A 1,153,433-nucleotide genomic window follows, 5' to 3' on the forward strand; every position below is an offset into this window, starting at 1 on the left:
TTCTATTTACTTGGATTTAACCCTTTGCACTCGAGTGGCGACTCTGACGCACCACTAGAAATTGTTGTGGCATTATTTCAAAGAAATTACAAAAAATGTTACAATGTATTTGCTACATTACAAAATTTGTATTTAATAGATTACTAAATAACCAAATATTATATGTGGAAATCGGATCAGTTTCGTATGAATAAAATGAAAATATTCTAAGACGAAAGAAAAATATAGTTTTAGAATGAAAATAGCGCCGAGTGCAAAGGGTTAATAGGGCTTTAGAAATCAAAGATACACGATTGGGGAATTTATAATTATTCTTCAATTGCGATTTCATTCGTAGAGGAACAATTTGTCCCGAATAACATAACCTATATTTGCGGATTTTAGGCATTCATATAAAGAATGGATAGAACAAACACAAAATGGTAAAAACATTGTTAAATTACCTTCAACTTGATTTCTGGTAATAAATAGCTGTTGGGGACATCGGAAAGACTACTGTGTCCGCAAGAAATATCTTTGTAAATATATATTTTAAGAAATCAATAATCCAAGCTGTGATCTAAGTGGTCCTAAGCATCGTCAGTTATTATAAAATCCAAAGAAAAATTTTTGTTTTGCTCCGGTTCGTTGCAATTAAGCTGAAACGATTTTGTTTGGCTCCCGTCTCCTGTAATTGATGCGGACAATTTTTATTTCGCGTGAAAATCCACAATCTGCTGACCGGAAAGTTTTGAGAAATTATTTTCCAAAACGTTGAAGTCGAAAGAAGCAGCTCTCTTGATGACAGCGTTCGCAACGAGCGCTATCAGCATGTGCAGAGGAAGGCGTTTGCACGCGCAAGGTTAAGGTCATCCTGATATTATGTCTTACGGTTTCTCGCCACAACAAATGTCGCGTGACTCGTCACCGATAAAAATAGACAAAAATTAACGACAATCGTTCGAAAATATACACACAAGCGAAACGTGCGGGGACTGCGCGCAGCGCGCGCGTATCAACGTCTCCTCTGCTCAATGAAACGACCTTGCGTCATCGTCGATCCGCACGACGTCACGATGACGTTGCGACGACGTTGCGAGACCATGTCTCTAAATATTTGTCCGCGGCTGGATACGATATATTCCGAGAAGCGATTCCGGCCACGTAAAGCGTGCAACGGCTTTATTGGAAGAACGTCGACCGGAAACCAGATGGCATAGTTTTTATTCCGCGAGCGGCACTTCCGACTTTTTCCTTCCTCGACTATCTTGTCTATCTAGGATCGTTCCCGTTAAGCACGCGTAACCGAAAATTCACGATGACTAACTTCCGCACGGGGAAACCTACGGGCGTCAATTAATCGCGTAATTCGCACGGCTCTGTTACGATCGGGCACCCATTGTATTGGATGATTGCAAAAGTTCGCGCCCGATTTCGAGGTTGAAGCACAGACAAGTTGCAATTGAACGTAAGCAGGTTTGTCAACCAATTATACAGTGACTGTCAGTTTCTATAATTGAACGGTAACCTCGAATAACAGTCCGCGTTCCACGCATACGCGTGACAGTGTGAATTCGACTTTACGAGAGCGAACGCGAACGCTTTTCAATCATTGTGCTGTACTAAAAAGAAGTTCAAAAATACACACAAAGCAATCTCGAACAAAATAATCACGATACTGTGGGTGACCGGTTTACGATTGAAATTGCTATTGCTGTTGAACATTCTATTAAGAGATTCTTAGCTAAAATTCCATAGACTAAAATTATGAAATAATTCGACGATGTGTTAAGATAAAAATAGAATTCGGTTCATTCGCCATCGGGGATTTTGAAATGTTACAGCGCCGATTTGTTGTAATCACGAGGTGTAAGGTTATTTCGAAGTAAAGAGAAAGCTCCTATGTATAATGCATGGCAAATTGAAAATCGAGCAGGATTTCGGACTCGTCCACAGCCTCGTAAGGAAGAACGTGTTCGAACGAAGACGACCCGCAATTTACGGAACGACATCTGTTCGCGAGGCTCGCAAAACATTCACAAAGGACCCGGGCGTGCTAAATAACCGCCTCTTCCATAATTTAGGGAATAATATCTCCGTATAATTCTTCAAACGACAATTTTATTGTCACAATGATACCCCTCGGCCTGCAAGCTGCGCTGCAAGCAATATGAATGCAGATTCCGGCCGTAGACAGTCGTAAGTTTCATATTCAAATTCGTAAGGTTTGGCCCGCGTCAACCTGTCCCGCGTGAATTATAGTTGTGACACGAGCACCGACCGGCCAGGTAGATTAAACAACCGGTGAGATCACAAGCGCTCGCCCAGTTTCCCTCGCGGATATAATAATTATTTCTATTTTAGCCGGTGAATTATTCGAGATTCGAATTTCCCACGTCGAACGCGGTAAACAAACGCTATGCAGAAAAATCGACGTACCGATGATTCATCGATGGAAAATGTTAGGAACGCTTGGCTCTACGAAGTTGTAAAATTCTGTTATCGAAAGTCGCATTCCTAACGCGATAATATTGTTCATGCATTATTGCCGTTTGTCTCGCTAATTTGATGAACGCGTCTGAAACAAACCTGTGCTAGCCAAGGAATAAGAAATCTCGATGATTCAGAAAAGCAACAAAGTCGCCTGAAATTATAAAATCTTATTATCAAAAGTCGCAATCCTCTGAGATAATATTGTTTACAGTTATTTCTATTTCTGTCACTACTTCACCGAACGCATCTAAAAACGCGTGTGCTAGCCAAGGAATTCGAAATCTCGATGATTCAGAGGAGCAGCGGAGTCACCAGAAATTATAAAATTCTGTTATCAGAGCCCACACTCCATCGCGATAACATTGAGTCAACGTGTCTGCCACTTGTATCATTAATTCCAACCGGACGTAAACTAAAAAAATTCGAAATCTCGTAGATTCGTAGACACAAAATAAATATTCTTTATACACCACTTTCAAAAAAACAGGAGTTACTTTATCGTCACCGTTACACAAATCGGACATTTCATCTGCAACAATCTAATGCAGTCCGTTCGTAAGCAGCAGAGGCGTCTCGCGGCAGAAAATTATGAACTTGCACTATCGAAAGCGCATTCCTCGGGGACAATACGATTGCATGCGCTGGTTTCGCGAGCTCGGTCCGCAGATTCGGGCGAGCATTGTGCCGAAATAGGCGATAGAGGCGAGACGCGTGGCAAGTCTCGTGTGAAATTCACAGACGAGTGACGAAACGCGAAATCAATAAACCGTGGCTGCACAAGGAGCATTATTTTCAGCCGGCCGGATTTCACGGAGATAAGATAGCCGCGGAAGGAAAGTATTGTTGTCCAGTGGCGGGCACACTTGGACGCCGATCGCCGCCGATGTGACTTTTCGTTGAAAGTTGTTAACGGCCGCTTCGATTCGATGCACCGGGTCACTCGTAAAACCGGCCACGTAAATGCGTCTCGTCGCGTAGCCGTTCGTAAAACGCGCGTTCAAAGGCTCTCACGAGTCTAATAACGTAATAACGCATCGGGCGAAGGTGTGCGCGCATTCACGCCGCGAAACGAATTAATTCCAGTCGCGCCGATAACGCCAGACTGCATACAACGGACTGCAATCCTTCACGATCCTAACAATTGATCGAGCCTTCCGCAGAACCGTCCTTCTTGGTCAATGAATTCCCCATTGTAATGCCCGTGTCATTATACCACCGCCGCCATTGCGCTGGCTGCGCAAACTGATTCGTGCCGTCAATTATAATACGTACCATCAGGCATTTTTGTGAATTCCACACAAATTTTGTGACATTTTTCTTCATAAGAGAACACGTCGTATTTAATAAAATGTCATGCCTATACCGCGGATTGGATGCATTTGTGACAAAAATCAGAAGTAGTTAAAAATGCCAATACACTGTTTTCAATTTCTTAAAATTGTTAGAAGAAGAAACACATTTCTATTTGGCTACTGTCTAGTTGGCTGCTGCCGTAACAAATTCTCGTAAGGAACGTGTTAAACAATTGTAAGTTTGTCTTACATTCCAACTTTTTACTGGATTCGTCTACTATCTGTGTACGGTGTAAACTTGTCGGAAATTGTGGAGTATATTTTTATGACTCATATAACATTTTGGTTCTTTGTAAATGAGCAACTTCATGGAGGCAAGATCAAGATTTAATTTGTACAGCTGTAATTTGAACTAATTCAAGAATAAAAGTGTTCACATACGAGCATTTTTATATAATAGAGCAACAAACATTGAACGTTAGGATTATACGTTGAAAAGAAACTGAAATTAAGTGAATAGAATTAAAAATTTTTATCTTCTTTCAACGAATTGTTCAACCATTGTGCGAAAAAATTCTAGGTGCCTGATGCGAGTCACGTGAAGCATTTCGCACGGGCCCGAAGGTATAATACTCGCGGAGGCGTGCACATTTCTTTTGGGCTCGGACATTTTCGTGGGGCTCCGGCGGGATCGACGTTTTCGCAAATACATTACAATAATTGTGAAATAATGAATTTATAATTTCCGCAAATGATACATGATGGCCGCGGCCCTGCAAATTATACGGCACCGGCAAAACAATTTCTGTCTCTCCGTTTCCTCGCGCGGACGTTGCCCGCCGCTTCGCATCGCATCGCATCGCCATCGCATCACATCGCCGCCGTGTGGACCCCGTTTTTGCGCTAATCGTCGAAATTATCTGCGTGAGAAAATCGCGAAAAACGCGATATTTGCCCTTCTTTCGTCGTCCGGCACTTCTTTCTCTTCTCTGGCTGCAGTTTCTCGTTTTATACTTTCATATTCCCGAAGCCTCCGTGCGAACGCGAACGCATACACGCGCGTAATGATACGTCATTTCGCGGGGATTTCTGGTCGTCTTGTTACTCATCGCTTATTGGTACAAATATCATGAACACCGGATACAAAGGAGACCGGTAATGACTTTTGCCCAAGAATGTTGATACGAGTATAATGGACCGCGTATATTCGACGCCTCGGCTAGCTTCTTTTTCATTATCTTCTCTCTCTCTCTCTCTCTCTCTCTCTCTCTCTCTCTCTCTTTCTCTCTCTCACTCAACCGAACGGAATCATACACATTATGCGAACATTCTTCTCGTCCTCTACCTGTCGCAACTATAAATCTCTCCTATGTAGCAACGACAAGCTGATCGCTCGTATGATGTTATTATGTGAACAGCACTGAATCATTGCCATTGATAACGGGCCAATAGCTACCCGCGCATCGGAAAGTAGAAAACGTTAGAACGGAAGTTAGTGAGTCATGGGGAGATTCTTATCGTTTCTAATCATTGCGAAGCCCACTGTAATCACGTTACAATTACTCGCCCGCTCGATTGCTGCACCCCCGAAAAAAATCGGTCGGAACGTGAGCAGAAGAGTAATTCGTATTGACTCACCGGTATAATTCAGAAAGATGTGTATCTCGTTATGCAATTATTTCAGATTTGATCAAAGGATTTTCCCGGGATTCCTGAACGTTTAAAGCAATCCTATTTCTCTAGATGCGCAATGATACTAATCCTCGATTTCACGAATCCATGACTCTAGGCTAAATTTATGCAAAATCCTCGCGCGAAGTAGCTAATTCTGAAGGCGATGACGTTTATTGGCTAATTCCACTTCTTCTGGATTTTTTGCTACGATTTCGAAGCATTCTTTTACGTTTTATCCAGTTCCTTTGTTTCCTCGCTTTGTTCCATTAACCTGGGGTCTCTGATGACCCCCCACAAAATTTCTCTATTGCAACTTTTGCTACTGTATGGTACTAATTCTTTAGACCATTTGGATTGTTTAGTCTTCAATTACATGCTTGTCTGAGAAAATTTATACAGAATTTTCGAAAGGTCCACTAGGTACTGTACCACTGAAGTGTTAAGAGAAAATGTTATTTCAAAATTTCAAAATAAATTCCTCCGGTTTTGGAAAGCTTCTGGCATCAGTTCAGAGGTTTTTCGATTACTCCATCGAACGTTCAACGACCTCTCTCTAGCTAATTGTTAGCAGTGCGACACTCGATAGGTGGTAGTTCGAACACCAACGCGTTTGGCGGCGTTTATAGTGGACTGCGTCCCACTGGCATGAACTTCGGTAACTCGGCTCCCCTTCGTGTCCAGTGATACACGTCTATCTTTGAACAATGAAACACCAGAACTGCGAAGTGACGTCACTGGATACCGAATCACACCTTGTATGGATCCTAAGTTGGCAGTTCGGATCTTGCCCACATACGTTCCCCGGCAAACACCACTTGACCCGTCGAGTTACGAGTAGAAATTACAAACGGGCAACTGCATAATGCAGTTTGATCGGATTTACGAGATCGTAAATACAACCATTCCCGTAGCATTTACTTTTGTTTTCTTGTATGAAATATCGACGCTCTATGCACTCCGTGGAACCTTATGACCCATAAAACCACGTTCGCGGTGGTCGATAAATTATGAAAACGCGTAACGGTGGGTGAACTGTGTGGATCATTTTTTGTTTCCATCGGGACCAGCTATATAAACGAGAAAATTCGAACTGTTGTACGAACACGAACTGTATATTGTTGTACGGTGCACCAGCTGTCGTGCAAAAATAAAAGTATAAAAATCGTTATGGTAGAAGCCGCGATATGTTTTTTCTCTCCCCGATCTGGCGTATGTAGTGCAACGTCGAACGTTGGGAAAAAATCGAAACGGATTCACGGTTCTGTTACCCTCATTAAGGAGCTGGGCGTAGAACGCAATTGATACTTTCATAACCTGGCAGCATTCCCACCTGCGAATTGTTGAGTTTTTGTCACGGCCTCGTTAGAGGTGACAATAAGTAGTTTCCAGGTAGGTATCTGTCTACCTGGCGGCCTGCCTGGCGTGAAACATCGCCAGTCGAAACACGGCGCGAGCACCGTGAAATTGTTGCGACATCAACGCACAATCGTGCCGACGCGATTTTCGATAATTACCGGAGCATCGATGCTCATGCGCTCGCGACATGCGCAGGATTTTCAAACACGTCGAATGAAGAACATTCGGACACTCTTAAAAAGACGATACATTTTTAAAAATTGGATCACACGTCCTGGATTATACACTGGTTTATTTAGAAATCCTTTTAAACATATTTTACGTACTTCTTGCACATTACCAGTGGTGTTAATTAACATCTTGACTGGAAATCCTGCAACCCCAAAAATTCCATAAAATAGTCAATTTAATTAAATAAAAATTGTTAAGATAAAATGTACGATATACGACACACTGAATACAGTTAATTTTGAGACCTGGGGGAATAATTCCGTCGCCTATATATGCCTGGCACGGCAGTGAAGATGTTTACTACGATTTATAAGTTACTCTGCCGAAATACCACAGTGAGTTTCACGAAATGGGAAGCAGTGTGATGATTACAGTAAGATCGGAACGACGATTGTTTTACCGGACTTTGGAGGCATCGACAGCCAACAGAAGACGAATGTCTAACGTAGAAAATTGTTGTAATTGCAAGAGGAATGACTGTTGCCAAGGTGCAACGTCGGGAGCGGCATGGATTATGCGGCGCGCACGTGCGCGATCACATTGTAGACAATTAATAAGAAGGGAAGACGGTGCATTTAAATGTGAGCATCGACGGCTGTCGTTAGCGGACAAGCGACTCGATGATTGAGCCTCCTTATCCAAGGTTTAAATCTATGAACGACGCCCGACATATCAGGGATACAGTTACGCTTCGCACTGACTGCGTCCGAGAGCCACGACAGCTCTCCCGCATCCAGTCGAACGATCCTATCTAATTATGTAAGTTACCGGTACATATATACATGTATAATACATATAATATATATATATATATATATGTATGTATACTTATATATGTGTAGAAGCATGCGTGCGAGTATAATACACGCCAGAGTTTACAAATTAGCTGTGGTTACGAGATGCCTGTACACGAGTGTCGGCGATACACTAATCACGGTGATTGCAGGGGAGTGTAAATCGTCGGCAGGATAATATTCCGCGTAATTGGTTCAGCCCCTGTCAACCTGTCTAGCTACCGGACGATGTCTTAACCTGACTGTCTATACGACACGTAAACGGGCGGGATGTACCCATTTTAGCAAGGTATCACCTACCATGTCCGTTCGTGGAATCTATTACGTACTCGGATTTTATATCATACGCACAAATCTGGACCGAAAGCGGCCGCAGCCGCTGTCTTTCTCGATTTTTCCTTCCATCGATGTGAAAGGAAACGCGAAAACACCATTAAAAGGGACGGCCGCTTGTGCGGCAACGTCGTCGTGTCGCGCTCAATCCGAACGCAATTTGCCGTCGACTCTTGCGACGCGATAACAAAAGAACTATTTCAGCCGCTTTTCATTTATTAATCACGCTCGCACCATCCGCTATTCAATCGACGAATTCGTTTTGGTCCTTTTGGTTCTCTTCCGTTGACAGTTCCTACGTTTTTCGGGTAACCTGTTACGTTGACAAGATGGCGGACACGCGTGTAATTTTATTCAATCGTTACATTAAAGGTGATTCGAGTGGGCATCTTTCCTTTTATTGGCCCTGGCAAATGTATTCCATCCTTACCCTACAGCAGTGTGCTAATTAATGTGAACGCACCAATATTTTTAATGTCTTATTAGTCTTTTAATGTTGGCAATATGGTTAGTGGTAGCGGCCATTTTGTTGTGCTTTTGACTAGTCAATACCTCTAACGACACGCCAATACCTCTCAACAGGTCAGCACAGACTAGGCCATTACGCGTACAACAAAATGGCCGCTACCACTGACATAGTCATGTTGCCAACTTTAAAACACTAATACATTAAAAATATTGGTGTTTTAGATTAATTCGCCCACTGCTGTACCTCGTATTAACTCTCCGGTCTGGGTCTATTTTGACCCAAAGTATTAATATTATATTATTTTTAAAAATGGCTAAAAATGTGGATAGACGCGTTCTTATTATTTTTATAAAGTAATGTAAAATACATATTTTCATAATACTATTTAATGAAATTCTTTGTAGTCTCGTTAGTTTGCCGATATTTTGAGCAAAAATTCAAACGAATTTAAAACTGTGGGTCCCCATCATCACCCATTCCTCTACGTCATCGCACGCAGTTCCCAAACGCGCGCAAACAATGATCATCTCCGATTGTAACCGACACAAGCCGAACAGCGATGTTCGGTGCGATTTGTTTGTGCCGGGGGGTCCGTTAGAATTCGGGAATCCTTTTCACGTTTTGGCTACTTTCCGTGTTCCGATTCCCTCGGCTCATCTGGGCTTTGTGTGGGCGGTTTCGACGACTGTGTGCGAAGCGCGCGGCATGGTGGTTCGAAGACAGGAGGAAAATACGTGCGAACCTAGATCATGCCGAAGAAGTCGGTCGTCGGTCGGTGCTTCAAACGAAGAGCTTATCTGATCTGCGGGCCCGGGGGCATGGGCATATAATACGAAACACTGGCGAGATCGCGTTGTCAAAGTCTATCCCGGCGCATCTTCGGGAGACCCCGGGTCTCCCGTGGCGAATTCGGCCATTGTTGCCCCGTTCGGGGTCCGCCTTCCCAGAAAAAAAGAAAGAAAAAGAAAGAAACACACAGCCTGATCGACCCGCTATAACTTATTAATATCCGGAGAAAAGTGACTCCTCTTCGGGTCCCGCGCCGTAGGCAAATCCTTGCGACGCGAGGCTAGGTCCCGCAAACGGGCAACAGCTCTGTCATTTCCGCGGACTCCCGTGGGAACAGAGGCCCCCCTCGGCCCCCATGGAACACCGTGGAGAGCCTCGAGGAACGCGACTAGGAGATGCGAACACGCCGCCGCGCTGGCCCCATGGCATTGTGGAGTATTCTCGACAGGTGCAGGTCCACCTTCCAGGAAACATCCTGCGCTGCTCTCCGTCAGGAGAGAATTCCGCGAGAAACGGGAACGTCTTTATAAAGAATGCCCGGCGTTCGATGCATGTATGTGCACCGTAACACAGGCAAAAACTCGGCGGCGGCGGCGGCGGCGGCTGCGCCGATTCACCGGCCCACGTTGAGAAAGTACTTTCCTTCGAGGCACAGGGGTATATAGTTCTTTAGATTCGTTTCTTCGACGACCGCCACGTTCGTCATATATGGTGGACACTATTCTTTAACACTTCCAGCGCCGCGTCGGCCGTATTCAGGGCGAGCCTGGTAACACGACGACGCCAAATACTGTATGAAAAGATTTTCCAAACGAATGTTGCTCGGCTTCCAGGATCCGTAATCTTTTCTTTCCAGTTACAGTTGTGCGAATGAAGTGCCCAATATCTTTTTCTCAAATTCGGATAAAGCGCCAAATTTTCAACATTGAATTGTGTATCCATGAAATGTGTCATTTTGACGCGCCCGGTTCAATTGTAAATAATTAAAATAATTTCCGTTCTAAGAAGAAATTGTAATTGGCTTGTTTTTAAGTTACCTGCTAACGTGGCAACAACTGTCGCTCGTTTGACCGGCGAATAAAATTGATGTAATAAAACAGAAATTATTCATGATTCAACCTGATATTCCCAGCGTGAACGTGCGCACGCACAACGAAACTTGCGACACTCGAGGCGCTCGTGGAGCAAATTCATCAGGCTCGGTAAATTTCCATAGTAATTGAATCTTCGCACGCGCGAAGGAACTTGTTTAGATAATTTGACGCGTTTGATCGGTTGTAAGGCGCGCGCGCGTACAAGAGAGCCAACCCGCGAGGGGATTGCCAGGCCAAATGATTTAATTAACTTTCCAACCGGTCCCGATTCGGCTGGATTACCAGTGGGAGACCCCGAGAGTCCTTGACCAACGAGTGTGTCCCAGGGTTCCCTGGCACGCGACGACCGAAACCGTCCGATGTTGCCAATAATTTGCGAAAAGATCGCTCGCGTCCTGTGTCCGGCTCGAAATATAAATCCGCCGACGATTTCATATCTCGCGGGATTTATTCTCGTATTCTTTCTTGGTCGCGGAACACGCAAAGTTCACTGGCGCTTGCGTCACCGGCTCTCTTGACTTCGCCATACTCCGGTTAATGTCTCCTTGCTCCGATTTTTGAGCGTAAATAAGCAGTTGCTCCGCTAGAACCATTTCAAATGACAGTTGTAAAATATTTCTGCGCGCGGGGAACGTTTGTGATTTATCGCGGCTACGGTAATAATTATTGCACGCGCGCGGATATAATAACGAGTGTCGATGGCAAACGGCATTCAACGAGTATTAAACATCGAGACCACCCCGAGGAGCTCTCTCGAATTCCTACCGAAGACTGTTACAAAAACGATACAAAATAACCTGGTCGGGTTTTATTGTGGACAATAAATCGGATAATTCGCTGACAGAAATGTGTTATCTGAGACACAAGAGTTTTACGATTTTCGTGGAAATTGCCTGAACCTACTTTTGCCAGAGAAAATTTCAATTTCAAATATTTATGAAGAACTCTAAAGTCTAAAATGTCTAAACGTGAAACTTTGGGAAAATGGAATGAAGAGAAATTCAGCGTGACTCTTCCGTAACAGTTATGAGAGCAGGCGATCTTTGTAAATTATTTTCTAGAAAACTATCGATGACAGGAGGATAAACCTTTTTGGTGTGTGAAGAGATATCCTTCGACGCCACGAAGAAATTTTTTTTTAATCGCATTTCTTCACTTTATTTTGTCGGACAGTGTATAATCATGCGAACCTTTTCAGCACCGTTATACTGACGTGTCGTGTAGAGCCTGTCACAGCAACGCGAATAATTTTCTGAAAGTTGGATAGTCGACATTGGAACTGCTTTCAGAACAAAATATGGAGAATCGAATGCGTTCTGACGTTAGCAAAAATAATGTACCTACTATTTTTGTCGGATGAATTGTATTGTACTACAAATATCGTTCGGCAAATCATTTTGCACGGCGTTGTAAATCAGCGATACGCGCAGTGATTGAAGCAAAATAGAATGTCAAGTCTTGAACGAGGGTTGATCATCGCATTTTTCATTGTGCGAGTCGGGGACACGTATTTTCAATCTTTTACGTCGGCATTGTGCAACGTTAGCATCGCATGTCGGTGTGGGATCGAGGTGTGGGGGCTATTGTTTCATCGGGAGAGTTTGATCGAAACGTCCATACGTTTCGCACTTAATGGGGGACGTCTGAAACGTCTATTCGCGCATGATTTGCTGTGCAAAGTACTTGACCGAAAATGATTAGACAGAAGGAAGATAGCGCTCGGGAATGGAACGCGACCGACATGCGTGGAAATCAACACAGGAAACCTAACGTGAATATCTGAATAATGATGTAATTGATAAGTATTATCTGCTGACTTGAACACGCTTCGGTCAACAATGGGCGTGAGTCATTCGATGATAACGGGAGAAAGACGGTTTCTCTCGTTCTATTACACACATACGCGTGTCTGCTCGCGATACTGCAACATCTTTTCATTAAGGCTATATCTGATACGAATTGCCGAGTCAGTCCGCGGCCGACTTGCTATTATTGGACTTGCAATTAGACCAGAAGACGTGAAGAAGCGTGCGACACGAGTACCATGAAGTCCGAAATACTTTTCACGAGTTCCTCCACTGCCGGCTGTTTAAAAATAAGGGCAATTATGCAGTTGGATCACGCTAGATCTATGAAGTTGAAGTTGCTCTTCACAATTTTTCCCTATCCAGGTAAACTCAACAAATTACATATCAAAATTTCAAACCGTCAACTATTATGCGAGCTGGCGAAATTAAATTTTCCATGCCTGAATTATCTCGTTGCACCCGGCGTGCAATTTTAATTCCAGACACTTGGAAACAGCACATGCTTTTAATTCGTTAATTTCTATCACTTGACACACTACTTTGACCGTCTTTTACGAATCACAAATATTTAGAACAACATAATTATTCAAACGAAAATTGAGCTACCTGAGACCTGAACTATCTTATCGTTGCAATGTAACGGCAATGTGTAATCTAGACATGTAAAAACTGTGCGAACAGCACACAAGTTTAACAAAAATATTCAAATTAAAACGATTCGCGATACCTTTGCGAATACTATTTCCGAAAATAGCATTCCAATCAGTCCAAGTTTTCATAGCTGTAGACTAACGGGTTCCAGCTAGGAAAATGAGATTTTGAATTATCTTATCGTTACATTGTTACAGCCATTGCTACTCTAACCACTTAAAAACTTTCCGAACATCACTTGAGCAAAAACATGAAAATTCAAACGATACACATTACCATTGGGAATATACTAGTCACGACAAAAGAACATACAGCTGAAATGAATAATGTAACAATGTACACAACATCGTGTTTTTTTTTTTTTTTTTGTTCGAACCAATTAAAAACCGTTCGAAGCGCGCACACGTTTAACAAAAACATCGAAATCCAAAGAATTCGCGTTGCCATCGTTGGCTCGTAACGACCACTACGCGCAACAAAAGAACTCGCGGCTGCAATAGAAATTACAACAATATGCACCGGCTATAATCGTCGAGATCGTACGAATACGTAATTCTCGAGCGGGTGACATCACTCGATCGCGCAAGAGGTTTCTAAAGAAGACCTAATTGTAACAAATAGGCGAGTTCCCCGGATTTTCGGCCGGCGATGTCGTCACTGGCCGAGAAGGGTCGTAATTTCGCGCGTCGCGGATGAATCATTGGCTCTCACGGGATCCTCCCGTGGCTTTCGATAAGCGGAAGTGACGTTGCCGATCGGTGGGATCGGTGGCGCGTCCGGGCGCGGGTTATCTGGCGGCGCGTCGTCGGTGACTTTCCGCGAAAAATACCGGCGTCGAGATGTAATCGTATTAGACCGCGTGCAAGTCACTGCAAGGGAATCTTATTGGCCGAGAGCGGAGGACGCCCACAATGTGTACGCTTATATAGTACTCCAGTGTGCTATGCGGTGTTCATTCATAGTTCCACTCCTGTCTAGTCATTCATTAATCCGATACGGCGAGAGTGTCCTTACAGAGCGTGCGCTGATCACGATTCTCAATCGTTCGAGTGACCCCCTTCGAGTTCGCGCTCGCGCTCGCGCTCACGCGTGTTTTGTCTGTATGTGTGTGTGGGTGTTTGTGTTACCCGTCCTACGACACCGAGAGCAAGAAAGAGAAAGGGAGATAGGAGAGAGGGACCAAGGAGCAGAAAGAGAGAGAGAGAGAGAGAGAAGCCTGTGGACAGAGAGGCTCGTGAAATCGAGAAGCACAGACTCGTCGACAAGGTGGATTAACATCGAGCACGGAGAATGCGAATAGGTGAGAATGACTCACTATCAGTCTCGGTTTCATGCGAACCTTCTAGGAAGCGGAGCGTTTTACCGGCAAACACGCCGCCGGTGCGGTGCGTGGCTCCGTTTAAAATAGCCGATGCCACTGAAAAATCGATCGGTTCACTCCGCACATGTCCCTACCAAGGGAAAATAGCGTCTCTTCTTTTGCTTCATCCCTCCAACACGGTGCCCTGCTTTCCCTCTTGCAATTAGAATGTTCGCGCGCGACTTTTTCCATCCAACGTTCCGTTTCTCTCGCTTCCTATCACAGGAAAAACGATTAACCCTTCGATGGAGCCTCCATCTCAGTTTTAGATACCGAAGATCGTACACTCTCCGGGAATTAGGGGCGAGTTCGGTTTGGAACGGTAACAACTTATTTTTCTCATATATGAGCAATTCAAATAAAAGAAATAAGAAGACTAGTATTTGGTATTAACACAGTGAAAATATTCGAGGCATTTAAACATACTGTTTCAGTGTATTCAACGCGTTAAAATTATAAACTGGATCAAAAAGACCTTAAAAGTGCAGTGTCGGAAAATGCAATTTCGAACGCACGCGGAGAATAAAAATCGTGTGCAACGAGAACGTTCTAGATCGAATCCGAGTTCTAAACTTAAAATAGCCGCGTGCATAAAAGATTAATTTCCCTCGGACATTTTGAGTTTCGCAGCTTGAAACTGCATATCTCATAGTCGGATGAAATTTCATCCATTTTCTTTTTTCACCTAATAAAACGATCGCGTCCTTTCTTTCTGTACAATCAAATTTCTTTGAACAAGTTTTAACACGCTGACCGCCCATAAAAGTCGCGCAGAACAATTTATTCAATAATACGAGATTGGATAAGACAAAGTTTGTCATAACAATGATTTTTGTAACCTTCTGATGCATGGTAGATCCTAATAGGGTTACTTAAGAGATCGCAGTGAAAATTAATTTGATCCATTTTGTTGGAATTCCGGTGCAAAATTGTTGTCCGGTGTTCGGCGTTTAGAAAGAGCACAGTGCAACAAAGATCGAAGAAAACGACGTTAACCGGCCGACGATCGGTTAAAGAAGATATTCCGCGCCGGTTCCATCAATCCCAGCATAATCACGTGCCCGCAGCCCTAGCATAATTTTTGCTTTCCCGCGGACATCAATTTTCCCGTTGCGTTCTGTCGTCGTGCGAGTAATTCCTCGCCGAAGGAGAGCACGCGGGACCGAGACCGAGACCGGTGAGGTTAGGTTTTATTTTTCGTGGCCGGCGCGGCGGCGGCGGCGGCGGCGGTGGTGGTGGATCCTGATCCTTATCGTTAACGAAACTAATGGATTTCAAGCTTCTCCTCGCATCAAGGAGGCGCAAACTTGCCCGTAGCAAATCGCTCGTGTGCCACGGGATCCTCGCAACGAGCTCTCCGAACGCCATTCACATCGGCAGAAGCCGGTAAACTTTTTTATCGGTCGTTTTATCCTCGATCCTCGAAAGTGAATGAAAGAACCGGCGCTTCCTCGACGGTTTCTCGATCTGGAATGCGGGACTGTCCGGTAATCGATGTGACTTGTTCTATTCCAGCGATCTTTATTCAACGAAAATCTTTCTACATTTGCACGTTGCGTTCGTTTCGATAATAACCTTCCCTATTGCAACAAAATGTCTGTATGAACTAAAATGTGCAGAATTTTTATTTCACTTTGATCTGAAGAGGTCCTTCAGCGAACGAAGGAAATTTTTCACCTGTTCTGTGCATTACGAAACTGCCTGGGAGTTCACGAATTTGCAGAAAACAGCCTGCGAATTTATGAGTTTGTGTCGTCGAATTAAAATTGATGAAATACCATTGGTATCCATTCGGTTCGAAAAATAAAAGTTTTGTAGGTTAATTTTAAAAGGCAGTTATTGTAATAGGGAAAATTAGAAGCAAATTATTTTGAAAATGAACGGTGTACATTTTTTCAAGTCGTGTGGTCGTTTTGGAATTTGATTGGGCGCCGTTCTGGGAAGAACAACGAGAATTTATCTATTATGAATCATTTTTGACGCCACCTATTTAACCCCGATCGCTGCCTACCGTGTATCGACTTTATCTCGCAACGCATTAGTGCGACCGATTACACGATATACCGGAGTTATTCATCATTTAGACACACTCAGGCGATAATTTACAAAGTAGATTGTTTTACGGGAAGCTTCCACCATAAATAAATCACGAGCAAAGTGAACTTTCTGGTCAAGATATTAATCCTCATCCGTCCCTAATTATCTCCATTTAACACTAGGTTCACGGGACCTGTCAAAATGACGGGTTCTAATATTTTTAATTTACAATTATCAAAATTCCAAATATACATCCACGAGGAATTATTCAATAAATTTATTTCTTTGGGTATATATTATTTAAAAAATTTGGGTAGCACATTCTTGTTATTTTTATAAAGTAATGTAAAATAGTCACTTTTAGTGCTCCGTAAAGCTAGTGTTAATTTGTCCCTGGAATAGCAACAGCAAAATATCAATATTAATAAATTAATAAATGAATAGAGTGCCCTTATTAAATGAATTATTGGGGCTTGTACAGTCCCACGCGAAATGCTAATGATTATGTAATGTGTAACTATTAACACAAACCGTTCGGAAAATTTCATTTGCTTATCAGATGCAGCGAAGAACGTGCGAAACCGACGGCGAAGAAATTAGCCGTGCGTCTCCGTTTTAATGATTAGCAAGAACTGCTAACTGGAAACAACACCGGGAAATCGGGCGTTTTCCGAAGGTAGCCTTGCGTAACGAGAATTTTCCATCTTTCCTGTCAAAGTACGCGAACCGTTCAGAAAAAGCCCCGGCATTACATAATGAAGACGATAGAACTCGGGGAAACCCTGCCGGCATTACCTGCCGTTGTTGATTCTTATCGGGAAACTGGTCTGACAATGCACCGCGATTGGGCGGAACATTATCTCTATTGACACGCGACTGCACCGTAACGAACAACACACCTTCCACAACTCGATCTTTTTCAACAAAGTTGTTCGCATAACGCAAAATATTTTTCAAAAACCCTGCAGTACACGCCACTTCTTTATGCAGCTCGCTGAGGTTCGAGCAGGTTTTAAACCGAATACATTAGTAACTATACTGCGGATTTTATGCATGTATGGTAAAACGTTGGAAAAATTCATGGACATGGTTGTTGTACCATTTTTGGCTTGTTCAAATCACTCACGGACATAAGGCTACTTTATTTGACTTCCATTCCTTACAGCTGACTCAAACAATTTTTATTTGGCTGAAAAATTCAGGGTCTATTAATAAAGCATAAATAATAGAATTAAATAGAAATTCATTTAACATGTATTATTTTATTCCTTGGAAAATAATCCAAACTGGCCACTTTTAGTGCTCCGTAAACCTAGTGTTAATATATTAATGAAATTAAATAGAATTTAATTGTAATGGCCAAGATCACAGTGACGGAATCATTCGGTCACAAAGGGATATTGTGAAATAAGGCTTGAAGAATGATAAACAATGTGGTCTAAAAGTTGCGCAGGATTGTGCATTTCGAAGGTGTCGCGACGCTATCGTTGGTCTAGAGTGATCTAACGTAACGCGAGGCATTAAAAAGTGATTTGGCTCGCGACGGCCGTCATCAACGAGCAAGCCTGTAATTGAACACGGGCATCGTACTGTTACGTGTAACCATTCTTTTCAACGGCACACGGGCAACGAGATGATTCACCTGCGAAATGACTCGCTATTCGGAAGGATGTGTTCCGCGACTCGCCAGACTACCGGTTAATTAACGACGTGACACCGTAATTGACGCGGTAATTTGATCTCCTTGTGGATGCGTCCTCCGAGGAGCTTCACGTGTTCCCGGGGGCCGTGAGTTAAAAAAAAACCGCTAAATTAAAATCCCGGGGCGACCGGCACGGTCCCCGGGGGCCCCGCAAACGGGCCACCTCGCCGGTGCTTTCTAATTTGCAGCGCATAATATTCGAATAATTTGCACGCGCTAATGGGACCAGCCGTGGGCCCGCAGAAACAAGCCCGAAACCCGCGGAACCACGTTGCGCTGTTTTGCAGGCGAACGCCTGATTTCTTCGAAATCCGGGTGAACTATGCCGGTGTCAGGGTCCTGGGACACCATAGTGATCCATTTCAGCTGTACAGTTAGTGCACTGTATTTTCGCAGATTTTTTCTCGCCTGAATTACTGCTCAGTGCAGTTTTAAAAATTTGTTCGATCACGTAAACCCACATGTTGCAACTCTTTTATAGAATTACTGGATCATTTGTTACAACTTTAGGCTTTTAATTGTTTGCGGTTTTTATTCGCGTCCCATTTACACGATAAAATTAAAATAAAAGTTTCAACTGCTTCACAGAAGTACTCGATCGTTTCCTACAAACTTAGGTTTTTAATTGTTTGCATTTTCTATTCACGTCTCATTTCCACGTAAAAAGGTGTGCAAATCTTTCCTCATTTTCTAATAAGCATCAGAGAACCAGTATTTATATTAGACATTTCTTCGTAGTACTTATTATGTACATAGTAAATTATCATAACGTTAGTTACAAAGTTTCATAATTTTTCTTTCCATTGTGGTGATTAATAGACTATGTGTGGTAATGCATTCGTAACTAGACTGCGGATCTTCATGCAAAATAAAAATTTTTGCAGGAAGTACGAACCGAATAGGAATTTATTTCTGTTTTTTGTAATTTTTAAAAAATTGTAAACATTTGTATTCTCAGATTCTTTTAATCTTTCTACTGTTCGAAATTAGACCCGTCCATTGCAGCCCTAAATGCATAGAATCCGCAGCGTATCCGTAACTGAAATGAATAGATACATTTTAAAACAGTGGAACATTGAAGGATAAAACACATTTAGACTTTCGTGCAGTGCTGTATGATATCGCCAGCTGTCAAGCTTGTAACAACGTAGACGTATAGGTATGGAGTTCCCCGCATCCGGTTAAATGCGTCGCGCGACGCACCTAATCGTCGACGTAACGTCTTATCAGTGACGTATGCGAAACCGTATCGTCCCACCTCGAGAGAGATGTCATCGTTCTTTTTAAACCTGTCCCTCTTCGATAGCTCGATAAATCGTCAAGTGTGTTCTCGATTTAAGCCGCTGTTCCAACAATCTGGAACATAAATGCGCGCATTGTTTGGTTAGTTAATTAAATTAATCGTAACGATCTCGTGCCCTCTTGTCCGAGATATCTGGTTCGCGCACAATGATGCTCATTTCGAAAAGAACATTGAGTAACATTCGGCAGTAAATTGGTTGATGAGTCAAACTTGTTTGAAGATTAAAATCGTGCCATAAACCGATTCCCCGACTTTCTGTCGTCGTCAACGGATTCTCTCGACATTATCGCCCCGTTTAATCTGATATTCTAACTCTACTTACTCATCGATGAAATGGCAGGTGGATGGAAAGTTGCGCATTTGCGTTTTCATTTTATCAATGCCTGTTTACCTCGAATTTTTTGCATCATCCGAGCGTTCAATTGTTCCTGGCGGGCAAAAGACCTTCGGAAGAACGAACTTCGAAACAAAGAGCGGTTTTATTACAGAAAAAACGGGTATTAGAGACAATGTTTATAAAATGATGGGAACATGCTCTTCTCAAAAGAAAATGCAAACGTTAGCAGGAATATACATTTTTTTTTTTTTTATTGATGTTGATTTAATCAGCAGCGTAGAACTGAGAGTAATTTGCTTGCAAATTAACTGGGATACAGTTTTGAAAACGTGTTCAAAGTTTCAGGCTCGAGAGCTGTTTCGTTCGAATGCTAATTTCGCGGGTTCATCTACTCTGCTTTGAAATTATGTTTATGAAATGGAAAACTGCAACAAAGTGCAAGAGTGGACGGAATTTACAAAAATCCATCGGAGAGTTTTTAATTTAACGAGTTTATGTGCTACATTCTGGAATTACATTTTTAAAACGCAAATCTGTAGAGAAATGTGGCACAGTGGGAGAGGTTGTAACCCTGCATAGTAACCATACGTATATGTATAGTATAGAAGTAAACTATATCTGCTAACGAGTGTGTCTACTGTTTTCTGGAACAATGTTGACACAGTATGAAAATTGCAGAAGATTTGCAGTGAATTTAGAAAAAGTTAAGAAACTGGAAGGCTAGTGTGCTGCACTGTGAAGCCTGCAACTTTGTTAATTGATGAGTGCGTCTACTATTTTGTGGCACTGTATTAACAAAATACAAAATTGCAGTTGGGTGAATTTTAACACTAGGTTTACGGAGCACTAAAAATGACTATTTTACGTTTCCTTATAAAAAGAACATTAATATATCTATCAAAATCTGTAGCCATTCCTTAAATAATATATACCTAGAGAAATCAATTTGTTAAATAATTCCTCATGGATCCACGTTTGCAATCTCAATATTCGTGAATTAAAAATATTAGAATCCGTCATTTTGACGGGTCCCGTGAATCTAGTGTTAGACAGTTATAAAACTGGAGTTAGCTAAAACAAGCTATCAAAGAGCCACTGCACTTTAAAACCCTCAAACCTGCTCAATGAGAAGTGCGTTTTGGAAGCAACATTTCCACAACAAGAGATTGCAGAAAGGTGGGGAAAATTTAAAGAATTTCACTGCACTGTAAAATCCTCAAACCTGGAAATTAACATACGGATCTTCCAATTTGTGAACAGTTTGCATAAACGGTTTTGTTCGCTCTTTATGATTACATATCATAACACAGCCACCCCCACCAAGACCAGTCTTATGCGAAGCAACAACTGTCGTACAAATGGTTGCTGCTATAGCTGCATCTACTGCGTTACCACCTTTTCGTAATATTTTAGTTCCAATTTGTGAACAGTGACATATGGATCTACTGTCTTCTAAATACAAGATTGAGCGACGAAAAAAAAAAAAAAAATTGTGAAATTTACAGAAAGTGGGGGTCAGTAAGGGGTTAGCTAAAAAGAAAGCTGTGAAAGAGCTGTTGCACTTCCGAAACCCTCGATCCCGTGAAAGTGACAAGCGGATCTGCTGTGTTCTGAAACGATATCGATAAAATAGAAAATTGCGAGAAGGTGGGGGTAATTCGTGGAAGGTGGGAGGGCAGCTTGGCCGGGTAACGAAATAATCGTGGGCACAGGGGGAGGGGGCCAGGACGCGTATCTATCTCCCACGCAGAGCTGATCGTAGAGCGCACAGAGTGGCAAGAAGGTTCGGCGAGGGTGGTGTGTGCGCTCTCCGGTGGGAGGGCGGGGAAGACCGAGAGGTAGCCGGAGGAGTAGAATCGAGTCTTGGCTCGCCGGGAAGGAAGGAGGAGGTGTGGTGTCGTAGGAGGTGCAGGCAGGAGGGAAGGAGGTGGGACCGAGAGTGCCGGTGAGCGAGAGCATGCAACAGCGAGAGGACGAGGTGAGTAGTAAGTCCGTGAGCCCGAGTGAGTAACTGGGAGCCGCGACCGAGGACCCACTCAGTCACCACGAGATCGGCAAGCCGAATGGTCAACCGCATCGGTTCTCCCGCTCGGAAGTCGCAGCACAGGCCCCGAAGGGACCCTAACATAACAGGAACACGTTGCCGTTTCGAATGTCAACGGGGCGAAGCCGCTCCTCGGCTAATTCGCGGACGCGCGTCATTCGAACGTCGAACAGTGGTGTCGTCGTCGTCGTCGTCGTCTGTCTTTCATTACCAGTGGAGAGCACGAAGGGCTGAGAATCGTTACCGGGACCGGCCACGGGACTCGCTGACTCCTCTCGCACGATGTGGAGATTCCTGGTGCGCTGTTACGTCACGCTGACATCGATCTGAAATCAATTTGTTGTTGGCCACCGTACCATCGTCGTCGTCGTCGTCGTCGTCGTCGCGTGGTCTTCACTCGATCGAGAACCGATCGGCGAGAACAATTTCATCGAGACCGATCAACACAACACCGATCCCGGGAATCTCTCAAATCGTTTCGGAACTGATAGTGCGCGAGTGGATGCGAGAGCGAGAAGAATCGACGGCAGACGCCGAGGACTCTCCTGCAGGAGTACGAGGAAGAGATGATCTTCGAGCTGCTGGTGGCCGGAGCTTTCGCCCTCGCCACACTAAGGCGGTGTGTGTACATTGCTAAATCCTACCCACTTTCTCTATAGTTTTTACCTCTTTCCGTATATATATATATATATTTTTATATACATATATGTTTAAGCTAATATTGTTTCTTTTCTGTCGACTCCTCGGACGTTTTTTCGACGATCGACAAGCCTTCATACGATTTCACATGCTCGTCTCTCGAACGGTATTAGAAACGATTTTCGCGTTTTGTTTTTGTTTTGGTTTCTTTTTTCTGTCCGTTGCAGTCGCGTTCGTGTTTGTTCCACCGCGCCAACGTAATTGCCATTTATTCCCATCGCGAGGATTTCGTGGAATCAATTGCAGGAAAGAACTAACGGCAAGGCGAAGCCAAGTTTTGCCGTAATGTACATAATGATGCAGTGACACGTGAGGATTCCTTTCGCTGTTTCAGACGCCTCTTTTCGCTCGCTTTGCCCGCGCGACAATTATACTATTTTCTCCCGCCGCTCCGCCGCCGCCGTAGCCGCCGCCGCCGCCGCCGCGACGTTTGTTTGCAGTTTTCTGAACGTGTCTGACGGACTGATTGCGAACCGTCTCATTTTGTTAGCCGGACGCGAGGATCCCCCCCTCGGATCGGTGCTTTCTTTCGCTCGGGAACCATTGTTCGTCCCGGTATTCAACTATAAATTGTCCGAAGCGTTTCACGTCCGAGAACCGTTCCTTCATCAATCGCTAATTACTAGATCTTACGCATTTGTCACAAAAATTCGCAGGCAACAGAGAACGGAAATTGGGAACTCGAACATATTATTTGCAGCTTACTAAAATTCGCAAGATCCACAATATTTACACTTTCCATAAAGGTCCGCAGTCTATTATAACGCATTTCTCATTGTAATCGATATTGTTTCCTTCTAGATGATGCAATCTCCTAATTAGGAAAATGCGTACAACGTCGATTATTATTAGTTTATTATTATTAGACACTTCTGTGAAAGACAATTTTGATAAACTGATACAGATTAGTATAAAATTGATAACGACCAGTAATTAATTACTCTCATGAGTGATTGCCATAATAAACCTTCCCGCTTTTCGTTCTATCGATTCAAACGTTTTTAATTTCATCCTCGTCGTGGAGAAACGTCATCGGGGATCGTTAAACTAATTATTCCATCGCGGTTCATTATCAGCGGCGCATGCAACGAGCAGGAACCCGTTCGTTCGAGCAACATTCGGGAATGCCATGGCAAACACTCGTCGAGGGAGAGGCTCTCATCGTGTTTGCCGACGAAATTTCGATAAAAATTTTTCCCTGGATTGTACCCGCGTTTTTGTTTGCGTCATTGTTTCGACATACGCGAAAGCTTAAACGCCATTTATCAGTGGTCTATACTCGGTCTGAGCCAGATATTTAATCTTGCTCATGGTATCGGAACGCGTTTCGTTTTCGCTAACGCGATATTCGATCGAAGAAAGCGCACCCGGTGTGTGCGCCGAAACTATCGATTAATAGCGATCGGGCCTGGTCAACAGCTCGGATTCAGGGATATAAGTTGATTTCAACATCGCATAGCAGAAAGCTGGTCGAAATTCGTGTCTCTATTAATTGTATTATTAACACTTTGCGCACGAGAACTTGTCCATTTCTAGAGAGGCCCGATAAACCCATTTTATCTATAAAACAAGATAATGCACTGAAGAGCTCGCCGTGTAAGTGCTCAAGGAAAAAATTAATTTTATTCTAGAATAAAACCAAAGTGCGATCCAAAAACTAAAACAAATATGTCTCTATTTTTTGAAATATCGAAAAGGTCTGACAAAATTAAAATTCGGAATTTAAAATGCCGTCGATTTGTTAAATAATAAGATATTTGATTTATAGTAATAGTAATTGATATGCTACCAATATATCGACTGGAATCGTGTCAGCCGATAAGAGGCACTTTGTTAAAAAAACTCCTACAATTTTAAGTATTTCGGCTTGGAAATTTCCTATTGTATAGTCCAAATAATAGAGAATATGCGTGCAAAGCCTCGATACAAAATACAAAATAGTAGTCCGATTTCTGTAGAAAAAAATTCGAAGTATTACAAAATAACGCTCCGAGAGCACGAGAGTGTATACATTGTTTGTTTCTATTTCACGAGACGAAAATTTTCGGATTAATTCCACCTATTTTATGGAACACTGCGCGTCGTTCCCTGACGATGATAACGACGCGTCTGGCGTTCGTGCATAACGTTTCCACGTCAGATAGCGGCGAGATGTGTCGCTTTGTTGTGGTTCTCGCGTGACAACGCTTTCGTCGTGCCGAGGCGTATATCTCTAATGCCTCATCAATCATTGGGAGACCTTTATAGAGAAAATTAGTATAGCAGAGAGAGAGAGAGAGTGACTAAGCGTCGCCCGAATGAATGAGAGCTTATGCTCCTCCCCGCGTGTTTATTTGGCTTCTGAAGGCGATGCCGGGAGAGGAAAGTTATCGCGGGCTCTCTTTTTCCCGTCGACCGAATATCGACGGCCCGGTGTTTATTTTACACGCGGTTCTCTTACGGACCAAATCGTGTTGGTATCGTCGAGAGCGCACGGCGAACTATCTCGCCACCGATTCGAAATGAATTTTATAGTTGCGCGACCGTAAATTACCATCGTGCCTGGATAGAACCAATCGTATAATTATCACGGGGTAGGAATTCAATCCGAGATACAAATCGCCTCGGAAAATAAATTAACTACCGGGAGAAACGAGCCTCGGAGAAACTGCTCCGAGCATTTCAAACGAGACCAAATCGAAATTTTCGTAAAGCGATACCCGCCGCCGCCGCCGCCGTGGTCTTGTGTTTCAGAATTATTATTCTTTCGCCGCGGAACGGAAACCGGCGCGGCGCGTCGCCCGGGACACACGGGAGGGCGATCCCTGTTCTTAATTAGAAAATAATTGTAACGCTATGATTACGCGCAATTGTCTCTTTCGCTGTAAAAATTTCACCGAGATGTTGATCTCATAATTCGACGCTGATTGCCTCAACCGTTACACAAAGATCGAGTTTCTCGTTGAACATGATCGGGCTCGTTACTAGGGCCAGAGTTCTCCTGCATTTTACGCGTTTATGGCGATCGCGAGCATGCACACTGTAACAGTAGTGGCTTAATGAGATTCTTAATTCGCTTCTAATTTTCCTCGGTCATTTTTCATTTTGTTATGCGGCGCAACAGACTCTTCATTTGCATAAAGAACTTCGTCGGTTAGTAGTCTTTTCTTTTTTTTACTCTCCGAAGTGAGTTCAATGTTTGAGAAGGTTAGTTTGTTGTAAAATTTTTTCGTCAGACGAGGCCATGTACGAAGTCCGTGTTCGAACTTATCGAAGAGCTCACGATTTTTCTGTCGTGCACCTAACGATATAATTGTCGATGAAGAGCGACAGGGCAGTGCAATGTAACGATTCTACCCTTGAAGAAGAGGGAAGCTTATGGTTTCCCTGATCACGATCTAATATGTATTGCGTGAAAAAAAGGCCGCGCGGTCGTGTGCGTCGCCCTCCACATATAATGTCCGCGTGTTCTCCTCGGCTCTCGCAGGCTCCGTTCGCCGATAGAGAGGCGTGCGCCGTGTTGATCCGGGACACACATCGACTGTTTGCTCTCGGGATACCATCGCAGACCCTTTTTTCGTGTTAGCTCCGAGCCCGAGTCACAACACTAGTAAAGTTACAAAAGCCAAAGGCAAACAGATCCGGGGATGGGCCTTAACCGGTTTATCAAACACTCGTGCGTCCAGGAGGTGGTCTCGTACGTTATTGGAAGTGACGAAGACGAGAGATCTCGAGAGATGACGACGATGTAGATGTCGACGGAGGTTTGTCGTCTTCCTGGCCGCACGCGTACCACACGGTTTCGCTGATTCGCGACCGGACGACCGCGGGAAAAGTTCACTGATCCTCTCGAAATCGATCGTTCGACGTACTCGGCCTACGGGCAATGCGATTTTATCGTGCTTCCGTACTTCTGCGACACGTTGAACAGACAGTCGCGAGAACAGATGGCACTCGCTTCTGTCTACAAATGACCGTACGATCATTAACACGTCGTTTTGCTATAGATACGGGAAAAAACAACAGCTGGGGTGAGAAAGTTACAAGACCTCGTGCGTTATATTGTTCCACAATAAATTAGCGTCTTTGGAAACAAATATCTAAGTTGGAGGATTTGAAAGCTGAGACTCCACCCTTTAAAATGAACACAGGGAGAATGTTCTATGATTTTTTTACACAAAGTTACAGGAGTTTAAAAATCGACAATTTTTTGAGTTTTCGATTTAGAAATCACAGTCAATGGATAGGTGTCTACTTGAGATTGCATCAGAATCGACTGTGCCCTCTATCCTTGAGAATTGGGGCTCGAAGTTTTGGGAGATAAATTGATATTTCTTAATTAATTGGGATTAATTATGTCGAAGATGAAGTTTCGCGGGCAGAAACTGCACGCAGCATTCCGATCGTGGAAGGTAGGGTCGCGAGAAAACCATTCGAAATTGCACCAATCGCGCGTCCTTGCAGCGACCCCTTCACTTCTATAGAAAATAGCATAAGTAAAAACTATTTCGTATAGTTTATTCGATAGCTGTCGATGGGACAGGACGGACGAACGAACGAACAAACGAACGACGCAGCCTAACGTGTCGTCGCCTAAACGATGAATTCGAACGGTTCGAGTTATTACCGAAGCTAAATTCGAGTCCCTTTATGGGTCGCAAGCCAGCAATAAAAAACAGATTTAAGGATGACACGCACTCCATTGTGGTTTCGGGTTCATCAGGGTTCACTGGACATACATACTATGTCGGACAGACGGCCATTCCACCGTGAAATGAAAATATTATGCCACTACCCAGACTGCTTACGACGGAACACTCTGATCGCCATTACGTGCGGCCCTTTGTTGCTAAACTGGCCGATCCGATGAGCGGCTGAACGAAATTGCAACGAAATCACTGCATTTTGCAATATAATTGCGATTTCATTGAAGTCTCACTTTTTCTCTTGAGAAGGTTTTACGTTTAACAAATTTTTATTGTAATATTTGGCTTACATTTTGATCAAATGAATATTGTAGGTAACTTTACGTATTCTCAATTTTTTGCAAGCTCATTTGTTGATTAAGCAGAGTCTCCTTACAAGAGAATAATACGTACAATTCAACACACCGCATTTCAACAAATTGCATCAAGGAAAAAATAGATAGAACGAATTTAACACATTAGGAAAGTTAAAAGAATAGAAAAATGTCAACATATTATTTTCGACCTGTTAAAATTATCGAAGAAAGAAAGAACTCTGGCTTCAAATTCTTGCAATTGCTGCAGACAATTTTTAGCTTGCATGTAGAAGATCCGCAGTTTAATAATCACCATAAGTTTCCACGATGAATCGCTTTGCTTCTGCCGCGGTTTCTTTCGAATTGAAGGCCAGCAGAATGCAATACCGGATATGCATGTACCTTTTTACTGAGAACTGTACACTGTTCGTTTATTCCAGAGTATCTAATTTGTGAAAAACAAAAGATAGCAGCCGCAGGATATAAAGTGCAACGCAGGCCAGAGCCGTTTATGAGCAATCCTTAAAACATCCTGAACGACCTAATATCTTCCGAATCCCTTTTACATTTCGTTCAGGATTGTGGAGTCTTGTAAAACCTTGTACAGATGATGGAGTCTACATTATAGACTCTTACTGTATCACGTTGTTCAATATTACAGATGTTACCATAATCCATTGATGATTCGATATTTTCCTAGCTTCAGAAATAAATTCAAGTTCTGGTATATTACTTCCCGTAATTCTAGTGTTTAAACGTTCGGCAGACCATCAGTCCAATGCATAAACATTGTTCGTAAAGGATTAACAAACATAAATGCAGGAAACACTCGGCGCTCAAGGGCGTTCACCGCAAAATCGTGGCCCATTTATCGTCGCGTCGGACATTATCTGTTGAATATGGGACACTTTGTATGCGCGAGATAAAAAAGATCGGTTAGGATAATCTGTTTGACACGGGCCGATAAGCGAAAGGTAATCAAATCGGCTGGGATCACCGAAACCACGAGGTCGTGTTTACCAAACACAAAGTTCCTTTTGTAACCGAAGGTCCGTTCTCTTCTACAAGTGGTAAAAAATCGTGAAAACCCAAGTCAAACTGTTTTCAATTTCTCTCTCAATGGATGGAATATATTATAATCACAGTCTATTAGAGTGTATACATTATAGTGCGCGTGCACTTTGCTATAAGTCACTCTGAACTTGAAAAAGATTTGACGTTGGAAAAAACACTGTAGAATGATTACATTTTTTCTAAAATCAAGATATTTCCAGTTGCAGATAGGGGTTTACTCAAACCCAACTGATATACAGCGTTAAATTATTTCAAGTGGGTACATGTAGTGGGTGCATAAACTTGCATAAACGGAAGTTGTTTAACACTGGACCTACCACCGCCCCGTCTCATATTTTTTATTTCACAATTATTAAAATTACAAAGGCGTCGTCGTGGATAACATTGAAGATATTTCTTTACTCTCACGGATGCTGTAGTATGTATCCCGCACAAAGTCAGAATAAATTCAATCTTGTTAATATTATAGGGTTGAAAAATTCTCTCAATGGATGGAATATATTATAATCACAGTCTATTAAAGTGTATACATTATAGTGCGCGTGCACTTTGCTATAAGTCACTCTGAACTTGAAAAAGATTTGACGTCGGAAAAAACACTGTAGAATGATTACATTTTTTCTAAAATCAAGATATTTCCAGTTGCAGATAGGGGTTTACTCAAACCCAACTGATATACAGCGTTAAATTATTTCAAGTGGGTACATGTAGTGGGTGCATAAACTTGCATAAACGGAAGTTGTTTAACACTGGACCTACCACCGCACCGTCTCATATTTTTTATTTCACCATTATTAAAATTACAAAGGCGTCGTCGTGGATAACATTGAAGATATTTCTTTACTCTCACGGATGTTGTAGTATGTATCCCGCACAAAGTCAGAATAAATTCAATCTTGTTAATATTATAGGGTTGAAAAATTCTCTCAATGGATGGAATATATTATAATCACAGTCTATTAAAGTGTACACATTATAGTGCACGTGCACTTTGCTATAAGTCACTCTGAACTTGAAAAAGATTTGACGTTGGAAAAAACACTGTAGAATGATTACATTTTTTCTAAAATCAAGATATTTCTCGTTGCAGATAGGGGTTTACTCAAACCCAACTGATATACAGCGTTAAATTATTTCAAGTGGGTACATGTAGTGGGTGCATAAACTTGCATAAACGGAAGTTGTTTAACACTGGACCTACCACCGCACCGTCTCATATTTTTTATTTCACAATTATTAAAATTACAAAGGCGTCGTCGTGGATAACATTGAAGATATTTCTTTACTCTCACAGGTGTAGTATGTATCCCGCACAAAGTCAGAATAAATTCAATCTTGTTAATATTATAGGGTTGAAAAATTCTCTCAATGGATGGAATATATTATAATCACAGTCTATTAAAGTGTATACATTATAGTGCGCGTGCACTTTGCTATAAGTCACTCTGAACTTGAAAAAGATTTGACGTTGGAAAAAACACTGTAGAATGATTACATTTTTTCTAAAATCAAGATATTTCCAGTTGCAGATAGGGGTTTACTCAAACCCAACTGATATACAGCGTTAAATTATTTCAAGTAGGTACATGTAGTGGGTGCATAAACGGAAGTTGTTTAACACTGGACCTACCACCGCACCGTCTCATATTTTTTATTTCACAATTATTAAAATTACAAAGGCGTCGTCGTGGATAACATTGAAGATATTTCTTTACTCGATGTTGTAGTATGTATCCCGCACAAAGTCAGAATAAATTCAATCTTGTTAACATTATAGGGTTGAAAAATTCTCTTTTAGAGCTTTGTAGGTTCGGTGTTAAATTCGCCCCCACTCTCCCCCGGAATGAATAGTATGAATAGGAGCCGTGGAAATGTGGAATTAAGAGATTTATGAATTTGGTCCGGGTTTTTTTGCGATTTTGTAGCACTGCGCGTCGTGTTCGCCTTGCTTCTGTCTCCTCGGCGAGTTTTTTCGTCGTTTCGAATAAAATTACTCAAGACGTGACAGGTCGAGCGTGGTAGGCGGTAGTCGATGTGCATCCAGTTGACAAGGTACACAGTACACAGGCGTAACGTACACATGTCGGCCGCGCATCGGTACGTCATCGGGTGCCGTCGATTTTGCCGGCGAAGTCCGCGGGGTTACTTTTTCTGACAATTTGTTAATCGTGCTCACTTACTGTCGCCGGTTTCTCCGTGCTCTCGGACAGAGACTCGCCTTCGGACGAGGTAAAACAGTCCTCGGCTCCGAGCCGAGCCCGAGATAAATTCAGTTTCATGCATTCTCGTCTGGTTTTCTGACAGGTTTACCCGTCTGACTACCGATTACAGGCCATCGGCCCGATCGACTTCTGTCCGCCGCGAGATACGGCCGCTTTCGAACAAGGGCGGCCTCGCCGATCATTGTTCCACGATTTACGAGCAAATTGATAACGCGAATTCGGCCCTGCCGCCACCCTTTCGCCTTGCGCAAACGCTATGCTTCGCCTATCGACACCGTTCCGACGATAAAGAAACGGATTATCGCGAACGCTGCTCTCCTGAAAATGGTTTTTCTCCTACGGAGACACGCGTGGAAATTTTATGCTATCGCCACCGGAAGCCTGCTAATCCCCCGTACGTAGATCGCGTATGCAGATTTATATGCAACGTGTATGCGGATTATATGCAAGATCGAAATCGTCCGAGTCGGTTGCGAGCAGCAGAAACCGCTCAGAAATTTCTTTCTTCTAATGGCTTTATTAAAAATAATAATTCCTCTACTGTTTCGAACGGCGTCTATTCTAAACTGAAATCTGCAGTTTATAGGTACTGCGAAATATTTTATTTCTCTGCTATTGTGTCGTAATTGTGTGTGGTTAAATTTCGGAAATGGTTGGCGAAGAATCCTCCAACAGAACTTTGATTCGGAATGAAATGAAGTACGGAAGCCGATCGGGTGGTCACTATTTCATTTCTGAGTGTACTCATGCTATTATGTTCTTCTAATAAATCGTAGTGCCTGTATCGCTTGTTACGCACAATTTTAAGGTTCGCTCTCATTGTTTAATCTGTTCGATCGTAACGGTTCGTATTGCGATTCATAAAATCACCATTTGACCATTACAGAAGAATTTATTACAAGATTTTGATCAAGATTTATGAAGATTTTTATAGAACTATGAAAGTAAGTGCAGATCAGTGGCTGTCGCGAGCAGTCGGAGGAATCGTAAAATTCATTTCCGTGCATTGAACGTCGGCAGCCGACAAATGTATCTCGTAAATTCATTCTATAATAACAACTGCGTAAAAGCACTGGAAAAGAATGCTCAAGACAATTGTCGAACAAATTCCGAGGATTTTTCTAAAGGAAAAATCTCGGTGAGCACGCGTTGCGATAGAACGGTTGATCTATCGATGCTAATGGCGGACGAAGAAGCGCAGGTCGCGAAAGAAATGCATACACTTTGTGGCGAGAGACAAATTCGGTTGGTATCGGCGAAGCCGTAGGTGCAATAACAGAATCGTAAAATGCAGTTGTTTGTGTCCACGTGAGAAACAGGCGAGAGAGATAAGCGGGGGCCCGGACAACGATATAATTTATATCAGGCGTATAAAAGGCAGCACGAAATGTAAAGAGGTCTTTAAGTGCGCGGTTATATTCTACTTGAAAGCGTAAAAGTTAATACAGACAACAGAGCTGTCGTAATCGAAAGAAGATTTAATAAATATTAAGAATCATCGGGCTCTCTGCTCGCGAGAGGATGCGAGAGAGAACTATTAGTAAGAACCGGCGTCCACCGCCGGTTTCCCAGGAATCTGCCTCGATTCCGGCCGAGTGTATCCTTTCAACGATGGCCGCGCTCCGCATGGGGAAGGTTATGTTCCACTTGTTACAATTTAGGATTAACTGCCGGTTTCGTTATCCGGTTAACGAGCCACTAATTGCAAGGATTTACGAATGCGTCGGGGCACCAGAAGTTGTTTCTTGTCGGGCGGTCTGAGCCGCGTCCGCGCATCATTCCGTATCGCGGTTCGTTCATACTTATCCACATAAAACTGTTGATGGTTTCAAACTGTACGCGATACACCGGCTGCGCGCTGCGCTTCCTCTCCGATTCGGTCGTTACGTCGAAAAAAATCGACTCTCCGATAACCCGCACACGAAAACCTTACGATGCTGTTTATTTAAGTAACACAGATTGCGATTTTTAGCGACGGATACTCGATCTCTAACCCTATTCGTCAGAATTATCGCATCAAGTTCATGGGAACCGTTTCGTAACGATTAATCAGACTTCCGCTCGAGATCTGTGAAATTCTTACGCAACTTCCCTCCGATACTCTCTCTCTCTCGTGGTCGGAGAAACGAAACTTTCGCGTTTCCAGTTTATTCGCAACGATTCACTGAACTGCAGATTAGCGTTTATCGCGGGAATCTTCCTCTATATTTAATAAGCGGCGGATTTTATGCGTTTATAACAGAAATTAGTTGGGGCAGTTCAACGCTGAACCTACCGAGCACTAAATATATCTACTTTACCTAACGTTTGTGCGATTTTTATTGCTACAATGTGCTTGAAAGAATCTTTATAATTTCGCAAACTTGTAAAATAGAAAATTTCGTACCAACGCTGGTAGGTTTAGTGTAAAAACAGTGGGAAGATTGGAAGAATTTAGAGTGTCGATATATCATTTGCAACTTATTAAGATCATTAACGGGACCCGTCAAAATGACGGGTTCTAATATTTTCAATTTACGATTATTGAGATTGCGAAGATCCATCTACGTGGAATTGCTCAACAAACTTATTTCCTTAGGTACATATTATTTAAAAAATGGCTGAAAACTTGGATAGACACATTCTTCTTATTTTTATAAAGTAATGTAAAATACTCACTTTTAATGCTCCATAAACCTAGTGTTAAAGGAAAAAAGTGACTTTTATATGGCTGCTGCTTCTTGCAATTAATGTAGACAATTTTTATTTTTGCATAAAGTTCCGCGGTCTATTAATAAGTCTCTTGCATCGAGAAACATCTCAAGAGATTGTTCTATTTAATTCTCTATAATTATTACAGTCCTATACAATTATTATGTAAATATTTAATAGTCTCCCTTGGACCCAAACGATCAAATAGTTCTTTGCACGAAACTTTCGCAACGATGGGCAAAAATACGGCGCGCGAAAACACACACTATTTAGAAATATTAATGTTCTTCGATGGAAGAAACAAATGGTTGCCCGAGTCGCCTAGCGAATGCGTCACCCGAACAGATTAAGATAAATCGCGTATGTAAACAGCGGTAATTGATAGATACGTTATAGATGTGTTAACAAATCCTTCAATTACAAAGTTGTATAAGAAATGGGTAAAGTAGCGATACACGCGGGCGCAACGTTTATCTAATCAGGTTTCGCGAGTCGCGTTCGATACCCGAGTTCTTTAATCATTTATCTCTCTCTCTCTCTCTCTCTCTCTCTCTCTCTCTCTCTCTCTCTCTCTCTCGCAGTCATTATAATTGCTTCGGCCGCCCCGATATCACGCAATTTAGCTTGTCGAATTTTTTGATCTATATGCACACGCTTAAAAGTTGAGAGTGCGGGTGGTACCCTTATTGCAGAATAAGTCAATGTTTAAATTATACGCTACGCAGCAAATCGAGTTTTACGAGGCCTCGATGCACACTCTTCCGTTCCGCCACCTACGATGGCAATAACAGAGCCTCAAGCAAATCACTATGGCGTGGAAATGCCCTTACTTCCGTAAACTAGTGCGATGCTTGTAAAACTTGATCCTCTTAATATTTTTTTTTCCAGTCGGAGATCCTTGCACATAAATAATATCCTGATCTTTCTCACAGTAACTCGAACGTAAAACGATCGCGCGACAATACTGGCACACGACTATTACGAACTTGTTTCTTTTCGTTCTGCAACAATACTGCAAACAATTTCTATTTTGCCTAAAAATCCGCAGTCTCCTGCTTCTTCGTGGCCCGGGCCGACAATAATTTGTCCAAGGCTAAAAATTATCTGTGAAACAATGCGGCCATTATTTTTTGAGGTTAATAATTGCCGGAGGGGGTGCGTCGTCGGTTGAAAATCGCGAGCCTGTTGCGTATTATCGCTTATGTAAAATACCGGCGGTCCAGCCATAACCTTTGAGCGTGTTCTAGCAGTTTGAGGACCTTTAGCGTCGGCCGATAATTGGTCGAGTTTGAAGGTACCATCAACGGCGATCCTGAACCGATAGCCCGGGGTATATTGATTCTGAACTCGGGCCAATTACGAAACGTGCAATAAGGAATGGTCGTACGACCCGGTTCGAGAGATAAGCTACCATCTACGATCTCTCGCCACCTGACGCCCTCCGCCTGTGATTGCTAGCCTCTCGCCTTCGGGGAACGCAATGAGCGATGCGTTCATTCATGTCAAAGCGCGAGAGACCGCGCTTTCTCTCCTCCGCGCGTTCTCCGCCTTTATTATAATTCACGTCGATCCGTCGATGCCCGATCGAAGGAAGGAACAACAACACCGAGGTATATTATCGCGAACTCTCCGCGACTCCGCCGTAGATCTCGATCCGCGAGATCTACGACGCTTGGCATTCCCGCCCGAGAAAAATGTCCACGCTTCGGCAACTAGGGCAATTAATGAACCGTGCAGTAGAAATCGTAACCAACGTTTTTTAAGTACGAAACGACGCGGAAAGCAATTTCTTTTTTGCAGGAATCGCGCATATCCTTTGAATCATTACTGGTTCCAGTGATATATGCATGCCGGCCGGCCGGCCGGTACTTTATTACGTATTATGCGAAAAGTGTCGCGAATATCTAACGCCTGCGTTTTAATTATCCAAGCGATACGAGAACGCCTTGCCGCGAGATTTATTCGAATGCATTGGCTCCCCGTTTAGGCGCTGCAGAGGTCTACATTCAAATTTCAGCTTCCAGATATCTCGCGCTCGCTTTGTATACTAATGCCCGTGATTTACTGTGCTTTACCAATGTTTAATTAATCTTGTAGCCGAGTCTGTACACGGAATACTCACACGAGGAACTGAAACGAACCGATTCGATTCAGCTATCAAAGTGTAAAAATTATTTACATAATGGAAGTTACGTTGAAATAGAGTTTTATCCAGTATCGATTAACCCTTTGCACTCGGCACTATTTTCAATGTAAAATTAAATTTTTCGTCCGTCTTACAATATTTTCAATTTATTCAAACGAAACTGATCCGATTTCTATGTAGAGTATTTGAATGTTTAGTAATCTATTAAATACAAATATTGTAATGTAACAAATATTTTGTAATATTTTTTGTAATTTCTTTGAAATAATGCCACAACAATTTCTGGTGGTGCGTCAGAGTCACCGTTCGAGTGCTAAGGGTTAATAGTTGTGTTCGGCTTTAACATTTAGGAGGCCGAATGGGCAGGGTCATACTGTCCTATCAGCACGTATCGGTAACCAAGCAAAAAGAATATTGTTCAAGCATTATTGTATGGAACGGAATCGTTCCGTGCCTGCGCGGATAGTATAAATAGACCTGTATTCAAAATTATTCGTCATAACAAAGTAATCTCGACAATCGATCGCCAGCTAGAGATCAGAGGCGAGCCGAATACGCTCGAGAAACAATCGCCTGACGACTTTGGTCGGCAGCTTGGTTGCGATCGGCGTTGTTAATCGACAAGACTACATTGTAGCGAATGAAGAAATATCGAATACATAATATGAACGAGTAACGAATAACGTTTGATAGGAACCGTGCTAAAAAATTGTAAAATTGTAAAGCATATTTTAAATTTTCATCACAGGCTCGAACGAAAAAGTCGTGAAAACTACCATTTTTATTTTCTCATGTAACTCTTACCAATTGCAATTTCTTCAAAATCTTTTTCCCACATTAATTGGAAAACCAATTCTTCTAATTGCTAAAAAAAAGTCAGGTCGTTTGATGCAATTTAAAAAAAGTTATACTGTTTTAGAGGGCGTTCGAATACTTTCGCGAGCCCGTGTATATGTAAATTTTTCGCAAAGAAAATTCAAGTTCCTCTAAAGGTCAAACCCGTTTTAAAAATCGCCGTTTTAATGGTAGTAATAGTATTGAAAGTGTGTTTATCGCATCGGCTGGTACGTCATTACGTTAAATGCCACTATGAGATGACACATTAACGATGTTACCGATTATCCAGTATTTCTAATCGCTAGGATACACGGATTAATGTTTCCATTGCAACGAGCAGACAGACGGAGCGGAGAGCTAATCACCGTAAATCCAGTTGGTAGATTCCGAGGACCGCGGCAGAATCGATCAATATTGCCCGATAAAATCGACTTGTCACGCGAAAATCCGATCGAGCCTCGCCCCGGCCGGGTTACATTAATTCATTACCGAGATACGCATCGTCGCAAGAGCTGGTTGGTTAGTTTGTCGAGTGGTTGATCGTTTCTCGATCGTTTCCGCGCGCCGTTCGCGATAAGACAAGCGGCCAGAGGAGTGAGAGAGAGAGAGAGAGAGAGAGAGAGCGAGAGAGAAAGGGAGAGGGAGCGGGAGAGGGAGAGTAAAAAGCACAATGGCCACGCATCCGAAGGCTCTCTCGGTCACGGTTCGTGGGTGGAGCGCGAGCGAGTTTGTGCCTGACCACCGACAACTTTGATTCAATACGATTGTTGTAAAGTCGGTTCAATGATCGACGCAACGCAGGGAACAGCCACCGTGCCTCGTCTCTCAGCAACGAGGCACGCACGCATTCGCGCAGGTATATATCCCGGGCGCATGTATGCAGGTATATGCACGAACGGCATCACACGAACGGTTTGCCACGGACACGCCGCCGCGCCGCGCCGAACCAGTCACGTTTACACACGCGATACCACGTGCTCATGACTCGATCGTGTTTCAATTTCTACATACATATCGCGGCTCTCTCAAGGGGATCCAGCGAGAGCGCGCCTCTGCGCCGTCCATCGCGAAGGATTTACATTATTGTCAAGGACCGAGGAGTTAATCTCGCGACGACGTAACTTTTACTTAACCTCTGCCAGACATTTTAATCCCATGCCTCACGCGTCCACGCCTTCGAACCAGCTCAGACGTCGGACGCGAGCATCGATCAGCCGAAAATATCACCAGCTAGATCCCTCGAATCAGACCAATTACTCGGCTTTCTCTAGATAAACTCAAAGTAACCAGACTACCGAGCAACGCGTGCCATTTTTTGGCCGTTTGTGTTCTGTATTTACAAGATTGTCGTCTCCATTTTGTAGTCTTCTTTAGCATCCACGAACACAGTCAATTCTCGATATATGTCACCAACGCGGGTCTCGTCGTATATTATGTTTACACTCCTCGGCGTTCGAAACCTCTCGAGCTTCTTGGCTACTCACGGGGTATAGCCCGCGGTAGTGGGGATACCTCCGCGACGTTTATCATGCAGGCCTTGGCGACATATATAGAGAAATCACATCTTAATATCTTTTTCCACTCGTGTAAAAAGAATGCACGACAACCGCGTTGAGTGACAATTAACTAAAATTAGCTATACCAATAAGAACACAGAACCTTAAACATTCTCACCCGAGAAGGGACGTGTGATCTACATAATTGAAAAATAAATCTAAGGGATAAAGCAGAGAACTGAAGGACTGTCCTCTCAACTAAAGGACGTATTTTGTCACCCTAACCATGGAAAGTCTCGCTTGAGAAGGGTTGCCCGATCAAGGGAAACGGATTCGACGCGAAATCGTAAAATTGCCCGGCGAGCGTCACATTGAAGGGCTCCACGATTTTTCTGTGACTAACTACGGGCGGTCCCTTCGACTTGTGGGAACATAAAACCGTGCTCTCACACCGCAAGCCCTTTACGACGAGATCGCCCGCTCCCTTCTGCATATACAGAGATGTCAGCGGGGCTTTCGGATGGCACACTGGGTGCGTGCACCACGTCTCGACGTCCCTTTAGGATCTTTACGATTTCCGCGCATTGTCGAACATGCCAGGTCGGTAACGACCTCGACCTCAAGGTCATAAAATCGACCGACTGTTTCACGAGGTGTCGTCGCCATCGTTGCTTTTAATGCTCGATATACTAATCAAAAAACGATACACAGTCCGGAAACGATCGAACGATCTTCTTGATCGCCCTTTCGACCAACCCTCCTCGTAAAACGTGCAACATATCGTTCTCCTCCGGTTGAAAATTCCTGTGGATTTTTTTCGCGTTTGTAAATCCGATCTTTCTACTTACGAGAAATCCACGGCTCTTTTTTAACCATTTTGCCGCGTCATAACGAGTCAGGTGTGTGGATTTTAATTTGTTTCAAATTGAAAGAAAACTGTCTCTGTTGTGGATAAATATAAATTGTCTATTTCTAGAAGGGAAGTGGTCTAGCAATTTCAACCGTGAAATAAATCATAGCGCTTAACCCTCGTTAGTCATTCTAGACGTGTTGGTCTGTTTGTTGTTCCTAGGTAATTGTAACAGGTGTTCATTTAATATGAACGATTCAGGACAAATTTCATATTCTGGTTCAAAATAGCCCCAGGCTCTGCCGTAGAAGGGCTAAAGGTTGTGGTACAGTAGGTTAAAACCACCCTCCGCTGTTCTACTCCAAGACACTGATGCGAGTGTTGATAGAAAATCGGAGGACAGTCTACCTGAGCTCATTTGAAAGCTGGAAGGAGGAGTTTCTAGTTTTGCGGTGAGAAGTCCGACAGGAAAGTGCGCAAACATCCGCGGTTCGAATGAGCAAGCGCGGATCTATTTGGGTCAAGTTTTCCACGGCGCGTTTTCCGTGGAAATTGTCCTCGGGGAATGAATCTTATCCGGCCGAACGTCTTCATTCTATTACACAACGATCGTTCGCGTACGACGAGGTCTGTCACGAGGTAGGATCCTTGGGAGGTTGGTGTGAATGGGACTTTACGGCGTAGGTCGTAAAGACGCGTAGCGAAATCGAACGCGCGACAAACAGCAAATTACCCTCTGCCGCGCGGCGAAACGAAACGACCAGTTTTCTGTCTATTGTGTCCGGGTACCGTTGCGCGTCTAATAATCGAATGGAAGTTCGAGAGAGAGAGAAGCGGAGGGAAATGCGAAATTCATCCCCTAATCGCGCGAGGATGAACGCGTAAAGGAGCACGCGCTGTACGGGCGCAGACGGGCATTTTCCTCGCGCCCGTTTCTTCCTCGAAATGCTCCGAGAAAGATCTGTCGCGGCTAAGAACTAGACTGACAAGAATGCGGCGCGATGAATAATGTATATTATCGACCATTAATCACAATGCTCCTTTTATTCTGTTTTAAGCGCACCGCGACTGCCACTGCAATTTCACAATCGTTTGCATAATCTACTTTTCTTGCGCGCAATGTCGCGATCGTTCATCGGGATCCCGATGAATATTCACGATGATCCACCGCGCGAAAGCGCAAGAAAGCGAGCCGGGTTTTTCCGTTTCGATTTCCTTCTTCTTGAAAACCCCCAACAACAGATCGCAATTAGCAGTCGAATCTGATTCGTGTCCCGGAAAAAAAAAACCGCGTCGAAAAAGGATCGCACGATTTTTCTGCGAATAGACTTCGATGCTTTCGGATGGAAGCTATACTTTTGTGCAATTGTTTCCGTAATCGATCAATTTTAAATTTTCTTCAACAATTTTAAAAGTACACGACTTGCACCCGGATGTCTTAGAAATTCAGCGAATTCCCGCTATAAGTCCTTCGCGCGGTTCCGGCGAGGGACATTTAGATGAGATATCTATGCTTCTCGCCTGTTGCATTTGAAATGCACGGTGCACGCTGGAAATGTAAATGACCCTAGGGACAAGAGGCCTGAAGAAATGTCATTTTCCGACACAATGTCGCATAGCCCGCGGTGGTGTGGGTAGTTCGAGGGACCGGAGAACGCGAGGCTCGTAGGGACTTATAGCGGAAATTCACTATACATACCATCAGGTCTGGCTGTGCAGGTCGTCTGATCATTGCTTACCGTTTCTACTTTTCCGTCGAAGTGTCGTCGCAGGCTTTCGGGAACCGGGCCCGACCCCGAGTATCGGGAACCTGCGATCGTCTCGCACACCTCCGGGTTAAACAATGACGGATATCCAGCGTGTACACGTTGTACCGAGCGAGGTATCGCGCGTCGAACAATATACGGATCGGCAGACCGGGGCTTTCTCCTGAAGAACGGAGAGGCCGTCGCATCGAGAACGAGCGTACATTGATGATTTCGTGTGGTTGCTATAGGTTGCTCGATCTGGCGAAACGCCGAGCAATCGCGCAATCATTCAATGGAAAAAGGGGAGAAGACAGGCCGTCGTGCAATCGTTCGTGAAAGAAAGGAGGCAGAGCGACGGGGCCGGAGAAACAGAGTAGAGGGAGAGAGAGCGGGAGAGAGAAGAGAGAAGACGAAAGGGAGGCAAGAAAGAGAGGGAGGGAGGGGAACGCGAAAGAATCACGATACCATCGACCGCGATTCACGCACATAGAATCGGCCTCCGCGCGAGTGCTTTCTTGCGCACGTGTGCGCGCGCGTGTGCGGCCCTATCGTCGGCCGAGGATTCGAGATAATGTAATCGACGATGACATTGAACGCCGTAGTAGCCGATCTCGTGCATTCCAGCGCCCCGTTACCCCTCCTCCTTTCTTGCCGCGATGCGGTCGTGAAACGTCGTTCCCGATCAACTCTTGCACCGATGCCAACGGTAGGCTGTCACCTCTGGATATAAACGATAGATGACGTCAGTATGACATCAGTGATCCATATCGTCGTAATACCGTAAACCACCTTTAGCCGGCTTGCACGTATGCTTGCGCTCTCGCGGGGACACACGGTGTGTGTGTGTGTGTGTGTGTGTCTGTTGTCCACTAGAGTGTGTAGGTACGCGCTCCAGTCGCGAGAGACATAATGAGAGAGATAAAGAGAGCTGGAGCAAGAGAGAGACGGATAGTTGTGTGTGTGGTGTCGGATGAGGAGGCGGGGGTGGCGAGAGGGGGGTATACCTTGGACTACGCGGGAACACGACGACGGTGTAGCAGGTAGGCTACGGGAGGCGACGAAAACGAACAAACACGTTCAGAAAGAGAGAGAGAGAGAGAGAGACGATGACGATGACGATGACGAACGAACCAACGAACGAAGGTACGAACGAACGAACGTGCAAGAGAAGGAACAGGAGGAGAAGCACCGGGGGGCAGAGAGAAGGAGGAAGAGGAAGAGAAGCAGGAACAAAAGGAGCTAGGCGCGTACAGCGCGGGCCTCTGAATTGCCGGGTAGATGGCAAAGGATGGAGGTTAACGCGCAACCCTGCCGAGTTAAAATCCCTCGGCGTATCGCGGCTGGCTCTCTCTCTCTCTCTCTCTCTCTCTGTTTATGGGTGGGGTCGTCCTCTGACAGGGAATATCCGACAAGCTAGACCCGCCAGACAAAATGCAAATAAGTGCGTGCCCGCGCCCCGCTAATCTGTCTGGCGAATCCGTGACGTCAGATCCCATTGGCGGAGGACATCATTCGCGAACCGGGTTGACCCGATTCGCCTTTCTCGTTACCGAGACAGCAGCACGCGAGACCGCGTGCGATCCTTTAGAAAGGTCCCGTGTACGTTTACATATGCGTGTGGGTGTGTGCGCATGTATGAAAATTTAGTCGTGTGTGGCGGTCGGTGAAATGAAATTGTGGTCGCGTTATTGGGACACCGGGACACCACCACCACCGGTTCCCGTCCGATGATAAAGGTTAACGGCTGTGCAACGTTATCATATCTCGCGCTCGCGCGGAGGAGAAAGCCTCGACGCCTCTGCAAACTATTCTCGACGACCCTTCTCGCGTGCGTATTGTATTAAATGTTGCGTGCCACGCATAATCTGCCTCTTTCTATGGTGCCCACCGGTGCGGTCGCTCATTTGCCGCCGTGTGCTGCTCTCGACGTAGGTGCGCGGATGAGCTTGGTACACCTCCGGTGTACAAATTCGCAGTCTGTGTAGGTACCTCGGGTCGACGGGAAAGAGGAAACCGGGCGGCAGGAAATGCTGAAACGCGTCCCATTTACCACCGTGAAGCACGCTGCAATTAAACCGATTCTTCTGGCGTTGTTGAGATCCCGGCGAGAAACCGGCAGTTCGATAGCATTGATCGGTAGATTTGATGCATTTCGTGGCAAAAATGGGTGCCTGTAATTTCAAACAGTAGCAAGATTCGGAGAATTTAAAATATCATATTTCATACAACTTAACGAACCCGCTAAAGAGAGACATAAATTCATATTTGATTCCTATGTCTTGCAATAATCGAGAACCACAGTGTTTACTCGATACATGCCCAAAACTTGAGTCTAGCCACGGACATGTATCGACCAGGAGATTCTTTGATCGAGCTTCTTGGCCCCTCACAGGGTAGACCCCGCGACAGTGGGGGCAGCTCCGGGACTTTTATCGGCTAGGCATTTAGGACATACATAGAGCAAACACTGTGTTTTTATCTTGCATAGAGACCCCCGCAGTCCATTTAGCAAATCAGTGGGTTTCCTAAAATTAGCGATCCTCTCTGCGGTTACAATGATTAGAGTATGTCTACATTTGCATTGAATATTGGTTGCAGGAGAATAGTATTCGTCCTAAAGGAAAGACATAGTAGACCCCGTCTGGTATCTGCATCACGAGTCTGACTCGTTATTATACACAAGGGGTTAATGCAGCGATTACGGTATCCGTTAATCTGAATTCATTAAAATAGCAGGAATTACCGTGATCGTTTCTTCTCCGATGCAAAGGATACTTTTCTAATCAAAATTCCGTTCGGACGGGGGGTCGGTCAGTCCCTCGAATACTCGAATTTGTGAGTGTTCAGGTTCTAATAACGGTGCTATCCGTCCGGGTACATCCCGATCCCAATGATCCGCATTCCGGGCAATGTCGTGTTCGGAAGATTGCTTACTCGGTCGTTTAATACGTATGTTCGACATCTCCCGATCGGTTCTCAAAGTGGAATTGCCGCCATTCTCGCAATGGATTCCCTGGATGCCAGTAGTCGGCTGATCGGTCGGCCCTCCGGTGATTTGGAGAAAAGGAGGCGGGGGCAAGAGGGTGGAGGACGGTGGAGGCCTTTTTTTCCCGCGGAGGAGAGAGGACGAAGATTGTTGGTTTTGCTATGCCAGTACCGCGGTGGTGAATGCCCCAGGGCGGCAAAAGGCGGTTGCTGCTGCTTTCTGAGAACGGGTCGGAGTTGGCCGCACCGGGAGCGGTGATTGCGTGGTGATTAGCCTCCACCTTCGCCTCTTTCGACTGGCTCAAACGACCGAGGAAACGGGAGAACATCCTCGGATCGAACCGATATCCACCGACGAAAAACGAACTCCGTTCTCGTTGTCAATCTACGCGACATCTCCTCTCGCCAGTGTCGCCCGACATTTTCAAAGTTTCACAACGATTTCTGAATATTTTAGCTTAGAAAGTTCCAGGTTGTCCCTGAGGTTTTTGTTCCTCAAAAGTTTCAACTCGATCCTCTATGTATTTATTGTGCTGTTCAACTTTCGAGGTGTATTGCTTTATCGCTAACGGGCCCACTCGTGTTTTTCTATATTTGGTTTTGCCTTCTCTCTAGAATTTCGCAGTTTATTGTGCCTCTATCTTTTACCGAACTAAGGAATTTATTTACTGGAATTTTCCAGTTTTGAAAATGACGATAGACGATGTCCTAAGACATTCTTCGACTAGTCGGAGCTATATAAAATTGACGAAAACGAGAGGCGCGAGTAGAGATATCGGAGCAAACACAGTGGAACAGTAAGAATTGGATAAAACTGTGAGAAAGATAGGATCGCCGTTGCAGTGGCTAATCGCAGAGCGTGATTGCGGCGTTCCACCGGAAATACGTTGACCGATCCGGCGACGATAAATACCGTAAGTCGCGAAACGCAGAAACACGGGTGAGTAGCGATGCAAATTGTTACAGTTGAAAGCGGCGATCGTTAAAAGTGTGCACAATATGGGGTGCACCTTTAACGTACGCCCACGCGGTTCGCGCATATATATCTCTGGGTACTACGTAGCTGTGGCTGCGCGGCGGAGAGACGACGGTGCGGTGCGGTGCGGTGTAGCGTGTGCAATTCCGGGAGAAGAAGAGGAGGCGTGAGTTTACGATAAGATACACACGTGCGAGAGGCTCCTTCCAGTCTCTCGGCAACGGGCTAATCGAATCGTGACTTATTGTCGAGCCGAGTCCATATTTAAATGCCGGGGGCGCGTTCGTTAGGGCTGCGCGTTTAACGTCTGAATGCCGGCTCGATTTTCCTTGGACGATCGAGAGCCGGGGAGAATTTTCAATGGCCCGGGTTGACAATCGACAAGCCCCCGTGCCCGCCCGCTTGCATTGTGAACAGATTAGTTATTGTCGCGGCGCCTCGCGTTAAACGCGTCGAACCTTCGCCAGACCCCCGGCGCGCGTGTGTGTATCCGCGAGTCTCGGATTCGCGACGCTGCGTGTCGCGCGCAGTGAGATATCGATAGCTTGACAGTTTTAGGATCGATTCTTCGCCCGGTGACAATAGGCGCCTGGCGATTCGGCCGCGGCGGATTTTAATTGGCGAGAAGAAGAGAGTTATCGCCGCGGGCCCGATGACCCGACGCCAGAAAGGAGTCCAATTAATCATTAATTGCGATCGGAGAGGGTAAAAGCGGAGATCGGTGCGCGCATCGTCGCGCGGTACACGTGCGCCGTCGTTGTCGCTGGCAAGTCCGTGTATTCGTTCACGCGTGACTGACGTGCGAATTGCACGAACGATCGTATCGAATCGCCGTGACAGGTTGCGCAGCTTTATATATGAACACACGCACCGCCACTTCGGATGGACGTACACGCACGCACGAGCAATTAACGCGTGTTAATTACTCGCGCGGCGGATCCCCGGCCCCGTGCGCTTCGCAGCCCGCGCAGCCCTACGAGCGAACTGCGGTCGCTTAACGCCGCAACAATCGAATCTGCAAACTTTTGTAGTAATTTATATGGAAATCGTCCTGAAAAACTCAGTGAAAGAGAAAAGATCAAAGGTTTTATTCGAAACCGCAAAAGCACAGATTAACCCTTTGCACTCGAAGCTATTTTAACTCCAAAACGAAACATTTCTTCCGACCCAGAATATTTCCCTTCTATATATTTCTTTTCATGTTATACATACGAAAATGGTGCAAGTTACTCGTACAGTACTGAAGTGTTTAGTAATTTATTGAATACAAACAAATTACGGTTCTTGGAACTACAGTAGAATGTGTAAATTGATATTATATTCATTTTACAAGAATATTTGTCTATATGTCATTGAACTGTGGTTCGCTATTTATTCCGGCTGGTCCGGGCAGATCCTTTTTGAAAGGTGGTCTATTGGACTTTTCGTTTTCTGAAACGTCTGTTGTTTGTTCACGGTTCTTGGAACTACAGTAGAATACAAACAAATTGAATAATGTAAAAAATATTTCGAATAATGGCACAGCAATTTTTAGTGGCGCCTTACAGTCGCCATTCGAGTGCTAAGGGTTAATGTTCGGAAAGAGCAGCACGCGCGAAGATGATCGCGCAAGGGTTTCGATTGGTGAGACGCCGGCACTTGCACTTTTCAAACGGTGCATATGAAAGTCCCGGGCACTGTCGTGACTCGTTGTATATTGTCCGCGGACATTATTGGTGAAACCGACTTTCTATCCTTCTCGTTTGTTAGCGTGTCGGAGCGCACGGAATCTTTGCGAGCGAGCGCATAAGAAAATGTAACCTTTTTCCTACTTTCACGCAGTAAATAATCGTCGAATTTCTGTTCGCGTACAGCGCGCAAAAGTCGGCGACGCGTGAGTTATTCGACGAAGAAAAACGGTTCCTCGGTTAAGTACGTCGGATAAATCAATTTTAATCGACGGGGTCGCGGTTACGTTTACACGAAAATCGAACAATAATGAAGCCCCGCGCGAAATTTATTAACCGGCGGGGGTCTGGCCTCGTAAAAAACCACCGAGAGGAGAGGAGATCCCCGCACGCCTTCGGGGTGAGTTCGCGAAGTATGGAATTGCGAAGGAAGTCGTAAGCCAGGACGTTTAATTGCGCAATAAATCCTGATTCTCCGATTTGCAACCCATTTCCTACTGCGGGGGCGACGATTGGTCGCTGTTAAATTGGCGCGTAGGTGCAACGTAGGTACCTACGTATCCGTGTAGGTACCGCGACTGTGAAAGTCGGAAGAGTTCCTCTCTTTCCTTTTCGACAATCTCTCTTTCGCGCGAGCACGCTTCGACAGGAAGCCGCGCTGGTACGACCTTCTCTCGCAATAACAATTCGCAATATGTTTCCTGATCCGACGTCATTAACCTTTTACTCGCCGCCCCTTTAATCCCCCCCCCCCCACCGTAGATTTTACTGTTCCCTCATTTCTGCCCCCCTTTTGTTTTTATAGAACATTCAAATTTAATCGTCCGTATCGGTTCATTTAAAAAAGTTTTAATAGCTCGTGGGCTCCTTTGTTCTTTATCTCTTAACCCGCTCCTTAATAGATTTTACTCCTTTATCTTCCTCCCTGCTCTTATAGAGAACATTCAAATTTAATTGTCCGTGTCGGATACGTTTATTTAATAAATGTTCATGGCTCGTTCCTCCTGTATTCCTTTCTGCGTTACTTAATCCTAGATTTCATATTTTCTTTCAGTACCTTTATGGGACATTAAGGTCTTAACGTCCGTACCGCATTTATTCAAAAAATGTTAATACTTTTCGCGTCGTGAACCTTTCGAGAAGCAGTAATCATTCATTTTGTGCCGCACAAAACGGCGGCGCAAAAAATGCTGCCATGTTTTACTTTTTTGTCTAAAATATTAGGCATTGCATCAAAAAACTGAAGCTGATCCTCATATCTCGGTAAAAAATCGAGAGACAATTAAAAAGAATGGAAAAAATAGCATGAACGTACTAGCCACATTTTTAGCAATATTTTAAAAATAATATACACCCAAAGAAATGAATTTGCTAAATAATTGCTCACGTATGCTTTCTTAGAATCTTAATAATTTTCAATTAAAAATATTAGAACCCGCCATTTTGGCGGTTCCCGTAAACCTAGTGTGAATAATTCTTTTCGTACAATAATTTACAAACTATTTGAAGTCGTCGCGTTACGGGACTCACTCTGTGTACTTAGTCTGCACTTGCAGAGTCTAATTTATTTCTTATTTGTAAGAAGAGCGCATAGAGTAAGGGAAGGTAGAGTGATCAAAGTAATCGAGTGTATACGAAGGGTATTCTTCTGACAAGTGTTGGTTCTGTGTTGCAGATTCGGTGGCACAGACGGTTACCTTGACGAGTCTCGCACTTTTCCTGAGTTCGAGCCTGAACACGGTGTCGTGTGCACCCGCGTACAGCGTCCGCACCGCCGTAACCAATTCGAACACCATGAACCGATGGGAACAACCATGCGGCAACCCGGTGCCGATGCAGTTCAAGAACATGCCGCAACGGCACAGCGTGCACAGGACCCTGAAGAGGGTGCGTACGCAGCTCCGGGTCGCCCAGAATCACTTCAGGATGCATCTCAAGGATGTGCACGACATATATTCAAAGGTAAATCGCAATGCTCGACCTGACCGCGATTCGTAATTAATCGCTGAACCGTACCGAAGGTAAAAGAGAGTGGGCGACCGCTTCAAAGAGGTTCTCTCGCACGTGTGCACGACGACGGTGCATTACTAGCGCTAAAGTCCTACTTTCCGTTGCGGCTGCAATTTGCATTTGTTACGATGTGCCACGCACCAACGTAATTGGCATTTTTCTATTTCGCGAGCGGTCCCGGTTTCCTGGTTTCGAGCACGCTTGCGCAATCCGTCGCGTTAATTCACAATCTTTTTTTCGATTCCCCGGACTTCTTTCCGAAATTTTATTTTCTAAAAATGTAGCTGTAAGGCGTCTCGGTAGAACACTGATGAACAGACGGCAGATTTTTACGCAAAACACAAGTTTTCTCCGTCGAAGAATCAGGGGAGCCGGATACACATTTAATTCTTTCTTTAACACTGGGTTTACGGAGCACTGAAAACGACTATTTCACATTACTTTCGAAAAATAACATGATTGTATCTATCAAAACTTGTGGCCATCATTTTAAGAATATATATCCAAAGAAATCAATTTGTCAAATAATTCCTCACGGATGCATCTTTACAATCTCAATATTCGTAAATGAAAAATATTAGAATCCGTCATTTTGACGGGACCCGTAAATCTAGTGTTAATAATATTAGCGAGTTCAGAATATTATATTGACCTAAAATTATTTTAATCGTTCTATACTTTTTAAATTGCACCCACTCAGTTTCGTTTGCATTGCAGAGTGGTGTCTGGAAAGCGGTAGTTTGCAATTGAAATCAGATTTCTAAAATTTTATGTAGAAACATTTTACTCTTCCAAGCAACTGGTAATCCCGTAATGTTTCTTCTTCAAAGATGACGCTGCGAATAGATGCAGGGTTGGGAAGAAGCAATTCGCGAAAGTTCAAGCGTAGGAAAGCAGTGAAACTGGTATTTTAGCGAACATTGTTGCTGCGTCTCTCGTTATCTCTTCAAATCCGTGACACGTCGGAAACCTTTAGCTCAATCTGATCAGAAATTCGATGCTTTTAGATGATCTTTTGATTGTCGCGCGCACTCTTTTAACGGCAAAGTTCAGCAACCTCGGTCCCCCACCTATCGTCATGGAGAAACATTTCCAAGAAATTAAGCGCACAATTTCCACCGTAGAATAGACCGAGAGTGTTTCGACAAAACAATATCGCTCGACTTTCGATTCGCAGGTGTACAAAGTGCTGAAAGATCAGTACAAAATGTCCTGGCTTCCAGAGAAGGAATTCGAGTGGTATTCCAAGGAGGTTTGGTGTCTTGACAAGGAAAAGAAAGCGAACCGCGCGCTTCCGCATCTTCACGATTCGCTGCAAAGGTTCGCGATTACGTTCGATCATCTCACGGCTTTTCGTCTGAAATCGAACATCAACGTTGATCTCACCATGGATAGAAGGAACAAGATCATTATGCAGATGCTCAACGAGATCCTCAAGGTACGAAACAACTTCTTTCCCAATCGTGCACGAACCTCTCCTCGCATTAAATCGAACGCGAAACACTGTTCTTCAGCCTTCGCGTTCAAAAAATTATTCTACTACTTTGCACAAGTATAGTCAATTGTATGAAGTCTTGAAACATAGCATAACGTACAGGGATTCAATGGCATAACTGTGTTTCAAATTGTTTCATTTCCCGAAGAAAATAATTCTGGTGGGTAAAGCGTCAACAGAATGAAGCGAAATTCTTTGAACTCTTGAAGACTAATATGTGACAAACAAACTGCGAATTTTATGCATTTATAGTACAAAAATTCTGTAAGTGAAATATGAAAAGAATTTCCTCCTTGCTTCTGAAAATTGATTCGAACAATTTTTATATTGCATGAATGTCGGAGACACTTCGCCGAGCAAGATGCTCGCATCTGAAACTTGAAGAGTCGTTGGCACAGCGTCTAATCGAGCGCGTTTCGTTGCAGGTGTTGTGCGAAGTGGAGACAGCTATCTCAAACTTGGGAATGAAGGTGTCGACGTCTCACACCGAGAAGTTGGTGACGGAGAGTTCGAACTGGGCGAAGGAGGGTGACTTGACGCTGATGTTGATTCAGGATTGGGGCGTGATCAGACTGTACCAGAGATTCCTGAAGGCCTGGACCAGAGCCTTCAGGAACGCCACGGCGCCTGGACCGGGCACCTGCGACTCTGTCAAGCAAAATCACCGTCCGCGACTGATCAATAAAGGCGCCGGGTCGAAGGGCAAAAAGACAACGAAGGTCAAGAAGCAGAACAGGCCAGCGCGGAGGCGCGTGATGAACGCCGGTCAGAATAGTTCCTTGCCTCAGGGATCGAAGAAGGATTTCTCGAGGAACAGACTGCTGAGGAACAAGCAGAAGTTGGCGGGGGCGTCATGAAATTCATGATCGATGATCTTTATGTTTTTATTCTCGTCGACAATCCATGGATCGTTTCGCGGATCAACAGGCGACTTCGGTGTACTTTCGTTTCTCTATGGATCTGAACTTTTGCGGCCATTGTTTTTGCAACTACGCGGTGGACGATGATTAGGAACGTTTACTTAACGACTTTTTTTTTTTAATCGGACTTTATGCGGTACTTTTGTAGTATTTCTGAGAAGCTTACGATTTGAACGAATCGACAGAGACCAGTTGAAAGATGATTTTTGATACTTCAGAAGACGAAGATCGTTCGCCTGTTTGCCTCGAGCTATCCTCGGAGAAGCTCTCGCGCCTTGTATTAATCACCGGCAGATTTCTATTTATTTCATTGTGTCGCATTAACTCGCGAGATGCTTTCCCGTTCTTGCCAATTCGTTGTCGTTCGGAGAGGACGATCCGTGATTTCGAACAACGGCGTGTTGCTTCCGACAATCGGTGCATTTCATAGGTAGAGCATCGTTGAGAATCCAGTTGTATACTAGAGACCAGTATTAAGAAATATATTTCAGAACAGTATTATATATCTAATAATATACTTAATAACAAGGTTAGTGAATAATTTTGACAAAATGTTTCGTTCGTGCGCGTCGTGTTTCCGCCGATTCGCCTCGCGAGAAGATCCCCGCGAAGCATGATTAATTGTTACGTGGAAATTCCGAATGTTAACTCTTCAGTTGGACTACGGAAATTCGTACTGGCAATCATTCGACGGTGTAATTTAATATTCAACGATTTGTTTGTGACAATTGAACGTTTTCTCCATTTTTTCGAGTGCATTTTGTCGAGTTAAGGGTTAAATATCGAAGTTGATGGTTCGTTTGAGAAAGAACGAAGGGATGACAAAGTACGAAATCTTGTTTCGTACCACGTTGCCATTGTTAACGGCGACGAATCGCGGTTCTAATCGCGAAAGTATTAACGACACGCGGGAATGGTCATCGATCGAATCGTTGGACAGAACGGTTTGTCAAACTTATTTATTGTAGCTTTAACATTGGTAGGCTCTAGCTTAATGTTGTTTAGCTGTGATATCTCCAGCGTACGCGTACGTACAGAGTTCCTACGTTTTATACATAGGCGCGTTACTTATCGTAAGTGGCGTACGTCCACGCGTACTATACGTATTTAGGTGTAATCGGATTTCCACTTTTTGTCTTACTTCTCTCTCCGATACCGTAGAATCTCGTTTTCTCTTTCCGCGGTTATCTTGCTACGAATTTTGGCTCTTGATATTCCAAAAAATTATCAAGAGAACTTGACTCTTCAGTGGACTATCATTGGGCATAAGAAAAGTTCAAAATTTATGTGTTGATCATTATTTAACGTACATTGATGTACATTATTTTTATTTACCTTATATTTTGTTCTAACATTCATTTTTATTCTAATTATTCTAGCATCAAATTTGAACTATTCTGTGCAGCTTGAACAAATAAGTGCAAACAGCTTTCCGAAGACAATTATGTGAGTCACGGTATTTGAAGATTTATCAAAATTGTCATAAATGCCATTTAAGGGTTAAGAGCGCTGCTACATCATTCTCGAGTTGCTAATTTGAGAGAAGAAATTTGCGAGAAGAAATAAGATGTCCGTTTCGATGCAGGAAATTTTGATTTTGCGTATAGATTAGCTTGTCATAGTTGCTTTTCGAGTGTTTCGAACGTGGAAACTGTAAAGGACGATCCAGGGTGTCGTTCTCGAGGCATTTTTCCTTTCGTTCGTTGGCTTAGTTTCGATCAGAGTACTTCGGGAAAAAAAAAGACATCTGTTCTAGTTAAGACGCGCGTATATCGAGGGACCATTACGAGTTAAGAATGATTTTTCTATGGGAAATATGCGTATCGTCGATTTAAAAGACAATCAATGTTTCGTATTGAACCGGTACTTAGGCATACATGCGTACTTTAAAGTTAGATATTTTTGTACTTGGTATTCACACGTGACGTGATACTGAAACGTTTTTATACACGCGCACTTTAGACTGTAAGGACTCCCATTTGCATTTTATCAAGTATACGTAGTAGGTATATTTATTGTGGCTTACACGTAAACGTACGTAGCGTTACGGTTTTATTTATTGTATCACGTTACCATCGCATTTATTATTTATTGTCATTTCTGTACTTGTATAATCGACTCGAATAAATTCAATGTTTTTATATTGAGCTCGGCTGGGAGCCATCATTTCCTCCCCTGGAAATGATCTTATTTTCTATATTGATCTGAGAAGGATCAATAATAATAGGGGATTTCCTCCCCTCGACCAATTAAACAATCTAACCGATCGACTGGTGGAAAATTGATCAACAACTGATTTATTCGTTGCAATGATTTTATATTTTATATTTATCTGAGAAGGATCATTTCCTGCCCTCGAAGACCAATTAAACAAACTAACCAATCGACTGGTGGAAAACTGATCAAAAATTGATTTGTTCGTTGCAATGATTTTATATTTTATATTTATCTGAGAAGGATCATTTCCTGCCCTCGAAGACCAATTAAACAAACTAACCAATCGACTGGTGGAAAACTGATCAAAAATTGATTTGTTCGTTGCAATGATTTTATATTTTATATTTATCTGAGAAGGATCATTTCCTACCCTCGAAGACCAATTAAACAAACTAACCAATCGACTGGTGGAAAATTGATTAATAACTGATTTATTCGTTGCAATGATTTTATATTTTATATTTATCTGAGAAGGATCATTTCCTGCCCTCGAAGACCAATTAAACAAACTAACCAATCGACTGGTGGAAAATTGATCAACAATTGATTTGTTCGTTGCAACGGTTTCATTAGACATTGCGCGAATGCGAACAACTGAACAGCTTTTTCGATTAGCTGTTGATAATTGAAATTAAATTATTGTGTCTCTGTTTATAATGCCACGATTTAATCAATTCGACCAGGGTTTAATAAGCGGTCGATGTGTTTTCGCGAGCTGACGATCGTTATCGATGATGGCTTGCGAAAAATGTATAGGTGCGCTGCAAGATAATGGCGTATCTGGTATCAGGTTCACTAAACTTGCGGCGGTGGTGGCTGGTAACGCGATACTGAAAAACGTGAATTAATTTGTGAGCGGCATAATTTTTCACTGACTCGTGCAAACGAGATCTTGTTCGAATAATAAAACATTACATTTTATGTGTCCAATTGTTTGAATGCTTTTCCACCATTTCGTTTGACATCTAGAATATCGAGTAATTATTTAAATTTCGTATCTTCGTTAATAATCTTCATTCGATGATAAAAAATGAAACAATTTTACGAGGGAAAAATATTTAGTATTTCATTCGATCAGTAACATTTCTATTCGAAGAGCTTTTGTTCATTCAATGTTGCTAAACGTCCGGTGTACAAATAATTAATTGCGAAATAAATTCGTGGGCTGTATCGATCGGCTCAAAGGGTCTCTTGAACGGCTGCCTCCAGTATCAGGAGTCCACGAAGGGTTGGAAGGTCGTAGTCGATATTCATTACTCCCTACACTGACGTGTAAATACATACATGTACACGCATATTTCAGCCATAACTGGACGGCGGATGTTTATGCATTTATTGCATCAGGTAATTTCCACCTCCGAGAAAAATTAATAGCACTTCTATCGAATTTGAATCACAAGGAACCTTTTCGACAACGAAAGAAATCTGTCCCTTTCTGATTTTTATAAAATAAAATATGAAAACGAGAATCACCTCAGTTCAGCAAAGTGTACATTACGTCCGCATTTTATGAAAAATGTATAAAGATCCTTGCCAAGTTTAGAACAATAATAATAAACGAAGGAGCAAAAGTTTATGGTACATTTTATGAATATTGATTCATTTATTGGTTAATACTAAGTAGATTTTGAGACAATATTTTCATACATCTTTACTAGCTAATATGAGGAAAAACGAATTACGAACATACAAGACGATCTATGAATATAATTTCTTATTATCGTAAATTTTTTTTTATTATCGTATATTTTCTCCTCTGGTTGTTATAAATCATATCCCGCGAATTAAATCGTTATTATTTATTATATACAACAAATATATACAATTTTGTTTATTATAACAAAGTGTTGGTTTGTGCTGCCTGAATTGAATTTAAATCAGGTAGGACGGATGTTATATGTTTATCAATTATATAATAAAAAATATGCCAAAAAAAAATATAGATGGATGTGTTACGGATTTTACGAAAGATTAAAATGGAAAATTAATGTTCAATAATTTCATACCATAACAGCGTTTTCGCACAAGTATGGAGAATAAAACACACAGTTTACGTCTCTCGGATTTTATTATATACAGAGTGGCTGTCGTAGCGGGAATTTTGTCGCATCCTAATCTGGTGTGAGAAATCTAATCTTAGTTCGGCGAATTCCCCGGGCATCTAATTATAGTATCGCCATATATGGTACGTGTACGTATTAAGTATTACGTAGGACATGCGTAGACGTAGAACGCGTACCTTACGCTGACTTCAATCACTAGTTTTTTGCGCCTCCGTCACTGTACCCCGACCATAAACGCGAAACTATTGACCGTGTGACGTCAGATTTTCCTGCAGCCTCCGCTTTCCGTTTCTCCTCGAAAAGATGGCCTTTCAAAAATACCTACCGCCGCCACCGAACACTTTCGATCGTCATTTTATAAAAACAAATTCATTCGCAGAGCAGAATCAACAACCAAAACTGTCTACGGTCCTCAATAAAAAAAAATTCAAGGACTCCCAAAATTGTTCCATGTTTCCCGACAGTCCGACAGTACTGTTCCCTAAGTTAAAGCAATTTATATTGTACAATTAAATTAATTTATTTACAAACAGACGGCACTCTGTACCATTAAGCAGATTTATTTAAATAACCAATCAAGTAAATGGTTGTGTTTAGAATCGCAGAGCTGACATCACAATAAATTACCGGGACAATAGAAACCAGTTCCGGCGTCAATGAAAATGTTATGGGGTCAGGACGGAGAACACTATCGCGGTGTTAACGTGAATGGAATTGCGGTAAGTATATCGATGATGATTCGCGGACGTTACCGTTAATCCTACCGGTTTGATTAGATTATTGACACTGGCGCGCGATCGGATCGCGGTTATACAGGTTATGACAATCCGCGATGCGGCATTCCCAATTGAATCATAATGCAAATAGAGCGAAGAACCGACATCCTCGCTTCCGACGAGTTTACGGAACTGGCAGGTATAGTTGGTTTTTCGGGGAACATCGGAACGTGGGAACACACAAACCAATAGGTATTATTCGCGTTTACGCGAACACGTCATTCAGATAAATTTGGATGTCGGTATAGTCGCGCCGCAGTTTCCGAAAGCATCCCTGAAGCGCGAAATGCTTATATGCAATTTTTTCGTCGCGATGCACATCGATTTTCTTTGTTCTTCTAATCGTCCTCTGCTTTTATGCAATCTTTAGGTGATTTGCTATTTTTATCAGGAAGGAGGAACGTTTCTTTTGTGGGCCATTTTAATGACAAAATTCAAGGAACTATACTAGATTTATTCCGTTATCTAAACGCCAGATTAATTTTTACTTGTACACTCATTTCTTGGCAGCTTGCAAAATGCGTTCAAGGAAATGTAGAAAAATTTATTCAGGGTTACATTTCCATTGCTGTTCATTTAATGACTAAAAAGTGCAATCAAAATATTATTAACATATTCGCTGCTAAGGTTGGGTTTATTTACTGCTAAGGTTTTTTATATAAGTTATATAAGGGTAGTAATTTCTATAATGAGCAAGTAAATCCCCTGCGGCAACGCAATCTACAAATTTCTTTTAAAATTATTATCGACAAGAAGGTTCGTAAGCTCTGCTTTGATACGGCACGGTGATAAGAAATATGGCGAAACTGTTTAGCAAAGTGTTAATCTCTATTGAAACACGCGTTTCCTAACGTTTTTCACATTGGTTCCCGTCAATTAATTCGAACAACGATAAATGGTTTGTGGAAACGCGTTTGCTACGCGGAGCAAGAAAAATTAATTCCACTTAACCTCTTCAAAATTCATTCCGCAGATCGGACGCCCGATAAAAAGCATGCTCTAGTCGATTAGAATGCGCTCGTAGCAACGCTTAACGTTAGAACAGGAATTTGATTACAACGTGATCGTTACAGTCTGCGAGATACGACACGCCTAATCAGTCGCGACACCGCATCGATTGCGGGTCGTAAATAACGCGGCGTTTATTGAGTTAGGCGTGCCGGCCTTTTGCACAATTAGCGAACATTGTCGCATCGATGATGCACTGTATGTCTTCAAGACATCCGGTGCGGAACACTTCCGAAAATTCCCCGAAGAGGTCAACGGGAAAACCCGTTTCTTGTTGGCGCTTAGTTAACTTGGCTATAGTTAAGAGATCATAGCGTCATAAGGAACGATGACTGAAAACTTGTTAGGAAGTTGTAACTAGATTTTAAAATTGATTTAAAAATTGCCGGGATTCATTGCAAGATACATCAACTACTTTATTTACTCTTTTAATAATTATAATGGGTTAAAAATAATACTATTTTTAATACTCTTAAAATATTTCTACTGTTTTGCGCTTGATCGACACATTTTCTGGGTACAGACACTTTCAAGAATGTTGAAATCTTTGCGCTGCGGAAGTGGTAATAATCGATACATTCAATGAAGCACAATAAATAATTCCCTGTAAATATGTAGCGAAGTTGTATCTAGGATAACGCATGCGAGCAGCACCGTAGAAAGAACGAGTCGTACCAATATTCTAGAACGATTGTATCGAATTTGTAAAAATTAAATTGAATTTGTTGAAAAAGTCGAAGTGGAACGTAAGAAATTTTGAGGTTGACTAACGATCCTAAACTCGATCGTCGACGCACAGTGGCGCGTCGCGTCGCGCTGAAAAAGCTGGACAAAACGTAAGCTGCCACCCCACCGTCGATCGTGCGTGCGTACGCTCGATTGTTTACACAATGCCATATATAAGCTGGAGGCACTAGAGTTTGACAATCTCAGTTCACGATCTCGGGCTTATCGCCAACATCGACGCTCGCACGATCCGATCCGATCCGATCCGATCCGATCCAACCGGTGCAAACAAGTGCATCGTTTCCTCGAGTCTTCGCTGAAAAGTGTACCGTTTGCGAGTCTCTCGATCAGAACCGCAACATGTTCGTCCTCCGTGGCTGTTGTCTGTTGTTATCGTTCCTGACGGTTGTTACCGCGGCGCCGAGCCGATCCACCAGGTCGACAGTGCCGATCTGGCACCGGCCTTGCGGCGAGGTGATGGACATTGAAGCAACGTCCGTCGAGAACTTCGAGGAGGAAGTCAAGACCAGCCTGGAGAGCCTCCGGCTCCAGCACCGGCTGACCATGGACGATTACTTGAACCGCGACTACGAGTACCTGTACGAGAGGGTTCGGATCGGTGTCCACGACCATCAATACATCCCCAACTGGGTGCCCGGCAAGAAAGACGTGAACACAATCAAGAGGCTGGTCAACGCCAAGCCGCAAATGGTAAGCCTATCTCTCGACTGTAACTCTAGAGACTCTCGCGGTCGACTGTTCTGCCTCTCCCGAGGCTGCTCTACACGCACTTCCACCAACCATACGGCTCTTAGGCTCTTCCTTCTTCCACGGTCTCGCTGCAAACCCATTTTGGCCAATTTTACCTATCGCAAACTCGCCGCGCCACTCGCAACCGCGTCGCAGGAACTGGCCCATACTTTCTAACTCTTCCAGAACAAACGTCGACACATCGACGATGTAACAATATTCTACATAAACATCGTGTACAGAAGAAAATATCTCTACACATTATTCATTTTTTTTTTTCTATTATTTATGACGTTAATACGTGTAGTGCAGATCTGTTAGAATTTAAAGTAACAATCCTCGACTGCAAAGGGCTACAAGGAGTGACAAAAACTTTCTTTCAAGTTTGTTCGTCGTTTGAAAAATAGCACAACCTGTAAACTCGTTAGAACATTCAGCTTTTTGATGCATTTTGCACAATTATGAGTAGCTTTATCACTTTGCGACCAGAAGTTAGTCGTGAGCTCGCTGGACTGTAGAATGCTGACCTGCTTATTAATTGAAGATTAATGCTGATCGTCGTTGAAAGTTATTTCCAACATACGAGTGTTTTAAACGCTGTTGCAATTCAGATTCTTACGATAGCAATTTTCTTTGATTTCCACGTATGTAAATTTAATGATGATCCCCTTATCGAGTCCAGTATAAATATTTGCCAATTTCTATTGCTGGATAATTGAATGAAACATTTGTAACTCTGGTTCAAGACGAGCATTAATCAACTTCGATTCAATATTGAGTTGATCTCACGTTCTCAGACACTCTAAACCATCTGTTCTTGGTCTGATTGCGTTATAAATTGTTGATCGAATAAAAGTCCGAGGCGCGAGAGCATGATCAGCGAAGTATTTTTCGGAGCCTCTGTTTCTGAGGAACTGGTGACGGTTGAAGGAGGATGAGAGACTTTCGAATCTCCCTCCGACGGGAGTATATCCGCGGATTATCTGAACGAACGTCCTTTGTGTGGCCGGCGATTAAGAACGCCCCTCCCATAAATATTCATCGGTGTCGGTCGTCGAAACGGAAGAGTTCGAATAATAATGTATCCTCTGTTCGAAGCGCGGGACAGATGAGCTCCGCGGGCGAGAGTCGCGCGCAATTTTCCGTCCCGCGATCGGTTGACCATTCGTCGTTGCAATTAATTAACGCAACGTTAAATAACAAATTTTAATGAGACGGTAATTATTATAAAGTAGTAGGCGAGCAGAAGCACGCGCGGCTCTTCGGAAGTTTGCGCGCGCAATTCAGGTCCAGGGTACATCCCGCTCATGTTAGCCGGGTCGCGCGACTGCGTAATCACGCTTGTCGTCCGCCGCGATGCGTGCACTCTGATAACGCACCCGTGATAACGCTCCACGGTGCTCCCTGATATATCTGCCGATCCCCCCTCTCCCCTTCCCCGGCCGCGAAATCATTCTGCATATCAGCACGTTCCTGCGACCACGCGGTCCTTGACATATTGCACCGGCATTCCTTCAGCCCCCTCCCTTCGCAAATCTATTCTCCCTTTTCCGGACCATTATACCGCCAATGACTCTGCTACCGATGCATCCAGTAGATTTTTAACCCTTTTCATTGACATTGCGTTAGCGAAAAGATGATTAAAGGTATAGTCGCGCCGCGGTTTCCGAAAGCATCCCTGAACCGCGAAATGCTTATATGCAATTTTTTCGTCGCGATGCACATCGATTTTCTTTGTTCTTCTAATCGTCCTCTGCTTATATGCAATCTTTAGGTGATTTGCTATTTTTATCAGGAAGGAGGAACGTTTCATTTGTCGGCCATTTTAATGGCAAAATTCAAGGAACTATACTAGATTTATTCCGTTATCTAAACGCCAGATTAATTTTTACTTGTACACTCATTTCTTGGCAGCTTGCAAAATGCGTTCAAAGAGATGTAGAAAAATTTATTCAGGGTTACATTTCCATTGCTGTTCATTTAATGACTAAAAAGTGCAATTCGTTCATTTTCATTGATATTGCGTTAGCGAAAAGATGATTAAAGGTATAGTCGCGCCGCGGTTTCCGAAAGCATCCCTGAACCGCGAAATGCTTATATGCAATTTTTTCGTCGCGATGCACATCGATTTTCTTTGTTCTTCTAATCGTCCTCTGCTTATATGCAATCTTTAGGTGATTTGCTATTTTTATCAGGAAGGAGGAACGTTTCATTTGTCGGCCATTTTAATGGCAAAATTCAAGGAACTATACTAGATTTATTCCGTTATCTAAACGCCAGATTAATTTTTACTTGTACACTCATTTCTTGGCAGCTTGCAAAGTGCGTTCAAAGAGATGTAGAAAAATTTATTCAGGGTTACATTTCCAATGCTGTTCATTTAATGACTAAAAAGTGCAATTCGTTCATTTTCATTGATATTGCGTTAGCGAAAAGATGATTAAAGGTATAGTCGCGCCGCGGTTTCCGAAAGCATCCCTGAACCGCGAAATGCTTATATGCAATTTTTTCGTCGCGATGCACATCGATTTTCTTTGTTCTTCTAATCGTCCTCTGCTTTTATGCAATCTTTAGGTGATTTGCTATTTTTATCAGGAAGGAGGAACGTTTCATTTGTCGGCCATTTTAATGGCAAAATTCAAGGAACTATACTAGATTTATTCCGTTATCTAAACGCCAGATTAATTTTTACTTGTACACTCATTTCTTGGCAGCTTGCAAAATGCGTTCAAAGAGATGTAGAAAAATTTATTCAGGGTTACATTTCCATTGCTGTTCATTTAATGACTAAAAAGTGCAATTCGTTCATTTTCATTGATATTGCGTTAGCGAAAAGATGATTAAAGAATTAAATTACGATGAGAATTTAAATGGAACAGTCTGGCTATAGTACTAGTAATGCAACGATTGTCGCTATTTCTTTGTCGATCAATAACCGAGGTTGGCCAAGAATTTCCAGCCAATTTCTCCGTATTGCGAAATTATAAATGAGTCGCAATTTGTCCTTTTAACCCCTGCCAATTGGACGCAAATGAATCATTATTGAGTCCCCTCTGGTCTTCCTTTTCTTTCTTTGGAAAACGCCCTGAAGCCGTGTGGTTCAACGATCCTGTCGTCTTTAGGAGAATTAGCAATGTCGATTAACGAGTTTCGCGGTCGTTTAACGCCGGGATGACGGGCATGCTGGTACAGGTGTGTTTCGCGTTGCAGATCGCGAGCCACTTCCCGAAGATGCACACGGACCTGCAGAAGTTCGCGGTGGCGTTTGAGGAGCTGGTGGAGGACGAGACGAACGCGAAGATCCACGACGCGCTGAAAGCGACACAGTCCTATTTGACGATGATGCTTTGCGAGGTCGAGAGCAACATCGCCGCCCTGCCGTCCATTCAAGTGCCGACACGAGTGGAAAGAAGCATCATGAAGAGCACCGATCGGGAGCCCGTCGACGACACGAGGAGGCTCGTTCGCGATTGGGGCGTGCTCCTCAAGTACAGGGACTACCTGCACGCTTGGAGGCACGTTTTTAATTACTAGAACGACCGGGGGAGGCATCGTACTTGAAGGGACGTGACGGGGAAACGAGATGTCGAGGCGCGAAAAACGAGAAACGGGTATTGTCCGCGACAACCGCGTGACACCATCGACGAAAATCGCGTGCGAATCGATTACGAATGCACGATGAAAATTAACTTAGCACCTATCGGCCGCGATCTGGCCGCAGAGCCGTGTTACAATACGCATGACTAGACAACAACCGATTGCGTTGAAGTCATTCGCGATAATCGCTCAAGATAATCGAATCATTGCGAAACCGAGCCCGGCCGCGCACAATCCCGGCTGGATTTTCGCTTATTTATATTCGCCGAACCTACTTATTTATTACGATCACTAATCATTTGACGTTTAGTATTCATTATTTATTCACGAAGGATCGTACGTTATTTATTTAGACTAGGTGGTTATTTATTGAACGACGTGGTGTACCTTCTCAGCCCGCCTTGCGACAAAGGTGTGACGCATCGTATGTGATAAACATTGTCCGCTGAGGGAATTTCCCTGACTAGCGATCACTATTAGCGAATAGGTATTTATAAAAGACAATAATTGTAACGAACTTTTCTACTGTACAGTATTACCGGGCTAATATTTATATCGTAGACTAAATAATATTTATATTTATATTGTAATATTTATATCGTAGCTGATGATATTTAATAATTTATTACCGAATTTTTTAATATACCTCACAATTTATAAACCACACTGCTTTCTTTGTGAACATTCACCTTGACGTCGTTCCTGCCCACCGAGACTAATCGTTTTAACCGATACTTGGAATAATTATAGCAATATGGAGAGATGAATTATGCTATAGTTAACGGAAATAAGTAAACTATTGTGTTTTTCTAATTTTGTTGAAATTTTGAGAAAATATTCTGCATGGAGTGTACAAACGAACAACGCAACAGATTTGTATGCTTTTCGAAGCGAAGGAGAAACAATTGTCAAACACTTTTCCGCTGGAGGTAAATATATTCGCGCGTCGAGTTATTCCTGGCTTGTAATCCTAGGCTGTCATATCGCACGTTTCTGTTGTCACGTCGCGTGTTGCTGTTATGTCTATGTGGCGCTACTTGTTGCTCTTATCAGCGAACTTCTTGAGGCTGAATTTGCCTATTGTCTCATAAAATGGTAAACAGTAGAATTTCAAGCTAATATTTAGAAGACCAGGAATACATTATGACACTCTCTACCATGATCCTAGAATGATAAACACAGTTTACCTTTGATGTTTGTCTTGCGCCTTCATACGTATGCGTAATGGGTGCATCAGACTCTAATCGCTTTTACTGTTACGGCCGCATTTTATCAATCGGAAGTCATATCGGAGCTAGGATTCCCCAGGTGTGTTTGCCTTGAGCACACAAGAAATCGCGATACGATTGTTTCGATTGCGAAACACATAGTGGCAAACTTATCAAGAGAAGTTAGTTTATGAATTATATGTAACAATGTCGGAGTAAGTGAAGGAAGACTGTGAAATATTAGCTCGCCTGCCCGAGGAGTTTCTAAAATTGATTTTTTTAAAAACGTAACGAAAATTTTGAGAATTTCTTGAGGTAAAAGACGCATTTTGAGTATGTTGAACTTTTCTGTGTCCATACTGAGCAAAAAAGATAGTCTAAGGCAGTAAATGGGAATTTTTACGGGAAATTCGGATCTTTATGGAAAATAAAAATTGTTTTTGTCAATTGCAATTCGCAGGTACCAATCAGGAATTTATTACTCTCTTTAATAGTCCTAATAAGTTGCAAGTGGTGTCACGATATTCTCAAATTCCTTTAATCTTTGTATTGCTTGAAGTATATCTACTTATTTTTGTCATAAATGCATAAAATCCGTAGTCTACGTACGGGTCTGTTGGCTAGTCTAATAGAAGACCCAGTACGAAACGCTCCTTTTTTAAATAAATTTTTGTATAAAGAATTTTAAATAGCCCGCTACATCACTGAATCACTATAGTCATCTACCGGTAAAATGCTTCAACTGAACGACCTCACAAATGCGCCATTTCTCGTGGTGGCAGAACGCTGAAGCTGGTAGACAAATGTTTCCAACAGAACGTAAATGCTGAAGCTAGATGAAGAGTCTTAGCTCGGCTCGATTGTGCGAGTCGAGTCGAGTACTCGCACGATGCGAGCTGCTCGCAACGAAGCGAACGGCTCGCAACGAAGCGAACGGCTCGAAATAAAATCAGGCGTAAAATGACATGATGCGAGTTACAGCGGGAAGATCAGCACATCGATATTATCAAGCATTTTAGTATATTGACAATGCTAAATGTTTGCGATGTTTTATTATATATTTTGATAGTGAAATGTTGATTCAGAATTTGTATAACCCTTATTGAAAATAATTATGCAATAACAACTATTTCCTAGATTTATGTAAATAACTAGATGTGAAGAACGGTATTTTATATATTCCTTTATATTATACTCCGGGGTTCAGTGTACAGTCGTAAAAATGTGTTGTTGCAAAATTGTTTATAATGTTGAAAATTAACGTTAAACTTCGTTAAATAGTTTTTGAAGGAATGGATATATAAATATTGTATAATATTGATGTGTATTTATACGAGGTCGCCGCCGCGTCTACAATGTATGCTGGCGGTTCGTCGGCGTGCTCTTTGCACAGGCCGCCACACTGGTACTCGCACCAAAGGTCAAAAGACTGAATTCTGGTAAGCTGAGAAAAACTGTTTGACAGAATCTGAGCTAACTAACCTGTGAATAGATTGTCTTAGACTTTTATATTTTTCGATAATGAATAACTAGCTAGTGGCTCGATGGGGAGGGAAGAGCAAAACGCATACGCGTGCAGGTAGATCAAATACTCAGAGCGGGTGACCTAAGTGGGCGCGTGCAGGCGAGCCGGTCATAAACCTTAGCTCGCTGATGAGAGCCCTACTGTCCCATTGTACGGAAGTACACTTTTTAGAAGAAATGGTCGAGATAACGAACCAAAGAGGCAGTAAACCATTTTCACACTACACAATTATAAACATGGAGATAGCGCAGGTTGCTTAGCGAGAAACGTGCGGCCGCTTCTCGTTATACATTATGCAGTCAGTCTCATAATTGATGGCAGACACTTTAAATCAGAATAACTTTTTTTATAAATCGACCAAACGACTTCAGCTTCTAGACAGCTACTAGATGACATGTAATGAAAACTCAGGAAAAATTGCGTTATATAATTGCGTTAATTGTCGAGCTAGGAAGTAGATTTAACTTTGCTGCCACTACGAATTATTTGGTAGTTAGCATGATTTTGGACCATCGTATAAAAGATCGACTGTTATCCACGGAGAAGAGCCAACAATTGCAAATTGAAAAAAGATTTCGAGATGAGAATCGGTAAACTTTTTACAAACATTGAAATATTAACTAAACAGAAAGTATGACGAGTGTTGAACGTAGACATCAGATCCTTTTAAAAGGGCCTAGCCGATTTATGGTCAAAACTGCCCTTAGAGGTTTTTCAATGATTAATGAACAATTCGAAAGCTGACTAAGAAAAACCCCTCTGAGTAAAATTTCAACCCCCTATCTTGCCCATGAGGTTGGTTACAGGGTAAATTAGATTTCGCGCTTCTCCGCGTATTTTCCGCACTCTGATGCTTCCTAAAATTCTGAAAAAATGTGACATATTTTGGATTCTAAGGCTGACTTTTGATAATTTTTTCAGATTTTTTTGTTACAAACTGTGGTCGTAAAAAAATGAAAAACCTCCAAAAAATCGGAAAAATGCAGATTTCTCAAAAATGTGAAAACATGCTATTCTACTGTTTAGTTCCTTGTTAAAGTACTATAACAGGCAGTGTCGTCAATTTTTTTTAGATTTTTTGTTGTGAGACATCATCGTCAAAAAACAATAAAAACCGAATTTTTTCGACGTTTTTGCTATTAGGAGGAAAGTTACATTTGTTGGTTTTATCGCAGATATATATTAAGTAATTTTTAGCATTATTAAATTGAAACAAGTAATTGTTTGACCTAAGAAATGTGATTTAAGAGAAAGAGTAAATTGTATTTTGTGTGATATATACCAGAATGTTCGTAAAGTTTTGTAACATACGTCGCCAGACGTCGAACTAAGGAGCGGATACGCTGGGGTTCTTATCCCGTCGGTGGTAAATGTTTTTTCCCATACATCATCTTTATTTTTTCAATTTCTTATATTATTTATTCATGTGATTTTAACAATATTTTTTTAATGTTCTAAAAATATTGAAGTAACATTGATTAGGCAATGAATATTTATATTATTGTGTTCGTCCACGATTTCCGCCAGATATGAAATTGCTTGTGAAAATTGGTAAGATTCCGTGAAAAGAATTTTGAAATCCACTTCTGTCATTTCCAGAAAATCAAGAAATCAATACTGTTTGAAATGGAATCTTTTTGCGGTTCCAATTGTTTTGACCATCTTAATCGGCTATGCCCTTTTAAATCTTATCACCTATACGTGCACAGTACCGAATGACAGGCTGTTGGAACTTCCAACTTGTGTGAAAGGTTGTAGACTGGCACATATTGGCACGAATGCGTACAAATACACATCAATATTATACAATATTTATATATCCATTCCTTCAAAAACTATTTAACGAAGTTTAACGTTAATTTTCAACATTATAAACAATTTTGCGACAATATATTTTTACGACTGTACACTGAACCGGAGTATAATATAAAGGAATATATAAAATACCGTTCTTCACATCTAGTTATTTACATAAATCTAGGAAATAGTTGTTATTGCATAATTATTTTCAATAAGGGTTATACAAATTCTGAATCAACATTTCACTATCAAAATATATAATAAAACATCGCAAACATTTAGCATTGTCAATATACTAAAATGCTTGATAATATCGATGTGCTGATCTTCCCGCTGTAACTGGCATCATGTCATTTTACGCCTGATTTTATTTCGAGCCGTTCGCTTCGTTGCGAGCAGCTCGCATCGGTGCGGATAGCTCGCATCGGTGCGGATAGCTCGCATCGGTGCGGATAGCTCGCATCGTTGCGAGTAGCTCGCATCGGTGCGAGCAGCTCGCATCGTGCGAGTACTCGACTCGACTCGACTCGAAAAGCGAGTCCCGGCTCGACTCGACCCGAGCTCGGCTCGCATATGCGAGCTTGGCTGCAGGCCTAATGAAGACACAGACGAGGTATAAGGATAGACCTATCATCTGATGGGACTTCGTGTCCGATGTTCTGAAATATCGACCGTTCAAAAAATCAGAGGTTTTGGTATGCCCTCTACGATTTAGAGTGGTGAGTTTAGAAATTATATTGAATCACAGGTATCGAAGGCGTAGTTGCCAAACCACATCGGAGAATATTCGTCGCATAATTGCCAATTTACTGTTACTGCCGTGTAATGCACAGCGCGTATTTCGGCTATTTTCCAAGTTACAGTCGCAATTCTGGAAAAGTAAACGAAACGAGATACTACATGATTAATTCAACCTGAATATTTCATCTCTGTTTAAGTACAATGCTTTCTGTTTCTATACCCATTTTAAAGCTAAATAAATGCTTTTTCAATTTATATAAATAAACTTTTATTTATTGATAGTAAACATAATAATAATTGTTGTTAAAAATTGAAATACCTATTTAGCGCTATTTTTATCTTGAAATTGATATATATGAACTGTTGTTGGCTCCTTTGAACGTTCTTTTTATCCAATATAATTTTCAAAAGAACGGAAAAATATTCAAAAGATTGTCAACAAAAATTTTAATGACAGCTGTTATGCGAGGTTCCATATTCGTTACAAGTTGCAGCGTGTCTGTTATTATATGTTAACATTACATATACAATTATTATATATGTAGCAAATATTTCCGATGCTACCGGAGAGTGCCATTCCTTTCGTGCATAATAAAACACTGACGAATTGACTCTGGAGAATAAGTCGCGACAGTGTTACCCCTAAATTGGCACGCATCCTTAGAGTGTATGTAGACTAAAAATGTTGTCATTCGAAGAAAATGTTCCTCCACCGTTTATATTGCAATTGTTTGAAACAAATGTTCCTGCTTTCGTGGCAGGAGCATTTTAAAAAATTTAAGGGAAATGAGGAATTTTCTCATGAAAGCGGACATTTTCAAATTTCCTTAATTAAAGTTCTTTCAAGTGAACGCTGCACCGTGACATACAGCTTCCGACGGCTGGCGCGCGGTAGAAGCAGCGGCCGGACATCTTACCTACGTGCAGCGTTCACTTAAAATAATTTTAATTCTCATTAAAGGGACGGTAATGGGGACACTTTGCCCCATCTCCCCATTCTTTTTCAAATTTTTAAGAATATTCCGGCCATGAAAATATTGCATCTATTTCAAACAATTGCAAAATGAATGGTAAAAAAAACATTTTTTTTTTTCAAATGACAACATTTTTAGTATACTCTCTTACGTTATCACTATAAGCTCCGAAAAACTCATCTTTGATCTTTGTCGATTTGTTAGTTCTAGCCGTATAATTTAATGAAAAAAGAGTGACACTTTCTTACTTTTCTGTAAAATCATGAAAATCCTTTGAGACTTGTTCATAGGTGACTACAATATATTCAAGTTTGAACAAAATGCGAAACATTGCTGCAACAAGAGTCCGATTTCGCGTGGAATGATCCTTATAAGAACAAGGTGAGAGCATATCGTTTCATAGAGGACGAAATACAGAAAGTTTCTGATACAATCGAACGAATCAGTTCGAGGGAACGGCGAGAACGTCCGCGACGTCGGCCATTGTGGATGGAAATCATTTTCCTTAGCCTCCGCCGAGGAATAAAAAGTCATGTGCAGCTCTGAAGACGCAGGGAATCGAATCGCATAGTTATCGGATGCACCGGCCAGCCTCGTTTTCATAACTTACCTTGGCCGGGAAACCATGGCGTTGTGAAAACAGTTAGTTAATGGGACGCGGGCGAAGTTTACAAGCTGATCGAGCAACGTTTAATAAAGTTGAATTTTAAACTTTCGTCACTTGCCCGGTTCGATCTATCGCTTGAAGTTACCGGTCGAATAAACGGGGCTTTTAGGAGTTGTAACCCCCGACGAATTAGATCAGGTTAGATAAACGTGGAAGTTCGTGTCATCTATTAACCCTTAACACCCCAACGTGCTTCTGTATCATAACTGACCACTACTGTCCAAAATATGGCGAGTGTATAATCGATGAATAAAATGGCTTTTAGCAAACAAATAAGATCTATCGGTTTCTAGAAAATCGAAATATGCTCAAGTAGTATGCTCGACGATTATACGGTTCACACACAATTACAGACGTATTTCGCGCGTCCTCGTATCTCCGGAAGATAAAAATGAATTTCTTCGTCCCCTCAATCAAGAAAACCACTTAGGAGATCCTTCGTTTTTACGCGAACAAAGGTGGCTGCTTTGCGGGAAGTTTTTTGACGGGAAATTAGCGGAGATGTTGACACCGTTGTTGCTCGTACATCTTACTTTTTTGTAATAAGGAATGCCATTGTGCTTAAATAAAAAGAAAAATTAAAATCGACTTTTACGGATGTTGCAAGCAATTTCGCGCAGGAAATAATTCCAAGATATAACGAAGATAGAAATTTTTCTGATCGGTGTACGTGAGCGTACCGTTTTCATTATTTTCAACCGATCCGTCGGAAACTACCTTTAAGAAGTTCAGCTATCTTCTTTCCTGCAATAACCCCAAAGAAAATGATTATATCCGGCTTTTCAGATTGATTTCAATTATATCTACACTACAAAATTCAATAGAATTGAGTAGAATTTTTCTTGATTTTAGATCTACAACAGTTGCTACCACTGAAAATAAGATTTCGTGGGGTTTCTTAAAGTTTGACTACAGAAACTGAAAATTGCCCAAACATCCGCAGTCCATCGACAACGAATCACCCGCCATAATAAATAAAATATCTCGTTAAGCATCGCGTCCGTGATGAGAGGCAAAAAGCACATGAATTTTTCACACCCCCCAAAATAGAAGAACTCGGCAGTTTAGGTCAAACGTCTCTCGTCGTTCTCATAAGGTCATCGAAGTTGAGATGAGTCACAAGTGATCGAGGGCTGGTTTGTCGATCGCCGGACAATTTCTGAATTACCGAAATTTGGAAGTACAGTGAATTTTCGATATATGTCAACAACACGGGTCTTGCCAGTGTCATCACCATTGTTGCATTTCGATAAGAAACTTTCGATTCTTGTATCGAAAACCTTTATAGAAAATAAAATTGTTCTAAATAAATAATAAGTTGATCGTAAAAAATAGAAACTAGATGAAAATGTGCCTGTTCTTTCAACAACTTTCATAAATTGAAAATAATATTCTCCAATTTTTCTAACACCTTCACAATTTAGCTTTCCAGTTTCCATTTTTCTATAAATGCACAAAATCCACAGCGAACAAAAATTAGCACTTAACGATGTTTGTTTATTGCCCGTTGTTCAATTCCATTTTGGCAATCCACTCTCGACAATCGCGTTCGATACGGTGTTCCACGGATTCCACGTCGCAATTGTTACGTATGGAGACGTTCTCCACGTTTATTTCGATTAGAATTTCTAATCTCTTTTCTGAGAACGAAAAGCGTCCCAACAGGCCCCCTTTTATTAACGAAAGATACTGTATGCCTTCTTTATACCAAAATCTCTAAACACTCCCTTCTGGCATCCGTTAATCAATATTCTGATAGGAAATAGCCCGGATAACCTTCATTAACCCCTTTCAACGAAAATCTAACTGAGCCCTGCTTTTCATTAGAAGTGACAAAAAATGTGACTGTGACCCTACGCGATATCAAATCTTAAACAGAGTACCCCTTTCATTTTCAAGGTATATAAACCCATTCGTTTTCATCCTCTTCGGTTAGTCGAGAAGCGGTTCAGTCAAGATTCAGACGCGGTTCAGTACTCGTGCAGTCACGTCGTGTCAAGTCTAGTGAGATCGGGTTAAAGTCCCTTTCGAATCAATTCGTAACCTTATAGATTCCGTCAGTTCGGTATATATTCTATTTGGCATTCAACAATCGCTATCTAACCCCGCATTGCCAGTGCGTCAACACCGTGCAACATAGGTAAACAATTCCTCTAATTGTACATTTATTATATTCATTCGCGACACAAACAACAACACTTGTAGCAATTTCAATTCAGAATAAATTGTCTTGTTTGTTAACTCGCGTACCCTTAATTATTGCCTAAAATCCTAATATAATAATTGAACGTTCCCACACGATACAATCTAACCGCTCGGATTGTATCAACTAAATTATATAGAAGTTACGAGGCTCACTAATACTTAAATTCGATTCAACGAAGATATCGGCAAGGATGTCCGCTAAGCGCGAAGCTTTTTATACTGCTTATGGCCGACCTAGAGGAAAGAATGAGGAAGAGGGGGAAAGGTGGGGTGGAGATTAGGGGAAGAATGCTATACACTTTACAATATGCGGATGACCTCGTGCTGCTGGCGAAAGAGGAGAGCGGGATGAAATTAATGATAGAGGAATTCAGAAGATATATAAAAGAGAAGGGACTAGAAGTAAACAGAGAAAAAACGAAGATAATAAGATTCGAAAGAAGAAGGCAAGAGAAAAAGACGTGGAGATGGGGGGATGGAACGGTAGAAGAAGTAGACGAGATAAAATATCTCGGGTACGTATTCAGGAAAAATGGGGGACAAGAAAGACAGATAGAGGACAGAACAAGGAAAGGTGGAGGAGTGATGAAAAGTGTGTGGGGGATAGGGAAAAGATATTTTAAAAACAAATACAAAAGAAGAGAATGGTTCTTCGACGCACTGATATGGCCAGTGATGGCATACGGTGTGGAGATCTGGGGATGGGAGGAAAGAATGGAGATAGAGAGGATGCAGGAAAGGTATATAAGATGGGTGCTAGGGGTAGAGTGGACAACACCAGGGTATATGGTAAGGGAAGAGACGAAAAGAGAGAAAATGAGAGTGAGGGGCGCGAAGAGGGCATGGAAGTTTGAAGAAAAGTTGAGAGCTGGAAAAGGAAGCGAATGGGCAAGACAATGTCTAAAGGAGATAGAAGAGAGAGCTACGGGAGGAAAGAAGATGTCAAAATGGGAGATAGGGAGGAAGAAATATATAGAGGAAAGGGGGAATAGAAGAATATTAGAGGAGGGAGATAAGGAAGAGAGGGAAGAAGAGTGGGGAAGGATAGAGAAAAGAGAAAAAGAGAAAGAGGAAGAGGAAAACTGGAAGAGGGTAATGGAGTCTAGGTATAATACATGGTATAAAGAGATAAGGACAAAGGAAAGACCCGAATACCTAGAAAAAGGATCAAAAGAAGAAAAATGGACGAGGATAGCAAGGTACAGGTTGGGGAATGAAATGAGGGGAGGAAGGTACTGGGGGGAAGAGGAGGTGAGACGGTGCAGAAGGTGCGGGTACGAAGAAGAGACGTGGGAACACGTGTTGGAAAGGTGCTCGAGAGATCAAGGGATGGAAGTAGGAATGCAAGAGAAGGTGAAGGAAATACTGGCTGAGGACGGGAGAGGAGAAGAGTGGATGAAAAAATTAGACCGGGAGAGAAAAGAGATACAGGACGGAAAGTATCAATGAGAGGGTGAGAAAGGAGGATGCAGGAGTGAAAGGAAGAATGAGTGAGTGAAAGGAAGAATGAGTGAGTGAAAGCGAAAAGAAAGAAAATGTAAAGGGAACGGGATCCCTATGTAACCCGTAAGGGAACATTAAATATACATACAACGAAGATATCTCCAACCTAGTGGCTCCTCGATTTCGCATTGAGTGCGTCCACGAAATTATACCATCCTAGGCGGATCCCCGATTTCGCATTGGGTTCTTCCGCATCCTAGCAGCTCCCTGATTACGCATCAGGTGCGTCCGCGCTCTTATACAACCTCCATTCGTATCGGGTTCGCCGCGTGTTCCCTAGTGACTCCTCGATTACGCATCGGGTGCGTGCACGAAGTTTCATCCTCCTAGTAGCTCCTCGATTTCGCATCGGGTGCGTCTGCGTTTGACACCAACCTCCCAGAGGTTCCCTGATTTCGCATCAGGTGCGTCCTCGACGTCAACTATCCTAGCGGCTCCTCGATTTCGCATCGGGTGCGTCCGCGTACCTAACTAACAATTGAAACCATATTCCTGGGGTCAAAATCCCCTCGCCGGCCTCTCGCGCTGCTCATAGCCCTGGCTCGTAACACAATTAACACGGGCCGGAAGTGACCGCGCATAATTTTGCGTAAGGAGAGTTAGACACTGTCAAATTGCGGAAGACGAACACTACGGGCTTAATTGTGATCCTTATTGGGCCCACCGTGAAATATGGAACAAGAAGCGGATCGCGTGTAACTGTATGCGCCTCGTATTCGGGCGCACACGATCCCGGCCGACGGGATATAATACCCTGCGGGAATAATGATTCCTCTCTGTGACGCAAATTTCGAGCGGAGACTGAAATTCGAATTTTTACGGTTAATCAAGAAAGCCCGTCACGTACGCGATTTCAACGGGAATATCTACATATGTCGGGTATGCAAACAAGAACTTTTTCATCCCATTCTTCCGTTTGTTTCAAACGCCGATGCAACTCTATGAATAAATATGAACTTCCCGGAACATGCGAAAAATCCCTCGGCGAAATAGTCAATCGAAGTTTTCTTGTGAGGTTTAAAGCAAACGCGAAGTATTCGTCAAACAATTTGATTATTTATTAAATTATTTCTTAATCTATTTAATAATCAGAATAATTATTGTTAAAATACGATAGAATTTCGTGGCTTGATTTCGAGAAATATTGTAATCGAATACCGTTGTCTGGCCCTCCGGAATTTTAATTAAAAATTCCGTAAAATTCACAGAGCTATGGCACGCGATCAGTTCATGCCCCTACGATACTCAGCACGACACGTAGAACGTAAAACGCGTTGTTTGGGACAATTCTAATTTCTTAAAATCTCTATTAACAGCTAGAATTTCTAACAACGATGATACTATTAAAATAAATTGTTTCATGGGATTTTCCGTAAAAATTGCTTTCTCTCGGAACGTTCACGATTCACAGGCTCAATTCACTGTTACAAAGGAAACCATGAAAAATATCAGATCACTTTGAATTGTCACTTTTAGATAGACACAAGACGTCAAAAATGACGCTTTTATATCGACAATAACTATATTTTCCTGTCGAAGCAATTTTCTTTCGTTACGTCAACGGTATGACGAATCGCCCTAAAAGTTTCAATAGAATCGGTCGCACGGCCTCCGGGAAAGCAATTCCGAAAGTTCAGCTAATTTCACAGTCAAACAATATCTTCTCCTGTCCCTTGCGGCACTATTTGATTTGATTCGTCAAACGCTACATCTGTATCACTTGTAACAGCTTTTTCACGATATGCCCAAAGGGAGACGGTTCACTCTATGACGTAGGTAGATTTTGCCTACAACCCTTAATTTTTAACGTTAAAATGATGATTTCACATCACTTTATAGAAATATCGAGAACACGTTCAGTCAGATTTTCAACGATTTCGAGCGTATGTCCGAAGAAACAAAAAAATTAATTTATCCTCCAAAAATCTTCAGAAAATCTAATATTATATTATTTTATTAATTTTATACAAAAATGTTATACAATAAATACGCCATTCAACTCGGGCGAGTCCAAAGAATCGTCGCGTGTGAAAAGAGTTCGCGTACCTTTTGCAGTTAAAGCAGGACAAATGGTTAAAGTTATAGATTGTCGTCACTAAATAAAAATCAAAAATACAAGATATAGATCCACAGTCTAGTTATTACATTATTCTCTGTTCATTAGAATTGTTGAAAGAAGAAATACATTTTTAGTTAACTTCTGTTCTCTGCAATTTTCAATAAAAAAAAAAAAAAATTGTAGAGAACAGAAGTCGATGTGTAATCATTGCAGAATATACTTTTTATAATAACCTTTATCATAACAATAAATTTTATATAACTTTTTCATCCGTGAAAATGTTCTGCTCGGCTTCGTTAAGGAGTTATTAACGAAAAACGCGGGTCAATCAGAGCGCGGATACATTGAAAATTTTTAAAAATATTTATTTCAATTCTTCCGTAAATGACCATGGGATTTCGCGAGATTGGAAATAAAATACAAATAACGTTCGCAACAAATGACGCGTTTATTTTATCGCGTTTTGTGTATAATCGCGTGGATGGTCTATTTGCCCGTTGGCCGGACATATCCGCGCTTATTAAAATCGAAAATTTAACAGATTACATGTATACGGAGAGAGAAGAGTCATCGAGTCGTTCGGGCGAAATATTAATCAATATATTGCGAATTTTAATGCGAAATAAATATCGCCTGCGTTCGTTGAAAAATACAGAGACCAAATTTATTTCCCTTTTAAATCGTTTATGCGTTTCTAGATTTTCTAAATGCTTCTATACTGTTTTGCGTTTGATTCATCCATTTTTAACACGAATCTATAAAATCCTCGGTCTTGTTAATCATTGTTCGTTTAGCCTGGGATGAATAATGCTTCAAAATATAATTTTTTAAATTCGATGCTCTCAATGGGCTGATACAAAAACCTTTTAAATTCCACGAATTTGAATGTGAAGATATTTAATCTCCCGATCAAGAGCTTTCGACAGAACGTAACAAATCCGATTTTACCGTTTCCATTCGCGGGATTGGCCAGCAGGGACACGGTAGGAATCAGTGTTAGGTGTGGCCAATAATTTCATTGTCACGTTTTCAGCGCCGTAAGGAAAAAATCGGCTTGATACTCCGCGTTTTCCAGCTACAGTGAAATTTTATCTTCGACTTTTCCTCGTTTTTCATTCCACATTACCCACGGTTCTGCTTGGTAGCGTTCACGTTCGTGTCGGCCCCATCCCCTCTGCCCTTCGCCGTTGCGTCAGAGTAATAAGTTTCAGGAGCCACTGCTCGATCGCTGGTCGTTTAATCGGCTGCGAAATATCGGAAATTGTTACATGCTTCTCGTATGCTGATTTATTTTATTTCTGCCCCCATCGATTGGCTGCCTCGATTTTACAATCACTAAATTGTAGCCATGAGTAAGGATTTAATCAGGATATGCTGGATAAAAGAATTTATTTTTGGGTTAGGAACAGGGGTACAGGAAAGTGAGGTATATGTATAAATTCATTCAATTGCTCGCATTATAAATCACAATCATGCAAACTTTCTCTCATCACACGTATACTCTAGCTAGGTTCCGTGGTATTTTCGCAACCGATCCGAAGATGCTCTGTCCTCTCTCGCTCGACAAGGCGTCCAGGTATTATCGCCGTACTCTCCTTGTCGAGACGAGCGGCCAGGAACACTCTTCCGTTCCCTCTCGGCAGGCGTCCAGGTATTGTCGCCGTACTCTCCTGCCGAGCCCTGGGCGGCCAGGAGTTGACCCGTTCTCTCTCGTTCGACAGGCGTCCAGGTATTATCGCCGTACTCTCCATGTCGAACGAGCGACCAGGAACAGACTCCCGTCCTCTCCCGTTCTCCCGACAGGCGTCCAGGTATTATCGCCGTACTCTCCTGCCGGGGTGCTAATGCTAACCAAGAGCGGCCGTGGTCCTCACCTCGTCCTCTCTCTCGGAATAGCAAATAGGCCGAGTCCCTCCGTGATCCCTCTATTTATATAAATTCGTTGCTATCCGCGAACGTGAAATCAATACCCGGTCGTTAAGCGTGATTCGACTTTTCGAGCGCTCCCCTCGCGTCGCTTCCCCGCGTGATTGCCAACAAACTCCCTTCGCGAAACTTCTAGAAGCTTGTCGTTCCGCGTTTTGTTTTACTTTTCCGTCTCGAATTTTCTATACATGCTACAAAATAATATAAATCCGTTTCGAACAGGATACGTTGAGCAACAGTATCCGCTTCGTATTTTCCGCATTTCTTCACCGGTGAGGAGAGGTGTTAGCTCCACTTTTGCCAGTTCCACTATCATAATTTTTCCAGCCACGAGGCTCAGGGACAAACAGTTTCTTTGGAAATAAAGCATCGCCTCCGGAAAGGGCAAATTTTTTCGTGCAACACAGGCACGCGCGGTTTGCTAGAGTCTTACACAGAATGTATGTCGCGGTGTGTACCACCCACGTGCTCTCAGCAAATACCACCCTTTTCTTCAGTGAGAACAGAAGCATCCCGGTGGTAACAATATCGCTACCCACTTGTGGTGTACCTTTTCATAATTCGTGCGAAAGTACGTATCGTCCCTTTGACAGCGAAACTGTATATACGTGACATCCTCTCTTCCCACCCCTGCGACCGTCAGTGATGAGAACCGCGCCAAGGGAAGAGAATTTAGGGGGAGAATTGCTTACGGCGTTTTTAATACGTCTGATCGCCATACGGTTGACCCCTCGTGTTTTTGTTCTCTTCTGGCTACGACTTATTCCTCGTCGGTCACTCGTGACTCCTATTTAATCTGTGAATCATTGGTAGGATGATAGAAAACATGATGATGGGCTAGAAATAGTTAACGCATTGGTTACCAGCGGTTGTTTTGGCAATAGACTTCATCATATGATATTGTTTAAGATGTCCTTTTTTAAAATGTGGTGTCATATACGGTCGGTAAAATATCGATAGAAAGAGAAATAATTACAGTAGAACCTCGCTTCGTCGACCGTCATTTATTGCTAGAACTCCTCGTCCCTTTCATACTCACGAGGGAACATAATCAGATGCGAAAATCCGATTTTGATGAAACTTGTGGGAGCTTATAGTTCTTTGAAAAATATTTCACACTTGTTTTTTTTTTTATCGGCAACCATCCACTTTGAAGGGGTGAAAACAGCCCTCAAAGTTGGCGGTCAAAACCATATTTTTGGAGATATCTCGGAAACCAGAGGTCGAAAAAATTTGAATTTTTTTTTAAATTGTGTGTTTTTCAATGGGAAATGTAGTCGCGCAAGAAAATTTTAACAAAAGTTTGTTGTTTAAACAATATATTAAAAATTTGATTTTTTTTGCGGCGCGCCGTAATTATAATTAGCACCGCGTCACGCTGCTACCTGCGCCACCTTCTTTCGCTACTAATAAAATAATAAACGACACATAACCCAGTGGTGGTATTGTTTAAAATACTATACAGGTTTATACTAAATGCTTATATTTCGATAAAACCAGCCAGAATTCCTTCCTACGCACGCCAGGCGCAAGAATATCTTCCATTATGCATAATTATTGTTAAATGGCAAAAAAAAAACATGTACCCCCTATTTTGGATCAAAGATCACACAACCAAGTTTACATTACAATGAACTAACAATAAATAAGGGAAACTGAAAAAAAATCAAATTTTTAATATATTGTTTAAACAAAAAACTTTGTTTAAACTACATTTCCCATTGACAATTTAAAAAAAAATTCAAATTTTTTCGACGTCCGGTTTCCGAGATATCTCAAAAAATATGGTTTTAATCCCCGAGTGGATGGTTGCTGATAAAAAAGCACGTGTCAAATTTCTTTCAAAGAACTATAAGCTCCCATAAGCCGCATCAAAATGGGATTTTCGCATGTGAATATGATCCCTTGCCAGTATCGCCAGATAAGGTGAGGCAGCACAAATTGACGGGAAAAAGTTACCGTCGGTCTGCCAGTACCGGATTAGTCAGATATAAAACCCGTCATGTTACCGGGGGCTAGAACTTTCTGTGAAAAATATTTTTTAGTGTTGGTGTTAGTTTTTAAAACATAAACGCATGCTCTTCTGTGTAAAAAAAGAGATATTGTACATACATAGTAAAAATTAAAAAGTACTAACATAGCTATATTTCAGATGTTAGTTTTATTTCGGTATCTATTTCAGACGTTAAAACCACGTCTTGAAAAAGACGTCTTTAGGGGAGTCGTATCGTCGTCATTTATTTCAATAATTCATCATAGATTTGAAGATACGAATTTTGGCCACGAACTCGGCCGAATTCGCCACTGTGCGATGGCTGGCAACTTGAGGTTGTACTCACACCCGATTCGGAGCTTTCGTTGACACATGTTTAGAAAGTTAGGGGTCTTTACTGTGGACGATACCTTGTTCTTAAGGGATCTGGCCGCGGAGTGGGGATGGGCGAGGGTGTCTTCTAGGAGCGCGATTGACTTCTCATTACTTATCGTGGAACCATCCGGAGACGTATTCGGCACTTTAAGTAATTTTGCGAGTGAATCGATCTGGGAGCAGGAGCAAGTGTGTGAAGTGAGAACAACATAATTCCACATCGTCATTCTTGTAATATTCAGACAAGTAAGTATTTTTATTGCTACTATTTGTTATCGTTCGTGTTTTTGCTTATGCTCTTCCGCTATATTTGTTACATTGATATAACTTCTCTTAATTTTCGTATATATCTCTTTAATTAATGTTTAAATTAGTATGTTTTCTTATAAACCATGCCACAGAAATTTTGACTGTATTTTTCAATTCTAGGCAAGCAAACAATGGAAACTGCAACGTGGACGGTGGTTCAGTTCATCGAAGATCGCAGCATGGATGCAGTGCCAACAAAGTGGTTAGAGGGCGAAAATTGTTACTGGCCACCACTGCAACGGGGTCGTTTGATGACCGCAATAAAAAAAAATGGAGGCCTGTAACAATTTATGGACCAAGTACAAGGTCAAGATTTTTAGAAACAGCACTTTCGGTAAGTTACAATTTGTTCAGGATTCAAGCGTTGGAATTCGGCGGCTATTGTCTCAACTGGCGACCGCTGTATCATACAGTTTTTGTCTCGTATGTCAACACGCGGCAAGAACGCGTGTCGCCGTTGCTCGACACCGCGTAGCAACAGTTTCGTCTCTCATTGGCCGAATTTCAACGCTCGAATCCTTCAAATCGAGACAAACAAGGATTATCCGATTCGGGAGCACCAATCACGGTGCTCCACATTCGATGGTCCTTGTTACTTAAGGCACCTGCGTGTGCCTTCTCGCTCTCTTAATGTTCCTCACTCGCATCACGCTGCTTAACGCTCTCAACGTTCGTCTTCAGTCATATTTCCCGCGCTAGTTTGCTGCTCGCGCTCGTTTCGCTCAGGTCAGATTTCAAAATCTCTCTCTCTCTCTCTCCCTCTCTCTCCCCCTCTCCCTAACTCTCCCTCCCTCTCCCTCCCCCTCTCCCTAACTCTCTCTCTCTCTCCCCCTCTCCCTCCCTCTCTCTCTCTCTCCCTCCCCCCCTCCCTCCCTCTCTCTCTCTCTCTCTCTCTCTCTCTCTCTCTCTCTCTCTGACCCATCCTGTGGATTCCTTTGCGCGCTCAACTCTGAGTGGTCCCGGCATCAGGCTGCTCCGACCGTCGGTCGACGCCGAAACACAATTATTATACACTCTAAATGTACAATTGAAATAATACCGCTTGTAACGCTTTCGTTTAATGCTTCTAGATGACTACACGAAGGCCAGAAACAAGGCAAAGGCCGCAGAGGAGACGAGCGATCTGCAATCGGAGGCAGAGTCACCATTGGAGAGAAGAAAGAGGCCAGCGTTTACCTTAGAAGACAGTACCTCCTCTGACGAGGCAGCAGTTTTCTACCCTGCTCCAGATTTGAAAAAACAGAGGAACATAGGTATGTAAATTCAAAAGGAAGCACTCTATAAAACATTATATATTACATTCATAGTTATAAATCATTCTGGTTCTGTAATTAGTATATCTTTTTAATCAAAATATATTTTATTTTCAGCCGCTTCTTCGCACTCTGTTGGCGAGGAATCGCAGGGAGAGGGACAAAAGGATGAGATACATTCCGATAAGCAGTGTAGTATTGGTAAGTTAAGAAAAATATTTTAGACATAAATAAGTTCACTTTAAAAAATATAATATCTAACAAACAATTAATAGGAGAGCAAACGGAAAATAATTGCTGCAACGGGTGCCAAAAAAGAGATGGGATGTTAAAAACACTAATACTGCAGAACCATTTGACGAGAGTTCTGCTGACAAAAAGTATTAGCAGAGATGCGTGCGCTGAAGGGGATAACACAAATCAATAACGCAGGAGGATCACGCAGCGTGTCGTTTCTGAACAAATTCCCGAATTTAAAATTCCCGCTAAAATCGTTAGAAGAGGTAACATTGGTTGAAGAAATTCTAAGCAATCCGGAGGAATTTGATTATGGAGTAAGTATAATTTACAGATGTAATAAATAAACTAAAAGTAATTGATCTTTCATTTCCAATTTGCTTTTTTATAGTTGAGTCCCTTTTTCCCTAGATCATTTACTATTTGTACTCCCAGTTCCATTATCGAATGTTCCATGATCGACCGTTCTATTATTTGCGCTGATGACGCTTGAGCAGCGTCCGGAGAACATCTTGTAATTAAACGCGCTAATGGGGACCAGCACCTGGGTGAGGAAGACGCATTAATTAAAATCCATTAACGACCCCCAGTACGAGGTAGCCGATGCATCAAGCACAATACCTGTCGCGCATCCTCGCAACGAAGCCCGAAACTGATCGATCCTTGTCGTTAATTTGATCGCGATGCGCGATCAAGATTAATCTTGAGAACCACCATTTTGCGGGTCACTGGTCGAACCAGACTGGAACGCTTTTTGAGGTTTTTTAAGATGGTAATGGCAGAAAATATTGCAGGGTCAACTGCTCGTATGGAAAACTTGAATATATACGAATCTCTCTTTTTGGGATGTTATAAACAAATTTGCAGAGCTCCTTTCGCATCAATCTGCAATTCCAGACTGGTAAAGTTGACTAGACTAACTTCAGCTTCGACAAACTGATGGATTCAGTACAGTTCACAACTGGGTTACGAATTACCGCGAATTAAATTGTAATTAAGAGCCGAGGATAGTCACGTGACTTTTTCAGAGCCATCAGATCGGTAACTGTTGTATAACTTCTGTTCACAGCCTTCAGGCACTGACTTCAGATCCGTCTTGGTATTGATCCGACGGGTCTTAAGTCTGTCACATTTTTTGCTCTGTATTATCGATATCATGAATACTGACGGTGGAAACGTGCTTCAAGTTTTTCGGTTTATTTCGCAGAGAATCAGGACAAAATATAGCTCAATTTGTAGCTGGTGATATTTTCTAGCGCGCGCTACTCTCGACTTTTTGGCCTACTTCTAATGCTTATATTAATATTACCAAATATCTGCATAATCTCGTCAGCTCATGATCAGCGCGCGCTAGACTGAACCTTCCTCTTTCGAAGAAGCGCTCTCCCAGCGAAAAATATTCTCATATAAGGACGAAAAGTTGAGGCACGTAAAACCATTTTTCGCCTATTTTTGTCGGTAATGTGGTCACTGTACCTTATCGCGAATCTGCGGAGTCTTGGCTCTTAAATGCAATGTAGTTTGGCGAGCAAGCAGAGGTACTTCAATTCCCTTAACGAAGGAGAGAGGGAGAAAGAGAGAAAGAGAACGAGTAATTCGAATAAAACACAAGGAAAGGGAGAAATGTCATTCCACTATTTCAATTACGAGATGGTAAGACCAAATTGGCGTATCTGTTACAATTTATCTTTGAGCTATTACACTGGCGACGGTCTGCGCGCACAGAGGAAATCGAAGGTACATTTCCGGGACAAAGGGCATCAGCTATTTCGTTGAAGGGTTCGAGAACGAGGTCGTTGCGTTAAGAACGGAAAAACTGCATAGAACAAAGCGAAATGGCACTCGTCGCAACGACTCAATTTTCACGGGAACGTTATGCAACACGCGTCGAAGGAAAAGTCGGGTAAGCGGTTGACAAACGGACGAATAAATCCGCCTTGATCTTGGAGGCGTTCATGCGCGACTTTAGATAGCCGTGTTAGGGAGCATAAGCACGCGGTTAGGATCTTTTCCAGCTGAACGAGCCGCAATCACGCTCCTAGGATCTCTCGTGTCCGAGCACGTGTCCTGTGCGAACTTCTCGCGTCTTCGAAGTCGAAAGTTTTCCATTTCCCGAAGGTTCGCGGGGATGTAATTTAACTGCGATTGCTTGACAGTGTGGTTTCATAGCTGGTTGTGGAAGAGAAAGTTGTTACCTCGGGATAACGAAAATGGCGATATTCCTAGTAGTCAAATAATAAAATAAAATTTATTAAAATTTAGAACCAGCGAGGTTCTCAGGCAGTCGTTATTACATTTTTTGTCCATCGATTTTAAATAGAACACGCGCCATTTTGTTCCAACGCGAATTCCTTTTGGAATATTTTTACTGCAACAGGAATTTAATCCCGTTAAATTAATGCGAATCGTCAATCCATAGCCTACGGCTTATCTGGAATATCAGTATAACGAGCAACGACGTGAGCGCACATTTCATTCTAGCTAATTGTATTTGCCAATAAACATTGACGGTATATTAATTACACGTTCGTCATGCATTCGAACGATTTGTTAGCATTTCCCCGTATGACAGCTTGGGATGATCAATAATCATTACGACATTACAATCGGTTTGTAGAAATGGAAATTATGAAACGGAATGAAGTGCGTTCAGCATCCCTGGTATGTGGAAAATTCGATCCTCGGTAATTGAAGCGCGTTTCCGGTTGGATTACCGTTCCCAATGCCCCTTTCTCGGTAATCGTGACTGATTAAACAAACTTTATTAAACGTTGATGGCCTACCGGCTAATTTCACTCGCAGACTATCCGTGCTGAGCCGGACAGAGGGTCTTGCTAATCGTTTCGCGGATATTAAAATGCGAGACCATGAACGATGCTTTCAGGGCCCGCTCTAGGGGGGACAACAACCCGGGCATTTTCCCGGGGCGCCAAAATTTAGGGGCGCCATTTTGGCTTTGGCTGTAAGTGTGAGAAAAATATTGATGTTTAAAATATTCAGTTAATAGAAAATGTCTGACTACCCTTGCCAGAAAATTTTGCAAAAAAAAAGGTCATTCTGTTCAGCGCGGTGTTTAAAAAGGGGCGGCAATTTTTTTTTTTGCCCGGGGCGTCGTAACCGCTAGAGCGGGCCCTGATGCTTTTCATCCCTCAGCAGCCAGTACTTACAAGCTTGTGTACGAGCGCAATTAAGAGATTGCTGTTCCTTGGGACCGTATTGAATTTGCTGTAATTAAATTGCGAACCTTTACACATTTATAGTGTGAGAAGATCTTCGAAAATTTCTAAAATTCAGAGTAAATTGATTGGACCTTGCAACGTGAAGTTGGCATCATGACTTTGTCAGCGCTTGCGGCCATTTTGTTGTACGTTTGATGAATTAGTCTGCGTTGACCTGTCGAGCGGTATTGACGCGTCGTTAGCGGAAATGAAATAATTATAATTATGTAATTTGTCACAGACTTATCCACTAACGACGCGTCAATACCTAACAGGTCATCACAGCAACCACTGACATAGTCATGTTGCCAAATTTAGAAAACTAATAAGACATTAAAAATATTGGTATGTTCGCGTTAATTCGCACACTACTGTATTTTAGTCATCTACAAGTCTAGTTACAAGTCAGCGAAAAAATTGGACAACAAATGACCAGAGTGTTGTAAAATCACGATTTTATATACTTGAATAAAACTAAAATGTCCGTTTATTGACAAGTCGCATCGATAGAATGCAGATAGAATTTTTCTTGTGCAGAGAAGTCCGCAGTCTAATTAACTGTCCTCCAAAGAAAATTTAAAGATTATTGCAGACGAGTTTCTCGCCGGTCCGTAAACTTACAAATCAATTAATCCGATCTCGGTCGAATCGACTAATTGTCTCATCAGCCTCTGTTGCTTGTATAAAGTGCATAACGAGCGTATTACTTCTCCCGATTGAGACGGTCTTTGCCAGCACCGTAATTGCTTCCAAATACTCATCGATCATTCAATTTCGCAGTGGACGAGACTCGCCCCTCTCGGTTTCGCAGTTTCATAATTATTGTTTCCCGGGCGGGCTTTGTGAATTTCGCGCGCCGCTGGGTGAACACATGTCTGTTAACTTTGAATGAACATCATTTTATCTCTGTTCATCTTCCCTTTTCTCTTTCTAGTATTTTGTAATACAAAGTGATTTCTCTATATATGTCGCCAAGGCCTGCATGATAAACGTCGCGGAACTATCTCCACTACGGGGTATACCCTGTGAGGGACCGCGGAGCTCGAGAGGCCTCGGACGCCGAGGAGTGTAAACATGTCTCCTGGACGATACTTGACGCTGGCAAGACCTGTGACATATATCGAGAATTCACTGTATTACGATTTTATCTCTGTCGTTAACTTGGACTAACACGTCGGTCACATGCTAGTGACGTAATATTTCTTTATCGAACTTCAAAATCAATTTTTATTACCACCTACAATTTTCTTTCGATGTAAGACGATTGGTCGGGACTTTCGAAATTTTTAGGTGCATCGCCTGAAACGTTTGCTTTTACTGTGGTTATTGTTGCACTTTATTTTGACGGCGAAAATGTGACCGGGTGCGAATGGCTCTCGAGTGGCTTTCAAGAGAATGCAGTGACGCACGAACGAACACGAAATTTTCATTCCACGCTGGAACATTTCTACAGAGAGAAAATCGTGTTATTCCCGTCAACACCGTGTAGCTGCTGAGTGAGATAAATCAATTCCGTGTTTCGACAGCAGGTTCTTCAGCAACTCAATTGCTTTATTTTATATCGTTATTTAAGTACCAGACGCATGAATACCCATTCGAGTGTTTTGTTTTGATAAACGTATCGTAAACATATTGAAATATACTTATTGAACGATCTTCCGTGAATGCGTTTGCGCAGTCTGTCGACGCTCGTGAATTATACAATTTTTAATCTTTAGGCCTCTAGTTCCAGTGTCTATTCACGCGCTTGTTAGACAAATGAAGATTTGAGAACATTGTTTAGACTCGTTTCAACGGGTCCCGCCGTTTTAGTGTTATTTTACGTAATTTTTAAACAGATCGATATTTGGGAACGTTTAAGGGATTAAATTGACCATTAAAAAATATTCTTCTTGACAATTTTCGTGTAGAACGAATTGCTTCCACTAACTCTTGAAATGACGTAGCACACGGGAGCCCAGGTTCCAATTTCAAGAATGCAAAAATTTTGCAGGAAGTTAAAATTGCCTGTCGATCCATCTCGATCACGATTTCTGGGTCACAGATTCAAATTATTCGATGTGTCCGTTCCCCGTTTCTTCGAAATAGTCAGGATTCCTTAATCCAACCCACCCCCGTTGGTGATCGCGCGAGCAGCGTGTATGTACGTTGCTTCTTTCTTCTCGTCGTTCATACACCCGAGGGCTGTCTTCTATTCATTTTCGCCACTATCTTGTTCGTTCGATTGTTGTTAATTTTGCCCGGCTTGTTTCCGGACGACTACACGGTGAATCAAATTGTGAATTTATTTCGCGTCGGAAAGTACAGGGGTGCGGACCCCTTTGTTTGTCCTCTCCCTATTGATCGTATCAATTCAGCCTCCCAGGACACGTGTCGCCCTTCGATTTCAACCAGCGCCCGCTGTCATGTTTTTGCCTATCATTTGTCGGCGTACTTCGTGTCTCATCTTTTTAATCCGGCCCTTGATTCAGAGTAGACGTTTATTAACTGGACAAAATCGATTCCTGACCGTTTTGTTGTAAAAAAATTATTTCGATAATATCTTATTAATTATATTAGATTTAGAACATATGAAAGTCTGGTTTAGGTAATCTGCATATTTTCTGTTCTTTTTTGAGGATTTTGATTTCTTACAATAGAATGTTCTACCTAAAAATCTGAATTAATTACAGTATGTGTATCTAGGTTTTCTAGATACAAATACTAATACTAATAAAAGAAATTAGAAATGAAGAAATTAAGAAATACTAATCTTTTCCGTTTTATGGCATAACTACCCTCCCGGTTAAGATATAGGATTAAAATTTTGCACATGGTTTTTCTTGACGCCCTATCCAGCGGCCCATTACCTTTTGAATCAGACCTGGGAGAAATTTCAAGAAAAAATATTTAAAATGCTATTTTAAATAGTATAATTTAATGTGGTTCAAATAAAATACAGTAAAGATTCGAGTTTTGTCACTTTTTCGGTTCTTCAGAGTGAAAAATCCGGGGATCGTCGGACGTTTCTCGCCGGCGTCCCAGGTGGTGACGGCGAAACTCGAGAACCGTCGCGGCCACAACATTGTCGCGTATATCGGTGTGAGGCTAGAAGACCACTACTAATCCAATTACAAAACTTCTTTATTTTTCATTATTTTTTTATGAAACTTTTACCAACATATTCGTGGCATTTTTCCGATTAAAATGACACCAAATATGATATAATTCCGATGATATTTACCTGTATAATGAACGATGAAAGTTACTTCCCATAACAATTACATTAACGAAAAATTAGTGTAAATGTGATCCGAATTATAACGCGTTTGGTATCATTTTAATCAGAATAATGCCACGAATACATTGGTGAAAGTCTCATAAAAAAATAATTAATAATAAAGATGTTACATTTTTCATTTAAAGGCCTGCGCTCACGCGAGCTTTGATCTTTTCCGAACGCTTCGACTCGTCGCGTCTCTTTCTTCCTCATACGCTGTCCTTCTCTGTGTTCGAAACTTTTAATGCTTGTTACACAAGTAAATATCATCGGAATTATATCATATTTGGTGTCATTTTAATCGGAAAAATGCCACGAATATGTTGGTAAAAGTTTCATAAAAAAATAATGAAAAATAAAGAAGTTTTGTAATTGGATTAGTAGTGGTCTTCTAGCCTCACACCGATATACGCGACAATGTTGTGGCCGCGTCGCGCCGGTTCTCGAGTGGTGTGAGGTGTCCGGGTGACAATAGCTGGGAACGTCGGGAGTAACAAAACTCGAATCTTCACTGTACTACCTTTAATAGAACGAAAAATTTCGGCAAATAAAATATTTTTATTTTGATAACCAGATACACAGAATAATTTACTGTTTTACTTCAAATATGTATTCCAAATATTTCCTTACAATGAGAATAAGTTGAGCAAATAGATAATATTATAAATTATAATTTTTAACATAAGATACTATAATAGTTAACAAAGTATTTGTTGTAGGTGAATTACAAATATTTTCATGTAACATGTTAATAAACAGACGACAATGTCGCAGTAATCAACTATTTGAAATACTATTTTACACACTCCTTAAAATAAGTCTCACTTTTTCAATATGTGCCAAATAAAATACTATTTTTAAATAGTACTTCAAAAACTTCTTCTTATAAATAAAATAATTTATTTGCATGATTATACGCGTGAAAAAGGTCGGCGAATGGAAAGGAGAGAGAAGCAGAGAGCTGAAGTCCCTTCTTCTCTTTGAATTACTATCCTTCTCTGCGTTCGGGATATTACAAAGAATGTAGCAGCTCTGCTAGAACTGTCCGGTTGCAGACCAGACGACAGGCCTGTTACGCAGGCATCGCTGTAGTTTACACAAATTGAAGTCGTTTCCTTATCGATCTCCGGCAACGTTCAGCCCGCGATTCCACTCAGCAGGCTCGGGTGTAAAGTGCTCTGCGCAACACGTATCTAACGATACATGACACGCGACTGGGATTTCAAGCATTCCAACAAGCTGCAGCACAATCAAAGGAAAGCCGACACGACGCGGCGCACAGTGGTGCCAATTGGCCAAAAAGCGGCAAAAAATCTGTAAAAACAAAACTATCCAACGAATTTGTTTGAAAATTTGTGGAGAGATTGCCACAGGTACGACGCTTATTTGGCAAAAAAATTGTTGTAAAAAGTTGTCAACATTAAGTAATATGTGCTAATCGAAAATCTCTGTTTTCTGCCCATTTTTTATTTATGGAAGCATACAACAAATCCTTTAATAGATTTTGGTCTGGAACTAATCGTTTTGGCAAGGTGTAATATTGATCTAGCTTTGTGTAAAATTTTAAGAGATACTTCGAGATGCTTTCGACGCAATTTAAGTTTAAATATCAACTTTCGGAATTTCCGAGAATGAATCACGCGGATGTCACGACTATTCTGATGTCACGAAGTATCTCTTAAAATTTTGCACAAAGCTAGATCAATATTATAACTTGCCAAAACGATTAGTTCCAGATCGAAGGTATTCAAAGGATTTTTTGTATTCCTCCATAAACAAAAAATGAGCGTAACGCAAAGAGGCTTCAGGTTAGTCCACATAAAGAAATTATTTAAAAATTTTATTTTGTTTAAACAATTAATTCTAACCAACTATTTCACTTTTTCCTTCATTATAAATGATATATCCCTAAAAAATTTCACCTCAAGCATCAAGCGAAGCAGGGTGTCGATTCTGTTAGATCAGTTTCTTATTAGGCCCTGCTTGGGGAATATATTCCATGGAGCAACGGTGCTTTATGTAAAACAATTAACAAGAGAAACGTTTTAGGTGAATAATTAGTAGACCGTGGGTTTTATAAATTCATAATAAACACGAATAGGTGAAGTTGGAAGCAAAATTACAATTTCTAATAATAATGTTGCCTTATAAAAATGACAGGATTGAAATTATTTATACAACTCGAACTAGACCCTTTGTTGCGGATATTTAGGAGTGCCTGTCGAAAATACTTTTTCGAGTGGCTGTGCCCTTCATGCTTTACCGTCGAGGGTTGAAATGGTCGAGTGTCATTCATCCCTGGTTTCCGTTCCTCTTCATGCTGGGTACATTCAACTGAAAAAGTGGCTGGCCTACCACAAAAACATAAAAACCTTCGTTGATAAAGTCCTCAATAATATCAGATTATTTTTATCCGGAATGTCATCCCATTTACTAATATAACATTGAAATAAAAATATACTTTCATGTTTAGAAAATGAGTGCATATGTCTTCTGTACAGTTAGTGTTATTAAAATAATTTCATCCACCGGTTAGACTACCTCAGTCTGATTAAAACAAACTATACGTAACTTTTAACACAGTACGACGATTTCCAGGAGTGTTCCAGACGTTCACACTGAATTTCTGGCACGTTCAATGTCTGCCATATTGTTTCGCTGAACAATAGCTTGGAATCGCTAGCTCGGCGCGAAAACGATGGTTAAGTTCTCGCTAGTACGTGTCCGGAAATCCCGAAATGTTTCGAAGACCATTTGAACAGAATTTAACATTTAGCATCCTGCTGCTCCGAAATAATTATTAACTCCACTCCGTCAATCAGTACTCCACTTTCTACGAAACTCTAATGTATGTAGAAACGAATGTATGTATGTATGTATGTATGTATGTATGTATGTATGTATGTATGTAACGAATACATAATGTATGTAGAAACAAAATTTGAAAATTTATTCATTTAAACCATTATTTTAACAATAAATAATTGAAATAACAATTCAAATAATGAATATAGAAACAAATTATGAAAATTTATTCCTTTTATCCGTTAACTGGAAACGAATCGAAGGTTCGAAGTGTCGAACCTTCGATTTTCATCACCTTCGAAGGTCCCTTCGTTCCTTCGAATCCTTCGAAGCTTCGAAGTGTCGAAGCTTCGGAAAAGTAACAGCCCTATTCGATACGAGGAATAGTAAATAATTCATAATTGACATCGATCGAGTATTCGTTTACTTTTTCTGTAAAAATCAACTGACTTTAAGGAAATTGATTTTGAAAGTGCCCGAATATGACTGTAAGTCGTTGTAGTTATTTAAAATCGGAAAAATTGTATATTTTTCGGTTCAGTTGTAGTTAATCAATCAACGAAAAATAAGCAGAAATGGATGATAAAACTGGATACAGTGCGTTCGGAAACGTTGCAGCTTCATGTAATAACCCCTGCAACGTTCGTTTCACAGAGAGATCTGTTAGCCCAGGCAATATTATCCGACAGTAAACATCGAAATATAAATACCAGCTTTGTGCATGTTCGTGGTTTTGCTGACCATCAAAGGGCTTTTGCACCGTTATCCGGACAATGAAATTTCTCTCTGGCTACGTAGAACTGTAGCCACGGTCATTGCTTTTATGCTTCCCCGGTTGATGCATTGTTCGCAAACTATTCCATCAATCCTCAACTCGATGGATATTATTGCAGAAATGCGGTAAGATTGCAGTAGAACCTTTGCCTTTCAAAGGCACAGAAACAATTTTATCAGTTGTTATTTCAAACAAAACGCATTTCAGCCTGTAATGAAAATGTAAAAAACATAATAGAATGGAAGAATGAACTTCGTTTCAGAGGAAGGGTGCACGTGTCTGTCCCGCATCAGCGAGCACATTATTACCACGATTGTCAATACTGCGGAAGAGAAGCGCCGCGGCCCGATTACGAGCACTTTGCGTACACCGTGCACACGAGTAATTTTATGGAAATCTCATTGTTTCATTTGTTTCGTACCGGGGATATTTGCAAAGAGAACAAAAGCGCGCGCACAGCTCGCGCGAAGCTGCGAGCACGTATATTTTAATTCTTGAAGTGATAACGGTCGGTTAATTAAAAACCTGGCACGCCTCGGGCTCCGCTTAATTGATCATTCGCCGTATGATTCCCCTTCCGCAAACAATCGAGAAATCGATTCGACTATTAATCGAAGCGGTGGAACGGGACGATGTGCGTCATCCGATCTAGGAGCTAAGGGTAGTCTCGTGACTTTTGCGGAGTCAGAAAACTCGGAGCCAGGAAAAACGATTTTTCGCCTATTCTTGTCGGTAACGTGGTCGCTCTATCTTATCGCGAATCTACGGAGTCTTAACCTCAGATCCACCTCCATAATCCGCAAATTGTCCTAAGAAGTGCACCGTTTTGCTAGCTTTTGCTACGGTCAACTAATCCTTTTCGGAGAAAGGAAGATTTACCTTCTATTCACTTTAACCCTTTGCGGACGGGGGCGCTCGACGGGCGAGCGTCGCTGTGGACGATAGGTATTGGAGCGCGCAGTAAATAAAGTGTTCAGGTCGCACGTTTGTGTTATAAAATCTAAAGCTTTATTCAAATAACATTTTTATAAAATCACAAAGAAACAAATTTAGTCGTCTTTACATAGGCGATGTTTTATATTCGTGCTTTGTGTGATATAGTTCGAAACAATCACCTATGTGCAAGGCCGGCTTAGCCGAACAAGTAGCACAATAGTACCTCGACTCTCTCCTTCCGTGTTTTATTTTTCGATTAGAGCAGACAAAGTCCGAAAGGCATCACTCTGAATTGCCAAAGCCCTTCTCCCACGCAGAATGCTGTCTTTTCCCTTTCGTCAACCATAATCTGCCAATATCCACTTTGCAGATCTATGGTTGAAAACCAAGACGATTCAGCTAGAGCATCTAGCGTTTCTTCAATTCTCGGCAACGGATAAGAATCTTTCTTCGTGACATCATTTAACCGCCGATAGTCCACACAAAATCTCGTGCTGCCATCCTTTTTCTTCACGAGAACGATAGGAGAGGACCATGGACTTTTCGACTCCTCAATTACTCCCTGCCTTTCCATCTTCGCGAGTAATTCTTTAACTTCGTCTCGTCGGTGAAAAGGGAGACGTCGCGGTGCCTGTTTGATTGGTGCACAATCTCCTGTATCAATCCTATGTTGGACAACATCACAATTCCCAACATGTTCAGGATTTTCTGCGAATATATCCTGAAATTCATGTGTTACTTTCGCAAATGCTGTCTTCCGTGGCGGAGATAAGGCCGAACAGCAACGCTGGAAAAGATCTTCTAAGTGCTTCGGGCAGGTGGAACTGCAACCTCCTGTACCTCTTCCGCTACCGGAGTCTCCTCTTCCATCTTCGCTAATAAAGCTGCATCCTCCTTATTACGTATCTCTTGACCGATAAAGCCGACCGTTTGTGCGTGCGACCGGACGCTACATCACCCCCTTACCAGTGCAAACGTTACCTAATTCTACTTATCCTACATAAACTAACTTACGTTTAGACCTAAAACTACTATATACAAAAAACTTATCTCGACTATTTACAAGCGTTAGAATCCGACCTGTAAGCGGTCGGGGAAACATACTCGCCTAGGTCTGGAAAATGTCCACTCAAAAATAGCTTCGTCAAACGAGAGTCGTAAATTGCGTTGGCCATTTGCACGAAAGAAAGACTCTTTTGTGTGCGTGCGACCGGACGCTACAGACTATTATACGAAGTTTCAGTAACAGACTCGACAGCTTCAATCTCCAAGGCTCGAATAACTGCTGCTCTCAGAGATGTAAAACCACCGAGCCTTAATATTCGTTTCATCTCTTCGTTGGCCAACGCTGCTACAAATTGAGAGGCCGCGAGTTTATCCCTACTTTCGTATGGGCATTCACCAAATGCAGCTTGAGCAAGCCTCTCAATTTCTGCTGCCAACTCAGAGATCGACTCCCCTTTCCGTTGTCTATAATTTTGGAATTTTACGTAACTTAAATTTTGAAAATTTTTGGTCCCATAACGGAACTCTAATGCCGAAACTATCGTCCGGAAATCGTTCTGTTTGTCCACGGAGAGAGAAGTCAACACTCCTCGAGCAGGGCCCTCCAAAGACGCAACCTAGGCCAAAGCTTTCCTCGGTTCATCCCAACCATTCGCGCGAGCTATTGTGTCGAACTGAATTCTATACGACTTCCCATGAAGCTTTGCCGTCAAATCTAGGAGGTTTCACGGTGTATCCCAACTCCGAAACACCGCGAAACACGCCAACTGCGTCATTTACAGGGACCTGCTGCGAAAGCGGAAGAACCGGAACCGCGGACCCATTAGGAACGGACACATTTATATTTTGAGTTTCACGGTTCTGAGTAGAATTAAGGAAACGCGGCTGTACAAGACTGTGCAGATTCTGCGATAGCACCTGACACTGTGCCTCCAGGATCCCAAATCGTCCCTCCAGGGCAGCTTCCCTTGCAGCTTGAGCGGCTCTGTTTGCTGCTTCCCTCTCTTCAAACCGGGCCCACTCCTGTTCCCATCTCTGTTCCGCGATTTTCCGCTGCTCTTGAAACTGCCCCGAAATGTTCCGCTGGAGGCCTTCGAACAGCGTCTGTAACATCGTCGCATCTGCTCCCGAAGTGGATGTCGTTGCTGTGGAATCGCCCGCACTTCTGACACCAATGTTGCGGAGGCTTCAGCCCCGCCTCGCCGGCGAACACATCCCTCAACCAAACAACAACACCGAACACTACCAACAACTAAATAACTATTTATTGGCTGTCAACGGACAATGTTAAAAGATGCGATACAGGTGCGTGTGTCACGTTCCCATGCATTAATACATGTGCACGTGCCCGATTCCTACAAAGAATCGTACGCCTTCCCCCTATCTCCGTCGCACGCACAGGTAGATCCTGCAGCGGCGCGCTCTCTCTCCCACGCGCGGACGGCCAGCATAGGCCTAGCGCTCCCCCTCTCTCTCTCTCTCTCTCTCTCTCTCTCTCTCTCTCTCTCTCTCTCTCACGCACAGGGAAAACCCAAGACAACGCGCCCGCACAGCAATTAGCCTGTAAAAAACCCACCCTCACTAAACACCCCGTACAACAGTTCCAAAAATATCCGTCAGATGCTACTTGAGACGAAGACTTTCTCGAAGTCAAAAGTATGCTCTGACGGATATACCTCCCCCGGAAAAAAATAGGAAAATCGGAATTCACTCCGACAAGCACTTTGCTTAAGAGTAAAACCCCAGACACCGTGCAAGAACGTTTAGCACGAGTTTCCCTCATTCCCGCCGAAAACCCACCAATGAAAACCACCTCCGCGAAGAAGTATACCGCACCATCAGGACCACCCACAAGAAGCAAGAAGATTCGGAGGGCAGGACGGAAGGTTCAGGAGAACCGCCGTTTCAAAACCCAGAGACGAGCCCAGCAGCTGGAAACCGGATCATCGTCCAAACCACTCCCCTCCCCGCACTGGAAACTCATCCCTCTTACCCCTTGCTATCCGAGTTTTCCAGAGTTTTGCAAAATCACCGAGACAGATCCCCGCTTCACTTTTTACGCAAACAAATTGTTCCCCCAGCCCCCTAGCAAGCGTTAACATTTGTCCATAGTTACATTTACATTTATATCTCGTTTCTTATTATTGTTTTAAATCTATATTCTCACTCTCCGTTATATTTTTGTTATCACCATTATTATTTTTTTTGTAAACTATTATTATTTCCAAAGAATATATAAACGTTGTTTCGTTACTCCTGCTACAAAAATCGTTTCGAAGAATCAATTTATTTAGCGAAATAACCCAGAACCTGCAGCACCTTCCCTCTCCTTACGACACGGGTTTTCAACCCTTCTCCATAGGCGATATCAAGCGATCCCCGCCTCGAGAACGGGTTACCGCTCGTCCGTTTTCGGCTCTAACGGCTTCCGATCAATCCCAAAGGGAGTCGGAGGACGTAACACGTGCTCTCGCTTCGACGACTCGAGAGATTCTGTCGTCTGTCTTCTTCGTAACAACAACCCCGTTGGCCGGATACCACAATATCGATACGACGGCCAACTTCTCTCGATCGCCGCAATCGACAGCTTCCATCGTAACAATATGTAGAAGGCCGTTGAGCCTTTCTGCTGTTCCAGAAGTCGCAGGAGCCTTGGGATTAGCGTCTCGAAAATCGCCAATCAATTGACCTACCAAGTGACGTACAAATTGTAAATGGGATAACTTTTTTTATGTTGTATGTCTTGTGATGTTCTTCATGTAATAGATAGGAATTTATCACTGAAACTTCCAATCCCCAAAAAAATAATTTTCGCCACCATTTTTGAGACTTTCTCATGAAACAGTACGTGCCTGTGTACTGATCTGCTTTATCTACCCCACCCATATATTTATTATAATTTATAACCACGTCTGGCTTCAGATGTTATAAGATGTAAAATATGTGAAAAAATATGTGAAAATGTATAAAATGTATGAAAACTTTGCTGGTTTCTCTGGTAGTGACACTGAAAGACTGACGCGGCAGACTGAATTCGTTCTGAACCTACCATGGTCTCGCATCGTAAGTTTACACTATACGGAAGATAAGATCTTATCAATACAAAGACTATATGCCGACACTCGTCCGCAACGGTAAAAAGACTTGGGCGGCTATTTGTCGACACTCGTTCGCAAAGGGTTAATCTTCGACCGTGGCAAGGTCTGCCTGTCGGGGGAACGTAATCCCGGTGAACACATTAAATACAACGAAGCGTTTAATTCATACGACCGTGAGCCAGGTGCGGCAGAAAATCCGGATAACATTTTTTGCTGGCAGAACTGCAATATTTGTAAGAGCAAGAGTGCTGCTCTTCGTTTGTTCAGTGGTGCTGTTCAGTTCACTTGAATCCCAAATTATTAATTCGAGCAGAACAAATTTTAAAACAGACGCTAAGAGCGCACAAGGTCTCACACTGACATAGAATATTTTTCACCAATGGACGCCATGATAACCAGTTGCGTAGCAATGTACACACAGTTCGAACGTGAATATCGTAAAAATAAACACTGGAGAAGAGCCAGGTACCTTTTAACCCTTTGCACACGAAGCCATTTTAACTGCAAAACGAAAAATTTCTTCTAGAATATCTCCCTTCTATATATATTTTTTCATGCTATACATACGAAAATGGTAGAATTTACTGGTGCAATACTGAAATGTTTAGTAAGGCTATAGCCGGTTTTGGGGGTCAAATGTGCCCTGGAAGGGATTTTATTCCAATTTGCGCCATTCGATAGCCTACCAAAAAAGATACCTTTCAGCCAAGTTTTAGCCCTATAGCACATCTGTAAGGGTAGTTATAGAGGAAAAACGAAAATCCAGTTTTTGGCCCATTTTCCCCATTTAAAATTCTGAAAAAAATCTGACACGTTTCGGACACCAAACCACATACTTTGAGTCGTTTTCAGATTTTTCGGTTGCAAACTCTGGCTGTAAAAATCGAAAAAATGCAGATTTCATATGGAAATCGAAGAGACACTAGAACAGAATTAATTTGGCAATGAGATATTGCCCTAAGTATTATGCTCAATTTTTTTCAAATTCCTGCGATTGGTGCGTCATAGTAGGAAAAAATAAAAACCACTTTTTTCGGCGTTTTTTCCGTGAAAAACTAAGTTATGATTATCGTAAAAATATATTATGTAATATTAAACATCTCTAAGTTCAGGGAAACATCGTCCAGACTTTAAAAATTGCGTAATACAAAAAACAACAATTATACTACGCAGGATATATCCCAATATTTCGAAGGTATTTTCAACGGCGCCGGTTGGTGCAGTAGCTATGGACCAGGTTCGGATCTCGCCCGGGTCCAATTTTTTTTTTCTTTAATTAGATGTTTTTTCGATTTCTAACCGTATGATTGTTGTTACGCTGTTGTAAAAACATTTTTTAACTATGTTTAAACTATTTTTTAATAATTTTCCGGAAAAATATTTTTGGAGTACTTTCGGCCTTTAGTCATCTACGGGCTGTATTACTTATCTCCTTAACATTTTTTTTACATGGATTAAGTGCATCGACTTGTCTATTAAATCTTTTATCTTTAGTCGGCACATTACTTATTGTTAATAATAAATCTAGTGTTATATTGGGGTCGGGAGGTATTGTTGTATATGTTTCTGTCAAGTAAAAATATTATTAGGGATATTATGAAAACGAGGTTTATGCTTCAAAATTTGCCCATGTCCCCCCCCTTTTTTTTCCGTGGGGAAAATGACGTTACGCATATCCCGACCCCCTGGGGGAAGTCGGGGTTATGTGGGACTACCCCTTGGGGAAAGATCCTCAAGGGGCTACCCACTAAAAAACCCACGCCCACCTAAGCTAAATGGAAGGTGCCTGGATCACGCGTGTACTCAACAGGACACCTCCCAGCTATCATCATACCCCGGGGGAGGTTTTAACCTCCCCCACTGCCTACGCTATAAGACCCCGGGCGGAGGGGCCCACCCGGTGTCCCCATCCCTGGAGCCTTCGGATTGAGCTTCTCGAGGCGGCTGCCGTTCCTCTCCAGTCGGGGGGCGAGGAGCCCGAAGTGTCCTTCGAATCGCCAGCGGCCGTCTATGACCAGGCCCAGGTACCTCATCCTGGGCCCGATCTCGACGGAGGTTTTAGCGACGCGAATCCGGAGGTCTTGACCACGGGGTAGCCGCCACGGCCGAGGCGATCCATACCAACAGATCGCCTCGGTCTTTGCGGCGGCCACGGTCAGCCCCATCCTCCGAATTCGCCCGACCATGCAGTCCAGGACGGCCTCACCGTGGTGCCTGGTCCTCCTCCAGTCCTCCCCCACGGCATAAATCAGGGTGTCATCTGCATAGCAGATTTCGGGCATTCGGCATCATGCGACCGAATAATGCAAAATGTTGCTCGACAACGCAAAAGTAGGACCTGCCTGGTGGCAAACGCTCTACACTCTGCACCACGAGAGAACCGTACCGCGAGAAAACCGATTTTCGTTCGTCGCTGCGCATCTTCGCCCTGATTGGTGGTATTCCCACTCCGTACGCTCCCTTCCCAATGCACAGTGACGCCACGCCATACCGGGTGTTTACACAGTATGGTCACGATTTCCTATACCCTATATTTCCATGCTAATCCGTTTAATTACGGTACGCCGCGTATATGAAGTGGAGTGGGAGTTGTGAGGTTCGCAGCGCCTTCCGCGGCCAGTCAAGCTGCGCGAAACGGTACGGTTCTCTCGTGGTGCAGAGTGTAGATTTATCCTTCATCTACCGCTTTTGACCACTGACATGCCCAATCTTTACATTATCGAGCCATAAATTGACGCCTCCCGAACCCTTGCAATCTTGTACGATCTAGCGTTGTGTGCGGCACACCATGGCACACGCACACGGCACGCACACTGTGGCGGATCAAGGCCACCTGGGAAAGCTGGACCTTAACGGTTGCCTATAATAAGTAACAGTTTGCGGCGTATGATAACGATTTGAGGGCAGCTGCCGAATACACCTGCGAGAAGCTGTGTTTCGGGTACGATAAGCGCGAGCGACCGTCCATCCGTCGTGTACTTTGTACAATCGTGCGGGCTTCTCGGACCACCGCTGTCGGGTTTTGCCGGCAGCTTTTTGTAACACCCGAACGACAATAAATGTAAAGTAGAAGCCCACTTTCGTGTGTCGTAATTCTGAGCAACTTTCCCGCCGCGGGGAATGCCCCGTCCTTCTTTCCCGTAGAACCCTGACCCGTGTAGGGGCTTCCCAGGATATCGCGCGGTGCTCGTCGAATCGAGATCGCGGCGGCCGATTCGCGTCTTAGCGTAATTTTTCGTGTGGCACCGTCCTCGTGTCTGGCGCCCGTTCTGAGTACCGAACTTGAGAGAACCGTCGCGAAAATCGAGTCGACGAGACGCCGCACAGTGGTGCCAAATGGCCAAAAAGCGGCAAAAAATCTATAAAAACGAAACTATCCAACGAATTTGTTTGAGGTCATTGCCTTGAGTGAAGATAAAGTTGTCTTTTATACCCATTTTTTCTGCACTACTTACAATATGGGTTTTTAGTATGTTTAGGTATATTTTGTGGTCCATGATTCCCTCGATGAAGTGTAATGACCCCATTCCAGCAACACTCATACAATCCCAAATCATAAACCGAACCTCCGCCGTGTTTTACTGTGGGACGTAGATTTTCTTTTTGTAGCTCTGTATTTTTCTTCCTCCAGACCGTACACTTGCCATCAGAGCTAAAAACATTAAATTTACTTTCATCAGTAAATATGACTCTTCGCCAAAACTCGATAGGCTTATTAATATTATTTTTCGCGAAATCAAGTCTCTTCTTTCTATTTGCGGCATTTACAAAATAATTCTCGCGAGCAACTCGGCCGTGGTATTCATTATTTCGTAAACAATTACGAATAGTGCTGAAACATACATTTACTCCAGCGTTGTTTGCAAGCTCAGCAGCGATCTTAGGGGCACTAATTTTAGGATTTGTTTTTATTTCACGCACTATAAAACGTTCATCGCGTAAACTAAGTTTTCGAGGGCGACCAGATTTCACTTTATTTTTATTGGTTTTTCGTTCACCATATCGATCTATAATTCCTTGTATAGTGCTGTGTGGCCTATTAATTGTTTTTGCTATTTCTCGCAATGATTTGCACTGATTATGCAGTTGTATAATAATTTTTCTTTCAGTCTCACTTGTTTCCTTATCTTTATGACCCATTTTACCGAATATTATAAAAATTGACTGGTTTTGCAGAAGGTTGCCACTAGACTGTTCATCAAAGACCCTGTCTGATTATTTGTCGGGACCCGCTAAACCATAATATAAACAATCGGACGCCTTTCGAGTACATTCTAGTACCTGTACGAATACTTTTTGCGCGCCAATTTAGAGCCACGTCTCATAGTTTGTAATTTTTCTAGTTAACGTTAAACTTTTTCAAGTGTATTTATGTGACAGTATGTAGTTAAAATATATAAAAATTACAATTATGTTTCGTTTTATAAACATGTGTGCAATTACATAGAGAAATACATGGTTTTTTAAGCCTACAAGAGGTGTACGAATACTTTTTACACTCACTGTATATACAGGGTGATCCACGCAATTGTTTTAAGTCATAACTCCGTTATTATTGCATTTACGAAAAAATGATAAAGGAGAAAGATAAATGGTTCGAAGAGCACTACATCTGTGGGCCTTTAAATTTTTTTTTAGATGCAGCAGTGCATGTGCAATTAACAATTGCATCATTTCTTGAAATAGAAATGCATATTTTTTTTGCACATATCGATTCTTCCGTTCATTCTACGTAGAAAATGATTAGGGTACCATGGCAAAAAAATTATTAGATCTCGAGATATTTTCAAAAAAGACACGCAGAATTCGAATCAGGCCACACAATCTCCAAAAACCTCATTAAACTCGATTAATATTCCTTCGAAAGTATTGTTATCGACCGCGTTGATTAAGATTGCGGATAATCAGGGAACATATTGGCCAACGAATCCATAAAATGGCACGTCATCCCACCGCGATCCCCGCATTTCGGCGGACTTTGGGAAGCTGCCGTAAAATCACTAAAGTTTCATTTAACACGAGTAATAGGCGACACATTGTTATCGTACGAAGCGTTATTAACATATATCAATCAAATTGAAGCGATTCTCAACTCACGGCCGTTAACACCTCTGTCCTCCGACCCAAACGATTTATCCGTTTTGACACCAGCACACTTCTTGATTGGTGATACGTTAAATGGCATACCCGATTACGAAATATCAAACATTCCATCCGGTCGATTGTCGTCCTGGCAGCATGTGCAAAAAATGCGACATCATTTCTGGCAACGATGGAGGAAGGAATACCTCCACGAGTTGACCACACGTAAAAAATGGCATAAACATAAACCCGAAAAAATAGAAATAGGCAGTATCGTAAGAGTGCGGGACGACAATTTACCTGCAATGCAATGGACCCTCGCACGGGTGACCAAACTTCATCCCGGACAAGACGACATAGTTAGGGTAGTCACAATAAGAACCGCGAAAGGCGAATACAAACGGTCGGTAAAATGTCTCGCGCCGCTACCGATATAAAGAACAACATTGTAAAATACGGACGCTGTATATAGTTAACAATCAGATCAAGGAACTACACTCGCCGAAATTTCTATAAAGTCATCGTCATTTTCATAGATATTTTTAAAATATTACAATTTCTGTTGCTTTATCGTATCTGGCCTTGTGCTTTGTTGACACTCGGATAGAAGGACCGCGCACTCAAGACCGCATTGTTTACTATTTACGTTTTTTTTAATTATTTCTGCGTGGTGCAGAACACAAGTGCGAAGTTTCTATAAAGTCACTTAGTGTTTCTCTGGATTCTGAGCAGAGAACTACGGGAAATTGCAAACATTCTAAAAGTATTAGTATTAGAACTCATAGAAATCCTGTTTTTTATAATTTGATTCGCGTGTAGTACAATGCCGAGAGGAAAAGTACTAACAATTGAAGAAAAAGCATCGATCGATGCTTATAAAAATATGGGCTGCTCTAATCGCGCAATTGCTAAGAAAATTAATCGGTCATATACTGTGATTAATAATTATATCAATTTACGTGAAAATTACGGAAAAAATCATTTTAAAGGTGGTAATAAAAAATTGTCAAAGAGACAACATTCATTATTAATGAGGTCTGCGGCTAAGGAAACGAAAAATGCAGCACAATTGCGAGCTGAATTGGAGCTCCCAGTAACAAGAAGACGTGTGCAACAACTTTTAAATTATTCTGGGCAATTTGTGTGGACAAAAATGCAACGTAAACCAGGCCTTAAAGAAACACATAAACAGGCCCGTCTTGATTTCGCACGGGCACACATGTCCTGGACGAAAGAGTGGGAGTCTGTCATTTTTTCAGATGAGAAAAAATTTAATTTGGATGGGCCTGATGGCTGTAAATATTATTGGCATGATCTGAGAAATGAGAAAAGTGTAACAATGAGTCGTAACTTTGGCGGTGGTTCCCTAATGATATGGGCTGCGTTCAATGCTGACAAAAGGACTCCAGTGTGTTTCATAAAACACAAAATGAATTCTGAAAATTATACGGATTTGTTAGACATGGTTCTAATACCCTTTACAGAAAATATTGAAGATGACAATTTTATTTATCAGCATAATAATGCTGCAGTGCACGCGTCGAAGCACACAAAGCAGTGGCTTCTTGAAAGAAATATCAATGTTTTGCCATGGCCTGCTTGTTCTGCGGACATAAATCCTATTGAAAATATTTGGGGTATCATTGCGCGACAAGTTTATAAAAACTGCAAACAATACAACTCCATTAGCGAACTAAGGGATGCGGTGATTGAAGCATGGGCGTCTGTTAAAACAGAAACGCTACAAAAGTTAGTTTCGTCAATGGCCAATCGCATTTTTAATGTAATTCAAAAAATGGAGGTTACACTAAATATTAAAATAGATATAATAAAAAAACAATTGTTAATTTCAACTTTATCCGTATAAAACGAAACTGACATTATAGAAATTTCGCAGTCTGTTCTGTGTAAAATTATATTTTTGTTTTCTTTTATCAATAAATGTTATACTTATGTTTTGAAATCGGCGTGTATGCTTTCTTTATGTAATCCCGAAATGCTACCAAATACAAATTTTTCATTGGTAATGGTATAATTATAAGAATTCATTACAAAACACAGTGACTTTATAGAAATTTCGGCGAGTGTAGGTAAATAGGCGAATAATATTAAGACCAATGTAAATAGCATGTATACAGGGTGAGTCACCAAACGTTAGCACCTCAAATATCTTTGTTGTTTCTAAAGATAAGTAAAATATGGTAAGGACAAAGTTGAATGGTACAATGGGGGTGACACGATGCAAAAAAAATTTTGTTTTTATGTCATTTTTTTGGAGATATCAAGGTCACCTTGACTTTTTTTAAATGGAACCACCCTTTTTTAAACACCTACAATGATAGTCCCTTTCATTAGTAATTCAGTGACTATAATTAGTCCAAGGTCATTCAAGGTCAAGGACAGAAAAACGTATAAAACTAAAATATGGAAGCAGAATACGTTTATCACTGTTGAGACTTGTAGGAAATAGTAAACATACTATGGTCGTAGTTGAAGTAAACATACATACTAAGATCCTTCAATGTTATTCAGCATTCTTATTTACTATCAGTATGTTTCCAAACGCGATTCCGCTGTTATATTCGATGACTGAAAAGTGTGATATGATCACGATTTACTGTGAATGTAGAAAAAATGCAGTGCAGGCCCGACGACTTTATGAAGAAAGGTACCCCGAGCGAAACACTCCTTCTAGACATACTTTCACTAATACGTACAGGTTGTTTCGAAGTACTGGAAGTGTACATGCAAGACAGTACAAACGGAAGAATCCCACGACTAATGAAGACAATGAAATTAATATTTTAGCAGCTATAGCTGTCAATCCTCACGTGAGTACGAGAAAAATTGCCCGGGAAGCAGGCATAAGTCAAAGTAGCGTAATACGAATTCTGGCCCGACATAAATTTCATCCGTTCCACATATCGCTCCATCAAGAATTGCATGGGAATGATTTTCAAAATAGAATTAACTTTTGTCAATGGGGATTTCTTCAAAATCATTCATTTTTTTCTAATGTCTTGTTTACGGACGAAGCAACATTTACTAATCATGGCTCAATTAATCTACGGAACGCCCATTATTGGTCTGTGGATAATCCGCACTGGCTGCGAGAAATTGATCATCAAAGACAACGGAGCGTAAACGTGAGGTGTGGTATTTTGAACGACAAAGTAATTGGACCATATTTCGTTAACGGAATGATGACGGGAGAGAAATACGCTCAATTTTTGCAAGAAGATCTGCCAATTTTGTTAGAAGATGTCCCTTTACAAAATCGCTACGATATGTGGTACCAACATGACGCTTGTCCTGCTCATTATGCACGAGTAGCAAGAGAAACGTTGTATTCTCGATATCCAAACCGATGGATTGGACGAGGTGGAACAGTTTCATGGCCAGCACGTTCGCCTGATTTAAATCCACTGGATTTCTTTTTATGGGGTCTGCTAAAAGATACCGTGTACACGGATGCTCCAACAACAGTTGAAGATATGCGTCAGCGTATCATCACAGCATGTACGAATATCACGTCGGATACACTTATCAGAGTTCAACATTCCTTCAGAGCTCGTTTACAACAATGTATCGACGCAGACGGCCATCATTTCGAACATTTATAAAATACAGGTATTCTGCTTCCATATTTTAGTTTTATACGTTTTTTCTGTCCTTGACCTTGAATGACCTTGGACTAATTATAGTCACTGAATTCCTAATGAAAGGGACTATCATTGTAGGTGTTTAAAAAAGGGTGGTTCCATTTTAAAAAGTCAAGGTGACCTTGATATCTCCAAAAAAATGACATAAAAACAAAATTTTTTTGCATCGTGTCAGCCCCATTGTACCATTCAACTTGTCCTTACCATATTTTACGTATCTTTAGAAACAACAAAGATATTTGAGGTGCTAACGTTTGGTGACTCACCCTGTATATATATATATATATATATATATATATATATATATATATATATATATATATATATATATATATATATATATATATATATATATATATATATATATATACATATAAGAGGCAAGGTAGATTCATTGTAAATTTCATTACCATATAGACGAATTGATATAGACCATCGAAGCAGTTGAACAGAGTCATTCAAGGGGGCCGGCATGTTGCGACGGCAACACGGAAGGTCGTACCGTACCGTTCCTCCAGGCGACAAAGGGACATACCTGAAAGAGATGTCCCATTAAGAACGTGCCAAACAGCTATAAACGACCAAGAAAATTAGTTTACGACCACCGCAATTCGACAATCCCGACCCCGACAGATGAACAGCACATGTGACCAAACTAACGAAACGACGAACGAAAAACAGTAATAAATCACGCCATTGACGAACGAAGACAAAACCAGGAATCCCTGACAGTCGCCCACTCCCATCAACTCAAAACTCCTCCCAATGCACCCACGTCCAATTACAAAACACTATATTTTCCCACGTAAATCCAAAATCATCCAATCACGATAAAACCGAACTGACGACAGACAGGACACGACAAGACAGATCAGAAAACAAATCGAACAGGCAGACGGACGAGACGAACTCTCCGAAATAAACATATATCGCGAACCACCAAGTACCATTTAAGAAATCTCGAACCGAACAGTTATAACGCGTCTTCTATAACTCGCTTCATATATTAATGTATATATATATATATAAGGCGCTAAAACTCAAGGAACGTAAAGAATATATTTCACAGAAGTCATAAGGAAATACCAATCCCTAAGACCTATATCCCATAAATTCCAAATTCAAGAGAACAAGATCTATTCAAATTAAAACATTGATAAAGAAATAATGAGAAAATACCTGCAAAATTACTTCTTAACCGTTGAAAACGAAACTCGAGGCCCTGGGGTGGCCGAGGAACCAGTCCGTGACGTAAAGAGCGAACCAGCACTGCATCCGTTGGCGAACCTCACCCATTTGAAAACACTGAAAATAAATAATAACATGTATCCAACGGTAGAAGGTGAAGTCTTCAAGCTACTACACGCGGTAAACGATTGACCGCCTTAAACCCGCGTACACGGTAAACGGTGACGAGACCGTACGATACAAAGACTCGCAACCAACGACCGAGCCGACCCCCGCGCAGGTACCTGTCCACACGCGCTCAGGTAGACGCGTCAGATTTCCTGACTACCTGCAGGTCGGAACGTGAGACAACCTTGCCACGTTGTATATATTGTACATTTTGTGAATAGCCAGCTACAATAAGAATAGGTATAGATTATCCGGTAATTAGGATTAAGTTAAGATAGCGTTAGCACTGGTAAGGGCGTGATGTAGCGGCTAGCGGGGCGCCGGAAGAGAAATCTTCAGCGCACCAGCACCAAGAAAGATTTATGGTTTGCACAGCAAAAGACGCTATTTGTGAGAAAACGTCTTTAACGTTTTTGGCCACTTAGCGGACAGATGTGTCCTTGTTGTTCCTAGCGACGAACTCAATAGCGCAAGTGGACGCCATAAATTTTGGGTAGTCTAAGGGTCTCCAGCCTAGAGTATCCCAGCGACGCGTGCCTGGTTTCCATCACCCGGGAAAGCTGGGCCCGTTGACGTAAGCCAGCAGTCACGTACCGCACTTAGCACGGGGCCCGGAAGACACCCCGCTGCATCACCAAAATTAGATTTTTAACAGCACGACACGCTCACCCTTCTCACGCACGAGAGGCGTGGAACGTGGGCGTGTTAAAATGATTAATAAATTTTCTTAGATGTTTGTAGAATACATTTTGCGTAAGCAAAATTTTATTTCCCTTCAGAATTACAAAAGAATCAACAAAAACAGATAAATTTGCAGAAACAGACGCGTAGAAAGTATTCATACAGTCAAATAACAAACGAAAGAACTATGAAAATATACTAAATATTTAAGGGTTTAATATTTTGTGGGATTGCCTTTTGATTTTGCAATAGCTTCGAGCCTTCTTGGCAACGAATGTACTAAGTTGGATGTTGTAGCAGGCTCTACTTTATTCCACTCTTCTAGTAAAGCAGCTTTTAAACTTTCTTTAGATGTAATATTGTGATTACGAATCTTTTTCTCCAAGTAATCCCATAGATGTTCGATGGGATTAATGTCTGGTGATTGTGGTGGCGTCTTCTAGTATTTTGGTGTGTTATATAAAATCCATTGCCTAGTATTATATGCAGAATGCTTTGGATCATTGTCATGGGTGAATATAAAATCGTTGGTAAGTCCCATTTTATTTGAACTAGAATGGAGGTGATTTTTAAGGATGTCGATATAGACTCTCTGATCCATGATACCATCGATGAAATGTAAAGATCCCACTCCAGCTGCAATCATGCAACCCCAGACTAATACAGAGCCCCGCCGTGTTTTATCGTGGGTCGCAAATTTCTTTTATTGAACTCAGTACCTTTTTGTCTCCATACTGTGAAGTGATTTTTGGTCCCAAATATTTCGAATTTGCTTTCGTCTGTGAAAATTACCTTCTTCCAATAGTGCATTGGAGCGTTAACATGCTGTTTAGCAAATTCTAGTCGCTTCTTACGATTAACTTCCTTTACAAAATACTTCTTCCGTGCAACCTTACCGTGATATTCACTACTTCGTAAGTAATTCACTACTTACGCAGAGTACTAGCCGAGACATGTGTACATCATCGTTGTTTTTAAGCTCTGTTGTAATTTGTGCGGCACTTATACGCGGATTTTGTTTAACTTTACGAATAATTAGTCGTCGATCATACTAGTTTATCTTTCGCGGACGTCCAGATCTTCTTTTATTTTAAATTGTTTATCGTAATCCAAATCTGTCGACAATACTTTGAACAGTAGACCTTGGTCTACCCGGTATGCTAGCAATTTCGCTAAGCGATTGGCATTGATTGTGCAACCGAACAATAATGTTTCGCACTTCCTCCGTTGTTTCGGAACATTTACGACCCATGTTGAGACCAATTCAAATTTTCGACTTTAATTCTACGAGTGCTCTGTGCTAACTGAACAGCTTTGTTATTATTAGTTATATTCGGAGGTCACGTTGCGTTTATATCTATATTAAGTATACAAAATAAGAGATGTACGAATACTTTCTACGCGTCTGTTTCTGCACATTTTTCCGTTTTTGTTGATTCTTTTTGTAATGCTGAAGGGAAATAAAATTTTGTTTACGCAAAATTTATTCTACAAACATCTAAGAATATTTATTAATAATTTTTTCCGCATCAAATTTATTATTGGCATGAATATACACAGTTTTACTTTCAATTTTTCACTGTACGAATACTTTCCACACCGACTGTATTTCGTTTTGCCCCAGTGAGAGTCTGAAAGCGTCATTTTTGTTATCGCCGTTGTTTTCCGCTTGTGTCAAACATTTTTGTTTTTGACAAACCAACAATTAGCAAGACAGGATTTCTAAAATTTTGCCACCAACCTATAACAATTACGTATTTCGGAAGAGATAATCCGTCCGGCGCTTACCATATACCTTCGAGTTATTTTTTATGTTTGTTATGTAATATTCTTTATCTTGTTACAAAATATATCGGAAATGCAAAGTATATACTTTGTAATAAATGGTCTATATAAAATTATGATGAAAAGATGACTTTTTGTATGTGCAAATACATTTTGTAAGAGAGAACTGGACTTTTACTTTTTTTATGATCTTTTATACCTTTGTTATTTATATAATTTTCAATGAATATAGAAAAAACTTGTGTCATTGTTTTGTTCTCTATATCGTCCTTAATATACATTTTTGAATCATGAATATTGAACATTGAATATTGAATATTGAATATTGAATTTTGAATATTGTTTCTTGTTTGGTTTTTATGAGCATTTTCCCAAACCCTAGTAAAACCGTGAAATTCGGCCGGTTATTCTCGCATAGGCACCTCTTTTTCGCCCGGCACTAAAAGGGTTAAAATTGTAACCCCGAGGGGAATCAATAAATGATATATATATATTAGACGAGGTGTAAAAAATTTATGAAAAAAATTTGAATTGGTCGGAATCGCAAAAGAAATAGTAAAAGTTGGTTTTTTCAGCTTTTTTATCTGAGCCTTTATTGAAAATTTAAAGAATGTATTTGATTCGCTCGAATAAATTATATCCATGCTGAAAATATCACCGATATTGGTTAATTCGTTTACGAGTTATAAACGATTAAAAGGGCGATTTTAAGTCGAAAATCGTGAAAGACAGCAATTTTTCCACTTTTAACCATTTGCATCCAAGCGCGGAATAATCCGCGACCCTACGACTGTCAGCTGTCACCGAGCGCGGAATAATCCGCGAGCCTGCGACTGTTTTTTTTTTCCAATTGTGAAATATTCTTTGGTTGCGACAGACCACGTTTAACCACTTGTGGAAGCGTTTCGTTTTAATTTATTTAATTTTTCATTTTAATTTAAATAGTTTTATTTTATGTATAAAAAAATATTTGTTTTTCCTTTTTTGTAAAAAAAAATGTAAAATGCGATATTTGCGATATAAAACTGTGTAACAATCGTTTTAAACAGTACATTGTTAATAAACTCCATGAATAATTTGGATGTCCGTTATTGCACATACGATCGACCGCGCGCGGTGATACGAGTCATTCGTCAGTAAAACGTCGCTGATGTTTCAACGCGGCAGCTTAAGTAGAGCGATGATGCAAATGGGTTAAGCGTTTATAACTCGTAAACGAATTAACCAATATCGGTGAAATTTTCAGCATGGATATAATTTATTCAAGCGAATGAAACACATTTTTTATATTTTCAATACAGGCTCAGATAAAAAAGCTAAAAAACCAACTTTTACTATTTCTTTCGCGATTCCGACCAATTCAAACTTTTTTCAAAAATTTTTACACCTCGTCTAATAAACTAATCCTTCCGACTTCTCAATAAAATTCAAGTCATTTGATCTGATTTTTAAAAAGTTATGTTGCTTCAAATAGTGTAGACTCAGTTTTATACTCAAGGAACGTTACCTCAGTGTAAACTCAAGGAACGTAAAGAATATATTGCGCAGAAGTTATAAGGGAATAGCAATCCCTAAGACCCATATCCTATAAATTCCAAAATCTATTCAAATTAAAACATTGATAAAGAAATAATGAGAAAATAGTTGCGAAATTACTTCCTAACTGTTGAAAACAAAACACGAGGCCCTGGGGTGACTGATGTACCAGTCAGTGAGGTGAACAGCGAACCCACATTGCATCCGATGGCGAGCCTCACACACTTGAAAACACTGAAAATAAATAATAACATGTATTCAACGGCAGAAGGTAAAGTTTTCAAGCTACTGCACGCGGTAAGGAAAATAAATTTTAGGGACAAATTGAGAATAAATGAAGGGATCGTTTGCGTTGCAATTAGAAATTGTCTATACCTGAAATACTTGCATTTGTGACGACTTCATTCAACGTTTATGAAATCAATGAATACATATATAGAAACAACTTATAGCGATCATGAATAAATTACTTCTGTGAATCTGATTGCAAGGTGAAAAAACATACCTCGCTTCATATATTAATGTATATATTTAAAAGGCGGTAAAACTCGAGGAAAGTAAAGAATATATTTCACAGAAGTCAGAAAGAAATACCAATCCTTAAGACCCATAACCCATAAATTCCAAATTCAAGAGAACAAGATCTATTCAAATAAAAACATTGATAAAGAAATAATGAGAAAATACCTGCAAAATAACTTCTTAACCGTTGAAAACGATACATGAGGCCCTGGGGTGACCTAGGAACCCGTCCGTGAGGTAAAGAGAAAACCAGCACTGCATCTGTTGGCGAACCACACCCATTAGAAAACACTGAAAATAAATAATAACATGTATCACTCAATGAATACATATATAGAAACAACTTACAGTGATCATGAATAAATAACTTCTGTGAATTTGATTGCAAAGTGAAAAAACATTGACCACTTTGACTCAATAATTTCATACCTTGCTTCATATATTAATGTATATATATAAGGCGCTAAAACTCAAGGAAGGTAAAGAATATATTTCCAGAAGTCATAAGGAAACACCAATCCCTACGACCCATATCCCATAAATTCCAAATTCAAGAAAACAAGATCTATTCAAATTAAAACATTGATAAAGAAATAATGAGAAAATAACTGCGAAATTTCTTCTTAACGGTTGAAAACAAAACAGGAGGTCCTGGGCTGACCGAGGAACCAGTCCGTGAGGTAAAGAGTGAACCAGCACTGCATCAGTTGGCGAACCGGCACTGCATCAGTTGGCGAACCAGCACTGCATCAGTTGGCGAACCAGCACTGCATCAGTTGGCGAACCAGCACTGCAACAGTTGGCGAACCTCACCCATTAGAAAACACTGAAAATAAATAATAACATGTATCACTCAATGAATACATATATAGAAACAACTTATAGTGATCATGAATAAATAACTTCTGTGAATTTGATTGCAAAATGGGAGAACATCGACTCGATAATTTCATAGGGTGGATAATAAAAATCTCCTTGTACATTTTAACCAAAGAACCCCCCCCCCCTAAAGAACAAATTCGGTCATTCAAAATAGGCAGAATTTTACATCAAAATAGACAGTTTTTGCGAATATCTCGGAAAATAAAGGGACCGCCGTACTGTGCGGACAAATGGCCTGTTTTCCAGAAAACTAATCAAAATGTATACTTCAAACCTAATCGCCATAATACGTACTCACAACACACGGCACTGACACGAATGGCTGCTCTGACGTGACTACTGGCCGACGCGAGCGAGCGAATGTTCGATGGCATTCCTTCCACTGTCCAATTGTTTGTGTCGCCAGTTGATTGTTTAAAAAACGACGACCGCCCTCGGAAACGATCTTCGCGTGTGTCTCTGTAGCTTCTCGAGGAGGGTCGCCGCCGCGTATACAATATGTGTTGGCGGTTATCGGCGTGCTCCTCGCTGCTCGATGCCCAGGCCGCCACATGTCCATTTTCAACTGTCTTTATTCGGCGGTTTATTCGACTTCGAATAATTTTCGGAGGCGCGTTCGAATGCTGTAACGAGGACAGCAGAGTTCGGCAAAATATTTATCTAAATAAAAATTTCGAATAACGAATAAAAAAATGATCTTTATTCGACGAGTATCGAATAAATAATTTTATTCGACGAGAATTTATCCGACGAATAAAGATAATTTTTTTTATTCGAAGCGGATTTATTCTAACTTCGAATAATTTTTTCATCTTTTATCTGTATCTTTTATTCGAAGGCTTCGAATAAATCTTCGAATAACTTTTGCCGAGCGCCGAGCATCAAAGACCCAGCAACCACTGACGACATACAATGTAAGCGGATGGAGAATCGCGCACGAATGAAAGTTTAAACTTTTAGATTTTTCAATATATCCTCATAAAATTGTGACGAGCGAATGGAGGGGATTTTCCTGATGAAAATGAGGTCAAATTCGAGTGTAATCGAACAAGTTTCACTGATACGTAATTTTACGATAAAAATTACAATCTCATTAAAGACAGTCCAAATGATGTCGTGTTTGGATTCATTTCGATCGGAACAAGCTCTACAACTCATTCGTCTTAACAATATTGTTCTGATTAAAAACATACAAGCATAAATTGCCAATAATGTTCGATTCTCCATCTGCTTACATTGTAGGCTGTTGGTCGGTCCAGTGGTCCAGTGAACGAAAACTTTGTTTATTTAACATACAAAATTGTTATTAAATATTTTTTTATATGTATGAATGTCATTTTTTTTATTATCTGATATGTATCCCTTAAAAATTTCAACTGAAACATCAAATAATCGTTCCGAAAGTTGATATTTGAACTTAAATTGCGACGAAAGCATCTCGAAGTATCTCGTGATTTTTTGCACAAAGCTAGATCAATATTATAACTTGCCAAAACGATTAGTTCCAGATCGAAGCTTTTCAAAGGATTTTTTGTATTCCTCCATAAATAAAAAATGAGCGTGACGCAAAGGGGCTTCGGGTTAGTCCATATTTTCTTTCCAGTCAATGGTTGAAACCATTTGCAATGACCCATATGATTTGTAGACCCCTTAGTATTCAATTATAGGCGGAGTAATTACATAACTTTCGCACTGAAAACTGATGAATTCCCAGGAGCGAGGAAATGGTTATTTACCATGCGTATTGTTGCGACGCGTAACTACCTGCGCCCTCACCTTCCTTAACAATGGCCTCGGCGAGCCGTCTGTCCGCCACGTGCCTACCGAAAAACCTTTTAAACGCCACTACCGAGACGGGTCCGTTTACAACCCTTGCAAATCTCAATAAATTACCGTTTATGACATAGCTACAATAAATCCTCGAAGCCATGGGACATAACTATTTAGCGTCCGATTTTTAACTACAGACTTCGTTTCCAGGCCACCTGTTTGCCAGCCCGCGCTATCCTATTGATCGCGTTTTTAACTTCAATATGTCTTGCCAGGTCCGAAGCGCTTCCTTGGTTTATTGTCTGCTACGGTCATCCTCCAAATTCAACTCCGCCAATCACAGCCCCTAGGCCGCTTTGAAAACTCCTCCCAAAAATGACGAAGGGAGGGAATCGCAGCGAGCGTAGGTATAAGTATCGCCAAGCACTAACATGGATGAGATCAGAACACCAGAAATCGCGAACAACAACTGAAATCGTATCGGCCATCGTATCATAACTCTAACACCGGGCTGTCGCTGTACGACCAGTAATACCGTTTGTAACGCCGTATCGGTCTGTAAACGCGAAGAATCGAATCGCGGCAAGGTCTACAACAAGTTTCCTTGAGGTCAATTAAACTGGTAAAATCAACAACGCCTCTATTTATTTCAATGAGTTCAGTTTTTCGTTAATTCGAAAACGAACAAGAGCAACGCGAAACGAAAGTCGCGGCGTCGCTCAACACGTATATCTCCGTAAAAATTTTTTTTTCAAAAATCTGACTTTGGCACATCATGCACGCACTATTAGGCTATACAAAAATAAATTTTTTTATAAAAATCGAAAATTTATAAAATGGATTTTTTGCCGCCTTGGCACCACTGTGCGCCGTACGTGTACCTGTACATAATACATAATCTAAAGAGTTCTTTATAAAATTGTCTTAATAACTTAACATCCAGCAGAGTACCAATGGTGAAACCCAATGACATTTCCGTTTATTATAAAGACTTTTACCACCGACGAGATATATATATAAAGACTGCCAACCCCCGTGTTAAACTGCGAGTCTCAAAGTGGGTGCCAAGTTTGTACATTGTAGAGATTCTCTTAATTTCGAGAGATTTAGTGTTCGTTTCGAAAAAAGGCTCTGGTTATTGATCGGCGCCGTGCGGGAGGCGGCGCTCACCGCGCAGAGTAAAGGGCGAAGGGGGTGGCGGAATCATCGACGGTGACGGAGAGACAGTGCTCCCTTTCTCCCTCCATCTCTTCCTCTTCCCCTTCCTCTTCCTCTTCCCCTCTCTCTCTCTCACTCTCTCTCTCTCTCTCTTTCCCCCTCTCCCGATCTCTTTATCTCTGTTTCTGTTCGGGACCGGCGTCTGCGCCCCGGACGGAAATCACAAAATCAACGAATCACCGAATCACCCCTTTTTCGCACATCTTTGCGATTTTCTTTGTATGGGAAATGAGGAGGGCGAGGAAGAACAAATGCGAATTAATCACTGAAAATTGCACTTGCATGCGAGAAGAAGTGGCACCGAAATTAATCGTTTGCAAGGCGTCAACCAATTGACCAATTTCGGTGAAATTTCCACGAAAGAAGTTTTTTTAAATTTTCGTTACAATAAAAAAAAAAAAAAAAATAATACAGTTGTGACGCGCAACTTTTACAAGTTTTTTCCCAAGGCTAGAGATGGAGGTAGCGGAGAGGCTAAAGGAGAGAGACATCATTGAGGTACAACGGCAAGAACAATATACAAGGATAGAGCAGTCAAAATACAACAAGAGGTACAAGTTTATAAGAGTGGCAGAGTTACCAGAATACCTAAGTAAGGAGGGAAGAGGGGAAAGTCAAAAGTTAGTAGCCCAAGTAAGATGCGGAAATGCAGAAAACTGGAACAAATACTGGCTGGGAGGCGAAGCAACAGGGTGCGACCTGTGTGGGGACAGGTATGGCAATCTGGAGCATCTAACAAGAGAATGCAGGGAAATGGAGGGAAGGATCAGGATGGAGGACATAGTGAGTGGGAGGATAGATACAAATGTTGAAGCGTGGCTTCAAAAGCTCAGAAAGAAGAGAGATAAGCGAGCAGAAATATAAAGGTAATATAAGGAAGCGTAAACCAAAGATAACAGAGTAGGAAATGGTGCAATAATCGGAATAAGAATAGGAACAGGCAGAATATAGGTAGAGTAGTCAGGGTAGGGATGGGTGAGTCGAAGAGGGAAGGGGAGAGAGAGAGAGAGAGAGAGAGAGAGAGAATTAATGCGTGGATAAGATAGTTATTTTTTGTATTCATAGGTTATTGTAAACCGAGTCCAATTCTTGGCCGTAAGGCTGAATAAAGCAATATTATTATTATATTACAAGTTTTTTCCTAATGCAGAGTAAACGCAATTTTTTCCAAAATTTCCACTACGTATCATCTAGTAAACTATTCATGAGTTATTCTGATTTAGAGTGTGGCAATTACTGGCTGTATTGTCACGTGCGTACCAGAGACTTGGCGACCCGAGCGGCCAGAAAAAGGCTCGCGTCTGGCCGAGTCCTTGGCAAACCGGCCTAAAACAATTTCTTAAAAAATTGCAGGACGGTTGGGGACTCGTACGACCGAAAAATCCCTTCCACTAAACCGTTCTACCCCCAACGGTACGTCTACGGTCTACCCTCCTACCTCCATACAGACCACGCCCACAGCTACACCTACGCCAATCAGAAAGATAGACACTCCTCCGCACAAAAACGCAGACAACCAATGGAAATGTAACAAAACGCACATAGTAGCTAAGTTCAAACCGACGTGCATTCCAGTTCCGAATTCTGAACCGCCAACACGTTCTGGTACAACAGTACGGCTTTATCCCGGGAAACTTCCGTAAATAAGTATTTTCGGAATTATAAGTTCCGTATATAAGATCTGTGTTGAGCGATGCCGCGACTTTCGTTTCGCGTTGCTCTTGTTCGTTTTCGAATTAACGAAAAACTGAACTGATTGAAATAAATAGAGGCGTTGTTGAATTTACCAGTTTAATTGACCTCAAGGAAACTTATTGTAGACCTTGCCGATTCGATTTCGTGTCTACAGACTGATACGGCGTTACAACCGGTATTACTGGTCGTACAGCGACAGCCCGGTGTTAGAGTTATGATACGATGGTCGATACGATTTCCGTTGTTGTTCGCGATTTCTGGTGTTCTGCTCTGCTCTATGTTAGTGCATGGCTATACTTATACCTACGCTCGCTGCGATTCCCTCCCTTCGTCATTTTTGGGAGGAGTTTTCAAAGCGGCCTAGGGGCTGTGATTGGCGGAATTGAATTCGGAGGATGACCGTAGCAGATAATAAACCAAGGAAGCGCTTCGGACCTGGCAAGACATATTGAAGTTAAAAACGCGATCAATAGGATAGCGCGGGCTGGCAAACAGGTGACCTGGAAACGAAGTCTGTAGTTAAAAATCGGACGCTAAATAGTTATGTCCCATGGCTTCGAGGATTTATTGTAGCTATGTCATAAACGGTAATTTATTGAGATTTGCAAGGGTTGTAAACGGACCCGTCTCGGTAGTGGCGTTAAAAACGTTTTTTCGGTAGGCACGTGGCGGACAGACGGCTCGCCGAGGCCATTGTTAAGGAAGGTGAGGGCGCAGGTAGCCCAGGGACAGTCCGAAAACCGTTGAGTGATTTGTTGGTCGGTACGCGACGCAACAATCTGATAACGCGGAGTTACGTATTCTATTGTGTTCGAAAAGTCCTTTACGTGTATTACGCGATTTATGTTACTTATGTTATTTTATGATTTCGCATAATTTCTGTGATTTTAAAAAATGTGATTATTAATAATCACTGTATTATTTTGTGGAATTAGCTATTACTTCAACCTGAATATTTTATCTCTGTTTAAATACAATGCTTTCTGTTTCTATACTCATTTTAAGCAGAATAAATGGTTTTTCAATTTATATAAATAAACTTTTATTTATTGATAGTAAACAAAATAATAATTGTTGTTGAAAATTTAAATACCTATTTAGCGCTATTTATATCTTGAAATTGATTCATATAAACTGTTGTTTTTATTTAAACTTTTACCAACATATTCGTGGCATTTTTCTGATTAAAATGAAACCAAATATGATATAATTCCGATGATAATTACTTGTGTAATGAACGATTGAAGTTTCGGACGCAAAGAAGGACAGCATATGAAAAGAAAGAGACGCGGCGAGTCCTTCCCGTCTCGAGTTCGACAGCTTGGTTTTCGCCGCGGACAAATAGATGTGGTTACTAATGTATATGTATTGACAATTACTCACAGAAAATTAAATTTAACAATACAATGAATGATTATACATAAAGTTTATTGCTTATAAAATATAAAGAATATTAAATGTAAAGAAACAATTCTATAAGGTATAAAAAATAGCAAATAATACAATTATAATTAAAACTTAAAATGACAGACACTTTTCAAAACTTTTATCTCTACCTCTATGTTAGTGATACACAAACTGAAAATTTCATCGAAATCGGTTGACGGAGAAAAAAACAACGTGCATTGCAAGATATAAGAATCTGTGTATCTGTGTGTTTGTACAAATAGCAGTAATACTGCCACCAAATAGCTTTATATGGATAAGATCCGTCGAAAGTTAGTTTCATTACATAACACTTTTATTTCGTTACTACCTTTACTTGAATAATTGCAGTCCAGCATTAGAAGTGGTATTATCGGTTAAATAAGTAAAAAAATTAATTTTCTGTTTTTTTACTACGGATCACAATAAGAACGATTGAATTTTGTCATTACTTGAATATTGTATTTATTCTTTTTTTTTATTCTATAACTATTACAGAATATATTTTGTTGAATAGTCATTATTTTATAAATATCGCAATAAGTTCCAAATTAATTAATTACACCTATAAACTATCGATTATAAAATAATGATTACAATGGCGAATAATATGGAAAATAAGAAGGCAATAACGGTGTAATGAAATTTTACAATAAAAAATAATTAATTTCATTCTACGCATTATCCGTTTATTTATTGCCTATGTCACTGACGTTTCTTCCGTAATTCACGAGCAAATGTTCTATTTAGGTAGCGAGCGCGGCATGTTTAGCGATGTTGGTATTTGAGATCCGTGATAGTTCCACTTTCTTAGTTCCACGACCGACGAGAGTATCTCGACCACAGACGAGGTATAAGGATCCTTATACCTCGTCTGTGGAGATACTGTTAAAGACTGTCACCACTGTGTCATTCAGCGGCGCCAAAAGCGGGTCCACGTGGGCTCTGCGATAAGTGGAACTAATAGTGATCTGAAATACCAACATCGCTAAAAGTTCCACTACCGACGAGATACTCGCGCGCTCTACCGAAATAGAGCGTTTGCTCGTGAAGTACGTAAGACCACAGACGAGACGTAGGAGTAGACCTGACGCTCAGTGTATTTCAGTATCCGTCGGTTTTGGGGTGTTAGCGCCCCGCAGACTCCGTGGCACAGAAGCCCCATCATCATTCAGTGTTTACACCCAACGTTACCGATAAAACACAATTTCTGAACATCCTTTCTTTACTTATCGAAAAAATTACTTATTCTATATGCATCGTTAACGGTCAATTTAGCAATGTTTCTTTTTACACCTTCCTAACGTATTCGTTTTTATAGTTTTCTTGTTACATTTTAATTATCACGCGATTCTAGTCAGATCTATTATGGACATACGAACGCAGGAGAGTCTAATGAACAGTACTGTTTATATTAAAACCATTTTTCTATTGCAATTTATTATAAAAATTGATTTTCTTCGATTTGAAATGTTTCTTGACGCCTTCCCACAAGATTTTAATTTTTGGGGTGTAAATCGAAGCTAGAGGAGCACGTTTCATAATAGATTAATTGCAATATGAAAGTAAGCACGGAAATGTATTGAAAATATGAAGATATCGATCCACTGCCCCAGGAAAGCAAAACTTCTGATCGAGTGGTTCCATAAAAATGAATAATTTTCCGGAAACGATTAGTACAAAGGAACGCGATTCTAATTAAAAATTTTTCGACTTATGAGTTCGACGAGCCGCCCCAGGAGTTCTAGGGTTAAGCGATGTGGCACGTGTATTTTTGACTTGTGGCAGTTTAACGCTATTTCAGTAACCAAGCGTCAACTCCTACGACTCGCACCTCGGTTCCTTGCCACCACCCTCTATTGCCCTTTGTTTCCCTCCACGATAAATATTTTTCTTTCGATGTACGAAAGCACTCGTCAGGAAGTGCGCTAGTCAGGCGACTACCACACTCTAACCATCTTCCCTCAATTTCTTATCAACCCACTACATGTTGTTTCTAATATAACATATTCACTGGATTTAATCGCTGGGAATCGAGTGCGATTTAACACGAATCATTTCGACATCATACAATTCATGGAAAGTGAATCGTGCCACGAAGTTTATTGTAGAACATAATCGCGAAAAGAAATCCTTCTCCACAGGAAAACAGATATTGTCAGCCGCAGTTTTGCGCCGAGTATTAACCCAGTTGGCAATTCGCGTGCAAAGAGTTATCTTACACTCGCACTGCCTTTCATTTAGTTCCGTGCATGACGATCGTGTTCCGTGGAAAACGTCGAGTTTCGTACAAAGCTGCTGCTGATGCTCGTTCTTACTTTTTCTTTGTCAGCGAGCTCGACGGTAATTAAGAAGAAAGAGCCACGTCCATTACACGGCCAGGCAGCTAATGCTATCATTTTGAAGACGCGTGTTTCACACCAGTTTCAGCTCATTTTAATCCTGGAACTGCTTTTATCAAGTTCTATCTGCAATCATCTTTCCTTTACTCAGAATTTGCGGAACGTTCTTAAAATCGTTATCGCCCAACTAAATTAACCCCTTGCTCCGCGATCTTCTCCACAGCTGCGAACATCTTTGTCCTTAATAATCTCCTAGAAAGAAATTGGTCGTATTCATTTTATATTCGACATTTAATTCTTAAATTTTAATGATACATGTATGGAATTTTATTTCTAGAGGTAAATAACATTCGGTAAATTCTAGAGTTAATGTCAATAGTGCGAAAGAAAAGTAGTAATTATTCTTTTGAATTCTGTTCTGTGCTGTCTCGGCGAATTAGAATATTTCTCGTTCTTAGCTTCCACATGACCAGAACTAATTAATCAATTTTGACATCACTCTATCTATGTACAAGCAGACTGCTGGGATCGAGGAGCCGCGGTTCCAGATAGAGTGTGGCGTAATTGCATTGCCATACCCATCGTATCATGGGGTTTGGTATGAATAGGTAAGCCTTACTTTAGTCTTGTCGATGAGGAGTCACAGGGATGACGGTAACCGAATCAAGGGGATCAGTGCCAAAGTTTTAGCGAGCAAAACGATCAACGAAAACTGTACTGGGGATTTCAAGCGCGCACGACCAAAATCGGCGCTCGAAATTCAAACCGGAAATGGAACTGAACTTGAAATTTCACGGGAACTTCAGCCTTCTCATTAGCTTTAGTACTGTTTCATTTTTAATCCGTCAAAATTGAAATAAAGATTCTATTTGAAGTAGTTTCTACAATTTTTAACAACCATTGTCTTTGTAATAATATCGTACAAGAAGAAAATTTTATTTGTCGTATGTCCATATTTATTTTAAAGCTTAGATTTTGATAAGAAGGGAATAGAATTTTCTTTTCTTTGATGAAAAATCAATAATACTCGTGTCCAGTAAATTCTGTTTGAACTCTTCGTCGCGGGGTTAACGCGGCTCGATTTGTTAAGATGTTAGGCCAACTTAGAACCATAAAAATCTGCCACGTTTCGATTGGACGACACGTGTCGTCCGTGCGCTTATCCGTGGCAGTAAAATTAGCGCGTCTAGAGCAGCGTTAAGCCAAAAGGATCCATTAACCACGCAAACAAAGGAGAAGTTTCAGCAGCCAACTGAACAAAGAGACCAGCGCCCGAGGAAGACTTCCGACCTGCTCCTTTATAGACCCATCGTATGACTCCTAAAACCTTTAGCGTTTCGAAGATGGCGAGAGTGATCCGCCAACTCTCGAATTAAAAGAGACAATCTCGATTTTAACTTTCCCGGAAAGTGATCTATGCACTCTAGCCGAGTTATTTTTCACTGTTTCGGGTTTAGGGAAGCGATGTTGCGAAACTCGGACGGTACTCGGAACTATTATGTCACTCCACCAGTCGTGTCATTTTTCGGAGCTAATTTTATGTCCGAAACAGTGATACTTATATTTCTGTTTATATTGGTCGTGCTTTTGTTCAAACGTTGTTGGTCGAATGAAGAATAGAATAATACAGAGAACAAGGAACATTAATGCAAGGAAGAACTTGGATGTTACATTGTTTCGGTTAAAACATGAGCCGAAGATATAGGCTTCCTGAAAGATCATTTTAAAAACGTAGAATACCGTTTATTTGAGAGCACCGTATTTGGGGCAGCCTGTGGAACGTTGTGGGACGCCCTAATCAATGGTAATGGCCGATTCGATGCACTAGAAACGACAGTTTTATTACCAAGTGACAGAAGTAAATATTTTTTTTTAAACGAGGGGATAAAGCAATCGCTATATTTGGCGCAGCCAGTAGACAAGGAACGCGATAAGGAACGACACGAACCGTGGGACGCCCTAATCATCGGTAATGAACGATTCTCCCTTGAGCTAGCATGGGCCGCGTTTCGCCGATTCCATTGCAGCTTCGAAACGACGCTGCACGGTGGAACGACGCCGTCGAAAACCTACACTGTTGGACTCCGGCCAGCACGAGGTTTGCCGAGGTTCGACGAGGCGTGCCGAGGATCCGGGACGCCCGACGTCGCGTCGCGACGCCGTTGCCCCGATGCCTCAGTCTGCTGCGCTACGTCCGACGTGCGTCACCGTGCTCTGTGCTCTTTGTTCGGAGTGAGAACCGTATCGAGGCACGTGACGGAACAGCTCAGAAGAAGGCGAACGAAAGCGGCAAGATCCCCGGCCACCGGAAGCGGCAAGATCCCCGGCCACCGGAAGTAATAGTAAGTGTAAAAATCATTCTCTCTCGCCGAAAACTCGCCCGTCCACCGGTTCCACGATTTCGCTCGAGACGAACGAACGGATGCTGAATTGTATGTACACACGCTTGCGAAGCTTCACGTTCTTGGTACGTTTTCCATTCGACCGATTTTTAGTCATTTTCTGGCTAGAACTATCAATTTTGAAGCTGTATGGATATCTCGTTAGGGGGTTGATTTTTTAGCTAAAGCCTCCAGTTTCCAAGTCGTATCGATACTTCTTTAGGGGATGGTAGGCTTTCTTCGATCATTTACATAAAGCTTCCCCTTTTGGGGCTGCACGATCGTTTCGTTAGGGGTTAGTATCGTTTTCTTTCCGATCAGTGTGATTGTTAGTCGATTTTCTGAGAAGAGTTTTCGGTCTTGAAGCTGTACGAATGTTTAATTACGGAGTTCTTAGATTTTATTTAAGTAGGAATGTTATTTAAGTTTGAAACGTCCGTCCTGGTGTGGTTGAAGTGGGATATAGTTTTTGGAAAATGTTTTACATTACAAAAGTAATTTAATAGTGATTGAACTGGCAGTGTATTCTGATTGTGGAGAATGAAATGCATGTTTTAATTCTGCCGAGATATATCAGTTGAGTATATTGTAATTATTTGTGTTCGAATTTTTGATGTACGACAGTGTTTCGAGTACGCGGAACGAATTTATTTTTCCACGTCGCAGCTCCGATTTTCCCGCGTTGATTTCGAGCGAAAAGTTCGGTTACCCTTCTAGATTTCAACCCCTGGAAGTCGTATTATTTTTTCGCTGATATTTAATATTTGTTTTACGAACACGGTAAAACAACATTACAATCGTGCTCGTCTTTAGAGATTCACACTCGGGTGCAGCGTGTGATAAAGTTGAGAGATATTTGATATGTTGTCGGGGAATGAGTTACGTGAGTTTGCCTCGTGGTGGAGGATCAGGTTGGATGGGATTGCGGAGAAAACTATTCTGCTCATTGACCACGGATGTTGAATGAACGTTTACTTAGTTCTCGTTTCTTAAATAATGAGAAGAATTAAATACGCTGGTTCTCCTTCAACTCTTTGACTGCGAAAGCGTGTATCTGCGTTCAGGAAATGTTAATGAGCGCACTGCATTTAATAGCACGGTAGATTTAAATAACGGGGGTCGAAATAGCAAGGAATACTTAGGAATACTCGGTAATACAATTTTTATTTTTGCTGTACCTGTTGCCGATTCAATTGTGGTTACATTATCTAAATGCAACTAATAGATCGTTACAAATTTAATTGAGGTACGAGAAAGTGCGTTCGCAAAATATTTTCGATTGGAAAATTAGTTTAAAAAAATAATTAGTTTACCGAGCACAAAAATGACTAGCGTTTTGGTCCTTAGAAGAATAATAGTATTCAATTTATATAGATTTTGTGCAATTTTTGTCGCCAATATATACTTGAGTGTAGATGTTTATTGAATCATTTTTCTTCGAAGCATTTTTATAATTTTAAAAATTTGGAACCGGTTGTTTGACCGACGCCGATTGGTTGAGTGCTATATTAGAGATTGTAATGGTCATATGAGCATGAATTCTGAATTTGCAAAATTTCTGATCGCTATTAGCGGCCGAAGCTCGTAAACACCGAGGGCCGCGCATAGGTTGATCTCTTCCACTTAACGTTGCACCTCAAGCGTAATAAAATGCATCATTCACTTTCAAAGAAAACAGATCAATAGACTGGTATTGTCCTTATAGAGGCTTTGCGGGACGCCCATGGGGTTCCATTAGCGTCTATCAGTTTGACGGGTGAGGAATGACGGTTCCAACAGCGTTTTACGATGCAGTAACGGAAGACATTTCATATTGTCTACACTTTCCGCGAAGGAATTGCATTTCATTGTGATTATATCAAGATTATCTTCTATGTCCGTAATATCTTCACACAGTGGCTGCATTAATATTTTTATCGCGAACTTTCTGAAATTACAGAATGACCTACAACAATTTGCCAAAATGATTCGCTTTAAATTTTTATTATACCTGAAGTCGTGTAAGTATTTTCTACTTTCATAAGAAATCGCAAAAATTTATCTATTTATTGCTATATTGTAAGGCCTATCAAATCACAAATGCTGTTTTGCCATTCTGAACTAATTGTGTATAACGAGTACATTCGTCACAAAAGATCGAGAATTATGCTATTATGCTCGGATCACAATTTTTGCGAAAACCAAGACCCACCGTTACTGCATTGACAAAATGTTTGGAAATCTCAGCGAGACGAAGGGCTTCGAAAAAATGTAAAAATATGTTACATTATTTACTCGGGAGTTTTGATGTTAATTATCGGCAAGGTTGGTCGCAAGTTATTCTTATACGGACAAATTAATTAACGCTGCACGTGCGTGCTGGAAAAAGAAATATACGACAGAGAAGCAACTTTGAAGCCTCAGAAAAAAAAGAAGAAAACAGTAGCGAGCAGGTCTTTTTGACCGGGAAAACGAATTGTTCGCAACTTCCCTCGGGCGTTCTTCATACCGGAAAAATAATATCTAGAATATTTACTGCTGCAGATACTAATTTAAAAAAAAAAATGATTCTCGTCAATATATTGCAAACGACCCCCATAAAAGGGCCTAGCCGATTAAGATGGTCAAAACTGCCCTTAGAGGTTTTTCAATGATTAATGAACCATTCGAAAGCTGACCCAGAAAAACCCCTCTGAGCAAAATTTCAACCCCCTATCTTGCCCGTGAGGGTAGTTACAGGGTAAATTAGATTTCGCGCTTTTCCGCGCATTTCCCACACTCTGATGCTTCCTAAAATTCTGAAAAAAATGTGGCATATTTTGGATCCTAAGACAGATTTTTGAGAATTTTTTCAGATTCTTTTCTTGCAAACTGTGGTCGTAAAAAATGAAAAACCTCAAAAAAATCGGAAAAATGTACATTTCTCAAAAATATGAAAACATGCTATTTTGCTGTTTAGTGCCCCGATAAAGTACCATAACAAGCAGTGTCCTCAATTTTTTTTAGATTTTTTCTTGTGGGCACTTTTTGTCCAGACAAGAAAAACCGAATTTTTTCGCCGTTTCTGCTATTAGGAGAACGAACCGAAGAAAATTCGGTTTTTCTTGTCTGGACAAAAAGTGCCCACAAGAAAAAATCTAAAAAAAATTGAGGACACTGCCTGTTATGGTACTTTATCGGGGCACTAAACAGCAAAATAGCATGTTTTCATATTTTTGAAAAATGTACATTTTTCCGATTTTTTTGAGGTTTTTCATTTTTTACGACCACAGTTTGCAAGAAAAAAATCTGAAAAAATTCTCAAAAATCTGTCCTAGGATCCAAAATATGCCACATTTTTTTCAGAATTTTAGGAAGCATCAGAGTGTGGGGAATGCGCGGAAAAGCGCGAAATCTAATTTACCCTGTAACTACCCTCACAGGCAAGATAGGGGGTTGAAATTTTGCTCAGAGGGGTTTTTCTGGGTCAGCTTTCGAATGGTTCATTAATCATTGAAAAACCTCTAAGGGCAGTTTTGACCATCTTAATCGGCTAGGCCCTTTATTTTCTAGACAATTCATGTGTTCGCCCAAAACACACCTATTTCTAAAGAATCTGAAAATCAAAGTTCCGCGGGACAATTTCTTAAGAAATCTTCCTAAACAAATGAACTTGAGCAGATTTTATTGCTTAATTGGATTTACCTTCTCCCAAATATTTTCAACGTTCGATGTTTTTCCTATTGTATTCAATTGTTCGACGGATCCGCTTGTCCCAGGAGTCACAATATGTAGAATTGGTTGGCCATGGTCAGACGCGTCAGATTCCTATTTAACAGCTTACGAGAAAAACTTGTTATTCTTTTTTTTTTCACCAATCGTCCCAAGTCACCGCGAATTTGAAGAATTCTTCGTCCGATTTCTTTTCTGGAAACAAGATCGTAAAATTCAACAAAAAATCCTCATAAAATTGCAAACGATTTAGCATCCGTTATTTCACAATACACGACCTAGTACGACGCTCGGCAGCTTGCTGGTAAAAAGTTCGGAAAAATTCGGCTAGAATCGGATCGGTAAGCTGGAGGGGGCCCTTAATTTTCGCAGTGGTTACCGAGCCGTCGGGCGAGTCGGCCGAGATTTAAACGGTTCACCGGATCCGTCCCGTTCCGTTACAATTAACGTCTGCGATACCACGTGTTGCTTCAGAATTCAAGTTCCGTCAGCGGGAGGCACTCGAGCCTCGTACCACAAGAAGGACAGAGAAGGCCACAGCCATTGTTTTCCCACACTCGATCGATAAGTGTCGGCGTGTCTGTGTGTATACGAGTCGCGTGAAAACTTTGAACGGAAGACTGGATCCGAAAAAGGTAGCAAAAAGCGTCCCTACGGTGTACGTATGCCCACGCGTGAGAGTGTGGTTGCGTGAACCGTCTGTTCCGTGGATAATCAAAGCGACCGGAAGCTTAGTGGTTCTCCAATCGGAAGATTACTCTTCCGGGAGCACGTAAATCCGCCGGGGGCAATTTCCGAGCACGACCCGAGAATCTTGATTGTTCGAAAGGGCAAAAGTGCGGGACAGGGGAAGGTCTACGGTGTGCGTGTGTGCCTCGCGGGGAACGAGCACCCTACTTTTGGCTGTCGTGTGTCGCCTAAGTACAACGAAAACGTTGGAGCGCGAGCTCAAACGCTCGGGAACCGATAAAAAATTCAACGGGCAATAGGAGACGGTTTCAGAGAGGAAATTGACTTTGAAATATCAATAGCGAAACGGTGAGCTATCGCGAGATAGATAGAGAGAGAGAGAGAGAGAGAGATTCTCGTTGAGGAGCTCTTCCGAGTCGGAAATTGCCGAGAGACAGTATTACAGGGATTGCGTAGAGAAACTCGGGGGCAAGATGGCCGAAAGCTTGCTACGGAGGAAGACCAGGTCAGCCTCGATCTGTGCTCCCGAATTCTCCAGCATGGAACAAATGTTGGTGGTGTTGCCTTCCACGGGCGCCAGGGTACGAGACAGGATCGACAGGGTGAAGGACAGTAGGAGCGGTACATCCGACAGCAGCTCACCCACCAGAAGACGCAGATCTGCCACCAGGTCCCAGAGTGCTCGTATTTCCGACGCAAATAGGAGCAGTCGACGCCGAGCAACTTCCCAAGGTAATGCGACGATAACTTAACAGCTTTTAATCTTTACGGAAGAATGATCACCTCGACGAGTCCCTCCTGGAGACTCTACGAGGCCCTACAAGGGCTGCAGGTCCTACGAGGGCTGCAGATCCTATTAGGATTGATGTTCCTCTCACACCTTCGACGATAACTGAATCGTTCACGGGTCAGATCGGTTGACACGTTGATTATACAGTGTTTTCTCGATATATGTCAACAACAAGGGTCTTGACGACATGTATCGTCTACACTCTGCACCACGAGAGAACCGTACCGTTTCGCGCAGCTTGACTGGCCGCGGAAGGTGCTGCGAACCTCACAACTCCCACTCCACTTCATATACGCGGTGTACCGTAATTAAACGGATTAGCATGGAAATATAGGGTATAGGAAATCGTGACCATACTGTGTGAACACCCGGTATGGCGTGGCGTCACTGCGCGCATGTGCTGTGCATTGGGAAGGGAGCGTACGGAGTGGGAATACCACCAATCAGGGCGAAGATGCGCAGCGACGAACGAAAATCGTTTTTCACGCGGTACGGTTCTCTCGTGGTGCAGAGTGTAGGAGATACTATTCTTTGATCCACGCTTATCGTCGTAATTATGTTTACACTCACGGAGAATACCCTGCGGTAGTGGGGATATTTCTGCGACTTTTATCGACCAGGTTTTTGCGACATATATCGAGGAAACACTGTACGTGGGTGGCATGTGCTTTGTGTATATTGTTGTCGAGATTTCTTTTTAAATGTCAAAACACTTGATTAATGCTTAACTGTTTACATTTAATAATTAGTAGACTGCGGAATTTATGCATTTACGATAAAAATGGGTGGGTGTAATTTCAAACGGTAATATAATTTCTTACAGTTTAATTATACCGCCGATGAGAGAAATATTTTGCATAAAGATCCGCAGTCTCGTAATTAGGTTTAACGGTATTGATTGATGTTCAGGATTCAAGCTGTGGAATTCGGTGCCTATTGTCGAACTGGCGACCGCTATTTCATACGGTTTTTGTCGCGTATGTCAACACTCGCTCTCTTAACGTTCTGAACGCTCATCAATCGCAAGGTATCGCTCTAGCACGTTTGCTCGTCTGTCCGCTCTCGTCTCGATAAGTAGAGATTCTCATTTCTCGCGCTCTGAGACTCTCGCGATTTCGCATCATTCGGGAGCAGTATTCTCGCGATCTCCCGCGCCGCGTTACGTGCACTCTGTTTCGCGACAAGATTTCCGGCGTCCGCGTAGAAGATCTCCGTCTCGCGGCGGCACGCTTTTCGTGCCGCTCAAGATTTCCTCTTCGCAATCCGACGGCAGACGTTTGCACGCGCAAGATCTCCGTACGTTCGCCGGCTCGCGATTCTCGTGCGCGCGTTCTCTCTCGCGCTCTCGAGTGCCTCGCACCTCGTGCGTCGTGACAAAGTAAAATAAAGTGCATTTTCCCGAAGGACAAGGGTTCAATTCTCCCGTCTCTCCTTGCCTCCTCGCGCGCTCATTTCTGAGTGGTCCCGGCCCCCCGGCGACTCCGACCTTCGGTCGACGCCAAACAATTGACAAAAATTGAAAGAACTTTGCCTTTTACTTTCCGGAGTTAATCGATTTGGCAAATGAGCGACTCAACTCTTGGCATTAGAACACTCAGCCGAGTAATAGCTGAACTGATTTTATGCTTCCGTAACTTGTTACTCTGCTGGAACCGAGAACACAGTAAAAGAGTTCGAGATTTTCAGATTGTTTATTGCAACAGATGTTAAAATTGGGAAAATGAATCTGTCTCTCGATTGTTACTTTGTCAATTAGCGGGAAAAGCTGTACTTGTGTCGAAAATTTTATTCTGTTCGTGGAAATATAAAATAAACGTAGGAAAATGTGAATTACGAATTCATACAGATTCATAGGACACATACTGTTTCAAGTTACGGATTTTTAATGCACAAAATCGGTAGTCTAGTAATATGGAACACCCAATTTCGAAAACTCATTAAAACTATAGCAATTTTTCTTTTCCCTCGTTACTTTTTTTTTATCGAGGTTTTACGATGTTCTATATTGCCAACATTTACTCCGCATCCGGTCGTAAAGTTTACATACGTTTATCAAATTTCAAATATTGAAGACAATGTTTTACCCTGGGTCTCCTAGAGGAGTCGTCAGTGAGGCTATCACGCAGACCTTGCTTTAGATGGTAGATATTCAAAAAATGGTTGGGGAGGTATATATACAGGGTGACTCGATAAAAACTGACATCTGAAAATAACTCGTGATTCGTTGGTTGTATCAGAAATCATTTCAAACAAATTAGAACGTGTGGTCACTGTACGATGCATTTCGAGAGACTTGGATGCATGCAATTAAATTATGTCGGACATCATATTTCCTGAGATATCATAGTTATACGACCAACAGGTTACAAGCTGTTTTCGATGTCAGTTCTTATTAACACACCCTGTAGACATATCGGTGACGTATCGAGTAGTTGCGGGAAAGGTGTCGTCGTGTAATTAGCCCTCTTAATGTGACGGAAGGTGCCGCCACAGCACAATTTATGCACGTCGATGAATGCGATAGGAAACTAGAATACATTCTGAAGGAATGACAGAGTTAGATCTATCTATGCAAAAGGAAATTAAAAACACACATAAAATTGACTGCTTATAAAATCCAGAAAAGGCATATTCACACTCCCTAAATTCATTTTGTATGTCCCTAAATTCTTTTTATTTTATATCTTCCTCTAAACAAAAATTGTCACTTATTCAATATCTGTCTACAGTAAATTCACAAAAAAATGTTCAAAGTCTTGGTTCCCTTGTTCTTAATATTTCAAAAATTAATCTTTTAAAGTTCTAACTTTAAAATTGCAACAAGTAGAAATAATTTCACAGAAATCGATACTATACAGAATTAATATAGAAGTCCAGCAAAGGTTAACATTAATTGGGTCAATCTGTGAACTGAATATCGTGCCACCGACTTAAACAAAAAATCAGTCGTGGGAGTTTTCGAACGCAGTGTGTCGCAGCAAGAGATGCCGTATTATTCACAACGAACCACACGAGATAACTGCTTCGCACATTGCAGTATTTGAACTTTCAACTTTGAGCCGGCGCTTCTGCTTTCCGCCGTACCGTTTCCGAAAAAAAGAAAAAAAAAAAACGTATGATTTCGTGTTGGAATGGTCGCGTTTATGCAGCTGTTTTCCACTGACAATTTGATAAACTCTCGCAGCCAAAGTGATCAAGGATTAAACCGAGTCTGATTACTTTCTGATCGACAGGGACGCTTGTTACGGCTGCTAGCATGCAAATTGAACGGTCGCGTTCTTGTTGAAAAATCGACTCGAGTGTTAAATATCATCGGTCGCCTTTATTTGTCCGAGCTGATCCTGTTTGCTCGCGCGAAACGCGCACGATCGGCACTGTTGATGTACGCTTAATTGTAATTAGCGGCTCGTCGGACGCCGATTAACTTCGATATCGGTAATCAGCCTCGCGTTTCGAAACTGGTTAGACGACGGCGCGTTACGCGGGATAATTAAAAGGATTCGACGAAATCAATAAGAGTACGAACAGGATAAACATTTTAAATAGGATAAATATTTTTACGCGTCGCGGAAGTCTCGTTTGAGTTGTTTAACACTTTGACTGACAAACTAGAAGCCTCAAAAATTCCATAAAATCAAACTTAAGTTATTCAATGAAATAAAAATTGAAAAAATTAAATGTATGATGTTCAGTAGTCATCCATCTTTCTTGCATTTTACAGATCCTAATAAAATTTGGTGCAATGAATATATTAACGTAAAAATTCGTTTTAAGACCTCGACAAATAATTCCGTCACCCACATATGGGTGACATGGCAGTCACCGTGTTAATGCAAAGTGCAAATGGCAATGCGTCCGTGTTAGGGTGCTTTCTGTCCGAGTAGTCATAGCTTTTTAAATTATTATTATTGTTGTCTAGTAGCTTTTCCGACTTCAACGCTTTCGCATTTTGGCTCGTTTGTTGGCGGGTCGAGGAGCGTTCCCGAATATATTTATGTCGAAGAATGAACGGATTTACGCTGCCCCCTCCCTGGAGAATTTGCGAGGTCTTTGATCGCATTAGCATATTCACGTGATCAATCCCCATCGTGCGTGGCGGATATACCTACCGCGTATCGACGCCACGTGAATATGTGAAAGAGCATGGTGCTCCACACGCTGTTCAGTGCTTCTGACCCCCTGTCTAACCAGCCGTTTTTAAATTCGCTCGACGAAGGGCGAAGTGTACAGGCTGCTCAACAAGCTGGGCGGGTCTGGGTCAGAATGACCCACCGTAAAAACTTTATTGCACGCACGCTTTTCGAGAGATTTAAAAGCTTCCAAGCACCGTGTAGGTGTTGCGCAGTTATAGACCGGCGTAAACGTATGGTTGCGCAACGCCTATTTGCTGCAGATTCTGCGATAACTTTGACATCTTGCAAACTGTTGGCTAAACTCTACGATCGCAACACGCAGAAATTCAATAGATCATCATTTTTAACACCTTGTGTGATTTTTTCACGGCTGATTAACCCCCTGCCTAAACAGTGAATGGCCCTAAGCCTCTTCCAAGATATAAATAAATCTTATTTTCTAATAATTTATGTTCTCACCTCGGCATACAGTGTATTCAATTTTAATTCAGAGAATAGCAGAATTTTCTGAAGTATGCAATACCGTAAAACGGTTACGGTTTTTATCATTTTTCAATGAACAAAAAAGCTTGTTGAACGTTTACATTTATTTCAGTGCCGAAACATTCATCGCAAATGAACAAAATTTCATTTCGATTGCAAAGAGGGCAAGGATTTAGTTGAACAGTTTGAAAGATTGTGTTAAAATTGTGAGATGAAGGAGTTCTAGGATGGTTATTAATTATCGACTGAATTGAATGATTAATGTTTGTCCATTTATTTGGTTGATCTTCGATTTCAGCCGTGCAACATCACCAATGCACTGTCAAGTCGGCTCACTGCAGCAGCGAGCCCAGATTGACCGACAATGACGTCAGTCCCCGCCTCAAGAGAAGAGATAGTCGAAGAGGGCAAAGCATGCAACGTACTCATCGCAGGAAGAGCAATGTATATTTAAATGTTCCCGCCACCTGTTTGCATATGCCGTCGATGGAAGACGACGAGGAAGAGGACAGTTACAGGCTTAGAAGCTTCAATCTCACCAGTAAAGGTAGGCTGTAAGAAATTGTTATTATACTGAACCCTGAACCCATAATCGTGATACTTACTTTCTGCTATAAACTGAGACGTTACAAACGCGACACAGGGTATATCTGATAACTGGACTGAATTGCAACTCGGTTGTTATTTAATTCTCAGACTCCTGCGAGTTCTAGGCTATGCCGGGGTCATTTCTGACCCTCTATAGTTTTCTTTTGATATAAGACGACGGCTCGGGACCCACTTTCGTCGTATTCAGGATGCAGAAGAGGAAGAGGGGACAGTGATTTTCTTATTTCGAAATATAAAAGCGTCGTCTTATATCGGAATAAAATTGTACATATTGACACGCTCGAGTTTATCCCCACCGCGACGGGTCAGGAATGACTCGGGCACAGCATACGGAGGGTTAATACCTTCGGTGAATATCTATGAATATCAATGAATATCTCTACTGAATATATTATTCATCTTTTCTTTTGTCGAAAACACTTGCAGAGGAGCTTCGCATAGTTTAATAAGCTGTATATAAAGAAGTTGCACTCGTTTTCTGAATGAAAATCCACAATTATTCGCGTACATTGATCATTCTAAAAATTTAATTCTATTTTTATTTAGTACATTTTCTTAACTTAGTATATTTTCTACAGCATCGGATTTGAATTCCTTTTCACATCTAACTGTGAACGTATGTGTATTTCCCAATTGAATGAAATTCGTTTTCATGTTTAACCTATACGGCGCGTTCATGTTTCATATTTCATTCGTAAGACCACTCCGTAGAATAAAACACGGCAAGAGAGTATAAAATAACAGAACCGTGTGTGACATATATTGTTCCATAGATCGTGCCGTAGCATCAACAATGGTATAAAAAACTGTATCGCTTCTACGTCGATCGAAAATTTTTGTTACGTCACTTTTCTTAGTTTTTCGTATCTCGTCTCCGCGAACCTTTATAATTGAAAAGTTAGAAGAGGCAAAAGTGGTTGAAATGAAATTCCGAGACTGGTGGTTGTAGGGTAAAACTCGAAGGGTTTACCGTTGAGAAAGGGCCGGGCAAGAGAGGAAAGGGGGGGGGGGAGGGGGCGTCTCTCCTCGAAAATGGATGGGAACCAAGTAAAGCTCGACGCGGAGGAATCCCATTCGCCGTAAACGTCCTCGAACACATCGGATGGCTTCGTTGCCGGGGCCGTTTCCGCGTGCAATTTCTCGCGTGGCTGGCGATTGTTTCACACGCGAGTCCGTGGGATCGTTTTCCTCTCGAATTCTTCGGGGATCATCGACGAGCGATTTCTATCAGCTTTATCGTGATTCGTGGTCGGAGCGGATTCCGGTTCGAATTTGTCTTCGGTGCTCTGCCCTGCGCCCGTCGAGAACCCGAGCCAGAAATACACATTTCTCGCGCGGTGCGGCGCGGAGCGCAGCGGATCCGGAGAGGGAAACGGAAAACGAGCAGGAGGGACGCAGAGAGAACGAGAGAGTTTAGAGTGTAGAAGCCGAGTAGAGGTGAGATAAGCGAAAATAGAGTATCTATAGTTGTGACGTCGTACGACTTCCCCGAAGCGGTTTGCTCGCACATGCGAGCTCTCTTTTGAAAGAGAGAGAGAGAGAGAGAGAGAGAGAGAGAGAGAGAGAGAGAGAGAGAGAGAGAGAGAGAGAGAGAGAGAGAGAGAGAGAGAGAGAGAGAGAGAGAGCCAACGAACGCGCGTGAAAGTCGTTTACTCGTTAATTCCCGCTTGGTTCTCGGCTTCCAACGAGATTTCGGGGATCCCTTTATTCGCGGACATGATCTCGAACAGCTGTTTCCCCGAACGAACCCGCGGCAAACGACGAAAACTCGCGAACATGCTCTTTTCTTTCAACGAGACCGAACGAGAAAGCGATAATTTCAAGCTGACGCAACAGATTCTAGCGCAACAGATAGAAACACCGATTTTCTTCAGGTTTCTTGTAGCTTCGTCTCGTGGATACCATAATTTTAAATTCAGAATAAAGAGCTCTGACTGCGTACAGCTTGAGATTTCCGTGCAGCCGTACAGCTTACCGTTCTGTTTGCAGATTTTGTTTTTCCTTGCTGGCTTTCGAGAGAGGTAGCTTCAACCTGTTAGCTCAAAATGTTAGCGGATAAGAGAGTATAATATAATATAATCGAGATTTAATTGTGGAAACTTTCTGTAATCGTAGGCAGTTTAATCTCTACAATTCGGACCCCCGGTATATACGATTGTACAGAAAACACTATCAAAATAATATTTCGAGTCGTAGAGCTAAAGATACAATTTTAAAATATAATTCATTGATTCCTCTTTAAATCGGTATCGTTAACACGTTAAGTGCCAAATATCAAGCCCAGAGATTCTCACAAAATTAGATTAATTTAAATAATGAAACCACAACTAGAAACCTGAAATGTATTATAGGAGATGCTGTCTTAACCCTTCTGAATTCGAAAGACTCCCATAAAATACGGTTTATCTGGATATCTTATAATAAAAATGAATTTCTAAACCTAGTCAAAAATCATTGTCAGTGAGTGACGTGGCAGTTAAAGTGTTAATCTTCTTTATACGTTATTTATTGTAAGTTGAACGATAACCACATTCGAGACGAACAACATTCTCATTCTAGAACACGCTAATTGAGAGCTCCCGCAATTTTCCATGAAATGTCTGACTACAATTTCTCTTACTACTTCAATCATATACAGGGTGTCCCAAAAATGTTGTATCTCCTTGAAAGGGGAGGTTCCTGAGGTCATTTGAACTAACTATTTCCTTTGCGAAAATGTTTTCCACGGCTTTGTTTAGGAGTTGTTAACTAAAAACACGGACCAATCACAGCGCGGCTATGGCAGACCCAGATAGCACGCGACGTCTTAAAGACGTCCGTTTTACGTCCATTTTACGTCTGAAAGTCTTACGCCTGGAAAAGGCGTCTTTAAGGCCTACGAACGGCTTCCGAACGTCCGTGGAACGTCCCTGGAACGTCTTTGTTACAAAACGGTACGTCTTTAAGACGGTCCGTTAAACGTCTTTAAGACGTCCCGAAACAGACGTCTTTAAGACGTCCCCAAACGGACGTCTTTAAGACGTCTTAAAGACGCCTTTTCCAGGCGTAAGACTTTCAGACGTAAAATGGACGTAAAACGGACTTCTTTAAGACGTCGCGTGCTATCTGGGAAGTCCTCCGCTGTAGCCGCGCTCCGATTGGTCCATGTTTTTCGTTAATAACTCCTAAACGAAGCCGCGGAGAACATTTCTGCAAAGGAAAAGGTTACTCCAAATGACCCCGGTAACCTCCCCTTTTAATGAAATACATTTTTGGGACACCATACAAATATATATGCGAAACATTAGCATGATTTTCTTGCAATTCCAAAATATTCCACCGAAATCGCGCGTTCGCATTCTAATTCGCAGAGACCGGCGATTAAACAAGATTTTATCATTCCCGGTAATGGTTGTTCCCCAGTTTCCGGGAACTCGGTCGAGCTCCGATGCAAAATGCAAACTGTAAACTTGGTTATTTACGCTTGAAGATCTAGCTGGTACTCTGCTCGAAACTTGAAGCGCGGCAGTTTTCGAGGCTGATCGAGAATAGGCGACGCGCGACGGTTCAATTATGGAAAAGTGTGGCATTCGCTTGATGTTTTTCCTAGTTTCGTCTTGATCCATGATTTATTTCGCCGTGGCGTGAGAGAGTGTCGTATTATTAATGCGGTTTCGCCTTTGTCGGACGGACCCGCGTTGTAATACGCGGTGTAATCGATAGAGGGCTGCTCTTACGTGTAAAAAGTGGCTTGAAAATGCGGAGTGAAATTTTATCGCGCGGAACTCTCCGCCTCCAGAAACTTGGACGATTTATCTTTGCACGTAAGCTCTCGAGCGACGGATAATGCGTCCGTAGATTGCCTGCTGTTTCTGCTTACGCTCGCGACGAGAACGAAATCTTTAACTTTAGACACATGTACGATTCTGTATTTGTCATATGCAATCCGGCGAGGTTGCGACCTCGGAATACGCGGATCACTGAAAAGATGTTGCAGCATCTTCAGGTTGTACAATGAGGAGAAGCTTAGAATAGCTTACTTGTACCCGTAACAAATATTTTATCTGTCGAGGACGCTAGTATTTATTCAATAACAAAAATACATCGTCATTTTCTAATATTTCTGTCATCTGACAGAAGATTGATATAGTTTCTAATCTTTTCGTTTATTTAAATTATTTCATTTTCAACGTATGAGCTCTATTTAGGTCGTCGTAAACGCTCCAGCAATTTCCGATGATATTAATGCCCGGCAAACGTGCACGCCGTGGTAAACCAGGCATATTTTCATTATTAAAGTAAGTATGGACATGTTTTGCAGTATGCACTGCTGCGTCGACCTCCTGAAATATGAATTCAGTGTCCCGGACATGTGTTCGCCGTATGTTGCAGTTATGCAAGTCTATTAAGAGGCCGAAAATAGAGCGACGTTTGAACATCGATGTTAAAATTGCTGAACAACAATCCAAGAAATAGAAATGAATAAAATACGAAGGAAAATTTCGTACTACTTAAGAAAACTATCTCCAACTGACAAATTAGAGATGGCGCGCGCGCGTTAGCTTTTTGGCCAAGAGCGTACGCCGGTCTTTGATAATCACCTTGCGGAAGCTGACACTAATCGTCTGCCATCGTGATGCAACGGACGAGAGCTAAAGCGGAGCATAAATAAATTGTAATCGCGGGTTTTAACGACCGACACGCGTCCCAAGCGTTTCCTCGTGTAATCCTTGGATTAGGTATTTCTGATAAACCCGTGCAGCATATATTTGCGTCGGTGAAAGGTCAAGCAAACGGGTCGCGGTACTCGGCGAAAATTGGATTTGCTCGGTGATTCCCCATTAAACAATTTCCCGGAAATGACCGTTTAAGGAGCACGTTTGCCTTCCGGTTACGCGACGGTTTAGATTGCAGAACACGATTGGCGAACTCTCGCCACGACAGCCGCGGCTAAGTTTATCGGGGGCGTAGCCTCGTGAAATTAATATCGCTCGTCGGTGTTCCGCCCGGCTTCGCGAAGTCCGACTTCGACGATCTTTCTTGTGTGAAAACGTTCATTATGCAACCATTACACCCACCGGTTCATTACACCGCCGACGGGGTGGCTCCGTATAATGCTCTCCATATGAAATTATAATCAGCACGAAACCGAATACGATTTCGTATATCGTGTATCACGGCCCAGTGAAAGACGGTCCCCTGTTCCCAACCTTGAATACGCGTCTTAACGCAATTAACTAAACAGCTCGTCGCATTGCACGGCAGCGAATTTCGGAGAGTTGGCCGAATGTCAAAGCTTTGGTTTCCATCGGTGATTAATCGTTTTTGCTCCGTGTAACTTCGATATTATTTGTCGAGAGAGGGACCTGTGTTACGAATTTGATATTTCAGAAGTGCAGTCAAAATTTATAGAATACTATTTCAATTTAGACATATCTTTTAATCCATCATGGAACGCGACAAAACGTTAACTCGTTAATGCAATTCGAAACGTATCAACCAATCGACTCCGGGTATTTCTGGCCAGCTTTTTGCTATTAATACCTCGCCGTGTTCTCTCAGCTTTCTGCCAGCAAGAAATAAGATAATTACCGATTCTATTTAGAAGGATGTCTACACGGTTAAGTACGCCGCCTTTTTTGCAAGGGAGAGCACGTTTCCCAGCGGAGGTTTGTTTTTCGCCAATGTAAACAAGAATTTTCACATTGTCCGGCAATAGTTGATCAAGTTGGCACCGCTGCCAGATGCATCGTGTAATACTCGCAGCTTCAGCGCACCGGCCACTAACTTCGGCCAAATCTTCTTACAATCAATGTCAATGAAACTGTCTGCGAAACGTCGCTTGAACCGTCTCGCACCTGAAACTGGGAATTTGATCGCAGCTTCGCGGCTAATATAATTCGATCTGCCCACTGCACTCGATCCAATGAATAGATCTTTGTTAGTGGCGTTCCAAATGCTGTTATAGCAATATTGTCAATCATAGTTACACTCTCAGGCCTTTAACAGGACGCTGCACTTTGAAAAACGTAACGACAAGTGCAAACGGTGCAAGTGGTTGAGAAAATTTGGGACTGTCAAAAACGTTGACATATATATATTTAGTAAAAATAAAAATTAAAGTATATATCTACAGGGTAGTAAAAAAAAACCATTCAATATTTATATACATATATTTACAGTAATTAACGAGATTATAAGAATTTATTCAGGTTTCATTTGGATTTTTATGGCAATTTGTACACGTTGATCGTTTCAGTAATTTCGAAAGGAAAAAATTGGGAGCTCAGGTGTCAAAATTAGTTGAAACGAGTCTATGATTTAAAACAAAAATTAATTGGATTAATCTATAAAAGTACAGATCGTGTGTCGTATAGGAGTATAAATTGCCATGCAATAACAATTTGCATGAATCAAAACAGGGTTGTATTCTTCAAGACGCGAGCATTTTATTATAAAATAAACCGAGGCACTTTGACAAGAGTGTCGACTAATTTCGAGAGTCACTTCACGGTGTGTGCATCGCTGTAAAATAGAGAACAATCGAATTTTCTGCTTGTTGCAACGCTAATACGTCGAGGTAATACTAAATTCGACCACCTGTTGAAATAGCTAATTCGTAGACTTGACTTATTGCCAGTTCCTTGTATTCGTCGTGTGCTCGTCGCATCATCTATCGATTGGTTTCGATCTGTTTGTCATTGAGATTATTTATAAACTGTTTGTGCGACTAAAATGATTCGCTATTAATACGGACGCACAAATCCAAGTCTATGTGAAACGCAACAGTTGTTCGGACGTCTCTCGGTGTCGTCTTATCCATATTCATGCGTTTTAGCGCACAGGCGAGTTTCGCGCGCGCGCGCGCGAAAATCGGCAGACGTTCATTTTCATTATCCTCGTGCTCGAATTAATTGATCCGTGTTTTCCCGATGAGAACTAATTAATTAGTCCCTGCTGTTGTTGTCCTCCACTAAATTTAATGCGTTTATCGTTTTCACGGGCTCGACAGGGTAACGGCGCTATGCATAACAATTTCCGCTACTGCATCGCGAAATAATTATGTTAGAACATGTCTTTCAGCATTTCAATCTTCTGGCTTTAAATACGATTCTCGCGTGTACGTACTTCAATGAATTTTTACCGATTGTTAATCCTTTTAAACGGTTTTTATAAGCATTTTATTATCGCAGAATGAACAATGTCCATACTCTCCTCCTGTATGTGTTCGAAAAATTTGCGTTTCTACAATGTTAGCTGTACAGTCGATTTTTTACGAACTTTTATGGACACACTCACACGGAAACACAACCAAACTAAAATATTTGTTAATTGATTACCTGACTTGCAGATCTTTCGCGTTTCTGACAAAAATGAAATGATCAAAAGCTAATACAGTCAAGAATTTCTCAAAACACCGTTGTATTATTTTAATCTTATTGGTTGCAATAAGTTGTAACACAAAATATTGGTTGCATACTAGTTGTAGTAAGAAAAGAAATAAATGTGTAGCCTCTGTGTCTACCAATTAATCGAAACATTTATTATTTGGCATAATTGTTGGGGTCAAATGTCGTGGTTTCGGATCGGGGGGTTTTCCGTAAGCCGTTAATCAATTTAAGTAATTTAGTAAAATAGCGTGGCATCGCAAGGTTAATCTCTTTTGCATGGCGGACAGCAGCATCCTGGACTCGCGGTAATTAATTACAAACGGCGAAATGGCCGGCGCCATTAACGGTTCCCCCGGGGGAAGGCTGGCGAGTTTTTCGCGTCTCAACGGGACCATACGATTATTAAAACTGTTGCTTCGATCACGAGATGAATATGCGAGAGAAAACCCGCGTAACTTCTTCCAGCATGGCAGCATCGAAGCCGAGTATCGAGCGTTCGCCTTGTGGCACTATCTAAAGCCTAACTAGACTCTGGTCGGATATTCGCGGGGTCAACGAACAGAGGAAAGGCAGTTCAGTGTCGATGTGGGCAAACATAACCACCCCGTCAACAGTTTTCGTTACCATAAAGTAGGTAAATATTATTGATTCCCGTTGTTCTGTCTCCGACACTCGTGCCTTCCCTCTCCCTCCTGCCAGTCAACCATTGTTCCTCGGCCGAACAGAAAATACTTTCAGCTCGTAATTATCTGCTGACAACGGCCGATACCGATAAACTGAAATTCCCTGCGGTATTCGACAAGCCCAAGAAGTTTCATTGATATTAGTAGGCCGCGAATTTTGTGCGCCAATAATATGCGGATTTTTATGCGAAACGAAAATTGTCTATACTCATCACGAGATGCAGGAGCTATATAAACATTTATTTCTTTTCTCAGTGACGTTACATTTCAAAATTCTTCAAATGCCTTTACTATTTTGCATTTACCCATTTTTGTCATAAACGCAACAAAAACCTTTGTACAAGTATATTCCATAAAAATGACCGCAATTTTTATTCTATCCTCCACCCCATAGCCTTCAGATTAACCCTTTGCACCCGAAGCTATTTTAACTCCAAAACGAAACATTTCTTCCGACGGAGAATATTTCCCTTCTATATATTTCTTTTCGTGTTATGTTATGTGTTTAGTAATTTATTGAATACAAACAAATTGAATAATGTAAAAAATATTTTGAATAATGGCACAGCAATTTTTAGTGGCGCTTTACAGTCGCCATTCGAGTGCTAAGGTTTAAATAATGAAAATGAGTATTACAGTACTGTTTCCATGTGATTCTGAACATGATATCCGTCGAATTAGGCAACGAAAATGCATACTCCAGTAAATATTTATAGTCTTTTACGCGGCAGAACAGAACTGGTCGGAATTAGACTGGTGATGTAGTCTTTAGTATTTCATTTCGTCCCTCGCTTATTATAGTCCGTGACCATCCCGGCTCTGCGCGTCTCCACACACAACACCCTTCATAAAACGACCGACCATAAGTCGCTGAACATCGTCGATCGATGGCCAGCGGTATTGGGGGTGTACGCGAGATCCCTTCGGTCGCGTCGTTTACCTTTGCACCGTTCGTTTATTTTATTTAATCCGGTCGTCGATTTCCGCCGGTCGTTCTGCGCGGGAACGCATTGATTACGTCGGCAACCCTGAGGAAACAGAGTTTTCCTTTCTTTGCCGTCCCCCGAGACTATAATAGCTGAAGGGAATTTCATCATTAAATGTCACCCTCGCACGGGGCGCGCAATCTCTCGAGCGTGTATCGATTGCAGTCTCGATTCTCGTGGACAATGCCCGCGGAGATATGTTTCACCGCATTGTTCGACAAACTTTCGATTTTTTTTTCGCGTTGCCGACCATGCCGAAAAGTATTCGATCGGAGCGCGATTGCCGATCGAATTATTCAGATGTTTACTGCGCACGAAAAATATTATTGTGCACGCAACGTGTGCTGGGAACTCGTCTGGAAACATCTCCGTTATTTTAAACAAATATTGCATGCGGAACGCTTGTTTCGATAACGAAAGTTTCTGGACTCGCGTCTAATAACTGGATGTTTATTCAAAATAAAAATTTGTTAGTGCGAGAAACTGCATTAAAGGAAAATTTCTTGTTTTATTATTATTCGATTCTCCTAACATTTTTCTCATAATTATTAAAAATACGGAGTCTTCTGGTATTATGAATCGGATCAGAAACATTTTTATGAGGTTGAACAGAGCTGCAGTAATTGCATCGTGAATTCCGCAGCATCCTGATCGAATTGTACAGTTATTCTATTTAGCAACGTGATTATATCCCAAAGTGTCTATTAACGTTGGTTATTTGTGCCTTGTCATTTGCGCAAGCCATAAAATGGCACGGTAATTGTGTTTTCCGATTTCAGAATATCGCACAACAGATTGATGTCGGAGCTTTTAGTTGACACACGCAATTACGCTCTAACGCGATTAAGGCTGCAACACAATTGCAATTAAACTTCGTGGAAGGTTGATTTCTGTGTATTAACCTTTTCCCGTCAGAATTCTGTAACAAAGATGTGCCTCGTGTCTGGAACGGTTTTTTTCCGATAAAACAAAACGCTGAACGTTGAAACAACGCGTCATGCTTCTTATTTACAAGCGTCACGAGTACGACTCGCGTATACATAAATAAACGTCCCCATTTTTCGGTCCGTGTATCAATTAATTGTATTTGTCTCGAAATTGTTTAGAAAATATAGAGGGAGATCCAACGTAATTGAGGTTTTTTCGGCAAGCCAAAAACCAAATTGTATTCACCAAAACGAGAAACATTGTTATTAACTTCCAATCACGACGTTTGCTCGTCGGTCTTTCTCTGTAAAATTTATAACTTTAGACTGTATTAACGGCTTCGATTCAACCCGACATTAGGCGCGCTGTCAAGTCTGTCCTTGAAAAAAAAAAAAGAAAAAATAGAAGCATCAAGTCGCATGGTAATGAAATTTAAATAAAAGGGACTCGCGTCACGTTTAAAATAGATGTGTTTTTAAAAATAAACGACGGACCCTGCGGCGTTCGTTAAAGGAATATCCATGTTGACCAACAACGAATGGCCGGCACCTTGCCGTACGGAAAATTATTAATTACAAGCTTGGCTAGCCGAGTGAAATAAAATGAAAATTTCTTTCAGGGTTCACCGAGCATTTTCTTGAACGTCATCGCTCGCCCGCGTCACGTTCGTATGTGGTGGGTCCACGTCCGTGTGCGAGTTCATTTAACCGTCGGGGAAAAGCGGCAACCTCTGTTCTCGACATATATACATGTATATAGCGTTTAAAAAGCGACGTTTTCTTTCATTTTCTCCGAAAGTGATTCCCCATAGAGCCGTTCTTGAATGAACAATAATTCGCAGTCTGTTGCGCGCCGATCGCGCAACGCAACGCGGCCAGTCGTATTCTTTATGGAGCCTAGTATTCGTTTATCGATTCAATTAATTCGCATCACTTGTGCTTCGTTATAAAGCCCAGACACGCGAGACAGCTGCCCGTAAATCCTGTTCGAAATTCACCGCTCCGAAAAACGGTCTCCTCGAAAACGACAGACATTTTTATCCAGCGACGGTTCTCGTTCCGTGGTGAGCCCACAAGGAATATAATTTATTAAATATTTTTTAAAGCAGTGGTGACAAATCAAAAATTAACTGTTTAACTTCTTTCTTTCTGCTATTCAATTTATTTCTATATTTATTTATTTTATAATCTATATTCAATTTATCTCTATATGTCTTTTCATCCTACGAGCTAAGGTTTGGCCAATATACCTGAATTTTAACAAAGCCGGTACTTCTTCTTCTAAAAATGGTAGAAAATCGTTTGAAATCTTGCCAACTTCTTCCTTGATAGTTCCTTCTTTTATAGTGGTTTCTTTTATACCTCTGGCTCCCGCGATACCTGCATTCAAGCATGTTAAGTATGTCCCGGAATTTTTCTGAACTGTTGTCGACTCTAATGCCAGAATTAAATGTCTGTCATTTCGGACCGAGTGGACATTTTTATTTAGAAAAATCACGGTATTTTCTTGAATCATTCGCGAAGGTATCGACGAAGTTGCATTATGTTCAATGGTTCCCCTCTAACGGTGAAAAGTGTCGAACCTGGAGAATTCAACAGCGTCCGAGCGCTGGCTTTGTAGCGGAGGATGTAGCACGCGATCGCGACTCGTAGTCACCGCGATCATGCGAGCGTAGTATAATGGGAATCCTCGCGATCGGGATGATCCCTCGGGTGCGAAGAAACGCGCGTTCTTCGCCGTTCTCGATCCCCCGCGTTGCCAACGGGCGATGGCTATGGTGCGTCGTCGCGTACGTTCCTCGAACAATCATGCGAGATTAGGCGTGTTAGCCGCCCGATCTCGGTGAACAATGGCGCCCAGCAGCTGGCAGTGATACGGATTTCAATGGACGCCGAATGCTTTTGATAGATATTGCGTTCGAAGAACAGCGAACATACCTTTTCCAGGCGTTGAGAACGCCCGATCAGGATTAATCGGGATTCGACGTGAAAGATTCACCTGTCATCGTGCTGGATCACTTGAGACGCCCTGTCGTGTCCAGGGACTACCGTGGGGATAATCTGGAAATGATTAATCTTAACCCTTTCGCGAATAACAAAAGATCTCACTAAATATTGCTCCTACCTAGGTCGAAATAGATGATCAATAGATTGCAGATTTTGTATGAAAAATAAATATTTAGCTGCTTTAAGTGTTAGGTGCAGGAGATATATTAATTTTTTTAAAATAATTTTACAAGTTGAAAATTATGCAGAGTATTTTAAAAATCGGTAAATGTTCTGACTGTTTTAACCCTTTGCTCTCGGTGATTCTGAAGCACCACTAGAAATTGTAGTGGCATTATTCTAAAGAAATTACAAAAGATATTACAAAATATTTGTTACATTACAAAATTTGCATTTAATAGATGACTAAACATTTAAATATCATACGTGGAGATCGGATCAGTTTCGTATGAACAAAATGAAAATGTTCTAAGACGGCAGAAAAATTTAGTTTTAGAATAAGTCGTTTTCTAATAAGCCTAGTAATCAATATTCAACAAAAATTCACAAGAATTTGGTCAAATCAATTTATTCATATAAAAACCGGTAATGAAGGTTTATGAATGTCGTAGTTTTAGGTATAAATTAATATCAAGTCGGAAGAATGGGGGATGAAATTTTAATGGAAAGTTAAAATGAGTTGTTTTGATCGCTCGGTGGTTGTATTATATTTTTAATCGGAGCCGTGCAATATTTCAATCGTTTCCAGAGCGATTATGTAAATTCCTTGTATAACACGCAGTCACTATAGTCGGTAAGTGTTGGGAACTGTCCTCCCGATTGCGAGAACCGAGTAGGTACGTGCACGAGGAAACGTTACGCGGGTAAACTTTTTCCTATTTGAATTTGAATCGGTCCAGCGTTCCATTTAACTTATCAGCTAAAATATTACGGCGTTCAGCAAGACATTTTACATTTCAAAACTCTGGTTTATTAACTCGCGAGCGAGCAAGTAGAAAAAGTACGTTAAAGTGGAGTGAAAGTTCGATTCGGAAAGTTCGATTCGGAAAGTTTGCCACTTGAAATCGAAATTTAGTTATATTACTATATACGCTGTGCTGTGTTATTTTTCTCCTATTGTCGATCGAACGTGTCGCACTGTTCGACGAAATAAGCATTGAAAAATTTCGCCCGCGTATCAGTCCGTGAACACACCAGGGATCACTTCGTATTTGTTTTCACAGTAGACACGTTCGACTTTCTGTGAATGCGATCACAATGCGGCTGTCCACCCATGCGTAAACGCGTATCACTGACAATACATTGCCGACTTTAACGATGGAGAGAAGCTCCGCGAATATCTGACTCGTTGTCTCGATCAGTTTTGATGACTTCCAAAGCGCATTTCCCGAGCTGCAGCTCGAAAAGGTCGCGTTGTCGTTGTTCCACAAAAATTTCAATTTGTCCCCCGAAAATCGAACTTCCCTCCTTCTCAGCGTGATTGTTTAACACAATTCTTGATGACCATTAGCACAACCATTGTTTACTTTAGCCGTGATGACACGAGGAGTGTTTCTTATGCAATTTAAGGGTGCACGCAACATTGAACCCCTAAAAAAAGATGAATTTGAAATTTTTTTCTCGTCTACGGGCAACCGGTCGAAATCAGAATTTTTACTTAACACATTAAGCAACGTCTTAACTTCATTTTTATATTTTCTTTATCATTTAAAATTAAAAAATGGAGAAGCTGCACAACATTTTGTTACTCCATGTGCAACAGATAGTGGAGAGTTAAATATAAAATCTAAAAAATGTGCCCGCCTCTCTGAACAAAAATAGATTATTCGCGATGTACTAAACAATTTTCTAATTTAAGTCAATTAATTTAGGTTAAATTGGAAACGATTTACGAGATCTCGTTTATAAGATTGTTACTCAGCTCCCTTTGTTTTTAACAGCACCGGTAACAACTTGGGAGTTCAATATAAGTGAGGCACTCTATAGTGGATGTTCATAAAGATCTAGCAGGGTTTTATAGCACGCTTCATACACCGTCACGTCAGTATAAGGGAAGTTTATATAGGATCTTGTTTGCGAAACGTGTGCAGAATCAAACCGCTGCAAAAAGGGGCTCGAATATTCCCTTAAAATTAACTTCGTGTTTTAGTAAAGTAATCCTGAACGTTCGTGAAATAGAAATACTCTCTTGTTTTTCAAGCCTAGCAATATTTTGTACAAGAAAAGAAAAAACAAATTTGGAAATATTCAAAACCATTTCGCGATTACCCCTCTCTATAACATAGCTATATTTTTATATTTCTTTGTTGCTTTAGAATTGATGCAGCCTTTAATCAAGGAAATGTTCGATTAAAATTTCGCTTCCACCAAAGTGACGAGCAGTTTTCAATTTCAGAAAAATTGGCGCCCACGCTGTCCGACATTTGTCCAATAATTTCAGCAATATAGATTTGCAAGATATTATGCTGAGTGAAATTAAAACTCGAATATTTCTATGATCTTTCGGATTGAAATGACAAATGATTTGTCACGGATCGACAGAGCTTCGTGCGATCAATACGAGACCTCTAAATCGGGAAATTTGCTTCCGGTTGAAATCGTCCATCGGAAGTCGTACGCGCATGGTCGTTCTTCGAATGATTGTAGACGAACAGCGCATTTTTTGAATGACAGCAGGGATCATTAGTGATCCCCCTTTTTCCATCTTCCGTCACCGATCCATCGATTACGTCATAATTGGGACTCGAGCGTTCGAGTATCGGAGTTTTAACGAGACGAATTAGGATGAAATTACTCGTCGTGAAATTACGTTGATTCTTAAAAATCGTTTTCCAAAAGATTTCATTAAAATTGCAGAGTGTACGTGCAAACGATCGAATGTTTCACAGGTGTGCGTTTTCCAGAATGCTTTTCCGCGCATACCGCGACTTTCGATAGCAAAACGTTTAGGCGAGTTTCTCACGTTATTTTTAACTCTGTGAAGCAATTCAACCACTTCAACCGTATCGTGTGTGGGTGGACATCCATTGTGGCGATCGGTATACCTCAAGGCTCTTCCTTCAAAAAACAAACTATAATACCTCGGCGGAGATGTACACGGCTCTAAGAATACGGACAAATAACAGTGGATAAACTGAAATATAAATATTGGGAGTCTAAACACGTTTCTGCAACTATAATAACGCTGATGTGGTCCTTATTGCTTTAGTTTTTATTTTGATAGTAAGACTATCTTGTGTACCGATCATGCTTGCACATCTTTGTACAAGTTCAACGTAAAATTGTCGATCGAGAAATAAACATTGCGAATCTATGTAGCACACCAAAGTGCAGATTATGAACGAGTTGATTTATAGTAATTGCAACGGAGAAAACTGTGTTCCTCATATTAGGATGAAAAGAGTGCATAAAATCAGTTTAATAATTGCTGGTGATCTTACCACATAGAGAGGCCAGGGAAAAAGGAAAACAGATTCCGTAGTAAAAATAAAACAGAAACGTCACAGTTTGTCGCTAATAATGTTGTTAATTTTCCTAGTTGGCGAGAGCTATAAATGCATAAAATCCTCGGTGGTGAACTTGCAGCGATCGCCTTCGCCAGTTTCATTGTTCCCGAACATAAAGTTTGTCGTCGCGCATAAGTTTGCGGTTGTTTATCGCAGGCTCCTGAACATTTTTCAGTGGTTAAATCGATCGACTAATTCGCTAATACCGCGTAACGCGCGACACGTGTTAGGCTGGATGTTTTCGAAAAGAACGTGCCGGACTCGTTGTTGACTCGCTTTGCATGAACCAGCCCATTGTAAATATCGTCGCCTTGCTTTACCGAATCGAAATTGCCGTGACGACGATGGAAAGTGTCGCGGCTGACCTTTCGCGCGACTCGTTGAAAACTTTGGCACACGCCGATCGAAGCTAAATTCATGCTTCGCTGAAACGTCCATCCTCTTGCAAGTTTCGCGCGAGGCATAGTGATTTCGCCAATGAGTCCCCGGGCACGCAGTATTTTCATACGTTAGCGAGCTCGTTAAAATTTTACGTGCAATGAGCACAGCCAATCCGAGACACTCCAAACCGTGCGTAATTTTTGTCGACGGTAATTTGTGCACGAACTTTTGCAAATATTCGTTGGAAACCACATTAATATTTTATTTGTAACCCATACAGTCGATTTAAGATACCTGAAACTACAGTTTAGAATTGTGCATGTAATATATTTTTCATCGACAGTAATTTGTGTGCGAACTTTTGCAAATCGATGTATGCAGTTCCGTATTCGTTGGAAACACCATTAATATTTTATTTGTAATGTGTACAATCGATTTAAGACGTTTAAAACTACAGTTTAGAGTTCTGCATTTAATATATTTTTCATCGACAGTAATTTGTGTATGAACTTTTGCTGGTCGATGTGTGCAGTTCCTTATTCGTTGGAAACACCATTAAAATTTGATTTGCAGTGAACACAATCAATACAAGAAACTTTAAAGTTTCGCATTGAAAATATTTTCAGCAACATTAATTTGTGCGAAAACTGTCGTGAAATATTTTCATCGAGAATAATTTGTGTGCGAACTTTCCTACACCGATGTACACAGTTCTGTGCTCGTTTGGAACTCCATTAAAATTTTATATGCAATGAATCATTTAATGTCAGGAAACTCCAATCTCTACGTTGAAGTTTTGAAGACTCTTTATAAGTGACGTTCACAATCTTTTACTTGAAGATAGTGAAATTCATTTTATACGCTTCGTTATATACACGTTTTTATAATTTCAATAATTGTGAAATAGAAAACCGGTCATTTTGACCGCGGTAGGTTTCCAAAAATTGATCGAATTGGTGAACGAAGTCATTTCTGTTCCATATATGGCGAAGATTGCAATTGAACTGCGCGACACACGTGGTTTTGATGTAGCGTGCATTACGCATGCACCGTGCACTTGACTCACTCCGTTCGAATCTTTCTGCAATATGTGTGCCTTGCTTGCATAATTAATGGCGCCTTATGGCTCGGTCGTTGTGACAGGTAAATGACCAGAGAGAACTTTATACAGTCGCTCCGTCTCGTCACATGTTTCAAAGCAGAGTTATTATTGGACATGCTATTTACATAATAGTCGAGCATAGATCATGTGCAACGCGTTTATTGTTAGAGTCGGACGTGCGCGTTACATATATATCTCTGTCGAGATTTCGCGGTGATTTGGAAAAATACACGTTTCCATATGGTTCGATCGATTACGCTTGACTTTGAAATTTATTGCCGGAACAATTCCCATTTCTCCGAAGTATCCTGCATTCTCGATTTCGAAATTACCTTTGCGCGAAATTTCAGTATTAATCAGTACGACACGATTTTTTCTACGGTCACGTGCCCCGGACTTTTATTCCCCACGTCATTCATTTCACGTTTTAATGTTCCCATTAACGAACCGACGGATTGAATTTCGTGCACGAGTGTGAAAGCTATTCTAACGTTATCCAATAATGGTCTCAGTCACGCTTAGGCTGTTTTCATAGCGTGCTATTCCGCTTCCAAATATTTACTTCATTTTCTGTTTGCACTCACTCCGTCATTGACAATTGAAGACGGTGCTCAAGACCTGTCATTACATTTCGGGACCTCCACTTCCGGAAAATGAACAATTGCTCGAATATCAACATGGCATATCTAGTTTATTATCTTGTCTTAACAAAGACTATTTGCAAATCAATTATCTTCTCAATATGCGAACACGAAAGATGCTTGTTCGGAGCACGTGTGGAGAAACGTTTCAGTACTGTAAACGTTTCGTAATTATGGCAAACACGGTGAATTTAACACTGCGGACGAGGATTTTTTAGTGTTAAAATCAATTTCCTCGGAGAACTGGATGACAGTCGTAAAGCTACTGTGAAAACAGCCTTAAACTGTCTCCTGCGAAGCGTTTGTGCGGATAAAGAACTATCAACGATCTAGAAAGCTTTCGAGCCAGGTACAGAAAGTTCGGAAACAAAATGCGTTCGAAATTCAAACATTTTATTCTTCGAAAGCGTAGCAAGCACCATGTCGATTAGCATTGGGGAACAATTTGATTCCGTTTAATCGAATCTACGTTAAAATCCTCCGACGTATAATCTCTCGTGTTAATAAATTCACTGTGCCTCTGGTTTTCAACTTTTGTTTCGTTAAATAAAACAATTTCGTTTTAAAGAAGTACATGTTACGGTACAGATAGAAATAAATTGCGGTATTTAAGAAATAAAATGAAAAATGATAAATTGAAAAATGCAGGTGAATTTTCACTCTGAGGGTCGTACCAGGTCAATTAGCATTGGAACGGGAAAGCTGAGAGTGTCAGTAATTTTCTGATCGAAGGAGCTGCTTTTTATTCGAGCAGGCGTGGAAATTGGCGCCCAATTTTCTTTTTCACGAAACCCGTCGGACTACGGGCGATATTTGCATGCGCGGAGAAGGGAAAAAAGGCACGGGGTCGATATCGAGTATTAAGCGTTGTTCAAAGAACCCTTTGCCCTTTGTCTTCGTCGGCCGTATCGACTTTGCAGGGGATATATTTACCTTGAAATTCAACTGGGAATCTTATCCGTGCCGCCTTTAAGGAAAATGCCGGCGCAACGTCTCGTCGGCGAAAGTGTCGCTCGAAATATCACGTCGCTCGCCGCGGCGCAGCGCACAGTGGTCTGAGAACGCGATTTTATTGGCCAAAAATCAATTTTCGAAGTTCAAGATTTTGAAAAACTTTTTTGCTATACAGTAACAAAACACTTCAAACCTTAAAAATCCAAAATATTATTCATTTCAGATAATTGTGGAATCGAGGGTAACGTTTTGAATAGAAAATTCTGAAATTCAAAGTGAAACTAATTATTCTAACAACTCATCATTATAGAACATGATATAACAGGTTTGAATGAATGTTTTATATTGTGACGTGGCAAAATTGTCCACGTCCCTCAGATCGGAGATCGAAAGACCGGGCCGCCCTTTGGCAGCACCACCGCGTTAACGGTGGTCGTGATCGATCTCCCTGGGAGCGTCCGAGATCCCAGATCGGATATTGACGCGGTTTGAATGCCGCGCCACTTGGCGCGACACGAAGTTGCAGGACCGTGGCCGGGTCCCAGGGGGACCCGGATCCTTTTCCCCGCTCACAGGAACGCGGAAAGTCCGGAGGGAAACTATTCAGGGGACGGCTACGGAGGACGCCCTGCAGAAAGACAACGAGAAGGACACCGAGCCCTGGCCTACCAACCCGGAGGCGCCGCCGAGGGATTACGGGTCTGAGGCGTACATCTTCTCAACCTCGTCGCCGCCTCGTCCCGAAAAGCTACACGCACTCGTCGAGGGAATGGCAAGCGGTCTATCTCCAAGGGAAGCGGCCAATCAACGCGCGTCACCAAGAAAGCGTTAGCCGATAGATCCGTGGCCGAGGGCCCCGTACCGCCGGACGCGGCCCTGACGCGCGAGAGCTAGCGATAGGTTAGAGCGTCGCGCGGGAGCAGGGAAGAGTAGGATAGTGGGGGACGCCTCGCTTCCGCGTTAGCGAGTCTTCGCGAAGTAGGTCACTGTGCTGCCGAATCTAGTCCGGGTTAGTCACCTTTACCAGTGCGTAAATTACATAGTATTTCTTTTCGAACATCATCACCGCTGCCGAGGGTAGACATTGAGAGAGCTGCCGAATTCCGGAGAAATAAGTCGCTAGGGAGCCCCGAGCTGCCGTTAAGAGAGAGCGAAGCGACTAGGAAGCCACGTGCCGCGTGGTAAGTGCCGACCAGGTTTTTTTCCGCACCATTATAATTTTCGCGTTGGCTCGGTAGCGTTTTTGCGAATCGGCCGGACTTCGAGTCGAATTTAAGACGTAACCTCGCCCGCCGTGAATCGCGATCAGATTAGAATCGAGAAGGGGGTGAGGCCGTCGGTCGGTGAACGGACGGGGGGCCCGTATCGTTACCGACTTTTGGCGAATCCAATCTGGGGACGTCCCACGGTGAGACGACGCGACGAAAACCGTATCGCAGTTTCCGGCTAATTCCGACGGCCACAGTCATTTCAAATTGCTGCCGCGTATACCATCGGAACCCGGTCGCTTCTATACCTGCTGCTTCTACCGGTCGCTGCTATATATATATATATATATACAGTAAAGATTCGAGTTTTGTCACTTTTTCGGTTCTTCAGAGTGACAAATCCGGGGAACGTCGGACGTTTCTCGCCGGCGTCCCAGGTGGTGACGGCGAAACTCGAGAACCGTCGCGGCCACAACATTGTCGCGTATATCGGTGTGAGGCTAGAAGACCACTACTAATCCAATTACAAAACTTCTTTATTTTTCATTATTTTTTTATGAAACTTTTACCAACATATTCGTGGCATTTTTCCGATTAAAATGACACCAAATATGATATAATTCCGATGATATTTACCTGTATAATGAACGATGAAAGTTACTTCCCATAACAATTACATTAACGAAAAATTAGTGTAAATGTGATCCGAATTATAACGCGTTTGGTATCATTTTAATCAGAATAATGCCACGAATACATTGGTGAAAGTCTCATAAAAAAATAATTAATAATAAAGAAGTTACATTTTTCATTTAAAGGCCTGCGCTCACGCGAGCTTTGATCTTTTCCGAACGCTTCGACTCGTCGCGTCTCTTTCTTCCTCATACGCTGTCCTTCTCTGTGTTCGAAACTTTTAATGCTTGTTACACAATTAAATATCATCGGAATTATATCATATTTGGTGTCATTTTAATCGGAAAAATGCCACGAATATGTTGGTAAAAGTTTCATAAAAAAATAATGAAAAATAAAGAAGTTTTGTAATTGGATTAGTAGTGGTCTTCTAGCCTCACACCGATATACGCGACAATGTTGTGGCCGCGTCGCGCCGGTTCTCGAGTGGTGTGAGGTGTCCGGGTGACAATAGCTGGGAACGTCGGGAGTGACAAAACTCGAATCTTCACTGTATATATATATTAATAGGCGTACTTTCAGTATTTAATCAGTTTCTAAGCATTATTTAATCCATGTGCAAATGCTACAATATTATTAACAATTTAAACTTTGAGAAGGGTTTTAAAAGAAAGTATTAAGAGTTATAAGCATTAGACTTGTTTTATATGAAAGTTTAAACAATTGCGAAAAAGAGCATATAAATTTTAGCTACCACCTCCTGCCACCTTGTACGATAATTACGAAATAGAAGCCCGCGGTATTTTGATGTTTGGCTATTATCGGATCACGAAGACCACTTGGCGCTTGAATGGTGGCTCGCACACAGATGTTTTAACAGAGCAACCTGTTTGTTACCATAGTAATTGGTTTTCTTCTATTATCATTCTTTTCGATCGCGTTGGTCTTCAACCGAATATTCGAGTCGAACTATCGATACAGAAGTATTTTACTGAGTTTTATGTGCTTAAAGCATTAGTTATATAAGTATAGTAACACATATTTATGCATATACATACATACATATATAAAGTAAATAGCATATTTATTTATGATTACATAATTATAATTATAAAATAAATCATATATAATTATATTATACATATTAGTTATATTAGTTGAACTGAATAACTAAAGTATATTGAAAAAAATGTTTAAAAATGTCGATATGTGTGTCTCTTTAATTTTGACCGCAAACAGCGAATTTCCAGACTATATGTGCGCAGTATTGAATCCGTCATTTTGAATTTTGAATTTTTGGTATCAGATTCGTTCTCAGTGACATCAAAAACACGTGATTACCTACTTTTAGAAAGTTCCAATGACATTTTGATTTTTGGCCAGTAAAATCGCGTTCTCGGACCACTGTGCGGCGCAGCGTTTTATCATTACATAATTTGAAACCCGTCCTACGTCTGGCAACCTTCGATTCCGCGGAGTGCACCGATCACGTCGTTCCCGTTCGATGGGATATCGGTGCCGGGGAGCTTTGTGTGCACAAAAATCAGGCACCTGCGAGCCGAATGCAATTAACAACTCTGTAGGTGGGATCGAGCGTAGGCGGCGGTCGCCAACCGAATCGTTTCGCTGCAGCGTGTGCTGCAGCTTGCAGTTCGGTTGCTTTTCATTTATTTCAAATGCTGCGGCACCCTACCGCAGAAAAATTGTTCTCGAAAACCGGCGAGAACCGAACGAGATTGGAGCTTTTGCCGGGAAAGCGATCATTCGATACGGCGCGGTACCGTTCAGCCCTTATATCGACAAACGAGTATCAATTTCTAAAATTTCCTTTAACAATTTCTATACGTTCCTGTGGGAGTATTAACAAATTGGATGCCAACTCTTCGTTACGTTAACTCGGACACGAGTCGAGCTGCATCCTCGAGTGAAATTAGCATCGACTTGTTATTATTGGAGAGCGAATTTCATGCGCTTGTAACAAAAATTGGGGGAGTGTTGCCTAAAACAGAAGAGAGATGAAAAGACTGTTAACACTAGGTTTACGGAGCATTAAAAGTGAGTATTTTACATTACTTTATCAAAATAAGAAGAATGTGTCTATCCAAGTTTTCAGCCATTTTTTAAATAATATATACCTGAGGAAATAAGTTCGTTGAGTAATTCCACGTAGATGGATCTTTCACGATATCAATAATCGTAAATTAAAAATATTAGAATCCGTCATTTTGACGGGTCCCGTAAACCTAGTGTTAATATACATTCTTGCACTTGTTGAAATTGTTAAGGAAAAGAAGGAATTTTTATTTGACACCCGTCTGTCGCAATCGATAGGGAAAGTGTTTATTTTCCACGAAAAACCGCAGTGTAGTTGTTGCATGATTGACGGCAGAGCGATCAACGTTTTCCTCGTGCGGATTGATAGAGTAAAAACAATAACAGGTGTCGATTTTATTTTCTGCGCAAGCTGGCAATGAAAAGTTGAACGCCTAAGGCCTTGGTTAATCAGAGAGCGGTGAAACAATTGCCATGCATCGACAACAATTACCGCTCGCCGCCCTCTGTGTAACCAAGGCCGAATATAAAAAATCGCGGACAGCGAAAGTGATCGATTTCGTGACGGATGAAAACTCGGTAAATGATTTAGTCGAAACAATCTCCGCGCAGCGCGATACTCGTATTAGAGCTGACATGCTCGGTCAGAGCAATTTGGCATGCACCGTGGATCGTTCGAACGTTTAAACTTTTATTAATAGACGCCGCCTCACCTATTTAATGGTCAAAACCGTGCACCTGTGCTTTGTTTATGGAACCGCAATTCTCACGCACGGATCGAACCGGCGAGAGACTCAATTCGATCACGGGAAGAATTTATTTTCTGATTTGAAAGTCTTCGCAGCGACCCGGTTCTTCCGGTAATCGATTAAAAGAGACCAAGCCGGCTGCGTACGTTTTGCTCCCCTTTATTTTGCAAATCGAGTTCCGCGGGAAACGACGGTCAGTATAATTCTGTGCAGTGGCCCCAGCGAATAAAAAATCATACTCGTTCTGCGCAGCCTTCTATTGAATCTCTCATGGCACCCTTCTAAAGGGGAAACCGAAATAATATATTTCTTCTCCATGCCATAGATAATGTTGCCTAAAGTGCTACTAAATGTCTGTATAATATAAACTCGTTGATTTAGGCAAACGATAATTCATTGATTCAATAATTCATTGCCAGACTACATGCGTTGATGACAAAATGACTAGCTGAAATACAAACGTGTAAAGATGTTAGAAGAATTCGATATTATTTTCAATGTTACTATAATTATTCGACGAACAATTACATTTTTATTCTGTTTCTTACAGTTGGCTTAAACAGTTTTTATTCTATATTAATATTTGTGAAAAATAATCGTCATCTTGGCTCAGGTTGGCAGCACCGAGCCGTTTTTCGTCGTGCGTGGTATGTAGCTGGATGTGTGTGCGTTTTGAATTAGTTTGATGATAAACGCGCTTGTATCGGTTCGATTGAACTGTGTGATCTGGAAGCGTATTATTCTGTCCTCGAGTTATACTTATCATTTTATATTAATAAATAAGTATTATAGAAGCTTCACTGTACATTCATTCAATCAGTCGAGCGAAAGTGCACCGCTATAAATTTCAACAATATTCCAAATAAAATGAATTATTTTACACGCTCGATCTATCCAATGTATACGCAAAAATATCTATAAAAATAAATAATACAATATAATAAGAATAAAAATATTTGCAGCATATTCATGCGCACTTGAAAATCGCACAGAAGATGCTCTTTGCGTTATCGGAGCTGAATGGGAGATTCAGGTGGCTATCTTTAAATGGACCACCCAGTGTGTGCGTCATGAGGGCCGAAAGGGTTAGGTGACACTGAGTCACGAGTTGTCTCGAGATTCTGGTTGTTAAACCAGGCCAGAAGTCAGATTATCCTGGTGTCAGCGCCTCGTCAATGATTGTCTTTGTTGGCTCGGCGCTGCAAGTTTAATTCTCGCCGTAGCGAAAGCGAGTAGAGCGCGCGCGTTCATTTGTGTTTCTCGCGAAAGGAGTCAAGGGGACAAAGCCGGCGTATAGTCTGACAGAGAGACGGACGGATATCGGAGTTTTCATCATCTGAACATGTCCTGGACATGTCCCGGGCAGGAACAACCGTGGCTCGTGCCGCGGAGCACATCAGATTTATCGCGTTTGCATTAATGCAATATTCCAGCGCGCGCAGTCTAGACGGGCGTGTTTGCCGAGGCGCTCGCTTTCTGGAAAAGCGATTTCCCCTTTGGTGTTTTTCACATTTTCCGCCATCCGTGAAACACGTTTGTCTCGTCGTCGGCGCTTTGTAATTTCTTGTGTCGCGGCGAATCCTTCTTCTCAAACAGGATGCCCGATTTCCTTCGAAATTGCCGACGTGATCGCGATCGGTTTGCTCCGGTTTAACAAGCCGAGAAATTCATCGGTTTATCGATTACGATTATTCGTTCCGCTCATCAAATTGTCATTTTCGTATAACATTGAATAGAATTCGGAAATAGGAAAAACTTTCTACGCCAGCTCTTTATTTTAACACTTTGCAGGCGAGTGGTGACTGTGAGACACCAATAAAAATTGCTCTATCATTATTCAAAATATTTTTTACATTATTAAATCTGTTTGTATTTAATAAACTACTAAACATTTCGGTATTGTACGAGTAAATTGCACAATTTTCGTATGTATAACATGGGAAAAAAATATATAGAAGGGCAACATTCTAGGTGGGAAGAAATGTTTCGTTTTGGAATTAAAATAGCTTCGAGTGCAAAGGGTTAACACTTTGCAGGCGAGTGGTGACCCTGAAGCGCCACTTGGAATTGTTGTGGCATTATTTCAAGGAAATTACAAAAAATATTACAAAATTTGTATCTAATAGGTTACTAAACATTTAAATGTTATACGTGGAAGTCGGATCAGTTTCTAAGACGGAAGAAAAATTTAGTTTTATAGCGCCGAGTGCAAAGGGTTAAAAACGTAATAAAAATACAATTAGTTGTCGCTCATCTATGTGATTTCTTCAATTTTGCAGTTGTGCGTATGTCGTAAATGCAAAAAAACCGCAGTCCAGATACTACCATATAAAAATAAGAGCGCATTCATTCAGAATTTCAACTAGTTTTATTGCAACATGTGTCCAAACAAATAAATTCGTTGAATAATTCCGCAGCTTTACAGTCTCACAATCTTAAATTAACAAATATGGATTCTGAGATTTTTATGGGTTTTGTAGTTCCAGCGTTGCACGTGGTTTGTGTGGTTGTTCCGTGAAAATAAAAATGTCTCCATGTTTCTGCGATGCCGGCGTTCTTATGCGAGATTAAAATAAATATTGAATAACGCGACAAACCCCCGCAAAGAATTTAAAAGTCAAGCGTGTCTTGTGTGTACGCTGTCAGACTCGCTGCCTTTGAGAGTGATACGTCGGTAACTCGCATTATCATTCAAGGCTATTAATAAAACTATGAACACGCAGAGTATTCTCGGAAGAAAATAAAATCAAGCTTCGTTATCATTGCGGATCACATTACTGCGGATTTCTATGCATTTATGACGGAAATGACTATCGCGAGTGATTTCGTATGCGCCAACGCAATACTTGCAATCGAAGCAGAAAATTGAAATTTTGCATAAAGATGCTGCCCGGAGTCCATATAGCGTGCGGATTCTGCGATGTTGAACAAAATCAGCGAACAACGTGTAAAATTCCGATCGATTTGAGACTGTAACCGTACATTCCTCTTTCGACTGTGTTGATTGGATTTTTCCCTGTCCCGACGACTCAAGGGTTATTTATATTAAGACACGGGGGCCGGTTACTACCCCCAATTCCCTACGCGTGTAAATTCGCGAAGGAGATGGATTCGTGCCTCCAGGCACTGGAAAGCGGCGAGGTTTGGACGAGACAAATAAAGCTTGTAGACAAATTACTGGTAAAATTGGCAGTATATTCTTGGGAGAACTATTTTGTTTTGACGAGCATTCTCTCCGGTATGCTCGGAGATGAGCTATTTGTTTACAGGACGACTCGTGACCTGTCCCGACGTACGGGGCAATAAATTCCTCAATGACGACGCGCTGAATACCGCGTAACGGTAATCCGTACCGAGTTCTCGCAACACGTAAACACGCAATATACGCCGTGTTACGACGCACGCAGTTCGCTCGCTTTGCCTCTACACCTGGTTCTTTTTTATAAACGATTCTAACGATTTGAATGTGTATCGCGCCTCACGATATGCGAATTCGTGACCTGTCTAACCAACCGTGCACTCGGCCGCGAATGCGTACGAGTAGTCCGGTTGGAGACACACACTAAAAACCCCTGGCACTCCACGCGACCGAGGAGTTTACTCTTCAGCACGATACGTGGCCTCCGAGCAATCTCCGTATCGGTAGCGGCAGAATGACAAGAATTGTGCACAGTCCGCTCGCTCTAATCCGACCCGTGTGCCTGACGCAGTGACGGTTGGACGACTCGTTTCGACCTCGTAACCGACCGAAGGCGAACCCGTCAGACCACCCAAGTATTTGGCCGAATTCTCGTACAAATAGCCCAAGTGGAGACACACACTAAAAACCCCTGGCACTCCACGCAACTCAGAAGTTTACTCTTCAGCACGATGCGTGGCCTCCGAGCAATCTCCGTGTAAGTAGCGGCAGAATGACCAAGGATTGTGCAAGGTTCGGTCGTATTGAATCGACCCGAAGGGAAATTGTGAGTTCGTTCGAACAATCCGTATGCGTACGACGCACTGCACGATTGTGGACTTGTCAGACCGTCCATACACTCGTCCGAATGCTCGTACGAGTGGTCTGGATGGAGACGCACACCAAGCCGTAGGTCACGCCACGCTACCAAGGACTACGCTCTTCAGCACGATACGTGGCCTCCGAACGTGTTCCTGATTGATAGCGGCAGAATGATCACGACCATGCAAATCCTACCGAAGCAGTGATGGGCATTTCGAACAAGAACCCCGAAAGTTACGATGACGAAGTGTCCACTCGGTACCACGATTACGACGAAAGATTTATGAATTTTAAATAACCCGTGATAATTACACAGAACACAAACTGCGTCTAAAGGTCGATGCACATCTCACCGGCCGGCCGACCGGCCGTTTTTTCCCCGTTTATAAGCATTTTGGGGTCCGGGACAGCTATTAGAGAGGGTTCGAGAGGCTCGGAACAAAGGCACAGCGTGTCCTCTGCTACCAGAACCCCAGGGGTTCGCTGCCCAATGCTAGAGCCGGCCGGCTAGCCGGCTAGCATTCTCGACGAGAATGTTCGCAGGCTAGCCGGCCGGCTCGTAGCGTGGCAGTACGAAGACAGAATGAACATGCTGTATTTATTTAAAAAACTATCAACCAGAACTTTTCTGAGTTCCTCGTGGTAATAGATCTTGTTAAGGAATTTGAACGTTGTAACAAACGAAATAACAATTTATTACCACGCTAACGAAAAAGAAAGAATATCATCTGACAATCTGTGCGGTGAAACAATTCGTCATTATTTATTTCAAAAGCTGTTAACTAGAACATTTCAGAGTCCCTCGTGGTAATAGATGGGGAATACTTTGTTAAGGAATTTGAGCGTTATTAGGAAAAAGCTACCAGAATAATTAATAATACGGTACTCCCTTTCGGAGCTATAGGTTCGAGCTACCATTTGTTGGGTTTGAGGGGAACATCTGTCGTATTTTAAATAGGCAGGTAATTTTTCTTGTGAATCAAAAACACATGTTGAATGTGAAAAATTATTAGATCTCGAGATATTTTCAAAAAATGTCATACATTTTCTTGTATTAAGTGAAATACAGCTACACTTTTTCAAAATCTTAGTTTTCGTACTCGAGTTACGATACGTGACTTGCTACTGAATTAGGAAATGCTCACTCGTACAAATCGGTTTCTGTTATGATAACAATGTCGAAAGGGTGTTTACCTTTACAACATAGTTATGAAGTGTTTGAGTATCTTCTTCAATAAAGACATTTTTTGAAAATATCTCGAGATCTAATAATTTTTTTGCCATGGTACCCTAATCATTTTTTACGTAGAATGAAAGGAAGAATCTATTCTATTTAAAGAAATGATGCAATTGTTAATTGCACATGCACTGCAGCATCTAAAAAAAATTTAAAGGCCTACAGATGTAGTGCTCTTCGAACCATTTATCTTTCTCCTTTATCATTTTTTCGTAAATGCAATAATAACGGAGTTATGACTTGAAACAATTGTGTGGACCACCCTGTATAAGGATGTGCGATGCTGTTTCACTAATTGTAAGTGCCAGGAACGTTTCCTATTTCCATGGTGTTGTAAAGGAGAGGTACGGATAGATTACCTAAGGAGCTGTGGAGCCCCTAAAAACATTTTTTTTTGTGCCACGCACAGCAGGGAACTGTCAACGCGCTCTCGAAAGGCCATCTGGAAAGGGTCGAGAGGCCAGAGAAGAAATTCGGTTCCAAAGCCTGACACGGTTGCCGCCAGTAAACGCTAGGGCCAAAACCAGGGTTATAATTTTGAGCCGGCCGGCCGGGCCGGTGAGATGTGCATCGACCTTTAATCGTCGGCAGTGCCACAGCGCAGTTTGCGCCTGTGACTCCTCGGTTTGAGGCGCGTACGTGTCGAGGATAGAACAGTCGGTTTGCCTGTTCTATCGGGTCGGTTTGACCCCTCGATCGCGTACCGTGTTTCGCCGATGGGACACTTCGCGAGACGCGTGCGGCTAGAACCGCTTCCAGATGTAGAGTGATCTATCTGCGGCACGCATCGACCTCCTTCGATCGGTATCGAGTGGGGATCGATGCGTGCGCATTACGACAAGTGTCGCGATATCTCGCGGTCCTTTTCTCCGTCCGAACTCGCGGGCTACGTCACGGAGCGTTATGGTGGGGTCGACATCGACGTTCGATCTATGGGGTGTATCAATATGTAACCTGTACGGTTACAAGACGGAATGGCTGGGGTGAGCTTGCACAAGCTCAGAGGCAGGATTCCATGGAACTTTCTTGCCATTCGTCGCGCTCGACGATCCGTGTGGAACGCCCCCGCAGCTCGCGGCTGTCACGTAAACGCATTAAGCGCGAGATCAATCGGCGATCGGCTGGTTTACTTTCCGGCTTTCTGGATCAGTTATTTCCGCCGTTGATTACGGCCCGGTGTCGTCAGTTTCGAGAATCCATTAGCGCTCAGCCGAGCCGCCATTTAGAGGATGATTCCTTTGCAAATATTCCGCGAAGCACCGAGGATCTTTGTACCCGAGATACAAAAGAGGCCTGCATTGAAGTTGCCCCAACACCACGCTGCGCTTCGAGCTTAAGTGGCGCGCGAGGCGTGCTTGTTAGTCGAGCGTTAACGGCGCCGCTCGTTTCTAAGTCGAAATTCAATACTCTGTATAACCGATCCTATATTTTTATTATTTTTAATGTCTGGACGGAAAATCTGGTCTTCTTCCACAGGGAAACAATTATAATTTCAATTATTTTTCTCTTTGGACTCCGAAGCAGCGCATATAGTAGAGTCCCATCCTTTTAATTATGAGAGGCAGGAATTAATCTGTACACCCAATACAATATACTTTATACAAATATGGATGCTATCAAAATGAAATGAAAGAACTATTCGTCGAATTAGGAATAAAATTGAAAAGTTTCCGATAGGTAATAACTAGACTGCAGATTTAATATAATTTTATGGTGAAAATGAAGAAGTGAATTTATTAAAAATTATGTTTTGCAAAAATTAAGGTTTCATAAAAATTAGGTTTTGGATAAAAACCCGGAGATGAGAGACAGGAATTAATCTGTACACCCAATACAATATACTTTATACAAATATGGATGCTATCAAAATGAAATGAACGAGCCATTCGTCGAATTAGGAATAAAATTGAAAAGTTTCCGATAGGTAATAACTAGACTGCGGATTTAATATAATTTTATGATAAAAATGAAGAAGTGAATTTATTAAAAATTATGTTTTGCAAAAATTAAGGTTTCATAAAAATTGGGTTTTGGATGAAACCCCGCAGTCAAGTGGTAAGGAACCGCAAGGGCGAATCAACTCGTCACCCCGATTTAAAAGTTGAACTTTGAAACCGCGCATATTTGTCAGTGCTAACAGCAATACGCATTCGATGCGCGTACGAAACGTGTCACTCAACGTTCTCGCGCATGCGGATCATCCCACCGTGTGCTAACTGAAATTAATTTCGTCCTGGCAACTGTTTGTCTGTCCGTGACATTGTTTAACTTCTGAAATATGGACATTGTTCGCCAGCTGCCGAAAATTGCCGGCGCGGATTCTCATTATCCGACGTGCAACAGTTAGGTCGGAAGTCGTGTAGCGATCGTGGTCGGTTGAATCAAGCGGAAATCACAGGATAGGTAACCGTTGCGCAATTATTCGAGGAAATTCGATCATCCGAAAGACGGGACGAGTATGCGAAATCGGTATCGTTTTCGGGCGTCGCCGCCGGCCGGGTTCTTGGCGGAACGGGCAAAACACGGTCGAGCAGCGCGAATTCCACGGGGGCATCGTTGCATAATCTGCCGGTAATTGTGTCTGTAATTACCGATTACGGTGCGCGATCTTGATTCATTTCGCCCCGACGAACTCCTCGTAATTTCTCAGACACGCGTTAACGTCGCACCTGCCGTTAGATGGCGTCCCAATATTATAAACGACTGCGCGTATTCCTGACTATGCGTATCGATCGATCGTTGCCAGGTTAAAATTCTAATTGCGCGAATCTCACGTTTCGCCCGCAGAAATGCCAACCTACCTGTCCATCGGGCGGCTGATGTTCTTTTATCCAGCTTCGTCGAAAAAGCTATCTCTTCGTCGTTTAACTGACATAGTCTCTCTGGCCTCAACAGGTCCTCTAACAATTTTCCAATTGGATCTGGCAACCTGGCATTCAGCGTTTCGAATTCCTTCGAAGACACACCCTCCGCGCAATTGCAATTAACGCGGTGACCGCGGTAGGTTCGGCAGCATAAAGTTATAGAAACGCGAAGCTATTTGGTGGAGCAAGAACTGAAATGTTAAGATCTCTCACGTTATTATTATTAGTTTATTTATTGTATCGCCTTGGCTCTCGGCTTTGGCGAGGACTCCCCTCTTCGCTCTTCCACAATTTTATATAATATATTAGGTTGTCTACTGTTACGAAACTACATAAATACAAAAAACCTTGCTTCCAAATCTACATCTACGGATCGACGAAGATCCACAAAAAAGAGTTGTCGCAAAATTGTCCTCGACCTTGAATTTCAAGGCCAAATTTATTTCTCTTGCACTGTATTCTTCGTGTCATTAAAAATAAATTTGACCTCAAAATTCAAGGACAATTTTGCGGCAACTCTTTTTCGTGGATCTTCGTCGATCCGAAGAAGTAGAATACGTCCACGGCAGCCGAGACATTTCTTTACACCCTGTACTAGGTTCAAAATGAAGAGCACGAAGTTCGGTTTTGAATAAAATCGAATGAAAAATTTGTTGTTAAGTAACATAATGTTTCAAAAGAGTTGGCATCCGTCCGGGATCGATCATCCGCCATCTTGACGGCGTACAATTTCAGCCGGTCTCGGATAAGGAGTAAGCTTTAAACTTCTCCGACAAATCCAATGCGAATATTGGTTCCGCGGATGTTGCGGCGATAGATAGCACGCGTGTTCTGTTATAGTTTGCAACACAAAGAAAGGAGAGATATTGGCGGTGCGAGCAAACAAACCAGAGCTCCTCGTTTGCGTTCGCGATCCGAAGCATACGTTAAGTATGCATGAGGTTACCGGTTCACCGAGCACCTCAGAATTCGTTCCGTCCCCGCGTTCGTACGATTGTAAATAAATAAGTTGATTAAAGTACGCGTTTTCAGGTGCGGACTTTGGGTCATGGTCGAGAATTTGGGAGAGTAATCGTAGAAGTGCGGAGGTTCTGAGGTTACTAGCAGAATAACGTCAAAATACTAAAAACTTTGGACTGTTCTTAACACATTCGCCATTTGTTTCAGTTCCTGTCTTCATTATTAAAACGTGTGATTCAATGCCACGTATTTTCTTTATGAAATATTGAATTGATTTAGTAAAATATCCAAAAGTCCAAAGTAAAAGAATAAATGTGAATTTTTAAAAAATGAAAGGATCGTTCCAATTTAAAATTGCCATTTGTTTCAGTTCCCGTCTTCATCGTTAAAACGTGAAATTAAATGCCACGTATTTTCTTTATGAAATATTGAGATGATTCAGTAAAATGTCCAAAAATCTAAAATATACGAATAAATGTGATTTTTAAAAAATAAAAGGATCATTCCAATTTAAAATTGCCATTAGTTTCAGTTCCTGTCTTCATCATTAAAACGTGTCATTAAATGCCACCTATTTTCTTTATAAAATATTGAATTGATTTAGTAAAATGTCCAAAAGTCTAAAATATTGCAATAAATGTGAATTTTTAAAAAATAAAAGGATTATTCCAATTTAAAATGATCCCAATGTGGCTATTTTGAGCCACCTTTGAAACAAAAGATATTTCGATCTCCGGATTAATAGATCCCCGTTCTGGGTTCCAGGTATCGTTAACAGAGGCGACTCGTTCATAAGAAGAAGATCAAGATCAAGATCGACCTCCTTGGCACGGGCAAATTCCGAGGCCGAGGAGAAGAATGCGGCGCCTCCAAAAGAAAAGAGCACGTACACCGTCGCCATGCTGGGAGCAAGGGGTGTTGGGAAAACCACCCTGATTAACCAGTTCATGACCAGCGAGAGCATAAACGGTTACGAAAGCCCGGAAGGTGAGTGCTTTCGACAAGAATACAAACTGTAGTAGTGCTTGGTTAAATTTACAGCTCCACTCTTCTCCCATAATTCACATGTCAGGAACGTTGTCGCAAACAGTCCCTTCGAATGATCATATGACGTGTCACGTTCCGAGAATTGTCCCACCAATAGTGGCCTAGTGACGTCATGATCCTTACTGTAGGCAGGGAAGGAGAGAACCGTACCGTGAAATTAGGCTAGTCTAGGTGATCCAGCTAGTAGTATCGCTTGGTCACGCACCTATCCTAGCGATACTTCCCTTGCATACCCTCAGCACGAATCGCGACGTCGCCGTCTCATCTGGGTGGGATAGACCACACTATAGCTTCGTGACGTCACTCAGATTCTGACTATAGCACGAGTGGCGACGTCACTATCTGGGTCAAGACTACACTATAGCTTCGTGACGTCACCCAGGTTTTGACTATAGCATTTCCCCCACTATTTATCTCTCGAACGTCTCGACCTGGTAACCATAAGCTCGAAAATCCCTCCGTGGAAATGCATGACGTCACGTTCCGAGAACTGTCGCACCAATAGTGGGGGTAATCAGTGACGTCATGATCCGTACTGTAGGATCCCACCCTCGGCACGAATGGCGACGTCACTATCTGGGTCAGACTATAGCTTCCGTGACGTCACTCAGGTTCTGACTATCGCATTTCCCCCACTATTTCTTAGAGTACAAGGGGATCGCTAGTCCTTTCGAGAAGGGGAGGGATCTATTCGCAAAGCCCTGTTCGAGGTTTCGTATTGACAAGCAGAGCGTCCAAGATTTGCGAGATAGGTCGCTCAATAAAGCGAAAGGTCACGCATAAATCGTCGGACGACCCGAGAACTCAATCCCGTAGGAGCTAAAGACTCGAGTCGCGCTAGCTTCCTGCTCCCAGCGAATTGTATCGCATTGCTGGCTCGCTGCTGCGCCGCGACCTTTTTTCCTCGATTCACCCGGTACTCTTGGAGGAATCCCGAAGCCACAGAATGAAATAGTTGTTGGCTTTTAGTGCACTCCGCGTGTGCTTTTATTGCGGGATTAAAACGCCGGAACGGATGCAACCCGGCGAGATAGCCGGCCGCGTTCCGTAGCCTATTTGCTCGCTAATACAATCTCCGATTCTCGAACTCTTTACTTTCCCATTTGCCCAGCTCACCCCCTCGCCTATTTTCTAACTCCTATCACCAGGCTGCGCTATTAATTAGAACGATAAAGAAATTGTCTGTACAAATTGTACAACACAGGAGCCAAATAGAAATTTCATTCCTTCCTTAATGATTTTTTCCCTGTCCACTGTTTTAACACTTTGACTGCCAAACTAGAAACCTCAAAAATTCCATAAAGTCAAAGTAAGTTACTTAATGAAATAAAAATTGAAAAAAGTTAAATGTATGATACCGAGTAGTCCTCCAACTTTCTTGCATTTTATAGATCCTAATCAAATTTGGTACGATTAACCCTTTGCACTCGAAGCTATTTTAACACCAAAACGAAACCTTTCCTCTGACCTAGAATATTTCCCTTCTATATATATTTTTTTTCATGTTATACACACTAACGGGGAGCAACTTACTCTTATAATATTGAAGTGTTTAGTGATTTATTGAACACAAACAAATTTAATAATGTAAAAAATATTTTGAATAATGATGCAGCAATTTTTAGTGGCGCCTTACAGTCGCCACTCGAGTGCTAAGGGTTAATATATTAACGTAAAAATTCATTTTAAAACCTAGCATGACATGGCAGTCAACGTGCTGAATTTTTGTCACAAATGTATAAAATTCGCATTCCAACGATAAGCTTTGGACAAATGTGAATGAAATGCGAGACAGAAAGAGGAGTAAGCTTCAACGAGTGCGTCTCGGACAACGACGACCCGTGCTACTAGAACAGCGTGCGATCAGATGAAAAAGCGGATCATCGTGTCGACTAGCAGCGAACACGATGAATCATCGAATTTATTTTGTGCGAGAATTTTGTTGGCAACGTTGTCGATGCACTCGTCACGATGGACACTCTCTTCTGCTCTATTTCGTAGCTGCATCAGTGTTTCCGTGAAGAGTTTCCATCACGGAAATACCCGTGGTGTCGCAACGAAACAGCCCCGGTAATTACACGCACTATCGAAAATAGAAATTACGAATTCCACGGACGATCTTCCTCTTCACTGGCGCGGAGTAGTCAATTTATTTGAAAAATTGTAAACAAAATTGAACTCTAGTTACCTAGGGTTAAAATGAAGCAGCCTCTATAGGGCTAGTGTCGTGAGGGTTTCTTTTTATCTTGGTGGCAAAAATAACCTCAAAATCAGATTCTACTGATCAGGAGGTACCTGATCAAGAGGTACCTGATCAATCATAACTGGCGAGGATGTGAATGTTGACCACGGTTTTGCAGGCTAACGTTTCAGAAAGTTTAATCGTCTTTGTCCACTCGAAGCGGGTGCGAAATTCTTCGCTTTTCCGGGGACGCAATCTCCCGAATAATAAAACGCTCGCAGGGGTATGTGGGTCGAGGACCTGAACGTGTCCCGGTGACGTGAAATATTGTCAAGACTGTGTCAATAGAGCCGAGGCTCCCTGCTGAAACAGAGATCAGGCTCCCGCCTGGAATCTGGAAGAGAACCTACGCGAACTATCGAACCAGAATGGCGTTATCGTCGAATTGCCGGGCGCGACAGTGTTCCCACGGTGTTTCTCTCCTCCATTCAGTTTAGTAGTTTACAGGAGCAAACAGTTGGTGAGAGCTTTTTAAAGGATGTAGGTCAGATACTGTTTTGAATCTTGCGTCGCTCGCCGCGAGCTAGTTTCCCACCCATTGTTCTCGTCATTAGCGAACCCCGTGCGTTGCGTTGTTCATTAACCGTTCGCACGGCCAAAGATTTCCCTCGATCGCCGAATTATTTGCCGAGGGGAAACGATAAATTTCCCCCGGGCGATAAATTTATTCTGAAAAATGCCACCGGCCGGAGACCATAACCGCCTCCAGCGTGGCCACGTTCGCCAAGTACCAGCGGGAATAACGATTTCGACGGGAGCTGCGTTCCGGCGTCCGTGCGTCGCCGGGCATCTTAAATAAACCGATTTATGTCCACCATCGTTTTTAAGAGTTCGAAAATGCATTCGCATTGCACGGTCCGAGTAATGGCCGCGATAAAAGCGCTTGCGCCAACGTCGTTAAGCGCAAAGCACCAGACCTGCTCCCAAAAAGAACAACGGATAACTACATTCCGCGACAGGCTTGCACTACCTTCGACTCTAACTCTTTTTGACTTTTAAAAAACTGACCGAGACCGGCATGTTCACTTGTAACATACCGCGTTACAAACGAAACATCTGACAACGTTGAATTGATTGCACGCAGAATTTACGCCGAAAGTATTAATGTTTCTCGATTTATTATTTGTCAGAGAACGGTGGAGGGAAAAGACATAACTTGCAAAAAGGTGATCAATAATTTACTCAATGTTTTGCGACGTTTTCGCGTGCACGTAAAATCGGTTCTATGCATGATTGCGCAATGAAATAGCATTTTATGGTGTTAATGAAATCTCATCCTGTCGTGATAAAACTGTGTTACATATCTTTCGACAGTTTTCTATGTATCAATTATTCCCACGCGGTTAATGAATTCGGTTTGCGTAGCCATTTCATGGTTCTAACTCCATTGTCCTTTAAACAATGCTCCTTTGTTGGTGGCTGAACACATTTTCCTCGGCATCGTTTTGAAAACTTTGATTATTTTCTATGCATTCACTTCATATAGAATCGGTTTAATGCTAGCACGTGTTTCATATTTACATCGTAGTAATTATTTTATGTGACAAAAAGATTTTCTGTTTTTGGCCAGTTTCTTCGGGGTATTACGTTTGGCGAAAGCTTTTCGCGAGAGTTCGCACTCGCGAAAATGCAGAAAACACCCTTTAAGCTATGTCCACACTAAAGCAACATCGAGCAACTTTTTATCACTTTTCTCGCCTGAATAAAAGAAGAGGACACCAAGAGACGATAAAAAAGTTGCCCGATGTTCTTTCAATGTACATACAGCTTAAGAGCGACGTCCGCGAGGCTCAGACCAAGTCACCGGGGACTTTGTCGCAAAATTCACGGGACGATGATTGGCTTGGACGTTTTTAGTCACGGGGTCGTCAGCGACGAGTTCGTCGATACGGCGTTCTCTGTGCACGACAAACAGTGACGAGTGGTGTAAGTTCGCGCCGGAAAGTTGACAAAACTTTGTTAGGCAAATGAGCAACTTCAGCTGCGAATGAGAAAACGCGTTTGCGTGCCGATAGACAGAGACGCGTTGTGTCTATTACCGTCGAATGGTCACAACGCCGATGAAACTTTCCAATAAAAGGCGAAGAAATTTTGATGACGCCGCCGGACGACCCGCTGTTTCCTAATTGTTCCCTAACTACCCGGGGACAGTTTAATCGAGCCTAATTGCGCGACGAGACCGTAAGATCGTTCGCTAATCGATAGTGCGCAGGGCTTCGAAATTGCTTCGGGGTCCCTGCGAAAGCATTGCGACATTTTTTCCGCAACAGGAAGAAAAGAGGCGAAATATTTTAATTTTATATTGTTGTTGTCGTTACATGAACATGTTTATGGATACACCATGGATTATAGTACGATCTGCTGGACACTGTCTCTCATAACCTTCATAGATGTTACTTTTGCGATTACAGTGTTTACTCGATATATATGTCGCAAATGCCTGGCCGATAAAAGTCGTAGAAGTATCCCCACTGCCGCGGGGTATACCTAGTGAGGGGCCAAGAAGCTCGAGGAGAGTGTATGGTCGCGTGGATCAAAGAGGTAGTGTCTCCTGTCCGATACATGTCCGTGGCTAGACCCGTGTGTTGGACATGTATCGAGTAAACACTGTATTACTAGACTGTGGATTTTATAAACTGAATAATATAATTTCATTCGGGTGACCATGACCAATTTCTGCGAAAGTAACAAGTGTCAAAAAATTTGGCGAGCACACTGTATACAATGCACGCCAGGGGAATCGCGTTTATCCGACTTAGCCTACTTGCGAGGCGCCTCCTCCACGCCTTTCGCGAACAGACTGGGTAATATCGTTTCCGGAACACGATCGTCTTACTATCGATATATGTTGCATAAGTTTGAATTCGGTTTGCGGTGTGGGTTCGCAACACGACACAAGTGTGTGTGTGTGTGTCTGTAGCACGTCGTAGCATGTCGGGGGTATAACGTGCGTTGAATAGGTGGCATGTTCGCTGGTGAAGGCAAAGCACATCAACAAAACTCCATTAGCATGTTTGCGTCGAAGCAAGTGATAAATAAACGGTGAAGTGTTGCGGTGACGTGTTTATCATTTGACATTTAACATGGCGAAACATTTTGTCCCGACAGATTTCCCGGCTTCGAGTAAAATATTTGAATAATATGTCAGTTTGCCTTAACAATTGAAATGCCGCTGTGAAAATATTCGATTAAAATCGTTGAGAGAGTTGTTTGGGGATTTATGGCATCACGGAAAATGGTAATATTGCAAATATCTCGAGTAGGTGGGTTGAAAATGTGAACTATGTTTACAAAGAAATATTAACCCTTTGCAGACCTTTGTCGCAGCTGAGGCGACATTTAACGGGTGTTTACAAAATTCCGGAATGGAAAGGGTTAATAAAATGACGCGTTGTCCTTTATTAATGCAGTGCCTTTTATGTGAAAATTGTAAAAGAAATTGCAGTAGCATCGCAAATCATTGGAATGCACTCTAATAATTTGAACGACGAAAATTATGACAAGCTTGAGGGTCGTTGAACTCTTCCCGCAAATCAGTGCCGAATTCTCTGTCTTTCATACGGACAATTATAGTGATAGATATTTCTTTGGTCGAATACTGTTTGCTAAGGGTGAGCACTAAAATGTCTCACGGATTAACTGATTAGTACTACATGAATTGAAATAAACTGGAGTAAGATAGAAATTAATTTCCTCCTTTAATAGATCTAATAGATAGAAAATGATAAAACAATATTTTAAAAATCCTGCTCATTTTTATCGTAAAGGTATAAAATTTACAGTCCAAGGATTAGCAAAAGATTTACTCGTTTCGAAAGGGGTGTATTTACTCGTTACAAAGAGGTGTACAAATTAATTCGCAACTCCCACAATTAAACAATTGTAACTTCATTTTGAGTTCAGCCTTTCAATCGCCATATTGGAGTTTCTTGGAGAAGGTGATGGAGATTATTTTGGAAAGTAGAACGCATTGTAATTGCTCTTAACACTTTGTAATTGCTCTTAACACTTTGTAATTGCTCTTAACACTTTGTAATTGCTCTTAACACTTTGTAATTGCTCTTAACACTTTGTAATTGCTCTTAACACTTTGTAATTGCTCTTAACACTTTGAACGCCAAACTAGAAACCCGAAAAATTCCATAAAATCAAAGTAAGTTATTTAATGAAGTAAAAATTGCAAAAAATTAAATGTACGATACTGAGTAATCCTCCAACTTTCTTGCACGTTACAGATCCGAATTAAGTTTAGTACAATGAATATATCAACGTAAAAATTCATTTTAAAACCTGCACAAATAGTTCCGTCAGCCACATATGGTTGACGTGGCGTTCAACGTGTTAAATAATCAGTAAAGCCAAGAAGAACGCCTAGGAATTAATTTACCCTAATATCTAGTGCTTGATTCAACTCGCTGCTGAAACAAAGCAGCAATGAAATAGAACAATGAAAATGCAGAAGGTAAACACGCTGTGGGTCGGTGCTCGTTTCGAAAAAGAAAGAATCGCGCGCATTAGCCGAAGGAGGACAAGATCTCGTAAACGAAGATCCGGGCTGAAGTTGTGTTTCGTCCCATAATTCAGCGTCGAAATCGAGATCGAGGCCACGGAGAGCGACGAACGGACGGCGCGTCGTAGGATGCGATTTCGCAAACAGAACAAAAGAAGATGGCGCGGTGGCGCGAAAATCGGTGGAAATTCGCGTGGAAGATGCGTGCGAGGCGAGCGAAACGGGCACGGCCGTTTCCAGGAAGGTGTAAAAAAGAAAACTGCAGGAACACAACCGGGGCAGAAATAGCTGGTTAATTTTGCATCGGTCCGTGCTATAAACGTACATCATACAGAGGCTCGGTGTCTGTTCATCGTCTGCCCTCCTCTACTTTTTCGCCGCTTTCTCGCTCCGGTTTCTCTCCTTCTCCCCGCCTCTAATAATCGCCGTTAACGCCGCGTCTCGATTTTCTCGGAACGGTTCGACTCCTTTCGTCGATCGAAAATACCCCCCGGGAAAAAATCGTCTTCCTCCCCTTCCCCTCTCCCTTCTCCCCCCCCCCCGGAGAAACCGAACCTCTTCCCGAAGCATAATGCTCTCCCCAAATTGAACGCAGTCTTTGAACTATACGCGTGCAAACCCGAGGTAAACTCGGCTCGTCTATTCCCGCCGCGGAACGTTTTACACGGTGGGGAAAGAAAAATAAAGCTGTGCTTGCTTGAAATAAGCGGCCGGCTTCGTTCGGCCGCTTGTTAAAAGATCACCTGAAGCAATATCCGCGAACATCGTGTTACATTTATTTCCTAGAGCTGCACCATACTCGAGGGCATTTTGCGCGAACATACTCCCGGGACGAGCGTCTGCATTCTTATCTTGGAAACGGACGGCGACGGACACTTAACCGATGCTTTGTTCTTACTTCTTTAACACTCGGTTTGCGGAGCACTAAACGCGACTATTTCACATTACTTTATGATAACGACAAGAACGCGCTGCCCACATTTTTAGCAATATTTTTGAAATTATACACACCCAACGAAATAAATTTGCTAGATAATTTCTCGTGTATGCACCCTTAGAATCTTAACCGTTTGCACTCGGCGCTATTTTCATTCTAAAACGAAATTTTTCTTCCGTCTTAGAATATTTTCATTTTATTCGTACGAAACTGATCCGATTTCCACATATAATATTTAAATGTTTAGTAATCTATTAAATACAAATTTTGTAATATTTTTTGTAATTTCTTTGAAATAATGCCACAACAATTTCTAGTGGTGCTTCAGAGTCACCACTCGAGTGCTAAGGGTTAATAATTGTAAATTAAAAATGTTTCGATACTGTTTGTACTTCGCGACTGTAAGACGCCACTAAAAATTGCTGTATCGTTATTCAAAACATTTTTTATTGTTATTATACTCGTATTGTACGAGTAAATCGCACCATTTTCGTATACATAACACAAAAAAAAAATATATCATACATAGAAGGAAAATATTCTAGGTCGGAAGAAATTTTTCGTTTTGCAGTAATAATAGCTTCCAGTGCAAAGGGTTAACCCTTTGCACTCGAGCGACGCCGATACGGCGCCCGCCAGATTTGAAGTGTCAACTCGAGCGGCGCCGATACGGCGCCCGGCTGATTTGAATCGGATTCAAAATCAAAGAACTTTCGATAGAAATGAGGTAGAGTGATGAAATTTTTTTTTAAATTAAAGCTGAAACTTTGTAGAATAAGGGAAAAATAAGGAGATTATGGTACGAACGTTTTTTAACCTTGAGAAAATTTGTTAAACTTGAACAATTTCAAGAAAATGTGGTTTTTCCAATACAACGCGCGGAAAAATTTTTTTAACATGTTATACACCATTTCCCATAGATTTTTTCACGCTGATTTCAAATTTGGTTTCAAAATTTGTCTACGACGTCAGGATTTTGTAAAAAATAGATTTTTGTGACAAAAACTAATGAAATCATTTCTATCGAAAGTTCTTTGATTTTGAATCCGTTTTCGTCCAAATTGCCCACTGTGTGACGCTGCTGCGGCGTTACAGTCTTTTTTTTTTTTGGGTCATGGAAATTTGCCTCATCAATTCTTACCTTCTCTACAAACAAGAGAAGACTAAAAAAGGGAAAAAGCCACTGAGCCATTTGAAATTTTTAAAAACACTTGTTTAGCAATTGAGAGGAACATATCGCCAGCATCGTGAACAAGCGTCTACGTCGCATTCTGATGACATTAAACTCAATGGAAAGCTGCACATAGTACTTAAAGGGCCGAAAAGGGACTGTAAGGTTTGCGCTGACCGTAATACGCCTGGAGGTAGGCGGAAAGTAACATATTATTGTGATACGTGTCCTGATAAACCTAGGTTGCATCTTAGGCATTGTTTTACGCAATATCATACAAAAACTAAATATAGAGTATAATATTTCTCAAATTTTGTTGTTTTTGATATAAAAATAAATAAATTGGTGAAATTTTATTATTTGTATACGTTTGTTTGTTGATAAATGATTTTAAAGTACTTGTAAAATGTTTCCCTAATTTGGCCGAAATCGTCTCGAGTTGCTGGTTTGCGCAAGCGAAAAAGGCCTCGAGTGCAAAGGGTTAATACCGTTTCGATTGCATGGAATATTTTGACACGATCAGATTCTAGTCCAATTAAATTTTATTTGTCGAGTTAAGAAAGAAATTGGTAATGAACTCTGTCGCTGTAGGAATTAATAGTAAAATGAATGACCCCGTCATGGGATTAAGAAACGTGAGGCAGACGTTACCGATTTTCTGTCTATCGGTACACGTTCCCAGAGCAAATAGGCGACGCGGAGAGGGTTGCATACATTCGATTTCGATGGAAGGAAAAGAGTGCAGGAAACCGGGACTGGGAAACGTGACTTCGAAGGCATGTGTCGAACATCGTCAAACCGGGGAGACAGATCGTGGCAATCTGACATCATCGAATTACGTATCGGCATGAACCGTGGGAGCCGTCGACGCTTCGGAACCAGACGTTGACGGGCGAACGTCGACGCGGACGCATTTAGACGCCCGATTACGTGGAACTCGACGACGTCACGTGGCCGTCAATGTAACGGGCAACGAATTCATTTTCCCTTCGGCCCCCAGGTTTATTTACGGTGGCCCGATTGCTTCCCCTTCGGTCGCGTTTTCTTCTTATCCGTGGTAGATATCCTTCGCGATATTCGGATCTCGTCGAGATCCACTTTCAGGGAAGCTCATCGTAGCGATCGGATCATCGAGGTTCGAGCTACGTGTGCCGGAAGTCGAACTTTCCACCTGTTAACCCTTTGCACTCCGCGCTATTTTCATTCTAAAACTAAATTTTTCTCTTCCGTCTTAGAATATTTTCATTTTATTCATACGAAACTGATTCGATTTCCACATATAATATTTAAATGTTTAGTAATCTATTGAATACAAATTTGGTAATGTAACAAATATTTTGTAATATTTTTTGTAATTTCCTTGAAAAAATGCCACAACAATTTCTAGTGGTGCTCCAGAGTCACCACTCGAGTGCTAAGGGTTAACCCTTTCTACCTGAGTCTTTCCTATTTGAATCTCCTTCTCTATTTTTTTTTAGAAATTGACATCACTTGGCAGAGTATGTGTAATCTAAATCCCGTCTGTTGATATTTTGGGGTGGGATATTTGTGTCGTAGCAAAGGTAAATCGTCGAACTTTTCTCATCTTTTTCAGTGTACGTATTTGTTTACTATGAGATTTTATTTTTATTACGAACAGTTTTTATTGGTTTTTATTGTTTTTATATGTATATTCACGGACAGAGACAGAGTAGAGTAGAGTAGAAAGGGAAATTGTAGTGTCCTTGCCCGTCGCAAGGCTTGCTGAACGGGACTAGTCTGAATGAAGGGTCTTGCCGTGTTATTTATTGCCGTAGTCTTACTACTATGCGAATATAATATATTTCATAATCATGACACATGTCTCGATTTTGTTCCACATTTTCCAGACATCGTGTAATTCATCGTCTTGTATCCTTATCCGTGTACAAATGCGAGCTGCAAAATTCGGTAGACTAAGATAAATAAACGGGACACCAAATTGAAGATCCTCCCTTTGCGAAACAGCGTACCTTAGCGCCAGCGTTCATCCCTTTTCATTTTTGTTTACAGACGTTCCCAGAGAGCAATCCGTCTTTGTTATGCTGAACGGCGAGGAGAGCGAGCTGAGATTCCTGAATATTGTGAGACCGAAGGTGAGAAAAATTCATACCTTTCTTACACAAAGGGCCTAGCCGAATAAGATGGTCAAAACTGCCCTTAGACGTTTTTCAATAATTAATGAACCATTCGAAAGCTGACCAAGAAAAACCCCTCTGAGCCAAATTTCAACCCCCTATCTTGCTCGTGAGGGTAGTTACAGGGTAAATTAGATTTTGAGATTTTCCGTGCATTTTCCGCACTCTGATGCTTCCCAAAATTCTGAAAAAAATGTGACATATTTTGGACCCTAAGGCGGATTTTTGAGAATTTTTTCAGATTTTTTGGATGCAAACTGTGGTCGTAAAAAATGAAAAACCTCAAAAAAATCGGAAAAATGCAGGTTTCTCAAAAATATGAAAACATGCTATTGAGCTGTTTAGTGCCCCAATAAAGTACCATAACAGGCAGTGTCCTCAATTTTTTTTAGATTTTTTGTTGTGGGAAGTCTTTGTCAAAAACAAGAAAAACCGAATTTTTTCGACGTTTCTGCTATTAGGAGGAAAGTTACACTTGTTGATTTTATCGCAAGTATATATTGAGTCATTTTTAACGTTATTACATTGAAACAAGTAAGTGTTTGACCTCAGAAATATGTTTTAAGAGAAAAATAAATTCTATTTCGTGCGATATATACCAGAATGTTCGCAACGTTTACAACATCGCCGGTTGGCCGAGCAGTCAAGGTGTCGGACTACAGAGCGGAAACGCTGTGTTCGAATCCCGTCGAGGGTAAAGTTTTTTTTTCCATACATCATCTTTATTTTTTCAATTTCTTATATAGTTTATTCGTGTGGTTTTAACAATATTTTTTAAATGTTTCTAAAAAATATTGAGGTAACATTTTCAACTAACTTTTATTTATATTACTCCGATTTGACTTCGAATTTAATGATATTATTTTCTTGGATTAGGCAATAAATTAATATTTATATTATTGTGTTCGTCCACGATTTCCGCCAGATATAGAAATTGCTTGAGAATTTTTAAATCTACTTCTGTCATTTCCGGAAAATCCAGAGTATCTACCGAGGATACTGTTTGAAATGGAGTCGTTTTGCAGTTCCAATTATGTCCAATTTTTGGAAAGGTTTCGTTGTCTACTTGTTTGTGTAGAAGCTGGTACTTTTGACCTTGTATACTATACATTGCCTCTACAACCCAATGAATTTTCGTGACTTTTCGGGAATAATTCGACTCTTTCGTCGAAAGTTGAGAACGATTACCTTTTAAAGCAGGCATGAGAACTCTGAAACCAAGACCTGTTAAATGAGATGTAACATCTCGAAAACCTCTGTCGACAATACAAAAGTCTCCCCTCTTCATGATGGTTTTCAATCAAGTAACTATAAACGGAAATACATCCTCATGTACGTTACAATAAAGAGGAATGGCTAAGGCTTATTTGTACCTGATACCTCACTTAAAAAATAGTGGTAGTATGTAGCCCTTTTCTTTCAATTTGACAAAAACCAATACTTTGCTGCGTGTTATTTATTCAGAATTCTTCTCATTTCCTCCCTAATTTATGAAGACGCAAGGCTTAGAAACCAGATTAATGAATTTTAATATTAAGAATGTTAGAGAGGACCGTAATGAAGATCATATACAATTAGAGAATCGAGGAAGTGATAGATACTCTAAAACTATATTTACATATATTTTACTCAAAAATGTTTCTTAAATATTTTTAAAACATTAAAAAATATTTTAAAAATCACATGAATAAACCATGTAATAAAAAATTGAAAAAATAAAGATGATGTATGGAAAAAAAAAACTTTACCCTCGACGGGATTCGAACCCAGCGTTGCCGCTCCGTAGTCCGACACCTTAACTGCTCGGCCAACCGGCAATGTTGTAAACGTTGCGAACATTCTAATATATATCGCACGAAATAGAATTTATTTTTCTCTTAAAACATATTTCTGAGGTCAAACACTTACTTGTTTCAATGTAATGACGTTAAAAATGACTCAATATATACTTGCGATAAAATCAACAAGTGTAACTTTCCTCCTAATAGCAGAAACGTCGAAAAAATTCGGTTTTTCTTGTTTTTGACAAAGACTTCCCACAACAAAAAATCTAAAAAAAATTGAGGACACTGCCTGTTATGGTACTTTATTGGGGCACTAAACAGCTCAATAGCATGTTTTCATATTTTTGAGAAACCTGCATTTTTCCGATTTTTTTGAGGTTTTTCATTTTTTACGACCACAGTTTGCATCCGAAAAATCTGAAAAAATTCTCAAAAATCCGCCTTAGTGTCCAAAATATGTCACATTTTTTTCAGAATTTTGGGAAGCATCAGAGTGCGGAAAATGCACGGAAAAGCTCAAAATCTAATTTACCCTGTAACTACCCTCACGAGCAAGATAGGGGGTTGAAATTTGGCTCAGAGGGGTTTTTCTTGGTCAACTTTCGAATGGTTCATTAATTATTGAAAAACGTCTAAGGGCAGTTTTGACCATCTTATTCGGCTAGGCCCTTTAATATATACAACTCATTATATATCGATTTGTTCGTACGATGCTGCATCCTTCGCGTCCTTTACGTTTGCAGCCTCGAAAACTTTTGTGACTTCCGTGTAATGGTGTTTCAACTAGATTCTGTGTTTCTGTTCTGACAAGTCGGAGATGGAGAACATACATCCGGATGCTTTCGTCGTGATGTATTCCGTGGTCGATCAAGCATCCTTTGAAAAAGCCGAGAAGTACCTAGAACGCTTCCGCGATCAGGATTTTCTGCGTGGAAAATCGGCGATCCTGGTCGGGAACAAGGTGGACCTGGTCCGTACCAGAGTGGTGTCCCGTCAAGGTCTGTAGAAAAAAAAATGAGATGAAAAAATCGGTCACCTTTGGCATTTAGACATTCGCTTTCACAAAAGCGAAAATATTCCCACCCTACAAATGGGAACAACTATTCTAAAAGTGGACCAGACGACTTCAGTTGTTTTGCAAAGCTGAAAGCTTAATTTGTACAATTTTATTCCGAAATAAGAAAATCACTATCCCCTCTTCTTCAACCGAAATACGCCGATAGCCGGTCCTGAGTTATCGCCTTATATCGAAAGAAAACTGTAGTGAAATATCGGCTGGGTCAGAAATGACTCCGGCACAGGCCTAGAACTCGCAGTAGTCCGAGGGGTAATGAAAATTTTAAGAAGATTCATTCGTGAAGAAAATAATAAAAATTGCTGTTTACAACCCTTTATGTCAGCCTTTTAAAATAGCAAATATACAGAGTGTCTCGTAACAATTGATCCACGGGGGAAATGCGATTCTATTTGCAAGAAATAAGTAAAACAGAACGACTGATGCTTGGACGGATTCGCGAGTCCTACCAATCGCAACAAGTAGAATTGGTTAGCCATGATCAGACTTATCCTATTCAACAGCATAAAACTCCGAATTTTCAAACTAAATTTTGCAATTTCCTTCAACTTCTGATCAACTTCTCCTAGAAAATCTGATGTCGTTCGCTCCACTTTTAGAATAGTTACTCGAACTGAAAGGGTGAAACGGTCGCTGATTGAATTTTCCATCGTGTTAGACGGCAAGTGCATGGCGTGCTCCCACCGGGTGAAGTACGCCGAGATCTCGGTTGCTATCAACCACAATGTAGATCATCTTCTGGTCGGGATACTCCACCAGATTCGGCTGAAGAACGCGGACAACGGAGCCGCGAACGGGGCCGCAGGCGGCGGACACTGGTACACGTCCAAAACCATCGTACGTGCCAGTATGAAAGCCAAACGTGTAATTACTTGGTTGTTTGGCAAGGAGGACTCAAAATTAAAAAACTGTGAAAATCTGCACATATTGTAAATTGACCGAGTGGATGTGTCAGTGCGGTGCCTGAAGACCGGGACGGGACCGGGGACGTTTGGCCCCTAGATTCGAAACCAGGGTGTAGGGTTTGAGTCGACGGGGCTTCAGTGTTCGAAACTATATTTCTGTTCGCCCCGGTTGGGTCATTATCTCGAGCGTAATGACCATTACCCAGAAGGCCTTTCGGGACCGCATTGACAGTGTATTGTATGTAAATGAATTGTATGGAAATGTATTGTATGTAAATTGTATATAGATATATTGTAAATATTGTAATATATTGTAAAAACGAGAATAGTTGTTAGAACGTATGTAAGAACGGGGTCAAATTGATCAGACCCCTGGCTTTACAATTGTTATGTATTATTACCAGATTGCGGATCTGTGTGCGAAACAGAAAGCTTCCAAATTAATCGTAAGAAACGCGGGTCGAGTGAAGATAATATTTCTTCTTTAAATAAATTTTGTACATCAAATGTAATAACATTCTCAAGTTCTTCTAACGTCATTACAATTATACATTTTACTTGTTCCTATTACAAACGCATAAAGATCCGCAGTCTACCACCAAAAGGTATTCATTCTCGCCTATCGATCCTCCATCGTCAGGATCTAAAGATATCATCAAGACGATACATTTTCAAAGTAATTCAATTTGAGCGTCATGGTTCGTGTATCCCATCGTAATACCGCAGATCATGTGTAGCGCTATTAAATTACTATTATACTTTTGATACTTTTTTAAATTAACGTGATTGTTAGATTGAATTCTGTTTTTGATTCTGTGATTGAATTCTCGATATATGTCGCCAAGGCCTGGATGATAAACGTCGCGGAATTATCCCCACTTCCGCGGGGTGCCCGAAGCTCGAAGGGCCTCGGAGGAGTGTAAACATAACACACGGCTCGGTTATGTCTTCTGGACGATACAAGACCCATGTTGTTGACATATATCGAGAATTCGGTGTACTTTTTTTTTGTAACGAAGGATCGCGAGAAATCGGGGTACGATCAAAATGCCAATCAAAATGAAACGTGACTAACTCCTCGTCGGGACTCGCGATACTTCGTCGACTGATATATAATAAGCATAAGATTGTATGTACTTGTAAGATTGAATATACATATTTGGTATCTGTCGACTTTTACGATCGAATGATCGAATATTTTATTACATTGTTGTATATTCGGAACCCTGTCCGGTGTATGTCGACAATCACAGATATGCTCTGGTGGAGGTCCAAAACAGAAGAGTCAAAAAAACGAAAGTCGATTCACCCCCTTCTACCCCCAAGTGATTCCCTAATCCTAACCCTAACCCTAACCCTGACCCTAAACCTTTTTTATGAGGAAATGTAACGTAACGCACATAACCCGAAATTAATCACGACTTGGCGTGACGTTTTATAGCGACTGAATTACGGAGAAGAAAATATAAATCTCCAACATGTTCAACATTCACCATTAGTGCATGGTGAATGTCAACATTTACCGGTGTAAGTCGGAAATAAGGGTATTTAGCAAATATTTCGGACATACACCGAGCGACTATTTATGTGAATGTTGACATTCACCGGTGAAAGTCGACATTCTCCAGATTTCGTGGTTTCACTGTAACATATACACTATTCTGCGTGTATTTTCTGCGATCTCTATGTCTGTAATATCCAAATTATGTATACATACAATATACAAACACATATACATGAATGTATACGTACGTACGTACAAATACCGCTCAAACGTTTGGGATCAATTATAATACTTACGATTTATGAAAGGAAATAAAATGAATGATAACGGAACCCGACGTCCTTTGTCCCTGTTTGTATTTTTTAAGCGAATGTTCAGTAGAAAGATACACGATACATCTGACGAAATTAGAATTTAGAAATTGAGAAGTTCGTACAATTTCCTGAACTTGGATCCCCAACTTGGAAATTCAGAAAATTATGGTACTCTTGGGTATATGTAAAGTATTGTAACGGGTCCGTTTCCCGGCGGACCTCGAAACAACGGGTTCCTCGCGGACGGATTTGGCTCGCCGTGCCAGGGTTCGCGACGGGATAACGCGAGGGTTGCGGCGGGACGCGGACGGTCGAGCAAGGGTGATTAACGACACGAGTATTCAAAATGTTCGTCACTGTCCTGGCTTCGCGTTTCGGTGGTCGGAGGTCGCGATTCGGGTCTCGATCGCTCGGCGTTCGGGTCGGCCCTCCAGGTGGTCCAGTACGCAGTGGCGTATTCGGGGTTCGCGGGTCGCGGAAAAATTCGGCACACTCGCGATTACAATTTCGCGGGTATAAATACACTCTCGTGAGTCGTATTCAGCGGGCGGCTTCTCGGCGTCGTAAAAGGACGATTCCGGTCGTGATCGGGCGGTCGGTATCGGCGGCTAGAAATCGGATCGGAACGTACGTCTTTTGGCAAGCGTGGCGGAAAGCCAAAGAGGCCGTTTTCCGGCTGGTCTCTCTCGTCTTCTAGGCGAGGGGGTGCGGTGTGGTACGGTTTGCGGCCGACTTTTCCGGCGTCGTCCTGTATCCGGCGCGACGATATTTCATCATGGCGGGTTCCGGTTCCCGCCAAGATCGGTTCGGTGGTGCGGGGATCGCAGGGGCGCTCGCGGGTGCCGGCGGATCTCGGTATCCGTCGGCCGCGTTCGGCTCGGAACAGGCCTGGCGCAGCCAGGTCTGTTACAGTATCATACAGTATGTATAAATTCCTTTTACCCTTGACCCTTAAAATTATTATGGATGACGAGGCTTTTTCTCAATTTTATTTTATGCTTCTCAAAATCTGAAATGCCTTCGAATGTCAGTTACTTCCGCAGTAAATAATCAGATCAATTTTATAAACAAAAATATCTTCCCCAAAGATTGTTTTCACACGAGAAATTTTAATCGACAGTTTAAGTATTTATGAAACTCCCTGAAAATTATAACCACTGATGTTTCAACAACCTTCAGGGAAATAATTTTTAATTCTACTAATGAATTGAATCGTGAAAGGATTATGATTGATGTTTATAAAATGGCGTGAATGAAATACAGCGCATTATTCACACGGATTGATTATCAAGTTGAAATTAATTTAATACGCATTACAAAGCGGACTATTTCACCGGCAGCCATTGTAATCCACTAATTATTATTAAATACCATATTAATCTTGAAATCAATCAAAGGTAAATTCAATCGAGTGACGTAACAAAAGTGAAGCGTAATTAGATTTTGGTTAACAATTATATTTTTCGTTTACAGGTGACGAATGTACACGGGTTCGAGTTTCAAAGACCTGTATTTCTTCAATGTTATAACGTCCCTCGTAAATCTTATCGCGACGCTTCGTTGATAAGTAAGCGACGCCAGACGCATGCGTCCTGGGCATCGATTATTTTGATTGGTGCCAGATATTGCCAGGCTCCAGTCGTGGCCGCTTGCCACGAAGCAAAACGAATGTCGATTTCTTTGAACCTCGAACCGACTATAAACGATAATAAACGACATTGGTGATACACGCGAAACGTATTTTATTCGACAAGCAGTCGCAACGAAATGTTGGCAAGTGACAGATGACCGGTTCGTCGCGTTTCAACGTTCCGGATCGAGAAGGGTGAATAATTTCGAATTTATACATGTTGAAAAGATTTCGAAGCGAAATTGTGCTCGAAGCAGCTCGGCGTGTTTGCATGTAAGCGAGTTGCGGGTGCGTTGTGCGTGCCCGTGGAATCCGCGCGGTGTGTGTCCGCCTTGATGCGAAAGCTGCTGTTTCTCGTTCTTTTGTTTTTTCGTGCGTGTATGTTTTCTCCCCAGTCGTTCATCAACCGCTATCCGTTACGGTCAGTTATTTGTTTGCAACCAATTGTTCAATAATACATCATCGATTTTGTTACACGCGATCATTAAATTATTTGCAAGTACCTCAAAAGATCATTAAAGTTCATCTCTTTCGTTGAAGCTTTACAAAATTGTGATGTTTCGATATTTTCGATGATTTTTCTAGTTTCGTACAGTTTTGAAATGATCGATGATGATCGAGGAGCAGCATGGCCACCGTAAAACCGTCCACTTGCAAAGAATCCATTCGACGATGGGAAGAAGACAACGAACAAGAGGCCTCCACGGCGACAGAAGTCAGTCTGAGCTTTCAATGGCCTCCCATAGAAAAGATGGACAATGCTTTGGCGAGTTTGACCAACTGCGAGAAACTTTCGTTATCGACGAACATGATCGAGAAGATTGCAGGTGAATATTCTCCCACTATCTTTAGAAAAATTTTAGTATCCTTTTTGCAGGCTCTTTTTATCTTTCCTCTACTCGTATCGATAAATCCTAAACAATTTCGACTAGACTATTCGATTTGTTTACTCAGGTAGCAATTTTCTGCTTCATTCAATCTTAAATTCTGCTTCAAGTATATTTTTGGCGCTAAAATCACCGCCTTTTGCTCGCGAAGTACAGTAACAAGTACAGTGATCAAAATTTGTTCGAAGCAGGTTTGGGTAAATTAGAACAAGAATCCCACAGTGTTATCTAAACAATTATAATGCAAGATAAGTAACATAGTTTGAGTTGAAAGAATTGCAGGTGATGAAATTTTTCGTTTACACGGCGGTAGTAGAATTCTTTAACAAAAATGTCCCTACCTCAGTAAAATGAGAGAATGAAACGGGAATTAAAGAATAGAAATAATGAATGTGGGGCTTCAAGGATATTTTACGGAGGGTTGAATTTTAATTCGTTTTTTCGCAATAAATATTACTCCCGAGATTCACTGTTAAACATTTTACATCCGCAACGAGAAAGCGATTCTCAGTTTGGTCGGAACGGGGGAAAGGGAACGAGGATAATGAATAAGACGGGCGTTCGACAGGACAGATAATAATGCATGCGCAATTCCATTACGAAGCACGATAAATGGACCGCAGATGCTGGCCATCCTAACGTCGCTTTCATCAGAGTCTGGCATCGTTCAGAAACCAATTTACGTTCGTTCTGCGCATCTTCGCTCTTATTGGCTCCCTTCCCAATGCACTACGCATGCGCGGAGCGGACTGATGTGACGCCATGTCCGGCAGCGGCATTCGCAACCAAATACGCGGTGTGTCAAAGTATTTCGAATTTAAATAGCGAAAGGTTCTGGCAATCGTCACTTAAATGACCTGGCCCTCAACCCGACCTCCTATGGCATGCACTTGGGAAGGATGGAATTTCCGCGTCCGAAAATTCCCTCGTTCCCACACACCATGGTCGCTTCATTTACATTTTTCAACTAAAAACGTAAAGAAAGAATTCATTTACATTTTCCGACATTATACAGTTAATTATCGAGGTTGAAAAAATTATATTACTATAGTCCAATCCTTTCTAAATAAAACAAAAAAAAATTTAGCGCAATCGGACAAACAGTTCCTAAGATAAAAATTCGTAAATGAAGCCCATTTTCGCCACTCATTTCCTACCCACTTCTTCTGCCTATTAATCTGTACTTTTGTTCTACCGCGTATATTAATCTCGCAGTCTACAAAGTGGGGACTGAGTAGTGGAGTAGGGAGTCTGAGGAGCTCGCAGCGCCCCCAACGTCTTCCGGGCTGCGCGAAATAGTGCCAGACTCTGATGAACGCGACTTTACTCCCTTGACACGTAACTGTGGCTCAATTAATGTAACTCGATCGCCTGGAAATTCGATTGAACGCAGATCTTGCGCCGTTTCGTATTGCGATCATCCTCTTGAATTCAGGTCGCCTTTATTTTCATTTAACTTGAGCGTTCCGTTTTATCTGGATACAATTCAACGTTAATCGCTTCCTCAGAATCTAATGAAATCATCAAAACTTCCTTTTTAACTTAAACGATCCAAAGGGGCCAATCTTTTAGAACGGTATTCATTATTTTAGTGCTAAGGGCATAGCAAGGCCTTAAATATTTTTTGAAATAGGAAGTGGTGTTAATCTTCATTAGGTTCCAAGAAAACAGCTTGTATAGATTCCTTTAAAACATCCCGTCTAATTAAACTTCTCTCATTTGACACAGGGATCGGAACATTGAAGAACCTGAGGGTCCTATCGCTGGGTCGTAACATAATTAAAGGATTCTCCGGCTTGGAGCCTTTAGGGGACACGTTGGAGGAGCTTTGGATTTCTTACAACCTGATCGAGAAAATAAAGGGAATCAACGCGATGAGAAATCTTCGTGTCCTTTACATGTCGAACAACTTGGTGAGAGACTGGAACGAGTTCAACAGGCTTCAGGAACTCGCGAACCTCCAGGACCTCGTATTCGTTGGTAATCCGCTGTACGAAAGCGTCGAGGTACTTTACAGCTACCTTTTTCATTTGAAAATTGTATAATTTGATTAACTTTTAATATTCGTTCTTTTTAGTTGGAGCAGTGGAGGTCAGAGGTCGCTCGACGCTTACCGACGTTGGAAAAGTTAGACGGCGAGCCGATAATACGAACGGAAGAATGCTGCGCGACTCAAACGCAAAAAGTTGACTGTCCTTCCCAATCGGAAAACAGCTTAATATGATCATACAGCAGTTTTATGGTAATGTTTATTTAATATTCTGTACATTTGTTTTTGGAGTTTCTTTTGTATGATTCTTTATTTGGTCAAGTATGAACCTGTATAGATTTAGTAATATTTTTCGTAATCGTATTGATTTATACTTTGTGAGCATATTACCTTTCAATTTAATCGATGGATCGGAAATTGTATTTATATGACCGTTTTATATCTTTATACAGATTTCAATCTACATCAGGAAGGCGTAAGAATTAACGTTCGGAATTCGTCACCTTTGTGTCCACGGTTGTAATGTATCGTCAATATTCTTCAGTCGACCATTCACGTCGCTCCGCTCCAAAGAATTTGATACGAATAGAAGAAGCTCTCGATGGCTCCGGCTACATTGTTGCGTTCGACATAGACATATTGCGTGCCCATAGGAGGGCCATTTTCATAATACATACGGGGTTAATCTCGCGATTAAACTTCTAAGCGTCCGCTGACCAAAAAGGCTCGGTGAACTCTATTGTCTGGAAACTGTGAATCATTGGCCCCGTCTAATGGATTTTCCTTGGAGAGAAATGAGCTAGTTACTCGAATGATCAGATAATGATGTTCCTCGACGATTCTTCTTCGGTGCATCAGAACGTTGGAATTTTTCGTCGTTGCTTAGATAGAACCTCGAAGATTCTGTCCCGTCGAGTCCTTACAAAATCCTCCTAAATATATTTTCATCTAGATCATGCAAATTGAAAACTTTTCTCTTAATGTATTACCACAGACTTCTACATTTATTTCTACACTTTGTATTCAGTTATTCAGCACATGATTTCGTTTCAAAAAGTACATAACTACATTAGACCCGTTGAGAAATTCAGTAGCATCCGACCGGGTGATAAATAATTTCTGTTCCTCAGAATCAATAGTGTAGGAATCTTGGGAAATGGGGAGATTAATCTCTTTGAAACACTTTACTGAATATTAATATATTTAGAAGAAATAACGCTGACACGATTAACACTCTTTCTCGCAAGGCAGTCGCAACTCTACTCTCTCCGCTCTTCCCGAACATCCACGCTTTATAGTCTTTCACCCCCTTGCATTCGTCTCGCTTGCACTCTGTTTCTTGCATCCGTCGCTTTCATTCTTAGAAATACACAAACTCTCCTATCTCTTAGACCTAAACACTTTTCATTCACGCCTCCTCAGTCACTCGAGTTTTCCAAACATACCGGCGCCGGACCGTCGCAACATGATCCGGTCGCCCGCACGCACGCACGCACAATGAACCATTCATCCCACAAATCTGATGTCGTTCGCTCCACTTTTAGAATAGTTACTCGAACTGAAAGGGTGAAACGGTCGCTGATTGAATTTTCCATCGTGTTAGACGGCAAGTGCATGGCGTGCACCCACCAGGTGAAGTACGCCGAGATCTCCGTAGCCATCAACCACAACGTAGATCACCTTCTGGTCGGGATACTCCACCAGATTCGGCTGAAGAACGCGGACAACGGAGCCGCGAACGGGGCCGCAGGCGGCGGTCACTGGTATACATCAAGAACTGTGGTACGTGCCAGTATGAAAGCCAAGCGTGTGTTCACTTGGTTGTTTGGCAAGGAGGACTCGAAATTAAAAAACTGTGAAAATCTGCACATACTGTAAATTGACCGAGTGGATGTGTCAGTGCGGTGCCTGAAGACCGGGACGGGACCGGGGACGTTTGGCCCCTAGATTCGAAACCAGGGTGTAGGGTTTGAGTCGACGGGGCTTCAGTGTTCGAAACTATATTTCTGTTCGCCCCGGTTGGGTCATTATCTCGAGCGTAATGACCATTACCCAGAAGGCCTTTCGGGACCGCATTGACAGTGTATTGTATGTAAATGAATTGTATGGAAATGTATTGTATGTAAATTATATATAGATATATTGTAAAAACGAGAATAGTTGTTAGAACGTATGTAAGAACGGGGTCAAATTGATCAGACCCCTGGCTTTACAATTGTTATGTATTATTACCAGATTGCGGATCTGTGTGCGAAACAGAAAGCTTCCAAATTAATCGTAAGAAACGCGGGTCGAGTGAAGATAATATTTCTTCTTTAAATAAATTTTGTACATCAAATGTAATAACATTCTCAAGTTCTTCTAACGTCATTACAATTATACATTTTACTTGTTCCTATTACAAACGCATAAAGATCCGCAGTCTACCACCAAAAGGTATTCGTTCTCGCCTATCGATCCTCCATCGTCAGGATCTAAAGATATCATCAAGACGATACATTTTCAAAGTAATTCAATTTGAGCGTCATGGTTCGTGTATCCCATCGTAATACCGCAGATCATGTGTAGCGCTATTAAATTACTATTATACTTTTGATACTTTTTTAAATTAACGTGATTGTTAGGAAGCAAATTTTGGTTTGACGGTTGGTCTGTGAGAGCTTGCGTGAACGTCTCGTTGCAATTGAAAAGCTTTGTACAGAGTGAGCAAGAGTATGAGCATCGTTGATTGATAAACAATTAAAGTTTGGCCAAAAGTTTTTGACACGGATCGGTGGAAAATAGAAGAGAAGAAAATATAAATCTCCAACATGTTCAACATTCACCATTAGTGCATGGTTTCACTGTCGGTGTTTCACTGTAACATATACACTATTCTCCGTGTATTTTCTGCGATCTCTATGTCTGTAATATCCAAATGATGTATATGTTACAGTGAAACACCGAAATCTGGAGAATGTCGACTTTCACCGGGGAATGTCAACATTCACATAGTCGCTTGGTGTATGTCCGAAATATTTGCTAAATACCCTTATTTCTGACTTACACCGGTAAATGTTGACATTCACCATGCACTAATGGTGAATGTTGAACATGTTGGAGATTTATATTTTCTTCTCCGTAATTCAGTCGCCAAAAAACGTCACGCCAAGTCGTGATTAATTTCGGGTTATGTGCGTTACGACGTTACATTTCCTCATAAAAAAGGTTTAGGGTTAGGGTTAGGGTTAGGATTAGGGAATCACTTGGGGGCAGAAGGGGGTGAATCGACTTTCGTTTTTTTGACTCTTCTGTTTTGGACCTGCACCAGAGCATATCTGTGATTGTCGACATACACCGGACAGGGTCCGAATATACATATTTGGTATCTGTCGACTTTTACCGGTGCATGTCAACAGATACCAAATACGTCGGTGAAAGATCGAATATTTTATTACATTGTTGTATATTCGGAACCCTGTCCGGTGTATGTCGACAATCACAGATATGCTCTGGTGGAGGTCCAAAACAGAAGAGTCAAAAAAACGAAAGTCGATTCACCCCCTTCTACCCCCAAGTGATTCCCTAATCCTAACCCTAACCCTAACCCTGACCCTAAACCTTTTTTATGAGGAAATGTAACGTAACGCACATAACCCGAAATTAATCACGACTTGGCGTGACGTTTTATAGCGACTGAATTACGGAGAAGAAAATATAAATCTCCAACATGTTCAACATTCACCATTAGTGCATGGTTTCACTGTCGGTGTTTCACTGTAACATATACACTATTCTCCGTGTATTTTCTGCGATCTCTATGTCTGTAATATCCAAATGATGTATATGTTACAGTGAAACACCGAAATCTGGAGAATGTCGACTTTCACCGGTGAATGTCAACATTCACATAGTCGCTTGGTGTATGTCCGAAATATTTGCTAAATACCCTTATTTCTGACTTACACCGGTAAATGTTGACATTCACCATGCACTAATGCACGATCGATCTCGTACGGTCCTTTGAACCGCGGAATTATTTTTGTTGACACTCCTGGGGTGCAATCGTAATTTCTGATAAGCACCTTATCTTTAACCCTATATTTATTCGGAGCCTTATGTCTTTTATCGAAAATGCGTTTTTGCGACTCCTGATTTTTTCGAATTCGGTTACTAGCTTCTTTTCGGACGCTATTCAAATCACGGGAAATACTTATCTTTCCACTAATCTCCAACATATCACGCAACCCATCTATGACCTCACCACGTTGTCGCATACCAAACAGTAACATGCTTGGACTTTTGTCGGTAGACTTACAAACAGTATTATTACACGCAAATTGAACCTCTCGCAATACATTATACCATACCACACCACGCTCACTCATCAATTTGGCGATCATCGGTAAAATTGTGCGGTTATATCTCTCGACCTGCCCGTTCGCCTGAGGAGAAGCGGTCGCTATCTTAACATGCTGTATATGATATTCTTGTGTGAACTCATTGAATTCGTGAGACATAAAACTACTTCCTCGGTCCGAAACTATGCGCAGCGGTCGACTATAATGCTCGAAATACGATTTTAGACACTTTATGACTTCAGCGGTGTTCTTAGTCTTAGTGGCGTACATTTTTATATATTTGGTGAACGCGTCGATTACAACAAATATATATTTGTAACCCGATTTATGTGCTCTTGAAACAGGAGCTAAATGGTCGATGTGTAGGGTATCGAAAGGTTTATCACCCTTCGGTATACAGTGCAAGGTTCCCTCTAACTTTCCGCAGTTCGGCGTGTATGCGATACATTTCAAACAGCCGCGAATGTGTTTCTCGATCTTGGATTTCATATCTGGAAACCAATAACTATCCGTAATGTTTCGCACCGTTTTTTCAATTCCGACGTGTCCCATCTCATTGTGGTACTTGTACATAATACTTGATTCTAAAGTGCTCGGCACGTAAAACAAAATTCTATCCTGATGCTTCCGGTATACTAGACCGTCTCTCATTTCGTACAATTTATTTTCTGAATTTTCTAATTCCGTACGAATTTTCCCGATAACTTTATCGTCATTTTGGCATAGCGCTAAATTTCTATCGAACGAATTGTCTTCAATCACAAAAACCTGACGACTTAACGTGTCTACATGGAGCATACGCGAACCGGCCCTATGCTCTAGCTCGTAATCGTAATTTTGCATTTCAAGCACCCAACGTGCAATTCGGGGATTCGTCTCTTTTTTATTTAGCGTCAGACTAAGAGCTTGGCAATCCGTAACTATCTTAAACTTTCTTCCTAGTAAATATGTTCGGAAACGTCGGAGAGCAGAAACGATTGCTAGCGTTTCTAACTCAAAACTGTGATAGCGTGATTCAATCTCAGTCGTGCGTTTAGAAAAGTACAACACTGGGTGTAGCTTCTTATCGGCCTTCCTTTGTAACAGGATAGCACCGAACCCGGACGCGCTCGCATCACAGTGCAACTCGGTCTCGTCTTGTGGAGAATAAATACTTAATATCGGCGCGCTTAACAATCGATTCTTAAGCGTCTCGAACGCTTGTTTTTCTTTTTCGGCAAACTGAAACTTTGCATCCTTCCTCGTAAGATCGTATAGGGGCTTCGCGAGGATGGAGAAACCCTCAATAAATTTCCGAAAGTATGAACTCAAGCCCAAAAATCCCTGCACCTCTCGAACGTTTCGCGGAAATGGGAATTTTTTTACCGCCTCGAGGCCTCGTTCTGTCGGCCTGATTCCTTCGCTTGTTACCGTGTAACCCAAATAATCGAGTTTTGTTTGGAGAAATCTGCATTTATCTAACCGTAAATTCAAAAGATTCACTGTCAGTAGTTTAAATACTTTTCCAAGGACTTCTAAATGGTGCTCTATAGTCTCGGTCGCGATGAGAAAATCATCCAAATAAACAGATATTTCGCCGTCGTTGATTAGTTCTTTAAAGATTTCAGTGACGTAGCGTTGGAATTTAAGAGGCGCGCCCTTTAACCCGAATGGCATCCTCGTGTATTCGTATTGCCCGGAAGGTGTTACAAAAGATGTAAATTTAATCGAGTCTTCGTGCATCTTGACATGGAAAAATCTATCCTTTAAATCGAGGGTGGTAAAATACTTTTTCCCTTCCAGCAAATCTAATTGGTCTTCGATTAATGGCAGCGGAAAGTTATCGCGGATCGTGATTTTATTCAATGTACGGAAATCTACACACATTCTAATTTCCCCGTTCTTTTTCTTCGTTAGAACGATAGGAGACGCGTACTCGGATGTGCTCTCCCTAATTATCCCTTTTTCCAATAATCCATCGAGGATACCACGCAATTTGTTTTTCTCGTCATACGATAATCTACGAGGTGAAAATGAAAAGGGTTTGTCGCTCGTAAGTGTTAATTTCATTGTGTTTTCTACACTTGGCTCCACAGGTCTTTGTGCGTTAATGTACATTTTACTAAATAACTCCCGCGCTCGTGTCTTTACTTCATTAGAAAGGTTCTCGTCAAAACGCATGTCATCGGCGCTGATGCACGTATTACCCTGATCTACCTCAATGTTCATAATATCGGCTATATCATCGCGTTCTACTGTTTCCTCTCTACTCAACGATAAGTTGGCAATTTTCATGAAATCGCGTCCTAAAACTAAAGAGTTTTTCATCGTTTCGTCTGGTACAACTCTCAACATAACGCAATATTTTTCCGTGTCGTAAATAATTGTGGCTTGCGTCTTTCCTAACACGTTCAAGTCGCTACCGTTAATCCCGTGAAACCTATCTGAAACGCGATCGGCTGTAAAACATGTTCTCGGAACGCAATTCTCTTTAACAAAAGAAATCGGACTTCCCGAATCGATAAGTGCGTTTACTTTTGAACTGAAACTACCGCACTCGCTACTTATCTGTATTTCTACCGCTCGCCGAAAATCATCGCCTTCTTTTCGCCCGCGCGCGATGTAGTTGACGTCGTTCCTCGTTGTCTGTGCGTTGCATTGATTCGCTCGATGACCCATCTTTCCGCACGTGAAACAGGATCCCCTCTCTCTCACTGGTCTCGTACATTCGGCTGAGAAGTGACCTGGCTTGTTGCAATTGAAGCATCTCCGCCCGGTGCTCGCTGATCCTAGTCCCTCCTTCGGCGATGGTCTTCGTATGGGTGGTCTACCAGACCCATCTGATGACACGACTTTTCCGGACAGCGAAACTCCCTCCGAAAGTCGTAGTCTTCCCGCCGGCAACTTTACGTTCGTGAAAGCCGTCAGTATTTCGTCCACGGACTCATAACGCTGTACCTTTCCTGTATTTGCAACTCCCTATTCGGTATACCATCGACGACGTAGCTGAATAATTCTGTTTCCGAAACAGGTACTCGATTTGCAAGGATTGTCTTATCGTGCACATAATCGGTGAAAGATTCTTCCACGCCCCACTTCTCCTCGCTTCAAGCTCACGTCTCAAACATAATGGATCCGGTCGTTGCCCGTACAGTCTCTTCAACTCTCTCAAAAGCTCGTGGGCAGTTAAGTCTACGCAGTCTATTCTTGAGTGATACCACTTCAATGCACGACCTGTCAATCTGCTACACACTAAAGCTTTCGCTTGGTGGTTGTCCAACTCGTACGTCGACAGGAGTCCTCTCACCTGTTTCTCCCACCGACCAAAGTCGTTACTGCTTCCACTAAATTCACCCACTATGTCTTTTAACTCTTGCCACTTTTTCACTCTCGTCCATCCAGATGGGATTGTTTCCGAGCTTGGCGTCTCCCGTAATAACGCCAATTCTCTCCTAAGCAGCTCATTCTCCCGAGCGATAACATCTCGTTCTCTTCTTAAAACGTCTAATTCACGGATGGTTATCTCGTCCAGCCCTCTCGTATCGGGTTGGTTTTGAGTCTCGTTGGTCGACCCCGGCAGCGGTTCTGTGTCGACCTCTGTCATGGCTAATTCTTCCGCTGTGACATTAGCATTCAGTAACCGTTTTAACAGCTCGGCTTTCGTACCGGTCGATTGCAAATTCTTGGTTTTCAGCTTCTCCTTCAGTTCCGACACCGTAAGGGAACAATTCATTTTTTAATCGGAATGCACACTTCACACAAACGTCCGTCACGTAACTTAAACTTCGACCGACAAGACCGACAAGAAATTGCAAAACGGTTGCCTCGATCCCACTTCTGAATTTGTAAGGAATTTAAACAGACGTAAAACATTAAATCATTTATTAACAACGCGTCTTTCTCCGGTGTCCGACCTGACGAGACTGCTCGTCCTTTTATCGTCTCGTTCGTTTTTCGTTTTTCGACGTTCGTTTTATCAATAATTTGAACATATGAGTATTTGCATGAACAATATATACAGTGACGGATTAAATCTTAGCTTACATATATGACCGTTTTATATCTTTATACCGATTTCATCTACATCAGGAAGGCGTAAGAATTAACATTACTAAATTGCGCGTTCACGGTGCATATAGAATAGGTACTTTTTTTGATACGTAAAAGCAGGCTTTATAAATGTCATATTCAATATTTAAATCGAAGCATCGTGTATGGTTTGTTCTTGTCAAATCATATTATACACCCGTAGTAAAAAAGAAGTATATGGAATATTCAGTTGTTGCTAATACTAATATTCCGAAATAGTTTTCAGTGGATTTTTCCACTGTCTTCGTGCCGTTGCAATCGCCTGTACTCTACCTTCGACATGCATGCAAACGCGGCCCACATACACGAAATATTTTAGTTCTATTTTGTTCTATTTTATATGTACACCTTTAAAATTGTAATTTATTTGATGAAAAATACAGAATATTAGTTACAACAGTTAATGTGTTCTTTTTTCCGCACCCTGCCACGAAAATTCTGTGCCATCTCTTTTGGTATCATGTTCTCCTAGTATAAGTTCGAAAAATTGCGAAAACTTTCGAAAATTCTGAAAATCCAACTTTGTATTAGGAGAACATGATATCAAAGGAGGTGTCCGAATTTCAGTAGTACAAGTCAACGTCGAGTCAGACGCTCGAAAATTCTCGGAAATTAAGTGGTACAAGTCAACGACAAGTCAGACGGTCGAAAATCCGAAAAATTTCGGAAATTTTAACTTTTGTATTAGGAGAAATGATATCGAAGGAGGTATCCGAATTTCAGTAGTACAAGTTAACGCATGCCAGGCGGTTGAAATTTTTCGCGAATTTTTCGAAAAATTGAGTTTTGTATTAGGAGAATATGATAGTAAAAGAGGTGGCACGAAAATTAGAAAATTTAGAAATTCAGGAACAACTCTACGACGGGTCGGAAGTTCGGGAAAAATTGAAGGTGCAATAAATATAACGCGGATATTTCTTTTCATTACATTGTCTTTATTTATTCATTGTTCATTCTTACATAAAATGATTGTGTTAAAATACAATATAAATGTTTACATGTAACGTAGATGGCACCGTGAGTAACCGCGTTATCGCACATGGTAACGATGGTAACATAGTGGGTTAAGTATACAGATTATTGCAGTTCTTGCTAATATGTCTAAATTCGTGAAGTTTCGGCAACATTGGGCGCCACACAGGAATTGTACCAGACCTAGACAGAAAAGCCGATAAGATGCAATGTTTATAGTGATTTTAATTCTATATTAACAGTGTCTTGTCGGTGCTAGAGTTCTCTATCATACCGAAACATTTTCTACAGTGGGTAACAGTGTTGGTAATGCAGAACCGAAGAAATTTATATTATCTGTCGATGATATTTGTCGACAAGTTTGAGCGTTTTACCATGAGGGATCTCTGTTTGTAAATTTTACAATTCAAAATGATTTTTGTTTAGATCGTACACTATATGTACAAATTGAATCCTTATTGGCACGAAGAACTTTTTAACATGTAAAATGTATTTTTATATGCGATATACTGTACAAATTTAGCTGGCGCACTATAATATGCTCTATTTAAATTCTACTCAGAATTCTACATTTCTGTTACCAATTGTTAACTACTAGAGAAAATACAAGTATACGGTAGATATACACTTTCTTTTTCTTCTATTAAATTAGACAGCTATTAAAAGTAATCGCACAGCAAGGGATCAACATGAAATAGATTTTTCTACATACCACGGATGCAGAAAATTCCTCCAGCTTATTCAGCGTTCGGAATTCGTCACCTTTGTGTCCACCGTTGTAATGTATCGTCAATATTCTTCAGTCGACCATTCACGTCGCTCCGCTCCAAAGAATTTGATACGAATAGAAGAAGCTCTCGATGGCTCCGGCTACATTGTTGCGTTCGACATAGACATATTGCGTGCCCATAGGAGGGCCATTTTCATAATACATACGGGGTTAATCTCGCGATTAAACTTCTAAGCGTCCACTGACCAAAAAGGCTCGGTGAACTCTATTGTCTGGAAACTGTGAATCATTGGCCCCGTCTAATGGATTTTCCTTGGAGAGAAATGAGCTAGTTACTCGAATGATCAGATAATGATGTTCCTCGACGATTCTTCTTCGGTGCATCAGAACGTTGGAATTTTTCGTCGTTGCTTAGATAGAACCTCGAAGATTCTGTCCCGTCGAGTCCTTACAAAATCCTCCTAAATATATTTTCATCTAGATCATGCAAATTGAAAACTTTTCTCTTAATGTATTACCACAGACTTCTACATTTATTTCTACACTTTGTATTCAGTTATTCAGCACATGATTTCGTTTCAAAAAGTACATAACTACATTAGATCCGTTGAGAAATTCAGTAGCATCCGACCGGGTGTTAAATAATTTCTGTTCCTCAGAATCAATAGTAATGAATTTATCATCCTAAAGATTCACTCTACCCGAGCTAACAAATAAATGATGAACTTAAACGTAATCGATAATATTCACGAACCCGGTCTTCGTCAGAAGAGTCTCCTAGCCTCGCAGCGTCCACCATAAAACAATAAACGCGTGTCTGAAGCGTCAGATGCTTCCCGGTGCTCCCCATAGGTATGCAGCTCGAAAGAATTTGATGTTTTTCAGCGGGCTGACAGAAATTGATCGTCTCTAGATATTCGGAACAAAGGGGCCGCCCACTTTCCACCATTGTACCATTATGCTCATTGTTCTGGAGCCTTGAATTTTGACACTTCTGTCGTTATATCCGGCGTGGACAAGACTCGGGGGAAGTGCCCTGTCTAGGGCCGACAATGGCCGCTTATCCCTTCGCGCTATTGGGGGAAGGGTTGCGTGTTCGATTTTGTTCTAATCGACAAGCCTCCACCGGTGCTCTCGTTCTCATCTTACGCTGCAGACGACAGTGATTTCTGTATTGTTGTGCCGGGCACAATTGCCGAGTCGAAAATAAACGAAACCGGACGCCGTCGGTGTTGTTCCGTACGAGCCCCGGACTACTTCATGTCCGACGGTGCGAGCCCTCTTCGGGATGGCTGGTACCGTTGACAACCACTTGGTGGAGTCCTCTGACTTATTCCGGTTGACGAAGAGCATGCTGTTTGTCGTGAAGAGAATCCCACGACGACTAATCCTCGCGGATGCTTTTCACAATTTCATGGCTAGATCGAATCTTAACTCACCAATTTTAAGGGTTTAATTGTGACTCAAATGCAGTACCTCTGATTAAATATAAATCATTTACAATGGACGATTTTATAATTGATCGCTTGTAATTCGGCACTTTTGAAAAACGAATTTTCATCACGAGTTCATCAAATTCTAATATCTGAAAATATTGTTAAAAATCCATGGTCTAATTGCTAATATCAGACTGCAGAATTTAATTTAAAATTCGGTATTGCGCAGCGTTCAACGATATTTAATATCGCAGTTATTTTATTTGGAAATTTATTTTCATTAAGCACCCGATGATTATTAAACATTTGCAGTCCAATTGTTCGTTAATCTTTATCTGGAATACATCTAACAATACTTACGCAACTGAGTATATTAAACACCTATTCTGTATTCTGTGTTAATCAATAGCGTCGGAATACATTAAGTAGATTAATTGTCCCTGCGGACAGTCTCTGCACAGAAACGGGTCACACCGAGTGTCTTCGTTGTATTTTTTTTTGTCGCGCGCTTCAACTTTCGGCATTATAAATTCGACTTGACTGGCGCGGCCAGAGGGGCGCGATTTTGATTTAGGTCATTTCAAGCCTTCCCGATTGAGAACGACGACGAGTTGCTAACAGCCAACAGCACGCGTAAATCTCGCCACGACGACATACGACAGTATCGCGCGTGTTCGCGCTAGGCGAAAAACGAATTTGTACCCGGCAGAATTTCGAGTTTTCGCGAAATGAAGTGAAACGTCGGCGATAATTTTTCCGGGGCGCGCGTTGCTCGCCGCCGTCGCCGCGATTCTGTCATGGTGGTCCTGTGTGTGACAAATGGCGGCCACGATCCTTCCGCGTTTCGCGAAACGATGCGTTTCGATGCGGAGACGGTGCAGTAACCGTTGCACCTTCGACAATCGATAACGAAATATTTTCTACCCTTCGGCCAACTGCTCCGTGCACTTCGCGAATTGTCACCGTCAATTACTGAACACAATTTGGTAGATTTAAACGTTTACGAAATACAGAAATACAGATTTTGGTCATTACCTAACACCACACCCCCTGGAACGTAATTCGTTGTCTTACAGAATTGTTGTTCAAACGAAGATTTTTAAGTAATATGCAAGGGTTGAATGTGTTCAGTATCTTCAAGGACCTGAATTTTTTAAACGCGTGGATTCCTATATTGGAATTATTTTATTTCATTTCCACGCGAGTCCCGGCAATTTAATCCTAATCGGTCATTGCAAAGTGCAGCAAAAAAAAAAAAAAAAGATCGCAAAGGAAAAAATTGCGCGGCACAGAGGGGAAAAGGGGAAAACGATGCAGCGATATTCTTTAATCTCGTTGGCCGCGCGGTATCTGTGACAGATGTTCACACAGAGACACCCGGCCGCCTATCGAGTTTCGGTTTTGTGCTTTTTAACCTTTCGGTCGCGGATGTTGAAAGGACCGTTGATGCTTTACTACCACCGGGCCCTGCCACGCGAATCCGGTACACGCTCTAGCTTCTTCCTTTCGCGAAATGTAAAAATAAGCACGGCCAATGGGCTAGAGTAATGGGCGTGGGTTGGTAGGGTGTAGAGGGGCGGGGGCGGGGTGGAGAAAGGGTGGTCGGTTAAAAGAGAAAGCATTGTACGGGAGAGGAGTACACAACTCCGTGCATCAGAGGAGCCCGCATTCATTAAAATATTCATGTAAAAGAACTCTAGGCATTTGTGCCTCTGATTGCGACGGAACAGCAACGGCGAAATGATTTAACGCTTTCGCGAACGTTGCGGAGTAACCGCGTAAAAAAGAAGAGGGCCGGGAACGGGGAAAGAAGCAAAAGTACTCGGGGATGATAATAGAGAACGACGAGTTCCGCGCTCGCGCGGGTTACCGTGGCCGAGTCTCGCGAGTCGGAAATTGTGAGCTAATGGGTTGAACTCTTCTTCTCCGCGGAAGAATCTCGTGCTGCTTCCTAATTTTATACGGGATTCCGGCTTAGGAATGAATTGGTTTCATTCAGACAATCGCGAGTTCTTCTTCTCGACCAGTGAAAACGCAGGGTACCCTTTGACTCGAAGCGATTCCAGATTTTTCCGCGAATTACACGATGCTTCGAGACTCTCTTGCGGCAGCTACTCGAGATGAATCGGTAACTCTTTTATCACTAGGTTTACGGGACCCGTCGAGACGACTGGTTCTAATATTTTTAATTTAAAATTATTAAGATTCCAAGGATGCATACATGAGAAATTATTTAGCAAATTTATTTCTTTGGGTACATATTGTTTTAAAAATATTTATATAAATTTGGGTAGCATGTTCTTGTGATTTTCATAAAGTAATGCAAAATAGTCACGTTTAGAGCTCCGTAAACCTAGTGTTAATGAGCTTAGAAAGTAATTGGGTTCGTTCGCGTAACCCTGAATTTTTGACACTGTAAACACTTGTTGTAGGTACTCAGACCCAGAACAGTATTTCTACAATCTTTTCAGAGCCTTTTTAAAAAGTTAATTAGATTAGCTTCGAATCTCTAAATGAATGAATCTCTACATTGTAATTTTTATTGACGACTTCTTTCAGTCACAAATAAAATGAAAAATTGATCAGACGTTCGTCTCAATAAGTTGTTACAGCACAAGGGTTGTTTTATAATGGAAAGAAGATAGAATCTAATTTTTGTCATGAATGCATAAAACGCGCAGTTTAGGCTCGCGAATGTATTATTATAAAAATGACGAAAGCAAGCTTGCAGAAGACAACAACTCGTCGCTCGGATTGGAAAACGAAGTAATAAAAGGAAATCCGAGCGTCTCAGTTAGAGGTTCGTCGGTGAATAATTAATTTCCCGGATCTCATGGTCCTTTAATTCGCTGTTCGCTCGATGAATCCGCGTGAAATACTATTTTCGCTTTCACGGAAAAACGAAAGGGTGAAGAAGAACGGGCCGGTGAAAGGTGAAAGATTGAAACGCGAATCAACGGATTGAGTGTTAAAGTGAACTGTGGAGATGATGAATGAAATGGAATGAGGATCGATATATGACGACCTTGGATCGGGGCGAAACGGGCTCGCCAGAATTGCACAGCTCGGTAGCCGAACGTTAAAAGCGGCGTCGTCGATCGATAACACACACACACAACGAACGGTGCAATAATAAATTATCCGTCTGCGAGGCGCGAAATAGCGATCCGAGCAGATAACGTCAGCGAGCTAGAACATGCTAAGATTACCATAGGATTTCTATTTGCTGCTCGTCCTCCTTCCTCCCTTGTTCGCTACCGCCGCTTCTTTAAATCTCTCCTCCATTCATTATTTCAAGGAAGCATTGTCGATAAGGGTATCTATCCCCTATCTCTGTCTCATTGAATTGAAATTTACTACCGTTCACGATTAAACGAAGAATATGTATCTTTGATAATAGTTCGGCTATCGATCACCCCGTGACTGCTCTCGCAATTACTTACAGAGAATCGATTGAGAATATAAATTAAAATTCGAACCACTTTTAATAACGTTTTAAAGAGGAGATTCTATTGCTTACTCTTGACGAGCAGGCTTCGTGGCACTTGACTCCGATGCACACTGCCCCACAGGGCAATCCCTCTTCATTTCTGCTCCGGACACTGCTATCTTCTGAAAATTCCAATTTGAACTGTTTGCTTATTAAGATCCACTGGATAGCCACTGGTCAGCCTAAAGTATTACTGTACTAATTGTTCTAGTTAATTATTCTAGTGGGCGGGGGCAACGTTAAGTGGGAGTGGACAATATTAAGTGGGTGTGGACAATATTAAGTGGGTGTGGACAATATTAAGTGGGTGTGGACAATATTAAGTGGGTGTGGCGTAATATTACATTAGTGTGGGCAACATTAAATGAGAATCAGACAGTGTTAAGTGGACGTGGAAAATATTAAGAGGGTGTGAGTAACATTAAAAATGGGGACGAGACAATATTAAATGGGCGTGGGAAACACGAAGTGGGCGTGTCTAACATTAAGTGGGCGTGGGAAACGCGAAATGGGCGTGTCTAATATTGAGTGGGCGTGGGCAACCCGCAATGGGCGTGGCTAATATTAAGTGGGCGTGAGCTACGATATCATACCATAGTATCCCTTCCTTTTCTTTCTGTTAATTCTGATAAACGATGCTAAATATTTCAGAAGATCACCTAACCAATCGGTGAACAGTGGAGATGGAATTGAGTCCTTGTTTCGCTGCGTTCGATGGGATAGTCCGCAGAAGGCACTTTCGGCGGACAAATCTGCCGCAAATCGAAAGATTAAGGGATCCTAGGCGCAGCTCGTAAATTCTCTTGGGGAACTAGGAAAGCCTTACGTTAATAAAGCGTGTTCCGGACAAAGACCGACGCGAACGCCGGCCAGCATGATAACCATGAAGGTCAAAATTTCTCTCTTGCCGGGAGATTAACAGAGAACGGTGTAGCGAGCGGGGTTGATATTACGCTGCACACGGCCCGTGAAAATTAATTACAAACTCCAACGGTTCCCCTCCGCGAAACGACACGCGGAAACTAGACGACCGTTAGGACACGGTCGGGGGGAAAAAGGATTATTACGCTAAGGGAGGTTTTTACATCTACGAGTCCACGGAAGGACACGGTTGCACTGTGAAGTTTATATTTATGGGGTAGCAGGGTGTAAAAGACGGGGCCTTTATCGCTCCTTCTGAATATTTCCTGTTCGCAATCTCTTCGTGGTGTGGGTGTACATTTGCGAGTCCGTGTGAAGGTCGTTCCTGATCCTTTTTAAGGGTTGTCCGTTTTTTGGCGTTCCGTTGTCATGCCCTTCGGCCAGTTGGAGAAACGTAAATCTTTGGATTGGAAGGGATTTTTGGTTTCGTAAGTTATTCTTCAAGTTTCGAGCTGAAAAAAGTTGATACAAGTTAATTGGAAGTTTGTTTTAGCCGTAATGCAACCCGTAATAAAAGATTTGGTTTTTATTTGGATAAAGTTAGTTACTGTAAATTAATGCCTCGGGAAATGGGTTTGCATATAATAATCTACATTATTGTGGTTTCACCGTGATAGTAATAAATGTTCACTGCAGATGTTTGTTCATTTATGCGAGATATGAATACGAGAAACGTAATAGAGCATGCAATTATAATACATTCAGTAATATTTTAATGTTATAGAATATTTTTCATTAGAAGTTAATCAACGTTTACGTTACCTGTGAAGACGTACCAGATCTTCGTTTTTAGAACCATGAGCCAGTTTTTAACGGATGAAACATTTTGAGAATGGAACCAGTATCGATGTCGATCATGCAGTCCCGCAAATGGCAATCAGTGGTAATGGGAACGTCGTTCCAGGGCGCAATTATTACGATTGAAATAACATTAGAGGCTCCCATCGTCGTTAGGGTGAAGTGCCACAAACTCCACTTCGTTTGAAGCAGTTCTTCCATTGCTCCGGTAATTTCCGGCTCGTTGAAGCCACTGTAACAACCCCCCACCCCAACCCGCCTCGCCCCCACCCACTTATTCTTTTTTCACTCGAAATAATATGATGAAAAAAAGAAGGGTACATTCGCGGGAACGTGCACTTCAAGGTTTGCGGGTCGTAGTGTAAACGGGGCCGAAACTTCGCTCAACTTTAAAACGAACCTGCGGGAACGAGTTCCGTGGTTTTTTCTTCTTCATTCGCCGGTTCTCTAGTCCTTTTCATTCCCCGTTCTTAGTTTAATTAAATACTTTCCCCAAGGAAACGCCTCGTGACCGATTCAAGATCAAGAACCACGGTTGATTTAAAATTGTACTAATTAAAACTGCTCCGGTCGCGTGCACGCGCGTGATTTCGAACTCTGGGCATATTGCGATTATTTTTTTGAGGAGAAAATACAAGACGGTTCTTTTCGAAAATTTTTAGATAATTCGTCCCACATTCAAGGAATACGTACTAATTTTTTTGTCGACAATTATGCGGTAGAAATGGATATACTTCTGTCAGAAACAGGAAACCGAATTATATTCTTAATTGTTATACGGAGGGTGGCCCAAAAGTCACTGCACCATTTTAAAATGGTATATCCTTCTCATTTTCCGAAAATTCGCATTTACTCTTTCCTAAACAGATTCGAGTTTTAAGTGGTCTACTGCGAATTAGGCTACTCTGTATTCTAGGAAAAATACAAAATTGACTGATTCGTAGGACTTGCAACAAAAATGTACGACTTTAGCTACCAGTCTTCATGCTGGTCATGCGAAAAAATTGTTTAACTGATTATCTTATAGATGTTTCATAAATTCAGTAAATTGCAATTGATTATTGTTCAATGTTCAATGCTCCAGTGGACAACAAACAATTGACACATTTAGTTTAGCGATTTATATCCGCATAATTCCATCGTATTTTTCTCCGAACCGTACACGGAGACATAATCTATGCGCGTGCACAGCTATTAGATGAAGCAAAAAACGTGTCCTTCCTGGTACTTGCGCAATTCCGGAGTGAAAATTCATCCGGCCTCGGTTTTTGCAAAGTATTTCGAGCGCTTCGCGACTTCGGTGGTTAAAATACGCGATTACGCGTGAAACCGAATTGGCGGGATTAAAACGTGAATGGAAACTGGCGGAAAAACCATAGGGGAATCTTTTGTGCCGGATTTTTGAGGAGGGTGGGACCTGTTAAATATTCGTCAGGCGTAACCGGGCAGAATTACTCCGCGCCGGTAACATATTGCAGAACGTTACGCGACCGGTTTAATTCCGAAACGGTGTATCTCATATTCAGCTGGCATTTTCTTTCCATTACGTTTCGCGTGTTTGAATTCAGAATTATCCCGAGGACCGTGCCCCGGTCGTTATCGAGCGTCTCTGAAATAACATTCCGTCGGAATGTGGGTTACATTTTTCTCCGCGGAGCACTTTCTAGCACGTACTATGACCGCATTACGCAGGGGGTTGCCCCGACAAGGACGCAGAGAAACGTCGTTGGAGAGCGAGGAGATGTGAATGGTACGTGTAGAAAAGGAGACCCGGCTCCTTCGAACGAGCTACATTCTTCGATATATGCCCCCGCTATTAGGTTGTATTCTTTCGCGAAACGAATCACGTAGATTCGAGAAATAGGGAGGGGGAGGGGGGGGGGCAGGCGGGGCCGATTTATTGTCGCACCGGTCGACCCCCGATCTCGTTTTATTTCGTGCACCGACGCGACTGCATCGTGTTGCATCGGACTCCAACGTTATTGTAATTCTTGTCCCTCGATCGGCTTTATCGTTCCGGTGGAGCTCTGAATATTCAAGATTGTCAACCGCGTATTGTAAATAATACCTCCGACTCGTTCCTTGCCCCTACAAAATTATTAAAGCGTTGACGTTTTATTAGAATTTTAGAAAATGTTTCACCAAAAGTTAAATCGTTGAAAACTCGAATGTGCAACCAACTGTAGATAAAAACGTGGTATCGGGACCAATCGATCTCGAATGGAAGCTGTTCCCGTGGACCATAAATCCACTTAGGAGGGCTGCAAACTCGCTCACCAGTTGTAAACGTTCAACACTTTTCGCGTCTAATCAGCGCCGTAAGTTCTCCTCGGGAGCAGTCGGCGAGATGGCGCCAACGCATAGGACAACCATACTCGCGACGACGATGCCGAGATGAGGATGTAACATCTCAGAACGTGGATCGTACTATTCCCAATGCGCCTAGACGGTGTACGGGGTGGTATGTATAGACGTAATAGAGTAGCCAGGAACGGATGAAACTTCGAATAGTATTCGGAACCATCACTCCGTGGAAGCACGTTTACGTGTCCCGAAATTAAACAACAACTAATGTACATCGGATTACGTAGCTGGAACGCCGTCGGAAAATTTCGTCTAACCCGCAGCCTCGTTCGCAACTTCCTAACATGATCTTCGCTGACACGAAGCCTCTTCTTCCACGGCCTTGTGATCCTCACGATCCTTTACCAAAAGGTATACATGGTACGATAAAAATAATTTACAGAAGCTACTTTATTTCATTTCTTCTACGCTTCATCGTGACACAATCTTAATTGACACGAAACCTGTTCTGGCCCTGTAATCTTCCTGATTTTCTCCAGAGAAAACTGTACGTCACACGATAAGGAAAATTTTTGAGATTCATTGTACCACGAACGTAGAACATAAAGTAATTTTTACCGTAAGGCGCCACTGAAAATTGCTGTATCATTATTCAAAATATTTTTTAAATTTAATAAATTACTAAAGTATTTAAATTACAAAGTATTTAATAAATTACTAAACATTTCAGTACTGTACGAGTAAATTGCACCATTTTCGTATGTACAGCACGAAAAAATATATATAAAAGGGAAATATTCTAGGTCGGAAGAAACGTTTCGTTTTGGAGTTAAAATGGCTTCGAGTGGAAAGGGTTAATCCTGATTCATTTCAGCCCGACGCAATCCCGATCGAAATAATAATTTTTTCCCAAGAACACAGCACGTTACACGACAAGGAAACTCTGTTTGGAACTCGTTCCAGTTCTAATACAATGCAGGGACATTTTTCAAAAGAAAATAATGTTCGCAAAGAAGACTGAACACCGTACGAGAAGAGAAATGTGTTCGGGTTTCATCGTAGCTCCAATATACAATGAACAGAGTCTTGTTTACTGTTCTCTCGCGTCTTCGTGATCTCCATGATCGCGTCCCAAGAGAGCCGTTCGAGTTTCGTCAAGAAAGTTCATCTTGGAGAAAGTTTTTCAGCGTTCGCGTGCAAGTATGTACCTCGCGAAGACTATAACAAACGCGGCAGCGAATTTTTCTGAACGATACTTACGCATCGCGCGACGATCTTCGACGAAAGCTCAGGTTCGTTCGAAAGCACAGGTTCGCATGACGGCTCCTCGAGTCTGGGAGATTTCGCAGCATGCTGCGTGGGCGGGTTCGCATCGGAGAACGACCGAAAACTTTCAGCCGGGTGTCCCCCGTCTGACGCCATTAACGGTGACAGATATCGAAACGGCATTGAGCCTAACTCACAATACGTTTCCCGAGCAAACCGGAAGTAACGTTAGGACGAAATGTGGGTTACATTCTCATAAGTACAGTCGCGTCGCTTCGTAGCCGTATTAGAGCGCCCTGGGCGAGCGACGAGGCTGCTGGAGGGTTGAACGGGGTTCACGGGGGTGCAGGGGGAGAGGGATCGTAAAGGAAGAAGACGATGGCGAAGGGTGGGACGAGCGACGAGGATGCCCTCGGAGCACCCCCCCCCCCGGGGGTAAAGGAGCGGAACGTGAGAAGGGTGAAGGAGGAGGGATGAACATAGATGGCGATGGAGATGAGGAGATCGTTGGAATGGGAATGGCAATGGGCCGGATAGGGGGCATGGGGGTGTGTGTACGGGTGTATACACATGCGACGACGGCAACGGGACGACGACGTCTGCTGGCTCTGGAGCCACGCTGTCGCTGCTGCGGCATCGATCCTCCACTCGCCACGACTTTTTGCCACCGTTCCAACGAGATCTTTAACCCGAAAACTGCTCTGCAGCACGACCGGCTCTCGTTTCAGCTAAACCAAGTGATTTCGCCGCGATCTCCACCCCCTTTTACACCGCGTCCCTTGGACATTCCCGTCCACCCTGCTTCCTTTCACCAAGGGACCTGGGGTGGGGATGTGCGATCGGTTAATGATGAGAGTAACATTTCTGAGAATGTTGACAACGATATAACCCGATCCTGTTTGCAAGGAATGCGATCAGGGAAGGTAGCGAGCAAGGGAAGACTAGGAACAAGGGGAGGAATTTGGAAAGAGGAATCAGCGAGTGAGAAAACGACTCGGAAGAGATAGGCTAAGACAGCAGTATAGGGGAGAGACAAGACGAGTAACTAAAGAAGGGAAGATATTTCGAAAGAGGATAGAACAGGGGATGACAAGTAGAGGGGATTTAATTTATGATTAACCCTTTGCACTCGAAGCTATTTTAACTCCAAAACGAAACATTTCTTCCGAATATTTCCCTTCTATATAGTTTTTTCCATGCTGTACACACGACAATGGTGCAACTTAATCGTACAATACTGAAGTGTTTAGTCACATATGATTGACAGTGATTTTTGATTGGGTTTAGAAATCCATTTTTATTATGAGGTATCCAGATAAGCCGAATTTTATTGGAGTCTTTCGAATTCAGAAGGGTTCGGACAGCATCCCCTATGATACATTTGAAATTTCTAGTTGTGGTTTCATTAATTAAATTACTCTGATTTTGTAAGAATTTCTGGGCTTGATATTTGGCACTTAGATACAAACAAATTTAATAATGTAAAAAACACTTTGAATATTGATACAGCAATTTTTAGTGACGCCTTACAATCGCCATTCGAGTGCTAAGGGTTAAAATCCTCAGCCATAGACTTCCATAAATTACGGGATAATTGCCGGTAGTTAATCTGTTGAGTAAGGGTGCTATTTCTATTAACACGTTGACTGCCATGTCACCCATATGTGGGTGACGGAATTATTTGTCCAGGTTTTCAAATGAATTTTTACGTTAATGCATTCATTGTACCAAATTTGATTAGGATCTGTAAAACACAACAAACTTGGAGGACTATTCAATATAACACGTTTAATTTTTTCAATTTTTATTTCATTAAATAACTTACTTTGATTTTACGAAGTTTTCGAGGTTTCTGGTTTGGCAGTCAAAGTGTTGAGCAATGCTGCTATCTCAGATCGTGGAAGACAAAGTCTACGGCGAAAAATTAGCGATGTGCTTCCAGGAGGGATATTAGCGGGCGAACGGTTCGATTTGTATTTTCAACGCAAGCCTGTTGCAAATTCCGAGCCGCGGTAGCCGTCGGGAATGCCTGCAGGAAAGTTCAGAAAGCTCCAGGCTGGCTGCATCGGCCAAGACTAATTTGAACTTTTCCCAGAAGTTTCCGGTGACAAATTATCCCCGGCGAAAATGGAGTGCTGCTTGAGATTCAACGAGGAATTTTATTGCGTTACACTCGTAAGAATCCTCCCCCGCACGTTCGAGCAGCGTGTGCCGCGCACAGCTCGCCGCACGGCCCAGGTGAAAAATGAAAGCTTTAACGACGACACACGGAAACACGGTTCTAACGTGCAAATGAATTTGCGGCAACGTAACGGTCAATAATGCCGGCCGCAAACATCGTTACTTCCGCACCAGTTTTTACGTCATGGAAACCGCGCGAAAAAATATTTTTCGCATCGAACGCAAATTAATGTATCCCGTTACAGCCGCGGTTCCTCTCTAATTAAAGCGAGTTTCTTTTTGTTGCGCGAATCAATAGTACTCGCGGAAAAGAATTTCCGAAGTCGCAACACGAAATTTGACGTCGTAATTGACTCGAAATCAATGGAGTACAGTTTTAAAAAAAAAATGTTGTACGAGCTGCCCCCTTAACACTAGGTTTACTATTTTACATTACGTTATAAAATAAACAAGAATGTGCTGCCCAAATTTTTAGCCATTTTTTTTAATAACATACCCAAAGAAATCAATTTGTTGAATTGGATGAATGGATGTATGTTTAGTCTTGAATGGATGAATGGATGTATGTTTAGTCTTAACAATTGTAAACTAAAAATATTAGAACCCGTAAACCTAGTGTTAATAATCCCGCGGATGAATTTGTTTTTATTTTATATTCGAAACAAGAAACGCGGAAAATGATTTTTGTTTTGTATTTTCTGTTTAGTCCCGGCGAAGTTCGCTATTTTGCAGTAATCCGTGGAACCCGATTACGTCCTGGAATAACATTTAACAGACTCGCAACACAAATTTCGTCGAAATCCCAGAGCAAGTAGTTCCAAAGTAAAATTAATTTTAGTATAAATATGCAAATTTCGGGATATTGTATAACCGACTTGGTTGGCAGAGCGTCAAGTAATTCGTCAGGGAACTTTTACCAAGTATCGCCGACATTAGCCATAACATTAATTATACAACTCGCAACTTCGAGTTCCGTTGGGTTTTTTTATGCGCGCCAAACGGCCGGTAAGAAGACGCCACTTTATTTGCGGGAACTTTTCGGTGACGATAATCCGTGAATAATTAAACCAGTTACCTATCTCTCCTTCATTTTTCATGTTTAAAACTGGGAGGTGAATGTTCCTCCCGCAACAGGGTATTCTCGTTTTACAGCAAATATTTTGTCCCAATCAGAACGAGACGCGAGATGTGAAAATTTTTTAAATTTTGCTTTCCATTTTGTCGTTGTGAAAAATTTATTTCTTACGTACAATTCTCCTTCCACTATTGTATTTTTGAAAATTAGATTTCTTAAGAGACCGTTACAATTAGAATAAGAGTTCAATAATTCTCCTATTTTGTCCTAAACAAAAGCTCTTTTCGGGCCATCTCTGCTGCACGAATTTGCAGTCACGGAATTATGCGAGTATTAAAAAGTTTGACTATCTTTTTCTCGTAAAAAGAAGCACCGAGAAACTTCGCAAAAATGAGTAGTCGCATCTTGCCGGGCAAACGCCTATTTCCAGAGGAAGTAATCGAAGTTAAGCACGAAGCAATCACAGCAATAATCAAATCGAGCCTCGGGGTAACTGTGACGTCCCTGTGTAATGTTGATTTCCGCTAACAAGCTGTGTGTAAACTCATCTTCGCAAAGCGAGGAGTCATCGTCTCCGATTGATCGTTTAATTTAAAATCTTGAATCGTCGTTTACGTCGGCTGACGTTTTCACTGCACTTTTAACGCAGCGATGCCAATTTTCCTTCGGTTCACAGAAAATCTGTTTAGCGACAACGATCCGTCAATTTAAAACTCTGCAAAATAAATCCGACAAACTTTTATAATCTCAATCACATTTAGGACTTGCAGTCTAGCGATCACCAATTATGTTTCCATTTGCCATTGTCATTTGAACGAAAATGGTACTTCTAGATACATTCGTTAAAAAGCTAGAAGTATTAATAGGCCTGTCGATGAAATGTGAATAATTAATCGAAGACTTTTTGTCAACACATTTGTCACATTTTTACAATTAAAACGAGACCAAACACGACACAATTCTGAGCATATTTGTTCACTCAATTGACGATTCAGTGGAACCTCGGTTATCCGAACCAACGATACTTGAACTCTCCATTATGTGAATGCTCATCTGTTTCACATATAAACAATTCAATCTAAAGCAATGGATATATTACACAAATCAGTAAATATTTAATTCTAGTAGCCTTTGATTAGTTCGGATAGTAGAGGTTCTACCATACTGTGAATTAGACGAGTAAATGTGGTCCAAATGGTGTCGTGTTTGGTGTCATTTTAATCACAAAAATGTCACGAGTACGTTGATAAAGCTTTCACAAGAATGTGATTGAATATAAGAAAGTTTCATCAACGTGAAATCGTGAGTCAAAGTTCGAAGAAGATTTATGTTTCTTTTGATTAATTCGTTGATTCGATCCGATACGTTCGGTCGATTTGATGGAAACGAAACACCTAGAAGATACATAAGTACCTATATTTTAGAAAACTGTGCCGGGTGCTTGAAGAGCAGCTCCTACGTGATTTCGCGTGACACGATACTAATGTGTTTTTGCCTTGGAGCGTAAGAGCTTTCGCAGCCGTTGAGACGACGATGGGCCTCGTCGCGCGTTTCCTGGCTTGTTTTACGATCGCAGGACCGTGTTTTCGTTGTCGCAGCAGCGCAGCGCAGCGGGTGCAACGGGCACGCGAGAGTGTGTACGAGGGGTGGGGGTACGTTGAAAATCGTGGCGCTAACATAACGCCAGCCGAGGCTCGGGGCCCGTGTGTCGGTCAAGTGTTTCACGCTACTGGACGTGACCTTTACAAGAGAGAGCGCCGTGTACACGGTATACCTGACGAGTGACATCATGACTCAGCCGCGTTAATTAGCGAATTCAAGGGTCCCGCCACGTAAGTGGATCTCCCGGGCGGGCTTCTCCTTTCAGATAGACTAGCTGAGGCAACAGTAAACGCTTTCAATGCAAAAAAGACGTCCTTTATCACCGGGCACCGCTAACGAAGGGAACGTTTGAGACCGCGGCCCCCGGGTCTTTAACCCCGGAAAGTAATCGGTGCGCGCCGGGTTTGTTCGTATTATTCTTCGCGTTCCCGTCAACCTCTCCTCCCCTTATTTCATTTTATTTTTATTTCCTTCCAGGTTTTTCCGACCGCGCGCCGTCGGGTTTCATCTCGAACGTTTAAACAGTTTTCGATGCAAAGCGAATGGAAAGTTTCCATTGAAATTCAATTACAAACCGAGATATTAGCATCGAATCGATGTTCTCGGTACCTATCGCCGCGGATCTTTAAATTCGATTACATTTCGTCCCGCAAACTAGCATCGCCAGTCGATCGGTCGACTTTAATTATCAACGTTATCTCGCTCGAGATTCGAAAGAACCGCGCCGCGTCGCTCGATCCCGGAAACTGCGCCTCTTCCTCTTCCTCCTACTCCTCCTCGCCGAGAGGCAGACAACAAGGTTAATCTGAAATTCATGATTATGCCAGCCGAAGTGGCAGTGTGTTATCCAGCCAACTGACTCCGCCTCTGATCGAATTACTCGAACCGGATGATTCTCCATCGACGCGAGCATACGCGGCGAGTTCGTCAAAACGAAACGTGATCGCCTTCGGTTTATCCCGGGAAAACGAAACATACTTCACCGCTTTTACATGCTGCCGGATGATTTACATTTAGCGCAATCGCGTAGCACACGCGCCGGACTCCAATTTGAACGTTCACGGATCGCGTTGCTCGTTCGGTAACAGTTGTTGGTCATCGTCGAATTTTCGAGCGGTTCCCGCGTTTCATAGTACATTTCAGCGATACCAGCGCGAAGTTCAAGCTTTCAGTTTCAGTTCGAGTGGCCGGAAGTCGAAAAATTTCTACACGGAAACCCGAGAATTTATTTTGCAAAATCTGGAAATTAGTTTTTCCCGATTTTCAGACCGGATTGCGTGATACAGAGAATTTGTCCTCGTAACTCGCATAACTGCTACGAGGAACGCTCACAATCCTCTTTTTAACCGTGCTAGTATCAACAAAATCGAAACCGTTCACGAGGAGGAGCTTGTCGAACAAATAAGGGAAATCAACATTTTTCTTCAAGTTTGTTGCAAGAGTTCTCAACTTGCAGTTTATGCTTATTATATTAAAAGCAGGAAACAACTGTGTCTTGGACACACATTTTCATCGAAGAGACAAAACATGGATTTAACGATTTAGTTTATCTTTTTTCTACAGAATGATGGTTTTTGCAGATTTCAATCGCGGTTTAGACCTTAGAGAGGCCCGTTTTGAAATCAAGAGGGACTCCAAAAGTTTGCGTGTACAGGAAATATTAAATTCCTGATTGGACCTCTCGAAACCGCGTTCGACGTTTCGGATCGTTCCGACGAATTTCTCCCCGCGCGGTAAAGTCTCCTGCTTTCATCTCGAACGGTTTATTCCCGGGTAAAATTAATTTTGTCGTGGATAAAAACAAATTCTGGAAATCCTTTCACTGGGAAGTAGATTTGAACGGTCGGGGGAAAACGCTCGCGGTCTCGTTACGGCCCCGCGGTCTTCTTCGCCGCCACGTTTCCATCATTTTTCTCGAAGAAAATAAACGTCCGCAAAGCCGGGGGAACTAAGAGCACTAACGTTCCCGTGAAAACCGTCTGGAGATCGTTTTAAAACCTTCCTCCTCCGCAGTTTCATATTTATGCCCGTTTCTTTTTCTTTTATTTTTTTTTTTTCTTATCTGGTTTCATTCATTTGCGTAGCCGCCCCCGGTATGATTAAAGGCATAGAATTACAAAATTTACAAGCGCACTTTAACGCGTTCTGATTCAACGAGCTTCTTTCTGACACCTCTCCCCCCCCCCCCCCCTCGGAGCTCTGAATACGTCGTTAATGCCTTTGTGCGTTGTCAATTGAGAGCTTAGAAAGATCAATTTCTGATTTCAATCGGTATGCGTCTACAGCTGACCTTCGCAACGAAAGCAAATTCTTTTTGTACCGTTGCTTGAAAAAGTTTGAAATACTAACTCACAATTACTGAAATAATAAAAATTTTATTACTAACTTACCGAAATAATTATCAATTTAACCCTTAGCACTCGAATGGCGACTGTAAGGCGTCACTAAAAATTGCTGTATCATTATTTAAAATATTTTTTACATTATTATATTTATTTGTATTTAATAAATTACTAAACACTTCGGTATTCTACGAGTAAATTTCACCATTTCCATACGTATGATATGAAAAAAGTATGTATAGAAGGGAAATATTCTAGGTCGGAAGAAATGTCTCGTCTTGGAGTTAAAATAGCTTCGAGTGCAAAGGGTTAACCCTTAACGGACCATATAAGGGGTATGGCACTTTTACTTACTGTATCCAATGCCGCGTATATGGTGGCAAAAATCAAGTTAGATAATAATACAAATAATTTATAATATAAATTTATAATATAAATATTTTCCTTTCTATACTTGACACAAAAACGTTGAGTCCACAGAAAAATCGCTTGGACCTCGTAGGAAGTAAACTTGAAATACTTCCGGACCGTAAAGGGTTAAGTAATGAAAATTTGATTAAGAATTATATGAAATCGAAAAACAGATGGAGTCTTTTCATTATTACAAAGCAAGACAAGAAAGTTCATATACGCGGTAAAGGGGTTAAAAATTGCAATTGTCATGACTCGAAAGTTAGAATGAAGAGTCACAATCGTCCACATGCTTTTGAACAATATAGTACGCAATCAGTTCCCCGTGCTTTATTTAATAAACGACACGTAGCTACCACAAGCGTCGAAAAACTCGCAAGCAGGAGTCCATCAGAAAATCCACGGTTCCCCGGCCAACCGCGTTGAAAATGTCATCGCATTCGTCATGGAACGTGGGCGAGGCAGAGTCGGGGGAAACGATGGATAGGAATTCCTCCCCCGTCACGGATATAAAATTCTCCAGTCGTCAATAATAAAACGTTCCGCGCCTGACATCGTATTTCCGTCAGAGAGAAATCCGTTGCCGGGCTGGAGTCTTCGTCGGGCACAAAAATCGATTGTCTTTGCACGGGGGGGGAAAAAAAAGTTGATGTCGATGCTGACTGCACGGGGGATGGGGGCGAAGCCGAGAAAATTCGCGATTCTGGGCCCGGTATGGTTGAACGTTTTCGAGGGGGGGGGGGGGGGGACTGGTAGACGACGCCGCGACGACGACGTCGCGCGCGCGCGATCGCTCGAATTTTTGCGACAAATTGCACGCCGGAATCCGTGATTTTAAAATGCAGCTGTTCGCACACGTGCCCCGCATGAACGGCGACATTATGCGAGGGAGACGGGCCCTCGGGAACACACACTTTGCACAGGTGTGTCTCGCCTGTGTCCACCCACGCGCGCCTGTGGATACAAGAAGACGAGGCCTATTGTTCGTTGTGCTGCGCTGGCAGCGCACTTCAGGCGCCCCGTAAACGGCCGCTCTCTTTATCGCACTTTTGCCTAAGCGAATTTCCTCGCAGGTGATTTCTTTCGGCGTTCCTGCCAGCTACGACGATGGAGAGATACGAACACCGGAAGTGCCACCTATGACACAGACGGTTTGCTACCTGTCCCAGATCGAGTCTAATGCCCGGCGATACTGAAGTCAAACAGACTGGGGGTTGTGGGTTCTGCGATACGGTGGCGTTGTAAGAGGATTTTATCCTGTTTGTTACAGTGACATAATTGATGGCGTTAAACCAGAACAACTCCTTTATGAATGGAACAAATAATTCCAGTCATTCTGACAAGCTGGATGGATTAATTTTACTTTTCTATTTGGATATGTAACGGGAATTTAAAAAATGTGTTTTGTAGATTTATAATGGCTGACAGTTTCATTGAAATTTTCAATTTTGGAGTTAAAATCTATTCGGCAATTCTCACCATTTTAACGCTAAACCTACCGAGCCTTAAAATTAACATGTTCCCTTATAAAAATGACAAGATTGATTTTATTTAGACCTTGTGAGGCTCCTACTGTAATATATGCTCTACTAGAAATGTCTACACAATCATTTCTTATGAAATAATTTTTACTATTTCAATAATTGTAAAATAAATAACCTGGAAGCGGCCATTTTGACCGGTGGTGGTAGGGTTTAGTGTTAAACCGTTTGTAAATCGGAAACCAAGGGACTTCCGAATTCCGTTGAAATTTTGAGACGGGTAGTGCAAGCGGGCATGAGGTGATTCTACTTGCAAAAGTAAGTAAAAAAAAAAGTTGAATGACAGTTTTTCGTTTGTCACTTTGTTTCAGAGAAAATTGAATTTGAAAATTCAGCGGCTACGCGTGCCTGTGATTAGGAATCGGCTGACGCGTCTGATCATGGCCGACCATATCTACTTCTCCGGAATGCCAGGTCAGCCGTCGAATTTTCAAGGGAAATTAAACCAGTAAATTTTCTGTGAAAGAAGATACTTCAACTAGAAAATACACATCGCACTCGCAGAAGAGACATGATCAGCCAGCACATTTCGAAGCACTCTAAAATTTCGTATCCGGCAGCAAGTAGAAAGGAAGAAGCTCGTTAGAGTTACTTGAACCCGCGTCGCGGGCAGAGTGCACGGAACACAAAATTCTTTCGGCGACGTCCCCCAAAAAATAAATAAAACTGCACGAACGAGGGTTCCGTATTCGACGACGGGCATTGGCATAATATCTCAGCTGTCCGCGTTCGCTCGCGAATTCACGGGCCCGCGCGTTCCATCTTTTATCCTCTGGTAATAGAGTTATCCGTGTGCGCGCGGCAACTACCTGTACGCGGATAAATAAAGCAGGTAGGAAAAAAAGAGAGCGAGAGAGAGAGAGAGAGATGGCGGTCCGTACACTTGGCTGGGATAAAATAAACCGTGGTCCAGAATGGACGGGACACCGGCACGGGCGGTCTTTCATCCATCGCGAAACAGCGGGCGTGAAAATGCACGGCACGATCATACGCGTGTATAGTTACCGGCGTGTAAGCTCCTAGTCGAAGTAAAATTTGCTTTCGCCCCGTATTTTGTATTTTATTTTTTTTTTTGGCCCAAGTGCGCATCGCGTTCGAATGAAAATCGATTTCACGGGCCTCGGCCTGTGCCTGCCGGACACCTTTTATCCCCGCGGTGTATTCGTGTTCTCCCGCGACGCGGATCATTTGCAACGAAAAGAATCTGCATTTGCGTTTTTCTCTTTTTTTTTTTTTTTATTTCGTTTCTGTCCCGTTCGCCGTTTTTTCTCCTTTCCACCCTTTCGTTTCATCCGGACCGGCTCCGGGAATTTTTCATCGGGCAATTTTTCATTTATTCTTTGAACGAGGTCCAAAAGCGGCGAATCGGTTGGCTCGCGATACCGTCCAAGATTGCTGAATTTTAATTCGCCGGATCTTTGACCGCCGCGAATAAACAAATTCCTTGTTCAACCGCGATCCCGGCTAAACGATATCATCCGTTGTTTGCCCGTTCATCCGACCGATTCTTTGAACATTTTTTTTTCTTTCGTTTTTGGAATATTTTTCGATATGAAATTCATCTCAGCACGATGGTAGCATTTATCGCGACGAATATCGAGCACGATGCTAATTGGAACGAGAATGTTCATTGTAACTCGTTGGCAAACTAAGCTCGAGTCTAATGAATTTGTCGATTAGAATTGCGCTGAGCGGAGATTTCGTGCAACTGTGACAAAAATGGTCGGATATAGAACGCTGAATATGTTACAAAAATTTAAGAAGATTATATTCAGTGAAAGAAGAAAGAAATCATCATTGTTTTTTGTCTACTGATGTGGACATTTGTACTCTGCATAAATCTCTTTAGATCCATCTCTGTCTCACTAATTTTAATCAAATTTAACTTACTGTATTATACCTAGTTATAGTGTTACTTCTGAGAATCGTGCAAGGCCTTAATGAATACACTCTTACAATTTTCACAAGCCATGGTTAAAGTCTGCAAATTGTTCCTTAAGATTCTAACGCAAAATAGAACAAATCACCGATCCAGTGCGCAATAGTTAACAGCGACAATAGTAACGCGACTCCCATAACCCCACAACTATTTCCGACCGAAAAGCAGCTGCGCTGACTTCCGATATTAAACTTCCGCGGGCTCGGAGTCGGTATAATGAGATTTTTGTTTTCATTCGTTAATTGGTGCTGCTTCAAAGTTTCTGATTTCTTCTCCCCCTGCCGCCGCTTTTCAGTTGCGCGCAATTCCTCCTCTCTCTCATTTTTTCTCTCTCTCTCTCTCTCTCTCTCTCACTTCAAAAATTAATAGGAAACTTTTCAGCCAGAAATAATAAACTTGGGGCTGTTGTTCGATGCTCGACGAGCGTTCTTGAATATTCGCCTCTCCGTTCTGTCGATTTTGCACTCCCCTCCCCTCCCTTATTCCGCGCTTTTCATCGAAATAAATATGGCGCGAAGTGTGGGAAGGATCCACACGAAATTGGCCGACCCTTCGCCGATTATCCCACCCTGAAGAAGGGAACCGGGATCTCGCAGCTTTGGGGACGTCGGAGACTTAGACTTAGGTTTCCCAGTTTTCTGATCCCTAAATGTTAATGCCGCACGGATAAAACAAGATTCCCTTCGTTGATCTCGCTGTCGAGATTCGGGGAGCGTTTGCCATTCGATGCTTTGTTCTCCACGGCCCTGAACATTGATTCAGATGACAACATTGTTCTGCTGACATAGTTGGTCTCGTCCAACTTTCATTAGTAGACTGTGAATCATTGCGTACTGCGAATCGTGTAAACGAGTCTATCGAGCCTGTAGCGATTGAAATTATATTCAACATATGAAACCCTTCTCTACATTAATTTAGTAATCGCTAGAAAGACCCGAATATTTTTTCATCTCAGCTTCGGTAAACGGGAGTTTTACATTAGCAAAGGCAGACGGTCTCTCGTATTTTACCAATTTCCAGATACTACAAATCCTTAGAACTTAGCAGTGTAGCAATTACCGCGAAAAAACCCTGACATCTTTTTCAATGAATTGTTTCCGTTAAAAGCGAAACATTATTAGCCGTAGTGCACTTTCTCGTATTTTACAAAATTCGCAGTCGCCAGAAATGTATAAAATCCTTATTCAAATAATTCCCGGCGGGAAACCTCGACGTCCATTTCCGTGAAAGTAATTGTTTCAGTTTTCCCGGAGAGCTCATCTTCGCGCTCGCGGATCCTTTGCTTGGGTAGATATCGGTGAAAGTTGAACGGAAACAAAAGTTACACGACGTCCAATATTTATCGAATCGAAAACGGAATTTCAGTCTCGATGAAATAATACGACCGAACAGAAGCTTCGCTATATGATTGTTCAAAGGAAAAGGGACCGCGAATGTTTTATTCACCGGCCGAGGCTGACCGAGCGGAAAATGTTTTGCTATCAACGTCGTGCTGCGAAAATAATACGCAGAGTCCAGCGCATTTTTCTGAATTCAAAACAGCGAAAAAATTGAACGAATTTCTTGCAATCCGCGGAGGAAAATTCGGCACGCTGCGGTGTAATAAAGACTCGAACCCCGACAAGGAAAGTTGATCGCAAAGTGCGCACCAATTGCAACAAACCGTTCGGAAGACGCGACTGCATTAAATGCAGTGTTTCGTCTCCCCGAGCTTCCGATAGTTGGTCCACGTCCAAAATCGTCGGAGGGCCGAGATTGGATGCGGAGAAGAGAAAGAGTTTTTAATCATCACAAATTTTGACGGTTCGGAGCTCGTAGTCCCGCGACTGGGGAATCAATTTCCCGTGGAAAAACGATGATGGTATTCCTCGATCACGTTCCTGTTTAGAACGGCGCATCGAATCGATAGGTGTAACGCATGCTCGAGTTTCCGCAGGACGTGTGCTCGATACGGGACAAGGTCGCGGCACGACATACCCGTAGACGACGACGGCAACAGTATACCACTCGGGATAAACCGTCTTCGGACGATCGCCGTTTTAGATAAACGGTATCCGGATAAACTGGATCCCTCCGCATTCGAAATCGAGCTGCACTCGAGGTGCGTTTCTCGTCGCGTCGCGTTTTTTCCCCCGGCTTTCTCTTATTGCCGGACACATTCTCGCGACCGGTCATCGTCCACACGTGAGAAGCATCGAAGGTCGATCCTCGTTCGCACGGGGTAACTCTCGACCCAAGATTATGTCAAGCAACAATTCCAGAAACCGATCAAAAATTAAATGTACTGACCTCGAAAAATATTTTCGACGCTAAGCGGTATTATACGGGATGTTTCATTACTGGCCTGCGTTTTAACCAATTGCACTCGAAGCTACTTTAACTCCAAAACGAAACATTTCTTCCGACCTAAGATATTTCCCTTTTATATTTTTTTTTTTTCACGTTATACATACGAAAATGGCGCAATTTACTCGTATAATACGGAAGTATTTAGTAATTTATTAAATACAAACAAAAATAGTATAGAAAATATTTCGAATAATTATACAGCAATTTTTAGTGGCGCCTCACAGTCGCCATTCGAGCGCTAAGGGTTAATAAATATCAGAAAGAAGTGAAAGAGGAAATAGTAATACTGTTTTCTATATTCGTTTTGCTCTATTTTTTTTTTTTAAATTGAAGGTGATCTAATTTTTTGTATGGAATACTATGTATATATATTTTTTTAAATCGTATGAGAGCGCGTGTCGAGACAATTTGATTTGTATACGACACAACGACTTTTAAAGAAACTAAAATATTGTAATATTTGATTAGTTATTGCACCATCTCACACACTCACGTCTCGCTGGATCCTGTGACTATTGCTTTGTGGACTACTGAATTTATTAGTATTATAATCAAAGATCATACAATAAATGTTTCTTTTACGTTCTGAAGGTGCCAGTGATTTCTTTGTATATGTCGCGAAGGCCTGGATGATAAACGTCGCGGAATTATCCACACCACCGTGGGGTATACCCCGTGATAATATGGCTCAGATATGTCTCCTGGACGATATACGACGCTAGCAAGACCCGTGTTGTTGACACATATCGAGAATTCACTGTATGTATTTTCTTTTTGTTTAATCTAACAAAGTTTAATCTAAATGAAGAAGAACGTTAACAGAAGCTATAATTCGTTCATTTCCTTGTAAGATTTCCTACTTCAGCAACGAAAGAGTACACGAGAAAATGAAGAGTTCTTGAAAGGTGACAAGGATCTCGAATGCCGAATTAATTCGTCGTATTAATTATCTCCGCGAACGAATTGGGTTGAAATCCTGGTTACAGGAAGGCGGCAACCGATTAGACGAATCGTTCGATTAAAGGCCCGTGTACGATACGTATCGACATCACCGACAGGTGGATGAGAAAAAACGGTAGTAAATATCACGGAAAAGAGCGGGGTGGGGGTGGGGGGTTGTACGCGGAGACGGACACGTGAACAGAATTTTATAGCTCGGTGAATATCCTGATTTACCAAGGAGATCTCTTTTGTGAAACGGCCGGGAAAGATGGATTCCGGTGACGGAGATTGAAGCGGCCCGATGGAGATTTATCGACGTTGAAAATCCAAACGGGTAGCATCGGTGTATCCGGGAGCATTATTTGAAAGCTTGTCAATGCGTCAAAAAATCGGTCAGCGGAGAAATGATTACTGTCGTGTACCCGCGGTGCGTTCGTTGTTTGATGAACGTTAATCGAAACGTTGACCCGGTTCTCCTACCGTGTATACCTGTGCACGTACGCGCGCTCCAGTGTGCGCACGTGTGCGCTCTCGCGAGCGCCGAATCGAACGTCTATTTGTTCTGCGTGCGCGTCGCGCACATGAGAAATGATGCGTGCGACCTGGAGCCACCGTTGGATCCGGGCAAATTGTTAAACGGTCCTTTTTTTTAGGGGGGGGGAAGAGAGGGGAGTCGGTTTTATTTCACCTTTTTTTCTCTAGAAAAAATACCGTCCCCCCACCCCGCCGTACAATAAAAATTTCAATTGAAAAAACGCGTTACCTTCACTCCGGCGACGCGAACGACCCCGACAGTCGTTCGGGTCACCATTTTTACTCGATTAAACGGTGAACATTCGGAATTTTTCGCGGTTCATCGAGCCTTTATAAATGCGCCGATATGTTCGACAATTCTGCCGATCGACCCGTTAAACAAACTGTTAATAAAATATTTTAACAGTTAGAACAACAATTTGCGATACGACGAATTGCCCGTCACGCGTTAAATTGCTGTTTGCTTTGTAATTTTACGAGCACCGATGTTTCATACGCTCCCGTCGGCCTCGCGATCACGCGAATATTATAGCGCCGCGCTGCGCGTATTTTTGATACCGAATTTTTCGTGATTTGGGGAAGTAGGGTCTTTCTACGGGGAACAGTCCCTTGTTGTCGAAATCGCTTTCACGATAATTTTAACGTATTTAATTGTTTAATTCCAAGGCTTCTTACCTTGAAATGTATGTTGTTTTCCGTGTCCATTGTCCACCTGTTGGGCTGAGAGCGATGGAAACGAACAAGGAAGAAAATACAGATGTAGCCGCCGGATTATCTCGTCCTGCACAAAGACCAAAATTTTTTATTACCACCATTGCACTCTTCATGCTACGCGATGTCGCGTTTTTGCAAGAATTCTTAATCCTCCCGAAACAGGTAAGAAATTTTCGAATTTTATGTCGTTGCTGTGGACAAACGTAGATAAATATTTTCACCTTTAAAATGCGTCGTTCGTTTTCAATTATCCAAGGTGGGAATTGAATTTGGTCCGGGGTCCGGTCCCTCTTAATTTTTCCCCCGTGGGGGCAGAGCTGAGGATTATTCTTCGTCGCCACTTTCTCGCAACAAAGTTCTCGCGCCCTTTTGTGACGCCTGGTACAACGGATAATAATTACCAGAAAGTTCCAGGACCTAGGACTAGACTTAAGCGACGCGCGGGAAACTGAAAAGTTTCTCAGAACGAAATTCTCCCTTTTGTTCCAGAAACACAACCCCCGAGAGCATAATACACTACCTTATCTCGACCTTTGCTCCTCCTCCCTTGTAACGCAACCGCGCCACCCTCGTCAATCCCGCGAAGATTATCGCATTGTCCTCGAAACTCCTGATGCGTCACTCACCGCGTTTAAGAATCGTCGTGAAGAACACCGCCGACAAGCGGGCTGGCGTCGAAAAAGAAAAAGAAAAGCACCGAACGGGGATGATGAGATCGAAGTGCTCCAAAGGGGTGTTTTACCTGAGAAAGAAGAAAAATAAATATTTAATAGTATTTAACGACTGGCAATTTTTCTCATTTAACGCTATTTCTACCTCTTAAAATTTTAAATAAAAATTGATCGAGACTGCGAAGGTGCATTAAAGGGAAATTATTCAATGAATCAATAAAAAATACTCGAAATAGGTATGCGTAAATCCGTGGTAGAAACAGCGTTGAGAAAAACAATTTTCTTATTTACTAGGCGACTATTAGACTGTTGTACATTTACAACATGCACGAAAATACATGATGGACAACAGGAAGAACAAAAATGATATAATTAAACATACAACGGACACTCGCATTCGAGGTTTCCATTCAAATGTAAAACGTAATTAGCATTAAATCTACCGCCGCCGGTCAAAATGACCGGTTCCAGATTTTTTATTTTACAATTATTGAAATTGTAAAGATGCTTTCGTGGGAAATGATTGAATAAATATATTTAGGGGAGCGTGTATTACACAACATGAACCGCACAAAATGTAAATAAATTCGATCTCGTAATTTTTATAATACAACATGTATTAGTTACTTTTAAGGCTCGGTAGGTGTTAGACGAAAGTGTGAAGCTGTTGTAATTCCAAGGTCAAGGTCATTCTTATTCTAGAATATTTCTAATCTAAATCACTTCCTTTTCTGCATACGAAGTTGATTACTGTTGTAGCAACTTAAATTTGTAGCAACTTCCCAGATACAAGCACAGTGATGTAAAAATCCTTGCAAATAATAGTATGGCAATTTTCAGCGGCTCAAAGCACGTTTTCGAAGTTGCACTGCCGTAAGATGCACCGATGTGTTCCCGGAGGGTTAATCTCGCGTAGATTTTTATTAACGATGCACACACGACGTTGCTCTAGTGCGCGTTTCCCGCAGGAATAGCAACCGGTCGGTATCTCAGCCGAAAATTCGAAGACTAGCGGGGCGCTTCCTTGGAAATAAACAACAACCACCCCTTGATCCCTCTCACCTGTCCGTGAAACGAGTCTCGACGTTGTTGCCGCGATCGCCACGAGCTATACATCGTGCGGTCTCCTTCTCTCTGGTCTCGCTGCACCGTTCTTTTCCCCGCTGGCACAACCCCTCCTTGGTCGTGCGGCCAAACCACCCCTACGGCAGCACTTTATTCCAACCTCGGCACCAACGCGAAGTGGGTGGCCGTGGGGTCGGCGGTACACCAAGGGGGTGCGAGCGAAAGAGTGCGAGAGAGGAGGAGAGAGAGAGAGAGAGAGAGAGAGATTGAGCGAGAGGGGGAGAGAAAAAGAGAAACAGAGGTGGGGTGGGGGGTGCGGGAGGTTTCGCGTTGGTTAGACTTGGCGGAGGTGGGGGCGGAGGAAGGGCAGACTGTGTTTCTCCGCGAACCCCTCCAGCCCCCACCTTGGCCGCACGGGCGCCAACGTCAAGCGCTTTCGAGACGCTAAGGCCGACACTCGTGCGGCGCACTTCGGCCCGACGACATCGGCGAGCCTCGTGGTCACGTGCGCATTCTGTTCGGGTGTCGTGTGCTGCGATCTCGCGCAAGCAACCCTTCGGTTTGATCGCGGATCGACGAGGATCCGTGCCTCGCGCCGGTTTCTTCAGTGACGGTAGATCCCTCTCGTGTTCTCTCCCGAATATCGTTCGTCTCTCGAAATCACAGCTGACGAGAAGAGCAGGTCCTCCCGCCGACACGTGACCCGGGCTAGCGGAGGAGAGAGTGGCGATGCTCGAGCGAGGGTGACAAGTGTTAAAGTGTGAGGCCGTACGCATAACAGGTGATCGCGGGTTTGCAGCAGGCTCGCGGCGCGGCTGGGTCCTCGATGCGCCCTACCTCGGACGGTGCAGTGTGTACGCGCCGGAAAGTCGAGGATCTCTGACGAAAGGGACACAGTGTCGAGCGTTCTCCGTGTCTCAGGAACAACTAGGGACTCGCGCTCTGGGAATCGCGTAGGAGGTGATCGATGTCGGGAATCGCCACCATGAGGAAGTCCCACTTCGTTCTCGTGAGTATCCGAACCGTGTTCTTCCTAACTCTGATTGAAGTGTCCTGCGCGATGCTCATCCTCTTGGAGACCCCTTTGCGCTCTCGGCTCCGTTTGATCGTCGTTACTCGCACGGCGAATCCGAGTCTCCGGAGAGCGGCCGATGTCCCGGAGCGCTCACGTTTTACGCTCGCCTCACCTCTTTCTTGCTTAGCGCCTTGCCGGGGATCAAAGACCACCGTCGTCGCTTTAATCTGCCAACGACCTGGCACATTTTCCTCTTCTGGTAACCATGCAAGCTTCAGACTCCCGGGTCCCATGGGATCTGGATGCCGCGCACAGTCTTCCCCCTAGTCTTTCAACGTTCTAGACCTAGCTCGGCACCCTCTAAGCTAGCGAATGGCGAAATTAACGGACAGGCCACGTGACTCTCTTCAAGGAACGAGGTCAGTCGGTGCACGCGACCCGCTCCATGTCGATTCCGAGACTTTTCGGGGCCAGGAATCCTCTTGGAGGCTCGGCGAGCGGGTTACACCCGGCTAGGACACCTGAGATCCTCCAGACGGACTTTCCAGATGGAGTCTCGAGGAGCGGATCTCTTAATGAATATGATGTTCCCCAGTTTCGTGTAATATCCTCCGGGTTTAATTAATATTAATGCCCTGATGACAGCGGATCCATTATCCACCTGCGGAGTCAGGCTTCTTTCTCCGAGGGTGAAAATGGTAGCTGGAAGGGTAGGGTTGTGTCGGGTAACTCAAGGTTTGGGGTGTTTGTTGGGTTCGATGTTGTTAACCTTTTCTGGTGCTCTTCGGAAATGTGATATTTGTTGTACGTATTCCCCTTCAAATTTGAACTATTTGGGGATAGATTTTATGTATAGAAGAAATGAGTTAGGTGAATTTTGAAACAGTAGAGAAATTAAAACGAATTTAGGAAACCAATGTATTGTTTTCGACTTGTTAAAATTGTTAAAGCAAGAATCGAATGTCTCTTGCAAAAGGAGCAGACAATTTCAATTTTCCATACAAATTTTCTGCATCCGTGCAGAGATACAGAAACTAGAAAGTTCGTTCTTGTATTAATAATTTGGATGTGTTGAAAATGCGTCAATATCCGAAAATTTTTTTAATCTATCTACTATCTTAAATGTTATTCAACCGTTTCTGTCCTAAATGCACGAAACCCGGAGGTTAGTTGTAAATACTAGTAGCAGTAGCGTTTATTTATTAGAATAGGTGGCTGAAAGGCGAAATTGCTGTTTTACCCGAGTTTCATAAAAATACCGACGAAAATCATTTTATTTCCAGAAATAAAAATATTACGTTTTATATTACGTTTTCACCGTCACGGGTCGGATAATAAATACGTTTTTCCATGCGTGTAGCGAGATTTTTATTATGTTTTCATCGATTCCGTTCCTAGCTTCGACAATTGCAGTTTTTTAATTGTTGTACGTTCGGGTGCTGAAATGTCTGTCAAACTAGTAGTGCCGATAAATGATTTGACGGATTTAGGTTAATCCAGGCCATTTTAAAAATGGAGTAGTGTCTTTTAACCCTTAGCACTCGAGTGGTGACTCTGAAGCACCACTAGAAATTGTTGTGGGGCGTTATTTCAATGAAATTACAAAAAATATTACAAAATATTTGTTACATTACAAAATTTCTATTTAATAGATTACTAAACATTTAAATATTATATGTGGAAATCGGATCAGTTTCGTATGAATAAAATGAAAATATTCTAAGACGGAAGAAAAATTTAGTTTTAGAATGAAAATAGCGCCGAGTGCAAAGGGTTAAAAATCAGTGTGGATCTATTTCTGAACAGTGGCTTCCAGAGAAATCAAATTTGCATTCTTCTGATTTTTTCAATACGTGTTAAAACGTGTTATGGATTGTTTTAGGAGAAAATAAACTTCCTTTCGACTATGACAACCCTCCGAGCCGGTCAAAATAACGGATTTCAGATTTTTTCACTTACAAATTTGTGAAGTAATTAGAGATTTGTAATTCTATAAAATCTAGACCAATTCAATTCTGTTATTATTGTAAAGGCATACACATTAGTCTCGCTTAGGACTAGGTGGTAGTTCCATTAATAAAATAGGATTATTCGGGTCGATCCGAATTAATAAAACAAAGGCGCATACTATTTGTTCAGAATCAGCGAAGAGGTGTGCTAAATTGGTGATTGACGAGGTTCAACGACAGGACACATGTGCCATCCCGTAAGCCAACAGAGTCCCCGGTTATCATTTATTTCTATTGATTCGAACTGCAGGAACTTTCTTGGTCGGCTGATATGCCAGGGGATGGTTTTGCGGGAGACATTTCGGTTGAGAAATTCGGGTTAGCGAATGCTAAAATTTGAAAGCGGGTCTGGCTGCGTGAGCGGCTCAGGATGAATGATCAATTTCGTGCGATATTTAGGTCGCGCGGCGCGCGGAACAGGCGGCTACACCTAGAATCGTCACACGAAAATAATAAGGGAAAAATGCCAGTTAAATCCGCGGACAAAGCGCGGTTTCGCGAGACCGGCCCGTTGATTACGGTCCCATTAAACGCGGGGCAAATTATTATCGATTCCGTGGCCGTTATCCGCCGCGTGCTCTCGACGTTCTCTCTCTCTCTCTCTCTCTTCCTCTCTTCCCCTCGGTCGCGTCCCCGTAGCTGCATATTAATCAATTTCAATTTTCGTGACCTGTAATTCGAAATTTTTCCCCTCCCCGAAGCACCGCCGCGAAATCTCGTCGATTAATATCGCGATTGACAAACGGATTTTCCGGTTAACGCGAGGGAAACTGTACATATCGAACTCCGGGATGGAGGTCGAGAGAGAGAGAGAGAGAGAGAGAGCTTCCAGCGCGCGTTAATTAATGTTTAGCGTTCGAGGAAGTTGATAGAGCCGTTTTGACGCAATCGCTGCCGGCGTCCCGATTTCCGCGAAGAAAGTTGAATGCCTTTCGGAGTCGTATTGTGCGAATTTCGGGCCATTGCTGTTTGACGCTTCTGAAACTTGGCCGAAACTTACGAGCTACCACGCTTCGCTACATACAATACCGGTGGGGAAGAGTTCCCGGAGCTTCCAAAGGCTCCACCGTTTGCCGGCAGGGCTACGAAAGAACTCGCGAATGTGCAAACATCTAATGCATGCCGTGCGGACCTGTTTCGCGATGATTCCGACTTCCACGGAACTTCGGAGCCTCGCAAAGCCCGCCTCGACGTTCTTTTTTCTCTCCCCTCCAACGAGACACACCGGCACTCCTCGAATTAATGCGGCTGTTTTATTTGTTGATCGCGAAAGCACGTTTATACGAATCCTTTAACACTAAACGTACCACCACCGGTCACACGACCGGTTCTAGATTTTGTATTTGACAATTATTGAAATTACAAAGATGCTTTCATGATTCAATATCTTTAGGAGAGCACACATTGCAATAGGAGCTGCGAAAAGTCTAAATAAATTAAATCTTGTCATTTTTATAAGGCGACGTGTTCCTGTTACTTTTATGGCTCGGTACGTTTAGTGTTAACCCTTTGCACTCGAGTGGTGACTCTGAAGCACCACTAGAAATTGTTGTGGCATTATTTCAAAGAAATTAGAAAAAATATTACAAAATATTTGTTACATTACAAAATTTGTGTTCAATACATTACTAAACATTTAAATATTATATGTCGAAATCGGATCAGTTTCGTATGAATAAAATGAAAATATTGTAAGACAAATTTAGTTTCAGATTGAAAATAGCGCCGAGTGCAAAGGGTTAACACGTAAAGTGCCAAAAATCAATCCCAGAAAATCTCACAAAATCAGTGTAATTTAATGAATGAAACCGAAACTAGAAATTTAAAATGTATTAGAGGGGATGCTGTCTTAACCCTTTTGAATTCTAAAAATCCTAATAAAGTTCGGTTTATCCGGATATGTCACGATAAAAATGAATTCCTAAACCTAGTCAAAAATCACTGTCAGTTCATATGTGACTGACGTGGCAGTTAGAATGATCGAGAATGGCCTGGCGTATTTTTTATTTCCTCTTGGAAAGTGTTGGATGTTCTTCATTTGATCTGTCCATGTTTGTCATTAATTCATAAAATCCGCTGTCAAGGAGACACTCATTGACAGAAGCTGAACGTGGAATTAGTTCAACGTACCGGCGTTCGCTCGTTGAATATGAGAAGCGTGATTCTGGTTCTGTAATAGCTAAATCGCACGTGGGTTTGTCAATAAAAAATATGTCCTACTTTGGTTTCCATTGAGATTTTGCACTCGCTTCGACAACAGAATCAATTAATCTTTGGCAATCTGTCAAAATGTTTTCGTCCCGACGCGAAGCCATACATGCGTAACTACTGCGATGCATTTGTGGCGATGCAGCCCCATTTTCATTTCGCAGATACCCCGTCAATTTTTCATTTGCTTCGAATCTGCTGAATTTCCAGGCCAGTATAAGCCATTTTGTGAAATAAAACATCATGCTTGTTCCGAGCTAAGCGCTCCGAGTTATTTTATTTATTGAACGGGTATATTAATATGTTCTGTGCTGATAGTGCACTCGATAGCATCCGTATCTCTTCGTTAACGTATAGGCACAAATATTTTGGACAAGTGCTAAACACTTCTGTTGCGTATCACATTCCGTTATTTATAACATTCGCGTGGGTGTTTAACGGCTGAAAGCCCTTTTGTGTTCCTTTTATGGAACCGCTTTTAACGAACATTTCAACATAACTTGTTTCCATGGAAGTTTTCTTGCAGATCATAAACTATCTGTTTTACGAGAACGCTTTTAAAAGAAGTTCCTGAGAGAGTAGCGTTCTTTTTTCATGAAAATTCCTCAGCAACAAATATATTCCCTTCGACGAACCGTACAGGTTCGAGCGGAATTTTTATTAGAAACAAAAGATAACTGTTCATCTCCATCCCTGCTGGAAATCTATCGATATGAAAATGATCCATCAACTCCTCAGTTCATCCATCTTTTTATACACGTTCGTCCATAAGAATTTTCCACGAGAGCAACAAATTTGCTTCGTCTCTGCAATGTTCACGAGTTTCGTTCATCCTCGTTTCCATCTTCACAATTAAACTGGATCTTTGTGCAAACAAAAAATGATTCAAGTGATACCGAAGTATGATTTCTCTTTTAACAATTTTAATAAGTCAGAAATAATCTTAAAATTTCAATTCTTCTAATGTCTTTACAGTTCTGTATTTGCTGTATTCGTTTCCGTCGTAAATCCATAAAATCCGTAGACTATTCATAATAATCGAGCATCATAAAACACTGGTAAGTTCTTCAATAGAGGTTACATTAGATTCCGGATTATTTTCAGGTTTTTCATTTTTATCGACTTCGATTCCGGATTTCTGGATAGTTTAATGAGAATAAATTAAACAAAGGTCTCTAGTGCTCTGCAAGGTATACGAAAATCGACGGCCACGACCGCTGGGCGATTTACGCGACGCACACAATCCGTGCGCGCGCGATTATTAACTACAATAGGACATTCGCGATAACGAGATTATGCAGTCGAAAGGGATTTGAGCACGGTGTCGCGAACGAGGAATTTCGTTGACAACAGCCGCACGGTTTCGGCGCCGAGATCTTCGTGTGCAATTGCAAGCTGCCATTCTAAACACGGTGATTTATTAACGAAACCGAAAGCCAAGAGCTTGCTCGATGCTTGGGACAAACGAGAGCCTCGACTTTTCAAACGAAAGTCGAAGGAGTCTTACAAAGTTTAATTCGTAAGTTTCTCCTTTTATTGATCGACTATAGTAGCAGCTTCGTTGAGCTGTGCAGGCTTTTCTTGTACCGTAAAACGCCGGACCACTTTGGTCTTCTTCTTTGCAATTTTCTTCGGAAACCTCACCCTCTGACTTTCGACTTCGTTCGAGCTGGAACTGGAGGGTCTGACGAGCAAGTAAATAAGTTGTGGAACGTTAGCCACGAGCGGTTGTTATTTTAGCAACAATTCATTTTTTCGTTCGTGGTTCCCGTGCGATGAAAAGAATTTAAGAATAACGACCGTAAAATAAACTATAGTGCAAGAGGCTGATAATGATTTTCAAAATTCTCCAAGTTTCCAAGAGTTTCTGGATCAACGATTAAGGTTGCCTGATAAAAGACTAATTGTAATAAGACTGGTTATTTTTTAAGGGTTTAGAAGCGAACTACCTGTCGCCCGATAAATCTGACCCTGTTTTCGGTCCGTCGGTAAACAAACGGCGGCCGATGGGGCCCCTAATCTCGCAGGACAATGGTAGGATCTCGGTTACCTGTGTCACGAACTTTTCTCACCTTTCGAGAGGGGTCGGGAAGCCAGGTTCCTGGACAAAAGTCTGCTTTATGAGCCGGCGATTTTGCGTGACCACCCCGGTAGACATAGCCCCCGTCGACGGGCCATTGTAAGGCCTCTTCTTCTTCACTATAGGTGGACCTATCGCCACCCTCGGCACCCTCGCCTACATACAGGGTGGTTCCTAACTGGTGCTGCGATCAGGCACAGTGCGATTCCACTAGAAGAAATAGTAAAATTTTGTTCGTCCGACCGCTTCGTTTTCAGGAAAATTAACTCTATAATTTTACTCTGCGTAAGCAATTGCGTGGTAATTATGTTCCTGTTAATGCTTGTGTCAGCGTTTCTCACAATCAGTATTGAAATTACATAACGTCAAAAATTGTTGGAAAAATTTTCCATCACGTGCAATAGACAATTGTGTTCTTTTCATTAATTTCTCATGAACATTGTGCAACGTGTTATGCTTTTATTGTATTAAATTAATTTTTTAGTATTAATTGATCGATGCTTATGTCGTCAAAATCAGAAGGATTTAAATCAACCCCGCAATGGTTACCTGAACAAAATTTCTAGACACCAATTTTCGTTACTGTTATTGCACGACAATTTAATCAAAATCTCCGATTATACATCCATAACTATCTTAGTAAATTTTTACAGAATTGTAGAATAGCATCAACGTGATACTTCATAGTCTGAATAAATGTAGCACAATTGTACCAAAGTGTTAACACAAATTTAGAGTTGCATTTCTCAAAAATGAATCGTCGGAGTGAAAAATGTTATTCTTCCATTTCGATCGATTTTTCCTCGCAGAATCGCCTTGGACTGAATTGTACCACCAGTTACGAGCCACCCTGTATAATACCTGGCCGAAAGGGCACTCGGGGTGGGTGTCTTCTCGGACAATAGGTTCGGGAATCAGCACGAGCCAAACCGGCTGAGAAAAGCCACCAAATAAAAGTCCGGGCAAGAGACGAGATAACGGGGGTGTGAAGACAGATAAGTCAAAGGTTGGAAAAGGTTGTTGGGAGTGCGGGGGTGATGTGGCGAGTCTGCTAAAAAAGAACCCGTCAAGTGCTTGCCGTGTTAATGACGACACCGGGCGGGACCACGAGTGGCTCGAAGGTTCTCGGAGAACGTGGCGACGCTTTACACACAATTATTCTTTCCCACGTATTGATCACGCGTTCTCGGATCAACGGTATGCAAATATCCGCGCGCGGCGTCATTATGCACGAGCGTCGCTTCACCGGAATCAGGCCGAGAAGCGAAAGGGTTGCTGGCGGACCTCGATGTCAAAGGGCACTTTCACAACTGTCGCCACTGTTTGCAGTCCGGTTTCTTCGATTTTTACTTCTAAAAATCTTTCACCGAAATCGTCATAGACATTGTCGAAATGACTGCGTTCTAACTGAAAGGACTTCAATCATTTTTGGCAAAATATAAATTTCAATAGATAATGTTACGTTATATTACACGAGGCAACTCATTGGTTTAGGAATGAAACCAATGCTGCTGCTACTGAATACTTCGTTTAACACTTTGAACGCCCAACTAGAAATCCCAAAAATTTCATAAAATCGAAGTAAGTTATTTAACGAAATAAAAATTGCAAAGAATTAAATGCATGACACTGAGTAATCCTCCAACTTTCTTGCATGTTACAGATCCTGATCAAGTTTAGTACAATGAATATATCAACGTAAACATTCATTTTAAAACCTGCACAAATAATTCCGTCACCCAAATATGTTAGAATAAATAGGAGAAAGTAGAAAAATAGGCATTATCGGAAAATTGAAATCAGAGACATGACAATTTCCAAAGAATAGATTCCCAAACCTAGCAAAGAAGTTTCAAGAATTAGAACGCGGTAGAAGTCTACAATAATCGAGTCAAGCAGCGGTATCGTGCGAATAGTCTTCTCCCTTTCGCCTGATCGAAGACGCATCGAAAGATTGGTGTGATTCACAGTAAACCGCGGAACAACGCCGGAGCTCATTGTCTCCGAAATCTTATTATGCCAGGGCTGGATAGATTATTCAGCGAGCCCCGGCTGATTATCGTGACGATAATAGGTGCAGGAGATTACCTGTGGTCTTCGAGAAAATTTAATCAAAAGACCGAATCGACCCAGGTCGTCGGATCAGAATACCATCGCGGCGCCGAGAAAGCCAGCGTGGTCCGAGGAGACCTGTGGAAATTCTCGCGACCATTACCGATCTCGGTGCGCCAGTCACTCGTAGACGTATCTATAGAATGTTTCCTTATGCCTTGCGAGTGACTCAGGGGTTGCGCCGTCGGAGATGCTCGCCGAGATTTCCCATGGGTAGCCGTGTAACTGGGACTCACGGAACAACTTGATCTGTAGGCCTTTGACGCGCTACTTTACATAGAATCGGACCGCGTATCTGCTGGAATACCGATTTCAATTGTGGAACACGAGCCTTCAATTAGACGATGCTAATCGCGACCGAATTGTTTGTTACCATTCACCCTCGAACCGGTGACCCTCTTAGCGAGCACGCCTCCGAGATCATTCGCCGCTTAATTTGCCGATCCTCTCATCGATCATTTTTGCCGATTTCGGGGCTGGCGTGGCTAGATCAGTTCAAGTTCTTCTGCATCAATTTTTTATGTATTTTGGAAACCTAGTTCTTTGAGATGATAAAAGTGAAACGATCAACGTTTTTGACGAGGTAGGGTCTCTAGGGACCCCATGGTTTCTTTATTGTTACTGTTTGTCTCTCAGCAGTAGGTTGCGGATTTTAGGCATTATAATATAGACATTATAAACAGTGATATCTTAACGTCAACTTATTAAAATTATCAGAGGAAGAGGCGATTATTTATTTCGTTAATTCGCAGTCTAGTCATCAGAGATTCGCAACAGCAGGTATCGTTTATTATAAAAAATTTTCCACCTCGCGTTGAAAATCACGGCTCTAACGCGACGATCGAGGAAGAAGCAACTGTTTGCATCTCTGAGCAACTGTTTGCGTCACCAGAGATGATTCACGGCAGCATCCATCGTCCCAGGACAGTCATCCTCGACGGGGTCATCCCCGTGACGTCAGTTCCATCGGTGTTTTCATGGGACCGTCGTGTCCTAGGGGGTGACGGTGCGGGGGGCTATTTTCTCGGGGAGTTTGCAAACCCTCTAGCACAGGTCGCGACGGTACGTGCCAATTTCTCGGGCGGGGTTTTGAGACAGCTTGTTGCGGCTTGTAGCACGGCTTGTTCACGTAGTTCTGTCAGGTGGTGCTTGTTCACGGCTTTTGGCAGGACCGGCAAAGGTTGTCCGGCCGAGCGTGATCACGCTTTGTCCGACGAAATTCGTCCACGTTCGTTTTCTAACGAGCCGGAATGACCGTCCGGCGACGACGAGCGGAATTACAAGCGTCCGATCCCGCGGAAAGACATGCACAAGCGTTTGTCCCCGTTCGCATACCCGCCCCGTTCGTGCCTTTCGCAACCTGTTGTCTTCCGGCGATCGAAGTGCTATGCCGTCTCTCCGAACATCGTAATTAGAGGTTCGACAATGCCGATGTCGGGACACCGACGGCGAAAATCTAGTTGTATTGTTCCACAGGATATACGTCTACTCGGTATCGTCTTTGGAGATCCGAATGCAATAGCCTGCTGATCTTTCTGACCGATATCGTCGTTCGATCACGATCTTCCCGGAGATCTTTCATGCTGTTACTATGGGATTTATGGGCTCTGTTAGCAGATATGATGTTGAACCTTTTTCTGTACTTTTCTTTGGTGCATAATACATACGAGATTGCGTGATTTTTGCAAGGCTGTTCGTGAGCCGACGATTGTAGTAGACGTAATGGCGATTGTGTTCGAGATGAAGTAATATACTCACAAATTAAATGACTAAGCAACTGTGCGACTAAGCAACTAAGCAACTATGCAACTATGCAATTCAGTAGCTAAGCAACTATGCAACTATGCAATTCAGTAGCTAAGCAGCTATGCAAGTACGCAATTCTTCAACTATGCCACTATGCAATTAAGTTACTAAGCAACTATGCAACTATGCAATTAAGTACATAAGCGGCTATGCAACTACGCAATTTTTCAACTATCAAACTATGCCACTATGCAACTATGCAACTATGCAATTGTGTACCTAAGCAGCTATGCAACTACGCAATTCTTCAACTACGCAACTAAGCAACTATGCCACTATGCAATTAAGTACCTAAGCAGCTATGCAACTACGCAATTTTTAACTACCCAACTATGCAACTATGCCACTATGCAACTATGCAATTGTGTACCTATGCAGCTATGCAACTACGCAATTCTTCAACTACGCAACTAAGCAACTATGCCACTATGCAATTAAGTTACTAAGCAACTATGCAATTAAGTACCACCTAAGCAGCTAGGCAACTACGCAATTTTTCAACTACCCAACTATGCAACTATGCCACTATGCAACTATGTAACTATGCAATTAAGTAACTATCCAACTATGCAACTATGCAATTGTGTACCTAAGCAGCTATGCAACTACGCAATTCTTCAACTACGCAACTAAGCAACTATGCCACTATGCAATTAAGTTACTAAGCAACTATGCAATTAAGTACCACCTAAGCAGCTATGTAACTATGCAATTAAGTAACTACCCAACTATGCAACTATGCCACTATGCAACTATGTAACTATGCAATTAAGTAACTATCCAACTATGCAACTATGCCACTATGCAACTATGCAACTATGTAACTATGCAATTAAGTACCTAAGCAGCTATGCAACTACGCAATTTTTCAACTATCCAACTATGCAACTATGCCACTATGCAACTATGTAACTATGCAATTAAGTAACTAAGCAACTATGCACCTATGCAATTAAGTACCTAAGCAGCTATGCAACTACGCAATTTTTCAACTATCCAACTATGCAACTATGCCACTATGCAACTATGTAACTATGCAATTAAGTAACTAAGCAACTATGCACCTATGCAATTAAGTACCTAAGCAGCTATGCAACTACGCAATTCTTCAACTATGCAACTAAGCAACTATGAAACTATGTAACTATGCAATTAAATACCTAAGAAACTGTGCAATTCTGCAACTATAGAACTAAGCAACTATGCAACTACACATCTAAGCAACTATGGAATTCTGCAACTATGCAACTAAGCAACTAAGCGACTATGCAACTATACAACTATGCAACTATGTAACTAAGCGACTATGCCACTAAAGAACTAAGCAACTAAGCAACTGTGCGACTAAGCAACTAATAGTTTCCCTACCATACACAGGAATGGAGATGTGTCTGGAGCTCAAGCCAGATAAAACGCAAATGAAAACCCTGTAACGTTAATTGCCGTTGGAGTCTGAAAACAGGGAACTAACAGGAAAGTGTCTGGCAGAATGATCTTCACTGACAGCGAGCTAACTGTTGAAATAACTGAAGCAACTGATGCTCGTTAGGATCAAGTGTATCCGACGGTTCTCCGCCGTCGCGAGGCTGTAATCGAGAAAGTTCGCGCGTTTGTTCGAATTAGCGCATTGTCCTCGGTATCGAATCGAGTACGGGGAAGAAGGAGTGGGGAGGGGGGGGATGCACATTCGCGGAAATCCGTGCAAAAAGAGAAGCTGCAGGCTCGTTACGCCGATTCTCGAGGCAGTCGCCGGTGATCTTTCGCCGGTCCGTTCGATCAGTCTGTATTCGGGCCGGCGGTAAGTGGCCTGTTAATGGGTCGAGGAGCGGACTCGGCCGGTCCTAGCGGGCACTTTACAGATTGCCCTTAAGTAGTAAGCCGTTAAGCCCCGTGCTGTACAGAAAATGTTTTAAGAACCGAAGGTAGGGCTGCCGGCCTAAAAGGATTACGGCCGACCGGCGGCGTGACCACGCGCGAGAGAGCATTTAACTGTGGAAGCTTCCCGGAGAGCTTATCTCTCTAACGACCGCTCTCACGTTTTACGGATTCTGTCGTCTGCCGATCGACGAGCACCCTCCTCCTCGGATGCGCCGGGTTATCCACAGATCACGGGGACGATCCACGAATCACGGAAACCATCCTGCCGATCCTCGAAATCTTCGTTACGCATCCACCTGGACTCGGTACTCGATATAATTAACACGTTTCCTACCATCGTGACGTACCCACCAGCTTGTAGTTCACATGGAACTGGGCAAATTAATCGATACTCTAATTTAAGATCATGGAACATGACATAATAGTCGGGGAGTTCGTGACTATCCTTCGCTAAATTGTTTTAATATTTCATGAAGGAGGCACGTTGCATGCAATAAAACATTTCAACGACGGGGATGGCCTGTGCAATTGCATGTGCCTCCCTTGCGAAACGGTACAAGCTGTCGCTTTCGTTTTTATATTGAACCCACCGCCGATGACCAAATGATCGGTTTTATATAGTAAGAAATTGGTTATGAAACGTATGCAGGGAAAAGAGAAGAGCGCGATATGAATAGTACAATATTGATTTTACCGGCGTCCGTTATTGTTTTATGTAACAAGCCGGAGCCTGCCAGGGGCAATCGATATTGCATAATTATAAATAAATTAACCAGTCGTACGATTTATTGTATTGTAGGTATATACAATTATTGAGAGTGTCTTCACACGAGAATTTATTGAACAGCACATATTACATATTAAAACACGGGTCCAGTCACGGACATGTATCGGCCAGGAGATACTATTCTCTGATCCACGCGACGTTGGTCCTCGACTGAGGTCTCTCGAGCTTCTTGACCCCTCACGGGATATTCCCTGCGGGAGTGGGGATAGTCTCGGACTTCTATGGGCTAGGCATTTCGGACATATACAGAGTGTTTCGTAAATAGCGGGCAAAACTTTAGGAATAGATTCCTAATGCTTAGAGAAGCCAAAAGGTTATATTAAAATAGATCCGGAAATGATTAGTTATTGAAGTTTTGTGCCACAATTTGTTTGCTCTAAAAAGAGAAAGAGCGAACGAGTGAATTTCTATTCTAAAAAGAGTACGAGTGAGTACGATCAACGTGAAAAGGTTTTTGTCAAATACTCGCGGTTTGGCTGAAGCGACGTGCAGCGTCAAAAGAAGACGAGGGATCGCGAATCGACGCCGAAGAAGAGACACCGGTGACGATTAACGTAACGACGAGCCGGAATGTAGACGCTGGTAACTTCGTGACTGGTTTACGTGCCAAAGAAGCACAATGCTCCCCCTCGGTAATAGCCACTCTCGCGTTTTATGGATCCTCTAGCGCCAATCGATATGGGCAAGACGTTTCGGATGACGCGGAACAGGCATCGTCCGACCGAACATCGAGACAGTGGTTGTGCCTAGGCTCCTTTCATCATTCTGAGCTGGTAATGGACCAGCACCATCGAGATACTCCGTGCATTGTATCCTCGATTCCTCGCCGACTAGTGCTGGTAATTTGGCAACGGATTCTTCACTCAAATGGAACGCGCCCGACTTGTCTTTTTCCTGATCACTGTTATTGATAGCATGGGAACTCGTACCGGTCTACAATAGAACTTCGAAGCTTCTTGGATTCTGCCATTGTCCTACATCTTCGGGGCCCTGTATGTTTTCCCTTGGCTTTCTTCGACTCGACTGCTGAAATTTATGGTAAAACGTCCTTGCGTACGTTACAGTAATGTGATCTTCCATGGGACAGTACAAGGTCGTACGTAGACTGCGGATTTTATGCGTTCATGACAAAAATGAGTAGGTTAAGTTCAGAACGGTTTAGGAACTGGAAGAATTGAAGAATATGTTAAACGCATGTTATTAAAATTATTCTAGAAAGAAGAAAATTTAGCTCCTGTTCTGGCAATTGATACAGAACATTTTTATATGGCGATAAAGATCAGCAGGAAGAATTTAAGAATATTGATATATGTTAAACGCATCTTATTAAAGTTATTATAGAAAGAAGAAAATTTGGTTTCTGTTCTGGCAATTGATACAGAATATTTTTATATGGCATAGAGATCATCAGTTTAGCCACATTTTTATGTTATTTTGTGCTATCTTAGCTTCGTCATATGCTGCTACCTCTGATCAGTAACTTGGATAATTAACTTAGAATAGAAAAAGTTCCGACAAGGATTTAAGCAAGAACTCTTAAATATTGATTGCAGAAGTTCCGAAGACTTCAGTACCTTTTTTGAAGATGAAGTATCTAGGCGTAGTTAATACTCGTTTATTGGTTTTACCATTAAGGTTTTCAATACCAAGATGAGAGTCGGTTATCTCATGTTTGTCGATCGCCGACGCACTGTGGCATAGTCTCGAAGGCAGACCGCAGCGGGGAGTGCATCGGAACGCGCCGGGCGGCGCATGATTCGCTGTTAACGCGTGAACAGCTGTTGCATACGCGCGGGGGCAGATTTATCGCGCGCGATCAACCATCGTTCCCCTCGTCAGGTATTCAGAAGATGGTCCAGCCCGACGACTAGGACGCCGTCTAGAACGACGTGTACGTCGACGTTGCGTCTCGTCTTCGGCGCACACGTGTCGGAAAAGCAATTACCCGCGTGAACGTCAGCGAGGGGCAGCGAGCAAAGCAGCCCGGAGCTAGAGCCACCCCTGCTTGGCCAGCTTCTTCGTGATTGATAGTCTTACTCAGCTCTATACAGACTCCTTCGCCGACTGTTTCACCAACGCCCACGCACCTTCCTCCTAAGAACGTCTATAAATAAGGGACGCGCGCACGCGTAACGATCCGACGCGACGCGACGCGACGCGACGGCAGTTTCGCAACGACAACGACGACAACGACGACGACGACGACGACGACGACGACGACGACGACGACGACGACGACGACGACGACGACGACGACGACGACGACGGTGTTTACAAACGGCGAATTTTCCGCGCGTTCGCCGGGCAAATGTTTGTCGAGCGGCCGCGGGAAATCCCCGGTCAGATATTATGAAAATGGAATTTTCTCCCCTCGCACGAGAGTTCTCCGAATCGATTCACCCTTTCAACTTCGCTCGCGACTTCCTCGCGTACGCCCCCCCCCCCCCCAGGACCCCTTGGTTGCACAGCGAAAGCCCCGGAGATCACGAAAATCTTGCAGTCCTCGGGGATTCTCGTTGCTAGCGGATCGTAAAACGTGGAACTACCACCACCGAGACGCTCACTGTGCTTCGGAGCGTGGCCGACATTCCTGCGAAGTCACGATCCCCGGATTTTTCTTTATTCTTTCATCGGTGATCGATAGACCCCCCCAACTATCGCGATCTTCTTATTTTGATTATTTGCTAATCTTCTGCAATTTACGCGCGCTGGCCAGCAGCCTAGTCATTGGGACATGGTGGCCATCCTTGGGTCGCGTATCAACATTTCTGCAAACGATTATACAGTGAGTTCTCGATATATGTCACAACACCAGTCATGTATCGTCCAGGAGACATATGTTTACACTCCTCGGCGTCCGAGGCCTCTCGAGCTTCGCGGCCCCTCACGGGGTATGCCCCGAGGTAGTGGGGATAATTCCACGACGTTTATCATCCAGGCCTTGGTGACATATATAGAAATATCACTGTACCTTTAGAGGGCCGGGCTGGTCGTGGTCAAGGACAAACTTGGCACTTTTGTGATTGTATTTAATGATTCTATTCAATATTTCGTCATCGTGTTCTTGAATTATGGAAATTCGATTGTAATGCCGAGGACACAACGCGCAAAATTGCTGTAGCGGTCAACGTGTTAACAATGCTTAATCGAAGTGGCCATCGTTCGAATTAATCGTGGTTTACAATGTGTTCGGTGATTTCGGCAATTCGTCATCGATAGAAGTTCAGCACTTTTGATTTCGAATACGTGAACATGTGCGTTTTGATGATTTTAGGAGAAACGTTTTTCAATAATGCAGTGGTGACTTCAAGTGGGAATCGTTTAATGGTTCAAATAGGTATTAGAAAATTTGTTAAGAATTATTTTGTGTGAACAGAAAATATTCTTTGCAGAAACAGAAGAATATTGTAATGATTTAAGTGTTACTGTACGTACATTGTTGAAACTTTCTTCGTGCCGATGGAATGGTTAATTTTACATTCGTCCCAATTGAAATTTCTTGCAAGTTTAAAAACGCTTTCTTTCGTGCAGATCCACGAATCGCTAAAAGCAACGATGATATTTCAGATTCCGACCGAGGTTCTTGATCCAACGGGATTTATTCGATTATGTCAACTATTTTTACTCTCAAAATCTCGAGAATAAAATGCACCCTAGTTAATACTTATCCATACGATTGACCCCGATTCGATTGAGAATGTACATTTAATCTGTTCTATACTTTGCTTCTCCGCTTAAAATACGATTGCCATTATCGAATTATGTAAATTTAGCTGACATTCACGAAAATATTTCGCCTATATAAATATTTCGCCCAAACTATTAAGAAACAGGTTTCTTTTAGTAAGGTATAACTCGAAACACTAGTTTTAATTAGATCATCAGTGTACACTATTGATCATCACATACTTATGTTAGTGAATAACGTATTCAATGATAAAACTCAATGAAATTAAAAAATATTCATTTCCTAAATTTTTGCTACTGATATTGTCATGTTGATTAAAATTCTGTGTTCAAAGTACATTGTTGTAGACTAGTGTTATGTTTTATGCTGTTCTCAAAACAACAGCTATTTTGCCGAACGTGTTAAATCGGTCAATGATTATGTTCCGCTTCATTAATATTTGGGCAGTGAACGCTACTAATTATTACGTTACAGTCATAATTATCCTCATATCCTTATACAGCAATTTCAGTCTACATAGTTTTCAATCCATTTAATCGAGGTCAACGTTAATTTCCTTCTGGAATTCAATATATATAACTAACAATTTTAACTGATTTCTGAAAAACTAGATTTTCGATGGAACGACGAAATAGAAAATTAAAAATTTTCCAAATAATCAAACTTTCAAAAGACACAGGAAGAGATAGGCATTCGTTATTAATAGACTGTGGATTTTTATGCATTTATGACGAAAATTTAAATTTAAAAATATGAATGTGCTAGTTCGAGCTGATTAAAATCATTAAAGAAATAATGCAATTTCTATTTACCCCCTGTATTGTACAATTTATATGGATAATTTTTATTTTTCACAAAGACTCGTAGTCTAGATTATACTCCACATTAAATATTAGCAACATTTACAATCAGAGGAGCAATAACAACCAGGAACGTAACCAGGTGTTCAGCGACTCGCAGACGTGATCGCAAGCATCCAGAAAGTAGCGCTACCTGATACGAGTCTCTTCGTGAGAACGCAACCTTAAAGCCAGGTCCCGTAGACCTAATCTCAAGTAGGATTCCTCGAGGGTGTCACGTTATGCGGACCGATACGGCCGATAAGACGCGTGTACACAAGTATTCCGGAGCAGCTCGACTATTGTGGAAGTTCGAGGAAATGATTTCTTCGAGTTCCGATCGGCGTGTGTCTGCGCGTGAGCGTGTATCTTCAACGCTCGTTCGTGTTAGTTCGATGGTTAGTATACCGCACCTTTATCGACGGGACAAACCCTTCTTATCTATCGACAGGGTCGTTACTTCGATTGTTTCGCAGGACCAGCCGGCTCTGTTCTGCCTCCTGTCTCCTCGAACCATTTCTGTTCCCTCGTTAGGGAATCGTTTCTCGATATCTTGCACGAGAGTTCTTTGCTAATTCCGAGGCGATACTGTTCTGTCATGCATCGTCATTAGCCTGCCGGTCTTCATGATTTTATGGTTGTACGCTACCTTTTCTACATACAGGAAATCGTGTGTATTCGTAAGCCTCGACTGGACCGCGAAGCTGAATAGAATTGCTCTTTGTTTCTTTATTATTAACCCTTAGCACTCGAATGGTGACTCTGAAGCACCACTAGAAATTGTTGTGGGGCGTTATTTCAAGGAAATTACAAAAAATATAACAAAATATTTGTTACATTACAAAATTTGTATTTAATAGATTACTAAACATATAAATATTATATGTGGAAATCGGATCAGTTTCGTATGAATAAAATGAAAATATTCTAAGACGGAAGAAAAATTTACTTTTAGAATGAAAATAGCGCCGAGTGAAAAGGGTTAAAATTTATGTAAAAGTAACTAGTAGTAATTTTATAAAAATTAAGACCAGTTATTCAGAATACATTCCATTTCCATTATTTTTATAATGTGTGCAGGAATTAAGAGATTTATTTAATCATTTTCTATTAAAGTGTCTTTATATTTTCAGCAGTGGCAAGTCTAGCTCCAAACATTTTAACGAGTGTGTAACAATACAACATTGTGTTCTATTAATCTCGCCACTGTTGTGAAATTAATAGAACTATTTTAGCCACAGGATATGTCGTTTTTTTTTATCTCAATGTTTTCGAGGTAGCCGGTCTTTATCATTTTATGTGTACGAAATTGGATGTGCTTGCTAATTCCACACTTAAATTTTTAACGAGCGAATACTAGCTCACAGCAATTTGATTGAAATAATTTTTCGCTCAATATTAAAATAGTACAACAATGAACGTCTAGTCAAAAAACCATTTAAACGATCAAATTACTTAAAATCAGATATTTCGTATTACTGTGTTACAGTCATTTTCACAGGCCTTTCGAGTCGCCACTCGAACTGACATGATCGAGCACGTGTCGCGCTGATTTTCAAAGTTCCCGAGCAGTCTCGGGAATCGGACTGTGCGTCTAGGCGTGCACAACATCCTCGATAAAGGAGATTCTGCTCGGTATTATAAAGGACGCGATCGTTTCTCGGTGTGTGCCATCGATAAAATCAAATCCGCGGTGATTCGAAGCATCGCGCGCCGCCATTACAAAACCAATTTACTCCGTTTCACGGGCAATCGCGTCCAAAATGGCGTGGTCCGTGTAAAAATTTTAATTCCCCGGTTATGGCCTCGTAAAAGTCGCGATCCCGCTTGTAACCTGGCCTGTCTGTGTACGGAATTTACATGTATATATTCATGGCTCGGTAACGTGCTCTCGCGAAGCCCACGCACAAGCGCCCGATTTGTATGTATTCTCTCGATAATTTCACGCCGGTGTTGTTTTTTTTTTTTTTCGTTTTCGTCATCGACGGCGGATGCATATTAATTGCATTCCCGGTAGGTGTTTCCGCGGGCAGAGCGCAGGGAAGGGATCGCACCGGAAAATCGAGAGGCGCGTTATCAAGCTGTGTATTTAACGGGTCCGTCGATTGTTATTCGCGTCAATTGACTTCCCGCGAGTTCATTTGTTCACGTGACAAAAGCTGCTTCTATATTATACTGATCGACCATGCTGTTCTCTACAGCATCATCCGAAAATTTTGCATACTGCCACGGGGAATTTCGCTGAGAGGAAGAAATACAAACGAAAGTTGTTCTACCTCGAAATTATTGCATTCTGTTATGCTAAGCTGAACGTTAATAAAATTAAAAGAAAATATAATGATATTGTGTACAGTCTTGCCTGTAAAACAAGCCTTGATTCACACGGTGATATTAACGTTGTAAATGCGGTGTTAAAAGTCGAAGGGCCAGTCGAGATGCGGAACTTGTACGTGGATGGAAATTTTTATTATAAAATTCTGTGCCTCACGAACGAATTTGTAAACAGCAAAATGATGACTTAAACTTCCCCCAATTTGGATTATTCTATATGGTATTACACTTTCAAATTCCTGGTATCGACTGATTTTCAGTAACCTAATAAATCTTGATATTTTGCCCTACTGACTTACAGCAATCCTGAACTGAAGACAGTGTTAGACAGTTGGAGGAGAATAGTATGATTGAAACTATACTTTCCACTACACTGATTGTACTATCGTCAATTGGACACGTTTATCTGTGTATGTATGTAGATAGTCGAAAGTATTGATGAAGGTACTGTCAACAGATAACGAGCCCTTCATGTCCTTCCAGCGAGAATTCTACCCTATCGTACCTACGAGCTTTCTATTTATTTTTATATTGTTTTGAACCTAGTTTCTCAAATTTATCGATAGACTTACATCTTCTTTAAAATATTACACTACTATCCGTAGAAAGATAAGGGCCATTATTTTGTATAAATCAGTCGATCAATGTCTAAAATGACATTAAAAATTCCTATAGTCTATTCGTCAATCACCAGGTTATCGATCTACGGTAAATACAAGGTTTTCCAATAGGAAGTACCGATGTTCCGAAACTATGTCAATACATCATTTGTTATCTACAGACTGACACAATTCCAGAGCTGTACATGTATTATCCAGGCTATCTCGTGTTGCACTTCAATAAAAGATTTGCCTCTACAAGTTTATAAGTTTCAGTCGTTAAATCAATTAAAATCAATACTGGTCTACTAATTAAATGCTTAAAAGGGAGACACTGACAATTTTTACAAATAAAACTCAATTTTAACCGTTTGCACTCGGCGCTATATTCATTCTAAAACTAAATTTTTCTTCCGTCTTAGAATATTTTCATTTTATTCATACGAAACTGATCCGATTTCCACATATAATATTTAAACGTTTAGTAATCTGTTAAATACAAATTTTGTAGTGTAACAAATATTTTGTAAAATTTCTCGTAATTTCTTTGAAATGCCACAATAATTTCTAGTGGTGCTTCAGAGTCACCACTCGAGTGCAAAGGGTTAATGTACTGTATGGCGACCAGTATGGTTGCTGTGTGCAGATTTGCAAATATTTTTGTGCCTTCATTTTTGCAGCTCTTCGGAGCTTGTTTTTGCGGAAGGGTCTCCCTCGCGTCGGTTGTTGTTATTGCACTAATCTCCGTAGCCGGCGTTAATCCATCGACCGAGGGAAATCGGAGCACGAGACGCGTGCAGTTCCGTGATTACGCTCGTAATTGCATCGAATTTTACCGCGAGCCCTCGCTTTCGCAAACTCGTCCGCCACGGTGCGCTGTGTGCCGTGTGCGGAAACCGGCGCGGGCGCTTTCGTATTGTGCTCGCTTATGGGACTGTTCGAGAGCCGCGTTTGTAAGGCTCTCCCGCGCACTTTATTAACGCTCGTCTGCTGTACGGTTCGTGTCGTCGACAATCCGGCAACCATAACACGTTGGTCCGCGATTACAACGGGCTCTGTTCATTATTATCGCGCAACCGCTCCTCGATGCGCACCGGGAGCACCGTAAAGACTGCCCTCGTTCGCGTTGTGTGCAAACCTCTCGTCAAAGCTTCATTCAATTCCGAGTTCTAGACTATTACACCTATCTTCGGATGGAGAAAACACCGCTCCGCGGAAACGTTTAACCCTTCCCCAGACTCGTCCCTATCTTCCCTCCATCTCGCCCTCATTTTTCACCGCAATTCTTCTTCCCCGAAACCGGCCAACACGTTGTCTGCCACACCGATGCTCGTCAAATTCGGACAGCATATTTCGCAACATGGACCGTTTATTCTGAAAATGCTGCAAATATGTGATATCTCATTTTTTTTTCGAAAAATGGACTTACACCACTTTCAATATAAACGGTCCGTATGTTGGGTTCGACGGGAAGTTCGTGCGTTTCTATTCTAAATAGATTCCACTGTACTGGTCTGATAGAAAGTGATCTATTTAATCAACCACGTAATTTTCATAATTTTTTCCATAGTCTCCGTTCTTTTCTTCCACCGTTTCCCGAGGTTTTGAACCATCTCAAAGTTCAAGATCATAAAATTCGCAAGAAAACTTTTGCTCGTTTAAAAAGAACATATCTGCAAAAATCGTGCAACGAGTGTTAATCACGTAAGAGCGAACGCGTCGAATTGCAGCTCCACCCACGATTCCACGGGATTATGCCGCCTTAATTATGGAAAGAATAATTCAGCGAGTCCAAGTTTCCGCCCTGTCTTTGAGGGATTATGCAAATCCCTCCGACTCGATTTAAATCTTAGGATTACTGCTTGAGATATTTCGATCGTGATAATCGTTGGTAACTGCTGCCTGCTACTTCTAATTACTCGTGGTCTCTCTTCCTGTTCCTTTGCATCGACGGTGGTCCACGCGAGAAAATGGTGAAAAAAAATTTCGTCCCGCAGAACCAACGATACGTTCTTGTCTGTTATTTCGTGATCCATAACGGGCTTAGGCGATTGCTGTTCCTACGGACTGATTACATGACGCAGCAGAGGGTATAAGATCGGGAGAATGCGCGACGACCCGGTATAAAAATTTTTATAGAGAATTTCTGATTGAACGACCATTTTACGACATTTAATACGCTCTCGCAGCACCTCGACGAAAGTCCTACTCGATACGTGACTGATGGGAAACGTGTCGTCGACCAGAGGGAACAATAGATGCACGGAATCTCGATAATGTTGGCAGTCGAAAGTTAGGATGCAGTAACACTGGAAAATCGTTCTATTTAAAAAGAAGTTGTTCGATTTTTCTACTTAACATTTAATCACTTTTTAACCAATTTTCGATAATTATCCTCAAATCTGTAGTGGTTTTGATGCTTAGATAAATGTTTCGACAACTGCAGGGTTATTTCGATTTTCAAAATTTTCGAAAACTACTTAAGGATTCGGAAGGAATACTTAACACTAGCTTTCATATTTTTAATTCACAATTATTAAGATTCTAAAGACACACCCTCGAGGAACTATTCAACAAATTTATTTCTTCGGATTCATGTTATTAAAAAACAAGTGACTAAAAATTTGGCCAGCATTCTCGTTATTTTTATAAATGTAGAATAATCACTTTTAGTGCTCCGTAAAGCTAGCCAAAACAATTTTTAAATGATTTCCGAGTACCAAAATCATGGGAAAATCGTGCTTGGCCATTGGTCAAACAGGTGGAACCTGTCAGCAGTAGAACGTCCGACGAGGATTAATAACAAGCCAGTTTTTCTCCCATTAGCGATTTCGCTTAGCCGTGCTCGTTAATCCGCAAAAACAATTACCGCGTAAACAGGATCAAGCTAGCGGAGCAGGTACGTTCGATTGAGTTGTTCAACTGGTTGACCGCGAGGTACCATTAGCGGCTACTTAAGTATATAGTTATTAGGAAGTTTCCCGCCTTGTTGCCGATCTCTCGACACAAGAGCGTCGCTCGAGTAATTACTCGGACACGAGGGTTCCGAGAATCGTTCGTGTCGCACGACCCGACCGGAGACGACGACCACGACGCAGTATAGGAACACGAGAGTAATCGTTTCCTCGATATCGATGTGTAAAAAAACTTCGTCTATGCTTACCTCGTTGAACCTTCCTTAAAAAAAATCTGCCCTTTCATCCTAACCCTTTCGACCCAAATTTTTTCTTCTAGATCTCGCTCGTTTCAGAAATGGAAATCGTTGGATTGAGCGAATATCAAATCTGAAGGTTCTGTGTTATTATTTAAAAGTGGGACATACGTGATCAAATTATTAAAGCCAGGAAAAATTCATTTCTGAATCGCGCGATCAATCACGTCGAGTATAATACTGTTTAATGTGTAATTTTCCAACATGAATACAAAAATGAGAACTACACTGCGGATTTTATGCGTTCGCGACGGAACTGACTGGGTAGAATAATTTAACACTTTGATCGCCAAATTAGAAACCCCAAAAATTCCATAAAATCAAAGCAAGTTATTTAATGAAATAAACATTGAAAAAAATTAAATGTACGATACCGAGCAGTCGTCCAACTTTCTTGCATGTTACAGATCCCAATCAAGTTTGATTGAATTTGATTAAAAATTCATTTTAAAACCTGCACAAATAATTCCGTCACCCACATATGGGCGACGTGGCATTCAACGTGTTAAACAGTGAAAATAATATTGTAGCTCTCTCATCACATTAGAATGGATAAGAAATTCATGTCTACGTTGGAATTATTGCGGACTATTTTTATTTTGCGACAAAAAATCCGCGAGAGTAATGATAAGAATTTATTATTAATTTTAGAGGTTTCGAACCCCTGTTATTACCGATATAACCTCCCGGGGTTAAATTATTTTATTAAAAGGGCACCTTTGTAGTCCGCAGCTGCGATTCGGAAGTAGGGTTTTTTGTTCCTGCACGCAAAGGGAAGGGCATTACGGAACCGTTTGGTCTCCGATCGGCCGATTTCGGTCCGAAATAGAGCCAGTGTCGAAACGAGGACGAGATTGCCCGGAGCCGTGCTCGATCGGGCAATCTTTGCGTGAAGAGATCCCCCACGTAGTTCCTTCTCCTCGAGCGATTCCCTTTCGTCGATATAATTCCGACTGGACGCGACGCGGAAATTTCTTCGGGCCGATCCGCGCCCGTTCCCCGAGCCGCTGTTCGGCAGCGAGCCAACAGGGAACTTCCGAAGAGATTAATTACCGGCCGCTTTGATTCATTATCTTGAATATCTTGTTCCGTCGAACCTCTCCACGGAGCGTCTCTCGCGGACCGAAACTTTCCCTGATCCGAGATGGCGGGCTTTAGGCTGCATCGAGATCCATTCTTCTGCCAGCTCTTCCAGGCTTATTCGGCAACCTTTGCACTCGGGGCCATCTTTGCTAGACTTGCAATGTCCCCTTGGAGCGGGCATCCGAGTGCAACGGGTTAGTTAATAATTAAGCTGCGATACTTGTGCGTTTCGATAAGCAATGATTGCAATTCGATCTTTCACTTGTTGTTGAATTCACTCCGTGGTAAAAGATCAACAGGATGGGGAAGATTTGCATTATTCATATGGTTCTCAATGGACAAAACGATCTACGGACCGTACTATTTTTCTCAGAATAAACGAAAAATATATTAATTTTGTGTATGCAAGCTTGTGGGTGTAATCCATGGAACAGCGCCGAGTTTATAAAAATTAAACGGTGAACTATAAATTTGCGAATCTTGCTCGATATTCAGATAAAGCTTCGGAGAACATATCAGAGAATTGTCTTCGTCAAGAAATTATTTCCTAACAACGTATGATAATTTTTCTTTTATAGTCTACTCACGAACCCGAATAAATTTCCTGAATGTGGTCTCGACTGCAGTGTTCCAAGTAATATCTTGTTCGATAATGAGGTAGGTTAATTAAACGCATCCGTGGCGAAGAAGCTAGTGCACAAATAGCCCGAAGAGTACAACCATTGCAAGAACGATTGAATGGAGAACCTTCGCATACGGCAAATGGGATTACTAAAATTTCGAGAAGAATAAAAATTGTACGCGAGTGTGAGAGAAGTATGCCGGGACAAGTAATGTTATCAGGACTAGGAATAACCGGAAAATTATTTGAAAGCCAAGTTCCAAGTTCCGAATAACAGCCGCCGTCGTCGTCGGTAGTTTCAGGATCACGATTTCCGGTGTAAAACCGGGCGCACCTGTAATTGCGCTCATCGTTCCCGACTCTTTTGCAGAGGAGTCGAACGGGGATCGAAGTTGGCCGAACTCTTGTAAAACAAAGTTCCTTCAGACAGTCAAATCGACCGCCTTCCCGCCGCGCTGTAACAACCATCGACGTCGAAAGTCCGGGGAAACGGTGCTCGTTAAAAATTTTCACGCGTTTCCGCGCGAACTTGTATCGTAAAACAAACAAACGTGTGCAGTGGACCGATCGGGGAGCGACAGTCGTAACGACCGTGAGCACGAACACGCCCAACCCGGAAAGAAAAAGTGAGAGAGAGAAAGAGAGAGGGAGAGAAGAAAAGAAAGAAAAGAATCGTTCAATTAGCTAGGGAAAGAAGGCAGGTCGCGAAATTCTTAATTAGTTAAACGTTTCGTTTCGGGGCTTATTAGCGACTTGCGACTCGCCGCACAATTCCCTCCTTTAGAACCTCGAGACGAGTCGAATTTCGCGGTCGATCCTGCTCGTTCGCCCGACCTTAATTACCTTTACGCAAATGACTTCGCATTGGCGCAGCGCGCAACTGCAGCCCACCTCTCTGGACTATTGATGACTCTTCGATCGCCGGGGCTACCGTCGCTTCTGCCGCCTCTTATCTCCCTCTGCGTCTTCGAGAATTATCGCCGGGTCGGCCGAAAGGGACCCAGCGATTTTTAAACAAGAGTATTATAATATTTCCAACCCCGTCGCCAAGCGACGTGTTGCACAGTTCCTTTTCTCTTTTCTGTCGGAGCGTGACCGAGTGTTTGCAGTAAGTAGATCCAGACGATCATGCACAGACACATCGGCCGACCGCTGTACAATAGCACTCGTATTCTTTGAAAATTCAAAATCGATTTTCTCGAAAACCAGATGTCGAGCAGAAATTTGTTATTATTTCCTTTCGACTTGATTTCGCGCTTGAATTTTCGTTCAATGAATAATTTGATCGCAGATTAGGTTCGACAATAGAGTTTGCTAGGAGTTTCACAGTGGATTCCTCGCAGCACGTGATTGTATATTTTTATTCGTCTTAGACAATGGCACCTAGCTCTATCTTGTTCTTGTTTCGCTTTAGTGTCCCGTAAAGATGAGCAGATAGAAAGTTTACGCTCGGGGATTCGGCGTTATTGGACTGTAAACGCTTCACCTAAATATTCACCGATTATGCTGCAAAGGCTGCGGACCCGGCCCGTTTAGGATACGTTTAACCCTTTGCACTTCAAGTGTTGATTAGGTTGGCTTTGAGCGCACGGCGTTCCTGTTCGAAGCGACAAGGTGGTCGGCTCTTCGTCGTCGCTGGGATAGTACAATCGCCTTATTTACATACCCGCAAAGCTTTTCATATCCTGGAATAGCTTTTGAACCCGGCAAACCGATAGAAAATATCCTGGGTCCCGAGAGGATTTTCGAAATTGTCGAAACACGAACTGAGTCTACCTTCACAGTCGTACCTTATTGTCCTCGATCAGGGTTTTCATACAATCATTTGTTCAGAAAGAGTGTTTGCTATTTACTTTTGATTTCTATTTGTATATGATTCTTGCAACTTATGTTAAATTGTGCCAAAAGTTCTTCCTGCAATGTTCGTATTACTAGGCCGTTGTTTTCATTCTAGATATTATTTTTTCCGTTAGGTCCACTGAATTAATCGAGCCATTTTCTTGCTTAACCAGTTAAGAGCGTTTGACGTGTATACACGTCATCCAAAATTTTATTGCCGTGTGGTTGTTAACGTTAATGAATTGTTAATTTCTTATCGAATAAAAATGTAATTCTTTCTCATTTTGCTTTCCTTTTTTCGTAAAATTTATAATAGCGGCATTTGGCCTGCATTCGACGTATATATTCGTCATTGCTTGATTTTAATTCCACGGATTTAAAATTAATCCACGGGATTTTTAAAATCAAATTCCACGGTTAACTGGTTAAAAAACTATTCCGATTTCGTATTGTAAGTATTACTAAAAATCGAAAATTCTAGGTCACCCTAATATATGCAACAACTTCTTTGCCATCACTTAATTATTTCGACCGGAAACTAATGCAGTCGGAATTTAATTTTTTGATAGAAATGTAACTGACGGGTTCTTATATTTCTAATTTAAGATTATTAACATCCCAAGGGGATGCATACATGAGAAAATATTTAGAAAATTGATTTCTTTGGCTATAGTATATTACTTTAAAAATATTGCTAAAAATGTGGTAGCACGTTCTTGTTATTTTTATAATGCAAAATAATCACTGCTAGTGCTCCGTAAATGCAGTGTTAAATCATTCCTAGACAAATTCCAGCTCGACGAACTATTTTCGTAATAATCATACGTTCCGGTTGACGTTAAGTTAATTCCATGATATGAAACCTGAGCAAGTATGTCAGTAAATATTTTTAGTGTACCGTATATCGTACGGCGAGTCTAAATGGATTGACTTATATAATTATCTCGGGACATAGCGTGTATCTGAAAATTTTCTAAATTCACACAACTGTTTTAACATAACGAACCTGAACGATTATTTAACAGATCTGCGAATTTGGACGGTGGACTTTTATGCAGAGATCACATTAGTGACGTTTCTGGTTCAACCACTATTGTTGTCCACCGATAATCGATACTAACTGCAGCGGCAGTGTTCTATGTCGTTATATTGTTTTCTAATTTTAACGACACGATTTTGAGACCTCTGCCATGCTACGTACACTATATTTGTTTAAATAGTTCGGTTCAATGGACAGATTTCAGAACGTTGGAAGTGAGAAAGATTTTTTCGCGTTCCGAAGAAGGTAAAAATTTAATTAGACCTTTGGAAACCATCCGCTATATTGGGTTCGAGAGGTCCGATTCAAATAATTCAGACAATGATCGATGGGGAGGGGATAAGATCGATCGGCAGCTCGCCGTGACACTCATAATCATTTTGGGGGCATTCCGCATTCCGCGTGGCACGCAACTTTTGACAATATGAAGTAACAAGTTTTCCAGGTTTCTCATATTTTATCGGATAAGAGCTCAAAATGGTCTGGCACCCCGGGGAGAGGGGGGAGGGGGGTGGGAGAAGAAATAACTGGGACTCGGGGGTGAAACGTTGGTGTGCAGCCTCGTGAAGTTGCGCAAAGTAATGCGCTAAGTTCGCGTCACCGGGGGTGGAGGGAGCAACGTCGAGAGAGAGAGAGAGAGAGAGAGAGAGAGAGAGAGAGAGAGATAGGGAAAAAAAAAGAAAAGAGAAGACTTGCGAGAGTTTCTCGTCAATTTGTCAAGCGTACCGAAACGTATCCCTCTCCCACGTTCCGTTCGAACTATCCCGAATCGTCGTTTTCGCGCGGCCAACTGCGACGACGAGCGAAAGTCTGACCACCCCCGTCTCGCGCTTCTTCATTCGTCTATTTACCGTCACTTCCGAGCAGAATCGAGCTCCTCGATACCCGTTATTCGAAACTCCAGCTACATTCAATAACGTTTATCCAATCGACGCCGCCGAGCAAAAACCGCGAAAATATTTGCGGACCGGGATACGCCGGGAGTTCGTTGTCTCGCCGGAAGTTGCGCGGAAAGCTTGAGCGGCGCAAGAAATTAAAAAGAGACGACCGGGGATGCTGCTCTGGAATTCGGGTTCTACATTCTTTAATTCGCGATCACTGTGATTGCAAAAATATATTTATAGGAAATTTAACCGTTTGCACTCGAAGCCATTTTAACTCCAATTTCAAGCTATACATACGAAAATGGCTATATATACTCGTACAGTGCCGAAATGTTTAGTAATCTATTGACGCTTTGACTGCCAAACTAGAAACCTCAAAAATTCCACGAAATCAAAGTACGTTATTTAATGAAATCAAATTTGGAAAAAATTAAATGTAAGATATTGAGTAGTCGTCCAACCTTCTTGAATTGTACAGATCCTAATAAAATTTAGTACAATGTATATATTAACGTAAAAATTCATTTTAAAACCTGGACAAATAATTCCGTTACCCACATATGGGTGACATGGCAGTCAACGCGTTAAGTACATACAGATTTAATAATGTGAAAAATACTTTGAACAATGATACAGCAATTTTTAGTGGCGCCTTACAGTCGCCATTCGAGTGCTAACGGTTAACACATTTATTCCCAGAAACATATGGTAAGAGCTGCTAAAAATCTGGCTGAATATATTCTTGCTATTTTTATCAAAATAATCCGGCCAGTTTCAGTGCTCCGTGAACCTAGCGTTGGCAATGCAAAAGTGAAATGTTCGAAAAAGTTCAGAAAATCGTCGGCGAATTTCGTTTCCCGTAGCCAAGGAGTCGATAAACCGGATGAAGAACGATTGAGCAAGAAAAGTATGCTCGTAGCGCGAAGCAGAGCTATTTATCACGCGGCGTAATGCCTAGAAAAATGAAATGTTTGCATGCACACCTAAGCCGACGGCCGGCGACTATAAATAATCGAGTGCTTCGGAATAATTGCTAAAGAGGTCTGTCCCGAATCGGGTACAAAGTGCCAAGCGTCGACAAATCGCGTTTCTCGCGGGCTAATGAGCCGATAAACTGGATAAAGTATGATTTGCGAAGAAAAGCAGGTTCTCGGGAAAGAAACACACCTGGTAACGCTGCGGGGGGTTGCGGGGGTGAGAGAGAGAGAGAGAGAGAGAGAGAGAGAGGGAGGGAGGAGTAGAAAGCCGTGTCGCGTGACTGGAGGCACGCGAGTTCCGAATAAACGCGGATTAATAATTTCGCGGAGCTGAGCGGCCTGCGGCTGTTTGCCGGGGTACACGTGTAATTCAAGATGCCGTAGTCCAGGGGCCACGTAACGTTATTTGCCGCGAAATTCAACGAACGTCCCCCCGTCGGCCCTGGTTCGCAAACCCCTGCCGCGTCGGAACGTGGAAGAGCTTGTACGTAGCTCCGGTCATTAAACACCTGCGCGCTTCCTCTTTCTCTCCGCGTATCGGGGATCTTCGTTTCTTTCCGACGTCCTGGCCGCGGAGAGGAGCGCAGAGTAAGTTAAGACGGAGTTTAGAACGAAACCGGGAAGCCGAGCAAGAATATTCGCGCACGCGAAAGTGGTTCCCTCCTGGAAAATACACATCCCGCAGTGAAATAACGCGACGACGCGGAACCGCGTTAAATTTCTGCTTCCCGGAAACTGCGACGAAAGACGCTCCGCCGCTACAGGGAAGCTTACGCGTGTTCCTCGTATACTTATCTGGGCGGAATCCGTTAGGCGAAATGTTTTCGCGTTTTCGAGTATGCGGGCTGCGCCGACAACAATCGTTCTGGCTTAGACGTTGGTTCGCGAGTAATGAGCATCGACGGTTGTGGTACAATAATGTATTTGTTCTTGGAGTATTCTTTTTCAGGAACTTTCACATATTCGTGAAATTTTTCCTGGCAACCGATACCGAACACGACACAATTTGAATCATATTTATTCGTTTAATTTGTAGTATTACAGAATATCTAAGAAAGTCAATCACATTATAGTTTATATTGTTCAGGAAGAATTGGATGTGATTCTATGCTTGTCGAATTAAAATTACTTAAAAGACAAGATTTAGTTGCAGAATATCTAGCATCCGAATTAATCGAAGGAATTTTGTCGTTCGACAACTAGCTACAGTGTTGAAATAAGTCTTCACTGATTTTTGTAATGAATTGTGTTCTACATCGCTTCAGCTGTTTACACGTTATATTGGAACAAATATAATGGAAAATTTGCAGAATCGCCAATTGAACAAGCAAATGTGCGCCGAATTGCATCATGTTGGGCATTTTAATCATTTTAACACGTTAAGTGTCAAAAATCAATCCCAGAGAATCTCACAAAATCAGTGCAATTTAATTAATGAAACCGAAACTAGAAATTTAAAATGTATTATAGGGGATGTTGTCTAAACCCTTTGGAATTCTAAAGATCCTAATAAAATTCGGTTTATCTGGATATGTCACAATAAAAATGAATTTCTAAACCTAGTCAAAAATCACTGTGAGTCGTATGTGACTGTCGTGGCAGTTAACGTGTTAATCAGAAATATGTGACAAATGTATTGATAAAACTTTTGCGAAAGGATAATCAAAAACACGACATTTTTCTGTATGTCCACAGCCAAAAGTCAGCCTAGATACGACCGTTTCCTAATCATTTAGCTTTTAATTTGTCCTAGAATACTGTAACCTAAATAATTCGCAAAGTACCCGAAATTTACTTAATCTCACTCCATCTTCGAAACCTGTGGACACTGGCATCATGGGCGCCGTGTGTACCGGCTCCCCATAGATCCCAGATGATCTGCTCGAAGACGCGGAAGTCGCGGATAATCAGAACTGCAACCTTTGGAATCCAAATCCCTCTATACTCCGTCGCAGAAATTTCAAGTCGGCTCTGCAGCTTCTTCGGCCTTGGAATCATTTTCTGAAGCCCCGCAGACGTTTCCATTGCCGGTGGGGCCGCGGCTATTTAGACGTCTGAAATTCGGTTCTCGCTCTATCGGACCGTTTCCGATGAAGTTTGACAAGCATCGAACGCGTGCCAGCCCTAAATGCTATTTCCCGGCCGCGAAGGGTGTAAACCCTCTGAAAGGGACCCGTTCCAGCGCGTAAATTCTATTTAGCCGGGGACGACAGCCGAACGAGCGCATGATTTACGTCGCTCGCGAATTGCTTGCGCGAAACACTCGCCGCAACGTGCGCGACTCGGGGAAGAAAAAAAGGGACGCGTCTCCGGGTGTCTCGTATCTCACGAATCTCATTAAGAGCCGGGCTGCACGGTTCTCGAGAGGAATTTGCGAAGTCAGCATCGGGACACACACGCTTCCCTTTCTTGGCAGGCGTCGCGAGAATTCGCCGATAACTAAAAATAGTCGCATACTATTTTTTCGTTAACTTGATCCCTTCGTTGTCAAATTCGTTCCCTTGTTAGTCGAGCTCGAGTCGATTTTATCAAATAAAAAATGCGTAGCTCGAAACAAATTTTTATCTCTTCATAGTTCATAGCTCTTTCGATTGATATTGAACATCTTTATTTTGCATAAAGATCCGCCGACGTTCAAATCACTCGATCGGAGAACAGAAGAAACGAAACACCAATTTTCGTTGTAAAAGGCTTCTCGTGTCCACCTCGTCCGACTGCATTCTCTTTGACAGTGTTAAAGTCGTCGTTAAAGGTGCAATTGAATCCACACACACACACACACGCGCACACGCTAACAGGATACTATCGATTGCCGGAGTCGCCTTCGTTTCTAGGAAGGCGAGAAACAGCAAGACTGTTCGGTTCGACGAGTTAGCTCCGGCAGGTGAAAAACATTGAAAAACGTCCGACGATCAATTGAGCGCTATAGCGGTCGCTCCTTCGTGTTGCATGACGCGTTTCATTTTTCGCGAAGAAGTGTCGATAGCAACGTGCACACGATGCCGAACGGTTCATTCCCGGCAGCTTATCCCGTGCAGCCAGTTTTCTCGCTGCATCATGCAAACCGTTGCAACCCGTTGCAAACGGTGGGGGAGAGGCAAGTCCATCAATCTTCGACGCCTACCGAAAATCCTTGCTCGCGGTGGTCGGGACCCGTTCTCGTGTTGTTTGCCGTTGTTTCTCGTCCCGAAATCGTCGAGGATCGACCATAATTTCACGACAGAAACACCGCGGAACGGACTCGCACATTCTTCCTCGGCGACGATCTCGGATCGCCTCGTCCGATAAATTGTCCCCGGGTTTATATAGGAGGCGAGGATGCCGGGAAAGGCGGATGACGCCGGGGACATGCAAATGCAATTTCATTCATTGATTGCCGTTGTCATGGCGACCAAGATGCAGACGGACTGACGTCACTTTGATGTCTTTTCGCTTCCCCGGGGCGGGGGAGTCCGCGGACAAGTCACGCGGATTAGAAAATAGTCCGCGAACCTGCAATCGCACGGCCTGAATAGAGATTGCGCCGGAATTACGTGATGTCTCGAGATTCTGCGCTTGTCCGAGATCCTGCGAAGCTGAACCGCGTTCATTCCGGGAACGGTTTTGGCACGCAGCCTCTTTTTCCAAGGACGTTTCCAGCGACACACGCCACGGGTGATCGAATTTTCACGCGCCCATGGGAAAATTTCAGATTTTCTGTTTCATTATTGCGCCATGTATTTTTGAACAGAATCGGAGATTGTTCGAGTCGAGTGTGAGGAACGTGACAACCTAGAAATGGATACGTCGATGTTTTTAAATTATTCTTACCTTCCTGCTATTTCGAATCCCATCTATTCAGAAAATCCGCAGTTTAATGGAAACAGGAGGTTCACTATTAGAAGTGACTATTTTACTTCATGAAAATAACAAGAAAGGGCTGTCCACATTTTTAGCAGTATTTTAAAAATAACGTATACCCAAAGAAATAAATTTGCTAAATAATTTCTCACGTATGCATCCTTGGAATCTTAATAATTTTAAATAAAAAATATTAGAACCCGTCGTTTTGTCGGGTCCCGTGAACCTAGTGTTAGTAATGAATAGACTGCGGATTTTGTGCATTTATGACAAAAATGGGTGAGCACAATTTAACACTAAACCTACCACGGTCAAAACGACCGGTTTTCTATTTCACAATTATTGAAATTGACTTCTGTATTGATTCGACTTCTTCATTTATGCACGTGTTACAATGAAAATCGTACAAAGTTTAAGTAAATTCAATCTTCTCCCTTCTATAAGACGTTTCACTTTTATATGTCTTGTGCTTGGTAAGGTTGAATGTTAAAGCAGTGGACATATTGAAAAGATTTAAGGACATCAGCGTGCTGGTTCCAGCTTCATAAACTAATTAAAAGAAGAAAGCAATTTTTGTGTCTTGCAGTCAATGCAAGCATTTTTTATTTTGCGTATATATCCACAGTCTAATAATGAAACATTACTAGCCAAATACGGACGGCGAAAAGTAGTCTATCACTGATCTACTCAGGTACATAGAGCTATTTCATTGTGTTTTTTATCTAATAAAATCATACGAGTATTATCGTAACTTATGTATTTGCAAGCTTTTCCTTCTGTTGTGGAGGACGAAGGGTTCCGGAGCACTGATCCAGCTAACGCACCCCGTCTTCCCGAATCCCGCCACCGATTTGCCGTATAGTATTCCGCGACTATCAGGGACGGCCATCCGTGAGCCACGAATTCGATATGGTCTCATTCACAGCTGGAGGAACAGAGGCTAGCACGGCGAAACTGTTCGTCGTTCGCGCTCGAAAGGAATATTCTCCGGAGCGGTCGGTCCACGGGACGAATGTTGATCGATTCAATTGACTATAGTTACCTCGACGAGCCCGGTGCACCGGGATGCCGTCTGTCCGGGAAATCAACGAAACTGCATAGTTTGCTGCTCGTTCTCTCGTCACCGTTGTTTCCACGGCTCGATCGGTTTTCCCATAACGCGCCGCTTCTCGTCGTCGAATATTTTCCAGGACAGGGTTCGTTTTCCAGGGAAGTTTCCTGGACCGCTGTTTCCCTAGGGGGAACATCCGTGGCTGGACAGAGAAAGAGAGAGAGAGAGAGAAGGAGAAAGGGACAAGGAACGGGGGAATAAAAATGAATGACATCTTTCGTCGGGATGACCAGGCCGGATTTCATTTCAATGTTTTCCCGGCGGGCCGGTCTGTCTCGTTTAAAAGGATCTCCGCGGAGTCCGCTGCTGGCCCGATTCTTCCATCCCCCCCAATTTTTCCTGAGGTTCCCTTTCCGTGTGTTTCTCTGCCACGCTTTTCCACCGGCAACCCCCCCTTTCGCCCCCTGTTTAATCGGCGTCTCTCTGTCTGCGCTTTCCTCCATTTGTTTGCCGTTCCCGGACCGGCAGCCCTCATCCCATATTCCGGCGGTGTCCACGATTTCGGTTTTGGCGCGGAACAATGCGAGCAAACTGAATACGCCGCGCGGACCCCTGAATCATAAGCCTCTGACGCGAAAAAATTGTTAACGATCCTACGCCGGCCATCTTATCGGTCAAGCAATCGAATATTGGAGGCAACGATCGATGAGATTTCCTGGCGTTGTTTCTAGATCTTTTCGGCTCTTTCGGAACCCTTTCGAAGTCGCTCGGGCTCTGTGAAAATATGTTTTACTGCTGCTGAACTGTTTTTGTTAGGTTCTCCAATGTGATACGTCCTTTAACACGTTAAGTGCCAAAATTCAATCCCAGAAAATGTCACAAAATCAGTGGAATTTAATTAATGAAACCGAAACTAGAAATTTGAAATGTATTGTAGGGGATGCTGTCTTAACTCTTTTGGGTTCTAAAGATCCTAATAAAATTCGGTTTGTCTGGATGTGTCACAATAAAAATGAATTTCAAAACCTAGTCAAAAATCACTGTTAGTCATATTATGTGACTGACGTGGCAGTTAACGTGTTAACCTGTGACGTTTTCTTCACGGCTACAGCGATTAGAACGTCCCTTGGTCCCCAAAAATGTCACGGAAGAGAAATGGAAATGTATGTTGCTTAAATATGGATTACAAAAGAATGAAATTTGATTTGTTAAATTATTTTATGGACGAAAGACGAGGAACTATTTACCAATCGGTGTTAGGTCACTGTTACATATATTTTAATAGAACCTTGCAACCTTTAATAGAACGTTTTTGACCCTTTGCACTCGAAGCCATTTTAGCTCTGAAACGAAACATTTCTTCCGACCTAGAATATTTCCCTTCTATATACAGGGTCATCTGTTTTTAAACAGCCAAACGTCAACCAGCTATAGAGGACCCCAAATGGAACAACTTTCACCCCTAACACTTTTTTTGATTCGAAGTTATTTCATTCAGTCTCCACAGCGTGCCCCATGTCAACAAAACCAAGATCCAAACGTCATACAAAAAAGTTGACTTAATAAAAAAGATGCCCCTATTTATTTTAAACCAAACAAAGGAAAAATCATCAAGATACATAATTGCAGTCCTAATATATTTAATCTTAAGTGAACGCAAAAAATGACGGGTTTTTGCAATTATCTAAAAATCAAGAACGAATCAAAAAAAGTGTTAGGGGTGGAAGTTGTTTCATTTGGGGTCCTCTATAGCTGGTTGACGTTTGGCCGTTTAAAAACGGATGACCCTGTATATATTTTTAATACTATACATACGAAAATGGTGCCATTTACTCGTAGAGTACTGAGATGTTTAGTAATTTATTAAATACAAACAAATTTAATAATGTAAAAAATATTTTGAATAATGATACAGCAATTTTTAGTGGCGCCTTACACTCGCCATTCGAGTGCTAAGGGTTAAAGTACATTTTGAAGGTCCGCTTAAGGGTTAAAGATGCAACTGTCTCTGTCTGCATGTCTCTAGACTAAGGGAAAAAATTCCTTTGTCAGTTGCCAAGAATTTTCTCATGCATAAAAATCAGCAGTCTGATAATAATCGAACAGCAAACGTTTGCGCAAACTGTATCAAGGCTCGCGCGCACCTTCCGAGTCAGTCGTATATTTTTCTTTGGCGCGCGGATTACTCCTCCGCGCGATTTCCATTTTTAATCAATGAAACGATGAGACGAGAGATTCCTTCCTCTTGTTTTTTCGTTTTTTTATTCCGGCGCGAACGGTGCCGGTGACGCTTCCGTTTCACTCGGCGCGGTGATATCTCCTTTATATTCGAGAACGTTGCACCTACCCCCTCGCGGCTCCCGTTTAGAAGGGGGATGGAAAGTTGCAATAAAACGCCGCCGCGGATCCGTCTTTTATTTGCAATTTCTCCCCAGTCGCCGCGCGCCGACCCTGTTTACCCGGGAGAACTTCTCGAAATCGCTTCCACCTACAGGAATAGAAATACCAATGCATAACTCGAGCAAACCCACCGGAGAATTTGTCCGGGGTCGCGTGAACTACATGAAAACAGTCCGCCGCCAACCGTTCCTCCGGCATTTTTATGTCAATGTATGCTTGTCGTTATAAATGCGCCGCGCGAACTCCGCTCCCTCGACCGGCAAGCAGTTCCTACTGGAAGTAGTCGATTATGGTTGTCATTGCTCGCCGTGGCGGTCGTTTGCGCGAACGATAGTATTTTAGAACCGAGCCGTAGATTTCACGCGTTTATCGTACGCAAAGTCACTTTCGTATTCGGATAATGGAGAATTCGAATACCGTCGGTTCGGATAATCGAGGTCTTACAAAATCGTCAATTAAACGAGCACGGGTGCTCCGAATCGTGTAGTGTTCGGTCTCGTTTTAATCAGGAAAATGTGACCAATATTTTGACAATGATTTGGTCAAAATATTAGTAAAAATAAGAAAGTTTTATCACAGCGAACGATTCTTAATGAAGTGTCAACGGTTAAATATCCTCAAAAATTCCCCTAGGGACATAGATTTTCTTAAACGACGTTCAAAATCACTTTTTCGAAAAACGAAACGTCCTCTCCGATCGCCGAATTTTTAGTGCCACTTTCGAGAACGCGTCGCACCAAGATGGTCGCCGATATGATCGCGTTGCACCGGGTCTGACAGACGCAGCAGTTCGCTCGGTTGACAACTGGAATTGCGTAAGTGTTATCGCGCGGCGTCGTTCCCGGGGACACTGATTGCGTGTCAAAGGGGGAGAGGCTGAGCCGCGACGAGTGTAGCTTGTCCGCCCACGCCCAAACTCAATTCCCATTCCCATATTTCTGTCCCGTGCCGAACTAGAAGATACATCTAGATAAATGCGGCGAAACGTGCTCGGAGAGCCGCCGCGCCGCGCCGCGACCGGCAAACTTTTGTCCGACTGCGACGCCGGGACGTCCCTCGACCGGGACAGGACTTTTTTCGGGGGAGATTTACCGTCGCGACGGGCGTCGTTGTCGCAGGATCCCTGTTGGGAGCGAACCGTCCTCCTGGCAGTCCATTTTTTTCACGATCTTGGGAAATCCTTGGAAACTACCCCCGTTAATTCCCGCGGATATCCAGGATCCAAAGATTCCCCAAAACTGGGCGTAGCGAGGGCTAAAAACTGTGTAATGGTACCCTCGGATAACAGTCCGTTTTTGTAACTATGCGATTGACAATGCTTGGGACCATTCATACATCTATTTATTAATTTTTTGGGGGGATTCTCCCCATTCTGGCAGTCGATTTTTTCACGATCTTGGGAAATCCTTGGAAACTACCCCCGTTAATTCCCGTGGATATCCAGGATCCAAAGATTCCCGAAAACTGGGCGTAGCGAGGGATAAAAACTGTGTAATGGTACCCTCGGATAACAGTCCGTTTTTGTAACTATGCGATTGACAATGCTTGGGACCATTCGTAGATCTATCTATCAATTTTTTTTTTGGGAATGCTCGTCATCGTGGCAGTCAATTTTTTCTCGATCTTGGGAAATCCTTGGAAACTACCCCCGTTAATTCCCGTGGATATCCAGGATCCAAAGATTCCCGAAAACTGGACGTAGCGAGGGCTAAAAACTGTGTAATGGTACCCTCGGATAACAGTCCGTTTTTGTAACTATGCGATTGACAATGCTTGGGACCATTCATAGATCTATCTATCAATTTTTTTTTTGGGAATGCTCGTCATCGTGGCAGTCAATTTTTTCTCGATCTTGGGAAATCCTCGGAAACTACCCCCGTTTATTCCCGTGGATATCTAGGATCCAAAGATTCCCGAAAACTGGGCGTAGCGAGGGCTTAAAATTGTGTAAGGGTACCCTCGGGTAACAGTCCGTTTTAGTAACTATGCGATTGACAATGCTTGGGACCATTCGTAGATCTATCTATCAATTTTTTTTTTGGGAATGCTCGTCATCGTGGCAGTCAATTTTTTCTCGATCTTGGGAAATCCTCGGAAACTACCCCCGTTTATTCCCGTGGATATCTAGGATCCAAAGATTCCCGAAAACTGGGCGTAGCGAGGGCTTAAAATTGTGTAACGGTACCCTCGGATAACAGTCCGTTTTAGTAACTATGCGATTGACAATGCTTGGGACCATTCGTAGATCTATCTATCAATTTTTTTTTGGGGAATGCTCGTCATCGTGGCAGTCAATTTTTTCTCGATCTTGGGAAATCCTTGGAAACTATCCTTGTTAATTCCCACGGACATCGAAAAATCCAAAGATTCCCTAAAACTGGGCGTAGCAAATTCTCAAAGCATTATAATAATAACACTATCCTCGGACACTGCAATATTTTCGTAACTATGCACAGCTTTATTTATCAATTTCTTTTAGCACACTTTTGAAGGTACTTCTTGTAGTAGATTTATTAATCTTTCTGTTTCTAATATAGCACTTTTTTTAATCGCCAGAAATCGAGTAATTAAGTTTCGATTTTGATATCCTTGCTAAAATTAGACCCAGACCTCGCCGTTGGTGGGTTAACCCTTAGCACTCGAATGGCGACTGTAAGGCGCCACTAAAAATTGGTGTATCATTATTCAAAATATTTTTTACATTATTAAATTTTTGTGTATTTAATAAATTACTAAACATTTCAGTATTGCACGAATAAATTGCGACGTTTTCGTATGTATAACACGAAAAAATATATATATATATATATAGAAGAGTAATTTTCTAGGTTGGAAGACATGTTTTGTTTTGGAGTTTAAATATCTTCGAGTGCAAAGGGTTAAAAAATTGCAGGGTAGAGCAGAGAAATTTGTTGCAGATCCGAAATTCTTCTGCATACAACAGTCCAACTAATGTCTCAGCGGGTTAGTATTCGGCCGATTCATTTTCATGACGAACGCATGGAATCGACAGCGAAAAGAGCGTAAAAGGGTATTCACTATAACGCGAAGGATCGCTAACTTCGCTCTGCAGCCTGCAACTAGATTACAGTTCCTCGGGAGGCGGCTATTGCACGGTCCTGGCGGTATTGATAAAGATTAACAGTCTGCCGAGAAGCTTCGAGCCCCTGTAAGGGAAAGATTAATCATACTTTAAGACCGGGGGGCTCGGTCTAAGGACTTTTCTGGGCTGGAAATAATCCAGAAAAGAATCTTCAAGGACTTCTTCTCCGGGGCTCGTATGAAAGGAGGTATCGAAAGCAGCTTTCTTCGCGCGCGCTCGATGCATAAGCGATATCAGATTAGCGGTGCTCGTTACCGGCCGGGAAGATTAATTATCGGCCGGGCAATCTTAATCGGGGCTAATTCGAACGGCAACACAACACTTGCTGACACCGCGAACGATTTATCTATCGCGACGGGGCGGACATTTTTCCGAGGGACCGAGGGAAGAAGATCGCTCGATGGAAAAGCGAAACGAGACGACGACGACGACGACGATGACCGACCTCGACTACCGCGGAACACTTTCTAGCGACCCCGGAGCTTGCTTAAGCGAGTAGAAAACAAGGCCAGGTGGCCAGGGATGCGAGGGTAATTTTTTATCGGGGAGAAATCGATTTTACAGTCTCCGTTTCCTTTTGGATGGATGCACGACCGTTCGCTGCTTGAACGACCTTGAAACGGGGGAAAAAGTCTGATAAAATGAAGAACGATTCAATCGAGTGAACATGCTATTCACCCCCTCTGATTTCTGTTTCGAGAACGGAACCTGTCAAAAATGATGGATTTCAGATTTCTTCGTTTTACAATGGTTTTTGTCGGTTTCACGCGATCTGATCGCTCTCCCGGTTAAAAACAGACTTCTCCGCGTAAATTGAATCGACGCAAATTGGAACGTATCGAATACTTCAGATCTTGACATACTTACACGCAACCACGTTCGTACGTAGAGCAACGGTTTCGAAGGTGCGACCCGATTTATATTTGATCAAATATCGGATTACGGATAAAGAGAAAGTTACCAGCTTTTCATAGCACCATGTTCTTCGTTGTCTACTTGTAAATACTTAACCCCGCTGCAGTCCTTGGTTCAGCTACAGGCGCATTCAAAATCACATTAACACGGTGCTCGCTCGTTTCTGCTCGAATTTTCGTTCGGAACATTCTTTTTTCATTAAAGACTTATTATCCATCTCATATACTATCGATCGATACACTGCGGATCCTTAAATGTTTCTTCCATTTCTGACCTTGGGCGACCTTGAATGTTATCGTGTCGTATACGAATGAATTTGTTTGACGGGCGCTTTGAAGGTCACCTTCAATTCTAAAACTGCCATTACGTTGTTTGCAAGAAACAGTATTACTTTCTGGTTTTTCATTTGTGTTTAATATTTGGACAGTTTATTTTCAAAACGATGCAACTCCATTTTTCGTTGATAAAAGAAAATACAAATATATAAATTATGTGATATCTCATTTAAAAAAATATATGGACTTACGCCACTTTTGACCAGTTAACTGTGTTCGACGAGTATACTCGTCATGAAGAAATGGCAATATTTTGTGTCATGACGAGTATGCTTGTCGAAACAGCTATAATTCAAACAGCGGTTAATTTTCGCGACGCAACTTAGTTGAAGTAAACGATCCATTTATTATTTGCAAGAAAAACGTCGGATAGCAGTAACATGTTACGCCTTGCATAATTTTATCGGGCACCGACGGTTCAACGCGCGCAGAAAATTATAAATTGGCAGAGAAAGGATGAATGGCGAAAATGCGAGGATTCCGAGAATGTCGGGACGCGGTTAGGCAGCGTTGCGTTCGAGTAAACATGTGCGAGGTAGGATCGCGAAAACAGGGACGTTTTCGCGGTCGCAGTTTACACGGGAAACTTCTTGAGCGCAATTCGCAAGCGCATTTTGAGCTTGTGTTCTGGAGGCGCGTCGAGGACACACGGGTCGTCCGCGGATCAAGAGCAGTCTGGATGCTAAACCGCGTCGAATTTATCGATGTTGACGGAGCACTCACCTGCTCGTGTCACGTTCTTAGGTGTGCAAGGCATCTTGGGGGAGAGAAGCGGTGTCCCGATGTCAGCCGGCTGGCTCCGTCCTGGAACGCTCTGTCGAATGCGTTCCGAACTCGTGTCGCAAATACGCGCGAACGAAGTTTACAACGGAGTCGTTTCACTATACTCTAGCCCCGGGTTGCTTCTTGCCAGCACGACCGACGAGCGGGGGATTAACGCCCCAGACATGGGACTTCCGTTTCACCCGCGACGCGACGAGCGTAAGCTCTTTTGTCTCGGTTAACGAGTCCCCGGGAACGTTACTCGCGGAACTGTTATTGCGCGGTGTTAGAGACACCTTCGTGTCCAAAGAAATTGATGAAATAATTAACTCTTGACGGCGGGTGCCGTTTCTTCGCGACCCTACCTTGCACGCCCCGCGTTCTATATCTTTTTGATAAGAAAATGCAGCGCGCACAATTGAGCCAAACGGTGACAAACGCGTTACAAGTGGATTGCCGGTTGGTTCGGTTGCGAAACTGTAGAAATTCTTAAAGAATTTTAAAATGCTGTTACACTGTCTTTCTTTAACCCGTTGAAATGGTTGAGAAAGGAAATTAATCTCCACGTGACTCGTATAGGCTGCAATTTTTATTTTACCACAATCCTGCTAAAATATAGTCAAATTTTATGCACTTTGACACTTAACCCTCCGCATGCTATGCCGGATATGTACAATTTTGGGTGACTTTGGGCGTTTTGAAGGTCACCTTCAATTCTAAAACTGTCATTACGTTGTTTTGCAAGAAACAGTATTACTTTCTGCTTTTTCATTTGTGTCTAATATTTGGACAGTTTATTTTCAAAACGATGCAAGTCCATTTTTTGTTGGTAAAACAAAATACAAATATAAAAATTATGTGATATCTCATTTAAAGAAAATATATGGACTTACGCCACTTTGAAAGTAAACGATCCATTTATTATTTGCAAGAAAAACGCCGGATGCTGTTACATTGTCTTTCTTTAACCCGTTGAAATGGTTGAGAAAGGAAATTAATCTCCACGTGACTCGTATGGGCTGCAATTTTTATTTTACCACAATCCGGCTAAAATATAGTCAAATTTTATGCACTTTGAGACTTAACCCTCCGCATGCTATGCCCCGGATATGTACAATTTTATTCTGATATGAGATGACGCTATTTTATTTCGAAATAAGAAAGTCTCCGAAATACGACGAAAGGCGGTCCCGTGCCATCGCCTTATATCGGAAGAAAACTAGCGAAATATCGGTCTGGGTCAGAAATGACTCCGGCGCAGAACTAGCAGGGGTCTCCGGGTTCTCCGGAAAAATTGCTGCAAATGAATCTGTAAATTTCAACAGAAAAATATTGTCGATTCAACGGAAAGTCGATCGATGCGATAAAGAGCAAATGGAGGATGGACCGAAAATCATATCAAGACTTTTCAATTGCCCGATAGATTGAAATCATCGACTTCCGGGAGGCGGTGCGCGTTGATTCGACGTTCCCATAGCGTCGCAATCGAGAATTCCTTATTTTTCCGGTTCGGGGACGGTATGGTTTTCGTATTTGCGCTTGATACGTATACGTATACGGAGAAGCGGGCGGCCGTGCATCTCCGGAGTAGTTTGGACAGGGGAAGTTGTAATTTCAGCGGAACTGGTTCCCGGAGACTATCAAATTGCCGGGAGTTTGACAAAAGTTGGAAAATACGGGGCTTCCCGTAGCGAGCGCGCGGTTCGTCGCGGAATGACTCATGCAGCGCGGAACGCAATCGCATTGCAACGAAAGATCGTTCGAGCGGAATCGATCTCATTTGTAGCGGAGCGCGCAGCAGCAGCGGCGCTCGATGGAAACGCGCCGCCTCTTTTCCGACGGGAATAGGGCAACTTTCCGGTGCGCTCATCTTCGGGAAACTCTGATTGGTTCGTTCGACGTATACCCCCCCCTCCTCCTACCATCCGGTTCTCGGTAATCATCACTCATTTTCCTACGGTTTTTCCTTACGAAGGAACAGCGACTCCATCAACCGGCGGAAAAGTACGTAGTTCCTCGCGGATCCGTTCCTCTGCGAACCGATACCATCGATTGTAGGACACAGGAAGTGCCCGGAGAGAAAAGTATCGACGTATGATCAACATTATTGAAAATCACGTAGGGATTCTCAGACTCGACCGTGAGTGGTCCTCGCAGTTATATTGTTTTCCTGGGAAATATTGTTCTTGACGACGACATACTCTGGGAAAATTGTCTGTACTCTCCTGAGCAAACTTGTACCTCGTGATTCTTTTAATTACTCTGGATTTGAAGAATAGAGTCTCGCCTTTACAACGAACCCTTAAATTTTGATGTACCATTTTTTATTCCCGACTTATAAAATTTTGAATGAAAAGCTATGCTTGAGGTGTGTCACATAAGCCTTTTGCTTACTTTACTCAAGGGTGGGGCTCGTGTATATGGATTTTTTTAATCACTATAAATTTGAGCTGTTACCATTTTACTAAACTTCAAATAAAACACGTGCACGTATCAATTTATTCCAGCACGATGGAATAAACTGAAGTATACCACGAGAAGATTGCCAAGACGAACTACAATTTCGTGCGTGTGTGTGTGGATTTTAAATAGCTATAGATTTGAAGAATGAATCGTCCCCTATACAACAGCCCCGTTATACTTGATGTCCGATGTTCTGTTACCATTTTATTAAACTTCGAATAAAATACGCGCTCCCAGCACGATAGAATAAATTGAAGTATGTCACGAGAAGATTGCCTGGTCGAACTAATGGATTTTTTTAGTTATTATAGATTTGAAGAATGAAACCTTCCTATTACAACAACCACTTACTACTTGAAATCCGAGATAACGTCGATCGTAGGACCCAGTGAAAATGATGAACTTCGTGAAAAGTATTGATGAACATACGATAAACATTTTGGTAAATGACGTGGAGATTCTGAAACTCGTAAACTGAGTGGTCCTAAGCAATCTGCAGTTACCAGCGGCTTTGTTTTCCGTGAAAATGTTGTTCTTGATCGCGACATATTCTGGAAAAGCTCTCCTTGTTTTCCCGACGGCGGTCCAAACAAAACATCGTAAGGAAGAGTAGACGTTACAGTGACTAAAAATTATTTATAAGTTTTAAACGTGAGCGGGTCAGTCTACGCCAAGCTCTCTTCGATTTTTAATGAAGAGCGTGTTTGGATTAGCAGCTACAATGATGCGAGATCTAATTAGGAAAGTGGGTGATTGGTCAATTATACTCGACGAATTAAATAATTTGGAGAAACACGAATAGGATGTGGTCGACAGTAGCCGATGAATTAAACAACTGTAGAAACACGAACAGAATGTGGTCAACATTGACCGATCAATTAAATAATCTGCAGAGACGTCAATTGAAAGTGGTCAACAATGGCGATTGAATTTAATTATTTAGAGGAATGTCAACAGAATGTGGTCAGCGATAACCAGAGAATTAAATTATTTCAGGGAAATGAACACGAAGTGTTCGGCATTAACCAGCCAATTGATTAATCCTGAAATTGGCGGCAAAAGACAACCAAAAATAGTCTGCTATAGTCATCTCGTCTGAAATAAGACGAAGCAATAGTCGAAGACTGGTACAAGACATGTACAATAAAGCAACAATTTTTTTCCTTAATAATTTTTGAGTGAACGTCAAGGAAAAATAAGCAAATTTATTTCGAAAAAGAACTACTGTCTCATTCTTCTCGACGTTATGGAAGAAAATATTCGAGAAGTAATTGTTTCTTAATTATTTTGTTGGAATAATGTGCCTATTTTCTTTATATTATTATTATTATTATTATTATATATCGTTTATTTTAAAGTGGTCGCATTAACAGCTAGGTCATTAGCGACCACATCGATTACAATTGAATATAAAAGAGAAGGTTACAGTTAATATTTACATTGTGGTGGGTTACAGTAAAAAACAAATTTATAACATTTTATATACATATCAATCGATTTAAAAAACAGAAGGACGTTTCCAATATTGTTCTCGTTTAAATTTGTCATGAGGTAATTTTCGATGGAAAATCTGGATCGTTGAGAAGAGAATTTAGGACATTCGAGTAGGATATGTTGGATGTTGTTGTTTTACTTTATATTGTTTTGTGCTCGAGCATGAGATTTTCGGTTCTCGATGCGTCGAGGTTTCCCAAGGAAGCAGCGGAGCTTTTAAAACGGCGAAGGGCCGATCATTGTTTCGCGGAGCCCGACGATAAAACAGCGGAGGAGGGAAACAAGGAGAATTTATACACGGTCCCGACCCCCGTGGAACAACGGAAGCTCTCGCTCCCAGGAAGGTAAATCGCTGCCGATTAGGCTGACATCTGGGGGCGATTCTTTCTCGATTCCGGCGAATTTGCTTCTCGAGGAGGACGCGAGTTCCCCGGGACCGACGATTACCATTGTTGATCGAACGTGCTCGATGTTCCACCAAGGACCGCACGATTTTCCTTCCTTGTAATTTTTCAATCCCACTGACACGAGTCCCGCTGATTTCGAGCAGTATATTCGATTGTCAGAAAAATTGCTAAGCTTTCTCCAAACCGGGAGCAAGTCGCACGAACCTGGCTACGTTCCCCGATTTGATTTATGTAGATCCTAGGGATCGAAATGTCCTGCCCGTACATAGGTATGTGTAAACCATCAATTTTTTTGTTATAAATAACCGAGGAAGACGAGCCGAAGAAACGTAAGACCTTGCGGAAATGTACAGTGAATTCTCGGTAGCGGGGATAATTCTGCGACATTTATCATCCAGGTTTTGGGTGACATTTACAGAGAAAACACTGTATTTGTGAAAAGCGTTGTACAACATGGACTGCGAATTTTATGTATGTACAATAAGAATGAGAAAACTAAAGAAATTAGAAGAATTTGAGAATTTAATACATCATTTTCGATTTACTAAGATTATTAAATCGTGCGAGCACAATATTATGTGTCTACTGTATTTTACAGTGAAAATGCCTTCTACATTTTACTATAGTAGTAATAAAAAAAATTCTAGAATTATGAAGTGGTAGTAGAACAATAAATTACGCACCATAGAAGTGTATATTATTTTCCACGAAATGCCAAGTGTCGTATTTGATGAGTACAGTGCGTATCGTTTTATAAATGTGACCATAATCAAGAAGGAAATCAAATTAGTGGAAAGTACTACTCACAAACTCGGTACTAATCGCTCATTCATCGTTCCAGCAATCGAGAAAATGGTTAAGTAGAATATCCCACGATACAGATGACAAAGTGTAAGACAATAGTCCACTTGAGCCTTCACTTAGTCTCATCTAGATAAGAACAGCTTCGTTGTTGTACAGGGTGTGTAAAAAGTACTGGTCAGCCGTCCTAGGAGTGAATCTACACCTCTGAATTGATGGACATTTGTCAATGAAACTTGCTGCAAAACTGTCTATAACAAAGAAAATTGTTGGTGAAGCTTTGCTTTACATCAAAGACTTCTATACATCGAGAAAAGAAAAAGTTTGAAGTTGCAAAATACGAAACAAGACCCTATATTCAATGTTCTACATACGAATACTAATCCGAAATTATAAAATACTAATGTAAAGTACACTTACAAATTTTTCTGAATTTTCCATCCATTTTTCCATTTTTCGTATCCACAGAAGATTATTAATTAAATAATTGAATCACAATCACTAAACTCTACGCAACACACTTTATAAAATCGTGACAGCGAACGAGAAGATGTTACTCCGACGACGATCAAAATAATACTGCAATTTTAGTCGCTTCGCTCGCACGCACGTGTTAGGGTCAGGGTATACTAAGCAGGTCAAACACAGAGGGTCTATAAACGGTAGATACAAAAAACGGGGAGTTCCAGGAAATCGGATCGACAATTCAGCCTACAGAATTTGTTTACCTCGTTTTCGTATCCAATGTTGATAGACCCTCGCCCTCTGACCTGCCCCTACCACGTCTATGGCAGCGAAGCGATTAAAATCGCAGTATTATTTTGACCGTGGTCGGAGCAACTTCTCGTTCTCTGTCACGATTTCGTAGAGCGTATTGTACAGTGTTCAGCAATTGTGTATAACTGTGGTGTTCCCTACTTCGAAATTAGTCACCGAAAGACAGGCACAATTATTCGGACGTATTCGTGTGAGTCAATAATAGTATGGATCCGACGGAGGAACCGATGATTCTGAAAAATTTGTAAGTGCACTTTACATTAGTATATTATAATTTAGGTTTAATATTTGTATGTATAACATTCGACACAAGATTTTATTCATATTTTGCAACTTTAAATTTATGGTTATGATTTGGTACGGACCCAGCGACAAATGTCATTTAACGCGTTAACTGCTATCATTCCCAGAGATTCTTACAAAATCAGAGTAATTTAATTAATGGAAGCGAAACTAGAAATGTTAAGTGTATTATAGGGCATGCTGTTTTAACCCTTTTGAATTCTAAAGATCTTAATAAAATTCGGTTTATCTGGATATGACACAGTAAAAATGAATGTCTAAACATAGTAAATAATTACTGTCAGTCATATGTGACTGTTAAGTATGGTGTTAAATTTCGTTTGTCTCGAGGCACGCACACGATTATGTTCCGTCTCACTGTAGTAGTAGGCTTTTGTCAATACGTATCACTTGACACAATCAAATTTTGTAAAAATTTTAACGGCTTATATCTCGATGACTATTTGTTTGCGACATATGGTTCCTTTCAAACATTTTCTTTTCTCGATGAATAGAAGGCGTAGATGTAAAGAAAAACTTTCACAATCATTTTCTTCGTAATGAACAGTTCTGCGGCAAGTTTCTTTGACAAGCGTCCACCGATCCAGAGGTGTAGATTCACCCCTAGGACGGATGACCATTACTTTTTATACACTCTGAACAGTACAAAATTCTATCAATATTTGACTTACTCTCGTACAAAGGAATCGAAAAGGTTCGATAGCGAGCGACCACAGCTAGCAGATATGATAAAATCGATTGGAATGTTTATTTTCGTGCGGCTGTCGGCTCGATTGGTCTCTTTTTTTCTCTCGGCCAGGGAAAATTTGTCGGTGAAACCGACCCACGCGATTGGTGATGGCCGCCAGGTAGTTATTTAACGGGCGCAGCCACTTCCGTCGGGGAACTAAAAAAAAAATTCTTTATTGCCGCACGGCATTAATACCGGGCCGGAGTTTTTCGATACGACGAATCGGTGAAATCAATGTTGTGAGAGCAAATAAAATCAAAAAGGGGGGAGAGGAGGGCAGAAAAAAAGAAAGGCGAGCAACGAGCTGACGGCCTGAATTAAAAAGTGACGTGACGTCCCTGCTGAAGCGTTCGCAGAGGAACGCAACTGAATTCTGAAACAATGGAAATCGTTCCTGTGGAAGATTAAACGTATTAATTCCTTCGAGTCGGTAAACCTGTTCCTCGCAAATCGATTTTACACTCGTAACAATCCTGGTGTTCGCGGAAACGTCCGTGGATTTTTTCGGATTTTCCAACCGGTCGAAATGGGGAACACTTTATTTTATAAATAAACTCGTCGTGTAGGAAAAAGAAATTCTAGCACTACCAAGCAGTAAACGCATATAACAAAATTTGTTTAGATTTCGTACCAGGTGTATTAAAATATTAACTTTGATAGAGAAGTTCATTAAAATATTTTCTCACGAGAACATAGTTATAATTTGATTATTTCTAAAAGAAAAAAATTAGGAGCAAGTCATTTTGATTCATCCGGTAGTTCTAGCGTTAAATGAAATTTTAGAGAGTGCGCGCGGTGTGGTGTGAAGCAGGCACAAAAATAATGCTAGCTTAAAAGTGATCAAGCAGACAAAAGCGCACGTTCTTAAAGTGAAACGAAACGGTTAACAGCTCAATCTGGAATGATCGATTTCACGAGAGCCTCTAGGACATTTTACGTCTCACCTTCCCTAAACGCTAAGCGACAAGAAACTGGAAAAGAAAGATCGCTTTTTGGAAGCCATATCGAAGCAGTAAGACCCGTCAAGTTCACCGTTCTCACGACCGGGAAAGGTTCACAGTCGCTGAATCGATCAGAAGAGCTCGACGATACGTTGGAGCGCGGCGCGGCCGCATTTGTCGCGGGAAAACCGTCGTAATAAGAGAAGTAATTGTGAAACAGCGTAATAAAGCCAGTTAAACAAACTCTGTCGCCCGCTAATAACCAGAATCGAATCAGGAAACCCTTTGTTACCCTGTCTCCGGAGAGGATTGGCGACTCGATGAGCATAAGATCTTCCAGGTCTCCTCCTCGGGCCGATTCGGGCCGGGTCGGGCCATCGAGAGACCCTCGGAGAAATATCGTCCACTAACTGTTTTCCCGACGGTTTAAGAACCTCCCCCGAATTGGCCCCTATTGATTTTCCCTGAGTATGATTACGCGACTAGCTGGGAGAGCCACGATTCGCTCCTCGAATCGATTTTCATCGTCGTCCGTTTTCTTACAAAAATTCCAAAATTTCTTCGGCAGCTACTTTCCAAAATTATTATCATTCGCGCGAAAGCCACACACGTAGGTGAAGAATAATTGTTTACGTAGGGTTACTACAATTACTGATTTCATTGCATTCGATGGCCTTTAAAGGGATTTTCCAAAGGGATTTTTTAGCCAAGGTTAAAATCGATTTTGCACCCAAGATTCGCACCTTTTGTATTGTCATGCATAGAATGTAAAGTCGACACGTAGGTGAAGAATAATTCTTTACGTAGGATTACTACAATTACTGATTTCATTGCATTCGATGGCCCGTAAAGGGATTTTCCAAAGGGATTTTTTTGCCAAGGTTAAAATCGATTCTGTACTCGAGATTCGCACCTTTTGTATTGTCATGCATAGAATTTAAAATCGACACGTAGGTGAAGAATAATTCTTTACGTAGGATTACTACAATTACTGATTTCATTGCATTCGATGGCCCGTAAAGGGATTTTCCAAAGGGATTTTTTAGCCAAGGTTAAAATCGATTTTGTACTCGAGATTCGCACCTTTTGTATTGTCATGCATAGAATGTAAAGTCGACACGTAGGTGAAGAATAATTCTTTACGTAGGATTACTACAATTACTGATTTCATTGCATTCGATGGCCCGTAAACGGATTTTCCAAAGGGATTTTTTAGCCAAGGTTAAAATCGATTTTGTACTCGAGATTCGCACCTTTTGTATTGTCATGCATGGAATTTAAAATCGACACGTAGGTGAAGAATAATTCTTTACGTAGGATTACTACATTTTACTAAAGTTCATGGGAAAATTGGCATTCAAAACTTTCTAATCACAGGTTGGATCAGTGGAAGTTTAAAAATGTCAAGTGATATCCTCGTATTAGGTTTTAAGGAGGTGGAGTTTCTGGTATACAGCATGTTTTACACGAGGAGATAAATATAATGGAAGCGGATAATAAACCTATACAAACGTAGGATTACTACAATTACTGATTTCATTGCATTTGATGGCCCGTAAAGGGATTTTTTAGCCAAGGTTAAAATCGATTCTGTACTCGAGATTCGCATCTTTTGTATTCTCATGTATGGAATATAAAGTCGATTGTTCCTAAACATTTTTTTAAGGACATAATATCCGAGCTTAAAATTTTGTATAAACTGTCCAGTGCGTAGCTACATGGAACTAAAAAATGCCTACACTCACCGAAACGTATAAAATTATTTAAATTTATCATCGGTAAATCCATGTACCGATGTTCTATAGTAAATACGTGAAAAGTTCGATTTCACTTTGAATTTTACGTCGCATGTAATCACAGAATGATTTGAAACGACTAATAGTTTCTCTCCCGTGAAACTGCCATAACTTCGAACCTCGGACGGATGTGCTAAAAATGTCTGTACTAGACGCATAGACGCTGTACTCTGTATAGATGCGTACGTCGATATAATTCCGGAGCGATGCAACAATGCTCGTCTATTTCGATCTCTGTAAAATGCTGTTTTATTGATGGCAGGATGTTCATTGTTGGAAGCGCGGCAATGACGTGGAAGTTATTTTTCACGAATTTCGTGGAACGGTATCTACTTAACGTAGAGTTTGTTCTGGATATATCTTGGTTATTCATCGACCAGGCTTATTCGGATGCCCGTAAAACCGCCGAACAAGCGAGGAACGTTAATTTTATCGCGGGCCAATCCGCCTCGAATTCCATAACTCGGATCCGCCTTGCTCGAGCCTCGATTACTTTCGTATTTTTTTTTCTTTTTATTCTTTCTTCTCTCATCTCCTTAATCGATAACCGATTTACGGGGCCCGGGCAAGTTGATTGGAAGAAACGGGACGGGGCTGATCGAATTAACCGCCTAACCGCTCTTAAATTCGTCGTGACAACTCCGTAAAAGGGAAACATAAAGGTGTACAGTTGGGAAATGCGCTTTTCTCCCGGTCGACAATGCAGCCGGCCGATTTAGCCGACATTTATTCGCGGACAGGATTCGAAGGAACTCTTTCTTTCTTTCTCTCCCTCCCTCTCTCTCTCTCTCTCTCTCCTTTGTCTCGCTTAAAGACATTCGCGAAGCTTCTCGCAATTACGTTAAAGTAGTCCGAAGAATGGTTCGGGGAAAAAAAAGGAACGAGGACGGGGGATGCTCGGATACACTGCGAATTACAATTTCGCCGTCTTAAGCCCCGTTATTCGGTCGTTCCCGATTACACGGGAATGGAACGGGACAATGGGATGGACCTGGCCGATCCATAGGATTTTCGAAATTTAATCACCGCGGAAAAGTTTTGTTGCGTAATTGCCGGCGTTCGCGCGGAATAACTCGATTTGGTCGATACGCTCGAAGAATCGATCAAACGTCTTCTATGGCGCCAGCAAACAAGTTAGTTGCGTTCGATCGAGGTGAAACAATGATTTTTATGCAATTTATGGAACGTTCGGTAGACGTTCGGAAAATAGGCAAGTAAATCATTAGTTGCGTTTCGATTCGTGCTGGAACAAATAATGTTTTGCACGCAATTTATGGGATTACGTGTTTGCTCGTATTGCTGCCGATGCAACAAACCAAGGAATAATTTATTTATTTATTCGCGCATTGAAATGCAAACTCCACAGCCGAGAGAGAAACGGCAGAACTTTTTAGCCAATTTAATATGATTTCCGAATTTTAAATTGAAATGAGGTGGCGGCATTTTAACGTAATCTCACGAATTAGGCGGAAAATTCGGAGAAATCTTCGGCGCGAGATTGTCGGTACTTAAACTGTTGTATAACTTCGCGGTTGAAAATCGTATGTTAATGTTTTTCGATCTCTTAAAGTGTGAAACCTTTCAGTTTATTAATCTGGATTGTTTTTTTATGAAATATGGTAGAGGGTCGCGTGGGAGAGAAATCTTACGTATTCTATAATTCACTGAAACTCCGTGAAAGGCTCATTTTAAAAATTGTAAGGACTAGTTTTCACATACTAAATTTTTTCGAGAATATGTTAATATCATGTAGCAGACAAAGTAAAGACGTTACTGTGTTCAGAATTGTATAAATTCAAAAATTTTATATATCACAAGATTGCCTAGTCGAATTAATATTTCGTGTGTATGGATCTTTTAATCACTATGGCATTGAAGAATGGCGCCTCCTCGTAATATTATTCCCTCGGAACATTAGATAACAAACTGATATATTTTCATCGTTTTATACTCATTTCCTACCGAAAACGGGCTTAGACTCCCTGGGATGCTGTTGTACGCCAGCCACCAGCAGGTTATCGTGCCATAATTTAGACAGTGCATGAACCTAACGTCTAGAAAATGGTCGCAAAGTGGCCAGGGTTTGCGCCGAGGAAATGTTGACTTGGGAAAGGATAAAAGTAGTCGGCGATATCTTAAGCCGTCGCGCGATGGAAAATATTCCATGGGTGTGGGGGGCGGAAACAATGCCGGAATTAATAAAATCGATGCCTGATGAACAGCGCCCCGCAACACCGATGCCAGCCACCGAACCTGATTTGCATTTCCCGGTGAATTTTAATTAACGCCCCTTAATTAATCCTCGGCTCGACACGGGGCAAGGAAGCCCGCGCATAAATCTCGCTACAATCCAATTCCGTAAAAACTCGAGCTGTCCCGGGTTCCCGTTGCCCGGGAGGGCAGCGCAGCGGTTCCGTAAATCTTCTTTAACCTGCAGAGATGTCGGCGATCCGATCCGATTCGCGATGGAAAGCTAATCATTGACGTGATCGTGGCACCTAACGCCGTTTAAAATTTCCAATCTTAAGCTCCTCGAACGTTCGCGTCGATCGACTGCTTCGACGTGCACCGGGAGTTGCATTCACGTCGGATTGGTGCAGAAGTTATCTGAAACAGCTGACACGTTCCCTACTGGTTCTTTATTTAAACAACAATTCGCGGAATTAACACTGGATTAAATTTATTTCAAGGACTAAATTTATTCAGTCAACTCTCAATTTTAGACAATTTATGAAATAAAAATTGTCAGGTTGTCATAAGTGTTTTGAAATTTCGTGTACGTGTTTGGCTATATTTCAAGATAACACAATTTTTATGTGACTACGTTTATTATTATTTAAATTATTGTACGACAGCAGCGCGTTACTTTTCTCCTTCAGAATTGTTGAAAGGAGAAACACGCTCCTGGTTTTATTTTAGAAAAATTAACTTGCACATATAGCGGCATGTGCCCAATGTCGACCATTTCGCAGTGCTGCTAAATTGAGACAAAAGGAAAACTGAGTAGCAATAATTGAACAGCGTACCCCTTCTGATTCAGTTTTAAGTGTGGGTTTAGTGCCCGTCAAATTTTTTCTTTTGCAACTCGTGAGGTCACAGAAATACTTTTTGAGAAATTAGTCGGTGTACTTCTTCCATGACGCGCACGTTACCAGAAAATCCTACGAAATCCGAATAAATTCAGTCCTATTGTTGTCATAAAGGAATATGCATCAGTCTCGTTTAGGGCTCCGGTGGTTCCAGTGTCGAGGGTTCCCGGAGCCGGAACCAAACGTGAGCATTTTAATAATCGTGTTATGGGACGAAACGCAGCAAAAACCAAAATGTTCCGGCAGTTTACAGTACCGATTCCGAGGCAGGCCAAAACGAGCGTTGTTTGCGTTCTGATTGGGCCATTGTGCCAAGGCAAATTCACGTCTGCGTATGTACTCCCGTCCGTTCGCTTTTGTCGCTCGGAACGCACCGCTGCATCGACGCGTTTGCGTCCGCGAGCCTCGTCCTCTCGTCGACAAGAAAATCGAGGTCCACGGGACGAGAAGAGAGAGAGAGAGAGAGAGAGAGAGAGAGAGAGAGAGAGAGAGAGAGAGAGAGAGAGAGAGAGAGAGAGAGACAGTGAGAGAGCGCATCACAAAAATGTCCAGAGCTTCCGATGCCATGTGTCGACCGTCGTCCGCCATCATCCCGCGGCAAACAGAATCCCAGGTTGTACAGAGTCTGATCACGAAGCGACTCTTTGGCCACTGTCGCCATATATTCTGGTAAATCTGCTCGTGACTGCTGGATAGACCATATCTACTTACCCTTCCGCTTTCTGGATCGCCGCGGCGATCTTCAAATCCGAGATCTCGAAACTGATTTCCTATCCGCCGTGCTCCGTGAGAATTATTGCCAGGCGCTTTCAATTTTACCACAGATTTCTGAATTTATATCCGGCTTTCATCTACGACACTGTCCAACCCCCTTGCTTCAAAATGACGTCTCGGAGACACGTCATCGACGCCAAACTTAATCATTTATAACTTTCCCGCTAATTTTAAAGCCTCTTAATTTTGAAACCTCCGATTGAAATTGTAAGGCAAGAAGTTAGGGATGTCTTTTCAATTTTTTCCTGGGCAAGTGGTAATGGCTTTTCAAATTTCATTTAGCACATCTTATTCTTTAATGTTTAAGCTTCATGAAAACAATTTTCTTCCGAAAGATTGTAGAGACGTTTGGTGACAAATTGCTTTGAATTTCACAACAAATTGTCGAATTTATATCTAACTTAGAATATTTTTCACCTGTTGTCTTTGTGATTTTTTCCTGAGCAAACAGTAGCAGATTTTCAAGCGTCGTTTGGTACATCTATTATCTAGTATCCAAGCTTCAAAATAGCATTTTTTACTTTTTTGTAGAAACGTTTCCCTTTTAACAATATAGGACAGTCTTGCACATGTGCTCGACCAAAAGTTCCTCTATGAAATTTTTCGTCACGTTAAGAGAACGTCGGGATTTCGATAATAAAACAATTGACGATAAAACCGTGACCGTGGCCGATCTAAAAGAATAAAGGGACGGTCTGTCGATATCCTGTGCGTCACAAGAATCCCCTCTAAATTAAAATCGCAAAACTCGATATCCCGTCCGGAGGAGGGCACACCTGAGGCCGCACGCGCTTCTTTTAAAGACCCTTTTAAAATGCAAACAGGTTTTTGCAATCGCTTCAACTATCATTAAACTATCATTTTTACCGTACGTACGCGGCGTATATATGTTCGGGATTACGTGGCCTCGAGGACCTCTCCTCCTTCGTAGCTTAATCGCGCGTCCGAAGAGGGGAATAGAGAAAACCCCTAACCGACTCCAGGAGCTTTCGATTTTCAAGTCAATCACCCGCCATTGAATCGCAAAATACTACACTCGACTGCTCTGTTTCCGAGACTCGGATAAACGCTCGCTTATTCGAATGTGAAATCGACAATGCCGATCCTTATCGTTCGCCCATTTGTTTTTCGTCCCCGGACGTTATCTACCGTGTTCTTCTATTATTCCGTCCGGTTTTTCTTGCTGTGTATAACGAAGAGAAAACCAATTTCTGGGTACCAGCATCGACCCCGTAGAGCCACGCATCCTCGGAGAAGCTTTGGATTACAAAGCTGCGGGATTTTTGCCTTTTTATTAAAGCAATTTAAATAATCTTGATAACGGGACTGTTATAAAGTGCAGCGTATTTACGTTGCAGCGAACTGAAGCGCTCGAAGGACATTAAAACCTGCTCTTTTGTCGAGTGTACAGAAGTTTCTTCAGGCATTTTCAATTTCTCGCAACATGTCGATCCTGTGTTATTCACTGTATACAGGGTGTTTCGCTTGAGAACGGTTAATTATTTTATCTAACTAGGAGAAGAGTCCGAGAAACCTTTTTTATCCAGTTCAATTTGAGTCGAACATTTCGTGAATACACCATTAAATCTTGATATAAATCGTTCATTTTTTTATCATTATTCCCGAAAACTCAGTGGTTAGGGACTCTACAATTGTATACATAGTTTGACATTTTTCACAATTGCAACGCTATTAAAATACCAATCAGTTTCAGTTGACTTGAAAATGGTGATCGAAAAAAAAAATCATGTCTGCTAATACTGTATACGAATACATTGTTTCGTCGTACAACCGATCGACAAATATATTCGTTGAAAACAAAAAAGAAACAAAGAATTTTCTCACCGTGAAATGCACATTAAAGCGCGGGGAAAATGGTGGATTTGTAAAATTGTGGGAGGCGAAGCATTTCGATGAAAAAATCCGGCAACAATCGGACAAATGAGATAATGAAATTTGACGAATAACACTTTGATCGGATCCTCGTTCACGGAGCACGGAGGTGGGCCGATCCTCCCTCCACCTGTTCCCTCGATGCAGATTCGTCGCCGTGTCCTGCGCGTGTTGCATTGCGGCTGCGACCGGCGGTGCAGCAGGATGCAGCTCTCGGATCGCAGCTCTGCGACCAAACCGGGCACCATGCTTGGCTTAATATGCGGCGAAACTTCTCCGTCAACGATCCGGGGCTCTTTCTATCAGCTGTCATTAACCGCCATTCCCTGTTAATTGCTCTCGACCCGCGACATTAGCGATTATTGCAATCGGGTGTCTCCGGGACCGCGGCGGCGATAGAACCCGAACTGTTTCGTCCGATGGAAAATTTATAGACCGACGGTTCTCTCGATATCGTGGTCCAGGGATCGATCGAGTAATCGATTCAGAATTTGCTAGTTACCAGACATCGGTTCCGCTCGTAGAGGATCCGCGAACTTTGATAATGGAGGTCCAAGGGAATTACGAGTAATCTCCGCTTGCCACACGTTCGAGAAGCTTTATTAGAACATTTTACGAGCGAATGCACTGTCTGTACTGCACCGGGACGCGTTATTGTTTAAATGGGTTTCATTGGATCATGGTAGTGCTGCTCGACATGAGCATTTTATGCTCGTACGTCTTCTTTATGGCTGTTCTGCATACCGACCGTATTAACAGTTTCTGGAAACAGCACTGCGTACCATGTGAGTTGTTATCGATGCATTTCACAGATTTTTATGCACTTTATGAAACCTGCTGTCGGAGGAAAACGTGCTCTCCCCGGCGGAGGTTCTGCTGTATTAGAATATAAAAGTTTTACGAATCTCTTTCAACATTCTTAACACTGTTATTTACTTCTATATCCATATTTTATTGTTTTAACGCAAAGCTCCTCAGAATTGTGTCTAGACGAAAGAATGAAGGAACTGCATCAATCCCGTTTTTATACGAATTCGCCCATAAATAATATTAGTTCTTACCGGAAGTTCACAGTCTGAATAATTATAACTGCGGGTCTTTATACAAGACTAACATTATACAAGACTAACATTATACAAGACTAACAATATACAAGACTGACATTATACAAGACTAATATTATACAAGACTAATATTATACAAGACTAATATTATACAAGACTAATATTATACAAGACTAATATTATACAAGACTAGCATTATACAAGACTAACATAAAATAGAAATAGATTTCTTCCTCTAATAATTTTAATAATTTCACAAAATCACGATGATTCTTTTCAATTCTTTTAATCTTATCACTGTTCCACATTTAACCATAAATGCGTAAAATCCGCAGTCTAATTATGATTAGCAAAGTCGATAAAACCTTCCCTGCTTGCCTCACACGTCCCCAAACATAAATAATAATATACAATATATTCTGAAAATAACGTGTTGCTATAATTATTTCTAACGATTACACAAGGCTCAATTTAACGTTTGCTCAAAAATAGTATAACGTACGATACATAACGTACGATACAAATTACTCGAATATCGAGGGCAGATTAAAATAAGATTGTACTAGAAGCGACGTCTCGGTGTCCGATGAAACGTATTAATGAACGAGTGCTCGTTATCAAGGTTATTAGCCACCGAAGTTATCGACCGAACCCATACAGTAGTTCCGGCGACCACAAGATCGACCGACACCTGAATTTCGATCATAAATACTTCTCGCCCGGAATTGCCCGGCAAATGGATACCCCGCGCGAATTTCGACAATTGAATCTTGTAATACGCGTCGATGTCGTTCGGTCGGGATCTCGCGAAATTAAGGGAAGTTCACAGTGAGCGGGAGAAGAGAGGGGGAGGGTGCAGGTTCCGGGGAAATTCCGAATAATCGTCGTTTAGCACGAACTTCCTAATAGAACCTCGGCTGCGGTTCTTCGCGAGCCAAGGGAGTTTGTATTTTACGAGCCTCGCATTAAAGTATTGTTCCAATAAAGTTAACAAGGTAACCGGGACGTTAGTTTCAACGAGAATCGCGTCTATCGACCGGCCGTCTGCGTTTCTGGTCGCGCGGAACCGTTCCACTAATAAATTGATTTTTAATGGAACCCCGGGCAACATTACAAGTTACTTAGTTAGTCAGTTATTTGTTTTTTGCTCTAACCCACCACAATGTAAATGTTAACTGTAACCTTCACTTTTATATTCAATTGTAATCGATGTGGTCGCTGATGACCTAGCTGTTAATGCGACCACTTTAAAATAAACGATATATAATAATAATAATAATAATAAGTTACAACAAAAATTTACCGATGGCAAGTTCCTTCGAACCTTAATAAATGTCAACAAATAAGTGCAAGCAAGCTACTACTTAGTGTTCTTATCATTACTGTTGGGAACTTTTTAATTGCAGACAACTAAGAAAAGAAACGAATATCTCTACAGCCTCCGTGTCTTGGAATTAATGCTTACATAAAAATTTGTTGTTCTTATTATTCCGGAACAATATACGATACTCCAAGTAACGTGGTGAAGTTGCAAAAGCTAAAAGTGAACTGTGGAACAGAAAAAGATCGAGACAACGGTCACGTAACAATGTTAAAAATTCATTGTAATTTACGAAAGTATGCGAAAGAAGAAGGCGAAAGGACACTGTCAGCTCGACTAACTGAATTATCCGGCAAACGGAATGTCCAAGTACGAAGCTCGAACGACTGTGCTTCTCCGACAAAGGGGCTCTCGAATAATCAATATGCAGTCGAGCAGAAGTTTCCGCGATGCATTGCCGCTCGTAGAATTTCGGTGAACTTGCCGAGGGCGATTGCATCCGCGACAGAAAGAGTCTTTATTTCTCGATTGGTGGTTACATCCCTCCCCGCACCCCCCCCCCCCGGATACACCCTGTTTCCACGGGGTAGCAGCGGTGGGCCACTTTGTCCCAGCCCGAGCGAGTTCCTCGGTATAATTTATCCTTATCTTTTAGTATCTTTCAAGCGGACGCAATTAAATTTCGCGACGCGCGAAGATAAACGGGGCCTGCGGCGTTGAAATTATTGTTACACCGGCCTGGAAACATTTAATTATACTCGGAAGCGGGTCCGGGGACGGGGCCGGTGCGCTTTTTAACTCGGGGAACGTTAATAAAACCGTGCACCTTCGCTCTTTCTTGTCCTTCTCTCCCCGTGCGCTCCCTTCGCTCCGTGATCCTAGCCGACGTTTCATCCAGCTTCTCTCTGTTCTCCCGCGGGATGGACCACCATCATAACAGCGTTTTCTCGCGCGCACACGGAATACAAAGTATACCGGGCTGTACGAGTCCCAGGAGCGACCGGTGCACATCCTCTCGGCCGTGTACGCGCAACGTTGTTTCGATCGAAAGTTACTGTAAAATGAAGAACCCGGAACGGCACAGGCTGCGATAGTTTGACGAAACGTCTGCTCCAGAACGGGCCGTTGTTCGATCCTGTTTCTGCTTTGAAACAGAATTGCCTGGGAGTCGGGGTTGCGCTGATGCCTGGCTGTTGATTGATTAAAGGCGAGCCCGATGGTGGGGGGTCCGAAAAATAATTGATTTTTGCTTTTGCATAAATCGATGCCCCGCGAATATTTTCCGGCACAGGCGTTTAATGGAATTCGAACTATGTGGCGCGTTTCGCTGTTTTTCATACCGGCTGATGTGTGCGTGGAACGGTGACTATAACACGGGAAATATTCAACCGATTGATTTGGTATTTTGCACGCGTATTTGTTAATGCTCCCTGTGCTTAGAAATGGTCAGAATACTCGTTAGGTAGCGAAATGTGTTCCGTGTACCGCTGTGTTATGCGTTATGCATTTTTTGACGAAGAATTACTATTATAAACCATTGTAACTCTTTCGTATATAGATAATTTTTACTGAAGAACATAGTTTCACGTCGTTAATAGCGTGGTAGAATAGCTGCAAAATTTTAACATGATTGGTTCACGATATTAGTTACAATAAATTCACAAGTATTCACTTCTTTTCGACGATTTTCACCAGGTTCATTTTCTTAAGGCCATTATGCTATGGGTGATTCTACTATGATAATTCCAATTTTATTCTGTTAATAATATATCTAGAATATACGCAAACCTTATGTACTTACAATCAATAATTACTATCACTATTTTTATAAATTATCCTACTGTGAAAACCATTATGCTATGGCCATTATGCTGTGGGTGATTCTACTCTGATAATTCCAATTTTATTCTGTTAATAATATTCTAGAATATACGCAAACCTTATGTACTTACAATCAATAATTACTATCACTATTTTTGTAAATTATCCTACTGTGAAAACCATTATGCTATGGCCATTATGCTATGGGTGATTCTACTCTGATAATTCCAATTTTATTCTGTTAATAATACTCTAGAATATACGCAAACCTTATGTACTTACAATCAATAATTACTATCACTATTTTTATAAATTATCCTACTGTGAAAACCATTATACTATGACCATTATGGCTATGGGTGATTCTACTCTGATAATTCCAATTTTATTCTGTTAATAATATTCTAGAATATACGCAAACCTTATGTACTTACAATCAATAATTACTATCACTATTTTTATAAATTATCCTGCCGTGGAAACGGCTTATTCTCATATCGAATTTGAAGAGCTTCAAAAACTTTTTCCAACGTCAATAAAACATGGAACGGACTCGATTAATTTCCAATTTTTGTATCATTGAAAGAAACAAGTCTTTTCCCAAGTCAATAATCATTCAACTTTAAAGTAGTACGGTTACTTCGCTTACAGTCTGTATTCACGAAAAACGCTGAGCGCCGCAACCGAGTTAAAAAGATAGTAAAAAAAAAAAAGAGCAGGCAGCTCTGCAATTGTAATTCATAAAAATTTAAATAGGTCGACAGGGGCGAATTCGAGCAAATATTTCGAGCAGTATTTTTCAGTTTCGCAGGGAAATGGAGAGGCCATACGACGCGGAGCAGTATCTACGAAATTGTAATTTGAATTTTTTATCCGGCCGGCCAGTGATACACCGGTAGTATCTAAATCATGATTGAACGGCCCGTTTCGGAATATAATGGGTTCGTCGCGGGGAAATTTATATTCCGTTTTATCGAGCAGTTTTTCGATGCTACTCGCGCTCGATGGGGCCACGCTCCGAACATGAATAAATTTGCGTGTCGGATACACGGCCAGTTTTTAGGGGCGCCATGGGGGAAAAGCGACCGAAGAAATTTCTCTTGCCACCACCGCGTCGCATCGACCAATTGAAAACGATGGAACGCGCGCACTCGACGTACGTAAGAAATTCGTAGGGAGTTTAAAATACCGTCCGACACAGGCCCATAAAGTTCCCTTCCGAACAGATATTTTGCATCTGATTCTGCTGAAAAATTCAGAGTGCACGCGCGACCATGAATGAACACTGTGCCCATAAATGACGCCGGGATGCGATACGGCTGTACCGACATTACCGGGTGCGAACGAGCCTTGTAAAGAATATAGGATAGCTTTACATCACTGCTTGAGACAATTAATCTTCTAACAGAAAATTGCTTGTGCAGAAATGGGTCCAAAGAGCAAAATAACTATTTCCGATGCGTCGAGTTTCAGAATTATAATTTAAGCGACAGTTCTTACTAGAGTAGTTCGAAATTTCCTTCTTCCACCAAAAATAATTAACTATTTCTTTTCGTGTGTATAGTAGACAATTTCAACTCTCTTTACGAGGACGATATGTACTTGTTAATGTGAAGACTACAACTCTGTAACCACGTACAACAATCGAAGTGTAAATGTTATGCAGTTTGATAATAGAGACCACAGTAGCGAAAGATACTAAGCTCTCATTTGAACAAATGTTGGACGCTCTGCTTTCACTTTGATCTCATCCACAACCTAGCTATCTGAAAACAATTTATTACCAAAAGAATCCTAAAAGAATATTTCTTCATTTCTCAAAAAAAAAAAAAAAACAGCTCGTTATTCCATAAAGTTGACTAATTGCGAGTTGGCGGAAGACACGGAGAACGTTGTTGCAACTGTTAACACTAGGTTTACGGAGCATTAAAAGTGAGTATTTTATATTACTTTATACAAATAAGAAGAATGTGTGTATCCAAGTTTTCAGCCATTTTTTAAATAACATATACCGAAGGAAACAAGTTTGTTGAGTAATTCCACGTAGATGGATCTTCACAATCTCAATAATCGTACATTAAAAATATTAGAACCCGTCATTTTGACGGATCCCGTAAACCTAGTGTTAAACAAATGAAACCGGTGCTAAGAAACGCGCATTGTTCCGGCGAATCGAGAGTGGATTCGTAGTAATGCCCATTATTTAGACTGTCGTTCGACGATCATTTATTTGCGCGTTTGCACAGGGCAGATTTGCACAGCAGAATTGCTCCCGTTTGACGCGTTATCTCCGTACAAATATGTGGAATCGCTCGTCGGACGCGTGCACGGCCTTGTCTCATTATCGAAAAACACGCAACAGCGTAATCGACGCGGGCCGAGAGCAAACATCAAATGGAAACAACTGCAACGATCACCACCCGAGGGGCCGACCGGTGTGTCGTGTCATTTCCGTTACCACTTTCCTCTCTCACCTGTGTACACCCCTGTGACGTTCGCGGACAGGTGTGTGTGTGTGTGTGTCTGCGCGCGGGCGTGTGCGTGTGCGTGTTTTTTTGCGGTGAAAAATCGGTCGATCTTGTTGCCGCGACGATGTCATCGATCACGAGGCACTGATTGATTCTCGTGAACGCGTGGGTAAACGAGGCCTTTGTGTCAGTCTGCACAGGGCACGTTCTATTATCGATAATGTTCGACTCGATGGCGCACCGGAGGCCTTTGTCTGACTACTGCGATAGCCTCTAGCCTACTTGTCCGTTTTAATTGAAAATTCTCGACGTCGAACGCTAAAAGGATTGGTCTTCTAAATGCGCGACGGGATCCTATTCGTTCGTTAACCCTCGACTTACCAAAGATCATTATAAGTAGCCGATATGCTCGACAATTGTGCTGGTTGCATTTGATGACTATTGAAGCGTGTATGTTTCGTTCGTTAAGAGCCTGCTGCAATAAAAAGGCGTTATTTCAGTAACTGCACGAGAAGCAATTAAAATTTCACTGTACGTTTTCGATCAAATACAGTAAAGCCTCGATCTAAGCCGCACCGTGCTACACGATCTTAGTTAGTTCGCTTATCCCCTCCACTGGGGGGCATACTTGTGGCATTATTGTTTGTGAAAAAATGATTTTTAGTGTAGAGAACGTTGGAGAGTAATGAGAAGACGATAATATACTGTTCTTTCATTTTGTCACGCTTTTCGTGCATTTATTTGGTATGGTTTTTAACGGAACATCTTTTACAACGTTTTCGGATCATTGAAAAGGAAAACACATTTTTATTTAACTTTGATTTCTTCTAATCGATTCGAGCAATTTTTATCTTGCATAAAATTCCACAGTCCAGATTTTTGTTAGCTTTTTGTGAAAATGGACTCTCGTGTGTCAAAATTCGAGAAACTCTCCGGGTGTCTTGGAATTTTCGAGACCTTGTGGGTTCTCCAGAAGCTCGTGGACTCGTGCTTTCGTGAAACCTTGAATGAAGCGTCCCGCAACCCCCGCGGAGCCGGTCGAGACAGATTGATGTTTGTTAATACGTGTCCACCGCTCGTCGTCATTAAAAGTTGCTAATAGGAATGGAAGTGTCGTTCATTAACACGCCCATTCACCGTGCACTCTGCGACGCGGCGACGGCGCGGCGTCGGGACCAGGCTTTTTCAAAAAACACCGAACTCTATTAACCCACTTCTGTCTGTGTACACTGCGGCGCGTAGTCTCGGCCAGAAATATCAAACTAATTTAAAAGTTCCCTTCGTTACGTAGCCGCGGCGCTAGAAGAATGCTCCTGGCAGTTTAATCGGGACGAAAAACCGGGCGAAAGTAGTTTTAATCGAAACACAATTATCAAGTAGTTCGGAGGTTTAAGCACGACCAACCGGGGGCCGCGAACGATATAATAGGATCCCCCGGAACAGTGAAAGTTTTTTCGCTTTTCGACGCTCCGGTCCGATCGGCCAATTTATAAACAGTTAATCTCTCCGCTTGGTCGAATCACCGTTTTCTGAATTTTTCTTTTCCAATTGACGACGTTAGAAAGACGCTTCCGTGGGAAATGGTGTTCAATTGGTTTCTTTATTCACGTGTATATTAAAAATTGCACAAAATCTAAATAAGTTGAATCTTGGCATTTTTATCATCACATCTTGCAGCTGTGACGGCACAAAATATGTTTCTTGCGCAATTGAAATGGCTTCAAGAAAGATTCTCCTATGAGAATAATTTTTTAATGGTTCCTACATAGTCATTCTTGTTTCCTCAGATATGGACATAATTTATTCTGCTGTGTACACAGTAATGTTTACGATCTTCGAATGTTCATGGACTCCGTCACAGTTTCTCATTCTATTTTTCTAAAATTGTTTAATTACTATGAAACTTACTGAGACCTAGATTTCAGATTTTTAAGAAGATTTGCAAAATAGGTGATCTTCATAAATCCTTATCGAACTCGGACCAAAAAGTCGTGGAACATGGGGCGAAGAAAATTTGCTTTCGTCTTCATGTTCGCGGAGTCGGTTAACAGCGAAATGCTGCAGGTCCCCGTGCTAATCACAGGTGACCCAGATTCGCGCGTCGTTTAAAAGAGCAATCGTTCGGCAACGACCGGTGCATCGGTGCATCAGTTTCGTTGACCAAAGATTCCGAGCCATTTAACTCGCCGCCGTGAGAGAAAGAGAGAGAGAAAGAGAGAGAGAGAGAGAGAGAGAGAGAGAGAGAGAGAGAGAGAGAGAGAGAGAGAGAGAGAGAGAGAGAGAGAGAGAGAGAGAGAGAGAGAGAGAGAGAGAGAGAGAGAGAGGTTCGTCGAGGGAGCAGTGACTCGCACCGCGAGGAATCGTTTCGGTAAACGTTCAATTCGAAGCCGAGGTTGAAATGCTGATCGCGTTCTCGTGCCGGTGTCTTCATCAGCCTCCACCCCCGCAGGGGGTTACTTTCCTTCTTTTTTTTTTTTTATATATATATACCAGGCGCAATCTGTATGGGGTTCGCTCTCGCTGGCTGCTCAAGATGTAGGCGTGATAACGAACTAATACGGGTTACGGTGTAATCTGCATAATAATACGCGGGGCGTTATTGGCCCGTGGATTCCTCTTCAGCTGCATACAGATTCAAAATTACCGAGGATCCCGGGTTTCTCTTTGCGGCGATGCACGTGCACCCGCACAGAAGGCAAATCGGCCGGCACCGAAATCTCGTCCGTGTCTTTTCCCGCCGGTAAAAACCGTTTATTCGTTATGCCGCGCGAGAGTTGGTCAAAAATTATCCGCGGCTCTGACTGTAGAATTTATTTCAGATTCGAGAAAATACTCCAAACTCTCCCTTCACACGATCAAAGAAAACATGTGCACACACGATCAAGCTTAAATCGATCAAGTTTAAATTGAAATAAAAACCATAACGGTGTAAGATAATTTCTTTTTATATACTGTCACATGCTAGTACGTTTTTGAAATTAATTTCCTTCAAGTGGCCGTCTCTGGACTTTTTTAAAAAGTCGATTCGTCGACAACCAATTTTTGGTCATATTCTCGTATAATTTATTCATTTTTCTGAAAGTCTAGCTGTCGATTGTTCAGAAAATCAACCCTTGAGATGGCCGGTTTGCGTGAACAATTATCCAGTCCGCAGATGTTTAGAAAACAAACTGTTCTCAGGCAACGTTGCTTTAAAAAACGAAGAAAGCAGGTATTGCATTCGCGTGTCGATTTCGCCAGCCGATTGGTCAGCTTATTCGAGAAGGTTTTCGCCCGGCGCGCAATAACGCTTCCTAATTAGCATTCTCGGAACTAATTAAAGTTTCACGAGGCGGAGCGGTTGAGGGAGGGGCGGACGTTAATGCGCGCGGCCGGTATTTATTATTGCGATCGGCAAGTTTAATAAATGTTTAATTCGCGATGACCGGACGGCCGGGAATAAGGGTCGAAGGGCGAAAGCACCCTGTTGGTGAACGTCAACATTGTAAATTCCGATGCGAAGTAATTATTGAAGTTGAACGTCAGTCGTCGTGGGGCCGGCGGAGTTATCGGAGCAGGGGCGCAAGAACACTCGCAGCGCGCAGCGCCTTTAAGATCGAGTTTAATATCGTCCGGATATCACCGTGGACTCGGAATCTACGAAGTGTGCGCCGACGCCGGTAAACTTCCTCGAAAAGTTATTCGCGCTCTCTTGAAATTCGTGTCAGCGAGCTCAATTATTCGGCGATGATCATCGGTGCTATCTCGTGATAATTCACCGCAAGCGAGTCCCTTTCCTAGGTAATGAAACCCCTCGACAACAAACTCTTCCTGTTTCTGTCGTTAATTTACACCATGCTGCACCATCTGTCTGACAACCGTTGTCATTGTTGAACGCTCGGTTCACTGGACCCGTCAAATTTTTGCGACCTTTCTACGTAACATTTGTCGATCACATCAGGATGTAATTTATCAAGCTTTAATCAATCTTCGATAATCATCCTCGGATCTATAGGTTATCGCTCCTAACCTATAGTGGTTTTGATGCTTAGAAAATTGTTTCGACAACTGTGGGGTTATTTGAATCTTCAAAATTTTCGAAAACTACTTGAGGATTCAGAAGGAATACTTAACCCTTAGCACTCGAATGGCAACTGTAAGGCGCCACTAAAAATTGCTGTATCATTATTCAAAATATTTTTTACATTATTTAATTTGTATGTATTTAATAAATTACTAAACATTTCAGTACTGTACGAGTAAATTGCACCATTTTCGTATGTATAGCATGAACAAATATATATAGAAGGGAAATATTCTAGATCGGAAGAAATGTTTTGTTTTCGAGTTAAAATGGCTTCAAGTGCAAAGGGTTAACACTAAGTTTAATATTTTTAATTTACAATTTTTAAGATTCTAAAGATACGCCCATGAGGAATTATTCAAGAAATTTATTTCTTCGAGTATATGTTCTGTAAAAAAAAGAAAATGGCTAGAAATTTGTGCAGCACATTCTTGTTATTTTTAGAAAGTAATGTAAAATAGTCACTTTTAGTGCTCCTTAAACCTGGCATGAATCCTTGCGTTCCTCGTGTCAGTTTCACACATTTCATACACATTTCAAACATCAGATTAGGGTTGCAGTTCTTTTCATATTTCTGTATTTAAATTCATATACTACTAAGATTGTAGTAGGACGCAAGACGCGCTTGGATCGTATCGGAAAAATGAATTGGAATTGCGAATTCTCTCCAAAATGTTTAATCATTTTTCCAATATCTGTCGTGAGTTCGTTTATGTATTTATTAGTTCAAGTAATTTATTTGGAATTTCTTCTAAGCTGATACGAATTCTGATCAAAATTATCAAATAACCAGCTCACCAGGCATTAAAGTTTTTCGCTGCCTCGAGAGTATATTATTCCGTTAAGAATTATCAAACTAGTTAAGTAACTTACTTACCGAAAAATTAAAGTTTTGGAAGTTCTTCGGTGTTGCGGCAGAAGAGGATTAGTTTGATAAGAATTCGTAGGAGTATAATGTACTCTGGAGGGAGCAAAAATGGTGTGAAAATGACCGCGTGTCGGCTCTTGTTTCTTTTTTAGATAATAAGTCGTTAAAAACAAATTTTGAACGGCTCGGATTTAAAAGTTTCTACGGGTTTTTTTTAAATCGTGTACTCTATTTAGGAACGGAACGTTCGTTTTCGGTACGGAGGTATGCGATCTTTCGTACACTCGCGTTAAACATGCATGCGTTCCTTTGTTGCATAAAAGTAATAACTGTAGAAGCAACAAGTTATTCTAGCAGTGTAGGAATTTGAGGAGAAGCGATGAAACGAGAACAGAAGGCTAACAAGTTATTTTATGGAACCTACGACCCAGTACTGTGCGGGGTTAAATATTATTAGGACATTGTTTCCACTTTTCCTTTATGTGTTTTGTTTGTTCTTTCTCTTTTATTTTCGGACGTCTTTTATTATTCCATTTTCGTTATATCGGCTACCGTGTTCACTTTTTTAAATTAGTTTTGCATCTATCAAAGGGCTACTACTGAGTTAACTGTTATAGTAAATCTCCTTTGTGCACAAAGGAGGACTTTAAATCGTTTAATCAACGTAATACACTTGATACAGTAGAGAACACCGTAAAAGGGATTTCAGGTTTCCAAACATTGTTTAAAACGTTCTAGACACGCTTCCATTGTTCGCTTCAGTGATACTAATGTTTAAACATATTTCTTGACAACCAAACATTTTAAGATATTTTAAACCATTTACAGATCTGTGATATTTTTCCGAACATAATAAATATATTATTTCCAAAGTTTCTAATGAGGTACTAACCCCCTGTTGCAACTAATTATCTATGACAGACTAAGAAAGTGCAAGTCCCAAAGTGACCCAGAAATAATTTTCATTAACTGGGTGTAATAAAAAAAAATAAAATACATTTCCAAATATGATTGACACAATTCAATTCTGATTAAAATATCTATTGTACAGAAGAGAATGTTGAAGTGACTTTGACAGGTTAAAGGAGGGCGACCACAAAACGAATGTTTTTTAATAGTCTCTGATAAGGTGCCAACTTACTGTTGCACCTAATTTGCAAATTCTACGACCAAAATTTTCCCAGCAAAAGCAACGAAACTGCGTCAAACAGAACGAAACGACGCTGTTTCGCGAGCGTCGAAACAAAGGGGTACGGGGAGAGAGAAGTTTGTGGAGGGAAAAATTAGTCAGCATCAAGAGATTAAACATAAATTAACTGAGGCACGAGGGGTTGGTCCGGCCGGTCGCCTCGCAACATAGTGTTATCGGCCAAGTTCCAAACGACCAAGCGGAAGCGGGAGCCTGCAGCGTCGAGTTTCCGGCGTTGCTACGTATCAGACATTCAAAGTGGTATTAGCGACCGTATCGTAAATCTGAAATGAGCTTAACCTCGTTGAAAAAAAAAGCCGGAGAATTGGTAATCTATGGGCAGGACCGGATCTGGCGAATGTCGACGCGCAAAAACCGTTTAATAATGCCGCGGTGAGCTTAAAATACAATTAAGTCGAGGGTCACGCGCGATTATTCCGACTGGAAATCGAGGATCAGCTCAACAATAGTTCTTCTCACTCTTGTTCGGTTATTTCGTCGAATAATATCGATAGAATCATTGCAGACCGTTGAATGCAAGAATTTCTAAATTATTCCACGTTTTTTTCAGCCCTCTGCTTTTTTACTTTATGTTAGTCAAAAAACCATAGTTTTGAGCAACGCGTTTTTTTTTTGATAGCTTTAGATCCCGTGTTTAAGTTGTTGCAAATACAACAAATTGATACAAATTTTCGCTGATTTATAGTACAATCGTGGCAAATGTCACGGAACCTACAACTTTCTTTTTTAAATTTATTACCATTGTATCAAGCTCTGAAAGTATTACAGTAGACATTTATAAAATTGTTTACACGTTAATAGGCTACTGTATCATGAATTAGTTTCACTGTGATCGATCTGTTCGACCATTTAATTCTACAGCCTTAAACTACATAGTCGAAAGAATCTTAATAAATGTTGACAGAATTTTCACACGTTTTAATTGAATTGCAGTTGCATTTAGTACATCATTGTGTAACGCGGTATTATATTTTATCCGTTTAAGTCGGCGGATCGTAGAAGTTGGACAGAATTTCCGTGACAGCCCCGCGACCGAGCGTTTGCTCTCGTAGACACGTCTCGTTGCCATTATTTGCGTCATCACGCAATTAACATGGTTTGTCTGATTACTGTCGAATATATTGAGCTCGATTTTCGGCGCAAATATTTGCCGTCAAATATTTCCTAGTGAGCCGTGTCCGTCGACCGGCAGCGTCTCCCGTCGTCGCTTCGACCCGCACGCTTCGGATCCTCGTTATTTAATAAAGTGCAGTTGTCATTAGCGCGAGCCTGATTACTCGGTGATCAGCAGTCACCGACGTACTTGAATAAACCGAGGCGTGTAATTACGCAATGAGCTCAATGGTCAGCGAAAATCGGCCCCTGGAACGGGGAAACCGCCTTTCCGATGTTCAAATTTTCATCCCCTAATTTCCAAGGGGTTAAACCCGGTCTTCTCGTTAACCTACATTTCTAAACACGATCCTGTACTGCAGAACATTTGCTTGATCTACACAAAATTGTAATATCTGTACAATTGTGATCTCTACAAAATTCTAATATCTACACAATTGTGATCTATACTTTAAAAAAACATAGTTACTAAAAATGACCTCAGGAATTACCCCATCCAAGGAAATACAACATTTTTGGGACATCCTGTATACGGGAGCAGTTAGAAAATCTATGAATCAAATCTACAGTTTAAAAAATTCTCAATAAAAATTCAATGGAGTATATTATCTAAATATTAATGTGGTATTATAGTGTTCACAAACGTCCATAAAATTGTGTTTGAACGATACTTGTTAGATTAATTTGAAAGGGTAGTGATGATTTATAATTTTTCTCGTGTCAGAAATCGAACAGGAATCGTGCGTGTTCTAGTTCGCAGAGTGTTGTGCTGGTTAATTGTTCTTACAAATACATAGATCCAGGTAGCTGAATCGAAACCCTGCATATTACGTTCCATTCGCTATTAGTTCAGAACCACGTACACGTACCACGCTGTCGCCATGTTTGCCCATCTCTAATTCCCGGAACTTCCCCGGCCTGCGTATTCGTGCGTGTTTAAGGGAGGATCTATACGATGCAGCGTACTAATTAAGCGGCACCACGTATATGTCAAAAAGGGTCAAGAGGCAACGAGTACATGTATCATGCTACACCGCGATACACCGGGTTCACAAATTTTAGGCAGCCACCGTTAATGAAGCATACTCCCGATATTAACCTTCCGTTGTAACTGCAGTTTAACATGTTTGTGTCCCAATTGTTCCGAACATAAAATTACAATTACTACACAATTGGCCAAATCAAAATACAAAACTTGAAATTGGAAAGATTAAAAAATATCCATTTACTTTTTCTAGAATTAGTATAAAATTTGGAAAGTAGACTTGAAACGAACAAATTTTATTCTATACTTCATTCTAATTTTTGCACAGTGAACCACTTATTTCCGAGGGGAGTAAGAGGGTTAGAAAACAGTCTTTATAAATACGTCTACAATTTTTCATTTAACGTGCAATACATCCGTGACAAAAAATCGGAGATCAATTTTTTATAGCAAACGTAGCTACTGTAACTTCAATTCGTACGAGTCGCGGTATCCCATTTACTTTATCAATTTATAAATCCCCACGGGGGCTGGGCTTGTGGATTCGATTCAAAGAAATATATCAAAGAGTTTCTTTTCGGGATTCGACAAAACCGCAGACTTACGGGGCAAACCGATAAATAATCCATCGAGGCAGATTGTCCTCGGTGATCCGCGAATTCGCTATTGAATGGTTCGGAATGAACGCGGGGCTCAGGAGACTCGAACGCGGCCGACCGCAACGAATATAAACGTTTCCACGCCCAGATGTTCCTCGGGCTTTTTAACGGTGGCACGCGCAACAAGTTATTTTTTTTTCCTGGCCGGCGTTTCCAACGGAGTGACGGTAATCGGGCATCGGCGGGTTCAAACAGCTATAAGATTTATCTGCTTCGGGCCCCCGGCTCTCGGATCCTGTTCGCATCATCCACCTATTCCTCGCTTTCTCTCTGCAGGTTCGTTCGTTGACGCGCGCGTTCGCAGTAAATAAAATCGATCGATGCGGACCGTGCACGGTGATTGCGCCACGGCCAGGTGTGTACACGACTCGCATTTGCGAGCGTACATATCATAATTAAACTCGCGATTGTAACGCGCGGCGATCGCGCCTCGAATTACTCGCGGAGAATCACACGGATCAACCGTGACCCGCAGAGTTTCAGCGAAATTGCTAATTAAGGCGCGAGCAGAATGCTCCCGACTTTTATTCCGTGTTTTCGACGCATTGGTTAGGTTGGTTCGACACTGACTTTGCATCACCATTCTACGCGATCGTGCACAGTTTAATATTAATATCTTGTGCTGACTTGACAGTTTAATTTGAGAAGATTTAAAAATTAATTTACTTGCTCAGATTTCAAAGTGAATATGTTCGTTCGGAATTAAAAATTTTAGTTGATCATATTTCAGAATGAATTTATTTTCCCAGATATTAAATTGAATTTGGTTGCGCAGTCAAAATGATGGGTTCCAAATTTTTTGAACCGAAGTTATTTTCGAGGAATTATTCAGTGGATTCATTTCTTTTATTTTAATACACGTCACTGATATTCTGAATAAATGCACTTACTGTACAGTAGGTACAGTGACCTATGGTAGCGTACAAGTATTATAAAATTGTCACTCATAGTATCCCCTGAATTCATAGCTAAAAGTGAAATTATTTGAAATTAATATTGACCTAATACCGAAGATCAATTTATTTGTCTATACTTGAAGATAGATTAATTTGTTCAAATTTCATGTTTAAGAATGACCAGTTATCAACAGCGTGGAGGTTTCGTAACTCGAAATAACATAATCCGAGCGGACATGTACCAGTAACGTGAATTGTTTTTCGCGAGGGCGAGAGAAATTTCTAACAAGCGTTTCTCGCAAGCTTGCCGCTAAAGAAAAATTGGACGATATCGTCCGAGTACAATTTTCTTTTGAGCTTGTTTTCCGCGGCGCCGCTCAAACGTAGCATGACCATCCAGCGGGTTATGAGGTCGTATCGCTGCAAGTAGGTGTTTCCGGTACACAACACTGTTCCTTTGATTTCGACCATTTCATCCGCGGCAATTGAAGTCGATCGTTAGACACCGCGCTGCAGAAGGATATCGCGTCATAAAATATTTCCAAGCTGAACAATAAAAATGTTTATGGCCGGCACGCCAGCGGCGCGACGATTGAAAACGCGGACGCGGACCGATTCTATAATATTTACTCCGGTTGGTCGCATTGTGTCCTTCGACTGCGAGCAAAACTCCGCAAAATAAGTGAGTTCGCTACGTTTCTCGCAAAAAAATTTCGTTCTCTATCCGGAACAACGTTTTAGTAAAAAATACTGAAGCATAAAACGTATGAAATTATAAACGGATAAATCGTGACGCAGGTTCTTGCATTATCCATTCGACCGTTAATTTATCGTGTGGTTTACATTTTCATAACTTTCTTTAGATGGTACGGTTCTGACGATTTTTTAAAATCAATTTTTAAGCTAACATGTTTTTTTTATGGAATCTTCACGCGTGAGTATGGTAATTCAATAACCAAGTTCAATTTTTACACGCGTGTGCTATCTTTAATTTCTCGCGTTATAATTATGGTACAGGAAATGTGCCAATGATACAGACAGACTACATTCTACTCATATATAAACATAACTTTTATCGACTTTTCTTCAACGAATTCTCGTCGTAAAAATACACATACCCAAATGAATACAGACAAAATGATGGCACATCTGAAAAATATTCCATATTATATAAATTTAAAATAGACAAATATGAATTTTTAACTAGTGATCTCCTGGCATTGAAACTTGGGTTTTCAGCAATTTCTCGCCAAAGTCTACAGGATTACATAAAAAAAAGTTAAAAATTCCTGGCTTCCTGAGGTAAAGTTTATCCTGAATCTAATATTAAAATGAGATAGTCTTAATCCCCAACACAGCTTCTATTGTGCCACCTGCTTTTCGCGAATTCGACGATGACCGCTTTTAGATGTTGGTGGTTCATATTGCAAAAGTTAGTCATTATTGAACTGCCGGAATCCGTCAGATAATCTATTCTCAGAGCATCACAGTAAAACAACCTATCAAAGTCAGTCACTCAATGTCAACTTGTCGCTGGTGAATCTTCCAGAATAGAATTGTTGTAAATTTCTAAAGTGGCATGCATATCTGTAGCTCTGTTTGGAAAAAGCGAAGAGAAGCGGGAGAGCGTGAAAAATCATGCGAACGTAAATAAAACGTATTAGGAAAACCATCTGAAAGTAGACCGTGTCAGGAAAACTGTAAATAAAACGCGCCGGGGGAAAACCGAGTTAAAAACGACGTTAAACAGTCGTCGAAAAGTGAATAAAAAACATTTGAAGAAGTTAGTGCAAAAATTGAGCACGTCGTGTTTAAAACACAGCCTTGGAAAACTGTGAAAAGCGAAGTAAAATGCATTGTGTTCAAACTCGTGCAAGAGTAAATAAAGCGGTGTGAAAGTAAACAATGCACGTTAGGAAGACGATGTTAAATTAAATGGAACGTGTTAAAACCGGAGCAACCTCAAATAAAATCTGCGAAGGATAATGTAAAAATAAATAAAGCATGATAAGAAAACAGTACAAAATTAATCCTGTTAACTGACATGGTAAAAATAAATAGAGCGTATCGGGAAAACAACGTAGAATTAAAGAACACGTATTAAAACGTGAGCAAGCTGAAATAAAATTTGTCAAGAGGAGCGCGGAAAACGCGTTGGAAATCCACAAGAAAAATAGGTGTACAAAAGAATATGTCATTAAAGGAGAGCCGAGTTATTTTAACTTACCACGCACAAGGAGAAAATCCCTAAAAAAAGGGAACACCACCGTTCGCGGTTTTGCGATTGAGAATAGCGGTTGAAAATACGATTATGGACGTATGAAAGGTGGCCGTAAAAATATAGAATAATATTCACGGTCCAGTTGGCGGCTAGTAAAAGATGCAAGGGCGTCGAGTGTATAAATAAAGGTGACAGCTATTATTCTTCTGGAGTTCTTGCCGGTTTCGACCTACATGTATAGACCACCATGAGCGAGTAATCCAGCAGCCGAGGGTTATTTACGCTGCTGGAACGTCCTTCCAGCTCCAGCAAGGATCGCCTTGAATCCGCGTCCCTGGACCCGGGTCGCGAACTATAGGAACTATAGTCGATTCGTCCTTGCTCCCCTGGCCACAAAGGGGTGAGCCGCGCAAACAAGCGGATCCAGGGTAAACGTCGATGCTAAAATAAAACCGTGACGCGTTCCTCTCCGGGTAACCTTCAAAGGATTCGCCTAGAATGGAATCTGGGCTTAAGCCGGTGGAACTGTCCTTCCTTTCACCTTTGTCTTTCTTACGTCTTCTCGTTCACCTTTCGAGTAAATATTTATTTGCAAAAGCGGGTCCGGCCGCGATCACCTTGACCTTGTGTGCACCAGGTCAATATTCCGAAGAAATTTTCACTTTACGTGCAGCTAATACATTCGCTCTGATTGGTTATTCGAAATTCTGGTCTAGTCGATTGTTAGCAGGACATTAGAGATCCCATAGAAGAAATTGTTCATTAAAAATCAGTGGAAAATGTGTGAAATTGATGCAACGGTTAAATGATTATACAATACTACAATACAGAAGAAGTAGGGTGATTTGGAGAATTTGAATTTTTGCAGAAATGTGTCAAGTGTAAAATAAAATCTTCTTATATAAAAATAATTCAACGAGTTTATAGCGACAAGAAAAATTGTTCCTAACACAACAGTAGAATTGTCTGACAATAAGATAGAAATTGTAACCTGCGCTAGCATTCTACAAGTTTAAATTGCATAAAATAATATAATAAGTAAACGAATTTATTCACAGAGACAGTTACGAAACTTCGCTATTAAATAAACCTTAGAATTTGTACTCGGAAGGTTCAGCCACGTAGAGACGACAATGGATGAAAATTTTAAACAAGACTTAGCAAGTACAAATGTTATCAAATTCTCTCATCAATATTGAATCTTTGCAATAAAAATTCCATTTGACCACGTTACTGCTGGAAAATGCATTAACGTTCGGAAAAGCCAACATTAAGGCATAGTATTTCAACGTTCTATTTAAACAAATGGACTTTGTTGAAATCCGCTCGTACAGCTGAATTCTTCGTCACCGTACTGCGACTTTTACACATTTATGATAAAAATTTCGAGCTAAAATAGTGAACTGTGAGGACACTGGAACAAATGAACAACGTTATTAAATTATTTGCAATTCATTAGAGTCACTGAAAGAAGAGATACATTTCAATTTCGTTCCTGTTTCTTACAATCAGATCATCAAAGTAATTCGTGGGCCACCCTCGGCATTAAGGGATGAATGAATATTTTTTGTGCGAAAATCGTCGATTATAACTCCGGCACGCTATCTTGTAAGACATTCTTGTTCCTTTCTTCACGGTTTGTACCCGCAACTTCCACGGAGTCTCTATGAACCTGAAGTTTCGCCGGAGTTTGTACGGTGATTATTTCTTCTTCTACTTCGTCCTGTTCCCCGGCGCAGGAAATGTAAGTTAACTTTGAGGGTGAATTTATGCGACGAAGTGTAATCAAGTTTGGTCGTTTGCGGAGGCACGTTGATTGTTCACTTTTCTGCGGGACTCTGTGTCTTCTTTTCGCGCGAGTTCACCGCCGAAACATCTCCTCTCGGGTACCCGGGGACAGGCAACACCGAGTTGTTTCTCCCTTTAAACCTTGAAAGTCGGCCATCGCATGACACGCCTTTGGCATAACTTCAACCGCGAAGTCGGTTGTGCGGCAGTTCTGTCAACGCTCAGAGTAGAACACCGTGCTTCGTCATCTTGAATTTTTTATATCGACGATCTTACAAAATGGAATGTTTTACATCTTCTCTTGTCTGCAACAATTCTCGCAACAGTGTGGCAGTTCATGTGCATTTCTCGAAACAGCTATACACAAATTTTGTGAATTTAAATGCTACGATATATTGGATTGCAAAAGTTCTTGCCCGAAAGAACTTGAAAGAGATTGAAAGATCCCGTGGAGCTTTCTACAAAGAATTTTTAAGGGTGGTTTTGAAAACGCTTTGATTAACACCTAGCAAAAAAATTAGTAGTGACAATGCATTGTTTGAGTAGCATTTGTAAACGTTTCAAAAGTATTAAGGTGCTGGAACATTACTTAAAGTGTATAAGTACGTACGTAGCACAGTAGTTCCGTCGCAGTAGAAGTGGTTCGTATGTGGTCAGACGTGGTATGTAAATCCCCTTAACGACTACCGTGCCTTTAATTCTTTAATTCGGTCCTACTAATTCAACAACTTTATCAAGTTTCCTGTACAGCAACAAAATTTTATGTCAGTTAAACCACTTTTTTAATAAAAAAAAAATCAATTAAAAAAAAAAGTTAATAACTTGCTAAATCAATAGGAGTGTTAACTCGCTTACGTTTTGACTGAAACTTAACTTGAAAATACACACCTGTTGTCTATATAAAATGTAAATTTTTATTATAAATATCTTTGCTATTTCCATTTAGCACTGTCCACTCGTAACTTCTTCAATAATGATTTCATGTAGTGTTCACGAGAAGTTGGGATCACAGAAGGTTACAGAACGATGCAATCCAACAAATTCTCAGTCGAAATGCAATTTGCTTCACTGTGAATCTTGCTTATCATCAAACAATTTTCCTACAAATTTCCTATCGAAATCGGCTTATCTCGCAGCAACAACGAAGAACTCGAAGAGGCTGGATCGCCTGGCAATCCCCCTGACTAGGGGTTGTTTAGCGAGTATCGATCGTAGCTCGGATAAGAGACGATTGTTCAGGGTCTGCAGGGCGCTCGCGCTCTATTTAATGGAAACAACGGTGTTCCCATGGAACCGTATTCGGAATCAAGTCGGCCGTGAGCAGCGCAGGGACCATTCCGCGAAACTGTTTCCGCGAATCGTCAAGATGACGGATCTCGATCCCTCCCCACCCCCTTGGGGGACGACGTGTGCTCGTTTGGGGCGGCCATCAGCCTTATCTCGCTTCTAGGAGAAAGAAGTCGAAAGACTGCGGGGGAGGATGAAGTCGTTTAGTCAACGGTTTAAACCGCGCGCTGCTTCTCCGCTTGGCCGGATTTTCATCTGATCGAGCATGGAAATCCAGGAAACGCGAAAATATCCCCCCAGAAATTTAATATGCTCCGGGCTCGGGCTTGGGGAATTAAGGGGTGGTGGGTGTGGGCGGCACAGCATGTAGGTTTCCGGGTCAGAGAGGGTTGCAGAGCGAGGGAAACGGATAAGACAAAGTAAAGCGGGCTCGTTGCGATTCCGATCTGACTGAGGAAAATGGAAAAGCGCTACGTCTGTGGTCCCGTCACGGGATTTTCATAGCGTGCTCCTTTTGTCGAGATACCTTCCATTTATTTTGGTTGTTTAAGCGCCGTTCGGTTAAACCCAGCGAGTTGATAAAGCCAATGAACAATGGAAATTCATCGATCGAAGGAAGATAAACGTTTTATTCATTTTCAACCCTTTAATCCCATGCCGTTTGATATTTTTGGCACCTCGAATGATTGGGACATCTTTGTCTTCAATAATTCTCTACAAGAAAAATTCTAATAATTTTAATTCGACTAGGACAATGAGAAAAGTGAGTCAAAATAATGGCGGTCATACGGAGTGTCTCCAAAATCAAGTTACAAGCGATCTAATCCTGTATAGTAGGGGTGTGCGGGTACCCGATATTTCGGGTAACCGAGCCTCGGGTCAAGTCGGGCATTAATCGGGTCGGGTCGGGTCGGGATCCCGAAAGTTTATAAACTTCGGGTACCCGCGATTTCGGGTACCCGAAATGGCAGTCGGGTCGGGTCGAGTCGGGGTCCCGAAAGTTTGCAATCTTCGGGTACCCGAAGTTAAAGTTGACACCCCTAGCACACCCCTAGTTTTCAATATTCAAATATACATACAATATTCATTTTACATTAAATAACAAATACTTTTTTCAAGTATGCAGGGAATATCTACAGAATGAGATGTCTATGTCTCTCTATGTAGCTATCTATGTCTCTTGGCATTCCTGCCACTCAAGTATCCAGCGAACGATTGTTTTCTGACGTTGGAAATATTGTCACAGCCACGAGAACAAAACTTGTATCGGAAAAAGTAGAGCAATTATGCTTCCTACACGCGAATTTGAAATAAAATACTGTTATTTCACATAATGTATCCGAAATCATTCTGAACCTGCCAGTGAAAAGAAAAGATTGAACTGAAAAATCATAAAACAGCATTATACTTACATATATAAATACAACTTTAACTTCGGGTACCCGAAGATTACAAACTTTCGGGAACCCGACTCGACCCGACCCGAGTGCCATTTCGGGTACCCGAAGTTTATAAACTTTCGGGATCCCGACCCGAACCCGAACAAATTTCCCGACCCGACCCGAACCCGAAATTTCGGGTACCCGCACACCCCTACTGTATAGTACATTAAATCAATTATTTGTAAGGGTGAACAGCACAAAACACTCTTGAAAAGGGACTTCAGTTTTTAATGAAAGCTCAGGAACATCTAATAAAAGAATTCGACTAGAACAATGGGGAAGGTGACTGAACATAATGTTACCTATACAGAGTGTCTCTGAAGTCAAAATAAAATTAATAACCGTATGGCGAAAAAATGAAACCTTCTCTCAACTGGATTACCTTTCAAACCCATCACCTGAACGGGAACGTCGAAGCATTTTCAAAATTCCTTGCGGAGATGATCTCGAAGACCGCTGGCACTGTCCTCGCGCGGAGGAATCACGATTAATGCTCGCGGATCCGACACGCGTCGCGACAACCTATCCCGTCGAGTTGCGAAATTTTGAAACTCGGATTGCCGGCCGTGTTTCTGTTTTCCTTGTGTCAAGCAAATTTACCTGCGCCCCGGCACGGATTAGCGTACCGTGAACTCCGGGGTCGGCCCCGAGTTAATTCTCCCGTGGTTGTCGGTCGTCGTTACGCGCCGGAGAGAGCCGAGATCTCCGCGATCCGCCGCGAACTTCCGCCCCCGTGTTTTTACCCGTGGCGGTCCCCTGTTAAGTTCCATTTGTCTTGGCGCGGGAAACTTGCTGTCCCGAGACGGAATCTGGATTACGACGAAGAACGGCCAGAAAATTTCTGTTTCAATCCGGCCTGCTCTGCCGGTGTCAAAACCGGTGACAACGCACGCCCGGGCCTCCTGCATTTTGCATTCCCGCGGCCACCGTTGCAACTCGGAAACATTTCGCGGTTTCTTTGAGATGATTCGCTTTACGTTCCAACCGCGCGGTTTCTCCGTGAATACGGTTATCCGATTTTACGTGGATTTTTCATTTATGCACCCTAAACTGATTTCACGGAGAGAGGCGTCTCTTGCGACGCGCAGTGGACCGTTTTAGGTGGAATTAATAATAAAGATTTTATGTTCTTATTTACGCTTATCTATTTCGCCGATAATGCTTCAAGAATATAAATTTGAACAACTTGTGTATTGATAAATGACTGTTTCATCATAAATGTAATAATTTTAGATTGAACAAATTTTCTAATTAATTCCACCTTAAATTGAGGAAATAGACCACTGTGCAAATTGTTTTCCGGTTTTCCCTTTGCTTGGAAGCACGTGTGTAACACGTTCTGTGGATGGATCATATCCCGCGTTGCGCTGGATCATCCTGCGATGTGAATTTTATTTCATATTATTGGAAGGTGAAAATGCGAATTGCTTTCTGATTTTCTTTTTGCTTGGGAATTTCTGTGACACCTTTGTGCAAATGATCTGCGTTGCACCGTCCTGTTAGCAAGAACAATTTTACTTTATATTGTTGAAAAGTGAACATACATAATAAAACAATTATTAGTCTTCTATAGCGTACGATTCTATGGATTGTGCAAAATGAAGAGAAATATACCTGGACCAGTGGTCGAGATTATGTTTTTCTGTGCACTTCATTTTTCGTGAAAATTAGACTAAACCTTCTAGTAAAAAGATGATATTGGGGAAACGTACCCTTCAAAAGTGTGTTTCTCTGAAACTGTTAAAAGTATCAGACACATGCCTTCACATGCTCAACATTCTTTACCTCCAAAAGCGTTTCTATACAGAACTGTTAATGATGTCTGAATGAATCCAAGCGCGTTTCGAAATATCCCCTAAACATCCCTTAAACATCCTTTAACACGTTGAACGCCACGTCAGCCATATGTGGCTGACGGAATTATTTGTGCAGGTTTTAAAATGAATTTTTACGTTGATGTATTCATTGTACTAAACTTAATTAGGATTTGTAACATGCTGGAAAGTTGGAGGATTACTCAGTATCGTACATTTAATTTTTTGCAATTTTTATTTCATTAACCCTTTGCACTCGGCGCTATTTTCATTCTAAAACTAAATTTTTTTTCCGTCTTGGAATATTTTCATTTTATTCATACGAAGCTGATCCGATTTCCACGTATAATGTTTAAATGTTTAGTAATCTATTCAATACAAATTTTGTAATGCAACAAATATTTTGTAATATTTTTCGAAATTTCATTGAAATAATGTCACAACAATTTCTCGTGGTGCTTCAGAGTCACCACTCGAGTGCTAAGGGTTAAATAACTTAGTATGGAATTTTTGGGGTTTCCAGTTTGGCGTTCAAAGTGTTAAATGTGTTTTTCTATAGAACTATTCAAAATATCTGAATCAATCCAAATGCATTCTGAAACATCCCCTAAACATTCTTCAACTTCAAAAGCGTTTCTCTACAAAACTGTTAATGATGCTTGAATGAATCCAAGCGCGTTTCGAAATATCCTCTAAATATCTCTTAAACATCCTTTAAATCTGCTTTTCTGTAGAACTATTAAAAATATCTGGACGAATCCAAATGCATTCTGAAACATCCCCTAAAAATTCTTCAACTTCAAAAGCGTTTCTCTACAAAACTGTTAATGATGCCTAAGTAAATCCAAGCACGTTTCGAAATATCCCCTAAATATCCTTTAAACATCCTTTAAATGTGTTTTTCTGTGGAACTATTAAAAATATCTGAATCAATCCAAATGCATTCTGAAACATCCCCTAAACATTCTTTAACTTCGAAAGCGTTTCTTTATAAAACTGTTAATGATGCTTGAATGAATCCAAGCGCGTTTCGAAATATCCTCTAAATATCCCTTAAACATCCTTTAAATCTGTTTTTCTGTAGAACTATTAAAAATATCCGAACGAATCCAAATGCATTCTGAAACATCCCCTAAACATTCTTTAACTTCAAAACTGATTTAATTCTCTGAAACACTTAAAGATATCTGAAGTAATGTATATTTCGATACATTCCAATATCTTTAATCGTTCGAAAGTATCAATCTAGCATCGCTGAATGAACGTGCTACAAACAAGAGTCAAACGGACCGAGTACGAAGTAACACCAACATAGGGCACACATTGTCCGTAAAACATCAGGAACATTACCAGCACGTGTCCTATTAGAGTCGATTAGGGGTTAAGCGAATAAAAGGATTGCGCGCTAAAATCGCGATTCGGTGGTGAACAGTAGAAAAGCCGGTTCTATCGGCGCATCGATAAACGTGGTCGGGGGGCACGGTTTTTCGCGTCGAATTTGCAAACAGCGTGGCGGCGCGGCGGCGTGTCTAATTGAATCCTAATGTTGACCATGCCGGCGCAAAATCAATTAGAATTCGGGGAAACGCGGTCAGTACGCGCGACGAACGGCCCGGGTCGGGCGCGGGTCGGGCCGGCGTTAATGAAATTAAACGACGCCTGAGGTAATTGCAGGTTGCGCCCGAGGCCAGCATGCTTCGGGCGCGTTGCAGCTCGCGCTTGTTTAGAGATCGATCCGTTAGACGTCAACTCTCCTTCTCTCTCTCTCTCTCTCTCCCTCTCTCTCTATATATGTCTGTATGTCTCTCTTTGGCCGTGTCCCTCTCTCACTCGATAATCGACGCGGCTTTTGATTCGACCACTCGAATCGTTCGAGCGGCACTTGGATGCCTGGTCGGACCGCACGCTTCTCGCCTTGAATCGCCGAGGAGGAACACCGAGTGGCCGAAGAATGGCCGCATAAAAGGGAGAGACGATGAAAGATTTCGCGGAGTCTCGGTTCTCCGGCTCCGCGACTATCTACGACCCGTTACGGTCTCAGCCTCCGACCGTTTAAAAAAGAGGACTCGCCGCTGCCGGCTGAGATTAGCGCAATTCCTTTCGACGAGCCGATTACTTTTTGAAAAGCGAACCAGACACTTTGAGTCTTCTGCCTTTTCACCGTCAACGCTACTTCTGCTGTTGCTTCTTCTTTTTTCTCTCCTTTCTTCCCTTCTCCCACCGCCCCCCCCCCCCCTTCGTCTTTCCCTGTTGCTGGTGATGTCGCTGCAACGTCTAGCGCGCGTCTCAAAAGTGTGCCAACCCCCTGGAAATTGAACGACGCGAGAGCCTCCGGTAAAGAATCGCGACGTAATCTTACTTTGCGAGGCTTGCGCTCTGCTCGACATGTAAACATGCAGGAAATGTTTCTAACTCTGCGACCTAAAGAAACTCTTCGGTTGGAAAATGTCGCAGAAACGTAAATAAAATTATTTATCATCCCTTCTGGCTTCCAGGTCACTGCTAAATTACCGTTCTTGGTTTCGCGAAGATATTATTAAAAAATGTGTACTTAGCACGATCATTGTCAGCGTCTCCCTTGGTAACAGTCTTCAAATTAATAACTAGACTTCGGATTTTATTATGAGAATATGTTCTTGATCACTTATCTTATTTTTCTCTGGTCTTTTAGAAGCAATGCAAATGTTTGTCAATTCTACGACTTTTTTTTATTCCGACAAGATAAATTCCTACGTACATTTTTGTCCATATTTCTCCGCGGAATTGATCACTGTGGAATGCGTTTTTGCGCCGGAGCCATTCGCGGCACGCTGTTAACAACGATGCAACGCTTTATAATTTATAAAAGGGCTGTGAAAATACGTGAACGATGTTTCCAATTTGTGTAACATGTATGTAACAATGTGCGTTACGCGACGATACCGAGCGTTAAATTTAATTTCGTTTGTTCGATTCCAATAAACTTTCGTAACCCAGACCTATTTACGAAATCTCGAATCGAGTAACATTTCGCGTTCCTCATTAGTGACCTTATTATTAGGCGTACAAATTAATCCATGGCTCCCACAATTAATCAGTGGTAACGATATTATACATTCAGATCTGTTATCCACCGAATTGAAGATCCATTAATTATTTATAAGGTGAAGTAAACGCACAGAGAATGATGAAAATTGTTTTCGGCGGTGAAACATATTTTCCTTGCTTGTGAGCGATCAATATAGTTATGATAAAAGTGCTACGGATTAATTTGTGCATCTGCGTTTGAAAATAATAAATATTGATCGAAAGAAGAAATGGTGTGAATGCACACAACACTTTCTTTTTTGTTGCTCGGAGTTGCAAGAAATCAAGAATGCAATACCTGCATTGATAGCGATTTTCAAGCATAAAGAGAACTGAGAACAGACAGCAAAGGAAGTTGAGGATATCGCTGAAGAACGGAGAAAAGGTTCGCGGGAATAGTGGGATTCCACTTACGCAAACGGAATTTAATTGAATGCTCAATGAACCAAAGTTACCGGGGCCCGCGTTATCGGCGCTGCAGGAACACAGTATTAAATAAACATAATTCCCAAAGGTTGCAGAGCGCGGGAGTGCCCGGGCGCACCCCGTCGAACCAACACTAACACCTTTACCTCGCATAATCTATGCGCGAAAGGGTCTGCATGCTGCGCAAATAAGAGAGGCAAGAAGCACAAGAGCAAGATGTCGGCTGCGCATCAAAGGGAAAGGAACGAGGAGGCGGGTAAAACGCCCTGGTGGAGGTCTTTCATCGGTGAAAGATCGCCAAAGAAAACAAGAAAACGAGGAACGAGGAGGCGAAGAGGCGAAAATATTGTACCTTTCAAAAATTTACCATCTACAATATTCAAACGAGAAATATCCTACCTTTCGGGGGAACTCGGTGTACATCGTTCTTCGTATCATCACCTAAGATGCCCTTGACGTGTTCAAATTCGAAATTTTATAAGCTAGGCGAACTTCAAATACTGCACACTAAGCACACTATGCATACTGCAGATACTAAGCACACGTTTACGTCAGATACACTTCCTTAAATTATTGAATTTAAGACATACCAGAAAATGTTTTCAATCTGTTAAATTAATTATAGAGAAAGAGCATAAGCTTAATTCTCCATTAATTTATTAAAATAAAATTGTAATTTTATTTATAGAATTTTGCAAGTCCATCTGGAGGTCCACTTAAGGATTAAAGTTTGAACAGTTTGTAGTTGATGAAAAAGATATTCTTGGTAACATTCATTGAAGGTTTTATATTCCGAAGACATCAAAGTTATCGGACATAAAATGTTGGTGATTGTCATACTGGGAAGGTTAAAGGTTGAAGTGTCGATCGAGGTTAAATATTCTAACCTGACCCTTCGGCTGAGGAATCGGCGGACATCCTGTGGCCTAAAACCCTTCTCAGGGAAGGGTATCTTTTTTCTTCCCCTCTCTTCTTTTCTTTTGGCTCATCATTTCTTTATTGACCACTTCCGCGTGATCCTTTGTCCTCTTCAGCCCCACTCAAAGTCTCAAATTACACAGTCTTCTGTGCAATTATCCTTCGGGCACTTTACCGGTTAAACGGCTCCCGAGAAACCATAGGGAACAGGGGGAAATGCTGAGAGTGTTGATCCACACGAGGAAAACCATACTTTGCTTAGACTTTTCTCGAGCACCGTACCATTCTTACTTTCAAAGGAAATTGACTTTGTTCCCCCTTTTAAGAGCTATCTATACTTTAGACACTTCGAGATTGTTCAAAAATACATGACAGTCGATAAATTGATAATTTTAGGCGAGAAAAATACATTGTGTTTTGAATCTCGATTCTTCTAAAATTATTCATGAAGATTAACTCTAATAATAATTCTGTCTGGACACGATGTATTAAAAATGAGAAGTAGAAATGTCTTCACAGGAATAATTAAGGGATATACAAATAGAAAAATGGTCGAAGGTAAACTGAAATTAGTTAAGCAGAAACTCAATTGAAATTGAATTCAATTAAATTTCGAGAAAGGTCATATCACAATTTTATGATATTTCAAGCTTCCTTAGGACATGTTTTTTAGTCAATATTTCAGCCAGTAAGTACAACTAAAAACATTTCTTGTGGCAGTTTAAGGACACCTCTTGACATTCCAACAAAAATTAGTTCCCACATTATTAAAAATTATCTCAGAAAAAATCCATAAAAATCACTCACATTCGCAAATTTGCTTCCATAGCTAATGATACAAATTTTCAAAAGACCCGATGTCTCCCGAAAGAAAACTAGGTTCAGGAGAACGTTGGTTCGCGCGACCGGTTAGCATAAGCCAGTAGACGCTAAACACTGTCCAATTAGGCTGGGGCTCGCATACGTAAAACATGTAAATTAGCATGCGTCGGTAGACCGTGGCGTGTGCACAGCGGCAACAAACGTTCGTAGCGAGCATTACGGTAATGCGCACTCTATGCGCTGCGTCTTGTCGTCGGGGGACAGTTGAATAAAGATCGACAATATCGGTTAAGAAAGAACAAGATCGTCAGACCGATGGAAATCAGATCGTCTTAACGTCAATCATCGGCGAAGCCCACGCGCGTTCCGATTCGAGTTCCACTTCAGATAACGGAAACCGATGCGGACATAATTGCTTCCTCGAGGAATGTCAATGCACTCCACGGTTGCACTCCTTTTCCTTTTAACGAAGTTACGCGGACGTGCATGCGTATGAGACGATTCCCCGGAACAGGTGGAACGTTTGTCTTGAAACTGTAATTGACCATTGAGCCACGAGCTCGCCATTTAGGATGCTAATAAACCTTCCCGGATCCTAAATATATACAATTAAAATAACTACTCGTATTTTGGTAAAACAACAAGTTTACGGACGGTGGAAAGATGTTGCAGAGCCTTTGGATTTTTAACCTGTTAGCTGTCGCGACCTCTTTGAAAAATGTGCACCTAAGTTGCGACGCAAAAATTAACCGCTGTTTGAATTATAGCTGTTTTGACGAGTATACTCGTCGTGACACAAAATATTCCCATTTCTTCGTGACGAGTATACTCGTCAAACACAGTTAACTGGTTAAAACATTGGAGAGGATTGAGTTTCAATTAGCAACTTGCAAATCACAGTCAAAATTACCACCGTTAGCAACACCTGCAAATATTTAATTCGTCCAAGTTACGTACAATTAATTATCAGCATTGAAACGTCATAGGTCGATCTCTTGAGAAAAAAGTTCTCGGTTAAAATAAAAATGCAGTGTAATGAGAGTACGAGGGCATCCGCGATCGAATTGTTTGCAAGCCGTTTGTTGTCCCGGGGAGTTGAAATGGGAGCAATAGTGTTTTCCCAGGAGGCCGACTAGTTAACTAGTTAAGAAAAAAGGAAATTTCTGATTTTTTTCTCCGGAGTTTCGTCGCCTGTTCTTCGCCCGTCGCCCCGGGACGGCGAAGAGGACGTCAAACGAAATATGCCGGGCGTCCTTGCCCTTCAGGATCAGCGATCCTTACGGGAAGCGGGACGCGTTTTCCCTCGGTTTTCTTTCTCGTCCTCTTTTCCTCGTCGGCCGTTCGTTCTGCTCGTAATTGAGCGGGCGATCTTAACGCTCGAACGAGCTCGAATGGGCCGCCGCTCTGGAACGGTGCCGCAGCTCGTGGAGTGTGTTTCATGAGCCTCGGAGGGCCAACGATTCGTATTTTCTACCCTCCGCGAGGATTCCAACGAGAATCTAGTCTATCGCGGTCCTTTCGCGGCCTTCCTCCCCGCTATGAAGATTTAGGGGAACGGATTCGCGAGCGGAATCAGCCTTAACCCCGCTGCTTCCTCATCGGCCGGTCCAAAAATCGATTTTTTTATTGCCTCTTCCTGACCCCATTCGAACCCCTAATTTGCTTTGCAGCTGCGGAACATTTTACCGTTAAGAATTTTCTACAAAGAAAGGAAACGTTGTAACGATTCTACAGTACCTGGGTACAGTACCTTGGAACTACTTTCATTCTTATTTACATGCTTCACTTTTGCACAGTTCGTTCCAGAAGTTTTATTCACTTATACAAGGAATTTGTAAAGGAGAGAGACTCGTTAGAAAGAATGATTAAAAGTACAACATTTGTGTCGTCGCTAGACCGCAGATTTTATGTATTTGCGACACAAATGGGTAGTTTAAAACGGTGGGGATGAATATTTTCAAGTAATATCCAACAAGTTCTTAGGGAACTCATCCTCATTTTAATTGCAGCATTTATCTCGTCAGTGCGTAGTCTTGTTTTGCCGGTTTCGATGGAGTTCAATAGAAAACTGCTTTTTCTATCCTCTGTTTTTATTTAACAAGAGTTTTATACCGTTTTACTCGATTGTGTCGAGACTACTACAGCAGCTCGAATCAATAGCATTAGAAATACCATTAATTTTAAACAAGCTAAATCGTCATGACCAAGAGAACGAACGTAAATAAAAATGAGATGATTAAAGAAGATCGAACAGAAACTTCTGCCGTTTCGATTCGAAGAAGATGGCTACCGGAGCTTGAACAACGCGCCGAATAAACAGAGGAGACGTCTAAATACTCAACGGCGGAGGTGTAACCGGAGAAACAAATTCCTGTTTCGCAGCACGACGACTAATTGATAATTACCCGGCAGCTCGTGCGATCCTTTCCACCAAAAACATTGTTTCTTCGGGGATCTCCAAGAGCCCGGAACGAGGGGTTAATTACCCTCGAACTAAGTAACCAACTAAATTGCAAGTCAGCCGAATCCTCTTCTTGAAGCACGGGTCCCCCTAATCCACGGATCGAACTTTTCCGGTCTTGGCGAGATCGCCCTCGGTGAAAAACTGCAGTTCGCCTAAGTGTATGCTTACCGAATCCGAACGCATTCGCCAATGAAAACGGTGGTTAACCGTGTCGAAGATCTTCTACAAGTTCCGAAGGATCGAGAGGGTGGAGAGAGAGAGAGGGAGAGAGAGGAGAGGTAGAGGAACTTGTCTGGGTACATGGGTTCTCTGAAGTTTCCTTGGGGGAAGGGGGTGAGTTCCGGTTCCTCGCGCAACCCCGAATCTATCGTTTCTTGGACCCCGTTGTCCTCAACGTGAGAAGAAAGGAGAGAGAGAGAGAGAGAGAGAGAGAGAGAGAGAGAGAGAGAGAGAGAGGGGACGCAGGACGTTGAACCGTTAAAAGAGTTTGGCTCGGTTACAAAATTTGTACGGCCCTCCGACTCCACGGTCTGCATCCCTCATCCCCTTTGGCCCGGCCGGCTTATTGAAAGGCTTTCTTTGGCTGACTAAAGGACGATTCTACTGGAAATTGTGCAACCCCTGCACTCGTCTCCTAAATAAGAACGACGGGCTCTTAACACACTTCCTGCCAGCCATTATTTCATATTTTCTAAACCCCCGGAATCCACAACCCTAGGATTTTTCAACCCCCTTCGTTGTTTGACCGCTTCGCAATTTTTCAGTAACTACTAGTCTCTTTCCGTAACTACTAGTCTCATATTTTTAAAATGTCCATATTCCACAACTGAGGATTCATCAACAACCCCCTGCATTATTTGACTTGTTCACAATTTCATTTGCCTAATGCCAGTTTCCCTATTTCATATTTTTAAAAATCCATAACCCAATGAATAGTTTATTTGATCCCCTCAGGGTTACAAATTTATCTCCTTCCGATCACTTATAACCTAAAAACGCTCTTATCCTACTTACACCTAACTTAACCTATATTTACACATATATTGCCGCACCCTACTCGCCAGAGAGAAAGAGAGAGATATTTTTTGTCTTCGCTATCCTAATCTTATCTTAAGAAAAATCCATAACCCATAGTTAATGATATTTCAACCCCCTCCGTTACTTGATTCCTAAGAGTTAGAAAATTGTAAGAATTACATGTCGTCAAAGATATTTTAAACGCACAGATAACGTAAAGATTGAAACCCAGTTAACTCGTAATTTTTTGGGAGAAGCAACATCAAATTCGGGAATAACCCGAGGCTGTCCGACCGCGAAGCAACAAAATCCTTCAATAAAATAAATTCTGCAATCACGCTGGGACAACAAGGACCAAAACCGAGTCCGTAGACTTTTTCGCCCGCTGTGCAAACGTAAAATCGAGTTTAGAAAAGTGCCACGCAACTCGCCCCCTGTTCCATACACCCCGGACCAACAAAAACAATGTGTACATTCTGTGAACCTACTGGACAAGCCAAAATGGAAACGGTCTTTCGAAAAAAAAAAAAATTATTGAAAATTCTCTTTTTCCTGAAAGCTGATGAAAAGTCACGGGTGCCAAGTGTTTGACAGAATATTTTTACAATTTCCGAATCGTCGAGAGAATGAATTTTCATGGAGTACGCCGGTCGCCGGGTAACTCGATTTTTGCGGGCGAAAACAAGTCGATGGCGAATCGATGCGGCGAACGGGTGGGTTCTTCCGGTTGGCCCGTGGCGAAAGTTCGTTAAAGCGGAACGTTAATTGCATTCAGAACGCTTCCGCTCGCAGGTTGTCACCGCGGCGTCGTTTAATTACAACTTGCCGAAGAATACGGCGCACGCCGCCTGGCTCCTTGGTACGTGACGGAAGTTATACTTATGGAAGTCGGTCGCTAAAGAGGACTCCTTAAAAATTCACTGGCCGATCCTGCTCCGATCCGCGCCGTGAAGCCAATTGCTAATGAGCCACCGGGATAATCCTCGTCCCGTGGTTTTCGGGTGGGAATCCAGCGAATTTCATCCTCAAACAGAACCCTTTTACCTTTTACCCTTTCTACTCCGATGAAACCCTCGCGCGAACTTCATCCTGCCCCGTATTACCAATAAACTTATTCTCTCGAGAATGATATCATCTCTGAACAAATACGGAAGCAATTTAGTCAAAAATCAAGTATTAATGAAATAAAAAAGCGGGTCGAGGAGAACCTAAATAAATCTGCAGGGTTAACACTGCTTTCTTGGATGGTGCATTTTTCGTATAATTACTATTTTCGAATAAAAGTTGAATTAAAAATGATAGGAGGACTTTGGGCAACTCGGTGTGCATTTATTACAATTTAGACAATTGTGTAGAGTATATACTGTACGATGAGGTTGAATGTACAATAACATACAAACGATACAACCATGCAATTATTAATATAATTCATCCATTTGCTTCGCGTTAGTGAAACATGCAGCATCGTTCCAAAGAAGTAGCTTTGCTTCTAATAAAAGTAGTGGGGGATCATGCAAAATAAAATAGACTGTCGACCTTTTGCGGAATGAAAATTTTCTGCATCAGTTGCAAGAAAAATCCTTAAACATTTCTGTAGCTTTCACTGTGTTGTAGAATAGTCTGGTAATAAATGTGTGTCGTAAGAGTGAACGTATTAGATCGTCCCAAAAGTTCCTTTCGTTTTCGATTAATGCACACAATGCAAATTCAACGAAGTTTCTTACAAAAGAAAAATTGCGTGGCTATGTAAAAGCAAGCTTAGAAAGGCACTTGGGAAGCTTCGGTGTTACGTAACAGTATCAAACATTTCGACCAACACTTTCTGTTAATTACGATCCCCCTTTTCTTTCGATAACTTCGATCTGCAGAAGCGAACGAATCGCTAATTGTCCGGAGTACGACTCAGGATCTGAAAAATGGCGGAACGTCGGTAAACGAATAAATTATAGCGAAATCCGAGACGGACGTTCAGTCTAAAGGCTGTCGATTCTTTCGTTGGCCGAAGTAAGTACCCTGGATCCTATAATTACCATCGAGATCAGACTTTGATCGTAAGGCGTCGCGGCACGATCGCCTCGTCGTCGTCGTCGTCGTCGTCGTCGTCTACGAGAAAGATGGCGCGCCAGTAAAGGAAGCCAATTTGCAAGCAATCAGCGTTGGGACATAGTTAAAAGCAGAGAGACCCGTTCTGGGATTTGCTCGCTAACCTGCGAGTCAGTCGACGGAGTCCAAGTAGGACAGGATCTCTCCTGAGAGACACCGATGCCACTCTTCTCCGTGTTCCGAACTTTCTCCGGACTCCTTTCGACCCTTTCCCCCTGCTTTTTACAGCCCCGGGGCTCTGCGTCTCTGTATTCATTGCCCTGTTTGTCTCGAACTTGAACCCTCCATTTCCTCGCCGATGCACCCCTTTTCGCTCACCACCTGCGCGACCTGCGACTCTACAATGTCCTACAAGAATCTGCAACGCCCTACAAAAAGTGTACCTAAATGAACACTAAATACCTAAATTAACCGAGTACCTAATAATATACTAAGTACCTAAATGAACTTTTCGTCCTATACAAAAAGTGTACCTAAATTAATGCCTAGCCCTTCCTCGGAAATCTATTCACAAACTGATCTGCATCTTCACTTTCTGAAATAGGGGAGGCTTGAGTAGTCATTTTAGCGATTCTAGTGATTTACGGAGCTTTGAATCTTCCAATTTCCGGCAGGCCACCGTTAACATTGTTAAATGAACCCTACCCTAGACACGATCCCCTAAATTCTGGCAAGCGCAGGCCCCCAATATGTTGCGGCGTCCACAAAATACAGGGACCCGTAACTCTACGAGCACTTACCACCCCGTAACACGCACTCAACCCCCGCGAATTTCTGAGATTGATGTCAGAGAAATTAAATATGATCTCTCGCGTGGAATATTAGGGTGTTCCAAGTCATCGTTTTCGGTGATTTCGAGTTGGTCGGTGAAATACGGACCTTCGAACCTTCCCATTTCCTGGACAGCATCCCCTAAATTCTGGTCCCCGATATGTTCGTTGCGGGGTCTAGAAAACACAGGGTCGAATCACGGGGACGTGTAAGTTCACGAGCACTTACCATCGCATTACACGCACCCCCAGGCCCCCGCTAATTCGGAGGAGTCGTCGGAACGTGGGCGTTCCAGGACGAGTTTATCCGACGATTCACAAGTGTGTCATTCGGCGCGTATGAATATGGAGATTGGTTTTCCTCGTGCAGGTGTGGATCGATATCGCGGACCGGTTCCTCGACCGTTAACCAAGTTTCCGGACACTTCGGCCAGCCTGTTCCCCACCCGCGCGCACCCCGCGAACGGCCCGTTGGCCGAGAATGAGTTAATTTAATCCCGAGTTTCGCGAGGTGCTCCACGGAGCCTGGCAGCCACCTAAATCATTCGTTTAGCAAGCTTAATTCAGCGCCGCTTTAAAACTGCTGGTCACATCCCATTGCCTATTTTCAAGTTAGCCGGCCGCCTCCGTCGCCATCGCTTCTCTTCTTACGTCGCTTCCGTCGCGGAAGAGTATTTGGCACTTCCGTCACAGTACGGCCGCCTGCGGGTACTCGCGAAGTCCGATCGTTCCACGGAATACTAAACACCATTTGGCAAGCCGGCCGTCCGGTCGTCCAACTTTTCCCTCGCTCTTCCTTTCTTTTTCATCCCCCTTTCCTCCCCTTCCCTTCTCCACCCTCTCTGTCTCTCTCCCTTTCTCCATCGGGTTCTTTAGGCAGCTTGCGCCCCGTCTTGGCACGAGTTTTCCGTGGTGGTAGTCTCCGATAAAAAGATTGACCCTGCCGCAGTTGATTCCGAAACCTTGTTTCCGAAATGTAATGCCGGGACTACACACAGTGATCTAAATGAGCTTGATGCCTGAATGAAACTATTTTTTTTTTCTGTGCTGGATCGATAAAATAAAACTCGATCACTTTGAATACGTCTTGCTTGAATATCGCAGGAAAGTATCACAAGAGAAAACATTGTACAGTGAAACAGAAAAATTGAGTGCACTGCAGATGGTTTGGAAACCTTGTTTCGGAAATAGAACTTCGGGACTACGACACGTCGGCGGTCGAGAAGAGCTTGCCAGCTGGATAAAGCTATTTTCACATCGCATATGGAACTAAATGGGGTACCGGATGATTGCAAAAGTTCGTGACCGATTTTCAGAGACCTCGAGACGTTCTTTATAGAAAATGCAATTTTTTACGAAATGGAAATCCGAAGAAACCAACTTGTAAAATGTGGGAAAAGAATCGTAGAAAATCCTGGTGTCTATATACATAATTAATAAAGTTATTCGAAAGTGTATCTACTTTTTGCAATCATCGAATGCCCCGAATAGAAATATACCGGATGTTATTTAGGACAGCCTTTGCAGCAGAATAATTTTCTAAAAATTGAACCGAACTATAAAGAGATATATAAAAAATTGAAATTTTTCTGGGTCGTGGGGAAGGTCGTAACAGCTGGATTTTTTAGAGCTTGTTTGCCTGGACTAATACGGAGGTACACAGTTTAAGACAGTTTAAGCGTTAAAACAAAGATGGACGCGCGAGGAGGGACGTGTCCAGAGGCGTCGGATGATCGAGCCGCGCAGAGAGGATTGCCCGGAGTCCCTAACACGGGGAAAGAAAACACGAGAACGTTCGTGTCGCTCGGCTTAAAACAATTCAAACACAATTTTACGAGCGTGCCGTGACTTTTCACGGGCGTGGGTATAGTCAGCCGCGCGGTCTCGAACGCACGGTCGCCTTCGTGTCGATCCTTTCCTTCTAAAAACAGCGTTTTCCACTCTCGAAACGGCCGCTAAACGGTCCGAAACGGTTTTTATCTCGTAACCTGGCGAAGCTTCTCGCCCGGTAACGTGATTTCGCTGCACCGGACCGACCGACGCACCAAACGATCGATAATTCCGGAAAGGAAAAATAGAGGATATCGAGCGTGGTCGACTATGCCGCGGCAGTCTGACGACTTTTCTCTCTCTCTCTCTCTCTCTCTCTCTCTCTCTCTCTCTCTCGTTTGCTCACCCACTTTCGTCCCTCTCACGGTTACTTTACCGATATTATTCTTTGGGATTTCTTCGCCGTAAAGTCTTTATTAAAAGCCGGGCTACCCTCCTGTCCCGCCAGCTTTTGCAAACTTTTAACTCGATTTTTTCGATACCTTTACCCTCGCTCGTTATCAAGCCACCCCGAGAGATCGAGCCAACCTCTCGATCTTTCTCTCTCGCCCTCACAACTGCAACGTTTCGTCGCGTCCTGTGTCGAACATTCATTGCCACCGAGTCACGCCGTTTAAACTGTTCTGCTGGAAACGATCCTCCATCGAGACGACCTTTGTTTGTCTAAAATAAATTTACCTTCCACTTCTCATTCTTTCCGACGTTTCAATCTCCGTCGACGAACAGATCCCACATTTAACCCTTTGCACTCGGCGCTATTTTCATTCTAAAACCAAATTTTTCTTTCGTCTTAGAATATTTTCATTTTATTCATACGAAACTGATTCGATTTACACATGTAATATTGAAATGTTTAGTAATCTATTGAATACAAATTTTGTAATGTTACAAATATTTTGTAATATTTTTTGTAATTTCTTTGAAATAATGCCACAACAATTTCTAGTGGTGCTTCAGAGTCACCACTCGAGTGCAAAGGGTTAACCCTTAAACAGACCCTCGAAACGTACTTTAACACTAGGTTTACGGGACCCGTCAAAATGACGGGTTCGAATATTCTTAATTTACGATCATTGAGATTGTGAAGATCCATCTGCGCGGAATTACTCGACAAACTTATTTCCTTTGGTATATATTATTTAAAAAATAGCTGAAAACTTGGCTAGCCACATTCCTCTTATTTTTATAAAGTAATGTAAAATACTCACTTTTAATGCTCAGTAAACCTAGTGTTAAGAATGCTACGATTACTAATGGTAAATAGTAAAATTTCTAGTAAAGTATAAAATTGTTGACAGTAAATTTCTCTAAGCATATATCTTGCGTGCACAACGTTTTTATGAAATAATTTCAACATTTTATAAAAGTCGTAATATAATCCAGCATATAAAGTATGTATCTACAATGTTCAATTTTGTAATGAAACAACACAATTCTCAACAGGTCAATTTCACAACATAATTTCTAGTTGCAATAAAAATGGACATTCCTTAAGTTTCCGATCGTTTACACGTCACTCGAGAATCGATCGAATATTACAGCCGGTAACTACCGAACCAGAGTGACAATAATCGTTTCCCAGAGTTTATGGCGCCCCATTCGAGAAGCTCTTGGTTCACAGGTGAAAGTAGCCCTTCACCGAAGGGCTACTGCTACTAAAGTACGCTCGTCCTCGAATTATTTATCGCTTGCTTTTAGATGCGTCATTTTCGAGATTCTTTCCAAGTTGTTCACCGGAAAGAGTGTTTCAGTTACTCGGAGCGAACGAATGCATGCCAGCGGGCATGCATTGTGTACGTCACGCGTAATTAGTCTCGGATAAAAGTGTCGCGCGCGGTAATTGCGTCGGGAGAGCGTGTCTACCGTGCCCCGATACTCGCGCGACCTTCTGCTCGTCAATTAGACCCGCTAATGAAATGAATTCGTTTCATGCAGATTAGCACTCGATTAATCCCACGTGCGTTGTCGTTGCCGTCGGCTTTTCTCTGAATGGGAGGTGGCTGGAGCTGCGAGTTCCTGGGAAGGGAGCATAACACGCCCCAAAAATTAGCGGGTGTGACATAATTTCACAATTTTACAATCGTACGATTTTACAATCTTACACTAAAACTTTTGGAAACTACTTGTTCTCTAAAATTTGTTTTATTCTTACAGTCCAAAGTCTTCGTACTGTTGCACCTTTAGAAACACACCCTGGGCATTCGTAGAAGCCTAATCGTACCCTTAGAGTTACAGAGTGAAATCTTTGGTGACAGTTTTGCTTTGGAAGCTACGGATCGTAAACGCTGATGAATTTATTTGTTTTAATGTTTTCCGTACACTTAATGCAAAAAATATGAGAATGAAAGGAAAAATGCTAAGTTGCATAGATCCTTACCCATTCTGTTAAGTTCTAAGGAGTATATCGCCGGTCTTGCCAAGTATATCAAGGATACAAATTTGTATAATACATTGTAAGAAAATGTACCGTGTTGCTAATGACCTTTGATGTTGAAGCAACATTAAATAATTAAATTATATATACAGGGTGATCCACGCAATTGTTTTAAGTCATAACTCCGTTATTATTGCATTCACGAAAAAATGATAAAGGAGAAGGATAAATGGTTCGAAGAGCACTACATCTGTAGGCCTTTAAATTTTTTTTTAGATGCAGCAGTGCATGTGCAATTAACAATTGCATCATTTCTTTAAATAGAAATGCATATTTTTTTGTACAGATCGATTCTTCCGTTCATTCTACGTAAAAAATGATTAGGGTACCATGGCAAAAAAATTATTAGATCTCGAGATATTTTCAAAAAATATATATAATATATATATAATATATATATAATATATTTTCTTGTATTTAGTGAAATACAGCTACACTTTTTCAAAATCTTAGTTTTCGTACTCGAGTTACGATACGTGAATTGCTACTGAATGATGAAATGCTTACTCGTACAAATCGGTTTCTGTTATGATAACAATATCGAAAGGGCGTTTACGTTTACAACATAGTCATGAAGTGACTATATAAGACTGAAGTGACTGAAGTGTTATATATATATATATATATATATATATATATATATATATATATATATAATTCTCAATTTTTTAATTCTTCATGGTCATTTTGTATCTATGCGTGGTCTAATATTTTGACGTCTCCTAAATACTGCAAAATGCATCAGACTAAATTACACATCTATTTTCCCCAAAGAAGAGAACGTTCAGCAGAGGCACAGAGCATTTACAGCGCAGAGCGTTCCGTCGTGGGGAAAGCTAAGTGAAACGGCATAATTAAATTGGCAATATCGGCAATGGCTGCAGGGACAGAGGGCGGTCGTTACAAGAGGGGACCTGAAGTCTTGTCAGTTTGTCCCTCGCTAAATCTGCTCGTCATTCAATTACATTTTCCTCGAGCCCCGGCTTCTCTGCCGGCATTAAAATAATTCATCGGCATTGTACGCCGTCACAACAGGGCGAGACATCGCGAAACATCAATCATATTTCGGGAACAATTCTCTCCATTCTGACTCGCCGGGCCGCGCCGCGCCGTTGCCGCGTGACTAAAGGGAATCCAATTGAACGGTCGCGGGTATTACCGGTAATCATCGCCTACCCGCGTTCCACCGATACCACCAGCCGTACTTGTAATTACGCTCGCGCCGCTGGAAAACATTTAGCGTGGCGTTTCTTGTAACCCATTCATCAGCCGATGGACGCACGACTCTCAATTACCGGGATCATTACGGACACGGACCTGTGTGTCGATTACACGCGATCGATCCGCGACCTTCTACTCGCGATACCGTCTAATCTCGGTCCTCGAAGTTCGCGATGCAACTTTCGATGAAAGCCGACTGCAACTATCGAGCAGATAATGCTGAACTGTATTACTAATTATCACTAAATCGATTACAGGTTGTTCTATCGCGAAATTTTATCACTGAATCCCTGCAGGCTGTTCTTATTTTTTTTTGACCGAATTTTATTGCTACACGTTGTTGTTTCTTACGTTTTTCGATCAAATGAATTTGCTCGGTAAAGCATCTTGTTAATTACTTTTTGGAGGAATTATGAGGTACTTCTATGTTCCAGGGAAATTCCTTATTATTGTTAGGCGAATAGCACGTAAACCGCGTGCACGCGAATCGATTCTACAGCACGCAGGCGCGGTCCCGCTCGCGTGCACGTCCCTTGCAACGAGTAATTAATAACACGCTATTGATTAATCATGTTTTTCAACAAATTCGCACTTTCCTCCGGTGATCGCCGAGCTGCTTGTCGACGCGCGTCGGTCCGGCAATTAATCAGCTGGAATATCGTCGATGTTCGGCAAACATGGAAATTAATAAACGAGGTGGTAATGCTCCATTGCACGGGGACTGTCAATTTACCTGACTTCGATGAAAGCTGTTTAATGAATGTAACTGCGCCACTGATTTCCCACATTTATTTTTCCCATATTTATAAAAAAATTATGCATTGATAGGAATATTATTTAACATACGATTAACATGGCTGGGTGATTGTTATTCAAAAGTGCAATTAACGTGAATCCCGACAGATCATCTCGTCAAATAGTAGTTAAATAAGACATTGTTAATCTCGACCTTTTTCATAGGGAAAAAAATCTTGACTGGTGGAATAAAATATATTTTTCTATCCTTAATAAATGACCTGAAAATTTTGAAAAAAATGAATGTGGCATAATTAACATGCTTTTAATAAATGGTACTCGGTTCACGCGAGAATTTTGAACAGGGAGTGAAAAAACACCCGGAGAATGTATGGTTTTTTCACACGCACGTCTTTCTTGCAAGGAACGATAAAGATCATCAAAATATTTTTGTTCGATACTTAACAAGTGATCTACAGTTTTTGTAAGGAAAAGTGCTGTTGAAATTACCGGTTTCCTCGCACCCAACAAGAAAACCGTAATTATGCATAACCGTTCGAAAGACCCATTTTTCTCTTGTTTAAACATACATATCCCCATGACGTAAATCGTGGAAAAGCTCTGGTCCCGTTCGTCAAAAAACGTACACGTACGATTCGCTGTAAAAACGCAGTTAATCTGCCAATAAATCTCGTTCACCGGTGTTTTTGTTAGTTTTATATTTGGTAACGATAAAATCCGTACACGACTGCGATTGATTTTAAACGAATTCGTTAGCCGGGCGAGATGATTACATATAAATTGCTGGACCAGTTAGCGGGGCAAGGTAAGCTTCGAAATTCAGTGAACGCGGCGCGGCACGGCGAGAAAAAAAAAGTTTAATGGAACAGAATTTACAGAATGAATTGAATTCCGAGTAATCGGGAAAACCGTGTGAAATGAGGGCGAAAAACGGCTACCATCTTCGCGGACGCTCGTGCATACGTGTACCACCAGCCTGGCCACGCGAGCTTTGTTCCGCGTCCGAGTATGCGTCGGCGATTGAATTAGTTCAAAAATTTTGATAGGAAATCCATTAACGGTCACGCTGCAGAACCGTGGCCGATTTTCCCTTCGCCGAGAGGGAAAATACCGGAATATTTGCCCGTCGATGTTTTCGTCCGCTTTGTTGTTAGCTCGCTGCTCCTGAAATGTCGTCGTTCAGCTTGCAGTTTTGTAATTCCTCAATGAAAAAAGAAACCGAATTGCATCCGCCGTGTGCTTCCACCTGACGGATCCGTCAACGACGTTTTCAAATGCTCTGGTATTAACATGCAGAATACAGTGAATTCCCGATATAAGTCACTGCGAGCCTCGCGTTTAAAGGTCACTGGCACTACCCACACCACCACGGATAGTGACTTTTCCCTTTCCAGCGTGCACTGTGTATTTCAACTGCAACGTTCGGCGAGAACCACAGATTTCGTCTAAATGTCACTGGCCAGAACCGCGCAAGTGACTTATATCGAAAATAGTGGATGAGGAGTTCAAATTTTTACGAAAATATTCATAGACCCTGTGACGAGTTTCTATTCAATATTAATAGAGTTATTCGTTCCGAAATATTAGTCCTTCGTATTTCACAGTTGTCAATTTTCATCCAGTGTTCGTATTAATAAAAAAATTGTTTTCTGCGAATACCATGCTTCGAATCGACTTTTCCCCTCTTGTTTCCCGGATCGCTCTCCTTCGCGAAAGCTTTCGGGCACAATATCGCATAAGATCGTGTTTGGAATTCCTCGGCAGCGTAATTGAGTCGCATGTAAATATCCCGTCGAGCGGAATTTCTTCCACGGCGAAGAACTTGAAATATTTTGTAATATCATACCCAGCAGGTGTATTTTCCTTTGAACAAATTCTTTAAATAACTGATGGACAATATTCTGCGGGAGCTTACTTCGATCCCGACATAGTTTGCTCCAGTTTCGCCGCATCGGAAGTTCGAGGAGGCCGAGGGACTGATCTTTGTCCAAGTTTCTCTCTCTCTCTTTCTCTTTCTCTTACTCTGGACTCTTTTTAGCTGGTTGTCGAAAAAAAAACGCAATAAATCCGACTGTTCGGTCTCTCTAGAAAGACGCCGGTTTAATCCAGTGCCTACCTGAATTAAACTGTAAATCACGGCTCACTTGCTCGGTCGTACATCGTTGAACTCGGGACAGGAGATAAGCTGTGGCGCGCATTAAGCATTTCTGTAATTTAGGGCTCTCCTTGGAACGCATTCTTCAGCATCGCTTATTCCCCGAGATAATCGAAGACGGGCTCGGAAGTCTGGCAGAGCAATTATTTTTTACGTTATCGGAGGATTCAACATTTTCGTGACGGAGCAAATCGCTCAGCATTGTAGCTTTCAGTCGTGCAGCAGCTTTCCGTATATCGATGACTCGAAGTTCTCATAATCAGGATTTTTTTTGTAGCTTTCTAATTTTTCTTTATTCTATCTTTCTGTTCTCTGAAAAGTTCAGAAACATCTAAGAATATCGTTATATCGTTTTCAATGCATTAAAATTATTAACACGTTCGTCGCCGCGTCACCCATATGTGGGTGACGGAATTATTTGTGCAGGTTTTAAAATTAATTTTTACGTTGATATATTCATTGCACTAAACTTGATTAGGATCTGTAACATGCAAGAAAGTTGGAGGATTACTCAGTATCATACATTTAATTTTTTGCAATTTTTATTTCGTTAAATGACTTCATTTGATTTTATGGAATTTTTGGGGTTTCTAGTTGGGCGTTTAAAGTGTTAAGGGATGAAATCAATTTTTGTTGAAATCCGGTTTCCCACGATCGATGCAGAACATTTTAATTTTGCGCAAAGATCCGCAGTCTATTAACTATGTGAAGAAATAGTTAACGTGTCTATTACTTTGTTATGGATACTGTCTGCTCCTGTGTATTCTAGTTTGAGCGAACGCTATATTCAGAATGTTTTAAATAACGAACGCGCGTCTCGCAGGGAAGTTCCGCAACGTGCGCTACACACATCAGCGGCGCACGCGTAGCGCAAAAACAATGAAACAAAAATTCATATAAATACAGTGTCCCACTGGACATTGATACAGAGTTATGGTCGTTTTTATGCTGCAGTTGCGCGCACGGCCGCATTTCGTGTAGAAAACTACAACCCTCGTGTGGTGGCGCTTGCAAATCTCGAAAAATGTCCTTATAAAAAAATGAATCGTCAAATGTTTCGCTACGAAAAAAAAAAAAAAAAAAATAGAAATCTGGACTCCTCTATCTCCAGTATCTCACGATTAACGCAGACAACCTTTATTTCGCACAAAGCTGAGGTGATTATAATCTAGAATTGTGTACCGAAAACACCTCCAACAATTCCAAAACAGTCATCATCCGTACACTCCGACTACAAAGTCTAAAAAAATAAAAGACCATCCAGAGACTCCCAGCAGAGAGAGAGAGAGAACTAGGCCAAAAGTTGGTCCAGCTTGGAGAACAGTATTCTTCGCGTCGACTGAGTAATTCAGCCGACGAAGTCAGCGTGCAAAAAGGGAGGTGGATCCTCGGTGGCGTCAAATTTCGAGCCCTCCGCTGACAATAAACCAACGCTGGTGTCCCCGGCGTCGAAACTTTCGGAACAGCACCCTCACGGCCGGAACTCCAGCTCGAGGCAACAATCCCGATGGCTATCGCGGGGATCCACGAATGATCACCGGCTCCCGGGAGCAAAAACTATGGCCCATTAATCGATTCCGGTGCAGGTCTGCAGTGTGCAATGTGCATTCACCGTCGGCCGACCCACTTTCGCCGAGTAATAGCGTCCGACCGACGAGAGCACGCAAAACTGGTCTTTTCAGCTGGTCGCCGGATGAACGGGTCCGCGTAATTTAGCAAGATACAGGGGATGATACAGTAGTGCTCGATTAAATTTCACTGAAACTGCAACGTTTAAATTTGCGTGACCCGTCCCCACTCTTCCCCTGAAACAGGATAATACTGCTAGAGCAAAGGAGGCGGGCGTACTTCAAAGAGGCGCCGCGAGCGTAAAAGGTAGTCATGCGATGAAAGAAAATTTTTATATTCAGTGATTTTCGTTTTACATTTTCAAATCTAGTATTGGTGGATTGCTGAGATTTTTCTGAGTAAAACGAGTCCAAACACGGCGTAAATCGGACTAGTTTTACAGATTTGTTGTACTGTACTGCACACTTAAGTGTCCACCGTCGGGACCGAAAACGCACGCTTAATTGGAGAGGTTAGGTCAGCTAAAGAAAGAAGAGAGGACTGACACGTACCGTAGGTATCAAGTTTCCATCGACCCGCTCGATCTTTAGTCCGAGGTCTTAGTTTCTAAAAATTGGTGGGGATAGCGACGCTTAAGTGTGCACTACTGTATCACTATTGTATATGAAGACCATAAAAGTGGACCGATTTGCGCCGTGTTTGGACTCGTTTTAATCGGACGAATCTCAGCAAACCACTGGTACCACATTTGGAAATGTAAAACCAAAGTTTACTATCTTTCCTTCGCTCGCTGTGTCTATTCTATTTGTCGAGACGCGTTCGAGTCAATTCCCGAAATAGAGACGCCACCCCGTAGCGCAAGAATCTGACTTCCGGAACTTTGGAAATTTACGCGAGCATTGGCAGTATCTCGGCAGCGAGTCGCGTGGTTATCGACCCACGTGGAGGACGGTGGCTGGGTCTAGCGAAGGATAGCCGTTGTGGCGCCTAAAAGACCGCTCGGACGCAGAGACGCGTGGGCGGGGGGTGGCTTGCTGGAAGCTGGCTCGGTTACATCATCTGATAGGCGTCGGGGCTCGGGCAAAGTCGATGATGCCGGCCGCGAGCGTGTTCTTTAAAGGAGCCATCGTCGGGAAGGCTCTATTATATGCCGACGAGACGGCGTGGCCTGTGAAGAACCATCCGGTCAGTCTTTATGAAAACCGTGAATACAGGCTCTCTCTAGCTAGACGAATCTATATGTCCATGTGTGCGTCTTTTTAATGGACGGGTTTCTGTGCATATTTACGAGGAGAGGGGATTAGGCTGCGATATGAGGACGACGTTTCGTAGAGTCTTGGGAGATTTCTGGATCGAGTGGAACTGGGACAGCTCGGTTTGAGTTGGATTGATTGGGTTTGAAGACCTCTTATGATCTGGGTAGGTTTTTGGTTAGATTGGGGTTGGTTTTGATTGACTGGTTGTTGAGGTCAGCTTTGTGTTGAAACTGGAGGGTCTGGGTACGAGGTGAAACTGATTAGGACTATTCCATCTCTTCAATTAGAACTAGAAGATCTAGGTCTGGTTTGGGATTGGTTAGGTATGAATTTCTTTTAGAGTCTACAGTGATTTCCGATTCTAGGTGGGAGATACTGTTTATGGCAGAGAATGTTCTACTGTAACTGTTAGCTTGCGGACTTCGTCCAAAATAAAATTTGTCTGATGAAAATTGAACATTTTTTAAATTCATCCAAAAATATGTTTGATTAATTATTGAACCTAGAATCCCAGACTGAACGTAAACTACGATTCCGCTATCATAGTAAGCGAACGCACAGCTCAGTTAGCCAACAGTTTACAGAACACAGCTTCCACGGCTATTAATAAAGTGCTTCCTGACCGGAACATGATTTTCTGGTAGACAGTTGACGTCAATGTGTCTCGATGATCAGTTAGAACGCGGCAATAGTTAATTACTGTTGATTAATAAAATAACATTCGACTGACAGGTTTGGCTACAGTGTTTGCGATACACACGGATCTGTGATTCTAATTACCTGTACACGCAGGTACAGGTAATGTTTTCCGTCGTGTAGATATGTCCACCATATCGCAACATGTTCCCGTTCCCATTTCCATCGATTCGATTCAATACTGCAACATTGTTGGGATACTTCGGTTATCTAGATCGTTGACTGTCGTTAACAAAACCGGCATTCAATTGCGGCAACTGATACACGGAAACGTAATGCGTCGATAAATAATCGTACTGTTTCATAGATCTTGCTCTACTGATTAGCAAACGCCCACTACTAGAGTAATGAATTTGGACGCGTTTATGCCAAAAATATTTTCAATGTATCATTATTAGAAGAAGGAATACATTTAACACTAGAACTACCGAGTAATAAATACACCTGATGAATATTGCTTTGTAATCGTGACAAGACTACATCTATTCAAACCTAATACCATTTTTATTCTAACATGTGCTTCAATGAAAAAGTTCATTCAAAAAATTCCGATGAAAACATATAATTTCAGTAATTGTGGAAGAAAAAATTAGGAACCAGTCATTTTGACTGGTTCGGTAGTTCTAGTGTTAACCAGAGTTCCTTGCAATGAACTTACAAAATTTTCCAAAGGTGCACAGTGTAATTACTAGACTGCGGAGTTTATGCACTTCTGATAAAAATGAGTGAGGAAAATTTGAAATGTCGGGAAGGTTAGGAGAATCGGAGGATGATCTAGTTTTCAATTTCTGGAAATGATTAAAGAGAGAAAAATGATTCTGTTTGCGGGCAATTGTCGAGGCAGACAATTTTTATTCCACGCTACTAATTACGTAGGTGAAAAATTGCGTATTGGTGAAAATCTCCGCGCGGTCTGATTAGCGATAAGAGTGTCTGTCCGCGGAGGAGCCATAAATGTCTTAAATCTGGCTATCAAATATTTCCAGGATATTTATGAAAGTTCACGGGAGTAGTATATCAATCTTCTCCGAGGGCTTCGCGGCCCCCGTCCCCGGCTAGTTTGCATTCCGGTGCATCGCGCAATACCATTTATCTTCCATTAACATAGGAATCCACGTGAGGCAGACAAATTTTCGTGCAACGATTCACCGCGGGGCCCCGTCGGATCCCCTTTTTACGTTCCGCCGGAAGCATGATAGATACGTTGCGATACGGGGACGCGGACTATTCATGCGACCGGCATTACTCGCGCGCTTTTCGTGCCGTCGAGTGGCACTCGTCGCGCATTCGAAACCGAGAACACGTCCTCGTGCTCGCGACGATGAAAAGATACGCCCGAAAGACGTAATACAACCACTCGCAATCAAGGCCAATCAGAACCGACCGAATCTGTCACGCTCCGCATGAAGAATCGGGTAATTATGCACGCCGCCGCCGCCGCGCTGAATAACACAACCCTCCAAGCGGGTGGCTTGCGATTCTTTGTGAAATAATAAGAAAAGAGGCGCGCAAGAAAATTATTCCCTCCGACGATTCGTTTTTAGGACAATCGTGTATCGATTTTTAAGAGGTCGTTGTAAAGCGAAAGCTTCGGTCGTGAAATCATTCTTTAATTAGTCTGCGGGCGTTTAAATTTGTAGTATTTTATAGACGAAATGATCCTCTCAATACTCCACCTTTTAGGTGAAGAAAATAAGAAAGAAGTATTCCAGTAAATTCTTTTAATACAAAATCTGTATTCCTTCAATAAAATAAAACGTCTGAAAGCTATCGTTTGGTCTTGCTCGATGTTTTCAGTGTTCAATTTTTTAAAGCAACGTTCAAGTTTGTTATAAGAAATTGGGTCAATAGAATCTAAAGTCAAGTTAAAAATTCTTTTCCTTCAGACGACTTTCGTGGACTACTGTATCATACATCTTGGAAGAATGGAAATTTGATTTTTTAAAGCAATTTCCAGTGCAAGAAGAACTTCTTGGCTTCAGCACAGAAAGTGGGTCAACGGAATCTAAGATCAAGTTACAAATTCTGTTTCCTTAGAAAACTCCTGTCGACCACTGTATCATGCATCATTCATCTTAAACGAATGGAAATCTGATTTTTTAATACCTGGAACTTTCGAACCTCTGTATGGAATCTATGGACACAATTTTTTCCTGAGATCAGAAATCACCTAACTGTAGGATATTCCACCCTGAGAAAATAACACCACTTTGAAAGGTGATTTCCACTCTGAGGAAACGAAACTTTGCACAATTCTCGAAGTGTCGTCACTAGAATGAGTACAACACGTCGGTATAAAATGAAAATTTCCCCTAAATGGCTAATCGCAAAGAAAATCGTTGGAAGGAGTTTCAGAGTGGTAAAATCTGAAGCTGGTGCCATTTTGCTCCGCAGAAGAAGAAACCACTATGTCAGGGGATGCTCCGACGTAATAGCACGACACTTCGGGCCATCTTCGAATTGTCCGCGGCAGACGGCGGGCAAAAATGTTCACGTAGCGTCGCAATTAGTATCTCTCGGCGGCATCGGAGTCGCGTGGGCGTCGGAGTCAGCGAGGCGGGCGGTAGCCGCGCCAAAAGTGCACGAGTAATGTCCGGCGATTTGTCAGTGGGACAATTTGTAATCGTTTGTCAGCCGGCTGTACACCGTAAACACAACTAACTGCCGTCTTATTCAAATGAGGGCGGGGGCGCAGCTCTCCTTAGGCCGATGCCTATCCGCGCAGCCTCGCCTTTTCCAAACCTCTCTCCTCTCTCTCCCCGACTCAAAATTCCCTCGACCATGGTGGTGCCATGTCCTCCGTCATTAATCTTCAAGAATTTTCCCGCCCTCTGCCCTCCGGAGGGCTGCGAGGACGCCCCTTTTCTTCTCGCCACGGTGTTTGCTGCTTCAGCGTGTTTATCGGGTTTTCGGAAAAATTGCTTGCTGACCGTAAAATGGAGAATTTAAGAGTCCTGCGATTTCCGCGTTACCGTGACCCACTTACTCGTGCAAAGAATGTTTCTCCACGGAAATGGAAAATATTAACACGAGGTTTTCTTGGACTGGAAGTTATTAATTTAACCAAGCGAAAGTGTTAGAACACTGAAATTAGTTTTTGCCATTAGGGAAATGAGTGGGTACATGATTTTTGAGTGACTGGTGCCGATGGTGAATGTGTTACTCCGGGTACGTTTAATGTGAAGTCTGTATCCGCCAAAATTGACCTCGACTACTTGAAGAATTTACATTTATTATTTTATGTGACCAGAGCCTGGATCTTTATGCAAATTTATGCAGGTTATACTGTACAAACCATACTGAAGGGAAAATTACGTATCTATAATAAACATAAGATATAGTTGTATCTTCGTTTTATAATTTTGAACGCTTCTATGAATGCTTAAGTGCCATAAATGTATAAAGATCCTTTCTATAATATTAGAAAGTAATATTTTAGACATTAATATAGACATACTGTTGTTAGTAACATTGTATCGAGTGTTCGTACTTGTACTAGCGTCTATTGAGAAAATAATTTCCAAGTTTCTGTTTAAACAAAATGAAGATGTGGAGCTAGTTATTTACAATGCAATTGTTTGTTTCAGGGAAGCTGCAAGGGATATAGAGGAGCTCCCGCAATATTTTTTATTGGGGTAAGCATTTATTTTATCTCTTGAGAAAGAAACGATTTATTCTAAAATGACTCTTATGTTAGAAGCTATTGTTTATTAACTTTCGAAAAGGCTCATACTATTTTATATGAGAAAATCAGTTTACGTATTCCTACCGTGGGACGTAGAGCATAGGTAACCTAAGTGGCTGCATAATATATTCCAGCAGCCACTTCTTGTCGAAAGATAAAAGAAAAGCTAGACATAACCGAAGGATAAAACTGGAGTGGCTCAATGGACTTCAAGTAGCTAATTTCGAATTAAGTCGAGAAGTGTTGGGAACCTAATTTTCCATTCCAGAAGAGTCGCGATTATCCGAATTCTTCGTTGTGTGAACAAGTTTCTCACGCAAAGAATTCTGTCTACGAGCCACGCATGTATTATGCGTGTTCAAATCGTGATTTGCTGTACAAGTAATCAGTCACAATAATATTTCAGATTGTTAATCCAAAGAAAAAATAAGAAATATCTACAATCTTATATATTTTACAGAACCTACAGTTTAAGATCCTTAATAATTGGAAACTATTCAGTTTTTCGACAAGGAACGCAATGAATAAGAAAATAATTTAATTCTCCCTTCAAAATTTTCTGTCTTGTTAATTCCCACTGTAAAATTCTAAAATTTGTCTATTCTCCTAGACCGAAATCTCCCCTCGACAATAAATTTTCCAAGCACCAAAAGCGACTGGGACACGTCGGCTTATGAAAATAACAATATTAAATATATTTGGATTTAAAAAATAAATGTATTCAATCATATTTCGTATAGAAAGAGCTTTACAAATTCAATAATTATAGAATAAAATATAGAAGGACCGCCATTTGACTGATGGTGGTAGGGCATAGCGTTAAAAGGGCGTGAACCTTTTCGGCGAGCGAACAAAGCTCGATCGATCAAATTCAAAATTCTGGTCAATTAATGCCACACTCATCCGATGACTGGCGTCCCGGTCTGACGGAATAATACCATCAGAGAGTAGACGCCGTGGCGCCAGGACTCGTCTGTATTGTCTATCTGGTTGCGGGGGCGGATTCCATAAACGCGGCAGCGCCGACAGGAGGAATCGTCCTCGAGATACACGCGCGCCACTCGACGCCCGACGATTCACAATAATCTCGTCGATACCCCCGACCAACCCATCCATCCACCCTCTGCCACCCCTTCCCGTCCTTTTCCACCCTTTGCGAGAGCCCGAAGTGCTGACTAGAAGACCGTGTCCCCTTCGCAGGGCGGGGCATAATTTTCGAAAATCGATGCCTGGTTTACGGAGTGGACACCACCTCGTAAATATCAACGAATTTACAGCGATCCTACGCGCGACAATGCGGAAATAAAACGAGGTGTGGGCCGGGTGGGGGGATATACGAGTTCTCCTGACAAATTCGAACTTAAGACCCACCCCGTAGAAATTTATCTCGCGTCATTTTTAACGCCTCTGCGGGCGGAATTGTTTGTTCGCGGAAAGTTTACGCGTTCACCGGACGAGCTGTAAGCGATTACACGAGCGACCTTTCGTGTAGATCATTATTTACGGTCGTGAAACATTGCTTATTCTTAGGCTGGCGTTCTTTAAACGAATTCCTATTTTTTTTTATCTCTGTGCTCAACAAATGCAATTCCGATTTTCCGGATTCAATTGAGATCATAGAAGTCGTTCGATTGAAAAGAAAAATTGTTTTTTAATTTTGTTGTAATGTGGACCACGTCCCATTTTCTTATTTACCTCCGAGTGCAAGAAATTTTTAAATCTTTTTAATGGCACTTAGATCACAGAAGTGGTTTAAAAAATCGTACGAAAATCTTTTAAATGATTGTATAAAATGTCAATTTGCTTTTGAAAGCATATATGAAATGAATTTCCCAGTACCATAATAATAGCACTTCTGGTAAATTCGCGGCAACAAAGACTCATTAAAATTCTCTTTGCCTATTGAATTATCAAGGAATGCCGGGCCCCGGAAACGTCTTTGCGCTCGCCAATTTGCTTCCTGCTAATTAGATTCGTAAGAGCGGGGAAGATTCGATGAGAAATTGGAAAACGCAGCGTCACCTGCTTCTCCTGCCAGGATTAATGAGCACAATTGGCGCTGCGAGGTGTTGGCTCGCGTTCGAACACCGTCGGAAAATTTGCCGGGCTGCGCACAGAGAACGGACCGAACCGTGAACTTTCTGCCCGACGAATAAATTCGTCACCTCTCGTGTAAATTATTGAGGATGTTTCCGAAACTTTCTGTGTACGCCGCCGCTCGAAAGTTCCGGCCTCGTTTATTCGACGAGGGGAATTCTTTTTTGAAGTTTCGGCGGAGTTAAAGGATGCACGAGCTCGTCGAGTGCATAACGCGCGCATCTTTATGATGCATGATTCACTACACAATGAACCCATAAATCAGAAACGTTTCTTTTCATAGTCGGTTGCATTCACGTAATTTCGGGTAATTTTTCTGAGAAGAGAAATATTTTCAGATTGATTTCGACATTTTAAACTCCAATCGATTGTTCTACGAGGTATCACATTTTCTTGTTTGTGTTCTCAGACATTAATAAATTGTAACGCTGTGACATTTTAAAATTAATTATGAAGTAAAATTCCTAAAATTGTTCTGCGTGGTTTAAAATTTTTTTGCGAAGTTAAGTTGTTATAAACTGCGATCTCTTAGCTTCCATTTGCGCCCTCTCGAACGTTAATAAATTGCATCGTGGTGACATTATAAAATCGACTTTTCCGAGCTTTATCGGTTTGGATAGTCTGTTTATTGGGATAATTTGTTTAGTCAATTTATTTTGCTAATCCATTTACCGATGGAAATAATGTCGGAGCTTAAAAGAAGCATTATTGCAGGAGTATTTAACGTAAAAAGCGTGGAGACCGTTATGAACGGTGTTTAGCGAATGTTTTTTTTTTGCCGAGCGTGCTATCGCGATTTGAGCGATGCTAGAAAATAGGAATTAAAAACACGCGATAGTGAACCGTAAAGGCTAGGAATTTCTGGCACGCGCAGGAAGTTAGGAGCGAGGACGAAATTAATTTCACCGGCAATGCGTGTCGGGCAGGACAGGTGGGTGGCTCGCGTGCACCTCGTTTACAGAATATTATACTTCGCAGAATAAACTACGTGGAACGATAATGGGAGTGCATCTTTTTGCCGGGTGCCTCGTTCAAAGAGCATCGTTGATAACTGGTGTAGTCACTTCATTACGATTACATGTACTTACGCAACGCATGTGCGATGGAGGATCGCGGAAGATGGGGTGCCCGATAAAATTTTCACGAGGCAAAGTAGTCGAGGAAGAATTTATGGAGCGAACCTTTTCAAACCAATATTTCTGCCGAGACATTTTCCAGAAACCCATTACCGAATCAATTTATTATACCGAACGAAGTAACGAAAACGTTGGCGAATCAAATAATTGAGCGTCGTCGCTAAATAAATATTGTTGTACCCGTGATAAAAGATAATCAGAGTTTCCTCGTTTACCTACAGGCTCTTTGTAACTTTACTTTACACGAGTTCCTTGCCACTTTATTTTACACGACATTTACATTACCAGTTCTTCGGAACTTTGCTTTAAGCAAACTCTTAACTCAAATTATGTCCCTACCGCCGGCTTGACCGGCTCTTAATTAAATCACAACCTCGCGTTTCAAAATTCCTCCAGTTGTACTTGCAATTGGCGCTCAAAGAATTTTCGACATTACGTCGGTCATAACTCAATTAAAAGAATAAAGAGTACAAATTGCACGAGTATAATATACTCGGAAAAAGAGGAAGAAGAAGAAATATATCAATGGAAGAATGAATATTGGACTTTCCAATCTTACTGAAACCATGAAAAATATTAATACCGTTGAATTATTCGAATTCAATGATCAAAGGCTCCGTAATGCGTTGTTCAATTCTCCTTTGATCCTCTAATTCGTGATTCTCGGTGATAGCAATCATCGCAAAAATAGCGTAAAATTAATGTTGTTTTAGAATAACGATTGCGAACGGATTAACGAGGGTTTCTTGGTATCGGTAAAGATTATTCCCGAGCGGCTAATGCTTCACAGTATAATCTTGGTCTCAGCGAGGCTAGACGCTGAGCATCGTCACAGACGGAATAACTTTATGCAAACCGACGATCATACGGAACGCGCACGATCCAATTAACAGAAGATGACAGCTGCCAAGCACACAGAGGAGCTCCCAAGCCGATGCCGCGGAATGCGTACCAAGAGCGATCGATGAATCATTAACGTGCGACGCGTGCTCGATTGTCGCGGACAAGACCTTTGTTCGTTGTTTAATTGATAATCCCCACTCGATGCCAGGCCAAGTCGGCCGAAATGAGCCACCTGCGCGTCAGTGTGGTCTGACAGGTCCTCGCTGTACCGGTATCCGACCAACTAAATGAGAATCAACCGCCACGGTGTGTAATCTTTCGCTCGAGATTATATCGTACGATATCTCGTGCCCCTCTCCTGCAACCCTAATTCGAACACTACGACTCCCACCCCCTCACTGCAAGTGTTCGTATCGCTGGCGGCTTTTGGACTCCCGCATTAGGTTGCTATGCCGTACCAAATTTCCGATCTCTAACTTTAACATTGACACGTTCGCGGTCACCTACGCCTGCGACATAAAGATTTCAAAAAGATACTTAACACTGGAACTACCGAGCCCTAAACGTGACTTAGACTCATCCCTTTATGATGACAGCAAGATTGAATTTGCTCGGGTTTCGTACGATTTTTATGGTAACATGTACTCCGAAGAAGAGATATATTAAAAAATTTCTCGTGAAAACGTTTTCATAGTTCCAGTAATCGTGAAAGAAGAAAAATCATCCACCGGGCATTTGGTTCGGTGGTTCTAGTGGTTAATAAACCATACACAATCAAAATTTTTTAAAATAATACAGCAAAAACAAAAGTAAAATTAAAAAATAATTCTATAATCTAATAATAAGATACAGAGAGATTCTAGAGTCCAGAGGGGTTCCAGGGGGTCTAGAGTAGAGGGGTTCTTATAGATTCTATTCTACAGGGTCATCCGTTTTGAAACGGCCAAACGTCAACCAGCTATAGAGGACCCCAAATGGAACAACTTTCACCCCTAACACTTTTTTTGATTCGAAGTTATTTCATTCAGTCTCCACGGCGTGCCCCATGTCAAAAAAACCAAGATCCAAAGGTCATACAAAAAAGTTGATTTAATAAAAAAGATGCCCCTATTTATTTTAAACGAAACAAAGGAAAAATCATCAAGATACATAATTGCAGTCCTAATATATTTAATCTTAAGTGAACGCAAAAAAATGACGGGGTTTTGCAATTATCTAAAAATCAAGACCGAATCAAAAAAAGTGTTAGGGGTGAAAGTTGTTTCATTTGGGGTCCTCTATAGCTGGTTGACGTTTGGCCGTTTAAAAACGGATGACCCTGTATATTCTATTCTAATAATTCTATTCTATTCTTATAATTCTATATTGTTGCTGTTAATGTGCAGCTATTGGGGAACATAGAGAGATACAAAAGATATAAATATAAATCACGACAGATATAAATTTTCATCATCTTCTTCTAGGAAATTGTGACCCGCAAAGAAGTTCTGACCCCTGAAACCGTAAAATAAATTGTAGCGCGGGGGGGTTGAAGGTAAAAATCTGAATGAGGAGTCTGTGGCAAAGTGTGTTAAAGCATAGGGGTTCCGAAGACGTCGGGTAACTCGGAGGGCGCAGAGGTCCGAGGAGGAAAGACGCGCGTATCAAAATTCCATAATTGGGGTAGGTAGGGCACCCTCCGGTGTCTGGCGGGTAACGTTCACGTGACGGTTAACAGTGACGTCGATGGGAACGAGCACGTACACGGTAACCGACGTCTTCTGTCAATTCGGCTTTCCGGATTATTACAGCAGGATTGCGTAGAACCCGTTTACCCGGAACGTGTTGCGCAAGCGATTGCCGTCGGCAGGACTGCGAGAGTCGAGGCGAACGTGGGGGTTGGGGAAGGTTGAGGGTGGTTCGACGGGGAGCCGCACGACGTCTGCCGGAAATTGTAAACGTCCTCGAATCGCGTGCAGCCGGAAGGTGCGACTGACAGTGCTCGGACCCCATAATGCGCTCCCGGAGCCTGCTACTGCTGCTGGTTCTGGTTACCCGCTCGCCAGGCTTCCGTGCCGCGCCGGAAACTTGCGCGCTATACAAAACCACGTGTTCCTCGAGGATGATGGGACTGGATGGATATCCCAGTCGAACTTCCAAGATTGCACGTAATTATCTTGCCCGGCAAGTTTCGCGCCGGTTAGGTTCCCGTGTGCGTGAAACGCCATACCGTACCCCCTGCGCGCCAGTGACAACGATACCCGGAAGGAACTTTGATCATTGCGGATCCACCGCACCCCTAGACACGGTCTATAGACTGTGTCAGGTTTCTAGTATTCACGGTTTTAACCCTTTCCGCACGAATGTCGGCATCGCGTTTGAGAATCATTCGATTATTAACCCTCGAACGACCGGCCTGTTTTACCTCAACTTACCGGAAGCCCATTAGCCTGAACTTTACGATTGCACCCCTAAGCTTTTGACACCTATTACACGTCGTTCTATTCGTTTCGACGCGATGAATGCGAGTATGACTTTCGTTTTCGGCGGAAATTACGAGTTCCCGGGATATTCGCAGAAAACTTTCTTACTGGTGAATTTTGCTCGTAAGTGTGCGTCTGTGACGCAGACACAAACGTACGGGGGCGGCAGGGTTCTTACACGAATACTGGTTTGGTTTGGGTTAGGTTGGAAGGAGGGGGTGCCGCTTGTCTGTTTGTAACAGATGCGGCCGGCTATGCCTGTGACTGTGTCACTGATGCACACTTGCAGGCAGAATTCTGTGTGCTAAGTTTTTCGCAAATATCTCGGTAACTTCTAATTTTCTTAACTGATTATAATTCTCAATGACAGCGCTATATTAAAGAGGATCCTAAAAATCTTCTTTTACCCATTTTTGTCAGAAATGGATAAAATCCGGTGTGTACTTACGAGTAATCTTTTACGAAGTTCACAGCTATGAATTATAAGCGTTTAAAATCTGCTAAATCGAAATCAGAAATCTGGGACGATCTGACGCGAGAAAAGCATCGATGAAAATGATCGTGAGCGGATTGAAGAGAATAGGAAGGAGAGCAGCAGTGGTTGAAGAGATTAAGAGAATGGGAACTGGATCATTTTAAGCTTCGCAAATATTACAATAGGAGGGATAGTGGTTACCGTTCAGTCAGCTAGGACGTCCAACACGGAGTGATAGGTTATTATGATACCCGGAGCCGTCGAACCTGCGAGCTACATATTTCTGGCCCCAGGGACACGCCCGTTTCCGTTTGGACCGTAAGTAAACGTCCCTCGAGTACCATAGATCCGGACGGGTCTACCTCTGACCTCCGTAAGGTTAACAACGCGCTGCATTACGGTCCAGGTGCAGCGGTTCAGACACTAAGCGTTATTTCATGAAATGGAAATTGGACTGAATTAAGTGGATGTGATTGCTGCTCTTGAATTGTGATCGCTGGGCTTTGTCCATTTGTTATACTAACGGTACTCAACGTTGTACATTACTTTGCGATGCGCACTTTACCTGACAAAACAATCGATCCCCTACCTTATTATCTTTGCACGTGATTGCATTCGAGATTACATTCGTTCATGATTGCGTACGTAATTATTTTAATTGCATATTAAGTTCATAAGTACGTCATTCGTTTCCAAAATGTCCACGAAAATTAATTGAATCACTCATTGAGTCGCCGGAAATATTCGATTGATTAATGCTTTACCTGCATTTATCCTCAGCCGTAACATTTATAATTACGATATTCTATCAAACGCGATATATCCTCTTGTAAAATGTGCACGAAGATAGTGTCGCAGGAAGGCTATAAATTGGTCGAGTTTCATGCTATGGATCTATTTATTATTCGCTTTAAATAACGGCGTGTATAACTAGTAGTGAACTTGTTGATGACAACAATTAAAAATTGGAGAAGTGGACAGTGCTTTTCTGCATCTAGTTTGAAAACGTCACGGAGAATGTAAAGAATATTTTTACATTATTTTCGACTCGCTAAAATTATTGAAAAAAGAAATATATTGTTATCCATTTCTCACGATCGAGTTAGAAAAATTGTATTTTGCACAAAACTCCGCAGTCTACTTATCACACTGTACCGGACAATCTCTTAGGTCCTCGAAGAACAAAATCTAAGGTGCAGCGGGGTAAATCCGCACACGGGGCAAATCTGCACTAGGCCCTTATTTATTCGAATATACGTTGCATTGTACCAACTGTAAGGTAGAAATCACAAGTGCATGAACTGGGTTTGTGGAAACTGCAACAAAGGATAAAAAAAAAACAATATGAATGTGAGAGATGTCTTGACGATGATTGAATAAAAATTTGAATTTTTACTTTTATGTTATTTTATTACTAATAATAATTCCGCTTTTGCCCCCTAATATAAGGAAATAAGATTCAATAATTTTTAAACAGGTAGGTGCAGTTTTGCCCCAGTTTTGGGGAAGTCCGCCTTAGCAGCACTGTTTTTAATTTATTAAGAAAATCATAAGTTTCAGAAGATATTTTTAATCCAAATTAACGCAACTTAAAGAATAAACCATGCGCTAAATAAAAACATTAAGATTATTAGGTTTTAGTGGAATAGATAGAAAATACATCAGTTTAAAGTAAACTTTACAATGTCCGAGTTGGTTTTACCCCACTCCACCTTATATCAAAATTGATCAAAATTACGAGCATGTAAAATCCTCGATCAACTTATAGTCTCATTCGAACGTCAAGAATATCTGAAACAATTTCGAAATGGCAAATCGACTTGAACGAATATAATTTTCTCCGCGGAAAACCGCGAACACCCGACGAACAGCGTCGATGAATTAATGGTGACAAATTACGCCGGTCCAGCGGCCGCCGCGCCGCGGGGAAAGTCTTGTTGCTAATGGGATGACCCATTAAATCCCCCGGTGAAATTGAATTCCGTTCTCGGTCGAATCGTCGGACAAACGCCCGACAGAGGAGAAAAATTCTCGCAGCCGGCCGATATACGGTATCCGATATCCGTATCGAGCGTCCTGAGTTACGAACGCCTATCAGGAACGATGGAAATCAGCCCTGTCCGTCCACCCGCGCGCCCTTCCGTGGCAATATACGATCACGTGACAGGACCTTCTGGTGTCTGGCACCGAAACGATCAGGAATCGATGTTCACGCGTGCCTTGACTCGGTCCGACATACCCGGTGCATGTTCGTGCCGTCGAGTACGCGGGTATCCGTGGTATCCCGACACGAGTACCTCGCCCACTCTCCCCGGCAGACGTTACACATCGCGTGGGACTCCCACAAAGACGTTCTGCGACCATCGAATCGGCACACTCTCTCGTAAATACAAAGTTACAAAACGGACGACGAAGAGGGGACGGCGAATCCAGCGTCCCCGTGATCGAACTACACTGAACCTGCCAAGCACTGAAAGTAGCTCGTCTCTGCTTACAAAAATTGCTTACAAAAAATTACACGATTCTATTTAATTTAGAGTTTGTATCACTCTTCATGTATTAGATTTTTCGGAAAATAATTTCGCTTTTTCAAGGGATAATGAGAAACAAATGAAGTAATGGAAAACCATTTTGCCCCCGTCACGGGGTACGAAGAGGCACAAGATGGTTCCCATAAATTGTTCCGCAATAAATGCAAATTCCTTCTAAATTATTTTCATCAACCCCCGCACAGGAGTTGCGGGACCTGCACAAAGTTGGCATGCACCCCAATCTCCGGTGAATTGTAATTACGATTCGTCGAAGTACAAACATACGCAATCTTGTATTTACGCAACTTTTGCGATCAACGTCTAGCATTTCACGATTATTATCCCCTGCATCAAATAAAATTTTTCCAGAACTCCAAGATGAAGAAGTCACAGCAGAACGAAATTCCTGCCAATTCCTGCAAATTCCTGCTCTAAACCTGAAACACATAACACCCCCAAGAGCAGCCCGTGGGACGGCACACCCCAATCTTACGAACCCCCATCGGGAGTCCTCGCGTCGATTAACGAAGCAGCTCGCCAAATTCGAGATTCGCCGATGAAAAACCAACGATCCGTTTAATCGGATGGGTCAGTCGTCCTCTAAGACTCCGGAGAGGGGTGTAGGAGGGGGGTTGTTCGGGGGAGAGGTGGTTGAACGGGAGAATTGCTCGTCGTGTCGTATCGGAGAAACGATCGCCGAGGGGGTAAGATCGTTCTGCTAGCGAGTAGAAGCGTCTGCAGGGTCACAGCCCCCAGAAGACCCGCTAGTCTGATGGTGTGCTGCGGGGGTGGGTGTTGGTACAGCGACTCGTTGTCGTCTTTACACGACGAAGAGGGTGGTAACGCTGCCGCGGGTACGGTTGCCAAAGTTTAATGCACCTTTGGTTTTCGGTCGTCGCGTTTCGCCGACGGCGCACGAGGACGCGGCCGCCGTTCTGGCGCCGGTTTCCTTCTTCCTTCTTCCTTCTTCCTTCGTCCACCCTCCTCCGAACAGGATCCATCCTTGTCCTCGTCCTCCTCCTTCGTCCCGCTTCGTGCTCTTTTATGCCCGACTCCTGGCTCGGAATTCTTTCTCCTCGTCCCGCAGACTCTTCCTCTCTCGGCGTTTCTTACGACCGACGGCCTCTGCAACATCTGAAGAGATATCTTTCTATCGTTACACTTTATTGCCGAGCTCTTTCCTCGTTATTGAGCCAACCCTCCCACCCCTCACCACCCTTTACCCGACCTCGCGGCTCATCTCGTTGTCACTTTATTGAGCTTTAATGCTTCACTTGCTTCGCTGGCCCTTCGAGATGAGCAGCGAATACGAGACCGGGATGATTTCCGCTTCGGCTTTAAGCACTCGACGCCCGGACGAACCGCTTCTTCTCATTGGCTGCGAGAAACAGGCCAATCGAGGTTCTCGCTAAACACAGATAAACGTGACTGGTTCGCGAGAGTGACGAGGTTTTAATTAGATTTCACGCGATTTTTGGTGGGATTGGTTCCATGGGAGAGTCTTTCTTTCTCTCGTTCCTCTTCTACTTCTTCTTCTTTATTTTAAATTTTATGTCATCGTTATCAGACCATATGCTTCAATTCACCAATTCATTCGATCATTTTCTATTGGAGGAGTTTTCTCTTCAAGTGTAAAAATTTGTTCAACCATTGTTTTACATTGTCGTACAGCAGAGAATAACATTGAATGCATAGGTCTTATACCATACAGAAAACGTAGAACTCGTGCGAAGGAAGCGTGCCAATTATGGCAACAATTTATGAATGAAAAGCGGAATTGTGGAGGCGCTAGAAGAGTTTAAAAATATCGTTACCTCATTTTCGACTCGCTAAAATGATCGAAAGAATAAATGATTTTAAACCGCAGTAGTCTGAGCGGAAAATAAAATTGCAGTCTAATTATAATATTTACGCACACGAAAGCTTAAAAATAAGAAAGCTAAATATACAATAATAAGTTAGAACAAACAGTGAACAAACGAATTAAATAGCACATAACGAACAGACATACTCTGCTGTATGTATGTTCGACAATGATCGCAAAACCGAGGCTCAATGTTGAAAACTGTGCGCCAAGATAATCTCGGAAGCTCCAGTACTTAACCCTTTCTTTGGCCGCCCGTACAGTTTTTCAAACGATTTTCAAACAGAAGAAAAAGGGTTTTGCAACGTCAGGAGGAATTCTACCTATTCATCCTACCCCGCGCGAAAAGATAATGATGAGATCTCGAAGAAGATCTCGTGATGACGCCAGCATAAAGTACCTGCCTGGCGATCATTATCGTTTTCGCCCGCGACGCCGTAGCCGCGCGGGTCTACCTTGGTCCGTGCTCGCATAAAATACGCATTATGCAAAACGCCACGCAGAACACGCGACGATTCGAGCGATCGAACGATCGTGTGCCGGTTTCGAGGATCATTTTTTCCGGTTCGTCGCGAGCCTGTGTTTGTGCGGGAGATGGTTGATCAGCATACAGAACGACTAATTTGTCACGTTCGTTAGAGAACAGGAACGTGTTCTTACCTCGATACCTATTAGGCGAAATTCTTTGCGCCGTTTTATACTTGATCGAATCCATTTCCTTTCAATCTTCAATCTCAAAATCATTGTTCTCTATATTGAAAATTGAGGAAATATATTTACCCATTGTGTAGTCGGAAACAATTTTTCCTGAGTCTTCAAGGTTATATTTCTTCTTCTCGGTCATAAAAATACTATTTTACATTATTAGAATATTTTGACGCGCATTTTTATGTTGTTAGAGTATTCATATTCCACTTCAGTCGCAAGAGGAGTCTTCCTCTAATTGAGAGGAGCTCGCCTTGCCTTTCCAAGGCCAAGAATCCGAGTTCCCGGAATCCTTAGTCAATAAATCACTCGCATAAGCAGTTCGAGCGCCTTATTCATTAAAATTTGTACAACCACGCTCGTGTATTTAGTCGCTCGATTCTCAGCCGAATATTTCGGCTTACTTTCGCCAGATGCTGCACGCACAGAAGCCGAAAGCTTCGCAAGCAGCTCGCAGTTAACACGACTTTGTAATTAGTTCGCTGTAGACTAGCGTAACGCGTATGTGTGTGCCTGATTTATTAATCTGCAGCGAAGCGAGTTTATTGTTAACCGACAGTGTTCCAGACACACACACACTCTCTCTCTCTCTATCTCTCTCTCGAAACATTCCGCGGCGTCTCCTTTTCCACTGGCAACTCTGTGTCAGTCGATCGTCATCGGCATTAGGTGCAGCAGAGGCAGGTACCCGTCGGGTATGCGATGCCGAGAGCCGGGACGATTGGATTCATTAAAAAAATATCGAGCTATCGGGAACCTGTCATTCGATTAACGGCGGATTCATCTCGCTACCTGGCAAGACTCGCAGATTTAATTTCGCCACCCCCCGCCACCGGCGAGCATCGGGGAATAAAAGAGCAGTCGGTCCGGAGGAAGCTGTTTCCGCACGTCCGCTTTAAAGGATTGACCACGACGCTTCCACGAAAGAAAACGTTAGCCTGCGATGTCCTCCGAGCCATTGCCAGCCGGCAAACAAACGATCTTTTTACCCTTTCTCAAAGGGAACAATCTCGGGAACGGACACCATTTATTTCGAGCTGAACAGACTGCGCGAGGATTTCGAAGTTTCGCCTAAACCCGGAATGGAATTCTTTAAAATGCGGCTGGCGGTGATGAAGTAGTATTCGTTGAAGTGTCAGGCTCGGAAATATTATTTTTTAATACGTATAGTAACCAATCTATTCGTTTCTGCAAAACGAGAACCGCTCTGCTGCATTTATTTGTCCAGATGGTAGATGAAATTTCAAGTTTGATTTTGAACTTCAAATATTTGAATGAACACATCGTGTTCATTCAAAATATCAAAATGATTATGAACATTTACACCCCGTCTATTTAAAGTATTCAAATGGTTATAAATTTTACACTCTTTCATTTCCAATATTTAGTTGATTATAAATAAGGACACCGTAAAAGAATGTTGCAGTGAAAGACATTGAGTAAATTGCAAAATCATTGTGAGTAGCACCATTGTAATTATACGTAGACTCCAATCGTGCTTAATCGTTCAATTTAACAGGAATTTATTGATCTCCTTGTTGGTTTCATTTTATTCTTTTAATCTTTTTACTACTTAAAATTACATCCACCCATTTCTGTCACAAATACATCAAATCCACAGTCAAATTACAACCAGAATTTGAACCGTACAGGTTTTCAGTATCCTTTTTCACATTTTCGATAAATTGACTGAACAAAAGAGGGGAAGTGTGTAACCGTTGTTACACTCAATTTTTAATATGGAATAATTGTTTTTTTCCACTTGAACGCTAACACAGTTTTGACATGGTCCGCGCATTACTGTGCGAAAAGCAATAATTATCAAAAGAGAGCAGCTTATTTTCACCGGAGAGTAATAATTCAGTGGAAAATTTAAACAAACCGGATAAAACCGAGATATTGTTCCTGTGATCACGGAATTACGAGAAAAGGAAATAATCACGTTTATAAACGAACGTTCAACGTGTGTTGTTCATAAGCAAGTCCGCAAGAACAATCGCTGACAAACATTTCATTTTCCGGAAGGCTTAACGCGGCTATTCATGCAGCAACGCGCATTCAAAATAAACAAATGATAATATACGTAATTTGGCGAGCGTATTCGCCCCGACATTAATGTAATAGAAACTGTTGCGCACAATTAACCAGAGCCGTGCACCCCAAAGGGGTGAGTAATTTGAAACAATTCAAGAGTTGAAAGAAGGTATCATACATAATATCGCAGTAAAAGAGCCCCTCCCTGCCACCCCCTCGTTCATAATATTTAAAACAATATTAACTCGCACGCCGCTCTTTTATCGCAGCAATTTTCTAATAATTTTAAGTATTGTCGCATGAAATTCCCGGCTAATATAATTAGCACGCTCGCATAATCTGTTAATTAATTACCCTCGTTATGCATTGAAAACGTCAAAGGCAAAATGGTGGGCCGCGCACTTCGAAGTTAAAAGAAATTTATAGTGCGCTATAATTTCGAGATAAAAGCATATTGTAAATTCATTGTAGCACATCTTGTAATTACGGTAAATGTAATCATGACAGTGGGTGGGTTAAATGCAATAAATGATTCTCCTACGCGCAATCAAATATTACACGCACTCTTTCGATCTTTCCGTTGTTATTTATATTTTACTTCATCACATTTTTTACACACTATAAATAATGATTAGATTGTAAAATGGCAGCGCTATGTATGGACCACGTAGAAATGCGAAACCAGTTTTGAAACAATTCTAGTGCGGTTTTAACTAAAAAATAACATTACGAAGCCGTACAAGTACCGAACAATTTAGTTTACTGTCTCTGTATTGCATCTCGAGGAGAGTATGTTTATTGCAACGAAAAAATGTAGAAACGCAAGGGAGAGAATACGCAATTTCAACCCTCGATGAACACAGTGCGTATTATCGTGGACAATGGGGGTTGCGGGTTCCCCTAATTTTTATTTCGAGCTACACCTATTTTTTTTTAACATCAATTATTTTAAAAGTTTGATAACGAGAGTCTCGCTTCAATTCCATTCCGGCTGTCCTAATACCCTCTATTCACGGCTCGTCGGGACACATTTTCATTCCAACTTTCATTTCTTTGGACTCGTGACATTCACATGATGCTCGGGCGTAAACCCTGCGCTGTTATCGTCGCAACCATTTATAAATGTTTTCCCCCCGCGAAAGGTTTCACGATGCGAAAGTTCATCGTGTTTTCGTATGTCTCCCTGTGCATGTGGGAACAGCGTTGAAGCCACGCGGCGCGTCTAAAAACGGCCGATTAAATTACATCTAATTAAAAGTGCTCGATGCTGAACTGCTCCCACTACCCGACTACAATTGTCGATGTATTTTCTGTGTTTACGCGCGCTTACCTTTTCGCTTACCTTGTCACCAGAATATAGTAGCCCTACACGATCTATGTCACAGCACCGACCCGAGGATCAAGACTTCACTGTATCTGGAAAAATTGAAATGAGTGCTAGATGAGAAAGTAACTTTAAAAAGGGAACTTGGTAGCACAGTTTTATATTAATTTTACTGAAATTTTCAATATAGGACACCGTGCTATATAAATGCAATAAGGTATGATTAACAGCAATCGATAGGCGAACACGCACAAATCCAGGAAATATGAATAGAAAAATGAATACGTTTTCCCTTTTAGGAAGTCAGAGCTATTCGAAGCCATTCCTCAGCTATGAATTATTGATTTCGAAAAAGTGTAGGACAATCGCCAGTAGAAAATTCGCTGAAAACGTGAATAGCACGAGTCGATTTCCTGTCCTAACAGAAAACTATCGGTCAGACGTTCCAGTCGGTTCGGATTTAATAAGAACGCGTCGGGGTCATCGTGGACAATCAATTTTTCTATTTTTTTTTTTTTTTAATTTTTTGGTTCCATTCTTTCGGCCTTTAACGAGGCAGCGCACGGTCGCGCACAGACAGAAAATGAACGGTCGAGCATTTCGAGCGGAAAATTAACGGATTTTAAAATAGTTGAGCGTTCACGGCCGGTTAGCCGCGCGACGCATTATACATTGCCGGTTATATTCAAATCGACTTATCGATTCGAGCCACGGCCGACAGCCGCCGCCGTTTCCCCGTACGAGCCATTCATGTAAGTACGGTGTTATGCTTGTATCGTAATTAGGGTCGAGCACCTACTACCCACGCGAAATTGTTTTCCTACAAGCTGGCTCGAAGATAAAGCTCCTTTTATTCTCGGCCGCGCCGCGCGTTTTTCCCTCCGCCTTCTCTCTCGCCCGTTTTCATCTTTCCGTCGCGAGACACGCAAGGTGTGCGTTTTACCTGGGAATTTTAGAACGGCAAATGCTCGAGCAATTTATTATGTAAGTCGCCGGATGATCGGCGGCTTGCTTTTTAAACCCCGCGAAATCGGGAAAAACGATTGCCGAGATACGACGAGAAAATCGCGTGAAAATATTTCTCCGTCAACAAATTCAAACACTGGAGGAACTAAAATCCCAAAATTCCTTCATGTCTGATGATTCTTAGTGTAAGGAAACTTTATAAACTAGTGAGGCTGACAGAAATTCAGGCAACGCTACAGGAACAAAGGATATTATTTCTCCGTCAACAAATTCAAATTCAATCGCGTGAAAATTTCGCATAACACGGTTTTCTTATTAAAATTCGTGAAGCGGCCAAGGGTCGTGTGTGCTTTATTAAAATTTGCGGGAAAATGGATCCGCCAGATTATAATTATAACAAATGGATTACAATTATGATTCGAAGTTTTAATCATAATTAACTTCGGATTTCATTGTTGCACCGGAACAACATTTTCAATGAAACATCCACATACTTTCGGTGAGCGGCCGCTTGTTTCGAAATTTGAACATGTCGAAAACTTTTGAGGGGATGTGAAAGTATCCTCGTAATTATTGTTATCGTATCAGTAATAATTAACATTATTAGCAATTGTATATCGAACACGTTATTTCATTTACAAAAGTGTGCATACGATTGAAAATAATATCGCCCATTTTTAGATTTCGTTTCCCGGAAGAATGGTTCATTTGTCGTTGCAATAACTCATCATTCCCGAGCTACCCGACAAAATGGAAATAATGAATATACAATTGATTGATGTGTAATTGTTGTTCGTTTCATTGGTAAATAAAATTGACACGCCAGCAGGGAAATGATTTACGAGTCGACATAATAATTTACAATTTTCAGTATTTGTTACTATCAATACCAGACAATTCACAGAATTTGAAAATGTCTCTAGAAAATATGAAGAGGTGGAATAGTGGTACCTGTAACATTACACAACTGTAGATCATAAAGAAAGAAATTGAGAATCAGGTGAGGTTACTCAGAACAGTTAATTAACTATATTTATCAAATATGCGAAAATTCCAAAAAAGTCGACTGGTATAATTTCAAGTTAAATGGATTGATAAAAATGCGATAAACAACGCATGCTTACACAATATTTTTTTCTCATTTAGACTGAATATCGTTGCAGTGACATGTTGAATGCAATGCAAAATTGCCCTGCGGTGAACAATCCATAACAAATAGTACAAGAGAGGGGTTGTCAAGAAACTTTCCTATTGTAAATTACTGTGAATTAATGTAAAGTCCCAGTAAGTAAAGAGTCTTCTTGCAAAGAAATTAGTGCAGAAATTCGCAACAAAATATGAACAAAATCTGGCACCCAGCATGTGGAACACCCAGTATCGTTCTGCCTCGCAGAAAATATTGCGATCCACCGCGTCTAGGTCGTTGATATGACAAGATCGAATGCGCGAAACGTACAAGTTCCGGATAGCGAATCTCGGGGAGGATCTTCTTTCTCGCGTGAAGAAAAAATTGGTTTAAGAATCGAGGCCACGCGGAGACGGGAGCAATTTGCTTGCTCGCGATTGCGCGAGCCCGGGCCCCTTAATTCTGGCGTCGCCTCGACGACATAAATTCGGGGATAGAAGTTTCCGGGGAACGATCCGCGGGGCTGGGCCATCTCATGCAAGAAGTATCGAATCACTGATCAGCCGCGGTGCAACTTCCACGTCAATATTATCTGCCTGATGGATCGAAATTATATTATAATCCCCGAGCCGCGTGATGGGTATCCTGATTGGACGGTAAATCGGTTCGCTAATAGTCCGCAGTTTTCAAAGTAGATCGTGACCTAATCGCCCCGTGAGCCCGTGTCGATCCCACTCGAACTTTTTCCAGGCTCGTGCGAGCTCTAATCTTTCGATCCGTGGTATCGGCGATCTCGCGTGAACCTCTTCCAACGTTCCTTCCACGATGATTCTTACGTGTTGACATACGTTGACTCTATCGATTGCCAAGCGGACCGTTGACGACTAGACAATGCACTCTTGCGGAATTTTCTATACTCATAAAAATCAGGTCTGCATATTGAGTCATTCCAAGTCAAGTAAATCACTTTCTGTGATCGATAGCCGAGGTTTTCGTACACGTACACGTGGTTTTTGATAACAACTGCACAAAAATAATAGTTTCCTTGGGGGATACTTGTAACATAAATTTTGAACTGGATCCTTATGAGATAGTTTAGGTAAAATTAGGGAGGGTTTAATTGATCGTTTCACTGGATCTAAATTTGTGTATGCAATAGAGACCTCTGAATATTGCAATTCTTCCGAACCCCCGCAAGATAGCGCAAACAAATCGCAATGTTTTCTGGAGATACGTGCATTACAGATTTCTAAATTGACTTTTATGACCTAGTATATGTTAATTTAGGGTGGGTTTAAGTCATCATTTTAACGATCTCACATTTACTTGGAAAATACATACCTCTGAATTTCGCGAAAAATCTCTTCATAAAAATGAATATCGATAGTTTATTTGTTTCGAAGGTCTGTACTGAGTGTAAAATGATAATTTCAACCTCCCCTGATTTCCCTGTGTAGTGTTGCTCTTTTATTCGAACAAAATCTGCGACAACTTCAGAAATATCCACACGTACTCCATTAAAATCAACTTCTTCCAAAACAATCCTATTATCTCGGAGTTGGCGAAGGGGTCATTCACCTTGAACATCCCCGGCAAGTTCCCGGAAGCTGTGCAGAGGCAGCTTCAAAATCGCGCATAAGTGGCTCGTTGCGGTGCATCATCCCGGGCGAAAGTTTCGCGGACGCGTCCGCCGAAGAAAAAAAAAAAGAGAAAAGAAGAGACAACCGAGACCGCGCGGTTCTTCTTTACATCGGCGTGGCCTGTTTCAACATAAAAGGGTATCGTTCCTCCGCGTTACACGAGCAATCTTGATCCGCGACGGTATTTTCCTTTTCCCCGCGGGAAAGTGACTCTTCGGGCGACGTTTTTCCAGCGGTGCTTCGCGCCGCTTTCGAAAACGGAAGGAGAGAAGGACGAGTGGGTGGGGGAGAACGAAACCCGGGGAAACAGAGAAACGCCCAGGAAAAATATGATTGTCCATCTCGAGAGTTTCCGAGCATTTTCGCAAACGAGCGCTCGCGGCGGCTTTTCTCCGCCTATAACGAACGCTCCGCGGCTTGCTCGCTCGCTTAACCCTGCCGCTTTCCCGGGTCTTTCTCGACCCAATCTCGGTTTCGTTCCTTGTATTCGCCACTGTGCTTCCGTGGGATTTTTCGAATCATCCCAATTTCTTCTACCATCGCATCTGTGAAAACTCTAAAAAATTCAGATATTTACCTATCCAACTATTTAGATATTTCTTTAAAAATAGTTATCGATAGACCGCAAATTTGTAAAACATAACGTAGACATTTTTGGAAGAGCTGTATTTGTCTATCGCAAGTTTATGTTTGTACATTAACTGAAGCGTTGAAAATTGCTTACTGTACTCGTGTCAAAGTTTTCGTTTGTCAAAAATTTATCGGAATGAAAGCACGGGCCGTTTCTACATGTGGCAGTCGCCATACTCGGGCACGCTGTGATTGGCGTGCGGCGAAAATGTCCGACATTATTATCCTAAATGAGTCCCTGACCTCCATTCGAGTGTGCAGCACACATCTTCGCCGAGGATGGTTGAAATGAACGAAGAACTCGATCGATCGGGAATAAAGTTCGGTGAAAATTGCAGGACCTTGGATCGAAGTGGTTCCTCTCGTAAGGAAAGCTTCGAGAACATGTTTAATATTCATTGAATGTCCCCTCGAAGGGCGTATTCTGTGTCCATTGGTATTGTGGTTCGTGTTTTCTTGTCGTTGGACTCGGAAATTTTATATTGACTCATACCGTTTGACAATGCATTACCATCTTATACCAGTTTCGTAATGGTACCATTTTGTTGTGTTACAAAGATTAAATACAATATTTGATGGAGCTACTGATTCAAATGGAAAACAGAGAAGATATCGAAATATTGCGCTTTCGACAAAACAATTTTATTACCGTACAACTGTTATTTAACATTGAAAATGTATGGTACACGATTCTATATATTTTTACTTTAACAGTTTAATAAAATAAAAGAGGTAGTATTACTCTTGATGCGTTCAGGTATCAGGTTTTGAGAGAAATTTTGAGAAGTTTTTTGAAACTATTAATTTTGGAAGTTCAGGATACCATTTTTGTAAGGGAAGGTCCACTTTTGAAGAGAATTATTAGAAGGACAAAAATACAATTTTTGAAAGAAATTACTACTTCCGTCGGATTAAAGTACCATTTCTGATTCTTCCTCTGATAACACAAGGGGACCCATAAAGAAGCTTTAAAATTACATCACACTTGAAACTTTAACCGAAGATTGCAGTTTAATCGCTTTGCCCGTTATGTACAGCGTTAACACAATCGTCTCGCGATTCAGTATCACGTTAAGGGTTTTATCTGGTTTATCGACGAGGCGACGAGCACTTGTGAAAGCATCGCTAAATGTCGTTTCTTTCTCAGGTAGCCAATTGGATGCACGCCAGGCCACTTATCCACTTTCTTCATCTACGTAATTATATTAAGTTACGTAAGGTACACGTGCTCGCCGCGAGACGCTCGCCGTGACCAAAGTATTCCATGCAGAAATCTTTTGAACTTTTTAACGTGTTAACTTTTCAGCTTCTTAGCTTCGCACGCCACAAGCGTTGCCGTACAATTAAGACGCGGGGGGTTAGCTATATTAATTGAAAGATGGGGATCAATTCATTGAAAATTGACCAATTAGTATCGTCGTTTCGAAATGCGTCTACCCATCGTACAAAATATATTTCAGAAGTGATAAAGTGTTTAAAATTGCATTTTTGGAAATATATTTCCTGGAAATAGACACAGTGGTTCTCATTACAAGCTTTAATATTATTGTAAAGTTAGCAGTGCACGGTCTCGTTCAAAGCTCCGCAAAACGGCCAGAAAAAATCGGGCATCAAGTTTGAAGGGTTTGTTGCGCAGAGAAAACTTCAATCTTCAAATCTAGGGTAGATTGAATCACGAAAAAATTGTCCATGGTTTTAGAAACGCTTCGATTTGAAATACCTCTGAGAAGATGGCGTGCGTTCAGCTTTCCAGCCGCTGCGTCATGCAAAAATGAACAAGGGATTGCGAGAGTGGTGGCTTGCAGCTTTAAACAGAGCGGAGGTATATTGCACGACCCTTCTTACGAAATCATGACGGTTTAAATATCGAGACTGTTCGAAAATTGGAGATTTAGCGTGCCAATACTATGCGGAGACACCGTACATTTTAAAAAGCTGTTTCGGGCGTGTTGCTCGCCGGGTAAATAAAGGGACCGTTCGAAATACGGAGCGCGGCGCAGCAGCTTCCCTCGAAAACAATATCGTAAATACGCCATTAAGACGTCGTCCTCGGAATCCATTTGTTTTACGTTCTTCGCGGTAGAGATTACAGCATCGTTTACCGATAACGGTGACTATTCGTTCGATTGCCTCGCTGTACGTACCGCGCCCGCGTACAGTCACAGTGCTAGGGTTTTTAATAGCGCTGGCACACGGCAATGACCGAAAGAGAGCGTCGGTTTTATGAGACGGTGGAGAAAATGCGAGAGAGAAAGAGAGAGAGAGCTTTAAGTACAAGCTCCGCATAACCGAAACCGTGAGACCGTGCAACCTGTACTCTTTATTCTCGAGTGCCGTTTATCTAAATTCTCCGCGGGCCTCTTCATCCGCCAAAGTATCATTGAATAAATTGTTACTCGCCGGTCACGATATTCTCACGACGATGGTAAAAATTCGGCCATCTTTTCCATTAACCAGCCGCCAAGAATTTCAATTCCTGGTGACAATGTTCTCCCCGATACAGCAACCTTCTTCAGCGTTGTTCCCTTGTTCACTCTCATTCACTTTTCGACGGATTCGATTATCCTGTTCGTGATACCAGACTGAATTTATTCATATCTTTCCTCTTCGACGACAGTGGTTCGTATATTTACTTGCATACTTTCTAGATAAAAATGGTTTTTAGGTTTGCGTATACTCTCGAGGTTCATTCTGCATTTAATAGGACTCGAGGGTTGGAATTGATCACATCAATTCTTTAGTCCTTCTCGAATCTACAAAATTTAATCAAGTTTGGTTTACAAGAGTACGTCGGGACAAAAATTCATTTGTATTTACGGACGATGAATTGGGTCTTTCACAGTCAACGTCTTAAATATGAATCTCCGAACATTGTGCATTAATTAACCATTTGACCCGCCAAGACGTCTCAGATAGGTCATGTGCATTTCATTTTCATGACCTTTTTCTGGTAAACACGTAAATCCTATATTATAAACTTTGGAAATTGTGTCGGCGTTCGCAGCCACAATTTATTATTTCAAAGAAATTACAAAAAATATTACGAAATATTTGTTACATTACAATATTTGTATTTAATAGATTACTAAACATTCAAATACTATATGCAGAAATCGGATCAGTTTCGTTCGAATAAATTGAAAATATTGTAAGACGGAAGAAAAATTTAATTTTACGTTGAAAATAGTGCCGAGTGCAAGGGGTTAATACAGCCGCCTGTCCACCAGCATTAAGATTTCAACTTCTCAAAACACTCCAAGCCGCTTGGTCCAATTCCGAAAAAGTTATTGGTGTTTTGGGGGACGTTCAAATATCAACGTGGAACCACCGCTCGTTTAGAGAATCATACCTAATTTCGGGTAGCGGAATTAGCTCGGGAACGCTGTAACACCGGCTTAGAATCACAGTGGTGCGACATCGAACGCTCGGCGCGACCGAAATCAAGGTAACAGAGCAACCGCACGATACACCTGCACCCCGGCCGCAAAATTTCGTCGGCGTTGCTCGAGCCAGCTCATAAATATCCCCGGAAGACCCGGGGCCAGCCCGAAACCGTGTAACGGCCGGGAGGTGTCGGTGCCCGGTGAAATCGGGTCGGGAATCGGTCCGAAGGTGTTAAGAGCAGGTTCGTTTCGCGTCCACGGTTCCCCGAACGTGAATCTCGAGAAAAAAAAAAAAAAAGAACACGACGACAGCTCGTCGATGCCGACGGAGGCGGTTTCTGCGGCCTACGGGACGAACGCCGAAGCCAACGAAGCGTCAAAGCCCGGCTACACCGGAGGATTCTCCGGCACGCGTTCGCCACCATTGTCTAGACACGATGCTTAGTGTTTCCCAGCGATAGGCCAGTTTCGAGACTGTCGATTGCTTTCGGTACTCTTTTCTACGAGTACCTTGGCCCCCGAGTGCTGCGGACATTGAAATTTACGTCACCGTACGGGATGGACCGCCTGAAGGTCTAGGTTAGGTGACCACCTAAGTACCATCTTCACAATCGTGATGACGTGACGAAAATATTTTTCTGTGTGGCATCAGAAGACGAATACTCTGCAGAGAATGTATTTTCTCAGGACTGTTTTTTGGTGATGTGACCTTGAAGTGACATTGGACTGAAACATTATTGACGCCTGTTGTTTACGTTGTCTCGAGAGGTGACCTTCGGTCACTCGTTTCTGACATTTTCAGAAGTTAAAATTCAGTCATTTATTTCTTGAATTTTTGAAAGGAGTCTTATATATGAGCACCTTTCTTATAATAATAATATAGAACCTTGAAGCGGCCATTTTGCCTTTAAATGTTCAAGAAGTGAACGAGTTCCAATGTCAATATGGGAAAGCAAAAACCATGGAAATTTGTGTCACTAGAGGGTCAATACGTTGTTAACCCTTTGCACTCGAGTGGTGACTCTGAAGCACCACTAAAAATTGTTGCGGCATTATTTCGAAGAAATTACTTAAAATATTACACAATATTTGTTACATTACAAAATTTGTATTTAATAGATCACTAAACATTTAAACATTATATGTGGAAATCGGATCAGTTTGCTATGAATAAAATGAAAACGTTCTAAGACGGAAGAAAACTTTAGTTTTCGAATGAAAATAGCGCCGATTGCAAAGGGTTAATATATTGACTGTTAATACAGCAGACTGTTCCCACGTTTCTTATTTGATTATACAAATGTAATAGTCGTTTGACAGTGGTATTGCATTATTGAAATGTTGTCTATTGGCAATTTAGTTTGCATTCAACTGAAAGGAACACCGGATGTGCGTCCAGGTAAGCTCGCAACAAATGCGTGAAACTAGTTAGACATGAAAGAGCAAGTTCCGAGCGGGTCGCGCAATAAATAACAAAAGAAGCCGGTGGATGTATCGAATAGGTTGAAGCGGAGGGTGTAAAAGGAACGAGGAGCGAAGACGGTATGGCGAAGCCGTAGTCGAAAAATCACGAGCGGGCCCGGGTTCTCCACTAGCTATTACCCGAAGTTAGCAATGAATCTCTGCGGCGTGGAGACCGCGAACGAGGACCCGGCCCGGCTAAAATCCATCCCACCTGGCCGCAAATAGTCGGAGGAGCCCGAGAAACAATAGGAGGCAGGATGGTTCGAACGGCGAGAGGAAGGAGGCGAAGTGTCGGCCGGTCATGCGTGAACCCGACCACCCTCTTGCCAGATTTATTGCGGATTCCTCCTTCTTTTCGAATCCTAATACTGGCGGGCAGGGTCCATTAACAGTGTAGGCCAGAGGGAGGTTCATGACCCCGTGGTCCACCTGATCTCAAAAGCTCCCGGAAAGACAATGAAACCGATAGACAATATTATTCTCTCGGTGACACGGACTGGTATTTGAACACTCCGGAGCACAATAACTTGGACCGTACGGGTTCGATTGTTTTGGGAAGTTCAAACCCCGATACCGGTGGACCGATTTCATTAACAATGTACGGTGGAGGATAATAACCGTGGTCCGTCCAAAAACTCGCGAAGAAACTAATGTTCTCGACCACCATTTTGCTGAGTAACAGTTCTCGTAGTTGTAACATTCTATTGACGTTCTTTAACACGCCATCTCAGTAAATTAATCTAAATATTCAAATAAGAAAATACAATCGAATTCCTGTAGCTGTAATTACTTCTTTTTGTTGAAACGTTTATTTGAGAAATGAAATATCCATTCAAGTATTCGATTAAAATACAGGTAAATCAAAGTGTTCGTACAATTGTGAACCCTTTCCTCCAACGAAGCAGCAAATGATTTAATAAAAAGAATAGTTAAGTATATGTACAGTATACATATGCGCCTACCAGAAATCTGTTCACAAGCATCTCAATGTTCATACTGTTACGTTCCGAACAATTATTGTTTGGGGTTTCAAATCGTCGGTAACACCGTGGTTGATAATTCTAGTAATTGTGGGATTTCTCTAATTGACCACGGTGCGGCTTTTGATAATGATTCGTTTTAAGCAATAGTTATTATTTTTGTAACCATTTGGCTTTAACCGTCGGTGGCACTGTGATTGATAATTCTTAGGAATTGTGGGATCTCCCTAATTGATCACAGTGTTGCCTTTGACGATGTATAATATTTTAGTTTATTACGCGTTGAATGTATTTAAGTAACGAATACCCTTCTTGGAATCAACGCCGTCCGGAAACGTTTATATCTTAGATTTAGTATTTAGTTTAGGTATAGGCAGAGCTGACGGCGTCCCGTTCGTCACCTTGTTTATTGTTTCGCGTCCTCGCCAGTCGGGCCGTGGGCATTAAGCGGTTATCCCAACGGTCGAGGAGAGGCTAGTCGCGTGGTGTTGGGCGTGCGAACAAAGGGCTGTGCTCGGTAATTCTTTGCAATTGTGGGGTCACCCTAACTGAGCACACCGAGCGTTCGGCGCGGGTATAGTGACCGTCCTAGGTCCTTTTTGTTTACCGTAGCTTCGCCGATCGACGACCGTTGGAGAAGAGTGCGTGAGCGAGAGGAATGTTGTGCGTGAGTGGGAAGTATGCGTAACGCGCGTGATTGGGCTGTCGAACTAAGACCCAAATCTAATTGGTTAGGCGCGAAGGGAGGGGAGCCGGCCAGCGGGCCGAGCTAGCCGAAACCTAGCGAAGAATTGTGCTTCTTCGATGTACAAGCGCGAGGTGCGTGTCGATAGAGCCGTAAACTCGTTAAGACAGAGTTCGTTCAGGGTTTTCTTTGTATCGCCCGGGCGAAAGTCTGAGTTTCCGTTAATTAGTTATAGTTTCTTTTATTCTATTAGTCTTGCCGAGCCCGTGTGCTCGTAGTTGTTAAGTTCCAGTTTTAATATTGTATTTTTATTCGTAAAGTCTTAGTTTCCGCGCTGGTCTCTCTTTTGAGCGTTTGTAACGGTTTTCTCTTGTCTTCTAGTTACAGGTTGTATACCGAGAATTATTCTTTGTTCAGCGTTTTAATTGCGTTGTTTTGTTGTTACGAGAGGCTGTGATTTTGGTAAGCTATTTTGTTATCCGTTTATATTGTTATCATTTGTTATTTTTACTTGTCTTTTGAGAATATACATTTGTTACTGCGTGGTCACTCGATTAGTTGTGTCGATCCATAATATTCCTATCGAACCCGCGTTTCTTTAAATCCGGACAGCTTGTAGATCCCGCGCTCTCGGGTTAGATCGTGCTTTCTTCCGAGAGACCGCGTAGCCGTCACAATACCAAAAAGTATCTCACTACTTTTCTGCCAAATAACAATTCCAAAAGAAGATATTGTACAAATTCTATTGTTTCTGATAACCGTTTAGTTGACACTTGTAACTACGGTAATATTGAAAAAATTGATTACAAAGTTAAGAAACCAGCTTCGATTCCTCCAATTTCCTCGATTCCTCTAATCTGAAATTACGCTGGTGTGCACGACGCTTATCGCAATAATTATCGCGGTAACAATGCTGTGCCGCCGGCAGAAAAAAAAAATAGGAAAGCAGGAATATCAGCGGGAGCAGCCGATCACCTATAATTAACTCGGCGAAGTAATAAGATAGTACATGGGAGATTACTTCTGTAATCGAGTGAACAATTGGCCCGAGTGTTCCAGGAGCTTTTCGAGGAAACCTCTCTTCCCGAACAGGGGGAGAGGAAGAGAGAGAGTGAGAGAGAGAGAGAGAGAGAGAGAGAGAGAGAGAGAGAGAGAGAGAACGGTGCAACTCCTTTCAACAAGTAGGACGGAATATCTTAATTGCTGGCTGGCGGTAGTAGCGCGAGTGGCCGGGAATCGCGAAACAACTGGTGGCGTTGGGAATTTGTTGGGAATTTGTTTGGCCCGCGGAGGCATTAATTTCCAGAACAGAAAGCCTCGGGCCCCGGGCTGCCGGTTTTCTTGTTCCCGGTTCCGGGGCGTCGAGTCGTCTGGTTACGCACCATGTACGTCGCCCCGAGATAAGAACTTGGCGAATTATTCAAAGTTAATGCCAACGTAAACGCCACAACTTTCGGTTGTTATTGCGATTGTGCAGACCGCGCCGCCGCGGAAAAGACTTGCCAACGCTGACCCGCCGACCGGAAGTCATCGGGAGAATTATGAAATAGACCGCGAGAGCTTAATAGGGGGCGCCCGGTGTCTGGCGGAACTTTCGCCGCGGAATTAATTAAATGTCAAATATCCGAATCCCGAGATTTTTACTCATTCACGTCCATTTTCGGCTAGAAAACTTTTCAGGGTGATGGCTTGGCAGTCAACGTGTTCAAATAGGATTAGTGTGTATGTTAGGTTACTATTCCATATTTCAACATTTCTTTTTTTTTTTACTTTATATTAATCGTTATATTTATATTAAGTTTTTAATGTGTAACGTTACTGACATTAGATAGTCGTCTGTATTGTACGTGTATTTCTTTCTGTGTCGTTTGAGGTTATTGTATGTGTGATTCATTCATTGTTCCAAAATGTTCGTTCTAGTTTAACGCTTGAATCACTTCGATACTCTCAGTCGGGCGGTTTAAATTTTGAAACTCATTTTTTAGTACTTTTCTTTCTGCCAATCGTATTGTACTCCTGTGAGAGCGATACATTTAAATTCAAATCCTTTAAATATAAATTCAGCGCGCAGTTGACCCAATTTCTTTTGTTCCCTCGAAGGTCTAGAGGAACGTCTAGATTCCTTATAAAATATCGTGTATTTTCACTCGCTTTATTATTCGTTGCTTCATATATCAGAGAACAATGATTTTCATTCAACTGAATTGTTCGGGAAATAATGGAAAAGAAATGAGATACTCAACCAATCTAAAAAAGTACAGTGATTCATACATACATTTAAACTGTTTACGAAGATCCTGATTCTGTGTCGATCCAGATTTTAGTTCACACTGAATAAAGTAGAATAAGCGTGACATTTAATTCTCATTCGTACAGTGTTTACTCTATATTGTCCCAAATTCCTAGCCGATAGAAGTCCCAGAACTATCCCCACTGCTGTCCTTTTCCACGTTCGGCGTGGATCAAAATCCTGACCGATATGTGTCCCTGGGTAGACTCGTGTTTTGGACATATATCGAGTAACCACAGTACCTAAGTTTTCACGTGTATTTTAGAACGTACGCCATAAATGCATAACGATCCACAGTCTAATAACATAATAATCTTCGTATCTCAGCATCATTTAAAAAGTACTCAAGCTAATACACGATTTGATAGCAGTAACGATTTGATTTAATGATCGCAAATTAAACACGTGCCAGTGTTACGAAACTATGATCCTAACCCCGCTGGAATGTCAGGCAATTTGTTCGCCGGTACGAATGTTCTCGAATCACTCTGATTCGCCGACACTAATTAAAGGGATTGGTTACTTTCTATGCGTATTGCGTAACAAAATTGCATCGATGTTCCCCGTTATTGGCCATTCACGTTACCGGACCGTATCATTAGAAGCCATCCCCTTTAATGCTGCTCGATTCCTCTTCCGGCCCGTTCTCTCGCTGTTCTGTTTCTCCGTCGTATCCTTAACACTCGTTTCCACGAAGAAGAGGTTCGAATGCAAATTCGAACCGTTTCTCTTCCCCCGGACCTGGTCCGCGAACAACTACCCTGGCGCCACTTAATCCCCGAGCAAAAAGATCCTCTCGCCTACGTGAGAACCCCCATAATCCACGAGGATGATCCTATCGTTCGGGATTAAAGAAATGGGGACAATTGCCAGCCGATACACATCGGGCTCGCAAAATGCCGGGTACACAAATAGGTTCCCACGGTCCCTCTCGACAACATTTCCCCCGCTAAAAAGATATTTGGTAACACATTTTTGGCGAAAATTAATGATTTCGTGTGGTACAGGTGAAATATAAAATTTAAGTTGGATCTATAGGATGTGGTAAACGAAATTAGCGAAGGTTTAAGTCATCGCTTTGTTCAGTTTGCATTCGTTCATAAAATACTGACCTCTGAATGTTGAAATTTCTCCGAGCCTCCACAGGACAGCGAAAACTAATTGCAGCTTTCTTGAGATACGTGCAATATGGATCTTCAAATTAACTTTCATGACACAGCACCTGCAAAATTAGGGAAGCTTTAAGTCACCATTCTGCTCATTTCTTCGTAAAATACAGGATTTTGAATTCTTGTGATTTTTCTAAGCTGAAAGTCCACGTGGTATAATATTAGTGAATAATCAATAGTTTCCTCGAGATACGTGTAACGTAAAATTACAACTGGGTTTGTATGGCGTAGTTTATGTTACATTAGGGGGTGTTTAAGTCATCATTTTGATTATGTCATATTTGTTTGGAAAATACAGGACTTTGAATTTTGAAATTTTTCTAAGCAGGAAACCCATGTGGTAGAGTATTCGGAACAATTAATATTAATAATTTCCTTGAAATAGGTTGAAGATAGATTCTCAAATTGACGGAGATGACAAAGTATACGTAAAATTAGGGCGGGTTTAAGTCATCATTTCGCTGGGTTCAAGCTAGTATAACTTCTATCGTATTTTTAAAAAAGTGAATACATCTCAAACTTAAAACGATGGCACATAAAGAGACTAGCCTCGTTATTCCATTTAATTGAACAAGAAACGAAGTCTCTTGAATAGATTCCGAATAGCAGCAACACTGTATTCATCACAGCTTGTATCGCCGTCAGAAACTGTGGGTCGACAGTAACCGAGTACACGTATAAAGTTCCAAAAGAATGATTATCCCGGTGGCCACACGAGCGGCTCGAGAGGATTAAACTCGGTCGAAAATTTATATTTCGCCGCGCATTCGTTTCGAACAATGCCTTCGGTAATCCAAGATTCCGCGGACGTCCAAATTTCCCCATTCATCGCGGCCCTTTTTAATTTATATGTCAGCCTGTCCGGGCTAAATGGGGCAACGGGTCTTAGAACTGAAGGAGATCGGATTCTTTGTTATTCATTAATTAGAGAAGAGCTTTATCGATCTTTCCCCGGGGAGGGGGGGGGGAGGCTTGTACCGCGATTCAAAGCGCTTCTCGCGAGAGGTTCTATCTCGCGCGCGCGGACCGGAGAAATTCCGAGATTCATTTCAATTTATTTCCCTCACGTTCGAGAGCCGGGTAAGCCGGAAAAAAGAGGGGGGGTGGTACGGGGCGAAAACGGTCTCCGAATCGAAAGAGACCGCATTAAATAAATCCTCGGAACAAGGTATCCCACGGAACCGGGCTCACGAGAACACGGCTCCCTATAAAAAGAGATCCCGTCCGTTGCTTTAAAAACAACGCTGCCCCGAAATTTATTCGCCTTGCGCCCACCCGGCCCGTCTCTCGCCTTAATCTAATCAGCCGGGCCGATCCGTGGCACGGCATCGATCCCCTAGATCCGATCCACGAAACACACGCCCGCCGTACCGCGCCGCGCCGAACCACTATCTCCTTCCTCGCGAGCATAACTGGCCCGGGGATTTCAATCTATTCGACGGGAGAGGGGAAAAAACGAAAGTTCCTCTCACGCGTCGAACGGAAGCTGCAGAGCCGAGAGCAACGGAGAAACGGAAGCTACCACACCGCCGAGATGAAATACGAGAGCCGGATGCTAAGGAATTTATTAGAGGAACTGATACGAGAATTAATTTAGAACGGTCTGACGCCGGGCTGCGAATTTTTATACGCTCCTGGCGTTTCTGCGACTACGAAATTTACTAGACAATATGCACGTGTACTGCTGTCACGGACGGTTTTATTTTATTTTTTAGAAATATTTCCTCACCGCATCTTTTATTAAATGATCCGGGAAAATGAGAAAATCCGCGGTATGTGTGCACATGTTTATACAGGCTGTGCATGTGTGCTAATGCTGGTTTTATTTTATTTTTAGCAATCTTTCCTTGCCGCAGCTTTTATTAAATGATCTGTGAAAATGAAAGTTCGCATATGGATACGGAAAATCTGCAAGTCTGTGTGCATGTTTATACAAGCTGTGTGAAATAAGCGTGTCAAATATTTTAAGGGATGATTTTACTAGGCGATTTAACCACCTGAATTCTTGCTGAGAATATAGAAAATAACGTTGAATCTTGAAAACAGCAAATGTCGTCTAGATTCAAATTAACAATAAATTTACAGTTTCAAAATAAAATTGTAAGATTTTCAATTTCTCTTTTGGGAATAGCGTAGCCAATGGAAATCAGACTGACAAACTTATGGTAAATACTGTGCCAAGTCATGACATTACTGGTTTAATTTTCGCTCATAAAGTGCGGACAACGTTTCTCAATCTCCATAAAACTCGAAAAGCAGTTCTTTAATGCTACGAACGTTTTCCTGCCATATAAAAACGTCCACGTTCCAGCATCCCTGTTTGTACGTATCGAACCAAGACAACAGCCAGAAGCTGCTTCATCTTCAATAACAAGAAACCTTAACCCACCCTCGTAGGGACAGAAACTCACCCTCTATCCCCATATTAACTCACCTGGGGGTTCAACTCGGAGTGAAACAGCCGGAAAAAGCTTCGGGTCTAAATTCGACTGCTTCAATCCCTGCAACGACGTTTACATTTACATCTCGGGGCGCTGAACAAGGGAGGAAAGCAGTGTTCGCAACCGATGGAGCATCCACCCCAAGTCTCCAACAAATCTCCCGAGATATAGAGGGACGGTTCTGCCGTAAAGCTTTCGGGACAGGGGCTAAGAACTAATACACTTTTTCGTGCCCGTATAACCTTCGTTTATTCCGCAGAAGGGGCGAGAGGGGTGGCTTGTGAAACAACCTCCTAAAGATAACGAGATAACCCGTTTTCGGGGTGGCATTCAAACGCCTTCATTTCCAAAAGTCTTTCCCCTGGTCCTATCCTATCCTCTCTCTCTCTCTCTCTTGTTCTATATCCGGTCCGGATCCAAAGTTTTCTACTACTCTCCTCGATCGTCCCATCTTCCTTTTTCTCCTCTTTCTCTCGTCCGTCCGTGTACAGCCCTTGCGCCATTGTCGTTTCTCACTTTGCCCTCTATTTTCCGTTTCATCGTTCCGCCCGTTCCCGCTTCCGTCCGGAAAATGCCTGCCGGCGATGCTGCCAGTCCAAGATTGCTGCCCCCCCTTCATACGGGAACCCGGAACACGAGACCATCGCGGCAGACTAACACCCCCGGAACCCCTGAACGCGCGATTATGGCGATTCGTTCGCGCCTCCTTCCCGCACCGCGCCGATTCGACTAAACGCCCTGTCTCGCTCGATTCCGGGGGCACTTGCCCGCTGCCGTTCGTTCCGCACCTGTTAACTTTAACTGCTTCGCGAAGACACAAAGCTGCCAATTTTTACGAGCAATGGTGTCCCTATCTGGGATTTTTAATGGGGTTAATTGTGTGAGATTAGGGACAGGAGGTGTTGTTTCTAAGGGGCGTGGAGAAGGGGCAATATTTCTAAGCTGCACGTAGCAGATCATGAGTATTAATTTATGGTTTTGTTGACATAAGCGCGATGTAAAATTTCAACCATGACTGTATCATAAAGTTTATGTGAAATTAGGGGGAGTTTAAGTCATCACTTCGCCAGTTTCGCAATTGTTTGCAAATTACAGGCGTTTGAACGTTGTAATTTCTCCAAGTCAGTACTCCACGTGGCAGATCGTAAGTTCACATTAATGTCATTGGTTTTGTCAACTTAGGGACGATATAAAATTTCAATCAAGACTGTATGATAAAGTTTACGTGAAATTAGGGGGAGTTTAAGTCATCACTTCACCAACTTCGCAATTATTTGCAAATTACAGGCGTTTGAATGTTGTAATTTCTCCAAGTCAGTACTCCACGTGGCAGATTGTAAGTGCTCATTAATGTCACTGTTTTTGTCAACTTAGGGACGATATAAAATTTCAATCAAGACTGTATGATAAAGTTTACGTGAAATTAGGGGGAGTTTAAGTCATCACTTCGCCAGCTTCGCGATCATTTGCAAATTATAGGCGTTTGAATGTTGTAATTTCTCCAAGTCAGTACTCCACGTGGCAGATTGTAAGTGCTCATTAATGTCACTGTTTTTGTCAACTTAGGGACGATATAAAATTTCAATCAAGACTGTATGATAAAGTTTACGTGAAATTAGGGGGAGTTTAAGTCATCACTTCGCCAGCTTCGCGATCATTTGCAAATTATAGGCGTTTGAATGTTGTAATTTCTCCATGACATTACTCCACGTGGCAGATTTGTAAGTACAAATTAACGTCATTGGTTTTGTCAACTTAGGGACGATATAAAATTTCCGCCAAGTTTGTATAAAGAAGTTTATGTGAAATTAAGGGGAGTTTAAGTCATCGCTTCTCTTATTTCGAATTTGTTTATGAAATACTTAAAACATTATCGTACCCGTAATATAAAACATCAGCTGGGTCCAGATGATGTTACTCTAGATATTCCAATGGATTTACCTTTTATAAAGTTTTCGCCTCAATCGGACGTCACCTCTGACACAATTTAATTCACAGAATTGAAGTGTCGCATAAGCTTCGCGATAACTCTTGAAACTTTTCGACACTTTCCTCGTATTTCGCTGGCTACAGTTAGGTCGTATTTTCTGCATCGGTAGTTAATCATTTTTATAAAACTTTTCCCTCGATAAAGTCTTTAACTGTATTTTTCCTCGTAATGAAATACGAAGAGTTGCACACAGACTCCGGCAACAACCTGACGATATTAAATATAAAATAAACGTTTGTTTCCCAAAGTATACGCTCGTGATTCTCTATTCTCAGGTTCGTAGAAACTTAATACTACCAAAAGTCTGACAATTGTATTATATTTGAAAGCAATTTAATCGTTTTCTTTCAAATAATGATCGCAAAAGAACTTATTAAATTATGTGTCCGATAATCGACTGGTTTACGAATGAGATTGCTGTCTTGGTCGAAAAATGCATTAAAAGGTTATTATTTATTTATGTTTTATTTATAAAGCATAAAGAAGCGCCTACCGATAATGAAATTGTTAAAGAGACAACGAAGCTTTCGACGGCCCGTATATCCCGTACAAACAGCCTCGGTTCAATTTTTTATTGAAAAATCTCTGTGATCCATTAACGGTCCCAAAATGCTACGTCAATTACCGTGTTAATAATTCGAACGACAACAACCCGGATGGTGTTCACTACGGGTCAGACTGCGCACAATTATTTACAGATACGACTCATTTGGTATCGGGCGACACCTCGGGAAAATCGATAACATTGTTACAATAATGAGCGACAGTTATTTGGCCGGCGTCAATAGACCCACGAAAATTATAGACTCACACACAGAGAGCTGCGCAACGCGCATTTTCCAGTCCACTGTCGGGAGTTGGAAATATTGATGGCGAGAGCCGGGCATTACCACGGGCAACGATGGTCCTTTTGATAATGGTATTACGGTCATGCGCATCCTGGGACAATGCCAGTCTTCGTCCTGATGCCAGCTGTCGAAGTAGCCTCCGGCTTGAGTCGCTGCTTCGACAGACGGCGCAGGATAAATCGAGATTGCTATCCGCCTAATCACGACCAGTACTTACTCCTGTTTCCCTTTCGGCATTACTCGATAATCCGTTGCCAATTACCTTCCTTGATCTGCCATGATTCCACAGAATACCACGTTTCCGAATTAACGAAACAATACAACAAACTACACACACCTGATTCTCGAAAAATCGCCTATGTTCTAAACCGTGATAATTTCATGAAATTTTTAGACGCATTTTTTCTAAAAAATGCTGTACATTCAAACGTCTGCGAAAACTTGGGAATTTACATCGCACCTTAACACTTTGAACGGCAAACTAGAAACCCGAGAAATTCCATAAAATCAAAGTAAGTTATTGAATGAAATAAAAATTGCAAAAAATTCAATGTACGATACTGAGTAATCCTCCAACTTTCTTGCATGTTACAGATCCTAATCGAGTTCAGTACGATGAATATATCAACGTAAAAATTCATATTAAAACCTGCACAAATAATTCCGTCAGCCACATATGGGTGACATGGCATTCGACGTGTTAAAAATTGATGCACGAATTTTTTACACCGTGAGAGATTTACAGGACCAAAATTTTTCCTCATTTTTGTTTCACAAAACAGTGAAAGAAGATCGGTTACTTTGATTGCTTCCTCCACCTGACGTTAACAAATGTACGTACACTGATCCCGAACTGCAAAATCAGACTGGGCAGCGCAGCGCACCGTGCCAAAAGTCAGCGCAGAAATGTTCGCTTGTAAATCCATCACTGTATGATAAATCGGCAGCGGGAATCGAGATCTCGAGCTCGATTTTTCCGGCGGACAACGCGATCGATCGATTAACATATGGCGCGGGAATCTGTAAAATTGTGGGAAAGCGGGCCGGTGCAGGCCCGCGGACCGATTACGACCATGAAAATTGTCATCCTCTTTCTGTTTCCGAGAGACGCACACCGTTATTCCCGTTTTCGAGCAATTTGCATCTGGCACGTGTCACGTTGCCGGTGCACGAGCCTCGGATAATCGTGAAGGACGCTCGAATGAGTAGTTCTCCGCTCGTCGGCACCCGAAACGTTTTCGATTACACTCGATCTCGTTTTTCTTTTTTTTTTTTCGGTTCGGGATGTCACGAGAGCGTATTTCGATCCTCCACGCCCACGCTATCGTTCCTACGGTATCGACGTTGACGTTGAGTTGACGCGTTTCAAAAAGTGCAGCGATTCTTTCAGAAAATCGCGGCCCACCGACGAAACCCGGTGCCCTTTCGGCCGAAAACTCGATTAGCGTCCTGCAATCGTTTCGGGTGGTGTGCAGGGGTTGCACGAATAATGGCGACTCTGCTTACAAGCGGCGCACAGTGGGCAATTTGGACAAAATCGGATTCAAAATCAAGGAACTTTCGATAGGAATGAGGTAGAGCGATGAAATTTTTTTTAAATGAAAGCTGAAACTTTGTAGAATATGGGAAAAATAGGGAGATTATTACCATCCAATCATTTCAACGAAAAAATGACTTCATTAGTTTTTGTCACAAAAATCTATTTTTTGCAAAATCCTGAGGTCGTAGACAAATTTTGAGACCAGATTTGAAATCAGCGTGAAAAAATCTATGGGAAATGATGTATAGTATGTTAAAAACAAATTTTTTCCGCGCGTGGTATTGGAAAAACTAAAATTTTCTTGAATTTGTTCGCGTTTAACGAATTTTCTCGAGGTTAAAAAACGTTCGTGCCACAATCTCTCTATTTTTCCCATATTCTACAAAGATGCAGCTTTCATTTTTAAAAAATTTCATCGCTCTACCTCATTCCTATCGAAAGTTCCTTGATTTTGAATCCGATTTTGTCCAAATTGCCCACTGTGCGGCGCACAGTGGGGTATTTGGCCAGAGTTTAGCGCGCCAAAACTATTACGACGTTATTAATAATGTGAAGGTCATAATATTGTTACGATGGAAGCTGTCGATTGCGGAGATCGAGAAAAGTTGGCCGTCGTATCGATATTGTGGTATCCGGCCAACGGGGTTGTTGTTAAGAAGAAGACAGACCACAGAATCTCTCGAGTCGTCGAAGCGAGAGCACGCACCTGTATCGCATCTTTTAACATTGTCCGTTGACAGCCAATAAATAGTTATTTAGTTGTTGGTAGTGTTCGGTGTTGTTGTTTAGTTGAGGGATGTGTTCGCCGGCGAGGCGGAGCCGAAGCCTCCGCAACAATATTATATATCGTTGAATTCGTCTTAATACCAGCTACAACATTATCAAATCAAAACTACAGTTTAATGTTTAAAAAATCGAAGCGATCTTGTTTTTCTTTCTTTTAAACAATTTTTTAAAATGTTTTTTGTATTGCAATTTATACGTTTATTGATACTGTTATACTTTTATTTGAAACATTTTTTTGTCAGATTTAGAGAAATTGCTATTACAAACAAATTTCACGCGGACCGTGGTAAAAATTTAAACACAAAGTCTAAATATCAAAATCATAGTTTGTTGACAACGAAACACAACTATACAATATCACAACTATACAATATACAATATTACAACTATACAATATACAATACGGTCGATTCATGCCATACTGATATGTATCGCACAAAAAGTTAAATTTCACCATGTTGCCGCACTATGCCGCACCTAAACTCTTCAGGATTCTGTAAAGCAATGTCTACTGAATAACCTCAAAAAAAAAAATTAGAGAGGTGTTTCGCGGAGAAAAAAAGTTATTACATAATACATTTGGATTTTCTGAAAAAAATTGTACCATTTTCGGTTGTTTATTCTATCAAAACCACCGAAGCGTTTAGAACAGAAAGCTATAAAATTACTTTACGTACCTTCCTTTACATCCTAGATATGTTTTTATCCCGATTCCATACACCACACTTGTGAAAAAAATCATTTCTTTAACACATGTTTTCCGACCCATTTCTTGGTCACGAGAATATGTCACTTTCAAGTGTCTATATGTTACTAAATAGTACTGTTTATAGGAAAAATATTATTGTATATTACTCGCATGTATATTCAGGTACACGAGAAAAAAGTTTCAGTCATTTTGAACAAACTAAAAATTTTGACTTTTGGCGCGCTAAACTGGCCAAATACCCCACTGTGCGACGTGACATTCTATTTCACGTGACGTCACGTGAAGAATGTGTCAAGTTGGCACGCGGGAGAAATGTTGTACGCAATATTGAATCGTTCTTGTTGCAAGAAGGATGAGTTCAGGAACAGATCGCAGCGAGGAAGAGACGCGGAAATCTCGCGAGGCGATCCTTTCGGCGTCGCGCGACTTCTCCTTAGCTGTCGTCTCGATTCCAGCGTTGTTTACCCGCTGGTTTCGCCGGTATACGGGCGCATTGTTGCACCTGCACCTGCGAGAAGCCCGGGCCACGCTTCTCGAATTTCCTCGGCCCACGTCGCACGTACAGGCCGCATGAAAAGCGGAACGCGAGCTCTGCTCTTCAGCGTCAGCCCCCCGCCGCGCCGCCCCTAATTCCGGGCATCGTTTCATCCCCCCGCCCGTTGCAATTGAATTCGCACGGCTCCGATTTCCTGTCGTGATTCGCGACCTTTTCTCTGCCCGACAATGGGCCCGAGCAGATTCCCTCTTCTAACCGGCTACCGTTGACATCCTGATGGATCTCGTCTCGGACGTGCGCAAGAATATCCCTGGCGGATTTCGCCGGGACACCGCGTCTGCGGGAGAATGATGGACCTGATGATGGAATCCAGTTGGCCCAGGGAGACAGCAATTCATTCTTGTTGATCCGGGTTTCTGGATACTCGGCTGATTCATGTAGGGTGCAATTTCTTCGCGGCTTGAAGCGTTATGTGCAGACGCATGTTCTCTACACTCGGTTTTATGCGATCACAGCTGCAGTGGACCGTAGTACGAAAAATAGATCTTCTAATCACCTGACGTATGATGTCTGTAGGGCTGCTAAATGTGCATTTTCGAACGTTAATATGTACGTCGCACAGCGGGCAATTTGGACAAATTCGGATTCAAAATCAAGGAACTTTCGATAGGAATGAGGTAGAGCGATGACATTTTTTTGAAATTAAAGCTGAAACTATGTAGAATATGGGAAAAATAGAGAGATTATTACCATCCAATCATTTCAACGAAAAAATTACTTCATTAGTTTTTGTCACAAAAATCTATTTTTTGCAAAATCCTGAAGTCGTAGACAAATTGTGAAAAAATCTATGGGAAATGATGTATAGCATGTTAAAAAAAAATTTTTCCGCGCGTGGTATTGGAAAAACTAAAATTTTCTTAAATTTGTGCGCGTATAACGAATTTTCTCGAGGTTAAAAAACGTTCGTACCACAATCTCTCTATTTTTCCCATATTTTACAAAGTTGCAGCTTTCATTTAAATCATTTTCATTTTGTCCAAATTGCCCACTGTGCGTCATACAGAAATTATAAGAATCCAGCGTAGCTAGGCTTGCACTAAAGAACTAATTATTTTAATTGAGAACTGGTAATTTACGCTAGTGGTTTTAAAACTTACTTGAACACCACATTGAAGAAAAGAGTATTACGCAAAATGCAGTCATCATAGAAATGTATTTTAGTAAGTGAAACATTATCGATTAGTAATAAATCTATGAACTAGTAACTGAAATTGCATTTTTAAGGCTATTAAACAATTTGATTTACGGTAATTCATTGTATACTTTCCCAGCATGGGCACTGAGAAAATTTAATATTTTTTTATTTAAGAATTAAGAGTGGAAAATATAACAACGCCTGATTGATAATTGAAATACTTTGTACAGTTATTGTGAGCACAGAGAAAGGGTTGTGAAATTATGGTGTAACGAACAGAATTTACGATCAATAATCCGGAGGGTGGTGATAATAGATTTGTAGAATATTTATATTCCAATTTGGAAAATGATAATTCGTATGCTAATGAGGCCGTGTCGCCGAGCCCGCAAAATAGTGAAACTGTCAGAAATAATTTTAATATATCCGTATGCGTGTGTCGACTAATCGTATGACAAAATGCCGTAATCTACATTGGTCTACAGTGTAAACACGTTGAATGAACTTGATAACGTTAATTAGCTCATTAGTCCATCGAACGTTCTGTGAATATTATCGAATTCCGTGCGGCTAACGTATGTCGACGGTTAAGTGAGGCGTTGAATCATTTCCCAATTCGGACAATTCTGGTATTATTTCGTAGAAACTACATTAATTAGCCTCTTACGCTAAGTAGAATCTATCGTCACATTCTCGTCATTATGCAGACGAACTCGCAACATCTTCGGATCGAATGATTCAATTTGAACAATTTGAACTCAAGCTTCCGTTTCTTCGCAAAATCATTTCCTCATTGACCACTAATCTTCATCCACGATTAAACGAACTTTTGATACACTAATCAGTAATAATTAAACTAAAAATTCAATCGACGTGGCAAGCAAAAAAGATCAATTTGTTTGGAATTTTGCCTTGGGGTACTTAAAAAAAAAAACATTGGAGTGGGACGGGTACACGAAGATAAGCGAAATTTTTGCATAAAAATGAGCGAGACATTTGCAAAGAGTGTTCCAGCGTCTCGTCGTGTCTGCGTCCGATAATGAATGTCTGAAAATGATTTATTTTTTGAGTGATTTGTCAGAACGGTTTTCTCAAGATGAGCCTCAGACTTATCGTAATCACGGACGCTCGGTGCAGAAGAACGGGTCGAACTCTCGTTCCCTCGATTCCACGAAAATCGATATCCACCCCCGAACCCCCGAACCCCCGGCCCCGACGAATTTCCCGTTTAAGGGTAATCGATCGACGCCAATTTACTCCGCGGCTCGCGATACTCCGTTCCGTTTGTCGCGCGTCGTTTGCGTTCCGTTGATGGAGGAATCGCGGAGCTGTGTGTTATTGTATTCCGGTGAAATTGTTTCGCTCTGTTAATTGATGTCGAGTGCTTTTTTCGGGCTGAAGAATTTTTTCGACAGACGTCAGATCACTCTGTGCGAGGTTCAGAAAATTTGGCAAACTAGAAAGTCAAGAAGGAAAATTAAGATTCGTTGCTGGACCACGTATTCACAGCGTTTCATTGACAACAGTTCCGAAGTGGACGTTTAAGAGCCGAAACTTTGGGACTATAACACAGTCTCGTTACACAATACACGCGGCAGCAATAATCTGCGTTGTCTATGTGCACAGTTTCGCATTGATAACCGGATACGCGTGGGCACCGAGGTACGCGTGTGTTATGCATATATGCGCTGTAGACTGTGTGTGCTTGCGTGTGTGTGGTGAGGAGAGCGAGAGGGGGGGGGGGGAATAATCGTGGGAGGACCACGTACATCATCCAAGAAAACTAGAATAGGAAGGCAATGCTCCCGACGGCGGTGGAGCGCCGCTGGCTGCCTACTCGACTCGAAAGCTAGATGTTCCATATTTTTATCGATTTCGTGTAAATCCAGCAAAACAATGGCCGGCTCCTCGTAAAAACCGCGAGCGTCGTTGCTATGACATTTGTTGTACACGATGGGAGCGCGTGCTCTCCGCGATAGATCGTCCTCGTAAAAGCTGACCCGATGTTTCTTCCCGACTCCCCCGCACCTGTCTCTCCACCTAGGTTTTCCTTTTTACAGGTGCATACACGATCGGATCGTTTAGATCGTCGAGGATCCGCCAAACGTTCGATGACGTCTGGACCACAAAAATTAACTGACGACATTTTCTTCTTAAAACACTATCGGCGGGAAGGCTATTAATACCTTTTATGCAGAACCTACGCTAAGCACTTACCAATGCTTGTTTTTTTTTTCATGTAACGAATATTTTGTTTTGCACAACTCTTTGTAAGCAACCTTCAGGTTGTTAAGCAACGTCGTGACGTGTGAGTCAAGCTCATGGTGTTACCCGCCGATAGTGTGTTAATTCGACGAATAAGTCTTTACATGTGTCATATCGGAATACACTGCGATTATATTTATGTCAGTTGTTTCAGAGGCCGAATCAGATCAATCGTTCTAGGGAGTATGACGTCGATATTGGTTGAGTCAATTGTACGTACTGTTTGAACAGTTGCAACAATTCCCTGGGACATGTAATTGTTGATATTCGAGATATTGATGGTCTGTGGCTTCTTTTATTTATCGCACCGAATTAATTCGGGATTAACAATTCGTGCAGCGGCGCGGATCTCAATTCTCGGTAGGATAAGCCCGCTGTTTGGGGGGAGGGGGGCGTTAATTCACGCCGCAGGACCTCAAACAAGGTACCGTCTCCGATTGCCGATATTCGACGTTATTTGTCAGCCATAATCCCCCGACGACGATCATCATTCTCGAAGGACAGTCGATAAACGGCCGGTTATTACGCGCGTGTAATCCACTTTAACGCGTGTTCCACTTCACGCGCTGCGATATTAATCCCCCCCTATCGGAGATCCATAACGCATAAGTGAAGTCACGGTATGTCGGATCGCTCGCAATACCTCATCGTTTGTCTCCTCCTCTTCGACCGACCGTCAAAAACAGCTTTATATCCGAAAAAAACTGTAACAATTATTTGTCTCATCCGAGCATCCTGAAATTCGCAGAATCTTACATCGTTTGTTTAAAACGAGACAGAATTTTAATTATCATAGAATGCAACTTTGGAAATTATTTGTACACGAATGCACGGGTATTTTTTAACGAATGTTAATGGATTCTGTAAAATAGATATCCTAAAGAGACTAATCATTTTTTCATCCGAAAATATTCAGATACCTACATTTTTTAAAAATAATCTGCTGGTCCAGCTCGACGTTTGGGCGCGTGAAAATTTAATCACTGGCAGCATAATGTGTCCAGAATTATTATTCATGCTTTCGAAATATTACCCACCGTCGCTGGCAATCAAACAAATTATCGGAATACACAATTAAATAAATTACTTTCTTTGATCACTTTGTAATCATTTCCTTTAGGATTATCGGTTGAAAGGAAGTATTGAGGTTCCCTTTCGATGTAGAATATCATTGAAAATTTAGTTTAGTAGATTTCCGGTTTAAAAAATGTTGAAAAGTATTTATTTTTTGGCAGGTTTTTAAATTTTGCTACGTAGGAACAAGATCAAAAATTGTGAAAAGAGGAAAAAGAGCCCGGAGAAGGTTAATCCGACAGGGAACGTATTAAAAAGTGCTGCAAACTATATTTCGCCCATTCCAGTCGCTCGAACCGCATAAAATTACATTTCGACCCCGCGCTTGACTCGGCGAGTGCAACTTCGGCTCAATCCCGGTGAAATGAACTCGCCTAATTATCGCGTATTGAATACGCGGCTCCGGTAAATTCGGCCGACGCGTTCGAACGTATAAACCGAAATTAGGGCACCGTGCTAAATTAAGGTAATTAAACGGTAATAACTATCGCGCGATAACTGTCATTTGGTGTGTACACGGTTTGTCATCGAGCCGCCAATAATCGTGTGCCAACGATTGTTGGAAACGATAATAACGCAGTCTTTATCGGCGCCTCGTGTCACGCGCACTACTACATTCGCGTGTGTGTACCCTTCGTTCACTAGTATTGGCACATGTATACCGTAAAATATAAAATACACCATATTTCACGAAATATGTCGTCCATTGACATTCTAATAAAATATTGCCGATTAAATGCAATTGTTTTATCTCGCGCTGCAACATGTGCATATGCGATCGATGTCAAAAAATACATACAGTAATCAACTCTCTGTCGATTATGTTGTAATATTAAAAATCGTTCTACCAACTTCCAACTAATGTATATAGTTTACGGCTGAGTTTGTAACAATTTTAAGATTTTTCTGGTAAACGTTTTCCAAAAAATTTCTATGAAGTAGTTCACAGCAATTTCACACTGTGCAGAGTATAATTGCCTTTATAAATGGTCACGGTTTGAAATATTCTTCAATTATATATGCCACTAATTTTTCGAAGGTTGTTTTGTATGTTTCGATCAAGTTTTTAAGAACAGAATTTTTGTTGCCCGCTGTGGAACATGACGTGGCTAACCAAGCAGCGTCTGAATTATTTCTCGTGCACTACTTATTAATGAAAGGTCAATTCTAGGCAATATTCTCGTATACAATAAATGATTAAAACGCTGAGTTGTGTCGCTATTCTACCCTCCCAGCTTACGCTGTCGCAAAAGAAATGGATGTGTCAATGCTCGCAGCGATTCCCAGTAAATCTTCAAAGCCCTGACACTCTCGGAGCTACCAGCCCTTCGTTACTCTCCGCCGTCGACGGTCAGACATCCGAGAAGACCGCAGAAACAATCGGCAGCGTCTGGATTGATAGAGGATTCAGAAATCCGTTAGATCGCGGCACGTTAACTATTTGTTACGTTCCGAACAATTATTGTTTGGGGTTTCAAATCGTCGGTAACACCGTGGTTGATAATTCTAGTAATTGTGGGATTTCCCTAATTGACCACGGTGCGGCTTTTGATAATGATTCGTTTTAAGCAATAGTTATTATTTTTGTAACCATTTGGCTTTAACCGTCGGTGGCACTGTGATTGATAATTCTTAGGAATTGTGGGATCTCCCTAATTGATCACAGTGTTGCCTTTGACGATGTATAATATTTTAGTTTATTTCGCGTTGAATGTATTTAAGTAACGAATACCCTTCTTGGAATCAACGCCGTCCGGAAACGTTTATATCTTAGATTTAGTATTTAGTTTAGGTATAGGCAGAGCTGACGGCGTCCCGTTCGTCACCTTGTTTATTGTTTCGCGTCCTCGCCAGTCGGGCCGTGGGCATTAAGCGGTTATCCCAACGGTCGAGGAGAGGCTAGTCGCGTGGTGTTGGGCGTGCGAACAAAGGGCTGTGCTCGGTAATTCTTTGCAATTGTGGGGTCACCCTAACTGAGCACACCGAGCGTTCGGCGCGGGTATAGTGACCGTCCTAGGTCCTTTTTGTTTACCGTAGCTTCGCCGTTCGACGACCGTTGGAGGAGAGTGCGTGAGCGAGAGGAATGTTGTGCGTGAGTGAGAAGAATGCGTAACGCGCGTGGTTGGGCTGTCGAACTAAGACCCAAATCTAATTGGTTAGGCGCGAAGGGAGGGGAGCCGGCCAGCGGGCCGAGCTAGCCGAAACCTAGCGAAGAATTGTTCTTCTTCGATGTACAAGCGCGAGGTGCGTGTCGATAGAGCCGTAAACTCGTTAAGACAGAGTTCGTTCAGGGTTTTCTTTGTGTCGCCCGGGCGAAAGTCTGGGTTTCCGTTAATTAGTTATAGTTTCTTTTATTCTATTAGTCTTGCCGAGCCCGTGTGCTCGTAGTTGTTAAGTTCCAGTTTTAATATTGTATTTTTATTCGTAAAGTCTTAGTTTCCGCGCTAGTCTCTCTTTTGAGCGTTTGTAACGGTTTTCTCTTGTCTTCTAGTTACAGGTTGTATACCGAGAATTATTCTTTGTTCAGCGTTTTAATTGCGTTGTTTTGTTGTTACGAGAGGCTGTGATTTTGGTAAGCTATTTTGTTATCCGTTTATATTGTTATCATTTGTTATTTTTACTTGTCTTTTGAGAATATACATTTGTTACTGCGTGGTCACTCAATTAGTTGTGTCGATCCATAATATTCCTATCGAACCCGCGTTTCTTTAAATCCGGACAGCTTGTAGATCCCGCGCTCTCGGGTTAGATCGTGCTTTCTTCCGAGAGACCGCGTAGCCGTCACAGATTTTTGGTGTCAGAAGTGGGATACCTGTTTAAAATTTTTCGCCATCATAAGAAACGGAAAATTTTGAAGAATATCTCGTTACAAATCCTGATTTTTCTTTATGAGATATTCTCGAAAGAGGATCTCTTTTAAAATTTCATTTACAAAGTTTTATTCCAAAATTTAGCTTAACATTAAATTCGTAACAGAATTTAGTATCGGAAATTAGTTTATTACAATTCGTTGTACAACCCCGTTTCTTGGAAATTTTTCTCTATACATTTTTATATAGAATTTCAAAATTTGCCCTTTGATTAGATATTATTCGTTACTGAATGAAAATTAGAGTTGGAATCTTATGGATTGATTATGATATTTTATCTTATTGACCGCAGTATTTTTTTTTATTTTTTTTTTTTTTTTTCCTGAGTATATACACATATTTCTGAACTTATATTATGTTAATTGTTAAAATTGTTTTGCAAAAGTTCCAATAATTTTGGGTTCGAAAGATTGATTTGTTTTATTTATTGACAATCATTGATATTTTATGATTATATTATTTATTGTACTATTTATTATATTATTTATTTTGCTATTTATTATATTATTTATTTTGCTATTTATTATATTATTTATTGTGTTATTTATTTATCGATTATTGTGTTATTTATTTTATATTTATTGTGCTATTTATGATATTATCTATTGTTTTATCTGAGAATTTTATCATTACTGACTGTGCATTATCTTGGTAAAAATGCCGAATCCAGTATCTAACCCGGCATTAAAATCGAAATATTTTAATGATGCTACGTCTGAGGCGATGGCTGAGACTCTCGCGTTGCAACAAGCAACCGCGTTGATACCGTATTTTGACGGAAGTAACATTTCAATTTCGGATTTTCTGATAGATATTCAAAATGCCGCGTTTTGCCTTCCGCAAACCTGTGAGAAAATGTTTATTCGCGCGGTGATTTCAAAATTGCGAGGGGAAGCTCGAGACTGTATATACGACCTATCGTTTGATTCAATTGACAATTTAATTAAACATTTAAAAAGACGTTTTTCTCAGGACAAATCACACGAATATTATCAGCAAGAGATATCAAAAATTCGTATGAAAAAGCATGAATCGGTGTATAGTTTTTACGATAGATTAAAAATCTTAATCGGTAAATTCCATAGTTCGATCAAGGATAAATACGTAGACGAGGCAGATAGCATAGTCGTTTATGCGAAAGCGACCGCGTTAAATTCGTTTATCCGCGGTTTGCCCGATGAACTCGCGAGAGCGGTGGCTCAGAGAGATCCATCTACGTTAGAGAGCGCGCTAGAAATTGCTCTAAGAGTAGAAGATCAAATGAGTACGGGATTGATACCGTCTTACGATAATCGAAGGCGTATTGATCACTCGGAAAGTTATCCTCCGCGCGAATCACGTAGAGACAACTATAGGGAATTTCGGAACTACCCGCTTTATCGAGATCATCGGTCAAGATCGCCGAGTCCGCGAAGTTTTTCACCACTTAGATCGCAAAATTACCGATATAATGATTTCGGATATTCAAAATTTCGTGAACCAGTAAATTCACACTGTCATTGTACGTGTAGAATCCCGCCGTGTTGTTCGTCCTATCGTACAGATGATAAACAAAATTGGTATTCAGAACGACCTCGAAATGACTATCGGTATAGAGATAATAGTAGATTCCAAACCCGGCAACAGTCACCTCAACCTTCAACTTCAAAACATTCAGATCAAACACATTACCAACCGACAATAGCTAGGTCTCGTTCACCTTCACCACATAACGTTCGTTTTCAAACACACAATAGTCAGAATTTAAACTCACAAACGACTCGCCGTGTAGACGCGACGGAGAGTCCAGCTTTAGGAACACAGCGTCAACCGTTAGTAAAAACATTAGAGAAGAACAGCCGGTAAATACAATAGAAATTAAACGTGATGCCCCAATAATAAAAATAATTTCATCAGATCTACGCACGGGAGCAGCACACTTTCTAATCGACACCGGTGCAGAAATAAACATTATAAAGTTAAATTCATTAAATGAGGAATTACGTGTGTCAATTGACGAATCGGTTATAATGTCGGGAATAACTACCGAAAAGGTAAAGACGATAGGTACAGTCATGGTTAAGTTGCGAAATAGACCGGTGAAATTTCATGTAGTAGGGAAAACATTTCCACTACAATGCGATGGTATACTAGGTAGAGAATACCTTCGTAATGAACAAGCAGAAATTTCATTTACAAATAATACGATTGTAACCATGAGCGACCCAATTCGACCGATTCCATTTGTAGACGGAAACGCATTGGAAAATCCGAAACGTAAGAATTTAAAACCGCGTATATTAACAATAAAAGCTAGAAGTCGACAAGCGATCGCCATAGACGTAGTAAATGAAAATCTGGAGGAAGGATATTTACCAAGATTGCAATGTAAGGATGGATTATATATTGGCGAAGCAGCCGTATCGGTCAACGATTGCGGCGTGTGCCATGTCCTAGCTATAAATTCTCTAGATGAAGACGTGCAAATAGAGATTCCACCTCAGGAATTGATTCCTTTCGAATTGCATAATTTTCCCGAAGAACAGGAATACTTCGAGACAGATTCAGATAAAGAAATGCCAGAAACCACTGACAGAGTCACAGAAATAGTGAATAGATTACATCTAGACCACTTAAGCGTAGAAGAAAAAGATCATGTAATAGATATCGTTGAAGAATTTCCTTATATTTTCCACCTACCTACTGATAAATTGCCTGTAACTTCTTGTATTAAACACCACATTCACACAACAGATGACATTCCTATTAACACTAGACAATACAGATTTCCAATAGTTCATAAACAAGAAATAGATAAACAAATTGCAAAAAGATTAGAAGACGGAATTATTAAGCCATCTAAATCACCATATAACTCTCCATTATGGATAGTTCCGAAAAAACCCGATTCAAAAGGCAATCCTAGATGGAGGATGGTGGTAGATTTTAGGAAATTAAATGAGAAAACGATAGGAGACGCTTATCCGTTACCAAATATTTCTGAGATTCTGGACCATTTGGGTCAAGCCCAATATTTTTCAACCTTCGATTTAGCCAGTGGTTTCCAGCAAATTGAAATGAATGAAAAAGATAGGCCTAAAACAGCCTTTACAACACCTAATGGGCATTACGAATTTGTGCGAATGCCCGAAGGCTTAAAAAATGCACCAGCAACCTTTCAAAGGTTAATGGATCAATTACTGAGAGGATTACAAGGAATCGAGGTATTCGTATATCTAGATGACATAGTCGTGTATGCGAAAAATTTAAAAGAACATGAGAAGAAAGTTAGACGTTTATTTTCGCGATTGGCAGATGCAAACCTAACACTACAGCCAGATAAATGCGAATTTTTGAAAACAGAAGTAGGTTATCTCGGGCATATCATTAGCAGAAAAGGCTTAAGGCCCGATCCAAAAAAGATAGTAGCCGTTAAACATTTTCCGCGTCCCAAAAACCCGAAAAATATTAAACAATTTTTGGGATTAGCCGGCTATTACCGTAGATTTATTAAAGATTTTGCAGCAAAGGCTAAACCGTTGACAGAACAATTAAAGAAAAATGCGAAATTCGTTTGGGGTAAACCACAGAAGGAAAGTTTTAAGAAACTACGCAAAGCATTATGCCAGAATCCGATTTTGCAATATCCAGATTTTCAAAAACCTTTCACATTGACAACTGACGCTTCGGATACAGCCATAGGCGCAGTCCTTAGCCAGGAAGTCAATGGGAACGATCTGCCAGTAGCATATTTATCTCGTACATTAACAAAACCAGAACAAAACTATTTTACTACTGAAAAAGAGTGTTTAGCTGTGTTATATGCAATTATCCATTTTAGACCTTATTTATATGGACGGAAGTTCACATTAGTTAGCGATCACGAGCCATTACGGTGGATAGATTCTATAAAGGACCCAGGACAGAGATTGGTTCGTTGGAGACTGAAATTGAGGGACTACGAATACGATTTTGTTCATAAAGCAGGGAAGTTAAACACCAATGCTGATGCATTATCCCGAAACCCAGTAGTAGTCAACGAATTAGTCTCATCTGATGATTTTTCACTGTCGTCATCATCAGATATCGACGATGAAGGACCATCAGCTAAACGGGTACTTCCTTTAACAGAATCAACACCGGAAATAGGAAAGCGAGGCCGTGGTAGACCGAAAGGCTCTAAAACAACTAGAGTTAGGTTTAGAACTCCCGATCCAGAATCCATAGCAACAAGAACAAGATCTAAACAATCAGAAAATGCACAACAACAGATTGACTATGACAGCACTGATACGGACATATACAGTGACACGACAGACGACAGACTGACAGACACACCGATACTTCGACGACGTAGAAGTGTTTTGCCGGGTCTGGAGCCTAATTCAAAGCAATTGTGGGGTAACCCTAAGGCTTCAAGTCCGAATGACACCTCGTCGAGCGATGAGTCGGAATCAGAAGTAGACAACAATATTTCAATAGATTTGCCAGAAATACTAGACAGTGACGACACAGACGATACCTTCTTAACACCGAATAAAACACAACAAACACTTACAGATTACTCATCAGAAGATACAACCATTCTTGAACAAACACACAATCGCACACAGTCAGATAATGATGACATAGACAACCAGAGTTTATACAATAGATTAGGAAACCTAATACGTGGACCGAATTCTAAGGAGGGAGATACACGTATGGCCACACATTCATCTAACATTCAAATAAAAGAAACAATAGTACCAGAACCAGCTTTACCACAGTTCAATAGTAAAAACATTAGCAACACCCGAGAAAATTTGACATACAGACCAGGAAATTATGTGCATTTTATTTCAACAGATTGTAAATTGGCTGCACCATTAAATAGACTATTGGTAGATCTAGGAATATTAAACACGGAGTTCCTTAAAAGTAATAGATTAAAAATAGGTCAGATTCTGGTTAGCAAAAAAGGAAAGCACGTGATATTCAGCGTAGTAATTAAAAAGAATTATTTTGACGAACCAACAATAGAAAACTTGGAGATAGCATTAGAAAACTTAAAACATAAACTGTCACAGTTAAATTTAAATTCATTCCGGATATCGCAAACGGATGAAATGCTAGGGAAAGTACCGCAAAACAAGTTAAAGCGCATATTAGCAGATATTTTAGACGAAAGCGAAATAACAGCAACCATTTGTCAGGGAAACATCCAAATACCACCTAAGGAATATAGGGAACAAATAATGACTGAAATGCATTCGAGCCTAATAGGAGGACACAAGGGTGTCACTAAAACCTACAATAGAATTAGGGAGAGATTTTATTGGCCGAACATGCGCGAAGAAATAAAACGATTTATTCGTTCGTGCGATAGTTGCCAAAATAAAAAGTTGGTCCGTTCCAAAACACGCGAGCCCATGTTGATAACGGATACTTCCGCAGAGCCGTTTGAGAGGGTAGCGTTGGATACAGTAGGACCATTACCAACAACTCCCAATGGAAATAGGCATATATTAACAATGCAAGATAATTTAACAAAATACTGTATAGCAGTTCCCGTTCCTGACATTAGAGCTGAGACAATCGCGCACGCTTTAACGAACCATTTGATATTACAATATGGTACTCCTAGAGCAATATTGACAGACAGAGGAACAAGTTTTCTGAATAAGGTTATTCAAAAATTGACGAGGATTTTCAAAATCCGACATTTTATGACGTCTGGTTATAGACCACAAACGAATGGAGCATTAGAGAGAAGTCATATAGTATTAACAGAATATATTAGCCACTATGTAGATAAATATGACGATTGGGATAGGCTAGTACCGTTTGCAATGTTTTCGTACAACACTTCGGTACATGAAGCGACCAATTTCACACCTTATGAATTAGTGTTTGGAAAGGTTGCTCGTTGTCCGAGTTCGTTCCCAGAGGACGAAAGACTGCCTACATATAATACTTATCTTTCTGATCTAATTGTTCGATTAAACGAGATGCATACAATAGCGGCAAAGAATCAGAATGAAGCCAAAGAAAGATCTAAAGGTTACTACGATAAGAAGGCGCGACCGTTCCGTGGGAAAATAGGGGACATGGTACGCGTCATAATCGAACCGCGAGCTGGAAAATTCAGCGATCGTTATCGGGGACCATATAAAATTGTTGGAATTTTAGCAAAAAACAATGTTATTTTAGAAGACGATAACGGAAAGCAATTTACCAAACACATAGATAAATTAAAGTTATAAACTGATTAACGCTGAAAGAGAGAAACACGTTAATGTTTAAAGATCTATTATTGTTCACTTTTCAAATTTTAACGAATGAGACGCATTAACGCAGCCGGCGCTTGTGCAACGATGGGCCCGACTGGCGAATTGCGTTAGCATTTTAAGCAAACATTAATAATTATTGTAATAAGTTACAGACCAACTTAGGTTAAGCTACATCCTCGGATGGGTACAACCAATTGTAAGGTTAAATAAACCAGACTGTGGACATAACTGACGTGCGACATAAACAACTACTCATTGCGATGCGATGTGGATGCGAACCGCTGCCATTTGGCGCGAGGAAACATTATTATTTATATGTTGTGTTGTCTCCTATAGTATTTACACGTACTTACACCAACATTGTAACCATAGGATTATATTGATAACTATGGAGCCACAACCAGGGTGCAGCTCAGGGACAGCAGGAGAAGGAAGGAGGTTGCTGATACTGAGACTGGCTAACTATACTAAGAAGGAGGATTTGATGAAAGTCTTCCGACCACATGGAGCAGAGCATGCGGTAGTCCTGAGGAAGCCCACAGGCAATCAGGCATTTCTGACCTTCGGAAACCCGGAACAGGCCAAGAAGCTGGTGGGACAGGATTTTGTCATACACAAAAGAAAGCTGAGGATCCGACCTGCGGACCCATGGCACGAGGCAAAGCTCATAGCGCCACGACCATCAGCAGATCCATTTCCGGGCCTAGATTTAACGGACAAGATACCCTTACCGTTGGATTGTATAGCAAAAATAGCGTCGTATTTACAATTTCAAGACAGGGCCGCGCTAGAGTTAGTATCAACAAGGTGGCGAGAGGGGACCCTTGCGTCATATAGCTCGATTAAGCGTTTAGATATAACGGATTGGCGTTGGCCGCACGGTTGGCATGGGAAGACGGTTAGTATGAGCGCCTTACGTTGGTTGCTGCGTAGAACAGCGCAGCATATAACGGTAATAATGGTTAATGATGAGAGCATCTCGAGATTGTTACAACCGCAAATATTAGCTATATTAGTGAAAGAGTGTCCAAACCTTTTACACTTAGATTTTACGGCGTCAACCGTGCGGCCATCGGCAATTAGAAATCTGGTGGAGGTTGCGAGTAAATTAGAGAGTATCACGTTAGGAAAATCGCAACCGCCAGTAGAGCCCGAATTAGCGCAGGTGTTCGAAAGAGCTAAAGGGTTGAAGTCACTTGAACTCTCCGGGACGGTATTAGGTGGAAAAGCATTCCGTCATTTGAATCCGGGACTAAGTCATTTTAAATTAGACCGTTGTATTGGAATTACAGCAGAATACTTGATAGATACGATAAAAACATTACAGAATTTGATTTCCTTAGAGTTGACATTGCTACAGACACTGACGGACGATACGATACTCACTACATTATGTAACAATAGAGGCCTGCAACAATCTTTAAAAATCCTTAAGATCCATGCGCTGACCTTCGCCGAAGCCCAGTTGCACCCGAATGAAATGGACATTCAGCTTCATATGGAAGAAGGAGAATTCGTGGAAATAGACCTAGGGCCAGTAAATCCGGCATTGCCCATATTTCGTGTAATGCGAGAGATCGTCCACCTATCACTAACTTTTTGCGGTTGGGTGACGGTGGACACGGTACGCGTAATCAGCGCAAACCTCTCACGAATCACACACTTAAATTTAAGTGGGTGTACCAATATAAGAGGAGAGGCTGCCCTCGATTCATTAATAAATCTAGAGGAATTAGAGGTCCTGGAAATTAATAATTTATATCCAGAAGTGCCAGGGTACGCGTTGGGGTCACTAAAAGGACTAAAGGAGGTGCATTGCAGGTCAAATCCATTAATCAGTAGCGAAGACATTTGTAGAGTGATTAGGAACTGCCCGTATATAGGAATCATTGATGTGGAAGGCTGTAAGAAAATAGATAGGGTAGTATTAACATGTGCATACAATACAGTAAGAGCATCGGATAGAGTACAGACACTGCGTATGTTTATGGCGGATACTGCAGTTAGCAGGTATACGAAATATAAGAAGAACGCTCGCGTCCAGGTCTTTTTCGACCGCCGTTTTGAACCACTATTTCCTTAAAGTAAGCTCCGGTTAGGCACAAAAATGTATAGTTGTATGTTACATCATCGAGGACGACGATGACTTTAAGGAGGGAGGACTGTTACGTTCCGAACAATTATTGTTTGGGGTTTCAAATCGTCGGTAACACCGTGGTTGATAATTCTAGTAATTGTGGGATTTCCCTAATTGACCACGGTGCGGCTTTTGATAATGATTCGTTTTAAGCAATAGTTATTATTTTTGTAACCATTTGGCTTTAACCGTCGGTGGCACTGTGATTGATAATTCTTAGGAATTGTGGGATCTCCCTAATTGATCACAGTGTTGCCTTTGACGATGTATAATATTTTAGTTTATTTCGCGTTGAATGTATTTAAGTAACGAATACCCTTCTTGGAATCAACGCCGTCCGGAAACGTTTATATCTTAGATTTAGTATTTAGTTTAGGTATAGGCAGAGCTGACGGCGTCCCGTTCGTCACCTTGTTTATTGTTTCGCGTCCTCGCCAGTCGGGCCGTGGGCATTAAGCGGTTATCCCAACGGTCGAGGAGAGGCTAGTCGCGTGGTGTTGGGCGTGCGAACAAAGGGCTGTGCTCGGTAATTCTTTGCAATTGTGGGGTCACCCTAACTGAGCACACCGAGCGTTCGGCGCGGGTATAGTGACCGTCCTAGGTCCTTTTTGTTTACCGTAGCTTCGCCGTTCGACGACCGTTGGAGGAGAGTGCGTGAGCGAGAGGAATGTTGTGCGTGAGTGAGAAGAATGCGTAACGCGCGTGGTTGGGCTGTCGAACTAAGACCCAAATCTAATTGGTTAGGCGCGAAGGGAGGGGAGCCGGCCAGCGGGCCGAGCTAGCCGAAACCTAGCGAAGAATTGTTCTTCTTCGATGTACAAGCGCGAGGTGCGTGTCGATAGAGCCGTAAACTCGTTAAGACAGAGTTCGTTCAGGGTTTTCTTTGTGTCGCCCGGGCGAAAGTCTGGGTTTCCGTTAATTAGTTATAGTTTCTTTTATTCTATTAGTCTTGCCGAGCCCGTGTGCTCGTAGTTGTTAAGTTCCAGTTTTAATATTGTATTTTTATTCGTAAAGTCTTAGTTTCCGCGCTAGTCTCTCTTTTGAGCGTTTGTAACGGTTTTCTCTTGTCTTCTAGTTACAGGTTGTATACCGAGAATTATTCTTTGTTCAGCGTTTTAATTGCGTTGTTTTGTTGTTACGAGAGGCTGTGATTTTGGTAAGCTATTTTGTTATCCGTTTATATTGTTATCATTTGTTATTTTTACTTGTCTTTTGAGAATATACATTTGTTACTGCGTGGTCACTCAATTAGTTGTGTCGATCCATAATATTCCTATCGAACCCGCGTTTCTTTAAATCCGGACAGCTTGTAGATCCCGCGCTCTCGGGTTAGATCGTGCTTTCTTCCGAGAGACCGCGTAGCCGTCACATATTATTCACGTGCGTCCATCGGCCAGGCAAAAAAGGCAGCAAAGCCGGCCTTGCACGCCACGCGTTCATCAATTAACAGGTACACAAGGGATTATCGAGGAACGCCGCAACGAACGGCGTGTCCCACCGACCTTCTATCGACAAACTATTTCAATTTCGTCACTGCCGCCCACCGTCGAAGATAAAGGACGCGGAAACGACAACAGAAAACCCTACGCGTTCACCTGATTGCGCGAATTGGCCCGTGTTAGCGCCGCGGTGAATTCGACATTACCTCGTCTCGTCTCGTTGCCATCGATTACCCGAAATATATATATATCGATATCAGCGACGGGGACGCGGCGGGAATCTCGTATGTACTTTTCCCCGGATACCTTAAAAATGATATTCGGCCCAATTTCGCGGAATTGCCGTCGTTCTTGGACCAGCCAGATGGTACCCGCCGCGATTCCACGCTTTCCAGATGCACCTCTATATCTGTTCACCCCGTTCTCTCCCTGCAACCAACCCCGATTGGCTGATTCTCTTCCGGTGTTGCTTCCGCTTGCACCCCCCTGGGAACACGTGAACGATTTTTCCGATGAACCGAGATGCGTTAATTTGCCATCAGCCTCCTGCTGAAATGCTGCATCTCGGTTCTGAAAATCGGTGCACCGCGAGAACAGGATTAGAAAGTAAATTGCATTGGAATTAAACCTTTGGTGACGGACAATTCTTCTATACCACTTCAGGGGTGACCTAGGGGTATAACAAATAATCTGCGTCCTCCAAAATGGCGAAATGTGGGTCACGTGGTCCTCCGATACGGAAGATGCAACTTCAGTGGACACGAAAGCCGAAATTACCAAATTCCAGGGTCTTCATAGTGAAGGACTTCTACGAGTTCTGTGAGCAAGCAGACGCCACTCCGAATTCGAGAACATAACTTCCGCGACCTGTATCGACGAGCTCCTACATTAACGTGGCTCGAATTGGAACGGATCATTTTTCCGATGTAACCAAACCCTTTGGATATCTAATTCGTTTATAATTTATATCGGGAGAAACTTGGCTCGGATCTACAAATTCCGTTTCTCCATGACCAGAACCAAATTGTGTTTCCGTAGGATTCAAATTCGGAAGTTCGTCGGAGTTCCGAACTTCGACGAAGTCCAAATTAACAGTTATTCTAATCTCTGATGAGATTTGGATCCACTGGAGTCGAATTCTGATTCCAGGCCAAGGAACGTTCGATTTTGTACAGGTCCAGATCGAAGGGGATTCAATTTCGACGAGGTTCGAATCGAATTGTATTCAATTTCGATGGGATCTAAATCGTGGAAGACCCAATTTCAATGACATCCTGATCAGAGGTCCTGTTTTAGCGAGGTACGAGGTACGCTCGATTTCTGTATTCGAATGTATGATTTTCGAAATTAGAATTGTTCTTCTGGCGACCGTGGATTTTTCTGCATTTATTTCATCATGGTAGCATCTGTTTATTTTTATCGTGAGAAATCCTCGAGCCAATAAAAGAAACTTTATTCAGTTTGATGATATAACCGTTGCAACAGAAACCTTTTTTAGCACAGTTCACTTTTTAATAGAAAAAGAAGCTGTCGTGTCTCCCACAATTAAATACATAAATAACAAATTAATTTCACTAGGTTTCAACCAACAGAAAATGATCATTACCCACTATTGGCTCAGTTAACAATGCTTAGGTCCATCTAAATGGAGCCTTACTTACAAATTTCTTTAATTATCAAAGAGCAGCTATCGATTGAATTTTATTCGTAGTCGAATAAAAATCAAATAAAAGAGAAAAAGAAATTTGAATTTGATGACTATCAGCATGAGAAGCTTATAATTTCAACAACTTTTAGAGGCGGAAAAATCGATCATTTGTTAATTTGCTACTTCTGGTTGCTATCGACGACACGATTGAAAGGGGGCTCTTTTAACGGCGAAATCTATTAAATCGGCTTCACTTCGCTAATTTAATTAGAGATCCCTTGGCACTGTTACGGTTAAACCTTCGCCGGAGAGCAAAACTGTAGTGCATTAACGTCTCCTCTGGGAACCGGTAAATATACAAGAACGTGAGAACGGTGTCGAGTGGCGTACAAGAATATTATTCGAGGATACACAATGCGATAAGCTACCTGTGGAGAGCCATTCAATTTTCCACCTGTGTATCAGGGTTGTTCCCTAAGGCTTGACAAGGTCGGTGCCGTTTCGATGAACAACCTCATCTCGAGCGTTTCTTGCACTCTTTGAACCGAAATGCATTTTATTGCAGTCTAACTGCGACGCACAATGGGAGAAGAATCGCAAAAGAATTTTATACCAGCATTAAATTTAAATTATTCGGACCATGATTTTTCCAGAGATTTTTATTCATTCTTCTTATTTTCTGTTTCTATTCTGTTCAGTGTAGCATTTGATGCAACTGTTTTAATTATCAAAATTTTCTGAAAAATTGGTACCATTTTCACTTTACGTATTTCAATCTGTTTTCGTACTGAAATGTCAAATTTTAATGTAGCTGCTATGCAGTATGCGCTTGATATGCAGTTTCATTAGATTGCATATGGAAAATAAATAAATGTGTCTTTCCTTTCAATCTTTTGCACACGTCCTTAATTAATAATTTCCGCTAAGAGGCGCTTCAAATTGATCGATTAGTCTCCGAACAAAATATTCTTGGCACTCATTAAGCCGATGTATCACCGAAGAGAAAACTAAATTGACAAATGACAGCATTAGTGGGGGACAAATGAAAGATTAATGCAGTCATTTTCTGGCAGGATTACGCGCGCGATAAATTATCCTTTCGGCTCCGCCATCGTCCCCGTATAATCGTGCCCGTACGAGATATCGATAGCTTTGTCCCGACCAGCCGCAATATCAAAACTAACGAGCGTTTTAATTGCGTATCGTCCACGGAGTTCTTCGGGAGGTGGGGGGGGGAGGAGGGGAGGTTTCGAAAAAGCAAATAGGCGAACCGCTTTCCACCGTTAAAAACTCGATAACGATCTAACGAGTTGTGTGTCGCTGATATGTTCTCATCAATGCTGAAATGGTTTTTTTTCTCCGTTTCGTTAGCGACAGAGCAATGTTTTTTTTTTTTTATGGAATCGGCGAATTTGTCTTTGACCGGGTTCGCACGTTTCGCGACTTCCTTTCATGTGAAAGCGAACGCATTCGTGTGTCGAGCGCGGACCCGGTTTCATCAATTTTCGCGTTCCGTTCGCGATCGCAGTTTTTTGCATCGAAAAAGATTAGATCAACGGATTTAAAGAAATTTTTCACTTACAATCCACTCGCGCACCTCGCCGCCGTTCACTCTGTCTCGCACGGAAAATAGTTTATTCGAATATAAGCATATTTACCATCTATTATGACACCTTATATTTAAAAAAAATCATCCTCAATCTGCTACTCCGAAGTAATTGCAATATACAGAAAGTACGTGGACGTTAATTGCTTTATCTAACTTTCTTAAACAGTTAAAAATAATAGGATACTTCTTTTTAAATTTTCTGAATATCTTCTCTGTTTTGTATTTGATCTACACATTTTTTCCATGAACGCATAAAATTCGCTTTTTGTCACTGTATTGTTGGATACCGCTCTAACCTAGATAATATTTAGGATTTAAGATAAATAGTCCCAAAGTTCTGCCTATCGTTCGCATATACTTACTCATCAGTCCCTAACCATACTCTGGACCCACTTACTCACCGATCATGCCTGTGAACCTCTTACTCATCAACCATTAGTAACATCCAAGAATTCCTAATTCCTAAGAATTCCTGGGCTTTTTCTAACCCCCCTCGACTTCCGAGTTTTCGTTAAGGATAAGCTAAAAGTTGGGAATCGCTTGCGTCTAAGATCCTGAGCTAGACACATATGAATAATTGCGACAACCTAATCATAGTTCTAGAAACTAGAAGAACCCGTAAGATTAGACTTGTAAGACTTGTTGGACTTGTAGCCTTGTAGATAATATGTTTGGTCGAATGAAATTGTTTTAAAAAATGCCTAATCATCGGAATCTGACTACGCATTGGAAACCTGAGAGAAGCAAAAGAATATTAGGCACAAAACTGTGTCTTTCTATCGGTTCCCGTAGGCCTGGGAACCGTGTAGTTCCAGCTCGCGGCGATCGCAAAATAAACAACGGAAAGAGCGGAGGAAAGTAGAAGTACGAACGCGGCACTTCTGTAGTTTCGTTCCGAACCTCGAGGAGGATCCAGAGGTCCGTGGATCCCCGGGATCTCGGGGATCGTTAAGACTTTCGACGAGCCGGCATCGAATCCTCGTCCCGTGGCTCTCTACGCGGAAAACTTGGCCCGTGCGAATGAAAGGCAGCGGCCTAGGGGCGGACGGGGAAAAAAAAGGGAACGGCAGGCTGCAGCTGCGAAACTTCTCGAATCTTTTCTGCTGTCAAGTAGTCATTGTTACGTACGCGCGACAATGCGTCTTCCTTTTCTCGATTCGCCGGGCGACCCTTTGACGGCGAAACGAACGCTCCGGCAAAAGTGACGGCCTTTGACGAACTTCCTTCGAGCCCTCCATCTTGGACACTCGGCCAACGGCAGTTCGCTCGTGATTTAGTTAATTGGGGATCGTCCGCTCACGGTGTTGTTCTTGAACGACGACGAGCAGAAGAATTTTTAAAAAATTTGTTGTAAAGTCGTGCATTGATATTTTAATAACGAGTACCACCCTATGGAGTCGTGGGGCCGATGACGAGCAGAAGAATTTTTAAGACGAATTTTTAAAAAATTTGTTGTAAAGTCGTGCATTGATATTTTAATAACGAATACCACCCTATCGAGTCGTGGAGCCGATGACGAGCAGAAGAATTTTTAAGACGAATTTTTAAAAAATTTGTTGTAAAGTCGTGCATTGATATTTTAATAACGAATACCACCCTATCGAGTCGTGGGGCCGACGACGAGCAGAAGAATTTTTAAGACGAATTTTTAAAAAATTTGTTGTAAAGTCGTGCATTGATATTTTAATAACGAGTACCACCCTATCGAGCCGCGGGGCCGACGACGAGCAGAAGATGCGCCCAATTTATATCATTCTCAAGACGAAGAAAAAAAACGTTGAATTAATTCTTTTTGACTTGAAAAATATTTGTGCGGCAGGATAAAGATTCCTCTTCGAAATGAGAAAAGTTCCAAGTGAATCGGACGGATAGTTCCCGAGAAAAAATGCAGCCCGTTGCACGAAAACTGGCGAAACTGGCAGAATTCGAATACTTTGTTTAAATATTTGCATTGTGTGAACAAATGAGACGTCGGCAAAGTGATGACTTAAACCCGCCCTATTTTTACATGCTCTATGCCGTAGACGTCTAGTTCAAACTAGGTTCGAGAGAGTAAATGATGAAGCATGAAAGTGTACCGTATCTGGTAATATGACTTCCTGTAATCAATTTTTGAATACAGTGATTTCTCTATACATGTCGCCAAGACCTGCACGATATATGTCACGGAATAATCCCCACTACCGCGCGGTATACCCCGTGATTGGCCACGAAGCTCGAGAGGCTTGGGACACTGACAAGACCCGCGTTGTTGACATATATGGAGAGTGGGCTGTACATGGTAGAGTCAGTATAAGTGTACCGATGTCGTCCCTGGAGGGTTAACCGAGCTATTGTACAAACTACAGCCCAGCGTGCTAGTTATTTGACCGCGTATTCTGAGTGGTTAGTTAGCCTCTGTTATCCGAACTCGTCGCTTACCCAAACGGCCTTGTCCTCGGATAAGTTAGGATGAGGTTAGACGAATATTTTCCGAATCTCTCTAGTCAAATAATTCGCGTGCCTGATATTTCGTCGAAAGAACAGAGAAAACATTATCGGACGATCAGCAAACTCCACAGGGTTGTGTGCGGTGGCTTGTCGATCCTCTTCGGACCGTAGACACCGAACAGTGTTTATCAGTTTGCTGGTCATCGGAGGAGGTGGCGTACCAACAGAGCACGAACCAGGCACCAGTACGCACGTGCACTGTATATTTGAAGATAATCCGATCGATATGGAAGGATTATTCAGTTTCAAGACCTGTTCAGCCGATGGTTCATATTATTGGATTGTTGCCTGGCGAAATTTCGTCAGCTGTCAGACATATGGGTGCCACCAGCATCCTAATTACCTACTATACTATTCGACTCGAATGGCAGAGACACTACGTTGATAGATCTGGCTTATGCTTAATCAAGACAACGTATTGCTATGGACATCGGAAGTTAGCTTGACATTTAGATCCCGATCCAGTCTTGTCGAAGGTAATCCGCGTGTTCGATCTAGGTTGAGTCTAAATTGGGACGATTGCAACTATTTTCGGGTTAGGTCTAAACTGTACACAAGACTGCTGACCTGGGTCAGGATACTGTCCAATTTATGCCAGGGTTAGGATTAATTCGTGTGCAGCCCGCGTGTGGGATTATTAACCTAACAGGCTGCAATCAATATTAATCTGAGTTTGGAACACTTGCAGTCGCTTTCGATTGTGTTCTGGGTCAAGCGAGGGTACATTCGGTACTGACGATTCTGTGCATTTTTTGAAACAATAGGAGCTACTAATTGATGGCGAAACGAATTCCTATTGGACTCTTGTTTCTTGCAATTATTTCAGAAAATTTGGATTTTGCATAAAGTGTTGCTAGCAAGGTCTGATAAGTGGGTGTTTGTGCAGATAATCCAGTGTCGTGGTTATCTAGTATCAATATAAATGTTCCTCAATTTCACTCCGGATTATCTTCCCATTTCAATGATACCTGAGGTTAGTTTTGCTTGTACATAATCTCCGTTACACCTAGACTTAGTCAGGTTACATCGAAGTTGAATCTTGTTAGACACGAGCTTGTTAGGTCTCTTGCCTCTGGCACGTTACATCTTTGATCCTTCGTGAACTCGTGCTCGCATTCTCGTGTTTCGGGACCCACAAATCGGTCATTTGCATAGTCATTTTCTAGGGGCTCTTCACGAAAACATCTCCGAAACAAGTTTTCAGACATTTTAACTATTCCGAGAGTTACAAAGGGCGAAACCCTAGCGGAAACCTATCATATTAGAATTCAAAATACGTCACTGTTCTAAAAATTATTAAATTCATTCACGATGATTTACCAGCTGATCAATTGAAGAAAAATAGTACCTCTTTCTTTCTGTCACTTTTCTAAAAATAATTTCTGTTCTCAACTGCAGGGTGAAGGACAATTGCGTGCGAATATATTTTTAAATATATATACGCAATTTTAGATTATCTTAATTTAATTTCTTTTTCATGAAAAAATCGAGAAAGAAATTACCGGCTAAAGCAGCAGAGCTGATACATTTTTTTTCTCTTTCCCCGCCATCGGATTTATTTATTCCTCAGCAGCCAGTCGAGCGAGGATCCGGGAATCGCTGAAATTTCCCGGCAAAAGTTGTCCATCGCGTCGTCGCAGGCTCTTCGAGGTGTGAAAGCGCCCGCTAATTGCATTCGGGTTTATGCTAGCCGGTGGTTCACGCGTCGGGGACACGCGTCCTCGCATTATCGCTCGTCGGATTGCATCGCGGGGGCGGTGAACTTATTAAAATGCCGTGCGCGCGTCGCTCAACGCCGCGTCGTCAACCACAATAACATTTGTTCGTTACCTACCGAAGAAAACAAATTGAAACCGCTTCCCGGTCGGCCGTTTTTAACTTTTAATTGGATCACACCGACCCCGAGTTCACCTAACAATTCCGAGCCGGGGACCCATCTAATTAATTCTCGATCCTGTTCGATGCCGCCTTGAAACCTGGTAATAAAAGCACGATACTCCTCGTGCGTGATCATGTGCGCTTTCATGAATTTTTTAATTTTTCTATTACTTAGCTGGCACCTAATCTTCGCCGCACAATACTCGATTATTGAGGTATCGCGTTTTTTGACTCATTCGAAGAATTTACCAACTTGTGATCGATTACAAGAACATGGAAATGTGGCAGCATTTAACGATTCGTATTTTGTAAACAAATTGAAAACATGCGAAATGATGACTTAAACCCCCCCTAATTTGACATGTGTTACAGGATGCGAACCAATTTAAATCTTCATATTACACGTATCTCGAAGAAACAATTGATACTCATTTAATAATCTGCCACGTGCGCTTCGAGCTTAGAAAAGTTACAAAATTCAAAAGCCTGTATTCTGTAAACAAATACGTATTGAACAAAATGATGACTTAAACCCCCCCTAATTACACATGTACTACATCATGTAAACCCAATAATAATTCTATATTGCGCTCATCTCGAAGAAACTATTAATACCAGTTACCTCAACAATCTATCACGTGGACCACCACCTTAGAAAAATTGCAAAAATTCAGAGTCCTGTATTTTACAAAGCAACGCGAACCGGTCGAAACGATCACTTAAACTCCCCCTAATTACATATGTACTACATCATGTAAACCCAATAATAATTCTATATTGCGCTCATCTCGAAGAAACTATTAATACCAGTTACCTCAACAATCTATCACGTGGACCACCACCTTAGAAAAATTGCAAAAATTCAGAGTCCTGTATTTTACAAAGCAACGCGAACCGGTCGAAACGATCACTTAAACTCCCCCTAATTACATATGTACTACATCATGTAAACCCAATAATAATTCTATATTGCGCTCATCTCGAAGAAACTATTAATACCAATTACCTCAACAATCCATCACGTGAACCGCCACCTTAGAAAAATTGCAAAAATTCAGAGTCCTGTATTTTACAAAGCAACGCGAACCGGTCGAAACGATCACTTAAACTCCCACTAATTTTGCACACGCTACACCAACTCACAGTTCATTTCGATCGGAGTCCTCGTTTCGGAGTGGAAAAAGCGATCGATTCAACTTGACCAAGAGACTTTCCCCTCGAGCCTCCAAAGGACACGTGGCCCCTTAATAATTTCCAGCGAGTACACGGACTTCCGGTCGGGGCCGAGGTATGGCCGCGTAAATCACCGCGAAGGAGGGCATGTGGCCGGCGAGCTAGAAAATTCGCAGTGATAGCCCACTTTCAACGGTGTAACACTCTACCCGGTGAGTGATTGCGAACGAGCCGGGATAGATCGAGGAGATCGATCTGCCGGCTAATCGACCGGCGCGATGAACCGAATCACAGCACGAACTCCAAAAAAGGAAGCCCGCCGATCGTCGGGGGGGAACGAGAGGACAAGAGGAGGCGAAGCAGAGGTGGATGGAAGAAAAACGGATGAGACTCTAATAACGTGAGGTCGAGTAGATGAATAGACGCGAGTGTAGCGGAGGCGTGGGTCGGCGCTATCGTACGCTCGAATCGGAAACCAATTTGAAAGCAATACCGCGCTCATCGTTCTCCCTTATCTGATCTCCGGCTCGAACAAAACGTTCTTGGATTTGGCTCTGATCGCTCGACGAAAGCCTGATGACTTAAGCGCCTTAACACCTCTCGGTATTTAAGTCGACTCCACAATGGCCCGCAGCCTATTCTGATGGGATTTATTCGTTGCACAAGCATGATTCCCGACGTTCGTTCCCGTGCACGCTGCCGAAAATACACAAGAATCTAACCGTTGAAACTAGCGTCTTGAATCCTGGGGCAAATCATTCACATGCTTTGTTACAGTGACTCTTAGACTACACGTTGCCTTGATACGAGATGCGTGCCTAATGCGAAGTTAAGCACAGAATAATAAAATTTCTAAGAAAGGGAATTTTCTGTTTCAAGCCTGTTTCTATTTCAATTCTTAAGTTAGCTGAGACTGAAAATAATAGCAATGCAAAATTATTGAACTAGCCCCGACTGGCTTGTCTATGAATATTTTCGATGGGCCAAGCGTTAATTTCGCACGGCTCGAGGAACAAAAATTGCGTCGGGCTTTTGCGAATTTTTCGAATTCCTTGCCAACGCCGGCTGGTTAAATGGAGCTTCTATTTTTCGGTCGTGTCATCGATAGTTTCCGTTTCTCGATTCAGCGCGGAACCCGGGAACCGGAACGAGCCGAAACTCGATGGAATCGCGAGAAGTGATCGCGAATCGGCCACCGTGGTATATCTTATTATCGTTGGCACCGCATCAAACGCCGCCTCGAACGGGGCTACGCCGCCGGAACGAGACGCGCCCAATGAAATTCCGAGCGTTGCCTTTTTTTCCGAGGTCTTCCATCGACATTCCTCGCGACGTTCCCTCTGACAAGTGCCGAAATTTCGCCCGGGCAATTTCATCGAAATTTCCGACGCCCCTCTGCCCGGTACTTGAACAATTCAACGGGGCAAAATTGATTTTCGATAATATCCCAGATATAGAAAATCACATTCGATATCAACAGAATATTTCATTCGTTAGTCTCTTACGCGCTGATAGAATCCAGCTACAGTCGGTGTGCAAAGTATTCGTACTACACCTAAAAACAAACTTTTTCAAAATATTTTCGAACATATTAACAGGATTTGGGGTTTCTCCAGCAAAGTGGTTGCACGAGGAGCGCTTATCAAATAACGAGCAAAATCTCGTGCCCCGTTGAAATCATTATCGTTTCGAGGCTCTTGTCCCCGGTAATTCGTTCGTCCAATTAGCCCGAACGCTGTCCGAGAAATTTATCATCGGGCGGGATCCGTGCCACGACAGGTAGCAACGCAAATAATGGCCGTGGCCAGGTAATTACATGGAGCAGTCAGCCAACATATCCAGGTTGAATCGAGCTGCGATCGAAGGTTTAAAGACGCATTGCAATGGTGGACGGCAGTGGGGGTATACAGGGAGCAGAGCGAAATTCGTGCGCCTTCCAACGTCCACGTCGAATCGTATGCGAAAGGCTTAAGGTTACATTATCGCGCGCGCCCTCGACGGATCCGCGCTGATATATCGAGCATGTATCCCGGACAGATCGTCGACGTCGATGCTCCTCGGCGCACCGCGTGCTTGATTAACGCGAGATCAAGCCTGTCGTCCGCAAGCTCCCATCTCGGATTAATATCGAATTCCGCCAGTGGAACCGCGCGCTCGGCCATCGGCGAATCGATCGCAGCCAGCACGTCTCGCGAGCACGTTTAACCCTTATACGTATACATCCCCTCGCAGCAATATTCGGTCTTCCCGCAAATTCATATACACCCCTGTCCAGAAGTCACCGAACCCTTCAATCTCCCCTGAAAGATACTACAGTACTGTCTCGATGTATGTGAAAAAGATGTGCACGATATTTGCGATAGATTTGTCCCCACTACCCCTTGACAACACTCATTCCGTGACGACACCTCTTTGTTTTCAATTATTTTTTTTTTATGAAACTTTTGTCATCGATTTCGTGACATTTTTCTGGTTAAAACGAGTCCAAGCTCGACACGATTCGGTGCAGGTCTGCTCGAGCAATTCACGATTTAATAGAACCTCGATTATCCGAACCGATTGTGTCTGAATTCTCTATTACTCGAATATATGTTTCAATGTAAAGTGATTCATATACAACACGGTTCATTGTACAAACCAGGAAATATTTAAACTAGTATCCCACTGATCAGTTCGGATAATCGAGGTGTTATCGTATCGTGCATTAAACGAGCAAATATGATCCAAATCGTGCCGTGCTTAGGATCATCTTAATCGGAAAACAATTGATGTAACATCAGAATCTTCCATTGTCTGCTATGATATTTACGCATGGTGCAACAGGGTGGGAGAGAGGTTTTGCAAATTCAAACGTCCCTACGAGAATAGGAAAACCTTTTCATACCTAAATCCACTGTGGACTTAAAGATTGAAGTTTCGAAGTCGCTCTACGATTTATTTTAGCCGTTCTATTAAACTTTGAAAATCGTAGGATCACAAATACCGAACCGCGCAACCAAGAAGTTCAATGCGGTTATTTGCGATTCGATGCCTTAATAATAGACGAATTATTTCTGTTCATTGTAAATTTCCGAATCGAACCGATCGGATTCCACCCGATCGCTGTAGATATTTCCTCCGCGGGGCAAAAATATTCCGGTGTACGATTCATTCCGCAGGATGAACATTTCAAGTTCCCTCGGCGCTGACTTAATAAGACACGCGAATATAACTTAAACGGATCACATTGCCAAGTTAACGTCGGAGGATTTCTTGTCAGACATGATAAATGTCGAAGATAGTGAACGTATTTTTAGATGACGACACGCGTATCGTTCAGCGCGCCAGGTCGATCGTATCGAGAGAGAGAGTGAGAGAGAGGGAGAGAGGGAGAGACTCAGACGTGATATTACTGGCAAGTTTGACAGCGATAAGACAGCGATCCCGCCCGATGTATTATTCAAGATGAACGAGCTCGATTCGATCGAAAATTTACGGGCTGCTTTAATTCGAGATGAATGCAAAGCCTGGGACTAAGTAACTCTGAGTAACTTGGATCATTATGTTACTTCGGATGCGAGAGTTAATGAAGCTTGCGGAGATTATTGGAATCGAACGTGTTCACTGCGGATCGAATTAAAACGGATCGTTAGTGACTGTAAATAATAGAAATGGTGAAGAATTGAAATGATTAAAATTGTATATCCACATTCGCCTTATTGCTTAAATATTAATGCTAAAGGAATAGAATCTTATGTTTATTTCACAGCAACTAATCTCACTTGACATTATGTGATAAAGGATATTTTAATGATCATAATGTATGTCCAGACCGTGCATTAATGAATGCATTTTCGTAATACATGCAATTATTAACGATACAAATCTACAATTTGCAGTTAAGGATTTGCAAATAAATGTTTCGAGAGCAATTTTGATCACGAAACAACAAGTTTTTTAAAGATGTAAACAAGAGTACAACGCGAAAGAACCTCCATAAATCAAAAAAGTTTATTCTGTGAAAAATTCACCAAAACGTAGAAACTGTCAGAAATGCAGGGTGAAACATTTTCCCAGAGCTTTTCCTGCTTGAAATTTCGAGATCACGTCTCATGGTGCAGTGACCCCATGAAAATTCCCTATAAAGTCTCCCGAATCGTCGGACTCGTCTCCACAGCATCGTAATTGTCGATTCAAAGTCAAGATTCAATTTGGGACCGTTTAAACATCGATTCTAGCACGCCTTACGGGGTCGTAAATTTCATGGGGGTTCGGAGTTGGGTCCCATTGGTGGTCCGACCCGTAAATTTTTCGAGCCGAGGCACCTTTTGAGGGTGGCCGTGAGAATGAAGGCGAATCTTGCTGGCCAATTAGCCGGTTATCTGAATCCACGGGATGTTCTGGACCGTTTTCCTTCGTCTTATGGTGTTTACTGGGTTGCTCGCCCCCGGACGGGATCTCCCACTTGGATTAGAAATTTATTAGAGGGCATCTATGCGGGGGCTCGACCATGGGGTCTTTCACAGTTTTTCGTGGGGGAAAATGGAAGGCGTGGCACCTCTTCTCTTTTCGAGTGGTTGTACCGATGGGAGAGAACACCATCGAATTTATTACCTGCCCTTTTGTCACTCTCCCCTGTAATAGGGTGGTCCCGGAAGATTCATCGCGCGTGCACTATATTGTATTTTCTATCTCTATAAAGGTATAGTCGGGTGCTTTCATTGGATACGCAGTCGGCGCTATTAACAAAACGATTCTTGTTATTAGGTCGAATGCGAAACGATTTAATTTTTCAAATTCATATAGAATATTTAATAGTCTACGTCTGTTGAATTCTCATTCTAAATTATTATTAGAATCAGAAATTGCTATTTTATTCCACCGTTCTCGCTTTTTTTATCAAATTCTTGTCATCGTGACAGAAAGGTAGCTAAGAAGTTGTAATTCTTAATTTCATTTAATTTCAATTTAGTATTTCCTTCAATTATATGGTTCACGTGTACAGGATAATTTTAGTAAAATATATGAAGTTGCTAACGAGTGAAAATTGCAATTTCATGTACTCTATCCACGGCGGAAACTATTCAAACAGACAATTTAAGCACCTCTCGTTATAATTATTCATCTTTTTGACGATATGAAAATATTTTCATTAAAGCCAATAGCGAATACAGAGATAAAATTCGTCGTATGTAAAGAAATATTAATATACAGACAAGATGGTTTTCTTTTTGCAAAGTACAGAACGGATGAACACATCTAATAATGATCAATGTTCCAGTAAAAATGTATAACATTGGAACCAAGAACGTTAGAAAGGCTGACGTTACAATTGTTCATAAATGAAATAGACTACAACAAATTTCAACCACGTCGTCGTCTATGGGTCACCATCTGCTACATCTTCCCGTACCAAAATCACATAAAAGATACGCGTAAAAGACTGAAATGAGACTAGGAATCAGAAACGAAGAAAGAACAGCTACAAAACACCGAAATCCCGAGACACTCAAGAGTTAGTGAATAAAATGGAAGAACCAAGGATTTCAAGGGGCTACCCGTAGTAGATGTAGATGCTATCTGGTAGGATCATCCCGTGAAATGACCGCGATAAGGTGAGATTGTATCTGAGAGCAAAGTGCTACGCCCTTTTGTCTTCTTCCGCAGGACACGTCGAAAGATTATTTATCAAGGGTTCCCTCGTCGAAACTGAATGCTCCGAACTGTGATTCCAGCTAATAAAACGTTACACTCGTCACAAGCAGCTTCCTATTACAGCTTTTATGGCAGCCATTATCCATTTTTCTCACAAATGCATAAAATCCACTAACCTTCGCCACTGATGCAACGTAACACGCCACAGGAAAAGAGAATAAATAAATATTCAAAACAATAAAAAGCCGTGTTATGTTGACATTCGGTGTCCGAGGCCTCTCGAGCGTCGGGGCCCCTCACGGTGTATACCCGGCGGTAGTGGGGATAATTCCGCGACGTTTATCGTCCAGGCCTTGGCGACATATATGGAGAAATCACGGTACTTCGAAAATCGAGTGTGGGCCAGTGTTCCGACTATCCATTTTTGTCACAAATGCATAAAATCCACTAATAACCTTTGCCACTGATGCAACGTAACACGCCATAGGAAAAGAGAAGAAATAAATATTCAAAACAATACAAAGCCGTGTTATGTTGACACTCGGCGTCCGAGGCCTCTCGAGGTACACCCGGCGGTAGTGGGGATAATTCCGCGACGTTTATCGTCCAGGCCTTGGCGACATATATGGAGAAATCACGGTACTTCGAAAATCGAGTGTGGGCCAGTGTTCCGATTATCCATTTTTGTCACAAATGCATAAAATCCACTAATAACCTTTGCCACTGATGCAACGTAACACGCCATAGGAAAAGAGAAGAAATAAATATTCAAAACAATACAAAGCCGTGTTATGTTGACACTCGGCGTCCGAGGCCTCTCGAGGTACACCCGGCGGTAGTGGGGATAATTCCGCGACGTTTATCGTCCAGACCTTGGCGACATATATGGAGAAATCACGGTACTTCGAAAATCGAGTGTGGGCCAGTGTTCCGACTATCCATTTTTGTCACAAATGCATAAAATCCACTAATAACCTTTGCCACTGATGCAACGTAACACGCCATAGGAAAAGAGAAGAAATAAATATTCAAAACAATACAAAGCCGTGTTATGTTGACACTCGGCGTCCGAGGCCTCTCGAGGTACACCCGGCGGTAGTGGGGATAATTCCGCGACGTTTATCGTCCAGGCCTTGGCGACATATATGGAGAAATCACGGTACTTCGAAAATTGAGTGTGGGCCAGTGTTCCAAGGGGAACGCAACGCAATGTCTCCCTCAGGGGCTGTTCTAGATGCACAGAACCCTGTGGATGGGGACATTGCGTGCTCGCAGGAAAGTTTTTCGCGCGAAGTCCAAGCTCGGAGGAGAGCACATAATGAAAACCGATACGCGGCGCGCGCTCGCAGGGCCGTATCATAAATTAAACCAGTTTTCTTATCCCCGGCACGTCTTCTTTTCAATCTCTCCCACGCGGTCGCGAGCCACCGGCTTCCCTTCCGACTGCTTGATTCCGCATCCCTCTGAATAAAGATTCTATCTCGGCTGGAATTTTCCTTGCCGCTTAGACCGCCTTATCCGCTATGCAGAATTCGTCTAGATAACCGAAGGTTGAAAGAGAGAGAGAGAGAGAGAGAGAGAGAGAGAGAGAGAGAGAGAGAGAGAGAGAAAGCGAGAGAAAAGGAGAGAGGGGATAGGGTTGGGGGTGGAAACGGTCGGCTTTTATTCCGTTCCACTGCTGAAAAGCTGAGCGGGAACTTTCTCCTTCTTCTTTTGCTTCGTTCTCGTGTCCTTCACCGGCGATTCCTCGTTGGGAGTTTCGCGGATTCGAAAAACTATAGCTGGCCATACTTCGTTCAGAATTGAAGAACAGCCTGAACAGATTGGTTGTAGTATGTACAAGTTGTTTTCTATTTATATTGACTGGATATTTCGAAGCGTATAACGCAGATTTTGGATATGCGATCAATAGATTTTACCCATTTGTGACGACAAACGGTGCAATTTGATTGGTTACCTCTTTCGTTGCACAACCTCGATTTCGTGCAAGGAGTGTGGTACTACTGGGTTACCCTGAGATCGTCAACAACTCATTTCACCGACACTGTTTTCATCGACACGATTTGACCAACATTAACTTTCGTGGACAGTATGTTTTCATCGACATGGTCAGATAGCCGACAAATAATTTCATCTACACGGTTTGACCGTCACTATGTTTTCATTGACACGGTCAAATCGTCAACAAATGTTTTCATCGACTGTCCGTATTTACCAACGGGTTTGAGTTCATTCGTTTCCACGAACTGATAGCTACTTAAGAAATTGTTATTATACTTCCCAATTTGTACCTTTGCTACATCATGTGTACTTTATCGACAGCCACAATTTCAAATCTGACCCAGACCTATTCTTATTATTTTTTCGATTCCATATTCTAGATCTAGATAATGGCCTAAAAAATATACAAAAATATGACATCCCCTTTTCCATGGCAGACCACCGAGCGTAGACAGTATTTTTCAAGTTGAACCCTTACTTTCCCGGTAGTGGAGGGGCGTCGCCCCCAAGCCCACACCCTGTATGAGGAGTATAAGTTAAACATTTTTTGAGCCAAGACTTATGTAATTTGAAATGCAACGGATTATGTCAGGGGAACGAATGAACTTAATTCTGTCGCTAAATATAGACTGTCGATGAAAACATTTGTTGACGATTTGACCGTGTCAAGGAAAACATAGTGTCGGCCAAACCGTGTAGATGAAAATATTTGTCGATGAAAACATACTGTCCACGAAAGTTAATGTCGGTCAAATCGTATCGATGAAAACAGTGTCGGTGAATTGAGTTGTCGACGATCTCAGGGTAACCCGGTACTACTGTACATATACCTCACCTTTCTGCGTTACAGTGGAGACGAATATTCGCGCAGCATCCGAAAAGGAATAACTTCTTGAAAATGGGACCAAGGGATTTGAATTTTCTTGAGACATTCGAAGAACTAGTTTACTAGATAACGCGTGAAAGAAGAAAAGAAGATTCCAGCGGAAAGTGACAAACTATCTATTAGTAACGTGACGAAAAACTGAAGCGATCTGTTGTCGCGGCCGGGTCTACCTTATGCCGACAATCCGAAGCCCAGCTCTTTTATTTATCAATCCAGGTTTCCTCTCGGTTGTCACTTCCGTTCGACGTCGCTCGTCGTCTTCCCATCTCCGTTTCCTTCTCGTTCTATTTTTCCTCGGTTCCAGCTCGTCGTTTCGCAGCTTCGGTTGCATTTTTCATCGCTTAAACCTGGCAGCCGGTTATTTCTCCGCTCGCGGGTCCGTCTTTCTTCATCCCGCGTTCCCATCCACCCCCTTCATCCCTTATACAGCTGATGGTCGTGGAGGGTGGAAAAACGCGGAAGAAAAGCGTTCCGTTTAATCACGCTAGCACCGGTAAATTGAATTATCCCGAGAAGCGGGGTCGGTCCAACAGGGTGAGCCGAGAAAAAATGCTCGAGGATCGTCCGGGTGGACCGGATCCGCTAATGATAGCTTATAATGGAGCTGCCTGCGCCACTGGTTGACCTCGAAACCCAACGGCCGCCGTCGAATTTAAGTGGAGCAGACCGGCGTGGAATTATTTCTCCCGGTAATCGGAAGTCAATCCCGATGGCCGCCGTAATGTGATCCTTAAAACGCGGCCCCGGCTCTCCAATTCACTACACTTCTGATCCCTGTGAGATGCTCTCGGCTCGTTTCGAACAAGGAACCGCGTTGGTTGAAATAATTAGGCGAATTTACTGGAATACTGGGTCACCGAGAAAATAACTGCGGGCTTCGGGTTTTAACCTTCGAAGTTTATTTTTGGGCGAATCGTTGTTTGAACAGGCTCGTGTATTTTATTAGCGCTTCTGCTTTCACTGTTTTGTGAACACTAGATCCACGGGACCCGTCAAGATGGCGGATTCTAATATTCTTAATTTACGAATGTCGAGATTGTAACGATGCATCCGTGAGGAATTATTTAACAAATTGATTTCTTTGGGTATTGTCATTCGGATTATAAATTTGAAGCTGCGAAATATGAAGGAAAACCTTGTATCATACATGCGAATAATATACTAATATTACAATATAAAATATTAATGTAAAGTACACTTACAAATTTTTCAAAATGATCTGTTTCTCCGTCGGATTCACAGCATACTATTCTATACGCGAATACGTCAGAATAATTGTCCCTGTTTTTCGGAGCGTACACTGCACAACACAGTTTAGAAAATCGCGACAACGAACGAGAACAAGTTACTGCGACTTTCCATCGAAAATGACCTCATGACAAATTTAAACGACAACAATATTGGAAACGTCCTTTTGTTTTTTAAATCGATTGATATATATATATATATAATGTTATAAATTTGTTTTTTGCTGTAACCCACCACAATGTAAATATTAACTGTAACCTTCTCTTTTATATTCAATTGTAATCGATGTGGTCGCTAATGACCTAGCTGTTAATGCGACCACTTTAAAATAAACGATATATAATAATAATAAAGTTACTGCGACCACGAACAAAATAATACTGTGATTTTAACCGCGTCGCTTGCGCAGACGTGTTAAGGTCAGGTTACACTAGGCAGGTCAGAAGCCGAGGGTCTGTAAGTGTACAAAATATAGGGTTTTCTTTCATACTTTGCAACTTCAAATATATGATTCTAATGGGCAGGGAGACATTGACATGGTACATGCCCAGCGACGAATGTCCCTTGTCCCGATATAATAGATTATATCTAAGGTGTACATATTAAAAAATGTCCAAACCTAATCTTTAATGCTCACATAATTGTCCACAGAAAATCGCCGGTCTTATTTCTGAAAATTACATATTGTGAAATTGCATATTACGGAGCAGCCGCTTTTACGTTGAAATGAATGTAAACGCATCATCATGAATATCAAAGCGAAAGGCAACGGAGATAAACATGTAGATGTATACGGTGCAGATATGGAGGACAGATTTTTGCGATGAACTTTTGTTTAACAAGTATGCGAACAAACCCGTGTCAGTTTGACGGGTTCGCAGGAGGCAGCAAGGAAACGGGAACCGCAGAAAAAGTCGTATTGGATACAGGGCCAGTTAGAGAGCCAGTTAGGGTCGGTCCAATCTTATTTTATGGGGGTCCGGAACGGTAGGTGTTTAGGTTTATAGATGACGGCAGATAGGTGAGCGAGTTTAACCCCATTTAACCGGGAGAAAAACACCTTCGGCCCTGGGAGGTCCACGTCCACCGAGATTTTTATCGTGTAACTATTGGGCGGTTACGGTGCACAAACATCGACGGAGTTTTAGCATACACGTCTAATGCTCGCCGGCGTTTCTGGCCGCCATAACGCCGGGCAAACAGCGCCGTTTCTTTTACGACTCTTCGGAAAAGGGGAAAATTTCGGGACAAATTCTTTCAGGAGACTCCTCTTGATATTCATAGGTTTTTAAGTAACCTGTTTTCTGCTTGACCGTCGACTAAGAAATCTTTCTTTTCGACTATTTAACTGTGCCAGCAGTCAGCCATTTTAAGCGTTGCTGTCAATAATAAATGTTCTAAATATTTCACAATAAAGGAACGCGAGGCTGCACTTTGGAAGCGAGGAATAGGCTGATCTGGATTCAATCTAAAAAAATGTGATGACCGAGACCGGAAAATCGAAAGTCCGATTGAGGATCATTCTGCTATCGCCATTTTTACTGACGGCAGTAAAATTTTAAATGCAGAATTTGTTGGTTCCGCTTGTTTCTGCCCTGAGTTCAATTATCACGCAACTAAGAGTGTCGACTATAATGCCTCTGTGTTTGCAGCAGAGTGTATTGCTTTGAATGATGCTATTGATTCAGCAATGATCTTGACAGACTCCCTTAGTGCTCTAGTGAGTCTGAAATCCCCTAAACTTAATGTTAGAACTAACAGATTCATCTTGGAAATTAAAAGAAAATTTATTCAATTTCATGAATATTCCAATAATCACTCGATAAAATTCTTCTGGATTCCGGCCCACTCGAAAAGACCTATCCGAAACTTTTAAGAAGGATGCGATTTTAAATACAGTTAAAATAATAAAAGATCAAGGGATACATAAGGGTAAAGCTTATTTTCAACGATTCTATAAAGATGTTCGTTCATCTTGGTTTGGGCATAAAAAGCTAACCCGTCAATGCATTGTTTCAGTTAATAGATGCAGGGCGGACCATTATCATTTGGCTGCTTCACTTGCTCGCATTGGCATTATCGATAACCCCAAATGTAAATGTAACCAAGAGCAAGAAACGCTTAACCATGTTCTATGGCAGTGTAACCTATATAATGATCAGAGGATAAAACTTATCCAAAGTCTTTCTAAAGCAGGATTCCAATTTCCATTGGACATAGGTTGCTTAATAGCTGATCCTGATATTGATGCGTGCGTTTATATAATAGCCTTTCTAAATACATGTAACCTACGTGCCTAAGAATCTTTGTTTGTTTTTATATCGTTGCTAACGTTTTCGTTATACCATACAATATGCAATACTCTGTACTAAACACTATGTAATAATAAATCTCATAAGAGATTTCCTAATAAAAAAAAAATAAAAAAATAGGCTGATCATTGTACTCGTTGAAATGTGTAACAATGTCTTAGTAGATTTTTATTTTCAATTTTCTGAAATGCTCGCTGCATCGCCGAATTACTCTAAATAACGGAAAAATCATCATTTTACGTAGAAAAAAAACGAAGCTAACATTTACTTCTCCATCTAAAATCAGTTTTCACGCGCAGTACGTTTGCGGAACTGCGTTTTCCCTGGTTACACGTTTGCAAATATCCCGTAGCATCTTTTCTTTTTTTTTTTTTTGGCGGAAGTGTATAAAGTGCAGCAACGGTTGTTTCGCGATCGTTGCGCCAGTTTCGCCGGAGCCACTGAATAATAAACGATTCGACAGTCTCCGAAAGTTCGGTGCCGTCGACGGCGGTCCTTTAAGAGGACAATCTTCCCCGCGAAAGTCGATCCTTCGGAGAGAGATCGGGACGGCGACGTAACAATTTGCGACGTAGTTTCCGTCGTCGTCGACGGACTTCCGGTGACGTTAAAACTTGAACGAACTCGTGGTAGGAGGCGAGCGTCGATCTGCTTCATCGTCGTCCCCTGTAACTGATTGCGGACAATCTCGTTGAGAACGAAACAAAATTCTATAACGAGGTTCGCGCACCTCTTTCTCGCCGGGGAGCACTCGATTATACTTATTTCTTCTCTTTTTCTCTCTTTCTCTCTCTGTCTCCCCCCACCCCCAGCCTACCATACCCTCACGTTGCTGCTGCTGCGGCTGCGGCTGCTGCTGCTGCCCCGAACGGCGACCGTAAAATCTGAAAAGTCATAAAAGTATAATAGCGTTCGACCACGAGGTCGAGGCAAATCTGTTATTATTGAGAATAATGCTCGGACGTCGATGGAATAACATTGACTCGGGACCACGTTCCGGCAACATTGAATAAACCTTTCGAATGTGTGCTCTACGGTTTTGTTCGAAAATCATGTGGAAAGAGGATTCCTCTGTGGGGCACGATTCGATGGCGAACTTTTTGCGAACGGTCTTGCCCGAGTCGATCGGCCGCACAGTGGTCCCAATCGACGATTTAGGAGGAAAAAAGACTAAAATCATTTTTTCTGTTGAGCACAATACCGTTATTTATAAATTTTTCCATTCTACATTGAATGAGACCATAATGAAGTCGATGCGAAATTATATACATATTTTTTTACACTTCCACTTGAAAAATTTGCAGCTCCTGTACTTTTTAGCTTATTTTCTAAGTAATTTACGAGTATATGACGATTCTTGGTCATAGTCGACTGCACAACACCTAATTCCTTCAGGTGAATAACCATGTCCCGCCGAGTTATACCACGCACTCTGTCTACAAAAAAAATTATTTCTCAGAAAATGGCAACTAAAGGCAAACAATTTTCGAATTTATATCAAGTATAAGAATGTTACTATCGCCCAAAAATAGTTTCAATTAGTAACATTTAGTAACTTGGGTTCTGCACTGCACAACACGTGGAATAGCTTACAAAAGAAACGAAGACCATGTACACATATATCAAGATGTCCCGAAGTAGAAATAATAATATCAGCCATTAAATTGAAATAAATTTGTAGTTTTATATTTACCTTCAACTGTGGAATTCATATTCCACAATTCATATAAAAGTATTTATAACACCAGGTAACCAGAACACACGTTTTCAGATACGCTATTTCGCGACAACCGATCGAGTAACGTAAAACAATGATGCGTTGCGACGCGATATTTGCGTTCGTCATTTGTTTCATTGTTAATGAAACTACTACCAGATGTCACTTTGTGTCTCTGTGGGATATATAGTACATAAAATATTCACTGATACGTGTTTTTTGTTACCTTTAATTTGTAACTTTTTTCCTCCTAATTCATCGATTGGGATCACTGTGGCCCGGTTCGATTGGAAGTTAAAGAGGAATACTATTTTTGCCATGGTTTAACGTGTGTGATTTTATCACAAACGATTTTCGTAAATACCGTGATTGATTGATTGTTCCACGGATCACGCTCGGAGAATGCTAAATTGGAGACATATTTTCCTCGGAATCGAAGCAGCCAATTTTTATAACACGCATAAATTGCGCAGGGCATAGTCGCGCAGAGAAGTGAAGCTCTTCAAAGTTTGATATCCCCGTAAACGTACGGCCACCAGAGGCGCGACTACCTCAGCTACGCAAAGCCCCCATGGCCACCATAAATAAAGAAGTTATCTTAAGTGATACAACGTGTATATCGGCTTTCTCGGATGCATTGTCCAGGATCCTCCCATGAGTAAGATTAGGTCGGTCGCTGGAGAAGGATCTAATCTGTTTACATGGGGCGCCTTTTAGCGAGGCTCTGCCCTCGGAGGACGCGCGTGCACACGCCTTCGATATTAATTCCACCGCGGCGGGAAAATTAATTTTATTCACACTCAGCCGTAAAGTACAGTCCCGTGTTCTCTCCAGGACCCTTTGTTTCCCGGCTACCGGTACCGGTCGCCGGTGTGTGTTAAATGCCCCTCGACGCGAGAAGTTCCACCGCCCGGGGAACCGTGTAATCGAATATCAATTTTTCTCCGGGCGATAAAGCGACTTCCAGAAAGATATATCGTCACTCCGGCCTCTGAAAAATCATTCTGTCCCACGGAACGTTCCGCGGTTACGATGATCCAAGAGGAATTTTGAATGCAAGGGATCCCTTTGGCGCCGGTAACGCCGCGCCGATCCAGGGATCCGCATGGAAATTCTTCTCGGGGATCGACGACCCTTCTGACATCGTTCTTTTCGGAATTTTGGATGGAGAGTCGCCGGATAGATTTTATTTCCTCCAGGTATATCTTTACCATATTTCCTTCAATAGTTTCCTATGTTATTTTCCAAATATCGCAAAATCCATGTCGGAAAATAGAAGATAGCTTGAAATATTTTTTTCACGTTTTGGTTGTCTACGGAAGAGAACAGATATCTCTTCATCTTATTTTTAACGTTTTCTTTTGGGAAACGATATAAATCTACATAGATGAAAATTTTGTCTTGATATTGTTTTTAAACATTTACTGGGACTCGCACATTCGCTCGAAATGTGTACACGAACGGTTAGCTATGTGTTTGCTTCCGTTGAATTTCGTTCGAATATTCCCTTGTGCATTTATATTCATTCGTCAGTGCGGGTTTTCATTGTTGTTTTTTCTTCTTGAAGGACGATATAAACGTAGATGAAAATGTCGCTTTGACATGTTTTTTAAATGTATTTTTTGGGACTCGTCATTTATTCAAAATATGTGCGCGAGGTAAAAATAGTTGCCTGCGTGTTTTGTTTCGACGTGTTTAAAATTTTGTTTCGATATTCGTCGGCGATGCATTTATATTCATTTTCATATGTTCATTTTTATCGTTTTTCAACAGCAATCTTCCGTTATGTGTTTATACTCGTTTGAATGTACAATTTGAAATTTTTACACACAGCCTGATTGAAGAAGCTTTTTCCAAGCATGTGCGAGTCGCTGGCAGGTTAATTGGTATTTTAATGTCATACGAAAACATTTTTCAAAGGAAGTTTGTATGGTGCCCAAGGGGAATTTGCAATGTAGTAATCTGAATTTGAAAAAGTTCGTTCCTTTGTTTTTTTATGGGGATCTGGGGGTCTGAATGATAATACGGAGATTATAAAGAATAATACTTGATCCCAAGTTTCAAAAGATCATTTAAATATAAATAAGATATTATATAAAGTAGATGGGTGAAAAAATCTATAGAAATAAATGCAACAGCAATACAAAACGGTAGTGCAATCACTATTTAATCGCTTTAATCACTCAATTTGCAATTTTTTGCATCAAAACATCTTTTGATTTAATTGAACCATGTTCACAAAAAACACGACATTCTGGCAACACAATGCCTCGAAATTTTGTGCGATAAAAAATTTCCAAAGTTAATCAAATGTTGCAGATTATTTTACAATTATTTTTCGCGAAGCTTTCATAGAAAATCCTATGATTTTGTTTACTAATCAAAACTGTGCAAGATTTATGAAAACAAGCTCACCGAATTTCATATACCTTTTTATCATCGACTCAGCCTGCGTACAATAAAAATTCATTAGAGCATTGACTCTTTAGAGTCACAGAAATCATTACAACCCTAATCAGCATGCACTGTATACTGAATAGCATGATCCGGGCGGAAAATAAGCACCAGATTGGTAGAAGTGGACGGTGATGGAAAAATGCGATCGATAAATTGCGTAGGATGGCGCGGATCGGATCGATCGATCGGGACAGATGTTTTTGAGTGGACGAAGTTTCCGAGCCGTGTCGGAACGGCGATCCAGGGCCGTGTCGAGGCGGGACTAAGTTAATTACCAGAATTAATGTGGACCGACGGCGTTAATCCAGGCGTGGCACGCGAGCCAATCAAGGGGCCAGATAAGAATTAAATGGTATCGAACAGACGCCTCGTTAGTCGGTGCCGTGTCGGACATAAATTTCCACGCTAAGCCGGTCCGTTCGAGCGCGTTCACGCCGATGTACGATGGAATTCCAGTATCGGCAGACATCTACCGAGCCGCGCGTATTTCAATCGAAATCTGGGTTATTCATCGATATTATTGTCCGGCGGCCAAGCTCGCGCCGTGACAAGCATACGTTGCGCTTTTGTGCCCTGTTCTGCCGGCGCACAAACTCAATATTTTTTTACCGTCGATCATTCGATTAAGTACTCCAACACGTCACTAACAAAAAGCCGATTTTTAATCGTATTTTTTAAAATTATAACGCCTCCACAATGTTTCCCTCGAATTTTATGCTCGCATTAGTCGGCATACAACCTGTGCTCGAACACTTCACGCACGCACTGCGAATCTTTATGCAAAATCATTTTCTGCCTGAATCGCAACAAACTGGAGCGAAATGGAAACTTATTTTCTTTTTCAATGTGCTTGATAGGCTGAAAATAATACAACGGTGTTTTTTAAATTAGGGTATTCTAAATCTGCAGTGTATTCACGGCAATTGTTGAATTTTGCAACGTTCCAATGCATTCCAATGTAATTTAAATGAGGGCAGCGCATTTCGGAATTTCAAAATTTTAATCAAGTGCTGTGAAAGGGTTAAAGGTGTTTTGTTTACATGATCACGATTAACTGTAGACAGTGTGCTTACAGAAAGAGTAATTACACAATTATTAATTGGAAATTTTACAATTTCTCTGTACTCTTACCGTTATAACTAGACTGTAGATGTTCATACAAAATAAAAGTATTCTATGTTAGTTGTAAGCAACAGAGATTACATACAAATGTGTTTCGTTTTTTTAATCATTTTAATAAGTAAGATTTAATTATTCATTATTGTCGTGAGTGCATAAAACCCGTGGTCCAACCATAATTGTCTATTAGGTTCCCAGAGAAGACTCTACCTCTTTCTATACAAAAGATTAAAAAAGCATGATTAAATTGCACGTTTTATATTTACACTTTTTTCGCCGAGAAAATTACAAGTATTAAGGCTGGCAATAATTGGCAAACACCTTTCCAAGCACCTGATATATAGCGCCTAAAGGTATCAAGTTTCCTAAAATTTCCGGCCGGATCATCGCGGTCCACGCGGAACCATAAATTCCGCAAAACGATCAAATTATCGTGTTATTTGCTATTAAGTTTTTGATTACTTTGTCGAATGGGCGACAACGATCGTCTTACGGCTACTAAACGGTATCGAGACGCAAGGAATTACAGCCGAGATAATAACCGTGATCAACTAATCGATCCCCGTGTCCGATCACTATAATTTTCTACTTTTTCAAAGGCGTATACCGTGTGTGGGCACGTCGGCGAACGCCCTAGGTGGTCGATTGGCCAATCATAATGATCGTACTAGAGGATGAATAATGACTTTCCAGTTTCAATGGGATGCCTCCGCCAAGTATTACGATTCGATAAATTTTCGTCGGGATTACGATTCGGAATATTTTGAAACTTCGCCGCGTAATCGAGCCGATCGACGGCGATCCATCTACGTGATTGCTTGGGACGTTATGGATCCTTTGCGCAACTTTAATCACTTATATCAAAGGTAAAATAATTACTCTAGGGAAGATTTCGAGGAGAACACTGTCATTTCTAATTCCGCAAGAATTTCCAAATAAAATGTAAGGTCTATTTAACAAAGCTGTTTCACATTTTTATCGATTTTACTACTTTCACCTTGGACATTAATAATTTTTCTCTCTGCTCTTTTTGGCATTCGAAAAATAATTAATTATACGCTTATTTCATATATTTTCAGGATTGATATTTTAATGTGTAGATCGTAGGAACGATTTCTACGATCTTCAGAATCCAATCGCAGCAGCTAATAAGTCGTAAAGTCCACGAGGTATCTCCGCCATACTAATCCCAATCCGTACGAGTTCATTTTCTCGGCGCCCCAGGCGTTTATCGTTAACCTTTAATTACAGGGCGGACCGGGCCTCTTAATTTATCGCTAATAACGTGTAGATTTTGTCCTGCTTGTCGCAACAAGTCGCCGAACCAGTATCCCTTCCTTTAGATATTCTACCGTGAAAATCGTAAATCTTTTATACCGATAATCGTGTCCTCTTCATTCAGTATTTCGAATTCATTTGGTTCCTTGGTATCACAGAATGTGGCAACATTTCTAGGATTATATTTTGTGGGAGAGTTGTATGATTAAATTGAATCTGAGCATAATACAGCTGTAGCAATGAAGATACTACATCACACGAATAATAAGCACGATGCCACTTATACCTCTCGTATCATTAGTATTCCGAAATTAATTAAAACAGATATTTGTTGTCGAAATGCGCAGCACATTATTCCGGTCAAAATAATATCCATCATTTTATGGTTATTCATCATTTTATTAATAACATCGTTGCGAGAATTACGCGTGACAAATATAGTATTTCCGATATTCTACTTGCTATTGTAATCGTGCAGATTATAATTTTAAATTGAGGTTTTACGGTATCAGGGACGACCAAATTTCCAAAATTTTCCCAAATGCTATACCATTTTTGTTAATCTAAAACGGTGGCCGAATAAAACAAATATTGCACAATCTTCACCCCGGAAGCGGAGAAATAAATTTTTATTTTATACAAGTGATTTGCGCGACGAAACGTGATTAATTGCAGTGAAACGGATACTGACGAGGACTTTTTGCAATTCTTCCAGATATGCCTGCTAGGCCTCGCTCTAAGCGACAACAGCACGATCGGCGATTCGATCATCGACGACCAAATTTCCAAAATTTTCCCAAATGCTAAACCATTTTCTAAAATCTAAAACGGTGGCTGAATAAAAGCCACAATCTCCACCCCTGAAGCGGAGAAATAAATTTCTATTTTATACAAGTGATTTGCGCGATGAAACGTGATTAATTGCAGTGAAACGGATACTGACGAGGACTTTTTGCAATTCTTCCAGATATGCCTGCTAGGCCTCGCTCTAAGCGACAACAGCACGATCGGCGATTCGATCATCGACGGCCAAATTTCCAAAATTTTCCCAAATGCTAAACCATTTTTTAAAATCTAAAACGGTGGCTGAATAAAAGCCACAATCTCCACCACTGAAGCGGAGAAATAAATTTCTATTTTATACAAGTGATTTGCGCGATGAAACGTGATTAATTGCAGTGAAACGGATACTGACGAGGACTTTTTGCAATTCTTCCAGATATGCCTGCTAGGCCTCGCTCTAAGCGACAACAGCACGATCGACGATTCGATCATCGACGACGTTTCGGAGGTCACAAACACCGGCAACAATCTTGACGCGGACACGGGGGAGCAGGTAAGAGAATTTGATGCAGTCCACCCTTCTACACGCGTCTCGAAACCTTTCGTCGGGGGTGGAAGCCCCGCAAACTTCCTCGTTAAACTTTACCCCGTCCACGTAACTCGGGATACTTCTCGTATACCTGCGTCGAACTTTCATGGACCTTGTCGACATTATGCGGATCATACATTCTCTAATCGAATAGTCGAATTACATTTATGAAGGAATTCGGGAGACTCAAATATGATCTTGATCACTAGGATCAGTGAATTAATAGGATCTGATCACCTCAAACGGACCGTTTAGCCTGAAATCCAACGTAACGCAATTATTAACACTAGATTTACGGGACCCGTCAAAATGACGGATTCTAATATTTTTGATTCACGAATGTTGAGATTGTAAAGATGCATCCACGAGGAATTATTTAACAAATTGATTTCCTTGGATATATATTGTTAAAGAGATGGCCACAAATTTTGATAGATACAATCATGTTATTTTTGTAAAGTAATGTAGAATAGTCATTTTTAGTGCTCCGTAAACCTAGTGTTAAACAACTTATTAAAATGTTGGTCTTGTCTAGAGACCCATAGTTTGGCATTGGTATACAATTTAACCGGGAAGTGTCGTTTTAAAACAATTCCCGTCAACGGAAATTCCAAAAATCGTCGCGTACAAAGGAGCCAGAAACAGTATCAGCTAGAAGGTAGACCGGAAATGGAAGGAATGGAAGCGGGTCGCGATAGAATCTATACAGGGTGGTCCATTAAACATTTAGCACTCGAACATCTCCGTTATTTGTGGAGAGATATGAAAAAACTTTATGTATCAATCTTGTTCGGTTTAAAGGGATGTATAATGTGGCGGCAAAAGGCTTTTGTGGATAGAGGAGTTTCGGACATTTCAAGGCATCCCCACTCTCCTAAAATTACACACTTTTTTTAAATTACATAATTAAAACTCATGTAAAGGAAGTAAAATTGTAGCTGGAAGCAGATCGGAATCCTTCTCTTTCTATTTCTCTTTCTCTCTCTCTCTCTCTCTCTCTTTGTGCTTGCACGCCCCCAAAATTAATTCGATATTCTTAACGTGACCTACAAAATGGTGGTGGTCGCAGCTGTGTGACGCTGCTAACGCGTTGCTCGCCGAAAACCGTTTCACGCCAAAAATAGTCGGAGATCAAGTGGAAAATTTTGAGCACCCAGTAGAGGGAGAATTTAAGGCGGAATTATGGAAAGCAGGGAGGTTGGGTGGGGGGATTGCAAGTGACGTCGGGGTGAACGTCCACGAACGTCGAGAGGAGGTCGCGTGCCTCGGCACTCGTTTCGCGGCTGCATCCCGGGAAAAGGGGGCGGCCATGAGTGCGTCCGTAACGTCGTCTCGAGATTATTGGAGGCGGCTCGGATGCTGGCCAAGACGCCGGAAGTCCCGTTGACGAACCACCAGCGAAACAGAGCACGAAAGGCCAACGATGTGGCATCTCGCGAGGCGTGAAAAACTTCGCACGAGCCCGTGCACCGTGCTCCGCGAGAAAAGCTGAGAAGAGTGGGAGAGCACAGGCTAAAACATGGCAACAACAACGTGAGAAAAAAAAAAGAAAAAGAGAAAATCGAATGGTAAAACAGGGAAAAGACAGCCTTTGCCGGGTTCAGTTCGGGTGTAACGGTTTCTCTGCGACCTATTTCCGGCTGGCTGGCACGAATAAAGCTGTTTATTTTTCCTCTGCAGCTACGCCCCACGCGTCTCCGCGTGTCCCGTTCTTTTTGAAATCCACAGGTACACAGGGAGCACAAGGGGTAGAACGTGCGCGAGACGTTCGCGCCTGGATGGGATTGATGCTTCAATTTGCCTCGGCTTCGCCGGCAAAGAGGGAATTATATTGGGAGTCGAGGGGCTCGAGCGATCTCTTGTCGTTCAGCTTATAGAGCGACGATGGGAAGGTTTTGTTCCACCATGCGACGAGATTTCTCCTAAGCGCCCGAAACCGGCTGGAACGCTCCTTATTTTCCGATGGCTGCTGCTGCTTCAACCGTTACTCTACTCGCGATCGTGTTCCCCACCGATTTCAATCAACCAGCTGTACTTTACATCACTGCTGTATGTACTATCAAAATTGGCTACGTGTATAACCAGTTTCGGATATCTAAGAGGCTGCATACCTTTGATCAAAAAGAAAGCTGAAAAATAATGACCCAATCGTCACTTTCTTCCTTTACGTTCAAATAGCAAAACAAAGGATTTCATGTTCGAGGAATTTGTGCGTATTTGTTAGACAGATGGTCACGTACACACACACTGTCAATGTTAACAGCAGATTAATTTTGCTTGCACAGGAAAATGGCGCGCATGTATGCGCTAATGATGCACACGGGCGAACTCTCGTTTCGCGTGTTTCTTTGCAAAATTCTTGTTCACTCGTAAAATATAGTAAAACGTACAAACGAAATACTGGCAAAATCCTCCAGAGACAAAATTCAAACCTTCAATGTTAAAAATTTGTTCTTCTCCAACCGTAAGAACCACACAAATGTATAAAATGATTCCACAGGCAACAATATCGTTTTTTAAAACATTGTAGACATTTGAACAAGTTTAACACTAGATTTACGGGACCGGTCAAAATGACGGATTCTAATATTTTTAATTCACGAATACTGAGATTGCAAACATGGATCCATGAGGAATTATTTCACAAATTGATTTCTCTAAGTATATATTATTAAAAAAATGGCTACAGATTTTGATATATATATATATATATATATATATATATATATATATATATATATATATATAATTTAATTCTTTAATGTTGCTTCAACATCAAAGGTCATTAGCAACACGGCACATTTTCTTACAATATATTATACATATTTGTATACATGTTATTTTTATAAGGAAATGTAAAATAGTCATTTTTAGTGCTCCGTAAACCTAGTGTTAAAGAATATTGAAAGAGAAAAAGGTACTTACGAAATAACACGATTGAATTTATTCAATTCTGTGCGATTTTTACTGTATGCCGAAGTGTGTACAATTATTTCCAGTGGAATTCAATGATTGTACAATAAAAAATCCGAGACCGGTGATTTGACTTGCGGTAGTATGTTCAGTGTCAGCGTATCGATTTTCCCGTTCGTTCAATCGATTCTGTAAATCGAGAGCCTTAAAGAAAATCTGACTGCAGTACGCTGCAGAACGTCCTCGATTTTCGTAGCATTTAATTCGGCAATCGCAGTACCCGGAGGACAATCGACCGGCTAATTTTCCCCGAGGGTTCAATGGCCACTAACCGGCAAGTATTTCCCTCGAATTATCCGGCACGCTGGAAGAAATTGATCCATCCCTGTTTCTCCCGGCTAAACAAAACAGGTGCACAACCGTTCCGGAAGCTGCCTCGGCGTCCATAATGCCGGATGGAGAGGGAATTGAAGTGCTAAAAGCAAGAGGAAGACCATCGATCCGAGCGAGTTCAGGCACGATATTCAAAACGCGTTCCGCGCCTAAGAGGAAACACGAAGAAGCGTTACACGTGTATCGAGTGTGTGGTGCATCGTGGCACGGTGCATCGTGGCGGTGCATTCGTGTCTTCCCTCGCCGCGAATAAAAGTAGGCCACCGGGCGCGCTTCCTAGTCTGCTTCGTTCTCGAACCTCTCAACGAAAGTGGAAATTCTTCGAGGGAGGCTCGGGGTGGCAACCCCTGGACCCGTAAAAAGATGTCGGCCGTTGCCATGAAGCGTTTCTGGGAGATCTGTCGGTGACTTCCCTCCGGAAAAGCAAAAATTACCGACTGGAAATGGGATTCGCGTTCGAACAATGCCGTGAAATTGGAAATCGCTTGTCAACCCTCCGATTTCAGACCATTTTCACCCTTAACTGGTATACCGAGGTCTTTCGTCACCCCGACAAAATTGTTGTACACTCACTTTTGCCATCGTGTTGTACGATAATTGCAAATACTTTCTCGAACTTCTTCCGAACACTTGGAGTATTTAATCTTCAATTATGTGTATATAGACTGTGGATTTGGGGATGTACAATTTAAGGCACAGTAGACAAATTAAAAGAATTTAAAAGAATTTTCATCTCCTCTTTTAATAATTTTGATAATTGTTTCTGTGCGACCTGATTCGATTCGATCTATTTTCGGGGATTCATTCGGGTGGAACAACTCTTGATAACTTGGTCAGCTTTGTCGAAGCTGCAGGGATTTAGTATAATACTGTCAATAGTGGTCATTCAATATGTTATCTCGTATTTTGACAAGACCTCACTCAGTTTAGTTAACATATCGCAGAGGGCGACCGCATCAGACTGATATAACATGTTATTAAAACCCCTATTTCTATTCTCAAACTATTTTTATAGCATTGAAATGAACAAAATTTGTTCCTGCAAACTTTTCCTTTCAGAAAATCGATCTTAAAAATTTGGTCGACATTCCTCCTATTGAATAGTGGTCTACTGGCATGTCTGACTATTGCTCTCCGTTTCTACTTCTGGCAAAAGTCATGTCCGTAATAACGTAACTGGACTGCAGAATTTTATATGAATTTTTATAACAATTTCATAACAATTTCATAACAATTTCATAACAATTTGCACACGATTTATAATATAATCGCCGCACTGCAGATTTTCGTATTAACTTTTACGTGATACTTTCCAGCGATTGTAAGATTAATTACAATTTAGTAACAAATATTCCGCGCATCGGTTTATCGGTGTTAGCGTAAAACAGAGGCAAATTGGATCGTAGCCCGATAATACAGGAGAAATTTCAGCCGTGTGTCGACCAGGTTGAATGTATTGATAGTTGAATGCGCCTGCACTCAATTTCCCACTGAATGCGCGAAAATTGCGAAAAGATCATCCCTTTCCACCCTTCGTCCCGCTTCTTTTTTTTTTGCAGTAACTCATACTCACGGAAAATTCTGTAAATGTTTTCGGGCGTGTCGAGAACAGAAAAAAAATATTATAGCGTTTAACGTCGACCCTTCGAACACGTAAAACCTGGTCGCGCTTATTTCCGGCACTGTCACCGACAGATTTTCTAGTGGAAGTCGATCGCAACTCTAAATCCGTGTTACGTTCAATCAGCTGTGTTGAAACGACGCGAACGGTCTTGCAAAGTCAACGAGTCTCTGCACAGTGTGTCGTGTAATTGGCGGAAACATTGAAAAGAAAGCGATTCTACAGGAAAAATATTCGAAAAATTATATTAGATAAAAATAATAATGGAAAATTTACAGTAGACTGCACACCTTCGTGCGAACTGATATTGCCTGATAAACGAATCAGAGATTGTCCGAGAAGGTTAATTTTCCATTTCCGTATCGATAAAAACCGTTTCGACGAACGATGCAACAGGGTTGTAAAATTTAATAAAATATAATAAACGAATAGTAGGAACAATATAATTATAGGGAACAAAAGTGTGTATTTCTGAATATCCAAAAGGAAAAGAGATGAATGTATACACCTTGTCGGTATATAATTATGCAAAAGTTGCAACCGACGAATTAAAAATTCCACTAAAGTTTCATTCCCTTCAACCGCATCAAATTTTAATTAGCTCCGCGTTTTACAAGTTCCCGCAGACTTGTACGACCAATGAACGCACAAACGTTCGCAGTTTGGTTATAATTACCGCTGTCAACATCGATCTTCCGTTTCGCGGGAAGTTTGACAGTGAAAAATTGGGGATTTGAATGAGAGAAGCGTGGATACTAGAAGAGTTTAGGCTTCTCGGTGGCACACGCGAGAGATCGCTTTCCCTCGACCGTGTCGTCTCGTAGGAATAATATTTGTAATATTAGGGTGCGCACCCCCGCGTTCGCTCGAATCGATTCGCGCACATTAGTCGACGTACTTTGAAAGCAATTTCGTGTAGGTTTTCCAGAGTATCGGAAAAGTGTGCACTGTCGTCATTGCGTAATGCTCCATTATCGTCGTGGCAGATGGCAGAGCGTATCCTTTCTATTTCAACGGCAGTTTTCGATGGAACGACACGAGGAAAGGACCGATGCAGCCGATGAAGTACGCGCGTCTGCGAGTCGCCAAATAAATAAACCCTTTCCCGTTCCACTGGAATTATCTTTCTGCTCGGTACGATACGGAAGTGCATCGCATTTTTATTCGATTTTGTGTCCATGATCGGGATATACAGTTGGGCCATTTATCGAATAAGGCTTAGCCGTATTAAATAAATACGTAACTGATAGAGAACAGCGAAAAGTTTGAAGACACACGAATAATAATAAAGTTTAGTACACCTAAGCTGACCCGTGCTCTGTTTCAGGCACATTTTTCACGTAGAAACATCTGTCTGTACAATGACTCTGTATACAATGCAACTTCGTCTCGCGAAACGAAGTGTACACTTCAATTTAGCACGGAGGGTAACACATTTTAAACAGCTTTGCCCTCGCGCTGTTAATTACCGGGCATCCGACGGAGGGGAGGGTGGGGAACGTTTCGTTAATTAAACGCATTTGTCCAAAAATGAAAAGGAAACAATTGCGTAGGGAATAAAATTATACGGTGGTGAAAACAGAGAACACTCGTCATTCGTATGTAGGTCAGTTTCGACCGTTCACCGCCGCAGCCCTGTTTCCCCGGTGAAACTTTCGCCCTCTTAGCAGCCGGTCGTTTAACCAATTTTCAATCCGTCAGAAAAATGAATTAAAACTTTCCCGACCCCCTCACCCTCGCTCTCTGCTGTGTCGAAAATGAAAAGGCAGCTTTCGGGAAAACGTATAATCCGGTGCAGATTTTTTAGCGCAATACGGTCGAACTGAGGCAAACGGGAATTTCATTCATCGCGTCAACAGTGCAAAAATACAGTGAAAATAAGGAAAAATGTACCGGTTGAAATCGTCGGTGTCTAATCCCCTGATTATTTATTCGAATATTGGGAGACAGAATTAGGAAGGAACTTTACATTTCGTGCCAATATTACAGTTTCAACAGTATAGAAATATTATAAAAGTAAATCTTTAATTCACTAGTCACTATTATAAAAGCCTCTGCAAATGAAATAATTATAAAGAATAAGAAGAGGAAGTAATTGAAAATATTATACAGAAGCATACATTTCGATTGAAGCGTTCTACCCTTTTCTGAAAATCTTTATCTGCATAGATGCAGTTAACATTGTATATTTTATAACAAGGATTTTCTGCTTCGCTTTAAAATAGGACAAAAAGATCGTAAAACTTGATTGCCATTTTTCCATTTCAACGCGTCCTACAATTCATCCCGGAAAACACTTGAATTTGTTCAATTTACTTGTGGAGAAGCAATGTTACAATTACGTGCGACGATAAGCGAGAAATAAATTGCGTCATTTTAAGCGGAACAAGAACGGATTAGCCGAAAAACGTAAACAAAGACGCGACGGATTAAACGAAATATTTAAATGCACGCTGCATGAGTAAAATCCACACCAAAATCGGAGTTGTTATTTTTTAACGAGGTGCTGTCGCGTGCGCTTGTGTTTTCACATACCTCATTAAAAAGTTAAATTGCAGCTATCCCAATGATTTCACAGGAACAATTGCAGCGATTGAATCCATGGTTGCAGGAAGAACCTGGATATTCGCAGGTATTTTTCCGTCCCATTTCGTGCAACTACCGAGGTTCTCGAAAAATTATTAGGTTGGCAAGAAAGTAATTTCGGTATTTTTAGGTGAAATAAAATCCAATTTTTTTATCAAAGCAATGAACTTTAATCAATAAAATATTTTCCATCTTGTTCTATGATCTTTTGCCATGTTTCTGGTAGCTTCATAATTACGAGCTCATAAAACTTCTGATCATTTTCGGTGAAAAACTGATCCAAGTGCGATTTCAGACCATCATCATTAGCGAAAGTTTTACCATTCAAAGAGTTTTGCAAACTTCGGAATACATGATAATCTTTTGGTGCAATGTCAGGGCTATATGGTGGATGTGACATCACTTCCCAATCAAGGTCCAATAACTTTTCACGTGTTACCAAAGATATGTGTGGCCTAGCGTTATCATGGTGGAACACGATTCCTTTGCGATTTGCCAATTCTGGCCGTTTTTCTTTGATTGCTATGTCCAGTTTTGTTAGTTGTCGACAATAAACATCTGAATTGATGGTTTGGTTCCTTGGGAGAAGTTCAAAATATACAATACCTTTGTAATCCCACCGAACCGACAACGTGATCTTCTTTTGGTGCAATTCAGCTTTCGGCGTGGTTTGGGCTGATCCATCACGCTTCGACCATTATCGTTTTCGAGTTGTGTTATTGCAAACAACCCATTTCTCATCACCAGTAATGATTCGCTTCAGAAAAGGGTCGATTTCATTTCGTTTGAGGTGCATATCGCATATGTTGATGCGTTGCGTTAAGTGAATTTCTTTCAATTCGTGTAGAACCCAAGTATCGAGCTTCTTAACGATTCCGAGACATTTTAAACGATATTCTATAGTTGTATGCGAGACATTTAACCTGTCTGCAATCTCTCGGACAGTCATATGACGATCCGATTCAATAATGGCTATCATTTGGTCATCATCAACTTCAGATGGTCGACCAGAACGTAGGTCGCCTTTAAGTGAGAAATTTCTAGAACGGAATTTTTTAAATCAATTCTGGCACGTGCGTTCTGTTAAGCAATCCACACCATAAACTTCACATATATCTTTGCGAGCCTCGGCAACTTTTTTACCACTACGGAAATAAAAAAGCAATATGTGCCTATAATGTTCGTTTTTGCACTCCATGTTCAAATTGACACAGAACTAACAATTTTAATCAAAATTACGTGTAATTTGCTTCAAAAGTAACCTAAAAGATGCAGTTATGAAATGTCAGAAAGAAAACAAATGCAACGTTAACAGAAGTCAATCAAACAAAACATAAAGCCATCTATTAGTGAAAACCGAAATTACTTTCTTGCCAACCTAATAGTACAGAAAATTTGCTCGAGTTTCTAATATATTCACAGGGTAGAGCAATTTTGAAAAACGGAAACTGCTTCCCCTAAGACAGTTCACTGTAGCCTCAATAAAAGATGACTAGCAGATCGGACCGTAAAGAATAAATCGCCGTAAAAATTCGGGCACGAAGGAGCGACATATGTACGTCAGTGGTTCTCAGGCTCTTTTCGTCGATCGTGAAAACAGGAGCGTGGAAACCGGGGGGTGGCAGTTTCGGGAGTTTTACGCGCGACGCGGAGGACTTCCGGTCTCGCTGGGGAGGGAGCCGCGAATAAAATCGCAGGGGGTACCCGTCAGTGACGTACCGATCCACGGTCCCACGGGTGCGACAGTCGTAAAAGCGGGTTGCAGGTTTTTCGGGCGTTTCGCGAGCGGCGACGCAGTTTCACGAATGCGGCTCTCTCGGCGGCTTCCGGTCTCGAGTTTAATCGCGTCGACGCGCCCAGCGAACAGTGTTGTAAAGTTTACGCGAACCGGAGCCACCGGAGACGTGGCCCGGTATGATTTTTCGGGGCACCTTTCGCTGAATTAGGATGGATGAACTCGCGCGAGACAGATTTTTCATTGTTCCCCGCGCTTCTCCTTTTTTTCGGCAAGGTTTTCAACGCTCTTCTGACGGAAGCTACGGGAATTTGTCGCCGCGAAAGAAATTAGAGTTCCAAAGGATTAATGCGGAGGATCCTCCGTTGTATCCACTAATCGGGGGACAATAGTACGAATTTTTATATAACAGAACGCCGTCGATACGGGTCATTGAGTTCTAGGCAAATTTCTTCATAATTTTTACTACTGTTGCAAGAAGGTTTGGAACATAGAGTGAACACTGTAATTAAAACGAATAATATGACATATACAACAGATACCGAAAGCTTGAGGGGGGCAATTCGAGAGTCTTGCGCAGATTCGAATCGAACAGGAGGCATGACCACAATGGCTGTCGCCCGTGTATCAGAGAAATCGAGTTGCCAAATATTCCGGGCTTCCCAAAGTTCGATGGCGGTGCTCATTCGGTATTCGCGGCGCGGCAAAAGGAATTCCTGAAAATACGCGCGCCCCGGAGACAAACGTTATTTCGATACTGCCGCGACATCCTAATTCGCTTGCGAAATCCGCGGCGCGCAGCCAGCTAAGCTAGGCTGGTAGAGATATAGAAAGGTAAGGGAGAGAGAGAGAGAGAGGGAGAGAGAGGGTGGGTATTCGCGAAGTTAGTTTTATGCTCGAAGCCGGGCGCAATGCAATCACCGTGGAACAGTGAAACATCCGAAAAGGAAATGTACACGGCCGAAGGGATGTACGTCGAGCACGATTTCCTATACGGGATATGAGCCTGTTAGCTTTATCGGGTCGCGTTCGTATCAGAGGCGCGTTTCTATATGCGCATGCGAGCACAGAACCCAGCGTCGCGACGCCTCGCGTCGTCGTGATTCACCGAGACACGGTTGTCTAAACCGGGTCGATGGTTTATTGCGCACCGAATTTTGTTACCCGAGCCGTCTACTCGACGGACTTCCATCGGCGGATTGTGCTGAAATCTGATCGTGCTGCACACGAATTTCGCGTGTCTACAGACGATGGAGGGTTAGTTTGACCCTTTGAGGCTGCCGCGCTACGAACTCTTTTCTCGTACAATGTATAACAGCGCGGTTTGGGAGAAATAGTTGCGGGCACGTTTTGTTGGTCACCGCTCGGGTGCTTTGTTAGAAATTCAGTGTGACGTGGTAGCAATGATGAGAATTAGGGTGGGTTTGAGTCATCATTTTTCTGGAATCGTATTTGTTTAGAAGTTACAGACGTTTGAATTTATTAATTTTTCTAGATCGAGTCTCCACGTGCTAGACCCTTAGGAGACCTAATACCGATAGCATTCTTTGGTGTACAACTAACACATACTACTTGAAGTGGTTCCGCATTTGGTAGAACATGCCGAATTAGGGTGGGTTTATGTCATCACTTTGTTGGATTTAAATTTGTTTAAAAAGTACAAGCCTTTGAACTTTGTTACTTTTCTAAGTCGAATCTCCAAGTGACAGGTTTTTAAAATTAACTAACATCGATACTTTCCTTGAATATGTGTGGAATCTAAATTGCAATTGGACCTGTATGACGTAGTAAATGCAGAATTAGGGCTAGTTTAAGTCATCATTATGCTGACTTCGAATTTGTTTATAAAATACAAGCTCTCGAATTTTTCAACTTTTACTTAACCCAGATGAATTCATTTACAACTGAATCTGTTTCGTTAAGAAATATATGGAGACATATTCCTCAAAATAAAAACAGTTTAGGCGAAACTAAAGAAGGTGAACATGATCATTTTGATGTTTTACAATTTGTGTATCAAAAACAGAACTCTAAATCTTACAACTCGTGGTTGTTTCATGTATGAACTGTCCCCGTTCCGAAAGAATTTATTATTTTATTCCCAGCGCTACACAGTAGCTTCTTGTAAACAATTTTATGCGTTTGCTACGGGCGAGTCTCGTACAAGGTGTATACATACATGCATAATGCGACAGCATCGGAATAACATAGTCATCTTCGGGGATAGCTTCACTGCTTATAGGAAGCACCGTACTCGCGATACCTATCCAATTCGTAAATTCCGATTTGCGTATTCCGAATACGATAACGCTAACTGCGCGTGTCATGATACATGAGCGTCGAATAGACCACTCGGGATTTTTCGTAATCTCCTTTCGTGATCTATCACAGGAATCGGTGTTATTGATCATTTGGCCAACAGTGTACCTCGTCACGTGCGCGCGTTTACAAGCACATCGAATTAAACCGCGTAATTTAACACACTGAAAGTAGAACTGTTCACTCACAACGTTAGACCTTTAGACCTTCCTAATTTAGGGAAAAATGTTAATTACTGCAGGATTCAAATGTAAGTTGAACAGCAATTTGTATTTTGAAAATTAGTTCCTAAAGGAAACCTTAAAGAAAATTCAACTTATTATAGGATTCAAATATAGAATAGTTTTTTTTATTTCGAAAATACTTAGTGAATTAATTTCACTTTATCCCATGGTGCTTATTAGAGAATAAGTAGCTCTTTTCAAAAATAAATATTATATTAATCAGTATTTTTCAATTTTAAATAATTCTACGAAATGTTTGTTTTTAGTTTTAGCAAAATGGGACAGAGAGGTAATGAAAGTTTACGAAAGATATTCTGTGTATTCAAATAAGGGAGGGAAAGAAGGAGAGTTGCTCAGAGCCCAGATTTACCTTATTTCTCTTATTTATTTATCATATTCTTGCGGGGATCAGCATTTTCATGATAAGTCATGGTCTAGCTTGCTAAACTTGGAGGGAAGTTCAAAGGATAGAAGAGATAAGAAGAGAAAACAGTCGTTGAAGATACTCCCACGTTACCTGTTACAACGTTATCCCTACCACCTCTCGGAAATCAGTCTCCTCTGTGGCATAGTTACGAACGAACAAGCTGGAGGAGGATAATTGCTGTCTGTTTCCCAGAGACGTCTACCACTCGCGATAATTATTACCGTACGAGCTTGAATTCGCCACGAGCAGAGAAGCGACACTGTGACTTGAAAAACAGAGACAGCTTAAAATCTGTAGACAAATTATCTTCGCTGAAATTTTCATTTATTTGTCTGTAAAAATCCGAACATGATCCAATTCAGAGAAATTCAGAAAACAGGCTGAGAAATTCAGAAAACAATGTGGAGAAAATTCATGATACCAGTATCTACATTATTTTCTAATATTTCTTTTAAAGTAAACATTTAAGCACATTTAATATTATAATATTATAATATTTAGACGACAGAAAAATTCTTTATAGCACAAATAAAATATGGAGGCATTTAATTTGTGGTCATTAATCTGGGTTTGAATAAAAATGTATTTTTTCTCGAAATGACTTTAACAAGATGAAAGTAACAATACCCATTAGTGTTTCCGATGTTTTCTCTGTTTTGTGCATCATTTGTTCATTTCCGTAATGCTTGCATCCGCAGTCTAATGACCATGCACATATTTCTTTGTATTTCACAAATGGCATGAATATAGAGAAAAATATCGTTTTATCTACATTATTGTATAAATTATATGAAGTACATATGTGAATGTGGCTAATTTTGAGTCAGTTAATATGGCAAAATGAAGCTTCTGATTGAAACAAACTGGAGGTTGTTGTCGACCGGCGAATAAAGAGCGTGGATGGTATTCTCGCGTAAACAATGTCGCAGGACGGGCAGGTGTAACAGAAGCGTTGAAGAAGTGAAGTATAATTGGAATTGCGGCGATTCATTGTTTAATTGACCGAAATTTCTGTGGTCAAGTGGCCCGAGGAGGAAGCCCTCGGACTCGGGAAGTCCGAGTGAATACGAACAGACGGTCGCCGGGCTGGAAAAAGGAGGAAAAACGTAATTGGAATTGTGATAGTTCGCTGTTCGATCGGGCTCGAACTTTATTCAGAAACCCCGCCCCGCCGAGCCGGAACTTCGAACTTCGCCGAAAGTCTTGATGAGCGTCCACGTTAACACGAATTATTTGGATAATTGCCAGAATAGTTATTAGCGGGCATGGTTATCTGCGGCTGGCAATTGTTTCGGTAAAAGTGCTCGTGGAATCTGTTCGGCGAACTTCTAATTGCTTTATTATCGAGCTACGTGACCGTCGTCGTTAACATTGTTGCCGTGAACGTGATATTCAACTTTCGGAGACTGGCCGCAATTATTTTTCCCCCGTTTTCTTCAATTTTTTCCCGACAATTTTAGCACGTTGAATACCGCGGTAGTGAGACTGTATTGCTAAAAAATATTTGTCAGAAAATTGGATGCCTGTAACAAATTGTTCCAAAAACTATTTTCAGGATAATATTTACATCGCTTTCAAGTTTGACAAATAGCAATTTATTAATTCCCCCATTTGCTTCGATTTTTCTGCATCGAATTTTTCTCCCAATTTTATGTGAACGTTCCAGGCTTCGAAAAATTGCCCAATCGATTTCTTATCGACCAGCGTGCGCTGCACTATCTGTATTCAGTCTAAATAATATCTACAACGCGTTTAGGTCTCATGCATAGCAATTCATATCGCGCCGCTCCAAAAACGAGCCTTTGTCCGTCGAAGCGAGAGGGCTTCGTTATCCGTGATCTAGAAAATGGCGGCTGAAGACCCATTTCCTGTCCGACCAATTTCCCGTCTATTCCGTTTAATGAAAAGCGAAAATGATTTTCCGCGCGTTCCCCTGCGAACATCGCGACGAAACGAATCACACGCTCAGCCTCGAAGAAGAAGTCAAAAACAAAGGGATCGTTTTAATTGCGAGAAATATTTGTTGTATACCCGCGCCGCAATTTCGATCGTCGGATGGAAAAAGGATTTACGCGGAACGATAATGGGGCTGCGACCTCGTTAAAACGATACAGAGAGGCTGCAGATATGAAACGATCGATCGTGTCGAAGATGATAATTGCGTGGGCATTCGCGATTAAAGTCTCCGCGGCACGTAAACAATTTCCGCGGTTCCGTTCCGATCGTCGACCGAGCCATCCTATAATTTTCTCAGTCCGCGAATTATCGTTAGCGTTGTTCTGTCGGCTGATTGTCCGTTTCTTTGCAACCCCGCCGAGGCTTAAATCGAACGCACTCGAATAGAACCTGGATATCGGTGATCAAAATCCAGCCTCGAGAGCTATCCATTCAACGCTTCTCCTGCTGCCGGAATTTTTATTGTACGAAGATTCGACGGCGTGCAATTAAATACGCTCTGACAGACAATGACGCGGCCCATTGTCGATTAAGAATTTTTTCAGAATTAAAAAACCGCAGAAAACGGGGGCTCCGATTTTTTAGAGGTATCTTTTCAAACTCGTTTAACACTTTAATCGTAAAGAATTTGCCCTTTGAACATTTTCATTTATAATATTGTTTATAACATAGAGGCCATCAAATCTGCCGGACGTTCGAAACACCACGTGATAAATCTTCAAGATCAGCTAATATCGATAGTTTCTTTTGATATACGCAAAATCCAAATTGAAATTGGGTCTGTATGATGTAGTACAAGCATAATTAGGGTAGGTTTAAGTCATCATTTTACTGACATCGAATTTTTTTATACATTACAGGCCTTCGAATCTTCTAGTTGCTCGAAATCGAAACACCACGTGATAAATCTTCAACATCAGCTAATATCGATAGTTTCTTTTGATATATGCAAAATCCAAATTGAAATTGGTTCTGTATGATGTACTACAAGCATAATTAGGGTAGATTTAAGTCATCATTTTACTGACATCGAATTTGTTTATACATTACAGGCCTTCGAATCTTCTAGTTGTTCGAAATTGAAACACCACGTGATAAATCTTCAACATCATCTAATATCGATAGTTTCTTTTGATATATGCAAAATCCAAATTGAAATTGGGTCTGTATGATGTAGTACAAGCATAATTAGGGTAGGTTTAAGTCATCATTTTACTGACATCGAATTTGTTTATACATTACAGGCCTTCGAATCTTCTAGTTGCTCGAAATTGAAACACCACGTGATAAATCTTCAACATCATCTAATATCGATAGTTTCTTTTGATATATGCAAAATCCAAATTGAAATTGGGTCTGTATGATGTAGTACAAGCATAATTAGGGTAGGTTTAAGTCATCATTTTACTGACATCGAATTTGTTTATAAATTACAGGCCTTCGAATCTTCTAGTTGCTCGAAATCGAAACACCACGTGATAAATCTTCAACATCAGCTAATATCGATAGTTTCTTTTGATATACGCAAAATCCAAATTGAAATTTGGTCTGTATGATGTACTACAAGCATAATTAGGGTAGGTTTAAGTCATCATTTTACTGACATCGAATTTGTTTATACATTACACGCCTTCGAATCTTCTAGTTGCTCGAAATCGAAACACCACGTGATAAATCTTCAACATCAGCTAATATCGATAGTTTCTTTTGATATACGCAAAATCCAAATTGAAATTGGGTCTGTATGATGTAGTACAAGCATAATTAGGGTAGGTTTAAGTCATCATTTTACTGACATCGAATTTGTTTATACATTACAGCCCTTCGAATCTTCTAGCTGCTCTAAATCGAAACACCCACGTGGTAAATTTTGAAGATCACCTAATATCAACAGTTTCATTTGATATACGCAAAATTGACATTGAAATTGTGCCTTTATGGGGTAGTAGGTGCATAATTAGGGTAGGTTTAAGTCATCATTTTGCTGACATCGAATTTATTTATAAGATATAGGCCTCCGAATCTGTCAACTGTTCTAAATCGAAATTCCAGTATGAGATTACGTGTTACTTCCGGATTCTTTTCTGAAACAACGAGAGTATCTTGATGCAATTTTCCGCGTCTTATCATAGAATGTTTGGAGCACATGCAGGTATTTTTAGATCCCATCTTAGGCGACCGGCGTCCCTAATAAGCTTATTACTCTCAGACAGCAATTCACTGACAAGGCGCGTCGAACGACCGCCATTAGGTATGAACTATCACCGTTTCCCAGGCAGACTGCCTTTCACCTATGGCCCAGGCCATTGGCAGCCACCTTTGAAATCGAACACCCGTTAAATGCAATTAGACAATTAGCCCGGTGGCAAGATAGACCGGCGAGTGCTTCGTCGACGCTTTTCACCCCTCTGTTCCTCGAGAGAGCCACTAGAGGCGAGCGTCGTTCCGCGTCGCGCCGCCACTGTTGTGAGATACGAATGTTCATTGTCACGGCACGCACGGTCTTTTCTCGGAGACGTTCCAAGCCTCGTCACACCCCACGCTCTCGCCCTTTCAACTTCGAACCCTTCTAACTTTCTTCTTCCCTCTCGTTCGCGCGGCTCTGCACCAAAACCCTAAACGACCGCAGCGCGGACTTCCCGAGGCTGCGCGCGGTACGTTCAAACTGCCATTCCAATATTTTATTGGTGCACATATTGCAATAAAAATTGTATGAAGTCTGAATAGAAATGCTGTCTTATAATTATTGGAAACGTTCGATGCGCCTTGTCATCGAATTACTGTCGCGGAGTAATGAATAGACATTAAATAAAAATTGTCTAACTTGATCGCAAGGAGCATTTCGAGGTGCAAACTTGATCGAATGGCAATGTGTTCGCTCTAGAAATATTTTTAGTAACTCAAAAATAATAGAATAATATTGTCGGATTTTTCTACTGATCCTACGGCTGTCTGTTTCGCCTTGATGGAACTGTCTCGATGAAAACATCCAAGCAGACAGACTAATCAATTCCACTTATTTCTTTCCAAAAGAAATCGAGAAGGAAATGGAATTCCTCCTTGAATCCTTGCCGACCTACATACGGTGTCGCGGCAAATAGCAACATTGCTGTCCAAAATGATCCAGCCAGGGCAGGAACGGGGTGCCCGAAGTCCAATTATATTTCCTGCTTCGCTTCTCAAGATAACAATAACAGCGTGCCTGTGATACACAGGGTGAGCTCGCGCAAATTAGAACAGTGAATAAGCGGGATTCAGTGCATGAGCCTAGTCGGCTATTGAGCCCAGCCGGAATAACGATCTTCGTTAGCTCATACGTTCATCTCTGGCCCATTCAGCGGGATCTACTTTTCAGTCGGACTGTCGCTTTGTGTATCGAGATTGTACGCGGGTTTCTCGCCGCGCCGCGGAAAATCAGCCGCGGCGGATCCCCTAACAAGTAGCACTCAGCGTCTTCCATCCCCCGTGTTCGCCAAAAAATGCGGGGAGAATCGATATTCCCCCGTCAGACCGGTACGACGGCCGTCCTGTTCGTCCCCAAAGCAAATAAAGCGACGGAGAAACACCGGAAACACGTCACGGGAAACGGGCACTCGCCGTTTAACGACGCCGTCTTTCCGCGGACACGTTCTTCGGCACGCGTTGCATACGTTTCCGTCGTTTCCGGAACGATTATTTCTAGCCGTAAACGTTGGCTGGCTCTGTCGGGCGTTAACCGGTGCAACGGCGCGACGGTGCAACGCTGTGCGACGCGCTGCACTGCAACGCGCTGAGAACTTCGGTTTATTTCGTTGGCGGGAACACCTTCATCCGTCCCCGAGCAAATTAGGGAGCGCGCGATATTCTACTTGGCGAAACTGTGCCCCCAACAATCAACCAAACTGAGTAACACACGATCAGCTGACGACTGCTTTCGGGTCCAAACGGGCCCGAAAATAACAGTTAATAACTTGTTAATAACTGTTGTGCACTCAACCCTTTCCCAACGTACTAAGGACACGGCTCCGACGTGACGCCGCACAGTGGGCAATTTGGACAAAATCGGATTCAAAATCAAAGAACTTTCGATAGGAATGAGGTAGAGCGATGAAATTTTTTGGAAGTGAAAGCTGCGACTTTGTAGAATATGGGAAAAATAGAGAGATTGTGGTACGAACGTTTGTTAACCTCGAGAAAATTCGTTAAACGCGCACAAATTCAAGAAAATTTTAGTTTTTCCAATACCACGCGCGGAAAAAAATTTTTTTTAACATGTTATACGTTATTTCCGATAGATTTTTTCACGCTGATTTCAAATCTGGTCTCGAAATTTGACTACGACCTCAGGATTTTGCAAAGAATAGATTTTTGTGACAAAAACTAATGAAATCATTTTTTCGTTGAAATCATTGCATGGTAATAATCTCCCTGTTTTTCCCATATTCTACAAAGTTTCAGCTTTAATTTAAACAAAATTTCACCGCTCTACCTCAAACCTATCGAAAGTTCCTTGATTTTGAATCCGATTTTGTCCAAATTGCCCACTGTGCGCCGTGCAAACCGATGCGGAAATTTCGGTCTCTTGTAACAATCGAACCAAAATAAATGATAAATCTTTATAATTTACAAAACGGCGGCGTTCAACACCTAAAGAGATCAGTGAATCTCCGCTTCCTATGTTTTTGGCTTAGGAACATTCAAAAAGAATAAAACTGGATATTAAATAACTTGATGATGTCGAGTTCGTGGAAACATTGTGCACGAAATATAATACGCAAAGCAAATGAGTGGTTAAATTTTTCCGTAAAATTTTAGAGGTGGGTTTGGAGTATTAATTGAAACGGCAAAATGTGCACGATGTAAATGGCACGAAGAGAGCCTATTGGACCTAACGTGGAGGCGCGAGACCTAATGGGAAGCTCTAGTCACGGTCGTTTCCTCTCCGCTCAGCGATTGCATTGTTGAAGCCACGAAGAAATCGCGATACACCAGCCAGATACCGCGCGTTCGTTCAGCGCGAGGCGGCCCAAGAAACATTAAAGAAGATAAACGGCCGGGGAACTCGGTCTCATTCATAATTCATGCCACTAATTTCTCAGGACGTTGCGCGGGCTACGTTATTGCATTATCTGGAAAATCCTTGAATAATTCGCAACCGGCCGGGGCTACCAGCCGCGAAACTTGCCGCCGAGCCGAGCCGAGCCGCGCCGCGCCGGTTTTGCATCGTCGCTTGTCGGTCTTCCGAATCGGGAACCGGCCCGCTCTCGCTTCTCAAATTTTCAATAACCGCGCCCGACCAGTTAATTATATTTCACGGCGACCGATAGATGCAGTTTACCGGCTGGCGGTTACATTCGGGATCTAATAATTCCGCGGATCGATGGAATAATTGGAATTTGTCCGTGGATATCGCTGCTCCACTATGCATCGATACATTCGTTAGCTTAATGGCCGGGCAGGTCGTCGCCATAATTTACCTTTTATTAGGCCACTGCTTAGGACCGATTTTTATGCAAAGCATCCGGTACCGGAAAAAGTTCGTGCAGTTTTCATCCCAGAAATGAATTTAAGTGATAATTCGCATGCGTAATGCATAAAGTTACATTTATAATAATAATATACAATTCTAAGCATTGCACATTGATTGTCCCACTTTAACAGTAACATTGTACAATCCTACGATTTTTCTAACTAAAGCGTATTGATCAATGTGTTACGTCATTTTAGAGTTCGATTGACACTGATTGGCATTGAGATAAAATTTATTTAAAAATAGTGGTGGGCCTTTAAACATCAGCTTTGTACCTTGAAATGATATTTAACGAACGTGTGACAGATTGCGATAATCGTTTGGAACATTTGCATTCTCAAATCGGACGTTTCAACTTAAGAGTCCGAAAATTATTCCTTCTAATTAGCTATGCATAATATTCATGTATTCACAATAAAAACGGTAATCCAGCGAATTTATTTTGTCTTCTGGTTGACGTTGTTCGTACAACAATTTGCTTCATTTAAATTCACTTACATTTGTATGCGTGAGTTGGTAAATTTCCAGTGACGGAATATGTTTATTAAAAAGTTGTACGCTGTTTGACTTCGTTTGAATATTTTATACGGAATTGATACGCTCGCGGAAGAAACATTTTTGCTTTTAAAACAGTCGACGATCTGTCAATCATGCTCGCATCAGCTGTCTCGGAACTTTATATTCGCGTGCAATAATTGTCGTTTCTCGTTAATCAATTAGTAAGGAAGTTTTATGATATCGGATATTTTACGCGTGACACTCTGATGCTGTGTGCGTCTTCGAAAATGTGGATATTCGATGAGAATCCGAAGCCTAATGATGAATGATGCTGCGGATTGTTTGATTAAATCCACGAGCTTTAATTACTTTCCGATGGTTCCAATTTTCCGATCGATGCGGAGAAATTTATTTATTGATATATCTGTTCATCTTTTAACTACATGGTAATGCTAAAAATTTTGGTACAATTCATTATTCAATACTGTTAAAATTATGAAGACAGGCACAAATAAGATCGAAAGCGAGAGCTGATGCTTCTAATTTCATTAAGGCATAATAAGGAGCAATAATTCAGTACAAATTATATCATAGAAATAGAAGTCTATTTTGCTTTCTCTGTGTAAATTGTTCTAAGTGGATGTGGTTTTGTTGCTCTAGGCGTCGATAAAGCTAGCGCAGTGCCCCACAGGATATTCCGTGGCCACGCCCACCATAGACTCTGCAACCTGTAAAAAGCTGTAAACCAAAATGACTACCCTAAATTTTTGCTTCTCGCTTAAACAATCGGATTTAAGATTATCGCTTGTAAGCTTCCAGCAGAAGGAAGCTTCCAGCTTCCTGTAGATTTGTCTGAGCGGGCGTGGCTTCGCTGCTCCTGACTTCCTACGGCCACGCCCATGATCTAGATTCTGTATCCCCTGAAAATCTGCGAACCAAAACAACGATTCTGAGTTTTCTGTTTTTCTTGAAAGCAATCGATTGAAGTTGTAATTCTCAGCGCGTGGTTTTGTCTGAGTAGGCGTGGTTTCACTGCCCCTGACTTTTTATGGCCACGCCCATGATGTGGATTCTGTATCCCCTAAAAATCTGCGAACCAAAACAACGATTCTGAGTTTTTCTGTCTTTCTTGAAAGCAATCGATTGAAGTTGTAATTCTCAGCGCGTGGATTTGTCTGAGTAGGCGTGGTTTCACTGTCCCTGACTTTTTATGGCCACGCCCATGATCTAGATTCTGTATCCCCTAAAAATCTGCGAACCAAAACAACGATTCTGAGTTTCCTGTCTTTCTTGAAAGCAATCGATTGAAGTTGTAATTCTCAGCGCGTGGATTTGTCTGAGTAGGCGTGGTTTCACTGCCCCTGACTTTTTATGGCCACGCCCATGATGTGGATTCTGTATCCCCTAAAAATCTGCGAACCAAAACAACGATTCTAAGTTTTTCTGTCTTTCTTGAAAGCAATCGATTGAAGTTGTAATTCTCAGCGCGTGGATTTGTCCGAGTAGGCGTGGTTTCACTGCCCCCGACTTTTTATGGCCACGCCCGTGACATAGATTCTGTGTCTGCTAAAAATTTATCTCTAAATTTTACAGTGATCACTCGGAACTTTTCTTTTTTTCCTCGAAATACTCAGATTTTCGCCTTCAATTTAGAAATCGCTCTGAGTAGGCGTGGCTGTATTGCTCTCAGTTTAGAGTAATTTCTAGGCACATAGAGACTCTGTAACCCCAGAAAATATTAGAAAATGGAGTTTACCATACTACGATACAATTAATTCTCTGAAGAAACAAGAATCTTTCCCTAATTTACAATATTACGAAAATCGTAATTTTTGGTCGCTGTCATATCGTTTCGTCTCACTGCGCGACGCTCCGGAGCCAAAGCAGCGCCCCAAAGGGCAATCCGACGCATCCAGTTGAATTTCCAGCGAAAGGAAACGGGCGCCGAGGGCAATTTGTTTTTCGCGGGTTATATTGCGCCGGGGCAGTGCGCGCAATAATAAAGTCCCGGTCATAAGTCGCGATGGGAGGTAATCGTTGGGTCGAGGATCGTTGTGTCTTATAAAACTTTAGCAATTTTGAGGGAGGTGTGACTGACGTGTAATAACAGCCGTGGCAACCGACTAGCCGTGTTACCCAGACGATTTCCAAGCCGCCACGGTTTTCAGCTATCCGCGGATTCATGCTCGAGCATCGATTCCCTTTTACCCGAAGCACCCGCTTACAAATTAACTCGGCTCGCGCGGCCATTTTTTCTCCCTAGCCGCCACTCTCTCCCCCTCTCTCTTTCTCTCTCCCTCTCTCTGTCATTCACTCTCTCCCTTTTTCTCGCTCACCCCCTCCCCCGTTCCTCGGAGGCAGCGAGCATGCCTCGATGGGGGAACAAGTTAAATTAACCCGCGGGGGCCTCTGTCTCTTTCCGACTCTTTATCCGCTGCTTTTCACGGGTAAAACATCGGAAACCATTATTTAAAAGCGCGCCGGTATAATATCTGCTCTCCCCCGTGTTCCATTAGAATGTGGAGGCCGGTCTTTTAATCATGCAATCTGAAACAGGTCCGCGCCACCGGGTCGCGGCCGCGTGATATTCCATAGGAATTATGTTTCGAATACGACCCCGTGAGATACACGCCTATCCGGCTATTTAGTAAACGATCGATCATCGAATTTCGGCCAACAAATTGTTTCCAGCGGAAGTTATACGTCGCGCGACACATCGGTGCCGCCAGCGCTGCGTGGAATTTCAAATCGGGACGCATTCATGTACTTAATTATAGCGGAATCATACTCGATACGCAACAAATCTATTTTCACGGCTCCGTGGTACATGGCTGCTCTTCGATCGCGTCACTTTTCGTTGACGATCATTTCCGAGCATTTTCAGAGCATTTTCGAACGATAGAAATACAAAGGCGGAGGTTGCAAACCATTCAACTTTTAATTCGACGATCTAAAATTTCTTTTTAATCCTGTCGAAAATTTCCGAGTAATAAAAGTGCAAAACAAAAATTTGGAGAACGTACCTGGGAATTCGGTGAGTGGTATAAGGCTTACACTGACGGCTGAAACTATACGATTTTTATTGAGAAGGTGAACAATAGAATTTCTTTTTAGTCCCGTCCCGTAATAAAAAATGTATTACAAATCTCCTAAAGTAGGAGGAATAGTAACAACGATTGGTGTATCAAAAAATACATAATTCCATTTAAAAAATTGAGAATGACGTGCCCTCTACTCCTCCACCTACAAAACAAAGTTGTTAACATAAATTTATACAGTTTTGTCTGTTGAGGCTTTCGGGTGTAAGCCGTGTCCTAAAGGAAGAAATTTCCCTACATAAATTTATGTTTCCCTTGAAACACTTCAAACTTCCGTTTGAAGCATTTTCCGATATCGTTAATAATTTCAGAGATATTCGAGTGGTCCGCTTGAAACGGGACACCCCGTGAACTTATTAAACTTCTTCTTCGTTTGTCGGCTTCGTAAAGTTATAGTTTCGCGTATAAATCCGGTGTCCGCTCGTTAGTGGTCGAAACGAATCCGGGAGACGCGATAAACCATACTTTTACCCGGGGATCGCAAAAAGTTCATTAGGCGTGCGAAACAGCGCCACGGCATCGACACATTAGCGAGAAGTTCGACTGCGAGCGTAATTTCCGTACGGTCGGGCCAGTCAATGCGCCCATTCCGTGACTAATGGATTTCGTAACGAGCTTCGAAGGCGGAACGAGACGTGTACGGGGCGAAAACACAAATTTTCATCCGGGGCTGCAAGACGATGCGCCGCGGAGAATGGGTCAAGTCCGCGTTAAATGCGGAGTCGTACTTCAACGCGTTTATGGGCCGATAAAACCGGCAGTCGGCCGGAGCTTCTGATAGCGAGCGAGGGATTACGTCCTTTATATTTATGATTATACCAGGTAGCTGCCACCTGCAAACGCGGTCAGACCTTCATTAACCTTCTCCCCCGAGCCGCGGTTCCCATCGATTAAAGAATCCGGAGTGCGGATTCGTAGGGACCGCAAATTATGCTGCTATCGGTCGCTTTCCTCGGGGATACATTCCCGTTTAGGGTTGTGGGACGACTGCTAACGCTTCTTCGAGGTTTACGACGTTGGACCTTCGGTGGACCATTATCTTCACCAAACCGCGACTCGTGCGAAAATTCTTCTGACATTGAAACATTCTCCTCGAGGGGGTTTCCTGGTTTTTATTTTCAAAAATGACTTACAAATGATTACAAAACATAACATTTTATCATTTTTGTCTCACCCTTTGGCCCTACAAAATCACTTCTCACTGCAAGTTAGTTCCATTTTCCAACTGCATCGGCTCGGTTCGCATCCCCGAACCGTTATGGTTCGTGTATGGTTCTTTCGAGGGCCGGGGATCGACAGGTAGCAGGCCACGGGGTCTAACATTTCCCTGACAGGTGCAATGCGATTACCAGAATCGGCCACAAAAATACTCGAAAGATCTATATCTGGGCTCGGTCGCACCGTCTCCATTAGCGATGGACCGTCGTAGATGGAATCGCTAAGATGACGGCGGGACAAGCGTGCTTAAAGGAGAGAAGAGAGAGAGAGAGAGAGAAAAGAGAAGACCTCTCGCCGCGTCCTGCTGTTGCTTTCAATAATTTGGGAGTCTAATGTGCCACCCGCTGTCGGCGAGAAGCATTTCGAGCGCGCTCGGAACGAAATCGTGGAACGAGAGATCGAAGATCGAAGTCGCAAACACTTCCGAGCGAAACTCCGGAGCGAAGAAACCGAGACCGGCCCGCGGAAAGAGAAGGATAGAGACAAATTGACACCTGCACGCAAGAACGGAGCATCGGATGCGGCCGGGACGAAAGTGTCGCGCCGCGTCGCGTCGCCGAGGAAAAGGGGCCTGAATAATGCAGGCTGCAGGACCTCGCTTAAAAGTCCGATCATCCGTTTTATTCCGGGCGTCTTCCAGGCCCGCTTGTCGGGGATCTCGAAAAAGAGAACACTCGGTACATTATCGGACCGATTGCACGACGCCAGCTTCGATTCGGAGACCGCCGATATCGAGGATGTCGGCGGCGTTTTGTGTCTTCTTCCACCGTCGATCTTACTTACGGTGTCTTCACATATATACAATCTGTCGTAGTAACATTCAAGCACTTTTAAAGGCGTGATAAATATATTTAGTGGAGCATATATTATAATACGAAACGCACAAAATCCGAATACGTTCAATCTCGTCATTATTTACTTTTTGTAAGTTAGTATTGAAAATTCAACCATCAACGTCTCGTAGCAGCATTCTTCACATGCCTGTAACTACGTAAAATTGACGAATTCGAACAAATCCTTTTATATTCTTTTATATTCTACCGCGCTTGCGCACTTGAAGAAAATGTGAGAAAAAGGAACATCGACTTTTTGAAAATGAAAACCAGAATACCCCGATCATGAATCACCTCGATCGCCGTTTGGGTCCAAAGAAATTCATTTTAAAAGACATTCGGCCCTTGTTTGGAACCGTTTAGCTCGCCGGGATTATGCCGGAACCGTGGAGAAGAATGAGTCATTACCCCACGGGGCAAATTTATGGTTCCTCCTCTCGCCTTCAATATCCGCGGCTCCTATTGTTATTATAATCGCTCCATTATCATCTTAACTCGCACCAATTTCAATCCGGCCGTCCGCTATCTGTAATCGGCCGTTTTATTTTCGGACACCGGGTGTCTGTATGCGTTTTTGAACATCATTACGCCGGTTCCCCGGTCTCGTGGGGGCCGGCCACGCACGGTGCCCCCGTGAGATTTATTTCCGCGGCTTACTTCTTATCCCGCTTGAGACATCAGTCTTTCTAAGCCTATTACGCACCCTTTTTAACCTGACACCGGCCGAGAACGATGCTCGAGCCCGACTCCACCGTTTCGCCTCCTCCGCTTATGGTGAACCCACGTTATTCAGAAACTTCCATAAACCCTTGTTGCTCTCGACACGGCTCCGGGAACACCCCGGGTGATTTATCGACGCCTATTGCCACTTTCTACAACTTTTATCGGAGATGGACCCACCATCTCGATAATGAATACTAATTTTATGCGTTTTGTTAGTCGTCGTGGATCTATGGGCACTTTATCTGAGGCTTGAGTCTTGTTCTGGTGGTATGAATTTACGGAGCACTAAAAATGACTATTTTACATTTCCTTATTAAAATAACACGAACATATCTACCAAGATCTGTAGCCATTTTTTTAATAATATATACCTAGAGAAATCAATTTGTTAAATAATTCCTCATGGATCCATGTTTGCAATCTCAATATTCGTGAATTAAAAATATTAGAATCCGTCATTTTGACGGGTCCCGTAAATCTAGTGTTCAATCATTTTATTTGTGGGGTGAATTGTACGTGGTCCCAATGAATGCAGTAGTAAAAATGAAAACGTAATCTTTACTTTTGTTTCTTAAATTTCGTGCATTTTCTTACGGAAATGTGAATTTTTATGAACATTTACAACAGATACAATATCAGCGAGCGCTTTAATATTTTTACATTTATTTTACGTGTTTATACACTGATTTTCCATCATCTACCAGATAATTTTCGTTGCAAACAGAACGTTCTAATTTATTCTACTGCGGAGACAGACGCGAACTGTGCGTCCTATCTTGTCGTTTTAGTACATGTTTATGGTTGTATAGTGGCTGCCACGGAAATTGCTAGGGTGTTGCAAGTGTAATTGACTGGCTCGGTTATGTAGGGCACCTTATGCTGTGACAAAGGCGTAATTTTGAGAATGTTCCCCCAAAAACCATTAAACACGCCGACAAAATGGTGTACATTAAATTGCAATTTCTCTACTTTTTCGAGATAAAATCATACATTTTTTGACACGTCCATAATTGCATAGACTGCATAGACTGCATAGTATGCGGTTGGTCATTTTCTACAAAACGTGTATTCACACCCCTTATACAATTTCCCTTATACAACTTAACCGACTATAATAACTGTGGACGTATCGTTGGATATTCCTTGGCAAACTGATATAATTCGTCGTAGGCCCTATATTTTGGAAATTTGACCACCGTTGGTCAACTATGAATGCTACTAGGGTGCAAAGATATTAATTTCTTGAAACTTGGCGCACATAAGCATTTCTTTTGAATAGTCATTGAAGTAGTATCGATCCTCGGTACAAGAGGAGTATCACGGTCGACTTGACCGGATCGAGCGAATTTTCCGATCGCTGTTCATTCGGCGTCCTCGGAGACCGCGTTGCTCGATCTTACTTTCCGGTTCGATTCGACTGAGGGAATTCCTAGCGCGACTACTCATTTAACCGTGTTCAATTATTCACCGGCTCGGCTGCGCGATGCGAGGATCGCTCGGAAACACACCCTGTGGCTCGAAACAACGCGTCGCGTCGAGCTGAACCCCGGAGTGTTTCCCGGAGCAATGAGTCGGCGGCGATGCAACGCGATGCAACGCGATGCAACGGGACGAGCGTGCAGAACGCGCGTTATTGCGAGAGCAGAGAGCGTGTCTCTCTGGACGCCTTTCAGGCCCGGAACAAGTCGCTGCCAGTCAGAGAATATTCATTATCCAATGCTCCTGCTTGTAGAGTGTGTACAGGGAATCGAGGAACTACGGCTCGGCTCGTCGCGTTGTTAGACTACCATTGCAAAAAGAACAGGTGAGACAGACGATATTACAGATGAGAGCGGATGTCTCACTTTTTCTCAACTCTTCGCGGATTCTTCCGAGGATTATTAAGGGCCCGGGATAGTCGCGTGACTTTTTAATTAATAATTTCCATTCACAGACTTAAGGGGGCCGGCATGGTTTGAAATCCATATACGTATGCAAGGGTCAAAATCTAGACAAATTGCTGCTTCAATATTGCAATGAGCGGTTTAGAAGTGGTCAATTGTGTTTCCCAAAAGTCCAATTTACGTCTGTATAGAGCCCAAATTGCGAATTTCTACCTCATCGCGGAGTAATTTGTAATATTCGGCAGAAAATTCGAATTCTCAAGCAAGTATGACGTCACAAGACGGCTGCCGCTGAGAGATTCTCTTAATTTAGTGTTCGTATCGAAAAAAAGGCTCTATACAGACGTAGCAAAGACATATACAAACACGGTGGTATGCATTTTTAATTGATTACTTACTTATTTAAGACGTAAAATGCCTAGAAAAAAAGGCACAGCGTAACATAGCGTGACAGTCAAGGCCAAATGCCTGTCGGCCCCATAAGATCCGACGGGTCTTAAGTCTGTGACTGAACTTGTCACATTTTTTGCTCTGTATTATCGATATTATGGATTCTGACGCCAAAAACGTGCTTCAAGTTTTTCACTTTATTTCGCAGAGAATCAAAACAAAATATAGCTGAATTTGTAGCTGGAGATATTTTATAGTGCGCGCTGCTCTCGATTTCATCCAGAAAACTCATCCAATGGCATAGAAATGCTTCGATTCCACGGCACGCACATCGTCAATTTTTGGCCTACTTCTAACGCTTATGTTACCAAATATCTGCATGATCTTGGGAACTCCTGACCAGCGCGCACTAGATTGAACCTTCCTCTTTCGAATGAGCCCTTTACCAGCGACAACATATTCTTACATAAGGACGAAAACTTGAGGCACCTAAAACCATTTTTTGACGGTAATGTAGTCACTCTACCTTATCGCGAGTCTACGAAGACCGGGCCCCTAACAGCGACGTTCGCAATTTAAACCCGAGCACGTTCTCCGGTCTCGAAGACAGGATGCTTCGATGAACCATGTGCAGCTAAGCTGCGTTTCATTTTTTCATTTCGATTGTGAGGGTGGAGCGCTTGCTAGAGGCTCGATTTAGGTGAACGATGTTGACGCACGTGGAAATAATATTTGATGACGGAATAATGAAGAGAAGAGGACAGTTTGTGATTTTTATTGGTTTTCGAGCTTTTGTGTGTCAAGCATCTCCCGGCAATGTGTGTGTGCGACTACGCACGGTAGATAAATAAAACTATAATTACACTGGAATCGTCAGAACCAGCTGTGTAAATGGATTATCGATTTTCCATTGAAACAGTCAATTGAACTGAATTCTTATTATTCTTTTGCGCCCTTTAAAACAGTATAAACGTTTTCAAAATCGAACCAAACGACCTGACTTTTTTTTGAGCAATTAGAAGAATTGGTTTACCGAATGACGCGCAAGAAAGAGTTTGAAAAAATTGCAGTTGCTGGGAATTATAAGAGCAAATGAAAAGGGCACTTTCGAAAACATTTTTATTTGAGCCTGTAGTGAAAATTTAAAATATGCGTTTTATAGGTCTATGTTAGCTATACACATTCTGAAAATTTCATTTTTAAAGCGTCGAGTTTATATTTACTTAGGGTTTATAACTCTGAGGGTCTATAAACGCTAGATACAAAAACAGGGTAAACAAATTCTCAGAATTCGGCAGTATTTAGGTTACCCTGTTTTTGTGTCTAGTTTTTATAGACCCTCTGCGTCTTACCTGCCTAGTATACGCCGACCCTAACACGTTTCGTCGTAGCGAAGCGATTAAAATCGCAGTATCATTTTGATCGTGGTCGGAGTAACATCTTCTCGTTCGCTGTCACGATTTTATAAAGTGCGTTGTGTATAGTTTAGCGATTGCGTATTCGCGTGAATCAATAGTGAGTCAATAGTGTGCTGTGGATCGGACGGGGGAACAGATGATTCAGAAAAATTTGTAAGTGTACTTTACATTACTATTTTATAATGTAGAATTAGTATTCGTATGCATAACATTGGACACGAGGTTTTCTTTCACATTTTGCAACTTGAAATTTATGGACAATGATTTGGCCTAGCGACGAATGTCCCTTTAACACGTTAACTGCCACATATCATTCCCCGAGATTCTTACAAAATCAGAGTAATTTAATTAATGAAAGCGAAACTAGAAATGGTAAATGTATTATAGGGGTTGCTGTTTCAACCATTTCGCAGAAACTTTAACTTTAACATATGGTTCCTTTCAAACTTTTTCTTTTCTCGATGCATGGAAGGTGTAGATGTAAAGGAAAACTTTGACAACAATTTTCTTTGCTATAAACAATTTTCCGGCAAGTTTCTTTGACAAATGTCCACCGATCCAGAGGTGTAGATTCACCCCTAGGACGGATGACCGTTACTTCGTATACACCCTGTACATTTGGTGGCTGAAAATGTAGTAAAAGGGAGCAGGAACGGAAAAGCCACGAGATCGAGAAATCAAGGCGGAGGAAACGAACGAGATCGGCAGGTTCACGAGTGTCGCAATTGTGGAATGTTTATATTAGCCCGTAAACGCTCGTTTGTTCCCCAGCGACGATAATCTGATGACGGCGTGCACCGGAATTTCTAGGCTGCCGAGTGGCTGGTGCGCGAGGACAAATATTTGAGTCGCAACGCGCTTTAACTCGTTATTTGTACGGTTGCTTTTTTCGTGAACGGCCTGCCACGGGGATGAAAACGCTCGACAGAAGACGGTGCGTTGAAACAGCGTCGAACATGAGTTTGCCTCTTCTAACTAAATCCCATAGCTGTCACTACACTGACGATCTTTATGCAAATTTCTGTTTGCATATCTAATTTAAAATAATAGTGCAATTTCTTTCATCGATTAAAAGATCTCCTCTAGAAAACTGCCAACCTGACCTTCTTTTAAAGTTCGTAGTATCGGCTTTCACGCTACTGTGTTTATATTTTTCAAATAAATTTTTTACATCACATAGCTGGTGGAAAAGTTAACCCTTTGCACTCGGCGCTAGTTTCAATCTAAAACTAAATTTTTCTTCCGTCTTACAATATTTTCATTTTATGCATACGAAACTGATCTGATTTCTACGTATAATATTTAAATGTTTAGTAATCTATTGAATTGAAATTTTGTAATGTAAAAAATATTTTGTAATATTTTTTGTAATTTCTTTGAAATAATGCCACAACAATTTCTAGTGGTGCTTCAGAGTCACCACTCGAGTGCAAAGGGTTAAGATAATTTTTACTTCAACGGCGACGAAAATTTGGAGAGTTTATTATAAACGGTAGGCCTCAATCTCGCACTTGAAGTTAATTTTTCAATCTCTGTAGAAATGTTTGAATTTACTCATATCTTGTAAGTCATTAAAAAAAATGAATTTACTACTATGAAATCTGAGAATTTACACTTTAAGATGAGCCAAGATAGGTTATACGATTTTCTTGCGAGATGTTATAACAGTTCGAATACCAACAAATTGCTCGTTGCAAATGTATGCATGGCTTAATCAAACTTTAATTGCATCGATCGAGTTAATGAATTTTCCTATAATTATTCACCACTACGTATAAATTCGTGAAACCTCGATGAAACGAACGTTCCATGGATCCTTAATTGTCGCCGAAACGGATTATGGATGTTCGCATAAATAACCGCAATTAACAGGGTCGTCGGAGCGTCTCCGAGACGAAAATACTGGATCATAAGTACTCGAAGAAAGGTCTAGGAGCGCAGATGAGAATACAATTAGAAATCCAATCTAGTGCATTACCGGGACGAAAATGGATGAGGTGTGAGATGGTCTAGATGGGTGGTTTGAGGGTGAGAAAGGGCTCGTAGAAAGACACAGGGGGTTGCCCGGGTGGTTCCTTAGAGGGTGCCGTTGGAAGTCTAGTTTGGTTTGGCGGTGGAGTTTGAATAATGCAGACTTGCAAGCCTGCTTAAAAGTGATCGGTCGACCCCTCCCTCCTCCCTTTCCCTTCGCCGTGGAGTCCGTCGCTTTCTCGCACCCTTCACGGTTTCCCTTTAGAATCCTACTTCCAGTTCGTCTAAGAGCACGAACTAAGATTGATTTTAGATTGGGTGGGAATTGGGAATAGCTGGCCCGTTACTCTCTTGCAACACACTTTCCGAACCCCCTCACCCCCGCCCCCCGCGGTTGCTACCCCCACAGCCGGGCTTGCACGCCCCCTCAGCCTGACCCTCTTTCTCTCAACCCCTTCTTTCCGCGAGGCTTTTATCTCCCCGCTGCTTGATTTTATTAAAGTCCCCCCGGGTTGCAGCCCGCGGTATCAGCTTGTATGCATGTAAATTGGCGGAATGCTTTGAAAGCGGCCCGCGAATGCGTGAAAATCATTTCGCCGGATCGGCCCCGGAAGGGCGGTAAGGGCCGGAAAGGGCTGAAAGCTTCGGCGGTTTGGGAATGTCGCCCGCGCCACGGTTCGGACGAGTTTGAATTATTTTTGACGCGGGCCGACGGAATTGTAGCGTTAATCGCGCCGCAGAGAACGCGGTTAAACAGATTAATATTAGAGCGGCAGAAATTTCAGTCGTCCTCCCGCGAAATTGAAAATTAAAATATACATAAGCCTCGGGGAACGCGATTGCCGCGAGACTGCGTTCAGAAACGACGCGTTCGACGAACTCCAGAATTTTTACCGGACCTATCTGTTGTTGTATAATTGCGGTTTTGTTGTTAGACTACTCGTTTTTGTGTCTAAAATACAGGGAAACACTGCGGCACGGTGTTTCGATATTAGTTTTAAAATAAAAGAAACTTTATGTTGATGTAAACAATTTTTACATCAATTAGAATTTGGATAGAACGTTTGTAACTCTGTTATAATGATTATTACGACAATACCCGCCATCTGAGTGTTCAGTTAGAGCCTTAGAACTAGGTTTACGGAGCACTAAAAGTGACCATAGAATTAATGTGCTATCCACATTTTTGGCAATATTTTAAAAATAATATAGACCCAAAGAGATAAATTTGCTAAATAATTTCTCATGGATACGTCCTTGGAGTCTTAATAATTTTAAAAGCGATTTTGAGAAGAGGTAACTGGCAAGATAAAGCGGGTAAAGTGCAAAGGCTTTATTTAATTGGAGTAGATTGCGCGGCGATTAGCCGCAAGGGCACGGAACATGAAATGATAGCGCGGAGACGAAAGATAAGCGGGTCGGTGCGCCACATAAATATTGCTCATACCGCTGACAATATTTAACATGACACGATTACGCATGCATATGCAACGTCGTTACGTCGTTGATTCTACGGCCGACGCGCAGGTAAGCGGGCACGGTTGCACGCGAACGCGAAGATTCGCATGCATAAACGCGCGGGGAATCGGCCGCGCGAGAAATGCAGAACTGCGGCCGCGACTAGATTCACAAGCAATATGCAAAGAAGAACGATGTTTGCGCTCGCTCCGGGCAACTTCTTCCGGCTGGGGGAAGTTACGAATTAATTACGGAATTACCAGGCATCACCCCTCGACGCGACGCCCTCCGACGCCTTTTAATGTTGCGATTCGACAATTCGCCACCGGGCGTACGCGTCACTGCGATTTGTATTCATCAGACAACTAATGCGATAACATCGTGCTTCTAAAAGCATAAACACATCGGTTTTTTAAAAAATCTTTCACGATTAATTTTAGAATTATGCTGGCTTCGCTAGCTACATCCGCCAAAGGGTGGCTGGGAAGTTTAGCCTTCAACAAGCCCTAAATCAATTCTGTTTTTCGAGTGTGAAAGCTCGACGACTTCCCGTGCCTTAGCATTCGCGCGAAGTAGAATTGGCTGGTTATGGTCAGACACGTCGGGCATTTCCTACTCAACAGCAATTTTCAAACTCAATTTTCTATTATATGTACATATACAGGGTGGTTGGTAACTGGTGGTACAAGCGGAAAGGGGGTGACTCTACGCGAAAAAAGAAGTCGCAAATATAGAATAAAAATTTTTCGTTTGAGGCTTTGTTTTCGAGAAAATCGAATATAAAGATCCGTAGGAAGTAGAATTGGTAGGTCATGGTCAGACGCAGCAGACAATTCCTATCGAATAACACGCGCATTGGCTGCATTTTCAAACTCAATGTTCTCGAAAACAAAAAAGCCTCAAACGAAAAATTTTTATTCTATATTTTCGACTTCTTTTTTCGCGTAGAATTCACCCCCTTTCCGCTTGTACCACCAGTTACCAACCACCCTGTATATAAAATCTAAACTAAGCACTCTAAAATCTCAAAAAAATTCCACTCGTTTGGTCCAATTTCTTAACAGCCAGCATGCAAATAAACTCGGATACAAAAATTAGACTAAACCACTGTGATTCGAATAAATTGGTAGGAGACAATTAGACTTGCACTGCTCGGCATTTCCTAGGCATTCGTGTGAAGTAATGTGATAGTAAACGGTGGAACAAGAAGACCTGCAAAATGCAGATTAATGTAAACAAAGAAGTTAGGAGAATTCACGTTTGTCGAACGTTCAATAATGGACGGCTGGTGTGCAGCGACTTGTTAGAATTTTCGGGTGTTTTAGCGGCGATTTTGGCGACGGAGGCGGCGCGTGGTTTTCGAAAAAAGCAGCACGTCGTTCCGCGCGCCTCGTTTATCTTCGACCGTGATCATTTCGCGAGAGCTCGTGTCACCGGACCCCGAAAGTTTTGCCACGGCGGCGGAACGAGGTAACGCGGTGACATCGGGCCGCGGATACGCGACGCGTTAATATCCGACGAGTTGGTTCATTAAAAAAGCACGGGAACAGGCTCCGCGGCGCGCTCATTTGTTAAAAGTTCCCGGGTTCTCCGGCGCTGTTTGAATCGCTGATTAAAAAAGTGGCTGTGTACCGGACGGACTCGTTTCCCCTGCCCGGTTCTTTTTGTGTTTACCGAGCCGGCATCACGCGCCACTGCTTCTTAGACGATCTTAGACAATCCCCCCGGAATCGCTAGGACTACCCGGGAAAAATTAGTCCCGTTCCGGCGTAGCCTCTCCTCCACGCTAGCTTCCCTATCTGGTTATTACCAACAGCGGTCTCCCAACAGCGACGTTGATAAATTATTATCTGGAACCTTGATAAATTATTATCTAGCCTGTTTGAGAACCGATTCGTATTTTTTAGTCTACCACCGACGCTCGTGACGATGAAATACGATCTACGGTATATTGTGACAAACAGCTAATTACAGTGGTTCTGTACCTTTTAGTAACGACGATAAACTATCCTCTCTTTTGACAGCTACACTCTGCTCTTGAATTTTTGCGACTTGGCTACAATATGTTTTGAAGGCTTTGTGGATATTGAGTCTCTCGTTATTTAGACATCGAATAGTTCTTGTGAAAATGATAAATATGTGTAAGTAAAGTGAAGACAGATACTTTTAACCCTTAAGTGCGTAGGTAAACTAAATATTAGGAACATGAATGCATACATGGGGGGTCCATTGAGGACCCCACTCACCTAATTCCTTGCTAACTTTGATTACAGCAACAATTTATTTCTGTAAACTTTCTGTAAAACTGTAAAATTTCTTTAAACTAAAAATGGCGCGGCTGAAAATGTTAACACAAAATCCAACACTGGGGTCCTTTGCGGACCCCACTCATGGCATTTAAGGGTTAAGTGGTATGTAAATGAGTGTCCATAGAGTGTAGAAAAAATTTATTTTCTACGTGACTTCGTGAGATTTTTGTCGTAAATGCATCAAATCCGCAGTCTAGTAATCGGCGTTTCTAATTTATTGCTACCGTAAAGAATTTTACCGAATTTTACATTTTGTAATTTAGTAAATATACGGTGCAGTTGTCACTGTTATTGCAATTAAACTCGCATCCTACGAATGGTATGAAACGAGACCGATCGCACCCGTCGCGAACAAGAATCCAGCGAGAGTCACGGGACAGAGGAGCGGCGAGAGAAAAATGGAAAAATCGGAAAATCCGCTTATCGAGCTCGTCGCGAAAGGTCCCACGGAAAATACGTAACATTTCCCCCCCGAAAACCGCTAAATCTTTCGGCGTCGAATGTCGGGGGCCGATGGTCGATTTATGCGATCGGTCGGTCATGAGTCCTCGGAACGAAAGCGATTCTTATCGGACACGCACAGCACTGTCACACCTGGAGCTGCGAATCTCTCGCAAATTGCCAATGAAAGAGGATCGTGGGAAAGGGGTTTCGGACGAAGATAGACGTACGAGGAGATAGATAGCACGGTAGCGAGAAAGAGGGAGAGAGAGAGGGAGAGAGAGAGGGAGAGAAGCGTGGAAATAGACGAGCAGAGAGGACAAGCCAATAGGCCGATAGGCGATCTCTCATTCCGCAATGCGGGCTTTCGCGCCGGCCTGTATAGGTACGGCACTGTGCTAGTCACTTTGGCTCCCTCGCAGGCCCGTACCCACAGGACCCTGCCGATCGTTCGGACAAATCTCATCGAAGCTTTCCACTTTCTGCCGGCGGACCGTCTACGCTCGCTGCGGACCACTTTCCGATCGTACGGCGCGGCGACGCTGTTACCGCTCAGCACCGGTCCGGGACCAGTTACATCTCGCACGGAAATCAATGCGCTTCGTCCCGCAAACCCCTGCAACCCACCCCCGCGACGCGATCGTAATGGCAAATCGGTTTCCGAGCGAAACTCTTAATCCCTCAACGCTCGTACCCGTGTCCGACACGGACTCTGGCTTCTCGGCAGGTTGCCCCAGGCCAACCTTTACGGCTACTTTCCGGTCAAATCGTCCGGAAACACGTTATTTAAGGTTTCACAGAGTTCTACTATTTTTTCAACCCCCTGCCCCACGACCTCTTTCGCTACCCTGCTGATTAGAACAACCCTCTTTGCCGCTGGTAGCCCCCTACGCGGAACATTGGTTATTGTCCGGAATGTGGCTGTGGTTTTGAAATATATTGCGAATTGATCATATTGAATTGATCATCATTAACCCCTTAACGCACAGTTTTTTTTTAACCCTTTGAACTCGAGTGGTGACTCTGATGCACCACTAGAAATTGTTGTGGCATTATTTCAAAGAAATTACAAAAAATATTACGAAATATTTGTTACATTACGAAATTTCTATTTAATAGATTACTAAACATTTAATTATTATATGTGGTAATCGGATTAGTTTCGTATGAATAAAATGAAAATATTCCAAGACGGAAGAAAAATTTAGTTTTAGAATGAAAATAGCGCCGAGTGCAAAGGGTTAAAACCGGCCAAAAAAAAACAATTTTTGAAATACTGCGCTTTTGTTCCATGGAAAAAGGCTATATTTTGTTCTTGAATAAATAACTGTTATACATAGCTTACAATCCCATGTAAATGATAAATATCAATAAAACGATTTTTTTTCTTTGCTTTCACATTGTTATTTTCAATTCTCGATTATATTCGAGTGTGAAAAATTATAGCAGCATAAAATACAACGCCGCTCGAAATATCTCGAGTGTGCACAGTTTGGCCTGTTTAGCTCGCTCGAATTAACTCGAGCGTACAAGTTAAGGGGTTAATTGATCATTACTGAACTCAATAATTTAATCTAATCATTTCGTTGTGGATTATCGTGTGAAAGAAGATTTTTAATTATTGAAAAGTCTTCCCTTGCGAAGGCCAAGGGCGATAGCCGAACAGGTCTGGGGTAGATGCAGTGATTTCTCTGTATATGTCGCCAAGGTCTGAATGATAAACGTCGCGGAATTATCCCCGCTATCGCGGGATATAACACAGCTCGGTTACATCTCCTGGACGATACACGACGCTGACAAGACCCGTGTTGACATATATAGAGAATTCACTGTACTCGGTTCGTCATCAATTCGAAAATCTCCAAAAAGGATGGACCAAAGTTAATCACCACCGCCCGGTCGATGAGAGCATTTTCTCGCGGCGACAGCCCTAATTACCACTCGAATTCAATCACGTACGAATAGAGAAAGCAAACAGAGGACAGCGGAAAATAGATTCTGCCGAAGGAGTTCCTAAAAAGCAGCAACGGCCATTAACGTTGCACGTCCATCCCTCTTCTAATCACTTCTGCCACCCTATCCGTTCCCCTTCCAACTTCATTTCCCGCAACCCTGCCTCTCTGTGTATTTTTTTCTCTGGATTTTTGGTCTGTCCTTTCACCCGTTTCGCCTATCTCTCCTCTCCCTTTCTCTCCGCGTTCATCCCCCGAGTGTCTCTTTCACCCTTCCGGAGGGTCGCTGGTCGGATAAAAAGGATTAATTGTCGACCCGTTGGTTTTTCTTTCGGAGAGCCGATACAACAGCTCATTATCGGCCAACCAGATTAAAGGGAACGATCCAGCTAAGAATCCCTAAGAAATTCCATGTTTTATCTCCGGGGGAGGGGGTTGCAACCCCTCGCACGGCTTACCGGGAGTTTTAACGATTCCGCGTGGATTTAGTAGATTGTAAATTTTAATAGTCGCGCCGCGCGGCGGATAGCCGTGTCCGTTAATTGGAGGTAGCCCGGGCTTCTTTGTTCGGGACCGGCTAACATAATTTGCTCGGGAAACTATTCGCCGCCGCGAGTTTTGAAACATTTAACTTCCTACCGCCGCGAGCTAATCGAATTGCCGGCGATAATGCGGGCTAGCACTCGCCGAAGATGTTGCCGCGGTGGCTGTCGATCGGATCCATCGATCCAGAATGTTTCTTCGCTTGCAGCTCGATGGAGAACGAGCCATTTTTCTTTGTGAGCTTTCAACCCTTCTCTTACAGGTCCGAAAGACTCTTATCGCGATAACGTTATTCAGAAGCTTATCATTGATTGCATTCTCACTTTTGGGAAAGCGTTAAAGATAATTGTTTAAGTTTAGCATTTTGTTTGGCTTCAGAAGTTTTCATTTCTTTCTAAAAAGAATAACACACATGATTTGTTTATCGGTGTACAGAATTTTTGCGGAAAATGTTTCCATAGAAATTTTGTACGAGCGAAAGCTTGAATTAAGTATAATACAAAAATACGAAACATATGACGCATAAATTACTCGAATGTATGGAAAGAGACTGTCGTGTTCTTATATAAATTAGCAAGGTATAAAAATTCCATTTTTAGAATTGCCGATGGGTTTTTTCAGAAATAATAAGATGCAGAACATTGCAGAGACGGTGCTCCGATATTTAAATTGTTCGAGCTGCAGTCTGAAGTCGAGCATTATCATGCAAGAGCATAATCCCACTAGACAGCAACCCATGTCTTTTGTTTTGAATGGAACATTTAATTTTCATTGCAGAGTTGCTTGGTATTTCTCTCCGGCAGCATTATTTTTCGCAAACAAAAGCGGATTCGTATTAACGGGAAATAAAAAAGCACATATAATATATTCGTATCATACTGCGCTACACAGAATTGCGTATTATACACAAACAAATATTACCAATGGACTGAAAAGTTGAGTACAACTCAGAGGGAAAATATTGCTTTAAATAATATTTGAGATGTGGAACAAGATTCGAATAAAAACAAAATGTTATTGCATACAGGATGGGTCATTTAAATTTTCTGCATAAACAACGGGAAACAGGAGTCAAATAGAAGTGTATTTTACGCTTTAAAATTATCAATACGCGGAAGACAAATTGATACTCTTAATTACCTTTCAGCCTTTAAGCTGCCAAATCAACTTTGCCATAAACGCATAAAATCCGCAGTGTAAACATTAAGAAAGATATGAAACGTTTCTGAAAGAATTAACTAACCACCCTCGCTAAAAAAGGTAAATTCAGAGTAAAAAATTGCTCAGAAATATTCGCGTCAATATGAAGCTCTCAAAATCCGCTAAATAGAAATTTCATCAAAGTATGATACGATTATATCTCACTGTCTGTTCGCGTGTAGTGGAAACAGAGGAAATAAAAATTTGCCAGATAATTCTTCCGGCGCTTTGTGGTCTGGTTATTAATTTGGCGCGTTCGGGCTCCCTTTGATAGGGATTCGCAAAAAGGGTTCGAGCCGGAAGAACAATATCGGGAGTCCATGGAGGATCCATCAGGCGACGTATTAACCCATGAAACCACCCCATCAATCTTCCCGGTTTATTTCTATGGGTTTCGGGGGTTGGTGAGAGCCCGCCATCGGCGGCCACCCCCGCGAAATACCTGGCAAGGAGTTTCGGTGGAACGCGACGGAGACTCGAGCAGGCTGGCAAAAGTGAATTTTCGAAATCCGCTCGGTTCGGTTGCGTACGTGCCGAGCATTTCGCAATTCGCAAGCGGTCGGCTGGTTACCGGCGCCGAAATTTTTATCACGTCGCCCGTCGAACTTATTGCCCGGAGAGAGAGGGATATCGATGTGCGAGCCAGAACCCCATGTCCGCACCGATCGGCGAGATTTTTCTGTTTCTGCGCCCCGCCGCCCACGCTAAATACAATACTTTGATATGGCGCAGGTTCCGCCGTCATCGACCAACCCCCACTCCACGTTTGTCGACACAGTAGAACCGTCGTATGATCTAATCGCGCCGCAAAAGTAATCACTGCGGATGCTTATGCAAAGTAAAAATTTGCGACAAACTGGAGTTAAGTAGAATTTCCTTTCCAGGAAATGAGTTGGACATAATTCTTAAAACTAATTCTTTAAGGTAGATATATTTATTGGATTTCACGCAAACGTACCAATAATTTGAACCGGCTACTAGAAAATTAGAATTTAGAATTTTCCTTTGATCATGTATCGCTTCTTGAATGAGTTTCTTCATAATTCCGCGTCGGCGAACGAAGCCGTGGTATAAACACGAACTTTCCCGTTACACAGACAAATGACCCAACAATTTCATGAAGGCCAGGTTCAATTACCATCCGGATATTTCTCTGCCGGCCGCGGCGGTTTTAACAAATTTATCCGGCCCGGCAGGGATCCACCAATTTCGTTAAAAGTAGCATCGAACCGGCCACCGCGTTCCGCAAATACGGTTCCCTGATTAATTCGGCAACGCGGATATAATTGAATGTCGAATTTTTTCCGCCGCGTGTGATAAACACGCGGCGCACACGCGACCTTTCGCACGGGCAATTTAATCACCTGACAAATTGCTTTTTGATTTCAGAGCGTCACGTGGGGAGAATGGTCGCCATGGTCCAAGTGGTCCGCTTGCTCCAGGTGAGTGTCGCCGGCTTCTAATTAACGCCTGACAATCCTACTTTCTTCGTTCCGTCGTTTACATTTACGTGGCAGGTTTAGTGTTAAAAAGCTGTTTCTTCCATGCGAAATTTTGCTATACAATTCTCTTCTATCTTCGTTAACAAACGAGTTATAATTCGGCCCAGTTACTTTAGGTCGTTGCACATGAAAGGGTCCGATTTCGGAATGCAAATTTTATAAAATGTTTCGATCAAGAAATACAGTGATTTCTCTATATACACTAACGAGCAAAACTGAGTCTACACTATTTGAAGCAACATAACTTTTTAAAAATTAGATCAAATGACTTGAATGTTATTGAGAAGTTAGAAGGATCAGTTTATTAGACGAGGTCTAAACAATTTTTGAAAAAAGTTTGAATTGGTCGGAATCGCAAAAGAAATAGTAAAAGTTGGTTTTTTTAGCTTTTTTATCTGAGCCTGTATTGAAAATTTAAAAAATGTGTTTGATTCGCTTGAATAAATTATATCCATGCTGGAAATTTCACCGATATTAAAAGTGGAAAAATTGCCATTTTTCACGATTTTCGACTTAAAATCGCATTTTTAATCGTTTATAACTCGTAAACGAATTAACCAATATCGTTGAAATTTTCAGCATGGATATAATTTATTCGAGCGAATCAAATACATTCTTTAAATTTTCAATACAGGCTCAGATAAAAAAGCTGAAAAAAACCAACTGTTACTATTTCTTTTGCGATTCCGACCAATTTAAATTTTTTACACCTCGTCTAACAAACTAATCCTTCTAACTTCTCAATAAAATTTAAGTAATTTTATCTAATTTTTAAAAAGTTATGTTGCTTCAAATAGTGTAGACTCAGTTTTGCTCGTTACTGTATGTCGCGAAGGCCTGGGTGATAAACGTCGGGGAATTATCCCCACTACCGCGGGGTATACTCCGGGGATAACTTATAACCTAAGGATGCTTTCGGAAACGGTCCCCATTTTCAAGTAGACCCTACCAAGGAAAATTATTTCGATTTTTGGATTGCGGTGTTGTTCAATTTTGGTAATTTTTCCTAATAGTGATTTCTCGGCGATTTTTCGCCTAACGGTCGGGGTCGCAAGACTCCCGGTCCGGCACACCGGCGGAATGTTAAGCGTTTCAGAACTCATTTCGGTAGCGGCGAGTTTCCGGCAGCTCGTTTTTCAGTCGACCAGAAACGGCGCAGACTGCGCCGGCAAGTAATTTATGGCGCTTACTACTGGTGAACTGCGCTCGCCCCTACCGGAGAAGCTTATTGTATGATGTACGGGGCCGTACATTCGACGGTTCCAACCCGACGACCGGTAAATCTTCGTTCGCCTGGCCCGATACAATTATTAAAATTTTTTTTCCGCGACCACGGGGATCAATTTACGACCGCCGCCACGCGACGCGCCGCTGTTTCGAATTTTACCGCGTAACGCGCCGCGGGAAATATGAATCGCCGAGTGGAATAGAACTAGTGCTGCACATGCTCGCCAAATTTTGCTATTAGTCTCGGTTGCTCGACCGTCGATTCATCATTGGACACGTCCAAACTTTTTCTCGATTACTTTAGCTAGACTGCAGAGCTTTAAGAAAATACCTTTCTTCTGTATCAATTGCGGGGAACCAATTACTCTTTAATCATTTTAATTGACGTCCTCAAATTTATTTAATCCTCCAATTTTGTGATAGATGCATAAAATCTGCAGTAATAAGATTCTTTTCTGCAAATTTTTTCAACACAAACACGAGTTTCTGCCGATTTTTTAAACACAATTTAAAATTTAATATAAATTTAAATTTGTACACTTGTATATTAGTGTTTCATACCTTTTACTATTGTAATTACTGCACCACTTACTTAAGAGATTTACTTGATAAGGAATAGAGTTCCAAATAAGACTGGGAGCGTTTCCTGTCCCAGAAACCTCGAATTGTCAGCTTATCCCGCAGCAATCGCGCGCGAACACTGAGAGAGAAGCGTTCGGATAGTTGAGAAGAGTATTCCCGAAATAATTGTCGCAGGCAAAAGGCGAGCAGGAAATTAGAAAGTGACCTAACTGGAAAATTCAAGACAGCGTGCGACGTCGCACAAGCTTCTCTAGATATGGCGGACGACTCGGTGCAAGAGTTTAACTGGCACTCTCGCTTCCGGTGCACTGCTGCTCGGCAGTTCGCGAACGTGACGTCACTACTTAAAATGTGTTTCATACCCGGCACGGTTTAAAATTTAAAAGCGATGGAATATAGAAGGAACACGCGCAACCAGCAGGAGAGAATTCTCCAGTCTGCGCGACAACGCAGGCGACTGCTCTCGCAGGGACCCGGTTCTCAAAAACTTCCGTCGATGACTTGGGAATTTCGCCCTCGTGTTCCCTTCAATTTCGATATTAACCCCTTGCCCTACAATACCGCGTCAGACTCGTGACGATGATTCGGAACTGAGTTTAATAAATATGTGTGATATTAATTTCCCTTAAACCGAAATAAAATTCTATTTTGGTTTTATTCGTGTTCAGCTATTGGAGAACATATAGGCATACAATAGATATAAATTTTCTCCTTTTTGGGGAAGTTACAAACTATAAAAATGTTCGAATCACTAAAATCGTAATATAAATCGTAGTGCAAAGGGTTAAATGTCGTCGCAGCGGAATTGTCAGTTCCTTAAATTGCCATTCAGTAAATTCTTCCCGAGTTAGTAATTAATTCCAGTAAAAATATCAACGTTGCTTTCACATTAAAACTACCGAGCGTAAGTACCGTTGATGTATATTTCATTGTAATAATGAGAGGACTGCATCTGTTCAGACTTCATACAATTTTTATTGCATCATGTGCTGTAAGTTCTGATGGAAAGATCGATTCGAAAATTTCTGATGGAAACATTTTTATAATTTCGGCGATTGTGAACGAAGAAGTTAGGGACCAGTTTATTAATCAACAGAAACTCGATAAGCCTATTCCATTTTAGGAATTGGATCTAATTCGACATTAACGTCGGAACAAATTGCAGGGAAAGATACTAATGTGAGATACGTGCAATGGATGCTTAAAAAATTAGAGCTCACTTAAGAGAAAGCCGCCATTAACCTTGCAACGTATGCATGCATGTAGCTAATCGCATAATTTATACTCTCGCTATCTTGAATACACAGGGTGCAGAGCATTTGCGGAATTTCAAAATCTTACGAAATCAACAAATTTCTGGTTTTAACAAAGTTTCATACTGTTGCGCGTTTCTTTTAACTTACTGCAACCTTTCAAAAATTGCGAATAGACCGCAGACGTTTGTACAAAATAAAAATGGTTTCCATCAATTAGAACAACAGGAAAATCATATATGTAGAAGCTCCTCTTTTTCTTTCTCGATTTAATCAATTGAAAATAATATATTGACATTTGATGAATCCTTTTAATCTTCACACTACTCTAACTTATACCAATTCATTTTTGTCGCGAATCTGTATGCATCTATAAATTTACAAATGTGTGTAAACGTATAAGATCCACTGTTCGCCGACGAAGCAATACATTTATGAAATTTAATTTCGAGGTGCTCATAATAATTTCATAATAATTTTAATCACGATGCATGGAAACTGCAGCCTAAATATGAGCTCAAAGCTCCATTCCACAAATAGATGCAACTAAAATTCAGTTAATTCGAGAAAGTACCAACAATCTGACTAGCCAATTAAAATATTTATTATCTCGCCGATTTCGCTGCACCATAGGAAGACATATTCCGACGGTGCAGCGTGTGCAATTAAGAGGGTCGGACGCTCGCAGTCAATCCCACGGTTGTCCCGTCTTTCGCGACCGTTTGTCTACAATACCGGAGGTTTTTTAATTATACTTGGTGTGCATCACAGGAGCTGCGGGGGTGGAATTTCGCGGCAACAGCGCCGTTGCAGAAGGAAGCCGTGCAAGGGTCGCCCGTGGAGTACGAAATACAAGGTCTGCAATCCGGAGGTGAGTCACAAAGCGAGTCGTCACGTTCTCATTACCTTTCCGATCCAGCATCCCCCAGAATCCCTCGGGAATCCAACCGTTCGTTTCATCTTCGTCCCGTCGTCGTTCGACTACGATTTTTCCGCGTTACTCCGTATTTATTCGTTACAACGCGTCTCGCATCGTGAGAGAGAGAGAGAGAGAGAGAGAGAGAGTTCTTCTCTCTTTCTCTCTCTCTCTCTCTCTTCCCAGGACAAGATTTAATTATTCCAGTCGACTAGAGACCCCCACCCCCAGGACCGCTATCAATTTCTTTCCAGTTTCGTTTCACTTCCTCCGGAGCGAGCCAGCCAGTCAGCGAGCTCAAAGTACATTGTATCGTCGTAAAATTAACATCCGCGAGTGCTCCCGAGCATCGGCGTCCCGTTTGGCGGCCCACCAACCGGCAACTCGGCCATATTCCGCCCGGCGGAGATGTAAAAATGCTCGGAGCGTTTTGCATAATCGATAAATTCGCTCTAGTTTATCGGGGAACGACTCCGCAGGAAAAGGTTGGGGGTAGCGACCCCCGGATACGCCGCGGAGCCAGCACAAAACACGATGTCATTGCTGGAAAAGAGAGCTTGCCCGCCGAAAGGACCAGGTTACCTACTCCGACAAGTCATTCTCAGAAAAATACGGTTAGGTTCGACATCGTCTAGTAGGCGATTTTGATCGATTTATTCAAATTAGCCACGCTAATTTTCACGTCTAGCAGTTTCTTTGGGGTGTGTTGTTCCGGTCAGAAATTATTTGGGAATTAGCTCACCTGCTCTACTACCCCTTCGCTAATGTTAACGATATTCCTGAACTAACGACTTCGAAGCTAAAAAAGTACAGTGAAAAATAGCACGAGGAAGGGAAGAAGAAGACATTGTCGGGAAGGCGACGCATTTTTGAGAGACGCTGACATTTCGAGATAAATTGCCGCATGAATTCTATCAGTTGTTTGCGAGCATTTTTCACGGAGGTCTCTCTGGCGGAAAGGTTATAGGGTAGAAAGCCCCTCGGGGTCCCGACGACTGAATCTACGCGGGAACCATGGCAGACGAAGCGAATCGGGGACGGCCATCGCGGTGGAACACAGCTTCAAAAGTTGCCAGTTAAACGTCGGAGTTTAACTTCGTTTCGTTGTTTGTCGCGAGCCGCAAATTTCCTCCAGTTACTCAAACCCCGATGCCCCGTTATAATCACGCGGATGTACGTGTTGCCAGTTTACCCGGCCAGATAGACAGACAGACAGACAGACAGAGAGATGCTGAAGAGAGGAGCGGTAGGAGGCTCGTTCGACTGGTAGTCCTGTTTCTCTTCGTGCGACAACTTGCAGGCGGTACGCATCATTCGCGTGATAAAGGATGGCGAGAAACACGAAGCAACTGCACACACCGCACAGTTGCTTCTGTCTCTCATCCCACGGCTCCTATAGACCGCTGCCTCCTTCCTGCCGCAGAGGAGAATAGAATTATATTGATAAGGCCGATGCTTTCGCCGGAATAATTGAATTTAGGCCAGCCGACGAGTTTGCTGACTGCTTCGCCACGTCGCAGGCGCCGCGTATCTTTCTGCTAGAGAAGATTGGCTGATTGGAAAAAATTGTTAGAGAATTTTAGGATCTTTCTTCCGCGATAGCATCACGTCAATCTTCGCACTTGATCGTAAGAATGGTAACGAAATTATTTTACACTCGTTACTATGTATACCACACTCTACGATTACGTTTGAGGTTAGTTCCTTAACCCCTTCGCGTCGTACGACGAGTTTGACCTGTCATTGGGAGCCAATTTGGATTGTGATGACGGGTCAGACTCTTCATGCAATTTTTAACCCTTAAGTGCATAGGTAAACTAAATATTAGGAACATGAATGCATATACATGGGGTCCATTGAGGAGACCCCACTTACCCAATTCCTTGCTAATTTTTTGATTACAGCAACAATTTATTTCTGCAAACACGTTAAACATAACCTAAACATTGACAGAAGTAAATAGTTGAACTCTCAGTTCACAAATGGCGCGGCTAAAAATGTTAACACATAATCCAACACTGGGGTCCTTTGCAGACCCCACTCATGCATTTGAGGGTTAAAGCTATTTAAGATCTTCATCCTGACATAAATTTTGTTGGTTCGAAAGAGAAACATTTTGTACTTCCATTTTTCCGAAAGTTGTGCCAAATTGGCTCGCCTGCCAAGCAACTGGAAGTTTATTATGGACGCAATGGTATAATTGAATTATATAATTTTGTAACAAGTTCTGAAATAAAAGGGAGGGGATAGCGAAGGGTTAGGGTTAAGAAAAATGTGAGGACGTGGAGATTTCTCGTGTTCACCTGTCCAGCCGGGAGAGCCAAAAACGGGGTATCCATCAGCGTCGCGCACCTGCCACGGTCAAAGAACACCGCGGCCTATCTGTGCAATTAATTATTCCTGCGTTATCACTGTGCCGGCAGGCGGACGGTTAGAAATTACGCGTATTATCAATTCAAATTCGACGCGTGACGGTCAGTTGCGGTTGTCACATATGACGGCGGGTCTGCCGGCTGCCGGCTGCTGGCTGCTGCGAAGTGCATCGAATACATGCGCACCCCTGCAGCACACACCCGGACATAGCCCGGGGGATGCACCGATGCAGGTGACCCGACCCATATTCCGAATCTGGGCCATTTCAGTTTCGTCCCCGTCCTCCTCCCCCGCCACCCCCTTCTTCCGCGCTCTCTCGCAGACGGACACGTGGGCCGGGGCCACCCTCCATTGATACCTGCCAACTCGATATTCCTCGGCGAATTTACCCTCAGCATTTTTGAAAGGCTCCGAACGGAATGGAGCCAGCCCCGGCGGCCATTGTCTTCGCGCTATCACTGTCCACGGCGTGCAGCTCGATTTCCTAAGGAACAAAAAAAATATATATATAGAGAGAGAGAGAGGATCCGCCAGAGGACACCGACCAGGACCGCAGAAAAGTTGCGCGCCGCTCTCTGCGGATCCGTGAATCCCCTCGTTGCAAAATCGATGCACCGTCCTTTTGTGTCGCTTAGCATGCCGGCCGGGTATACACACGCCGTTTTCTGCATCCACGATGTTTTCCGCCTTTTACGTAACCGATCTCGCCGGCCGAGAACCCCCGGCGCCTGGCCGCTGATTAGTTTTCCGTCGAAACGTTTAGCTCACCCGTTTCATCGCGCATAAACGGCGGGCTGCAAAAGTTTGGCGACGTTGCTCCTGCAAACCGATAGGTGGGGTTTGGTATCCACGGTTTGGAGAGGGAATTTTGTTTAGAAATAATGTTCTGTTGACATCTGTCTTTCAGACAGCCGCGCAATTAATTCTCCAAGTTGTTCGCAAGAGTGGGAATTAAATCTTATTTTGCTTCGGGATGGCGTGTTTGGTCTACTAATATTATTATTTGTTTTTATTGCTGACCTGTGAAAAATAAGACTGTAGAGGATAATATTTATACCTCGATCCGAAAGGATAATTGAAGCTTCAATTTTTTAGGAACGTGATTTCACATGTAAAATGCACTTGCTATTTTTGAAAAAAGGTACACCGAATGTTTGAAAAGTTCTGTGGCAATCACTCGAAAACAGTAGCAAAAATGACTAGTATGCAGAACATGAGCTGAATGGGCGAAATGTCTGGGATATTCTCGCTACCATTTTTAATTCAGTGTAACGGCATCTTTCGTACTACCGTGCATGAAGATTGACGTTTCATTTTGAATTCGCCAATGAAATTTTAAAGGAATCCGGCTTGGCGGATGTAGATTTACTGAAAGAGAAAATAATCAGCGTGGAACTTCCTATGCATTTTGATTTTCGTAGGCTATTTTAGAAAAATCGAGAGCCGAGGAAAATATCTTTCATCGACTAAGAAATTCTTTATAAAACAAGACGAGTATATAAATTATTTGTCCACCACTTACTGGAAGATTTCATTCCGTTCGTCTCATGAATATTGCGAAACGCGAGAAGGTACTTTTCAATGTGCAATATTGCGCAACGGTTATTATCACTGCCGTTGGTTAATCAGTCACTTCCGATGGCATGTCACGACTCGATACTCGCTTCCAATCCTTGAAAGTATTCTCTGTATTCCCAATCACTCACGCAACCATTTATTCCTCGAGTTCTTGGATGCTGCTACCAGCAGGCTCAGACATGAAAATTCAAGACGATCGTTTCAAATGGCAGAGCACACCATAACTGCATAATTTTCTCCCGATATACTATACAATTTATACACGAACTCATTTCTGTGTTAGTTCCTTTGGTATCAATGACCAACATTTGAGAATTTCTTAATGAATAATTCGACAGCAATTTCGGTCATAATCCAGCAAATTGTATTAACCCTTTGCACTCGAAGCTATTTCAACTCCAATACGAAACATTTCTTCCGATCTAGAATATTTCCCTTTTACATATATTTTTTTCATGTTATACATACGAATATGGTATATACTTCAGTACAATATAGAAGTGTTTAGTAATTTATTAAATACAAACAAATTTAACCCTTAGCACTCGAATGGCGACTGTAAGGCGCCACTAAATATTGCTGTACCATTATTCAAAATATTTTTTACATCATTAAATTTGTTTGCGTTTAATAAATTACTAAACATTTCAGCATTGTACGAGTAAATCGCACCATTTTCGTATGCATAACACGAGAAAAAGATACATAAAAGGGAAATATTCTAGGTCCGAAGAAATGTTTCTTCAAAGAATTAATAATGTAAAAAATATTTTGAATAATGACACAGCAATTTTTAATGTCACCTTACAGTCGCCATTCGAGTGCTAAGGGTTAATGAATATACGTAATTCTGAAATTATTGAAAAGAAAATGATCGAGCTCCTGCTATATACAGCTCAGTCCTCTACTACTAAAAGTAGACTTTTGGTGGATATAGTGTTAAAGTAGATGGTATAACAAATTTTACAATTTTCTCTACTCGCACTTTAAAAAATCTTTCTGTACTGCATCCCCTCCGAGTAAACAGTCTCTACCACCAAAACATCCAAACGTAGCCGTCTAAATGTTTCAGCCACGTATCACCGCTGTGCAGACCACCGCGTCCCACCAAACCGGTCTGCGCTATACCGACCGTTTCCACTTATTCCAGTCACGAATGCGCACGCTTTCGAATCACTTTTCGAGGTCCATTCTCTCGGAAACGGAGCGGCTATCGAAAAATGTTCAAACGACTCTATTTTTTCCAGGTCTAAATCCACATTTACTCTCTCGACATATGATCTTTAACCTCTCTACTTCAGAAGCAAGCTTAAACATTCATTTTGACCTTATCAACACGTTAAGTGCCAAACATCAACCCCAGAGATTCTTACAAAATCAGAGCAATTTAATTAACCCTCTATGGGTCGAATTTTCTACCGGTTGGTTTCTATCTGTAGACAACTTGCAAGGCATATACTTTGATATTTCTCAGAGACATTACATAATTAAGACGTATACGTCATCTTGTGAAAAAACTGAAATTATTTGGTAAAATGTCGATATACTAACATGTGACCTGAAAAGTTACACGGGCCCGTAGAGAGTTAATGAAACCAAAACGAGAAATTTAAAATGTATTATAGGGGATGCTGTCTTAACCTTTTTTGAATTCGAAAGACTCCAATAAAATTCGGTTTACCTGGAAATCTTACAATAAAAATGCATCTCTAAACCCAGTCAAAAATCACTGTCAGTCACATGTGACTGACGTCGCGGTTAACGTGTTAATAAAAACGCTTATCATTAAAAGACGCAGATCCTCATCCAAAACCGTAAAAATTTAATATAATTACTCACGTTTGCAAAAATATCTGGGAGCACTTCCACGGAGGTTTCGAATACCAATCTGAAAGTTGATATTTTTGTCCATTGTCAACTGCACTGCGCGTCGCGACCGGCGAGGGTTAAAATCGTTTACGGATCGCATCTCGCCGATTTTCCGCAGCAATCTTTTCTTCCATCCTTTACAGAAAGAAAAAGGGAGAGAGAGAGAGAGAGAGAGAGGGAGGCAATGCACAGTATAAAATTGCATCCGGAAATTTCCGCAGGGTCGTGTAAGAACGGTCTCTTTGGTCCCAGGTGAGAACGGTTCCGTCGCCGACGTGACATTTCGCCTGGGGTGTCGGGCGTCGCGACACGACGCTGCCACGGCGTCGCGACACGACGCTGCCACGGCGTCGCGAGGCCCTCTTCCGTGGAGGGCTGGCTGCGCCAGACGTTCGTAAATGCGCCGGCAACAAAGCTGTCGATAGGTCCCGTTCACAAAGGCGACGTCGATCTCTCTCGCAACCCGTGCTTTTTCCCCGAGTACGTGTACGGCGGCCGCATACGTAACGGCCGCGTAATATCTTTCACTTAACCGGCTCCGGAGCCGGCTTTATTGGGACTTTGTTGCTGCGGGCCGGTTCGCTTTCCACACGCTTACCGCTCGGCCGTCGCGTCCTGCAAACGTGCTGTCCATTACGCCGAATCCGAGCCTGAGAGAAATAAATCGGACTCCTCGGGAATTCCGCGCGCGGAATTCCTCCTCCTTCCTTTCTCTTCCTTCCTCTTCCACGGTACCGGGAACAACCGAACGATGCGGATCGATCGGCAACCGTGTGCCATCAAAATTGCAGGCTCGCTGCAAGGTGCGCTCTGCTTTCTGCCCGATAATCCACGTTAGATGTTCCGAAGAGATGCCGGATTCCGGTGCGGTCTCGATGCGATGCGCGATGATTAGGGAACAGCCGGATTCGAGCCTTTGTGCGCCAAAAATGTGCCCGATCCGATAGCTATGGTTTTCGCAATGTGTAGGGCAGTGTTCCGCAACCCTTTTGCTGGTAACATTCAACGTACAGGGGAACCTTTGTTACGTGAACGTCCGTTTGTAAATGTTTTACTGTTCAGCGCGAGTCTCGCAACACGACCACCTCAAATGACTCCCGCGTTATTTGCCGTAACTTTTCGAACAAATGTTGCATGCTTTCCAGTGGGGCATACAGTCCAATGTTTTTTGTTGCTCTGATTCTTTATCGAGATACAAGGGTCGCCTTCAATTTCAGAAATGGAATGCCCCATATTTTTTCTCGAATTCGGATGTAACTCCAAATTCTGCGTATCCGGGACCCGCATAGAAATTTTTTTTTTTTAATGGTTTTAATGGATTAAAAATAAAATATGTAAATTCTTTCAATCTTTTTACTGCTTTAAATTTCGCGAACTCATTCTAGTCAGAAATGTATAAGTAAACGAATAATCCACAGACTAGTAATGATAAAGCTTTACACTTTAAATCAACCTATAACGTCACATTTTAAATAAATAAAAAAGTACAAGAGTTAAGGTGTAATTCACAAATAAAATTGATACAGCGAAAATAATTTATAACTGCGGATCAATATGCAGAATAAAAATTTTCTACGTTGTTTCTAAGGAACTCAAGCTCGTATTGCTTCTTTTAATCATTTTAATAAGTCGAAAATCGTATGATTTAGGTATTGATGAAAAGAATAGAGTGGACTGGACTGGATCTAAATAGTGGATAGAATTACAAGTCCTCGGATTGGGTATCCTGTAGGACGCTCTCGGTTGATCCTGAAGAAATTGCTGTAGAATTCCGAGTAACTCGATAGCCAATCATTCGACACACTCGATAGTCCGTGTAATCCGTAGCATGACTGAAGCGTAAAATTGGTCCCCTGAAGGTCGACGCTACCAATGAACGACACGTAAGTTAGGCTTCGTATCGAATACGGATAGAGCTCGCAATTAGTATCATATAGTACACTGTTTTAGGGAAATCGAATTTACATGGGTAAATTCGATTAATTTGCAGAATTTCTTCGTGGTTTTCTCTAGCAGTATTTTCGACAGAAATTAACGATCTCCATTCGTGATAAACTGCGGATTTTTGTAGAAAATAAAAATTGTCTGCATTAATTTCAAGCTACAGAAGTTGGAAATACCAGTATATTTCAATTCAGTGTGGGAAGAGAAGAGAAAATGTTATTCTGGTAACATAAAATAACGAAATTCAATATTTGAATGATGTCGATATCATCTGAATTACTTGTTGAAATTTGTAAATTACTTGCAAACATACAAACAAAAATCACAGTTTTGAAAATTGATCTTCATACTCGCTTTCAGGTATTATCATTTCCATTTGCCAGTGAGAGAGAGAGAGAGAGAGAGAGAGAGAGAGAGAGAGAGAGAGAGAAATCTGGGAAAGCAGATTCAGTAAGCAGCGCTCTCATGCGAATTTATTCTGATGTAAAATTCTTGTTTTCTTAATTCCCTAACCCAAAGATCTGCGCGAGTACCCGGCAGTCTACCTATGGCGCACGCTCGCTCGTAAAAGCTATAGTTATCCGAAGAGAACTATGCTGAAACTTCGGGAACGAGAACGCAGGAACGTAGGAAAAGTAAATATACATAGGGTACAGTCAAAAACGAAGTCGAACCGGAGTCGATTTCAATAAAATCCTCGGCTGCTAATGCAACTTTTATACCGAACGGTAGAGTTTCGCGTTCTCGTTTGGAACTATGAAAGGCGAACCGTCAAGTACCAAAGGAACTAATAAAAAGAAAAGAACAGTTTCTCGGACAAGGAAAAAGAGTTCCAGGACGCTATAAAGCATTTTGATATTCGTTGACGTCAAGATTTAATGGGTTCTCGATGTTAACCACTTGGTCATACAACCTCGCCCCCACTCGGCTATCTAACAAATTCATTTACTGCAGGGCACCGTTGATTGCGCCCTAAATTAGGTTCTCTCGCCATTTACACCCTCTCGGGCACAAGCACCGATGCAAATGCGGCGTCACGGGCTTTGAAAAATCGTGGCTTGATAATTGCCTGACCCAGCGTCTTTCCTCTTGTTAACGAAAACTTCGGGAAACGAGAGGAAACCGAAAATGGAGGCTCCGAACGTTAAACGATTTCCTTTGTAGTATTATTATAACCGTTTGACACAAAGTCCAAAGTTAACCTACTTTTTTAACACTTTTGCGGACGAAGAACTGAATCACTATTTAATATTTAACCCTTTGCACTCGGCGCTATTTTCATTCTAAAACGAAAATTTTCTCTTCCGTCTTAGAATATTTTCATTTTATTCATACGAAACTGATCCGATTTCCACATATAATATTTAAATGTTTAGTAATCTGTTAAATACAAATTTTGTAACGTAACAAATACACTGTAATAATTGTTGTAATTTCTTTGAAATAATGCCACAACAATTTATAGTGGTGCTTCAGTGTCACCACTCGAGTGCAAAGGGTTAATTTCATAATTAAATTCAGTTACTAGACATTTGATATATTTTTTACTCCACCTCGCAAAATTAAAATTGCTTGAAGCACATCGGGTTGCATTTGAATTCCGCGTATTCAATATAACCGAGTAACCTTTTAAAAGTACTATTTATTTTCAAAATAAAAACTTACTTGAAAAAACAAAATAAAATTTCAGTGCGACACGGGCTCTTTTATTTTCTAAAATTCTGAAAGGTTATTTAAGAGTGCTTAACAAACACCAAAAGTTTAAATTTGATTTCGTTAAATTCTTTCCGTTGTGCAGTATTAACTTTGAACTAACGTAATACAAATATAAAATGTTTGTTCACTTCCTATATTTCATACAACCAGAAATTCTATTTTAATTCGTACATTTGCTTGATTTTATTTTCGGAGAAAGCAGAAAGTAAAAATAAAATGAAACCGTACCAATTTTTGAAAGTATGCTTACAACGTTTACGGTGTCTATATTTTTTAACTGCACGAAATATCCCGAGTATTTTGCCGTTCTCCGTGAACAACAATTTCCTTTGCTGTTCGTAAGCCTACTCGTAACGTTTTCCCAGTTTCGGTGTGTCATCGCAATACCCATCGATAACGGGCGAACGGTTTCCGTTTATTCGGCGTTCCATCTTCGGGGCCGTCAAAATCGTCATGAAGAATGGAACGAACCAGTTTTCCGAAAGCCGTCGTAAAAAGTCTGCTTTCTGTTATTCCTCTTGTACAGATAGAAAATCATGGTTGCCAGTCGTTTGGCCGCCGAGGTCGGGAAACGATGGGACCGTAAGCTCGTTGTCGTCTGATTTGTCGGGCTCATGATTATCCCGTTTACACGACGGGGAACACTCGTGTTCACCAGATTGGATGTGACGTCGTAAAAAGCTCCGGCGAACCGTCGGCCACTTACGGCCTACGAATTATTGTCCATCAAACCGAATGAAAGACGTACCAACGAATCCGTTTGTCGTTTCGCCGTCGGTGAGACGTGACGAAACTTCCGATCGCGCCCTTTCCCTGTCGACCAGCTGTTTTCCCGAACCCTTTGCTGTAGCCTATTAACGGAGAACCCTGCAGTAAATTATTCAAATTAATGCGAATTTTAGGAATTTTAATTTAACACGTTGAACGCCACGTCAGCCATACGTGGCTGACGGAATTATTTGTGCAGGTTTTAAAATGAATTTTTACGTTGATATATTCATTGTACTAAACTTAATTAGGATCTGTAACGTGCAAGAAAGTTGGAGGATTACTCAGTATCGTACATTTAATTTTTTGCAATTTTTATTTCATTAAATAACTTACTTTGATTTTATGAAATTTTGGGGGTTTCTAGTTTGGCGTTGAAAGTGTTAATATCGGGGGTATAAATTCGGGGGGGTATTTTATTCGGGGGTATTTTATTGGCTGATAAGATTTTCATCCTTTCGATAATCTAAGCTATCGAAGCACTCTAAGCTAACTCGCTGCTATACTGAAATGTTTAGTGATTTATTAAATACATACAAATTTAATAATGCGAAACATATTTTGAATAATGATACAGTAATTTTTAGTGGTGCCTTACAGTCACCATTCGAGTGCTAAGGGTTAATAAGTATTCACCATTTTGTATTTCTCCTGCACATAGTTGTCGCGAACGCATAAAATCCGCGATCCAGTGATGGACATGCCCAGTTTAATTATTTTATTAAAAACGTTAATATTTTGAATCGAAATCTCCCTGGGGCCAGGCATATCGTAGTGGAGCTAACCTGCATAAATCAAGCTAATGTGTGGTACGCACATCCTCGAACGCATTCTATTATGCTGTTCGATATAGAACAGCCTGATCGATGGCAATTCCGTGGTCATTTCATGTTTATTTGCAGCGATGCTTCCTGAACGAAAAATGTATAATTTGTATTTTTCATTGTGCATCATTGTGTGAATAAAAATGTGACTGTAGGTGCAAGGAGCAGGAGCGCATACAGAATTAAATCTAGTGTTATAAATTCTTAATAAAGTTAATTGGAAAAGATCGCATGAAAAGAGCCAGGTTCACCATAATCACAGTCAGAAGATGTAACACGGTGCAGCGGCGAGTTAGTCTTCCGAGGAAAAACGTCAATGGCGAACAAAACCGGGAAAAGTCGAAATATCGCAATGATCGTTGGAAAAATCTCGGGATCGTTCGAGATCTCGAGTAAAGCCGGAGATCAAAGCGATGCAGGGATAAATTTATCGCCGCGGTCGGGAATGAAACGCGAGATTACGCGGGGATATCGTCGACTGGAAAGATTTACGTAGCTCGTGCGCAAAAAAAGAGAAACAGAAAAGGGGTGAGAGAGAAGGGGTGAAAATTCAGAGTACAGGGTGCCTTGGGCACCTGATATCTCGATTATTATTCGTAACAGCACAAACTGTGTTACATAAAAGTTGCATGGCGTCGAGGAGAATAGATAAAAGTTATTTTTTGATCGATGGACGCAAAGGTTATATGAAAGTCAATTCGGTGTTTTAAATTGTAATAATTTGTTCCCATCACCGACGGCAGCCGAGATATTCGGATGACCAGTTTCCAGCGTCCCACCCTGTATATTTAATGCGTGGAACACGATCCAGCGATACGTTTCAGCGGACTCATCAGTCCTCGAATGTAAATTCGGCTCGCGGAGCGCCGCCGCGCCGGCCCGCCGCGGTTAATACTAAACCAAGGGAAGGATTATGCTGAAAGGAGGGATTACGTGAGCCGGTGGCGGCCGCGAAATTGGAAAATTTATGAAAACCTTCCGAATGGTTGGCGCCGGGTATTTATAAAGCAATCGAAGACACGTTAGCCCCGGCGAAATATTAATAGGGTTGCAGAGGTTCGATCGGGGGTGCTCTCTCTCTCTCTCTCTCTCTCTCTTTTGCCGAGCCAGACCGTCCTCCAGGAACCCGTGACGGACAATAATTTACCAGCACGACGATAAATTCCACGTTAAAATCCAGCCGGAAGGGATTTACGTTCGCGGGTTACCCGGAGACCCTCCTATTCGCGCCTCCGCCCTCTATATCTATATCTTCCTCCCTCGTTTCACGATTTCCTGTCTCCGCAGCGTGCTCAGGTTGCCCGTTACCCTCTTCGTATTTTCGTTTCCTTCCAATCCCTCTTCGACGGCCTCCGTAGGCCCACCGAAGTAATCTTGTCATTCGTTATATTGAAATTGGGTCGCCGATATTGGGTTATCACCGGCGATAAACAATTTTCCATAAAAATGCTATCGAACTTCTTCGACTCAGTTGCGATTTTCTCCCGCAGAAATTAAGATCGATTCATTTGCTTCATTCCTACAATTTTGAAATCCGTCAATTTTTATTTGTTATAGCGCTAAAAATCGAAAAATATTTCAGAAATCAATAATTCTCAGAAAACTCTTAATTTCTTTCGGTTCAGACCACGGAATCGTGGCAATCGACCCGTGGTTTTCAGAACGTGCTCTATAAAAAAATATTTAGCTCACGTAATTTTAAGAATTTTTAAAAAGTCACACGTAAACATCAAACACCACTAAAATATATGTACAAAATACCAATGCAAAAAGTTAAAAATTCGACGAACACGCGTTCTATCGAACAAGACTCGTCCGACGCGTCTGTGCATGACCGACCGTTTCTACTTACAAATTCTAAGCGCGCCAACTTGACGCATCTGCACAGTCGAAATCGAGAAGGCTCGCAAGACAAACTTTTATTTCACATTTTCGACTTATTATTTTATGTAGAATCCGTGTTCGTCTGTACTTAATTTGTGCGAATCACGAGTGCATACTCCGCAGTCTAATTTCGAAATAAAGTCATTCTGCCGGCGCCCACAATTTTCGAGTTGAAAATCGTCGAATCCCAGTACGAGGGTGAAAGATCGTTTCGGTTCACGCGCGGACAGAAAGAGGAGGGGAACAGAGAGGACAGTGGCCGAGAATATTGATAGGATCGTTTCATTCCGGTGAGTAATACGCGGCGCGATAATCACGGCGAATAAAAACAGCCGGGCAGAATTTTGATTAGTCGACGAACGTTAGTTACAGGGGACGGGGGTTGCAATTCGAGCGGTGCAATTCTGCGGTTTCCGGTCCGCCGGCGGAATCACCGTCGTTCAATCTCGTTTAATGCGGAAGACAGCGGAGCCTGTTTCTTGCGGGACGCTTCCCGATTCCGGGAGCGTTTGACAAAGCGCGGAATATCCCGGTCCGCGGGCCGATCGTGAAACAAGAGAAAAGAATACGAACGTGGGGGGCACGAACGTCTGCCCTCCATTTTCCACCGTTCCGCCAACTAACCGCAGATTGCTCGAAATTCTTTATACCGCAGGGGTGGGGAGGTCTTTCGACCGTTATTCTCGTCCTATTTCATCGACGCGCGAGCAGAAGCGGAAACAACGTACGACTGCCCTAGACTGTTCTACCTTAGAATCCTAAGTATAGTAATGTAGGAATATTTTAAGAACTCCTACGTCTCAGGTGTGACGTATCGTGTGAAATGATTGGACACCGATTTCGCTAAAGTACTTTATTCTATTTCGATAACTCTATTCTCAAACTATTAGGTTGGCAAGAAAGTAATTTCGGTTTTCACTAATAGATGGCTTTATGTTTTGTTTGACTGACTTCTGTTAACGTTGCATTTGTTTTCTTTCTGACATTTCATAACTGCATCTTTTAGGTTACTTTTGAAGCAAATTACACGTAATTTTGATTAAAATTGTTAGTTCTGTGTCAATTTGAACATGGAGTGCAAAAACGAACATTATAGGCACATATTGCTTTTTTATTTCCGTAGAGGTAAAACAGCTGCCGAGGCTCACAAAGATATATGTGAAGTTTATGGTGTGGATTGCTTAACAGAACGCACGTGCCAGAATTGGTTTAAAAAATTCCGTTCTAGAAAATTCTCACGTAAAGGCGACCAACGTTCTGGTCGACCATCTGAAGTTGATGACGACCAAATGAAAGTCATTATTGAATCGGATCGTCATATAACTGTCCGAGAGATTGCAGACAGGTTAAATGTCTCGCATACAACTATAGAATATCGTTTAAAAAGTCTCGGAATCGTTAAGAAGCTCGATATTTGGGTTCCACACGAATTGAAAGAAATTCACTTCACGCAACGCATCAACATATGCGATATGCATCTCAAACGAAATGAGATCGACCCTTTTCTGAAGCGAATCATCACTGGTGATGAGAAATGGGTTGTTTACAATAACACAACACGAAAACGATCATGGTCCAAGCGTGATGGATCAGCCCAAACCACGCCGAAAGCTGAATTGCACCAAAAGAAGATCATGTTGTCAGTTTGGTGGGATTACAAAGGTATTGTGTATTTTGAGCTTCTCCCAAGGAACCAAACCATTAATTCGGATGTTTATTGTCGACAACTAACGAAACTGGACATAGCAATCAAAGAAAAACGGCCAGAATTGGCAAATCGCAAAGGAATCGTGTTCCACCATGACAACGCTAGGCCACACACATCTTTGGTAACACGTGAAAAGTTATTGGAGCTTGGTTGGGAAGTGATGTCACATCAACCATATAGCCCTGACATTTCACCACCAGATTATCATTCATTCCGAAATTTACAAAACTCTTTGAATGGTAAAACTTTCACTAATGATGATGGTCTGAAATCGCACTTGGATCAGTTTTTCACCGAAGAGGATCAAAAGTTTTATGAGCGCGGAATTATGAAGCTCCCACGATGTCGCGTCCACAGTCACTCTAAACAATCATTCTAATACAGTGTCTCATTCATAACCCTACAGTAATTAGTGTCTCCCAAAGTGTTATGTGCGCTGGTACATAAAGAATTCATAGCTCAGGAATCCTGCAGAAAATACTTTCATCGTCGCGACCAGAATAGGAGCATATTTCACGGCGAGAAATGAAGTATACATAATATTCGCGTCGTGCACAATTCAGGGGAAAGGGGTAGGCTGCAGCCAGCCACGCAGGAAATCATACCGAAGATAAATCCGTCGGTATAGGCGAAAGTGATATCGTTATGACTTTTATTAGAGTGTCCCGAACTTTATGCGGGCATTAATGTCGCGTTTAGTACTCGTATCGTAACGACGAGTTCTGTTACATCGTTGGCTCGTAAAATCGGAGCAAACTGTTCTCCCTCGGCGGTGCATTATCTGTTTTATGCGTCTATTAATATTATTGCCGAGCTCTATGCAATAAATTCACGCGCGGAAAATGAAAATTGATCTGTTCCGTGGCCTAAAGGCTAATTTCGATGTGTACTCCGGATGATCCATCCACAATGAAAAGCGTAAAGATCGTCTTCGTCTGATTCTCATCCAAAATGATTGTCCAGAGTGATTAGTAGACTGCAGGTTTCGTGTGTCCGTCACAAAACTGAATTTCCGTTCGACCTCTGTTTCTTGCAATCGATGCGGACAATTTTTATTTTGCAAAAAAATCCGCGGTCCAGTGATTGGCGAACAAACTAGGATCAGTTGCTATTTTCGACGTGTCGACTGGATGATCCATCTACAATGAAACAGTGAAACGGCAGCGACTAAACCTGTCCAAACAATTGAACGGTGTTCGTTTTCATCGTCCGGTTTCAGCGCTCCGTTTCGGTGTGCATACGTACACATTTGTGCCAGTAAAATGAATTGAATTCGATCGCTGAAGAGAAGCATAAACTGTCCGATTTTCATCTTTCACATTCATTGTGAATTATTCATCCGTGACGTACATCCAAAGTGAAGTGTACATTCGCCTTAACCTTTTCACCGAGTCTTCGATCATGCACATTTGGGGAGACGTAGCCTAAGACGAGTAACATTGACATGACAAAACTTCTGCCACGATTAACTGTATAGTATATAATATATACGAACGTGGATATTATGATACAATAAAGTGGAAGAATTATTCGGTGAATTAGGAACAAAATGACAAATTTTCAACTGGTAGCCACACTGCGGATTTTATGCATTCATGAGAAAAATGTCGGGATGCAATTTAACCCTTTGCACTCGAAGCTATTTTAACTCCAAAAAGAAACCTTTTTTCCGATCTAGAATATTTCCCTCCTATGTATTTTTCGTTTCATATTATGCATACGAAAATGGTGCGATTTACTCGTACAATACCGAAATGTTTAGTAATTTATTAAACACAAGCAAATTTAATAATGTACAAAATATTTTGAATAATGATACATCAATTTTTAGTGGCACCTTACAGTCGTCGTTCGAGTGCTAAGGGTTAATAAGTGAAAGATATTAAAATATTATTTCTAGCGGTTAGGATGCCTGTTACAACGCCCCCAAAAATGTCATAGAGAAGAAAAGAAAATTTATTTGGTATTTATTTATTTTTTGCATTCATTCGAATGCTTGAATATCGATTACAAAAGAATGAAATTTTATTTCGTCTGAACAGAACGACATCAAATTTGTTACAATTTTTTTTTTTTAGAACCTTCGTCATGAGTCATAATTGTTGAAATACTGCAAGAGGCTCTCAAATTATTAAAGGAAACACAAATGCAGTTCACTGGTCACCCCCAGTGAAAAAGTTAAAGAGGATAACTCGGGAGTATCGTTTGCAGCGATCGTTCACCTGTTAATTGAAACAGGTGTATCCAGATGCCAGGAGAGGGAGAGAGAAAGAGATCGGGAGAGCGAGAGAGATTAATATCGGCGGAACCGCGTTGGCCCCGGTTGCACCGCAGCAATTATAAATAATAGAACTTCCTTCGCCTAGCGGAGTGCATTTAGCCCATGTGTAATGCATTTCTTCCGTTTCCGTAGTGTTCGTATAATCACCGGGCGGTTGTATTCGTCGTCGTGTGTTTGCGTTGTCGTACCCGTTCTCGGTTTCCCCGGGAAATTAACGAATCTCCCGGTTATAGACGCGGATTCGGGATCATAAATTCCATCCGTTCATAGTAAGGTATTTTAGATCGAGAGATCTAAAGGGATCACGTACAAGCGTAATTCCATGACGGAAAGGAATTTTGCTGATGGAAGAAATACGGGGATGGAAGAAGCACGGAAAAGGGACGCTACACCATTAGCATAACGAAACGGAGAGGCGTGTAGTGAATTCAGATTCATAGACCGTCGATTTCCCTCTATCTACCCTTGCTGTACTTACAAGGGACCGGCGATCTACATTCGGCTGGATTTTTGCGAAATTTGATGACCCGACATGGAACGGAAAAATATTCAATCAAACTGCTGCTTGGAGAAACCAATTCACGATGTTTCGAAATAAAGATACAAAATAAATATATAAGGATTTTTAATGAAAATGCTGGGATAAAAAATACAAAACTATCCAAGGAAATATTAACGTATAGACAACTCATATACGTATCTATATATTAAATATTGCCTTATAAAAATGGCAACCCAAATGCTTGGACAAGGAAATTCATTCCACTATTTTCCATAAATGAGTTTTTATAGCTTCACTAATTGTAAAATACAAAACCGGTCATTTTTACCTTGGTAGGTTTAGTGTTAGCAATGAAGATATGTTTCTATCATGATTTTATCATTCTAAAAATTTCCAAACTGAATTTTCACTCAACAACGTTCGATCGCTTCGATCAAAGCCGTGGGACAATGTACAAGATGTTTCATGAAAGCATTAAAATCGTTAAAAAAGGATTTAAATTTTCGATCAGTAACATTCAATTACGTTGATCGTGTAAAATTTCAGAACGATGGAATAAATTTCGAGACAACGTGGAAAATGTTCCATAAAAACGTTACGCTCGAAAAGAAATAACGTCAGGCAGTAAAATTAACTGGCACAGTCCACCATCCCTCAGAATTGGCGTCGGAGAACGCAACGTATGAATTTCCGAGGAAAATTGTGTCCGTTTTCAGCTCGTCGTGCCGTATGAATGGAATTTTTGCGTGCGCTCCGCGAAGTCTATTTACATGATTACTCGGGGAAAACAAAGGTCGAGAGGTCGAAGGGTCGAACGAGAGGGGGGAAAAATCTGCGACACGGTAACACAAGCCCGGTCTCGAATATTCCATAACGGCGCGGGGCAGAGGGGGGAGAGATTCCGATGGATAGAAATTAATTAAACGCGACGCGCGCGATTAACGAGAGGCGCGCGGTTTTTCGTTCCGGGCGTTGAAATCACCGGGCGGAGCGCGATTTCAAGTGCGCGCGAGGGAACAAATGCGTTTAACGAGAGTATTATGCAAATGCTGCAACGAGGCGCCCTCGAAAAGTCTGTCCCCGTCTCTTTCTGCACGCAACTATGTTCGAGAGCTGGTCCATAAAATTATATTCGAAAGGACGGAATTGCGGCCGGGGACGAAAAAACGAAACAATCGTAGCTGCCGGCCACCGAATATTTTTCTTGTTTTTCTCGAGCGCCATCTGGAACGTGTTCCCTACGTTTTTAATTTATTAGTCGACAAATTATTAAATCATTCTATAACTCGTGTAACATTAAACTCGATAATATGTCAGTACTCTTTTTCTACGATTAAATTCAACATTATATTCTTGGACAAATTTACGAATTTTCTCCTTTACAATAAAACGTTTCAAAAATAATTAGAAGCGCTAATTGAGAAAAAAGATTTTCTGTTCAGAGCCCGAAATATTGTGCGAAAACAATTTTGTTAAAATGAAATAGTTGATTAAAACATAGGTATCATTGTTTTACATTTGAAGTTAGCGTTAAAAGAGAGAGGAACAACTTTATGGGAACGAGGTAATGTATTGCACTTTATGGTGACCAAAAAATTCGAAATAAGCCGCGAGAGCATGAAAGCACGGTCGTTAATTAATTTCGCGCATGCGACGCCCACGGAATCGGGCATTATCGCGTCAGTAATTCGGTTAGTAGTAATTTTATGGCGGCAACGTTTGTACGGCTTTGCAATAATGAGCCGCGACCGACTCGCCCCCTTGATAATAATAAATCGAGGTATCGATTTCCGCGAGACCGAGTTCGAGCAGAGACCGCCACAAACGCGCGTCGTCGATGTTCCGTAGAATATCAGAATGTTTATTTGCCGTGAGCCCCTGCGGCTGTGCAACGATGATTAATTATCACTTGGAACCACACCCTCCTCTAATTTACATGAAAGTTCCGTCGAATTCCAAAAATTACGTTCGACGGAAAATACATTTATCATTTCATCGTTGTACAATTCAATTTTCTCTTTCAATACAGGCTGTTTCAAAATATGTTTACACACTTCAAAAGGGGTGAAAGTAATGTGTATACAGTTATAAGTTACAAATTCAATGAGTTTAGAGTATGAATACAATTTACGAATATAATAAGGAAAGTATGGAGTAATTTCAATAGTAATAGAGATTATTGTGTAAAAATTACACATAAGAAATCAAAACTGACTTCTAATTTCTGCTGCACTACTCGAATTGAAGAACGCTTGCCGTTCGCCATTTTCCGTAAATTTTTCCCGGGTCTGATGGCCCGCGTTTGACTTCTTCGAGGAAAATTTCAGGGAAATTTTCGGTCTGGTGCGAGCTCGAAACAATCGATCGGGTTTAAAATCGTGTCGCGAAACGCGTCCGTCGTCGGGGCTTTGAACGGTGCAACAACCCCGCTAATGCACCGACGCGTCGCGCATAACCCCGTCCGCGAGGACAGGCTACGACCGACATGTGTGCGCACACTTCCGCTTTCCGGGCGATTAATTTTTTACGATCCGGTTTGATCTGTCTAGAGGCTACGGCCGAAGAACTTTCGACCCGTTTACATAGAACTGGCGATCCCCCACCCCCTGCTACATAGAACTACCGATTCCACCCTCTGTTACATCACCGATCGGTGAATCATGAATGATGCAAAGTCATTCCGCTACGTCAACACGCCTGCTATCGCCATTTATTTCACTCTCAGTCCCCATAAATACACAATTGAACCTTACATGAACACTCCGTTCCACGAACACCTATTGTCGACGAGAATCCACGATAAAAGCAAATACAGTAGTACCTCGCTCGTTGCACGAAATAGGGTCGATATAGTCCGTGCAAAAATCGGGGTTGTGCAACGAAAGAATCAGTGACTCGAATTGTCGATCTTCTTTTGTTTCACTATGACTTCCAGAAGGTTATATTGTAGTTCAGTTTAAAACATTAGAAAGATTTAAAAATGTGAAGAATGTCAAAAGATTCTTTATTCTAAAAATAATATACATATATCGTTAATTTTAAATTTATGTAACGATGTGTTTGTTTTACAAATTTTTAGATCCACCGATGTATAGACCCCCAATCTATTGGCAAGAAAAATTTCCAGTTTAATTAACACTAGGTTTACGAGACTCGTCAAAATGACGGATTCTAATATTTTTACAATTGCCGAGATTGTAAAGATGCATCCATGAGAAATTATTCGGCAAATTTATTTCTTTGACTATAAAAAGGAATAGCTAAAAATTTCGATGGATATAATCTTGGTATTTTTACAAAATAATTTAGAATAGCAATTTGTAGTGATCCGTAAACGAAAAAAAAAAGGAAACGTAAAGGAAAAATTGTTCTAGCTGATGTCGAAAATCGAAAATCGATATCGGACACAGAGGAGGGATTTGCACGTGATTCTTGCCAGGAAATTTACGTTGCTTTTGAAAAATTCAAGCGAACGCGTTCGAACGAATGTGCAAAACAGAACCGGATGGTACGTCATCCGGGAAGCTTGCACGTTTCGTTTGAAAAAATGTGTGCACGTCGAGAGGACATTTGGCGTCGATTGCAAAAGAAGATTTTCGCGCGAGTGAGGGATCGCGAGAAATCCGGCGATCGCAACAGACACGTTTCAGCGACTTGGCGACTCCTAAATCCCGTTGAAGCATGGCCGGCGCGCATCGACGGGACGTTGAAGCATCGTCGACGTCGGGACCGTTGCCCGATCGTATTTTTCATCGATGGCTCGATAATCGACCGCCTTTGTCTTTCCTAACGTGTACACACGGGTCCGTCGCGTCGCGCCGCGTCGCGTCGCGTCGCGAGGAATGGGCTCGGAGCGGTCGCATGCATGCCGCGAAACCGCAATCTCGGTCACGACAGAAGGCTGCGGTCCGGCTCGATTAGATCAGATTTCAAGGGTAATGCGGTGTCATGATGGTCGCCGGGGATCATCGCGTGATAACCGGGGAACGTTAATAACGAGACATTCATTTCTGTTATGGTTTCGGACCATCGATCACTTCTGCTTCGGTGCACCGCCCCCAATCGAAACAAGTTTAATTTCCGAATTTTTTCGTGGGTGATTACCGATTGCAAAATTCCAATTTTTTTTTTTTTTTAGAGGATGTAGAGAGATCTCTCAGCAGTAGGTTACAATTTTTAGAAAGTTAGTACGTTACAAAATGGCGGAGTTATAAATTGAACACCCGTCCCCGTAGAACCATCTGCCATTTCTGTTTGGGTACATTTAAAAGTTACAGTTTGGCAACTTTTTTCATAGGCAAATACTGAATGAAAAATTCTGATCATTTTCGAGAATATAGATGTGAACTTTCGGTTTTATATTCACATTTTAAAACTAAAAATGTTATAAAATGGTGATCTTATAGTTCGAAATTTCCCGTCAGATCCCCGTTCATTTCTTTGAGAATGAGCCATTAAAAAATGAGTGGATTTTGTTAATCCTTTTACTAAATGAATTAAACCATAAACTCGAATTATTTCAGGGATTGTAAATGGAACTGTCAGTTTTATATTCCAATTTTTGAAATGTAAAAGTGTCGTGAAAAACTGGATCGTCCGATATCGAAAAGTCTGGTAGTTTTACAACCAAAAACGTGTTATCTAACATTCAGCGAACGGATTTTAAAAAGTTTTAACACAAGCGCTGAAAGGGAGAACCTTTTATTTCACCATGGAGGATCCTTTTCCAAATTTCGAAAAGTTACCTTGCCATAATATTACACTCGCTTGGAGTTTCACGAAAACGAGACAAAACCAATCGTAACAAATTATAATAAAATATAAATTATCGGAAATCGCCATTAAAATCGCATAATTTCAAACGATAACAATTGCTCGGTAAAATATAATTGTACGCGCGAAATAAATTCTTAAACTGCTTTTATCGTATCTGGGCGTATTTAATCTTTCAAATTGCTCGTTATATTCCCATTAAATTTGTAGAGCAAAGTTTCGCAAAAATTCCACGGCACCGTAACGCGAGACACGGAACCAGTGGCACGGCCCTCATTACATCGAAATAACGTCCAATATTGTTTCGTAAATTCACAGGGGTTTGTGATCGTACGCCGTCCAAAATATGTATTATGCATATCGAAGGAAAATATTCCAGGATGCACTCGTATTTTGACCCCGCGCCGTTCCCCCTCTCGCGTCAAAAATAAATATTTTACCGGCGCCACGGTCCTCTGCACAAACAACGAATATTGTTTTCCTACGGGAACGTGCTGTCCCGACAACCATTTCCGCCCACACGAATCGATAAACAAACATTTTTCATCTGCACCGCTAAATCAAGGCTTCGAGGATTCACTTGCGCTTCCCGTGCATCCTGATGCTACATCCTCACTTCCAAATTGTCAATCTTTTATTTTTAACAAGCACTGTAATCTGGTACAAAAATATCTCACTTCCACCTAATTTCACACGATTTTTGGTACCGAACTTTTCGGTTATTATGTGTACAGTTTTGCATGTATATTTGTTTATGCGCCAGGATAATACAATGTAATTCTCGTGCAAGTATTGTGCATTCAAGAAATACAGAAAACATCAAAGAATTTGAGGATACATACTATCACCTTACTCGTCAAATCAATTTTCTGAGCTCATTAACTCCCTGCTGTGCTGGAGTCATTCACAAAAAGCCGCGGAGTCTACTTATTACCGTGTAAATTGTTATATGTTTTCCAGAGATGATGTTCTGTATGAAGAAAAGGAATGAAAAGTGATCTTAATTCTTAATTAATATTAGGATGAACAGAAACAAATTTATTTCGACGGAGTGGAAAATCGAAAGATGCCAAATTTATGGTACCGAAGAGGAATCCGTTTGGTATAAGATATTGATTTTAACCCTTTGCACTCGAAGCCATTTTAACTCTAAAACGAAACATTTCTTCCGACCTAGAATATTTCCCTTCTATACATATTTTTTCATGCTATACATACGAAAAGGGTCCAATTCACTCGTACAGTACTGAAGTGTATTTTGATTTCAAGACACGTACTATATTTTGATTTCTTGCATATGTTGCTAATTGAATTGTGTTTTTTATCAAGATATCGTAAAAAGAAGCACAGCTATTACCAAGCTTTTCACTATTCATGATTTCTATTTCTGCTTCGCATTCTTTAACTCTTTTTTTTTTCTACTCCCCTTCTAAATTGATTATGTATCATACTAGCATATTTTGGAAATTTTGTCTTACAATTATTTGATAGTACTGAAGTGTATAGTAATTTATTAAATACAAACAAATTTAATAACGTAAAAAATATTTTGAATAATGATACAGGAATTTTCAGTGGCGCCGCCTTGCAGTCGCCATTCGAGTGCTAAGGGTTAATATTGGAATAAAATTCTAATACTCTAATACAGCAACGTGTTACGATAAAATCAGATTCTGATATTACAAAAAGTCTATAAATGGCAAGCCAACGACACGTCGTTACTCGTCGCTGGAAGAGTTAGGCACAGTTCGCGCAAATGAGTATGTTAATGGGGCTCGAGGTTGCGAGGAGGGTGGGTACGCAAACTTGCTGTAGCGATGGTGTTCCTCAGGGTCCCGTATCAGACCCGTATGCCTTTGAAACTGTATCAATTTGGTTTGGCGGGTGGTCTCGGTTTCTTTTCGATCCCGGTTAATTCGCGTCCGCGGTCCTTTGCCAACCGCTGATGATGTGGGCTGCGTCTGTGCAGCCCCGGTGCAACGCCGGTGCATACGACGCGACGCGGTGGCGGCGACGACTGCATAGAACCCTCCGCGCGCTCTCTCTCTCTCTCTCTCTCTCTCTCTCTCTCTCTCTCTCTCTCTCTCTCTCTCTCTCTCTCGCGATAGGCCGCGTAGCACGCGTGCACTTACAAAGGGATATTCACGTGGCAGAACGCGGACGTCTGGTCCACGGAAATGCACCACTCTGCACGGTCCGCTGAATGCATTTCTGTGATTGCCATCAGACGCGAGACCGCTGCTCGTCAGAATGGAACGTCGATTCGGGCCCTGACCTAGCTTATGTCGCCCGCCCTCTTCCGTTTCAAAGAGACGCCACACCGACGCCGACGCCGACGCTTTTCCGTACTTTCTTTTGGTTATAGTGATCGCGAGCGGACTGTTCGGTGCAACCAGCGCCGAGTTAGATCGGCGTTGGAAGCTCAATTTCAGCCGGTAGAGACTGATCGAGTTATTCTTGCACCCTTTCTCTCTCCACCCTGCCTTTGTCCGCGTCTGCTGGCCCTAGAACTAGATTCTTTGGGCTGAAACTTTCTTTGAAAATAATTATTACAAATATTCACTGTTACTACTGCTTTCATCCACTCATCTTTTTTCGAGGGAATTGTATTTTAGGGTGTCGAAGCTTCAATCTTCAAGTCTACGGTAGAATCAGTAATAGAAAAATTTTTTTTGTAAGACACTGTTTAAGTTTTTAACTTATACTGTTTTTCTAAGACACTGAAAAATTGCTGTATCATTATCCAAAATATTTTTTACATTATTTAATTTGTTTGTATTTAATAAATTACTAAACATTTCAGTATTGTACGAGTAAATTGCACCATTTTCGTATGTATAGCATGAAAAAATATATATAGAAGGGAAATATTCTAGGTCGGAAGAAATTTTTCGTTTTGGAGTTGAAATGGCGCTATTTTCATTCTAAAACTAAATTTTTCTTCCGTCTTGCAATATTTTCATTTTATTCGTACGAAACTGATCCAATTTCCACATATAATATTTAAATGTTTAGTGATCTATTAAATACGAATTTTGTAATGTAACAAATACTTTGTAATATTTTTTGTAATTTTTTTTAAATAATGCCACAACAATTTCTAGTGGTGCTTCAGAGTCACCACTCGAGTGCAAAGGGTTAACATACTTCGTTATTCAGGTATATATTGCACGTAAAAATTGTACGAGATTTGAATAAATTAAATTTTGTTATTGCCACAGGTATGTGTCCAGTCGCGCTCAGTGTTTGGTTAATTGTTTAGAATGTCTGTTCATTTGAAAATATTAGCGGAAAATATCAAGAATCTATCAGCAGGACTGGGAAAACGAACGGGGAGGATGGAAGATCGCAGTGATTGGTTCCAAAATTCTCATGAATCACTTCTTTTCGAGCCCGGCTCACGGTCTCTGATTTATTAACGGGATTAAAGATACGTCGGTGCAACAAGTCCACCTCCAATTTTAGACTCCGGTGTAATTCATCGAAGTCAACCCAATTCGACCAGCTTAATGCTCTCCGTTAGCCATTCTCGCGAAATGATACATCACGTCCCAATCGTGTCGATTACACGCGTAACGATCGCGTAGTCGCTCGGGCTCGCACACCCCTCTAACGCTGCGGTTGCATAAAATACACTTGCAAGAGAATTTCCAGATAATTTCCACCTTCCAGCACCACACACTCGTGACGAGTTCTCTTGTCAGTTCGTTCCAGCCTTCCAGGGAAGAAAGTTCTTCCAGTCTCAAGAAAATTAGAAAATTAAAAAATTTTGAAATTTCTGTTTCTCTGGGAAATAATTTTCTTTCTTTTTCTATCCATCGTTCGCCGATGCATGTACTTCATACGTTTATTTGTAAAGCTATTGAACTCCCATTCAATTTTCCTTGTGCCAATTTTTTGGATACTTACTCACGCACAGCAGTACGTTAATAATTAAAATAAATAATTCTGCAATGCACGAATGTACATACCATTAATTTATTGTAGGGGTAGCTTGACTTTGACATGTTTTCGAAATCGTGCTCGCAATATAAACCGGCTTAATCCACTGAAAAAAAAACAGAAATTTCCGAGTTGTGAAGTGTCAAAGGAACGATTAAACACCTGTTAATTGTGCGAGCTGACGTCACCGACACGCAGGTGTATTCTCCACGGGAACCAGGTCGCAGGGACGAATTCAGTTCGGTATCAAAGCAAACCGTATTCCTGCTAAAACCGAGCCCCAAAGACTGATCGATAGCGATACGCTCTCCGGGTCGAAAGTTCGAAAAAAGTTAGGCTGGCCGCAAAATCACGTGCGCCGCCGATGGAATTTTCATTAATTAAAACGAACGGACGCGGGCCGGGTGCATCGATCCAAGGAATGTTATTTATGCAGCCGCGGCCTATAAACATACTATTAAAGCATCCGCACGGGCGCACGTGAAAGGTCAGTTGACGTCAATACCTGACGAGGAACGGGATCGAAAATCAGGTCAGTTTCCATGAAACCAAGGGCACGCGGTTACCAGTCAATAACAAAGTTGCATTTCCCCCCCGTAATGCGTGTACCTTTGAATCAGTGTACCCGTGCTTTAATTAGAGGTCGGCTCGATCGGCCCGCGTGGCCGCCATTAAACGACATGCAACCCTTATCCGGACGCTCCACACGCGAACCGGAAGCTTCCGTGCCCGCATACCAAATGAAAAATCTGATAGCGAGTATGTTGTAGCCGATCATGTTAGATCGATGTGCGTACGCTCGAAATTTTCAACGAACCTTTCAGCGACTGGATTTTTACTAAATACGCAACGACTCCGAACATTATCAGCGATTTTTAAACATTGGCGATGTTTAAACTGGTACAATTTCGTCGATAAAAATCGTACAACAATGTACCCACGTTCATTCTAAAGCTAGAAGCCTCCACTTTCGCGCTCCATTGTCCATTTTCGCTTGGAGAATTTTTGCATAGTATACCTGATGGAAAACTGCAGACATGTCCGTTCTAGAAAATTTAACATTTCTAAAACAAATTGAAAAATCTTTGAAAGCATTGAAAAAATCTTTTCGTCGCGAGATCCATAATAAATTTAAAGATTGAAGCTACCGGCTTACAACGGCACCTTGGAAACTAATATTTTTGATTTTATTCAAATTTGAACGAAAGGTGGACGGCTAAGTTTACAGTAAACTATCAGGCATTTGTACGACCTAACTTGTTCATCATTTCCTTTTTGTGGAACCGCTAAAAAAAATCGCATATCAAGTTTCAAGGACTCGTTGCAAAGAGGAAGTTTCAATCTTCAAATCCACGGTGGAATTATTTCGAAAGAGAATTTTTCCGCGTTTTTGGGGGACCATTTCGTACATCACTGAATATCGCGGAATAAATTCGTACAAATAAATCGCTTTTCTTTCGATGGTTATCAATTTTATATTTTTAATCTGAACGCAACAAATGAGGACTCCGGGATGGATTATTTTAGGAGATACTGTTAGAGAGTCCGAAAGAGATTGGAAAGGATTGAATATCAGCGAAAATAAAGTCGGTATCGTCGTTCCGGGTGATGGCAGTCTGCGGCGTCCATTTGACTGCATTGACGATTCGTCCTGTGTAGTTCGGCGAGGTGAGCTAGCCTGGCAAAACTTTCGGCGAGTAATCCGTTACGAAAGTTATCGAGTGTAACGTGCACGGAATTTCCGTAAATACGGATAATCGAGAAACGTGCCGGCTTCCTCCGTTTCCTTTTCTTCGCCGCGCCGGGATACTGTCACTCCTCTCTATCTATGGATTCCATCGACCGACAGTCGGGATTTCGCAATAAAATCTGCGCCGGTTGAACAACTTTCCGAACTTCAACATTCACCATTCTAATCCATCACGCTTTTTACGTCCGTTCGCGAAAACGAGCTCACCGAATGTTCAAAACACTGTACCAGCCGATGATAGAACAAGAAAATTATTATTGATAATAATTACACCGTGGATCTTCACGCAAAGTAAAAATTGCCTGCAGCGATTACAAGAAATAGAAACCTAGTAGAATGTAATTTCTTCACTTCAAATTTTAATAGATGAGAAATAGTATATTGACATTTGAAATTTTTGAGATTTTCCTACAATTTCGAATCTTATCTACTCAATTTTGTTATGAATGCATAGAGATCCGCAGTCTAACAATAATAATGTGCAAAAGTAAAAGCTAACGAAATTTAATATCTTCATGTCAAAGTCACTGAAAAATAGCGGACGTTCAAACAATTATAACTTCAGACCAAACAACAGTACAACAATCTACCAAGGCCCATTTGAAAGCGTGAAATCTCAGCTTTCGCCACCCTCGATTCTTCTTTTCCAAAAATATTTTTACATCGTGTAGCAGATGGAGAAGTGAAGGTACCTTTTCTTTTCGAGGCATTGTACAAAATCAAACCTCTCCGAGGACACGTAGAGAATATCGTCACGACAAACATCGATACTTTTGCGAGAAATGGGGGCAAGCATTATACCACTTACATTGTTATTCTTTGGGCGAACCTCTCGAGAAACCGACCGTCGAAAGTATCGCGTGCCCCGGCGAAATTATGATTAAAAGAAATCGCGGGGTCCCGGGCCGTGTTCCGTGTTCCCCAGCTTTCAGGAACTCGTTTGAAGGTATCCGTTTCCGGGACGGTTGGGGTTCACAAGGGTGGGTACCTCAATGGCGACGTAAATTACCCGAGTGGCGTCGCTTCAAAGCGCGGAAACGCGAGAATCACGGGTAGCAACGTGTATGGGGCGAGCGGAGCACGAAGGTTCTGGGTAGAAGGAGCTGGAAGAGAAGCGGAAGAATCTGTTTCACCTTCGACCATGATGTCAAAGTCGGTGTCCGAGCGAAACAGCTTGTGAATAGCCGTTCATTCAACCTCCCGGAAAATAAAGGGGAAATGGTCTCTCTGGGGCAAGCTTGCTCGCAAGATAGCACGTGCGGGCAGCCATTGCTGTTTGGTTTGCCGATGGCTACTCTATACTTTACTCTGAACCATATCAAAATACTGGGGAGTACCAAGTACAATGATTTCTCTATATATGTCGCCGAGGCCTGGATGATAAACGTCGCGGTATACCCCGCGAGGGGCCCCGAGGCTCGAGAGTATGTCTCCTGGACGATACATGTCGCTGGCAAGACCCGTATTGTTGACATGTATCGAGTATGTTCGATAAAGAGTCCCAGAAATTTGTAACCGTGTCACCTACAGTTTCTACAGTATTTTTGACGCATACTAACAACTGCAGTTCATCGCTTGGGGGATATCAACAATGGATCGAAAAAATATTTAAACACTTGTACCTGAGAAAATTTACACAGAATTTTAGAAAGCTCCTGGTACGATACTTCGTTGTCTGTTTGAACACCGCTTAAGGGTTAAAAATCCTTCTCGGCAAAGGGTGAAAAATCCTTCTCGGCAAAGGGTGAAAAATCGCACAAAGCGAGGTTCGCGTCAGAAACGCTTATCGGGGCACCGCACAGTGTGACGAATGGCCTTTTTAGCTGGACAAAACTCTAAATCGCCTATTTTTCTATATTTATCAATTAATATGTTTACAGTTGTATAAAATATGAATAATTATTAATTTTTTACAACATGTAGTTGGTTTTTGTTAATTAAACAATATATTTTAAGTGATTTATAATTAAATAAAAAATACAACAAAGTTAGTAATGGATCTATGTAACACAGAATGATTTAACAAGTAGTAGATATTATCAAAGAAGACGTCATTTTTAATTAGGGACAAAAACAATGTAATTTTGGAAAAATTATAGTACATGTTACTTTTTGGAGATTCAGATATATTCTGACGGGAAAGAATTATTCTTTGGTTTAGTATAAGATTTCACTTTATAAATAACAACTCTGTTTCATATTATTTCTTACTATTTCAATAAAAATATAATAACATGAAAATATAAATAAAACAAAAGACGTAACACAGATCAAAATTAAAGTCTTAAATAGAAACGTTCGGTTGCTATAACAACAACAATAAAAATAACGAACCTGAAAGATATAAGAAAAACGCAAGGGAGATGTACACTGCACGCTGATCGCTCTGAGACTGAAGAAACGAATTTTCATAGGAAGAAAGTTTAGAGGAAAACTCGGGGATCTTATCATTGTTTGTTCCTTCAATATACAATGAATGAGACCAATCCATAGGTTTCAACGAGTAGACTAAACAAACCGCTAAGTGGCAACGGCAATCGGCATCGGCTGCGTTCGAAACGCCCGGCCCGAGCTATGATTGTCCCGAGCGTGTACGTACAACGACGTAACTTCATTGTAAAAATTAGTATAGTTGCGCAACGTTGCGCAAGCCAATTTTGGTACTAAAATAAAGTAGAGAATCTCTACTTTATTTATATGTAAAAATCATCGCGTGGGGCGACGTGGGGCATATACTAATTCATTAACGAAGAGTAGTAACATGGGCGTTTCTGTGGAAAAATAAGTACCGTCTTTGACACTTAATTTACAAAAATAGAGGAATGTTATCGATAATTTGGAATTACCAAAGTGAAAATACATGTTTTGAGATGTTATATCCATCATATATAGGAAATTTAAACACTCCTTAGTACATTTTAACATATTTCTAGCGCGTATGGAAATGTGCCCATTCATTTATAGGTTAGGTGTTCGTTTTTTAGGTGAAGTTTACACGCTCTGTAAACATACAACAAAAGAATTTTCAGTTTTAATATTCAAGGGTTTCAATACATGGTTATTTTAGATTATATTAGCACAGTTAGTTTTTGTTGATTTGAAAGTTACTTTCGTCCAGCTAAAAAGGCCATTCGCCACACTGTGCGCCGGGGGCATTTTTGCGAACGATTCTGTTCGCGATAAGGCCGATCAGTGTTTCATTAATCATCCTCGAAGCGAGAGAAGATCCGACGCGAGACAAGTTGGCTGAGGCGAGGCGGAACAGCAAACGTTATTACCGAGGATTTTATCGGTCCCCGAACCTAATCAACGGCGATAATCGAAACATCGTTCGCGAGATGGGGTAAGAGGCCCCGCTCCGAAGAACACGGAGGGCGGAATCGGGTCAGGATGGCGGGGGTGAGAGAGAGAGAGAGACGCCATTGCAACGCAGCTCTGGGAAAACCGGGTTGAATCTGTTTGCGCTGAGGGTGGCGGTCTATGCCGGTGGGAATTGGCGGATCAAGTCGTATCTAGGCCTTGCAGGATTAAAATCGCGGAGACCTCTGACCGCCAGGAAGAACGGCCAACCGGTGTTACCATCGACGATTCTTGTTATCCCAGGTATCTGTCCTAGGAATTAGCGAGACCGTTTCGCAGTGCAAACTCGGCGACCCTGCCAGCGGATGCATCGTACTCCTATTTTCTGTTTGGAGAGTGCGAGCGGTTACGGTCCGATCCCGAGTTTGCAAAACACGGTCGGATATGGTAGTTCAACCGCATTTCATATTTACCGGCACCGGACATTTTATATTGACTGGACATTCCTGCAAAATAAAAATTGTCTACGTTACTCGTGACACATAAACAGAGCAGAGAGTTGTTCCAAATCATCTTAACGAGCTGATGATAATGTGTCGGTATTTTTTAATTATTCTTGGGTTTTTACTCCATGGTGCATCCTCTCAGAAATGCATAAAATCTGCAGTCTAGTGACGACAAAGAAGATTTTTAAAACCGAATTTTATCTGATTTCTGGTAACCCCGTTTCTGTAACCCCCTGCGATTTTCTTCGCGGCTACAATAATTAAAATTCCAATAATGTTCTTCTAATAATTTACGAAAAGAAACTGTAACGGATCCGAAAAGTATTCGAACGAAGAAGAAGATGAAATGCGAACAAATTCTCAGCCCGCAACTCGAAATTTCTATGGGTTTGACCGGTCCATTCGCCGTGGTTCGTCTCTACGTCGCGAAATTCTCACGAGAGAGAGAGAGAGAGAGAGAGAGAGAGAGAGAGAGAGAAAGTCACAGGACAAGATTGAAAAAGTTCTGGGGCTCGCAGCTGTTTGACTTATTCCGTAAAAACAGCGAGCCAGGGTCGTTACAAGAGCGAAATGCTGTTAATAAAGTTGCGGGCCGCGCCGGGCCGAGGCGGAAACATGTTCTCCTCCGTTCTCCAATATTTTCCGCGACTGTAACTGCCACCTATCGACCCATTCCGCTGAAAAGGTTGCCGGGCATTATGGCAGTCGAGACACGAGGTGAAGGAACAAGCCTCCCACTCGAAAGCAAGAGGGAGAAAAAAATAGCCCCGCGTGGAGAAACGTACGAGGGATATACCGAACGGAGGAACGAGGGCGAGTTTATGCAATTACGTAGAGAACGCAATTCCGTTATCGTCGATCTCGATCCCGATCCCGATCCCGATCCCGATCCCGGTCGACCGACCTTTCACGTTTCGGTTGTTACGTATCGAAAAAGTTTTCCCGGTGTCGCTGCAATATCCGAAAACGACGCTTATTGCCGAGGATTCAAGATCGGCACGTGCAAACTCACCCCTCGCTATTAAACGCCCGGGGAAGAATGAACGCGAGCGAAACTGATTCCACAAACAACAAGCGACAAAATGAAACGGCGAATTTCTCTATTGAGTCCGGATTATTTGAATTCGGAATTCCTTACGGACTGCTCCCTCGACGCCCACAATGCTGCGCGAAAGCTGTCGCAACGTTGAAAGCTGAAATATTTTCGAAATTATCGGGTCGGTCTAAGGGCAACGCAATTTTCTTGCAGATTTTTAGAGGCATACACGCTACCGGGAAAAATTTTGTGAGAGAAATGTTTCAAATACTATTTTAACCCTTAGCACTCGAACGGCGACTGTAAGGCGCCACTAAAAATTGCTGTATCGTGATTCAAAATATTTTTTACATTATTAAATTTGCTTGTGTTTAATAAATTACTAAACATTTCGGTATTGTACGAGTAAGTCGCACCATTTTCGTATGCATAATATGAAAAAAAAACATAGAAGGGAAATGTTCTAGGTCGGAAAAAATGTTTCGTTTTGGAGTTAAAATAGCTTCGAGTGCAAAGGGATAAATAGTCGTCATTTTACAGTTTCTAGACGAGACCTGTCAAAATGAGAGAAATTTTTAAATTTACAATTATTAAGAGTGCAAGCACTTGTGAAGAATTGTTCAACAGATTCTAGGTTCAATAGGTTCAATAGAATCTAGATACCTACAATTTTATTTTTACAACGCAATGTAAAATAGACACTTTTAGTGCTCCGTAAAGCTAGTGTCAAGAAAGTACTAATTCTAAGTACGATATGTAATTTTAGGAAATAATTTATTTTGACAATCTAGAAGGTGTAAGACAAGACATTTTAACCCCTTGTGTTATTTTCTTCAGAGCCACTACTATTACAACTTCTTCGTCCTTTGCGATAGTGTGGATTGTTGTATACACTTGCACCACCGATGCACGAGTGCAGTTTTCTTTTTCCCAATAGACAATATCGTGGAGAAAAATTTCAAGGGAGAAATTATTTGAAAAAGAAGAGATAGAATAGACAATATAAGAAGGGATGGTACATATAGAAGGTCCATTAATATTTCACGTTACAAAATAAATTAAATTTAATTTGTACTCTTAATTCCTAAAATGTCTGTTCGTTTTCTCTTCTTTGTGGCATTGTAACTACAAAATTGTAAAGCGAAATGGACTCATTCAAGAGTCTAAAGAGCTTAAATGAAAAAAAATTAGTGTAACCTGACTGTGTTGCATTCCGCGAAGATGTAAACGAGAGTTTGGCGCGGCAAGTTGTCTCACAAGAAAACCTAGGGTATATTTAAGCATTTCTAGTGGCGGTCGACTCTTTTCCAGTGGAATCGGAACGGTATCTTCTGAAGATGATGGAAACGTAGCTCGGTGGTGGTGAATTTTCCCCATTGGGCGACGGTATAAAGGAAAACACATGGCGGCGGCCCTCTTATTCGAAGGATAACACGCCGCTCTCCTTTTCTACGAAAACTTCCGAGCCGAAGGAAGAAGGGAGAGCAACCAAGGGCTTCTGGAAATGCTGCTCGCGAAAATAACGTTTTCGAAACGCGCGGCCGGGACAAGTGGCCCGAGCAATCCTGTTACGCTGCGGGATGATTCGGGGAATTTGTGAAAATACGTTCGCCTCGGAGGATCTCCGATTCATTTTCTGCTCTCGATCCCTCGAACCTTCGCCCCGAAACCACGAGGAACGGTGTCCGGGGTGATTTATTCTCTCGTCGGTGATCAATTAACGAGCTCCCGCGGAAACCAAAACAACGTAAACAGTTCGCGGAAATTATGGGAATTTGTGGAAACCGGACCCTGAAATTTTGTTTGACTCGCTGAACTGAAATAATAGCTGAATTAATAGCACTTCATTCTTACCTACAGAACTTCTGTCAATTATTTTTGCTGTTATTATCTCATAAAGTGGTCTGCCGAGCAGCGGTATCCTTCGTTGAAAAAGGGTGATATACCCTCTCTTTCTGACACTCACCCTCGGACTAATGCGAGTTCTAGGCCTGTGGCGGAGTCATCTCTGACCCGTGCCGATATTTCACTACAGTTTTCCTTCGATGCAAGGCGATGGCTTTCGTCGTATTTCGGATGAGGAAGAGGAAAAGGGGGATGGCGATTTTCGAAATAAAAAGCGTCGTCTTATATCGGAACAAAATTGTACACAGTGATTCATATGTCGCCAAGACCTGGACGATTACCGTCGCGGAATTATCCCCGCTAACGCGGAGTATACAGGGTGGTTGGTAACTGGTGGTACAAGCGGAAATGGGGTGATCCTACGCGAAAAAAGAAGTCGAAAATATAGAATAAAAATTTTTCGTTTGAGGCTTTGTTTTCGAGAACATTGAGTTTGAAAATGCAACCAATGCGCGTGTTATTCGATAGGAATTGTCTGCTGCGTCTGACCATGACCTACCAATTCTACTTCCTACGCATACTGAAGCACGCGAACCCGACGGATCTTTAAATTCGATTTTCTCGAAAACAAAGCCTCAAACGAAAAATTTTTATTCTATATTTTCGATTTCTTTTTTCGCGTAGAGTCACCCCCTTTCCGATTGTACCACCAGTTACCAACCACCCTGTATAAAGATATAGGAGAATAAAATATATAATAGTCGAATAGAAACAGTGTTTCGAAATCAATAACATGAAGACTTGTCACTCGGTGAACCAGGGTATTTAATCCCTTAACGCACAGTTAAAAAAAAAACCGGCCAAAAAAATCAATTTTTGATATGCTGCGCTTTTGTTCCATGGTGTTATAGCTTAAAATCCCATGTAAATGATAAATATCAATAAAACGGTTTTTTTTCTTTGCTTTCACATTGCTATTTTCAATTCTCGATTATATTCGAGTGTGAAAAATGATAGCAGCATAAAATACAACGCCGCTCGAAATATCTCGAGTGTTCACAGTTTGGCCTGTCTAGCGCGCTCGAATTAACTCGAGCGTACAAGTTAAGGGGTTAAAAATGATTAAAATGTTTCCAGCAAAGATGATAATGATGGCCACCCTCCTCTAATTCACAGTTCCCGACGGTGTTGATGCGATGGGTTAAAATGTCCGCCGGATGCCCGCTGGGGGTCCCCGGAAACGACAGACGTAGAAACGTTCCGGTGTCATGAGTAGTTGAGATTCCTTGTTAAGAAGCGTCTGAACTCCGGCACTGCGGCTTTCGCGGTTCCTAACCGGTTTCAGCGTTTCGCATAGTTTCGTCCCCTCTCCACTTCACCCGTGAACTGCCGCGCCTTCTCTCAAATCCAAACTCGCCGGATACGTCCGCCCCTGATACATCATGCTTCGAACAAACGTCACTTTCCAATAACCTCGGACAATTGAAACTTCGAAGCCTAGCGCTGCTCATAGTACCTGTGGACGCACCCTCGACCCCCAGATAATAAACGTAGGAAGCTGAAATTTTTGTCAGCTCCAAACTTTTCTTCGAAGTCGAAATCAAATTCTCAGAGTTTCTCTAAAATCGTCTAACTGGAGCAGCGACAATTTGGAAAAATTCATTTCCGAAGCTAGCGTTGGCGTTCGGCGATAATTCCGACGGCGGCGTTAATAGTGTGTCAACGCGCGGCGGTTGGATCCCATTGTCATAATTGTGATGTAATCCCGGGGGGATTAAGAATTTAAAGCGCGCTCGTGTCTCGGTCGCGATGAAACTGCAGGGGTGTGCCTGCGTAAACGCCGAGCGAAGTGAACGACCGGAAGGTGGCGACTGTCGCCCTCTTTTAGCCCGCGGAAACTACTTTCACTGACGCGGGCTAAATAACAACGCTCCGCGAGCGGAAATTCTTTGAAATAACAGATGAAAGATAGCGGGCGCAGCGGCCTCGAGTACGTTTAATCCACGGATATCCTCTGTACCCGCGTGTTATACCGAGAAAAAAAAACTTTTCTCTGTTAAAACGAGGTCCTTCTTCCCCCTTAGACAGTATTCTTCCCCGAGAACACTAATCTCCGAGTAAAATTATCTTTGGGACAATGGACCAACACAGTGTTCCTGAATTTGAAACAATTTTTATTTCCGTGAAATGTCAATTATTCTTTTGTGTCGTCGCTTCTGCGTGTTGAGGTAGCCATTACCCATTTTTCTTAGTTAATGAAATGCTTCCTGTCACGTCTCTTTAAGAATGAATCGCTAAGAGGAACTCGTCTCTCACTGGAATTATTAAATTGTGCTATACCTTGCTATTTCTGTAATTTAATGTTTCAGTTAGTTTCTTTTTTGAGACCACCAGATCTTTTTAACGCTGAAAAATGTACACAAACCGTGTCGTCGTGGAAAATATAATCTTTATCGGCGTTCTTCCTCGAGAAACTAATTTGAAGTTTTCATATTTTATTTATCCTGTAATTGCGCCGGAAAAGTTCATTTGTTTATTTTTATTTTTAGAATCTGGCTGTCAGAGTTCGCAGTGTCGCTCGATAGTCGATCCTCCAAAAATTACAGCGCTATTGAAATGTATATAGTCGTTGAAATCGATGCCAGCAACAACGAGAGTCGCGCAGGTACCATACTTTTCGAGTTTGCACGGGCAAGCGAGACAGTATTACCGACTTTTCGACGGTGCATCGAATTTTTTATCGGTTTCAGTAACAGGTGTCCCGTAAGTAGCGTTTTGCATTCCGGGCTGCGGGAAATGATAGATCGCCGGGTAATTCGACGCCAGTGTCCCATGGAAAAGGGTGTAGGTGGAACAACGGTGAAGCGGGGGTGGTTAGAGGGTGGACAGATGTAGAGGGTGGGTATGAAACCGGGCGGGATTTCCGCGGAAAAACGAACGGCCGGAAAAAATTGCGAAACCCGGTTCGCCAGCTACGCGAAGGTTATGTATTCTGCCGCGAATCAAAGGGAGAAAGGCTTTCTTTCCGCTGACGAAGTCAATTTTATCCGGGAATGGACGCTTTGATGGCTAGATAAGTTTTATTCAACCCAATAGGCAACCATAACCACCGTTAGACCCCCAATGCTCGAGATTAACGCGATTAGTGCTCGATTTATTCGACTGCGGCAAGAAGCCTGTCTGGAACTTTGACAATGGAATATTACACAGAGAAAAGTTAGCTATCGTTCTGACAAGTTAAGAATAATATTACAATGTTCTTCGATTCTTCTAACTAGTTATTCAAAATAAGCTCACAAAATCTATTAACACCTTTTAAAATGCTTTGCTATATTAAGTGGAAGCTACCACACATTTTCATCTATAAGATCCGCTCTTACACTTTCTATTGGAAGATTTGCTAAAGTAAATCCTTGGTTGTGAGTCACAAGAGCCGCTCATTAACCGTTTTTAACAGTCCCTACAATTTTTATCATTCGAAGGTATTGAGCATAATTATTAGAAAAATTGATTTTGAACGGGAAACTTTACTAATCAAGTGTTCTGATAGAAAAAATTCTCTTTCTCTAATTGTGTTTGTCGTTTGTAAATCATAACCCTTAACCCTTTGCGTTTAAATAACAAAATATCGATATATAATTCTCTCTTGCCCCAAAATCTGATACATTCAGTCTCCTCAGAAAAATATATTGAATATTAGAAATAATTCCATTCGGTGCAGACGTGGAAACTAAAATCGCAGACTTCGCGAAATAAATAGTACAGCACTGATCTTTGCAGCGATACTGAAGCTTGGAAAAATGATAGTAATTTCCACGTTTGATTTCTTATTCGGCGACAGGCGGTGGCATTAAACTCGAATTATTCAAGGCGCGTTAATTCCGCGTGGCCGACGCGACGGAAATCGAAACTGTGATGTTTTTAATTTATGCAACAGCGCCCCGCGCGCGAATTAGACGGTTCGTTGGCCGCGGATTGGCGCGAATTAAATAAAACCGTGCGCACAAACACGAGGGGCTGTATTCCGTCTGGGGAAAAGCGCGCGATCGTGCGGCGAATGGGAGAAAAAAAAGTCCGCCGCCTGGGGCAATCTCTCTCCATCCCTCGTTTCCGACGGAAACGTTATGAACCATCGATTTCATAAACATGTTCCCCTCTGCCGCGTACGCGTCACATCTACGCCGCGAACAACGCGAAAAACACACCTCGATATTCATAATCTGCACACCTCGCCGATCGAACGCTTCCACGTCCATTTTGAAAAATTGATCCGCTGTGCTAGACAGAGGCCCAAATGCTGTCCACTCGTTAGCTCCGAGTGAAAACAATTTAACACACTGTCCACCGACTCTCACAATAACTCGTCTAATTAAGTACGATTCGATCGCCCCTCTTCTGAACATATTTTCTACTAATTTCCCAGCTCTGAATTCGTCTCTCGATTTAGCGCAGTTGGCTGATAAATTCGCTTTACCTTCGAATAAGATTAATTTTTCTGCTTAAAACTATTTTGAAACAATTTCTCAGCGGATATGTATTTCTGGAGAACGGAGAAAATCGACGACGATTTATTCGACAGAATGAAAAATATTTCATGATCTGCTGTAGATTAAAATAGGAAAAAGTAGAAACGGACTACGCCGGGTAACACAATTCATAGCAGGAAGTTAAAGCGGCAGACGTTCAATAAGAACGAGAAAATCTGGATTAAAAGTTCCGTAAAATTAAACGTAGACGGTAGATTGCATCTCGCATCAAAGTCTGCATTTCAGTTGCCGTGTGCAAGTACATTTACAGTGGAGAAAGGAGCACACAGTAGATTACGCAAATATGCATGAATTGCATCGTGAAGCAATTGCTGGAAACACGAGTCGATCGGAATTTAAGCTTTGTGTCATGTGCTCGAATGTGTTGAAAATAAAACAGTATTCCTAAGATGGCAAAAAAATGGATTTAAAAAATATTAAAAAATAATCTATACTCTCCAAATTCCAATGTTCAAGTTAAACTCAATATTCGAATTAACTTTATATTTACTCTGTGGCAGCTAAAGACCAATAAATAGGCCCATTAGGGTAAATTTATCCTAAAACAATTAAATAAGAGGACAATTCGTAAAAATAATAATTTCGTTTCGTTGAGCAAGTTCTACTAATTAGCAGCCGCGCTCTATGAATTCCCGAAACCGGTCTCCTCTAAAACGCAACGTTTTAGTCCGTCCGGCGTTAATTCACGGCTAATGCAGGAATAATAACAATACCGGGGAAAGTTTTAATGGAACCGTTGATCATCGTCTCATTCATAATCCCGTGTAAGACTTAACATTAATTCGCGTCTCGCGTTCCCGTTGCATAGCGCGCGAAGAAAGAAACGCAACCCGTTGTGTAATTGCAACGGGGGAACGACGTCGTTGTTGATCTAACTAAATTACAGTCGGCGCACCGTGTTAATTAATTACCATTGGCACCGTTGCTAATCAGCTTCGTTAGAGCACGGAAAGTGACGGGGAACTTTGATGTTCCCGTTGTTGAAAATCGGCCGGCTTTCGGCAGCGAGCATATTTTTACAGTACTTAATTTCACTAATTTCAGGCGAAAAGTTAAAAACTGGAAACAAAGAAAAATCAAATTCCTCCCTTATCTCTTCAGTCATTTTCATAGGATCGACTTTCTTAAATTCTTTCAATTTTTATAGTTTTTAAAATTTGGTTTTAAAAACCAAAGATTTCAGTTGTATTGTTATTATCTGAAACAAGAAGCAACACTTTGCAAAACTTCCTCACCGTGGGGGTTAAATTTGAAAAGTGGGGGATGAATTCGTACTAGAGGAACAACAATCGAACAAAGGAAGAATCGTGAGAACCGATGCTATTATTTAAAACAAGAAATATTATTTTATAAAGCTTCCTTTCCTCGAGGGTTAAATTTGAAAACTGGGGGATGAATTCGTGCTAGAAGAGCAACAATCGTTAAAGGAAGAATCGTGAGAACCGATGCTATTATATAAAACAAGAAATATTATTTTATAAAGCTTATTTTCCTCGAGGGTTCAATTTGAAAAGTGGGGGATGAATTCGTACTAGAAGAACAACAATCGAACAAAGGAAGAATCGTGAGAACCGATGCTATTATTTAAAACAAGAAATATTATTTTATAAAGCTTCTTTTCCTCGAGGGTTAAATTTGAAAACTGGGGGATGAATTCGTACTAGAAGAACAACAATCGTTAAAGGAAGAATCGTGAGAACCGATGCTATTATTTAAAACAAGAAATATTATTTTATAAAGCTTCTTTTCCTCGAGGGTGAAATTTGAAAACTGGGGGATGAATTCGCGTTAGAAGACCGCTAATGAAACAGAGAGAAGCAACAATCGACAGAACCGGATTTGTTTGTAATCCTCGCGTGTACGTAGAATGGAACAACAATAGTTCGTGCGAAACAGCTCGTCCCCGATTACTATTTACATCAATCGGAGAAGTTTTAACCTGGTCTATGGGGCGAAGTTCGGCGCGGCCGAGTAGCAGCATAGTTCTCCCCGACGAATCTGAAACTTCTCATCCTGTTAGGATCTATCGGTGGATAATTTGATTGAATCTTGAGAGAATTCGATAGTCCGTTAATGGGATTAAAACTGCAGATTTGTCCGATCCGTCTTCCAACTTCGAGCACGATATTCTCCGTCCTCCGATGAAATTGACTCGAAATCTGACATGGTCTCAACGAAATCCACCCTTTCTCCGTCGCCCCCCCCCCTCCCTGTCCCCCTCTAATATCCGAAAACTCCGGGGATTTATTATATTAGGTCGCTTAGGCGGAGGAGGGCTCTGCGGAATAAACTTAAAACTAATGGCCGGAAACTGGTCCTCTTAATACCGGAAATCATTGGCGGAATCCTCTTCTTCGATCGATGTAATACCCTAAGTAGCTGGAAGACAATTTTATGGAATATGGGGAGGGCGAGGGACTGGAGAAAGTCGAGAAATTTCAGGAGACGAGCGAATGGAATAAATAAACTTCCGAGTGAAAATCTCCGGAAAAATTGTATTAGTTTAAGATACGAAGCGTACGAAGATGTTTCACTGAATTGTTTAATGTCCCTCGAAACGATTAATGGACACCAAAAAGATGGAAATAGGTACATTACCGTTCTCACTGTTACGGTTTACATGTTCATTGAATCGCGTACCTTTGATAATAATAATTTTTATTTCCCACAGAAGTCCACCAGATAAATAAAAATTAATTAACGCTACGTTATACGGCAAGCATTAATCGACTGTAGTCTTCGAGATTAAATTCGCGAATTTGGCAAGGCTCGTTGCACGCTCAGCCAGCTGTTATTGCAAACTCGAATAATTACGATAAATTCACCGTTCAACTGTCTTCGAGTCCGGTGGTTCCTTTTAAACTGAAACGAGTGGAATAATTACGAGATCTGGGAACGAGACACTCGATTTTCCTCAGCTTTGGTCAATTTACGTTGCAGAACATGCACTCGATGGGGAAACGGGGTACATTCTGAATGCTAGGCAAAAACGTACAATCGATATGCCCTCGAGTCATGCCCGATCTGATTACGAAGCCGTTAATTACATCGATAATTAGCGGCCATCGATTCGGTTCAGTTTGTTGATTCGCCTGCGTCGGGATGCCGGTAATCAAATAGCTAAAGACGTAAACGAGAGACAAAATCGATTCGGTTAATGGCTGAATAAAATTCTCTCTCCACAATTATTAATATTGTAATATAGAATATCACCGGAGATTATTGATGCGATCACAGTTCCCGTATTGAACGCGGGTAAATAAACAATTTCTGAAGTGAAGTACCGAGGCCTGCGCAACCTCCTCGCTTGCTTACAGTGTGCAATACAAACAAATTGTGTAATAATGGTCTGCACGACTGTGTGTCGCGGAATTCACAAAAATCTAAATATAAAATGTTCTTCAATAATTGAACATGCAATTGCAATAGATTTAAAAATTTATCTATGAATTTATATCTTCAAAAATAGCAAACTACATACAGTGAATTCTCGATATATGTCAATCACGCGGATTTTGCCAACGACATGTATCGTCCAGGAGACATAAGTGCCCGAGTCGTGTTATACCCCGCGGTAGTGGGGATAACTCCGCGACGTTTATCGTCCAGGCCTTGGCGACATATATAGAAAAATCACTGTAATTTGTACAGCTTTACGTTACGAAACATTGCAACATCATTTCTGTCAAAAGTAGTATATCCAATTTAAAAGTAAACTTAGACACCTCCCCGAAAACTGAAGGTGTAATCTTAAAGATCGGCTTTGTGTCTTAAAATGATACATATTAAACTAGCATCGGCATTCTAAAATCGTACATTTCATGCGCAACAACCTAATAACACTAGTCGAGTCCAGCGAAAAGCTCGAAGTCAATTTGCCGAGCGTTGATCATTGTTGCGACGTCACAGGAAGTATAGCCGGCGTGCGGCATCGCCGTTGAACTTTCCCAGCGGTCGATTCTTCGTTTCGCATCCGGCTGATTAAATTCGAATAACGAAATTATCGAGCGGAGAATGATCAAGCGCCGCGGAAACGGAACGATGCTTTTGAAACGTAATGGAGCCGGCGCGCGAGTCGCGCAAGTAACGCCGCGGGAGCACGTATCGTTCCAATTAAATAATTCCCGGGGAAATTACAGGCAATCCGCAAATTACACGTGGAAACAAAGACCACCCATCCCGCTCTCTTGTGTTCAATACAACGGCTGCGAACGTGCCACGGTTGTTCCGTTCCACGAGGCTGGAAACCCGGGCGACATTAATAAACGCGATTGTGCGGCGCGGGGAAAGAGCGAGAGGGAAAGAGAGAGGGAGAGAGAGAGAGAGATAGAGAGGGAACGGACATCTTAAAATATCAATAACGATTCGACCTAATTGGCTAATGATCTGCCATGGCGAAATCTGCGCCTTTGCTTTCCACCCGTCCCTTGTGGAAATCCGTTTGCGTTTTCCGCGGCGAGGCGAGGCGAGGCATGCCTCGTTTAACAGCTTACGGATAACTAAAACGGAAATAATGGGCGAAACACTCGAGGCCGTTACGAGGCAACCCGTCGAACGATATAATCCTGACATTATTGCGACCGTGTTTCATTATCGTAATGGTAAATCGTCCCTGAATATATTCTGTCACGAATAACTGTAATATATTGTTTAACGCAAACGAAACGCTCCGAATCAAATGAACTGGAAAGGAGAATTAACCGTCGTCGTTTCCCCATTTACCTGCACTTCTCGTACCACCTGTTCATTATGGCAAACAACTCTTGATCGTTCGCCCCCACGACTGTGCAAATTTTTATTGGCGAGTTTCGAGAATAGCTCCTTCTTTGTATCAGCTACTATGCCAGTTTAATTTGCCGGATTCGTTCACCGGAAACAGACGTTTCTTTCTCGCTTGCGAATGTTTTATCAACCTCCTTCGCGAAATATTAAAACGATCTGGCGAACAAGTCCCAGACCTCGCGAATATTATATTCTGTGATGTTGAAGAACGGCGTGAACAAAATTAGTTTGACTAGTCCCATGGTTAAACTACTGAATTGTCAAAAATCGTCAGGAAAAGTGAAAAAAGGACTCACAACCGAGTGTTTGCGACGGGAAACAGGAAAAATTAATTGTTTTGCGGGGTCAAAAGTGTCTCTCGGCATGTTGACCCCTGCCTTCTTAGGGCCGCAAATCTCCCTAAATCCGCCTAATAGGCAGCCCACGTAGTCGAACGGACCGTTTCAAAAGATAATCCTCGCCTTTGATTGCAGCCCTGCGAGAAGCCGAGCGATATCCGCGCGGAGCAGTGTGCGGCGTACGACGATGTACCTTACAGCGGGCAACTGCTCAAATGGTATCCGCACTATGACCCGACGAGACCATGCGCTTTGATCTGTCGCGGCGAGCAGTCCTTGGAGAACACCGGGAGCCGGCTGAAACAGGAAACGTCCGCGGAGAAGACGCTTCCGCGTGACGCCACCGAGGCTTTGCAGCTCGACAGCGACGAGACTATCGTCGTTCAGCTCGCTGACAAAGTGGAGGACGGCACCAAGTGTTACACCGATGGCACCGACGTCTGCATCGCCGGCCAATGCATGGTGAGCACCCTTTTTCATTCGGCTCCGAAGGGATCAACCCTTCCGAGCTCTCTCTATACAGTACAATTACGCTGCGGATTTTATGCACTTATAATAAAAGTGGCCTGTTCAAATCTAAAACTGTAAAGGCATTAGAAGAATTGTATAACGTCATATTATTTTCGAGCTTCTGAGATTATTAACCCTTTGCACTGGAAGCCATTTTGACTCTAAAACGAAACATTTCTTCCGACCTTTCCCTTATATACAGGGTGAGTCACCAAACGTTAGCACCTCAAATATCTTTATTGTTTCTAAAGATACGTAAAATATGGTAAGGACAAAGTTGAATGGTACAATGGGGCTGACATGATGCAAAAAAAAATTTTGTTTTTATGTCATTTTTTTGGAGATATCAAGGTCGCCTTGACTTTTTTAAATGGAACCACCCTTTTTTAAACACCTACAATGATAGTCCCTTTCATTAGGAATTCAGTGACTATAATTAGTCCAAGGTCATTCAAGGTCAAGGACAGAAAAAACGGCGCCTTACAATCGCCATTCGAGTGCTAAGGGTTAAAAGAGGAAATACATTTTGCATAAAGATCCGCAAGTCTATTGACAGTACTCATAGGTGAGTGTATGTCAAATCTCATGCTTGTGAGTTAATACAGTTGTAGGGTGTTATAAAATGTACACAGAACACCCTCTTTTCACTTTTCACTCAACTCTGAAGGGACTAACCCTTTCGAGATTTATCTAGTGTAATCTTGTTCCTTTTTCTTTTTGATATCGATATTATAGAATTCGGTTGGGTGTATGTCAAATCTAAAATTTGTGTGTTAGTGCAGTTGTAGGGTTTTATAAAGTACAGAACTAGTTTAAAGTATAGATCTAGTTTAAATATTAACACTAGGTTTACGGGACTCGTCTCCAATATTTCTAATTTACGATTATCGAGATTGTGAAGATCCATCAACGTAGAATTACTCAACAAATTTATTTCTTTAGGTATATATCACTTAAAAAATTGCTAAAAACATTGGATAGGCACGTTCTTCTTATTTTTCCAAAGTAATGTAAAATACTCGCTTTCAGTGCTCCGTAAACCTAGTGTTGAAGGAGAAATACAGTCGGCATTATTTGTATGACAATCTGCAAGGTACATTGCCCTGGTAACAACCGTGCGTTGTTTGAAATTCATTGAATGCCTTGGCAACGCAGACCCTTTATAAACGCACGAGACTCGAAACATTTTTATCGTGCTCAAATATCGACCGATTCCCGAAACGACCGGACAGATGTGTTTCCAGTTAACGAACGCGACAAAAAGTCGACGTCATTTGTTTACGAAAGCTCAGTTATCTGAAAACGAACGGACGTCATTGTTTTCGTTTGTTTCCGCATGGCCGGCCGTTACAAAATTATATCGAGCGCGGCCGCGCACGCACGCACGGATATATGATTCGTTCGTTGTAAATTTAATCAAGCATAATAAGCGTGACCATCGGGGTTGTTCGTTATTGTTAATCAATCTGAAGATTACAGCGCGCTTCAATTAATATGAAACGAAATTTCATTTGGTCAAAGTAAATTGCGCCGAGTTTTAATGGAGAAACGAGCGGGATCGATGCGAATTTTCATTCGTCGCGTTGCGTCATCGGGAAATGTTTGCGATTCGCTTTTGTCCCTTGCAAAACGTACAGCGGGTCACGATAAAAGTGGGATTGTCAACCTGAAAATGTAGATTTTCAACGGCAGGAGTTGAAATCGTTTTTCGTTCAGTAATTATCATTCCTGCTCCTCATTTTAACAATTCCTGAAAACTTAAAAAATCGATTTGATTTTGTTCATTCCGTTAAAACTAGAAGCTGAAGTTGTGATGAAAATTTAGAACAATCACCGATTCTAAATTTGTCTTTCAAATCGTCGGAAAAATTGATTCAAAGGTAGTCCATTAAAAAATCGATTTTATTTGCCTATAAATAAATCACCACAAATAATTCGATAAATGACGAAGAAACCACTAGATCGAATGTCGCATTGATCTCTATATCCCACCGCGATCGCAGAGATCGACTTGGTAACGCGCTTTCGAAAATATTTGTTTTAACCAAATGGATCGGCGTGCGATATGTGTGCGATAACCGATGGAATAAATATTTTATCGAGCAACAGAATCCGTCGTGAAACATTTGCAAAATACGCTTCGATTCACTTTTCGTTTTTCAGTCTCGAGCCACAGTTGTCTTTGTTTCCTTTTCGCGCGGTGTCTCGATTAATTCAGCAGCATGCTCGATTAAATGCGAACCGGAAATCAGCCACCCCGGTTGTAAAACACAAGATTGGATGGGGCGAGGTTTGGCAGGCCGAAACTCGCGAACTTTCGCGCGAGCTGCAAAATATGGTGTATCGCGAGCGATACTGACGCGCCGCAAAAATTATGCTCTCCCCAGAGATGAACGTTCCAGGGGCTCGTCGGCGCCGGTTTCCTTCGGATCGAGTGAACTATGATTCACTTAACAAATTAGTTTCCCGGACGGATCGAATTTTTAACTCGCCAATCGCACGACCATTCACGGTCGGATGTTGGTTGTGCTCGGTTTGGCCATTGAATTTGCAAATCTGAATCACTGGTTCCATATTTTTGCTTTTACTGACACTACAACGCAGCCATAATCTTTATATCAATATTCAGACACTAGAGGGTAACCATTTTCAAAATTTATCTTCGGAATTTTATCTATGCTTTTGTTTGAAAATAGCAAAATTGATACGGATTTCTACTTTCTTTGATAATTGTACATTTTTCATTTAGACAGCTCAAAAAATACACCCGTGCATAAACAAAAGTCTTGTTAACCTTATTTTCGCTTAAAATTTATTATAAATATACTTTCTAATATTGTATCAATTACAAAATTAAAATTACTTTATAACCCCTGAGTCCAGTAATGGGCACGCAGGGTCCCCGTCCAATTTATACCAATAATTATTTAATGTGTAACTATTAACAATATAACTATTCGTGAATTCCGAACATAATTTAATAAAATCATCGCATTTTTGAAGTGCATTTTAAAGATCGGGCACCGACGTACCGTTTAACGTGTTAAAAGGACCCGAATAATTAATGTTTGACTTTATTAAAAATTATTCAGTAGTCGAATGGAATGTAACCCTCTATATAAATATGAAGAAAAAAATACAACAGTTTGGAATTAGTTCCCTCGAAGTAAATCGCCACGGAAATCCGCGTGCGCTCTAATTAGTGATGTAGGTCGTCCACTGATCGGACATATAAAGTGATCATTGCGCGCGGCGTGTCAGCCAATTCCAGAAACAACCGGGTCAATTACCGGACCAATTTCGGCGCGTTAATTCCGGAGACACAGCTGGATCGCGACAACGCGTCCGACCGGCCAACTGACTTATAAAAAATGCCGGAAACGAGAGAGGCCGGAAAAAATATTTTCATCGGGCTCTCTCTCTCTCTCTCTCTCTCTCTCTCTCTCTCTCTTTCGATTTCAGTTTCCGCACGAGTCCTCTCCTTGCAAGTTTCATCGCGCCGTTAATATGCGATTAACGCGCGAAACGGATGCGTGATTCGACTGTTTTTCTGGAACGAGACTGCGTGTTTGCTCTCCGCCATGTCCGCGGAATTTATGCCAAATGAACCCCGCGGACCGTTGCGAATAAAACGAAACTAGCGAAACTGGAAAAAATCTGTTTTTTAAAGGCTGCTTTCCAAACTTGATTCGAAACGTGCCAGATGTTTTATAACGAATAAAGCATGCATAGAAGCTCTAACAGCCGCATGCTTTCCCGTGATGCGTTTATGCATGGCGGTATTAGTAGAGGATCGGGAAATCGCAATAATAGCCATTATTGTTCTGACGAAACAATACCCCTGGAACCCCTTTCATTTTCCTTTCTATCGTTCGATGCTTTCGACCAGGTAAACAATCGTCTCATGGCTTTTTCATAGAGTCCATGTTTCAGCATTTTGAAGGTTTTTTTTTATTGTTCAACTTTAATTCGATTTAATATTCGCTTTGACGTTATATTCCATTTCATCAACTCACGTGTATGCGGACAATGATTGGTCATTTGGAAAAACGGCGATTATTAGCAACAGAAAAGAATACAAAATGAAAAACTTCAGTATCAAACATTTGAAATGGCGAATATTACTATATCGTTCAAATTAAAACATATCCAAAAAGATTGGCACACTTTGGACCTCGTTTTTACTATAACAAATTTCCCGACTTATAACCTTGTTCAGAAAAATTCGCAGAATATTACTATTAAACTGCAGATTTTATGCATTTATGGAAAAAATGAGTTGGCAAAACATGCAACAGTAGAAAAACAGGGATTTAAGAGTACCAATGTATTGTCATCAACTTATCAAAGTTATCAAACGAAGGAATAAATTGTATCTTGTAATTGGCGCGAACAATTTTTCTTTTGCACGAAGATCCACACTCTAATGATTATATAAATTAAAATCGTATATACCTGTCACAGTGCAAAATACGATCAAAGTTGTTCAACGAGTTGGTGGCGCACGGTCTTTTAATCAAGGTACATAAAAATACCATGAAAAACAGAAACACGCTGAAAAAGTTCGTTGCACACCGCCGAAAGCTTTACGTCGCATCTCCGAATTAATAAACTAATTAGTTTAAACGTATTTTATTTTGTATGTATTTCGATTTCCGGGGAAATTCGCCCGATTCCTCGGCGCTTTCCGATTACGTTGAGGAGGAATTTCAGGGGCGATCACAGCAGGCTAATTAATTAAAAGTGGGGGGGGGGGGAAGACCTTTAAATATGCGATCGTGCCCGAGCCGTCCGATTCAGTTGAGAATTAAGACGCAATCGCTGCATCTCTTGTCGAAACTTGGGCAGAAGAAACTTCCGGGGCCGGAAACTCGAGATTTGCTCAGGTGGGGAACACAGTATCCCGTTTTCTATCTCTCTCTCTCTCTTTCTCGCACTCTTCCGTCTGTCCACTCGTCCAAACTTATTTATAACTTTCGGTTCCCGCCGCGATTGTGCGCGACCGCGTTTTTCCTCGGCCAGAGAAAATGCGAGCTAACGAGGCGTCATCCGGTCGTCTTCCGCCAATATTTGCACTGGGTGCGTCGAGACGCTCGCACTTCTCGTCCATTAAGTTAATTCGATCTTACTCTGCGATAGTGTGTACCGCGAAACAGGCGGCTTCGAGATGCCGCATCGATTAGTCGCTCAGTCGCCACGATATTTCAACATTCGTCTACCGGAATTATGTTAAAACGTCATATTTGGCTCACGGGATTATTTATTCAGATTGAAATATTTATTCTTGAATTAATATATTATTATTTATTGTTAATCCCAACCTAAATCGGTTTGCAATCTCCAAATACTTGACCCACTTGATCCTTGCATTCCACAGACACATACAATTTATTCTACCTCTGCTCCTGTATTCTTCCCGCTTTTCCTTTACTTTCTTTAATTTATACTCTACTTTCCCCAGCCAGTCCACTATTTTCTCTTCTTTCCTCCAGCATAATACCCCCTCTATAGTACACTTCCCTTTTGCCAAACCATAACAATCCCCTAACAGATGCTGCAACAGACCTCTACCATTATTACATATCTCGCTTCTACGCTCCATATCCTCCAACCAGTATTTATCATACTTTAAACTAACACGTTCAGTGCATCAAATTTGGTTAGGATCTCCAGAATGCGAGAAGGATGAAAAAATAGTATCGTACATTTTCCAATTTTTATTTCATTGAGACCTGTCTACGATGCTGTACAAATTTTCTCAGATACTTCTGTCTGAAATTTTGTATAAATTTTCTCAGATCCCTTTGTCCCAAAATTCTGTATACATTTCCTCAGACACCAGTAAGCATAAAATTTAGGAATAATTAATCCAAATGTTGTAATCAAGTTAAGGAAGCGTACAAGTACAGTACAGTAGCGAAAGTTAACCCTTTGCACTCGGCGCTATTTTCATTCTAAAACTAAATTTTTCTTCCGTCTTAGAATATTTTCATTTTATTCATACGAAACTGATCCGATTTCCACATATAATATTTAAATGTTTAGTAATCTGTTAAATACAAATTTTGTAATGTAACAAATATTTTGTAAAATTTCTCGTAATTTCTTTGAAATAATACCACAATAATTTCTAGTGGTGCTTTAGAGTCACCACTCGAGTGAAAAGGGTTAACAAATAAAAATTTTATACGGGTCATGAGTGACCCCACAAACAAATAGAATTGAAAAATTTATTATTTCTATGTACTGGTCAGCTTATATTATTAATTTTAATCAAATATCACCGATTAATTAATCTGCTCTTAAGCGTGGTTGGTAGAGCACGTTACATTTTATGAAAGATAAATTGAAATATCTTCTCGTGGGGAGGGAATTCCCCAAGAAAACGCGTTCCCCCATTCACAAAAGGATTACATAATGGGAAAGATTGTATAATTCAGGTGTCCACTGATTACTTTGCCGGGGCGAGCAAACAAATATACCGGAAGACGCCAGAGCGATTCGCGTTACATTCGGCGAAACAAACGACGGGGAGGGCACCTCGCTAAGCGAAACAATTGGAGGAATTTCACGGAGGGGAAGACAAACTCTAACGAGTTGTGATGGCACAAAAGCGTCGCGCACTTATCGAGCGTGTCCAAAGCGAAAGGAGAGCTCGCCCGCGCCGCGCTTTAATAATGCAAAACCAGTTTGCGTTCACCGGAGCCCCGGTTAGTGCTTAATTACGTGGACTCGTCCTGCTGATTAGATATTGTCCTTCCAACTTCGTCGCCACTGTCGCCGCTATTAAATCTCGTTAATTATTTCTTGACAACCCTCGCGGACGCTGCCCCTCTATTTCGTCACCATATTTGTCCCGTTTCCATTCTCTGCCCCCCCTTCCTCCGAGGAACGTCTTACCCGAAACTCTTTGAATTTCGTCAACGTTAAGATAATTGAACAATTTTGTAATTATGTGTGCGATGAGGAAACTCGCCCCGGGGGAATTTGATCGATCTGAGATCGTTTGCGGAGCGATTAGGGCTAATGGATCCCTTTTTAATCATTGTTCATTCGAAAGACACCGTGTAAAAATATTACAAGACTTAACAGACTATTTCAGATTTTGTGCATTTTTAACCCTTAGCACTCGAATGGCGACTGTAAGGCGCCACTAAAAATTGCTGTATCATTATTCAAAATATTTTTTACACTATTACATTTGTTTGTATGTAATAAATTACTAAACACTTCAGTATTGTACGAGTAAAATGCACCATTTTCATGTGTATAACACAAAAAATATATATACAATGAAAATATTCTAAGTCAGAATATATGTTTCGTTTTGGAGTTAAAATACCTTCGAGTGCAAAGGGTTAAATATGAATGTACGAAACATAAAACAGTGAGGGTACTAGATGAATCTAATAATGTAGGCATGTAATTTTCAAATAATTGAAATTACTCACAAAACAAGTAAATTCGTATTTAACCTCTGCAAATTATGCATAAAAATTTTATTTTATTTGACTGCAATTTCGAGGTAATCGTCCCACTTCTAAACAATCGTAACCTCTCTGTTTATTCTATAAGTAATCAAATATTATTTTTATCCATTATTTATGAATTTCGCCCTTTGCCGTTGACTCTCCCCTGTAAGGGGTCATAAAGCTAGCAATTATGGTACTTACAGGACCTGAAGCATTCGTTTCCTGTGCGAAAAAATTTCCCGGCGAAGAGAATAATTATTTCTGTGAGCAATGAATAAATAAACGCGTTCGAATTATTGACAGTTGACCCGAGGAAAAATCGGCGAGTGCAAACAGTTCGATTTGTATTCGAAGCTAGCATTGATCGATCAAAATGGGGTTGCTCCGAGAAATCGGCGTTATCTGCCGAAAACTATTTCGCACGGTTGAAAAATTCATCGAGATTTCCTGAAGAAGGAGGATCTCAGCAGGCCGCAGAATTTTCAGGTCCTGTCGGTGGACAAATGGAGAAAGGGACGTATACTATGGCACACATACACATACATACGGGTTACCCTGTGTCCATAGCGTACGCGCGCGCTTACACTCGCGCTGGCAAACAAAACGGGAGAGAGACACAATACGGGCGCTCGGGATTAGGTTTACTTTGCCCCGAGAAGTGGAAACCTGCAGCGGGAGCCCCGTAATTGAAGGATAGAACCATCGAAGCAACCGGTTATTTCTCTAGGTAAACAGGCGAAGAGAAACGGGCAGCCGGTCGGGCGTGCAAAATGAAATATCGCGGAACTTAACGGCGCCGATCCCCTGTTCTTGCAATCCCGGCTGTCCTCGGCTCGATCCGTACAAATAATACCTTTACATCCAGAGAATGCGGACGTTCCCTGTACACCGGAGAAACCGTACCCGGAAACCGTTCGTCTGGAAACCGGACGATGGGGAATTCGCGAAGAAATTAACACCGCGGACGTTAATCCTTCCGACCGCGGAATCTCACTTTCAAACCGCCGCGAAAAACTGCAGATTCTCGATTAAATAAAACAGCTTTTTCATTTTATTTTCCTCAACCTTCAACCCTCAGACAGCTGATCATTACACGGTGTCCCGTGTGAAGTTTTGCCCGCAATTATTTCTGATACTCGTTACTATTTCTCAGCTCGTTGTGAAAAATACGTCCAGTAAAACTTGCTCTGTTTCGAGGGAGACATCTTATGGTGGTCACTTTTCTCTAAGTGTTTTGTTTTTTTTTTTACGGAACTGTATGGTTTTATTTAGGTAAGCTTGTAGCCTATCCCGAGACGAATTTACTGACCTATAACAGTTTCGTCTTCCAAGGTCATTCAAGGTCGTCCAGTGCCGTTTACAATTTAGCTAGAAAGGGCTTCTCCTAGACAATCGTTCTATTGTTCCTAGTGAAACAACTGTTCACTTAACTAATTCGCCAGGAACTGAGTAATTGAATGACGTTTTTGACACCCTGGATCAAAATAGACCCGGGCTCCGTTGTCCGAGGGTGAAGAACACAGAACATTCTGTGAAAGCGATTTTTCCATGACATTTGGCGAAATTATAGCAGTGTGTACGCAGACGTACTATACCGCAGTTGCTAGTTGAAATTCTATTCTCGGTACAGTAGAATTGTTTATCCGAAATCCATTTATTGTCGCAAAATTCGGTACTCGATTTAGTAAACATTAACTCCTATTACTGAGCCTCACTCCAATTATATAAACGCCTACTGCAAGGACGTAATACACAATCCTAAACGATGGTGAAATAATGTCGAAAGCAGCACAAAAGGTGATGAAACTACGGAAGAGAAGATGCAAATGCAGAAGAACAAAGGAACAAGACAGACAGCGCATAGAACAGATAGAAAACACTGATGTCGAGTTCCCAGACATATTGACGCCCTTATAAATGTTATTCTAACAGTCTGAGGAAATTATTTTAGATTTGAGAATTTTCGCTTGCAAATTCCTACCGATTCTATAACGATTGAATATATTGGAATCGCAGTTCTGCGGGCAGCTTCGGAAAAATACGTGACGGTACTAAATTCGCGAGAAAACTGTAATTGTTTAACCCCTTAACGCACAGTTTTTTTTTAAAAAACCGGCCAAAAGAAATCAATTTTTGATATACTGCGCTTTTGTTCCATGGAAAAAGGCTATATTTTATTCTTGAATGAATACGTGTTATAGCTTGCAATCCCATGTAAATGATAAATATCAATAAAACGATTTTTTTTCATTGCTTTCACATTGTTATTTTCAATTCTCGATTATATTCGAGTGTGAAAAATTATACCAGCATAAAATACAACGCCGCTCGAATTATCTCGAGTGTGCACAGTTTGGCCTGCTTAGCGCGCTCGAATTAACTCGAGCGTACAAGCTAAGGGGGCCGGCAGGCATTTGGCCTTGACTGTCACGCTATGTTATCCTGTGCCTTTTTTCTAGACATTTTACGTCTTAAATAAGTAAGTAATCAATTAAAAACGCATACCACCGTGTTTGTGCATGTCTTTGCTACGTCTTTTTTTCGATGCGAACACTAAATCTCTCGAAATTAAGAGAATCTCTCAGCGGCAGCCATCTTGTGACGTCATACTTGCTTGAGAATTCTAATTTTCTGCCGAATATTACAAATTACTCCACGATGAGGTAGAAATTCGCAAATTGGGCTCTGTACAGACGTAGATTGGACTTTTACGAAACACAATTAACCACTTCTAAACTGCTCATTGCAATATTGAAGCGGCAGTTTGTCTAGATTTTGACCCTTGAATACGTATATGGATTTCAAACCATGCCGGCCCCCTGAAGGGGTTAATGGCAGTGAACACGTTTTTGTTTCAAGATCGAGAGAACCGAGTGGACTTTTTATAGACCTCAAACTCGAAGCTTTCTAATCCGCCGTCGTTTCTCGGGCAGAGTGTTCCATCAGCGGCCGATCGCTGTAAAGATTTGTTCGAATCGACGTCGATCCACGAAATCTTGGATTATCTCGCGACATCCGATGGTTGTAGGGATCTCGTTAGGCTCGTGTCTCTCGTTTTTACAGCCCTCGGCGGGGCCCCGTTTGACTGGCGTCGCGTCTCCCGTTCAGCTGGCGCCTTCTCTGCCAGTTTGGTTCGCTCTTCTTGCCCGGATAAGGGATGAATAATGTACTCCCCGACCTCGGAGCAAACCTCCATGCAGCCTGAATGACAAATCAGTTTGCCGTCCGAGCCAGGTCACGAATCGACGTCAGCTTCTCTCCATCGCCTTTTTCCACCTCCCCCCTCCCCAACCCACCCCATACCAGCCCCCTAACCGAAGAACCTGAATTTGTACCGTCGATGCTGGAACAGCCCGCATCCGGATTCTGCGCCAGCTAGGTCGAGTGTGCTACCTTTCGCTCCTTTTTTCAGCAGGTTTCATTGATTAATCTTTGATAGTGCTTCGGGCGCTTTGTGAGCCACCGTCGATCCGAGAATCCTTCGACGACAGTAAAGTTCCGTGGATCGTGTGCATGTTTTGTGTTTCACCGTTTAGCTACTTCCGCTCTTGGGACGTTACAGGCAAACATCGCGAGGATATATTGACGTTGGATTTATTGGGCAGGAAGTAGTCGTTCCAGTTGGTTTTTATTATTTAGACCTCCTTGACAAGTCGAGTAAACTTGAGGAATAATGTTCAGTCTACCAAATATACATTTCTTCTGAAGGGACACGAAATTTTATTCTTCTGTTGTCGATATGGTGACCATATTTTCTTGCAGAAAATAGAAAACAAATCAGGAATTGTTTAAAAAATATTTAATTTTTTAGAAGAAGAAGTACGGAAGAATAGAATAGGAATCAGCTTCAGTAAGATAAACGATCTCAGATTATCATCCACGACACAGAATTGTGTCAACCATAATGGTGGTTAATATTACAGCGTTGATCTAAAAGAGAAGAAGCTTAGAAACAGTGTAAAATAAGATTGATAAGTAGACCGGAGATCATTACGCAAAATAAAAGTTATGAGTTTCTTATTAGCTGAATCCGAGAGATTCACCTTCTTAACCGTTTGCACTCGAAGTTGCTATTTTAACTCCAAAACCAAACAAACAAATTTAGTAATGTGAAAAATATTTTGAATAATGATACAGCAATTCAGTACAGCCTTACAGTCGCCATTCGAGTACTAAGCTTTGAATTGCATCTGCTAATTTTTCTCGTGAATGCATGAGATCCGCAGTCTATTGACAAGCAACAATTCGAGCTAATCAAGCCGCGCGCCATGCTGAAATCGCGAGAAGCGTCCGACAGGCGGGCGACGTCTTTAATTTCTGCGTCTGACGATCGCTCGCGTTATTTCTATGCATCCAGGCACCGCCCACGAGTATAATACCCGTAGGACATAATCGTTCCACGGAAGGAATCCGCGAGCATCCTTCGAGAGGTCGATAGAGGCTTCCCGAGCCCCGGTCCTCCCCGCCTTTCAGTTAGCCGTCCGTAATACAAAGCTCATAATATCCGGCTGTGTTCGCCGGAGAGAGGAGCTGCTCGGATACGGATAAAAAGTACGCAAGAAATTGGAGATATATATAAAACATACATATATACTATATGTATACATATACAGGCGGCACGGTGGTCTGTAGGAATGAATTCCGTCGTATTCAGTGAAAACGGACGAAATAAGGCGGACAAAGTGATCGGCAGGGAAAAACGCCGGCCCTCCTCTACAGCCGGCTCAAATCCCATTCTACGGGAAACTATGTTAAAAGGCAGAAACGAGTGTAGAGAAAAGAACGTCTGAGGAGAGAGAAAAAGAGAGAGAGAGAGAGAGAGAGATCGGAAGAGCGAAAGGGAAAGAGTGCGAGCAAAATGGGGGAGGGAGAGAAGAGGAACCGGTGCACCAACCGTCGGAAGGGTGTATTGAGCGTAATGGGCTAACTCCGGTGGGTGGCAAAGGCTGCGGAAAGTGTACCGACTGCCGAATGGAATCATGAAAGCCAGTCTGAATAATTGAACGCCAGTCAAATTTACGTAACGAAATAGCGGAGAGATGGAAAGTCGCGGAAATCGCCGATTTACTTTCCACTGAGATCTTGTTATCTAACGGGACCGGGGGTGGGGGTGGGGGGTGGCCGAGCTTCCTAAAGAGAGGAATTACATCTATTGCCCGGCCCTTGTTGCGTCAGAGGATTCTGCGGCCTAGCGAATTATTTCTGAAGTTTGCTCGAGGAAAATGAAATATGACGACGGGCTGCTGCGGATCTTTATGCGAAATACTAGTTTTTTAAATTCGTTTGATCGATTATCCGCACTTGCAACGAGCATTTCATCTATGCTCGAAATTAAAACATACTTATGTTACGTCTCGAACGTATTAGTTGCAAAATACGAGAGCTAGGTACACATTTATTTCTTTTCGTAATCATTTTAACCGGGTGAAACTAATATAGCAGTATTTCTGCATTCTGTAACTGTATATACTCTTTTGCTTTTGTTCTGCGCATTTTTGTCACAACTGCATAAAATCCAAGGTCCAGTCATTGTCTAATGCGCGTACTAATTGGGCGTGATTTTTATAAAAATTTGTGCCGATGGCCTTCCTATAGGCAAAGTGTTAAAAGCTATCAAAGACTGATTCGAATATTGGTTGGAAGGATTTATTTCCAAGTCGGTTTCATACGCACCGAGGTGGCAACATATCTCCACCCAGTCTTCGTCGCCGGAAAATGTTTAATTCGCCACTTCATGAATGTTTCGCAAAATGTACTTAAAGAGGTAAGCCGTGGGAAAAGAGCGGTAAACGCGCCACACAAAAATCGTGTGTTCCAGATTTAAATTTCATTTGAATTCCCAGCGGCGCACTTGAAACCGACCTCGCGCGCAGCTGCGGGCTTGCAGGCTTGCACCGAGACATGCAGCTCCGAAAGATCGAGAAACGGATCGAGACTCGTTGTAAAATGAAATTTCGATTCGTTCTTTCGTCCTGCCTCTTTCTTTTCTTATCCGAGGAATTATTATGTTATCCAGCGGTGTTATTGGCAGAATAAATGAAGTTGTATATATAATTAATAATTTAAAATTGCATGGTGTGCTAAAATGCACTTACGAGTTATATCACGAGTTAAACCTTCTCTCGCTTTTCTTTCCACCATTGTTTTTTCCCTCTCTCTCTCTCTCTCTCTCTCTCTCTACCGTTTCTCCGGCACCTTTTCCTCCGATCGTCGAGCAGAAGGCATGATTCACCGCAGTTATACTCGCCGCGTAAATTTCGCGGACTGCGCGATTCGAACTGTCGAAGAATTTCCGGTCGAAGTATAAACGTAGTTTCTAAACGCTCGCGAGGAACGAGGGAACGTGTTCTCGATATAAAGGCGGCCTTTGCCGAGCACACGGGACGAGACGGAGGCGTGAGACTGACAGAATTTTTCGAAAAATTCTACCGCGAACCCGTGAAATTGAATATTAACCGGGAATACGCGGCGGGGCGTGCGCGTGTTATGTGAACGTCGAAAGACGTACCCCGGGAAACGTGCGGCCGCGGACGGGTTTTTATAAAATATTTTAGACCTACGTCGCTGGGAAATCGTCATAAATAATGGAAAACCGACGAAAGTAGACGGGGGCCGACCGTCCTCCGAGGACCATCCAAAAAATTCGAACGTGAGAAATGATTTTTACGCAGCGGGAAACCCCAAGTAGACCACCTAAATAATAAACAATAGTGCACACTCTTCTCATCGCTAAACTTTTCATCTTTATCCACGTTGCATAACTTCGAACGGTCATTTTACATTTTTCAAGAGTCTTCGCTGAAGGGCACATCAGAAAGTCTGTATCAGAAAAGCTAAGGTCAAAAAAAAAAACAACTGTGCATAGTTTTCTACCGCTTTGGTAGTCACAATTGTCAGTCACGTCCAAGAAAATCCTGGTAATGCAACTTCAATCATTACAATGTTCAGTCACGTCCAAGAAAATCCTGGTAATACAACTTCGATCATTACAATTTTCTACATCGGCCGAGAAAACTCTGTTTACACTACTGCAATCGTCACAATTGTCTGTTTTGTCCAAGAAAGTCCTTCTTTTGTAGCTACACAGTTCTTAGAAACAATATTGCAATCGATACAACACGGAAAACTAAAGCAATTCAAACGAATTCAAGTCATAGACAAAAATCAGTAGTATAGGATCGATAATGGTCGGCCGGTTGGCATCTCTTCAACGAGCGCTAAGAAAATCAATCCGAGTCCAATCAAAACCGCCCGTTCCCACGGCTGTTTGTTCCCAGAAGCGAAGTAACACTCTTCTGGGCGACGTTGAAGAATTCAAGTCTTGCGAGCGGGACAATAAAAAGCCGCCAGGAGGGAAGGGGGGGTGGTTCTATAGGTCAATTTTTCTTCGCTAATTCTTTGCGCCGTGAGTAATTGCGACTCATGGTCGAAAGAGCCATTTGTACGGAGGAGAGGCAGAGAGGGGGAGAGAGTGAGAGGGTGGAAGGAGGAGGAGGATGAAGAGAGGAGAAGCGGAAAACGTTTTATTAATCGAATCGGTCGGAATTTCTGTTTCAGAAGGTCGGCTGCGACTTGCGAGTCGGCAGCAACAAGAACACGGACGCGTGCGGCGTGTGCGGCGGAAATGGATCGAGCTGCCAATCGCGGTACTCCTGGAGTTTGGAATCGATATCCGCCTGCTCGAAATCATGCGGCGGAGGTTAGTAGTGGTTACCAAGTTCATTTACTTGAGCCGGCTCGGCTCGGCGCCCGCGCTCACGCCAGTCCATTTACATCGGCATCGGGAGCAATGAATTCTAATGAACTTTGCGCCCGAGAAATCGTTGAGCGTTCCACCCCCCCCCCTGTCCAAATTAATAACGGCTACTCCAAGTTGGACCGGCCACGTATTCAATTGTTGCGCCTTCGACAGAGATTGCCCCCTCGTGAAGATTTTGCTTACCGATCAATCATGTCCGAGGAGACACTCTCACCCGGAAGCTTCATGTCCATCTTTCGGAATTTTTTGTGGGAAAATGAACTGAATATAGTATACAAAGTCCCTCCTAATGACTTAGTTGGACTTTTAACAATGTTTGTACATTTTTTTATCCTGTAAGAATCGATGGATTCTTCAGGTTTGAACTTAGAAGACAGGTATTAGGTTTCTACTGAATCGTGAATTGAACGAGCATATATGCATCGAGTCGTGTCATGTTTGGTATCAGTTTAGTCAGAGAAATGTCAGGAATATGTTCGTAAAAGTTTCATGAAAAAAATCATTAGAGTTTTACCATCGTTTCAACCTTTTGCACTCGGATGTCCCCTCTGAGGGGACATTAAGAGTCTAGAATCGATGGCTCCGAGTGCAAAGGGTTAATGTTACATTTCCTGACGATCGAGCTTCCGGATCCCTCAAGGGATGTACTGGTACAGTAGTGGAGATCAATTTTGCACAAGCATCGTGCTCATCTCTGGCACGTATATCGAGGCATTACTGTAATTAGCTTTTTGCTGGTTTCTTTCCTTGCTTTGGTACCGAGATGCAAACATCATTCTGTTTGAAAATTTGAATTTTCTTTTAAAATTATTTTCATACTGCAAGCAATTCAAGACGACAGAGTCAGGTGTCTCACGGCACATGATTCTTTTGCGAAAAGTCGCAAGATCGGTGATCTAGCCGGCGAAAAATCGTGCGAAACGGCGAAGAACGTTTCAAAGAACGAGCGATTTGTATCGTGAAGTGAATGCAGTCGTCTTTCCGACAGGCTTCAAGCTGGCAGTGGTGGTGTGCAAGAGCATGCCAGACGAGACCGTGGTGGACAACAGCTATTGCGATCCGGACAGCCGACCGGAGACGACCCGGATGCCGTGCAACACGCACCTCTGCACTGCAAAGTGAGTACTTTCTGACAAACGGAGGCCCCGGTCTGGGTTTAGGTCTGCGTGCACACTATCCGCACGTCAAAGAACGTTAAACTATCAGCGTCCGCGGCGCGAGTTCTCGCGTCGAACTCGAGCGAACGTGCGGGGCGTACATGGAGCTGGGAATAGGGGCTCGCCGTGCAAAAGCGGCGCCGTTTGACGGATTGCTCGCGGATTTTTGCACGCATCATCGCGTGACAAAAACCGGGTTCCATCGGGGACGACACTCGTGCCCGAGATATCGCGATTGCTCTTCGTTTCGATCGAACGTTCCGTCTGGATCGGACTTACGTGCCCCCTCTCTCGGCTGTGTCAGCAGACTACCCTGGGAGACTGACTGTAGCAGTTATTAGATCGTCCAATAACTCGTGACGTTTCTCACAGCTAGGATTTATGTCAAAAATGAAAGAGATCAAGACGACACACAAAACAGTAAAGACATTTGGAGAATTTTGTGATATACAGAGTGTCGGTTCTGTTCTAAAATAAATGAATAGAACCGAACGGTTCCATTTCCCTTCAGGCAGATTGTAATAAATGGTCCAGAAGTTGGACGGGTTCGCTCGTTGAGGAATTCTAGTGGTCCCTTTTTGACATAACGTAAAACGAATTCGCTAGAGACCTGCGCTGTTGATGTCGGTTTCGTTTTAAAATTACCAAACGCGACGCAATTTCGAGCAAACAAGCAACCGTATTCGCTCGAAAATCCCAAAGAAACGTTCGGAAGCCGTTCCATTCTGTAAGGGACCATCCGCGCGGCGTTCGAACGACCGGGGAACAACATCATTAGCGCTTTTTCTAATCGAACGATCCAATTCGGACGAGCGTGCTGTGTTCCGCGCGGGTCCTGCTGTATTTCCCGGGGCAGGACATTGGGAATCGGAATTTCCACTTTTGGGATTAACGCCGGCCAATCTTCTCTGACCAATTTCCTCGCGCGGCCGCGAACAAAGCAAGAACTCCCGATTATTGTTGGACAAGGCGCGCAGCCCGGCGCTCTTGCACACTGGCAAACAGGCAAACAGACGGAAAAGGCAGAGACAGAGAGACACGGGGGTATGGCAATGGCGGCGGGCACAATGTTGGTGGTACGGGTATGCATGCGGGCGGGTTTCACCGCTCTGCGCAGAAATGGGTACGGTGGCCGTGTGGACTCGCAATATTCGCCCGAGAACGATGGGCCGGAGCTTTCAAGCGGACTGAACGGCCATTAGTCGGGAGAACGCGAGAGGGAAAGAGCGAAAGCCCGGCGGGCCTCTTTCTCGAAGAGACCTGGAAAAACAAGCCCCGCAGTCCTTTCCGCAGAAATACACCCGATCCGCGTTCCGTTCCGTTCCGTTCGCCACCCCCGGCGCACCACCCCCGCTGCGGAAAGCAACGATTGTGAACACTTTGCCCGCGCGAATTGCTCGGCGAACATCGAAACGGTCGGGGAAGTTCGTTTCCCGAAAATACTGCGATCTATCGCCGACCCTGTCTCCGTCGTTGGCTTCTGCAAACTTCTTGTTAATACCGATAACAATTTTTATTGAACCAGGTTTAGGAAGGAACGATTTATCTAGAATATATTGTCAAACAAGGGAGGAATATCCGCCATCGGAGAACTAAAATTATAATGTCATGAATAACACACACATTGGATTCGAATAGAAATGAGAGGAGTGTACAAGAGTTCAGGGAAGAATAGACCAGCAAAGCCCGATAAAACAACAATCAGTGTCTTGCACTATAACACGTTGCCAGTTCAGCTCAGACCGTCGAGATAGTTCGACACCTGATAAAATAGTAACGCACTTTTCCCAATAATTGAGGAATCGACGTCCCAGAACCAGTCGGAAGTGTCGCGGAATAATTAATAAATTTCGAAACAGATTTTCCTGGACTCCTCGGCGCGAGTTGCGAGTTGTCGATCGAGTTTCTTATCGGTCGCTAATTACGACCGTATATTTTTATCGAAATTCTCCATCCCCGCGTCTCTCTCTCTCTCTCTCTCTCTCTCTCTCCTCGTTATAACCGTGTAAAAAGCACGCGGAAAAGGTAATGCATCCATGCTCTCGCTCATCACGGCCTCCCTCGCGCGTACATCAGCGCTTTACACCGCTGCGAGCATTTTTTCCGTTTTATCATAACGTCGATTCGCGTGCAGCCGAAAAAAATGAGACCGGGGAAAAAGGAGGCGTGCTGCTACCACGCTATCAGTTCCGTACGGCGATGAAACCGCTTGCTCGCCTTCTTCTCTGAATCGTTCTGAGAATCATCTTCGAATCTCGGGAAACTTTTGATTAGGTCGCGAATTTTTGCGGAATTTATCGCCTGCGCGAATTTGTACCAGATCGTCCTCGAGCTCGTTTCGTTCACGAATAGCGTGTTAGGAAATAATACTTGGCATACAAAACTGATAGGAAAAACATAAAAGTATTTTCATTTTGATCAAATATCTGCGATTTTATAAAAGCAATTTTTTCCTTTGATGGAACGCTGCGTTCCATGCTTCGGATTTTATGCATTTATGATAAAAATGAGTAGACGAAATTTAAAACAGTAAAATGATTTGAGATCATCGATGGATTACTTTCGTCTGAATGAAACGTAACCCTTAACGCTCCAAGTGTGCCTCTCAGGCACCACCGATGTGCGACCGATTAATATAAATATTGTAATCAAAATTATATTACCTCTGAGATGAATAAAGATTGCTTTGAATGACTTTAATATTATTATTTACACGTCATTGTAGCATTTCAAATCCGACACTTAAAAACTTGCAAGTCGTAGTATGATGAGAATTAGTTGGAGTTGCCGGTATATTCACAATTAAAAGTCGGAGCGTTAAGGGTTAAAGAACCGATGAATTTTCTGTTTCTGATAATTGATACAGACAATTGGTATTTTAATTACACTCTTGACGAAGCGTCAAACAAATGGTAATCCCGAAATGTTTATAATTGGATCGTCCACTGTAATAGTAAAATTGATTCGCATCTACCGATACTGTAAACATAACTAACTCTGCGTTCGAAGTCTAAATTGAAAGCCCACTCGAGGGTTAAACGAGAAATCGACTATTTTGGACTGCGTCGTGAATTGTTCGGAATTAATATGCATATTTTGAACGTCATCATTTTCGGCGTCGGCCAAGCTGATACGTAGAAATTATCGACAGCGGCACGCGGTATTGAAAAACCCCATTACACGTCGGCCAAATCCGAGGATTCCCAATTGTTCGGTGCAAATAGAGCATCGTTACCATTTTCTACGATCATGCTGTACATTTCCGGCCTCGTCAACGCGGCGCAAACATTATTTTAAAAAGCCATTCCCATCATATATATATACAGAGCGTTTCGCTCTGCTGTGTCACGTGAAAATATTTTTATGACGAACTCGCGCTTTTTTTTTATGATAACGCGCGTTGAAAGCGCCTCCATTCTGCGCGCGAGCATCGGCAGCCGGCGTTTTTCGCTCGATATTGAAATATTCGATATAATAGTGCACATTCTAAGAGAAAAATTTAGCTGACGGCTCCTCTCCGTTGTACACTAACTCACTGTACTGCACAGAGTGGTCTAGGTAAATCGGATCACCTAAACATCCGCATTACTTTGTAGCACAAAACAACTTCTCAAAAAATCGTACTGTTTCTGGAAGCACATATAATCCTAGAAATATGCAGTTCCTTCAGTGATCTTTTTCCTCTCATTTCTTCTTTGTGAAACAGCTAAAAAATACTGTACATCAACTTTTAGGAGTAGATTCAGTCACGAAAAAAATTTTCCAAAGTTTCTAGAGAAGAACGTGTCTTCAGTTTCTCGCTCGCTGTATCACGCAAAAATATCTTAGAAGAAAATGAGCGTTACGAAAGTAGAGGATTCGAGCTTGAAAACGAACTCAGCCTCTGTTACAGAATTATGCCAATTTAGCTGTAGACAATTCGTCGAAAATCATAAATTTAATGAGCCGATAGTTTTCGGAGCCAGTGCTTGTACCTATCGATTAAACCGTCAGACTCTTTCTCGGTCGCCTAGCATAGTGATTCGGTTGGTTTCCCGCGGCGCAGAAGGAAAAATTATGAACGTCTCTGGTCCGCGGAATGACGTGCCAGCCATAAAGTCGAGTCACAGATGAGAGAGAGAGAGAGAGAGAGAGAGAAGAGAAGAGAAGAGAAGAAAAGAAGAGGATCAGCGAAAGGTATCGCCAAGAATCTTCCCGGCCTTGTGCTCCTGAAAAAGTTATTTAACGGAATTCCAGGACTTTTACGTTTGCCAGGAATGCGAATTCACGGCCGTGGAACGACTCTGCCTGTTTCACTCGATGATGCTTGTTGTACCACGCCGGTCGAAATTACGACCGGCGCGCGAGTACGGACCAAGACAGTTTATTCACCGCGCCCACGGAATATGCTTTTGTTCTTTGCCTCTCGCGGCTCACATAACACAGAAATTCGCGGCAATTTATGACGGACTGGATTCTCCGGCCGAAGATCCAGAAGAAAGGAAAAAAGAAACCACGGCGAAGCTCCGCGCGCAGGTCGCATGGTTCAGCAATATTTTATCTTTTTTGGTGCCGCGACGGCGAAACAGTGTGCTGCGATCGTTCCTGCCGTTCGGTTGTAACATTTAAATGTTGATGTCCCGGAGCGAAATGACAAAGCGACCGAGATCGGTTCGGTTGGGATCGGTTCTTGCATCGTTCGATTGTAACGAAATTAATTTTTAGTCACAGATCACAGTCGATATTTACTCGATATTTGTCTCAAATATCTAGCGGATAAAGGTCTCAGAGCTATCCCCACGGCCAAGCAGCTTCGCTGTCCTTTTCTGCGTTCGGTGTACCAAAGAATGGTGTCTTCGTTGTGGATATCGAGTAGACACTGTATTAGGCGTTTAGAAATTTCAGTTCTTCGTTGACTACTATAGCTACTAGGTCTTTTGCGTTCGAATACTTAAGCGTCCACCTTTCCACCGTCAACTTTGCGAGACTCTTCGAACTCGATATTTGACACAGCGTTCGATTACCGCGTCGGGAGATCCAGTGTACTCCATCGCAGTGTTCTCGATACGAAGTAATCGCAGTTGGAGAAACTGCAAATTGTTATGCTGGATCCGAGAAAAACGAGCTCGGAGTTAAGTAACAACGCAAGCTACTGGAAATCACTTCTACAGTTGTAACCCGAGCCGGTGGAACTATCTTAAGGAAATCCAAGAGAGAGCTAATTCAAGAAGTCAAACAAACGTTTATATTCTGCGTTCCGGCGATTCGAAACGCGAAAGTTCACGCGGTGCAACCGTTCCCGATAAAACGTAACGATCGGTCGGAATAACGAGAAACAGGGAACTGGAGAGAAAAGAGAAAGAGAGAAGGAGGGAGAGAGGAAAATACCGTCCCGAGGATATTTTTTCGCAGAAACAATCTTAGCTCCCAGGAACGATACAGCCTGTTCTTTGTCCGGATAAAGGAGAAACCCATTCTCCCACCCTCGGGGGGATAAAAAGCGTAGCTTTAAAGCTCGCTCCCGATGAGAATCGTTCGCCGGCCGAGCAGACACTACGTCGGCGACGCAGATCGGACAAAAAATACCAGCCACCAAACCATTCTCCGGGTTGTACAGCTGGATATATACAGCGCCGCGTTCGAAACGTAGCACGTCGTCCGGACGTGTTGTGCTACACGGGACCTGTCTCCCTTTGTGATCGAAATTATGGTTCGACGTCCACCAATGGCTCGATGATCCGCCGCGACAACAGCACCGCTCGCGTTTATCTCTTCACAGACATCTTCGAGAAACGGCCGATGCTGGTTATCGATCGACTCGGTCGCGGGGAGCCCCGCGCGTAAATATTAGGCTGTAAACCTTGCGTTTATGACACCTTAGAAAATCTGTAGGCCATGCTGCGTCAAACGTTTCTTACGCGGTCGTTCGCTTCTTGCTGAGAAAGCGGCGGTTCGCTCGGAGTTTAGTATGTTTATAGAAGCTGCTGACTGGCGGTACAAGGGGATGATTCTGCGCCAAAAGGCGCAGGAAAATGTAGAATAAAGTTTTCGAAAATATTCGAACGCTCGCTCATATTTCGCTCTGTAATTACTATCAGATACAAGTATTAAGATTGTATATAGAAAGTGTGGAGTGAGTTCGAGAGGGGTTGTAAAAGGTTTGAGACATTAAACATTAAAAATCATCTGAATTTATTAGAAGATATAGAAGCCAGTTCAGAACGGTTCCCACTTATTAATAATTTAACTGGGTCGAAAGTAATAATTTCGATGCCATTCGATTCTTTCTATCTTTACACTGTATTAAATCCCAACTACTCATTTAAAAAAAATAAGAAACTAATGAAAATATTCTAACGCTCCCTATATGAAAATAATATTGCAACTACTATCAGATAGAAGTATTAAGATTGTATATATAAAGTGTGGAGTGAGTTCGAGAGGGGTTGTAAAAGTTATGAGACATTAGACATTAAAAATCTTCTGAATTTATTAGAAGATGTAGAAGCCACTTCAGAACGGTTCCCACTTATTAATAATTTAACTGGGTCGAAAGCAATAATTTCGATGCCATTCGATTCTTTCTATCTTTACACTGTATTAAATCCCAACTACTCATTTTAAAAAATAAGAAACTAATGAAAATATTCTAACGCTCCCTATATGAAAATAATATTGCAACTACTATCAGATAGAAGTATTAAAATTGTATATATAAAGTGTGGAGTGAGTTCGAGAGGGGTTGTAAAAGGTTTGAGACATTAAACATTAAAAATCTTCTGAATTTATTAGAAGATGTAGAAGCCACTTCAGAACGGTTCCCACTTATTAATAATTTAACTGGGTCGAAAGCAATAATTTCGATGCCATTCGATTCTTTCTATCTTTACACTGTATTAAATCCCAACTACTCATTTTAAAAAATAAGAAACTAATGAAAATATTCTAACGCTCCCTATATGAAAATAATATTGCAACTACTATCAGATAGAAGTATTAAAATTGTATATATAAAGTGTGGAGTGAGTTCGAGAGGGGTTGTAAAAGGTTTGAGACATTAAACATTAAAAATCTTCTGAATTTATTAGAAGATATAGAAGCCAGTTCAGAACGGTTCCCACTTATTAATAATTTAACTGGGTCGAAAGTAATAATTTCGATGCCATTCGATTCTTTCTATCTTTACACTGTATTAAATCCCAACTACTCATTTAAAAAAAATAAGAAACTAATGAAAATATTCTAACGCTCCCTATATGAAAATAATATTGCAACTACTATCAGATAGAAGTATTAAGATTGTATATATAAAGTGTGGAGTGAGTTCGAGAGGGGTTGTAAAAGGTTTGAGACATTAAACATTAAAAATCTTCTGAATTTATTAGAAGATATAGAAGCCAGTTCAGAACGGTTCCCACTTATTAATAATTTAACTGGGTCGAAAGTAATAATTTCGATGCCATTCGATTCTTTCTATCTTTACACTGTATTAAATCCCAACTACTCATTTTAAAAAATAAGAAACTAATGAAAATATTCTAACGCTCCCTATATGAAAATAATATTGCAACTACTATCAGATACAAGTATTAAGATTGTATATATAAAGTGGGGAGTGAGTTCGAGAGGGGTTGTAAAAGTTATGAGACATTAGTTGCTCGACTTGCGGATCTTTATGCAAAATAAAAATCTTCTGCATTTATTAGAAGATGTAGGAGCCACTTTAGAAAGATTCCCTCCCGTTAATAATTTTACTAGGTCGAAAGAACAATTTCGGTGCCATTCGATTCTTTTTCTATCTTTACACTGTATTAAATCCTAACTACTCATTTAAAAAAATAAGAAACTAATGAAAATATTCTAACGCTCGCTATATGAGAATAATATTGCAACTACTATCAGATACAAGTATTAAGATTGTATATATAAAGTGGGGAGTGAGTTCGAGAGGGGTTGTAAAAGTTATGAGACATTAGTTGCTCGACTTGCGGATCTTTATGCAAAATAAAAATCTTCTGCATTTATTAGAAGATGAAAGGAGCCACTTCAGAACGATTCCCTCCCGTTAATAATTTTACTAGATCGAAAGTAATAATATCGTTGCCATTCGATTCTTTCTATCTTTATACTGTGTTAAATCCCAGCTACTCATTTTTGTCATATTTGCGTAAAATCCGCAGCCTATTACAAGAATGTACTGAAACAGAATTACAAAAGGTATCTGTAATTTGCTGTCTTGATATCTGCGTTCGTTGCACTCAGTAATCGAGAATACACAATGTAATAAGTATTATTAAATAATTCCTGTTCTGATGAAATATTTAGTATTTTAAAGAATCGCCACCAAAAAATAGCATCGACAGCCTGAATAATTTTTGAACGACAATTTTCTGTGATAAAATTGCAACATTCGCAACAAGCCAACACGCGACAAAGATGGCCGCCAGCGCGAGTGCATCGCAGACGCGGAAACGCGTCTAGATTAAATCGGGGACGCTCGTTTCGGTTCGTTTGCCGACAAACAAAGACCGTTTCCCGGGGATAATTTATGCGAATTCCGTGAAGTACGCGTCCTCCATTGTCCCAGGGTCGGCCTTCAGCGTTATTATATGCGCCCGGGGCGCGAAAACTTCGCTACTTCGATGATGCACGTAACCAGGAACTCGCGGGGCCCGCCAACCAGAACTTCGAGTGGCTCGGGTTACTCGAACTCTCGTTTAACTTTCCGCAAGAGGCGAGTCACGCGACTGATTCCAGGCACATTTTCCTCTTTACACCCTGCCAGACCCCGCGGGAGATGCTACCCCGAAACGGGACCCCCCTTCGAAACGCAAATACAGCCTCCGGTGATCAACAAGATCCTCATAGTTACCGGCGATACAAGACCGTGCACTTAGCTGACCAGTTGTAATGAGATCCTCGCACGCCGAGGTATTGATTCGCTCAAATACCCAAATGCGACTGTTAGGCTCTTTGTGCAATTGGCTGGGAGCTTGCTAAGAGTACACCAAGATTTTTCTATTTTTTAGAGAAAAAAATCCATCTCACTACAGTGTTCATTACTTCATTTTTGTGCTTTATTCCTGTGGCTCAATAGTAACGATTAGGCTGAGGATTTTTAAGAAAATAAAAATTGCCCGAGTCAATTTATAGATACTAGAGCTGCATAGACATTTATTCGTTTGCAACGAGTTCGAAGTAATACAACAGTATTTAATAATTTTTTAAATGCTTTTACTTAATGCAAAATGCACCAGTGCATCAGTTAATATCGGCACAGTTTCATTAAATATCGTTTGGATCTAAATTCTGTTCTTACTGCAATGTTAATATGGATATTATAAATTATAAATTCTAATGTGGAGATTACATTGGAAAATACATTAAAGAGATTAAGTTCAATTTATTTCTGGACACTGTGTAAATTTTTAACGAATACAAGATGCACCTCTGAATGCACCTAAAGATAACTTGTAGGACAGCTCTGTAATGCAGTTTTTAAGCCGATTCGAATATGGTTATCAGTTTCAAAAATATTTCAGTCTCATTTTCAACTTTTCCCTGACATTTGAAACCTGTCAGAATTTTTTCTGTGGCTCATACAAAGTGCAACAGTGAATGCATCAACTAATTCCTAACACAGCTCCACTCAGGACCACTTCGATTTCAATTATTATCTGTTTGCAACTTTAAGCATAAACGTTTTAATAATCGGTAATATTTTGAAAAATATTCTGAAGGGTTCAACGAAAAAAGTAGACGAATAAAATGATAAATTCAGTGACAAATCAGTTATCTTTAGAGTTCGAGGCGAAATTTGTTGGAACTGTCAGTATCGACGCGAACGCAGTTATTTTTGGCATCGTTTGGACCAGGTGTTCAGACGATTAATTACGGAATTGACAGTGCAGCCAGAATTTTGTCGAGAACATGTCGCTCGAGCGGCTGCTAGTGATACAGTCTGTTTCGTGTCTTTGAAGCGCGAGACATTAGCCCTTGCATGATTTAGTGGAAGATGGATCGGGGGACTAATCGCTGGGTTTGTTGGACAGGTGTTTAGATGGGACCATCACGCGCAAGTAATTGAAACGATCAACCGGAATACCAGTGACGTGCAAGTTAATCTATGCAGTGCCTGTTTCTTGTTCCTTGTGCGTCACTGTTCGTCATCCCTTCCCCATCATTCTCTTTCTGGATATGCATAAATCGATCACCAAAGTGTACAAACAAATTCCACGCGTAAAAGTGTACAAATTCTGTCGGCGGAATTTGGTTTACCCTTCTTTTGTATCTAGCCTTTACAAACCCTCAGCGTTTGACCTTCCTAGTGTAATCTGACCCTTACCCATATAAACCATAGAAACCATAGAAAACCTAGTCTAAATAAAAGTCTAAATAAAAAATAAATTCTATTCTTGCAGCGGTCCCTCTCGCGCCCTTTTTTCGTCAAACCATCCCTTCCTTTTTGTGACCGTGTTACGGCCTGCATTTTCGCCCCTCCTAAACTTTTCAGAAAAATCATGCGTGAGATCAGTGTTGTTCGAATCGCGGTAGAGAGAACATCTCTAAAGACTTGTCAATTCGAAACTCACGGTTTCTAGTGTGTGTGTGTGTTTTTAATAATCGTATTTAAACTAATCACTAGACTGCGGATTATTAAAAAAAATAAAATAAAAGTTGGCTGCTGCAATGGACAGGAGCGAGACAGATATTGGATTCTCACTTTAATCATTTTAACAAGTTGTAAAAATAATAAGTTGGTGTTTTGAAATTATTTCAATCTTTCTACAGTTTTAAAGTGCACCTACCCATGCATGTTTTGCTACAAATGCATGAAATTCGCAGTCTAGTGATCACGTTAATTTATTGTTCTGATTCGTGCTCCAATGCAAGTGACATTACAATTGTTATTAGTGATATGTGTTGGCAAATGCAAACAGTGATGGCGAGCGTGGACAAATTTCATGGCATCGGTGTGCAATAAACATACGATTAATTTATCCATCAGAAAGTGAAAGTGAAAGTGCAAGTGAAAGTCAGGTTCGTTGACCTTTGCACGTCCTTTACTTTTCGGCATTGGTCCAGTAACACATATCTCGAAACAGAAAGTGCATTTACGGCTGAAAAAGTGAGTCTTAATTACTATAAATCAATTTCTGCTCTTTGTTCACTGTATCACCGCGACGCAACACCATCACTCCCGCTGAGATTCTATTCTAATTATACAATGTAGTGAAAAATTCTATATTCTATATTATACATTGTGTATTATCGTGGTAAAATATTAGGTGAGCAAATTAATTCGGGACATCATGAAATCGTTCATGAAGATTCAGAAATTATTTATAAGATGAAGTAAACACGCGAAAAGTGATGTAAATTATTTGCGACAGTAGAGTGTTATAAAACAGTGTTATAAATAATCAAAAAATTGAAGAGGAAAGGGCTACGAATTAACTTGTACACCTAATATTATTTCATCAAATCGGACGCAAAAGTCTAAATATCTCGAAGAAAGAAGACGCGATTCGATTGGCTGAAGGGAAAGGGAGAAAGCACGTCGTACCGTGAAGGGCTTAGGCCACTTTGGCGCGTTTCGACAGGCATTTTGTCAGGTCGAGTTTAATTGTCCTTCTCCGTTAATCCGAAGGCTCTGGCCGGCGGTCCATTGAGCAGTTTACCATTAATTACAAGAATAATGTAACCGACGTTGACGCGTTACACGAGCCGCATTGTGATCGGCACGCGACAAACCGGTCGATCGATGCAGCGAGCCCGTCCAGGATCGGAAGATTAACCGTCAAATCTGTCGGAAGGCGGATAATAGAATTTAATTGGGGGTGTATCCCTCTCGTGCGACATGGAATAATGGCCGCTGAAGTATTTAGTGGCTTAATACACAGTTGCGGGTGGGCGGCGGTTTAGGAATCCCGTCCCTCTTGGGGGAAACGGCTGAAACGTCGACCACTTGCGCGGCCCGGCCGAACCAAATTAAACTAAATTCTCCGGCCGTGGCAATTAGCACCAATTTAACGTTGACGAGGCCCCACTCCACCGGTGATTTATTAAACGACGGCGTGCCGAACGAATCGGCTCGGAATCGGCTCCGACGTCTCGATTTTTAAGCCTTCCCGCAGCAGGCCCGATCGATCCCCGGGCCCCTTCGGTTTGCAACACGAGTACACGTAATTAACGAGCCGCCGACTGTTCAATTATTCATAATCCAATTACCGCCATTGTCGCGGAGTAATCTTATTTCTATCGGCGGTTTGCTCTTGGTCAACGTTTTCGCTTCTCCCGCTGCGAATTCTCGTTAGACTCTGCGGCAGACTTTGTAGCAGCTTTCAGCTTATTTTACAGCAGTAATGCGTGGATCAATTCAAATTCTAATGGCTCCGTTATTTTTTTTTTTTTTATATACAGGGTGGTTGGTAACTGGTGGTACAAACGGAAAGGGGGTGATTCTACGCGAAAAAAGAAGTCGAAAATATAGAATAAAAATTTTTCGTTTGAGGTTTTGTTGTCGAGAAAATCGAATTTAAAGATCCGTCGGGTGTTCGCGTGCTTTAGTATGCGCAGGAAGTAGAATTGGTAGGTCATGATCAGACGCAGCAGACAATTCCTATCGAATAACACGCGCATTGGCTGCATTTTCAAACTCGATGTTCTCGAAAACGAAGCTTCGGATGAAAACATTTTATTCTATATTTTCGACTTCTTTTTTCGCGTAGAATCACCCCCTTTCCGATTGTACCACCAGTTACCAACCACCCTGTATATATTTGCAACTGCGAATTTATTTTAGATTTTTAGTTCGAGCCGTCTTGCGATTCGAAACAGCATCTCGCAGGACAGCATCGGCGCAAGAATGGTTTCGGATTCATTCGCGGCACGATCCTCCCTCGCTTGATATGTCCTACTTTTGAAAAGCGTGTAACAATCCATCCTAATTATCCGCGGAGACAAATGATTGTCGAGAACAACGGGGACAGGTTCATCGAATGGGGCATGTTCATTGAGCTTCTGCATTCCGGCCATTATGACGGTTTCCATGACGATACAGGATCGAGGAGAGAGAGAATGATCGGGGGCGGAAACTCGGGGGTGAACACACGCGGGGACACCTGCACGGTGAACGGACGCACACGCGTGTTGCACTTTTGCAGAGAACAGGGGCATAAAGTTGCCAAGCCGGGCGGCTGTTACGCGATCGATGGATCCGTCTGGTGACTCGGGAGAACACTTTCGCCTGGCGAACACGCGACAGTAACGGAAATTGAAAAAGTCCGTGTCGATTAGTCCAATTGGTGCGAAGACTTTTCTCCTGTCTCTGCTGCTACCCCCTTCTGTCAACCCCATGACCGATGGAAATTCTTTAATTAGAGCAAACGAGTCCCCGGGGAGTCGGAAGGTCGTGAACGCTTGCGCGGATTTCCCCGAAAGTTTTGGGAATTTTTGTGCGTATAGAAAATCATGCTAATTCTTGAGAACCGAAACGATATGAATTTTTACATTGCTGATGAACGTAATACTTCTCTCTTGACAAGGATTTCTATGAATACAACTGTTCACACGTTCGATAGCAGCACTTCCGGTGAGGGTAGAATACCATGCAAAGTCACTGTCAGTCAGTGAATAAAAAATATCGAATTCCAGCTTTTTGTTGAAATTTTAGATTTAAAAATTTGTGCTAAAGGGAGTGTAGGGGTTAATTAAAAGTGTTTAGTGTAGAAGCTGCACTGTTGTAATGAGCAGAGAACACTCGATTGTTGGATTTACATTCCGAACGATGTTTCGAAAATATGGAGGAAGTCGTTCGATGTAAATGTCCTGTAGAAACCATAGTATTCCGGGGATATTAAAAATCAGCACGGTGGGCGATTACGACGTCTGGGGAGTTCGCACCCCTTCTTCCCAGCTCCGGCGATGAAAGCGTTCATTTTTTCACAAAAAGACATGCAAATATTAGGATTACCGTAGGCATACATGAATTTTAAACGCTCTCGGCGACCTCTTGGTCTCTCCGCCTTCCACGGGGTCGTTAAGTTAATAACTTTTTATCGAATCACGTGATTTCATGTCCGAAGAACTTTCGGGAGATTTCGCGCGGTTTCTTCAACTCGCGGTAACTGGCTGAAACTATCTTCTTATAGTGAATTATTTAACCAGCGTAAAAGAACGAATATATTGCAAAATCCGATCCAATTCCGTTCTTATAAATATTTTGTATAATCCGAGAAATCACTTATACGGGCTACTAATGTGAAAAATAGAATACATTTAAATTCAGTTTAAAGCTAATAAGTAAAATGCAATACAAATTTAATTTCAAGCTAATCAATTATGCAACAAATTTTCCGCTTTGAACATAGCTTTGCGAAAGAGATGCAAATACTGCAATGGAAAAAACGAATTTAGAGAGCAACGAAATTATCGTAATAAATGGTTTTTTAATTACTGTAGATATTTCCATTGCGATCATTACGAATTCTGCAGTCGGAAGACTCGGTTAAAGGATGAAGAAACCTGCAATGATTAATATTGAATTTTCGGAATATTGTTAAATCACCGGCGGGTAGAGGTAATGGTAGTTGGTGATAACAAACGGTGTCGAAGAAAAACGAGATTACGAAGGAGAAGCAAGAATGTGTGCACAATGCAATCTAATACATAAGATACAACTGTAGACGATTTCCACGGCGATCGTCGTTATTTCTGCAGCTTATGAAAGCCAGGGCACGCGGCATCGTCATTACGTAACATGATGGCGAGCTGCCACCAAACGAAAACGCTGTTATCGCGCGCGCGGAGAGTCTCCATTGATTCTTTTTACCTTTCCAGATGGGTAACCGGCGAATGGAGTATATGCAGCGCAAGCTGCGGGGGAGGATCCCGGACCAGAGCCATTTTCTGCACCGAGGAGAACGGCAATGAGACTACAAAGGTAAATAAGGGGCGGAATGGAGATAATTTAAATACGCGAAATCCCTTTATATTAAATTCCGGGATTTCGGCTCGGGGAGGATACGACCCGGTCCCGTTCCCGTGAAAAACAAGGCGCATCAGTGTTTTCCAACCCCGTGGCCATGCTGCCGGCTCGAAAACCGGGGAATATCCTCTTATAAATCGCGTCCGATCCTTATTCTATCGTCCCCGTAAGAAGATTCGATCCGATTTCGTACCTTACTTTTTCTCGTCGCTTCTTCCGCGATTTATCGACGCGAATCGAACCTAAACCACGATCACCGGTCGCCAAAGTGTTACACTTCACTGCTTTGTCAACCATTTTTGAGCCACAGAATTATTTCCTTTCTTCTTTGTCCGATTATTTAACGTATTCACTACTGGCGATTACCTGAAAGATTTTCGAAACGATAGTTTTAACCACTCAACTGTGTTTGACGAGTATACTCGTCACGAAGAAATGGCAATATTTTGTGTCACGACGAGTATACTCGTCAAAACGGCTATAATTCAAACAGCGGTTACTTTTTGCGACGCAACTTAGGTACACATTTTTCAAAGAGGTCGCAACAGCTAACTGGTTAATCTGAAGTCCTTCGGAAGAACAGATATTATTAGGCAATGTTATTCGAGATAACTTAATGGTTTACCCAGTGAAATTGTTATCACTATCGAGAAATATATAAGAAGCTCTCGATTGTTAATTATTTGATTTTGGAAAGACTAGTGAATAAGATTTTTGTGAGACTCTCCCGAGACTTCCGGTGGATAAAGTGTTAAAAAATTCGAGTACTGAGCTGTCCAAGGCCAATAGTCAGCCTACCGAAAATACTAATTTTCCTAGTACAATTTTCTGAACGTTTTACGCAGGGAGAGTGCTAAGCGTGCAGAATCTAAAAGGAACTTTTAGGGCAACCTATAATATTTCCAATGAATGAAACCACGATTTGAGCGTATCATTCGTGACAGTAGTGAACGTGGTAGTCGGAACTCATGCTGCGTTATTCACCGGTGTTTCGCCGGTTCCAGTTGCGGACTTTTACGGTTCATAATCCTCCGCGAATATAAATCCCGTGGAGTTGACTGGCGGCGTTATTCGCGGGCATAAATAGGTTAATAATTTCCTTCATCTTTGAAGATTCACGAGGTGCTCAGCCCTCTAGAACCGCCGAGAAGATACACGTCCAGCCATCCGTCCATCCATCCATCCATCCATTCGATGTCTACGACAGCCCCGCAAAATCCCACGAACCCTAACCCAGTTCGGTTCGTTTAAACTGGAAGGGCCGCCCGCGGTTCTGTGTCAACCACCGTAAAATCCTCTCATCCGAGACTCCACGAGCGCCTGAAACACGCGCACACGTTCCCCGAAGTACAGGGCGCCTAAAATCTATGGAACACCCTGGAGCATGAGTCGAAAAAATCCTTAAACGTTGAACACTCGACACTTCGAACGGCGCACAGTGGGCAAGTTGGACGAAATCGGATTCAAAATCGAGGAACTTTCGATAGGAATGAGGTAGTGCGATGAAATTTTTTTTAAACGAAAGCTGCAACTTTGTAGAATATGGGAAAATAGAGAGATTGTGGTACGAACGTTTTTTAACCTCGAGAAAATTCGTTAAACGCGCACAAATTCAAGAAAATTTTAGTTTTTCCAAAACCACGGGCGGAAAAAATTTTTTTTTAACATGCTATACATCATTTCCCATAGATTTTTTCACGCTGATTTCAAATCTGGTCTCAAAATTTGTCTACGACCTCAGGATTTTGCAAAAAATAGATTTTTGTGACAAAAACTAATGAAATCATTTTTTCGTTGAAATGATTGCATGGTAATAATCTCCATATTCTACAAAGTTTCAGCGTTAATTTAAACAAAATTTCACCGCTCTACCTCATTTCTATCGAAAGTTCTTTGATTTTGAATCCGATTTCGTCCAAATTGCCCACTGTACGGCACCCGAATTTTGTTCCGCACAAGTGTCACCCCTTTCATTCGTAGAAACGATCGGCAATTATTAATCGGCGCCCTTTGCACTGGACTTTATTTAATGGTTGCAACCATGAGAACTTCTTTGCCGAGAAATAAAAAAAGCAACTGATATACGTGGAAAAGACTTATTAGGTTGTCGTTCGTTTCGTTTTCAATTAATGTGCACGGTGCAAAATCAAAGTAGCTTTTAAGAAATCAAATTCCGTGGTCAAGTACGAAGGAGACTTGAAAATAAGAAAATATTAAGGAACGGATGATTGTTTATATATTGGATACACATATATCGTGTTATTTAATGATATTTAAGCTTACACATTACGTACGAAATTTTTACGGACGACCTAATAATATTTCCGAGATGAAGTCTTCGTTTGAAAAACGTCGAAGAACTTTTTGACCCCTTTCGCTATACCTTTCGTGTGTCCCTTATTTTTGGAGTACCCTGTACGTATGGTTAGACGTACGGTGCACCGCCGAGGATTTTCCTTCCACCCCCGTCGTCCACCCCCGCAGGTCTACCTGCGAAAAACGGCTAGACGGCTCTCTGGTTGGTAATAGGGGGTGTAATACGTGTAGTAATGTCTCGTCGACCGTACGATTATTCAGTGATTACGGGGTAAATTACGTTTGTTCTGAACTGCAAGGGCTGTGATAACTGTTGATACTTGATCTTGAAAATTCACCCTAAAACATCCCATTGCGAGAGTATACGAGCACGTTGCGACCGCTACAATATGTTTTCCATTAATCCCTAAGTGGACTTTCCATTTTTGAATCAATTAATTTATTTGATCCTGGAATGGACGACTGTTCACTTAAATCAAAAAATCCAAACGTTCAAAAGCAGTTAAAGAAACATTAATGTAATTATCTGAAAGTGTTGCGTGACGGACAATTATCGTGCAGATCGAAATGACAAAATAGTGAAAGAGTTTTGAAGCTATATAAAAATGGATTTAAAAGAAGCAAGAAAACTTGTGGAGTTTCAATTGGATCCAAAGGATTCTTATTTTACCCCCTCTTCTCATTACCAAATGTCAAATTTTTTTCTCAGATGATTCTGTAATTTTTTCTTTCAACGCAACAAAAGCAAAGACCAAGTGTTTCCACTTAGGGTTGTAAAATTAGTTTGCGGTTGCACGGTTACCGAATAAATTTAAAAAAATCGATCATATACAAAGGTAGAGATTCGACATAGTGTTTCGAGCGAACCAAACCAATAATTCGAATCTAGATCGAGGGATGGACCAGTCGAACCGAATAAAAAGATTGGAGACCTAACGTACGCCCCACGAAATCACTCGTCGGCCAAGATGAATGGTGTAAGAGCTTTAAATCCTTCTCGTTACAGCTGCCCGACCACAAGTGCAGTGGCATGCACAAGCCCCGTAACCAGGAGACCTGCAACACCATCTCCTGCCCCATGTGGGAGACCAATAAATGGAGCGAGGTGAGTACAAGAGAAACCTTGGATACCGGAACTGCGACCCTTGCGCGAGCCATGAACATGCAAAACGGGACGAGCGGTTGCTCGGTACAGATAGACGAGAGTCATTCGCTTGATGTTGGAATTTAGGGCTTTAGACGCCATGGGGAAGAGGAGTATTTATTGCCCTCCAACTTACCCTCTTAGCCATGGCTAAGGATCGCCGTATTTATTGTCGTTTTACACCGGAATCCCGGAATCATGAACTCCTTATTCTTGTCCGTCTCGTGGACCAGTCACACTCCTCGACAAGAAAATAAAATGAATAGGAAAATTAACAGAAAACAATATAAAAATTGACTTCCATCAAAGTCTCTGTTAACACTTTGACTGCCAAACTAGAAACCTCAAAAATGCCATAAAATCAAAGTAACTTATTTAACACTAGGTTTACGGAGCGTTAAAAGTGAGTATTTCACATTACTTTATAAAAATAAGAAGAACGTGTATCCAAGTTTTCAGCCATTTTTTTAAATAATATATACCTAAGGAAATAAGTTTGTTGAGTAATTCCACGTAGATGGATCTTCACAATCTCAATAATCGTAAATTAATAATATTAGAACCCGTCATTTTGACGGGTCCCGTAAACCTAGTGTCAATGAAATAAAAATTGGAAAAATTTTAATGTATGATATTGAGTAGTCCTCCAACTTTTTAGCATTTTACAGATCCAAATAAAATTTGGTACAGTGAATACATTAACGTAAAAATTCATTTTAAAACCTGGACAAATAATTCCGTCACCCACATATGGGTGACATGGCAGTCAACGTGTTAAATTTAACAATAATAATCTTAAGATTGCACAAAATCTCAGTACCCTCAAAAAAACAGTACCTGTCTTACTTGAACATAGGTGTTCACTTTTCCATTAATTTTATCGTTATGATACAAAGATTTTTTGTTTTAAAGAATCTTTTTCAATCCGTATAGTCTTGTGTAGATTGAAATTGATCGTTTTTACATGCCCGATAAAACGGCATTTACTTGTCGGATAAACACGGGACGTTAATCCGAATCCGAACGGGGTTAAGGGTGTTACACGAGTTCTAGGAACCTTTTGTCTCTTCGAGGGACGTTAACGGGTCGAGGCAGATGAACGTGTAACGTTTCTCCATCCAGTTATATCTGTCTATTCGTATCAGGAAATCCGATTTCCTCCGGGAACAGTAAACAGGTCGGGCTTGCTGATTGTTGCAAAGGGAAACGAAACTCGTTCAACAATTTGCTTTGTGTGAACTGGTTGTTTTGCTATCGTGCCGCGCCGAGGCTAACATCAAATTGCGGTGCTTCTTCCGTAATCGTTCGACAATTTTTTCACATGGGACCGCCAGTTAAAGTGAAACTTCTCTTTCGGAACGCGGTGGAACACCGTCAAGTAACTGCACTGTTGATTCCAGGCGTTTAATCTCTGAAACATAAACGACGAAACGTTTAAACAATTTGATCAAATTTTTACATTCTTCGGAACGTAATACAATCTCCAATAGAAGAAATAATACTATTTTTGCATTCAATTTCTAATAATTCATCAAGTCTAACTCTTCTCTTTACAACTTCTTAAAGAAATTGGCATTTTCTCGATTTTTCTTTGGGTTTTCAATTTTTTAACACCCCTTTTTGCAGTGAAAAAATCGGCAAAAATTCGCCAATACGTGCTCCGTAATCTGAGATATGTCAGATTTTTCTCAGAATTTTTGGACGCAACTAAAGCGGGTTTTCTTTAATTTTCCTTGCAACTGCCCTTAAGTGTCTGAATTTTTGCAGAAGGTGTTTCTTCTTGCTATAGTATTTTTGGTTTTGCAATGATTGAAGATACGATTGCACTTCCGTGAGAATTGACGCAATAGTTTGTTTGCGATAATTGTGTGTCTGTGATTTATATAGTAATATCGAATTCCATCACGTCGATCGGTGATCCTAGCGTTGAGAAGATTTTCAGCGAGAGGGAAAAGTCAAGGTTCGATGAATGAATTATAAAATAATGGTGCACGCCGTTTCGTTTCGTTTCGTTTTCTCGGAGTTCGGTAGAAGGCTTCGAACGTTCTGATATCCGGCAAGAATGGAGATATTGGCGTTGAGGAAAATTTAAACTGACGTGCCGGAAACGGCCGACAAGGAATCGAACATCGGTACGCATACAGAAGTTCGGCCGAGGCAAACTTTAAGAATCAAGTAATTCCGAGCGAGCTTCTCCGGTGTCCTGCAAAAAGGATCAACTTGCGAAGTCGAAGTATCCGAACGGAAGAAACTTCTTCTTGCCACTTTCAATATCGGCGGAAACTGAAAAACTCGTACACAATAGTCGTTCACCACTGTACGCGAGTGTTTGCCCACTTACGACTCCCAGTACTTATGTCAATACTAATTTTTGAGGTTTCGTTCACACTAGATTTACGGGACCCGCCAAAATGACGGATTTTAATATTTCTAATTTACGAATATTGAGATTGTAAAGACGCGTCCACGAGGAATTATTTAACAAATTGATTCCTTTGGGTATATATCATTTAAAAAAGTGGCTACAAATTTTGATAGATACAATCATGTTATTTTTATAAAGTAATGTAAAATAGTCACTTTTAGTGCTCCGTAAACCTAGGTGTTAAAGCCTTATCGAATTTAGAATAGAACGCACATGAAATTGAAGCCTACGAAGTAGACGTTCAACAATTTTCTGTTTGGCTCGCGTTTCGTGCAACGAATGCAGGCCACTTTTATTTCGCATAAAGGTCTGCTAATGAGCAATTACGCAAGAGCGATAGTTTTTATCATTCTCCCAGGACAAAGGGCATCGTCGCATCCCTCGGGAAACAACGAACAACGCGAAGCCTCGCCTCTTTCCGCAAGGCCAGTCAAAACGTGTCTAATTCCCATTCCAAACCGAATAGTGGCCGCGTGTGCTGGCAAATTGTGCTAAATAATTCAAGAGCCCTTCTCAGCCTCTTATTTCATGCATGCCCTCTTCCGCCATGTTTTCTGAACCCGGAAGCGTCGCTCGAGGACTAGACATTTTTTCGTCCTTTCAACGAGGACGTTGACGAAGTGGCAGCACAGCTGGAAGAGGCGTGTCTCTGTCCTTTTTTGCGGAGGGAGCGTCCAAGAAACGACGATGAGCGCGAACGCGCGCGTAGGCGAAGCGAGGGGAGGGGTTTGTTTGACGAGAAAATCGTCCTGTTTGATGTCGGCGGCCCGTTACGTCCTCAAAGAGAACGACACGGGGAGAGATTTCGCGTGCAGCCACTCTGACGAGGGAGGGTGAAACCGGTGTAACCGCGTTGCATTTATCGCAAAGACTGCAAAACTCACCCCCACCCCAGTTTTACGCGTCGCCTTTTCCGCGTTGGTTATTGGCAGGATCCGGGGAGTGTGGGAAACACGCTCGGTTGGCTACCTCGGTTTCGAGCAGATCTGATTTCGACGAGTTCCTGAAGAGCAGACTCCGTTGAGCGCGAACGCCGTCTGGGAACGTTTGAGCAAATGAACAGCTCGCCGAAATTGTGGTAAATTGCTCGTAAATTAATCGCGGACCTCCTTGCACAGCCGTAAGCTGTTGTTTGAAAGCGCCGGGACTTCCGGCGTTCAGCCTGTAATCCGCTATTCAGTGGACTCTGGAAATCGTTACGATGCACTTTCGTACGCATCGTTGCTTAGTCTCTAGATCACGAAAATTGTTATGACAAAAATCGAGAAAGTCTGAATCGCCGAGGGACGAGGGTAACATCCGCGACATTAGGGTCTTGCAATAAGACAGATCTTTCAATTGTCACAGCCGCCATGTTCGTTATTCAGTTGTTAGTGTCACATGTTATTTGTATTCAGTAAGGCTCGACGAGTCATCATGGATAGACACTCAGTTATTCAACGCGTTGAAATTATTAGAATTTATTGTCAAAGTTCTTGTTCAATTCGAGAAATGCGGCTGACAATTGGTCTCCAAGGTCTTGCGACTTGTCGCCATTAGATTTAATCTTGTGGAGCCACGTTGAGTCTCTTGTCTATTATTATTCGCGTTATCGGTGAGACACGACCTGATTTATGTGCCAGAAAATCGAAAATTTGTCGCATCGCTCCACCAAACGCGATGGTCATTTATATAATATTGTATTTCACGAATAATGTCGTGGAATGTTTTATATCAATTCAAAGTTGTATCGGTCTTATTGAAAGAGCTTGTACAACGTCGATCGCGCGGAAAGAAAGACCAGGCGATCGGGCGTCGTCCCCGAAGGGTTAAATCGATTGCTGCATCGAGAGAACCGCCGCCAAAGTGCGTCGCCGTTGCACATTTGCACTGTCGCTTGTCGTCCACATTTCCCCTGACATTTCCGCGTAACAAATGCGATTCAGATACAGAGGAAACGCATTGTAGAGGGTTTCGGACGACTCCGCGGCGCCTGTGGGAGCCGCGGGGGCTCGTTTTGGCACGATCCTCGATGACCGACTCTCTCCGCCGTGCCATTTCTTGCCCGGGACCGACAACTGTGTCCTGAAAAGCGCGATATCTGCTGGAACCGTTCCAGACATTCGGTCGCGGCCACGTCCGATTTCGTGCGTTTATGGAAATTTAAATCCACTCGAGGCCCCCCTCCCCCGGACGTTCTGCTCTCGGTCTTCGACTGTCCCGATAAATAGAATACAAAACACACCCCGAATCCTTTCATCCTTCGTTCCCTTCAATTCTTCATCTTCTGTCCCGACCCTTGGTCCTTCCGGTCCATTTTACCGACGTATTCGTCACATTTTTCTGATTGAAACGACTCCAAACACGGCATCGTTTGGATCCTATTTAGCTGTCTAATCCACGATACAGTGGAACCTCGATTATCCGAACAGTTACCTAACCACCTAGTCTTATCACATTCTTGACTCGTCACGAGTTAACTAAAGTTTTCAATGCCCAAACTTTGTTTGGGACAATATCATACCAAAAAAGAATATAGAAAGTTATATAAAAGATATGTCCAAAGTTCCATTTCAGTGCATTATGTATAAATAGAGTTTGTTGAAGTTTATATAGATTGTTTTACTGCCACATTCAATTACGAAATAATAGCTGGTGACATGAGATAGCTTTTGTATAAAATTGCCGGCCAACAATGTGATAAATTGTATATTTACTTAAATTGAATGTTTTGAATGACTACTAGTATTATTACTAGTATATATTTTGAATTATTACTAGTAGGGTTGTAGTATGTGCCATATCGTTGAATATTTTGAATTACTACTAGTATTATTACTAGTATATATTTTGAATTATTACTAGTAGGCTTGTAGTATGTGCCATATCGATGTCGTATTAAACTTACGTTTAACAAAGTGCGATTTAGAACGTTTTAGTCGATACGAAAATCACTGTACCAGGCAAAAATCCGTGGAAACGTTAAACAAATAATTGCTCGTCGGTCAAGACATCGTCGTCGGAGGTTGCGTCGGTGATTTCACCGGTGACCCCTTTTTCGGATGCATGGTGCGAGCTTGAGCAATGCTCGTTGAACGAGGTGCACGTGCACGTGCGCGGCGCTGCGCCTCGAATGCAATCGGCAACGGTGAATTCGCCGTCGAGTGGCGACACGGGGCATTTTCCGCGAGAATGCACTCTCTCGTCCTCTTCTTCGCGCCTCTCCTGTCGAACGGCTCTTATCGCGTATTTTTTTCTCCTTCGCCTTCCCGACCGACCGTTTGTCTTCCACATACTCGTTGCTCGCGTGAAACGCCCCCTTGAACGCCGCGAAATTGCCTCTTTCGCTCGGCAATCCTTGCGATCCCTTTCTCCGCGCGCATTCCACGCGGTTCGCGTGTTCTCGTTCTGTTTGACTCGTTGCTCGAAGGATCCTGTTGCAATCAAATTGCATCAAGGGCATCGGGAAGTATCTTGTTTTCGACCCTTCTCTTCGTCCCGAGGCCGGGTATAGACGCACTTCCTGCGACTGGTTGCGGGCCAAAGGTAACTGTAAAAGAGGACTATTTGTAAAATAGGTACGCGGGAATGCAATTCCGTGGTTATTTGGAATGTTGATATCAAGATACTGCGGTCCGAACTACAGTATTCTACATGCTTGCACTATCGCGCTACGAGTCTTTCAACCCCTTGCTTTATAACAACGACGCATCAATCATTGTGCTAAATGAAAAATGGTACAACGACGTTCACAAAAGTCTTCCAAGACCTTCGCAATTTTGTCTTTCAATTTCTCGTCTTTGTAAATGCGCAGAATCACCAAGGTTCTCGCAAATACTTCAAAATTCACGGGACCATGATAAAGGACAATAATAAAAGCTTCACCAGCGCACGCCAGAGCCGGAAGCAGCTCGACGAGCGAGAAAATATCGAGCCAGTTCATTTTCCCTCGAGAAGACGCGCTCAGAGGCAAACGTCGTTATTAATGGGCGCACGTACGTACAAGGACATCGCGACGTTTCTCCTCGAACGGTCGACGTCACGTAACAGCGCACCGTGTTTACGCGTGTTTTCGCGAACAGAGGCTGCATCCAGCAGAGACACACGATCGGTTAGGGGAACGTTGTCGGGGGCCGTTTCGACGCAGGAAATTAAAGTAACTCTCGCGCGCGACACACCGTTCCGTTTATATTCAGAGACAAACTGGAAACGCAAAGAAAGTTTCTTTGCCGAGGGGCAGGAGGGGGGGGGTGGGAGAAAAATAAAATTTTACAGCGTCGTATCTCAGGCGAGCTCGGTGGGAGTCTACCGAATGCAACGAGCTGCGGAAAACCGAGTCTGCGGGATGCAACTCGCGGCGATGCAACCTCGAGAGGCGCAAACAGACGCAACAATGAGGGACAAGTTGTACGAGGAAGGTCGAACGCGGACTGGAAAAGTCAGCACGGAGGATTCTCCAGCCCCGGGAATCCAGCTGGTTATGCTTTATTCATGAGGACCTGCTAAATGCGACCGCGGATATCGCGTTTCAGCCACTCGGATGCCAAACTGATCGGCTCCGTGAAACGAGAACTAGCGGAAAGCGATGTTGCAGAACTGTTCTTTGAAAATTCTCCACAGAAACTACAAACGCGTACGGCTAAATGCAGATTTCATATCGTACAACACAGTTACAGTGGCACCTACTAATATGTGTAGGTACAGCTGTGTGCAAATTAATGCGAATGCACCAATATTTTGAATGTTTTAATAATAGGCTGCAGATTTTATGCATTTGTGACAAAAATGGGTGAGCATTGCAGTGGACATATTAAAAAGATTTAAGGACATCCGCGTATTGGTTTCAACTCAATAAACTATTTAAAAGAAGAACATTTTTGTTTCGCTTCTGTGTCTTACTGCAATCAATGCAAACATTTTCCATTTTGCATAAAGATTCACAGTCTACTTACTAGTTTTCTCAAGTTGGCAACACGACTATGTCAACGGTAGCGGCCATTTTGTCGTACGTTTGATTAACTGGTCTACCACTGACATATTCACGTCCAAAAAAGAACTAATGAGACATTAAAAATATTGGTGTGTTCACATTAATTCGCACGCTACTGTAGCTGTTAGTATGAGCGAGAAATTAAATAAAATGTTTACAAATTCCATTTTCTGGTAGCAGGTCGCTGATATATGAAATTTCATTTTCGGAAACAAATTGTATATTCACAGAATTCTTCATTCTTCGTTCCCACATGTGCTTAGTTGATTTGTTCGTTTCCATCGATTGAGCGGCATATTTGTTACTATCGCCTCGCGATACGTAAACTAGCGGTGTCTCGTAACGAGGACACGTCCCCCGACACGGAATATTTTAAGGTCTCCTCTCGACCCTGGGAAAGATCCTGGGAAGAGGGAGAGGGGAGGCCGAGGTCGCAAATTGAAAGTTAAATTTTATTTTCCTTCCTCACCCGCTGGGAGATTACCCGGCACGCTTGTACCATTTCTGTTTCTGCTGTTGCCCGGAATTTTGTTCGTTTAATCCGGTCGAGTCTCGAGGATTGTTTGAATTTGTGGGGTTCGCGGAAAAGCAGCTGCTTATATTCGATGTTTATGCGTCGGCGTGAATGTTCATGAATATTCGGCCACTTGGGGCTAGACTGCGGATTTTTATGCAGAAGCTTCTGTATGTCGTGTTGTTGGAAAAATCCTGGGACGAATGGTAAAGTATCAGGCCACAAATCATTTCTGTTTGTAGTACGTGCTTTATCTACCAGTAATTTCCTGCTGGACCTTTTGAAATCCATGATGAACACTCGAGAATTTCTTAATGAACTGTAACGACAATAATTTCAGTAAATAATATGGATAATTAATTTGTTGATACGCACGTTTCCTCGTGATTCGAAACTTCGAAAGTCGAAGAGAACTGTTCCAGTCGTACATTTTTTCTGAAAAATCGTAGCCGAAGTTCGATGTAAAAGGAAAATGTTGCACAGGACGAGTCGATGACCAGAAGTCCCGGCAGCCAGCCCGGCGGCAGTTTCTTATCTGTACCGATAACAATGGGCGGCGAAGAGGGTGGCATCGAAGGCAGCATGAAAGTATCCTTCAGTCACGTGTAAACGAAAGTGTACGTGGTGTGATTTACGGCTCATCTCATGGTTGATCGATACACAATGGCGGTGCTCGTCTCCGCGCTGTCGAAGGAAACGATGCAAGGCCTGGCGGGGGCAGCGTGGAAATGGCGTCGGTATCCTTTTGCCAGCGATACATAAAGGCCAGCCTCTTATGCCCGTCAGCACGGTAATGATTTCATCCGAGGTTGGTGCCCGGACCAGCGAGAAAGAGGGGCGTACCACCCCCTCAACTTCCCCGGAAGACAGGAATTGATAGATTTCTCTCTTTTGTGAGCTCGGGAGCCATGCAAATATTGAACTGAAAGCACAGGGCTCCTTAAAGCACTCCCATGATATCGGACCTACTCGTGGAAGGGGTTGGATTCCGGAGAAAGACGCTGCGGGGTGGAAAAAGCTGCGGAGAGGAACGAGGGGAGAAACGGAGGGTAAGATTGGGTTGGTGGGAAGTTGGAGAACAGGGGAAACCGAGGGGAAGAAGCGCAAAAACAGAGGAAAAAGTGGATGTAGAAAAGTTAGCGCTGGAGAGGGAGTTGTTTGGCAAGGACTGGTACTATCCGATCCATTAATTGTCAATAAACGTTCCACCCGAAAGATGCAAACTAAAAAGTGCTTGAATCTTCTTTTGCGTTCTCTTGTACTTTTGAAACTACGTATGTTCCTTAAGCATTTCGACGAAATTCACTGCCAAATGTACCACGAAGAAGGGGTATTTCTTACAACCAGGATTTCCACCTTAAAAATCCGAATTAATTGCAGTACATGTATCCAGGTATTTAACATCTGTCCGATTTTTTCCAGAATTTTCCTTCACGACTAAATATGAAAAATAGGTGAAAACTGTACTAGATGTAGGGTTAAAATTTTACATATCCCAAGGGATTTTTGACCACCTTATCCCTTTGAACTAAAATGAGACGTAGGAAAGCTAGGAATAAAAAAAAGGAATTAATCGGTGAAGCCGTGGAGCATGTCCTATTGTCCACGAGACGCAATTTCGAGTGCCACTGCAATTGCTGACTGTTCGGTGGCGCATCGCAAAGGAATAGAGTCGCAAAGTTAGGGGAATGCAACGGGTTAGAGAAGAACAGGCGGGGAAAGGGTGCGGGGCGAGAAAGGTAAAAGAAGGTGATCGAACCGAGAAGTGAAACGGGGACAGAAGCAAACAGCGAGCTTGATGGGCGGGGACATCGGCGCGAGGGCGGAGGCGGACGAAAAGGCCAGAGTGCCTAAGTCGAGCGGGTTTCCGCTTTTCCGTCCGTGTCACCTTTCCACCTTCGACGTCTTGAACGATAGCTCCGGCATCCGAGGCTTTTTGTTCAACGTTTTTCTCGCGTTTCATCGTGCTCGCCGCCCCTAAACCGCTCAACCCGCTCCCCGATCAAGCGGACTTTATTCTGGCTGAGAGAAGTTTGAGGCCACCTCGAACGAGACGCCTGGCTTCCTGTGAACTGGAAACGGTACCCGCCACTTCGGATTCGGCTGCGATTCGCTCCGACGTAGAAGCGAATCTGACCGGCCCCGTTCGAAACAGAAACGTTCCCCGATCCTCTATCTTGCTAGCCAATCAATTCGAGCGAAACGCCTCCGAACGATCTCCGGAGCTCGATGAAACCGTGCATACAGGAATTTTAGAACCTCCAGACCTGGGATAACGGATAAAAACTTGGATAAGTGGTCGCAGTTATCGTTGGAATTCGAAAAACCTCTTACCCTACGGTTTTAGCCTCTTTGAAGGCCGGCTGCTCTAGAGCTTTGCGTTTCAGTGATTTTCGGATCGTTTCGAGGGCATGGATATGTTAATTAAGAGTCGGATCGTTTCGCTGGTTTGTCCTTAAAGCCAGGAAGAATGGAGATTCTAAGTCAGAAGTGATCAACAGAAGCAATTACTCGGCGTCTTCCGTGACAGGAAACAAAGAGGTCAGCCGACGAGCTTTGTTTCCGGATTTACAGACCTCGCCGAGAGAATTCGTTCGATGTTTCTGCATGTCACGCCCAGTGTTCGCGAGCCTCAGACACTCGGACGAATAATGAAGCCCTGAACCCGCGGAAGTTAAAAAACGTTCCTGCCTTTCGAGGCCGATGCTCATTTCCGCCGGCGAAATCATTCCCCGAAGGATGCTCGCGCTTGATGTAATTGAATGCAGACCTCGATTTTCTGGAACTGACTGCGCGCGTGGTTCACCCGATCTAATTCCAGAAAATGTTTCCTGCAATTAAAAGTTTGAAGAATGTACAAAACGGCGGAGATTTTGGCAGACATTCGTAGAATAATGGACGTGTAAAAAAGAATTGATCGACCACCGTCCGACCTTGTAGGAACTAGTGAGCCCTCTTTTTGAATTAGCATGAGGTCCAAGGCCACGCGAGCTTTCAAATCCTGTACGTCCAAACGTTTTCTCCTTTTCATAGCGTTTATTCCGTTCCTTTTCAACTGGCCCGGCTCACTCCGTTCCGATAATGATCTCCGAGGTCTCGCGCAGCCCTCGTTAGATCTTTTAAGTCTTCGGAACGTTAGAATGGAACCTAGCAAGTACCACTTAGTATACTGAAATTAGATTCCACCGTTGCGTCACGAGAGTTTACTGTTACCAAGGTTCCCCTGCCTTTTCTTCGCATCACCCTATACCCGTGTTTCACCCTATTTCTATGGACTTTAACCCGCCGGGAAAGTATTACCTTGACCCACACGCTTTTCCGTTTTCTCTTGCCGCGCCCGTTTCGCGAGAGATACGCCTCCGGTGAAACTGTCGAACAGAAATTTCGCAAATCCAAGATTTCGCAAGACGATGCAACCTGCAACGATTCAGCGGAAAAGGAAACGTCGTTGCTTATCGCTGGACCGTTCAATTTTCCTGCACAAAAGATGCAACACTCGGAAATTTATTTCCTTCGTCGATGAACCCACCGCGCGGAATGTGCAATGAAAATGTAGTCGACGAGTTGTACGTTTAGCGAACTTTTAAAGATTCTTCGCGGGTCCTCTTCGTACATTTTTTACATGTACCAAACATTAATCAACCGCGGTATAGCGATTCCTTTCCCTACGAATTAATTAATCAGTGCTTCGCCCGAGTTACACGATTTATCAAAACTTGTTCCAAGGAAACACAAAGACGAAGTTATCAGTTGGAAGTTCCGAGTAACTGCGCGGAGACCGTCGTTACAAAATTTAGTTTTCGCCTTTGCGTAACATGATCAATGGAAATCTCTTGACACAGCTTTTTGGAATGACACGAACATTTCTTGCTGTGGTAGAAGAAGACATCACAATTATATCTTTGCAAGATCCCGGTCGTATCTTGCCAATGGTCCCTTCTGAAAATAAAAATGGTTTTAATTTTTACACGAGATGGTGAATGAAAATCTTTAGATAAAACTTGTTAGAATGAAGTTGTAGAACATTTTTCGAGGTCGGACGAGATCGCAAAGTCACCGATATTTTTGCTGGTTGTGCTTGGCGCGAGGGGCGGATGGGACGAAAGGAATTCGACAGTCTCGAGATAGCCCGTTAATTATTTCGCCCACGTTCCGGTTTCTTTCGCTGCATCACGCTCCCATCGGTCCCGTTTGCAAGCAATTTGCGCCAGCAGCATGAAATTTACCTTTCCCCCTGTGATCGATAGTGTTCTGTGACCTGTGGCACCGGCATCAAGACGAGGACGGTCGAGTGCAGGGACGCTGTTGGTTCCATCTCGACGGACTGCGATCCTGTTGAACGGCCGCACACCGAGCAGGAGTGCAAAACAAACATCGTCTGTCCGATATGTAAGTTTTATAAGTTACATTCCTATGCGGCCGCGTCGAGTGCCATTCCCGCGACGATCAGCTCGGGCTTATACAGGGTGTCCATCGATTAAGAGCTCATTTCCATTTTCCAATCCCAAAGGCCGAAGACTCGCCCTTATTTTGCAAACTACTTCCCGTAGAATTATTTTTTAAGAACTTTCACGCTTCACACTGGCTCCTAGAAGATTAACACAAACGTCACATGTTAACTTTTAACTCAAACAAATTTCTTTTGACAACAATTAATCCCCCATTGCACGATAGTTATAATCAAAATCGTATTTTTATCTTTAAAAGAATTCTGAATAAATTCAATTAACTTTGGGAATATTCAACATCACATTAATATTTATCGGTGATAAAATTGTTGATCGAATATTTCATAGACTGCGGATCTTTATGCATTGATGGCCTTTGAAAATTTTCAAACATTGTTATAGTATGAAATTCCACAGAATTTAGTAGGATTTTAATTTATTCCAGATCTACAGAGGCTACTGCCGCTAAAAATTAGATTTGTTTCCACTTTCCTAAAATTTGCCTACAAAAATTGAAAATTGCATAAACATCCGCAGTCTAGTAATGAGTCAGTAACTAAAGGGTTAATAAATTATCCACCGAGATCGCAGAAATCTTTTCCACGTTCGCCCTTGAATTCCGGGACAAGATAGGAAACGATCATTTTTCAGACGCCGATGAGATGACTCAACCCCTGATGCAGCCATACCCGCCGCCGCCAGTGTCGGAGAAGCTAATCGATCAGCCGATCCCATCGGAATCCACGTGAGTACTGTCCAAGATCGCTACAATAATAGTGAAACATAGTGAAACATAGTGAAACATAGTGAAACGCGTGTACACGTGTCGTCCAGGTGTCCTAAAACGTGTGTAGAGGGTTGATAGAACCTTTCGTCGCTTGCCCTGGAAAGAAAGTTATTGTACAACAGCTAGATAGAAAATCTCTCCGCGTTGAAAGCATTCATTTCTTGACGTGAATTGATCTGTCCCGACAGATATACGATCTACTTTGCCTGTGGCTGGTTGTATCTGAGGTATCCCATTACTGTGTCTCTTTCTTCTATCAGTTTAACTCTTCTTCTCTCTCTTCTGTTTTTTCTTCTTCTCTACTTCCACTCCCTCCCCCAATTTCACTCGCACCCCCGTGGTCTGTCTCTATTTCTCTGCTTCCATTTTTCTTTTTATCTTCCACCCTGTTCCCCGGCTTTCACCGACCTCCAGTCGTCGCGACGCATCCCCAATCCGCCTCCTTTGAATTTTCCTCTGTTTTTCTTTGTTAGCAAACCACCCCTCCTATCCGAATCACTCAACCCCGAACAACGCTTGCGTAGAAATTCCCCCGCACGCTTTTGTAACTCACCGCAGAGCCGCGAAGTCCGACTATGCTTGTCGTTTTAGGGCTAAATCGGGGCTAAGTTTTAGAAACATCCATCCCCAACACCAACCCCCGCGACAGCCTCCACCGCGAGTCCAAGCTGAAACCCCTCGACTCGTCCCGTCAGTTTGCCGATCCTTTCTGTCACGGAAGAATCGGGGAAAACGTTTTTTTAAGCGAGGTCCTTCTCGAAGTCGAAAGCAAATCAAGGGGATCGAGAAGCTTTTGTGCCGGCGAACAAAGTCTGTAAGGGTGTTTCACGCAATTAGCTCCTCCAACTTCGATAATTCCGTGAAATTATGGTTGTGTAACGAAGAGGGATTCAGCTTCTCGAGGACGATGTTGCCAATACTTTAAAAATCGAAGAGTTAATTTTACGTGCAATTTTCAAATGTATGCCGATCGAATCGTCGCAGATTTCAAGCCCATGCGAGGGTTGAACTGCAATCGATAAGCGAATCTCTGGCACACTGAAAAAAGCAACCCCTTCGGATGCGGCGCGTCAGCAAGAAATCCCGTGGGGGAAGGCGATTAGTAGTTTCATTTAATGATAATGTTTATTTCGTTCGTCTCGTAAGAGAATAGAAATTTTTCGGCGAGCCGAGGAGAATGGTTTCGCGACGGTCTCCATTTTCTGCTGACGCGCAACAGTTTTCCAACTTGAATCTCTCTCCAACCCCGCCGCTGAAATTCAACGCAGCTTAATCTCCCCAGCCTCCAGTTTCTTTCTCTCTCTCTTTCTCTCTCTCTCTCTCTCTGTCTCTCTCTGCTAGGATTTCCTTTTTCTTTCTTTTGCTTAACGTTTTCCTGCCTCTTGCTCCTAATGCATTTATGAGATTACGAGATTTACCGTGATTTAATTAGCGCATAACGCGAATGCCGTAGAACAAGCATTAGCATAGACTTACGATGATAATGTTACGTCGACTATTATCGTACACCGTTTCTTCGCCGATGTTTTCCCACCCACGCTCCACTCCCTTAGCCCTTTTTCTGGCTTGCGTATTCCACGGTAACCCCGTAGGCTTAGCATGCATAATTTATACCGTAGAACTGTCTACATGTGCTCGCCTGTTGGACTTCACGCAGGTTCCTGCCTACAGATTGCTTCCTCCTGCGAGGATCGACGTCCTTTTCGCCGAAACCTATCGGTCGACTTGTCTAATTAAATCGAATAGGTCTGTCCGAATGTTGATCGACTATCTGCGATGTACGAAGTCCGTTTCCGAACCTCCACGATTTATTTCTCATAATTCTTGCCCATAAAAGGTCTCTCGGATTGAACTTTCACCTTTCACCGCATGATTTCTTTCACAGCCGTGGTGATCACAACTTCTTTCTGTTTAATAATTTCCTATAAGAAACAGAACATTTATAATTAGGATATCTACAGTTAGCTTAGTGCCTATATATTGTTTACAAAAAGATAGAATTCCGCTTTGAAAGGTACAAATAACATCCACGTTAACAAAATTCGACGTTACAAGACAGGGGGTTGAAAGTGCAACGAAATTCAGTCCTGAAGAATTGAAAATTGATAAAATTTCTCCTTCAGTTGAATGGTCTTAATCAATCGGAAATAATACATCAACCTTCTGAGATTCGTTTAATTTCTCCATTGTTTTAAATGGCACCACATCATTCCTGCCATAAATGCATAAAATCCGCAGTCTACCGGGTTCAGCGTTAATTTTTTATGAAATCTGCCGAAACGAGAAAACAGGAAGCTTTGGGGACATTATCCGTGCAGGGAGGATGCATTGTCGATTTCCAGTCAGTCGGATCGTGAAAGGCAGAGTTAAAAAGATTATTGACGACAAGAATCATCGATTCGCGACCGAAAATAGACAGCCGAGGAGTTCGAAACGGGTTCTGTCTCTCTCTCTCTCTCTCTCTCTCTCTCTCTCTCTCTCTCTCTCTCTCTCGGATCGCGTCGACCGAACGAGGACCGAGAGGAACGACTCCATCGTTCTCTGAAAAGCCGACTCCCGAATAACCGAGCATTATTTATTCAGTTTAATCGATGACGCGAGAGACGTGCACGCGTCGCTTTAGGAACTACAGGAATAGCTGTGCAGAGGGCCAATAAATTCCTCGCGCTCCGCGAGCGTCACGACGTTTGTCCAACGAATAAAAAGAGACGAATGCACCCGCGTAGAATCAGCTCCTTTCATGTTCGTTGATTTATCGCGTTTCCCCAACCCGAGACCGGGACCAATGAATAACTGTTCGCTTCAAGCCACCGTTCCAAATACTGTCGTATTATATCGCGGTGATTGTTCAATTATTTCTACCGGCTCCGTTCGAGCCATTAAGAACACATCTTCCGGCTCAAATATTGACTTCGCTTGTAGCAAAAAGGTATTGGTCGTTCAACGCTGGATAGAGATGACAGACGAGAACGTAGAATTGCTAGATTAGCAAGACCTCTATTGTTCGAACCAATAGGCGGTCAAGCATCTTCTATAGAATTTTTTGAACAATGAAAAGGAGTGATCACTTACGTGATCATTTGTAGAAAATGGATTCGAACGGAAAGTTCGAACCTCTATCAGAGGTTCTATTATAGTGCAATGAAAATAAAATTTCAATTTTCTCAAACATTTTGCTATGTCAATTTTTAAAAAGCCAACTTTGAAAGACCGATTCTTTGCTCTGCGATTCTCTTTCCAAATTGTGATCACCGTAAGAACGTTGACAAACTTGAACCTGGCAGAGATGAAAAGCCTGACCCGGATTGCTCCCAGGGGCAACATTCAACGACGTCCAAGTGCCAGAATATGAGCCGCTCGTAGATCCTAAAAAAAATTAATTCACTTACTAGATTATAATAGAAGTTAACTTTTAAGTTTGCTAAAAACAAATGTACAAATGTACAAAGTGCCAAGTATAATGTCAACTGGAACGGCAGTTAATTGGCCTGTGAGCGGCTCGTACCTCTAGCTCCGCCCAGAGCAGCTCCAGTGGGCGTGGTCTCGCTCTCGCCGGAGTCGGAGCAGTGCTCCAGGGGGCAATCATCGCACGTGCCTGCCCCAGGTCAGAAATCTGAATCATCGTCATACCGATCGACCCTCCAGGTTCATCGCCGACGATTGGTCGCCGTGCAGCGTCACCTGCGGCGAAGGCATCCGGCATCGCGACGTCAAGTGCAAGATCTTCCTCGAATTCAGCCGGACCATCGCCAATCTGCCGGATCGACAGTGCTCGGGCCCGAAGCCGATCCAGACCGAGAAGTGCATGATGGAACCCTGCGGAATGATAGAGAACAACCTGTCCTTCGGTATCGACGCTGTCGGCGACAGCGGATACGCTGAGCCCAGCCTGACCGACGACAGCTATAATAGACCATCAGGAGGTAGTTCCGGGGGAAGTGGCTACGATTCTGGGATCAAGGTTGCGCCAGGAAGCGATGTCGAGACCACCTACTCCTGGAAAGAAGCTGGCTATACTTCCTGCAGTGCTACGTGCTTAGGGGGTGAGTCGGATTTCGATGAATTTAACTTCAGGGTCTTCTTTGACCCATTCACATTACTGTTCCTCCGTTACCATAATTAATGTTTATAAATCATTCACGAAGAAGGGTGATTCTTAGGTCACAGCACATCGGGAAGAAACGTGAGATTTCAGAATGACGTATTTTTTAAAGGGTTGAAATATGATTATCCTCTTCATACTTGCCATACCTGCACAGAAAAAACCACTCTTTAACGCTGTATGACTATACTTGAACTAATTCCTATCAGTATAAAAATATAGTGAGATAAAGTACGCCAGTTTGGATAGAAAATGTTATTGTTTCGAGACGAATAGACTACCCTGTTTTCTCAAAGCTTTCGCAAAAGTTAAATGAAAAGTTATTGGACGGTTTTTAGACAGCAAAATTGTGGAACGTGATCTTAATGGAAAAGTGTCCACCGACAATCGAAAATAGGAGATCGGCTATTAATTTGACAAAAAGTTCATTAAAACTGCCACTTAACAAGGACCGTTATCGAGGCTCGTAGGACTTTTCAGTGGAATTATCTACCTCCGACCGTGATCATTAGTTTTACATAAATACTGTACTACAGTCGACGATAATCAGCCGGGAACATAAGTCAGGGTATTATCGAAAATCAGATCGGGAAGGATTAACGGAACGTATCTAGGGTTCGTTTCGCAGAGAGCGTTTAATTATTCGGGATAATTAGATGAGATTGTGCTAGTAATGGCGATTACCGTCGATCGAATATCGAGTCGATATTATAAAAGCCCGCGCGATTTGTGTTAACGTATTCGGCATAAGAGCGAATATCCTTGATCAATGATATAAATAAGGCTGTTTGATGTTTTAGGTGTGCAAGACCTGATAATAAATTGCGTGAGGGATGACACCGGGAAAACCGTGATACCTCTGCTGTGCTCTAGGGAAACTAAACCGGAAGCGAGAATAAGAGTTTGCAATGACCATCCTTGTCCTCCGAGGTACAGTACATCAAATTAAGAAATTAATTAAAAAGCAATCCCTCCCGTTCGCGTTGCAAAACTAACAAGCTTAAAACAGTAGAAGTATTCACAAAAAATGTAAGAACATGTACACACGTCATGTTCAGATAATTAAAATTAATAACAGGAGAAATGCGTTTCTACTCGACTCCATTTTCTTGCAAACGATGCATGGATATTTTGCATAAAGATCTCCAGTCTAATTATAATAGATCCGCTAAAAGGATCGATGCGAATAAAAAATTCACGAACGTCTAAATAAAAGCAAGAATCATAATTAGTAGTATTAACCATTCAATGAATCGAAGCGTTTCGAATGCAAAGCTTCGGAGAGTTTGATCTTTGCAACTAATTGTCGTTCGCAGATGGAATTTAAGCGAATTTTCGCCGTGCATGAGCCCATGCGGACTCGGCATACAAACGCGGGACGTCACCTGCATACACGAGGTGACAAGAGGATCCACAGGTAAGACGGTACCTGTGCCGAACAAGATGTGCCCGCAACCACCGCCGGCGGACAGACAATACTGCAACGTATGGGACTGTCCCGTGAAATGGAGTGTCGGAAAATGGGGCAAAGTATGTTCCTTGTGCTTATACTTCAAGATCTGAATTCGCACAACCATGATCATCATTGGTTCCATCCGCGTTTGCGCTACCACCATTTATTTTCTAACTCTCAGCACTCTATGTGATATTCTGGACTAGTCCTTAATTGATCAATAATAGGGTGGAGGCTAGATAATATATTTTTCAAGTGAAGCAACTAAAATTTTATTCAGAACAAATATAGGCGCGTTATCGTTTGCTATGAAGTTTTAGAAATAATCGGAATCGTTTCGCAGTGTTCCAAAACTTGCGGAGGAGGCGTGATGAAGCGCAAAGTGACGTGCGACCAAATAATGGCCCAGGGACGTCAGCAAAGTCGGGAAGATCGCGAATGTACGTCGCAGAAACCCGCTTCTGAAAGACCCTGCAACAACAGAGCCTGCCACGACATGGACGCTGGTTCGTTACCAATTATTTCCAGTCAAAACACCACGTACAACCAGACCGATTTGAACGCGAAAGTGGATCTCAAGATCGGTGGTACTGCGAAGATATTCCAAGGCACGCCGTTCATCAAGATTCGCTGTCCCGTTAGGAAGTTCGACAAGTGAGTAAATTCGAACAGCTGGGCTAATTAAATCACGTATTTAATTCCATTACATTACGTTGCAATTGAATTACACAATTGTACTTTTTGGCTAATTCAACTGCTAGACGATTACCGTAATCGTGGGTGTTGAAGTACGAATTAGAATGCAATTGAATTGTTTTGTTCTTGTAATTTATAGAGTAATTCTATATTTTGACGAAAACGAAAATTTTATCAGGTCGCAGATCATATGGACCAAAGACAACAAGGAGCTGAGGAAATCGAGGAAACACAAGATCAGCAAAAAAGGGGCATTGAAGATAAACGATATCACAGCCTCCGATTCTGGAATTTACGCGTGTATAGGTAAATCTTGTTAGAATTTTCAAATCGTTTCATTTCAAAGTCGATAAAGATTTCATGTAAGAATTCAAAAATCTATCATCAAAAACTGCTCGCTTCCATTAAAGTTTGAACAATGCCTTAATTTTTGTATTAAACGTCTCAACAAATCGACACATTCAATGGAAGCACTGATAACAGTGATAGAGATCTTCGCACTATAAGATTTTTCAGATCTCACACTTAGAGTCTTTGATTTCTCCGGCACTGATGAGATTTAATGCGTAGAGGAATCAATGTGGATTAATTGTTGTTGCAGCGGGAAATTCGCACGCAGAGACGCAGCTTATCGTAAAATTTCGTTCGAAGGAGCAGATTAGCAGCGAGGAGTATTTGCGATTAAGTAATTCCGTCTATCTTCAACGCAACGCTAATTTGGACTCTGCGCCTGCGAATTCAGGTGAAACTTTATACACCGATCGAACAGGTAAATTATTCCTACGTCATCGACGTTGAATCTATCCTTATTCCAAACTTATGAATGATATCTAACAGTTAAAATGACTGGTCCCAAATTTTTCATTTTACAATTATCGAATTTATTCGCTGAGAATGTTTCCACATTGTTGCAATGGTTATAAGGCAACCCATCGCAGCTGTAACAGTTCCCTAAATTGAAAGAAGCGTAGTTTTACTAGTTCTGTCTTTCGTAAAAGCTATAAATTTCTATGATTGTGTTCGTGGATTTCCAGCAGCCGCCTATGCGAATCATCATTTCATTCCCATCGACAGCGAGGATCTCAGCCACGAACGAGCATTTCCCAGCAACCCTACGAAGAAACCACAGAGAAAGCAAAAGACAAGTCCCACACCGCCAGATTCAACTGACTTGCACAAAGAACAAACAGTTACTTCGCAGAATCAGGTGAGATCGCCACGGTGATGAATAATTTTTCTTCTCGGAAAAAAAAAGAGATCGGACTCCAACGATTTCTCTGGTGTAACTGAGGATCACTGCTCTCGCTGCCTTTGTGTATCATGTTGCCACATTTGAATGTGATCGCGTGACTCTGCTATTTGATACGCTTCTATTCTTATAAAATATAATTATTCATAGCACACGTCGAGGTGTTCAGAGCTCGATGAAATTCGACAGAACGATGCACGAAGTCATGTACTCAGAAATGATCCGCAAAGTCGTTAAATCTTGTTCGATACAGACGCGCAGAGAAATTGACAGAGAGTTCAATTTCGTTTTGTAAACACTTCGCATTTCCGAGAGACACGGTAAAACTAATTTTCTTCCGGTGATTTTTTACTTTTCCTGCTTGCTATATTTCTGGATCTTTGACGGCCATTTAATATGTCAGCCTGGATACCACGAATCCGTGGAATCGATTGCGTCAAGTGCCTCTACCCTTGTGCCGCACTTAACTTATTTTATATCGAGCCTGAAGGTGAGACTATGGTACAGTCCGAGGGACTTGCTGTTTTTTCAAGTTAGTCCCCGATCGTCTTGCCAAAATAAAGGAACGCTTTACTTGTTGCTAGCGTTAAACATTCTGAAATAGTTCCGTTCAATTGGTGTCGTCTCTAGCACTGTTTTCAGTGACTTTATAGTTATTTAAGTAAAATGTTGTCCGTGATGTAAGACGCGCAATCTGGGCCGTTCCTTAATTGTCGATTATCCAACAGGAATACTGGCCGTTCCAAAGCGAATCGTCGGCTGGCAGATCGCATAGGACAGCTCCGGTAGCATTTATCGACAGTACTCGAAAAGAAGCTGGGCCAACAAAGCGCACGATGGCCGACAGGACTTCCGGTTTGCGGTACCAGAACGTGGAAGAGAACTTGGACACTCTGTACCGCAACACCGCCATTCCAGACGAAACGTTCGGTCCCGACGAGGAAAGGATCTTCATCGACGTGGATCCCTACGATCTAGACGACTCGATGTTCGGATTACAGCACAGCGACCCCGTGAAGATCACGCCTGTCGCCAGCAAACAAACTCCGGTGACATCCGCGATCTCCGACAAAGACTACGTGGAAGAGTCCTTGAAGAACGTGAAGAGACAATGGCAGGACAAAGGCCACGGGAACACAACGCCGAAAGAACAGGCGAAGGACCTGATCTCGTCTACCACCTCGGATGGCATTGGGTTGGAGGTGTTTTACATTCCAGACTCTAGCACCAGACACGCGGAGTCTCAGAGGGAAGAGACCGACAGACATCACGACAGCACCGAGATAGAGCATGTTTTCTCGACGATGTCGCTGAAGGAGCTAGAAGAGTCTCAGAGGAAACCTGATAGCAGAGACAAAGGGATCTTGAATAGGACGGAGAACTACGCGGAGGAGCTTGAAGAAGGGATGAAGAAACGGAAAACTTACGTGGAGAATGATACGGTCGACGATTCTCTCATATGGACCAGCACCAGGGACCCTGAGGAGGACCTCAGCGAGCTGACCTTGCACGGGGACAGAGGGTCCATCGAGAAGGAACAGGAGGAGAAGAGTGGACCTGTAGAAATTCGCAATGATTCAGGTGAAGAAACAAATTTGGAAGATAGCGAGGAGAAAAAGAATAAGTCATTAAACATTGCTGGCGCACCTGGGCGTAACACTACTACAGATGCTTCCCTTGCGACTCTGAGCATTTTAGGTAAGTCACACTCGAGAAGAGTGTATAAGGATTACAAAGATTGGAGAACGTCCATACATTATTTCCAATTTATTAAGCTTATTGATTCCTTCGAGTCTTCATATTTTAACCGTTATTAGACCCAGTTTTTTTTTGTGTTAGAAAAATGTTCTTACTTTGACATTGTTGTAGATACGTCAGAGGAACAGGTATTCGAGTGGGTAACGACGGAGTGGTCCAAATGCTCTCAAACTTGCGGAGGAAGTGGATTTCAGGTGATCAGTAGTTAAAATTACTCATTATTGATTAGTTCTATTGCTCTTCTTGGGTGCAATGTGCGCACAAATTTTAGTAATCATGCTCGACCGCGTCTTGTGCGCTTGTATAGTCACAATTTCAATAACAGTGAAAGAAAGATAAGGAACAGACTATATCGAGTCGTCCAGTAGTTGAAGCGTTAAATAAATAGGCATCACCAATGTGAAAAATTCTTTTGCTTGCACTAAGATACGCGGAGCTCAGTGCACAGTGCGGTCAGCAAAGCCGTCTGGGAATTCAACGCGCACGCAATCCAGGGTAATAATAGGAGCTAAATACTGCGAAGACGCGGGACATCCGATGGTGCAGAAGGTGCGATCATGCGGGTTTGGCAAGTGTCCACAGTGGCACACGACTGAATGGACACCCTGCGAGAAGTCCAGGTGCTTCAACTGGAAAACAGCGATGCAGAGACGCGAGCTTACTTGTCGTTTAGCAGACGACGATGAGAATGATCAACAAAACGTCACTTTGCTCGATCTTAGCAAGTGCGACGAGACCACCAGACCTCTGCAGAGGCAAGAGTGCTACAACGACGCGTGCAAAGGCGTTTGGAAGGTCGGCGAGTGGTCGGAAGTACGTTTCTTAAAGGTTTCAATTGATAATTCTGTAAGAGAAATTAAGGAAACGTTTTGTGCATAGAATCTCGGTTCAATTTTCCGATAATTTAGTTTTCCGTGAGCTTGACGTGTTCGAAATTGTCCGCAGTGCATGGCACCGTGCGAGAAAGACGGAATGAAGTACCGAATCCTGCAGTGTGTCTGGTTCGGGACGAAAAAACCAGCTGGCAACGCGTGCAGGGACATTCCACGGCCCACTGTGATGAAGTCTTGTAAAAGTGCACAGTGTCCTAAAACACCTGGTAAGATGATCGTTAGCTACAGCTTTGAACCAGCAAGTAAAATTGCATCAATTCATAGACTCCTTAGAAACTAATGACGATCTTGGTTAACCCTCGGGTGGCAGGTTGAGTCCATTTTGACCCAAGGTTACAAACGGTCCATCTAATTTCTAACTTGAAAAGAAAAATGTTGAAAGAGTATACTTCAAATGGTCTACAGTCGAACAAAAATATTTTACAAAATCGATTCTTTTTACCCACCGAGGTAGCCCCTTAAGAATGGTACTGGTTCCATGTTTGATCGTTTGCTTCTGTCGTAAAAGCTGTTCTTTCGCAACGACTAAGTCGGCCAGGTCGAAAACGAGTATGAAACCTTTTCAGACGACTGCAAGGACCACTCGCGGCTGTGCAGCAGGGTGAAGTCGATGAACATGTGCAGCGTGCAGCTTTACCAGAACCAGTGCTGTCAAACGTGTCAGCTGGAGAAGAGCTCGGAGACGGAGAAGCCCGAGAAGAGTCGCTAGGAAATTGTTGTAATGCGAGAGAAGAATAAGATTAGGTCGAAATTAACTGCGGTGTGAGGCGTGCAGCATGATTAAACGGGTCCGAGGATTGGCGTTCGAAAGAACGCGGCTCGAGTGGTTGAAACCGAGTCGAACCAGCCACCGGGCCGGTTCCAATCTTCGAACACGTTCGTCGGACACTTTCACGATACGCGAGAGTTATTCGATGGTTCGACCAAATTACTCCCGCTGCTAATTGTCCCCCCTCTCACCCTCCCCCGACCACCCGAGAAAATCCCCAGCAAACCCCCCTGGCACTCGAACACTCGAGCACCGGATTCTTTCCCGGGGTCCCAATAAGAATTCGACTCCTAATTGTGTGCTAATTGAAGCTATAACTTCCCGAACGTGTGTAACGCGTTAATCTGGCACCGATCCTAATTGCGCACGCTCACGCCGCCCCTCGAGGCGGGGGAGGGACCAGAGGGAGTTCTGGCATTCGTCCAAAAAAAAACTGAGAAAGAGAGAGAGATACAAAGATGAGAGATTATATTGTTGAAGTTCGATGAGAACGGATATAGTAGAGAATGTAATTGTACGGTGAAAAGACGAGCTTCTGAAGGCTATTCAAGTGTTAGAGACGAGACTATTGACGGGGTGCTGGGGCGAACGGAACACACACACACATACACACACATAGGGTAAATGTGGGTAATATGGAACATTATAAACTCTAGATTAAAAACCTCTGAAGATGGTCGTGTACATCAGTGTCCTAAAAGCTATAATCGTATGATCGTTATCAGTTGTGCAAAGTTTGTGGTAAGTGAGTCAGATTAACACGTTGACACGAACTTTGTGTATTTCACACAAGTCTTGTCTGTTTCATTCGTATAAGCGATCAGAGATATGAATAATTATAATTACATTATACAATTTAGTTGATTTCAGAACGAAAAAATTTATATTCAGTGCCACTGATTTTACGACAATCGTTTTTAAGCAGATCGATAGTACCGTTCACCGGTGACCACCGTGGCAGTCAACGTGTTAATAAATATTGCACCGAAGATGATTTCAAGACCACTGATTCGTTCGTCGCCTGATGTAGGGGTTTCGTTCGAGAAAATGAGTTCCTCCAATTTTGGCAATCTTTTGAAACAGTCCCATATTACCGACGTTTGCTCGGCAGTTTCTCTGAACAGATATGTCGCGGTAAACGGTCAGCACAAACGAAAAAATTCCATTCTTTGAGGCTTTATTTTTTTACATGTACTCTCTTCGACAACGCACCGATCGTCTTCGATCGCTCGGTCCGGTTCCGGGAACGTGTGCTGGAATCATTTTTAATCGAAGACTGAGACCGCTTCAGCCGCGAACTTGTCGGGGTTCAACGCTCCCATCGGGCATTACCGAGTGTCGGCAGAGATAGGCAACGTTCTCAGCGAAACGTTTCGGATCACCTTTCGAAGCTGGGAATACCTGTTATACTGTTAGTCGTCGAATTATCGTAAGCTGTTTTCATTGAAACGCTCGTTGGGTCGTCCGATCGATTCGTGTCACTGCCATTTCTAAACATTTGCACCCTATAGCAACATCATTATTATTTTATAATGTCCAAGCGAATTTCCGTTCGTGCTTTTGTGAGGTGACACCTAAAACCATAATCGAAACCGTTAGTTCTCTATAAGGAGTTTCTCCTCCTCTTTGAGTCATCTCTTTCTTCTAAAACAGAATTTTATTTGATAGAATTTACTAGGGAAAAAATTTAGTCGATGTTGCAGGAGGAAGACGTGGAAGTATGTTACGTAAAGCAGTAATATTAATTTATTCATCTGTAGAAGATGCAGTTAACTAACAGTGGAAGCGAGAACTAGCTTCGGTCAGTATGGCTCCTTAATTAACAATTTAAGTACGTACAGTTCGCTGAAGGGTTAATAATATTCATCCGCGTAATGGGAAAAATCGACGCGAATTTGCAGGACGACCTAACGATACCGGAATTATCGATATGCAAGTTAAATGCCATCGGGACGAAACACTCGACCAAAATTGTCTCAAAATCTCTGATACCAAGAGCCATTTTTCCGTTCCCTCTCCCAAAAAGAGTCTTCGCACATTCCGCGTGTACCGTACAGGTTTGTTACTTTGTTACGTTTCCTCAAAGTATAAAGTAATTTACTTATTATGATCTATGTAATCTGTATTTATTGCGACGTTACCTCTGAGTTTCAACGATCCATAGAAATTCGAATCAGCCGAACGGCGAACGTTGGGTTGAACAAAATGAAAAAGGAAGAAACGATAAGTGTTATCGAAGTTACTAACGATATAAGTTATGGGAAAAAAAAATGAATTATTACGCGTCTACAAGCGCCTCGTCGGGCGCGTGTAAGCCGATAGAGTCTAAGCAATAAAATATATAGGTACTGTAATATACTATTTTGTTAATAACCTCTGGCGAAAATTCGTTAACATGACGTTCCATTGTTAATCGAGTACCGCTGAAAAGGGTTTGCGTGCCTCCGATTAAAAATCGACGGTGATCGTTTAAAAGCTTGCCTTTCTCACCGATTCCAATGACCTTCAACTAATTGTCGAGGTCATCATTCTAAACTACTTTCTGTTGTACATATTATCACCGGTCGATATTAGTTCTCAACAATTTACAAAAATATTCTGTTAAACCTATAGTCATGATTGACATTCTGATGAAATTATGATCGTATTCTGCTTCTTACAGCAAATTATTACTTATGTTAGGATACTTAATGTGTAACTATAGCAATCTATATCTTACAGTAATCATAAACATGATAATATATATGTTATTAAATACGTATGGTGCTGAACATAGTTTCCTGTATGTCACGAAACTCGAACGGTCGTAACGTGTATAGGAAAAAGTCGATCGGAGTTACGACCTTGGCAACATACTTCAAGGTCATTGAACTCGAGGAGGTGGAAAAACTTTTAAATAATTATCAAATCGACTGCCCATTGCAGTCGTGTTTCTTTCTACGGGGATCTAATTCTTGTTAAACGTTTCTTTGCCGATCGATAAGAATATGTGATGAACATACACTACGTGCTATCATTTCTCTCGATGATAACGTCTCGGTTACTTTTTACCCTAGGTTCCACGATATTGTGAACAGATTTTCGCTATCAACGAATTTGCCTCGACACAGCTAGACAGTTTGCCAAAACGAGCTGATATAAATGAAATGAGATATAAATAAATTAGTATATTATTGAAATCGAGATAAAGAACAAAAAAAGTATATATATTACAAGCTACGTAAAAATAAGATGAAAGCGCACGCGGATAAGAAACAAAAGTAAAAAAAAAATAATGGAAAACAACTTCGACACCCTTAAAGCGCAGGTATGTGTGTAATTATACAGGATCGAAATATATTGTCCTAACGATATATCCACAAGCAAATTCTGTACATTATCGATCTACCTTTCGACGGAAGTTTTTAGTCGGGTAATGAGAAAATATAATTGTTATTCGATCCAGCTGAGTCGCGAATACCTGTTTCTTTCGTGCCGTCTGCCAGCAACACACGCGTTCCCCCGCGAAATGATTTCCGATACCTGCATTTTTGTATATACCACGACCTAGTTATGTAAAGTGACTCCACACTATTATATGAAGAGCATTATTGTTCATTATATCTATGTAAATATGTAACTGCCTAAATACGAATAAAACCAGAGGATATATCACTGCACAGTACTTTAATTAATCGATGGGATCTGTGTTTATTGCTCTCAATTAATTGACAATCGTAGTAAAATTGCACCGACAATGTCCAAGGTTTCTGTAACCAAAATGCTTAATGACTCTCATATTTTAAGAATTTTTCCAGCGCCAATCGTAAAAGCTAAACCAACGTTTATAGCATAAAACGATCCTCTAAACTCTTCCGAATGCAGCAGCATATTGTTAATTCCCGTCAAAAATTAAAAAATGTTCGCTAAAATTAATGCAGTCTTTACCGCGGTCTAGACCTAACTTTCTTTTACGCTTCGAACAGAAAAAATTCTTAAGACTAAACCTATCACCGCCAATCAAACATGACTTTTGAATTCACGTTGATCGCATCAAAGTCTACAGAAACCACCTTAATAATACTCGAATCGTAAAGATTAAAATTCGTTGAACAGTCTAATTGACAATGTTGAGTGCTCTAATCTAGTGAAATAGTACTAACAGTATAAAACATTATAAAGTATCAATCCCTCAATCTACCAGGCCCCATCTCCGAAGCACCTCCTCCTGACTAACCGGCCATAGATTCTTCAGCAAAGCCCACCCAGATTTCTGCGTGACCAGCAGATAATCATTCTGCGGATCATGTAAGTAGGAATAAGCTCCCATAACCAAACTCTGGCATATCCTCGCGCAAACGGTGACCTTTAAGATCTTTTTCTCTAGCTCGGTCAGCTTCCTGAAGTATTGGTAGCCTTCGATAACGTGCTTTCCCATTTCCATATCCCCAGCTTGCAGCATCATGTAACAGAGCGCAATAGCCAGCTCGAATATCAAACAAGTTCTATGTGAGTCCCCGAAATCGATCACCGCAGTGATGTCCGTGCCGTTCGGACTCATCACGATATTCTGCTCATTCAAGTCACCGTGAATGACGCCTTGTTCGAGTTTAGAAGTCACACTTAGAACGTCTTTCTCGAATGCCTCGATCACCTCGTGCACCAGGTCCCTTGCAAAGGCGTCGTTCACGGCGTAAATGAACTGCCGCAACTTCGGCACTGAGGTCAGCATCCACAGGGTGTTATGATCGTCGTAAGCGGGGTGAGAAAATCCCTTAAGTACATTATCTAATTTTCCTGTAAAACGACCCACGTTTCGAAGCAGGTCGCTAGTAATTGGAACGCGATGCAACAATGCACCTGGACAATAAACGAGCAGTCTGACTGCATATCTCTCCTCGGAACCTTGCGCAGACAACGTCTCGAGAGAGTAATACTCTCCGTTAACATTTTTAACAGGTAGAGGGCAAGTAATCTGTCGTTCATTCAGGAAAATCAACATTTCGTTTTGCGCCTCTATCACTTGGCTCTTTCTTGAGTCTAGCGAGTTTACGATCTTCAATACGTAGCCATGTTTGCTGACGCTGTCTATGTGAGGATTTTTATGCAGATTCTCGCAAATTATGTGGTAATTCCTATCGTCGTAGGCGTTCAGCTCGATTATCTTCGTCATCTTCAGACCGTAGAGCTTCTCCAGCAGGACTGAGACTACATGTTCGCTTCCTGGAGGTCGTATCCGCTGACCTGGTGTTAGAACGTCCTCGTTGACTTCCATTTTGATATTGGTTCTGGAAACAGCTTGAATTATTGGTAGGAATTCTTACTTCTTTGAGAAGCAAGTACGGCATTTTTTTTTTTAAAGAAATTCTACGATTTTCAATAAATTTTTTAATACGTTTTGAAAAACATTCCGCTAATTCGATGTTTTTTTAAGCATCGTTGAATTGTTCAATAAGTAATGAACCACTCGATTTATATCTAACGTGAACTTAATAATTATTTTCGAGATACCATTCCCAACAAAAATAATTACAAATGAAATTACGTTAAATGAGAAAATACAGTTTAAATTTGTGGAAAAGATTTACAACCACTTCCGGTTCCAATTCACTTCCGGTTTCTTTTCCGTTTCTCTTTCTTTACATATAATATCGTTCGTAAAAATCATTACAGTTCGAACCACAGAATGTATGTAAATAAATATAAATATTGTTCTGATGCAGTAAATTGATATAAGTTTTTCGAAAGATCGTTCGTACAGTCACTTCCGGTTCATTAAAATATCAATCAAAATCAACAATTGCCCTTCACCCTTTCCGTTACACATTTAAAAATTATATTTTCCGTTTAAAATGTTATTTGTATGTTTGAAAATCAACTCATAATTACTTTTATCTCTTACCTGATAAAATTCTTTACACCCGAACGTAAAGAATTCAACGGGTTGGCAGGACTAGCTCCGCAATATAATACTTTTTACATACCAAAACTGTGCTGTACTTGTAAATTACTAAACTTTCGAAAATTCTGAAAAGCAAATGCCTTTAACTCGAAAGTATCTCAAACCGTTAACACGATGTTGAAGTATGCGAGACGATCGCTGAATGAAGTTCGAGGAGTATAACGTACGATCGTATAGGTAATAAAGTAGTTAACACACAATGAGTTCAAGTGGTAGAACGTAAATGCGCGATGATTGATGCTTATCATGACTGCTGAGCAGTAAGCTGAAAAGAATAAGTTTCCGTGCTATCTATCGTCGAAGATCAAACAAAGTCTTATCGCAATGATAACAATAAATCCGTCAAAAATTATATTGTTAATATCTGAAATCAAATATAAAAAAACACTGTTTTAATATTTTTATGGTTTTTTACTACGTGTTAATTCACTACTGCTTTAATGTCTTCGTTTTATATATTTAATGATTATTTTAATGCACGTAATCCACTTTCTAAGCTCTATTGCTAATGTACTGATCTTTAATTTTATCTAACATTGCCTAAATTAACTGTGTGTTTTTAAAATGTATTTTTGTATAAATCAAAATTACTTCATACAGTAATAGGTTCAAAATATTTAATAAATGCTAAAGAATTTTACAGAATGTTACATACCTGGCAGAAACACGAACTCTTATTGTTACACTTATAGACAGGAATTAGAATTATTTGAAATGGCCGCCACAAGTATTTCGATATATATATATATATATATATATATATCGATTTTATTTGTTTACATTTGTGCGTCAATGTTGCACAGTGCTGCATTATTCATTCTATGTTCACAGAAATATTCAATATTACAGTTTCTAATTCTTAAGCAAGATGAGTATTTTTCATGTGCTGTAAGTTAATATTAATCCGCACGTTAAACAATATACACTTTGTATTGTGTACATAAATCTGAATAACGAAATGAACATCACAAATAATTCGTTTTGCTGAATGATAAATGCAAGTAGTCTTTAAATAGTTAACACAGTATTAAAATTAGAACTAACTATAAATAGTTAACACAGTTTTAGAATTTTTAAACAAAGAGTACGATCAGAGAGGAGCTGACAATAAGAGGGCTCACGTTCGTGGTTTTCGTGCTTCCGGTATCATGCTGCACCAAGCGGCTTATGCGAACACTAACAAGTATTTAGCATGAATTAGAACCCATATAATTTCACCATAGACGAAATATAGGAATAAACATATACACTTTACAGAGAATGTCCTCTCTGCCCTTTATAGACATTCTTCTTTAATTAAAATATCAAAAAGTGCAATCATTAATTTTTAATTCAAGCCCCCAAAAGTTCAAACATTTCTATTGGAATACATTCTATAACCAACTTGAAAAGCTTCCTTACCTTAGGATTCACATAGGCCGCTTGGTGCAGCACTATACGTGTCATGAATTGTGAAATTATAGAAGCGACACGCAATTGTAAAAGTATAACCATTTATTTCATTACATTGACCAATCAAATTAAAGAGCTTATGGGAAGTTGCATTGCTAATCTGTTACCTTCTAATTCTATGGTGGAGTTACTTTTTGCGGGAACACATTGAACGTGTTCCTGTGATGAGTAATAAAGAACTCTTAGACTGAAGTCTTAGAATACTGTTCATTTGTCTGAAAATTGCTCTATTTATATAAAATCATGGCTGTTCAACCAAATCAACAATTTCAAATGGGTAAGAAATATTAATTGAAAATTTTGTAACCAATTTTTGATGTCAACATTACTCATAAACCATATAATGTTTTAGATTCTTCTACTCAACAAAGCTTCGTTAGATTTTTTAAAAATTTACCTGAAGTAAGTAAACTTATTAAGTTATAATTTATTATATATTTAAAAGGCAGGTAAGGGAAATAAAAAAAAAATCATTTATATAAATAACAATAGAGTACATGATAATTTTAACATAATAGTGTTCTATAATACTATGTCTTCTTGAATTAATTACACGAGAACAGTATATTAAATAACATTTTCAAAACATGTACAGTGAATATACTTAACATTTAACTTTAAATATATATCAATGGACAATACATATTTAAAATCTATTTAACCGAAGATGTTCCTAGCTTTTTCTTTAGCCTTGTCAAAAGTATTTGTAAATTTGTTTCCAAGTCGTGACCAAAATGATGATGGTGGTGGTGTTGGTTCATTTATATTGGGTGACAAAGGTTCTACAGGCAATGGTGGAAGTGTTGTTTCATAAACTGGCGAATTGGTTTCTGCTGGCTTTTCCTGAATGTACCAAGAATCAGATGGAATAATTGGTGCTAGTGTAGCGCTAGGATTTACCGTTACTCCAGCATAAATATCTTCATTGTGCAATTCATCGTAAGGTCCACCTCCATAAGCTTCCAATATTCTTGGTTCCAAATGATGTGGAGTATTATCTTCCGTTTCACTTAATGTCTGTTGGCCAAGTTCCAATTGATCTTTTTCTTGACCATGTTGAGATTGCTGATACAGTCCTGATTCTTCCTTTCCAGGACTAGATGATTGTTGGTACGAATCAAGTATATATTTGTTTTGTTCTTGCTGTTGATTCAGATTGCCCTGAAAATCACTAAAATCTGGTATAGTTGATTGTTGCTGCATGCCTCCTTTATCTTTTTTATCTGCCTGTTGCACCAACGGCCGTTGATCACTGGGATGATAGGTGTAATGCCATTGTAAACCTACAGTTGCATCGTTAGATTTGTGTAACCAATTTCCCTGATCCACGCTTCCATCAATACTAAATACATTACCTTCAGTTTTTTTAATTAAAGGTTTATCATTATTTGTAGATGATCCAACACCCTGATCTCCTCTAATATCTTGACTTCTGGTAGCATCTGCTTCAGCTCCTGGAACAACTATTGGAGGTAACTCAGAAACCCTATCTGTAGATTTGTCAGATGAATGGTTAAGAAATTCTATCAAGTGTTTACCTTCATTAGCAGGATGGGAAGGTTGTACATTATTAGAATCCTGGACACCGTGACTTCCAGAAGGTAAACCAACTACAGACCCAACCCTTGAATACCTAGACCTGGGCTTTGGCTTGCCAGCAGGTTTAGCAACCGATCCATGAGATGATTGATCCACAGGAATGTTATCATTAATACCTGATACTTGCAAAACATGTTCATTTTGTTGAGTCACATCTTGTGAATGTTGGTTCGTATTTCCTGGTGTCCAAGGTTGTTGAGAATGCTGCGACTGCTGCCCAAATTCAATCCTTCCCGAGGACTGTTGACTGGAATCACCAGTTTGTTGAGTCAAGTCTTCAGAATGTTGACTACCACTTGTTGGCCCCCAAGGTTCATAAGATTGCTGCCCCAATTGAAGCTTTCCTGATGTCTGCTGAGTCAGATCATCAAAATCGCCTGTCTGTTGTGTAAAGTCTTCAGAATGTTGACTACCACTTGTTGGCCCCCAAGGTTCATAAGATTGCTGCCCCAATTGAAGCTTTCCTGATGTCTGCTGAGTCAGATCATCAAAATCGCCTGTCTGTTGTGTAAAGTCTTCAGAACGTTGACTGCCACTTGTTGGCCCCCAAGGTTCATAAGATTGCTGCCCCAATTGAAGCTTTCCTGATGTCTGCTGAGTCAGATCATCAAAATCGCCTGTCTGTTGTGTAAAGTCTTCAGAATGTTGACTACCACTTGTCGGCCTTGAAGATTGATGGGATTGTTGTCCAAATTGAAGCTTCCCTGATGTCTGCTGCGTCAGATCATCAAAATCACCAGTCTGTTGTGTAAAGTCATCTGAATGTTGACTACCACTTGTCGGCCCTGAAGGTTGATGGGATTGTTGTCCAAATTGAAGCTTCCCTGATGTCTGCTGTGTCAGATCATCAAAATCGCCTGTCTGTTGTGTAAAGTCTTCAGAATGTTGACTACCACTTGTCGGCCCTAAAGGTTTATGGGATTGTTGTCCAAATTGAAGCTTTCCTGATGTCTGCTGTGTCAGGTCATCAAAGTCGCCAGTCTGTTGTGTAAAGTCATCTGAATGTTGACTACCACTTGTCGGCCCTGAAGGTTGATGGGATTGTTGTCCAAATTGAAGCTTTCCTGATGTCTGCTGTGTCAGGTCATCGAAGTCGCCAGTCTGTTGAGTCAAGTCATCTGAATGTTTACTGTCACTTGTTGGCCCCCAAGGTTGATGAGATTGCTGTCCAAATTGAAGCTTTCCTGATGTCTGCTGTGTCAGGTCATCAAAGTCGCCAGTCTGTTGTGTAAAGTCATCTGAATGTTGACTACCACTTGTCGGCCCTGAAGGTTGATGGGATTGTTGTCCAAATTGAAGCTTTCCTGATGTCTGCTGTGTCAGGTCATCGAAGTCGCCAGTCTGTTGAGTCAAGTCATCTGAATGTTTACTGTCACTTGTTGGCCCCCAAGGTTGATGAGATTGCTGTCCAAATTGAAGCTTTCCTGATGTCTGCTGTGTCAGGTCATCAAAATCGCCAGTCTGTTGTGTAAAGTCTTCAGAATGTTGACTACCACTTGTCGGCCCTGAAGGTTTATGGGATTGTTGTCCAAATTGAAGCTTTCCTGATGTCTGCTGTGTCAGGTCATCGAAGTCGCCAGTCTGTTGAGTCAAGTCATCTGAATGTTTACTGTCACTTGTTGGCCCCCAAGGTTGATGAGATTGCTGTCCAAATTGAAGCTTTCCTGATGTCTGCTGTGTCAGATCATCAAAATAGCCAGTCTGTTGTGTAAAGTCGTCAGAATGTTGACTACCACTTGTCGGCCCTGAAGGTTGATGGGATTGTTGTCCAAATTGAAGCTTTCCTGATGTTTGTTGCGTGAGGTCATCGAAGTCGCCAGTCTGTTGAGTCAAGTCATCTGAATGTTTACTGTCACTTGTTGGCCCCCAAGGTTGATGAGATTGCTGTCCAAATTGAAGCTTTCCTGATGTCTGCTGTGTCAGATCATCAAAATCGCCAGTCTGTTGTGTAAAGTCGTCAGAATGTTGACCACCACTTGTCGGCCCTGAAGGTTGATGGGATTGTTGTCCAAGTTGAAGCTTTCCTGATGTTTGTTGCGTGAGGTCACCGAAATCGCCAGTTTGTTGTGTAAAGTCTTCAGAATGTTGACTGCCACTTGTTGGTCCCCAAGCTTGAAACTGCGGTACAAATTGAGAGTATCCTGATGCCTGCTGTGTCAGGTCATCAAAATCGCCAGTCTGTTGAGTTAAGTCATCGGATTGTTGACTGCCAATTGTTGATCCCCAAGCTTGAAACTGCGGTACAAATTGAAAGTATCCTGATGCCTGCTGTGTCAGGTCATCAAAGTCGCCAGTCTGTTGAGTCAAGTCTTCTGTCTGTTGAGTGGGGTCATCAGATTGTTCCGTTTGTTGTTGCTCATCACTTAATTTATCATCTGTTGTACTTCGTTTGTAAATTCTTCTATATTGAGATTGGACGTGACTGTGTTCAACTGTTCCTTGGGTACAGTCATCACTATGCCCTACTGGGCTTAAATCCACTGCTCCAGCCATTAACTGTCCTAATTTTGATTGATGTGCAGAATTGAAACTATTTTGCCTATAGTGGCTGTTGTATTGTGCATTCTGTCCACTGATTTGTGAAATATCTGATGTATAGACGGGAAGAGATGCTTCTTGTCTCTGACTAGAACTCCATTGTTCTTTATAATGGGAAACTCTGCCATGTGCAACTGGTTTTACTACATTATGTTGATTGTATGTGTTCTGTCTTAAATTGTCAATGTCCATGTGATTTTGAGTAACTGTTGACTGGTGTTCATCCAAATGTTCCACTTGATGCGAACTGCCTGTCTGTTGTTGTAGGGTTTCTTCATTGTACATGTTCCTATTGTATCCATTATTACCTGTACTAAGAACATTGGTATATCCTGATGTAGGATTTATGTATTGTGAAGTTGGGAGAGTGTTCACATACCCTTCGCGTCTGCTATATGTTCTATGACTACTTGCACCATGAGTGCTTCGAGAAGGATTTTCTTGAGGTACATATTCACTTGCAATGCTCGTGTGGTGCTGTTGTTCATTACGATGCACAGAGGATAAATTGTTTCTGTAATCTGGTCTACGTCTATAAACATCGCTATTTGTACTGTGAAGACTACCGCTATTCAAATCAGCATATGAATTAATATTTGTTTTTGCAGTGTTACTAGATGTTACACCACCCTGTACACTAGATACCTGATTGTAAGAATTGCCTATTTCTCCGTGAATGTTTTCTGTATTTGTGTGTATATGGTCCAGTCCTATTTCTCTATGGATGTTTTCTAGATCCCTATGTATATCATCCACCCTGATGTTAGCAATATCAGGAACAGGATGTCCATTAGACGAACTGTAACTAGAAGTATAATTTCTTTTGTAATAACGGACATTCTTAGGCCCTGTCGTATATTGACCTTCTTCTTCGAACACTCGTCCATGTCCTCCATCAGTTTTATAAGAATCAACTGTGCTCCAATTACCAGGTCGAGTGTTAGTATAAAAAGGCTGTTGTGAAACCTGTGTGTTTAAACCAGATGCACCTTGTTGTATCACTTCTGAGTTTCCACTATGTTCTCCAAAGTCTTCAAGCCTTTCGCTTTGTGTATTGGTTCTTCTAATCGATGATTGTGTATGTTGTTGACTCTGTATCTTGTTATAATTGTGTTGCTGCCCAATCGATTCCAAACTACCTACTTGATTGTATGTTCTCTGATTTTGAGAATTGAAAACATCTTCTGAGCTTGGTAGATAAACGCCCTGTCTGTAATTGTTGCTTAATTGTTCCACTTCTGATATTCCTGAGCCACTTGGATAACGTGTACCAAAAGAGGATGAATAATTTTTCTTAAAATATCTTACAGTCTTATGGCCGTCAACAATTTGTCCTTTTTCTTCGTGTACTTTTCCATTATTAATATTGTAGTCATTGTGTTCGGTCCAAGTTCCAGGTCTAGAATAGTCAAGTCCTTGTAATTGAGCTACACCTTGTGTAATATCCCCATGATTTGGAATGCCAGACAATTGAGAATGAATCTGATTAGTATAAGAACTGCAGGATTCTATACACCCAGTCGGTGCACATAATGCTTGTGTTATTAGCAATGACAAAATAACAATGCCTCGAATCACCATATTACTGGTTTGGTCTCTGCAACATAAAATGAACATTTCTGTTATTTGTTTTAACAAAATTTAAGCAATATTATTTTCTATGCGAAGATAGCTTGTATTTTGTTTGCAGATTTAAAATTATAAAAAGTTTTAATGAAACGTACGATTACCTTCTGTCAGAAGACCAAGTTCACAAATTTCACCAACTTGATAGTTGAGATGTTCTCAGTGGCAGTGTATTTTGATATCTACTACACATGGGTTGCAGCAATTCCATTTATGTTGCCTTCCCCTTCTTTTTACCTCATCTCTTAAACCATTCTCTTTCATTCTTACACAGTGATAATATGTGCTCTGCGTTAATTTCATATCCATTCTTATCAGTGTCTATAATTCGCAGTAATACATTAATTTCTTGAAAGTGCACGAGGGAAAGATCCATTTCTCTTTCTTCTAATTTTCCTTGATTCAATTAAAAATTTCAGATTAAATAATTATAAATCATTGAATACTTTGATCAATATATTTAGTAGAAATCATTAAGAAAATAAAATTATAAGACAAAAATGTCTCTGTCAATGCTTGATCATTTTGTATATCATTCTCTAAAATTAATGGGTATTAAATTAGATTTTTTTATTGTATCTTGTAATCTACTCTCTGAAATTTTCTGAAATAAGACATAAAAAACTCAATTATAATTTTTGTATTAACAATTTTGCATTGGTAACGAAATAGCTTTTTTGTATTCTTTGAATGAGTAGAAGTAATTCCTTTAACTTCCTGGTAATGCTTATAAATAGTTCTCCATATTTGAAATGGTGTGTCATCTATGAAGTCATTCTGAATGTGTAACATCCTTCTTGTAATGTTTTAATACATCCTTATTTCATAATAGGTAGAGTTTCAAGGTGATTACCACGAGGATACAGTAATAAGTTCAACCATTGATACAATTTTTATTTAAGATTTAAAAACAAATTTTTAATAGAATACATTTTATTCACTGTTTGTTATTCATTTTAAATATGATTGACAAACAATGGAAAAATAGTCTTTGAACAATTATGTGTCTGAACAAAGTATGTCAGCACATGATGTTTTCGTCATGGCCTATTTGAAGCATATACATACATATATTCTTGACCTTCCTGGAATATGAACTGTGATCTTTTATCATAATAAGAATGGTTAATAAGAATCTGTTGTCAGCACATATCTTATTAAAATTATTTTCCTTAATATTTAGTGGTCAATATTTTTCCTCAACAATAAATGACCAATTATTAATATTTATATTCGGTAATTCGCTAATTTTGTTAATTAGTTAAAACATGATCTTTGATGATCAACTCTTTTTAATTGTAATCATTAATCAATGAATCAAACTAAAAATGTCAATCGATTAATACGAACTCTGTATGCCACTAATTCAAAGTCAATAATTATTCTTCACAAAATAACTGATTTTCCTCGAAGTCACACATTACATTAATATCAGTGCATGATGCTTTGACCCCGAGATAGACATTGACCTACAGATATAAAACAAGATTCTTCGCTTTCTTGGAAGTGTGAAATGTAATAAGTATGACTTAGGACCGATTATCACAATTCTCTTGTTCATAGCATCGAATATGTACATGTATTTATCTAATATTTTATACAATATTAGTATAATAAAAATTATAAATCAAATCTTTAGGGAAAAATCTTATAAGATTATACTTCGGTAACTGATAAACTTTAATTATTGAAACGTCTATCGAATTATTATGTGAACACTGCGCATAAAATAAATTAAAAAATGTAATTATGAAACAACGTTTAAACATTACCAGAATGCTCGTGTCAAACACGCATGGACCTTGCAACTTACATAAATAGGTCAAGGCTATACAGAAAAACAAGTTTGTGACATACAGATCTTGATAGAATGATTCATTAACATACTACGCTTAAATTAATTTCAATCATTTATTTCAGAAACTCAATACTACCATACGACTTTTTAATAGATCAGATTATTACACGTTACATGGAAGCGATGCTCTCTTTGCTGCTCAAGAAGTTTTCAAAACTACATCTGTTTGCAAAATGATAGGTTCAGGTATGTATTTACTCTCAACCTTTAGTTTCAATCCATATGATAAAATAAATACTTGATACAGATCCATACAAAACCGAGGGAGTTATTCTAAATAAAAACCACTTTGAGGCTTTCATACGTGATTTATTATTAGTTAAACAATACAGAGTGGAAGTGTATGTCAATCAAGGTTCAGTCAAAAATCAAAACTGGGTATTAGAGTATAAAGGTTCTCCTGGAAATTTAACTCAGTTCGAGGATGTGCTGTTTGGCAATAATGATGTGGCAGAAACCGTGCGTGTAATAGCTGTTAAGCTAGGAATGAATGGAAAGTCCAGAGTGAGTCATAATGAGCAATCATGATGAAAATATTTCAGATGAATGAGTGATCTTTGAGAAGTATGTTAATTATTACAATATTTTTCAGATGGTTGGTTTAAGTTGTGTAGACACTACTGCAACTTTATTTTCCGTTTGCGAATTTGAAGACAATGAATCATTTTCTAATCTGGAATCTCTGGTTGTTACACTAGCCCCTAAAGAGTGCTTATTGATTCAAGGCGAAGGCAGCTACGAATTTCAAACTCTGAAACAAGTAAATATTACTTCTACATACATCGAATTAGATCGTGAATTTTTTAATGATTTTGACAAGTCGAAAGTAATGCAGTAGTATCCTTAAATACTTCTAAGTTTTGTATTTGATCTACTCACTTTTATCATAAATACACAACATCTGCAGTCTAGTTATCAGTCATTCAGTTTCAATACTAATATATTTATTTTTGTAGGTAATGGAACGAAATAATGTAATGGTCAGCTTAAGAAAAAAAAATGAATTTTCTAGTGAGTCGAACATACAAGACTTAAATACTTTAATCAAATTCAAGAAGGGTCAACAGCAAAATGTACAGTCCTTGCCCGAAGTAAATTTAAACCTTGCCATGTCTGCTACATCTGCTCTCATTAAATACTTGGATGTAAGTATCATATTATTAAATTGTAAAAAACGGTAATAATTTCTTAAACTACAATCTAATGCAATGTTTTTCTAATAGTTAACATCGGATGAGGGGAATTTGAATCAGTTCAGCATAGATCAAATAGAACATTCACGTTATTTGAAATTAGATGCGTCTGCTGTGAAAGCACTTAACATCGAATCACGTAATGACACACCTTCTGCATTAAGTGGAAATGCGCCATCAAGTATATTAGCACTCTTGGACAAATGTAGAACACCACAAGGTCATAGATTGCTGGCACAATGGGTTAGGCAGCCCCTTAAAGACTTAGCTCTAATTAAAGAAAGACATGACATTGTAGAAGCATTTGTGAATGATAATGACTTAAGATCTGCACTCAGTGATGACCATTTAAGGCGTATACCGGATTTGCAAATACTCTCAAAGAAATTATCCAGGAAAAAAGCAAATTTGCAAGACTGCTACAAGTACGTATACCTATATTCTTCTTCAATATTATTTACAGAGTCGAAAACCTGTCCCGATCCCGAATAAAATTTTCGACCCGTCTCAACCATCGGGTTCTCGCACATTTTTAATTATTTAAGTTTCAAACTTGATTTTGTTTTTTATTTCAGGATTTACATGAGTGTCTCGCAGCTACCAAGATTAGTAGAACAGTTATCTAGCGTAAATGTGGTCGCTTTAAAAACAATGTTCTCCGATCCACTATCAGAACTTATTAATGATATGGATAAGTATCAACAGATGGTTGAACAAACAATTGATTTGGAAGCCGCTGAGAAAGGAGACTTCTTAGTGCGACCAGAATTTGATGACGAATTAAAAGGTAGTCATATAAATTATATTTAAACCTGCATAATTTATATTAATTTATCATTATCGTATTATCAGTGTTAAGGGATACTATGAATGAAATGGAAGAGAAAATTCAAGCACAATTAGGCAAAGTTGCTGCAGATCTCTCAATTGATGCTGGCAAAACGTTAAAACTAGAATCCAATCAACAATTAGGCTATTACTTTCGTATCACGCTAAAGGAAGAAAAAATATTAAGAAATAAAAAGCAGTACACTATTTTGGATTCGAACAAAGCTGGTGTACGATTCCGAAGCAGTAGACTCAGTGATTTAAACGATGATTACATTGCTTCTAGAGATAAATATACGGTAGAACAAAAAAAGGTCGTGGCAGAGATAATTGAAATCGCAGGTATTATTATATCGCCCATTGTAAACAAATAATTGATCATAACTTAAATTGAGTCATTGTTATTATTAGCCGGATACAGTGGGCCCGTAAAAACTATTGGTATTGTGTTGGCTTCTCTTGATGTACTCACTGCCTTTGCTTCTGCTGCTGTGAGCGCAAATAAACCTTATGTTCGTCCTGATATGCTGCCTAGCACAACAGGTGAAATGAGTCTCGTTCAAGTTCGACATCCTTGTTTAGAAGTTCAGGATGGAGTGGACTATATAGCTAATGATGTCAATTTTAAAAGAGGTAATATTTTTCTTGTCTATTTCTTGGTATATCGGGACTCCCGAGAATATTCTAAAACCCTAATATGCTGGGGAATCCCGAAATTGTCGAGAACCCGTCCAGATCCCGAATAAAATTCTCGATCCGTCCCAACCCGACATTTTTGGGTTCTCTAATTCCTCTATTATCTACCATTAACGTCCCGTGATAATCAAGATCAAGATGGATTCCATTTTTTATTATTGCAGGAGAATGTCATTTTTCTATCATAACGGGTCCAAACATGGGAGGTAAAAGCACATATATAAGATCTGTTGGTGTCGCTGCACTAATGGCTCATATTGGAAGTTTTGTTCCCTGTGATCAAGCAAAGATATCATTATTGGATTGTATATTAGCCCGAGTAGGTGCTGACGACTCACAATTAAAAGGACTTTCCACGTTCATGATGGAAATGATAGAAACTGCTGCCATACTGAAGGTATGTTTGAATAACTAACATTTTATTTTATATAAAATATGATCGTATTTAAATTTGTTAATAGACAGCTACGTGTAATTCTCTCGTACTGATTGATGAGTTAGGGAGAGGTACATCAACTTATGAAGGTTGTGGCATAGCATGGTCAATTGCTGAGTAAGTTTTGAACATTATGTTAATACCCTTCCCTCTTAATCGAGATGTGTAATTAAGGGTTTTGTAGGTACTTGGCAAGAGATGTTAAAAGCTACTGTCTTTTCGCGACACATTTCCATGAAATTACAAAATTGGAAGAGGAAATATCTGCAGTTAAAAACCAGCATGTTACAGCCCTTGTTAATGACAATAAGTTAACTTTATTATACAAAGTAAAACCAGGCGTCTGCGATCAAAGTTTTGGAATACATGTCGCTAAAATGGCTAATTTCCCACAGGAAGTGATAGAGGTAAACATTTTGCACATAAATTTTTGCGCATTTTAATTACAAAGATTAATCTATTTTCTAGTTCGCTAAGTGCAAGCAAGCGGAACTCGAAGATTACAAAAGCTCTGTTTTCGAAGGATCTGATAATCCACAGAAGAGACAAAAAATTATTAAGGTAACATAGCATTCAGCGTTCAGCGTTAATGGGGAATCAAACAAATTTATTTAATACTGTTCCTTATACATTATTATCTAAATAGTCGTTTAGATAATTGATATTAATTTATTATAGGAAGCTGAGGGTCTCGTAACGGAATTTGTTAATAAATGTAAAAGATTAGATAAATCTTTATCTGATGAAGAGTTGAAGAAAAGAATCTCAGCGTACAAAGATGATGTTCTATCTCATAAAAATCCTTACATAGACGCACTTCTTGTTGGTTCGTGAATGCGATTAATTTAAATATTTAAGATAACAGCCAGTATTAAATGTACAAACAATATTTTCTGAATATGAAACATGCTAAGGTATAGTGTCATTTTGCAAATGTCACATTAAATTTTTATTTTTGCATAAACGTGTACTATATTTTTCCAGACCATATTTCTCAAATAAATGTAGATATGCAATCATAAATAAAATTTCCCCTAACGAAATGCGTAATTTCTATACTATTTTTCTACAGTCGCAAAAGTAACATCTACAATATCGTTTTCATATTTACTACGTAACATTTGCTTTCACCATATAATATTGTGTGTTACTAATTACATAATAACAGTCGTACTAATTCTTATTGAGGTACCGCCCGTTGATAATATATTGATTCACTATTTTCACCATTGTAACCTTGAACTTGACTAGCGTATTCACCGTTTCTGGGGAGTGTCTGCAATCTTGTATTAGTAACTGTTAATTGTACCTTTTGTATCGTTTATATTAATAATTATGGATCCAGCAGTCTTCCCTGAAGAGATTTGGATAAAAATTTTATTATATTGTGACGTACCTGATATTATTGCTTTCGGTAGCACATGCAAATACTTAAGGAAAACGTCGGATACGGATTACCTATGGTAAGGTTGAGGTTAAGTTTATGTCAATCTTGCGATAAAGTTCAATAACTTAATTGATAAATAAATGCAACCTCGTGTCATTTCAAGTTTTCAATGAGAAAAAAAATTCGCATTGAATTTTTTCAAACTTCGTAATTGTCAGTGTCTCTGAATGTCATATTTATTCAACGGTAGAAAATGGTCAAAAACTGGACCGCTCTGACACCCAAAATATTAATAAAATGCCGTTATATAGAATCCAAGGAATTGTAGATGTACTATTCTTCACCCGACATACAAAGGAAAAAATTCAAATGCTATTTTGTAACTGAAAGTCAATACTATCTAGATTTTGACCATTTTCTATCATCTTCCTTTATCAATCTATATGTATTTTTAAAGTGTACTGTTTTAACCTTTAGGTACTAATTATCCCATTTTTTATAGGAAAATGAAATGGCAAGAACTGATTTCAAAAGTACACTTTAGGTTTCCAGACATAAAGTGTTTGCAACTACTTAGCGTTAGTTTCAAAGCAATGTGTTACAGATTACATATGGTACTCACATTAGGAGAAAATGTACCATTTCCAAAATGTTACCACTGCAGTGGTTACACATGTCAAAGAAATTGTGTTGAAGGTACCAGTGCTAAAGTAGTAATCGAAATTGGAAACAAATACACATGGGTTATTACACCAAATTTTGGTTTGAGAAGACATTTGTCAATGTTTGGCATACCTAAATACAATAACGAAACACACATGGAACAAACTCAGACACAAAATGTTCCAAGTAGTAGTACACGCCCAAAATGCGATGGAAAGTCATTAGCAAAGAAGCTGAAATTGTTGAAGTTGTCAGAATTGGAAACCAAAGTTCCAAGGCCCAGCGGTCCATTTTGTATTTTCTGTAACCCAGTAAAATTGTATAGAGAAAAGAAAAGATTAACCACGCATCAGAACGATCCGACATGTTATACAAGGCCAAATCCAACTTACGAGAAACTTATAAATGGGTATTGTACCGATACTGTTGAAGTTCTTGGAATTCCAAATGTCGATGTTGTTAGTCCTGCAGAAGCATTGAGCGATGGATCTTTCACAGTTCTCAAAACATTTGTCGATCACTTGTTTCAGCAAATGCATTTAACTTCAACATTAAGAAAACCTAATGCAGTGCTTATGTTCTGTGAACCATTAGCGATGCATCCAACGCTCAGAAAACAGTTACTGCACTATTTGTTCCAAGAAGTTAAAGTAGCAAGGTATAATCAAAAGGAAATGAAATTTTAAAGAAACTGTCCTAAAAACTGTCCATACTCTAAAGATATTATTATGAACTTTGCAGAGTGTGTTTGGTACCTAAACCTTTAGCAGCATGTGCAATGTTGGGTGTGGAAACTTGCGTCATTGTTGACAGTGGAGCTCTTAGTACAACAGTAGCTGTTGTGATTGGTGGCCGTGTTGTACCAGAACGTTGGAGATTGTTGCCTGTAGGTGGTTGGCATGTAGCTTATCACTTGAAACAAGCTATGCATTGGCAACCAAAGGAGTATCATCAAATTCCTATATCATATTTGGACACCCTAACTGTTAAAGAAAAATGTAGACTAAGCTATAATATCAAAAATGAAGAAAAACGAGTAGGGCAAAAATCCAAGGAACACATTAATCTTAGGGTTGACAGCTATGCTGCAGCTTACAAACAACACTGGGTATGTAAATTCTAAAATCTAATCTATTCCATATAATAATAATTATTATTATTATATCTTCCAGAGAGTTTCCTTCGATTCGGAATTATATATTGCTCCTGAAATGATGTATATTAATCTTGGATTACCACAAGTAATAAAAGATGTTACATCTGGTTTGTCAGAGGATCTAATGTACGATTGCCTCTCAAACATCTTACTTACTGGAGGCAACACTGATCTTTCAGGTTTTGAGTTAAGATTAACTAAAGATTTACAAGAATTGTTGTCTGAACATAGTAAAATTCTAGAAGTTAGAAATTGTCCTGGTACGCATAGTTGGCATGTTGCTATGGGTTCCACTTATGTGCCTTTAGCTGTACATCCTGGTAAGCACATACAATAATGTTCATTAAATTTATAAAAAGGTCAATCCTCTATACACTCGTATAATTATTTAGGTAAAACTCCTCCTGAATACGTAGAAGGTAATCCATTTTGGTTATCAAGAGAAGAATACGTTTTATTTGGATGTGAGTCGCTGGAGCAGTAAAACAATAATAAGTGATTCTACGAAATGTTAGTACCTCACTTATTACGTAAATGCAAAATCCTCGCATGTGCAACAAATCTTGTGAAAGTAAAAATTACCATCAAGGAACAAGTCTTTTCTTCAGTTGCCTTTAAATAAGACAGATCTTGTATTCATAGATCATTGAAAAGACATTCCATGATGAGACACTTCAGAAAAATTCAATATTGGTTGGTATCTATCATTTACAAAAATCTTTCGGATTTGTCTTTATGTGCTTTTGTTACGTATTGTGTTGCAGACACATCGGAATTCAACTTAATACGAGGGAACGGGAGATTTAAACTCCGCCAGCATGTACGCAGCGAATAATAGGGTAGACTGAATTTTAGGTATTTAAGGTAGACATATCTCCGTGCCTATGTTGCTATTCATAAATCTAACGTTATCCTTCCTTCATGTATTCTCCTACGCTATGAAAACTTGATCTACAATAACATTGAATCTCTACAAATTCTTTCTCAAATCGCTAAGTAACACTATGGTCTATTTCTCAAAAGAAATGCCTGAAATACGTTTATAATCATAATAGCTGTCCACTCCATTCCTACTACTTCAGGCCTGCAACGTAGGAGTAAAGTGGACAACTGTTATAACTATGAACGTACATATTTCAAAAGTCTTCTTCAGAAAAACAGACTACGATTTCTATACTGTCTAACCCAATTCTGTGTTTCGATAACCAATAAGCGATTCTTATAAATTTTAATGCGCTGAATATTATTTCGAAAGTAGTTTTTCTCCATCAACCTCAGTTTCTGAAAAATTTTATTTACTAAAGGAAAACAAATTTTCAAATTTAAGAATTTTTTCTACTTTCACTGTAAAAGTAATGCGAGTGATTATTGGTTATCGAAATGCAGAAGAAATGTTCAAATTTGTTGGATAGTGTTATTATACCTTATACAAAATATTTTAATCATTTACGAAACCTTTTATTCCTATTTAATATTACACTAACCCTCGAATATCCGATTCCAAAAAAATTGTATGTATTAAAATTTGAATAGACCTTTAACATAAAATGGTCTTAAACTTTCAAATCTTATCATCTTATCATGTCTGTCATTTCTTAACTTTGTGACTCACTTTACTAAAGTCAGTGTCCTGTTATTTCATATAAATTTCCTGTTTTTTGCAACGCTACAAGCTTAATTCCTACTTTCCTTCTAAAAATAGCCTGTATGTATATAGTTTAGACACTGAATTGTTTTGTAAATACAAAATATATAAGCTAAATTGCTTAAAAAATACTGTACAGTTAGATAATTTTAAAAAGTATTATTGAGAAAGAAGTATTACTTATATAAATATATATATACAAATAATGAATAAATAATATATAAATATAGTGTTTCTAAGAAGCTGTCCACAATTTCGTACATTTACATCGCATTATTCTTGCCAAAATAATAAATATTATACTGACAGCAAGAAAAAGAAATAGTAACGTTTCTAGTCACTTTAAATACAGTTAAGCTACTTAGATTTTCCTTCCAAAATAGTGAGCTAAAACTATTAAAATTAAGAATATACATATAAACTTTGCGAAATATAAAGATATTATTACTATAATTTTTCTCTTTAAATTTAAACCTACCTTCGTGAATAGTTCACAGAATTATAATTGTATATAAAGTAAAGGTATTTTATTGATTTGTAAATTGAAATTCTAATAATAATTGAAAGAATAAACACGTTGTAATGTTACTTCAAATGAAACTTGAATGAATAGTAAAGAAATTAATTGAAAAAGTATTTGTAAGTATCACATTATAAATAATTTTTATTAACGCGAATTCATGTGAATTATTAAATTACTGTAATAATCTTTAGTTCATATAATATTATATTTAGTACTAGGCGATTATAGAACGTTTACCATCTCTGCAACGTAAACTTGTATATAATTTAACAATTCGAAACTATAGAACAATATAAATATTTATAGTATAAATTAATCAGACTAAATACCTTTTATATAAATTATATATTTTTTATTTTTCAATAATTCTTTTAAAAAAATTGAAGACATAGATTCTACTATATTTATTATTTTTTAAACTGCCAATATTAATATTTTGCAATTTTTCAGTTCTTTCAAGTCAAGGTCCGAGATGCGTACACCTGCCGAAACATTCTGTATAGTTCAAGTTAAATTTTGCCATTTGTACAATTTGTGAATAAATAATTTTCACTTACTATATATTCAATATAAAATTTTATATCTTGTTACGAATTTAATTACTCTGATGATCACAGTCTTATGGAACACAAAATACTGTAATACATAGAACACAATACTTAATATGTTGGTAAAGTAATTAATAATAAATTAAACATGTTGATGTAAAAGTACAGAATTACGGCGAACCTATTTGTGTTATATCGCAAAAAATAATATCAATAAAGCCATACAGTAAATTATAGAAAAGTAATATGAAGATCTATGATATACTGTTTATTTTCCAACATTATCATATATAAATGTGTAGTGCACGAAGATATATGTATGTACCTCCAAATTCGTAAAATTTTACATTTCAAGAGAACACAATTACAAAGTATATATTGTATGTAGACGGTATAAGTATGTACGTGTATATGTATTTGTATGCGTGTGTCGTACGTGTGTGTTTAAATAATATAGCTCGAAAATTTTTAATAATTCACATTTTCAACGTAAGCCTGACGATTTCTATTTACAGAAGAATAGTTAAAAACGCAAAGGAACTTATTATAACTTTGGACAATACTAACATAACACATTTACAATCTCTTGCAGCTACAAAATTCATTTTTAATAATCTGTATTTTCAAAACACTGCACACGTATCCTATATTTCTATTTATTGACTAAAAAGACAGATGATGTGTATAGAGAACTATACAAATTTGATGCCGTATATATGCATATTATTATAGTTGGCAATTCATGAAAAATATCTACAGATTTTTGCTTTATGCCACAGTTAATGAGTATAAAACTTCATAAATGAACATTATTCATGCTACATTTGTTCTATTTATACAAAACGATAATTCGCTGCACCCTTCGTCATCAAAAGTATTATACACTGTGTATAATAATGTTACTGTATTGTAAATAAATATTTTCCTAGTCAATTAAACTCGCACTAAGTTATGCAAGTCCTATATTTATATCTCGATTTACCCTCATCAACTTGTTTTTACCTTAAAAGTATGCAAAAGTTCGTGTTCTTAAATTATCTCTTTAAGAACAGATAAATCTGATGTTTTGCTTGTTTTAAAGATAGATATGAAAAAGTGTAAAACATACAACCCGGTAAAAAATGGTCATATTAAAAATATTATACTACATACTTTTTATATAAAATCTTTTTTTGCCTTGTACACAACATGGCACTTACATGTACATCTTATGATAAAAATATAATAAAGCAGTTGATTAATCTGTAGTAACTAATGTAAATTAAGGTGCTCTAACTAATATGGTATTCCATAACAAGATTCTTCAACAAGATTGTCACATAAACATGTGATATAGTATATACAAAATAAATCTCTTGTTTTTCTTTTTAAGCCAAAATGCAAACATCATTATTCATTTTGTAGTATTTTTGTAACCCAAAGAGTTACAATAAATAATACCTGATTCTTTTGTTAACTTTTAATTAAATACGAACAGTAGCAAAGTATATATGTAAATTTGGCTTCTTGTGTGTGTGTGTGTGTATTATCACAAACTGTGGCATTAAAAACAAAAAATAACTATTAAAGTTACACAAATCGAACAACATATCTGATACAAGCATTTCGTTCCTAATTTATGTATGTACAATATATAATCACCAGTGAATTTCATTTGTATGTTCACAGCATTTCTAAAGATTTAACTCGGTATTACTTAACATTTTGTATTATCAAGATATTCTGTAGCAAACTCGCATTAGAAAAATCGATTTTGACAAAGAAGCGTAGGCAGTTACTTTCTTTATTCAAAAGAACAATTAATTTGAATGAGAAAATACACAAAAACAGTATATTAAATTTATATTTAGAACATGAGTTCTTTTCTTGCGTATATATTTGATTTTTTAAATGAGATAAAAAACATTCCTAGGTTGATGCATAAGTGATTCAATTCTCTGTGTATATAATATATATATGTATATATAGATTTGTTTATACAAGCTATGTACAAGAATGATTACTAAAGACTTATACACAGTTTATATTTATCATTAGTCTTTTCCCTAGAACAAGAATGCAGTGGTACATAATTCGATGATTAATTAAATATAAGTATATACACAGAATTTAATTGATCAAGACAAATTAAAACCCATAAAATAATATACAAATTTTTATGCAACACATAAATGTAATATTATTACTGCACTCCAAAGACTCGTATTCTTTTGAGTAAAGTTAACGTTAATTAACAACAAGAACTTCTTGCTGGTTCTGCTTCGACTAAGTTAAAATCTAAACCACCAGGTCTGGCAAATCCTGTTTTAATACCATCCCAACCATCTTCTACCTTGTACTCTCCACTCTGTATTCTGTCATAAACTTCCTGCGTGACTGTTTGAAAAGCTTCTTCGACATTAACTCCAGTCTTTGCACTGGTTTCGATGTGATGCACACCATACTCGTCGGCGAAGGCTCTAGCTTCTTCCCTTGAAACCTCTCGCCTACCTCCATTGGTAATCAAGTCTAACTTGCAGCCGACCAATGCAAACACAGGACGGTGTGGTTCTATGTGCGTTTCGGCTTCCAGCATCCATTCAGGAATATGTTCAAAACTAACTCTGTTGCAAACATCATACACCAGCAGTGCTCCAACAGAATTTCTATAGTAAGATTTTGTGATTGCCCTGAGATAAGGGAAGTATTTTTTTATTATTATAGATTACATAATTATTTATTTTAAAATTATATTAGAATGAAAGGGTATGCTAAACAAGTTGTATAATAGTACACAATGAGTTACACACCTAAATCTTTCTTGGCCACCTGTATCCCATAACTGTAATTTTATTCTTGTTCCATCTTTAACTTTGATCAATCTGGCGAAAAAATCAACTCCCACCGTTGGGTCTGAAAGCTGAAATACAATACATTATAAAGACAAAGCATTTATATCATCAATTCAATAACTTGCTTATGAGTATATGTTTCATTTTTATGCAAATTCAAATTCTTGCAAACTCATTCATGTAAAAAATATATTACATTCGTAATAACTGATCAAATAGATAATGGATCAAATGAAAAAGCTTTAAAGCTTCAGAGAATTTCGATTCTCTTTTAAATTCAGACTTAAATTCTCCTTCAAAAGAATACCAAATCGATTAAAGCCTGATGGCACGTTTAATTGTTTACTAACCTAACATCAGTTTACATAACAAATACAAACAATAAGGAAAATCGATTTATCCAGATTTCGCATAAGCCATAAAAATACTGCGCTGTATTCCTATTTCTCCGAATAATAACAGTCTATTATTAGGCTAAGAAATTGGAAATACTCCAATTGTGTTACTGGATTAGGGAAACGAAATCTTTATGATACAGAAAAAGCCAGCTATAATTAGGGTGTAGGTAATCGAGGAGAGGAAAATCATTATGATTACGAGACGCGACAAGTTGCCTATTTATTCAGAAACGATTTTTTCATGTTGTTGAGATGGTTAGGGTCGCTGTATACCTCCGCAAACTTCCCATCGGTGAAATACTTCAGCAACGAGCTTTTCCCGACTGTACTGTCGCCGATGAGTATCAAACGAAACTGGTAGTCAAAAATTGGTTCCACCATTTTGACGTTCGTTACGATAAAACTTCTTCACAAGCGACGTTCTCGCGTTGTCACTTTAGAGGATCATGATTTTCCTGTATACACTTGTCAAGAGTGAGAACCTCGCTGACCGTGACATTAATCATCAGCTTCCTACCTTTGCCCGAGACTGTACTGTACTTATTGCGCACGACACTGTCCGAATAAACATGCAGACCTCGCGAGGATCATCGAAATCGTATGCATCATGATTTACGGAAGACCTAGCCTCCCGTCGATCATGTCAGCTTTCTCTGCTTTCTTCGCTTTTAATAGTTAATATTAACCACTCGCCGAAATCACGCGATGGTACAATGAGTCCAAAGTGGATGGAATTACATCCACTGATCTTGGCTAGTGACGATAGCTTCGTATCAATTTCTTTCGTCACTTTTTCATAAGCGTATTTTCAACACACGGTCAGTGTGAAAAGAATTCACAGACTCACATAGTTCATTTCAATAATAACACATCTACAGCCTCCGATCTTGGCTAACTGCGACATCAATTCCGTATTTATTTCGTTTGCAACATTTTTGTACGCGTACTTATTACATGCGGTCAGTGTAAAAATGTTTTAAATGTTTTGAGAAAATGAAAAATATATATATATATTTACGTATTGTTATAAGTATCAAGATTAGTTGCCGTAAGGAAAAAGAATGTCAGATATCGAATATTCAAAAACTGGCAATAACACATTCGTAATGACTATATGCATAGTTATTGCTTTATGACATATATATGTTAACTATATTGATAACAAATGTAAACAATTTCGATGCTAGTAAAGGGGTTAGGTCGTCTTAAGTTTTTTTGTTTTCTAGGAGGAAGTTAAAGAAAAATTTGATTTCGTTACATTTATAAGTTGTCAGGAATATTATAGTTTTCTTTTTTTTTTGTACAAAATAGCTGAATATTTCGTTCTTTTCTATATGATTTTCATTGTTTCGTGGATATATTTCATTGTTTTTAAATAATCAATAAAATATTAAAAAATCTAGATTGTAGTGATATGCTGTATTTTCAAGTTTACATTGTTGCAAAGCATTGAGTACGAATACTTTTTTGACTCACTGTACATACTACGACGACATAATAAAAACTTATCAATGACGATTTAATTGACAATTTATACGCGCACTAACATAGAATGCGATTAGTGTTATCCATGCTTTATACGTGAAACCACTTCGACCACTGAGACTACATATTTTAATTCAGTGGAGGTTATGAAACAATACTATTTGCTTTGCTCATTGGAACATTAATCGAGCGTGCTTATCGCATCACGCCTCCTATAATAATTAATCTAATGATTGCGACATTTTAACGGTGCTGTTTCATCCTACAAATAGATGTCGATATAACCTAAACGAATTTTTGGTTTTGCTTTAGTCGAAAATTTCGAAAACGATACATCTATTAAATATCCAAAAGGCGGATTAATAATTGATTTGAAAAAATTTACTCAAAAAATATGAATGAAGAGGAATTAATCGATGAAATTATGGAACTGCGTAAGATGTTACGTGCGAAAGAAGCTCAACTGACCACCCTGAGGCGCGAAAAACAAATCTTGCAAGACTATGGTTTAAGTAATGACGAAATATCGAGATACAGCAGGCAAATTTTTTTAACAGAAATTGGCATCGAAGGTGTACCAAATATTAGAAGCTTTTATTATAATAGATTTTGACAATGAAATACTAATTTTATTATGAAATTCCAGGCCAAATCAAATTGAAAAATAGTTCCATACTGATTGTCGGAGCAGGTGGTCTTGGATGCCCTGCTGCTTTATATTTGACATCGGCTGGTATAGGACACATCGGTATCCTTGACTATGATGATGTTGAGATTAACAATCTACATAGACAGCTGTTATATACGGAAGCAGACATAGGGACACCCAAAGTAAATGCTGCTGCAGAATACCTTAATCGGTACATACAAATTAATAGGAAGCAATGTATACAGGGTACCCATGCAAATGGCACAAGTTCTATCTTTAAAATGAAAAAATAAAGCTATAGGACAAAATGGTGTAGCGTACTGCATCTGAAAAATGCAATTGCACTATTTTCGTACTATATCTGCACCAGTTGGTATACTTTTTTACTCTCTACAAAAAACACCAAGGTCTTTGTCCTATGGCACTTCTTTTGTATCTTGGATCCATGAACATTGTACTACATAATCAATGTATGCATTCGCTATTTTTTACTTATGTATTTCTTGCAGTATGAACAGTAACATTAAAGTTACTCCACACAAGGTCCAATTAGATAGTAACAATGCAATGGAAATAATAGAAAACTATGATGTAGTGTTGGATGCAACAGACAATGTTGCTACACGTTATTTACTAAACGATGCATGTGTCTTGAGTAAGAAGCCTTTAGTTTCTGGATCAGCATTGAGATTCGAGGGACACTTATCAGTGTTCAATTACAAAGGTCCTTGCTACAGATGCATATTTCCTAAGCCACCTCCTCCGGAAACTGTAACAAATTGTGGAGATGGTGGTGTCTTCGGTCCAGGTATACATTTAATATATCTATCAATTTTTTTAATTTTTAGAATGTTTACTCATTGTTCCATTTCACTACAGCTGTTGGAACCATTGGCGTTCTCCAAGCGTTAGAGGCATTAAAGATTGTACTTAAACTGCCTTGTGTTTTATCTGGCCAGCTACTTCTGTTCGATGGTTTAGAAATGAAGTTTCGCAATATCAACTTGCGTCCAAAAAATGCTAATTGTCTCGTGTGTGGAGAATGCCCGTCCGTTCAGATATTAATCGATTACGAACAGTTTTGTGGCGCAAAAGCGAACGACAAGGATCCAAACTTGAATATTTTGCAAAAGAATGATAGAATTAGCGTGGAGGAGTATAATACAGCACTGGAGTTAGGAACAAAGCCTCACATGTTGATCGACGTGCGTTCACCCGAGGAATTTGAAATTTGTCATTTGAAGAATTCTGTAAATGTGCCGCTGCATAAAATTGGAAGCACTGAAACGATATCATTGATAAAAAATAAAATGGAAGAGATAAAAGAAGAGCATGATAAACTTGGTGGTAAGAATTTGAACGTACATTTGAATTTTTTTAAGGTGATACAACTCATAGTTTAATATTGTTTCAGTATACGTGATGTGCAGAAGGGGAAATGATTCACAAAAAGCAGTGAAGCATCTGCAGAAGATATTCGATGAAACAGATTTCGAGATAAAAGACATCATTGGAGGAATTCATGCTTGGAGCAAAAAAATCGATCGAACTTTCCCCGTATACTGAGCACGTGAAATTCAAAATACGTTTATGTGTGTTTATTATGCTTTTTATTCATAAAGATCGTGTGTGCATAATTCAGAAGTATGCGGTTTTGTAAATAATGTATATATAAGGGACATATACATCTATAAAAATGTATTATCGTATATAAATTAAATTAATTCAATTAGTATATTTTTCTATCTCGCAACTACTTAAACTTGTTTCTGGATATTTATAATGGACATCGGGTAAACTCCTTAATTTCTCCGCCGCCTGCTCTGGTGTTAAGTCTCTTTGTGCCTGTGCGAGAAGCTCATAACCCACCATGTGTTTCTTTATAGTTGCAGATCGTAGTAAAGGAGGTAAGTAGATTCCATGAAACGTCCAGTAAGGATAGTCTTGTCTCATATATGGACCGGTCGGTGCACCTTTAAACAAAACAGATTTATAATAATTTACAATTTTCTTTTATTAACGATTGGATATATTGAATAAATATTCCATTGTACCATGCCAGCCCATAGAGTAAGGAAAAGAACAATTGAATAAGTTATCATATTTTGTACATAATCTTTTCATAATAACTGCCAGTGTTTCCTGCTGACTTTCCGTTAAATCTTGCATCCTGGAAACCTGCTTTTTGGGCAGTACCATTGTTTCGTACGGCCATATTGCCCAAAACGGTACTAAAACTACCCAATCTCGATTTTCCAGTACAATTCGCTCCTGAAACGTGAGTTATCAATCGTATACCTATCTACTAACTATTCTATTACGTAATGCATGTATCTAATCTTTCCTTACCTTTTTAAGAAGCTCCTTCTGTACATAATCAATGAGGAGTGGTTTCTTATTGCGACTATAATAATCAGTAAGATATTTATCTTTTATTTTAGCTTCATTTGGTAAAAAAGAGCTGGCCCAAATTTGGCAATGAGGATGTGCATTGCTGCATCCCATTAGAGCACCACGGTTTTCAAATATTTGTACCCAAGTCCATTTCTCTCCCAATTCAAGCATTTCAAAAATCCACCTGGTATAGAACAGTACTCGTTGACCAAGAACTGAGATTGCAAGGAAATACGTTTGCTATGAACGTACCGTTTTACCACTTCTTTGATCTCAAACACTTCCATAAGAGCTATTGTTACATTTGATTTTGGATGGAAGCACATTACTTTGCATGTGCCCTTGGCAGAGTCCATTTGGAACAATTCGTCCTCCGATTTTGTTGGGCTAGGAACTGTTTCTAATAGTGCAGGAAAATCGTTGACAAATGAATATGTGTTCTCATACATCGGAGTTACCTAGAACAAACAGATTCGTGTTGAATATGTTAAAAGAATTACAGAATTCAGTAGAACCTTACAAAAATATCACCTGTCCACTGGCTCTGATATTTCCTGGGCAAAGAGGATTATTTGGGTCATAATCTGGGAGGTCTTCCTCTGTATCTAATTCGATTTGCCCTCCCCATGGTCTTTTCATACGGTGCGGTGACACTAGTACCCATTCTCCCTTCAAAGGGTTATATCGAATATGTTGGTGTTCTATAAAATATTGATCTAATAGTTGAAACATAGAACGATAATTTGAAAAAACTTTTTCGCAAAAACATAGAAGAATTCTAACCAGTGGAATCGAATTCTTCCTTTAATGGAACTGTGCCATTTTGTGGGCCAGCTTCTTTTTTATCACCTGTAAAATAATTTTACACATTAATCCTATGAATTATAATAAGTAGCAGCATAAAACTCTTAATCACTAATTTACATTCAGGATATATCGAACATTTATAGTTAATTACGTTAAAATAGATGGTCACAGAACACTAAACAAATCCCGAGTACAATGTTGTGAACAAAAAATGATTTTCTGATTAAGAAACATTTATGCAAATATTACTTACAGTAGCAGAATGGTAATCCGCAACGTAAACTTTAGTAACAGTCACGTGGATTTCGCATTAATTCCAGCTACGTAATATTTACACGAGATGTGGTTGAATTTCACTTTTGCTTCAATCATAGATGATTTGTAGTGATTTATCGAATTGTTATTCTATTACAACAGTGAATTTGCGGTGCAGAAAATAAAAAAGACGCGACATGTCGTATGACTGATGTGTACGTTCATCGCGGATTTATATACTTATTCAAAAAACATCAATCGATCAATAACGGTACGCGTTAGGCGAACAAAAATTTAATTATCTGTATCCGGTGAGAACGCATATCCCGCAAAACAATTTATCTCCATTAAAATAGCGACTGTTTAAATATTTTACCTGTTGATGTAAACATTTGTACGGAAAGGCGGAAAGAGCGCAATAGCTTGTATGGTCGAATCGTGCACTGGAAAATTTTCTAATACCAGCGGCAATTTATGAACTCCTACTGATCCTAAGAATCTTAGGCAGGGTAATTGACGATAACGCGTACTTACACAGATTACGAAACACGGTATTACATGACTATACTGTGCTGATTATGTTCTCATGTATTTATGTATTTATAATCGATTCAATCAAAGTGGATCTCGATCGGTATGATAAGATATGCGAAAAAATTCAGCTATAATTATCTGCGGAAATTGTACGATTAATTGTCCCTTTTTATTCTCCAGGAAGATGAAAGATATATAATGTTACTTTATAAGTATTTGTTTATATAGGGTTGCTAAGAATGTTTTCTGGTTAATTGAACTGTTTATAATGTGCATACAAAATTAAAGTTATACACATCGATGATCAAAATGTGTTGTACAATGCATGCATAGTTAGTCTAACTCATTTTGCTATACCGAGAGCCACCAATCAAAATCAGAGTTCTCTTTTAGCCCATAATATTTAATATATATGTATGCAGAGAGGAATGAAAGTGCTCACGCCCGAGGTTTCGGCGTTCCCACTTTTATAACATCATCGTCTTAGCATGGAACGGATCCCACATCATCTTTTAGCCTGAATCAGATCCCATATCATCTATTAGCATGACACAGAACCTACGTCATCTTCAGCAGGAAACAGAAACCACTTCTGTATTATTAAATCTGTGACATGGATCAGAACTGGCACAGACGAGGTATAGGAGCACAGACGGGTACAGGAGTAGACCAATTACCCAATGTATTTTTTTTTTGTCTCACGTCCGCCACTAGAGCTCCCTTACCATTTTTGTGTCACATCCTACCGTATCGATCGGAACTAATATTGTGGAACCAATATCACAAACGAGATGTAGGAGTACGCCAATCAATTTATTATACTGTTTCGTGTCGCACGATGAGTAATCGTAATTAAAATCTTAATGAGAATCGAGTATCTTGTATACTTCGAATAATCATGCATAAAAGTTACTTTGACATACTTTGAGGCATGCTCAAGACATGCTTTAAAAGTTACTCTGTATCTAGAGTACTATTAGCCATTTTTACTAAAAGATTAGGTGATAAGATAGCCAAGAGGGTATTCGACAGCACCATTGGTAAGAGGAATATTTTTATAATCGTTAAATAAGCAGAGACAATAAATTTGTCAGTGTACATTTATCCATGGTTCAAAAGTTATTCTGTACCTTGAGGTCTTGTATCTCGAGTTCTATAATTTATTTTTACGAAATAATTAAATGGCAAGATGGTCAAGGGAGTGCTTATATTGATATCATTACCAAAAGAAATGGTTATAAACATTAAGCAGCCAGAATTAACAAATTTATTAATAATTACTATACCGGCGATCGTGATCTACCGAAATTAATTGGGGTGGGGGAGTTGCGCACCGCGTACCGTGCAACGGACCTCGGCGGCCGCGCTCAGTCAGTCAGTCGAGGTGCGCACTTAGAAGGGAGCGGAAGTGCTGCGGGAGCAGAAGGCCGAAGGACCTTCGAGCTGCTCTGGCCCACCCTTGCCTGCCTTCCAGTTGACCAGGGATCCTCCAGAGCTGCACTGGACATTACTGGCCGACCTTGGTCTACCTTTAGCTAGCTTAAGGTGGACCAACGGTCATTTAACACTTCCTTGGTCCACCTTAAGCTAGCTTGTACATAATCGTTGTAAGGAAGGGAGTCAGAAGGAAGCGGATTGAATTCCTTATGGCTTCCTTTCGGGTCTCTTGTGCAGCAACCTCCTCGTGGTGAGACCTGGGCAATCGATATTATTCTCTATTTGTAAGAACTTCTAGTAATCTTACAAATAGAGAATAATATCGAGCTAATAGCTGCTCATTTAGAATATGCTTTAACATTTGTAAAGTTACAATTTAAGACTTGCTAATTATTTGTACTGTTTTTGTTCCACAGTTTACGAGTTGTGTAGCCAGGAAACATCAAAAGATCGATCCTCAGAATAAGGAGAAATACTCGGGTAACACTACACTACACATGGTACCAGCTACAATCGCCTGTACACTACCTCCGACCTGCATGCAAAACGGCGCACATACCACGCAATATTTTACTTCTATTTTGTTCTATTTTATATGTACACGTTCAAATTGTAATTTATTTGTTGAGAAATAAAGAATATTAGTTATAACAGTTAATGTGTTCTTCTTTCCGCACCCTGTCGCGAAAATTCTGTGCCACCTCTTTTGCTATCATGCTCTCCTATTAGAAATCCGAAAATTCCGAAAAATCGAACTCAGTATTAGGAGAACATGATACCAAAGAAGGTGGCACGAAATTCAGTAGTACAAGTCAACGGCAAGTCAGACGATCGAAAAATTTCGAAAATTCAGTGGTTCAAGTCAACGACAAGTCAGAATTCCGAAAAATGTCTAAAATCTTCGGAAAATTTGGACTTTTGTATTAGGAGAACATGATATTGAAGGAGGTATCCGAAATTCAGTAGTACAAGTCAACGTCAAGTCAGACGGTCGAAAATTTTTCGAAAATTCAGTGGTACAAGTCAACGACAAGTCAGACGATCGAAAAATTTCGAAAATTCAGTGGTTCAAGTCAACGACAAGTCAGAATTCCGAAAAATTTCGAAAAATTTGGACTTGTATTAGGAGAACATGATATCGAAGGAGGTATCCGAAATTCAGTAGTGCAAGTCAACGACAAGCCAGACGGTCGAAATTTTTCGCGAATTTTTCGAAAAATTGAGCTTTGTATTAGGAGAATATGATAGTATAAGAGGTGGCACAAAAATTAGAAAATTTCGAAATTCAGAAGTACAACTCTACGATGGGTCGGACGTTCGAGAAAAATTGAAAGTGCAATAAATATAACGCAAATATTTCTTTTCATTTCATTGTCTTTCTTCATTCATTGTTCATTCTTACATAAAATGATTCTGTTCAAATACAATATAAATGTTTATAGGTAATGTGGATTCTGCGTCGGTAACCGAGTTATCGCAATGGTAACTTGCAGTTATTTATGGTCAACGTTACTTTAGCGGTAGATTCGAGATCCAACTGGTAACGAGTATCCGTATTTAGGCGCAAATGGACTACTGTCGTGCGGCGAGTCTTCTCTGTACAAGCACAGATGAGGCCAGCTAATTCAGTTAATGAGATGCCAACTAATTTTTTAGTAAATATATACAATATACAGAAAAACTTTTAAACCTAAAATGTTGCGTGGTATGGGCCGTTTTGCATGCAGGTCGAGTGATAGTGTACAGATGATTGTAGCTGGTATAGCATGTATAGTGTTGACGAGTACTTCTTCTCTTTCCGAGGATCGATCTTGATACGTTCTACCTGAAGACTACTGGTAGTCTTCTTCCCTTTCCTGAGAGCTACTGAACGCGAAAGATGCTCGCAGGAACTTAAAAAGGAAGCCGCGCAAAGTAGAGTTCGGTAGTTGCGAAGAAAATCCAAAATTTAATTTAATGAAGTAATTGTAGGAAAGAAAGGAATTTGTAGGACTGTATATAAATGTAGATCCTAGCATTTATTAATAACACCTCCAGTACACCTATTTTTACATTTACTTTTAAACCGTTATCCAGTTGTCTCCACTTTCAATATCTGTTCTTGCATTACAGACGATAATCGGTCTGCTCCAATGTATTTCTACAAACAAGAAAACGTCGAATTAAGCCACTCTCTGTAGCACACTGTAGTCTAAACTGTTAACGTCTAAATGCAGGCAAAGTATCGATCACATAATAATCTTGTTACATACATTTCTTTAAGGTGCAATTTTTCCGCCGTCAATGCAAGCTTCCTAATATTTCGAATTGTCGATGCAGCAGCGATTTGTACTTCTGCATCGTCAGATCCAACCAGGCGCAGTATATGCTGCAAACAAAGGATTAACACATTTGTGAGCGGTGTTCACTTCGATTGTAAGTTTCATTGGTACCTTGATCACGCCAGACGTATGCATAGTAATGCAATTCGAGGGTTCCTTGCTCAAATGATACGCCGCTATACAAACACCTCTCAGAACATCAGTATTTTTGCTGGTCATGTATTTAACAAGCGGTGCAACTGCGTTCAATTGTCCAAACTTATAACTATTTTCTTCCCATTCGCTGCAGTACGCTATTGCTAAAGTCAAATTCGCGCGCAGACCTTCGTCTTCCTGGATTGTAACATTTATCGCAATGCGGCGTTATTTCTTGCGTTAATCGTTATGTAGAAAAATGGAAGAATTACCGTTTTCACGAGTTTCGCCAATTCCTCCACCACACCGTGATCGCTAAGAATGCCCAAATTTTCTGGATCGGTCGCGATCTCAGCGATGGTAGCGCAAACTGCGCTCAGAACTTCGGTGTCTTTACTTTGGAGGAGGCTGACCGTAAGTTCTAGTCCGCCCACGAATGCCCGCACCATTTCCGGTGAATCTTTCGCATATTTAATGCAGGGGACCAACGCGAGGCAAGCGTTCCTTTTGATCTTGTCGCTGGGATGTTTCAGCAACGACCAGATCAATCGCACGCCATCCAAAACGTGAGCAGGATCGTTGATAATGTCCATGCACTCTTCGTTCTGCGCGCACTCCCTCAATACCAACGGTACATTCTCCAGTAAAGGTTCGTACGTGGATGTTAACAATCTGATCTACGCGTTAATGAATTTTCAGAATTATTTCGAATAAAGGTTTCCCCCGTGAAACGCGGATAAACTGGGACAAACAATTGGAACTCTACTTTCTAAATGCAGAACCTCTCACCGAATGAAGCGTACAGTGTAAGAAAGAACTTTACAAGAAGCTTAGTTACGAAAATGTTACTTATGAAAAAATGGTATACTTCTTCGGAACCTGACTACTGTATTACACGGGGGATACCTACGCTACGACACAGGTCGCTTAATTACTGTGTTTCGTTACAAGTTTCGGTAGACCGTCGTTCACTCTGAGGATAGTCCTGTTGTTAGGGTCCTTGCAGCATTCCGCCAGGGCTCCCACAACGTGGACTTGCACGTCTTCGTCCTCGTATTCCTCCAGAAACATCACTAAAGAAGCCACCAAACCGTTCTGATTAAACCTCGCCACATTCTCGGGGCTGATCGCGCATTTCCAAATTCCGCCGGTGACCGCTGCCAAGAGGCTCTTGTTCTCCTGAACATCTTTGTTTTTCACCAATTTGCAGAGCATGTCTAGACCGTTTGTCTCCCGAACTATGTTCCTTGCAACTTGGTTCGGGCCGCAGTTGAATATCGCTAGGGCACAGTTCTCTTTCAACTTGATATCCGCGTTCTTCAAGTGATGCACCACCGAGTATACGACGTTCGTGTCTTCGAACGCTTCTCGGAAAACTGGCTGCGAATTTTCCATTTTTCTTTGACAAAAGGATTAGCTGCACCCTTTCAAAAAGGTGTACCCACTTACCATGGTCGCACACTGTTGAACGGTGCCCATCATGGGTATCACCAACGAGGTGTGTTTCGATTTCAAGAAACGCTCCATAATTTTAACAACACCATACTTGCGAAGCTCCTCTTTCACTTTGGGACTGCGGCTCAGAGAGTCCAACACCTTCGCGCAAGCTATGGCGACCGACACTATCTCCTTGTTAGTTTCGTTCGCACTGTCGAAAGACTGACGAAGAATCGAGTCCGGTACGTCCATTACGTCCAACTACAAAAAGTACCGTTACACAAACATTGATTCTCGAAATTTGACATCAAAGAAACAAGCGTTAGTACGTGGAAGGCGCTTACGATTAGAGGTAGACCGCCCCGAAGACGTATTTGCTTCCGAGCTTTCCTTATCTGCGCGATAATCGCCATGGTCTCTGCAGCCAGGACCTTCGTGACAACAAACACTCACTTACTTTCATTGAATCGAACCCGAAGAAAAAATTGTTAGACCACTCGATTGTAAGAGGGCACTGACCTGAATGTCTCTAGCCGGATGTTTCAGCATTTCGATCAAGGGCGTCACGATACCGAGATCGATCAGGTAACGTCTCATCTCCGAGGATCTCGCAATTTGCAACAAAACCGACAAAGAACCGCTCTGACATTTTAGATCCGTGGTTTCGAGGAGATTCACTAAGATCTCCAAGCCCCCCATTTCTTGGATGGCTCTTTGAATGATCTATTTTTGAAAATATTATCCTTTTGTTATTTTTCTATGTTTTCAAGGAAAGTGTAACTTTCGAGGGAGCATTACCCTGTTGCTCAGGTCGTAGTCCTTCAGGAGGCAAAGCGCTACCAAAGTGGCGGTCTGGTTGCCCGCTTTCATGTATCTGATAAGCTTTTGTATGTGCCAGAATTCCGAAGGCACTTCTGATACATCTTCCGACAATCGTTTCAGTTCCTCGTCACTTTCAGACTCGACCTCATCATCCGAGCTTTCGTCTTCCATTTTCTCCGGAATCTGTTGGACCCGGGGCCCAAATGGCTCCCCGGTGACCACCGACACCATTGGTTTATGTACCTCTTCCGATTCTGACACCTCCGGAATGTCCGGCTCGATTCTTTTCCCATGGAAAACAAATAAGAACAATTGTTAATTTTTAAAGAATTATTTAGCTACTTTGCCCTCGCGCAGGGGACTAATATTAGTTATTAAATTAATTGTGGTCTGTTTTTCGGAAGACAAGATTCGAGATTTTAATACAATACATAATAGACATAATACAATACAGGAGACTTACGTTGGCAAAGGCTCGATGTCCATCTTATTGACATCTTTCTTCCGTTTCGGAGGCATGGTGTATTAATTATGACTAGCTAAAGTGATTGCACAATACTATGTTATTAGTCGAAGAACTTGTTAAATCGTCTAACGAAATTTTCCCTTGTGCTTATGCCAACGTGGTTAAACGTTATCCTGCGTTGAACGCTTTCATATCGACCAAACAATACGTCGAGGTCATGTTACGGAAGTTCATTATTTTACAAACATTAACCTATTCGGTTTGTCTTAGCATTTTACTGGAGTCATTTGTGCGATATTCTTGAAATCTGCCGTATAAAATTCGAATTTCAGTTTGCCAATTAAAGGACACGATTTGCTAACTTCAAAAAATCGATCTGTTCCTTTTTAAAAAAAAAGCATGTCCTTTGAAGATAATACTTTGAAGTTTTTAAATTCATTAACAATATAAGTGTATAAAAATTCAGAAAACCATAGTTCCTTTTCTATTTCAAACAAAAATTGAAATATAAAATACTTGTCGAACTGTAACTCCGGCGATTAACCCCTATAAATATATTTATATTTATTTTTACTTTTTACCGAGTGTTCGTCAACGAAAAAATTCACAGTTACTTCTCGAATATGCGTGAAAATATCCTCAAAGTTTCAGAAAGATCCGTTTTGTAGTTTCTTGGAAAAAAAATGTAAAATATAACCTTCGGAGTGTTTCCAGTTTGAAATTCGAAATTTCGGTAGCGCGCGTAATTTGAATGGAGCGGTGTTCGCGGCTCGTGCTACCAGCTTGTTTGAGAACGAACGCTGGAAGGTTGGACAACCTGAAGCGCATTGAATGAAAAATTGATGAGCTGTGAGCATCCGCAGTGCGCATCGTGTGTTGTGTTGTGAATGGTGTCGTTACGAGCCACTTTTAGAGAAAAGTTTACTGTCTGGCCTATGATCTGCGGCCGCGAAAATGTTTGTGCGTGACACTTAATCATTGACGTGCACGCGCTGCGATTCCGTGGAAAATCTAAATGAGAAAAGCGTCCGCTCTGCGTTTCCCAGCGACGATATAATCGTGTTGTTCGTAGAGCGGGAACCGTCGAATATCACACAATGGCAGATTTCGACGCGATCTACGAGGAGGAGGAAGAAAATGAACAGAATTTGGAGGAACACTACGTGACAATGGTGCCAGATCCCATAGTTATTCGGGGAGCTGGAAACATGACTGTGTAAGAAAAATTTTATTGTTTTTTTTCGATCGTCACGTACACACGGGCTCCAAGATCTTTCAAGAACAAAAAGACGATACTGTATACTCTTTTTACAGAAGATATCACCTGTATTCATCATTCTCTGTACTTTGGACAATATTCAAATTACATACAGTGCAGCAAGAAAGTATTCGAACGCTTGCTATTAACGTACACTTACGGGGTATACTTACGTATACTTGGTGGGTATTAAATTGTTTTTGAAAGTTTGTCGTTCATAGCTAGGGATTTCTGACTAAATTTCTCATTTACTGTAATAATTTTAATCGAGTGCAATCACTCTCAGTAATGTAGTATAATCATTTCTTTTGGAATTGTTATTTAAAAGAATATTTGAATGCCTATTAATAGGTATCCGGTAGATAAAGCATTTAAACAAGTGTTTACACTTTAAACAATAAAAATATGCATGCCAGAGTTGATTTCTGAAAGTAGTGTTATAACTACTGTATTGACACGAGTATTAAGATAGTATGTGTAAAATTAGATAATATTTGTAAAAGTTATGGAAAATTTATTGCAACTATCCACTGAAAGAATCATAGTTGTTTTCATTAATTCTATAGACTTTATTTTATATTAATTGTTAATGAAAATAACAAAAGAATATGGTCTCGTTTCAAGCAAAAAATTGATTATCTTGAAATCTTGGAAAATATAACCTTGAGAAAATTTGTTTTTATCAGCGAGTGTTTGAATACTTTCTCGAGCCACCGTAAGTAAAGTTGATATGTATAATATAGTTTTCAAGTATGCTCGACACTTATACCAACTGTAAAAAAGAAATAATCGTGTATTTTTTCTACATTGTATTTTCTAATATTTATTTGTATAAGAGAATGAAGAACTTTGGTTCAATATAGTAGATGTATATATAAGTAGATTTACTTTTCAGTAGATGTATATATAAGTAGATTTACTTTTCAGATTCGGTCTTAGCAATTGTTTTGAATCGGGGTTTCCAAATGAGCTGGTATCACGCGTTGCCCCGGAAGAATTCAAAGCAACTGTTATGAGAATAAACAGTGTGTTAAAAAAAACTTTACCCGTTAATGTTAAGTGGTTGTTTTGTGGCTGTGTCTGCTGTTGTTGTACATTAGGTTGTTCCCTCTGGCCTGTCATCTGTTTAAGTAAAAGAGTAAGTGTTTGACCATCGTTAAATTATCGATCTCATTCTTCACATATTTTTTGCAAACATCTTACTTGTGTTAAAATTCGAGAAATATGATGATAATGGTTGTTTTTTAATTTTCACATTTTCATGTAGACACAGCACTCGTTAAACAAATTATTAGAATGGGAAAACAGTAGACTATATCATAAACTTGGATTGCATTGGAGGCTGGCGAAACAAAGATGCGATACTTCGTCTATGATGGAATATGTAAGTAAATGTACAAAATAATAAGCTACAGAATACCCTGTATGGTTTATTACTAGACTGCGGATTTTTATGCAAAATAAAAAAATTGATTCTGTCAATTGCAATTCACAGGAACCAATCAGGGATTTATTACTCTCTATAATAGTTTTAATTATAATGTTCTCAAATTCTTTTAATTTTGTCATAAATGCATAAAATACGCTGTCTAGTTATTACACATTATTTTAGTAATTTATTCAAAGGCTTTACTATGTTTCAAACTGTATTTAAAATAATGAGCTCATACTATCTCTAGTTACATCATTGTCTAAGCTGTTCTTATACATAGATATATTGATTCTGGTTTATGAATAAGCAAAACACTTACTTGTTTTCACCTTCCAGGTTCTGTTAATCGAATTTATTCCAAAAATACCCATATACAAACCTGACTAAAGTCAAGATCCGGATTCTTATGTAAGTTGTACACACGTAGCAAATCGGTGCAAGTCTGTGACATGCAAAAAGCTGTACACATCTGGCTTAAATTGAAAATGAAAGAATGCCACTATAGATAGCACTCGCAGGAGGCATATTTTTGTAAATATTACACGTAGGATTGCACAGTACAATAATTTGAATGAGATTGGAAGTGGAATAAATTATTCTACATTAGTTCTATCCCTTGAAAATCATCTAATTGACTAGGTACAAAAATACGGGCAATTCATTCAGTTTCTATTGAGAGAAATTTACTTCTTATCCTGCTATTGCTCCATTCAAAGTTGAAAATACATATTCCATACTTACCGTTTTGCACTGGAAAAGTTATAAAAACAGGAAGATATACATGTTTAAAATACTGCTTGACGTCTAGTTTGCTAGTCATCAACACGTAATTGTCTTGAACAGTTTTCGTATCTTTGTTAATACTTTCCCAAAATGTACACTTTTCGATTAGTGCACTTTCGATGCTACGAAAAAACGAAATTTTAAAAGGAATTTAAATGACATGCTAAAAGTTGGAAAGTATTACAGTTCTTTGTGTTGCTATTCAGTGGCTGTGATCGAGAATATAAGACTAGCTTTCAATTCAAGCATGTATATTATACAACTCTTAAAAATTACATGTATTTGTGTTTGTAGTTTTTATTCATAAGTACGACAAAGAACTTTTGATTTCTCTAAGGTGTGTACTTAATATGCAAAATTAATAGTTATAGTTAGATTGCGAATGTTTATGCGGATACATCATTTCAGACACAAATTTATAAAAGCGAAAATATTACACTTTATCGAACTGTTTCGTGTATTGCGTTTTGCTGGTCAAAATAAATACATAAACATTCACAGTCTAATTGTAATATTAGTTTCTCTATATTAGAATAATAATTTAATATCCAGTACAGTGATTCATACGAACGTTCATCTTCTGAAGTATAATTAAGAAACTTTATGTTACACTTATATTTTAAGAAGATCGTTTTATAAAATACAGTTCAAGTGATACGTTTAAAATTGCATCAATGAACGATGTAACTAGCTGTAATCTATACACAATGTGAGTCTTAGAATCATTATTCGGAAATCGATATAACATAGAAAAATATTTTGAGATGTACTGTGCAATGGAACCACGAGCGTAAAGAACAGTTGCTTTTCTTGTGTGTTTAAACAAATTATAATTAAGTAGTACTGTGCAGAATCGATAAATATTAAGGTGAACGTACTTCTAAACAGCGTATTTATAATGTACACGTGTAATCAATGTTTCCTTTTCCTTTTTTTCTATCAAGAAAACATTCACTTGTTTACTCTTATTGATGTAGATAGAGTGCAAGTATTTCCTGTGGTTCGTAAATGTGTAAATGTAAATATAGAATTGGCAAACACAAGAAATGAGAACAGAGTCGACGGTTTGTTAATTAACATTCAGACACGTATCATAATTGATTATTGTAATTATATTTAGTAAACTGATAGGGCTAAAAAAAAAGAAATTAATCATTTTGGTTGATTATACATTAATGTTATGAATAGTAAATTACTTACGTTATATTTTTTTGTAGACAAAGTGAAAAAAATGTTACACATTTTCATGAGTGTGACTGTAAATATGTTTAAAAACGAAAAGAACCTTAAATATTTAAAGGAAATACTGGTAAGCTGATATTGTAAAGAACAACTATAGAAAGTATAGAGTTCACAATATTATAGAATTATTTCGAAGTGTATATTGAGTCTGACGAATTTATTAGTATTCGAGCAAATAAACATTGTTATTAAATGAAAGATTCCTTTGAAAATATACAAATTTATTTATATATTGGAATTGTAATAGAGAGGATTGGCGTAAGATGAGAAGGTACGAAATTATAAGTCAACTTATATAGTACGAGTTGTTTAACTGTGTCATCTAAATTTATTTGTAGATTATTTCTTGTCTACCAAACAACTTTTGTTTGAAAGATTTTTGAACAATAAATAGTTTACCAAGTAAATTTAGGTGATAAACGACTTACCCTATATAGTACTTACCCGCATATACAAAATTTAAAAAATGAGAGGGATATATTTTTGATAGAGAATCAATAACGAAGAATAACGTCCCTAGAAACATTAATTTCTTATTCCTACAATTTATATTCTTCAGTCTCAAGGTAGGACACTATCATCATGCCATAAGCTTCGTACTTATAATTCAGATGCTCTTTACTTCTGCTATATCAGTTTTTGCCTAATGAGGAAGTGTTCTCTCTCTCTCTCTTTCTCTCTCTCCCTCTATGGGACTTCATAGCTAAAGGAAACCATGTTCAAGTAAAAGGAAAAAATGCAGCACTTGCCAATCCCCCTCTTCGATAGTACAGTGATAAGAAATTATCTTGTACTGCCTACCGAGTAGCTACCTCCAAGTCTGTTCTTCTCACTGTATTTATGACACCAAGCCCATAATCTTCTCTGACATGGTACTCCATGTCGGACTAGTCATATTTGTTGGCAAGCTCTTTTACAATATGGACATGTCCGCTGACACCTAGGAATCGGACGATATGCCAATCCTTCTCGCGAGACCGGCAATTGTTACATTTCCCATTTTATTCAGCACTTTATCTACCGACGACGACCTAACAGTCTTTCAAAAAATAAGTTTTAGTAACAGCAATTTTATTCACAAACCAACAAGTTGTTTTTAGCAATATAATCCCACTTGTCTTAAAACTATTATTTAAGCGGAAATTCTTAAATTTTTTAATGAAACACCTACTATTAAGTTTGCGGTAGATAAAGTGTTAAAACGAGACAAGCTCAGATTTATAATAGAATACGTCCATGCTGATCATGAACAGTCTTACAATCGTCATTGAGGCACCCAAAGGTTTATTTCTTCTTCTAAATTCTGGATTTGAATAAAACAAAAGTTAAATCTTTGGTAACGAATCTCTTAATCTGTTCTAACTCATTTTGGAGTATGTAGCAACCTAGTAATGGGGTGCTACAAACATATGTTAATTACGCTTCATGAATATATGTAACGATATAGTTTGTAGAGAAGTAATTAAGAACGAAAAAAAGAGATGGAAACTAATCATTTATCCTAGCGTGATAGATCGGATTGTATATGAGAAAATTTGTTTAAAAAAAAGCAGTATTTAATAACATTGTGAAAATAAAGATTAGAGTACTATGGTTTCAATGTGTGCCTTTCACTCATGGATTTGTGTGAATTATAAATTTACATAATGTATGTTAAAAATATATTGCAAACTATATTTGTATGAAGTGAAGATAATTCCTATAGAATATGTATAATTAAAGTAAGAATTCTTATAGTAACAAACGTCTTACGTAACATTACATGCATCACAGTTCCATCTCTCCACAATTCTTTCATCTATTCTCCCATTACCTTTATGTTTATTTAGTGATATTTATATAGTTATAATAGTTCATTATGATTTAAATCATAAACGGAAATAAATTTTTTTACATTTGCCGCAAACATTTGTACTCACTTTATATAGTAATTTCAAAGAAATAATTAAAATAAACTTAATCGTAAAGAATTTTTAAATCAAAATAGATAATGTATTTAATAATAATTGTAAAATAATTTTTCTCTAACCAATTACCTTTTAGCTAATATAAACTTTAGGGGAGATACCCAATTACGTGTACCACAGGAGCTTTATCATTGGATATGCAGATAGATCTGCATTTTATTGTCAGCGCACACAAGATGCAAGTCTGTTCCTACCGGCACATAAGATGTATGTAAGTTGTTATCTGCATTGAAATGATATTTGCCAGGAATAATTCTGTGTTATGATAATTGACAACAGCTGCCTTTACAGCTGTTAATAAGAAGTAATACATCATTATTAGTCATGCCAGTGAAAAGTGCTTGTCAGGAGAAGCCACATAGAATTTAAGCAACAACGTTTTCTTCACACTATACTAAGTGCCCTTGAGGAACGTTTTTCTATTAATTGTTTGTTTATGTTTCTATGAAACTATTCATATCTTACTCATAAAGTAAAATAGTGCATGTTCACAAATGTTTTCATTAAACAATACAAACGTGTACATAATAATACTGATATTATGTGTGCTATTGCAGACTGTAGAAACTACTCAATTTTTAATGAAAAATGATAACAGGTGAGAAGTGCTTAAATATATTTAAATAATAGTTGAGGCTCAGCTGTAAAAGCAATGATTGTAAAATAGTTTATGTATTTGGGAATGACGCAATGTTGTTCATTAACATTTTTCTATGTAATTTTGTTTTTATATTGCTTAACAGAAGAAATGTATCATGTTCACTGCCATTAACAACTTTGGACTTCATTTACAATTTCACAAAACCTAATCTAGAAAATGTGTGGCCCTGTGAAGTACGGTTTTACTGGTTATCGTTGCAACCATTTGTTAATATCGTGCGTTTTCTGCTTGGATACATTACGCCGTTGATCATAATTCTCGGTAAGTACGGTTTCAGATAGTACAAAGTTCTTTTGACTCATTGTTTAATACCGAATGAAATGTTGTTTACATATCTAGGTGTGTTATTAAACACTATTTCTTTCGTGATGCTAAGCACTCCTATACTCTGCGAATCAAATTTGTCGCTTTACCTGAAAGCACTTGCATTATCAGATAATGGAGCACTAATTTTTAACTATGCCGTGGGTATTGCAAAGTCTCATTTTCCATTTGTCAATAATCTCTTCATGGTAAGTGGAGTAAATAAATTATTCAATTTGTTTAGAATATAATAAAGCTTAAAGTTATTATTTTATTAGAATAGCAGATTTCTGTGCAGTCTGAATTCTATTACTATGGAATTTTTCCAATTTACATCAACTTGGCTGGTCGTAGCACTTACATGGACACGAGTCTTTGCTATTATATTCCCTTTTGGAATACCTGGCCATTGTAACAATTGTTCTGAAATGATAACTATAATTACTTTAATTTGCACCAGTTTTGTAATATCATTAACAAAGTTGTACTCTGGAGGTAAACATATTTTATGGTTATATTTACTCTTCAATATTTTTTATTAACAAGCATATCAGTGAGATTGTAAAAGTATTATAAAATAGCCTTTTTTTAGGATATGAAACGGACAGTGTTTTTGAATTCATACCATGCCAGAAAAAGATCAAACCATGGGGCAGTGCCATGTACTTTTACATAGCTTTATCAACATGGCTACCTTTAATGTTTATATTTCTTGGAAACATTTTGCTTATTGTCCATATGAGAAAAACCGAAAGAATTCATTGCCAGTTAACTCGTAAGTGTAATGTGTTAAATTGGAACTCTATAGTCATAGAAATATAAGTACCTTCAATGACGTTATTCCCTAGAAAATTTCAAGCAGAGAGCAAACAAAACGCATCATACATCTAGAATACTGTTTGTAGTATCATCTGTTTATTTAGTGTTGTTATTGCCCCTGGGCATTGTCGAAACCTTGGAACTTTATTGGGACGTTATACTGATCAAAGAACCTGCTTCCGAGCCAAAGAAGAAAGCAGAATATATACACTGGTATAAATATACTTTAGAGAAAACAAATTCAACTATTTATAGGATGGATCAAAAAAGTATTTATATACCCATTTTTTTAAAAATGTATCTTTCTGCAATGAAGTCATTATAGTGTTCCATTATATACAGAAACAAGGTTCTCAGTTAAAAATGCTAGTAATTTACAAAACAATACATAATTTATATTTTTATAAGTTATTAATGTTTCTAGCTGAGCATATTGTTTCTGTGCATAACGAAACACTAAGAAGTGTGCAGAAGTGTCTTTACAATTAATTGTAATCAATAATTGGGTGCACAAATACCTTTTTGAGCCAATGTGAGTTTAAAGGTTTTCGTTCTGAAGCATTTTACTATTTTTCAGGTTGAAAGAGAAAATGCTATTAAAATGGTGTCGCGGTTTATGCTTCCACGTGTACCATTGGAATTTTGCAATTAATTTCTTTTTATATTATCTTACAGGTGAAAAGTTTAGGAATGTTGTGATACAAAAAACACGGCACTACAAACATGTAATATTTTCAGTATTTACCAGACACATTGATAAGTGTGTGTCTTGTTCGAAATATCCTATGCATACAAAATCTATGCAATGTTCGAATGTATTCTTAATAAGAGCCATTACATTAAGCGAACATTCTATTAACGATAGTATTTCTATACAGAACAATGGTAGTACTGTTACAGATATTTAAATTGTAACAGGAAAAGAACAGAGAAGAAAACGTATACCAAAGACTGTTAGTATTAAACATCATAAAACATTTCTTTGCATACACATCTTTTTATTGTGTACTGTATTACATACTTCATGGCAAGTTTTTACAATTACTCCATTCTTTGACCGACCCATTTCGTTTTCATTGTTGTTATTATTATTCCATTTAGTTTACAATCAGTATCTTTGTTATGTAGCGTATTAAATAATTTATTTCACATACGTAGCAAAATTTATATAACAAAATAATTTTGAAGATGCATTACATGCACGCGCCTGAATTATGTTATACAGAATTATTATTATAGCAACCCTAGTTTTAATTTACTCGGTTACAATTACAATTAACTTTATAAGTCGAATATATCTGGTCCCAATAAAGATCACGGAATCCATAGAATTATTACTTATTAATACTGCAGGTCGCATTTCCGCTGACATTAGCCAATTTTATAATAATTTAGCAAACATTATAATTGAAAAACACATCTATTTACACATTTGCACGCACACATATACATTCTCGTATACACATACCATTAAAATAGATAACAAATATTCACGAAGATATTCCCGAATTGGGAAAATATAAGTGTAAATATATTTACACTAAAATATACGATTTTTTCATATAAGAAAAACCTTTTTTACATGCTTAGAAACTAGATATATTATGTTTATAATTGTAAACTGCATTACTTTTGCATTGGTAACTCGCTCAATACGCGTTTATTAGATTACAAAATATAATTTTATATATGTTAAATGTAAACGCATTACATACGAAATAAGAATGTAACTCATTAGTATATTGCTCTATTTCCTTAACATAATTATTTTTGATCCTAGTATAAGACACATTACTCAAAGCCTTTGCAGCAATTGCTATTTTTAATATCTGCAGAAACATGATCGTAATGCTTGTTACATAAACAAAAATATTCTATGTACATATGCAAAGATGCAATTGATTTACATGTGACTCACATACTGATGTACAAAATTTTTATTTCATTATCACCAATCGAATAATCAAAATATAAAAAACTACTACTTTAAGACGTTTGAGAATCACGAATACGAAAAGTTAGATTGCAACTAATACTTTTATTGAAATGATAATCGAGTTTAGGCTAGCATGGATGCTATTCAAATCCAAAACAAATTAGATTTATGCACACATCTCTGGATTAAGGATGTATCACTCCATGCAGATAATATAACAGCAGTGAACATTGGCACTGTGTTGCAAAAAGTTAATGCTTATTACCATTATGCTATTATCAATATACACCACAACAGGTGTCAACTTTGTTTAGGGGGAAGAAACCGTTTAAATAATATCTACATCACAAGGTAAATATTTCTTGTCAGGCACTGACATTTAGATCGTGAGAATATGAATTTTTTACACAACTGTATGAAAAACAGATATAAACTTATGTTTGAAATTAAAAAATTGTTACAAAGTTTTATATCTGTATTTTTCCACGTATTTGCAAATATGTTCATATATTAAAGTGAAAATACACTTTATATGGATCTTTTACATTTAATACATTGTAAGAAATGATAATAAAAAATTATCTTACCCTTTTAAAATTGTAATCTCGAAAAATAATCGTTTAGGCTCAAAAATCTGATTTAAGAACTTATAAAAAGTCTCCCTTTGCAAAATTTGCAAAGTAATGCGCGATTGCATATATGTGATTCAGTCTTTTCGTGAATACGATTTTGAAAAATGTATCTTTATCCGTTCTATGTGCTTAAAAAAGCACATTTTCAACTATGAACATTAAACTTTTAATTTCTCCTCTTTACGAAAAAATTAATGGAAAAATAGATATCTATTAAAACGAATATCGAAATGTTAGTGCATTATGACAATTAATGTGATGGGGGAATATTGCATGGGATTCTGTTTACGTAATTTATTGGAAATTGTCCTTTCCGACCGTCACACTCACCGTAATACCAATCTTGGGATAACCTTGATAAAACTGTGATTTTCGCACCTTCCTGCAACACATGTAAATAACAAAAATTAGAAAATAATTATCATAAAAATGAAATTTACTTAAGTTAGCGTAATTAAATTTTCTTCAGATGTGGTACAGTTATTAAAGAGCCTATTAATAGACTTCCGATGGCTGACGCATTCATATACATTTTAATGACTCACATTGAATGTTAAATCTTCCGGTGTTTCGCCTTTGAAAGAATAAATAGCGGTAACGATGTTGTCCGGTAAACCGGGTAATTGTACTTTAATGTCGATGAAATTGGTCGGAAATATTCCTTGCCTACTTCCTATTCTACCCTCCATCCAATCATCATTGATTCTCTTTATTAAATATATTATATCTCCTTCTTTAAAAGATAAATCATCTTCGCGTTCTTCAGGGAAATCATACAGTGCAATTCCATAAGGTTCTTTGCTGTTGTTTGTAAAAGGAGCAGAATCTTCCTCCATTAAAAATTCACTTGGTGGTGCAGGCGGTGGTATCGTAGGCATTGGTGGTGATGGACTAGCTTTAGTATCGATTGGCCACGACTGTGTCAAATCTAAAGTCATTGGTTTAATAAACGGTTCTGTTGTCTCTTTACTTAACGAGCTGAACTCAGTTTCAAACTGATCGATCTTTTGTCCTATTTTCTTTTGTAGAATCTTGGGTGCAGCTGGTTTCGGCGGTTTCGCGCGAATAATAGTCGGCATCGACTGAACAGGTTTCGGACAGGATTGAGTAAAAGGCACTTGGTTACAATTACTTGTATTGAAAGCAAAGAAGGATGCATTTTCAACATGTTTGACAGGTTGCAATGCATTATGATTTGTAATTTCTATCGGTCCAAATGGGTCTGATACAGACATCATTTGCCAAGGATCATTTTGCGATACTTTTTTAGTGGACATTCCAAAAAAGTCGAAATCATCTTCAAAGGCACTCTCTGTCTGAGATGTGTTTCCGCTACTTGTGAACACAGATGGATTTGAATTGCCATCACTGCCGAAACTGTCTATACTAAGACCATCGCTGCTCGAACGAGTTGTAAAAGTTGGAGACTCTGGTGGACTTAAATTTATTAGAGAGACTGATCCATTTAAGTTTTCTGTGTGCAATAATGTACTGTGTATCTGACTATGAAATTGTGTCGTGTTCGAATGATGGTCATTCTTTTTCTTTCCGAACAGGCTGGTCAAGAGTTCTCTTGGTTTTGCCTAGAAAAGTATTTAAACAAAGGAATTATAATCATGGTAAATCAAAATGTATATAGAGTTTTTAAAAATGTCTTATATACCGGCTTTTTTAATCTATCCTTTTGGTTTTGTACATAATTTTTGTTAAATTTTGGTGGTGGTGGCCGAGGAGGTGGCTTTTTCTTTTGAAGAGGTTGTTGCATAAAGGTAGATGTAAAAAGATCATTTCTGTAAGCATTAAAAGAATTAGATATTAAAATTTATATTTAACTAGAAAAATAAAATCAACATATCATTAACACAGGTATGTACATTATTATCCATAGTGAAAATATTTCAAATAAAAGTTGAGTAGTTCATGAAGAACATGGTAATAGATGTAGTTATGATACACAGCATAGCGCATTTGTAATTAACTCCGTTATTTTTGTACACTCTGTATAAAAGCAAAATAGAGTAACGCTTGTCCAGCACCCTATAACTAAATTAATACACAATTGAATTTTTAAAGAGAAATGATAGACAAACATTGATTAAGATATAAAGAACACGATAGAAAGGTTGGTTACAAGAAAGTGTTTTTTAAAAACTGTTTGTAATACTGTACTTGTTTTAATGAAATAATAGAAAACTTACGAGCTATTCCAAGCGGCAGTTCTTTGTGCAGAAGAATTGACAGGTGGACGAGGAGCAGACCGTGTCGAGATCCGCATTTCTAAAATGAAACACGGAATGTGATGATATTTAAAAAACGACTTTGTTAACACATACTATCACGTGCATGCGATGATACGGCCAGGCACCGATTCGCACGGATTCTCTCCTACACATTCATCTCACACAGCGCAGATGCAGATGCGTAGAAACAGATGCACAATAGGAACCGTGAAAAAAAAACTTGTATTTCAAATAAACGAACCTCTACGCCACGATTACAAGTCCGTTATCAAATATGGGCCGTGATTTGACGCAATACGGATTCCCAAGGCACGGCGATAACAACGGAAATTTAACGGATCGCAATTGCACTTCGGTTTGACGTGCGAATCGAAAGCATGACGTAGAATCAAAATTCGAAAATAATCTCAAACACGGTCGCGATATAGATTTTAACACTTGCACTCGTGATCAAGCCGAAACAATATCTATCGAAAGACTGCGAACAATGACAGGTTCGAAGATAAACTCACCTGTTCTCACGTTTGCGGCCATTTTTCATTCAATTCGGTTGCAAATATATCCACTATTACGGCGGACAATGTGTTCAAAATAAAACGGTTGAATACCGTTTAATTAATGACGTTTAATTAGCAGATAATTGCCACTTTGTCGAACAGATATATCGAACGCTGATAAATGGTAAAGTGCCGAGTGTTATTGAAAATTTGATTTGGATGTTCTTAAACTGTTTTGTTTATTAAGCAAAAGTTGCAGTTGCGTCAGTAATGTTTAATTACTACAATTACAAAGGCACGACTCTTTTGCGATATCCGTGATAGACGGTTGACTAGTTTCATTGTTTGTACATATTGTTCGCTTCGTGCATCAATGTACCAGAGTTTCTTTATGTAACTTAAGAATTCTACAAGATTTTTAATTGTATTATTTCGAACATGTAATTATGATTCGTAAAATAAGAAAAATGACTTATAATCACAAATTCTAGTCGCAGAAAATTCTAGTTACATTTGCATTGCTGCAGTGGCATGAGTGCAGTATTGCTACTGCCATTTCAAATATGTATATCTGCATATGACGAAATTTTATTATTTCTTATTAATTATGTTAATATTTTAAATAATTGACTAGAAATTGTATTTTTTGAAGGACTAATCGAATGTGTCTACGAATTTGAAAAAAATGGCATTAGAAATCTAGTTTGCAGCGACATCTATCTTGCATCGTTTGCAACAATTCGCATCATTACGCAAGTTAAAAATTTTATAACTCTTAAAATTGTATGACTAAAATTATATCGACCAATATTTAATATAACATTAAAATTCAATTTTTTAAATGCGTTTGATATCTAATTTTGTATAAAACAATTTGGTATTACACAAAAATATGGTTTACGTAATATCAGAGCTGGTAATACTATTTAGCTATTACGTGCTGTTTAAACAAATTATATAATAGCAGTCGATTGTAAAGATTTGTTACGCGATTAGACGTGTAATGCAAACATCTACATTTCAGGCAAATGATGTTTTATATTGAACAATTATTACGTTTCTAATACGGTTTAGGATTTGTATTCTTTATTGTCTTATAATCTCTTTATTTTTAATGCTTTTAATTATTAAAAATTTTCTATATTATAACTACAAATTGTCCAATCGATGGAACATTTGTTTTTTCGGTATAAGTTTGTTATTATAATTTATGTAATAAAACTATAATTTATCCTGGATTTATTATGGAGTACATGATTTTATTGAGAATGGCAGGAAAAAATTTTAAAAATGCGTATCGTGTCCGGTATTTTGAACCAAAATCAATTTTAACATTAGCTGCCATCAGATTGTTTATTTTACAAACACATATAATGTAAATTTTGCAAAATCTAAATAAATTCAATCTCGTCACTCTTATACGACAATCAGTCATTTTTAATGATAGATTTAATAATTTATTTGCGATTCAATTCATCCTGCTCATTGGTATGGCCAGAATGGGAACTCGGAATGCGTAGGCAGTTCAGCAATGGTTTTATCATAAACGCCACTTTATTTTGTCTATGTACAGAACATCTTATTAATGTTTTCTAATTAACGATTTAGTAGGACTTAATGGACTGAACTTATATACATTTCAGCGTCAACGTGAACGCTCTCACCATTGTACCCTGACTCAAATGATACGAGGAATCGTGCGCTAGAAAGGCCGCTTCCAGCGCACAGAGGATCGCGTTAGAAAATATAAAAGAAAAAAAAGGAAAAGTCTCTTACACTCATGCTCGTTACACGCATTCGGTAATCTTGCGCTTAACTGTATGTTCACGAAGTTAGAAAATAATTTGTATAGGTATCAAATACAAGAACACTTGGTACTTTCTTCAAACCAAACCATCAGCGAAGATCAGAGGGTGTAATCGTCCAACGGGAATTTTCTCTATCGGTTATTTACTTCATAATGATCCCATGAAGTTGCCAGCATTATCAGAACGCAGAAACCGATACAAACTTAAATACACAATAAACTGCCCGTTGAAAGTTGTTGCAATTTAGGTGTAGAGAAATTTGTAGAAGTTTGCCGAATATTCGTACACGACGTAACAATTAATAGTAACTGTATAATCCCTTAAATTGTACTGTAACGACTCATCAACGATTTCAGAAGCAAAATGAAACTATCACTTTTTAAGAGTTAGCAAAATCGTGTTCTTTAACTTATCGTTATATATGTTATGTATATATGTATGTACATACGTTATTATTGACATTTACGTGTTCTCCTAATAAGACAATATTCAACAACTCAATATGAAAGTTAGGATACAAAGACATACGAGCTTTCTGCAAAACAAAAACGATTCTGTAACAATAAAAATTGCTTTCAAACAAGTGAATCGTGTTTCTTTATGCATTATAAAATTCTATATTGTTAACAGGAACACATCCACTCGCAGGTCTTTGCTCACAAAGAATTGGAACAACGATCATCTTCCCTTAGACCTTCTCTAACGTTTACCCAACAGAATCTGTTCTCATACTAGGCTGTGTCTTCTATCGTCGTGTTGACAAAACAAAATAAAGATTCGGGATCAGGCGATTCCTCGATGCGACAGCTAGTTATTTAAACCTCTATTTGGTAACCATCCATTCGGTGAAGCATAGACGAGTTTTCTAGCCGACATACGTGTTAATAAACAACATCACATACAAAGGAACATCGCGTTTTAGACATTTTCTGAAATGTTTCAATACGTGGAATTCTGTCTGTCTTCTGCAATGCTAAAGAGGATAGCGTACGGAATATACGCTATCAGAAGGCCGAAGGCAAAATTGCCGTTCTGAGCAAGGCTCAGAAAACTATGGCGCAAAAACGACACCTACAGCACTCCAGTGCCCCCGATCATCTCGAGAAAGATAACATAGGTGCGCGTGTTCTTTACGACCGTGCTTACAATGCTGAAAATTCAACAGAAAGCGTTGGAAGCATCAGTGGAACCGATCTCTCGAGACGTTTCACTGATCACCTTTTCTCCTCAGCTTTGCTTTCACGATCTAACACTACGCCATTGGGTTTTCATGCTGGTTCTTCCCCAACGTGTTATCTCGAACCGGTTTAGTTAACATAAGACCAGTTAAACTAAAGTCGCACAGGACATTTTTGTAATTTACGGTTTCGTCATAAGAAATATATACATTCCCTGGAAATTTTGAGGTTTCATTTTTTAGAAAATTTCTTAAGCTTAACTTAAAGTTAACCCTTTGATGACGGAGTTGGAGTCTAAAATATCATGATGACGAGTTTTTGAAACGTAGTCGTCTGTCAAGACGGCGTGCCCCCTAACGCTAACAACAAATTTAGCGGTGACTTTCCAGTCGTTATCACGGTTCGCAACAAAAACGTCTTGCAGACGAGCAGAGTTTCGGTGATTCCCGGTAACCATGTCCTATGTATCTGATGTCCCTCGTCCAAATAGAGAATTAAGCTGGTAAGCTGGTTGCAGCGTGCGCGGAATCTTCGTCCGTTTCCCGGAGGAATCAGTCTTGGTGATTGTTAGGTAGCTCTGGTACGACTTGATCCTGACACGAGGATCTGCTGGTCGTTGTGCAGACACGCAGCGGTTTCGACAACCACGGGTGTCTGGGCACGTCATCGGCATAGGGCCTTTCGGAAGGCTCTTTTCTTAGCAGCGAGCGAATCAGGCACCGTGCTCGCGGGCTCAGACACTCAGGGACCGCGAATTGGCCGCGCGAGATCTTCGCGAACAGAGATGCGTGCTCGGCGTCGTTGAACGGATAACGACCCACCAGCATCGTGTACAGCAGCACGCCGAGGGACCAGATATCCGCGGCTTTGCCGGAATACGCCCGTCCCGATCGCAACACTTCCGGCGCCACGTAGGCCGGACATCCTCTGCGATCGGTCAACTTGTCATCCCCGTCCTCGACGATCACTGCGTCCTCGAGACTCTCCAGACGAAGCCGTGTCCTACAAGCAAAAACACCCAGTTTTACAAGATGGACTTCAACATCCCTATACATTGATCTTAGACTATCAAGCAAGGCTCATCGATTGATCCCGTTAACGTACACGTTAAAGTGGAATTAGATGGGTCTAAGGCTATTCATTGCAAAGAGCCCTTTCCCAAAATTCATAACAAAGATCACCACAGTTCCTAGCCCTTCTGTGCTTCTGTTTCAAGCACAATCATTACTAGACTGTGGATGTTATACATTTATGATAAAAATGAGTAGACCAAATGCAAAACAGTAAAACCATTTGGCTGTAAGAAAAATCGCAGGGAAAGTTGTTAGAGGGTAGCGATGGAGTGCTATTTCTGGGATTGGGTTGCCTGGACCACCGACAGGAAAGGGAGGCTGTGCAACGTTTTCGCCGAGGTATTTTAATGTGGCAAGAGGACACCGCGATTGAGTCATGCCGGCGAGGCACGGCCGTGTATCGTGGAACAGGGCGCAACGAAAGGATTGGTGAAAGAAAGGAGAGTGCTGGCGGCTGCCGGTTGATCAACCTGCAACGCGGAAGTCGCAGAACGCGTGTACGTAATATTCCCGGCTCTTGGGTAACCTCAAGCTTTCCACGATGCTCCTTTTCACACCGGTTACGATACCCGATCGATACGCAGGCGGACAGTATTATCTTCTTGCTCAAGCTTCGAGACTAGCTGCTTCCTCCGCAATCATTCCAACGGTGGATCAACCGTTATCGTGGAATCAATCCCTACGGCAACGCGGCTCTTAACTGCTCTATTGCGGGACACTTTTCTGCGAGCGTACATTTTGCAGCGTACTATTTATCTTGTACTAACTTTGGAATTACCAGATTTTTGCTTTTCCACAGATTTCTGAATCTTTTTTAATTCTCATATAGTTTGCGAGAAAGTTAACTTTGGAGGCTTCTTATGCTTCGATACTGATAGTTTTCCTTTTCTAACTTGTGTAATAGTGTTCTGTCGACTCTGCTCAACAAGGTGACGCAATGTAATATTAGATTAGAAGCAGGGAAATATGTTTACGCAAAGGTTAAAAGTGAAAAAGACACCGGAAGTGGGGCAATGTTTGCGGAGATTTTTCGTTTCGTTTCAAAAACAGGATACGGAGGAAAATTTAACCGTAGGCGAAATTCGACATTGCCCGACCAAAATGTAATTTTGCTCGAAGATTTGCAGGCAAACCCACGCCATCGTTTAAAGTCTTTCGAACAACCGGGAGACGAAAGAGCTCCGAAAACGAATTATTGCCAACGGTGACGTTCTTAGAATACATTTAATAGGGACCGGCGAGAATGCGCGTACGTAATATTCTCGAGTCTTGAGCAACTGTAAGGTCTCGACGATGTTCGTTCTCATATCGGTCGGGACACTTGGTCGATATGTAATGGCGTAATCGTTTGGGAAGCGCACACGCGTCGAGAGAAGAAAATATAATTGGTGCCACGGGACCCGTTTCGTCACATGTACACGCCGAAAGGCGTGCGCGAGCACAAATTATATGCAAATTGTTCGCGCGAGCGAGACAAAACGGCTATCGATCTTTCCTTTAAACGCGCCGATTACCATACAATCCCAATCATTCACAAAATTCACCATTTTTCATCCGTGCATCGTTCTTATGGCGAAAGAAGAGTTCTTATGACTCTGAAATCACGAGACTATAAGAAAAAAAGACAAAGAAACTACTGTAATTTTTAAAAGTAAACAAAAAATCTACTATCCCTCGCTATAAGGATCATCAGTACACTGCGAATTTTACGAAGTTATGACAAAAATGAGTAGGTGTTATTTAAAACAGCTAGGACATTGGAACAATTCAAAAATGCTGTTGTATCCTTTTCAACCTATTAGAGGTTTACGGAGCACTAAAAGTGGCCAGTTTGGATTATTTTATAAAAATATCAAGAACATATTCAGCCAGATTTTTAGCAGCTTTTACCATAATATATGTTCCAAGGAATAAACGTGTTAAATAAATTTCCTATAATTCTAAATTAAAGAATGTAGAACCCTAAATCTTAAACACATTAGATAAATAATTTTCTATTTCACTCGAGTTTGTTGCAATTCAGGTAGAAACTTCTCACTTTGCATGAAGACCCGCAGTATAGTCATTAGTAAAGTGCTCGTAGCAGCGGCGCGAGTAAAATTTTGCTCGCCTCCGATTACGTGAAAAGATTGCGAAATCGGCGACGGTTAGCGGGAGGATCTACGATCGACAGGTATTGTGTCTCCTCTCACTCCGCTTTCATCGATCAACGAGCCTCGGGGCTCGGAGAAAAGAGAGAGCCCGGCGGGCGATCTTGAAAATCCGAGCGAGTGTCAACGGCCTCGGGTTATCGTTTAAGAGAAGGAACCCGGTTTCGCCCGGTTTCCCCGGCACGTTCTCCGCCTCGGATGCATGAGATGCTATAACTTGACGAGGATAGGCGGCCGGCAGGCCACAGCTTTCTTCGCAAACTTTCACTCGTAAGCAAACGACTCCTACGACACGCGGCACGGGTTCAAGAACCCCGACGATGAATTCTAGCGCGGTGGTTTCCTCAGGAGAGGCCTCATCCATTCTCGAAACCGTTGCTCCAGAGAAACGAGCGCGTTGGAAATCACTACTGAATCTTTCCCTCGATTCGGCGAAATTTAGTTTCCCTCGGACTCGTTTGAACCGTCCAATTTTGAAGCAGTACCGACTTTTCCCCATTTTTATTCCAACAGAGTGAAATGGATAACACGGGACAACGGAAACCGTTTGCATAGATCGATACAGCGAATTTTACGCTTCACGGTGTAATATAAGAACATGATTGAATAAGAATTGGCACTATTTAAATTTTCTTCAAATTATTTATTAATTCCCGAATGAATTTGTAGCGGCCAGCTGCAGATAATAAAGTTGACACGTGCAATGCAGATGCTGGAGAGGTTTTAGGACTCGGGCGACAATTGAAGCTATTTTTGGGGAAACTGTCAGGTAGAGTCATTAAGACGCCCTCTAGGGTAGCAATTAGATTTTATTAGCGACAGCCTCAATAGCCCTCGCAAAGAGTCATAAAAAACCCCGAATTTCTAACGGCTCAAGCCGATGGTACGGGAACCCCGCGAGGACAAAGGGCCCGTTACCTGACGATGCACACAGTATGTTAAGGGTGTGCGGCCGATGGAAATTCCGTTACAGTGCGATTCACCAGAATGGGGGTGCAAAGACACCCCCACCTATAAAAGACTAAAACTTTGTATAAAAGAGGAGACAGACGTCAGTCTCGAAGACTCTCGTCAAGACAGGATTTTTTGATGAACAGGACAGACTCTCGTCCGGGATTCCATTCATTTCTATTGAACACCAAACCTCCTTCCTAAAAATTCTTGTTTAGTTAGCAGTTTTATGCGATATAGTAACAATAGTATTAAGTGAAGAAAGCTCCGAGAGTTTTTAAAATGTTAACGAAAAAGTAGAATACTTTTGACCCATTAACGGGAGAGTTAAAGTGGACGAAGACCGTAGTAGCTTTTAATAGTTTCGCTTTCGATTCGAGAGTTCTACGAGACTTTCGGCAGGAAATTATTCTTGGACGCCCCTCCTATGAGGTGGCTAACCGAGATACTTGAACTCCATAAAAAGGTACATCCGGGAAATCGCTGATTCGATCGATCGATCGGTTCATCGGTCGCAAGAGCGGAAGGTGCGCTGGCAATAAAAGGCGTCAAGGACTCCGATGGAAATAAATTCTGACCGGCATGCTATCGACTGATCGATTGATCCAGGGTCGAAGGACACGGGCAGAGAGGTGGGGACGCAGAAGTGTCAAGAACCTTCATGCTAATGATTTCTGCGATGCCGTGAACACCAGAATTAGACGCGAAGATGATCTGACGCCATGTTGTCGGGCCGCGGTAAGATTCTAACAGTGGATACAGATCTTTGATTATAAGTAGACTGTACATGTTTAGGCAATTTTTCTTTTTTCTAAGGAAATTTATGCGATCAAAAACAGAGAGAGAGAGAGAGAGATCGGCAGTCAACTAATAATCGTGATCTGTAGAATCGCAAACCGTACGGATCACAATACGTACTAAGGTCAACGTTTGCGTTGCATATGGACAACGTGCGAACAAATATTCATAATAGCATGCGAAAAACTTGACGCAAAGCCGAGCCAAAGGGGAACACAAGGATATATTTACATAAGTGCGATTGCTGCAAGACGGAGGGATAGTTACGTATCGCGTATCGTTGCACGTTGCAACCGTCGTAATCGTATTATTCATTGTGGAAACTCGATTTTCTTGCGACAAGCTCGAAAAGCTACTTCCCGACGTTTGCACAATGAATTACTTCTACATAGCAAAAGGAGTACTTTGCACCGCAAATTAAAGGAAGAAACATACTTTAAATACACCACCACAAATACACTAGAAAGATATTCCAGAACAGACGAAATGCTTGGAGTGGAAATTAGCTTCGAGTGCAAAGAGTTAAAATTCGATTTGAAAGTCCACTTTAAGAGCCACATCGTGAGTACCGTGGTTAAAAATAAATGTATGGGGAAACCATGTGAACCCATATACGATAAGATATTCGGCGATTCAATGGAACGGGGACGCGGGGTAATCGAAAAAGCGAGGAAAAGAGGAGAAATAAAATAAAACACACGGCCGGGTAACGCAATCGAATCTGGACTCGAGATCTGGGAGGTGGAACAAACCACGCGTTTCCTAATTATACCAGCATTTCAAAATCTCCCAAGCCGATGAACCAATATGCTTTTCTGGCTTGCAACATTCCCTGTCCCCTCCCCGGTATCACGGTGATCTTTCCTTCTCGCTTCTCGTTATTCTACGCGCGGGAGCAGTTCACTGAGCGGCAGGAATGCGAGCGCAAGACGCGATTGGCCAACACTGAACCGACGACACGACTCGCACGAGAGTTTCTTGGTCTGGCTCGTTCGAGGTGCTTTTATCGAGGCGTGCAGACTACATACACGCCGGTACCAAAGAGCACGCACGTGAACCACCGACCAATCTCCTCCCGCGAGTCTACCACCGTGGACCGTTTTCTCGCTGGGTTCTCTGTCTAGCAACCATCCCTGTGTCCAGTTCTTTACTCTAAAAGAATATAATTGGTCAATAGAATTTAGAATGAAGGGGTGGAAAAGCTTCCCCTAAATTTCCTGCCACCTTGTACAAGGTTCCAGGGAATTTTGAGACTCGAAATTCACGAGGGACACAATTTGAAAAGTATTTCCATATTCAGCCCCTGTGAATGCAATATTGAACTCTCACCCCTACAATTTCCACGGCGTTTCATTATCTTGTCAGTCAGTAATCGCCAATCCCTATGCGCAGTTCTTTACTCTAAATGAATTGTTCAATGGGTAACTTGGAATGGAGGGATGTAAAAGCTTCCCCTAAATTTCCTGCCACCTTGTACAAGGTTCCAGGGAACTTTGAGACTCGAAATTCCCGAGGGACACAAAGTGGGTGCGTCGAAGCGAACCGTCACGTTCAAGCCACGAACACGCCTAGCGAATTGTTCGACGTGGCGTGGCTCGGCGTGGTCTGGCGTGTCGCGATCCGCTCGTTCCTTGAATTCATTCTTGACGCTGCGTTGCACGCCAGCTGAGACGAGACGCTTGCAACGCGAGGATCGACTTCCTTGCACCGCGTGGAAGCTCGCGCTTGCGGCGAACAAGTATTCCATTGAAGCGTTGATTACTTTCATGAACTGTTTCCTCGTTGTTAACGCCGGAAACGGCCGATTAAAAATTGAATGCCGGAGGCGTTCCGTATCGGAGCGTGGCTGCTCAAGAACGGGGGAAGTCTAGAGTCTGCAACATCTGCGCGCGAAGTGCAAATTAATTTTTTTCGCTGGCTATTTATTTCTGACGCTTCCAGTCGCAGTCATTTAACGATTCAACACCCGGACTCGGTGGTTATAAGATGACAACATCAATAGAGACTGATTTTGATATTTTATGTCAAAAACCACAATAGATTCCAGCTGTTGACTCTTAGCACTCGAGTGACGACTCTGAGGCGCCACTGAAAGTGGTTGTACCATTATTCAAAATATTGTTCACATTATTAAATTTAGATTCTTTCTCCGAGAAAGATAGGTGTTCCGCAAACAGAAAACGTATAATTTTGAGGTCGATAAAGTTCGAAGGCCATTGATCCGGACAGTGACAAGCTGATTGTTAACTGATGACGCTAGAAGAAGTCGAACGGGCAAGTCCGATCTAATGAAGTCATTCTCCATTTACAGAGCCGTCGCGATAGAGAGATACGCAACGGCCAACAGGCAACGCGTTTCGAGCCGCTAATTGCAATAAATAATCGAATGAAAATAAAAGCAGAAAATGTGGAACGGGCTCTGTTAGAACGTGGGTGGGTTACACATTGTGCCGCGCGTCGAGTGAAGGGGAAGTTAATTTATGTAGGTGTGGAAGTACTTCTTTTCCGAGATACCTACACCTTCAATAGCCGATGGTGCGAAAGAATTACAGGCGAATATGGAAATGGAACGAATACGAACTGGTTTTCCATGGTTCTCTGTAACGCGGGTCCTCTCACTCGCTCGAAGAATGCCGCAGACGATACGTGGGCGTACCGTATCGTTAACAGTCATGTCAAATTAGCGGCTGGTTTGTCACCTTAATATACCCCTCCACCTCTACCACTGCATTTTATATTCAATGATACGCTGTATCTGGTCGATCAGGCCACTCCGTTTTTATCGGGGACACGCGGACACGTGAGGGATCAAAAATTAAGTAACACACAATGAACTTTCCGAATACGTGTTTCACGTTTAAACTGTTCAATCTAAAGCGAACCATACGTGTAACTATACGTACATGCAACCGTTCTATTGTCCTTCGATTAAATCTGTGTGACTGTTATTCGCCTGGATCGCGGAGGGTTAATTACTTCTTTTATGAAACCTTTACCAACCTAATTGCGATCTGTTTCTGATTAAAATGAGCCCTTAACACTAGCGCGCCCTGTACAAGGAGTAGCCTAACAAGAAGAGGTCGTCAGCTGGTTGTAAATCGGAAACTGTGGAACCTTGTTGTAAGTCAAGGGTGAACCTGCAGAATAGCTACCTACCCTCAACTATGTACAGACAACGCACAACTATGAGAGTTTTTCGTGAATATCTCGGAAGCTATGCGAGACCACCATTAACACGCAAAGGATGAAGTTGTTCAAAATGTATAGATTTGTAACAACAGATCCAAAAGTCATCGAAACCGGAGGGTGGGTAGCTGTTTGTGCAGGTTGAACAAGCCGGGAACCAAAGAACATTGTATATCTGGAACTAAGGAATTTTGTTGTAAGTTTGGAACTAAGGAACTTTGTTGTAAGTTTGAAACCGAGGAAAGTTGTTGATGGGTTTTACGGATTGGTTTATCCGAGTGCTCACCTTGCTTCGTCTGCAAAGACGAACTTCCTGAGCTTCAGGTCTCTGAGCACCACGCCGTATTCGTGGCACGTAGCTACGGCCCTGGCCGCTTGCCGGAAGAGTCGCCTAGCTTCAGGTTCCCGCAGCCTCCTGCGTGCCCTTACGTAGGCGTGCAGGTCACCATGGTGGCCCTCCAGCAGGAGATAGCGTCGACCTCCAGGTGCTTCCACCACGCCTGCCACGCCGCTCGCCGCTCCGGTACCTTCTAATCGAAGGTGAGCTTGTAGCAGCGCCTCACAACCTTTGTCGCCCACAGTCAACGCCTGAAATTCAGGAAACCCGTTGCGTCAATCCGTCGTGCGTGTACGCTGGACAAACTCGATGGGGATTGGGAAACTATTCCGGGAGGAATGACGAATTTCTAACTCGTTGTTGCTCGATCTCGAGCCAATGCTTTCTCACGGTTCGCATAATCTACTGTTAAAAGCAGCCATTGTTAATCAAGTCATACAGTCGGTCTCGTTGATAGAAACGAGCATTAAACACCTGTAACAATTAAATTACAATTTTGGTGGCGTCCCCTTTAAAAATTTTGCAAAAACATTGATCCTAATCACTGGAACCCTCTTAAACATTGCTCCCAGCAATCCCTGTCGACAGAGGGTAGCCAGCTGTGAAGTATACTTGCGAAACTAGTTTCTGCGCGCATCCTTTTAAGGAGCGCGAATCACGGGGACGTTCTCAATAACGAGCACAATATCTGCCATTGTGCTGAATAATTGTAGGTTGGTATTGACCGGTTAATACGGACATCCGCAACCAGCGGACAATACAAATATCCGGATCCCTGGGCCGACCGCTTCGCCTTTCACGTCGCTTCATAGACGACCACATCATCTTAGTTCTTCTCCTCTGTTTGATTTACACGAGAAATTCGCCTAACGTTGGACACTATAATTTCCTATGTTTAACACTAGGTTTATGACGGATTCTAATATTTTGAATTTACAATTATTAAGATTCTAAAGATACATCCATGAGGAATTATTCAACAAATTTATCTCTTTGCGTATGTGTTATTAAAACAAATTGGCTAAAACTTTGGGCGGCTCATTCTTGTTATTTTTAGTGCTCCGTAAACCTAGTGTTAAAAAGAGCCTAACGTGTCCATTATTAGGGGACTTCTCAACGATCGATCGTTTTGCAATCGTTTGCGTATTGTTTCACTTATCTACCCGATAAATTCCATCGGGTAACAAGAACCGCTTAACTGTTGCAAAATGTCCGAGTCTCTGATAACTGTTCGAGCATCACTCTTCATTATCGTTTATCATCAAGCGATGTCACCAGCGATCAGAACTTGATGATCAGCATCCGGAGGTATTCTTTTTTCTCTGTACATCATGCGCGCCAGCTCCCAAACAAAGGATAAAAGAAGGCTCGCCGCGCATAAACCAGATTTACAAGACGCCTCGATAAGAGGGCACACGAAATCTTGGCTACTTTTGAAACTTTGTTCGTCCGACCGTTCATCTCCGGTGTCGAAACCTGTCACGGTTTCGAAAGCCGGGGTCCCATTAGTTTAATAAGGGCACGGTGCGTTCTTTACGAAATCTTGCCCCCGGTGCTGATCGGCTAACAGACCAACGACAACTTCTGAAACATCTACCAGACGCCGTGTCTCACTCATTTTTCAGTTGCATTGTTCTAATTCGAGTCGGATTTTTGCTAGACCTTGTCGTAACGTTTTATTGTTTGAGTAAAGTAAACATTCATAGCGGTTTTGCATATTTTTCTAATTACGCTATATTTTAACCCTTTCTAAGTTGTATACTTTTTTGTTCAAACTCGAACAAAATTGGGTTGTACATGGTTGAAGTTGTGACTTTCAGTTCCAAAAGAATTTTCTCAGAAGATGAGACTGATTGAGAAAGCCAAAATTTACAAGAATCGCGTATGGCCTGTGCCAATAGGAACGAGAAATAGGTGTCGGATGGTTGTAATACTTCGTTAAAAATCGATGTTTCCGCTGTCTTTGTATTGCGCAAAAATTCACGTTTTAATTGCCTCGCGGTCTTTCGACAGAAGAATAACGCAATGTTTTTTCGCAAGGTCTTTCAAATTTGCCTTTCGATTGCGCCAACCATACGCCTTCTGTCAGTCCGACGCCGAGCGATTTATGGTTTTTCGTTGTGTACCAACCGAAAATCCCAAGACCTCCGGCGAGTCGTAAACTCGGAGCAGAAAATTAAGAGAGCGCACGAGTTTATTGAAGCCTAAATTCCAAAAACCTTCCTGCACGAGACTGCTTTCTAGTAAATCAAATTCGCCTGTAAATTAAACGAAAATTAATTTTCTGTAAGTTCCAAGATGACGTCTCCCCCTATCTTCTACATCTTCCAAGTACGACCAAGTTCGAACCAATTAAATTCTTCGAACTGACCTTAAATGAATTACGCGGCGATACGAAGAAATTTTTGCACAATGGGTTTCGATTTCGTCATTTCCTTTATTCGCGTTAATGCTTTTAATGCTTTAAGCTTCGAAAACGATAATGTTGCATTTCTTATTGTGCTGTACAGACTGATGCATCTATGCCGATGACTTCATCTTATCAGCTTCCTATGTTCGATACGAGAGAATGATTGAAACGGAATTTCGAATGAAATCAGTAAATCGACGGACACAGTATTACCGAAGTAAAAGGAGACGAAGAAAGAGGCCAATTTTTCGGCGGGGCGTCATTAAACTGTTCGATCCGGATCACTGTCGGCCGCCATTTCGAAAACGTGTCACGCAACGGAGTAATCGTCAATTGAATTAAACGGCCCTGGCTTTAGAAACGATTATGAATAACGGCGATATGGGCAAAGGCGAGGTGAGGCAAGGTGCAGCCTTGTATTTGTTCACGAGCCGATGATGTAAGCGATACATTGTATAACGTGACGATTGTAAAATGTTAATGGAAACGCGGCAGCAGCTGCCACGGGTGTGAACGCGCGCAGTCCCGTGCGCACGCGCGAACATTTGGCGCCGTGAAGTCTACCGTATGAAATCGTTTAATTGTTACCTAGATTTTTACAGATTTTAGACACGCATTCCCTCTAAGAAACATGACATTATCGCGATTAGCAACGCTATGAAAAATCCTAACACATGCGTCATTACATCTTCATCGATTTACGATGTGCATCAACTTTGTGCACATCCGCATTGCAGCATGAAGTATAAACGTTATAGAACAACATATGACACACGTTTAGCATGCACGTCGAGTAAAATAGATGGCACCATTGAAGATAATAATAAATATGTTATAAATTAAGATATAATTGTTTATAACACGATCTATCACGACCTCACCTAATAGATATTGCAGAGCGTTCTCAAATAGGTGGAACTGCTGTCAAGATATTCGATGTTCTTGACCTCGAAATTTTGAACCTACATGCGTACAGTGTTGCCGGATTTGTAATACTTCATTGTTGTCGAAAGCGCGGGAATATTTGAAACTGAACGTAGTAGAAAACGGTGTATAAGAACTATACACAATTTGATGAACCGAATATTAAAAAAAATCATTCTTGTCATGTCGCTTGCGTAATTGTATGTTCTTAGACATTTAAAATGAATGTCGCATCTATTTAATGCAGATATGAAAGAATATACAAGTAGGATGTCGCTAATGATTTTTTGATCAAATTGTTCACGGTGTACAATTTGTGTACAGATTGTATACGATGATGTTCTGGGCCGCCTGGTATGCTAACGATGAGCCTAATTACAGATACTTGTATGTGTATTGGAAATTGATTCGCCAAGGTTTTTCGCCTGTATGAAACTTTTCTCTGGCAAAGCATGACGAGAAATAGAAAACATTCGCAGCATGTAACCTTTATGTCCATTAGCCACGATGTTATGAAACAACGTCAAGTTTTTTAATCCTGTTTTGCGAGTTAAGGATTGAAGTGATCCGTGGGTGAACTACGACAATTATGATCCAATTCCATTGTCGTGAAAAACGCGTCCCGAGGACAAATGCAATTAGTCAGAGAGAGCTCCCATTGACATCCGTAAATCATTGCACCTCGACAACTTGTATCCACAACTGTGCACCGTGTCGACTTGTAACAGCAGTTAATCACAGCTTTTTTAACGCTGTTTTGCGCGTCAACATGTTCTTGCAACGTGCAGGCAAGAGCCCCCTGTGAAGCCCGCAAGTTCATATTTCCTTGGTATCCGAGTGAAATGTAAAATAGTCCGAGAACTTTCTAACACGACAAGTAAAACGATTGAAATTTCTGCACCGCGTTCACCGTTTCTTGTTAAAAGCGTGCAATTGCTACCCGGAAGATTAGCCGCGTAACGAAATGCACGAAAGCCTCAAATAAATTGCTTCGAAATATGGCAGCGAAGTTGCGTCAACAGCCTCAGGAAAGGTTTTGTATAGCGGAAGTAACGACTGCGCGATCTGCGTTACGAACGTTGCAACGTGTTATACGAAACCAGTGGTTTTCAACTATAATTCCCACTGACAATCCGCAAACATGATCGTGTCAGGTTCACTCGAATGTTAACACAGAAATATACATTTTTTTCGGAAAATATATCCGCTGTTTAAAATGTTCTTTCGTACCGCTCGCAAAACAAGCATGAACGTTTGAAGGTGAACACTGTGCATCCAAGGTTCGCGTTCTTAAAGAGTAACGTGCGTAAGTAATGCAACAAACGACGGGATTTAATTGCGAAAAATGCGGTGAAGGTTGACGCAACAATATTCCGAGAAACTTCTCTCCCATAGAGTGACATACGCGTTTCTATCATTCAGGCCTGCGACACCGGTCACAATGGAAATAACGGTCGCCGGTTGCGCGAGAGGAAATACCGGAATGATGCTAGAAGATCCGCTACTTTTTTGAACTGGTGCGATCGTGTTTACGGTCGGGGACACGCTCTGAAAAGTATTCAAACCATCACGCCTGCTTCTCAGATTCCTTTGCGGACATCCTTTCAGAGATCCTCATCAAATCTCATTATTTACGTGTTGTAACGCCACAGAAAAACCGCCTTGGTTTTCGAAAGACTCCAGAATCGAAAGCAAACTTTCAGTAGCAGGCTTATCAATTTTCTCGAACAGATTTTTAAATCTGTTTTTAATCATTTCATATTTTCCACGGTTGAAACGAAAGAATTAAAAGAGAAATGAAACTGAACTAATTTATATGATTGCCATATTCTGAAAAATTTTATATGAAAAATATATTACGTCGCAAGAAGAATATTTAACTAGATGATCGAAACGCTGGGTCAAGATGGACCCGGGCACCGCCTGCGATGGTAACGAGGTTAAACAAACCACCGAACGAGCACGTGCTCATAAAAATATTTACAAACACATGTTTACGCGTGACGCATCGTGCGAGATCCCCGGATCATCATCATAAACAAGCAATATCGCTCGGCGGAAAATAAAGCAGACCAATTTTTCGCCACCCGAGGTTACGTATCTCGGTGGCATCGACCGATAACACGTGAACCAATCCCGTTCGACCTGAATACGGAACGAAAAGCCTCTAGGCTACAGTTTAGAAAGGCGATTTTCATCGATACAACGTGTAGAACTTTTATTGGATATGTTGTTGCACACCTGCCTCCGAGTCTTACGTGACACATATCCTGGAGGCGGGATGCGTTTGCTCTATCAAGGATAAACACGAATCATTTCGACATCGCTAGTTGCTATTTTTCTTAGGTGACTGAGGAGACACCTGGCGTTTGATCACAAGAATCCCCTGCTCTTTAGGCTTCGAAATTCTGTTGCAATTATCTCTAATTAACCCTTGCGCGTGCCGCAATTGTATGTCAATTAAAATGATTCGAAAACTGGAAACCTACTCCCTCCAAAGAATTCACATTCATAAGACTGTTCAATCAATTTCAACTTTTCCTTGTATATGTAGTTATGCATAACCTTGAAAAAAATGCACCATTGTGCGGCAGTGTTGCTCAACGCTGGCGTGATTGTCTGTTATGAAGGCATTACTGTACTGTACAGAGATCGTACGTTGCCGAGCACCTGCAAAGTGTATTAATGTATTATTAATTTTAATATTAGATTAGTTGGAGCTAGCAGCCTAAACCCCTTGCTCCTGTGTTATTTAGTTTGTAGGCGAACTTACGATCTCTGTACGGTACATATAAAGATCATTGAAAAGTTAATAATTCATGGGCTGGGAAGGATGGGGTTTGAGAATATTAATAAAATTGCGAAATTCACCTTCGCGACGAGTTGCTGACCGGTGTTCACGTCGACGCATCGGTAGAGAGCGCTGCCCTCGGCCGGGCCAAGAAGCAGATACCGATCGCCGAGTATGGCTGGTCCATGATGATCGGTTGGGACCGGTTCGTAACTACGGAAGACAACTGGCGGCACCGGGTTCGCCTCGTCGTTCGTCGGCTGTTGACTGATGTCCTGACTATTGTTCGGACTAACCAGGAACTTTCCATTGTTGGTGCGAGTCACTTGCAGATGAAGAGGATGCTGCCTGGTGGCGGCTGTCACTCTCATATTGCGCCGGTTTTCACACGCGCACCGCTTCTTTTCTTTTTCTCTTCACACTACACTAACCGTAAGCGTCCACACTTTGTGTCTTCCGTTGCGTGATCTCGCGAATCGTTTTTTCTCTCTCTTCTTGCTCGTGCAACGGACACGTGTCATCCAAAGTTCGAGCGGTTTTACAATCCGCAATATTGTCGCTTGACCATTAAAGCTGTGAAAAGCCTTGAACACACTTCACGTCACGAGATTACCGAACACGCCGGTAGCTGCGACAGTTATCGATTTTCTTAACGGACCGATTCGATGTCGGTTCGCTCTAGCGGGTACGAAACGCGTTTTGTATACATACGAATTAATTCTAGTTAAGAATATCACTTTGTGCGAGGGCCCACGCAGAGTTGCTTCGCGCTACCTGTGGGTCCTTGGACGGAGATCTTCGTGGGTGACAATCGGTCACGTTTTACCAAAAAGCTCTGCAACACGCACAAACGAAACAACACATTACTGAAATTCTGTTATCAATTGTTAACAGCCTTTTCGTACGTACATAGATACGGAAACAAAATAAACAACCACATTTCCTAGATTATCTACCACGTGAAAAGGCTTCATTCGAATAGACGCCACTAGGGGAACAACTAACTTTTGTCTGCTATTCGATTTCTTTATCTCGTATAGTTTTCGGTAATATTTTGCGTCACATTTGTATTACGTCACCGCTGTATCCTCCACCGATAACAAGTATCAACGTTTATATAAGTTGTTAAATATTATTTTCAAGAATCAAGACAATGCACACGGTGGGAACATTTTCGACACAGTAATGACTAAGTCGAGGCTCTAACGGAGACAAAGCGCATTGACACACTGCGACGAGCGTAACGTGCCGAAGTCAGTTAGCGTGTGTACATAATGGGACTGAAATGACAAGGGTTCCATCCATTAACTCTATGTGATTCACGGACAATTTCAAAAGAGTACGTTTCGACATTCGTCCTGCCCTGTGCGCAATTTCTATGGAGAAGGGGACACCGTAAGGTCAGGGATATCGCTGTAAGGCGGTCGTTGCGCCGTAACGTTCTACCCAGCCGAGGAAGCCGGGTCGCAGAAAAAATTCTAAAATGTGATGCAACACCATCCTCGGGCGTTATTGATGTCGGTAATGTAACACCGAATTTTTATCGACCGCCCATTGGGTTTATTCACACCTTGTTGCGTGCCTTCGACAACATGCGGACACCGCATTACCTCATTTTACTATTTATACGGATTCAATACCAAGCATCTCAATGTTACCTTAATCTCAAACTATGAAATCCGCAGTTTATCATTAAACTATGAATTTGCAATTCTCCATCCAAAAAACAATTTTTATTTACATTTACAGCCCCATGGAATGTAATAGATAATTACTGTTCAAAAATCTGCTGAATATCGTTACCTCACAAAATAAAAAATGCCGTACTTCTTCTGAAAACCGGTCACATCCGATTTGACTGAAATTTTGTTAATAACTTTATTTCCATACTAAACATATTTCATAATAAACATCGTTTTCAAAATTTCAGCCAAATGGCTTGAATAGTTAAAAAAACACTAGCTAAACATATATGTACCAGAACTTGAACAATACAAGGTGTTTCGCAATGTATGTAAATACATCGTCGTGACCAAGATGAGGGTTTGAAATTGAGAAAAATTACAGGTTGGGGGCCATGTTATTTCTCAGCGGCGTGCAGTTTCGTTGAACTCTTATTACAATCGTCAAGTACGAAATTGGAGGGTAACCTTGAAAACTAACAATTGGGGCACGTCTCAGAAATCCCACTTGTACAGCTGACTCGGTTGGTCATTGGCATACAAGTACGTCGACCATCTAGAATCTAGGTATTCGCGAAATCGCGCCATTACGACGTCCACGCACTTGCGCAAACCTCCTGCCGCTCCAAAGATCATTCCTTGCTTGGTTCTATCTAGTTTGTGGCGATATTCGATGACTGATCGCGGTTTCGGTCCATAATTTTCATATTAGAGATGAAAACCAATTAAAACGCACTTGCTCTGACAAAGTATACGGTATACTCCAATGAAAAATTAACGATTATCAACTGACAATTCCTTGTTTGATTCTATCTAGTTTCAAGGTCTATTTTAATCCATAATCTCCATTTTAGAGGGAAACTCACTTGCCGTCACAGTATGGAGGTTATTAGTACAAAAAATCAAGAAATCTCATTTTGTTAGATTTTGATGACGATATTCGGTAGCTGACAGAGACTTTAATCCATAATTCGTGTTTTGCGGATTAGATCGAGTGAAACGGACTACATATTCGAACTGAAAATCGACGGTTACTGGCAGACGCTGGAACCCTCGCGTCCCTTATCCGTTTTTATTGAATGAACGAGTATCTGACGAAACAGCGAGCTTGAAATTAGTAAAAGCATTGCGTCGGCACGGTAGCGCGTGTCGAAACCCGCGTATACTTAACACGCACACTACCGAGTGTAGATAGCAGATATCCTTCGGTAAGGTCAAAATGGCGGAGTTTCACAGTTGTCACGACGATATTGCGGGCACCGGTTGCATTAATAGCGCGCGAACGTGACGCAACACCGCGAAATAAATTAATTGCCTAATACATCCGCTCGCGGAGCCCATGACTTTCTGTCAATGAATAGCGCCGGCGTCAGCGGAACCTCTCTGCCTATTGGCGGGTGGGATAAACAACATCTACCATTGTGCAAATTGTGAAACCAGCCATTGAAAAATTGCTTAGAAAGACCGGACTCGATCATGTGTCACCGCATCGTCGATGATTAAATTCGGAAACTGTTTACTGTCGCGCACTGTACGTGTACACGGTATCTTTCAAGAAATTTTTTCGATAGCGTTATGCGGCATTTCCGGTTGAGCAAACTCGGATATACGTTGCAACGTTACGAAAGTAAATGACCGGAAAAAATGGTAGTAAGGGTGCACTGATATCAGGGCAAGCGCACCAAAGTAAATACACGATACAAGAGGCTGACATCGATCCAGTACGCGTCAGTATAATAATCACTGCACTTTGCACTGTACTCGGCCGCTAAAGCCCCGATACGCAGAAATACGGCGTGCGCGCACCAATTCCGAATTTCTTATCTGGTCAGGGGGGGATCTGTGAAATATAGTTGGCTGCCGGTGTTACCTTTATAATGTTCCTGTTGTCGCCGTGCGTTCCTGAACGGGTGGTTGGTGCGGAGAAAAATCGGTGTTCGGCCGAGTTTCTCCCCCAAAGACGTTGTTGGTTAACCGCCGTGTGTCTGCTCGAAAAGCAAATTCCCCGGGTATGGATACACCTGGCGTATTGGTTTTTCGAATAGCGCGCGCCTCGGATCAAACCTGGCTGCTTCCTGTTGGCTGCTCTACCTGGATGGTGTTGGTAGTATTCTCTCTTCACGGTTCTCTTGCTGTTCGTGTTTGTGTGTGCGTGCGTGTGTCGCGATCGACGTTCCTCTTCGTTCGCGGAGTTGGTCGGTCACACGAAGAGAAACTGGAAAGCTGAGCGGTGCAGAACGAGGGAAACTGATGCAGGGAGATTTGAATCCCGCGCAACGGACGGTCCAACGTTTTGGGCCGACCCTCCGCTCAGAAACGACGGCGGCAGCAGAACGAGCAAACACAAACCGATCGCGCCATTGTGCAGCAAACGACTGAAGCCACGGTCGCCGCCTCGAATTAACCCGACGGCACCGTGACCGTAGTGGGGGAAGACGGGAGCCGAGCGCGCACGCGCGACCACTGATTCTTCAGTACCGGCGCAACATTCCTCGACACTCTGGGGAATCCGCACGAGATTGTCAACAAAATTAACGTTTTCTAAGGTATACTATTAAGACACTATATATTATTAATTACTGCTCCTGGTGGGAAATGTTTCATCGGAGAATATGCATTAAAGAGAAACATACCATTGCATGTTTTCTTTTTTAATTATTGGTTTAATGTTGCTTCAACATCAAAGGTCATTGGCAACACGGTACATTTTCTTACAATATATTATACATATTTGTATCCTTGATATACTTGGCAAGACCGGCGATATACTCCTTAGAACTTAACAGAATGGGTAAGGATCTAGGCAACTTAGCATTTTTCTTTTCATTCTCATATTTTTTGCATTCTATTATTAGGTGGTTTATGTTAATTGGTACTTTACATATATCGCAGATCGTATTTTCTTTCTTATTTAACAAAAATGAATGGGTTATTTCTGAGTGCCCAATTCTGATTCTAGAAATTGAAGTTTGAATTTGACGATCTACTGGACTTGGAAATTTATGCCACTCAAAGTCCGCTCCTTCATTATGATATTTTTGTATATAATTCCTTTTAATTTTGTCAAATACCTGTTTCCTAAAAATTTCATTTAGGTAGTTTTTAAGATCGTTTAGTCTGCATATGTTAGATAATTGTGATGGATGGGTTATAACGATATTTTGAAAAATATGTTAATAAAGTGATGAATGGTCTTATATGTTTATCAAACGTAAGATAACCCACAGTTGCATGAATATTACAAAAACGCTTGTTAATATTTTAACTAATGATCATAATGATAGAGGTCGTCGAGAAAATGACCTCAACGTTAGTCTTGTTTGATTCTTGCTTAAGTCAGCGCCATAGTTTCTTTTTCTGTATCTCATAAGAAAAACGAAATTTATATATGACAAGTTTTATTATTATATTTGCTTCTATTCTTGATAATGATATTTTCAACGTAATTTCCTTTATTTTGTTAGTAAATAAGTAGCGGAACGAGCATAACAAATTTATTTGCACAAAAGTACAGATAAGGTAAGGGGGGGTTACTAAAATGGAGGTTATTAAAATTAGTATAGCAGTAATTTACCGCTGCAATTCTTAATTAGTATCCTAATTAATATTCAAATAATTGAACGGGTGCGTAGGAGGAAATAACAGCCACAATTCATAGCATTTACAGGAAAACGCGAGCATGCATGTTTACATACAGTAACCAGATATTAAATTATATCAATAAGGAAAAAGTATTATAATTTATTATTTGCAAACACAAAATTGTGTTTTTATTTTATTTAATTTTTGCTGTTGTTTTAATCACTGCAGTGACGAATAAACTGTTTGTACATTTTCAATTTAAACTTGCATAGGGTCGTTGTAACTCTAATAAAATTGTAACTTAATTATTTTTCACAATTCTAATGAATTAGCAAAGCGAAAGCACCGATTTTATTTCGCATCGGATATCGGCAACTCTTTTGCTCCCAAAGTAATATTTAAAAAAGTCACGTAGACGTTACTCATGGGACTTCTAGGGGCCTATTGATTCCTATTGGTCACTTCACTGATTCACCATAGATGCATTCGCCTTCGATACGCGATTTGTTGTCGTTTAGTCTACGCCGATGATGCAATACCCAACAAAGTTGCAGAATAATCGCGGAACGGTTCTAGAAAATTGTGGAGCGGTCGTGTTCTGATAAGAGTAATGGGGCCTCGCGACTTAATGCTGCGTCACTGGCCACATAAGCGCGTACGTGGGCATCCTAAACCGCGACACGCGGTCACACATGCAAATCCATTGCGCGTTTACAACATCTGTAACAGTAATTACCTCTTTTACATCATCCGAGCGTACGAAACACATTATTAATCGCGTCGATTGCAATGTCCCGTTGAAATTTTCCACTCGCCTCGCGAGCTCGATTGCAAAAACCGCAAAAATTGCAAAAATCGAACGCTGGGATTACAATTCCACATACGTTCAACTTTTCCGTTGTTTACCTACACTCCACCAACATACTAAGGAATCTCAGAGTACCGGTTCTGGTTACTGAATTGATAAAAATACGCGCATAGCTAGTTCTGATAGTTTAAACTACGGTATAAATTTGCGTACACATTTTCTGGAAAAATATACAATTTGTTTCGAAAAATTAACGATGTTCTTCGTGTTTGTAAACACAAATAAAAATTGTATTGCTTTTATGCTTTTGATTGCCACGAGGTCAATAGCATAATTTCATTCAACATAACAGAGATTTCTTGTACAGGGCAAATCAATTAGGTATGGCCCATTTTCTTCTCGATTACTCGAAACATCCAGGACCTAGTAATTTTTATAAATCATCTCGTGTTTTCAGTCGATTGAATGCGAATTCTTCGCAGATGCTCGTTCCGTGCAAACGACCCGCCCTTGACCTACCTTAACGTTCCTTAGCAACCGAAGGAGGCACGCTTTAAACAATCGGCCGGTAACTAAGGGCATGCAACCTCACCCACGCGCGTCGACATGACCGTGAGAAAACGCGAAGTCGTCGCGCATAGCGTTTGTCGCGAAGAAATCGAGACGTGTCACTTGCTCATTCGAGTCACTTCTCGAAATACGTTTCGTGGCTCCCATTATCTTATTAACGCGATAATGCAAGAAACGTTTTATTGATCGCCGATGATCATTGTCCGGACGGTTTTTTGCATTTTTTTCCTGTTTGTTCGTATGTTCGGGCAACGTTCTTCATTAAGCTGATTAAACAGGCCGCCATTTGCCGGATATTAGCCGTCGACGTTTCGTCACGCTGTCTGGAACAACTCGAAGGCCGAGTGTCTATTTATCGCAACCGAGACTATGATAACCGCTTTTGGGCCTTATTTTTGGACACTAAATATTTTTGTTATCCGTTCGGCCTTTAACCAATCTACCGTTATCCACGGAAGTATCGATTTTCGAGAGTCTCCTCCACCATTGTTCTCCCAAACACGATTTCTACCGTGATAGCGCTTATCTGTTATCGTGTCATAACGTTCCAAAAAAGGGGGCACGATACGATAAAAAAACAAAAGAAAAAGTGCGACGCTGCACGATTATGTTGTTTCATCGTTACAATAGAATTTGCCGGCAAGTGTAAATGAATCTGCAGTATCCGCACGGTAAACAATAATAGCAAAATCGTTAAACAGATGGAGCCCCTTTAAAAACGTCGTACAAGTTGCCAAAAGTAATTAATTGGCGCTATAAAAGCACACCGCGGCGAAGATAAAACGGCTGTTTAATTTCGTATTCAACGAACGGACGGTCCGCAAATAAAACAGATATTAGTGGATTTCGAAAGTCATCGACCAGCCGCGATTGCGAAACGCAATCTTTGATCCGAACAAATACAGCCGCCGAGACCTTCATTTTTCGAAACACACAGATGAGGAAAGGGGAGACAGTGTGTTCTGTATCTTTTTGCAAGCTTTTCAGCTGAATTGCCGTGTTTTTCTCGGCGGTGTTGATTCAACGGAAACTGGCGGCTCGGTATACTAATTTAAGAAACCGAGGACGAAGCGGAGTTCGCGCGTTTCTTCCTGTAATAGTCTCGCCAGGTCGAGCAGAGTATAAAAATTTCATTCGAGTCGCCGAAGGTTTGATTTTTTCGGTGTTTCACCGGTTTTTGCGCACCGATGATTGTCGGAGGAAATTGACGTTCTCGTGGCGGACGGTATGGCGCGCGGTTTCGTTCGCCTAATCGCCGAGCGAAACGGATCTTCGTGAAATCCGGCCACGGAGACAACAGATTATTGAATTGTCGAGATAGACACGAGGTCACCGAGTGTCGGATTGATAATTCCTCGATGGATGGACGCGAGAGAAGTATTGGCCGAGCATACGTGACGCACGTCATGCTACCACAAATTTCCTGTACAGGACTATACACCTTTGCACTCGGCAGATCGTTAACATAACATAACGGGGCCAAACGAGATTCGCGGCGTCCCGTGATTACCCGGACAATACTCATTGGCAAGCGTGAAAGACAATGGATATGCGATGACGGGCACGTCGACATTACTTCGCGCCGTGATTGCAACGAAAAAGCCGAGATATCAGTCCTGCTTGCGCAAGAACCAGGAGTTTTCAAATGATTTCCGGTTTCTGGAAACCTGACGTCACGCCTCTGTCACTCAAGATTACGCTCTGCGTCGCTTCGTAAAAGTTCCAGAGAGATTTCTGAAACGAGACGAAACTGTCGCTGTAAAGATTTTTTTCCGGACCAGTTAGTATCATGATCACAAATTTATCGATTCATATAGTTAATTGGGACCTTCTGCTACAATCAGAATTAATTTTGTCGATTTCTGCCGAGTCACTTGTTTTCGGTGCATTTTTAAGTTTAATCAGTTTTGTACGATTTTTCGTGTCTCACGAGCAAAACGCTACCGCTAAAATTGCTTCTATTATATGGTAAATCGTCTCAGAAATATTTTGAATGATTTGATAGTCAGATACGATACATACCGACTGTTTCTATACCACTTAGTAAATGTTAGGCAGGAAAGACACCTTATTCGATGATATGGAATCTATTTAGAGCGCAAAGGCAGCGGATTTAAACATGATTCCGAAAGAGAAACATTCTCACGTTTTCCAGAGGTTTCACGAGCGTCTGCGTGTAAAGAGATGCGTCTTCCATAAGATCACAAAATCAAAACTTATATGTAAATTCAATGTTTTAATTTTATCTTTGTTCGTTAATGTTTTCAATGCACCACGTGTGATTTCTTCGTTTCGTAAAAGAAGAACTTATAACGATCACCACGCTGTCGATCTTTGTACAATTTGTGCAACAATATTTTTATTTCATTAAGAAATATTTGAGAGAAAGAAATTCTTAGCTTATTCTAAAAGTTCCATAAAATAACATATATAAGATCTCAGATGAAATCGCGGTTTAATTGTTAGCCTCCAAGTTCAGTGATACCTAGCTGAGGAAGATGACCGCATTCCTAGCGTAAGATGTTTCGCATATTATACTAAACGATCTAGGCGTAGCTTGCGAAAACTGACGTTGAACGAGAGCTCGTTTCCAGCGTAAATGATTCTAGCAATTTTAGATGCGATTACTAATCTGATTACTGACTTGACTAGTAATTTTAAATAGATTATGAATAATAACGATAACAGCGATTTCCACGGAGTTTCTGAGGTCACGGCCCGACACTAAAAAACTCGTCATCGTCCGTGATCTCACGTCGCCGGTAGGTTTTTAGCGGCGATCATGGTTTCACGAGTTTCTGCGAGTCCTTTTGTAATGCCTTGTATAAATACAGAGTGGGGCCTGCAGGTTGCCGCGATGCAGGCCCACGAGCATTCTCATGGCAAACGAACCGGACGTACGATTATGTTCACGGCCGAAACTATTTTTGCGGATGCCTCACGAGACGAGACGAGACGATCCGACGTGGAGGAAAAAGTAATGACGTGGGCGGTCGTCCACGAAAATTGTTTCTTCCGGTGCGATTCAACGATTTTTTCGCTTTCGAAATGCTGTTCACCGCGTATACGCGTACTCCGAGGAGATTAATCTTTCAAATTGATCGCTCGACGGAAACGATCACGTCTGTTTTTAGCTTTCGATGAGTCGAGCAAAGAAATTCGATCCTTTCGACTTTTATCGAGCAGTATAATTTTATAAAATTGATTGGAGAAGCGTTTAGTTACTGTCGACTGTGTTTAAGATTTTAAAGCAGTCTTCTTCCGAATACCGTGATACGTTCACGGCGAAACATGTAGAAAAAGCGAGGTAAATATAAATGAAGGCAAACCGGACGTGTTAGTCTGACGCAAAGCGGAAATTGTATTGCTTTCTTTGTGTCGCTTACCACAAATTTCATGACGAAACTATCTCGGGCATTACCGAGTCTTGATCAGCGAAACTGTCAAGACAGCTAAAGATAAACACAATAATCTGTTTTCGTGTAAACCGAGAGGTCGTTCAAATAGATCCAGCCATGAAAATACAACAAATTTGAACATTTAAACCAGCAGAAATCAAAATTTCAAATACTTGGAAGACATCGCGTTGGAAACAAATTGTCCGAGTGAAATGTTATTTACGAATCGTGTACACGAAAATATTGGTTTGGCCAGAACGTCTTTTCCACTTCGAAATGGACAATTGTTTAGGGTAACATTTTGTTATAATATTTATTCTAGCAAATAATATCCTCGACAAACTAGACAGAAAAGTGCAAAGAGTTTATAATCAGTCGAATAGTTTGTGATAAAGAAATGACCTCGGTTAAACTGTGCACGATGTAGCATCGATTGCAAATATGGGGTAGAAGCAAAACGTTAAGGTGCACGTACCGTGCTGCGTACGTGCGATCCAGCATGCCGGTGGTTGCCATAATCTCTGAGGTCCCCTGATCCAGTAAAACTGAACATTGATACGCAGCCACAAGTCACAAACACCAAATTCCGAACGGAGAGTCTCCTTGGGAACGTTACAAGTCGATCCAGTAATTACGACTGCCCATTCTGAAAAACATGGATAATAGATATACTCACTCACACAAGAACACAACACGCATCTCTATGTACACATAGAGAGCAACACTCATGGAGCAACTTATGGATTCAAATTCTACGAAAGAAGGGAACGAACCATAGAATTACTGCTCCCAAGCAATCTCGTGCGGTCTCTGAGCCCTTATGGGGATTTTAAAAATAAACTGCAGAAAACAGCAATTCAATTAGTATATTCAATATTCACGTTACAAAATTTTTAGAAAAAGTATCTTTGGTTCTTCACTGCTTTATTCTTAAAATTATTCCGATCTGTGATCTGTGATCATCAGCATAAGTAGCTCCAATGATCCACATAAGATTTAAATATAAAATACTATTGGATAGTTGCGATTGCCAATTTTTATGCATTTATGACAGAAATAAATAGCTGAAATATGAAATAACAGGAATATCGGAGGAATTTTAAAAATATTTGTTTGTTAGAACTGAAGTAGAAGATTTTACATAATGGTTCTGGCAGTCTAGTTATAAATCGCCTCCGGATGAATATATTTGTAAATAAGATGATTCTTCGAGTATTACGAAATGAGACCAACGATGTATGTATTTGGTAGAATCGTATCGTTCGATTTTACGAGCAATAAATAACGCGTATCGGTTTTTGTAAACACTCCCGTCTATTACATCATGGCCGTGCATCGTTTCCCCACGGTTGCAGAATTCTACTTTTCATAAGAGAACCATCATGGTGCAACAGACTCGTTTAATCAAGTCGGATTGCACCCGATTACAAAAACTTGCTTTTAGGTATCCGATCCTACCGAGTCGTATTATTTGCCATTTTCGCAATGCCAGCTGCAAATTCTTCGCGCAGAATAGTCGCCGGACGGACAAGTGTACTTCTATTTTTTCGTATCGATTTTATCAGATGGCCAGGAAATCTTGTGCTGCGCCCAGTTGTCATTATTGAACGTGCATTGCATGAAGCACGAATGGGAACTCGACTAACAATTACCAGATTATTCAACTCGTTCGTTACAATAGTCATTTGAGATAACTGTTTGGACTAGTTTAGGGAATTGGCGATTAAAACATCTTTTCGATGTCAGGAACAAGAACTCTTGTAACGAAGGAATAGAATGATCACTTTTTACAATTTTGTATATCATTTGTCTATCTCTATTGATTAAGACAGTTAGCGAAGTTTCTTAGTTACCTCACAAACTGCAAGATAGTTGCAATCACTTAGCCAATGTTTGGCAATTGCGAGAGGCAGACTTTTGATTTCATTGTAGTCATAGGTTGATTCATTCAAACCCTTACGCAGCAGTTTTTATTTACTGCGCATGTTTCTGAACCTACTGTTTTAAGGCCAACGGTTGATCTTCTTGGTGGACCCACTGTAAATAGCTAGTAATATAATTGACAATTTATTCTTGATTATTAGACTGTGGATTTTATGATAGAACTGAAACGCAAGACACTCAAAAATTCAAAAGAATTTCAGATTAAAAGAAGAGATGAATTTCTGAATTTCACTTCTGTTTGTTACAATTGAGATAGAAAATGTTACATAAAGTCCCTCGTCTATTGGTCACAACTAGACAGCGGATTTTATGCATTTGTGACAAAAATCAGTAGATGGAATATGAAACAGAAAGATTGATAATATTTGAACAGAATTAATACATTATTTACAACTTGTCAAAATTAGAAGAAACACATTCCAGGACTTGTAAAATTCCTTTCTAATTCTAATTCGACACCGTCCCTAAAGGTCCTAATTTTAGCTTCGATTTAGAGGTGCTTCTTCGAGTCGAAAAAAATGTTTAAATATGGGAATGAATAAGTGTTTCGCACTTTGGACAACTGTTGCCTCATCCCCGCATAAGTTCTCGACGGATACACGACCTTCTGCGTAAACCGTTAATTTTCGTGACGGCGGCGATAACAATGTCGCAAACCGGTTGTTTAGTAACGTCAGATTGCACCCGATTGCGGGCTACGGTTTTATCAGAACGTCGTCCGTACGACGTCGGGACCATTATCATTCTCCTTCCTGTAAACACCGCTGAAACATCGACGTAGAACCGCCCTGCGATCGATTCGGAATAATATGTGTACCCACGAAGAAAGAAAAAAAAACTGACGTCATGTTAGGCGATTGCGAATCAGATGACACCGATTGTTGCACCTCGTTGCATTGAATTTATTCATAGTGCGGCCGTGTGTTGTAATAATCGTAGTCACAACAAATTGTAATGCAACGAATACCGCTAATAACCATAACAATTCGATCGTTTATCTCGCTGGTGCGTACACATATATTGGTAATCGCTCGTATAGTTTATTATCGCGGTTTCTATTGTTTTCCCGCGGTGTAATGATAATGTGCGTCGACGATTCTGCAAGTTGTCCGGCTATGTGCGGCCGGGGATCGTTCGAGAAGCGGTACAAGTCGCGGCTTTTCGTAAGAAGAAGGATTAGCACGGCGTGTCTGTCCGACACACGTATTGCGATTGATTGCCGGTATCGTGTTCTCGACGTAAATGTTGGCCAATGTGGATCGAACATGCCGTTACGCTTTTTCCGCCGGCGCGATTGCACGACTTTATGCAACTTTCCACTCGGACGTGGCTCGCCGTTCTGGTCCTAGGCCTCGGACCACACCAAAATTCGTGGTATTCCTCGTCGATGATCGTTTTACCAAACGACTATACCGCTACACGTCGATTCCGTTGGGTTGGGTTTTCGTCGGTTTAATCTTCACCGATTTTTTCGAGGTTTATCTCATTTTGTACTGCGAATTAGTAGAAGCAGGAATGTTCAGTAGAAAGGGTTGAGATGAACGAAAGTTTCATGGTGTGTGCTAATCCGTGATGTTGTAGAATCGTGTACAATTATTTAGAAGGTCTCATTGGTTATTACTGCAACTTCGTCTTGGTAATTGCTAGACTACGTATTTTATGCATTTGTTACTGGCAACCTTCCAAAATCATTAACGGAAGAAAGAACTTCCCGAGTGGCTTTTTGACAATCTTAATTTTGCATAAAAATCCGCTGTCTAGTGATTGCATTGGAAAGTGTCAGGCCAATCTTTCGAATTGAATTCGAAGTGTACATCGATTCGTTTAGGTGCCGGCAATCGGAGCACCGCGCGTCTGCCATAATTCCGTAGACGACGACGCCGATATTTACGATCGGGTACCCGGTACTTTCGTTAATTACGAAGGTAGTTGCAGTGGTGCACGGTCAAGCACCTGCGAAGTGGACCATTCGGAGGCCTCGGCCTCGTCTCGTCGGCCGATAGGCCAGGGAAGCGATAAATGTCTGCGGCCTCCAGGTTGCCGTGGTTTCTCGGCCTCGAGACACGTCTCTACCGCTTGTCACGGACTACCAAACGGTCACGTTTCCTCGATTAACGCCGGCAAAGGATGGCAGCGGTCGAGCCGGCTCCGAAAGCACGTTAACTTCCGGCGCGAGCTTGTCTTCCCCGAAAGGGATTACGAGCGCAACAAAGACCTATCTATCCGCCGGACGAACGGAGAATGATTCTGAAATTAGTCTTGCTTTTCGACAGATAGGCTAAGTGTGCCTTATCTCCGCCCCCGTCCAATAGTCGGCATTCCTGAACACAAGTTATTATAGGTGCATTCGAACAAGCGTAATCATCAGCCTAGTCTACACACTAAAATATTTAGAAAATAGCATATTGATAATACTAACGCTTACGATGGCTGGGACAGTTACTTTAGCGCTGTATATTTGGAATACTCTTTCCTATATCAAAATGTTCTTGCTTCGGCTGAAGGGTGCATGGTTTATTGTCAAAAGGGACTCTTTGAGGACGATTATCCGCTCCCGAATAGATACGGAAGTTCTTAGCCGGTCGGCAACTCCATTTCCGGCGATATGAGCTCTTTATCGGCCGTTCCGGAAGTCGTCCCGATTAAAAATGCTTTTCTTTCGAGGGCGTCCGGTAACGACGAGCACGTGCGCGTTCACTCGTGTGTACCTTCTAAACGGAGCCACTTGTTCTTCAGACGTGCCGTTCGTCGTTCGACCTTTTGCGCTCGACTGTCTCCTCTGAGGCACCGCCAAAAGTTAGTATGATTCGAAACAGTTCCTACATTACTAAATGTCTTTGTGTGTATGATTTCATATGACTTCGTTACGATTTCATAGTGAGGAAGATCGTGTGCAATGAAAATATTCTAGATCTGACAATAGCATCAGATCAACGCTCTTTCGAAAGATCTAGTTAATCGAAAAAAAAAAAAACACCTCAGTTTGCGCACATCGGTGCTAGAGAACGTCCACGGATGTTACAGTGAATGGGACACCGTCTGTCGGCTTCGGTCGTCATTGTCAACTGTCGCAATCCACTTCGAGGTCCGTCCTTCCTGTAACCCACCCGGACAAAGATGCAGCTGTGGTGGGCATAATGGTCGGACTCGCGTAATCGTATCTACATGCCTCTCTTTGATCTTCACGTTGATCGGATTCCCGAAATCTCCTCTAAGCGCCGTTCTTCACCGACCTCTGGAGACGAACCGGCCGACAAAGCACTGGCTGACAATGGGTTCGGTTTGTTTGGCAGCCGCGGCATTAATTCTGCTCGCCCTCCACAAACAAACATCCATCCACACTTGTTTCTTGTCGGGGTGCACTACAACTTTGTTTGTCGTTCTCTGTTGCCCCCGAGATCGAATTCTCTGGACAACTGTTCGCAGATATTAGCTAAGCAAACAACATGTAGAAGAAAATGTGCTTCGGAAACAAATGGAAGCATTCCAGAAAGAAAACAATTTAAAAAACTAAACCAATCTGTATTGAAAACATTGTTGGAACTTCTAAAAGTAATAGAAAAGTAATAGTGACGAGGATTATAAAAATAAATTATACGCATTCCGCCTTGTTGATTTGTCACGGCTAGAACTAGTTATCTTCACTTTAATAGTTTTTTCGTTTTTTAAGAGTGTCCCCCGGTTTTGACACAGAGTGTAGAATTGAAGCTACCTTATTGAACAATGCAGTTCTTCGCATACTGCTTCGACTTTTATTGGGATTTCGAGTTCAATCGCACGCTCCACACGCACGCGCGCGCACGGTCACAGTGACACACATTAGAATCGATCAAAAAGTATCGCGGAGCCTGCATTGCGCAAAATGCCCCTGCGTTCGGGGACCTCTGGTAAAACACGCATCGCCCAGACCACGTGGAGCACTTGTTCATCCACTTTGTGTCGAGCTAATGCTCGTCCGATACGTTTGCTATTCGACGTGCGTTCAAGGCGTTCAAGACCGTCCAAGGCAATGATTCAAATTCGTGAACCACGAGGTACACAGTTTCCTTCATTTGTCGAGAATGCGGCGTAGAAATATACAAGATCACGTAGAGTCGCGCGATCGTTTGATTTTGTAAGAGGTTTACAATAGCGGAGGCTGTCCGTATGGTAATTATCTCTACGGAGAATAGCCTGACTGTTCGACGAACAAACGCGTTATTGATAAACCTAAACTTCCGTTTGAGCGTCACCAATCGGCTGAGATCATCGACTGCATACCGTTGCATCGGAAAGGTTGAAGGAGCTGCAACTGATAAAGGCTGTGTGTACCGAGAACGATTATTGTTTGAACGCGTCTCGCTCGAGCCGCAGATAACGATTGCGAGAGAGACACGCTTGGGAAACGGCTACCGAGGCCTGCCGTCAAATTCGATCCTGGCCCAGCGATTTTTAAATGAAGCGATCCCGAAAATTCGATAAAAGCTCCCTAAAACACAATTTCTGCAAATATGATTTGCTCCAAATTTTACAGGCGCGATACTTGTATCTTATAATTGTAACTTCAAGAATTTAACCGTAACATGCTAATTTTTATTTTTACATCTTTTGCCAGCGTTTCACAAGTCCTGCGCAATCACGACGTGACGAAGCTGCGAGGGAAAGTGGAATGTCTCTTCCAGATTTGAAATTTCTTTGAAAGTCGAGGAGTTTAGGATTCCCGTTTCGCGCGGACGCGTTTCAGCATTTGCATCGTTTCTATCCGGACGTGCGCGAGGCGGATACGAGTGTTGTATTCGTGACACGAATGTGGTACGAATTCGCGTATCCGGAATGGACGGCAATCCGCAAAATGCACCGCGTCGGACGGCCTACGCATCCTGCAGCAACGTGGAGGAATACCGGTCTCAAGTCCGGGACATGGACACCGACGAAAAATTCTGGAACCGGTTCGCCAGCATTTTCGCTCATGCCCCGGCTCGGCCCGAGAAAGGATACATAAATAGTCGAAGGGAGAAGCCGGGAGGAAAAGGAAGAGGATACAGGAACGAGCACACACCGGCCGTTTCTGTGGCAAGGGGAACAGGATATCGTCGGGGGGGCCCATCAACTTTTTTATCCGGGAATAATTGGACGCCGTTCGTTCGCCGCATTGATTTCAGCGAAACGGCACTTTCTCTAAACACCGCTTTGAATCGCCTCGAAAATTACAGTTTCTCTATGCATTCTTCAATTGTTTTAGACCTTTTAGGCGGTGCTATGTATCACAGACTTTTCGTCGAATATGTTCCGACAGACGACGTTTTAACTCAGTTTGCAAGAAACATTTCTTTTCGCGGAAGATGCAAAGCTTTCAACGGAAACAATACCTACCATCTGGTGTACAGCTGTTTCTCTATGCATGTACAAGTTTAGTGGATGCAACAAATGGCGCCAGTAATTGCTAGACGTTCTTCTTGTAATAATCACGCGGAAAATCACGAGTGATTATCATCCCTTTCTTCACACTGCAGATCTCTATGCGAATTGATATCACGATTCGTTCTACAAAGAGCAGAAGAGAAAGTAAGAATATATTTATACTGTTGATAAGATAGAAGTAACATCAGTATATTTTCTGTAATCCGACGTAGTAAAATTTTGATCGACGATTTTCACAGTTTTATATTAATCCATGAAATCTACATTTGTATAAATGTTCCGCAATCTAATCACTAATGTAACCCTCATTCGTTCCTAGATCCAACGAAGATCCGCAGTCTAGTAACCAGGAACTGCGAGCGTTTATGCAAGCAGTAATTTTTCTAAATTGAAGTCATGGAAGCTATTAATAGATAACAAAGGCGGATGAGAATGAACGTTCAACGATGAAAAAAAAAAAGAAAACGAAGCCGACCGCTGAAATTTCATAAACCGAGAACGATGCGAGCCACTGTGGACGAAGATGGTAGCGAAGGAGCACTGGGAGGGATACACGGATCCTCCCACGCGTGAGTGACGCTTACAAACGACGGAAAGGCGGTGCCGAGATAAGAACGCGAGATACAAACTCGCCTATGTGCAATAGGATGAGCCTTCGATGCATTATCGATCCCGGAACCGTACCGCGACCTATTCGAACGATCCATGCTGTCCGACGCGTACGAGGTGTGAACGAAAAGAAACCGGATGCAGTTTCCGGAATCAGGAACAATAAAAAGAATAATGTGTCTAGGAAAAGCGCCTTCACAAATACGTTTAAAAAAAAATTGATAAATGACACAGTGAATGGCCCTAAACACTTATAAAATACAAGAAAACATTAATGACATCTATGCTCTATGCTTATGTACCATAAGGGCTTCTCTAGTTCTAGATAAATTGAACTTGTTCCTCATTCTGGCTTTGATAAAATAAGACGTGAAATGTAGAATTTGCATAAAGTTCCGCAGTGTAGTTACAAGATCGGTCCGTTATCCGGGGATAAAATAATAATTAGGAGCGCTGTATATTGATTATTGTAAGAAGCATGTATAGGCGAGGTATACGGACTTGAAATTTGATTTCGGTCCGTTTGCCTTTGTTGGACACACAGTGGGTCGCCCCAATTTCTGTCGAAACCGAAGATAGTGTGTCACGTGCGCCAGTTGTGCATCTTTCGGCCGTGGCGAACCGCTGGCGCACGGTTCCATGGGGTTGCGGTGAAATTAAAACGCGTCCGATCCCCTTGTTCGCCTTGTTCACGTTTCCAAAGCGTCCTCTTCCTCGTCCGGGTTTCCCTGGCAGCTGCGCCGTGCCGCGTGCACCATGGAAAATAGAGGCCACGACCCGACAGGATGCGTGTATCCTATAGAAACTGCGTTTTATGGAAAACTCCCCTGCCCGGTGGTCGCCGGATATTATTATTCGTCCCGAGCACGCAGGCATCTTCCGTGAATAAGAAGCTCCTTCAGATTTATTTCCGCTCACTTTTATCTTCGTTAATTTCCTTAAAAAATCCGACAGTTTCCTTGCAAAGGAAATGAAGGAGTGGGAGATGAAGTTCGTCAGCTTTGCCGGTCGCTTCTCTGCACCCTTGCGCATCAGTTTGCCAAATTTTCGTCGAGCTGTGTGTTATAATTAGACAGGGGAGTTTAAGCATTTACACAAAAAGTGGACAGTCGCAATTTGACGAACAGGTGACGTGCACATGGCGATAGAAACTTTTGGGACAACCTAATAGAATATAATAAAATAATTGCAATAACTCAGCGTATCTGTTGGCACAATCGGGATCATTTTCGCAAAGTGTCCCGAGGTCCCCGATCCCGCAGCACACACGGTGATTCAGAAAATTGAAGCGAAGAGCCAGGGAAAGGGAAGTAAACGGTACCGATTCAGAACGTGGCACGCTGGTGTTGGTACATCATGATCGAAGTTCGGAGAGGTTCGTCTATCATGAAAAAAAATTCGAGCGCGATTAACCGTTCCGAGAATCGATGGTTATCGCGTAAACTTTCCATCGTGACGGAGCGGCGGCGGTGGCGGAGGCGGCGGCGGCTCAACCATTCTTTCGCACTATACTTACGTAAATTCCAATTGTTCCAGTGACGCCGTAATGATCGGCACGCAATCACTGTGACGTTCTCCCGAGCGAGCATGGAGCGTTGCACTCGCTTTACACTCGAACATGTGTAAATACTGCGCTGGTATGCACGTGTGTCTACTGATTCATAGGGACCAATAAATCCCCGTTTCGTTGAGCATGCGAGAACGTACACACCTACAGTTCTGCCGATAACGATCGTCGACGGTTGCGTCAGGTCGACGGTTTCAAACGAAAAATCCAATGAGCGTGATAAAGCTCACAATGGCCTGCAATGTTGAATGTTGGGACGAAGTATCAAAGTTTGACTATGCTCGCTGGGAATCGTGTCTCGCAATTACTTTCAACGGTACTTTTCTGTTTTTATTAGACAGGGCTCTTTTAATCTTTTGTACTTAGACTTTTAGAGGACTTTTAGACTTTCTATTAGAAGTTTTAGACCTTTTACACTCCTGTTGTAATAATACGGAGTCAAGCTCGTGATGGAGTAAATTGGAGTAAAATTAAATGAAGGAGCTACCAGGAGTCGCAACATCTCGTTGGAAAAATGTAGTTGGATTTTAAAGGTAACGTTCAACTTACTTTCAGAAAAATGACATCGACGAAAGAGTCGTGACAAACATGACAATACATAACAACATGCACGAGATAACTTTTGGAACATCTTCTAGGATGAACTGTTTACTCCATCCTTAATTTGTCTCTAAAGAGGATGCCTGCGACCCAGTCACACCTACGAAAGGGTTAAGCAGTACACTTATTTTCATCATCGTTCTCGCCCCACTACGGAGCATCAAGAAGAATGGGAAACAGAAAAAAGTACGCGTCGATAACGATCACGCGGCAGTTCGGAGTGGAATGATTGTTCGATCATTCTTCAATCGGCGATGCAAGCCTGCCGATTGCGTATCCGGAAGTGCGCACTGATCTACGATCGTGAATCCCCTGAAGTTTTCCAAATCGTGAACAGCTTTTCACGGTTTCGACACGTCCGCAAACGTTTCGGACTGGTCTTCGAGCAAGCAGGGTCGCGCAATCGCGTTACGCTCCCACCATAGGAACGATTGTGTTCGCGGAAGGGGGAAGCTGAGTTGGTGTTAGCCGGTGTTCAATGACGCCGGTGTTCAATGACGCCGCTATCATCAAGGCAGTGGCGAGCAACGGCACGTTTCCGATACAAGCCGGCTCGGCCGTCTGGCTGGCAGCGCTGACAATGAACGTTTGCGTTGATTTTCGAGGACACTTCTCGGGGAACGAGTGAAACGACTGCCATGAGAGAATGCCGACCTCGGGCCGAGGTTCGCGTTCCCGTGTTTCGCAGCCGCTAGTCGCTGGCAGACAGTGCCTTGCTCTCCGGGAGATTCAGTATGCCTGATACATGCGAAAAACCTTCGGGACCGAAATGTCGCTTGTACCGTGTACAGACATTATTCTCTACCTCTTACCCCTAGCTTCGACGGAAACCAGTTGACATTAGGGTAGCGACCAGACCAACTAATCTAATTAGACCAGCAACTAATCGGTGACAAAACTTTTTTGTCCTCAAGTATTACTTTATGAAATTTTTAGGGAGACATTCGTGACATTTTTCTGGATAAAACGATACCAAACACGACAGGGTTTGGATCATGTTTACTTGTTTAATCCGCGACGCAGAGGAGCCTCCATTCTCCGAACTAGTCAGTTCAGCATGAATATTAAATGATAAAACAGTTACCTAGTGTTGGATTTTTACCAGAGAAGTGTCACGAATATGTCGGTAAAAGCTTCGTTAAAAAATGATTAAAAACGGTTAAGAGTTTTGTCAATGGATTAATATTATCTCGTATTATACTTCTCAATGATCGAGCTTCTTAGCCCTACACCCTAGTGACTAAAAATTTTCCATAAATATCACGAACATCTCTTTCACACATATCCAGATATTATACCCATTATGTGTACGAGGGTCTTTTCACACTTCGACGGTGTAAAGGTGCGCCCATGACGCAACTCACGCAACAAGCCAGTAAAATCCGATCACCCACGTGTACGGTGTCCGCGGTGTTGAAACGATTCCTCGGTAACTGCGTGGAAATCCGAGTGATTCGAATTTCGCGTTGTTATCAATTTCATTGAATCGCCAAGTATCATTGGCTTGATTTTGAGGAATCTTTATGGTCGTCAAAACGGATTCGTACAGGCTCGCGTGGCTTGCGACACGCGTGCCGAAACACCTTGTACGAACACATGGCATTAAGGAGTCGACCGTAATTGACGGCGAGGAAGTGCACACGCACGTTGCTGGAAAGGTGTTGCAGCCGCCGCCGGTGCAATTACTGGTTGGTGATTGCATTGCTCTCGACTACCAGCATGGTCGAACATGATCTAGCGGAGAGGAGGGGGCACTGTAACGAATTTTTGGGGAGATTGACACATCGGCCTTCTCAGTTTCAGGCTTACACAATCGCGATTCCTTTCACGGTCGCGAAACCTTGTCTCGAATATTGAGGTTCAACGTCTTCATAATGTCCCACGATGGGTTTAGGATACTTGAACAGTTAAGTCTTATGCTACAGCTTCCTCCACATTTGGGAGATCCTTCGAACAAACTCCTGAAAGATTCTCCTAGGTTTTTGTGATTAGCGAGACGCTGTTTTTCGATTTTTTTTATTGGTAGAATTTTTAAATATAGAGGACCTTTGGAGGAACAGAATGAGATTTCGTGAATCTCGTTATCAGGGCCGTTTCTCAATCGGCACGCGAGCGAATCGAGCCAATCCCCTGGCCGGTCGTGAACGAAGCCTCGGTTTCGCAACTTCGGCCACGGATCGGCACTCCATTTCGTACGATAAACCGTCATCCCACCTTCTTCTTTTTGCCTCCCGTTGTTCCCTCGGCACCGACCTTCGTCCACCAGACACGTCCGATTCGGTGAGCAAGGCCCGCAATATCGATTTCGAGGCCAAGCCGATCTTGCGTTTCTAATCCGAGTTAACGAACTGTCTCCTCGCACACGAGACACAGGGTCATGTTCAGCAGTCGACAGTGTACTGCGAAATCGAGCCACACGCTTCAACCTTTCATTTGTGAAGGTACTCGTCATGAAGCAATAGCAATTTTTTGGTTCGCGACGAGCACACTCCGGAAACAACTAAATCACAGTAGGCGATCGGTAGTCTGTGGATTTTACGCATTTTGGACGAAACTGGGTAGGTGTAATTCGAAAGAGTAGACGGATTAAAAGAATTTAACACTAGGTTTAATATTTTTAATTTAAAATTATTTAGGAAATTTATTTCTTTGGGTATATATTATTTTAAAAATATGATTATTTTAAAATGATTTTTATGAAACACTAATGGGAATGTCGATACTGAATAATTTAGGAAAGCTATTGCACAAGGAGGTACAATTGTGGAAGTACTCTAATGTGGAAACGTTATCGCTGTGTAATTGAGGGTTGACGCTAAAGCACTGACTACCGTCGACTACAATTTTAATCATAGTTTTCTCGGTATGCGAGTCACGGGGAACTCTTTCGCTCACCTTCGCGAAACGCGTTACTAATACCCTTAGCGAGAAACAGGAGTGATATCATTCATTGTTTCGGAAAAAACAATCGATAAACGTCATCGATCGCGCGTCCATCGAAAACTGTCGCTAAAGGTCCCGACAAATCGTCGCAAAAGTTGTACGATCTCATCATTCAGTGACGACACGAACGCAAAAAATTCAACGATCCACTTACGAGTTATTAACCACTATTCTAAGGACGTTGGTTATTAAATACCGCGAACGCGCGACATAGCGAGAGTCGCGTACGACAATGTTCTCCCTGGTTCGAAGCACCCGATAAATTGCATTCAAGACGTATCCTTGCCGAGGTGATCCAGTTGCATGCTCGAGCCCCTTGAAATCGCGTACAACGAAAATTTATCGTCTGCAACCGAAGGCCAATCTGCTCCGCTAATCAGTAGTCGATGCATCTTGGAAATGTGACATTGTACCGCCAAAGCACTTGATCGATGCGTATCTTTTAATAATTTCAGCAAACCAAAAATAATACAAAAGTTTTATATTTTGCTTCTTCATTTTTGCCATGAATAATACACATTTTTTCCAGCTTTTTACCATTACTAAGAACACAAAGCAGACAATTTTAATTTTGCATAAAAATCCACAGTCACGCTTCGTCAAATATCATCTACGTCTCACAATCGTGAAATAAAAAGAGACCCAGCAAGGATGAAAAGGCTTGAAAGGGTCCACTTTCGCAACAAGCTGCAACCGCAAATCTGCCTAACACACTCTGTCAAGGCTACATGTCCATTCAGCATCGTACAGCACGTGCTCTAACAATAAGAGGGAAATCCTGATCGCCGCTCGCAAGCCGGTGCAAGTGAACAATAAGCTCGAAAATGCCAGCGCTATCGATTTCGCGGGAAATTGCGTCAGTTATGGCGCTGCTCGAGCCGCGGAAGTGATAAGCGGCGTGCTGGGTGCGCGATCATGCGAGAACATTCCCACGTTTCCGATAACCATTCGTAATTGAGCTCGCGCGAACGCTGGCACGGCGGTGGGGGTGGAGGACACGCGGATACAAGTCGGATCAGCGACTGACAATGGGCATAAGGTTCGTGGAACCGGCTGAGCAAACAGATCTCGACGATACACCCGGGGATCAGCTGAATTAGAATTCTCCAGCTCTTATTCCGGATATGACGGCACCGCTTACGAGACGAGCTTCCGTCGCGGCGCGACGCGATACATGGTTGCTGGATCGCGGATGTTCGTGCAACTGCATACGCTTATTAACAGAAGGACTGCCGGGAACTCGCTTCTTGGACCCACATGTCCATATCAGCAAATTAACACGACCGCCATTTTTCCCTCTGTTCGTCCCTCTAGACCCAATTTGATTATTCGAACTTATTTTGCATAATTACTGTATACGTTCTCCAATGGCTGTGCATTAACAAGAACAACTTTCGTGAATTAATTTCCAGAAAACTTTTGATTTTTCAAAAGCGACACGAAATTTTGTCCCCAGCTAAAGCACAGGTGCACCTCGTTGTTTGAAGAGCTATACAAAATATGGTAATCGGTATCCAGGTTTGCTGCAAATCCCGCAAAAAAATCACAAAGCTGTAAATCCTCGGGGAGGATTGCCACGGCCGCAATGCTCGAGTGAAGTCGTGTTTGCGGATCGGGCTTAGGAACGATCCCCGAAAAATCGGCGAGAACACGCGCGTGGCGAATACAAGATACCCCATGATCCCGGCATTCATGGCAACAAGCGTACACGAGAGACGCGCGGGAGCCGTTTCCGCCCCGTAACAAATTCGAGCGGCTTAGAAAACGACTCGCCTATTGTCGCGGCGATTGTCGTCGCCGATCGCGGGACGCACGATACCCGTTTTGTCGGCTACGAGAATCCGGAAAAAGCGGATTTCCCGCCGAGGAAATTGCCGGCGTTTTCAATACACCGGATACGAGCCGATTGCTTCACGGTCGACTTTCGGGAACATTTTACTTTACCTGCAAACGGACGGATCTAGGCATAGTGAACGAGGGGATCGAAGGTAGACGAGACCAGCCGCAGCTGTCCTTGTACCATTGAACGGGACTCGGAAAAATATTTACCCTTTCGGCACGCCGCCATTGTCCGTCGAGGAAACGCAGCATGCCTCCCACTTCCTCGAAAAATGTGGATAAATTATTTTTTGCGTGGTGGTAGCGATGGTATAACCGCTTGCTCGTAGATCCTCGAGTTACTATTGATTTTGCAACTCTGCTGCGGACGCCATTTTTTGGTGCAGAGACGGCATGAATATGAGACGGGGAAGAAATTTGAGACATCCAGGTTTTGATCTATACACGGTGGTCTTGATAATGAGTGTTCGTCAAGTTCACGTCGACTAAAACACTTTTGAAAAACAATTTTGTGCATTTATGACGAAACTGGATAGATCAAATATAAAGATACATTTACATTTATCTTCTGTTCTTTACAATTGACTTAGACAATTTTTACTTTGCATAAAGATCATATCTTATATCGTATCCCACCGTTATGTCCTACCATCATCAATTGTTGAAATTATAAAGACCTTTCGATAGGAAAGAGTTATTTCATCCATTGATTCATTCATTTTGAGGAAGTAAAAATGTCCACAATATTTATGTTTATGCAACACAAACTTCTACATTCGATTTTTCTGTTTACGATTATCCTGAGACTGTTTACATCATAGATCAAACAGGTATCTCACATTAGGTGTAGCAAGTCAGCACACCGCCAACGGTTAAAAACGTACAAGTTACGGAATAAAATGCAACTGATGGTTGAGGCAACGTTCAATGACGGTAATAGAATTGTTTCTTCTGCTTTGGCTGTCTCCTGCGGCCGCATTGACGCATTTGTTTACGATTCTCCTGCCATTGGGTGCAATGACGTGACTTCACCGAGAACACAAGCCAAAGACAGTTGCGACATAGTGAAATACCTTCAGGCGTTACTCGTTTCAGAATCATAGATGACGGTACCACGATGACTAACGACCATGCATCATCGAATGGAGCCACCGCGAGAGTTCGTTGTCCTTTGTACCCAAAATTGGTCGTCGTCCCACGTTCCGGAAACCGTGGATCTCTAAAAAATTCAACATGATTCGACTGAACGTGCCGTACGCTCGACGACGAACACAGTTTCGCCATTTTCCTGTTGGAACCACCGAGCACTAAAAATAAGGCTTTCGAAACGTATAAAAATTACAAGATCTTGAAAATAGGATGGGGATAGTGAAACTTGAATTAGCCTTTAAGTTAGTCCAGTCATTTCAGGATCTAGTCAGAATCATTTTGTATTCTGCACAAATGAATTACAGTTACTCACAGATTCGTTCACAGGAAGCTATTAGGCACATTTATTAGCCCAAATTGTGCATGAAATGCCAGATTTTATATTAAGATGTTTATAAATACATCACAAAAGGATTTTGAAACAACAAGCGACAGAAATGAACACGTGGGCGAGACATCTCAAAATGTTTATTTGGAAAGTGCGTCGACAAATGCTTGAGTCACTGAGTTTACCGAGTTGTTGGTAGCGCAAATGTCAAAATACTAATCTAGGTGTAAGTCTTAAAAAGGACCAGAACTAGGTATAAATCTTAGAAAGGTGATCATTGCGAATTTGATGTATGATCAAACTGAGCAGCAGCCATTTGGAAAAGTAGAAAGATTAGAGATGCATTAAAAGAAAAAAAAAATGTCTAACAATAAGTGGCTCGTGCCTCTTGGAGCAAACGCAGACAATTTTGCATAAAGATCCGCAGCAATCATAAATCATAGAATTTGAAATGGGTCATGTTGATTCCTCTGACAGATTCTATCGTGAATACTGGCGGATCGAGTCATCGTAACGTGCCAAACGTAAATGGCAACAATATCATAGACTTCCATCCACCGTCCGCGATTGTTACGCCACGTTTTCGCGTAAAGCGGGGTTTCTAGATCGACCTAACTGTTCAACGAAGGTTCTGCGGCTAATTATGCCGCGGAATGCAATCTGTCCGCGATTAGTCGAGGCCTCCGTAATTAGGCAAACTATCGTCGTGTGGCAATCGTGCACGCCGGCACGAGGTTTATTCATAAATTCGTACGAAATTCTTAGACCGCTGCAGTTTCAGCCGAGCGGAATCATTTTTTCATTGAACGCCAGCGGCACGTTGCGCGACGAGCCAGAGATGATGAGTTTGCGAAGAATGCGAGACACGATACCACCTTGTCACCTCTAAGGTATCCTTCACGCGTGTCCCTGCGCATGGCAACAGCACATGATAATGAAAAGAAAACCGCGAATGGTCTACGTACAAGAATTCCGGACGATTATTATGTGGAAAATGCGCGAGGACCTGGAAGACGATCCCGAAGAGGCAGGGAAGCAAGGAACTACGAGGTCAGTCAAATATTAACCGGACTTTGTATTGTATACAACAGTATAGTCCGATCTAGATAAGTGGATGTTCATGCAGTTGTGACCTGGAATTAAAAAATTACCAATCCGTTGACAAAAATTGTGTAGATTGTAGCGGAACGCGCATAGAGAAACCAGTCATTTGTATTTTTAAAATATTCCACTGATTGAAGGAGTCCGGTTTATGTTTGACCGACCCTCATAGATCCTTCGAGAAGATGCTAGGGTCGGGCTAGGTTTTTTGTCCGATCGATGCAGGCACGTGAATGACGGCGGGTTCTCCGTGAGGCATTCTGCCGTTCATTAGTTCGCGTCTCCTGAAACTCTATCCCGTTCTAACCTGGCGTGAAATACTATCGATACTCCTGGCCGATGGAGTCCAAGCAGAATGGAAAAAACGGAGTCCTGGGCGCACGGGACACGAGACACGATTCGGCCTGGCAGCTTGCCTGCTCTCGAAAGGTATCCCTTCGTATAATCCTCGTTATCTCGTGCTGCGTGGCTCGTCTGCACCGGCCGGCCTGCAGGCACATCTGCCGCTGACAAAGAAAAAGGAAATTGCCGCGAGTAGGCCCACGAAGAACTGTGCATTCTCTCTGTTCCTTAGGACCTTTCTGTGTGCGTGCCCGTACACCTAACACCTGCTCCGCAAGCTATTTCGTTTCTGCTTCCTTTCCACCTCCCTGATTACCTTACGATATTGCCGAGAGAGACAGAAGCCGAAGCCGCTGCCAGCTGAAGCAGGACCGAGAGAGGCTCGTGCTGCTCGTCCACCGATCCACGGGTTACCTGATCCTGGTTGCGGGCTCTACGGTCAGCCTTGGCTCATCCGAAATTTCCGGAAACCTGTCGACCTGGCTGCCACTCGGACATTCCTTTCATAAACGACTGCCTCGGCGATAATCCTGATGCTCGAGAGCTCAGCTGCGCGTTCAATACGCGCTGTATCGAGACCCACCACTTGCAACGCGTAAACAATGAGTTTCGAAGTGGGAACAGTTGTGTCCTTACCTCCAGATACTTCCTTCTCGAGTGTTGCAGTATTATTTATTAGTACGAAATGGAAGGTACAACTCTTTCGATTCATTATGTCATAGCATTCATATTTGTAGAAACTTTATTGCATCTAGATTCTGGTAAAATTTTTGCCATCTCAATTTTACCTATCTCTCGTCACGTTTTCACACCAGTTTGTGATTGAAAAGTTATCCAGTTAAAAGTTTCTGGGAAGAAAGATACTTCTAACTGGCCCCTGCTTCTTATACCAACTTCAGACAATTTTTATTTTCCATAAAGATTCTGGTTATCGTGCCTATTACTTAATATAATATAGGAAAATATCTGTTTTATTGATGATTAATACAAATTAATTAACCGCAGAGACATCCGCAGTCTAATTACGTTAAATCGATTGACATTCGATGGTTGGCTCGCGCGAACCTGTTATGAGTTTTTAAGAATCGAGCCGAGCGTTTCGACATCCTCTTTCCTTCGATTATAATCGGTTTTACGCAAGGGGGTGTAAAAACCAATGGACACGTGTATAAATAAAAAGCGACGCGTGGAAGGAAAGGTTTCGTAACCCGCGTTGGTAGCATGTGCTCCCCGGTTGCCAAATTGCTGTGACAGAAACTGAACGTTTCACGAAGATGAAACATATTCAACGTGAAAATATAAAAATCTGTTTGCTTTAAATCTAATTGGTATTTCACGAGAAATGCATCTGATCGCATGGCGCAAGCACTGCAAGCAACAGCAGCATGAAACTGCGAGTTTCTCTGCGGGTATGGCGAGACAATGCATCATCGATTTCTCAGACCTTCCTCGCACCCAACCGCGAACGCCGATCGAAGGCTGCATTTATTTGGGTCGCGGACACCGGCGAATTATCTTCTCGATCCTTCCGTTCTTACAGCGTCTTCGATCCCCACCGCCGCTTTATCAGACTTTTATCGTGCGTGTATAGTCGTCTCCCATTGTTTTTACCGTCGAAGAAGTCTAGACAGCGATGTTACGCCGTGAAATATCTCGCGACGATTATTTCCCCCTGCGTATTGGATCCACAAGGTCGACAGATCCATGAAACATCATTTTAATCTTTAAGCAGACTATCGAGGACGCCGAGGCCCTATTCAAAGTGATGCTCACAAGTTTTTAGCGGAATAATACCAAATTCATACTGGTCATTTTACCCCATAAATCCTGATGATTCTGTAGTACAACTTTTTCATCGCAATGAGTTGCTTTGCGATCTCCCATATCTTACATTATTCATGTATTCTTCGTAAATTACACGATTTGTGAAACCTAAAAAACGTGTCCTAAATGACACTACTATACTGCAAAAGTTTGCAAGAATGCGCTGAAGTAGAATTATTCAATAAATCTATTTACTTGGACATTACAATAAAATTCCCTAAAAGTTTGAAGAAATCTGTCTAATGTAAGATGGCCACTTGCAGCGCTTTACAGATCTAATATTGTTGGCTTCGTCACTATTTTTACGAAGGAAAAAATTAAGGATTTTAGTGGGTCTAATCGCGGCTGCTAAGCCGTCAAAAGCGTCTTGCGAGCGTGTGAAAGTGACTTTGGAGGATTCTTGTAAATTGATAATTGCGAGTTGCACGGTGGGTTGCGTTTCAGATTTTTCCCGATGGACGAGGATTCCCCGGCGCAATCTAAGGATAGACAGAAAGATAAGACGGATCCGGGCGCTAGCCGGCACGGGAACTTCATGAATTATTACCAATTCCATCCTGCGGAAGAGCGCGTGCGACAACTTCCGTGTGGCGTGTGGCGGCCAGCCCATCCGGGCCGGAAATACGTAGGCCTAGACGTCGGCTGTAACGCGGGGGTGAGACTGAAACAGCTGTCGGACGAAAATGGGACGAGCCCGACCGTGATCCGAAATTACAAACGGCGCACGACTAAATTTAACGGTGTTATCCCTTTTTGAAAATCACTCGGAACTCCGCCGCTTCCGGAAATTCCCTTTCGGTATTAATACCGCCGTGTCGCGGCGCCTTTACACCGGAACTCGTTTCCGTAAACATACTTCCAGTAATTTGTCGATAAACATCCAAATCGAGCCTCTGCAACCTTTAATCTTTATCATAGTAAATGAACCAAGACGTACAGTTTCTCGCAAAAATGTTTATGCATGAGCATGACCACTAGACTGTAGTCCATTATACAAGATAAACATCTTTTAAGTCAATTGCGAGGAACGTGCATTTTTTCTTTTAATTACTTTAGCAAGTCGAAGTAGTATACAAAATTCTCAAATTCTTCTAATGTCTTCACAATTTTGTGTGAAAGTTTTATTATCTACTCATTTTTGTTATAGATGCATAAATCCGCAGTCTATAATTTTAATTTTCAACATTTGCATTCTTTCTAGTATCGGATATAGAACTCCTTTTGTTCTTTTTGTTTAGGGTCTGTCAAAACCCCGGTGTACATATATCAGATGCGTTTCTAAAAATCATTATACCAATCGAGGGTTAAAGACCCAGCCACATGCAAACGTTATTTTTACCATCGCACGAACATTTCCAGGACCTGACGTTCGTGTTGCACGAGTTCCTGGAGAAGTCCTTGCATCAAACGGAAATCTCTCTGCTCGGCGTGGATCTCGATCCGATCCTAATCGAGCGAGCGCAGGAACGTAATCCTCGACCGGATCGGATTGTCTTCGAGTGCCTGGATTTCTTCGGCGAAGAGAGCAACCGGACCCTGGAAGAATATCTCCAGCGGTTCGAGAAGCCACGTTTCGACGTCGTGTTCTGTTTCTCCGTGACAATGTGGATCCACCTGAACCATGGGGACAAAGGACTGGTCGAATTCCTGCGGAAAGCCTGCTCCCTAACGGAGATGATCGTGATCGAGCCACAATTATGGAAATGCTACGCGAAAGCGTCCAGGAGGCTGAGGAGATCCAAAGACGAGGATTTCCCTCTGTTAAAAACGCTGAAACTGACCGGGGATCCCGCAGCACACATTCAAAGTATATTAACCGAGTCATGTAATTTCCGAAGAGTGACGGTCACTGCCGACAATGAGTGGAAGCGGAGACTATTAATTTATGAGAGAACGTGAGTGTCCACTCTCTTCGGGATTTATGCGCGTCCGATCCACGTCACACGACTGAATCAATCGTTTTTATGTGGCTGGTACTCTGCATACAAATGCACAATTCAAACGACGTCACCTCATCCAGGCCCTTCTTTGATAAACCTATCACTTTTTCTCAGAAATCGATCATTTCTGTAGATGAAAATGTAAAGCATCTTTGCTTTGAGTGTTTCTTCCTGCTACCTGGACCAGCAGAGTTCTTTTTTTTTTTTATATTGTTTTCATAAATTCAGAACTCGACACCTAAAGAACGAAACAAATAGACTACACAAATTATAAAGAAACAACGACTTTCAGAATATATTATTTTATTTTACTATATGTTGTTTCGAAACTATTGTATGCAACAACTAAAATAGTACCATTGCAGCAAAATGTGGCCTACTGTAGCAGTCAAACCCCTTGAGAACGTCAACCAAAAATGTTTCCCAAACTAACGTCAAGTAGAACGGTCTTAGAATTTATATTCTGGTCGAACAAATATTTGTACAACTCGTAACTAAATGTGAACATGCATTTTAATCCGTGTAGATCATTGTCCACATTTAGCCAGGTATTCGGGACTGGATGGACGAGCTGCGGCGCCACACAGTGTTCGGATTCTTATGGGAGTCGGCAGAAAATTAGTAACTTCTAAGCTAAACAATAAGTTTATATATTTAGTAAAAATCGTAGGTAGTATTACGAACTATTTACATTATATTTGTACTAATGTCTTACGATAAAAAATTTGTTATATGTCATACTTCGCAAATTCGACTTTTCTCGAACACTGCGTCATGCGCGCTGTCCATACGAGGAGAGGGGGGACTCGCGATCGCAGAGACGACAGTTGGGCCATCTGTTATGCTGCGTTAGAAGCATTAGGCGAAACAGAGCTACCTGTATCGCGGTGAACAGGTGACGTCACACTCGAATTCGCCTACTTCTTGTCTCCCACTTTACCGTGCCCCTTCTACGACCCCATTCTCCAATTTCCCGGCTGCGGGCATCCCCACGCTTCCGCCACGGCCCGGTCACGTGACGCGTTTCGTCTCTGTCGTGCACGTGTCAGAATGCCACGTGACTAACCTGGTAATGACAGAGAGAGGGTAACTGTGCTCCCCTCAATTTCCCCTATCTGGCAATGCTGCTTCGCGGCTGCGCGCTGTCAAATTTTCATCTTCGTTCAACAATCGTACTCGATAGTAGTCGCTGCTCCTGCTTTCTCTTGTTCTTATCTGCCGTACTCCTCGTATCCTCGCGCACCCTTATCGTTGGTTCGATACGCGAATTATTAGTTAAAGTTAAGTTAATCACAAGTAGTTCTGCAAATAATTTTACTGTTTTTTCGCGTTCTCGTTGTGTTTGGGTGTTTTGTACATTGACTTGTAGACGTCGACCGTAGCGGAAAAATCTGTCCGCATTAAACTATCTACAAATTTCTTGCGCGCTCGAATAATCTTGAGCATCGGTATTGCAAAATTATTACACAGTATGTAAGTTTAATATAAAACGGTGAAAGGGTGGGCAGCGATGAGACGGCAGCATGAATCTACGTGAAAACCGGCGCGAGATGGCAATACCGTACGAAAGTTTTTTCGACTGATGGCGAAGTACAACAACAGAAGCTGACATGAACTCTGCGAGCAAGGTAAGCGAAAAGGCAAATGTTGTTACCGATTTTAGGTAGTTTCCCGCCATGTAACACTTAACGGTCGTTTCACCATACCGTTCGTCTTTCTTCTTCTACGTGAGTCACGTGTTTTTACTCTAGAGTACCCTAGCAATGGAGTCTGTAAGCAGTAAGAAGGTTAGGTTATGATAATGTCTAAATAAAAATATTGTTTGTTATTATTCTTTCCATTCTCTTAAAATTGCTTCGCATACTCATAATATATTGAATCTTTCATCTAGATTTGAATCTGTAGTACTATCACTTTGTATTTTTTTATATGTTTGAAAGAATCGGCAACTAAATAGTTTGTTATTCTTTCAGGTTGGTGAGATTTTCACCGCAGCCGGTGCAGCATTCAATAAACTCGGAGAGTTGACTATGCAGTTGCATCCGACGACTGATTCACCGGCAGGGTAATTCAAAATAACAAATATATCGTTGCTTTTGCGTTGAGTAACACAATAAGTTTGATGCTTATGCTTGACATTTATGTGACTGCTATGCACATAGAGAAGCGCGGGAGCTTTTGCCTTTATAAGTATGCTTTTATTAAGTATTATCTAAAATTTGTTTTACTAGCTGTACAAAAACTAATTTCATACAATATGTATACTAATGCAATAATACGATATATACTAATTTGTGTACATTGCCTGCAATCGTTAATGCATGCAGGTGCATTATCGTACAAATTAGTTTCAATTTCGTTATCGTTTCTTGATTAGATAAACGATGATCAATCGAATCGAATTATCATTGGATTGCGGATCTTTACGCATTTGTAGTCCATGGTAATTATTAGCAAAGAGGTAGTGACCTTACATCGACTAGAGCTTACTAGACTCAACTCAAAGATTTTTAGGACGTTCACGTGAGGCATGCATGTTTGCAAATAATTTCCTAGCTTTTAAAAATCCCCGAAGTCCGAAAGATAGGGTTATGGAGATTTGAATTCGCATAAAGATCCGCAAGAAACGCTGACCGCATCTCCTCATAATCCTCTGTGTCGCTTAATCTGTAGTAAATGGACTGACGAGGAAATTGAGATGCTCCGTCACTCGGTAAAGACCTTCAGTGAAGATTTGAACAAAATAAGTGAACACATCAAGGGACGAACGGTGTAAGTTACTAAGGCTGCATCGAGCCCACGGTTGTTTTTCTCAATTTTCCCGGCGTCAGTCCCGATCCAATGTTAACCGATTGGTTGTGGTTTTCAGCTCGCAGATTCGCACAACGTTGAAGAAAAAGGCGTTCGAGGAGGCGGGTGTGCCGATTAGGCAGCAGTTGATGTCCCAGCAACAGTCAGGGCAGCAATCGACGGTTGTGCAACAGCAACAAGTATCGAAGCAACAATCCGGAAACCAAGGGTTGATGGGTAAATCGGCGGAAGTAACTTTAAACATGTTAAACGCCCCGGAATCGGAGGTGGACGTTGAAGGATTACCGGAAGAGTGTCAAGTGAAACTTGAGTTTGAGGGTGCGACCGAAGAAGTTGCATCGTGAAGCGAATGTGATTCATCATGGTGCGACTTTTCCATATCCTCGATCTTTATGCTTAAGATAATGATCACGTACTATACATTTAGTGGTAAGCAACAACACTGTACATTCGAAAAGTTATGTTTCTCAATAAACTTGTAAAAGCCATTGCACGGGTGATCGTTCGTTGGATAGGTCGCTCTCTGCACCCGTGATTTTGCCCCTGTTCGTCTTGCCTACCGAACTGGCGCTTAGTGATTTTACCTGCATAATCAAATTTGCAACTTTCAGAATTTTTTCTGCTTTAACTGAGAAATTATAAGAATGTGTATTACGCAGAAGTAATCTATAGAACTTTTGGAATGCAATGGTATATTTTCACATAACATTCTAATGGTTTAAACATGTTCAAACAAGTTTAAAAACAAGATATCTTTGAACGTGTTTAGTATCTGTAGATAAAGAAGATTCCTTTTTTGCAGATAAATTTATTACAGCGCTATGAATGGTGGTTTTACAGATTGGAAAATTGTAGATTTATTTTTCTTCAATTTTTAAAATGAAAACAAGGAATGAAGTAGATTTAGGTACATAATCGATTAATATAATGAGTCCTTCGCGCAGTGCTCTGTAGATTAAATCGCACCAAGATTATAGTTCTCTTTGTTACCGCCGATTCTCTGTCGTCTCACGGTTGCCTGTCTTGTTCTTTATAGAGATTTTTCTACTGGTGTTGTGGTACTCGATTATCCTGTGGCTTACGTTAGATCACTCGAATGACGTATACAATTGACAGATTAGTAATGACACGACTGATAGTATTGTACCTAACTGGTCCGAGTAGTGAATCGACAGCGTTCACGGGCTGACCCTTCGCACAGTCCCCCTTTTTTTAAATAGTTAAACAGTTATTTTAGCTCAAAAAAGGATTGGCTGTTCGTGCATGATCGATGAATGTGTTAATGATTGGTACAGTGAACTTCCGTGAACGTCTGTACACCGAGGCACCTGTGGCTGTGCCTGTCAGTTGTAAACATTAAAAGATCAACAGAACAAAACGTAACATGGAAGGAGGCATATTGGAAAGTCCAGAGCCAACGCTGGACAGATCGGAGGATGAAATCGCTCTCCAAGGATTCTGTAGTCCTAAAAGGCTACCGTTCAGATTTGTTGGACTGGCGTTGATGTCCGTAGTAGGCTTTGGTACGCATCGCACTGTAATTATCGTTTACAACCTTATCGAGCCATTGTTTATATTTGATCGTTTTTGTTTCGGCTGACCATGACCTCGTTAAATATTTAGTTCGATCGTGCCTGATAATAATTTATATTTTTTACTGTCGTTCTGTGGATTTAAAAAATTGCTCTAAATTTTGTTAAACCCAATAACACATTAAATTATGTTCACTTTTACAAAATAGTCGTCCTTCAAGTGCTCGAGGCTTATGTGTATGTTTATGAATATTGAAAGAAACAGATTCAATATAAAAACTAGGAGACTTTCACATTTTAAAACTGCTTCAACATCGAACGGAATGGCGCGTTGTTTACTATTTTAAAAATTTCAAACGCGCTTATCTCAAAACGATCCACAATGTGATTGTAATAAAAATTTTCAGATATCTTTGCATATTTTGTACGAATTAACGGACGATTTAAAAAAAATTTTGTTGTGGTATTTATAAGCAAACTAATAAGGAACTTTTCACGAAAATAATTTTTTCTTTCAAAATCGTTAATCCTCATATATTGAAATATATTTAATGAGAAAATTTCATTTTTCTCTTCAGTAAAAAGACGTAATTGATTGAATGTCCTTTAAAAATAGGCATAATAATTTGATTAAAATTTTTTTAACTTTTTTATAGTTCACATTCGAAAATTACTTTGTTGGGTTAGAGTATTTTGTTTTCCATTTTTACAATTCTGCGAATACTTATTGCAGTACGATGTTTTATACCGTTATTCTTTTATTTTGATATGCTCTAACATTTTTTTCTCTCAGTGCTTAGTAAAAATTAATTCAAATAGAAAATACAAAGTAAATTAGGAAATTATTTCATTTGATAAACAAATGACTTCGAATCTTTATTTTCCGTATATATTATTTGAATAATTCTCGAGTCCGTCCTCTACATTTATCGGACGTAATAATTCACTCGAAACAAAGAACATTCTTCCGCGAACCGTTGCTGTATGATATTTTAGCTCTGATAAACCTCTTATTCATCCGAAAATAATATATAAACAATTCTAATCGTGCCTTAGCCTTCCTCAGCGGTATTGCATTCTCTGCGTGTTTATCGGTTTTAGCGATATTCTTACCAAGTTTCTGGGTTGCGCATAATGTTCCTTTCGTTCCGCACATGCTGTATTGATAAGATATATCAAAACGTCAGCTGTTTTATCCGCGAAATTTTATTTCCCCCTCTTCCCACTTTCGTTTCCATATCTAAATACTGTTGGGATTTATTTCGAAATGTAATTAAACGTCACATGTATGCGTGCTTCCGCGTAATCGCTCGATTCATGAGTCACGTTTCGTCAAATATACAATCATGCCCCATGTGATTGGGTCACTGACCCCATTTAAAACGACTGGTTTATCTGGAGGATGCACTTTCGTTTCTTTCGCCGATTAATTTAATCGAATGTTTCTTTTTTTTAGGTGCTTATTTCTGTTACGACAATCCTAGTGCATTGCAAGATAATTTTAAAACTGACCTACACATGTCCACTAGTAAATTCGTATTACTGTACTCTATTTATTCATGGCCGAATGTGGTATTATGTTTTATTGGAGGATTTTTAGTGGACAGAGTTTTTGGTATACGACTGGGCACAATCATATACATGGGACTAACTTTAATTGGTCAAATTATATTCGCGGCTGGAGCTATAGTTAACACTTTCTGGCTCATGATGCTTGGTCGATTTGTTTTCGGGTATGTTCTGGAATTTCAACGGAAATGAACGATTAACAATTGTTGATATGAACGTGTTTTACAGTATCGGCTCAGAATCGTTGGCAGTTGCTCAGAACAATTATGCTGTACTGTGGTTCAAGGGAAAAGAACTGAATATGGTGTTTGGCTTGCAACTGAGTTTTGCTCGAGTTGGGTCAACAGTTAATTTCCTGGTTATGGAACCGATCTATAAGTTTGTGTCTCAGTATTATACAGGGCCAGAATGTATCGGAGTTGTTCTCCTCCTGTCCTCTTTAACTTGCGTAGGGTCTATGATCTGCGCATGTGTGTTGGGTGCTATGGACAAACGGGCAGAGAGATTATTAAGAAGGGGAGAAGGGCAAGAGCAAGAAGTTGTCAGTCTAACAGACGTTAAAGACTTTAAACCTATGTTCTGGTTAATCACTTTAATTTGCATCGCCTATTATATCTCAATATTCCCATTCATTGCTTTAGGCAAGTAAGTATGATTAGATGGAAAACTCCACACAAAGTGGAGTATGTAACTGAAATTGTTTCATAAGTTGCTACATAAGTAATGATTTTGGTGTCAAATTTTTAAAACGAGTCCTAAAAAAAATGTATAATCTCGTTTAAAAAAAAAATTGATCTTCATATGTTCTCCATGTACCAACTTTACAAAATTACGTTCTTTCAAAAACATTTAACTTTTACCTGAAATATTTTTTACTAAAATCATTATACAGTAATTAACTATATGAACTCTTTCAGTTGTGATAATACAAAAAGTATTGTTTATGTAGATTAAATAGTATCAAAGATGCAGATAAGATATTTCTCGTATTATCGCAACTCAAAATCTTTAGATGGATCACCATGTATTTTGTATCTAATATTATTCGTTGATTTCTTAGGGTATTTTTCGAAAAGAAATACTCATTTGAGCCATCCAATGCGAACACAGTGAATTCTCTCTTATATTCCATATCTGCTGTTGCATCCCCCGTTTTTGGATTGATTGTCGATAGAACTGGAAAAAATGTGTTATGGGTATTTATGGGAATTTTTGCAACTATAATTGCTCATGGATTACTTGCATTCACATATCAAAGTCCCTATCTGTGCATGGTTCTTATGGGATTAGCATACTCCATGCTTGCCAGTAGCTTATGGCCGTTAATTGCTCTCGTTATTCCGGAATATCAGCTTGGTACTGCTTATGGGATGTAAGTAGAGCTATTTTCTAGATTTTAACTTAATGTAGTCAGGGTACATTGCAATTTATTTTGTGTAACATCTTGTCTATTTACAGCGCCCAAGCTGCACAGAATCTAGGTCTGGCAATAGTTAGTATTTTGGCTGGATTAATTGTGGACAAAAGTGGATACTTCATGCTTGAGATGTTTTTCTTGGTTTGGCTGTGGAGTATGTCTTCTGTTTCTTATATTTATTATTTATTATCACCTTGTCTCTCGGCTTTGGCGAGGACCCCCCTCTTCCTCCTTATACAATTCTATATACCACGATACAGCATAACATACTACATAATCCTACATAATATAGTATAATATAGCATATATAATCTTGTGCTTTTTAACAAACTATACCAACTATAAATTATTCCCTAATTTTAAACAAAACTTAACTGAACTTGAAGAGATCTTTGGTTGTTCATGTATTGATATGTTGTGTCTTACAATCAGTCTTGTTCTTCCTTTTCTTTAAGATTTTAAATGTATTCTCCGTCGTCCTTCTTATTTCTTTCATCTCTTTCGTCATTCTTTCTAAAGTCGCCTTCCTTTCCTTCTCTGCTCTTATTCCATATTTCTCAAGACTTTTGCTTTTCGTCCCAGTTTGCTTTCCCGCCATCTCTTTTTCAAGAATTTTCCATGCACGTAATTCTCCAAGCAACTACTACTTTGCGCTCTCCCACAGGGAGTCATCCTTCTGTTCTTCTGTCTAGTCGCTCTGAAGCGTACTGCAAACGATAATACGATCAACATGTCTTTAACAGTTTCCCTGATAACTTCTATTGCGATCTGGCTGCTGGACGCAGCAACAACCAATGGTTATTTAAATATGACTCCAAGCCAAAGAGAGAAATATGAGAGTACTCGATGTACATCCGAAAGTCTCGAAAGGGAAAAGTTGTTATCTGCAGAATCTACTTCAGATTTATCAACTGACGAACTTTTACAACCGCAGTCTGACAGTAGTATCAGAAATCGTTACCTATATCGTATCGGAGCAATGGTAATTATTTTATCTCGAAATATTATATTTGACATAAGTAAATAACGAATTATACTTCTAGGTGCCGCCTTGTTCAAAAACGCCAATACATCGGCCTTTACGATGATGCATTCCACTTAGATACAATTTTCAGATATAAATAGTTGCTATCGTTTAAGCTATCATTAAAAAAATTTGCTCACTGTGTCTTCCTCCCACACAGCGTTAATCTGTGATAATTTCTTAACCGATATATTTACAATTGACTACAATTCATTTTTAATATGTCGATGAGCAGACTTTTGACAAAGAGATCGATGCGTCGACACCTGACAAGTAACAGAGATATATTGTTTGTTTTACACTAACGGCTTTGTAACCACAAGATAATACGATTTTAGGAATTGTCATCCTATGAGTAAAATGTTTATAGCGTGAATGAATAAAAGATTATTTTTGATCTCTTGTTTGATAAAACAATACGCCAAGATGTTCAATTTCTTATTATTGTGTATGATCTTTCACATGTAACATATTGGTGTATTAAAGTGTATATGTAGGTGTTGTTTAGTCAAAATATGAAATATGCGATTTATTTTAGAACATTACTTCACGCCCACGCACATTACGTTAAAATACTAGATTTATTAATATAAATGCCTTTTTATTGTGTACTAAACTCTTGTATTCGGAAATGTGTAACATTCGTTAAATGACTAAAATATTATATTAGTCACATGATGATTTTCCGAATACAGTATTTTTTTTTATACTCAATTATTCGTTATACCGCAGGTAGTTCAATTTAAAAAAATAAAGAATTATTTTAAACTAATAAATTATAGTACTGCTTGAAATATTTTTTGGAGTAGAAATAGTTTAAAGAGATAAGAGACCGCGCAATATCAAAAGGGTCACCGTGTATATAGTTTTACAAATATTTGTTCTAAAACAAGATAATAAAACAAGTACAAAGTGCAGTACTAGCACAGACGAGTTATAAGGATAGACCCGACATCTTATGGGACTTCGTGTGTCATGTTCTGAAATATCGACTGTTCAAAAAATCAGAGGTTTTGGTATGCCCTCTACCAGCCTCTACCACAGACGAGGTATAGGAGTAGACCAATCACCATATGGGATTTCGTGTCTCACGACCTGAAATACCGACGTCGTTAACAACAACTAAATTTCTTACGCCCTCTACTCTGACGAACAATAAATCTTGTAACTAGATCCACGAGAACTTTCGACCATCTACCTATGATAAATGATGAAGATACGACTCTGAACCCCATACACGCGTATGGCCTACCGTTCTCGCACACGGGTGTAAACAGGTGTAAATCTAACCGGCTGAGGAGAGCAAACCTAACACTAATCTAATACTCGCTCAACAGGGCCAAGCTAATCCATTTTCATTGAATGAAAAATTATTTCGAAACAAAAACTGCGTGTTTCGATTAATAATTGAAAGGAGCGGCCTTGAAGGTGAAGATGGGCCAAGAGTAAACAAGGAAAGCATTGAAAGACCTTCGGCTCATCCCGAAGTAGCCTAAAGTAAATTCAGACACAATTCAATTAAATACGCAAGTTTTTATAACTAGCAAGTCTTAAATTCTATTTTACAATATTATTGGAAATAATAAATGAGCAGCTATTAGCTCGATATTATTCTCTCTTTGTGAGATACTAGAAGATCTTACAAATAGAGAATAATACCGATTGCCCAGGTCTCACCACGAGGAGGTTGCTGCACAAGAGACCCGAAAGGAAGCCAGAAGGAATTCAATCCGCTTCCTTCTGACTCCCTTCCTTACAACGATTATGTACAATCTTATAAACTAAGTTTCCCACGGGACGCACCCGTGAGTGGGGGACCTCCGATCGGAGGAATACCAATTTTATGACAAAAATAAAATATAATATAATTTCAAGGAGAGAAACTTTTGAAAAGGCCCGACGCAAATTCGAATTAAAAACACAGAAATAATAATTGACCGCGTTCGTTGAATGAACACGAATTCCAAAACAAAAAGTGTATATTTGAATTGTTACTTACATTGAGCTGGTGAAAGTTGATCAAGGTGTGTGTGTGTGTGAGCGGTGAAGGCTTCCAAGAATCTCTGGCCCACCACGAGCTAGCTTAAGGGGACCAAGGAAGTGTTAAATGACCGTTGGTCCACCTTAAGCTAGCTAAAGGTAGAAAAGGTCAGCCAGTGATGTAGAGTGCAGCTCTGGAGGATCCCTGGTCAACTGGAAGGTAGGCAAGAGTGGGCCGGGGTGGTCAGGGTGGGCCAGGGCAGCTCCAAGGTCCTTCGGTCTTCTGGTCCCGCAGCACTTCCGCTCCCTTCTGAGTGCGCACCTCGACTGACTGACTGAGCGCGGCCGCCGAGTTCAGTTGCGCGGTACGCGGTGCGCAACTCTCCCACCCCAATTAATTTCGGTAGATCTCGATCGCCGTGATAGTGATTATTGATAAATATGATATTTCTGGCAGTTTAATGTTTATAACAATTTCTTTTGGTAATGATATCAACAAGCACTCCCTTGACCATCTTGCCATCTAATTATTTAGTAAAAATAAATTATAGAACTCGAGATACAGAATAACTTTTAATCCATGAATATTCGCACGCATTAATTTATCGAACACAATTCACTGGTAAATTGATTATTTCTAATTGGTCAATGTTTACAACAATTCCTTTTGCCAATTACGTCGACAAGCACTCCCTTATCACCTAATCTTTTTAGTAAAAATGGCTAACAGTACTCGAGATACAGAGTAACTTTTAAAGCATACTTGAGCATGTCTTAAAGCATGTAAAAGTAACTTTTATGCATGATTATTCGAAGTATACAAGATACTCGATTCTCATTAAGATTTCTAATTAACATTACTCGGTATTTCATATCGTGCGACACCAAACAGTATAATAAGGTGACTGACGTACTCCTATATCTCGTATGTGATACTAGTTCCACAATATTAGCTCCGACCGATACGGTAGGATGTGACACAAAAATGGTAAGGGGGCTCTAGAGCCCCGCGGACGTGAGACAAAAAATAGATTGGATGATTGGTCCACTCCTGTACCTCGTCTGTGATAAAACATTTACAAGTGACGGTACTACAGACAACAAAAAGCATAATTTTAGAGGACATACATCGTGTTATCTGACGCACTCGAAATGCTTGCCGTCGTTTTCGTAAGCACAGTGTAAATTTCAATAAAAATGATTTGTTGCGTTAAAATGATCCTGTGTATTCATCGAATTTGATAACGACCGATCATAAGATTAGGATACGTGACTCAATTGCATCATTATCGTACGAATTCAAGAACTTATTGTCAACGATAGCTTCCGGTGAATATGCTACTACATTTCTGCTAAATATCTCATAGGAATCGATTCTCGTATCATCGATTTATTTCAGCGAAATCGCGTATCTGTTGCTCAACTATCTCAACGCTGTTTGCATTGCAGGCAGGTAAGTGAGTATTTACGTTATATTATATTATAACTTTGCCTGCATTTCTGGATTAGGATAATCGTATTTGAAGTTAAGGTAACCTATTTACGTGCCTCATAAGTGTTGTGTTTGGTGCAAACAAACTTGTGTGAAGTATCAAAACATTAGGGTATCCGGTTTCACCGGCTTTGAAGTGCATAGGATCCCTTGGACCCCCACCCCTTTCTCTGAATACATATTTTCTTTTGTCAACGATTATTCTACCTGGAATCACTATTTAGTGACATGCACATTCAAATTATGTTTATTTGTTAATTTGTTAAATTTGTTTATTTGTTTGTTTATGACATTTGCTTTGCGCGGGAATATGGACCAATCAGAGAAATCGTTAGGAAAGTGGGTAAAGATTGCTTTTTTATTTTCATTTAAAATGGCTAGGTACAATAGTTCCCGGCGTGGCGGAGGTATATAAACAATTCGTAAATGTAACGGCATCAGTTAGCTTTCGTTATTAGCAATTTTTTGTTTGCTTATTCTTGTCAGTGATTTTTGCATTTCGAATTCATTGAGTGGTAATATAAATGGTGGCATATTAATTGTGTAGGACACTTAAGCCGCGATCGTTTAGTCTCTTTTTCGCCGATCGACGTTTCGTCCATTATGACCACGGCTTTAATACTTATTTGGCGCGCTAGTAGGACAAGCTAGACAAGAGTCATTCTTTTTACCGTGCATGCCCCAATTATTCATAAAGTCTTTATGCTTGCCTATTAGTTTAGATTGGTGCTAGCTACTTTTATCAGATAATCATAGTCTATTTCTGGGCAAGAGGTAGTTGTCGTACAGCGATTATTATAATAACTGTTTATTTTACGATTGTTAGTGCATAATGAACATATGAGCGGAGTAGACAGCCGTTATGACTATGAGAATATTGAGGTTCTTTTTACAGAAGAACAGGTGCTAGAATCATTAATTAATGGATGAATTGTGTGTTCGGATGAGGTGTTTGGTTAATTTTACATAATTTCTAGAATCTTTTAAGGGGTTATCCTCTTCAAGATAAGGGACTACTTTGCGCAATTGCCTTCGACCAATCACAGCAGCCGATTTCTGTCGTTAGGTGGACGTGATATGGACCCCCCATCATTCTTTCTTGGGACCTCACGGTGACGGGACGCCTCCTTCACGCGTCAAGAATAATATTCATTGTTTTAAATGATTAAATTTGTTACTTTAACCACGATGCTACTCAAAGTGAAGTACGTGTTTCCTGGAAGCGGAAACCAGATTTTCGACAAAATCGGACCAGCTTCTTCAGAAATACGTAAGCATAAAGTTTGACTTCATTGACTCTTCTAGAGACTATAGAGGCACCCAATTCAATTTACATTTCACAGCTATTCAATTTGATTTTGTTTTAACCCATCTATGCTAGAAATACATTATTAGCTGGCTTATGATGATTCTTGTACTTTCTGAAGAAATTCGAATTTGTTCTAACAGCAAATAGAACTGCGCATGTCTATTCCCATCTGCGCAGGTCCATTCCTATCTTCATTCATCCTCCCCCATATTCGACCAATTAGAATTGTCGATTTGTGATTGCGTTCGAAAATCGCAAAAGCGTCCGTTGCTCTTCCTGGACTTCATAGCGGCAAGACGTATCATCCGCGACTGGACAGTAATTAGCTTCTAACCATAATTAAATCAGACTTCGTGAAAAGACAGTGGCAAAATATGAAAGATTAGCTCGTTAGAAATACTGAAAAGTGATTTTTGGAAAAATTCCGGAATTTTCTTCAGAAATACGTGAGTTCACAATTTGGCTTCTTGGCATTTTCTAGAATCCTCGATATTTTGTTTCCTTTTTCACCCACGTTCTCCTAAATTAATCTCTTGATTAATTCTTCGAAATTATTCCATTGTTTAATCGTGAATTCTTGGGCATTCAATTCGATTTTTATATGATTTCTATATCTGTCAAGAATTTACTCCATTCCTGACGCAGATAATAACCTATAGTGGGTAGATAAATCCCGACAAAGTCAATTAACTAAAGTCGAAGTCATTTAAACATAAGTTCGTGTTATGGTAAATTTAAAAGTTTCAATTTTTAATGAATTTTGGTAGAAGTTTTCTATTTGATTCTCGCAATGGACGCCAAGGGAATATTCCCGAGCAAAGTTCAAACATCAAAATTCTTCTGTTTGAATTTCGGCCAATCAGAGGCCAGCATTCTCGCGGGTCTAGCACATCGGTTAGAATTTCAAAGTTGTAGCGTCGTCCTCTTCTAGCTTTTCATTATTTTCCAATATTTAGTTGTGTAAAATGACTGTGCATTGTTTAAACATATAATAAAAGTAAAATTAACGGGAATGAAACCTAGTGCACAATTTATTTTTATGAAATTTGTTTTAAACAACGAAAAATGTGAGTTCGAAATTTTGCTCTTTCCGACTTCAACATTTGCAATTGCTCATTTTCTTTCTTGGCACATTAGAAGCCTTTTACATTCAATACTAATAATGCTATAAGAACAATTGAGAATAGATTTCTGTAATATTCCACTAATTTGTTCAAATTTGCTGAATTTTGATCTTTTTTATTATTTATTGGTAACAGGTACTAATTCGATTTTTTAGGCATTCCCTCCAACCATTTGCCAAGGAAGACAGACGTTATGCAACAACAACATCAAAACAACAATGTAAGTTTCATTAATTATTTACAATATTATCAAATTGTTTAAATAAATATATTTTTTCAATAAAATTTTTAAATAATCAAATATTTTTACAAATACGATTTTTCATGTAAATACAAATTGTTTAAACAAATGGTGTTCTTTAAATAAATTACATTTTAAACAAATAAATTGTTTTAATAAACATATTTTTATAAACAGAATTTTGTAAGAAAATAAAATTGTTTAAACAAATACATTTTTTGAAAGAGTTAACATTTTTTATAAGCTTTGAATTGCATAACAAATACTCTTCACTTTTTCATTGTTTTAAAATGCATTTTCCTATTTACAGAATCTTTGCTTTGTCTTTGAAGACCATCTCCAACATAATGAGGAGCAGTCAAGCAGTCGCGTCGTCACTATCGTTGAGGTCCACTACTAACGAGACTCGCTGCCAACGAGATTCACTGTCATCACCAAGTCTCACCGACTGGTGAGTCAGTGAATCCAATGTTTTCTTAGTTCTTAAAACTGATCATAGCGACTCACGAGAGGATGAGTACTCGTGTGAAGCAAAATGTTAGACATTTTATGATTGTTTTGTATATTTCTTAGAAGAGGCTAGACCTTCTTGTTTTCTTTTTCAATTAATGTTTAGTGTAGAAATCGGACGAACCATCGGTTTCATATGAAATAATTTACTTAGGAATTTAATTTTGATTATAAATGATATAGTACAATTTATTACAAATAAATATAAATTCATTTTATTAAAGTTAAAACATTTTATAATAATTCTAATGCATATAATTATTTGATTATATCCATTTTTCAAATATATACAGGTAAATTTCAACTTCATATTATCGCATTGTATTAATGTTGATTTAACATGTTTATGTACAAGAAGGCACATTGCGACAGACAGTTCCTAAGTTCAAAGTAATTCTTGGTTGTGTATTTCTTGAATTTCGAAACATTTACTTCGAAAACAGGAACGGCTGAGGGTATTACCATTAATTGTAAATGAGCAAAATACATAATTAATATAACGTAACGGAACACTTTATATAAATGAATTTTATAAGTCGAATTTAATGTAACACAATTTACTCTAAATATGTCATTCATATAGATTTTGCATATTTTATTAACAGATGAAACGAAAGCAAAGATTAGTCCGCTTAAATTTTTACTAATGTATGTATATCTAAGAAACTATATTTCTAAGAAACTTTTCTTGCCTTTGCTCAATTAATTTCTCAGCTCTAATTCATTGATAGACCCAGGGGTGCATCCAATGAGTTACAGCAGTGAGTACGGATTAGTGGTAAGGTTTCTTTGGCGACTGACAGTGCTCAAGTGTGTCGTGCAAGACGTATGCTCCCACTAATGCGTGAGAGTGTGTGATTAGATAGTCGGAAATGCATCCATTATTAAATATTATACTTGCTTGAAATCCATAAAATAATAAGAAGATATAATTCGTGATATATGTATACAATATACACTATACGATCAATTGAATGTTAATACTTGAAGAGAATTCATACTTTGTACAAAATATTATATGAAACTCATGAATATATTCAGCAGAATGATTTATATGAAAATAGAAGATTATTATAATACAATTTCGCTGCTGTTACAATAATTTTCTGTATTTATACAATAATTTTCTATATTTTTTGTATATCGCAATGTACGCTAGTTTGTCAGTCGATTTCAGCATTGGCATGTATTTTTGTTAGAGTATGGCTGTTGTTTGCTATAAGCTCGGGTGACGGGGCGTCCTGGAACGTTCTCTCTAGTTTCTAATTCTCTCTAGTTATGTGTGAGAATTGTGAGAGTATTCTTGTATTTTAATATTGGAGTTGGATATGGATGGAATTTAATGTTGGATTCCGACCAATTGCGATAATCGAATCGTTCGATTCGGACCAATTGCGATAATCGAATGGTGAGATGCGCGCGCATGCTTCCTGAGTACCCATTACTCTCCCTTGGCGCTTAGTAGAGCTTAGACGTACTATTCAAGAGAGCACATTACTTGCTTTGTTTAAATAATTAAATCAAGCGTAGTGATCAGACAGTGACAGAAAACGAAAGACGAGCTTATTAGAAATCGGGAACTGTATTTTCTGCCAGAGTTCCGGCATTTTCTTCGGAAATATGTGAGTTTAAAATTTGACTTCTCTGCTCCTTCTCGGGACACAATATTTCATATTGTTTTATACCGATTTGTTTGGAAATTGCTTGTTATAATGCATGATTTGAAATTATTCTATTTGTAACAAATAAAGTAAGACAAGACAAGTAGATCAAGAATATAAAGTATCTGCAGGGGAAAAATTTAAATTGCTTCGAAATCCTCGTAAAAAACAATTAGTATTAATCTTAATGCTTCGGTATGACGGAGAAGCATTCTAATTTGTCTTGATTTTCAAATTTCTTGCTGATATGTAACGTAGTGTATAACCGTTGGATTCCGACCAATTGCGATAATCGAATCGATCGATTCGGACCAATTGCGATAATCGAATGGTGAGATGCGCGCGCATGCTTCCTGAGTACCCATTACTCTCCCTTGGCGCTTAGTAGAGCTTAGACGTACTATTCAAGAGAGCACATTACTTGGTTTGTTTAAATAATTAAATCAAGCGTAGTGATCAGACAGTGACAGAAAACGACAGACGAGCTTATTAGAAATCGGGAACTGTATTTTCTGCCAGAGTTCCGGCATTTTCTTCGGAAATATGTGAGTTTAAAATTTGACTTCTCTGCTCCTTCTCGGGACACAATATTTCATATTGTTTTATACCGATTTGTTTGGAAATTGCTTTTTATAATGCATGATTTGAAATTATTCTATTTGTAACAAATAAAGTAAGACAAGACAAGTAGATCAAGAATATAAAGTATCTGCAGGGGAAAAATATAAATTGCTTCGAAATCCTCGTAAAAAACAATTAGTATTAATCTTAATGCTTCGTTATGCCGGAGAAGCATTCTAATTTGTCTTGATTTTCAAATTTCTTGCTGATATGTAACGTAGTGTATAACCGTTGGATTCCGACCAATTGCGATAATCGAATCGATCGATTCGGACCAATTGCGATAATCGAATGGTGAGATGCGCGCGCAGGCTTCCTGAGCACCCATTACTCTCCCTTGGCGCTTAGTAGAGCTTAGACGTACTATTCAAGAGAGCACATTACTTGGTTTGTTTAAATAATTAAATCAAGCGTAGTGATCAGACAGTGACAGAAAACGACAGACGAGCTTATTAGAAATCGGGAACTGTATTTTCTGCCAGAGTTCCGGCATTTTCTTCGGAAATATGTGAGTTTAAAATTTGACTTCTCTGCTCCTTCTCGGGACACAATATTTCATATTGTTTTATACCGATTTGTTTGGAAATTGCTTGTTATAATGCATGATTTGAAATTATTCTATTTGTAACAAATAAAGTAAGACAAGACAAGTAGATCAAGAATATAAAGTATCTGCAGGGGAAAAATTTAAATTGCTTCGAAATCCTCGTAAAAACAATTAGTATTAATCTTAATGCTTCGTTATGTCAGAGAAGCATTCTAATTTGTCTTGATTTTCAAATTTCTTGCTGATATGTAACGTATTGTATAACCGTTGGATTCCGACCAATTGCGATAATCGAATCGTTCGATTCGGACCAATTGCGATAATCGAATGGTGACATGCGCGCGCAGGCTTCCTGAGCACCCATTACTCTCCCTTGGCGCTTAGTAGAGCTTAGACGAACTATTCAAGAGAGCACATTACTTGGTTTGTTTAAATAATTAAATCAAGCGTAGTGATCAGACAGTGACAGAAAACGAAAGACGAGCTTATTAGAAATCGGGAACTGTATTTTCTGCCAGAGTTCCGGCATTTTCTTCGGAAATATGTGAGTTTAAAATTTGACTTCTCTGCTCCTTCTCGGGACACAATATTTCATATTGTTTTATACCGATTTGTTTGGAAATTGCTTGTTATAATTCATGATTTGAAATTATTCTATTTGTAACAAATAAAGTAAGACAAGACAAATAGTAAAGAAATATAAAGTATGTATCTGCAGGGGAAAAACTTAAATTGCTACGAAATCCTCATAAAAAACAATTAGTGCAAAATGATTTTTACATTTTCTGAAATCCCCTCTATTTCGCTTGCTTTTTTACCGAATTTCTCCTAAATTAAACTTGTGTTTGATTCTTCGAAATTATTCCATTGCTTCTCGTAATGGACGCCAACCGAATATTCGCGAGCAAAGTTCAGAATTGTTTCGTTTGAATTTCGGCCAATCACAAGCCAGCATTCTCGCGGGCCTAGCACATCGGTTAGGATTTCAAAGTGGTAGCGTCGTTCTCTTCTAGCTTCTCAATAATTTTCAATATTTAGTAGTTTAAACTGACTGTGCATTGTTTAAGCATATAATAAAAGTAAAATTAACGCGAATGAAACCTAGTGCATAATTTATTTTTATGAAATTTGTTTTAATCAACGAGAAATGTGAGTTCGAAAATTTGCTCCTCCGACTTCAACATTTGCAATTGGTCATTTTCTTTCTTGGCACATTAGAAGCCTTTTACATTTAATACTAACAATGCTATAAGAACAATTGAGAATAGATTTCGATAATATTCCACTAATTTGTTCAAATTAGCTGAATTTTGATCTTTTTTATTATTTATCGGTAACAGGTATTATTCGATTTTTAGGCGTACCCTCCAACCATTTGCCAAGGAAGACAGACGTTATGCAACAACAACATCAAAACAACAATGTAAGTTTCATTAATTATTTACAATATAATCAAATTGTTTAAATAAATATATTTTTTCAATAAAATTTTTAAATAATCAAATATTTTTATAAACAGGATTTTGTAAGCAAATAAAATTGTTTAAACAATTAATTTTTTTAATAAATAATTTTTTTAAACAAATAATTTTTTAAACAAATATTTTTAAACAAATAATTTTTTTAAAGAAATAATTTTTTAAACAAATATTTTTAAACAAATATTTTTAAACAAATAATTTTTTTAAACAAATAATTTTTTAAAACAAATTAACCATTTTTATAAGTTCGTAGATTAGAGTAAGTAGTTAAATTATGATGTATCATAATGTAAAGCATGTCATAATGAAATGCATGTAATGAAATTAATTATTATCGTCGGTATTTGCAGAATCAGAATGTTTGATATTGTTCCTGATTTTAGTACTCCCATGATATTTAACTACTACTAATAATAATATTTCTGTTTCAGAATATGCAGAAGGACACGACGAGTACAGAAGAGGAATCACCAACATCCCTCAGGGGCTGCACTCGAGTGTAGTACGGGTGTGGCGCACCCGAGGTCCCGATGCCTCCTCTTTTTAGCCCTGGGTACTAGCACCTCATTTTTAATTAAAATGTTCTGCTAGGGGGTGTAAAAGAGGGTTGTCAGTACCAAAATCAATTGAATTCATGTAATTTTTAAAATTGAATTTAACTATCACAATAATAGCTTCAGTAGGAAGCAAAAAATTAACCATTTTTATAAGTTTTGAATTGCATAAAAATTACTTTTCACTTTTGTGCATTTTCCTATTTACACTTCGTACATTTTCCTATGTACACTTCGCGACGATCAGGTACTAATTTTGAAGTAATACTTGTGTATGCATTGTTTGAATATCGAAACTTTTACTTCGTAATTTGGAACGACCGAGGGTATCATTATTCATTATAAATACTTAAGATGAACAATTGGTATAACGTAACGAGTAGAGATTTTTTATTCAAAGAACTTTATTCATTCAATCATTAACCTTTTCGTTACAACAGTTCGCTCCGCTGGAGAATCACAATTGAACGCGACACCGCGCCAAAAAGTGGGCACATAGTCGGCACTCGTATACACAGGTCTTCGCATGAATGCCGACTATAGTTGGCACTTCGTCACATCGTCACGTGGATGCCGACTATAGTCGGCGCTCGTATACACAAGTCTTCGCATGAATGCCGGCTATAGTCGGCGCTCGTGTACACACGTCGTTACGTGGATGCCGACTATAGTCGGCGCTCGTATACACAAGTCTTCGCATGAATGCCGGCTATAGTCGGCGCTCGTGTACACACGTCGTCACATGCATGCAGACTATAGTCGGCGCTCGTATACACAGGTCTTCGCATGGACGCCGACTACAGTCATAACGTAGTATTGTAGTAACTAGTATAGTAGTAATATAGTAGTATAGTAGTATAGTAGTATAGTAGTATAGTAGTATAGTAGTATATGTAGATATATAGATATAGTAGTAACAGTAGATATATAGTAGTAACGAAAGGGCTAATATCTGGCTTCATTTTGATCGCTTTTCAAATAATTTTCTTTGTGAGTAACATACTTTCTTTTAAATATACAATGCATATACATTGATTTTGAATATAATATCTAGAAATTAATAATCGAAGGCTACATGGAGAGATTGTACGACTTGTTATGTTTGAGTAAGTTTACGAGGTATATACTTTTCTTTATAATTATAATATTGCACCCTCAGGGGCTGCACTCGAGTGCAGCTTTTTAGCCTTGGGTACTAGCACCTGCTTTTTGCGTAAAATGCGGTGTTGGGAGGTGTAAAAGGGGATTATTTGGGTCAGAACTGAAATCAAGAACTTGATTCAATTATTTTAGATATCTTAAGCACTTTTGATTTACACATTTTAACATGACTGGATAATATAATAGTAGACAGTAGGAAGTCAGACAATGCTATAGTGTACAGTCACAAATATTATAGTAGGATTTCGTCAGGCCCTCCCTCCCATCGAGTATTTTATAAATGTAATTACTCTGTCTCGCGGAATACTTATCATTCTCAGAGCGCTGCGCCGCGGCTTTTGTATTTATTAAATCCCGACGGCAGTCGGTGTGCCTCAGTATACCATGCATATTATGATCAGAATTCGTGCACTGCAGAATCAGTACCGCAAGGAGTACGTGAATACTAGATTCCCGAGATATTGGGACATATTTGAATTTGCTGGGGCCGTAGGGACGTGGAGCATATGCCCACCGGACCATTACGTAGAGTAGAAACGTGTTAGTACGTTCTTGGGCCAAGCTGCCGCAGCAGTTAGCGCAATACCACGGTACACGTTGGTACGTTCAAATTCTCGCGGTGTGTCCAGCACACGACTCGTTTGCCGTTCCAGCAATGGAACAAGTGGGTCCGTTGTCGTACGACAATACCATACACAAAAAAAAGACGTATTAAGTTACGTCACCTGTGGTGGTACGCACGACAATACCGTGGTGACCATTGTATTAGCATCTAATGCAGTGGGAGCTGTGGATATTGACGTGACTTACGATGGCGGAGTAAATCACTGTAGCTTCACCTGAACGTAGCAACGTTTGCCTTAGCCATTTTATGGTGTGGGAGCGCTAAATGCAGAGAACCTACCACTGCGTTTCACCAGCATGCATTTTTTCCCCCCAACGTAGTGGTTCGATCGCGATAGTGGATATACACTTCGTACATCGTATCGAACGCTTTGTCGGCCCGAAAGGTAGAAGACAGGGTATCTTTACGTTGACAGTGTGGTAGCATTATCGAGGGAATTTGGTGTTGATTGCGCCATGCAAAATTGACTTTTCAGTGTCCGAATCTGGTAGAGTTGTCATAACCGCGAATTATTATAGTCCCCCCATCGCGAATTACGATATTTGCATTCATATGACTATATTTAAGTTATTCGCAGCGGCAACACAGTGCATAGTAGCAACTTGATTGTTTGACTTCGTACATAGGCTAGGGCCTTCTTCCATTTCGTGTTTTGCACAATCCGTATGTTTGGTATTGCTCTTGATTTTAGTACTGACCTGATATTGATTTCAATTGTTTCAAATATTAATATTAATATTTCTGTTTCAGAATATACGGAAGGACACGACGGGAAGGGAAAAGGAATTATTAACATCCCTCAGGGGCTGCACTCGTGTGCAGTACGGGTATGGCGCACCCGGAGACCCGATGCCACTTCTTTTTAGCCCTGGTAACACCAAGATGTTGGTTAGGGGGTAGAAAGAAGGTTTTCTCTCAGTGCTAATATCAGAAATGGAAGAATTTAGTTTAAGTCATTTTAATTTGGTTGAATAGTAGACTAGAAATCTGACTAGATTTCTAAAATATTTCACATAAACAGTAATATATTGAGATACATATTATATCTGGTACAATGATCAATGAGAAGAATAGTAGGAGCTCGGTACCCCCCGCCCTCCCCTTAGTATTAAGTTTCTCTTTTTCAGAAAGTGTTGTTGACCGTCCGTCCGGTATACGGTCTGTAGAATCTGTTTTGTACGATATAAAAATTATTTCGGCAGCCCCGCGCGCGACTGCTCAATTTTTCGCGATGATAGAGTCAGTGTTGTCACCGTAAACTAATTCTCGGTCGCAGTTTGCTATTTTTTTTTTTTTTTTTTTGTAAGTGTGTATCCTTCCGCGATTGTAGAGTCACTGCAGCACCCAAAAGGACTTGAGCTTCGTCCTACGAGGAACCAAGTGAGTGTCATTTTCTATTATCAATTTACTTATGTTGTTAAAAGCTTTAGATAATATTCTCACATGTTTACTTTTCTAGTTACAGGGAATTGAGTTCTGGATGGATTAATACTGCAATTGACTGCCTTGCTGGATGAAGGGCCAGTCGCAGATTCTTCGCGTTGCTGCTGTTCCTGGGGTGAGTCAAATTATCAAACCTCCCAGTCAAACCCCCAACCAAACCCTCCAACGCGAATTTGAGTTAATTAATTACATAATTAAATTAATTAAATAGAATACATAGATCAGGGACACTATGGCGAGCATAATGACCGTGGGTATGCTTTGCGTACTCGTGGGTAGTAATTTCATTTTATTTGTTAGATAGGCTAGGGTCTTCTTGTACGCCATCTTTAAACTGCAAAATTATAACTTATTTGTGCATATATAAGTATCGAATATTTGAGTATTCAATATTTGTGAATTTGAAATATGAATATTGAATTTATAATTATTAAATATATGGCTGTTGAGTATATTATAAAAAATACATGTCAGTATTGTACATATGTACATATGTGCATGTTGTACATATTACATAGCTGTGAACTTAGGCTTTTTATTATTAAAGTTCGACCACAAGTCGAATCCTTATTGACACTTGTGAGTATAATAGTAGAACTATGTACAAGAAGGCAACCGCGGACATTAAATTTTTCTTAAATGAATAAGTATTTTTATATTAATATTAAATATTAACTTTTTAAATATTAATTCGTACAATTTTCTTAAATTTATTCGATATTTCAATTTAGTAAATTAATTTATTAAAGTATTAATTAGAGTCTTTTCTTCTTGAATTTATATGGCATTATATAGAAAGAAATATATTGAACTCGTTAGAATAATACTAATCATTGTTTTTAGTTAGGCATTTCAGCATGAGTTAGTGTGCATTGCACGAGTCCTCTCACGTGCCCAGGTGCTACTTGGGAGGGTGACAGCAATGAACACAGAGAACTCAAACTACTAATCAATCATTCTTCAGCGTCTGGGAGTGCTTAGTGTTCGTGCACGACGTATTTTCCACTATTGTGTGTGTGTGGATAGGAAGTGGAATTACGTCGGTTTTTAATTTATTCGTATTTATTACTGAATTAAATTTTATAATATTTAATAAATGAACAGATTTATGAATTAATGAACAAATTAATGAATTTATGAATCCATGAAATAATGAATGATTTCATAAACAAATGCATACATTCTAATACATTTTAATACATAAACTATCGAATTTACTACTGTCTACCGTCTACTGTCTTAAAGTAATATCAGTAGTTTTACAAAGTAGATTCAAAGACGCAAAGGATGCTTACACTGTCAGACGATTTCAGGAATCTGGTACGTAAAGTTAGAGGGTGAATGTTGAGATTAACGTTAGGGTGTCGGAGACATCCCGGGATGGTCTCTCTAGGTGTTAGGCTTATTGCACCCTGGCGTATGATTGAGAACCGTGGAGTGATGTGTGTTGGTGAGAATGGTTTGCTCTTTTTAAATACAGGGTCAGGCAGGATAGGTAGTATACATTCTGGTGTGTATGTTTAGATTTAAGTAGGCAAGGGCCGGTGCTGACTGTTGCTTTTCTCTTCTGTCCCCTTTGGTTAGATTCTTCCCTCTTAAGCAGTGGTCAGCTACTGGAATAATTCAAAGACTTATATCGAAAAGCTGGATCAACCGGAGAATACCGGTTATTTTCTGCTACGACTTTGAGTCTTCGAATTAGGCGACTTTTATGGTCGTCGTTAGCTTTTCGCGATCGTGGTCGGATTCCGCGATTAGGGCTCGAAACGATCGGCCCTGCTCGATTGCACTTGGTGAACCGATTAATGACTCGCGAAGATACAAGACTCTTCGTGGATTGTTGATCGTTAGCCAACGAGCAGGTTTAGGGTTGCAGATTTTGGCGGACCGCCGAAGAAAAGAAGAGGCTACAAGCCGAAGAGGCCCGACAAATTGTCACTCAAGAGGGCAACTACTAATGGCGCTGCATCCACGGATGGAGTGCCATTTCTGTTACTACTTCGTCATTGTGCTCCCATTTTAGATGCTAGGAGGTTGGCTTTTGCCACCGCCACCTTTCAGGAACGGTGGGCTTGTTGAAAATTTAATTAGTGTTGCGAAAGAACGACCGTAATTTTCTAACATTTTTTTTTACTACTAAAGACTTTTTTATGATTGAGATTATGACTAAAATAATTTTTATTTTTATTAATTTTTATTTTTTACCTTACCTCATCTTACAAGCACTTAATATGGTGCTTGAAATATTTGATTTAGAAATTAACTTTCAATTGATTAAATGTGGAATTAATTTGTACATCTGATTTTTTTAAATTTAATAGTGACTATTATTCTTCATTGTTGGATCATGTACCATGTATCTAATTTTTTATCTTTACAATTTCATTGATACATTCTTCCTGATTGTAGCACTGAGACCATCTTTGTTTATTGAAGTATTATTAATTTTTTTAACTGTTTCAGGTTTTTTTATGTTTCATATCGTGCAAAAAAACCTCCTGAATTGCTACTAATATATATTTTTTCTGTTTCAGATCATCAATGAACCGGACCATGAAGAGGATCGTCACACGTTCAATCTATGTATATCGAACTATTACTAATATATTCTTTTTTCTGTTTAAATCTTGAATGGATCAGATTATGAAGAGGATCGCCACCCACGAGTTATATGTAACTGTTATTCACATATATTTTTCTGTTTCTGGTTTTTTCGTAGTTCTTGTCTTGGGTAAATTGTAGATTCGTAGATTAGAGTAAGTAGTTAAATTATGATGCATCGTAATGTAAAGCATGGCATGAAATGCATGTAATGAAATTAATTATTATCGTCGGTATTTGCAGAATCAGAATGTTTGATATTGTTCCTATTTTAGTAATCCCATGATATTTAACTACTAATAATAATATTTATGTTTCGGAATATGCGGAAGGACACGACGAGTACAGAAGAGGAATTACCAACATCCCTCAGGGGCTGCACTCAAGTGCAGTACGGGTGTGGCGCACCCGAGGTCCCGATGCCTCCTCTTTTTAGCCCTGGGTACTAGCACCTCATTTTTAATTAAAATGTTCTGCTAGGGGGTGTAAAAGAGGGTTGTCAGTACCAAAATCAATTGAATTCATGTAATTTTTAAAATTGAATTTAACTATCACAATAATAGCTTCAGTAGGAAGCAAAAAATGATATCAATGATGCAATAAGAATATTTATTCTCAGAGCACCGCGTGCAGTTCTCACTGGTATTATTTATTCGCGATGATAGTCCACCTTGTTCACCGGGAACACAAATTCTCAATTCTCGCTCGCGACTCTTATATTTTCTAGCCGTGATGATAGACCGCGTTGTTCACCGGGAACATTAATCCCTAGCAATCGCTCGCGGCTCTTATAGGTATGATTTATTCGCGATGATAGTCCACCTTGTTCACCGGGAACACAAATTCTCAATTCTCGCTCGCGACTCTTATATTTTCTAGCCGTGATGATAGTCCGCGTTGTTCACCGGGAACATTAATCCCCAGCAATCGCTCGCGGCTCTTATAGGTATGATTTATTCGCGATGATAGTCCACCTTGTTCACCGGGAACACAAATCCCCAACCACCGCGGGCTTTTTTTCATTTTTTTTTTCCATAGAAGCTGCTGCCATGAGGACTTGTGCTTCGTCCAATGAGGACCTAAGTAAGTGTTCTATTTTATGGAGGAATTTATATATTCGCGGTATGATTGATTTTAATGTGTTCTACTTTTCGGACAGTTCTAAACCAATTGTAATCTTTTCATTTCAGAATCTGTATTTTAAAGGGAACATTATCCCGAAGAGGATTTCTCACTTCCATGTCTTGTAGGTGTTTTTTTTTCAAAGAAGCTGCTGCCATAAGGACTTGTGCTTCGTCCAATGAGGACCTAAGTAAGTGTCCTATTTTACGGAGGAGTTTATACATTCGCGGTATGATTGATTTTAATGTGTTCTACTTTTCGGACAGTTCTAAACCAATTGTAATATTTTCTTTTCAGAATCTATATTTTAAAGGGAACATTATCCCGAAGAAGATTTCTCGCTTCACGTTAGCGGCCCTTGTTTTCACGTATTTTAGAGCACATCTTTAGGAATCACGTAAATTCAGGATTGTGAATGGTGGTACTACATAGCTTGGCTTTGCTCGAATTTAGACCCGCTTCTCGGGTATACACGTTTGGTACCCCTGGATTTTCCGGGAAATCCAGCAGAGACCCCGCGCCGCGAGTTTCCGAATTTGTGTCAAGCTGTAGATACATATGTAGGTAGGTTAAGCGGAGAAAGATGGATCGATGTTTGATTTTAGAGATGAGTTTCAATATCAGTTGCATCCGATTAGCAAGTCTACTGTTAAATTTCATTAAGATCTTAGATCGTTACAAGTCGTTTGACAGATAGTTTTTTACGCGTACCCTGTTTATTGGGGTAATCCGAGAGCTGGCGATGGTACAGCTCGGCCTGTTTGTAGTTGAAGAAGCGAAGGCTTGGGGCTCATCATGGCATGTGTTGCATGTTTGTTTGAATATGCTAGATAGACGTATGTTTTAAGGTTGGGGCCCTTGCATCATCAGAAGTTTTCCTCGCAGGCCCGGGCCGCTATTGTTATGTCACTATCAGTCCGCTTGATTGTAACGACCTTTTATAATATAAAGCGATCTTTCCATCCTCCTCCTGATAAGGAAATAAATTGATCCAGCTGTAGAGTCACTTGTTTTTGTTAGAGGGAGTAATTCCCCTATAGTAGAGTAGAGTCACACCTTTGTTACAGATGCAAGATTGATTAAGCAGTCACGCTTCCGGTACATACGTTGTTGTATTGGCGCGGCGGCTTGCTTGGTCGATCTTCTATCTAATTGTCCAGCTGGGATCCATTGTGAACATTCATGTCCATAATTATCGCATAATGAAGACTCGGCTACTCGACTTTGCTATAGCTGTTTCATACCTACTGTCTAAAATAGACGACCCAAAAGGAGCTAAGTGGAGGTTTAGAGACCTCGCAGTTCACGACCGCTGTGGTAGTATTTCTGGAATAGCCAGCGTTACTAGGCTTCGGCCTATACTTAGGGCGGGACACCGTTCTGAGCGAAGGGGCGCATTCACCTGGCGTTACGTACGACCAGGTGGGTGGGATGCTGCCGCAGTGTACGGATCTTGTAATCCGAGTGGCTTGAAAAACCACTAGTCGCTAGCTTGTTCATTTTGGAGGGTCAGCTACATATTCCATAGGCAAGAACCGGCCTGATAGACCTGCACAAACCAGACCGCGGCTATCACGCCCGTCATACCCCAAAGCGCCTACATCTGTCGAGGTTCCACATTTGGAGGCTAATGTCATGCGATAGTTAGTTCCTTTAAATCATTTGGACGGCATTTGTGGAAATTGAAGTTGAAGTAGAGAATGCCTGGGGCGAGATTAGTAGAGGTCCGACACCTACTCTTCAAGTAGAGGATCTCGCAGCACATGACCGCGTGACATCATCTCTGGCAGTATAGCCAGCGTTACTAGGCTTCGGCCTATACTCAAAGCGGCCACCTGGTGGAGTGTATACTCGCCAGTTGGACTAACGTTTTGAGCGAAGGGGCGCATCTGTCCTGGCGTTACGACGTCCAGGCAGGTGGATGGTGTCATAGCGTCTGAATCCGGGGTGGATTCTGTGGGCTTGGAAACCCAGTCGCTAGCTGTCTCGTTTCGTCTCTGCTTCAACAAGCATAAATTAATTTAATATATTGCATCGTTGGTAATGTTGCTCAACACTAGATGTACATGTACTCGCTTCTCGGGTGCATTCGATTTCGATTGCTGGCTTCGGTTGGTACCCAGTAATCAACCTGCAAGCAGCTCGGAGTTGTTTCTTGTGATTCCTTTGGCACACTGTGGCGCCGAACAAGTGGGCGAGGCCCGGTGGAAGGTGGTGGTCCTGGCAGCCCGTATCCTATTGCGTACAATCGTCATTGTAGTAGATATTGTTTCATGGTGTCCCCGGTTGGCGCCCTGGGCATGGGCTCAGAAGGACGATTGTAAGCCGTAGGTCTCCGACCTCTTCGTGCCCGGCCATTGGAGTTTGTGGAACCCCCTCTTTGAGCGCGGCAGACCGTGTTGACGTACATCTCTGTTGAGCCCAACGTGTAATAATTATTTGTTTCACAAATGTCCGTACAACTAACTTCTGAACTACTATGTGTACACATTACTGCGACATAAAGAAGGCATTGGCTGACTCCGCGTATAGTTCAATTTTTCGAACGGTCGATGACTTCGTACTGGGGTGCATAGGGCCGATTTTTTTGTCTCGTTGGTGATAATATTTATATTCTCCCCCGCCTAACTTTAAAATCGTGCAACTATGCGTAAGACCCGTCGAATGTTATTCGATTCTTTGCATGTATGTCATTAAATTTTGTTACGATCATCATCATTGCCGATGCCTTTTTTTGTTTCGGTGGTGAAAATGAGAAGTACAACTAGCTAGGTTACAAAGGCAGCAACTAAATTCCAGCGATGTTTAGGATTCGTGTCTCCGTGCATAGGACGAAGGAGGAAGGTTGAACCAATGTTTAAAGGACTTGTCCAATGTCTAAGTAGAGAAGTCCGATCGAGATTGGTGGAGGTTCCGCAACTACTCTTCAAGTAGAGGACCTCACAGCATATGGCCGCGTGACATCATCTCTGGCAGTATAGCCAGCGTTACTAGGCTTCGGTCTATACTCAAAGCGGCCATCTTGTGGAGTGTATACTCGCCAGTTGGAGTACCGTTTTGAGCGAAGGGGCGCATCTGTCCTGGCGTTACGACGTCCAGGCAGGTGGATGGTGTCATAGCGCGTCTGGATCCGGGGTGGATTCTGTGGGCTTGGAAACCCAGCCGCTAGCTGTCTCGTTTCGCCTCTACTTTATTAAATATAAATTAATTTCATCCATTGCACTGTTGGTAATGTTGCTCGGCACAAGATGCATATGTACCCGCTTTTTGGGCGCATTCGTTTCCTAATTGCTGCCGTTGGTGGTACCCCGATGTCAGCTGCAACCTGCAAGCAGTTCGGAGTTGTTTTCTGTTGTATCTTGTCCCAACTGGACACGACCAAATAACGGGCCCGGTTTGATCGTGTCCGACCACAGGAGTCACTGAAAACCTCTCCTTTCAGCGCGGCAGACCGCGATTTCCGTACATCTCTGCCGAGCCCAACGTGCATTCATTTTTTCTTGATGCGCATGTCCGTCAACCTTTCTTTAGTATTAGACTGTAGATTTTATGCAATTGTGAAATAATTGGGTAGATTAAATTCCAATCAGTAGGAAGATAAAAATAATTGAAAAATGTCAATATATTACAATTAATAGAGAAAGAACGAAGTACATAAATGGTTACTATTCCATGTTATTCATACAAAAATTATTTTGCATAAAGATCCACAGTCTATACATTCTTTGTAGACATACAGTGCATCGCGATAAGCATTGCCATATTCAGAAGTTTCGTTAGTTCCCTTATTTCATTGAATTCTTCCATGATAAAGGTATATACTAGTGCATGCGCTACTCTCAATGCACAGTTTTATTTTATGTGGATCTTTCTTTTGTTGTCGGCATAGTCGGCCATATTATGTCAATCTTCGACAACAACACTATTCCTTCGAATCTTCTGCCTTCATCACGTTGTAATGCAAAGATCGTGAATTAAAGATATGGATTTCTATCTCGTTTTGTAATTACTTGAAATTTCTCAATTCCTTGTAATTTGTAAGCGAGGTAGAAGTTGTGGTCTTTCCTACATGACACGTATTATTTCGTGCTGGAGCTCATTTCTTGAATGTTTATACATTCAGTATCCAAGTTCTAGAAAATCTTCAGTGCACGACATCCCTCGATGCACGATTCCCATTACAATTTCTTCGTTCTGTTGTTGTCGGCTTTGTGGACCATATTAGGTCCATTTTCGACAGCAACCCCATTCCTTTAGATCTTCTACCTTCATCACGTTGTAATGCAAAGATCGTGAATTAAAGATATGGATATCCATCTCGTTTTGTAATTACTTGAAATTTCTCAATTCCTTGTAATTTGTAAGCGAGGTGGAAGTTGTGGTCTTTCCTACATGACACGTATTCCTTTGTGCTGAAGCTCACTTCTTGAATGTTTAGACATTCAGTATCCAAGTTTTGGAAAATCTACAGTGCACGACATCCCTCGATGCACGATTCACATTACAATTTCTTCCTTCTGTTGTTGTCGGCTTTGTGGACCATATTAGGTTCATTTTCGACAGCAACACCATTCCTTTAGATCTTCTACCTTCATCACGTTGTAATGCAAAGATCATGAATTAAAGATATGGATATCCATCTCGTTTTGTAATTACTTGAAATTTCTCAATTCCTTGTAATTTGTAAGCGAGGTGGAAGTTGTGGTCTTTCCTACATGACACGTATTATTTCGTGCTGGAGCTCATTTCTTGAATGTTTATACATTCAGTATCCAAGTTCTAGAAAATCTTCAGTGCACGACATCCCTCGATGCACGATTCCCATTACAATTTCTTCCTTCTGTTGTTGTCGGCTTTGTGGACCTTATTAGGTTCATTTTCGACAGCAACACCATTCCTTTAGATCTTCTATCTTCATCACGTTGTAATGCAAAGATCATGAATTAAAGATATGGATATCCATCTCGTTTTGTAATTACTTGAAATTTCTCAATTCCTTGTAATTTGTAAGCGAGGTGGAAGTTGTGGTCTTTCCTACATGACACGTATTATTTCGTGCTGGAGCTCATTTCTTGAATGTTTATACATTCAGTATCCAAGTTCTAGAAAATCTTCAGTGCACGACATCCCTCGATGCACGATTCCCATTACAATTTCTTCGTTCTGTTGTTGTCGGCTTTGTGGACCATATTAGGTTCATTTTCGACAGCAACCCCATTCCTTTAGATCTTCTACCTTCATCACGTTGTAATGCAAAGATCGTGAATTAAAGATATGGATATCCATCTCGTTTTGTAATTACTTGAAATTTCTCAATTCCTTGTAATTTGTAAGCGAGGTGGAAGTTGTGGTCTTTCCTACATGACACGTATTCCTTTGTGCTGAAGCTCACTTCTTGAATGTTTAGACATTCAGTATCCAAGTTTTGGAAAATCTACAGTGCACGACATCCCTCGATGCACGATTCACATTACAATTTCTTCCTTCTGTTGTTGTCGGCTTTGTGGACCATATTAGGTTCATTTTCGACAGCAACACCATTCCTTTAGATCTTCTACCTTCATCACGTTGTAATGCAAAGATCATGAATTAAAGATATGGATATCCATCTCGTTTTGTAATTACTTGAAATTTCTCAATTCCTTGTAATTTGTAAGCGAGGTGGAAGTTGTGGTCTTTCCTACATGACACGTATTATTTCGTGCTGGAGCTCATTTCTTGAATGTTTATACATTCAGTATCCAAGTTCTAGAAAATCTTCAGTGCACGACATCCCTCGATGCACGATTCCCATTACAATTTCTTCGTTCTGTAGTTGTCGGCTTTGTGGACCATATTAGGTTCATTTTCGACAGCAACCCCATTCCTTTAGATCTTCTACCTTCATCACGTTGTAATGCAAAGATCGTGAATTAAAGATATAGATATCCATCTCGTTTTGTAATTACTTGAAATTTCTCAATTCCTTGTAATTTGTAAGCGAGGTGGAAGTTGTGGTCTTTCCTACATGACACGTATTATTTCGTGCTGAAGCTCACTGCTTGAATGTGGGTACATTCAATATTCAATTGTTTGGAGTGCATGACCTTCCCTTCATGCATGATACCATTCTACTTTCTTTTTTTCACTATTGGTGAACGTTTAATTACGGTTATTATTCCCATGTTAGGATCCAACGAAGTTTTAGAGGTCGTCTAATCATGTTACATTACGAACAAGAACTTCGTACTGAGGTGCATAGGGTTTGTGATTTTGTTACGTTGGTGATAATCAGTTTTGTCCTTCCTCTACTGTGTGGTTTTGTTTCATTTGCGGATGTACTGTATGCGCCAATCAGTTAAACGTTATTGTAACACGGACGTTCACGAATTATGTATATTTGATTCAACGAGAAAACTTAGTTAGGTAATAGTGTAATAGTATCTTCTCATTCATTGTACACATTAGTAGCAAACAAAGAAAGTATTGGGACTTTACTACTTCTCTAAATCTTCGTTTTGGGTGTTCTCTGTTATCTGCTACATTTATTTCGCACAGATCTCCTATTCTTGGGTGATTTTTAGTGCACGATCTTCCCTCGATGCACGATGCATATTACAATTCCTTCCTTCTGTTGTTGTCGGCTTTGTGAACCATATTAGGTTCATTTTTGACAATGACACTATTCCTTTAGATCTTCTACCTTCATCACGTTGTAATGCAAAGATCGTGAATTAAAGATATGGATTTCCGTCTCGTTTTGTAATTACTTGAAATTTCTCAATTCCTTGTAATTTGTAAGCGAGGTGGAGGTTGTGGTCTTTCCTACATGACACGTATTACCGCGTGCTGAAGCTCACTTCTTGAATGTTTAGACATTCAGTATCCAAGTTCTGAATAATCTTCAGTGCACGACATTCCTCGATGCACGATTCATATTACAATTTCTTCCTTCTGTTGTTGTCGGCTTTGTGGACCTTATTAGGTTCATTTTCGGCAATGACACTATTCCTTTAGATCTTCTACCTTCATCACGTTGTAATGCAAAGATCGTGAATTAAAGATATGGATATCCATCTCGTTTTGTAATTACTTGAAATTCCTTAATTCCTTGTAATTTGTAAGCGAGGTGGAAGTTGTGGTCTTTCCTACATGACACGTATTATTTCGTGCTGGAGCTCATTTCTTGAATGTTTATACATTCAGTATCCAAGTTCTAGAAAATCTTCAGTGCACGACATCCCTCGATGCACGATTCCCATTACAATTTCTTCGTTCTGTTGTTGTCGGCTTTGTGGACCATATTAGGTTCATTTTCGACAGCAACACCATTCCTTTAGATCTTCTACCTTCATCACGTTGTAATGCAAAGATCGTGAATTAAAGATATGGATATCCATCTCGTTTTGTAATTACTTGAAATTCCTTAATTCCTTGTAATTTGTAAGCGAGGTGGAAGTTGTGGTCTTTCCTACATGACACGTATTATTTCGTGCTGAAGCTCACTTCTGGAATGTTCGTACATTCAGTATCCAAGTTCTTGAAAATCTTCAGTGCACGACATCCCTCGATGCACGATTCACATTACAATTTCTTCGTTCTGTCGTTGTCGGCTTTGTGGACCTTATTAGGTTCATTTTCGGCAATGACACTATTCTTTTAGATCTTCTATCTTCATCACGTTGTAATGCAAAGATCGTGAATTAAAGATATGGATATCCATCTCGTTTTGTAATTACTTGAAATTCCTTAATTCCTTGTAATTTGTAAGCGAGGTGGAAGTTGTGGTCTTTCCTACATGACACGTATTATTTCGTGCTGGAGCTCATTTCTTGAATGTTTATACATTCAGTATCCAAGTTCTAGAAAATCTTCAGTGCACGACATCCCTCGATGCACGATTCCCATTACAATTTCTTCGTTCTGTTGTTGTCGGCTTTGTGGACCATATTAGGTTCATTTTCGACAGCAACACCATTCCTTTAGATCTTCTACCTTCATCACGTTGTAATGCAAAGATCGTGAATTAAAGATATGGATATCCATCTCGTTTTGTAATTACTTGAAATTCCTTAATTCCTTGTAATTTGTAAGCGAGGTGGAAGTTGTGGTCTTTCCTACATGACACGTATTATTTCGTGCTGAAGCTCACTTCTGGAATGTTCGTACATTCAGTATCCAAGTTCTTGAAAATCTTCAGTGCACGACATCCCTCGATGCACGATTCACATTACAATTTCTTCGTTCTGTCGTTGTCGGCTTTGTGGACCTTATTAGGTTCATTTTCGGCAATGACACTATTCTTTTAGATCTTCTATCTTCATCACGTTGTAATGCAAAGATCGTGAATTAAAGATATGGATATCCATCTCGTTTTGTAATTACTTGAAATTCCTTAATTCCTTGTAATTTGTAAGCGAGGTGGAAGTTGTGGTCTTTCCTACATGACACGTATTATTTCGTGCTGGAGCTCATTTCTTGAATGTTTATACATTCAGTATCCAAGTTCTAGAAAATCTTCAGTGCACGACATCCCTCGATGCACGATTCACATTACAATTTCTTCATTCTGTTGTTGTCGGCTTTGTGGACCATATTAGGTTCATTTTCGACAGCAACACTATTCCTTTAGATCTTCTACCTTCATCACGTTGTAATGCAAAGATCGTGAATTAAAGATATGGATATCCATCTCGTTTTGTAATTACTTGAAATTTCTCAATTCCTTGTAATTTGTAAGCGAGGTGGAAGTTGTGGTCTTTCCTACATGACACGTATTATTTCGTGCTGAAGCTCACTTCTTAAATGTTTGGATATAAAGTATCCAATTTTTATGGATCATCTCTATAATGTGTGACCTCCCCTTCACGCATGATGCTATTCGACACTTTTGCATCCACTACTGGTGGTTATTGAATTACGGTTGTTGTTTCCACGTTAGGACCCAACGAAGTTTTAGAGATAGTCTAATCAAGTTTTATTACAATCAAGAATTTCGTACTGGGGTGCATAGGGCCGATTTTTTTGTCTCGTTGGTGATAATATTTATATTCTCCCCCGCCTAACTTTAAAATCGTGCAACTATGTGTAAGGCCCGTCGAACATTCTTTGACTCATTGCATGTCTGTAATTAAGTGTTTTCGCTATCGGCATCATTCTCGTTCTGGGGTGTGTCGGGCCGATTTTTTTGTTTCGTTGGTGATAATATTTATATTTTCCCCCGCCTAACTTTAAAATCGTGCAACGATGCGTAAGTCCCGTCGGATGATGTTCGATTGCCAATGTGAATGTTATGAGTGTTTACCCAATATTTTCTTAATTTACTTTATGAACATGAGTGTGGGAGATCGACGTATAAGAGAGTTGGGCGATCTTTTAAGCAGAGATCCGAAGTGAGTCACGGTGGAGGTCTACAAGTCTAAGACACTACTCTTCTAGTAGAGACCTCGCAGCACATGGTCGCGAAGCACCATCTCTGGGTAATAAAGCCAGCGCTACTAGGCTGCGGTCTATACTCAAAGCGGCCAGCTCGTGGAGTGTATACTCGCCAGTTGGAATAACGTTTTGAGCGAAGGGGCGCATCTGTCCTGGCGTTACGACGTCCAGGCAGGTGGATGGTGTCATAGCGTTAAGGTCCATAGCAGACTCTTTGGGCTTGACTACCCCAACCGCTAGCCGCCTCAATTTCGCCTCTGCTTTACCGAAGCTAATGGAGATTGAAATCTCTACTTGAAATTAAGATTGAAATCTCTACTTGAAATTAAGATTGAAATCCCTACATGGAATTGAAATACATATTTCTCATTAAAATAGAGCTTAGTTTTTCCGCTTCTATTGCCCAACTTTCTTTATAAACGTCGTTTTGAAAACAAGGGTTGTAAGCCTACCATGATTCACCGTAGAACAAGGACCCCCTTCTAGGCGTTGGCCACAATTTTTGTAAGTGTATTGTATTTAATTGTTCAATTTAAGAGACGAATTGAATATTATAATTATGGGTCTGTTGTTTCAGCTATTTAGCTATATTAAGCATTCACCGAGAATGTAACGCCGTGGGATAATTTTGCACATAATACGCCGTGGGATAAGCTCGAACGCAGTTGACAAATATTTTTCGTAAGTACTTGAATTACTTCATCATTGAATGACTGAATTCATTATTCCAGTTCTTAGTTCGTTCAAATAGACATTTAGCTAATTTGAACACTTGAAAATGATTAAAATGATTACACATTATGAATCGTCTCTTATTGGAATAATGCAGTTCATTTATTTTATTAATCTTGTTCGATGTAAAGTTCCAGGCAGTGTATCATAAGTTCTATTCTTTAGTTACAGGTATCGTCATTGCACGATAGTTTTGGCACCCACTTAGAAGGATGATTCTACACAAGAAGATTTTCCCCGTTATTATGACAGCCTTGCCTGCATCATCCCCTATCGCATATTACAATAGCAATTCCAGGATTAGGATCGCGGTACGCAAACTGGCAATCGGTGTGCCCTATTCCCCCACGCGTGTATCGTCAACTCGATGAATGAAATCGGTCTCCGCATATGACCTTCGCGTTCGCGGATCGCAAACTGGCAATCGGTGTGCCCTATTCCCCCACGCGAATATCGTCAACTCGATGAATGAAATCGGTCTCCGTACATGGCCGTCGCGTTCGCGGATCGCAAACTGGCAATCGGTGTGCCCTATTCCCCCACGCGAATATCGACAACTCGAAGAATGAAATTGGTCTCCGCATATGACCGTCGCGTTCGCGGATCGCAAACTGGCAATCGGTGTGCCCTAGTCCCCCCACGCGTATCACGATGAGAATTCATAGATTAGATTTAGTTTATTGACTATAAGAGTCGCGACTGCGTATCGGATAGTGGCAAACGGTATGCCAAATTGTCCCCCACTCGTATATTGATAAGAACTCGATTAGGATTGGTCACCGCATATGACCGTCGCGTTCGCGGATCGCAAACTGGCAATCGGTGTGCCCTATTCCCCCACGCGAATATCGACAACTCGAAGAATGAAATCGGTCTCCGTACATGACCGTCGCGTTCGCGGATCGCAAACTGGCAATCGGTGTGTCCTATTCCCCCACGCGAATATCGACAACTCGAAGAATGAAATCGGTCTCCGTACATGGCCGTCGCGTTCGCGGATCGCAAACTGGCAATCGGTGTGCCCTATTCCCCCACGCGAATATCGACAACTCGAAGAATGAAATCGGTCTCCGTACATGACCGTCGCGTTCGCGGATCGCAAACTGGCAATCGGTGTGTCCTATTCCCCCACGCGAATATCGACAACTCGAAGAATGAAATCGGTCTCCGTACATGGCCGTCGCGTTCGCGGATCGCAAACTGGCAATCGGTGTGCCCTATTCCCCCACGCGAATATCGACAACTCGAAGAATGAAATCGGTCTCCGTACATGACCGTCGCGTTCGCGGATCGCAAACTGGCAATCGGTGTGCCCTATTCCCCCACGCGAATATCGACAACTCGAAGAATGAAATCGGTCTCCGTACATGACCGTCGCGTTCGCGGATCGCAAACTGGCAATCGGTGTGCCTTGCTCCCCCACGCGTATATCGACAGCTCGAAGAATGAAATCGGTCTCCGTACATGACCGTCGCGTCTGCGGATCGCAAACTGGCAATCGGTGTGCCGTGTTCCCCCACGCGTTATCGATATCTCGAAAAATCATAAAGGTCACTACATATGACCGTCACGCTCGCGCATTATAGTCCCCATCGCGTATGAAGATCAGTATTCGAAAATTCGGATTGATTTAATGAATATATCATTTCTTGGCTTCTTATATTGTCTAGGATGTTTCTGAACGTCCTGTTCAGAAGTTGTAATTTAATGATTATCATCGGTACTTACAGAATTAATACATCTTATAACTTATGACATTAACATTGATTTTGGTACTGACGCAGTCTTTGTTTCATTTCTTTGAGCTGCATATTGATTTGATATTTCTGTTCCAGAATATAACTGAGATAAGTAGGCTAGAAAAGAAGAAGAATCGTCGTCGGTAACGTAATGGTGAAATCTATTCAGGTTGAATTGTGATTAACCAATACTTTCTTTTGTAGATGGCTTCGTGGGTCCCATTGTGTCTCACGTCAAATTTCGAAGTATTTTAGGACTTCGATATCTACTTGGGCGGGATATCATTATGTTAGGTAGGAAATTGAAGGGGATAATCATTTATGGATTAATGATGGATCAAAAAATGGCCAAATATTGAAACTTTAGGTAAGATAATATTTAGCATAGGTAGGAAGAACGAATTAATCGTACACGAACGAACGAGTAATGGAAACAAGAAAAAGGTACCTAAGTAATCATAATCATACGATAATCATTTGTGGATTACTAATGGATAAAAAATTGGCCAAATATTGAAACGTTAGGTAGGATATTATTTATCATAGGTAAGAAGAACGATATAATCGTATACGAACAAATGAGTAATAAAAACAAGATAAAGGTACCTAAGTAATCATAATCATAAGATAATCATTTGTGGATTACTAATGGATAAAAAATTGGCCAAATATTGAAACGTTAGGTAGGATATTATTTATCATAGGTAGGAAGAATGATATAATCGTATACGAACAAATGAGTAATAAAAACAAGATAAAGGTACCTAAATGATAAAACGAAAGCTACCATGGTAAGCAACCAAATTAAAAGTAGATGAATAAGTAAACGAAAAGTAGGCGATACACCCCTAGGTGGGTGTGTATTACAGACAAGTAGAATTTTAAGTCCGGTGCGGTTTCAAGACACCTCTAGGTAGGTGCGAATTCGAAACCAACCAAATCTTAAGTCACATCTAGGTAGGCGTTATTTAGGCACTAATTAGTGCCCCTAATTGCGTGCGTAGATGAAGAAAGAAAAGCCATCGAATATCTTCCACCGAGGGAACTCACGCTATCATAGCCGGCTGAGTTAATTCTTTTTCTTTTTGCTTTCTAACTTCACTAAATTATAGGTAATCACCGGCTATGGACGTGTCACATCATGTAGGTCAACGCCAGATTTGGAAATCGATGTAAAAGGAGGTCCGATGAGATTTATAGTTTAAACTAATTTTTTTCAGTAGTAATAGTTCTCATCTGGCCTTCTTCGGGTCTCGTGACAGCCAACCTCCACGTGGTGAGACCCGGGCAATCGGTGTAATCTTCGATTCCGAAAATCGTACCAACGAAGATCACAGCGAGCTAATGGCTGAGAAGTTGTTAAATTTAAATATAATTTCAAGGAGAGAAACTTTTGAAAAGGCCCGACGCAAATTCGAATTAAAAACACAGAAATAATAATTGACCGTGTTCGTTGAATGAACACGAATTCCAAAACAGAAAGTGTATATTCGACCTTCTGGTCCCGCAGCACTTCCGCTCGCTTCTGAGTGCGCACCTCGACTGACTGACTGAGCGCGGCCGCCGAGTTCAGTTGCGCGGTACGCGGTGCGCAACTCTCCCACCCCAATTAATTTCGGTAGATCTCGATCGCCGTGATAGTGATTATTGATAAATTTATTATTTCTGGCTGTTTAATGTTTATAGCAATTTCTTTTGGTAATGATATCAACAAGCACTCCCTTGACCATTTTGCCATCTAATTATTTAGTAAAAATAAATTATAGAACTCGAGATACAGAGTAACTTTTAAAGCATGCTTGAGCATGTCTTAAAGCATGTCAAAGTAACTTTTATGCATGATTATTCGAAGTATACAAGATACTCGATTCTCATTAAAATTTCTAATTATGATTACTCGGTATTTCATATCGTGCGACACGAAACAGTATAATGAGGTGACTGGCGCACTCCTATATCTCGTCTGTGATACTAGTTCCATAATATTAGTTCCGACCGATACGGTAGGATGTGACACAAAAATGGTAATGGGGATCTAGAGCCCCGCGGACGTGAGACAGAAAAATACATTGGGTGATTGGTCTACCTCTATACCTCGTCTGTGACTATATATAGCTATTTTTGATTTTAATTCCTACCACTAACGACGCTGTCAGCAGATTTTAGTTCCAGTTGGTAATACAGGGTGTGACACGAAAATGGTAATGGGGTTACGTGACCCCACAAACGTGGGACACGAAAATGCATTGGATGTTAGGTCTATCCTATACCTCGTCTGTGGTTACGTGACCCCACAAACGTGTGACACGAAAATGCATTGGATGTTAGGTCTATCCTATACCTCGTCTGTGGACATAGTCAAGATTTGAATTATATTGTATATACAGAGGAGCTACGTCATTGGCTGAAGCTTCCTCCTGTCATCGCGCCTATTTGTACACAACTGTACTGTGCAACACGTGCGTGCTCGTGTGCCGTTTCGGAGTCCGTTTGTGCTACGATTTTCGGCGACATGGGGGTCCACGATAACACGGATTCAAAGTACAATGTGATCGGCACTGCCACTTTCACGAAATTAGCAGCGAAACGACCTACCACTGTCGTATTCAACGAGACACCGAGCAAAATAAAGAAAGACGAAGATAGTCACCATGCTGCTGCAGAAACTGTAGACAAAGGAAGCATAAGCTTTCAGCAACAAAGAAAATCGTTACCGGTTTACAGGCTACGCAAGCGGTGAGTGCTGCAATATTTTTCTTTCGACTATCTGTTGATTTTCGCTGTTATCTTGTTTCGCCGACAATATTTTTACGACATTCTCTCACGTGAATAGTGTAAAACAAAATGGTGGATTACCGACCGTACTTGGTCAGTAGTTTGAGATACCATAACATAGGTAGCACTATAGTACGTCGTTCTTGGCGGGAATATTTTGCATCACGTCACAGGCAAGGTAATGACAGAGAGGACATGAGAGTGCTCACCCTCGGGGTTTTAGTGTCCCCGCTTTTCTGCATCATCTTTTTAGCCTGTATTAGAACTTGCATCATCTTCTAGGCTGGATTAGAGCCTACATAGAAGACCCTCTTTTAACATAGAAGTAGCATCCACTTTGGCATTATTTGGAATCTGCTGCTAATGATGCAGGTAAGATGGTGCAGGTTCTGGTTCTGGCTAAAAAGATGATGCAGGTTCTGGTCCAGGCTAAAAATTGGACTACGGGGCAGCACTATACCGGGACACTAAAATCCCGGGCGTGAGCACTCTCATTTCCTCTCTGGTAATGAATCGATCAAATATAATCGCAGATGAGGTATAAAAGTAGTTCAATCATTTTATGGGGCTTTGTGTTGCACGATCTAAAAGTCAGTCATATTGATATAATAGAAATCGATTTTGCCAAATATATCTAGAAGTGATAAAATAGAAAATGTATCTAGTTTCCTAACATATTGCATAGATGGCTCTGCTGTATAACGTTTGTATCGATCAAGTAACGGTCGCATGATTTAAATTTATATTCACTTATCAAAAGAACGTATTGATTTTTACTATCTCAAAACTGTCTCAAGCAATAAAAAGAAACTATCGTGGATATTGATATAATTTTAGTTCACCAGATAAGGGGATCTCCTATTTTATATGTATATATGTAAAATTTGAAGATTTGCCTTCGAGGATGATGGTCAATTCGGTTTCTTTGTGAATAATGGTACTGTAACCTGTTGGTAATTTAGGCTCTCCGATGTATTCCACAATTATGTTTAAATTCGAGGAAGTAAATGGTAAAGTACGAAACTATATCGTGTCTAATAATTTGACCACTTGTAATCAATTTCAGTCTGCTCGAGGAGATCCGGCGCAACAGCACTTTGATCGTGATAGGCGAGACGGGTAGCGGCAAGACCACTCAGATCCCTCAGTTGCTGTTGTCTTCCGGTATAGCTGGTGCATCGGGCTGCATCGGTATCACGCAACCGCGAAGGGTAGCCGCGGTCAGCGTGGCTCGCAGGGTGGCGCAGGAGCAAGGGGTTCAAACCGGAAAGCTGGTGGGCTACTGCGTGCGTTTCGAAGACGTTACATCCCCCCAGACCAGGATCAAGTACTTGACCGACGGAATGATGGTTCGCGAAGCGATGACCGACGAAATCCTGTCCGATTACTCGGTGGTGATCCTGGACGAAGCACACGAGAGATCCGTGCAAACCGACGTGCTCCTCGGCGTGGCCCGCCGGGCGCAGAACCTGCGGAAGCTGAAGAACCTTGCGCCGCTGAAGCTGCTGGTGATGTCGGCGACGATGGACGTCGATAAGTTCGCCAAGTATTTTCAAGCCTCGGCGGTCTACTTGGAGGGTCGTCAGCACCCCGTGAAGATTTATCACGCCGTCAAATCGTCGGACGATTATGCGTTTTCCGCACTTGTTACCGCTTTCCAGATCCATCGCAATAATCCTGCCAAGTAAGCGAGACCTTTATGCGATTATTAGGTGTTTGAGGAAAAGAAAGTCGGAAAGTTTTTGCACCCGGAAAAGACTCTTTTCGGACCACCTACCAGCAACTCGAACGAGTTACTATATAACAGCAATTATTTAAAGTACTGAAATGATCAGTAATTCCCCAAATTTTAACTTTCCTTTCGTGCACCTAATAATTCATTCGCGAACGCTCGTGCATTCGTTGCACACACGGAAGGCGGTATGGGAATTTTAATAATTAATGATTACCATGGGACGCGGAGAAGTATCGTCGATGTAATTTTCGAGTTTGTAACAGGATTATGGAATTTACATACCGTCACGTCCATTAAATTAAAGGAAAACAGTCCGCTTGCAGGAGAAGCGCGGCAAGAAACTAGGTCACCAGGAAACGGACAATTTCCTGAATTTTTCTGTCTTTCCTCCAGCGAGGACATTCTGGTCTTTTTAACCGGGCAGGAAGAAATAGAGGCTACAGCTATGAGCGCGAGGCAAGCGGCTAAACAGTTGGATGGACAGAGCTATCCGCCATTAAAGGTCTTTCCATTGTACTCGGCTCTGCCGACGCATCAACAATTGGAAGCCTTTAAGCCGTCCCCTCCCGGGATGCGGAAGCTTATTTTGTCAACCAACGTAGCTGAGACGTCTGTTACCATCGGTGGTGAGTTATAATTACGCGAATCACGGCGGTTTTCAAATTTACCCCGAAAATCTCGGCGCGATCTCAAATACTTCTGAAATGATTTATCCAGACTATTATTTGTATTTTATGAAATTGGTTCGTTCGATATAAGTGTCAGAAAACTTTTGAAAAATAGATTTTAAAACAACGATCGCAGTGCACCCATAGCGAACTGATTAGAAAGGAGAGAAGCTTTCTATAAAATCGTTTTCACCCGTGGTCTCTCTCCCCCGTCATAAAAATTGTCTTCCGGGTAGGAGGTCGTGCCCCGATTGGATTAATTCGGCGAATTATCCATCGGTGGGGGGCCAATTTCATTTTCGACGAGCGCCGCAATCTGCTAATATCACGACCGAAACCCGGTACTCGTTCGTGACAGACTTGATTACTCGGCTCGCTTTCGTGATTACATTCGCGAGAGGATTGTGGTACACACAGAGATTCCCGGATGAAATTACACAGGAATTCGACATGTGATCGACACCGGAGTGGTCAAAGCGAGAACTCATCACCCGACGACAGGATTGGATGTGCTCAGGGTGGAAAAAGTCTCAAAGGCACAGGCCTGGCAGAGGACAGGCAGAGCAGGCCGTGAAGCGGCCGGCAAATGTTATAGAACTTACACGAAAGAGGATTTCGAAAGGATGAAGGAGATGCCGGTGCCCGAGATACAAAGGTGTTCCCTCGCGGGAGTGGCGCTCCAGTTGCTCGCCATCGGGATTGATATCACCACCTTTGATTTCATGGACAAACCGCCGACGGAAGCCGTCGACGTCGCCGTCGCTTGCTTGGAGAAACTCGGCGCTGTTAAAGGTGAACACGATCCCTCGAACCAATCTGAACCGATTACGGTAGTGCTCGCTTAAATCTGCAAACTTTGGAATCCGGAAGTAAAATTCTGGCATTGCGAGGCAACGTTTCTCCTCGAGGAATTGAGCCAACCGCAGCACGACAAACACAGTAAGAGGATAGATTTAGTTAGCGAAACCAAGATAGACGCAGTCCGTCGGGCATCGACGGTTGAGAAATATTCCAAGTTCGGTAAAGTTTGTCTCGCCATTTCAAAAGTAGTACCAGTGGATTGTCGAGATTCTCCCGATTAAAACGAGTCCAAACATGACGCAAATCGGTCCACTTCTGTAGAGTTCGTAAATAGCAATCACGCGTGTGTCATTAATTTTGTTATTTGCATTAAGTATAAAGCCAGTCCGATTTGCGCCGTGTTTGGACTCAGTTTAGTCGGAGGAATCGCAACAATCCACTGATACTACGCTTGAAAAGGTAACACAATTGTTTATTGCATGATTACCGTTTACGCTTGCGACTTTGTAGTAGGTCTGTCTGCTTTCCTCTAGAATCTTTATTCTTTTGTCTTGCCCACTGAGATAAGGCTTCGCCGAACTCGAAGCATTAAATTTAGCAAATTTAACTGAGCACCACTGTACTTTTCACTTTGTCCGTAAAAAAACCATTATTTCTTATCGGTACGAACAAAGAAATAGTCACTTTTAGTGCTCCGTAAATCTAGTGTTAAAACCAGTCTCAATAGATTTACCATTACAGGCCACGGTTCTGATAACGGCGGAAACACGGTGTTCCTCGGATGATCGACTTTCAAAGTGAAAAATGTAAATTTTATTGAAGATAGGCCAGCGTCGATACCGCCGGAATGATCACCCAACAGAATTCCGCAGTTTCAAACAGTTCGAAGAGATTCTGAAATTCAAGTAGGCGACATCGTCGCGCCGAGAAAATATATCCGGATTCGCGAGGAACAATATGTTTCCCGCAGTTTCTTTCTTCGGGGAACAATATATCATTTCTCCGGCTGGTATCGCGTCGAGTTTGTCTGCGTTTCCGCGAAAACTGTCGAGACGCTGTCGAAATTGCCGTTCAACGGGAACGAATGTTCTCGGTTTATTGTTAAATCTGCTACGTGATTTTTTCGATCGGTCGCGGTTGTCGAGACGATTTTCATAGAAGAATGATCGAGAGAGGCCGTTCGACTCTATTTGCGTTCGGTTCTCTCGGCCCATTGGAGTGTGGTGGAATGGCATTAGCATGTCACGTAAAACTTTCTCATTTGATTTTCCAACGCGAATAGGTTCTCCGCCGCAGCTGACCACCCTCGGCAGGACGATGTCCTTATTCCCATTGGATCCGAGATTCACTAAAGTGATCCTTGCCTCGGTGGAGCATCAGTGCCTTGAGGAAGCGCTATCGGTGATTGCTCTGTTGTCAGGGGAGTCTATCTTCACCGATCCGCCTGCTAAAAGGCAGCAGGCTCAGGTCGCTAGGTCAAGGTAGTTACTCCATTTGACAATTACTATATTGTTTAACCGTCGAGCAACAGAATCAAGAGTCTCGCTTTTCAATGTGAATTTGTAAGAAGTTAGATGCGACTAAAGATACAGCAATAGTTTCAGACAAAACTCTCTTAGTTCTCGTTATTTCTTGACGAAACTTTTACTGGCATATTCGTGATATTTTTCTGATTGAAACGAGCCCAAACGTGACACAATTATGAGCATATTTGCTTGCTCAGTTGACGATTTAGTAGAACCTCGAGTAACCGAATCGGGGATATCTGAATCCTTCATTATCCGAAAATATACTAATCTAGTATTATAGGCAACTGTTCTATTATTCGAATCCTCTTGTTTGAATCCTCCTCTTCGGATTAATTCGGATAATCTATAATAACCTAGAATATGCTGAGAAAAGAATATGCTGGTAAAAGTTTCATAAAGGAGTAATCAAAGACAAGAAAGTTCTGTCAGTGGATTAGTATAGTCTCGTATCGATAGGATAGAGTCAATCACCTGCTATTCTTTTTACGATCGACATCAGCGTTAAGAGATTAAGGAACAGGAAAGGGGAGCCGAATGTTAATGTAAATAGGAGGGAAATAGGCGAGGAGGATTTACTGGACGGCCAAATATTTCACGGCCGGTTGAATCATCTCTCTCGCAAAGTGGAGCATCTAGTTCGCGATAGGATCTTGGAGGGTTAGAAATCTCGCAGTGTCCGTGGGTGTCCGGGTGTTCTTTTATGGCCGTCAAATGGTCCGAGTCGTGATCGATACTCGTAGTTTGTTACGTGACACGTCGCCCCGGTGTTTCGTTCGTTCCAGATTCGCGTCACCCGAGGGAGACCATGTCACGTTGCTGAACGTTTTTCGCGCATACATGAACACGAACCAGAAGAAGGTCTGGTGTCACGAGAACTTCCTGCATCATAGGAATCTCGAGTACGCCGCGGAGGTGCGCCAGCAGCTTGCCGCATTAGCGAAACGTGCGAATTTGGAAAAGGCGAGCTGCGGAACGAATACCGAGCAACTCAGGCGAGCTCTCCTCGAGGGCCTCTACGATAACCTCGCCGAACTGCAGAGGGATCAAACTTACATCACCGTAAGTAGTCGATCCTTCAGATGCGCTGGCTCATTGCACAAAGCCGACTAAACTCTCCCGCCGCATTTACTCGCTCCCGAAGAAAAAACGGCGGCTGCATTCTCTCCGGGAGATCGAACAGTTGTCTTTTGTTCCGAAAAAATTCTGTTCGAACTTATGTCCATTAGGAGAATGTTCCTGTAGAATTTTTAGGGAATTTTTTTGCACTAGACGGCGATTCTTCATGCAAAATCAAAATATTCCGATTGTGGGAATCAGAGGGGTTCCATAAAAATTGAAAACCACGCAACATTCGGAGGAAATAGACAGAGAAAAATAAAAAGTATTTAGTATAGCCGAAGTTCTATTTAAAAATTGATTGTTCCAACGCAAACGCGCGAGTTTGTGCAAGTGGCTCTAACAATTTGATCACCCGGTGCGCATCCCGTACACGGTTTTATGCAGCAGACAGCAAATTGGACCACCAGTTAATTTCGCGCAGCTTCGAACGCACTGTTTCTTTGAGCAAGAGCGATTAAGGGTAACCGAGAGCGAGAGACATTCAATTATCTTGTTCCTGTGGACAACGGGAAGGCATGAGCGTCGGGTTAGGTGAAAAACTTCGCGCAGCAAGATTAAGGGAAGTTTTTGAGAAGGGTTAGCGTTATTTTGTTGTTACGCTCGGGAATTCGGGGCTTAAGCGAGTTTCAGCCCGGGGTATAGGGGCGCAGTTTAAGTAAGTTTTCTCCCTGGCTACTGGATAACGAGAATTTAGGAGTAATTGGATTGTACGTGTGTGTAGGTGAGCTCGAAGCAGCCGGTTGGGATACATCCTTCCTCGGCGTTGCACCGCACCAAGCCGCCGCTAATATTGTTCACGGAGTACGTAGCCACTGGGAAATGTTATATTCGTGGTTTGTCTGTCATCGAGGTTTCGTGGCTGGCTGGAAAAGGGCTTAATATCGGCAAGCACGACTAAAGGACGTTCTTTTAAACGGTTGGCCGGAGCTCCGACAGCCGCTGGGAGCTCCATTGTAAAAAGACGATACGTGACTCTTTTTTTCCAGATCGTTGTGATCGCGAGGGATCGACGTGCATCGTTTTTCTACTGTGTACAGTCGTTTAATAAAACTTTTTACCGCACTGATGACGATAGCTGTGCTCGATACTCTTCCAAGGTGTCCTCCATTTTCCACCGTCGATGCTCCCAAGAATGATAGTAGATTTTTTAGGAAACGCTGCTTTTATTTCTTTTGGTTAATGTTTCAGACAAAGTACAGATGCAGGTACAGCGTTTCTCTACTGTGTACAGACCTTTAAAGGGCTATTCTGATTTCCGTGGAAGTATGAAGTTAAAATCTGTAGAAAAATCTCCAGAGAAATGTACGAGGAAGAAAATAAGCGTTGGCTGAGCATGGTTAGTCAATTAGTTGTCGAGTTATCAATTTAAAAAATCTAGTTTCGAGAGAAACGCTGTAATTGTTAGCAACGGTTGCGTTAGATTGGTTTCGCGTACTTCCATCGATTGATTCACCCGATAAGGATTTTCTAGGCAGCGGAGAAACGCGGCGGTGGTCGCCGGTCGTTAAATCGCTTCACAGCATTAGGCGATAAATGAGAAAAAAAGAACCGGACTCTCATCGAGAGCCGTCCCTCTCTTAACTAAGAGAAGCTGCTCTGGAATTTAATACCCGGGGCTCTCGTGGGGCGAAAAAGATCAAAAGCGGGTGTGCAGCGGCGGCGGCGGATATGAGAATCTCTCGATGAAGAATGGTGGAAAATAATATGGTTATCGGGCATTCCACGGATTCGGAACGAACGTCGAGCGCGAGACACGGTCGGCTTCGTCGAGCCCCCGATGTGGAGGAGGATCTTCGAGGAGGTGGAACGTGTCTGAGAACAAAGGGGATGTTTCTCGGTAAATGGGGTGACGAGCAGACGACGAAGCGTAATACGCCGAGCAAAATCGAGAGAGAGACAGAGAGAGAGACAGAGAGAGAGAGAGAGAGAGAGAGAGAGAGAGAGAGAGAGAGAGCCTTACACGATGAAGCTTGCTGATACGGTTAATACGATGCGACAACGAGGAATGCGATTTTCTCCGAGACGAGAAGCCCGAGAAACAGCCATCCCGAATAGGACGCCGAGGCGCAGCGAGAACGAACGATAACTCGATTGAACGAGCACAAGAAATATCCTACTGACGTACTACGCCGAATAAATCGGCGACGAGTTAATCCGGATAATTGTTGCGACCTTTCCCACCTTCGTCCCTCTTCACCGGAAACCTTCTCATCGTCACCGGAAATTGTTACAGGCTGCGCCAAAATAACGGAGTTGCGAACTTTTCGCTCTAGAGCCACCGGCGACGACCTACTTCAGATTTTTGGTTCTGCAATTTTACTTTCGAATGCAAGGACCTCAACGACAATCGCCGGTTTTCAGAAAAACGTTCGCAGCATTTGAAGAAAGGTTTATAATATTTTTTGGCGGGTGTCACTCAAAGGGTTGAGTGTAATAATTTTCTCACAATTGTGAGAAAAATATACGAAATGCAGGAGCTAAGTTCGAGTATTCTCGTTTTATTTTCATCTTAATATCTTAACAACCGAGAAAAAAATTGATAAACTTAAGGGTGTTTACCCTCATATTATCCTCAAATGTGGGATTACCTTTCAACCTAAAAGCATCGTTTTGTTTATCCATGTAGACCGTTTTGGTGTGTTCCTCTTTCCAATTCATTCATATACTTTCCAAGAAAGAGACATACTAGACCACTACCAATAAATTGATCGATAACCACAAGTAGTTAAAATCTTTGTTTCCATGTTTGAGATACAGACTTCTGTGATTGACTGTGTATAGCACGATCTGTCCAATGATTGAAACTGGTGCATTCGTGGCTTTCCTATGTGACGGTTCTCTTTCTTTGCTCGTAGTTTGTTTGTCTTCAATGATGAGGTCCGATCCGTCGCGAACAAAGAGTTCGTTCGAGTAGGACCAGCTCCGCTGTTATTATACTTTGTTGCATTCAACGTTTCCATTTCTGGGCGGGGTATGCATAAGATACCGAGCCAATTTACTTCGGCAAGTAGCTACTTATATGTCGACCCGGATAGAGCTTCGTGTGCTAGAACAAGCCATCTTCGAACTGCGAGAGGAAGGTGGAAGGTGTAAGCGTTCGAAGGAAACCGCAGGAAACCGCAGGAAACCACAGGAGCACCGTGCGCACACGAACTTCAGATCTAGGATGAGGCCTCTGACACCATTTTGCGTTGCCGGATTCTTCGGTCTCGTAGCCTAGATTGGCTCTCTGTCAGTAGTAGTTGTTTAAACATCGGCATTCAAAAGAATCCGCTGCGAACGACAATCAAAGTGAAACGTGTCAAAAACCGATAAATCAAATAGCTTGAAGCTGGACAGGTGTACTCAGCACGTGTCCTGTTATGAACTAGGGTAGATCTCTTTTTTGAAATGATCTTCTTTGGCAATGATTTGCCATTAGCTTTCTTTTCATTTCTTGTGCCAGATGGCAACTGTAGTCACTCCTGCTACTATTATGTTGAAGAAAATTATTATTTTCCTTGATAAAATTCGAGAACACTCCTTAAATGTTATTCAATACGTATACCAAATTTGGAATCATAATATTCAGCACCGTTCTTTTAAAAAATTCCCAAAGATCGTCTAATCAAAGCGTCGATCTATCAAGACCAATGTAAGCTTTTCCGTTGTAACGCTCTCACTATGGCCGCTATAATTTTGAAGAAAATGACTATTATTGCAGGGAAAAATTCGAGTACATTCTTCAAACGTTGATCGATAAGCACACCAAGTTTGGAATCATAATGTTCAGCACCGTTCTTTTAAAAAATTCTCTTCGTTAATTTTAGGCAACGATCGAAATATGGGTCTGAAAGTTGGTCCGTCGATTTCTGCCGTTGGAAAACCGGATGCATCTTGCAGGGGCAGCTTCCTGGCCCTGTACCGTTCCAATTGACCCAGTTGCGCCGCTCAGGATTTCAACAGCTGTTTCAACGGCACTCGCGCGACGGAAATCATGCGACCGCCCTTTAATTGCGTATCGCTGCGCTGAAAATAGTAGGACCGTTTACATGGAATTGTGACGGCGTTTCTCTGTAGGTAGCCACCTGTTGTGGTGACACGCGCTCGACTGAACGACGACTATGTTCTATCCGTTCGTTCTCGTCAAACAAACCGTTTGCACAGTGTTAATTAACCGTTTTACTGGCCGTCGCGCTGTCGCGTCCGCTTCGGGATCGTTTGAATCGCTCCGCGAATGAAAACGCGAACGAGAAAAAAACCCTCTCTGGACGACCGAGAGCCGTTCTAACAGGAGATAGTATGAATTATTTCGCCTCATAACTAATCGACTTTCGGGAGCTAGCAGTTTCCGTATTTACCGTTGTCTGCCTCGGGCTGCGATAAAGACAGCCGCGTTTGCGCAGCTATAATTAATCGACGCGATCCCCTAACGACTTCGGAACGCGGCCAAGTGCCTGTGTTCGCTTCAGCGTGCCCCTGCCAAGCGAGATTCTGCACTTGCGTCTGTGTAGGCTTGTCCCGAAAGTTGCCCGACCGGAGTTAAAGCTGCAACGTTTCCTGAAACGTTGACGATCCATCATTGGCGAAAGAGAATTTTTGCGGTCGAGACTCGAGATTTCGTCCGATCTTCCTGAAACATATTAATCAGCCCTTGAGATCTCTGACAGAGATGGGTAACAACAAAAATTTGAAATCGTAGCTTGCACATTAAATTCACTGCAAACTGCACTAATTATTCTGTAACTGAGCTAGGAGTACGTGTATGACTACAATATAGAACAAAATTTTTACATTTGAGCGTATAGCGTTTATCATAATTACTAGTAGCAATAGATTTTATAAATCTCTAAACTTAGAACTGTAAATGGAACTTCAAAATCTAGCATACTTTTCAATTTTTAAATTGTTACGAACTTTAATCTGCATCACATGGATTTTAAAGAACTGACATGATTAAATACGTGAAATGCGCCTGCCGACGTAGGCGAATCCGGCACTGCTGTTTTAACCTGTACTGTATAATGTGTAGGAGGTTTATTTCACTTTGAGCTTTGCTATCTGGCTTTCAGGACTATCTAAAACGAGCAAAACATTTGGATTTCAAAGCTTCAAAAGGGTGTCATGCTGTGTAGGAAAAATATTTAAAATAGTTTTGGCAATAAAGAATCGTAAAAGGACGTTTTAGCGCAATCTGACTGTTTCAAAATGGAGTTTAATGCTTGTCAATGAAACTGATTTTCTGATAGAACAAAGAAAAATGTTGTGTTAGTGTAATCTGATCGTTTCAATGAACTAACGACTTCAATATATATATAACTGCGATTCCAGCGTTGCAGCAAAAATATTTATTAACGAGACATGTTTTTTAAGATAATTTTTAGATCTTATTTTAAATCGTTTCAGGGGGTCCGCTGAACCTAGTGTCAGAAGATATTTCATTGTTTGGCATCGTCGCATTATTTATCCTTATCGCGTCGCTTAAGTGAAATATGGTGTCGAAAATTTCGGGAACTTCTCCTTGTGATCCGCGGCACGCTGTCGCCCGCGTTAAACGCCGAGCAAAGAGTTTGATATTCAAACAACGATGCATTTCGCGTCGGACGGGGCCCCTTTGTGCGGATGATAAATCGCGTAGCCTAATCTAAACCTAGCCGGTTCGGGAACTTTCGCCGCATCAATCTTTCGGCCACTCGACGATCAGAACCCGTAGTTATGTCCGCGACATTAGAAAGCAATAACTGCATCGCTGTTTGCGGCGAGCAGCGTGCAAAAATGCACATTTTCCTCTAATACCGTGTCCGAGAATGTGTTACCGCCTGCGCGTTCTTTAATTGAATTTTTTCTCGCCACTCTGCGGGCGTTCATTCCAACATACAAAAGCTCGAAATATAAGAAAAATCCCGTATTGCGGTATATCAGTAACGAACTATGGCTGGGTCATTAAATTTATCATTGTGATTAAAGTATGAAATTTAGTCCACAAATCAATGGATTTTTTCAAACATGTGACACTGGTGGAATTATTGGTTTGCTTAGTTTAGCGGTAGTACCTTTACTACAAGTAATTTTAATACAATGATAGCAAACTTCCATTTTTGTAATGAACTGCCCTTTTTTGTAGAGGATCGCAAACATTACCGTGTGTTCTCGATCAAAAACAGTTAACGTCCAGCCAATTGGCCTCGAACCCCTAGAATTAAAATCCGGATAACCTTATGTAAAGGTCTTGGGTAACCTTAATTAACCTTTGATTATCACTTCTGAAACTAAAGCAATTAAAATTCGACTAATTACTCGCGGCGGGTAGCATGTTGGGAACGTTTCAACTGTTGCTTTTCGCGGAGGATGATCGTGGATCCGTGCAAACACCACAACTATTTCGAATCAAAGGTTTCCACCGGCTCGCGCCGAATTCCCCTAACTTGCAGGCAAATTTCATTACAGCCCGATCGAAAATGCTAGAATCCCCCTTCCCTTTTTGTCAAATCGAGTTTTCAGACCTCAGGAAAACTCATTTTTCCCGGAAAAAGTTACCTGCATTCGTTCACCGAAACTATTCGAATCGCATAGCAAGTATTATGTGTGTCATCACTGGACTGCGGATTTTTATGCAAAAATAAAAATTGTTTTCATCGGTCGCAAGAAACAGGAGCCACGTAGAAATGTATTTAAATTAAGGTTTCCTCAGCACGAATTTATTTTACCTTGCACCCGATTTTAAGGAAACATTTTTTATTGCTCGTTGACGGCAAATACCGTGGATACGTCGTCGCGGTTTGCCCCATTTTCTCGAATCAATTTGCTCGCGGAACCTTTCACCCCCTTTCTACCTTGTCGATAGCGACTTGGTTCGCGTCTGTTCAATATGTAATATCTAATATTGAATGTCTCGATAACGGAGCATGTGTTCCATCGCGAGCAGCGCTTCTGCATTCAAAGTGGTATTTCGATATCGAGAATTAATCTCTTAATTGAACCGGCGCGGCGCGGCAACGCGGCCGAAACGCTACTAGCATTCCGCGGAGTTTCCGGTGCAGTCAAAACTGATAGCTTCCGGGTGTTTGATTTAAATTTGCCTAATTACCGGCCTGTGTGTTTTCAGATTCAATTTCGAGTGGATCTACGGCCGTTTGCGCGGAGCTCCGCCGAATCAGTTTTCTGGTAATTTCCCGTCGATTTTCTCGTGATTTTAAATTGTCAATCTTTTATAATTGCTCCGTCGAGGACAGTCGAGAAATTACGAGTTCAATTGGATCGGTGAACCCCCTCCGTTATGCTTCAAAAAGTTATGTATGTCGTTAGTTTGCTGTGACAAAAATTACGATGTATCGTAGTTGCACATTTCAATTTGGAGCGTGAATTTTACGGGAGTTATTGGAAAAGTTTCGTTCTTCTGAATCATATTTTTATGGTTAATAATGTTCCGCAGTCGGACGCCCTACCACCCACCATACCATGCACCCATCGGCGGTGTTCGGTTAATAATGTATCATTTGATTATGTAATTCTATTGAGGGAACAATTTATTATCTATAGCTCTCGATGAATATTTATTTGAACAATAACGGTGTATTAATTGACTCTTATGAAATAACTCCTGATTGAACAGTGAATTTCTCGTCGATAATATCATTAATCATAATGGGCGTTTGTTTGAAGGATAAATGAGCATCTATAACATTGATTAAAAACATTATTCTATTTCCACACGGATTTTTATGCAAAAAGGAAATTAACTGCATTCGTTACAAGATACAGCAGCTACATGTACATTTAATTATTTTATTTTTGAGTTCTTGGAATATTTTCACTGTTTCGAGTTCGAGCTACTCATTTTTGCCATAAATGCATAAAATCTAGTTATGTGACAATTTCGAGACGTTCGAAGACATTTGTTACAGCAAATGAGCGAGACGTTTACTTAACGGAGCTTCTGTACAGTATTCCTGCATTCAATATTAGAGGTTCGTAACAGTCAGGAATACGCACGTAACTTCGTGGTAATGAAGCATTGTTAGCAGCGCGCACTTAATCTCATTTCCAGCGTTTCCGTGACAAAAATCCGTATCCACAATATGCCAATTAAAAAGCATGACAGCAGTTGATTAACTCTGAACAGTTCAGGAGTTTCGCGTGCGGTTTTGAGCCGTCGGTAATCCGTAAAATAACGGTAACTGATTGCGACCTAGCTGAGAAAGAACCGCAAACATTATTGATTCAATAAGGCAAACAGCAACATTATACTTAGACACCTGTACGTGGATCAGCATGCTAATATTCGTTCACAAATTGTGCGAATTTTAGTTTTAATTTAGTTAAAATTACTAAATAGTTTCGAGGTTATTTGGACGTTCATCAAAATTTTTACGACTTTATAACATTTTGGCAATTGAAAATATGCTCGAGTATCTTCGGTAAGTGTTGCATAACATTCCCGTAATGTTACTTTTACAGAAATGTCGAGTTCAATACGAGTTGTCGAGGTGTAACTTACTTTGAGTCGCTGCGTCTGACCAATGCGCGACCTATACTACTGAAAACCGGAGATTTAATTAGTTTTTGACTGAAATTCGAGGAAATGAAGTAAAAGTTTGATGTGACGTCGCAGACGGGGTATGTACGAGCTTTTACAACAGTTTACACAATCGTGTCACCATTTAAACCACGGATTTTCACTGTTTTTCAAGCTCGTGGAACCAACGCACAATGTTGCGACTAATTTTTACCTAGTTCTTTACATGTTATTACATGGTCTTTCTAACAAGTTTTATTCATCTCTACGCGCCTCTAACTCGTTTGTAAAAAGAGATCCAAGTGGATCTTTGTGTTACGTTAACAGTAACTCTAATTATTTTTCAAACCAACGTGCAGAAACCATGAACAGTTTCGTTCAAAGAAATGAATCCATTTCATGCAAGGGCCACGGGTTAATTTGTACAGCTAGTAAAATAAATTGAAACAGGACTGTCAACTGGTTCTTAAATAACGTAGAACGTATGCAAAAATAATTCTTATCAATTTCACATTTGCATTACAATTCCGTTAATGGAATATTTTACATTTTATTATGTTTACATTGTAACAGTACAGTTAAGTGGTCTACGACTATGATTTCCATCAGAAAACATAGATCCCCATTCTTCGGTGTTGAATAGCTCACAGTATGATGTTAAATCACTATAGTCTCGAAAAGAAGCAGCGATTAGGAACGATATCTCGATAACCGTCTTCGCTCCTCGTCGAGCGGGTGCACGACCATAATTACCGTGCCGTGGAAAGCGTCCACGACTGTCGGATAATTAGAGGAGCATTCATGCGAGCTCAGAGGGCGCGAGTTAGGTATACAATACGGAATAACAGCGTGCGATAGAGCCTCTGCTAGGAAGAAAGAGATACCGGGGCTTGATACGTACCCGGTGAAAAAGGCTTGGAAATAATCGCGGCGACACGGGCCGAATGCGAAGGAAAAGGGAAGAAAAGAAGGGTAGTTTGCGCGGGGGTTGGTTTTAGGGTCGCTCTTAGGGGTCGACGGTCCAGCGAAGCGATTCCGGGCCGTTTTTCCATTCCGTGTTACCGGACGGCCGATGTATGACGAGCGGCCGTGATTAAGAATTAAATATTTACGAAGGCGGAAATTCGAGTCGCGACCGAGTCCCGTGAATAGGCGACACGTCAAAAAAATCCCACCCCCCCCCGTTGGGGGTTGTTGAATAGCGCCCCGGAAATACGTGTGGTCGACACCAAAGCGTCGGCGTGTCTTTCGCCCCTATTTCTATGGCTTGCCGGGGGATGATGCGCCGGACTGTCCTCGGTAAGACGATCCTTAAGAGATCCTTAATAATGAATTCCCCTCTGAATGTCGGGGCTCTGTATCGCTAGACCTCTTACGTACACTCCGCGTATATTTACACGGGAGCGCTCCCTTCCTTCTCCCTTTTCCCTTCGTTGCACCGGGGGCGGATTCAATGTACCGGCGAGTCCGGGTATGAGTGCAGATGAGTACCACTGAATGATAGACTCCACGGCCGCCGGCTAACTTTTCGCTTTTTCCGACTTTCCACCCCACGTTTCCGCCTTTCCTTTTTTCTTCCACGCTTTTCCCGTGTTTACGGGACGCCCGCGCCACGCCTCGCCGAAAGCGATCCGGCGATCGCCGATTCACGTTTCGACACTTTCATTCCACGGTTGATCGGTAAACGGGTTTCCCCTTTTCTTGGATCGTAGCACCTCTTTCAAAAGGGTTTTTAGCTGAACAACTGTAGAAAGTGCTGGAATGTCTCGATATTTGTCCAGAAGCTTGATTATGGTGAAGTGGGTTAGATACACTGGTGGAACAATGATAAACCTCCTCTGTATTTAATTATTTTGTGATAATCTCTACCAGAAGGAAAGTTGTAAAAGAAGATTCCTTAACCCTTTCGTTCCTGAATATAGAAACTGAAATTTTAACAATTACAGTGTAATGAATATGTAAGTTGGACTAAAAATTATAGGTTCTCACCCTCAAATTTTTCCTATCACAGTAGGGGTAGGGGGTGAAAGGTGGTACACATGTGTACCACCAGGATTTTGACGTGGTGCTCTCAAAAGACCGGTGTGTGTGTACAATCGCCATATGCCCACATAGCTTTCTTGGCCTTTCAGTGATTTTTTAATCAGGCTGGTACATCGGGACGAAAGGGTTAAGATAATAATATAAACGAAGATTTCTAAGCTTCTTTACAGCACAATTATTGAAAATCCTATTGATTGGATAAGTTTTGAGTTTCTCAATTTTGTGAGATATTTCAGAATTTTGATTCTCCTCCCAATTAGTAAAAAAAAAATGAACAGCTCGAAAATCCCGGAGGAAGATTAAAGCGTGGCTGCCGTGTGTTCGGAAAGGCTGGGTCCTTAATCGCTTGGCCAGGTTTGTGGAAGACGAGATCGTTCGAAATTCATCGTGCGTGCAAACAAAAATCTAAGATCAAGGGTGAATCTCGCGACTGAAGAGGACACACCGGCGAAATAAAACGCGTTCGTTGAACGACTCCGGTCCCCGAAGAGAGAGGAGAGTTCCCGTTGCGTTTAATCAACATCTCACTTCTTGCATGCAGACAATGTCAACAAGTCGACCAAGAAAAAGAAAAGAAGGGGTATGCGGTACTCGTTTCACGCGAGTCCCGTCCGCCTACATAAATGATCGCTTCTATTTCCTTGCCCTATCGTTTCGCTTTTCATCCGGCCTTTTTGTCTCTTTGATGCCCCGTGTTCCTCTTTCCCCTCCGCCCCTCCCCACGACGGCCTCTGTTTGATCTTTTTCGTGCTCTCCATGCGAGCTCATTCACGTCTTTAATCCTTTCACAAGCATCCGCCTACACTTTCTTCGCGGCTATTCATCGGCCCGAGGGGAGGCGGGACCGCCTTTCCAATCGGTGTGTTTAATGAATCAAAGCAATCCGCTTCATATCGAGCGGAATGCAAGCGTATCGTTACGCAATCCCGACAAAGTGCCTGCCGATCGTGCGATCGACACTTTCGACGAAGATCACGAGGCACTTTGATGACAGTAAGTTTTGATTACAGTAAGTCCGTGCTGTGACATGGACAGTGTAGAACTTCTTTTCTTGTGACCAAAACATTTTTATTTTGCACAAAAATTCGCAGTCTAGGTGTGATCTATTTTACAACAGTGATTACATTCTTTGTCGTTCTTAATTTCCCAAAAGAAAAAGGAAATTGTGCTTTTTGCACGTCTGTACATTTTAATAACTAAATGTCAATAACAGAGAATTTTATTTCTGGTTAAAAGATGTTAGATTTTTACAGTTGTGTTGTGTAAATATATGTTTGCATTTCCTGCTTTTGTGAGAGCTGCCTGAAATCAGCAGTCATTACGTACCAATCAGGATAGTGGCGGATAGATAACAGGGAGAATATCAACGAATAGATAACAGGAAAAATTCCGTTCGTGTTCCATTCCGAAGTTAGTTGCTCGAGCCTGCTGCTCGTCTCTTGCGAGAGTTATGGCTTTAGGCTCTTTGCGATATAATAAAGTAAGTTTTGTGTGGAACAGTTTACCGAAACTTTAGAAGTACAAATACTCCATGTATCTCGATGTAGGTGTGTGTACATGGTGTTCAGCTACAGGTGGTCATTCTTTGGGGGATCAGTTTATGTCTCGGGAGACGGCTGTCATTCTTCGAGCAGTTCTCATTCACAATTTAGAAGAGTCAGCGTACAATCGTATTCCCAAACACGTCATGTTCATACATTACAAAAATTCATTGAAAAGATCACGGAGGACTTTTGTAAATTAAAATACAATCCTGTCTCCAAAAATGAAATTTCTTTAAGATAAACAAGTTCGTCACTGTGTTATAGAGCAGTCAGTTCTTTTCTAGTCAATGTTAACAATAATTTTCATATATTCAGCTACCAAATCCACAACTTTGCAGAAAATGGAAAAAGTCACGAACAATTCTTATCTACATTAATTTTTGAAGATTCTGTACAATATACAATCTCCATCTTTAATAAATCACTGTGTAAATCTTTTTCATTTTGAAATTCCTCGGAGAATTTTAAAAAATTAGTTCTGCAGCATCGTCGCTTTTCTCTAGCTTTCATTTTAAGGTGTCAAGAAGATTGACATTTGAAAGGCTCATTTCAGTGTCAGTTTGACATCAAGGGGCGTAAGTTGGAAAAATAGGGGTTGACGAGGGTTAATTGATGACTATACATTGCGTACTGGAAATTAGGCGTTTCACGAGTGACGAAACGGTTCGTGAACGACTCACGACGTAAATACATTGTTGGTACGTTTATCTTCGCGTAGCAGAGGCCAAAAATTTGTGTGAAATTCATCAGGGAATCGAGATCGCTTCTCGAATCCTTGTATCGACGCAGCTTCGTTCTCAGTGGCAAATATTCTCCCGGAGAACTCGAGAAGTACTGATGCTGAGAGAGTGAGTGAGAGAGAGAGAGAGAGAGAGAGAGAGAGAGAGAGAGAGAGAGAGAGAGAGAGAGAGAGAGAGAGAGAGAGAGAGTGAGAGAAAGGGGGACCCGGTGGTAGCAACAGGTGGCATCAAAAATTCATTCGCGATGCTTGCTATCGACTACAACGAACACCTGTTTCTGGGGTCCGATCGATGTTCTTAATTGTAGCCCCCCCAACCATAGGTTCGTAAATTCTTACCTCTCTCGTGGTAGCCGAGTCCCCTCGAACGACGTTTGGCTTCATAAAAAGCTGAATTTCGAATTTACTTGCTCAATATCGATCCACTAGGCGACGATCGATGGATCTCGACGCCAGAAACAGACGAGCCTTGGCCACCGAAGTTAGGCTAACGATTACTGTCACCGTTAAGAGGATTTTACGACGCTTTCAAGACCTTGGATCGATAAATCATTGCCGGCGAGTCGTTCCCGGCGTTTCTGTCGTCGGGTACATCGATTGGTCGACGCTGGAAACGTTTTAATTCAGAAATGCATAGAAAAATTATGGCTGATATCGCCCGACTCCTCTTGCGTGTTAAAACCTCCGTTATCAAAAGATTTTAGTGTAATATATTAAAGGAAAAAAGCGGTAGAACTTCACAAGAGTTCAACAATACTCTTAATAAGGATAGTATGTATATTATTATTATACTCATAAGGAAATTGTTTTATTTTAACACTGAAATAATATTAGAAACTCTAGGAACATTCTACTTTGAACGAACAACGTGTAAACAACACGGCCAGATTTTAATTCGAGCTTTTTACAGATTCGAGCCATTTGATTAGAGAAGAAGATTAAAAAATGTCCAAGGATTCACGAATCGATCCACTCGATAGCCTTCCCCATCAGATAGTCCTTGGTGCAAGCCAGCGCCATATTAGTGTCTATATAGTCCACGACGTCCCATCCCAGTTGCACCATCATCCTCAGCACTCTTAAAAACGCCATAAACACCGTGCGAAGATCATAAAGAATCCCGGCCATTCTGGCAAGGCCACGTGCCACGACGAAGCTACTCAAGGATCGTCGACCTTGATCCCCCGACGATCGACTCTGTATCGAATTGCGACTCGTTCCACTCGTCGGCCTGCCATAATCCCCCATAAATCGTTGCCGGGCGACAGCAAGTAACGAGGGACCTTGCGAGGGACACCTAACAGGCTCCCTAGCTCCTTCCGCGCCGATTCGATATCGATTGTCCGTCTTCAATAATTGTTTCAAACTCTTCCAATTGTCTCCCCCTGTGTTCGTTAACGTTTCCCCTGGCGAAAAGCCTTTCTTCCTCAAAGAAAAGCTGTCTTTCGCGTCCAAAAAATCCTCAAAATCATTTCTCCTCCTCCAGCTTCCATTTCCCTCCCTAATCCACCCTTCTTCACGGACCTTACGCTTCCGAATCGACGTTTCATGCTCAAACGCAAGGGAACGTCTCTGAAATCCTTGGTTTCTCGACGCACGTTCGAGGAAGAGCTTCCTCCGTCTCTTTCCCAGCGTCCTCTGCTCTCTCTCTCCCCAGGACTCGTCGCTCGACTCTTCTCCCGTTCTCTCGCGCCGGAAATCCTCCCGTCCCTCCTTATCGTCGGGCTTTTTCATCGCATTACGGCCCTTAAATCGCGAATCACCGACGAACACGACCCTCCGGGGATAAAGCACCGTTCCCGGGCCTCCCGGGCGAGAACGCGCGAGTGAAAACGCGAAACCGGAAGCGCCGTCGCTTCCCCTCGAGCGTAAAACTTTACGACGCGTGTCCGCTTCGGGGCCCTTCAATTTCCATCCGAGTTCGGGACCGCCTTCCGCCTCCGTCCCTTCAAATTCACGAACAAACGAAGTTTCGACGATCCGCTCCACCGAGGACGATGGACCATCGGCGCCATCTTGTTCCGCGAGATCCCGGGAACCTTCGTCCGGGACTTCGCGAGACTTCGTCGAGATCAAAAGACTTCGAACAGGAGAATTTCCGCTGGGAACGACCGCAATTCGTTGGGTCGCGGTCAGCGGAGCTAAAACGTAGGAGAGACGATGATTCTTTTCTTCGAACGACCCGAACCCAGGATCGAGGGTCCGAGGATCTCGAACGGAAACGTCCTTCTCGTCCTTTTCGGAGAACTTTGCTACTTCGAAGTTGCACGGCGGGTTCGAAATGTTTCTTCGGGAACGATTAGCTACGAGACATTTCATCGATCTGGAATCGCATCGGTTCTCGTGATGCTCGTTTACCGAGATCGTTACCGTTCTTCCCGAGTCCATTTCAGTCCCGTTATCGTGTTCGGGGGCTGTTAGTCCGCGGGACCGTTCGCTCCGCCTCGAAGCAAACAAGTTTCCCCGAGTAATTTGAAAATTGGCAACACTCGGCGACGCGGATTGCGCCGATCCCGGGTTCCTCGCGGTCTGGCCTAACCGCAAGAAATACTCGGCCCAGCAGTAGCCGAGAGCCACCTCCTCCTGGTACATCTTGTAGATTCTCCGCCAATATTTGAGCGTCTCTCGTATCAGCGCAAAGGGATCTATCGCTTCCTCGGCCGTCGCCGGCGAGAGAAGCAGCAGCGACAACACGAGCACCGGCGGAATCGTTGGAGACATTGATCCCTGTGCAAATTCCACGTCGGTTAAAATAAGTGGCACGGACCAGACCCCATTTCGCTCTTCTAAGAGGGAGCCTGCCGGAGACTGCTGAAAATTAAGGAGTCCTCGTGAATTTATTTCGAGCGATGCGGTCGATCGATTTTTGCGAAATTTTCGGGATATTTTACTGGCCCACTCAAGCAACCAAAGACGTTTTTCTGGCCTAAAAGCGCCATCAATTATGTTGCTAGAGTGGCGTTTGTCCAACCTGTTGACTTAACAGCTATTCTAGCCACTGTACTCGGTCCCTCTTTTATACTATCTCCCATAAAGAAACAGCACGTGTAAAGTATGCAACACTACTGAAGCAACTACTATAGTAACTGTGATACTTCGTAGTCCGATTTTAAATGGCACCATTCAAAGGTTAAATGGCAGAGTGTGTAGAATTAATTTGATCATCTTTAAGCAAAGATCTGTTTCAGTTAAGTTTTGTTGAAAATTAGAGAATAGTTATTATGTTATATTATATAAAATTGTATAAGAGGGGAGTCCTCGTCAAGGTCGAGAGACCAAGGCGATACAATAAATATTGAGATTGTGAACGTCGTATAAATGTGCGACGGTGATAAGCATGTTAATAAAAATAAGTACCTTTAGTAGCGAAACTGGCCCAACCTAGTTTTCCCGAATTTCGTGAGACGCCTTTGGCAGAACATTTCCGTGGGATTATCCTATCGATCGACGAGCGATGCCTCGTTGTCGTCCTCTCGTTTTCGCGCGGATTCTTCGCGGCTGTCGCGAATTCACGCGCGACTTTCAGCCGGAATCGCTCGAGCCACTCTCATTTTAAACGTCGCGGACGTGTCGTTCTCCCTCGGCTCGATATTTTACCAGCCCTGACGCGGAACTTCCGCGAGCACTTGTTCGAAATTGTTTCTTCGGCTTCCTCCGCTTCACGGCTTTGCTCACCCTCTCTCATATTTGTCCGAGAACTTTCCCTCGCGTCGACGTGCCTCGGGAGAGGGAGAGAGAGAGGGGAAAAAATTGACGGAAGTTCGGCCGATCGATCGTGCCGCGTTTCGATTACGAATTCCGTGGTGAACTTCGAGTTTCGCGACAATTCTGCGGCAACTTCTCTTCCCCTTTCTGTACGCGATCCGAGCCTGATGAATACACTGCGAATCTATGCAGATATTTTTCCTCGAAGACAGGCTACGACCTACAAAAAGAGAGACGTTGTCCTCGTCAAGTCGTCTTTCTGAATCATTTTTATTCTGTACGTCACAGCTTGGATTTAGCTGTTGGTAAATGTTTGCAACATACTTTTGTTCCACTTAAGTTGTCTGGTCACTTCATTGGGACATCGATTTAACGCTAGGTTTATGGAGCACTAAAAGTGACTGTTTTGCATTACTTTATAAAAATAACAAGAACGTGCTACCCACATTTTTAGAAACATTTAAAAAATAATATGTACCCAAAGAAATAAATTTGATAAATAACTTCTTATGTATCCATCCTTAGAATCTTAATAATGTTAAATTAAAAATATTAGAACCCGTCATTTTGACAGGTCCCTAAACCTAGCGTTAAACTGTACTTTAACTCTTGAACTCTCATCTTAACCCTTCCCTTAAACTGGCTTTCAGGGACAACGTCAGTGAATCCTGCTGACTCTATACATTATGGTAAAAATGATTTCTTGTATTTGAAGACTCAAGATATATTTCAAAAAAGAATTACACACTCAAAAAATGTTTTTCCATATACCTTACCAGTCCCATAAAAATCGAGAAACCGAGAAACAATATCGTGTCCATGCTTTCGCGAAACAGGTGGTAAAATGAACAGCAAAGGGTTAATTTTACAGAGGTCCTCCTACCAAGCATTGTAGAAAGATTCAAGCGCTTTTCTCTACCGAGGAAAAAAATCGGGAAAATTACCTCAGATCGTCGAGAAGATCGGTTCCACTGAGCCAGCTTTCCCCGTGCACCGTGTCGCACGGGAGTACAGCACAAAATGAAACAATTAACGGGACACGAGGGACGAGTAGCACCATACAGGATGAATGGTGCGACGAAACAGGCAACCGTCTTCATCGAATTACTCGCCGCAACCGGGACAGGGTATGTTTTCGACGGATTTTACTCTGGAACTGGCTAGCCTCCGCTAGAGGACTGCGGTATACACGCGACGGCAATTAGCGTCCCCGCCAAAAGTGCAGAAAATGCACAGCAACCTCGTACAGTTTCCTGCGACGCGTCGTCGCACGGCCAGTCCTTTCTGTGTCTGTGTTACGCGTCTTCTTCATGCCATAAGACCGAGTTAACGGGACACCGTCGATGCAAACGAGGATGCAGCACGACGGACTGCATTCCTTCTTCAAATTATAGGGTTTACAGTAATTATAGTCCCCGTTCCGAAACCTCAGTTGTCGGGAAATAAAATCATAGAAACGCTTCCATCTCACGGAGCTGTTATTACTTGGAATAATACTTAATCGGAAAGTCACGAAGATGACAGTGCGTACCCTGATTTGTTCTCTTAGGACAGTTCTAGGAAAGATCATCCTTCGATTCTTAGCCATTGGAATTTTATATTTTAATTTATCCGTGTTCGATTCGTAATTTTATATTTTAAACGAATGCGTCAAACACGACCGAAGAAAAATCGATCATTTTAGTGGGTCTAGACACAAAAGATACGACGAGAGTAATTGAAAGTATGTGCGATGACTAGAAACAAATGGACGCCCAAGTCCGAATTGTCAAAGGAACAGAGAATTACAAATTCTCGCTGATTGTACAATCATTGGAATTTTTAACGAGGAGCATATTGCCACTCTGAACATTACGAACATTTTAGATATCAAAGAGAGTGAATTGGGAAATCAATTATACTTCGGTTAAATAATTGCAGCGAGCCACCAGAGAACAAGGGAGTCACTATTTCCGATGAAAAATGTCACTTATACAATTTCATTTGGATCGACGAAGACTCAGGAATACAAAAGCGTTTGTCGATACGAGAAGATTGATTTTTCAGTAAAATGTCACTAAATCCTTCGATCCGAGCACTGTAAGATGGGAACAGGCCGATAAAGAGGGAGAAACGATCCTGGTCGAAAGGCAGAAGGGAGTGAGCTATCGTTTTCACCGGCGTTTCGTGAGGTTAAGGGGGATCCCAGGATTGGGGCAAGTGTAGTTTTGCTCTCCTCAAAGCTTGCTTTTTCCGCTAGCTTTCTCTCTTCCTCTCTTTCTTCCCTCTCTGACTCTCTCTCTTTTCCTTTCTTCCTTTCTGTCTCCCTTTCTCCGCCCGTTTCCTTCTGCTCCGCGGCGAGAATAGAAGGAACAAAAAAAAAAAACCGAAGAACCGTCCCAGTTCCCGGTGTGGATTTCCAAAGCAGGAGATTGGCCGTCGTAAACTCCGCTGGGAAGGCCGCCAGAGTTTCGACGAGCTCCGAGAACGATGAATCACGAAGCAGTTTCACAGTTTTAGGAAAAGAGAACGAGATACTACCCCAAAAGACCTGATGATTTTAGAGGCGCTGCACCCTCGATTAGCTCTCGAGCGGCAAGACAGCGCCCGAAAACTTTACCGTGATTCGTTTATTTTCACTGTTGCGGCCTCCTCGGCAATCTAGTCGGGAACGTCTTCTTCCGGTTTGACGCGTTCCCTGGGCTTTTTAACCCTTAGCACTCGAACGGTAACTGTAAGGCACCACTAAAAATTTATATATCATTATTCAAAAAATTTTTTAAATTATGAAATTTCTTTGCGTTTAATAAATTACTAAACATTTCAGTATTGTACGAGTAAATTCCACCATTTTCGTATGTATAACATGAAAAAATATATACAGAAAGGAAATATTCTAGGTAGGAAGAAATGTTTCGTTTTAGAGCTAAAATGGCTCCGAGTGCAAAGGGTTAAACCTATTAACTTCTTCAGGCACGAATTCATTAGAGTAGGAAGAAGAGGTATATAATAATTTCTTGGTTGATTAAAACATTATGAGTGCTTTCATACGGCGAATTTTTTACATTTTTGTCGTTGACAGATTCTCTTATTTTCCAGCAAATTTTGATTTTGTTTTACTCCGAATAATTCTAATTCCAAGAGAAAACTAACGTACACATATGTGCCAGCATCCTTGAAGACGTTAAAAACCAACCAGGACCCGAGATAAAAATTGTCTTGGTTGACCAAATATTTTTTCCCGATAGAAATAGAGTGTAACCGACACAAATATTGGAAAATATATAGAAGGGAAATATTCTAGGTCGGAAGAAATGTTTCGTTTTGGAGTTAAAATAGCTTCGAGTGCAAAGGGTTAACTCTGGGTTTACGCGACACTAAACATGACTATTTCACATCACCTTATAAAAAGAACGAGCATGTATCTCTCCAAATTTTTAGCCATTTAGAATATACACCCGAAGAAATGCATTTGCTAAATAATTTCTCATGGATGCATCTCTGCAATCTGAATAATTGCAAATTAAAAATATTAAAACCCGTTATTTTGCGGCTACCATGATTTTACCCCCAAAAATGTCACGAAAGAGAGAAGAAAATTTATATTTTTCGATGGCTACATTTACCTCGGTTACTTAAAAATATTGCTGGGAAAAGACTAAAATTTTATTTCGCGTAAAAAGAAAGGCAAAACATTCATATTATTGTTCAGTATTATATATAGTATAATGTTGCATAGCATTCATAGTTTCAACCTTGATTTCCATGGTATTCTAAAGAAAAATATTTGGAAATTTTCAGTAGATCTGTTCCGATCTTTTTTCCAAAATGAAATCTATTAAAGCACAGAAGATGCGCATGCTTTGGAATAATGCCAGACCATTCGCTATTATAATTGCCCTAAGGTTCCGCATCCTCTTCGGTCATCAGCTTTGGGTCTCACTGGAAACAATCAATGGCACATCTTGAGCCCGTTGAACAAGCAAACCGATTGTCTCGAACCGGAATCCGCGGCTCGTGAATAAACAAACAAAACTCGACAGACACTCGAGCAACAATATCTGTTGACTGTACCTACTTTACGGATGGGTCTCTCGATGGTTAGTTGCATCGAATAGTTTCCATTACAGAGCTATTCGAGCCGAGTGGCTATTTACATTAAAATTCAATGAAAATTCATGGAAATAATATCTTCGCGCAAAGTACGAGTCACGCCATGAAAGTGGAGTATATTATTCTATCGAATGGTGGGCCATGCATATTCATCAGCCCGGCTGCTGAATATTTAATGCATCGTGAATGCTCGTTAGTTATAAAGTGAGTATTTCTACGATTAAAAAAAAAAAGGAAAAATCACGGCCGCGTGCCTATAGATCGATTTCGATGTTCCTCTGGACAGCGGCGAAAGTATAATTGTTTAATACGCTTAATAAATAGCTGGCCGAGAGTTTCGCGGGGAAAATTGGGTCGCGTTTGGTGGATACGTCTTCCTACATGCCGACGCTCGGGTTCTCGAGACTTTCGGGAACACACCGAATGGGAAGCTCGAGTATTCAAGTGTTTCGAGATATCGAGCAGTTGCACAGGACAGGGAAGGCCGCGGTGCGCGCGGGGATCGAAGTTTGCAGACATCCGAAATTCAGGTCGCCACGAAAAAATAGGTTAAGATCGATTCTACAAGAAACACCGGCCGGCGCGCAATCGTTTTTCCGAGGTTTCGATGGATCGCGATTTCTCCGAGTCCCTGCCAATTTCCCCGGCAACGCAAACTCCCGAAGCTTCAATCTTCCGTGCGCTGGGATTTTTCCAAAAATTTATAAAATATTCCCAAGTACGCGCACCGGACTCACTCGTATAGTGGCACTCTGCAGTCGGCCAAAACAGTCCTCCGTTAAAACCAGAACGTTTCGATTACGGTCAAACGATGCTACTTGAATTTGTCTGAAGACATGGACAAATTAGTTTATTAACCCCTTCACGTACTTTGACGAGTCTGACTCGTCATGAAGATTTTCACTAGTACGAGTCGTGGACTGAAAAACCGCCAAATGTAAACATCACAAGTCAGAGTCGTGGAATGACTTACAAAGGACTGTATCACAGGTATTTAACCCCTCGACATACAATGACGTCTCGGAGATGTCATTCATTTCATGTGCCATTGTAGTCTTTGACGTCAAGAACTGTTTTCGGCGAACACAAGCCAAATTAAATGGTATCCTACGGACGCGTCGACGCGCATTTTATTTGTATGTCAAGGGGTTAAATCACGTGCAGAATTATTTCGAGAAAAATGATACAGGTCTATTTCACGATTTTCAACTCGCTAAGGGCTCTTAAATTGTCCAGAGCTAAATCATTTTCGTTGTTAAAACGATCTCAAGTAGTCTATTAAATACGATATAAATATGGAAAGCAATGTAAAGATTATATATTTTTTACCATAATCGTGTCAAAAGTTGAGAAAAGTCATATCTATGACGCACGTTGCCTTTTTTATCAATTTTTTTTTATCTTTGCAGATCACGTTGCAAGATCAGAGTACAGAAAGTGTGACTGGGTCACAAGAGACCCGGCACGTCTCCGTTATATAGATTTAAGTCGCGCGTCTTTTCCGGACGAAATCGCGTTCGGCCTCGACGGGACGAGCAATTAATCGAATCGTTTCTGGAAACGTTGAATGCCGGCAATCAAAATGGCCGAAGGGAATTGAAAGGGCCCGGGAGTCCGGCATGCCGACGAGTCAAACGCCAGGCAATTTCGCGAAATCGTGGGTTCGTCCTCGATGCCGATGAATGCCTTCTTCTTGAACCTGCCGGCGGCCCCGCCGATAAGAGCAGTCAACTATGCGTCACCGAAGACGAGAGAGACGTTCCTTCCAGCCGTTTCTAAAGCAATCTGCATTGATCCGGCCGCTACACCTTTATGCGGCTCCTCGGGTGTGCCTGGTAAACGTCGCTCCCCGGATAAGCGCTAAACCAAGAGTTACTATTATCTTATTCAGATAGACGAGTCAAAGCCCGCGGAAACTTCGCGGACGGCTTTAGATAAACTCTCCGCCGCCGTCGACTCCTTCCACTTTTTGGTTAACGCGTTGCTCGACCAGGAACACTGCCACCGATTTTCGGAAAACTTGCGCTGAAAGCTTCTTAGGGAAGACGGACTATCTCTTTAGCAGGCGTCGTTTGGAATAGCCGCAAACGGCTCTTCGAGTTTGCGGATCGAAATATTGGTTAGCACCTTGTTATTCCGAGCTGTTGGTGTGCCTAGTCGTTTGGCAGTTTTTGAAGATTTATATCAACCCCAGAGATTCTTACAAAATCAGAGTAATTTAACCCCTTAACTTGTACGCTCGAGTTAATTTGAGCGCGCTAAACAGACCAAACTGTGCACACTCGAGATAATTTGAGCGGCGTTGTATTTTATGCTGCTATAATTTTTCACTCTGGAATATAATCGAGAATTGAAAATAACAATGTGAAAGCAAAAAAAAAAAATCGTTTTATTGATATTTATCATTTACATGGGATTGTAAGCTGTAACACTTATTTATTCAAGAATAAAATATTGCCTTTTTCCATAGAACAAAAGCGCAGTATATCAAAAATTGATTTTTTTTGGCCGGTTTAAAAAAAAACTGTGCGTTAAGGGGTTAATCAATGAAACCAAAACTACAATTTTAAATTGTATTATAGGGGATGTTGTCTTAACCCTTTTGAATTCGAAAGACAAATAAAATACGGCTTATCCGGATATCTCATAATAAAAATGAATTTCTAAACTCAGTCAAAAATCACTGTCAGGCATATATGACTGACGTGGCAGATAACGTGTTACTGGAACATGTTTATATTTACTGTATTCCTATATGTTCTCCTATATTATATCGACAACAATAACATAGAATCGTATTTCGGTTTAAGGGAAATTAATAACATACATATTTGGTAGGTTCTGTTCGAAATCCTCATTACAAGTCTGACTCGATGTTACGGCGCAAGGGGTTAATAATAATATTCATTTATTTATTCCACCTTCATTGCTATGAAATCGTTTACAAGCTCTCGACTATTGTTATACTATCAACACGTTGAACCCTGCTCGAATTTTGCGTGCTTCACACAAGTTTAATTTATTTCGTTCACGGAAGCGATCAGCGTTATTAAGGGCAATTGTTAGTTACCGGAAAATGAAGTTCTCACTTCACACTATGATCCAATTAATTTCGGCTGTAATAAATTGATGATGTTCGATGCCATTAATTTTATGATAGTCATTCTTACTCACGCGTGTCGCTCACACACCCACGCGTATCGTTTTACTGTAATAGTCAATGAATGACCTTACAAAGCCAACGGTATTGTAATTTGCAATTTGCAATTTAAAGGGACATTTGTCGCTAGGCTCGTACCTAATCATTGTCACCCTGCCGGTTCGGATCATAAATTTGAAGTTGCAAAATATGAAAGAAAACATTGTGTCCAATGTTATACATGCGAATACTAATTCTACAATATAAAATACTAATGTAAAGTACACTTACAAATTTTTCAGAATAATCTTTTCCTCCGTCGGATCCCCAGCACACTATTCTTGACTCAGGCGAATACGTCCGAATAATTCTGCCTGCCTCTCGGAGCCTATTTTCGAAGCAGGAAACACCACAGTTTTAAACAATCACTAAACACTATACAACACGCTCTACGAAATAGTGACAGCGAACGAGAAGTTACTCCGACCACGGTCAAAATAATACTGCGATTTTAATCGCTTGTATACTACGCAGGTCAGACGCTGAAGGTGTACAAACGCTAGACACAAAAAAAGGGAAAACAAATTAAATTCTCGGTATCCAATTACAATTCTGTCCGCAGAATTTGATTACCCTGTTTTTGTGTCTAGCGTTTGTAAACCCTCAGCGTCTGACCTGCCTATTATACTCTGACCTTAACACGTCCGTGGGCGCGATGCGGTTAAAATCGCAGTATTATTTTGATCGTGGTCGGAGTAACATCTTCTCGTTCGCTGTCACGATTTTATAAAGTGTGTTGCGTAGAGTATAGCGATTGTGGTACAATCATTCGGACGTATTCGTACGAGTCAATAATAGTGTTCTGTAGATACGACGGAAGAACAGAAAATTCAGAAAAGTTTGTAAGTCTACTTTACATTAGTATTTTATATTGTAGGATTCATATTTTGTTTCTTTCATATTTTGCAACTTCAAATATGTGATCTAAAAACTTTAACAGCAGATGTCTCAATAAGTATTTGTTTGCGACGTATGGTTCCTTTCAAAATTTTTCTTTTCTCGATGTGAAGGTATGCACATCCGTAATGGTAGGCGAACTGCATTGATCCGAGGCCATTCGCATGTAATCGTAACAGCCGCGATAAGCCGCGGATCGTTATCCGCTCGATATAGTTTCCGGAAACGTATCGACGGTGCTTCGACAAACGGAAACACGGGTGATCGGTGACAGGTACCCCTGGGACTCGATCGTGAACACCTCTGCGATTCGAGTTCTGTCTGACACCTGCTACCTTTCGACGAGATGGAAGGTCCGAGTCCCTCGCTTTAGGTTCTTCCGGTTTGATCGAATCATTAACACTGGCACTGCCGAACGAATCACTGTGATACGTTCCGGATCAGTAACAAAATTATAAACACACTTCGGTGGAACGTTGTTGAACTATTCACAGGCTCGTGAAAGTATCCGAACGCCCTTCAAAACAGTATAACTTTTTCTAAATTGAACCAAACGACTTGACTTTTTCTTACCGATTAGAAGAATTGATTTACCGAATGACGTGCAGAAAAGATTTTGAAAAAATTGCAATTGCTAGGAATTGTAAGAGCACTTAAAAAAGGCACTTTCCAAAACTTTTTATTTGAAACCTGTATTGAAAATTTAGAATATACGTTTTGTAGATCTATGTTAGTTATACACATACTGAAAATTTTATCCAAATCGGTGGACGCAGATAAAAGCGGCACGCATAGAAATACTACGATTTTCACAGTTTTTAACTATTTGTAACTCGTGTGTGTATTAACCTATTTCGATGAAATTTTCAGCACGGGTATAACTAACATAGATCTACAAAACACATATTTTAAATTTTCATTACAGGCTCAAATAAAAAAGTTGTAAAAAGACCCATTTTTAATTTCTCATGTAATTCTTACCAATCGTAATTTTTTCAAAATCTTTCTTGCACGTCATTCGATAAACCAATTCTTGTAATTGCTCGAAAAAAGTCAGGTCCTCTGGTCCAATTTAGAAAAAGCTAGACTGTTTCAAAGGGCGTTCGAATGCTTTCGCAAATGAAACATCCTTGTATGTTTACAATTTTTATGAGGAAGGCGAGCTTATGCACTCGAGGCTAGCCACTTTAATTACTTGGTGCTTCTAGTGTTAAGCGGATAATGCTCATGAGAATTGTATCACAGTATTAACTCTTTGCCAGTTGCTCTGCACTTTGAATGCCTGTTGGAATAGCGGACGTATGTAATTTAACACAAAAAACTTCTCCATACTCACCGCTAAATAATTCGGAGCATAAGTTAAGATAGCTTTATGAAATTTGACGTATAAAAGCATAGTAGAGTGACCCACCAACCTTGTTTGATCAAAGCTTGTTAGTAGACCGCGGATTTGATGCATTTATGGCAGAAATGAATGAGTGAAAAACGCAAACGTAGACATTAGAAAAATTCGAGAATATTGCTACGTTATCTCCAATTTCTGGTAATTGTTGAAAGGATGAAAACATCTGCATCCAATTTCCATTTCTAACGACCAAGTTAGAAGATTTTTATCCCGGCATGAAGATCAGCAATCTATTTAATTAGGTACACATAGACGCAGAGAACCTGCTGGAGTTTGATCCCGTTCCTTTTCGCTAGCAACGTACATTTTCTTTTGAACTGTAAAACCACACTAGTCCGAGAAAACGCAGTAATTTCTTTGTCAGCCATTATCGATCCTTACTGTTGGAATCAATGTACCCCACCGGAGAACTTCTACTTGTAATTACACCGTCGGCAGGAATGCGCGTCCACGCGAATTTAATTTCGAACAATTGATCGCAATCGAGAAATAGAACAGCTATCGACAACGTGTCAATTCGATTCGCGGAATTCGTATACAACAATTTCTCGAACGGCGCAGCACAAGTATTAATCGCGCGAAGGCAGCCGAAAGTGGTCCGCAGCTAGCCTAACCCAAAACGAAACCGCGGAACCGATGCTCGATTCGATCACTGTCGGAGAGCTGGTCAAACCTGTCCTGGACGAGCGACCGTCGAAACAAGAAGAAGCGCAACACGAAGAGACCGAGCGCCGAGTCGCGAAGCGTTTACACGCGAACATAATCAAGGACAGAGCTCTCATTTTTCGCGCAGCTCCGGAAAAATCAGCAAACCCAGAAGATGCTGTTACTTTGCAAACGATCGCAACTTGGCATCGACGCGATCGACGTGGGTAATAGCTAGGTTGCAACTGGACCGACTAAAATAGCCAACGGGGAAACAAATAAACGGTTAAATTGCAGATGATGCTCGATACAAGCACCACACAGCTGATCGCACGTTCCCCGCAAAATATCGCGGCGAATCTGCGGCATAATCTGGCACGCTATTACCGCTTATCCAGCGAGTCGATCGGATACGTAAAACCGTGTTCCGATCCAATTCCGGCGCCAATAATACCGCTTCTAATCGTCGATTCGGGGCCGATCGATCCGCCAAGACAAGACCCCGACCTCTCTACTATCTTTGGTTCTCGCCGGCGCAATTTTATCCCGGTAATAACCGGGAAAGGCATCGGTTTGTTGACCAGGAGCGGGTGGATCTGAAACTCCTCTATTTTTAGAAGCCCCGGAGGCTTCTGGGTCCTGGGATCGGTTCATCCAAGGCTCGCCCCGAGTCCAGGACGAGTGGGTGTCGGTGTAACTGTCCGGCCGAAGACATAGTGCGGAGAGGAACGCGTGGGAGGATGAGAGAACGCGGGAAACGGGACTGCCATCGGTGTATGGTGTCTCATTTCGTGTCGTTTCTAGAAAATAAGCGGGATTAATCTCAAAATTTTCATCTCATGAAACAAGTTAACCCTTAGCACTCGAAGGGCGACTGTAAGGCGCCACTAAAAATTGCTGTATCATTTTCCAAAATATATTTGACTTTATTAAATTTGTTTGTATTTCATAAATCACTAAACACTTCAGTAATGTACAAGTAAATTGCACCATTTTTGCATGTATAACCTGAAAAAAATCTGTAGAAGGGAAATATTCTAGGTCGGAAGAAATGTTTCGTTTTGGAGTTAAAATGGCTTCGAGTGCAAAGGGTTAAAAGTCTTTTACATTGAGGGAACGGGCAGGAATATCAGATACTGATTCTACTTCCTAATCTGGAAATTCTCAGAGTATTATCTTTGAATTTTAACACTAGGTTTGCGAAGCACTATTTTACATTACTTTGTAAAAATAATAAGAATGTGTCTATCCAAGTTTTTAGTAATTTCTTAAATAGTATATACAGCGTCTCCCACTAATATTTGGACGCTTTTAAAAATCGTAAAACTTTGTTAATATTGGACCATACTACTTGAATTTTTTTAAAGAAGTTAGCACAATTGGTTTGCTACATAAAGCGAAGAAAATGTTTTACAAAAATTGCAATTAATCGAAATTGCAGAGAAGTTCACTGATTTAGATGAAATATTCAGAATACGTATAATTAATACAGATGAACAAAGAGTACTTTTAAAATTTTTTATATAAACCCGCATATAAAAGTAGCAAAATACAACTTTTAGTACTTTCTCTGCAATTTCGACCAATTGCAATTTTCAAATGTTTTGATCACGTTATGTAGTGAACTAGTTGTTCTAACTTCTCAAAAAAATTCAAGTAGTATAGTCCAATATTGACAAAGTTATGCGATTTTTAAGAGCGTCCGAATATTAGTGGGAGTCACTATACCTAATGAAATAAATTTGTTGAGTAATTCCACGTAGATGGGTCTTCACATTCTCAATAATCGGAAATTAAAAAGATTAGAATTAACTAGTGTTAATTTAGAAACGAACTTTTAACCAGGGTGACAACCACCTTAACTCCATTATCCTTTGTACTTATTCCTCGGTCTCCACCTCCCCTCTTCTCCTTCCTTTTCTTTTCATATTTTGTGAATCTTTCTGAGCTTGTTTGTTACTTCTACAACTCTTTTATCTTGCAACACCTTTACGATACCAGTTTATTCGAGTAAATATCTGTTCGAGTCAGTATTTATTTATATTACAGCGGACAAAGGAACATGTCCAATAGAATGCGTAATACCCCTTCACACTTTATTATACAATTCTTTTTATACTTACCTTTACCATGAACTCCTTTCTGTTATATGTGAAAAAAGATGTGCCGCTGAAGCAGTACTCGAAACTTTCTCAGTTTTTTTTACTGCTTTGTTTAATATGTCCCCCATATGCCTGGGTAATTGTATTGTCCTGTTTTTAATGATGCCCATGATACGCACATGCTTTGACACTCAGCCTATCCTTGGCGGTCAAAAACATCGTTCTCAAAATTTTTGTTTACGATTATTGAAACGATAAAGATGTACACATGGGAAATGATCGGATAAATTCCCCTATTGAAACTGTCATAATAGGAAGTGTATAAAATTGAAATAAACACAATCTCATCGTTTTTATAAAGCAATGCTAGAAAAACATTTTTAGTGCTTTCAGCATTTTTAGTATTGATTCAAAGAATTTTCCATCTAAAATCTTTAACAGTGTAAAAATCGTAAAATCTTTAACGAAAAAAATCTCATAGAAGGCCGTTATTTAAGGCCTGTCCCACTAATTTTTTTCATGCTAAGAACATACGATTTTAGATTTTTTTTTTATCAGAACCGTGGCGCGTTGCGCGGTCCACCGCGTTCGCGGAAAGTGGAAATTTCGAAATTCGCCGACCGCAAACTTCTAAATGCGCGTTCATATGCTTGCGCGGTCGGTGGTTGGAAAACTTGAAAATCCAAGCAGTTAAGAAGTAGAAACGATTATTTCCCTCTGCCAGCCGAAGGAGTTTGAACTTCGCGTCGTGTAGAGTGGCTCAAAGGAGCACTGGACCCGCGAGATATTGATTTTGCGCTTACCGTGTTTTCCGTTCAAACACGGTCCCGTCGAGGCGGACGGAAAATAGATCGCGATTTCGTTGAATCGGATCGCGCGAGTCGGCGTCCACTCTTTCGAATCGTATCCGGCACTTCCGTCCCCGGCTCGATTAAATTCCGCGATTAGATCTATCGATCCTTTACGGCCTTTTCACCGTGAGACTTTAGGAAACGCGATCGAACAGCTGGCTGCACCATCTCTTTGAAAATTCTCGCCGCGTCGCGATACAGTTGCTTTCGATTACGAAATTTTCCTCTTACACTGTCTGAAAATAGTAAAAAAAAAAATGATAAGAAATAAGAAGCAAATTTATAGTAGCATCGTGTGTGTGTGTCGTCGGAGAAAAATGCCAGCACGTGCGTTGCCATCTTCGGGGGACAAATGCGCGCGCATCCCCCACTTCGAGGTGTTTTCCCATTAATTTTTTTTTTAAACTATAACAACGTTCAATTGGAATTTTAGAGGACGCAATATACCTGGAAAATTGTAGAATTACATATGATTTTGTGTTTTGCAGTGTCCAGGTAAATCTGATGCCCTGACGAGGTGTTTCTTGTTTGCGTTTCTACCTGGCCGCTCAGGTGTATGCAAATCTCGCCCCACGAGGGAGTCATCAGTCGTGTTTCGCTCGTTGCCTCGACCGCATGGTCCGTTCGTAAGTCATCGTGACACTTGACAGCAGTGGTCCATCCGTTTCCACACGCTGCCCGTACGATCTCCGAGATTTTCACTCGATTCTAATCGTGTCGCGTGTGGATCTTCTGGGAACCGGAAGCTGAGGAAGCCGGAGAACGGTGAGTCACTACGTTCGCGTGTTCCGTTAATTTTAAGGTAGCTCAGAAGACGAGAAACAATTACATACAATAATATGTTTTACATTTTCACGACGCGAGGTCCTTTTTTAACCATTCTCGAAAACATCGTTCGTTTGTCAGCGATTTTTAAATATTCCTGCGAAATTCTAACAATTTGGATATTTTTCTAGTATGCAGATACATTTTTGCACAGGTTTTGCTTTGCCATCGTGTATACTTGACTCGTGTATGACTTCGTTATATTTCTCGATGATTCCCGATGGTTTCTATGGCCTCATTATTTCCGTAGAAGTTTGCAATCATTAGACTGCGGTACTTCGTGCGAAATAAACATTGTTTGCACCTATTGCAAGAGACAAGAGCCAGATGGACGTTTCATTTTTACTTTAATTGCTTCAATAAGTTGAAGATTGCACGTCGGTGTTGTTAAATCGTTTTAGTCTTTCTGTTTTAAAATGCACTCTTTTTTACCATGGCGTAAAATCCGCAGTGATCATAATACCAAATAATTGTTTTCGCGCCCACCGTCTCGCACGCTTGTCGTTGCAAAATCGATTACAGCTTTGTCGGTACATCGAATTTCGCGTTGAAATTTGACAAAAACATTATCACGATATAGTACTGTTGATTCGCGTAGAAAAATTCGATTGTTTCCATGGGTTGCGTCAGATCCGTCCGTTTGAACGTTCTCCGCGCAACGTTTTATTTCCTGCCTAAAATTTGTTTGCCGATAACTGCGCCCGGATACACCTGCTTAATTAACGGACTGCTTCCTCGGCGGGCAAACAAGGAACAGGCAATTTCCTCCTTCTTCTCCCCGCTTCGTTCCTTTTTTCCAACGTGGTTCCCGGTTGCTTCATAAGTTACGGTTACTCCTGTGTCGGCCGAGAAAATTCGATCTATTTGTCCGCGAGGCGAAGGATCCGTATTCTCTTGGATTGCGCAGGATTGAGGGGATCTAATTAACTGCGACGGGAATCGATCGACCGCCTTGAAAGCCGAGCCCTCCGCGCAACCGGCTTACGGGCCAAGAGATTTTTTTAAATTTCCCGCTCTATCGGCGGGCATTTGTTTGTCCGGACCTGATAGAGATGAATCGATGCTCGAGGAATCTGACTGCGCTTTATCGCTCGGAGTTTTTACCTCTTTCTATATCCTTCCGGAGAAAAACGGCGGGATTAATAAATAGGGTCCAACGAAAAGTTCTTTCGAAAGTTCGCCGGGACGGGGTCGGGTCGCCGATCGATTTCTGATATCGGGTCGCCGATGTAAGACTGCCACTCGAGCCTCGAGAGTTAATTATCTTCAATTACTTTCGCGCCAGTTGTTCCTCGCGAATGCGTTCGTCCGACGGTCCGGCGATAAAGAGACGGGTCACTCGATCACTTTGTCAATTTTTATGCAACTTGCCTGTTAGGTTATTAGTTGAAATATCTGTACAGTGAACTCTCGATATATGTCAACAACGCATCGAGACCCAGGCCTTGGTGACATATATAGAGAAACCACTGTACATCTATGTTCCCAAGATTTTGGTTGTAAATCTGAGTTGTGAAAAATTTAAACACATGGTGGACTCTGAGAAAATGCGAACTTCTTATAAAAGTTACGTTCACCTTGTTAGGTCACAGTAAATCCTGCGGGATCCAGGATTTTAAAAAAATTGTTAAAACGTGTTTCTTAGAGAGCTAGATTACTAATTTAAACACTGGAGGAAGGAAAATGGCGACAGGTGCCATTTCAACCCAGAATTTTAAAAGCACCGCTTGGGAATGAAGGTACCATAATTGCAAACAATGTCCACACTTCTACATTTGTCTGTGTTTAATAAACAGCTAAAAAGTTACGTGTTAAAAATGTGCGGTGCGATTAATGCCTTTCATTTCACTTTTTCTGATTTATAAAATGATTGTGGGAAAAATTGTTTAAATTCGACAAAATTTTTTAGCTCTGGAGTTAAAATAGTTTCGACTGGAAAGGGATAAAAAAAAGTTAACAACTACCTGAATGAACCGTGGCATTATCGTCCGTGGAATTGTCAGAAACGTTCGCTTTTCGAGGATTAAATTGATAAAAGTCTCTTTCGGTACTTGATAAATTTTTACACGATATAAATTCGATATAATCCGCAATTCATTAATGGATTTATGGACAGCACGATCCGCATAAAATCATTGATTCGCACATCGCGTACGATGTAAAAATTCTAATTGTATTTACTTACACCGGTCCGGCTAAAAAACCTTCCATTAAATTGTCCGTCGTTGCCTTCGGCGTCGTCACGGGTATCAGATTTTTTTTCAGATTCGTCGCTCAGTTTCCAATTAACTTGGACGTCGCGCAAAATGAAATCCCATTCGCATCCTTTCAATATCGACATTTCCCGCGAGTATAATTTGCGCGGGCTCCCGTAATTGTCGGGGCCCATTAATTGGTATTCATGTCCCCGTCACCTCCTCCCTTTTTTTATCCACCACCGCTAATTCCGGCAACCGCAAAAATGTCCGGTCCGGCTGTCGACTATGTTTTTTATACGAATCATTCTATTTCCGGTTCTCCTCGGCGTCGAACTATTGAAGCAACGAAACGGACGCGAAACGTCCGCGTTCGCTCGGTCGAGTGCTGATCAAATTAATTTTCGAAAACATTCCGCGTGTTTGTTGAAAAGCCATTTTGGCGGGTAGTTACCCTTGTAAATTCCCGCTTGCCCGATATTGTGCTCGTACCACTCGTCGGAGGACATGTACAATCCGAGGCAAAAAGATGGCGCGTTTATGGGATTAAAATTAATATTCTCCGACAGCGATTATTTCAAGAGATTGTTTATTGGACCAATCGTAACAATCGTAATCTGACAGATTTCGCTTGGGATTATTATGTGCAGCGCAATTATTAAATATTCCATTAATAAGGCTTCTGGTACATAAAGAGTGAAACTTTTATGTGCTGTAAATGTATAAACATTCGCAGTCCAGTGAGCAGGCATTATTGTGATTGTTAGTACGGACCAAATTCACAACCGTAAAATACATCAAAAATTTGAAACCACCATTTTATCATTTTCAACCGATTCAGGCTATTGAAAAAGTAAATAAATGTCTACACAGCTATTGTATCTAACAATCAATGCAGACAATTTTTATTTCCCGTAAAAATCCGCAGTTCAATCATTGGACTCCATTTATGACAAACGTAAATGTGTGAAATACCGAACGATAAAAATGTTAAAAGAATCGGATAACGCTGTCACATTCTATCCCACTTCTTTAAAATTTATGAAAGAGGTATTGAATTTCTCTTGGGCATTTATCTCTTTCCAATTGTTCCAGAGATTTTGATTTCGCATAAACATTCACAATTCACTGATTACTTTTGGCTGCTTTTTCTGGTTAAAATCTGTTATTAGAATCCGTGAATGAGCTTTGATTAACGTTGGTCGCATTTTTATAATTTTATATCTGATTTCGAACGCATTCAACGAAATCCCTCGTACCTGTACTTCTGCATATTTATTTCAACTGTGTTAAATGGAAACGATAAAAGCAAAAACCATTTGTACAAATCAGCAGAGCGAACTGTGCAATGGTGTAAAACACGAATAGATTCAGACAACAATTTATCTTGAAATAGATATATTCAAATAACAACTTATCTTGAAATAGATATATTCAAATAACAATTTATCTTGAAATAGATACATTCAAATAACAATTTATCTTAAAACAAACGTGTAAATATATTCGAATAAAAATTTATCCAGAAATTTCCAAGACGAAGAAATTAGTTGAAATAAAAACAGTGGAAGACTAGAGAAATCTAAGAATATTGTAGTTTTCTGAGTTTTAAATTCTAATTAAACATTTTAGTTCTTCAAAATTAATTTTTATTCGACTCCAGCTTCCCCCGACCGACGTAGGCTATTTTTTATTTTGCATAAAGCTTGCCGTCTAATTACCAGATCAGAAACTTGAAGAGCACAACGTGAGCTCTCAGCGTGGCAAAGCAGAACGAGGAAAGATTGTTAATAATTTCGGTGGAAATTGAATGGCGGCAGCACGCGACGCAGCGTTAATGCGAGCGGATAAAATATACAAGCAGCATAGCGACATCCTCAATGGTTCGTAAACTCACCACCCCCTTCCGATTAAGCCGAGACTCCCATGGGAGTCTTAGTCGAGATAAATACGTCACCAAACCGGCATTGTCCCGGTCGGAATCCTCGGGGAAACGGAGCTCGAACGGCAATCAGGATAAAACGTGAAAACTCATGGTAACCAGCGATCTATGTACATCGATGATTCGAAACTCCCGCCCCGTCGAATCCAGACGCCATAACGACAGGAAAAATCCGGTGGCATATTCAAATTGCCGTCACCGAGCACGAGCCACCGAAACACGAGCACGCTTGTGGGCGAGCACTCGCCCAGAAATTGCCTCGTTGTCCTCGACGCCGTCGTTATTTACGGACCTTAACGAGCGAAAGCTTACGCTCTCTCTCCTCTCCTCTCCTCTCCTCTCCTCTCCTCTCCTCTCTCGTCAGACTTGCACGAGGTTGCGAGCAACCATGCGTCGCGGGCTTCTTTTCACTGTGAAATCTTTGTATCCCGACGACGACGAGTTCCTTCGGATTTGTGAAAGTCCACCGACTGTTTCAAAACTTATAATCACAGTTCTATTTTAATTGTCAGCGTTGGACGCCGGATTGTACATATTTTGCGTGCAACTTCAAGCGGTAGGATTAACACGTTAAATGCCACGTTCATATGTGGGTGACGGAATTATTTGTGCAGGTTTTAAAATGAATTTTTACGTTGATGTATTCGTTGTACTAAGCTTGATTAGGATCTGTAACATGCAAGAAAGTTGGAGGATCACTCAGTATTATACATTTAATTTTTTGCAATTTTTATTTCATTCAATAACTTACTTTGATTTTATGGAATTTTTCGGGTTTCTAGTTTGGCGATCAAAGTGTTAAAAGGTTTTAAGAATATCGGTCACATTTTTGTATATTTTTAATCGTAGTAGTTCTATTTTAATTGGGATCGCCAGACCCCGGATTATATCCATTTATGGCAAAATAGCCAGCTGCAAGTTCAAGCAGCAGGATTAAAGGAGTTTAATACTTTATCTACGGGAAGCTTATTAATAGGATTTTCGAGAACCTTGCTGTACCAAAAGGATTATAAGTGAGGTTTATAAGTCACTTTTTATATAATAATCCCAAACGAAATGATTGGATTACGTTGCTGGCGGTGAGCTGTTAGTTCACCATTCAAATTGCTGTTGATCTATTCAAAATCCTTAGCCGCGCAACCCATTGTCTTCGAAGGGCGCGATGCACGTACGTAACTATCAGAAAATTGTCGCCACACGGATCCAAGTTGCAACTAGTCTCATTAAGTTTGACAGAGTGATCAGACGCGAGGTCACTAACATACGCGCCCTTCAGCATACTCGTGTGGCGTGCTGCTGTAACATCGATTGTGATCGAATTTTCGGGACTGTATTTTCAAGAAATAGTATAATTGATTTATACAAGCATAATAATATCTACATCCGAGAATGAAATTTCATTATCTTCGATTTTGAATAGAAAACCGTGTTAATTTTGTCTTCACGATCGAATACCTCTTCTGTATTATTCATAGCTGTCGTGACAAACTGAGTAAAATACAAATTCGTTTCCTTTCTTAACAGTGCCAATGCATTAAAAACAGTACGACGATATTTAACATTATATTTACTGTTTCGTGTTTCTCGTCCCCATTTTTGTCGCAAATGCGTGAGAGATCCGCAGTGTATTCATAGCCTTGTTAGCGTCATTATATGCGCCTATATGTCCAGAGGAAATGCCCAAGAAGTCACAGAATGAAATCGTAAGGCTAGAGGTTAAAGATTCAGAATAGCGACCTGTATTGGAATCTCTTTCATGTAAGGTCTAACTAAAATAAGTCACCTAAATATATCGAAACCGTTCGATCTTTACCGAAATAGATGACGCGATTAACTTCGGGCAAATGTCGCGAACGAGGAGGAAGAAACAGATTCATAAAGAGCTCGAACACATTTTACGCCGATAAAGCCGCGATTCTTCAACGAGAATGAGAGAGAAGAGAGAGAGAGAGAGAGAGAGAGAGAGAGAGAGAGAGAGAGAGAGAGAGCGAGAGAGAGAGAGAGCGAGAGAGAGCAGGGTGAGTAGACGATCTCCATCCCGAGATATAGGAGAAGTTAGGCTAACTCGATTCCCGTTAATTTAACTTGGAACGGTATCTTCGATGTTTGCTAATCCGGTAGCTTTATTTGCCGGAGCGGCGGCGCAGTCGAAAACAATCGGACAAGTAGTGAGCGGGCTTACTGCTGCATTGTGTTTCGAACATACTGGATGGACAAAACCTGCAATTTTAGTTGCAAAAAAAGTGGCGATGGTCAGTTCATTCTTTTTATTAGAACTCGTTCGGTGTAAAAAGCCTGTAACGTATACAACGGATTTTTTCGACGACGGTTGACAGCGCGCCGTTCCAATTTTAAATCGTGGAAGAATTGTTTCAATTGTTGAGTTCAACATTTTTCACGAAGAATATGCGGGTTTTAGTTGGATTATTATTGCAGTAATATCGTTGTTCGTTAATCTGAATCCATTACTACTGGATTTCTAGCTTTTGGCGAATATACAGTTCATTTTGTGCAACAATGTGTAGGAACCCATTAGGAAATCGTACCTAAGTATTTGGTTAAATAAATATTGAGTTATTTAATTCTTCATCAGAATTACAGTTAAAATAATTTCAGGTTCAATAAGAAGATCAACATTGCTATCAAACAGGTAGTTTCAAGAATATGTAAAATAAAATTGTTGAGTCAAGATTTGAGTGGATCTAACCACAACTGCCATAAAATCGTCAGAAACATCATCTTTTTGAGGCTTAGGTCGGGGTTAGATCGAATAAGAAGATTAACGTTGATCTCGGCAAAGTAGGATCAAAAATATGTAAAATGAAACTGACGACTATAGATTTGAACGAACGTAACCACAGCTGCCACAAAATCGTCAAAATATCCTCTTTGTGAGGGCAAGGTTCAGGTTAGGTTCAATAAGAAGATTAACGTTTATTTCAACGGAGTAGGATCAAAGATATGTAAAACGAAATTGAAAGATTTGAACAGATCTAACAATCATAGCTGCCACGAGATCGTCAAAAGCTCTGCAAGCATTAAAATAGTAATTTTTAGTAGAAATCCATCGAATTAGACCAATTATTAATTTTCCATTCGTCCCATTGCATTAGACAACGAGTACGGACAAACAAAAGTTTCGAAAAAGTTCCATTCTTTGCTAACAAACATTGACTAGCCTCAAATACTTGAAAACAGTTGCATCAAAGGTTCTCGATTTAATCTCCCAGCATTTTTCCTTGGATCTTGGCATAACTATAGTTTTCCCAGGAAAACTTGAATTTTATGTACCAAAAAATATATATTGAACCCTTAACGGTCCGGAAGTATTTCCAGTTTACTTCCCACCAGGTCCAAGCTATTTTTCAACATTTTCATGTCGAGTATAGACAGGAAAATATTTATATTTTATTTTTTTTATTTCTGCCGCCATATACGCGGCATTGGAACCAGTAAGTAAAAATTGCCATGCCGCTTATATGGTGGCATTGGTCCGTTAAGGGTTAAGTTTATCTCTGGCCACAATAGTGGTCACCCCCGGCCCTCTAAGGGTTAATATTAATTTCCATTTACACTGTGCCTCGACCAATCGTGTTCGACTCCCCCTCGTACATTCCAAACGGGTGCATCAAACGACATGGAAATCCCACGGAGACAAAGATTGCGAGACCTGCAACACGCAAAACGACCGAATTTTTGCAGCGGCGCGTGGTAGGGCGAAAGGGGGTGGCGGGGGTGTCATCGATTCCTCGATATTCAATTTGCAGCGGTGAAAACACGAAAATCCAGAGTACGGTCCAGCTGTCTCGGGGCCCTAGGTAGCCGAGTAGTGCGGTGGCCGGCTTTGAAAGTGCAATTGATCGCGAGGCCAGGCTGAGACAGCGGGATCCGTTGGCGGACCTAAGGCGTAGGTCGTGGACCGTCCCTCCTTTTCCAGCCAGGGTGCTGTCTGTTGCTGCCAACTTCGACAAAGAGAGAGTCTCCCTTTCTCCGTCTGCGTCCTCGTTGGTCGCGGACGATCTCGTTCTAGTCTGGCTGCCGAAAGCGGCGAAGGCGCAGCAGCAACAGCGAGTATCATCGGGGTTTGTGTGGGAGTATAGTAGGCGGAGGGTGGAGGTCTGAGAGAAGAAGGAGAGATGCGAGGAGGAGAGAGAGTAGGGTGGTCGAGTAGAGGAGGTTCAGATAGAGAGGCTGGAAGACGCCGAGGAACGTGATGAAGAGAGAAAGTAGGATATCGAGCTGGGGGTGGCTGGTGCTGGGGTGAGCGGGGGTACGGCGGGACAGCTCGAAAGAAGAAGAAAACCGGGAAGGAGGGTGAGAGAGAGAGAAGACGGTGGTGTAGGGCACACGGAAGAGGGAGAAAGTCTAGGGGAACAGCGACAGGAGGTGAAAAAGGGAGAAAAGTGTGGAGAGAGGTGGAGAAGAGCCGGAACGACCCGGGGGTTGCCGTGGCGTTATCGACCGGACTGGTGGTCGGTATGAAACCAGGCGTCGGCGCCGTGGATGCCCTGGCTTCCTCGAGTGCCGGACCATCCTCCACTTCCCCTGCCACCCACCACCGTCACCATCACCACCACCACCTCCACCACCACCACCACCACCACCACCACTACCATCGCCGGCTCTCTACCACCACGGCACCAGCACCAGCAGCAGCGGCAGCAGCAGCAGCACCAGCACCAGCAGCAGCACCAGCAGCAGCAGCAGCAGCAGGACCAGCACCAGCACCAGCACCAGCACCGCCACCTCCATGGAGGTCGCGCGGCTGGCCGTCAGTAGAGCCCGGGACAGACAGCCGATCGCGCACACGAAGGGTCGTCCCTGGGAGCGGGTCTGCTCGGGTGTTTCGGGTCGGTCTCGGTTTCCAGCGCCGGTTGCAAGGATCACCGTGTGTTCCTATTCTCGCGTTTTCTCCCGAGATCCTTCTCTCTCTCTCTCTCTCTCGGAGATAGTTTGGTTGCTGTTGTTCGTGCACGGTACAGCGTTGGTGACTACCGGGATCACGGGATGAAGACACCTCGTGGCTAGTGGTGGTGAGGGTGCAGGTGGTGGAGTGGTGGACCAGTTCCTCCGCGAGAGAGCCGAACGCTGCCGGAGTCGGCCCGAGAGTGCACCGAGTGCACCGAGTGCAGTGCGAACTGCAGTTTCCGTCTGCGCCGCGATGTTCCGGGTCTAGGTGACACAACCTAGGACTATATCAACCGTGGGACTCGATACCGTGTGCTGTGTGCCTGGATATGCCTCGTCGATCCATGAACTTCTCGCCGCTGACCTCGTGGACATTGACCGGATCGTGCACGGGTCCGAGGATCGCTGTTTTGTTGTTGTTGTTGTTGTTATTGTTTTACGTCGTCTGCCCAGCCTCCTCGGCAAGATGTTAACGGATCTGTGCGGCGGCGGCGTACCAGCGTCCGCCGATCGTGTGAATCGCGAGCGACCCGCCGACACGGACTTATGGTTTAATGGTAAACTACTTACCGAAGTGTTAACTCTGTTCCCCTTCTTGAAGCCGTTTAAGTTTGAAGGTATGCAAATACGAGCCGGATGGAGAACTTTCAGTTAGCTCGACCTTTAATCACGGCTGAAAAGCCGCTGCAACTTCGACGAACGGTACCCCCCAGTCTAGCCCCCTCGCGATCCTCTTGCCGAACGGATCAATTCGTTGTGAACGTTGTTTCTTCGATAGTTGCTTCCACCGAGGTTGTTTATAGTTCAACGTTGCCGCGATTAAACCCCCCGCAATCCCGTCGCACGCACCGTCAATCGAGATTCGGATCAAGATTGCGAATCAACGCAATCAGTCTCGACCTGTCCGATCGGCCGTCCGCGTTCGATAAATCGGGCTGGGTTTTTTTCGGAATGATCCACCGTTCGTTTGTCGGCTTCTCGCGATTACGGAACACAGTTATCGGAAGCTAATTAGCCTAAGTATCGTACCGGGTAATCGCTTAATCCTTAGCACTCCGAGGAATTTTACGCCATCGGCAACCCCTAACCCTTTGCACCCGAATGGCGACTCGGAGGCGTCGCTAAAAATTATCGCACCTAGATCGAAACTGTTTTCGCATTAGTGGATTTGTTTGGATTTTGGAATATTGTTCGCTCCTCGCAGGAGGGTTTATAGCCATTTTCTGCTTTGGATACTGTAGAATTTTTTTTAGTTCTTTAGGATCCTGTTGTTTCGTTAGAACAGGAACGCCAAAGGGGATAAAAATTACGTACGGCGGTTTTATAAATTGTTAAACATTTATGTTTGAGATTAAATGCGTTTAATTTCATTAATCTTCGTTACGAAAATGCTCGGAGATAATCAAATTTCTGGGTTTTGGAGTTATACGATTGCCTCAAAATGGGTTAAAACGTAGCTTTTGAGAACTACACATTTAATCTCGAGAAGGGAAAATTGACAATGTATGTGAATACATTTGCTTTGATGTCTTTAATGCTTTAATGCTTGTCGAATATTAAAACTGACTAGCATATGTTGCTTTATAAATATTACAAGATTGAATTTATGGAATTATTTCGCAATTTTTACAACAGTATGCGCTTAATTAAAGAAATTTATTCAATAATTTCCAATGGGAGCATAATTTCAGTAGTTATAATATAAGATATCTGAACCGGGTCATTTTATCGGCTTCGGTATATTTGATGTTAATTAGCTTGCTGAAGCGTTCTGATGTAAATATATTAGGCGTGCAAATTAATTCGTGGCGCTTACATGTAACTGCTGAGTCCGTTTCTAATGATTTTTTCAAATTTGTTCAATAATTTCAAATGTTTACAAGAATTTTCTTGCTACATCCAATTCAATTCAATTCAATCTTCTTTTCCATTTGGATTTTCTTGCACCAGACAATCCAATTCAACTTTTTACGTCTACTACAAACAGTAGCAAGTTTTCAAAAACAAGGGTAAACATTTCCCTTCGTCAAAAGCTTTTTTCTAAATTGAGATACAAGAAGAATAAATAGTTCCATGTTGCTTATCGAACGACACCGTATTGAATAGTGTTCGATGCGCTTGTACACCCAACAGCGTTCGATTATGCGATGTGAATTTAAATGAAAGTAACAATTGGCTAATTCTAAACCTACCGTTGTCAACCAAACGGTCAGATTCTGAAACGTCATTTCACAATTGCTGAAATTATGAAGCTGCTTTCATAGAGCATGAATGAACCTGATCGAAACACGTATTGTAACACAAATCGGGTAAAATTCCAACAAACTCGATTTTGCCACTTTTATAAAGCAACACGAACTATAATCACAGTTAGGTTCATTGTTAACACTTGGCCAGTGGCCCTTCTGACAATAACATACCCGAGTATGTTTAGAATCATTTGTAATATCTTTTATCAACTATATTCCACATGTTTTTTAAAATACTAGCGCCATTATTTTTTCAATAGGGTAATAAAACTTAATTTCATCGATAATACAATTATCGATAAACCATTTCATGGTATTGTACAACAATCGTAGTATTTCTCAGCTGTTCCATACAGGACTAACAAAGCTACATATGAGAATATAATTAAATTACATGACACTATAGCAACTTCTGCAACAAAAGAAAGAAAAAACACGTCGGATCACAAAAAGTTAAATTAATCACATATAGACTGCGGATGTTCATGCAAATTCAAACTTTCCTGCGTCGATTATAGGAAGCCAGGGTCAAATAAAAATTTATTATATTGACATTAGATTGACATAATTTATTATATATTGAAACTGTTAAATTTTTTCGAGTTTTCTACTGTTTTAAATTCCGCTTACACAATTATCCCGTAAACGCATACAATCCGCAGTCTAATCGTAACAGATTAATCCAGGCAACACTGTCCGACTGTTACCTGTGAAGAATATTCGTCGGAATATTTTTTATTTATGAGATGTGCGCACCTAATAAATAATATTACAGCGTAGAGCGCAGGGGGTAGAAATGACCTCGGAACCGATCGAGATTGAAAAGTTCCCGGCGAAGTTAGTTCAGCGAAACGTAGTGCGCGAAAGTTAGCGCGGAACGGGAGCGACGGGCAAAGGCGACAAAGGGAATGCAAGTCTCGGGTAGTCTTTTACAGTCTTTTCTTCCGTAAACCGTGCATGCTGCGAATGATCAAATAGTTTCAGGCGGTGTCGCACGGGCTCTCGCGAACGGCGAGGAACGAGGTCGACGTTCGCGCGCGCGAAATTCCCATCGCGCTCGCGGTGAATATTTTTCCTCTCGGCGACTTCCGACCGCTCGGTCTTCTAATTTCGCAGGCGGTAATCCGCCGCCATTAATTGCAGGCCGAGGTGTCGGTGGTGGGAGAGGCCCCGCAAAGTCGTAATTCCGGTGGTTTTCCAGCGTGGCTCAAGTGTCACCGCCTCTCTCCGAGAGAGACGCGGTCTTTCGGCGTCGAAAAGTTTCCCGTGGATCGGTAATCCGACTGTCGTATCCATATCTCGATAATTCCCCGAGGATCGATCGTCGGGGTTGGAAGTTTCGAGCGGGCAGCCCTGGCTCGGCGAATTATTAATCGCCGACCTCCCTGAAACCGTCCGTCCCACCCCCCCTCTCTCTCTCTCTCTTTGGCGCTCTCTCTACAACGCCCTATCCGTCGCGTCCCGTGCAATTAGCGTGAGTTAGGAATTTCATTTTGTTCCGGACAACTCTCTACTCTCGCAGCCCTTTCTCGCGTCCTGTCCACCCCGATTAACGGGCTGATCCGATATCTGCTCGATGACAGCGAAGAAACAAGGACGACCGACGGATGTTCATCGACGCGATTCCGAACGCGTAATCCGACGACACTGTGATCCTCTTTTCGAGTCGCAAAGCTTCACCAACTTCCGCGACGGAAGCCTCTGATAGTCGATGAATCGGCAAGCTGTTGGACCCTTCACTGTGGCCAACTTCCTTTTTTTATTGGGCGAAGGGTCCTTTGACGCGGCGAATAAGAATCGACGGATTTGCAGCGATAAGGCGGCAGACTTTTCATATAGTTGCTATTTTTGTAACCTGTTTCGTTGCATAGACGTTGTTTAGTGCGATAGAAACTTCTCCCAACTAATCATCACGCTGGATTAGCAACAGTTTGCCAATATTAGGTGCACAAGTTAATTCGTGGCCCTCATAATTAACACTAAACCTACCTACTTTTAGTTTGACAACTATTGGAATCCTAAAGACACTTCCATGAGAAGTAATTGAAAAAATTCTAAAAATAAAAAGAAAAGAAAAGATTTTATGTATTTATGAAAAAAATGGGTAGCTGCAGTTACCTCCCAATTTTATAAAACAACATACCACGATCGGTTTCGGTAATCCGCAGGTTTAGTGTTAATTAATAACAGCTTAATGTAATCACAAAGTGAAAGAATCTTTTCTCGAATTAAGAAGACAGTGCAAAGTTTCTGGAAAGTGGTAGTGAACGTTTCAAACTAGATCTAGATCCTTCAAATGATCACCTGTTTGCGTTTTAAAACAACAGGAATGGTAAAAGACATTATCTGCAATTTTATTGCACTAAAATCACTTTTTGTTTTGATGGAGATTATTGCCAAGAGAAAAATTTTCAACGTATCAGGGGATTTTTCATGTTTTGTGCTTGTTATTAAGTATGCGACTATCAAATAGTTTTGACCTGCCGCGCGTGACGGTTTACTATAATGAAATCGGTTCTTACCGGTGCAACATGAATAAAGATGCGTCTACTCTTCTGTAGTAGGGGTAGTTTACGCTTTGAGGCAGAGTGGCTCTGTCGAGAGTATTCACTCTGCTGTTCTATACATCAGCGGACGATTCATAAACAATAAAAACCAGAAAACGGTAACAGTTTTTTTAGTATCACATTCAGTTAGCTCTAAAGCCTCATCGTTTTCCTATCTAAATAAATACCATAAATAACTAGATATCGCTTTAAAAGGTGACAGACTAATAATGCATCCTAAACCAAGTGAAATTTGTCTTCAAATTTAACACTTTGTGGTAGTCTATTCCAAGAGACTTTAACTAATAATTCTGAGATGTTTAACTAATAATTCTGAATAAAAGAATCATTAGATCGCGTTACTCAATGTGGACAACCCATAAAACGGTGCCTCAGAAGTTGCAAGTGCGAATCAGAAATTCCAAACGAATTCGAGCAATGTGAAACAGTAACGTTTTCTAGCCGCCCCAATAATTAAATGGACCCAGTGACAAGTTCGCATAGCAGGACATCGAAATCTGTGTCAGTACAGCTGGAAGTTCGTAAATACAGAGAATTGCTGTGCTTGTAAAGAATCGACTCGAAAATCTTGAGCTGTGAATCAGAAATTTCGAACAAAGTCGAACAAAGTGGAACAAAGTGGAACAAAGTGAAACAGGCAAAGCTTTTTAGCCGCTCCAATAATTAAGTGGACCCAGTGACGAGTTCGAACAACAAGATATCGGAATCTGTGTCAGTAGAGAAAGTTGCTAAATACGCGGGCGTGTTTCTGCGAACATGGTCTCTCAGGGATGGGTTCTCACAGTCGGACTCGAGAATTTTTGATATTCGAGGGAAAGTTTCCCGGCGCAGCCCCGTGGCTCCTGTTCTCCTCACGGAGGACATAACGATCTCGAATCGGTGTCGTTTACGGCCACGGATGCGATCCACATAAATTTTTGTCGGTCACGTAATTCAAACGCCCCTTAAATTTTATTCGCCCCGGAGTTACTGTGTCGAGTATAAGTCGTATAAATTTTTATTCGAGTAATCATTCGTGGCGTTAACGGGAGCACGCTTATTCAACTAACAGTGTTTCGACGGTGGAAATAAATCAAGTATTGTTTTTAAGCAAATGGGAAACTCCGGGGAAGATTTGTTGTTATTGCGACGCGAATGTTCATGTAGATATTTCGTATTTTATTTAGGACGTTCGCGACGTGTAATTTATGTTGCACGTTAAACCCTTGACTGGTGATGTGGGATCTCCCGGGGCTTCATACAATTGTTTAAACTTATGATAGTGTAGATTTGTTTATTGTAATTAGCCTGTGGATTTCATGCGTTTACGAGAAAAATTAGTACATGAAACATAATACAGTGAATACGTTAAAAGAATAGGATGATATGATCGTGTTATTTTTAAGTAATTAAAACGATTAAGACGAGGAATTTTTATGTAACTTCCATATCACTAGTGAAGAAAATATTTATTTCGCATAAAGGTCCACAGTATAATTATAATTTCAGCATTTTCTGTTTTATTTAAAAGATCTATAATATTTTTGGTGTTATTAATTTTATACTTAACCGAAATTTTTGGGGCTCCATAGATTTTTGTGTAAATAAAACTTGTGTTATTTTGTAGTAGTGCTTTGTTTCGAAGAAAGAAAATACTTTATATAAAATAAAATAATAAATTAATTTATAAGTGGAGCACATTTAAGGTGACGTCATCAGTCAAGGGTTAAATTGAGTCGATGAATTTTGTTATTGAGTATTATCTTCTTGATTTTGTATTAGGAAGACGTTTCAGTTTCGACGAGCAAACCGCTCTTGCGTGCGGCTGATACCGTGTCCGACCATTGCTCGCCTTTTCTACTTACAATGAACGCAGAGATACGGCGAGTGCCTGCTCCACATCCTATTCTTCTCGAATTATCAGTTTTCATAGCAGCATGTTAGTGGCAATTTTTCTAAATATAAATAAGCGATGCAGTTTGTTGCAAATGATCATAAAACAAAGATAACATCAAAATCATTGCAACTCACAAACGTCCAGAATCTATCAACAAATAATAAGAGTGTAGTTAGAATTTCATCTAAAAATTGATACTTTTAATGCAATTTAATTTTAATTCGTTATTTATATGCAAAAATAGGTGACTTTAAAAACGTGGAAAAATTTTATTCGTATAAAACTGTATCTAAATTATATTTAAACATATGAGCCGTTTAATGCAAAAGTGGTGTAAGTCAATATTTGTCTGGATAGTTTAACACCACATCTCAAGGGTTTAATCGCCATTAACCCTTACGTCAATAACCACAATTTTCTACAATATTCAGTGAGGTTGCACTTTACAGTTTAAGCTTATATTTTTGTGCCTCAAATGTAAATTGTGATCATCCAAGTACATAGAAGCGTACAATAATTGTGCTATTTGTCGACAAAAATATTAAAGAAGTTCTAAAAAGAAATTGAAAGTGCGTACCCGGTTATTGACATGAGGGTCGACTAAAATAATTGTAATATAATTGTAACGTGAGACTTCCATTACTTTTACTTAATTCCACATTATCCAATGATTAACTGTTTTGATCTGCGCCATTTCCGCGTTGAACGGCTCATATCTAAGTGGCTACCTTTAGGTAAATCCTAAACCCTATCCTGTACAGGAACGCTGATTGTTTCCCAACAGTCGCGACTATGCGTAGTATAATTACCTCGGTTGAATCGCGTGTTTGGTAATTTGCGTCCGTTCAGATTCCCTTTGGCGAGAGCGAGAGGAGCGTATACGGTTGCAGGGATCAACCAAAGGGTCGCACTTGAAACGTAGAACGGGGACAACTTGGAAATTGGAAATTCTCACATCGCCGTGGACCCCGGGTATTATTTGGTTTCGCGTCATTTGCGGCTTCAGAACGGAGGACGTTACAAATTGAGTTGTCCGGCGTAATTCCCGACGCGGCACGGCCGAAAAAGCCCGCTAAATGTCTGCGGAACGACGGAACAAAAGCAACCCCGCTGCCTTTCGGGGCCAGATTAATGTTATTATTCCATTACTTTCGTCGCCGTGGCGCCTCGTTCCCGTGGAAACTGCCTTTCGGTTCACCGGCCGATTTCCCCGTTGGTTTTCTTTGTGCGCCGGCGCGAACGATTATAACTCCGCTTAATGGGCTCCCCGTCGAATTATTTCGAGCGCGCAGCTACGTTTTTCACGAAACGATTAATACCAGCGCCCGTACAAATAATTCGGAAACATCGTTTTAATTGCCTTCACCTCGCACCGCACGAGTACGTTGATTGCGTTCCGACGAACTCGTTAGAACCGACGAATAAATGCGCGTTCCTTTCTGCAGAAGTCACACGAGTTCGTCGAAACGTTTTGATCGCACGAACCAGGGATTGTTAAGATTGTAAATCCTTCTTTTGTGGAAATGTTCAAACGAAAATTTGACTGCTCCAGGCATTTTCTGGTAACCCTTTGCAGTGGAAGCTATTTTGACTATTTTGTAGTGCTCGTAAATCAGATCGATTCTTCAGTTATTCTTTAGAATTTTATTACGAGTATGATTTACGGTATCAGATTTTAGAGAAGTACAGCTTGCAACACAAGTAGGAAATATATTTTATAGTGTCTAAAAATGGGAATTAGATGGATTTTTATCTCGAGTGACGTAAGAGAGGGTCGAGAATTCGAACTCGATTCTGTCAAAGTCAACGTTCTACTCTGTGCACATTTTTCTCGTTTTTTTTTCACGAAATAATACGAGCGCAAACGGTCGTGGAAGAAGGTTACTCACTTTGCGGGTATAGTGTGCATTATCCCTCTCCAATAATCACGCTTCGTCGATCCCCTTACGTCATCTCCACCGCATTACGGGGCTTTCATTCAATCCCGCTCCTTCATCGCTATTTCTCTTTTCCTCTGTCATCAAGACGGAGACGCCAGCCAGTAAAGAGGACGCTGGATCTTATCCGTGGGACGACTCACAATTATACTGATTCTCTCACTATAGACACCAGAGTTTTCAGCTTAAAATTTTTCAATTTTGTCAATTTTCATAATATTTCAATATTAAAAACGAAGCGGTCGCGTTGTTTGCTTCTTTTAGACGGCAGGAACAATGCAGTTGACTAACTATTTTGGAACACGAACGACAGATTTGTTAATAACTCCTACAACTTTTAACAAAGCGACTTAAAAATGTTTGTGCTATTACCTAAAACATGCATTAATATATGTGCGAATTTTCGGCTTGTTAGGTGAGCTCGTCTTCTTTAAATTAATCCCCAAATGTTGCTCTAAAAACTCGACGTTTATACTACACTACCCTTGTGAATTGGTTACCCTTACGTAAAAATCCCTTTAGAAAAGGCTAATCAAGAAGCTGAGCATATTGATGAATACAATGGTTTTAAACAAAGGACACAAGTCCTTTTGTGTACAATATTAACCCTCTGAACTCGAATGGAGACTGTGCAGTGCTACTTAAAATTAGCATACCACAATTCAAAACAGTTTGAATCCGATTAAAGTCTGTACTTAATAAATTGCTAAAAATTTAAAGAATCATGTGTTCACAATGAAACTGTTTTAGTTTGGGTGAAATGTGTGCATTCTATTGGTTAAACTATCATCAAGTGCAAAGGGTTAAAACTGTCAGAACTTCCTCAGTTTCCTGACGCTCGAACACTAACCAACAATTTTCCTTCTGTTTTCAGAATAGCGGAGTGAAGGAATCGCCCGAAGGAGACGGTCCAGAATCGAAGACGAGCGCACATCAACGTCAAGGAATTGATCGATATCTGTATACTCCGAACAAACCGTAGAACCAACCCCCTTGAACTGCCACGCCAACGAGGTTCATCCGCCTAGCCACCACTCTAACGCAAACCTGAATCTTCAAAACCAGTGTTCGTTCGGGGAGATCTCGCTGATGCTTCCCTCAAACTCAGCGGCTCGAGTGGATCGGCGCTCGTGTATCGTCGCGGGTAGACCGAGTGGTGAGGCTGCAGGGTCCGAGGACTTCAGGAACGCAGGCGCCCGAGGATGGAACTGAGAGTCCTGCGGATCATCAGCGTGTTACCGGGGAATTTTTCCGAATTCACGGCGAATCGTAGCAACTTGCATCAAGGTGGCTTGCCGTGGGTTCCGAAGCAGGTGGGCGAAGCGGAGCAACGTGGAAAGGAGAACAGTGATCGGTCGAGGACATCCGAGCGTTGGGGCGCGAAAGCTGCGAGAAGAGAGGACAAGATAGAGCGTTCGAGGATCGAGCAAGGTTTCCAGGTTCTCCAAGCGAGAGGAGAGACTCGACGGGGTGAATCGCTGCTGGAGGATCGGGATCGTGAAGAGCCAGAGAGACGGGAAGAGAGAGGAGAGAGGGAAAAGGGTCGTCCCTTAGCAGGAGGGCCCCACAGATGCGGGGCCCGGAGGGGCAAGTCCGCGGCGGCGTGACGCGATGCGGACGTCCTCCTCCTCGCCTGCGAGGAAGAGGAAGAGGAAAGACCTCTCGCCTCTTGATCTCACCTGCGGAAGCCTGTCTGACCTGGACCGTAGCTCCAGCGGACCTGTCGTGCACGATGCTGACCAGCGTCGGTGCTTTTTGCGGGGGTGTGCTCGAAGGGCTTGTTCGAAGCCGGGTGACCTCGTCCTCGAGAACGAGAAAGCGTCGTTCGGGTTTCGCGAAAGAGGACAGCAACGTCGTCGTAGGTGCGTCGGAGGGGAACCCAGGCAACGGGACAGCTCGAAAAAGTGTCTGGCCAAGGTCCTCGTGTTCCTCGCGATTTTGTGCGGACTTTACTGCCCCGGGAAGGCCGAGGCGCTCGCCGGAAGTCAGAAGTATAGCACCAGAACGGTCCGGACCAGGTACGGCATACTGCGCGGCGTCGAAGCCAGGTCGACGACGTCCGTTGAGACTTATTACGGTGTCCCATACGCGACGCCGCCCATCGGCTCCCTACGGTACATGCCGCCGGTCACGCCGACACCATGGCGAGGCACCAAACTGGCGGACACCATGCCGCCAGCCTGCCCCCAGAAACCACCGGAGCCAAACGCTACTCTGCCGAGGAACAGACGTGCCTACCTCGAGAGGCTAGCCCCGATGTTGGCCAACCAGAGCGAAGACTGCCTGTATTTGAACCTCTACGTGCCGAAACCTCCTCATGGTGAGCCATTCTTGCTCTCTTTTGACAATTTTTTGTATGATCTCCGAGATTGAATTTCTTGGGAGAATTGTTTGGATGATGTTTGGGGTTGGTTTTCTTTGAACAATTATGTGTACGATGTCCGTGGTCGATTTCATTCTAAAAAGGTAACCGAAGCTCGGGTGAAGATGATTTTCCATGTGGTCGTGTGTAGAAAATCTTCTGGTATATTGTTAGGGAATGTTAAGTTTGTTCTACGTTAATGTGTTCTGCTAATCGAGGAGGCTAAAAGTTTTAAGGAAACTACCATTTTCTTAGAGTAGAGGTTTAAGTTTTGTGAGACCTTGAAAGTTGTTCCACTGGGAAGTTTCTTGTTGGTAGAATACTGTGGTCAGTGACCATTTGGTAGAACACTGTGGTCAGAAACCTGTTGGTAGAACACTGTGGTCAGAAACCTGTTGGTGGAATACGGCAGTCACTGACCTAATGAAGACGCCTAGATATAGACAATATTGACTAGGTCATCGACTGTGCCATGCCCAACCTCGTTAGAGTCAGTGACCGCAATATTTCTTTTATATTTCAGACATTGATCAGAATTACATTTTTCATTGCTATTAGTGATCACAAAATGTCCTTTCCTATTCCTTGTAACCCCATTACGGTCACTGATCACATTTACATTATCCTACTATGCTCCTGTTTATTGCAACCATTAACTACAACAGTCTTTACTATTGTGATCACTGATCCCAAAATCCTGTTTCACCGAGGTCACTGATCACAAATTTATTTTCCATTATGGTCAATGATAACAGCACTCCTCTATATTGAAGATACCGCTCATAAAATCTTTTTCTATTGTGGTCACTGATCACAAAGTCATTTACCATTGTGGTCAGTGATTATGAATTCAGATCAGTGACCGCAAATTTCCCATTACGGTAGCTGACAATATCCTTCCTGGCTAAGGTTAGTGATCGTAATATTCCTTTCTATTGCGGTCAGTGACCACAGTATCTCTTCCTATCACAGTGAATTTCTATTTAATTTTGAGTGTTGTTTTCATCCCTTTAATGTGGTCGATGGTTGAAAAAGAATATATATGTTAAATATATTTTTGCGAAGTATCTTTCGCAGAAGTTTCATCAAAATCAACTTGAATATGTTCTCTTGTAAAATTAACTTATAGAATCATTCCATAAAATATTTCTCATACGTGGTAGAACAGCCTCTATTGTTCCACTGCTTATATTTAATACATTCAAGCCCGTTGACGTAACTGTTGCGTCATTTTGTGTTGCTAGCCAGTAGACGGAAACGCAACGTCATGAACTCAAACGAGATTTACTCGTCAGTTCTCGGCTTGCAACAAAGATCACTTTATTAGTGATTCCCGCTGCATAATAAGGTCTTTAAAGCATTGTATAACTATTAGCTTCTACAAAGACAGTAATACGCTTACCGTGGGCTTTAACAATTAGTCATTGTTGGTTTCACTGTAATTAGAGAAAGCATTAACGGCGACTAACCAGCGGGGGCAGTTGTAATTCGTAAATACAAATTAACAGACACCGAAAGCGAATGAAAAATGTATTCACCCGTGGACCAATTCGCTCGAAACTTTGCAAACATACTGCTAATGTGGAAAGTTTGGAGGAAACCGGTCTTTAGCAGCTTCGTACGTATTTTGAATAAGCTGCCGCGGGTAAAGCTCGCTAACGTATACGAGTTTATGGCAAATTCAGTCGGTAGATAATCTGGCTTGTCGCTTTCACTTATTTACGGTTTACGTTGCCTTGCGTTTCGATTTATCGTGGGCGAACCGCTAAAAAAGTTCTAATAAAACCGCTTCGAACGAGATCGCGGGAAACGCGAAAACCCTCGAGACTCGAAGCGAAACGAGGTATTCTTGAATTGCAAATTTCGAGACGGTGTACGCATCTTTTCGCTATTGAATATTTCATCAATATGCTAACGAAGTGTACACAAGTAAAGCAGCAATATTATTTTTGGCGACACTCGCTCGAAGATTGATTAAATCATGATTTCTGACCCCTTTCCACGCACAACCCTCTTTCAGAGGTTTTTCGATACTGTAATAAGGAACAACAATGGGCGCACGTACAAAATTTTAGCTTGATTAATATTTCACTCAACGTTCGCGTACAGAATATTAAAAAGTATGTAGTGTTACGTACAGTGCCGTGGCCTTCTAACACGAGAAAAATAATGTCAACCAAATTAATAATCGCAACGTGATTATGCTATTTTTATTATAAAACACTTTTGTTTTTTTAGTCTATAAAAATGATTGTGGATACAGCTACGTAGAGCAATCACTTAGAGGTCTGGGTACGCTTCAATAAAAGAAGAACATTGAGGGTATAGTAAGCAATAAGCTGAACATATACATGTATGCCTAATTTTTTAAAGATACATTGAAAATAAAATTGCATAGAACAAATAGAGATTAAAATTTTGATCCTTTCAGCACCGAATCTATTTATACAAGGCATCGAATGAAATATTATTTCAGTTAAATTTGCATGTATGTGCACAGCTTCGCTGTTTAATGTGCCTCTATTGAACGAAGTTCTATTGAGAGTGAATAATTAGGATCGAATATAACGGCAACAGATTGAAATTTTGATCTCGTTAGGAAATTATCGATGATTTAACAGCTTTGATAAAGGTTCCATTGAAAAGAAACAATTAGGATGAGTTAGGATATAATGGAACAGCTGGAGGGCGAAACTTGGATCTTTTCGGTAAACTGTCGATTCAATTGCAGCTTCGATAACAACGCAATTTCGAAACAACGGGGTTCGATAGCACCGAGCGATTTAACATTTTCCGCGCACTTGGAGGCGAGTGTTAATGCCGTGCGAACAAGAGGTTAACGCAGAAACATTTATCAGCGATAAACTTGCACGGTAAATAGCGGATACACGGTTCTCCCGGTTTGCACAGTGTAGCCAAGGTGGCTGAAGTGCCTCCTCGCACGCGAGTCGTGCGGCGGAATTTTATGAATAAGAGATCGCTTTCGGCCGCGCTGGGATTAGGATTCCTTTCGTGTTGATCGCGTGTCGTTCAACCTGACGAATGAAACGGCTCGTCGGAACCGAATCGACCACTGGCATTCCGAGTCCCACGGATGTCAACATTTAGTTTCGCGATTCGGACACCGGCGACCCGGCGAGAAAAAAAGCTCGTTCCGTCGCACGGTGGATTTGCGAAATTGGACGGACCGACGTTCAATTTGACACGGAGATTAGGGGAAAATGGAAAACGAGGCGAAACGAGATGACGGGAATTGCTCCGGACAAAACGCCGCGCCGGCTGCTGATTCCACCTTCTGTTTGCACTCGCTCTCGCAAGCTGATTCTTCTGCTCTTAAACATAATTTAACGGATCCTCGTGGACGGATTCAATCCCGCTCGGAAAACAACCTGTGTTCTCTTTCCAAACAGTTTCGAACTTTCTAATCTCTTCGACGAGGCAAACGGTCGCGAGATTGAAAATTTGCGAAACTGCTCGAGAACACCTGAAACGAAAATCTGTTAAGCACGAGCGTTATTCGTTTCTCTTCGGTTTTAACCCTTTGCACTCGAAGCTATTTTAACTCAAAAATTTAATATATTTTTATTTTGATTTAACAAAATAATTCTATATATTTGTTTTCATGTTGTACATACGAAAAAGACATATAAACTTGATAATGTAAAAAATATTATGAATAATGATACTGCAATTTTTAGTGGTGCCTTACAGTCGCCATTCGAGCCCTAAGGGTTAACACTGGAACAACTATGCACTAAATGCAACTGGCATATAATTGCTTTATAATAGCAACGAAATTGCATTACTTCGATAGAGAAGTTTATTGAAAAATTTTCTCATGGAAACATATTTATAGATTCAATATTTCTAAAAGAAATGATTAGGAGCAAGTCATTTTGACTCATGCGGTAGTTCTAGTGTTAATGAAACTCTGACTTTTGCTGTCATGGTTTAAGCATTAAATCGAACGTGGAAGTAGCGTAAAGATAAATTTTGTATTCCTTTCTGGGGAAAGTTGGACTTGCCAGACATCAAAGAGTGCGATCAAATTATTAACCATGCAGCGGCCGATGTTGCCTATTGCGCTGTTAAACGTGCATTTGCATTTTAATACTCCGGAAAATACTTGCATAAATATGAAAAGAATTTAGCGTGGTTAAACTTTTATATAAAACTGTTTTAATATGAACTTGTCGATTCATGCGAACGGCTCTAATAGTTCGGTAATCGACTGCATCTGAGGCGTGTTTATGAAAGTTTGTCATCCAAGAAATGTCTCGAGTTAGTTGCTGATGCATTCGTACTTTTTTACTTATCAATGATGACAAAGCAATCGATTCTTTTGAAACTGTTGAGCTAAGCCTCTCCCTCGCCATTAGAATTACTGTTCAAAATTTTGCAATTTATAATTACCGAGATTGCAGAACGCCTTCATAAAGAATTTATTCGGTGAATTGATTTCTGTGAACATAGTAGGTGCACAAATTAATTCCTAGCTCCCAACAATTAATCAGTTGTAACTTTATTTCAAATCCAAATCTGTTATCCACCATACTAAAGATTCGTTAGTTATTAATTATTAATTAGTTACCAGAAAATGTACAAAAAGCGATTATTCCATCATGTGCTCTGATTGTTGGTAACCAATGAACAAATTCGAACAAGAGGGCTAGGAATTAATTTGTACTAAATACATTATAACAAAAATCGCTAAAAATCCGAATAAATGCGTTCTTGTTACTTTTAGAGAGTGACGTGGAATAGTCATTTTTAGAGCAGAGCGGATTTATTGTTAATGCCGCATTTCCAATGGAATGGTCCGATGTTTGCGTTCGACGGTCTCACGCTCGACTACTCACGGTGGTCACTGAGTTTTATAATATCATGCACGCGATCCGAATAACATGGTCGAGTAGTCCACTGGTCGGGGAAAATCTCGCGGGATTATTTTACACTGCCGATTGAAATCGATACGCTGGAAATATGTTTAATCGGTTCCCTGTTCGCCGCCGCGCTGCGCCGGTGCGGGCGCATCAATGGTACCACGGTGGTAAGCAAATTTTTCAATCAGCGCACCGGCCCTGTTCGAGACACCGAATTTTTTGCATAGTCGGCCAAAAGCGCTTCCGCTGCCAATCAAGTGCTTTCGGCAAGGTGCCTGCCGATGGAAATTGCACTGCTGGCGGTTCCATTCTCCCCCAGTTTTTCATTCTTACGACCGAACCGATAGAGAAATTGTGATTTTTTTTTATTCTATCCTGCAGCTCATTGCGCCGGAAATCTATCCGCAAAGTTTTCCAATCGAACTCGTAATATTGCTGAAGCTGCAAAGAAGCGAAGCGTGTGAACACTTCCGGTGTGACTAAATAGGTGTGTACGCGATTTTGAAACTACCGATAGGCATGGAATTTTGAACATATAGTTCAGAAAATATCTAGTTTTCGTATGAATTTTGATAATTAAATTTTTGGTAATTTCTTTTTATTTCTTGGGTGGTTGAAACGGGTAAATATTGGATTACCTTCCCCCGAGCAGTGAAACAACCGTCGTGCCGCCATTTTGTCGGAAAGATAATATCAAAAATCTAGGCAGTTTAAGATATATAGTACACAAGGCTTGCTACCGATTTTGCATTAATCTATTATTCTCTCCAGAAAAAATTACCGAAGACAGCTTCAATGTTTCAGGTTGAGAATAGTGTAGAACCCTTTGCTACTCCTATGATATATTTGAAATTGTTTGACACATTTTTGGCAAACATTCAAATTGCATATGGAATAGTTCGCTCGTAGCTATTTTTGATTCGTTGTTATGCAGTCACAGTGGACCAGATTTAATCAAAATCGACCGAGTCTTCTTCGAACAGTGATCACCTCAAAATGATGTCTAGTCTGAATTTAATATCCACGAGTGTTGTAGAAGAGGTTCAAGGAGGTATATGAAATCTCAATGTTTTGCATCTGAATTTTCGCATTCTGAGCATTCGTTTATCCAGTGGGATGTCTGAGAGCCCGATTTGGTCGGGTAAACCAGTACGAACGAGGTTCGATCAGCTCGGGATCTAGACAAAACGTTCACGAGGATCAGGAAAGGGGCTATCAGAAATATATTTGGTGGCAAGGTCTCCCAGCACCGATTGTCGAGCTCTTGATTTCCAACCGCTGTCTCGCCGTCTCGTCGGTTTCTTTTCTTTTTTCTCCTCTCTCCCTCTCTCTCTCTCCCTCCCTCTCTCTCTCACTCCTCCCCTCTTTCTCACTCCCATTTTTGCGTTCTGATTCTCCCGTATTCGAGGGACGACGAGGACGGCGGTGGTACGCTTGAGTGAAAAGAGGATCGAGTGAATGAAAGAAAACGGAAGAAAGGAGAGGCACGCCTCCCACAAAAGAATGCCATCGATCGGCCCGTCGCGTCGCGACGTTTTTCTGATTGCGAGCCAAGTGAAACGAGGAGACCGCACGAAAATCTAGACATCCAGACCGTCCTCGCATGATGGGACACTTTGCATATTTTCACAGTTCGAATGATGAAAATGCACGGCCGCCGAATCTTCGGCTTAATCCTTACGGCCCTGATAAGACATTCACAACGGTCGCCTGCGTCCAGGCATTTAGCAAATTCATAGAAATTTTCCGTTTATACAAACTTGGAAGGGGTTTCTCAAGTGCCCGATGCATAAGGTAATTTTTTAAAATATATAAAATTATGTATGTCTGTTGGGCCTTTTCTTGACATTAAGTTCTATCAATAAATTGAAGAAACAATAACAGTGGCACCCAATGTCGGGCACTTTTAATATGTTTTAGACTTGTTGCGAGTAAGTACAGAGATTTCTCTATATATGTCGCCAAGGCCTGGGTGATAAACGTCGCGGAATTATCCCCACTGTCGCGAGGGCCCCGGCGAGGAGTGTAAACATTGACATATAACAGTGTTGTCGACATAAATCGAGTATGCACACAATTCATACGTACACCAACGATTAGAATTTTCATTTTGAATGCAAAATGAAAATTGTTCGCGTCAGTTGCAAGATACTGTTGTGGTCGAATCACTTTTTAAAACATTTTGTTTTCATTCGCAGTTTTGAATACCAGAAAACTGGCGTTAGACACATGCGTTTCGGAAAATTTCATTCGTATTTCAAAATCAAAATCGGAAAATTGATCGAGATTTTTATCGTGTATTTCTGTTAGGCGTTGTTCGATTCGTTGTCGAAAAGAGGACGGATTAGCGGAGGAGGATTTGCCCAAAGGGGATATTACTCGATCATTTCGGAGCCGCAGAACGTGATTTCGCGAAAACCCCGGAAGCATAATGCGTTTTATGCGTCCAGCCTATAACATCCTCGCGCATGGGAATTTAAAAAAATCTCTCGGTGATTTACAGTTTGCCCGGTTCGAAACGGGGCCAGAGTTCATAAATCTCTATTTTATTACTGTTTGGAAATCGGAATAGCGCATTATTCGTTCGAAATGAAATTGGCCGGAGTCCAATATTTGGTCGCGCGGCAGTCGCGCAGCTTCGGGAAAGGTGAAAAGGAAAACGAGCGTGCTATAGCGAAAATAATAATGCATATTTCGGAGACGGCAGGAAAGCCGAAATAACGCATTATCGGGGTTCGTCGAAGAAAGGATCTTTCGGCGTAGCGGGTCGATCGCCGGGAATTTATTCGGCGAAACGCACAGGCGGATTCGACGTGTCGTTTTATGCGGGGCCGAGGTGATTTAAAAGTTTCAATGACGGCCAGATTGAAACTTTTCATATTATCGTAAACGCTTTCGGCGAACGGTGGAAATAACGGCGGCGCAGTCGAGATGAAAACTGCATATCCAGTTCGGACATACTTTTCGCAATGAATCTCGGCAGAAAAAAAAAAAAAGAAAAATTAAACGTTCAGATGCGGTGGAGAATGTTTATAAACGTTCAGGATTTCATTGATTCGAGGTCGTCGAATTCGAACGTTTTCACCGGTCGAAACGAAGTGCATTCGAGGCAACGACGTCGGATCAGCACGTTCGTCGCAATCTCCAGCTCTTTTCATTGCATACGATCTTACCTGCTCGCATTACCGATGCACCGGAGCGTCTTGCAGCGATGCAACTGCCGCACTGCAGACTATGCACGACTCACACGTGCGACTCGACGGTGGAACTCTCGTTTGTCCAACCGGAAACGCCCGCTGTTGGTGCAGAAATAAATTTGGTTATCTCTCGAAATATTCATTCGATGTCTTTATTCCTGATATCTTTAAAAAAATTGATGAATACTTAGTTGCAAGAATGATTTGTCATTCGAGAGTTAGAAGCTACTGATAGTCAACGATTTTATAAGTGATCGATTGCAACTAGTGTTCCTGATTTCTCAACATTTTTAATTTCTCGAGAAATGAGAAATAAGACTATATTTCTCGAGAATTCTTGACAATTCCCGAGAACTTTTAATCAAATAAAAAAATATTGGGAAACTTTTACCAAACTTTTATAAAGTGAAACATTACGCTTTTGTTTTAAAATGACTTCTTAAGAAGCATAATGCGTCTAATGTAGAATCAGACAATCTACTTCTTTGTTTTGTAACAAAATCTGTAGCCGTAGAGAAATTTTTTTCATTTTGTGTGGATGTTGGCTTTATCGTATACAGAACATCCAAAAGTTGCTGAAGATTGGGTGTCCTTTTTTCAGTGGACTCAAAAATTTAGAATTCCTTTGTCAGAGTCCGGAATTTATTTTCTTCTGCCGTTAAACTCTTGACACTAAATTCTTGAAATTCTAACTGTTTTTCCAGTCATAGTTCCTCATTCTGAGAATCTGAAAGTTATTCACTTTTTTCATAAGAATCATTCTCATATTTTCCAAAAAGTCTGCTTAACATTTGTTTTGCCATTTTATACATATCTGCCTTAGATGTTAAATAAAAAAATGTATCTTCTGAATCTTTTTGCAGAAATTCTGGATTATGCAGATATTTCATAAGGGATACAACAATCTTGTCTCTTCTTTTAGATATTTCTTCTTTAATAACAACAGGAAACTCATTACTCAATTCAGTATTCAGTTTTTCTAAAGTTTTAAATAAGAATTTAAGAGAATTTAAGCATTTATATGTTATAAAATAAATGAGATTCATAAGAATTTTCCTAGATTTAAATTCCTCGAGAAATTCTCGAGAAGGAACACTAATTGCAACGAAAAGAAGATGTCCAAGATAACCGAACGTATTTATACTAACCCCTTGCCCTACAATATCGAGTCACACTCGTGTTGAATATTGAGCCATACTCCTTTTTTAAGGGAATTACGAATTATAAAAAAGTTCTGATCACTGAAACCGTAAAATAAACGCAAGGAGTTAAATGCCAATAATTAATTTAAATTGGTCAACGTGAGAGCTGTTGAGGAAACGGTCTCGAGAAATATCTATTTTTTATTTGAAATCGCATTTTATCCGGCAGTGGTTCTCCTCCAGGTGGTCTGAGCGTAAGAGGCTTACCCCTATTCCCCATCCCCCACGTCCCGTGTCCGGTTTCCCCGATATAGTCATGGGAAAAGCAGTCAGCTGGAGAGATTCCGATCCGCGCTTCCGCCCGAGATAGTTTCCTTCCTCCTTTCGTGTGGCATTCGCCGCCGAGGCGGCGGTGGCGGCGGCGGCGGGGATATTTAAATGAGATTCCACTCGGCGAAACGTATTTGACTTAATGCTCGCGGAGATCTTCTCTTTTTGCCAACCGGGACAGCCATGACACCGTGGTAAATGGTTTTCGGAACGCGATTTAATGACGACAATTAACGCCGCGACGTTTCTCGCCTATTGTTGACCACGCCTGTTGCCCGATTCTAATTACTCCCGGGGACGCGCTCGCCGAGACGTTCCTGCACGTTGTTACCATTTTTCGACTCGGAATGGACCACTTGTGGGCGCAATTAAATGCGTGGAACGCGGTATTACGGAACGCGGAATGATGTATATTAACATTGGTAGCATTTCTGTGAATGATTTATGAACGATTCTCTCTGGTCCGTATATTCGGATGTAAAGGAAATATGTTAGAAGTGTAAACGCGTTCTGATTTCGTATTTTCTTTATGCGAGGGTACAGTGCAATCAAAATGACATATTAACTTTTAGTGCTCGGTACGTGTACCGTTAAATGTTATCAGATGTAGTAGAGTACGTTTGTGTTGATGTCTCAGGTGTTCCTCTCTAAAACGAATTACACTTGGTTCTAAATTCAATGACGACCACTCGCAGGTGCAATCAGAATCACGCCGAACCTACTAGCACCCAAGCCAAACAATTCCAAATTAACATCCCAACTGTTTCGTTCGAAGACAGACCCAATTTAGACCCTAACATTGTTTGATGACCATTTCCAGCCGCAACTAGATGCACTCAAGCATGCCAGAACACGTCCTAAACAATTACAAATTAACACCTACAACCGTCGCATCTAAGGGGGTACATGAAGTCATATTCCGAATACGATGATGACCATTGCCAGAAGCAATTTAATACATATCAAACATCCCGAATCAATATCCAAACTGCTTTTGGCCGAGACACAAACGTATCATCGTTATCAAACCCGTCTCGTCCCTGAAGTTGACTGTTTCGCCTAAGTTACTGGCATAACATCTGAACGAATGGTACTAAAAATTTGGAAAAAATCATGTACTGTTATACTTGTACTACAGCGTTGTTATATCAGCAATACCGGAAATGTCGCTATAGTTTTCGAGAGAACAAGACATGCCTGAAACTGTGCTTACGAGCAGTCTGTCTAGCGATGACGTAACTGACATAACTTCTAAACTGATGGTACTAAAAATTTGAAAAAAATCATGCGTGTACTGCAACACCTGTACTATAATACTACAGTGTTAGACACAACCGGAAATGTCGCTATAGTCTTCGAAAGAAGAAGGATTGCCCAATGCTTCGCTTATGAGCAATCTGTATACTGGTGAAGTAACTGGCATAACTTCTAAGCTACTGGTACTAAAAATTTGAAAGAAATCATGCGTACACTGTTACACCTGTAGTGTAATACTATAATGTTAGAACAACCGGAAGTGTGGCTATAGTCTCCGAAAGAAGAAGGCTTGCCTGAAACTGTGCTTATGAACAGTCTGTCTAGCGGCGAAGTAACTGACATAACTTCTAAGCTGATGGTACTAAAAATTTGAAAAAAATCATGCGTGTACTGTTACACCTGTAGTATAATACTATAATGTTGGAACAACCGGAAATGTGGCTATAGTCTTCGAAAGAAGAAGGCTTGTCTGAAATTGTGCTTATGAATAGTCTGTCTAGCGGTGAAGTAATTGACATAACTTCTAAGCTAATGGTATTAAAAATTTGAAAAAAATCATGCGTATACTGCTACACCTGTAGTATAATACTATAATGTTAGAACAACCGGAAATGTCGCTATAGTCTTCGAAAGAAGAAGGCTTGCCTGAAATTGTACTTATGAGCATTCTGTTTAGCGGTGAAATAACTGATATAATTTCTAAAAGGATAGTGCTTAAAATGTTAAACAATAACAAATGACGAGTCCACCGGTCTCGCCTAAAGATACATGAAGCGATGTTCTAAATACGACGATGACCATTAGGAGCAGCACTCTAACGCACGTCAAGCACAGGATCAATACCAAAACTGTTTCGAAAGCCGGAATGATTCGCGCGGGTATCGGGTTTATCCATTATCAAACGCGTGTCATCCCTAAAGTTGACTGTTTTGCGACCGAGGGGACAATTATAGGGAACCGATAGCGTGACCGCGGCATGATTCGAGCCGTTCACTTTTCCATTTGTTATGGAACGATTCATAGAAACCGCGGTAACGAGCAGAGAAGCAGGCTCGGTGGCAAGGGCATTAATCGACACGGTCGAACGCATTACCGCTAATGTCGCGGATTACGTAATTTCCCATGTCCCTGTGGCAATGTGTTAATCGCTTTGGCGGACGAGATATTCAATATTTCATGAAAATCACTGTGACGCGCGTAATGCACCGCGTTTCGGTTTCCGGCGCGATCATGCACGCGATATTCGGCCGAGGCTGTTTGCGGCACACCGAGATCTTTCATCGTTACCGAAACGATTATTCGTGTTCCGCGAGACGGAAAAGCGACGGAAATAAGGAGGTCTGTTCGAGTGGCTCAGCAATTTCGTTGGTAGCGAGAACGGCTGTGCACCCGGGGATAGACGGGCGAACGGCAGGGCAGCCGCTGATGTGTTCTAATTGAACGTCCTAATTAAATCATCCTCGTGGATTGGGTTCACGGCCCGTGTTCCTCGGAATTAGGTAAAGAGGATTTCGAAGTGTAAGTAGAACGTGTCAACGCTAAAACGTCGTCAATTTATTACCTTTCCCTTACGGTGGATGGCTTCCGTGTTGATGCAACGCTACGCTCCCGTTCCACCTGCTAAGAAAAATTAGATTAGGCTTAGTGTCCTCTTTATCCCACTATGCTACTCGATCGCGACTGCCGAATTTCTTCGCGCGACTTGTAAACGAGATACAATTGGAACCAAAGAGGAAACGATCTGAGTACCGCTGCAGTTGTCTTACAATGTTATTATACTAATAGAACTATAAACTTTGATCACAATCTCCTAAACAACAAGATTTTCATGCACGAATACCGAAACTGAGATTATGGGCACCGTGTCTGGTATAGAGGTAACTAGCATAACTTCTGAGCTTATCGTACTAAAAATTTGAAAAAATTCATGCGTGTACTGTTAGACACGTACTATACCGTTGTTACATCAGCACGACCGGAAACGTTGCTATAGTCTTCGAAAGAACGAGATTTCTTTGCTTGATGCCCGGAAGTGTGCTTACGTGCAGCCTGTCCAGTGATGAAGTAACAGGCATAACTTCTGAGCTAATGGTACTAAAAATTTGAAAAAATTCATGCGTGTACTGTTAGACACGTACTATACCGTTGTTACATCAGCACGACCGGAAATGTTGCTATAGTCTTTGAAAGAACGAGATTTCTTTGCTTGATTCCTGGAAGCGTGCTTACATTCATCCAGTGATGAAGTAACAGGCATAACTTCTACGCTAGTGGTATTAAAAAGTTGAAAAAAGTCATGCGTGTACTGTTAGACACGTACTACAACGCTCTTATTCCAGAGAGACCGGAAGTGTCGCTATAGTCTTCGAAAGAACAGAACTCCGTTGCTTGCCGTCCGAAATGGCACGTATAAGCACGGTAGCAAAATATCTGACATAATTTCTAAACCAACGGCATTAAAAATTTGAGAAAAATCGTGCACACAGTGTTAGATTTATGCAACAACGCTATCATGCTAACAAACCGTATAGTCCCGTAAAACATCGATCCCTGACTTAGTAGTATGTCGATGGCCGAGGTAGATAAAATGGTGCGAAACGAAACTATCATAAATAGGAGAAGTTGGAGATCATGAGCCCACTTTACGTAAAAGCATCGATAAAAGTTACTGCGATTGCTGAAGCTCTCTCTCTCTCTCTCTCTCTCTCTCTCTCTCTCTCTCTCTCTCTCTCTCTCTTCGTCGAATACTTTTATAATCCCATTTCTTGTCAACCAGGCTACGCGAGCGGCGATATAAATTCATAAATTCCAGCGACGCTCGAACTCGAGTGGCTACTTTCGAATGATACCCAGAAACCATAACCGTCTATCACCGCGTGCACTTATGCGCGCAATGTATCATACGTGACGCAGCTATCTCGGAACTTTTCATTGTCCATTGCTCCGGCTGACTTCGTTTCCGTGGGGTACGCCGCTACCGATAAAAGTTAGTGGAAACGCGAGCGCAATAATGGCGTAGATAAACTGCTCGCAAATAATACCAGCGGCGTTAATAAATAATGCGGAGCGTCCGTAGCTCGAGCGGATTGCACTATGACCGTTGCGGCCGCCATTTCTGGATGGCGCTGTTATTGCCCAGCGTTTAGATAATCCGAATTTACGAAGCCGTACCTGCACCGTATTCCTCGACAAAAATTAAGAAAATTGCTTCTTCAAATCCCCCTCCTCTCCCCCTAACAGACCATTTCTAAATTTCATGTTTTATTTTATTTTGCCAGCTCATTCTGTGTGGTACCATCTAAAACCATTTTATCATTTAGAACACATTTGCTACTGAACCCATCGTTCACAAAATGTTTTTACTGTTCTTCATTCGATGCATTAATTTTTGTTATAAATCCGAAGACTGACAGTTAGATAAAATTAAATGAAAACTGACATATTGCACTTTCTCCAATATCAAAATTCTAGTTAGACAAAATTGATCGAACTTGGTTATAACATAGTTAATATCTCCCTGTTTTATAAGAAAATAAATGTAAAACTATACGCACGTTTATGCATGAAGCTGCGTCCGTCTCTAAATAATTTCGTCGGCAGAGTATCATCCGCAGTTTCTCAGTGTCTCCTGTTCTGCTATAGTTATCTCGAGCGGCTGTATTCTAGAGCGCGGGCTTATCGTTGGGGAATCTTGCAGGGACGCGAGACCAATTATGCGATTCGAGATAACAATGGGGTACAAGCGGCGATTCGTAGGAACACGCGCGCGAGACGATGCCCGTTCGTAAAACTGCAGTAAGACCGCCGTAACAAGACAACAATCGTGACGATTATTATGAAGATCGTTTGGCATGGCTCGCCTAATCCTTGGGGCATTATTTGGCATCAGTAAGCGTGCCGCAGTTTCAGCCCCGGGGAAGTTAGTTCGTCGAAGTTTCGGTCACCGGAGAATTAACTTTTTGCTGTGCCCGGATTACCATTTCTCCGGTTGCGCTTTGCGATGCGCTTCCAGATATCCGGTATCTGTTTCGCGGAAACAAAATTAACACGACCAGCGCTGCGTTCAATTCGAAATCCACGGGAACGAGCACAGCTTTTTGGTCGAGACCGTAACGCACGGGAATTTATTACGTTGTTTGCCCGTTTCGCAGAAGAAGGTGAACCTTCTGTTTAATACTGTAACTAACGAGTACTATACATGGTAGATTTATGTGCACTTTTATCGATGTTCGGACTACAATCACAAATTTTTGAATGAACGAGAAATCAAAGTCGAGATTAAAGCTATTGAATACGTCCGTGCGATTTTGTCAAGTAACAGAGAGTTTATTGTCGTGCCACAATTGAAAATACCAGCGTTAAGCGAATAAAATATTGCAAGCATGAAGCGCGATACTACAGGTTTTTATGCCACTGTAAAAATTCGTTGGCATAACTTCGGCAATCAGTCGTCAGATTTCCATTTTATTCGGTACTCCACCAATCCCATCGGAATGTCACAGCCGTTAAACGCAAATGGCTGGAATTGAAAGGGTTAATTCGCAGTTATGATTCATGGGATCAGTCTACCATAAACCGACTTCATACTCGAGACGGTTGGCAAGAGATAATGTTGGATTCTGAAGGTGGGAGTAAGGCCACGTGACGGAGTGCATTCGGTGCAACGGGAGCGGAGAGTTTCTGCGAGTGCATTAGCAGCTTTCAGGATGCATTCGTCATTTTACGCTCGAATAATTTTCGTTGTTTGATGGGAGTGGAACGTCTACACGATTTATCTACGCTAATACACCTTCGAAAGCAACAGTTTATACAATTTATTGCAATTTTGATTCGGTCTAGAAAAAAGTCGAAGAATAGTTGGTCTTATGCACTCTGCAGCAATCTTTATAACTTTTTAATCTCTACTGTTTAAATCTTTATATTTTTCAGTGATAAAAATGGTCAAGTGTACTTTACATGAACTCGATTAAAAGTTTAATTAAACTTCGCTTTGCAAAACTTTTCAGTTCTTATTTTTAGACTTCGAGAAACATCGTTTAACTTTTTTAGTTCAAGTTGTGCAAATACACACTTTACAGACGCCAAAAGAAATTTATTAGAACTAAGATCTGTTGAAAATAATTCTCTAAAAATGTTCGTCTAATTATCCTACAATAATGTAAAAGCTAAGTTGCACATCCTTTCCATTGACTGCAATTTTGAACAAATATTACAAACTAATGCAAGATAATACAAATTTCCTGAAATTTAAATAAATCAGCTGACCGTTTAAAATGAAATTTTGTATTGTACAGCGGTCATGCTTTTGCGAAGTAGGTTGTAAGCCGACTGCAAAGGGTCCGGTATTAAATTGCATTATTGAAATCGGGAATTAGGTTGTTTTAATGCAAAGCATCGTCGTCGTAACAATGTTTCAAGCATGCCAACGCGGACGGACATAGCGCACGTCCACATGTAGGTGGCAAAGGGCACATTATCGCAGAAACTTGACTGGAAACGAGTAATTAAAAGTGATAACGCTTTGTGCGCGCCGCTCCGTGCTCCAAATAACGTCCTTTTTATTACGAGAAATTAACTGACGGCGCTGCACCGTTGCAGTCCGGTAAAGTGAAACCGCGGCGCATTTGAGCTGCGAGCTTTATTAGTTTATTGCGAAAGGGCGAGAGCGCAGATGTCTGAAAATTTTCAAATTTGAGGTGGTGTGGCAAACAAGCACGAAGGAATCCTTTGGTCCCTTAAAGAACGAAAGTATCATTGTGAACAATTCAGAACCAATTATTACAAATTTTCGACGTGATGCAAAATTACGAATGAAGTGTAAACACATCTCTTTTTTATCAATAAAAAATCCATGGAGAAATTTTTAAGTTAGGAATGATTGAGAAGAATGTGTCAAAGTTGTCTTTGTGAACGTGTAACTGTTTCCATTTTCTATTAATTAATTTTCACAAAGTGAAACTGCTGTGACTCAAGAATATCAGGCAGCTACGTAAGATTGTGGTAGAAAAGTGTTTGTTCTAGGTGCATTAGTTTTGCATAATCTTAGACGAAAGTTAAATTGTTACTTGCAAGTCGCCTCCACTCTGTTTTTCTCTCGGCACGGTTTTCTTTTGTTTCCGTAAGGCGTAGAATTTTTAATTGAATTCCTTATCTCCGGTGGAAAAAGCTGCGGGGCAGGTATGCGAGTCGCGGCAATTATCTTAAGCTAATTTTTGCTTCGCGGGAGAAACACGGGCGACGCTTTGCGAGCGTTATTACTGTAACTGGCCTATTATTAAGTGCAGAGTTTTCGTACATTCGAGGGCAGCTGGGTAATTAGCCGGGATCGCGAAACCCCTTCTCGCTAGGAGGAGATTCTCATTTCAAAAGTTTCATAGAATCAATTTTGTAAAACTGCGAAACCGTAAAAACTTTTCAAAAATAACGAGTTTCTAAATTGGCGTGCAGGGTAGCTCAGAAATTAATTAATCGACGACTCCGACCACGATTGCGCATTGGAGAATAAATAAATAAAAGTACTTTCAGAATATCTAAAGTAAAAGTCGCTGTAAAACGAAAATGTTTAGGCTCCCTTCAAGTTTTTTTAACATTAGAACGACCGAGCAATAATGTGACTGACGTATATTGCTTTGTAACAGTGACAAGTGCCCATTCAGACTTCATACAACTTTTATTGTAATATGTGCTTCAATGAAGAGGTTCATTGAGAAATTTCCGATGAAAACATTTTTACAATTTCAATAATTGTAAAAGAAAAAATTAGGAAGCAGTCATTTTGACTGCTCCGGTCGTTCTAGTGTTAAAAAGAAATCAGAAAATTGTTTTGCTCGGATCTTTTGCACATACATTTCCCATTACCTGAAGTACATAATATATTTTCTTCGGACCAAAATACGAGAAGTGCACGTGCTTTAAGCGAACGCGAATTTAAATAAATCGATCTCCTCAAAGTTCCAGACCAGAACATCGCCTTAAATCCTCGCGGACCGTTACGAATCGAGTTTCCTTCGAGATGTATCGAAGATTAAAATTGTTCGAGCCGGAGTTGCATCCGGACGTGTCCCGGAGGTCAAACAAATCGTAGGAGCGTCGCGGCCGCGGAATAAATTACCGACTTCGAGCGCAATTTTCTTCTAAGTATAGTCTCCTCGGTACTTTTATCCGCGAGAATCCTTGTCAAACTGGGACCGTAATCCCATATCTCCTGGCCGACTTTACACGACCGTAACACGACTTATAAAACACGGAGGAGCGCAGCCGGTACTTCAACTTTATCGTTTCCAGAAGTTGAGAACAGGCGCGCGGTGCTCATCGCTGAGGAATTGTAAAATTCCAGTCGACGATGAATTTCTTTAATCCCGCCTGTTTTACTGCGCGCAGTAGTATAACTCCCTCGTTCCCCTAACACGAACTCGCGCGTTTTGTTGCCTCAATTTATTCTAGACGACCGTGATTTGGAAATACAATGTCGTAAAATTCTTGTTTACCGAATTTCTCGATCGACTGTTCGAGTATATCACTGTGAGTACACACGAATATTATTCGATCTCTGCAATAAGTTTAATTTTCGCTTAGATCTGCATATTTTCCGGGGAAAAAATTCTCAGATGTAGCTCATAGTACTCACGTTAGAATACCGTGTCAAGAAATTCTCTGCAAGGTTCGCGCAGCTCAAGGAAAATTTACAAAGAGCCCTTCCGTTTCGGATAGCGGGCAACGTTCAACTATCGAGGTTCTACTGTAATCTCGCGGGCGACAATACACACGGGGCTACCATTAAATGGCGTCAAAGGGAGCGGATAAGAGGTAGGAGCGAATGAAAGGTCGGGCTTATCCCAAAACCGTGGAAAATTGCTGCTCTCTTCTCTCTGTTTATAATGTCGGGGATTCAAAGCCAGCGGGAGAACAAAACGAAGAAAGGCGTGGGCGTTTGGAGGACCTCGGATCGTCGTGCGCCTGCCGTTGCTGTTCATAGTGTTCACGGAACCACGTGCGAGCATATGCTGCCGCGTTGCTGCCTCAATTCCGTAGTGCATTGCAGTCGATTATTCGATTTACGATAGAGAACCTGCAAGCACCGCGGGAGTGAGGTGGCTTCGTGGAAAATCGACGAAATGCAACACTACCATCGCCAACAGGAAGAACAAGAAGAGGACCAACAGTTATTTGCAACGTTATGCGATGTTTAACTTGTTCTTCGCGGACTCGGCATCTCCAGTTTTCATCCATTTATATTGTCTCTTCGCTCCACAATATTTCCCCTCTTTCTACTTTTTCCCTCCCTTCCAGTCTTTTGCTTTTACTTCTAAAATCAAGGGTTGGCTTTTTTCCTCAGCACAGTGTGTTCTATATACCACATAAATATCGAATGGTCTTTTCTGAACACCCTATACATATACGAAATGATAAACTGAACTAGATACGAAATTATAAACTGTCTATGTGAATATTATAAAGAATATCTTTTCTCATTTATCAGAGAAAACTTGAAATAACTGAAGAATAACTATACACTATTTCCAACGTGTTAACCCTTAGCACTCGAATGGTGCTGTATAGTTTAACTTAAATTTGTTTGTATTTAATAAATCACTGGACACTTCAGTATTGTACGAGCAAATTGCACCATTTTTGTATGTATAACATGAAAAAAATAAATATATAGAAAGAATATATTCTAGATCGGAAGAAATGTTTCGTTTCGAAGTTAAAATAGCTTCGAGTGCAAAGGGTTAAAATTATTCAAGGAAGAATTAAATGTCTATCTGGCTACCATCTCTTGCCAGTTATATAGAAAGTTTTTATTTTATAAATGAAGATGACAATGGACATTGTCAAAGAAATGCTCCAACTTGCTCGTACCATATACCGTGAAAGAATAAACATATTCATTGTTATATGAATATTTTCTTCACATATGAACAATTTTATCACTGCATTTGCTTTGATCGTGAACGGAACTATTTTCCACGATGGCAGCATGAATGATCACAACGGTGAACGCTAAATTGATTCGATGGAATAATTTTTGGTCGCAGGTGAGGGGGCGTGGTGTAATTAAGATTAGAGCCGATCATACGTCGCGTCCGAGCGTCGCGATAAGGAAAACTTATGCCGATACGTCGTGCTCGCCGCAAAATACGGGACACCAGTCGTAAATTTCGAGACAGATAGGATCTGCGAGCGCTCGATGGAGAGTCGAAACTGTGCGGGCAGCGGGGCGGGTAACCTGGCCTACTCACCTATCTATCTGGCCTGGCACGATAGCACGACTTCGTGTCAAAATTCGCAACAGGTGGACGTCTCGTTTCGTCCGGGGCTTGCTTACAGCGGACCGTCATTGTGGCTCGTTCGCGGACGATTGTGATTTCATGAATCGCGAACGTGCCAATGCATCCGCTGGGAAAATAACTCGGAGCAATGCGCCGTAAAAATTGAACGCGACCGTCCTCGCCGACAAACCGGCACGATCTTAACGAAACTTTCCGCGGGACCGTCTTTATGGCTGTCCAGTTTCGTTTTTATGGGGTCGGGACGGCCGCCGGACGGGGAATTCCTGCTTCAAAAAATGCTGCGAGGCACTTCCGACAAACCTTGGGACCTGAAAATATTTTTAGAGGCTCGTAGGTGGTTTCGTGGAATTATTTTGTGAACAATAATCGCAGAAACGATTGCAAAAGTAATCGTCTTCGACGATTGAAAATCGTTTGGTAACTGTTTAACTCGTTCGCGGACGCAAGTGCTATGGCATTCATTTTCATAGTGATGCAAAATGACGTGAATGCTATAGCATTCAAATATTAAAGCCAATTTTTATTCATTCAATTTTATACAACCTTAAGTTTTTGTAATTAATATACATTTCAAATTGAAATTTGTTTTTGTAATTAATATACATTTCATTTGTCATTACTAGTGACAGTTAACTTATTATTATTGTTTATTTCTAATCAGATTTCGGATAGCACAACTAGTTTGAAGAGAAATTGCCTGTCTATTTTTGGAAATCACTGAAATTTTTACTGTCCGTGAACGTGTTAACCAGTTAACTGTTTCGACCTCTTTGGAAAATCTGTACCAAAATTGAGTCGTAAAAATGAACCGTAATATTGCCATTTCTTCGTGGCGAGTATACTCGTCAAGAATAGCTGATTGGTCAATGAATTTTGGGGGAAGAACGAGGTGACGCAAACGGGGTTTATAAACGACAGAATCGATATGGTTCGATTGGTGGCTCGGGACTGAAATAATTTAGAAATGACGGTGCTCGAGCATCCGAATGTAGCAATCCGACGTACAGAAACTATGCGAATTCGAATGATAGACCGGGAACAGTGTAATATTTTTGCGCGGGGTTTAAACGTGATATGAAATGGATTTCGTGACGCGAATGGCTCGGGGAATTGAAAATATCCTCGGCCCGGCAAAATGTGAAAGGTTAGCGGTATTTTATTTCAGCTGACGTTTACCGAGTGCGCAAGATGCATCGAGGCGCATTTCCCGCGATTTGTATACACGGTGTATATGCAACGATATACTCAATACGACGGCGTACACATTGCTGAATAATAGCCTTCTTGCGCCATCCATTTATAAATTGGAAGAGGAGGATAATATTTGGTTGCTTGTGCGAGCCGCGGGAGCGGGTAACGCCGGGCCCACGGTAACGCATTATTTGCAATTGCGCCCGAGTGCTTGGCTTGCTTTTAAGTTAATTGCTGGTCCGTACTCTCTAAATTAAAGTTGTTGGTACACCTTCAAGTGAACGCTCATTAAGGGCTCAGATACTAAACGGTCACGCGATCAAATATTCTTACGTCGCGGAAGGGGTCGTGGCGGCGGTGCTCGGAAAATTCGCAATTTTCCAGCTGTTCTTTTCGCTTCTTTTTATGAATTCAACGGATACAGAGTCAATTTGCTCGCCGACGAAATTAAACAGCGCTCTCTTTTCGCCCGATCAAACGAAAAGCTTCGAATAAATAAACCCTCGGCTGCGAATGCGTCCGGTATCGTTTTAAACGGTATTTGCGCTCGGCGTTATTATATTTGAAACAAAGGGATCGGCAAAGATGAACATTTAATCGTTTCGGATTTACGAATAAGAGATTGTTCGTCGGATCGTTTCGTTTCTTCGGCGACTGATTATCAGTGTTTGATGTTTCAGGTAGTACTCCAGACTTGTTACCTGCCCTCCTCCTTATCCACGGTGATTCCTATTCATGGGGTGCTGGAAACGCTTTCGACGGAACCGCGTTAGCTGCTTATGGTCGCCTTATCGTCGTTTCTATCAATTTTCGCCTCGGTGTACTGGGTAAGTCAATTTATTTATAGTATAACGTTGCCGATAGAGTGTTAAGCTGTTCGAAACATTCGGCTGCCAAACTGAACAACCACATAAAATTAAAAGCGAAGAAAGTATTAAAATTAATTTATTAAAGCGATTGTTCGAATATTTTTACAGCTTCTGCAAACTTGTGGAGTTAACACTAAACCTACCACAGTCAAAATGACCGGCTTTATATTTTACAATTGTTGAGACTATACAAATTTATTTATGGAAAATAGTGGAATAAATTTACTTATCCAAGCATTTATTATATTGAAAATTGCGGACAATCTCAATAAATTGCCATTTTTATAAGGCAATATTTACCAGATACTGTTAATGCTTGGTAGGTTTAGTGTTAATCAATTTGGCAGCTGACAGTATGATATTATTCACTTGACTGTGATACTATACTCAAAGTATTATCTAATCATTTTTAGTAGCAAATTATAGGCACGAATGATACAGTGTCAATACACTTAAATTATTAATGAAACAATTTTTGGGACTCAATCGTTAAGGATCAGTGGAGGTAATTGGCTCTGACGTGTGTCAATTGTTATTCAGAATAGAATTTTACAATTTTGTAGCAATGAATAAATTTAGGGGGACGAGACATTTGTTTCTAAATTTACAAAAGGTGGAGTTCGGCTCGTGAATGGCACGTTTATTATCGGCTATAGATTTCATCCGCAAATAGAATCGCAACGCCCATGCGAATTAACAACGCAAGCCACATATTTTCACACCCGACAGAGCACTCTGTCCTATTTATGTTTAAACTATTTTTGTTGGCTCCATCGTTACTATTTTCTTCGACAGCTCCGAGTTCCAACGATCCACTGAACATTCAGACTCAGATTTGTGATTGAATAATCATTGAAATTGCGAAAACACTGTTGCGGGAAATTTATTTGTGTAATTATTACTGCTCGTGTGCTGCGATAATGATGTAACTTAATATTTGCAGTTCTTCAGTTGTTGGTACTGAAAAGTCGGTCTCCGCTGTGCATTCAAATTTGAGGTATAAATTAAATTTGTCATTCGATGGAGTCAGTATGATGTCGCTGCAAATGTAATTATAATTTCTACTTTTTCTTTAGCGTTTTTCGTAATGCATTATTCGAATTCATAAGTTTGTCAATGAATACTGTGTTTTAAATCACTGTTGTTAAATATTCCTTTCAATAATGACGACATATTACTAAATAACTTTTAATAAAACAGTGGCATTTGCATTGGCAGTATTGTAAATCAGAATAGGGGTTGTTTTAAACGTACATGATAATTTGTAGCACTGAACAGAAATACTATTAAATTTTTATACATTATTCGCCATCGTAATTTTCACATTTTTATGTGATACTGATACGAAGTGATAAGAATTGAATTTGTTTTAATAAAAATCAGATAAAGTTCTTTCAAATATTGAATTGATACGAGTGAATAATTAAATACATTTGATTGTGATAATAATGTGTGAATAATTAAATACATTTGATTGTTTTAATGGTGGATTTAGATTTGAAACTAAAGTCTTAAATAATTAACAGCCAGAGACGCATTAAAAATAATAAGAAAGTTGCGCGCAAGGCTCCCTGCCCTAAAGCAAAATTTCTGAAGCTCGTTACGGCTGCCATTAACCTGCTCTCCTCACCGGAAACTTTGACATTCTCGTTCGTCTTATTTTCCGCAGCCAGAAACTGGGTTTCCTCCTCAACTTATATTAAATCCGCAACAATAATCTCAATCCCGAAGTCGGTCAGCGCGTTCGCGGCGCGGCCGGGAATCGCTAATCCATGCAGAAGAAGTTTTTCGTTCTTGCCGGTGCGATAAAAAAAATATATCTGCGCTACACAAACGGAAACCGCTTCTTCCTGAACCGCAAACTTGATTTTAAAACTGAAAAGAGAATGAGGTGTCGCTCTGCAGACTTCAAGAAATCTCCCGAGCACAATTCTTTACTCGGAACGTAGTTAGAAAAGTATGGAAAAAGAAAAAATAATTACGAGGAAGGAAAGAATCGTGGAACTGCTTAATAAATTTCATCTAAAGAAAATAGACCGTGCAACTTTTCCATACATTCTGCTCAACGGAAATAGACCATGGAACATTTTAATAAATTCTAACAAATATTCTAATAAATTTTAATAATTTTGCCTCAGTTTTATTCGTCTTGTATTAATATTTGTAAGGTAAATGTATTGCGTTCCATGTTAGCAGGTTAATATTCGAAACAGGCGAGTTTTAATTATTTTTTTATATTTCTATGTAGACTAATGACGGCTTTCGTTCGCAAAACAGCGTCTGAATTTTCAAGCACGTTTTTTTGCTCGTTTTAAAGTTACGATTATTCCAACGATCCTCGACATTTCACGAGGAACGCGTCACTCTTGATTTTCTTTTTTATTTATACCATTTTCCGTCTTCTGCCAGGCAAACGATGGCGGCTTTATTAATATTTTAGATGTCAGAGGTATTTCGACCATTTCCAGCAATGCTCTCTCGATATCGTCGAGCAGAGACATTCCGAAATACCTGGGGGCTGCGGGATTGCCTCGAAATTTTCGTGGTGGTCGTTTCGAAATGGATTTTCATTAAAAATACACGCCCGAGGAGCGGCGTATGACAGCCGTGGACATCAGCCGAGCAATTTCCCAATCTGAGATATCTCGGATGAGCCGAGAGTCCCCAGCGCGCAGACGTCCGCATCATCAACATGGACGACTTAACCGTCGGTTAATCGCTCTGTGAATATTTCACCGAGCAATTTTCTCGTTGAATAAGAGCCAAAGGGAGGCTCGGCGACGAAACCTGTTACCGTCTGTCCCTCCGATAGGAGCCGCTTCACCAGCTACGCCTTTTTTCCTTTTCAGGATCTTAATGAAAAGCATTCAGAACGCGGCCCTTCGGAGCCAGCGATATGCATCTAAGTCTCGAAGGTGTGAGCGGACTTTTTTTTTTATTTGCGAAACTCTACCATCAGCTGGCGCCGCGAATAAAAGGATTTACTTTCTGCGGCGACCTAGGAAAAAGATCCGAGCGAATAAATGATAAATCAACCGTGAATTTTTCTGCAGATCCCAATTAAAGTAGCTGCTGCAAGAAGCCAGCTCCATTTTTTAATAATTCGAGTAAACGCACATGCGATTAAATATCAAGCACAACAAGTAATCATTTTATCTAGCTGCCAGAAAATTGGCAGTTAGAGGGAACTCTTAATTGACTGCCAAAATGGAGACAGCAATTTTATTCGCGAACCTACAAGTTATAAGAATTAATAGTTAGCTAAGAAATGATTGTACGTCTTCTGGATGTAAGATTGCTTCTATTGATTGATTGTAAACGTGGAATTGCTAATTATTGTTGCTATAGCAACCCCGAACAGCTCTGCTATAGTCTATCAAAACTGTGAGAACTGCAAAGACATGCGCTCTAGTGGGAAATACGCAACTGATTGACAAGCAAACAATGCAGCTGAAACGATAACGGGGTTTGCAGATTTCTAAAACGTTTGCAGACTTTTTGCTATCTATTAAAATGGCCAATCATTAGCCGCCGTCAGCGACATTCCCGAAGTATTCTTCAATGGGCTTTGCCATTGTGTGTACTCCCATTGTGCAGCTATTGTTGCATATATCCATTGAATTGTTGCATTTCGCGATACCACCTCGAACCTGTTCAGCGAGCCAAGAAAAGGCGCAGATTGCATCGGCTCCGAATTTGCAGAACTGGGTTATGGTTTCGATAATGCGTCTTTCTCTTGGATTTTCTTGGATAGCAGATGTTAACCCTTTGGGGATTTCCCTTTGACACCACGGGAAAAATTGATTTGGGAAAGTGACGCTTAATCTGTGGAAAAATAATGGCAATATTTTTAATATTTTACCAATGCGTTACCATTTGTGTCTTGGGCACCCAGAGGCAAGTTAGTTTAGAATAGTGAGGGTTAATCTGAGAAAAATAATAGCAGTATTTTTAATATTTTACCAATGCGTTACCATTTGTGTCTTGGGCACCCAGAGGCAAGTTAGTTTAGAATAGTGAGGGTTAATCTGAGAAAAATAATAGCAGTATTTTTAATATTTTACCAATGCGTTACCATTTGTGTTTTGGGCACCCTACAGATAAATTAATTTAGAATAGTGAGGGTTAATCTGGGAAAAATAATAGCAGTATTTTTAATACTTTTCCAATGCGTTACCATTTGTGTTTTGGGCACCCTACAGGTAAATTAATTTAGAAAAATGAGGGTTAATCTGCCCATTTGACACCAGAGGACAAATTAATCTGGAAAAATAATGGTAATATTTTTCATGTATAACCTTCGCGTTACCATCGGCGTCTCCGACACTAACAGGCAAATTAATTTCGGAAAATGGGGATTAAATGATTGATGAAATCGCGCATTAATCGGATGCCGGGTCGTTGGCGAGGTTCAATCGGAACAAGAGGAAACGGTCCCGAAGCCGCAGATGATATCGAGCCAAAGCGTAATTTCGCGCGAGGAATGTTTCAACGGAGCAAACACAAGTGACGATCCGGTCCCCTTGTTTTCTGTCCTCTGGCAACCCGATACCGATATCGGCCCCATTCAACCCCGGCTGCTGATTACTCTTTTATCCCGACAACTTCGCGTTTAAAACAAAACCCGCCGATGCCGGGCCGCCGGGGAGCGCGGAGGGGCCATGGAAATTATGGTTCTCGAACGGAAGCGAGCTCATTTTCCGCAGTTGCGCGATTCAAGTCGAGGCAGAAACGGGATAAAGGAACCAACAGCCGGCAGGTCGGCTAAAATCGTTCGTGTACTCGCCAATCGACGCGTTCGCAGTCATATAATCCTCGGATCATGACGATTGTACAGGAAAAAGGCTCGTACGTTCCGTGCGATCGATGATTAACTAAGAGCCAATTAATTTTTAAGAAATGTTTACTTGGGGACCTGATTTGAAAATTTATTGTTGCTCCAATTAAGTGATCCACAGAATTCGCAAAATGCAAAATGAAAATTGTCTGCATCAGTTGCAGGGCACAGGAGCCAGATAGTTTTCTGTATTTAATAATCTTAAGAACAATGGCGTGGAAACCCAAAATGTACAGCAAATGTATAAAGAGTTGTTCAAAAAGACTGTACAGTTACTACTACGAAAGGTACATACATATCGTCTTATTTAAATAATTCTTTGTGTTATACAGGGGTCTCGGTTATATATTAATATTTGTAAATTCTTTTCATGTTTCTACTGTTTTAAATTTCTTCTATCCATGCTTTTCATTTTAAATGGAATCCGCAGTCTAGTAATCCGTGCATCTTTTTTTTATTAATTTATGCCGATCTGATGACTCGGCGCCTGGCTATTTATAGGGGACGTGTGCTATAAAGTGTATTAGCATAATGATCCAGTTTACTTCTCCGAAGGAGATAAAAGCGGGTGCCTAGTAGTGCTTCTGTAATTGTATTAGGCGAACAGAGTGCCGGCGATACTCAATAAGGGCTAATATCGTAATTTCTTTATCAAATAGATAGTGGAACCTAGAAATAAACCCAAAGCATCGTGAATTTTGCTACGAAAATTGTGAATCTTCAATCTAGCGTAACTTTCCAAGAAAAGAATCGTATAACACTACCGTCGTTCCCTTAAAGAACAAAACCTCTGCTATCACAACCGTCAATTTAATTTATATTGAAATAAAAATAAAAAACTGTGTAGTTGCAAATAGAAGCTTTCATAGATTAAAATATCTCTACACAGACTAAATAATTTCGATGTAGATTTATACCACAAAGTGCGACTAAATTTAAACCTGTTACGATATGTCAACGAACACAAATTTATTGTTATAACGTGCTAATGTTAACATCGACGTACTCGCAATCGATTCACTCGATATAAACCGACGTGGTCGCTAATAACCCTGACATTAACAAGAGTTCTATAATTAAACAATGTAAACAAACGAAGAAATCCGCAGCACGGAGAACCGAGAATTCCACCGGAAGCTTGTTAGTCGAATTACCGTCCAAGGATCGGGTTCAGCCCGGAGGATCGATCGCGATCACCGTCGTGGATCGTCGGTCTCCGGAGGGTGGGGGTGAATAGAATTTTCAGGGTGGCCGGGGTAACCGGACGAAATTAATGGGGTCAGTGAAAAGCGACGAATAGAAAGGCGGATTGAAAAGGGTCCTTCTCGTTACCTTTTTTGTTGGTTGTCGAAGGTAATTGACCCGTCACAGCGATACGATAACGGGCATTAATGCGCGCGGCAGCCGCGCAAGATAGGCGTGCTATAAATTCAGGGTAAATCGAGCGGCAACGTTCGCCCCGTGTTCTCCATTCAGGGCAACCCGTTTTCGCGGGACAATACGCCACTGTTTCGTCCGCTCATGCATCAGGATCTCGGGGCCGTGCACGTGCACAATCTCTACCGCGTATATCTGCTCGCCGACTCCTCGCCCCCGGCCATCGCCGAAGGAATTTTGAATATTGCGCGCCACCCATTTTTCCTAAGGGGCTGCACCCGAAAATGTATCGCCTAAGCGAACGGAAAAATAGTCTCTCTTCCCTTTGCCACGCGTCACCCCCTCCACCTACCCCCGCAACCTCGTTCCCAAAATTATTTTTTTCTCATTATACTCTCGGCGCCACACGGAACGCTCATCTCCGTCGAAATAAACAGCTATCTTTGGCTTTGGGAAAATAATCACACACGTGCCTTTCACGTTTATTGTCAGAATCTTTGTGGAAAATAAAAATGTTCTGCATCTATTGTAAGACATAGATCTTTTTCTCTTTAATAATTTTAATATCCGTAAAATCTTTTTGATATATTAAATGACACCGCCTACACATTTTCGCATAAAAAATGAGACGACTATAGGCATCATTAGGCTGCGGATTTTATGCATTTATAGCGGAAATGAATAGGTGAAGCGCAACAATGAGAAGATGTTAGAGGAATCGAAGGATGTTGTTGCATTATTTGCAGCTGTTCAAGATGTTTGAAAGAGAAGAGATGTTTGTTTCATTTCCATTGAAATTTACTTCCGTACAGTCGACTGAAGAATTTTTGTTTTCAATGATCCGCAGTGTAGTCGTAATTTTCGTAGCCGTGTTAGAAGGAAAATCGAGAGAAGTCGGTGGCCAGGGCAACACAAAATTTGCCTTATCGATCGGGTGCACGTGAAACAATCTTTTCTTGTCTGGCTCGTCCCCGCGCAGACAGAGGTTGATGAACAACCTGTAGAACGTTTCGACTCGGTTTCACGATTTCGCTGTCGTTTCCCAGAAGGAGTAGCAGGCACGGGATTGTTCCCTTTCTCATTTATTCGCGCACACCTTTTTCAGCTAGGAGAAAAGCTTCGTAGATAACGCGTACACCCTGTATATTATTCTGTTGTCTCAGTTATCGCGGTGGCGAAGGAGAGAGAGAGAGAGAGAGAGAGAGAGAGAGAGGGTGAGGGTGAGGGAGAGAGAGAGAGCGGATGAAAGAGCGTTGTAGAAAAATTCTACGGAATCGTGTTGCAAGTTGGAGAAGGATCGAGATAACATTTCTGTGTTCGGTGCAGAGCGGTGCGGAGCGGTGCGGAGCGGAACAGAGACGGACCAGAGATGGAACAGAGTGGGACAGAGTGAAACGGAGCAGCGTGGAGCACTGTAACACACAGTTCTCCGGCGGGGCTTGTTTCGTCGCTCCCCTTTGTCCCGGTGGAAGCTGTCTCGCGCGTTCCGTTTGCCGTCGAAGCGAAACAATGCGCCCGCGGCGTTATCCAATATGCCGCAGTCGGTCGATTCGATTTCTTCCTGGTTCTTTTCTGACCCGTTTTCCTCCCCCATTTCCGTCATCAGGCACTGCTGAATTTCGTACGGTTAGGTACGCTGCTCCGCGCCGCGCCGCGCGCTCGGCGTACCGCGCGTTTTTCATCGATCGCGTCTCTCTCTCTCTCTCTCTCTCTCTCTCTCTCTCTCTCTGTCGTTCAGACACGTGCGCTGCGACTCAACGAGCTACAACGATCTCTCCGCGATCCAATCGCAATCCGCGACGGCTGCTACATTCGTCTCTTTAATCGGATATCTATCACCGTGTTCGCGGATTTTTTCTTCACCGTACCGCTGCTCCGTGTTCCCAATAGGGGATCATGGCGGGGTAAAAATTTGGGGTTGCATTAGAAAAATTAATAACAGTTTGTCCCTCGTAATTAGACTAGATCTTTCATAGCATGATACTAATATTACACCATATACAGTGATTTCTTTATGTCGCCAAGGCCTGCATGATAAACGTCGCGGAATTATCCCCACTACCGCGGGGTATACTCTGTGAGTAGTGATAAATAATAGTAGCAAATGGTATAGCCCCTGTAGTAGTAAATTTATGATGACGTCGGATAGTCGTACAGTACAGTATTAATTTTATTATCACATTACACGAGGCAGTGGAAATTTTTGATATTTTTTAATTGTGTTCTACGAAGTAGTAGCAATTTTTTGATACGTGATGTAATCACATTCCGCGACGGCTGCTACATTCGTCCCTTTAATCGGATATCCATCGCCCCGCGTTCACCATTTTTTCCTCTCTGCTATTTGCTATGACGCTGCACCGTGTTTCCAATATAGGGGATGCTGGCTGGGTAAAACTGAAAAGTTCGATTTGTATCCGAGGAAGTGCTAACGGTAGTCCATCATGAATAGACTGTGCGCAATTTTCATGCAAAGTAGAAATTGTCTAAATTGTAAAAAGCGGAAATTAAGTGGAAGTGCATTTCCTTTTTCAGTCGTCTTGATAGGTTGAAAATAATGCAGGGTGTCTCACCATGGGTGGTACAAGCGGGCATAAGGTGGTTTTATGTGGAAAAATAACTAAAAAAAAATTAATAACATTTTTTCGATTGGCGCTTCGTTTTGGAAAAAATCGAGTTTGAAAGTTCGATGGATTTTCGTGTCGCGTTCGCAAGAAGTAGAATAGGTCGGTCATGATCAGACGTATCAGCTGAGTGGATTACAGAAATAGTCTCTTTTCATTCGCTTTAGTATATTTGACGGCAATTATGAATGAACAAATATTCAGTAAAAAAATCCACGATTATTATTAATTTGTTCTTTGCTCAAATATTGATTACATCGATTCTTTCGAATTTAATTTATATACCTCGATGCTATCTCTGCACCTCTAGTTGCTCTTTTCTCTTCATTATTTATGAGGAATTTCTTGCCCAAGTATTAACAAACATCGAGCACAAACATTTCTATAATATCTCCCTAAGGAAATTTTTGCGTCGAATATACAATATTCGCAGGTGAATTGAGTGATAAATGATTGATCTTCTTTGTATCGCACATCAGGCAGCAGTGTATAAATCAAGGGATCGATAAAACGTTAAGCTTAAATCAACTGTAGTTTAATATAAAACACACTCAATTTATTATGCAACGTAGCAATATATGATTTAGTGAAAGGAATGTCTGACGCGTTGTTAAACAAAGTATAATACCCGATGGCAGGAAATCAATATTATCAAGGGATTCGACGGTATTAATGGGAAATTTCGACGATTTTAATAAATGAAGGGTTGATAGAGGGTGAGGGGGTGGTGGTGGTGGTAGAGAAAGAGGGTGTATAATAGATCGGGTGGGAGAATTTGCATTTTTATTGGAAAGTTCTCGTATCAGCAATCAGTTCGGAATTTCACCGCAAAGTACGTCGAGCAATATCCTCGCGTAACTCATGCTTCAAAGTTTCTGATTGCTGTCTGTGAATAACCTTGACTGAGGGGTTCGACATGCCGACGCCGGCTTAAATTTAATGAAACGGCGGATCAGCTTTGAGTAATTATGGAGACGCCTCCACGTAACATAATTAAGCGTATAATAAATGCTGGCAACCAATTACGCCTGTAATGAAATCAATATCTTTTCGAGCTAGAAAAATAGAATGAAAACAAAATTACATAAACATCGCGAGATGCGTGGTTGTGCTAACCAATTTTTTAACCCTGTTATACGATATAATAAGATTTCTTGGTCCCGTTATACATTCCTTTTTCCACTAAATCTTTTGGTACAAGATAGTAGCAATAAATTTTAGTCGTGTTACACGTAGAGGCAATCTTTTGATTAAACGCAGGTTCCTACCAATTTCTTGATTGCGCTACACGAGGCAAAAGCAATTTTTTATCGCGTTGGACGTCGTGGTGGTGTGAATTTTTTCATCGCATTACACGGGGTGCGGCAACAATTTTTTTTCTACTATGATACACAAGTTACTATCAATCATTTTAATGCATCATACAGTAGAGTGGCAATTTTTTACTTGTACTATACAGGAGATTACCCATTTTTGTATGTATGGAAGCAGTAAGTAGTGATTTTTTGATATTTTTGAATAGTATTTTACGGTAGCAATATTTTTATTGCATCACGTGGATTTCTAGCAATTTTTTAATCGCCTCACCGGAACAGTAGCAATTTCCTGTCGTCCCAGTGGCAGTGGCAATTTTTTGATCGCTCTCTGTGGACCGGGTAGCCATTTTCCAATTGCATTATGCAATACCGTACAACCTTTTGCCCGTGTCACTCTACTACATCAAAAATATTTATTTACAGGAAGCGTCGCGATACGATAAATAAATTCTGTTCGCGCTCCGTTGAAATCGACACGTTCCGAGGGGCAGAGAGCTCTCGTGGAGATCTCAAAAGATTTAGGTGCTGCCGAACTCTCTCTCTGGTTTTAATTCAACCCCCCAAGGTCGACAGGGGGTGGAAGCTTTTTGAGTTATTGCTCGAAAGAGATTGCCGCGTCCATCGGCTTTATGGCCGTCGCCGTAAATTTCTTGTTCTAACGGGGGGGGGAAACAACTGTTTAATTCCCGTCGGGGACACGAACGCGCGCCGGCAATTTAGCCGCACGGACACGTACTAATTCGTCGGAATTGGTTGCAGGCTTTCTTAAAACCGGCCAGAAGGCGAGCGCGCAGGGAAATTACGGCCTGATGGATCTGGTGGCAGGGCTGCATTGGCTGCACGAGAATCTCGGTGCATTCGGCGGCGACCCCGATCGGCTGACGCTCTTTGGCCACGGAACCGGCGCCGCGCTCGCCAATTTTTTAGCCGCCTCGCCCATGGCAAAAGGTAAACTGGATATCTGTCCGCGCCTCGCCCACGCTTCCCGTCATTCATCGCGCCCCATCCCACAATGTTCCGACTACCGAAAAAATAAAGGGAGAAAAAACACAGAGAAACACCGGAAACCGGTAGAGACGTCGCAGGCGCTGGAAATCCGCAGTGTTTAATTTGCGAACCGGAAGAGCCACGGAACTGGATTATTAGTAGTGCAAGAAACGGAAAATCTATTTATGATATACAGTAAGGAGCAAAACTGATTACACACTAGTTGAAACAACATAACTTTTTTAAAATTAGATCAAATCACTTTAATGTTATTGAGAGGTTAGAAGGATTAGTTTATTAGACAAGGTGTACACAATTTTTGAAAAAAATTTGAATTGTTCGTAATCGTGAAAGAAATAGTAAAAGTTGGTTTTTTTCAGCTTTTTTATCTCAGCCTGTATTGAAAATTTAAAAAATGTCTTCTATTGACTCGAATATATTATACTCATGCTGAAAATTTCATGGATATTGGTTACTTCGTTTACGAGTTACAAACGATTAAAAGTGGGAAAATTGCCATTTTTCACGATTTTCGACTAAAAACCAATTCAAATTTTTTTCAAAATTTTTGTACACCTCGTCTAATAAACTAATCCTTCTAACTTCTCAAAAACATTCAAGTCATTTGATCTAATTTTTAAAAAGTTATGCTGTTTCAAATAGTGTGTAATCAGTTTTGCTCCTTACTGTATATTATTTACATATTTTTCGGGTGCTGTTACAAAAATATAAATAATAGATTTTAGATACTTTGTTTGTTCCTCTCGGGGTTACAATTCTTACAACCTCGAGGGAGTTTTTTATCTTATCGAAATCGTAAATCCGAGGGGGTTTTTTATCTTGTCGAAATCGTTAAGGGAAAGTATGCCGTTTGGCTTCCGTTTCTTGGCGCAGATAATTTTTATTTCGCATAAAGCACCGCAGTGTAGCGACGTTATTGGGACCTTGAGGGTTTCGCTGATTTTGCTAGCCATTTTCGAGTGGCCGAAGTCGAAGGTGTCAGGACACGTGCGGTCGAGGGGATGTTCCTCGAGGACGACGATGCCGCCACCGTCTCCGCCGTCGACAGCCACTAGAGACCTTAACAAGCTTCCTCGAGAGCGTAGCCTTCTCTAACCTCGCGACAGACAATAAGGGAAACAGACCGGGGTTGCGGAGGATGCAGAGGACGCAGGCTCTGAACCGAGCCGAAGGGGGGCGCGGCTCTTGTGCCGCGTTTTTTAGATTGCACCTCCATTCCACTAACGAACCCACCTCGTGTCGTCCTTAATGCCTTTCCACAATGCGTTTTAACCTCTCACCCTTCTGCTCGGATTCGCCCCTAATGCTGGCCCTCTTCGCCACGAGTATTCTCGTTGCAAGGTGACGAGCTGAAAATCCTCGCGACACACGCGAAAACCACCCTGTTGTTCCGTGTCTGAGAGTTCGTTTTCTGACAATTTGCGATTTCTGTCGAAGACCGGCTGTCGTGTCCTTGAAACCAGACGAAAATCGGCGTTTGTGCAAATTGCGATCTATAAAGGCAATTTCAACCCTTGGCTGGTATATTGGGGTCTCTCATGACCCCAACGAAATTATTTAACTTCTTTGGAACATGTGGATCATTTAGTCTTAGGTATTCTGTCATTTTCTTCATTTTGTCCGCCAATGTATAATTTTTAACGGGACTTAAGATTAAACCTACCAGCATCGGTCAGAAAGACTCAGATTTTTTAATTTTAATTCTTTTGTAGGAAATTATTGAATAAATTTTATAAACCAAGAATATACAGGGTGGTTGGTAACTGGTGGTACAAGCGGAAAGGGGGTGATTCTACGCGAAAAAAGAAGTCGAAAATATAGAATAAAAATTTTTCGTTTGAGGTTTTGTTTTCGAGAAAATCGAATTTAAAGATCCGTCGGGTTCGCGTGCTTTAGTATGCGCAGGAAGTAGAATTGGTAGGTCATGATCAGACGCAGCAGACAATTCCTATCGAATAGCATGCTGCATTTTCAAACTCGATTTTCTCGAAAACGAAGCTTCGGATGAAAACATTTTATTCTATATTTTCGACTTCTTTTTTCGCGTAGAATCACCCCCTTTCCGCTTGTACCACCAGTTACCAACCACCCTGTATTATAATGGGGATAATGAAAAGTGTCAATTTTAATGCTGGGTAGGTTTAGTGTTGAAACGGGGACGCTGGAAACATGGAAATGGGTTCTTGCATGAATTCTTGTATTGATTTGCGCCTCCCCGATATAATTAAATTTGAAGATGGCTTTAGTTGTGAAAGTAATCTTGATTGTGTCTGTTGACTGTTGCAGAGCTGGTCGAGAGGGTGGTTTTATTAGGTGGCTCGGCGTTATCACCCTGGGCGATCCAACGAGACCCGTTGACGGTGAAACGTCGCGTCGCCGACCAGACTGGATGTCCTGGTGACGTCGAGGTTGATGACATCGCGCCGTGCCTTCGTTTGAGAAGCCTGGAGGAGCTTCTCGCGGTGCAATTGGACCCGCCGAGATTCACTTCCGGGTTTGCTCCATTCATGGATGGAGCGGTCATGCCTCAGCCAGTTAATCAGGTATTGGAGATTCTCCAGTCTACTTGAATCACAGTAATGTCCCCCAAACTTTGCAACAGTCTATTCAACTTAATATCAATTCAATTTAGCCTCTCGGGGATAACGCTCATTATTAGGTGCAACCTGCACTCCGGTATTTTAAGATACTTTTGAATCAAGATACTTTCAAGATACTTCTTCAAGATACTTTCTACTATTATTAAGCAAGGAAATAAATGTCTACACATTGTCGCTGTTCTTGAAATTAATTCATTTTTATCTCGCATAAAAGTCTGCAGTCTACTCATAAAGGTACACAACTGTGATTGAAAAGAATCCACTTTCAGTTAGGAATTACAAAATTCGATTATTAACAATTCGAAAGAACGTTTACGATGGTGATACAATAAAATCAAAACTAGTCGATTGCGTGTCTATTGTTAACAATTTCCGCATCGCGCTTCAGAATTAAAGATTCCGTTCGATCGAGCTTTCGTCTCACGCTTGCACAAAACGATTCGATGCATTCCTAGGGAAAAACTCGCAAGTTGCATCGGCGCTGTGTCGAACACCGAGTCGACGGGTAAGCGATGAGCTTCTTGATTGAACTGACAACTGGCTGACAGTCGTCGAGCCCGCGGAACCGGTATTGAGTCTCCTTTCCTCTTCGTAGTTACCGTTAATCACACCCCCGTTGTCGAACGAACACGCGTATCTCTTTCCCGGTTTTTTCCTCGCGAGAGCCGATCGGCCGGCATATCGTCGAGCACGACCGCTTGTCGGCGAACTTTTAATTAAAAGCCATAAAGTATACCGGCCTTGTAATTGCAATTACCGTGCAGTTTCGCAATCGTAGCTCGCTCGAAATCGATAGTTGTCGGAAGTTCTTCTTACGTCGACTTAATTGCATGGCACCAGGAGTCGGTGCATTAACGGGAGCCGGCTCATGTAACTGAAAATGATGCGATTTTTCGGAATTTTTTATCGTGAGAAACTACGTACGTTGCACTTTTTCGTAACTTGTAGAATTTATGATTCATTCCAGATCAATGTACTAGAAAATACAGTGATTTCACGATACATGTCAACAACACGGGTCTTGCCAGCGTCTTGTATCGTGTAGGAGCTTCGTGGCCCCTCACGGACTATACCCCGCGGTAGTGGGGATAATTCCGCGACGTTTATCACCCAGGCCGTGGCGACATATATAGAGAAATCACTGTATTCAAGGACTGTCGATTTTTATGCAAAATAAAAATGTTCTGAGTCAATTGTAAGATACAGAAATGAAGTAAAAACAGGTTTTTCTCTTAATAATTTTAATGAGCCAACAGTAGCGTAATCAGTACTAAGCGAATTCTCAATTAAAAAGAGCGACTCGTGTGACTGGTTACACTACTCAACTGAATTTTCTTTATATTTAAAATTCGCTTTTTAATTGAGCCAGGAATTTTTGCTCTGTTTCCAAATAGAATTTCCAGCCGACTGCTTCGTCCTCGGGCCTGATGCCCCTGATGCCAGGGCCCGGCACAGAATTTGCCAGTTTCGGTGACAGAGACTTGCTGCTCGGCCTCACGTCCGAGGAAGCCTGGGTGAACCTCACCGACGACGATATACAGGTAAGCGAACACCGCCGACTCGCAACTAGGTCGGCCGAGTTTTATTTAGTTTAACGGCACCCTGCACCATCTTCCTACCTTCGAATACCCTCCGCCTATAACTTATTTACTTCCATCGGAGTTCCTTCAATTTTCAATTAAAAGTTCGGGACGCGAGCTACCCTTTCCATCGGCATTGTTATCGGCGCGAATTAGTCTACGATTTTGACGGAAATCTGAAAGTTTTCGGGCATCGATCACCCGAAAAATCGATTTCTTTCGTCGCTATAGTATCTCGCTCCTGATATACACCTGCAAAGTATAGCAATGGAGTTATGAAAATTGTTAAAGCTACGACTGATTTAAAAGTCACTCTTATGATGGGATATCAGAAAAACTAGTTTTTTCCCCAAAAATACCAACACATTTGCTTCGAATTTTTCCATACTTCTTTGCGAATCTCGGTTATTCACATTTTACAATTTTTTGTATTTTCCCTGAGAACCGAGAGGGTAAAAATTAGGTAGAAATTAAATTAGATTTCTTTGCACCGCTGCTTTAAACTGAGAGTATGAGGGTTAAAAAAAAAAACATATTTGTTTAAAGTTCAATGCACAAAAAATTTGGATTTTAATTAAAAATTCTACGCTTTTGGCGCGACGCAGCGGCACGGTTACAATTTTCAAATTATTAGAAATTATTTCGAAGCTCCGGCACCGTGTGCCACCCGGTTTTAGAGTGGAGGCCTGTTAGTTGTGCCAGCGATGCTAGTTGGAGCGCAAAGGGTCAATAAAGACTGGAAATTTAACGAGACACAGGCACAGAATGCACGGGGCTCCGTCGCAGTGATAATTGACACGAGCCCAGTAAATTACTAATTACTGAACTCTATGGTGGAAAACGCGGCTATCGGTTCCGGTAGCAGACATTATCAGCGATACACGATGGCCACGGTAGTCGGACATCTTGTGAACCGTGTTTCCGAGGCTCCTTGACCATTTGATAATAATCGGACGTCCCGTGATTCTGCCCGAATTGTTCATTTACATATGTCGGCTAGTTATGATTGGAAACGCAATCGACTCCAATTTCCACTAATTAGCGTCTGTCAGACAGCTATCTCTAATCGATAAACACATTCGCTGTACACCCACACATTGTCGATGGTAGTCGCATCTTCGCACAAAAATAAAAATTGTCAGCATCAAAAGATGCACCAAAAAATGACACACCTTTTTGGGTTCGATTGCTACAGAACTTGTACTGACACATTTGTCACATTTTTCTGATTAAAACGAGACCAAACGCGACACAATTCCGAGCCTATTTACTTTATTTAATTGACGATTCAATAGAATCTCTATTATCCGAACCGATGGTATCGGTACATATTAATAAAGGTTTGATCTAGTACTGCAGTAGGCAATTGTTCCATTATTCAATCGTTCTGGTGATCCATGCAAATTCCTCTGATCAGTTCGGATAATCGAGGTTCTACTATATCGTGGATTAAAGAAGTGAATATGACTACAATTGTATCGTGTTTGGTGTCATTTTAATCGACAAAATGTCAAGAACCTTGTGGCACAGACTTCGTAAAAAAATAATCAAAAGAGTTTTGTCACTGCCTTAGTGTGTTCTCACCGATACACCAGGTCGAAGAAAAATGTCTGTGCATGGCAGGTTCCGATCTTTTCGCATATTATATTGAGACATTATTATACTTCTCGTCAGGGCAGTAGAGACGGAATCTTTGGAGGAATGAGAGAAGTAACGAGGGTTTCCGTTGACGTGATTACAGAATGGCTTGAACGAGACCAGGAGGGATCGCATTCTCCGCACCTACGTGCGCAACACCTATCGGTACCACCTGCACGAGATCTATTCCACCCTGCGGAACGAGTACACGGATTGGGAGAGGGGCGAGCAGAGTCCAACGGCGATCTGCGAGGGTCTGTTGGCCCTGCTGGGAGACGGACAGGTTGCGGCTCCTCTTCTTAGGTTGGCGTTGCTGCATTCAGCCGCCGGGGGCCGAGGTTACTTCCTGCACTTTCAGCTCGGGAATCGACCCAGCCAGAAGGGCGAGGAGATCCCCTATCTCCTGGGGATTCCTCTCCTCCGCGGAGAGGCGGTGTCCGTTTTGTTCGCCTCGATCAACTACACTTCGGCCGATGAGAACCTGTCCAAACTGTTGGTCCACTACTTGGCGAACTACGTGAAACGCGGGTGAGCATGTCCCACTTCTATCTCTCCTCCTCTCTCTCCCCCTCTAGCGTCGCTTTTTCGCTCGAGACGGAATTACGTTTCTGTTGTTCCGACGGAGACCGTGGAACTTCGGGTATCCTTGGAAATTGGATCTGCTCGACCGTATGAACCAGTACTCGTCGCAGAGCTATTGGCCCGGCAAGCATCTCATAGGAAAATCGAGTGTCCTGCTCGGTGTGGATGATAGAACATTTTTCCAATTTTTATGTGTTGCTTTGCCAAAAATATTAGATCTTCCGCTTCTTCATCTGTTCAACACATTTTTTACTCGTTCCGGAATAGTAGTACGTTCTACTTTACCTCTTCGCGTTTATCTGCCCTACCGAGCGATAGAACATTTTGGAAAAATGTGGAGAAGATGCAGTGAATTCGTATTTTTCCAGTTGCTTCTGGATTCATTCGAATCTTTAATTTAGTAATCGAGAACGACGCTTTGCAAGCAGAAGGGTTGTTGCCGTCACGCGTCACTTCCATTTACACTGACTGATTGACGGGTCAATTATTTTTTTCTACCCCCAGTGATTGACCTATAATTTTTTGAAAAAGAGACTAGACTGAGTGAACTTGTACTTTTTTCCTTGCTTTCGGATTCATTTGGAATATTTAATTTAGTAATCGAGGAAATCACTTGCGAAGGTAGGGGTTTGATTGATGAATTATTTTTTCTAACCCTAATGTAGCAAACCGAGATATAGCAAACTTGTCCTTTCCGTTTGCTTTTGAATTCGCTTTTTGGAAATTACTTTCAAAGTTAGGGGCTGCCACCCTTATCCCACGTATTTCGAATGAATGAGAAATTAAAAAAAAATTACGATAGCTGTTTATCTGTGCTCCATATTGATTTTTAGGCGCATTTCGGTGCAATTTGATCATGTTGCCAGGGAAGTTGGAGAAACGAGGGCGGGCAAGGGTTGATTATCGGTTTCGTCGGTTGACAAAGAAAACGTAGCCCCTCCGCGTTATTAACATTTGTAGCCGACATAAAACATTTGTATCACCGTCGGTATTAGTCTGCAATCATCGAGCCGGATTTTTACGGTCACAAATCACGAATAACGAATCTAATTGGATTAGCAGTTGAGATGATTAGTCTGCCAGGCCAGTGCACAACGCAATTTCCATGCAAATACATTTCGCTAGTCCAGTTATTAACTCGGACAATTGAACTCCGAATAGAGCTGCCATCGCAAGCGCGCACAATCGTTCGAAATTTCGCTTTTTCCGCAAAGTTTCGCACGGTAATCTAAATATCGTTCGCGCGAAGAACGCGTCATTTTTTTTTTTTATAAATAATAAAGTGGTAAAACCTGTTGCTTCCTCGTTTTATTTTTAATTCCGGTCGAGCCAGCAATTTACACGAGATTCCAGTTTCTAGGTTGATTATATTTGCGCAATTTTTCTAGTCGATTTGAAGGAAATTTCGTGAGCGGAGGGACTCACGTTTCTGACGAACCGTTAAAGTCTTAATTAACATCGTTGGTTCTCGTATCGCGCGCGCAGAAGTTTAAACATTCGTTCGCCGGAGAACTTTTCGAATTACGGGGGAAGTTCGTCTACCGAACAATCTACAATGAAAGTAGTCGGCGGACTGGTCAACTTGATTTCCGGAAGTTTCGACGCGGGAAACTTGGCGAATCGGCAACTTCCCGAGACTTCGCGTAGCAGGTGTTCTTCTGTGAAACGCGGACGGAACGGGAATCGCGGAAAATTGAGACACTGCCACCAGGGATTCAGATAACGAAGTCACCGAGCTGTCTTGGCGAACCTCGAACTTACTTGTAACACGACGATCAAGCCACGTTCCTCGAATTTCCTTTACATCCCTGCATTATTCAAATAAGTGCAACCTGTCCTGAAAAATTACACGATCCATCAGTATGACGGATTCACGTCGTCAAACTAACACAATTCTTCTCGAGTATGAATGAAATATACAGGACCAGTCGATCATCGAAAATAATTCTGTGAGCTGTTGGTTGCGCCAGAAAATGTTTCAAACGAATTATGTTGATTATGTTTACAATTATGTCAGAGAAACTCATCGGATGGCTAGATTTTTCCGGATCTCATATTTTCTGATATGTCAAGATCAAATTCATTGTTTATTTTCAGTAGTGAAATGTTTTTTAGACAGGTTTTATTAGGTGATTGATTTATTAAAATTTTCTGCTCCGATTGCAGGAAGGCAATTTCTTTCTTCAGCCCGTGTAATATTAATGAATTCAGAATAATTTATGGATATTTTTAAATTGTTTTAATTCCTTATTGTTTTATCGTACATTTACCTGATTCTGAAATGCATAAATTCCACAGTATAATTATTTGAAACGTTTAACGTCCTTGAGAGTGCTCCGATACTGTTTCCGCCGTCTAAAGTGGAACAAGTAGAGTATGCACGTTTTTAGTCAGACAAGCAGCGTTCCTCATTAAGAATAATGATTTCCCAAATTTTCACAACTACACCACTTTTATGTGATGTGAATTTAAAAGAAATATAAAGAAAAATTTTAATATTTTATCTAGTGAAAATTACCTACTAGTCGTTCAAGAATTAAACATAAATAGATCAAGTATTTATAAATTTGTCAGACTCATCAAAATAATGGAACAAGTTGCCCGATATGTCTTAATGCCTAGAACCTTTGCAGTCAGATGACAATTCTGTGGCATCGTTAAAAATTGCTATAGCATAATACACAATATTACTAATTTTCATATTACTAAATTTAGTTGTGTTTATACTAAATTTCTAAAAATTCGTGATTGAAAAGAAGTGTGGCAGATGCGCTTTAATCTCACATTTTCTTATTTACAATACCTTCCATTGGATGAAATTTTTCGGTGCAATGAAATTTATGGTTCATGGAATTAAAATAGGCTCAAAGGGTAAAGGTGAAATTCGATGTGAACGGGGCGAGAGCTTATCAATTTTTCTATCGTTTCTAGTATTTTTTTCTAATCAAAATAACTCGTTTCTGGAATTTTTCAATGAATTTCTAAAATGAAAACCGCGCACAATCCGAACAAACGCAATTTCCCCGCGATTAGAAAGCAGCGTACCTATATTAATCACAATTAACGCTCCATGGTTGCAGTCGTTAATTAAATATGCTGAATTCAATTACCGGGCGTGTAGGGAGGATTGGAATTTTTCTTAATTAAGTACCGAGCTTCCAATCTTCGCGTATCTCGCCTCGTCCCAGATTTCTTGGCGTTCGACTCGGGCGGAATCGATGTTTCGCTCTTTGTTCTCGCTTCTTCTCGTATATTTCTTGATCCTTACGAGCAACGACACACGGGCCGGGCTCGTTTTTCACGGAAAAGGGAACGCTGACTGCGGCAGGCAGCAACGGGCGAGATAGAAAACACACGATGCGATTGCATTCGCGTCCACGCGATATCGTCGGGACACCTGCTGGTTCAGAGAAAGCCGGCTGTCCGACCAACTCAATTTTGAAACGCAATTTCCGGCCAAGTTTCTCGTCCTTCGTTCGCTATACAAATCGAAAAATGACAGTCCCGCTCTCGACGTTGTGAAATAATTCCGCGGCACCGAAATGCGAGAGAACCGTCGTTTTTTTCCACGCTCAGCATACCCATTTGGAACGGAGAGAGAGAGAGAGAGAAAGTTAATTGATTTGGCGAATTAAGTAATAACTAGACTGCGGGTTCTATGCGTTTGCGATAGTAGTAGGTGAAACGGGAACAGGAGGATAGTAGAAAGATTAAAAGAATTTGAAAATGTCAGTATAGTATCTTGAATTCATTTAGAGTAGTATTTGTTCTCTATTTCTTGCAAGTGATGCAGATTGTATTTTGTATGAAGATCCGCAGTCTGAGAATGACTCAGAGTTTGTGATATCAGGTCATTTATCAAGGGTCCAATACAAATGTATGATGTATACAATTTATTATGTATTTTAGGTTCCAAAAATTCGAATTATTTGTTGGATCATTTGACATATAACCGTGAGTGGCAGTCAACGTGAAAATGCCCCAAGTGCAGCGTCTCTTTGACTTATTTCCCAACGAAGAATAAACTTGTACTATTCGTTCGGCGTTGGTCAGCGATCACTCGATCCACGATGACATGTGGTTGTCCTGGTTGTTCCAGGGACCCTAACGGCGCGAGTCCGCTGACAACGGGATCGGACGGTCTTCCCACAAGCCCGCCGTTCTGGGACTCGTACGACTCGATCAACCAGCTGTACCTGGAGGCGGGTCGTAGCACGGAGATGCGTTCGCACTATCGGGGTCACAAGATGTCCCTGTGGCTGAATCTGTTGCCGCAGTTGCACCGGCCGGGGTACGAGATCAGCATGCGTCACCACCACCTGGCGGAGAGTCCCAGTTTGTACGAGGGCGCGGTTCGTCCGCAGACGTTGGCGCTTCCGCTTCCGGCGCCGCCGTTGCCGATGCCGTCGCCGACGGAGCCGTCGTCAGTGTCGAGCATGATCTCGACGACGGAGTGCACGCCGAACGCGACGGTGGCGACAACGATGGCGACCACCACGAAAACGTTGCAGCACCCGAACCTGGGGCCGGGGCCCAACAACCTGTTGCGCAAGCTGGCTTCCAGCCACTACCAGAGCTACACGACGGCTCTGACGGTGACGATCGCCGTCGGGGTGTTCCTGCTGCTGCTGAACATCCTGATATTCGCCGGGATCTATCATCAGAGGGACAGGAACGCGTCGAACGCCGCCGGCCTGTCCTCTTTCGGCGACAAGAAGAAGGAGGAGCTGCTGGAGGCCGGTTGTTCGGGAATCGAGATGTCCGGCAAGCAGAGGTTGTCCACTCTGAACCTGATGGACTCCCCGTCCTCCAGCCCGCCCCCGCACAAGGCCAAGCTGGCGCAGGAGCTAGAGCTGCAGCTCCAAGAGTTCCAATGCTCTCCACCCCCGGGTGGAGGCAAGAGGATCCTGGAGCCGCCGCTCTATACCATGAGCCCCTGCGTCCAGAGGACACGAACACCGTCGCCGTGCGTCGACGCTACCACTGCCAGGATGGACGACGACGACGACGACGACGACCCGGACAGCAGCGACGACGACAACGACGACGACAACCTACCGGAACCACCCCCGCCACCCAAGGTCCCAGCGCCAAACGTTGGACTCTCCTGCCCGGGGATACTCAGGCAGCCCGGCACGCCAGGCAGTGCCAAGAAACGTGTTCAAATTCAAGAGATCTCGGTCTGATGGTGACTCTTTCGGCACAGGCTGATCGAGACGGGTCGCTACTGCTGGCAGTGGTCGATCGGGCCAGCTCGGCTTTTCTTTTTGTGTCGCCGCTGTTGTTTGCAACGTGCCACGGATTTGAAATGTTGTTGAGAGAGGGTAGGGCTGACTCTCGCGAGGGGTCGCAACCCTCCGATCCAGCGGAGGAACAGTTCGAGGGACGATTCGCGGGAGGAGGTTCGCGAATCGCGGGGGTTTGGAGCCTGGTTCAGATTTTCAGTCTGTAGACAGTTCGAGATGAACTGTCTCTATTCGATGTGTGTTGTAAAGAGTGTTTGTTATGTAGGTGTGCATAGTTTTGCACTGTTGTTGTTTGTCTGATCCGGTTGGTTCAACTGAGATGTTGATGTTTATTATACATTTGGGACAATTTTAATTGATGGACAGCTAATAGGTTCATCTAACACGTTCTTCCACGTGAGAATTTTTACCATTGACTGTGGTGAGAACCTTTTTTATTTAAACAAACAATTTTTATTTTAACCTTTTCTTGTGTCTACTGTTTTGTTAAGTATGATGTAGAGTAACAGTTGTCTCTGTTCGTAGGGTGTTTTTACTCTGAAGAACTGAGAAAGGACCAAAAAGGTAAATGAAGAAAAGTAAATTTTTATGTTAACAAAGTTCACATATGAAACGTAGTGAAATAGCAAAGAATTCGGATATCGAAAGTTCGGACAATAGAGGTTCTCGAGCATTTTATTTTTTACCTCTTCTACCATTTATATTCATTTTTCTCCATGCTCTTTGTGAACGAATGATATCATGAATAATATTTATCAAGGATTTTTGAACTTGCCACAAGGAAATTGTTGTTGCTTTGCTCCATGCAGAGCAAATATTAAATTGAGTGATAGGAGTCTATAATGTAGAAGACACACGATATACGTTATCTGTTTTTGTTTGAATTCAGAGGTTTGGGTATTTACATTGACTGTTTGTATGTCTGCTGCTGTCTGCAGACAATGTTTGTCAGTCTGGACTGGGCTTCGCAAGACGAGTGACAATTGTGGTTTCTTAGAGTTTTATCGCCGAGTAGCTGAACAGTCTATGCGTAGAAACACCGTTGTTGGATCAGACGAGGAGCAAACGTGTCGACGACTGAGAGCACAAATCAATGGCCTTAATGATTTCGATACTAGATGATCGGAAGCGTCTCTCTGGCGGATTTCTGGACGCGAAGTTACATCGATTTTTAAAAGGTTTCTCTTGCTTCAAATAGCTCTGATTGAGATGGATTGTTTTTTTTTTAAATTGATTTTTAATTTTTTGGTTTAAGTTAATTTTCGATTTTTATTCGTGTTTCGTGTCTTTTCTAGTTAACAACGCGCACTTTCGAACCGAAAGCAGTGGTAATACACAAGTAAGTACTGTGTTCTCTTAATTTTGTAGAATTTAAATTGTATATCATTTTTTTCGTTGAATATTTTTTCAAAATTTTCCACAGGTTACTTTATCAGTTTTTCTACATCCGTGATTTCTCAATTAAAATGTAATGCGTGTCGTTCGAGTATTCGAACAAGATTTCGACTTACAAGTGGGATGGTTTCGCGTGCATAAATCTGAAATTTAAAAGGGTGTCATAATTAAACCTATACTGTAGCAGCCGATAGTCACTGCCAGGGTTTATTGTTTAGCGATCCTCACAATATTCCAGAAACAATTCCATCAAAAATATTCCTTTCTCATGGAGCATTCTTAACATTGAAACTGCCGACAATGCATGCACATCTATTTCTATCAAAATAATAAGAATAATCGATTAGAGAATGCATCCTTGCAGGATCCTTTTTAAACAAATCACGGGGGTCGTTTCCAAAGCTCTATACAAAAAAGCCGAACTCCGAACGAAGCCAATAGCTTCGAGAAGACAATATTAACAATTTTAATACTTGACACAAATTTTTCTATATTCTAACGTTTCATCTGTTTGTCATCATGATCAATACACGTACTTTCAATCACTACGAAATTGTTGACGCATAGATTCAAACTGAAAATAGCTTCATCATTAGACTGCATCCTAAATAACATATATTTCCGTAGAATTCAATTTTTCAATCGACCACACAAGTTGTCCCCTTAAATGATACTACCCAAACAATTATGGCATCCATCTAGTGAAAATTCGACAGAGCGATAAAATTACAAATTCCCGGAACCTTGGAAGCCTCCCTCGCACAAATCATTTCGACAACAGAATTGTTTCCATTAGAAGAACTAGAGGTCACAAATCCCGGCTGTTGACTATCGGAATGGCGTTTCCGATCGAAATAGATCTTCACCGTTTACCGATCGTCGATCTGAATATTCCGTGCGTTATCGTAGATACGGGACGACGATTTTAAAGGTCCTCTTCTTTCTACGGGATTAACGTGATCGGGGGCGGGAAGGGAGGGATGGGGGAGGGATGTTGTTGACCTTATCCGGGCTATTGAAACCGTCGGGAAACTTGTCTGGGGGCTAAAGAAGAACCGGGGGTGGGGGGAGAGCAGGGGATCGTGGAAAAATCTCGGACGGTGGTTACGTCGATCCTTTACCTTTTTCCGGTGGTAAGATTGCCGGAGTTTTCTGATGGTGGGTTTCTCGCCGGGGGGGTGGGGGGTGGAGGAGAGGAAAGGGGGGAAAGTTCCATAGAAAACGGGATATCGAGAACGCGCGAGTTCGACTCGTCGGGCGGTGGCGCGTATACCCGTGATGTGCAAGAAGTTGAAATCGTCGGGCGAAAGGTCGTCGCGACGCTCGACGCCGTGAAACGAGGGGATTGATATAATCTCAGGAACCCAAAAGACAACGCGCCAGGGAGCCGGAGGCTTGCTTTGCCCGGGCTTCCTTTTATCCGGATTTGTCGGAGCACTAAGTGGAATTATTCGAGGAATTGGAAGGTCCGACCTCGACTTCTCGGTGCCGCGAGACGAGAGTATGGTCGCGAGGAGACTGGACCTGATCATAAGAAGCCGCAGGCGTTCTATCGAGCGGAACCTGCTAGATAATAAATTGCCGAGTCGTTGGAATTCTGTGTAATCGTGCGTGTACCTTGTGTGCGAGATTCCAGATTTTTGCGAGAGAGGGGGAGAGAGAGACAGAATGTCTGTTTTGTCTGTGTGAGAGTGTTGTCGATAAAGGTCGCGAAAACTCGGCGCGAGACGGGCGATGCATCTTGTAAATTGTATTCTATGTGGGCGGCTTGGGACGAGTGTATGGGTCCAGGCTGATGCTATTCTTCTTTTGAAACGTGCTGGCAACGACTGTGCTCCCTGAACTTATGCTCTTCCGTGTTTTTAACGGGCCAGACCCTTTCTCGTTGCAACACTTTGTTTTTGGGAATTGTTTTATGGCTGTTTCAGAGAGAGTATTTGTGTTTGGTGGGTGGTTACGTTTGCCGGGGATGTTGAATATTGATGAGAGACAAATATTATTTCGTTTCGTTTCGAAACGAACGAGTGGTGTTCGTGCTTGTTGGTAGATTGCAGATTCTATGGAACTCTCGGTTGAGTAGATTAGCGCAGTGCATGTAGTGTTGTGCTTGAGAAAGTTTTATACTTTTTCTGTTTTGAAGGATTCTAGATGGAGTTCTTAACGGAGACGATGCGTTTTGTTTCGATTCCAGTTGATTAAGTTTCCCAGTGACGTTTTTAATTACGTCAGGGGAAGTTTTTTTACATCTGCAAGAGGGGGATGTTAACCTCTAGGTGTAAAATTTATTTCATGGCTTTTCCAAAAAGTATATTTGTGTTCTTTTTGTGTCTACGTTTAGTCTACAGGTTGAATATTAAAGATAGAAAAATAATCTTCCGTTTTGACTTGGAGGAACATGAGAAATATTTATACTTATTTGTACCCTGCAGGTCTCCTGCATTTAGAGAACTTTTTGAGGGAGAATTATTTTTCATGAGGTTTTACCTTTTTTTTGAGTATAGTAGAGTCTGTAATAGAGGCAACACATTTCGGAAAACCAAAGAACAGAATTTCTTTCGGTTCCAATTTGTATTAATTAGATTGTGAGAATCAGTGTAATTGAGTATCGGAGTTTGCAGTAGAACAAAGTATTACTTTTCTCTGTTGACAGTTTCAGTGGAGTGAGGATACCAAAAAGTGTGTTAAATTTTTTATTATTGATTTATAAAATTTGTTTAAGTTGCAGACGGATAACAATCTGCATTGCAAATCTGTTTAATCCAGAACATTTTGGTGTTTGTTGTTGAACGTAGTATTTCCTATACGAATATCTTGAATAACGTAAAGACAATATAAAACTCTGTTAAATTCTATAATCCTCTATGTGTTACCAATTTAAAAATTTTTTAAACACGTTCCAATATTCTGTTGAGCCTGTTCGCGACTTTATGGGACGATATTATTAACGCAAGATGTGAGTTCAATTGATTTAAAGAGAAAGACACGCGATAAATATCAGCGTCGATCTATCACTGATAATTACGAGGCGAGCGGAATATTTCTAATGAGATCTTTCGTTGATGATTCACGCAACATTGTAATTGAGATAACGAAGGAGGAGAGGAACAATTAAGCAGGAAGCAAGTCTTTGCGAGTATCGGCGCGCGCGCGCGCGCGCGTGTGTGTGTCTGTGTGGTAAAACGGAAAAGGGAGAAGGAAAGAACCCGCGCGAGGGGCCAGCCGTAAGTAACCTAACTACTATAATTTACTCTAGTCGAGGAACGCTCGCCATCCAAAGAGAATTCATGTGTGTGTTTAGCGGCAAGAAGAGGAGACTTGATTGTCCCGGGACGTTTTTAGAAACACGACATGGCTTGAATTTTCCGAAAGAGAGAGAGAGCGAGAGAGAGAGAGAGAGAGAGAGAAGAGCGAAAGAAATTTGCGAGAAAGAGAAGACACGAGAGATTGTGACAAAGATTGAATGACAAGTCCGAAAGTCCTGTCGTTGACGATCCGCCGATGATCTTGGCGGATCGATTCATTCGATCAACGCATTTTCTTTTTCGTTTTCGAATCGCGATCGATGATTTTAAGCGAGATTACCCACGTTCGTGTCGAACGAGTCTCATTAGCTGTAAGACTCTCGATGAATTCACGCGCGAAACTGCGTCATTTACATACAGGATCCAATCAAACAGACGAGAACACGCGGATACACGTACACTCACCTACACCTACACACAACTATCAATGTTTGGAATGTTGGGATTTGTTTAAATAAATAATTAAAGCATTCGAAGCGTAAGCGATCGTTGCTATTTCTCCTCTATCTCGATTTATTTCATTTTCTATGTGTCACGCCTCGAGGATATCAACATGTAAGTACTTTAGGATAAGTAGAGTATCGTTTTATACTGATTTCAGGGTCAATTGATTTAAGCTGGCCAGGATTTTTGAGTTTATTTGTCTTATTCGCGGTTCTATTTTTTCAAGAAGAGAGCCTGGCTTAATTACTTCAAAGAATCGAGTTTCATTACTTTAGTGTGTTAATTACCAGTAAATTTTCAATTACGGACACTTACCAAGACGCAATGAGAGACACATAAAATTGAGAAAAGAAAAATTTTATCATTATCAACGCAAATACAATATAATTTGCACCAATATGGATATTATAACCACAAAAGACTGAAAGAATTCTTTTATTGAATTAAGAAAAAAAGCAAACTCAAATGACAAAGTAACTCATCATTTCCAGTTAAAAAGTGAATCGATAGTAGCATAGAGATTATGTTCCCAAAGTCTGAGGCAGAAATTCGCAGTGAATGTTACTGAAAAACATGTTAGGAATCCGTGTAGAAATGATTTAATTAAAACTGTGTCGTCTAAAAAGAGATCCAGACGTAATACAGAAAGTCCAGATTTCTTCGAGAAGGTATTTTTATCTCAGGGATCATTTCAGTGACTCCTGAACGATAATGTCAAGTCGGATTCGCGTCGAATAATAATGTTACACCTTGTACACGAGAAATGGAGGACAGATGCGCTATAGAACGCCCACAGACACAGATGCAGGCGCATTTTGCCACACATGCCACTTTGGCAAGCTAAGGAGGCGCGGTATATGTATAGCTCGCTCAGAAACGATCCTCGAGATTACTCGTTCCCGAGGAGCCGCGAGGGAACTGAAATCTCCATTACCCTAAAACATCGAGTGTCTCAGTGATTTTCCGCGGCATCTGGCATCGCAGCGAGAGTGCCACTGTTCGAGCAGGAATTCTTCTGATCGCTACAGGGCCGAGGAAATTGTGGATCGCCTCGGGAACGGAACGAAAAATCGGAGATCTCTTAAAACGCGACACACGTTGCGATCGAAACGTACGAGCATCTCACAGTAGTCTACGTACGCTAAAAGTCCCTTCAAACGCGCCACACGGTATATTTGTGACGTACAAACAACTCGCAGTAGTCTACATCTTGCATATCGCATCGACATTAATCGAGAATCAAGTATAGTCAATCAAGTCAAGTCGTTGATCGAGTATAATGAAAGTATAGCCAATATTATGATGAAGGTCCAAGTACCGAGGCGCTACCGTACTCGAAGACAGACGGTGATGCATCAGTCAGCGCATTAAGTACAAATCAAATGAACTAGACCATCAAGACATTGCTTTGTTAATTAACCTTCTTTGTGTATAATGATGAATGACCAAGTATCGAGGCTCTTCTGTACTCGAAGATAGGAGCTGATGCATCAGTCATCGTGTCAAATAGAACATCTAACCAGTTGATCAAGACACTGTTTTATTCAGAACCTTTTATGTACATAATAATCGAGGTCCAAGTGTCGAGGTAACTCTGTACTCGAAGATAGGAGCTGGTCAGTCATCGTGTCAAATACAACATCAAAGAAACCAGTTGATCAAGGCACTGTCTTATTAAGAACCTTTTATGTACATAATAATCGAGGTCCAAGTGTCGAGGTATTTCTGTACTCGAAGATAGGTGCATCAGTCAACGCGTGAAGCAGAAAATCAAAAAAAGGAAGGCGATCAGAAAATCGTTTTGTTAAGAATCTTCCTATGCGAGTAAGGGCGATGGTGCAAGTGTCGAGGCACCTCAGTACTCGACGATAGGCGCTGATGCATCGGTTGAAGTGTCAAGTAGAAAATCAAAGACGCGAGACAATCAGAACATCGTTTTGTTAAGAATCTTTCTATGCGAGTAAGGACGATGGTACAAGTGTCGAGGCACCTCAGTACTCGACGACAGGCGCTGATGCATCGGTTGAAGTGTCAAGCATAAAATCGAAGACGCAAGACGATCAGAACATTGTTCTTCTAATAAGCTTTTCCGCGAATAATAACGAAGGTCGAAGTATCGAGGCACTTCTGCAGGAGTTGGTGCATCAAGATGGCCGAGCATGTAGCTCCAGGGAAAAAGAATAACGTATGCTCGCATCTCGCGGCTTCTATACGTTCGTCCCTGAGGTTTGAGCCTCTTCTCCTTCTGCTCGACGTCCTCGTCCTTTCAGCTGGTTGGCTCGTATTGGCGGGTCGGCGGTCTTCCTTGCGGAGGGCGGCCGAAGCTCGAGCTTTAATGGGGTGCTTCCCGCCTCTTGAGGGCCAGGCCAACGAGATCTGCCGCGGGCTCAAGTATAATTAGTCATGCCATACAGTCCATGGCATAGACCAAGTGTACCGACGGATATATACCGGCTATACAGTCTTCCCGCTATAACACCGGTGACTCGAAAGTAAATGAGCGCCGCGTGCGCACCGGAAACAACGTCGAAACCTAGCCGTCTCCTATTTTCGGCTCGCGAAATAATTGGAGCTGGTGTCGGCCAGTCCCTCTTCATCCATCTGGCTTTACGGTAGTTCAAACGTGGCCAAACTTTAAAATTTGCATAACATTTTTATAAAAGAATCGAAAAAGAGCCTAAAAAACACCTGTCTATTCAGAATACTTAAAACGTATTATTTATGTAGATTATAATAGTTTGTTTCTTGATGATAATGGTAAGCTGGAAGGACCACGTGGACATTTAAAAATTCTCTTCGGTGAGACGCGCCAACTTGTTTCTGTCATAAATGCATAGAATTCGCACTCTAGTGCATCAGCGTATTATTTACGTAGATTGTAACATAAAGTTACTTTCTTGATGACAATGGTAAGCTGGAAGAACCACGTGGGCATTTAACACGTTGAACGCCACGTCAGCCATATGTGCCTGACGGAATTATTTGTGCAAGTTTTAAAATGAATTTTTACGTTGATATTTTCATTGTACTAAACTTAATTGGGATCTGTAACATGCAAGAAAGTTGCAGGATTACTCAGTATCGTACGTTTAATTTTTTGCAATTTTTATTTCATTAAGTAACTTACTTTGATTTTATGAAATTTTTGGGGTTTCTAGTTTGGCGTTCAAAGTGTTAAAAATTCTCTTCGGTGAGGCGCGCCAACTTGTTTCTGTCACAAATGCATAGAATTCGCACTCTAATGCATCAACGTATTATTTACGTAGATTGGAACATAAAGTTTCTTTCTTGATGGTAATGGTAAGCTGGAAGGACTACGTGGACATTTAAAAATTCTCTTCGGTGAGGCGCGCCAACTTGTTTCTGTCACAAATGCATAGAATTCGCACTCTAATGCATCAACGTATTACTTACGTAGATTGTAACATAAAGTTTCTTTCTTGACGATAATGGTAAACTGGTAGGACCACGTGGACTTTTAAAAATTCTCTTCGGTGAGACGCGCCAACTTGTTTCTGTCATAAATGCATAGAGATTTCCATATAGAAAGGTCATAACTTAGTGATCGAGTGACCCTGCTGCTTATCCGGGTCTTCATTTTCCAAATGTAGTATTCGAGTAATATCCGCGTCAGTGATCAGAGCGTTTCTTGCCGTTTTCTCTGCGGATATCATGCTGTAATAGGAGTCGGACGGCCGGGAAATCTAGGGTGCTAACGATCGCGAATGCTGGCATGGGAAACAGGCAGCGGAAAAGAACGTGGAAAATCCGTATCTATGAAGCTGCATGGTTCGTATACTGCCGCCATAGCCGGGCTGGAGCATTTGACGGCCGTTTACGAGCAACACACTGGGCGTGCAGCGATAACACCCTTCTATGGGTATCGCCCCCATTTTACGATCGTATGAAAGGCATTTTTGAAATAAAATCCCGGCGCTTTACGGGCATTAAAGACTACATTGTGATGTTTATGCGTTCACTTCGTTTACCAGTCTTTTCAAATAGAACTTCGCCCGTCCCACGATAACAAAAGTTCGCTGGCTTCTAGACAAAGTCTCTTTATCCCTCCCCTCCCCTACCCCCGCCGCAGAAGGATTTACCCCTTTCTTTTGTTGTCCGCTGGAAATCCTGATTTTTCAAATATTTTTTTTTTTTTAGGGAAACGGTTCGTTCTCCTCGCAAATCCTTTCGACGATCCCGTTTCCGGCAGTTTCCTTCACCTTTATGAACTGGGCGCGCGAGAAAAGGAGACAGGAACTGCCGAACAGCCATAATACTTTACCGAGACCGCACCCTCCTTTTACGGCGGTGTAAAAAACACTTTTGACACGAACTTTTTATACTTTACGATCATGAACGGGGGGGAATATTGTGCCCGAGTTTATTTCAGATTTCTGGGAAAGTTTCGCTCGACTTTTTGACGAGTTGCGCTCCTGGTAAGTTATTTATATAAATTTATACTATCGACAGAATTATGCCGTTGGAAATATTGCGTCAGAGTGGATATTTTTGGGTTATACAGGGTGGTTGGTAACTGGTGGTACAAGCGGAACGGGGGTGATTCTACGCGAAAAAAGAAGTCGAAAATATAGAATAAAAATTTTTCGTTTGAGGTTTCGTTTTCGAAAAAATCGAATTTAAAGATCCGTCGGGTTCGCGTGCTTTAGCATGCGCAGGAAGTAGAATTGGTAGGTCATGATCAGACGCAGCAGACAATTCCTATCGAATAACATGCGTACTTGCTGCATTTTCAAACTCGATTTTCTCGAAAACGAAGCTTCGGATAAACACATTTTATTCTATATTTTCGACTTCTTTTTTCGCGTAGAATCACCCCCTTTCCGCTTGTACCACCAGTTACCAACCACCCTGTATATTATAGTTCTTCTATTATAGGCTTTCCTAAATCTACTAAAACAAAATTGGGTACAAAAATCAATGTTCTTGATACCGGCACATATACTTTGATATAATTATAATGTCTTCTCTGGTCGAATCATATCGTTGCAAATGAATAGTACGATTTCCTCGGTGGAATTTTAGGGTAGTCCGAATGCTTGTAAACGGTCCTGCAGTTTGTCGACGCTGCAGTTCGTTGACATCGTCGGGAGAAAGTCGACGTTGGGGAAATAATGAGATAATCGCGAAGTGGTTGGCGAACTTTAAAGGGAGGCTCGTTGCCGGTGTTTAGCCGATTCGATAAAAGTCAAGTGTATAAACCACGCCCGTCGTTAGGGCTAATAAAGTGGATTATCGCTGCCGGTAGTGCTCTAGGCGTTCCATCAAGCGTCTCTGCCATTCCAGGACGGTGCATAACTGAGCCAAACTTCTCGCAGCTCGGTTTCCACCCCTTCGGCGACTTCACGCCTTGACTTTCTCAGGGAAACACTCTCGCTTTCCCTGGAACCATAATCTGATTTTTCCTGGTCCGCTTCGTTCTTTTGGGAAGCATGTGTGCACACATTTTTGACGTATTTTATCCCATCTCAAATCTAACTGCTCCCCTTCTTTTATTTTATAACTTGCTACGCCAGCATTCAAGTATTTTTACATGTAGCTTTACTAATTTATTTATTGGGCTGTACCATACATTTTTATATTCGTTAATAAAGTGCAGAATTACATTCACTCAATTTTGTCATCTCCAGACTGTGGATGCAAAATTAATGAGCCAAATAAATATAATTTTAATAGGCTGGTTCTTTGTAATTGGCTTCCTCACAGTCATTGGCTTAATCACAGTTATGAGCGTTTGCGACGATTTACAGCTATTAGTTCTTAAGAACCACGTGCGTACTTGCAATCGAATGCAGGAACGTTACAAAGTTATAGAACAGTTGAGAAATGCTACAACTGTTCTTTCACGCCATACAATTATGGCATTATTGATAGATGCAGCGTACAGCGCTAAAATAAGAAACTATTGATGCACCAGTCAATGTCAAGTCCAGTTACGTTCACTTTAGCGATTTTTTTCCAGAGAAAAGGAAGAAATTAATAGAAAATCTATTATGTACATTGTATCGTGTATATTTTAAGGCACATCCGAGTATCTTATAATTTTAATTCTCGAAAAAATAACACCGCTGCAGATGTTTCGCTGTTCGAAGGAAAATAACCGAATTTTTACAAACTTCAGCTGTTGTAACAAAAATGGGGAAAAAAATATTGGCCAGACAATGAAACTGACGGTGAAAAGAAATATTCGAGCCGTATTATCCCCGATTGATATCCGGCAGAGATGAAAATGTTATGCTCTTTCTGCATGGGCCGAATTCATCGATGGCCATTTAAATTGCTCAGCGAACGTGGAGGCCCCGCGCACACGGGGAAATGAGTGATTACATCGAATCTATCAGTCGAAACGCATGTCCTCGAAACGGGAGCGTTTCATTCATCAAACGTAGACAATATTGTTCTAAATCCGGGACCATTGCGTTCTATTTTTCGCATCGAATTTCGATCGCGAATTCCTATCTCCAACAAAAATATATTGGCTTCATCAATTTTCTACTTGCGTGTGCCATTTCCTTTTTATTCGATCGCCGTGCGTTGCATTTACCTTTTGTGTTGAACATTAGAGATCACATAATATTCATGACACAATCTTTTTTTAATTTTCAGTCTATTTTCCAGTTACGTGTGCTGCTTCTTTGTTACTCAATTATTATAGGTTAGCTCCATCTTTTTATTCGTCTGATCGTGAACGCTTTCATGATTTTTCTTTTCATTTAATTATTCGCCTTAATAAAATCGCCATAAAATCAACACGAACTATAAATTTAATTCAAATAGTGGTATTTCATAAATGCAGTCAAGTCTCGTTATTTCTAAATTTTGTCCATCACTTTGATATTATTTTACAAACATGCTTTAGAGTTACCTCGGTCAATAAATATGAGTTTCCTGCCGAACCCGCCGTCGTAAAAATGATACTTGAGAAGTTGTTGTTCGTCATGCAATTGTTAACGTGGCATTTTAACGCGTATAATGTTACACGGAACACACGGGAGGTACGGTAACACTTTAAAAACGCGTGGAAACAATTAAAAACTCGTCGGAGAGCGTATAAATAGTGGTTACGGCATGGCATCGTTTCGGAACAGTAAAGTAGCAAGACAATATTTCGAAAACCACATTGGTTATGCAAGTTTCCGTTCGAAGAGCTCGTCTCTACGGCTGATATCTTTATGCATACGACTCGATGATGCGAACAGAGCCAGCCGTCATGAAATTGTCGGTGGCGTTCATAAAAGCGAAAGAGAACGGTGCTCCCCGGTGTTTCATAAAGTTGAACAGAAAGTGGAAGAAAATTACTCGATATTCAGACGAGGGTCAGGGTACTTCTTCTCCTTCTCTCTTTCTTCTCGTTCCCGGGGAACATCCGAGCGTCTTTCGAAGCTGACATCACCTTCGGCGGCTATCTCGCGCATCGCACGGGTATCGACGGAATTTCCCGGGCACGCGAATTTTATCGGTCTCGTCGGTGCCAGCACCGCGATTCCCAGAAATTCATGTCGAACGCAGAATGGCCCGCATCTTCGGCGTTCCCACACCTGTTGAATTAGGACATCGATCGGGGTGTGTGCTCTCCTTGCGGCCAAGAAAGGTGCCCCGCGATTCCCCGGCCGCCGAATAACCGGCGATCAATTCGCCGGAATGCGGAGTTTACGACAGTTTTAGACGACCCCTTCGTTGCCACCGCCGATAATGGGGCTAATGGCGCCGCGATAGAAACCTCAGCTTATTCCACCAACGACCTATACCCTCCTGCACTCGTCTTTCACTCGACAGCCGAATCTGTCGAAGCGTTTAGCTGACTTGCCATTTCAAAACAATTTATTTTCTAGCCCCACTTATGTATACCTGTTTGTGCGTGATCATTTACGAGAACGTCGGCAGCTTCGACTTTTACCGCAATATTGGAGCATTGTTTTTCACTAACCTATTTAACAGTAAACCTACCACGGTCAAAATGACCGGTTCTGTATTTTACAATTACTGAGACTATAAACACTCATTTCTGGAAAGTGGTGGAATGAATTTCCTTGTTCACGCATTTATTATAGTGACTATTACGGACAATCTCAATAAACTTAGGACTGTCATTTTTATAAGGCAATATTTACCAGATTGCTGTTAACCCATTTGCATCATAAGGAAATATGAAAAGAAGGCCTTTATCACCAAACTTTTTTCAAAAGAACTTTATATTTCAGCATTATAAGAAAAAATAAATTGAGAGTGTATATGCGCTCCGGTGATAGTGACCAGGAAAATTGAGCTTATATATACGCTAATGATGCAAATGGGTTAATGCTTGGTAAGTTTAGTGTTAATTCTGATTAACTTCTTCAATTTTTATAATTTTGTAATATTTGACCTATCAGGAACCTCTCAGCTCTTTACTTTGATTTTACTCATTTTCGACACAAATACGTGGGTGTAATTTTAGACAGTTGAAAAATTGAAACTAGGAAAATTACGAAACAGAAAAATAAACTTTTATTTGGCACCTACGTCTTGCAATCGACGCAGACAATTTTTATTGTGCCTAAAGATCTGCAGTATAGGAATCTTCAATGAATATTCCATCCCTGTAGAGTTGACGATACATTAAACTATTTATTGCAAATATTTGTCATGTGGTTGAAGTAATGAAGTTGTCAAGTGGTTTTTTCCGAAATTCTAAACACTTTCTAAGCTGTCATTCCCGGAACGATTATTTTTTCGTGGGTTTAAAATGCAGAAATAGGAATGTGTAAAGACTATTGCTATTATAGTGACCGTTAACCGTTGATAATGCTGAGAAATATTTCATTGACCAGGGAGATCGATATACAGCGTACGTTAGAGCTCCCCGGTGCGAGCCATGTCAGTGTGAATCGCAACGTCACGTTGATCGCCACGACACTTTCGATCGAGGCTCTCGAAATAAACTTTGAACTCGCCGGTCCTCGTGTTTGACGCGCTGGAAAGATATGCATCATGCTTCCCGTGACGAATTCTCGTGGAAAATCTCGAGAAAACGGGTAGCAGGGAAATATTGATTGAGAGACCGCCTCGCGATTAGACTGCACGGGGAGGTATTATGGTCTTCGTTTGGGCAGCAGAACAGTAAGTACACGTGTCTCGTTAAATTTCTTACTAGCTCATTAAATTGTTCAACTAATGTGTCGCTCTCTTAATCAGCAAAAGGTGTGTAAATAGATTCTTTACTTTCAGACACTAGTTCTTCAAGTCCTAATTTGAACACTGGACAATCTTCGTAAATTTTCATCCAGAATCCTGTCAATTTGCCAATTTTGCACTTTTTTCAAGTTTGTAGTCCTGTCAATTTGCCAATTTTGCACTTTCTTCGAGTTTGTTTGTTGTTTTGTTTGGTTTTCTTCCTGGTAAAAATCAATTTCTACAGACTGTCCGCTGATTTCTATCTATTGTCGAGCGACTTTACATAAATGTTTATGTATGTCGATTTCTACTGCATATTTTTCCGACGAAAAAATTTCCACGTATCCCTTGTACGCGAGATAAATTATTACGAATAGTTCGAAGAGAACCGGTCTGGTAGTTTCTTAAATAAAAATCGCAAATACCGTCTTATTCTTAGCGTTCTAAATCCTGCTCTTTTTTTTTAAGTGAAACATTTGAAGTATGTAAAACGCTGACGGATGATGAGGCTGTGATGACAGTTTAGTTAGTCGGGATTGAAAGGTATAATGCAATGCCTTCAATCGAAATCGATGGAGGGAAGGTAAAGTCCAAAGGTTAATGTGTAAGGACAAGAACGTTTTGCTTTAACACTAAACCTACCGACATTTCATGTGTACCTAATCCTACCATGAGCGGTCAAATGACCGCTTGAAAAAAAAATGTATCTTAATATAGAAAAGACATGCTATGAAATTTTTTCGGAAAGTAAACAATGAAGAAAGTTGTGAATGTTGGAAAATGGGTTGTATGTATATTATAGGAAAAGTCAATAAGTTACATGGCAATACAGTAACGTTGTATACAAGAAATTCTAAACGAAATTTCAAAAACGTTCATTTGACCGCGCGTGGTAGGTTTAGTGTTAAAATATGTCATAATATAGCTGTACTTAAATATTACTTTCCTCAAGTTTACAATCACTTGGCCAAACACTTGTGTGGCATAGTTAAACACTCGAATCAGAATGAACTAGACAGAAAATTGAAGTTTCATTAAAGATTTAAATTAAACAGACTGCATTTCCTTAAGCTGAGCTTTATGTGAAGTTTATATTATTTGTGCTTTTAATTGCGACTCGTTCGTTTAAACCTAATTTAACCCTCGGACCCTTGCGAGTTATAGCCCTATGCCGGGGTCATTTCTGACCCACGATGTTTTCTTTCGATATAAGGCGATGGCTCGGGACCGGCTTTCGTATTTCGGACGAAGAAGAAAAATTTCTTATTTATTTTAAATAAAAAGCGTGGTCTTATATCGGAATAAAATTGTGCGTATCGAGCTTGTTCCCACCGCGACGGGTCGCCAACGACTCCGACATAGCATACGGATGGTTAATTCATAAGCCTTTAACTTTTCTACCTGTTCTCTGTTCCCTTCTAACTTTAAAATTGGATATTAATGGTAGTTCAACATATAATTGACACCCAGAGAATTTCACTGCACGAACCGGAAGCGAAAAATGGGAATGCAACCATGAGTAAATTGATTTCTTTTTTTTTTTCGTCTGCCAATAGAATCGCTCGTGGAATACGATCCATCATTGCCGTACGTTCCGTATCAATCGCAGGGTGATTCGAGAAGAATTTTCACGGAGTTTGCGAGCCCGGTGTATATGTTACGCAGCGAGAGCTTAGTATCTCAATCGCGTCACGTTCGGAGTTCCAGGAGCGATACTCGAACTTCCTGTTATATCGTCTACCACTTTGCTTCCAACAAATTCCTCTTGCTGCGAACCCTCGCATCTCCTGATGCACACAGTGCAACATTATACAATTTATTCTTACACTCTTCTTCCGCCATTTCGTACGGCGAGTTTATCATTTTATTGACTAGCAACAATCCTTGGAATTTAAATTCTTGGAACCTCTCTCAGAAGTAATTTACACTATCATTTGAAGAAGGCTCTTAAAAATATTTCCATACAAGAAGACAACGAGAAATAAAATCTAAATAAAATAGTGGTTCGCGATTTTGATGTTGGACATATTTACAGTCGAAGGGATGCTCTCTTTACAAAAGCTGTAGTTGGACGAAGCATGCCAATTTTAGGAACATTGTGTCCCGGATCGCCGCGGTGCTGCCTTTTTCGAAAAAGCCTATTGGTACACACCGTGGCACCGGAAACAGGTTTCGATCTCTTTCATCGGGAAGTTCGGTGCTTCACTGACCGGCGCTCAGCTCGCTATAATTTTATTTACCTCGAACTCGTGCGTTCTTCCGTGTACCAGGCGGTTTCGCCACGCTGGAAGAGCCGTGGCTCCACTCGACGGAAACAGAGAACCGCGGAGAACGCTGGAACACTGAACAAAGGAGAGAGGCGCGTGATGGAAGGCGGCATCAGAGCCCCGTGGAATATTACGACGGGAAATCCGACGTTAGATATTGGCAGCTTGATAAAATGGAAATACCGTAGACGACAGAGCTGCGGCCTGAAACAGGCGCGGTGTCGTATCCTGTCATTCTCCCGCGTTTTCCCTCGAATCTTCGGGCTTTTTTAACTTGAAACTTACGTGGCAGTATTTGCTGGAGCCTCCCCGATGTTACCGTGTGAAATACTTGCGCGAGAAATCTCAGAAAATCGTGCGACAACGATTATTCACATTATTCGTATTTTGCCATTTCTCCGCGAATCGTCCGACTGTTTTCAATTGAAACTTACGTGGAACAATTCTTCAAAGCCTACTGAAGATGCCTGTAGAAAATATTTTTCAGAGTTTGGGTCTCCACAATTTTTCCAGTGTAAAATAATTTTGATTTTGGGACGGAAAGCAACTGGGTTCGACTTCCAAAGGGTTGGTGGAATTCGAGTGTCAACTTGCAGCGTTTCTGCGAACCTATTTCTGCGACTGTCGGGAGAAATCCGTACCCCGGCGCACAATATTGCAATATTGAATAACCACCGGCGGTAAGGTTGTCAGCCAGGATTAATGCATCCAATAAAAAAAAAAAAAAATATTTCGGTCGCTCGCGTGTTAGAGGCTATGGATCGGCCGAATGAAATATCTCGATTTTGATTGCGTTAAATTCGCGATATCTGCATCCCCCGGCAGAAATGTTTCACCTGTGCCCGGATGATTGAAATGTTATTTCAAGCATTGGCTTGTACTCGTGCAATAACCGCATTTTCCTCGTGACGGGGGAGAAGGTAAACAGAAAATTGCTGTCTGGTTGAATAAACTGGAAAGGATTTCGGATCCAGCTTTCGGGGCTCGCATCGCAGTCGAGTGAAATCCTGAAGGATATACTTGAAGTAACGAATTTTGAGTTGCCAGCTGCGGCGTTAATCCAGATAATACTGAGCGTAATTTGCTGGCGGAGACCAGTCTTTTTCTCAATAATGCAAATGCACTAGTCAATTCAAGAGAGTTGCAATCTGAGACCAGTGGTTTCACGAGAGCAAGTCGCATACTCGGATGCTCAGTTGCTTACTTCGAAAGTACAATTGCAGCGCCGTGTCGATTGAATTTATTTCCCGAGGAATTGCATATTTACGAAGCACGGTGCGCATCATACGACGCCAGTAAGAATTCAATTGACGCGCGCACACGGACGGAAAATAAATTCGAAGGATAAACGAAATAACGTGTCGGGCCATTATCTGTCGCGAGTATAGCTTTCGGTATATCGGCGTTGGGAGCTCCAGCAGAGAACCGGGAAATCAATGATTTATCCGCGACCTATTCGAAGTTTATAATCATGGCGGTCAGTTGCGAACGATGTGTTGCACTTTAATTCAAACACGTTATCAGCTGCAACGTCAGCGACGCGGCTTGATGCCATGCAATTCAATGTTTTGAACATAGCTGCGGTTTATCCCGTAATATTGCGATTACATTTTCAGGTGGGCAGAGGAATGCATAATATTCGATGCTTTTCCATATTTTCCATTATTAAATGATACGGCTTGGCTCGTCCGCGCAAACCGAAAGAACATTTTATTAAAAACAATGGTCGCTCGTTGGTCTCTCCCCGTAAAAGAAAAAATTGCCGGAGCGTTCCGCACATGAAATTCGGTAATTTTGATGTAGCTTTAATGGCAGCCGGATAAACAAATTAACAAACAATAAAATATCCCGCCGGTATTTCAGCGGCGAAATTGCAAACACGAGGGACGCATGATATCGAAATTAAAGTAAAAATGTTTGTTCCCAGGATTGTCATTCCACAATGGATTTCGGTTTTTGTGATTCGCAGATTAAATGAAACGGTCTCGAAATCTTTTGTACGCTTGCAGTGCAAACGGAGTTTGCACATTTTTTTAATCAACATTTTCACCGAACCACCGCCGGCCAAACGACCGGTTTCACATATTTTATTTTACAGTTGTTGGAATTATGAAGATCTCTTCGCGGGGAATGATTCATTTGATTTTATCATATATTCAGCAAAATTTAATTAACCTCGATTCCGTTCTTTTTATACATCTTCACAGTCACGTTTAGTACTCGGTGGGTTTAGTATCTATGGAAAATTGAATCGAGTTTAATTGAATTTGGAAAACATATTACAAATCTTTGTATTTCTCAAAAGATTGATACTGTTATTTGAAGTAGAGTCTATCTGATTTTAACTGAAATTTATACTGATTTGTAATGTAAAAGTGTCGAAACACACGCTTACAATGGTCTGTCGGTATTCTACCGGAAGTGTGTCAGAAAGAAGACATACTCATGTTAACTAGCGTCGATTGTACGCGGGATATTAAGCAATAAGCAGAGTGCAGAAACGAAGTTTATAAACGTAGTTTAACGAAAGTTGTTCGTTGGATACGTGAAAATAACTACGGTTAACTACTAACTTACTTTTCCTATTATAGCCTTTTTCGCGGCTGTGAAAAATTATGAACTCGTGACACCTATCGTCACACATTGTTCAATATTTAGTACCTCCGATTTCGTTCATCATAACATCTAATTGCTATTAGGAACACATTGATTAGGGCAGCTTACGTACGTCGTGTTTGTAAATGGTATCTGAGAAAGTGACACTTGGGATTTTAGTCAAGAATTATTTTTGATTTAAATATTAATTTTTAATTTAATAGCAGAACATACATGCACAATGTCTATAATTTTTCCCAGTATTTTACAGTACGAACTGAGCCCAGCTTTATTTAACTCACTTTTCCCGGTTTTATGGAACGAAAAACCAGTGCTGATCCATTTTTGAAAGCCTGCTCGTCAAAGCACGGGCACGTTGTTAACAATTATTCAGTTCGGTGCTCTGCTCGCCGTCAGTAAATCTCAATGTATGTGCCCGGAAGATTATCCGAAAATTAAAATTAATGGCGCGTATTTACATCGCCATTTTCCGGTGAGGAAGTTTCACGGCAACGTGAGCGAAAGAACCTTCCCGAAGGTTTATCAATTTTTTGTGCCCGGAAACCAATTTGTAACAGCTTTTTTCACGGCTGTGGGTGTTTGTGCCGCGTATCACAACACCGTTCTGGATTATCATAAATTTGTAGCGGCCGAATAAATTAGAACTTGACATCGACTTCGATTACGAAGTGGCCGAAGCGAAGTTTCAGGGGACTTTCGCATAATTTCGATCAGTAGACCGACGATTTTTTTATCGATTCTTTTGAAAGGCAGAGTTAGCAGAAGATTCACGTTATCGACTGATTTACAAGATAATGAAAATGATAATGAGATCGATAATAAAAGAAGGTAATGACAGTGCTATTATTTGTGCGTTGCAAATTGATAATCATCTGCAATTTACTTATTGTAAACGATTCTGCCAGGTTTCTTGATCGATCGTTTATTAGCATAGAGGTATTGAAACATCCTTTGGATTATGTAATGCAATTCTGCGAAACGATTTTAGTGTTTCAATCGGCACTACTATTTTTCATGTCAAAGTTTTCTAAGGAAATGTTTTAAACGCAACGAACAAAAGGAGTAGGCAGAAAATACAGGAGTATTCTTCAGCATCATTTAAACATGGTAAAAAGTTGGGCTAAACTTTATTTCAGGAAACCAGCAGTTTTCAACTATTTTTTTATGTAATCCTGTAGATTTTGACGAGAAAAAGCTGAAAATCCAAGATTTATTTCCAGGGGATGAGTAGTTCGAAAGTTCTGCGTGTGTGAAGATGTGCGATTTTCAGCGTTTTTGACAGGTAAGGGCGCCGCCATATTGGTACGTACTGAGATAACGTCCAATGAGCGGAGCCGCGAAAATGATGGCCGACCGTACGGGGGCGGGGCGAACACTATTTCAAATCTACCAACATGGCTGCGCACAGTGGGCCAAAAGCGCCAAAACATGGCCAAAATAGGAAGGAGTACTTCAATTTAGTTCAAAATTGATACTCATAGGTTTCTCGGGTCGCTGATTATAAATCTGATGTCAAAATTACAAAAAACAAAATGGCGGATGCGTAACCAAAAAAATTATTGGACTTTCATAAAAATTGGTATTCCCATATTTTTCGGGCCGGCGAATATGAATCTGATGTCAAAATTGCAAAAAACAAAATGGCGGATTCAATATGGCGGATGCGTAACCAAAAAAATTATTGGACTTTCATAAAAATTGGTATTCCCATATTTTTCCGGCCGGCGAATATGAATCTGATGTCAAAATTGCAAAAAACAAAATGGCGGATTCAATATGGAGGATGCTTAACCAAAAAAATTATTGGACTTTCTTGAAAATTGGTATTCCCATATTTTTCGGGCCGGCGAATATGAATCTGATGTCAAAATTGCAAAAAACAAAATGGCGGATGCGTAACCAAAAAAATTATTGGACTTTCATAAAAATTGGTATTCCCATATTTTTCGGGCCGGCGAATATGAATCTGATGTCAAAATTGCAAAAAACAAAATGGCGGATTCAATATGGCGGATGCGTAACCAAAAAAATTATTGGACTTTCATAAAAATTGGTATTCCCATATTTTTCCGGCCGGCGAATATGAATCTGATGTCAAAATTGCAAAAAACAAAATGGCGGATTCAATATGGAGGATGCTTAACCAAAAAAATTATTGGACTTTCTTGAAAATTGGTATTCCCATATTTTTCGGGCCGGCGAATATGAATCTGATGTCAAAATTGCAAAAAACAAAATGGCGGATTCAATATCGCGGATTGCGTAAAAAAAAATGATTGGACTTTCCTGAAAATTAGTATTCCCATATTTTTCGGGCCGACGAATATGAATCTGATATAAAATTATTAAAAAAAAAACAATATGGCGGATGCGTAACCAAAAAAATTATTGGACTTTCATAAAAATTGGTATTCCCATATTTTTCGGGCCGGCGAATATGAATCTGATGTCAAAATTGCAAAAAACAAAATGGCGGATTCAATATGGCGGATGCGTAACCAAAAAAATTATTGGACTTTCATAAAAATTGGTATTCCCATATTTTTCCGGCCGGCGAATATGAATCTGATGTCAAAATTGCAAAAAACAAAATGGCGGATTCAATATGGAGAATGCGTAACCAAAAAAATTATTGGACTTTCTTGAAAATTGGTATTCCCATATTTTTCGGGCCGGCGAATATGAATCTGATGTCAAAATTGCAAAAAACAAAATGGCGGATTCAATATCGCGGATTGCGTAAAAAAAAATGATTGGACTTTCCTGAAAATTAGTATTCCCATATTTTTCGAGCCGGCGAATATGAATCTGATGTCAAAATTACAAAAAACAAAAATACAATTTTTTTTAAACAATAAAAAATTATTGTTAAAAAAGAAATTGTTGTATCAGAAAATTCTCTAAGTGGAACCATACAATGCTTATTTAACAAATTTTATTATAACTTCTAAATTTCTCAAAATGAATTCGCAAAAAATTCACAAAAATGAATCGCATTACGAAAGGGGCAGTTTTAGCAGCTACTTTGTCAAAATAATGTTAAATAATAGTATCTACTACAAGACTCGACAAGAATCTCCGTGGAATATTGTGGAATATAAAACTTTTACTATACATTTGTAAAATGTGTGCACTAAATTTGATCGTTCACTTCATACATTCCAAACATTAATTAATATAAATCCAATGTTATTATTATGTATAGTATTTACTTCCAGGAACAGCATCCATCGTAGACGCACAAAAAAAATTCAATTTCCGTAAAATTGTAAGCTTGACACCTTTTTTTTCACAACGTAGTTCACTGCACGAAAACTGCGAGACGACTGTATGGCATATTTGTACTCCCACCATTTAGCAGGTATACGTAGTAAGACTTTTTTACCTTCGGCTTCTTATACAGTCATTACCTGAGAATCCTATACGGCAAGAGCCATACCCCTAACGTGAAATTCATTTTTTGTATTTTGACCACGTTTTGGCGCTTTTGGCCCACTGTGCGGCGCCCTTACCAGTCAAAAACGCTTAAAATCACTCAACTTTAAACACGCATAACTTTTTAACCAGTGAATTCCTAACATTAAAATTTGGATTTTCGGCATTTTCTCTAAAAAATCTACAGGATTACATTAAGAAGGTTAAAAATTTCTGGTTTCCTGAAGTAAAGGTTAACCACAATTTGTATTGACGAACCTCGAATCAGTAAAGTATTGACAATTTTATTTTTGTAGACGTAGAAAGTGGAAGAATCACTACGAAAAAAGGCAGGAATAGTTTTCATTTACATAATATTAAGCAATGGTAAATTTATCCAAGTTGGATATCCAAATTATTTAAGAAAATAGTACAAGTCTGTTAAGCATCGTTCACCAAATGAAATTGTCGGAATAACAAAGCTAATGGGAGAGCAAAAATCAGGAAGATTGAGATTATTTCTCATTGTGCCGGACTGCGGATTTCTGCGAGAGTTATTCGATAAACTTAATAAAGTTTAACGAGGCTTTCGTCTCGCTCGGAGAAAATCTTATAGAGCAGAAAACGGAAAGCGAATCAATTTCAATTTGACGCCAGCTCCTCCGAGTGGCTCTATAAAAATCTATATTTGCAGAAACGCCCGGCAGTTTATTTAATAGAATGGAGTTCTATAAGTTTTCGCGTCTCGGGACCCGGGAGCTGTTTGATTTTTCTGCTCGCTGGAATGCGATCGCAAAAATGACTTCCTCTCGTTCGCAAACGCGACGACGACTGCTCGACAGTTTTAAATGATAACCTTCCAGTAATGGCGAGCAGAAACATTCACGGCGAAGAGAATCTCGGTTACAGTTGCCTCCACGTTCTATCCCTTCCTTCCTTCGTCGATGCGTGTCTCGAGTTCTCTCCTTCCTGCGAGTTACGTCGAAACGACGATAATGACGGCTAATTGACACTGACGGAGGCTACTTGCAAACCAACCGGGGATCGCATGAAATCACTGACACGAGCCAACCGTCATTCCCGTCGAAACTCTTCTTCCCGATTCCACGATTTCGAAAAATTTCTCGGCTCAACCTTTCATCCTACCGTACACATTCATTTTACTGTGCAACTTCTCAATCTTTGGCAACAAAAAAAAAAAATATTTTCCCCACTAAACTAAAGGCTCAACAATATTCCTGTATTTTTTCCTGAACGATGCTTTCGTCCCTTCGGTTAAAAAATATTCTTAAAGTTGCCTACATTTGAAAAATCTTTCTCGAATTATTGTTAGTATCTAAACACTTTTAGAAGTTTGATCGCTAAATTTTTCCTGCTTAACAATGTTCCCCTATTCGATCGAAGGCTAACGAGCATCCCTGTATTTATATTTTAAACCGACCCTTTCGCATGAGCGATTCCTATAAATTTTGAATATTCGGAGGCTGCCAAGATATGCGTGCCCCGCCTTATTGTCAGCGTGTAGTATAGTTAAAGCATAAAAGTAGCCGTGCGGCAGTCGAGGAAAGTATGCGCGGGTTCTCGCCTCGAATAATTTCTCGCTTAAGGGGTTCACGAACGCGTTCCCCGTTTAACGAAGAATTCGTTAATTGCGCCGGCCGTTTCGTAATTTCCCGAGCGTGTCTAAGTAGGAACATACTTGCGGAAAAATGCGCGATGGGGTCTCAAGCTTAATCATTTATTAGTGTCATGGTCACGAACAAGTCTTGTCACGAACAAGATTTCACGCGTTGCAATTCACACGGAATTTCTCGACGATTAAGTAGTGAATTTCACGCGTGCTTCAATCCGACGTTATGAAATGATGAATTTACCCGTTGGAACCTGGAAAGCACGCTCGACGTATTTTCGAAAATGCAAACGGGCTTGCGTGTGGTTGTGCCGGCTGTGTGCAATCTCGCGTGGAATGGTTTCGTATGCAAAAGTGAAATGAGAAAAGTGAGTAATACGGTTTTTTATACGGGTTTTGTCCCGGGGAAATTGATTCCGAAGATTCGTCGGACAAAAATTGATTTCGACCATCGCGAAATTCTATTTGCAACTATTTTGGAGTATCTGGGACGATGCGGAAGCCTTCGATGAAGTTAACAATTATTTATCAAGAGCCTAACAATCTCCCTTACTCGGTAATAAATAAATTCGTAAATTCAAGCTTCATTTGTTATATATTTACTGTTTGTAATATGATATACAAACTTTTTTGTAAGGAAAATTGCGGTAATGTTTACCGTACGGTGTGACGGATGAAATAGTTACACAATTTTGCAATAGAACGTATATAAACGCAGTGAGTAGATTATACTTCGCGCCGCGAGTAGTATCGATACACACCGCAGCGCGTCGCTTCGTGTACAGTGTGCTGCGTTACGTTGCTTATTGTGCACCGTGTTCGAAATGTAATTGCGTAGAGCTAGTTATTCTCCTGTACTATTATTAATATTATTTCACTATGTTATTGTGTTTGTGTAATCATTGTTATATTGTTTTTCACTCTAACCCTATTGCGCCATGAAACGTTTAAAAATCCGGGGTATACAGCTGCGATTAATATCCAAATGATTAATCAAATTCCAAAGGCAGAGTTTGATCAAATTTCACATACTGTATTTAACCCGAGAGCTTTATTAGATGAAATTTTGATAACAAACACGGTCTGGAATAGGAAAGTTTATTATTTGGTACAAAAATGACAAGATCTCTTGTCCGGACAAATTAAATAAACTCACGTCAAATGTTCTGTTTAAACACGTAACCAGAAGTTGTTGCAAAACACAGTAACCGCGCGTGACCACTCGTGACCAATCGTTAGTCCATTCTTCAAAATTGGATGTACAAACCAACGGCACTTCCAAGTTTACGTAAGTTTTTCTAATTTTCATGGTTTTTCGATCTCCTGTTAATTTCCTTCGTACAGGTGTCGAGAGTTTTCGCGCTGAAATACGGTTACATCACGTGCGGCCGACGTAACCATACTGGACCAATCTCTGTCGGGTTGAAACTTCCATTTTCTACCAAATTTTCATGCTTATAGTTTCATCGACAGCCACAGTATCGATGATCCAAAAATTCCTCGAATATTTCGGGCCATCATAATATGTTCTTGCCAAAGATTGAGGAAAATCTGACATATTCTAGTTAAATGCAAATTAGGAAATTTTTCCAATATTTTTATAGAAGTCTCGGACGTAAAAAAAATGATCTGTAGCCGCTAGGGACTTATGAAAATTTTATGTTATTTCCCCAGAAATCCAAACGATTTTTTATTAACCCTTTGCACTCGAACCTATTTTAACTTCAAAACTAAACACTTCTTCCGACCTAGAATATTTCCCTTGTATATATTTGTTTTCATGTTACACGTACGAAAATGGTGCAATTTACTCGTACAATACTGAAGTGTTTACAGACAATATAATGTAAAAGACATTAAGAATGTAAGAAATATTTTGAGTAATGATGCAGCAATTTTTAATGGAGCCTTGCAGTCGCCATTCGAGTGCTAAGGGTTAATATTAAAGTATTGCTACATTACGAGCTATTTTTATGTAAACTATAAATTTGACAATCTTATGAAATTTCTAATTAAAATTTTAACGGAGTGTTCTAAAATAGTTGTACACTTATAATTATACTTTAAAACGTTCATCTTAATGGTACAAAGTAATTTTACTTACGGAGTTTCCATAGTAGTTTTATTTTAAATAGATTAACACTAGGTTTACGGAGCACTAAAAGCGACTATTTTACCTTACTTTATAAAAGTGACAAGAATTTGCTGCCCAAAGTTTTAGCCATTTTGTTTTAATAACGCATACCCAAAGAGATAAATTTGTTGAATAATTCGTCATGGATGTGTCTTTAGAATCTTAATAATTGTAAATTAAAAATATTAGAACCCGTCATTGTGACGGGTCTCGTAAAACCTAGTGTTAATGTAATTTTCTGGTAATTTTTGGGGCGTCAATAGTTAACGTTTAAAAATTGGCCAATTTAATGGAAGCTTGTGTCGAGCGACAGTAGAAAGTCAATCGGCAGGCTTCCGGCGAGAAGCGTTAATTAACGGCGAAAGGAGGGGGATACGTTTTACACGACGATATTTCGCAAGCTGCTGGTCGTTCCTTTTCTGGTCCCATTCGGCCGGCACTCGTGGCAAACAAATCGCTCGCATATTTTTTCGTCACATTATCGCGGGAAAAATATAGGTTATTACCGGGAGAAACGCATTCGTTGCCGCGACGCTGCGCGGCGCTGCTCGGAGAGGAGCGTGCTACGGGTATATACATACATACACAACGCTCGGATTCGGCCGAGTGAAAAACAGTTCCCGCCGGGGCAATTTTCGTAGCTGCGATAATGAGAGCTAATAATTGGTAGTAGTCGTTAGCGGAAGTCTGCGACAGAACGATCGCGAGGAGGAATAATTCTCTGTCGTGATTATTGGTGGGCCGCAGCTATACGGTGTAACAATTTCGCTCGTTAAATCGCTCGTTTCATTGCGTGAACGTCGAACGGAGATTAACGACGACGATAAACGGCACAGTGCCACGTGTTCCACGGATACTTTTCGTTGTTCTTCTCGCTGTTCCGCGAAAATCCCGATTTTACCAAAAGGATTCGTTAACGCTACTTTTAACGTCGTCTTATCGCTTTGCCGGACAAAGGCGGACAATGATCCTCAAGGATCAGTCAAATATTAATTTAAACTTTGTATCGAGTGAGCCGTTCAAAGGGTCCAGCAGAATTTTTCATCTTTTTTGGCTGCTAAACTAGGTTCTGCGCCTAGGGCACTATTCTGGAAAATGCCAGATCTCCACCCTTTCGTTCGAGGGTAGTATGGGGGTGGAAAACCTAAACTTTGCCATTTAACAATGTTCCCATTTGGAAAGTTTTGTGCATAATGGTTACGTAACAGAACATTATTCCTGACTTTTTTAAAGATGGCTTTCAAAGGGTTTTAGAAAAATCCTCGCGAGAAAAATAAATTATTTTTTTCAGTGCTTAATAACTGATTTAAAATTCTGAACAAATATTCTAAATAAAGCTGGTTTGTAGCGAAAATAATAGCTGAAGTTTAGGCTTTTCACCCCTATACTACCCTTAAACGAAGGGATGGAGATCTGAAATTTTACAGAATAGTGTTTTAGGCAAATAGGATTGTTCAGCAGCAAAAAGAAAATGAAAAATGTCATGGGGGCCGATTACCCATGCTGCACCCTTTACATAGATCACTCTAAAGCGGCCTATCTGCCTACTCTACAAATCAACAAAGATTATATCTAGCATCGTATCTATGCAACTGTTCTATTATTCGAACACTTATATTTTCCTGTTTAGAACGGATATTCGAGGTTGCACTGTAATTACAAAATGATTTAATCTTCGCACAAAGCTTCTATACTTCTCCTTTGTAAAATCTCTATAGCTTTTTCGTAGAAACTCGAATTACCTCGGATCGTAATAAAACGTCGATGTAACGGGTGTCCATAGAACGCAGATTCTACGGGAGAAATTCAAATTTCGCCGATGCGATGGAACCATCGTATAAATTGCGGGCCGCGGTGTTTGTTACGTTCATTTCGCGGACACCGGGGCAGATTTATCGTACGATCTCTTCGCGGTCGCACTTATGAATAACGCGGTACAAATTGCGTTTCCGCGTGTCGCGCGCGGCCGCCGCAAGCGGAGAATATACCTACCTCGCGGGATCCGTAAGTTATCGCGGTCTAGCCCCGGCGTCGAAGATTACTTTATCGGGAACTCTTGAATTAACGCCCCGAGATTCGCCGCGGAAACTTCTTTACGATAAATAATAACTTCTTTAATAAAGAGGAGATTTACGAGCGCGGCGCGGCGGATCTGACGAGCGTTGCCGGAAGAACGGCAACAACGAGAAATGTTGCTCCGGTTGGATCTTCGGAAATCGTAAAGTACCGGACGAGCGAAACGGACGAGAAAGTTTTCGGTGTTCTCCGGGCGCAGGAATTTCGCAAAAATTTCTCTCGGAGCAGCGCACGCGAACCTCCAGGTGGAAATACAATGCCGGGGATCGTGGAGCTCCGCGTACGGAACGACACGGTTACGTGGAAAGTCGCGTAAAGGTAAAAATAAATTCGCCCGCTTAAATTAAGGAAGACGTTCGAGCGGATCCGCTCGAACGTCCCACAAGGACTCCCAATGCCCGCAAACGGAAGTAGTACGTGGTTTTCGCCTTCGCTGAAACTTTATCAGTGGCGGAATCGTGCGATACGATCTCCTTCCGGGCAATTAGAATTCGAGAGCTTGTTTACACTCTCTGCGGCAACAATTACACTCGTCTAAAAGTGTTACGGCCGGGCGAGAGCACTCTTTTCACTCATAAAAATCGAACGACATGTTTTCAGAGCTCTTTGTAAAGAGGAGACTTTATTCGTTAAGCCTGTTGTCGTTTTAGTCATTGACAAAAATTTTTAATGCCTGGGTTGAATATGAAAGAGTTTCGAGGAAAAGTACACTTACTGTTTTTTCTATGACGCAGAAATATTTTTAAGCAAGATTATTTTAAGGACACTGATAGCAGGGGATTTACGCTTTAATTTCTGCTAAGAATCGTTACTGTATGATTGTTTGTTACGAAGATATAATTGTTTAAATATGGGTAATCTTTCGGCGAAGATCGTATTTCCTTTAATTTTGCTCGTCGGTGGATTATCATGGAGTTATTAACATTATTAAAGCAAGGAACAAATCTTCATCTGGTTCTTCCGGTACCTGCAAATGATGCGGAAAATTTGTTATTTTACATAATGGTCCGCAGTCTGGTTGTAGCACAAGCTCAATAGTACTTGCACGATTTTATCGAAGTTTTTGTTTGGAATATTTTTGAACAAATAGTTTACCGTATACAGCGTTATTTTTTACTTTTGTTGTCCAAGCAACCCAGCAAGAAATGTGTTCCGATGTTGGAACAATGCAATGATAGTAATTGCGCGTTGTACAAATGCAGCGACGCAATTATTGAATCGCGGAGTGGATGAATTTGTAGCAAACATAAATCCACGCATGCAATGAGCAAACATAATTGAAATGTAACGAAGCACGGTTCAGGTTCGGTTACACGATGAAATCTTTCACCGGGCGCTTTTCGTTCAATTTCCATCGTTGTAAATTGCACCGCAAGAATGCAAAAGTTCGCAGTCCGATGATCGCTAGCAGCGAAAACGCACAAGGATCCTAATTGGCAGCGCAACTAAATGGAATGAATATTTTACCGTGTAATCTAATTTCTCTGGGTGGCGGGAGCACGAACGCGGGCGCGAAACATTGTAACTACGGTCACCCGTAACTGTAGAAAGTTATAAAATTACAACGCGTGGAGTTAATCGGCGATGCTGTTCAAGCCCGGGGGGCGGGGGGAAGCTCGTAACAATGTAAAATAATTTGAAAGCCTTAAACGCAGTCGTACTCCAAGCGACAGCGATAAACAACGGGGCCCGCAAACATACTGCGTCGCGGGAATGTAATATTTTTTTACGAAGAGCCTAGAGCCCGAGAAAAAGGTATGAAATTTTAAGAGGAAATTTAATTAACGCGCGACTGTGCGCGGAAGATGAGGTGCTTCGCGTTGAACCTTTTATCTCTTAAATTCCAGCAAACGACCGTGAAACGGTTCCCTGTACCCGCGACGAATTTCGTGGAAACCATTTTTTCTGCTCCGTTGCGATCGAGAAATATTGTCCAGCGGGAGCGCAACTGCCATATAATTTCGCTCGGCTAGTCGGAATAAAAATCTGCGGAGCATTATGGTTGCGCTGTTGCACTCGTACCGTCGCGTTACCAAACGGTTTCAAAAAGCCTATGCCAGTTGCTTCATTACTAGACAGACTGCTTATAGTCGGTTTCGGACAACGATCACACTTGTTTTGCCTATTTGAAGACTATACAATTGTTGTAAGTTTTCTTAACATAGCGGTGTTATAATATATGCCTAACAGTAGCCCCACAATTTTTTTCCAATTTTTAGTACGATTGGTCGAGGAACTGTACTGTATTTTCTCGATATATGTCAACAGCACGGGTCTTGCCAGTGACATACATCGTCCAGGAGATACTATTCTTTGATCCAACGTCGAGGCTCCTCACGGGGTATACCCCGAGGCAGTGGGGATAGTTCTGGGACTATTATCGGGTAGGCACTTGGTGGGACATATATCGAGAAAAGGCTGTACATCTCTTCCACTTCTCATATTGTTACAACAAACTTCAGTGAAATGTGAAACAAACGTACCTTTTACCAGGCATTTGCAATCCGGGATGTTTCCTAAAGATATAGCTCCGTAAAATGATATCCGCGATAACGCAGAACCATTTTCCTGTCGGTTATGGCAGAATTTCAGTTCTTCACCGCGGGCTCGCTTTATGCAACGGTTATTAACAGTTAACTTCGGAACCGTTTCAGCTTCCGAGCTTAATACTCCGGATGATCTCGCGATATATTTCACCGGCTCGGTGTATCCGTTTTGCGAGCGAACCGAATGATCATGGCGAACAGCAGCTGCGTTTCGCCAACCTATCCGAAGGTCGTCGACGAGAAACCACTATACTTTCCGTCGCAGCCTAGTAGCCCTTTATCTCGGAGTGATATACGAGAGCGAGCTGTGCTTTTCGCCGCGCGTTACACCGCTCGTTGCCCCCGGGCTTTTAAGCTAATTCAAGGCGCGCCAGCTGCAACTGCACCCGTGCCCAAGCTCTCTTCTCGTCACCTTGCTTCTGCGCCTCCTTTTTGTCCTTGCTGGGAAACCCGCCATCGATTCCCAGTCCTTCGTCGCCGAATCAGTTTGCCACCGTCGATTTCTTCGTCGATGTTCCAGTCGAAACATCCATTCTGATGCATCTGGCTGCAACTTCCTCAACTCGGTCGTTCGCACAAACTTTTCTGTATTTTATTCAGTCTTCTTCAATTATAATTGATAATAGACGAAAATGCGAGACGAAGATATAATCAAAAGGGGCGAACATTGTGGTGGAAAGTTTTCTTAAGGTCACCTCATTTGAGATTTTAGGGTTATCGGTATTTTTTAAAACGAGGCTATACATTTTTACAGTAGCCAAGGTTGAAGAAAATCGAATGAATATTTTTTCGAAATTAAGCACATCGATTGAATGTTAAGCATATTTTTCTTAATCAAGTTTTGCAAAATGTAGGGCGCCATACAGCTCAGCTCTGAAACTTTTATGTCATTAATTGAGTTACTTTGATTTTGTAGAATTTTTGAGGGTAGGTAGTCGAAGTGTTAAATACAATATTTAATGGCACATGTAAATGTGTCAGCTAAATTCCATCTTGTAGAAGTTTAATTTATTTGGCATTTATGTTATGAGAGGATTAACCTTGATCACAAGGAAGTAGGTTGAGAACATTAACGTAATTGGAGAAAGCAACGTAACATAGTGTTGCAGAGGTTTAAATTCGCCGATACAAAAGCCTTCCGTGATCCTACTCGAGACAAGAGAGGAGGGATTCAAGATCCGCTAACAAGACTTCTTTTCGAGCACTAGTGCGACTTCCTCCGAGACAAAGACAATGACCATCTTAAAGACCGACGATGAGGCGATAAAAAATTCAAAGTCAAACACACACGATTGAAACGTCTCGGGCCGATGACTCGGGGCAAGCGGTCATTTAACCTCGACCGGTTCAATTAATTAATTAAAAACAAACGTAACGAGAGGTCCGAGACGCGTTCTCAAGGGAGAACGTATTTCTAACATAATTTCAACAATTTTTACCTTGGTCGGGCGGTTTCGACGGAACACCGGGTAGATTTTCGAACGTACAGAACGTTTCCACGGACTCTCGAGAACTGGTTCCCCCGAGTTACGCTTCTCGTGTATCTTCGTGATTAACGTTTTTTTTTTTTACGAATATGTGGTCTCTCGCTCATCCCATAAAATCAGCCACGCGTGAGAGCACACACAATGTTCTTCGCATGACTAAACGCATAGATCTCTAACGCAATTTAACCCTCGGCTGTCAGGTTATTGTATCGCCTGTTACGTAACTGCTAGGGTAGGGCTAATTTGACCCCAATCAAAAAACCAGACTTGCATTCCCATCCAACGAATACACTATGGTTCAACCAAAAGATGTGTACAGTGAAACTCGTTTGTTTGTCCCAGCTATTTATTGTCTTTACAAAATTTCCTAAAACAAGTGACGAAATTAATGTCTGTACAGGCTGATAAAAAAAGGGTCCGATACCTGGGGCAGAAAATAAAATCAATCCTTTCCCTGTACAATCAACTTTTGTTATTTATTACTGTTCTATATCGTTATTGGTTCTCTTCGCCACACATTGAACGTATACTCTTCATACGTCCAACTTCTCCGTGTCGGAAGCGAAATACAGTGTTTACTCGATATATGTCCAAAACACGAGTCCAGCCAGGGACATATATCGAATATTTCTACCGAACGTAGAAATGGACAGCGAAGCTCTAGAGGCCTCGGTTCATGGCATACCCCGCGGGAGTGGGGATAGTCCTAGGACTTTTATCGACTAGGCATTTGGGACATATATAAACACAGTAATATGATCACGGCATGGAACGCTAATGAATATAGCTGATTTTACAGAGAAAGGATTGTTCTTAGGGCCTATGCTAATTACACATTCTGTACTCCTCTCGGTGGGTAAGGTCTACAGTGTCGGGCCTTTATTTTCCGTCACCCTGTATAGCTCCTGTATCTTGCAGCCCACGCAGACAATTTTTATTCCGCGGAAAAATCCGCAGTCTGGCAACAGTTGCGCGGAATGACGATTCTTCTAGCAGTTTTCAGGCAGCGTTCGCATTAGGCGATTGTATCCAAGAATCTAGAAGCGACACGAGCTTTCTCGGTTACCCGATACGTTTCTCGGGTGGAAAAGCGTTGAAGACTGGAAAAGGCGTTTTACAAAGGGTCGGCGAATTTGATCGATTGTCAGTGTCGGCTCACGTCCAGCGTGGAAACGGAGCCTCGCCAGAGGCGCAGGGACGTGAGCAGGAAAGTTGAAAATTCGCCGTCGGAAAATAGGTGAAAATAGGAGGTTCCTCGGACCGGAGGGGAGAGGAGAGAGAATGAGAGAGAGAGAGAGAGAGAGAGAGAGAGAGAGAGAGAGAGAAAGAGAGAAAGAGAGGAGGTTGCCGGCGATGCTCCTTGTTACAGTTCGGATCGCGGGCACGCGAATTTCCGTCCTTCATCGAGCATTCCGCAGCCACCGCCGCAGTCACGCGAGAATCGTCCGCGTTCATTGTACACGCGGGGGAACGGATGAATATGGAGGTTGACGGAGGGAGATCGCGCGCGAGAGAGAGACAGAGAGAGAGAGAGAGAGAGAGAGAGAGAGAGAGAGAGAAAGAGGGAGATAGAGAGAGAGAGAGAGAGAGAGAGAGAGAGAGAGAGAGAGAGAGACGGACGAGGTCGAAGATGGGATTGGAATTGCAAATATCCTTCTCTCCCACGTTTCTCTGGTCTCTCTGTCCTATCTTTCTGCCTCTCGTCCGGTTGCTCGTCTGTGCCGCGGCTGTCCGCACACGCACCAACGCACGGAACGCGCGCACGGGCACAGTGGGTCACGTAAGTATTTAAACAGTTGCGATTCAATGCGATTGATAAGGTGTGCTCGGTAGAAAGGAGTATTCTGCCGGTCGTTCGATGCGACGACGTCCGCCGCAACAGATTCTGTTTGCCGCCGGGACTGTACTGCGGATGTCGTGCACTTATAAGGTAAATACATTACCTTGTAATTACACAAAGGTAATATCCATTAGGCTGTCCCAAAAGTTTCTTTCGTAATGCGCACGTTTAAAATTGTTGGATAACACGAACATGTACATTAACTTAGCATCCAGGCTTCCTCTCATTTGTCCATGCCATTAGGCTTGTTAAAAAAACTAGTCTGTGAATTTGCATCGAGAACCTAATACATTAGGTCTGCGAATTAATCATGGCTCTCACTAACAGTAAGCAGTCCCTTTATTTTACATCCAGGTCTTTTATCCAGCACATTGAAGATTCAACGTAATAATCAAGAATAGTGGCAGGCTCTGAAAGACACAACTGTATTATAAAATGATTCTGTCGGTCGCTCTGAACATTAAAATTGTGAATATATTGATCGAAAGTAAAAAGTTCTTAATTTTTTATACAAAACGTATAAACTACGTGCAACGTTATAATAATTATGATTAGATTGCGGAATTTTTGTGTAAAATGAAAATTGTTTGCATCGACCAAACTAAAATTCGTTTGGCCTGTCGCTTGTCTTAAATCCTAATTATAATAATAACAACGAATGTGGCAGGGTCGAAATTCTGTAATAAAATAGTCGTGACGATCGCTCTGTACTCTGAAGCGTCGAAACGAATTAAAGATGAATGCGAATTGTGAAAAATTTTTTTTTGTGACGATTTTACGTTCGAGGCAGGTGTCCGTTTAATTAAAGATTGCCGGGCGTTTTCAGCGATCGTGGGCGTCCGGTTACGAAAAAAATCACGATGCAGCTCGATGGAAACGAAGCTGCGGTGGGAAATTTAGATCAGGGGCATTCGATAGCCACGGACGCCGCGAATATTTCACCGTTTGCTTCCGATTTGCCGGGAATTCGCTGGGCATGACAGCAAATAATCAGCCGCGCAAAATATCTGAAATACTCGATCGCCGGAAAATACGCCTCGTCGAACGAGAACGCGCTGCGCGCCGGCGCGGCGCGCCGCGCAAGAATTCACGGCTAATGAGTAATGAAAATTCGCGACTTCCGCGAGCTCGAGTCTCGACGGCATGCGAAATCGTCATTAGAACCGTGGCGATTCGCTGCGCTCGCCTGGCCAGTCCACACGCTTCGCAATAACGCAAAAGCTAAACAATTCAGAGAGCTCCAAGCAACGCGACAGAGGAAACTACGGATTATGTGTTCTAATCTCTGGACTAGGATATGTACTCCACATCTGTGGCCAGTATATCGCTTTGACAATTGTTGAGAAAGTTAACCATTTTGAAACTAAACAATTCAGAGAGCTCCAAGCAACACGATAGAGGAAACTTCAGATTTTCTGTTCTAATCTGTTATGTAGGCTATGTACAGTGATTTCTCTACATATGTCGCCAAGGCCTGGATGATAAATGTCACGGAATTATCCCCACTACCGCGGGGTAGACCCTGCCTCGGACGCCGAGGAGTGTGAACATAACACGAGCTATGTCTCCTGAACGATATATGTCGCTGGCAAGACCCGTGTTGTTGACATATATGGAGAATTCACTGAAAATCTGTGACCAGTACATGTCTTTTTGACAATTGTTTAGAAGGTCAACATTTTTCAGAATTTTACAGAAGATGGTACCCTCCTCAAAAGTAGTTGCATAAAAAATCCTGAGATGATATTATGGAAATTTTTGATTGAAGTATTTACTGCATCTTTAACACATCTTTCACATCAGCTGTCAGCTCTATCAGTCCATTACAATCAACGCTTTAATTCATTTGTAAAATGTGTATCGTTCTTTCAAACACTTTACACTGAAACCACTTGAGTTTAGAATCATTGAGATAGCGAGGTTGAAGAGATTGTATTTCTGCGGAATTATTCAACGAGTTTATTTTTTTGGATACATATTATGATAAAAATGGTGCAAACTTTGAGTGAATAAATCTCTCGTTAATTTTATAATATGAAGCTACCACTTCTGAAGACGAGGTAGCACCATGTAGTTTTATACCGAATTGAGGTTCCTACTCGCCACAATAAATGACAGTCCGACAGCAATGGGAGTGTTCTGCTGCCTTGAGAAGGGTTCGCGTTCCTGTGGGTTTAAATTAGCGGAAAAATGGGAAACTGGCAACCTGCTAACCCCAGGAATCGAATTTTATTTCGAATATCGAGTGGCGCGGCAAGAGTCGTTGCTGAATGAAGAATGAGCCCTCGGTTCGATGAAAAAATTTGATAAACACGAATAAATTTAATACTGGATCCAGCTTTTTCTTGAATAATACCAGTTTCGAATGATAAATAATATTTCCAACGGTCGTGGATCCCGCGTGCAAATAAAACTTTGATAATAGCAACAAAAAGAGGATTTTCCCATTTATTTATTACGCGATGGGATTAATCAATCTTTCAGGAGATTCGTTCCGCGCAAACTTTTATAAATACTGCACGCCGGTCGAATTTCGCCCTCGATTGAGTTTCACCGTTCGCCATCTCCGGCGTGTGTTTCGGTCGACGTTTTATCGTTTTTTGTTTCAATGTTAAAAAGTGTAGCCTGCGTTTTGCACTCTCCACCGTATTTTTTAATTACGATTTCATTGTTAATAACTGTGCCCGGCCTACCCTGCTCGATCGGGTAATAGCAGAGCGTGTTTCATTCCGCCGTTTAAAACTAGAATTTCGAGTTTGCTGCGCTTCTTTCATGCATTTGATTCGACAGAGCAAACGGCCTGCATTTCGTTCACTTTACGGGGTGGTTTCGTTGGATTTCAGATACTATAACTATTCCTCCTAAAGGAAACTGTGATTTTGAAAATCCAGACACAATTTTGGCGCTTTCTAGCAGAAAGAATTTAATAAAATAGCCAGCAAAATAAATAAAGGCCGTATTACGAATTTTCCTTTAACTTTACTCTTTTATCAGAGAAAACTGCAGAAGTTTGCTGTTAATTTAATATACTCAAGGCGCCCTATCCTCCTTATAAAATTCTATCCTTATAAAGTTCTATCTGTTAGAGGTTTTATTATGTTCGAAAGAAGATAAAAAGCTTTATGAAACTTTGTAAATATTTTAAGATACCTAGTTTTAAGAGATTGGAAAATTTGTTACTGATTTAGAGAGAAATTCTACCATTTTTGTACATATATTCTTCTAGTTGTCGTTAGGTGTTCTATCAAATATTATTTTGCAGTTTTAATGTACGCCCAAATAATGCTTTTTAAGAATTCTCGAATTTTAATATTTTCAACCAGGCATAAAATTTCGTGTACACGAGAATTCAAAGATATAGAGTGTTATTTTTGATTTTGAACGCAGGTCCAAACAAATCATAATGAATCGTGTCCGCGATTTCGATTATTTCCGAATAATTTTCAAAAATATCTTTCGACCGAAGAAGGATTACCAAGGATTACTAAGAGCATACGTTTCCCAATAACATGTAACAACTGCGCGTTTAACAGTATCAGGCCCGGTCACGCTTCTTTCATTATCATAAGTTATCGACAATGTGTTATTTGATTCGGTCTGACAGGAAGCACTTGAGTAAATTTGTCCATCGACAACGATCTACACGATGAAAAATGTACTCGAGACACCATGAGTAGAACTATATGTCTATCGAGAACCGATAAATAATTGATTATCGGCGGTCATATGATTCGATTTATCTCGTCTCGATATCTTCGCCGAGCATACCAAACGTCTGACGCGTCGTATTCGGCAACGTTCGAGTATTTGACAGTGAGCCGCTCGTAAAAGTCTCACGTTTCACGTAAATTTTCTATAATGTGACGACCACGCGAAACACTTTATTAGTTCTATAAAAAAGAAAGAAAAAGGCCGCGCCGCAAAATTTGATTCCCCGGTGAATTTCCCCGGGAAAATTTTCTTCTTAAAGGGCGGCGTTCGTTTTGCTTTAATGATCGACCCTGAAAAGAGAAAACCTAAGCTCCTTTCGCCCCGCGGGCCAGAGAAAATTGTCGAGAATTTTATACACCTTTCGAGGCTCTCGCGATAGTCTGCGAAATTCGACTTTTTCCCCTGCGAAGTAGAATGAGCCGGTCATTAATCGCGGTCCTCGAGTTGATCGATCACTGGCGCGGCTAATTGAGGCTCGATTGGCATCTGCCGACCCGGGTTATTAACAAAACGACAGGAATCACAACGATTAAGCCGTCATTTTTTAGGAACGCTTACAAAATTTATTTGATCGACCAATCCAGCGTTCACTATCACAACTAGACTAGAAATCTGTGAAGACATTAACAACATTTTTAAGCCACTGTTGATTTATTAAAACTATTGAGCGATAAAATTCATTTTTGTTTCTCACAATTTACTTAGAGCATCTTTATATTCCATAAAGATATCTGGAGTCTAGTTGTAAAAAGATAGTACGCATCCAGCGAAGCCAGGTTTCCATCGAATGATTAAAATAACATCTTCTCGTTTCATTTCACGTTATAATAACCACCAAAATGTGGGGATTAGGCGCTTGTGCGAGGAATATAGGGCCGTGCCGAGGGTGCGAAGATAATGTTCGTGATTCAGAGCGTAACGTGCGATCGAGAGTGAGCAAACTTAGGGGGATGCAGCTTAGTAGATGTAGATACCGTGTGGCGTCCTTGCTTGTAGTGAAATGAGCGGTAGGAAACAGGCATAAAGTTTTCATGGCGAGCGTTCGCGGCCACTTTCGTGACCGGTTATAGACACTCGCGAGCGGCAGACGAGTAATTAATTCTCAACAGTGACCGTAATACCATGCAATCGAGCCGCGAACACGCATCGCGTTCCACTGTGGCAGGAAGATGAATCGCGTCACCGGATTAGTGCCGACGATCGCCCACGACCACTTTCAGCAGTTCCCCCCTATCGTTTCGTGTCACCGAGCGCGGTCCGGTATTGGCTGGAAGCAATTAGACACGGAATCTCAACAATGTTGCTACCTGCACTCGGAAACCACTACCGATTCCGGCCTGGAAAAACCAACCGCCATTTGACGATTTTTTCTCCAAAAAGAACTGACTCTCGTCCATCGCTCTTGTCAATTTCCTGCACTTTTCTGATTCCGGCACATTTTTCACGATTCCGATCGAGTAGCATTCATTAACTCTTCAGGAATGCAACTACAGTGAATTCTCGATATTTGTCAACGTCACGGGTCTTGTCAGCGTCATGTGTCGTCCAGCAGACGTATCCGAGCCGTGTTAGGTTTATACTCCTCGGCGTCCGAGGCCTCTCGAGTTATGCCCCGCTGGTGGGGGTAATTCCGCGACCTTTATCACCCAGGTCTTGGCGACATATGTAGAGAATTCCCTGTATTCAGTCTGTGCATTGTACTGACTCTGAGGAATATTTAAAAATTGATTACAGAGTATTAGGTGCGGTACACTTCGAAGCATTGATATTCACTTTCTGGAATTGAAGGGTAGCTATGAAAAATATGAGGAAGTTCAAATTATTAAGAGGCTAAAAATTCATCGATCACATCCGAGTTTCTCCGTTGCGTTTGTTGCACTTGTGTCTGGCGCATTCAATTAAATCCTACCATTGTTTTTGGTACCTCGTGCAGGGCGCGCAGTGTCTACTTCCGTTATCGAACTTTCGTCTCCTCCGGCAATTACCGGAATCGGTAGCAACACTTCTTATCCGATCCCGGTTTTATCGCATCGCAATCAAGGCGGCGTCAACCAAATCCACAATCGTTTTCCTTCGCGCTGGGGGGAAAAGAAAAGCGGAAGATTAATTATGCGAGCGCACGGACGGTTCTGGTACTACAAGAGATACCTCCAACTGCTCCGTTTATGTCGCATCGTTTCAGCCAAGATATCCGCGGAAACAAGCAATTAACCACAAAGCTCAGGTGATGAGGCGGAATGTAATTTGCCCGGCGAGTTTCTCGTAATATCTTTAGAAAGTCTCGCGGCGTTTTAGCCCCTCGCACGGTGCTTCCGTTCTCGATGAAGCTCCGCGCGTGACTTCAACGGCGCTTTTTTAACACCGACCCGTGGCGAAACGCGGAAATTTTCCGCTCGTTTGCGCCAGGAACGCGCGCCGCTCGCCGAGATACATTAGATTGACACATTGGGAATCGGGAAAGCTTCCTCCAAAGAGCTTTCGTTGAGCGACCAATTATTTTCGAATGGTCTTCAAGAATTTCTTCGGGAATTTCTTTGTGCAATCATTTGCGAAGTTCCTTTAAAGAGCTTTTGTTGAGATGTCAACAACTTTTGAATAATATCAATTCCTGCTGCAATTTTTTTATGAATTATTTCTTAAGCTGCCTTCGAAGAACTTTGGTTAAGTGACCAACCATTTTTTAATGATCCTTGAGAATTCCACCAGAAATATTTTCATGAATTGTTCGAATATCTTGATAAATTGTTTGTTAGAGGTTTTTTTTTCATTTTTTATTGGAATTTTCTTGAGGAATTTCTGTATTAATTATTTTATCAATTTGATTCTTTGCTTATTTGGGGATTTCTTGAAGAATTTCTTAATGAATTTATTTATTAATTTCTGTAAGAATTTTCTTGGAAATATCCTGTTGGGAAATTTGTTAGGAAGTCCTTCAGAAACTTGTACAATAATTTTTTCACGAATTGTTTCACGAACTCCGGTAAGAATTTCTCCATGAATTTCCCTCGAAGTGTCTCTATGAATTTTTTACGGAACACCTCTGAGAATATGCTTGAGAATTTCTTTATGAATTTCTTTAACACCATCCGGCAAACTTAATCCGTAGAGTGCTCCTCGTTATGCAAATACAGGTCCTACAAAGATCGGAACAAGTAAGAAGAACCTTGCGTCGGAAGATGTCTCACGCTAAAAATAAAATAAAAAAAAACACACATCGAAAGTTACGTCAGATATTTTCGCTAAAGTGGCCGATAGTTCAGCCTCCTTTCGGCGCCTGTGATCTCTAGGCGTCGGCGATTAGGTCACCGTTTAGCCGGTCAATTAAACAGCGTCGTCGAAGACATGTGACGAGTAACGTAGAACACGGTGACTAAACTACACGCGGCGGTGCGCGTAAAATTTCCCAGCTACGTAATTATTGTTCCACAATCAGCGCAATTAATCTCTTGTCGCCGACGCGTATTAGAGTCAGACCTTAAAACAAAAAAAAAAAGAAGAAAGAATGACGGAAATATTTAAAAACTGGTAACGTTACGGAAATATACATAAACACACGCGCAATCTGTTTTTCAACGTAATCTAGTTGCTCGACTGATAAGAGTCGGGTGTCGTAGGTGAGCAGATAGTGGCACGGGAGGCGAAAACACCGGACTCGTTTGCGGAGATTGCATTACAACAGGTGCCCTGATCGAGCTGGACGGATGAATCAGAATACCACGATGTAAACATATCGCACGAACGACGCCTCGGAATGAATTCAGGTTGCGGTGTCCGACAATCGTATTGACACTGGGTCGCGCTCGCGAACGTGCCGCGGAAAAGATCTGCCATTACGCCGGGCGTAGCCGCAATTAATTACATCGTAACAGTCGCGTTCTATTTCGAATCACGTCTCTGCATAGTCTGAATTCGCCGTGCGAAGCGCCGCGCCGGTTCTCTACCTGCGAATTTCCACCTCGAAATTCGCTGTTCCCTCCGACCCCCAGACTCGTTTAACGGGTTACATAATTTTGAATTCCTGGAAAATACGGAAAATTCAACAATTCCATTAATACACTAAATTATACCGCTCTGAAAAATCAATTGGTGCGTTTTATTATATGAGTAATATTTCCTGAAAAATTTAGCTGAATATCTGAATATCTGGGAATAATGGGAATATATGGGACAACATTACGGCAAAATAAAATATACTCTATTTACAAACGAAATAATGCAATTGTTAACTGGAACGTCTAGCCAAAAAATGCATCTTTACTGCATCTCTGCCATGTCGAAGATTCTTCGATAGTATTGAAGAAGCAAAAACAAGAGTCACTCGATTGTTGATAAGATTGTTTTGCCGTCGCTTAAAAACGCGTACAACAAACAGACAAGTGGTATGGCGTCGATACACAATAGGTGGTACTTGGGAGAGGGGATTAAAGTTGAAAAACAGGGTACTTCTTTTCTTTAAATATCCATGATGCAACTTCATATTATACGATTTACGGTAAATACAGATGTTGCGAACAGTACTACTTTAATCTGAGAGATTAGAGAGAAAAATTAAAGGATCATAAAGGAACGACAGCGATTGGTAATTAAAGTTATCTGAAAAATGCCTAGACGTCAATTCTCTAATCCTTCTACTGTATTCGTTTAATTGCAGCATTTATGACGGAGTCAAGCGTGATTAATGAAGTCTATGATTGTATTCCAATATATAAAAAAGGGTTATAACAAATTATGACGTACGAAGATTGGAAATTATTAAGAGAATTAAAAGAAGAAAATGAAAAGCTTTTAAAAAACGAGTTATCGACGATCAAAGAAACGATTTAATATACCTTGCAATCATTTTCTGTTTCCTTTCAAGGATTTTTATTCAACATAATTTTCCCAATTTTCAATTACAATTTTTCTACGCAGAAGATCAATCGTTACAATTTATGTCTTCGGTTAAACGTCTTGCGACGATTAAACCAAATTACATGTATAATTTATTCACAGGAGAAAATGTCCAATACGTTTCTTTGAGCAATTTTGTTCCTACTCTAATTCACTCCAGGGAATTATAAGTAATATCCGATCATTCGGGAATTTCTCGATTCTATTTCGTAACTCGCAAACTGTCAGCGGTAGAACCGAAGTTTCCAGACAAAGGTTGGTTCTTTTAATTAGATCTATCAAATTGTTCCCTCGTTAGAACTAATTGCCAAAGTAACTTTAGCCGGCTCTAAAGCGCCTCGACAATTTGATCGACAACTGAACGGCGTGAAATTGCGATAGAAATCGTGTTGCGTTGAAAAGTCAAGAAACATGGAAGAAGAACAAATGGCAGCTTTACACACAAAATAATATTCTGAATATAATGTTATTCATTTGGAATACCTATGTAAGTAATTCGAAGCTCAACGACTGTGTTTCTTCTACGTAAGCTTTTCTAACATACCTCTTTCATGAGAACACTTAAAGAATTCCCAGGGGGTAATATTTCTCTCCACAAAACTGCCCCGAGATCAGACATTTTCCTAAACGAGACATGTCAGTCCGAACATAGTTTGTTCAACAACGAGATGTAGTTTATTTCAATCCCAGCCTAAAACAACAATGTGTCAGTCTAGAACACGCAGAAAAATTGCTGGATAGTCAAAAAGCAACGAAAGTTTGAAACAGGTCCAATATGAGAAAAGCAAAAAGAGACACCGAGGGAGAAAGAATGATGACAATGAAAATTGACAATTATTCTCGTATCTGCTCGTCTCCGCGCAAGAATCATAACAATCCCACGTGAGCCGATACATCCTAAACGAAGCACGAAGTTTCGACAACGTCGACGTCTGCAGCAGCGGTATCTTGCGAAGCGAACGCGTTGACCTACAGCCCGAGACGATCAGGGGCACGCCAGGTCGGTGGGTTAGGCCCGATTAGACTGTCAATGGAGTGTCCAGCTGTGCCCATCCTGTGCAACGCGGTAACAATTATTACCGCGGCCGTAACAGTCCCTCCAGCAGTTTTTACCAGCCCCACCATTCGCATAAACACAGCAGAGCGGTGCACGGTTTGCAGCGTTTAGTCTCTGGTTAACTGTGCTCGTTTGACAGCGTTTCGTTTCCTGCGTTCGCGTCTGTCGTCGTCGCAGCCATCGCCGTCGAGTTCGTTCTCCGTCCCGTTCCTCTACCCGGAGGGAATCTCGATGATGGTGTCTAGAGTCGCCGTTCGAGGAATCGATGACTTGCTGAGCCTGCATCGAGTCACCTCGGAACGGCGAACCTGTACCACCCGGTAGAGATGATGGTCGAGCCGGAACCCCCGAATCGAACGTGCACAATTCGGTAACGAGTGTCGAAAGATCGACACGATCGATCATCCTCGCGACATCACGACCGGGAGAGAGAGTGTGTGTTCGGGTCGGACGTCTTTCTCGTCCGAAGACGTTGCATACTAACAAAGGGAAGTGAGTTAGAACCGGTCGGAGTCAGCCTTGTATTCCGGCCCGTTAACTAGGTGAACAAAGCTCGGTTGTCGCGTCGGTGGAAGAGGATCGTCGCCGTAAAAGCGGGTCAAGGTGTCAAAGACGTCAGCCGCGGCAACCGTCAAGATATCGGCATAAGGTGTTAGCGAGCACCGGGCTGGTTCTCTCTCGCGCGAAGGAAAACAAAGTGTCACGCGACGCTGTTAACGATCGCCGGCCGGCTATCAGCCTCGTGATCGTTAATCGACGATCGGGGATCATCGTGTTTGGACTTTCTCGGAGTCATCGTCACGCGACCGCACTGTCAACGATCGGCAGGGAGCCATCCCCGGGCAATTGTCGACACCGGCTTCGCTACCATTGCCAGTCAATCGACGATTACTATCACGATCGGTTCGACTTCTCCCGTCAATATCCTACTTCTCGATTGTCTCGGTTGTCGATGAAGCAACTCGGAGAACGAACCCGAGGAAAGAGTTCAGAATCTCGGCTTCTCTCGCAGTGTGTTCAGTGAACCTTCGACAGATTTTATAGACTGCATGGAGTCCTGTCTCTGTGGCAACCGAAGTCAGCTATCCGAGATCATCGAATTTCGAGTGTGCACGCGTATCGTAGATCCGGAGAACCGTGATTAACGATCAGGCGTTGCGGCGCGATGCAATAACGAGCCCCGGAGATTGGGATCGATCATTGTTGCACTTCCGGCGGCTGTGCTCTCGCGGTTCACGTCGTTACCCGATATGGAAATCGATATGACAGGCCGAACAAACAAATCGTCGGAGGAACTAGCGAAAAGACGTGTCTCCATTAGCGATCAGATCCTCGGCGTGGATAATCCGTCGTTTGATCATCATCGGCGCATCAGCGCCAGCTCCGAGCATAATTCGGATCAGGGCAGAGGGAAATCGATACTGGCGCACGGCGGCAGCAATTACAGCAGCAACGAAAACATACCGCAGCACAAGTTCGATCTCGAGCACGGCAGGATCAACGGGAACAGGAAGAAGTCCGCGTATAGTCTGACCAGCTCCATCAGGGATAAGATCGAATACTCGGAGGAACTCGAACGGTAAGACACGGCAGAGTGAATAGACGTGTCGAATGGGTATGATTTATTTTATGCTTGATGATATAGTATGATAGCGTAGCTTTCCAAGTGTTGGCGTAATCGCGCGATAAGTCTTCCGATTTTTTGATTTGCGCTCTTACCATTTTCGTACCGAATTAAAGGGTTCTTTTTTGATAATTTCAATAATTGTGGAAGAAAAATTAGGAACCAGTCATTTTGACTGGTCAGTAGTTCTTATGAAAGAATGAACCTAAAAGGAAGTTCGAAATGTGGACTTAGAGAATATTTCTGTTTTTGCTTCCCCCTTTTTTTATAATATGACTGGACTAAAAGAAAAAGCTATTTCTGGTTTTTATTATAAATATTTACAGGGGATGTACTATACATTTTTTAATGGAAAGTGAGATTTTTTATTCAAAGGTGTACAATTTCCAGAAAAAGCAACAATTTTGGAAAATCTAATGTATTTTCTGAACAAATGCTTTGTAGAAACTAAAAGTGCATGAATATGCCTTAAGATTTGTATAATAAAAGCCATATTTAAAAATTTTCTTTAACTTCATTGTTTTATAATCAGAAATCTTAACATTTGCTATGAATTTGGCACTCTCAAAAGGGCCCAACCTCTTTACAAAAAATTGCAAACCGAAAAAGTGGATTCTCTCTATTAAAGGTTTTGTGATGTTTTAAATAAAATAATCTCGACGAAGTTTCGTAAATATTTATATGTTTAAAGAGACTGGAAAAATTTATTTCTGATTTCAGGAGAGGTGCTACATAGTTCCTATTAATATTTGGTGCTTTTGTCTAATATACGTACTTGAATAATTGAGTAGTTAATCATATTAATTATTTCCATCGAGCATTGTCAGGCATAAATACGTAATAATAGCATATTAGTATCGCGAGATATTAAATGATATTATTGTGCAATAATCGAAGAGAAGCGAATGCATTTATGGTGTGTAAACATATAATATTTATTGTTCCTCTGTGATCGTTGCAAACATGTTTGGAATGTTCGATACAATTTTTCGGTGATGTTTATTGTGTGTACGTATCCGCCAGAATAGTCCCAGCATCCGTCAGACAATGGTTCACTCAACAATTGTGTTTTAATTTTAGCATTGTTTATAAAATAATTCCGTCCAACGTAACAATCAGAAAAATATCATTTTACGATATTTGATAACATGCCGGTATTTAAACTGTAGATTGGATACATTTATAGCAATTTTGATCTTCTACAATTTTACAAAAAACAAAAGATTCAATCAAATGTTCAGTACAATTAATTTTTCTGTTTGACGGAAAGTAAACCACAAAAGTTTTATACATACTGGACAAATATAAAATACGTGAAATATAAACAAATAAATTTAAGAATACTGCTATATCCTCTTCGACTAATTGAAATTGATGAAAGTAGAGACGATGTGAAAATCTTGACAAAACAGCTGTAAAAAATTTTATTCAAACCCGAATTACATTATTAGCTCATAAATACCAATAATTGCATGAAAATCCGTAGCCTTGCACTCTAAAACACTGTTAATCCTTTTGTTCCTTTTTCGATACATATCAGCGCCTAAGTCGGTTGTCATATGACATCGTGTAATCGGGAATTATAATTTGAGATAAATGGACAGCGATAAGAATTAACATGAGATCACAATGCCGATTGCGATCATCAGATTGGATTTCACTTTTTGCGTTCGGACGCCGAGCCCAGAAAAATTGCCATCACTTATCTTGTCAAGCGTCTTGTTTAACTTTTTTCCGTCAATTATCTTAGAGCATCAGAGCCGATAATACATAGTATTTTTCGCAAAGATCCGGTTGCAGTAATTAAAGAAGAAAAATAAGACGACGGTCGAGCATCGATCGGTGATTAACGGTGATCAAGAATGTGTAGTAGATCAATTTGTGATACATTTAAACGAGACGGAGCGGAAGCTGATCGCGAGTCGACCTAACTGTGAAATAATTCTCGAACTGTTTACACACACGCGCAGTTACGGTCGCATAATCGCGGACAAATTGCGGGACTATCCTTGCGCATCGGATTAAAGAAAATTAGACAAAACTATTCGAGGTAGGCGATTCTAATCAAATTGATTGTAACGGATCTAGGAAGCGTCGTCGAGATTGTGATGTAACAGTCCGCGGTTACAAAGACTGTCATTTCCAATCGCCTTGATAAGATCATAAAGTCTAATGAGATCAAATCAACCGCGGTGCTAAGTTTCCTTTAGATATCATCCGCGTGTCCGCGTTTCAGAAAGTCCGCGAGAAGTATGTTTGCGAACCACCGGCTCGTTGAAAAACCCATTAGGCTCGTGAGAATCACGTAACGGGACAGTGGAATCGAACGATACAGAGCGTGTGGAACGAAAATCGTGGGAATACCCAAGGCCATGATCACTATATTGTCATTATCTCGCGATATATCGGGACTACAAAGCATTCTTCGTTTTGTTTACATTTGATTCATGTGCAATCTTGCCGCTAGATCGCCGAGTCTATAGTGGACAAGATCTTTTAGGCAGATTCCACGTTTCACTCGGAAGGCATTAGTATTCTTCGGACGTTGTTTCACTTCCGGCAAACATCGACGAACAAGTTTCTTAGTTGGATACATTATGGCCTAGAATGTCCTTTTGGAAATGAAAAGTGTTATCCAAAGCGAAAGCTGCTACTTTATGCGTGACAGAAGTCACTATTGAATCAGATTTTTGGTTCCTTAACATCTATTGATTTTTATCACGAGTGTGTAAAATTCGTACAAGAAATAGAGATCATGATACTAATTCGTCTAAAAGAATTCAGGGAACAGAATTTGTCTCGGCTGCTTGTTCCATTAAAAAAATTCAATAGCAAATAGTTGACATTAACCAGCCCAATTGGCTGAATAAAAATCGCACTGATAATTCATTTAAAATAATCGTGGAAAATATTTGATCTGTACGTTTCGTTTAAAAAATCGAGGCCGCATTAAGAAGTGTACATTTTAAAAATTGCAATCTAGACGAACTGCTTGAAGGAAATCGGTATAATTTAACATGGAAATTGGAAATGTTCGTGCTACACCGACGGACAGAGTGAAGATCATGGGACTGATACGTCCGGAAAGATTCGGTTCTGTAACGTTTTGAATCCGCTGTGTATATTGACTTTACTTCCCGTTTTTCGTCTTGATCCTCGTAACCGCGACTTACGTAGAACTTTTAAATCAGCACACAGCGCTTCGCGCAGTCTATTTGTGTTTCGTATTTCCGAGGCTCTCCGTGCACGCCTTTGACTTCGTGTTTCCCGATCTTGTGATACTTCGAGTTTAAAATATCTGAAATATCGTCGGTCGGAATACGATACATATATTGTACAACACAACACGCTGGCGATATGTTACGGAATCTGCTAGAGTTACCGCGAAACCATAGGTAATTGCAAACGGTGTAATATCTTATGATCCTCACCCCTTAAATTAATGAAGAACGATTTTGAACCGTGGCACTTAGTTCAGATCATAAGATACGTTTTATATCGCCTATTGTTTGAGTCACGAGTAGACTGTGGATTCGTATGCGAAATAAAAATGACAAGAAAAAGGAATTATTCCCCTAATAATTTTAACAGGCTGTGTAATGTACCAGTAATATTTTTGTGTTTAATCCACTCGTGTAATAAATGCATAAATGCATAAAATCCACAGTCATCTTTGCAACAAATTTGACTAAAATGTCTCCGGAAGCGTTAAAACAAATTTTCTCCATGACAGAATCTCCCATAGATTTGAAGATCGAAGCCCCCTCTTCGCAACGAACCCCTAAAGCATGATGTACAATTTTTTTAACTGTTTTATAAAACAGAGGAACAAGTTCGGTCGTGTAAAGTATAAATGTGGTGTACTTTCATATTGCTATAAAATTGGCAGTACCCCTCTCATCAAACCTCGGTGAAACGACTAAAGAAAAGAAAAATAGTGCATCAAGTTTTAGGGTGTCGTTGTAAAGAGGAAGTTTTAATCTTCCTAACCATGAAAAAAATTTACCAGTTTTACAAACGTTACATTTTTTTTTATTAGCTTCCCGTGTGATGCGAAACCATCACTCGGATCGTGCAAGAGCAACTAAGTAGAAAATGAACGATAGATTGTAAAACTAGGGTCTACATTTATTTTTATAGGATCCTTTTCTTTTACGAAGATACGACAGTTGAAACAATTTTCCGAAAATTTGGTTCGTTGATATTATTTGGAGGCAACGCGTGTCGCCTTTGCCGCATGTGCTGAAGTGAATACTATAAAATTTTTGTCCCGTACGCTGACGTGTTCCGAGCTGATCGACGATAAACGTTTGTTGCAGGTCGTGGTTATACTTATTTTGCGCGCGATGCCACGGTCGCGACGACACTCCGTCATGGGAGCCGCCCGGTTGGAGGAGAGCCTGTCCCCAGCCATTCTGTCCGAGCTACAGAAAATTCGCCAGGATTTTATGTCTGTTCCTGTTAGGGCTGTTACTATGGGGCGTCGTCTACTCGATGATCGGCGACGACGCTGCTCCTGGCGGGCCGCTGTTCGGCCTCGCTGCACTTTGTATAGCGGCGCACTTCGGGGGATGGCTGTTCTCCTTGACCACCCTTCCTGCCCTAATCGGCATGCTGACCACCGGCCTTATACTTCAAAACGTCGGCCTGATACACATTGAGGGTAGCTACTCCGTCGTCATTGCCAATCTCCGGTGAGTTCGTGTTCTTCCGCTTCTTCCTGTCCTAGAACTACCAAATCAAAATGATCGCTTGCACAGTTCTTGATTCACTGTTGCTGACTGCAACGCTGCTTCAGTGGCAAATTACCAGATGATTGCGAGCGTTCGTGTCTGATTCGAGAATGAAACACAATCAGCTACATCTTAAAATGACATTTAACCAATTACGTAGTCTCCACCGTGTTTTTTTACAATTATCTCACCACGTTTTACAAGCTGGTGGATTTTTTCTTTCGTAAAAACTGCATGCTTTCGCTTCAGAGAAGGTCTCGAGGTCTTCGCAAATTGAGTATGAATTTTCGCAATCATCGAGCATTACTCGACCTGCTCGACAGTTTTGATGCTAAGAGACGTATTAAAATCAAAATCGCACGGAATCTGTGCAAATGAAATCAAACACATTAAATATTTTAATTATTGCAACATTTCTATCGTATGAAGGTTTCAAGTAAAAATTGACCGTGAAGAAATGAGTGAAAAGAGTTTAGTTGAGTTAGTCCTCTTCTGGTATAATGATCGTCAGAGGTCCCAGGCAAATTCCCATTCGAATTTTTATCTTTAGTGCAAAGGCGAACTAGAGGTACTATACGAAGCACCTCGGAGTATCCGATTTTTTAAAAGCATAGATTAAGAAGAAATCAGACCAGGGAGTAAATGATCAGTAATTGAGGAACTATACTTCTATTGGCAACGGGCGAGCACGTGGTCGCACGTTGTTTGTCAGAACAATTAAAACCGCGAGGATTCGTAGGAGCAGCAAGAAGAAAGTCGGGAAGAAAAAGAAGACCTAATGGAATCAATGAGAGTCCTAAACGAAAAGATGTAGTATCAACGATGAACTCTCGTGTCGACAGTTGAACGACATTGTTGACCCGCGCCACCTAAGAGGTTAATTATTATGCTGTTGCGCGTGACTACAGTTGGGCTTAACTGGACACGTGATTAAAGTCATGTGCCGTTACGCAGCCATTATTTCTTCGACTGAATTTGTAAATGGAGCATCATCGTCTGGTAATTGAAATTTATTCGGCCATCGTCTGTCAATGATATAATCTTTCGCATAAACGTCGCCAAGTTCGCGACGAAAGCAGAACCAAATTCGGAAACTGTTTTCGAGAAGCGCGTCGAAAAATAATTTCCATTAAAATGTCGTTCAACGAGAGTCACGAACGGTGAACCACGTTTCGATACGTTGATCGTTGCGCAGAGGATCATCGTGGTTTCCGATCACGTGTGAACAATGGAAAGTGCCGGCAACTCATGGCAGAAGCCACCTAGAAAGTCCTCGAAACGATTCCTCGACGATCGACTCATCGCGGTCGTAAGGTGGCCGCTTTTTATTGTCGAGGTCGTACAATAGGGATTCCGACGTAGGCATGCAGAAAAACACACGAACGGCATAGTAATCATGATTTCAGAGAACTCAAGGTGGATCCCCGGTCGCAATTGCCTGTAATTAGGCAATCGCGTTTGATCCGCTCCGAAATTCCACTCGGCGCGTTCTCACGGCTCTTCAGATTTCATAGGTAATCAGGAAAATTGGCAAATTAGTTACACAAATTATAGGAACTTCATACAGTTCAGATTTCATTTCATTCGAGATAGAGATTCCAAGATGTACTCATACTGGCAATCGCATTCAATCCATCGAGAGGTTCCACGTTTGTATAAAGTATAAAATGGAATAAAAATGATTTTAATTTTGTTTAAAAGTTGATGGACTGGTTAATCACAGTCTTCTCTTCAATTTTTTTACAAAGTGATCAGACAAATTCGCAAATGAACCTCTATCAGACCTATATCATCGCATCACCGTAGAAAAATTGGCAAATTAATACAATAAATTGCAAAAGCTTCATCTAGTTCAGGAAACAAGACTTCAATTAATAGAGAGCTTATTACAAATTCTGATCATGTACATCTCTAGTCGTCATTTTCAAGAGAAGCATATTTGTCATTGATCACCCATCACGTAATTGACCAAACTGTCGGGTCAATCCACCGAACTTGACAATTCCTTGAATACCGCGTATTAACCTTGCGTTAATAACACCACGTCATCATTAAAACTACTTTAATGCTTATAAACCGTCCACGTCCGAGTGCATTCCTCTAATATGAACTTTCTCGGAATCAGCAAGCGATGAATCAAGCACAAAGGCTCTATACAATTTTCCATGGTACCTGGCAATAACCATTTTTCGAAGAATAGTTGAATGATTTAGACGATAAACTGCACAAAGGTTATCCCCGTGTGTGTCGCAGGTTAAAACTCCCGTTGGACAATGTTGTGTCAGCGTTACAGAACTTCTGCAAACGCGGAGATGTAATCGAGCACAATCCTCAGTTACGATTCAGTCTGTTCGAGCCGATTTTATCCGATTCCAAATTTATCCGTGGCCAACAGCCTCGCTGTTGTCAGAGCATGTTCGATTCGCCAGTGATGGAACTATTCCAACTGCTGTCGACACGTTTCTTTGACAATCCAATAAGTTCTCAACACCTCAACTACCAAATGTGACTTAACCCTTTGTAAATAACATAACATCGAGTCAGACTCGTGGTGAGTATTTAGAACTGAATGTACTAATAGTGCAAGCGGTAAACAATCTCTTAAAAATACAGGATTTACATCGAAAGGCTTCTTAATAAATTTTTCAATTACCGATGCATTTCTCAATCTAGCGATAGAACTCAAGTAACACACGGTCTGATAAAAAATTTATTTCTGGGGCCGTCATTTAGAAGAAAATAATTAACTTTGAATAGAAAATCTATTAATATCCCGGTAATAATAAAAAACAATAATAAGTAATAAAAATTAACCGAATAAATTTTCTGACGTCCGACTTGCTTTTCCTCGCGAGTCCTTTCGACCTGGAAGTTGTCGGTCCGAAAAAGATGCAGATGCATCTGGCCCAGAGAGGACGCTGTTCTCTATGCAGTTGGCGAAGACAATCCGACTGCACCGCTGCGAAATATATGGCAGTCATCCATCGGCATCGGGCCGAAGATCGATAATAATATCAGGTTGCCGAACTCGATACGCGGCAAAGACACGAAATAAATTTTCGTTCCCGTTGGCCTGATGCTCGTTCAATAATTTTTTATTTATTGCCGCGGGACAAGATGTACGGGCGTGTGAGGGGGGAGGGGGGAGGGGAAGAAACGAGTCCGGAAATATTGGTACTTCGCACATTTTAATGTACAAATATGACGACGGTCTCGTTTCCCCGCCGCGATTCATGAAATATTAGCCGTCAAGAACCGGGAGAATTTATGTCTTTGACGCACAGTATTCGTGTATCACCGGCCCTCGCGTTGCTGTATCACTGGCTGAGCTTCGGCAGAAGAGGAGGCAGGCGCGGGTTGCATTACGCGCTTACGTGTGCAATGTGCATGCACGTATGCAACCGTGCCCGTATCGACGCCACCCCGGCAATGATATTCCCATCGATATTCAACTATTCGCGAATCCCGCACCGAAAGTTACGAGTGGTTCGAAGCGCAACAAGAATCTTGAACGCCGATAATGGAAAAGGGTGTGGCCCGGCGAAGGAAAATTCGAAACGGCTCGCATCGCCCGGACAAGTGGAATTAGGCAGAATGCTTTCCACTTCGACGGGATTCAACGAGACGTATCGTGCCCTCGATACTTTTTGCCTGACAGACAGAAAATCCTGATCGTTTAGACAGGGAATTCGAATAATCTGGACTCCGCGTTTCACAGTTGGTTTTCTTCCAGAAATAATGGAGGCTAGGCTTCTAGGTTTCCTAGGAGTGGAGACAAGTTTTGTGTTAATTCCTACAATTTGTAACAAATTTTCGTCCATTAATATGTGAGAGATATCATGCCCTCCGTACTTTTTGCCTGACAGACAGAAAATTCTGATCGTTTAGACAGGGAATTCGAATAATCTGGACTCCGCGTTTCACAGTTGCTTTTCTTCCAGAAATAATGGAGACTAGGCTTCTAGGTTTCCTAGGAGTGGAGACAAGTTTTGTGTTAATTCCTACAATTTGTAACAAATTTTCGTCCATTAATATGCGAGAGATATCATGCCCTCGATACTTTTTGCCTGACAGACAGAAAATCCTGATCGTTTAGACAGGGAATTCGAATAATCTGGACTCGACGTTTCACAGTTGCTTTTCTTCCAGAAATAATGGAGACTAGGCTTCTAGGTTTCCTAGGAGTGGGGATAAGTTTTGTGTTAATTCCTACAATTTGTAACAAATTTTCGTCCATTAATATGCGAGAGATATCATGCCCTCCGTACTTTTTCCCTGACAGACAGAAAATTCTGATCGTTTAGACAGGGAATTCGAATAATCTGGACTCCGCGTTTCACAGTTGCTTTTCTTCCAGAAATAATGGAGACTAGGCTTCTAGGTTTTCTAGGAGTGGAGACAAGTTTTGTGTTAATCCCTACAATTTCTAACAAATTTTCGTCCATTAATATGCGAGAGATATCATGCCCTCGATACTTTTTGCCTGAAAGACAGAAAATTCTGATCGTTTAGACAGGGAATTCGAATAATCTGGACTCCGCGTTTCACAGTTGCTTTTCTTCCAGAAATAATGGAGACTAGGCTTCTAGGTTTCCTAGGAGTGGGGATAAGTTTTGTGTTAATTCCTACAATTTCTAACAAATTTTCGTCCATTAATATGCGAGAGATATCAATGTTCAAGTGCAGTTTGTAGCACATTCTCGGAATATCTGTTAATCTTCCGCGGTTTCATTTGCCAACGTTGCAAAACGATGTTTTCCGACGATAATGCGTGTTTTCCGAACGACAGATGTCCCTCGGTGTTTAACCAGCAACTGGAATAGTGGCTGATCAACGTTTTATCGACAAGGAGCCCGACGATAGTTGATCGGAAGCGTGCAGGGACAAATAAAGAATGAAGATCGATGAGGATCGTTCAAACAAAGTAATCAATTATTCGTGTCACGCGAGATAAGGAATTCCTCGCAATTCTGCCGGTGTTTGTGCCTAGATTGACTGCCGCTACCTGTCCAGAAGTATCCGATTAGTCAAATTAGAGGCGCGCGTGATGTGCTAATTGCGTGTAATCGAATTTAACGGGAAATCGTGATTCATGAGTTTCTTGCTAAAACGAATCTCCATTGTGACTAACATTCCTGTTTGTCGTTTACTCATTTATCAGTAGACGACTGTGTGGATCTTTATGCAAAATTAAAAAAAAAAAGTCAATTGTTTAGAATAGAAGTTGAGGACAAATGGATTTTTCTTTCAATGATTTTAATGAATCGAAGATTATACAGACTTCAATTCGTCTAACGTCTTCACGGTTTTGTGTCTCACCTATTCATTTCTGCGATAAACGCATAATTTATGATTTCGCAATGCGCACGTTTCAGATTATTATATAACACAAGTGTACGCAAACGACGCGATTATCTGTGCGCTAATGTTCCATTATTTTCTAAGCGTCCTCGCACTGAATCACGTTATATGTTTTCTTAAAAAATTACTCGGAATTTGCATTAATCGAGAACGAGCTTTTGGGATAAAATTTGTCATACATTTCAACGGCTGCGCGTCATTCGGAAACCGAAGAAAATCGTAATTTGCCGTTATTAAAAAGCGGAGATAGATCGTCGGGAAAGAAGGAAAACAGAATTGTTAAGCGAAATTCATGGATATGACACATTCTTCCGAGACGTTTCCACGGGAGTATCTCTTTCGTGAAACATTCAGAGTTGCGACGGGCTATTCGGAATTCGCAACATAACTCACGTCTTTTTGGCCCGGGCCACGAGAAAACCGCGGATTTTCCGCGGCAGTTATTGTGCCCGTCACGAGGATATTTCCCTCCTTTCTGTTCCATTTCGCGTGGCACATTTTTCACTTCATTCCGCTGAATTTCCTCCACATAAAAATCTCAATTAGCAAATAAATTAAAAATGCTCCCGCGCGGGGAATGCTATCGGTGTAACAAAAATAAGCAAACATTCGCGGAAAGTGTACACTCGAAATTCTTCGAGTCGCGATCGCTCGCCAACTGATTATCGGTCATTGTTACATTTTTCACTGATAAAGAATTCGATAACGCTTAATGGCTGAAATCACGAGTTTTCGAAGTGGAAGCGGAATTTCCTTGCGAACAGATAAAGTACGATAGCTGCTTCCAAAGCTCGTTTATTAAATATTAGCTTGCGGTATGTGATATCTTCGATTTTTAGCAGTAATTGTGAATAAAATTCATTTATTGGACCCTGAGGCCTTAAATTTAACGATAATCACATAGCAATCGTTCTGTACAAAATAATTCACGATTAAATTATATCTTCAATGAAAGTGGGAATTGAAATATTTTCCGATATTTAATATTTATTATTTTAAAAGATTTAAAAACTTTTTTAAAAGATTCTAAGATAAAATTATGCTCCATTCGGTTTTAGCATTACATTTCAAGCAAACAAAAATTATTTCAGTTATAAAGACACATTTTGGAGCAAAACATCTCACAGCACAAATTGGTCGACACGAAATTGAAAATCTGTGTGGACCCAGCTAAGCGTTTTTGATTAGCGAATATTTTTGCACGAGATTTCGTAGACTATTCTGATCGGTTCCATTCATATGGGACTCGAGACACACAATTCGCTCACGAAGCATGAGGTAAGCTCGTTAAGTCGCATGAAAGCCAGGGGATGCAAGGAGATCGACCTAAAAACTTGGGACCCCCAGTGTTCGCTCTAACGTGGCCGTACATAAAAATGTTCTTCCGACAAGCAGGGACCCGGCAGTTTGGCACGGCACTTTATATTCGCAGTCCTACATCGCTTATGTCGCCTCGGACCGATGTAAAACAAAATTTGTCGCGTCCTCCGGTAGTTGCATTAATCCAACGTGGAACACCGAGTTTCCCAACGTTGAACAACCAGGGCACGACATCCTTCATGTTGAAGACTTATTTGCGAAATTAGAATACTTGAGAATCCTTTGCTACAGTTGGCGATTACGCAGAATACTTTCACGTCTGAGCTGTGTACGACGAGTATATTCGTCATGGAGAAAGAAGTCATTGACATTTGTTATCCAGACTAAAATTTTCGGGGGACATTAAAACAGGCTCATTTTTTAATAATTGTACCCGTCTTCCGGGCTCAATGTGGGCACACTTGCCCGACGCACTTTCCGACATATGTCCACTTTATTTCTAACCACTTCAAATGTGTTTCAAAACTTGTCTTTTATATAAGAATGTGAATTTGAAGGAACCGAATGTCCGAACTCACAAGAATCGACGTTGCCGGATGATTCTCGAAAAATCAGTATCTCCTTGGAAACGATTTCTTTTGTTTCAATCGATCAGTATTCTTTATCGAATACATTGTCTGCTGAGTTTTCGCGCCGAAATCGTATTAACCGCTTCGCTCCCACGGACGTGTTATGTCGCGACGGCAATACTGTTTGTACGAGGTCAAAGACGAGTTATCTCGCGACGCAATGCCGCTTTTGCTATGCCGCGGACGTGTTATCCCGCGACGCGATACCGTTCGTGAGATACCACAGACGTCATATCTCACGTGCTTCATTATTAGATTCATTAATTATATTATACGCTATCACTTGCAATACGTTTTTTCGATCGTAGCATCATCGGAGCAAAAATAGTCGCGAGATGACACGTCTGTGACCTTATACAAACAATACCGGCGTCGCGACATAAGGGTCCGATTATGCTAGGCAGGTCAGACGCCGAGGGTCTGTAAAGGCTAGATGCAAAAACAGGGTAAACAGATTCTCAGAATTTGGCAGATTTTGATTACCCTGTTTTTGTATCTAGTGTTTGTACACCTTTAGCGTCTGACCTGCGTAGTATAACCTGACCCTAACACGCACGTGGGAGCGAAGCGATTAAAATCGCAGTATTATTTTGATCGCGGTCGGAGTAACATCTTCTCGTTCGCTGTCACGATTTTATAAAGTGCGTTGTGTATAGTTTAGCGATTGCGTATTCGCGTGAGTCAATAATAGTGTGCTGTGGATCCGCAGGAGGAACAGAGGATTCTGAAAGATTTGTAAGTGTACTTTACATCAGCATTTTATAATGTAAGATTAGTATTTTCATGTGTAATGTTGGATACAAGGTTTTCTTTCATATTTTGCAACTTCAAAATGGTCCGAACGGACAGCGTGACCATTACTTTTTATACACCATGTGCAAACTATTTTTCTTATAATAATACTTTTGATACGTGTAAATAGTAAATTGATAGTTCGGATCGGAAGATCAATGTTCGCGAAATTCGCGTCACATAAATTTTTTTCGAGACACGAATAAAATATTTGAATGCACGGGGTTAAAGAATAAAATATTGACGGCGTGATCCAGACGAAATCAATTTGCTCGAGTCAAATAGAAATCCGGCTCGTTTGTAACTATTCCCAACAGCCTCGCTGTTTCCCCGGCAAGCATTTGCAAGGATTGTACGCATAAATTGGCGTCAAACAGGTGTACAGAAAAATGTATTACTGGAAGGTGCACGTTTCGTCATCCCAAGGCAATTCTGACTGACGGTGATATTTTAAATTCGCGTCCTCGTATCCGATATCCTTGCAGGACATTCGAGAAAAATTCCCCGTGGGTCTCGCGTGTCCTAACAGTTCCTTGAGGAAGGACGCGTTGCATCCGATGCAACGTGTACATCCATGCACCCTGCGGTGCATACAGAGAAATGCACTGGAACTGCCTGTTGAGAGCTCTCCCCTAACAACAACAAATATGCAACAGGATACGCGAAATTTCTGAGCCTCGTGGCGACTATTGTCGATTTTTGGCAAGGCTATTTTCCAAGCAAAATATAAAAAAAAAAGTGTTCAAATTATGTACTTCTCATGCACTTCTTGTACGGTATTCTTTGGTCATTTTTCGTATTATATTTTCCTTTTAATCGCAAAAATTCCGAGAACTGTGACTTGGCTGAGTATTTCTGTGCAAGATAAAAATTGTCTGGATCGATTGCGAGTTATTGTGAATGTAATGGGTTGAAAATAGTAGAACAATAATAGCTTTTAACCTCCTCATTCCTGCCGTGGAATTAGATGAAATAAATTCACGCGAGCGCGAAGCGAAGGGTAAAGAATTTGTCATTCGAGAAGCGTCGCTCTATGAGATCGTTCGAGTCCTTCGACAGTGTAGATCCATCAGCAGGGGACGTTTAGCAGATTCCTTAGCAGGTTGTCAAGCAGCGTTTACCAAGAAATTTATGATCGTGTCGGGGTCGCATGATCGGACGAACGAACGTTTGGAACGCGCCCAGGATGGTCGTCTTCTAGTTCGGGCGTGTTGGTGCGTTACAAATCCGTTTGACAGGGTCGTGCACACGAGCTGGCAAAGTAGGCCGGGCTTGCGAAGCATTTGGGAGCTGCTCTTAAAGCATAATACGGGCTTTAACCGGATGTTTACGTCGGATAGAGAATAGGTTCGCAGCGAGACCCGGCCAAACACGGTCGAACGCTATGCCGCCGCGCTGTGCCGCTCCGTCGCAAGCGATTTCCCGCTTAGACAGAACTTAACCGATGTACAGCCGCGTAAACATCGGCTAACAGATCCAACTAGGCTGATCCAACTGCTTATTGACTCGAGACCGGATACAGAAACGATCTTCCCTGTCGCTATCGATATTCTTCGAAACCCCTTTCCTCGAATCGATCCGGATAGTTTTCATCCAATTTCGCTCGACGCCCGTTACTCCGAAACAATCGCCTCGGCGCAAAGGGCTTTCAATATTTTACGATCTCTCGTCCGATCTCTCGTCCGATTTCGCGGGAACCACTCGAGATTAAAACCAACCTTTATCGATTCGTCGCTACTTTGATGTTCGCGCCCGACAAATTGCGAACCTGATACGCCGCTGTTATTATTGATTCGAACGTTTAACACTTAATCGTTCGCGAGAGGCTTCTGTGCACCGTACCGAGTCTGATGGATGCTTCGAAATTGATTTCACGGTGGTCAGATCATTTATATTCTTGTTGTTAGATGGATTATTGGACACGACTTTATTTAGTCGAAATCACTTACGGATTTACGGTACGAGTTGTTGTTTAACGTACAAGTTCGATACGTTTGATAGTTTTGGAATCACACCCAACGTTTAATATTAACTCTTTGCACTCGAAGCTATTTTAACTAAAAAACGAAGCATTTCTTCCGACCTAGAATATTTCCCTTCTATATATTTTTTGTCATGTTATACATACAAAAGTGGCACAATTTACTCATACAATAATGCAATGTTTAGTGATTTATTAAATACAAACAAATTTAATCATGTAAAAAATATTTTTAATAATGATACAGCAATTTTTAGTAGTGCCTTACGGGCACCATTCGAGTGCTAAGGGTTAAACTATCTTTAGCAGTAAATTATATTATCCGTTTAGAAATTTTCTACTATTTTATAGGAATTTATACCACGTTGTGTGCTAAGGAATCTTCTCTTATAATTTTAAAATCGACGGAAGGAAGCAGAAGTTAATATAAATGCAATACAATACACGTGTTAGTATAAATGTATATAAGAAAGAACGTATGAATGATTGAATTAATTTGGTAATAAAGATTAATGAAGTTTACTACTCGAACAGTGTGTTGAGCAAACTTTAAAAAGAATGCTAAGAAAAAAGAAAAGTCTATACTCTAAGCAGTATTTTTAATTTCATGTCATTATTACCAGTCTTCAATTATTCTCTGGAAATCATAATGGATCTCCAGCCTAATTCAGCGACTAAAGTCGTGATCTAAGCCGGACGGAGCTACACGATCTTAGTCAGTTCGCCTATCCCCTCCACTGGAATCCCTCCCTTGGGATTAGATCGAGGCTTTACCGTATTTCAAGAGACTCGCGGATTCGACGAATCGTTTAAGCCCGAATTAGGCGAAACCGGTAGCATTTGCCACGCGAGGAAATCGAGCGACCATTTTCCTACCATTTCCGGGAGCTAGCCGGGTTGTAATGAAGCCATTCGACACGAGCTGTCGAAATCGTTTGACGGGAATTATTAATGTAAATGAGCGACATACATTTCTAAGATTTAACGTGAAAGCAAACAATCGCTATTGAACAATAATTCCCCGCCGCCGTGCAACAATGCACAATTGTCGTAAAATGATTTACAGTAGGCTCCATTGTTATCGGTTATAATACGCTGTGTGCTGAAATGCTTGTATCAGGTATAGCATACTGCGATTGATGCATCGGTGTTTGTCGTTTGCCAATTTTCGCGAGAAACGTTTCTTTGCCGCGTATAAACGACTGGAAAAAGTTAGCGTTCTGTAATTTTTCACTTTGACTCGAGATGAACGGCAATCCGGCTATATTTGTCACAAATCTCCATATTTTATTTCACACGTTGCAAATTTGTATAGTTTGAACACGTTCAAGATGGAACAAGATTTTAATTCACTTTAGTTTTAATATTGCGAACGAAATTCTACGTTGTCCCCAATTTTAGAATTCTCAATCTGATATTCCGTATCACCTATGCTTTCTGAATGTTAGTTCAATATTTTAAATCAATCGTAATATTAACACTAGAACTACCGAACCAGTCAAAATGACTGGTGGATGATTTTTTCCTTCACGATTAGTGAAACTATGAAAACGTTTTCACGCGAAATTTTTGAATATATCTCTAATTTGGAGTACATGTTACCATAAAAATCGTATGAAACCTGAGCAAATTCAATCTTGCTGTTATTGTAAAGGGATAAGTCTAAGTCACGGTAGTTCTAGAGTTAATGTAAATACAAGACCTCTAAATTGAAAGCAAGTCGAACGATTGAATACACGTCGGAATACTACACGAGTCATTTGGTGGATCTGTAGGAACGCCGTTCGAGAAGCAGAAAGATATTCCATATTTAGCAGGGTGTCTAATGTTCTCGAACGTCGATGAGGCTTAACAGTGAGAATGGAAGAACGAAGGAAGAATACGAAAATGCGGGGAGATTCAATAAACGGCCGGGAGAGAGGATCGTCACGTTGGACGAGAATAATAAGCGAGGACAAGAGAAAGCGGCGGTGAAAGGGGTCGCCGAGACGGGGAACGATTCCTATCGAAGCAATTAGAGAAATGGAGTCGAATGAAGGGCCCTCGATATCATTATCATTCCCGTTTCCACGTGATTTCATTAAAAGGCTATCGGGTAGATATCGGCTCGGTTCAAGGCCCTCGAACCAATAAACCGAGTGGATCGTGCGCCGACGAGCAAGAACCGCGGAGTCCGGCCGGTGATTTTCGGTTTATCATCGATAAACACGCTTCCGCGCGGTGGATACGCTCGAGTATCGAGGATAGAGGATACCCAGCTAGGCGTCGGCGTCGCTTTTTCGCACGGAGAAACGATCCTCCTTCGAATACGTGCGGTTGATCGTGCGGAGACTCGATATCGCGTTCTCCGATTCGAATGAATCGCGTTCGACCGAACCATTAAGCCCAGGCGAACGCTCCCGTGGCGCGAATTTACCGAAATCGTACACTATCAGAACTGTATCATTGCTCATTAGTCGACCCACCAAGAAACACCATTCAATTCACGAGGAAATCGCACAGATTTCTCGTCTAACACCCTTCAACCCCTCATCGGATTATTCTCCTCACTGCTACGTATTGTACAATCATATTAGAACTTCTTTGCCCCTTGTAATTTCTCGGTAGCCCTACACGATCTATGTCACAGCAAGACTTTACTGTATTTCGATTTTAAGGAGCGCAGGCCATTTATGTTTAGTATACTCTGTCGTCACGAGTTAAGGGATTGATTATTTCTTAAAATCTACTTCAGCTGTCACCTGGAAATTTTTGGAGCATTTAGTATCATATTAGTGCCGAGTTTATAAATTGTGAGTCCAGCAGTAAAGCGATAATTTGGAAGCTAATTGTCCTAAAATTTGAAATAAATCTTAACAGTCTTAAAAATTAGTCTTCGACACTACTTTTTCCTGCAATGTAAGTCGATTTGTATTTATGAGAAATTGTTTAGTGATACATTAACTAGAATAATTTCTAAACGACTGGAAATAAAAATTTCAAATAAATAGTACAAGTACTAGTGGATCCGTACTGTAACGTCCCCGTACGAATAAAAGTGTAACGCTCACTATAGTCTTCGAAACAGGAAAACAATTGAGCGGGATGGCAGAAACCGTGTTCAGGAGAACATTTCGCGTTCGTGTTTATGCAAGTTTTTCGAATAACCCTTCAGTCTCGATTCCGCGGAATCGAAGCATTTATCCGTGGATTCCGAAGGCGGGAATTTGCATTTTTAGCGAGATTTGCACGTAGCGCAAATTCCCCGGAGAATTTGCATGCGGGCTAGCGTGTAACGGTTCGCCGGAGACGATGCGCTCTGCGTCTTTCTTCGAGTGGCCATCGCTCGCGGAATTCTTTTGATCCTGTCGCAAACATCCTCTTCCCTGTTTTCCCTCTTTCTCTGCTCCTTTTTACGTTTACTCCGACGAATAATTAGGTTTAATTGCTCCCAAGGTTTTTCACTTGCTGCTACCGCTGCTGCCGACGCCGCCGGGGACAGAAAAACATAATATTCGAGGGGCCCGTTCATAAACCACCGACGGCACTGGTTAATTCTCGCGTTTCCTTTGTGCTGTAATATTGTTTGCGCCAGTCGGAAGAGGCTTATTAGCTTCGCTTTGAGTCCGTTCCGCCACTCCTCGAGAAGTAATACTCGAGCGGTTATGCGCAATCCTCTCTTTCCCTCATCGACCTTTGCGATCCTTTCGTCTCGATGGATGTTTATCGTGCGTCGCAAACACGCTCGATTCCAACTAATTTTCACGTCGGTTTTTGCGAACCCCCTCCGGTCGCGACAAGTACTTATCGCCGGGCTAATTAAATTTGACTGCACCTGGATCTCACGCGGATATCTCCGCGGTCCTTCCGTCTCGGCTTGTTCGTCCAGGCACACCTCGTTGCATCGAACTATTCCATTGATCTTCGCGATCCTTTGGTCTCGACAAACACTCGTCCGCGCAAACAAGTCAAATTATCAAATCCTTTGATCCCCACCAACACTTCTCGTCGGTGTAATACAACTACTCATTCTTCGCAAACTCGTGACATCTCTCGTCGGTTCTGAAAGATGGAAAATATTGTTCTCAAATGACCATATGTCAAGACTTTACTTAGTATTGCTTAGCGAGCCTAATGTCACCAATAACTGCACACCTAATATTTTGATCATTGATATCTTATACGACACAGATGCCGGCAAAACTATAGAATTAACCCTTTGCACTCGGCGCTATTTGCATTCTAAAACTAAATTTTTCTTCCGTCTTAGAATATTTTCATTTTATTCATACGAAACTGATCCGATTTCCACATGTAATATTTAAATGTTTAGTAATCTATTCAATACAATTTTTGTAATGTAACAAATATTTTGTAATATTTTTTGTAATTTTTTTGAAATAATGCCACCACAATTTCTAGTGGTGCTTCAGAGTCACCATTCGAGTGCTAAGGGTTAAAGCAACGGCGAGCTTTTTAATATCACAGACATTTTCCAAGCAAGTTCACGTATCGGAAACATTTAATTTCGAAGCGTTTACTTTTACCGGAAGCCGATGATTTTCTTCGAGGAACAATTCTTTCTACGATCTATACGCAGAGATACTCGGGCCGATTGTAAAAAGAATTTTTCTTGATAGAACAAAGGAGGTTCAGCTCGGAATGAACCAGTTTCTATGCGAGTCTGCGATACGTGATGGAACTGCAGATGGTTCGCGGCGACGTTAAGTGAAAAATAGAAGTGGCGGCGAGGGCAGTGGATAGTTCTATTTCGGAACCCGTTCGATCATTCAAGAGATCGATCCGCTATGCATCTAAGTTCTCCTTAAGTGTCACCGCGCCGACAAGCTCGCCAGGGTCGTGCATTTTTCTGTCCGGGTGCATTTAAATGCAAAACCGTCGCGCATCCGCGCGGCGCGGTCCGAACGGCACGAAGAATGACTTTTACGGACGAGTTTCGAGAAATATCGCCGGCGTGTCTAGCCGGTGAAAAACGAGCCTGAGTCATGCGCGGTTTCGAGATCGCGGCGAATACGAATATCTTTGATTCGACGGAAGCTTTGATGCTCGTCGCTTATGCCGTGCATCCTGGCGCTAGATAAATGACGGAATGCTTCTCGAATGCGAATGCGATTTAATGCAACAAGGGGATCGCAGCAGGATGCATCGAAACAATCTTCACATGGAACCATTCGACTCGTGTCGGACCACGAGAAAAAATTGAGGGATTTCCTCGCCGCTATCAAAATCAGCGAATAGAATTTTCACAGTAATTTTTGACGCAGTCGTAATTTTTGCGAGCAAAGAGATTAGAGACGAAAGCAGGTTCGAAGAATGCGAATTACGAAATTCTAGACAGTGTCTGTGCGAGATACTCCACGGCGAGGATTCCTTTGATCCGACGGAGAAGCGATCGATGCATAGGAGAAGCTCGTTAAACGAACTCCTTTCTACCTGAGGCCGGAGCGATCGTAAATCGGTCGCTGTCGTCGTCGCGCGTTCGAGGATTATCTTTGCGTCGATGGGAACGGGAACCATAACTCTAAACCGTAGCGGCGGTAACAGTCAATTTACAATCGTCTTGGAGCCTCGATTTTCCCCTCGATGCGGATTTTTGGTAGCATATTTTCCACGGGACGTTTGATTCGGGAAATGTCACGACACCCGTGCCGTTCGACTTTATTATCGGCTTTGTCGGGAATAGACAAGGTATCTCCTTGGCCGATTAACTTTTACGTTCATCGCAACGCGTGTTATATAATTTATTCAGTCTGGAAGCTTTGTCTTTGCTCGGAGAACGTTTACACAATCTCTTTGATGGAAACATGGCGGAAACGAGCTTTGCTGTTTTAGCGCTTAAAGGAGCTTAATGATTTTCTTTGAAGCGACAATTTCGCGGAAGAAGTTGCCAGAATTGAGACAATTCGTCATCGTCCCTACATCTAAATAATGCTTTCCCAAACAATTTCGAAAGAAATTACTAAACTGTGTTCGAGACAGCTCGTTCGATTACGGGCGAAATTGCTGTCGTCGAAGAATTGATTAAACCTGCAATTGTCGCTGTTAATTCCTGGCAGAGACACAAATTGGATTACAAATGGATTATGGATGTTTTCCATCAAGAGTATAATGTTGCGCTGTCCCCGAAAAGATTTACGTGTGCAGAAATCGAAGAATCGCTTCGGAACATCAACGAGACGGCATCCTGTCGCAAAAAAAAAAAACAAAACGCAACGATTCGCCGAGATCGGCTCGTTATTGTTAGCAGACAAGAGACGAATTGTGTCAGCGGTCGTTATACAAGCAATAATGCGCTTTCGACGTTACATAATAAATTATGCCTGACTTCGCAATGACGTGCGTGCACAGGTTTACAGTGGGTGGTAATAGTTCGCGTACGCTGCTCGAAATATCGACGTTACCGTATCCCCAGTGCAAATAGGGAAACTATCGCTGTCGTAACCTGCAAGAATACTCGCGAGCCCAATAACGAATCGCACACACAGAAACAGTAGCATATTCGGCTTAATCCGTTTCTTCTTGATCGAATTCGTTTGATCAATCGAATTTATTCTAACTGATAAGATAAACCAACCTGTCTGAAATTTTAAGGCTGTTTCGCTAGGCTATTGAAGTAACCGAAAATAGTTGTCTCAGTGAGAAAGATCCGCGCATAATGGAGGTTATAATGGCTCCTGTGCAACAGTCAAGATAGGTGTTTCATGCGATGCACCTGCTGTATGGTATTCATTCTGTGCAGCATCTGCTGTATTCATCCTATTCTCGAAAGCGGATTATAATCCTTTACGAGTACGTTCTCAGCGTGACCCAGTTCTTAACTCGGAAAATAAAACATTATAGAAACAGTGTCATTTCGAAAGAAAACAATTTATATTCCTGCGAAAAGTGTTCTTGATACCTGCTTCGATCGCTTAGCAGGAACAAAGGTAACGGACGCCATACTTTTCCGAATTCTGTTAAACGCTTTTCGACTGTGCTCGAAGTGCTATGGGATCGATTGACGCGATAAAAAATCGATTGAGGGCCGTCCGTTTGAGAGGCACGACAACGGTGAAAATGTCGCGACGGATAGAAGAGGCTCGGAAGAACGGGAAAACGTGAAAATCGGGTTCGAGCACGGAACCGTACAACTGTCGGATTAATTCTTATTGTGATTCACGGCCACCCTGTACATGCACGTTTGCGATTAAGTACCGCGGCCGGAGGATAAGTCTAGAGCCCCGAGGATAAGCGCGGCGCGGCAAACGTGCGGAGAAGTTGCCCGACACAAATGCGCCTCTTGCGCGGAATCGAGATTATCGAGGGACGCGGAGGCATGCCAGGAATCCCCCAGTATTTCTGGGTTAGAGGCGTTAAGTCCGATTCGTACAGATGCACGTATAAGGAACGCGCATCTCGTTCCCCCAATCGATAACGCCGCCCAGTTGTCCCCGTCGACTTCATCCCCAACGAATTTACAGTCCTGCCGAGCCACCCCCCTCCCCCTACCCTCTACGTTATCGCGGCAAATTACCGTTTAGATCCAATCTCCTCGCGTTGCACACTGGAATGCAACAAACTCTACCTCGAAGTCTCCTCTCTCGGTTCGACGAAAATCCGAAAAGTTATATACTTTGTTTACGAGGCTCTCCGTCGGTCAATAAACGAACCGCGTGTCTAACTTCTGGTTACAGAGAGAGATTCATGTGTGCTAGCTATGTTAGCGTTGATGTACCAAGTTCCAACTTGATTAGCAAGTCGTACGCCATAACAATCGTGGAACAGTAATAATCATAAAGTTCAAGAAGTTGGACGCTTCATCCGCCACGAATCAACAGTCCCATCGGGCTACCCTTCCGATTATGGCTGCAAATCATTTCCCGGAGCCGAATCTGTTGCCATTGAGCGATAGAAGGCAGCAAACTATATCTTGAAGTTTTTCCCCCGTTTGGGAAAAAATAGGGGAAGTTCAACCCCTTTGTCTACTGATTAGTTAATAAGTGAATTACATCCCTCTCCAACTTTTGTTTCGAAAAAGATACCGAGTATGTGGTTGTGAAAAAGAGATATTAATGTTATTATTATTAGTGAATTTGAGTTCTGCTAAGTCACCGTCTACTTTATCAAGAAAAATTACCATTTAGACCCAATCTGCACGCATTGCGCTACAAAATGCAACAAATTTTACCTCCAAGTCAGTAAGAGATATTAGTGTTATTATTGTTAGTGAATTTCAGTTTTGCTAAGCCACCGTCCACTTTATCAAGAAAAATTACCATTTAGACCCAATCTGCACGCATTGCGCTACAAAATGTAACAAATTTTACCTGAAAGTCTCCTCTCGTTTAGACAAAAGTCCAAAAAGTTGAACGCCTTTGTTTATGTGTCAGCCAATAAGTGAACCACACCGCCCTCTAACTTTTGATTTGATAGAGATAGATCCCAGCTGCGCACGTGGCTATATTAAAGCAGCATTAGCGTCACTATATTGTAAATTTCAACGCGACCGTATAAGCAAATCGTGTGCTGTGCCATAATCGTAGACTATCGTACAACGAATGAGAAATCCGAGAAGTTAGATGCCTCATTCCCAACAAATTTACTGTCCTGCCGTGCCATCCTCCACGTTACGGCAAATTACCATTTAGATACAATCTGCACGCATTTGCACTACAGGTAGAATGCAACAAACTGTACCGTAAAGTTTCCTCTCGTTTCGACAAAAATTCAAAAAGTTTAATATCTTGTCTGCAAGGATCAGTCGATAGGTGAACTATACTCTCTGGTTAACTTTTGTTTAGAAACAGATACGTCATAGTCTATTGGGTACGCGTATAAACGCAGTATTATTGTTGGCGTACCTTCAGTTTCAACTCGATCGCGTCAGTCATTCGTACACTATGCCATAGTAACCATAGAACGTCGGACAACAAATACGTCCAAGTTCGAGATCCCAGTTCGACGCTTTATCAAGAACAAGTAAACAATCCCACCAGGCTTTCCATCATGGCTGCAAATCATCACTCAGATCCAATCTGTTCCCATTGGACGATAGAATACAACAGCATTTCAAAATCTCTTGTCTGAAAGAATCTAAAAATTTATAGTACGTTCGAAAATAAAATTCGAGTTTAGGGACTTAATAATAAAATAATAAAATGCAACAAAATCTGCATCTTAGAATCCCTTTCTGTTCAGAAGAAAATACAGAAAATCGAACGCTTTATCCATATGAAGACTTCGCTGATTTGCAGCCATAAGCGCGAGCTTAACAAATCAGCGTTCTAATCCATAGCTGTTGCCGCAATCTCGAGGCATTAAACAATAAAACTCACGAAACCCCATCTTAGTGGCTCTTCTCGTTGAGAAGAAAATCCGAAAAGTTGAAGGCTTGATCCCGTTTTACGACGCTATAATCGAAATACTTTCGTTATCGCTCGCGATCGATCTTGATTCGGCTTATGCGATTTTGTTGTGGCGTCTGCATCGGCGACGACGCGCGAGCGGATCGATCAACGTGGCTCGAGTTTCATAATTTCGCGTGTTCAACGAGTGATTCTAGCGTGTTCGCATTTTTCCACGGGTAATTGTAAGTAGTTTTTTTTTTCGTGCACGGTCGAAAGAACCGATGGAAAGAGCAACTCGACGAAGTGATGAAAGGGAGAAAGATTAACGCCAAAACGGAGAACGGATTCGTAATTCTCGGCGGTTGCGGCGGAACGAGGTCGGGGCCAATTGGAATCGAAGGTCGAGCGATTAAATTCAGTCGCGTGTAAACTTCACCAACAGTGGAGGAAGAGGAGGGGGAGGGGTGTTGCCCGTTGTTTTGCGCACATTATAGCGAACCATTGATTTATAAATTAGAGTACGTTCGCTGGGTCCGATCGCGGATGGCCAAAGATGTAGGTCAAGTTCCCTCCTTCTTTTTTCTTTTTTTTTTTCACGACAGCTTTTGGCCGGGAAACAACGAATTCGAGGACGTGTGCCCGTCAGCGAATCATAATCAATCGCTGTTGCAATGCTCCGAATGAAAATCATACGATGGCGAGGCCGGCGGTGTACCCGTTGAAAAAGAGGATAGATCCCGGGGGAGAATGGAACTTGAAATATTTAAATAATCGCCCGGACAGAATGCTGGAATGGACATTTTCCAGTGGCGTCGCCGTTTAAATAATTTATTTCGGTTGCGGCGCAAGCCCGATACGTTTTTTACAGTTACACCCGAGCACTGTCCTCGCGAGGAACACCGACTCGGAAAATAAATCAGCCGACACGAATTTCCAGCGCCGCTTCCGTCCGCTACAATTGATTCCGTTTTATTGGCTTTAATGAATGTAAACATTAGTCATTTTTATTTTCGTGGCTGCCTAACGGAGCGCTTCGGGCGATTGGTAAAAGCAATTTTTCATGTTGCGGAATTGATATTTTTCAATGAAAGAAAAATAGAATGATCGAAATGATGGAAACATCATTTCAAACAGGCGGCTGATGGTTGGAAAGATAAAAATTCATGAGTGGAGACTCTTTTTGTGTAAATGGGGGGATTTAAACATTTGTTGTAAATAAATGGGCTTGAAAATGGCAAAGCGATGACTTAAACCACCCCTAATTTTATGTATTCTACGACATACAAACCAAGTTGGAATTTGATATTACTCGTATGCGAAAGAAACTGTCAGTGTTCGTCATTCTTCCCAGGATCTGACGATTTAAAAGAATTTTAAAATTCAATCGTTCGTATTTTACAAACGAACTGGAGATCAACAAAGTCATGACTTAAACTACCTCTAATTTGACGTATTCTACATTATACACACACAATCAGTTTTCATTTTTTTCATTTACATCAATAAACAATTGACGTCGATCTCTATCGTGCGGAGATTCGGTATAGAAATCGATCAGATTCAAAGGCGCGTATTTTAAAAACAAACTTGAAATCAGCAAAGTGATGACTTAAACCCCTTCTAAAATCAGCCGAGCTACACCCTGCAAGCCCAGTGACAATTCCACAGTCCGCGTGTGCGAGGGTAACTACCGATATCAAACTTTCCGCAAGAATCTCGGCTGAAAATCCGTGGGTCGACAGAGACGAGACAAGCAGGACCTAATCAGGGAGCCGGGCTCGGAACAAATCGGTGTTCCCGGTTGCAGGGGGTGGGGGTGGGGGCGGCGGGGTTCTCGTTGGGGATGTAAATGAAAATCGGCAAGCTCGAGGAGAGTCGTTCGGATTGGGAAAACGCGGAATGCGCCCGATGAAAACTCGGGATTCCGCGGATCGTTAAAGACGGCCGGGCGGGAACTTTGCGAAACCGGCTCCGTGGAGGCAGGCCGTCCGAAACTTATCCTATTACGAGTTTCTCGGCAAGAGAGCACGGTCTCGGTCGGGTAACCGGGTGCTTCTGCAAGCCATCGGCAATCTTCAGAGAGTGGGAGAGCGGCAGAGCGAGAGAGCACGTCGAATTAACACCGGGCGACGCAAACTCCGGCGATAACCTGTGCTTCCACCCCCGAGACGAGGAGCACGAAGGGCGGGCCCTCAAAGCAAGACCCGGGCAGAAGTGACCCACCGCACCCACCCCCTCGTCCGGGAACCGATTCGCTTGTCAAGGTTTTGGTCGAGAGGAATTCCGCCGCGTGATCAGCTTCAGCCCTTGCGAACTGGCCGACCGACTCTATCCCTAATAAACAGCGGTTCCATTACCCTTAGACAGTCGATGCTGATCACTATACCGTGCACGGTTGCGCATTTATAGTGTTTACGCATTTTTGAAACGCAAGAAAGGGTGTACAATAACGAACACTGATGACACGTCTATTCTTACCGTAAGGAATTTTTTAGTTGATAAAATGAACTCGTTCCTCAAACCGGTTTTTATCACATAATTCATGTAAGGTGGAGTTTACTTTAATTTAATTTATTTTCTGCGTTCATTGTAAACAAATGGTGCTACTTAGATTTTTCTTTCTTTGAACCTCTGTACCCTGAATTTTTTAAAAATTTTGTTCTAAACTCTACTTTTTTCAAAATCTACTTCAAAAGATGGTGCCAGTGTTTTTTAAAACTTGTAAGTATAGCACAAACACTTGGGACTGTATCCTCATGTTTATCAAACTTTTCAGTATTCCCTTGCCAATGTAAAATTGCATTTGTTCCTAATGCGTTTCTATTGTCACCACGTGAGAATTGATACGTTCATAAATTACCAAAGACTATAACAATCAAAATCTGAAACAGTACTCTCCAAAAAGTATCCGATTTCGCGTGGACTGACCCCGAAACAAAGGATTAATTATAATATCCTTCGTCCATTTGCTGGGAAAGCAGTTTTAGTAGACGATTAATTAGGCTGGCATGAATTAACACGACACAGATTGTGAATAATAAGCGTGCAATGCCCGACTGTGTTTATTAAAGTGTAATTTAACGCTACGAAAGTATGCTCGACGATAACGTGGCCCTGTAACATGCATTATTTTCTTATCGACGGTAAATCCGATCAAGTTAATTGTGTGTACATCACATGTGCCGATAAATCAAGTATCTAAATTAGTGGTTTGAAAACCGAGAGTGTAATACGCTTGTCAGCTATTCCTCTATCGACTAGAAACTGATAAGTGAACTGCGGATTCCGTTCTATTTATAGAGTGTACTACTGTATGATCAGCGCACGTAGTATTGTACTATGCGGGTTATCATATACACAATGACATTATAGATATAATACGCAATGATTACGTGTGTCATAGTAAATTGCTTCCTAATACTGACGAGATTGTATTTACTCAGACTTTATAAAATTTCTATTCTAATATGTGCGTCAATAAAAAAATTCATTCGAGAATTTCCGATGAAAACATTTTCAATAATGGCGAAAGAAAAATTCGGGGAAATTTTATCGATTCATTACAAAAATGGGTGGGGCAAAAAGAATTGGAAAATATCAAGATACATTTGCAACTTAATAAGACTACAAAAGAGAGAAATAAACTCCTGATTTCTGCGTTGTGCAAATAATGAAAATATTCAAATTTTATGCAAGTCCTGCAAATGTTTATTTTGCATAAAGGTTCAAAGTCTACTCTACTGTTAAGTATTCTAGTATACAGTATTCTAGTATACAGTATTCTAGTATACAGTATTCTAGTATACAGTATTCTAGTATACAGTATTCTAGTGTGTCCTTTCTTAGAGTATATAAATTTTTGATCCCACCTCAGGGATATCAAATATGTTACTAATTATTGGGATCGCAAACAATTTTGTATTCGAAATAATGAACCCACTCATTCATACCAACTATATTTATGAGAAGTAGAAGTTGCATCAGATTAAGTAAATGTTGCATCATAATTAGAATAAGGCAGTAGAAGCTAATTTAATATCAGTCTGCGATCGACTAATTATTGCGCGTCCCGATAACAGGAAAAGATTAATCGTATGCGACGGTAGAACCGAGCCAGAAAATTCGTTTCCACCGTATTGACGTTGGTCCCCCAAGGGAGCGGGTCGCTGATCCTGCTGTTTGTTGTTGCAGAAAAATCGCTCTAGTCATTATCCTCACCAGAGCCGGCCTGGATTTGGATCCGAATGCCCTGAAGAGCTTGAAAGTCACCGTACCGAAACTCGGTCTAATTCCATGGGTCGTCGAGGCGGTTGTGGTGGCCACGCTGACGAAATATCTACTCGGCTTGCCCTGGATATGGGGTTTTCTGCTCGGCAGTGTAATAGCTGCCGTTTCACCAGCTGTCGTGGTGCCTTGTCTCTTCAGGTTACGCGGCAAGGGTTATGGAGTCGCCAAGGTGAGATTAAACGATCACACACTTTCCCTAACTTATTACAACAACGACCCGCGCAGCATATCCCCTAATTTTCATTCGCAAAACATAACCTTCCTGCTCGAAAGAAACCAAAATTTTTCCATTTCATCCAACAACTCCAGACTTTCTATACATAAGATCTAAAAGAGGATCAAAACTCCTTTGATTGTGTGGAATTTTTGGGGATTCTAAGATAATTTTTAAAAAATTGAAACCCCTAAGTTAGCCCCTTGCACTACGATTTATTTTACGGTTCCAGTGACCAGAAGCAAACACATTGACGTATCGCTTTGCATATAATGAAGCAATAACGTTTCTTCGTTTCGGATGAAGAAGACTCGAGCCGACATCATTTCCATTTGTCTATCAAGCCTGACGGAGCATTCGCTTCGCTGTAACTTCGCGACACTTTGCCGAGGATTTCGCCACTGACAATCGGGCTTCCAAGCAAACGCGAAATTACGGCGCGACAGGGCAAACCGGTGTCCAAAAGAAATTTAATTAGTGCCGCTCCGCTTCCGGTAAGTTGAGCGGCGGGCGCAGTGTGTTCCGCGCGTGCCACGCTATGACGAACAGATGCAACTTCGCTGCATTACTTACGAATGCATCCCCTCCCGGGAGATGCGAAAGGATCGCGCTTCGCAGAGACATAATTCGACACGTGAAATTCACCGTCGGCCGAGTCCTGTTCGCGTCAAACAATCCGTCCGAGTTGTTTCGGATGTATTCGAACAACTCGAAACACTGCCTAATTTTTTCGACCGACCAAATCCCTACAATCTCGTGAATTCCAAATTTCATTCTTCGGAACATTTCTGCTTTGTCTTGGAACATGATCTCACGATTTCATTTTAGGTTGGAGAAAAGAAAACAAGCTTCTAATATACAAACTGCAAGCTCTTGATATAAAATGTACAAAGCTTGATATACAATCCCTTAGTACTACAATATACAAGCTTTTAATATACAAGCTTTTAATATACAAGCTTTTAATATTCAAGCTTTTAATATACAAGCTTTTAATATACAAGCTTTTAATATACAAGCTTTTAATATACAAGCTTTTAATATACAAGCCTTTTTAGGTTAAGAAGAGAGGTGTGGAACGGATTGTAACCCCTAGGGGAACAATAAATGATACTACTACTAATATACAAGCTTTTAATATACAAGCTTTTAATATACAAGCTTTTAATATACAAGCTCTTAATATACAAGGTTTAATATACAAAGCTTTTAATATACTGGGAGCCTTAAAATAAAATAATATCACGATCACAATCACAAATAAAACAATATAAAATCAGAATCAGAATCATCATTAAATCAGAATCTGTTCAATCTGTTGGATGTCTTAACACACCAAGAAGCACTTAAAGACACTTCAATAATTTGCGGTTTAATGACATTTTCTCAAAAGAAATTATTAGACTACCGGGACAATTTTAAGACGATTTATTAGATTACGAATGGACTGTTTTAAGCATTTATAACAAAAATAAATAGGTGAAGTACAAAATAGTAGGAACATGGAACGGGCAGCTGTTGCGTGTGAATTAGTACAGTGATTTCTCTATATATGTCGCCAAGGCCAGGACGATAAACGTCGCGAAACAATCCCCACTACCGCGGGGTATACCTCGTGAGGGGCCACGAAGCTCGAGAGGCCTTGAACGTGGAGGAGTGCAAACATAACACGCCTCGGGACTTATATCGAGAATCCACTGTATAGAGACTGCAAAGTACCTTGGAAAATTGGTTTCAAAAAATAGATAAATAATATTACGAACAGTTTTAGGCAACGTCCACCGTGTAATAGTGAAATGGTCTCGAGGATTAAATGGAAATTTCTCGTTTCTACAGAACGCAATATTCGAATAGGGTGAATTTTTGGCTCCAGAAGGCAGAATTATCTCTTTAAAGAGATAAAATGAGTTTCTATATTGCGGGGGCGGTCTGATCTGAATTCCTCGGACAGGGTCCGCCGCGTCTCGATAATCGATGTGGAAAACGAACGCAGTCGAAGAACTGGATCGGCTTTATTCCGCCTCGGCGGACACAATAAGAGGACCGGCCTGTGGTTCGTGGCCACGTGGTCAAGCTAGTTAAAATACGAAAACCGCGAAGGGGTGGGCGCGCGCAGACCCTAGGGAATCCGAACGGAACGGCCGATGACAATAAATTTGGCGAAAGATACGATACCGAATTAGATAGGATCATGGTTCAACATCGTTTTGTAATCGCGGCGAGTTACAGCGGTTGCTGAATCCAGTGAAATCTCCGTCGACCGTGTCCCATTTCGCGGGATCTGGGAAGAATAGACCCGTAAGAACAAGATGGCTGGGAATTCGGGTTCTATTCCTGCTCGGTTGGAACCGTCGGTTCGGCTCCCAAAGAAAATGCTGCAGCGGGTTCGCCAGAATCTCGTAAGAATTTCGGAAATTTGTATGAAAGCCAAAAGCTAAGTGATTTTCCCGAAAAGTTCACTGCACGTTTATAGAATTTGATTTTCACGATCTCTTAACATTCTTAATGGGTAAACACAATCTGTACGATTTCTTTATAGTTTAAAAATCTTTATAGTTTGAAAAAAAAAATTAAGGAGCTACAGTCACTCCAATTTGAAATACTGGTACAGATGACATGCTACAATTTTGTGAAAACTTATATCCACAACTTACTATATTTAATGATGGACAAACATAGTCTTTATGTTATTTATACTGTAGATATTTATGTATAGATAACGATTATACAATGCACCTTTAAATTTTGAAAAAATAATAGCAGAAAATCGAAATCTATAAAATTTAAATAAAAAAATTCGAGACGTTTAAAAAATTGTTCTCTATATTTTTACATTGATATAAAGAACATCTGCTACATTTTTAGTAATAATTTCTTTACATGGCTTATCAGTTTCAATAATGGACAGAAATTTGAATGGAAATCATTACACAGTTTCAGGGAGAAGTGTGTGAGGTTTCGGTCATTCGTTCTGAAATCGAGAACAATAATTTTGTAATCAAAGTCGATATTGTTGTAGGTAACCGAAGATCGTTATCGCCCCGTTTAAGTAGACAGGATCGATGTAATCGTGTCCGGACGCATTTTAAGTCGAGCGGTCTGAAACTCAAAGGGGTCGTGTCCATTTTCCTCGAATTAGATGGGATTAAAGTTCGAACAACGTTTCGTAATTACAGAAGATTACACCGGTGGCTGGACTTAACTAGATCTTTATCGATGAAGTTTACCGTGCAGCGACATTGTATCCGAGCTATTAGGGTCCTTAACCTAAGCTAATGCCTGCAACCAGTGTTTGTTCCGAAGTCGTCGATTCGAGAAATAAAATCCGATCCGACGAAATTACGGATTTTCGCGACGCGGTGTAATATCGCGAAATAATTAGGAGAAACGCGAACGGCAAAGGTATAATTATTACACTTCCAATGCACCGGGTACTCACGCGCGTTTCGAGAACCTACAATTTCTGCATTCAAGTGCATAAGCCGTCCCAATGAGAGTACTTGTTTGTAGCATACATACGATCTCGTATCGTTGCTATATTAAGAAATTGTCGCTGCAATTTGTCCTCGATTCTGACGAAGAATTCTGTATGCTATCCAAAGATATTCCCTAAAATTAATTTCTTTATAATTGTTTATTTTACTAGGATTCACTCGATTGTCAATTACAGTATAAAAAAGTTTTCACGGCGTGCAAAACGTTCTAGTTACATATTGTGCCAGAGATATATTAAAAATTACATCTTCCCTGTGAGTTATTGTTAAGTATGTTTGTTCTGAACTGTCCAAAAATAATTCACCATTAAAATCATTTTCTTTTTACTAATTTTAAAAAATTTTTTGTACTCGATATCTCATTAAGCTCAAAGTGCTATAGGGAATTGGATTGGTCGTGATCTCAACCATTACACCGTCAGAATAAAAATATAATACTATATGCTTGAATTCTTCACGTTGGTTTCATCAAATATAAAAAATAAAATAAAATATGAATTAGTCTGGTTTCCACAGGCTTTTGCAACGCTCGATTACCCTAATTCCCGATGGGCTTGTTTGCATATAGAAAATGATTTCCCAACGGGGAACAGAAGGTCCGTATAACTCTGTTCTTTCTTACGGAGCCTTTCGACTTCGCGATTTATCACTTCCCGTAAACTTCTTTGGGACGCTATTGGCTGAGCGGGCAAATGCACCGACTGCATCCTCAAGTTCACGTGACACGGTAAATAGACTCTTTAGCTCACGGAAAACCCATTTCGTGAAGGGGTCACACCATCTGGTGCACCGGCGGAGAATAGACCAGTCAATCTTTTGAAAATCAAAGCGCACTCCGCTGTACAACCTGCAACGAATTTTCTCCCGACAGTCTCTCGCGAAGAGAAACTATCTGGGATCTTTCTTTGCTGGAAATTCGTGCTTTTAGAACCGGTTAACCTTCCCTGGCTGGGAAATTCAACTTGCACGGTGCTTGATGCGCACCTTTGAAAAATATGAAGAACATCCAACACAGTGTAACATTCCAAAATGTTCTAAAAATTCACCATTCATGAAATAAATCCGGACTAGCGAGCTCGGACGATGTTATGAGTTTAATCATTATTTCTCGAAAAATACCTAAAGCTTGATAATATTTCAGAGTCAAGAGAAAAGTTAAAAGTCAAGAAAAAGAAGAAATTTTTTTGAGTTCAATAACGTTTATTCAATATCGTTATATTCGCATAAAACTGAAGTATTATTTGGAAATGGTTTATTTCAGTTTTCAGTTACGAATACGAGGGGATGATGGACATTTTGTAAAAGCGTTTCTGCCGGACGGTTTTTGACAAGCGACTGAGTAATTGGAACATTTGCTGGTACAGAGCGACGCACAGTCCTGCTTAAAATGATAAGCACAGAAATAGTAGCGAGAATAGGTGAAAGGGATGTTAGGGCAGAGAAAGGGAGAAGAGGGGGGGCTTAAATAATTCAGTTTAGAAAATGGGGTGGAAGCTGTTTGAAGAGTGCAAAGGCCATTCCCGAGAATGTGATATTCATGAGACGAAAGATCTAGACGCGGCTTTTTGTTTATTTCTTGGCCAGTTGTGGAACAAGCCAACCCCGGAGATGAAATTGAATACTCCGCGCAAAGTGTGTCGGGTAATTCGCATTATTACTCGCGATACTCGGGAACTGTAGGATTCCGATTTTGATGAAACTTTGCGGGATTCTCGAACAGTCAGAAGTACTGGTAACAGTTAACAGCTCGTTGCCACGGTAATTTTCGGAATACTGTGTATACTGAATTCAAGCTCATTTCGTACAACGGACTCCGAGGAGTGCGGTTGTAACTTCCGTGAATTTTTAAGCAATTTTAAACAAGCTTGAACAAATTGTTTCGAAACAAAATGTACCTTTCTAGAAGAGATTGATTCGTCAATGAATTTATGTTTCTCGGGATTAAAACTTTTAATCTTTGCATAACAAAATTTTTTATAACAGATTGAACCTTCCTGGTTGTTATAAAAAAAGGTTCAACTCAATCGGACAAACCATTTTCGAAATAAAAATTCATAAGTACAGAGGCTGTTTCGCGAAAATGAGCAGATAACAATTGAAATGTTCGGAGATCTGTATTATATAAACAAATGAAAAAACAAAAAAATGATGACTTAAACCCCCCCCCCCTAATTTCGCGTGTTGTACAACATGTAAACGAAATTTTAATCTCATATTTTATGAATACCAAAGAAATGTCAATTTGCACCACTTGGAGTTTCGGTTTAGAAATGTAATGACATTCGAAGGTGTGTATTTTTCAAACAAATGAAAAGTCAGCGAAACGATGACTTAAACTCCCTCTACTTTTGTAAATATAACATCACACTTGATTCTCAATAGCGAGTCCGAATGGGAAAGCAGTCGATTCGCCGTGAAACGATCCGAACTCATTTTTGAAGTGATTTATAGCGAGTACGCGGAGTACTCTGGTTCGAATACCTTACTCACAGCATGTGACACGAACCGCTGACCAGCTGGAACGTTTACCAAGGGACTTCTTTCCGAAGCGACACCGTTTGATTCCGGTTGGTCGAGAATCAGGATAGTCGGCGGACTTAAATCCCGCACGAGCTATCATGGCCGGATAGGTTTTCGGTGCGCCGAGGAATCGGTTCTCCGTTGTCGTCGGCGAGTGTCGTTAGATCATCCCCTACCTCTTCGTTCGGTCCCTCTTCTCGCCCCAACCACCCCCTTCGCAATTCTCTTTCCCTTCGATTCCCCCCGACGTCCTGGTGGATTATTTTCACTAGCTCGAAAGTAACCTTTCCGAGCAAACCAATTATACTCGGTAATCAGGTTTTTATGTGAAAGTAAGGGACCATGAAAAATTATGGAGGGGGTAACCATCGATTAGAACCATTCAAAACATTCACGGTCAGTCCAATCCGACACGGAGACCTGCCAGTACGAATATTTTGTGGTAATTTTAATTCCGTCTTGGAATTACTCTGTTCAATATTATTTCAGTCTTTTAACATGGAGTCGTAAAATAAATTCGTTGTGTCATCTTCAATACTTTCTTTTCATATATTATATTAGTTAATTCTAAGCTTTATATTCATGTGAGATCAAATTTCTGCAAACGCACGGTGTGTAACGAATGGAGATTAGGAAAAGTGGAAAAGGAGCTGATCAGCTACGAATCTCGCTGTGCTCGCTCTTTCCCCTGAAATCCTACATTCGTATGCAATAAATGCCATTCAAGCTTCACAAAGTGCGACATTTCATATGTGCCAACCTAATAATACTCTTCTCCTCAAATTTTCTTTGTTCCACGTCAGCGCCCCGTCTCTGTAATAAATTCAATCATTGTCCGGCAGAATATGAAACGCGATGAAACGGCAATATTGCACCTTCGTTAAATTTTATCAAGTACTTATCGTTCTATCAACCAGGATCCAATATTTCCGCGATATTTATTTTTCATTAATTCGTTAATAATTTGATCGTTGCACTCTGTCCTTAATATTGTTGCACACCGTGCTGAATATTAATCATGCACGGAATATTCAATATTTAATCGAATAATTTATTTAACATTATCATTTATTACAGGGAATTCCAACTTTAATTATTGCTGTCTCTGGTATCGATGACGCAGCTTCGGTCGCGATTCATGGGATAGTGAAGAGTATCATGTTCTCCCATGAGAAGTTATGGTACCAAATCCTTCAGGGACCTATCTCGATTATTGGAGGCCTTGGATTCGGCATTCTGTGGGGGTGGCTGGCCAAGTATGTTCCAGAAAAGGGTGACGTGAGTAGAACAAATTTTTTTATCAATTACGGGAGCAAATAATATTATAAGTGATTTTTCTGCTCAATTTTCTCGCTTATGAATCGTTAGAGAAATTATTTTAGTGATATTTTGAGGGATTAAGCAATAGACGAACTTTAAAGTGATATACAGGGTGAGTCATGAGTCGCGAACACACGGTATACTGCAGCTATAGACTATAGCTATAGGCAACGTTCCATTCAACTCGGGACAGTGCAGACTCGTTCACTGGGTCACATCGACTAGACATCGATACCGAGGTCCGATTATGTTTAAGGAGGCTCGCTGCCAAAATCCTCGAAAATGTCTCATCACCCGCAGCCGGGTCTAATAGGTCTTTTAACGCTGTTGGCCTTGTTCGTTGCAGTGTTAATTGCGCTTCACGAGGCGTGCAATTCCCGTCGCGTTGGATTTATCGATGGGAACCAAACTCTTTTCTTTGCTGTACCCCTTTGACTTTCATTTTGTAGTCATTTCTCCTCAACGGGTTTTATAATCACGATATTCTATTAAGATCAATTTTCCTCGTCGACTGAAAGACACGACAGCGAAAAAGAAATTAATTTTAACCTTTCATCTCTTACCCAAGAATTACCTTTTAGCGGTGCATACGGCGTGTCGCACAAATTTACAAATGAATTTTCTAATTTTTTCTTTGCTTGGTTTTCACGTCGGAAAGTGTTCTGAAACACTAATTCTTATACAAAATGAAAACTGCAAGACACAGGAGCTATTATACATAGACGTTTATTTCTCCTCTTAATAATTCCGATAATTTGACAATAATAGAATAGCGTAGTTCTTTAAATGTCTTCATTGTTTTACGATTGACCTACTCAGAAATGTTGACTTCGGCCAGGATATGATGATCGCTTCACCGTGAGGGAATGATCCGACTCCGGCGGCTGTCTTTTCCAGCATTAATGCTACTTCGCAAGTAGTTACAGTAAACGCACGGTGAGACGGTTGGATCGTAGCGGTTCGAATAGGCCGTATAATTAAAGCGAAGCCGCTCCAGGGTTATCACAATGCCTCGAATTCGCCGTAAACCGAAGGCATCGATAACGACGAAACTTTTTTCCAATTAGATCTCTCGAGTCGGTCAAACGGCAACAAACGGGGACGCACGGTCCGTCGAGAGATAGAAGGGATATTTCCATGGCTCGCGGAGGGTCGGTCGTTGCTTAAAAACGATTGTTGTTCCGTTCTCCATTCATCATTTACCGAATGCCGGCCATTCCCGGTGATTCACGGTGCCTTAACGGTTGACCCCGTCCCCGGTGGCGCAATAAAAGGCAACGCTGTTGGCAGTGCGCCCCCTTGGCTGTTTAACGCCGACCAGCACCTTCGACGCAACCCTTGCAGACCGTTTTGATACAATACGACCGGCAATTGTCCGTTACATGCCGGTTATGTAGAAAACGCGGGCAGAGTCGTTGGTTCTTTACTCGCCGGGTCGCGCGGCCGGAACGCTCCGAATGGCCCTCGACAAAGATTGCGCCATTGCTTTATTGTGTTCGCCGGAGCCCGCGATTCGTTTCGCCAGAAAACGGTAACAGGCTACCGCGAGAACGGTAATTGGAACAATCGAAACTGTCTCCGTGCTTGCCCTCCTCTTCCGAAGACAGTCCGATTCCACGTTATCGCGTTGATACGCGGCCACGCGAAATAAGAATTAATTTTTTATATTGCCAAACCAATTTTTCAGCAGAAAAATAATCTCATGGTATATCGAACCTTGCCGATTGAAAGAAAAAAAAGTTCGACTTGATCGGACACGTAGTTCCCGAGATAAAAGTTCTTAAGTGCAGTTGCGTTAGTGCCAACTATTACACGTTGAATGTCACGTCACCAACATGTGGGTGACGGAATTATTTGTGCAGGTTTTAAAATGAATTTTTGCGTGGATATATTCATTGTACTAAACTTGATTAGGATCTGTAACATGTAAGACAGATGGAGGATTACTCAGTATCATACATTTAATTTTTTGCAATTTTTATTTCATTAAATAACTTACTTTGATTTTATGGAATTTTTGGGGTTTCTAGTTTGGCGATAAAAGTGTTGATAGGCAAAAATTGGAGAATCTTGGGGGTCTGTATTTTGGAAACGAGTTCGAAATCGGCAAAGTGATGACTTAGACTACCCCTAATTTCATATATTCTACGTCGTACGAACTAAGTTTTATTTTTTTATTTTACGAATACCTGAGAAATAATCATTTGATGTCATATTTTACTACGTGCAGGTTCAGTTTAGAAAGCGATGAAATAGAAAAGTTTGCATTTTAGAAACAAATTAGAAATTAAGAAAGTGATGACTTAAACCCACCCTAATATCGCGTATACTACGTCATACATTATATATTCACCTGATAAAAATTTGGATTCAGAAAATTGACACGATTGAAATGTCAGCATTTCATTAGTAAATACCGAGACCAGCGAAATGATGACTGAAACCTCCTATAATTTCACAAACACTGTCCCATAAAAACCCCATTCAAATCTAATGTTACGTGTATGCCAAGGAAAGTATCGATATTGATTTTTCCCCACCACTTAAAGTGTTCCACCTCTTCAACTTACAAAACTTGTAAAGTTCAAAGGTCAGTGTTTCACAAGAAAAAAAGAATTGAGAAATGATGTGGCTTAAACCTCCCCTAATTTCACTTATGGCAGCCGGCTGTAATATTTCTGTATAGCCCTGTAACCGTGCATATTTCTGAAACAGTGGAGGTAAAAGGGAGAACTTTTCCGCTCACGGAAAGCCTTAACTTGTAAATTAAAGCTCACGGTTTACGAGACGACACTTTTTTATGTATCGGTTCTCGAATTCGAGATCGCCGGAAAGATTACGTGGTTTTTATATCGTGAATGTGGAATTTTATTGGGCAAATTTAGTTACCTTTTTCTTCTGCACCCCCGGGAGCTCAATTTATTATGAGATCAGGACCTCTGTTTCAGTACAGGAAGTTTTTACTGCCCTCCGAGAAGATATGTCAGAGGGAACATTTAACTTAGATGAAAATTTTCGCAAAAACCGCGATGAGGTTGTTTCTGGTTTTTTTTTAAGATCCTCCAGTTTTTCCATGGTTCTCTTAAACGTCAAACTTCTCGAAGAAAGTTCTTCGTAATTTGATCAACGCGAGACGAATATCTCTTTAAAACTGTGGAGACGGACATTTTCGAGGACTTTATTAACCTTGATATCTCGATCCAGTCAAATCTTTATTCGCCAATCTCTTTTTATATATTTTTTACCACTACTTCAAAACACATCGACTTCGTTATAAAATCTAATAAAAATGAATTACACCTTAAGCTGCTAAGATGAAAAGTTAAACGAACCCGCAAAGAGATTTGTCTAACTTGACGAGTTGTAAAAATTGTTTCCTTTAGCATTTTCTCACGGTTGAACAAATTACAAGCATATTTCTAAAGCATTGCATAGACTACGGATTTTATGCGTTTATACATTTGTAACAAAACTGACACGGAGGAAAACAAATGAAGAGAAAAATATTAGAAGGATTAAAAAATATTTTCAATCTGTAAATCCACTTAAGAGAAGAAATTTATTTCTATTTCACTCCAGTTAGTTTCGCGGTAGAAAATGTTTATTTTGCGTAAAGATCCGCAGTCTAGCGATTGCATTTAAAATGGTAGCCTAATGAAAATGGTAGAACAATAAACTGCACAAACTCATGGGACGTCTCGATCGAATTTGGTCTCGATGAAAAGCGGACTGCAAGGTTGTTCGCCCTTAGGGCCAACGCGGGAATGCACCTGGACGGTTCTAGAAAGGGTGGAATCGCTGACGTGCATTATCGCGACGGCGGATCGATCGCGGTCGATCGAGAGATCGCCGGCGCCACGAAAAACCCTTGCAACCGGCCCGGGCGTGACCTAATCGAACCGTTTTTCATCGGAACGCAGCATCCCCCATCTTGGCAGTTGCCTGCAGCGCCGCAAGATACTGTCCGAGCCACCAGTAACCAGACTTCGCTGACAGAATTTATTATTCGCATCGTGTTTCAGCGTAATTTACGCCCCTACCCGTATTCCCCGCTCGTCGCCGCCATCCTCCGCAAGTTGACGCAAATTGTACGTTATCCGTCTTCGCTGCGTACGCCGACGGTAGTGAATTATCAATTTCGAGGCCGAAGAAACGTCCCGCGATGTCCACCGTCGCTGGCAAAAAGTCTGCGCGCCGTACGTCCTCATATATCCCGTGCAATCGACCAAAAACGCGAATGTTTTACATTTGAAAGTCAAATGCGAATTTAAATTGGATATCAAATTCTAAATTCTGACACATTTTTAGTCGCTGATGCGGGTTTAAAGGCATTCGGTGAGCCACTGGTTCTAGCTGGTTTTAACAAGCAATGAAATCGGACGAGCTTTGCATGCATGATTATTTGTCAAAATGTGCTAGAGAGGATCTACAGGACTCTGTGAAACTTATTTAATTGGAACGTCAGGGGATGCAACATAGCCAAACGTTACTAACTTATATATACACGGAGAATTTTATGCATTTGCAATGAAAATGATCAAGTGAAAACAGTAGACAGATTAAATCAATTTATGAGCACCCACATTTTATTTTCAAGTCGTTAAAATCGTTAAAGAGAAAGAAAATAGTTTCTATGTTGTTCCTGTTCCTGTATATTATGTAGATTAATATGTTATTTTTGTTTAGTAGAGTCTATAATTTTTAATTTTTGACAGCAGATCATAGAATAAATTATGCAAAATATGTTTTAAAAATGCATGTTCAAAACTAGAGGTCCGAAGAAAATAAAGAATTTGTTGTGTTGCGCAATTTTCGTGGAGCTTCCCGGTGGAAAATTTTGCTGAACGAAGTGTGCAATTACGTGATAATTAATCATCTCGCCATAAGCACTGCCACATTCTAATAAAGTTAGTAATTTACGAATTTTCTATTCAATTAATCACGGCGAAATCACCGGCGCGTAGTTTTCCGAGAGAAGGAGATCGTAATGATTATTTACAAACGGGGATACTATTTACGAGACACGTTCATTAATTACGATTTAACGCGGCCATTTGATTCGAAGATGAAACCGGAAACATTCAAAATGTCGAATTAATTGAATCCGCCAATTGAACCCGCGCGCGAATCGGAACGGATTAATTCCGCGGACTATTTGCAAGGCAAATTTCAAAATATTGTTTAAAGTCGGCGTGTCGCGGCGTTTTCCCCGGTCATCGGGAAACATTTTCGCGCTTTTGTTATTCGAGCCCCTTCTACGTTGACTTTTCACCGAGTATCGGAAGTGGAAAAGTTTTTTTTGCGGCGCTCCGACTAGTTTTACAGAGTGGTCGCGACCGGACCGAGAAATGTTTTTCGATCAATCGTAAATCAACGGTGAACAACAACGTAAATATTACTTCGGTTGTACGTTGACCTCCATGGTAAAAAAAAAAAAAGAAAAAGAGGGAAAATGAAAATGCATTTTTCGAACTATTCATATACATACATTTGACGCGGCAAATATTTCCGTTAACGATCACCGCGAATGATAAAACTTATCGTGTGTAATAAAAATATGGGCATGTTTGCTTTTTTATCAGCTGCGGGGAACATTTGACGTTGATTTATGGAAAGGTTTTATCTCCGAATATTGACAACATTTTTCTGACAATCTCTGCTGGTTTATTTGTCCTTCCAGTGCTTCGTCATGGTACTTAAAATTCTGTTCTAGTTCCATACAGTGACGAAGAGTGCATTATTTCGTGTTTGATAAATAGGGGACGAGAGTTAATATCGTTTTGTTAATATTCTTTTAACACTTTGACTGCCAAACTAAAAACCTAAAAAAATTCCATAAAATCAAAGAAAGTTATTTAATGAAATAAAAATTGAAAAAAGTTAAGTATTGAGTAGTCTTCCAACTTTCTTGCATTTCACAGGTCCTACTCAAATTTGGTACAATAAATATATTCAGGTAAAAATTCATTTTAAAACCTGGACAAATAATTCCGTCACCCACATATGGGTGACATGGCAGTCAACGTGTTAAGTATCGTTAGCTCGTCTGTCAAAATTTGCTTAACCATACAGTGGCACTTTCTCGTTAATATTTTTATACATTACCTGGGAAACAAATTCTCCTAACGTCTAAAAACAGCTCGAGTCGTTTGGGGTTCACATAATTTTACCACCGACCGAGCAATTCGCAGAATATTCCAAACGACTCGATACCAACAAAATGTCCGATCTGTTCGAACTCGCTCGGCAAAACGAGACATCCTGTATTTCCGGCGGGCGGAGCGGAATCGACCGCCCTCCGGAGCCGTCCCTTGTCGGGAAACTAACGGGCCCGGGCCGGGCCGGGGTTCGTTCGCGTGAGCAAACAGTTTTACGACGTTCGTGAAAATCGCGGAACAGGGTCGGTTAGGGGGCGCGAGGTCTTGGGTAAAAAGACAGGATGCGGGGTAGCGGGTCAATCGAGGAGGGGTCATTCATCCCTGCGCGCGATGGATTGCGCGCCCGTTGCATTTACGAATGCACTGCCGCCGCATCCAGCTCGCGACGGTTCGCGCCGACCAAAACAAATCCACTTTCGCCAGATAAATCCGCCATTATCTCGAGAACGGTCTCGCGGTAAAGACGAACCGTGGATCCGCGTGCACGTAAACTGCTGCTGCGCCTAACTCGTAAATTGCACGCGGTGCACGCGACGGGATGCACTTCCGGGTGCGTAGGAGGCCCCCGAGGAGATTCTCGCGTCTTAGCAATTCATCGATACGCATACGTGACGAACATACTTCGCCCGCAATTCCGGGCAGACGTGGAATTCGGCGGCCAGTGGAATCGCACGTGTCGCGAATCCCGATGACAGAGGGGACCCGGCGAAAGTTTCGCCGAAACTTTTTCCGCTGCCGCTCGTCCGTGCTCCTCTTCAGCTCTTCCTGATTGGAGAGACGACCCCGGGGAGCTGGGAAATTTGCGTGTAATACGTCTGCGGTACAGTTTGCAGTTACACGGGGATCAAGCGTTAGAAATTCACAACCATTGTTCACGTTCAAACATCGTAATGACCTCTCGTCTGCGGAGAAGCATGAAAATTCAGGGCTTAGAACTATAATGGACCGGGTGCGGAGCTAAGTTAATCGGAGCTAGCTTTGTCGGAGGCTATTAAGTCCCGCTGGTTAAGATATGCAATTTAATAACGCCTAATACCGTCTTGTGATGTGCAGTCAGAGATGCGCCGTTTTTGGGTCACCTCGCGAGAACAACATCAGCCTGGGTGTGTAAATACTAATACAATTCCTAAAATGATCCGCAGTAAAAATTTGAAAAAAATCACACGTGTACTATTACAGTAGTGCTATAATATCTTTATATCAATAAGATGGAAAATTTTCCTACTGTCCTCGAAATAACAACATTAGTCTCCTCGTAACCGAAAGTGTCACTTATGGACGACACCGGACCGGTCATTACCATTACGCGGTGGCATAGTTTCCAAACTAATCACGATGAAAATTCGGAAGAAACTCGCACACGTACTCCAATGATCTACCATTCGACCGACGGACGAATGAAAGCAATCAGAATTTTTCTGAGCAGACTGCAGGTGTCGCTAGCGTGTCGATTGTCCGCAATCTCGTTCCGCATTTCGAAACAGTGCCGTCGTAAGCCAGTTTCGAAAAGAGGGGAAGTTCGGTTAACGTTTCGTAAAAATCCCATGGTACATCGGTGTTTTCCAGCGACTAACTCCCGATACGCGTCCTATCCAGTTGGTCGTCATTTCCGCGAGATCGACTCTCTGAACGGGTTCTCCGTCGCGGCAGATTTCCATAGACTGTGTTTGTGTGCGTGTTTCGAAACTCGAACGAAGGAGGATGGTGTGCACAGTGTGTATGCACACTGCACGCGTCCGTACACGTATGCGCAAGCGGTCGAACACGTGCCAGAATCTCGGCGAGTCTTCCGGAACGAGATATCCTCTTTCTCTGGTCACAGTTCAATGGATTCCGCATTGAACGGGATGTCGTGCCGCTGCGAAAACGCACTTCGATAGATAATCGCGTACGAACAAACCCCTCTGATCGACCTACTGGCCCGTTTTCCGCCCCTCTCCCACCCCCGCACCCACTGCTGCTAGGGTAACCGTCAAAAGTCGTTTGGCAACCGTAGAGAAAGCGTTCCGTCAACCAATCACGAGTTACTAATGTTTCGGCCATTATTACTTCTGGGTGATCCCTGCAAGATTAATTGTTGAGTGCAGGAAGACATTCCTCACACACAACTTCATGTAACAAATTTTTTGAATTATTATTCGAATAGAACTTTCGTTGTTTTACAGATCTCTAGTGTCATAAAAATTAATAGAACACTGCCTATTATTAATTATTCTAATGGGCCAGATGCTTTTCCATGATTTCAACACTTTATCTTTTCAATAATTGTTCTGTAGCAAAGGAAGCTCAGATATTAAATTACTGTTGCCTTTGAAGGATCTGTTAATACGTTAAGTGCCAAAAATCAACCCCAGAGAATCTCACAAAATCAGTGGAATTTAATTAATGAAACCGAAACTAGAAATTTAAAATGTATTATAGGGGATGGTGTTTTAACCCTTTTGAATTCTAAGGATCCTAATGAAATTCGGTAAAAATGATTTTCTAAACCTAGTCAAAAATCCGTATAGACTTTTGGCAGTTATAGAATAATCGCCGGTAATGCGTTAAATAAACAGTTCATAGAGATGACCCTAGTTTAATCAGTTATATTAACACTAGGTTTGCGGGACCGTCTAATATATTTAATTTAAAATTATTACGATTCTGAGGATGCATACATGAGAAATTACTTAACAGATTTGGGTATATATTATTTTTAAAATATTGCTAAAAATGTGGGTAGCACGTTCTTGTCATTTCTATAAACAAAATTGGCACTTTTAGTCCTCCGTAAACCTAGTGTTGATGGGATCCTGATTTCCAACATTGAAAAAGTTATGGTTGCTCAAATATAGTTTAATCTTCTCCAACGTAAATTTGAACCCGTCTTCTCTCAGTCCTCTTTGCGAAATGTCATTTCCTTTTATGTTCTCCGCAAGTTTAAATAATTTACGCCTGTAATCATGAATATAACATTGACTTGAAATGCACATATCGTTAAAATATTCAATTTCGTCCGCACGATCTTTTTCCCACAACACCTATCCTACCGTCCCCAGGTGTCCTCTCCTTCATCCTGTCTTTATTTTCGGCGAGTTCGTAAAACCAGCGAGCATTCCCAATGGCGGCGGTAGCAATAAGCTTTTCGCCAGTGAAATGTTAATCACAGGCCGCGGTGGCAAATATAATTACATGTCCGGGCAAATATTTAGTTAAACCTCGGGTCCGGGTGGTACATACAAATTTAATCAAGGATCAAAGTTTGCAGAAGTTTAAGCACGTACCACTGGATCGTCCCGAACCGGATCGCAAGGAATAGCCTCTTAAGGATCTAAAGCGTGTCCTCTGCGTGCATAAAGCACCAATTGCATAACCGGCTGCTTACGTAAACTGTTCTCGATTCATGCGAACAGGGACGGAGTGGACTTGCGAAACGGAAGCGAGCGTTTCTTCCGCAAGGAGGGGGGAACAAACAAATACTCGTACGGTCGAAGAGCTAATTTTTAATTCAATTATGCTAACCGACACACCCCTCCCTCTTCGGTTCCCGGGGAGAAGCGGAGCTCCGACGAAATAACTTTTCTCGTCGAATTTATGAAATAAGAGTTTCAATCGCCCCGACGCCATATCACTCTTCAATCCCTCTTTAACGTCGCGATTTAGCTCCGACAGATTCCAATCTCGCACCCTGTCGGTAACAGGTGTCGCTGACGCAGGTTTTCCGAAACTCCGTCACTAGCATTATTGACACCGGATACGCTGGCAAACGTCGGTTTAATACGGTCGCGATCTCGCATAATAAATACTCCCCCAACCGCGTCAATTTTCATTACCGTTATGAACATTTATCTGAAAACCCTTTTATCCCGACTCAGACTCCCGCTCTCCTCTTCGACCTTCTTCGCGGAATGCTGTTGCGCCAACACAACGATCTTCGCCACTGTGATTCACAAAATCAGACGCCAGAATTACTTTCAATCTTGCTGGAATGTACAGACATTTTTCTTAAACAATTAACACTTGAACAAAAGCACTTAGATTGTTCTTATAGGTGTTAAACGTACCCCATTTTATCTTAGTCTCATTTCTAAAAAAAAAAAAGAAATTTACAGTTATTTCTTTTTTTTTTTACTGTATTGACTTTTTTACAATTTGACGTCAACAGAGTTAATTTGAAGGGACAAATTCAGCGGAGGAAACGGAGGACGGATGAGGGTAAATTTTTTGACATTTTCTGGATACTGCAAGCAAAAATGCAAAGCTCGTTCCCATTGAAGCCATAATAATGGCCACATAGAAGGAAAGCATTAACCAGTTAAGCGCGTTTGACGTGTATACACGTCATCCAAAATTCTATTGCGGTGCGGTTGACGTTAATGAATTGTTAATTTCTTATCGAATAAAAATGTAATTCTTTCTCATTTTGCTTTCCTTTTTTCGTAAAATTTATAATAGCGGCATTTGGCCTGCATTCGACGTATATATTCGTCATTGTTTGATTTTAATTCCGCGCCGTGAGGGATTTTTAAAATTAAATTCGACAGTTAACTGGTTAAGCTATTGTTTGTTATTTATTTCACACGAACCGGATCTCGAGTATTGAATTTGACTCGAATTCGCAAGCACATATTGAAGTTGATCCCGCGATCGAAAGATGCTTGAAAATAGGTGGCCAGGACTGCGAATCCGTAAACGTTTAATTCGCGAATCGATAGACCGGCGGCAGCAGGCTGGCCAGACTCACTTCGATTGAATTTCAAATCTTCGCAATCAATATCTCGTGCTCGGCAACGCGTACGCATCATGCTTGCAAATTGAATATTGTCCTCCCTGCGGCTCCCTTCCGGGGGAATAGGCTGTCTTGTTCCTGGTAACCCCTATTCCACAGACAGAAGGATTCGTTTCGTCGCATTGATACTGTTCGGTGCAATCATTGCGTGGGCGTGTGTCAAAAATCCTTGTCACTCGAACTTTGCCAAGCTGGAGAAGTGTACTAAACAATATTTTATTTGCAGTCTTTCTGAAGAACTGCACGTGTGCATAGCACGCACTGCAGTGCGACGACTGCTTTATAAAGAGAAACAGAATTAAGCTACAAAATTCTTTCGTCCATTGGAAGATTCCTTTAGATGAAAATAAAAATAATATTCTGGTGATCCTTTGTTAAACTATAGATTACATTATATCACCTGAAAGGGTTAATAGGAAATAGCCTCGTTATATTTGATTGTAAAATCACTGGTAAAATCGATTGTAACACTGGTAATATTATGAGTGGAGGAATATATTCGTGTAATTAATGATTCACGTAAAAGTGGAATGTTTAGCGGTCCCTTTGATATTTTTCGGAATTTCATTTCCGGACGTTATAGATATCGAACGAACCGGTAAGAGAGCATGTCGGTCGCATGGCATCGAAGGAAACACATTCCAATCGCCGTCGAAACGATATTTCGTTTCCAGCCTGCACTTTTCCCTTTTGAAATCCCCAGGAAAAGACAGAAAGCGAGCTTTATTTCTCCTCGCCGAAATCTATCGAAAGCCTTCGATATCCTGCAGACGGGAAACCGATGGCACAGAGGAGAGCACGAAAGAGAAATCGTTTGCAAGACGAGTATCTCGAACAAATGTAATAAACGTCTTCGCAAAATAGAGTAAAATTTCGTTTGCAATCACTCGGCCGGGCGAAATCGAATTCCTTCGACGATGCCACGCTCTCACCGAGCGCATTTTCATCGAAAACAATCGGCGTGCGTTTGCATCCGGCCGAAACGGGCAAACTCGTCATGGAACACGTATACTTCACCACGCCGAGGATATCTATCCTTTCGCAACGCTGTTATCCACCTCTCAACCTTCTCGCTGGACACTTGAACATTTCTCGCGTGTAAAATTTAACTTTGACAATTTTAGAAAATTTTTAATGCACGCCTTAAAGAAAGAAATTCATTTTATTCAGATGGTTAGCTAGGTAAGAGTCCTCCATGTCTTTTTAAAGTGATTTTCAGCTGGAATAAACTCGAATAACTTTGATAAATTATTATCAGCTACACAAAGTATGCACTTTTAAGCGAGGCACTCGTCGAAAATAATAGTCTAATAATTTCGTCAGAAAAAATTACTGAAGATCCGGTTCCCGTCGGGGCAGTTACGGAGCTCGACTCCTGGATTTCTTTTCTTTTTCACGGTGAATGATTTGAAGCCGCAATTAGCTTTGGTAATTTTGGTTCTGGCAGAGTTGCGAGTTTATTTTTGAGGGCACGGCTGGCATCGGCGAAGGAAGCGGGAGGAGCCTGCACAGAGTTGCTCCGAATTTATTCTCGATTGAACAGACATTCCGGCGGGTGTATCGATTCCAGGCACGCGTCTCTTCTTGTTCCGTCTACATATCTTCCTCTCGAGGAGCCGAAGCCGGCATGCCACCGGTTTCCCATGACGACAATAAAAAACCTCGGTGCCTTCGTTCTGATCGCAGTCGGGAAACGTTGAAGCGAGTTACCGGAGCGAGATATCGTTTTCTTCGTGGCAACCACCGCGTTCCATTGCGCCGAGCTCTCTCCCCCGTCGTCGTTCCTGCCATCTGCAGTCGAACCGGAACGGCGACGGATTAACGAGCAACGGATATCCGGCTGACATAAGAAAATCCCACGTGCTATTTTTCCCTCTGGCTCTCTTGTTCCTTCCGCCATCGCCACGGACGATTCGAGATCCGATAATTCATTACTGCTGCAGCTCGGTTACGAGTCGATGCTCCTCCCTCGCTTTCGAACTTGTTGAACAAGCACACTTACCGGGGGGAGGAAGGGGATCCCCATTTCAGAAAATTATGATACGCTGAGAACGTGGGGAGCATGTTTTTATTATGCGATACTCGGGCATTTGTTGCGCGAATGCTGGTTGCTGACCAAACCAACCCCTGAAACTTCATCTGGTTTTCGAATTTGTGTCGACTGAATCCTATTTGTGAATAGGATAATTAAGTCGTTAGAAAGAGGAAGCCTCAATCTTCAAATCGGTGGTAGATTCGTTCGCGAACAAAATTTTTGTAATGTTTCCACAAACGATTTAACTTGTGGCGTTTTCGAGATGAAACGATGTCTGATCGTTCAACTGCTATGTCATGCAAAAGTATCCCTGAGAAAAATGAATGCATAAAAAAGAAAAGAATGACGGATGAAAGTAGAAGCTTCAGGATTTAAAACAAGCCTAGGTTTATTATTGTACCATTTTTTTCAACGGAGTTGTCACAGTTTAAATGTCAACCATTTTCGATGCACGAAAACTTATCTGATGGTACCGAGAAAATTGTCAGCGTAAAACGGCAATAATACAGTGTGAAACCAAGTTAGTATACAATGTAGTGGATGAAACATTGAAATTATGAATAGAAGAAAACGTAATGTGAGCCTAATGTGGAATATAGAGTACAAGTGGGTGGATCATGAAAATTGTGGATGACAGAAACGCGAGCCAAGTTGGTGTACCAAGTGAAAAACGAACGAGATATCCGAAGAACTATTTCGAAGGAAGTTACGACGTGCTGTCAACGGTCTTCCGGTCCGAGGTAGTAATACCGAATGCTAAGAAATCGAATAATGAAGCATCGCCGAATGGCAGCGAAAAGTTCCGGGGAATGTTTTATCCCCATGAAACGCTGATGGCACGGCGAAAACAAAAAAGGATCGTATGCATACTGGCTCCCGGGCGTGCGAGAAAAACTAAAGTGATAGATATTGGAATCGAATCCCCCTGTTTTTCTCGCGAGAGATCGATTGCGAACGGCGCAGGAGAGGAGAGCGAACGAAGGTAACTCTCGCGTCGCGAGACTCGCCCACGCGGTAAAACAATTCAGATCAAACAAAATATTTGCTCGCGCCGCTGTGTTTTCTCTCTTAAAAGGTATAACATTTTCGCGTTCAGATTTCACGTTCATTTGCCGGGAAACGGATATTGCTCGTCAAAATACGTTAAAATACTGTTCCGTGTGCGTTGTAATTAAATTCTCCCACGTATTTTCATCTGGAACAATCGCAAGAGAAAAAATTGCACGTCCCCACTCGATTCGAGATTTTCTCAACTTTTATAATGATTAATGCCACAATTTTCTCGTTATTAATTCCCGACAATATGATAATTGCTTCCATCGGAGATCTCCTATCTGAAGCTCCGATAGAAAATTACTGTTCATCAAGGCACACTAATACATACAATATTGCAATTATCTCGTAATAAATTTCCCAGGGTATTACATTATTAAATAATTTCCATTCTCTCTCATCATCAGTCTCGATAGGAGGATATTGTTTATCAAAATCAGAGCGTTGTTAAAATACTTTCTTCTATTTATAGTTTCAATAGAAAATTAATGTTCATCAAGGTATATCCAAATAATATTATAATAGTCTCGTAGTAAATTTTTTAGAGTATTTTAATCTTGAATAACTTTTATTCTCTCTCATCATAAGTATCGATAAAAAGTATGTTGTTTACCAAAATCAAAGAACATTAAAATAATACTGCAATTGTGTCTTAACAACTAGAACTACGGAATCGTGCATAGTGCAATTATTGAAATGAAGAAGATATTTTTAAGGGAATGAATTCGTTTACTTAAACATACATTACAATAAAAATATTTAAAAAGGAATGGTACGAAGTCTGGACAAATGCAGCTTTAATAAAGCAGTACAAACAAATCGCTCTTAATGAGAAACAAGCAATCATTACATTTCTCGAGAAGAAACACGGATTCTAGTAATTTCGTGCAACTATTTCTGAGGAACGTGCAAGGATTAATTAATTTCTGGGCGTGTTTCGATCCGAAGTAATTTCTCAAGTAAAATACTAGCCCTCGAGTCACACGGTTAATTGGTTCCGCGAATAACTTAGAATTCATCGGTGTTAACTATGCAAACTTTTAATTCTTCTCGGAATTGTTAAAAAGGAAACTTCGTGCCGGTGCAATTGAAGTACTGTTGTTCGAGAGTCGGCGAAATTTTCGACGGTGAATGTGAATTTTCGTGCGATTCAAGAGTGCAGAATTGTCGCTATTGAGAAAGTACCCTCTCGGGGCGTGTTTACTTATTCACGCGTGCACACACGTACGCGATGTCCGCCGCCGCGGGGACGCAATATTCAGCGACTTATGGCAATATCAGCACGCATGCAGGAGAAGCCGCAGCATCACGTGTGTGGGCCATGTCGACTGATCGCCGGGAACACGTGCGGGTTACGTACACGTCTTCTTGATTTGTGTGTCTACGAAAATTTCATAACGTCCGGCGGCACAACAGATGAAACTCTGCGAAGACTGCGGTCGGTGCATCCTGCATCCCCCCGCCCCGGTGAAATGCAATCGAGTTTATTGCGACATGTAGCTTTGTTTAAATTCGCGACCACTTATTTGACCATTATACAAGATAGTACACCTGGAGATAAAATAATTTTTTGAAAATGCTACGGACGAGTACGCTGCAAAGAATATTTTTCTATCAATATAATTTTTTTACTCGTGTATTTTTACATAATTATAATTTCTTGCATAAATTGTCACAGTAAGACAATCAATTTTTAAACCTAGGGACACTGGAAGAGGTAATTAAAATTGTATGGGAAAAATGACAATCGTCGAAGTGCTTTTACATTGCGAAAAAAATATCTACTCTTGTTTCACAGAACGGAGGTTCTACTTTCGTCTGTCTGAATTGGACTTTTTTAAAGAGCACATTTAATGAAAAATGAAATGCGTCTCTGTTGGTCCAGAAATGTGAAAATCAAAATATTTTACAGTCTAAAAATTGTTTTTCGTTATTCATTTCCTAACAACATTATAGAAAGAAGTGTTCCCTTTCCAACGATCCCTAAAAAGTTGATATACGATTTTCTGTTGCCGTTTGAGCATTTTGAAGCGTTCGAACTGTATTCTAAATTTAAAGAAAAATAACACAGTTCTCTACCGAGTTCTCCAATATAAAGAGAAGTTCAAGAAATTTTACAGGGATTTTAAGGTAGAGGCATCACCGTTTAAAACAAGGTTAGGTAAATCACGATTTTTCCCCCACGAGGCTTCAGTTCGGAGGTCGTTAATCTTTCGGTGAAAAAGGTGATTCGTTAATTTCGCGGAATAGAAGAAGCACCGAGGCAAAAATCTAGTAGAACTGCGAACGCTGTGACATCGGTGGATATAGGAATTTCAATATTGATGAGGAAAGTACAGGAGAAAACGTCGTATCAGAAAATCCCACACGTCTCTTTATTCATATTTCACCGAAGGATGGAACAACGTTTCCTCGTTCGTTCTATGTACATACGTGCCTCAAAGTTTCCTCTGTTCATCATCGATTCGAAACGACCCGAACGTGCAGTTACTCGCGAGTGTGTTTACCGTGCAAAGTACACTTCACATAAAGTTTGCTTCCTTTTTCAATAGTTACTCGAATCTACGCACGACTATCTAACAATGAGTGGTGCTAATCAGTTCGGAGGGGCCTCATGTCACTTCTAGGAGGTCCCAGTTTGCTCACTGGGACCCATTCGGTCTCTGTGTACTCGAATCTGGCCTAAGCTGACCCGCACTGGTCAGTGACGGCCCGAGTTGACCCGAGTTGGCCCGAGTTGGCTTCAATATCAGTTTAGGCAGTGTAGCCTGACAGGGGAAATTGAGGGGAACAGAGTTACCCCCTCTTTGAATTATTCTTCAGAGACAGAAGCTTCCTAAATGCTTAGGTTTCGAATCTTCACATTTTTTAATTTTTTCATAGAAAAATATCCATTTTTTCCAAAGTTACAGTTAATGTTACAGGCAATGAAAATTATCTAATTTTCTCACGCATCGAAATTCTGTAGGAAATATCGATTCTGCCTTGGACGAAGGGCACAAGCAAAAGTAAGCTGTAAGATAAGCACACGTGGAGGCACAGTAATTAACAGATCTTATCTGGTGGCACTTAGGGGTGTCGTTAGTCAATCCGAAATTCAATAAGGTTAAACCACGGTGAGGCGGGGGCCCTTTCCCCAAAGACCGATCTAATCGATCTTTCAATCTGTTACAGCCCTTCATGGTGCCCATGAGAGTGCTGATGTTATTAGGCGGCGGATTGCTGGCAGTGTTTGGGAGCGAGGCGATCGAGCTCGGCGGCGCTGGACCCTTGGCAGTGGTTGTGGCCGCCTTTGTTAGCTGTTACTTCTGGCAGAAACAGGGCTGGGAGGTCGACGACGTGAGTACATTTCCGCTTTTCGCAATGATTCATTTAACTAAATAACTCTTTAACACTGAGACCGCGCGGAATTATTCAAATTCCCGCACACGGGGAAAGTTGACCAAGAGAGCACGTATTTCCTGGCTGAGTGTATTCCGCGAGGGTGGCTCGACGTGAAATAATCCTCGAAATTTCGTGGAACGATGTTGGGAAATGGTACTGAGGATTTTTCAAAATATTATAAATCTTTTCACACAGAAACATAAATTACGTTTCTACAGTTTTAATCTCTGGGGAAAAAGGTGATAACAGTAGTGAAAAATAAATTGAATAATCCCTCCGAAGCTGTATGTACTTATATTTAAAAACATTTTAGCTGCCGGTAACTGTACTCAATTCTTTTCACACGGAACTTCAACGTTTAGAGTACTCAACGGATCAGTTCAGCAATTTTGTTTCATAGTTACCGACAATAGATACTTTCTTCGAATTATTAAATTGCTTGATTTATTCGTGCACACAGTACAATAGAAGTCAATAGAAGTCTTGTTGAGAGCGATTTTAAAATTTTCATACGTAAAGTTAAATTAAATATTAATTCTCGCTATGAGTCGCGTTGCTCCTTTTTCTGGACTCTACCGAATAATTCCACGTAGGAAATATTCTATATTAACTTTTAAAAATAATAAAATTAAAATTTGATTTGCTCTTCAAAAACAAGGCCTACGACGAAGAGATGATACTGTTGATTTCTCATTTGGCACACAAATATCTGTGAAGGATCGGCTCTTCGGTAATCGAAAAGCAAAGTTAGCGTTGCACAATGTAACGGGCTTTATGTTCCCGAACGCGTAGCAGGCTCTTAACGTGTATTGTCTTGTAACTCGAGTTTCGACTTGGTAGCGTTGTTAAGAGAACTATAATTAGCATCGGGAACGGAAACCAAAGCTTTTCTCGCGGAGTGTTTCACTTACATTCTAGCAAGTTTAGCCTTCCGGCGACGATGCACTCTCGTAAACGCGTTGAGAAGCGAAACGTCTAATTCAAACCCGGTGTTATGCGCCACCTAAGTCAGCGTTTTGCAGCTGGCGGCAGAACTTCAGTCCCGCGGGTAACGCGCTGCGCACCCGGAGGAGACTATTTTCCTCGTGCTTAGCGCTTCTGTCAACAGCTCGGAGACACTCAGTTTTCGACTTTGATGAACTAAACGGCAGAAACAGCAACTTCCACGATTGTTTTGCGCTCGACGGTTCCGCTTTAAATCGATTCGCGAAATTAGTTGCAGTTAATAGGTTCGAAATTTAATAATATCGCGAATGCGCTTGGAATTGTCGGAGGGGCTTCGACGAGCATGGTAATCTACCCTATAGCGGGCTAACGTTCGCCCCCGTTGCTAATTAACAGCATTTTATTCGGACCAACTGTTGCCACGATCGCGCTACTCTCAATTCGAATTTCAATGACTCGATTAATTGCTCCGCGGTGCACTTCGCGGATCCATGGGGCTTTGTATGGAGAGACACTTGTTGTGCAAAAGGGATTTCTAATAATCAGACTGCGGATCTTTGTGCAATTTTCATAGTTCATTCTCGGAAAATTGAATTCGGAGAAACATCTCTTTTGTTAATTGGAAGATTCGTTGTAGGAGGATTAAACTGGAGATGATATTATATTTTAATAATACAAATGCTTCCTTGCAATTTCATAAATTGACACGTGCCTTTTACCCTAGTCTCTTTTTAGCAGCCATTTTTGAGGATTAAGGACATAATATAATAAAAGAGAAAATACATTTTCATTTAATTTCAGTTTCACACAATTGACTCGGGCAATTTTTATTTTGCACGAAGACTCAATGGAATAAAGGCGTTTGATTGCACGCTCGTGTGTACACCTGCCTATAAAAATCGAGGTCCACGGGAACGTCCAGAATCGTATTATTTTGCGCGTTTGAATCGTACTCGCGTTCATGGCCGTTTTCTGTTTTAGAGGCCATCCCGCCGCCGGGAAGTAATTTACCTTAAACGAATGCTTACCTTTTGATCGGTTGTAAACCGATTTATCGGGCCGCTCTGTATACCGGTATATTTGTTTATGAAATTCTGCCGGAACGCGCACACCACCGGTTGTTACGTCCGCGCAGCATTTATCGTCGCAACTCACTCCCGTTTTATTGTAGCCACGCCAGTTTTACGGGGTACTAGTAGAAATTGAAACCCATCAGAATTTCCACCGTTTCCCTGCCGAAACGAGTCGCGGCCGCAGACTTTCCGCGTGTCCTCTGGTTTGTACAGGCTGAGCCAAATCAAGTGCAACCTGCTCCTTTCGCGGACGCCACTGAAGACAATTTCATTTTTTGTTAATTAAATGGCCCGACAAAGGCAGGTCTTTAATATGCAATAAATGTCTCGAAGCAACTGCTACGAAGACAAAGAAGGCTCCCTAAAATTTTTTAAATGGGAGCAGGTATTTATTTTGTGGGCAAGCTTCATTTTCTGTCGCCACAGGAGTCGCAGCAAAACATTAAAATTGATTAGAAATTATTCAAACACGTTCGCCTACACGTATTCAAAAATTTCAAATCCTCTTCTTCAATCGATCCTGAGGAAACAACTTGGAACACTGTATTTGGCACGCTCTGTAGAGCAAAAGTCGTTCAGTTTTTCCAGTTTGGCCGATTTCTAGATTTCTGCGGCGCGTATCCAAAATGTGAATTCCATTGTCTTCATAAAAAAGCGAAATTTTACATTTAACATATTTTCATTCCACTGGATTCTACAAAATTCAATATCCGGTGAACTGGAGATCGTGTTTGTATGAACTAGACTTTGTACATTTTATTTGTTTTATAAATAACATAGAGAAAGTACCTTTATTTTGTGTAGAATTTAAACAAGTCATGTTTAAGTAATTGTTAGTCTGAGCTAGCTATCAGGTCTCATATCTCATAATCTCATATCTTTTAGCATCGATATGTCTCTAAAAAATTATGGCATTTGTGAGTCCATTACCTTAAAACATTACTTAAACCATTACTTAAACCATTACCATTAAAAGTCAAAACGAATAGCATTTTTATTCCATTTTTCTCACAAGAGACTTTTCAGTCGTCGAAACAAATTTTTCTCGCGTTTTCATTTCTGTAAAATAATGGCCTACGTAAATGATAGTTTGCATAAAAAACGGTTATTATAATACATCAAATAAGAGCATCTGCAAAAACTCTAAAATACGCGGGAGGGATAAATAATTAAATCTGTAGATCATTTTGCGGCCTCCACTGTATCTTCTGGGTTCTATAGATTTTTCCTGGGTCCAGGAGCGGAGAAGCTGAGAACACAGAAGCTCTAATTAAATCCCCAGCGTGGCTGCATTAATCAGTAGTTAACCGGTAGGTGGAGCATCGGGAAAAAGAACGAAAATTCTATGTTTCCCCGAAGAGTGCAAGTTTTTTAATCAAGTTCCTATCAGAAGTTATTCGAGGCGCTGCTGAGCGTAATTTCGGTGGTACAGGTGTCGAGCCCCTCGACCACGATATCGAAAACGGAGTTTCGAAGCAAGAACACATGCTTATTCTACAATGCACGCTTATTAAACGTTTCCACGCTTTGATTAGCGGGGCCCTTTCCAGCAAAGCTTTGGAGCTCCGAAGCTTCCGATTTTGGAGAGTTTGGTATTAGTTTCGTACCTTTTTTGTTGGTAATAGCCATTGTCAGTCGCGATACTTAATACAGTAAAGTCTTGATCTAAGCCGGACGGAACTACACGAAAATAGTAGCTCTACACGATCTATGTCACAGCACGGACCCGAGTATTGGCCTTCGATCAAGACTTTACTGTACTTTATGCCCTATTTCTTTTTCACTGTAAATTGGTAAATCGTTTTCCATACGCAAAAAGGAGTATTTTATGTTGGTATTTCATGTTTCACGTGACCCTAATTTTCTAAAACGGTTCAGTCAACCCAACAGAGACAGTGTGCCCTGAATCCCGGCGGTAGCGTGTTTCGACAACGCATAAGGACACAAATATCCGTCGGACGATCTGCAAACGATTCCTGCTCGGATTCTAAAAACCACAAGCCAATTAACAGCGTCAGTAAATGTTTATTAATGTCACTGGCACAGTCGGTTTTCTCGATTTAACGCTCGCACGCAGTATCAACATCGATGTTTAACCGCCGTATAAAGGATCACGTAGCTGACGATACGGGGGGATCGTCCGGAATTAAATTAAATAAATCAACACACGGCAGGATACGTTACGTAATCTCGATTGAAAGTAAACAGGGGGCGGTAGCGAATTCGATAAGCATGACCCACTTATATACCTCGAAGCCTCCCGTATCCGAATCCGCGGGAAAACAAAAGTGTTTAGACAACGTTCTCGGGCCTCGGCAATGAATTAGGCCAAAGTTCCCTAATATCAGACTCGTCTCTCCAAAGAAACATTAATCGCTTGAAATACGAACACGGTTGCAGCATGTTGTTTCTTACGATTCTGTACACATTGAAGTAAAATATTGTAATAAATAGTATATTTGGTTACATCAAATTCAATTTAATTCGTGTCTAATCAATTATATATCAAATTAATAAATAAAAAGAAGATATTGCAAGGTTCTCATTTAATAATTGACAGTTTCAATGTAAAATATGTACGTTGCTCTTAAGGGGTAAACTTAGAAAAATTAGGGGTTGTTGTGGGTCATGGAACGTCGCCATTAAAATTGTCTAGGGCCTCCCAATTCGCCTAGAGACTTACCTTACTGTACCACAAGGTTTTTAATGCATTTTTAATAATCGACTAGGCTGTCCAGAATTTTGAATAATTAATCAATCAATGTCCCTGTCGAAAGGGTTATGTTAAAAAATTGAGAGACTGTTGTCGGTCCAGGAAAGTCGCCATTAAAATTGTCTAGGAGCTTCCAATTCGTCTAGAGACTTACCTTGATGTACCACAAGGTTTTTAAGGTATTTTTAATAATCGACTAGGCTGTCCAAAATTTTTAATAATCAATCAATCAATGTCCCTGTCTAAAGGTTTATGTTACAAAAATTGAGAAGCTGTTGTGAGTCAAGGAACGTCGCCATTAAAATTGTCTAGGGACTCTCAATTCGCCTGGTGACTTATCTTATTGTTCCACAAGGTTTTTAATACATTTTTAATAATCGACTAGGCTGTCCAGAATTTTGAATAATTAATCAATCAATGTCTCTGTCGAAAGGGTTATGTTAAAAAATTGAGAGACTGTTGTCGGTCAAGGAAAGTCGCCATTAAAATTGTCTAGGGGCTCGCAATTTGCCTAGAGACTTATCTTACTGTTCCACAAGGTTTTCAATCTATTTTTAATAATCGACTAGGCTATCCAAAATTTTGAATAATCAATCAATCAATGTCCCTTTCTAAAGGGTTATGTTAAAAAATTGAGAGACTGTTGTGGGTCAAGGAAAGTCGCCATTAAAATTGTCTAGGGGCTCTCAATTCGCCTGGTGACTTATCTCACTGTTCCACAAGGTTTTTAATACATTTTTAATAATCGACTAGGCTGTCCAGAATTTTGAATAATTAATCATGTCCCTGTCGAAAGGGTTATGTTAAAAAATTGAGACTGTTGTGGGTCAAGGAAAGTCGCCATTAAAATTGTCTAGGGGCTCGCAATTTGCCTAGAGACTTATCTTACTGTTCCACAAAGTTTTCAATCTATTTTTAATAATCGACTAGGCTGTCCAAAATTTTGAATAATGTCCCTGTCTAAAGGGTTATGTTAAAAAATTGAGACTGTTGTGGGCGAAGGAAAGTCGCCATTAAAATTGTCTAGGAGTTTCGGTGGCAGCTGGGGACGTAAGAAAAATCGAAAGTATCGGGTGTATCTAGTTGGCAAAAATGGCGAACGACCGGGACGGCCGAGCTTGTCGTTCGACAGAGGAAACGTTTGAGGAAGGATGTTAGCCGTTTCAGTTACCGTTCCGCTACAAGTTGGGTCCGTACACGACACCCCCAACCCACGTCCATCCCTTCGTCGAAACTCGAGCGAGGAACTAGCAACGAAGTTTACTGGCATTTACGTGGCTACTAAAAGCGGGGAGAGAGCACGAAGGTGGAGGAAACCGGGGGAGGTCACCGGTCGCTGATGCACCCATTCTAGACACGCGAATAGACGGCTGCATTCAAATGCGACCCCCTTTATGCGACCGAAGATCCGCCTCTCGAGATTGACGAATTCCCCGCGAGTCGCGCCTAGCTCCTGTTGCTGTCACGGTTTAAGTTTTCGCGACGATGGAAATTACGAGCGCAACCTAACACTGCTCGCTAACGGTCCTCGTTAACGTTTCATTAAGCGCAATCCGCGCATAACTTTCGAACCAGTGAATTCCTCGCCTTGAAACTTCGATTTTTGGCATTTTCTCGTCAAGATCTGCAGGATTACATAGTAAAAAGTTAAAAATTTCTGGATTGCCCAGGTGAAGTTTAACCGATCAGACAAGAGATTCTTGTTTAACATGACATGAATGCTATAGCTTTCAAATTTTAAAGCCAATTTATATTCATTTAATTTTATACAACCTTAAGTTTTTGTAATTAATATACATTTCGAAGTAATGACCAACTGTCATCACTAATGACAGTTAACTTATTATTGTTTATGTCCAATCAGATTTCGGATAGTACAACTAGTTTCAAGAAAAATTGCCCGTCTATTTTTGCAGCTCACTGAAATTTTTACTGTCCGTGAACGTGTTAAAATTTGGTTTGCCTTACAGATGGTAGCAAGAATTGATTTTTAAGTTTAGTGGAAGAGTTTTGTGAATCATATGTGACCGACGTGGCACTCAAGGTGTTAAAATAAATCGTTCAGACTTCCGGTGACTTTTGTGAGCGTTGGTGTAACAGTCAACGTGTTAAAAAATTTGATTATGTTTAGGGGTGACATGGTTCTGGTATGGAAAACAAAACTGAATTTGGCATAAAGGAAACCGGTGGGGATAGTACGGATGAAAGTCGCGGGAAAAAATCCGGACACGTCGCGGCAGTAATTAACAGGGCGGCGGAGGGTGGTTTGGGGGAGGCTCTTTTCTGTTGGTGGATGGGTAAATAAACGATTTTACACGATAATGCTGGCGCATATAAGCGGAATGGGCGAGAAGGACGGGTCGACGGGATCGACGGAGAAAGGGAGCGGCTTGTAATTAAGTAGTGGAGGTTATATAATGAAGTTCGCCTTCCTCGAACGACGATCGATTTCATTAATTATACGAAATACCGAGGGTTGCTCTGGTTACAGGTCGCGCTTGCTGAAAGCTCTCGCAGAAGTGCTCCTGCTAAGACGGAGCTGAGGGGCCGAGTGAAAAAAGAAAATGGTGGTGGAAAAAGAGGGGTATGAGGGAGGTACGAAGGGGTGGAAGGGAGACTAACCTGGCTGGAAATATTTGAGGTGGGCGCGGGGGCGTAAAGGCTCGGAAAAGGAACGGGGAGAAAGGAACTCGCGATTCGACGAAATGAAAAGAACTGGCAACCCCTAATTAACTCATTCGATCGGGCCGCGCGCTAATTAATGCCCACCGACCGTACAACCTATGCAATTCAATTACGCGAAATCAACTGTGGAATTGCGAGCCGGAGTTTCAGGGGAGGACACACGGTGTTTTTCAGGGCCCTCGACTATGACAATTTAGATTCGCTATTGTCGATTTGTCTATCGCTTTTTCTGGTTTTGCTTTTTTATTTTTGTTTTTTTACGGAAAATCTGAAGCTTCCGGGAAGTACATACTCCCCCCTGCGGTGATTCGTGGCAAAAAGCTTTCGATCAAACAAATCAACCGTCCAGCGTTGTAAATATTCGGATGGTCGGTGTGGGAAATGTTTTCATTATCGATAAAAGCAAATCCAATATTAAAAGTTTCGTTTGCTTTGCGCTGGATTTGATTGCAGTTTTATGGAAATTAATAATGCATACGTTTAATAGATTATGATTGGGAAAGTTGTTCATACATTTGACATGAGAAATATTTCTATCGTTAATAGAAATATAATATTAATAGAAACGCGATGATGTTTGTTTCCTTCTTTTTTTTTTTCTTGCAAAATACAGAACAATATACAGGGTGTCCCAAAATTCAGCTAATATTTTCGTGTCACCATTCCGGTTTGACATAGCAGAACTGTTCTCGATTTATGCGGGACATGTATAATGGCCAGCTAACTATGGACCCATTCGACTGAGAATACTGTATGAGTACAGGCAATTAACCAATCATTATCGTACAGTACCTACACCGCGGTTTATAACGATATTTATGCCGCGCGATTGCCTAACCGGCTGCAACGAACTAAGAAACGTGAAATTCTGGGATCGCGGAACGATCTAATTAAATTTTATGCCAATTAGACGAAAACGCGAAAAATTGTTAGGGAAAAATTTCATTAATTGTCGTTAGCGATAATTACATCGTGGATTCCGTGAGTGCGCACCATGGCAAACGTGTACGAAACACGGTGGACTAAAAATATTAATTACTTCTATGTATCGCCTTTAATAAAACAGACCCCGCACGAGATGAATTCCTGTTTAATCCCTAAGTGGATCAACAAAATGTTCTTTAAAAATGCAATGATTCAATTAGATGACATTTAATATTATATATCTGTATTTAATATTCATCTCTATCGAAATAGTGAATAGAGTGAGACAGTAAAATTTCATCGAAAACCGCATACAGTCATGTCAGTAATAGTGCGCGTTAAACAATCATTACCATAAATTTGAACGCGGCCGAATTGGCCCCACGGTTCAATAACGGTTAATTATAAACATTCGAAAAATACTGAAACAGACGGCTCTTTTCGCGTGTGTCGAAAGGCAATTCAGAAGTAAGCAAAGATTCGCGAGAAAAATTATAACGTTCAATTATCTCGTTTATCGGTGGTATTCGCCGCGGGAGGGTTATTATACTTCTTTAATAATTCGCGACGGCGACATGGCGTCGTTGGTGGTGTTAACGATGTTGATTTACTAGGAGAAAGAGTGAGCTCGTTGCGTCACGGTTATTAAGTATGGCAATATCCACGGTAAAATATTAATGACGTTGACAGTTCTCCGAGGGGGTTGAAGAATAACGGTGTCACGCCGGGAGGGGTAGTATCGCGTGACACTATGCTCACAAACCCACCCTCCGGAAAATCCAACAGGATTTTATATTAACCGGAAGGAACATTGATTTTGCAATGCTTAAAAAGTGCTCAGAAGAGAATAATCGATGGGTTATGAAACTTTAAAAGCTTTAAAATGAGTCCAAATTAATTATCTCGCGATTTTTCCCCCGAAAATGTAACAGTTTGAACATTTTCTCCGAAAATTAAATGTAATTCGTTTTGGAACCACCGTATGAGTACTAGCTCGTTATCTCGCATCATCGCGGTGAATAATAGAAAGAAAATTGCTGGCTAATTAATGGAAGCTAATTGGTACGCGGACGATCCAAAAAGCCAGCTGCACTTTTACTAAAACGCGTTCCGCCGGCTTCGCTGTAACAAAGCTTCGCCAGAATTAAAATTTCAAATACCAACATAGAATTAATATATTCATTCGGCCAACATTCCCGTCGGCAACGCCCAAAAATTCAGTTCTCTGTTTCGCAACGAAGTTTAATAATCGCGGAGGAACACGGGGCAACGTTTGCCCTCGAGAACCAACTGAAACTGAAATAATAGCAATCTTCTTAATTACAAGATGCAGTCGTTACCCGCTACAAAGGATATTTATTTTTTCCTTGAATTTGCCGAGCAGCTGCTGCGAGAATCTGTTCCGAGATGGGGATTCGAGCAACCGTAATTTGTTTCTAATTATATTTGTATTGTCTCATTGGCTCACGATTGAAATTGATATTGCTGTTAGGCAAATTTTGCCAAGTTTATCAGCTCTGAATCGCGTAACGACATTGTCCACTGGAAACGCACAGAGTAGGCCAAAAATTCGAATTTGATTATAAAAGAATAAATGTGAATCGTAAAATAATAATAAAAAATACAATGGTATTCTTAAGTAATATTTCCTATGAAATTGTCTTTATAAATTCAACAATTAAAATAAAAAATCTGAAGCCTGTGATGTTCTCTCGTAGGTTCAGTGTTAAACGATTTAGTCAATTTCTTTATTTAAGCATATAATATAATAAAAATCACTTAAAGTCTAAAGAAATATATTCAATCCTATCCTTCTCACCAGGAAACACATGACGATTACTGTCACTGTAATCTACATCTTACGACCACTTACCAATCAAATTTCCATTTCACCCAAAAATCGGAAACACTTCCCTTCATCGCTAATTTGAAGCTCGTTAACCTGGTCTAACAATGAACCATTTAATTTCAGAACCCAGTGGCAACAGCCTTCGAGATCTTCTGGATGATTTGCGAGCCGATCCTGTTCGCCGTGACAGGCGCACAGATAAAAATCGCCGAGCTGGATAGCAGAACAGTGTACCTAGGTATAGCCTGCCTTCTAGCAGGCATAGTGATCCGCATCATAGTAACCATTCTCGTGGGAATCGGTTCAAAACTGAACCTCAAAGAAAAGATCTTCGTGGCGTTCTCTTGGATGGCGAAGGCAACGGTGCAGGCAGCACTGGGTCCTACCACGTTGGACAAAGTCGATCCGAACGACCCTGAACAGGTGTACTATGCTGAGACAGTGATGACCATGTGCGTGCTGTCGATTTTATTGATGGCCCCAGCCGGGGCCATCATCATTTCCCTTTCTGGGCCGAAGTTGCTCACGAAAACCACCACGCCTGTCACGCCGCCAGAGGGCTGGAAGATGCGGCGACCCTCTATCCGCGACATCTCCATCATCAACGAGGACCCAGACCTCGAGGAGACCGCGAACGAGGGAAAGCCTTGAGGCAGAGACTCTTCCCGACGAACGTGACGGTTTTCCCTTATTTTGCTCGAGGCTTCTTCTGCCTAACCCCGTGAACCCGCTCGGGGAATCTCCGTCAGGGTCTCCGGTGTTCCATGTTATTCTCTTACTCCAAATATTCGCCCCAAAGACGAAAGCCTTCGTCCTAGAACGGAGCTGTTTCGTTCTCCCCAAGGATCATTGTGTTTAATTGCGGCTCGCACGCACCGGCGGCCTATGTTCCTATTTAGGGTCCGGAATCTTGGTTGAGCTTGCGGGGGACACTCTTCGACGTTGCAAAGCCGTTGCAAAGGCGTTGCTTCGACGTTCTTTTGTGGAGTGAGTACGGGGTTTGATTGGAACGAGTGATTTTTATATTGAGATTGATTGCTTTGAGTGTCGGAGACAGCATACAGTATGTTGTAAAATTAAAGGAATTTACGTGGTAAAACAGAAATTGCGAGGTTGACGTTTGTTAGGTGCACACATTAATTCGTGGCCCTCGCTGTTGATCGATTATGACTACTTTTCGTTGAAATTTTCTATCTACTACGTCGGATTAAACCTCAAGATGAGAAACGTCGTGTAATTGGACGTTGCTGATGATTAGATTGCGGCTCTGTATGCGAAATAAAAATTGTCTGCATCGATTTCAAGGAACAAATATGAATTTGATACTTTTTGTAGTAATTATGACAAATTGAAAATAATAAGTCTAAAGAATTGATTTAACTTTGCTCTAAAGGAAGTTACTACCGTTTTCAGTACATACATATAACAAATTATGTAAAACGGCTACTGTCTCCAACGTTTACTACAGAAAAATTCTTGTCAAACAAAAAAGAGCTGGTTAGTATCATCCCATGGATGATTACGTTCTCATCAACGACATCTGGTTGACAAGCATTCTAAAATAGTCGAAAAAGTAACGAAAACATACATTGATGATTGAATTTGATGAAGAGAATCCCACGAGTTAATTTTTATACTCCTAACAAGTTTATTAGCTGTGTTACGTCAAACATTAATTTTTGAAGATGGATGAGGAATGCTGACAACTACGTATAGATGACAGGGCAGTCAACGTGTTAATTAGACGGTCCATTTTACGTATAAAGTGGTGTAGAAAAAGAAAATCGTGAAGACTGTTTTGTACAAGCGATTAATTGGTAGTCTTTCACCGCAGGAATGTAGGGAGGTTAATAATTGGGGAATGTAGGGACGCGTTGCCAATATCGTACTATTTAAAAAATTCCGAGCTCTTTAAGAAAGGGATGTTTCTTCAACCCTTTTCAAAGTATTTAGACAATACTTTGTTAATTAAATTCGTGGACAAAAGAAAATAGTACCCATAAAATAGGTTTAAGTGCACGCATAGGTAATGTTGAATATAAGAGATTTAATTAATATATGTATATATAATAATATCATATAATTCACAAAAGTTACATTAGTCTTACCTGATTTTTTGAAAAGAAAAACAGTTGTTAAACCTGCAGCAGACTATAGATACTATACATATCGTTCAATAAAACATATTATAATAAATAAAAGCGAATTATTTTGCGATTTAGGTGACCAGTACGAATTTGGCAACTTTGCCCTACATGGTAGGAATATTAAAATAAGCTTGTTTTTAGAAGATCTGCCTGAAAAGACCGAAATTCTTGGAAAAAGGATTTATAAATGTTAAAGACACGATATACCATTGCAGTAAGATAACATTTGTATATCGATTTTAGTAGTTATCTACATTGTGTGCTCTTGCAAAAGCGTGGACTTGTATACGTTCGTGCGTCGAGGAAATGTGTTAAAACTTTTTTGTAACATTCTTCTAGAGCAGACGATTCCAATTTGAGAGAGAGAGAGAGAGAGAGAGAGAGAGAGAGAGAGAGAGAGAGAGAGAGAGATGGATGAATGAGTGCGTTATGTGAATATTTGTACATAATCCGTGCATGTATAATAGAATGGGGAGAATATGGATACCTAGAGCCAGCGAATCAATTAATCGATCGGTGGAAAGATCAATCGAGATGCATTCACCCGTAAATTAATCGATTAATTAATTGGCTTAGAAGTACCTTTGATTTAATTTGCCTGGTGGGGAGAGGATGGCTGTATAAGTACAGAGTGCCACTGTTATAGTCTAGATTCTACCGTACGGTAAGTATTAAAGACGATGATTAGATACTGATCCTGCTGTGCATTTAATATATCCTGAATTGTTACTATAAAACGATTTCAGATAGAATTTAAAAAGAAAAACTGACAAATATCTACTCGATGTTTTTAAGCATTTTCTAACAATAAATCGAGAAGATAAAAAGGAGATGTGAATTGTTAAATTTCAATGTGTCTCGTTGCATTTGATGGGTGGGGCGGAGGGGGGACTCCTTTATATACTCGTAAGGAGCAGGCACGAGAAAAATAACATGGCCTCATCTAAGGCGAGCAAAGACGAAGCCTCGAGGAGACAGGAAAATTAGTGGCAGTGAAAACGACTTTTCAAAACCGCGAGTCTTCGAACCGGTAACTGGCGCGGATACCATTCGATATAAAGAAGAATGAAGGCAATAAAACAACAGAGAGTGTATATCGTTTCTTTGAAGCGGTTGCGAAACGTTTTTAAATCATTGAAAATGCGACTCGTACGGAACAATTTATTCCAATATTATTCGCAATAGGCTAGACATTGGAAATATGGCACACCTGACTTCAATAGCTTGCCAAAAGAAGTACAATTAATTTTTTTAATTTCGCTAATATAGTGCAAAAATCAAGAATTCGATCAATTCTTTATTCTATCCAGATTTATCCCATAAAATGAAATGGTTAATGAAGTGGATATTTAAGGTAATGTTACACGACTGGAACAAGGCGACAATTTCGAACAGTCGCGAACGCTGTTAAATTTCCAATTAAGACGAGGAATCGTGTGCAAGACCGTTTAAGCAGTAATTTATTAAGAAGATTCGCGTTCTTGCGGAGTGGGGTTCTTGATGCAGCCGGTGTTGAGCAAACTTTTATGGCGGAAAGAGCGTCTCTTTGCGACGATTACAAAGGCTCTCAGTTCGGCACGGTGACGATGAGCGATTTAATAAGCTTACCGTTCTTCTCGCTGCGCCGACATTGCTGACTTACACGCGCGAACGGCAACCTGTGCGAGGCTCTTCCTCTCGCGATTTTGTCTTCTCAAGATCCACACAGTTTACCGGCAATCGTCGAGAAGCTCGCAAAACTCGAGAACTTCCACGGTTTCAAACAAACATTTTCCAGATTTATTAATAGCATTTATAACAGCTCATATCGCCGCTAATCCTGAGGCTGGTCTCGTCATTTTTATCATTTATTACTTAGAACAAGGGGTTCAAAAATATTCTTAACAAATGTTCATCCGGTTTTCAACTATCAGCGTAATAAAAAGAGAAAGGTAGTGCATTGTCAATCTTTATTATGTCGACGATAATGTACAACGACGAGAATAAGAACGAAGAACAACAAGTAATAGAATCACATGGGGTATACGAAGTATCGGAATGTACAAAAAGTATATTTTGTCGGTTCTCGGGTAGATTTATGTCCGTTCAGGTGCAGAGAGAAACGCAAAACGTGAGTTCCCGTGGCGTTTCGGTAGCCGATTGGTCAAGGTACCAGGCTAACCAAGAAGTTCGATGTTAGTCTGCATTCTGATCTGCACGTTGCTGGCGCTCTGGTTCACCCTGCTCGGGTCTTGGATCGTGGACATCCCTTAGCTGGAGTCCTTCTTCTCCTCTCCGCAACCTCAACCGCTCCTTCAGGGCGCGGTACACACGAGGCTTCAGCACGAACAGGATGAATATCAGCACACCGTGCAGACGGTTTATCGCGTCTAAGCTGTAAAGCACTGGCTCCTTCCATTGGCAAGTTTCGCAGGTGCTCAACAGGGAGGACGCGATCTGTGCGATCCACGTGATACCCATCACGATAAACAGCTTTACGTTCATGATTAATCTGGCAATAGAAAAAGTGCTTTATCAATGAAATGAATAAACATTCCAAACGATTTGTGAAAATCCAGAAAAATACTGATTATATTCAAGCTGATGTAACTTTTCAAAAAAATTCGACAATAGTTTACTTGTGCTCGTTTTGTAAAATGGACCCTTGTGTCTTTCATTCTCCTAAATTTTGTTTTCGTAAAATGTATGAGATTGACGCATCCAAAATGAATTGCCTACGCTGACGATAAAAATTCAAGGGTCACAGGCGAAAAATTGTTCTTTGATCTGTTGACCTATCACCGTAGTGTCTTGCTATTTCTTATTTTTCTTTCTTAAAGTTCATCGCATCTAACAAGCGTGAGACAAGTTTAAGCTGTCCATTCACTAATGACAATATTTTACCCGCTGACGTCTCATTGCCAGCAACATTGTTCTCAGCTATGCCTGCGGGCATCCGTTTGAAATTGAAGTTTCACGCTTTTAAAATAAGCTCAAGTAGATCGTTTTCCGATTTTCTTCCGCGAAATTGTAACAGTTAAGCATTCGCATCGTTTTTACTCGAGCTTGCGGTCGTATAATTTTAATCTTCAATATATTTGACGAGTGAAGGGGGACTCTGGCTTTGTGTTAGTGTTTAAAGCATAGTCGATAAACTCACTTGGCTTTGCCAGCGTGGAATCCCATGCATATAAAACGTGGAGGGTCTTCGGCCAGCCTCTTTAAGTCGCCTTTCACCTTGTTGCAGCGTTTAGACGTGAGAATGAAGAACACAACGTTGGACGTCAACTGGATCAGGATTGGTAGTTGGAAGAAGATTATCTCGCTGAGCGTGTTCGCTGTCACATAAGACGTTAAAGTTGAAGTTGATACATCACATTTGAAGTAGACACTCTCTTGGTAAAGAATATTCGATCGGACACACCAATCGTCTATCACACTCGTGATCGAATAGTTTCTCTTAGTGGTGGTACGTTGGTAAAAATTAAAGCATCGTTAAAATCAAATGAGACAAATTGTAAGACAGAACTTTGTTGCTATTATAGCATATTGTTGCTTTGCAGCTGCGAAAGAAAATGGTAACGAGGTCTTCGAAGTAAGATGGAGAACGAGTACAAAGAAACACATGCGATTCGACCTTGACAGACAATTATAACGAACTTCCGCTTGCTATTGGATACAACGAAAGTCGGAAAAAGGAGAAGTGGAGCAGCTGCGGGATGTTCGGATGATAAGAATTTTTGCCACCAGTCGTCTGTAACTAGCTGACTCTTAAAACTGAATTCCGTGCAAAGCCATCGTCCACCGACACAAATTAATTAATGTAATTAGTTGATCGAGTGGGCACTCGCTTAGCGAAAAACGGCGAGGAAAACTCGTCTGACGTGAAAAGCTTGGAACTTCGAGCGAAATCAGAACCTATTAGTCAAGAAGGAAATAAGCGACGGGCTTCGGGAAGAAGAGTTTTTCCATGAAAACCGGTGTCGCGAAGCTGTGGCAATCTCTGTTCGCGAAACAACGGAATTTTTGCAAACTCCCTGGCGATACGGGAGCAAGACGCGAATGAAATCCGACGAAAACTGCAACCTTAACCCTTTCGTTACGGGTGCCGACTATAGTCGGCGGCCGCGAGACGACCTGTGTACGGGTTCCGACTGTAGTTGGCGTTCGCGAGACAACTTGTGTGTACAGGTGCCGACTATAATCGGTACAAAGTGTACATACAAGACAATAACAAAGTAGCGTTGAGAGACATAAGTCCGAACATCGAAATATACCGACATGCAAAGTGTACACTTCGCGGCACGGTGACCCGTTCAGTGGCGTCACTCCAGCGGAGCGGGCTGGCGTAAGGAAAGGGTAAATTCCATATTTGATTTAAAAAAGCGCGGAACCCACGGCCGCAATTTAACCTTCCACCAGACGGAAATCCAAGGGGAACCTCGCAGCTTGTTATTTTACCTGGACTCTCGCATTATGTCGCTTTAATCCCAGAAATTTAAAGACACCGGAAAGGAAACGAAAAAGATAGAGAGAGAGAGAGAGAGAGAGAGAGAGAGAGAGAGAGAGAGAGAGAGAGAGAGAGAAAGGGCTGGTATCCCCATTCGCCAAGCGAAAATTTGCGGGCCGCACACGTGCAATGATATGAAAGCTTCCTGAAAAAGCTCTGTTATCAAAACAACGAGATATGAAAAATACGAATAAAACGGATATGAAAAAAGAAAACAATGCAATCTTGCTGTAGCGAAAGGGTATGGTTCCTAGATCCCATTGTGAAATAAATCGCGGAAAAAAGCAAGGACATTATACCCAATAAACCAGCCGTGCATTATTCCTACGTGTGTTTCATGTAGAGGAGCCTGCAGAAATTGGATATTAAAATACTTGGAATACAATAGAACGTCCAGTAAAGCAATCTTCAATAATGATCATATATATACATATATAATAATATAATAAGGTACATATAATAATATATACATTACATATATATATTTTAATATTTATTTATATATTTATTTTCATATATATTGTGACGTGGCAGAATTGCCTACGTCCCTCCGCACCAATAAATCCACCTACGGAAAAATCAAGATCACAGCGACGGCCGGGGGTCCCTCGCACGGAATCCGTCCCTGGCGCGAGAGCGTCTCGCATAGGTTAGAACGTGTCAGGAAGGGAAAATATGGGGAAAGTGGGGGTCGCCTGGCTTCCGCGTCGTCGAACCATCGCGAAGTGGGGCATTGTTGTGTTGACCGCGAAAGTGAATAGCACGCTTAATCGCTTCGCTCCCCTGGACGTGTTATGTCGCAACGCCGATTCTATTGGTATAAGGTCACAGACGAGTTATATCGCAACGCAATGCCGTTCATGCGATGTCACAGACGAGTAAACACGCCGCGCGTTTACTCGTCTGTGGCACCGCACGAACGGCATTGCGTTGCGGGATAACTCGTCCGTGGGAGCGAAGCAGTTAATTGATTTGTGAACAATTGTGAAAAAGTACTGCCGAAGTCGAAGAAAATTGCCGAGGAACGAGAGAGAGTGTTGCCGAACAGTCGCAACGATGCTCGCTGTTGCTGTCGGTAAGTACCAGAATTTTTACACTGGTGTGAGGGTGGGATAAATCATCTGTGTTGTGAAATTTTAAAACTATTTCAATGCTCCATCATACTACTTAGATTTCAAATTTCTCTTCATTGAATTAATCTTCATAAAATATAAATGTTGGTTGTTTAACTACTGAATTGGTTAATATCTTCTCAGGTACTGTAAAGTTGGAAGACGAGATTTGCTTCTCCAAATGGAGTTTAATGAAATGCGAATATTGTTATTAAAATATTGAAGCAATAGAACTAATTTCTCAGGTAATATGAGACTTGAAAATGAATATCATTTCACTATACGTGTACCTTAGTAAAATATTCGTGCTCTCACCCCACTTCTGACGACACTAGATAGAACAGTATTAGCTTGGATGCAAAATTTGTCTTTAAACATCTTAATGTGCATATGCAAAGACTTCGATCTATTTCGTGTTTCAATAAATATCATTAATAGCTTATTGAGATTAATTTAGTCGAGTAAAATTTATTTGCACACATTGGACTACAGGAGAAACCTTTATGGCTAACTCGAGGTTTCAAGAGACAAGAGATGTACTTTAAGAAAGTCAATTTAATTAAATGAAATTAGCTTCTCAACTTTGCAATATACAAGAAGTATTCTTGGCTACTTTAATATGTCAATACACAGCACTTATAGTTTATACACTCAATTTAGAATAAAGTACTATAGCGAAATCGGTGTGAAACCATTGCACCCGTTACGTCACACATAAGACGTAGGAGTTTCCATTAAACTATTCCTACAATAGTTTATACACTCAATTAAAAGTTGCACGTAAGACATATCTTGCATCCAAGCTAAAAGTGTCGACATAGACGAAACGCGTCACGTGCCCGGGCCGGGCGGAAAACATGAGGGAATAGCGGGATAGAAGGGGAAATTAGAGTGAGGGAACAAGTCTTGATCTGGCGACTGTGGGTCTGCCATCTTTTCTACTCGTATACTAGCAGCCACGAAAGGAAGACAGAAAGCTTTAAAGGCAGATAAATACAAATTCAATTCGATTTAAATCTTTTCAATTGACTCACGTCTAAACCAGCACCTGAACAGTCCAAAGTAAGGTCTGACAGAGAACGGCAGAAAAGTCAGATGGTCATCCGCAACACAGAACAGTGTGATGAACATTGCCAAGCCCCACGCGTACATAGAGTACAGTAGGAATCTTTTGCCCTGAGAGTGTCCTCCGAAGCGAATTTCACGCACGCTCCTGCAAAAAGTCATTAACTGTAATTCCTGTAATTTTACACAGGTTTGTACTAGAATCCCCACTCTGGGTACACGCGTTGTGTATGTACAATACAATACATTTTTATTCTTTTCATTTGAAACCATATTGGAGTTTCTGAATTAATTTCTTTCGCAATTAAACGGTAAGGCAACTGACGCTGAACTATCGAAATTTCAAAAATTGTCGTTGAAAGCCTCGTTCCTTGTCAACATTTGACAAAAAGATTGGTGCAAATATTCACATTATTAACGAAGATATAGAAATGAACTAAGCCCACGATATCTATTTAAGGCAAACTATCGTAATGTAGAATACCTGCTTGCAAAAGTTTGTCAAGCGTAGAAGCGTTTGTTTTTTTTTCATGAAATCTACCTGAGGGGATGAACGAGTTGCTACATAATTGTACTTTCGCAGTTGGATCGAAAAGAAATCAATTTTTTGAATCCAAGAGAAACCAATTTTGTAAATAACTTCCACAATTTTTGACAGAACGTTCCACAAAAATGCATGTTCCTACTATATCATACATGTGTAAAAACACGTGCGAAGTGTGTCATTGTACTCCGTTTAATTGTTTTCTTGGAATTAATTTCAATACTGTACCGGTACGTCTGGCATACCTTTTAAACGGACTTTCCTAATATTATATAAGTTCACAACAAAAGAAACTTCTAATCCTCGGGAGTATCTTACCTGAAAGTCCGCCATATATCGAAGCACATGACGTTCAGCCAGGAAAAAGCAGACAGCCACGAGAACAGCGTGATATAACCTGAAAGTAGATTTGCTCAGAGTCCTCCCTCCTGAAAAGTATCGAAAATTGGGAAGTACTCATTGTGTGGTTCCGATGAGTCGAACGAGTACGAACCATACTGTGCCGGCCCGAACACGGCGGATTAGCTTTTCCCAAAACGATAGAACTCTGAAAATAACTCACGAAGATGATGCGCTCATACGTGATACGGTAATAGTATGCAATTACAAACGAGTTCGGTCGGTTTAGAGTAGAGAATGGAAAACTTGAAGTTTTGTTTCACCGATCACAGAGAATAGAAATACAGACTTGTCGATCGTTATTCATCTTGCAAACGATCGTTAATTTGTTACATTCCATGGCAGACTGCGTCTCATGCAGGATTTTCATGAGAAATCGAATTTTGTATGAAGCAATGGACGAATAGAATTTTATTTGTTACATAACGTGCATAAATATACTTCCAATTATCTGTTTGAACTCTTTGAATGCGAATGATGAATTTGAAGAATCGCTTAAAGCAACTATTGTTTTTTCTGCAAATTTTTCCGAATTTTTCTTCATCATTCAGAAAATTTTTCTGACATCTTATGAAATGTGTCACTTAGCCTCGAAATGATTATTAAATATACTGTGCACGAAATGCATAAATAATATAAAATATACGAGATTAAATTAATACATGAAGGAATATAATTAACGAATTCTTAGAAATGATACTGCTTATTACACTGATAATTGCGCAATAAAATTAAAATGGAAGCTACGACAGTTCCGCCTGATCATTTTAATTTAATTTAGACATCGCAATGAGGGTACATACATTGCTGTGGACTTTTAGGATAAAGTAATTAGGCGTTCGCTTTCGTTTCATTTCTTGGTCTGCAAGTAACGTTCTTTTTCATTTGATTCGGAGCGCATAAAATCGCAGTGTATAAGGGGAAATCGCGAGATCGAGGAACGAGTTTTAATTAGTCGCAGGGTGCCCGGTATTGAAGCAGTAACGTACCCAGTGTGGCACAAGATATGCTTGTACATGACCCAGCCACACAACACGGCGACAGTGGTGGTGTCGTCCATATTATTATGACGTGGCAAGTGTAAGACACCAAGAGACTCGCAGCATTACACATTAACGTCTTCCCATGTAAATTTTGCAGGAAAGGTAAATGAATATACACCAGCAACGTCAGCAACAAGAAGACGCAGCTGATTACATCTAGGAAGCTAATAATCGCATACCTGAGAACAATAAGAATCCAACAATTTGATTACAAAGTCCTTGTTGTGATTGAAATTTGAATTGATCTACTTGTTTTGCTAAACAGATTAAGGCAGTTTCTCTTAAAATACGTCAAAATATTATAAACTGGAAAAAGATTAAAGGTTAAAGCTTATTTCAAAGTTACGACTAGATTGTGAATATTTATGCAAAATAAAAATTATCTACGTCAATTGCAAAAAAGGAGGTAAATAGATTTATCATGTTCACCTTTGTGAGATTAATTGTTCGTTGCGCGTGCGTTTGGGCGGCTGGATTATCCTTATGGCAGGGCCCGGTATCAGATTCTTTGAAGTTTCCGAGATGCTGTGAAGGCAACGAAGAGTGTTTAGAGCTGAACGATAGAAAAGTATACTTCTTTACGAATGTAAGCCATGGATGCGAAAGACAGGGTGCAAGCGAGACCAATGCAGAGAGGTGAAAGAACATAAAGTGTGGAAGTTCGGCGAGTGGTGCAGTGTGTTGCAGTGAGTTTTAGAGAGAGAGAGAGAGAGAGTCAACAGCGAGCGTTTAACCATTAGATGAAATATAGTATTATAATCGGTAAAGTGTTAATCGAAAATCAACCACCCTATTCCTCAAGAATCCTACACTTTTAATATTTTGATTCAAAATATCGTTTTGAAATAATGCATGAACGTTCCTTTAATTCTCTCCACAGTTTTATGCTTCACCTATTTGTATTTGGCGCGAATACATACAAACTGCAGTGTAGTTATGACATAATTATAAACGCTAATGACTCTACTGCAACTATGGCTACTTATTTCTTGTTACCATACCACCATCGCCTTCAAAGTAATTCGGGGACGCTTTAGAAGCGGTTCTAACAATATCCCGAAATACTTTGCCACTGACGCCGGAAAACATACAAATACGAAGATATTTATAGTTGGACGCGTACATTCTGCGGTTTTGTAGTAACAACACGATTTAATTTCAGTTTTCAGCGACCTAGAAAAAGTGGCGTTCGGTGTTCAATATTTCTTCCATAAACTTTACGTATTAAGGATATTATAACAGTTACTTGCTCACTTATTGTGTAAAAGATTTAAGATTGTAATGACTAGACTGCTTTATGCAATTTTTTATTTTCATAGATTATTTTCTAAAAATTGAATTGAAAGAAACCTCTTTGACTGGGAGATTCATTGTAGGAGGACAAAACTAAACATGTTTTCACGTGCCATAAATGCATAGAAATGGACAGACTAGTAATCGCAAATTATAGGACAGGTATCTTACCTAATAATAGGACTGTCTCTTAGGTGGCAGATCATATAAAGCGCCGATCCATTATTAAACACATCTGTGCAGTGAGATCCAGGAATTAGGTGGAACGTGATTGCCATACTTATTGCCTCCACTTCTTGCATTGTCAAACCCACACTTCCATTTAATTTGATGTTACGTAGACTGGGGCAGTGGTAAGCAAATGACAAGCTAAATCCTGAAAAATAATACAAATTTAATCTAACAATTTATATGAATATTAGGTGCACAAAGGAGAGTCCTCTGAAAGTGATCAAATGGTGTATAGCCGGATAAGATGGTCAAAAGTGTCCACAACTAACATAAAACTATAAATGTGGTACTCTGAAAACTTCAACGTAAAATCGGAAATTTTATGATTCCGCATTTTTTTAAAAATCGATTTTGCAACCAAATATTCTGACATAATTCGTAATTCGTAATTAATAATTCGTAATAAGTAATTTTTTATTGAACAGAGCACAAGAACTAGAGCATAATTCATTAAACCATACCGACTTGAAACTTGTCACACAGGGGTTCCTTTTGGCTGACCAGAAATCCTCTTATCCGGCTATACCCTTTCCTTCAAATATAGGTTCGATTTCAATCTATGAAATAATTGCTGCTGCTATCTACTAATTGCTGAACCATTAAAATTTTAAGCTAGTATATTCATAATAAAAAAATTGCGTTTGGAAATGTCTTTGAAAACGTCAAACAGCAATCTTTTTACGCCTGATAAATGAAGAGTACTCGTCGAAAATGACAAAGAGATTTCTTAACGGGCGTTAATTCACTGAATCGATTTCACAGGGAACGTCGAGCTTCTAATTAAAATTTTCAATTTGATTAGCGAGTGTATTATGGCAAAGCGGTACTCTCGCGCCGGTAATCATTGCTAGAGATAAAGTAATCGGTTCGCAACAGATATGTAGCCCATTGATTCGCGAGATAATGCCGAGAGGCCGCGAGGAATTCTCAACAGCGAGTTGTTAAATATCTGGAAAAGTTGATTAAATTTTCTCCGGCAGACCTGGTTTATCCCAGGCCGTCCCCATAAGATTCGGGAGCGCATCGTAAAAAGCGCTCGGCTGCGGGAATAGGTTCGAATCGAAGCATTCCATAATATCTGAATGAGAAGTATGTCCTGGACAATATGTGAACACGCATCCGCTGAACTGGCACTCGTCTCTGCAAACCCGAAAAACTAGTCGGCGGGTCGTCATCCAAGTCGTACTCAGGTCTAGACAACTGTTATCACTGGATGCTGGCATTCTGTACGGAGTTCCATTCTCCGACATTGTCACCTGCAAACAAATTTCCCGTCGGTTGAGAGATCATTAAAAATTTTATGCTTTTGTCGCGTTCACGGCATCGCGAATGCCAATATACATATATTCGAGGGAAAACGACCCAAAACAGCATGCCTGTCGACAAGGGATGTACCATTAGAAGAAACGCTGAACGTCGCTATTCATAAACTCAGTGATGCCTTTACCTTGCCTCGCGAAGATCTAGCTGGGCGACTTACGACGACTTACGTCCCCAGTATTTGACAAATCTAATAAATCCGACATTCTAATATAAAAATATATATCTAATATAATAAATATAAACTGTTATTTATTGTTATGTTATTTGTGAATCCGCGTAATTCGTACAACCACAATCTTTAAAACTTCATAATAAAGTTGGAACTGTGACCCATTTTTTGAATTTTTAGGCAAGAAACGAGGATTTTCCCTGTTGGTAGATGATATGGTACAATCATACCTCGCGTGTCGGTTTGTAATAAACAGCGTTACGGCCTCACGTTAACCGTCTGCAGGCAACAAGATATAGACTGAGAGAGCTAGTTTGTCTTTGTCCTTTCCCTGCCGAGGACTTAATAGATAGCAACACCCTACATCAGGGAGTAGAGTAGAGTATATTAGAAGTCCCTGACGATCGCTGTGAAGAATTTTGATGTTTCGTTGGTCTGTTTTATTTCGAATTGTTATTCCAATATCTCGAATTGTTCCAGTGATTATTAAAGTGAAGTAAGCCGCGTCTTCCGTCTTCGAGATACTTCTGCATCTGACTTGTTAAAAACATATTTTCCATTGCTAACGAATAATAATTGTCACCTCATTACATAATTATTAGTAAAATCAATCGACGTAACACATAATTAGCGACAAGATCAATTTGTTTCGAATTTTGACTTGCACCACTTCCATAATCACCGGCACGTACGAGGAATGTCTGGTGGTAGAGTATCTCGAGTAATTCTAGCGAGTTGTCAGATGGAGAACGATCGGTGGAAGGCGTCGATGCCGGAAACGAGCATCGGGGAAAAAGGTCGCGCGATCAATTCTATTCATCGCGGTTAGTTCGATGCGACACGAAAATTGACGAGCGGCAGCGAGTTAATTGCAAAACGGCCAATCCGTCTTCCACCTGTAGATAATCGGTGGTGTTCAGCGTCGAGACGGGTACAACTTCGGCTTCCCACGGGTGCTTGCAGATCGGAAATTCAATCTGGTGGTCGTCGATCACTGGATCTAAGGCGAACAGCTCGGACGTGTACTTCTCGGGTGTGATGCAGTCCATTTTCGGCGAAATCGAGAGAACCTTGTCCTCCCGGCAACATTTTCTGAATCGCGTCTCCGGAACGGCCAACGTCAGAGAAACGATCGTCGCGAGAATCAGGCTGCTCCTCGTCATCCTGACAAGCAGTTGCACCTCAAATACTTCGACCGGGCATTTGCACGCGAAAGATTTCAGTTTTCTTCTGCCACGTCGCGGTCCTGTCGCGCTCTGACTGGCCAAGCACTGCTGCAAATTATAATATTTCGAAGGTAACATTAACCATAGCACTCCCATGCCTCGAGGCTATAATAAAATTAACCATGGCACTCCCACTCCGTCACACGGATTCCCAGGGAGTGGGGGAGCGCCTCGAACCTCGAAATTATAAATATTTTTATAAAATAGAAAGTAGATACAGTAAGACCCTGCTTAACGCAGCTCCTCTTAATGCTGTTCCAGTATTACGCGGTAGTATTTGGATTCCCCGAATTCGGACACGGTATTTGGTACTTGTCGTATATGTGTGCAAATGAAGCTGACTGCTTGCTGAACGAAACAGGAAAATACAAACGCCTTTAGACGGCTTCGTCAGAAAAAACCAAAAAATATCAAATGGGGAAGAACCTTCCTCGTCACAAACCTTTTTTCACAATCACGAACTTTTTTTGATTTTCATGAATGTTTTACGAATAAAAATGGATATTAGAAATAAATAAATCTATAATTGATGTAATAAAAAACTGTTTGACAATAAATTTTACAAAATAAAACAAAAAAATGTACGTGTTAAGATAACCTCGTTTAACGCTGGAACTTATTGGATCGTATCCCCCGCGTTAAGCGGGGTCTTACTGGTATGTAGGCAATTCCGGAAGAGATGCATAAAATGTAAGATGTTAACAAATAGTGTCGCAAGGGTGCTTTATTTTTTATAGAAACGACTGCCTAGTACGCTTACGTACATTAATGGTGCGTCTCTCCCTAAATTGAGGGACGCTAGCACCTATACAAAAACAAGAACCAATACCGCTCATACCGAAAGGGTTAATCTAAGGTCGCATGCTCGTATTTGTCGTTTCCAATGAGTTGAAGGTTTGCAGCTGGATCTCTGTTCATAGGGTTAAACGAAGCGTTAGCCATGACGTTTCCTATCAGAGACTATCTTGACAGTTTCCAGAAGAGAATGTTGCTTATCTACACTGTAGATGAAGTATCACATCATCGTAGCCGAAGTAATACTATTTATCTATTTACATTTAGGCGAACCATACTGATCAATGTACTTTATCGACGTTCGTTGATCGGTTTATTACACCCACGGAAATATCCTCTATCATTTTCTTGGTCATCGAAGAGTAAAAATGCTTTCAAACGTTACGAATTGATCTTTGAAAAGAATTTAAAATCGTCACCGGTTGGTAAAGTCTTAGTAAACGGGAAAACGAGCAACGACACGGATTTGCGAGACGGTCCGAATTACGATGGAAACAGGCTACGACAATGGCTAGGAGCACTGTAGAAGTCTGTAAAGGGATATCGATATAAGCTATCGACGTTCCATGCGAGCTTTTATTTCGCCGATTTTTCACGATACAAACGCTTAGACCATGTCACCGCTACAACGGCGATACCATCGCGTAAGAGGATTAACCCCCGACGAAACGTTCGTGTAGCGTTCATGTCTGCAAGCAAGTACACCATCGTCTATCGATGGCTCGGAAATTAGAATTTGAGATTTTACACTGCATCGTCGATCGCGTACAGTGGCGGCTGCGAAAGGCATTTGATCCACGGAATTTTCAGTTTTCGAAAAAATTCGATATTTAAACTGCTACGCTGTCGACGAAAAATCGTACAACTATGAACCTGAATTCGTTTTAAAGCTTGAAGCGTTTGCTTTCACGATTCATTCATGTTCGGTGAAAATGTATTTGTAAACGTATTTGAATACTGAATATTCAGTTTTAAACTGTCGTATTTTCGACAAATCGTATAACAATAAACCCGAATGCATTTTGAAGTTTCAACTTTCTGCTTTCACGATACATCCGATTACTTTGCAAATGTTTTTGCACGATATCGGCACGTAAAATTGGAGACACTATTTTTTTCACGATAAAGCTACCGGCTCGAAAGTTTCTAACAATATTGGATATTTCTTTTTCATGGCTGAATCTATCATGAATTTGTAGATCCAAGGTCCTTCGTAATAACCTCTTTAAGTCTTTATACATGTTTGCTCGTGGTGTATTACTTTACTAGACTGTGGATCTTCATGCAAAATAAAAATTTGCTGCATTTGTTGCAGGAAACAGGAGCTACGGCCTCCTGGAGATCTTCTGGATGATCTTCGAGCCGATCCTGTTCGCCGTGCCAAACGCCCAAATAAAAATCGTCGATAGCAGAACAGTGTACCTAGGTATAGCCTGCCTTCTAGCAGGCATAGTGATCCGATCATAGTAACCATTCTCGTGGGAATCGGTTCAAAACTGAACCTCAAAGAAAAGACCTTCGTGGCGTTCTCTTGGATGGCGAAGGCAACGATGCAGACAGCACTGGGCCCTACCACGTTGGACAAAGTCGATCCGAACAGGTGTACTATGCCGAGACAGTGATGACCATGTGCGTGCTGTCGATTTTATTGATGGCCCCAGCCGGGGCCATCATCATTTCCCTTTCTGGGCCGAAGTTGCTCACGAAAACCACCACGCCTGTCACGCCGCCAGAGGGCTGGAAGATGCGGCGACCCTCTATCCGCGACATCTCCATCATCAACGAGGACCCAGACCTCGAGGAGACCGCGAACGAGGGAAAGCCTTGAGGCAGAGACTCTTCCCGACGAACGTGGCGGTTTTCCCTTATTTTGCTCGAGGCTTCTTCTGCCTAACCCCGTGAACCCGCTCGGGGAATCTCCGTCAGGGTCTCCGGTGTTCCATTTTATTCTCTTACTCCAAATATTCGCCCCGAAGACGAAAGCCTTCGTCCTAGAACGGAGCTGTTTCGTTCTCCCCAAGGATCATTGTGTTTAATTGCGGCTCGCACGCACCGGCTGCCTATGTTCCTATTTAGGGTCGGGAATCTTGGTTGAGCTTGCGGGGGACACTCCTCGACGTTGAAAAGCCGTTGCAAAGGGGTTGCTTCGACGTTCTTTTGTGGAGTGAGTACGGGGTTTGATTGGAACGAGTGATTTTTATATTGAGATTGATTGCTTTGAGTGTCGGAGACAGCATACAGTATGTTGTAAAATTAAAGGAATTTACGTGGTAAAACAGACATTGCAAGGTTGACGCTTGTTAGGTGTACATATTAATTCGTGGCCCTCGCTGTTGATCGATTATGACTACTTTTCGTTGAAATTGTCTATCTACCAGGTTGGTTTAAACCTCAAGATGAGAAACATCGTGTAACTGGACGTTGCTGATGATTAGACTGCGGCTCTGTATGCAAAATAAAAATTGGATGAATAAGTGCGTTATGTGAATATTTGTACATGATCCGTGCATGTATAATAGAGTGGGGAGAATACGGATACCTAGAGCCAGCGAATTAATTAATCGATCGGTGGAAAGATCAATCGAGATGCATTCGATTAATTAATTGGCTTAGAAGTACCTTTGATTTCATTTGCCTGGTGGGGAGAGGATGACTGTATAAGTACAGAGTGCCACTGCTATAGTCTAGATTCTATCGTACGATAAGTATTAAAGACGATGATTAGTTACTGACCCTGCTGTGCGACGATTATAAAGACTCTCTGTTCGACACGGTGACGATGAGTTATTTAATAAACTTACCGTTCCCATCTGTTCCTGGATCCCGTCACCAAACTCCTGTGGAGTGTAGATGCATGTACACGCATACATTCATAGTCACACGAGGTTGCGAGGCAAAGCACGGTAAGGGCAATATTAGTTATTAGTTATAAAAATTAGTTGATAGTGGGGGACCGGCCACACCGATAGTGGGACTCGTGAAGCGACAGTGTGGGAGATGTTGTCTGTTTTGCAGTAATCTGAGCTTCCTCGTTGAAATATAAGAAAAATCAACTTGATCCATTGGATAGTTCTTGAGATATAAATTCATAAGTGCAGACTGTTAAAATGGTAGTAAATACAAAATTAGGAAATTTGGGGCCCAGTGATAATTTAATAAAACTCCTAAATATACTACATATGATTTCGAACAAACTTCTGATGAACGAACTTAATCAGTTTTGATGAGCTTACACGAATGTAACAGACTCGTTAAATTATATTGATTAAGCGCATCTTATAATTTTTAACATCTATTATTTAGAAAAAGGGGTTCAAAAATATTCTTGTCAAATGTTCCTCTGGTTTTTCAACGATTCATTGCATTCTTAATCTTTATTATGTCGACGATAATGTACAACGACGAGAATAAGAACGAAGAACAACAAGTAACAGAAAAACAAGGGGAACACAAAGTATCGGAAGGTACAAAAAGTATATTTGGTCAGTTCTCGGATAGATTTATGTCCGTTCAGGTGCACAGAGAAACGCAAAACGTAGGTTCCTGTGGCGTTTCTGTAGTCGATTGATCAAGGTACCAGGCTGACTGCGAAACTCGATGTTAGTGTGCTGTTGCTGGCGCTCTTTTTCACTCTGCTCGGGTCTTGGATCGTGGACGTCCCTTGGCTGGAGCCCTTTTTCTTCTCCCCAAACCCCAACCGCTTCTTCAGGGCGTAGTACACTCGAGGCTTCAGCACGAACAGGATGAATATCAGCACACCGTGCAGACAGTTTATCGCGTCTGACCAGTAAAACACTATCTCCTTCCATTGGTAAGCGGAGTAGGTGTTCAACAGGGAGGACGCGATCTCCGCGATCCACGTGATACCCATCACGATGAACAGCTTTACGTTCATGATTAATCTGGCAATAGAAAAAGAGATTTATCAATGAAATGAATAATATTCAAAACGATCTGTGAAAATCTAGAAAAATACTGATTATATTCAAGCTGATGTAACATTGCATAAAAATTCGACGGTAGTTTTCTTGGGCTCGTTTTGTAGAATGGACCCTCGTCTTTCGTTGTTCTAAATTTTGATTTCGTGAAATGTATGAGATTGACGCATCCAAAAAGAATTGCCTACGCTGACGATAAAAATTCAAGGGTCACAGGTGAAAAACTGTTCTTTGATTTGTTGACCTATCACCGTAGTATCTCGCTATTTCTTGTTTTTCTTTTTTCTTATTTGTCCATTCTCAAATGACAATATTTAACCCGCTGACGTCACATTGCCCGCAACATTGCCCTCAGCTATGCCCGCGGGCATCGACTGGCACCCTTGTCCGCCGAACGGGACTGTTTCCTTTTTCTCGTTGACCTCGTAGTACAAAAATATCACCGGAAACATAACTTCGGTGCATGGAAATAGAAGTTTCACGCTTTACGATAAGCCCAAGTAGATCGTTTTCCGATTTTCTTTCGCGAAGTTGTAACAGTTTAAACATTGACAACGTTCTACTCGAGTTTGCGGTCGTTCAATTTTGTTCAATATATTTGACACGTGAGGGGGGTTCCGGATTCGTGTTAGTGTTTAAAGCATAGTCGATAAACTCACTTGGCTTTGTCCGCGTGGAATCGTTTGCTCCTAGGATCTGAAGGGTCGGCGGCCACCTTCCTTATCTCGGCTTTCACCTTGCTGCAGTGTTCAGACGTGAGAATGAAGAACACGACGTTGGACGTCAACTGGATCGCGACTGGTAGTCGGAAGAAGAGCAGCTCGCCGAGCGTGTCCTCTGCCACATAAGACGTTAAAGTTGAAGTTCATTAAACTCGAGTTAAAGCAGCACGATTTGTCTTCGAACTTTGTATTGTACAATACAATCTCAATGAACTGTTAACGATATTTATTGGAAGACGAAATTGATCAAAGTCTTTGCGTATACATATTAACACGTTAACCGACGTGTCACCCATATGTGGGTGACGGACTTCTTTGCCTAGGTTTTAAAATTAATTTTTACGTTAATATATTCTCCGTACCAAATTTTATTAGGATCTGTAAAATGCAAGATAGTTGGAAGACTACTCAATATCATACATTGAATTTTTCTCAATATCTATTTCGTTAAATAACTTACTTTGAATTTATGGAATTTTTGAGGTTTCTAGTTTGGCAGTCAAAGTGTTAAGATGTTTAACACTAGGTTTACGGAGCACTAAAGATGACTATTTTACATTACTTTATAAAAATAACATGAATGTATCTATCAAAGTTTCTAGCCATTTTTTTAATAATATGTATCCGAAGAAATCAATTTGTTAAATAATTACTCATGGATGCATTCTTACAATCTCAATATTCGCAATTTAAATAATTAGAATCCGTCATTTTGACGGGTCCCGTAAATCTAGTGTTAAAGACAAACTTTGCATCCAAGCTAAAAGTTTTATGCCCAGTGTCACCAGATGAGGGGAAGGAGCAATTAAGGAGAAAATGTTACTCTCTTTCTGTCAGTACGGGAGCATGAACGACATAGGCCAAACGCGTCACGTGACCGAGCCGTGGCGGAAAACATAAGGGAATAGCGGGGTAAAAGGGGAAATTAGAGTGGGGGAACAAGTCTTGATCTGGCGACTCTGGGTCTACCATCTTTTCTACTAGTATACTAGCAGTTACGAAAGGAAGACAAAAAGCTTTAAAGCCAGATAAATACAAATTCAATTCGATTTCAATCTTTTCAATTGACTCACGTGTAAACCAGCACTTCATCACCCCAAAGTAAGGTCTGACATGGTCCGGCAGAAAAGGCAGTTGGTCACTCACAACACAGAATAGTGTGATGAACAATGCCAAGCCCCACGCGTACATAGAGTACAGCAGGAATCTTTTTCCTTGAGAGTGTTCTCCGCCGCATTTTCCACGCAGCCTCCTGCAAAAAATCATTAACTGTAACTCCTGTAATTTTAAACGGGTTTGTACTACAACCCCCACCCTCGGTGCACGTGTGTGTGTGTGTAGATTATGATACATTTCTATTCTTTTCATTTTAGACTATCTTGGAATAAATTCCTTTCTCAATTACACGGTAAGGCAATAATATTATGAATAAAGAAACCTCAGTTTATTAACACTAGATCTACAGAGCGCTAAATATGGTTATTGTAGACTGTATTATAAAAATTACAAAAATGTTTTTATTCAGAACCCTGGCGATAATCGTTACATGTTCAAAGAAATAAATCTCCTACAAATGCAGTTGAAAGAAACGAAGTCTTAATAGGCATAGAATTAATATTGTAGAAGATCTGATTAGATCTCTTCCATTTCCATATGCCACAAGATCGATACCTTTTTTCTTCGATTTCCCTGCGTTTATTCAGCCATATAAATCAAGGTAACTAAAAATACCTTTGGTAAATACACGGTATATTTTTCGTTCGAATATTTAGTCTAAGATCTTGTAGCTGTTTGTTTGAAACGACAGACGAAAGTGGTATCGAAAACCTCAGTGGGCTTCTAATACGTACGAAAACCAGAGACCAAAAATAACAGTTATTCTTTAAACTGTTACACAAGAAAAAAAAACATTAAAAGAGTTTTAATTTTGTTTCGAATGCAGGTAAGGTGTCAAGTTATTTTTAAAATTTTCGTTATAACTGTTAAGGTCTCTGGCGAGAACCCATGATCGATATTAGTCAGCGAACAGGACGGATGCACTTTCGGCATTGACACACCGGATAAGTGGAACACGGTCGTCGAAGAATCGCGTTTCTCGGTCTTCGTGCGATCGAGCAGGTGCAGAATGTAATCCGAGGGCGATTATAACCATTCCTTAAAATACAGAATTGGAAGAGGCGTGGCCACAAATAAATGCCATTGTTCCCGGAATCACCGGCCGACTGGGATCGAAACGCGTTCCCAACAGGATATTTGCTCGCCGCGTGGTGCTCGAACTCGCGCGCAATGCGTTTCGAAAAACGGTTCCCGTTTTTGGGGATATCGGTTCCTCGAAATAGTCGATGAATCACTTCTCTATCGTTTTGCGAGTTCTATGAAATTTCTCGGGCAACTTCCTCCAGAAAAAGCGACTCGGGTCTAGCGTAGAATACTGGGAGCAGATTCAGAGGCCGTAGGAAAACTAAATTGAGCTGAAGAGGAACTACTTCAGCATGCTCCGACGTCCACGCGATCTTTCATGCCGATGACACAAAAGAAAAAAAAAAAGGAAAACGCAACGTGTAAAGTACTTCCCGCATACTTCTTTGAAAAGTTTCTACATAAAGTCCCTGCTCGATCCCGTGCTCCATTGAAAGCGACTTTTTCAACACTGTCCACCTAGATGAGTCACGTTATAACTAATTTCCCTCTCATTATGCTTGATTTAGTGTCAACTTCCTCCTCGATTTTTAAAGCCTCGTGCCTTGCGAAAGTTTGACAAAAAGGTTCGTGCAAATGTTCAAATTATTAACGAAGATATAGAAATGAACTAAGCGCACGGTACGCGTGTAAGGTAAACGTTCGTAATATGTAACATCTGTTTGCAAAAGCTCGCCAAGAGTAGAAGCGTTTGCTTTTTTATGAAAACCACGTGAGGGGATGAAGGAGTTGCTACATAATTGTGCTTTCGCAGTTGAATCGAAGAGAAACGGATTTTTTGAATCCAGGGGAAACCAATTTTGTAAATAACTCCCATAATTTTTGACAGAACGTTCCATAAAAATGCATGCTACTATTATATCATACATGTGTATATACACGTGCGAAGCGTGCTCGGTTTAATGGTATCGGTACGTCTACAATAACCCTTAAACGAACTTTCCTACATGATATTAGTTCACGACAAAAGAAAATTCCGATCCTCGGGAGTAACTTACCCGAAAGTCCGCCATATATCGAAGCACATGACGTTCAGCCAGCAAAAAGCAGACAGCAGCGAGAACAGCGTGATATAACCTGAAAGCAGATTTGTGCAGAGTCTTGCGAAAAGTGCATTTTATCGCTCGTTTCTCCCTCGCGAAATGTATCGAAAATGGGGAAGTGCTCATTGTGCGGTTCCGATGAGTCGAACGGGTTCGAAACAAGCTGCGCCGGCCGGAACACGGCGGATTAGCTTTCCGCAAAACGATAGAACTCTGAAAATAACTCACGAAGATGATGCGCTCATACGTAATTGTATGCAATTGCAAACGAGTTCGGTCGGTGTTTTAGAATAGGGAACGGAAAACGTGAAGCGCGAAGTTTTGTTTCACCGGCCACAGAGAATCGAAATACAGAATTGTCGATCGTTATTCATCATGCAAACGATCGTTCGTTTGTTACATTCCATGGTAGACTGCGTTTCATGCAGGATTTTTATGAGAAATCGAATTTTGCATGAAGCAATGGACGAATAGAAATTTATTTGTTACTGTAAAAATGTTTGCGAGTTCACAATAACGTGCATAACAATACTCCCAATTATCTGTTTGAACTGTTTGAATGCGAATGATGAATTTGAAGCATCGCTTAAAGAAACTATTATTTGTATCAAGTTGCACATTCAAAGAATTTTTCTCCATCATTCAGAAAATTTGTCTGACATTTTATGAAATGTGTCACTTAGCCTCGAAATGATTATTAAATCTACTATGCAAGAAGTGCATAAATAATATAAAATATACGAGATTCAATTAATATATGAAGAAATATAATCAACGGATTTTTAGAAATGATACTGCTTATTACACTGATAATTGCGCAATCAAATTAAAATGGAAGCTACGACAGTTCCGCCTGATCATTTTAATTTAATTTAGACGTCGCAATGAGAGTACATACATTGCTGTGGACTTTTAGGATAAAGTAATTAGGCGTTCGCTTTCGTTTCATTTCTTGGTCTGCAAGTAACGTTCTTTTTGATATGATTCGGAGTGCATAAAATCGCAGTGTAAAAAGGGAAATCGCGAGAGCGAGTAACGAGTTTTAATTAGTCGAAGGGTGCCCGGTAATGACACAGTAACGTACCCAGTACAGTACAAAGTGTGCTTCCACTAGTGTCAGGCCGATCCCTCAACGACAGTGGCGTCACCCATGGCATTGCGGTGAGGCAAAGGTAAGACACCAAGAGACTGGCAGCATTACACATCAACGTCTTCCCGTGCAAATTTTGCAGGGAAGGTAAATAAATATACACCAGCAACGTCAGCAGCAAGAAGACGCAGCTGATTATTTCTAGGGAGCTGGTAATCACATACCTGAGAACAATAAGAATCCAACAATTTTATAACAAAGTCCTTGCTGTGTTTCAAACTTGAATTGATCTACTTGTTTTGCTAAACAGATTAAGGTACTTCCTCTTAAGGGTTAATTATTTCAGAGTTACGACTAGATTGCGAATATTAGAGCTAAATAGTTTTATTATGTTTACCTGTAATATTTTTAATCAGTTAAAAATAATGTATCAACATGCTTTTAGTTCTCTCTACAGTTTTATGTTTCACCTATTTGTTTTTATCACGAATGCATACAATCCGCAGTGTAGTTATGACATATTTATAAACGCTAATGACTCTACAGCAGGTTGTTGCACTGTGATGCAGGAAAAAATCTGCTTGTTCATTTGAAGAAAGTGAAACCTCTGCATTTATTTGAGCAGGCCACAATTAACGCAAATAAATTTCCAGGTCATTGTTATGAATAGACTGCTGATTATATGCGTTTATGATAAAAATGAGTAGGTAAAATTTGAAACAGTAAAAAGATTGAAAGTATTTAAAGATATTAAGAAATTAATTTTAGCATATTAAAATAATTATTGAAAGAAAGAAATGTTCATTAAGCTCCTGCTTCTTGCAATGGATATAGACAAGTTTTCTTTTGCATTTTTTATTTCTAGTTATGATAGATCGCGCCACTAATCATCATATTTCTACCTGCCACGGCAACGCATCTGCGATGCGCATGGTGCATCGTACAAATTCTGTTACGAGGAAAGTAGTCACCAACTAGCCTCCGATTCTCGGAATCGCATGCTAATAAAACGAAGTCACGAATCTTGACGTGGGGGCGACCGATAACCGACTACTGAACTCATACTTGCACAACACTGATGACACGCGTCAACTATGGTATCTGGACACGCTTGACTATATACGCATATTTATCGCAGTTTGTAATGTCTAACACTTGAAGCGTCAATCAATCTTTTATAATTGGATTATAATTTCTGTGAATTTATTTTCCATTGAGAAACTCCGATGTTTAATTGGAAATATGAATGATGACTGCCAGTCGGAAAATTGTGACGAATCAGTAGAAAAAGTGTATGATACAGCGAATGAATGCATAGACGATCGCAGCATTTCGTTGTTTCTTGTACTCTCATCAGACAAATGGGCCTTTCACCATTGTTATTTATTCCTCTGCTCGAAGATGTACGAACGTGCACAATATCCACATCGACGCTAAACGATTTGGCTACCTGGCATCGATACAAGTACAATATTCATCGTCGCGAGGAGCGGTTCCCAGCACTTTTCCTAAAATTCTATAATCCTTCATTTCAGCATTTCGGTGGAAATGATAGTTTGCAGAAATTTTCAATTTCGTACAATTCGTTAAATTCTAGGATTCATAATTTTCTGGGAACACAATGTTCTCACTTCCGTCGATTGCAACATCGAAATGCTTTCGCCACGTTATGAATAAAAATTATATTATTAAACGCTGCACGAGATTAAAACCTTTTGTGACAAATGCAGAAGAATATTAGAACTGAATTTAAAGCACAAAAGACACAAGAAATTAATTTTTTATGGAAAAGTTTTACCCACTGACACTTATTTAGGAAAGAAGGAATAATCTTATTCTCTTTTATCTTAATAGGTAAAATTGACTCAACTTGGTTTTTGTTTCATCAATTTTTTATGAATTTCAACGTAGCTACTTTTTTCGCATAGAAGAAAGCTCAATTACAATTCATTTAATAAACTCAAATACATACATCTTAATTTGAATAGAGACATTAATTTACTTTCGGCTGATATTTATTGAACTTTTTGTTTGAGTTTGCACGAGACGAGCCAAATATTATTTCTTTCGTAAATTTACGAAAGTTATTTATTTTACATCATGTGTCTTCCGGAGATTCAGAAATTGACTTGAAATTAATTTTTCTCGAATTTTGGCCACGCAGGGTGAGTCGAAGAACAAGAAAAGAGGATTGTGGAAATCATACAAATTTCCATGAAATTAATTTCTTTTCGGATTCGGAATAAACAGAATGGATCGAGAAACAAGAGAAGCGAAGGTCCGTTTGGCAAAATGACTCAGACACGAACGTGGTCGTCCACAAACTGCAAAACAGACGAAACGCGCGAGTTTCGTCACGTATTTCCATCGGATCTCTCTCCTGTTTCGACTGGGGCTGTACTTGTTTAAACTTTACAAAGTCAAACAAACCGTTCGACATTCATCGGCTTAAAAGTTTCCAGCCTCGCGGATTAATGCGAGCCGAACGATAAGGCGACTGTCTCCGAATTATGGCTTCATCTTTCTCGCATCGTACCACCGTCGCGATAAAAGAGCCTGTGTTTTCCATTCAAAGAAATTCGGGGACGCTTTAGAAGCGGTTCTAGCAATATCCCGAAAAACTTTTCCACCGACGCCGGATATTAATGACGATCATTTTTTCCCTGTAATGAATGTACCGCGGTGTTTTTTTTTTCTTTTTTCGACGCCGGGAGAGAGTCGGTGGAATGCGAAACGCTTACACAGCACGGGAAAACATACAAATACGAAGATATTTATAGTTGGACGCGTACATTCTGCGGTTTTGTAGCAACAATACGATTTAATTTCAGTTTTCAGCGTCCTAGAAAACGTGGCGTTCGAGTGAAAGAGAGAGAGAGAGAGAGAGAGAGAGAGAAGTTCAGAAAATTCTGCGTAAACAGGTTGTAATTACAGCTATCTCGTAAATGCCGAATGACAACAAATATTTGCACGAGTTCAAATAAATTCGTAGCCATTTCATTCTGTTATTTCTACCTATTTTTGTGGACAAACATACCGTGCAAATATTTAGACAGTGCTTTAAAATCCCATATTTCTTGTATCAACTTTATATGAGCCGCCCGCTTGCCAAATCAATTAACTCCATGAAACAGAAAGTGGAGAAATATGATGAAATAATATACACTTTTTTTCAAAATTCCCTTTAAAATAAAAATTGAAATAAACATTGCATAGTGCATAAATACAGATGTAGCTTTCATATAAAGACATGTAGAATGAATAAGACAGAACAGCCTTGGTGTAATCTTTTGGGTGACTAAGGGAGTTAATCGATTTGATAAGTGAAAAGAAAGTAATAACATCAAAGTCAGTCTTCAAATTATATTTTCTATTGCAGAAAAAGTTCATTATTTAACATTTTCCAAAAGACGTTTCGCAAAAATGAAAAATTACTGTTTTCATACAATATATTATTATTTGTTCTTGATTTATCAGCAATATGAATGATGGCTCGATAGAATTCTCTAAAATGAATGAATTCAAATTAATTCCTACTAATTTAATTCTATTAATTCCTATCTATTTTTCTGGACGACCAAAGTGTGCAAATATTGAGATTGGTATTAAATATATCTTGCATAAACTTCACGTGTTAAGGATATCATAAACGTTACTTGCTGAGTTATTGTTTAAGAGATTCAAGAATGTAATCACTAGACTGCTCTATGCAATTTCCCATTTTCATAGAGTATTTTCTAAAACTTGAATTGAAAGAAACATCTCTTTGACTGGGAGATTCATTGTAGGAGGGCTAAACTAAAAATGATTTCACGTGCCATAAGCGCATAAAGATGGACAGTCTAGTAATCGCAGATAATAAGAAAGGTATCTTACTTAACAGTGGGAGTGTCACGTTCGAGTTCTGGGAAGCAGACCAAAGAAAGCGCCGATCCATTCTCAAACACATCCAGGCAGTACGAATCGTGTAAGTTTACCATTTCGGCACTTTCTCGAAGGTATCCTTCCTTCGTCAAACCCAATATTTCATGTGACTCGATGAAATACACATCGCGGCACTTGCGACCGAACAACACACCGTATCCTGAAAAATGATACTTTAATCGAACGATTTATATTAACATTAAGTGCACAAAGGAGATTCCGATGAAACTAATCAAAGGGTGTAGCCGGATAAGATAGGGCTCCCAAAGAAATCCCTATGTGACAAGTTTCAAGTAGTCACGACGAGACACAACTAACATAATACTATAAACGTGGTACTCTGAAAACATCAATGTAAAAGCGGAAATTTTATGATTCCGAATTTTTTTAAAAATCGATTTTGCAACCAAAAATTCTGACATAATTCATTGTCATGCGTGCTATTAGGTAGAATGCTCTTGAATTTTTTCGTAATTTTTTGTTGAACAGAAGACAAGGAATAGAGCATAATTCATTAAACCGTACCGGCTTGAAACTTGTCACAGAGGGGTTTCTTAGGGAGCTCTAGCGAATGGTCTGACCAGAAATCATCTTATCCGGCTATACTCTTTCCTTGAAAAGTAGTATCGATTTCAATCTACGAAATAATTGCTGCTGCTATCTACTAATTGCTGAACCATTAAAATTTCAAGCTAATATATTCATAATAAAATGATTGCGTTTAGAAATGTCTTTGAAAACGTCAAACAGCAATCTTTTTACGCCTGATAAATGAAGAGTACTCGTCGAAAAACAGAGAGATTTCTTAACGAGCGTTAATTCACTAAATCGATTCCACCGTGGACGTCGAGCTTCTAATTAAAATTTTCAATTTGATAATCGAGTGGATTATGGCGAAGCGGTGCTCTCGCGCCGATAATCAATTTCTAGAGCTAAAGTAATCGGTTCGCAACAGATGTAGCCCATTGATTCGCGAGATAATGTCGTGGGAACGCGATCAATTCTCGACAACGGATTGTTAAATATCTGAAAATGTTGATTAAATTTTTTCTCTGGCAGACCTGTGCTGCTCCAGGCCGTCTCCGTAAAATTCGAGACCGCATCGTAAAAAGCGCTCGGCGTCGAGGATGAGTTCCCATTAGTGCAGCTGAAACGGTGCGAGAGAATACGGTGCTCTTGACAACACTTTCTCACGCAGCTGTGTTCCTGGCAGTAATCTGCGTTCCTGCAAACCCGAAAAACTAGTCGGCGGCTCGTCCTCGAATTCGTAGTCAGCTCTAGACAACTGGTGTCGATGGATGCTGGCATCCTCTCGCGAGATCCATCCTCCGATAATGTCACCTGCGAACAAATTTCCCGCCCGGTAAGAGATAATTAAGAATTTTATGCGTTTGTCGCGTTCACGGCTTCGCGAATGCCAATATACGTATACTCGAGGGAAAACGATAGGAAAAAGCGTGCCTGTCGATAACGGATGTGTCATTAAAAGAAACGCTGAAGGTCGTGGCGACTCGTAAGCTCGGCCATACCTTTATCTCGCCTCGCGAAGATCTAGCTGGGCGATTTACGACGTCGTTCCCAGTATTTGACAAATCTGATAATCCCGACGTTCACACCGCGTCAGTCATTCCCCGTTGTCAACGAGCACAAGCATTATTTTCGCGGCTCGTTATCGACGGTACAAAGAGCCGACGTCCTCCCTCGTCCTTCTTCTTCGATCGTTCACCTGCCGCGCTTACGAAATAATCACACGGAAACGAAGCGCGCGTGTCGATACGATGAGACAGTCTCAGTAATAGTCTTCGGGCGCGCTTCCTTTCCCGAAAGCTATAAGAAAGAAGAATCTCATGGTCGCGCGGAATAACGGTACCGTCGGCGTTGCTTCCTGTCCTTGGCAATCGGCGAAAGAGATAGTCCTTTCTATTTTCGTTGAACGATAGGAGACATATGTATGTGTATACAGGCGGTCCAAAATGTTGTATTTCCATAGAAGAGGTGATTCTTGACGCAATGTGATGTAACTTTTTCCTTTGCGAAAATTTTCTCCGCGGCTCTGTTAAGGAGTTACTAACATCTTACTTGCTTTAGAACATACAATATAAAATAATATGTGGAGAAACAATATGTGTACACTGTGTTCAACTTCTACCTAATTTAGAGTACTTTTGTATTGTTTTGAACTGTATTAACCCTTAGCACTCGAATGGTGACTGTAAGGCACCACTAAAAATTGCTGTATCATTATTCAAAATATTTTTTACATTATTAAATTTGTTTGTATTTAACAAATTACTAAACATTTCGGTATTGTACGAGTAAGTTGCACCATTTTCGTATGTATAACAGGAAAAAATATATATAGAGGGGCAATATTTTAGGTTGGAAGAAATGTTTCATTTTGGAGTTAAAATTGCTTCGAGTGCAAAGGGTTAAGAAAAGCAGTAAGGATATACATCTAGGTTCTGTATCTTAAAATTAACGCAGACAATTTTTATATTGCATAAATTGCGCACATTTACTTCTTAATCGTTTTATTCCCCTTGGACATTTTTATTATTTTGTGTTTCACCTATTCATTTTTCTCGGCAGTCTAATTCTCGGTTTTTTTTTAGAGCTTTGTTGGAAAGGATCGTTTAATACCTCTTTTATCGTTTAGCGAGAGCCAGAAAAATGTAAAGCGGAATTTAGTGGCGGAATTGGCAAGAGATCTCCAATCTGGAAATTCAGAAAATCGTGAAACTTTGTATGCATTAAGCAATTTTCTTTATTGCCGAAGGGATAGTCTCTGAGGGTTTTGAAGTTAATGTTTGAGTATACAGCTATTTTTCCTTAAAATATTAATATAAATTCTATCGAATTGTACAAAATTTATCAATTATTTGTCTTAGAACGTTTCTATCTCCAAGTTTGCGAGTTTTCTGGGTTAATTTGAACTAGTTGGTGAATTTATATACATATACATACATATATGCTGTACATATTCCTAAAGCTTCACAATTTTCTGAATTTCCGGGTTGGGAAATAGTGGACTGGCAATATCTGTTGTAAGGTTAAGAAGCACATTAAGAGCGCGTGTTACTGTTTGCATTGGATTTAAACGATTAGGTGCACGCGATTGCGATAAAAAACCATCTTGTGATGCCCTTCCATGCTTTCTTGAGCCGTGCTTGCTGCAATATTTACACATTATCCATTTTCTCACACTTTGATCTAAAGAATCATTTAAAATTTATTTTACAGTTCAACAAAAGCAAGAAGCTTACAAAACAGAATTTAATGGTGAATGTAGTAAGATGAGAGCGAAATGGGGATGAAAATAGTTAAAGGAGGACTAGAAAAATTTGTGGCAAGGTGCAGATGGTGGCCAGTGCACTGAGTTACGATTTACACCGGGTTTAAACGGTTAGGTGCATTCGGATGGTAATCGGAGACCTTCATTCGACACCCTCCGCAATGCGGTTCTCGGTTTTAGCAAAGCCGTATCGTTCCTACGCCATTGCAAGCCGTGTGCTGCCACGCCCTGTAGATCCTCGAACGATGAGTCGGATTTATTTACCCTGCCGCGTCCTTTTGCTTGCCGTAATAAAGCCAGCACGCCCCCTCGAACCACCCCTGCACGGTGGTTGCACGCGTTCGAGTCGAAAAAGAAAGGGGAGCAAAAAGTTTGGTATTTATTACAGCGCGAACGATAAAACACTGCTTTTGGGAAAAAAAAGAGTTGGCCCAGCAGATTGACAGTCTCGGGACGATAAACAATGCTGTAAATAAAAATATTTCTACAGAAAGGGAGCCGCAGAAAAGGAACTCGTTACTGCCCGTAAATCAAGTGTTCTGTTCCAATAAATATTGTGTGACACTTATACTACTTATAATAAAAACTCCACTCTGACGTCCTCGGAGGAGTAGGGTCCTACCCCCGTACCTTCGGAAAGGGCGTTACCTTTTCCCGAAGGAAAGCGTAAGTAGCGGTCATCCGAGACAGAGTCAGTCCCATTTTGACTCTCAGACGTGTCTGTCGTTCGATACACATGTGCCCCGTCTACGTCATCAGTGGAATAAAGTGTTAATCATAATTGACGTGCACCCTTTCACCGGCAGCCTAAGTCAGTTGCAGTGGATTGCGGATCCTTGTGCAGAATAAAAGTGCTCGGCAGACGATTACAAGGATACGGTTACCAGGTAAGAATTTTGTTCTTGCCTTAATCATTTTAATAAATTGTAAATAATTAGTGGATACTCTCTTAACACTAGAACTACCGAGCAATAAATACGACTGATGTATATTGCTTTATAATAATGACGAGGCTATATCTATTCAAACCTCTCACCATTTTTATTCTAACCTGTGCTCCGATAAAGAAGTTCAGTCAAAAATTTCTGATGGAAACATTTTTATCGTTTCAGTAATTGTGAAAGAAACAATTAGGAACCAGTCATTTTGACTGGTTCGGTAGTTCTAGTGTTAAGGTCTTTCAATCTTTTTACTGTTTTAAATCGCAGCTATTCGTTTACGTTATAAACGCATAAAATCCACAATCTAAAAATGATTGTAATTTGTCTGCTATTTGCAACAAAATCAATACAGAAGGTACTATTAGTCTGAGTAATATCTATTAAAATAAAATGATTTATTCGGTTCAGTTGTGGGGTGTAAAATAACGTGATTTATTCGAGGAATAAATTCTAGCATCGACAGTACGTTATTTTTTTCTTTTTTATTTAACATACAATAAATCCGTAATGAAAAATCGTAGACCAACTATTCAACATGCGTCATAAAGGGGAGACTTTTCTTTACAAAATCACATTGAAACGGACTTGTAAAAAGATTTTCCGAACTGTGTAGAATTATTTAAATCTATTAATTTTTAGATGAAGCAAAACAACTTCCTTTTCTTTTCGATGTTATGATAAAAAAGAGTCTTTGGAAAATTACTTTCAGGGGCATGAAAGTAGAGGGTGCACCTTGTCAAACGATCAAATGCAGAAAATTGTTATAGTTTTTTACGCGGAATTGCACGGATTGAAAGATCGGTAATTATTCGGTTACAATTCAGTGTGCTGCTTTAATTTCGTGGAATGTGCGTAAAAAAAATTCGCCGAGATTTCCGCCGAAGTTTGAAAATATTGTGTCTTAAACGTTCTCGCTCCGCGCGCCATAAATTTCCATATTCGACCCGCCAAAAAACAAATGGTCGATATTTATTACGACCGCGCCGATAAAATACCCGAAGCGTGGGCGCCGCGGCGAACGGCGACCGATATCGGAGCGATATCTCGCGGGTAGTATCGATAGAAAAAGGACGCCGCGAAAATTTAACTGCGTGCGAATTACACGTCGCCGCGGGGTGCATCCTCGGGGCTGCATGATATTCCTGGAAACGGAAGTGTGATTGGTGCGTTACTTTCACCGCGACCGGCGAATGATCGAGGGAATGGAGTTCCGCCCCCCGTCAATGTATATTTTGAGTGACTAGAAATCGCTGATTCCGGCCAGGATGTTCCCCGCAACGACGTGCGTCGAGAGATTAGGCGATTGACTCAAACGCGAGGTCGTATATAGCGAAAATCCACTTATGACTCGGGAAAACTGTTCAGAAAAACTCGTGACCGGTTAATCGATTTCATTACCTTTGGCAGAAAATCGTCGATTTAATTCGCTGATTTAATCCAACATACTGAACGGTCCTGTCTAACTGCAAATGTTTCCTCAAATAACTAGAAATTTTCTAACGTCGATTACAAGAATTAACCCTTTGCACTCGAAGCCATTTTAACTCCAAAACGAAACATTTCTTCCGACCTAGAATATTTCCCATCTATATATATATTTTTGCATGCTATATATACGAAAATGGTGCAATTTACTCGTACAATATTGAAGTGTTTAGTAATTTATTAAATACAAACAAATATAATAATGTAGAAAGTATTTTGAATAATGATACAGTCATTTCTAGTGGCGCCTTACAGTCGTCATTCGAGTGCTAAGGGTTAAATTAAAATGAGCTTAATACAGCAAGGTGAATGCTAAAGAAACAATTAGTCTAATAAAGCGAGAACCATAAAATTTCGAGTATCGAATCCGTGATAGTTTTCTTTCGAATGACTTCGTCGGAACGTGCAAAACAGCTGAGTAAACGGCGCGCTCTTATAGCTGCGGATGAAAAATAAAATTTCCCGTGCGAAACGCCCGAGTAAAATTCAACCGAATCTGTACCTTCCGATGGAGCACTATAAATTTTATTCCCGAGATCAAACAATCCCCGAAACCACGCTCGCTTTGGTTAAACGGTACCCCTTGTGTCCAATAATAATAACAGCAGTTGAAATTGAGACTTTCTTCGAAATGCAAAAAATTTATCGAGATCGTCTTATCTTCGGTGTTATTTGAAAAGGCTTCTCTCGAACCGATTTTTAACACTTTATCGACCGGTCGTGGTTGAGGCTGCCACTCAGTAAGGACCGGCTAAATTTTCGCTATTCATTGTGTTGTGCTTATTGCTTTTGTTTCAAAGGAATGTAATTTTATTGATATTTAAACTTTATTTTGCATTTATTTTATGTAATAAAGGGCCTTATAAACTAATATACATAGAATATATTCAAGGTAATAGTAATTCAATGTTTAATAATTCTTTAGAGTGTAAATCCGCTTAATAGGCTAGCGGTCGATAAGCATTGGCAATCGAAAAGCCGATTAATAGGCTAGCGGTCGATAAAGTGTTGAGAACGATTAAAATTCGAAGAGAAACGTCCTTGAAAGTGAAAAATTTCATCCGGTGGAACAGGTTTGGCGACGAATATTTGCAGTCGAGATTCTTGCCATTTAGTCGCTTCATTGGCCATTTCTCGGTGGCAAACATGAAGGCAGTAGTACCGTTCGTTGGCCCGACAGCGTGTCTTCGTGTGAAAGAAAATAATTTCTCGGATGCGTTCTGAATTGAACGCACTGGTTCCCAGGCTTACAACCATGTTTATATTTACTTAGGAGTGGCCGGGAGAACACACGTTCCATGGAAACTCTGGTGGTGTATTTCTCGAATGTGAAAGAACCGGCAAAGGAAATATTTTTGTTAACACGACACGTTGACTTTCCGCGATATACACCGTATCCTCCTGGAATAGCGTGCGAAACGAACTGCTTTGAATTCTACGGGAATGGTCGCGCTGCCACCCTCCATGCGACGCGCTTTTTCATTTCTTATCGTGTGGAAAAGTAATCGAGCCATTCACGTTCGTTTTAACACTGCTATTACGAATATTACGTTACTGTTCTTCCTTTCAGCTGTAATCAGCATAGAAATCTGCACGGTTTCAGCGTAATTAACCCGCGCCTTCGGCTAATTCTGCTTCTTGCTATTTATTTTCCTGTTCGCTAAGAATATCTTGCAAAATATTTCATATTATTTCCATTCTATCCAATCTATGCGCGATAGATTATTTCATAAAAAAAACTCTTGAAAATAGAAGCTCAGAATATTTTGGATAACTTTATATCTTTTATGAAATGCATACGGTGACGATTGTTGTTTCATTATTTCTTGTTCCATTCAATTTGCATACAATCTTTAACGCTTTGACCGCCAAACTAGAAACCTCAAAACTTCCATAAAATCGAAGTAAGTTAATGAAATAAAAATTAAAAAAAAAATTAAATGATATTGAGTAGTCCTCCAACTTTTCTTGCATATTACAGATCCTAATAGGTATAATGAATATATTAACGTGAAAATTCATTTTGAAACCTGGAAAAATAATTCCGTAACCAACAAATGGGTGACATGGCAGTCAACGTGTTAATACTTCTTCATAAAGTTGGAGCTGTGAATTAATTCTCGAAGGAAATAAAAGATTCATAATAGATGTTGCTCAGAACATTGTGGGTAGTTTTAAATCTCGCAAAGATTGCAAATTTTCGTGAAGTCTTGGATACGTATTAACAAAGTTGGCACAGAAAGCTAATTCTCGAAAGAAATAAACGCGAAGGAAGAACTGATAAGCAGAATATTTCGGAGAACTTCGAATCTCTGATAACGAGTACACGCAGAGACGATCATTATCGTTGATCATACCCAATTTACATGTAATTATGTAATTTGTGAAGTTGGAACAACCAATTCTCAGAAGATGAAGACAAATCATCAATCTTGTCTGTACGATGTGAAATCACTGAAATTCCGAGTAATTAAGTGATTGAAGACACTTGTGAACTTGACTGCAGCGCGGATGGAGATCGAAGACAGAGATTATCCTGTGTAACGTAGTTGTTCGCACGTTTTCCCATTCGCAGCGGCACAGTTAGGCTCCTTGTTATATTTAGGCAAGAACGGGGATTTCCTCTGCCGGCAGATGATGAAGTCATACCTCGCGTGTCGGTTTCTAATAAACGGTGTTACGGCGTCGCGTTCATCGCCTGCAAGCAACGAGACAAAGACTGAGAGAGCTAGTTTGTCTTTGTCTTTTTCCTGCCGAGAACGTTGTTATGAGATTGTTTTGTTTTATTGAGCGTTTCAATACGCCTCTCTGTGCCTTGATCGATGCTGCGGACGGTAATTGACTTTATATAAATTTCCATTTTCTTATGTGATTTCACAAAATTCAGAAATAAATTCACACTGACATTTAGATGCTCGTTATTTGTTTTTCGAACTTGCAAAGTGCGCTTTGAATAAATACGTCGTAGTCGACGCGTTAATATGCATCATCAAGCAATATGACTACTTAACAACACGGGCTTACAAACTTCAGAAAACCAATTTTCTTTTCCTTAATCGATAGCAACGCCCTACATCAGGGACGGGCATTTTTGTCTCAATTGAGACAGGACTGCCCCCACCATAGCGTCGTTGCCATAACACCAGCGATTGCAGGCGTTTGCTGTGCCCATCACTGCCTCCACATACATATTTTATATATCCACTTCTACTTCATATTTGTCAACGAAAAAATTGCCGCATACTCCCCGAATATAACATAAATTATCCTAAAATTTTCACAAAAATCCAATGCTCAGTTTCTTAAAAAAAATCGCAAAAGTCAGCTTGTTTCACTATCGGCGGTCTAATCCTCCTCCCTCGCTCATTTTTCTTATCACCATTGTAATAGACTTTTAATGCCTGTTCTACAAGGTCATTTCCTAATCGCCTGAATCTCAACACTTTTGATAATTCATTCCCACTCGCTGTTACTGCTCATTCATCAACAATAAATTATCTTGTCAGGTTGTTTCGTACAAAGATTTTAATCGAAACGAAGCCGGAAAATATTTTGGAAATTGCAACGCGGAGAATGATTTCTGTTCAGCTTGTGGTCGACAATGGACTTTTTCAAACGTTTCTACACGTTCAATATGTTTTTCGAAAACGGTCGATAACCCTGTTCGCCTGTAAACGATAACGCTATCAATCGTGAATGGGCGGCGCTGAAATGAATTCGCCGAGAAACAAAAAACGACGATATTTCGTAGAACGTCGACACATAAACAAATGTCCACGCGATGAACCACGTCATCGTGATTAGTTTATTTCTGGTTCCCCCATGCAGAAACAATTTTCCATTTTGTTTACGAAATTTCCCTACACGCGTTTGTTTTCTCGTCGGCCACTGTATCCAGAAATAGCACCGCGGTGTTGCCCGAACTATCATTAGTATGATGAATTCTTTTCGTGATTTTCATTAAAATGAAACCCTAAACAGCCCCGGGTGTGGCGGTACATTAGAGCGTCATAGCTGGACATTTTACGCGTGCAGGTAAATTGACACGGCTAATTAGCGGCGTTCTTTTCCGCGGAACTGTACACAAATTGCCAATTAACATCACCGTTAACCGAAGTAGATTGATCTGCTCCGAGCGAGTGGAGAAACTGTGCCGAGGAAGTGACCCGTTAAACAATTGAAAATTCTGAAAAGCTCTAATACGCACACGGTAATTCTGCAAAATTTTGATTCAGAGAGCTCCGTCACATTGTTTTTAGGAAACTGATATTTTGAAGAATTGTTGTTGCAAAACGTTTAAGAAACGTGCGAAGCTACAGTATTTCTGGAAGTTTGAAATTTACATTCCACTTAGAACAGTCGAGAGATAACGCGTGAAAGTTATGGTAACGAGGTGTAATTGCAATATTAACTGTTCGACTGTTAAATTTTAACTGTCGTCTGCCAGGAAAATTGATTCAGAATCTTACAATTTGGAAACCGCATCGAAATTTGGAGCAGTTCCAGTTCGAAAACGTTTAAGACATGCGCGAATCTACTTCTGGAAGCTTAAACTTCGTACTGCACTTAAAACAATTAAGAAGTATCATATGACATTGAAGATAACGAAGCATGAATGCAATATTCACCGTTGATCTCTTAAATTTTAAGTATTCTCTGCCAGAATAATTGATTCAGACTGTAGAATCTTGCCTTATGGAAACTACATTGAAATTTTCAAGAGTTCCTGCACCGAAACGTTTAAAAAATATACAAAGCCATTTCTCGGAGCTTAAAACTCGTACCGCACTTAAAATAATTAGCGGATGTCGTGTAAACATTATGATACCTCGGAATTAACCATCCACCAATTTTTTAGCTGCCTCCTGTCAGAAGAATCGAAGCTACATTTGGTTTCCTCTCCAACTGAAAATTTACCCGTTCCTAAAATACATACCATGAAACGCTTCGTCCCTCTCTAAATGAATTTCAATTTATCGGATTTGATTAAAATATGAATAATACACAATCGTCGAATAAAAGCATTATCGCGAACCAAATAAACGAAAATGGGGAGGATTTATCGCGCAAACGTTTCTGCACGTTATATTTTCTAAACTTGATAGAATGCGCTCATAATCGAGAGATAAAATTCAGGATAAGTTTTCAGACTCACCCATAGCGATCCTCTCTCGAACTGGATGTCCTCTTCCGCGATCTCGTAAGTGACCAAAGCACCGGAAGCGCAGTGACGCGAACCCTTGGACACGTTAACGAAGTGAACGGGCAGTTCCGGCAACAGTGAGAGGAACTCGTGGGTGTTCGTATAGTTTTCGGGAGAATCTACGTTCGTTACACAGGATTTCGCGAGCACGTCGAACACTTTGTCTTTCGGGCAGCATCTTCTGATATTCAACAGCTGCAACGGTGACGCGTTCGGCTGTTCACGTTCCTCGACTCTGTCATTCTCGCTGTGCCGGCAATTGACGGCTATCAAAGCGGACTCGTTCGTGGATATCACCTGCATAATTTCTATACAGCTCTTCTGCGCCTGTGGATGAAATCGATCAAAATTGTTTTATTCGAATCGCCGCGCCGCTTTTATGGCCGCGTCGTTTCAGGGGGAGTGCCGATCCGCCGCCAAATAAAACAGGAAACCGAAATGGCCGCTGTTTATTTATAAATATTGACGGAAACTGAAATTGACTCGACCGGCAAACTTTTGCGAAACGGGGCTAATATAAACGGCGATTTTTCGCCGCGCTTCTTTGACTGTTCACATCGCAATCGAGGCGAGACGGGATTCTATTTTTCGCGGTTGCTTCAGAGACGATTTTATTTTATTCCGTGCCACTTGGCTTCGGCGTGATACCATAATTCGTTGCTTTTGCAAGATATTCCCCGCGATTTCAGTTTTCTTTATTTCATGCTCCTCGGAAAAAGAAATCCCTGACGCTTGCTGTGAAGAATTTTGATGTTTCGTTGGTCTATTTTATTTCGAATTGTTATTCCAAAATCTCGAATTGTTCCAGTGATCATGAAAGTGAAGTAAGCCACGTCTTCCTTCTTCGAGATGCTTCTGCATCTGACTTGGTAAAAAACTATTTTCCATTGCTAAGGAATCATAATTGTCCCCTCATTATATAATTATTAGTAAAATCAATCGACGTAACACATAATTAGCGACAAGATAAATTTGTTTGCGAATTTTGACTTGCACCACTTTCATAATCATCGGCACGTACGAGGAACGTCTCGTAGAGTATCGCGAATAATTCCAGCGAGCTGTCAGATGGAGAACGATCGGTGGAAGGCGTCGATGCCGGAAACGAGCATCGGGGAAAGAGGTCGCGCGATCAATTCTATTCATCGCGTTTAGTTCGGTGCGACACGAAAATTTACGAGCGGCAGCGAGTTAATGGCAAAACGGCCAATCCGTCTCCCACCTGTAGAAAATCGGTGGTGTTCAGCGTCGAGAGGTGCACCGTATTGACGTCCTCCGGGCGCTCGCAGATCGGAAATTCATTCTGCTGGTCGGTGACCTCTGGATCCACGATGTAAAGCTCGGACGTGTCCCCCTCAGGTATGGTGCAGACCACTTCCGGGAAAATCGAGAGAACCCTGCCCGCCGGGCAACATTTTCTTAATCGCGTCTCCGGAACGGCCAACGTCAGAGAAACGATCGTCGCGAAAATCAGGCTGCTCCTCGTCATCCTGACAAGCTGTTGCACCTCAAAGGCTTCGACCGGAAATTTCCACGCGAAAGATTTCACTTTCCCTCGGCCACGTCGCGGTCCTGTCGTGCTCTGCCTCGCCAAGCACTGCTGCAAATTATAATAATTCCAAGGTAACAGTCGTGCGGATTCCCAAGGGTGGGCTCCTCGAACCCCATACTCTTTATTCATTTCTCCTAAAAAGAATTGTTTAAAAAAAAAATTTTGTACTATTTAACACTAGAACGACCGGAGCAGTCGCAATTACTGAAATTGTAAAAATGTTTTCATCGGAAATTTTTTAATGAATCTCTTCATTGAAGCACATATTGCAATGAAAGTTGTATCAAGTCTGAATGGGCACAGTCTTGTCACTGTTACAAAGCAATATACGTCAGTCGCATTTATTGCTCGGTCGTTCTAGCGTTAAAAGTCTGATACTTTATGAACATTTTACATTGCATTTAGCGTCTCTCCCGGAATTACCCTAACTCTATTCTCTCAGAATGAATATTCACTTCTGACTGCATCGAATGCTTGACTGTATCTGAAAATGTTGCCTCGTGCCATGACTATCAGCTCTGTGATTCAATTCTTTGTTCTGGGATTATTTGTTATTCTTTGGAGATAGACGGAGCGTTTGGGGTCCGCTTTGCGTCACTGCCGCTGCACTTACACCGCGATGCGTAGTCTGGTTTTTCCTTTCTATGCACTGTCATTTTTTTATTACAGCAACGGGACTTCGGAATTTATAACTTAAATGTACAAACGACGGTACATAATTTTTTGAGAATTTTTCACCCAAGAAAAATAGTACTTATTTAAAGTTTTCCAACCTATGGGTTCGAGGAGCCTCCCCCTGTTTGGGAGTCTTAGGGTTAACCCTTTGCACTCGGCGCTATTTTCATTCTAAAACTAAATTGTTCTTCCGTCTTAGAATATTTTCATTTTATTCATTTATATAGTATTTAAATGTTTACTACTTTATTAAATACAAATTTTGTAATGTAACAAATATTTTGTAATATTTTTTGCAATTTCTTTGAAATAATGCCACAACAGTTTCTAGTGGTGCTTCAGAGTCACCAATCGAGTGCAAAGGGTTAATAATTCAATTCGGTCGGGATCAAAGAATTGCTGAATCGTAGGTGGTGTTTAAACTCGTGTAACTTCGTGAAGAACTTGGGATCCTCTAAACACTAGGTTTACGGAGCATTAAAAGTGAGTATTTTACATTACTTTATAAAAATAAGAAGAATGTGTCTATCCAAGTTTTTAGCCATTTTTTAAATAATATATACCTAAGGAAATAAGTTTGTTGAGTAATTCCACGTAGATAGATCTTCACAATCTCAATAATCGTAAATTAAAAATATTAGAACCCGTCACTTAGTGATCATGAACACTCAACCTAGTGTTAAGGTTGTATAACTCACAAACGATCCTGCTGCGAAATAAGTAGCCGCTAGGATGGTATAGTCTTCGTGGACGAACGCAATGCGAAATTGGGGAGCGACTAGGTTGGAGAGATCTCTGGTTTACTATGGTATGTCGCGAGCTTTTTCACAAAGTTACAACCAGTCAAGCTTTAACACTTTGACTGCCAAACTAGAAACCTCAAAAATTCCATCAAATCTAAGTAGGTTATTTAATGAAATAAAAATTGAAAAAAATTAAATGTATGATATTGAGTAGTTCTCCAACTTTCTTGCATTTTACAGATCCTAATCAAATTTGATACAATAAATGTATTAACGTAAAAATTCATTTTAACACATCTCGCGCGGGAAGCGACTAAAGTCGTTTTGTGCGGATTTCACATCTTGAGCGGGAAGCGACTAAAGTCGTTTTTCATGTATTATTGATGGATTATTGTTATCGATGGGTTTTTGTGATGTTTTTACAATAAAATCGGATAGACATGCGTTGCAAAAATACAAAACGTGCGTTGCAAGAATGAATGCAACACGGTAAGACTTTGGCGTCAAAGTGCCCGCGCAAGGTGTGTTAAAACCTGGACAAATAATTCCGTTACCCACATATGGGTGACATGGCAGTCAACGTGTTAAACGTCAACCATCAGAGTGTGTATAAGTACCTCAAATCAGTTCCGACCGAAATTACCACCGAGTTATCGATCTATAAATCATCCCCACCCCCTCTGAGAAAACTAGAAGCACGCCAATTGAACCGCTGCTGTATATCACTAAAATCACTGTGTTCCTTGAACCGAGGACTCTCGGATCGATCGGTCGCTGGAGTTTCCGCGGCGGGGCGGAAGTTTCGCACACCTCCGAACGGTTTGCACGAAGTTGACACTGCATGCATATACCTCTGCACGTTACACTTGTCCCCGCGTCTCTGCATACGGTTAAACAAACGAAAATCCCCTAAACGTCGACGTTAGCGCCGGTAAGAACCGACGCGGTCGTGGCTGCCACGATTTCCGGCGAGATCTGTGCACGTTTTACCAGCCGGATCATTTTTCCGCGGTTGTTTAACTTTGACTCGTTTCGAGGCTCGATCCCCTTCGACGCATGGAACTTCCGAGAATCAACAACTAAACCCGTCTTGCACGCTCTCCCCGTACGTGTACCGTCTTTCTCCCCACTTTTCTTTTTCTATTTTTATATCACTTTATTAGATCCTAGCATGATGGTACGCGATCATTCGAAGAGCTCGCTCCACGATAAATCGTGAACGTTTGTGTCAAAACGCGCGGAACACGTGGCCGGCGTAATGCCGGCTCTCTCGTTTTTACAAGCCATCGTAACATTCGAGACAATTTACGCAGTCCGATATAGCCGGCGAAAAGAGTAACTGTGAATCTGTATCGAACGCGACGACCAATGAGTAACAATATTTTTGTGAAAACTCGGCTACGTCCGATTCGACGATCTCCAGAATCGTACCGGCACAGACAAAAGTATTGGCACAGCTGTTAAACGAGCTTCTAATTATACTTGTCAGAAAAGACTGTATGAAAACCTGAAGGAACGTTGATTTTGTGACGCTTACGAATTAATAGAAAAAAGAAACTAGATTCAGGAAAGTCTAATTAACAATCAGAAATCGAATGCTTTTCGATGCTTGTCCAAAACAAGTAGTAACAGTTTAAAAGACATTCTGTGTGTAGCTTGAATTATATCGATAAATAAACACGTCCCAAAGAATATTTTTATCTCAAAAATTTTAAAGTTAAATATCTTTGTCAGTGGGCAGTGAGTACAGGAATCGTTAAAGACGCGTGTATAAATTGACAAATTTACATTAAGACAATCAATTTCTAAATGGAAGGCTAACTACATTGAACCGTTATTATTATTATTTTTATTTGTAGGAAATATTGATGGTTGCAAGTTGCATAACATAAAATTGTAAGTTGCTATAATCAATGGCTAGTTCTGCCGATACTTTTGTCCGTCGCTAAAACTGACAAAAGTGCGGGTTCTTTCGTGTAGAATACACAGTGGAATGGGCGACCTAAGGATATTGCCATAAAATGAGGTTAATTACAATCGTTAGGGGTCGGATCGTTATCTCAAAACGGAACGGACTTTCCATTCAGTCCAATGCTTTTTGGCTTTCTAGGCAGCGATAATGGTGACCATTTGGTCAGAAAAATTATATCCGTATCTGGGTCTCGTGAAAAAGACGTGTAAACATTGATTTCCAAGAATATACTAGAATATAATGGAATATCCTGGAATATACTCGAATATACTACAACACACATATACTAGAATATAGAGAAAAGCTTGTTAAAATTTATTGACTAAACGGCAATGATCAAATAATTTTCTTATACTAGTGTTTCGAAGGAATAATTATTAAGGAATAACCTGCAAGACATTTTTAATAACTCTGTTTTGAAGCACAAGAAAGTTTAGAAGAGTCACGCAATTTCCAACGTGATAAAGTTATTAGTGATAAAAAAGGTCAATTAGGTTGTCCCAAAAGTTCGTTTCGTTCTCGATTAATGCATACATTGCAAATTCAACCCAGTTTTTCGAGAAAGCAAACGACTAAGGAGGCATAGGGAGTAATAAAGCGTTAACGAACAAATGATCAAGAAAGAAACTTTTGGGACAACCTAATGTTTGTCTCCTGCGTGTTGCAATTGATGGAGACAATTTTTGCGTGGGGATCCACGGGGCAATAATTTCGTCCACTAATGTGTTTGTTTACGGACGGTAGAGAAGATACCTGCAGCAAACATTACGAGAGACATTAACGTTGGATCTATGGTATCTGGATTCGCGCGCGGTATTAATCGCCGACAGAAGGCACAATCGATTCCAGGAGCGTTGTTCGTCGGTTTTCCTTGAATCCAACTCGAGTCCCAGCGGTAATCTCGGAGTGATTCAGTGTAAGAAGTCTCTGGTCGATTAAATCGTCGCTTCAGTTGCATAATGCAACGGCGCGGCAGTCACGCACGCGATGGTATCACCGTGTCTCCCCGTGGGAACGGCCGGACAATTAAAAAGCAGCTGTTTCACGAAATTAGCTGGCGCGTTTCGAGGGAAAAGTAATCCTGCCGTGTACGAAGGGGTCGAAAGTTCGATGGAAGCTTTACGCTCAGCCCCGACGTCTTCGCGCTTCGTTGGCCAAAAAGCTTTCTCGTCGCTCCGCTCCGACGGTCACAGGTACCCTATTGAACCAGTCTTCGAAATTATTAGCTGCACAAATTAGGGACTCCCTCGAATTCGGTGCTCCGATCATAACACAATTTTATTGGAATTTCTTTCAAGCAAACGTTGAGCACAATGTCAGATCGCACCCTTAAAAGTTCGTTGCAAAAGTGACAGAAGAAATGCAATTTTCGAGTTATTAATTGTGAAAATATCATTCACCCTCATAATTTGATGGGTGAAGTTTTTTGAATTATTTTCTTTTTGTGTAATTGCGCACTGCTGTATTCTACTGATTCATTCTATTGTTAGTGGTTTCCTGACTCGTTTTTCAAGGTTAAAAAATACTGTGTTATACGCTTTGTATAAACTTGATTATCGAAATGTTAATCGTGAGAGCCACGAATTAATTTGTACAATTAATAGTATTGTCCCCCACCTTCTCAGCTACCTCACCTTCTCGCCTGATTAATTTCAAAGTCACAGGATCTCCGTCTCCGTTCCGAAGGCGAGCCTTTGATTAGAAATCACGTAACATCAACGCTTCCGTCTAACACCTGTTCGCGGAATTCTATACACTTCGATACAACGCGATTCTCAACAGTGCAAAATTTTCTCGATTTTATAACGCGCACATTAATTGTCGAACACTGACGAACACAGCTTCCCGTGTTATCTGATCGTCGTCGGCTAACAATAGAAAACTAAATTCCAGAAAGTTCAGTGAGTTATGGAATTTTGTTTACGCAATGTCTATTCGACGGATGAAATTAATAAAGTTTCGCGATCGTTTAAACAATCGATAAATCGTATACTATTTAATGAATCGAATTGAAAGAGGTAACATTTTTCCAAAGAATAGAGAAGTAGCAGAATTTCCAAAGAATAATTTTTACTCTGTAGCGTGAATTTGCTATGGCAAGAAATTGCGTAACGGGGATCCAGTAATTCCAGTATCGATATAATTTATGTCCAAATAAAAAGAGACAGAATCCGTTGAATATCGCGAGATTACTTTCGAAGTTACTTTCCCCTGCAGCTGTTTTGCTTTCGTTCCTCGTTTTCTTTCGTCTTTTGCGTTCTCCATTTTCTACTCGATCAGGCAATTCAATTGCGTCTCTGACATTATAAGGAATATCGAACGAATCGGAATAATACTGTTCGAGCGTGTTCGGTTTTAACCAATGAATGTATAAAATGTTCATAATAGCTTCTTGCGACTGCGCATACAAAAAAAAAAGAAATACGTAGCAATGGTAATTATTTCTTAATGATCCCGTTACTCACAAAGTTAATTTCCCCGATCTAATTTCACCGTGTCACTCGTACTATCGACTCTGTTCTACTTTTCCGCGTCTCCTTTTCCTCGTTTCCATCATTCTCTCGACCGAGGCAATCTCTGGCACTCTCTTCTCGTATTTATTACCTTTCCGCACTTTTCTTTGCACCGTAGTTTCTTTGCTGAAGCCGTTCTTATCACAGCTTTATATTTTCCAGTAATTCTCTCTTCCTTTACAATGGCACTCGTTTTAAACGAAAATGGATGAAAAATGCAAGAGAATCTTTTTCACAACTATCTCTAAAGAACGCATGCTGATTTGAAAACGGCAACGCAAGAATTTAATCTCTTGCAACCAATTGAAGATTGTTTTCTGATTCGTCACAGAAATTTAAGAAAAAGAATTATTAAACATTGAGCAATTTCTGTCTTTCAACGGTAGCGTATCGATATTGCCATCGAGTCAAAACGTTCAAAGAAATTTAACGAGGTTGATCAAATTAACGACGTCACTAAAATTCTATTTTTATTTTAACTTTGAACCGTTTGAGCGTGAAGGATATCGTATTCTCAATTTACGGTAGGTAATGTAATTTTTATTTTATTTTCTACCTTAAAACAATCAATTTTTCTATGAAAGCAATGCTTTATGAAGCATTAAGTTCCAAATGTACGTTTAACAATACTACACACGAGTAATAAGTGAATTTATTTCTCGTTTGCTCTTAGAATTTTATTGTTCACTGTGTTAAGTCTTGTACATATAAAAGAATATTACTTTTAGTACAATAAGAACCGCACAAAGTCTAAATAAATTCAATGATTTTTATAACGCATACCAGTTACTGTTGGGGCTCGGTAGGTTTACTGTTAAACAAACACGCAGTTGAAAAATGGCCCCAAAGCATTCCAAGAAAACGGTGTTGGAGCCTTTCGCGGAATCTCTTGCTCCCCGAGCGGTGAACAGATTCAATCAAAAAATTTACCTTCTGACTCGTTTCTAGTCCCCGTTGATTCGTTCGATGACATCATATCCTGCCCTCCGAATCTCCAGCTCGTTCGGGACTCTGCCGTTTAACACCAGCACGTAATGTTCCTTTGTCCCCGGGGATTCTATCGAGTTCATCGCGCACAGTTAACCCCCATCTCTATTCTTTAGAGCTCCCGAGAACTTCTATCCTCCGAAGATTCTTCGAAATCAGCTCCGACCGAGCTGCAAAAACCGATTCCTATTTTCCCCCGGAATTATCCCTTTTCAATACATTCCTTCCAGCCGAAGGGGCAACATTTTCAACGGGGCCGCGGGCCTCCGAGGCGGGAACTTCAAGATTTCAAAGTCTTGAAAGTCTTCAGGCTGCACTCCCAGCGTCTCGTTCCGAATTTCACAGTACAAGTATCCCTTGTTCAACACTGGACCACAATGTTCACGCGAAATCGAGGGTCTGGACGTTTGGACAGCTTACGCGCACCTGGCAAACAAATATTTGGAAGGCGAACGTCCGAATATTTGTCTTGACAAGTATTATTAAAAGTTAAACAGTTAAATTTGAAAAACTATTATTTCTGAAGCTGGTCACTAATTCCATAAGTTGCAAATTTGATGGTGAATTGCACATTAATTACACGGCACATTTTCGCGACCCGTCTACCGCGATACGTAGGGGATACAGTGGTGCTCGGTTAAATTTGACTGGTAATGTAATACTGGAATTTACCATTGGTACTCATCCTCAGTGGACAATAGTAAAGAATAAAACACAAGAAAGGAGACGGACGTACTCCAAAGAGGTGCCGCAAGCGAAATGTCAAATCCGACCATTTCTGTTTGTTTTTTCTCAACGTAGGAGCACTGGATCGTCGACATTTCTCTGATTAAAACGAGTCCAAACACGACGTAGATCGGACCAGTTTTACAAACAACTAACAACAAAATCTAGGACATATGTACACGATTACTAAAATTGATCAAAGTAGACCGATCCGGGTCGTGTTTCGGCTCATTTTAACCAGAAGAACCTCAGCGATCCGCCGGCACCGCATTTAAAGAGTTAAGAGAAACATTGCTGAATTTGAAATTTTCTTGATTGCACTTTCGTTTTGGCGCGCGCGCGGCGTCCCGTTTAAGTGTCGAGTCTCGACGGACTGCGTGACTACCTCGCTCTCGCTCACTGAATCAGTTCTGTTGCTTCGTCTACCTGTCGAGTGGAATCCTCGAGGAGGAGCGTTATCTTGTAACGCGCGGATTTGACTTGACACGAAACTTTGAAAATTCAAGCGAGCACCGCCAGTATCGGATACGCGTTTCGCGCAGGATTGAGAGCTCCGCGACGCTGTTTCCACGGGAAAGAAAAGGTGTGTATCGTTCACCTTGGATCAGGTTTGCCCATCCTCTGGGTCCGCGCGACCGGTTCAGCATATCGAGGACTTGCAACGGCGGCGGAACGCACGGCGAATCCGAACGCAGAAACGCAACTGGCCGTCTGACGCGGACGGACGGCAGAGATCAGGCAGAAATTCGACTGGGCTCGCCGCAGGGACGACAAGAAAACCATACAGAACACGCCTCTTTCCGCTGGCGCCTTCTCCCCACTTACCAGCCTAGAATTCCCCCGTACCGATACACCGGCATGTGTGTATTCCCATTCTTCTATCCGCTATATCCCGCGCCGTCGTTTAATCACGCGATTAATGCCCCGTCGCGTGTAATGACTACCCAGGCATGTCAGTGACGAAACCAACCTCATAACGAGCCTGTAGGTTGATTGCGCCGACACTCCCCGCTTGTGGGACAGCTGAACGAGGAACGGCTAAACGGGAAAACCGATCTGGTCGACTTCTGACCGCCAAATTGCGCGATCTTCTTTCCCGAGTCGTATTTTCCTTCGTAAGTTTTCTATGTTCCTCTCAACACCTTAACTGGCACATGTCATTCCCAGAGATTCGTGCAAAATCAGAGTAATTTAATTAATGAAAGAGAAACTGGAAATGTTAACCTTTTGCACTCGAAGCTATTTTAACTCGAAAAGAAAACATTTCTTCCGACCTAGAATATTTCCCTTCTATATATTTTTCTTTCGTGTTATACATACGAAAATGGTGCAATTTACTCGTGCAATACTGAAGTGTTTAGTAATTTATTAAGTACAAACAAATTTGGTAATGTAAACAATATTTTGAATAATGATACAGGAATTTTTAGTGGCGCCCTACAGTCGCCATTCGAGTGCTAAGGGTTAAATGTATTATAGGGGATGCTGTCTTAACTCTATCGAATTCTAAGGATCTTAACACTAAACGTACCACCACCGGTTGAATGACCGGTTCTATATTTTCTATTTGACAATTTTTGAAATTATAAAGATGCTTTCATGAGCAAGGATTCAATATAAAATATCTTTAGTAGAGCGCACGCATTGTAATAGGAACCGCGCAATGTCTAAATAAATTAAATCTTGTCATTTTTATAAGGCAACATGTATCTGTTACATTTATAGCTCGGTACGTTTAGTGTTAATAAAATTCGGTTTATCTGGATATGTCACAATAAAAATGAATGTCTACATCAGTCATATATGACTGACATGGCAGTTAACGTGTTAAAGCGTTACAAAACAGTGGTGAAGCTATAGGTAAAGTTTTAGGCTTGCAATCTCAAATACTGAAGCTTCAAAATTGCCTACCTGTTTGGTTGCTAAGGCAAGGGTTAAGGTGGGAGTTAATGGCGACTGTAAGGCGCCACTAAAAATTGCTGTAATCATTATTCAAAATATTTTTGACGTTAGTTTGTATTTAATAAATTACTAAACACTTCAGTATTGTACGAGTAAATTACACCATTTTCGTATATATAACAGGAAAACAAAATATATAGAAGAGATTAGTTTCGTTAGAGAGATAAAGAGATAATGTTTCGTTTTGGACTTAAAAGAGCTTCGAGTGGAAAGGGTAAAAAGTGCCATAAAACAGAGACGAAGATTTAGACTTGCAATCTGAAATACAATCAAGCTTCAATTAGCTTAAAAATTGCTCACATATTTAATTGCCAAGATAAGGCTGTTTACTAATGCTTTTTTACTCAGCATAGTGTGCTCTATATACAATAAGTGTGTGTATAAATATCGAATGGTTTTTCTTAACACCCTGTATAGATCTCCTTACATTGAATCGTTTCCATCGCATTGGAACAATGAAGGCTCCAAATATTATCGGTACTGTTCAGTTAATCGAGGTTCTTTTAAATCGTGGACATAGACACGAGCAAATACTGTTTGTTCACTTTAATCGGAAAAATCTCAAAAAACGAAACAGTTCTGTTATAAAAATTGTACCTAATTCCGATCGAGCTTCTTTACCCCAAAAACGGTTCAGCCCGCGTGAGCAGGGACATTTGCAGAAATGTCCTGCGCAACTCTTTAACAGATCATCGAGAAATGGGTGTGGATAAATGCTGAAATTTTTATAGAAGCAACGGGATACCGTGACGGCCATTGTTATCCCCCCCGGGTTTCAATTACGTCTCGTTGGTTTTCGTCGTCGTAGCCGACATGAAATTGAAACGTGATCTCCCGGAGGAAGACTGCAAATTAATTTCCATCCGGGCCGGTGTTTATCGCTCTGATTAATCGCCACCGTCGTCTGAAACACTGTCGTTTCCGTGGCCGACAAGATTCCCGTCTCTCCGGACGCGTTCTTGCCCCTTTCGTCTGGCACGGAACAATTTTTTTAAAGCCGCCCCGGATCATTTGTCAGCCGCCGACGCATCTCCGGTAGCGAGGATAAAACTGGATTCATAGCCGGTGCATAACCTCTTAGTCAGGATAAGCGCGAGGCTTCTAATTAATTCGCGAAAGATCTCCATCTCGGACAAGAACCGTGAAATATCACCCGAATCATTCTTCCCCGGACACCAGGCACATTTCGGCTCCAAACACCAGACTCTCCTAAGCACTCGGCTCTTTACCCCTCTCCTCCCCCCACCCTCCCTCCCTCCACATCCATTCTACTCCGTTCGTTCAAACACCGTCTTGTTCGCCTCTCTCCTCTCCTCTCCTCTCCTTTTTCTTCTCTTCACCTAGAAAACGATTCTCTCGCTTCTTTTGAACTTCTTTGTACCTTTCGCGCCGCGGCCATCTTCTCTCCCATTCCGGTCGCTCCGCTGCTGCAACCTCGTCCTTCCTTCCGTTTCTTGGACCACACTCGCCGAAACACCGTCACATTGTCTTCTTTCTCCTTTGTGCTCGGCTCCGCGCACAAATTAGGCAACTTCACGACTTGAAATTTCTTCGGGACTATGTCCGAATTTATGCTTTATGACCAGCGTGTGTTCCACAGCTCGTTCTTCTACTCGGTGCTTACTTGAAATGTCCAGGGGGACATTTAATAGCATGAGTCTGTTTTAATTCAGCTCATTTTAACCCTTTGCACTCGAAGCTATTTTAACTCCAAAACGAAACATTTCTTCTGACCTAAAATATTTCCATTCTGAATATTTTTTTTTCATGTTGTATATACGAAAATGGTGCAATTTACTTGTACAATACCGAAGTGTTTAGTAATTTATTAAATACAAACACATTTAATAATGTAAAAAATATTTTTAATAATGATACAGTAATTTTTAGTGGCGCCTTACAGTCGCCATTCGAGGGCTAAGGGTTAATTCTTCGGATAAGTACATTGGATCAAAATTGGCAACGTATAATTAGTATTCAATGGTCAGTGTCCTGTACTAGGCTATTCAGTCAGTATAAAAAATGGTACAACATTTCGTGAACATTCTCGTTCCAATACGAATGCAACAATTTAAATGATGAAAATTTAAAAAAAATGCATGGCAATTTATGAATATAAATGAATATATTGTGTGTAAAGGACAAAATTATTATGAAGTTACTATTCCGTCATTTCTTCATTCTATCATTAGAAAATAAAGTTTCATTTACTGTACGGTACTTTTCACATGTTTAATCAAATTGAGTGCTAGGAGAAGAACAGTCCAGTAACAGACTGCGTACCTTTATGCGTTCGTGGTTGTATGTAAAGAGTTGAGAATACAAGGGAACGTGTGTATTAATACAAATGAATATTTTAATTACGAGGATAATCGATAAAAGAAATATTTGCCACGTTCCGGTTCTCATGAAATTGAAACTGAAAATACGAATTTGCATGAAAATCCACGGTACAGTGATGCAAACAGAAGTTAATGGAGATTGGTAAATTAATTTCTCGATTGTTTCGCGATGATGAAATTCTTTATCAAACAAATGACACAACTCTAATGACAGAATGATTTCTAGAAAAACTTGTTTGCGATACGCATGTCTCCACGCGATTGCTAGCGACGAATTTGTACCACTTAAACGACAATTTTCTCAAGTGATAGCGGCTACAGTATCGAAATTTATGACGATGTAATTAATGTCCTCTCTCCCGAGAAGCGAAGCAAAAATATATTCCATGACTCAAGCAGGGGGAAAGCGAGAATCGTAATCTATGACGTAAATCGCCCTTCGTTCGATCATCCGCGACATCGATTATACAACACTACATGTACTATGTGTACTATAAACACTGCTACCGTCGCTACTACTTTAATTGTCCGCTCTACTGTCAATTTATGTCTGAAAGTTACCGTTTGTTAATTTCATATCGCATTTTCCAAGACATAAAAATGACTGGGTTATAGGGGTTGCAGAAGTTTCAATGGTCCATTTATATAGTGGACATTTTCAATGAAGGTAATACGGAACAGTACGTAATATACAGCATCATAAAATCTCGATAAAGAAATAACGATCTCTAAAGCTACTTCTGTATATTAGTTTCCGCGGAGCAATAAATGATCGAGTCAATAATTGATCCTCGCGCGAGCATCCCTTAGTGCAAGATAAACGTTTCCAGCTTATATTTTCAAACAATTACTACTGTACTTATCAATTTAAATATACATATTAAAAATTAAACAGTGTAGTCACAAGACCGACCGAAATATAGATATTTCTAAATATCAGATATCTTATTTCGAAAACGAAGCATAAATAAAAAGGCGAGCAAAATGTTGAAAAATTTATTTGGCAAAAATGGCACATAATATCATCGATAAAATATTTACAAAGCTTTTACGCAACAGCGTAGCGAGATATTATAAAATTCATGCTGCACGGCTAAGAGTTGAAACACGTTCTCCCACAGTTCCTATGGAAAAATCTTAATCGCGTTAAAAGGTGAATGTTTAGGATTTAATTGGGAAGTTTGATGCGTGGAATTAATATTGCTCGCACGAACGGCTCGAGATATGGTAATCCTCGGATTCTTGGATTATTTTAGCTCTCGGCTTTCCGCGTACCGCTTCATTGTTACGGCCCCACTCGGCTCCGCCATTCAGACGCGGAACGACGACGGAAACGGACGATAGAGACGTGACAGAATTTGAGGGAAAACTCGCAAGATCCCAGCCACGCTTCGTTCGCAGCACCGTTTCACGCACAAACGAAAATTCTATCCGCGATACCGGCGTTCGTATCTAACAGATCAAGGATAAGTACATACACCGAGCTGGATAAAATCCTCTTCTATTCTCCCCGCTCTCTTAACAAACCACTCGAAAACATTACGCAACTTTGTTCCCTTTACATAATTCGCATACGAAATCTCCCGCAGCGATTCGCTCGTCCGCGAAAGTTTGCCAAGTTTCCATCAAAGTTCTTTGCAAACAATAAATCACCAATCTCTCTCTCTGCTCCGTGGAACGACTTGAAAAAGTACGAAGCAACGCAGATTTTTACAATAACTCAAGCTATTGCATTCTACGGTTGCTAAAGCGAATAAAACGCAAGCGTGCTATCTGGAAACACTGTGTATTTGAAAGCATCGTAATAAAATTTAGGACATACAAGCGCCCTGTAACTTCATAAATGATGTAATACATCATCTAGGACCTATTCTTCGAACGTGGCCCTACTCAATAAGCACAAAGGAGGAGTCCCCGAAACGCTTTTATTGCCGGGAAATTTGGAAACCGTTGCCGGGGAACAAATTTTTGGCAACCGGCCCTGCATTTGAACGCTCGCGGGAGTTTGTTAAACTCTTTCGTTCGTTTCACGATTCGTTTCACTCTTCCCGGCCACCGCGAGAGCCGACAACGTGCGAACAGATCGATACGAGGTAGATCTCTCGATATATCGAACGATCTCTGCCTTTCTCGACAATTTTTCCGGGTACCAAGAACAATAAAACCTTCGTCGTCCGTTCATTTGACGCGGTTTCACTGCGCGCACTTTTAACAATATATTGTTTCGACATTTTCTGTTTTACGAGTGTGGGTGTACCTTTAACTGAGGGTGCAGGTACATTTTCAAACGAATTTTATCGCTTTGTAAAGTTCCTTGCTCTTTTACATGATGGAATTTTACCGTGCATATCCTTATCGACGAACTGCATACCTCTGAACACCATTTACGCGTATTCCTTTATAATTGGAACAAGGTTGCATTTATTCAGACATCGCATACCTACGTACATACTTGAGTGAACGTTGAGTATATTAAAAATATTTTTACGAGGACAATTTGAAACAAGAAATCTGAGACAAGTCATTTTAACCTCTTCTGGTGGTTAAAAATGGTACAAATACATTTTCAGAATGAAACAAACCTCTTAAGATTTATTAAAATGGGTAGGCACGTTAACGGAAGCGTATTAGAAGCAGGACGTCTTTTGTTCGAAAAATTCTTAATCGGCATGAATGCAGAAAGGCTACCGGTACTGTCCATTTAATAAATCGCATTGGATCATGGGGTAAAATAAAGACGCCGTGCTGCCGCCCATCTTCTCCGCGGAAACAGAGGTCATTAATAAGTTACGGGAATATCGTAGGAAGTTGGACAGCATTACAGAGAGCCCTCCACCCCCCCCCCCCCCTCCCACGAGTCTTGTTCTTTCAGCGGACGATCCCTAAAGGTTGATTAATAAGTCGGTAGGTCTTCGTCTGCCACTCGTGCTTATTGTTCTGCTTCTCCGGCAGTCGTCTTCGTCGTCCGTTGGCCACAAAATGGGACACGAAGCTGATGACAATGTAGACCCGGGACGAGCAATCTTCCCTCCCCTTGCCCCCCCCCCCACCGTGCGAACCCCCACACCCCGTTCGACTTTCTTGCACCGGATAATAAAACGGTAGTCGTTTATTTAATATCTCGATTGCCTTTCCACTCATCTTCCTCGAGACTTTCCTCGGTACAGTGCTCGCGGCAAGATTTTCTATAATCCGAAACGACTCGGGCCGGGTCTGTTGCCACTGCATTATGACCGAGGTCCACCGTTCGTTTGCGATCTTGGAATAAACCGCGTATCACTGTGCATCGAAGAAAATATCCTTTCGATTAGCACCTTGAGCGCCGCGGGAAAGTTTGCTTCGCGCGAGTCTCGTTTATTTATATAATTATCATTGGTTACTTGATAGAGAAAGTCGTACGCTGCAATTCAATTAACACCAGGTTTACGAAGCACTAAAAATGACTATTGTACATTACTTTACAAAAATAACATGATTGTATCTATCCAAATTTGTGGTCATCTTTTTAATAATATATATATCCAAAGATATCAATTTGTTAAATAATTCCTCATGGATGCATCTTTACAATCCCAATATTCGTAAATTAAAAATATTAGAATCCGTCATTTTGACGGGTCCCGTACATCTAGTGTTAAGTACAGTACTAATAGATTTATGTTGGCATTGGTTTTAGACAATTTGACAACGCTGGTCACTGGTGACATTTCCATTGCAATCGACGCGTTAAGGGATGATCTCCTGATAGCTTCAAAATTAGGTAACGTTCAGCAATTTTCATTTTAAAAAATACATAGATTGATTCATTGATTAAATTCATTGATTTTAAATTTTGTTACAGTTATTCTTGTATATTAAAGGAACATGTTAGAATTTTTTCATGTAAATATATTGTTAGCATGACATGTTATAAGAACTTTCCGAACACGCTTAAGGGGCTAACCTGATACAGACCTTCCAATGACAGAAATTCAACAATGTTTTTACATATAAAATTATATTTCTGTAAAGAATCGATATGTACGTCTTATTGTACAATATTTGAATATTGCAAATTACCTTTCGTACGATTTTCATTATTACTTCATACGTTTTCTACGCTTGAACGTTTTAATGATCTAAAAAGCACAGTCAATAGACTACTAAATTTTTCAATATTTCGGAATCGACTGAATCCTTGTAGGATTTCGTTTTTGAATTGTTAAACTTGAAGATAATGCGAGGGAAAAGAAGAAACATTTCCGAGCTGTCGCACTAAAGACATTCCTTAATATTCGCGGTAAGAAAGGTGGAAGCCCACCTTCAAAATTGCCGGTAATTGCGTTCTTCGGTTCAAGAATTTCTGAAAACCGCGAAATTCGACTCATGGGGATCCGAGGGAAATTAGGTCAAATTCCGGGAATCTGTGAAAACCACAAAATTCCCCGGCACCCCTCTTTCGGCGCGTCGCGTTCCCTTCGAACGAAATTTCTATTTTTCCGAAGTCATAAACTCGACTGGATCTCGTGAACGATGTTTCACGAAATTCTTCGAAAATTATGCGAAATTCCGGGAATTTCGTAGTTCGTGCCGCCTTTGTGTTAGTGAGCTCTCTCAATGTCAAGATCCTCTCTCTTTCTCGCATGAGAAACCAAAGATCCTTCATAAGGTGTCGCGAGATTTTCCCCGTTCTACCAAGCCCTGAAAATAGTTGTAATATCGGTTTCCGATTTTAAAACAATTATGAAAAACCATTATTTCTTTATACCTTCATAACACGCATTCGACATCGAGGTTCTTCATAGCTGCTTTAATTATAGCTCTCATACATATGTATAACAGTTTTTAGCAATTATTTTTGAAACCGTTTCAAGCCTTGTGCCTGATAATCCGATTCAAGATAATTAACCCTTTGCACTCAAGTGGTGACTCTGAGGCGTCATTAAAAATTGTTGTGGCATTATTTCAAAGAAATTACAAAAAATATTACAAAATAATTGTTACATTACAAAATTTGTATTCAATAGATTACTAAACATTCAAATATTATTTGTGGAAATCGGATCAGCTTTCGTATGAATGAAATGAAAATATTCTAAGATGGAAGAAAAATTTAGTTTTAGAATTAAAATAGCGCCGAGTGCAAAGGGTTAATAATTTTCGTCAAAGTCACAAGTCATTGTAAATACGTAGATCAGTTTTCGCACTGTCAAAACAAGATGTCACCCTGTCACCATCTTATCTGTACACTTTATTTAACCATAAATGAAACACAACTTATTCAATTGAAATATACAGAAAAAATAGGTGAAATATTTCCCTAAGGTGTTAGATACCATTCTTGTAGAACTTGTGATGATTACAAGAGACATAATCTGTGATTATAATCGGATTGAGGCAAGAACTGTAAACCTTTTCAGACAAGAAACATTAATTCTAATCTTATGGCTGCTTGGAGACAATTAATTTTTTTCCAGCTGTGTAACTCGAAACTCCGTATTCACAAATATCGAGTTCGTGTAAGTGCGCAGAGACACCACCACAATGATTCGTAGGTTAATACGTCAACAGCTAACGAGCGAAGTAAACGCTCGTGTGTGCAGGCTTAATAGTCGATAGGACATTACCTAACAATAATTGCGTAATCGATTAAGTATACCCTCGTCTCGGCGTGCGTAAATGTTGTTGACGTTCACCGGTCCGAAATCGCGTTGGCCTTTCAGGGAAATTATGCGAACCGCAAAATTAGCCCATAACGTCAGGCCGGCGACGCGTGATCCATTCAGTGATCAGCGAAAAGAGAGTAACAGAGAGAGTGAGAGAGCGTTAATAGTTAATAAACCCCGACGTGACATGTGAAAGAATTGTACGGTTTTTGTCTTGGAGCTAATTTATCGAGTATGTTTGCTTTGTCAAGCCACATACGTCCACAATGCTCGCGCATCCATCACAGGAAACGAAAAGGGGCGCTTCGGAAACGACTCATTGACAGAACAAACAGTTCGTCTCTTGCTTACTTCATTTCCCCGAGCACACAAACGGCCGCGAGGGTTCACAACAAATAAAACGTGTCCAAACGACAATTTCAAAATTAAAAGCATCGCTGCTTTTGTTTGTACTATGCTAAAACATTTCGTCTCTTGTTTCTGTTTCAAACAACCCTCGTAGGCTCCGCGCAAATAATTACTCAAAAGATTTTGTGGTTGGCTATGAGCATTATTTTTTCGGCTCCGAAACTCGTATTATAATACGCTATAGCGTATTTTTATTGCATATGTTTTTGTGTAAAATAAGAAACTTATTCTCTTGAAAGTAGAAAAATGCGACAGTTAAACGGGACATTTACTCTGCTCTGGAAACATTGAAATTGTGACAAGCAGATTGCTTGGGAACATTTACACAATTTATTCATTCTAAAATGAAACTCCGACTGCATATATAATTTTTTTTTGGTCTTTAGTTTTCTGCTTATGTTCATAAAGTAAAACAATTATATAAAAACCACTGTGCGCATTCTCATCTACAAGGGAACTGTCAAATTAAACTTTTAAAGCTTATTTTATAATTTTCATTCGATCGAATTAAAATTTTACTCTTTGAAAATTCTATATATCATAATGAAATGTTTAAACCTTTATGAAGTGTACGATCTCCACAAATATTAACATTTCTGGAAAATCGTATGTGTTTTGCTAGTAAATAGTATACAGAATATTTAAAGTATTTGGTTTTGTTTTCAACTGAGAAACAATAACTGCCACCATCGTATGAGGGGCCATCAAATTAATGCTTCATTACCATGGCATTAACTCAGTCATTTTTTTTTTCGAAGACAGACAAAGAAAAATACAGAATTATTCTTCAAGGCTTACATAAAAAGGTGTATACAAACTTTCTTCTGCCATCTGAAAAATTGGAAAAGAATGCTATGAATCACACACGCCCAAGATGCTTGTACGATGTAAAATAAATTATTTGGGAGTTCGAAATTAATTTTCCTGTCACCAGGTTCAATGTGGAACCCAGTGAACATTAACAGCGTTCGGATTTCATACTTATTTATACTTATTTATACTTATTTGACTGACCAAGCGTAGTTTGCATCTCCGAAAAAGCGAATCGAACTCTGCGCTACCGACTTTTAGTCTACTTTTTCTCTGCATACGTTTTCCCCTCCAGTCGAAAAGTCGAAAGTTTTATGAATGGAACTCGTTTTGGCGTGGAGCGAGCAGTAGTGGCGAGAGGGACGTCAATGGACAAACGACGAGACAGCTGAAAAATGTCTTTAAAAAATGTTTCGAAAGCGCGGAAAAAGCGGGTGAAAAGTGCGTTAAACCCCCGGAACCGGCGTGGACCACTTTACATGGGTGAACCGTGAACTGAATAATTTCACGGTGATAAAAGTTCCGCTGAGCCGGCGTGATTTCCTTTTTTCGTTTCTTTTTCCGCTTGGGATACGGCTTAATATGTTTTAATCAAAATCTGACACCGTGACGGATTCTTCATCGAGATTTCAATATTAATCCTTTGCGGTTGAGAACTATTTCAACTATATTTCCCGTTGGGTTGAATATAGTTTATGTATAAAACGAGATTATGTACTAAACAGTTAAGTAAAAATATCAAGTGAAACTTGTTGTATTCAATGAAATTATTTTATTGCTTTAGAGTAGAATAATAACATGGTTCAGTTTTTGTTTTCATAGTTTTACATTTCACAGGCAATAGTCTTCTTAGTCCCTTCAATAGTCCTTAGTAAGTACTTGTCCAATTCCGATATTCTAAATAATTCTTTCTTTGCAGGAGAATGTTTCTGTTCAACAAAGTGCATAATTAATTTAGTGTTGCGAAAGAAACATAATTACTCATTTATTCAAAAAATTCTTGCTGAAGTGGTCATAAGACACTATACAAAATGCGACAGCAATCATTTTTGCCAGAAAATCTCAAAATAGCGCCATTCCATGCAGTGGCAAATCACTCAAACTGGTAAATAAAATTACCGACAGCCGATATTTTTTCTTGAGACCACTGGTGCCGCCATTTGCAACAGATGGTAACTGGCACACACGAAGTATAGAAGTAGATCAATTACCCAATGTATTTCTGAGTCACATCTTACCGTACCGGTCGGGACTAACGTTGTGGAACTAATATCACGGACGAGATGTTAGGAGCAGGCATAATAAATGTATTGTGTTGTATTCTGTTGTGTATTGTATTGTGATTTATAAATTAATGTGTACAAGTGTTCCTGGTTTAAAAGTTGTTCTGTATCGGGATCTATTATCTATTTTTAATAAAAAATTAGTTGGCAATATGGTCAAGAGAGTCGACATAATTAGCGAAAGGAATTGTTATAAATATTAACCAGCTGGAAATAATAAATTTATCAGTGAATGGTGTTCGATAAATTAATGCGTGCGAATATTCATGGTTTAAAAGTTATTCTGTATCTCGATTTCTATAACTTATTTTTAATAAATAATTAGATGGCAAGATGGCCAAGGGAGTGTTTGTTGATATCATTACCAAAAGAAATTGTTATAAACAATAATCAGCCAGAAATAACAAATTTATCAATAATTACTATCACGGCGATCGAGATCTACCGAAATTGATTGGGGTGGAGGAGTTGCGCAACGCGCACCGCGCAACTGATCTCGGCGGCCGCGCTCAGTCCTTCAGTCGAGGTGCGCACTCAGAAGGGAGCGGAAGTGCTGCGGGACCAGAAGGCCGAAGGACCTTGGAGCTGTCCTGGCCCACCCTGACCACCCCGGCCCACTCTTGCCTACCTCCCAGTTGACCAGGGATCCTCCAGAGCTTCACTGGACATTACTGGCCGACCTTGGTCTACCTTTAGCTACCTTAAGGTGGACCAACGGTCATTTAAAACTTCCCTGGTCCACCTTAAGCTAGCTCGGGGTTGGCTTCTTGGAAACGGCGAGGTTCTTGGAAGCTGTCTTCGCTCACCTTGGTCAACTTTAAGCAGCTCTATGTAAGTAACAATTCAAATATACACTTTCTGTGTTGGAATTCGTGTTCATTCCACGAACGCCGTCAATTATTATTTCTGTGTTTCTAATTCGAATTTGCGTCGGGACTTTTCAAAAGGTTCTCTCCTCGAAATTATATTATATTATATTTTTGACATAAAATTGGTATTCCTCCGATCGGAGGTCCCCCAGGGACTCGCTCACGGGTGCGTCCTGTGGGTGAGTACGGGTATTAGCGAACTCGGGGCGACCCTAGCTTGTAGGTCGTTGCGTCCCAATGTTGCTCGATTTATTTTTTATTGAAATTGTTTGTCTTTCGCATTGAAATTTACGTCTGAACTTTCAAAAGTTCCTATTCTAAAATTTATGTATCTGATTAAAAATTGGTATTCCTCCGAACGGAGGTCCCTCAGGGGCTCACTGCTGGGGGTGAGTACGGGTATTGGCGAACCCGGGGCGACCCGAAACGCCACCTCAGTAGATTGAAATTCTGACTTCATCCACTCTTCTTGGTTTCTTGTCGGTTAGGCCGTACTTGTGTACGGGGTTAGTTTGGCTCTCGTGAGCTGGTCGTAGATTGGCTCTCGTGAGCCGGTTAGATTCGCACTCTTGTGTATATTAGGTAGAACGTACTCGTGAGCTGGTCGTAGATTGGCTCTCGCGAGCCGGTTAGATTTGCACTCTTGTGCATGTTAGGTAGGCCGTACTCGTGTACGGGGTTAGCTTGGCTCTCGTGAGCTGGTAGATTCGCACCCTTGTGCGTGTTAGGTAGGCCGTACTCGTGTACGGGGTTTAGAAAGTATTTTCATCGTCATCATTTGGACTTCTTCTCATCGTCTTCTTTTATTTTTGTACCTCTATGGAACTGTGACTAATTATGATTTGTCTGCTTCAGTTGGAGTACTACAGCTCATCATCTTTGTCATCGTCGGAGGACAAACACATCGACCGAAAACGTCAACAACATCAACAACGAACGAAGACGTCAACAATATCGTGTCTAATTATTGTTAGTCTGTTTCAGCTGAAATACAACAGCTGAGCATCTTGGTCGTCGAGCGAAGTCATCACATCAACAAACGCATCGACGAAGACCGATTTAATTGTAATTTAGAATTAGTTTAATTGTTAAGATCGTCGTTGTAAATATGTCGAGTAATTATTGCCCTAACTTCACTTTGCTCGACTCGATTGTTAACTTCGACACAGCAGAAGGCTGTGTCGGACCTTGCTTGCAAGTTTTGAACCGGTCCACGTTGCGATATTCGGCGTGGATGCACTGAGAATTAATGGTCAGGGAGCAGTACTCGCCAGGTAGAGAACCCTTCCTTCGTAAAATGTCTGCCCAAGTCATGTCAACGCTGGCGTGGCTCGCGCCGGGAGCAGGGGTTTCATTCCCCATAAGTCTTACCGTCGCCTTGTTGCGTCAGCGTTGCTCGTGGCGGGTAGTTGGGGTTAGGTTGATCTACCAAATGGTGGAGGCGTCCCTGGTCATCATTCTCCGTGTGAAGCGTCGGGTATCGTATACTGGTCGGCAGAAAGCTCTGCAAGCATTGTACGCGTCGCGTCACCCTCGAACCAGAGCCTTCTGCTCTAGTTCCGTTTTGTTTCTCTCTTTCAAAGAATCAGAGCCTTCTGCCTGATTCGTTTTTGATACCCTTTACCCCGCAATAATTACTCGACATACGCTAAATGGAAAAGTGGAAAGTAGAAGTGGTCTGTTTCTTTCTGTGGAAAAGTAATCTTCCCCATTTAGCGATCTGCGAAATTTAGTTTTTAAGATTGTAAATCGTCGTTGTAAGAAAGGGAGTCAGAAGGAAGCGTATTGAATTCCGTCTGGCTTCCTTTCGGGTCTCTTGTGCAGCAACCTCCTCGTGGTGAGACCTGGGCAATCGGTATTATTCTCTATTTGTAAGAACTTCTAGTATCTTACAAATACAGAATAATATCGAGCTAATAGCTGCTCATTTAAGATTCGCGATAAGATTGTAAAATTGAATTTAAGTCTTGCTAATTATAGCAACTTGTGTATTTAATTGAATTGTGTTTGAATTTATTTTAGGCTAGCTCGGGATGGGCCAAGGTGGGCCTTCAATGCTTTCCTTGTTTTCCCCTGGTCCACGTTCGCCTTCTTGGTAATCTCCTTTCAATTATTAACCGAAACACACAGTTTTTGTTTCGGAGTACCTTTTCATTCAATGAACATCGTCCTTTTTTTTTTGGATTTCTAATTAAAATTTGCCGTCGAACTTTTCAATAGATCCTGTTCTTAGAATTGATATGTTTTGTTTAAGGTTGGCATTCCTCTGATCACGGGTCCCTTCGAATGACCCATGGTACTCAAAGTGCCTATAGGTAGATCGCCCACATTTCGAATTCTTTATTTTGTCCTTGTCAAAATCTTTAAATTTTTCTGTTTGGTAAAGCCCGCACTCGTGTGCGGTGTTAGCTTGGCTCTCTTGGACGGGTTAGATTCGCACCCACGTGTAAGATCGGTAGACCGTACTCGTGTACGGGGTTCAGAGTCGTCGATTTTTTCACTGTTTTCGTGTTGCGCTTCACGAGTAGCCAGGAAAATTATTGGAGCAATAATTCAGGATCTACTCAATTCTATTTCGCGTGGCTTCTTTTATAAGTTCCTGCGAACATCTTTCGCGTTCGGTAGCCCTTTGGCCAGGGAAGGAGGCGCCATTAGTCTTCGGGTACTACGTATCCAGATCGAGTATCGCAAAACGAAGAAATACTAGTCAACGGTACACATGGTAACAGCTACAATCACCTGTACACTATCACTCCAGTTGCATGCAAAACGACTCGTACCGTGCTACATTTTAGTTCCATATTATTCTATTTTTACTGTATACATTTAACATTGTAATTTATTTGGTCAAAAATAAAGAATATTAATTACAACAATCAATGTGTTCTTCTTTCTCCACCCTGAAAATCAATATCCGAAATTTCATGCCATCTCCTTTGCTATCATGTTCTCCTAATACAAAGTTCGATTTTCCGAATTTTCGAAATTTTTTAGAAATTTTTGGATTTCTACTAGGAGAACATAATAGCAAAGGAGGTGGCACGAAATTCAGTAGTACAAGTCATCGACAAGTGAGACGGTCGAAATTTTCCAACAATTTTCGAAAATTTCGAAAAATTTCGAACTTGTATTAGGAGAACATGATATCGAAGGAGGTATCCGAAATTCAGTAGTACAAGTCAACGTCAAGTCAGACGCTCGAAATTTCTCTGAAATTAAGTGGTACAAGTCAACGACAAGTCCGACGGTCGAAAATCCGAAAAATTTCGAAAATTTCGGAAAATTTAACTTTTGTATTAGGAGAACATGATATCGAAGGAGGTATCCGAAATTCAGTAGTACAAGTCAACGTCAAGCCAGACGCTCGAAAATTCTCGGAAATTAAGTGGTACAAGTCAACGACAAGTCAGACGGTCGAAAATCCGAAAAATTTCGAAAATTTCGGAAAATTTAACTTTTGTATTAGGAGAACATGATATCGAAGGAGGTATCCGAAATTCAGTAGTACAAGTCAACGTCAAGTCAGACGCTCGAAAATTCTCGGAAATTAAGTGGTACAAGTCAACGACAAGTCAGACGGTCGAAAATCCGAAAAATTTCGAAAATTTCGGAAAATTTAACTTTTGTATTAGGAGAACATGATATCGAAGGAGGTATCCGAAATTCAGTAGTACAAGTCAACGTCAAGCCAGACGCTCGAAAATTCTCGGAAATTAAGTGGTACAAGTCAACGACAAGTCAGACGGTCGAAAATCCGAAAAATTTCGAAAATTTCGGAAAATTTAACTTTTGTATTAGGAGAACATGATATCGAAGGAGGTATCCGAAATTCAGTAGTACATGTCAACGTCAAGTCAGACGCTCGAAAATTCTCGGAAATTAAGTGGTACAAGTCAACGACAAGTCAGACGGTCGAAAATCCGAAAAATTTCGAAAATATCGGAAAATTTAACTTTTGTATTAGGAGAGCATGATATCGAAGGAGGTATCCGAAATTCAGTAGTACAAGTCAACGTCAAGCCAGACGCTCGAAAATTCTCGGAAATTAAGTGGTACAAGTCAACGACAAGTCAGACGGTCGAAAATCCGAAAAATTTCGAAAATTTCGGAAAATTTAACTTTTGTATTAGGAGAACATGATATCGAAGGAGGTATCCGAAATTCAGTAGTACAAGTCAACGTCAAGTCAGACGCTCGAAAATTCTCGGAAATTAAGTGGTACAAGTCAACGACAAGTCAGACGGTCGAAAATCCGAAAAATTTCGAAAATATCGGAAAATTTAACTTTTGTATTAGGAGAGCATGATATCGAAGGAGGTATCCGAAATTCAGTAGTACAAGTCAACGTCAAGCCAGACGCTCGAAAATTCTCGGAAATTAAGTGGTACAAGTCAACGACAAGTCAGACGGTCGAAAATCCGAAAAATTTCGAAAATTTCGGAAAATTTAACTTTTGTATTAGGAGAACATGGTATCGAAGGAGGTATCCGAAATTCAGTAGTACAAGTCAACGTCAAGCCAGACGCTCGAAATGTTTCGCGAATTTTTCGAAAAATTGAGCTTTGTATTAGGAGAATATGATAGTAAAAGAGGTGGCACGAAAATTAGAAAATTTCGAAATTCAGGAGTACAACTCTACGACGTGTCGGACGTTCGTGAAAAATTGAAAGTGCAATAAATATAACGCAGATATTTCTTTTCATTACATTGTCCTTATTTATTCATTGTTAATTCTTACATAAAATAATTCTGTTCAAATACAATGTAAATGTTTGTAGGTAATGTGTATTGTGCGTCGGTAACCGTGTTATCGCACATGGTAACTTGCAGTTATTTATGGTCAGCGTTACTTAGCGGTAGATTCGAGATCCAACTGGTAACAAGTATCCGTATTTAGCCGCAAATGGCACCAGTGTCGTGCGGCGAGTCTTCTCTGTAGTAGCACACATGAAGAGTATCTTTGAACAAAGTAGAATTGTACTAATACAACAGAAAATTTTCATTGGCATAGCATCTTGATTAAAAATATTATAACAAAAATAAACGCAATTACCTTCAACTTCAATTGTTAAAATGTAGTAAATCTTTACTTGTACAGATGAAAAGAATGTAAGCACATCCAGCTGTTTCTTAAACTTGCAAGTACTTATTTTGAAAGAAAGAAAAGACATAAATATTAAATATGTCTGTACGCATTCAATAATTGCAAGGTAAGTGGGGCATTGGTTTAAAGAATGTAAAACTATTGCTATATACTATCCAACCAAAATTGATTTTGTTGTACGTTAGATAGACGACAAGATGCTTTATTTATGCTATTATCTATGTCTTAATTGATTAACAAATATTTTTATCTATTATAAACATTATATTTCAGTTTATTGCAACTAACGCACCATAGCATCCAAATTTTATGAAGCTTTGAGCGTAAGCTGCGGTGTCCGAGTGGTTAAGGAGTTGGACTCGAAATCCAATGGGTTTTTCCCGCATAGGTTCGAATCCTATCCGCAGCGTTTCTTTTTAAATTTTTTTTTATTGTAGATATTTCAAGGAAAGATCAACATGTTATTAGGTTTAATTAATTTCAATATTGTAGTACCTTATGACGAATATTTAACCCTTTGAGGAGGACCAAAGTAACGACTGTTAGAATCGCGTATCTAGTTTATAAACTTACAAACACGTTGTTTAACGGTTTAAATAATATATATTCCCTTTATCCTCCAGTAATTAAAACTTATACGTATATATGGGATTTATATAGAGAGCGTATATATATATAGAGATAGATTTAGTTTTGTAAGGAAAATGTTTTATGAATCTTTGTGCCTAAAGATTGAAAAGTTGCTACGAATTAAAGTTTTAAGTTTCTTTTTAAACGAGATTATGATTAAAATAGAGCGTTCATCTTATCGCCGAAGAAATTCCGAGAACTTTATCGATAGTCGTAATGACTTCTTAGATGTTACGTAATTCATACAAGTTATTATCGGACTTAAATATATATGGAATGTGTCATTATTTACAAAACATTTTCAAGAAACAGGAATATGCGTATGCAGGTTGACGGAAAGGTTTATTCGACTAATTTATCGAATCGAGAATTATTATTAATTGAGCACCGTACAACGATAAATCACTCGTGTTCAGCATCACTTGGTTATCTTAATTTGAAACATGAAACAACACTCTTGGTTCTGTTCGTTCCATATTCTCCACTTGAGATCATACATCCTCTGAAACAAAAGCAAATGTTTGTGTATGCTAATATTGTCGTCGGAGTTGCAGAATTATTTAATGTAACATCTTGACATCAAATAGCCAAGGAATAATTGTCACAAAATGCAGAGGAAGAAGGAATAAACGGACTGATATTTTGTTCACGACTAAAATTGCTACTGCTACTGAAATATATGTCAAGAAACATTTAGCTACTAATTATAGACTTTCGATAACTGTGAAACAATCGCAGATAAATAACGTATTAACTCTGATTATAGAAATTACAAAGGCTTTCATTGAAACAGTAATCTTAGAGATCACGTCAATAAAGAATTCACTTACAACGGGGTATTTCTTTAAAATCGGTATTTCCGTGTAGAATGTATTTCGTTCCCCTGCCTTGACAGGACACGAAGTCAACAAACAAGCATTAGGATCCATTCCCAGGAATGGAATATCTGTCAGTTGACTTGCCCAAAATATTCGACCCGTCATTACATCTGACGAGAAATCTGCGAAAGAATTATACAGTTTTGTTAGTTGATGTTCCTCACGGTAAACCACAGTAAAATCTCAAAGCTGCACTTACTGGGTGTGTAATGAATAGTCATATTTGTATTAGTCCCTCTCCTTACTTTACATGCCTTCGACTCTGCAGCTTCCCTACAAGGTTCTATGTACACTTCGTCCACAGTGCAATTTATTGGAGTATTAGCTGAAACGAATAGTTTATAGAAATTATCGTTTACGAGATTGCAATATCTATTTAGTTTTTATTATGCTGTTAGAGAACACAGGCCACCACAGACATTTATAAAACTTTACTATGTATTTTATAATACATGTTTTACGAGGTAACTAGTAAGAACTGTTTTACATTTTTTACAAATATTATTTAAAAAATGAAGACATTTCTTCAATAATTTCCCATATAATTATTTTTATAACGTCGATAATTGCTACTCGCAAGAAGAAAAATTCAACATAAAATCACAAAACAACGATACTTCTAAACGTTCTATACAGTTCTAAAATGTGAAACACAAACTTTATTTTTTCCTGATTCCTGGAAGCTTTTTTTTCACTACTTCTCGCAACTTCTGGAAAAGATTCAATTCGTTCAATGCAATTTTAATAAAGTTATTCTCTTTCAAAGAATGCCTGAATATCAACTGTGCACGTAAATATTATGGGCCTTTGTGATTTCGATTTTACAGGCCAGTTTTTACGCGTCAAAACATGGTAGCTCGTTCAAAGTTACATTTTCTGGATTACAAAGAGATAATACGCTCGGAATACGAATCCTGCAGCGAAAAGCACGCTGTTAACGCAGGCAACATTTTCTGTTACGATCAATAGGCACCGTAGATATTTAATCGACCGTTTCCATCCCCGATTTCAAGAGCTATTTTCACCACTTCAAAGCGAACGATCGCGGACACGAAAAAATACGCGCCCCATATTTTTTTCGAGCATCACAGTCGATGTTTATCACTCGCCCCATTGTATACGGTGGAAACAAGAGAACTAGGAAAACATAATTCCGCTACCACGATCGGGAAAGATTCAAGTGTAACTTCTGCTATCGGCCCAGCAAATATACGAATGAATCTCGAACATGGTGTGCGTGGATCTTCTTCGTCGGCACACTGTACAAGGTGACACAATAGAGAACATCACAGTCGATGGATAAATGCTTTTGTTAGATTATCAAATGTCCGATTTGTAACGAACACAACTTTCCCGTAAACACAATCTATAGATAGAAGATTCAAGACTAACATTGTACCATGTAAATCGATAAATCTGCAGGCTAGTATTTGTTGATCAAAACGCGGTTCGTAACGTTTGCACTCTACAATCGGACATTTAATATGGAACAATAGATTTCGTGTAATCGATTTCGATCACTGGTTTCGATACTCACGATCGGGATAAGAACATCGCCGCGGCGTCAAGCGTTCCGCGTAGATCACCGCAAGGCCCAGGGCCAGGAAGACGAGGACGAGTTCACTATTTCGGTTCATCCTCGCCAGATGTTCGTTACGAAGTGAAGAAATGATAACTCTCGACGGCCGAGCAGAAGGCGAACGATTCGTCGTCGAGGGGAGCAAGCCAGAGTGGGGCCGTAGGTCAATTGAGATAACATCTTGGTCCTGAGGAAATTGTATGCACCTCGTACATCGCCTTTATGGAATCGAGTTGTACTTTGTATCGTTCTTACATCCTATTCTTAGATTAGCTACTTATCTACTCCGATTACTGTGACTTTGTAACCATTCAATGGACTGCTCGATTAGTCCAACGGCCCTGAGACCTTGCCCGTTCACTCCCAAAAAACCCTAAGCCTGGCCAGATATTATTTCGACTGAAACGAAAAATCATAATACGAAATACTAAATTCTTTCAACTAATTTATACGAAAATGCCATCAAGAAATTATTTACAGAGACTATATACGTGGATCTTCTATGGCAGTAAGTGTACAGACTTGTTGAAGAATCTTTTTTACATTTACTATACATCTACTGAAGAATGAACTACGCAACAAGTTATAAATAATTTATGAACAAAAATTTGATTACGACGCGAGCACAACTTGATCTATAAAAGGCTGAAGGTGGCCTTGAATTCTCTGGGGGGAAAAACGAATTGACCCAAAATTTTCTGTAATCATCTTAGAGCTCTTGTTGAGTCATGCTCTATACAAGATAAAAACGTGTTCGATCGACCTTCTAACAGCACACTAATCTAAACTGACCATCTTCCGTGGTTCACCGTGCAGAACGACAGAATTAGGCTTTCCCAAACGGCAATTGTTTAACGCAGAATCGAGTGTTTCACCTTGAACTTTATGGTCCCATTTCTCTAGCAGTTGAATCGCGCAGTCGGAAGAATTTCTTGGCACAAAATGTGTTTTCTTCAAATGTCGGCTATCGAACGGTTGGTTCGGTTCAGTTTGGACCAGGGACAGTTTTAGGCTGCTCGGAGACGCATTATAAAAGGCATCGGTCATTTCTGGTGGAAGAGACAATGTTCGACTTCGGCAAGTAAACAAGCTTAATGGAGTGCGATGATTTATGCTCGTGTTTTTTCGAAATGAATGATTCGCGGCGCGACTCGGGCCACAACTTTGACGTAATCGTCTTTGCGCGTTATGTCGTTGACCGCGCTCCTACTGACCTGAATCATGCGTATCGCTATTGGCGCATTACGATGCTGCTGAAGGTTTGTCATCGTTAATTGATACACCAGCTGCAGCTTCTTCGCAGTTGCTTCTGAGCAATTAGAATCGCCCTTTTGAATCGTATCCTGAAGGACTTGGAGTTTTGAAACTAATTTCAAAATTAAAATAAAAAATTTTATGAGTTCGCAGCCTCGTCAGTAATATTTCTATCATATTTAATAATACATTTGAATAACAGAAAATTATTCCTCTGCTACTTCTTTTTCTCCGGCGACTGTCAAGAAAAATTAGTTTAACTGCAGACACGCCGGTCTCGCGATACTAAACGTTCCAGCTACATTTACGTCACTCTCGTGACTAATATTCTTGTTATTATATTCTATATGTACTGGAGCGACCGATACGACAATCATTCTTGTTTGGTCTCATAAAATGCGTTCTCGGTGAAGACGTATGCAGTCGCCGCAGTAAAGTCGACGGTTCAAAAGCGGCAGTCTAAAACAAATGAAGATTTTTCAACGTTCCCGTGAATCTACGCAATTTTAGGTGACGTCTCTGGAACATTTTATTTCTGATAATAATAGGAAACTTGATGAATTGAATCTTTGCGGAGGCTGGTTCCTTTCTCCCGTTCAATCATCGAGTTGATTTTGTGTCGCTTCGAGCGCTATGCCAGCGAGCATCAGACATTAGCTGCGAAGGTTACACGGGCATCCGTACGGTCACTAGCGGCATATAAAACGATGGAAGACTCTGTTGAATTGACAGTGCCAGAAATAAGAGTTCGACGATCGTTCGAGTGCGGTCATTCGGTAAATTAAGCCAGAGGCCGGCAAAGGGATATAGTCGCGCGGTCTCAGATGACCAATCAAAGACAAGGCCTCTGGAAAAATAATTGGACACAATTGTTAAATTGTGCATTTCCTGATAAAAGTAGATCGGCCATGCCGGAACACGGTCTCGCCAACAATTCTGCCGAAATTTCGAAGGCCCGCTCTGCCACTTGTCCCGAGCATAATCTGATTCAATAGCGCGGAGACTCTAAATTTAAAGATGACAGACACATAATCCGGCCGGACCTTTATGCACTCGCAGCTTGCAGGAACAATCGAGGCACAATCAACTGCGCAATTGAATGCAATTCAATAGAGGGAGGTTGTCCTCCGAAAGTATTTCGCATCAGGAAAATTGCTGTCGTTTGATTTTTTTTTTTTTTTTTTTTAGAAATATCGCATTAATGCAATCGATGAAGAAATCAAGCTAAATGACGGATAATCATGCAGAAATAATGCTGATGCACTTATCTCGCTACGTATAACGCCAGCTCAAAGTTTTCCAGGCTTCCACGATATTCTTTCGCGAACACGTGCCTCTTTGCAAGCATTAATTTATCGTATAATATCATAGTAATTCACTTGAGGCAATTTTTGTCACTTTTCATTCGCAGAAGCTGGCTGCGAGAGGAAATTAAATTCTATTTCAATGCCTCGTCTACAAAAATGGTGACTTCCGCTAATGCTAGTCCAACAATAACTAAAGTGCTCAATTTAGCAATTCTTGTAAGGTTAAACGAGACCCTAATTACAACAAAAATTGCGTTTTTTTCTTTTTTTGTATTGAAGACTGAAAACATGGAACAACGTCCTTTAATAATTTAATTACCCTGGCCGTGTTGTCATCGTTATTTGAGTGATAAAATTATGTGTGCAGATCTAAAGATTAATTTTTCCGTTAATATATTGAGTGTTTTAAATTTGATTATGACCCGCAACATGAACGAAAATTTAATTAACAAGCAATATCACATGTCCTAATTTTTGAATGCATATTTCATTAAATAAATTATTTTAATTTTACTTCGACGTCACTGGATCAGCAGACAAAAGTGTTAAACGAAATGGACTTGTTTTCTTGGATTTTCTCAATTTAGTTTTGCAATTCGCAGCTCGCGACGTCCACGAAAATTGTTTCTAAACTGTCCGCTGACTAGTTCCTCGTGGATCAACCACCCCTTTCAATTGAACAATTGCAAACTAACCGTTGAATCACACGATACACAAACCGTCGAGTGATTTGCTGTTACGTGCTAACCTCGAGCTGCCTGTAATTGACACCGCAGCCAACAATTAATCGGCAGTCGATCATAATTCTGTTCGTCCTCTTGATACAACGACAGAAGACTTTTCTCTCCAATCTTTTATTAAATACAATATTTAACAACATGATAATATAATTAAAATGGTACAAGCATTAATAATATTATTACTCGTGAGAAAAGTGAAACGTTCTTATCCCTAATGACAATTAACGGTTAGCTCGTTAACTGTGCAGAGCTCGAACGATGTCTAGGAGAAATCCGACATTTAATGAAGAATGAAATTAAAACTACAAAATGGGAATAGTTGTTGTGTTAAGTGTCACTTAGCAATAAATAATTAGAAACGAACGATCCCACGGTGTACTAACGCATAATTTACAGTTGAATTCGATAGCAGGGATTGATATCAATCGAGAACCGAAGTGGCATTATTTTTCGTGTGTACGATCGCGATCATTGGCAGCAATTGTGTCGGTATGATCGCCATTGCACAGGAGCAGATATCGATTCTTTGGTATCAAGTGCACGCGCGTGTACGTGCGACCAAAAGTTATATTACTTTGCATCCCGAGTCAACCGAAATCTAAATCAAACGCTAAACAAATTATTCATCGCTGTATCCAACTTGAAATCATTCTATTAAAACAGTTTATAAATCCACTAATTGTGCTATTTGTATACTGTCGATTTATTTAAAATTGTTTTCTCAGGCCTATGTGGAGTGATTCTACGAGATTTAAGAAGTATTTAATGATTTTTCCCTGTTTCTTTTTATTTTGAGGTGTCAAATTTGAATTTGGATTAATTATTGTTTGGCAAAGTGAAAGATACGATCAATTCCCGAAATATTACGCCATCCGTAAAGACAGCGGAGTCGCGTTTAAAGAAAAATGCGCTTTTTCGGCAAACGCTGCTTTATATTCAGCAAATCGATACTTGAAGTAGGACGCCGGCATTCATGTCGCAAAAAGTGGATCGCTCTTCGACTTAACTCTCCACTCTCCTAATTCCATACTGCAAACGACAAGATTTTTGGTTCTCCCGTTTTAAATTCAATCGCGGCAAATGGACATATTTCAAAAAAACCCTTCGGCTGAACCACCATAACTCTGGACGCAATAATTGTAAGTCTAAACATAAAAAATGTAGCTACGAAGTTAGACACACCGACGCGTTCGTTACTTCCCCTTTAAAAAATTCCCTTAAACTCGATTCGTTTGTCGGTTGTACCTAATTAACTTTGTTGACTATTATTTTTGGACACAAAAAGATTTGTTTATTTTCTTCAAAGATTGGCGAACACAACTAGAAACTTTCAAATCGGTATGTTTTCTAGATTTACTTTTAAACATTCCCAAAACGTCCATCAGTCATTTATTTTCATCTACAACGTTCCTGATAATTTTTTAGTGAAAGAAATTCGGTGAAAGAAAATGTTTAAACTGCTACATTTGTCATTTTTATTTTACTATCGCCCTAAACCAGTTTCATTTTTCGATTGTCAGAGCAAGAAGACGACCCTAATTGATTACCTTTGTCCTCAAGATAGTTAATGGTTCGCTGCTCGGGCACAGTACATTGTGTTCTCATATACAGGGTGAGTCGCAAGAAAAAGCAGCTAAATATTAGAACCGAGAATCGGAGGGGACTTTTTAAACAAAATTTTCAAGAAACATGACGCCTTCTAAAAAGTGATTGACTATATTTTTAAGGTCATCCGAAGGTTACAAGTACTTTTTTTTCTTTCCACGAGATATATGACTCAGGATGCAAATTGCATATCGTTAACGTGTTCGACGATTGTGTTCTAACAGAAACGAGCAATACCTGACAAAATAATTTTATTTCTGCTCCTTCGAATGGGAATCATAGTTGTACACACCACTTCGTTGTCAACGTCTACGCGTCTCTTTGGCAATTTCATTTTTGCTTCTCGTTCTCATCAATACGTTCGCGACAACAACTTGAGCTTTCGCCTGGCTCCGCGGAGTCAACGAAACAATGACCGGACTAATCTCTCACGATTCGCTTCGCACAAACTTGCTCTTCCCACATTGATCAATAATTTAGGTCGCTATTGATCATAGTTTGGTAGCATTCGGTAAAAATAGTGGCGAATCGACCGTGCCCTCGCGAAATAAACGCGCCTTCGATGATAAAAGCATCGAAAACTTTTGTTTTCGAAAGTCGGAGCACTTCCGACCTTTCTTCACTCGAAAACAGAAGAAAGATCGATGAAAAATTCCGATGACTCCGCCGGAGCACAGAATTACTTTATCTACTCGAATTCATTGATCGAAACTATACAATGCAGTCTGCGTAACTGGACGTCACCTATCCTTGTCGCGTAATGCTTAACAATTAATTATAAATGTACAAAGTATAAAAGTTAACGCTACGATTCCCTATAATGAATTTCTCGATTCAGTTATGATACAAACAGCAACAACCTCGCCGCGGTGACACGGTCGAGTGTTTTCTTTTTATAAATAGATAATCGATTATTTTTATCCGACGTCGAATGATATTCACATTCGTGTCAATATTACTTTTCTGTTTTCATTCTCTGTTTCGGAGGCGGTGAGATTCGTACGAGTGAACAGCAACGTTGTACAATTTGCTAATAATTTATAATAAATTACGGACGCTCGAATAACAAAACGTACAGTTTGTATCGCGAGTAACAATATGTATTATTGATACTTTCGGAGAACAATTAATCCCTCTCTCTCTCTTTCTCTCTCTTTCTTTCTCTTTCTGCTTGGTTACTAGTTTCTTTAGCACGATTTTCATTAAGTGTAAATAAATTAACCTATGGTAAAGATGTAGTTACAGACGTAACGTTGAACTTGAGAAAGTTTAAAGCGTCGCAACTTCTTTGCGAGCAGATTGAATTCCTATAACATACACACACATTCGTTCCCAGCACTTAACAATTTGCTATTCGGTGTTTCTAAAAACGTAGATTCATTCCCTCCCTTATTCTTCATCGTCTGTTAAGCCTACCAATGGTTGAACAATTCAATAAAACCACTGTTAATCGTCCCTAATTGTTGAACACGAGGAGAGTATTCAACGTCTAGATGCAGTAATGCTCTATTGGCATTCATTCTCGAACAGTTCCTCTATTTTGAACAGGCGGAGGAACTCATACGACGTAAATTGGGTCCTTGCACACTGATATCCTGGCTTCCTGAAGGATCCTCAGCCTTGGCCCTAGAGGGACTCCCATTTTCTGTAACCTCTCCTCACTTAAATACGGAAGCTCCACCATTCCTACCTTCTCCTTCTCGAATGCGTTCGCGTATTTCTAAAACAAAATACCGTCAATACTAAATGCACATTGTTAATACAATTTTCTGTGCATAGAAGATGCATTAAAAAATCGTTGCCTTGAAATCCCAAGTCGAAATTGCTTTGTGTTTTTCCCTCATCATTAATGAACATTTTCAGAATTTCTCATTTCATTTGCGACCAAAAAAAAATATAATTCATGAAGTAAATTTAGTCATTAATAGACTGCGGATCCTCATGCAATTTTTTCATATGTTGTATAAAGATCAGAATGAGAGTAAAATTAATTTTGTAGAAGAAGAAAATTGTTGTATTTGAAGAATTTGTAGGATTGTATTGTAAGTGCATAATAGTATTGTAATCTAGTTATTAACATTTGCCACGTCAGTCATGAATGCGAGTTTGTCAAACTCGAAACTTTGTTAGGATGTACAAGTTACGAAAATAATTGCCACATTAAATTTCGTCCTGTGCTGGTCTTTTGTGATTTTGACGGGCACTTGTGAGGGTTTGGAGACAATAGTTTCTAGAAACGTACCTCATACCCAAGTTCCCTGAGGAACAGTCGAATGAGTGGTGGTTCCGTGCCGAAGAACTTGGTCAGCTTCTTCACCCTCGAAGGATTCGAGAGGGCAGGTAACTCGGAGTCCTTGATCAACGGCTGCGACTGTGATCTCACCATCGCCATGCTCGTCTGTGTCCTCAATGCAGCAATCTCGCCCCTTATGTTCTCCATTTCCTGCGAACACCTGGTAGTACTGAATTTTGGAAATTCCAGTTTCTCCCACCGCCTAGTTTACTCTTTAAAAAATCCATTCTCCCCATTCCCATCACTTTCTCAAACAGTACGCTCGCTCTGCAATATTAACGAGATTTTCTCACCTGTATCATCAGATGCTGCGTCCTCATCTCCGAGCTCAGGTGAGCCACTGACCTTGCCAGAGTGACCACGTGAGACTCTAGTCGCTGAAAGCGCTTGTTAATGCTCTGTAAACAATTATTACGATCTGTAAGAACGTTGAACGTAACACAACACTCAGGATCGCAATAAAAAATTACTATAACGAGTTCCATTGATCGTGACGAACACGATGCGCCAAACATTTAATCTCGCGAGTCGAGGAATAAAATTGTAAATAGTAATGTGATTGATATATGACATAATTTACTTTCCAGTTTATAAGTAGCACTTTATCACCGTGTCTTCTTTTTGCACTACGATGTAGGATACAATGTTTTCAAGTTTTTTTTGCTTGTTAATCGAGACGCGAGTTTGTATACGTTTTTGCAGTGTAACTGCGATAAGGATGATGTACGGCATTATAAACGTGAAATGGTAAAATAAAGACTGACGACGAGCGACTGACCTTAATGTCTTTGGCTTTCTTCATTCTGTCGTCGATCGCGTGGGATCTGCGTTTGTCATGATGCCTTGTAACTGGTCTAGATGAAACAGATGACGTGGGCAACGACGAGACGGAACCGTAACTAATAAGGCCTCTGGTCTTTCGTCTTTTCTTCACGCTGCCGCCGAGCAGTTTCAGCACCTGAGGTCATCAGCAAAAATTTAGAGAAAAAAATAAAACCACTACCCACGCAAACCAACGTCGTCCTTCTGAATTTATTTATTCTCCCGTGAAAATAGCAGAAAAAGAATTGACACCCAGAAAATTTCCCAGAAAATTTCCCAGAAAATCGGTCACCAACCATGGATAAACTGTTCTAGAATTTTGTAAATAATTAAATTGATATCTATAAAACGTGGGTTTCTTTATTTTCTTGTGTCGATGATACAAGTAAATTGGTACCCACAGAATTTCCGAGAAAATTGATCATTGACGTTAAACTTTTTTGAGTTTATTTACTGTTTTATGTAAATAATAGAGAAAAACGTTCGAGAACTTCGGTGACCGATAACGTTACGCTGTTTCTCGTTTCATATAAGAAATAAAAATTAATTGGTACGTATAAAGTGTCCACACGCTGTTCACATAGGAAATTTATATTAAAGATGATCGTATATTATTTTCTTTGTGTCTTACTTCGCTGTACATATTCTCCAAGCCTTCCAACTGCTTTCTGATAGTTCTCGCGTCGTTTGTGCTCAAATCGGAGTCGCTTCTGTCCAGCATGGAGTCTAAATCGAGTCCGGTCGTCGTCGAAGTCAACTCAGCCGCTTCGACACCGAAAACTGAGGAAAAGTATCGTTTCATTTAGTTATGGATCTATCGAGAAACGCAAAATGGAGGGGGAATATGGGAGGAACACTCACGATGGGTAAATTTCTTCGCAGCTTCTTTCCTGGAAAGAGAGGCGCCGCGATGCTTCGAACTGCCGGACAATCCTCTTTTCTCCAAGGCCTTACTGTAATCGCTGTAATTAGGTTTCGACCCGTATGGTAAGCTAGAGGACCCAGAAACATGCAATTGTTAGGCTTGTTAAGAAAGCTGCGAAACTGGTTAATCATCGCATAAGTACGCTGCCGACTGGAAACTATCCGGACAGTTACTATACCTTTCAGTTAGTCTACAGAGATTATCGAATAACATAACACCGTGAAAATTAATAGCTGTCCTTAATATATAATAAAAGGCTGAAATGTTTTGTATTATTTATAATTTATGTTATTTGATGCAATCAATTTTAGTGTTATGCTCTCTATAATTTTTCAATGGCGTCATTGCTCTGTTTTATCAGTTACCACTGAGATTAAATTTGTCCTTATGGTAGTCCAGATACTTATCTACAAGTTTTTGCAAATGCTCAGGGATCAGAGATAGTCAGCTCACAGATTGTTAGTTGCTCGATAAGTTGCAAACTACAATACTAATCGCAAATAAATTTAGGATAGTTTACGTGACTCTTAGAGCTAGACAAAGTAAGCCTAGATAAAGTAAAACTACATAAAATTAGATAAAAGTGATAACGTAAGATACTTTATACTGTTGTAAAATAGTTGTTACCGAATGCTAAACAGAAGTTTTGCAAGCAGAATAGTTTAACGTGTACAATTAATTATTTTAAATAGGAGAAATAGAATAAGAAATTGTTTCCCACACTTTTCAATTATATTTTTGATCCATTTGTACCCAAAATAATTGAGGCGAGTTCATGAGTTAGTTTCAGAAGAGTTGGTTCTGTTCGAGTGTTTTTCGAAACCGGTAACCTCGTAAAATAAGTAGACTGAAAAAGCTTCAGCTAGTCAGGTTTCGGCATAGTGTGATCGCCTGGTTGCCCGGACAGACGGTTATCGATATTTCGATCTGCTCGAAGAGGAGAATGAATCGGAAGCAACCCGGGGCACTGACCGGAAGTGACATCGGTTACGAGGCGAAGAGATCTCTGTTGGAAGTAATGTTACCTCGCTGAGTATCGATTTCTCGGCGTTCTGGGACTTTCATGGGGCGAGAGCGGCGGCAATGGTGGCGTCACCGATGATACACTTTCAGATAGCGTGGAATGCGCCATCGCGGGCACGTCTTTCGGCTCCAGGATGCTCCTCAACTCCGATTCCACTATGTCCACCCACACAGAGTCTTGCACTGTCACGAAAAAGAAACGAGCTCGTTCATTTCCCCTCGAAAATCCACGAAATTGTTGCCAACTGTAGCCCTCGAGATATTTAGTATTATTTTATGCTTTAGAAAATTCTATAACAACAATTATACCTAACTATCTTCATATATCCTGTATTCATCACTCTGAATGCGCTTGGAGACCATTTAACTTTTATTTACATTTCTCAGTGTCACAATTTCATAGAGACTTCAGAGGATTTAATTGATTTTAGTAACAGTGAATTTAAACGAGACACCCTGTGCATGAATGCTTTGACCTGTCAATGACAAAATGGTTGACAAGACACTGCTGTGCCGTTTAAAACCAATTTTAATGAATTCTTTTCTGTAAAACCAGTGCCAGTGATTTATCATACACCAGATCAAGAGTAACTTTAGTATTTTATTAAAAACAATGTGTTTAAGATATTGAGATAGAACTTGCGTCTTTTCATACAGAAACTTCTAACGTTTAGCCACAAAAATTTTGGCTATTTTCTGTCCTCACGTTGCTCGCCAATAATTGTTTAATCAACTCCCTGTCCAGCACCCAACATCTTGTACATCATTCTCGCACATCTCCAATTCAGAAGGTCAGTAAAGATCAGCAATCGTACATGATTTTAGGCTATTGATTTCTCAAGATTAAGGGAGAAGCTTTTTTCCTACAAATCAGCCCAATCCCCGTTTCAATATCCCCAACCACCGATTTCGAATAAAATATTGTAATCGCCTATTTCCCCGGCAAGAACCCTGCATAAAATTCGCATAACAGACCTGGAGGATGAGTCTGATGCTCCGGCGGAGGTCTTCGACCACTAGAGTAGACAGCCGATCCTCTCCCCGAGTCCACGTTCGACGAACTCTGTCCAGCTTTATCGTAATCCGATCCAGACCCTTGATTTTGGATCTTCAACCGTCCTATACCGTGTTCCAGATCGTCTTTCTTACAGTCTGACTTCGCGGCGGTGTCCTTCGCGTATTGATCTCTTTTGGATCCTTCGCTGCCGATCTTCGAGGCGGACGAGTTTCTAGCCGCGTCTTCCGCATTGTCTTTGGATGCTTTCGAGCTGTAATGATTCTCCTCGACTCTTTTCTGCAGTTCCTCGATCCTTTTCTGAACCGAGGTGCCCTCCGACTCTTGGCTCTCCTGGCCGGAGACTCCTTCCGGCTCCCGTTTCGAACACCTAATCGCTTCGTCTCTGCGGATGCCGAATCTGGTTTCCGGTCTGTACTCGTCGTTCCTCTGAGAGTCGTTTCTACTGAATTCCCCGTGATTCTCTACCGTAATCTCGTACCTGTTAACAATTGCTTGTTTTCAACAGACATTGAACACCGTTGTGCAATTTGGGAGAGGGATACGGGTTGGTCATAGCTAGACTGCGTATCTTTATGCATTTATGGCTCATGGAAATTTTCAAAATATGCTGTAATATAAAATTCGAGAGAATTTAATACGATTTTTATTTGCTTTCGATCTACGAAGGCTGTTCCCATCAGGAATAGGATTTTGTTTCATTCCACTTTCTTAAAGTTTGTAAAAATTGAAAATTGCATGAACATCCGCAGGCTAGAATCCAGGTGACATGAAAATTAAATTAATAATGAATTCGGTTCGGTGCATCAGTTGATAGGACGTTTAGAAAGTTAGGAATCTTTTCCAATTAAGAAAAATAGAAATATTGTTCGCAAAATATTTGCAGAGTCTTCTAAAGAACAACAGCCTTGGAAAGGTCTCTCAAAGGTCATTCTCATCCCATCAACAACTTCTGCCATACCTCTCCTTGTCCAGCCGGTCAACAGTCAAAGGCTTCATCGGTTCCACAGTTGTCCTACTCTGCTCGTTCACCCGTTCATCCTCGTAGCATAACTGAGGCTGCGAGACAGCCTTTTCGATCCCCTTCGTCGAGTTCCTCTGCTGGAACTCGATCTCCTGATTGCATTCCGTCTTCATGTACACCTGGGGCACTCCGTACCTGGGTCTTCCTTGGGAATAATGATAGTAAACCTCCTGTCCAGAGAGCCTAAGCTCCTGCGTCTGCCTAGACGTGCTCGGCAGATCGATCTGAGACCTCGACATCGCTTGTCTTGCCTGCTGGTACTGCTGGTAGGACACGTTGTTCGAGAAATACGGTTGTTGCACATTCCTTGCACCCTGTTGACTATTCTGCTGTTGACTCGCTATCTGCTGTTGATGTATTTGCTGGATCAATTGCCGTTGGTGCATGTTCTGCGCGTGTTGCTGGGCGAAACGTGGACTCTGATGGTGGTTCTGGTTTTGGTGCAGCAGTTGCTGAGGACTTTGAAAGGTTTGGTTCGATTGCTGCATTCCTGGATTCACTTGGTGCTGTTGCAGCGGTAGACCGTGCGTTTTCTGCGTCGGCGTGCTCTGACCCTGAAACGGAAAGAGTACCGTGTAAATTATGATGGAAGAAAAGACAAAGTAGAAAGCACCATGTGCGTACGAAGAAAATCGAATTTTTGGCTTTTACGCGTGCAATTGAAGAAAGTAGGTGAATTTTCGGCTTACAAATGAACACACGGTTTTCTAACGCTTCGACCTTGAAATGTAACGAACGATCTTTCGAAATTGCGATAGTAGAAAGGTGTGTTTGGAAGGAAGAATCACCACGAAAATCATCCCTGAATCACCCCTGTAAAAATGACCTTGGAAAAGCGTACATCAAGGTAAAAGGTATCCTATGCATTTCGTTGATACGAGTTTCATAGCTGTCGAAGAGAGTAGCCGAATGTTCACTTTGTAGGCTCATCCCGATTTTCTAATGCTTCGGAACGCAAAGCTGCGTTGAAAGCTGATGGCCTAGTAGGATTGTTCCGTTGCTGCGAAATCAGGTGAATTTTCACTTTGTGGGCTAGCTTAAATTTTCTAATGCTTCGAAATGCAAATGCTTCGAGAGCTGATGGTCCAGTTCCGACCGGATTGTTCCGTTGCGGCAAGATTAGGTGAATTTTCGGATTTCACTCGGTCGCCTGACCGAGTTCCGATCTAGCGCGTCGCATTAGGTCGTTTTGCGTATCGAACGGTTTACAGACGCAATTAAAGTAACATCAACGGAAAAGTAGTTCACGGAGTATACAGGAGTAAATCGGAAATTACCTGGTTCTGAGAGTTCTGATGGATTCCCTGATGCAATTGCTGACTCGGCAGTCCAGACGGTCCCTGGACAACGTATTCCCTCGCGACATTCTGCACCTGCTGGCTACCACCTGTCGCTGATTGGCCGAAGCTGGGCACTTGCGTCTGATGGACCGTTTGAACTCCTCCGGACGGTGCATGGTGCGTCACGTGGAGTTGTGCACTTTGACCTGGCAAATTAGGCTGGATCTGCGGGGTTGGTTGCAGTTGGCCAGGAAGCGGCACGTTCTGCTGATTGCTCAGGTAACTGTACGAGTGCCCGTACTGACCTGAACAGGCAACGTTCCGTATAAATGTTGTTTAACTGTCCCGCGCACTTCATTAACCAGCCGTTTAATGCTAAAGCGGTGTCAGTCGATCCTATGCAACCCGTTTCACTTAACACCACATCTAGGAAGCTTAATCTTCATTATGCATTGCCCTATCATCTCCTTCACTGCCACAGTAATTACTATGCCTGCGGATTTTTGTGCAAAATAAACATTTTCTACCTCGATTCTAACAAATAATAACCGAGCAGAAACTTCAATCATCTGAAAAATAATATCTTGGTATTTTCAAATTCTTATAATTGGACAGCAGATTTTATGCACTTAGGACAAAAATGAAAGTGTAATTTAAAACAGTGAAAATATTAAAAGAATTTTAAAGTACTGTTGTATTGTTTTCAAACCAGGAAATAAATTTCTATTTCATTCCAGTTTGTTGCCATCCAGGTAGAAAATTTTTATTTTGCAGTCTACTTGTAGTCTTTTCTACTCTTTTAAATTGAATAACCTCATCGGAATCAGAGTTAGGTCATGTGAATGTTGTGCAAGAAAATGTAGTTTCGATTTTATGTAGTTTTAATTGCCACCGGAAATTGCAATATTGAAATTATAGTTTCTCCATTTACCACAGGTGTTTTTTGGGTACTGCTGCATGTTGACAGAGGGTTCCTGGGCTCTCGGTTTCCCATAGATCCCCTCCTTCTTCTTGGCCTCCTCATCATCGATGCTCCTGCTGGATTTCCTCAGCTCCTCGGTGACATTATTCAAGCTAGCCTCTGGTTCCGTTTCAGTGTCCTTCCGGCTCTGACCGAAACGGCTGGATATCATGTCTTTGATCGTGTGATACGTCCTCGAGAGGGACTTGCTCTTCTCCTCATCGATCTTCGTGTTCCTCGTCGCTGCGGCCGCCGCTGACGCCGACGTCGACCTTCGAAGAGATTGCGATTATGTCGGGAAAACGGATAACTTGATAAATTATGAGAAATATTTACGCGTAGGACTCCGGGGGGTGGTAACTCCTTGCTTGGTTCTCCTGTCTCACTTCTTGCATCTGAGTCCCCTGGAAAATAGTTTAGAAACGCTTGCAATCTTTCATACCTCGGGAAATCGATCGAATCGATGCATCAGTCACGAAACCGTCTCGTTTTCGTAATCGTGGAATTTTTCGTTTTATTAAACTAAAACGAAGTCCAACAAATATATCATTTTCTGTTCGAGCAGCAAATTTTTGTTCTGGGATATTTAAACTTAATTGATTTTAATTCTGAACTGTTCAATTCTATTTTCAGAATTGTAGAATTCCATTCTGATGAAAAATATACAAATTTTCATTAAATCCATTTCGATTAAAAATATTTGCACCTGGATGTTTCATTGTGTATACTGTTCCATTTAACAGCAGCATTAACAGTGGAACTTTAGGTAAATTAAGAGTAAAAAACCAATTAAACCCACGAAGCCTCGTTATTTTATTCGGGACTGTAATGTTCCTATACAGGGTGTCCCGAAAATGTTGCATCTCCTTGACATCACTTGAAGTAACTTTGTCCTTCGCGACAATGAATTTCATTATGGGATTTTTTTGAAGGATTCTTTAAAACGGAATTCAAATTGTTGGGAGACCAAGAGGCCCAGGGATCGCATATAACTTCGTCGTTAAAACTGACGTAGTTTCTTCGGACTAATGATACCGTCGCTCGATCTAAGTGTTCCTTTCAATGTTCTTTGCTGGTTATGTCGTAATTTCAGAACGAACTTCACATTCATTAGGAACGCGATATATCTCATTAGACCCGGGTATCTCGCTGCAAACAAGTTACGACTAATTACGTAATACCGTCTCGGAATTGCGTTAAACGATAACGAGCAAACAAACTGTGCTACTTGCTATCGGGAGCATTAATTTGTTGATAGAAATGCGGATCGGGGAAGCGGTCGGCGAGCGCGCGAACCTTTCTCAGGTGTTATTTCCTTTGCAGCCAATGGTTTAGAACGAGACACACACCAAAATGACACAAAAGAATTCCGCAATGGTATGCCAACTAATAGCATGTTTATCTAAATAGATCAACAGAAATAAATTAGCGGAGAGAGCGATGCTAGATCACGATATTATATAGTACTTCAATTATATAGCACATTTGTTGATCTTTATTTTTTAAATTGGACACAGCTCAGTAAAAACATCTGAGAGGGGACAATCTTTGAAACAGTACATTACTACCCCCAAGACATAATTATTTTATTATTCTCGATGTTCACTGAAAATTTGCCTTTTATCAGTTTCTCAATTTTTAGCGTTTTCAGTTCTTTTAATTGGTGTGCTCTGCAAAAAATTGTATGACGAATGGACTGTGGATTTTATGCACTGAAACTCTTTAAAATTAGTAAAGACGCAATATTTCATTTAAATCCCATCCCTCGCGAACGATGAGGAAAATTTGTATTTTATATGAGTGTCTCGGTGACTGAGAAGAGCCAGAATTTTTCCCGAATCTTTGTAAAATTATTTTGAAAGTTCAGCGATAATTACTGTTCGGAGAGTTTGTGTAATAACAAAGGGGGAAGCTTCGCAAGACGGGTTGCCCGGATCCTCCGTAAACAAGTCTCTATCGAAGAGAGGACATCGGACGGTTAATGGCAGCATGTTCGTTTAAACCGCAGAGAGAATTTCAAAGTTGTCGGACTGAATCCTCTGATTCGTTGAAAAGGATGTGGCTGGAATAACAGCCGATATTATCAAACGAAAGGAGAAGGAGAGGGAGAAGGAGAGAGAGAAAGAGAGAGACAAGTGCAAGTGAAGTTGTGCTCATAGGGCTCGGCGACACGCTTTCCGCATACGAAAAAAGATATTCTGACTTATAACCCTTCCAACAGGTACCCCTCCCCCACCCCCCTCTGGGGATTACAGTGCGCCAAACCTAACGTAAGAATTTCACAGCCTGAACACCTCGCTGGGAACCATAGTACAGACACTCGAGAATTCAATCCTCCGCTGTGTGTCATACTTTTCATTCATGGCTGGACTGGGGACCTTTATTGTAAAGTGAAAATGTTCTTCATTGACTGAGAGAAACAGGAACCAAATACAATGTCCTTTCTTTCCTTAACACTGGAACTAAGAAGCACTACACGCCACTGATGTTGTATTGTTTCGTAGTAATGAAATTGCTTCAATAAAAAAGTTCATTCAAGGTATTGCTAGTCTTCATGTAAAATTGCTATTTCTACTGAAAGATTTTGTTCACTGTTAAATATCCACCAACAATGATAATGTATAAATAATTTTGACACACGAATTTTCTACCGTCAAATAATTTTTTAAATTGTGTAGGACAATGTTTGCGTGTACGGTACGTACCAATCATGTCCAACAATTTTACGTAATATTGAGATGGAAAGGTTCGATGGACCACCCGCATTTTTTTTTTATTGATCGCCGACTATTTGACAGATTTTATTCGATGGATGTGTACGTGTGGAGATACACAATTTTCGTGAACGATTGGCGCAACCCAATTTCCCATATGCACTGTGAGCTTTGTGGCGTAAAAGGAAATTCATGAAATATTAAAAATGACTTTTCGGAGAGGTACAGTTTCGACTTCGTATTTAAAACTATTTTTGAACTATTAAACTTTTAACGTAGCTGTTTCCAATTAATTACGCACTCTTTTATTTACGATATTTTACGGTATTGTTCAATAAAATTCTTTCAAGAATAGGTTTGGGTTCGTGTTATCACTCGTTAGTTGGCTCGTAAAAAAATTAAATGTGTGAAATGGTATACAATACAATTATTTTAAGCATACAATTATTTTTCTACGCCCACAGGTTTTAATGATTCTGAGATCTTTAATAGTTGAAGTGGTCTATTGAAATTCATTGTGTGAGAGACGTCAGACTTCCTGGAGAAACGGAATTAACGATTGAACAAAAGAAGGGCTCACAAAACCCTACCATAATTGGGCACCGTCAAAAGCTTTGATATCGGAGCAGCAAACACGTCAATTATCGTCAGAGTACACACGCATCTGACAATTGGCAGTCGATGATAAGCTAGTCGACAGTAATTAATATCAGAATTGAGTGTACAGTCTCGACAAATGGATGTTGATTCAAGCGCTAACGTGAGCGTTAATTGGTTTTGGTCGTTCGAGAAACATTTGCACGTACGTCAATCCTATTAATTGTTAGCATTAACTTCTATTGTGAAAACAAACAATCGTCTATCGATTTCACTAATTCTCCTATTCATCGCTTTGTTACTAAATTTAAAAAAAGAATGTCTTCCTGCTCACGGGATTCCCGGGAAACTAAAAACAAATTACAATCCCCAACTTTGAATTTTCAAAGGCGAGGTATTAATTACAATTAATAATAATTTAGTTTGGCTTAAATGAATCTTTCGATAGACCAAAGAGATCCGAGCTTTTTCTTTTCTTTGCAACATTTTGCATAATAATCCACGGTTTAAAGACAATTGAACAGCGCGTGTTACATATTTTACGAAGATATTTGCATTCTGAATTTTGCAGACACTGTTCTGACCTCGTTTTCATGTTTTCCTCTATACTGGGACACCTAAGGAGACGATTTATGTACACACTAAATAAGTGAAAGGAAACAGCTAATAGATTACGCAACGGCTACATTGTTCATATAACAATAGCAAGCCTTCGTGGCGAAATAAATTAGCCAGGTGACTTTGTTCTCACTAATATCGACTGATGGATCGTCTTAAACCAGTGCAAGTCCACAGAGCTTCGCGGGAAACACTAAATAACTCCCTTCAGAATATTAAAATAAAATATTCAAACTGATCCAAATTTTTTAAGCTGTCCAAGCAACGGAATTTTATAGATCTTTTGTTCGATTACAATTTTAAATAAGAGTTTAAAGAAAGTATTTTAATATTATTATTGGGGAAAATTAAGGAATCTGCTTGGTACTGGAGACCACCAGGATTTCTGACATTTTGTGTGTAACCTTTTGCACACGTGTGTCCGTTTGCAAGCAAAGATCGCGAAACAGTATCCTGCAACACGTACATTAGCGACACCCACTCGCGCATTTCGAGCTGCTTACGCATACGCCCAAAGAGCGTCGCACTCGCGCGAATAAACCGCGAGTGAATGAAGCGTTTCGCAAAGCAATACAACAATGAGTGGATTCTCATTAACCCATTGCCTGGATTTTCACAGGAAAACCCGTCGAGCGAGTTGCGAGGGAACTCTTATGAATTTTTCCCTTTTACACTCTCATTCGTTGCGAAACAACAGATCAATACACTCTCAATCTAACACGACGATTCGAATAAAAACGAACTTCTAAAATACACAAACACCATAAAATGTATACAATTTTAATATTAAAAAAAGACTGATCATTCCGTTTTTCATAAAAGCTTTTGATTCTGGTATAAAAAAAGAAATGTTCAATTCGTTAATGGATTGATGTGGCCGATTTTCAGACGGGGTTTTAAATAAAGTCGAATAAATTAATAACCGTTAGCTAACTTTTCCGTCAAAATAATTTGTACTCTTCTTCTATCTTTCTCTTGTTTTTTAGGCTATTCATATTTTTTATCAGTGTAACGGCTTTTAGTAATGATAGAGAAGAAGTTGACACTCACTTCTTGAACCCAAGCCTGCTGCTTAATCGGCGCATCCGGTGCAATTGCAACTCTGCCCGCAGTTTTCTGTTTGTACTCATGGAGGATAGGGATTTTCGAATTCTTGTCCGCCGATGACAGCACTACCTCGCGTTCTATCTGCAAAAAAAGAATTAATATTCAATTTTCTACCCTGCCGCGCATATCCTGCAATTTATAACTGATCGAGGACACCGATTACCCAATAAAAATGATCTGTAGCTAAATGGTTCGTGTCATTTTCTAAAAATAATAACACTGCAAATAAATCTGTTCAACGATCTTCCACGAGATTAAACGCCTTTAGAATTACAACAAATTCTATTTTCTTCTCTTAACACGTCGACTTCCGCGTAAAGCATGTTCAATAGTCGTGTAATTGTTTATCTGTATTTAACACGTCGACTGCCAAGTTGTTAAGAAATGACATTCGCGTATAAAATAATAAGTTATTTAAGAAGAACAGTCTCCTGCGATGATGATTAATTTAAATTGGATTTTTTTCTCAATGTGTTAAAAAGTAATGACTCTTCCAATATGTTGAAAATAAATGTATCAAAGTCTAGGTTACGACTAGATGCAAGTGGATAAAAGTAACGGCTGTAACAACTCTTAATTCTCTGTTTTTGTTGCGTTAAATAAAGTGCATTGATTTCGTGACCCGTTCGTGTGCTAGAAATGAAACGAAACGATTAAATCCTTTCGTAGCCGGATCAATTAAAATAGTTGTTTGAACGCAGTGACTGGAGCACAGAAAGGGAAATTCGTTGATTGAGTAAAGATACATTTTCAGACGCGAAAGTGAAAAAGATATGAATGCCAGCTTTAAGGCTAGCCTCGAAGAGGACGTCAACGAGCATTTCTCATCGTAAACGTCCGGCGTCGTCGGTCGAAGTCCTGCGATACGCATTGCGAATTTTTTCCAAGCAACATCGAGAACAGGATCTCGAAGTTCAGCTGGCAGATCTCGGGCGAACAAGTGGCTCGTCGGCTCTTTGCATGCATATAATAATGCATCTAAAAAGAGGTGTCACTGAACTAAACTCGCCTTGAGATTGTATCGCGGTCAGAAGAAAGCAAGCGTGATAGAATGAGCTGCACAACGCTGGAAAATGAGCACGCCTAATCATCGCCTTCGTCCCGCGGAACGTTTATGAATAATTCTATACACGCTTCCGTGCGATTTCGTATATAATAATTTACCGAAAAAAAAAAGAAAAAAGAAAAACGCGAAGGCAAACCGCGAAGTTCGTTGCCCGTTAAACGAGCTCACCCGTTACATGCAAAATTATTTTTATAGGAAACTGTAGAAGCTGGTACAAAATTATCGTAATAAGCATCAAACATTAAAGACATGATATCATAATTGCATGAAACGTTGTTGCTCGAAAATTTGATCAGTGTAGCAACCAATGTATTTTAATTTATGACTAAAATTAGTGTCAAATTTTTCATACTCTGAGTACATAGAAACAGAGATATTTATTTTTAGATTAATATTTTCTTAATAGAACTGGTTTTATTTTTCTGAAATATTTTCCATTTAAATATATAATTTAAGAATGTAATAAGGACGCTAATGTAGGAGGATAAAATATTCTTCTCTACATTGTCAGATAATCTCATCATTGCCAACAATTGTTCTTTCTAGCAACGATGAAGGACTGCACAATGCCATGCAGCGGATTGCAAGGAAAAATTGAAATTTGCCGGGCATCGTTATCTCCCAAGACTGGTGGTTCGGGAAGACAATGACAAGAGAAACTCATCGACGAGCGTTTCCAAGATTTCACAAAAGATCCGTGGAATAATTGGCAAGCAGTTAAGCGTACGCAACATCATTGTCGGCGAGGGAATAGAACACCGAAGACAACGTGTAGACTATGGTAGACGATGAGATTGTGTGCTAGGAGTTAGAATCTCGTCGCAGACAAGCGTTCCGATTTGTTCTCGCCTCCGAGCAGACCGATCCACGGCGAAAAATATCTAATGCATCTAAACGGCTATCGCAACCCTCTTCTCGACTTCCGGTAAACGGTACGCGAGTATGATGCCTCCTTTGTGTCTCCCGGGAATCTCTGAGAATTTTCCCAAGAACGTAACGCACGTACAACGAACTGTTACCGAAGACTGCGACGAAGAACTAACCGATATACTAGTCCAGACATATCCGGTCAGCGCTAACACCGTAACACTGTCAACGCTTTTAAACATCCGAGGAAGCATCCTTCTTCGGAGGGATGGAAAAATTGGTTCGAAATCAATTTAATGAAATCGTCAAGTTACAGCGATTTTGCGATTTAATGACCATTTCATTAATATTGATTTTTACTCGATTATTAACCCTTTGCACTCCGGAATTTTGTGAACACCTGTTAAATGTCGCCTCAGTCCCGACATAGGAGTGCAAAGGGTTAAATGAATGTAGTAAATGAAAATTTACTGAGATAATGAAAGTCTAGCTGAATCTTCAAATAGTTAAATCTACAGACACATTGAATAATTGTCAACATAAATTTAAAGAGCCAATAAAATTGATTAAGTGTCAATAAAATTGACGAAATGGCATAATTGAACAGCCTGTCACTCCTCGAGAAGAAATAGCAGCTCAAAGTCATTCTACCCACGCTATTGTGACTCGACCAAGAGTTCGACACGTGCCAGTTAACATTTATCGAACGGCTGTCAGTGTTATTATTTAAGCGACGTCTTCCACCCTGTAATTTCTTGAGTGATTAATTTACATATTTTTGATATTTTCTTTCTTTTTTGTAATGGCACATGATCTTGCGATTTCAGGCATTTGTGAGAATAATCAACGAAGTGGCGTAAAAGCGTGAAAAACAATGGCATAATGTTAATGAACTGAAGGCAAGAGTTTCACGCTGATGAGAACACTTGGGTTGTACACAACGGAATTACACAAAAGTCAGCATCCAAGTGTAAGATTGCATTAAGTAAGCGAGCATGATCTCAGCGTTGTTACAAAAGAACATTGAAATTACTTATTCTCTTAAAATCACACGTTATTCGGTCAAACTGAAAATTGATCAGTTAAAGTAACGTTCTGCTTCTTACAGTGTTTCACCATGCGCCGTTATCGATTCTCAATAAACGCCATCGAAACAACATACGCAGCGCATGATTTAAAAATTCTACTCTACTTTGTGACCCAGATATTCCCGATGCACTGACCTACATAACAAAACGGAGTGCGTTCGACAATCTATCGTACAATTTTTGTTCCTCCGCGAACACACCGACGCGTCCTTCATCGAAATCCTGGTTCACTGGAAAAGAAAACGGTAAAATATACTTGAACATCCTGCTCGTATAAAATAAATAAATTCTCTCCTCATACAATAGAAGACGCGTTCAATAATATCGTAAATTCTAAGCCTCCACGGTCGCTCGATAAGATTAAGCTAAACCGAATTAAAACTAATGAATTCGCCGATCTGTTTTTCATTACCCTTCGAGACAATATCTGTCTTTGAGCAAGTCACCTATTGTATTCGCAGCGTCGTTTAATTTGTAACGGGACTGTTTCTGCTTCCCCGGGGACAGAGCATTGCTTACTTGCAAAAATGAAATACGTGTGCGATGCCGGAGATACATTTGTGAGAAGCGGCAGATGAATAGAATGCGCGTGCGTTGTTTGGGAGGCGTCGCTTCAGGGTTGCCTAATGATAATGTATTTTTTACATGTGAACCCAGAGAGCATCCAGAGAACACGAAGAAACACGGAAAATATTCTAATAAATGCCTCCGGGTAACAATAGCATAATATTTCAAATATACGGTTCAGTTTATGAGATTTTTATATTTTTGACGCACGAAGAATTATGTTTTACGTTGCCGTAGCAGCCGTTAATTTTGCAAAAAGGTACACTTTTCTCTGGAAGCAAACGGATGATTTCTACCGGGCGAAGAAGCATCGGAAAGTTGCATCGTTTTTAGTAGATGGTAAATATTTCTCGGAATTGTTAGGCAGCATTGTAACCCCCGAGTTCTCCGATTCTTCTGACCAATTGTTCCGCGGAATTTGCTCTGCACTCTTCACATCGCATAGTTCTTCCTCCGTTAACGGAAACGGTCGCAGAACAAGTTGGTAATTCCCGGTACCGCCGACCGCGGAAAAACCAACATCCAGCGAAATTAGTACTCTCGTTACTTATATAGCATCTTGATATCTTCAGTGAAAGCCTCGCTCGCAAACGCGAAACACAAGAGCTTCGTAACTTTTCAACGAACCATCAATTCGATTCTCTCGCGAAACATTCAACTTTGTACTTGGAAAATTCATATCTCCATTTACCGTCGCCTAAGGTAACAACTCTTCGCTCAGTTCCTGCGCCGTTCTTTCGAAGTTTTGTGAAGTTTCTGGCTCTTTGTGCAATTATGCTTCTTCGTCGTTTCTTTTTAATAAAGTTTAAAATGCTATTAAATTAATAAACATGAGTGAACTTTGATATTGTCTACGGAAATTGTGTTAAAGAAATGTGTAAGAACCATTTAAGAAAATTGTTACAAATCTGTGTAATTCTGACTATGCTTTAATCGTTACAGCTGAGTAGAGCAAAGTTGCCAACCTACAAAATCAAATGACATGAAAATGCGATTGAAAAATTAATAAATGCGGATAAACTCAATTCTTGTGTATCAACATTTCCTGTTTTACAACTTCCGTATTTGGGAAAAGCATAATTTCAACTAATTCTATTTCTTTTTATTTTAACTTTACCTTAATTCTAATTCAATTTTTAAATAATTCGAGCTAAGCAAAGCAAAGGCCTTGATCAACGAAATTCGACGATTAAGATTAACTTCATCCTCCTGTGATTCTACGTGCCCCCTTTTGCATACTATTACCACGTTGACTATCACATCAAACTTTGATCAGTAACTCAATGCATTTACAATGTTCAAAAATGAATATTCATGGAACGATTCTTCTGTGCAGATTTCATGCAAAATAAAAATTGTCTGCATCCATTGCAGGGGACAGAAGACAATGTAACAACCTTTCTAAATTCTTCAAATGTTTTTACTGTTTTATGTATGATGCACTAATTTTCTGTAATACATGCACAAAGTCTGCAGTCTAGCTACAACTCCTCCATTCTCGTTTTAGTAAACAAATTCCTTTGATGTTCAGAACCCAACATGTCCGCTGGAGGAGTTAACAAGCATGCGATTGAACAAATTTCCATTACAAAACCAGGAGAATTTGCATATTAAAGTTTCGTTGCCAGTTGAATTGATCAAATTTTATTTAAATAAAATCCTTCGACGCATCGGTCAAACGCAACCGAATCCAGATCGTTCATGAAGCATTTTATTTAAATAAATTCCTTCGATGTTCCGAGACTAGCGTGTCGACATGCAATTGAACAAATTCTCACCGGAAAATTCTACAATTGTTAGTTATCGTTGACAGTTACGTCGGTCAAACGCAACCGAATCCGGATCGTTCATGAAGCATTTTATTTAAATAACTTCCTTCGAGGTTCTGAAATTTATGTGTCGACATGCGATTGAATAAATTCTCACAGGAAAATTCTACAATTGTTAGTTATCGTTGGCAGTTGCATCGGTCAAACGCAATCGAATAGAGATCGGTCATGAAGCATTTTATTTAAATAAATTCCTTCGAGGTTCCGAGACTATTGTGTCGACATGCGATTGAATAAATTCTCACAGGAAAATTCTACATTTGTTAGTTATCGTTGGCAGTTGCATTGGTCAAACGCAACCGAATCCGGATCGTTCATGAAGCATTTTATTTAAGTAAATTCCTTCTAGGTTCCAAGACTAACGTGTCAACATGCAATTGAACAAATTCTCACCGAAAAATTCTACAATTGTTAGTTATCGTTGGCAGTTGCATCGGTCAAATGCAACTGAATAAAGATCGTTCATGAATCATTTTATTTAAATAAATTCCTTCGAGGTTCCGAGACTAATGTGTCGGCATGGGATTGAATAAATTCTCGTAGGAAAATTCTACAATTGCGAGGTGTCGTTGCCAGTTGCATCGGTCAAATGCAACCGAATAGAGATCGTTCATGAATCATTTTATTTAAATAAATTCCTTCTAGGTTCCAAGACTAATGTGTCAACGTGCAATTGAACAAATTCTCACAGGAAAATTCTACAATTGTTAGTTATCGTTGGCAGTTGCATCGGTCAAATGCAACCGAATAGAGATCGTTCATGAATCATTTTATTTAAATAAATTCCTTCGAGGTTCCGAGACTAATGTGTCGGCATGGGATTGAATAAATTCTCACAGGAAAATTCTACAATTGTTAGTTATCGTTGGCAGTTGCATCGGTCAAATGCAACCGATTAGAGATCGTTCATGAATCATTTTATTTAAATAAATTCCTTCTAGGTTCCAAGACTAATGTGTCAACGTGCAATTGGACAAATTCTCACAGGAAAATTCTACAATTGTTAGTTATCGTTGGCAGTTGCATCGGTCAAATGCAACTGAATAAAGATCGTTCGTGAATCATTTTATTTAAATAAATTCCTTCTAGGTTCCAAGACTAACGTGTCAACATGCAATTGGACAAATTCTCGCAGGAAAATTCTACAATTGCGAGGTGTCGTTGGCAGTTGCATCGGTCGAACGCGCCCGAATCGCAGTTGGTGGATCGACCTGTACAGATCCAGATCGGTAAAGCATTTCACCGGGAGAAACGTGCAATTAAAAGGAATCACGCGTGGCTGCGAACCCAGTGGAAGCCTAGAAAGTCTCGGCAGACCATACCGAATAAAGTGCTGCGCCTTGACTTCTAACCATGGCGGTTCGACCGAGGTGTTTTTTCACCGGAGACGCGAGTAGGCAAGTCCGAGTCGCATCAAAGTCCCCCGGACTCGGATCGCCATATTCAGTCTGTTACACCTCGGAACCAGCCGGCGTTATCGACGATAATAAAATCCGAACGAACGGGCACGCCTATACAAAAGCGCGTCGTCGTCTACAACAAAAGTTTCCGAGAGCCTGTTTGTTTCAGTTGCGCTTCTACACCGCCGCCCGTTGCACATCTGTGCACGCTTACCGCGCGGATCGAATTAATGCAGAACGGCTGCATCGTTAATTAACACGCCGCCACGCCGCTACCCGTAACGCGATTGCAACGCGAGCATCCACGTCTACATTATTCTTTCTTAGGCTCCTGTAATTGTGTTCCTGCTCCGTTCTTTCCTTATGAAACATTTATGCCACTTTCGAATGCAGCGAACGCGCACGTGTAACTAGAATTGCAACAGTACGGGCCAAAAGTTGCGTGCTGGATGCGATGAATAAGCTCCGCGGTCTTAACGGCATGAAATTCTACTTTTCAGAACGTCTTAATGATTCAACGGCTTGTTTTCCTGAATAATGAACAGGCGGTTCATTTTCTGGGAATTCTCGGGTCTGGAAACTACGTGCGAATTGATCAAATCGTTCTTTCTATTGCTGAATTTTATTTGCACGCTTAGATCATTTTCTGCCGAACTTGAAAATCAATTTTCACTACAATCTACAGCATACCAGGATATACCAAAATATACTAGAATAAACTAGAATATACTAGAATTTATCAGAATTTATTCCAGAAAATACCGAAATATACCCGAATGTAATAGAATATACGAAAATATACTAGAATATACTAGAATATACCACAATTTAGCGTAATATGCCAGAATACACAAGAATGTACCAAAACATACCCCAATATACGTGAATAAACTAGAATTAAACAAGCAGATTAAATTTACTCAATTAACACTAGAACTACCGAGCAATAAATGCGACTGACGTATATCGCTTTGTAACAGTGACAAGACTGTGCTCATTCAGACTTCATACAACTTTTATTGTAATATGTGCTTCAATGAAGAGGTTCATTAAAAAATTTCCGATGAAAACATTTTTACAATTTCAGTAATTGTAAAAGAAAAAATTAGGAACCAGTCATTTTGACTGGTCCGATAGTTCTAGTGTTAAACCAAATTTTAGTAGGATCTATAGTGTGACCTACGAGCTGTGGGAGTGTTGCAAAAATCATTTTATCTTTTTTGTTCTTGTATTATTAAGTGAGTTGTTTTGATTTTGTGTTGCGTTCATGGGCATTGGCACAAGACTCGACGCGTTAAGAATATACATTTTAATTTAGTTTCAATAACAATTTTATGCACAGCCGTTCACTGCTACACATTAAAATTTGATTTAAAATCCAGGATCCGTGGGTTAATACATACCGGAAATTTGCTACTGTGAGTTTGTAAGTTGGCCGGCTGTTGAGTCTGACTTGTTCTTGTATGATTAAGTGAGTTGTTTTGATTTTGTGTTGCGTTTATGGGCATTGGCACAAGACTCGACGCGTTAAGAATATACATTTTAATTTAGTTTCAATAACAATTTTATGCACAGCCGTTCTCTGCTATACATTAAAATTTGATTTAAAATCCAGGATCCGTGGATTAATACGTACCGGAAATTTGCTACTGTGAGTTTGTAAGTTGGCCGGCTGTTGAGTCTGACTTGAACTCTGCTCCTCCCCGTAGAGTGGTGGCATCCTGTATTCCGGTGCAATGTTCTGCCCGGAACTGCGAAGCTGGCCGTCGTCGAGAGCAGCGTTTCTTTCTATGGCAGCCCTAAGCGACGATTGCTGCTCGGCTACCGTTTGCACCCTGTTCTCTTGCTGGTCGTTCTGGCTCTTCTGATTGTTCGGCACCGGTTTCGGTGGTGGTACTGGCTTGTAAAGTCCCTCCTCATCTGAAATTCATATTTCGCAGACAATTAGTCGCCGTGTTAATTCAACGCCCCCGCTGTCCAACGCACACCACGCCACCGAAGCGTTCCGTACACACCGATTTAATTTATTCGACCTTTTTGCTGTCCCATTATTTTTATCAAAACGTGGGTTTGATTTTATTCAAGTCGTACACCCGTAGCAAAAAGTATTCGATCGAACCAGTCAATATAAATATCGATCATTATAGATATTCGTGTCATTGTATATAAAAATTAACTTCTATTAACGTCATTGACAAATGCAGTAATAAAACTTGTCATATATGAAGAAAATATGCGGGTAAAATTAAACATGTTTGTTTCTTTATAGAGACAAATTTTAGACGTTTAAAAATGGGGTGAACTATCCCCTAAGTGTTGAGGAAATTTTTTTGCTGCTTGAATTTTTTTAGCATTTCGAGATAATGGTGGTGGCATTGTTTTTGTTCATTTATAGCTTCATTTCTCAATTTTTTAAAATATATTTTTCAGACTAGTTTTTCCTTCGCGTTAGTCTTTTTAATTCTATTAGTAAAACAGTTTAAAAAATACGTTTTCCCTGTCTTAGGAGTTGCAGAATGTTCTTAGAGGATTTAATAAAAGTAGGAAAATTTTTAATAAAAGTAAAAAGAAAATTTTTAATAAAAGTAAAACGGGGATGGGAGTACTAATAACGATGCTGCACATACAGGATGATACTTATTGAGATGAATTAAGCTACGAAAGGGAATGTTCTCTCAAAGTCATCCTCTCATGAAATTGCTATATCACTGACATATGTAGTTCGTAATGGGTGTGTAATTTTCTTCACATTCTCGTAGAAAGAAAAAGCTACAGATACACAACCACTATGACAATGCAGCCTTGCGATTCGTTCGTTCGATAAAATGAATAAGCGTACCAGAAATAAAATTAATAAACACATTAGAGGAAAAGTAAATAAAGACAAGAATATTTAATTTTTCATGATGGATACACTAAGTGTGTTTAGGATCCATAAACCTTTCGAATTCGGCGGACAGGATCGTTTCAGTGTTTTTAGAGATTTTGAAAGTTTATGGCAGCTTATCTCTGTAGCTTAGCGATTCTTTTCAACAGTTTCGTTAAAATCTCCGGCGAAGATACACGGTCAGATTTAATTCCTAATGAAAAAGTAATTGGGAAGCGAGCTAATCGTATACAGTTAATCGTAATTAAGCTGATGCTCAGCTGCGCGTAAAGCTACATTTAGCTCCAGCGAACTTCGACGTATCCGCTATGAAAAATTAGTCTAGGCTAGGTGTCTCTTCCCCTTAAGTAAAATAATTAACGTTACCGTAACGAAGATAATGAATATATTTGTAAATTCAAATTTCTCGTACGTTTCCTGGATAGTTTGTTACACCAAAACCCATCGCCTAGAAAAATTTCTAAGGGCACGCTTTTCAACCACGTAATTATCACATTACGAGTCCATTTTGTTCGCTAATTATACGACTTCTGATTCGTTAGGCCCCCTATTTATTTTCCTCTTAGGACCAGCTTCTAATAAAAAAAATGTATCAGCTATAGTGCGAAACCACGGACTGACATAATTATTAGAATTGCGTTGTGCATCGTGCATTCTTCGGTAGAAACATAAAATGTGCAATAACATTCCGTGTGATGCACACTTTCCATCGGTTTCATCAACGCTCGATTTTAATGGAATCGTTGCGTAATTGGAAGGATATCGAGCGAAGTCAATTTGACTATTTACGTCGAGCGAATGTTGCCAAATGCTTTCAGGTGAAAATTACTTCTGCTAAACACACAAATATCGCTCTATTTGCAATTTCCTTTAGTTTGGTTCTGTTATATTAAAAGCAATATTTTGCACGATTCATTTTTACTCTCTTTATATTTTACCGTCTATTCAGAAAATATAACGACATTAATATTTTCAGAAATAAAGCAATTATATTGGTTAATACACTTTCGATTGACGTCTATATTAACTATAAAAAGTCACATCGGTTTTCTAGGGTTGTAAGAGGGGTTCAGATATTTTTTTATCCCGTTTTAGTCTCATTATGCGTCTATTTAAAAAATTGAGAGAAATTAAAATTTTTAGAAACAAAGCATTTATATTGGCTAGTACACTTCAATGTGTTTTGTACATTTTCTGTGGCTGCAAGAAAGTGTCGTCATGTGTTACTGTATATTTAAAAAATATAGAAAAGTCAACATCTTCATAAATAAAGTGTTTCCATTGGTTAATACATGTTTGGATGACTTTTATGTTAATGTTGGAGCCCCATTGTTTTTCTGGGGTTTCGACAGGAGTGAATATAATTTTTTAAATGTTTTCGGTGACGGTGTCGCGTGTAAATGAACTTTTGGTGAAGCATTCTCGACATTTCTGTACCTTGATTCTGATTTTGCCGCCTGAGACGGTTCTCCTGCTTGACTTTGCGAACGGTGGTGGCCATCGCGTGTTGGCTGACCATCTCTGAAGAATGCACCGAAACCCTCTCTTTCACACCCGCGAACACTTGTCCCACTCAATATGTTTTCGACAGCACTTTGTCACGTTGTCGCACGCTCGACAGCGAACGTTTCCCCCAAGGCATCGGCCGTCTCAATTAACAAGCGTAAGTGTCCTTTATCTTTCGTCGAAAATACTGACAATTTTACGGTCGTATCCTCCCCGTTATCGGCCTGTGTCAACATAGTAATCACTGCTTTATGAAATCGGACACTTTTTGCTCGCAACACTTTATCTTGCATGCTAACAACATGTTGCAAATCGTCGCTCGTTTAATCCTAGTCTCTTAATTGGCCAGCTCCGTGCCTGGTTCATTCAAGTTCAATGAAACCAAACTATTCCACAACATTACTTTGAACAACATCGCGAATTCTTACGACTCTTCAACTACAATCATAACACAGTTAATCGTCAGACAATTAACACGTTCAATATAATTCGATTTAATTTATGTTTAATTTGAGGGCATGTATCGATTACAATTTCTAATTTCTCTGTCTTCGCAACTCTTTCTTACGATCTCATCAAAGTCTAGCTGAGAAATCTGCTTCCGTGATATTAATGGCGAGCTTCAAACTGCAATAAGCAACATTACAATTCTCAAGAGGACGATCTACAGCGCCAAGCAATTGCGTCGATTGCAATTTTCCGCTTCGACATCTCCACTGCTGTTTTCTTACGATTTCACTATAATCCGCAGCCCAGCTCGCGAATCGGCATTTCCGTATCGTTAATGGTGTCACTAGCAATCTTCGAACTGCGAGCAACAGTAGTGCAATTCTCGAGAAGACAGTCCTGCGATTGAATTCGTTAGGATTTTTAGCTCCGTTGCAGCAAATATTCTACAACTTCTACAGTGTCGTCAACGCTAGCAAATTTGAAAACTAAAACACTGCAAACATTACAAAAATATTCTACAAAAACTCAGTAAAAGTTTTATCCCCGACAGATTCTACCGTTCACAATTTCCCTAAAATCTACTGTTGGGCTGAAAAATTTGCCTTCGTTTTGCAATAAAAAAAAAAAATACTGCAGTCTTCGAGAAAACAGTCTACAGTACCAACAATTCAACAAACGTCGAAGCTAATAAATCTGTCCGTCATTAAAAACGTCACCAACTTTCGAAGAACGATAAGCATCACTACAGCCTTCAGCAAAGACTGTCTAATATTTAACAAGCTTTCCTACAATTTCACTAGCTCGACAACGTACCCAGCATATCTCCGTCCCGTTAAAAACATCACTAACAACTTTCGAAAAGCAACAAGCATCGCCGCAGTCCCGGGGAATACTGTCGTCTACATTTGTTGGAATTTTTCCGACATCCTGCGAGAGCCTTTACTAGGAGATTCCAGCGTATTCTTCTTGCACTCACTTCAAGGGGGGGGGGGCGAGCGAGAAGGATAGTTTCTAACAAATTCTGGGGAGGTTTTTTCCTCCGCGCGACGTCCACCGAATCCGTAATAAGAAGCGAAGTCGAGGAAGCACCAAAGGGAGGAACTGGAGGAGACACGTGTGGAGGCGTCCGCGCGGTATTCCGGACACTTCGGTCGTCAAAAAGCGCCCTTCAGGCTCGAAGGGCCGACACGAACCCTCGACGCTGCGATCCCGAGAGATCACGATCGAAACAACACTTTTCCCCAGTTGTATGTCGTTTCCTCCGTGCTCCCTAGGTATTCCGGACGCTTCCGTCTTTGGATAACGCCCTTCGGGTCCGAAGGGATCACGTGGACCCTTGAAGAAGTTTGTACGATCGGAAACAAGAGTTTCTCCGGTCGTTTGTAGTTGGTTCGGTGCACGCTCGCCGTTCTGGACACTTAGGTCGTCGAGAAGCGGCCTTCCGGTTCGAAGGGACGGCTCGAACGCGCGAGGAAGTTGTTGATCGCGAGATCCCGATCGAAACAAGAGTTTCTCCGGTTGTTCGTGTTTCTTCGGTGCACGCGCGAGCAAGAATGCGCCTGGTGCGTGGCCGGTTGCACGAAAGAAGCGGATTTTCCACGCGAGAGGAGAACACCGCGCTCACGGGCCTTCTTCGACGCCACTGAAAGAACTCAAACTTTCCATTGAGTGAACGTCTGGTTCCGCCGTACTGACTTCACTTCCGGTATCGTCCCACCATTACCAAGGAGAAATCACTATAAACACCGGTGGGAGAAAGATCCGTCGGTGAAAGAGACGAGGAAAGCCGGCTCGCTCGCTGGCTCCGAGAAGAGGAAGAGAGAGAGAGAGAGAGAGAGAGAGAGAGAGAGAGAGAGAGGGAGAGAGAGAGAAGGATGGTGAAAAGGATCGATATATAGTGGGGAGAAGGAGAGGGACAGACTTCGGGATAATTTATTCCGCGTCCATACGCAGGCGGGCTCCGTGGCGCGCGTCGGACGCATATCAAGCTGCGAGTAGGCTCTCTGCCACTGGCAGGACGATCGAGAGATCTTCGATAGTTGCTGGCGATTGTTGCGGCCGTCCTCTCTAGCCTCTACACGGTTTCATTAACCCTACACCGGGAAACTCGGCTCCACAGCCCCGTGATATCTGCTTGAAAATTTCCGGCCCGGAATATTCCCTGTCAATTTGATCCCCGTTGCGTGTACGCGGAAAATTAACCAAGTATAGAGATCGTAAGTAATGGCTGCGAAGCGATGATTTATCTTGTATTTAAATATTTCGATTAATTGAACGTAATGTCGTGATAATGTAGTAATAGCACGTATAGCTACGTTGTCTATAAAAATATTCTAGTTATGTTTATTACGAACTAAAATTTTAACGGCGTTAGAAGACATTTAGCTACTGACATCGCCAGACCGCAGGTCAATAATTAAAAAAATTTGTATGGATATAACATGGTCGTGAAGAACCTGTTTCCGGTCTCGAATAGCCAAAAGGTCAGACAGGAAACAGTAATAAATACCCTATTTCATTTTATACCGCGCATAAAACTTCGAGAGTACGTTACTTGAGGTGAAAAACTTCTGACGTCATATTTTATTTGAAGAATTCCTGGAACGGTTAACACGGATCCAACCACGCGAATAAAACGAATCGTTTCGCGGTTAATCACCAACGATCACAAATGACTAATAATTATACGAGAGACGGAGAAATGCACACGTTAGATCAAGAAATATAATATTAACGAAACATGAAATCATAATTAATAAACTATGATTTTAGATATTGGACGATATAAGAAAGAACAGAAAGATGGTGAAAGGAGGGATACCGGCTGAATATGTGTTAACAGAAACTTACAAAAAGATGTTCTCCGAAGGTTCTCAAGAAAGTGTTATAAAAAGATGCTCTTTGTTAAATACCTCCGGAGGAAAATGATAAGATGAAGAAAACACAATCGCACGTCACTGTTCGAGAAAAACCAGCACTCCGCGAGAACCGTTTCACTCACACCATTGTGGTCCAACGAGACCCGACACGTGCCGGTTAACGTTCGCGGAACGACTGACTTGTCCTTAGGTATTATTATTTGGGAGACCGCCAGGTAGACCGGTGCATCCCCCACTCTCCCGGTGTGTCGGTTTTTCGATTCCCATTGTCCCAAAAATCCCGCGAACCTTTGATCACATTTGCGAATCATAAACAAACGACTTTTTCCCATTTCTGTTCGCGTCCCATTTTCAATTGCAACATCAGCTTAAGCGGAAAAGGACGAACAGAACGCGGCCAAATAACATTTGTCGATCTCGTAGCAGCAAATAAAGGTCAATTCACGTAGCTTTGTTTCCTCTTGTCATTGTGACGAGCGACTACATGTGTGTACGCAGCGAGAATCGTCGATCAGTCGCGACGATTGTCACGTAAAAATATGTTTCTCGAAAACGCTTGACCTTTCACGACAATATGTGTGTACGGCACGGATATATGTGTGCGAGCGTTTGTGGTGTGAATCTATCCTAACATCGAGCATATACGCGCGACGTTATCGAGATCCTCGACTTCAATGTCGCGTTCCTCCGCGTCTGCGGCGTCCATCGCGCAATAAGATTCTTCGGGAGCGTGCTCGAGAAAGAAATTTTACAAACTATCAACAAATACGCTCGTTAAGCACCCAATGACGGTTAAAAACAAAGAGAAGACAATTCAAAATCAAAGCTGTTCTCGAAATGCATTGGGGATGTGCCAAAAAATTTAGCACTGCGAAAATGGTCACATTAAATTTATTTAGGTATTGCACATACTTTAAATAAAAAAAATTTTTATATGAATATTAGACCTATAAAACTGGTCATGTCCCTGTAATATTTTCCAAGTTTTGGACAACAGTTTTAATTAATATAGACTGCAAATCTTCTTGTCGGATAAAAATATATTTCTAAGCTTAACAGTTTTAATGCTTTAAATATAACATGCCTGCGTCCTTATATTCTTCTGATAACTTCAAGGTTTTGTGATTCACGTTACATCATTTTTCTCATAAAGGCACAAAATCCGCAATCTAAATATACATATCGTTATTGACAATACGTTCAATTTTTCATTTTAAATTTGAAACTGAAATCCTGATACTGAATCCACAAAATGAAACTGTGGTGATATAACACATCTTCGGCTGTGAAATAAAAACTATGGAACGAGAGATTTGGCAATTAGCGGTAGGTGTAGTGTTAAAATATGGTTTGTACCGTTCGCCAGAATTGGAAGGCCTCCATCGGGGCAACTTGTGTCCTTCCTCTTTCGCGACGAAGGAAACCAGGCCGTTGTTCTCTGACAAAAGGGGGTGACGTTTACCGAGGTTGACGTACGTGTTTACTACGTCCGTGAGAAAATACGTTGAGGAAGAGACACGGTGAAATGAGTTCTAGGAGCTCGGTAGGTGGGTCGAAAACGACCAAAGACTAGACTTGAGGACGAGGAGAACACTTACGCGGATCAACCATGCGTGCTTCCCTATATTCGCCGGCGTCACAGGTGAGCTGAGAGTAACCACCTAACGAACCTTCCACATATGCGTGACGAGGTAGGATCGAAAGGGACAAACAAAACTCGAAAAATCACCGGCGTCATTCGAACCGTCAATCTTCATTCGCTGCCTCTCGAATACACGCCGCGCGCGCTTGTGTGTGCGCCCGTGTCCGTGTAAACGATTGAGTATCCCATACACCGTAAAACATACAAACAGAATGTTAGTGAAAATGCTGTTCGCCGTAATACGATAATGACACATTTTACGGAACAAATTAGCTTTCCCTATGATACATTGCAGGGAAAATATCTCAAGGTCATAATTTAAACTCTAAGCAAACTCGAAACAAACTGTTTATAATTTGTTTACAACTGTTGAAATTAGAAAAATGTTGTCGTGAGAAATGTTCTAAATTGTATAAGATCTGCACAAGGTCTGAACAATTTAATGTTGCGATTACTAGAAAATATATGCTAAATATTTTCAACGTTGAATTTGAAAGTTGTATTCGTCCATATTAAGAAATATTTAACAGGCTCTTCGATTATGCGTTTGTGACAAAAATGTGTGGATAATATACAAAGGAATAAAAACATTAGAAATATTTAAGATTATCATTACACTATCTTGGACAGATTAAAATTCTTTAAAAAATAAATACGCATTCGTATATCTTATATTTTCAATTGTTGGCACGGAATATTTTTTCCATAAGCAAAGGCGTCTGTCAAGTGTTTAATAGTTATTTCTGAATTCAAGGAGCAACGTTGTGGCAGGAATGCGTCGGTGTGATGAACGCAGGAAACAAACGTCAGCCATAAACTTTCGAGAAACAAACCATGATCTACAGGGTTCGCAGCTTTCCACCGGTGCTGTCATAAGGAAGAGAAATTTCTTGTTCTTTGTCAAGAATATGTGGAATGTAGCATCGCTTGTAGCTGTTAATTACCTAAGCAACTGAATACGAATCTTTGATGTTCACGCAGGATCGTAAGTATACCTCTCTCGCGTGCAACGATCGCAGGTGCAACTGACGGCGAATCTTGTTCGACCTTGCTAAAAGTACAGAAGTATTTCCTACGTAGGAAATTGCCGGAGTCAAATTCGCGTTGGATCGGGCAAGAAAAAAAAGTGGAAAAGGCGGCCGATGATCGGACACGCCAACTTGATCCTTATTCATATTCATATCAACTTTAATTCGACGAATTATGTTCCTTCCATGATCGAACCACTTAGAACTGATCCACTCCGCTTGATTTCGCAAAATTTATTAGCGAAATTTCTGCTGGATATTCAAACTGTCAAGATAAACAGACAATGGATATCTGTGCAAAATAAAAATTGTCCAAATCAATAGCAAGACACTGGAGTTTAATGAAAATGCAATTTCTAGATTAATCATCTTAAAAAGTCGAAAACGATGCAACAGTTAAATTCTTTTAATTTTCATTCAATTGTATGTTTGACGTTTTATTTTTCCTTATCATAAATGCATACGATCTTCAGCCTAGTGATAAACTAAAACCACTTAACCGACAATTATTTCCTCGACAATGTTTACGTCGACACATTGTCAAAGAAATCATTGTTCGTTAACCAGTTAAGCGTGTTTGACGTGTATACACGTCATTCAAAATTCTATTGCGGTTAACGTTAACGAATTGTTAATTTCTTATCGAATAAAAATGTAATTCTTTCTCATTTAGCTTTACAAGTGCTTTGGCTTTTATAATAGCCGCATTTGGCCCGCGTTCGACGTGTATATTCGTCATTGCTTGATTTTAATTCCGCTCCGTGAGGGATTTTTCAAATTAAACCACGCTTAACTGGTTAAGTGGAACGGACCCCAAAATTCGGGATCGACGGAATAAAATCGATGGAGAAAAATAAAATACCAAAGAATCTCGAGGGAATCATGGATACTTCCAAAATGGTTTTAAAAATCCTAAACATCGTCAATTATATAGTTGTACATGGTCCACCGTCTGAGCGTTAAGCATACAGTTTCGGGAAAGTATTTTGAAGGTTCCAAGCTTTTCGAAAATACGATATTTTGACCGGCCTGCAGGAGACTGCCAGTTTAAGTAGCGACATATCCCGCTAACGAAATCATCTCGTTCCCTTCGTGCCGGTTGATTCTTTCGTTTTTTCCTCCGGTGTTCCCTTTAGCAGGAAGCGCTTCCTCGCACTTGTTTTTTATTTTGCTCCTATTTCACCAACACAAAGCCACCGGGTCCGCAGGCTCTGAACGCACCACCATCCACCTTCGTACAAACGGCCTTTGAATAGCGTCTAGTTTTTGCGTGGCAACTAGTTTTACCGAGGGTTTTCATTCTGCTCTATCGAGACGACGACGAGGAGGACGAAGACGACGACCGGCGTTCCTTCGTATACCACTCGTCCTTCCAGCCACCGTGAGAATGGAAATCGTCCAAGGCATAAAATTACGTCCCCTTGCCGGAGAAATTGCCGAGCGCCAATTTTTATCCCCGAGGATTTTATCGTCTCGATTTCGCGTAATTCCCGCCGCCCCTTGCGGCTCCACGCGAGCTGAATTTGAATATTCCCCCTTCCCCCATGCCTCATTCACCGTTTCTGGATTACCGCGGCGCCGATTCAATTTTCATTTTACGCCCCGGGACCCGATGAATTAGTCCTCTCGGCAACTGCATTTTTCCTGGCTACTGTCTCAAAGTAGATAACAACTTGTTATTCTTGAGAGTGTGTGTGAAAGTGAGAGAGAGAGAGAGAGAGAGAGAGAGAGAGAGAGAGATAAAGTGGCAAGTTATGCGACGAGATGCGAGGAATTAATTTCTTGCCAGCAGTGGCTGAAAGGTTGCAATTTCAGGTTCGCTTTTTTAGACCGTTTAGTATTGGACAACTTTGTTAATCTTATAAGAGTGTTGCTAATAAGACTTGCAGAGTACTCCGGTTGTATCGAAAGCGTCGTACTGTAGTATATTCAATATTCATTTTCTGTGATATTTAATGCGTTCACCCCTTAGCAATGGCACGTTAGCAATTCGAAGCACGTTTTCTGAAAATACGTCAATGAGCAAATTTATTCTGTAAAAAGAGTGTGTCTCTGTTAAAAGACAGCTTAATTGAGGTTCGTTCATTAATTATATTCGTTTGTGCTTCGAAAATGAAGGAATTAATGTTCCAGCAACCGGAAGTGCATTTTTCTGAACGAGTATCCCACAGTAAGCAAATCAATTACCTTCACAGGAACATTACTACAAAAATACTAAAGTCTAATGCGATATAGCGAAAGTACGATAGTATTTCAAGCACAACTAGCATCTTATCATTCGAAGAGCGAGAAATTAAACGATCACCAACTGGAAGCCCGTTCCCCTGAACCGCTATCTAGAGGTAAACAGATTAGCCGACTCTCACAACAGTATTAGTATGAAAACCAGCCTAGAATGCGCTTCATTTTGCCGTTCGTTCGATGGAATTACGACGACCGATCGCAGCAGGTGAAATTAAACGAAAGCGGTCGGATATACAGGCTAATGTCCGGCGTACGAAGAAACAGAGGTTCACGACTAGCCTAACATTATCGTCCTGGGCAAAAAGGAGCAGCAGCGCGTCGCTGTACCAGTTTTACAAGTTCCTATTTCTCTCGGCCGAGGGATTTTTCTCGTTCCGCCAGCCTCCTGCACCGTGAAGATCCATTTTCCGGGACTCGGATCGCGAAAATCACTATTTCTGCGGCACAATAAACGATCGGGTTGCCCTTATCCCGTGCTCGCATCTCGTTCGGTAGTTCTTCCATCGATCTGATCCTCGCGGTTCTACGAAAGATCGCCTCGGGGAATCCGTCGCCTTGCCTCGCCTCGCCTCGCCTCGCCTCGCCTCGCCGCGCCTTGCCTTGCCTCGCCTTGCCTCGCGTCACGAGCCGCGGCTCTTTCTCTCTCGAGAGCGATTTCCTGAGGAGAATCGAGGACTTGAAACGTATGCGCATTATCAACGGTACGAACATCTGCTGTTTTGCCGCCGTCTTCCCATATATCGTGCGTTCGGGCTAACTGTACAGCACCTTCCACCAGATATCTATCGAGTTACCAGATAAAGCAAACCTAAGTGCACGGTGAAACAGCGTACTCGCTGTCCCGCTAGATTCCCATAAAAAAAAAAGACATCAATTCAGCCTCTTCCGCGCATTAGTCTATTTTAAACGCGCGCCGAAGGATCCCGCGGCTCGACAGAATCGAGGTAAATGCCCCTAATCGCGACCACGCTTCTCTCGCCGACTATTTGCACCATTATCGAACCGCGTTTCGAGCTGCATCGATTGTCGATCGCGATGCTCGTCGCAATAAGGAAACAGCTACACCATTTCCATTTCTTTTGGTTGTGCAGGCTGTTTCATTGAAGAAGCAAGCCACAGGCTGCATCTCTTAGCAATGAAAAAAAAAAATAAGCCAATGGGCATATCACGTTGCAATGAACCAATCAACATTGAGAAAAATGAGATCTTCCGTTTGATGTAAAAAGATGATGGCTTCAAGCCGTTGTCTGTCATTGCAATTCTGAATTGTGTGCATCTGTGACAGAAATTACTAGATGCAATTTAGTACAATATAGACACCTTAGAAGAATTTAAGAATGTCAACATGTATACTAACAAATAAATCAATTTCCATCTAGCCCCTGTATCTTTCAATTAACACACAATAATTTTGTATACAGACCCAGAGTCTGATTATAATTATTCATGTTTCTATTAGTGTTCAAAAGAAATGCAATGATAACATCCGCCATGTGCAGGCAAATGTTAATACAAAAATGAATAGCAATGAATTATTCAAACAATATCAGGTGTAAAATTTGGTTCATACATGTTATTCAACACACATGTAAATGTTCAAGTTAATATTTTTTTAATTGCTGCACGAAGCGACTTGAATCTTGTTCGATACATTTCAGTGCCACTTTTTACGTTCGAAAGTGAATTATTTAAACGCGAAGCACATTAGGATTGTGGGATCGTGGATTTATTTCATAGAATTGAAAATTCCTTAAAGGTTTCTACTCGCTTGACAATTATGCCATTTTAGCCGACAGACGGCGCCGACACATTTAATTAAAAGTCCCGTTCCGCGGCTGAGACTTCGAAGAAATCATTACTGTCGAACATCCCGACGATAAATGCAATCTGCACGATGCACAATGGGTCTACGCAAACTGCAGCCTTCCTCCTTGTACGACAGATCCGCTCGCACCTACTTAGGTGACCTGTCAAGGATAAGTTAGCTACCTCTCGCCACTGGGGGGTTGGTTCAATTTCGAATCAACTAATAACGAAATCGCCTTCTCCCGCTGAGACTGCAATCGGTAACCAATCACTGACAGGCTTCTGCTGTTCGGAGAACACCGGAGGAACGACGACAGGTGGGAAAAAATGTGTAGGGTGATTAGCTGCGGCGATCTTAAATTATTCTCGCGGAAAAATCGATTCTTGTTTGTAAGTTTCCAAAAAATGTTCTTAATATACCTAAATTGGCAAGGACGGACAAACAAATTTGTTTTCGTCTCCTAAGTTCATTAAACCCTGAAGAATATCGAAATCCTGTTAAACTTGTTTGAAATATTTTTCGTTTCAGGGGACCAAAAGTCTAGTTATTGGCGTTTAATAACCGGTTCGGGTAAAATCAATGAACTTTTGCGAATGAATAATATTATAATAACATTGCGCAATACTTCGGTCTACTGGTTGAACGATAACAGCTTCTTGTAAAAGAGATTAAAGGAAAGTGGAACGGTTAAGAGTGGAAAAACCGCTCCCCACAGACGCACCAATATCTTTTTAATCCGTTAGAACAGTGCCGTGTTGAATTGTTAGTTACGAGGTCAATATGATGCCGCCAACGGGGATTAGTTTGACGATCCGTTAGTTTCTTAATTAAGCAAGGGAAAATTTATGGAAATCGTATTACGTGTTGCACCGTGTGAAATCGGTCGATGAGGGGAAATAGCGTTCCAGGTTTCTACGTTTGTGCCCCGACGTCTTCTAATTCCGTGCGAAACAATTCCGCCGATTTGCATTCACCGGCTGTAACATTTTCACCAGATAGTGTGGATGTTAATCGGTGAATCGGAAGGATCGCGAAGGCCGTGCGAAATCGTGCATAAAATCGCAGAAACGACATATATGTGTGTCCCTCGCGGCGTCTGGAATCTTCATTTGACATGAGAACGACTTTTTAATTGTATTGTACGATTGTAGAGTTATAGGATTCTTTCACGATCAGATAAATAATTCATGAATCTCGAGCTGCGAAGCTATTTTATTCAGAGAAAGGGATTAACGAATAATTAGTGAATAATTGACCAGGAAATTTTTAAAGAGCAGCTCGTGCATAAGTTCTGCCGTCTACTTATAACTTTGCAACGGCGCATTTATAGCCAACCTTTACACATTTTTTTTCTCGTTTGCAGCTGCAGAGAACGCTGCCGCAGTTTGCGGGAAACCCCCAGTGTACGAAAGCGATTTTATCCAAGGTGGGTGCGAAGCCTTCAATTTGTAACAATATAGCAGCTCAACAATCAATAAATTAGCAATTCTTTGGTTTATTAATCGACTCCTCGAGAGCTATAACAGTTTCAATCGTTGACAAGAAAATTGTCTGGAATGTATTCTAATGAAATTTCTTTTTGGAATTGTTGAGATCCTTTTTAACATAGAGCAATAAAAGAAAAATTTCGTTCATTAATTCATTAAAAATAGTTACAAATTATTTTAGCCTTCTAAAACCCTCATCAAAATCTATTCATGGTTTTCACCGTTTCTCATTTTCCTCTTTAATTCCACCAATGGTAGTTTACATATTTTAATATTCCAATGTGTCAACATAATCATAAGGATGTAAACAATTTTGCAGCATGTGAGATAAGGGGATAAGTTGGGGATAAGGATTGAAGCTATATCTCTATTAAAAATATTTATTATGAGCTCTTCGAATTCTAAAGCCCTTGTCAAATATTTATTTTTAACTACTTGGTTATTAAAAATCTTCCTCCCTGTAAAAATGTATTCTAAGGTTCCGTGATTTATTTTCCCAATAAAATTTCTCGAACTTATTTTCCCCTATTTTTACGTTGTCAAATAGAACGAATACTAGTACCACACGCTTTACAATAGTATAATTATTGAACGTATGAAAGCAACAATTTGGAAACCCTTCAGTTTCCAGGAACACAACGTATTCTTAACGGAACGGGATCGCTCGGCCAAGACCGTAACAACGTAACAATTTCGCAATTAATTGTTGGCCACGTTAGACCGTACGAAACATCACGTGACAGAGCTGTCAGGTAGGTCGACGGAATAACGTTACGCAATTTACACGGAATATCGGAACAAAAGTAATTTAACACTCGAGGTAGTGCAAACTCTACTTTCCGAATCGCCCGTCTGCGATTCTGGCGCCGGTGCCCTAACGAAAATGTCGCGTGTAATTACACGATGTTTAACGACGTTAACAGTATTATTCGAGCACCCGCGCTTCCGAACGGTTTCCTAATTAATTACGGCCACTAATGCGAGTAACGACGTACCCTCCGATGGCCAAAAATAGCTGGGCTGGTTGTAACGGACTTCGAGGGAAATTCTACGACCGAAATATGGAGCTACAAACAAAGTGCTCATACTGTTATAACAAATTGACAGTAGTCAAATCGTGTACTATCACACTGTCAAGTCTTTTCACCTGTCATTGCCACGTGGACTATGTGATGTTTTAGTCTCTTGGAAATTGTTATTGTGTCGGAAGTAGCTAAGAAAATTGTTTGAAGTCCGCTAGGTCAAAAATAATCATTTGTTGCAATTGTTTCCTTAGTTCTCTGATGTTATGAGAATTTCAATCAGGAAACAAAAATTCTAAAAAATTGTTATTGTGTCGAAAGTGGTTCAAGAAATTGTTTGAAGTCCGGTAGGTTAAAAATAATCACCTGTTGCAATTGTTTCCTTAGTTCTCTGATGTTATGAGACGTTCAATCAGGAAACAAAAATTCTAAAAAATTGTTAATGTGTTTCGTGGTCGACGGGGATGGTTCAATAATATTCCCGACAGTATAGCGTAAGTATCTGAGGCAATAAAAATATGATTGGAAATCCGCCGGGTGATAAATCATGGCAACTCTTTCGTTGGGTCTTCAGTGTTATTAGACTCCGTTAGAAAAGAAAAATTGTAAAAAATTGTTAACCGGTTGGGATTGAACGAGAACAACCTAATGACGATTCTTATGCATTTGAGACAGTGGAAAAAATTGTTTAATGTTACTAAGGTGAAAAATCATGATCTAGTGGAACAGTTTCGTCGGGTCTTCGGCATTGTTGGAGTCCGTTAGAAAAGAAAAATTGTAAAAAATTGTTAACCGGTTGGGGTTGAACGAGAACAACCTAATAACAATTCTTATGTATTTGAGACAGTGGAAAAAATTGTTTAATGTTACTAAGGTGAAAAATCATGATCCAGTGGAACAGTTTCGTCGGGTCTTCGGCATTGTTGGAGTCCGTTAGAAAAGAAAAATTGTAAAAAATTGTTAACCAGTTGGGATTGAACGAGAACAACCTAATGACGATTCTTATGCATTTGAGACAGTGGAAAAAATTGTTTAATGTTACTAAGGTGAAAAATCATGATCTAGTGGAACAGTTTCATCGGGTCTTCGGCATTGTTGGAGTCCGTTAGAAAAGAAAAATTGTAAAAAATTGTTAACCAGTTGGGATTGAACGAGAACAACCTAATGACGATTCTTATGCATTTGAGACAGTGGAAAAAATTGTTTAATGTTACTAAGGTGAAAAATCATGATCTAGTGGAACAGTTTCATCGGGTCTTCGGCATTGTTGGAGTCCGTTAAAAAGGAAGAATTGTAAAAAATTGTTAGCCAGTTGGGATTTAAAGGGAACCACCTAATGCCATTGGTAACTTGTCTCGCGCAGTAAGAAAATTGTTTCACGTCTCCCAGGTGAGAATTCATCGGCGGATGTACAAGTTTCGCCGTTTCCCCGGCGTTGCGAGTTGAAATATTGTCTAGGATAGTTGGTGAATGGGAAACGCGTATCGTTCCTGAAAGTACACGTCTTACCTCTTGAGTATTCCACGGTGGCCGCGCGGGAATCGCGTAGCAGAAGATCTTTTCCAGCAGCAGGTGGAGTTTCGAGCTCCCCTCGAGGCAGCAGCAGCAGCACGCGAAACTCTCTGCTCGAAAGACGAAAATTCTTCTGCACACACGCACACACACACGGTGGAGGCCGTTTCCCGCGCCCTAACGAGAGGCAGCACCTTTTATTGCCACACTTCCCGCCACTCGCGAGCGTGCATTCCTCTCGGACAGTCGTTTGCGCTCTTCCCGCACGAAAATTGGATAGGTCCTCGCACTTTTCTCACACGTTTCTACCGGTGGATCGCCTAGCCGGTCGGCGACGCCGCTCAATTTCGTCGCGACTCTCTCCTGTCAGCGGCGCTTAACTTCGTTTTTAGGGCCCCCCTAATTGAGTCGTAAAAACCTTTCCGCCGTCTCGGTTGACAGACACGACTCTCGCCTGCGCCTGTATTGACACTCGTCTTTCCCAGTTTCGTGTACCCCGAACAAAAACTACTTATCTTCCCCCCCCCCCCCCCCCCCGAGCTATTACTCACTGCTCCTGCTTGCTTTTAATTATCCCGGACAGTAATTAATCGCCGACTTCGCTTCCACGCTGCTCCACCTCGCAAACTCCCGTTCGAGGACCTTTAAACTCCCACGATTTTCCAGTGTCCACACGAGCCACTGTCAAACACTATGATCGCTTGAAAACACTCCGAGAAGAGGTGCGCAACTTTCGAACGTGTTTCCGAGAATCGGCGCGATCGGTATCGTTGAAGATCGGTTAACGTTCACGTGGTCCACACGAGATCGGAACAGTGGTCGGAAGTCCCAAGTTAATTCATGTGCGAACGATCGAGATCTCGCGAACGGGGCCCTCGTGATCGATGATTTCTGGGAAACCGATCCTCTCGCGACGCGTGCCAGCCTCGCAGCCAGTGCTGACGCTTTTGTTGTTCACCTGTTGCTTCGTATAGTTTTCCTGTCGATCTCGAACAGCTCGGTTTCGGTTTCTACGGCGCGGCGGTTCGGCGTGCACAGATCTCGAAATTGGTGGTTTCGACGGGCGTTTCGGACGCGTGCGATCCCGTAGGAGCCAGCCCGATCGAGCAGCAACGTAGCACTTGGCGTGAAGCCTCAGGTGAGACGCCAGGTGGATACCGGGAATGACGGTCGCCTCTCTCTTCGCCTTGCCTCTCTGGCTCGCCCCACTTCAGCCACGAGCAAGGTTTATGGAGAACAAGAGGATTCTTGATCCTCTCCAGCCGGTTGCGAAGGTCGAGGCGCCTCTGCAGGGTTCGACGATCTTCATATGGACGGTGTTCACCTCAGCGGTCTGTTTTATCGATCGATCGTGATCCAGCAACGATCTCTGCCGCGGATAACGCTCCTCTCGAATCGAAAGCGATCGGCCTTCGTTCGTTCAACGGTCGACCGAAATGTCGTCTGAGAAAAGATCGCCGATTTTTCGGATTGTCGAGATCCACCTGCTTAGATCATTGCCAACTTACCGGGCACTAGAAGTGAATGGTACGTGATGATTTATAAAAATGAGGAGATTAAATCTATCTGCATTTTACATGATTTTAATGTGTAACAAAATTGTAAGAAATCACAATTGTATCCTATGCAAACATTTCTGTGGCAGCATTTGTTATTTCAGTCAATAGAATAAATAATCTGAAACTGGAAGGTTTTACTGTTGACATTCTTTGAAACATTGGCATTGGTGTTCCTTTTTTTTTTTTTTGGACTTCTCAATCAAATTTTTACCCAGCAACAGCAATTTTAGTCGCAAATCCACATTTCATCTCCAGTGGTATAGTTTAACAAGTCCTCTTGAGATTATTAATTAAAAGAAATTCTTTACCACCAATGGTATGTATATATATAATTGTTAACACCCTTTTAGAAACTTCTCAATCAATTTTTCTACGACAGTAGCAATTTTATTTGAAAGTCTACAATTTGTCGAGAGGAACGTGATCGAACAACTGCTGTTAATATTATTATTTAAAAGAAAATCATGCAGCTACTTTGATCAGTAGAATCGTTCGGCCATCGGCAGACACTTTTTACGATTTCATGGTAGCCATGATCCATTCGTGGTATGAACCATTCTTCTTCAGTTATTGTTAGTATAAATACATAAAACCTGCACCGTGTGTCTCCTTCGATGTTGAAGACAGCGAATACGAAGATTAAATGATCAAATAGATTTATATTCGTGTTGTTAGGGATCTGTATCACCGACACAGAAAAAGTCATCGACGTTGACGACCTCTATGTTCCCAGAACAACCAGAGAATCTTTTATATTTCGCTTTATTATAACGAAACCGCTTTGTACTTAAGTAGGTTCATAAAACCTGATCACGCAGTGTATGTAGTTTTATGGAAACAATATGAAACCAGAGATAAAAACTGTATAAGCGTGTCTGAAACAGGATTCTCAGACAGGCAAACTTGTTATTATTGGAAACAGGGGAAAATCGTGTAGGAAATTCATTCTCAAGGCCATAGAGAAGCTATCGACCTTTAACAGAATCGAGTGTGTTGTGTACAAGAAGGGCGTGAGTGCAAAAATGTTAATTACGGGAAAACAACGTTCTGCGGATTGAAGGTGGTATTATGTAAATGTTCGTGAGCCGGTCTGTTTAAAATATTTTGAATAGAAACCTACAATCTTCACTTTTAATGAATTGAGCTTGAGAAAACCTCACGCCCTTGTTCCACCTACGCCCTCAATTTAATATGCCTGATTTGAATCATTTATTAAAATTGTATGCGACCACAATCATTTGTAGAGAAAATGCGGATACACGTAGTTTATGAATTCCTTTCTAGAAATTTTATATTCTCGTTATACTATGTTTTGCTTATATTTTCACTGGTTAATGACAACTAAAATGTAAATACATTCAATTTGTCAGAGAAATGATGTTTATGTTATACATTCGCGTTTACGCGGGCTAGCGAATGTCTTGCAGACGTAAAAGTTTGTCCCGAGAGCGGAGCGTCTTCGCTAAACTATTCCGAAAATTTGTAAGTGGTTAGAGACGTACTTCGGACCATGGCCAACCTAGTTACGTTCGTTTTTTCCCTTCGCATAAACGGCGAAACTCTCAAAGGGAGGGCTGCAACGAAATTTTCTTTTCGTCCTCGTTCGAGGGGAAGGTTGTTTTGCAAGGTAAAAGCATGCTTACTTCCAGTCGAGCAGCCAAGCCGTTTCTGTAACACACAGATGGCACATCTAACTGAAACCTGACAAAAGAAGACCGCCGTGAGAATGTTCGATCGAGATTGTGGACGATCACGTCGCAGCCTTTGTAGAAATTCCGACAGTTTAACAGAAACGAGAAAATGTAAGATAATACTGAAGTCATTTGACGTCTCAGTGCCTCCATTTTCGACGCGTTGATGTTTTCGAAAAGCAGGTTTGTTGATCGTTCGGTGATCGGATAGTTTCGCCTGTAAATACAACTGCAGATCCGAAATCGACAGAGAGTCTTTTAGGTTCCGTGGCCCGAGGCTATTATCTGGTCGAGCATTTTCTCACGAGATGCTCCGCTCTAATTATATGTCTAGGTTACTCCTGTAACCCACAGTCTTACTGCTAAATACGAGCGTTCCGACCGGGTCCAGGGAAAAGAGACTAATCTTTGCGTCTTGGCCGATAATTAGGTCTTCGGACTGCCATTTCCTGCCGTGTTTCCAGCCGAGTCTCGTGCGTACACTGTTTCCAAAGAAGAACAAATTATTAGGTCGTTCTGTGTAAGTTCGTGCCGCGGATACGTTTCGACCATTCACGATGTGTTTATTAAACGTAGAATGATAAGCCACCGAAGCGACTGGATTTAATGTTTAAACGATCCAGTGTGGTAAACAGCATCCGAGAGGAACAGATTTTAAAGTGATACCATTTTACATTTTTCGCAAACGAAAATGAGTGAGGCGCGTATTGATGTACAGTAAAATTTGCCGGAAACAATATTTGCGACATTTACAGAGATGGTAATTTATCTTCATGTGAAATTTTGATCTTGAAGATCAATCACTTCCCAGACGTCCATACGAGACAAATAAAAACAGGTTTCGAAATTTAATGGATAGATTACGGATCTTTATGCGGAATAAAAAATTTTATAAGCCCACTGTGAGATACAGAAGTTAGACAAAAATGGGTGTGTTCTTTAAATGATTTTAGTAAGTCGATAACGGTGTAGTGATATTCTTGGATTTTTCTGTCGTCTTCAAAGTTCTGTATTTGATCAATTTTCATTGTAGATGCACCAAAGTCGGAGTCTGCTAATTAACATACCACGAAGTTTATCCGCTCGAGGAACGTCTGAAATATTCAACATCTCAAAGTCAACTGACAGACATTCGAAGAAGGTAGAAACAATATCAATTCCGGGAACATCGATGTCGCATATCGATGTCGATTCATGGAACGCAGACGTTTTGGTCGCGTTGCAAGAAAACGTGCAACAAAAGTTTCGTGAATTCGGTCGAGAACTGAAAGCATATCTGAAATATGAATACAGAATTTCGAAGCTGGTTAAAATTCATCTACAATCAAATCGGAGTGGCAAGAATACGACCTCGTAAAGGAACAGGAGAAAACGATAAAATTAGTCTCAATTTTGTTCGAAATTCGTCCTGGATTTGCAGATGGTATAACAGAGGAACCGTGTGGAACACAAGTGGCGAGCAAAGTCATCACGTATTCGATAATCACTGAATCGAAGGAACGGGTCTCGACTGAATATCGTTCCACGGCTTCAGTCTGGACCAATTAAGGAGTAGCAAAAAATTATGGTGGTCGTAAGGCTCTCGCTTCGATAATTTCGATCGAGCTCCATCAGACTCACGTCAAGTCACGTGTCTCGGCAGACGTGGATTCAAATTTGCCGATTGGAATTCGTCCGACGAAGAAATTGCCATTCAAAATGCGCCTGCAAGCTGTTACAACTCATACACATTGTGTACAAAATTCCACGCTTGCTTATATTAATATAAAATAGAAAGCAATAGGAAGGTATAATAATTTTTACACTCAATATTCATTTGAAAAGTACGTGAACTCGTGAATCATTTTCTTTGTGTAAGAAGGTTACAAAATGAAATTAATTCTGTGCTTTCTATTCTTGTATAATAATAGTACAAGTTGCTCATGTGACTTTTATGAGCACAAACGTGCCAGTAGACGTGTTAATACTTTCACCGATGAAAACGACGGTAGAGATTGCCAAAAAGATATTCTCAACGTTCGAGGACGGTTGAATCCACCGTCTAATCGGTGTTTAATTTCCTCGCGTCGTTTTTTTTTTTTTTTTTGTAAAAAGACAGATCTTTTTTTAGCTTCTTTTGCCAAGGATGTATCCGTCAGATCGATCCGCGATGCGGAGGACATTGTATTAGACTATTCGCAGCAGAAGGCGCCGGAAACAGCGGCAGAGGAACGCGCCATCGTTTTCGCGTTCGAAATTAACCAGAAGAAAGGAAGAAGGAGGAGCCGTGTTCTGCACCATCGAATTATGTACACGGCACACACAAAGCGATCGCGGAGCAGCTAAAAACCACCTTGCATTGAGAAATGAAACGAAAAACGTCCGGAGGAAATCACGATCCTCGGCGGTGGCGAATGCTATAAAAAGAGCACGAAGTATCTTGCGCTAAGGGAGATAATTAGTCCCTCTGACAATTTAATTTCGATTTCGGAGACTGGGTGCACCCGTGAAAAATAAAATATTTTTTATTCAACTTTTATTCAACTTTGCTGCTTGGGAAAAATCTTTCGAAACATTTCAATAGAGTAGTATCATATATATAGAATAGTAGTCTTTAGAGATCACTTTTAGGGCATGGTGTCTCGAGGGACTCCCTGTTGAAGGGAAAGGTCGACTAAAAAGAAGAAGATACGCGGAGGGAAAAAGGGAAAATAATTAGATTATGAAAATTGATTGGTTGATAGGTGCAAGCAACCTTCCCAGACGCGCTTTCGAGCTGCTTCACGACTTTATTAGGCCTGGACTACTTGACGGAAGGAGACTCGTTCATGGGGAAGGACTTCGGCGTGCTCGAAGCTACCTGCCAGACTAGCTAAAACAGTAATTAGGCTAGTCTAACCTTCTCCTCCCGTCTGGGAGCAGTTTCAGTCTCTTCTGTATCCTCGTGCCGGTATCCTTCTATATGACACGATAATCTGGTTCCGAAAAAAGCTTGCATGTCATTCGAGACTCAAAGAATTAGTGCAAAACACGAGGTCAAAAAGTTAACAAAAGCGTATCGATTCGTAGAAAACTAATCTAATTTTCTACTTTCGTAGAAAAATTGCATCTCCTTGGTCGCCCGTTTTTAAATGTTATTTCAGATTTGTAGTTCAGCGGAGAGTACACAGAGTTTATGACTTCGATATAATTATCGCCTATTTTATTACGTGTTGAATGAAACCATGTAGAGCAAGATTCGTGCAAGACAACAGACTCCGGCAGCACTGTCAACAAGAATTTAGACCAATCCTCGGTGACTAATGTTCTTGCGAAGCTAATCCGCCCGCTGCAAGGACAATTTTCACCCTAGATCTCTATTAGTCGACCACAGACCGTAGATACTATTAGTCATACATAATACGCTATTAATTTGTACGCAAAGATGAAAGGTTTTGCCCGTGAAAGGTAAAAATGATAATAAACTTCTAATAACTTTACTTATAAAATTCTTAACTCAGTTCGATCTATTTTTCAGAAAATTGAACTTGTCTTCATATCGATGACAGTAAAACATCCCCTAATTGTTTTATGTGTTGTCAGAATGTACTAGACTCGTGAATGGGCCGTCGACTTTTATGTAAACGTAGATTTTTGTAAAATAGCTTATAGAGATTACATTCAGAAGCATTTTCTTTCATTGAGGAAAAATAAAAGACTTGAAACGTCTCTATTGATGCCCATTCTAATGGAAAAGGGGTCACCGGTCTCATATAGAGTCGCATAACCGATATTCTTGCCACACCATAGTATTTAGGCTCGTGGCTTCGATGTTACACCTTTCAATAGCACTTCTCTATAAGTTAAAACAAAACCTCAACCCCACGCTTCATTTATAAAAATGATTTAATTTATAAGAAGAATCGTATTGGCCAAAAGTTCTTTTCTATTTTTACATTTTGAAATTCTCGGCTGAAATTTGTCTTCGAAATTTTTCGAATCGTTTTCATTAAATCAGTATCTTGATTTACCATTGAAACGTTTAAATCATTTGCTTTTTCCCGCCAAACGTTTTACCTAGCCTATTTTACCGACTCTAACCCCTTTCGTGTTTGCAAATTTCATTTCCACCCCATTATTCAAATTACATCCCGATAATTGCGAGCATCAAATGATGGAGCACTTCTTTTTATGGGACTGTATAATTAATAATAATTATGAAAGGTCGTGTTCCACCCACATTCCCTTATCTTGCTATCTCAATCTACCATCCTGCACTCTAGCGGGATCACGAGTAATCATACCGTCAATACTGCATGATAAACTATATTGAAGATAATTGAGCCAATGTTTAACAGCGTCTCTGGAAAAAGGAATTATTGTAATTGCTGCACAGCATCGAGTAATAATCGAGGAATATAATTACGGACACGCTGAAACCATCGATCACTGTGCTTCGCGCAATTCTCTGCGCAACCGAGCGGTGGTGGGCACCCCTATATATAAAAGAGGGTGGAAATCCACAATTTTCTGCACACAACAGATAAAAGCTCGACTCTCTCAAGGATCGTTATTTATAAACAAAGTCGGGCCATTGACACACAATTTCGATGCGCTTTTAGATTGCCACGTCGAAGGGGTGAGAACAACCCTTGAAACCGGGAATGAAAAACACTAAATGTACTAAACTAAACCACTTTGAAGAATTCGTAAAACAACAACTTCTTCTGTGTCCAAATAAACATTTTAACCGCCATACGCTCTTAAAAATTATTGTACAGAAAATTTTTCTCCTATTTTTAAAATCACAATTCGTTGATTTAAACAGATATAACAAGAAATAAAACATTTTGCAGGGTCTGGTACAGAATATGAGTAAATGTTCACTGGAGGGTTGAATGAGGGTTGTCCAAATAACGCTTCAGTTTATTTATACCTGAAAATTATATTTTCTTTAAATATGTCCTAAAATGAAAATAAAGAGTCAGCTGAAGTAATTAATTATTTTTTATTTTATTCCACACATAATATGTCTGAGCCCAAGTTGAAAATACGATGGTCCTCAGTATATTTTAAGATGCTTTGACTGAAGTGTCTCATAATTTCTACTTCCGAGACTATTTATTTATACTGAGCAGTTCCGACCAATGACGTCGATAGTGCACACACAGCACCATCATTAACGTGTACCATAAATAGACATAGTTTGTTATTAGACAATTACGCACGCCAAACACTAATGTTCTGCTGAGTTATGTTCAAGAAAGCCAGGACTAACGTTTCAACTATAGTACCCCTTAAAAATGCCCTAGTAGGTACTCTGAAATCGAACGGGGTCAAGCTGATCACTTAGAATTTCAGATACAGCGCCTCGATAGCGGAAACGTACTGAAAGTGACAAAAATGGTTGTTTCTCCAAAGTCGGTCGTGCTCTGATGACCTAACATCCAGACGGAATTCAACGCGAGTATGTTGCTGTAACAATTTATGGATATTCTACACGTTTTCCCACTAGAATAACCGAACAATTAAAAATTGACTTGATCGTAACATACAAATTATAAAAATGTATTTATTGAGATTTCAATTAACTTTTACTGTAATATGATGTGTGGTCGACGTATAAATTCTTGCAAAATAACTTGTATATTTTTAATAATTATGAAAGTTGAAATCTGAAATTTGTAGTTTTTACTAAAATCCTGTGGTAGTGGTAGCGTTAATTAATTCAGCACAAAACCAAGATGTACGGTCTAATCATCACTCCATTAGCTTTCTCGTGCATCATAGGACTAAACAAAAGTTTATTCCCCCATAAAAATATGTTTCACCGATCTCAAAGTCTCCAAACCGCTTTCCATAACATCCAGATCACTCGCCACCCCTAAATTTGAATATCAGCTAAAAAATCGTATTTAACAGGCTAAGCTGATTCTCATTGAAGTCGGAAATTATCAATTGACTGATATCCTTCGCCACCCACGCCCTGGATCAGTAGGGGTACCTAGGAAGGCCTGATGCTTAGGGAGGTTTGATACAGCTTTATGTTTCTTTTTCTAAGCGAAAGAGAACCATTACTTGTAGTATACAGAGAGTTGTCAGTAGGTCGCGATATGCTATAATTGTATCAAACGGGAATCGAAAATGTCTGCTATATTTTCACAGATTTTATTTGAGACATGGACTGCGGTTTAAACAAAAATGTTCTCACATTGTAAGTTCAGAACGGGTAAATAAAAATTCTTAAAACTCTATGGGGTGAGCTCTATCCGCAGCTCGGTTTAGAACGCTAAAAAGAAGGCAATTTTTCTGAGAAACTATGAAGTGCATTTTGAAATTTGAGGTGGACATATGCAGGGTGTCCCGCATACCGTTGACAACCGATTGGAACTTTGCAATCGATGCGACATAAAGCACAGAAGAAGAGGAAGAAGAATATACAGGATTCCATTTTAAAAAATACAGATGACCAAGATATGATTTAAAACATAACACTGAAAGAAAATTACTCAGCATCACAGAGAACACGCCCCTTTTAATAATGTAAAACACAGCAATAGAAGAAAAATATGAGGGAAAGGAGAATATACAGGATTCCATTTTAAAAAATACAGATGACCAAGGCGTCTTCCGAAAAATAACACTGAAAGAAAATTCCTCGGCATCTCCAAACGCACCCCTTTTAATAAAGTAAAACACAGAAATAGCAGAAGAAGAATATATACGATTCCATTTTAAAAAATGCAGATGATCAGAACAGCTTGTGAAAAGTAACACTAGAAACAAATTTCTTCCAACCACAAACTATCTCAAAGAAATAAATATGTAAACCGCGATACAACTTATCCAGACTCAACGCCCTAATGACCTCGCGAGGCAAAGCGACATAAAACACAGAAGAAGTAAAAAGTATTATGCAGGATATCTGATTTTAAGAAAATACAGATGACATCTCGAGAAAAATACCACCGAAAGAAAATTCTCCGACCCCCGAATTCTCGGCGGCTACACCCTCTGGAACAATATAACCTTCCCCATAAAATCAAAGGGGATGGTGGTCGCGTCGAGCGATTTCGGCGAGGTCGTCGCGGCGTGCCGGTACGCCGAAAAGAAAATGCAAAATGCTCGATTAATCGGTCGCAGGTTGTATCGAAGAGGGTTGTAGGGTGGTTCGGAGGAAAGCCCGAAAAGACAAGGGGGTGAGCGTGGTTGCGCATGTGCGTGCTCGTCCTGAGCACTTGTTACGGGTGCCTCAGTCTCGGCTTGTCTGGGCTGAGGGCAACACGGCCGTGCGTACCACCCTCGCGAACAATCCAGATCCCCGGGAGACGTTCTAAAGATAGAAAACACACACAGAGAGAGAGAGAGAGAGAGAGAGAGAGAGAGAGAGAGAGAGACCACAGGGAGAGAGCGTGGTCGATCGCATCCGAAAATCCTGGCTGGTCCACGGGAACGGATCGTGGTCGCGGATGAGAACGATTTATTCGCGACGGGTCGCGACGAATCGCAGAACAGTTTCGCGAAAACACGCGGAGGATCGTCGTCGCGGAACGAGCGGATGTGTATGCCCGAGGATATGTGCGCGCCAACAAAGGTGTCCTCGGCCGTTTTCCTTGGTCCGAGATGATGAGCGAGGACCACGGTGCTACCAGCTCCTCGACAGCCGGGATCCGGGAACAGGGAAACGTGGCCGAAGTTTGTTAATCGTGTGCGGATCGATTTGTTAGTCGACTCGCGAACCCATCAAGTCAACAGAAATCGCGGCTTGATGCACCAGGTGATTCTCCCAGCTTTAGCCCTCCATCTCTGTCTCTCACTCTCTCTTGCTCTCTACCCCTCTCTCTCTCTCCCTCTCTCTCTCTCTCTCTCTCTCTCTCTCTCTCTCTCTCTCTTTCTCTCTCTCTCCTCTCTCTATCAAACGAAAACAGATGGAACGGTGGACAGCGTCGTACCAAAACCACCCTCATTATTCCCCCACATGCTCCCGAGCATATTCTGTTTCTCACAATTTTCTACGGTTAGGCCTCCCCTGTTCCTTTCGTCAATTTTTCATCGTACACCGATCGATGATTGTGTAGTAATACTATTTATACCGGGCACACCGATATCGATGTCGAATATATTATGTAGCAGTGTTATGTTATACATTATATCCTCTTAAAATATACGTCTTCCGTCACCTTCGTAATGCGTTACACACATCCTTCAACCTGTTTCTTTTTTCGTTTTTTCTCCTTTTTGTTTCCCTTTCATTGCGGCCAGTCTAAAAACGGTATGTTTCAGCTATTGATTCGGTTATTTCCATGCGTTTATTGGTTATTGAGACTCTCTAGTTCTTATTCTTGTTTCCGAACGCATTCGATGGACGATGGAATAGCGTGCGGAGAGCTGGATCTAATGGTGTGTCGAGTTTCCTTGCCGTTAATGAGCTTAAACGAATTTTCAATACTCTGAACGCGCGTTTGCTTTGTGGATTTATATTCTATAGCAGTTATTAAAACAGTGAAAGCTATGAACGCTTCGATCGGAAAATCGGCGTTTATCTTTGGACTTTGAATTTCCGGCAATTCTTATGAATCGTAATCTGCTTTCTTACGATTAGTCTACCTCCGTGCCCTAAATTGTGCAATGATAATTGCACTGTCGTAAGAATTGAGCACACTTTGGAAGCATCTTGTGCAGTGATCTGATTTATTTGTTTGCATATTTAATAATTGTGAGTAGGTATTGTGAGAAGATCAAATTAGGCGACACACGTTACCTCAAATGACAGTGTTGCTGTTAGTGCAGTGGTGATGTAGGTCACTGGCTGCACGTGTTCAACTCAGACAACAAGGACGTCTTCCACACTACTCCACAAAATTAAAGGGTTACTAAATTGATGTGACCGAAAAATTGTTAATGTTCGAAACGCTGTAACCATTCTGAAACAGTAACGTACGATAGTCGGCTTCAAGTTGTTCCAAAGAGGAGCCTTGCCTCTACAAGGTAATTTCAAAAATTTTATTAAACCCTGTAGATTCGTTTGAAATCGTATGCAAGCATTATCTTTGTTTTGCGACGACAACCATCATCAGTTTTGTGGTGATATTCTGTGATATTAAGAGTTCTTCGACAAAGTTCAATTCCGGGATATAAAAGTAGAAGCTTTGCCCTTTAAAATGAGTCCAAGTTGACTCTCGTACGATTGTTACTGGCAAAGTTACAGCAGTTCAAAGATCAACCATTTGTCGGTCAAAATTTACTGATCCTTTAATTCGGTGGAGTAAGATATGTGTTCCGGACGTTCGAGATGTCAGATAATATCCCTCGAGCATGCTAAGCACGTCTTCCAAACGGTTGATGTCGCAAAATCGGAGAATCCTTGAGACGTCTCATTTTGGTCGCAACCGGAGGTTCAGAAGACGACGTACAGTCTCTTCCACAAGAGTGTGCCTTTATGTCTGCTGAAATAAACATACTTGTAAAAATTGTAGCATGGATTGAAATTACATTTATAATATTAATATAATCTTACACTGATTTAATCAAACTGGAAGCAATTATTTTTAGCTACGTCTGCGGAGAATGCAGGACAGGAAATAGTATCAGGTTACGAATTTTAATTAATAATGTGGATGATTGGATCAATTTTAACACTAGGTTCACTCGTCAAAATGACGGGTTCTAATATTTTTAATTTACAATTATTAAGATTCTAAAGATACATCCATAAGGAATTATTCAACAAATTTACTTCTTTGGGTAGTTATTCTTTTATGTTATTAAATAAAATGGCTTAAAATTTGGGCAGCATATTCTTGTCATTTTTATAAAGTGATGTAAAATAGTCGCTTTCAGTGCTCCGTAAACCTAGTGTTAAGTAAGACCTCGTCAGAGTGTCTAGAAGCTAGGCATTTTAGGTGTACTATCGATCCACGTTCGTAGGAATATCTTAATTTTTTCGGAGATGTCATTAGTACACTCTTATCTTGTCCTACGTGGTCTTTTCGTATCGCCCTGAGGTATAGCTTGTTTTTTGAAAGATGGTACACCATCAACAGTGGTAATAGCTGTCAACCCCACCAGACTGATGATGTTTGGGTGCTCAAAGTGGGATGGACAGCCACGATGGCTGCTGATGCATCCAGGGCTATCTTCTTCGGCTACCCAAGTTGATTTAATATATCATAGTCATCTCTATATAAATTGACTTGCGGTCCTGTCACTCGACGCTCCATTTTATTAACACGTTGACTGTCACACTGATTGAACACGAGCAGCCATAATCTTTGATTCGGTTTAAGAATCAATTTCTGTTGCTACCGTCGTCCACGATTTCGTAGTTTATATAAAATTTATTGTCAAATTAATTTTCTGTACCTCATTCTCGTTCGCCCGTTTACACCGTTCACGTTTTCCCCATTCTTTCCTGTTCGTCAAATTAACCATGCGTTCCGGTGACTCTGCAACTTAAAAGCTACTTTGTATATTTTATTCAATTTTTCGCTGGTCACGTCCACGTTTTTATCGTCTGTTTATTACGTTACTTTTAATTAACGCTTTTAATATTTTGACTATTTATTTTATGCTTTTGGAAATAGTTTCGCGTCGCAATTAAAACTAAATATAATAATTCTATTTTATACATTTCTCCTGCCTTGGGATTTATTGCTTTACATTTTTTTAATATTCTGTTTTAATTGTTCTGTACGGTTTTACTGGTTTGTTTGTGTACTTGGAGTTTTCTCCGTTTTCTTCCAATAAATTGATGCAACTGTGTTCATTATTGGTGCCCAGAGGGATTTGTCGATTTGTACATTTTACGTTTTAAATATTACTGCTGTGTTAATAATCATATGATTGAGCCTTTCCACTTGAGTGCGCGTTTATTCCATCATTGTAATATCGCATTGTTTGTGCAATTCTATCCATTACCTCGCCTTATATTCTTTATTCTCTCACTCTGTGATTTCCGGACGCTTGAGTCTATGCTTTTATAGTGTTTGTGGTTTCACTTTTACGTGAGGGAAATCAAGAGACATCGTAAAATATTTTCTCCATCTCGTGAGACAGCTGCTATAGGTCGACACAATCTTGCACGGATATTTTCAAAGAAAATTGTTTTCACCCCTGTGTTATCGAAACTTAATCGATAAATTCTGGATATACTTTTTATCACAATGAAAAAGAGATTTCAGAATATTCTATTTTAAAGAAGTCTCGATTTTTTCTCTTGATTGACACTAATTAAAAATGGCAACTTTGTAATTTGAAAAGTGACATCAAAAGCTTGGACATGCACTTCTTTATGCAGTTCTGTGTAGTTCGCCAATTGACCGTTGCATTTATGTTGCACACTGTCGGTATTTCAGACCCGTGGATAGAGAATTCAGTGACATACGAGTTGTATTTTTACTGTAATAACACCACTAATTAGCAGCAAATACAATTAAAAACAGTTGACATACAGCAGAGAATTATTACTTACAGTTATTCCCCCACATTCATGGTCAACTCTTAAAAAACGAAACTTATTATATCAAAATTATGATTATGCACGTAACAAAGAAAAAATATTTTCTCAATGGAAATTTTTATCTGAACTTCAAGGTTAACTTAGCTGTTCTTCTCGGTCAATTTCGATGCAATTACTCGTAGAAGGTAAAAGTAATTTATACGGAGAAGATAGAAGTTTGGGTGGCATTTTAATATAAATATTGCAATTCAGTAGCAGCGGTGCAACATTCACCTCTTTTAAAGTTGATATTCAAACGTACGTCCTTCGGGCAGAATGCAGCGAGTCAATCGATATCGGAATTAAAATATCTTCTAGATTAATTACTTCTTGGCATAGATAGCTTAATACTTTTTTATAGGGAATGACGAGCTGCATCGATTAATGTCTTAAAATATATCGTTAGCTCCAGAATACGTCGCTCGGAGCTACGTTTATACAGGGTGAGGCACTTAAAACAAGCCACTTGAATAACTGGGCTGCTGTCGGCGATAGAAAACGTGCATCAGACCAAACTTGCTTTATGCTAAGTGGGACATGATCTGCTGTCTGGAGTTTTTCATACGCGAACATGTGTAACGTGTACAAAGATTCGTTCTTTTTCACCAAATACGTACAGTTTTTAATCACTCCCTAATGGGGTGCTTCGAGACGCGTACAATGACCCGTGATTAAAGGTTGCTCGTGGTCATCAAAGGTCAGCCATTATAGAACACAATTTACCCCGAAAATTCGATCGAATTTATGTTACTCATTTCTAACTTAATTGCACATGTGTAAATAAAAAATTCCGTAACGGTACACCAGGGTCTTTCAAAACATTAAACACATTTTTCTGTATACTGATTTTCGCTATTGAATTGAAAAATGGTTTCAAATACGAGACTGTTTATCTTCTCTTGAAAAGTTGAATTTTGTAGATTTCCTAAACAAATTAAATAATAATAGATCAATGGATAGTCTTCTTTTTCACACTGTGATATGCAATTTAGTGCACTATATCTTTAATATTTCAGAAAATTCTTATCTGAAAAGGCTTAAACAACACAGTTGCAAGTGTTTCAGATTACTTTCTGTGTCATTGTAGAATGGCTGACGGTGTTGAAAGCTCAAGCAACACCGATGCATCATATTTGTTTCAGCACGATTGTTATCTATTTGGATTAATCGCTGGTCTCGCATTTCTTCTTGAAAATCACGCAGGCGGCATTAAAGGAATCCTTGTATATTTTCAAAGCATACAAAAATACTCAGACACGTGCACTAAAATAGGATACACTGTGTGTGTAGACGTACGCATTCCGTGCTATAGATAGCGCCATTGTGTGGATACAAATGTTTGTAAAACCTTGATCACAGCTTCTATATTGTACACCGTTCGATCGAAGAAAGTTACCTCTCTTGAGAATTTCTTGCATAATTATGCAAACATATTTTGATCCTACCGACAACTGTAAATACCATGACTAAGTTCTTGAAGATCATAAATTCTGTTCTGCGAAATCAAAATTCAAGACCTTTGCAATCATTCATATTAGAGGAGTGAAAACAGTCTCTACAGCGACGAGAAACTTTTTAAATTATGTATATACATTGTAAAATCATTCATATTTTCGATCCAGTCAGTTCAATCTTACGCAGAAGAAGATTTTTTAACTAATCTTTTATCATGTGAAGCATTGAACTATTTGTTTGCAATTTTTAAAATTAGAACACGAGCCTAATGTGATTCAAATATCGTCCTCGGATGGTTCGATTTAATTCTTATTAAATTTTCGTGATTCTTTCACTCATTTTCAAGTAAAGTCACAGTTGGCGAGTAGCAGATTTTGCAAAAAAATTTTGCAAAAAGAGTCGCAAGCAAAAGCATTCCGCCATTCCCTTGTCCGCCGTTTCCATCCCCACGAAAACCTGAATGTTCTAACCAGAAATCTTTCGCATTCTTTCAGTAGATACTTTCAGCATCGTCATTCCTGGGGAAAACAACGCCAGGAAGTCACCAAAGTTCCCAATGGACCTGTAACACGAGTCAGCATCTCGAAGCCCGGTGGACATGACGGACAGAAATTCTTCGCAGCTGAAATCCCGAGAAATGATGTAACAAAGCAGAAGAAGACACCAAAGAATGGGCGAGCCGGAAGTTTTCATGTGAAAGCTTTGACGACCGCAGGACTAACCGACGATCCAACACTGTCGAACAGCTCGATGACGCCGGTGAATGTTGCTGATTAGCGATCAAAGACGCTGGTTCCGTATTCGAACGAGAGACAGTCTAAAGGAAAGTTTCCTGTCGGTTGTAAAGGAAAAAATATCGAGGGAACAGTTTTGCGAGACGATTGAACAACAGTGACCCGGTGGTTTCGTTCGGAGGCAGTGATCGTGCGCCGCCATTGCTTGATTAAACTCGGCCGGGCGTTTTTCGATCGAATTAGTTCCCGTCAGGTGACGATTTATCTTTGATGCGCGTCGGAGATTAATGAGGCTCAATTGGGGAGACCGGGTTTGGATTAGGTCCGGAAACCGTGGTAATTGCTCGGCTCCACGGGGAGCTGTGGCGAGTGTGTCGGTGGTTCTTTATTTTCGCGAACAGGAGGTTCGAGCCGCTGCAACATGGGCTGCGAGCTTAGCAAATTGGCGACCGCGAAGTCGCAGAACCAAACTCCCACGGATCCGCGGCTTCCGCTCACGGCGAAACAGAAATTTACGGTTATGGCCAGCTGGAAAGCCGTATCCAGGGCACTGGAGCAGACTGGTGTCTACATGCTCATAAGGTTCGTAACGACGATAAGCTCCTCTGCGGAGACACAGTTTTCAAAACTTTCTGCGTCTCGCACGCGGTCTTGCTAACAAACTTCCCTGCTGCAAACTCGTCTACTCGAATTTTAATTATTGTCAGCCGTCTGGCCGACGACAAACTGCTTGGACGATCATATTTTTGTGGATTTGTTCCCACAAAAAGAGCCGTTATCGCGGTTTAACTGTCACACTGTGGTCCCAAATCGCCAAAATGTAGACGATATTCTTAAAAATGCGAAAAATTAAGATTGGAGAGGTGACAAGCTGCTTAGACGATCATATTTTTGTGAACTCGTTTCCAGAAATGTGTTTCTTCTTGTCGCGTTTAACTGTCACACCACGGTCCCAAATCGCTGACACATAGTGGAAAATATGCTATTTTCGTTGGAGATATCTTAATTGCTAGGCTAGATTCACTGATAGTGAGTCTATAGGAGAACCGAGGAGAAAGGTTTCACCATTTATATCTGTAAAATTATCACTGTTTGAATCCGGCCTTCATCAGTCATAGCAAATACGGATTCGGATTGTGAGCTGTCACACTGATAATGGCACCGATAGCCGCTGATTCATTGTGCTATCACTTTAACTTCTCACTTTTATCAATTATTGGTTACTCGTTGTTAGTCGACTCAGCTTACGTTTAGTTGGAAATTACAACAAAAATTACGGTTAAAGATCGAGTATATTTTTTTATAAAATCTTGTCGCGTCAGAAAGGATTTTCTTCCTTCAGTTCTGTCCTGATTACTGAAACATCTTGTATGTGGTTCACCCACAATGATATCACACGATTAGGCGGTCGTTTAGAATCTTCAAGGACATCATTAACGTCCGGCGCAGTAGTCCTCGCGTCCTTCGATTTTTGTCTTCGTTTGCATGCGTTGCATTTGTGCAATTTAGGTCGTTGCAGCCTTCTCCTTCGCCTCATTTAGCTGTCCACTGCCTAATTTTTTAAAGTCAAGCTTAAAAACTTAGCAACTTGACATTTTGTGTATTTGTAGCGATTTCTTTTATGGATTATTTGTCTATTTTTTAATTTCATTAGAAAAACGTTTGAAAGCTTGGTATATTTTTGTATCTGTGAAGTAATTGCAGTGGAAACACATTGTGGATGATTTTTAAGGTTGTCTCTCTTATTTTATGACATTTTATACTAACTAACGGTTGGTTGCGCGATAACATTATCGATAAACTTTACGGCACAGAGCCGTGCGACGATAATTAACCTGGACTGTCACTTTCAGTGCCTACTTCTTTTTTTATCTGTTGGCAGATACTAGAATCTATCCCCAATTTTTGTCTGTCAGGTACACGCCGTTCCTCTTTATCTGTCGGCTCCCCTTTGTTCATAGTGGAACAATAGGTTTCTAGATATTGGCGTATAATAACCGAGCGTAATTGACGTACTTATGTAAGTTCGCTAGAGAACAGTTTTCGGTATTATACTTAGGGAAGACGATTGTTCGGAAACCTCGAGAACGTCTGGTAATCGAAAAGATACGCTCCGCCTAATGGTTGCAAAACTATAGTTCAAATAGACTATCGCAGTTAAAAATTATTTACAGGTAAGGATTGCAAATATTTTGTGAGCTAAATAAAAATTAATACAGTTTCTAAACAATGTTTATGAATATGTTCAGCAGAAGCATTCAGGGGAACAATGTTGCACACGTTATTTTACCGATAATATTACTTCACAACAGTAAAAAACATTTCATAGCAAACTTTTTAGAGCAAAAATACGTACAAAAGATCGGTACAGACTGTACAGCAACAGGTGGCAGAAAGATAGAGCTATTTGCTATGATAAAAGAAAATCAAACTTTAATAATTATTGCTATTGAGTTATTAATCTATAAAGAACCTCTAACTTGATTCATTTTTCAATGAAGCATACTTCACGTTGATTTTTGTCATAATTTAGCTTGCTACGTCAACCCTTGAATCATCTACTCTGCAGTACAATTCTTTTTAGCACTGCCTGTCCTTCCCGATTATTTTCTAAAACATTAAATATTCAGTTTACGATGTAACAAACTTGCCAGCTGTGTATGAAGGTGCTGACAATAGACGTCACTCGTATGCATCACTTGTTATGAAACTTCGCACCTAACTAAGTGGAGCATCGAAAAATATTCGACATGTATTTTTTTATAGCCGCCTGTTGTCATGTTTATGGGGTGAAAATAGCCCCCGAAGTCGCTGGTAAAAAAATCAAATCCAAAGAAAATATACTACATAAAAATGACTGGTGGTTTCACCACGAACGAAGCCGTAGCGTACAGAATTTTGGAAGATTCAAAAATGGTGCCGGTGGACTTGAATTTGCCTTCTTTTTTCCCAAATTTTCCAGGAATGATTTCCAAACGGAGACCGAAACTCTCGTTCGATTCGAAAATTCCATTCATACATCCCACCCCGTATATTTGCGGCAACACAACTTTGTACACCTGACCACTGTGCGCTCATGCATTCGTCTATAAAATCAATAATAATATAGTAAGGGTTAGACCCAAATATCCATCAACATTTCATCTAATATTAGACTCCACGTACACTCGGTGTTCGACGTTGTCGTTCAATCAATGTGGCGCTCGGTAGAAAGTTTTCGAGCCTGCATGAAATAACGTGCAGCGACAGAACTTGTCTTGCAGTGCTCACAATGCAGCTTGATTCTACTAGAATGGGTCAGCCCGTCTGGTTCAACAATAACCGAGAGTCGCTTCTACGACCGATTTTTCTTCACAACAGAATTCCGTAATAAATCGATTTCTGCAGCTCTAACTACGCCCTACGAAAAAAAGCTACACCTCACCTTTCAAAAAGCTGTTATCTTTTCTCCTGATATTAACAGGACAGTGCAAGCAAATCCGTTGACAACAACACTGCCATTTTCCTCGATGCGCTGCAACGAAATATCATGACAATATGCTAACCTTTAGCACGACTAAAAAAAGTGACACAAGAGGTTAATATGCGTGCTTAGCTGCTTTTTAGTTGTAACAATGGAGCATCGTCGATATCGTAGGTCGTCGAAAGGTCACCCGAAGGTCGACGTGTAACACATCGATGAATTTGTCGATGCAGTTGTCGGAGTAACAAAAATGTCGAATTCGTTGATTCTGGTGGGCGTCTGCAAACATTCTTGTCGAGCACTATGTCGTTTCAAAGCTGTGCCAAAATCTTGTTTGCGATGGTGCGAGACAATGATACTACTTCACTGACAAGGGAGCACGTTCAAGACGTACACATTTTCACAAAACGTATGTGGGAGGTTGTTCTCAGAAAAATATTGGACTCTTAGAAGAATATTGTTTTCATTGGCCACAGTTTATATTGATGATAGTCATCTCCAAGGTTAGGGGTTGAAATCCCACTTTCTTCGACGTCTCGAAAAGCAGGGTATAATTTTATCAATTAAAGTGTAGAAATTAAAAAGAGAGAATCTTTGAATTCTTTCGCAATTTTTCTTGGGCGTGTATGATCTATGAACCAAAATCTATACAGTATAACTATTTTTAAACAATAAATTACTAAATATACTACCTTAATATTGTATGTCCTCAAGTGATCTGTAAAAAGAAACGTTTTCGATTGGCCGCATTTGCATCGCCAGTGAAATAAATTATACGTCAGACATTGAAAAAAAAAAACAATTTGCATACGTAAATCGTCAATTTCGATGTTGGCTCGCGTTCAGTTTTCCAGATTCCATTGTCCAGAGTTGTTTCAGACCATGCTTCCCTTCTTCTATATGCGTTGAGGTCGCTCTCCCTTTATTTTCTATCTTTATCTATCCACTTGTAACTGAATCATTGGATTCCTGTATTGATGCACTCTGAACGTAACTAGAGCGTATAGGATAAGTTAACAAAGGGATGCCCTGAAATAATTTATCGTGGTCAGAAAACTGCTCTCACTCGACCCTAACCGAGCTGACAACTAACTATAGAAAGATCTTCGGAGCTGTGCCGACGAGTCGGTACGAATTTAGGAAAAGCTTTACATGTTCTTGCACTGATTACCGTGAGCGAACTTGACACATTTGTTAAATGAATCATAATATTATTATCGCATTAATTAATTTTTGTTTGCTGGAAAAATTGAAGGCTATAACTTGTCCATGGATGATGACGCCTTATTAAATGAATGTTGATATATTGTAAATCCATTTCTACCACATATTTTTCAACGAAAAAATTTGTACACGTACCTTGAAACTATGATACATAGTCTTAACGGTCTCCAAAAGAAACGTCAAATATTTGCGTAGGAAAAATGTCCTCCTTGACAGTTTCAAAGATGGCGCAGATCAGAGTTGTGCACCCTGCGCGGCGAACAGGCAACGTATGTTTCCGTGACCGCGAAGAACTTTTTACATCTTGCGCGCCGACCCACTTCGCAATTTCAGATGAGGAGGACTCGAGCTCACTTAGGGCTATAGCAAACACCGCTACCAGCATGCGATTCTCGTTAGGGTCGTTGCGTTTTCTGTTCTTTCGCACTGGACCATTAAATAGAATGTGTGGCCTGGCTCTCTGTTGCATCATCGATGGTGTCCACGGAGGGTTAATCTCAATTTAATCCTGCCTCAGGATTACGGTTCCGTCAAAATTGCAAACTGATAACCCTTTGCAAAAGATGACCCTAATGCGCAAAAGATATTTAAGTTCCGCTATCAACGTCGATTGCGCCTTTATGATAGGCAGATGAAAGCGCGATGATAGGGACGTTTAATAACTGAAACACCGTACAACTATCATCGTTCACGAACGTTCGAGCTACGAAAGTTCCGCGTGAAACGCACGCGCTCCTTGTTTTTCATTTTCGCTCCCGCCCATTGCTGAACAATGGGCTTCCTCGTATTGGCATTTTCAGACTATTCGCGTGGCCGAACGCAGAAATAGTACGCTCAGGGTTGTTCCTGGACGAGTCGACGCGAACATCAGCCTATCATCTCGTTCCTTCGGTTCTCATAGCTATCCCCTGCTATGTTTTTCACATGACTTCGCCAGCCAGACCACAGAGAGCTGAATTTCGAGGCTAGAAGCTTCGATTACGAGTAATTTCGTTTTCAAAGCCTCCGACAATTTTTAACGCATCGATAACCGGCCTGACAGCCACTAATATCTCATGAAATCGGAGTAATTTATTTAATCCTGTTGCACGCGTTCAATATTTTTTATTAAACGCATATTTGCTTCGACAGAAATTTATTGCTGGACTGTGGATATTTAAGCAAATTCCCATTTTAATAACTAGTGTGATGAAATAATTCTTTGATTGATTAAAAAGCTGCTGGTAATAAATATCCAATACAAATATTGTTAGCAGGCTGCGAACTTTATGCATTTATCATAACAATTTAAACCAAGAACTTTAAAATACTGTCGCATTATTTTTAACTTATTAAACTGATTAAGCAAAGAAATAAATGTATATTAATTATTAATTTTGCTTGAAAGACACAGTCTTTGATCGTTGACAACCACAAATATTATTTAATCGAACAATGACTCGAGACAAATACTCGCACAAAGGTCAAGTGTTAATGTAAAATAATGCAATGGGAAGATCTGAAAGGCCTCGTGCGTCTGGTGCTAGGCGAACTAGGTATAGTCTTTTAATATTCTTGAATTTCGTAGATTTTTAGCTAATTTGGTACACCGAATGTGTCAGCTGTGAAAAGTTTAATGATATTTTGTAATTTTGATTGTGCTGTTATCGGTTTTTGCGACACTGTCTCAGATTTGAATTGCTATTTTTGAAGATTCGTTTGACCTTTCATGTACGAACGATTGTTGATAGAAATGTGGGTCAAACACTTGCTACTAGCTGGTGGTGCATCGTTCTGTCCTATGCACGTATTCTCCACTTACTATTCGGTGAAGAGACCAAGAAGGCCATGGGTAGGTACCTCTCACAGCCTTTTTGGGTCTCCTTGCAGCGTCGTTGCATCGGATGCACACAGGGTAGGCCGAATAAACTGCAACGTGTCCTTCGAATCCTGAAAAAATTGAGAAATTGAAGTATGGGGATTCTCAAGATAAAAAGGTGTAATCGCAAATGCAATCACAATTTTCAGTGCAAAATATCTTTGGTGTACGTTGACGCGAAATATTTCTTTGTATTTTATGAATTTGCAAATGCTATCACAATTTAGAATACTTCCATTTGTATTTTTGAACTGATTCTGAATCATTGTGTCTATGAATTACAATTTCCAATGCTTCTATTTCTATTACTGAAATAAATATGTCAGAAAAGTAGTTTTTTCTCCCAAGGCGTTATTAGGTATCGCAGACGATAAATTCGTGATTTGGAGCGCAAAATCAATCGTTACATGGTCGGCTGCACGAGTCGCCAGCCACGTTCATGATGTGCTTACGACGAAGGTCTCGTAAATCTAAAATTTCGACTCCCGCCTTAAAGCGTTATAAAAAGCCTCTCAAAGTTCCGAACACTCTAAAAATTACTCCAGCGAAATAATCGTTATTTCTATATACTGAAAAACCCCTTGTCGAATAACAGAAATTCGTGAAACAATTGGATGATTTTAACTCTGTTAGCAAGTAACGCCTAAACGAGGAACGAGAACGCGAACTGATGGCGAGTTACGACAAGATTGAAATACCGATTAGAGTTGATTGCATTCTACTCTCGGAAAAATCTGTTTACAATTAACGTTTCAATTTTCACGCTGCCCGATCGAGCGTGTCTGAAACTTTCGAAAAATTGATGCTGCTGATTACACGCGATCATTCGTTTCTTCTGTTGTGTGTTTGCAAAAATAGAGGCACGCAAGTAGGAAGCGTGTACCAAGCGTTTTCTTTCGTCAGATAATCTTTGAATACTAAATGCAATCAGGCGAGAGATAATTGAGCAGATATCTACAAGGCCGGCACACTTCTTCCTCGCCACATTAAAGTAGGCGCCTAATTAGTTGGCCGCTTGGAGCCACTTGCCCAACCGTGAGTGACGTCACAAATTACTTCCCCTTCTGCAATATAGCTTCGATCATCATACTTCTTCAACCCCTCGCACTCGATGTCGTTTTAGCACTGAAATTACGAGAACCTTGTCTGGCGGTCGGGGAAATTGCAAACAAAACTGAGTCTTGGCAATAAATCAATTATAAAAACAAGGTGGGGGTTAAACAACGCTTATCCCTTGTCTAATTGATTTCGGGTCACTTGTGACCCTTCTTTTGCTCGTGCCGAACATGTATGTGCATTCGTATCTACATTCTTTCGTTAACAGATCATCAGATGTCAACTTCCAAACAAATTAAATGTACAGAAATAATTAAATGAGTTAACAATATCTTTTTAATTTTCAATCGATGGAAATGGCTTAATCTCATGAAAGACCAGAAGGTACTATAATACTCTCAAGTCTATTTCAACCGTTTCACAAATAATTCTTCTAATAGAGCAAATAATGAATTGTTTACCATGAGTTAAAAGAATATTCGCTCGTTATTTCAACACCAGCCTGAATCTTGTTTTTACGCTCATTCTGTCACTCGTCGGTTCTGAATTGGATTAGACCCTTTTCGGAAACACTCGGTACCTTCAGTATCCGTGACACATTTTCCCATTTTCATCTTCCACGATAGCAAAGTGAACACGGGAGCACAGAGTGCGGGAAGAAGACCCGATCCGCAGAGTGTCTCCTTCAAAGGAGCCCTCAGCCTTATGCTTCTGTTTCTTTTTGTACTCGTTTTAAGGCAAACAATAAGGTCGAGCGGAGGCGAGTAGAATCAGAGCGCAAAGGTGAGAGATAGTATGATGGAATTTACCCCTCAGAATCCTTGACCGGCCAACTAATTTGGTGCCTACTTTGCCAAGTAGTTGCACGCGACCAGCGAGACTGATAGAGACAAATACTGCACGCCAGTGTCTCTCATTTTTCCACCAACTCTGGAGGAAAGGTAGTTCTGGTAGTACCGAGAATCAATACAAACTTCGATTAACTGGCTCTAAGCTACCCTATTCTCTCATTTTGCCAGCTGTACTTTCATTTAATTGAGAAATCAAAAGACTCATAGACCATCAAATGTTAAAAAAGATATCTCGCATTACGTATACCGATGAGAACAGAAAAGAGATAATGAAAAGTTCCTCATTTAGTTTGAATAGAACTTGTAAAATATAAAAATATTTTCTACAGCAAGAACTTAATACTCTGTTCATTAATAATGGAAAAGTATTCGATCTTTGTCACAAAATGTGAACAGTATTGATGTATATTGATGTTCTGAATATGTTATTTGTTTGCAATGTTTGTGTAGCGTGTACGTGATTCACAGGGAAATACTTGTTTGTATGTATTTTCTCTTATGGAAGCTTTCTGTTTGAAGTTCCAAAGTGTTCGATGTTTTAAAATGTCGACACGTTCAGAGTGGTTTTCATGAGATGCTTCACATTAGGTTTCAAGCTAAGATTCCTGTTTCTAAAGCAGGGAACGATTATCATTGCTTCGCAAAACATGGTCGAGTTCTCTTATCCCACTCAACCCTCGAAAGAAGCTCAATCAGCACCTCAAGCAGTTTAATCTTCTCTTCAGTTTTCTTCGCGGAGCTTAATTAATTCATCAACCCTTTCGTCATTTGACGCAACGTACTTCATATTCTGCGAGTTATTCTCGCTTTGACCGAAAATACCATTCAACAGAAACCGTTAATTCGTATTAATGTACACATTTTCTTGTACCTTGGAAGTTGTTTTGGAAGGCTCAATACGAATAATACTGAAACATCACGGTGAAGAGGGTTGATGGATTAGTGTTGCATTAAGAAGATACCGGACCTGCCATTTTATAGAAGAAGGGAAACGCGGTTACGAGGAAATAGTAGCCCTACACGATCTATGTCACGGCACGGAACCCAAAATTGGGATTAGGTCAAGAGTTTACTTAAGCACTACAAGATAGTAACTAATGGAACCTTGAATGACCTTAAGTAATTTGTCAACATTACTATTACACATCGACAAGAAGATACAGTGTTTTATTTAATGAATAGAGATTTTATTCGAGTAACTAATTAATTCACCTGTTTCTCAGAGAGTTACACTGTAGTTGCACAAAAGATAATATATCTTACATTACACTTAAAGGCAGAAAATGGTTGAATTTTCAGCGTGAGAAACATACGAGAGTTAGAGTACTACGGTTTAGAACGTAGGAAATTGACGTTTGCCGATTTTGGCGGTTTGCAGGCTGTTCGAGGAGAACGAAGAACTGCTGAACATGTTCACGCAATTTCGCGAATTGAAGACAAAGGAGCAACAAACCAATAGCATGGAATTGGCGCAGCACGCGGAGAAAGTGATGTCGGCCCTCGACGAAGGTATCAAAGGGCTCGACGACATGGACGCTTTCCTGACTTGTCTCCACCAAGTCGGTGCCACGCACACAAAAATCCCTGGCTTCAATCCTCAATATTTTTGGGTAAGCTCTGTTTCTCTACCGCGGGAGAGAGAAATTCATTATTCAATCCCATTTAATTTCTCTGGCCGCGCTTGTCCGTGTTCCGAATTACTTCGCTCTATAGAAAGTCGCCTCACAATCGGTGCTCAAGAAACAATTTACTCTTTGTTACCAAACTAAAGTACCATAGCTCCAAGCACTCCCGGCTCAGAGACGTTCTGGATAAAATTCTCTCCCTCCTTCCTTGACTTCCACGTAAACGCTTTTTTGTCCGCGCCGGCACAAAAGATCCGTTCATTTTTTGTCACTCGCATTTTCGCCTTTTAAATGTCATCTTTAGAACCCTTTTGTGACCCGATGCATATAGACGGCTCCAGACGGAGGAATAACACATTCTGCCGTTAGTGGAGCTGGACCGTCCTTAAACTTCAAAGGGACAAATCGGAAAACCTCGTCACGTCTCTTTCTCCTCGAAATAAAACATTTCTGCTTCCTATTGTGGATTGAAATAATTGGAAATAATAATGCGAAATTGCTGGTGGTTCCAAATCACCGCCTTTTACGTTCTATTAATTACACTAGTCAAATCGAATCTGTTCTCCGACCAGTTCTTTGACTTTGAGGATGCAAAAGGGTTAAAGTAGCACTCACTACGTTAAATTTTTCAGTTTGCTTTAAACGACTGAGTTATTTCTGTTAATAGCCAGCGAGAAATAATTTCTATTCTTCTTCGATAGCCTGGAATTGCAAATGTTTAATTTTTACCATGTTCGTTAAAGTCCCGTCGATATGTAGAACATAAAATGTTGACATAGGGATACGGGGAGCAAACTGTGATTTTCTGGGAACGTGAAATGGTGGGTCGCATATTTACACAGATTTCCCTTCCAGAAAATTGAGAAGCCGTTCCTGGAGGCGGTCGAGCGGACGTTGGAGGATCGATACTCGGAGAACGTGGAGAACATCTACAAACTAACAATCAAATTCATAATCGAGACTCTGATCGACGGCTTCAACAAGGCCCAGAAGGAGATAGCACAAACCGACAGCACCAAATCCTAGTCGTCTCGGTCATAAGGAACCAAATACCACAAACTTTAAACGCTCGATCGAGACGGATCCTGATCGGGGGATCCTGATCAAATTCTCGGGCGGGAAGCGATCGATCCCACGGGAGAGACGTCGAACGTTCGTTCATTCATGAAAAAAAAAACCAAAAATGAAAACCGTGTCCTCGTTTCTGTGCAAACACGGAACGATCTCACAGATCAAGAGCAACACGAATTATATAATGTATTCACGTCGAATAACGTTCTTTTTTACAGAGGTTCAGAACGACGCGTCGTCGCCGGTTAGATTTGAGATGGTTTCCCTTCGAGCAGGTCTCGATCATGGGAAATCATGCAGGGAGAATGACGATGACGGGGCGAGTCGTGAACTCTGTTGACGGTCAAAGACGATTGATAGCGCGGCCATCCGAGTACAGTATTCCTTCGAAAAATCTCTAATCATTCCGTCCGGATCTGTCGACTAATTTTCGGAGGCGGGGAACAATTTCAGATCAAAAAGACAACTTTTTTATAGCGATCCTGGACCCATGAGGATAAGCAAATCAAGAGACGACGAGTCGGACAAGTTCCTGAGACTTCGAAGCGATGTGAATCGACGCATCCGGCTGCTTTCGATCGTTTGCGATTATATTTTGATAACACTCTCGTGAACCAACTGTGAGGATCGTCTTGGTGGAGACGAGGTTAAACGTGATGCTGAATAATTTTAAGTCGTTGTTACAACATTGAATTTGTTGAATAACGCCGTGCGAAGTCACGCGTTTGTTATTTCAATTGTTTAAGCCTCGTTCCATTTTATCGTTACAATCTAGAATATTCTATTGCTACCTCTATGTAACCAAAGAATTTCTTTAGTGCGATTTTACTGTTTTCTCGAGTCTAGTCGCATTGTTATTATTATAAACGTTTACTTTAGTCGGGCTTGAATTGGTTGTAGTGCTGAACGTGTGTTTCCATTGAATTTAAAAATTTATTCCAAGAAAACGATAGAATCTGGTGAGCTGAAATTTTACATGTATATTCATACATATTTGAAGTAATGGCATGAATTTTTATGAAACATTTTATTGAAAATTATGCGAGCTGTTACGGCTAGAACGTACGTAATGATTGTGTCCGATATGACAGCTTTTTCGTGACATGACATTTATTTATAACTTCCACAATTTTCAATGAAATGTCGTACAAAAATTTGAGCTATTACTATGAACATGTATAAATACACGTGCAAAGTTTCAACCTACTAGGTACGATCGTTTCCTTGAAATTAATTTCCAAATCCAGCACTGAAAACGCGCGTCTAAACTGGAATACCCAGTATTGCAAATTGTATAATTTGCAAAGGTGACCACGTCAGTATTCTGTGTAAAAACTTTTTGCTAAAAAGTTAAATAGATCTCAGTTGTATAGATTATATTCTTATCGGTTGTTATCGTTCGCTGGTTTCACTGAAATCTGTTATACTGATTGCGCGACGTATCGATTCCCAAGTAATGTCCAATTATTTTTGATTCGGAGTAAAACAATTTCCAGACAATGAAACAAGTTTGTTCTGAAACTACTGATTCGTGTAGACGTCTATTGTTGATATGCTATGTACGATAATTTAATTTTTACTGCATAATAATTGTGTTAGGTTGGTCAAATGGTCGCAAAAAAATTATATTTCTGCTGGGTCCTGCGTTTCAATGAAATTTTAAGGAAACTGAACTCTTTGGCCGACCCAATGTTTCGCAGAATGTTAATTAATTAATAATTACGCTGTACGTAATTCTATCCAAGGCAAGCAGGGGGTCACCCTAAATTCGAGATTTTCGAAGGCAGAGAGTTAGAGATTTTTTAGCGAATACTGTATGTTCGTCGATAAACTTCTTCGTAAACTCACGTCTATCGGTCACCATGATCTTGCATCACTTTCCAAAGAATTTTCTCCGAACGAGAAATGTTTACCACAGATATCGTGGGACGATTTAACAGAAACAACACTTGATTTGCTGTTTCCATTATCGTAATACCGATTGTGAAGTCCAAACAATATAATCACAACGTGCGAATACTGTGAATTGTTTCAAACAACTGCCAACAAATTATTTACTATAATCATTACGATACTTTCCTCGTAACGTTGTTTATAATTCACGTTAATCACTCGCACTGTGACGCTGTCGAATCCGTAAAATAAGTAAGAGGAAATTAACCGAAGTTTTTCGTTAGCCTTAGCCGTAAACGTAAGCATGTGAGATCTACTTTATAACGAGGGGACACAGAAAATTACAGGTTTTGTTACTTTACGATAAATGAAGTACACTTGGAAATCAGGGATGTAACAGATTGACAGAATTTTGCTAAGTTTATCTAATAAAAAAACTGTACACAAATAGACTCTCAACAACTACTTGCTGTTTCCAGTTACCATTCTAGTCGATCTATCGAAATCATTTGCATACATCCATTACGCTCAGATTGCACTGTCCCGTAAGATCCATCGAATTTTTCTTACTGCACATTTAGAACAATCGAAAGTTCCTACACGGTTCCATACGTTATGCGTTTACAAAAAAAAAAAAAAAAATGAAAGAAGTTGTTCACACCACACAATGTTCCCCTCCATACCAGACAACTTTCATACTAACCTTTGTACGTTTAACGGTGTACGAGACATTCCAGGGTTTCCGGTCGGGAAATTTGGTCGAGACAAAAAAAAAGAAGAAGTCTGCAATGCGAGCGCAGCAGCATCGGCGATCGACGTTAATTCGTGTGTCGCCAGGCGTTTCAAAGTCGGTTGCAAGGGTGCAATATTGGAAAGTGCTGTGGCATCCGACAAAGAAATCGATAACCTGTATTCTCGCAAAGTACAGAACCCATTAGGCCGCTTGCAAGCGTGGCAGGATGCAACGGCATGTGCACGGGAAAGATTATTAATAAAGGACACATCGATTTCTTCGGCGAACGATCTCTCCGTTTCGATGGAAACCGATCCCAGTCGGACCGATAGGGAAATGATGGAATCGTCGAGATTCGAAACGCTGTTCGGACAATGAAAACATCGGTGAAACCAAGAACTCATCGGTTTTGTGTACACAAAAGGCCAATGGCTACGATCGCTATTGTTTCCGGCGGTATAGGGACGAGATCCCCGTTCGTAACCAATTTTTTCAACGTTCATTTCGAAGCGTTGACTTTTAGTTTCGTGCCAAAAAACCACAGAAAATAATTAATAGGGATTCCACGGCATTACCGAAGAAGAATGAACGGAAATGAAAATGAGCAAGGAGTAAGCAACAGAAGTGACGTAAATGAAGAAATAAAATGATAAAGAAGATCCCAATATTGAATAAAACGAAATAATTCTACGATCCTGGCATAAATAACGTGTGTAGACATCAGCTGTTGCATCTTCTGGGTAAACAATCATGTTCCGAGAGTCTGTCGAAGAGAAAGCATGAAAGAAAAGAAGAAATAAGTTTAAGTTTAGAAATAAGTAGGCTAACATGAAGTAAACATGTATATAGCAGTGGATGCTGTAAATAGGAATGTATGCGACCGGTGTGTGCAATAAAAGCGCGACGTGCAATATAGTTTAAGAGAATTGTAACTCTATAAGGGTATAATAAAACGTCATTGTTTTTCTTATTATTACTATCATTAATAGATATTGTCGTGTGGATTTGCGAGCGAATTTCGAGATTATCATTTTTCTTTTTTTGAAGCCATTGAAGCCGCCGGAGATTGAAATAGAAAAAAGAAAAAAATATCGATTAACCGACAGTTTTTACAGTTTTGCGAAGAGGATCGTGTCAGATTTTCCCGAATATGATTTCCGCGAAATCTCCGAGTACCAAAGTGATAAACGCGTCGCGTTCGCAGAGATCATTAAGAGGATTACTTTTCGATCGTGATTTGTATAGTGTATAATCAAAAATGGTGTTAGGTACGCACGTCGTCTTTGACCGTCAGGAGATGATTATATAGATTTTTACTCGTAACTAAGAAAGAAAATATGCGATCGTTAGGGTGTATCCCTTTGCGCAATGTCAATTTCCTAGGCGGTTCTTACAATGTAGAACCCCTTTGTCTCTGTATCTTCCTCGACGTATGTATCTACCTTCGTTTCTCTCTGAGGTGATTTTAATTGGTTCGCTCGGCGACGAGGATGTCGAATTGCCGGAGACAAAAATCGCAAACTCCCTGTCTGCAGACGATCACAATGGACTCGCACAATCACGTGTTCAGCCCCCTGCAAAATACAAATATAACAATTAATTACGTATCGTTTGGTACACAATTCTAATTACGACAGACCTTCGCTGCAATGTCCTTTGTTAAACTATCGAACGAGGTGTCTCTAGTTGATGGTTAAATCATAATTTGGAGGAAATAATCTTCAATAGGCGTTTAATATATTGTGACTATTCGAAATTTGTATCTATGCATTTGTATTTATTTTATTCGTCGATTTATGCATTCAGTTGTGTTGCAAATGTTGGGACACCTTCGCAAAACTATACTAGCAATAGTACCGATGAATCAGACAGGCCTACTTTTCCGATTAAAAGTGTAAGGACGCTACTATAACGCATAACAGGGTTCATTGTGAGACGAGAGCTGTTCGTCGACAATTAACGTGCAGGGAACGACAAGAACTTTTACCTCAGAGAGAAAGTACGTGTTCAATGATAAGGGAGAAGATGAGTATGTATCTGTCGCATTATACACGATCGTCGCACCGCAAACTCGTAGACCATTTGTAGCAGCGTAGCGATTGGCAAACAGGAAAATGGTCGACGAAGCATCTAGAGGAAATCTCTCATATTTTTAATATGATCGCGTTTGTATGAAGCTCGCCAAAACTCTTAGATCAACGACGAATTTAGAATCGTGTACAATGTGAACAGATTCTTCATAACCAGAAGTAAGATCGATCGACAAGTTAGGTAAAAATACAGCGCCCTCGCAGTTCGGTTAAATTGAGAACAATTTCAATAATTGAATCGTCTCGATAGGATTCTGTTTGTTGATTAACGTTATCTGTACACGTTAAGCTGAAGAAGCAGTCAGTAGAAACATAAAAGACGAAAAGACGAAATATGTTTTGTATCGCTTGTCGATGACGTTCCTGCGAAGTATTATTAAAAAAATAGCAACACTCTGAAGCGTTATAAAAATGTTAATGTAATTTGTACCTAATAAGATACTAGTAGATATTGGGTTAGCCAATGAATAATGCCGGAGTTTTCCAGAAGAAATCGGTTATGCTGTCTTCAAAACAAAAGAGATATGGATCTAATGACGATGAAGCTGTGAATGTTACGTGACAGAAATTTTCAATCTAATTGAAAATATTTCATGTCATATCGTATGATAGATTGCCAAAATGTTAGAAACATTAAAATCCAGCGTTCAGAACCATATGCAATTATTTCTTATTGGAAATCGTGCGTATTATTTATTGGCCAACTCGATGGAAACATAAAAGACGAAAAAGCGAAGAAATCGAAGCTTTGTACGATTTTGTTTTTACCTAGAGGGAAAAGAAACGGTAGAATTGTTTAAAAAAGGAAATGTGTTTTGTATGAATTATTTACCATAATGTTCCTTTGAGGTAGAATTGAAAATGTGACAGTGTACAATCGGAATTTCGATTGGACGTCGAATCACGATGGCGCTGCGATAAATGTTGCATGAACTGAGTATTAACAAAACCTGTATGAAATCGTTGTTATACAGAACGACCGTGGATTTTTACAAGATTCCGAAAAAGTCCGCGAGAACCGTGCGCACGGCACATTGGATGTGTATGGTAAGGAACCATTTGCTCGACACACAGTAGTTCGAAACCACCTCGGAAACGTTTTTCTTCCGAACTAAAACACGACCCTCCTAAATCACTATGAAATTTTTATACATTAATACACCTCCGTGGCGACGCGAAGCTGAAATTACATGTAAAGGAAGATCGAGTGCCTACATCGTTTTCATTTCACGTTTTGATTTTCACAAGACCCTTGGGACACCGAGCGTTGTCGCAAGGCTTTTGTTGATCTCCTTCATAGATCGTTTGCTTCGTGCACGAATTTACAGAGTAAAAGAATTCTTACCGTAACCGTCTCGTGTGAGACATACCTTAGCCATAATGAAGAAGAAGAAAAAAAAGAAGAAGAAGAAGACGAAGAAGAAAAAGAGTTTCGTATAAGAGAACAAATTGCACAAAAAACGTGTCGTACCTTCCTTTCGCGCAAAATAAACGATACCTATTTAATCGAAAGTTTCCACCAGAAAACACAAAAGAGCACACGAGAAATCTATGTATATTGTATACATTAATTTATAGTATACTTTACAATTATGCGAACGTTGCATTATCTGTCTGTTTGTTCTACACAGGCCAAATGTATTATTATATCCGATGGAATATAAAATTCGAAAATATGTATGCATATGTATATGTATATATTAAGAAGAGAAATATATATGTATACATATAGAACGATTACACGAGCGTTTTTATCTCCCTAGCATATCTTAGAATACAAGGAATTCCAAATATTTTAAACCAAAGTACTCCTATCATAACTCAAATGTTTAGAAAATCCTAAGAGAAAAGTTCCCAAAATCAATTCGAAAGAACCCCTTAAAGTTAAATGATCCTGTTTTAATACTGACTTCATAATAAAAAATAAAATAAAATACTACTAATTTCTATTAATATATACTGTCCCTTGTACTTTAAAATCTCCTTCCTCCAAAGCTCAGATCAAATTTGAATTTAAATTTGCCGCCACAACGCCATCGCGCAGACGTCGAGGATTTCCTTTATTCAGAAGACCGCCAGAACAGCATGTGGAAGAGTATGTCAAGAGGTTTGACAGCATTATGTATTGTAAATATCCTGGTACCAGTGCAGCAAATATCAAAACAGTACAGTAACGATTAACATCAACAATTTTCTAAATAATTATAATGGAGGATCAAAGTATATTAACGTCGAAAGCATATAAGCGTGCTGAGACAAACTTAAGGGATAGACTGAAACCGACCTTTTTGAAAAATTATCCGCATTATCTGGTACCAGGATATAATTTACATAATAATTTTTCTGTGGATGATGTTGACTTGGAGAATGCTGTCGAACAATATCAGGGTTATCCTTACCACTGTGATTTACCACGGCCTTTGTTGCCTCCTGCTAAAGTACCACGGACTGGTAAGCAGCTCATCTGAACAAAATAAAATAATATTAATTTATTATGGTTATTTCTGTTTGTAACATCTATTTGTTAATGTAGTATTAAATAAAGAAGACCCTGCGCTAGAACTTCTTACACTGAAGAATCATATGAATGACGATAATCAAAGACTGAAGCATTATTACCTTAAACACGAGAAGGGTGAGTGTGCAACAATTAATATGTATATTTAATGCTGTTGAATGTATAGATGTATAAATTCAAATTTTTATAGAGTTAGGACAGGCACATAAAAAATCTATAAAATGGCAACAAACAAACAAAGCTGTTACTGCTAAAGTGCCTAAATATGTGGCTGATATAGCTGAAATTATGGACCTGGATCCAGATCCATATTTTGAAGGAGTATGTTGAATTTAAAATATAGGAACGATTACGAGGGAATGAATTTAATTAAGTTGATAGCTTATAATATTACTTTTAGGCTTATAATTGGTATTTTACTGGTGGAACTATGGATCATATACAGAGATACAACAAAAATGTACTACTGTTCCCTTTCATGGGTGAATTAGGTATTATCATTAGAGTAGAAACTTTTTCTCCAATTTAAGGGGCTGATAAACTTATTTAGTTACATTTATAGTTGCTACACCTGTTGTTAATGTTGATGATTTCTTCTGGAAACCAATGCTCCAGAAAGCAGCTAAATGTGATCTTGATGGTCCATTGTTTGAATTAAAACACAATATTAATCCTGATTCATGTAAGTTCCTACAGTGTTAAGTGTATTATAGTAATTGAAAAAATTTCAGAGCTCTATCAATATTTTAGGCACAATTTTGGGTAGATACAAAAATCACTGCAATTTGTATATATTATCTGAACGTAATGAGAAATGGAGTCTGACTGAAATTCATAGGCAAGCATCAAATATCCCATTAGTTAGCACAGATTTAAGTTTACATAATACTGATCAGTATTGTACAGTAAATGCAGAGAGAAACGTGACCCTTTGGGATATAACCAAAATGTAAATATTAATTACGTTCATATTAGAAAATAAAGCCGTCCAAGCACATCTCTATTAAATTATATCTTAATAAATACGTAGAACTATTTATGCTAATCAACTTTATACTTGTAGGAAATATATAAGTAGTAACACTGTAATGCAAACTACTGTAGCAGATGATTTATGGGGGAGAGTAACATTTGAGATGGTGGATCCAAATATTATTTTATTTGTAGATAGATGCTCCCTTCATTATCTTGATATTAGAGTAAGCCTAAAACCACTTTAATTAGATACCTCGTACAGGAATAAAATAAATACAAATCAAATATTTATAGATTCCCTATGATCGGCCAGCATTATCATTGTGTCCAAAACCATTCTTGGAAAAATGCGAAAATATTACATTTGATATCGAAAGTAGACATCATTCTTGTAGATATGTAGGGACTTCTCATAGTGTTTTAATGTGTGACAAACGTTCCCCGAAGCAGTGCGTGCAACAAAAGTGGACTCATCAGTTTAAGAGTCCGCCGCTAACTGGTCAAGTTGTAAACAGGTATTAAATATTTTAAAAGAAATTTTAGGCTACTTAGAAATTAAGATATAAATTTGTCAGAAATGGAGTAATTCTCCTTTGCTTCCAGGGAAGATAAAGAATTTGTTGTTCTGTCTAGTCAAGTACCTACAGAAAGCATAGTAATTTTAAATACTTGGACAAGTGACGAAATTTCGCACTCTTTTCATTTTCCGTACACCCCTCCCCATACTTTGGAAACATTAAAAGAATCTCAACTGCAAGGAATGTGTTTGAATCCATATTTAAGGAACAGGTTCGAATTGTGTAATGTTGGTTCTGTACTTGTAGGAAACGAAGCTGGAAATCTATTCCTGTTTCTTCAGAATTCAGTTGGTATGGATACCATTAATCCACTCCAAGTATAGATTTTACAGATAGACTTTATGGAAATATATGTTTTAGGGGATGTTTTTTACCAATGTATAACACATGACATTGCAATGGAAAAATATTCAGCTATTAATTGTAGATCATACTGCATATTGAATGCTTGGGAAAAAGCTGTGTCTTCACAAGTGAACACAATTGTACCTTTAACTATTTCAGAAAAATCGAACATGCAGTATATTTACAAATGTAGGTTCACGAAATGATCTTAAGTTACAAGTAAGTTAGGGGATACTAATGTGTCAATTTCATAGGTTTCACAAATAAAAAATTGCGACTAAAGTGTAACGACCGTGAGTCGAATAATTACTTCGATCCAAGCTGGAAACAGTCTCTTGAGAAATTAAATTCTTATATGGACATATTGGCACCGGAATTGCTGGCTGTATGGGAAATATGCGAGGAGGTACCATTACCATTGACAGCAGCACCTCATCAGAAGGTTTTAAGCTGGCTAGAATCTGCAGACACTAAAGCTCCGATTTTTTCTCAAGAAGAATTAGAAAATACACAACCGACACCGGTTAATACACAAGAATTGATAAGCGTGTCGCAAGAAGTAGATATAACTGCCTTAGAGGACAGTAATGTGTTGCAAGAGCTGCTTCTACCGAAAGTGAAATCCCATCCGAAAAAGGGAAACGTTCGAAAGAAACAGAAGTTATGATAAATATTAATTTACTTGGAATAATTATTTTTTTACAGAATTGTGGAATAAAATGACGAACCAACTATTTTGGCGTATGAATTACTTGTTTATTTATTTATGAAATGACGAACCAACTGTATTGGCGTACGAATTACTTGTTTATTTATTTATAACAAAAATTGTACAATAATTACATGTAATGTGCAATAGCAGGATGAATGAACATGTTTATGATGGTTCACAAATTTTTCATATTTTACACAATCTTGCATTTTGTACCGCGACTTAACGACCTCGAAGGAAAGAGGGCTTCCACTTTGAAATAAGTACTTTACCGCTTTCCTGCTGCGCTTTGTTTTCTTCCTCCTCCATTTGCATCTGAAATAATTTCGATTAGTTGATATATGTTAAAACGCATTCCATTTGAAAATTAATGCGAGCTGCTTACAAGTAACTTCCTCTGATTTTCTCTGAAAACTTGCAATGGATTATCGTACTGACTGTAATAACTGAGGACTTCTCGTACGTCTTGCACATTTGTCGCTATTATGGCTGAAAAGAATTTATCGCATAGGATTCAAGCAGTACAAACGATCGTATGGTGTGATGTACAATTGTAGAGCAAACTTACTTTTTAGGAATGCAGCTAAATCATACAATGTTGTGTCATCATCGTTACCCATCCATTGGGATAGTCTTAAAGTATTCTCGGGATGGAATTTTGTACTCTTTGCATTCCAATCAACTACTATAACCTGATGAAATTGCATTAATATTTTTCATTAGAATTGCGTAACAACCAAGTTCAAGGCGAAACCAACAATTTATAATATCATAATTTTCATATAACCTTGAGTAGACGACATTTACCTTACTGAGATCACGGTTAAGAGCATCCAAATCTTTAACATGATGCCCATCCACAAAACGCGTTGTATCTCTTACCAATCTGTACATAATATATCCATTAGGATCCAAGATATCCAGAATGGGAAAAACAGTCTGAAAATAGTATTAAATATATGATATGCAATGCAAAATTTCAACAGCAGACAATGTATGCTTACCAGACCCTGCTCTGCTGTGTATACTACAATTTCAAATTGCGGTGGTGCAACAGCTTCTAAAAATTGGTCCACACCAGGCCTCTTTTTAAACCTCCAGCCAGTTTCATACTTGTAACCAATTAGCCAAAATAAGTTATTGCTTTAATTTCAGTTGAAGAAGGCTGGCAAAATTATTTCTTCTGGTTGTAATGATCAAACCAGAGGGAATATTTAGATAGCCTGCTTCAGCAGAGACATCCTATAGTTTCATAGACATTTAACATACCGTCCAATCAGGATGTACAAGGACATCTGTCAGCTCCAGGACCAAAGTGTAAGGGGGTTGAATGTAGGGGTATTTGAGTGGATCTGGAAGCAACTTGTCCCTACTGGGTTCTTGGACCATCTAGAGAATCAAGAGTATATGCATTTATGATCAGATCTCCTATGCAATCATTAGAGACATGGAGAACCCAAAAATGAAGGGTACCCGATGCTCGAAAAATTTCAGATTCCTGGATATATCGGGATTTCCGAGAATAATCCCGAAAATTGTGCTTGGAACCCGTCCTGATCCAACATTTTTGGGTTCTCGCTTACCTCTAGCAACTACTCTCATCCAAATGAATCCACACCTTGGTATAATAATTATATTCCCTCTTAAGCCTTCTGTATACTCTTTCGTACAATGGTAAATTCGAGTACTCGTCTTCTATGATGTTCCCCTGCTCATCATACTGTGTCCTCGACAAGTCATAAATAATATACGATAACCCAAAGGTAAAGAACACACCGAAAAATGCGAAACTATATTTAAGCATTCTATTCGAATGTTCTCTCTTCTCCCTTTCTTCTGCATTTTCTCTCTCTTCTTCCTCTAGCTTTTTACTGTCTAAAGCATCCGGTGCTAGCGACTGAACAGTGCCAACGGTTGATTGTATATTTGTTAAACTACCTGTTATTTTTGGTCGATGAGCTGCACAAAGAAAAAATAGTTAGAATATGATCGTACAAACGATTCACATAACGTAGCAACTATTATAACACTTGATATATTTAATGTTTCACTTTTGAAAAACAAACCATAATAATTTGGGTAAGTTGAGTGACTGAGATAATATTACCGCGACAAATCAAAAGGAACGTTATCGTAAATCATTAAGAATCAAGATAGCGTTTCGCCATGTGTGATAATCATAGTAGTTTCTGGTAAATACCAAGCATGCGGGCACACGCTTTGTCTGTTCGAGGTTATGATCCGACGATTGTACTCACATTCAGTGTTGTAATTATACAATTGCACTGTCTGACAAATGGATACCCGGGTAATCGGCTGCCGAAGTGTGGAGTATATCGCTCCCGTACTTCCATTGTATATTTTATAGAAATGCCGCAGACTTCTTGTCGCGAATGCCATTACTTTAAGCAGGTCATAGGCTTTCTGGCAGGCATACATACGCGAAAAACTCGTGCTCGAATTTTTCGGTATGTTACACTCTGTCGGCATTTCAGGGATGTAGCTTGCCAGCGTTCCTTAAGGTAGTTTCCAATGTTTCTTCCTATGCTACATGCGTACTTGCAACTGCAGTGAAAAAAATATGAAAGTTCGAAAATTCATGCGGGAGTACATTTTAAACTCGCCTCGTACAGTTCCAGCAAATTTAATTTTTACTAAGCTGATCCTTGGGTTTTATCGATTTTTCATCATTTCGTGATTAAGCCTAAGCACCCCTATCATAAAATACCATCCCTCACCTTTAATTTAAGCTGTCGAATGTTTCTAAATTACTACAGGAACACATCCTAAGGGGAACTAGGGATGCGAAGGACGAAGGAAAAAGAAATTGAGGAAGAGGGATGGAAAAGTGAAAGATGAGAATGAAAGGGGGGTCCAGGGACCATCGGTGACCCACATGGATCCTTCAGGGCCCACCAGGGTCCATTGGCTACCTATCTAGGTCCTCCTGGACCTGCCGAAGGACAGGTGTCGAAGGACACCCCCGAATTCCCGAGGGATCCATCGTCCACGGCAGCTCGCGAGGGAATGACAATTTTTGGCAGCGCACCTCTGTGCATGATAGCCATTGATTGATGGCGCTGCGCTGTCATCGATGAATAGAGCGCACCGGTGTCCACGAAAATATCCTGTGACAATCCAAAACAGCATCACAATGGGTTCAATACCATTTGTTTTGCATAGCTGTGGTCCATGAGACGAGGATGCTGTAATCGGTTAACAAAGAGCATGAATGTTTTAGTTAAACTAAAAAATCGTATAATATTTATTTTGCAAGTTCCTCATACGTACCATTAACAATTAATAGTACATTCAACCAGAATGAAAATTTCAATGATATCAATGTTAATGGTCAACGAATCTTCATTGTTAAACAGTTATAATTGATTAACAAATTGCAATATGCTTGCTAAAGGTACCGACACAATTAAGCCAACAATGCGGATGCATGTAAAGCCCGAGGCTAAATCTGTCCGCCATTTGAACGCTGACGTGCAAGTCAAGTAAAGAATACAAAGCTACAGATTAATCCTATTTACCTTTTAAAATCTGTTTAAACTTGGAAATGGAGCCAAAACTCCCTGAAAACATAAGAATATGAAAGAGACTCCATGAAGGAACATTGTGGGTAAAATCCGCTTTCTCGTTTCAAACCTGCGGATTACATCTCATTGTTTTCCCTCAACAAGTTTGCGAAACTTGTTTTAGTGCATTTTGTATCTGTTCCTTTTGTGCTTCTGCGCGGGATCTTGCCTGTGGTGGAATTTAATGAAATGTTCTTAAAAGCGTATCTGCGCTTTTATACAGATCGTTCCAATGTCAGATATTCTGGTTATTTTATTCCCTCAGTTTCGAATCTAACTTTTTAAGACACGCTGCACGCTTAATCGTATATAGAAACTCCGAGGTCAGAGGTATCTCTAGAATAAGTTACAGGAGAGTGCTGCGAGCTAAATAATGCTCTAGTTCACCCTATTTTTGTGTCTGCATTTTTACTGTAGCTCTTTCAAAATTCAAAAGCCACGCGCGCAACTGCATTTGCAAATTTTATGAACACACAGTTTACCCGGTGTGCGAATAAAAATTTGGAAAAGGGGGCAACGAACTCGGAAAGGTTATGGAACTATGGTCCTACCTCGAGACGTTCACCCGGGCCATTGTTAAGTAATAATCGTTGAATCGGGGGAAACGTGGGCGCGACTGCGAGCCGTCGAAGCTCTTTCCGGTTTAATCAACTTCAGGAAGTTTGCTAGTAGCGGCAGTTGTCGGGGTCAGTATATGCATACTATACTAGCCAGGGGAATTTTGTGGACGTCGCGCGGTCAGCCGCTATAATATTAATAGCTCGGGTATGAAATTTGCTTAATCATGACTAACGGGATGACCCAATGGAATGACAATAATTTGCCGGTGTTCACTCGCCGCGTCAATCTCGAGTAACGATCGCAACGAAATTGGGACCACTGTGGCGAAATGACGTTGAACCGTCACGGGCTCGCGTTATCAACCGAAATATTAACCGTCAAAACAATTTCTCTTCCCGATTCTTCGTAAATTCCACTCCCCCTTTGCTTCCCTCACTTCTTCCATATTTTCTGCAAACGCGTTGCAGTTAAAGTATCAAGGTTTAATAGCGCCACCGCGACTTCGCGTTGACACAGATTTACTATTATGCGTGTTCATACATAAAAATTGCAATCTCGAAACAAACCAAAACTGGACGAATCTGGTGTGCAGCCGGGGATAACTTATGACAATGCACGCAATCTCCGCGTCCTGGATTAACACGTATCCGACGTGACTAAAATTAGTTCACCGAAAATCACCGACAATCACATGACTAAAGCTAGTCAATTAGTCACTTTAAATCGTAATGAATTTACCGCTTGCCATGCAATATCGAGTCGGACTCGTGACGATGATTTCCAATAAAATCTGCTAGGTACGAACGCTATTCTTTTCTCTCCTGTCGAAATAAAATTCTGTTCTTGCGTGATCAATATTTCACGAACGAAGTATAGTACCCTTTTATTTTTTTAAAAGAATTTTAAAAGAAGGGCTTAAGGGAGGCTGATTGGGGCGTTGAATTTTCCCGGAATTCGCCAGGGGAACGTTTACATTTTTGCGCCGGCGATCCGAAGACCGTGCACGGGGGATGAACCCGTCGCTTGTGTCAGCTGCTGTTAGGACCGTAATGAGAGGTGCCATAACGTTAACGGGCGAACGCATACGTTCGAGCAATTACGTCGCTCCGACTAATTTCTGTCCCTGGGCAAACTTGAGGAATTCCGGGCTGCGAATACACGCGTAACCGGGGGCTGGGAGAGGCTGCGAAAGGGGTTGACCATTTCATCGTCCACCCCCGCAGACGTCCCAGCGGCCCGGTGTGCGAAAAACCTACAAACACGCGCCCTTTACTGCGCCCGGGGTGCGAACGCGGCCGAGAGGGTTGTTTGTCAAGAGAATTTTCACCGGTGAACACGCCCGGCAACGGGTATTACGGGCTGGATTAATTCCTAACAAAAATATGTGAAATATTTTCGCGGAACCGGATGGCTCCGCACACGCACACGCGCAAAAACGCCGCAACGCGTCGTTTGTCTGACGGCTGGACCCTGTTGTGTTTTGCTTTCGGATTGCGCGGCAAGGTTTTCGCGACAAATTGCCTTCGGGTAAAGACCCGCCTGCGTCCACGGACGTTCTTTCGAAAGAATTTTTACCCTCCAAACGAGAACAACCCTCTATTGTTAGGGGAAGGTGCAGCAAGATGAGAACGCCGAGGAAAATGCCTCTGGAACGCTACTGTGCTGCGAATAATTGAGCCGTTCACGGACAAAATCAACTTTTTCTGAACTTTTTCCATTTACCCTTTAAGTGGCACAGTATTTACCCTGATTAGCAAGCGTCTAGGATCTTCCTAAAATTCTTTATCAATTTTCCCAGATACCTTAGAAGGTATATAATTTAAGACTAAATAATCCAAATGTTTCATGAAGTTAAAGAAATTTGATGAAATTTTTTGGGTTCACGAGAGACCCCAGTATACCACTCAAGGGTTAAAATAAATTTCTCTGGTAACTGTTTAATCTCATTAAATGGCAAAAATTGAAAGAACTTTTAAAGACGAGTAATTTGTTCTTCATCGACACACTGCCTCGTACTTTAGAAACTCGCGTGTCCAATAAATTCACGAAGGTGTACAGTTTACAGTTCGCGAAGGCGCGAGAGTAAACTCGGAATGAACGAAACACGTTCTTCGTTGCATAACAGGTTAAGAAAATTAGTCTGAAGGAGATATAGCTGGTCGTTGGAGAATATCGAGGCGCAAACGGGTTAAGTAAGTATGAAGATCGCTCGAGGAGGATTAAAGTCGTCGAAAGAAATCGGCGAAAGGAAACGCGAGGCACGCGAACGTACAATGTAAATCCGTCGGTTAAGAGCCGCCTGGTCTTAAACGGGCGATCGACCGCTTCGAAATGTAAATCGTCGTCGATTCACTTCTCGAGAAATGAATCGGGAAGAGGAACTCGGGCTGTCCCGTGAATAGAACGTCGCCAGGAACTTGAATGACACGACTATTCCGGGCTCCGAGGAGAAATTCCGTTTGGAAATCTTTCGACGCGGCCGGCTGTGTACAAACCCGTGCAAATAGCACAGCCCCGAGACACAAGTATCGCCGGGAATCACGGTTTTTCCATTTGCAACCGACATTTATAGACGCCGACAATAAGAGACGCCGCGAAAGCTGATGCAAAGTTTCGAAAACCAACCGTAAATGCGAGCAAACAACGCCATTCGAACTCTCCTGAAAGAAAATTGCACTCCGGGCACTTTGCAACAAAATTGTCAACGCACTCAAGTTTTGCGAAATAAACGGAGGTTGATATAATATGCAACTATTTTCTTCACGATCGAATAGGGTGTTATTTTATTTGACAACCTTTTTACCGGCAATTTTTTAACAGTCTTTTAAAAAGGAAAGAGAATGAATTTTTCAGAAGCGACAGAGTTACGTTTATAATTCCAGAAATTTTCTAGATCTCAGAAATTCCAGAAAATCGTTAGTCATTTACTCAGTTTTTGGCGAATTGATTAAATGAACGGCTGCTGCATTAGGAATTACAGAAAGATTAAGAAGAAGCACCTTTAACACTAGATTTACGGGGCCCGTCAAAATGACGGGTTCTAATATTTTGAATTTAATATTATTAAGATTCTAAGGATGCATACATGAGAAATTATTTAGCAAATTTATTTCTTCGGGTATATATTATTTTTAAAATATTGCTGAAAATGTGGGTACCACGTTCTTGTTATTTTTATGAAGTAATGCAAAATAGTCGCTTTTAGTGCTCAGTAAGCCTAGTGTTAAGTACATATTTTCAAAAATTGAAAAATAAAGCAGTGAATTATGCTGTTATAAGAGTCGTCCGAGGGTTAAGAATTTCTCTTACAATTTGATTCGCTCTTTGCAATGAATACTGACTCCGGGGTGCCAGAAAAATTCGAACCGAATGGCGGCGACGATCACGGGCCAAGTTTCTCGGTGGAACTTCGGAATACAAGCGTCGAAAATAAACGACTCCAACCCGTTGAAGGGGGTGGGGGGCGTAGCCGGAAAAGGTCGGTGCGGGGGTGGAAGTCTGGGCAGCCGCGAAAGGGAGCATTTGGCGTAATCGAAGTATCGCGTGCGCCGGTTCCCGCGAAACGATAATTCCATTACGCGAGAGAACAAACGTAGCAACATACGTACCGCGGAGTACAGGACATTTTTATCGGGAACGATCTGATATTTTCGTCGATCACCGGGGGCTGCCCGCCGTCGCTGTGAAAGCGTGTGTGCGTGAGATACGCGAGTAAATTCTCGCTCGCGTGGGAAAGCAACGTTCCGAGCCGCATAAATATAAAACTGGAGGCTTGCGACGCGCGGCTCCGTGTAATGGAGGCTTCGCGATCGACGCCGTTTGCAAACTATTAATTCGCCAACGTCGCTGCTGCCCGAACTTTTTCACCCAGGGTAATTCGATGCGCGAAACAGCGAGAGAGAGAGAGAGAGAGAGAGAGAGAGAGACCCCTCGAGCGCACCCACGTCGAATCAACGGCTCGTTATTATGATTCCCCGGTTTTTGACACAAAAACCAAGCCCTCGGCTGAACTTTCTTAATCTGAAGTAAACCAAAGCGCGGATAATACGCCTCCTCCGGCCATTCGGCGAGTTTAATAATCTAACTTTTCGCGCCACTTCGCGCCCCACTTTTTCAACCTAAAAATTGCTTTTCGCCCCCCGTCGGCGCCGTATTTACACGTCCTCGCGTGTGTCCCTCTTCCCGACAAGCTTTTCATTATAATTTGCTGGGGTCCTCATCAATTGTCTCGCGGAGACAGAACGAAAAGTAGATTCGACCCTCGACTCGAGAGCCGAAGAAACTTTCCGACGGAGTCTGGTTAGGGTAACTTGGGAAATGATGGCCCACTTTTATTCAAAATCGTCTGTACATTGTTAATTTAATCGACAACTAACATGTAACATGTATATCTGCATCCAATGCCAACTCAAATAAGAGAATGATCATAGACTCTTTTCGTAAAAAGAAATTGTGACCATGGTTCTGGTTGTTCGTAAATGGATATTCAAAAAATTAGGGTCGAATGGCATCTTTTCAGTCAAGGGTTACTATAAAAACTCCTTGGAGTAGGCTAGTTCCGTAAACGGTTAGGTTTCATTGTTCCGTGTGTCGCTCCGAAATTGTGGAGGCCGTAACGGCGCACACCCTGTAGAACTGTCCCTTCGCAAGAATTTGCGGCAAGCTTTATGATTCGTAAAATAGCGGCCACCTAATTTACCCTTACGACCGTGTGGTTGCCTTTTGCGTCGACGGTCTAATGATTTCGCGCGAAGAGAGGCCGCGTTGCATTGTGCAACCGAAACCGCAGCCGCACAATGTATGACGATGACCATCAAACTGGGAATAAAGGTGGTCTAAAAGAGGGGGAGAGCGAGAGAGAGAGAGAGAGAGAGAGAGAGAGAGAGAGCGAGAGAGAGAGAGAGTAAGAGAGCTTTAAAGGTAGCCTGCGAAGGAGGCATTGGTTGCGCAACGTCGTCGATTTCGAGGTTTCACCGGAGCTAGGCGTGACTGTTTCAGACTGTCAAAAAATCGTCTATTCTCGTCCGAGAAATACTTTAAGGCAAGTTTACGAGACTCGTAGTTATCGTTGGAAACTAGGTAAACTCCGGCTCGCGTTGAAATTGATGGAGAAATGGGAAAAGAATAATTGAAACTTTTATCTAGAAAACTAGCTAAACGAAATTTCCGCGGATTGCAAATATACCGAGTCTTAGTAAGCGTATAACTTTCACAAAAATTGGTTCCAGAGAACACTGTGTGGTCCAAAGGAAACCTGGCGTTACTCAAAATCTTGTTACCTTCAATTATACAATTTGCTATGAGAAAATTTTGGTAGATTCGGGTTATTCTATCGCTGGGTGGCGCGTTTTTCACTCGACGTGCAATAAAATGGCAACGAAAAATCGTACATCAATTTTTCAGGCGTGGTTGTGAAGGGAAAGCTTCCCTGTGTAAAAGCGCTTGAAAATGGATCGGGAAAAAATTGTTTGAATTTCTAAAATGCTTCCGACAAAGAGGAACTTCAGTTTTTTATCTGTAAAAAGGTATGTATGTAAAAGGTACCTCGGAAAAATATCATAGAATTGAGTGGCGCGAGAGCAAAGGTTTCGGCTCTTTGCAATGGGTCCAGGATTCTTTTCCAATTACTGAACACTAATATTACACGAAAATCACAGGAGGACTTGACTAGGGAGAAGAACGAAGTAGAGCGGAGTAGAGGGAAAGAGGGGACACGGACAATTGATATTAGCCGAGCGTGGATTAAGTAATTTTACAGGTTCGGGCTGTTGTTGCAGCCGCGGGAATATACGGTCCACAATTCATCCGTTTGAAAGGATAACATTTTACTAAAACCGATCCGTTAACAAAGCCGGGCGGGCCGCGCGCCCGATAAATTATAGCGTAATATTGGAATGCGCGGTGCCGGGGAACAATGAGAAAGGATCACATTGCAATAACGCCCGGTTTGAATAAGTTTCGCGCGAGATAGGCGAGCTCGCAAACGCGAATTCACGCAAGACTTACGCGCGCCAAGAGAGAGAAAATACTACACAGCGAAAGCATCGCGAAATCGCGAGAGCGCGAGCAGGATCGCGGAGCGTGCACCGCGAGCGCAGCTTTTGTCGGCGCTCGAAGCGGCGCGGCGGCGTCGGCGGCGGCGGCGGCGGCGGCTACGAAACGAAAGAATGAAATTCGCACTGGCCTGAATGGCATTGTCCGCAAGAGCACTGTAATCGATCGTTGCTCGATGAATGCCATTCGAGGAGGCTAGGGAGGAGAGGAGGAATCGAACGGCCGGAGGAGATAGGGTGCGTGCACCGACAGATACGCGGACCCGATTTTTATTACCAGACCCGACGCCCGCGCGCTTCGACGAGCTTTGTAATCCAGACGATCTATATGAAATCTCTCGGCCACCTTTATCCGTCGCATAAAGCGCCAGACAATCGTTTAACGTCGCCAGCATGCCGGCGAGAACTCCCTTCGCACTTTTGCGTCGCGACGCTCGAGGAGGTATTCAGAACAGCTTTTTAAAAACTGCTAATTGTTTGAGCTTTTTTTTTGAGGTTTAAGGACCAGTCTACTAACTAATGTGGAATAAAATGTTTGAAAAAATTGTACTTCCAATTTCCACAGTAATGGATGATATTACGCTACACACACGCGGTGTTTCGAACAAAAAGCACCATACGCCAACATCCAGATTAAATTACAACGCTAATCTCCGTCGAACTTTTTCCTTGCGGTCGTGTCGCTCGTTGGCCAGCCACGAGAATAAATCTGCGCTGGCCCCGGGGCGATAAAAAAATTTGATTACATTTTATGCTCAATAAAAGCTGTTCAGCATGGTCGCGAGATCGGTAACGAACGCGATATAATTTCTTGGCTAAACGCGTGTCCCGGTGCCACGATAAATTTCGCGCGGCTCGAACAATGCTCCCATCCCGTTGTCAACGGGGTGGGTATCTATTCTTCGATTGGTTGGCTCGCGGTCTAACGTTTAAATTATTGCTGCGGGGGATGAGCAAGGGTATTGTTCGATCGGGACGAGCAGACGTGTGTCTCCTGGCCGCAAGAATAAAGTCGCATTGTCTAACCGAAACGGGAGTAAGACACCATTCGTCCTGCCGCGGAACAGTGAACGATGATGGACCATTAGTCACCGTTTCTCGGCGGAAAATCTCGGCTTAAAAATCCCTGGCCGCGGGTAAACCGATAAAAACGACTTGAAAATCTGACACTGGCCATCCCTCTTCCGCCAACGATCCATCCCGCCGAAATCCTTTTAATTAATAACACGAAACTTCGGCCGGAAAAGAAGAGGATCGCTGACAGAACCAGTCGAAGACACTGAAATCGAAGCCCACGTGGTGTACAATTTTTCAAACGAAGCAATAGCGATTTCGGTCACGTTCGAAGCAGGATCACGTACGGTAATCCGTCACAACCACCCGTCATTATCCATGCAAATGTTTGAAATATATGACAATTAATTTTGCCCACACGACGGCGGAAGTGTGCTCTGAATGCGTTGATGGATGGACGGACGGACGAAATGCGGGATTAGGGTTGCTGGAAAGTCGCTGGGTGGTTCATCATTACTGCAAAATTTTATAATAGAAATTACTAGACAGGAAAATAGAATTTGTCTATCTCAATTACAAGAAACAGGAACCAAGTAGATTCTCCTTTTTTAATAACTTCGATAAGCTAGAAATAACACATGGATGTTCTTAAATTCTTTGTAATTGCACCTATTAATGTTTGTTATATATCCAGAATCTGACAATTACAGATGGATCAGAATTTATTCACAGGAATTATGTTTTATTCTACTCAGATTTTAATGTGTACAATTGGTATTTCTTTGTGACGAAAATTGAAGCGTAAAATTGAACGCGTCTAGAAACTAGTGACTAAAAATTAATATTTGTGTAAAAGTACTGTCTTGAGTTCAAATCTTTGGCCACTTGTGGATTTTTTTTTTCGTCTGATATTATTATAAATTGATATTTGTCTGGTCATTACTATGATCCTGCTGACACAGATTCGAGCAAAGTATTATTCGGGACATTAAGTTATCCGGAACAACGTCTGTTGGTCTGTTAGTGGTCGAAAAGTAACCTCGCCTCAGAAATAGGATCATTATTTCTTCTTTATTAGCAATCATTCTTCCAGGATCCGCCACCTGACGTCCCTGACAAGAAAACGTATATCAAAGACGAAAATATGCTCGTTTCTCACCCGGGGCATTGTTAGACAGGCTTAATACGCTAGTAAAACATTCGGACGGGAACGCGCAGTGTTGGTCCATATTAAATTCTTAGCGGGTACCGCGTGTCGGCCTTGATGTCCTTCATTAATCAATGCATTGTGGCTGACTCAGTAAGTGGGATCCAAATGTTTCGACACCGGCCTCCCTTTTTTTTCTTCTTCTTCTTTCCTCCTTCCTTTCTTTCTCTCCTCCTTCTACCGATCCTCATCCTCCGCCTTCTTCCTCTTCTTCTTCCCTCGTCCTTCTTTTCTTTTCTCTCGGCTTCTTTGTTTAGTTCGTTTTTCGTCGGGCTGGGCCCACCGGCTCCGACCACTGTGTACAATTGCGCCAACAACCGTGAGCCAAGGCGGTCGTTCCGTACACACCATCGCGGTGTATTACCGCCACGGTACATTGTAACTTATGGGATCCCATTATATGTAAAGCAGGACGCGTCGGGTCAACCATATTGGCCGGCCCTCCTATTTGTTTGACCTCATTGGAGAGCACAGCGTTTCTCGATCGGTGGCTAAGTGAATTGAGAGGCGATGCCTGACGAATTGACTTCGCGCTGCAATTATGCGAGAAAGTGGTCCCGCGCTCTCGTCTTTCTGCAATCATTTTACCGCACGCCAGGCAAGACCGCTCGACACCAAATAAAAAGAAATTACCTAGGCTGATACAGTGAATTATCACTACTAATTTACTGTTTTTTATTTGGGAAAAAACGTAGAGAGAGTAATTTTATTTTGTATGAAATTTCAGAAAATTATTGTTAAATCATCATCCTCTGTACATTTTTACACAATTCTCCAGGGAGACATCTGCATTAACACTAGGTTCACGGAGCACTAAAAGCGACTATTCTTCATTACTTCATAAAAATAAATTTGCTAAATAATTTCTTATGTATGCATCCTTAGAATCTTAATAATAGTAAATTAAAAATATTAGAACCCGTCATTTTGACGGGTTCCGTAAATCTAGTGTTAAGAAAAACATTCATTGAAATTTTTTCTCGATAAATTACTTAAGTAATCATTTCTTCTATTACAATGTAAGAAATAAGGTTAAAAATTTGCTTCGTTGTTCGGCTAGCTAAATAAGGAAACGATCTAGAGAAAAATCATCTTCATATGCTAATGAACATGCTGCGTTCCTTTCAAGCATATTTTCAACTTCAAACGAGATTACTTTTAGCACCCGGTCATTAAAATTACAATAAAATTACGACAACTTGCAAAGCAGATACAATCTCTACTGTTTCGTACTTTCAAGCGAAGATTGTTGCTTAGCTACGAACGCATAAAATAGTCCTATCGAATAAGAAGCAGACTCATGGCGCTAATTGGTTACTTCGTTAGTCGCGTGAATCTAGTTTCTGCTTTCGAACGAAAGCACCTTGAGATTAATTAATTCACAGAGTTACAATCCAACTGCGGGACACTTACAGGTAGATTTATCCTTACCAGAAAACAAAATATTTAATTTATACATTTTTCATATTATTAACCGTTAGTGTTGCGGACATGATGCATCAGCAACATCAACTGCGAAAGCTTCAATTCTTGAAAACCCATAAATTTACTTCCTTTAATTCCCTCCGATGGTTCGCTTTAATCTAATAAAAATACGGTTATTATCGCTATTAATCAATTTAATTCTTGAATAAAATATGTCTTTCGTGATAATTCATTATAAAAGAGGACATCCTGTTCTATAGAGTAAGAAAAGTAGGGAGGAATCGATGACGCAGTTCGGCCGGACGCTAAGAGATGTCGGTACGAGTCCGTTTCCTCGCTGGTTCGAAAAGAATGGATTTCCAAAGGTGGAAATAAAATTTTTAAAAATTTCGTACCGTCGTGAAGAATATTTTTAGCGACATTTTATTGCACACGCCACGAGAGCGTTAACCTGGATTTTCATTCGCCAGTAAACGGCGAATAGCTGCAATTTAATGCAACGCCGATCGACGCTAGGGCCAGACATATTTTTTATTCCCCATCTGGTATTTGCGAACGCGGAGAAAGGTAGCAAGTGGTCGGCTGTTTCAAGAATAGGTACGCGCACAGCACGCCAACTGACCATTATGCAGATTTCTAATGATTAGATATATCGGTCGTTTGGCAGTGAAACGAATGCAATGCACCCTTGTAGGATCCACTGGCTGCCCCGATCGTTCCATCATCGCTTCCTTAATTTGTTATCTTGACTAACGACCCCTTGCCTAGCGAACCGTGCTCGGAGAGATTGCCTCTTATCATCGGGAACGGCTAAACTATTCCTCAAACAAGTGAAACAAGTCATACCGCTGAGACAAGTCGTACATTTTGCTTGGACTAAAGATTCGAATCTCGTCGCTGAACCTGCGATGAAAACTGACCAGTTTCCTCGTCTAACGGATTTAATCCCATCAATAACGACGTACAGTAAAACCTTCGTTCTGTGAACTAATTAGATCCCCAATTGGCGACAAAAATGTTCACACAAGAGAATTTCCATCTAATAAAACAGTAAGCATTTGGCACCAGGATTACATGTAACAAGATTTTCTATGTTTCCCATTGGTATTGTCTAAATTCATGAAAAATAGAACTGTATTTGTAGAAAATTTTGTATGCACTACATAGTCTATTAGAATACATTACATACATATTCGTAATAGAATTTAAAATATACATTATATATCACCATGAACATGGTAAGTGTCCACATACTTTTGAGTCTCAGTGTACATTTTCAGATACAATAAAGTACATTATTATAAAGTGACTGAGCGTCCACGTATTCTAGCACTTACATTGTCTTCTACAGAGACGGTTCTACAAAAATTAACCGTGTGAAAATAAAATTGCATTACCATGAGTACATAGGACATTTATAGAACAGAAATGAAATTTTTTAATTTTGTCACTAGCAGTGTTTTCTGCAAGGAGCGTAGGAAAATTTCGGTCATGCAAAATGTGTAAATAAGTGTGTAGTTACTTACGGCTGAGGATGTACGTATTTTAGCTGTTTCCGCGCGCAATTAGGTTCTTAATTTTATTAAACGTTCGGGGGTGATGGAGGATGGCGTATCCGCACAATGGAGCCCGCTATCAGGGGTTTCGCGTTTGATGGTATCTATATTATTAATGTTCCCATCTGCTTTCGCGCGGAGACGAATCCTTGTCTTACGTTTCGCTTCTATTGCGATTAGATTCGCTCCGTCTAGGAAGAGAGGCTGTCTAGCCTGTGGAAGCGCAGCCCGTGGTGGATAATCAACGACGCCGCTCGTTGAAATTATTTTATTATTTAGCGTGCCCGGCGCGCGGAACGGGGCGGCACCTTCGCAAGTGTTGCAGGGGCCGCGGGGATTATTTATTAGCAACGAAAGAAAACGTTTCGCGACGCCTTTGCCGACGCCCCGCGAAAGAAAAAACAAAAAGGAACCCGTCGTCTGTCGAATATTAAAACGCCCTTAAATATTCATGAATGTCTTATTTCTCGGGGGTCCCCGTATCGATATTTTACGGCGAACCGGTTGCCCGGCCGGGGATAGTCGTGAACAACATAACCGCGGCGCAAGATCAAATAATTGTACCGCATTCTTGCTCTCTAGAAACGATCCGGTGTTACGTCCCGACGTGAACACCAAACCCATACCGTGTTCACCCTTTCGCGACCAACGGAACACGTGTGCAACTTTCCAAAAAAAAAAGTCTAAAACAAACGACAAAGAACAACTCAATACGTTCGACGGCATCTGGTATTTTTCTTCGTGAGTACTTCCATGGTACTTCACAAGTTACTCCAAGTTCTTCATACGTAAGCACACTGCAACACTACTTGAAAAGTAGCTGTGTACATACTTGTATTCGTTTGCAAAAACTTGTTGCAATTACTTGGTCAAATTGTGCAAAGAATTTGAAGCTTTCTATTTGAACGATAAGTGAACACATGCTGATACGAGTCGTTGTACATTTTCAAGAATTTTTTGCAGATAAACTTTGCAAGTAAATCGATTTATTGTTCGTTATAGTTAACACGTATCTATTGCAAGTTGTATCCAAATATTTTCAGCTAAATTCAGGCATTCCTTTTCTGTATACCAGAGCTGTTCAGCGTCTGCCCGTACGGGCACGAAGCCACGCCCGTGCGGGCAAGGCAACATGTATTTGTCACACGCATTGTCACAGCTACGTGACCAACTACGGCTCATCCCCACTCCGCTGAGTCACTTGCCCGTAGCTTTGCCCGTAACTGTGCCCGCGGGCATCGGCGGGCGCCCGTGCCCGCTAATGGGCATGTCGAGCAGCTCTGCTGTACACCTACTTATTAAAACGTGCACCTAACGCAAACTTCTTTTAGCGTTGCGATCGACCCGAATGTCGCGCGGACTATTTACATAAAGTAATTATAGGGCCCGTAATTATCGCGATGTAGAGACGATGTTACCGGTGTTCGCTGCCGAATAGTCGCAGTGATTCTTAAAGCTTCCTACCGGGACGCCGACTTTTTTATTAGATTATGTCCCTCGATATAGCAATGCCAGTTGAGCCCTGCATTAGCATATTTCAGACTGTATAATTTATGCACCCATTACATCACCGGGAGGGAGAAACCGGCGGAGTCGTCGCGAAAGGGGTTGGACGTTATATTGAGCCTGAAGGAGAAGATGGCCTCCGTGTATCCACTCGTAAAGTCCCGTTTATTGATTTTCTCTGTCAATAAAACACGCGGCCAGGAACACTTCGAACTGATTTCCCCAGGATTCAACTTGACCCTCCTTAAATGAAAATGAAAATTACAGGGGCCGGGTTGGACTTGCAGTGGCGGCACACTGTCTAACATTTTTCGAACGAAATTAGCTTTTCATAAAAATTTTTGGAGGTACTAAAAATTTCTATTGAATTTTATAAGCCGTAATAACAAGCGTGAATTTTTAATATCCGAAAAATTAAGTACAAATCCGTAGAAATTTTATTATGTTACGTAGTACATTGAAGAACATGTACAAAAATTTTCAGCATAAAAATTGATGTTTTAGTAGGGTATCATAATTACATAACCGAACAATCTTTTATTTTTAGATTAGCAAACTAGTGAAACTGATTTTGGATGTAGATCATGTCAAAAATGAAAAGTGAAACGTTTTATAATAAAATACTGACTATTGTGTTCAAGCCTTTTTTGAAAATCTCGAAAAGTGTAAACGCTCAATATTACAATTAAGTCCTCTAAAACAATGTGTTTGTTAAATGTTGATACTTGCACTAAAATATTCTTGGAATATTAATCTATAGACACACTCGATAAAAATGTCGCCTTTTCCCATAAGTTTCCTCATCAAATATGACGTCCAGTTTTGGTACTGTTTTTATTATTTCAGTGTTCGAAACAGTTCTTCGTTCTCTTGCAAATAATTTGAACCTGAATCCTCGAGTTATTACTAGATTATATGTATCTTGTATTGATGCTGTATTGACGCTTGCAATTGCTACCACATATCTTGTGTTAATTCCTATCAATAGACTATGAATTATGCCTCGAGCAAGGTTCCAGCCATTGACATTAGAGGAGATAAACTTTGACAATGTTGCCGACGATATTAATTGGCTAGGAGTTGCAAATCGTGTCCAATCAATTCTCCAATATTTTTTCGAGATAGCTGACGCAACATAGGTCCGAGGGCCGCGCATTGTAGCAGTTAATTAGGTCCGCGGGCCGGCCGGGGAACGTCAGATTCCAGGTGTCTGCATTCCGACGATCGCATTATCGTCCCGATAATAATAGTAATTAAGCTGTTTCCAGCAGTTCGTAATAATGCTCGGCGCCTAATACGCGTTCCTAATCCTCCGGCGTGGCGTAGCATATGGTCGGACAAGCTCGCTGTCGCCGTGAAAACTATCTCTCCCTCTTTCTCTCATATTCTCTCCGCAGCTCACTTACGGCTTTAAATTCGCCATCAAAGTATGTTACGCTCGTACACCATTTACAGCTCGTAGCGGATATTTCGCGAGGGCTATATTATCGATCAGTCATCCCCGTAGGCCGGGCCGAGGGGTGAAACTTCAATTTATGGGGCCCCCTACGCGTGGACGCGGGCCTCCATCCGCTTCCCGTATCATTTCAGTCCGTTCCTACCGGCGGCAGTGGCGGCTGCAAAAATATCCGCGACGCCTCCGCTCCGAACGCATAATAACAGGCGAATTTACCCCCCGAGGAGCATTCCGCTCTCGACGATTACGTTATTTCCGATGGAACACGCTTCCCGCTCGATATCTTCATTCCGCGGCGTCCGCGACTCGCCTTTTCTCAACACCGTGAAATAAGATTGAAATCGCGGGATCGCGGGGCACGCAATCCTAGTCGCATTGATATGCTCGTACGCCTCGCTTCGAGCTTCTGCCAGCTTTCTGCAAATTTCTCTGGCCGAGCGCCGATGTTTAGAACGCGTTCCATGTGAAACAGCGTCTTTCAGTCGAATGGAGACTCCGGGGAGTCACTTAAAGTACCATACTGTCACTCGAAACGATTTTTACGTTACTAAGATTATCGGTGTTTAACAAACCCGCTGAAAAGTTGTATGCAGCATGAGCAAATGCAGTGAATTAGTTATTTATCAGTCGTTATCGAGTTATCTTGTATGCAAATTTAACAAATACAGTGAATTCTCGATATTTGTCAACAACACGGGTCTTGCCAGCGACATATATCGTCCAGGAGACATACCACAAGCCGTGTCCTTGGCGTCCGAGGCCTCTCGAGCATCGTGGCCCCTCACGGGGTATACCCCGCGGTGGTGGGGATAATTCCGCGACGTTTATCATCCAGGCCTTGGCGACATATACAGAGAAATCGTTGTATAGCTTCGAGAAAAAAGCGTTTAAAGTTTTTTGTCCGTTACTATCACTGACTTTGATCTCATTCCAATGAATTTCAGTACAATAAAATTTTGGGAAAGCATTTTTAAGGTCCGAAAGTAAATCGATATTGTGAGCTAGTCGCACGGAGAGTCTCCTTTTAATGTCGCAGCGTGCGCAGGATGCCCAGTCCTGTCTTTGAGTCTTTTGTGCGGGTACTTACGGGGATCGGCGTAAAATGAGCAGCTGGGTCGGAGCAGGGTATGCCGGTACGTTATCCGGAGGCCTGTAATGGTCCACGGGTGGTTTTGGGCACCGGCCAACCATACTTATTTCGCGGGGATCGAGCAGCGGCAGCAGCAGTAGCAGCCGCGTGAATGCAGAATGTGTCGGTGGGCGTGTGACTGCTGGTCCGGCCGGCTTTATTAGCTAATGGTGTACCGGTCGCCTATGAATGTTACCCCGACATCAGAAGAATTGCTAATGAGCCCGGGCACGTAACCGAGACAAGCCGCGCGAACTCCTTGAAATTCAGCTGACTACTGTTCTTGGGTCACCGCGTCTAAAGCCGCGATCTGCATTTTTGAACGTCTTGAGGGTTGCCGAGCGGATGCACACGCGTCCGTATCGCCCGGCGTGCAAGATCGTTTAAGATTAAGGTCGCGTATTAATATTCTCGAGTGGCAGAATTTCAGCCTTTCCTCGCATCTAATATTCCTAAGCGAACGATCTCGAGATCAGCGTCAATTTCGTCTTGCCGCCGAGGCGAAGAGACCCGCGCGTTGCTGAACTTCCCTCTTGGATGCAAAACCATCCCGCATGCTTTCGCGACCGTCTGGATTTTCGAAATTCATACACACGATCCGACGACGCGGAACATGTTGTCTCTGAAAATATTTTCTCGCCCGTAAAAGATTGTCTTCGACGACCGGGGATCCTGTTTCGGCCTGATCCTTGCAAACTGTTTACTCTGGGAAGCGTTCGCTCTGCATGCTCGCGAGGATTTTTCGTCGAAATAATTAGACTGGATTTAAAGGGCTTCTCTTGTTTGACCGGTTGCAAAAATCGTTTGTTTCAAGTTGTCTTACCATTTTCTTACGAAGCGTTACCTGATTGCGGATTTTTATGCGAGATGAAAATTTGTTTGTATGCGTTCCAAGATACAGGAGCTACTTAGACAATTCTTTTCTTGATCATTTAACCCTTTGCACTCGGCGCTATTTTCATTCTAAAACTAAATTTTTCTTCCGTCTTTGAATATTTTCATTTCATTCATACGAAACTGATCCGATTTCCACATATAATATTTAAATGTTTAGTGATCTATTAAATACAAATTTTGTAATGTAACAAATATTTTGTAATACTTTTTGCAATTTCTTTGAAATAATGCCACAATAATTTCTAGTGGTGCTTCAGAGTCACCACTCGAGTGCAAAGGGTTAATAGAAATGACGACAATGCAGCAGTACTTTTAAATTCTTCGCTAAAATGCATAAAATCCGTAGTCTATGTATAAGCGTTTAGGAAAAACCCGATTTTGTATCTATACTTCTTCTCGTAGTTTGAGTAGTTCATGGAAAATTGAGTTACTACCTTCAACCACAAAATCAATTATTTCCTCGTTTATTTTTTGAACAAAATAATTGTTTGAAGATCCACGATGTACCGAGTCGCAGGTCTCGTTAATCGAGATTCGATCGCAGTGCCCCTAATCGCGAATCTCTTATCTGGATTCGTTCAGAGATTTACCTGATTCTTTGGCGACATTAGAAAGATGTTCGGCTGGCTATTGTTCGCGGTTCTATTCATAAATTAATCGATGATTAGAACAGTCGATGTTTCGGAATGAACGCGCGCAGGGAGATAACTCAGCCATGTAGGTTAGCCGACCGGTAGATTTAGATAATATCGTAATTTTCATGAGCATCTCCTCTCGCCAATGAACCGCTATTGTTATATCTTGCACCTGCACTGCGCCCTGGCATATGCACCGTTCGTCGCATGCACCGAACGATATTGGTCGAGCACTTTTATGGGCTATCCGTTGCGAGCTTTACGATCGAATCCAACGATCGGAGATAACCGGTGCGGAAGGGTGCTGACAATGACACTGGCCAACCTCCTCTCGCTAATTTATTTAATTTCAACCCCCCCCCCCCCCCCACCTCGGATGACGTAGTTAATAAAAGGGTCCTTGAATAAGGATCTTCGTAGTTACTTCGGAAGCTTGACCTTAGCCCCCTGAATCAATTGCAAATTGATTCACCGCGGACCATCCAGATTTTCTTCAAATTGATCTGTGCAACTACGGTGAGAAAGATCATTGCATTGTTAAGAACTAGACCAAAGTAGCCTACTATGGGGAGAGTTCCGACTATAGGGCGGTTAAGATCTATGCAAAAAGGGGTGCTCTCTCTCCGCAAATGTTGTAATTAATTACAGTGTTGCTTTTTATCCCCATATTTTATTAGAGGACAACAAAACAAAATTTTAGCAAAGAGTTAAACGCAAAGAACGAGTTCGTCGCGAGCCGCGCGCGGGACGGCGGTGTTTAATTTTTTAGCGTAATCGTGCCCGGTAAATCGTTGTCGGTATAACGCTCGGGTCGGGGGGAGACGAGAATAATCGTTCCTCGGAGAAAAATAGGACAGCCCCCGTCGTGCGAATCTCGCCGCCATTTTGCTTCATCCCCGCGTCCGAGAAGTTTCGCAGGGCCGCTCGCGCGCGGCCGGTCGATTTAAGCGGAAACGAACGCGAGACGTGGAGCTTTCCGCCGACAACACACAGATGCGTTCGCAAACCTCGACGAGTTAAACCACAAACTCAATTGAACGTCGGAAAGAAACTCTGCAACAAATGGGCGAAGTCTGCCACGGACACGAGCCGGCCTTAGTCATTTGACGCCTCATTTCTGTTGCCGCAAAAACCGGGGTAACGACCAGACTCGCTGTGTACAGGCCGCGAATCGACGCGAAACTTTCCCTCGGCGTGTGCCCAGCCCGTTTCAACGGATGTTCACCTGTGGCCTGGGATTTATCCCGGGTTCTAATCACCTGGTCTGTCGGGAAACTATCCCCCTCGATCCATGCCTTCGTTCACTGTGATTCGATTACTCTTGGCGCTAGACAACATTTCTTTTTCACAGTTTCCAGCTTATTTAGAGTTTCACTTGTTTCACCACAAGTCAGCTTTGCAGGACAGTTTACAATTCATCTATCTGGTGAGTTGTATTTTTAAAAAGATTCACAGTCGACGCGATGACAAGAAAATAGAAGCCCTACACGATCTATGTCACCGCGCGGACCTGAGGATTGGGCTTAGATCGAGACTTTACCGTAGAAGGTCTACTTTAAGATGCACATGCTGCAATAAAAACCAAATTTTACCACTAGGTGCGGTAAAATAATTTTTTCCACGCAGTCAATACAGTTTTAAATATTAATCATATATTTCTCATTTCTGTATATTTACTATTTTCTTCATAATAGAGTGTAGCGCTCAGCGACGTTTCTCCGTCGGTGTCTTCGGGTGCCAATAGGCGCAGCCCGATGCGCCCTCGTTAGCCGCGAGCGGAAAGTTGTCAAGTTATTTGTTATTCTAATTATGCGCATAATAAATTACACGCGAAACCGTTTGTCACAGAGCCGCGTCGGTTTGCGCGGCGTTCTAGTGCTCGCGCGTTCGCCTCTGTGCTCATCGATCGGTATAATTTTCTGGCGCATACACACTATACATACACGGCCGTGGTATGTCCACGTGTGTGCACGCATCGTCGCCCGCCACGTGATGCCGTCGAATTTCTTGGAAACGCGATCATTAAGGTGCCAGTTTCGCAATACGAATTCGAAACGAACCACGGGGACCCTCGGATAATTAGATATCGTATCTTTGCGCTAATTAAATCACTTTTTCGCTTGATTAATTAGTAGTCAGGCCGAGTAGTCACAATCAGCTCCCTTCACCCGGGGACGGATCACGAACACGCGGATACACCGGTCACGGGCACGAGTCCCTTTCGTTCGACTTCTGCAACGGTTACAATTACGATCGAGCCCTTTGATGTAAAACTGGCGTAAGCAAACGTTCATAATGACGGATAAAGCGGAGATTCTAGAAAATGCAATAATGTCGAAGAATGTCTCTTTTATGCCGAGACTCTGTACAATTATATTACAATTAGTAGTATTAGTCGTTGATGGCATTTTTAGTCTGTGTATAGTCGCGAAAGGTCTACGGAGTAGTTGCACAAAGGGTTCTAGGATAATACTTCACCTATAATATTTTTACCTCAATAGTGGTTCCAGTCGCGAACACATTTTTCAATGTTTTCACAAGCGTTTGAGTGCATAGCATTCTTTAGAAAAGCGGATTATGTAGCTTTTTTTAAAGCAAAACTGCAGGCTTCTAGTTTTAAAATGAGTTAAAATTGATTGCCGTAGGATATATGCTTTATGAAATTATCACAGATTGAATATAGGCGATATTTCGAGAATCGGATAGATAGCGTTGAAATACTTGTTGGATCGACAAGCTACGTAGAAAATCTAAATAAAACGAATCGTCCGGTGTGAATACATTGATGCTCACGACAAGTTAACGTTTGTTTCTGGCCCGCAAGCTTCGGCTCGGTCCGTTTCGCTCGTTACTCGCCGATCGATCGCGTTTGATCGGTAACGAGACGAACAGAGGCGAAACGCGAGATGCATATTGATAATAGAATAAAATAAAATAAAATAGAGAGACGGCCGCCGATACTTTTGCCCCCGTCTCTTTTCAGACCTCATTACCTACCTTTTCCTGAAACGTTCAAACCCGATAAACACTTGACGAACAAATTACTCGCCGTGAACAAACCCGGCCCCCGGGATAAATTATACGGAACAGACAATTTGATGAGCCGACGACGGCGGAAAGAGAAGCGAGCATCCCGCGATAAATTTGTCAATTTTAAATAGGATTACGATGTCTGGAATATTGCCTCCGCTAATGGTACCTACAAGACCGGTAGTTGCAGAGTAATTATTTCCAGGAACTCTTGCATTTCTTTCCCCGCCTTTCTCCCGTCCCGCCTTTTCCCCTTTATTTCTTTGTCCCGTCGTCGAGAGCTGCCTCGATTCAGATCTTCCTCTATTTTAACGTTTCTTGAACTACCAAACAGTTCTCTCTTGCCGACGACGACTGTTTGCTTGTAATACCGCCCGGATCGCATTGTAAAACCCCCGTTCAATGTAAACGGGACACGAAAAATTGCTAAGTCAAGACAACTGCTGCTCCAATATTTTAATTAATCAAACGAGCTCCCGATACTCTCAGACTCACCTTGTTCCCTTAAATTAGACCAGTGAAATATACTCGCTCGAAAGCAGTGGAAGGTAACGTCTCATTGCTTCCCGAGCTGAGTTAAAATAAGTTGATGGAAATAAATAACTCTACGCCCCAATAAAATTTAGTATACTCGAATTAGAATTCATTTCTGCATATTTCATCCAAGAATAATGAGATCCCTGAGTTAAGGAGATGATTAGGTGAAAGAATGGGTCAACGGTGACCCCGAAGAAAGCAGCAAGCTCAGTCTACGCACCTAATGTCGTGGTCAAGGTAAACGATCATTAGTTTACGATGCGTATGCAACAGCGTCGGCCGGCCGGCAGTCCTATATGTTTGTTATTAAATTAGACTGCTTGTCCATGGCAGCGCACACAAGATTAGTGTTTGCCAGGGTTATACGCGCATTATGCCAGCGCGGCGCGCTTTCTTCTGCGGAAGACGCGCCGACGCGGGCGACGCTGCCGTTCATTAATAACACTGATTTATGTGAGAATTTCTCGTTACACGACACTCGAATGCCACCCACCAAGAATCGACAGTTTCCCCGAGGGGTCTTTGCGTGAACTTCTACCGCGCAAATTAACGAATGAGTTGCAGTTTCTACTTGCCGGAGCGATGACGTTTGTCTGGCTTGCTACTTTGACGAGCCTTCGGAAGACGCTCATTTTGTCTCGGTAAAAAGCTTGCGCCGGAGATTCCGGTGTCGACGTGGAACGTGTCTACAAATTAGAAAACATAAATTAGGTGAAATAAGACAGGGACTAGTTAGGTCATGACCATTGGCATGGACGTGATCATTTATTCATAAGCGGGATTTTAAAATGGACTTGAGAAATATAAGAACTTTGATCATATATAGTAGGAATAAATAGTAGTATATATAAGTAATATATATAAGTATATTTATAGTAATATGTATAAGTAATTTTGTTCGTATATATATATTGTTGGGAACAAAAGTATTGGCACACTTGACTTATAATTATAGGAACACAAATAAATTAAAGAATTCTATTGACGGTTACATAGCATTAAAAATAGATATTTGGATAGTGGAAAATAGATTTCAATTTATTTCGGCTCACTGTTTCGGTTGAGTCACATTTAACTTTTTCAAATAGTAACATGCATGCATATTAAACAATTATAAGCATGTTTGAATAGGATGGTCTCGCTGAGAATCAAATATAAAATATCGCTTAGAAAGAAACGAATATTTATATTTAGCGAGTTCTATTAAAAATCTTCACACCACGGGGCGTTATAGGGCGTACTTTCATGAAATTGCAATTGAAAATTATATATACAGAACGAGTCAATTTTGAGTGTAGGCCGCCGAATAAAAGCGGCTTCCTTCGGAGAAAAAGATGTTACAACTGGCGAAGACGTCCGATTTTCATTTTTCCGCTCGACGAGGCGTCGTGATCGAGTGCGTTAAGCGCGTTCAAAGGACAATTGTTCCGGCCGGAGTTTTCTCGGTCGTTAAAAACGGTTCGCATAAAGCTCGAATTATAATTCCGCGTTTCCATGAGTCTCGCTGCTGGGACAATGCCATCAAATCAGAGGGCGCGTCGTCGGGCGTCGAGGTAAACGAACTCAAAGTATACCTGTACGCAAACGGCACCGAGGCGAGATTCTCGTTTGTTTACTGTCGCTTGTTTCCGCTGTTTTGTCATGGCCGATGTACGAAAACAGCCATCGTTCGAGCTGTCGATGTCGAATCGCGACTCTCCGTTCCAACTCTCTCTACCTCTCTCTTTCTCTCTCTTTCTCTCTCTTTCTCTCTGGTGGAGGAATTTTCGCGGAGAGAAATTCTGGTGGATCGAAGAGGCGAGCGACGTTCGGCGAAAGGGAGCATCGATGTTTGCAAATAACACGCGAGTGACACGTGGGCGGCAATTGTTTTCTGAATCGTAACCTGATCAATCGGAGCACTCCGAAATAAGTATCGTTAACGTGGACGCTCTCCTCGAGAAGCATGAACGGCTCTTCGATCTGGAAGCTCGTGCTCCGAGACGGGAACGCGGCAAACAATTTCTTTGCATTGATCTTTCGAATATTGATAACGTATGCTGCTCTCTACCTGATCTGCGTTGTCATTTGGATCATTTACTATCATGCGTCGTTGTACATTATCTGTGCCTGCGCGTAGAACGCTGAGATACATACTGTGAACCGTAAGTATCGAAATTGGTAGATTTGTGTGAATATTTCTGTATGAAAATTCGAGTCAAATGGAACTTTCTTTCTCTCTTTAACCTCCCAGCTCTGTGTGAAGAGTAGACTGCGGATTTTATGCATTTATCGTGAAAATGAATAGATGAAATACAAGCTGGTATAATAATCATTAGAAGAATGGAATGATGTTGGTATGTTATTCTGGACGTATTAAAATTATTAGAAGAGCAGTTGCACATTTTTATAACCTGAGGGCTAATGATGAGTATACTCGTAATCTTTTAATTTTCGCAATAATACACAGATGCACATTTTAAAAATCGAGTTGTGCAATTAAGAGGTTAAGGATTTTAATAACTGGAGGTTTATGTGGAAATATTTTTAAATTGTTTTGATTTTTCTACCTTTTTTGAATTTTACCACATTTTTGTCATAAATACGTGAAATCTGCAATCAGAAAATCAATAATCCGTTTCTGTCCATTCCGCACAGTGACGTTTTAGCAATTTTATGGGACAAAATTATTCAAAGAAATATTAATTTTTATGGATTTATTGACTTTTCTACCGATACGAAATATAATTTTCAATGTAGTGTTGATGATAATATTTTTCAAATTATTTAATATGTATAATAAAATAAAATTATTACGTAAAATAAAATAATATTATTATTGAAACTCTTGCGGCAGTAAACATACAAATGTATACTCCGAATCAATATTTGATATAACACATTTTTTAATGAATTTGATTAAATTTTATGGTTTCTACGATAATTTAAATTTCGCTCAACTTTAATTAATTTTCATAACAATTAACGGGTAATTATACAACTATTTTGAATTGCAATTGGATTTTTGACGCATTTTTATACAATGCGTATTTTTGTTCGTAGACATTTAAAACCTGGAAAATCATTACTGACATGTTCTAAAATATACTATTTTTGGTTTGAATTGACCGTTCGTTAGAGCTATTTCGTAGCAATAGAAAGAAAAAGTAATATATTTTTATAATTTGTTAGAAATGGTTTCTTACTTTTTTTATTGCATATGGTTCTACTTTTAATTACAAAAAATCCAGTTAAAAATCTAGTTATAGTTCGAAATAAAGATTGAATTACACGTTAATTGTTGCGAAGATTTGAAATAGCAACAGAATACTATCAAATTTGAGAGAAGAGAAAATTGTATTGAATAATAGAAAATGTCAACAGATAAACTACATTATTAAATTTATTTAATAGATCATTACTAGGTGTTTCTTCAAAATAGAAAGAGAAAATAAAATAATTCTTTATCATAGCAGATATTCCGTAATTGCTGTAAAATTTAATTATTATCTGAATTCTATAATGTCCACCTAGATTGCTGAAATGTCATACTGCGTTCTGTTTCGAAATGAACATGAATTTCTCGTTTTGTTCAGTGATATCGAGAATAAATACCGATTCATCCCCGAGGCGAATATTACGGAGCTGAGAATGACTTGTTCAGCCACGACGCCATTAAACGCCGAGGATGAGTTAAAGGAATGTAAATAAAACCACGATTTTATACACGCCGGACGTCTCCGGGATACTTTGCCCTCTCGAAACAGTAGACAGTGCAAAGTTTTACAACAGATTTTAAACAGTGATGAAAAATCAGTAGTAACAGAGTCCAGTAAGCCTCAAGAGTCTCAACAAAAACAATAAAACAACCACAGAAACATGTATAATTTGCTCACAAAGTAATGACACGAATTGAATTTAATTTTCAGTCTTGCAAAAACAGGATCATGAAGATTCTGTATATGTATTATATTCTTGAATATTCGGATAATTAGATATATTTGTAACAAATGTAATCTATTTCAAAACCATTCAACATTAAGCTCCATTTTTGGCGTAAGCAACCGAACTGTACAAATAATTTTAACGCCGTAGTATTTAAGATTTATCGCAGCAATTTGCGAAACTGAAAACCGCTGTGATAACGTCCATAAAAAAAACAAATATTAGGTATTGTTTTCTGATACATTCAGAAAAATTAGGAAATTTTTAGGATGAAAATATGTTAGAAAAAATATTAGCATGAATTGTGTGATACGTTTAGAAAAATTAGAAAATTCTTAAGGGAAATGTAGCAAATAGACAATTAAATAATAATATGTATCTTTTGATTATTTCGTTTCTCCCTCACGACACTTAACACTTTATCTACTGGCAGCCTATTAATACGATTTTTAATTAATCTTTGAATAGTTGAAGGATCTATTAAAAAATCCTTCGCCATGCAGCGCAGCCTCAAAAATTTTAAAATAATCGCAGGTAGGCAATGTGTTAAGATTGTCAGTGCAAAAGAATGCGGAGAAAAAAATCTGAAACACATGTATAATTATATGTACTTAAAAAAGATTTTATCTATCCGGTATTCGGTACAAATTGATATATGTAGAGGAAAAAACCTAAAATAAACTGTACAATTTCATGTATTTATAGAAGACCTTATGCATTCGGTATTTTAGGTAAACTCGACGTACAGGTAACATTGTTCGATTTTTATCGAGCACGTGCGTTATTTTTCACATGACTTTCGGTGGGCACAAGCGCCTCGAAATTGATAGGGCGCGGTATCGGAGCGTTATCGGTTGAAACGCAGCTTTGATTATCGCGGACCGCGAGGCGAAAAGTTTTTCCCGGCATGCTGGGAATGGTTCGAGTAACCCACTGCGATGTTTCAGTTGATTACACGGTAAATTATATCGGGCAGAATCGTGGAATTAAAGCGAAAGCCGGCCGCGCCGCCGCGGCGGAACGCTCGCTGCTTGAATTCTTTCTCACGTCCGTTCGACGCAAGTTGAGGAACAAGTTTCTAAGTTCGCGGGAGGGTTGCGAAAAAAAGAAGAAAGAAAAGGAAAAGGAAAAAGGGCGAATGGCCAGTGCCCCGTTCGCCGGGGGCGAAATTAAATTCTTCCCGCGTTCGGCCGAGATTTTTTTTTCACCTCCGAACCAAGTCAAATATCTAAAATCGAACCGGGTCGAACGTTTCAATATTTACCCCGCGTTGATTACTCGTACCCCCCGAAAAAATTGCATCCTCTTTTCACCGGGTACGCCCTCGCTCGCAAAATTTCCTTGCAACTTCGCGTCGGTGAGCTGCCCGACGAATTATAAAATCAGTTTCATTTGGTCGAAAGGATATTTCAGCAGGGCGATTGATATTTTTGTTTAGAGAGTAGAAATTGCAGTTTTATTCTGAAATCGACCGAATATTTTCAGTAATACGAGCAGACTGAAATTTAAAGATTTAATGAAGTATGACCTCACAGTTTTCGTTCTAGGCTTGTACTCTTTAGTTGTCGACCGTTTGGAAGGATGAAACAGAGTTTAGCTTTGTGTGAAGTGGTTGGGAGTAGAGTGCTCCTTTCGGGGACGTTTTTACGAAGTTCACTCGGTTTATTTGATATCGAAGGGTCTAACTTTGTTCTTCACCGCCCTCAATGATGAAACCGCTTGCCGGGATGGCAACTGTCGAACGCAGAACCTGCGCATACATTTCCCTTCGTCTAGGACGAGAGAGGTCACGCGTTAATCGTCGAAGGCGGTTTGTGCGTTCGATGGCAACGAGGGTGGCTGCCAACACTGCCATAGGTACGTGCTATCATGCTCCTCAAATTGATTTTCGGAAGAGCGAATTTCGCTTCATTGTATCAGACCATTTATCTGCACCGACCCATTCTTCGACAAAGCAATAATTTCCTCTCTCAATAACCTATTTAAATGGAATCTAATACTCCTGAGGGAGAAAGAACTGTCACGATTTTTATCTCCTTAGTGAATCTCAGGAATACAATGGTTATTATATATTTAATATTTGTTTCTTCTGAAATTGGTAAAGGGAAATCAATTTTGTTTTGCAACAGATCAAAGCATGATTGTTTATTTAAGGCTCCGAATGGAGTTTACTGTTTCATTAGTACTTAAATAATTCCAGCGGTAAATGCTCCACGAAATTAATTTGTCATTCGTTTTGTTATAGACCATGCGGAGGAAGCTATTCGATGAGGAAGCTATTCGATGAGGAAGCTATTCGATATGGAAGCTATTCGATGAGGAAGCTATTCGATGAGGAAGCATCTATAGCAACCAACGCATCCATTGTGCAACCAACGTGTACATTGTAAGATTAAGGTTCTTGTCAGGTAATCAAAGGAAAGTATCACATCATTAGAAATTTTGGAAAGTTCCAAAAAGTTCTCGGATTAACGCTAGACAAAGTCGAGGCACTTGCACAAATGTGTAAATTAAATTCTACTGTTTTTATTCCAACTGTAGCACTTGATAGATTGTAGATTATGCTACTGATAAGTCTGAAAAATTTATGAATAATATATCGTTTCTCTGTTCTCTATAAAAAGAAAGAGAAACCTTGAAAGACATTATTAAATTTAGAAGTGTGACATAAAGAAACGGCTTAATGGAATTCTATGGAATTCATATAGAGAGTAGAAGAAGGTTCACGGTAGCCAGTCTTATTGATAAAATGGAGATCATGATATTAGTTCGTCTGAAACAATTTAGAAGCAAAATCTAGCCGCTTTCGGTTCCGTTTAAAAAATCGTGATTATCACGAAGAACGTATTAAATTAAAAAATTCAATTCAACGAAATAATTTCATAAATCTCATGGAAATTAATATTCACGGTAAAAAAAGCTCATGTTAACCTGTCCTGTAGGCAGAATGAAGATCGTTTTAATATTTTGTCGGAATTAAATGTAAGAGAAAAATCTAGTCGCTCTTTGTTTCATTTAAAAAATCGTAACAACCGCGAAAGACATATTAAATCTGAAAATGTGACCTAAAGAAATGACTATAAAATTCGACCAAATTATTATAGGGAATAATCTAAGGTTCGTATCAACTAGTTCTGCAGGGAAAATAATTACTAGTACCCTTAAATAATTCGGGAACAAAAGCTAATCGCTCTCAATAAACGTAGGGGGTAGCAAAAGATTCACACTAACTGAGCCAATCGGTAAAGCAACGATTACGCCACTGACACGTCTGATAAAAATTCAGTTCAAGGACTTTTTGAAGGTACTGTGCATTATACCGCTAAGAGTACACGCACGGTGGTGATGTGTGACGTTCTCGAGCGCAAGGGCTAACCCTGATTCCATGGCAATTTCCGGTTCAACTGGTGGTGCATCGTCACCGTGCAGAGGCGACTAGTGTCGAGGGATGGTCGAACGAGAGGAGGTTGCAGTAGTTGGAGGTCTACGTAGGAAATAGATAATCATCGGACGTTTAATTACTTCCTAGGCGGCGGTGGTGGTTGGAGTGAAGGAATTGCCAGGCGCGGAATGGGGTACGCGGATTGGGGGGGGGTGGGGGGGGGGCTTCTGCAACTGCGTAGAGCTAAACTAATTAATTATTCGTTAGGAAGCTGCGCTCTAACGGTTTAGGATTGTACGAATACGTAATATTTTCCCGACGCGTCCGTTGTAATACGTTGCCGCGGGATTACCACGCGGCTCTTATTAAATTTGCACGCAGTTTCTCGTTCCTTTATTTTAATTCCAGCCGGAGGTTTGCTTTTCTGGGTCAGAAGGGCGCGGACGTTCCGCTTTTACGTTCCGTTATGAAGGACGAGGAATTTTATATTGGAATTTTCCTGCCGGGTAAACCGCGTCTGAGAACTTTTAAGGGCTGCGGTAATAAACAATCTCCGCGCCGATATCTCTTTTTCGCCCTAGGAATGTTCCGAGCTTTATACGACAGGTCGTCAGTCGATTTTATTAAATCTGTGAATCTTCTTCCAAGTGCACACGGTTTGATTCATGCTTAATCCACATATACTTGCACAAGTGAAAGACCTTCTTATACTTTCAAGACGTAGATTATTTTTATCATTTTATATTGTAAAGAAATATTACGAAAGGAATTCGAACGTTTTACAGCATTTAAGACAAGACAAAAAGCAATGTTTCAAAAATAAAAGTGCACCAGTTGAATGAGAATTTGTTAAATAAATTCTCCATTTAATGCCAAAGCACTTCTCATGGAAATCCCTCTCTTTATTAAAATACTAGAAACAACCAATCCAGTGTATACTACCCTTCACGCGCAGTCTCACTGTTTCGAGCGAAAGTCTAAAATATTGCACAAAAAGTCCGGATAATGGTAAAATTTATATCACAGATCAGAAGAGACTCCTCGCAGCGACAACGCGTTAAAAATACCACGAATCTCTCTGAACGTAATCATTTTAGATCCCAATGAATTCAGGTATGCTTGTCAGAGCCCCACCTGGGGTTCGCAGCGTCCTTGTTAGGCGGAGCCCAGGAAAGTTATGACAAGATGCAGCGATCATTCGACCAGGAAGAGGCTGTAAAGCGATCCATGATTAATAGGGACAGGTGAATCGGCCGAAAGCATTCATAGGATCGCGAATTGAATATTCGTTCGGCTAAAGGGGCCGACAATTTGTAGACTTTGCTGGCCGAGCGTTCTCCCGGCTAAAGGGACGTTCGTTCGTTTATGCGAATAGGAAAAATTCCGTGCCCACACGCGAGAGCCCGGTCATAGGGGATAGCTAGACAGAGCGTAAGGAGAATTTATGCACTGTGTGGGACACGCATGTGCACGCCGATCCGTTTACCTTATTGCTGTTTAACTCCGTTTACGTCGATTTATCGTTTCCCGTGCTTGAAATTGGGAATTAGCGTCGTGGCTCGCCGATCTTGCTCGGTCCGCGATCCTTAAATATTGCGGGGTGTTCGAATGTTCTAATCGATCTCGCAATTATTCAACTTCGAGTTCTCAAAAATCTACGTGTTTGTCCGAGTAAATTTCGTAGGAATCGGAAACAGGTTCGAGTATTTTCGAGATTAAAATTCGTTTGAAAGCCGTCGGATACGAGCAGCGTCAATTCTCATTCTCTGTGTTGGCCCTCTCGCAATTTTCGTCCTGACAGGTGGGTGTGCTTAAGTGAACGAAGGTCTTACATTGCGGGGGCGGGCGGGGTCCGGTCGCGCGACGGCTTTACTCGATTTTAATAATAATGTGATAATGCGTTTCGGGCTTATGGCTCCGTGCACCTTAATTGCGAATTCTAAGTCCATTTTGGCGAGCGGTCATCCTCCGTGTAAATAATTCAGGGCGCACATGCGACCGAGCTAGGCCGTTTCCGCATGAATGTATGCGTGCTGTAACTAGTTTACTGATTATTAAATGGCCCACCCTCTTCATCTGCGATGCGCACACCAACCCTTTCAACGCCGACACGTGCTACCGTGACGCCTCGTCAACACATTCCCGCCAAGTGGCCGAATACATTTACGATACTTTCCATAATCTTCCCCTTTGATACCACCGCGGAAATTCGATGGATCGGCCGCGCCATACTGCTCGCCCCGTCGTTATGCCATACAGTGCCCGAGCCACCTACGATTACCCACCCAGCGTTTCTATGCTTTTAAAAGTCCGTGAATATTTGACGGAGTTTTCTTGTAACTTGCCGATGGCCAACGGCTCCATAATTGACGGCGTTGGACAGCCTGGCATAGTCGTTTTCGCTTCGCCACTCCTGGAAATTATACAGTTAACGCCTCGACGCCTCAAATTATTTTCTGTTCGCCGCTGTTGGCCACTCGGTACGTGTGAAAATTTCACTTGCAACCTCTGTCATAATTTCCACTGTTCCAACACTTTTTCTGCCACCTCGGCGACTACAAAAATTCAGATGTCCTTCCGACGTTATCATTATCGTTATTATTAGTATGTAATATGCTAAGACATTTCTTTGTCACGTGCCCGACCCTTTATTGCACAGCATGGGATTAAAACTGAAAGACGTTCATTGGGATCCCCGGTCGAGGTCATTATCCGACGCAGCTAAATGATTAAAAATGTCCCACAGACAATGTACAAGGAAGACTCGAATGGGGGTAATTTAGTATTCGAGGTGCGTGGGATCGTTTTTCGAGGGACGAGGCGAAACGAGTCTGAATCGAGCCGACCTCGGCAGCAGCGCAGAAACGAAACCGGAGGGCGTAAATTCGCGGATGATTCCCGCGGCGCTTGTTCGCCCTCGTCCTTTCTCTCTAATCCCGTCGAATCGATACGAAGGTCGAGAGCGCTTACTCAGTGTCACAGCCAGGGTCTACACAGGGAACTTTCGATAAGAGCAGCTAGACGCTAGGCGACGCGAGGCGTCGCGACGGCCCCGTAACCTCGGCTTCCTCCTGTTTCCTGCAGCGTGTAAATTTGTTAAAGTTCCGGCCGCGACTCCGACCCGCTCTGTACCCGCTGTGTACCCGTCGTATACCCGTTTCCCCCGGATTCAGGATTGCGACCCGCCGAATCCCCGTTCTTCGAATACTTCGCGGTGCCGCGGCGTCGCGACGCCCCTTTGAACTTCCGTCAGCCTCTTTCCTAAGTTAATCTAAGTCCGTCAATTCGAAGCAACTCGTCTCTCTCTCTCTCTCTCTCTCTCTCTCTCTGTCTCTTTTTCTCTCTGGGTTCCATCGACGTGAAAGGGTACAGTTGCGTCGAAGCTTGTCGTCGCGGTGGCCTTCAGTAACGGAAACTAACGGTAAACTTGCACATAATTGGGCTTAAGATTACCTTGATCATACCGATTCCAATCTACAGGCTGGCCGTTGAAAATTGTATTTCTTTTCCATATCCGTCCCTTGTATTGTAACTTCGTCACTAGATTTTATACATTTATGTCAATAATGTCGCAATTTATAATACTAGGAAGGCGTTGACTTTATTTTGCATAAATCACTTACTTTTTTTTCCACTTCGACCCTCTCTTCGCTTTTTTGTCAGTGTTAGCTCTGCATACACGCTTCCATTGTCTTGCATTCTTTTGTGATTGTTCTTGTCACTTCTGACATCAGTTCTAAACCCTGCCCCCTTTCTATAGATTGGTTTATGAACATCAATTTGTAGGGAAAAATTCGTCAATCACTTGGGAGACTGTCTATGATAAAAGAGGTATCAGTTTATTTTAACGCATTACCCACCAGCGAATATTTTATAATTTTTAAAAGCCTATAGTGTGTAGCTAAAGACTTTTTAAGTGGGTACTTCAACAGCAACAACAGTTTCAATCGTGAACCAACAATTCATCCCCAGTAACGTCATCTAATAATTTCATTTGGGATTCTAATGTAAAAGAAGATTTTTAAGCTTCCTTTTGGTACAGGACAATTATTGAAAATCCTATTTACAGGCTTCTGGTAAGTAAAGTGTTAATATACATGGTCCTAACCTAGACCTTCGAACATTCTTCCTTCTTCAAACCTTCAGTATAAAAATTCATAACAGTGGAATGACCATAGTGAATCAATATAACTGTAATAGACAGTTTCATGAAGAAACAATTATTTTGTCATAGGAAACGTTCGTAATTCTTTGGGTTTGTTCTAATTAGGTATGCAGTTCATAGAAAGCTGAATAGTTTCTTACGTGATTTTACGAGATATGGTAATTTATCGTGAAAATTATTTGAGAAAAGTTTCCCGACGAGATTGTTGGGCCTATTTCAAAACTCCATCGTCGCTCGATCAGCAAGGGCTGCAAACAAGTTTTGTGACGAGCTTTTTGGCTACAGGTTCGCCAGAGATCGCTGCGACACGCTGTCGCTCAACTTTCGGGGAACATTCGGGGCCGGAAATTGTATGCCAATCTCGGGGAAGACAATTACACCCACAGCCAGACCGAAAACCGTACCTTTGCGTGCTGTGCTAATCAATAACCTATCAAACCGCTTAGGGGGCCACTTTTCAATCCATTTTCCATTTCCATCGTGCTTTTTCGTGATGAAGCAACTTACGGTTCCATGCAAGCTATTTTCTCAGAGTAGAAAATCAAACAATTTCCCAGCAGAGTATTTCTCTAACAAAGTTCTTTAATTGCTTCTGGCATTCTACGAACATTTCCAATGAATAAAACGTCAATGATATTACTGTGTCACCACATACAGCAAATCTGTACTCGAAGCCCTCTAAACATAGTAATTCTGAACGTTTTATTCCAAGGAAATGACAAAACTATAGTTCCCCAGTCGTTTATGACAGCCCTCCTTCCGAAGTGTATCTTGTTCAGCTTCTCTTTCAGAAAAAAAAACATTTCTATTCTTAAAGTTCACGATTTCAAGATTCTGAACTTTCTTTCTATTCTAAACTTGAGGTGGATTTGCAATGAGAGTTGGTTGAATTATTTATCTGACATTTTTAGTTAAAAAATGTTCAAAGCAGACGTACAAAATGATCCACTGTGATCTGAGCAAAGTCAAATTAATTAGCAAATAAAGTAGCTGATATAGAATGCTGTCTAACAGTGTTCACAATACAGAAAGCACACGAAGGCAGAAGAAGCAAATGATTCAGCGTCAATTTACGGAGAGCTTAAATTAATTTGTGAACGAAGCGGTCGACGTACCAAGAAAGGCTTAAACGAATTTGCATGCGAGGTACATAATCGCGAATGTGTTTTTCGGGGTCGCTTTCCTTATAATCGGTCCGATCGTCCGTAAAATCGAGGGCAGCGAGCGCCGCGGCTCTAATCCGCGTTTAACTTGATTCCGTGAAACACGAGGTCCCCGGTGTTCTTAACGTTAATTTTCTTGCGAACCCGATGGCCGAATCCCTTTAAGTGGATGAAGTCCGTCGACGTAGAACGGCGGAATTCCACGGAGGTAATGTGAGAAACTCCTCGTGTCGCCGCAGCCGCAGCCGGAGCCGTCGCTGTCCGCTTTCGTGCATTATGCAACCGACAGAGATCTCCTGAAAGTTTTATCGAGCGTGCGTGATCTTTTTAGCTGCGTTCGTAGGAATGTAACGGACGTGCGCATCGAAAGGACGAATAAGTACCTCGTTCCTCTCGCATCCTGCATTCTACAGACTCCGGGGGCCCCGCGGTATTTCTAGGCAAATGTTTATCGACGGGTGAACCATTGCTCGCGTAGACTTTCACAGTTAGTCAATTTTCGTGCGTTCTACTTCCCTCGTTCTGCCCCTAGGAATATTCAACCAACCGTTCCACCATCGCCGCTCTTGTAAATTTAATATTCGAACGTTCATATTTGTTATACAATTTTTATTTGAATACTTCTTCGCGCTTAACTTTCATACGTTCTTATTTATTTCAAAACATTGTAGGTAACACATATTAATTATGGGACGATTATAAAACATTTGAGTAGCATGAGAAAACATTCCAACACTTTGTAATACCTTCAAAGATGGAGATGACAAGAGAAATTACGAGAAAGGCTTGGCAATAACACTTGGGTATTCGATAGTAAATAGTAAGGATTTCATAGTAAATTTATGAATAAATATAATGGTAGATGGTTGTGTTAATGCTAAATGAGAGTTAATAACGCCCTGGAAGAAGAAGAAAATTTATACTGATTATGTCCTGTGGCAACATTAGCCAGACCAAAGTATCGCATTTTTGGTCTTACATATCATTGACTGGTACTACTTACACTGGGTTCGATTGAGATATTAACCAGAAAATAATGTAAAGTCGGTTATGGTACACTATGTACTTGCATAACTGTGCTGTGTGGAAGAATTGATTTGAAAAAGAGATTTGAGAAGAAATAAAAAAAAATAGGAGAAAGATTTGAAAAAGAGAAGAGAATAGTACGAGGTAGAGTAAGAGAGAGATTAAGAGAACAGTAGGAGGTTTCTAACATTTTCCCTAACTATCCAATCCCCAAAACATGAGGCCCAAGACCGGTCTCAGTATCTCATTTGATCTTGAAGATAGTCGAGAGAATCCTTGGATTTAGGTGAACATTCAGGTGACACTGTCTTCCGTTCGCGATTGGCCGATTTCCGGCTCGGTTTCCGGCTGTTCAGGGTTGCAGCGTGTCGTCGGAGACTTAGGACAGTCGCCGCGCTTATGCTAGTCGGACGGTCAAGCCACTGTACGGCACGTCAGGCGAGGGCGCTCTCGCGACGTTAATTATGCGGCGGTGTAATTAAATAGGAGGTAATTGAGGGACGTGGAAGGTATTATTGAAGTTTCTGATGACGCCGGGCCAGTCGGTGGCTCGGGGTTTGTTTGTGTGCGACGTTTACGCGCGCCGCCGCTGTGCGTGCATACTGCCGGCATCCCGGCGTGTTGGTGCGCAATGTGTGTTAAAGGGGGATGGTGGCGGAGAACGTTGACGCTGACATGCGCGGTCAGTCGTTCGAGGCTGCGGAAAGGGGTTGGTCGACTCATGCATATGCTAATCATATTCGGAGATGCACTGGCTTCTAGGCAGAGACGAGCACCGGCCAATTCCGCTTCACCATCGACTGCTCTATCCCTCTTTCGCGATTCTCTCTGTGGTAGTGGAACTCGCTCGTACACGTTGCCAATGTCCGTTCGCCCCTTTCTTTCCCGCCGGTTGCGAGGAATCTCCTCGAATCGCAAGACACGTTCAATTAAACCGGCGATCGTTGCGCACGACGCCCAATTTTTCCAACCCTTAACGGCGCGCTGGCCTCCATTCTCTTCATTTTCACTCCCCTTCAAACGTACTCGCTCGAACACACCGGGGAATTTCGATAAATTGTCCAAGAAACACCCGGTGATCATCGCTTTTTGCCAATAAAGTTGCGCGTTGCATTGCGCGAAGTCTCCGAGGTGCATTTCTAACGATTCGCTGACCTTCGAGATACATACACAGCTGGGAATTTCTTTACAAATTGATAAAAAGATGATAAATTTCACTAAGGTGTAATACTGTAAATTGAATAAAAAATATATTCAGCGTCGATCGTTCTAATCGACGTCGGTCGCTGGCAGCGTATCCGGGGTAGAAGGATCTAATTTCACGAGCATCTCGGACGAGTGTGCCCCCGATAAACGATCGACGTGTCTCCCCTGACAATTGGCTCGATCTATTTCACATGAAACGCCTTGGACGTGTCATGGCTGGTCGCGAAATCAAAAGGCACACGTTGCCACGACCGCTTTGATGCTGCATCCAGGTCCCGAGATTGATCTCCGAGGAACTCTATTTCTAACGAGAGCCACGCCGTCGACGATGCGGGGGACACGTATGAAATACAGAGGTGTGTGTGTGAGACAGAGAGACAGAGAGAGAGAGAGAGAACAGGGTACATAGAGCGTTTCTCCACGCGGGTAACGACGTTTCAAAAACACGGCTGGGGCCTGGCTAGCGAATCGATAATTGGCAGCCGAACGGGCACACGCGAGACCCTAGGTGGCCGAAAGGTCGCGGTACGTGATAGGCAAATGTTGCAAAAGTGAAACGTACCGCCGCCAAACGGGGACGAAGATTAATGGGATCCCCTAACGGATTAACCCTCTCGGTTTCGGGATCGTCTTCGGCCCCGCAACTCTTGCCGCGGTTGTCGCATAATCTCGCGCATCCGGGAAAATGGCTCCCCACATGATTCTTGACAAGTGGAAATTCACCTCTGCTTCGAAATATCTAAAAAATCGACAAATAGAGTTAACTATTTCTGGAAAAATGACCGCTGTCCGAGGATCAGTTGGTTGATCTTTTAATAAAAAAGTTTCAAGACAGCTAGTTTACCGGAGAAACGAAAAGATTGCAAGCAGCTCGCAGAAGTTCATACACTTTTGGAGACGCTGTTCCTAATTACTTTAACCCTTTGAACTGGACGCTATTTTCATTCTAAAACTAAATTTTTCTTCCGTCTTGGAATATTTTCATTTTATTCATACGAAACTGATCCGATTTCCACATATAATATCTAAATGTTTAGTAATGTTTAGTAATCTGTTAAATACAAATTTTGTAATGTAACAAATACATTGTAATATTTTTTGTAATTTCTTTGAAATAACGCCACAACAATTTCTAGTGGTGCTTCAGAGTCACCACTCGAGTGCAAAGGGTTAACTTCTTTGAGGCTTGGTGGGTTAAAAACTATCCCACCTTTTGCTTAGCTTTTTCTGCATGGTGGGACATATTTTAACCCACCTCGAAAAGTTGAAGTTACTCATAGTCATACAGTTTAATATTTTATTTCAAGTTTCTCATTCAGTTGGCAATGCTATTCACCAATGGTAAATAAGTGAAAAAAAAATTTATGCAAATCCAAACGCATCGGTAAGCTGTGTGTGCTGCTGTGATTAAGGTTGGCGCATTGTGTGACGCAGTGAATTCGCAAAATTCTGTGCAACTAAGGTTTTTATTTTCTTTAAAAGCGTGTGCCTCAAAGAGTTAAAGAGGCCTTTTCTGAAAATTAAGGGAACTTCTTGATCAGTCGAACGGGCAACGATCGGGTTGCCATAAGGGATTTTTCTCGAGCTTCCCACGATAATAACGAGCGTTGCCAACAGTTCCGGCAACTTTTACGAGCCGTCAGCTCGTTGGAAGTTGCACCGGGACGTTTTGTCGGCGTTCAGAAACGAAACGCCAAATACTATTTAGTTGGGAGCGTAGCTCGCGGAATTTCGGGGCCGAATAATTCCGCGATGGAACACACGCGTGCCGGGTAAATTACCGCGATTCGAGCATTTCAAACATTTCCTCGGGATGTTCCTTAACATTTTCTGCGACCACCGTGCTATTCCGTGCGTCGGGGCATTAAACAGTAAGGAATTTATATCGGGAATCAATGAGGGGCTCATTGAAACCAGACATTTCAATATTTTCCGGAAATACCGCTGTGGCCAGAGACACTCGGAAATTCGACATTTGCATATTTTAATATTCATTGGGGAAAACGTTTCTTTAGTCAACTTTGTTTTTTGTATCTGGTAAGCTATCCCTGAAAGGCGAGCAAAACAAACGATAGACATTTCTTGTTCTTGTTTATTTTATTTAGTTGCGGTTCCATCGATTTTGGTTCATTGGAGGATAGACGCAAATACGCGTGTGGTAGCTTATAATATTTTCACGAAATAATGAATCAATTTTATTAATTATTTATTGATTCTGCATTCCATGCTTTTACCAAGACTTTCCACAATAGTAAACGGAGTTTTACCAATATGGTAACTTCTTCGACAATGAAAACCTGTAATGAACCAAGATAAATTTCAAAAAATATTACTACTGCGTGAAACAAAATGTAGAACTCACTGTCAGTCGATCGTCCAAAAACGTGTGAAATCGGCGGGCGGGACGGCCGCAGGGTAAATGAAACTTAGGGAATCCGGCGAAACGGAGGATTCGTATGTGTAAACGATAGTTCTGCTAATTGCAATTAGTAATAAATTTGTCGGGGAAATTGCCCCGTTTGATTTATGCGGAATAAATGATACGTCGTTGGGAGACGCGCGGTTCGAAGAAAAAGAGGAGGCGATATTAAACCGAAGATTCTCATTCGGCGCGGGCCGCAATGGGCAGCGACTAAAATTTATCGTACGAAGAGTCGACACACGGGCACGCTTAATCGTCAAACCGGTCTCATTTGTCGTCAGATTGGTTTTCGTGCGACACCGCGTGTCCCAGGTAACCGTGCAACGCGCACGAGTGCCGTGCGCCGGGTCTTGCTTCTGTTGTTGCTTTTCCGATCCACGGACAGCTTATTTGAATGCATGGCGATCGTTGCGCGAACACCGATTCCGATTACACCGCGTTTCTTGAGGCCAATTAATTCGCCCGTAAATCCCCGCAATTTATAGAACAATGTTGCTCGTGCGACGATCAACGCCCCGGCATCATTGACAGAATGAGCGAGACTCGTCTCCGCGTCGCGTATATCCTGCCAGAAGATATTTTAAGGTAATAGTCCTGGCTGTGCACTCACAGTGCGCATACAGATCGCACTATTTACATTAATGGTCTGACTTTGTTTAATTTCCCGCGACCAATTTCAGCACAGGTTTATCGTGGGTTGATTAAAAATGAGAAATTTATGGGTTATTACTTGTGGGGAAAAATACATTCAGATATATGCGAGTATTCTGTTTTAAGTCATGGTACCCGTAGACATGACCGCATGTTTATCTCTGGACGGAGAAACTCTGGAGATATTGTGAATGTCAGCTGGGGAATAAATTTTCCTGTTTATTGCTTTATATTATACTATTTTACCGAGGTTTTGTCGTTACAATTATGCGTGCAATAATTATCATTCATGCTGACGTCTACCTATAAATTTCATGAAATGCAGCATACGTTCTTCTATGGATACCCGTTCAATTATCAATGGACTGCGGTTGTTATGCTTCATAAAAAGTTGAGCAATTTATAAAAATACCGTTGTATTACTTTGTTTCTTTCGTTGTATTATAATAATTAATACTAGATTTACGGGGTCCGTCAAAATGACGGATTACAATATTTGATTTTTAAATCAACCATTGAGTTTGTGAAGATGCATGCGCGAGGAATTATTCACCAAATTTCTTTCTTAATTTATTTCAAATTTATTTGACAGACATGTTCTTGTCATTTTTATAAAGTAATGTAAAATAGCCTCGTTTAGTGCACTTAGTGCTAATGAAGGCAATTTTTGTTTTCCATAAAAATGTCTGCTCACAAAAATCTTCCACTTGTTGCAATTAATTCGGAAGAACGATGCACAGGAAATAAAAATGTATGCTACATTTGGCTACTTGGCCGCAGTAAATAATAATAAACGTCGCCTGTAAATTTTTCTCGGAACATCGCAACGAGAGAAAGGCCCCGAAACGGGGGGCCCCCGTTTTATTTCTCAGGGGACCGCCTCGCTCTCGTTCTCGTCGTCATTTTTGCAGCGGCCCAATAGCTCATTTGAATGCGCCGCGGTTCCGTACATCGTCGCGATCGGCGGACGTTAACGATTCTTTTGTTTTACGTATACGTTCGTGGACTTGGCTCAAAGTCAGTCAACAGTTGAGGGGCAGAGGGACTTGATTTAAAGCCGGTACGATATCTCGAGGAATCGCACTGCGCTTAACGAGCGCTGCCCCACGTGCGTGTACGCGACTCGTCCGACCGTTCGATCCGCCTCGCCTCTTCCGCTCTTCCTCCCGGTGGATTTTCAAAAAATCTACCTTTCCCCGTCCCTGCCCTCCTATGCAACTCGTATTATCTCGTCACGGTGCGTAGACGACAGTAGAATGTGGGTCGACCTCGTGCAACCTGCCTCGTCGCTGCTCAAATCAAAAAGCTTTCAATCATCCTCCACATTTTTACTATTTTGATAGCTGGGCTGGGAACATTTCATATAAAATGTATTAGAAATAGTAATAACACTGGTAGCAATACTTTTATTCAAATAAGATTTGTTTTATTTCTCAGGCTTTCATGTATGAATGTTTTAAAAACAGCGAAACATTGAAAAAATCTGAAAATATTTTTATACTATTTTCAAACTATTAACCCTTAGCACTCGAATGGCGACTGCAAGGCGCCACTAAAAATTGCTGTATCGTTATTCAAAATATTTTTTACATTATTAAATTTGTTTGTATTTAATAAATTACTAAACTTTTCAGTACTCTACGAGTAAATTGCACTCTTTTCCTATGTATAGTATGAAAAAATATATACAGAAAGGAAATATTCTAGGTAGGAAGAAATGTTTCGTTTTAGAGCTAAAATGGCTTCGAGTGCAAAGGGTTAAACCTATTAACTTCTTCAGGCACGAATTCATTAGAGTAGGAAGAAGAGATATATAATAATTTCTTGGTTGATTAAAACATTATGAGTGCTTTGATACGGCGAATTGTTTACATTTTTGTTGTTGACAGATTCTCTTATTTTCCAGCAAATTTTGATTTTGTTTTACTCCGAATAATTCGAATTCCAAAAGAAAACTAACGTACACATATGTGCCAGCATCCTTGAAAACGTTAAAAACTAACCAGGACCAGAGATAAAAATTCTCTTGGTTGACCAAATATTCTTTCCCGAACGAAATAGAGTGTAACCGACACAAATATTAAAAAATTATAAATAAAATCGTAAGAACTACGAGTCCAGTATTTACTGCAGCGAAAGTCGAAAGATTGAAATGCTCGTCCCGGTGAAATGTCCTCCCATCTTCAGTCTCATTTCCTGGGGCACCGTAAGGTTAATTTGATCTTTGAGACAAAACCCTAGGGGTCGCTCTTCGGGATGAATCTTCTGTCCCACGAGCGAACTTGAGAGGGTCTGTTCTCTTCCGTCGACACCCTTCTACCAACCACTTCCCGCCGAGTAAACAATAAAAAAAAGTTTCGACCACTGGGGACCAGCCTGCGGGACAAACATATTTTCGCGGTTCGTTTATTATTCGAATATCAACAACCGTGCTGCCGCCTCGGTTTTCACGGATGACGACGAGACGTCGAGGCGGCTGTGGTTACGGGTGGTTGCTGACGTTTAGAGGGTGGAAGATTGGCAGCGACTAGAGGAACTTGTGACTTCGATAATCCTATGGTTGGGAGGAGAGTTTGAACTATTCTTTTGCAAGAAGGCAATTCTAATAATATTTACAGGGCGCTAGGACACTTTTTATTAATCCCTTTTGGTGTCCATTAAAATGAGAAAGTATAGCTGCATACTGCTACACTACTCTCGACTTGGCGAAAATATTACAAGAAATATTTTTTTCAACCCCTGTTTTTCGTAAGCGATGCACACAATTTTTATTCCGCATAGAAATTCACAGTAATTATTACCTGTGCATTTATGATAAAAATGGATGGGTGCAATTTGTAACTGTGGAAAGATAGAAAGAATTTGAGAGTATCAACGTATTCTATACAACTTAATAAAACTACAAGAGGGAGAAACAAAATCCTATTCGGTTCCTATGTCCTGCAATTAATGCACATAATTTTTTTTAAGCAGCGTTCGAGGGTTAAAATCAATCAAATCGGAAAATTCACAGTGGTTATTACACTGCGAATTTCGTGCATTTATGATAAAAATGGATGGGTGCAATTTGTAACTGTGGAAAGATTGAAAGAATTTCAGAGTATCAACGTAATTTTTAGAACTTAATAAAACTGAAAGAGGGACAAACAAAATCCCATTCGGTTCCTATGTCCTGCAATTAATGCACATAATTTTTTTTTAAGCGGCGTACGTTAAAATCAATCAAATGGGAAAATTATCGCTACCAGACCATCGTCACCAGCGTCTTCCTCCGCCATCGACACCCGACACTCGATAACACTGCCGCGAACACCTCCGGACCTTATGCGAAGTCGCAAACAGGAATTGCACGTCCCCGGGAGTCGAAAGATGGTGAAAAGGTGCGCGGTTAGGCGCGAAAGGAAACGTAATGCGTTTAGAGGCTGCTGCCGGCTTTGTCAGCCGTGGCAATGTGTTTATTCCGTGGACAAACAGCAGTTGGTAGTGTATAGCTTTACGACGGACGTCTCGGGGATAATATATGGAAAGTATAAATCGAGATAGGGCCGAGTCGACGACGATCGCGACATCGTCGCGCCCTCTTCCACCGATTCCCGTATCCATGCCGATAGATTCACCTATCTGCGATCAGATTTGTACCCGGGAGGTCGGGGGTTATGTATATTCTGCCGTTGGTTAGGCGAGTATATACGTATTACCGTGTCCCGGAAGCGAGCCGCGTATGTCCTCGCTTTTCCTCCTCTCCGTATTGATTATGAAACGAAATACTTCGCGTTGACAGTGAAAAATGAAAACTGCTGACACCGTTCCCGCTGCAAAATAATCGATTAGGATCGCGAACGTGATGGCGTACACTCGTATCAGGCTCTAATCAAGTGAGCTTATTAAGCGGACCTCGAAAATAGCAGTCTGTTAATATGTTTCAGATTGACGAGCTGAGAGAGATTGAAACAGTTGTGGAACTTTTTAAGAGGTTCACTTTTTATGATATGGACCGTAAAACTTGTTGAAAAATGTTTTTACGGCATAAGTTTCAATGAGAACGGATAAGGAGTTCTATTCTAGTTGGAATAAAACTTACAAAATATGAGAGTAAAAATTTGTTGTAACTTTCACGGAATCCTTTTTAATAAATTTTTTGAATAGCTTAGACATTGTCACAAATACTGAACGCTTTGAATATTTATATAGACATAATTCATAGTTCAAAGATTCTTTGCGTGTCTCTTGTGAAATCAGTTTTAATAAACGTCCTAAAATTGAATTGCCTCCATGAAACATTATTAAACAGGCTTTAAAAAGATGTTTAAAATATTATTGTACACTTTAAGCACTTCCTTTCCAATTTTTCCCAGGAGAAATGTTCTTCTCGAAAACACATTGTCTTGTCACTTTGATTTTCAGGAAAATGTCAATTTCCAAAAGAAGATTAAAAGAGTCGAAACGAATGTGCGCTCGCTTCGGCGAGTCTCGAAAGATCAGTATTTCTCGTTTCGATTAATGGCGCGACGGTGATTGTGAAAGCAAGGATTGCGACCGGCCGGTACACGATCTACCTGTTGTAAGGATCTGCCGAAATGAGCTTAAACAAGGTTTTGCACAAAGTATGTTTATTTCACAAGTATCTTAAGTCGTTCGCGCTATTCGTACAACAACCGCATCCTTCCTTCTTGTGCTCGTTATATCGTTTTTCGACGTGGGCGGTCGCTTTTTCGGAGACCAATCGCGAGAGGCTTTGAGCCTCATATACGCCCTCGAAAAGGCGGCGAGGTAAGGGTAAGTGGCTACTTCTATTGCACCCTCTTCGTCGTCTACGTAGGACCCTTAACGGTCCGCGTTTGGTTCGCAGATGTTTTATGGTACGTCACGGCTATTGAGACCTTTAGCTAAAATACGACATCTCTAGTAAATTACCGAAAAACAGGAAGTTCCGCTAAATCTCAAAAATAGCCTAAAGTCACGTCCGCACCATAAACATAAACTGCGTCCCTGACTGGTCTACGGTACTCAGCTGCGGTCCTCATGGGCCGCAGTCCCTCGAATCCCTTACAACTCGGCCAGCCTGACAATTTAGCCGCCCCGGCTAAACACTGTAAAACAAATTTTGATTCGTATATTCTAAATACGAACGAAAACTATTTTCTAAACTTATTTTCTAGTAACTACTGTTCGTTAGTTTTTCTCCAGGGCCTCATATTTGCGGATGCCCAGGTACCTTTATACGGTCTCTGGCTATTTTGAAATCCTTCTACATCTGATACGACGTATCGGTCATTTCGTAGTACCTTGGTTATCTCATATGGGCCCTTGTACTTCGGTAATAATTTTTGGGATACTCCCGGGGTACTTTCGAAGTTTCTTAGCATAATGTAGTCTCCTGTTGTGTATGTATAGGGTGGCTTATGTTTTTTGTCGAAATATGCTTTATTATAATTTTGTGCTCTGATATTGTTCTCCGCTGCATTACGGCGGCATGCGTTTAGGTCTACCGGTTTTCTACTAGTCCACTCGTGGATATATCCTTTTAAATTGTCAGGGGTTTTGCCCCTCTGATCCACGCCGAATAGTAACTTAGAAGGGGTTTCGGAAACAGATTTACTTATGGTGTTGTTCAAAGCGTACTCGATATCTTCCAGGACTTCATACCACCGTTTCCCCGGACAATTTTCTGTCAGCTTTGCAAGTGACGGACCCAACACCCGATTTACCCTCTCCACTTGCCCGTTTGCTTGTGGAGAGGCAGTAGCTACCTTTGCATGCCTGATATTGTTTTTATTCATAAAATCTTCAAAGTCCTTGGAAGTAAAACAACTGCCGCGATCGGATACCATCGTTTCGGGTATGCTATAGTGCGAAAAATACGTTTTCAGGCATGCAATGGCTTCTTTTGTCGCAGTTGATTTGGTCGCATACAATTTAACATATTTCGTAAACGCGTCTACAACTAAAAATACGTATTTTTTCACGGCGGTGCCTTTATCTACGGGGCCATAATGGTCAATGTGGAGTGTTTTGAACGGGACGGTTCCTTTCGGTATGTTATGTAAAGTGGCTTCAATTTTTCCTGTGTGTGGTGAACAAGCTATACATTTAAAACAATTTTTTATGTGTTCGGTTATCTTCTGTTTCATGTTTGGAAACCAGTAATTTTGCAGCATTGTGGAACATACTTTATCCGCCCCTAGGTGCCCCATCTCATCATGATATTTGTAGATCGCATGGCTTTCCATAATCTTAGGGATATAAAACAATAAATTTTCTTTCTGCTTCCGATACAGCAAACCGTTACGCATTTCAAAAAATCGATCTTCCCGATGCTCTAATTCTTTTCGTAGTTTCGAAATTTCTAAGTCTCTATTTTGCATTAATGCTAGGTCACGTTCGAAGGAATTTTTTTCTAACATTAGGATGTTCGTAGATCGGCTCAACGCATCCGCGTGCATCATACGTATTCCCGGCCTATGCTCTATTTCAAAATCGTAATTTTGTAGTTCTAGTGCCCACCTGGCGATACGTGGATTTATTTCTTTTTTGTTTAGCGTTAGCCGAAGAGAATTGCAGTCTGTTAGAATCTTAAACTTAATGCCCTGTAAGTAAATTCGAAATCGTTTTAGTGCATAAATTATGGCCAGCACCTCGAGCTCAAAACTGTGGTATTTGCTTTCGACTTCCGTGGTTCGTTTTGAAAAGTAGAAGACGGGGTGAAATTTCAGGTCATTTTTTTTTTGCATGAGGATTGCACCAAATCCTACCGCGCTGGCGTCACAATGGAGTTCAGTCTCGTCTTTAGGATTATAAACGGCTAACACCGGTGAATCGGTTAATTTTCTTTTTAAGTTATTGAAAGCTTGCAGTTCTTCTTCTTCAAATTTGAATTTTGAGTCTTTCTTTAGCAGACTGTATAAAGGTTTAGCAATAAGGGCAAACTGCTCGATAAATTTACGGAAGTAAGAGCAAAGCCCTAGAAAACTTTGTACTTCCCTGACGCCTCGCGGGATGGGGAAATTCTCAACGGCCTGTATCCCAGTTTTTGGTGGACTTAAACCTTTTTCAGTTATAAGATATCCTAAATACTCGATTTCATTATATAGAAATTTACATTTGTCTAATCTCATTTCCATTTTGTTATCTACCAACAATGTGAAAACGCGGTTTAGAATTTGTAGATGGTGCTCTATTGTTTGTGTGGCTATCAATATATCGTCCATATAGACAACCACATCTCCTGATCTAATTAGTTCTGAAAAGACATCATTGACGAATCTCTGAAATCGGGATGGTGCAGTTTTCAATCCGAAAGGCATTCTTAGGTATTCAAATTGACCTAACGGGGTAACGAAAGAGGTGTATTTAAAGGAATCCTTTGCCATGTGAACATGAAAGAACCCATCCTTTAAATCAATTAAGCTAAAATATTTTTTTCCTCCGACAATGTCCAAGTGATCCTCGATCAGCGGTAGGGGGTAGTTGTCTCGAACGAGGATTTTGTTCAATTCTCTAAAGTCCACGCACATACGTAATTCGCCGTTTTTTTTCTTTACTAAAACAATTGGTGACGCATATTCCGAATCGCTCGGCCTAATAATATCTTTTTCCAAAAGACTGTCTAAAATTAGTTGTAATTTTTCCTTTTCCGCATAAGAAATTCGTCGAGGTGTGGTACTAAATGATTTTTCATTACTTAAAGTTAGTTTCAACTCGGCATTTACTGCGGGTAGCTCGGGTCGTTTCTGGTTCAAATACGCGTTTGTAAACATTTCTTTAAGTTTTACTTTGTCAACTGGCATTATTTTTTCATTTATGTTTAACTCATCCGCGGGATTAAAATCGTCTGAATCTAACATTATGTTGAGAATCTCTAGCTGGCTAATAGGGTCCCTTTTCGTCTGTACTATGTTCATTGCGAATAATCGCAACGCATCACGACCCAGAACTACCGGAGTGTACATTGTTTGATCGGGCACTACCAACAGGGTCATGGTTTCTTTAGCATCTTTCGACAATTCAACTGAAGCCTCTACTGTACCCAACAAACCAAGAGGAGACTTATTGATTCCTACTAAACGCACGCCATTACTATTTTGGATATTTTCTATTCTACCCGGTACATACGATCGTTTTATGAAACTGACAGGACTACCGCTATCAATCAAAGTATACAATATCATACATTTCTCATTCATTACGTACTGTACATTCTTGTGGTAGTCGTCTTCCTCCGGGATTTCCATTTCCGTGTAGGTGACCTGTCTCTTGGGTACCCGCGTGACGTTTTTCTTGGGACAGTTTGGTAGCAGGTGGCCCATTTCTCCGCAGCCGAAACAGCTACCCTTTTCCCTCGCAGGTAGTCGGCAGTCCGCTGCACGATGCCCTACTCGGTTGCAGTTATAACAACGGCTACCTGACGGCGATCCCCTGGTTGTATTTGGGCCTTGCTGATTCTTCTCGGCCGTTGACCTGGTATAGTTCCTCGATCCATTGGGAAGCGAAATTCTTCTGAGAGCTTTCAGCATGTGCGAGGATGTTTTGAATTCGCACATCCTCGCCTGATTTTGTATACCGTTGTCAGGTATACCATCTATTAAATACTCCACTAGTTCGTCCTCTGGTACGGGCACTTTGTTAGCTAGCACTATTTTCTCATGATAGTAGTGCTCGAATGGCTCAGTGTTTCTCCACTTTCTACTCTCGAATTTCTTTTTTAGCTCCACTTTGGTTTCCCGGTTCCCAAACATACTCTCCATTCTATATAGGAGCATGTCTGTGGGGAGTTCTAAATGCTCACTCCTTGAGTGGAACCAATTCAGGGCTCTCCCTTTCAATTTTTGTCCCAATAATAGCCTGGTCGCATTTTCGTCCAATTCGTAGGTGGTGGAGAGTATTTCAAGCTGTTTCGACCAGTTCTTGAAATTCTGTTCTTCCCCGCTGAAGTCGCTGATCAGCTCCCCGATTGACCTGATGTTCGTATTTGTTGTTGAACTGGCCGTCGAGCTGGGCGAGTTCCTGAGGAGCTCGTTTTCCCTTCGCAATAGCTCGATCTCCCTTGCCATCAGCTCCCTTTCTCGCTCCAACAGCTCCGTCACCTTTCTTGACATCTCGTCTGGGTGCCACGACGGTGCATCTACACGCAGAATGCTGTTGTTAAGTGGTGTGTTGTCTTCTTCGACATTGCCTTCTTGCTCTGTCTCTCCAGCCGACGTTTCATTTTCCCAAGCCCTGTTCGGGAAATTTTCGTCCAGCCTCTGGATCAGCTCTGCCTTATTTCCCGATGTAGGGAGACCATGACGACGTAATATTTCCTTTAACTGAGGAACGAGGATCTCCCGCTGCACCTTTCCTGATAGTTGAGACATTTTCCCCCTTTTTTTTTTTTTTTTTTTCTCACAAGAGGGTCACTTTGAAAGTTACCAAATAACCTACACACGCAGGATTGTCACACAGAATTGTTACACAGAATTGTCACACAGAATTGTCACACAAAATTGTCACACAGAATTGTCACAGAGAATTTCACATAGGTTTCACTCAGAATGTCTTGGTTGTCGTTAGCCGAACGTAAATTTGAATCACTAAGAATATTTCTGTTCACAATCCCACTTCTGAATTTGTAAGGATCTGCCGAAATGAGCTTAAACAAGGTTTTGCACAAAGTATGTTTATTTCACAAGTATCTTAAGTCGTTCGCGCTATTCGTACAACAACCGCATCCTTCCTTCTTGTGCTCGTTATATCGTTTTTCGACGTGGGCGGTCGCTTTTTCGGAGACCAATCGCGAGAGGCTTTGAGCCTCATATACGCCCTCGAAAAGGCGGCGAGGTAAGGGTAAGTGGCTACTTCTATTGCACCCTCTTCGTCGTCTACGTAGGACCCTTAACGGTCCGCGTTTGGTTCGCAGATGTTTTATGGTACGTCACGGCTATTGAGACCTTTAGCTAAAATACGACATCTCTAGTAAATTACCGAAAAACAGGAAGTTCCGCTAAATCTCAAAAATAGCCTAAAGTCACGTCCGCACCATAAACATAAACTGCGTCCCTGACTGGTCTACGGTACTCAGCTGCGGTCCTCATGGGCCGCAGTCCCTCGAATCCCTTACACTGTGTCCTTCGTGTCTGCCGTTAGGGTAATTAAATTATCGGTGCTTGATATATCTTCCTTTCCCGACACATTCGACGATGGCCGGGGCCGAAGTTCGCTCGAGTGCTTTCACTGGGACGTTCTGCCGGTTTCCTGCTTTGAAACGTGTCAATTTTCAAATCGATCGCCGCCGAGTGCCCTTAAACGATCTAATGAAACTAATTCCTTGATTGCCGTCTGACGCAATATCCGTTCGTTAACGGCCGTCCCCCGAATCACTATGTTCCGAGGATTTTCAATCGTTCGTGCCCGCGCAAAAGTGCTACGTGCTTGCTCAGCGTCCCGTGTCCGTGCCCCCGGACTCTGCTCCTTGATTTCGTCGCGCCCGCACCCGCTTTAGCTGCGCAAAGAAGCAAACTTTTAATTAAACTATTAATTACGATGCTGTTCCAATGCCCCCCCCCCCCCGCGACAATCAGATTAACCGTCCCGAGGATTTCGCTGACCCGTTCTCGCGCGCTGCGCTCTTTGCATCGACCATTATTTTTCGAAAAATTTCTTTCCCCGCACCGAGCTGCGGAAATATTCCTTCGCGAGATGTAAAGTGCATGCTTCGTGTACCGGATTGTTTGCTCGTTAACGCGATTTTTTAGTATCACATTGCATCAGAGGGGAGATTAAAAATGTTTGTTCCATGATAATCTCAAAGGATCTCAACGAATTTCTAGCATCGTTAAAACTGTACAGAGACTGGAAGAATTTGAGAACATTGCTACACTGTTTTCGACTCGTTGAAAATTATTAGTAGCGGAAATTCAGTTTTACGTCGTTTCTGTGTCTCACAATTGTCTGCAGTCTAATCGTAAAGTAGTCCAGAAATTGCAGATTTATTAGAAGAGAGATACAAAAATCAAGGAATCGAACAGTCTTCTGTATAGATTTCACGTCGCAGTAGCTATCATAAGCCGGTCTAAACTGGTAGTTGTATATTAATGTATTGTTCATTGGTTTGTGTTGTGTCAGTGCAAAACGTGTTCAGACAGCGAGCGTATTAAAGATTCTGAATGCTTCGAGTCTCTGCCAAATTCTGGACTAAATTCCAAAGGTGTGCAGGATCTACGAATTTAGGAAACGACCGGAGTTAAGCAGGGTACGCATCGATGAAATCGTCTATTTGATTTTTGTGCGGACTTTGTATCGTCGGCGGAGGATCGTCGACTCCGAGAAAGCCGATAAGATCCGATTGAGAGCCGCTTCGATTCCAAGATACACGAATAAAACGCACGAATTCGGTTCGAGGAGTATTCCGTAAAGGAGGGCCGGAACATGGCCGATTTACAACCGGGCGGTACTTTTCACAGGGATCGTAAAGAAAGGACGGCCTGGAATCGGTACATGATTAAGAAAAGCCCCCGAGTGTATTCAGTTCTTCCTGTCGCCGGCGCGTTGTGCATCTCTCCCGGGGCCCCGTTCGTTTGTATGCAGGGGACCCGTGTCCTTGACGACTTCGATGTATGACTGGGCATTGTTAGCGGTGTCTCATCAGTTGTATGTGAAATTCACGCGAAAGTATGATCTTTAAGTGCTGCGGTCGCTCGTAAAATTGCCAGGGCCTCGCCCCGAACCACATACCTCTTCTTCCCCCGGCCGTGGCCGACTCGTGATCGAAATAATCGATTTTTTCTGCAACCTCGAATTGCTAACCAAACGCCGGAATATCTATTGGCGATTCGCAAATATCTTTTAACATTCAAAACCCAGCGATCGAAAGAGTCGCGGGAACTTTTCGATAGGTTATATCGAATCAATCAAAATTAATGGTTTCTAATTGTTTCTAATATGAAATATAGCTGAATATCTTGAACCACAAGAACGTGGCAGCCATTTGCCCACAGTCATTTTTGCAGAATACACATTTTCTTAACCCTTTGCACTCGAGTGGTGACCGTGAAGCACCACTAGAAATTGTTGTGGCATTATTTCAAAGAAATTACAACAAATATTACAATGTATTTGTTACATTACAAAATTTGTATTTAACAGATTACTAAACATTTAAATATTATATGTGGAAATCGGATCAGTTTCGCATGAATAAAATGAAAATATTCTAAGACGGAAGAGAAAAATTTAGTTTTAGAATGAAAATAGCGCCGAGTGCAAAGGGTTAATTTTGATATTACACCAGATAAAAGAGGCCCTGACCAAGCCGATTTTAGAAGAATCAATTTTGAAAAAGATATTCGAAACAAAATTCTGCTTTGTAGAGGGTACTAGACTTAAGAATGTTACTGCAAAATTTTATACAACTTGGGCCAGCAGTCTTTCGAATATTTCTACTTTTGATTCTTGATGTATTGAATAATGTCTCTTCAACACGTTGACTGCCATGTCACCCATATGTGGGTGACGGAATTATCCGTCCAGGTTTTAAAATGAATTTTGACATTAATATATCCAGTGTACCAAATTTGATTAGGATCTGTAAAATACAAGAAAGTCGGAGGACCACTCAATATCATACATTAAATTTTTTCAATTTTTATTTCATCAAAGAACTTACTTTGATTTCATGGAATTTTTGAGGTTTCCAGTTTGGCAGTGAAAGTGTTAATGCATCTTTGCAGTCTCACTAAATTTTTATTTCAATTTTAAGAAGGTGTTTGTCCACACCGTTGGTAGAAGTGGCGTCGAAGAAATCCTACAAAACAGTTGCATAACCTTTGCGATCCCAGTGTCCAAGAGTTCCTGAAAAGGTGGTTGGAGAGAAAACAACATTCCGATGATGGGTCGACTTTCCAGTTAATCTGCGGCCAGGTGATCATACCAGCCGAGAGTTAATCGGACTCGGGCTAGACCGGGCGCAATCCTGAATCCTGATCCGGCATTTCGAATGATTTGCATCGTTAAAATGGCGGCGATGGTACCGCGGTATTGGCGCACGGTATCACGAAATCTGCGCCGAAAGCACGAAAAGGTGACGAGGTCTACGTGCCTCGGACCTTCGGCTTGTCCGCATTTGGGAGTCGTTAGTAGGATCTCCTGGAGGAGGGTCCTCCTGGATCCTCTTTCTCTCTCGGCAGTTGCAAGCGAAGGGATCGCTCATTTTGGAAAAGCCTTAATGCAATCTAGACTCGGATCAGCGGATGGGTATAGCGTGCCCCTCTGGGCGTTCAATGGCCCGTCTTGGTCGCTGTCCGTAGTCCTCCTCCTCCTCTCGCTCGGCCCCCTTCTCGATCGTCCTCTTCGTTCTGCTGCTGCTCGTGGTCGTCTTCGTCGTCGTTGTCTCCGCAGCACTCGCCCGTTTGACAGAAGCCGATGCATTCCGCACGACATCGCGACTGTCCTACTGCGTCTCGTCTCCCCTTATTTATTGCCGCGGGATCACGAGCGAGCCGGACAAACGGATCGATGGCCAGAACGGGCACAGAAACGGCCATCGGGACCCGGGGAGGACATTTGGCATGTGCGTATTCAAATCCGTCCCGGACGACTCCCCTAACTCACGACACGACAGAAAAAGGGAAAGAAGCATCCCCGTGCGTGCTCCGGTGACGTTGATTGAATTAAAAATAATCGTGATCCACTCTTGACGATCTACCGCCACCGTGGCTACCGATGTCCTCTTTCCCTCCCCCTCTCGTTGGATCATCCCGATAGTCATGATTATGCGCCATTCGCAGGGCTTAATTAGGCGGCGCCCGTGAGAACCGCGCCGGTCCGCGGTCACCGGAGATGAAAAAATCGTGATCGCAAGACGATTACGTGAGCGGAATAAAAGCGGGCGACTACTCGCTACCGCTCGCCTTCACCGGCCGGGGGCCCTCCCTGACCACCGGCTCCTTTGCATAAACCCTTCGTTTAATTGTGAAATTGGGGGATGGAGGGTACATATTTAATTACCGCCACCGGCCGCCGCCACCGTTCACTTTCGCTCGCCCCGGCTTGTTAGCATTTTTCCGGCCGTCTGCGGAGGTTCGTCTCGCTGCCAGAAGATGCTGACTTTTGATGCACCCGGTCCTTCAACGTCGACGTTTCAGCCTTTCATAGTCGCGGCGGGGTTTGCTTAAATAAGGCTACTCGAGCTTGAATTTATTCGTGAAGTAATGAGTAACCTTTCAAAGAAAATAGAAAATTGTGAGTGTGATAGAAGGGGACCCACTTCGGAAACTAATTCTACACCTGAAAACAACAAAGAAAAACGTTTGCTTGCATTCTGAAACAATTCGACCCGTCCCTGAATTATTAGAATCCCATTTAACACGTTGAACGCCACGTCAGCCATACGTGGCTGACGGAATTATTTGTGCAGGTTTTAAAATGAATTTTTACGTTGATATATTTGTTGTACTAAACTTAATTAGGATCTGTAACATGCAAGAAAGTTGGAGGATTACTCAGTATCGTACATTTAATTTTTTGCAATTTTTATTTCATTAAATAACTTACTTTGATTTTATGGGATTTTTGGGGTTTCTAGTTTGGCGTTCGAAGTGTTAACTGTTCTCCATTTCCCAGTCTCTGAAACATAATTTTCTACTATTTTTCTGGCACTTATACAGGAACCTGAGACCTACCAGATTTTACAGACTAAATTAAACAAAATCGTAACAAATACCTCGAACAGAATTTATTAACGCTAGAACCACCCCTTGGGTAAAACGAGCGGTTACTGGATTTTTCCTTTTATAATTATTGAAATCATCGAAACGTTTTCGTGAAAAATTGATTAACGACGAGTAATTTGTCCAACGTTGCTTTCGTCGTGCTATCGAAATCAGATTTCGATATTCGAGGTCGAACACAGCTTCCAGAATCGCTAGATGTTTTTCCTTTCGCTGGTAGTCGATATAATTAAATTTTGAAACGTTTCGGAGACACGAGCCACAGCGAAACCGCGGATAATTGTAGTAACTTCTGTCGGCGAAATGAAGTTCAGCTTCAATTTACGATCGAATGCTGGGTTACACACCGTCTGACGGTCAAATTGGCATGCGAACAACTTATGCTTCCAGGTAATTAATCAAATCTGCGCGCGGCAGCGAGAGGGTAAACTTTAATGAATGAACGATACAGCGATACCCGTTAAAATCTCTTAACCGCAAATATGCTCCCGGAAACAAGCACGTTCTGCCGCCGTACAATGCTCTCTAACTTCCGCCTAAAAGCAGCCAATGATTCGCCTCGCACGGAATAATCAGTTATTGTTCCGTATTGTTTTCGTTCGCTCGTAATAGTCTGCTGCCGCGGCTGATCCTGTAATTTTCTGTTCAATGCAACGGTTAATTGCATTGTAAACTGCGTTAGCACCAGACCCTTCCAGCCACTAACAGTGACTCGTGCGTGTGAAGTAAAAATAAAGAGATTGAATCCATTTATATTTCACACCAACTGTATCGCCATTTACAATCGAATAGTGAAACTTATTCATTTTTCGTAAAAGCGACAACGTCTTGACATCTTTTTTTTTTTTAATGAAGCGTACAAACTACTTCAAACATGTTTGATAAAACGAGTGAAGTAATTAGAATGTAAAAATGATGATCGGAAATGAAATTCCACTGAAGAACACCTTATTTAAATCTATTCATGTACAGAGACATCTCAGACAAAATACTGTTTAACATTAGCAAAAAATATTATCAGTAACATCTCCATTATAGTTCTCCCATAATAGATTAAAAAATAAATATTTCATTTACCTAGTAGATCAAGGGATTGATGATCGATTGTTTGATTAAGGGACCACCAGTGAGTACAATATTAAAATAGCATTTTTCACCGAGAGTCCTATTAATAATGTTCTAATAGATGATATAGTAACACGTTAGCTACCATCATAAAAGTCATAGTGCATAGGATAATATTGAACCTTGACTATCTTCTGCTACAATTGTTTCAATATTTCATAAAGCAGGTGTCAAAGGAATTTTTCAATGGTGAAGATCTTTTGACGAAGCAGTCAATGAAAACGACCACGTGCTCCAAGCTCGTCAATTAACGGTTAAAAGCGGTGATTAGCGCGAGCAGTTAAGACGATCGCGGCCATTTGCCGATGCATTGCGTCCTGGCATTAATAATCGTCATTAATCGAGCTTTCCTTGTGTACCAGATTTTTTCTTCCGGCGTTAATCTGATTATTTCGATCATGGATCTTCCGGTAGGTTTTTCCTTGTGCCCCTCCGTGCCGGGATTGATAATTCAATTAGACGGCTCACACAGTTGATTTAACTGGCGGGTCCTTCTGTACCGCCGCTCTAGCATTGGGATTCACAATTCAATTAGAAGTTAAACGCCGGTAGGTCTGTACAAGGTATCCGAGTTACCCCCTGCAACTCCTGTGTACCCAACTCTCTCGTTCTTCGAGCTCTCTGTCTCTTTCCCTGTTCATCCTTTCGCCCAGCTTCGTCCTCGTTCGTTCACCGGCGCCGTCTCTCTTTCTCGCAGCGAAGGTTTCCCTCTGTCTTCTCGAGGCTCTTCAGCCATGCCAGTCGCCGTCTCTGTCCCTTCCTTTAACACCGTCAAGGGTGAGAGGCCATCTCATAATCTTGCTGCGTATGTCTTCGTTCCAGCCTAATAAAGTATGCAGCCTGAATAAGCAATGAGCCACGGTGTCACTCGTGAAACTAACTCTTTAATAATCGCGCGTCACACTGATCGTCCTCCCGCTCCTTTTCTCCTCGTTCATCATTCCGCAGTTTTCCAGGCCAGTTCGGTGTCGCCTTCGATCCACCTCGCAGGTAAGCTTCCACCATCAGGACAGGATTAACATCGATCCACCGAGGCACATCTTCCTGCCGTTCAGAAAATCCTCTTCTGTGCCAAACGATCCAAGAATTTGTACTAGCGCGAAATCGATTTCCAGTTTGGCCAATTGTGCTTCATTCAATAGCCTTCGTTCACTTTAATCGCTCATCGTCGCTGTGACAGCTGATTAGAGCGATTTTATGACGAATTTTTACTACGAATTTAATGCACTTGTGACAGAAGTGGATAGGTCAAAGAAAATATATTTTTGTCCAACTTTGGTTTCTTACAACAGATTTGGACAATTTTTATTTTGCATAAAAATCTACATTACGGTGTTTAAACTGGTAGACTAAACTGCATAGGAGTCACGAGCAGATTGCGGATTTTTTAGAACAATAAACATTGCAAAACGCAGGAATCAGTTGCAATCCATTGTAAGACGCAGGAAGACTCTTTTTAAATTTCGTAAAGAAATAATTTTTTTATTTTTTCTGACCAAGCACAGAGAGAAATTTCTTCAAAGATATCGGCTGAAGAAAATACAGGTCTTTACAGACACAAAGTAGCACAAGAAATGCTGCGATTTACGAGATGTCCTAATTAATCCGGACGTCCGCAGAACCTCGACGCGTTCGATCGCTTGCGGATCTATAAATCGACGTTTGGTAGTCGACCGTTGATTCACGAACGTTTTTTCTCCCCCGGTGCAAAGAGAACGAAACAATTTTAAATATAGTCGCGAAAGCCATTGAAACTTCTGCGACCGGGGATACTCTTTGACCGAACGCATAGTAATGAAGCTTTATTCATAGTCCGGCCCCGTAGTTAAGCCGCAATCCGGTTTAATAACGAATATTCGTTTCGCCTGTTCGCCGGGATTACAATGAAATTTTTACCACAGTAATTAACGCTTTTCTCCTTTCGTATTTCGCGTCAGAAGCACAAAGCTCCTGGTAATAGGCGAATGGGAACACATGTCGCGAATGTTTGCGCTAACAGGGAGGGAAAAAGAGGACCGGAAGGCGGCGGGATAGTGAAAAGCGTTTTTCCAGCGGAGCCGAGCCGGAAGGAGAGTGTTTGTTACCTTTTCTCGACTTGATTGCACGAAAAGTAGGGCCGCGCGGCGGGGGAGGCCCTTTGAACTTTGCCGGGGCAGCGGTCTGTGAAGGTGTTAATGACGAACTGTCATGGAATCATGGACTAATTGTTCCTCCAGCGTGTTGAAACCCTTGTACACGGTACAAAGTAACAATAAGCGATCTTAACGATGCCACTTTCACCGATCGAACGCGTACATTGTGTTTTACAAAACGGATCACGATTTTTCAAGCAATTTCGACAATCTGGCAGAAGAATATTTTCAATAAAATAAATCAGCTTCGATTCCATAACACGAAGAGCGCAAGTTGCTTACCAGATACAGAGCGATTCTTTAGTGTTCCTTTATAACGTTGACTGCAAAACTGGACTCTAAAAATGATCTTATTTTGTTGATAGAATTTCAAGGAATATAGGCTTTTTAACGATTCAAAACGACTGGGAGCATAGGCGTTTTTTCCTTTGGTATTACATCGGCTTTGGATTTCGGTATTATATCGGTTTCGGCACAGCCTAATTAGCGCAATACCGACGTCAACTGCAAAACTGGACTCTAAAAATGATCTTATTTTGTTGATAGAATTTCAAGGAATATAGGCTTTTTAACGACTTAAAACGACTGGGAGCATAGGCGTTTTTTCCTTTGGTATTACATCGACTTTGGATTTCGGTATTATATCGGTTTCGGCACAGCCTAATTAGCGCAATACCGACGTCCACTGCAAAACTGGACTCTAAAAATGATCTTATTTTGTTGATAGAATTTCAAGGAATATAGGCTTTTTAACGATTTAAAACGACTAGGAGCATAGGCGTTTTTTCCTTTGGTATTACATCAGCTTTGGATTTCGGTATTATATCGGTTTCGGCACAGCCTAATTATCGCAATACCGACGTCAACTGCAAAACTGGACTCTAAAAATTATCTTATTTTGTTGATAGAATTTCAAGGAATGTAGGCTTTTTAACGATTCAAAACGACTGGGAGCATAGGCGTTTTTTCGTTTGGACTTGAAACAAAATTTAATTGTAACGATTTCGGTATTATATCGGTTTCGGCACAGCCTAATTAGCGCAATACCGACGTCAAATTCGTACCGGTTTAAAGTCCCTGTTTCAAAGCGCAACAACAGACTTCCCGGTTAGAGACCGGTGCCAATGGCAGCACGCGCCGATCGCGTTAATCGTGCGTGAAAATACCAGTCTCCGCAGGTCGCTTACAAGGTCCACCTGTCCAATTATTACGGGGCCGAACGATATAATACGTACCCGATATTTTCGCCGGACGCGCACGTGTGCGCACCGTTAAGCTAGAACGGCCGCGAGAGACATACAAGCGCAGCCGGCAGCTTTTGTTGCACCGTGAGAAATGGCCGTTGCAAATGTCTCGTTTTCCACGGGGGGACGAAGGTGAACCGGTGCATGGAAAAGGCAAGGAACTTCGCGGTGCCTACTCCGACACGTACCCGTGGCCGTTTACGGGCTCCGCAGTATCGATGTATCCGAGTATCGACGGCGATTCGGCTTTACGTAATCCTGTTCTCCTTGCAAAGCACCCGCTCCCAGTACCGACTGCAATTGTCGCCGCGGCTCACCGATAAATATTTTCCACCGTGTCCGCTTTCTCTGCATTAGCGAACATGTGTAGCGCGTTGCCAAACACGTCGTGTCATCGATGGGCCGCGAATTTTCATGCGAATTCCTGTTTTGACTACTTTTCACTGCCCATTTTTATTGATCTATTGTGGTTGTTAACCGATGTGAATCACAGAATGTTATTAGAAAGGTGCTCGTCTGGGGATGAAAAGCCGATGCAAGGGGTGCACAGGTGAGCTGAAAAACCGGTCGCCCCTGGAAAGTATAATCTGTTTGGACTCTTGTCGTTCGTCAGTGACACGTATCGTCGACGGGAACAGCGTCGGGGACATCGTCAGCGTCAGGTTACCATCGGAAGAAGGGATGAAAGTGCAAGCCTGCGGGGGTGGGGCTCGAACAGAGCGAAGCGTCGGTGTTTGCCGGTGGCGAGGTTAGAGAAAAATGTATTATCGATTTCGCCGGGTATCGATATCACTGGGCATTGTTCGCGGGGATCGGACACACGCCGGCTGGCTTTTGCTGTTTTATGTCAGCGACCCGCACGAAAATATTGCGCTAACGACGGCTTTTTCGAGCGGACTGCGAGGGCTCGCAGTTCTCCGAGGCTGAGAGCGGGACGCCTGGAAAAAACGATAGACGATAGACAGCTACGGCAAAACCTGATGCCGGGACAAATCGTTGGACGCGAGCTATGATGACAAAGTACGATGAGCCGCGGCCGAACGATAGCGCTGCGGATGAACGATGCGATGAACGCGGCCCCGCGAACTATGTTTTTTTTTTCCCCGACTCGTACGCCGTTTTTCCACGTTTCTAAACACCGTCCCTTCGGAAACGCTCCAACACATTTTTCCCGCGCGACAAATGTTTGTTAACAAACTGCTGCATTTTGTTCGGCGTACTATCTTGGAATTTTGGACGCGGAAGGTCGCATCGCGCTGATTTTGATCGAAAAGGCGGGACAACGTTCTACCAAAGAGACCTGGTAATAGGAAAATTTGTTACAGGTGAACATTTGTGACAGAATTTGTTATCATACATTTCACATTCAGTAATTTTTAATTCGACTACGCGGCTTTGAAATGGCTCATGACTTATACCGTTGCAGCGGCACCCACCAGCTTGAAATTTAAAAATATTTTACAATTCTATTGTTTGTTTAATTTGACTATTTTGTGGTGGAATTGTGTCTGATAGATATTCGTTCAAAGTGTGCCAAATTTCATTTTAGTGTCTCTGATGCTTTCAGAATTACACCTCAATCTTTCATTTCTTTATTTCATCTTAATTGTTCAATACGTAAAAGTAAGTTACTATATAATTTAGTAGAAATAAACAGAATGCAGTAAAAGATTCTTAAATGGATGAAATAAGTTCAGTACGTAAATTCGACAATGTTAATATTGACTAAAACCCATTAAATGCAGGTTTTATTATTCTATTAAATTTTGTATGATTTCAAACGGGAATCTGAGTTTGTCGTACAGATTGTCCAATAATTCCTTTATAAATCCAACTAAAAATAATTGACAATATTTTTCTCCTAAATACCTCATATTTTTAACTCTTTGCGGACGACGATTTTTGAAAAATACTAACACTATTTTCTTCAGAAAAATGAATAATACGTCTTGGTGCGTAGATCTGCAGATAATTAAGTAACATGTCTGCAATTTCAGGATTTATAATATATAATCTTACGATTGTTTGATCGATAATTTCGCATTTTGCTCGAACGCTTGACAGAGCAGCTGAGCGAGCGAAGAAAAGTGAAGAAAAGTGTAGATAGAGATGTATTTAATTTATTAATCGTAACGTCATTGAAAAGTTCAGGGCAAGAACTGCGAAAGGGACGGTTAAGAGGACAGTAAATTATAGTTCGCGGTCCTAAACCTCGGATTTTGGTGTGTTCGGTTCGCAGGAATCGTCAGGCGCTTCTTTCGGTTGTACTCGACCGCGAGGGTCTCTCGTAAACTGAAACGTAAATTTTCGGCGTTTAGGGGAGGCGAACAATCGATTATTACTTTGTGCTTACGCTCGCCGGAGCGATAAAGAACGAATGGCCATCGTGAAACGGCGCCTTTTAAGAAGCCATAACTCTTTCGCCTCCCTTCATTTGCGAATAGATAATTCGTTGGTGGCAGAGGCGGCCCGAGAATCACCGGACAACCGTGACTCAAGACCGTAAAATGACTTATCGCCGCCATCTTGGATCCGCTCTTGGTCCACGATGTTTAAGTTTAGCGGATATCGTCCTTCTTTTTTCACGGACGATTTAACCGGCGAATTTTTTACCGGCGCACAATGCGATATTTTAGCGGAAGGAAATTATTGCGTCAGAGGAAGATTAAATTTCGATGGCTTTATTGGTATCTTTATTCACGAAAAACACAATATTCGATTTAATAATGCTCCGACGCAATCAACAATTAAACAGTGCACAGTCGAATAAGATGATGTTATTAAAATCTTTCAAATACTCAATGATGTCTAGAAAATGTTGAAAGATTGCAGGATTATAAGTTAGACAAAACACTTTAGCTACTAGAAGTCTATTAACAGACTCTTTGATTGCTATAACACGGTACAAACATAAAAATTTTCTTTCAAACAATACTCTCAAAGAAAATTTTTTAGACCATATTATTGAAGACCGTAGCTGTACAAATGTAGCAATTATTTAACAATTTATATCAAATCTGATTTTTGTGAACGACAATTGTTCATAGAGAAAAAGATGGAATTACGATTGTTCTTGAAACAATGATTCGCCGCGGTCGGAAGGATCGGAAAATGCGCAGGCTTTCCTAGTTCGTTATTCGTTCGTAATCGAGTTTCGTAACACGCGCATAAATCGCTTAAAAGAATCAAAATAATGAACGCTATTACGTGTACGAGCGTAATTCTTTCGCGGAGGACTACAAAGGAAGAAATAATTGCGCGACATTGAATTCGCGAAGGGAAACGGCCGATTATTAGGATAAACGAGCCCGTAATGTTTAAGAGGAATTGACGTTTGTACGTGGGGAGAAGCGCTCATCAACGCTCGATTGTAGCTGGAAATAAAAAGGAAGGGAAATCCTTTTGAAAGGCAGAAAAACCGACGTTTAACGCGGCGAACCGCGTTCGACGTTGCGCAAGGATAATAGAACGGAAATCGGAGAAGCGGCTTAAAGAAATTCAGGCGCAAAGCAACCCAGCTGGTTGCGTTCTAATTCGTCTTTGTGAATCTCAAACACTCCGCGATACTTTGCCAATCTAGAGGAAATTGAATTTCGATAATAATCCGGACTTTTATTTAGATCTCGTAATTGATGCCTACGATTTTTATTTTACATCGAAAGCCGCAGTTCAGTCATTAATTCCGAGTTTTTCACTACCAAAAAAGATATTTAGACAAGTTCCCTAATATAATATGGTAATAATTAAACTACGGGATCTTTATGCGAAATAAAATTAATCTGCATTTGTTATAAGCTATAGGAGCCCCTAAGAACGTTTTCGTTAATCATTTCACCAGGCCGAGAGTAATATATTTAAATCTTTCCACTGTGTCAAATTGCAGCCATTCTATGTCACAAATTTAGTGCCATTAACACGTTGAATGCCACGTCACCCATATGTGACTGACGGAATTATTTGTGCAGGTATTAAAATGAATTTTTACGTTGATATATTCATTGTACTGAACTTGATTAGGATCTGTAGCAAGCAAGAAAGTTGGAGGATTACTCAGTATCATACATTTAATTTTTTGCAATTTTCATTTCATTAAATAACTTACTTTGATTTTATGGAATTTTTGGGGTTTCTAGCTTGGCGTTCAAAGTGTTAAATATAAATTTATCAGTACTGAAGTTAACTAGATCATAACGTGAGGTGAAAACTGCATTATTAAGTAGCTCACAATTTTTATTAAAATCTCTGATCGCTTTGATGAAATACATTCTCGAAACGTTCACAAGTGTCATGCACGTTGCCAGAAAAATTAGCAACTAAATGTAACAGTTTCCCGGGATCGTCGCGCAGGATTCCCCGAAGGATCCACGGTCGATCCATCAACGGTGGGATCCCGCTAAACTCCGAAAGACAAAATATCTGGAATTCCGGGCGCACAGGTTTCCGAGATTCGATCGTGGGTCCCGGTCAATCTTTCCAGGTAATTGGCCACTCCCGTTAACGAATGTTTTAATCATCCCGCTGGCTCGCAGCGTTTGAACCCACGACTCCCCTAACGATAGACCGGGGGAGGGCACCGACGCGACGACGATCCGGAATTCTTCTCGAAATGAAACGAATCGTTGCGGAAAGTGGCGAAATCGTGGGCCCCCGTCGATACCCGGTAAGACGGACGTCGGAATCGAGGAAGAAGAAAAGGAGACGACCGAGAGAGGACAGTATAGAGGCGAACGGGGACACAAGCTCAACCCTCGCAACAAGCCTGAAGGAGGATGGGGGGCGCGAAGGGGGGGGGGAACAGGTTCGTACATTCTAAAAGGACGGCGTGATTCGACTGCGTGGCCAGTGTCGCGTCCCGATCCCCCGAATTCGGGAGCCGGTGTGTAAGAGACCGGCCTTTATAATGAAGCGATAGAATGTGAAAAATTCGCTAGCTCGACAAGCGGACGCGCGTTCGAGCGTTTTCGAGCGCATTGTAAAAAGGGTGGAGCGGTATATAAGAGTCCACCAGGGGGACAAAGAGGGGGGACGGACGAGAAAGAGAATGGTGGGAGAGAAGAAGAGAGAGAGGGGGGGGGAGAGGTCCGTAGATTGGAGGCGCGCAGCACAGGTTGGAAAGGCGAAGGACGAGGATGACGAATTGCGTGGAAGCCACGGGATAGCCTCGGGCGATCCGTGGAGGCATTCATAGAAGACGATTTGCGGACTCGGTTCGTGAATCTTTGGTACCTTTTTACCCTTTTCCTTGGCCGGCACCGGGTGAGAGCAGGAGATGACGGGGAGGACGAGAGACCAGATGAGGCAGGGATGGTCGGGATGGACAGTAGGCAGGAGGAAGAAGGTGAGGAGAAGGGCCGGGGGGGTGTTATTAGCGAGTCGACCCTGGCGGCTGCCACGAAGGACCACACACATCGTCGCGTCGCGAGGAGAGAAACGGCAAGAGAAAGGAAAGGGAGAGGCTTGGAGGAACGGAGAAGGAAACGGGAGAAGAAGGAACCGAAGGAGAGAAAGATTGAGGAAAAGAGAGACAGAAGAAGAGAGACGGAAGGAGAGGATGATAGGTTTCTTCTTTGCTCACCGCTCGGACGTCCCCGGTGTCTGTTGCGTGCACCAACTGGACCTTCTTCTCCTTTCTTTCTTTCTTTCTTTCTTTCGGTCAATTCTGTTTACCCGCTTCCTTCCTTCCTTCCTTCCTTCCTTCCTCCAATCGCTTTTCGACCGTTTCGCCCAAGCCCCGCTACCATTATGCACTCTCTTCACGGACGCCCGTTACGTTTTATGTCTTTATCCCCGCGCCGCTGTGTCGATTGAGATGAAAGTGCCGACGACACGGACTCTCCTATGAACGCGGCTCGTCTCGATCCGGAAGACCTGTCTGTAATTGAGCAGAAAACGGGCATCGCTGCTCGATTATCGAACACACGCCGAACGATCCTCGCCTTTTAAGGCGGAGAATTAACATGACGATCCTACATGATCGCGAGATCCACGCGGAAACGACGCACAACGGGGGAAACCCTTATAAACGGATCTTCAAGGAACTACATTCAGTAGTTGACGTTCGAGACGTTTTTCTCGGTCGGACAACGCGATCAGTTCAGCTATTGCGATAGAATGATCCGAATCGTCACGTCCATTATCCTTGCTGTGACTTTTGCATCTTCTTCATCTGTTCATGGCTTTATTTCTCTTAAACCGTTGTGATTGTTTGGTATTTTCATCTCGCCTGATCTCATTTCATTAGAAGTAGGTTCACGGGCCAGAAAAGTGTAAAAACATTGCTGCTACTAGGACAACAAAATAGAATTTTTGTTTGCAATTTGTTGGAATCGTGCTGGTGTGTTCTTTGCGTATTTTCTACCCATGTGTGGTTATTTATTTTAAACTGTTATAATTATATGGTATCTTTTATTTGGACAGGCCCTTTTTCATTAAACATGGGTTTATATTCCAGAAATATAGAATCTAGTATATTCTAGTATATCATAGTATATTCTAGTCTACTCTATACGTACGTATACATGTTTTAATACGTTGTTCATAGGCCAGAAATATACATTCTAGTATATTCTAGTACATCATAGTACATTCTAGGTTACTCTATACGTATGTATACATGTCATAACACGTTGTTTAATCGTGGTATAATATTTTCGTGCAATTAAAAGTGTCTCCAAACACGCCAGCAAATGCCAACAAAATGGCTGGTTCTTTGACTCTGGCTTTCGAAATCACGCTCCCAACATCGCGATCATTTTCGACAAAAAGATCATCGCGTTCAACTCGGCAGCGTAATGTCTATTGCTTGATCGGCTTAAGGCTATTCGCAGCCATGATTTCGAGAAAGGAAATTCGCCTGGAATCGTTCAGATCCCAATCGTCGTTTAAAGTCTCCCGGACGGGCTTTGACGTTTATACTGATTCCTAGTAGATCGGCAGTCGGACGATGCTCCCGGCCAATGAGAAGACAACGAAGAGCATCGTCTCGAGCATCATTATCCATTCGAGTCTCTGCGGCCGGATATCATGGAGCCGTCCTAGCTGCCATTACCAGGGATTAACGTCACCCGGCGAGAATTAAGCCTGATTTTAATTGCACGTTGATGTTTCGGGGGCCCTTGTGAAAAAAGGCCCGTTTTACCCGTACTCGGGCCACCGGTAGATCGTTTTATCGGTCGCGCGGTTGAAAGGGTGTCACTCGGCTCGCACGGTATTCCTCGTGGACGTTGGCTTCGGCGACATCTCGAAAAGCTTATGTCTTTGCTACCGTTATCGGGGATTAACGTCAGTCGCCGGAGGATGCGATTCAAATTAACCGGGAGACCCCTCTTGAAATTTCGCTCGCGATCCGAGCACGCTTTTAAAATTCTTGATCGAATATCTTTCGAGATCTTCCCCCCAATTAGGGGGATTACGCGCGGAGTGGCGCACCTGAAGAAACAAGGGGGCTGACTTTCGGTAGGCTGCTCTTCCAAAGAAATGCAAACGAATTTGGATCAGGCTGAAAAGATAGGAAAGAACGTCTCAGGTGAGTGATCGTAGCTCGTACGCTTACATCAATGGACTTTCGAATATTTTATCCTGTCAGACAACAAATTACATTCTAGATATTCTATGACGTTACATACCGTATTCCGACTAATTTCAGGATCTCCCTTTGAACAGGGACAAAACTACAGTGATCAACTTAAAATTGAAAAAATATTTTCTGAAATTTTGAAGCAAGACCAGCCGACATTTCGCGCGGTTTAAACCGTTGGACCGGTAGTCGCAGGTTTGATAGCGTTTCCATGTCGCGTCAGGCCCGGAGCGTGATCCTTGTTGTTTGTCAGATTTTTGTCAGTCGTGCATGGCTGCCTACCAATGATCCATAAGCGTTCTCGGGCGGATTTGCGTGCGCGAACCCGCACGCATTTCTGCCCCGGTCCTTTAATTCCGCGCGTAAGACATTGTCCGCTTTAATTACCCGTGCCTCGTCGTCGATGGTGGCCGGACGAGCTACGAGGAGTGCGAGGACAGAAGGGCCGCGTCCCTTCGTCGTCCCTTCCTCGAGGACTCTCCTCTTCCGCGCCACGTCGGCCCGACAGAATGGCCGAGATTATATTGCGGCGAACGCGGCAGACTTCAGGGCCCAGAGCCGGACAAATTACTTAGTAATACTCTTCACCGAAAATTTCGCGCCAGCTGCGGTTTTGCGGTGCAAGCCGGCCAAGCAGTCGCGTGAACCGATGCTCTGCGGTCCCGACGCGTTACCAGACAGAAAAGCTCTGCCCCCAGGACGCGGCCGCATAATGGCCAGCTGAAGACACTGCAAACTCGCTTTTTTCAGGTACGGGACGACTAATGACTTCATTCGTTACGACACACCTTCGGGACGCAGTCGGTTCAAATGTGCTCCTCTGGATCTTTGCGCAGAAATTAATTCTTTGTACCATTTTTTGCGGCCGGTGAAACTAATCCCCGAAGAATGATCGCTTCGTAATGCAACGTTCCTGGTGTAGTTTAAATATTTTTCTCAAAAAAGCTCTGGCCCCAGGACGCGTAATTGCCAAAACTGTGGGTTCAAAAATATAATTTAAAGAATTGGTGCGTAGGGACTTCAATAGACTTAGCCACGACTGCCATGATTTTGAATGGGTCAAAGTAGACCCGGACTGTGCCTTCGGGACGCAGTCGGTTCAAATGTGCTTCTCTGGATCTTTGCGCAGAAATTAATTCTTTGTACCATTTTTTGCGGCCGGTGAAACTAATCCCCGAAGAATGATCGCTTCGTAATGCAACGTTCCTGGTGTAGTTTCAATATTTTTCTCAAAAAAGCTCTGGCCCCAGGACGCGTAATTGCCAAAACTGCAGGTTCGAGAATACAATTTAAAGAATTGGTGCGTAGGGATTTCAATGGATTTAGCCACGACTGTCATGATTTTTAATGGGTCAAAGTAGACCCGGACTGTGCCTTCGTGACGCAGTCGGTTCAAATGTGCTCCTCTGGATCTTTGCGCAGAAATTAATTCTCTGTATCATTTTTTGCGGCCGGTGAAACTAATCCCCGAAGAATGATCGCTTTGCAATGCAACGTTCCTGGTGTAGTTTCAATATTTTTCTCAAAAAAGCTCTGGCCCCAGGACGCGTAATTGCCAAAACTGTGGGTTCAAAAATATAATTTAAAGAATTGGTGCGTAGGGACTTCAATAGACTTAGCCACGACTGCCATGATTTTGAATGGGTCAAAGTAGACCCGGACTGTCCCTTCGGGACGCAGTCGGTTCAAATGTGCTTCTCTGGATCTTTGCGCAGAAATTAATTCTCTGTATCATTTTTTGCGGCCGGTGAAACTAATCCCCGAAGAATGATCGCTTTGCAATGCAACGTTCCTGGTGTAGTTTAAATATTTTTCTCAAAAAAGCTCTGGCCCCAGGACGCGTAATTGCCAAAACAGTGGGTTCAAAAATATAATTCAAAGAATTGGTGCGTAGGGATTTCAATGGATTTAACGACGGCTGCCATGATTTTTAATGGGTCAAAGTAGACCCGGACTGTCCCTTCGGGACGCAGTCGGTTCAAATGTGCTTCTCTGGATCTTTGCGCAGAAATTAATTCTCTGTATCATTTTTTGCGGCCGGTGAAACTAATCCCCGAAGAATGATCGCTTCGTAATGCAACGTTCCTGGTGTAGTTTCAATATTTTTCTCAAAAAAGCTCTGGCCCCAGGACGCGTAATTGCCAAAACTGTAGGTTCGAGAATACAATTTAAAGAATTGGTGCGTAGGGATTTCAATGGATTTAGCCACGACTGTCATGATTTTTAATGGGTCAAAGTAGACCCGGACTGTGCCTTCGGGACGCAGTCGGTTCAAATGTGCTCCTCTGGATCTTTGCGCAGAAATTAATTCACTGTATCATTTTTTGCGACCGGTGAAACTAATCCCCGAAGAATGATCGCTTTGTAATGCGACGTTCCTGGTGTCATTTCAATAGTTTTCTCAAAAAAGCTCTGCCCCCAGGACGCGTAACGGCCAAAACTGTAGGTTCAAGAATACAATTTAAAGAATTGGTGCGTAGGGATTTCAATAGTCTTAGCCACGACTGCCATGATTTTGAATGGGTCAAAGTAGACCCGGGCTGTGCCGTCGAAGGTTTGAAGGTGACCCGGTGGGAGGTTGCCTCGGTGAGAACACGGCACAATATCCGAGGTGCGGTATCGTCCGCGAACCATAGAAAAATTGCGGAGCGCCGCCACGTCGCTCATTCAAGATGAGAATTTGAAGTTTCCCGTGGCGCGTGAGTTTACGATCCATTCGGCTGCTCCAAATAAGGTTCCCGGGGTACGATATTAGGGTGGCGCGGGAACATGAAAGCGAGGGAGGGTACGGGGAATTCTGAAAACGGGCGTATCTTGGCGAACGCTTTCCAGCAGGAAATCAGTTCTTTATTACCGCGCGGCGGCCAGTTTAAGGCGCCCCATTCCGCCAGTCAATTACAGCGTTATTTCGTTCGTGGGCCGGTAGTCGGGCAAGGACAGCGAGGACCCGCAATAAGGAGCGGACACCTTCGCAGAGAGATACGCGGCTTTTATCCGACTTTATCCCCGAAAGTTCGCCGGGGCTATAAAGCGTGCGCGCGGGCCAAGCTAAATCAAATTCGTTCCGCGAAACGGTCCTCCCTGGGAAGCATTTCACGCACGCAAACGAGATTCCGCGGCGACATTCCCAATCATTCTTCCGCGCTGTGCACCATTCACCGGGGTTATAAGGCCGATTCCTCGTATCACAAACACACGCGTGCAGAGAGTGCCCTCCTCTCTCTCTCTCTTTCTCTCTTGGCGTATTGCTCTCCTTCGTCCCTGCCTCTTCGTTCCGAAGAGGGGAGAGAGCCGATTCCGCGTGCTCCACGAAAAAGAAGCAAAAGGATAATAAGCGGCAAAGAAGGACGAGCGAGAGGAGTCGGTCGCGGCATAAATTATTAACCGCGCTTTTAAAGATTTTTCAAGCAACAGTTCTGATTAACCGTGAAGGAGCGCTCGATAATTTGCGGTCACATTTAAATCACCTGCGTTCCGCGTCCAACGGCCAACTATTTTTTAGCCCGGCGAGTTTATCGTACGTTACGGGATGCTCGGGTTATTTAACGCCCGCCGAGGGGATGCTTTAACCTCTGTTACTAGATGATTAACAACGAGAAACACTTTGCGGCGCCGGAGATCACCCACACCGTAGTGGTTCGTCGTGTGGTCGCGGATCTTTGGAAAATCGTGGACTTGTGGATTTTTATGATTTTCTGTTACGCGTTAGCGCGAGAATTCAATGAAATATCCAGTTTGACGAATGGGCTGTGGATCTTTGTGCAAAATAAAAATTGTCCAAGTCAATTATACGAAATGTGAGTTGAACGAAAATTTCCACTTGTAATAATTTCGGCAAGTTGAAAATAATAACTTTACAATTTTATATTTGACAAGGCCATTTTTATCCGCAGTCTATCGATAATGTTCGATAAAAGATAAATTAATTAACTTCGGATCATAAAGATGCTTTCCTGGCAAATCATTGACTATATTCATTGAGCTCGTATTATAAGAAAAATCGCGCAGAATGTGAACAATTGTAGAACGTACAAATTTTGTGAAGCGATGCAGTCGATTTTGATGCTTGGTAGAATTACTTCACGTTTGGTTGAACAATATTGTTTACTAATATTGTACCGCCAACAATGTATAATTGAGGTGAACCATACGATTTCCCCAAATCGTGTATACGAATGATGAGGTAATCGCTAGACTTTCAAGAGTGACCTCAGACGGTCATGAAGACACGAGGAGGCAGTTTCCGTGTCTCTACAGTTTTTAAAAAAATGCAAAATGGAACCACACATTGATTATCATCAACGGTACAGTTTCCAAAACGACAAGATCTGTCCGCATGTTTTACAAACATTACTCCGACATTTTGTTCCAACAGTACCGAGGGGGCTGGTTCAAGAGGGGTCGAAAGATCGGAGTCGCCGGTGTGCCCGATAAATATTTGAGTGCACCGAGTCGCCTAATCCCCGCTAGCGTTCCCGCGAAAGTATTCGAGCGGGGGCCCGACCGGGTTGGAGAATAGTTTCCAAGAAGCACGAGGTCAGTGGCGTGCGAGAGAATCGCGAAAGAGCAAGGGAATCGCAGGAGAGAGAGAGAGCGGGAGAATTGCAAAAGAATCGCGGCAGGGAGAGAGAGAAAGACGTCCTTGGTTGGTTCGCGTGCGAACCGCCCTTTCGGCTGGTCCTCGCGAGGGCATAGGGCATGCGGACAAGGGTCACACGCGTGACATACACGCGCGACTCAGCTCTCGGCGGCCGAGGCTGGCGGTGGTCTGCCAATGGTCCCGCAATATTTCATAATTAGCCGCACGATGCCGGTGTGCGCCGCGCGTGTGTATCCGTGCGCGCACTGGTTACCCGAGAGCGCAGCGTGTCCGCTCGCACCCCCTCTGTCACGCCACGCCACGATGTTGTGCCTACACATCCCCGATTAAATGCCGTATTAACTCCGGGGCCCTTCATATTTTAGGGCCCGCGCACCGACAGGCCCGTAGCCACAGCCAGGAGATGGTATTCCGAGAGGTGGGGAGATTCTACGGATAGCCGCCGCCGCCGCTGCATGATCGCGAAAAGGGGTTAGCGCGTGCAGAGATACAGGGTGCGCCAAAATTACCGAGCCAATACAACGGTATCACTATGAGGGCCCGTCTATCTTTTTATTGGCCCTATCGACCCTTTTTCTGTTTGGATCCTCTGTCCAACGATACCTAGGACTTAACTTCTGAGGTCTTGGATCATCCTCCTAAGTCTAGATTAGGTACAGGCCTGTTGTTGTGCCTTGTCCTATTTTGATACCCATCTCTGTTAGAAGTCAACGATACCTACGACCTAACTTCTGAGGCCTTGGATCATCCTTCTAAGTCTAGATTTGGTACAGACCTTTTTATCCCTTGTCCTATTTGGATCCCCATCTCTGTTAGATGTCAATGATACCTAGGACCTAACTCCTGAGGTCTTGGATCATCCTCCTAGGTCTGGAATTAGATACATACCCTTTTGTCCCTTGTCCTATTTGGGTACTCGTCTCTATTAGAAGTCATTGATACCTAGGACCTAGCTCCTGAGGTCTTGGATCATCCTCCTAGGTCTGGAATTAGATACATACCCTTTTGTCCCTTGTCCTATTTGGGTACTCGTCTCTATTAGAAGTCATTGATACCTAGGACCTAGCTCCTGAGGTCTTGGATCATCCTCCTAGGTCTGGAATTAGGTACATACCCTTTTGCCCCTTGTCCTATTTGGATACCCATCTATTTTAGAAGTCAATGACACCTAGCGCCTAACTTCCGAGGTCCTGGATCCTCCTCCTAGGTCTGGACCTAACCTAAACCTAGAGGTAAAAAGCTAAAATAAGCTCTTGCTCAAGAACTAAATATCGCATCGTGTATGGTACCATTTTAATCAGAAAAATGTCGTAAATTTGTTGCTACCGGAATGTTTCTCTGACAGTCCCTTTTATCTACAGATCCATCCTTTACCCACGTTCCATGCTAGCGGCAAGACATCAAGGGACACCCCGTCTGCCGACGATATAAATAACATTCCGGTCCCGAGTATACCTGATAGAATATAGAGACATTACTGTGTTCATCCGTATGTATTACATTCTTCCTAGAACATTTGCACTTTTATTGCTGCAGTTTTGGCACGGCCTGTAAAACGAAGGGGAACGAAGGAGACAGAGAAAGAGTCAAAACCGGCGGGCCAGGGGGGCCAAACGGGGGGAGGTGGAGGAGATGCAGAGGGGGTCGGGGGATACATCTCACGTCTCAAGGCATCGTCAAGTGATTTACGCGCACGAATGTGGCGTAGCTACGATAATTAAGCGAGGAGCCGCTCGGGCCCCGATCGCGCCGGGGCAGCTTTTCACTCTTCTCGGCCGGGCCGCGTGGGCGGTCTCTCGGGGCTCCGTCCAAATTTGACACGCGTATCATAACCCTTCCGACTTAGTTCCCTCGGCAGAGTGCGGGGGGCTCTTTCTCTCTTCAGGTTCGCTCCCTTCTATCTCCTGCGTGCGTGAGCGCGTTTCTACCTGTGTCGTGCCGCTGCGCGAACTCCCTCGTCCGTGGATTTCGACGGCGAGCGGGAGAGGGGGCTGTTATTAAGTTATACAAGGGGGAGCCTGCTGTGGGAATTTTTCCTGCGGTTGTTCGCAGGTGTTCCGCGGGATCTCTCCTATCCAGGTGTCTCGCTAGCGAGTCCTTTTTCTCGAACGTTGAGGTCCGAGCCCTGTGTCCGCAAAAGGAACGGCAATTTTTGGCGATTGAACGGAAACAGTTCTCTTTCTGAAACTTTGTAGGCTGATTCGTACACGTTTCAAGAATATGTACAAATTTTTTTAGGTAAAAATAACTATTCACTTCAAAGTTATGGCAAAGAGAGCGTTTCAAAGCGTGAGTTTCCGCCAGTTTCATGAACTCGATTATTAGCCTCCGTGGGTACAGAGACCCTGATTTGCGAGGCAGAGCGAGTAAAAATTAATATTTTTGCAATCAGTCCGAACGGAGCAGGTGATTATCAATTTTGTAATCGCTTTCGCAGCCAGTTTCCGATGCACTTTGCGCAGGGCTTCCGGGCGGAGGGCGAAGGTTCGATTAAAATCGCGGCGGAAAGTAAAATATGAACCGGAGTTTCGTCGCGAAATTCATGCTACCCGCTAACTGGAGTGGAACTTCGCAAGACAAACGACTGCAGTTCGCTAGTTTGAAATCCTGATTGAAATTGGATCAAACGAGACAAACAATCGACGCAGCAACGTCGGCCGTTGGTCGGTCGGTCGGCTTCCGTTCTCTGTTTTTTCCTTTTTCCTGCC

At 41.3% G+C, this 1,153,433-nt stretch overlaps 30 protein-coding genes, 4 long non-coding RNA genes and 1 other non-coding gene across 80 annotated transcripts; 19 read left to right on the forward strand and 16 right to left on the reverse strand.

Annotated features, from left to right (window-relative positions):
* Nucleotides 1-814: 814 nt before the first annotated feature.
* Nucleotides 815-189,866, forward strand: Rgk3 (Rad, Gem/Kir family member 3). 5 transcript variants are annotated; one of them, XM_076802691.1, is made up of 7 exons: nucleotides 815-826; nucleotides 126,432-127,000; nucleotides 131,973-132,221; nucleotides 165,308-165,529; nucleotides 176,481-176,563; nucleotides 179,201-179,387; nucleotides 180,123-180,397. In XM_076802691.1, exons 2-7 carry the CDS (start codon nucleotides 126,742-126,744, stop codon nucleotides 180,395-180,397), a joined length of 1,275 nt encoding a protein of 424 aa, XP_076658806.1. In that variant the 5' UTR covers nucleotides 815-826; nucleotides 126,432-126,741. The 5 variants fall into 5 exon arrangements, with proteins under 5 accessions (XP_076658806.1, XP_076658805.1, XP_076658807.1 ...); XM_076802690.1 differs by lacking the exon at nucleotides 815-826 and adding an exon at nucleotides 121,736-121,849 and having other exon boundaries at nucleotides 126,053-127,000; XM_076802692.1 differs by lacking the exon at nucleotides 815-826 and adding an exon at nucleotides 188,327-189,866 and having other exon boundaries at nucleotides 126,262-127,000; nucleotides 180,123-180,151.
* On the forward strand, nucleotides 13,947-50,480 carry LOC143362481 (uncharacterized). 2 transcript variants are annotated; one of them, XM_076802698.1, is made up of 4 exons: nucleotides 13,947-14,263; nucleotides 47,794-48,080; nucleotides 49,306-49,566; nucleotides 50,049-50,480. In XM_076802698.1, the coding sequence occupies exons 1-4, from the start codon at nucleotides 14,254-14,256 to the stop codon at nucleotides 50,478-50,480; spliced, it is 990 nt and encodes a 329-aa protein (XP_076658813.1). In that variant the 5' UTR covers nucleotides 13,947-14,253. The 2 variants fall into 2 exon arrangements, with proteins under 2 accessions (XP_076658813.1, XP_076658812.1); XM_076802697.1 differs by lacking the exon at nucleotides 13,947-14,263 and adding an exon at nucleotides 21,617-22,367.
* On the forward strand, nucleotides 57,684-61,617 carry LOC143362525 (uncharacterized). Its single transcript, XM_076802772.1, has 2 exons — nucleotides 57,684-58,044; nucleotides 61,294-61,617. Exons 1-2 carry the CDS (start codon nucleotides 57,694-57,696, stop codon nucleotides 61,615-61,617), a joined length of 675 nt encoding a protein of 224 aa, XP_076658887.1. The 5' UTR covers nucleotides 57,684-57,693.
* On the reverse strand, nucleotides 98,882-111,449 carry LOC143362484 (uncharacterized). Of its 3 annotated transcripts, none has more exons than XR_013083641.1 (7): nucleotides 111,332-111,449; nucleotides 110,804-111,001; nucleotides 110,341-110,466; nucleotides 109,774-109,887; nucleotides 105,475-105,600; nucleotides 104,706-104,830; nucleotides 98,882-99,203 (listed from the first exon to the last, which is right to left on the reverse strand). It is a non-coding gene; the product is annotated as an uncharacterized LOC143362484 (long non-coding RNA). The 3 variants fall into 3 exon arrangements; XR_013083640.1 differs by having other exon boundaries at nucleotides 111,352-111,438; XR_013083642.1 differs by lacking the exon at nucleotides 104,706-104,830 and having other exon boundaries at nucleotides 111,352-111,438.
* On the forward strand, nucleotides 183,645-188,276 carry LOC143362482 (dynein axonemal light chain 1). Of its 4 annotated transcripts, XM_076802700.1 has the most exons (5): nucleotides 183,645-184,012; nucleotides 184,403-184,644; nucleotides 186,433-186,710; nucleotides 186,782-186,946; nucleotides 187,147-188,276. In XM_076802700.1, the coding sequence occupies exons 2-4, from the start codon at nucleotides 184,446-184,448 to the stop codon at nucleotides 186,926-186,928; spliced, it is 624 nt and encodes a 207-aa protein (XP_076658815.1). In that variant the 5' UTR covers nucleotides 183,645-184,012; nucleotides 184,403-184,445; the 3' UTR covers nucleotides 186,929-186,946; nucleotides 187,147-188,276. The 4 variants fall into 4 exon arrangements, with proteins under 4 accessions (XP_076658815.1, XP_076658814.1, XP_076658818.1 ...); XM_076802699.1 differs by lacking the exon at nucleotides 187,147-188,276 and having other exon boundaries at nucleotides 183,646-184,012; nucleotides 186,782-187,138; XM_076802703.1 differs by lacking the exons at nucleotides 183,645-184,012; nucleotides 187,147-188,276 and adding an exon at nucleotides 184,164-184,238 and having other exon boundaries at nucleotides 186,782-187,138.
* Nucleotides 189,867-225,021: 35,155 nt separating the features above from the next.
* Nucleotides 225,022-572,182, forward strand: Nolo (ADAMTS-like no long nerve cord). 4 transcript variants are annotated; one of them, XM_076802679.1, is made up of 25 exons: nucleotides 225,022-225,394; nucleotides 335,377-335,424; nucleotides 419,992-420,108; nucleotides 461,152-461,204; nucleotides 465,098-465,197; nucleotides 509,644-509,970; nucleotides 525,048-525,189; nucleotides 526,238-526,367; nucleotides 541,227-541,329; nucleotides 544,697-544,795; nucleotides 556,990-557,131; nucleotides 557,842-557,935; nucleotides 561,623-562,020; nucleotides 562,880-563,009; nucleotides 563,396-563,609; nucleotides 563,876-564,186; nucleotides 564,407-564,534; nucleotides 564,830-564,997; nucleotides 565,263-565,435; nucleotides 565,881-565,967; nucleotides 566,206-567,175; nucleotides 567,347-567,429; nucleotides 567,662-568,048; nucleotides 568,181-568,334; nucleotides 568,695-572,182. In XM_076802679.1, the coding sequence occupies exons 1-25, from the start codon at nucleotides 225,353-225,355 to the stop codon at nucleotides 568,835-568,837; spliced, it is 4,743 nt and encodes a 1,580-aa protein (XP_076658794.1). In that variant the 5' UTR covers nucleotides 225,022-225,352; the 3' UTR covers nucleotides 568,838-572,182. The 4 variants fall into 4 exon arrangements, with proteins under 4 accessions (XP_076658794.1, XP_076658795.1, XP_076658797.1 ...); XM_076802680.1 differs by having other exon boundaries at nucleotides 565,266-565,435; XM_076802682.1 differs by lacking the exon at nucleotides 565,881-565,967.
* Nucleotides 555,468-555,953, reverse strand: LOC143362620 (uncharacterized). Its single transcript, XR_013083675.1, has 2 exons — nucleotides 555,676-555,953; nucleotides 555,468-555,573 (listed from the first exon to the last, which is right to left on the reverse strand). It is a non-coding gene; the product is annotated as an uncharacterized LOC143362620 (long non-coding RNA).
* A 603-nt stretch (nucleotides 572,183-572,785) lies between the features above and the next one.
* LOC143362480 (hydroxylysine kinase) lies at nucleotides 572,786-759,978 on the reverse strand. Of its 2 annotated transcripts, none has more exons than XM_076802696.1 (2): nucleotides 759,971-759,978; nucleotides 572,786-574,174 (listed from the first exon to the last, which is right to left on the reverse strand). In XM_076802696.1, the coding sequence occupies exon 2, from the start codon at nucleotides 574,149-574,151 to the stop codon at nucleotides 573,069-573,071; it is 1,083 nt and encodes a 360-aa protein (XP_076658811.1). In that variant the 5' UTR covers nucleotides 574,152-574,174; nucleotides 759,971-759,978; the 3' UTR covers nucleotides 572,786-573,068. The 2 variants fall into 2 exon arrangements, with proteins under 2 accessions (XP_076658811.1, XP_076658810.1); XM_076802695.1 differs by lacking the exon at nucleotides 759,971-759,978 and adding an exon at nucleotides 574,779-575,577 and having other exon boundaries at nucleotides 572,786-574,164.
* Spel1 (DNA mismatch repair protein spel1) lies at nucleotides 576,319-587,904 on the forward strand. 2 transcript variants are annotated; one of them, XM_076802649.1, is made up of 15 exons: nucleotides 576,319-576,567; nucleotides 576,643-576,692; nucleotides 583,974-584,097; nucleotides 584,159-584,415; nucleotides 584,504-584,671; nucleotides 584,868-585,056; nucleotides 585,135-585,529; nucleotides 585,680-585,891; nucleotides 585,957-586,274; nucleotides 586,344-586,565; nucleotides 586,793-587,025; nucleotides 587,090-587,181; nucleotides 587,249-587,471; nucleotides 587,533-587,625; nucleotides 587,743-587,904. In XM_076802649.1, the coding sequence occupies exons 1-15, from the start codon at nucleotides 576,534-576,536 to the stop codon at nucleotides 587,896-587,898; spliced, it is 2,766 nt and encodes a 921-aa protein (XP_076658764.1). In that variant the 5' UTR covers nucleotides 576,319-576,533; the 3' UTR covers nucleotides 587,899-587,904. The 2 variants fall into 2 exon arrangements, with proteins under 2 accessions (XP_076658764.1, XP_076658765.1); XM_076802650.1 differs by lacking the exons at nucleotides 576,319-576,567; nucleotides 576,643-576,692 and adding an exon at nucleotides 582,697-583,897.
* On the reverse strand, nucleotides 576,745-582,290 carry LOC143362450 (uncharacterized). 7 transcript variants are annotated; one of them, XM_076802648.1, is made up of 4 exons: nucleotides 582,158-582,290; nucleotides 577,829-582,024; nucleotides 577,646-577,744; nucleotides 576,745-577,573 (listed from the first exon to the last, which is right to left on the reverse strand). In XM_076802648.1, exons 2-4 carry the CDS (start codon nucleotides 582,006-582,008, stop codon nucleotides 576,948-576,950), a joined length of 4,905 nt encoding a protein of 1,634 aa, XP_076658763.1. In that variant the 5' UTR covers nucleotides 582,009-582,024; nucleotides 582,158-582,290; the 3' UTR covers nucleotides 576,745-576,947. The 7 variants fall into 7 exon arrangements, with proteins under 7 accessions (XP_076658763.1, XP_076658762.1, XP_076658761.1 ...); XM_076802647.1 differs by having other exon boundaries at nucleotides 577,646-577,753; XM_076802646.1 differs by having other exon boundaries at nucleotides 576,745-577,744.
* On the forward strand, nucleotides 588,386-593,845 carry LOC143362452 (actin-related protein 6-like). 5 transcript variants are annotated; one of them, XR_013083636.1, is made up of 7 exons: nucleotides 588,386-588,527; nucleotides 588,954-589,772; nucleotides 589,856-590,222; nucleotides 590,287-590,590; nucleotides 590,663-590,963; nucleotides 591,035-591,125; nucleotides 592,889-593,845. XR_013083636.1 is itself a non-coding variant. In XM_076802651.1 (6 exons), exons 1-5 carry the CDS (start codon nucleotides 588,400-588,402, stop codon nucleotides 590,752-590,754), a joined length of 1,710 nt encoding a protein of 569 aa, XP_076658766.1. In that variant the 5' UTR covers nucleotides 588,386-588,399; the 3' UTR covers nucleotides 590,755-590,780; nucleotides 591,035-593,845. The 5 variants fall into 5 exon arrangements, 2 of the variants coding, with proteins under 2 accessions (XP_076658766.1, XP_076658767.1); XR_013083637.1 differs by having other exon boundaries at nucleotides 590,663-590,780; XR_013083635.1 differs by having other exon boundaries at nucleotides 591,035-593,845.
* LOC143362456 (ras-related protein Rab-39B-like) lies at nucleotides 593,239-597,018 on the reverse strand. Its single transcript, XM_076802659.1, has 4 exons — nucleotides 596,733-597,018; nucleotides 596,489-596,670; nucleotides 595,776-595,885; nucleotides 593,239-595,655 (listed from the first exon to the last, which is right to left on the reverse strand). Exons 2-4 carry the CDS (start codon nucleotides 596,594-596,596, stop codon nucleotides 595,217-595,219), a joined length of 657 nt encoding a protein of 218 aa, XP_076658774.1. The 5' UTR covers nucleotides 596,597-596,670; nucleotides 596,733-597,018; the 3' UTR covers nucleotides 593,239-595,216.
* On the forward strand, nucleotides 597,066-600,084 carry Uba4 (Ubiquitin-like activating enzyme 4). Of its 2 annotated transcripts, XM_076802654.1 has the most exons (6): nucleotides 597,066-597,174; nucleotides 598,013-598,272; nucleotides 598,347-598,560; nucleotides 598,859-599,157; nucleotides 599,229-599,696; nucleotides 599,764-600,084. In XM_076802654.1, exons 2-6 carry the CDS (start codon nucleotides 598,095-598,097, stop codon nucleotides 599,913-599,915), a joined length of 1,311 nt encoding a protein of 436 aa, XP_076658769.1. In that variant the 5' UTR covers nucleotides 597,066-597,174; nucleotides 598,013-598,094; the 3' UTR covers nucleotides 599,916-600,084. The 2 variants fall into 2 exon arrangements, with proteins under 2 accessions (XP_076658769.1, XP_076658768.1); XM_076802653.1 differs by having other exon boundaries at nucleotides 597,117-598,272.
* On the reverse strand, nucleotides 599,933-602,727 carry Galt (Galactose-1-phosphate uridylyltransferase). 3 transcript variants are annotated; one of them, XM_076802655.1, is made up of 7 exons: nucleotides 602,182-602,727; nucleotides 601,527-601,592; nucleotides 601,275-601,444; nucleotides 600,996-601,201; nucleotides 600,699-600,927; nucleotides 600,404-600,620; nucleotides 599,933-600,322 (listed from the first exon to the last, which is right to left on the reverse strand). In XM_076802655.1, the coding sequence occupies exons 1-7, from the start codon at nucleotides 602,195-602,197 to the stop codon at nucleotides 600,075-600,077; spliced, it is 1,152 nt and encodes a 383-aa protein (XP_076658770.1). In that variant the 5' UTR covers nucleotides 602,198-602,727; the 3' UTR covers nucleotides 599,933-600,074. The 3 variants fall into 3 exon arrangements, with proteins under 3 accessions (XP_076658770.1, XP_076658773.1, XP_076658771.1); XM_076802658.1 differs by lacking the exon at nucleotides 602,182-602,727 and adding an exon at nucleotides 601,804-602,168; XM_076802656.1 differs by lacking the exon at nucleotides 602,182-602,727 and adding an exon at nucleotides 601,804-602,169 and having other exon boundaries at nucleotides 601,275-601,592.
* Nucleotides 605,688-609,698, reverse strand: Gudu (Armadillo repeat-containing protein gudu). Its single transcript, XM_076802712.1, has 10 exons — nucleotides 608,955-609,698; nucleotides 608,468-608,774; nucleotides 608,189-608,392; nucleotides 608,014-608,100; nucleotides 607,682-607,930; nucleotides 607,181-607,612; nucleotides 606,505-606,909; nucleotides 606,209-606,430; nucleotides 606,029-606,144; nucleotides 605,688-605,916 (listed from the first exon to the last, which is right to left on the reverse strand). Exons 1-10 carry the CDS (start codon nucleotides 609,008-609,010, stop codon nucleotides 605,883-605,885), a joined length of 2,112 nt encoding a protein of 703 aa, XP_076658827.1. The 5' UTR covers nucleotides 609,011-609,698; the 3' UTR covers nucleotides 605,688-605,882.
* Nucleotides 609,820-615,416, forward strand: LOC143362503 (cysteine-rich hydrophobic domain-containing protein 2). Its single transcript, XM_076802727.1, has 4 exons — nucleotides 609,820-610,173; nucleotides 611,143-611,353; nucleotides 611,483-611,599; nucleotides 611,984-615,416. The coding sequence occupies exons 1-4, from the start codon at nucleotides 610,055-610,057 to the stop codon at nucleotides 612,032-612,034; spliced, it is 498 nt and encodes a 165-aa protein (XP_076658842.1). The 5' UTR covers nucleotides 609,820-610,054; the 3' UTR covers nucleotides 612,035-615,416.
* On the forward strand, nucleotides 615,558-619,592 carry LOC143362498 (uncharacterized). 3 transcript variants are annotated; one of them, XM_076802716.1, is made up of 8 exons: nucleotides 615,558-615,846; nucleotides 615,931-616,237; nucleotides 616,383-616,561; nucleotides 616,640-616,812; nucleotides 616,882-617,098; nucleotides 617,196-617,378; nucleotides 617,452-617,635; nucleotides 618,000-619,592. In XM_076802716.1, exons 2-8 carry the CDS (start codon nucleotides 616,134-616,136, stop codon nucleotides 618,328-618,330), a joined length of 1,371 nt encoding a protein of 456 aa, XP_076658831.1. In that variant the 5' UTR covers nucleotides 615,558-615,846; nucleotides 615,931-616,133; the 3' UTR covers nucleotides 618,331-619,592. The 3 variants fall into 3 exon arrangements, with proteins under 3 accessions (XP_076658831.1, XP_076658833.1, XP_076658832.1); XM_076802718.1 differs by having other exon boundaries at nucleotides 616,197-616,237; XM_076802717.1 differs by having other exon boundaries at nucleotides 615,558-616,237; nucleotides 617,527-617,635.
* On the reverse strand, nucleotides 618,539-623,194 carry L(3)05822 (SH3 domain-containing lethal (3) 05822). Of its 2 annotated transcripts, none has more exons than XM_076802714.1 (5): nucleotides 622,743-623,194; nucleotides 622,189-622,267; nucleotides 621,654-621,780; nucleotides 620,536-621,573; nucleotides 618,539-620,372 (listed from the first exon to the last, which is right to left on the reverse strand). In XM_076802714.1, exons 1-5 carry the CDS (start codon nucleotides 622,762-622,764, stop codon nucleotides 620,241-620,243), a joined length of 1,398 nt encoding a protein of 465 aa, XP_076658829.1. In that variant the 5' UTR covers nucleotides 622,765-623,194; the 3' UTR covers nucleotides 618,539-620,240. The 2 variants fall into 2 exon arrangements, with proteins under 2 accessions (XP_076658829.1, XP_076658830.1); XM_076802715.1 differs by lacking the exon at nucleotides 622,743-623,194 and adding an exon at nucleotides 622,472-622,708.
* On the reverse strand, nucleotides 624,263-650,988 carry Trbl (tribbles pseudokinase 2). Of its 3 annotated transcripts, none has more exons than XM_076802720.1 (4): nucleotides 650,849-650,988; nucleotides 640,414-641,168; nucleotides 634,158-634,459; nucleotides 624,263-626,715 (listed from the first exon to the last, which is right to left on the reverse strand). In XM_076802720.1, exons 2-4 carry the CDS (start codon nucleotides 640,702-640,704, stop codon nucleotides 626,265-626,267), a joined length of 1,044 nt encoding a protein of 347 aa, XP_076658835.1. In that variant the 5' UTR covers nucleotides 640,705-641,168; nucleotides 650,849-650,988; the 3' UTR covers nucleotides 624,263-626,264. The 3 variants fall into 3 exon arrangements, with proteins under 3 accessions (XP_076658835.1, XP_076658834.1, XP_076658836.1); XM_076802719.1 differs by lacking the exon at nucleotides 650,849-650,988 and adding an exon at nucleotides 643,886-644,392; XM_076802721.1 differs by lacking the exon at nucleotides 650,849-650,988 and adding an exon at nucleotides 641,339-641,468.
* Nucleotides 641,640-673,020, forward strand: LOC143362500 (putative RNA methyltransferase CG11342). Of its 2 annotated transcripts, none has more exons than XM_076802723.1 (3): nucleotides 641,640-641,854; nucleotides 670,464-670,674; nucleotides 671,379-673,020. In XM_076802723.1, exons 2-3 carry the CDS (start codon nucleotides 670,474-670,476, stop codon nucleotides 671,916-671,918), a joined length of 741 nt encoding a protein of 246 aa, XP_076658838.1. In that variant the 5' UTR covers nucleotides 641,640-641,854; nucleotides 670,464-670,473; the 3' UTR covers nucleotides 671,919-673,020. The 2 variants fall into 2 exon arrangements, with proteins under 2 accessions (XP_076658838.1, XP_076658837.1); XM_076802722.1 differs by lacking the exon at nucleotides 641,640-641,854 and adding an exon at nucleotides 644,430-644,561.
* Nucleotides 673,205-675,258, forward strand: LOC143362501 (BPTF-associated chromatin complex component 1). Of its 3 annotated transcripts, none has more exons than XM_076802725.1 (4): nucleotides 673,205-673,587; nucleotides 673,933-674,024; nucleotides 674,633-674,731; nucleotides 674,829-675,258. In XM_076802725.1, exons 1-4 carry the CDS (start codon nucleotides 673,570-673,572, stop codon nucleotides 675,112-675,114), a joined length of 495 nt encoding a protein of 164 aa, XP_076658840.1. In that variant the 5' UTR covers nucleotides 673,205-673,569; the 3' UTR covers nucleotides 675,115-675,258. The 3 variants fall into 3 exon arrangements, with proteins under 3 accessions (XP_076658840.1, XP_076658841.1, XP_076658839.1); XM_076802724.1 differs by lacking the exon at nucleotides 673,205-673,587 and adding an exon at nucleotides 673,644-673,746; XM_076802726.1 differs by lacking the exons at nucleotides 673,205-673,587; nucleotides 674,633-674,731 and adding an exon at nucleotides 673,640-673,746.
* LOC143362395 (lysosomal dipeptide transporter MFSD1) lies at nucleotides 675,859-680,811 on the forward strand. The gene is made up of 7 exons (XM_076802491.1): nucleotides 675,859-676,293; nucleotides 677,759-678,035; nucleotides 678,100-678,516; nucleotides 678,932-679,243; nucleotides 679,330-679,442; nucleotides 680,032-680,270; nucleotides 680,332-680,811. The coding sequence occupies exons 1-7, from the start codon at nucleotides 676,155-676,157 to the stop codon at nucleotides 680,374-680,376; spliced, it is 1,542 nt and encodes a 513-aa protein (XP_076658606.1). The 5' UTR covers nucleotides 675,859-676,154; the 3' UTR covers nucleotides 680,377-680,811.
* On the forward strand, nucleotides 713,009-720,370 carry Ath (ATP-dependent RNA helicase DHX33). Its single transcript, XM_076802677.1, has 7 exons — nucleotides 713,009-713,405; nucleotides 714,511-715,128; nucleotides 715,573-715,805; nucleotides 716,289-716,639; nucleotides 717,931-718,129; nucleotides 718,960-719,236; nucleotides 720,018-720,370. Exons 1-7 carry the CDS (start codon nucleotides 713,182-713,184, stop codon nucleotides 720,192-720,194), a joined length of 2,079 nt encoding a protein of 692 aa, XP_076658792.1. The 5' UTR covers nucleotides 713,009-713,181; the 3' UTR covers nucleotides 720,195-720,370.
* Nucleotides 759,979-768,981: 9,003 nt separating the features above from the next.
* LOC143362475 (neuroligin-1) lies at nucleotides 768,982-814,931 on the forward strand. Its single transcript, XM_076802684.1, has 7 exons — nucleotides 768,982-769,831; nucleotides 791,847-791,993; nucleotides 802,949-803,137; nucleotides 805,484-805,740; nucleotides 807,192-807,338; nucleotides 809,119-809,543; nucleotides 813,697-814,931. Exons 1-7 carry the CDS (start codon nucleotides 769,123-769,125, stop codon nucleotides 814,781-814,783), a joined length of 2,961 nt encoding a protein of 986 aa, XP_076658799.1. The 5' UTR covers nucleotides 768,982-769,122; the 3' UTR covers nucleotides 814,784-814,931.
* Nucleotides 814,932-828,867: 13,936 nt separating this feature from the next.
* Nucleotides 828,868-926,856, forward strand: Nha1 (Na[+]/H[+] hydrogen antiporter 1). Of its 2 annotated transcripts, none has more exons than XM_076802689.1 (6): nucleotides 828,868-829,101; nucleotides 864,767-865,141; nucleotides 888,781-889,045; nucleotides 896,182-896,382; nucleotides 913,616-913,780; nucleotides 924,138-926,856. In XM_076802689.1, exons 1-6 carry the CDS (start codon nucleotides 829,076-829,078, stop codon nucleotides 924,663-924,665), a joined length of 1,560 nt encoding a protein of 519 aa, XP_076658804.1. In that variant the 5' UTR covers nucleotides 828,868-829,075; the 3' UTR covers nucleotides 924,666-926,856. The 2 variants fall into 2 exon arrangements, with proteins under 2 accessions (XP_076658804.1, XP_076658803.1); XM_076802688.1 differs by lacking the exon at nucleotides 828,868-829,101 and adding an exon at nucleotides 859,929-860,402.
* On the reverse strand, nucleotides 855,641-856,968 carry LOC143362536 (uncharacterized). The gene is made up of 2 exons (XR_013083660.1): nucleotides 856,818-856,968; nucleotides 855,641-856,350 (listed from the first exon to the last, which is right to left on the reverse strand). It is a non-coding gene; the product is annotated as an uncharacterized LOC143362536 (long non-coding RNA).
* LOC143362485 (uncharacterized) lies at nucleotides 924,719-942,430 on the reverse strand. 2 transcript variants are annotated; one of them, XR_013083643.1, is made up of 2 exons: nucleotides 942,241-942,430; nucleotides 924,719-925,187 (listed from the first exon to the last, which is right to left on the reverse strand). It is a non-coding gene; the product is annotated as an uncharacterized LOC143362485 (long non-coding RNA). The 2 variants fall into 2 exon arrangements; XR_013083644.1 differs by lacking the exon at nucleotides 942,241-942,430 and adding an exon at nucleotides 925,228-927,388.
* Nucleotides 942,431-943,185: 755 nt separating this feature from the next.
* LOC143362476 (putative G-protein coupled receptor Mth-like 12) lies at nucleotides 943,186-973,602 on the reverse strand. Of its 3 annotated transcripts, none has more exons than XM_076802687.1 (11): nucleotides 973,454-973,602; nucleotides 972,073-972,555; nucleotides 964,910-965,284; nucleotides 963,640-964,014; nucleotides 953,828-954,107; nucleotides 952,719-952,926; nucleotides 948,837-949,066; nucleotides 947,708-947,786; nucleotides 945,584-945,762; nucleotides 944,448-944,625; nucleotides 943,186-943,752 (listed from the first exon to the last, which is right to left on the reverse strand). In XM_076802687.1, the coding sequence occupies exons 3-11, from the start codon at nucleotides 965,174-965,176 to the stop codon at nucleotides 943,419-943,421; spliced, it is 2,130 nt and encodes a 709-aa protein (XP_076658802.1). In that variant the 5' UTR covers nucleotides 965,177-965,284; nucleotides 972,073-972,555; nucleotides 973,454-973,602; the 3' UTR covers nucleotides 943,186-943,418. The 3 variants fall into 3 exon arrangements, with proteins under 3 accessions (XP_076658802.1, XP_076658800.1, XP_076658801.1); XM_076802685.1 differs by having other exon boundaries at nucleotides 964,910-965,287; XM_076802686.1 differs by having other exon boundaries at nucleotides 964,910-965,287; nucleotides 972,073-972,597.
* An 18,003-nt stretch (nucleotides 973,603-991,605) lies between these two features.
* Trnas-cga (transfer RNA serine (anticodon CGA)) lies at nucleotides 991,606-991,687 on the forward strand. Its single transcript has one exon. It is a non-coding gene; the product is annotated as a tRNA-Ser (tRNA).
* Nucleotides 991,688-992,233: 546 nt separating this feature from the next.
* LOC143362434 (MD-2-related lipid-recognition protein) lies at nucleotides 992,234-994,481 on the reverse strand. Its single transcript, XM_076802605.1, has 4 exons — nucleotides 994,324-994,481; nucleotides 992,986-993,111; nucleotides 992,739-992,908; nucleotides 992,234-992,410 (listed from the first exon to the last, which is right to left on the reverse strand). The coding sequence occupies exons 1-4, from the start codon at nucleotides 994,421-994,423 to the stop codon at nucleotides 992,327-992,329; spliced, it is 480 nt and encodes a 159-aa protein (XP_076658720.1). The 5' UTR covers nucleotides 994,424-994,481; the 3' UTR covers nucleotides 992,234-992,326.
* Nucleotides 994,482-998,445: 3,964 nt separating this feature from the next.
* LOC143362417 (uncharacterized) lies at nucleotides 998,446-1,028,484 on the reverse strand. Of its 4 annotated transcripts, XM_076802553.1 has the most exons (16): nucleotides 1,028,223-1,028,484; nucleotides 1,024,792-1,025,084; nucleotides 1,022,104-1,022,387; nucleotides 1,013,594-1,013,731; nucleotides 1,008,951-1,009,018; nucleotides 1,008,585-1,008,886; nucleotides 1,007,651-1,007,958; nucleotides 1,006,311-1,006,927; nucleotides 1,005,310-1,005,830; nucleotides 1,004,337-1,004,517; nucleotides 1,003,248-1,003,378; nucleotides 1,003,018-1,003,166; nucleotides 1,002,343-1,002,522; nucleotides 1,001,858-1,001,962; nucleotides 1,001,514-1,001,714; nucleotides 998,446-1,000,991 (listed from the first exon to the last, which is right to left on the reverse strand). In XM_076802553.1, exons 2-16 carry the CDS (start codon nucleotides 1,024,871-1,024,873, stop codon nucleotides 1,000,830-1,000,832), a joined length of 3,429 nt encoding a protein of 1,142 aa, XP_076658668.1. In that variant the 5' UTR covers nucleotides 1,024,874-1,025,084; nucleotides 1,028,223-1,028,484; the 3' UTR covers nucleotides 998,446-1,000,829. The 4 variants fall into 4 exon arrangements, with proteins under 4 accessions (XP_076658668.1, XP_076658669.1, XP_076658667.1 ...); XM_076802554.1 differs by lacking the exon at nucleotides 1,028,223-1,028,484 and having other exon boundaries at nucleotides 1,003,248-1,003,348; nucleotides 1,024,792-1,025,709; XM_076802552.1 differs by lacking the exon at nucleotides 1,028,223-1,028,484 and having other exon boundaries at nucleotides 1,024,792-1,025,709.
* A 20,933-nt stretch (nucleotides 1,028,485-1,049,417) lies between these two features.
* LOC143362679 (globin-1) lies at nucleotides 1,049,418-1,066,928 on the forward strand. Of its 3 annotated transcripts, none has more exons than XM_076803049.1 (4): nucleotides 1,049,418-1,049,916; nucleotides 1,055,586-1,056,407; nucleotides 1,065,656-1,065,887; nucleotides 1,066,758-1,066,928. In XM_076803049.1, the coding sequence occupies exons 2-4, from the start codon at nucleotides 1,056,247-1,056,249 to the stop codon at nucleotides 1,066,926-1,066,928; spliced, it is 564 nt and encodes a 187-aa protein (XP_076659164.1). In that variant the 5' UTR covers nucleotides 1,049,418-1,049,916; nucleotides 1,055,586-1,056,246. The 3 variants fall into 3 exon arrangements, with proteins under 3 accessions (XP_076659164.1, XP_076659165.1, XP_076659166.1); XM_076803050.1 differs by having other exon boundaries at nucleotides 1,055,589-1,056,407; XM_076803051.1 differs by lacking the exon at nucleotides 1,049,418-1,049,916 and adding an exon at nucleotides 1,055,025-1,055,220.
* Nucleotides 1,066,929-1,073,746: 6,818 nt separating this feature from the next.
* Nucleotides 1,073,747-1,076,873, forward strand: Taf1c-like (TATA box-binding protein-associated factor RNA polymerase I subunit C-like). Its single transcript, XM_076803046.1, has 11 exons — nucleotides 1,073,747-1,074,140; nucleotides 1,074,223-1,074,324; nucleotides 1,074,398-1,074,528; nucleotides 1,074,608-1,074,698; nucleotides 1,074,770-1,074,889; nucleotides 1,074,958-1,075,156; nucleotides 1,075,271-1,075,406; nucleotides 1,075,477-1,075,697; nucleotides 1,075,786-1,076,051; nucleotides 1,076,121-1,076,294; nucleotides 1,076,360-1,076,873. Exons 1-11 carry the CDS (start codon nucleotides 1,073,897-1,073,899, stop codon nucleotides 1,076,770-1,076,772), a joined length of 2,097 nt encoding a protein of 698 aa, XP_076659161.1. The 5' UTR covers nucleotides 1,073,747-1,073,896; the 3' UTR covers nucleotides 1,076,773-1,076,873.
* Nucleotides 1,076,874-1,076,899: 26 nt separating this feature from the next.
* Nucleotides 1,076,900-1,079,337, reverse strand: LOC143362678 (mitochondrial import inner membrane translocase subunit TIM50-C). The gene is made up of 8 exons (XM_076803048.1): nucleotides 1,079,076-1,079,337; nucleotides 1,078,436-1,078,776; nucleotides 1,078,087-1,078,206; nucleotides 1,077,822-1,077,929; nucleotides 1,077,625-1,077,756; nucleotides 1,077,386-1,077,509; nucleotides 1,077,203-1,077,306; nucleotides 1,076,900-1,077,132 (listed from the first exon to the last, which is right to left on the reverse strand). The coding sequence occupies exons 1-8, from the start codon at nucleotides 1,079,305-1,079,307 to the stop codon at nucleotides 1,077,040-1,077,042; spliced, it is 1,254 nt and encodes a 417-aa protein (XP_076659163.1). The 5' UTR covers nucleotides 1,079,308-1,079,337; the 3' UTR covers nucleotides 1,076,900-1,077,039.
* A 44,487-nt stretch (nucleotides 1,079,338-1,123,824) lies between these two features.
* On the reverse strand, nucleotides 1,123,825-1,128,699 carry LOC143362634 (uncharacterized). The gene is made up of 6 exons (XM_076802979.1): nucleotides 1,126,099-1,128,699; nucleotides 1,125,749-1,125,933; nucleotides 1,124,632-1,125,190; nucleotides 1,124,316-1,124,436; nucleotides 1,123,997-1,124,169; nucleotides 1,123,825-1,123,902 (listed from the first exon to the last, which is right to left on the reverse strand). The coding sequence occupies exons 1-6, from the start codon at nucleotides 1,128,697-1,128,699 to the stop codon at nucleotides 1,123,825-1,123,827; spliced, it is 3,717 nt and encodes a 1,238-aa protein (XP_076659094.1).
* Between the last annotated feature and the right edge of the window lie 24,734 nt (nucleotides 1,128,700-1,153,433).

The sequence above is a fragment of the Halictus rubicundus genome, chromosome 17 (genome assembly GCF_050948215.1).
Source record: "Halictus rubicundus isolate RS-2024b chromosome 17, iyHalRubi1_principal, whole genome shotgun sequence".
Lineage (NCBI taxonomy): Eukaryota > Metazoa > Arthropoda > Insecta > Hymenoptera > Halictidae > Halictus > Halictus rubicundus.

Excerpts from the sequence above, each read along its gene's own strand:
- LOC143362481 (XM_076802697.1), top strand. The coding sequence starts at position 22,313 with ATGATCTTCGAGCTGCTGGTGGCCGGAGCTTTCGCCCTCGCCACACTA. Across the intron at positions 22,368-47,793 it reads CCTCGCCACACTAAGGCGGT|ATTCGGTGGCACAGACGGTT; the intron begins GTGTGTACATTG and ends TCTGTGTTGCAG. Across the intron at positions 48,081-49,305 it reads TGCACGACATATATTCAAAG|GTGTACAAAGTGCTGAAAGA; the intron begins GTAAATCGCAAT and ends TTCGATTCGCAG.
- LOC143362525 (XM_076802772.1), top strand. The coding sequence starts at position 57,694 with ATGTTCGTCCTCCGTGGCTGTTGTCTGTTGTTATCGTTCCTGACGGTT. Across the intron at positions 58,045-61,293 it reads TCAACGCCAAGCCGCAAATG|ATCGCGAGCCACTTCCCGAA; the intron begins GTAAGCCTATCT and ends TTCGCGTTGCAG.
- Rgk3 (XM_076802691.1), top strand. The coding sequence starts at position 126,742 with ATGGCCGAAAGCTTGCTACGGAGGAAGACCAGGTCAGCCTCGATCTGT. Across the intron at positions 127,001-131,972 it reads ACGCCGAGCAACTTCCCAAG|CCGTGCAACATCACCAATGC; the intron begins GTAATGCGACGA and ends CTTCGATTTCAG. Across the intron at positions 179,388-180,122 it reads CAGAGTGGTGTCCCGTCAAG|ACGGCAAGTGCATGGCGTGC; the intron begins GTCTGTAGAAAA and ends CCATCGTGTTAG.
- LOC143362482 (XM_076802700.1), top strand. The coding sequence starts at position 184,446 with ATGGCCACCGTAAAACCGTCCACTTGCAAAGAATCCATTCGACGATGG. Across the intron at positions 184,645-186,432 it reads CATGATCGAGAAGATTGCAG|GGATCGGAACATTGAAGAAC; the intron begins GTGAATATTCTC and ends CATTTGACACAG. Across the intron at positions 186,711-186,781 it reads CGCTGTACGAAAGCGTCGAG|TTGGAGCAGTGGAGGTCAGA; the intron begins GTACTTTACAGC and ends CGTTCTTTTTAG.
- Nolo (XM_076802679.1), top strand. The coding sequence starts at position 225,353 with ATGTCGGGAATCGCCACCATGAGGAAGTCCCACTTCGTTCTC. Across the intron at positions 565,436-565,880 it reads CAGTTACTTCGCAGAATCAG|CCTGGATACCACGAATCCGT; the intron begins GTGAGATCGCCA and ends TTAATATGTCAG. Across the intron at positions 567,176-567,346 it reads TGCGACTCTGAGCATTTTAG|ATACGTCAGAGGAACAGGTA; the intron begins GTAAGTCACACT and ends ACATTGTTGTAG.
- LOC143362480 (XM_076802696.1), bottom strand. The coding sequence starts at position 574,151 with ATGGAAGTCAACGAGGACGTTCTAACACCAGGTCAGCGGATACGACCT.
- Spel1 (XM_076802649.1), top strand. The coding sequence starts at position 576,534 with ATGGCTGTTCAACCAAATCAACAATTTCAAATGG. Across the intron at positions 584,098-584,158 it reads TTGCAAAATGATAGGTTCAG|ATCCATACAAAACCGAGGGA; the intron begins GTATGTATTTAC and ends TACTTGATACAG. Across the intron at positions 585,892-585,956 it reads ATTTGATGACGAATTAAAAG|TGTTAAGGGATACTATGAAT; the intron begins GTAGTCATATAA and ends TCGTATTATCAG.
- LOC143362450 (XM_076802641.1), bottom strand. The coding sequence starts at position 582,008 with ATGGTGATTCGAGGCATTGTTATTTTGTCATTGCTAATAACACAAGCA.
- LOC143362452 (XM_076802651.1), top strand. The coding sequence starts at position 588,400 with ATGGATCCAGCAGTCTTCCCTGAAGAGATTTGGATAAAAATTTTATTA. Across the intron at positions 588,528-588,953 it reads TCGGATACGGATTACCTATG|GAAAATGAAATGGCAAGAAC; the intron begins GTAAGGTTGAGG and ends CATTTTTTATAG. Across the intron at positions 590,591-590,662 it reads GCCTTTAGCTGTACATCCTG|GTAAAACTCCTCCTGAATAC; the intron begins GTAAGCACATAC and ends ATAATTATTTAG.
- LOC143362456 (XM_076802659.1), bottom strand. The coding sequence starts at position 596,596 with ATGGTGGAACCAATTTTTGACTACCAGTTTCGTTTGATACTCATCGGC. Across the intron at positions 595,886-596,488 it reads CCGATGGGAAGTTTGCGGAG|CTTTCAGACCCAACGGTGGG; the intron begins GTATACAGCGAC and ends ATTGTATTTCAG. Across the intron at positions 595,656-595,775 it reads GGTGGCCAAGAAAGATTTAG|GGCAATCACAAAATCTTACT; the intron begins GTGTGTAACTCA and ends CCCTTATCTCAG.
- Uba4 (XM_076802654.1), top strand. The coding sequence starts at position 598,095 with ATGAATGAAGAGGAATTAATCGATGAAATTATGGAACTGCGTAAGATG. Across the intron at positions 598,561-598,858 it reads GCTGCAGAATACCTTAATCG|TATGAACAGTAACATTAAAG; the intron begins GTACATACAAAT and ends TATTTCTTGCAG. Across the intron at positions 599,697-599,763 it reads AGAGCATGATAAACTTGGTG|TATACGTGATGTGCAGAAGG; the intron begins GTAAGAATTTGA and ends ATATTGTTTCAG.
- Galt (XM_076802655.1), bottom strand. Across the intron at positions 601,445-601,526 it reads GGAAGAATTCGATTCCACTG|AACACCAACATATTCGATAT; the intron begins GTTAGAATTCTT and ends AATATTTTATAG. Across the intron at positions 601,202-601,274 it reads ATATCAGAGCCAGTGGACAG|GTAACTCCGATGTATGAGAA; the intron begins GTGATATTTTTG and ends TGTTTGTTCTAG.
- Gudu (XM_076802712.1), bottom strand. The coding sequence starts at position 609,010 with ATGCCTCCGAAACGGAAGAAAGATGTCAATAAGATGGACATCGAGCCT. Across the intron at positions 608,775-608,954 it reads GACATCGAGCCTTTGCCAAC|AATCGAGCCGGACATTCCGG; the intron begins GTAAGTCTCCTG and ends CCATGGGAAAAG. Across the intron at positions 607,613-607,681 it reads TTCAACAGTGTGCGACCATG|CCAGTTTTCCGAGAAGCGTT; the intron begins GTAAGTGGGTAC and ends GAAAATTCGCAG.
- LOC143362503 (XM_076802727.1), top strand. The coding sequence starts at position 610,055 with ATGGCAGATTTCGACGCGATCTACGAGGAGGAGGAAGAAAATGAACAG. Across the intron at positions 611,354-611,482 it reads TCATCTGTTTAAGTAAAAGA|ACACAGCACTCGTTAAACAA; the intron begins GTAAGTGTTTGA and ends ATTTTCATGTAG. Across the intron at positions 611,600-611,983 it reads CTTCGTCTATGATGGAATAT|GTTCTGTTAATCGAATTTAT; the intron begins GTAAGTAAATGT and ends TTCACCTTCCAG.
- LOC143362498 (XM_076802716.1), top strand. The coding sequence starts at position 616,134 with ATGTTTTCATTAAACAATACAAACGTGTACATAATAATACTGATATTA. Across the intron at positions 616,238-616,382 it reads TTAATGAAAAATGATAACAG|AAGAAATGTATCATGTTCAC; the intron begins GTGAGAAGTGCT and ends ATTGCTTAACAG. Across the intron at positions 617,099-617,195 it reads AACAAAGTTGTACTCTGGAG|GATATGAAACGGACAGTGTT; the intron begins GTAAACATATTT and ends GCCTTTTTTTAG.
- Trbl (XM_076802720.1), bottom strand. The coding sequence starts at position 640,704 with ATGAGAGTGACAGCCGCCACCAGGCAGCATCCTCTTCATCTGCAAGTG. Across the intron at positions 634,460-640,413 it reads GTCAGCAACTCGTCGCGAAG|GCGTTGACTGTGGGCGACAA; the intron begins GTGAATTTCGCA and ends CCTGAATTTCAG. Across the intron at positions 626,716-634,157 it reads GTCTTTGCAGACGAAGCAAG|GACACGGCTTCGTCTGGAGA; the intron begins GTGAGCACTCGG and ends TTTTGCTTGTAG.
- LOC143362500 (XM_076802723.1), top strand. The coding sequence starts at position 670,474 with ATGGACGAGGATTCCCCGGCGCAATCTAAGGATAGACAGAAAGATAAG. Across the intron at positions 670,675-671,378 it reads ACGTCGGCTGTAACGCGGGG|GACCTGACGTTCGTGTTGCA; the intron begins GTGAGACTGAAA and ends GAACATTTCCAG.
- LOC143362501 (XM_076802724.1), top strand. The coding sequence starts at position 673,723 with ATGGAGTCTGTAAGCAGTAAGAAG. Across the intron at positions 673,747-673,932 it reads AGTCTGTAAGCAGTAAGAAG|GTTGGTGAGATTTTCACCGC; the intron begins GTTAGGTTATGA and ends TTATTCTTTCAG. Across the intron at positions 674,732-674,828 it reads CACATCAAGGGACGAACGGT|CTCGCAGATTCGCACAACGT; the intron begins GTAAGTTACTAA and ends TGTGGTTTTCAG.
- LOC143362395 (XM_076802491.1), top strand. The coding sequence starts at position 676,155 with ATGGAAGGAGGCATATTGGAAAGTCCAGAGCCAACGCTGGACAGATCG. Across the intron at positions 679,244-679,329 it reads CTTGGTACTGCTTATGGGAT|CGCCCAAGCTGCACAGAATC; the intron begins GTAAGTAGAGCT and ends GTCTATTTACAG. Across the intron at positions 680,271-680,331 it reads TATATCGTATCGGAGCAATG|GTGCCGCCTTGTTCAAAAAC; the intron begins GTAATTATTTTA and ends TTATACTTCTAG.
- Ath (XM_076802677.1), top strand. The coding sequence starts at position 713,182 with ATGGGGGTCCACGATAACACGGATTCAAAGTACAATGTGATCGGCACT. Across the intron at positions 715,806-716,288 it reads GACGTCTGTTACCATCGGTG|GAATTCGACATGTGATCGAC; the intron begins GTGAGTTATAAT and ends GAAATTACACAG. Across the intron at positions 719,237-720,017 it reads GGGATCAAACTTACATCACC|GTGAGCTCGAAGCAGCCGGT; the intron begins GTAAGTAGTCGA and ends ACGTGTGTGTAG.
- LOC143362475 (XM_076802684.1), top strand. The coding sequence starts at position 769,123 with ATGCGGACGTCCTCCTCCTCGCCTGCGAGGAAGAGGAAGAGGAAAGAC. Across the intron at positions 807,339-809,118 it reads TCACCGACGACGATATACAG|AATGGCTTGAACGAGACCAG; the intron begins GTAAGCGAACAC and ends ACGTGATTACAG. Across the intron at positions 809,544-813,696 it reads GCGAACTACGTGAAACGCGG|GGACCCTAACGGCGCGAGTC; the intron begins GTGAGCATGTCC and ends TGGTTGTTCCAG.
- Nha1 (XM_076802688.1), top strand. The coding sequence starts at position 860,074 with ATGGAAATCGATATGACAGGCCGAACAAACAAATCGTCGGAGGAACTA. Across the intron at positions 860,403-864,766 it reads TACTCGGAGGAACTCGAACG|GTCGTGGTTATACTTATTTT; the intron begins GTAAGACACGGC and ends CGTTTGTTGCAG. Across the intron at positions 889,046-896,181 it reads AGGGTTATGGAGTCGCCAAG|GGAATTCCAACTTTAATTAT; the intron begins GTGAGATTAAAC and ends CATTTATTACAG.
- LOC143362476 (XM_076802687.1), bottom strand. The coding sequence starts at position 965,176 with ATGACGAGGAGCAGCCTGATTTTCGCGACGATCGTTTCTCTGACGTTG. Across the intron at positions 949,067-952,718 it reads CGTGACACTCCCACTGTTAA|GTATGTGATTACCAGCTCCC; the intron begins GTAAGATACCTT and ends TATTGTTCTCAG. Across the intron at positions 944,626-945,583 it reads GATGAAGTGCTGGTTTACAC|AGGACACGCTCGGCGAGCTG; the intron begins GTGAGTCAATTG and ends CTTATGTGGCAG.
- LOC143362434 (XM_076802605.1), bottom strand. The coding sequence starts at position 994,423 with ATGAACCGAAATAGTGAACTCGTCCTCGTCTTCCTGGCCCTGGGCCTT. Across the intron at positions 993,112-994,323 it reads GCGATGTTCTTATCCCGATC|CTAATACTCCAATAAATTGC; the intron begins GTGAGTATCGAA and ends TATTCGTTTCAG. Across the intron at positions 992,909-992,985 it reads GACTATTCATTACACACCCA|ATTTCTCGTCAGATGTAATG; the intron begins GTAAGTGCAGCT and ends ATTCTTTCGCAG.
- LOC143362417 (XM_076802553.1), bottom strand. The coding sequence starts at position 1,024,873 with ATGGTCAGCCAACACGCGATGGCCACCACCGTTCGCAAAGTCAAGCAG. Across the intron at positions 1,008,887-1,008,950 it reads CACCCCCCGGAGTCCTACGC|GTCGACGTCGGCGTCAGCGG; the intron begins GTAAATATTTCT and ends ATCTCTTCGAAG. Across the intron at positions 1,005,831-1,006,310 it reads GACCGGCTGGACAAGGAGAG|GTACGAGATTACGGTAGAGA; the intron begins GTATGGCAGAAG and ends AATTGTTAACAG.
- LOC143362679 (XM_076803049.1), top strand. The coding sequence starts at position 1,056,247 with ATGGGCTGCGAGCTTAGCAAATTGGCGACCGCGAAGTCGCAGAACCAA. Across the intron at positions 1,056,408-1,065,655 it reads GGTGTCTACATGCTCATAAG|GCTGTTCGAGGAGAACGAAG; the intron begins GTTCGTAACGAC and ends GGCGGTTTGCAG. Across the intron at positions 1,065,888-1,066,757 it reads TCAATCCTCAATATTTTTGG|AAAATTGAGAAGCCGTTCCT; the intron begins GTAAGCTCTGTT and ends TTTCCCTTCCAG.
- Taf1c-like (XM_076803046.1), top strand. The coding sequence starts at position 1,073,897 with ATGGAGGATCAAAGTATATTAACGTCGAAAGCATATAAGCGTGCTGAG. Across the intron at positions 1,074,699-1,074,769 it reads CCCTTTCATGGGTGAATTAG|TTGCTACACCTGTTGTTAAT; the intron begins GTATTATCATTA and ends TTACATTTATAG. Across the intron at positions 1,075,157-1,075,270 it reads CTTTGGGATATAACCAAAAT|GAAATATATAAGTAGTAACA; the intron begins GTAAATATTAAT and ends TTATACTTGTAG.
- LOC143362678 (XM_076803048.1), bottom strand. The coding sequence starts at position 1,079,307 with ATGCCGACAGAGTGTAACATACCGAAAAATTCGAGCACGAGTTTTTCG. Across the intron at positions 1,077,757-1,077,821 it reads ACACAGCAGAGCAGGGTCTG|ACTGTTTTTCCCATTCTGGA; the intron begins GTAAGCATACAT and ends TACTATTTTCAG. Across the intron at positions 1,077,510-1,077,624 it reads TTAACCGTGATCTCAGTAAG|GTTATAGTAGTTGATTGGAA; the intron begins GTAAATGTCGTC and ends CAATTTCATCAG.
- LOC143362634 (XM_076802979.1), bottom strand. The coding sequence starts at position 1,128,699 with ATGTCTCAACTATCAGGAAAGGTGCAGCGGGAGATCCTCGTTCCTCAG. Across the intron at positions 1,125,934-1,126,098 it reads TCCATTGTGACGCCAGCGCG|GGCATTAAGTTTAAGATTCT; the intron begins GTAGGATTTGGT and ends ATTTACTTACAG. Across the intron at positions 1,124,170-1,124,315 it reads GGACGCAGTTTATGTTTATG|GGTCCTACGTAGACGACGAA; the intron begins GTGCGGACGTGA and ends CGGACCGTTAAG.